The sequence below is a fragment of the Anas platyrhynchos genome, chromosome 22 (genome assembly GCF_047663525.1).
Source record: "Anas platyrhynchos isolate ZD024472 breed Pekin duck chromosome 22, IASCAAS_PekinDuck_T2T, whole genome shotgun sequence".
NCBI lineage: Eukaryota > Metazoa > Chordata > Aves > Anseriformes > Anatidae > Anas > Anas platyrhynchos.
Genome location: NC_092608.1, coordinates 617,145 through 1,747,773, shown reverse-complemented (window position 1 = coordinate 1,747,773; position 1,130,629 = coordinate 617,145). Strand labels below are relative to the sequence as shown.

At 47.5% G+C, this 1,130,629-nt stretch overlaps 25 protein-coding genes and 15 long non-coding RNA genes across 115 annotated transcripts; 18 read left to right on the top strand and 22 right to left on the bottom strand.

The window, feature by feature from the left end:
• The first annotated feature begins 12,841 nt into the window (after positions 1-12,841).
• LOC106014361 (uncharacterized) lies at positions 12,842-17,961 on the top strand. 8 transcript variants are annotated; one of them, XR_001185615.5, is made up of 7 exons: positions 13,050-13,173; positions 13,667-13,786; positions 14,097-14,503; positions 14,793-14,882; positions 15,030-15,240; positions 16,561-16,791; positions 17,434-17,961. It is a non-coding gene; the product is annotated as an uncharacterized lncRNA (long non-coding RNA). The 8 variants fall into 8 exon arrangements; XR_002398326.4 differs by lacking the exons at positions 13,050-13,173; positions 15,030-15,240 and adding an exon at positions 12,848-12,965 and having other exon boundaries at positions 14,100-14,503; XR_002398323.4 differs by lacking the exons at positions 13,050-13,173; positions 15,030-15,240 and adding an exon at positions 12,849-12,965.
• Positions 17,962-52,450: 34,489 nt separating this feature from the next.
• LOC110351219 (uncharacterized) lies at positions 52,451-72,923 on the bottom strand. 3 transcript variants are annotated; one of them, XR_011804657.1, is made up of 5 exons: positions 72,750-72,923; positions 64,407-66,357; positions 64,054-64,305; positions 59,366-59,901; positions 52,451-58,676 (listed from the first exon to the last, which is right to left on the bottom strand). It is a non-coding gene; the product is annotated as an uncharacterized lncRNA (long non-coding RNA). The 3 variants fall into 3 exon arrangements; XR_011804658.1 differs by having other exon boundaries at positions 59,759-59,901; XR_005260672.2 differs by having other exon boundaries at positions 52,451-59,901.
• Positions 72,924-75,514: 2,591 nt separating this feature from the next.
• LOC139999285 (uncharacterized) lies at positions 75,515-118,536 on the bottom strand. Its single transcript, XR_011804661.1, has 3 exons — positions 118,392-118,536; positions 77,733-77,996; positions 75,515-77,319 (listed from the first exon to the last, which is right to left on the bottom strand). It is a non-coding gene; the product is annotated as an uncharacterized lncRNA (long non-coding RNA).
• LOC139998576 (uncharacterized) lies at positions 95,258-118,365 on the bottom strand. Of its 2 annotated transcripts, none has more exons than XR_011804663.1 (2): positions 118,244-118,365; positions 95,258-96,971 (listed from the first exon to the last, which is right to left on the bottom strand). It is a non-coding gene; the product is annotated as an uncharacterized lncRNA (long non-coding RNA). The 2 variants fall into 2 exon arrangements; XR_011804662.1 differs by having other exon boundaries at positions 95,258-98,579; positions 118,244-118,286.
• LOC110351220 (uncharacterized) lies at positions 112,458-113,842 on the bottom strand. Its single transcript, XR_005260679.2, has 2 exons — positions 113,697-113,842; positions 112,458-113,596 (listed from the first exon to the last, which is right to left on the bottom strand). It is a non-coding gene; the product is annotated as an uncharacterized lncRNA (long non-coding RNA).
• A 4,425-nt stretch (positions 118,537-122,961) lies between the features above and the next one.
• AJAP1 (adherens junctions associated protein 1) lies at positions 122,962-171,249 on the bottom strand. The gene is made up of 6 exons (XM_027443408.3): positions 170,628-171,249; positions 151,348-151,946; positions 138,687-138,774; positions 136,423-136,665; positions 135,066-135,196; positions 122,962-130,819 (listed from the first exon to the last, which is right to left on the bottom strand). The coding sequence occupies exons 1-5, from the start codon at positions 170,654-170,656 to the stop codon at positions 135,124-135,126; spliced, it is 1,032 nt and encodes a 343-aa protein (XP_027299209.3). The 5' UTR covers positions 170,657-171,249; the 3' UTR covers positions 122,962-130,819; positions 135,066-135,123.
• A 10,199-nt stretch (positions 171,250-181,448) lies between these two features.
• LOC106014360 (uncharacterized) lies at positions 181,449-184,833 on the bottom strand. The gene is made up of 2 exons (XR_002398336.4): positions 184,778-184,833; positions 181,449-181,771 (listed from the first exon to the last, which is right to left on the bottom strand). It is a non-coding gene; the product is annotated as an uncharacterized lncRNA (long non-coding RNA).
• A 24,497-nt stretch (positions 184,834-209,330) lies between these two features.
• LOC106014363 (uncharacterized) lies at positions 209,331-213,432 on the bottom strand. Its single transcript, XR_002398337.4, has 2 exons — positions 211,971-213,432; positions 209,331-211,883 (listed from the first exon to the last, which is right to left on the bottom strand). It is a non-coding gene; the product is annotated as an uncharacterized lncRNA (long non-coding RNA).
• Positions 213,433-239,359: 25,927 nt separating this feature from the next.
• Positions 239,360-245,415, top strand: LOC139999294 (uncharacterized). Its single transcript, XR_011804693.1, has 3 exons — positions 239,360-239,465; positions 241,378-241,470; positions 243,898-245,415. It is a non-coding gene; the product is annotated as an uncharacterized lncRNA (long non-coding RNA).
• Positions 245,416-265,491: 20,076 nt separating this feature from the next.
• On the top strand, positions 265,492-268,307 carry C22H1orf174 (chromosome 22 C1orf174 homolog). The gene is made up of 3 exons (XM_027443416.3): positions 265,492-265,647; positions 266,651-267,148; positions 267,952-268,307. Exons 1-3 carry the CDS (start codon positions 265,573-265,575, stop codon positions 268,057-268,059), a joined length of 681 nt encoding a protein of 226 aa, XP_027299217.3. The 5' UTR covers positions 265,492-265,572; the 3' UTR covers positions 268,060-268,307.
• Positions 268,308-269,925: 1,618 nt separating this feature from the next.
• On the bottom strand, positions 269,926-273,595 carry DFFB (DNA fragmentation factor subunit beta). Its single transcript, XM_027443410.3, has 7 exons — positions 273,416-273,595; positions 273,220-273,346; positions 272,594-272,782; positions 271,931-272,010; positions 271,603-271,773; positions 271,255-271,355; positions 269,926-271,030 (listed from the first exon to the last, which is right to left on the bottom strand). The coding sequence occupies exons 1-7, from the start codon at positions 273,533-273,535 to the stop codon at positions 270,814-270,816; spliced, it is 1,005 nt and encodes a 334-aa protein (XP_027299211.2). The 5' UTR covers positions 273,536-273,595; the 3' UTR covers positions 269,926-270,813.
• CEP104 (centrosomal protein 104) lies at positions 273,522-290,411 on the top strand. 2 transcript variants are annotated; one of them, XM_038166729.2, is made up of 22 exons: positions 273,522-273,660; positions 274,523-274,649; positions 275,167-275,340; positions 275,657-275,795; positions 276,983-277,048; positions 277,425-277,501; positions 277,653-277,821; positions 278,036-278,194; positions 278,846-279,082; positions 279,912-280,115; positions 280,655-280,789; positions 281,944-282,117; positions 282,695-282,871; positions 283,150-283,356; positions 283,601-283,717; positions 284,110-284,146; positions 284,309-284,390; positions 285,008-285,116; positions 285,425-285,563; positions 286,050-286,117; positions 287,197-287,287; positions 288,531-290,411. In XM_038166729.2, exons 2-22 carry the CDS (start codon positions 274,537-274,539, stop codon positions 288,665-288,667), a joined length of 2,811 nt encoding a protein of 936 aa, XP_038022657.2. In that variant the 5' UTR covers positions 273,522-273,660; positions 274,523-274,536; the 3' UTR covers positions 288,668-290,411. The 2 variants fall into 2 exon arrangements, with proteins under 2 accessions (XP_038022657.2, XP_027299162.3); XM_027443361.3 differs by having other exon boundaries at positions 280,655-280,822.
• A 1,720-nt stretch (positions 290,412-292,131) lies between these two features.
• On the top strand, positions 292,132-299,474 carry LRRC47 (leucine rich repeat containing 47). Its single transcript, XM_005011082.5, has 7 exons — positions 292,132-292,832; positions 292,924-293,370; positions 293,807-293,923; positions 295,527-295,642; positions 296,526-296,628; positions 297,040-297,129; positions 298,071-299,474. The coding sequence occupies exons 1-7, from the start codon at positions 292,200-292,202 to the stop codon at positions 298,308-298,310; spliced, it is 1,746 nt and encodes a 581-aa protein (XP_005011139.4). The 5' UTR covers positions 292,132-292,199; the 3' UTR covers positions 298,311-299,474.
• Positions 299,475-299,682: 208 nt separating this feature from the next.
• On the bottom strand, positions 299,683-303,628 carry CCDC27 (coiled-coil domain containing 27). Of its 3 annotated transcripts, none has more exons than XM_027443389.3 (9): positions 303,376-303,628; positions 303,159-303,295; positions 302,871-303,029; positions 302,284-302,566; positions 301,625-301,755; positions 301,410-301,487; positions 300,811-301,023; positions 300,059-300,163; positions 299,683-299,941 (listed from the first exon to the last, which is right to left on the bottom strand). In XM_027443389.3, the coding sequence occupies exons 1-9, from the start codon at positions 303,617-303,619 to the stop codon at positions 299,804-299,806; spliced, it is 1,488 nt and encodes a 495-aa protein (XP_027299190.3). In that variant the 5' UTR covers positions 303,620-303,628; the 3' UTR covers positions 299,683-299,803. The 3 variants fall into 3 exon arrangements, with proteins under 3 accessions (XP_027299190.3, XP_027299191.3, XP_027299192.3); XM_027443390.3 differs by having other exon boundaries at positions 299,683-299,938; XM_027443391.3 differs by having other exon boundaries at positions 302,871-303,023.
• LOC113839735 (myo-inositol 2-dehydrogenase) lies at positions 303,599-312,534 on the top strand. Its single transcript, XM_038166734.2, has 9 exons — positions 303,599-303,859; positions 304,297-304,770; positions 305,359-305,429; positions 306,188-306,296; positions 308,182-308,312; positions 308,594-308,701; positions 309,620-309,738; positions 310,283-310,439; positions 311,090-312,534. Exons 1-9 carry the CDS (start codon positions 303,618-303,620, stop codon positions 311,236-311,238), a joined length of 1,560 nt encoding a protein of 519 aa, XP_038022662.2. The 5' UTR covers positions 303,599-303,617; the 3' UTR covers positions 311,239-312,534.
• A 475-nt stretch (positions 312,535-313,009) lies between these two features.
• TP73 (tumor protein p73) lies at positions 313,010-349,997 on the bottom strand. Of its 5 annotated transcripts, none has more exons than XM_038166730.2 (14): positions 349,821-349,997; positions 342,301-342,396; positions 341,470-341,593; positions 334,242-334,487; positions 321,027-321,213; positions 320,662-320,777; positions 320,390-320,499; positions 320,093-320,235; positions 319,263-319,351; positions 318,858-318,982; positions 318,493-318,647; positions 318,169-318,301; positions 317,103-317,196; positions 313,010-315,192 (listed from the first exon to the last, which is right to left on the bottom strand). In XM_038166730.2, the coding sequence occupies exons 1-14, from the start codon at positions 349,850-349,852 to the stop codon at positions 314,872-314,874; spliced, it is 1,971 nt and encodes a 656-aa protein (XP_038022658.1). In that variant the 5' UTR covers positions 349,853-349,997; the 3' UTR covers positions 313,010-314,871. The 5 variants fall into 5 exon arrangements, with proteins under 5 accessions (XP_038022658.1, XP_038022660.1, XP_038022659.1 ...); XM_038166732.2 differs by lacking the exon at positions 349,821-349,997 and adding an exon at positions 347,108-348,423; XM_038166731.2 differs by lacking the exon at positions 349,821-349,997 and adding an exon at positions 344,884-346,461.
• On the top strand, positions 321,749-325,489 carry LOC106014367 (uncharacterized). The gene is made up of 2 exons (XR_001185624.5): positions 321,749-322,996; positions 323,904-325,489. It is a non-coding gene; the product is annotated as an uncharacterized lncRNA (long non-coding RNA).
• WRAP73 (WD repeat containing, antisense to TP73) lies at positions 348,626-362,284 on the top strand. 2 transcript variants are annotated; one of them, XM_027443406.3, is made up of 12 exons: positions 348,626-348,837; positions 349,280-349,432; positions 349,994-350,110; positions 356,046-356,118; positions 356,996-357,099; positions 357,853-357,939; positions 358,448-358,582; positions 358,671-358,748; positions 359,713-359,818; positions 360,005-360,130; positions 360,776-360,967; positions 361,849-362,284. In XM_027443406.3, the coding sequence occupies exons 1-12, from the start codon at positions 348,769-348,771 to the stop codon at positions 361,956-361,958; spliced, it is 1,350 nt and encodes a 449-aa protein (XP_027299207.3). In that variant the 5' UTR covers positions 348,626-348,768; the 3' UTR covers positions 361,959-362,284. The 2 variants fall into 2 exon arrangements, with proteins under 2 accessions (XP_027299207.3, XP_027299208.3); XM_027443407.3 differs by lacking the exon at positions 348,626-348,837 and adding an exon at positions 348,920-349,097.
• A 289-nt stretch (positions 362,285-362,573) lies between these two features.
• On the bottom strand, positions 362,574-366,464 carry TPRG1L (tumor protein p63 regulated 1 like). Its single transcript, XM_027443414.3, has 5 exons — positions 366,236-366,464; positions 366,052-366,143; positions 365,068-365,244; positions 364,321-364,474; positions 362,574-364,004 (listed from the first exon to the last, which is right to left on the bottom strand). Exons 1-5 carry the CDS (start codon positions 366,425-366,427, stop codon positions 363,810-363,812), a joined length of 810 nt encoding a protein of 269 aa, XP_027299215.3. The 5' UTR covers positions 366,428-366,464; the 3' UTR covers positions 362,574-363,809.
• Positions 366,465-368,031: 1,567 nt separating this feature from the next.
• Positions 368,032-440,646, top strand: MEGF6 (multiple EGF like domains 6). 3 transcript variants are annotated; one of them, XM_038166496.2, is made up of 37 exons: positions 368,032-368,811; positions 369,834-369,968; positions 372,258-372,367; positions 377,381-377,485; positions 409,044-409,166; positions 416,868-416,993; positions 417,571-417,693; positions 417,934-418,056; positions 419,915-420,052; positions 421,014-421,136; positions 421,913-422,035; positions 423,103-423,270; positions 423,465-423,596; positions 424,277-424,405; positions 425,460-425,588; positions 425,756-425,890; positions 426,154-426,288; positions 428,991-429,116; positions 430,212-430,343; positions 430,444-430,572; positions 430,839-430,970; positions 431,270-431,398; positions 431,500-431,628; positions 432,987-433,115; positions 433,705-433,833; positions 433,952-434,077; positions 434,950-435,078; positions 435,331-435,459; positions 436,073-436,204; positions 436,407-436,535; positions 436,731-436,859; positions 436,979-437,107; positions 437,222-437,350; positions 437,730-437,858; positions 437,951-438,079; positions 438,574-438,705; positions 438,865-440,646. In XM_038166496.2, exons 1-37 carry the CDS (start codon positions 368,726-368,728, stop codon positions 438,930-438,932), a joined length of 4,668 nt encoding a protein of 1,555 aa, XP_038022424.2. In that variant the 5' UTR covers positions 368,032-368,725; the 3' UTR covers positions 438,933-440,646. The 3 variants fall into 3 exon arrangements, with proteins under 3 accessions (XP_038022424.2, XP_071883112.1, XP_071883111.1); XM_072027011.1 differs by lacking the exons at positions 368,032-368,811; positions 369,834-369,968; positions 372,258-372,367; positions 377,381-377,485 and adding exons at positions 382,871-382,919; positions 383,225-383,329; XM_072027010.1 differs by lacking the exons at positions 368,032-368,811; positions 369,834-369,968; positions 372,258-372,367; positions 377,381-377,485 and adding an exon at positions 400,192-400,549.
• LOC113839726 (uncharacterized) lies at positions 414,751-421,917 on the bottom strand. Its single transcript, XR_003492320.3, has 2 exons — positions 421,553-421,917; positions 414,751-415,996 (listed from the first exon to the last, which is right to left on the bottom strand). It is a non-coding gene; the product is annotated as an uncharacterized lncRNA (long non-coding RNA).
• Positions 440,481-450,484, bottom strand: ARHGEF16 (Rho guanine nucleotide exchange factor 16). 2 transcript variants are annotated; one of them, XM_027443366.3, is made up of 15 exons: positions 450,174-450,484; positions 448,873-449,431; positions 448,162-448,213; positions 447,597-447,766; positions 446,905-446,961; positions 446,378-446,538; positions 445,108-445,260; positions 444,492-444,621; positions 444,072-444,146; positions 443,231-443,323; positions 442,859-443,013; positions 442,379-442,558; positions 441,961-442,034; positions 441,528-441,629; positions 440,481-441,201 (listed from the first exon to the last, which is right to left on the bottom strand). In XM_027443366.3, exons 1-15 carry the CDS (start codon positions 450,467-450,469, stop codon positions 441,062-441,064), a joined length of 2,397 nt encoding a protein of 798 aa, XP_027299167.3. In that variant the 5' UTR covers positions 450,470-450,484; the 3' UTR covers positions 440,481-441,061. The 2 variants fall into 2 exon arrangements, with proteins under 2 accessions (XP_027299167.3, XP_071883129.1); XM_072027028.1 differs by lacking the exon at positions 444,072-444,146.
• Positions 450,485-451,758: 1,274 nt separating this feature from the next.
• PRDM16 (PR/SET domain 16) lies at positions 451,759-815,384 on the bottom strand. Of its 15 annotated transcripts, none has more exons than XM_072027014.1 (20): positions 815,261-815,384; positions 814,708-814,779; positions 748,296-748,416; positions 747,459-747,560; positions 626,808-627,157; positions 587,015-587,065; positions 502,830-502,964; positions 494,505-494,607; positions 487,459-487,657; positions 484,788-484,935; positions 484,478-484,631; positions 478,870-480,271; positions 475,095-475,179; positions 471,085-471,254; positions 469,104-469,181; positions 462,885-463,054; positions 461,929-462,103; positions 460,439-460,669; positions 459,322-459,496; positions 451,759-457,475 (listed from the first exon to the last, which is right to left on the bottom strand). In XM_072027014.1, the coding sequence occupies exons 3-20, from the start codon at positions 748,348-748,350 to the stop codon at positions 457,341-457,343; spliced, it is 3,918 nt and encodes a 1,305-aa protein (XP_071883115.1). In that variant the 5' UTR covers positions 748,351-748,416; positions 814,708-814,779; positions 815,261-815,384; the 3' UTR covers positions 451,759-457,340. The 15 variants fall into 15 exon arrangements, with proteins under 15 accessions (XP_071883115.1, XP_071883113.1, XP_071883114.1 ...); XM_072027012.1 differs by having other exon boundaries at positions 475,095-475,182; positions 815,261-815,383; XM_072027013.1 differs by lacking the exon at positions 815,261-815,384 and adding an exon at positions 815,030-815,209 and having other exon boundaries at positions 475,095-475,182.
• On the top strand, positions 734,342-735,689 carry LOC113839725 (uncharacterized). The gene is made up of 2 exons (XR_003492319.3): positions 734,342-734,467; positions 735,035-735,689. It is a non-coding gene; the product is annotated as an uncharacterized lncRNA (long non-coding RNA).
• Positions 759,268-761,276, bottom strand: LOC101798233 (actin-related protein T2). The gene has a single exon (XM_005011033.6). It carries the CDS (start codon positions 760,484-760,486, stop codon positions 759,353-759,355), a length of 1,134 nt encoding a protein of 377 aa, XP_005011090.2. The 5' UTR covers positions 760,487-761,276; the 3' UTR covers positions 759,268-759,352.
• LOC110351223 (actin-1) lies at positions 761,413-762,985 on the bottom strand. Its single transcript, XM_072027029.1, has one exon. It carries the CDS (start codon positions 762,702-762,704, stop codon positions 761,571-761,573), a length of 1,134 nt encoding a protein of 377 aa, XP_071883130.1. The 5' UTR covers positions 762,705-762,985; the 3' UTR covers positions 761,413-761,570.
• Positions 815,385-818,488: 3,104 nt separating the features above from the next.
• LOC119713415 (uncharacterized) lies at positions 818,489-827,492 on the bottom strand. Its single transcript, XR_011804637.1, has 4 exons — positions 827,354-827,492; positions 824,489-824,643; positions 822,952-823,111; positions 818,489-822,289 (listed from the first exon to the last, which is right to left on the bottom strand). It is a non-coding gene; the product is annotated as an uncharacterized lncRNA (long non-coding RNA).
• Positions 827,493-827,524: 32 nt separating this feature from the next.
• LOC110351224 (uncharacterized) lies at positions 827,525-829,317 on the top strand. The gene is made up of 2 exons (XR_002398345.3): positions 827,525-827,654; positions 828,456-829,317. It is a non-coding gene; the product is annotated as an uncharacterized lncRNA (long non-coding RNA).
• LOC106014371 (uncharacterized) lies at positions 829,063-938,209 on the bottom strand. 3 transcript variants are annotated; one of them, XR_005260631.2, is made up of 10 exons: positions 937,945-938,209; positions 890,725-893,044; positions 857,454-857,529; positions 845,576-845,620; positions 844,337-844,422; positions 843,297-843,372; positions 842,345-842,504; positions 836,428-836,561; positions 834,562-834,639; positions 829,063-834,468 (listed from the first exon to the last, which is right to left on the bottom strand). It is a non-coding gene; the product is annotated as an uncharacterized lncRNA (long non-coding RNA). The 3 variants fall into 3 exon arrangements; XR_001185632.5 differs by having other exon boundaries at positions 829,063-834,639; XR_005260632.2 differs by lacking the exons at positions 829,063-834,468; positions 834,562-834,639 and adding an exon at positions 834,647-835,385.
• Positions 891,492-917,020, top strand: TTC34 (tetratricopeptide repeat domain 34). 3 transcript variants are annotated; one of them, XM_013091671.5, is made up of 12 exons: positions 891,492-893,023; positions 893,684-893,909; positions 894,687-894,879; positions 898,128-898,294; positions 898,532-898,802; positions 899,064-899,278; positions 903,095-904,324; positions 906,243-906,826; positions 907,810-907,967; positions 910,352-910,562; positions 911,529-911,584; positions 916,848-917,020. In XM_013091671.5, exons 1-7 carry the CDS (start codon positions 891,492-891,494, stop codon positions 903,614-903,616), a joined length of 3,126 nt encoding a protein of 1,041 aa, XP_012947125.2. In that variant the 3' UTR covers positions 903,617-904,324; positions 906,243-906,826; positions 907,810-907,967; positions 910,352-910,562; positions 911,529-911,584; positions 916,848-917,020. The 3 variants fall into 3 exon arrangements, with proteins under 3 accessions (XP_012947125.2, XP_012947124.2, XP_071882969.1); XM_013091670.5 differs by having other exon boundaries at positions 907,810-907,977; XM_072026868.1 differs by lacking the exon at positions 906,243-906,826 and having other exon boundaries at positions 907,810-907,977.
• MMEL1 (membrane metalloendopeptidase like 1) lies at positions 917,502-946,863 on the top strand. Of its 2 annotated transcripts, none has more exons than XM_072026869.1 (23): positions 917,502-918,185; positions 918,385-918,548; positions 925,039-925,098; positions 925,877-926,038; positions 926,428-926,508; positions 926,914-927,009; positions 927,608-927,726; positions 928,387-928,452; positions 930,682-930,816; positions 931,332-931,421; positions 931,999-932,135; positions 932,631-932,724; positions 932,969-933,097; positions 933,372-933,470; positions 934,043-934,126; positions 934,391-934,494; positions 936,963-937,021; positions 939,130-939,249; positions 940,365-940,498; positions 940,793-940,858; positions 943,086-943,181; positions 943,441-943,517; positions 943,903-946,863. In XM_072026869.1, the coding sequence occupies exons 2-23, from the start codon at positions 918,395-918,397 to the stop codon at positions 944,000-944,002; spliced, it is 2,262 nt and encodes a 753-aa protein (XP_071882970.1). In that variant the 5' UTR covers positions 917,502-918,185; positions 918,385-918,394; the 3' UTR covers positions 944,003-946,863. The 2 variants fall into 2 exon arrangements, with proteins under 2 accessions (XP_071882970.1, XP_005011092.1); XM_005011035.6 differs by having other exon boundaries at positions 917,553-918,248.
• Positions 942,464-973,099, bottom strand: LOC101799414 (transcription factor HES-5). 20 transcript variants are annotated; one of them, XM_072026885.1, is made up of 12 exons: positions 972,961-973,099; positions 968,237-968,438; positions 964,216-964,355; positions 954,232-963,381; positions 953,899-954,079; positions 952,071-953,776; positions 951,655-951,749; positions 950,806-950,903; positions 950,151-950,263; positions 949,220-949,293; positions 947,640-947,797; positions 942,464-943,976 (listed from the first exon to the last, which is right to left on the bottom strand). In XM_072026885.1, exons 4-6 carry the CDS (start codon positions 954,292-954,294, stop codon positions 953,535-953,537), a joined length of 486 nt encoding a protein of 161 aa, XP_071882986.1. In that variant the 5' UTR covers positions 954,295-963,381; positions 964,216-964,355; positions 968,237-968,438; positions 972,961-973,099; the 3' UTR covers positions 942,464-943,976; positions 947,640-947,797; positions 949,220-949,293; positions 950,151-950,263; positions 950,806-950,903; positions 951,655-951,749; positions 952,071-953,534. The 20 variants fall into 20 exon arrangements, with proteins under 20 accessions (XP_071882986.1, XP_071882987.1, XP_038022589.1 ...); XM_072026886.1 differs by having other exon boundaries at positions 964,216-964,352; XM_038166661.2 differs by lacking the exon at positions 964,216-964,355 and having other exon boundaries at positions 954,232-954,888; positions 963,262-963,381.
• Positions 964,260-965,705, top strand: LOC101799229 (transcription factor HES-5). The gene is made up of 3 exons (XM_021266574.4): positions 964,260-964,376; positions 964,681-964,861; positions 965,021-965,705. The coding sequence occupies exons 1-3, from the start codon at positions 964,311-964,313 to the stop codon at positions 965,278-965,280; spliced, it is 507 nt and encodes a 168-aa protein (XP_021122249.1). The 5' UTR covers positions 964,260-964,310; the 3' UTR covers positions 965,281-965,705.
• HES5 (hes family bHLH transcription factor 5) lies at positions 970,884-972,522 on the top strand. The gene is made up of 3 exons (XM_005011037.6): positions 970,884-971,007; positions 971,134-971,299; positions 971,390-972,522. The coding sequence occupies exons 1-3, from the start codon at positions 970,954-970,956 to the stop codon at positions 971,641-971,643; spliced, it is 474 nt and encodes a 157-aa protein (XP_005011094.1). The 5' UTR covers positions 970,884-970,953; the 3' UTR covers positions 971,644-972,522.
• On the top strand, positions 972,985-996,987 carry PANK4 (pantothenate kinase 4 (inactive)). Of its 2 annotated transcripts, XM_027443155.3 has the most exons (19): positions 972,985-973,118; positions 975,614-975,696; positions 976,452-976,660; positions 978,709-978,892; positions 979,377-979,469; positions 981,225-981,378; positions 982,354-982,535; positions 984,023-984,104; positions 985,270-985,370; positions 986,046-986,201; positions 986,346-986,458; positions 986,976-987,063; positions 989,028-989,179; positions 990,692-990,747; positions 991,312-991,361; positions 992,788-992,895; positions 993,348-993,448; positions 994,001-994,069; positions 994,634-996,987. In XM_027443155.3, exons 1-19 carry the CDS (start codon positions 972,998-973,000, stop codon positions 994,845-994,847), a joined length of 2,316 nt encoding a protein of 771 aa, XP_027298956.1. In that variant the 5' UTR covers positions 972,985-972,997; the 3' UTR covers positions 994,848-996,987. The 2 variants fall into 2 exon arrangements, with proteins under 2 accessions (XP_027298956.1, XP_027298957.1); XM_027443156.3 differs by lacking the exons at positions 982,354-982,535; positions 984,023-984,104 and having other exon boundaries at positions 994,634-995,049.
• On the bottom strand, positions 996,575-1,004,725 carry KBP (probable glutamate receptor; the record flags this gene model as incomplete). The annotated part of the gene is given in 10 exon segments (NM_001310390.1): positions 996,575-996,771; positions 997,316-997,563; positions 998,001-998,226; positions 998,523-998,740; positions 999,267-999,364; positions 1,000,061-1,000,287; positions 1,001,148-1,001,327; positions 1,001,866-1,001,925; positions 1,002,564-1,002,595; positions 1,004,627-1,004,725. Coding segments are annotated over 10 exon segments (1,464 nt in total). The 5' UTR covers positions 1,004,700-1,004,725.
• Positions 1,004,726-1,007,740: 3,015 nt separating this feature from the next.
• On the top strand, positions 1,007,741-1,010,004 carry LOC110351225 (uncharacterized). Its single transcript, XR_002398346.4, has 2 exons — positions 1,007,741-1,008,962; positions 1,009,058-1,010,004. It is a non-coding gene; the product is annotated as an uncharacterized lncRNA (long non-coding RNA).
• A 606-nt stretch (positions 1,010,005-1,010,610) lies between these two features.
• PLCH2 (phospholipase C eta 2) lies at positions 1,010,611-1,093,754 on the bottom strand. 13 transcript variants are annotated; one of them, XM_072026866.1, is made up of 27 exons: positions 1,093,458-1,093,649; positions 1,092,445-1,092,595; positions 1,090,964-1,091,093; positions 1,090,194-1,090,580; positions 1,078,650-1,079,122; positions 1,070,757-1,070,874; positions 1,043,605-1,043,751; positions 1,041,864-1,042,107; positions 1,041,180-1,041,309; positions 1,037,750-1,037,920; positions 1,035,597-1,035,690; positions 1,034,593-1,034,796; positions 1,034,326-1,034,446; positions 1,033,278-1,033,449; positions 1,032,878-1,032,985; positions 1,031,955-1,032,113; positions 1,030,589-1,030,681; positions 1,029,495-1,029,595; positions 1,028,654-1,028,751; positions 1,027,639-1,027,821; positions 1,027,089-1,027,196; positions 1,026,777-1,026,901; positions 1,025,697-1,025,781; positions 1,025,051-1,025,197; positions 1,024,832-1,024,911; positions 1,018,553-1,018,889; positions 1,010,611-1,013,750 (listed from the first exon to the last, which is right to left on the bottom strand). In XM_072026866.1, exons 6-27 carry the CDS (start codon positions 1,070,761-1,070,763, stop codon positions 1,012,021-1,012,023), a joined length of 4,644 nt encoding a protein of 1,547 aa, XP_071882967.1. In that variant the 5' UTR covers positions 1,070,764-1,070,874; positions 1,078,650-1,079,122; positions 1,090,194-1,090,580; positions 1,090,964-1,091,093; positions 1,092,445-1,092,595; positions 1,093,458-1,093,649; the 3' UTR covers positions 1,010,611-1,012,020. The 13 variants fall into 13 exon arrangements, with proteins under 13 accessions (XP_071882967.1, XP_071882965.1, XP_071882964.1 ...); XM_072026864.1 differs by lacking the exon at positions 1,070,757-1,070,874 and having other exon boundaries at positions 1,078,650-1,078,823; positions 1,078,917-1,079,122; XM_072026863.1 differs by lacking the exon at positions 1,070,757-1,070,874 and having other exon boundaries at positions 1,092,445-1,092,526; positions 1,093,568-1,093,754.
• A 37-nt stretch (positions 1,093,755-1,093,791) lies between these two features.
• Positions 1,093,792-1,099,344, top strand: PEX10 (peroxisomal biogenesis factor 10). Of its 2 annotated transcripts, none has more exons than XM_027443159.3 (6): positions 1,093,792-1,093,946; positions 1,094,102-1,094,182; positions 1,094,677-1,095,083; positions 1,095,998-1,096,075; positions 1,096,440-1,096,575; positions 1,099,107-1,099,344. In XM_027443159.3, exons 1-5 carry the CDS (start codon positions 1,093,835-1,093,837, stop codon positions 1,096,566-1,096,568), a joined length of 807 nt encoding a protein of 268 aa, XP_027298960.1. In that variant the 5' UTR covers positions 1,093,792-1,093,834; the 3' UTR covers positions 1,096,569-1,096,575; positions 1,099,107-1,099,344. The 2 variants fall into 2 exon arrangements, with proteins under 2 accessions (XP_027298960.1, XP_027298959.1); XM_027443158.3 differs by having other exon boundaries at positions 1,095,900-1,096,075.
• Positions 1,099,345-1,101,632: 2,288 nt separating this feature from the next.
• RER1 (retention in endoplasmic reticulum sorting receptor 1) lies at positions 1,101,633-1,109,053 on the bottom strand. 3 transcript variants are annotated; one of them, XM_027443161.3, is made up of 8 exons: positions 1,108,904-1,109,043; positions 1,106,692-1,106,771; positions 1,106,295-1,106,380; positions 1,105,592-1,105,696; positions 1,104,336-1,104,435; positions 1,103,805-1,103,883; positions 1,103,563-1,103,698; positions 1,101,633-1,102,715 (listed from the first exon to the last, which is right to left on the bottom strand). In XM_027443161.3, exons 3-8 carry the CDS (start codon positions 1,106,373-1,106,375, stop codon positions 1,102,626-1,102,628), a joined length of 591 nt encoding a protein of 196 aa, XP_027298962.1. In that variant the 5' UTR covers positions 1,106,376-1,106,380; positions 1,106,692-1,106,771; positions 1,108,904-1,109,043; the 3' UTR covers positions 1,101,633-1,102,625. The 3 variants fall into 3 exon arrangements, with proteins under 3 accessions (XP_027298962.1, XP_071882972.1, XP_027298961.1); XM_072026871.1 differs by lacking the exon at positions 1,108,904-1,109,043 and adding an exon at positions 1,108,404-1,108,861; XM_027443160.3 differs by lacking the exon at positions 1,106,692-1,106,771 and having other exon boundaries at positions 1,108,904-1,109,053.
• Between the last annotated feature and the right edge of the window lie 21,576 nt (positions 1,109,054-1,130,629).

The following is a 1,130,629-nucleotide window of genomic DNA, read 5'->3' as shown; positions in this document are numbered from 1 at the left end:
GAACACCTGCCCCGTCTGCAAATTCTGGATAAGCATGTGTTTGCTGCAGGGCAGGCTCACGTTGCAGCTTAAATCCCTGTTTGATGAAGGCTTTGCCTGTTGCATTTTCACCAGCTGTTCGTGGCCAGCTACCAACATCCTCCCTTCGAGTCCTGGCTGCTGGTGGCTGGCAGGAGCCTCACGGGTGCCTGCTGACCCGGAGAGATTTATGTGCACGTGGAAGCCGTGTGGCCGTCCTTACGGGGCATGAGGCTGATGAATTGGTAGCCCCAATTAAGCCATGCGCTGAGTTACTCTGCCTCCCTAGGACTGATCGGAAATGACAGCTAATATTTTAAACATTATTACACTGTCTACAGTACAGAGAGGCCCCTAAGTTGGGTTATTAAAGTAGATTAGGTGAATAATTTTCATTACGCTTTCATATAATAATATTTCTTAAGGATTATGAATGAGTCGGTGCTTTATCCTTGGCTGCTGCAGACAGGGAAGCTCCGTAGGTGCATTAAGCAGCGCGCGTTTCTAGCGGCGAGTGAATAATTTGCTGGGAGGAAGGCGAGTGCCGACGCAGGGATTTGAGCTAAACTGGCGGCTCAGCAGTCGCACGGTGATGGACTGCGAGCGGGCGCTGCGCTCTGCGGCTCTGGCTGGCAGATGTCATTAAGATCCCAGGGGCAGCGTTAGGACCAGAGGTGTGGGTAGGGCTGTCCGTCCGTCTGTCTGTCCATCCGTCTGTCTGTCTGTCCATCCAGCTCATGTGCAGCTGGGCACGCTGCATCTCGCTGCTTTTACGCAGCCGTCCTTTTAGCCAGAGTGCTAATTAATACCTGCCCATCAGCTCGGGATAAATCCGAGCAGGGTGTTTTCCCAGAGGCCGGGCAGCACGCTGGTAGCCGTCTCTCTGACTTGCAGCTCTGTTTAAGGAAGCCACTTGCCTGCAGAGCAAAAAATCATCCCTCGTTAAGGGCAGGCGGGTGCGTCGGGTGCCGCTGCGCAGAGCGGCGTGCCCGCGGTGACGAGCCTGGCCCGCGCTGCCTCCCGTCCAGCCTGGATTAATGCTGATGGCTTTGGTGCAGCTGACGGAGCGGTAATGAGATTACTGAATTATTTACACCCCCTTCTATCTTTAGCAGCATGGCTTAAAGGTGAGTGGGGGAAGCAGCGGGGCCGGCGTGGTTCCAGCTCTGCCCCGCAAAGCGAGGGTCTGTGCCCCCTGGGGAAGTAACGGGGTGCACGCGGGGGAGAAGAGGAGCAGGAAGGAAAGGGAAGGGGCTGAGAGGGGCAGGCGGTGACCCCAGGCATGGTGCCCCCCTGGTGGGGTGCTGTGGTGCAAGTCAGTACGTGCGGCGGTGGTTCCCTCACCCTGACTGCTTTCCTGCAGTAACTGTAAAGGCTTTGGGTTGTCTGGAGGTAATTTGGCACTGTCAGAGCATCCCCTTAATTGCGATGAGATGGAAGCCCTCAGCTTTTTTTCTTTTTTCCAGCCCAGATCCAGGATGCCTCGCAAAGCTTTGGGGTTTCCTGCTGCCCTGCACATCCAGTGAGGGGATGCAGATGAAAACCAAGCTCCCCTTCCCAGCCCAGGATGCGTTTCTTAGGGCAAGTGAAGCATCATAAATCTTTGCAGGACTTTAATGTACCCTGCTGCTGCCTATCAGTTTGCTCTCACTACATCAGCTTTAATTAAGCAATGCACTGTCTCGGAACTTAAACCTGGGCCCAGCTGCCTGGCAGGTTTCATTTCAGGGCACCAAAGTGGGGCAGTCCCAGGGCTGGTGCCCTCCCTCGGGCCCTGAGGAGGCTGAGAGCCTCGGCCGAGGCTGCAGGAGGAGGAGGGGGAGTGCTCAGCACCCGCTGCGGGCGCCTGTGCTCTCTGGGGCAATGGCAGGGGAGGAAGGATTGTGCTGCTTTTGTTCGTGCTTGCTAATGAAGTTGTCCCCGTTAATGACAATAAACTCATATCACCGTGTGCTTAACATGCAACTTGTTATTCTCTTCCTATTTCATTCATGTCAGGGAGAAAATTGGATTTCAGTAATGACATAATTAATTCACCCTAAAAATCTCGGCTCGCATCTCATCACTGAGACACGCAGGGAAGGAACAATTGGGAAATGTTTCCTTGGTCCTCGCTCCTGTGACTGCTGTGCCCTCTCCAGGGCACACAGGAGCTCACTGGGGGACCCGAGCATCGCCGCCTTTGTCTCGGCTGCTGGGACCTGGGCAGGCTCAGTTGGGTGAGGAGCATCTCCAGAAAAGGACCTCGTGAACCCGTGCCTTGGCGTTTTGGCACTGCAGCATCTATTAAATGGGTCTCATGGCACGCTTGGCTCAGCAGGCTGCTGCCCTCCCTCCTCCCAGTCAGGGCCTGTGGTGGGACCACTGGTGAATCAAAATGTAAATGGGCTGAGGCTGTGCGAGGCCTCTCCGCGTGCCGTGCAGGGGACAGATGCTCAGAGGAACCTTGTAAAGCGCTGCCTCTTCCTGCTGCTCCCTCGGCGCTTTGTTGCAGGCAGTCCTTGCACAGCGCTGACGCTTCTTGAGGAATGTAAATTGGAGGCTCCGGAGCGGCTCTTTAATTGAGCTGATTTTATAGGGGTCACGCAAAGGTCGCCGAATTGACTAGAGGTGAAAGAAGGAACTCTCTGAATCTCTGCCAGGTGCTTAATCCAGCCTTTGAAGGCTTTGCGTGTCTCATTTTGATTCTGCTTATGCTCTCCCTGTGTGGCTGTGCCCTGGCTGGGTGCTGAGAAGACACTGAAGCATCCAGCACAGGACAGGAAGGCGCTGGGCAAACCCTTCCCATAAAATACTGAAATGTCTGGGAAACACGGGGAAGAGAGTGGCTGCAGTGGGAGAAAAGAGCTTGCAGGGACAGCCGCTGGTGTGAGGTTTCTTCTTGCTGTGAGGCCGCTTCTGAGGATGGGGTGGCAGCAGCGGCAGCGCTGCGGTGATGTGCTGGTGATGCATCAACAGCAGCTCGTGGTGGCCTGAACACTTCAAATGTCTCTGTGGTGTAGGAGCGGGGCTGCCAGAAATCCCATTCTGATGATTGTATGCAGGCAACGTCACGTTTAGATCTAATTCCATTTTTTTTTCATCAGGAGCATCTCTCCAAGTGTGGAAAGGCGCTGTTAATTATTTACATGTGGCTCCTGTTTCTGCCTCTCTGCATTTCTTGTGGCCACCAAGACCTGGAAAAAAGTACAGGAAAGAAGGAACTATCCGAAGTCCAATAAAAGGCAGAATAAAGAGGACAATCCTACACAGCAATCCCCTTCCCTCATCTTTTGCAGGCAGCTTGCCAGTCCTGACAAAGTTTGATGGGAAACTCATCAAAATTCACTTGCTTACCTAGATGGGACTTAGCTGCACCGCACTGCTGAGATGCTTGAACTTTACTTATCACCCAGAGCAAATAATCCGTCAGGGACTATCTTTGGAACCCAAAACGTCGGCCTCTGGCACGTCAACAAGAAAAATCTCTGCTGGCACCCAGCTGGCTCCTGGTGCTGGGGATGCGCTCGTTCCCATGCCGGTAGCACTGGGTGTTCCACTGGGCACCTCTCCCTGACCTATGCCACCCACACCATGTTAAAAATAAAAATCTTGCTCCTGTGAGCTGTAATTAATCACTGTGTGGACTAGCAGCGAGGCAGTGACCTTGCATTGCCTCTCTCAGGTGCAGTGGAGGAATTTCCCTCCCCACGTCCTCCAGAGTGTGGATGCGCAGCCCATGCCCGGCTGTGCCAGGCTCGTGCTGCTCAGGTGCAAGCAGGGAACGCTCCGGGTGTTGGCAGGAAAAGCACCAAGGAGCTCTGGCTTTTAAGATAAGGAGCCAGGAGCGGTGTGATTACCTCCCATCAGGTTAGAAGATAAAAACAGCATTTTCTCTGCCAAGGCAGCTGAAGGCATCTGGCCTCTCCAATCAAGCTGCCCTAGGGAGCTGCTCTCGGCCTCAGGTGGGTGCGGGCAGCCCCAGGGTGCTGGGCTGCTCGCTCCCAGCCCAGCTCACCAAGAAAGTCTCCTGGCATTTCCTGGCCCCGTTTTCACCCTCCAGCCCGGCGCAGAGGGTTTTAGTGAAATTGCTCCTGATTGCTCCTGCTCTGGAGTGAGGAGAGAATCAGCTCCGGCGTGCCCTGTGCTCGGCACCACGACTGCTCCTGTGAGGTAACGGTGTGGTTTGGCTGGGTGAGGGGCTCTGCTGTCTCCGATCAATAGGTTTAAATTAAGTTTCAAGCCGTTGGGGTGGAAGTTATGAAAGTCAAGAAATTGCTCAAAAAACCGTGAGCCAGCTGGAGTCCTCTCCCCACTGGCCTCCAATCTGGGGAGCTGAGGCTGCGGCACCAGATTCCCCCACGCAGCTTTCAAGCATCCAGCCCTGCTGCTAATTACCTTGTCCAAAACTACCGAGTCATTAAGTGCATCACTTCCAAAAAATCCTTAATTACTGGAGGAGCACATGTAGGGCAGACTGTGTCAGGCAGCCATCCCATAATATTAATTCCCTCGGTGCTACACATCACGCCAAGTTCTAAGATCCTTTGACCATAAGGACACCTAATCGCCCTTTTACTCAGCCCATCTCTGTCCCCTGCTGGGTCACCCTGCAGGCTCTGAGAGGCGCTGAGCTGCTTGCCAGGCTGCAGTGGGGAAAGGAGAGTGCTGGGCTTGAAACAGCGGGAGCTGCACGCTTGGTTTTGGGGAAAAAAAAAGGAAAAAAATCAGATATACCATTAAAAACCAAAGCTGAGCAGAAACTTCCCATGAGAAAGCTTTTAGCGCCTTCCCAGGAGTGTTACAGGTGGTATTTGCATGAAGAAGGGTCCTGCAGGAAATGATGGACCTGTTCCCTGCGGATATCCCGCAGGAGGAGGAGGCTGGGCAGAGGCTGAGCGCCGCCTGCAGCGGGGGGCTGCGGATGGGGCAGGTGGGTGGGTGGTGGGGGGCATCTGGGCACCCCTCAGGCTAGAAACAGGCAGCGAGACCCCCAGCTCCGGGGTGGTTCTGCTCCAGCCCAAACTTTTTTAAAAAAATGCATTGTTTTCCCCTTTATGGGGCTGAAATGGAGACTGCTTGAGAAAACCCTAATTGAACAAAAGATCACCGTAATATTTGCTGGGAGCTTGCCAGTGTTGTAATAAGACATTACTGGGTATCTTTATTAGTTAAAATGGGTATTTAGCTCCTCTGCCAAATTGAAAGATGATAGACTTGTTTGAAAACGGCACTGCAACATCAAGCAAACGTCCTCCAGTCTGCTAACGAGCTCTCGCCGTGTGTAGGACAGCCGCTCACGTCGCCTGCAGCCGTGGGAAGCGTGGGGGTGGCCGGGGGGGTCCCTGGGTCCTGTGTGCCAGGCAGGTGGGGAGGGCACGGGGGAGCCTTCCTCTGCCTGGCAGGGAGGTGCGTTTGCCAAATTCGTGGCCGGGTTCTTGTTGGGGTGCTCCGTGTGGGGGCAGAGGGGGGAGGCACAAAGCGCAGCGGCACCTGCGTTGTTTTGGGTGCCGTTGTGGTGTCACCGGCTGCTGCTCAGTGCGCTTCACGGAGCACTGCAGGCGATGACATCCCGAGACATAATTTCATTATCAATTAATCGATGACACATGGCGGGACAGTGACATGATGAATTTATTGCGATACGGTCTCTGCTCCGGGTGCTGAGCGCAGCTGGTAGGGCTGCCAAAGCCCTGGGCTGACCGGCGAGCTGATGGCACGCTGTGCAGGAACGCCACTGCACCAGCTCCATAAACCCCTGCCAATGCCCCGAGAAGCCTGGCGGGGCTGGAAGAGGGATGCAGAGAAGTCTGGGCTGTCCGAGCAGCTCGGTGCATGCACCTGCAGCCCTTTTTGTATCTTCTATGGGAGCGATGCTCCTGCCACAGCACAGTGGATGGCAGAAGCTGTCCCTGGAAATCAGCAGGTGGGGAGCTGCTGGCATCGGTATTTAAGGGAATAGTGCAAGAACTTTAAGACTCGGAGAGAAATCTGCAAGAGCAACTCTCAAAAATCCCTGTGGGATGCCACGGCGGTTGCACAGCCGCAGAGCTCCGGAGCCCAGGTGCCCCTCGAGGAGCATCCCCGGGGCTGCTGCAGCTGGGGCCCGGCTGGGCCCCTCCGCCCACCCTGCCAAAGGAAAGGTGCTGCTCTGAACAGATTTTCCACATCAGGAATCAGAGAAATTAGGTGTTATAATGTGTTGCCCTGGCATTTCCATCTGGAAGTGTTGTGATTTTCAAGTCTGAAATGAGTTTTTATTTTCAAATGCATTATTCATTTTCTTTAAAAGGTCAAAATCCAAGTGAAACGCTTTAATTCACCTGAGACGAATTTATTCGGTTTTGTCTTTGGCAGGCAGGCAATAAATCAGCTCCCCTGGCACTGGGGGCGCCGGGTAGCTGGGGTGGCCGCGGGGTGCAGCACCCACACAGCGCCCAGCCCTGCTCAGACCTCAGAGAGGTGAAGCACGCGAGAAAGTGAGGAAAGCTCCTGGGAGTTGTTCACAAAGATTATCTCAAAGCTTCCCTGTGATCTGCAGGACCGCTGGCCTCCAGCCCTGCCGTGCTTCTGCTCCCCCTGAGCCACGCCGGCACCGAGCCAGCGGTGCCTCGCAGCATTGGCAGCCTTCGCCGAGAAAACTTTGAATGCTTCTCCCCTTGTTAGAGAGACGGTTTCTGGAAAACTGTGCAGGTTTACTCCAGGGAGTCCTTGGGCTTCCTGGAGAAGAAATATTTGCTGGCAGTAATTATATATTAGCTTAAAGGCAACCAAATTATTCCTGCAGTGACAGAGCGTGATGGGCACGGTCAGCATTGCTTCCAGCTCCGAGTCGGGGTGCTCAGCAAGGGAGCAGGCAAAGGGGGAAGCGACATCAGTTGTGGCCCAATTCACTTCCCTGCACGGAGAGCCGCAGCTAAGCTCCCGAAAAGAAAAAAGGTTTAATCCAAAAAGGGCTGTGCCAGGATGGTTGCAGACCTGAAGGGAACTGGGTTTCCCTGCGGGGCACATGCAGGGCGAAGCGAGCAGAAGCTGAGCTCTCGGGGGAAGCAGCTCCAGAATATTTATTAGGTGAATTGCGATTCACTCTTGCTGCCTAGAAGTTTGTGCCCTCTACTTCTCTAAAGTGAGGTGTAAAATGTTCTTCTGCAGAGAAAAATCCCTTTTTGGTTATTAACATTTAACTCAAATATGGGGAAGCAGTCCCAACATCTGAATTGGGAAGGTTTATTCCCCATTTCTCCCACACATCTTCCTGAAAGCATAACAGCAACTTGATAAAAAACTGATTTAATGGTTACAAAACCTGGAGATAAAACTACTCTTAATGGATTTCTTTAAGATCAAGGCTGTCAAATACCGGGCTCAAAATCCTTTATACAACAAGAGCAACTATATTAAGTGCACTCAATCAAAACCAGGCTGAAGGTTCTATAAATGAAACAATGGCTGTAGGAAACGCATTTTATTAGCATCTCCAGGAGAAAGGAGGACTGGCAGCAGAGATGGAAAGCCCCAGAACTGCCTGCCGTGGTACTCCAATCCATCCATCCTAGATGAATTGGTGTATGGCTTTTTCCAGGCACGTCCTCGCTCCCTGACCAGGTCCTGTTCAGCAGGGCTGTGGGAGGCCTCCAGTTAGCTCCGGTACGAAGTGTTGTAGCGGTGGTGCCGAGGTGTGGATGTGGTCCCCGGGTGGGAACAGCCCTCGGTCTGCTGCCCTGAGCTGTCAGCAGCACAGAAACACATCTCCTTCTGTCTGGTTTTGGCATTGTGTGAGGTGAGATGTCACATCTCCCTTCCAGAGGGTCTGTCCCCAGCCCTGTGCACTGGCTGGGGCTGCTCCCGCATTGCGCCGGGCCAGGCGGCGAGGTCCTGGGCTTGCCCCGTGCACGTGGCACACATCTTGGTAGGCAGAACAACATACAAATGCAGATTAATTTTAATAATTATTCACAGCTGCATTGTGAGGAATTGGTAGTATTTACAGGCTGATGGCTGCTTTTAAATCATTTCCCTTCTCTCCGTCCCCTCGTGACACTTGATGAAGAACCGATGCTCTGTGTTCATTTACCTGCCACCTCATTGTGCAGAGGTGGGAAGCGGAGTCCCTGCTAGTGAAGGCCGACAGCATCCAGTATTTACACGGTTTTAGAAGATGCCCTTAAAGTTTTAAAGTGATCTGGATCAGTGTCACGTGTAATTAAGCACAATGCTGCCCAGACTGCTTTCACTGCTGCAGCAGCTCTTGGGTGGATGGTGACGAAGGCTCAGCACAGAGAGGGACCAGAAGATTTGGCCTCTTGGTGGGGATTTTGGTGAGCACATCTGGCACGTGGCACCATCACAGCACATCCCTTCCTCAATGCTCCGAGCAGATCTGGTAGGGCTGGGTGAGACACACAAATGAGCAAAGCACTAACAATCATCACTTTAAAAATATGATTAATCTTAATTTAGCCTAGCTAATCACAAAGCTGGGAAGGTTCCAGGCCAAATTTCAAGGAGCTCAGAACAACACGTTAGGGAACAGGGCTTCGGCTGCTTTGGCCACAGGGTGATGTGCTGCTGGTGTGCCAGGGACCTGCGTGCTGAGGCTTGGGTAAGCCCTGGGTTTTATGATAAAGCAACGAAGGAAGGCCTGCAGGGAAGCTCTGATGAATTTCTCAGCTCTGCCACTGGCTTTTTAAATGACCTTAAGCAAATTGCTTGAGCTCTCTGGTTCTAAATGTCCTTCAATCTGTCTTGTCCACTTACTCTCAAGCACTGAGGAGCGTTGGTGCCTTGCTGTGTGCCCAGGGACTGCTCTCCCGGCAGCGGGGCGAGCTGCTCTCACCCAGTCCATCCACAAGAATTGCCACCAGCCAGTGGGAATAAAGGATTAGAGATGGGGAGGCAGCAGGAGCTTCCATCTGTGCTGCCTTGCACCCTTCCCCGGGTGTTATCCCGGAGGGTGCCAGCACTCCCCCAGAGAGCAGGATTGTGCAGCGGGCACGTCTGGCACGCATCCGCGGTTCTGATGGTTTCGTTTTCCTTTGGATCCCAGATTAATTCTTGATTTGCACCTTTCCTCTGGCTTATTACCCCTCTTGCTCACTCGTTAGATGTTCAAGTGAAAATGTACAAGTTTATCTTTTAAGTCTTATCCCGGGGATGTTATTTTTTCCTCCTGCAATAAGACCTATTCATTAGCTTTTGTAAATATATTCAGCTGGTGGTGGATGCATAAGGAGAGTGGACTGTGCCAGAAGGTATGGCTTATAAAATGTCACACAGATCTTATCTTGGGGGAAAAATACTTCAATAATTAAATTAAATGAAAAGTCCTGGAATAAAAGCCTTGGAGGCTGCGGCCTTCTGTTTATCTCCAAAATACAAATAGAATGGGAAATGGGGAGGGAAGATGCCAGAAGACTATGCCAGGTCTCAGCTATTTTTACTGTGCATTTCCATATGTCACGGAGTATTTTGTACTCTCAGGCTTTTTTATTTTCTCTACAAAGCAAGGTGTTTCCCTTCCGTAGAAAGCCTAGACCTGCAGTTTTACTGAAAAGCACAGCTCTGTGCAAACAGCCCGAGTGGCTGCTGGCAGGACTTGAAGCGCTGCCAGCCGGGACGAATCCTGCTCCGAGAGCATCTCTGCCCCGTTCCCCTGGCCTCGGGACGATGGGTCCTGGTGCTGCATCCCTAGGGAGGATGTCCCCATCCCTCGCTGGCGTGTGCATGGCAGGGAAGGTGCAGGAGGAGCTGGGTTTGGGGCAGCTCCCAGCCCCGTTTCTTGCCCCCACAGCTCCAGCTGGGCACCGTGCGCAGTCCAAGGCAGGCGCCGTCTCCAGAGGCACCGGGGGCAGCAGCAGCTCCCACGCCTCGCCGCAGCGGTGAGCATCACAGCCTCTCTTTTATGGCTGGAAATCTCTTTGCATCTCCAGTGAGTCACCTTTTCCCATCTGAAACAATGTCATCCAGGCTCTCCGTAACAGCCGTGCCCTACTGTTAAACTTGCTTTGCCGAAGGAAGGCTGTAAAGCAGAATTGATCATAAAAGCAGTCCTCCGCCTTTATTGCTGCTTTATACTCCCTTTGGGACAGAGGCTAAAATTTACATCTGCTGCCATGGGATAAGCAATCCCGAGGATTATTTGCTGACAGCTCTTCTGCAGGGCGGGGAGTCCAGGCAGAGCCCCCCGCCCCGAGGGGCTTTGTGGATGCGGTGGCACCCGCGCCACCAATGCTGCGGCATCTGAGCCAAGGCAGAACTCTGATCCTGGCAAACGGGAAATATTTAACCTGGGGAAAGGAGAAACTCAAGAAGGAAAATGATAACACCTCCACCTCATGGGCTGGGGAGGCTCTGGGCACTGGTAAAGCCATGCAAGTTGGTTGCACAGGGACTGGGGAGGAAATGTTTGCCCCAAAACCTGAGACCTATTTATTGAGAAGAGCTGTTGTCAGGGGTTTTTCTGGCTGCAGGGCCAGAGGCCAGGGGTCTCTGAAGGGTGCTGGGCATGGGACCCCTGCAGCTTGGCGGCAGCGGTGGGGTTTGGTTTGACCGACCCCAGTGGGCAGCCGCGCTGAACTGTGCCCACGTGTGCCGTCTGCCCGCTCGCTTCGTATTAACGAACAAATTCAGGAAAATCAAAGGCTCTTCATGGATAATTTGCCTACAGAAAAGAGGGGCTAAATTAATAAAATAAATCATTTGCTGCGACTGGCTCGCCCTGCTCCGCGCAGTGCCTTTCAGTGGCAGGTTTTTAAGCCTAATCGTATCAGATACTCTTTTGGCACCCATTTTCTGAGAAACATCCCACCCCTGCTGGTTCTTAATGCGTCTAATCTCCTGTTGATTATTCCCAGGGTCTCAGCCAAATAAGCACTTCAAATTAAAGCTTTCCCTGCAGCTCGGGCTCGGGTTTCCATGGAGATCAAAGCGGGTGCTGCTTCCTCAATGCTTCCTCCCAGCCGATGGAGGGCACGGTCCCGGGGTGGTCCCGAGGGGCTGGGGGCACCCTTTGGCTCCGCACCCAGCCCTGCTGCTCCTCGTGTGCGTCCCCCAGGTCACTGCTTGTCCCCAGGGCCACCTCTGCTCTGCTCAGCCCACGTCCGTGGCCGTGCCGGGAGCTGTGTCCGTGCGTGATGAATGCAGCTCGCTCCCCGGTCAGCTTTGGATGGGTTCCCGGGACCTCTCCTTGTTCCCGGTGTCTGCACCTCGTGAAAAATAGCGTCTCCTCTCCTGGCTATATGTTTCCTTGTCATTGCCGGTGCCCGTTATTTCAATGTATCACCAGGCACCAGTATATCACTCGCTTTTTATTTCCTTTGTACACATATGTCTGGAGCAGGCTTTCAGTTAAGTTATTCCCACAAGTCCGAGCCCATCCGTGCCGGCTCCAAGGAGCTCTGCAAGCAGGAGGGCTTATCTCCAGGTGGGGACTTTCTCCCGAGGAGAATCAGGTTTAGTCATATGCAGTGCCTTTATTTAAGCCGTGAATCATCTTCATGGACTGAAAATGGGTTTCCTGGGTGTCTGTGCATTGAGCGAAGGCACGTGGCCCACGCGGTGCCCCTGGAGCATGGCACGCGGTGCCGTGTTGTGGCAGCAGCAGCGCCCTTGCGAGTGCACGCGCCCGAGCTAGCAAATAGCTGTAAGATCTAAGAGATGATAGTAATTACAGGAACAAAATAGTTATTAATGTACTAATTTACTTGGGAGCCAGACTTTATGTAATTACACTCCAGAATCAAGATAAGGTTAATGCATTTACCTTCCTGGGTATTTATAGACATTTTAAATCACTCCTCTCGAGCCACGAGAAGTACCCGCGTGCAGCCTGGACAGGCAGAGCCCAGGCAGTGCCTGCTCATGGCACCTGAACGGTGTCACCGAGGATATTCCTCGTGGTGTCACATCGGGGGAAGAGGCAAGCTGCAGAAGGTCAAAGCTGCTCTAAAAATACATATATGTGCGTGTGCATTTTTGGGTTCTTCTCTTCATTATTCAACACGTATGCTGCTGCCTAAAAGGCAGAAGAGGCTGAGATTGAACACAGGTAACCTTTAAGTCCAAGAGAAGGGTTTAATAAGGTTACATTAGGCCTTAAGGACCCCTTGACATGCCGTTGGCTTGGCCTTTTCATAATTTACAAGGAAATAAATTTGTAAGTTATTGTTGGAAGCCCCATAGTTCACCCTTCACTTCAGATCTTTGCGGTGGGGAAATCAGATAGAAACAGAATTTTGCCAAAGAGAAACCAATGAAGCCCAGAAAATTTGAAATAATTTCCTTAAAAATCGATGTGGAGATTTATTTCTCTATTTAAAGGGGGAGGAAAGACGGTTCTGGGCTATACGTCAGGCCTATTTAACCGCATCGTGTAAAACCATTTTTACAACAAACATAAGTTTGAGTTATGTATGTTATTTTTTCTAACTGTTTGCACATGGCTGAATTTCATTATGACAGAAGTGACTAACTGTGTAAGGTTATGCAAATGAAATACTTAATTAAGTAGGAGCCATCTGAAATAAATTCTAGCTCTGCGAAGTGCCCTCTGCTTTTCCTCTGAGTCTGGATGGCTCCTGAGCACCAGCTCCCAGTTGGGAAATGCTCTTCCCGAGAGGATGGCCCCGTGCTCCCACTGGTGATTTTGGAGAGGTGGCATCACCACGGCCACCGGCCGGAGCATCCCCTGGGCTGTCCCCGCCTGTCCCCTCCAGCAAGGTGCTCTGCTGGGCCGCCCACTGCTCTCCTTTCTCCAGACCCCATTAATCACCCTCGAAGGTTCCTCATACATTATCAGGCCCAGATGTTTCCCACTGTATGCTACAAATGTTAATTATCTCCTAATTACTTATTAGCAGAGGCTGGGCTGGCACAGATCACGGGCAAAGAAACAGCCAAGTGCATTCAGAGCCTGGGATGGCCACGCCAGCCAGCAGCTCCTTCTGGCAGGGAGCTCACTGGAGTTTCTTGTAAGTTCCCCCCCTGCTTCTAAATATTTACCGAGGATTATGGATGGGATAAAAGCACCTTGATGTGCAGCAGCAGCAGGTGGATGGCTGTAGCTCATTAAGGTGGCTGTTTGCAGCCGGCCGGGCGGAGCAGAGCAGGGCTTATAAAAGCCCAAATTAGCATCCCTGCCAGGTTGTGGGCACACCGGGCTCTGCAGTCACAGTGAAGGTCAGAGAGGGGCAGCAGGGTCTGGCTGCACCCTGGTGGCCCCCAGGGTGGAGGTGTCCCGTGGGGATGTGGGGTGCAGCAGCACGGAGCCCCCGCTGCCAGCAGAGACCTGGCTTGTGCCATTAACTCTAAGCCTGATGTGTTGGGGCTGCTGGTGGTGACTGATAGATACTTTATTGGGGGATTTGTCATTATCTGTGAAGATTAAAACCTGACAGGCTCAAATGATACTAGAAGCTAAGGGTCTGAAGGTTTACTCGGATGGAGTCTGTTTTGTGTGTGGCAAATGGTAACGTATTTCTTCTTGGCACCGTGGTTTTATTGATCTCTGTGTAATACACAGGGCTTTGTGCATTTAATTCCATCAAGTGAAGAAGATGGATTGGCATGTGGTCACCTTTAGGCTAGCAGCACGTTGCTTTATCCAAATAAGCATCAGCTGTGTCACTGCCTTGCCTGGGTGTTCGCTAACTGCTCTGTCTGACACTGGCAGGCGAGGGGCCCTGAAAGCAATGTGGGGACAGCACAAATAGTTGTTCCAGAGCAGCAATGACTTCTCCCTACTGCAATTAGATACAGAGAGACGTGCGGCTTTATTCTCAGTACAATACTAGTAAGAACTGGCAACTGGGAAGGCACCTTCAGCATGGGTGCACTGGGGCTTGGAGCACCTCTGTGGGTGCCCGCCTCTCGGTGGGATGCTGCATGTGCAGGGAAATCCTCTGTGGCTCCTGCTGTCCACCCTTGGCACATGGGCTCCTGCCCACGTCCTCATCCTTCTGTGCACAGCAGCACCCTTGCTCTTCTCCTTGCTCCTTTTCCAAGGTTGTGGCTTCCTCGGGGATGAGCGCAGCAAGCCCTCAGTTTCCCCATCTCCACGCCCGCTCTGCGCAATCCCTTTGTTCCCCAATTTTGCCTTTCAGCAGTAGTTGGCAGCCCCGTGCTGACTTGCAGTGGTGCGTGAAGAGCAGCGGGAGGCTGGAAGCAGCAGTGGCCTGCAGGAGAGCTGTCACCACACCAGCAGTCAGGGAAAGGAACGGGCGAAGGATCAGCTCCTGGCTGCCTCCACGTGTGCGCCCTTGTGGGAAAGGAGCGGGCAGCGGGGGGCACGGCCATAGCCAAGCCCTGTAAGTCCCCAGGGTCTGTGAGCTGCAACGTCACCTGCACTTCATCCTTGTAGAAGAGCTCTGGAATCTTCCCGTGCTCCCTCTGTTCACATCAAACCGCCCGCAGCTGCAGGAAGATCCGCTGGGGAGGCAGCTTGTTGGCGCTCCAGCTGCGAGAGGCTGGGGCTGATAATCTGCCAGCCTCCGAACTTGTTTACAGCAGTGTAAGTCAGGATTAACTCCGTGAGAGATGTGCCGTGATAAAAAAATCAATGTAAGAAAGTGAAAAGGAACTCAGGGCCACGTGTCTGCTGGCAGGAGCTCGGGTGCGAGGGGGCCCAGGCTGTGCTAACGCCGGCAGCGGGTCTGGATCCCGCGAGCGCTCTGCGGCATTAACTCCGAACACACGCAGAAGTGTTGCAGGCTTGGGTAATCTTGTCCAGGGGTTTTCTGCTGGTTTGCTTGATAATTTCACAAATAACCATTTTCCATGAAATATTGGTTCTCTTTCAGCATGAAAAGACTGTTTTATTTCAATCTGTAGAAGAGAATGATGAAATCCATTACATCCGATACTCTGAAAACATCTACAGCACAGCTTTGGTGAGCTCGTATTTTTTTCCTTGAGACTGATAACTTGGGGGCTTCAGGCTTTTGTAGAATATTTAATCTTCTAAAGTGCCACATAATTTAGATAAAAAGAGGCTTTGTAAATTTCTGCCTTTTTTTTTTTTTTTTTTTCCTCTTTAGTGCTTTTAAGCTCCAGCTTCAGTGAGCAGTTGCTGAATCAGTTGTGGTGTGGGGAGGTAGGGACAGAGCCCCCCAACAGAGTTCTGGGTGCGTGTGCCAGAATGCCTCACCTGGAGCAGGGTGAGGAGCTCTCCAAAGTGCCCCAGCTCTGACCTGAAATGCAGACTGGGGGAAAAAAACAGAAGAGACCCTCAGAGTGGTCATTCCCCAGGTAGGTTTTGTGCCTGTGGCTGGATTTCAGTGTCCCCTGGGGTGAAAACACGGCATTTGGGAACTCCCTGAATAGCGGTGCTTGGTCCATCACTGCTTTGCTTGATCTTCTGTTCTAAACAGCTGAGGGTGATGCGCACAATAGTGCCCGCCTTTGCTTCTCCAGATCAATTAATGTGTAGCTGGCAATTGCAGACTCATTTCACTTCTGATGCTTGTTTTTGAGTCATCTTGTTAAGAGAAGATACCGATTCTAATTGCTCATGGTAATTGTGATGATGCCTGTCCCAGTAGCACTGACCTAATTTTCATCCAGGCCGGGATGCCAAGAAGGTATTTTTTTTTTTTGTGTGTGTGTGCTTACAACGAGACAATGATCTGAAATAACACTGCTGTGAGGATGGTTCCCTCCCCTCCCCTGCCTGCTCCCACATCAGGAGGCTGCAGAGGGGTTCAAAGCCTCCAGCTGGATGGAGGAAAACCAAACCAACCCCAAACCAACAGCAAAAGAAGAAATGGAAGGCTTAGGAAGGGAGCTGGGAGAGTTAATTGGGGTGGGGACTATTTTTGCTTAGCTGTTAATTTGAATGTGGCTCCGCACAGATGGGAGTGGAGCAGCCAAGCTGCCATGAAGCTCCCTTTGAAGCTCCCTTAGCATTTTTTGCGTGCTAAGAAAAATATAATCCTGCTGGCAGTTAATGGAATATTTGTTAAATATATTCCTCTTTTCCTGATGCGTGGAATTTGGCGTTCTTCCTCTTTTCTCCCCCTTCTCCCCTTTACAACGTTGCCTCATTTTCTTTGCCCTCTGGAGGTCCTTGTGTTTAATTGCTCTGAGGAATGCTGCCGTGTGCTCAGCACCCTGCCTGGGCAGCCCCAAGGCTCAAAGCCCAGCTTGAAGCACTCCCACTGTCCAGCTCAGAGCAATGTGGGTGCTGCTGACTCCCCCCCTCTCCGTGTGGGTACCCCCAGTGCTCCCAGTACACCGTGGGGAGCCCCATTGAGGGAGCCTGGGCGATTCCTGCCGCCTGCCAGACAGAGGGTGTGTGTGCCAGCAGTGATATGTGGGAAGAAGCCACTGCTGACCTACTTTATTTCTAACAAAATTGGTCTGGAAGCCTAAATATTCTCCCTGGAGTCTGTCACATTAGATCTTCCTCGTTATTTTGGGTTCTGAGCTAGCCCACGCCCCCCAACACAGGATCCTTTTCACTGTAAGGCTGACCCTGCGTGGACTGTGGAGGGCTCATTTGCAAAACAAGCGCCATTCAGGGAGCAAAGCAGGCAGCTCTTTTAATTTACTTTTCTTGCTATTCCACAGGATTCCCAGGAGTGAAATTGGAAGGGCTTAAATTGTGGAAATGGCTTGTTTGGTGAAGTTACAGCCCTAAATTGAAGCCATCTGTGATGCCGTGCAGTTTCTGCCATCCAGTACATTCCCAAGCTGTCCGCTGTGCTAAATCATCTCCCCATGGCAGACGTGCTCGTGTTGCTGCTCTCCCTGTCCGTAGCTGGTGTTAAGCAGGCGAAGGGCAGTGCAGCAGCAGGGCTGGTAGGTGTGAGTGGGTTGGGGATGTCTTGTGTGCTTGGAGGTGGCTGGTTTGGTTGAAATGGGGCAAATATTAAAAGGGGGAGGGGAACAGCACTTCTGGGGAAGTTTAGAGGCTTTTATCAAATGGCAGTGTTGACTGACAGCTTGGGTGGTGACTTTGAAAAGCAAAAAATTCCCATTGCCTTCCAAGCTCACTGCTGGTAACAGAGCCCTTCCCACCAGGAAAATGCACCGGTTGGAAACCCCAAGCCCAAACAATCTTCCGGGAAAATTTTGAAATAGATTAATCGAGGATTAACTTCCTGTTTTTGAAGCAATTACTGAGTTTTGTGAGCAAGCCTCTATTCAAGGCGATAGGAAACCATCGGCTGCGTGGTGGTGGCTCTGTCCCTCCCTGCCTCAGGACAGCAGCGGGCGCACCTTGGGGTGCTCGGGACAGGAGCTGAAGCAGCTGGAGGGGTTTTTGGTTCTGCAGAAGCTGTAGAAACTAATGGAAGAAAACTTAATCCTGTAAAAACTTAAATGTAGGCTGTACTTTAGCAGTAGTTACAGTTCAGGGACTTCTACATCAAACAGCGCCTTTACAAATTGCTTTGCTACTCCTACAGACAAGTTTTTCCTTTCCCTTTTATGTGCTCATAGGAAGGGAATTTACCAGCTGTTGGCAACCCACATCAGATCATCATTTTGAACGAGTTATTCAGGATATCATTAGAGATCCTCAGCATACGGACGAGAGGAAAAAAATAGCTTTAAGACATTGTCTTAAAAGGACGCTAACGCAGGTGTGCTTATCCCAGGTCACTTTGGGAAAACACGAGAGTGGCTCAGCACTGGTACCCAGCTGGCTCCTGTTGCTGCCCCAAAGCCATCGTCTGAGTGGAGGAATGCAAGGAGAAGCAGAGACGCAGCTCTCAGCGTGCACAGCTCCCTAAAAAGGGTTGGAAATGCTGAAAACCCACAGCCTGCCCTGTTTCCATGGCAACAGGAGGATGCATCCAAAAGGACAAAGTTTGAAACACTCCCACAGATGAGCTGGGATTTTGTTTTTGTAACTCGATTATATATTATTATATCTTGTGGCTATAGTTTTAATAGATTTCTAAACTTCTTACAGATGTTTTACAGGTTTATTTTTACCTCTATCTGGTGCAAAAAAAAACAAACAAATTAGAGGAAGTAAAAAAAAAAAAAAAAGCAAAGAGTTGGGAGTCAAATGTCAGTGCATCTTTGATCTCCTCGTCACGTAGCTCCGGTTGTATCTGTTTAGAAGCACCAGATTTGCATATTCATGTCCCTTAATTTGCTCTTTGGATGCGGAAATCTAATAATTAGTGAAGAAAATGTTTCTGTGCAGAGGGAAACCCTGGTTATGCAACAGATGCATTAAGAAAAATAATCAGGCATAACTGTCCATCCCCGAGAAAAGGCTGTCTGTAATTAAAAGCTTAGCAAAGACACAAAAAATCATTTCTGTGCGTATCTGGGGCCCTCATGGAGGTGGTGGTGGGGTCGGTGCCCCCGGTGTCTGCCCTCTTCCCAGGGCTGGGAGCAGCCGTGGGGCAGGAGATGGACGGCTGGATGTGCAGCTGCTGTGAACAGCTAAGCTGTCAAGTGATAAATCCCTTATGTTCACCCTTAATTAAATTTCTTTTAGAAGCACAATAGCTCGCTTTTATGTCTGCCATTTATCAACAATTAAAGTTATTGGCATGGCTGTTGGCAGCGCGATCGATGGCGAGGCAGCAGCGAGGCTCACGGTGCAGCCGTGGTGGGGACGAGCGGCCGGCACCCCCGTCCCCCTGTCCCTCGCCCCCAGGGACCCGTGTGTGTGCCAGCACCCCGTGGAGCTGCAGCTGGGGATCCCGAGCAGCGGGGCCATGGATTGCTGCCCTACCCCTTGCAGGGGGAGAGCTCTGCTTGGGGAGCCCCCGGCTGCAGCTCAGCGGCGTTGCCCCCCTCGCTTCTGGCTTGCAGCAGTTTGTGACTCCAAAACGTATCCGTGAGAGCACGCTCAGCTTGAAAACACGTGGCTGATTTTCCCTTTCAGCGTCTGGGGTGTTCTTCCTATTTGGTGTGTCAAGAGCTGTAATTACGTATATGGTTGTCAAAATGATAAAGACTGGCAGTTTAAGACTGCTGCCTGGAGGGGAGAGCCACGGGGTGCGAGAGCTGCTCCTCCCTGCTGGGTGAGCCAATGATGCCCGTGCGCGGCAGCAGGCTGCTGGTAAACCCCCCAAATCAGAGGAGCTGCTCACACTCACAGCCTGTTTCTTGCTTTTCTCCTGCAGTCCTCTGCCTCTTCCCTCCCAGTTTGTAGAATAAGCTCCACAAAGGCTGCAAGAAGCAACTTTCACCCCATTGAATTCAAGGGTTTTCTCCGCTCCCTGGGAATGCCGTCCTGCGTCTTCAGGACTGACAATTAAAATCCCCTTTAAGTGGCTTTGAGAAGGAAAAGACAGCAAGCAGCTGTGGAGAGGGGCAGGCAGGCTGGCTGCAGCAGGTGCAGGAGGAAGAAGAGGAGGAGGAAGGATGGCAGAGGCCTGCGGGACCCTGAGCAGCACCCAGGTCCAGCGAGGTGCCTTGGCACAGAGCCCCCTAAATGCGGGGTGCTGGGTGCTGGCCGTGCCAAGACCACGGTTAATTAAGCAGGTGAGCACACGGAGAAAAACTGCGCCCCTCATTCAGCTGGAGCAGCAGCAGGGCAGTAATGCCAGCAGCTCCGTGACGTGTTTGGGAGCAGTGGGTACAAACACGCCTTGGTGCTGTGCAGCAGCTGACAGCCGGCCGGTGCCGCGCCGCGCGGGGGATTTGCGGCGCAGCAGCCAGCCGAGGAGGAAATTAAAGCTGCGTACCTGCTATCAGTCAGCGGCAGGCTGGGAGCCGGCTCGGCCTGCCAAGCTAATGCACTTGGCCTTTTTTCCTCCTCCACGCATTGATTTTCAGTCCTGTGAACAAAGGCATCATTTATGTCCTTTGGTCCCACACGCGGCCACCCCGCCGCTGCCCGCGCTGGCTGCTGGCCTCGCGTGGCTCCGGCACCGCAGCGGCACCCACGGGAACGCAGCAAGGCTCGGGGCTGCTCACCACGGCTGGGGAGCTGCAGAGGCTTTTAAAAGCGTGTAAAACAGTGCAATCCTGTGTCGGGAACTGGAACATGGCAGGCAGCTTTTCTCCCAGCCTTCAGAAGTAAAATGTTAAAATATGCAATTGGAGGAGAAAAATGGTAACGAGCACGGTGGGCACCTGTGAACGGCTGCAGAGGAGCAGCAAGGGGTTGGGACAGGCAAGAGGCAGCTGCTGCCCCCAGGAGACCCCTCTGGCAGCCCTGGGGTCGCTGTGCTGGCCGGCTAGCCCCCGCTACGTGCAGCTCTTAAACCACAGCTGAACTTGTCCAAGGACTAAGAAAAGAAATCCTCGTTTCCACAGCTGCTTTTGGGCATTGATTTGGTGCCTGGCATCAGAGAAATCAGAGCATCATTAAGGGAGGAAAAGACCTCCTAGATCATCTGGTCCAACCATTCCCCTACCACCAATGTCACCTCTGAACCATGTCCCCAAGCACCACGTCCAACCTCTCCTTGAACACCCCCAGGGACAGGGACTCCACCACCTCCCTGGGCCCCCCGTCCCAACACCTGACTGACAGTCTCTGCTCCAAGCAGCCTCCTGCCAGCGTTTCCCCTGAAAAGTGCCCTGCGCTGCCTCGAGTTTACCATCCTGATAAATATTGTATGGCTCTTAAATAACAAAACGCTACCCAGCCTTTAAATGTGTCGGCTGGCTCCTTAGCCTCCAGTGCTTTAACACTAGACGGTTTATCATCACTAATTCCTTTGGTAATTATGGTAATAACAATAATCATGGAAAGCTCGTTTAGCTTTAATGCGGGTGTAGAAGGTGCTTTTCCATGCAAACTGCTCTTGGGTGAGCAGTGGTTGGTACAGCACGTCCCTGACGGCAGGGCCAGGCAGGAGCAGCACGGTGGGATTAGGGCAGGAGCATCAAAATGGGATTAGGGCAGGAGCATTGCAGTGGGGTTAGGGCAGGAGCACGGCTTCTGCCCCATTCCTGGCCTGGAGGAGGAGGGTTTGTGAGGGTCACGCTGAGCGCTGCTCGCTTCATCACAGCACGCCTTATCTCCTTGGCGCATCCTGTGCCTGTGCCTTTACAAGCACCCCGAGCACTTCATCAGAGAGGTATTTTTTTTAACAAGTGAGGCAGGGGAGCACGGAGTTGGGGCTGTGTTTGGCTGTGTAATGTTCATTTCATGCTCCGCAAGCAGTTACCGTATTTAAATTGCAAATATTAGTAATGCTGTCAGACTTCAAGGGTGAATGTGACTTATTCATCCCAGCATGATTTGAGTTAAAATGCATAACTGGATTTCAAGCAGACAAGTTACATTTTATTGAAAAAAAAAAAAAAAAAAGATAGTGTATGTATTAATGAAATTGCTCCAGATTGATTATTTCTCTTTTTTTTTGAGTGGTTCATCAGGGAAACAATTCTAATTCCTTAATAGATAGAGACAGGGAACTGTCATTTACATTTTGTCTTGCGAGGCAAAAACCGGCAGGTACATGAGTACCATCAGGGCCCTGTAACAAGAGCTCGTGGGTCGGTTTCCACCAGACGTGGCTGTTGCTGTTAAGCTCTGGTTTGGGATTTGGAAGCTGGGATTAAAGTGCTCGCAGACTCGTGGCTGGGAGCCAGCTGCTTGGTGCTGGGGGTGATGAGGCAGTGGTGTATGGCAGCGACTGTGGCTTCTGAACTCTGCACCAAGCAGCAAACCAGCTGAGGGGTGGAAACATTTGAACCAGAAATTCCAAATTTCACTGAAGGTCGGCAATTTCAGCCCAACTTCTGGGATTCGGTCTGAGTTGTAACATCAGAGCTAAGCCTATTGGACTAAATTATCTATCCTTAACATCAGCTCCCGTTAAAAAAATATATTTAAAAAAACCTTTTGCTTTCCTTTCTTTCTGCTAATACATTTAAACTAAATTATATGATTAAAAATGTTAAAAGTTTAATCGTCTCCCCTATTGTGCCAAAGTTCAAAAGGAACATTTATCAGTCTCAAGTTTAGACTGCAATTTATATGTGCAGCTGAAAGCTTTTTAATTCACTCAACAGGAAACAATGAGCACAGTTGATTAAATTTGAGCTGGTAATTTATTCACAAACGTCAGCATTTCAAACACTGTAAGAAAGTTTGCAACCATGGGGCTGCAGAAGACGATGCTGAGCTTCCAGCAGCAGCTGGTGCGGTGATGCCAAAGGCATCAGGGCAGGACAGAAACCTGCAGGGTGGGGAAGGGGCTGGCGGGGCACGGGGGGACCAGCTTTGCCCACAGCCCCTGCTGTCGGCTCTGCCCCGGGGGCTTGGTTGGACCAAAGCGGTGGCTAACGTCACTGCCTCATGCCCCGTGCTTCACCCACTGTCCTCTATTCAAAAAGCTCCGCTCACAAAACGTGCAAGTGTATTAATAGCATTTGAGAAATTTTAGCAGATTTTGCAATAAAATTTTACAGTGTATTTTTGAATTATTAACCCTCAGCCTTACCCTTAAAACCCCTTTTTATCCTTCATTACAAATGCACTCAGCTCGGCCACGTGCATTACCTTTCCGCTCACCATACAGTCTTTCTTTCCCCTGCACATTCCTTTTTATTGTCCAATAAAGAAAAGGTCAAAACCAACATAATGAAGCTCCTGGTACCGCTGCATAAAACCACTCCAGCGCCAGTAATTAGGGGGCTGGTACCAAGAACGCTCAACAAACACCCTTACAAAAGTATTTCGACAGCAAGTTATGGTATTTTAAGGAGCAAGGCTTTTAAGGGCAGGCCCTTAAAAATGTGTGCCAATAAAAAAAGAGTGCTGGTGTGAGTGAGGGGCGACCACAGCAGGATGGGGATGGAGCACCCGAGGAGATCTCAGCTCAGCATGAGGGGTCTGCAGCACCGGGGCTGCCAAAATCCCTTTGGGACCTGGTGGTCCTGGCTCCAGCCCCCCCAGCAGGGCAGCACCAGCTCCTCACCTCACTTCTCATTAACACGACACGGAGGCTCCTTCCATTACCCACAGCCAGCCCTATCCTGCCTGCTTAAATGCCACTGAATCTGCTCGTGTGCCAGGGAGCTGGATACTCATTTCAGCAGCTGTCCGTTCGCATGAGCACTTTTCCCATCCCCACTGCCGTGCAGCAGCCTCGCGGCACGCGGCATCTGCTGGCACCCTGCGGGCCCTCCAGCATCCCCAGCACCTCCGATAAAGGATGCTGTGCACAAAGACAAGTACATTTTATTACAGTTATCTGCAAAGTTAAGTCATTTTCCATAAGTGTTCCTTTGTAGTTAACAACAAAATAAGCAGTTGCTGACATCGAGGCTATTTGGGACAGCAGGCCTGCATCCATTTTAAATATTGAAAATACGCCAGCATGGTAATGTCGCCTTTTATTTGAGTCCTGTCCTCCCTTTTCCATGCTGGCTCATCAGGTGGGTTTGCCAATGAGACTTTGGAAGCCTCAGCAGCCGCTGGATGTTGAAGAGTTAAGAGCCTGTTTTTTCTGCTGCCACTCTCCCTTCTACAGGGAAGACAAATGGTTCATTATATTCCCCATCATTTTCTCTGATGCCTGGCTGCCTCCCATAGAGATGTTGGGTCTGAACCATGGCAAGTCATTACCATGATCTCCAAGAACAGACGTGGAGAGCAGTATTTCCTATTTGTATGTGTTGATTCATGCCAGGGGCGAACCAGAGTGATCAATTCTATTTGTCCTTAAAAAAATGCCTACATGTAGAGGCATAGCATGAGAACATAAACAATAAAGTACATCTTTTACCAATTCAAGAGGCGAAGAATAGAAAAAATCCATGGCTGCAAAAGGTTTTGCACGAACAAAACAAGCCTCCTAGTAGCATCTTTAAACCCGCTGACACTGAGCTTGAATAAATCCAGAAAGCCGAGTCTGACCTGGGATCCTGAGAGCTGCCTTCCTCTGAGTCAGGGGGGTCTCAGCCACTCTCAGCATGCAGGAATATTTTCTTGTGAGCAAGTCTTGCTAAGTTAAGAGAAAACCATTACCAGTGCTACGCGTTGGAGTGGTTAGGATGCATATTCACAAACAGCTTCATGGACAGGAGCACTCAGCTCTTATCTGCATTCCTGATGGTAAATAATAGCTTTCTCTGGGCTTTTAAGTGTTCCTGCCCCTTGGAGGGAGAGTTGCAAATGGAAAATGGTTGCGCTTTTCAAATTCATGGCCGCTAAGGGAGATGTCTGCAGATACTTCTGGAGAAAATATTTGGAATGTGCATAACAATACAGTACATACACTGACTATTTATTTTGGTGGCTATCAGGTTCTAGCCTCCCTTAAGGTAAATATTGAACCAATCTTCTCCTGGGCTATACCTGCCTCTCCGATCCATCAATTATAATATTCAATTTAGCTGAAGTCAGTGTCTGGCAGGCAGGGCACTGCAAAATGTGAAGAGCAAAATGAAACCCTTCCAATAGAAGCGGGTTTAACTTCCTCAGAAAGAGAAAGAAAGGCTATCTATTAGAAAAAAAAATCACCTGAAGGCTTGGGATGGATTTTTTTTTTTCCCTAAAAATGTTTCATTTTCACTTAAAAGAATGACTCACCACTGAAATATATGTATGACTACATGTGGTTAAAATAATAGGGCTGGGATTTCTAAATGAAGTGATGCCTGGCTGTGCAAGGAAAACACTTGAGCTTTTGATAGCAAAATCCTGATTACTTTAGCTGGTGTGAGTGAGCTGGAGTTCAGAACCTTCAATTGCACAAGTGGAGCATGCTATGGGTGCCTCCAGCAGTGCAGAAATCAGCCAGGACTTGATAATCTAAGCGAGATTTTGGCGTGTGCGATGGGAGGATAACAACTTCCAGCCGACCAGAGGGCAATGTCCATTAAAACCTACAGCTCAGGAATAAACCCCAAACTCCTGCACATTTCACAGCACACTGCCTGGGGTCTCACGGTGGTCTGCGGGCAGGAGGAGGGCTGAGCCCTCCCTGCAGAGCCTCTGGGATGGCCACACAGCACCGGGGGTGTCCAGGAGGCTCACCTCGGTCTTCCTGTGCACTGAAACACTTTGCAGCTTGGGCAGAGACGACAATAAAAGTGATTAACAACAGTGTCTATTAATATATAAAGAGCAATGTGTGTTTTATTTTCTCTCTGGAGGTTATATTATTCCTGTTATTATTTTTAGCTGTCTTCTCCTCGGCAGCTCTAGGGAAAGAGGAAGAGCACGCCCGAAACGAAGTGAAAATTGAGGGATGTTCAGGACGCTGCCCAGCTGAGCCAGGAAAGGGGCTGGGACTGCTTCAGCCTCTGCCTGCTCCCATCCATGCTTCCTTCCAGCATGTTTTTTTTCCATAACCTATTGGTTTATTTTGATAGGCAGCAGCCATTCCTGTTCACACACATTTAATGTAATGTGGGAATTAGTAATTTGTAATAGTGGCTGAAATCGCTTTCTAATACATAAAACATAAATACAGCAAACGCGAACAAATGAGCCATAACTCTCTCTAATGGAAAACACTGCCTCCCTTCTTTTTATGGTGTATGGAAAAAATGGCCCCACTATTTTCGATCATTAATTTTGTATTGGCCCAAACCGTGGTGCTGCTGGTTTCCAAAGTACTTTTTGCAAAATAATGAGGCTATTTATTAGTACCAACGAGGCTGCACAGAAAGAACAGTTGAGATAGTTTCTATAGTAACTCCCTGCTAAAACATTTGACATTCACCCCTGCTAAATCTGTTCTGCTGCCTTAATTGCCAGGTTCGGCCGCAGAACCCATGGCGGAGGCTTTGGGCCGAGGAGTCCCGGTGCTAATTTTTCTCCATCCATTACACGATCCGTTTTAAGCCATTACCGCTGCTTTTCTGGCAGCGGCAGGGCCGGATGGTTAACAGGGGCGACATCTCCATTCTGCTTTTTATTTCAGCCTCAGGCGACGTTTCCCTGTGAGCTCTGGGTTGCTCCACGTGCCGGAGATGCGGTGGCTGCGCTCTCCCCGTGCCGGGTTTCTCTTCTCCCCCTCCTGGGGGTCTCGTTGCCCTTCGCCATGCACACACCTCCCTGGCCACCCCCCTCCTCCTGGCATCCCCCCCTGCCCCTCGGTGCTCACCAGCAGCACCATTGCCCGCTGCCCCAGGGAGGCTGAGGAAAACCAGCCGGGATCACGCTGGTCCTGGTGCCGCAGCCGAATTTGGAGGAGTAATTGGATTTGGCCCTTCGGTTCCTTCCACAAATAAGGGAAAACACAATTGTTGACGCTCACCAAGCGGATGCTCTGGGAAATAAGAACTAATTCTATTTTTTCACACGCCGCTCTAGAAATGGTCGGTATTGCGTTAGAAAAACAATAAAAATCCCTGGCACTACAGCCCATTTGTACATCAGACACACCAACCCACCCACCCACCCCTTCAGGTGACTGTGACGTGATGTGTGCTCCCTGCAGACGGCGGCGAGGCGGGGAGCAGCTTTTTTGTGACAGTGCTGTTATGTGGCCGTGCTCCTGTAGGACCCCTGGGACACCCCAACCCCATGGGCTGGGGGCTGTGCTGGGGGGGGGGGTCATACCTGCAGCCGGACACCATTGAGCAGGCAAAGAAATTAAATTGTCAAACTTCCCCAACGCACGTTATGGCCCTAAGATGCTCGTATGCAAAAAATAGCCTGCAATATTCAATTATCTTCTGACTGACTTTTATTCAAATACGTCTGAGGTCATCCTGGAAGAATTATTCATCAAAAATGGAAAAAGTTACCGCCACTTATCAAGAGCTTGCTGCAGGAAATGAGCAAGACAGCTTTATGAGTAAATTAACAAGATTTATAACACCAGCAAGACAGATTCAAAAATAATAGCTGTTCCTGCTGCTGCCCCGTGCTGCAGATGGGCAGATAATGAGGGGCGAGCATCAGAGGGGGCGTACGGGGAGGCTGAGGTGTGCAGGACGGCAATGCCAGCACCACAAGAGCCGAGATGCAGTGGGATTACCTCTTTCACCCACTTTTGTTCGTGTTGCTATCTGTTCTGAGGAGAAATCCCTGCTGTGACACATCGCCTGCAAATAGCAGAAGCACGCACACGACAGGATAAAGCATTATAGCTAATTCTGCATAATTAAAGTGTAATTGGAAAAAATAATTAGCGAGGTTGCCCCTCATCCTCAGGAAGCCCCAGCGTGCCTGCAGTCAGCTCAGGGCAGGCGGGAAGGGGCAGCGGGGCCAGGGCGAGGGCAGGGGCTGCTGCGGTGCCACCTCTGCACCGCGGGGACGAGCTGCCGGGCGGGGGAGCAGGGGGATTATTCTGCCCAGTTATGCCTTATTACTCATTACTTCTAATCACTTTATCATGGCAGTCTCTTGTTTACTTTCCCTCCCTTGCTTGGCTGCCCAGGCACAAGAGCGATTAGGAGTTAATGCCCCCTCTGCACGCAGATTAGCAGGGGCGCGGAGGAGATCATCTCCCACAATTACGCTCGCTTTCCCTGGCAGCAGCCATCCCTTGGGCTCAGCAGTGCCACCCGCATCCTCCTCAACACCTTCTCTGCCTGAAGGCTGCTGATGGATCATCGGCCCGAACAGGAACCCGATAGGAGGGTCTGAGATGCCTCTCCCCGTAAAGCGCCGTTTGGGTAGCATAAATTCCAGAAAATCATGGATACCCGAGGATCAAGAAGTGGCTAAATTTATCGAGGAAATTTCTCACTGACAATTATTCACTTAGCCCCACACAACAGCTAGAGAAACAGGTCTTGGGGGAGAGGCATAAATCAGCCCCAGCCCGTGGGTGCCTGCAGGGGAGCGGCGCATCCTCCCGCCCGCACCACGCGCGGGCTCGCTGGCTTCTCCCGTCCCCCCGTCAAACCGTTATTGAAGCTGGCAAGCCATCACCAGGAATAAAGATTTATTGTGGCGCAATTTCCCAGGAGGGAGAGAGATTAATGCTGAGGAGAGAGGAACCAGCATTTGTTTTCTGTGGGGATCTGGGGAGGTTTGCACCCCTGGGGCACAGGTTGGTGGTGGGGCAAGGGGCGGCTCTGTGCGTGCCCTCCCCATTTGACTGGAGCCAGCCAGCCCCCCAGACCCATCTCCTTCCCCTTGGAAATGTCCCACTGGGAGAGCTCAGAGCTTCCCTCTGCTAATCCACCAGGACAGTGCCGAATCTGGCCATAAAGCAGTCTGCCAGCAGAGCAAGGAGCTGAGCAGAGCACCCCAATTACAGCCCCCGGGGTGGCTGCGAGCCCCCGGCGCAGCCCTGGCCGCGCTCCCCGTGTAACGGCACAGCGGCTCCGCCGAGCCGAGTGCTGGGCTCATTTCTGTTCTCCTGCTCCGCTCTTCAAAGACATTTGTTCCCATAAAGGCCTCCCGCTGAACGCCGCTTTGTTCTCTCCCAGCTTTGTAGGACAACAACAAATGCCTGGCACCGGTTAATAAGAATTATGCGAGTTCTCATCTGGCCATCACTCTGGGCATAATAACAGGTTGCAAAGGAATGCGCCGTGAATACAACAGTCTGGAGCCGAGAAGTTTTTTTTGTTGCTTGTGGTGGTTTTATTTTTTATTTATTTTTTATTTTTTATTTTTTTTAAGCCAGGGCAGGTTCCCTGAGGGCCAGCTGTAACACAAATGATCTGCACGGCACAGGAATGAACCACGGGGCAGAGGCAGCAGCCTGGGGATGTCGGCTAGGTGAAGAAAAGAGCAGATCAGGGCTTAGACTTTCTAAACAGTCCTAAATGTCACCCCTTGAAGTCATCCTACAAGAGCGCAGCCTCCTGCGCGGGACTCCCCATGCATCAGGGGATGGCAGCACGTTGCGTTATACATCACGGGAGGCTGTTATGCTGATGATGTATGGCACAACCCCAGCCCCAAGCACTGTCACTCGTGATGTATTGTAGAGCAGGAACAGATCTGTGCTAAAATACATCAGCATGAATTAGTGCGCGCAGCCGGCTCCTTGTTGAGCGGGAGCAGCCACACGTGCAGCCGGGCACGCCTGCAGCACTGGTGCCAAACCAGCACCAACACCCATGGAAGGGAGGGGAGGAACACGAAACAATCGATGGAGAAGCTGGATCTTACAATCACTTACTGTTTTTTTTATGGAAAAAAAAGATAATCAACGGACTGAGACAACCACCGCCGCCCGCAGACTGAGACCAAAGGGCTCCTACAAAGACCACTCCTTCTGTTATTGCTGTTGGTGGACACGCTTGGTAAGAGAAGAGGAGGGAACACTTGTAATGCGTATTTCAATTTTGTCTGAAAACTTTCATGATTATCATTTCAATTAAAATTGCTCTTTGAAGCAGTTTGTCTTCAGGCTCAGCCACATGAATCTCTGCTCTCATGAACATGGGAAGCTTGGAAAATAAAAGTGACCCTATTTTATCCATTATTTTTTTTCCCCTCTTGTCAGGGCACGTTCAAAGCACCCTGCTTGGGCAGAGGGGCAGACAGAGAGCAAAGGGTCTGTCTGGCTAATTACAGACCACTTAACCTGCCCCGGACATCCCAGAGGCACGCAGCCGGGGAGTCAATAGGTGCTGCTCATGCAAGAGGGAGCCTGGTCCCACACTGCAGCAGGTCAGCAGGTGCTGGGGTTTGGGGTGAAGGCCCAGGCATGCCGTGCTCGGCAGCAGAAGCACCGCAGGCACGAGAGCAGAGCGCGATGGCTCACCAGCAGCAAGCGCATGGCTGTCGTGGCGTTTGCTAAGGCCATTAGTGCCAGCAAATTAAGGCTGTTATTGTCAATTTACATGACAGCATGAGTGGCTTGCGTTCTCAAAAACAGCAATATTTTGGCAGGAGAAAGAAAACACGCTGTAGAAGTTCAGCTCTAACAGCACGTGGCAGCAGCGCTAAGAGCGATGCAAAGTGGCCCAAGAGAAAATGCAGCTGGTGCTGGGCAGGGAAACGCACACCTGGTCCAGCTGCAGCCCCCACAACATCCCGATGGAGAGCATAGCCCCATCACCTTCCATCTTACAGAGCAATAAAATTAAGGGTTAGGTCCAATAATGCCCTTTTGGACAGTGCTCCAGCCTGCAACGGGTTATCCGTAGGTGGGTGGGATGTGAGGAACCTTCCACATCCATCGCCTACCTCTGCCTGGCAATCCCGGGACAACCTCTGAATATACATGAGCTGGAGATTATTCAGCATTTCCATAAAACAAACTATGTTCAACACTAATTTATGGATATACTGAATTATCTAACACAAATGTAAATAGGATATGAAAAGAGATATCAAGAAGAGGAACCTACAATCAAGTCAGCCTTCTTGATGGGGATGCAGGAAGAAGGGATGTGAAAAAGGAGCCCAGTAATTTATGCATACGTGTGTCCCGCTCTGTCCTCAGGAACGTGAATACCACTAACTGCCGACTGTCCTTGATAACTGCTTGCAATGTCATCTTTTTAATGAAAATTAAGTGCTTTGGTTGTACTAAATAGAAGCTGTGCGGACATGTTTAATTGCAGCACTGGGAGATGGCAACCTCATTTGAAAGGAAGCAAGTCCTCGGAGGATTCAGCATGGACTCTTCAGAAACAACAGATACCATGAACTTATAAGGACTAAAAATATTTTCCTCGCATCTGTGCGAGCCATTTCATTTCCTCTTCATTTTCTCTCATTTTCTTTGTCTCCAGCTTTAAATGATCTGATGCATTTTAATTACAGCCACATCTGCCTGCCCCTGCGCCGTCCCAGGCGACCCATGCGTGGCAGCCAGGCCAGCGGGCAGGGAGGGAGCCTGATGATGCTGGGGGCACCCCAATGCAGTGGGCACCCACCAGCCTGGTTGCAGCTCACCCTGATGGCTCTTCCCCAGGCAGAGCGAGCAGCACCACTGGGATCACGGGAATGCTGCTCCGGAAGGCAGCGATGATCCATGCGCAGCAGCAGGCACACACCTATCCAGCTTTCCTTTGGTGCTGTGTGTATATTAACTCCTGTTCATGTCAGCAGGGGTGGCCCCCAGCCCCCCCCAGCCTCACAGGGACTGGATTTGTCTGCACGCATCCCACTGAGCTTCCCTGGATGGCTTTTCCCAGCTGGGGACAAGAGGTGGGACTCGTGCTGGCTTTTCCATTTTGGCCATCAGTTAAGAAAAGCCCGTGCAAATCCAGTTTTCAGAAGTCATGTATTCCACTTCTGAGATATTATGCCGTTTTTCATTCTGATCTTAAAAAAAAGCCATCCTCGCATTCAAGCTAAAAGCAAATCCCTTGCAAGATTAGGTTAGCCTAGAAAAACCGAGCACATAAGCAATTACACATCATTTCTGAGGTGTTTTGTCTGCTCGCATAAGGAAATCAAAATCCCCAATCAACAATTCATGGGAAGAAGCAGCTCCAACACAAGAACAAAATGCGTGTTGTGTCCTTTCTTTAATCAAGTTAATGGTCATCATTTCACATGCTAATGTCTCCTTGGTGGTCCATCAGCTCCGTACAGCTGCAGTAGTGTTTGATCTGGTGCAGTTTACCTAAGAGACCCAATTACGAGCTTTCCTCCAAGCAGGCTGACTCTGAAACATGGCAAATAAACCCCAACTGCCAACTGCTGCGTCCACAGCAAAGTTTTCCTCTGACATCACAGATGGCAGGTGAAAAATTGCGAGACTTTGGGTAAAGAAACCAAACAGCAGAGTGGTTTCTGTCCCAGTTTGTTTGGTTCCCTAAGAGGGCTTGGAAACCAGCAGGAGGGCACGGAGGTGCTCTGGGGGCCCTGGGGCAGGGATGACCATGATCCTGGGGTTGCTTCCCACTGGGGACCTGGTGCCTGCTCTCCCCTGCCCACCTGGCACCACCTTCCTTCCTCGCTTGCTCCCATGCATGCAAAATACATTGTCATTGGCATTGCCATCTAGTGGCAATCACTCACAGCTGCCTTTTATCCTCCATTTTCTTACACATCCAACAATAAACCAATAACAAAATAACCCAAATTAATTTTTTTGATGTTTGTTCTCGTGACCTTTGCATCAATCTGCTGGGGGCACCATGTCTGGTGTGTCTGCAACAGAAGGTGCTAACCAAAGGCAAAGACAAGATCTGATCAGTTAAAAAAAAAAAAAAAAAAAAAAAAAGTACACAAGGTAGCTTGGTAGCTGCAAACGGCAGAGTCAATTTTCTCCTGTATTATCCAGGCAATGAGCAAAACATGCACAAGGGTACAGAATATGTGAAGGTTACAGTGCGAACAGCAGCAGAAATCCTGGGCAGTCTGTGGCGATGCCATTTCTGCTGCAAACACGAGGAATTTGTGCAGCCCTCGGCTGCCTGCAGCTCCAGCCCTGGGAACCACCCTCGCATCCTCAGCAAGAGTCGGGAGCATCACCTGGACATTCAGCACCCATTGGGAGTGTGAGCCCAGTAGCACGGCCAGCATCTTGGTGGGGTGGGGGCAGAGCGTGGCTGTGCTCCTGGACAGGGTGCCCAAGCCCAGCAGGAGCAGGAGCTGGATGCAGCACCCATGTGAGGGCTGCAACAACGCCCCTCCGACAGCCACTCACCATCTCCAGTGGCTGCAAGATAAGGGGTCGCCAGGGAAAAGCCAAACCAGAAAGATAAGAGAGCTTATTCCATCCAATTATTGAGCAGATAAGGCAGCAGAGGCGAGCCTGGCTCTCCTAATCCATCCCAATGAGCCGCAGAGGGTCGGCCTCTTCTGAACAAACCGTCCCCACGTGGCTGCTGCGGCACTCGTCGTGGGCTGGGCAATTCAGACCTCCCACCGACTGATTTTTGAGAACTATAATTATGGATGGCGAACCCTAAGCTTATGATTCAGTGAATACATCTGCCTTTAAGATGAACCAGCAGAGAATTCAAGAGGAGATCACCCAGCAGGAGCGTGTGCTCAGTGCAGCACTACCCCAGGGCGTGGGGAGCCTGGTGGGGGCTCCTGGAGCCCCCATTGCCTCTTCCCGCTGCCAGCCCCAGCCTCCTGCTGCAGGGAGGCAGAGTCTGGCCATCCCGCTGAGCCCCCTGCCAGAGACTTTATCAGCCTGGGACCACCCTCACCCATATTTCTTGTGAAATACGAGCTTGGCATTTCTCACAACCTTTGCACAAAGGTTAGGAGAGAGCTTGAAGGGACCTGCCCGATGATTCAAAGTTGGGATGCGCTGTCAGCGGGGAAGACGGAGCGCTCCCCCGGGAGCAGTGGTTTGCCCACAGCTTCAAGGGCTGGCACGGAGAGGGAACAGAGCAGCACAGACCCCAAGGTCGCTCCCTGCAGGGCTCATCCTGCCCCGGGGAGGAGAAGAGCTTGGTCAGGGGGCTGCGGAGAACACCAGCATGACCTGGTGATTGTCCCCCTGGGAGTGCTGGTGTTTGTAGCACCAGGTCTGACCCCTAACACCACACACAGCCCGGGCAGCTTGCTCCAGGTCCCCACCACCCCACCGGCAGCCGTGCATCTGCAGTTGGCCGTGCGCACGGGACCGGCGCTGGCTATGGAGGTGGTGCCGCACGCACCGCCTGCCACTGCGCAGGCTCGGGTTTGAGCAGGACAGAGATTCATGCTTTGGGGAAACTTCCTCAGATTTTTAATTATCACAGGCAATTAAGACTTTAATTCTGCCAGGCTCCAGCTGCCGCAGCTGGCAGAGCTCCAGCGGGCTGGCCGTCAGCTCCGAAGCCTGCGCAGGATGCTGGGCACAGAGCAGGAGCCCTGGGACAGGAGCTGGCCACCGAAGCCACCGATGGAGATTGGGGCTCCTGGCATGAGGAGAGGCACACCACGCTCTTATCTGTGCACCAGGCCTGCTGCCCCTGCCTATTTGCACCATCCCCACGGGACAAACACGTGCCAGGCAGAGGAAGCAGGACGGTGAGCGGTGTGGAGGAAAAAAGAGGCTGAGGTGCCGGGTGTGGAGGAGGAATACTGTGCTCTGGGTCTGGTTTTGCTTTTCCAGTCTCCCCCCTAAGGGAGGAAGAGCAAACAGCTGGGAACAGAGCTCTGGGGGGGATCCCTGCACCCACAGCACTGGCCCCAGGGAGCACCCACATGCACAGAGGTTGGGAGGGCTGGAAATTGTTGATTTTGCCTCAAAGAGCCAGGCGCTCTGTGGAAGACAGAAGGATGAGGAGGGGAAGTGAGTGGCATTAAAAATAGATCAAGGCGACGAGGTGAGAGAGGCGGCTGGGGAGACAGAGCCCGAGAGAAGAGCAAGAAGAGTCTGGATGACGAGCAGGTAGTGCAGGAGGGAAGCCTCGAGCCAGGCGAGGACAGACAGACAGAACCAGGGAAACTCGGCCCAGAAAGCCCTGGCCACCCCACAAAGCCCCTGGGTGGCCATAGAGAGAGCCAGGCTCTGCCGGGGATGTGAGGCACGGACCCAGCAGTGCGGAGCTGGGCCCTTAATAGACAAAAAGCATAATAAAGTAACCCAAGTCCCACCGCGATATCCTTTCTCTTTTCACAATGAAAACCTCTTTCATAGCTGATCTAGTTCAAGTTAATACAGTTGTAATACACACACGCGAGAATGTGTCTCTCTACTTCTGCCTTACGCCTTATCACATATAAATATCACCACAAAAAACAGAGGAAGCATGAGCTCTGCCTCATCTGGCATCCCACAATGTAATTAGTTAGCACACATCAACTGAAGCCTGAAATATGGAATACAGAAATCAGAGGAGCTCACCCAGCGAAACGGAAAATGAGAAAGCCTCATCCAATGAAAGAGCTCTCTAAATATAACCATTGCTGCAAAATTATGTCAGAGAATAATTCATACTCAGAAATAGCTCTGAAACTTAGTGGAAGCATGAGCAGCTAAATAGAGCAAGCCACAAGGAACAATAAGGAAATTGCACAAACACGATGGATGTGTTACAGCAGAGTGTAGAAGCAACGATAAAAAGTATGCCAAAATAGTTCTTCTAAGCAGACCAGCAGTGCTGCTGCTCCCATTTGTACGGGGAGTGAGGAAAGCCTCGGAAAGAGGTGGGAAGTCCCCCCGCAGCCACCAACTTCTGTGTGGTTTGTCGGATTTGCTGGTGGAGAGCCAGACACCACAGAAAGAAATGCTACTAGCTCTGTATGCCCAAATTCTGTGCGTAGTCCTTCCTGTGCACGTTACTTGGACACATCCAGTCCTGGGGATATAAACTTTTTGCCTGAGCAGTCCTTGGCTACGGGATGTCTTAAAAAAACCCCTTGTAACTAAATGAGCTGTCCAACTTCTCTCTCGGTGCAGAAAACTTTCATGAACACCACCTGAGTTCAGGAAGGTAAATCTGGTGACAGCTTGGAGCTGCCAGCTCTCCATGCTGGGGGCAGGTGCCCAACACATCTCTGTCCCCTCTCCCAATTATTCCCTTCTGCACAGCCTCCTGCTCCCATTTCAGCAGCAGGGAAATGCAGAATGATGAGTTATCCTCTGCGGGGAGCAGGTTTGCGCAGAGGCTGACACCCAGGGCAGCTCCACCCAGCAGGGCTCACCTTCATTCCTTTGCTTCAGGGTTATTTCGGACGCCGTCTTTAATTTAATTTGGTGCAATTGGATTTGATTAAGAGGTATTGATTGGGGGGAGGGGAGTTAAGGGGCTAAAATTGTGGCCATTTGTCAATAGCTGGGAGCTGGTGAAATCTCATCACTAATAAATCAGTGCCGGCACTACTCAATACCCAGCTACAGCGGTCCAGAGAAGCAGACAGCCTCCTTCCCCTCTGGCACCCAGTGACAGATTAATACCATTAAAAGTTGCAAGCATTTCCAGCAAAGATCTGGAGAGAAGAGCCCCGAGGACGGAGGGTGGGAGATGGCCAGCACGCAGCCAGGGTGCCCACAGGTGACGCTCGCTGCTCTGCTCTTGGACACATATGGGGCAAAATTCGTGTCCCTGCAGGGACTTGGAGAGAGTGGGGATTAATGTCAAAGGCTCTGACCACACAGCCCAGCTCCAGAGAAAAGCAGCAAACCTCTCCTGAAGTGCCTGTCGTTCTCCTAACCAGCAAAGGCTACTTAACCTGGGGAGGATGCTGCAGCAGGTCCCAAAGCTGTGGCACAGAGGAGAGCTCTCGTGCCCAGGCTGCAGGGCAGGGCTCATCGGGTGAGGCACTGCTGCAGTGCGGGCTCCTGCTCTGACAGCACAGCACACGACTGCTGCTTTGGTTTAGGCGCCCTGTCCATGGGCAGCATCTCCAACAGCCGTGACATATAGAAAAATTACAGAGCAACACTTATTAGCTCTCCAGCAGCATATTGACACAACTCGAATGGAAAATGGGGTCTAAAATGAGTAGACTTAACACTTCTGATGTATTTGTATTATTTTCAGCACGCTATCATAACTCCCAGAATGGGGATGTCAAATGGCTCCTTCTAAGCATTTTGTACGTCTTTAAAAATGAAATGGGCTGCGCTGATGCCTTCAGATGTCTAATAGGTTGATACAAGTGTAAAAGTGCCACTTCATGCTTTGAGATGCAGCTAGAGTAAATCAATCCTATTTTTCCTGCCTATAAACTGCAGATATTTTGTCAAGGCTACTCTTGCTCTTTACGATCAAGGGAAGACGATGTGACACCCTTCGGGGCTGCTGGTGAAGCTGAACCTTGCTGGGTCCGTCTTGTGGCCCAGCCCAGCTGCTCGTACCCAGCAGAGGATGTGCAAGGAGGGCAGGGGGGCAGTGCTCATCACCCAGGTCTGGCTTGTGGGGTTCTCTGGAGACATCCTTAGTGCCCGTTCCTGCTATGGGTTTTTGTAGTGCCCAGGAGGAGCTGTTTTAAGTCCCTTGTAAGAGCTTAGATGGAGCCAGGGGAAGCTTGACAGGTTGGCCTGGTATTAATAAAAATGATCTATGATAATAAAAGGGGAGGAAAAAGACCACTAACTTACAAGCAGCAGTACCTGAAAGGCTTGAAACAGAAGGCAATGAACAGCTCCACCGTACCGCACGATGCGCGGCCACTGCCACGTTTGGAGAAAAACTCTCCGTGCTCAAAATCTTTTAAAGATAGTTAAAACCAGCAGTAGCCACCAACCAAACAAACATGCAAAGTCGCCAGGAGCTGTGGCAAGCTCTGCAAAGAGGGGGACAGGCACTGCTCCGAGCTGGAGCCTCCTGGAGGGGTGCGAGGAGGGGGAAACTCCCTGGTCCCCCGGGCTGCTGAAGGGCTCCTGGGGACGGTGCCACCAGTGCAAGGATCCAGCCCAGGGCAGGGACCAGCAAACACGCTGCCGAGGGGTGTGCGAGGACACATCCCCTCATTAACTCCTGGAAGCCAGTGCCTGGATGCTAATCCGTGGTGACATAAGTCTTCGTGACTAATGCAGCCGTAATCAAAATGGACCATAATCATTACGGCAGTAAAGTGATCCTTGCATTTTCCTATTACTAATCTTCAGCTTCTCCTTGTGACCTTTACTTTAAAATGTTTCAATATAAATAATGCACTTCTGTGAATATATTTTTCTGATTATTTCCCAAAGCTCTGATTCTCCATGTGTGACAGTCCCTGAAGTGGTAATTTGTTCTCTTTCCTGGTAATTGCAATTTTAGAAATAGCTTTCTCAAATGCTCACAGCCTGATATCTTTTTCAAAGATATTTCCTTCTTTCTCCCCTTTGTGATGAACTCGGTGCCCATGGTGGGCACCCCCCATCCCCTAGAGCGAGGGGCTCGTGCTGCCCCAGCAGACCCCCCCCTTCCACGGGGCAGTCTCCCAATGGTTTCAATTTTACTCCTATTTATGCCGGTTGGAGCAGATTCCGCTATGCAGGCAGGAAGGGAAGCACGCTGTTACAGGATAATGGTACCTATTTTCCCTTCACGTAGCGATACGCAGAGGGAAAGTAACCCAGCCAAGGAGATGTCGGTGGGGAAACGCAGAGACTTGCACTTACAAGCGGCTAATCCCGGTGATGCTTAGCCAAACACACACACGGCTGATCATAAGTTAATAAAGTGATCGCTCCCACGGCTGGTAAATCACTCTGGGGGCTCTGGATGCAGGCAGGGCCTGGCAGTGCCAAGGGGAAGCAGAACATCCCAGGGGCACCCCCCCCAAAAAAACACAGCCCCAGGCTGGGCATCGCAGCTCGTCTGGTGCAGGCAGCAGCAATTCTCCACCTGGGGGGACCGGGGGGGTCCAAGGTGGGCTCCTGTCCGGCCATGCCACAGCCCCTGGCTCTGACCTTTCGTAGCCAGTTTGGAGAAATTGTTGGTGATTAATTTAAGCTGAAGGTTAAGAGCCAACATAAGCTAGAAAGTCAATGACTAATCTATTAAGCTCCCCAGTAACTTAATTTACATGTTTTTAATGATTACTTCCTACCTGGGCACTCTGAAAACTAATTGGACTTGAATCGTTAAGTGCATTCAGAGGTGGACTCAAATTAATAAGTACCACTCATGTCTGCTTTTAGCTGCAAAAGAAAATCAACTTTGGTTCTTGGGCTGCCAGAATGCCTCATTGCTATGCAAATGTCGCAGCCTCTTCTCCATTCAAGGGGTATCTGCTCTCTAATAACAAGGATGCATTAGCCCGGGGAGCCAGCCTTTGCTGTACCCACTGCCATTTAGGAATTAAAATCCCAATTAAGGGCTTGATGCACTTCTTGAAAATTGACTTTTTTCATCTATTGTGGGGAAAAAAAAATAAATCTGCTCATGACTTTAGATGGGGAGCAGGCCAGACATCACCCTGGTATTTCCAGGCAGGCAAGGGCTGGATAAGGCTGGCCTGGTATTTCTGTACTGCTGAGCAGCTCCCACCCCTTCTCCTCCTCAGTTTAATTGCAGGTGGTCAGGGCAGGTCCCATCTCCTCCCTGCTCCCTCAGTTTGTGGCTCCTTCCACCCACAGCTGGTGCCCCAGGCATGGATCAGTGCCCCAGCACCACCAGGGGCTGCAGGGCACACGGTGGGAGCCCACCTGCTCTCCCTGTTCCTGAGAATAAAATTAATGCTTCTGATCAAAAGGCACCGTGGCGTGGCTGGCAGGCAGAGCCCCGTACCTCTGTGCGTGCCTTCAGAAAGCCCAGGCAACGTGCACTGACAGGGACAGCAAAGCCTTTTCCTGAGAGGTAATTGCTGATGACTCGCAATTAGAAGAAGCCACACTCAGCTCGGTTTTCAGCACCTCTAAGTCTATTAGAGATAGGCAAGTGATAACAAGCACACATCTCAGGCTCGAAGCGAGCACGACTTGGACAAGCCAGCGTGCACATCACCCCTGAGGGTGCTGCTAATTCCCAGGGGGAGGCAGGAGCTGCCAGCCCGTGCTGCTGGGAGAGGCTGCAGCACCCTCATGCTCGAGGTGCCCAAAATCTGCACAGCAAGCAACCAAGATGCCTTCTCCTTCTGTACGCAAGGCAAAGCTCTTGCTCTGCGTAAAGAATCTGGTGATAAAGAAGATGTGGCTGGAATGAGAAGCACCTACTTTAGAGTTAACATGAAAGCCCTTTTAATATAATCTAATGGCAAAAGGCAAAATGAGGTTTAGAGATGCAGCGCTGGCTCTCTACTTAAGGAGAGGATGAACACTTGTATTGGATCAATCCACATAAGGATGAAAAAAAAAATCAGTGTGGTATTTATTTCCCTAAGAAGTCTGGCATCTTTGCTGGAGCTGTGGGAAGTGAAATGAATTCATTCCGCATCGGATGCGTACAGCTGTCCTCTTCACAGCAAGCGCTCATGACTCCCAAGCAAGGACGCTCGTTAGAGACGAGCAGGAGCCTAAACAGTGGGATTTGGGGCTGTTGGGCCTGGTGAGCGACGGAGCGAGCTCTCCCTCTGCAAACACACATAGGGGATGGCAGATCCTGCGCCCTCCAGCACAGACAGGCCAACACAGCCTGCCCAAAACACCCCAGGCCAAATCCCCTGAGTTCCCAAGCTCACAGGAGGGCTGGTGCAAGGAAGAAGGTGCCAAAGGGTGTGAGTGATGGGCTTCTGTGACCTGCTGCCCTGACACACACACAAGGTCTGTGCCCAGCAGCGATGCCCAGCACCACCGAGCTGCAGGCACCGCTCCCTACCCAGCACCCAGCCCGAATTGCTTGCTTGAACCAGGCGGGCGACCAGCTAGCAGCTCGCAGGCTTCATGAGTTAATCATAATGAAATTGAGAATTTCACAGTTTGCCATCAATTAATAGCTGAGCAAACAGAACGCAGTGGTTATATTGGGGAAGATGTTTCCCCCTAAAGAACAGTTCTTTTAATGAGGCTTATAATAATACTCATTAATTTGTGTATGGCTGAATTTTCAGGTTCGCAAACAAGAAAGGCAATAGCTTTGCATTACGGTTGAGCCACACAAACAATAACTTCCCTCTTCGTTCCGAGCCTCAGGTGGGTCATTGAGAATTTATTTCACTGATTAAAAAAAAGTTCCCCAGAATAAATCCACAGCCCCAGTACGCCCAGGGCCTTTGCTGGGTCAGAGCGAAGGCATCCCCTGACACCACCTCACTGCCTCTCCCCCGTGACATTTTTGACGCATTCAGAACTTTCTTTTTCAGCATCCCCCTGCAGCACTGAGCTTGCAGCCTTGTCATGCAGCGGGAAGGGGCAGCTCCTTCCCGTCCCCATGCCCCCAGGTGAGGTCTCAGCTCACTGCCCGGGGGGGGACACGCTGCTCCAGCCCACGCTCATCTCCTCCAGCTGCAGAGAGCAGCAGGATGAGGCTGACTCGAGCCTCCCCGGCTCTCCTCCAGCACAAATAATGGCTCTGACAGGAAGCTGAATTCCCTCGGCCCTCGGAGGATGGAGTGCTTCATTGTGGGTTTTTTCATTAGCTTACAATACAGGAGCTGTACAGATGCTGTCTGTTCCCCCCCAATAGCAAGCAAATTATGCACCTGGGCTAACAGCCAGCATACAGAGGATTTATGCTTTCCAGGGCCTTTTATTAACTTGACAACATATGGCTCTATCCAGAGATCTGCTCCCTCTCCCAGCCCCGGGCAGGGGCTCTCCCCATTGCTCCCGGCCTGCCCATGGGGAGCACACAGCCCCTTGGGGATGTTGGTCACAGAAAGTTTTGGCTTGAAAGGGGCCCTTAAGGATTAATGAAACCACACCAAACAATTCCCATATTGAACACAGTTAAATTCCTTACATTACTTTTTTTTTTTCTTCCCCCCTGCACAAATTCAAAGCAGTTTTAAAGCAGTGTTGCTGAGTATTTTGGAATCCCCGAGATATTTATCTTTCCTGCAGGTACCTGCACTCACACAGGTACACCAGAAAATGAGTTGGCGCAGGACAAGTTTTGATTCCGGAGTTCTCCATGGAAACCTGCATTGAAGATGTATTTTTCATCATACTTGGGGCACATCCCTTCATTGACAATCACCAGCTTCTTATGTAACCGAACCCCAAAGAAAATCCTGTTGTTTTTTTTTTTGCTTTCATATCTGATTTTTATTTCTTGCGGATGCCTGACATGAAAGCCTGTAACGGTCCCTTTGGAACCGGAGGCTGCACTAGCCTATGCATATTAGCCAACACTCGGAAAGCAGAGTCACAATTGATTTTTGTCTTTAAGATTCAGGCTGCAATTGATTTCTCAGACAGAAGCTTTGCATCTAATGAAATGCAGAGATGCTCTTAGAAATGCACTGCAGCTGGCAGCACGGCTACGGGCAAGGCAAATTGCCCTCCTTTTTCAAGCTCTCAGCAACTCCCAGAGAAGACCCGAACGGCTGAGTTCCTGCAGGTGAAGGGGCTGGCAGGAGGTGGGAGCAGCTTCAGAGGCGGCAGCGTTGCCAGGAAAGACCTTGCCAAAACATTTTCATATCTCAATATGTGTGGGAGGAATGTCTAACAATGTTGAACTTAAACTGGCTGGAAAAGCATCACGCTGCTGCCTGGGTTTAGCTGTTCCTCTTCCCTCCCATGGCTGTAACACTGCTGGGTCGCACTGAGCCAAGCCCCCCGGGGTAACTGTGGGGAAGCTGGACCCCCAGCAGGGGGGTGTCACCCATGGCCAGGGCTTGTCCACATCCTCCTGGCACCCGTGGGCCAGGAGCCCACCCAACACAGAGATTATTTTGGTTGCAATGGGCAAAGCCAGATGGCACGGTTCAGAGCCCTCAGCCAGGCCCTATAGGGGAAGCCATAGGGCTGTGCCTGCCACAGGCAGGGCTCTTGGCAGGAAACTCTTAAAACGCTCTCAGGAGGTGCAGCTGTGAAGAAAACCCACTTATTCCTGAGAGGAAGAAGCTTGACTGCCAGAAGCACTGCTCCTAATTAGACGGATGAGCGCTGCGTTGCTCCAAGTCAGCGTGGCAGAAGGGTACTGAGAGCTGATCCTCCCTTCCCTGCGCCTGAGAGCCCCTCACTGAGCACATTCCTTCAGTCACCAGCACAGAAAATAACTCAGCACCACACCAACGTGTGGCTGAGGACCACCTCCCCCTCTCCCCTCTGCACCCCCACATTTCTTCCCCATCGCTGTGCAGGACCCCCGGTACCTGGAAGCCCCAGGTGGGCGATGTGGGGTCCCACGGTGCTCCCTGTGCTGGGCAGCTGCCCAGCACGCAAACCTCCTGCTCCATCACTGGTCAGACAAAGCTGCGAGAGGCTCAGGGCACCAGGGTCAGACCCCCCTCCCTATCTCAAAAGCCCCCCAGCCCTTTGCAGCAGCCTTTTATAGGCTGAGTGCCCCCAGCTGTGTGCCCCCACCTGCAGCTGGGGCCGGGATGGCCCCGCTCTTCCTTTCCTCCTATACACAGCCTTTGTGCTCCCCCCTGTAGCTGGCTTTCACATCCATCTCCACCACCATTTCCTAGCAGACTGGTATGTCAGCTGCCACATATTTCCAGTTCCTGCATCTTTGCTCTGGGAGCTTGGCCCCAAAGCACGGCTCTGCTGGGGCGGGTGTGGGAGAGGGAGAGCACCCGTGGTGGGCAGTGCTGGGGGCACCACAGGCTGTGTCAGCCACGTATCTGACATCCCATCCCAGGACCTCGGGTCTGGTTTTAGCAGACATTTACACACGCCGAGGCACCCGGCTCTCAGGCATCCCCTGGTAGATGTGTGAAACTCGGGGTGTTTTCCTAGCCGCGCTTGCAAAAGTGCTGGAAATGCCATCAGGAAGTTTAAGCTGAGATTAGGAGCTGTCATTTATATATACATAAAATGCTCCAAATCGATAGAGGCAAGACCCAAATAAGCCTTGTGTAAGCTGAAGCACAACCATCCGCACAGCTGTGGCTGTGCTGCCTCCTCCACTGCCTGGAGCCCAGCATGTGGTGAGGGCTGTCCCATGCCTGCTGCCCCCCCTGCACCTCCTGCACCACCCCACGGACACTGATGGACCTTCTGCCACCTTCAGCCACCAGGAACTGCTTTTCCCTTCGTGCACACACGTGTTTTCCAAACTTTTCTGAAGTTGCTGCGTGCAGCGGCCAAGGAGCGATCTGTTTGCGCGCCCCAAGTGCTGCAGGAGTTTGTTTGCCGAAGCTCCTTAAAGTGTGGAGCGTGAGGATACAATGGCATTTGAGTATTGTTGAGTGCTTTCAAGAAGATTACACCCGCTGAAGTAGTAATTAATGTTTGTTTTATTATGTTCTGGGGAATGATCGGCCAACAAGATAATTCAAATAAAACAGAACATGTTCCGATTGAACACTATTTAAACGCTGATTCATTGCAAACTAGCCCGTGCAAAGGACTAATAATTAAGAGAAAAGGCACAAGCAGGAGTATACTCACCATTTGTCTGCCTTTTATGTCATTAAAATGATGGAAATTACAGCTTAATGAGTGGAAATTGGATGTGCTCTTGAGAGTTTTGTGTATCTTGTTTTCTTACCCGCTGCAGTTTCCAACCACATACCCCAGCACTTCCTCAGCCCCACGGCGAGTGCTCAGAGGATCAGACCCTGTGCCAGTGCACCCGGCCAGTCCTGGGGAGGTTTTGCTGGGCAGCTCTGCCTGCCAGGTTAATTCTTTGCTGATGTGTCATTAAGTTATACACAGGGAAATTACTGTGTCACATTATATGGTAAATAAACCTCAGCAGGGCTTGAAAGCCGAACATCCAGCACGCTGCAAAACATCCAGTTTTATCTTACAGCCCTGGTTTTTGGCAGGGCCCCCACCCCTGCTCCTTCCAAACTGCACTGAGCTGATGTGGCACGGAGTCTGCAACGGGAAGGGCTGTGGTTCACGTCCCCGAGGCACAGCTGCCCTTTGCCATTGCTGCTGGACGGGGGGCAGCGGGGTGCAGCAAGGCACTCACTGCTGGGCATTTTGCACTCTAACCAGAGAAAATACCTGGAGTGCATCGGAGAGGTGCAGGGTGGCCTCTCCATTGCTTTTCTGCCCTGGCAGCAGCAGTAGTGCCCTGAGCTGCAGCAGCAGAGCCGGGCACCCTGAGGTGCTCAGCACCCTGTGCCGGGGCAGTGGGAGCAGAGCCCGGTGCTGCCACGCCGCCAGCTGAGGCACCGCTATCCATTATGGCACAGCGGGACCTGCCACCACTTTTCATTCCCTTTTCTTTGCTGAATCTAAATTCCCCTAAATGGGGAGAGATAAATTCTATCTGTAACGGAGCGGGCAGGATGAACACGGCATAATACACCTGCTCTCCATATAAATGATCTGCTGCACAGGGACACTGGCAAAGGGAGGTGCATGACGTGTCAGTTAAATGACTAGAAGAAAATTGTCCTCCATCTGTTGAAATAAATTCCACCGCATTTATTTCTCGGAGTAACCGTACAGGGACGTAATGTGCTATTAAGCACAGAGAAGCAGCTGAAGGAGCCGGGGGCCGGCTCGGTGCCGGCACCCCCAGCGCAGGGGGGTCCCTCCGGCCGCGCAGACCCTCGCGGCCCCGGCTCCTGCTCCGCACCCCCGGGCGCGGATTTTCCACAAGGTGGAGCCTGCGGGCAGCCGATGCGCAGCCGGCAGCGCCGGAGGAGGTGGATGCAGGGCCGGGGGGGTGGCTGTCAGCCTGTCCGGCTGTCCCGACGCGTGGTGGGCTGTCTGTCCATCTGTCCGTCCGTCTCCCAGGTGGTGCCTGGACAGCAGCGCAGAGCAGGCTGTCTGGCTGTCCATCTGGCTGTCTCCCGGGTGGTGCCAGGAGAGGGCTGGGAAGTGGCTGCTTTGCCTCGTCTCCCTTTGCAGTGCAAGCTCAGTGGGACCTGCTGCAGGCCCTTGTGTGTGCACGCGTGTGTGCGCATCCGTCAGCCGCACAGATGAGCCACCCCCAGCCGGCCCTGATGGCTCAGCTGGGGATGGCTCAAAGGATGCTGCAAGCCAGTGCCAGACACAGCCCTTAACCACAGGCAACACCTCCCAGGATCGGGAGGCACCAGAGCCTGCCCAGCAGCACTTCTTGCTCAGGTTCAGCACGGACCCAAGGGCACTCAGCAGCAGAGCATCCTGCGAGCTCAGCCTAGGTCTTTGCTTGTACCAGGCTGGCCACACGCTGCTGCCTCCAGCTCAGCACAGGGAAGGGAAGCAGCTAAACGTGGCACTGCCCTCGCTGCCTCCTGGCTAGCAGTCCCCAAAATGTGGGTCATGACTGGCCCTGCAGCGATGCTGGCTGGGGACAGTGAGGGAGGGTTTGTGGAGGGACGTCCCCGTTTCACAGACATCAGAGGTGCGGCTGGTCAGGCGGAACCGAGAGGAACTGTCAGCCACAGCTTCTACCAGGGAAATTGGAGAAAAATCTTTCATCCAGGAAGATATTCCAGAATTTCTACGAGTAAAAGTCTCCCAGATGTGTTTGAGGAGAAAATCCATTTCAGGTGCTCGGCACAAGCTGGGGCGCAGTGCCCAGTGTTTCACTGGGCAGCCCCGCGGGCTGTGCTGGCAGCAGGGGCTCCTGCACGGGGTAAATTCATCTTTACGTGCTGATGGCTCGCTGCTTTGCTTGTTAATCCCCAGAGGTAGGTGTGAAAGCTGCATGGATTAAAACAAATGCCAGAGCCTGAAGAGAAATGTCAGGAGCTGGGGGGGCTCCGGCGGGAGCCTGCCCACGTGTCCCACCTCCGGAGGAAGCCTCTCACGCTTTACTTTAAGCTGGTTTGTTCCCATGCTGGAGATCAGCGAAAAAAAGGTTTGTGATCACTTCACCAGGACTTCCAGCCCCACAGTTGCTTGGCTTTATTTATTCTAAATCTCCCTTTTGCTAGAAAAACCTGAGCTCTGGGAAGCAGAGGGGAGGGAAGCACCGCTTACTGTAAGTGGCATGGGGAGAAAAATAGCATTGTGCTTCACATGATTTCCACATTATGCTAATGCACATCTGTTGAATGTCTTCTTCCCATTATGAATTCCAGCAGGTCCTTTCTAGTAAGTGGGAATTACTTCCATTCTCTGTGTTTTTTGTTTTTTAATTGCTCAATGTTTAGGAAAATCGAGCAGCTCGAAGGCACGGCTGAGGCTGCAGCCGCCGGTGATGCTCGGTGCAGGTGGGCACAGCCCTGTGGCTGCATCCAGGGGTGCTTGGGGCCAGCCCATGGGCTGGGCTACAAAAGCTGCCAAGTAAAAGATCCTGGAGGTGCAGTGAGGCAAGGAGTTGGGGCTGGCAGCTCCTTCCCCTATGATTCCCAGCTCTTTCGGGGGACCCTGCTGCTGCCAGTCCCTGGGGGATCTGCTCACCCTCACCACAAGTGCAGCTGGAAGGTAACTTGGCCTTTCCTACCACAAACCTTCCCCAAGCAACCACAGGCACAACCACCATGACAGAGAAGGAAGAAAGAGGTGAGGAAGAGATGGATCAATAAAATGTTCAAGGAGTGAAGAAAAAAGGAAAAAATAATGAGCCCCATTTGTTTGCTTCCTCCACAGGTCACCTTAAAGGCACAGCGACAGGAGGAAAACATCAAATAACTGATGAAAAAGAAATAGAGGCAGATAATGTGGCTAAGCAGGCAGAAAGCCATGTGTCTCACCTCTACGAATCCAGGATAACCACCGTAACTCCGGCCTTTGGCTCCGCTGGAAAATTTCAATGTGCTGGTAAGTGAGGGAGGGCAGCAGGGAGATGGCGTTAGCAGAAAGACGAGTTCGTAATTGCCAGGGAGCTGCAATTAAGCTCCTGGGAAAACCTTGCTGGGTTGCAAAGTCGGGGTGTGCCAAGCACAGACGTGGCCTTAAGGACCCTGCGAGAAGGTGCCAAATGTGCTGGGGTGGGCGCACAGATCCCAACAGCCACACGCCCAGAGCTGGCTCTGAATGTGATAGGAGGTCGGAGGGAATTGCTGAGGATCTGGTCTACACCTAATTTTGGGGGGAGGCAGGTGACAGGGAACACGAGCAGGGTGCTGAGTGTCTGCATCGGCAGCCAGCCCGGTGACAGCCAGCTCGACTGGGACCAGCAGCACTGCCCCGGAGGGTGGCAATGAGAGCAGGGGAGGGAGCCCAGGCTGGGTTTCTTCTAATTCACATAGAAAAAAAATCAAATCCAAGGTTCTCCAAACCCATCTGAGACCTAATAATGTACGTGACAGCTGTGTGAGTGCGCTTAATGCTCACCCTGCAGGCTGAAATGGGATTTGGCTGGTGACCGTCTGCATGTGGGGAGGCTGAGAGCCTTTAAAGAGCATGAGGCTAGCACAATGGTTCAAAATTAAAAGTTCCTGTTAATTAAAACTAAGAAGCCAATAATCCCATGCAGCACGTGGCGTGGGATGGCGAGGGCAGGCACGGCAGCACCGCTCCTCTGCTGGCGCCGGCATCGCGGGACAGCAGCAGTTCATTAAAGTCAATATAAATGGAAAGAGGATTTGGACACACAGAGGCGACAGATAAGCAGCGACAGGGAATATGGAAACATGGCCTACTTTTGTCAGCCTGGGGAAATCAGTGCAATGGTATTAGAGAGGCAAAAAGACCGCTTTGATATGGGACACTTTTGACACCCATGCGGGGATCAGCCAGGAAAGGAAGTGCCTGCCCCTCGAGCGCTGGGCTCTGGCCACAAGAACCCTCTTGCCATGGCAGCATCGTGGGGCTGCATTTCAAGCCTTGTCCTTTGCTTCCGAAAGCCCCCAGAGAAGACAGGGCTCCTACCAGAAGCACAGGCAAGGCATGCAGGGGGTGTCTGCACCTCTGTCCCTACAATCCCTCAGCCAGGGCCGTGAGAGCTCTCCAGTTCCCATAGAACTGAGCCAGGAGCTTCAGCTGCCCTCGCGTCATCAGAGGGAAAGCCCTTAAACCTAAGCCTTGATTCTGAGCCTGGAAGAAGCAGACAATACAGATCTCTGTTGCTGCCACTGCTGCTGAACACACCACTGCCAGGCTTTGCATCCCAGCCCAGGGCTCCCCAGGTGGGACCTAACAGCGCGCGCCACCAGCAGAGCTGAGCCAGGGAGCTGATTTTCCTCTTTCACTCGTGGGAGGTTTTCAGCAGCTCACCTTCCTCCTCCTGCTTCACGACAGGGCTATCGGTGCCAGGAGGCTGCCCAGCGGGTGCAATTTGTTCCCATCAGGGCCCCCGTGCTCACAGCAGCCCCTGCGCCTGCCCATCAGCCTGGCTCCGTGCTCCGCGCCGCGATGCTGCGGGTGCCGGCGGGGACAGGGACGGGGACCTGCTGCCAGCCTCCTCCCACCTGCCCCGACCCACTTTGTCCTGACCTTCTCTGCCGTGCTGTTGATGCACACACGACTTTATTTAGCAAACGCTTTCAGTGTGGTACTCACCTATTCTGGGACAAACGCCGCTCGCGCTGTGGTGATTAATGAGCAAGACGAAGACCTTCTCCCTGCCCCATCACCCTTGAAATCTGCTTGATTGCGCATACTAAACGAAAACAAATTTTAGAGATTTTATTTTTTTTTCAGTGTTCTTCAGGTAGGTCTGTGCTGAAGTCCCTGCTGTGATTACAGTCTCTGAGCTGGACGGGATTTGAGGAGAATTTTTATTTGAACAATAGGTCAAATGTGAATTCACCTTGCTCCAGACACAGGATATTAGCTCCAATTTTGGAGGCTTTTAGCCTTTTTAAAGAAGAGGAAAAGAAAGAAAATCCTCACTGTCTAATTACATTGGTTACAGGCAATCAGACTCTTAGTCATATTCTGATGGCTTTTATTTGACACTGATTGATTACACTCTAATAGCTGCCCCGAGCACTCTCCTGGGTTGTAAAGAAGTTTTGCATAACTACACCAAGTGCTGTGGGCAGGAGGCTGCTGCTGCTGGACGATCCTCACCGCCTCCTCCAGGAGTCCAGCTCTCTCCATGTCAATCCCTCCTGCTCACCCCAGGTCCTGGAGCACCCCGTGGGGGTGTAAGGGGCTGGATCCAGCTAAGGGACACCCCACGGCACCGGCTGGTGCTCCTCACAGTGCTGGGGCCCCCATGGGCTCTGGCAGCACCCTGGGGTGAAGGTGCCCTCTGGCAGCTCCCTGGGGGGAGCCAGGTTTTGGCCCCAGCCTTCCACACCGCAGCTGCTGGCACAGAACAGCAGCGAGCAAGCACAGCCATTGATTCCTGGCCAGGGACTCCGCTCCCCCACGCGTTCAGCACCGCTTTGGAAATTATCTCTCTGAAGCTTCCCTGTGCTAATGGGATGCAGGGCGGTCGGACACGCTCGCTCCCCTATCTACACGGTTCTGACAAATATGAGATCAGGCACTTGGGAATCTCATTCAAAGAGCATCAGCTGAGACCCAGGAACGTATTAAACGAAACAAAGCGCAATTAGATGGAGCCTCTCTGTGATCTGCTGCTGTAGCACTGCCGCCTTGCCTGCGGTCGTAGGTTTCCCTGTGGTGGGGACTCTGGGGCTGTGTTCCTAGCATGGAGATCTGGCATTGGAGAGCTCCACTCGGGCCTGAGTTTGAAAGAGAAGGAGAGCAAAGCACAGCTTTGAATATTTTCTAACATCTTTTCTAACACCACAACACTCGTATAACCGATACTGGAACAATACTCTGAAGGAGAAGTCTGATGCAGCCGATAACAACAGATTTGTATTTCTGAGATAGGAAAGTGTATCTGTTTGGAACACAGAGGCTGAATATATCGCTGTAGAAGCACATTACGTTGACAGCTCGGAGGCTCTGCGGCTGCTCACCGCACACCCGGAGCTCAGCAGCACGGCACCGAGGCTTCCTGCACTGCCCACCACGGTCACCATAAAGCCATTTTCTCCTTCACACAGGTTGCAGTTCAAATGGCAATCACCTCGCCACTAACTACAGCTGCTGGCTATGGGTTCGGCAGCGTGGGCAAGGGGCAAGCTGCAGCCAAGGATGGTGGCCTGCAGGAAATGTGAGCGCTGGGAGGGAGCACAGCATCGTGGTGTTGCTGGAAATGTCCCTTCTGCAGGATGTCACCCTCGGTGCTGAGCTAATCAACGCTCCCCTTCGGGAATCTGGCCAGGTCTTTTTAAAGTTTTTTATCTTATGGATCTAATCTGCCTTCTCTGAAAGTTTTTATTCTGCACTTTTCAAAGCAAAGTACATTTGCTAATCAGAGTGAACTGAATCACCACTGCTTAAAATGCCTTGAAAGGTGACAGCTTTGGTTTTCCAACTACGCTACCATTGCAGTCCGTGACCTTGCAGTGGAGGAGCAGAAACATCAGGAGTCTGGGGATGGCTGGATGCACTGGCAAGGAGCAGAGCTGACATCCAGCTAGAGAGACTTTAATAGACTGATAAGAAAAGCATCATAATATCCTCATATGAACATGATAAAGAATAAATCCTTCCTCTAGAATGTCAAATTTTCAGACCCGGGTCTTTCAAATGATCAACATAGATAAGCCTGATATTTTTTAGATAACTCTGTCTTTAAAATATGTATGTTTCGGTAGGATTCGAAGGAACTGGTAGGATTCGGTGCTGAATGAGCACTGCCAGTTTTATGGCAAAACACAGCCTGAATAATTTAGGGACTCAGGCGAGCCACTTTCATAGAGTAATTGAAATACAGAATATTGCACCTAAAATTCCTAGCTATGTGTTCTGGTGAATGGCTTTAAGCAGATAATCACTTCCTTTTGCAGGGAAAGTGCAGACAGGGTCAGGTTTGATATACTGTAAATCAGCGCGTTGGAAAGAGCAGCACCTTGTTTTTACTTAGTGTGCTGTTGCCAATTTGAAATTGATGTATTATTATCCTACAGTTTGCTGTTGTAGATGCTATTCTTCAGGGGATAAAGTATTCCCCTTGGCACTCAAACTTTAACATGAAAAGTAAACTGAAACAGCATTGCCGTGCTGGGAACTGAAGATGAGGTGGAATAAAAGGCTTTTTTTTTTTTTTTCTCTTCTGAACACACAGTTAGCAACTGGCTAATATTAGCTCCTTGCAATAACTTATATTAAATGCATCATCCCGTGGTAAACATTGATTCAGAGACCTGATGTAATAGTCTGATACCAAGACCAGACACTGCCAGTCTGCCCTCGCTTATGTCCCACCTGAGAACAAATTTACTTTTTTTCCTCAAGCTTCTTTGATTCTTCCTTCCCCGTGGAGCCTCTTTATGCCCTGAGGTTGGCACCTGGGAGCGGCTGAATCGGGTTAGCAGCCCCTGGGCTCCGTTCTAGCACATTTTGCATCTAACACACGGCGCTGCCAGCCTGCAGGCAGGGGAACAGGGCAGCAAGCGAGGCAGCCGCGACTCGTGCTGCATTTGGATTTCATGTGCTGGAACTGCCAGGCAGGGCTGGCTCCTCTGCACAGAGCCATCGCTCTACGAAGCTGCCGAGCCCGGGGCTGGCTCAGCCTCCTGCTTCAACCAGCTTGCACCGATCTGCTCTCGGCCCCCTTTCATATCTGATTTCACATTTACTGAGATTTCCTTAATTGCCTCGTGCCTGTTCCTCCGCTCTCACTCCTCAGCCGATGTCTCAAAGCACTGCAGACCTCACCTGCCCACTGGATGTGATGGATGTCAGCTAACAGGTCAGGGCATTCAACGCACACCGTTTCCAGGTGCTCATTTTGCCATCCTGGAGGGTTTCCAGGCTGCGTGAGCCAGCCCAAGCTCTGACAGCACAGACTGGAGGCACCAGTTCCTGCTCTGAGCCCAATAACTGAAGGCTGCACTGATTTTCTGTTATTGTTTGGCTTTTTCTTCCAAACACTGAAAATACCACAGGAAAATAAATGCCAAAAAATAAAAGGCCTCCTCACTAAGCAATAAATGACGTTCCAGTTAGAGGAGCCCCTCAAGTGAGACAAGAAGGCAATTTTTAATTGCCAACATGCATTACAAGGCAGGCCAGGCCTACATGGATGCAAATGAGGAAACACTTTAAACTTCACAGTCTGCTGGGCTTTGGAGGAGTGCTGGGTGCGTCCAACTAAATAGTTATTTCGACCTTACCCCTTTGGCGAGGGTTCACTGTTGGCGAGGGGGTGAGGTCCAGATGCTGTCCTGATCTCTCCTGGGGCTGACCGTCACTCCCCGTGCAGTGGCACAAAGTGATTTTCAGGCACCCTAGGGGAGCCCACAGAAAAGCTAAGACCTGGCAAATGTTATGGAAAACTTGGCACAAAGGTGAGCATCTCATCTCGGTCTGCACACATGGATCTGCGCAGTCTCAGTGCATCCTTCCCGGCATGGGTCTGCTCGCTGGGACGGTGCATCTGGGCAGTGCAAAACTGGAAAAGAGACAGTAAAAGAGAGAATCTAGCCATTGTGTTTAATGTAGCACACGATATGCCTCTGTGTTTTTTTTCTGGAGCCAGGTGGAAGTGAAAACCACATCACAGGCAAGGCTCCCCCAGTGGGTCCCTGCTCCCACTGTGGGTAACTGCTCCGAGAGGTCGTGGTGGGCACTGCCAAGTGCCTGAGGACACCGGGGACTTTTTTGCAGAGGCTTCTGGACCACGAGCTGTGTCTCTGTTAATTATTTTGGCCTTTTGTGTCACGTCTAGCTGTAAACGATCTGATATCTCCGGTGGTGGTTACTAAGTGGCTGGAGCTGTGGTGGAATTGCTGCCGCTCTAGGCCAGACCACATCCTCCTCTTTCAGGTTTGATTAATGAACAGTTAATAAAGATGTATAAAAGTTGTTTCCTCTCCTCTGCGGGAGCTCCTGGACCTCCCTGACTTTTCCCCAGCGGTGCTGGCCGCGATGGCACTGCCGCCACGGCCTCCCTGCTCTCCTGCAGAGTGGCAGACACTGGAGGAGAGCAGGTTGCAGAAGAACATTTTGACGCAGAAAAATAGCGGTGAGACTGATGAGGCAGCAGTACGATGGTGGTAGGAGTAGTTTGACCTCAAAAAGGACCAAAAATCGGCTGTACAAAAACTGAAGCAAGGAGCTGGGAGAGGCAAAGCACAAATCAGACCAGGCTGCTGGGATGGTTCGGGGCTCCCCCCGCTCTGTGCTCCCGGCAGCACGCTGACATCCACAGCAGCAGCTCGTTGGGGTCGCGATGTCAAGACATTGCACTAATAAGCCCTTCTCTAAAAGTCATATCTCATACTTATCGTTATCTGCAGTTGGGAACACACCCAGCAACAGATATTCCAGACTATGTAATTGAATTATTTAGGGGCTGGCATGGCATGATGGAATAGGCTTTCTTCCTATTTTTAGGCCCCCATCTACAGAGCTGGAAATTACAGCCATTAAAATGTTCTATTAGTAATGATATATAAAGGGAAAAAAACTGATCAGACTTTTCTAGTGCACATAGAGCATTAGGATATCATTAATTTTAATGATAGAGCCCAAAATTACAAAGCTATTACAATCATACTTGAAGTTTCTGAAAAAAGAGGACCATTCTAAATTATTGCTAATGAGTAAAAAAATATTTAAATCATATTTAACAGACCTTAAAATTATAGTGGATATCGCCACGAGCTAATCGTTACTTTGGCTGCGTTTGTTTCCTCACGCTGACAAACAAACATCCCGGCGGGGCTGCCGGCCGGTCTCCAGCCCAGGCAGGGCTCTCCCCGCTGGGCACAGGGTTTTGCCACTCTCAGCACTTGTGATGGGATTTCCACCTGCTATGGGGAAGGCAGACATCCTCCTGGTGCTTGAAGGCATGCACTTGATTCACCTGGGCATTTCCCTCCCTTCCCTCTGAGGGCTACAAGTGGTTTCCAAGTCCGTCCGCTGCTGAGCAAAGATTTAATGACAGGCCCAGCACGCTCTGAAGTTGCAGCAATTAATGTCCCTTGGAGGACTGGAGATTGGATCTTGGTTTTCTTTTTAAAAAATAAAAGACTCAGGAACAGAGTACTTTGACAAAGCAGGAAGAAAAGAATAAATTAAAAAAAAATAATAAAAATTCCAGAGGCCGGAGACTGCTGCAGCTGCTTTTTGTGATTTTCTACCTGCCAGCAGCAGCAGCTTTACAGGAGATTCCTGTCCTAGGACTCAGCCGAGGAGGGATTTTCCCCAGCTGCACGAGCCCAAGTGCAAGGACGTTGCCCTGCCTGCAGCACGCCTCCGGGAAGCTGGGACCGTGTATTTATTGTGAGATGCTCACAATAAATCAGCGAGCATCCCATAACACCGGAGCAGCGATGCGTTTCAGACGCAGCCCGCGAGTCTCGCTGGAGCACGGCTGGTGAACGAGGGCCGATTTACTGCCTCGCCCTTCAGAGCTTCAGTCATCTCTAGGTCACCAAACCCTTCACTTTTGCGTACAAAGTTCTGGATTATCCAAAACTACTGTAAAGTTTGACTTGCGAGTCCAGACACCTCACCAGCACTCTGTGCTTTATTTTGTCGAGATGATGTAAAGCCAGGAAGAAACCCAAACGAATGCAGACGGGTATGGGAACGCGTATTTCTGGCTGCACTAACCCCAGGGTGCAATTTCTCTCCTTCACTAGAGCTGTGTACCCTTACAGAGCCTGAGCTCACATCCCCACCCGGTGCTTGGTTTCCCAAAAAAAGCATTCGCTTCGCAGGAACTCGTCCTTTATGGAAATACAGCAAAAGGCAGGCTCCGAGCAGACCCAGGTGTGCTTGGTGCCGCTGAGCCCTGCAGCTCCAGCAGCCCCTGAGTCGCCGCCGTGCAGCTGGCAGCTCAGCAGCTGCTGAGCAGATTAGCAGCCTGCGTGCCCTTTGTGGGAAAGGCATATTTATGGGAACGCTGATATTCTTGACAAAGAGATTTTGCCCTTCCTGTGCCCAGCGCTTCCCTGGGTGCTGCCACCCCAGCACAAAGCGTGTCCATGTAGAGCCTGCAGGTCAGCACCTACTGGTGCCTGAGCCCACCTCTAACCCACGGCCAGCACTGCAGCCTCTTATCAAAGGGGGGAGGCACTCACAGATGGTTTCTGCTTGCTCTTTGGGCCCTAATAATGGTGAGACTTTGTGCTTCAGAGGCTGTGCGTAAGCTGAATTTCAGGCTGAATTGCAAAAGTTTAGCAGCAGCAGATTTTGGTCAGGCACCTACTTATCCCAAAGCAGGCTTCCCTTCTAGGATTTATGAGCTGGGTGGGCAGGCACGGCTCCTGTTAGAGCTGCACCAGCCCCTGTTCTCCAGCAGCGCTGGCTCTCCCTGCATCGACCACAGGCACATGCTGACTTCCACCTCCAGCTGCATCACAAAGCACCAAGCTTGCTGGGCAGGGGATGAAAGGCGTACGGGAAGGGAGCATTAGAAGGAAGCCTCCCTCTAAGGAAAAGTCCTGCCAGCTGAATGTCCCACTGCTTGAGCCTGCTGGCTGCGTTCCCAAAACTGTTAAACATCTCAGAGCAGAATGCCTAGAATAAATACATCGGGTTATAATGGTCTATGCAACATTAAAACCATTTTCCAGATGCATGGTATTTGAGATGTTGCAATAAAAGGGTCAAAAACTTTTCAAATTCATTAGGCACTTTCTTCTAAATACCTGCCTCATTAAGTGCTGTGGAGATGGCCAATAATGGGAGGTGAAGCAGAGGGCCCTGGAGATTGGATGCGCACACAGTGTTGATAAATGGCTTCTCTGTGGATATTCCAGAGACGGCAAGGAGAAAAATACCATCCCACGGTTGAGCAGATTTTGAGTTTAGTGTGAAAATTCAAGAACTGCCTTGGCCAGAATAAAGCATCGCTGCTTCTGCCTTGTTTGATAGCAACGTGACCTCCGGAGAGGGGCTGCCAGCTGGCGTGCCGGCTGGGCACAGGGAGCTGCCTGGGGCAGACAAAGCCCCTCGTGGTCCCTGCTGCCCCCCATGCCCACCCCTCACCTGGGGACTCGGTCCTTTGCTGCCTCCCGTCCTGCTCAGCAGCAAGGAGAGGTCGCCGAGGAGCAGCCACTGACCTGAGCTCTCCAGCAGAGAGGAGCCGAGCCCGCAGGTTCTGCCTCCCCAAAGGATGTCCACTGAATCAGCTTTCTCAGCTCTGGCTCCACATCTGGGATGCACGGTACAGAACAGCACCGAATCGCCAGCCCTTTCCTGATTAATAAGAGGGAGGATGAAGACGGACAGTTTTCCTTGACCGGGGTAATAGAGTCAGCAATTTCACTCGGCTAAGCACATGGTTTTTATGATGTCCCCGTGCAGTGCTGAGCAAAACACCCCGGTAGCAGAAGATGTATAATGCTGTCTGTGGAGCAGTCTATTTTCTAAATGGAAGCTTGCTATTTAAAAAGAAAGCACTTTAACACTTTGGAAAATATGAAGGTCCCCAAAGCTGAATTTTTGAGTGCTCATTTTGCAGCTTGCAAAAAAGCCGAGTTCATTATGGAACAGCAGCGAGTGGGGTGGCACCGGTCCAAGACGCACTTAGAGTATGCATAACTTCAAGCAGATCTACAGTCCCAGTGCAGTCGAAGGCATTACTCACACCCTAAAAGTTAAGCATGTGCTTAACCGAGTTTTTTAAATGAATTTACTTTTTTAACCAGGGCTGGCACCAGATTCGTTTCCAGGCTCATTCCTGTCCTGTGAGGTTGGGTCCTGCTGCAGCAGGGCTGGGGCTGTCGCAGAGGCTCTCCCTTGGTGCTGCAGCTTTCCCAGGTGCTCTGCAATTAGCTTTTCCCACACTTTTCCTCACTGAGGGTTTGTAGGCCACTGCATCACAGCTGGGCTTTGCTTCACACTACTGCCTGCAACAGCACCGCCGGGTGTCGTTTGTATTTTCCCAGCCCTTGGCACGGGGGATGCAGCTTGCCTCACACCCAGCTCATCTCTGAGCTGCCGTTGTCCTGCTGATGGATTTTTTCATATATTTCTGTAACCTCTAGTGTCTTTGCCATCATTTCAGGAGGCGCCTCACTGCCTGCTCCTGTCCCTCCCCAGCCACCTCCGCATCACAGCACCTCTCCCTGCGCCCTCCCCGCGGCACTGCCTGTCCTCCCAGCAGCGCCGGCGTCCTTGCTGCCCTTGACAGGGGCTTCGGTGCTGGGGAGAGCACCATTTTTTGCCTCATCCCCCCCTTGCCTCTGCTAAAATTCAGGGTAAGGAAGGCATCTCATGTGAAGCAGGTGCTGCAGAGCACACCGAGGGCTCCATCTTCATGTCTTTCCCTACCTCTCCTTTAAGGTGAGGGATGGCATTGCTGTGCAGCAAACTCCATTTATTCGATGCACAGCTCCTGGGGAGCACCTTGTGCAAGGGCAGCCTTCCTGCAGCTGAGGAAACCAGCTGTTTTGTGAACCCCAAACTGCTTTTACCTAGTGCTCTGGACTTCGCACATCCAATTTGGAGCCTACCTTGGAGGAGGCAAAGCATCATCAAACACGCAAGGCAAACACTTGGTCCAAATGCATTCTGGTTTTCTGTGCTGGAGCCAGCGAGCTCCACAACATCCATAAATTTGGGCTGAGCTTCACCAAATCTATTTGCCTGATCAGATTTATGTAGCAATTCCTGGACGAGGTGAATAATGAAAATGACTCATGAATATTTCATTTTTATAAATCACATAATTCATATCTATTCACAAATATTTGCTTTGCCTTATAAACCGGATGAATAATTTACAGAAATATGCAGCAAATATTTTAAAGAAAATACGAAATTCATTGACTACATTAATCAACAAATATTATTCAACTTATATTGGCTTAGCTTGCTCACAGATAAATTCTCTGCCTATGAAAGGAGCTGGAGAAGCAGGTGATATTTCCTGTATTAAAACACAGACAGAGGAGATAAAGCCTGTTTCTTCAGATGACAGAGTTATTTTCACATTTTTCCTGCTCAGTCTTGTCTGTAATGGTACGAGCAGGAGACTGATTTGCGACTTCAGGAGTCTCTGTGTGTCCTACAGCTGCGTTTCGGGGGGACCAAAGCTCTTCCTGAGCCAGTGCTGCACCCAGCGCGTTGGCTCTCCCAGGCAATGAGTCTGTACTTTAGGCAGGCACCCCACAAAAAGCTTATTTTTCTATGCCCTTTTCCTTGCCATCTGAGCCTGTGCCTCATTTTTTTTTTTCCATCTGTAAAAAGAAAATGTGAATTCCTTGCCCAAAGGAAAAAGGGTGGGGAAATCACAGTGCTTGAAAAGCCAAAGGTGGAGATTGCCACACAGCAAGGCCTGGGACAGGAGGGGATGAGACCAGCCCGTGGCCTCCCTGTTCTGCTCCAAACCCTGCGGTAGAGCTGCCTTTGGGATGGCATTGGGCTGCTCTGCCCCATGGAGCAGCTTGCAGCTGATTCCCCAAATAACCCGCACCCGATTCCAACGCCCGAGCTCTGTGACCAAGCGGCCAGCCACACGCGTGGCCTCTCCTTCCAGCTTTTTGTCAAATGACTTTTTAATATCGACTGCATAAACCCCATCACTTCGTTGCTGCTGCGGCTTCTTTGTGCCGAGGACGCCAGGCTTTTATCTGTGTGACAGCACCGAGTGTTTTCCTGTCATCGCTCAAAGTCATGTTGTGCAGCAAGCAGTGTTTATCCAGCGGTAATAGGAGACAGCAGCGACTCCTCTGCATACAGAGCGATCTGTAAACAGACAGGGGTGTTTCATCTCCAGAAGCGCACAACAAAAACGAAGGTACGAGTGATTAGAACAAAAAAAAAAAAAGGGGGAAGAGGCACCGGGCCGTGCTCACACGTGGGCAGCACCAACACGTGGGGTGGCTGCTGCTCAGCCCGGGCATCGCCTGGCACACAGGAGGCAGCTGAGGACACGTCCCTGCCACCACGTGCCTCTGCTCGCTGACACGAGGACAGAGACCTGTTGGATATATTTATTTTTTTATTGTATTTTATTTTTTTTTTTGCCCACAGCTGATAAATGAATGCCAATAGTGGGGGCTGAAAATCCAAATGCTTTCTGAGCCGGCTTTGCTGCCCTGAGCACAATCAAGACAAATGAAGCAGAGTGTCGCCAGATTTGTATTAACAGATGGGCTGTTTGAGGAAAGATGGGCTGTAGTGAATGAAATGATAGCTTATTGATATAACTTTTACCAGAGAAATATATTTATATAGAGAAAATAACAGTGCTTTGCCTTTTATTCAGCCACCCCCCTCCCCTTTTCCCTACCTTCTTCATTACATTTAAATTACAGCACTCAGCCACACCAACAGGAACAGTTACTGTAAAGACCTCATTGGCAAATACAATTTAGGCTATTTTTTTAAGCATCAGCTGCTTAAACAGAGATTAAGTGACTGTGTTAACCCACCTGTATTTGGCTGATAAAGTGATTAATCCCTCCTGGTGCTGCAGAGCCGGCCCTGGCACGGGCACGCTTTGCGGAGCCGTTTCCTTCGAGGAGCCCGGTCCCTTGGGTTGGGCAGGGGACGCATGGGAACGCCTCCCCAAATGGCTGCTGTGGGAGCTCCAAACCCATTGCCCAGACTACTCCAGGGGGCACAGCGTGCTTCCCAAATCTCCTGTTTGCCAGGAGAAGGCAGGGCGCAGGGCAGTGGGTGCTCCTCAGGCTGTCCTCAGGTCCCACATCCCACCCGGAGCTGGGCACGGTGCCACTGCTTCCCTCATCCTGAACCATCTCCTCAGGGATTTGGGGTTCTCGCCTGTAGCACCACATTGCCTGGCTGGAGTGAGCATTTCATACCTCTGCTGGATCCATCACGTCAACCTGGTTTTCATCCCAGGAATCTCTCCCGGGAATGAAAGCGGAGTGGACGGACGCAGCTGGGAGCACTTCACATTGACACATCGCGTTCGCGCTGGGGATGCTGGCAGATGAGACAACATCTGTCAGACACGAGATAGGGAATTTAGGTTTAAAAGAACGTTGTCAGATCGCATTTTTGCAACCCAAATATTGAAGCACAGAGCCAGCGCCAGCAAACTTCTAAGTGCCATTGCCCAGAAAGCTGCAGCGTGCCCACACAGGCGGCAGTCACCGCGCTCCGTGCCCACTGATGGACACCCACAGAGCGAAGAGGAGGCAACAGCACCGGAGGAGAACACGGGAGCCCCTCGGCTTGAAGGAGCTCATTGTCGCTTTGGTGGGGACCTGAGATATCTAGGGCATTTGGTGGCTGGAAGACCAGCCTGCAGTGGCTTTCCACATGCAGAGCAAATTAGTGGAGCCAGCAATCAGGGCTGCCGCCTTGATTCCTGCCGTTTTTCTCATCAGTCCCGTAGCAAGCTTTCCCCCCAGCTATCAAAATATTCAGTGCAAGACAAGGATCCGCAGGCCGTCCACATCTGCAATCCCAATACCCTTGAATCAAGCAGAATGTAAGAAAAAAAATAAGCACAACTTCTTAAGAGACATCCCCAACTTGATTTAAGGAGGAATCGGGTGAAAACATCATTTCTGGGACAGGTCCCCATGGAGGGGGTTAAAGCTGACTGCAGTTCCAGATGTTTGTGTGTTGGTTTCTGCAACCAAAAGTGAACAAATCCGACGTCTCCTTTTAGCATTCCTGCCATTTGCAGCATGTCTATGAACTATTCATCTGTAACATTTGTAGGCCTATTAAGAGGGAAATACAATTTCATAGCCGCAGATAAGAGATTAGACGGATCAATTTCTCCCCACAAAATGGGCCGAGGAAAAAGCCGTTTCCCAGTTGTGATGCGGAAGATTTTTGTTCTCTGGGCTTACTGAGCCGTGGGTCCTGCCACCGCCGTTCCTGCTCATGTTTTTATTAAGAGATCAAGCTCATTGCATAAGTCATGCAGAATGTGTTAGTGTCAAGGGACGAGTCTCCTCAATCTAAAAAACCCCCACGTATTTCAGTCCAAGCCCTGCACACCACGGGAGGAACGGTGCCACCTGAGCCATGCAGGGACCACATCCTGGCAGCATCACCGGCGTGGTGGGGACATCCACAGACCCCACCAGCCCTGCTCGGGCTGTGCCAGGTGCATGCACCACCAGGGCCAGCCCTGCTTGCCCGACACTGCCCTGAGCCCTGGTTCTGCTGGTGCTGATGGCAGCGTGGTGCTGGGGCGAGCCGCCAGCTGCGGGAAGCTCCGTCAGGCGGTGCGCGGCTGGCGGGGGAGCCGGAGGGGCTGTCACCACGCACGACACTCCGCGTTAGGCTCGCAGAAGAGAGGCTGTCACAATATTTAGAGCCGGAGTTAAGCTGAAACTGCTACATCCACAGATGGGGAAATTCTACACAATGGCTCTCAAAAAAAAAGAGTCAAATGTATGCAGGGAAAAAAAATATATATATATATATAAAAAAACGCTGCCACGCTCGTGCGAACATGGGCAGAGTGGTTTCCTGCACGCCGTGACGCACGGCGAGCAGCAGGCAGACATCCTCACTGCACGCCGAGCTTAGACACACGTGTGAGATGTAGAAATAGATCTGCTGCTTTAGCTCAGACGGACGTCAAGGCAGCTCACACACAACTCGAGCACGGAGCGGGGCAGGCAGGAGAAATTCCGCGCACCGCCGGCTGCGCCTGAAGGTGGGGCAGGGGTGGGCAGGGGGCATGGGGCTTGGACCTGCAGGGAGAAGCTGCAGGCTGCCAAGGTGGGGGGAGCAGCAGGGGCATCTTAGCCAGGGTGTCAACTTTGGCCCCCTGTGGATGGAGGGGGCCTGAGCCAGCCCCAGGGTGTCCGCATGCTCCACAAACCTGCACGGTGCAGCTCTGTGCTGGAGAATCCCTGAATTATTTATAGCCTGTTATCATCCCGTAGGTATTATTTGTGTAACCATTAGTTTCTGTAAAGTGCACGGAAGAAGCTGTAAAATACCAAGCGTTTCCTCACGTCGGTTTGGAGCTGATTATTTCCCTGCCTGACTCACCGAGCTCCGTCCCAGCGACCTGACCTCTCCGACGGGCAGCGGTGGTGAGGAAGGGGCTCACGCTGCCAGCCCCCAGCCCGGCCAGCCCCCAGCCCTGCCATGAGCAGCATCTCTACCTGCTCCATGGGGCTGAGCCCCAGCTACGGGCAGCACAGCAGCAGAGGAGCTGAGCTGCTCGTTCCCGAGCCGGGAGCCTTTGTCCTAATAGGATGAGCTCTTGACTGAGAAGCAGAGGCTCTTCTCAGGATAAATACATTTGAAAAAAAAAAAAAAGAAAAAAGAAAAAAGAAAAAAAGATTTATTCAACGGTATAATGAATTCAGTGCCTTTTAAATGTGACAGTGGGTAAAATACATAGGCCTTCTGCAGGCTTAAATGTCATCTGTAAATATCAGGGTTTTCTTCCCTTGCCATGCTGCAATTTACTGCGCTCTCCCTGCAGAAGGGGCTCAGGGGCAGCCGGGCTGGCACGGCCGTGGGGATGCAGCACCCCCACATCCCTGTGCCCCCACATCCCTGACTGCCCAGGCCCGATGAAGAGGAAGGGAATGGCTCAGGAATAAGGGAATAGGGCCGGGAGCAAGAAAAGCAGAACCCATAAAGCTTAGCTGGCTGCCCGAGAGACGAATGCCTCGTAGGGGGTTGTGGATGATGATAACGTTTTTCTTTTCATGCCCAAGTCAGCAAAACAAAGCAGAGTTACACATCAGAGTAAATTTAGGGCCAACCAAAAAAAACAAAACAGAAACAAGAAAGCAGACTAGAAAACAGCCCTCAAACTCACTCAGTGCAGACATGGCAAGAGGCTCTGACAAGGCTTGGGAAATTACTCCACAAAACAAGCACTTCAGAAACCAAATCAAGTATTCTAAAGACAAGCAAATACCCCAAGCACACCCGTACTGATTCCAGGTGCAGAACCAGAGAACAGCTCACACATGGGCACGGCAGGTGCCAGGCTCCTCGCGGGGCTGTGGAGCATCACCAGCACCATGGGCAAGCCTCTCCCGGCCGTGATGGGAGCTGCTGGGTGCCAGCGCTGCTGTGGGGCACGGGGCCCCCGCGTCCAGGGCCTTTCCTCTCTCTGCAGCTCCCTTCCCGTGTACCATTTTTCCCATAACAAACATAATTTTTCCATAACACCAGATCTTTTCCTGCTTCAGGGCATCCAAAGCTTCAGGAACACCTTCTGAGACACAGCATCCCTGATCTTGGCACTGAGAAGCTCAGGCGCTTATCTTCACGGGAGCTGGAGACCCGTCCCTGTGCTAACGGGAGATGTCACCCATCTGCGGCTGCAGCTGCCTAAATACTTGGTGGAAAAAGGCCTTTGGGGAGGAAACGTTGTCCTCATTGTTCTTTCTTCATGGTGTGCCAGGTGAATTTAGGAAGCCGCAGGCACCGTGTTTCACTGCCACTCCCCACCAGCGAGGGGTTTGGGTAGCATGAGCCCCTTCTCTTTGCCCCACTGCCCGAACCCGCTCCTTGTGCTCCTGCCACACTGCAGGAGACCCATGGAAAACCACCTCTTAGTTACATTTCTCCATATCTTCCTATTCAGGAGCCGTGGGGTGGAATGGAAGCCCTCTGCCTACAGCAAATCCATCCCCTGATGCTCCCCACTCCTGGCAGCCAGTGCGAGATGGCTCAGCCTGTGCAGGGCAAGCACACTGAGCAGGCAATCCCCAGGGAGGATAACCAGCTCTTGAGGGTGAGGAAGAAAAAAGGGGAGGCAGAAACCAGCCCTGTGCACCAGCAGCTCCTCCTCCCCCTGCAGCAGAGCCCACGCCGTGCCTCGGTGCAGGACGGGCACAGCGTGCCACCACTGCGGGACTGATAGAAAAAAGCCATCTGGAGAGCGAGCCTGACAAGAGGACGCACCCGTGGCAGGAGATAAGGATGCTGTTGCAGGGAATATAGATGCGCCTGTCATTTTTAGAAAGGAGCAGCCTAAAATCAAAGGAAGAGACAGATAATACCAGAAAGAGATAAAGGCGGGGAGGAAACAGGCGGGGAAAGTGAATAGAAACACAGAATGCAGAGAAAACTGTGGAAACACCAGCATAAACATGATCAGTCATTACCCAGCACGAGCGTGTGTGAAGCTAATAAAGCAGAGAAGAGTAATTACCTTTGACATCCCCCCAAACATTGGCTTTTGGCGCAGTATTTCCTTGCATAGGTGCTATTTATACAGTGGCTTTTATCTCAGCTCTAGAAGACATCTTCTCATTTCCTCGCTGCCACGCTTGGTGCCGGAATTTTGGGGATGAGGACTTGGTGCTTTGGGGATGAGGACTGCTCTCCCACTGCCCGCTCGGCTCAGCCCAGCATCGCCACCGCTGCTCGTGCTCATCCCCCTGTCTGCACCCAGCCACACGGGCTGAAAGCAGGAAAAAACAAGGAAAACCATGAAGGAACATGCTGACAAAGAATGACCTCTGAAATGGTTGAAATGATTTGGTTGGTGCCCATAATACTCACAGGTCTCACGCAGGGCCCCCGCCGTGGGGGCCGCCGGCCCCTCCTCAGCCGGCTGGGGACCCAGCTCGGTCACTGCAGCAGCAGCAGATGCTTGGATCACAGTTTCGGGTTGTTTGCTCTGATTTCCCTTTTGCTGATGTCTCCGTTGGCTTCCACTGGCAGCAGACATCCTGTGGCTAATTACCAGGACAGGCTGCCAATCACAGCCCCACCACTATTTTTGGCCCGGTAGGAAGGAAATGCGCGGCACGGCGAGCCTGCCCAGCGCCCGGAGAGGAAGCGCAGGGCTCCGTGTAAAAGCGTTAGTCCTAAAAATCCTAATTATGTTACGATTCCGAGCTTGACAAGTGAAAGACATCCGAAAGCAGAGAAGCAGCAATTAACTGTATGCTAATTATCCAGCCTTATCCCAGGAATATTTCATCCCTGATTGCGTTCGCAGCGTGGGAACGAACCCGCGGTGCCGTGCCGGGGTCAATGTCTCGGCCACGTCCTCGCAGGACAGCCTGAGCAAACTAACATAAACCCAACCCCAGTCTGACCAAAGATTTTCTCTGGGCCAGCAAATACACACTGGCAATGACTGATATGGGTGACAGAAGTGGGGGCTGCCCTTCCAGAAGTGGCAGCTGGTAACACAGTAAAAAAAAAAATTAAAAAAAAAAATATAATAATGTTTTTCTTTCAGATTATTGAACCAACTGTAGTAAAAACTTCACGTTTAATATGCATGACCTGCTCCATACACTCCACTCTAATAAATTGGTGGAACATCTTGCACAGCTAAATCATCAGGGGGTGGATGAAACACTAGGGGCCGGTTGTAAATGCAAAGGAAAAAAAATTAAACTAGGCACATAAAATATGAACCAATTTTCTCATCTTGGCTAATAGATTTTAAATGGGAAATCTGATCATGGATAAGCACCAGGAATATTAAAAATTCAGGTTTTGCTAGGGCTCTACCTGGATCCGTGAGGGAAGGTCGAAGCGTGATGAATGTTCCCAGGAATGCGATCGAGGGTGTAAGCTTTTAATAGCTGTTACATTAAAAATCTGCTGCCGAACATCATGCTTTTTAGAGCTCTCATTTAAAGGTGTGTTGTAGCTTGCTGCTTCCTAATTACCTTGTATGTTCTGCATAATTTTTGTTTTTAATTTCAGATGGGAAAACACCATAAACTAGCTAATTAATTACTTTTTAACCCCAGCGTATCAGCAGAAGCACATGCTTTGCCATGCCACCTCTCCTCTCCACGGCAAGCAATCCTCCAGCTGAGCACCCGGGCATCCCGGCGCAGGGGATGTCTCCTAAATTCTTAATGCTGGGCAGCAATTTTACAACGTTGGTCTCAGCAAACCCTAGGGAACCTCATGGGGACAGCAGAGCTGGTTTTCCAGCACACCCACCCCGGCTGTTCCTCTGGGGATAACGGCGATGCCCCACGCAGAAGGGAACCAGGCTGCGGGACGGGGGGGCAGCTCACCAGGCTCTGTGCTCCCTCCGTGCCAGGCAGGGCGATCGCTGAGGCTGAACGGGACAGACACCGCAGTGGATGTGACATTATCCAGTGATTTATGGACTTCATATTTCAACAGCCCATCAACTGCGGAAAAGATAATGTTTAGAGAAAGCAAAGCAGCCAGAAGTACCACTGGGGGGTTGGAAGAAAAGCAGAAAGGAAGAGGAAAGTGAAGGCACTGACAGAAGGATCGCTTGCGAGGAGGCTCGCTCTGAGCACAGCGTACCGGCGCTGCTTCCCCTGGCTTCCCGATTTCTGAACACAAAAAGCAGAAACCCACCAAAGGGTTTGACAGTCAGCACTTTGTCCTCTGTTCCTCTTAGTTTTCCTCCCGTCTCCTCTCATGGGAGACTTCCAGCTTGGATTTACTTGATTCCATCACATTCCTTCAACAACCTTCTGGTTAAAAGCAGGGCAAACAGATGAATCTGGGGGGAAAAAAAAGCAAAATCAAGAACTCAGGGTATGCAGGCAGGTGAACGACATGCTTCTTGGCATGCTGAGCTGGAAATTATTTTTTCCTTTGTTTTTATGAATCATTCATGTTTTCATCAGCTTAAAAAGCAAACAAGCAAATGTAAACATTGGGATTTTTCAATTGGAATACATTGATGCAAAAACAAATATATATTTAATTTCCTTTCCTTTAATTCAAGTTGAATGCATGTTAATTAGAAGGCGGCGGAGCAGGAACACTTAGCTGTATTGACAGAAGCAGCAATAATGAGGCACACGCCTGGACTGGGGATGAGGACGGGGAGCAGGAGCTGTGGGGCCGGGCCAGGGGAGAGCAGGGCGTCCCCGGAGGGATGTTTTTTAGAGGGCACCAAGATGCTTCAAGAGCCATGCAGAGGCTGGAGGAGGTTTATCCAGTTGAGCCTGAAGGCCAGAGAGTGCAGACAGCAGGAGAAACCGCGTGCTGACATGAGCTGATGAGCTGCAGGAGGCTCGGGCTGGGTCTGACGCCTGTCCCATGGCTGCATGGCACACCCCAACCCCAGCTCCCCGTGTTTTTCCCTGGGAGATATTTTTCCCCAGATCCTGCCCTCCACAGCAGCTCTTCTGGGGGTTCGTCCGCAGGAGGTGCAGCCCAGGAGCCCCCTCTCACCCGCGCCCTTGTTCCGCCGCGCCGTGCGCTGTCGGAGCCTCACTAAGCTGTTTACACCCCTCATGCTCCATCCATCATTTTTTCATTCAGTTGGAAGATTATAGCTTCTTATGTGCTACCTCCAGTCCAGCTTGTCATGGGAAAACTCCAGGGAGAAATTCGCACAGATGTATTAAAGCTATCTAACACTTTCTCCATGGCAACTGGGACTGGTGCAAATCCCATAAGCCCTGCCTGGAGGCAGGATGAGAGCTCCTCCGGAATTCTTCCAGGCACCCAGATAACAGCAGATAGCGGGAAAATGTCTTCATCAAGTTGAGATGCCTCCCAACTGTAACACACAATAACGTTTGATTAACACGGAGACATTTATCACTTATGAAGGACATTTTCCTGACGCTCTGCGGTAACTCACGCTTTCCACCCTTTTCCTAGCTCGTTGCAGGGATCTGACATCAACGCGCACACACAAGAACGCAAGCAAGCAGGGAAGGAAAACAGATGCAGGTGGAGCATATGCAAGATTTAATTTGATCTCTGAGAGCATAATTATTTTAATATTAATTTTACAAGTCTTCAGTTTCTTATGCCATCCTTTGCACAGGCTCCAGACGGGGTGAGAGACAGCTCCTGCCTCACAGAGCAGACTTCAAGTCCCGAAGGGCTGTGTTGTTTAACACAAGTTACAGCCACGGCGTATGCTGGGAGATTTTTAAAGACAGCCTGAGGCTTGCGTGCATGCAGACATTACTGCAGGAGGGATGTCCGACCCTGCTGGCTGGTTTCAGCCCTCGGCTGCTGACCACCCCTGCCCCTGGCTGCAGCAGCGAGCTCCCGTCCCACAGCATCAGCTCGCAAGGGGCCAGGCTGAGCTGACATCGGCTGGCCAAGAGCCACGCTCCCTGAGACAGAAGTCATCCAAACCTCTGGATCAAATCTGCTATTTTAACTCCATACCACCGAACGGCGAGGGAGCCAAACCTTTGAAGTCTGCCATGTCCAATCCATTATTAATCACTGTAAATCTGGAATAATCTCTACAAGCATATTCTGCTCCCTACAAATATACTGGTGCCAACTTCCTCTGATAAATCCTGCGTCAGGCCAGCTATTGTGTCTCCTCTTCAGGCAGCATTTCCCAGCAGAAATATTTAAACAATAATGGTCCCTATTTGGTGCAGTCACTTTTGTTTTACAAGAGTACAGTCTAATGTGTAACAGATTTAGAGCTTACAGAAAGGCTCGGATTTATGGCATGTTTTCTTTCCATTGCTTGTTTCTGATAATCCCTGTGAGGCATTACATGTCTCCATTTGGGTCCCTAACTTTACGCCACCTCAAAAGGCAAGGAAACCATGTTCTTCTTCCTACCCAAAACTTTGGGGTAAATTCTGAAAGTTCTACGCAAAAGGAGCATGGCTTAAAAAAGAAATCTGGTATCACTTCCCTGCAGACCAGAAGTGATTTGCTGAGTGGTTTGGAAAGTGCTGGGATGGAGAAATAGAGGCAGAACGCAGTATGAGGAGCTCCTCTTTGCGCAAGGACTTTCACGGGCCGACATATGGCAGTTACTAAAGATCAGTAAATTACCTTCTACTACCCTTGTGAAACAGACCTTGAGAACGAAGATAAGGTTTTATGAATCTTTCCCTTGTAATGAGCTTTCCATGATTAACACAGCCTACAAGGAAGGTGCTCACTGCCAGGCACGGCAGAGGAAACGCAACGCCACCGCGCGTAACGGGCTCAGGCTGCAAGGATCCGTGCCACGGAGAGGCTTAAAAACAAGTGTAACAACTGCAGGAGCCCCAGAAATCCCTGCTGGGATGAGTCTCAGCCCAAATTTTACTCACGTTTGGTCACACAGATGCTCCTGGGCAGTGTGGCTGCCTGCAGCAGTGAGCGGCGCCCAGGAGCCGGGCGAAGCCTCCCCGTGCTCCCGTCCCCGCAGGCAGCGTGGAGGGAGATGGAAAGCCCTGAAGCAAAAACAAGCACAAAATTTCCATCCCCAAACATACACTGACAACAAAGCACCAAATACAAGGGTGAGAAAGCTGAGCCCCCAGATTTTAGTGGTGTATATGCAAGTGAAGAGGGAATTTTACACCACGAGCTGCTACCGAATGCCACATATAAGCAACTGCTAGAGACTTCCCAACTCGTACTTAGATCGTAATCTATATCAGACAACCTCCTAATTTGTGCGAACACCTGGCTGTGTTTATTTTGAGCAAAGTACGAAGCTCAAAGGATCCGGGAAGCTCCGCAGTTTGGTACAAACTCTGATTATTCATGAACGTGTGAAACTTTTCCCAAAAAAATTTGCAGCTTCAAAGCGCCGTTCTGCATGTGTGAGACTCTCGCCGTGTGCCAGCGCCGGGAGCCGAGCTTTCCACAGTCACAAACATTGGCACCTCGGAGCTGTGGGCTGCCGACGAGAGGCCACTGGGATGCTGTGGAGCTCCCCGGAGCTGCTGCTCTCGGCGCTGTCAGTGCCTGTGGGCAGCCAAGGAGTGAGCTCTGGCACTGTGGTGGGGCTGGCTGCCAGCCTGGGACTTCAGGAAAAGCGTCCAGGTGCCAAAACCCCCCGGGGGGACGCGCAGCCACGTCCAGCACAGGCGAGGGCAGCAGGAGGAGGATGCTGGCCCGCGGCTGAGGATGCTCAGTGCCTGCTTCCACGGCATCAGCAAACAGGGGAAGGAGCCACAAGGGCCGTGAGTCCAAACGACAGCTTGTTTTCTCTTTCACTGACAAACGAGCCGGAGCTCCAAAAGCAATTTAGTCTGGGAATAAACATCCAAATACCCACTGCTCAGGCTGAGGCACTAAATGAGCTAAGCAGAGGGAGGCTGCGGTGAACTCGGGTTCCAGGCACTTGCTTTTCACTTGACTTCCTCAGCTGGCAACTCAGCGCCAGCTAAAAACTCTCCAAGAGAAGCATCTATTTCCTACTGCTGCCAAGGACTCTGGCCAGAAAACGCTTTTTCTCCCCTGATGCTGCTCATTAATCTTGTTTGTTTGTTTTTCTTTTTTTTTTTCTTTTTTTTTTTTTTTTAATCTTTTTGCTGATTCCCCCAATTACAATGTGATTAAAAAGGAAAATAAGGAAAACTCGAGGTAAGGAGCATTCAGCCAGATCCCTGGACCAGGCCTTGGCTGTGCGTGGGATGATTTCACCGTGCTGACCTCCGAGATGCCCCCAGCCCGGGCAGTGTTCCTGCTCTCACCCGTCTCCTCCTAGGATCACAGCTCACTTAGCACCTCGCCCACATGGATAAATCAGCAATAAAAATGCAGAGAGAACTCCAGTTGGATCAATTTGTTTCAATATTTTTGACACGGCTGCCGTAGAAGCTGAGTGTTGGGGAACCAACAATGTAATTTCCTACTGAGGGAAGTGGCAAGGTGCTGGGCATAAATTACGCTTAAATGCCACATAGATAATGAGGCTGCGTCTTTGAAGATTTATCTCTCATTTCTTTCATTGAGAACACTCCTGATGTCATGGCACAACCTTTCCAACCTGGAAAAAGCCCTGGCTGGAGACGCCAGCTGAATGCTGAGGATTGGCATTTTTTGCAGGAGCCTCGAGGAGCCTCCGGCACGGAGGAGCCTTCACCTGCCAGCAGGGAGGCAGGGAAGCTGGGGTGCTGTCGTGTGCTCTGCCCACATTCCCCAAGCTTTTTTGGGAAAGGATGCGAAGGAGGAGACAGTCCTATCTATAGCCTGTTGCAGTTGCTTGATGTCCTCAGACGCAGAGTGCTCAGTGACATAAATAATAATTAAAAATTGTCACAGAGCCACCAGCAACGCATTTCAGCCATCAGCGGCTGCTTGGCTGGCATTTCCCCGTGGCTCCGAGGCCAGGCTTCCCTGCAGCAGCAGAAACCTTACTGCCCGTGGCAGACATCCTCCTCCAGCTCTGGGCTCAGACCTCCGGGAGCTTTTCCCCTCCTGATGCTCCTGCAGAAGCCACAGGTGCGGTGCCCCGTCATTCCCACCTCTCCACGACACCAAGGCCAAAGCACGCAGCTCATAACTGGAAATCAGATTATTAACACTCACCATTTGGGGAGTACTTGGACGTGTCAGTTCTAATGAAGAATGGTATTAATTTCAGTTCTTGCAAGAGACATCTGAGGCAGTTGCCATTATTTTTAGGGAGCCATGGCAGAGCTGAGCTCGCTGTCTTTGGAGAGTCAGTGCTTACAGAAAGAAAAATGCTCTTCACTACCTGCTCCTTCTGAATTCATTTTGAGCTGGAGTTCATCATTTCTACTCACTTCCATATATTTAGATTCCCTCTCAAAATATGTTTTCAGCAATGACTTCAGTAAATAAACTGCCAGGGGCATTCCCCTCAGTTCATCGGAGGGCACGCGAACGACCCACGGGATCGAAATTTCTAACGGCTCGCATCAGGCTTCGCGTTAGTGACTGCAATGAAGTGGTGGCTAATTGCATCTCCTGGGGCCCCCGCCACTTCCCATCCCTGCTACCTGATTGCAGCAGCTCATTAGCCTGTTTTTGGAACCGCATGCCTGTCACCTCTGAGTGGGGACCAGAAGTCATGTCCCCCCCACCACACGGTGCTGGCCGAGGCTCCCCCAACACCCAAGCCCCAGCACCCAGCTGGGCACCGTGGTGCCGTGGGGAAGGTGCTGGCACAGAGGCTGCAGATTTTACTCTCCGAGGGTGGAAGCACAGCCTCGCCTCGTACAGCAAGATGTGCTCCAGCCCAGCAGACACACCGTGTAATTAAAGCTGACAAAAGCATGGCTAAAGGGGAACTGAAACATGACAGTGACCCCTGATAAATGCTCTTTTTATGTCAAATGAGTGATAGCCAGCCCCGCACACTTGCCTATTATTTTTATGTAAGCTACTTGTAGAAAAGTCACCTTCCAAAAACACGACTCTGTTGACTCCTTGCTTACAGCATCCTGCGCCTGCCGGTGCTGCCACCTTTGTGCAAATCTGCTCAGCTTCCCACGCTGCGTGCCCTCCTCTCCTTGCGAGCACAGATGTTCATACACGCTTTGCCAGGCTCGGTATCCTCAGCTGTGCTTTACAGTTTGGTGTGACAGCCCTCCCGATTAGCACTTTTACACAGACAGCATTTTGTGTCGGGCTGGACACCAGCACCCAGCTCCACCTTTACCCAAATGGAGCAGAGCCCCCCATGGACAGACAGACAGACACGTGGGGCTGCCTGCCTGCGTGCCAGTGGGCACTGCTGCTCCTCAAGGGCATGCACCGGTTATTTTTTCGCACTTCATAAAACTTATGTGCAGAAGGAAATTAAAAGAAGGCTCTGAGCACGGCTCCAGTAACGATGCAAGATTGGCTGCAGTAACTAGCTTTTCCAAAAATATCTTTCCTCTGTCAGAGACGCTCTATTTTTAGAGCTGCAAAGCATCACATTGACAAGTGGCAGGGTCAAAACTTACCTTTAAACTTTTAAAATTCATTTGGCCTTCTAAAAGCACCTGGGTTTTTCAGCTGGCTGTTAAACGCAATGACACACAGCGATTCCAGCAAGCCCAGGTGGTGGCACCTGGCTCTGAGCTTCCCCTGCATCTCCAGCACCCGGGAGCTGCCTGGGCAGGCTCAGCTCCATCTGACGTGACCAGGCACCAGCCATTTAATAGATTGCTTGCACGGGCATTTTAATATAATGTGTGTCAATTCAATATAACACCATGTACTCACGGCATGCTCTGTGCCTGTGCCGCATCCCTGGAGCAGTGAGCTCCCAGTGCCGGGCTGCTGATGGGTGCTGGTCCTGACCGTGCTGCTGTGGGTGCTCCTGCCCCGAGTGCCCCACAGCGCTGCTCCCCCAGCTCCCGAAGGCTCTCGCTATTCATTACAAGGTCACTGGCTGATACATCCATGTGATCGCATTCTTGCTGTTCAATACATAATTAATAGGTGTCAATTCCAATCTGCCTTGGTTAATTGTGCTCATCTCATTCAGGTGTCAGCTCTAGTCCAGCTGGGCTCTGCCAGGGACAGCCACAAGCTGCCAGCTCCTTGCTGAACCGGGCTCCGCACCCTGGGGCCCCTGGATGGTCTGGGGACACAAGGATCCCTACATGCAGCTGGCAAGGGACCAGCCCAGGGGACACGTGCCATGGGGCAGAGGTGTCACCCTGGAGGGGCAGGAGGATCACAGGAACGAAGGCTCTCTGAGAGCAGGGGGGTGGCTGGATGCCTGCTCGCACTGGGGTGCCCTCAGAAATCCCCCTTTTGGCACCGCTGGGCGCAGCAGTGGCACAGCCGCCTGGCAGGGCTCAGCACCACGGCCCAGGCTGCCTCCTTCACGCTCACGGCCCAGCTCTCACAACGAGAGAAAACAGGATTTTTCAGGCTCAGTGGCTGCCACCCACTCACGGGCAGATATTGAGCCCAGGCTGTTTCACTGAAATGAAAATTTCCGCCTGGCCTCGTCCTGGCTGCGCGCACAAGGCCAGGCCGGAGGGATTTCTGATGACATTTGGTTATGGGAGGCGAGCAGGCGGTGGCCAAAGCCAGGCAGAAAACCCACAGTTGTGCCTAAACGGGCACGGCTCCTATTTCTGTGACATTTCCCCGAGAACCATTTACAGCGATGAGAAACAAGACAGAGCAAGAGCAAATACCTCGGAGGAGCGTGTCTGACTGCAGCGATCACACAGCTCCTCCGAAAACCCACGGGGGGCACCGGCTGCCCCCCCCGGCTGGCAGCCCCGCGGCGCACGGCCCCACAGAGGCACCGGTGCTGCTGCTCGGCTTCTGCTCCTCCGAGACCAAGCTCCTTCCTTACCCCAAGCAGTTGACACATGTCTATGAAGGTGATCTATAATTTAAACGCTCTCACGGTGAGATCTCCAGGTGGGGAAATTACTGTTCTGTGACTTTTTGTATTGGAGATGTATGTGCTCAGGCAATGAAATAACTCCCTGGATGTCTGAATCCTTTTCCCCTGCTACAAGAGCAGTGACAGAATAGGGTAGGTTAATTAAATTATCACAGATCTGAAAGATGTTCAATGGCAACACTTTACTCGTGAAAATACGGATAGACCCCAGTCAGAGTTGTAGGACTACAGCATCTGCACAGGCAGCGAGCTGAGCGTAGTGAGTAAAATTAAAAACCTAGCAGTTCTATTGCTGGGAATAAAAGACATCATTTGCATGTTAAACCACCTAGGTTTATGGTGGCAATTTTCTTCCTTTTAACTTTCCTGGTTCACAGTTTCCAGAATGAATAATATGATGAAACCCTCGATCAGGGATAGGTATTTAGAAATGTGGTAGGGCTTCTTCCCCCCAGGAACCTACGTGTCTTCTGACAAAGTCATGTTCACTTTGCTCATCATGTTTATATTAATAATGATCAATAAAATAATGGCAATACATTTTAGAGACTGATGTGGAATCCCGTTTCCCTCATAATGATCACTGAGACATCAGAAGCCTTGCCTATCTGTTCCCATTTGTGCTAATGGGATGAATGTGTCTGTAATAATGCCCCTAATAATTTTTCCATTGCTCATATAACAGTGTGACAGCTTTCCTGTTTGCTGAAATTAAAACACCATCTTTGTAGGCTTCCATTAACAAGATCTTGCATCCCTTCCTTTAGGAATAAGCAAATTAGATCATGGGGAGAAATGCTGCCACCAGACTGGTTCTGCAATCTGGAAGCAGACTGTATCCCATTTAAATAATCTAGATTACATTTAATTTGAAACTAAAATTTAAAGGTAAGACAGAATTAAAGCACAAAGCAATAGATTAGCTCCCAGCACAGGGATGATTGCTGGTGCCTGCCATACAGCACCAGAGCCACAAACCCACCTGTGCTGGCCCCTTGCCATCCTGCCTTGCTGCACCCGTGCCAGGCAGCGACCAAAGCTGCTGCTACCACACCAAGCGCTGCCTGCTGCATCGTGGGCCCTATTCTAGCCCTGCTGAAGCTTTTATCATTTCCCTTTCTTCTTTCCTTGCTCTTGCTGTTGCTATTGTTACCACTCCCTGCTATCACTCACTCCGTGAAACATTCCTCTTTCTCCTCTAATATCATTTTAAGAGGGAATCAGGATGGAACAGCTCTTACCCCAGACTTGGAGATTTTGATTCGCAAAAAAAAAGGAAGGGTTTTCTACCCTGAAACAAAATATAGGGGAAGAAAGAGTCCATGAGAGTGCTAAGATGTAACTTACCCACTAATGGGATCATTTATAGCTTCACCCTCTGCCATCAAAAAGTTTCCTCTCCATCTGAGCTGTGGTTCACAGGTGAGCTCCTGGACCAGCTGGCGTTCATCATCATCCCACACCTCACTGCATGGGTGGAGGCTTGGCTTGGGGCTTAACACGTGGAGGAGCACACATATGCAATTACACCAAATATTTTGCTTTCCATGTCCACTAGCACTCATGGAAGTAATTTACTTGTAATTAATGCACGTAATCTACTTAGCGTAAGTAATGTACTTCCCTTCATTTACATGGGCAAGTGTTTATTAGTTTTTACTTTTATTATCCGTAATGCAAAAATATTCCACAAATCTCAAAGAAAATTGCTTGCTGGAATTCATTAGCCAGAAACTGCCGAGTGCTGTGCACTAATTTACAAGCGCATATCTGAGTTCTGGCACATGTCACAATGATGTAAAAAATATTTCTGAATGTGGCGCTACATCAGTTATTGAATAAAATTTCATCATTCCTGTCACCCACCAAATGACTGCGCCGTGCTTAGGATACAATAGGACCTGACCCGACTCTGGCCCCCGACATCCAGCCAAATAAAGAAGTTAGGCACTGATGGCACATAATAGAGCTTGGGATGTTTGGGAAGTTTAATAAAACTGAAGAATATTCACCGTGTGCTGCAGACTGCCAGCCCTGCCGTGATGAAGGTACTTTGGGGTCCCCAGCCCGCTCTGCGGCAGGGTGCGAGGGGCTGGGCACGGCCGCTGCACGAGGGGCCTGCAGCCTGTGTGAATGCGAATGGTTGGCTTGTGTTAGAAAATCAAATTATTTCCATTTATGCATGTTTAATGAGGATTTCAAAGGCATATAATGTAGCTAATGCTTCAAGGCTGCGAGCAGGCGCTCTTGGCACGGGAGGCCAGGCTCTGAGCTCCTGCGCTTCCCCGTGAGCTTCCCCGTGAGCTCGAGCAGTGCCTGCACCCTGTGAGCTGGGTTCAGAGGTTGGCTTTTCAGACACCAGCAGCTGAAACACGTCCCAGCTCTGTGGCTTCCCCTGCCCATCCATCCCGTGGAGCCACGGTCGCCTGCGGCACCAAACGTGGGGCCAACCCGAGCGACGCGAACGAACCTTGCTCATTAACGAGCTGTTAAATAATTAATAAGTTTACATATAATTGCTTCTGTGTACATAATCTTGCATTTTCAGAAAACTATCATCAATTTTCAGTTAGTTCCACTCGAGGAAACAAGGGCTAATGCTTTCATTTGAGCAGATGAATATTTATGAAGTGCTTGTTCTGGCTGGGGAAAAGAGGATTATTCGGCTCGGCGGCGGGGTGAGGGTGGCTGCTGGGATGTGCCCGTGCCATCGGTGTCTGACGGTGCTCATCCCGCTGCCACGGTGCTGATGCGAGGCAGGGGTCTCGTTTTACAGAGCTCTCCCCGATATCCATAACTCATTCTCCAAAAAGTGTTATCACCATTTAAACTGAAAACGGCCACAGCCTGATGGGAGAAAATGCTTAAATGTGTTCAGACAAAATGCCTATATTTACCACTATATTTACCATACGAACCACAGCCATAAACACGCTAACCGGGCTTGTTATGAGACCAGGGGAGCTCTCCCGCTAGGCCTTTAACAACGCGTGATTGCTCAGTGTCTAAATCATTTACCCATATGCTGCTCAGAGTCGGCTCTCACTCCAGCCTTGGATCTGAGCACCTTCCAGTAATGCTTGCAGGGACGTGCCTCGTGTCAGAGCGGGTACCGGCTGCATAAATCCTGCCAAGTGCTTTCCCATCCCACAAGCAAAGCCATTGCGGCTCGGCTGCGTCGCCGAGCACACCGCCCGCGGTGGCAGCGGGGAAGGCTGTGACAGGTCACCACAGAGGGTCTCAGGCACGGGGAGGTGAAGCGATGTCCAGCACAACAGCTCGATGCCAACCGAATCGGAGCTGAAGGAGGATCTTTTGATCTCCGACTATTTGTGCCTCTTCCCTTCATTTTGCACCACGGCTCCGCAGCACGCACCTCCTCAGCCTTCATGCCTTAAGAAGTCCTCCAGCAGGCTTGCCTTTCTGTGGAAACCAAATATTTTGACTTTGGTATTTATTCCTGATTTTTAAAAGTGTGTTCAGAGTGAATAATAAATATGTTTTTTTATTTTTATTTATTTTTATTTTTTTTAAAGGCAGCTGGTGTTTCTTAATCTAAAGCACAAGGTGCAGTAGCAACAGACACATTTGCTTTTGCTCCATCTATTTATAAAATAATAGTAGCTGCAGTGTAGCTGGAAAAATGTAATTACCACACAAGTTCTCACAGGTCCTAATTAGTGCAACATTTAAGTAGATGCTTAAACACACGCCTGTTTGACGGCAGTTAGCACGTTCTGAACACGGGCTCTGCACAGGCTGACGGCAGTCAGCTGAATTGGGGCCATGCCCTTCCAAATTCACTTTGCTTTTATCAAAAGCTGACATTTGCACACCTTGAAAATACAGGAGTTATTTTTATCCCTGACATGACCAAGCAGTGCATGATCATAACGGGTTCCAGCCATCAAAGGCGTCGTTATCTTCATGCCGAGCCTGCTCTAAAGAGATTACGGCAGCTGGGACGCCGAACCGAGGAGGGGTGTGGGGGGGCGCTGAGCCCACGGAGAGGGGCTGTGCCCAGACAGCATCTCCAGGCCAAACGCTGCTCATTTGCCCTTTTCTGGCAACCGGAGGAAACAAAGCAGCTCCAATCCCACCTGAAAAAAAAAAAACAGAGTTAACTGGGGAGCGTTACTCATCTGCTGGTGAGCGCTGCGGAGCGAGCGTGCAGCCCGCTAGGCACGGCGTAACGTTTGATAGCAACATCAGCCGAGTTTGCCTTGTCGTGGAGGGATAAAGCAGGAATTACAGAGCACACGTAACCACGTTAACCAAACGTGCAGACGTGGCTACCAGTCATTCTTTGTCGGGTCCAGCCGTCTTTACTTCATGTACCTTGATGGTGTAACCCAAGGAAGGTTGTGCCAGTAGCCCATAATCAAAGTTTTGCTAATCCAAGAGAATTTTGTTATTTTCTCTTTCTTTTCTTTTTTCTTTTCTTTTTTTTTTTTTTTTTCTCTTTGTATTGGCAATGACATGAGCTCAGCAAAACCACAGTCAAGATAATTAAATGAGCAATTTACTTATTAACAGATCGCAAGCATTTCAACAAGATTTAGTAGGTTTCCCCCCTCTGAATTGAAACTCCTCAGACTCCAGCAGTAAGGCGGGATGCACTTAAAAGCTGACCTGCACAGCATGAGCTGCACCGCTGCGCTCTGCTCTGCAGGGCAGGGGGCTGGTGGGCAGCCAAAGCACTGCGCTGGGTATGGAAACCCCTCCCCAAATCAGGTCACTTCTATCTGGAAGGGAGGTTTATTCCAAGGGGTGCATGGGCTGGGCCAGTCCCTACACCCCCGGGGAGCAGCCGTGGGCGTCCCCACACCCAGGGGCTCGGGGAGTGCTTTTGGCAGAGCGAGGAGCCAGCGCCGAGTGTAAGCTCCTCTATTTACATAAGCTTTTGTCGTCTTATTTCTCAGGCTGAGATACTCAGATGATGTACTCCTGTGTCAATGCCTAAGTAGCTGGAATTTAATTCCTGACTTAATATTTCCCTGGATGCTTATTTATAATGAACCGAAGAAAAAAATATCATCTTCCCTAGTGGAAGTGGAGCAAGCAGTTAATTGCAGGTACTCTTTGAAGCACAGAATGAGGATTCAGGAGTACATGAAATCCCCTCGCAGGGAGCACTGAGCTCGCTGCCTCCCGGAGCTGTGGCACAGGGGCAGAGGCTGGTGGCAGCAGCTGGTGGCAGGGCCACCACAGTGTCACCAGCAGCCACACACCCACAGCTCCCAGCCTGGCTCCCGATGGCTTCTGCCCAGCCCAACCTCCTGTCCCCCAATTAGCGCTCTGCAGATGTGATTTCTGATTACAGCACAGCGCTCAGATCAGAGAACATCTCTGTACGGGCTTTAAACAAACACCCTCCTTACCTCCAGGCAGTTCTGGAGCAGTACTCAGAACACGTGTGTGTGTGTGCTGAGATGCACAAACGCTGTCGGCAGCTTCCAGCCCCAGCTGCAGTCACTGCAGCTCCAAGGACCAGCTCTGCCCAGAGCCCTGCTCAGCACCAAGGGGACTCAATTGCCCTCGGCACCGATGCACGTTTGCGTGTGCTTGGCTTGTGCACACCTCTGCTGGCACACGCTGCTGCGTTTGATGGATGTCATGCTGCAGAGAGCAGTTCGGAACTCGGTGCCCTTGCTTTGGGCGCTCACTCTCCGATGATAAGAATGACTGATTGCTGCACTTTTCACTTTGGTTTCATCCAAAGGCTTCAGGGTGCATGGCAAACAAACCTAGGCATCCCCAAATCATCGTGCCAAAGGAAAAAAGTTGTTTAATTTACTCCAAATCAGCCTTAAAAAAGAGAGATACCCTTTTTCCCCTCCAAAGCAATCTACTTCACCAAAATAAGGAATTTTGAAGAAGTAAAGAGTGAAAAGGGAGGAGGGCTCCTGGTGGGTTTGCACCAGGCTGCACAGCCAGTAGCTGCTGGGCTCTGTGCCAAAGCCACCTCTTTGTGCTGCTTTTGGGTGGAAAACATTTTCACAAACTCTGCTTGTCGAACTTCCCCTGGACAGAGCCGAGAGGTGCGACCTGTGCCACGAGAAGACGCGGGGCTGCACTGGCGCGGCTGTGCAAGCTCAGCTCCCCGCACGCTGCCTCCCGCCGCATCAGCATGCACGCAGCCTCCCAGAGCCCTGACTCGCACGTCTGGAGGAAAACGGCTCTGAAATCAGCGGATAGAAAATTAAAAACTCCCCAGAGAGTTTGCTCAAATCTTTCGCTCCATGTTCAGGAAGAACAGCTGCTGCCTGTGCTCAGGAGACCCAGCTCCATTCTCCGGAATGAATTCAGCATTGCCCTTTTCCACTCCGAACTTAGACTTGTCTTTCTCTTTCCCCTTCAGTTCCCCCAGTCTGCCCCAAGAGAAGTAACACCGAGGCTACGAGAGCCTCTTCTCTGCACCGCGGCAGCCAAGACCTCACCGACTGGAGCATGCGGCACGCCACCACCTCGTGAGACCTCCCTGGTTCCTCTGGCTCTGTGCTTTGTGGCTGTGGAGATCTTGCTCTGTTCTCTCCCCATGCTTGGTGTTTTGGCTCAGGAGCCTCTCCCTCTCCGCCTTTCCCTTCCTCCCTGCTTCTCCCCTGGGTGCACCAGGGGGAGGGAGGTGGCACGCCTGGGCTGCTGCTCCAGGGCTGGCAGGGCTGGTGCCCTGTGGGTCGCTCCCCAGTGCTCGGTGCAACGTGAGCATCCCTGCCAAGCGTGCCTTCCCAGGGCTCCTGCGCCAGTGGAGCCGGGCGCTAATTGGCTTCATTATGACACAGAATGACTGCGATTTGTACCATGTGCGCCAAGAGGGATGCAGATGTCATTTTGAATCATTATTGTCTTGTGGCAAAGGGACTGCAAGCAGAGAAAACAGGATCTTTGCACAAAAATGGCTGTGATCCACCTACAGCCCCAAAGGATGCTCGTGAGTACGCAAAATGGAAGAAAGAGATCCCTAAATAATGTATCCCCAGGACTCTGGTAAAAGATGGCCCCAGTAAGCAAAGAGACTGCTTGGAGCAACACGGCTGGGAGGTGGCTGCCCAACCACAGCAAAACTGGCATCGAGGTGTGAGACCAGAGGATGGATAAAGGGTCCTGGGGGTTGGCCTGATCCTGTTCCCCCACCCCCAGGACCCTTTATCCAGGGACAGCAGCACAGGGGCTGTGACACCCCCAAATGCCCCTTTGGACAAAGCCTCTGCAGGGCCCATCCTTCCAGCCGCCCTGTGCTTTTAAGGAAAGCACCGGGTTAAAATTTCAAGACCTCACAGCGATGGTGTTAGGGAAATCATCCCCGTTTCCACCACAGAAAATGGCTCAGTGCTTCCCTGGAGCAATTTCCCCTTTTGCATTGCTCACTTGCGTGGGAAATCTTGGGCTGCTGTATTAAAAAAACATGGATAATTGTTACTGTTCAGCGGCATCATAGCTTCAAAAATCAGCATCCCTGCTTTTTTTTTTTTTTTCAAGAAACATACCCCCAGGCAGTTTCTTTTGCATATAAGAGTACAAAGAAAGTTTAAGTGAGAAAAAAAAATCCTATCAGCAGAGCGCGTTTATATAGATGAATTATTTTGAAAATTTCTGAGCATTCAAACCAATTGGAGAAGATCTGAATTATAGAATTATAAGCAACAAGTTCATTTTGATCCTCGAGGCTAAAAAGTTATAATTAGTGCATGCACCATAAAACTAGCTTTTAATTAAATAAGCTTCCGAACGCAGGAAGTTTTATGCAGTCCCTCCCTCCCTCACACAACGCGCTCGCACGGCCTCCATGGGGGGATGCTGCGGATCTCCAGCACTGGAAGCATTCAGCAGAATTTTAAAGAAAGGAAAGGAAGAAAGAGCAAATTAGGCAACCACGGCTCACCCTGCACGGGGTTTGCACATTAGCAGCCAGCAGAATGATCGCGGGGAAATGAGCTGGAAAGATGGGTGGTGGCGGTGAGTTAGGGCACGCTGAGGGGTCTGCGGTGTCCAGCATCCCACTGACAGCAGCCAAAACAGGGTCTCGCCCGGATTTGTGTGTGGGATCCCTGCCCCGAGAGGGCTCGGCCCGAGTTTGTGCTGGGAAGCTGATGGCTTCACAAGGGCCTGCCAGGAGGCTTCCGCCCGTGCCTTCGGCATCCCCGGGGCGGCCCGGCAATATGTCCCGCTACCTGTTGCCTGCCGCGGAGCGCTCGGTTTATTCATGAAAAGCATATGTTGCGGTACGAGCATGGAAATGCCATCTCTCGCAGATGTCTCTCCCTTCGCACTTTCAAAAGGCAGTGGGAGAAGGTGACATATGGCACCTCAGCTCGCAGCCTTCGGATTGACACCGGGAAGGAGAGGAGCGATGCTCCCGGTGCGCCCGCGGGCTGCGAGCACCACGCTGCTGACACGGGCACCCCACATGGGCAGGGAAGCACTGGAGGACAAAACAAGCCAACGAGCACGTTCCTCCTTGCCAATGCCAAAGCCAAACCTCTTGTTGTTGAAATATATAATTAAAAGCACGTTCTCCTCATTATAAGATTTTATTCCACTTGAGTGGAGGCAGAGGCCCGGCAGGTGCTCAGGTTAATGGGGTTGTTTCTCCTCCAGCTGTGTCCAGGGGGAGTGCAGCACAGCTGGGGCAGAGGCTGGGTGCCTGGAGGAGGCTGCTTGCCTTGGCATGAGGTTAGGAACCTCTGTGGGTGCTGTGTGGAAGCAGAAAACTAGCACTTGCTGTCTCCGAGAATTACAAAAAATCATTTTTTTTTTGGTTTTACAAGTGAGTGATGGGAACTGGCTTGGCTGATCCTGAGGGGACAGGGAAAGTTGTCATCACAAATACCTTTCATGGCAAGGAAAGCGAACGCTACTATTTTCCCTCAATACCCAAAATTATCTGCAAATGCCGTTACTGTAATATTCTATAAATACTCCCTGTTCTCAAAGCCTCCTTCTCAGCAATGCTGCCCACCTGCCAAAAGCCCACTCCTCTCTCCAGACAGTGCACAAAATCCACCCAGCCCACTGCTGCCTTCCCAGGAGCGACAAATGGCACCGAGAAAAAAGCTTCAGTAACGTGGGGTCCAACTCGTCCCACCCAGACCTGGAGATGGGGAGCTGGGGGAGCTCTGACTGCAGGGAGGGTGCCAAGCAGTCCAGTCAGAGGAAGGCATTTGCCTCTGTGAAAGCACCCTGGGAGGTTACAGCCACCCAATAATCATTGCTTTATTCAAAGGAAAAAAAGGAAAAAAAAAAAGAAAAATAAATAAATCCTGCTAACCTATTTCCATGCCATTTCTCTTCTCTGGAGAGGAACAATCAATGCAGAGGATCTGCACAAAAATTAGTTCCTGTAAGATCTGAGGGATCTTTCTGCTTCTGCACTGAACGCTGAGAGTGAGCCTATAAATCCAGTTAGTCACACTTACTGGATTACATTGGACCTTGCACTTGTGCTTTTATTAACAAGATTGTTTACTATATAAGAAGCTTTATATAACTGTGAATCATGCGTGATTTGTATAACTGCGCAGATGATGAGCTTGCCAGCCATCAGTTCTCTCTGTGCTCGTGTTAACCTCCAGCTCCCAGCCCATACTTAAAAATAAATAAATAAAAACCTTGCTAAGATAATTAAAAAGCTGACTCTAATCCACGCTGGCGGTGCTGGTGGTGTGGGGGATTTCAGTCTCTGTCACTCCGGCCTGATAGGCAGGGCAGCACCAGGGCCGGTGCCCTCCCCGGGGCTGGTTCCTGCCCTCGCCCTGCAGGAGGGGCTCAGGCTGCGGGGGTCCTGCCTTCCTCGGGACCCCAGCGGGAAGGCACACGTCAGGCAAGCCGTGCCATCTCCATGCCATGCTAGCACGGTGATTACAGGACAGCAAATTACCGGTGGCCTCACCGACAATGTGCAAGCACTGATGGCAAAGTCACGGAGACAGAGCCATGCGCTACCCACGGAGAGCACATCAGCCATCCCCAGTATCATTAAACATCTATTTTATCACAACTGAGCAACCCCTATAGCACCCCAAACGCTCACTCAGCTTCTCCGTTCATCCCTTTCCATCCCAGTTTACATCCAAACCTTTTTTTTTTAAGTAGCTCTGCCAAATGTCCTGCCTACGGTACACGGCACAGGCATCAGTGCGAGAGGACACGGACAGGCAGCACCGGTTAATGGCTCTACCAGGTAAACACGTCAGTTCTAGCAAACTACTAATCTTTGAGGATGAGTTTGCTCAATAGCATGGATTTCTGAAATCAATTTACAACAGCGATGCCGTAACGATACAAGAGAACCGGTGGCTAAGCCAGGCACCATCCTCCACCCGACTGCAGCAGGGCTCAGGAGAGCCAAAAACGCCAGCGAGGGAGCGCGCTTCCATCTGCGCCCAGGCTGTGTTAATCCTCCAGCAGAGTTAATTCATTTACCATCATTTATTCCACCTATCAGTCCCCGGGAAATTAATTTACAGCCCCGTTGCTATGCCACAGCCCAGCATAAGTCCCGGTGTCAGCGCGGCCGTGGAGCGCAGCAGCGCTGTTAGGAACGGGACCGGGGGCAGGCAGCCAGGCTGCAGCCGCCAGCCAGCTCCCGCTGCGGGTGCCAGCAGAGCGTGCGATGCCCCGCAGCAGCAGGGATCCCTGCACAAAGCCACACAGCCAAGACACAGCTCACACCCTCAATCCACGTCCTAAATCCAAGCGAGGTCGTGCAGGGCCACCAAACAGTCAACATTGTCCCCAAACTTCAGAGCCTGCGCCTGACAGTGCGGCGCACCCTCGTCAGCTGTTTAATGCTACGAGCGAGGTTTGTTGGATAAATAAATATTCCAGAGACACTCCAGGTTATGTATCTTTCATGAGCTCATTATGCTATCAGAAACAGCACCCTTTAAGAGGATCAGATGCATCTATAACAGAAATAATTTTTGTAATGAATAATTTGTTTGAAAAGCGGGTTCTGATCATCTCAAGGAAAAACAGTAAAAAAAAAAGCAGCTTGGCTTGCTTTGCTCGGCTGCAGAGGTGGGGGGGATGCTGCAAGGCCAGGCAGGAGCCCTGGTCCCCGAGGAGTCCCAGAGAGCAGGGAGAGGTGGGTTGGGGACGAAGGGGCGCAGCAACCCCTGCCACAGCTGCACTAGGAGGTGGGCAGGCAGTGCCCTGCCAGCGAGGTGTGCCTGGAAAACACCGCAGATGGCTTTCCAAGGCACACAACTATTTGAAAACTACATTAAAGCACACATTTTCTGCAAAATTACAGCGTCTTCGGGGAAACCAGAGAGCTCCTCGCTTCCCCACGGGACATCTCCGGCAGAGCTGTGTTGCTGGTGTTATGTTCACGCAGAAGATGACGACAGCAACAACTCTGGGATTCTTTTGAAATACTTTATACAGCTATTATTGTGCTAGATTTAGACCGTGGATTTAGATATTGATTGACTCTGAGGCTGCAAGCAAAGAGTGCTAATTAGTACATGAAACAAAAAGCCAGCTTTTAATTAAATACAGCTTAGCAAGAAAGACCTGTTATAGAAAACTCTCCTTGCAAGACAGAAATGCATTCGGGAGGGTTTCTGAGCAGGGCTGAGACTGGAATGCAGCAAGGTGCAGGGGCTGTGTTGGTCGGGGGTCTTAGGAGGGGTCCTGCAGCAGATGGGGGCAGCTGCACCCCAGCTCAGGGCAGTGACTCTGGAGACCCTTGCCTGCCTGGGCCAGGGCCACTCGAGCTGTGCTGCAAGCACCAGCTTATTTGCAGAGTCACGGCTTGAATTCAGGGGAAGCCTGGGCACAGACTGCTTTTCTGAGATGCTGCCTTTGGAGAATGGAGGTAAAAACATTGCTGAGATCAAAGAGCGCTGCGTGCAGCAGCAGCCGTGGGCTGGGAGCAGCGGGGGCTGAGATGCTGCCTCGGGACGACCCTAAAAGCCTTCCCTTCCCACTCAGGATTACAGCGTGATTTCTGGGGAGGAAACATTTCCTTTTCCCTCACCTAGCAGGCGTCCATCCTCAGCAGGGCCCCTCGCCACAGCCCCCAGCACAGCCCAGAGGCAGGCGTCAGCGCGGAGCCAGCACTGCGCCACAGCCACGAGCTGCGTCTTGCTGCTGCAAGGCTGATTCTATGATTCTATAAGTAACCAAACAAGCAGCAAATAGCAGAGAATAATATTAATATTAAAAAGGCATTTATGGTTTTAATCAAGCTTTGGGGGAAAAGACAGCTTAACATGGCACTTTACACAGTTGATAAAATGTTTGACATTTACTGGTGTCTGTAATGAATCTTGTCTCAATTTTCTCTTTTAAAATGCCACTCCAGATACTCTATCTATCTGTAGGGTTTAAACAGCACTTATCCAACAAAGTGTTGCCACGGCTAAGAATACTAAACGGCGCCTCGGCAGTGCATGGCTGGCCATGGGCTTGCTGGCACGTGGGCGAGCACGGCGAGGGCTCCGCAGCCCCCCTGCAACCCCCGTGCGCCCCTCATTGTCCAGCCAAATGCTGCCCTCATCTCTCTTACAAATGGCAGCCTTGTGATCTTTTCTCAATTATCAGTCACCCAAGATATCACAACGAGATGCCGGCCCCAGAAAGCTGCATGTTTTCATTTGCCGTGACCTTCCCCTTCCTCCTCGCACGCTTTGATCCGTAATGAAATTCGTAAGCACAGCCCTGGCAGCAAGGCTGGTGTTAGCCTTCAAAATCAGCTCTGTTGAGACGAATTGGTAAAATGCATCCCGCTAGAAATGCTGCTTTGTTCTTGTCCCTAAACCTTCCTCCAGATGCTGAAATTCAGTTTAAGTCTTATTCTTTGAAGCTTTTCCCTTTCATTAAGTTTTGGAAAGGGAACCGGCAGTACGGTGGGACCAGCCGGGCTGGCAGCCACAAACTCCTCGTGATCCCTCCCGAATCATCAGAAACCACGAGTACTGTAGAAATGCCACCAGCCAAGTGGCCACTGCTTTAGCATAGGATGTTGGCCATCTAAGGCTTCGGGGCTGGTCACAAACCAGCACAAACCTAGGACAGAGAGGAGACGGAGATGTGCCAAACCTCCCGGGACAGCAGCGGGTGCAGGATGAGCCTGAGATACCCGTCCTGCTCTGCAGGTGCTACGGGTCCAAAGCAAGAGAAATGCCCCTGTGGGATGCAGGTACCCTGCTGGGGGGCCAGCAGCCACCCCTTGGTGCCCAGCCCTGCCCGCAGAGCCGGGCACAGCAGCATGTTGGCGTCACGTTATCAGTCGGTGGCAGTCGTCTTCTGCAAACAGCCTGTGCCCTGTGCCACTGCCGGGCTTGTGTTCCTCTTCTGGAAGGACACTGCGGGGGAATATCAGCAGCAAACACACCGGCAGCCTCTTCCAGGCGGCGTGGCTCTGTCCTGAGCTTCTCTTTGTACGGGCACTTCACCGCTGCTTTCTTTTCTCTCTCTTTTTTTTTTCTTCCAGGGGAAGAAATGAATTATTCTATGAAAGTTAGTGCCTGTCTCAGGAGCCCGGTACAGAAAATTAGGTTTTAATAGCTTTGAAATTGAGGTTCTTTGGGTCAATAGGACAAGATTCTGCCAGTAGAATGACAGATCCATAAAGGGGGAAAAAAAAAAAAAAGCAAATATTTTGTTACTCATCAGAGAGTCACAGTCCAAAGATAGCAAGCAGTAGCTTAAAATACTGCTGTGATCTTCAGGCTATGGTAATGTTTAGTCATAAGCTCCTTTTTCCTTTTGTTGCTTGTATCTATATTAGCTTTGGGAACGGAGCACTTGCCTTGCTGTCCTCGGACGTGCCTGGGAATTCCTAAAGTTACTGCCGGAGTCTGGAAGTTAGCTATGAGATAAAACCCCTCGGCCTTTCCGGGCTGTTTTACAGCTGCTGTTCTCAGCCACTTGATGCCTGTGAGTGAGTGAACCCAGTAACGGCCCCATCAAACCGACCACACAACTCATCCAGGAGAGGCAAGGGGCTGCAGGGGGGCTGGGAACCCTCCCGTGGCACCAGGAGGGTTGGGAGATGCAGGCTGAGGGCTGGGGGCTCCCGGCACAGCCACGAGGAGCCCACCGAAGGCGAGCGCAGAAGCAGCTCCCATCACTCGGGGACGAGTCTCTCCGGCACTCACTCCATCAGCAGCCTTTTACAAACACAGGTGATAGAATGAAAGCAACCTATTCATACGAGAACAGGTAATTACGAGTGAGCTGTTTGAAGGGGAAAAGCGAAATGAGATAAAAAACCAATGCGCTTTAAACGGAAAATGTAAACAAGCTAGAGACAATGCCCTCATTACCGGGGAGCTGGAGTTTGATCCCACTTTTGCTAATTAAAAGCGGAGTGAAATCAATTAAATGAAAACAAGGAGGCTCTCAACACTGCTACCTGCGGACCAAGAGCAGTGCAGGGGAGGGAACGGGGAGCTTGCCCACCGGCAGCGCTGAGCCAAGGGGCTGCACTGCCAGCCCAGCACGGCCCCCCCAAGCTGCTGCCCCCTGCTTGCCCACCTGGATGCCTGCACCCCGTGATGATGGCTGGGGACAGGAGCAAACGTCCAGGCTCCTCTGACAGCCCCGTGCATCACTCCTGGTGCAGTGGCAGTGTCAGCCCTGCTCGAAGCCAAGGCAGGGGCAGGGGGAGCCCAGGGCCTCAGCAGGGCACGTACAGACACTGCGGACCCCGGCGGCCTTGAGCAAGAGCTAGCACGGAGAAAAGCTGCTAATTCAGCTGGCTTTCAAATTGCTTCACATCCAGCAGGCCAGAAAACTTCCAGAGAACTTCTGCCAGCAAGCACTGGAGTTCTTTGACTCACTATTAAATGGGATGAATGGATCGTAATTATTCCTAATTTCATATTCAGAGATCATTACCATCCCTAGGAAGGGTAGATAGGGAGGTCCTTGAGATCCTGCAAGTTCGTTTAAATATTCATAGAGCTGAGAAAAAACGCTCAGGGTTTGGATGTGCTGTGAGGGGGACGTGCCTCTGACCAAAGGGGCTGGCAGCCTCTCCCTGCGCCACGGGGCCTTGGGAAGGAGCAGAGGGATAATCTCGCCCCGACGTGCATCAGCTCACGTGCACCCCTGTTACAGGAACATATCCCAGAGGCACGAAGTGGTTTTACTGCTGTGCGGTAACACAAACACCACTGACTGCGAATTTCCTCTTGCAAGTGCCAGCACAATCTAAACTTGCACTTCTTCGGCTTGACGCATGCGGAACTAATGCCATTAACATGGCCAGCCTGGGCAGGGCGATAGGCATTGTCATCCTGGACAAGTTCCCGGGGATATCTGTGGCTGGAGTTTGTCTATAGGCCTTTTATTCAGGAGTGGCAACAGGTCGCCCTCCTGCCCCCCCAGGAGAGGAAGCGTCCCTGCTCCTGGTGCTGGGAGCCCGCGTGGGCTGCAGGAGCCTGCAGCAAGGGCTCTGCCTGGGTCTGTGCTCAGACTGCCTTCAGGAGCAGCCAGGGAAGAGATCAAGCCCACACACTGCCACCACTGTGTCAGCAGCAATAGAAGCAATCTCGTAATTACCTAAGCCAGAAGTTGCTTTTTTCCTTGTAATATGCATTCCATATGGCACAGGAACCGAAGGCATATAAACAATGGAGCTAAGGAGATTTTCAAAGGAGATTATTATATTAAAATATGCTATTGATGCAAAAATGTTTGTCTATAAACTGCAGCAGTTCTCTGTATGTGCCTCGTTGAGATGTGCAATACCTGAGCTGTAGAGCAGCAGTGGAGGGCAGGAGCAGCATCCCCGGGTCGGTCTGGGTTCAGGTTTACAGCCGCCCGCGTTTCACCGAGGTACTTTGATCCGCTGCCTCCCCTCAAAGGCTGATAAATCAGCGTGCGTAATGACTGCAGCGGCTTTCCCATAATTTCCCCACTCAAGGTGTCTCCTCAGCACTAAATCACCGACCCGTGCCGTGACCCCCAGAGCTGGCCTCGCAGCACGGTGCCCGTGGCAGGGAGCGGTGCCACACCTGGTAGGTTTTCAGCATTTTGGGTTCCTGCTTCCCCAGACCTTTCCCCTCTCGCTGGCAGCACGGCGATCCGGTGCTCACACCTTCACTCAGTGACCCTGCCAAGCCCCATCAGCTCCACTTGCTCATGGCTCTGCTCACAGCCATTTTCCACAGCCCACCCGCTCCGATGGGGCACCCATTGCCATGTCCAGGGGAGCCAGCCCTGTGCTGCCCCCGGGTGCACCCCGGGGTGGGGAGCCCTGCTCTGGGCAGCGCACAGAGGACGGGAGCCAGGGGAGGGCTTTTGGCAGGAGTGCTCCTGCAGGCGCACAAAGGCGTGCCACCGGAGAGCGATGATTTACACACTGAATTACGCCTACTGCACACGCTCCCCTAATGTATGGAAATGTCACACTGCTTTAACTATTGTGCCGAACTTCTGTCCTCCAATCAATGTCCAATTTCCTTCCAAGGATAAAGCCGTACATTATTTTTGGCTGACCAATTCAGCTCAGGGCACTCTAATTTTTCCCCATGCACTCGGAGGACAAATGCTTCACCGTGACTGCCTCAGAGCAATGACAGAACAAGCACATTTCTAATGACTGGCAGTCTGCACAAAATATATTAAATATATTAACTGTGGCACTTGCTGGGTCTCAGGAGATGCTCTCGGAGCTGCTCGCGTGCTTCGACTCCACTCCCCAGTGCCCAGAGGGCGGCTCATTGCTCTCCTCTTCTGCTTGGAGAATTCCCTGCCCCTGAACCGTGGCTGGCTGGAGGTCACCAACATTTGCAGGCATCATCTTTATGCCCAGCCAGTGCAGCCACCCAGCCCAGCATCCCCAGGGCGAGAGCAGCACCGAGCCAGCAGGGTAGAAAAGGGAATGCGTCCAGAATGGCATGACCAAATGTTCTGCTGGCTTGGTAATACTTGTGATTGTGATGGGCTGGATGCTCACAGCCTGGGCCTGTGGGGGCTTTCCCATGGCCCTGCACACCCCAGCACCCCCAGCATCCCAACTGGAAATGGGGCCAGCTCCAGCCCACAGAACAGCCACTTACAAGCAGCCATACCCAGCTCGTGCGCTGGAGGCGATTCCCAGGGCTTGTTCTCAAAGCACATGTGGCCTGGAATTTTATTATATTTTCAATAAGAAAATAAAAAAAAAAAGCACTGCAAGATAACACCCTGAGTGGCATCTGCCACGTGGGCTGCTGCTGCTGGGAAGATGGGAAAATTGCCCTTTGTTCTACAAAAATAAATCTGAGGGAAAGCCCTTTATAAGCAGGCAGTGTTCTCTGGGGGCTGCCAAGGACTTCACAGGCATCACCATGAATAACAGTTTATCTGCAGAGTTTCATTCAAAATGAAGCCTCAGACATGGCCTAAAATTATGGGGACACTGTGAAAATGGCTTTATAAACTATTGCTTTTTCTCTATGAGCAGCAGCAAAGTACAGGCCAGACAAAAGCCAGCCGAGACTCTAAATGTAATAAATAAGTCAGTGGAGCTGATAAAAATAAAGGATGAAATATAATTCAGCCACTCAGTGACAGATCCCATCTTAGCTTTGATATAGGGTCTGTTGAAACTGTCATTGCTTCAGGAAATTAAAGAATGAGCCCATTAGTAGGGATATTTAAAGATGTTCATATTAAGATTACGACTTCCCAGACTGAGCCCGCGCAGGGACCGCGTGCAGCTCTGCAGCCCCACGCCCCATGAGGTGCCTGGGTGCTGGTGCAGGACATGGGAAGCGGAGAAAATGCTCCCACCCAAATGGGGGAAAGGAAGCACAACCCATATAGGTACAAAACCGAGGCACCTGAGCATCATGAGCGCACCCACGGGTGCCCAGCCCCACGCCGCAGCCAAGGCACCCGCTGATGCCGGGTCAGGGCAGACAGCCTGGGTGCCCAGGAGCCAGGAAAGCTTAACTTCTGGGTTGCCATGGCAATAGGAAAAATTGGCCTCAACCTAAAAAAGAAAGCACCACGTGGGCCAGCCAATATTCTGGGGGAGCCGCACGCCGTGGCCCCGCTTGGGGCAGCACCCCGAGAGCCCCCACAGCATCGCCGCCCTTTTCCCTTTTCCTCCGCTTTCAGCTACCCAAGCAAACACCACTGCTGGCAACAACGAAGTAAAGCACATAATGAAAACAAATAAACAGCCGGCTGTGAAGTGTGAAGGGAAGGAGAGAAGCGGCTGAAGAGGAGGCTGCGGGCTGGGAGGGGGCAGGCGCACGCCCCTGCCTCAAGGGCGAGGGGATGCTCGTAAAAAAAAAAAACACAAAAAAAACCAACGGTATAAAAAGGTTAAGATCTCCAGTCCTGGCATGTTGAAAAACTGATGGATAATTGTAATTAGCTTTCAGAATTTTTAATTATAGAAGGGGTATAAATAATCACAAAGCACAGCTTCGCTAATGAGAGTCCTTGTGCTAAGAAACACAGAGATGCATTTGTTAGGGAGACTTTGAAAGCTCTGCTGTTAATTAGGTGTCTCACAGCCAGCAGGGTTTCAGGAGAAGGAGAAACATGTATACATTTAAATCAGGCTCATTGTGAGAGGTATCCAACATCAATTACGGGATAGCAGGGTGCTAAAACGAATGCACTTTGTAATTAGCAAGTGGATCTGAAAGGCAGAGAACAGCCTTTGCTTTCCCTTCAGGTGCCTTTCGGAGGTATTTCGTTCTGGTCAGGACCCAGGGAGGAGGAGAGCTGACCTGCCATCCGCAGAGCATCCGAGGGCACAGGGCTGGGGTCAGACACAGCTTCCCAGGGCTGCGCATGGTGGTTCATCCACCACCCTGCCCTGTGCTGCTGCCTTTATTGGCAGGGAAGCTGAGGGGGAGGGGGAAGCCTTGATTAGTTTAATTAAGTGTGGGAAGTGAGAATTGGGAGCCAGAAGAGAGTCTGGGTTTCAGTTCTCCATCCCTAAAACTGAGCGTGGGCACCGGCGGATGCTGCTGGCCCCTCTCTGCTCCATCCCTGTGTGGGCTCGTGTGAAGCTCAGCCCCCTCTGGTTCCACCATGGGCACAGTTGTAATAAACCAGAACAAAACACAATAGTCATTAAATAGAGAAAATGAGGAATTCTTCTTCCCCTGCTTTATTTCCCCCACCTTTATTGGGAGAGATGCGAAAGCCTGAACTCCAGGCAGATGATGCCGCACTCATGGAAATGCTGAGGAAAGACAGGAAAAATGCAGTTATCAATAGTTTCGCCAAGCTTTGGATGCGCCTCTCGATGAATTTTGAGCTGCTTTCTGAGCCAGCACTTCTCTTTCTGGAACTGCAAAATGGCTAGACAAAAAAGAGAGCAGCTTGGTGTGTCTGCTGCTAGTGGTTAGTTTATGTTTTCCCTCTGGTTATAAACAAACAGAACAGGAGATGACAAAGACTGGAGAAATACTTCTTAAATCCTGTGTCTGCTTGGTTTCAGCTGCCTGCACACATGCCCATGCAGGGTCCCCAGATTTTCCTTTTTGACTATGAATTGTAAGCCTTGCCACAGGAGTTTGTGCAAGCAATTACGTTTAGCCTGTATTTGGCTAAATCTAATGAAGCAACGATAAACACCTCAGCATTTTCTTCCCTAATGAATAATGAATATTAATTCGGCTGTCAGAAAGGAACCTCTGCTCCTTGCACAAGATCAGACTTCCCCGTTAAAATTTGGGGATGGCAGTTTGGGAGAGCCTGCATCTCCTCCTGCTCAGGTGCAGCTTGCTGTGAGCCTGACCCACGCCAGCACTACGCCTAGGAGTAATTCTGGGAAGTGCTGAGGTTTTGCCTGGATTTGCACAGCTAGGGAACAACCTGCCAGCGCTCGGTTCATGTGGACTCCGCAGGCAAGAGCTGACTTGGTTTTTAAGGCATTTTCCCTGCACAGTGAGGTCCTGCGGAAAGCTGACTGCAAAGGCACGGGCTGAGGGCTGTGCGTGGGAGCCACAGAGCTGGGGCAGCACCAGGGTGGTTGGAGAGCCCCTGCCCAGCAGCAACCACACCGAGCATCGGTATTTAAGGCATCTGCAGTGCTCTGTCCTGCAGGCACAGGCAGCAGTGATACCAGAAATCCTCAAGCAAGGCGCAGCAGAAAGGGAGCGCCCGATGTGGGAGAAGCGTGCGCAGTTCTTTTACGGGCTGTTGGCCGCCACATCAATAATCCCACTGAATTTATGGCGCATCGCTACATATGCCGGTTATTTTCTGCATCCCCCGTGTAACGTCTGCATCTGTCCGTAGGTGTGTGCATGCGATGGTCGCGGGGATTTGTCCCCCCCGCAAGCTGAGGACGCCCCCACGCCGCCTTCGCAGCCTTCTCGTGGTGCCTCCTGAGATGCCTGCTCAGCCCTCCATGGGCTCCTCAGTTCTAATTTTGTAATTACTTTGCTCATTGCCTTTTTTTTTTTTTAATTTCATTTTTTTTACTACTTCACTATTTTGTTTCTATGACTTTTCTGTGTGACGTGGAGGTAAGCGTTGGGTAATCTCCAGCTAGGAGGAACGCGTCCCTGCAACATGCACACCAGAGGAGCACAGCCCAGGATGAAACACCAGAGCCATCGTTTCAGACAGGACCTTGTTAGCGAGGGAGAGGCAGGCCAGAAAGCCAGGACTGCTCTCAGCAGAAGGCCGACATACACCTAGCCCCCTGTTTTTACATATGGTACATTTGTGTGTGTCCTAGGCATTAAAATATAAATCGCCACAGACCATCTGCTGCACCTATTGCCAGAGTTTGCAGGGGCATAACAATGACAAATGGTATGGAGAAATCACAAAAAGCTGCCTAATTCATCTTATGAGAGGCTGTGAAAGCTACCTGCATCCAGCCGAAACACCTTTTCCTAGCTGTAAATTATTTACCTGCACTCTTAGATAGGATACAGCTGGAATTAACATCTGTGGCCCATAGGAAGAAAATTTCAAAGCAACCAGCGCTGGAAAAACAAATCCTGGGAGTAGTGAGCCATAAGCTTTAAGTACAGCGAGACAGAGCCCTGAAGTACACAGGAAGGCAGTGAATTCTTTTTGCATCAGCACACAGGACGACGTCTCAGTGAAACTCGTAAATAGCTGGAAGGTATAAAACTGCTACGGAGACTAAACGCCCATTGTGCTGGAGAGCAAGTGGCACCGCAGCATCTTAATTCTGTTCTGCCTTGAGAATAAGCCTCCTGCTGCTGCTCTGAGCTGCTCCTGTGCCGGGTGCTGCTCTGGGGGCAGACGGGACGAGTGTGCCCAGGGATGTTTGGTGGGAAAGGGTCCTGGGGCAGGCAGCCCTCGCTAGGCAAGCAGGGAGCAGCCTGTTTGTGTTAGCACTTCTAGCAGGGACGTTCGCATCCATTACAGCTATTGCATTAATGCTCAGGAATGATCACACCCACCACAAAGCTTGTTATGCGCCATAAAAGTTTAATGGAAAATGAAATGCGCCGTTGTGTGTAAATCAATATTGTTATTCTCTTTTGGCAAACTATGAAATATATTGTTTTCATAATAAAAGGCATAATGGCAACATGCAGGTACTGAATAGAGAAGAAGGGAACCAAGAGATGGGAAGGAATGTGGGACCCTCCTGCTGCAGCTGTGTCCCTCTCTCTGCTCCCATTACCCGTATGCCGACCAGCTCCATCTGACGAGGCTTGCAGCAACATCCACATCCTCAGAAAGCACAGAGGGCTCCTGCTATCAGCCAAAGCATCAGTCTCCAGCCCTGCCATGGTGCCAGGGATGGAGCTGATGGTGCTGTGGCTGTGGGGCTGGCACCGGCTGGGGCCACCGCGCGCCCCCCAGCCCCATCCCCACCGCCGGCTGCCTCCGCAGCAGCTCCAGCAATCACGCCTGGGCGGGCGGGAGGGCGGCGAGGACATTGCTCTTTTTCTCTCCGCTGTCATGTTTCTGTCGCTGTTATGAATTGCTCGGGGAGCGTGCAGTATAAACACAACTTGGGATCATTTATTTCAGGCAGGAGGGAGACGAGCCTCCAGCCCATGCCTCATAGCCGTGCGAGGAGCAGCGCAGCATGGCCGGCGGACAGGGAGGCCAGGCAAGAGGCTGCCGAGCCTCCAAGAAGCCAAAATCCACTGTAGTGTTTTAGGCAGACACGGCCACAGCAAATCCTCCGGCAGAGACCTGCGCCTCTGACTGTGAATTACCGGGCAACGTTTCATCCCACGATTCTCACTTTTTACATGTTAATTCCTCCTGGTGTCTTCTCTTCAGGCAACTGCTGGTGGCTCCTGGAAGCCGCAGGGCCTGGCACAGCAGCTCCGGGGCTCTGAGGCTCTCCTTCCCTCCCAGGTGATGCTCGTGCCTTGGCTCCTGCCGGGGCTGCACGGATCCGCTCCTGCAGGCTGCGATCGGTGCCTCCCGCAGCCCGGCTGTGGTCCGAGAAGCACAAACCATTTGTAATGAGCCCAAACGCACCACGGCTTCAGCAGCTGTACCAGCCCCACGTTGAGCTCCAAAAATACCGGTGTGTGGCTTCCCCTCTCTGCCTCTTTCTTCTTCTGTTTTTGAGTGAAATATCAAAGCGCAGCCCTGGAGAAAAATCTGAGGCCTTCAGCTTTACAGGCACACATTAAGCTGCCATTTGATGGTCATTTTGAGCAGTGCAGGAAACGCTGAGCCACTGCCTGCTGGGGGAACACCAGGGATGGGGACTGCGGGCACCAGCCCCATCCCAGCTCCTGGCAGCGGGTCTGGGGGGGCTCACGGGGTTACCCCAGCTCCAGCCTGCTGCTGGCTCACCCATGCTGCTTGCAGCAAAGCCTCGGTGCTGCAGCCACGCTCATCACCTGGGGGCAGGCGCTGGTGCAGCTCAGCATCACGGCTCCTTCCTTTCTCACACTGTCCTCGTGCATCTCAACAGGGAATGAGACGAGGTCAAGCACTGGAGAGTACAGCAGCTGACTTGCTACAAATACTCAAAACATGCTAAAACGTTTGCCCGTCTGACTGAACTTTGTTCTCTGCTATCCCGTGCTCCCAGCACTTCTGCAGCCCACTGATATTCAGCACTTCAAAACGGCGTTTTTCAGGAGTCTGGCTCCAAAATGGATGCGTTCGGCTGGTGTTCTTACTGCTACGGTTGTGACCGAGCTTCCCTTAGAACAAAAATGAGGAGGTAAAAGAGAGGATGTTGTAAATACAATATGCATTCCGATTCAAATAAAATTATAGCAAATAGAATCTGCAGCGTTGGAGATAAAAATGGTAATGAGTTTTAATGGTTCGCTTTGATTTCCTCCATTGAAATCAGCTCCAGGAGGCTGATATTGTATCAGGGAGATGCTGGATCCCCACTCACACATCAGACAGCTGCACAGCTCGCGGGGGGCGAGGATGGGAGCACCGAGCTGCTGCTGCTGCTGCTGCAGAGCATCTCGGCTGGGGCGAGTGCAGAGAGCTGTGAGAGGCAGCCGAGCAATTAGACCGGTTATTGATCCTTAATATGCTTTAAATCAATAATCTGGGCAAAGCTGAGAGCTGAATTGATGCTACAGGGGTAAGAAGTATCCATAAAATTGTCATCTAATTATTCTAGGGAGGTGAGCTTCTGGTCTGCTGTTGGTTAGCTGAGCAGAGACGTAGCCGTCTGGAGAAAAGCATGATTCGATGTGTTACTTCATTTATTAAGTGCACACATCACTGCCAGATACGTGTGTTTAGGTATTGCTCCAGAGCTGTGCCTGCTCCTTTCATCAGAGAGCTCCATTCAGCCTAATCACGCACATGTACACACACACCATCACCTCGAAGCAGAAATTCAGACTTGTAATCTTCTATTCCCTAAAAGCAAAGTGTGATTGAATTTATGACTGATAACAGTGATAACCGATAAATTAACGATCTTCCTCCAGACGTGTGTGATTAGCCATTGTACCAGACGAGCACAGAACAAATTACAGAATTACGAGTGAGCCACCTCTGCAGACCTGCAGTTACAGAGCACCCGGGAGCCTGGCTTCAGGAAAACAGTGATCACGTAAGTGTGAAGTAAAATCCTATAATTCCAGCAAACAGTTTGCTGTTGTCCAGACAAGCCTTAATTTACAGCAGCCCTCTTCACTGAGAAAAATGAAGTGATCTCTCCAAGGCAGGGCAATGACAGGAGGCGAGTTTGGCTTGAGTCGACTTCAGTCTGTCTACAAAACCTGTGCTGGCCCCTGAGGATGGAGGGTTTGGAAAGTAATAAACATTTTAATCGGTGTTATTATTGCTTTTAATACCACGCTAATGGGTAGGAGAGCATGGCAGTGCCACCAAGAAACCACCGGTGTTTCAAGGCGCTCTTCTAGCTCAACGCACCAGGGCTGGGGCGAGCCTGGCTCCACATCCAGAGCTGCCTCCAGAGAGCTCTGTGGTCATTTGCTTCCTCTGCACTGCAGCCTCTTCTCCTCTGTAGTCTGTTTCCTTTTGCCTTGCCGAGGAGGAACATTTGATGCCATTTTTGAAAAGAAGTGATGAGCGGCTCTGGCGTGGGCCCAGGGGCTGCGCGGCACTGAGCCGAGGCTGCTCAGGGCTGACCTCAGCGCCTCGCCGTGCTCGTGAGCAGACATGTGGGTCAAATAGCAGGAGGAAATCTTGAAATCTTGAATTTTTTTATTTTTTTTTTCTCAGGGAACTCAAGGGCAAAATTTGAGCATCAGAAGAAAGGAGAAGTATTCCTGGGTTGATTTGTGAACATCTTGTAGAGACGTCTGGGATCAGATCTGAAAATATTTTAGCGATGCAGAGAGTGATTCAGAGAGTCATCTGGGTTATCCACCCCTCGCTGAGGCTGTGATTGAAATGTTTGTGGCTGAATATCATCCGGGAAGAGCAGAGCCGTCATACCCGGTGCATAAACTGTCATGTTTATATCCCAGGATCTCCTCAGCCTCGTAGCAAGGCTGAAAGGAGCATTCATCATTTTCACGCACGCTCTCCTGCCTTTCTCACTCAGCAGCGGTGCCGGCCCCAACCCATGGCACCGAAGGCTTGCTGGGGACGTGGCCCCCATTCCCCAGCCTGCCTGCAGTGCTTGGCGGGGCAGGAGGAGATGAAACAAAGCAGGGGAGGAGCTGGCCCCAAGCCCCATGGCTCGGGCTCATCCCCGCGGGTGGGAATTGCACCAGGAATGGCACGTGGGGGCTGACCCCCACATACTGGGGGTTGGCTCGCCCCAGCCCGTGCTGGACACAGCCTGGTGCAGCCCCACAGGATCCTTGCAGGTGGAGGCATCACGGCGCATGAGCAGCCCCCCGGAGCCCCTCCAGCCCCTCTCCTGGTGGGTGCTGCTGGCTCCTCGCTGCCGGCACGCTCGGGTGGAAGCGCCTCAGTTCCTCCCTCCCTGGCTAGCCAGCTGCCCAAAGACAAACTGTCCTCCCTTGGGGTGCACGTTATAAATGCTTAAGCAAATTAGCCATAAATAGAAAATGTAACATATGGGTCTGTAGATAATGTTTCATTATAAATTATCATATTCTCCAGGGAGATACGCCTCTTCCCTTCACACCAAAGACTTTGTGTTTCTTCTTCTGTGCAGATTGCAAGTTTCTTCTTCTCTCTCTCTCTCTTTTTTTTTTTTTTTTTTTTTTTTGTAGCTGTTCTGACAACACTTGGACTCAGTAGCTGATTTCCTGGGTGCGGAAATTGGGATATAAAACTTCACTTCTACTGCAAATCCTCTCGGATTTAATACCCGCTCATTAAAAAAAGAAAAGAAGTTAATGCAGTTCTGATGAAAGGTGTCTGAAGGAGAGCGCTGAAGATTACATTTCGCTGTTTACCCACGGTGCAGCTACACCAAGGACAACAGGGCCATTCCTCACTGCCCCGCGAGCTCCCGCGCGCTGCGCAGGACGGCTGCAAGGCACGAGCCTGTTTAGATTTCCTGCCTGGATTTAAATGAATCACTTTCCAGATCAAGAGCGCCCATGAATTATTCCCTCTGTAGAGCTGATTTCTGAAGTTCCCTTCTCCTGCTTGGGCTGAGACGTTCAGGGAGAGCCGACCCACCTCGGAGGTGCTGCCGCCCTGGTGCCCTCCAGACACCGCGGACCCCAGGAGGGTTAGGTGAGCCCTCCCCTCAGAAACACCTGAAAACTGCTGTTATTCATCTAGTTACACAGTCCCCAAAAGATCAATCACCCTAGACAGCATGAAATTTACCTTCTACACACTGAAAGTTAACTTTTTTTTTCTCCTTATAATTCTGTGGGTTTATTCCCACACTAATCTGGAACCAAGTTCCCAGTGACCACTGGCCACTTGGCAGGCTTCAGCTCGCTATGGGGAGGCATTTCTCTGCTTGCAGAGATCTTCCTCGGCTGATAATTTTTGTGTAGACCGCACGCAGACATCAGCAGAAAGCCGATCTTTTTCAGAAAAATCATTGTATATGTAAAGAGACTCCAAAGTCAGAAGTTACAAGCACCGAGCAGTTTTCTACCACACATGTACACATGCGTATCTATGTGGCTCCATAGAAAAGAAATTAAACTAATTTGAACCACTTCAAATGAGATTATTATAGACTGAGAAATTTACCTGCCTTAATTGGAAAAATCTTGGCACTTGCACCCTGAAGTTAATTGATGTCATCAAGGCACTGAATGAGCCCTGATTTTGGTAGTTAGAGTCACACCTGGCATCCCTGCCTCTCAGTAATAACCAAAGACTTAGGGGAAAGAAAATATATAAAGTAACATCTGTTGCAATGCAAATATTTGGGAGGATCATGGCTGCTTGTACCAGAGACACTTCCTAGCCCAGTTGTACATGTAAAACTGTCCGGCTGGGGTTTGCCAGCACCGTCCCCAGATTACCAGCGGGACGCAAAGCACCTGCAGCAAGTGTGACCAAAGGATGCTCAGGGAGCCTGTCGCTGTTACAAAGCCTTTTCTGCCCAGCTGAAACACCCCAAAAGCATCAAGTGATTCGTAAGAATATTAGAAGTAGTTCTGCTGTCTTTGTTAAATGCCCCCGGAGCACTCAGCTCAGCACCGGCTGCTGCACCTGGCAGCTGCCAGCACAGGCAGGGACGGAGCCGCATCCATGGGAAGGGGGGGAGCTAAATCCTTCCCAGGGCCAAAATAAATCTTGCACTGAGGGATGCTATCACACAGGGAGCCTGTGAGATGCTTTACCCCATTACCCCATCCTCCATTCCCATGGGGAAGGAGGATTTGCAGTGGCTTTCTCGGCAGAGCCAAAGGGTTTAGAAGAGATCCTGTTACACTGCGGGACAGGTGACTTAACTGGGTCAGATGGCTTTGCTCTGAAAGGCTTAAAACTAAGCATTAGCCTCCTTAGCAAGTTGCCTCGCAAACTTCAAAACCAGAAGAAAATACATTCAACACAGCCAGGATTTCGCTCTCGATGCAGCTCAGAGGAGCCGTCCCTGCTGGCGGCACCGCCGATCCAGGCGCCTTTGGGTGCAGGGCTCTGGCCCTGCTCCCAGCACAATGCCCTGAGCTCCCAGCTGTTTCCCTGCAGGAATTGCCCATCCCCTGGGCTTTTGGTGGCACTGTCAGTGGTGGGGCCAGTGTCCCCAGCAGCAGGTTCCACCCGTGCACAGCTGCCGCCTCTCCCAGGGCTGGAGGAAGCGCTCTGCCTTCCTTCCCTCTGCCCGGCGTAGTGCTGAGCTGAGCTGCCCTCTCTGCATCCCAGGCTGCAGGTGAGCATTAATAAAATCAGCTTAGTCACCTAAATAACAAACAAAAAATATCCTTGCGATTTGCAGAGCTTTGGCATATTGATCTAGCCCCCCAAAATAATTATAGCCCTGAGGTCTTGTGGGGAAAAAAAAAAAAAAAAAGGGAAAATGCAGAAAAAGATCAGAAAAGGCAGGATGGCAGTTATTTGTGTGGTGGGAAAGCTCCTGTGTGCATGTTTGCAAGGAGGACATGGCTCTGCAGCCAAGTGCCTTGTGCCCAGCTTGTCCCCAGCGCTGGGGACATCAGTGTCCAGAGCAGCACCAGCATCCCCTCCCCTACTCACTGCCTGCATCAGGTGAAGGCAGACAGCAGGGTCTGAGGTCCCCCTGGGGACTGAGACACATCCTTTCCTCGGTGTGGTGGGCAGAAAGGTGGGAAAGCCCCAGAAACGAGGTCCCCACCAGCCCTGGCACCAGGGCTGGCTCCCTGCAGGCAGAGCGAGCTGCGCTGCAGGGCGAGGGAGTCACAGTGCACGGGTACTTTGGCATCCTCTTCTCCTTCCCAACCTGTTGCTTTTACAGCCTTGTGCTTTTTACTTTTTAATCCGTGGTTAATCTTTCAAGCTGTGGCACGAAGCACTCAGTATAATGAGACGAGCAGATGCAAAGGCAATCTTGAGCTTGGAGCAGCGCAAGCCATCAGCCAGCAAACCCTCCAAGCCAGCCGCCTTCCCAACGACTTCAGAGACTTAAAACCCTGGGGAATAAAAGGTGGAGGCAATGCCGTTTGAAGGTGTGGGCTCTCCTCCAAGGCCGTGACAAGCCCCAGGGTGATGCTGAGGATGGAGCCCCCCAAGGGAGCCAGCCCCTGCCCTGGTTGTACGGAGCTGCTCTGCTCCCGCGGGGCCAGCACTGCGCTCCCCAGCCAGGGCACGGGGCTCCAGGGGGCCCTTTGCACCCCGGCAGGATTTCTGCCACGCAGGAAAAAAGGCAAAATCCATCCAAGGCAAGTGGCGGCGATGAATTATTCATCCGGCTCCAGCCAGCATTAGCATTCAGAGAGCTGGCTTAATATTAAACAAACACTACAGATGTGGCGGAGCGCGGAGCCCACTCGTTCTGCCTTTGGAGCCCGAATACAGCAGCGTATCTGCGGCGCTAATGAACTGCTCCGAGTGTAAATATTGCATACATCCAGGAGAGAAGCGCGGGTACATACTGCATGTCTATGCAAAGCAAACATATTATGCCATTTCTTCAGGCCTTTCATTCCACATGTCATTTTTTCTATATAAGTATAGGTTTACATGAGAGGTAATTATCATCCTTTCAAAGCTCTTAGTTCAGAGTAAAATGAGACGGAGTATTATATTTGTAATATAATCGTAAATAAAATGGGCCATAATAACCCCCAATTAGCACATTAAAATATGATGAAGACTTGTTCAATCATTACGGTGTAAACAAAACCTTCAGGAACACCTTACGCTGACAAGACAGAACCAGTTGTTTCCCTCCAACAGCAAAGGGAATTATTTCTAAAACTCAATCGTGTTTTATAATCGAGTTCACACCAAACCAGCCATCAGAGGTGCCACGGCTTGCCTGCTAACCACGAGCAATGGTCCCTGAGCCTTCTTCCAACAGCCACGGGGTACCCAAACAGCACAGGGGGTCCCCTCCCAGCGGGATGTCCACCCTGCCGCAGCAAAATGCAGCAGAGCAGGGTGAGTTCAGCATCTCCCGAGGAGCTGAGATGGGGTCTGTGCAGAGCAGCTTTATTCTGTATGCTCCGTGTGCTGAAGCAGCACTGGGCTGGGTCAGGCCTCGCACTGCACCGGCACAGATGGAGCGGGGAGAGGAGCCCCCGAGGGGCAGGGGTCGTGCCTCCCTCCCTGCGCTTTGTAGTCGTGGGTTTTGATCCTGATCTATTACTTTTCTGGACCAGAATTTCAAAACAGGCCTCATGCAGGAGCGCTGTCCCGCTGCGCTTCCCTTTTCCCCAAAAAGAACAGATAAAGCCTTCTGATGTGGATTTAAGGAGGGTGGCAGCGCGCGACGGAACTGTTTCAGCCGGCCTTAGCCTGGTGCGCGAGGCTGCCGCGACGGGAGAGGCAATTTTATTTCATCTTCCTTATGATGCAGAGGAAGGGGAGAAGTGGTGGCTCTGAGAAGCAAGTTCTGAAGCAGAAAGCAGGAGGAAGCTTCAATACAGTGCCCACGCTGCAGCATCGCAGCCCAAAGACTTTGGGGATCAGGGCAGCGGAGAGGGATGTCCGAGCAGACAATGAGCACATCCAGAGTCATGTTACATGACAGAAATCCCTCCCTGCTACACAATAGCCTTAAAACCAGCTATTAATTAGAGCTAGAAATGTGTTTTTTTTTTTTTTTTTTTTTTTTTTTTTTTTTTCTTTTTCACAAAGATAAATTAATTATGAGTTATTCTGTTCCCTCTGCTGAAACATCTGGCGCTAGGCAAGCGAGGAGCTGGGACAGGAGCAGCCCAGGCTCTGCTCCGAGGCTCAAGGAACAGTGGGGGAAAGCAGAGGGGAGGATGACAAGCCCACGGACCCATTTTTGCTCTAACAGGTAGGCTCTCCAACAGCAGCTAGATGCCCAGCACCTTTCAGAGACACAACGGGGCAGGAGATGGCGCAGGCTGTCCCATTTCTGAGGCTGAACCACCTCCAGCAACACTTCTGTGATATTTACAGATGGAACAGAGCCATGGTACCTGCTGCTACAGCCTGGCAGTGCGGTGCCACGGGGCAGCAGCTCATGGGGTGCCCATTCCCATTGTGTCAAATGGCGAGGTGCTGGGGTGCGCCCCACAAACGCCATCGGCAGGAGCAGGGCTGCCCAAGACACTGAGCCTTCTGCGGCTCCGTGTGAAGCAAAGGAACAGGCCTTTCCCAAAGCCATGATTGCAGTCCCCTAGGGAGACTCATTTCCAAATGATCTTGTTAGACATTGTTAGAAATTGATATATTTGCATAGCATGAATGTTAAAACTCAGAAAGAACTCAAATGCCAATTAGAACCACCGAGTTTTTTCCCCTAATTAATCAGTCATAAAAGAACAGCTCCAGGTGTTTTTCTCTGACTAAACATCAGCAAAAGTCTATCGTTATTAATCTTGATGACCCAAGTGTCATCAGCATATGCAGATTTTTTTCAAGGTGATAGAAGACCGGGAACGCTACACGCCTTGCAGCGCCGCAGTGACGCGCCTGGTACGGATCGCTCCCAGGCGCTGGGAACTGCAGTTGGGAATGGCAGGCTTGAAAAACAGCATCTACAGCAATTAGGAAAGCCAACAAATAGGTTTAATTCCTCGCCATCGAGCTAAAATTATACTTTTTTTTTCCCCTCTTCTGTTCTAAAGAACAGGCCAGGAAAAAAAAAAAAAAAAAAAAGATGAGACTATTTTGTTAGGAATGCACCTCTATCAAAAGGAAATTAATAAGCAGCTTTATCAAAGCCGTGCTTTTGGGTGCTCACCTAGCCCTGCTGCCTGCCTGGGGAGCTCCCTGTGAAGGCTCCCAGCACGCACACACTGCTCTGATCACGCACGCAGGATGGTGCAGCACGGGCACGGGCTTTGAACTTGGAGACGGAGGCAGATGCTGTGCCCTGCCTGCCATACGCCAGCTGCTCCTGGGACCTCATCCTCTGCATACAGTCAGCAACAAGAACTGGGTTTTCTTCCCAGAAAGCAGCACAAAAGCGATGAGTCAAGCAGAAGGGGCACAGCCCCGAGCTGGAGGAAGCCTGCTTGCTGGAAACATCCACGCTCGTGTTTGGTGCCAATTTCTGCTTTGTTTTTCCTGCAAAGCCACTCAAGCAAACCCCAGCTCCCCAGGACTGGGGGCAGCCCCACAGAGCCCCCCCCCGGACAGGAGTGAACCCCTGGGGAGCAGCCGCCTGCCACCAGCGGGATGGGAGCAGAGGCTCAGCCTCTGCATAGGGACACAGCACCAGTTCTAATTAGCGGTGCCCAAAAATGATGGTTTGAAGACAGAAACATCCCCCCCTTCCCCCCCCCCAAAAATATCTTCCCTGGGGAGGAGCGCAGATAGCATTTAAACTGGTACAAGGGAGAGAGAAGATGAAGAAGAAAACCGTCCTTTGACTTAAAAGGTAGCGTTTCAGATATGCAGATTCTGAACACATTTCTGAAATTCTCTAATAAAAATACTGTTAAATATTAATTATATTGCTATTTATAAATGTATACATAATTAATAGGAATAATTAATGTAGCAAGCATTGGGTAAGAACTTTCTTCTAAATATTTGAATAACGAAACATAATTACGTTTTGATGTGAAAATGTCAGAAACGTACTGAAGTGTTTCTACATTATTTAAATCAGAGAAACTCACTGGGAAATACTAGGAAACGGGCGGCCTCGCGCTGCTCCCCTCAGTGCTCTGGGTTTTTGTGCGCTCTGCCGCCCTAGCACGGTAAATACCTTGGGAAGCGGTCGCTGCTGACACAACACGCGGCACTCGGTCATTAGCTTCCACTCCAGGCATCGTTAATTACCAGCTCAGGGCTCGTAGAGCAGGATGAGTGCTGAGCCGAGCCCCGCACGTGTTTGCTTTGTGGGTTCTGGGGCAGGACCCACACGGCAGCCCCAAGGAAGCCCCCCCAAGGGAAGCTCCCCCCTTCCCAGCCCAAAGCTGAAGCCTGGGGAACGCTTCTGGAGATGTGCTGGTTAAAAGCCCCCCCAGGGACAGGGTTGTGCTTGTTGGCCATCGGGTTTATCATCAGCTGAGGCTGGCCCTTGGCTGTGGCCACCACCCCGGGCAGCTCCCATCACCAGGAGCCCCCTGCCCCAATCCCTACAGCATCCTTTGGGTTGCCTTCCCCCCCTCTTCATCTTTAGAGGGAGGAACAACAGAACAAGTGCCTTCCTTCCTCCCCGTCTCCCTGGTGAGAAAACTTGATGAGAAATCTCACAGAGATACTTGAAACACTTTCCTGCTTTGCTTCCCTTTGGTAAGACCCCACAGCACGCGGTGGCAGGCTGCTCGGCTTCGTGCGTGCCTGACCTCGGCCGCGTTTGAAGCGGGAGCGCCGCGCCAGGAGCGCAGACACACTCCAATTAACGATCAGACCGAGGAGAGACACAGGAGATGAAGGGAAGCCCTTCATTTGATCCTCAGCTTTATGGAGCCTGCTGGGCCCCTGAGCAGGTTGCTTGGCCTCCCTGTTAACATTTTTGGGAAGCGTGGCAGACGCCGACCCTGCCGGCCCACGCCGTGTCCCTGGGCACAGCTGCTGTGCACCCATTTAATGCATGGCACGAACAGAACGCTGCCACGGCCTTTCTGCATCCGTTCCAGGGGTTTTCACACAGAAAGCGATGCAAATCACACATTTTCCTTTCCAGAAGGACACGGTACATGCTTTTGCACTTAGTCAAAGGGCGTTTCTACCTTAAAAGTGAGATTTGCTCCAAGGGAACAATGAATTCCAAATAAGTTGTTTCCAAATACGCTTCCTCTGCCCACTTGCTTTGTCCTGAGAAATCCTCGCTGGCCTCTCTCCCACCCGGTGCTGCTCTGCCTGTGGTGCAGGAGCATCACAAACCCCAGCTCTGCGTGGGGTCACCACTGCAGAACATTAAAACACATCCTCAAATGTGCCCAGGCACAAACAAGTCGCTCTTGTTTTGGGACACAAGCTTGCAGGGACTAGAAGCTGGTGTTCTCCAGGCAGAGGCAGTCCCAGCAGCAGTAGTGGTGCACGGTCCTGAAACTCCCCAGGAGCCAGGAGGGGAGCGGATCCCCAGGGAGAGGCTGAGGAAGCCAGCCTGCACCACCCAGCATCGCCAGGAGAAAAGGCACAAGATGCTTCCCAAGCAAACCCACCCCATATTTAGGTCAGCGCAGCAGAAGGCAAAGCTCAAAGCACCGCAGGGCAGCAGGGCTGCCTACCAGAAGAATCTGCCTCTCTGGCATAACCACGGCCACAAACGGGAACGCGAGCAAACTCCTGTTTTAAAGGAAAAAGGTTTTGTTCTCCCTTCCGCATCCTTCTTAATGAATCTTTACAAGTGTGCCACCCCGGAGTTACCTGCTCATTCATCATGCATCCTATCTGCTGCAGGAGGGACTGGATGAAAAGTCCTGTTAATTCCAGAACACTCATTTCTTCCTTTTTTTTCCCCCCCCTCTATTTGCAAATGAGGGCTATCTGCAGGGAATCAGGTGCAGCCTCATTTAAGATTTTTTTTCCTCTTTTTAAAGAACATGAAGCTACTCTCTTCTGCCCCAGATGCAGGAATGGGACCAGGCTATGGCCATGCAATGTCACAGCCTGGCTTTGTGGGGCTCAGCCCCAGCCCATGCCCCATCCCCGTGCTTTGCTCCAGCAGCACTGAGCACCTGCAGCGAGGTGGCACGCAGCAGTCATGTTTTTCCAGCCGTCTGTTAATGTTACAGAGCTTTGGTGTTGTACAATACCTGCTCGGTGGTGATAAGGTGGCGGTGTAAAACACGAGGAATTTAGTGGAGCATGTGAGAGACATGTTATGAAATCAAATTATTTTTTTCAAGCTGCAATGCAATCTTTATGCAGATCTCAGCAAGAGACCGGGCCCTCTCGAACATCAGTCATTGTAAAAAATGAAACTTTCTCAAACTTCTATACATTAAAGAAAGGTTTTTTGGTTTGGTTTCCTGGTTTGCTTTCTTTTTTAATGCATAACATGACTGATGGTGTACAAAACCTTGTTTCAAAGTTCTAACTTTCTGGAAGATTCATGGCACAGCTTCTCCCTGTTTTCTGAGAAGGGAAGCACATTTATTTACTGCACTTTAGGTGAAATATAGTACCTCAAAGCCAATTCCCTAAAACAGCTCTTCTGTCCTTTGGCACTTACTAAGGATTGCTTCTGCTCAGCTAACAAATTACCATATAAAAAGACCTTAAAATTCGGACATCTGTCTCTGGTGGGTTTTTCTTTTGTTCTCGGAAAAGTCAGCAGGAAGTGGTGCACCCAGACCTCCCCGATGGCATTTCGAGCTACCAGGCCCAGGCAAAAAGCGTTTGTTATTTGGGCTGCTCTGCTCTCACCCCAGAAGTCTCAGGCTACGTCACTGCCCGAGCATCCGTGTCTGGGAGTCAAGAAATGCCCTTTGCAGCGTCGTGTTCACCCGCACGGCCTATTCAAGAGCTTGCTGGAGTCAAAGGGGAGTTTTTCTCCCGACGCCACTGGGGGCTGGCTGCAGCCCAACAGCAGGCTCCTGGCTGCTCGAGCTCAGGGCTTCGCTGCCAGCACAAGGCTCGGACACTGCCCGATCACCCCGTGGGATGCTGAGGAGCTCAGCTCAAGCGATGCATCCAGGGATGCCCCAGGAGGAGCCCTGCACATCTGTCAGCAGCAACAACAGCTCCCGTCTTTCTAATCCTCTTGTCTTCCTCGAGATATTACAGGCGATCAAAACTGCGTAATGAACGAGCAGTCAGCATTTGTGCTCGAGATTTATTTAAAAAGGTTAAAGCAAAACAGATCAAAACATCCTTTATTCTACAGCCATTTCCCCAAAGTAACACGTTAGCCCTAAGGTAAAAATCAATGTTCAAAGCCTGTACCAATTTTCAGAAAGATAAATGCTGTGTTTAATACTTTACAGCGATGATTGTTCAAGAAGCTGTCCTTGGTGTATAGGAGATGGCACCAGCGTTTCCCAATTAAAGCCTGCGCTTTAGTAACAGCCCCTTGACTGGCGAACGGCTTGAGGAGAGAGGCTTTAAGAAGAGATAAAACACGCACCCGTGAGGACTCCACTTAAAAATGGTTTATGCTGACAGCTTTAAAGGGCGCTGCCACTCGTCTGGCTCACTGGACAGGCACAGGAGTGGGTCCAGCTCCCAGCTGGGTCCCCCAGGACACAGCCAAGCTCCCCAGCCCCACATCCCTGCCTCAGTGCAGGATCCCCCAGCTTGGATGGAGCACCAGGTGGGGTCACACTGGTGGCCTCCTCACCAGCACACAGCTTTGACTTTTAACAAAAAAGACCTTTTTTTTTTTGTCTGAAGCAGCTTTCCAATATTTCTAGAAGGTGATTGAAAGAAATCAAAGCTCACAATGGAGCCAAAATGTGGTGTTCAATTCCTGTTACATGACTCAAGCATTTTCCCTTTGGGTGCAATCAGGAGCACCAACAACACCAGCAGATGCTGAGAGGGGACAGCACTACCCCATCCTGGGGCACACGCTGGGGATCAGGGAACCCAGGCAGCAAAAAAAAAACAACCCCAAAACAGGGTTTTCCTTGCCCAGTTCTGTTTGGACAAGCTGCACAAACAGAAAGAAGACAGGATGTGCTCCACCAGCCCGCCTTCCGCCACGTTCCTATAAAACGAGAAGCAATTTAGCTTTGAATGTATCTCTGAAACTGCGAGCGCAGATAGGGGATGCCGTAATTAAAAAGCCTTTTGTTATCTGTAGCACGCCTGCTGCTGAGGTGAGGTGCACGATCGGTATCCCGTATCTGTGCAGCCCCTGGGCAATAGCAGATTGTGCAGTGCTTCAGGGTGCCCGCGTGCGATTCCTGGTGAAGAGGGAGATAAGAGATCCAAACAAGGCTTCTTTTTAGCCTGCGGCAGTTTAATTACTTGCTCCTTGGATGTCTATTCAGAAAGACAAGGGGCATGGATTCTTTCTTCTATTTTTCTGAGAAAATGCTAAAAAACTCTGCCTCACTCCTTATTTCCAGACATCTCCGTTATTACGGCAGCGCAATGTGTCAGGGAAAAGGAGGCAGGGAAGTACACCAGTAACTGATATTTCCCATAAATTTTATCAGTAGTCTGCCAGCCTTGGAGACGGATGGGGCTGCACACAGCCATGGGAGGGCTTGGAGAGGTCTGGGTACAGCAGAGGCTGCCAGCCCAGCTCCTCTGTGCTGCTGCCGGGCTCAGCTCCAGCTCCCAGGGGCATTCCTGCTCCCTTTGACGCAGGGAACCCCACACTTGCTGGCAGGACTCACCAGGATGGTGTAAAACCACCCTGAGGGCAGCTCCCCACAGGGTGCTTTCCTGGGTGCTGCCCACCCCTGGGTGCCACAGGGTGCTGCTCATGTCCCCAGTGCCACAAGAGCCACCCCCATGGAGCTGTGCCCTTCTGCAAGGGCTTTCTCCCTTAAAATGGGACTGTGCAGCCCATCAAAACTGAGCTAATAAACAACTATCTCAGCCTGGAAACACTCTGCCTAGTTAGCTACGCGTTTTCTCCACTAAAAGGACTTTTTTTTTCCTCCATTTCTCAATAGATCCCAAGTACAATAATTGTATTTGCTGAGTTAAAAAGTTAAATTGCATAAAATTAATATTGATTCAAATTAAACCATTTGTCTCCTTTCACTGTTCGGCTCCACAAATACAATTACAGCTCCAGCTATTACAAACCAAAGACAGCCACCAGGTTGAATTGCAGCCCGTTTCCTGGCTTTTGGCCCCCTCCTTTGTCCCCTCTCCCTCCCAAGGGAGGTCAGCAGCACCCAGCCCACCCAGTGCTCGCTTTGCCTGGGCCCTTGGGGTCTTCCCAGGTGCCCCAGGCACCCAGCAGTGAGGACAGACCCAGGGGACCCATCCACCTTCCGCAGGATTCACAGCCGGGTCTCCCCTGCTCACCACTTTTTTTTTTTTTACAGCCTTCTTGTGGTGATAATTGGAAAAGAAGGAAGGAGCTATAAATACCTCTTGAAATTAAAAGGAGCATGTATAGTCTTGGCAGAGAGGGAGAATATCCGGGAGGTCCTGGTTCTCCTCCCTACACCTATTCCCAAGTGTTTACTTTGAAATTTTTCATTTGTTTCCTCCAGGAGCACAGTCAAAACAATATTTGACAGCCCAGAAAAGCCGCAGTTTCTGCAGATTTCTGTTTGCTTACACCAGGGATGAAAATTACTCCTGGAGGGAGGCAGATGCAGACACTCGAAGCCAGCCACTGGGAAGCCATCGGGTCCCAGCAGCGGGTGACAGGGGGCACCCACACATGGAGCTGGCACCCACGTGTGGGTCTGTCCCTGCACTGCCTCCCTCCCCAGCGCCTTCCAGCACCAGCCCAAGGTGGCCCTGGACAATTTCTGATGAGCCAAAGGGGCAAATTCATGGCCAGAGCCCATTCTCCAAGGGCCAGGAGCTGCAGACGAGCAGCAATGGGGCATCGCCAGCTGAAGCCAGAGCTTGCTGCGACGCAGGCTGAAGCAGAAAGAAAACAAGGTTTGTCTGGGTAGGAAATAACACATTTTTCTGAATTTGGGCTGGCTCCAAGTCGAGTCCCTCGCTGCGAGGCAGCCTGCCAGGCCCAGACCCCAGCCTTGGATGCAGGAAAAGTTCACTGAACTGGAGAAGTTTCAAACAAAGCATTTCTGGCTCAGTGAACCAGGATTTTTCAGTGAAACCATTTCAAGCCGCTCTCACGCTGAACAGGTTTATTTCTGTAAACTTCTGCAATTCAGAGGCAGGGCAGAGTTACAGGAATCACTCTCACCGGGCAGATTTTGGTCTAAACTGCTGCGTAAAACCCCATGTAATTACTTCAGGAGAGTGCCCGGGATCAAGCTGTGGCCCTGAGGGTCTCGCAGCTCAGCCCAGAGCTGGCAGCGCCGTGGTGCTGGGGGTGCTTGAGGAGGAGGAGGAGGAAGGTGGGCACCCAGAGCCAGAAGCAAGCAGCAGCTCTGCCTGAACCACATCTTCTGCACAGCTCTGCTGGGAGCAGCAAGCCCCCAGGGAGCTGATGAACACCCCCCAGAGCTCAAGGCACAGCCAAGCCTCGGCCAGAATCCGGTATTTACAACCCACAGGAATACACGTCCTGCAGGATGAGGGGCTTTGATGGAGAGGCAAACCCAGGCTTTGCTGCGACCCATAAATAATTGACAAGCGCCGTGCTAGCAGCGCTGGAGCAGTCAGGCTGGTACATTGCCACCTTCCCATGGCAAGCCAGAAAACATACGACAACCCGAGCTCATCTTTCATACATGAGAGATTCAGAAGTCTCAGGCTCACGGAGTTAAGGAATTAGCAAAATCAATGTTGCCACGGCAAACCCACCGAGCCAAGGCTCTGCAGTGTGCTGCTTTTGTGCAGGAAAGATAACGGGACGCGAAACCAAGGAGCATCGGTCTCCTGAGTGCTTAGGAAGCGTGTCGGTGAGGACAGGCCAGCACCAGGATCCCCACGGTGCCCCAGTGGCACCCAACCCCAAACCCACCCTGCCCACACCCAGCTGGTGCGGGGGGCTGCAGGAAAGGGAAGGGGGTCCCAGCTTTAAGTGGCCTGGCAGAAGAAGCACAGGGAAGATGATAACGCAGTCTGCTCAGCTCCAAATTGTTCTCCCGTTACAGTCAGTAGTGTTTTAGAGTGCTTAATTTAAAGTGCTGTTCCATGCAGAAACCTCATAAAACACGTTCCATATTTATTATCTCCTCCTGATTCTAAGTGAAATCTCCCTGTTTTGTGGGCTTAAAGGGAAAGACTCGTGCTGCTGCTGCCAACAGAATGCCCACGGGATCTGGAACCGAGCCTTCACTCCCCTGTTTGCTTTAAAATGGGGAGATGGAGGCATTCTATAGCAAACGCTGGTTGCTCGAGCAATCGGACCTCCCTGCACTGCTGCGTCCCTGTCTCACGGCCAGGAGCAACCCAGGGCCATCCCAGCAAGGCTGTGCTGGAGCCACAGCCCCGAGCGCCTGGCTCTGATCATGCCTGGAGGCATTTTGCCCTCGGCCATGCCAGACAGACCCAGCAGCTGCTCCACATCCCTCCCAACAGCGCTCACACACCCACCGAAAGGCATCTCCCCCTCCTCCCCACAGGGCACAGCCAGCACAGGGCGCTCCTCCCACAGCCACAGAGAGCAAAGCCTCACGAGAACATTTTTGAAGACACTTCCAAGCCTTGCAGCGTGGTTAGGCAGAGCCTGGCAGCCTAATTCCTCCTTTTTTTTTTTTTTTTTTTCTCATTCCGATCCATCACGAGCGGTTACATTCGCATCCCTCTTCCCCATGCCTGTCAGCTATTCTTTAGCTGAGCCTCGCTCCAGACTATTCTCTGATGCCTTGTTGTCCTGAAAAGTGAACATGAATTACTGCCAGCTCAAATTAGTGTCTTTCTGCACAGGGTGAACAGAAATATTACAAGCAGGGAAGGAATCTGGATCTTCAAACCTTTATATTTGGTTTAACTTCTGTTGAACACCGCGTTATTGCCAGATTTCTGAGAAAGCATTTGGCAACCCGGCCGCCTTTATCTCCTCTTCAACACGAACACCGTTCTTCGAGGAGTAGCCGTGAAGAAAGCCTTTCTGGCCGGGGGACCACAGCACGAGCGAGGCCCTGAAGGGAGGTAAAACTTTATGCTAAGACGAGAAGCAGCAAACAGCAGCCGCTACGGCTGGGTAAAGGCACTGAGCATGGTGCTTGGCAGGACTGCGTGCTGCAGGACGCACACGGAGCCGGGTCTGGCCAGGGGATGCTAAAAATGATCATAAAACTGGGAACCAAATAAAGAAACCCACTAACCTCCAATAACAAAACGGCCCCGGCAGCACCCTAATGATCGATAAATCGCTGCTATGGGAGCCCTGCTTCGCATCGTACAAGCGCAGTAACTTAGAAGCCGAGATATTTAAGGGAGATAGGAAACCCTATTTCATTTCTTTGCTGGCGTAAATAACTCCAACAAACCAAACTGGAAGGGGAAAACCTTTCCTCGGGGGCATTGATTGATTTTATCAGTCGTGCATTTGATTTCCCAGGCTTAGCAGCTAATTAGCACACATGATATTACTTTGAAATGGCATTAGGCTGCAAACTAAGCCAACAGAAGCCAGAAACAAACACAGCCTAATCCGGATACATTTTGCCTCGTTATTTCCGAGTGCCTTCAAACCCTACAGAGGAGCATATGCATTTTATTGACCAGATAGATGTGGCTGTAATCTCTCTGGAAACGCACATTAAAGGAATTTTAAAATCTGGATTATCTCCATAAGTAGTCCTTAATGACTCTTTTGCAGCTGTTACAAAGCTTATGTAAATATTGCAAGCGAATATTTAAGGCTCTATTGGAGAGAAATTTACTATGCTGTCCATAAAGGAACGTATATCTCCACAAATCCTACTGTATAGGTTGGCTCTCCTAAAATAAATTACTATTGCCACGTTGTTAAACTCGGCTTCAGGGGTTCTCACCTTTGCAACCCTTACGCAGTGCCAAGGAAAAATTCTGGAGGCATCCTCGTGGGAGACACAAGTGTCTGAAGGCACCTACACTGAGACGCTATCAACATTCGAATCAAAGTTTAAGAATAATGTCTCAGTAGGAAGAGAAAGAAGTTAAACTAGAAAGATGTAAGAAAATGTGATAGAATTCAATAAAAATTAATATTCCAGGCTAGAAACAATATGCGTGGTATATATGCATGATTGCTATCAGCTCTTTTGTTATGAAGTTAGAGCAGCATGGCAGCAGTAACGTGCTTTCTGAGAACCTCGAACCTGCCAGAAGGAACTGCAGACACGAGCAGCCTGCAGCAATTTCTCTCATTTCCTAAATAGAAACCCTATTTTACCCGCATTACCCTTCACCTGAAGGGCCACCTCTGCAAGGCCTGGCCACCAGACGGGCAGGGCAGGGGCACCGCACACCTTCAGGACACCCCAGAGCATCTCCTCCTGCCTCAGCTCCCTGCTCCGCACCAGCAGGATCCCACCCCAGGCTGGAGGAATTTAATTTCGGCAGTATGTATAATAGATGGCTGCTTAAGTACTGCCTGGAGGCAGAAACCTCACTGCACTGTGCTCATCCCCCAGCGCTGCCTTCTCTCCCTTCGCCTTATCAGAGGCTGTTGACAATCTATTGCAGCTATTTTCTAACAGTCTCCAAGCTCCCGAATCTCAGCAGAACCCCTCGGCACAGCCCTTACCAGCTCCCTGCAGCCAGAGGTGGCTGCTTTAACCCCCCCCCAGCACATTGCATCTCCCCCCGGCCCCTCTCCCAGGGGCAGGATGGTGCTGCAGGAAGCGTGGGGGCTGACAGGAGGAGATGTCACAGGGCACGAGTGTTTCTAACGCTTTAATAATGTACGTTATTATGTATGAAAGGAGCCCCTGCCACTTAGGCAATCAGCTGATCTTAAATGGTTAAAGTCCCTTATCTGGCCTCCCTTCAATTTTGTTTTTTTATTTACAATGCAACGCTAAATAAACCTGTTATCTCCGCAAAGCAGCCCCACAACACCCGTGGTGAAGCACAGCCTGTTACAAATGGGTTTTTGCTCACGCAGGGAGCACCGGGCACTGCTGACCACCTCCTGCTCCCCTCAACCTGCACCCGAGCATCCTGCCTGGTGCTGAATGAGGGGACCGGGGCACCCACAGGCACACAGCATCACAGCTCCCAGCCCTGCAGAGACCTTGGGGACCCCTGAGAAAGGGGTGTGGAGGGAAGGTGGGCATGGGCAGAGAGCCTGTATGCACCCTGGGCTCTGCTGCCTTCCTCGGGGAGATCCCGAGGGACCAAGACAGCACCACCGTCCTGGTGATGAGAGCAGCCACCTCGCCAAGCTCCCAGTCCTCCTGCAATGCCTCCAAGCGCAGCAGCAAGACAGCTTTTACCAGCAAACCTGGATAATGAGGCTGCTGAAACACACTTAGGCTTTTTAGAGTGAGTTATGAGCCTATCCAGGGGAATTTCAGCTTTTCCAGTAACCCTCTGAAAGAGCGTTACAGTAACCTGAGCAAGAAGCAGTCCAAGCGTGGATGAGCTCCTCTGCATCAGGTGTGGTGGCTCCCCCCAAACAGCACAGCATAACTCTGCCTGCACACATCTTCCCCGTGATTTCGGGGGAGTCTGAACCAAATGATGCAGCCACAGGCCCGAGACTTCAAACAGAGGAGGAAACCAAAGAGCACAACTAGCAGATTTTTTTTTTTTTAATCTTTAAAGTTTACAAGGAAATATAGCATCAGGATCCTAGGAAGATTAAACAGGGAAAAAAAAGTTCCTAAACTAATGAAGTCCTTGAGCTCTCCAGCAACAACTGCTAATAGTGGTTCTACCTCAACAGAAGAGGCAAAAACAATTCTCCTCAACTGTAATTTTAAATATAGATTTGAGGGTCTTTCCCATAAATCATGAAGTCAGATAGAGACTGTGCATAATGGTAACTTGTCAAATGACAAATAAAACTGATTTCGAACACCTTAAGAAACACTAATTCAGTTTGCAAGGCTGTAAGCTTCTGAGGAGACTTTAGAATACGCATGAACCTCCAGCCATTTTAAACCTTTGTAATCTCTGTAAATCAGTAGCACCAGATCTGAAAGTCACGCAGGGTTGAAGTGTTCAGGTTTTTTGTTGTCCATTTAATATTGCAAACAAAACAACAAGAGTTTGTTTGGGCAGGGATCCTCTGCAGGTTCACTCAGACAAATGATGTCCCACATGGGCCAGGGAACAGCTACAAGGAGTCGGAGGAGGAAAGAGCAGCAAACATCTGCCAGACAGAGACAGGGCCTGGCTGGTGGCAGGGTGCTTGCTGCGGACCCAGACGGAGCTGGCAGCAGACACAGTGCCTGCCGTGCTCCTGCACATCTCGGTACCACCCCTATGTGATGAGCCACGCACGCGGGAAGTGTGGGCATCCATCACTTTTATTCCTCCTGCACAGTCCTGAGACGCCTCTCGCACTGCCATAAGCTGGCACAGCACAGAGCTGCTATTGCAAATGTAAATAATAGCCTGTGCTGTTACACTCCTTTACAAAAGGCATTATTTTAATGGTTCCCTCCTTGAATCCCTTTTCCCCAGCGGACCAAAGCACTCCAGGTAGATGTGTTATTGCCACAGAAAGCAGCACTGCCAGGCTGGCTGCACCTTCAGAGCCCAGCCAGGTCTCACCTGGCTGTGATCACCACTGGATTAGCCTTCATTTAATGTCCCCAGGGGGTGATGAGGCTCAGCCAGCATCTTGCCATCCAAGAAACCCCAAAACCTGCCTGCACATCCCCACGGAAACCCAACCCACACAGCCCGTGCACAGCACCACAGCCTCCTCCCCAGGCTCTGCTGCAGCGTGGCCTCTCCATGGGGAGCATCTCAGCTCTCCCAAACAAACGGACAGAAAGACCATTGTCATCTCAAATGCCCTGCTCTTTTCAGTGGTTTTTAAACTTTTTATTCATCTGTAAAATTTCTAATTAACTGAGGTAACTAACCAACGTTGCATGAACTCAAACTGAGAATATTACAGTCAAATACATAATTAAAAATTTCTGCTGCGCTGGTTCCTTCCATCGGTTACGTAAGTTACCGCACACGCTGCAAATGCCACAGCCACAAGCCCCATTTCAATGAGTTCCCTTCCAGTAAGCGCTCTGGCTGCCAGGCGAGGCGGCAGCAGTACTCTGCCCCACAGTCACTGCTCCCTCACTGGTAGCAGGGGACAAATTTGGGAGGACAGGAACCCCCAGGTCCCTGTCCTGAGATTCCTCCAGCCCTGGCACAGCCCCAGTCCCCCCAGTAGGTGCTGTTGGAGGAGCTGTGCCTGGCGGCCTGGCCCTGCCAGCTCAGGACCCCCAGAGAGCTGAAGCCCTGGGGGGCACCGTGCACCCCCAGGGCAGGGAGCTAGGGCCTGGAGGATTAAAGCCCAGCCAGGCGGTGCTGTGCCCTGCCCTGCTCCCACAGCAGGAGCCCCCCAACTGGCACATACCTGCTGCAGACAGGGCTCCAAAGCACAAGCAGCTCCCCAGGACCCAGCAGGGCTGAGCAGGGCAGCCCCAGCCCTTTTTCAGCCCTCAAAGCCCCCCCAGCCCTGCCTCAACCCAGGTGCACCCTGCCCAGCCTCCTGCTGCTCCCACCTGGGCGAGGATGGGGGGCAGCTGGGGGCTGCTGGTCCTGAGCCCTGTGAGCGATGTGGGGATGCTTCAGGCTGTGGAGAGCTGCTGCCCTGGCCGACACGGCCCAGCTGGAATTACATCTGCCTGCTAAAGCGGTGCCGTTTTCCGTGCAGGGATTTTCCTGCTTCGCAGACCAAGCGGTGCTTGGGGCCCTGCTGGCCGTGGAAAAACCCCTTCGTGCTAGCGAGTGTGCCCGCTGCGCTCCCTGCCCAGCCCCAGCTCTGCTTCTGCACCGCCGCACCTGGCTGCTCCCCCCAGCTCGTGTGTGCCTTTGGCTTTGGCTGCATTACGTGCATTATGGTCACGCTTTCGCTTTGCTTCCCCAGGAACAGGTCTGTGGGAGGGTTTCTGTGTTAACATCCACGCTCCACGGTGCACTGGAGCACTACGTGAGAGCACTGAGGTGCTGCTCTCGGCACAGGTACCCCTACAGCCCCTACAGGTACCCCTACAACCGTGGGGTACCTGTGGGGCAGTGCCCCCACTCCCGCTGGCGATGCACTTTAAACCACTGGCCGAGCCCTCAAGCAGTGCGTTTGAGCATCTAGGCATGGCTGCGTGTTGGTGCCGTGACCGCTGGAACTGGAACACCCCCTGCCCGGGGCGGTCGCACCTCCAGGATTAAGCCCTGGTGGGAGAGAGCTGGCTGCCAGCCCTTCCTGGCAGCAGGCGCGAGGGGGGACAGCTGCCTCTGACTCCACGCGAAATCCTCTTTAGATCAAAAGGCGTTTGACTCTGACTAATTTCAAAGCACCTTCTCGCATCCCCAGCCCAATCTCTCGGCTTCCCGGCAGAGCACAAATCCCTGCTGCTGCCGGCGGGTGCAGATCACGGGCCTGTCCCTGTCCCTGTCCCTGTCCCTGTCCCCATCCCCAGCTGCAGCTGCGCTGCAAGAGGGCACCGAGCAGAGAGAGCTTTGGGCACCCAGAGCAGCTCCTGCCACTTGAAACGGGCTGTGGACATCTCCCCCCTCAGCTCTTGCTGCTGCTTCATCCCAGCTTCTCCCATCCCTTCCTGGTGTCAGGGTTTACAGCACGCACCCACGGCACCACAGCTCTGGGGCGCCGTGCCCGTCACAGCGCTGCGTCGGGCACTTTGTTCACGGGGAGCCTGGCTGCAGGCACAGCCTCACAGGGGAGCGTTTTACAGCTCTTCACAACAAATTGTTTGAGGGTACTTTAAACTCTAGTGCTATTACCCATTATCTGTGCCTAATTTTCCGTTCCATCCCCTAACATTTCAATTTCCCCCTTCACTGATCTCCTGCTTTAATAGTTCTTCCAAACTTTGTTTAAGTTGAGAAGTGCCCATTTGGTGCAGTTCCTGCTGCCTCTCCTTCCTTTCTCCACCTCCTTTCCCCTGTCTCACATTTTCTGCTCGCAGACTGTCTCTTTTTCCTTGTTTCCCTGGGAATTTCCCCGCTGGCCCTGCTGCGTGTCCCTGCATGGCCCCCTCGCAGGGAGCCCCAGCTGGACTCTGGGAATGGATTTCATGGACCCTGAGATCCGCTTTTTCTTTTCTCTTCTTCATTTTGTAGTCCTGAAACCTAGCCCAAGTTAACAATGCACTTTTCTGTCCCCAGAGTGCCTTGAGTACTGTGCTTGGACAGAAAACTGTTCAAAATCAATTCAGAGGGTTAAAATGTGGTCCAGTGGTCTCCAGAAAGCAGCGCATCCTTCTGGCCTTTTGTCCTGCCGCTTTGTTTCCTCATTAAATGTGCTGAAGACTTTTGGTTCGCTGCCACTGGTGAGTCTGCGGCGCCTGATTGCTTCCCAGGACCCCAGAGAAAGGATGTTCCCGAGCTCCGGTGCTTGCTGCTCTGCGGGATCGAGCTGTCAGCGGGCTTTGATTCCTTCCAGCAGTGTCTCACCAGGACTCGGCTGGCCCCAAAGGGCTCTCTCACGGCTCGCCAGTTTTCCCTGGCACAGTCGCCCCGGAGGCACCTCGCTGTGTCCGGCACGGCACAGGGAAGGACGGGGTTTGTGCTGACAGGGAGGTGCCCAAATCTCATCCCCCCAAGCACAGCCGGCTCCTTCTCACCAGCCTGCGAGGGGATAAAGAGCTCTGCAACAGGCTCAGGAGAAGATTTCCTGGGCCCCTCCTGCCTCATCCCAGACACCCTGCTGATTCACACCTAGGCAGAGATTTTGGGTGGTCACAGCCCTGCCCTCCCCTCTGTTCGAGAAGTGGCATTGAGACTTCAGGGAATCAATTATTTGACACCAGACAGTGTTAAAACCTGCCAGCCTTGAGAGTAAAGGTGTTATTTGCATTTTAAATGTTAGCTGTGCCTCTTGTTTTCCAGCCACGCGCTTCACCTGACGTGCACAAGGAGTTGGATGAAATCAGAGCACAGCTGAGCACGCACGAGCCCAAGGAGCCAGCTCCTGCTCCTGCGGTGCATGGCTGCAGAAGAGCCCCAGAGTCTCCATTTCTCTACCCAGGAGGGACAGATCTTGAGAAACTGATTATTTATATACAAAGAAAAGAAATAAGGTTCACTGCCACATGTGGATTTTTTTTTTAATATATATTTTTTTAATATATTTTTAAGGAGTATAAGAAAGCCACTTCTTGGTTTGTTGATAAACCAGAAAATGAAACTGGTTTCTCGTGCAAGTGTGCCCACTGTGTAGCTGGTGGGACAGACAGGGTTCCTGGTGATCAGGGACAAGCACTGGGGGATTTCTACCCTGTGTGAGCAGGGCTGGGTGCTGCGTGGGTCCTCCAGCAGGCAGCAGCATGAGCATCGGTACTCACCGACAGAGCCAAGCCAGAGGAAAGCCAACGGTGGCTCACCAGCATCATCCATTCCTGGCCAGATTTGCCTCCTGCCTTTCCAAGCCCCAGGAGAAACCAGTGCAGAAATCACAGAGTAGGCATGAAGGGAGGAGAGGCTTGCTGTGGACGGCAGGATGGTTCCCACCTGGCCGGCTCGTGGGTTGATTGAAAGCAAATTGGTCAACGTGGGGCTTTTCTTTATCAGGGACTGTGATCGTGGCTAATTGCTTCAATGTACAGGTTTATGGGCTGTTACACGAATATTGCTCTTCTCATGGCTTCACAAAACCATTTAATAAATGGGTCTGGCCGCGATCCACTGGTGTGTTTATAGCTGTTGGTCTGGGTGTCAGCACGGAGTCCGAAGCAAGAGGAAGGAAAATACGACTGAGGTATAGATAAGAAAAGAAAAAAGTCAAGCTGTGCTTTTTATGGGCTGAGGGCAAAATGCTGGGCAGCCTTTTAAACTCTGAGAAGCAGGGGGAGATGTGCTGGGGGGACCCCTGAGCTTGGAGGCGATGGGGGGTTTGGGAGAGGAGGCTCAGCCCTGCCTCAGCCCTGTTTTGGGTCAATAAATGCTGCCCCGAGGGGGCACCTCTCACCCGCACCCCTGGGTGCGCTTCTCTGCACCACCCAACCAGCCCTGCCATCCCCCCCAAACCTCCCCCATCCCAGCTCCCTGCCAGCCCTCCATCCCGCCCCGTGGCAGCCCACATCCCCTCCTCTTCAAACTCTGCACGGGAAGGATGATAATAACCCCAAAGGAACTCGGGCGGCGTTTGGGTCTGACAAGGAACTAAGATAAATGTGAGTTCTCAGTTAATATCTTGCTTGCAGTGCGAACAGAGCTACAGGAACAGTGAGGATTTCATTCGGGTAAGTTTATTAAAAATATATAGACGTGTCACTGCTGGCAGGAGTGAGCAGGTCCGAGAGTCCCAGGGATCAAATCACATCAGCGTCAATAAACCCCAAGATTAGATCTAACACCAGCCTGGCATTTGAGTCCTGCTAATCATATCAGCTTGGGCTTCCCAAGCCTTTATTTTAATAACCCCGGCTGGGCACGAGCCCTGCCTTCCGACAAGAGCTGCAGCCTGCTCCTCCTCCCCCTTCCCACCTCCCCTTCTCCCCTCCCCATTTCCCTCTGGGTGAGCAGCTGGGTTTTTGGAGGGACCCCTCATCGACCTTCCCGTCCCAAAGTCCGTGGCTGCTGGCGCCTTCTGTGCCCTTCACCACTGCTACGCCTTCGGGCTCTTCCTTTTCCATGCATTTCTGCCATAATTCAGCTCTCTGCTGAGAGGCTTTGCTGCTCCAAACCGCTTATTACCACAAATTGCCTCGCAGTAATAAAACACTCTCCCCACGCTCGTTATGTTTTGGGCATGCCCGGATGTCTCCGAATGCAAGACCCAGAGCCACAGAGACCAAGGCACCATGCACACGAGCCCCTTGTCCCCTAAAAGGGCTGGGGATGGATTTTGGCTAAGCCTTGTGTGGGCTCGCCAGCCCATGCTGTAGCTGTTGCTTGCCCATGGACACCCAGGGACACCCAGGGACACCCATGCACATCCCACCCCTCTCCCCATCCCCTCTGCTCCAGGCAGTGTCCCTGATCCCCAGCGATGCCGTGCCCACAGGGAGCTAATGGCACTTAAAAGCGGTGTGAAACATGGAGATCTTGGCTGTGAGAGCCATCAGCTCGCATGATGTACTTAAACTTTTAATAAGAAATAGCACTCAATATAGCACATTTCCAGCATTTATTGAACTGAAGTGCCTTCTACTGCTTCAGTGCTGAGCCCTGAAGCCTGTCCTGGATGATTTAAGAATGATCCATCTGGAAAATGATGCAGACAATTTGTTACATCCAGCCAGAGAGCCATAGAAACCACAATAACAAGCTTAAATGATTTCAGCCTTGCTAAATCACCCAGCCCCAGCCAATCTCCCTCAGAGCCACCGCGAGCGCACCGCAGTGGGGTCACCGCCGCCGCTCACAGCTCCTCTTCCCCAGGCTGATGCTCCTCTGGCAGCCCAGCTTGGAGCCAGCAGCCCGGCTCTGCCGCACGTCTTGCAGGGCACGGGGACAGAGGAGCCCTCTCCACTTTCCCCCCTTTCTCCCTATCCTCCCTGCTGCCGAAATAAATAAACAAATAAATAAATAAATAAATAAACCTCTCTTTGCTACTAGGAAACTGCAACCAGATTTGGAAGAGTTGCTCGGTCGGCTCCTCGTTCTGAAGGCAGCATTGTTGCATGTTGATGGTTACTACCTAGCCCTGGATAAATCAGGGATCCATTTTTCAAAATAGCATGTTGATTGATGCTTAAAATATCTCCAGTAATTACTTCGCCCCGGTATAATTATAATAATTAAACTCGGATAATGCTTAGTCCTACTTTTTAACAGAACTGTGCGCTGCGACATCAGCGCGCTCGTGTTTTGTTTTCGGTCTCATTCTGCAGTCTCACCCTGCTGCCAGGCTGAGTCAGCCCGCGGTGGTGGGCGCCGCTCCGGAGGGGGCAGCACCCGGCGGGCCCCAGCCCCGGAGCTCAGCACGGCAGCAGGATGGGTGCCATGCAGCAAGCTGAGCCCCCCAGCACTGCTCCTTCATGGGGTGTGAGCACAAAGCATAAAAAGTCCCCAATAACAGCCCAGCGCCGTGCCGACCGCTCGTTCCTGTGACCGTATGGGCTGCCCATGGCCATCGGAGGCTGCAGCCTGTGCGAGCGACACATGGACGTGTGGCAGCGGCTGCTCCAGCCTTTCAGCTCCTCCTTGGGCTCCAGCAGCTCCCAGCTCCCCGGCTGCACAGCTCAGCACAATATTTCTCCTTTGTTCTCTCTCACAGCAGCGAGGCTTTTGCAACAATTCAAGCTGGTGAGTACTTTTCCGGCTGTGATGAATGGCAGGGAAAGGAGCAAGATCCCGACACTGTATTTCATTCCCTGAAATCCCACTTGTATCTGGAAACGAACCGAGCGCTCTGCCTGATCTATGCAGCATCAGGGCCATTCGCATTCCGTTAGCTTGTACACATCGTCACGGTGATTTAAGATGGCAATTTGGCCCTCAAATGAAGAGCATCTCGCTTTGTCCCTCCCTATTTTCCTATATATTTTCCCATAGAAGAGAGCTTTTGGGAAGAATTTCGACAGGCTGGGGACAGAAGCATCCCTGGCCCTCGCTGCCGCATGCCATTAGGCTGCTGGTTTGACGCAAAAGCCAGGAAGCTCCGCAGCACTGCGGGAAGGGCTTTGCCACCGCCTGGAACTGCAGCCAGCACTCAGCTGTGCCGAGCCGTCCCTCTGCCTCCTCGCTTTATCCCCGCTCCAAAGACCCAGGCTGATCCGAGGCTCCTGCCCCTTTCTAGGTCAGATGGCGCTGGAAGGTGCCGTCCTCCTGTCCCTCGGCGCCTGGGGAGCAGGGGCGATGCCAGCAGGAGCGCAGCAGGGCCACCAAAGCTGTCCCGGTGCCTGCGAGCCCCGAAGAGCCCCTCCGTGCAGCTCCCCGTCTGCAGGCGCACCGCGTCCCGCTGCCGTCTGTCCCGCCAGGCTCCTGTCCGTCTGTCTGTCTGTCTGTCTGTGTCGTGCCATCAGAGCGCAGCTGCGCGGCCGCGGGGCTGGCCCAGCCTGCAAGCTCGACAGCCCGAGTGTGAATTATCGCCGTCCCTATCAGCCGGGATTTGCATACAATAAATATCGCTTTAATACGCATCTGCTGGCGGCAAAAATCCATCTTTATGTAAAACATGTATCTAGGTTAAGCTATTCCATAATGCCTGCTTACCTTATTGCATAGCTGTTTATTTAAAACATCATTAGTGATGTTTAATTAACTCACTAACTGTCCTATTAAAGTTAAATGGCTTCCCTCTTTCCAGCACTTTATCCCTTTCCCAGAGCTGCTCTGTGGACCTCCAGTGTCCAACGGGTGCCAGCGGCTCCCCCCGGCAGGGTCACTTCTGCAGGACACGCGTGTCCCCGTGAACCCAAGGACCCTGCGTGGCGCCGCCTCTGCTAGGGGGTCTCAGGCCGGTGCTGAGCTGCTGGGGACCCTGAGGTGCTCCTGGTGCCTCACCAGAACATTGGGCACGGCCGTACCGACAGCGTGGGGATGGATCTGGGGTGGGCAATCTGCTGTCAGCCTCCCCAAAAAGGCCACTTGTGCAGCAGGGTGGGGAACAGCAGGTATGAGGCAGGGGCACACCAGCACGAAGCGGTGCCTGTGCAGGATGCAGCCCCACTGCCAGCCCCGTCTGTGCTGTCCATGGGGGGAGCCCCGGACCCCAAAAGCCCCCGTTCCCCCCAGGGCGCAGGGATCGTGGAGGAACCGAGTCACGAGCCCGCCGCGCTGTTCTCATATCAGCTTTAATAGCAACATCAGAGTACTAAATATACACAGGGAAATCGGTATAGGGTCGCATTTACAGTGCTTCCAAATACACAGCTTCGAAGTACAGAGACAAATTAAAAAAACACTCCGGAGTAAAATAGTTCACCCGTGTGGAACCGCAGCCAGCCGGTGCCCCAACCCCGCGCCCTGCCCGGGCTCACGAACGAAGGAGCAGTGCCACGAGGGTCGGCTCGGGCTGCCCGGACCACGGGAGGCTTCCCAGGCTCAGCGTTTGTCCAGGCAGCGGCCGTGCCATGGCCGTGTGCGCCAGGACGGGTCCCCGGGGCCGTGCCGCCGCACACGGGTGCGTGCCGGTGTCTCGCCTCGCAGAATTTTCCCAGAAAAAAAAGAAAGAAGTACTCGGTGATGTAAAACCGGTTACAAAGTAAAAGCTGTCTCATGTTAGAAAATGTTTTTTCTTTTTTTTTTTTTTTGGCAAAATAAAAATAAACTGTAAACTTCGCTGTACATGTCCTATCAAACAAAAAAATAAACCCCTCCGAACCTAAAATAGAAGAATCTGGGTCAGGAATCTGTGCCCTTAGTGTACATTTTTTGTGCAACGTATACTTTTTCTCAAAGTAAATATTATCTCCACTCATGACACTGTTAAAAATGTACCTACAAATGCTGAGAATAATCCTTAAAAATGCGTGACAAGCGTTATGAGATCTGGAGACCGAACCGGACCCACGGACGTCTGAAATGGTGAGGGATTTCTTGCTGGTTTTGAAAAATCACTTACAGATTTTATAGCTGGTTGAACGAAAATTCCAACCACATTCATCCTGAAATGGGTGGGCTGAGTTATTATATATATATTTTTCTTCTATTTTATTTTTTTTACAAAATATATAATATGTGTAGAATATCTACTATTTAACTACCATTTTAGCTGAATTACCGTCCTTTGTACCAAGCTGCCAACGGAGAAGAGGTAACCTGAAATCCGCCTTTGCAACGCTCTTATTCATTGTTAAGCCTGTTTCTGCTGTCACTGCTCTACATTTCTGCCTACGCTGGAAACAAATTCGAGTCGCGAGAACCCTGCAGGAGCGCTTCTTCCGAATGGCTTTCCGATTCAATCCGTGATAGGTTGCCCATTTCTCTAGCTGGGAAGACAGAATGAAGGTAAACGATCAGGTCCGGAGAGATGGGCAGCTACCCGGGGCCGTGCGCCAACCAGGGCTTGTTCTCCCCTCTCCTGCTCGCTGCAACCCTCACCCCTGGCCTGATGCCCCCCAACGCCTGCCGGGGGTGTCCCCACTTCCAAATTGATGGGACCAGCGGTGTCCCCGCAGCCTGCCTGCTGCCAGGGCACGGGGGGGGGCTCAGCCAGGGGCTCCCTGCCCCATGCAGAGGCCAGCAGGCGTTCCTGGCCCTTTGGAGGGCACGCGGGGAGGGGGCTTTTTCCCATTCCCCCAGACGAGGCAGAGCCACAGCAAACCACAAGTACACCACGGCACGGCTGGGGGGTTTTGCAGCCTTTCGGCAGCTGTGATAGGTTTCTCGATAACTGCTAAGGGACTAAGAAACCCATAAAACGAACCGAAAAGAAAAGAAGCTAGCTGGAAGCTTATGGCAGAGCAAGTACCCAAACTCTTTTTCCAAGCTGCCAGACCTTGGGCCAGCAAATGCCTGCACCGAGCGCGATCCGACCCACGAGGGCGAAGCACAACGCGCCCAGCACGGTGCTGCAGCGGGTGCCACCACCCCGGGACCCCGGGGACATCGTAGGGGAGTGGCGCCGACCCCAGCACTCAGAGAACCCCGGCACAGAGGATGCAGAGCACGGCGCCGCACTGGAGGGTGGAACATCTCCTGCTGCCGATGCAATGCAGCTTGGCTGGAAAACTGGCTCAGCTGCCGAATGACAACAGAAAAATCCTTTCTCAAGGCCTCATTCTCCAAATGCGCACGAATCCTTCTCGTCCTAGCACAGGAGCCAGCCCCTGCTGCTCTGGTGAGCAGTTCCAGCAAACCCCACGTACCCGGCGGCACGAGCATCTGCAAATCCTCCCCCGTTATTGCTGAGTAAGCTTTGGGCCGGCGCAAGTCAATGAAACCTGGAGCAGTTACCACCAGCTCAGGACGAAGCGTTTTGTGCTGAAAGGAGTCCGCTCGGCGCCACAACCTGGTGCTGCAACAGCCAAAAGACCTCGAGGCGAGACGAGGTGGCCGCAAGGTGGCAAAGCTAATGGGTGAGCGTGCCTGCAGGTCCCATGCCTGCTTTTTCCCTCGTCTAAAAGATCTGCTCAAACAGGTCCATTCCACGGAAATACAGCTTGGTGTTTTCATTTCGGGATTGGATTTTTTTTTTGGCTTTCATCAATAGCAGGGGATGAAATAAGCACGGTTCATTTCTAGTTACTACAAAAAAAACATCGGGATGCTAGAGTCCTGCCTTGTAAATCTCCACATCTGCAGCTCTGGTCCTTCCTTCTTTCCTTCCTTCCTTCCTTCCTTCCTTACTGGCAGTTGTTCCTTTTATTGGTGTGCTTGGCATGCATAGGGATGTGAGGATTTCTCTGATAAAGTGCAAGTGCTGTTGGTCCTTATAAATAAGGGAAGATTGTGCATCTACTTTTGTCTCCTGGTTCACCGCCGAGCAGTCTCTGGGTGGCCAGAACGTGTCCTTCTGCAACTGTGCGGAAAGCTCACGCAAGTCCTGCTGTCGGAAACCTGCCCGAGCCATCTGAGGTTGGAGTTATTTGCCTTCTCTCTCTCCCTGACACACAGACACGCGCACAGACACACAGACACACGCGTCCCCCCCCGCCCCGGGGCTCCCCCATGGTGGGGACCAGCTCAGGGGGGGCCCCGCTCCCCGTCCCTGCCACCCCGCGGCTCCGCCTGGCCGAGCTGCTTCAGCCGGCGGCTTCTCCAAATGCAGAAACACATCCCGCTGCTTCAGAACGGCCGGGAACAAGGGAGCCGAGATAGATTTTATGGTGTCAAATCGCTACCAAGATTACACTGGAATACCCACAAGAACTACGCGGTGCAGCCAGCAGGTACAAAGAAATAGGAAGATCAATGGGGAAAGCACAACACGCAACCGCAGAGCTGGAGTGGGCTGATGCCGGAGAAGTGAGACAAAGAAGGGAAATTCAAGCACTGTGGTAGCAGGGAGAATTTGCACAGGCTGCACCGTTTACAGCAGTAAAACACGAAAGCCCCAATGCAGGCTGTGGGGAAGGAATGATGCCGAAACCTCGCTGCCCCCCGAGGGGCTGCCCCACTCCGTGGTGCTGGGGTCCCCCAGTGGGGCTGGGGTCTCCGTGGCCACCCGTGCCCACCTTGCCCACCACTGCCGCAGAAGGAACGGGCTTGGGCACAGCACCAGGTCCATACAGGCAGGATGAAAACCCCACGCCTGGTGTCTGGCTGCTCCTGCCCCACACAGCCACCAGAAGTCGAGGCAGGGCGGGCGCAGGATGCTCCTCCAGGTTCATCAAAGCCACAGGGAACACTGCCAGCACCTTCAGAGATGTTTGCTTCAAACCCACATGTCTGGCAAGGAAGACTTCTTCCCGGGACAGCTTCCAAAAACGAGGGGAAAACAATCCGGACTGTATAACCCCATCAGAAAAGGACAGAAAACGATACAGAAACAAGAGACTGCACGTGTGGCTATGCGCAATACCAGAAGTTCCTACTTCCTTTTTTTTTTTTTTTTTTTTGAACTGCACACTTACAATAAGGAAATGGAGCTGGGTAATTAGCGGATGAGGAGGGATGCGTTATCTGGATAATTCTAAAAAACCGTTAATATTTAGGAAGGGTGGTTTACAAAAAGAACCGGAGGACTTTGGTCTGAACTCTTCTGTCCTTTCCACTCACGTAACTCCGAAGCAGCACAAGGGGAAACCATCTCAGGGCCGCCAAGCAGAGGGCTGCACCCGCACGGACAGACCCAAGCAGCAGGGCTGGTGCACGGTGTGCGCACCCCAGCAGGAACGGGTTTCTAGCGCAGCAGCCTGAATCTGAGCCCCAAAACCCAACTCCCCTGGCAGAACGTCGCCCTTGCATCGTCTTCCCCTGGGAACCTCACTGGGGATGCTCGCTTTTGCCCCCTGCACAAGATGTGCAATTCCTTTCGGGTGCTCTCAGTGACCTCCTGCCCCTGCGGACCCCGCGAGCAGGGGCCGGGCTCCCCAGCCTCACCGGCCTCCCTCCCATCTCCCCCCCAACAACGGGGCACAGCTTTATGTCACCTTCAATTCAGAAGTCATTCTCCAGGAGACAAATGACCCCTCTGACCCCTGAAATCCGTCTCCTGGGGACGTGTGCCAGCAGAGGTGGCAGATTAGACGGAGCACAGCACGACGGCACGGGACAGCCGAGCCCCTCGGGTGGTCCCCAGGGGGGGGGACACGCAGCACGAGCTGCCCCCAGTGCTCGCAGCCAGCCCCGGCCCCCACCGCCACCACGGCCCATCACCCGCCCGCTGCTGGAAATGTGTTCCCGAAACAAAAAGGAAAAACTCTATATATATGTATACATACATATATATGTTTATACATACACACACACATATATATATGTATATGTCTATCTATATATACACGGATAGGTTGGAAAGGCAAGCTGCCAAAGTAGAAAACATCGGTTTAACTAGGTCATAGTATGCGTGTTAAAGAAATCAGACTTTTAGCCCATGACATTTTCTTTAAAAATGAGTATTTAAGATCTTCAAAAATTGCTACAGTACAAAAAGTGTTTGTGTGTGTATATATATTTCCTCTGTGTATATATCATATGTATGTATGTATATGGACCAGAATTAACGACCCCATCAGAAGAGACGCCCCACCCCTGTCCTCTGTAGCATTTCTGTGTTACTGACTTAGCTTCTGCTTCTCGCGAAGTCTTTTGCATCAGTACATGGCACATAATGGTATTATTGGCACAGGTTCAGAATCGTAGTCCGTATCCCAAGCTCCAGATGCTCAGTCCTGCTCCTTTCAGTTTTTCTCGGTTTCCTCTTCCTTCACGGGATTCTTCGCTCGCACATTTTTTACTCTTCTCCAAAAAAATGCGCTCTTTGAAAAATGCAGTTACCTATAGGCGTGTTCATTTTTATAAAAATATATTTGGCCCATAGAACGCTGCTCTTTGAGTCTCCTACTGGTAAACAGAAATGGTAGGTACAGGTAACCCATTATTTTTTAATTTTTTTTTTTTTTACAGGTTCACCAATGGAATCCTGTTAAGGATGAAAAGAAAAATAAAGAGTGAGTCAGAACAGGGAAATGCATCCCAACTTGCATCAATTCTTTTACGCTTTTTTACCCATTTTTACCTGTACCCAAACCACTGCTATCAAGCACAACCCCCCCACACCCGGCAGCATCCACCCTCACGCGATGGCTGGGTGTCCCCTGGCAGGTGACAGTCCCTGGCCCCCCAAATCCCCCCCAGTTCCTGACAATCCTTTGGGACCAGCCTGCTCCTCCTGCCACCCTGGGGCAGCCCCAGCTCGGCACTGCCCTCCTCTCATCATTTCCAAGGGCAGCCTGCAAATTAGGATGCAGCTTCCTACACGCAGGGGGCACGGAGGAAGCTGCTGGTGAACAGTGGGAGTGACTAAGAGGCTTAGGTGTGCCTTACTGCACACTTTTATCTCCCCAGTGCGTTTTCCAAAGCGTAATTTATTGCTGATAATTCTCAAATTCTGGAGCTTTTCATACTCGGGCTAAGAGCATCGAGTGCTCTGGCAGATGAGAAGGCGATGATGAGCACTAACAAGATTTTCTAAAGTTAAATGCCCTAAAGAAATCAATAGAGAATTGGTTAAGCATCAAAACCAGAAAGCCTATTGAAGTTCCTCTTAAGCTATTTATTTGCCATCTTCTGACAGATCTCTCCCTACGTAATCTTTAAACCTTTATGCGAGGACAATTACTCCCCATCATTAGTGTGGCCATTTGCTTTATGTGGATGTGGCTCCAGGTACATCACTGCGTTGTGTTACAGCTGAGCACGACGTGATGGCTCCGTGCGAGCTCTACCTGCAGCCCCACGCTGGAAACGCTGCCCACAGCGTGCCCCCAACATACAGGTCCTCACCAGCACCCCAACCTCTGACTAGCTGGCGATAGGCATCCAGAAATGCAATATATTTTCTGTTCCAGGGTTTTTCTTCAACGCTATTTTTAAGCAAAATGCCCAGCGTACACCCTCTCGATGCAAACACTGAACTAATTAGCTAGGCAGATTTTACAGAATCCTTAATCTCTTGTACCAGGGCTGTGCTGGGAATGGTGTTATTTCTCAGAAGACAAGCCTGGATTTTTTATGATGACTCATTATCTGTTAATGTTAATACAAACCATTTGCTGTTGTTAGGCAGAATGGGGCCATCGCAGCAGCTGCTTGCCATGTTCAAAGCTCAGAATTACCATACAATACTGTAAATTTGGACTGTTTTCTGAAAAAGCTAGGGTCAGATCAATGTTATAATACCGGTAACATTTCAAAATCTCACAGGACCACTTCTCTAATACTGATGCTGAACATGTACGTGGTGCTGGATGAATACTATTTAATGCATGCATTGCAGGATGTAAAATTTATATTGTATTCCAAATAGCCTCTTTGTGCAAAGTAGGTCAGCGCTTGATCAACCTTACAGATTTTCGTATAATCTCATTCCATGGGGTTTTTCAGTCAAAGAGAGTGGGATTAAGGACAAGAATAATGCGAAATACCAAACTTGATTTGAGAAAGCCCAGGCCAGAGCAAAATCCAACCAAAGCAGCTCCGCTGCTGCGGCTCCTGGCCGAAGCCCCAAGCCTTTGTGTGTCCCCAGACCCCACGGCTGGAGGGGGCTTGAGCTGTTCCCCCAGGCGAAGGCCAGTGCTGAGCTCCTCAGCAGCCTCTGCCACCTTTTTCCTTTGGGTCTGCAAAACCTTTGCCCTGGATCCCAAGTGCCAGGAGCCACCCCAGGCTGTCCACAGCCCCGAGGGCTGCAGGGACGGTATTGGGCTGGCACAAATGCTTTAACTGACCACTTCGCTGTTCTCAGAAAACAGCCTTGGGCCACGCCACTGCAGCATCTGTTTGCCAGGCTGCTGGGAACGGGCAAAGCCCCCTGCTTTAAGTGCAGGAACAGTCGGCGTGCTGCCTTCTGCATAGGTGTGACACTCATCTACGAGAGTGCTCCGGAGGGGGTTGATGGCAGGCAGATGAAATCTGCTGGAAAACTCCAGCAGCTGTTCAGTGTGCTGGGAACTCTGCTCTTCAGAGGGCCACCGCCGTGGCAGGGACCACTCCGGTGTCACGTAAGCCCTGAGAACATCTCATACTGGCAGGGGATGAACTTGACCTCAGGAAATAAAATCAACATCTGCTTGCGATGTAACCAGATGAGTGTCACCGGGTTTCCTTACAAAATCCCCGTGCTACCTGCTCCGAACTGGAGCCCATTGCACGGTGCCACCCCTGACCCTGCAGAGACCAAGAGGTGTGTACCTGTAAAGTCCCTGTTAAACTCAAACCAGCCTCCCAGTGCTCATCTATTTAAAATTTCCGCATGTTCTCTCAGCTCCTGCCATCCTGCCATCCTTTTCCCTGGCCACGTAATCTGTCTTGTGCCTCGAGCTCTGAGTCTACACGTTTGGTAGTACTAATTTGCTTATTAGAGAGCTAAGAGCTGTGAAGTGCCATCAATTAATACTTGTAAAGTACTCCGAGCCTTTCCAAGGGAAGACGTTTCCAGCACCAAGGCTGGTGTGGCTTCTAAACCCCATGGACTGCACGGTGCCCTGCTCAGGGGCTGCCTCGTGGCCATCCTTCCCCTGCAAACACGGCAAGGAATGGGTGGGAAACAAAGCTGGGACCAACCTGCAGCCTTCCACCTCTGCTGAGGTGTGTCTGTCAGTCACCTGCAGGCAGCTTTGCTGGCTTGCTTTGTAAGCCAGCCAGGAAAACGTTCCCACCTCCAGAGGAGATGCAGCCTGAAGCAGCTGAGAGCCTGCCAAGCACCTTTTCCAGCACCCTCTGCTCCAGGAACGAGAGCTGTTAAGGCGTCCCCAGCTCTCCCTGCCCGTGGCAGTGCCTGCCTGGTGTCAGCACAGCGAGACCACGACAGGGGACAACCTACACGCCGAGCTTCCTCACCACCATCAGCTACGCCATCTGCTCTCAGGTTTTACCTTGCACAGTGACTTGGGAAAAAGAAATTTTGGTCTACGACACGTCCTGGGCAGGAGGTACAGGCACACGCTGGGACATGGAGCTGTCCTGGTGCATGCACACCTGTGCACACACAGAGAAGGGTTTTTGGACTAATCTCATTTTGTTAATTATTACTGAAACCAAACAGAACTTTATAAGTGATTGGAGCACTATTACAGAGCTAATGATCCAGGTAAAATTTGGATAGATTTTTCCAGAGCGCGTCAATACGTGTTTCATGGATTCCATGAAAACAGGTCAATGAGAATTTCAAGGATTTAATAATGGGCTGGCTTTAGACTATTTAAAGAAATCTATTGAAATGATTGAGGACTCGTTCTTTGGCACAGAATTACACAGGACCTTGAAAACCAGTGGTGGGGATTGCCCGTTTCCTACAGTGGGCGAGTCGCTCTCCTTCAGGCACCTGAGCTGCTGCTGACGTTTAAGTGTGATTGGGTTGGGTTTCGTTTTGCTTTTTATAAAGCAAGGGACAGACTTCACAATCTACAAAGCTTAGGGTGTAAAGGCATAGTAGGCTACTGCTGTTTGTTTTTTAAGCGTGTGCCTGCACGTGCTGTTGAAGACAGTGCAGAAACTGTCCCCAAAGTGTCCTGCAGCCGATCCTTGCTCACCAGCACAAGCTCTCTGGCCAGGAACCTTTGCACTTCATCTCCTCCAGACAGTGGCCACACAAAACCAGAGAAATAATGATAGAACACTGATCGATGGGGAGTAAGAGCCTGTCCTAACTGAAGAGGAAAAGCTCTCTGGGCTCCCCCCAGGAAGGCTCCCTCTGTTCCCAACCCCTGCCTCCTACCCAGCCAGGTGCGCGCCTCACCTGGGCTGCCCAGACACAGCCACGAGCACAGCAGAGACCATTAACTTTTTATTCCTTTTCATTCTAATCTAATTATCTCTGTGTTCAGTAGCCGAGTGTAATGTTAAACAGGCTATTCTGAATAAGGTCCAGCCAGGGAAGACTGGAAATTTCATTTCCACGGAATCTGTGGTTCATTACAGCAGGGACTTGGGACAGACCACTTAATGTACCCGAGCGCGTGGCTCGAGCTGGCACGGCTGCCCCCGACCTCATCCCATGGCACACGGTGAAGTGCCACCTTCACCAGAACAAGGAGGTGAAAACAGCCCAAGCTAACTAAAAAAAAACAACACACAAAGCAAACAACACAAAAGAAAAAAAAAATCTTCTGATTTTTGAGAGCGACTTCTACCGAAGGCACCGCGCGGGGGCTGCTCGGGGTGGTACCTACCAGGAAACAGCCACACGGCGTCTGCCCTGCCCCGGGAAGTAAAACAGGCTTCGGCCAGTCAGCAGGAGATTTCAAACCATTTCTCAGACACAAAGGCCACAGGAATAAGATGCCGATCAGAAGACGAGGGTCTGCAGCGAGCAGAAAAATGGGCTTGCGCGTGCCGGTGCATAACACGAGCAAGCCACAGAGGCCTGCTGCACAAATCAGCTTTTCAGAGCAAGAACAAACCTCTGGAGCAATGCTTTCGGGGGGGGCTTATTGGCCTTGGAAACCAGGGTGGTGCAAAGCAGAGAAAGAAGCAGAAAAGGGTGTCCTGCAAAGTCATGTTTCCCCCTCTGAACAAGCACCTTGTAGCGCAGCCAGGCCATGTCCCTCTGGGGGCAGCCCCATTTCCCCAGGTGGCCGTGATGCCTGTGCCACTTGCAGGGCTGTGCATCACCTCCATGGGGCTGCAGGGAGCGTGCCCAGGCCAATAAAACCACGCAGAAAGCATTGCCTTGAGGCAGACAAGCAACGAACCCTCCCCAGACAGGTGGGGAAGCAGAGCACCGTGCCCCCCACCATCCATTCACACACACACAGGCTCAATGAAATGGTTTGAAAATCAGGCACGTTCTCTGCCTTCCAGCATCAGAGGAGACAATACGCACGCAGACGATGGTTAGAAGGGTGCCTGGTAAGTTGCTGCCTTCCAGGCTTGTGTCCCTCATGCAGCTGGACCCCGGCTGCGGGCAGCAGCCCAGCCGCAGCGCACGCAGGACCCGAGCACCTCATCAAGTTGCTCATCTCCTCCTCACAAGCCTCCCACGGCTCCCTCCAGCTTTGCCAGCAGAGATGAGGGCACTGCACGGAGCAGCCAAAAGCACTGCTGTAGTGGAACGAGCCCAGCCCCAGGGAAGGGTCCCCCCGGTCCCCCCTCCTGCAGCGAGGGGCACGCAGAGCCACGGCTCGCCGGTCTCGCACCTTGCTGTCAGCTCCCATTATGCCCCCTTGTTAACGTATCATTATTTCGTGCCAGACAAATGGTTCACTCGGTTCTCGCCGCCTGCTCCTTCATTAATCACACCGCTCATTCACAGCCGAGCGGCTCTTTAGGTGCCACTTAGAGGACAGCACAAATTCCGCGAGATGGATCTGAGGAACATTTACTTGCCGGAGGCGGAGGCAGGGAGCTGAGAAGCGTGCGGTGGAAATGCTGCCGGGGCTGGATGAGAGGTGCTCAGGGTAAGGGCAGCTGACACCGCAAGGATGGGGCACAGCAGGAGAGCTGAGCAGGACCGGGGCAGCCTTCCCCACCCGGGCACGGGGACCCCAGTGCCAGAGGTGCACGGGAACACGTCGGGCATCCCCTCACCTGTTTCCATTGTACGTCGCTTTGTAATCTCCGGGTGAGTGCAATGCCTCCTCCGTGTAGACGGGCACCGGCGTCCTGACACACTCGTGGGAGCACTGCAGCGTTTCGTTGTAGGCTGTGAATATGTCCAGGCTGCTGGGCACGCGGGCGGGGGTGAAGTCGGTCAGGTTCTGGCAGCTCTCCTCCTGCTGATTGATTTTGCGTTGGTGGCTGTTGCGCCGCGTGGTCCCGCTCTGCGCGCAGCTGGGGCGGCGAGGAGAGGAAGAGAAAAAACACGACACAAAACACGGCGCTGACGCTTGGAAGGAGAACTCGCCTTATCGGCCATTAATTATACATCATTCGATATTAGATTACAATGCAGGCACTTTGGAAAGATCAGCCGCAATCAAGCAGTCATTCCGCTTTATTTATTTATTTATTTTTTTAACGATCAAATTTAAATTTTAAATATAAGCTTTTAACTACCCGAAGAATTACTTAGCGAGTCACACGTTTGTATCTGCGGGAAATGAAAGCCTTATTTTAAAATGAAAAAAAAAAAAAAAAAAGCAGATGAGAACAATTAAGTTAAACCCCTTCTATTTGGGAGGCATCAAAAGGCTTTAATTATTGGCATAAATAACTCCAGAAATGTGTCTGACACCCAGAGCTATTCTTCCCCAGCAGGGCTGGGTGAGCACCCTGGGCACGGCTGGTGGCCAAATGGCTAGCGGGGGCCAAAAGCCCGGGGGAGAGCGGGTGGAACCGCTCACACACGAGGGGTTCCTGGCACATTTGCAGCAGGAGCAGCAGCACCCAAAGCGCACACCCTGCATGCAGCCGGCACCCACCCGCCCTGCCCAAGGGGGGCCCGCAGCACCCCGCGGGAGGCGCAGCCGGCGTCCCACTTGGTGCTGGTGACTGATCTGGGTCAGCCCTGCCAGCTCACCGCGTGCTGCTCCCCAGCCCTCGCTGCTCTGCCTCTCACACACAAGGAGCCCGAGCTGCACGAGGGAACCAGGCTCGTGCCGGGAAATGCCAGAGCTGAGCTCGTGGGGTGCCGGTTTTCTGCCGGTGCCACAGCCGACTGCGGGCTGAGCTTGCCTGCATGCATTCCCCAGCAGGTGCCCAATTCACTCACTGCAAACAAATTCTGCTCGTCACCCACACCAATCACCCTTCTCCCCCTCTCCTTTTTTGCTTCAGCGTTTGGCTGCTCGAGCTGTCCCGCTGAGCTGTGGCCGGCCAAGCCACGGTGCCTGGGCACACAACGACCTCCTTGGGTCTGCCTGGCAGCACCTGTGCCAGCCCTTTTTGCTCCACGGCACTTCAAAAAGCTTTGCCTCCCAGTAAGCAAAAACAGGCTTTTAATCAACCCGTTTTTCTAACTTACTTCCAGGCTCAGGGGCTGATTTCTGTGGTGCCCGCAGGGAGCACCAGGCTCCCGTGGGCAGTGGGGGGCACACCACAGCGGGGCTGGGGGTGGCGGTGGGAGAAACCCAGGGGCAGAGACCCCAGGGCTGCCCGGGCCAGCAGCACCACGCTGCGGCTCTCCTCGTGGTCCCAGAGGTGCAGCAGCAGCATTACACCCAGCAACACTGACCTCAAAGTAGGCCAGTTTCTCTGGGAAAATAGGTAAAGTCACGAGTGCCCGAAGCGAAAAGCTAACCTATTTTACCAGACGCGCAGCCATGTTAAGGGAATAAATGAGAGCAAATTAAGCTAGAGGAGCACACGAACACTCCAGGGGATGGGCACACTTAGATCTGGCACCATCCAAGGTGCTGGGATGAAGCATTTCAGCCCTGGAGCCGCAGGAGAGGCTGGAGAACAGAAGCGCAGCCTGCGGAGCCATGCGGGTGCACTGAGGAGCAGGGCAGCTCTCGCCACCTGCTGCCATAGAAGGCAGGGTTTTGACGTCACCAGATGACATCACTGCAGGGATCTGGCACTAGTCAGTCACCGAGCAGTGACACACAAATGTCCCTGTGTGAATTCAGGCCCCTTGATCCTCACCACCCGCTCACATCAGACCACAGACTTGGAGAAAGAGGTGGGGTGTTCACCCAAAGCCACCCGGGCGCAGGGAGTGGGCAGGGGGTGGCTGGGGACCTTTGGGGCAGTTTCCGTGTAAAAACCACTTTATCCTGGGACGCCTTTCACAGCCCATCTCGGCTGCTGTGTGCTCCCAGCAGGGAAGGCTCCCAAGGTTGCAGCCCTCACCCCTGACCACCCCATCCAGCAGCACCACCCCATCAGGGCTCACCCCCAAGAGGCCTTACCAGTTTTTTAAGACAAGAGTTGTTATCAGAGCAGCTATGACCATGATGAGGGACACTGTAATAGTGATTATCTGATGGACTGCCAGACCTGCAAAGAAAAAAAAAAAAAGAAACATCAGAGAGAGCGAAGATGGGAACCCAAGGGGCTGCAGGGTAACACCGAGCAGAACCCACAGCCTCGTGAGATGTGCCCAGCTCAGCCCCCCCAGCTCCAGCAGGAGGAAAATGAAAGCTCCCACTGTGTGCACACCTCCGAGATGCTCCCACGAGCCCCAGGGTGCCCCATCACATCCCCTGCCCTCATCCTCCCAAAGCCCTTCCCCGGCACGGGGCTGGTGAGCAGCCCGCGGGCAGCGCAGCTCCTGCAATTCTCCCTCCTGCATTACATAAAATAATCTTTAAACCGGGCTTCTCCTTTTCTATCCTCTCAAGTATGTTCCTTGTCAGCATGAATTAGGCACGAAGAACGGAAGAAATGTAAAGACGCATACCCTCTGGGATGGAACGGGAAACTTGCGCGCAGCCTTGCAGTGGGTGCAGGATTAACCAGAGATAATAATTACAGCACTAACTGCGGCTCACTTAAGAAGGTCGGATGGGCTCATTTTCTCCTAATTCACCTTACACAGGGTATAATTTTGGCTCGTGTATCATTCCTAATGAGCAGTTTGGAAACAAAAGCATCTCAATGTACAGTATGTTTGTGATTTGGTGCTGCTTTACAGTCACAATTTCGTAATGAAATGATTTTCCTGGCTGCAGCCCAAGGATGTGCTATTTTTCACAAACAGATGTTGCAGCTCCTGATGGATGATGTTTTTAATAAATAAATAAATGTTAGCATGACAGGAAAATGAGCAGTTTTATATATTTATGTCTATATATAGATAAAGATATGTATCCGTACAATACATACGTAGTGTTCCTGGCTCGTGTGGGTGTGCGTGGCAAGGAAATTGCTTCTTCCCATGCAAGAGCATGACAAACCCCAGCTAGCTGCCTGCAGGCGAAGCCAGAGAGAGCCCACAGAGCCACCTTGACGTGCCCAGCCCCACCAACATCGTGCCGGGAGGTGGTGGCACAGTGGCCAGCAGCTCTCCGGAGCCAGCTCAGTGCTGCATCTCCAGCTCCAGCAGCCGTATGCACCACATCTGGGTGCTGCTCTGCTGCCTTCTCGCAGAGAATAACAGTTTGGGCTCCCTTCGGATTTGTTATCTTGCCTTCCCCCTGCTCACCAGGGCTTTCACATCCCTACCTTTAAGACCTGTCAATGCAGAGAAGCTGCTCGAGTCCAGCCCGGCTCCCAGGGCAGAGCTGCCACCTCCCAGGGGCACGCAGGTACCCAAAGCCTCCTCAGCCCACACAACACTGCAGAACTGCTAATTCCCCAAAGCCTGGAGCCAGGGGACCCCCTCCAGCCCACAGCACAGACACAGCAGCCAGGAGCGACACCTTTTCAGGGAGCTGCAGGCTCTCCCTGCCAGGACGCATCCCTAGCGCAAATCAAACACGCGGAGACGCGAGCCTTGACAGTTTAATACAATAAAGCCAAGGTCACCTTTGGCCAGCCTGATTCACCAAGCAGCCGGTGCCAGCGATGGCTCGCGGCGAGGTTCCTGCTTCTTGCAGTGCCAGAAGCAAACTGAAGCTGCAGGGGCAGGCAGAGCGCTCACCTCCCCGGAGAGCCCTGGGGATGGCCCAGCCAGAGCTCCTTGCTCTGAAAGCAAAGTGCTTCAAGGCAACCCCAGATTTCCTCTGAATGCTGCTCGTGTCTTTGACAGGAAACCTATCCACTGCTGCCCCACAGTCGTTCCCCTTTGGCAAGCATAGGGGGGCTTTGTCCCCAGGGGTTCAGGATGCCAGGGATGCACTGGTCCCGTGGTCGGGTGCAGTTATTCCAATGCACTGGGCACTCCTTCGTGCTCCCCTGACACAGCAATGAAATTATAAGTGGAAAAAAGTCCAGAGGAGGGTGGATCGGCACATTATAAATCAATCCGTGGCTTTTTCCTTGCGATAGCTGTGTTGTTGCAGTTGGCAATGAGGTCAGGTCCTGCAGACAGACGTAACGTGGTGGCTCCTGCACCTTAACCTGTTCTGGCTGCCATCGTCTGATGATGCTCAATACAAAGTGGACAAAATCATCAAAGCGATGGACAGAATCACCCATGCCCCTGACTGGGGGACAGGCCTGAAGGGGGACAGAAGGGTCCTTCAGACAGAGGGGTTCACCAGCACAGCGATGCCCTGGGCTTCTTGTGCCCGTGTCATTTCCCTCACAGCTGTGGCACCAGGGTTTGGGGGGCACCTTTGGCACTCCTCAGGGGTTGGCTCTCCTCCTTGCCTCTGTCTTGTCAGTGGCAGCAACACCAGATGCCAGGATTTTAGTCACGAGCTAAGAGCTGCTGGTGTAAAGAACAGTAAAAGCAAGAACAAAACAATCAAAATCCCTCCAAATAAACCAGAAGTGTTTCTGGAAGGAGACGCACGCAGCATCTTCTGGTGCTCACTCTGCTTTGCCAGAGGATGCGACGTGGGGGAGTTTGGGAGAGGAGCCTGAGCAACAAGCAGAAATCCTAGCTGATTCACTCCCCCGAGCAGGCAGAACCCCCAGCAGTGGCTCATCAAAATGCAGGGAGAGGCAGAATATTGGGAAAAACACGTCCTTTGGGGTCTTCCTCTGCCCCCTGCCCCGCGAGCTGCACCGCGCTCCCTCCCCGGGGACGCAGCGGGTGGCTGCCTGCCAGCGTCCTGGCGGAGCCGGAGCAGGAGGGATGAGTCAGGGTTATTTTTCTCCCTCAACTCAAGCACCTATTTTGCAAATGACCCATTTCCTTCATTTACTCCCAATTACACTTCAATTGGTTCAAACAAACTGTGACAAGGTTCCTCTGGAGAACACTTGGCAGCGGCAGCTGCCGAAACAAAAGCGAGGGGCGCGCGGAGCCGAGGGCGCGCACCCACCATGTGGCCAGAGCATCCCGGCTGAGCATCCCGCTGCTCCCCGGACATGAGAGGTGTCCCGAGGGGCACGGGGCAGCCGTGCCTCCCGCAGCCAGCCTGCCCTGTGCTGTGCCGTGCCAGTGCCCCGCGCGTGCCGAGGTCAGGAGCAGCGGCGAGCCCGGCAGTGGCGGCGCAACCGCCAGCCGCACCGCTCGCAGCGGTCTTGGAGCAGCTCCCAGTGGGACACCGCCGGGAAAGATAAAAGGAAAGGCTCTAAAAATAAAGTCAAGCCAGCCCAGTGCCCGATTCCTTTGCAAACAAGCAGCTTCGGGAAGCAGACCTTCGCAGAGATGGGAGCCGAGGAAGAGGCGGCAGGGGCGCGGGAGAGCCCACGATGCAATTAAAGCTCCGCTTACATAACCCGAAACACGCAGGCAGAACAGATTGCAGGTGGCAGAGCTCTGGGAAGGATGGCATCTCTTCTGAGCAGGACACATGGATTTTAAGAAGAGCTGGATAATTTTAGACTCCGGCACATACATAAGTTGCCATATGTACTAGTATGGTTCCTTTGCATTGCATATTAATTCTGCACCCAAGTCTAGGAGGATTTCAAGGGGATGGGAAATGTTTTTCCCAAGAGCGTTAACCACAGCAGAGCTGTGGGGACGGGACCTGACAGGTAACTGAGATGATTTCTTGGGAAGCCCTACAGCGATACCCACTAGAATAAGGACTAATTTGTCTCTGTTCTTACTTAGCAAATATATCAAATCCTTTCCTCCGGGCCTTCAAGGAAATATATAGAACCGCACAAAGCAAAATCGATCAAGACTATCCAATCTGCAAGATAAGGTGTTAACGGATGGGGTGTTCTGGGATGCGGGAACATCCCGAAAGGGACAGCACCTGAGGGAGTGCGGCAAGATGACAGAGAGAGAAGGCGACGAAGAGCAGAGCATTATTTTAAACACCGCCGTAGGAACCCGACCCGTCTGGAGGAAAGGGACCTGGAGAATAAAATCGATAGCTCATAAAGCAAAATTACCCTTCCGCCTTCAGCACAGGCAGCCTGTGATGTGCTCAGCCCTGAGTGCATAACTCAGCTCAAGGACTGGGCCCCCAAAGCCCCGAGCTGCCGGGGCAGCGGTGGGACCGAGCTGGCAGCAGCAACGCTCCCCCTTTATTTATTTTATTTTATTTATTTGCTCCCCCTGCGGCGTGGCTCTGGCTGCTGCTGCTGATCCCACGGGAAGCAGCAGCAAGGCAGAATCCTTCCCCACATCAGCGAGGATTTGCACAGCCAGGAGCCAGGAGCTGCCTCGCTCTCCCCTTGCTCTGCTTTGTCTTTTGGAGGAAAATCAGCCTGACTTCTTCACACAGGCACCTTCACTCCTGGGTCCCTCAGCCAAACCCGTCACTTCGCATCTCTGCGGGCAAAACCCCAGCAGCAGCGGGGGACGGCAGGACGCTGCTGCATGTGCCACCCTTTGCTCCTCATGCACTGCTCCGCTGCCTTCCTCTGAGCGCCAAGAAATGCCCAGGGACATCCCCAAGAGGGGCTTTGGGGTTGGAGAGCTCTGCCCAGGGCTGGGCATGTCCCAGGGCCAGCACCCGTGTGCACAAGGACGTGTGTCCCACGTCCAGAGCCTGCTGAGGCTGCTTCTTCTCAATGGAAAACTGTCTCCTCCTTCACCATCACACTTCCACACTTTGTTTCAACACAAAATACATTTGCATGCTGATTTGCTCAGATTTTTTTTTTTTTAATTCTTACTAAAAATCCTCCCATTTTTTAAGGGTTTTTCCGTTACTTTACAACCAATAAAAAATGAGAGAAAAAAAACAAATTTTCCTGAGGAAAGCCAGGCAAACCCGCTGCTCCCCCACTGCTGCTCCCCCCGCAAGGAGGTTTTTCCTAGGGGAGTGTAAACTTTTGGCACATTCACGGAGCATCTGGTGACCGCGGGGTCCCAGCGCACGGAGGTGAGCTTTGGGCAGGGGCTGCCGGCACCCAGCTCGGCCCCGCTGAAGTCCCTTTTTCCTGGCAACAATAAGGCTGAAAACATTTTAAACCACACAGGGCTGCCACCACCTCATTACGGAAGCAGGTGGTCATTTAATGCCACGCTGAGACCCGGAGCAGCAGCCAGGTTATTGCTGGGTCCCGGCACGGCGCCGCCGCTCGGGTGCAGCCAGCTGCAGCTGCACGGAGCAGGGACCTCCTCCCGGCACGGGGACTGCAAGCACTTCACTGTTACAAGGCTTTTACTAGTAAATTTGACGCAGTGACCATTTAACTCGAGGGTAATTACAGGAGAAGTATTTAATGGAATTGAAAGTGTGTCCAAACCCCCGTGCTTCTGCTAGTGCAGCAGAATTTAATGTGTCGCATGCCAGGAGGGAAAGCTCTTCAAAGGCGCTCTTTGAACCCTTGGAAATGCTGAAATATGGCTGGGATTTTCCATTCGCACACCGTCCTGCTGAGCACTGCTCTCACCTGGGACTGCTCCCCCCCGAAGCACCAGGCTGGCATTTCCAGGTCCCAGCCCAGCCCCCTGCCCCACCACGGAGCTGCCCCAGCCCCAGCTGCTCAAATCTGGCACCAGAGAAATCCCTTTAGGAGAGATCTCGGTGTTAGGTTCCTTGTTTTGGAGAACAGGACACACAAATTTATGGAAACCCACCTCCAGCACCCACACGGGCAGCAGCCGAGGGACTCGCCTGTTCAGACGCACGGACAGGAGGCATGCATCAAACTGGAAAATGGGATTTTGAGTTCCCAAAATCAAGGGGAAAAAAATCCAATCTTCTCAAAGCAAGCAAATGCTTGGACACTTTTTGCTGCTAAAGTGTTGCTAGGACACTTCTTTTTTTTTGTATGTTAAAGACCATATATTTGCTACCAAGATGAAAGTGCTGGATTTTGGCCTTTCTGTCCACCTTTTGAAACAGCTCCTGGACAGCTCTGCATCAACAGAATTAATTCCACGAGAAAATCCATTTGAGACTAATGTGTCGCTACTGCAGGAGTGTGCAATGGCAGCGAACAGGAGATATAAGCTCTTAATTAAAAACAAAGAGAACCTCTATCCCCCAAGGCCTTTATTTCAACAACACTGGTTAGGGAGACCATATTTTTCATTTTCCCAATAAAAACAGCTACGAGCCGCGGCTCTTTGAAGACCCTCATCAAGGCCTCTAAGCTGCATGAAATTAAAAAAAGAGGAAACAGCTTCATTTTGTTTTGCAGCGTATAATCTTGAGTTACCGTTGGCGGCAGAAAAACAACAGCTGCTCCGAATACCTGCTCCATCTCAGCCAGGAGAGCTGCAATTAAGCACCTAAGTGCCTTCCTGCACGCACGCCCGCTGATTGCCTCCCCGAGCTCCGCCGCTTGCTCCTTCTCCCCCACCCTAACCCTAATTACGACCCTGAGCCCCTGCTCTCCCCCAGCAGCTCGTGGGTGACTCCTGGTGAGATGCTGGCTGGGGGCAGGAGCCCTGAGGAGCCCCCAGGCTCTGCTGGCACAGGGGGAGCACAGGAGGAGCGGGGGGCACCGAGGGGCTGCCGGAGGTGGGCGCAGGGCACGGCGTGAATGGCACGAGGTGAGCTGGGGAGGGAAGAGCTTGATTGCAGCCCGCAATTAGACACACGAGGTCAGGCCCTGCTGCCTCTCGTTCATCAATCAGAGCATCACCTCCGGTCAGGGAGAGGCCATCAGAAACAGGCAGCAAAAAGGAACCGGCTCAGGAGAGCAGCTGAAGAACTTAAAAAGAGGGAAACGATGAAAATGCAGACGGAGCCGGTGCCTGCGGGAATTATTCCCCAGCCAAAATAACCTCCTAAGTCATTTCCACAGCGAGTTACCGTGAAAGCATCAAAACCCATGCAGAAGCCACAAAGCCCGTGTCGTCGCCCTGCTGCTGCTCTGCCCGCATTCAGCTTGGAGCAGAAGCACATCAGGCAGCCGGTCACGCTGCATCCTCCAGCCTGACCGGCAGCCCGGAACCCGCTGCCTTAAATAACCGAGAGAGCAGAGGATTTCTCGCCGTTGGCCTGGAAACTATCGATGGTGCTTGGCCTGGTTCCTCGCCTGAGTCCTAGCAGGCTGAGTCCGGCCAGAAGCCGGAGCCTGCAGCCACGCCACAGCAGAAGGGAGGCAGCAGAAACGTGGTCCCCGCTCCAGGGTGGCCAAGGTTTGGGCACCAGACCCCTGGGGATAGCAGTGGGCCAGGCAAAACCGCCCAGCAAGTGCCCAGGGACACCTCCACGCGCACCCCCAGCATCCCTGCCCTCCAAGTCCCCAGGGCTCCACAACAGCCCAGGTTAGCGCCCGATCCCTTATTCCACTTCTGAGAAACTTTATGGCTCCGCTATCCAGCCCTCGTGACCTTCACGGAGAGTTTGGGGAGAACTGGCTTGGTTTTAGAGGCATGACGGCTCCCCCAGCCCCCTGAAAGCACACGCCGCGGTGCGCCACGCGGAGATGCGCCCCAGATCAGCCCCGCCGAGCTGCTGGCTTTGTCCTTCTCACCTCAGTGACGGAAGTAATAGGGCTGCAGCATTAATGCTCCCAAGACGCGTGCTGCTCCTGATCCCCAGAAGTCTCATCTAGCCTGGAAAAATGCCTTTGGATAGAAAAATTCAACGGGGAGAGTGGCGTGACCGTTCCGTAGCAATGGCAGCCACAAATAGCCTTTTCCCAGTGGGGATCAGCGTGATTTTGCCATAATTCTACCCACGGTGCTGCTTAATAGCTTTTAAGAAAAATAATCTCCGATAAACGAGAGGGCTGACCCGGTGTGCTGGGAAATGTCCTTGGCTCGGCTCCTGCTGACACCTCAGCCCCTCGCAGAGCAGAGCAGAGCCGGGGCTGTCCCGGGGATGCTGCGCTGCGCCCCCAGCCCTGCTGGGGAGCCCCCGGGGCCAGGGCTGCGAAACCACCCCCATCAGCTCCGAAACCCTGCCGAGGGAGCACCAATAATCCCCGAGCTAAAGCGCGGCTCTTCAGCAACCAAAAGCTACGGCTCCTGGAGACCTCCTGGCGTTTTGAGTGGGACCGTGGAAAGGAGCAGAACATCCTGCTGCTGCTCGGAAATGCTCGTGCCAAGAAAGAAGATCCTGGAGGCTTACGCTAAAGACACGGGGACTTATCTGCTCAGGTGTTACAGCCAGTATCACCAAGCAATAAATATTTCTGAGAGCAGGAGAGGAGCGTTTCTGGCTCATTTAGCCACACGTGGGGGAAGGCACACGAGCACGCCCAACATCTGCTAATCCCGGGGAAAACAGCAGCCCCTTCTCCCTCGTCAGAGAAGGCTCAGCTTTTTTTTTCAGGTCCTCCACCCTTAAGGAAAACCGAGCTGTTGTGCAGCTGATGCCCGGCCTTAAGAAGCCTCCTTAGGAAACCTTGCAGGACAAGCACCAGCCCCGTCTCTTGTGCCTCGCCGGTGCCCCTTGGTGCGGCACCGTGGGCCCCCGGCTGTGCCAGCAAGGAGACACAGACCCCAGGCTGGTGGGGACACGGTGGCCCTGCTCACGCTGCTGGGGGGGACACACATCAACCGTTCCTCTGCGGTAACAGGGGAAGAGATGGATTTTCCTGATTTTTCTCTTTCCATGGCACTGCCCAGCCCCGCCGCTGGGCACCAGCCCCGATGAGTCCTCCTGCAGGAGTGGTGGTCGGGCTGCCCAACAAAACGCCCCTTGCCTCCAGCTCAGCAGAAGCTATTTTAGGTTTAGAGAAGAAATTTCAGTTGAAAGCTTGATAATCCTGCGGAATTGATGGGTTTCCCATCCAGTCCTCAGGACGGGAAGGGAGGAGAAGCCCATCCTTGCCAGAGTCCCCATCCCCAAATGCAAGGCCAGGAGAGGGGCAGGGATGCAGCCCCCCCCAGCACATCCCAGCCCGTGCTGGCTCTGTCTCCCAGTGACCCGGTGGGGCAGGGCCAGGACCAGGGGACACGGGCACACCACCTGCGGGTGCTCGCTCAGCAAACGCCCCCCACCCCAGCCCCTCCATCGCTGCCCCCGCAGGGCCGAGCCTGCGGCAGCTCCTGACACCTTTGCAGGCGGATCAAAGCAGCAGCTCCCCCCCGGCCGCCCAGGGTTTTCTTTTAAACGCATTTTATCTTTAATTAATTCCTTTGAAGCCTTTCGCACGCGCTATCTCATCGCATCCAGCGCCCCCTCTCCCGTCCCCTCTGTTTGAAGGCAGGGTCACCTCCCTGCAGGGAGGCGCCCGTCTCCGCGCCATCATTTATCCACGCTGCGCTCCCAGCAGCGTGCAGGGAGGGGGTGCTGGGGGCAGCCGCCAGCTCAGTGCCACTGCTGGTGCTCTGGATGCCCACGCAGCCCCACGCCACCCCACGACCCCATCCATGCCCCAGGGGGTGCCCACTGGCACCAACACCAAGAGCACGCCACGCGCAGCGCACGGTGCCAAATTCAGGGCGCAGCGGCCATCAAACAGCCATTAAGAGCAGCAGACGGCACATAAAGCCTCCTGCCTTATAAAGCACTTAAAGGTTTAATTAAAGATGGCTTTATTCTAATAATACCGAAAGGAAGGCCTCAGACAACTCCGCGAGCGCAATTCATGCTTAAACTTTGACAGCCCCTGATTCACGCTTTTCCTTTTCTTTTTTTGGCTGAGCCAGTAGGAAGAGCAGATCCTCGCTCCTGCGGAGGCCAGCAGCCCGCAGACAGCACCGCGCCGCCGCGGCGACAAAAGCTCTGTTACAACCTTTGCCTCCCGCAGCACGATGGAATTTTAATTATTTCGCTCCTTACATGCTCCGTCGTAAAATGAATATGACAGCCCCCGAAAAAGGAAGCACATTTTTGAAAACCATAAGCATAAACTACGCATGGGTGAACATATTGAGTCCCCATCTGACTGCCATCAGCACTCTTGCCAGGCGCTGAGCAGACATAGGTGGCACAGGGATAAACACACCTGATTTTCAGTTTACTTGCTACAAAAAACAGCAAAAAAATCTTGCACGATAACACCCACCACAAACAGAGCCGCGCTTTACCTCCCTTTTTTCTTTTTTGGACACCAGCAGCAATCACTTGTCTATCTTTTCTCCTCCTAAGCAGGATTTTTGCTATTCCACTGAAATTTTTAGGCTTGTTTTTCTGCCGGTGAGTCACATAAAGATTGTTTCTTATTATTTTTTTCTCTCTTCTTAACCAAGAAGGAGTGGGGCGAGAGGAAAACCTGAGCAGGATTGCTGTAATTGCTTGCCTAACCAAATACCACTACGTTTGCTGAAGTGTGGGAAGCGGTGCTGTGATGGGAGCCGAGCGTGCAGGTCCCCACCACATCCGATGGCTGTGCCCATGTGAGTGATGGCTTCTCCTACCATCTAAAATCATTTCTGGAGAGAATTAACATTCCCCTCCCAGTCACTTTGTTGACTCACGTCCCCCTCCTCAGCCGTCATCCCACACCAAGGGAAGGAGAAAGCTTTTGTCCCCCAGAGCGTGGCGGCTCCCTGTGGGTGCGCACAGGGAGGGCAGCAGGGGGAAAAGCAGTGCTTCCACCAGTGCCACGGCAGCTGATCCGCTCTGACTGCATACGAAACCACACAGGACAGCAGCGAGGGTGCTGCTGGTGGGCTGGGAGCTGGTGGGAGCCCCTCTGAAGGTGCTGGCCCCGGGGAGGCTGAAGCCCCGCAGCCTCCGAGCGCGGTGCCTCCGCACCTCGCCTTCCCGTACCGCCGGTGGTGCCACTGCTCTGGGCTGCAGGACGGCGATTTGTGATGTTCACTGAGGCACATCAAGAGTACAAACAAGTTACCTAATCCTAATTTGTAGCCATATGTTTTTCCAGGCAGAGAACAAACACTTCCAGCCGCCAGAGCTTATGTAACGGAGAGGAGCAGGGCTCGCACGACGCATGGGCTTCCACGTGCGCGCCGCAAGCACCGTGGCCAGTGCTTCAGGGTGCTGCTGGCCACTTCCCTGCCACGGTGAAGGGCCAAGTGGGACCCTGGTTCTGCCGACACGCTGCTCCCAACCTCCTGCAGCTCCCTCCTGCCATTTCGTGCTCAAAGGGAAGCATGGAGCAGCGGGATCCTGGCAGGAGCCATCACCCTGCAGCCAGGCTGGCCATGGGGCAGCAGTACAGGCTTTAAGAGGTTAAATGCCTTTTTCCTTGGTGTCCTCCCTGCCCCAGCAGCAGTCCTGGTGGAGATTTTGGTCGTCTTCTTGCACGCAGCCGCAGCACAGGAGTTTCTTCCTCATCCTGAGCCTTGGTGCCTGGTGCCGGAGCCTTCCCCCCGAGGAGCTCACCAGGGCTGCTCGCTCTGACGAAGCAGCCTCCTCGCTGGGATTTGATGTACAGCAAGAAAGGGCTCTGCGCTCACCTCCAAGACCTCGCTGGGTGCTTAGCATGGATAATGGCAACAAAAGCAAATTCGGAGCTCAGGCACTTTTCAATTTAGGGCGGATAGGCTGAGATAAGAAGGTCCCTTAGCCCGGGAAAGGAGTTTATTGTATCCACCACTCTGGGGAAAGATCATTAACAAAAGCTCTGATCCTGGAAAAGCCCCGATGGGAGCTCAGAGCGGCAGTGGGAGCCCCCAGGGAGCTCCCCACTCACCGGGGCCGTGCTGGAGGCTGTGACTGGGGCCGGGCGATGCCGCAGCATGGGGCCGTGAGGCTCAGCATCCCGCCAGGGACCTCAGGCTGCCGGTGGTTTGTGCTGGGAATTATCGATGCTCCCCAGCTAATTCATCCAGCTGATTCTAACTCTACTTATTTATTCATTTATTAGCAAAAAGATGCGTGTGGGTTGGGCGATTTTTCGCCACCACAAATAACTTCAGGTTAGGAACATCATTCTGGTTGGTTTTCCCCTTTCTCCCAAGCAGGGCGTGCTAGATAAATTCATCAGGATTACGATCAGATCGTAAAATTCCTTTTCGTTTTGACTAGAAAATCACCGTGGGCTAAAAGCGGTCAATGCACAGTGAATATATTCTGTAAACTGTACAACAGTATCCCACAGTTTAATACTGGTAATAACAAATATAATTTGAAATAAATGGGAACCTGCTTCCTCATCCATGTCCGTGCAGCAAATAGTGCTGGTGGAACGCATTACAGTAACTGAGTGCTGCACTAAATTTGATTACGGAAGATGGTTTGTGGATGTGTACTGATAATAGGAAGAATACAGCAAGCTGCTAGAAAATGTCTCAGATAAAAGTGATGAATCAGAGCTTCCATTTGTTTCCCGAGCGCTCATTTGAAATCGCTCATCTCGGAGTTGGGCGGCGTTTCCGCACTGGCAGCCCGTGCCACGATACCCCTGTGCCAGGATCCCCTGGCTCTGGATCTGCCATCCATCCCCTGTGAGATTTTGCCATGCACCAGGGCTCGGTCGTGCCGCTCAGCACTGCATCCAGACCCCAGCATTGCCTCCGCTACCCAGGGCTGTTTCAGGATGGATCCAGAGCAGAGCGCAGCACCCAAGCCGTGATGCACCCCAAGCCTCTGGCACATGCAGAGGAGCCAGGACAGATGGACAAATCACCCCAAGTGGCCAGACAAACCACCCCAAATGGCCAGAAAAACCACCCCAATCAGCCAGAGAACACTGTTGATCCCTCTCCGTGGTCAGGCATCCCCCGGCACTGTGGCACAACACAGCACACCCCTCCCCATGGAACAGCAGGCGCTGTGCTCGGTCCCCGGACAGTACCTGAGGTGTCTCCCAGGCCGCGGGGTGGGCGGGCGTCCTTGCCACCGCTGCTGTGGCCGGCGGCCGGCTCGGCGGTGCTGGGGCGGCCGGGGCTGCCTCGGGGCACCTCGCCACCGGGCGTGGGAGCCGGGCTGCTGGGGGGCGGCGCGGCGGCGGCGGTGGTGGCGGCGACGGTGGTGGCAGCGGTGGTGGTGGTGGTGGCGGCGGTGGTGGTGGCGGCGGTGGTGGTGAAGGCGCCGGGCAGCGTGCTGCTCTCCAGGGAGTCCTCCTCGCCCGTGGGGCCCCAAACGATGACCTCGGGCAGCGCCGTGGGCCGCCCGTCCCGGGGGGCGAAGCCGCGGCCCCGCAGCTGCCTCCTGGCGCGGGGAAGGGGGACGGGGGGTGGCCGGCGGGAGCGGGGGGCGCAGGGCCAGGGGGGGACGGGGCGCCGCGGCTCCTCGGTGCCGCCCATGCCCCACAGCGCGCCGCGGGGCAGTCTGTGCCGGTGCGCCGGCCGCGGTGAGAGCCGGACCCCGACGGGCTCACAGCTGGCGAGGTCCATGGCGAGGTGGAACATGGCTATCAACATCCAAGCATGGCTTCCTAGCGGGCAACCTGACCTGCAGACAGACAGTGGAGCGTGTTAGAGAGAGGAAGAGCACGGCGGGCACAACGGACGGCTTTCCGCGACCCCCTTCCCAAGGTGGGGAGTGAAACCCTGCAGCCCAGCCACGTCCAACCTGGTGACATCCCCCAGCCCCATCAGCACTGCGAGGCAGCACTCCCCCAACAGCAATGCAGGATGCCCCAGGCACCCGCTCCCCTTCTCACTGCCAAAGCGGGACGGCTCAGATCCTGAGAGTTACGCAAAAGGCACAGCTGCAGCAGGGAGAGCAGCCATGGATGGACGTCCTTCCATCCCCAACACTGAGCAGCCATCGAGCTGGCCCAGGGGACGTTTCCATCCCTCATTTCAGGGGTTTGAGGTGCGCAAAAGGCTCAGGTGAGGCGGGAGGAGGTGGAGGACATGTGTGTGCACCGCAGCCTGCATTTGATTGCACAGAGCTCGGGAACCCACTGGCACGAGCAGCAGCCGTGCCGCGCCGGCACCGAGCGCCGGATGCGATCTCGCCTCGTGCGAGCCCACGGCAGGCGGCGGCGGCGCTAACCAGTCAATGAGTTAGTGAGGGAGAGCGCACGAACGCTCGCTTCGGCGTGTGTAACCCACTTCTTATTAATCAGGTCGCTGTGACTCAAAAGGAGCAGCGATTCCCCGGGCGCGGGGAGGGCTGGGTGTGCGCCCGCCGCGCGGGATGCGCCCGCGCTGCTCCTTCCCCTGGCGAAGCCCCCGGCGCGGCTGGGAACGACAGGCAGCCCGCTTCACTGCGCTCCTCGTGGATAAACGCAATCGCTGGAAATCGCACTGAACTGTCAGCAGGTTAATTATTTTAAATTTTGCTTTGATGTAAAGTGCCACCATTATTTCATGTCAAACCTCTCTTTCTTTCTCGGTTACATCTTACCGTGAGAAGCGCTGCTCTAGCTCGTGCCTTCCCCTGTGATGCTATTTCACGTGAAGCGCAGTGTTTCACGGAAGGAAAACGCCTGAGATATGCAGGGCTTTTTGCTTTTTCAGAAAAAAAAAAAAGGAATAGGCCAAAGCCCAAAAATCTTTACTCTGTTTTATTCGGCTTTTACACAAGAAAGACTTTTGTCGAACTCAGCAGGAGTTAATGAGAGCTTTATATGGCTAAATAGACTAATCCTCCACAGCACTGTACCCCGTAAAGTCATTGGGAGCACTACAAAATGTGCATCTGGTTGACAGAAGAATTGTATACTCCCTCCGTGCGTGAGCAAATGAAGCCAATGGAGATGACCTGGATACTCTGAGGCACAGTCTTTTTCTGCTCAAAGCATTTTTCTTTTTTCTTCCTAATTGGCTATTTTTTCAGAGCATAACAGCATTTATTTTGGGGAGGAAAAAGGCGATGCACGGAGAGAGCGCAGAAGGAGAAAGGGAAGAGCCAGCAACAAACAACATAAACCAAAATAGTTCAGGCTGGGGGAGGAAAAATTTCAAGATGTTAAAAAAAAAGGCACACAAAATACATTGTTGGTGCATTTTTTTTAGAGGCCAGCTGGGCCGGGTGCAGTGCCCCACCCAGGCAGCACCATCCCCCCAGGCACGGCTGCGCTGGGGGCACCGAGATCTCTTTGCTCCTGCTGAAACTGCCTCTGCCTTGGGTTCTGCGTGGGGGTTCTCACCCTGAGCTAGCTTCGTGGCCCTGTCCCCGGTGAGATTTTGGGAGCCGAGCCACATGCTAACCCACGGGGCAGAAGTAATCGGATTTGGGCACAAAGAACGTCCCCACGTGCTGTGCGCCAGCAGCTCCGCGGGCAAAGCCGGTGAGCAGCCAGGAGGTCGGGCTTCCTGCGAGAGCATCACACGTGGGATCACCTTAGCAATATTCACAGCCCTGCTGCCACCCCAGCCAGGCTCAATTTCAGCCTCCGCCTAGCTCCTGAAGTGATCTGAAATTTCTCCTTGCGAGGAAGGAGGGGTGCCAGGCACCTCCCCAGCACCAGGCGCACCCCGAGCAGCGCGCCCACAGCACCCATGCGCGCACATGCGCACACCAAAACCTCTCCGCTGCCGGGCTGCTCCTCCAGGAGAAAGCAGTGCAAATGATGCACTTTTATTAATAGCCACTGAATGAGGAGAAGGAAAATGAAACCAGCCCAAACTCGGTTGTCGCTGAATCCCAGCTGTTGTCTTTTAGCTTCTCAAAGACAAAATACCGGTCCTCAGTACTTGGGATTGGCAGCTCCCCGAGGAAAGCAGATTTTTCCCCTCATCCCATTTCCTCCTGCTTGCTCATGACATTCTCAAGTCTCAGCAGCAGTGGCACAGCCCCAACACTCCGCGGCACCACGGCTGGCTCTGGCCAGCCCTCAGCTCGTGGGGCTTGGCTCCAGCGCAGGCTGTGCCCGAGCACCCCGGGGCTGCTCCCTGCAGCGTGGGGAGGACGCGGGGAAGATGCAGCGCACGGCACACGGCCCCCGCCTCCGGGTGGGTCACGCAGAAACCCCGCACCCAAGCACGGTGCCACCAGGTGATGCCCAAAAAGGGGGTGTCCCTCGCTCCTGGCATCGCTCCCCAGGCTTGGTCTGGCCCCCAAGCCTCTGGTGATGGGCAGGGACATCCAGGGCTCCTCTGGGGCAGCGCGAGGCTGTCCCCAGCAGCACCCCAAGGGTGGCGGGGTCACCTGCCTGCCGCAGCCTTTGGGGCGATGCCAGCCATGGCCCCAGCTGCCCGCCGGCTGGCACGGCCCCAGGCACGGCTCCTGGGGGGGGCTGCCAGTCCGGTCAGCTCACAGCAATCGTGTGTGGCACGCGATCTTCTGAGGGTTTTGCAACGACGGAGGAGAGAAAGTGTCCTTCAGCACAAACAGCAGCGAGTGGGAGTCGGCGTCGTCCAGGCAACGCAGCGCCGTGCGCGCACAGCAGCGCTGGGGATGCGGCAGCGAGCGGTCCCATGGCTCCAGTGGGAGCAGCCCCCGTCCCCCGAACAGGCTGGGGGCTGCAGCTCGCTCCCCCCATATCCCCCAGCCCCAACCCAGCCTCCTGCCAGCGCTGAAGGTGACAGAAGTGTCCCATGGGGCAGCCTGGGGACGTATCCATCTCAGAGTCCTGTCTGGCCCTGGTAATGGGGTGTCCAAAGCCCGGGCGATCCTGCAGGAGCCCGATGCTCCCGGGATGCTGCCCCCAGGGACCCCCTGTGCTCACCCACCCCAAGCCGGGTGTAAGCCCCTGCTCAGCTCTCAGGAGCTGTGAGCAGAAAGTCGCTGCTGGTCGCAGGCGGCTGAGAGCAACTCGCTGCTGGCGCAGCTATTCCGAGGCACGGCCCTCGGAGGACTTAGGATCTTTGCTGATGCATCAAATGGCACAAATCCTCCTCCGCCTGCACGCCCTGCATCTCGCCAGGCGGAAAGCAGAGGGCAGAGGAACAATAACTGCTCGCAGCACCCGCAGGAACTGACTGCTATGTGTGCTGACGGCTGCGGCACCACGACCTGCACAGGGACCGGCAGGGTCCCTTACACCGCTCACCGCAGCCTCGGGAGCCCGGGGCTTTGACTATCCACAACCCCCTCCCTCACCCTCTACGATTTGCCTCATTGCAAAGAAAAGTAGGGAAAAGCGTGGGCGATTTTCTCCTTTCCCTTCTTGGAGGTGAATGAGAGCGTTATCCTGAAACGTCCTTCAAACTCCAGGGAAAGTTCAACAAAACTTGGCAAGGCGGTTCGGCAAAGAAAAGAGCAGCGGAGAGGTTTGAAACCACCGAATCCCTGCTTTGCCTCCTCGCCCAGGAACCTTTGTTCCCCTGCACCACAAATCCGCTCCCGTGGCTTAATGGATGGTGAGCAGGCCGTATTTTCACGCCGTAAGAGAAACTCCTACAAATATTTACACGCGCTTAACGGCGAGTACAGGAGCAGCTGACTGAATTCAATGAAACCGCTCCGATAATTACAGTGATTGCACGCGGGGCCTGCGGGGACCATTGACCACCACCGCAGCACCCAGCCGAGCTCTGCCCCCGCAGACCTGCTGGGGCCCCGCAGCTTCGGGAGGAGAAGGGGAGAAGGAGGCGGGCGTTCCCGTGCTTTGTAATTAGTTGTGAAATTACTGGTGTCGGTACGGCGGAGGCAAAACTTGGGTTAAACACTCCAACGATTACATGCCTGTTATGCGGATTTTAATTAGGTTTCCTTGCAGCTTGGCAGCGCAGGAGGTGTGGTGATGGGGTCCTGGAGGAGGTGGGCTCTGTGGGCACATGGGGAAGCACGGGGGCTTTCTGAGCCCTCATCCCCAGGGCACTGATGGCACTGGGACGAGCACAAGGAGGCGAGGTGCCGGTTTCTCCTGAGCATCATGCCCAGCAGACGACCACCCACGAGCTCCCAGAGCCATGGCAGGGCAGGACCTTGGCTTGGAGGGGCAAAGGGGGTGCGAGCCCCTCTGGGACACGCAGGATTTCATCCCGGCACGCTCCTCTCCGTGCAGCATCCCCATTTCCAGAGGGCGATTCTCCCCCACAGCCCCCAAATCAGCCCCGCATCGCCCCAGCAGCCTGGAGGACAGGTTCTCCAGAGCGAGTGAAATGGGACCGTTAGCCAGAGCTTAATTTCCTGGCAGAAATAAAAACACACAAATATTTAGTCATTTGTTTTCCTTCCCTTTTCCCCTGCTCTTTTAGAAAGGGACAACTCAGACGCCAACAACAAACACCGAGATTAAATCCCTCAGCTGGGGGCACAGCAACGAGGGGGAGAAACCAGCAGGTTGTGCACTTTGAGCTGAGCTCAGGACAGCCTCACTCCCACATCGCAGCCCCCAGCCCCAAGCACTGCAGCCCAGGCATCACCCAGAGCACCCAGACGAGCCTCACCGCTCTGCTTTTGGACCTGGGGCTGGTGCCAGGTTTGGGGACATTTTGGGGCACCTGGGCTCCTGCCCCCACCAGGGAAGTTTGTTCCTTCCTGGCTGGCTGTCTCCCAGCCCAGCCTGGCAGAAGAGCCCAAATCCCGTGCTTGTGGGGATTTTCTCTCTCTCACCTCCAACGACTTTGCTGAGCACCTTGGGAGCAGAGCTTGGCTCCGTTTTCAAGGTGACGGCGCTACCGGCGCGGACGGTGCTGAGAGCATTCCTTACAGCCCCCCTGCCTGCCCTGCGTGATGCTTTCTCCCCAGCACGAAAATCCCTTTGTAAATCCTCTCAGATGCAGCCATTTGCTTTGAAGGGCAGGGGAGCTGGCACTTCAGAAGCAGATTAATTCGAGGGGGCACGGGGCTCTGATCTCGCTGCGCCCTCGTGCTGGGAACGTTGTGCCGGGGACACCGGGGAGCCTCCTCCTGGGGCTCTGCCCATCAGCTCCTGCCCGTGGGGCACGCCAAGGCCGTTCCCAGCCCCTTCCGAATCTTCATTTACAGCCAGAAGTGCTGAGCATTTTGTGAATCGAGCACACGCAAGAGAAGTGCTTTGCTCATTCGTATTCCCGGAGTGTGGACGAACCCCAAGCCCAGCATCTCTCTGCTCTGCCATTGCCACCTCTGTTCCCAGGCCTCCCTCACAAACACCTGAAACAGGGGGCTGGCAGACCCGCTCCCAAATTCCCCTCGAGCCCCTTCCCAGCTTCCACAGGGAGGGTGAGGTGCTGCTTTCTGCATGACGAAGCTGGACGCAGCAGCACAGCAGTCTCCAAACACGATATGGAGTTTGGACAGCAATGTGTGTGAAAAACAAGGCACATAAAGGAAGATGAGAGCAGGCAGGATAACCAGAGTAACCCCCCCTTTCTGTGCCCTCCGTGCACGTTATTTTGCATTTCTATCTGCAGAGACAGCCTGGCACGAGCGCCCCAAGGGCAGAGAGAGCTGCAGCAGTGATGGGTCCAGCGATGTGATGGGGCGCACTGCCCGGGCACCCCTGCGGCTCGGTGCCACCTTGACCTTGCCATTTCTCCTGCCTGCGGGGTGTGGGGTGTCAGCACTGCCCCTGGTGACAGCCGGGTCTTTCCCAAGAAGCTGCCATCGGGGCACAGGGTGGAGGCTGTGGTTGTGCTGTCCCAAAGCCCCTGAAGCCCAGCGCTGCGGGGAGGCTGCTTCAGAACTCAGCCGCTGCCAGCTCCTGGTGCCAATCACGGTGTGGGAGGGGAAGGCAGGGAGAGCCAGCGCGGCTGCTGAACAGGAGGAGGAACACGATGGGAAGGGAAAACATCTCGTACTGCTCCAAGGCAAAATGTTTTTAGGCTGCATGCGTTCCCTTGCCCTTTCATCTCCAGGTGCCACCTGACATCCTTGGGTCCTGCAGGAAGGGCACAGCCACATGGGGACAAAACCCCTCTGCGGGTCTGCAGCTCCCAGGCATGCCGGGGACATCCTGGTCCCACCGACCCTCTGGGGACAGGGACTCCTGCACCGCTGGTCCCGCGGGTGGGAGGTGGGTTAATCCAGCAGCTGCAAACCCAGGCTACGTGCTGCACGCCTGGAAATCCCTGAATTTGGTCATCTGTCAAAGCAATTAATGAGGATCAGGGCCACAGAGTGGCTTTGACAAATTGCAAAATACAAATTGTCAGCAGCTTGCAAGCCATTTGCAAATAACCCATTTCACTGAAGCCTCAAAAGACTCACTCGAGTGTGAATCTATAGGGCAGCAAGGCAGAGGTGCTGATTTGCATCCCTTTCATAAGGTACTTGTTTTCTCTCCAAAAACGGCCCCTTTCTCCCATGACTGTGGAGACACTTCACAGGCAGCCGTAAATGCAGAATAGGCTGATTTTTAATGCAGAATTATACAAATGGAACCATTCTTCCATTTCATGCCTCATGTTAGGTAATGTATTGGTGTTGCACAGGGAATCAAGGTTATGTCCTTGTTTTGATGATTTACGAACTGAGCATTTTACATCTCCAAACAGCAAGCACTACAGAGACAAAAATATTCCCACGACCGCCGGGAGGACGAGCAGGAGATGTGACAGGGCGATGCTGGCTCGTCCCAGGCAAGGTGCAGCACCCTCACGGCGCGGACCCGGGTGCCTGGCTCCAGGAGGCTTCTTTGCCAGCACAGCTCTGCATCCCACACGGGTGTTCAGGTCCCCACATGTTACAGGAATGTTTAGAAGTCCCTGGTTTTACGTGGAAACAATGCTGCTTTATCTCAGAGGGGGACATCCCTGGTTCTGTGCATGATGCTCCCTGCAGCGCGCCGACTGCCCTTTGTCGGGGAGCTACAGCTCCAAGCCATTGCCATGGAAATAGAGGAGTGCCACTGTACTCCGGGGCTGAACAGCCCCTCGGATGGACTAGGGGGAGGAAAGCAGCAAATTCCCATGCGTGGGCAGATGACAAGACACGTGTGGGCTCAGCACCATCAGGGCTCCACTGAGCGCCTGCACCCAGCACCGCCGGGAGCAGCTCCCTGCTCCGCTGCGCTCCTGGGCAAAGCCTGGACAGCGCTGTGAACCCAACCCTGCCCAGCCTGGCTGAGCTGGGAACACCTTGTCTGGAGCCCCAAATCCCTCCAAGTTAATTACAAATTTAGGAAAACATAGCTGCCAAGGTCTTTAAAGCTGGGCCTGGGAATTAAGGCACGGGAGCTGACATACAGTAGCACCTAGGTAAATTAAACGTGCCACATCACCACCTATTCATATTACAGAACTGAGCTTCAGGATTACATACTAATAAAAGTGGCATTTAAAACAATTCCTAAGTTCCTTCCCTCTCCCCTCTCCCCACAAGTAATTAAACTGACAACACTTCGTGCGGTGGAAGAGAGGGGATTTATTACAGAAGAAAATTAGCAGGGGGTGAAGCACACCAAATTCCCACCGCCAGGCTCTCGCAGCCAGGCAGACAGCACGTGCCTGCTGGAAACATGCCCCAAACCCAGGCCTGTTTGGTTTTCAGCCCCCATTTTCAAACATTTTGATGCATGCCAACAGGATGCAGGGTGCCCCACACCAAGCACCTGGGGGGGCAGGAGCGCAGGCGGCACGGGGAGCCCCCAGCAGGGCTGGCACGGGGGTAGCAAAAACCTCCAAAGATCCCCGGCAGAGCCTGAGTGGCTCTGACAAGGACACAGCAGCTGTTAGAGGCTGTTCTACCCGGCCGTGTGGGATTATTTCAGATAGGATTTGAAAAGCACTGGGGGCGGGCGGGGGAGAAGCCCGGGAAGCCAGCATGTGCCTTCAGGCAGAGAAACGTCTTCAGCAAGTTTCCGTGTAAAACCTGAGCTCCGCTATTCACCTGCTGCTGCTCTGACAAGCATCCTGCCAGCTGACAGAAAACAACCGAGACGCAGGCTGCCTGCCCTGGCGAGAGGCAGAGGCCACGGCTTCAGCTGGCAAACACCACGAGGCCAGGAGAGGGGCTCCCACGGAGCCCCCCAAGGAGCTGCTCTGCTCCGAGCTGCTCGGAGCATCGGTGCTGAGGTCGTGGGCACTGAGACCTAACCCCAGCAGGACCTGGCACTGCCCCGTGTGCGCTGCTACAGCAGCGAGGAGCAGGCTTGAGTGAAGCCAGGAGAAGCAGAGCCTGGAGGCGAGCTGTGCACGACCTCGCCTGCTTCAGCATCCCTCGGTACCCACTCCGCAGGTGTGGATGCAGCAGCAGCTCAGGAGCCAGGGAGCATCCAGCCCAGCAGATAAAGCACAGGGAAAGGTCCCTGGCTGCTGCCGGCCCCTGGAAGGTGCACGTACAGCAACGAGGGAACAAACTGGCACAGGCAGCGCCCGGGATCTGCAACCCGCAAACTCTGCCAGCGCCTCTGCCAACGCTGCCTCGAACACTGCGCGCATTTAGCGCGGCGGGGCCGGACAGTGGGGCATTTCATCAAACTGTCTGCAGTAACACTCGCCGTCTGTCCCGCCTGGACAAAGGGGTGCTGTGAGAGCTGCCTTTCAAGCTCAAACCTGCACCTGTCTCCCATTTATTTCACTCTCCCCCCAGGATTTTGCACCAGCGCTGGCTATCAGGCAGAAGCAAGAGCTCCAGCTCAGACACAACCTGCTGGGAAGTTTCTCCCAATGCCACCTCCAAATCCACCCAAAATCCTTTAGAACAGTCACAGGCTCAAGCCTCATTCTTCAGGAAAAAATACAAATACATAAAACCAAGGAAATTAGCTCTTCTTTATTGTGCCTTCCCATCTCACACTGCTTGTACTCCCATGTCCAGATCCAGCCTTGGGTAACCCAAGGGCAGGATTTCTCCCCTTAGTCCCAGCTTGGTGCTGGGGTGCCCAGCACTGGGCTGATCCACGCGGCCCCACGTCACCGCTCCTCAGTTACAAAATGGTGCTGCCAAAAGGAAGGGATGGCGACACGTGTACGAGAGCAGTAAACCCGGCGGCTTAGAGATTATCCCTAATGCTGTGAAGAATAAATAAGGACAGCAGAGTTCAGCTGCGGGCCCGGTCCCACCGGACCAGACCCTGGCACGGGGAGGAGGGCAAGAGCCCAGAGCCCCCCATGCCCCCGTGCCATGCTCCTCCAGCCCCTGGAGCTGCCAGGACGGGTCCATCAGCCTCACACGGGAACGTGCATTTCCCCCACAGCCATAAATGAAGAACAAGGTCATTCCCTGCTTCATTCACGAGCTTTCTTCCTTTTCCACATGTGTCTCCCCTGCAGAATCGATCCACGAACAAAGCAGTTTATCCAGGGAGCGCTCAGGCCTTTTAGTGCAACAAAATAAAGGCATCGGCGTGGAAAATCCAAACGTAAACCCTGAGCCCTGCAGGGGAGGCAGGAGCTGGGGTTTCCCCGGTGGCAGGAGGTGGCTCTGAGCTGACCGCACAAACTCTGCAGCAAGGATTCCCTCTCCTCCAGCCCACTCCCACAGAGGTGCAGGGATTTCAGGAGACAACGATGCCTTCAACCTACCCCATGCCCTCCATGACCCCAGATCCTGCTATGAACCACTTCTTATGGCACTTGTTACTAGCACTTTCTGCCCCATCAACAGCCACAGCCCCTGGTCCCGATGTGCTCTCCCTGACCCCACAGCTCGGGACATCTCCGTGCAGCCCCCGGGGCAGCGAGCGGCTGCTTTTGGGGCCGGGCAGGGGCCGGCACCAGGCTGCAGGGAACCCCGGCTCCCCCGCTAAATAACCGAGCACTTATCTTGTTTTCTAAATTAATGTGCTCAGGCGTGCCATTACAGCGTACGCAGGAAACACTTTGATCTAAAATAAAAATAAGATAAGTTAGCTCAGTATGCATTAAGTAGCGGCTTAACGAGTTTTAAAACAAAATAATTAAAATGGGTTCATTATACTGTTGTAACACAATACGACTTCACAGGAACGGCGCATCCGAGTTCACAGCTCTGCCCGCCGAGATATCCCAAATAAAGGCAAACATTATCACTGTGAAAAATACCCAAGGAACGGATATCTGCCAGCGGGATTTGTCGGGAACATCTCCCTGGGTGTCCCACTTCCCCCAGGAAGCCTGAACTGGGCTGCACGGCCAACGCAGTGCTCTATTTAATGGGGTTACTCCCGATTTACACCGCTGTATCCAAGAGCCAACCCTGGCTTTCTTCAGGGGAACTCCCAGGTGGCCCCGCGAGCCCACGGATGCTCAGTCTATCACGAAAGCCCAGCGGTTGTATGAGCAAATGAACAAAGGGGAAGTGTAAAGAATTTTGAAAGATCCAATAAGTGCTACAGCAATGGAGAAGATGAGAGAAATCAAACCGCTAAAAGCAGACAGACAGGTAGCTTTTATGGGGCAAGAAATACAATAAAAAATGGAAGAAGCAAAGCACGCTTTGAAAGTATCAAACGTCAATACACAGGCTGGGAGAAAGCAAGAGCAGGATCCCAGAGCTCAGCCCCACCGGGGCTGCCCTGCTCCGGGCACGGGGGCCGGCACCGCGGGAGCAGGCTCGTGGCTGGACCTGCTCAGTGGAAAAAAAAGAGAACGGGCTGAAAAGACGGAGAAAAAGCAAAACCAAAATAGAAAGCAAGGAAATAGAAATAGAAAGCGAGAATGAAATCCAGGGCAAAGACTCTTGATCCTTTCATACAGAGGTTTAAATCCCCTTTTAGCACCAAACAATTGCTTTTTCCACGGAGGAGAGCAGTGCTCCCTGCCACGGCCACCTCGGTGCGCACACAGCACCTGGCGGAGCAGCAGCAGGAGCAGCAGCAGCAGCAGGAGCGCGATCCCACAGGATAAAGGTGACCATGAGTCACCAGCGGCACTTCTCCAGCGAGCGCCGAGGAAACACTGCGCTGTTTGTGGGCACACACCCTCCGGAGGCTAATTGCCAGTGAGTCAGATATCACTGTGCTTTGCATCTCATTAAAAAAAATAAAATAAAAAATCCCCTTTGCAAGAGAGATTAAACTTTCCAAAGCGTTATCTCCAGAGGAGATGAAGGTCCCAGCCAGGCAGATCGGCAATGACAAGGAGACTTTTCTCACCCCTTGCTGCTGTCTGTAACCCTCTGCGATGCACTCCAGCTCCTGCACTCCTTCTCCTGCGGCATCTCAGCCTTCTGCGGAAGAGCAGAAAGGTGGCCCCTGCCCGTGCCCACCCCAGGTCACCCAGAAACCCCCCGTTTGCTGCTGATGTCCTTGTGGGAGCAGGACAGAAGCTCCAGCAGAAACACTTCTCTTCATTAAAAAAACAAAAAGAAGAGAAAAAAAAGATGAAACTCATCCCTCAGCATCAACACTCAGAAGAGCAACCTCGGCCAAAAGTTATTCACACCTGAAGACAGAGAGGATTAATTAGCAGCGTGCGGCGACAGCCTGAGCTGGTGCCAGCACCTCCCTGTGCCAGCAGCCCCGCGGGCAGGGCTCGGACTCACCAAGGGACCACGTCCCCCCCGGGGGGCTGCAGGGTCCCATCCTGCACAGGGCACCCTGGGCACAGCGCCCGCAAGAAACCGCCTGCAATAAGCAGCTCCATCCTCTGCCATCAAAGTGAGCAGCACTTGCTTTGCCAGCGAACGTGTCACTTTGACACAGCGAGTTCTGCATATTTCGCTCGAGAGGATGTGAAAGGAGTAGAGAGCCTCTTACAGGACCGGGAAACAAGATGATGAATAACGGCCCCGCTCTTCCCAGAGAAAACTTAATAAGGAAGCGTACGGAAGGCAGCTACTTGTGGGGAACGAGTTTATTCTTCTTGGAAGCTCTTTTGAAAATCACGCACGCCAACGTCTGGGATTGTAATGCTCTCTTTGGTTAATGCAAAGCCACTCCAGGCTCAGCTGGAGCTCGAGACGCACCGAGCTGCTCCTCCGAGGCCCCTCTGCAGGGGAAGGAGCAGAGCCCGGCGAGGGTCAAGGCACAAGTGGGAACACGGCCACGTGCTGCTGGTCCCCAGCATCAATCACCGACGTTTCATTGGGTACTTAAGTGGATGTCCTAATCCGCAGCAATTAACTAACGCTTCATTACTGCAGACGGAGCAAAGAGATGCTACCGCACCCCCAGGAGCGCGGCTGGGGTCAAGCACAGGACCACGGCAATTAGGAAAACACACCCCAGGGGGACACAACGCGAGCTGTGGGCTCGGCTGTGGGGCCAGCCCAGCCCCGGGGGACCCCACACTTCCCCCCCAGACTGGCTGCTTCCATGATCCAAGCGAAACGCGTTCCAGCGCCAACATAAATCTGCACTGCTTGCTCTCAAGAGCCCTGAGTGTCGTCTTGCGAGCGACAATCCATCAGCTCTCCCCCACCGCCCAACAATAGCTTTATGTACAGCTCGGAAGCCACCATTATGCTATTCACATTCCCTATTTATGGAGCTGTAAAGCACTGCCGAGCATTTATCATGGAGATCTCCGTCCGAACGTCCTGGGGTGTTGCAGAAAGGGACGCACAGCCAGCCTGATTGCTGAAAGACTGTACCCAAACTGCAAACCCACACTCCTGCCTGTACCAAGTGCAGGCACCAGCAGGGGCTCTGCTGCTCTGGGCCACGTCCCGAGGCAGCCTCTCACCTCCACCACCCGGGGACCCGTGCCAGCAGGCTCCTTCCCCGTGCTCCCACGTCAGGGCACAGGCACTCTGCCTGCTCTGGTTGTTCCCTCCCAAAGGTCCCCGCCTGTGTTTCTCCTGCAGGTCACACTCCCTTTGCAGAAGCGTGTTACCGCTCCCTGACTACATGTTGTTCTCGAAGCAGCTTTTACTCAGCCTTTATTTGGAGCGATAAACTCGGAGCTCCGTGGGATTGGCAACGCTGCCGCCCCCATTCAGCAGAAGGAAGGCTCCCCGCGCCCCACGTGCTGCCACCCGCGGCGCCTTGTCCCCTGCCACCCCAGCCTGGAGCTAGGGGCAGGTCCACAGCAGGGGCTCTGCTCTCTTCACTGCCAGCCCTTTGCTTCGTTAGGAAAGGGCAAATTGTTCTCATTACCCACTCCAGCCAGGGTCCCCCTGGCACAGCTCCAAGGAATGACCCCGACTCCCCAGGGCTCAGCAAATGGCTGAGCGCTGCCGGAGTCACCGTGAGGACCCACGCTGGCAGTGCCGCTTGCCAGGATGCCCCAGCAGCTACAGCAGCACAAATACAGCTCTGGGGCCGTGGCACCGCTTGTGGGAAACCAGAGATGCGAGCAAGACCTTTGGAGGGAACTCAAGCACGAGGCGTTGCGTGCTATGCCTCCCCCCATCCGTTATTTCCCAGTCATGCCGAGACATTTCCCACATCAGAGCTGGAAGCAGCGACTCCTGTGAGCGACGAGCTTCGTTTCATGTTTCCTCGCTGCAGTCCATGTACCTTCTCCCCCGCAGCTAGCGAAGGCGGAGGGCGCGGGGCCGTGCTCCTCGGGGCCAGGCGGTGCCTGGAGGGTGCTTATTTCCATGCAACTGCGCATCCATCTCCAGCCAAGCTGGATTTCTTCTCCTTTTATTGCTGTTGCTTGGTACCAGAAAGGCTGAATCACTCAGCAGCGCTGAGGAAGCGCCGGAGAAGTGCCGCATCCTCCTGCGCTCGGGGTTAGTGCCGGAGGCCTCCACCTCCCCCTGCGCTCCGACGGCTGCTCCAAGCGGCCCCGTCCACGGGATGAAGCTCCAAAAATAAAGACGTGCAGGGGGCGAGGGTCTCCAGCAGTGGTGGCTGCAGGGGAGTTGCTGGTAGAACACGGCCACGGGGCTGGGACACACAGGACGTGGTGACGGTCACTGCCCCAGCACCGGAGCAGGGTGCCAAAGCCCCGCTGTGGGTGCCAGGGGGGCAGCTCACCATCAGCCCTCCCCGGGAGGCTCCTGTGCCCCCACCCAAGCCCCAGCATTGGCCTCCTCCCAGCAGACTCCAGGCAGAGATGTCCCAGCTCCACACTGAGAGGAGGCTTCGGTATGGCCTCGATGGGAGGCTGAGGCCGGGGAAGGAAATCGGTAAAGCAGCAGAAGCAGCAGCGGTTCAGTGCCAGGAAAAACCTCATTTCACGAGGAATCCTCCCAAAACCAAATTAATGTCGAAGGATAAAGGTAGGTAAACCTCCCGCAGTTAAGTTCAGGCCACAGAGGCTCAGTTTAAATCTCCCAGCAGTTCTGATTTAATCAATGCGTTTCGAAGAGAAATGAGATGAAGTCCGTCTCCATCACAGGAAATTAGGTGAGCCGAGTCTGGAGGCGCAGGTCCCGGTAAGAAGAGCCACAGGAAACATTCCCATCCGCCCTAATTCCACTGTGCCAGAGGCAGGTCGGGTCTGGAGCTGTGTGGTATTCCAGGGAAGGATTCATCCCCATGGAGAGCAGGCATCGGGGTGGGGGCTGAGCAGCAGCACCCAGAGGAGACCCCTGGGTGGGTGCCGGGCCACAAAGCCCCCCCCCAGCATCACCGCCCAGCTCGGGGAAGAAGGGACAGAGGCAGAAGGGATGTGAAAGCACCGAGGAGATGGGGTCTGCCCCGGGTCACTCCCCATCCTCCCCTGATGCTGCCCAATGCGCTTGGCAGCTCGGAGCTCCCCCGACAGAAGTTTCTGATCCCAAACTCAAACCACATCGGGCCCGAGGCTCCCCCATCGCGGAGCAACAGCCAGCCATGCGGCACAGCTCCCGCACCCCCAGCTCAGCGTATCGATGCCTCCCTCTGCCCTCCCAGCGCTGCCCCTATCAGCTCTATGTAGAGGCTGAAGCATGCCCACATTTTCATAGCGCATCGCAGACCTGTCTGAGGTCACATCGTTTATTCACACCCTACAGAGCCGTGGCACAGCGGCTCCCGCTGCTTGCTGCCGCCCTGCACGCCGGCATCGATACAAATAACCCCTGCTGGGGGGCCTTTCGGATCAGCACGAGGGGAGGCAAGGTAAGCACAAGGTTATCGGGCCACCTGGCGAGCCGGCCGGCACCTCGCTCTACTTTGTGTTTACGCCTTGCAGGAGGGAAGGGCGCCGCTCCTCGCTGCCAGCAGATGCCGGTTACATAAAGCGCGCCCCGAGCCGCGGCGCTCAGATGCCGCGAGCAGATGGGCAGCCAGTTCACACATCCCATGGACCCGTATGACAAACGAAGGCATGATCGGCGCTGACGCGGGCGCTGCCTCCCAGGAGGTTGCCAGGGACCGGGGACAGCAGTGATGCCCCCACCGATCCCCCCAGGGCCGTCGCCGTGCCCTCGGAGGGCAGCAGCGGCTCGGCCCCCGCCACCAGCAGTGCCATGAGAGCCGCTCGTGCGCCGAGGCTGCTCGGTGTGGGCACGGCTCCTTTTCCTCCTCGGTGAAATCGCTGCCGGCTCGGAGGTACGAACCGCGGCGTAAAAGCGCAGTTTATTCGAGCATTATGGTGGCCGTTAAGTGTCATAGCCGGCGACACTAGATGAATTCCTGTGGCAATCAATTCGCCCGGGAACAGCCAGCTCAGCCCCTGCGTGGATGCGGGATGAGTAAGGGCTCCTCAGCGGAGGCCATTAACTCCCACTGCTTACTGCTCTCATTACTCCCCAGACTGCAAGCCTTGCATCTTTGACGAGCGGCTGAATCTACATTTGACAGCATGAACTTGATGAGCGAAATTCATGGGAAATATTTGCCTTGGCAGGAGCTATAGGGCCCATAAAGTTTCCTGGGCGCACACGCGCAGGAACGTATGCTTTTAATGAGTCACTTTGTACAATCAAACAAACTGCACGCAGGATTTGTACCCTCACTGCAAATCACTGCGGAGCTAAATGCCGTAAGAATTGGGGTATATGGTTGAAAACAGGATATTGGTGGCTACGGGAGGGGAGTCACCAGGCAGAGCTAGCAGACAGCACAGCATAGGGGCTGTCACTCCGGCACACGCGCAGACGGACGCGCTGACACAGGCACACGCACACACACGGCTGCAGGTGCACGCTCGGTGCCGGCAGCCCCAGACACAGCCCCGGCCCCGCAGCCCCACGGGGAACTCGCAGCAGCTTTGAGGGGCAGCGCTGCAAAACCACCCAGCTCCTCACTGCTCTCCCACCCAGCCGGGGGAGCTGAAAGTTCCCCTCTGAGGTTTGTAGGTGCTGCTTTCCTCAGCTTAGGGTAGCTCAGCTCGTCTGTAGGGTCATGAAATCGCCACTGCCCCGGGGCAAAAGGAAGCAGGGTTGGAAGGAGCCCTGGGGCAGGAGCACAGGCACCACCTCCCCGCGCATCCAGCAACTGGAGGCAGAGACTGCACGGGGTGAAACGGGCACCGGAAAGGTCTGCTGCTTCTCTCGGAGCTATTTTTCTGGTAGTCTTCAAGAAAATGAGGGGAAATGACATGGGAAATGTCAGAAATAAAGCCAGAAGCAATTAGAGTTAGAGAGAAGCGAGAGCAGCAGGCAAGGTTAGCAGGAAAGTTATCTCTTATTAAAAATGAAACGCAGAGGGACTGCAAGCTGATGAGGTGGTACAGAGGACAGGCTGGCAGCGAGGATCCAGGGTATGCAGCGAAGAAATTCGTGAGGCAATTCGAGGAGAGAAGCGACCGGAAGGCTCCCATTTTCCTTGCTAAACTCCTCACAAAATAAAAAAGCAGAGGGCGTCCTCTGTTTCTAAGATTACAGTCTTCTGCTGGCTCCAGCCTCGGGAAGCAGCCCTCCAGCTCCGCCGATCTTTTCATCTTCCACCAAATACATCCAAACTGGGAGGCACCCTGAAAAATGTTTCAGGTGCTTCGCCCAGGAGTAATTCCTAAGGTCACGGCACCACTGCAGGCTCCGCGGAGGCTCCGTCCTTCCCCCGGCACAGCACAGCCTTGCCAGGCGGACGTCTCCGGTGGCAGTGCAGAGCTGCTGGCTCGCCCGGGCCATCAGAGCACGGCCAGAGGGACGAGGCCGGGGCCACGGGCAGCTCTCGGCTTGCTGTGCCCACCTGGAACGTGCCGCACGGCTGTCAGTCCCCGGGACACGGCTGCGTGCGACTGCCCTGACACACCAGAGACAAACCCGAACGCCACCGAAGACAAAACCTGAGGGCCTCCCCCAGTTCTTCAGCACGGAAGAAAATCTCAGCTCAAGTTTCACCTTCCTTAATCCGATGCTCGAGCCAAGCCACAAAGCCTCCAGCGACTCCGGCGGGCCTTGGAGAAGCGCCCATCACATCGCCCATGTCCCAATGGCCACTCCACAGTGCTCGGGGCACCCTGCCCCGCCGGGAGCAGGACTCGTGCCAGTGTCTGCCGCGAGCACCTCGGAGCGGGGAGCAGAGCAGCGAGAGGTGGAGAGGGCTGATGGGCTCCCCTAGTTGCTGCTCGGGGTAGGGCTGCCGCTGGTGCTCGCATCCATCCGTCCGCTCATCCCGCAGCCGTGCAGCCCTCTGCGTCCCGCTCCCCGGGGAGCGGCCGTGCGGCCCGATTCTCGTTTTCCTTGTGGTGGGGCCGCTCGCCATGGGACCCCCCACTGCAGCACGACCCTCTGCACATCCAGAAAGCACAACGCCGTGTGTGAGCCGCTCTCGCGCTCCACAGACGCAGGAGAGGGTCATGGCAGACGGCACTGTCTGACCCGTGCCCCACATCAAGCGCCTAATTGTTCAAAATAGGACTTTAAAAATACAGAATTGGGTTGGGGAGAGAGGAACGTGGTGCACATCGCACGGCAGCATAGTTTTCCGTATCATCTTACTCGTTTGGCACACCACCGCCTTAAACATATCCTACTGAAACCGGTCAAAATAAACAAAAATAGGCATTCCTGCAGCTTTAAGGGCAGACACGCAGAGAGCGGGCAGGGGCCGGGTAACTAGTGTTCTCCAAACACAATACCCCGAAAATAACAAGATTTCAGCTCAGATGACTTCGCAGCGGTAATGAAAATGTGTTACATAACACTTTGCCTCTGTCTCCTCTGCTTTGCAATTCTCGATTAATCTACAAAACACATCCAGCTGTCTGTCTGCGTGCGCACTCTCCATGCCCGGGGCGCCCTGCCCGCCCCTCCCGGCCCCTTCCCCCAAAACGCACCTGCCCGGCCGGCCGGGGGGCCCGGCCCGGGAGCTGCCTTTCCCCGGGAGCGTGCAGCGAACAACAGGCGAAGAAAACCCGACCGCGCATCCCAGCCGCCGGGGTCGCCGCGCGGGGCTCGGGGAGGCGGCGGGCGCCTCTCCACCTCTCCCGGGATGAAGGCGCTCGGCTCGCGGCGCTCCCGGCATCAAGTCGCCGGGCTGCATCGCTCCGTGCCCGCTCCGCCACCCTCCGGAGCAACTTCAGCCTCCAACTCCTCCAGCCCCGCACCGCTCCCGTTCCGCACCCGCTCGGTGCAGCCCCGCGGGCGGCTCCCCCCGGCCCCCAACCGCGGTCCCCAGCCCCCTACCTGCTTCCCGGGAGCCGGCGTATCCACATGGTCACGTCTCCCGGCCCGGCCCGGCCCGGCGGGGCTCACCGCCTCAGCTCTCCATCCGTGCGCGCCGCCCCGCGCCCGCGGCGGCGCTCAGCGGCGGGGCAGGCGGCGCCCAGCGGCTGGGGCATGCCCGGGGGCCGCCCCAAGGCCGCGCAGCCCCCGGCGGAGAGGGGAGGGAGGGCGGCGCTCGGTGCCCGTGCCCCCCAAGCCCCCGGGGCGCTCAGCACCGGCGGGGCAGCAGCGCGCCCGCGGAGGCTGCGCGCCCCATGGGCGGCGGGGGATGCGCGGGGCTCCGGCGGGCGCGGTGCGGTGCGGCTCGGCTTGGCACGGCTCGGAGCGGCTCGGAACAGCACAGCACGGTTCAGCACGGCTCGGCACGGCTCCGCGCGCCCGCGTGTGTGCGCGCGCGCCCGCGGGGCGGGGGCGAGGGGGGGGCCGCGGCTTTGGGAAGTTGCGCGGGGAGGAGGCGGGGGCGGAGCGCGGCCCCTGCGCGCCGCGGAGCCGCCGGTGCGGGCTGTGCCCGGGCACGGAGCCGCCACCGCCGCCGCCCGCGGACGGGTCCCGGCCGCCCCCTCCTCTCCATCCCCCCCCCAGCCCCGTTGCCTGCGCACGGAGGTGGCGAAACGCCCCGGCCCCGCCGAGCCTCCGCGGCCCCCGAGCGGGGCGGGTGGATGCGCCCGGCCCCCGCGGGGGCGGCTCGGGGGCACCCCGGGGTGCGGGGACCTTCCCGGGACCTTCCCGGAGCGCGCAGGGGGCGCGGGGCGCTCGGCGCTCCCGGAGCCCCCGGGGAGCTGCGGGCGGAGCGGGCTCGGCGCGGCCCCGGGCGGCTCCTGGCGGCCGCCGCAGCTCGGTCCTGCGCCCAAAGTTTGGGCTGCTCCTCCCGAGCCGCCGGAGAACGCCCCGCCAGCGGCAGCCCCGGCGGCCAGCGGCGTCCCGCCGAGCTCCCCTGGGGCTCCCGAGCCGGGACTTGCAGCAGCCGCCGGAGCTCCGCCAGCCGCGAGTTCAGGCTTTTTTTTTTTTTTTCCCTTTTTTTTTTTTTCGTGCTCATTTCACGACAATAGGACACGCGCGGATGTGTCAGGAAAGGCTCTGGTTATTTTAGGAGGTGTTTCATCATAGCCCGGTATGTTTTCTGCTTCCAGGGGGTGCTGACAGTAAGGAACGGAATTATTCCTATAGCTAGGATACCGAAAGGAAAGCGTCTCTTTGGGGGAGGCAGAAAAAAATAAGCTGCCTTGGATGTTTGCTGTTCAATCGCTGTAATAAATTTTTGCATGAATTTGGCAATGGATTTCACAAAGCTGCCCCGGCTACAGGTGAGAAACAGGATTGCGTTTTGCCGAGTCAGAGTCAATTCCCTTGCAGGAACAAACCTTCAATGCTCCTCAGTGCCAGTGCATGGTGCCAGCGAGGAAAAGGCATTTAAACAGCCACAACTCACTTTGTACAAAGCACTCACGCCAAAAGCAAGGTTAAAGCGAAATGAACGTCTCTCCAAAGCCTTCCTGAGTCTCGAGATTTTTCTGGCTCCATATAATCCTGTTCTAGAAACACAAATAGCTTCCTTTAAGCAAGCAAGCCAGATTAAAGGTCACTGTTGTCCTTATGACACCTAACAAGTCCCTGCTCGTTACGTGTGCTCCCAGTGGACCAGCCGCAGCTGCCTCTGCAAGTGCTGTAGCTCAGCATCCAAATCCCCACATTATTTTGGGTTGGATTCCTGGTCAGAGGGAACCTATTCTGGGAAGGATGAACTCTCAGGAGCTGGCCTGAGGAATAGCTTACCCCGTCAGATTTCAGCTCCCAGAGAGGTCTGTTCCCCCAGGAAACACAGCGGAGCCAGGTGTGCCGAGCTGCCCTAAAGCTGGGGTTTGCTTTGTTTTGCTCTGAGCACACTATGGAGCTGCTTGGGCAGAGGCACACAAAGGTGCTGACACACCCGGTGGAGCTATAGGGTCGATGGCAGCTATAGGGCAGGGTACAAATCCCACAAACTGGAGCTCAGCCCTGCCCAAACTTCTCATCTCCCCCACAGCCTGCAGGGGGGGAGCCACAAGACACAGCGGTCCTCGTTACATGCAAACCCAGGATTTGGGACATGATGAACTTCATCACTGCAAATTAGCACAGCAAAAACAGCTATCAAAGCACAGCATCCACCAGGGCACGGTCTTTCTGGAGGCTGTGTGTAGCGACTTGAAAGAGAAACCTCAGCTCTAGTGCAAGCCCAGTGACTTTATCATCCATTAAACCTGGCCAACTAACATGAAAGATCTTTATAGAGAGGAAGGGAAGAAGGGGCAATTTTCAGTCTCATAAGAGTCTGTTCTGGAGCCTGAGAGATACTGGAGTGCAGTTAAGTAGAAGACAATCAATTAAGACTTAAATAAACCCAAGTGAGCAAACATTAATGAGAGCTATCTTGTATCTGAAACAAATCCTCTTAACTCATCCCCACTTAAAAAAATATCGTTTCCCCATTTGTGCCAGGCGCACGGAGCTGGCGTGCCAATTGCATGCTCGTGGGCCCCTCCTGGGGCAGAGCCACGGGCAGGGGGCTCAGGGCGCAGCGGCACAGGGCAGGCTTGGGAAAAGGGGCAAGAAGCCATCAGCCTGTATTTATATGGCTGTACGGTATTTATAAATGTTAATATATACATTAGACTTGTAAACATTAATGAGGCAAGCAAACCTGGGTAGGGAAGGGAGCCGTGCCCTACCCAACAGCTTTCTCTGGCCCCCAGTCTCTTCTCGAGCTTCTTGCCTCTGCCCTGCATCCAAATGGCACCAGCCCGAAGTTCCCAATGGTTTTTAGCCATAAAAGAAGAGAGATATCAAAGGAGAGTTGAGGCTTTCAAGCATGCACACAAAGCATTTCTATATGGGACATTATTTGGGCTCAGGGCTGGGTTGAGGTGTCCAAAATGCAAACCTCATGGGGAGAGGTACCTGGGCAGAGTCGGGTGGCTGGGCCCTGCCTGCGCTGCTCCCCGGGGAGCTGCAGCTGCCCGCACCTCGGGCCAGGCAACACGTGAGGCACTCGGTTCTGCGCCTTCTTAAAATAACAAGCACACAATTTTTAGCGGAGCTTTAAAAGGCAGATTGATGCCAATTGACAATCTTGGCCCTATTTGTCTGGCTCATTTATTCAGCAGCACTGCTGGGGTTGCCTAGCAGTGAATGGATCGGGAGCCGGAGAGAGGCTGCGCGAGGGAGCAGCCCACTTCGGGAGCAGGAAGTGTGAATTATCCCACAATTAAAGTAGGAGGGAAGGAAGTCATTAGCGAATTCATTTGTCTAACTTGTTCTTCTTCGAGTCATCTCACCAAGAGAGGCAAGTTCCTAATGGCTGGAGCCAAGCTCCGAGCGCTGCCAGGCACCGGCTGCGGCTCACAGATGTGCTCCCGGCCCCGGGGGCTGCGGGGGAAAAGGGGTTCCCCTGCAGCAACTGCAAGCCCCAGGCTTCCCCTGGCAGCACCCAGGGTACCCCCACCCACCGTGAGCTCTCACAGCTGGGGGCACCTCTGGGTCCTGGTAATGTCCCTGGGCGAAGCAGCCGGGTGCACCGCGCTGTCCTGGTCCTGTTCTTAAGGAGAAATTGGTTAATCTGCCTGGGAGGGGAAAAAAAGGATGCTGGCCTGGCTACAGTTGCCAAGAAGGAGTGAAAATTGTCTCTTCATAGGAATAGGTTGTTGTTACCCATTTCCCTTTCATATGGAAAAAACCTAAGTGTTACTTAGAGATTGCGAAGAAGAGAGGACTATAATGGGATTTCTGCCTCCTCCTATGATTGTACTTTGATTTTTCAGACCTGTGTTAACGGGGAATAGTGTTCTGGAAAGAAAGCACCTAGCAGATTTTACAGCCTGAGCAGCTCTTAAGGCACTCTGAGACGTGGATTCACTAAGAAAGCCTCCTGAGGTCTCAGGCTCCTCTGGGGTGCTGATGGCACTGCGGGAGGCACAGCCCCGGGGCTGCTCTCCAGGGCTGGGAAGCTGTGAAAGAGCTGGGGAGAATTTAGGGGGGCACTTCTGCCTGCTGCCCATCCTCCGAGCTGAACAAAGCCATCAGAAGCCCCTGTAACATGGGCGTTCTTAGAGCTAACAAGGAAATAAAGTATTTTTGCTTTTAAGTAGCTATAAGCTTTTCTATTTTTTTGATGTTTAGCAACAACACGGAGGTGCTTTATAGTTCTAATTTCAGGTGCTTGCTTAAAAACATATGGGCCCTGGTGAGATTTAGGGGTGGGGTAGCATGGTTCTCAGCAAGCCTCTACCTGGGGTGGGGTGGGATGGGATGGGGAATTTCTCTTCTGAGAAATCCCATCTCCTTGGCTTGGTTAGAAGGTTACACCGGCTGTGGATTCACCGTGGGTTCCCTGGGCTTGAGAGGGAGCTCGGCGAGGAGCAGTGATGTGCAGCGAGGTGCAGCAAGGAGCAGAGAGGCGCAGCAAGGCGCCTCTCCCCCATGGCACCACTGGTGGTGTGCGGCACGAGGGGCTCTGCAGGGCACAGAGAAAGAGAAGGACATCAGCAAACATGCTTGGCACAGCCTGAGAGCGTGGGCTACCAGGTCTGTGACTTCCCTTTGTGGGTTTCTCCATCATTTACAGTTGCTCTGCAGCTGGTTCCTTCCCAGGACCCTCATTTGTACCTGGTGCTTACCTTTGTGGTGGCAAACTGCACAATGTCCCACTCCACAGCTCCTTGTGCCAAGACTTTGTCCTAAGGGCAGAGATGTGGAGCTGAGCCAGGCTCACCTGCAGCTCTGGTGCCCAGTGGCCCCGGCTGATGAACTTCTCAGGCCCTGCATTGCTGAGCATTGCATGCACGGCAATAAAATTATTAACACTTAGATTCATAAACGTTGTGTGCTTCTTAAAGCCTACAAGCATCTTTAGCAAGGCTGTTATAGATTTCTCTTGCTCTGGCTATATTTGTCTCATAAATCTCAGTGATGTTGACAATTGGGCATGGTTTAATTTTGCAAATCTGAGAAATGATCGGGCCAATTTAGTTCACATTTAAACCATTTATGTTCACATGCTGGAAAGCCTTTTTTCTTTGCTGCTCCTTGCCTAGGGCCCTTATTATCTGCTGGTGCTATTTATCAATGCGCAGCAGGTATATTACACTACGGTCTCTTTCGTAAAGTGATACGAAATAATCATTCCTGTTCCTCCTCTGCTCGGGAAGAAAAGTGAGCCCGACTCTCATGCATGTCAGTATTCCTGAGCTGCGGGATTTTTATATTACTGCAGGATAAGTGATTTAACTCAATAAGCTTTCCTCATAAAAGGCAATAGTTTTATAAAATGAAAGGAGGCGCACGTAAATTAACACAGCATTGCCATTCAGCTCCATCACTCCAAACTCCAGACACCTGCAGATGATGCCAGGGAGCCCCGAGCCCAGCGCCACCCGGGCCCCCCCTTCCCCAGGTCCTCCTGCCTTGAGCATGTGCCCGAGCTCCCCAGCCACCCCCCGAAGCACATGCAGTGAATGAGCAGCCTTTAGTAACAGCCCCAGCCTCTGAGAAAAGCCCCACTCCTCCTCACATGCACATAGCAGCTCCTTCTCCCCTCTTCTCCATGCAGGTTTGTCTGTGCAGCGGAGGGATGAGCAGACCTCTTGTGCCATGCAATGACACAAACGCACGGATTTGTGCTGTATGCTGGGGCCTGCTGCTGGTTCACAGTGTGAGTAGGGTGCTTCCTCCTCTGGCTTATAATTAAATGCCCGGTGAAGTGCTCTGAGCTGTCTGCCTGCCTGAGAAGCACTACAGGGGGCAAACAGTCCGAGGGCATTTCCCACGGAGGTCACGAAGGAAGAAAACTGCACAGGGGATGAGGAAACCCACCATGCTCATCCCTAACCCTCCAGGACTGTCGAGCACAGAGAATGGGGTGATTTAGCTCCCTGCCTTTCCTCAAGCACACTGAATGTGGTTTTGTTTGGCTTTCTCCTCCCCCAGGGACCGAGTTTAATATTACCTTCCCATTAATTTATATGGGAACATTTCCAAATAGTAAACTTCCAATAAATTAGTAATGCTGATCTATAAAAGGGAAAAAAATGGTTTGTTGCAAGTTTATAGCCACGAGGAAAAGCCATGAAACAGAGGCCTCCTTAGCACAGCGTGCTCGGGGATGCTGGATGCCCAGGCTGCAGCCACTCCTTTCCCCGGCCGCCCTGGGGCAAGCAGCCTGCTGGTGGCACGTCACCGCCAGCTCCTCAAGTGCTTTTCTCCCCTGCAAGAAGGCTGTTGTTATTCTCTAGTTCACCGGGCCAGCTGTTATTTTGGTGTGAATATGTAGTATCTGCAGGGAACTGGGCTTACCTGCTGGCCGCAAGGGCTTTCAGCATCCTTTACCTCTGCCCGGGATAAAATGTGATGGAAGAGAGTTTGTCTCATCGCAGGCTGCCATTTCCCCCATCACTTACAAACCTCTTTTACAGAAATAGGTTCACAGGATGGACACAGGAGGATGCTGCAGGGACACACAGGGGGACAGCGAGAGGTGACCGCATCCACCTCCTGGAATTACACTCCGAAAGCCGGTGGCTCCTTCCCGGAGCTGGAACTGAGGCACGCCTGTGCGCAGGCTTTGCCTCTAGCAGCCACTTTAAATATAAGTGGAGCTGATTGATAATTTTCCCACCGAAGAAAACCGAAATGAAATAAATAGCATTTGACACCTGCGGAAGCGCCGCTCCCCCGCTGCTCTCGGTCGCAGCGCGGCACCGCTGCAGCTGCTGCCAGGTGTCAGCTCCGCTCCTGCCACTAATAGACTCGGCGAGGTGGGGACAGGAATCTCACTCCTTCTGCTCGGGGCTCCACGTCTTCATTTTTCTGCCTGTTTGACACAAGGTTCAGGATCTGTTCATCACTTGACATCAGCCTTACAGGGTGTTTGTCACTCCGTACATCACCGGGAGACTTCTTGCAGCAGAAGCAACAACTTGATGGAGAGAAGATATTGAAGCAAACTGGTCGTGAAATCTGCAATTTACATGTCGAGGGAAAACCTCAGCACGGGCTTCGCCGTCCAGCTGAGTCTCCTCTTACCCAGCAGCAAGACATAATTCCCTGCAACTGCTGGGACGTAAACAAAATTACCCTTCATGTTTCACCCGTTCTGTGTCTGCGTTTCCATCCTTACCATGAAGGAACTGGCGGAGCCCCCAGCCCGCTCCTGGCCCTGCACCTTGGGACAGGATCCTTCAAGCCCCTCTCCCCCTGCTCCTCTCTCCCCCAGCCACAGAGGTCGGCCACCTGGGGATGTGGAAAGAAACTTTTATCTGCTGTCAAGGCCCCTGATGACACAGAGAAGAAACTGCCTTCTGTTTTTTTCTTTCCTTTTCTTCTTAGTGTGCTCCCCCCAATATCTCTTTGTCAGAGACAGACAAGAAAAAAAAAAAAAAAAAAGAACAAAAAGATTCGCGGAGACCAAAGCAAAGGTGATGAAAAATGAACGAGAAGACAATTCAGCCTGGGGAGTACAAACAAACTATCTGGAGCAAATAGTTTATTTTAAGGTGCTAACAAATTTGCTCCAGAGGCCTGTGGAAAAAAGTCAGGTACCATACAGCAATCCTTTCCCTTATTTATAGAATAATTACCATGATTTATTAGCTGTGATCAGAAGTGTATTTATGGCGTGGAAGTTTTCAGCCATATTTCAAGTAATTCACCTCCTTGCAGAACTCCCTGTCGCTGTCATCACAACTCCACTTTTTCTTTCCCTTGAAACCTGCTTGCACCACAATTTATAGCTTTGTTTGTGTGAAAAGCAGGTGTCTTGCTCCAGAGAACAAAGGCAAAACAAGAGCTCAAGGATAACCCAGCAGCTGCCAGGACAGCGGCGCTGGGCATTGCCTGCAGGGTGCTGGCACCCGCACAGCCCCCTGCCCGCCACCCCTCCTGCCTGTAGCCATACCCATGGCTTATTATTATTTTATTTTTTTTTCGTCTTGCTGGCACAGATCAGGAGGGGACCAGCAGCACCCAGCCCTCAGAGACACAAGCTCTGCCTTGCTGTCTCCAAAACAGGCAGAAAAAAACCTTTTCTTTATCTCCTATTAGTCCTTTAATACATCTTTGTCCTCTCTCTGCTCTGTGCAGTTTGATAAATATCTCAATTTTCAGCACACAGAGGAAGAAAACGCTCTCAGAATAATACCGAAGCAAGTTTGGGAGACTCCCACAAAAGTTTGGCCCCTGCCCTAAGCACAGCTCCTTCTTCTGCGGCACCTGAGGTTGTTTCCCAGGCAAGAGGTGCCTGTGCCTCAGGTGTCTGTCTCTTCGTGTTACTTCCAGATGGAGCTGCAGAGTTTTATTTAGAGCACTTCTCTGCTCTCACCTTGTCTTTTTTTTTTTTTTTTTTTTTTTTTTTTTTTTTAAATCTCACAATAAAAGTAACTTGTTATTTCCACTTTGTTTCATGCCACACTCATTCAGCCCTCTGGTACCGTGGCAGGGGCAAGCTGGAGACCGAGCGATCACTTTGAGTACCCAGGGAAAATAAAATCTTAAAGTTCTGAGGTCCTTACAAGGGAAGGAAGTTTGATGCTGCTGGAAATATGAGCTGCTGCAGCTGAGACCCCGCTGCAAACAAATTGATTCTCATCAACTCTTATTTGCTTGCCTACACGGTCTTAGGGCTGGCTTATTGCACAGGTATCCCCTCCCACCGTCTGACTCCCCGCTTGTCTCCTGTTAAGGTTCTGCCATAAGCCATGTAGGAAGCTCTAATTCTCTGCCTTTAGGAGGGGATTGCATTTCACCAGCAGAAACGCTGGATTTTATTATGAAGCTGCATCACAAGGTCCATAGGAGAGGAGGAACCCTCTCCTCCTGCCCCCACCACGCACCCTGCTGTCTGTGGGCTTTCTCCACAGCCCAAGAGGTCTCGTTCAGGGACCAGGTATTTGGGCAAGGAGCACGAGGGAATCGTGCAGGAAGCGGCCTCCAGGAGCCTTTCCCTTGTGCCCTGTTAAAGCAACTTGTTTATCACATGTCCGAGACTGAGCACAAAGTCTGACACTAATAGGATTAATGACTGGAGCACAGAAACAGCTCCATTACGTTTTGGGAATGAGACGTATCTGGGAGCAGCCAGGATATAATTTGGTTCATTTGTTAAAATAACATGTATAAAAAAAGAGTCTAAAAACAAGCCCATTCAAGGGACCTGGGGAAGACAAATAAGAACGATGGCCCTTGTCCCTGATGGTATTTGTTTTCATTAAGTGGGTGGAAGAGACCTAATGGAAGAGGAGAGCTTGATCATCGAGTAACCTTGTTGTCTAGAAAAGTCAGAAGCTTTCAAACGGGAGTTAGCAAAACAGCTCAAAAAAAAACAAAAATTGGCCCAAAACCTAAACTTCCAAGTCCCTCAGCTTCTCGTCTGTGCTCATGAGTCCCCAGTTCCACCCAAACCATCCCCAGAGGCCATCTCCCTGCCTTGTAAATGCCTCCCCCAAAAGCTGCTCCTTGCCTACGGACGCAGGGCTCCTGCAGCAGGGAAAGGAGCAGTTTAATGACTTTTAGAGACAGGTTAAGCAATGCCCGACCCTTTTGCCACCTAATTAGGAGTTCTCTTCCCTAATGCTTTGCAAGGTCACGTCTCCTCTCCCCATCTCTCATTATTACCCTGTGCTTTACATCTCCTTTGCCTAGCCCAGCTTAGCCCCCCACGCGTTCTTAGCCGCAGCTCCTAATCACCCCTATCATCCCTACGTGCGTACACGGAGGATGGATAAAGCACAATTAGAGCCACCCGAAGCACGCGTGCTGGAGGCTGCCAGCAGGAATTTAATCAAGGCAGGCACTGGGGAGGGGGAGACGCCTTCCTTGTGGCACGGGCAGGATGGGTGCTGAGCGGCCGGGGGCTGCCTGCAGCACAGGAGGCAGATCTGTGGTGGGCACCGCACGTGGGGCAGGGGGTGACGGGGCACAGGGTGATGGGGCACAGGCAGGGACCCCACTGCCTGCTTGTCCCACCTGTGCCACTGCTTTTCTCCGCAGGAAAACCACCAAGAAACATCCCCTTTTTCCCTTATCCTTTGTTTCTGGGCTGCCAGAGCCCAGCTGGCCCCGAGCACTTTGTTACTGCCACCGCTCCTCCTGCCCTCATGGGACCGGTCCCATTAATCACGGGTGCCAGCAGGTAACGAGACCAGCGCCTGCTGCTGCACAGCTCCCTGCCTCCCCCTGCCTCTCCCCTTTCTCCTGTAGGGTTTAGACGTGTTGCTGGGAGCCATCGGTGCTGCAGCCTGGTGGGATGACCATGCCCAGAAGCAGCTCGCAGGCAGGCTGGGACCCGCTCCTGGGGGCCCGTGTGCCATCCCCAGCACAACAGGAGCCACCAGCCCTGCCACAGCCCTTTCCCATTGCTGCACAGGTCACCTTCTCCAAGGAAAGCAAACAAACCCACAAGCCAAGGTTCCTTCAGCATCCCCAGCAGTGCCCATCCCATGGCAGCTCGCTCCAGGACCTGTCCTCTCCCCACAGCAACGCACAGGTTACGCACGGCACAGCGAGACGGAGCCTCGTCTTCTCCTCTGCCATCTAGTTCCTCTGATACCTGATTTTTTTTTTTTGATAAGCTCCTTGTTCTCAGGCATACAGTACAAAACTATTTTTCTTGCGCTGAGCAGACAAGATGTTGAAATGTTTTTTTTTTCCCTGTGATAACTGGGAGTGGAAGAAATCCTCCCCATGATTCTTGTCAAGTCAGGGGATCTCTTTGTAGTTCAGTGAATTATTTCATACCCGATGTTAATTTAAATACAAACAAACAGAGATGAATGCGCTCAATACAAGAATTATTTCCAGTACATTTCAGGCTTGTGCTGCTCTGTAAAAGACAGCCACGCAGGCGCTGTGTGCAGAGGGACCCCAGCACGCCCCATTGCACCCGGGCCAGATCCTGCCCAGTGGAAAATGCTGGGGCTGGAGCTGGGCAGGGAGAGCAGCCCCGGGGTGCTGCCACCTCTGCTCGTGCAGTTGGGAACTCTGACCCTTCCTGGTACCGCCAACACATGGCCATGCACATCAGGAGTTAACAATCCCTCCCGAGAAACGGGAGCTGCAAAACAGTAATGTTGTTCCACCTGAAAAGAGCAGGAATAAATCAGAAAAGGGCAAAGTGCATGGAAAGGATGAATAGTAATAAAAATGATGTTTAAATGTGCCACAGAGAATTAACTACTTTTTCCTTCATAGCTTCCCTTTCGTGAGCTATTCCTGGGAATCTGTAAATGAAATCAGAACAAGGGATTTGTTTTATTTTCATGCAGCCTGGGCAGGCTGTAGCGGTGCTGGTGGGGACGTGCGTGTCCCCTGCAGGCTCCCAGAGCCCATCCCAGGTGGCAGGAGCAGGTCTGCAGCCAGCAAACCCAGGCTGAGGTCTCAGGGATGGAGAATCCTGCATTATTTGTGTGGCTGCAGGGCTGGGGCGAGCATGGCCATGGCATGGGAGGCACTGGAGAAAAAAAACAGTGACCCCAAATGAGGTGCCGGGGCCACCAGGCTGCCTCCCTGTCCTGATAAACACCTGAAATGCTGCGTGCTTATCACATTTGACTCAAGGGCTGGAAATAATGCTTCCCAGGGAGAGGCAAACTGCTCAGTCTATCGGCTCGTGGGGGTGAGCTGGAGAGGTGGCTGCACTGCCTGCCCTGAGGGAAGCCAGGCACGGCACAGCTCTGCAGCCCCCAGCAGTGGTGTCAGGGACCCAGCAGGGTCTGAGCAAGCCCCAGGTGGAGGACAGCAAGGGCAGGACGAAGCAGAGAGCCCGGGGAGACAATGCTCTCCTTCTCCATCCTTGCCCACCACCATATCCCACCTCTCTGTCCCTTTTCCTTGGCCCCACCACACTCAGCCACCGCATTGGGCACCAGGGGAAAAAAATGTCAGGTGAGAAAAACATCTGAAGCAAACGGGCTCCTGCCCAGCTTGCGATGCTGTTTTTCTCTGCGAGAGGAGACGGCTCTTCAAAGGACTGGGAAAACAAAAACTCCCCCACAAAGCCTTTGCTTTGTCAACCACTGCACCTGCGGGATGCCGGCCTCAGGCAGGAGCGAGGGTCGCATGGCGAGGTGCTTTGTCATCGCGCGGCCCCGCTCGCTGGCAAGCCAAATGAACGTCACCTTTACAGATACACAAAATCAATGCCGTCCTATATCCCAGAACCTTTAAACACGAGACAGGCAATTTGTCTTCTTTTATGGGAGGTGAGAGTTGAAAGGAGCCTGGCCAGGTTAAATAATCCAGCGGTGGCAATTTGAGGTCGTTTTCACCATATTAATGGTTTTTCTGCTTACAGGAGAAAAGCCGAGCTGAGGACCTAGACTTGGACGGACTCCTCAATGACATCACTTTTCTGAAAAGTAGATTTTGACAAAAATTGCAACAAATTTGAAGCAGTTGCTTAGGAGGCAGCCTTGGAGCTGGGTGCACGTGGCTTCTGCAGAGAGACAGGGACGAGCCCTGTCCCTGGGACTTGACCTCTGCGGACTATTTGCCTCCCCTGGCAAGGAGACAGCGTAAGGCTGATTATTTGAAACTGGGCTTTTTGATTCCTTTTTAATGTGAAGTAAACAGAGATGGAGTTTTAGAAAATTTCTGTAAGAACATCTGTGGATGCAGCGGTGTGTAATTATGCGCGCAGCACACTGCTCCAGTCCTTGCTACAAACCCAGCTCGTACGCCGCAAGCACGGGGGAGAGAGAGGAGGAGCTGGGAGTCTGCGTGTTCCTTAGAAATGGAAAGCAAATTTGAGATAACATAAAAACATCATTTCACATATCTGAAAGCCTTTTGTAAGCACTTTCCAGGAATATTTTACAGCCTCAGTTTCATTAGTCAGAATACTCGCAGAAAGCAAATTCTAAGCTTGAACGCTTGTGTACTCGGTGTTTGCAAATGTTGCATTATACATTGGGTTGTAAAACACCCGACGTGTGCTGTTAGATCACTCCCACCCAGAAGGGGAAGGAGCAGCGCGTGGCTCGCGGGACTCCCTGGCACACACGGCTCCAAACCAGGATCCCTGCAAGTCGCTGCCAGCCCCAGCAGCACTGGTTTTGCCTACCAGAAGGGTATTTCTGCAGGTTACTAGAACAGCTCTTGCACACAGCCATGGGCAGCACGTAGGTAGATGTTTACCCAGTAAAGGGAAAGAAACGTTCCTGTCTGGTACTTAATCAGCGAGCACGGTGCAATTGCAGCATTTCCAAAGAAGCTCAGAAATGACCGTGGATCCATGTGTGACTGACACTGGCTTTTCACCACTGATTCAAGAAGGGAAATAAAATGCACCAAACATGTAACACGCTGAACCATGTGCAGGAGATTAACCGAAACCAGTGCTGATTGCCCCTGGCTCCTGCTCTGCACTCCCCCCAAAAAAAAACTTTTTGATCTGGGCAGGGGAAATTTGGGGATCAAACTCGGGGTGCGGTTGCACCCCTGGCTGGACCCATAGCAGGAGGGTACGTGGGGATGCCTCTGCCCTCCCCTGGCACACTTTCGGGTTCCAGCCTTCTCCAGCTTTCCGGAGAATTCATCCTTGAGGTTTTTCTGCTTCAGCACGTTGCCAAGAGAGACAGTGACAGATAAAGGAGAACAGCTCCACATAACCTCGATTACCCAAGGATAATGAGGCCCGGTGCACCCTTAAGATATTAGTAATATTTGTATCTATTCAGCTTTTTCAGCACTAAAGGTAACCATTTATATCCATTAAAAGCAGATAACTGGGTGGCAAGTGGAGCCCTGTTTGCACCTTGGCCCGAGCTCCCTCCTGACGGGCAGCATCTATCACAACGTACCTGCCTGGAGAGCTCTGCCCCTGCCTTGTGTCAGCATTTAGCTCCAAAAAACACTCTAACGAGCTGCTCTGATGCATCAGATTCGGGCTGGCTCGGAGAACCCACCCTCACCAGGATGCCCTGCACTGCTCCTGCGCGTTGGGGGGGTGTGGAGTTCTGACACGGAGCCCATGCAAATCCTTGGGAACATCTCTCTGCCTTCACAGTTTCCTTTCCAGCACACAAGGCAGCCTAACCCTTGATGCACTCTTGCATGTGATTAATGCTCAGAAGTTTTACACTCACCAAGCTGCAAGTCTGCAAGAGCAAAAGGAAGTTCAAGGCACCATCAAAACGTATCCGAAGGAAAACAGTACCAAGATCACTTAATTATGGAGAAAACATTGTTAAGCAGACTAATCTTCAGAACAAACTCACATTTGATAGTGGCAAGGTGCCCAATTGGTTTGGATGGTTTATATTTAGATCATCTCAATACCTACACAAACCAGGCCACCAGCCAGAGCAAAACTTTGACATGCACAATTAATTTAACCAGATGAAAAGGTCACTTTATTTAGCCTAGGAGACATAGAAAACAAAATGTATTGGTGTTAATTCCTTTTGTTAGGTGAAGAAATAAAAAACAAAGCCAAAACCATGCATGCTACATTTACTGATGTATTTCCCGAATAACTAGAGAACTTGGTAAGGAAAACAAGGAACAAAGAAGTGAGCGCAGCCAAGGGGCGTGTTACCAATCTTTTCCCTTTCCCAGAGGTCGCCAAATGTTTGATCAGCCCCTGTCAAGCTGCTGTCGGATGCGATCTGCTCCTCCCAGGTGAGTGTTTGCTGGGTGCACGGGGCTTGCCCTGGGCTTGCAGCTGGTTATCTGTCAGGGTGCACTGATTGTCATTCCTGCGGCACCACGAGCACGCGGGCACAGGCAGCCGCCAGCCGGGGAGCGGGTGGGATGGCAATAACAATAATAAGTCTCCGATATTGCTTTCCGCCCATAGAACGTAATTGCTTCTGCAGAAGGAATTAAGCATCATAATGAAACGACTATAAAAAGAGACTTTGTTCTCCATCAACAGATCGCAAACGCCTTAGACTTTGTGGGCAAGGGCACCGCAGCCCTGCAGGGTGAGTGGTAAGCACGGGGGCAGCCCCTGGCCCCCAGCAGCAGCTTTGGAGGCTGATTCCCCTGCCCTGCTTTACACCAAGGCAGTGCCCCAGATAATGCTGGGGGCTCCTGGCCCGGGGCTGCACAAAGCTGCTGAGCTTCGGCCAGCAGAAGGGCTTGGGTGCCCCAAGTGATAAACTCAACCCAAATTTGCAGGCGCTTTCTGCCTTCCTGAACACCTCGTATTTGCTTTATTTCTGGTGCGTTGTCTGCATTTTGCTCAGTTTTATTTCCACTTCTGGAAAGCTCTGTGAGAGTCTTATGAACATCATGTACGGCTTCAGATCCATCAATAAGTCTCTCAAAGCTGGAAAGAGAGGAAACAACTTCTAGAGAGGCTGCATGTATCTGAAGGCAGTGGTTGCAATGCAGCAGGAAAAAAAGAACAAACACACACACACAACTTGACCTGGAGAGGAACAAACACAAGAATAAAATGCCTAAATAAAATAAATGATCCGAGTCAGCTGGAGCCTTGCACAAGCAGAGCAGCCCCAAGATTTTCACCCAGAACGGGTGCCAGAGCCTGCTCCCAGGCAGGAGCCGCGCATAGTGCAAAAATCGAACTGCGGCTGTCACTGCACCCACAGCCCCTTTATTGACATTCTCGAAGAGCATCTCAGACACGTGTAAACCTGCTCTGCAATCTTCCATCAAGCGAGTTAATCCCCTGGCAATGACCAGGGAAGGTGCAGCTGGCTCTGCTGCCTGGTATTGAGGAGCCACCGATGCCCTCACCTCCCCGGGGCGCAGCCAGGCTGGGGCCAGATGGCTGCAGGAGCAGAGCCCTGCAAACAGCTCCCATTTGTTTGGTCTCTTTTCCCTCCACAGAGCACAAATTCCTGCCCGAAGCGTCCTCTTGTTGTTCTCAGTCTGGGTTTTATTTCTTCATTTGTCACACACGCTTGGTTGCTGCATGAGACCTTTGCTAACCCGCCGGCCCTCCACCTCATCAACCCTGATTAGATGAGTTTTGTTCACGCCAGAGGTTCCCTAAAAAAAGGGCCAAGAGCCCTGCGCGCTGTTGAGAACTCGCTCAAGCAGTACATTGCCCATTCATAGTCTCCTTGGATGCTGAAGAAGAATCTGTCCACTTAAAATAGGATTATTTCTGGGTGGCAAACCACAAAGTTAATTTGGCTCTAATCCCTTTAAACGGAACCAATTATTTGAGTGCTAATGACTCTTCTGGAGGTCTCTCCCTGTCCGTGCTGGTGAGGGCACTCGCAGGTTTGCTGGTGGAGCAGCCTTTCCTCCGGCACCTGCAGCTGCCACCATCGCACCCGGCGCTGGCAGCACGACCTGCACCAGGAGGATGAGGAGCAGTGACACGGGGACACCCACTCGGTGACATTTCTGCCCGCAGTACGTGCCGCTGCGTCCCTCCTTGCCAGCACCTCACCACGCAGCCATCATCCTCCTTAAGGTTAACTTCTTCTGCTAGCAGCATATATTACTTAACGGATGACAGAATTATTACGGTCCCATAAATTACATCCCAAGGACTGACTTTGGGAGCGTACTTGCTCAGGACCTTCTGGCCAAGGCGAGCCCAGTCTCAGGATGCCCTTCTCTAACCACCCTCGGGAACAATTTTTCTCTTGTCTTTTTCCAGGCCTGGGGAACTGCACAAACTCTTTAAGCAGCTATAAATGGGAGATGGGCAGGCTGTCAGTGAGGAACAGCTCATGGTGGTGGGGTGGCATTGGTGCCAGCAGCAGGGAGGGCACAAGGGGGGGGGCAGCAGCCACAGTGCTGTGACCAACCCAAGCGGTCTGTGCGCCCCTGCAGCACCCAGGAGCAGGCTCTGGGGACAGGACCCCAAGCAGACCCCATGGAGACAGGGGACACAACCAGCCCTGCCCAGGGACTGAGAAGCAGCCACTGTGCTGCATCCCCTCCTGGTGGCCCGGAGTCCCTCGCTGCCCACTTTTAGCGGAACACAAGAATAAGCAGCTTTAATCATACCGTCCCCACTTGCTACTGCTATTATCATCGTCATTGTGATATTAAACCAGTTAATTCTTTCTCTGAATTTATTTGCTTTTGTTTTTGTACTCCCATGCTATAATTTTCAATTTAATTAGTTTCAGTGTTTCTGAGGGCAACAGGTCTTGGTTTATCTGCGCAGCTAATAGCCCTAATTGTTTACCCTTTCTTCAGCAATATCTCATTAACTTTATGGGCCATCATTTCCATGGCATCTCCAGAATTAATTTCTTTACTATGCAAAGCCTGCTCCTAAAATCATCCACCTTTTTCTTCTCTAGACCTGCCTGACCTGGCCCAGCCTGGCAGCTCCTGCTCCACAGCCCCTGCTCCCCCTGTGCCTGCAGGCAGCCGGGGCTGGGCGAGCATCAGAGCTGCAGGAGGAAGCCGAGAGGCTTTGGTCATTTCTTCCATCAGCATTAGGTCACAGCGGCAAGAGGAGCTTTGTTCCTCAAAGCACACCTTTGATACATCTAATCAGACTATTTAGAAGAGAATCCAAATTGGATCCCTCCTGAATACAAATGTCAGCAGTGCTGGGAATCGGCTGCATCCCTGGGACGTGCTCCTGGGCAGGGCCCCCCCAGCTCCGCTCTGGGTGCAATGCACAAAGGGCAGCCACCCAGCAGAGCCAGCCACCTCATAACCCATCACGTTTCCCCTTTCATGTCTTTCTGAGGTTAATCCTGCTTTCTGCTCTGGTAGTGCCAGCACAGAGCTCCTCACCTGCTGGTGAAGCCGAGGCAGGGTGTGCAGGTAGCTGGGCTGCCCCAACGCTCGCCTCCAGACCCCATTAATCATGCCTTTAATGAGTTTGTGTTCACAGATGAGATGGTTTTGGCCAAAGAGATGACTCGCAGATTATATCTCCCATTGATTGTTTCGTCCCACTGGAATGATTTGTACCCAGGAAATGGGTCTGAATTCACAGCTTAAATCAGGCTCAGGGAGCAGACTTGGCTCGCAGAGATATTTTTTCTGTTTTAATGATTACAGCCAGTTCAGATTTCTTTCTCCATGTTCCCAGCTTCATGCTGAACTTCTCCTTCAGAGTGAGTCCTGCTGCCTTCCTGAGCCCCCCAGGCTCAGTCCTGTGTCCCCAGCTCCAGGGCAGAAGGACAGAGCAGTGCTTGTGCTCCTGCAGGAGGGATGCTGTGCAGACACCTTGGGTCCCAGCCATGGTTTCCTCACCTCCAGATCTCTGTGTGAGCAGGGCCAGCCAGCCCAGCACCCTGCTAGCAGCCACCACGAGCAGACCTGAATTATTGATAGGCACGGGGCTTCCAGCAGAGCCGGTGAGCACGGCTCTTTTGGCAAATTAACGGACCCCAAACCCCCCACGACCTTACAGCCGGACCCTCCTTGTGCTTCACTCCCAGCCCTGCCACGTCAGGGTGAGGACTGCTTTAATTTTTCAGAGCCATCAAGGTGGCTCGGATAAATAGCTTGTGAGGAGCACCTAAGGGAACGAGAAGCGTGTCTAAGCTCCTCAGTCTCTTACAAGGTAGTTTTGATAGTTTTGAGACTATCACTGGCATGCAAACTGTATAGGGGGTAAACAAACACACGTACGTGCAACATATGGAGACATACACATGAAGCACAAATTAGCCATATGGCCAAGCGTTGCTGCCAAATTTCATCTTTTCTCCTTTGGCCATTTTATTTTATTTTTTTATCTTCCATGGGCTGCCACAGAAGGCGCCACTTCTCTCCATGTCCCCATCGCAGCACCGCTTCCTCTCTCTTTTCCCAAGGGCAAGTTTGAGTTGCTCCCTGGCTGCTTCTATTTAAATATTTCTGTAATTGCATTCTGGATTGTCCAGAAAACCAGCATTCCCTCAAAACGAGAGAAAGTGGCTGGGCAGGGCAGGGGGCTGCTGACTCCCCAGCACCCTGCCCACGTGTCAGGCTCAGGCTTGCCCTGACTTTGAGACTCACAGAGCGATGCCTTTTCGAGCCACAGAAACATGGGCGAGAGCTAACAGGCAGGGAAATGGTGCAGAGACATGATATGGTTTGGGAAAGCTGGAGGTGCTCCGGGGGCACATCTAAGAGCAAGCCAGAGAGGAGAGCGGAGGCTTCTGGAAGAGAGCCCGCGCGAGGGCGGCGGTGTTTCTCTAACCCCGTATTGACTTTGGCTTCCAGAATCAATTTTCTTTATTAGCTGATGAATCTCTTCAAAAGACTTTCTGTACTGAATCTAGATAAATTATTTAAGCAGTAAATTCTTTCCACTCTAGCACCGTTACAGTGCAGTGATTTAATAGGGAAGAGAAGTAGAGAGGTTTAGGGACAAGGTCACTGCGAGCAGAACATCTGAGCATTAATAGGTTTGCTAATAAGTGATTGTACAGCTAGGAACCAGTGTAAAACAGAGGCAATTATTAAGAAACAGGTATTCAGCAAAATACTGGGATTAGCGGCGAATATGAGGAGCAAGTCATAGGAGACTATAGTCTTAATTATTTATGCAAACAAATTGCTGTGGATGAGAGGAGTGTGCAGTATTTGATTTCAGCAAGAGTAGGCACTGCATGCCAGGTAGGGCTGCTGCCTGCCAGAGCTGAGCTGTGCTGGTGGGCACGTGCCTGGTGCCTCTGCATGGGCTGCAGGCACCACCATTTGCTAATTGTCACCTAATTGTCACTGGGGGCTGGGGCAGAGGATGCTCAGCTCCACCGCCCCCTCCCAGCTCCACTGCACCTCTCGTTTGTTTTGGAAATCAGACTTCACGCGCTTGTCTGGGAGCTTCGAGGCCAGAGCTAACATAAGAGCTAAGGAATAGGAAATAATTCTCCCTTTGAGAATAATCCTGGCTCGCGAGGTCAGAGAATTCAAACATATTTATAGCCAGCAAAAGGAAGTGATGGTGTTAAATGGCAGCTGAAGTATGCGGAGACCCAAGGAAAACGGCTGGCCGTGGCCATTCGTTACGGCACCAGGAAGATAATTACGGAGCAAAGTATTGGGATCCCGGGCAGTTTGGACCACAGTCCTTCTCAAAAGCCCACTCCAGAGATCAAAAAGCTAATGCATATTTTCCTGCAGAACAAAACTGTAAATCAAAAGCTAAGTTCAGGTTTAAGAGCTGTTCTTGGGTGAAGGTGGCACAGAAATGCTGCTCAATGCAGGGACGTCAGACCCTGGGAGCACCGGGCCTGGGTTCAGCACGTCCTGCCCAGAGGAGCACGGTGCTGCTGCTCACAGGGACAAACCAATTGCCTGGCCCTGTGTTTCCCTGCAAAAACCACACCTTGACGAGTTTGACCTGGTTCCAATACCCGGCTATACAAAGCAAGCTCAATTAAGACACCCAAACGAAGGAGGTTTTGCCACCTCCCGTGTGCAAGCACCGTGCTCTTCCACGAGGTTGCAAGAGGCAGGCTGAGGGGTGGGCAAGGGCAGGGGGGATGTGGAGAGGCACCCCCATGGCTCCACCTGGGGGCTCCAGGCACCCACAGGGGGCTGCACCCCAGCACATGGGCAATTTCCTCTTCCTCCTCCTCTTTTCCCTCTCTAGCCCTTCTGCCCACGCAGGATTTCAGGACTCCTGTTATCGGAGTGAAGCAGGTTAGGGCTATTCTCAGGGGGCAAAGCCCAAAGCAGCCACTCAGGGACTGACACTGGAGCCTTCCTGACCAGTTCTCCAAAACAGGAGTAAAACATGAGCAGCCCACATCCGGGGAGATTTCCGCAGCCTCCCAGCCCTGCTCCTCTCCATGCACATCTGTTTCTCCCAGCTCCTACTCCAGAACCTGCTGATGCTTTCAGACCTGAGCTTAAGTTATAGCCCGCAGCTGGAACAAAAAACCTGTTTTCCAGCAAAATCATCCCCTCCGTTTGCTATTCAGCTTGTACTCGCAGCAGATCCATATTCAGGACCGAGCACTATTAGTACCTTTGCATTCATTTTTCATGCGTGTTCCATAAACAAAGCACACACAAACAAAACATTCAGCCAAATGAGGCCAAAGGCACCGCTGTCTCGGTATGATGCACGGCCCCAATTATCACCTTCGGGGAAAGCAGCCCAGCTCCACCACCTCCCAGCCCAGCTCCACCACCTCCCAGCCCAGCTCCACCACCTCCCAGCCCAGCTCCACCACCTCCCAGCCCAGCTCCACCACCTCCCAGCCCAGCTCACTCACCCACCAGGCAGCAGCAACACCAGCTCCAGCTCACAGCTCAGACTGGTTCGAGGCTCTCCATTGGGGTAACAAACCAGGCAGCCCAGCTAAGGGAGGAAAGCCACGGTGCTCCCACCACTGCTACTTTGACTGCAGGTTTAATGCAGCCCTTAAACCCCATTTTTTTTGTTAAATGGTTTCAGCAGAAGTGAATGCAAGCATTTAACCTGCAAGTACTTACCCAGCCGACTCCGCAATAGGCGGTGTAACTGCTGTCAGCTGGGTTTACACAGGCTTTTGATCAAGATCCCTTAACGGGAGACATCTGCGGAGCACACGGGGCTGTCAGCTCGGTCCCTGACCGCAGGGAGCAGAGCTCAGCGCCCAGCCGCTGCGGTGAGGGGCCCGACCTTGCATGTGTGGGTGTTTTGCCAAGCACTGCCAGTCCCCAGGCACTGGTGCAGCCAGTCCAGCACCGCCTGGCATGCTGAGCGGTGCCAGACACATCCACAGCATCGTCCGTGCCTGTATCCGTGCCCCGCTGCTCCCTTTCCTCCTCTGCCCCAGCAGAGCCAGGCTCCGGGGGGTCATTAAGGAGCACATCCTCGCTCCTCTCCACCCTGGGAGCAGCAGGGGTTCAGAACCAAACACGTTGAAGGAATACATTTAGAAGTATACACGTCTCTGGTTGTGTACATCAAACCCAATTTATTCCGAAGCAGCAGCTCAGACATGCTCGCGGAGGCTTTGAGAGCATGTTTATCTGGCAGGCTACTTGGGAGATCATTGCCATTGATTGCCATGTCATTGTCACTTCTGGACACAAAAGAAGGCCGGAGGGACTGGGATTACATTAGCAGAAGTAAACTGCACACAACGTGGAGCTGAGATTTCGCCGGGGAGGGCCAGGTACACCTCTGGGTCACACTGAGAGCACGATGCTTGGGGGGAGCAGCCATCAGCGCTGCTGCGTGCTGGAGAACAAAGTATAATGATGCGATCTGCCAGAGCCCTTTAATGGTATTGTTATTTATTTATGGATTTCTATAGTGCCACCTACAAGGAGAACATAGTTTTTTCAAAACGGAGAAAAGAAAATCCCACCTGATGGAAACAGAAACAGAGCAAATGTTCAAAGGGAAAAAAAAAAAAGTAAAAAAAAAAAAAGCAGCAGGCTTCTTTGTGGAGAGCTGGAGAAAAGGCAGTCTCAGATGAGCCGAGGGCTGGAAAACCCTCTCCCCCATAGGAAATTAAAGAGCTCAGTCTATTGAGCTTGTCAGAATGGGACTGAGGGATGACCTGGACCCTTCCTGAGAGTACCGGCACGGGAAGGACATGGCAGGGCTTTTAGCCACAGGAGAGCAGAGCAAGAACCAGGGGATGGGAATCAAAGCCAGTCCTACTCCAGTTAAAAGGCCCTTTTTAATAGCAGCATGGGCATTTAACGATGCCGAGAGAAATGATGGACTCTTGGTATTTTGGTATTTCCTGTCCAAAGAGGATGCTCAGGGTGGGAAGTAATGAGACTGGGCCACATGTTGTAACCGGCAGCCCTTTCCCAGGCTGGCAGCACCTCATTTTTGGCACCATCCCACACACCAGAGCCAGCCTTTGTGCCAGCAGTGGGATCTGGGGGGAACGTGGCTCCTGGCAAACCCTACACAGGGTCCTGTGGTGCCACCACCCCACAAGGGGGAAAAACTGCACAGTGGCCAGAGAGGGACTGGTGCTGAGAGATGTGAAGGTCTTTTATCGTTATTCTGAATCATTATTACTGATCTTGAACTCCTGGATGCAGCTGTTTATCAGCAGATCTCCAAGTACTTTATAAAGGAGGTCGCTATCATTGTCCCCTTTTTTTGCAGACAAGGAAATTGAAGTCAGCTGGAATTGCCGGTGCTTAGCCCTTTGAAAATGAGGCTCTAAATAACCGAGACTGCAGGGGATTTGAGGGAGGCAGGATATAATAACCTGAGTGGGAAGTTGTCCAGGGCAGCAGAACGGACGCTGCAGCTCAGGAGAGGCATCTCGCAGTATTTAATGGTGGTGAACAGCGAGAGCAGTGCCGTGAGTGCACCCCCTGCACCCGAAGGGCAGGAGCAGCAGCGGAGCCTGGGCCAGCTCCTGTGCCCTGGCCCAGCACAGCCCAGCACATCCCAGCATGGCCCAGTACAGCCTAGCATGGCCCAGCACATCCCAGCATGACTGGTGGAGCAGTGGGGCAGCAGGACAGCCTCCTGGAGAATTACCAGGAGAAATTTTACCACCGAAATTTCTCTCAGTGCAGTTTCACCAAAGACATTGCCGCCGCTGTGGGCTTTGGCTGTTTTGTGTGTTTGCTCACCGCTTTTCCAGCTGCCCCCCCCCCCCGTGTGTGTTTGCACTGCGCAGGCTTTGGTTGTGACGGCCGGACAAAAGCTGTCTGCAGCCCGCGATGCTGCAGTGATAAGTAACAGGAGGCACAAATTAGAACAAATCAATCTGAATCAAATTCAATTCCTTGCGCAATCACTGAGATCAAGATGCCAAAGTGCACCCACGATAAATTAAAAGCCGGTGAGAAGGCAGTCGAAGGCGCTTCCCAGGCAGGGTGGCCGCTGTTCAAAAGGCATTTATTCTCCTCACAGCGGGCTGGAGCCGTGCAGGCCGGGCAGTGTGAGCTTTCCCTTCAGCACCCTGAAAGCTTTGTGCCACCTGAAGGCCCCTTTTGGCAGACACGGAGACCTCGCACTGCCCTGCTGAGACGTCTCTGCCTCGCGGGGCTCTGCCCTGGCACCCGCAGCCGTGCCGCCAGCACAGCCAGCAGCGCACCCAGCGCCTGCTCCAAAAGCAGCAGCACGCCAGGGATGATGTTTATCTTCTTTGAGGAGCCAAAAGTTGCATAATTTTATGGGGAAAAAAAATAAAAATCGAATCTGTGTATTTCAAAAGGCATTCATGAAGATAAACAAGCAGGATGCTTTCTCGGTATTACATCCCCTTTCACGTTCCTTTAGCCATTAAGTGAATTCTGTTTGATCAATGAAGCTGCCTTTGCCACGGGGCACAAAATAAGTGGCATAAAGTAACGGAGGGGAAAAATTTACCACCGTTAGAGATAAGCAGAACTGTCTTCTGCAGCTTAAGCAGTTACCAGGAGCTGCGTCCACTTCTTTGCTACGGGGCACTTACCTGTTTATTGATTCGGTGCTTTGTGTGTGCTTTTTGCTTTTTCACCTCCCAGCTGCTGTTTGGATTTTATTGGATTCTTGCATTTAAAATTACAAGCAGGTACTTTGAATTGGCATTAGCTCTTTAAATATGTGCTGCATCTTCGTGTGTCATGCCAGCACGAGCCAAGCACATCAGAAGCTGCTAGATAATAGGCAATTACTGTTCTTAAACAGACGAGGCATTCACAGGGAGAATGGGCTGCATCTTAAATCATCCATAAATTCTCTAATAGTGCTTCTATTAATACCTGGTTTCTGGCGCATTCCAAATTATTGCGTTCCTTATCAAACCACCGCCTTTCCTCAGCAAATCAGTGCTCCTGGGCAGGAGAGGCGAAGGCAGGAGCTGGAGCAGGGCTCAGCAGGGCAGCCTGCGCCATCCCGTGATGCTCCCCATCACCTTTTTGGCCAGACTTTACCATGGAGACTCGGCTCAGACTTTCTCGTGGCGCTGCCAAGGGAACAGCCTCCTTCAGCAGAGGCTGGGCAAGAAGTGTCCTGGCCGCTGCAGCTCGCAGGTGTCTCAGGAGCCGAGCGGCACTGCTGAGGTTTGGGCTCCCCGTGGGCACTCGCGGCGCTGGCAGCGGCGCAGCAGCCACGCGCTGAGCGTGAGCCGGGTTGTAAACGCCGCCCGTCCTCCCTCTCGAACCATTACGCACTCCGGGAGAATGAGAATGTACAATCCATGTCTCATTACATTTTTTTGAAATATTATCCTTTTCTTCTTCCCTGCGTTTTCCTCCTATTAAGCAGAACTTGTGCTTTCTTTGGAGAATACGAGTGATTTGTTTCCATAACAACACCTCTCCTCCGGCACTGCTGGTGCCCCCGCCTCCCTCGCCCTGCTTCGCCCGTTCCGAGCCCACAAAGCCCCCAGCCAGGGGGACACGGCCCTGGCGAGGGCAGGACCCCCGGTACCATGTGTCTGGAGCCACCAGAGCCCTGCCCCACTGCAGCTCCTGGCCTGGGTTTTGGGTAAGGGCTTGCTCATGCCAGCATGGGACTGAAGATGGGGTGCCGCAGGTTTCCCCATGGACAGATCCTGCTCCAGCTGCTGTCAGGGATTTTGTCCATCTCTTCAGCAGCAGAATGATGCACACCTATGGGTGCTATCCAAGCCCATGCTGGAGCTGGTGGCAAGGGTCCCGCATGCAGCACCCCCTTCTCAGCGCTCTCCTTCCCACTTTTCACCTTCGAAGTGCCAATTCAACCCATTTCCCCAGCACGCTGCCATTCCTTACCTACGGCCTCATCCCGATTGCACCAGATTCTTCAACGCTGGTAGCTCTGGGTTATTTATTTTTTTGGTTTTGGCTTTGAAAGCTCCCCAGACCTCAGGGGGAAAATATTGCTAGAGGAACTTCCTCGTGCACAGAACTGGTGAGAGGTTGTTAATGTTGCTGCCTGTTATAAATTCTCTGTCCTGCTCCTGGAACCTTGCTGTGCCATGATATAACCTTGTTATGTTAACATGAAAATTAAACACAAGAGATGAATCTGCTAAATTGGATTCACCTACGTAGATCAAAATCACTCCAGCACCAGCAGCAGGGCTAAAGCCAAGCCAGCGCTGAGGAAGCTCAGCTCAGCCTCCCAGACAGGAATTTGGGATAAATCCCTGTAAACAGCCGTTTGCAGCTGAAGGCTGAGCACTGTCTGCTGCTCAGGGCGTTTGCAAATGTAAAACAAACTCTAATTACAACATGGGGGACATCCTGAGGGAACAGAAAAGGCCCGGGGAGCCCCCTCATCCTCTTCCCAACTCAGCAGGGTCCCCGAGGAGGCAGCAGTGTGGGACCCCCGAGCTCAGCACGGCCCCGCAGCCCCCTCCTCGGGGAGGCACCCGCCAGCTCCTCAGCGGCACAGGGCAAGAAGCTGCCCGTCAAGGGAAGATGAGATTGAATGCTGCCAGATAATTACCATGCGTGTTAATTCCCATTCTTTCTTTCCACGCAAGACTGATTTATTTATCAAATAAACTCGCTTCACCCAGCTCCTCGCCCTCTTAGTATTCACTTTCGGAAAGTCTTGCCGTGATTTGGCCATTGCTAAGGTGGAAACGCAAAAATAGCTCGCATGCTTGAATGCTTAGCAGGGCAACATTTGGAATTGCAGAATTAACCAACAACCGAGCAAATTTTGAATGAAAAATGTGATGTGAAATTGAAACTTTGGTTGATTGCATTCACAAGCCGTCGCGCAGGGAAGGAAGACAATCTCCGGTGATTTATGCAACCTGGCAGCGCTGCACGGGTTTGGAATATTCCTAGCGAACTGATTGGAAACACTCCCTCAGCCCGGGAGTCGTTCTGCAGAGACCTTCGTGGCGGTTCTGAACCACAAGTCCCTGCAGGAGCAGAGCCTCTGGTCCCCATGCTGTACCCAAAGGGAACACGCAACGCATCGCTCTGTGCTCTCCCAGATCTGAGTCTCCAGTGAGCCCCAGCAGCTGAGACAATTAAGTCTTCATCTGTGTGTCCAGACATTCGTTTGGGATCAACCACCCAACCTTAAAGTGTTCCGAGCATTCCTAAGGAGCGTTCAGGATTTTGTATCTGGGCTTGTTCCAGAGTCCAGGCTCTGCAAGTCTATGAGAAGTTTCTCAAGCTCCATTCCCTGGCCTTACCTTTTAAATTCTGCCATTCAAATCTCCTCCAGCTGCCCACTGGAGGCCACCGAAGGCCGCAGACAGCACCGAGTGTCCTTGGTACTTGCGCTCCCACGGCAGCCTGAGGCACCTGGAAATCTCGCTTACCTCCCACGTAGCCACTGGAAGCTCTGTTGCTGTTGATTCATGGCAGATTTTTTTTTCTTTTTCTTTTTCTTTTCTTTTTTTTTTTTTCAGAAACTTAAGTCATATATGGAGACAGTGCCCCACCCTTGTGAATATCCCTTATACGATTTGACTCTACCACATCCATAAATGAAATTAAAATGCAGTTAAAATGGATTTCGTTAATGGATTTGTAAAAGCTTTTAACAGACGAAGCACTTTATTCCTCTTAACTCCTTTTACAGCATCTATTCATGCTTTTCCTTCCACCATGAACTTTTAACGACTTGCAATTTTTTCCCAAACTCACTCATTTTTAACCCCCCAGAGAGTCCCTTACAGGGCACTGTGAACCCCATCGCGCAGCCGGGCAGGGGCACTGCTGGGACCGGCACCTGTCCTGCCCCGGGAGCGCAGTGGAAGCACCTTGAAAACCACAAGATGTTATTACTGTGATGTTAATTGCTACACCATGCTGTACTGTACCACATATTAAATGATGCCGTGGGGCAGGGCAGGGTCCCCAGCACGGTGCTGCCCCGCTCGCTGCTCGTGCATGGGCAGGAGGTGAGGTCCGGCTGCTCGAGGCCGTGGCACTGAAATAAAGATGATTAAGGAGATTTTCCAGCCTCTCGTTTTTTTTTTTCCTCTCCTCAGTAAATGTCATGCTTCAGGGGAGTATAGCCAAGAAAAGTTCAAAGTAATAATATCAGAAATCTGCTTCTCTTTTCCTTTTGACATTTTATTGTGATATGAAATAGCAGGGGATAAAAGCTCTAATGGGGATATTTGGTTCTTTCTTTCAGTGAGCATTTTAAATGCTGGCTGGTTATGACTCACATTTATTATGATATATGCAAATCTTTAAGGGCCTCATTCACAAAGCCAAGGCAGCTCCAGACGCTCTCGCATGGAATTTACTGTATGTGAGGAAAAGCCTTAAGGATTATTACTTGTGCCCAAAGTCCCCGCTTCTGCCAACCTCCCCACGGGGGTCCCGAGCCCTTCCCACTCTTCCCCTGGGATCTGGGGCTGGGGTCGGAGCCCACCACACTGTGCCTGCCCCTCTGCTGCCGGGTACGTGCTGGTCCCATGGGCAGCTGCACAGAGATGCTCTCCTTCCACCTTGCTTTCTGTCGGAGCAAACAGCTGCCCCCCGCAGCCACTTTTGGCAATCAAAACCTGAACTTCTTCTCCTTGGACTGCGTTGATGATATTTCTGTGTTGACTTGAAACCAGAAATTCCAATTCGATGAACAATGGTGAGTAACGGGGCTATAAAATACAACTTTAATAATATTTAGCTGGTAATGGGCAAGGAGTCTTGTTGATTTGTGATGGAGAAAAAAAGTGTTGTTAAAAAAAAATAATAATAAAAAAATTCAATTTCACATTGAATTCTACCCTAATTAGAAGCTATTATTGCTCTCCAACAAATAATCTTCTGAACTAAGTCCATTCCACAGAGAGTGATCAAAGGGTGATTTAATTAAATTTTCATGTTTAATTTTCCTTTTTCATTTCTGCCATTTTACTCGTCCCCCCGCAGCTGCCATCGGAGGATGGATGGCAGCAGCCAGGGCTGGTTCCCCGCCGCCCCCAGCCCAGCCCCGCCAGCACTGGGACCCCGTGGCCAGGGCAGCTGAGAGCAGCCAGCGCCTGCACGCCACCTTCCTTGTGGTATCTTGGTTTTGGTTGTCTGGTCCGCAGCCAGCTTAAATGTTATGCTTAATTTAGAGCAATAACTCTTAAATTATGAATTGTCTGCTGTAACTATAAATTATACATTTCGGAGATGAATATTCAGGTCCTAATTCACAGCAGCAGATGTGATATGGAGATGTTCGCAGGCAGAGACGGTTTGAAGCCGTGGTTTGGTTTGGTTTTCCCGGGGCAGCCGTCCCCATCCAACCTCCCCCTGCAGCATGGGAGCCCCGAGGATGCGGGATGGGGCCAGGAGGGGCTAGGGGGTCCCACACTGTGGGGGATCCCAGCAGGAATGGGGGGACCCTGACCCGGGTTGGTATTGCTGGGCTTTGCCGTGCTCTGCTCAGGTACCCTGAGTTTGTCTTCTCTGCACCTTCGAGGGACTGGGTTTTGTTTTTGCAGACAATGCTGGCAGAGAACAGCATTAGAGGCTGAGCCAGGGAGGTTTCTAACGAGCCCCATCTCGCAGCTCTGCACACAAACTGAAAGGACAAAACCCACTCACGTGGCGCTGCTGGGCCCACCGCAGCACGCCAGGTCCACGTCTGCTCCACAGGTCATCAGTGGGGACAGAGCTTCACAGCAAACACTGAATAATTCATAGCCCAGGGCAAACCAGGAGCAGGAAAATCCATCTGCAGCCAGCCCATATGTTAGCACCGAGCTGGCTCCCACTGCTTGGAGCTCCCCCAAACACTCCTTCCTGCACAGGAGGTTGCAGCTGGCTCCCCAAAACGCAGCACGCCGCTTTGCCAGTGGTTTGCTCATCTAAGGGTACAGCAAAGGGAGCTCCTTGATGAAAAAGGAGCAACCCCAAAGTGTCTCCAGAGAGCCACAGGCACGCAAACAGCACACACAAGTCGTGTCCTCGGGAACGTGGCTGAGAGGATAAGGCAAGAAATCCCAGGGAGCATAATGCTGTTGTTAAAGTTTCATATTCAGATTGTCTTTCTTCAGAGGAGAAAAACCTGAAGCATCTGCACAGAGGTTTCCTTCACAAGTGCCGCTGGAGAAGAGCAAAACCACCAGCAGATATCATTTGAAAGCCCTTCCCTGGAGCCCTTCGAGGAGCAACCCAACGCGTCGCGCTTGGCTGTGATAAGGCATTGATTGGGGGAACGGCAGCCAAGCTTCATTAGGAGATAAGTCTTTGTTCCTATCGATCCACTGCTCAGATGTCCCACACTTCACTGCCTCTGGTTTTGGTTTGAGCCTGAGCTGGGCGCCAGGCAAGGCTTTGCCACCAGCATTTCCCGGCAATAGGCTGCAGGTGCCCGGGGCTGGGGGAAGCGTGGTGCTGAGGGCACGGTTTGCATGGATCCGTGCTCCACCAAACAACTTTCTCCGTGTCCAATTTGTGTTTACAAGGAAAAAGTATATTGCTGATTAGCGGAAAACACATATGCTCTTCTCTGAAATTAGGCGTTCTGACTCCAGCCAGAGCTGTTGTTCCAGCTGGCATTTAAGTGACAGGAAAGGCAGCGTAAAGCGAGAGTCTCCCTGCTTCGCAGTCTGATGTTACTAAAGAATTCATCAAAGTGACAAGGCTACAAAAGCCACACATTACCGCTCCACCATTCCCTTGCCACTCACTGGAAAATAATGCCTGTGCCGAGTTGCATATGATCTGTTTCAATTCTTTTTTAATTTCCAATGTGTTAGTAAAACTCTGACAGTAAGAGAAAAAAAAAATAAAAAAATCATGCAAAATAGTTTCTAAAACTCCTGTTCTGTTAAAAAGCTCTCCTGCTATGAATACGCAATATCTCCTGTAGCAACTGGTAAGTTAGCATGCTTTTAGAAAAGACACATTTACATACAAATATGATTTCAGCTCCATATCTACATAGATACAGTTCTTCTTTCTTCCAGGTCTTGATAGATGCTGCTGCTCCTGTTGTGGATGCTCACATTAAGACGTATGTTGGCATGCATCTGTGTCGTCAGACCACGTTTAAGGTTGTGATCTGTTCGCTGGGACATTTTTTCCCCTTTATTAACCATGCAAATTGTCCCCCTGCATGACGAACTGCTCAGTCCCTGGGCATGGTGACATGGATGGGAGCGCTGAGAGGGAAAGGTCAGCCAAAATCACTGCTTCTGCAGTGCCAGGTGGGCGTTATTCCCAAACACACATCTCTGTGGTCATGGATATACCAGAAATGGAGCCGGAGAGGAACAGAGCATCCCTCGTGCTGCTCCTGAGGGGTCCAGCATGGATTTTGCATCCTGGTCAGGGATTTGGGCACGCTGCTCTGGGCAGCAGCAAACCACCCCATCTAGCACCCACAGAAATGGTTTCTGCTAGGATGACTCCTTGCCGATTTTCTCCATTAACTTCTCCTCCAAGTCCTCCTTTCCCAGATTCATTTCCCTCTGCTCGCCACCTCAGCAATGCCTTCGCTTTGCATGGAGGAGTCGTCTCCTTCAGCCTGAGCCAAAGATAATCCCACCTGCTCTGGCCTCTCCAAAACCTTTCCTTCACTGATTGGAAAGTGCTTCCTGCTGCTCCAGGCATTTCAATGTGAAAAAAAAACACCAGGATCAGTCAAAATGGTGAGTGAAGCCTGTGCAGCCTGCAGCTGGTGGATCCAGCCGGCACCAGCGGGGATGCTCGAGAGCAGCCGGTGCCCACCGCGCATCGCCCCGTGCCCACCCTGTCTTTATTTCCAAAGGAGCTGCCACTGAGAATTCAAAAGATAAAGCGCTTTACAGAATCTTGACTTCTACAAAAACACTTATCTGGTGGAAAAAAAAAATAAATGTATTTTTAGCTTTGCTTTTTCATTTAAAAATGAAGAATTCCCCTCAGATCCCTCAGTAATGAATTGCAGAGAAAGTTTCTCTCTGGTTCAGCTGAACAGTGCTCATCTGAGGGGGTGGAAAATTACTGAAAACTATAATAGTAAGTAACAAAAAAAGTCTTAAATTCAACCTTTATGGAGTTTTAATCACATCGTGTGATTCATTTCACATGCAAATCCTGCCTCACGCTTTCTGTGCTGCTAAAACATGACTTCAAACCATTTCCACACAAAACCATTTTAGCAGAAGGCAGATTCAGATCTTAACCAAAGGAAAACCTGAATTATAATTTTTCTTTGAAATCTGGGACTCCTTTTGTGAGGCCAAGAATTGGCAGGCATATTTGATAGCAGCCTCAGATGTTGCTCCTTACTACTCATCACGGTGGGTCAGGACAGGTCTCAGCAAATGCCTTTTTTTTATTTTTATCTTGGCGATAGTTGTAGTGGGGGTAGTAATGATAGCGCTTAGCCCTTCTGTACGGTGTTTAAGCTTCCAAGCTTTATGCAGACATTTTTAATCGTGTTATTGGCAAACTCAGCCAGCAGTGAGCTGTTTTCATTCATCTCTCAGCGAAAACAAAAATAAATGGCTCCTGCGTTGTGTCATTTGCACGGCTGCAGCCATCACGTTTTCATTAGTAAAAAAACTCCAGATACAAACAGGGGGGATGCAAGGAGTCATCCAGCTCCTCTGAGCTCATCTTTCTTGCTTAGATTTCAGTCCCACCTGGGAGTTTGCTTTTGTGTGCGAGGCTTCTCTCCATCGGCGGGATAAATAAAGCACCAAGTATTTACCTGATCAATAGAGACCTAATGAAGTAGACGTTGTCCTGGTATAAATGAGTGGTCAAAGGTGACTCCTGGATTTCAAATTGCATTGACCAGACTGTTTGCAACGGGCATGTCTCCCAACCTCAATTTCCACTGAAATGTACATCAAATATTTATTAAGACACTCTTAATTAGAATAGGCTTAAGAGGAGGGAAGGAAAGCAGTGAGCTGCATCTCTAAGAGGGCTCCGAGCTGTCCGTGCTGGTGCCGCGGTGCAAGCCCCAAGGCCTTTGGCTGCAGCAGCACCTGGAATGGAGGCGAGGAGGAGGAAGAGGTGTCCCCTTGCCATGAAGCAGGTGATATTTTCACGGGGAAATATCACTGGTGGCGTTTCACTCCTCCTTGGCCACCACGGCTTCTACAGCTGCAGGCGCAGAGCAGCTTCAGGCTGTGCTGACCTTGGCTTTCAGAGCATTTCACGCTGTATGTACCAGTGCACCAGGATGCAAACCAGCCTGGTAATGCTGCAATAGCAAATTCTGGCTCCTTCAGGTCAGGGTTTCAACCAAGGGCTGCCACCAGACACATTGCAGCACCGTGTCTGTGAGTGTCCCAGATCGCCACTGGTGGCCCCACAGGAGGGCAGCTCGTGGCAGCCAAGGCAAAGCCCAGAGCTGCTGAGACACAGAGATCTTCTGCACGATTTGGGATCAGTGCTGGTTAGGTCAGACGCTGACTACACCCCCAGCCTGTGTCCTGGCACACTGCTCAATCTTATCTCCTTACCACATCGCCATTTGTCACACCACGGAACAGAAACTATTTTTATTACTGCGAAACTCCAGCTTTCTCACACTGATATAATCCCTGGATTTATTCAGCTACCGTACTGCAGCGAATTCCTCTAACAAAGACTCTTTTGGAAGCAGAGCACATTGTCCAGCTATTCTTGCCTGCAGAATTCAGCCTGTTTTTTTTTTTGTTGTTTTTTTTTGTTGTTTTTTTTTTTCTGTAGCAACAATAATGCGAAAAGCAGAGCAAGAGATCCCTTCGGAGGGGACACGCCAGCATCCCCACCCAGCCAGAGCTGAGCCCGAGCTCGCAGCCAGCACCTCTGCCCGGCATCACCTGCACCCCATGGGCAGGTCTTTGGTTGTCCTTTTCCACCACCAAGTTGATCAGATTATGATTATGCAGGCTGTTAATAAGCAATCACTGCATTATTTGTAGGTCTGTAGCAATGTAATTAGGCGTGGGCTGTAGAATCGGAGCAGATTCAGCTCATCGGGAACTCCCAGCGTTTGACATCAGGTTTGATTTCGGAGTTCAAGGAGGCGAACACGCTCTGGTTCCTGTGCCAAGGCGATGCTCCACGGCTGCCCCCAGGAGCCCGGTGCCCCCAGCCAGAGGCACGCAGTCTGCTCGTGCTGCTGCGTGGCTCCTTGTGCCCGGCATCCAGATGCAAACGAATCGCTCGGTTATGTTGCATTTTTTACGCTGGTCTTGCCTCCTAATTGGATGGTTTCCCACAAGGAGATAAAATATTTAAAAACAAGTATATGAAAGAGAAAGTCAGCCTTTATTAAAATGACTTCATCGTTTTGAACGGATGCTTTCAAGTACTCTTCTGTAATTCATCCGTATAGATATAAAATTATCATCTGAAGGAAGATTGTTAATAAAACTGACATTTCCCCATCAGTCAACTTAATTCACAATATAACACTTTCCAAATCCAATTACGTCTGTCTGATGACTGACGTTCAGTTCAACGGCATTGTTCATGTGGAAAAGTGGATACAAAAATCAGACGCAAGAAATTCATTGCACACGAGCCTGTTTTCAGTGGGACAGCTACCGAACCGCTGGTGGCAGTGGGCAAGGACAGCTGCAGAAGTACAGCCACTTCTTCAGGACCCAAATCAACGAATTGCTGGGCACAGGCACGCGTTGTGAACACTAAGCCCAGATCCAAAAAGTGCCCAGAGGCTCCGGACTCAAACAGCCCCAGGCACGCACGTGGCTGCAGCCCTGCTCTACCCAGCGCCACGTATCTCTGCACACACTTTAAATATTTGCTTCATTTTACAATACATGATCAAATGCTTTTTCAAATCAGAACCCCTCCGTGCACAATAAAGATTAAAAAATGGACTTCTGGGAGCCTCAGAGGCCTCGTTCCACTCCAGGCATTATTCATTTAAAAAAAAAAAAAAAAAAAAAAATCACAGCTTGAAGTGGCAGCACAAGTATAAATTGATGTAATTTTTAAAGCTAAACTACTTATTGGATGCCAAAAGACAAAGTGCTTGTTCATCGTAGCTGTTACCTCTTCTCACCCAGTTCTTTTCCTTTCTCCTTTTCTTCCTGCATTAAGTCTTTTTTGTTAATATTTGGGTTTAAAGTAAGAGACTTACACTCCTATATGAGGATTTATTTTAAAGAATAGTGGAGTCATCTCACAGTGCAAATATAATTGTTTGCTGGGGGACAGAGAGCTCTGCTATCAATTTCTTTGGCCATCAACCTAGGGAGCGGAGAGCAGGCTGCAAGAGGCGAGCACCAAACAGCAGTTGTGAGCTGAGCTGGAGGGGCTGAGCCATCGCCAAAGTACCGGCTGGAAACGTCTCCCAGGCCACGCTGTGTTTGCAAAACGGCCTCTGCAGGAGGGCTGCGGCTGGCGGTGCTGTTCCAAGGAGCTGTGGCTGGGCAGGGCGGGCGGAGAGCAGGGTCTGCTCCCTCCAAAGGCTGGCTCTGCTGTGACACTGACCTCGTTTTTCTGCTCCAGGACTGGGGTGGCTTCGTCACCAGACGCCAGCTCTCCTCGCCCCACTGCGTTCCTCTCCGTGTCAGTGGGAAGGGGCCACGAGGATCCTGCAGGGTGCCGGCTCCCCAGGGCCGTGCGTCCCCCAGCACCGAGCTGCTGTCTCCTAGGGCTCACCATCACTCGTACCTGCCCGGGGACGTTGGAACAAATAAATCCTGTTAGGAAGAGAACGTTATTTGAGTGGAGCCAGGAGAAGGCAGCACCACAGAAGCTATTGCATGGCAACCATTGCCAGGGAGACCGAGCTCTCCGCTGCGGTGCGCTGGGGACCTCCATCAGGCAAGCTAATTTAGGCGAGGATGCTCCTGAAGTGCCTTTATCTCTGTGCTTTGCTGTGCCTTTCCTATTCTTTTCCATGCACTGTTCAGAGGGCTCTTTCCTCTGAACACCGGTGGGAAGGGCCCACGGGGACACCATGGGCACCGCGTGCTCGTGTGACATTTGCAAAGTGTTTGGAAACAGCAGCAGGGCACTGCCGTGGGGCTTCCCCTCCCTAATTCTGTGTGTGGCATCTGTGCGTGTGCAAGCACGTGGGTGATGTCTGCTGCCCTTGCTGGTGGTGGGAGCCAGCCCTACTTTCCAACATCTCCTCCAGGCAAGGACCCGAAGTCGCTGCTGCCGTCGGTGTCTCAGGGCCAGCCCAGGCTGCTTGATGCCCTCCTGGCTCCAGGTGCCCGCGTGCAATTGCAACAAGGGGATAAAATCTCGGGGCTCAGCTGGGGCCGGCAGCACCCAGGTGATGTGTGAGCACCGTGCTCCCCTCCTGCTGCACCAGCCTGGCTTGCAGACCCCTTTTCCCCACCGTGCAGCAAAACAGCCCGTTTAGGTGCTCTGTGGGCAGGATTGGGAACTTTGCTGCTTCACATAGAGCACAAAGAGGAATTAAAATGATCTCCTTGTGGCAAGCAGAGCGCAGGGCCACATCCTGCCCTCTGGGGGTGCCTGGCTGGAGCGGACACCCCAGGACGTGGGGCACTGCCCCGAACAGGACGCACCCGCTGCCTGCCATGAGCTGCCCCTGCTCCTCCATCCCACTCTCTGAATATTCTTCTTTGCTAACTAGGGTTATTTGTTTAAAGACAAAAATCTCATCCGATTATCGCAAGGAGCAGCAGTTTAGCACTTTAGCGCTCTTTGGGGATACAATTTGTGTGTCACTTCACATTTTATTCTCTTTTATTGGCTGTGGGATTGTTAAAAAGGGAATGAGGTATATTTGTCATGGGCACAGGAAATCCACCAAGATAACTGTGACCGGCTGTGGCCGGCAGGGAAGGCGGCAGGGGAGCGGAGTCCTGCTGGAAGGACACTGTCCTTGGGGAGAGGGGAGCAGAAAGGGGTGTCACGGTCCCCAAAACGTATATGTTGGCATGGGACCGATCCCCATGGGGACCCGTACAGAAACAGCCTGGGGCGTCACAGAGTGGTCCCTAACAGTGCTGTTGATCGTTACCTTGGAAAGTCTTATTTCACTCATTTTAAACTGCCTACAAGGTTTCCATCATTGATGCCCCCCAAACCGTTTCTCTTCCATTTCAATTTCCAACCTCTCGGTTACGATGGGACTCAGAAGCTCGATTTAATCTGATGAATCCTCACTCGCCAGAAAACAATTAGCCAGACTCGGGAAAGCAACTTTGGTTTTGGGGCTATTTCCAGTTAACATTGACACTGAGCTGCGAATGGTTTCATTGTGACCCAGCCCGTGCTGGGGGACAAGGGGACACCCTGCAGCCACCCTGTGCTGCTCCCTCTGGTTGGTGGCAGCCTCTGCAAACAACGCTGTCCCTCCTGACACAACACGGCGTTGTGTATGGGGGCAGGAGGGTCTCACATCCCCCTCCATGCCCAAAACAAGCGCAGAATGGCAAAGAAAAAAAAAAAAAAGAAAAGAATGGCACATGGGACAAGGAAGGCTTGCCTGTGCCTTGCTTCACCAAACCAGCTCCCTCCATCACCCATGGTCACCAAATTCAGGCCGAGGAGAGAGGGATCCTCACGGCAGGCAGCAGGAACCACGTGGGTTGGAGCTCGGAGGTGCAGCACGCGCAGAGCAGCCGAGGTTTGGGGGTGCTGCCCTTGGCTGCCTTTGCCCCGGGAATGGGAAACATGAAAATGAAGACAACAGACAAGCATCAATCACCTGCGACTTCCCGAGAGCGGAGGAAGAGGTGTAATCTACCTCTCTGCCCTTCAGCTCCAGGCATTAATAATTCAGGTGGGTGCAGCCAGCCATTGCCTGGCAATGAGAAGCTGGAGCACCATCGGCGCTCCACGTGTGCAGAGAGCGCAGCCAGAGCCTCAGCCTGCAACCCCGTCTTGCTTTTTCCTGTTGCACGTCAGCAAAGTGATTTGAAGGCAGAGGAGAGCCTCGTAAATCAGGGGTGCTTGCAGAACAAAGCCAGCAGCAGCTTTCCCACAGCGACACAACTCGGTGGCTCCCCTGCTCCTCGTGGGCGCTTGCTTCCCTCACCTCGTGGCACCGTTCAGCACGATAGCCGTGGCTCAGCCTGCTGGGAGCAGAAATGCTGGGAACCACGGCACGCTGAGACTTCTCTTGGAGACACGGCTGGCATCCAGCAGCAGAGGAAAAGGCGGCCACAGTTGCTGCTTGCACAGCACAGAGCCCGGCCACTTTGCTCCGGGGCACCCCTGCTCTCCGAGCACTCTGCACGGAGCAGGGTTTCGCTGTCAGCACCTGCAAACCTCCTGTGGGTGGCTGTGCCTCCGAGCACAGCTCAGCACAGCCAACAGACCCAGGCGCAGGGCTTAATTTACTTGGAAAAGGTTACGGCAGCAACAGGGGTCCTGAGTGAACAAGTTAGATGAATGGTTCCGAGAGCCGGGCTCGTTTGTCTCGCCGCCCTGGTAAATAGATGTATATATATATAAATACACGTTGTGCTTTTCTGCGGGGTTGCAGATGTCACTGGCAGCACAGGGGGAGCCCTGATCTCTTTTTGCAGAGGAATAACCCTGGCTCTGGCCGTGCCCTGTGCCCGGCTGTGCAGCTTTCAGCCCCGGGGGCTCTGCTGCCCGCCGAGCAGCTCGTGCCAGCCCCATGGGACAGTGAATGAAGCAGCTCGTGGTGCCACAGTGAGCCCCATCCCGCTCCACGTAGCCATGCAATCACCATGGAAACTGAAAATGCATCCAGCTTGGTGAGGCTGGCGGATAGTGGGGGGACTGGGCCACCGGCTGCTCGCAAGAAAAAGGGAGAGCACATCGTACCTAGCCAGAAAATGCTATTTAGGGACTGGTTATTTGGGTTACTGGAAGAACTCCCCCTGGGTGAGGATCCAGACCCCAGCTGACTGAAACCAGCACAGCTTTAAAACAACCTCCCTTCCCATCCAGATGCTGCTTTCTGGACTCGAGGCCCCAGCTCACCTGCTGGTGGGAATGCTGTGGTTCTCCTGATGGCACAGGGCACGCAGCTACTGCAGGGGACGCTGCTTAATATTCACATGCTATTTAATTAGCATTATCAAACATCATCGCTCAGCATTTTCACCATATGTATTACACTGTGTTTGTTCTTTAGAGAAATCCCAAGCAGCACAGGCAAGCTGCTTAAAAAAACATATTAAGGCTGAAATAAAAAGAAAAAAGAACACTATTTTGTGAATTCATGAAACCATAAGAAATCAACGTATGATGTCCCACTTTCCGAAATAGTACCCTACTGATGGCTTGGAGTTCGAAACCAGCAGCTGATAAAACATGCAGCAGCGGTGTGACAAACGGCAGAACACAAGCTATCCATCACCGCCGTTCCTGTAGCCCTGCAATAAAACAAAATGCCAGATGGGATTAGCAACAAGCAGGGCCTCTGTGGAGCCGTTCCCCAGGCCACAAGCCTGGGGCTCGCTGGGGACATCCTGCACGGGAGGGATTTGGTGGTGGCCCTGTCCGAAGTGCAGCGCTGCTCCTCCAGCACTTGTGCCTTCCTCCTGCGGTCCACAGCACCAAGGCAAAAGCTCCATCCATGTGAAACAAGCCCGGGGTGGGTGAAGTGCAGGCCACGAGCGTGGCAGCCAGCTCCACCAGCTGCGAGGCTTTCCTCTGCGCTGCTGTGACATCTCCATCCCGGGCTGTGCCCAGGGGCAGCCACCTGGCTGTGCAGGCTGTGCTTGTGCAGCAGAGAGCTGCTCACTTCTGCCCGGATCATCAACAGCCAAACCTCGTCTGCTGCTGGGAGGAAGCACGAGCTGGATGAGGGACTGCCGCAGCCTTTCAGCACAGTCTGAGTGCTGGTGAAGTGTTTTTTTTTCTCCTTCCTTTTCCTTTATTTATCTGAGATAGTTTACTTCGCTATTAAAGCTCCAATACGAACCCATTCGGGCCATATGCTCCCAGCCACGTTACAGGAACCCAGGACTAATTCAGATCTCGAGCCTGTCTTCGGACCATCTGTTAACAGGATCACACGAGCCGACGTGTCATTGCCGTCTGAGGTTTGCATAAATGCTTTGGAGGAATTGCGCCCAGTTCTTCGTGCGAGGCGCGGTGACTTCCCTCACGTTGCAGGGAGGTGGCACGAGTCACAGGAGATGCCAGGGAGGACCCAGAGATGCTCCTCGGGCTGCCCTTGCTGCTGGCACAGCCAGCACCATCCCCTCCCGTCCTTGTCCCCATGGGTTCTGCTGTTATCCGTGCCTGGATCTGCAGAAGCAAACCCAACCTGCAGGGCTCTGCCTGTGGCTTCCCACCCGTCGCTCCTCAGCGAGGCTCCTGTGTTCATCCTCCCAGCTCTGACCACGGAGGCTTAAACAAGGGTGTAAATAATAGATCACACCGCCAGGGCTCGGAGCTGGTGGCTGCCGTGGGCTCTCCCTTTCCTGGTGGGTGAGGACGAGATGCCAGCAGGAGATAATGGACACCGAAATCTCACCCAGAGGCTGCGCCCTCCTCCCAGGGCTGGCGCAGGAGGGAGGCCCTGGCTGGGGAGCCCAGCAGCACTCCTCTTGGGGCACGTTTCCAGCGCTTCCAGTGCTTCCAGTCCCCTGTACCACAGCCCTGGCACCAGCACCAGGAGGCTGTGGCTGCCTCCCCCAGCTGCTGCTCTGTGCTAGAGGGCTGCGCTCTGCCTCGTGCTGGAGCCTCGCCGGGGCAGGTGGTGGGAAAGAAGCTGCTGCTCATCTGCTTGCCATGCACATCTCACCAGCCCCCATGCTGGATTGGGCTGCCTCCCAGCACCCAGCCTGAAGCCGAGCAGGGTCTGGGGCCGAATTCAGCCCTCCCAGGCCCCAGCAAACCTCAGCAAGCTGCAGCAGCGTGTGAGCAGCGCCCGGCCCCGCGCTGCCTCTGCTGTGAGCGGGCACCAGCGCCGGGGAGCCGCGCACCCGCTCCCTCCTGCAGCCACAATAGTCCTCTGATGATAATTACAGGCTTTCCAGCAGCTTTGTTGTTCCGTGGGGCCGGGATTTTTTTGGTAGCAATAGGTGCTGTTTAAGTACTTGAAAGAATGGCACTTAGCAGATGTCTTGGGGTAAATGGTAGGTTAAGCGGTACCAAGAACACCAGCGAAATGAACGCTAATTTACACTCACATGATTCAATTTGCATGGTTAATTCTATTTAAAGCAAACATCCAGCGTGCACTGGAGCTCCAAAAGCACCATCACTCTCATTTCATCTTCTTTGCAACACTTTGGAGAACAAAATGATGGGGATAATGGAGCTAACAAACATTTATGTGCCGTGGGAGCAAAGTTTTATAAACACATTTCCTCTGGAAAGCGCCGGGTGTACCTGATAGCATCATCTCGCGTGCACAGAAGCTGCTCGCAGAAGAACGAGCGCACTGTGATGCTGATGAGATTAAATGGATGTCCTTCAGCTACGGCACTCGCCTCACGGTGCCGCACACGCTGGGCTTGGGGGAGCAGAGGGGGAAGCAGAGGGGAGGCGCTGGGAAGATGGAAGGCAGCAACTCTTCTGCTTTCGAGCAATCAATATTGCTTATTAGCTGAATAACAACAGCTCTTCACTACTATTCTTCAAGTTCTGCAGGAAAGAGAAGGCCTGTAAATGCCCTGGGTGAGCAAAAAAAAACACAAATTACCCCAGAGATAATACACCAAATGTAAATACCATTTATGGCTCATTAAAGCAGCGATGCTGTGTGCGCTGAAATCCATGAGAAGCCAGGACACAGCGAGAAGCCAGAAGAGGAAGAAGTTGGCACGTTATTTCTTTTCAACCTGAGGAACTTGAAAAGTCAAATGCTGGAAGACATTTCCAAGCAATGTCCTAAAGAGCATCGACACCAGGATATGCTGTGGCTTTCTCTTCCTCGTGCAGGGAATGGAGGCTCCGTCGGGGTGGCTGCGCCCAGGCAGGCGCTCAGAAGCAATGATCAGAGGAAATATTTCACAAACAACCAACAGGGCTGAAATTTTTCCAACAGAGAACAAATTTGTAAGACTCCAAGCTGGTGTCTGGACTATTTGCGAACAGTAAAAGGAACTAAATTTGACAAATGAAGTGCCTGCTGCAAAGCAGCTCACACGGCTCAAGTAACTACCCAGTAATGCCAAGCCTCGTGCAAATTGCTAGGTAACTACGCTGGAGAGAGCCAAAAATAATCCCTCCTGTGACTTGCTCTGACAGCGTTCGGAAGAGTGAAATAACAGTGTTTCAGCATGTAACGGCATGACACCGGCTCTCTGGAGCAAGGCAAAAGGGCCTCTGCAGGTGATGCTCCCCTGGGATGGGGACAGGCTCTGGCGATTCCCATGGGAGCGCCCCAGCTGGGTACAGCCATCAGCAGCTCGTGGGGGCACACCAGGAACACTGGCTGCACCGGGGCGTAAATAACAGCCAGACATCTTTCAGGTGCTTCTTGAAAAATGCCATGTTAGTGCCATGGAATTTAGGAAATATCCTGATTAAATCAAAAAGGCACCATAAATTGCAAAGTTAGAATTTTCTGGGATGAAAAAAGCAGCAGTTTTATACCCTGTCAGCAGAATGTAAATGAACGAGCTGGATGAATTAGTGCACGATAAACTTTTAAAAAGCCAAGTTACAATTTAAAACAGTAGCGAGAGCTCTGGAATGATTTAGGGTTTTTTAAAAAAATCCCACCACTCTAATGCCATTCAATTACAGCCTGCATGGCAACCCATAAATATCTTTTACCACCCTCTGGGACACGACATCTTTGTTCTGCTGTACAAAGAGCTCCACGTGCCCAGTGACCATCCCACCACTGTCTCCTGTAACTCTCCCTGCTCCCATCACCATCCCCTCTCCAAGCGGTGTCCTCGGGACTGGGGATGAGGTTTGGGACCCCCAGCCCCACCGAGGTACCCAATGGTGTCTGCGTGCCCATGCACACCCCCAATCCCACCCAACTCCTTGCCCCTGAATAACTGCTCTCTCTACAATCAAGCAGCTTCTTCCTAATGTTCATTTCTTCTTCACAAATAGCTAATTTATTCTGTTCAGCAGCTTCCCGAGGCCCTGCAGCTTTGGGTTCCTGGTGCAGCACGTGGTAGCCTTCCCTGCAGGGCAGAGGGCTCGGGGAGGAGGCACATGCCCCACTCCCAGCCCAAAAAGCACCAGCACACCTGTGGAGATTTCACCCTAATTGCTTCATGCAGCTGCTGAGCCCTTCATCAGCACCGTGAGATTTCCCCAGTGCTCAACTGCTCTGTGCGTAACGAGATTAGCCACAGCCCCCCAACAAGTGTCAAATAATTGTTTTGTTTTGCTTTCAGTAAACCACAATGACTCTGCTGATCCGAGTGATTAATTTTGCTCTTTCCTGATAAATTGGTTGACATTTGCATCGTCTGGGCCCCTAATCCTCTACTCCTCTTTTTGCAGGGCTGGGACCAGGCAGCAGCACCACACACGGGGGATCACATCCCTGCTGCCCATCGCTCCAGCGTGGCTCCTCGATGCAGGCACCCTCACGACCACAGCCCTGAGAGCAGGGCACGGCTCTGTGCCAGCAGCAGCAGGTGGTGAATGGCTCCAACGATCCGTGTTCATGCTAATCCTGCAGCCTCTCACCCTCAGCCATGGTTATTCTCCCCTGCTGTAGATTTTAGGTACTGCTATGAGCCCTGGGTGAGCAGGCTCCCCATTAGCCAAGCTCTGTGGTCCGTGCTCAATGCAAGCCTCCTGTAAGAAAGCTGGGAGAGCAGAGCTGAACAGAGCTACACACGTTGCTGCCTCCCTGCCATCATGCAGGAAAAGCAAAGAGACCCGGCTGGCTCCCCCGTGGTGCTCAGCACAGCCCCAAACCCACCCAGTGCTTCTGCTCCTGCGCCCAGCTCAGCTCAATTCCTGCGAGGCCATGGAGAGCCAGACCGTGCCCTGCAGCCCAGGGGACAGCACACAGCTCGTGGCACATCACCACGCTCAGGCATCGCCCCCGGTGCTGCCCCAAGGCCACCAGACCCCAGCCCACCTCCCGTGGTGCTGGAGCTGGTGTGCCCATCGCTCCCGCTGCTCCGGGAAGGCTGGTGGGGCGCAGAGGCCTCGCTGCAGAGATTTCATGCCGTGGAGCACAAATGATGTTATGAGTCAGTAATTGCAGAATTCATTTTTAGATAGTGCTACAAATGTAGCTATTAACATCAGCTCACATCTCTTCTGAGTGATTTACCTGTTTCATTTTACGCAGTGAATTAAACACAAAAATATCCGTGGTCTACACAGATCCCGCTATCGATCTGTGCAAAATGTGCAGCATCACTCACTCCTCCAGTGGCATCACCTGCCTGGCTCGCCGACACGAGGGATTATCTGCTGAAGAATAAAGGTGCCTGCTTTAGGAAAAATGTTTGCAGGTCACTCGCTGCTGATGGCAGCTCCAGCTCCATAGGTGCTAATCTGTCTCCAGAACAGCAAAATGTCAGCCCGTGAGTAATTATTTGAAGAACGAGACATTTTATTGTCTAATTCATGGCATGTCTTATAGCATGCCTAAGACATTAATGTTCTTCTAAATCATTGCTGGGTATAATATTTTGCCACCGATATCGCACATAATCTCCGTGTTGGATATGCCTCTGTTATCCGACGGCGCTCTGTAAAATTACAGCGACACTAATGCTTACCACCCTCACTGAATGGGAAAATCAAATTACAGACGAAGTACCATGGATTTTGTTATGGGCTCCAAGGTGGCAGGGAGTCAACTGACCTTTATCAAAAGAATGGTAGAGGTGTTTTTGTTGCTGCTTTTTGTTGCCCTCCTGGTGCTCATCGGCACTCCCTTTGGGGCTGACATCCTCACGAGCTTCCCTGGGGATGGTTTCCCTCTGTAGAGGTGAAATGCCCAGCAGCACGCTTGTCCCTTTAAACAAAACATGTCCACGCTGCAGTTTTATGAGCAGGCTTCCCTGCCTCCTTTGCGCAGCGTGATTTAGAAAGCCAGACATGCTAATTCATTGCTAAGCCCTGGAAGTGGAAGCTGCTGCTACCGTTTATCAGACGGCTTATAGAGCTTGAATAATCTTCTACATGCATCATTACTTTGTTGAGGCTATTCTTGAGAAATTCATAGTAAAATGCAGCAAGAAAGGATAGCGTCATTATCAGGATTTGCTCCACTTGACAGAAACTTTCCCCTTATTACAGATGGAAAACACTTTTTCCCCATAAATGGCCCGAGGCTCTACAAATTTGATTAAAGATGGAACAAGTGCTGGAGGACTTGTGCTGCTCTTGATAAGCACATCGGCTCGTTACGCGGATGCTGCCCCACCAGTGCCACCCATGGGCTCCAGGTGGGCAAAGCCCAGGACCCGGAGTCCCTTCTGGTGCCTCCAGCCACCTCTGCAACAGAAAGGATCACCTCTGAGCCTGACACCGGCAGCAATGTCCCAAACACCCAATTTTGGGAGCATGTGGTTTTCTCCTCCAAGCTCCCCTCCCTTCCAGGGCACGCAGCACACTGCTGCTTGCTCATTAAATGGAGGCAGCTCAGCACCACTGACTGCATCAGCCTAACAGAACCTGCATAAAGCAACCAAAAAAGATTTTTTTTATTTATTTGTTGGTGTTTTTTTCTTTTAAGCAAATGCATGGTTCATGAAGTATTGATCAAATTCAAGGATTAAATTAAGCAGTGGCAGAATAGAGTGCAAGGGCTTGCGAGACAGTCAATATACAGAACATAGACAACAAAGGCTGGGGGGAAATACAAAGGGAGCCCAGTACCACATCCTTCAGAGGAGAGAGAAAAAGAGTTAGTGGAGACGGAAAGCAAAGCACACATCCTGCACCCCGCTGCCATGCAGATGTTGGGACACCCCTGCAGTACCCCACAACAGCCCAAACACTTCCATGGATGACAGTGCCCGAGCCCTTGTAGGGGACAGCTTCCAGCCACCACGGAATTGGGATGCTCAGCACACAGCCCCCGGTCCTGAAGCTCTGTAATCTCGGCGATGTGGGAGTTCATGTGTGCCTTCCATAAAGCGCCATTAGAAGCTGTTACAGTGATTTCTCAGCAGTGATCCTGAGAAATTGGTGCTTCTATTTTTCTGCCTTTCTGAGAGAATTCTGATCCCGCATCAGAGATGAAAGTTGCATCATCTGGCTATGCAGTAAGCTGCTTGTTGTGGTTATCAGCTTCTCCTTATTTCCTTCATACTGGCTCAGCTTTACTTAGATAAAATTGTCACCGGAACAAAGACAAAAAAGCGTCTTTTCAGCTGGTATAAGTTGGCAGATCCAAGGGAAGTCAATTAAGTGACTTCAGTTTACATTTTCCAAGTATCTCAATGAAAGCCATAATATCCAGACCAAAAAAAAAAAACTCCAAGAATCTATTATTTCCAGTAAAACCAAGACTTTTTTTTTTTCCCATAATGAAATTAATATTGACCTCCCCATGCTTCACAGAAAGCCGCAGAGGCGCACAAGCAGGAGGCTCTCATCTCCAGACCTCACCTGGTAACACCACACCTGCTGCTGGTGTCATTGCCCCAGGACAAGCTGACGGTGAGGACAACGTCCCCATGCCCCCCAGGTGAGGGTCCCCTGGGAACACAGCCCCGCCACGCAGGGACAGGAGGGCACCAGCAGCATCCCCACCTGATGGCGATCTCAGGGACCCTCCATCCACCAGGGCCAGCATCCATAATTAAAAAGCATAATTAAGAAGCTGCTTTCATTTCCAGCACACAAACCAACACGTCACCCGAACAGGCAAACGCGCTCGCCGTGCAGGCAAGGACATCAGGTCCTTCTTCACTGGCCAGGAAGCCGAGAGCCTCCTCCAGAAATGGTCCTCATGGGCCAGGATAGAGACAGCTGGTGACAGGAGAAAGCCTGTCTTACATCTCTTTCTGCAGCTCGTTAGAGGGCCTCTTCCAAGCTGGCACGTACTATCGGCACCACGGTCCCATTTTAATACAGATGCCAGTTTATAATCTTGATTATTGGCCTGGAACCACGTTCCTTTTTACCATGATTTGAAAGGAGAAAAATGTTTTATACCAACTTCCCATTTTTGTTTCGAGGGTATTAAGAAATGAAACATTAATGGGATGTAGAAAACGAGCTGAGCGTTCAGCCACTATTTAGCAAATTGTTCTTGTTCATCTCTGGGAGAGGAGGGAAAAAAATAGGAGAAAGAATAAAACTGTGCCTAGAAACATACCATTTCTCCAATGCATGCATGGCTGACAGCCACTAAGCACAAATGAATAAATATTTTATGTACTTTAATTTCCTCATCTACAGGCTTGATGTTCTGAGCCTTTCTTTGCTTTATTTTGCTACTTCATAAATGTTAAAAACGTTTATCCTCTTAGTCTTCCCAACAAAAGTAAGACTTTTGCCAGTCTCTGCTCCTATTCCATTTGCTTTCATCTCTTTATTAGCATAGCAAAATAGCACATCACCTGCAGTTTCCTCCCTTCAGTAATTTCTCCTATTTTTTTCCTCCTTCCTTCATTTTCTTATCACCTGTGCTCCGATCTCTGTATTATTCAGAAAGCAAGATGTTTGAATTTTTTTTTTTTTGTCCCAGCTGCTCATTGAACCCCATAGCCTATTGAGATGCAGCTTGGCTATTTTTTTTCCCTTGTGTTTATTTCATTTCCCTTTTTATTATCTCCCCTCCCTTACTATGCCATCACATTTTTCCCTCTCAATCCCCCAGCCTGCAGCAGGGATGCTGGGACATCCAGACGCTGGCGTTCTTGCTCGCTCTGCATTCCTTCTGTTTTGCATTTGTCCTTTAAAAACTGTTTCTGGAAAATTCCCCCTTCTACGTGCCTTCAGAAAAAGAAAAGTCAGCATCCCTGTGTTAGCTATAAAGCCCAAGAAGTTGCTATCCTCACTGGTGTGCATGGCTGGGGTCAGGACAGGACCCCCTGCCCCCACCCCCAGAGGGGTCTCATCCTTTTTTTTTTTTTTTCTGAAACAGGTTGGTTCAATTCTACCAGAAACAAAGCCAAAAAAAAGCCCCAGGGAGGGGAAAAGCAAGCACCAGGTGACCCACACCACAGGGCAGTCCCCACCAGACAGCTCTGACAGGACACCTCGGCAAAGAAATCCACAATTAAAGCTTAATCCTCCTCAAGTGGAACAATGGCAGAAGGGACAAGCAGGTGAGGATGGATGCTGCTGTGCTGAGAAACAGCAAAGTAATCATGGGGGGCAGAGAAAGGTGAACATGCACAGGTATTACTCAGACAGGGCTCAACAGGAAGGCTTTAAGGTGAAGCCAGATAAGTGGAAATGTCTCCTGAAATGTATAATTGTCAGGAATTTGGAGAATTACCAGTGCCTGCTGTGTGCTGTAGCTCCAGTGTTGCATTATCCTTTCCTGGTGATTTACTAAATTTATTCTTCTTTGATTTCTAAGAAAATTCAAAGCTCATCATCACCTGGTGGGTTATTTCCATTTGTCTGCTTTAGAAGAGATTTTAGAAAACCTCAGATACTTTTAATTAGCTTTAATTTTCTAAGCTCTTTTGCTCAACCTGTGATTACTGTTTAACTGAACTGTATCTATTGTCTTTACTCCCTCCTGCGGGCTAAGAAACTCCAATTTCTTTGAAACCAGGCAACATTCCTGAAAAAAAATCGCAACTGGGAGTTGGGTTTTTGGCAGCGCCTTTTTCTCTGCCCATCACAACAAAATAAAGCTGGAAGTCGGGATGCAAAATACACCTGCCTCTCCCTGCAGCCAGCTGCTTGCAGACCTTCCCCTGCCTCAGCAAAGTGCTCGCCGTGATGAATGGCAGAATTAATGCAGTGCCCAGAACCCAGCACCCCATGGCTGAGCCTGACATGCCAATAATTTGTGCCCTTGTCACCAGAGCAGGACCTGTAGCTCTAGCAGTGCTCTGCACACTGCCAGCACCTCCCACACCACGCACTGCTCGGTGCTTGCACACCCAGCGCGCGTGCAACAGGAGCTGCAGTCAGCGCCGTGTGCATGGGATTGAGATCAAAGCTCCCCGGTGGTGCTGATTACCAGAGATGAGCCCTGACAGAGAACTATTTTTAATTCAAAGACTTGTTTCTGCCTATGTGCCAGCCTGTGAGCTCAGCTCGCTCCCTTATGTTCCGTCAATTTGCGAGGAAACAGTCAAATCCGATTACTATGGGGAGCGTGCGGGGAGGGTAACGCGATGCTAAGTGACATAATACGTGTTGGTGAAGGTGCTATCCTGGGCTCGAGAGCGTTCTGGATGCTATAAATCCCAAAGACATGAAGAAAAAGGAGATATCCAAGGGGTTATTATTGCCATAAGCCCTTGAGCTTGAAATATCTTTGTCAGGAGAGCCGTGGCTAGGAGTTTGCCTACAAATGAACTCAGATTCTCACCGGTGGGGTTGCATCCTCTCTCCTCTGGGAGAAGGCAATGGCACAGGCTTTATTCAGGGCCTCAAACAGAGACCTGCACATCAGTGGCAGCACCTCAGGGTCATGCACCAGCTCCCCCAGTGCCCTGGGAGCCCTGATGGCCAGCAGTGACACCAGGCTAAGGTATCACACACTGAGGAATTAGGCAGGGAGCCAGGTATGGGAAACATGGAAGGAAGCTTACAGGGATATTTATAAAGTGGTGAGAGAGGGACAGAAAAATGCAGCAATCCACCAGCACCGTCTCCAGTAGACCCATGAAGCAGAGACACCAGAGCCCACTGGGGGTCAGTGATCCTGATCAATAACCACAGCCCAGGCAGCTCAGAGGGGGGCTGCAGGCAGAGCAGCCTGCCCTGGGGCAGCCCTGCAGCAGCACGGGGATGTTTCATGCTGCACAACAGGTCCGAGCTGCTCTCAGCCAGTTTTCGTGGGCTCTTTCCTTGAATGCAGGCTGCAGCAGTAGGGACAGTAGTTTCAGAAGCACTCCGAGATCCCCCGAGGTAAGTGTCATTGAAATGTTTGATAATAATTAATTGCGCTTTTATTGTACCGGATAGCTTGAGGTGGCACACACAATGAGCCTCCACAAACTGGAAAGCGGCGCCCGGTTCTCCACAATACACTTATAAATATTGATGGTAACGAGATGAGACAAGAGCCTCCACGCTCATCAAGGCGAGGAGCGCTGCCTCCCTCCTCGGAAGGGCCCTGGGTACTGCTGTCAAAACAATAATGGCAACAGCAGCGCAATTTGCTACCCGAGAACAAATAATACCTGCTAACGCGAAGGCATTTCACTTTACGGCCAAGTAATTACCTCGCTGATCCTTGTAGAAGACTGCAAATGACCTGCTCATCCAGGGCCCATCCCCTGCTCGCAGGCTGTCCTCCACCGCTGCACATCGCATCGCTGGCCCTGCCTCCGGGCGCTGTGCCTCCTTACCTGTCCTGGTGCCACAAAACAGCATTTTTGGGAAGCGCTTCCTCCCTGTGACAGCACCGTGGCTCATCCCCTCCTTCAGCTGGGCACCACAAGCCCCACAGGTTCCAAAGCCAGCACAGGTGGAGTCGCTAACCCTGGGATCAGGCATGTGGGTACGATGTGCCCGATGGCGTGTGGCAGGTGCACATCATTTATTTTTGGAAGTTTTGTTTAAAAGTGAATGTAATAAAATCCATCTTTCAATGGGGAAAAAAATAACAAAAGATTTAAAAAAATAAAGCTCAACTAAGAAGAGAGCAACTAGAGAAGCAGTTGCATGGACAGGGAAAGGAAAAACTGGCTGAGGGACGCTGTTGGTACAGCAGGGGACAAGAAATGCTGTGGTTTTGAGAGACCTCAGTAGCTGTGCATAAGGGCATTTCTGCTTTGAAAATTTAAAATCTTTTTAACATCAGAGAAGCGAAACATCCTTGGGGAGGGCTTTTATTGACCAAGCATATCAGAAGCTGAATATGTTATAAACGGCAAGAATGGTTTTGTTGTCACAGCCGGCTTCTCTGCCCAGCCCTGCTCCTGCCCTCAATGGGAAGTGGCAGAGCCTTCTGAAGAAGCACCACACCATTGCCTTCCCTTCCTCACACTGCCCGTGCTGGGCACAGCCTCATGAGGAAGCTGCTGACCGGGGCACATGGGGCTGGGGGCTGCATGGGGCAAGCCCCCTGCACAGAGATCCGTGTTCCCCTCCCCACCGGGTCCTGGGGGGGCACTTGGAAAGGTCGAGGGCAAGGAGAGAGCCTCAAAGTCCCACCACCAGCCTGTGAAGCAGAATTTTAATGGGGAAAGAAAACAAAAATATGAAAGTGAATAGAATAAACAAGAATAAATTATTTACGAGGATGAAAGCGAAGAAGGGAAAGTTAACCGAAACAAAGGGAGCCAGGCGCTTCCCGCAGCTGAGGTATGGCGATCAAAGCGCTCCCAAAACCAAAGCTGATCACGGAGCCACCTGCTGTGGCCATCAGCCAAGAGCTTTGATAGCACCTTGTGCATGGTGAGACCGGGTCCTGTGTGATCCCCAGCACTGTGCCAGGGGCTGCTGCCTCCCCCTTGGCTTTACATGGTGGTGAGGAGGAGGAGGAGGAGAAGGAGGAAGGCTTTTCTTCTGCCTTGGCACCAAACAGCCACGCTCACCAACCCAGGGATGCTCCTCACCTCTGTGCTCATCGAGAGCCAATATTTCACTAATATTTTATTTAACATCTTCTGCAATAAAATTTATGATTCTTCCAACATAGATGTAAATGAGATGAGGGTTAACCCGTGCAACTCCCCCCAGAAAAAAAAAAAAAAAAGGTTTGCTCCTGGCGATGCTAAGAGCAGAAGAGCAGCACTCACTGTGCTTTGGCGCGGTGCTGAGCCTGGTCCCAGCTGAAGGAGCGGCGCTGGGGGCAGGTCGGTGCAGGGACAGCCCCGGCATGAACATGCTGGGGGAGAAATATCACAGCACGGAGCTCACCGCCAGGCTCTCAGCCCCTGGGCACTCTGCACAGCAGCTCCTCGCTTGCAGTAACTCCCCTTTATGTCTCACCCGCCTCGCCCAGCGGTGCCCGGCTGCTGCTGTGCTGGAGATAAATTCAGAGAAAAAGCTCGCGGCCCTGAATGCACCCAGGGGCCTCGAGAAGTCTTAGTTAAGGCTGGCGCAACCACCTAAAACCGTCAGCAGAAATGCTGCTGGACTACAGAATCATGCTCTGTTAATTCATTTTGGTATAAATGACTGTAGAGCGAGTCCCTCGGACGCAGTCTCTCAGCAGTCCTTTCCACATCAAGTGGCTGCTGCGGGAGGCAGCTCGGGCTGAGAAATGCTAACAGGTTCCGGGTCCTTTCATTGCCCTGCGTGAGGGAACAGCTACAGGCACCTGCACACGACGGGACGTGGCAGCAAGCTGGAATTTCCATTCTGTCCTGGGCAGGTGGCCGTATTACACAGCCACCCAAAACGGAATGAAGGACTGTGTCTCCAGCAAAGCGCTTCAGATCAAAATTCAGACTGATTTTGCCTTTTTTTGTGGATGCCCAGAAGGATTCTTCTTTCCACTTTTCTACTTTATTCCCACTGAAGCAGCAAATAAAGGCGTGCAGGGGGCTCTGTAAGGGATGGGGAAGGCACCAGTGGAGCATCACCGCCGTGCTGAGCAGCACGGGGACGCTGCCCCAGCTGCGGCAGCTGCAGCAGAGCAAGGAGGAAAGGACACAGGCAGCTGGGCAGCATAATGGGAAGCCAAAGCTATATTTTTTTTTCATGGAAAATAATAAAAAATCCAAGGCAGCACTCTGGGAGGGGGATCTGCATCTGCACCTACACAGCGGGTGCCAGGCGCTGCCCTCCTGGCGAGCAGGGTGTCCCCGTAAATCTCCCTGGAGCAGGCTGCCTGTCTGCAGCCCAGGCAGGGACACCCACCTGCCATTTAGTTTCACGAATAATCTCCATCTATTGGGTAAATGAAAGACAAACTACGGTGCACCCGGAGAAACATCTTCTCTTTAAATATTTTAGAGCCATTAACCTCTCTCAGCGCTCATTGTCATCTGCCAGGTAATTGAAATGGCTTTGCCTAAGCAGAATTTTTCTGAGATCAATTATTTACTTCCAGCAGAAGGGTCTGGCTTCAGGCTTATTTATGATGCAGCTGTTGCTACCACCAGCTTCCTCAGCCTTGTTTATTCTTAAATAGATAAAAGCTGCCTGATTGGAGATAAAGTTCTTGATTTTTTCCAAAGTGCCTGATTGATCTTGTTGGCCACACTTTGAAATTGGGACGCAATACTTTCATTATGCTGTTGTTGCCACTCTATTGCCATTCTGCAAATGAGTTACACTCATCCAACTAAAATTTGTAAAACGAGCTATTCCAGGGGCTGGTGAAACCCGCTCAATTCATGAAACCCGTGTAAATTCATGCCCCAAGCGAGCGGCTCGTTGGGAGGCACAGGAGCAGCAGCGCTGCTGCCGTCACCAACAGCTGGGTGTGCGCCTGCATCCCATGGAAAGAGGGCAGAGTTCATCAATCTTCTCACAAACAATGTAATTGCCAAGCTAAGGTAAGACAAAAGGGGTGAAAATGCATCAATATTAAGTAAAAGTGCAACGGCCTGACGAACTTGGCTTGCTCAAAGCCAGGCACCATGCAAGAGGTCAATAGCTGCTTTGCTCAGTGCATGTGCCGTGCTGAAAAGAGACGGATCTGACCATATAAATGGTCTTATTCCAAGCAGAGAATTAAGGTAATAACAGTTCTCCAGGAAGGAAAAAGAATTCAATTTCAAAGCCAAATTAAACAAAGCTCCCAATTAGAGCATATAATGTTTTCACTGAGCTGAATGGCCTTTTCTCCATCTCAGTTTGAGTTTAATTTTTCTAATCTGCTCTATTTTGTCACTTCGGTTGCTTCGAGGTAGCCAATTTCTTATAAATTGGCAGGTATTGACTGAGATCGCCAGGCTCTGAGCAGGATTTTGCTCCAGGTCTGGTGTCCTCAGCTGCTCGCACGCAGCCTGCAGGAGCTGGCAGGGCCCGGTTGGTGCCGTGGGGCCGGTGCCATGGGGCAGCCCCCGGGATGTGCCATGTCCCCGGTGTGCACCCAGGAGTGCTGGAGGAAGCATCTGTCCCATCCCCATCTGTCTGCACGCCCAGAGTCCAGATTTGCATTATTATAGCAGACCCAAATAGGTTATTGGGTTCATGTAGATGAAAACATTGATTTTGTGCTTTCAGGGAAAAGCCCAATTACGAAGAGCTAATGGAAATGTGACCCTTTATTCCCGCTTTGTCTCATACGTCAGGAGCTAATATCCCACTGTTTCAACGAAGGTGAAAATCTGGTAATGTTCCTTGCTTCTCCCTTCTCGCTGCCTGCCGCAGGGAAGACTTGCTGGGTGTGAAGAAGCAGAAGAGATACAACGAGATGATTGCTCTTGCTCTGGATTTAAGAAGCTGTGTGGTGCTGGGCTCAGCCCCGCTGACGGGGGGCACACAGAGAAGCTCCCCGGGAAATGCCCACCCTGGCCACGATCCGACGGGGTCAGCCGGCAGCCTTATAATGCAGCTACCCGGTGGCCAACCCAGTAAAAGTCCTTCCATTTAGCACTGTGCTGATTTTACCACCTCCGTTTGATTCATTTTCCATCCTGTGAGCGGGTTTCATTCCCTCTGTGTTAATCTCTTGCTTGGATAGAGGCTGAATTATCTGAGCTGGGCACGGCTGACCAGCCCAGGCGGTGTGGGGCGCAGCCTGAGGGCACGCAGCTGCCTTGGTGCTGCTTCCTCTTCCTCTATTAAACAAACTAATACCTCTGCTTCCTCGCTTCTGCTCTGCATGGAAGAGATGTTTCTACTGAGCTGCTTAAATGGAAGCTTTGTTATATTTTTTTTCCGAAGAGCTCACTTTAATTGAGAACCCTGAAGCGTGGTTTGTAGCAAAAAAAAAAATCAAATGGTTCCTCTCTGCGTGCACTGCCTGCACTGGGCAGCACAGGATTTATCTGATTTCTGCTTCTCACTCACTCAGGTCCACTCCTGCACTTGTCCCGTGCTGGGACAGGACCTCAGCCTGATCTCCTGGTGGCCACCCCTGGCTGCAAAAATCTTCTAGAGAGCTGGCAGCGGGGTGCTCGCACCCAAACGCACAGCAGGCTGCGGGGAGGGAGCTGGTTAGCAAATTAATGCGTGCATTAGGGAACAAGAGGAGAAGTCAGGAGTTCAGCCGGCTCTCTGCAAGCAGCAGAGGAGGCAAAGCCCCAATTAATAACGTGTCGATTGTGAATTAGCCCAGCGCTGCGCATCCTGGAGGTCTGACTGGCTCCATCCCTTGTCCGTCCTTGTCCTGCCTCTGCGGGGGCTGAGCAGCAGATGCTGGGGGTGTCTGCCCCAAAAAAACAGCTGGAGGGAGCTCCTCAGCCCTTGGGGATGGGATGTTTCTGTGAGCTAAACTGAGCCCTGGGTATCTTCGGTGCCCCCTCGCAGACCTCCAAATCAAGCCCAGCGTGTCCCCCCCCGCAGCCCAGCCCTGCAGGGGCTGTGAGCAGCCAGGCAGCATCACCGGGGTGCTCCTGGGGATGGAGCTGAGCTTCAGCAGGTTTGTTTGCTGCCCTTGGCCTCTATTTTTGGTGGTTATTGATCCTGAGACAAAGAGGAAATGAATGAGGAAGGAGAAAAGCAGGTATTTATAGTGCTGCTGCTTATTTTTTCCTCTTGGCTCCTCTTCAAAACAGACACACCAGGACAGCGTTCAGGAGAGCAGGTGTCCCTGAGGGCGTGTGTGTTTAGCCAGACAGTTAAACTCAACAAGAAGCAATCCTGAGGTAAGGACAGTGCTGGGCTCCTGCACAGCCTGAGATCTGCGTGCTGCAGGACCCCCAGCCCCTGCCCCAACTGCCCCTGGTTCCCCTTCCCCGGCCGGCTCCCGCCCCACTGCTGCCCCCAGCTCCTGTCCCAGGTCCCTGTCCAGAAGCCCTGGGACACCACTCATCCTCAGCTCCACGGGCCCCTGGTGCTCAAACCTTCCAGCACCAACCTCCTGGCTGCCTAATTATGTTAGAGGATTTCATTTATTAAAACTTCCCACTTTGGCAGCTCATCTGAGATGAAATCCTCCAGCTTTACACAAATAATTCGCGCTCAGATATCATTGCCACATATTCAGGGCTTGCTTGTTAGCTACGAGCTGGGTGGAAGCCAGAAGCAGTCATTTCGGACTGTCTGGGAAATGAATGATTTCCTGAGAATAAGCTGTTTTAATTTCCACTGATTTGATAAAGCACACGTATTCAGGGATTTTCTGGCCATCTTCAATCAAGACCGATGAAAGTTTGTTTTTAACTAAATTTGCCTGCTCTGGGACTGCCGGTACGTGCTGGCGATGAGCAACAGGAGCCACACGAGCAGGCAGCACCGCTCTGACCATGGGTTGTTCCGTGGAGCTGGCTGGTCGAGGGCCACGGGATGGCCAGCGTGGGTGTGCGTTATTGCCCTCTCCTGGGAGGAAGCAGAACTTCTTGGGTAAACTATTTGCAAACAAATAATTATGGAAATTGTCATTAATAGCGGAGTTTCTAATGAGATCAGGTCCCCTTCCCCGTTTGCTCGCACGTGGAGGATCTGTGCTGTGCCCCGCGGGTGCTGCAGGACGCAGCGCAGTGCTTCGTGCCGGCACCCAGCCCACGCGGCCGCAGATTTTTTGGGGCAGCGGCTACGTGGGGCAGCTGCCCCCAGAGCATCCACAGCGAGATGTGAGGAGCAGCGAGACGCCGCCAGCTGCCGCAGAAGCCGCAGTCCCATGTGGGAGCCCTGCTCACACCGCAGCCGCACACGCGGTGCATGCTGCCTTCTGCACCGGCCAGAGACGCCCCAGAGCAATTTCCCTGGGCCAGCAGCCGAGCGGCGGGCAGCCAGCCTGGCGCTCCTCCATGCTCCTCCGCCCGCGTGCCAGCTCTTCTGCAATTCCAGCGCTGGCATCCGTCCTTCCCAAAGCGGGCTCCGTGCAAACGGCAGCGAGGAGAAGCAGAAGCAGCTGCGCTGAGCGTCCCGGCACGGTGCAGTCCCCCGGGCGCGCTGCCGGCAGAGCTCGGAGCCGTCCCGCGCCAGGCATATGGCGCTCCTCACGGCCAGCTCCGGTGCCGGGAGAGGCAGAGCCAGCTGTGCACGCAGCTGCCGTTTGCTCAGCATCCCGAGCCCGCATGGACACGATGCTACTGTCAGCTTTGTTCCTAGAGGATGGTGTGGAAATGGGTCCGAGCTGGCGGGCGGCAAGGCAAAGCCTGGCCTCGGGGCATGGTGGGGCACCAAACGTCTCCAGGCTTCACACACGGGGTCCCTTTTCCTGAGCCTTACATGCACCAAGCAAGGAGCAGAGCTGTGACCACTCATCCTGCTACCCATGCTCATGGTGCCCCCTTATCATGCTCCGAATTCATGGGGGCTCAGCGCAGCGACTGCCCAGCGCCTGCCTTCCCCTCGCTGGGCTTCCCAGTGGCTGAGCCCCACTGTTGTCTGAGTAAATCCTCCCTTGCACGACTTCCCTGCCAATAAAAGTGATTTGCAATTAGTTCAAAAGCAGGTTTATCTCCTCTCTGCACAAAGTGTTTTTTGCACAGGACTTCTGAAATAAATATTAGAGAAAATAACCAGGGGCTGATATAATAGAGCCATCTACTCTATATTTTACCTCTTCCACTGCAGGAGAAGAGTATGAAATACGTTTATAGCCCTACTTACAACCATCCCGAGGAGGGGTTCCTTTGGGCAAATTGAACTGATCATCAGCAAGGATAAATCATGCTTTCCCCACCATAGTCAATAAAGCTGTGCGAGCTCGCACCGTCTTGGGATACTTAAAACATAAACAGGGGCCGAGGCCCAGCTTAAATCCAATCTGGATCTCGCATCTGGGAAAGCTGAAATGATGTGAGATGTATTGATTTTAGGGCTTCGCACTGGAAACACTGGAAACGTAGGAAAGACAAATGTCTGTTTGGAGGAGCTTTTGAAAGGGTGGCCTTTGAAAGCAATAAATATGCCTCATAAAAAAAGGTTAAACGTGTTACTTCGGGCTGCAGGTAGCAAACCGGGTTACAGCCCCGCACGGGGAGCTGGCTGGCGGATCGCAGCAGGGCTGGAATATGGAAATTCCTGTTTAAAGCAGCGTGATTGATAGGCCCAAAACGAAACGGAAGGACTCATTGAAATACAGTGGCTGTTTACCAGGACTGTAAAAGAGGTTTAGGTCCTCGACGTGGAGGTTTTGAGGACGAGGCTGGAGAGTGCTGTGCTGAAGTCCCAGCCTCGGCAGCAGGCTGCGCGCTGGCTTATAAAGGGGAGGCAGCATCGGCCCATCTGTCAGAAGTCACCGCCTTGCAATTAAGCCGTATCCATATCCTGAGGTCTCTCTCGCGCTCAGTCATCCCCTCTTTCTCTGAAATGCTAATAGCATTAATACATTTATCATTAACAAATCTATTAAGTTTGAGAACTGAATAAAACTGCTGAGTTGTAACACCTCGTTTATAATTCGTGTCCCCAAGGACGCTGTCAGATTAGAAACACATCCCGTATCAAATGGCAGATGACACGTGGGGCTTTGGGGAGCCCGGTCCGGGCTCGTTCATGAATAAAACAACGTTTTTGAGGAGCTCGGTGTGCCCTGAAGACTTGGGGAAAGTGGGGCCATTGATTATTAAGGTGTGTTGCTCCAACGGGAAGAGCCGGCTTCAGGCCGTGACGGATTGGCGACACGTTGGGGCTCAATCAGCAGGCAGGTGGGAGTAAAACCAGATTAAAATGGACAGCATTAATGTGGCGTCCGGGCTTCAGCTGCTTATTCAGGATTTGCAGAGCAGCTGCGGACTTCTTGAAGCAGAGAGGTGCTGCTGGCACTGCTGGGGTTACCCAGAGTGATGCCGGGGAGGGGGTCAGTCAGCAGCGCACCCCTGCTCCCGACCCCAGGCATCAGGGCGAGGAGGGACGGGGTTTTTGCCAAGAGAGTTGGAGACAGTGCTGGGAGCCCGGCTGCAGGCTCGGGGCTGTTCTGCATGAGGATCCCTGCCCAGAGGGTGCCCGTGCTTCCCCTGGGAGCTGCCACTGCTGCTGCCGGGGGGCTCAGGGCGAGCAGAAGCCGCCGACTGGGCTGCTGCGGATCCACACGAAGGGGGGAAAGGAAAAAAACAGCGCTGCTGCATAATTACATGCTGCTGGCAAAATGCAGCCGGGTCATATGGGCTATGAGAATGAATGGGTTACGGCAGGCTGAAAGGATTATGATTATTATTATTGTTCAGAAATATTAAGACAATAAAGAATAAACACTGGATCTATTTATAGAAATTCTAGGGAAATCTCTCTCGAGCCATAAACCCACTTAATTGCAAATCCGCACAGATGTTTCCTTTGAATTTGAAAAGTGATTAATAAATAAATTAGAGTAATGCTTGTTTTGGCTGAAATATAATAATAAATAATGTTTATAGTGCTTAGTTACCAAAACATCCTCAGCACTATGTGACAAATCAGATACAAGCTAAATGGCTAAAATATACAAGATGGAAACAATTAAAGTCAGGCTCAAGCCATAAATAAACTCAACAACACGGGCGAAGCAGGGGGTGCGCAAAGGCAGAGCTGGCACCGCGCTGCCGTCGTGCCGGGCAAAGCTGGCCCTGCGATGGGCTGAACAGGGCAGAGAGGGGGGCCCAGGCCCAAAACTGACCCCAAAGCACCCAAAGCACCAGCTCCTTGCAGAACAGGCTCCTAGCAGAGCCCCACGGCATGGCACAGCACCTGCATCCCAGCACCCTCCGGCACCTCTCCACCTCTGGCTCCAGCAGCGCGTGCGCTTCCCGGCACGGTGCCCCCCCGACCCGCCCTGCTGGAGTAACCAGCAAAGCCACAATGTCTGCTGTGCCGCTCATGTTGACTTTTTTTTTAATTCATGCATAATTCAAGCCATATATAATTCCAGGGTAAACACAGACATAACTTTTCTGTTGACTATTCCTTGACCCACTTACTGTACAAATATGCCTTGGAATTTAGCAGTGATAAAAAGGCGAGACCTTCAGAAATTTCAAGGGCTCGCAGGAAAGCTGTGTGCACCCAGGAGGAGCAAACGGGCAGGAGGTGTCAGCCCCGACCCCTGGTGTTGGTGGCACCAGCGTCCTTCACACCGCTGGCAGGGCACCGCCGGGTGCTGGAGGTGACACAAGTGAAGTACAGAGGAAGAAAAGTGATTTCGGCAAGGAGAACAAAACCAAGTTCACAAAACTTACAGCTGGTTTGGGGTCAGTCCGTTTGCTTTTTGCCCACCTGAGCTCTCGTTTTGCTCAGCACCTCCCTGCTGCTGTCCCCGTGCCAGCCCTCGCCCCGCACTCGCAGCATCCGGGGCAAACTGGCTTCAGAGTCACCGGGGAATCCATTTGGGCTTCCACTGAACCCGGAGACTTTATTTTAATTTATATTGTAATGAAAGCTTGTAACAGTACTGTATCATAAACACAAGCAGTGCAATCTTATAAAAGTTTCATCTTTATCTATTTTGGGGAGAAATAGCCCTGTCTGCCTAATTGAAGCATCTGTCATTCTGACATTAAATAGTGCATCCATGGCTCTTTTATTATATTTCCTTGCATTTCTCATACACTGTTAAATTGAAATAACACTGTTGGCTAGGAGATAAAGGGAGATAATAGGTATTTTATAATGAGCAGAAAGGAGGTTTCATCTTCAGTCAGAGCTGAGAATTGTTTTATCTTTTCTTGGTGTTGTTATTTTGTTACCCTAAAGGGGGAATTCTGCTGCTCAGATTTCCCAGCCCACAAAGATCAAGCGAGGAGCATTTATCCGAATGCGAAGACACGATTGCCAGACAGCCGCTCATCAGCATCTGAAGCGACAGGGTTTTTAACGTGCTGTTCCCACAAATGATTTTGGACATCTGCAGAGATGTTGCACAGCAAGGCTACATTTAAATAACACTTAAAAGGGCACTTTGGAGATTATTTTTCATCGTTTTAAGGAGTCATCTTTCCCCCTCATTTCCATTTATAACTGCTTCTCCAGTGACTGCTGACAAGCGGAGCCGTCGTGAATCGTTTCCCACGTCCTGTGCACAGGAGCTGGGGCACGGCACGGCATGGTTTGGGACTGCATGGCACGGCACGGCACGGCACGGCACGGCACGAGACGATGTGTCACGGCATGGCACAGGGACAGGGTCCCCAGGTGTGCACTCCCTCCCACATCCCACAGCCGGGTCCGTGCGTCTCAGCCCTTCAAGGGAAGGGAAGCAGCAGCTTCGCTGCACAAAGCCCAAGCCTGAGGTCCACCGCCAGCGAGGCCCCGGCTGGAGCCACTTTTCGGCAGCCCTCGCTGTAAAATAAGCCCGGAACAATCTGTTCAGCATCACACCCCCAGCTGGTCTGCATTGCAAATATCATCAATATCCATCAGGCTCCAGCGCTGGCCTCGCCACCCCATGCCGGGCCTGCTCCAGGTAGAAATGTCAGGCTCTACATCAAAAGCAGCAGCCCCAAATTGCCAGACTTTTAGCAAGAAGCCACAGCTGGCTTTGTGCAGAAGCCCGGCCGGGTGCCCCGGGGTTGGGATGCAGCCTGTGGCTGTGCTTTACGCCGAACAAATAGCATCCTGCTCAAGTTTGCTGCCTCCAGATGGGTTCATCGCTCAACTGGGGGAGACCTTGAAAGCAGCTGCTTCCTTCCTCTCTGATATTTTACCCATCTGAGATGGAATAAGAAGGAAAAAGCAGATCCTAAGGGATTTAGGAGTTGCATGGGTGGATGCCAGGGCTGCTGGGACAAGCAGGACCCCACGCTGGGCAGGGGCGACCCACAGATCCCAGCTCCAGGACTGCCTGAAGGAGAAGGGGAGGTGTGTGCCATCCGCCCCACCGCAGCTCTGCCGGGAAGCCAACAAGCCACATAAAATCGAACCGTGTAGCTCTTTCCCCATGTGGATTCCTTTAATTAAATTCCATGCAAAATGAAGCAATTACCCAAAAAGCTGCCATACGAATATGAGATAATGATCAGCACAGGGGCTCCCCAGGTAGCTGGCAGAGGCCCGCGGTGCTCACCCCATGCCCAGCCGGATCCTTTGTCCCTGACACCCCAGTCCCTGATGGTCCCTACAGCAGGGCCGTGGCTCCCCTCATCCTGCACCGACGATGCTCTGCCCTGTGGCAGGGTGGGGTGGCTGGACCACGCTCTCTCCTGTGATTTTTTTTTCTGGCTGTCCGGGATGGTCCCTGTGGCCCATCGTGTGCCCACAGGTTTCACTTGCTCAAGGCTGCGAGGAGGTGAATGGAAATCTGTAGATGGCATTTAGGGGTATGAAGGAAGAGTTACTGCTTGGAGTAAACGCATAAGACATCTAATTGAGATTTCACTGAAACCCACTGGAAATAATTAAAATTGACTTTTAATACTTTACAAACTAATTAAGAGTATTGGACTGGATAACTGCATTGAAGTAAAAGTGGCATTTAATTGGGATAAACTGAATCGTGATTGGGAATAAGAGTAGCACAGCCCAGTAAAGTTGGTGGGAGGGGAGGCTGTGGGCAGTAGGCTCTGAGCTGGGGCTCCGAGGGCAGCTTTCCCCTCTCCACCTCCCCAGGGCCCCCCAGGGACGATGCTGCCCACAGCCCCAAACACGCAGAGCTTGGTGCTTCCAAAGCCACTGGACAAGGTTGGGTGTCTGAGCTCTGCTCTGCAGATGAAGCCAGCTGCCTGATTTATTGCTGCCTCCCCGCCTTGCAGCCCCCAGGGATGGTTCGTGGGGCTCTGGGCAGGGCTGGATGCTCTGCGGGGCTCGAGGCCGTGCCCATCTCCTGGCCAAACACACCTGTCCCCTTGGCAGACACCTCCATGCAGCCAGGTCCTGGTAAATACAGCAGAGACTTTAAACCCCCTCGGCAACAACTTGCTCGCCAAACTCAGTTTCTAACACCTGATTTGTTTTATCAGCCGTTGACTGCCTTTTAGGTTATTTGTCTAAGGTTTAATAACAGCAGCCTCTTTGTCGTATCAAACAGCTACGTTCCTGCCTCGCCCGGCTTCTCATTCTCCTCAATGAGATAGGAACAAATTAACTGGGTGCGAGAGCTGCCAGGCCTTTGTTCTCGCTCATCTGCTCCACTCATTACTTTTTTGAGGCCTATTTTCCTCTTCTTTTCTGCTTTCTTTTTCCGAACAATGGGCTCTGAATATATTCAAGCAATTCTTTTATCATCCCCTTCCACGGAGATCTGTAAGCTCTCCACCTGAACAGTTGGCAATTCTGCTTGTGAAAACTTTCTTGCTGACTGCTTAAATTTAAATTTTATTCTTATAGTAAGCGGTTAGCTCAATTACCTCCTGTTTGGTTCCCCCCCTTTGGATTTAACAGCTCCAATTCATAAACGCCACCCTCTCTCTTGTTTCCTCGTCTCCTCCACACTTGTAATAAACCCGGGATCCTTCTGATCTCCCCCTGATGGTTATTAGAGGTGGCCAGGCCATTTTTCTTACATTATTTGCCTTGCTAGAAGAAAACAGCAAACAAACTCAGAAAACACGTTCCCTCCCACTCCCCTTTCATCCTTTCCCCATCTGCAGATTTCACAGAGCGTTTCTGCAGGTGCACGAGAGCCCACGGCAGCCCCGGAGGTCGCCACCAACGCGTCCCCAAGTGCCAGAGGAGGCTCTGGGGACAGAGGTGGCACTGGGTCAGCCTGTGCCCTGCATGGGCAGGCCTCCGGGGAGGGACACACTTTGTTCTGTGCTTCATGGGTGAAGGAAAAGCCTCTTCTCAGAGCTCAACCCCACAGGCTGTTGGCCCTGAATTATATTTCTTTTGCTAATTTAGAGGATGCTACATTACGCTCCTTTTTACATTAATATTTTTTTTCTTCCAAGCCTGGCGCAAAGTATTAAAAAGTGTAATGGGTTTTTCTCCTCTCATTTGGTTCAGCGGCTTCTTTGAAAATTGCTCTGCTTGTGGCTGGTTTCTGGCCACTCTTGTCAGAGGGAATTTTCCTTCCCCGTTAATTGCTTTTTGCACTCACCACTAAGCAGTGTCACAGAGGAGACTTCCACCCTTCAGACGGAGCAGGGGCTCGCCCCGTCTGTGTGCACAGGATTGCCCTGTCCATGTGCCCAAATTCTCCCAGTCCATGTGCCCAAATTCACCCCGTCCATGTGCCCAGCCTCGCCGTCCACGTGCAGCGGAGCAGCAGAAGGGCTGGAGCCCAGCACAGCGCCCCAACCTCCCCGTCTGAGGAGCGCTGAGACGAGCCCAGGCTCTGCTCCCACGCTCTGCTGTACCACCACGGCTCCTCGGCTGCAAATAATGCTATGGTTAACTACAGACCATCTGTTATCCTCTACTTTCCTAGCGGAGCCTGTGTTCTTTATGGTTTATTAATATTTACTTAGCCTGTTTAAAACGTAAGCGTGTTGCAGGAGACGTGTGACACGCCTGTGATGTTGTGAGCTCCCAGCTCAGCCCGGTGCTCTCCCAGAGGGTCACACAGGCTGTTCTCAGAAGGATTTCCTTGCTCAGCTGCCAGCGGGCACACACACAGCACACACACATTGCACGGGAGCATCTCTCGTGCCCAGAACACTGCTCCCACGTGTCCTCGGCATTTTTCCAGCTGCATGAGGGCACAGAATTTGGTGGTCGGGGTTCTTCCCCCCACCCCACTGCCTGCCCAGTGCCATCTAACACTGACGGGATGTTTCTGCCTTCCCTCTGCCAGGTAGCGGCTGTGTGGCTGTCTTAAGTTGTCTCCTTTCTGTCCTACTTCAAGCACGTCACTATTTAAAGCTGTGTGGCTGTAAACCCCAATGTCGAAGGCATCGGCACTGCACTGAGAGAAGGGGAAGCCTAACTGCCTAATAACCCTGCGGAGGACTCACGAGGCTGCTGTTAGCACCGTGCAGACAGAAGTTTTGCGGTGACGATGCCAGCAGGATAAATCACCCGGAGGGAAGGTGGCTCTCAGCAGAGGTCTGCTTTCCACCCGTGATTCCCTTCCATTTGTGGGGCACCTGTTCTGGTCAGAAAACATCCCACCGCTGCTCTTATCGAAAGGAGCACAGCACAGCGAGCATCTCCTGGCCTTGTTGCTCCAGGGTTCATCCAGAAAACTCATCTTATTGCACTGAAAAAGCCAGGAATGGGAAAGTAAATGAAGGAAAGGAGATTTACCAGCAGCTTACTGCAAACACTTGGTTGAGCATTAACATGCTGCAAGTGCTGATAGAGCCCCTGATAACCTGCGAAGATGCTGGGCTGTAACAAGTCGAGCAGCTTCTCAGCAGACCAAGGAAAATAAAGTTTAACATCAATTTTTAAATTTCCCTTGTGCATTATTTATTAAGTGGTTTGAAACCCTTCTTGCATCACAAGATTTTAAAAATCAGTCCTGCACTGGAAGAGGAAAAAGTGTGAATGTTTTTGGTAATGGCAAAAAGCCTCCCCATTGCAGCCTGAGGTGGCCTCAGCTGCACTGACCGGGTGGCTTGTGGCTGACGGCAGCGTGGATGGGTGAGCTGGGTCAAAAAGCACCACAAGAATACAAGGAAAAAAAGAAAATGCAAGGGTCCCTTGAGGTCAGGGGAGTGATAAATCCATGCAGCATAACCACACCACGCATGGCACATGTGCAGCACAAGGTGCAACCAGTGCAGGGTCACCCCATGGGAAGGTGCCGAGCACCCTAGGCAGCTACAACAGCACCAGCCCCATTGGAAGGACACACAAATGTGTGGCACTCACCCCTACCTATGCGCCTTTCCCTGCCTGGACAAGGAAACCAGCACTGGGCTCCCCTGGCAGCAGCTGAAGGAGGCTCTATATGGTGTCCTATACTTCCTCACCCATTTAGATTGATTAATTGACCTTTAAAAATGTACCCACAAAATAAATGACCTAATAAAATGAATTATCCTCTTCTACACACTGCTCGAAATCCACTGTAACTTGAGAGGAGACTAATGAAACATCGAAAGCATTGAAGAAATGACTAATGAAAGAAATAAACCTAATAAAGGGTAATTGATCAGCTGCTTGGAGGAGTGCTGTGTGCGCCAGGGAGCCCTGCGGCCCTGCCAGCGAGCAAAGAGAGCAGCACCAGCGCCTTGCAGCTGCTGCGTGAGCAGCCCACCAAAAATCAGCCTCCTCTGACCCAAGTGAGGGTTAGAGAGAAACACCACAAGTCTAGACCTCTGGGGTTGCTGTGGCTTCTTTAATTGTAGTTGGCACGAGTTTGGTAAATTGGACGTGGAAGAGGAAACCTTGCTACGCTACAATCACCTCCTCCGGGCTGGAGCAATTTTGTGCTTCGTTTCTGGCAATGATAGAGCCCTTATCTCCCTGAATAAAAGCCATTCCTTAATTTTTACGAGCTCCTTGGTAAGACTGGTGGAGCAGAATGATTGCCGTATATCCTTCCCTCTCCTCCAAGTTTGGTGCGAGTGGATATTGTTCCCTGGGTGGGAAATAAAGGTGGAAGTGTCGACGTCGGATTTACAGCTCGCAATAAGCAGGGTTTTATCAACATTCCTCCGACAAATTATTTTTATTGCCAGCCTCTTACTGCCTGGAGCTGTGACCATGAAAAAGCAATTCGGAGAACCTGGCATTGTGTTCCCTGCAGACGGAGTGACCGATGCCCACCGGAGCTGGTGGGAGCGAGGGGGGGCCCTTGGTGATGGGGGGGATGCAGCCCAGTGAAGCTGTCCATGTGTTGTGTCTGCCCTGCAGAGGAAAATTCATTTTTTGCAGAAGCACCCCCAGAAAACCCATGTGTGCTCCTCCCACGGCGGAGTGCTTGGCTTCACTGCCATGTGCTGCAGTAATGGATGGATCCGTATTTACATATTTATTAAACAGTTATTAGAAACTCCGAAAGAGAAAGTCCTGGTGAGGCCCTCATTAATAATCTCTCAAAGACTGCTGGATTTCGGGCCCGTGATGCAATTGTTTAAACAAGCAGGCATGTTTTACAATACAAATCGGATGTACTTCTGGATGGATTCCATCCATAATTCTATATTAAAAAGTGTCATAGGAAGCTTGCACTCGTTACTCAAATTCCACATCTTCCATTTGTTTATTTGTTCTTCCAATACAAAACAATTCACCCTCTGCAGTTATTTTAAGCAAATTAGGTTTTGTTCAGAGTTTCATTTCCATTCTGAAATATGTCCTTGCAGAAGCTGCGAGAGGTGCGGGCATTTTCAGCAAATCAATACATTCTGCTTGAACTATATTTTAACGGCGTTATTAACACTCGCAGCCACCACACCACTTGTGGCAGTATCTGGTGCTTAGGTAATACAACATGATTGAGCATAAATGCAGGTTTTCTTCACTTCTGCCTCTCAAACATCAAGAATTGCTTTTTTCACTGCATGTGTTGGCACCAGACATGGCTCGCTCCCTGCTCCTGCCCCTGGGGGGCCGAGCTGTGTGGGATGGGGCCAGGCGGATGCCAAGGGATGTGGGGTGTGAGCCCCCCCGAGCTGCTCCAGGCACGGTGCGGGTGGTCTCAGCAGCCTGGTTGTCTCCTCTCCCTGATCATAATGACTGCAAGATTAGCTAGAGGTGAAGAGAATATTAAAACTTTAATAAAGCCATCAAGACTGACACCACCTCTGGGCTCTGATCATTCCCATGCATTACCTTTGATTATAATTTATATTTTTGTTTAAAATAAAAAAAAAAAGAAAGAAAAAAAGAAAGGTCTTAGAGGACTGGGAGCTAAAAATCAAGGTCTTGTGGAGTAGCTGGCAGGCGCTGAGCCAAGGGGACGTGGCACCAGCGAACCTGGCACCAGTGGAGGAGAAATCCTGGTCCCCTGTGCCCGGGGCTGTGGGGGGCCAGGCTGCAGCCATGCCCCCACCAGGGATGCTCCCTCTGGAGAAAGCCTCCCCTTGTGTGCTCCATTGTGAGGATGGAGCAGAGAAAAGGCTTTGGCCTCGGTCCAGGAAGTGCCCACAAATCCCTGTAAATCAACACTTTCCATCAGTCCGGGGTGCCGCCAGGAAGATCCATGGGCTGTTTGCGCACCGCTCCCGGGCGGTGGGTGAAAAAGGGAGCGAGAAGCAACTTAAACTGCCTGATTGTTTCCCATAACTTTAGTCCTCACCTATTGATTTTCCTGCCGTCCTCCCAGCCCCGCTGCGTTGTGATGAATACAGTTAATAAAAGCAGGCTGGGAGTCAGCGTTGGTTACGCGGGGCGCTGCCGGGGATGGCCCCAGTGCTGCTGCTTCCAGCACTCGGTGCTCATGGGGCAGCCTCAGAGAGCAGCCACCGTGGTGCCTGGGTGCCCACTCTGCCCTTGGCCCACAGGGACCCCACACACCGCTCCAGAAACCCCAGACATCGTTAGTGGGATGGGTGCTCCCCGTTCTGCCAGGCACAGCTCCGTGTTGGTGCGCTCCATGGGCTCACCAAGGAGGAAAAGGCACTTTGTGTTTATTACAGCACGGAGCCGTGCCAACAAGGGCATGTTTTAGCCCCAAAACACCCACTCACTACACCCACTCTTAACCACTGAGGAGTTTACGCCTCCCTCCTCCATCCAGAGATCCCAAACAACCGCATGGGTTTCCTTGTGAGGGAGGACAGCGGGGGTCCCCTCGAGCTGCTCAGCAGGGAAGCGTCCGCACCATGGCAGCAGGAGGAGGCTCCTCTGCAGCCAGAGGAAAGCGGGAGCGCGCTTTTAACCTGCAAGCGTAAATCTCAACGACAACTTTATTAAAATGACCTTTTAAAAAAAAAAAGTCACTGTCTCACAACTCATTGTTTGAGTTATTAGCTGAGAGAAAACAGCTCTGTGAAACCTCTGACAGGTACGTCGTCAAGAGTATTTATTTGGAGTTACACAAACAATAACTTCATCCTTCTGGGTGTGCTTTTTTTTTCTTTTTTCTGATAAAGAATAACAAATCCAGAAATGAGCAGAGGAGGGAAATTGCAATTAATGTTAATGCTGCACATCTCCCTTTTAAATCTCCTTTTTAAACAGGTGACAGCCAGGAGGAAGGACACCTGTGAGCCGCAGCTGAAATGTTTCCCAGTGCTGCATAAAAGCGGGCTGGGTGGGGGCCCTCAATTAATAAGGGATGAATCTTTATGTGTGGGGATTTGTACCTGAGGACTCCAGTTCTATCTCCATCCAGTTTATTGTGTGTGCAGAGCAACTCGTGGAAGGAGCTGTGTGCTCCTGCAGCAGGTCAGTGTGGTGCAGGCAGGGCTTGGGGTGCAGCAGCTTTGCTGGTTTGGGTTTCTGAACAGCGTGCTCGAACAGCCTCTGCTAATTAATCTCCATATCCCTGTTAGTGCAGCCCTGCAATGTTCTGGGCTGATGATTAATCATTGTGGTGAGTTTTAAATTGCGATGAGTGCAAATTGAACAATAGCTCAAAACTAACACTAAGGTCATTGACTTAAAGTATTGAAGAAACGTCTGTATGTTGCAATAAATCCTAATTCCAGCCTCTTACAGCTTGATTTGCAAAAGGGGGGGGTGCTGGCTTGGCTTTGCTGCTGCCCTGCTTTGGGGACAGTGCAGGACACTGATGTGTTCAGCTCAAGGGGTGCCCCACAGCATGTGGCCTGATGTGGAGGCTCCTTCTGGTTTTTATTCAGGATCCTGCTTTAAAATAACTGCTTGATGAGTGCACTTAGTGCTAATGAAATGAAAAATCTCGCTGCTGAGATGGAGAAACTGTTAAGACAGCTTTAAATATTGTGCTATTCTGTTGACTCTTAAGTGGACACATTTTCTGTAACATTCCTACACTTATTTGTTCTTAACTTTAAGAATATCACTGCAGGGATAATCATTCAATTTTGTGAGCAGGAGAGAAAGCAAACAGAGAGCTGCCATGCTGTTTGCTCCGGGGAAAGGAAAAGCCTTTGCAGAGCCTGGAGGTGAGGCCAGCTTTGCTCTGACAGTGAATTGCTTTCTCCCAGAAATGGAGACCTTAAATTGCTGCATTGTATAAATAGTGGTCAGCAAAACCTGGAAACGATGGAACTTCTTAAGCTAAACTTACCTGCGAGGCCAGGCTGGGCTTGGAAGTTGAGTTATTTGCTTTCTGCAGTGTGCCACAGGAACCAGTGCCAGGTCCTCCTGCAAAATCCGAGACATCTTCTAGAGGAAATGAAACTTTAAAGGAGTATGATGAGGCATCTAAGGGTATGCAGCTAACCAGTAAAAGGGAGCTTGGAAACATCTGTGGCAGCTAGGAACTAGGGGCTGCTCTTGATTTGTAGGATTCAAACAATTGCTATTCTTCAGTAACAGCTTCTGCAGTACTACATGAAATAGCTATCGAGAAAAGTCACCTATGAGCAAATAGTTTTTCATCTGAGCCTGAGTTACGGACATGTGATTGATCCTCAGCATGCAATAAAATCTTCTTAAGAGAAACAAATGAATTTTCTATAGCTGAGTGACTATTGCTTAAAGTCATATGCACGGTGCCTATAAATGGCATGAGATTGTCCTCTAGGTGGAATATAGCTACGAGAGCCTTATTTATCATGATGGGAACAACATTTTGATGCAAATTCTCTAGTTCTGTTGGCAATCCTTAATTAGCCTGCATATCAAAACAGGTACAAATGCGGCCTCATCTCAGGGATATGATATTATCAGGGGAGGGTTTGTGTGCTTTCCAAATTGTTTTTCAGCTTTAAAAGCCCTATTGTAGCCTGAACAACAGAACTGAAGGATTCAATCCAAGCATTTTCCCAGTGCAGAACCCAAAATCCTCAAGTGATAGCATTGGTGTGGCTGGGGAGGAGCAGCAGCACAGTTATAAACTACCCAACATCTGCTTGTCTTGCTATTTTTTAAGCAAAGTGAGCGCATACACCTTTCTGGGATAATAATTCATAGTACTAGGACCTCACAACACTTCACGCAGTCTCATCTAAAGATGACTGGGGCAGTGTGGGAACTGTTCTGCCCTAATGGAGTGTAGCTGAAGGTGCTTGGTTCCTGCAGCCCTGCTGCTGGTGCTGCTTGCCCAGGGTGAGCTGGGGGCTGTGCCCCCACCGGGACTGCTCTAGGGGACAAAATCTGAGTCCAACAGCAGAGCCTAAAGCCCTCATTTCTCCTTGCCATTATGATATAGCTAAAAACAGCTCCAAACCTGCCCTTGCGAAGCCTGGAGGAGTAAGAGGATTAAGAGCGATGTGAAATTAAATGCCAGCTTCTCCAGATAAAGGTGAGCGGGGGAGGCTCTGCGGGTGCCTCTGCAGAAGCAGGGGTTTGCAGGAGCAGAGCTGCTGAGTGCTGGCACCGAGGCAAAGGGTCTGCTCCTGGCTTGGTCCCTGGGGACTCCTCCCTGCTCTGCCCCATGCTGAGCCTGACTGGGCTTTGTCTCTTCTGGGAAATGGCCCCAGCTCTTATCTTTGGTCAACTTTTCCTCCTGCATAAAATGAATACCTTTGCCTAAAGACTTGAGGCTGGGAAGTAAAGGATAAACTGAATGCATCCATCTGCTATAAAACATTAACTCCTTGACTCAGCAAGGAGTTATGGCCACTTTGGGAACCCTCAGGGAGAGGAGAAATGTTTGGCAACAGCTGAAGCAAATGGTAATGAAGATTGATTGAGGTCTGCAGTGACAAGAGTTTATTTAGGCTCCTACCAAGTGCACCTGGGTGCGAGGTACCAAAGAGCTCTGTGGGATGTTGGGGGGATGCCTGGTGTGAGCCCAGTGAAGCCCAGGCACAAAAGCTGGACTGGACACTGAGTTGATGGCAGAGAACTCCCTGGTGCAATTTCCACTGGAAATATGCTTGCTTTGGGGTCCTTCAGAAAGTCCCAGTGCACAGCTGCTGAATGGGCACGCAGCTGCCTGCTGGCATGGGCTGTCCAGTTCAGGTGGTGTTTGGGAGAAGTCTGCTCTGCTTTGGATGTGAGAAAGGAAACCTGTTTTTCCTCATAAAGGAAGCTTACACTGCCTATAAATTTGAATGCCAGCAGCTTAATATATTGTAGACAGGAGCTGTTCCATCATTCTGGGGACTATTCAAAATTTTAATCAGTGTTTTTGGCTATTAAACTGCCTTGGGTTGGCAAAAGTTTGTTGTTACTGTAGGTTAAAACACTCATGGCCCAAACAAACACAAAATCAGTTCCAGGTGCCAAAGCAGCAGAGCAGTTAATGTCATGGTCTCATTTGCAGGGGGCAGCTGCATGCGGCCAAGCACCCGCGCATCATCTGCCTGCACCAGTGACCGTGGTGATTATTGCCTTCAGGTTTCAGCCTCAGACCTAAAGCTGTGAGGGTACACGGGAGAACAGGAGCTCCTAAAAGCCACTGTCACAGCTCCCAGGAGCTGCTGGACGTGTTACTGTCAGGAACAAAATTGTTCAAATGTTCAAAATGTTTCAGCATGCCCGGTGCGGCACGAGGACCTGCGCTGCACTGATCCATCCCGCAGCTCTGTCCCCAGACCTTGCAGGCTGGTGGCTGGGAGCTGGTTTTAAGGACAGAGAATTTTGTGATGGGTGAGAAATGTACAGGTTCGCTTTGAACCTGGAGTACAGGGGCTCGCTGCGCTGCTCTGTTCTAGCAGCTGGGCTGATCGTTATTTCTTATGACACTGCCAAAGCTTCCTGAACTGAAAAGGTGCTGGGAGCAGATCTCCCAGCCCGGGTCTGCCTGCCAAGCCTCTCTGCAGGTAGCAAAGGCAGGAGCATGTCCATCATATTCGGTGTCTTGTCTCCCGAAATAACCAGTAAGTGATGTTGCACGCGGTTCCAGGTGATGTGACAGCAGGCAATTACAGCTCCCTGCCTGCTCCGCAGCCTCCTCCCCTCCTCGTACCCTTGCAGTTTCCCTGGCTAAGAACTGTGGCTGTGGATTTTCTTTATCCCTCTAAACACATAATCCACCCCTGAACCCTGCTGGTCCCTCGCAGCTCATTCTGTCAAAGCAGTGCTGCGTAAGCCTAATAATGGTTTCTTTTAAAGAAACATCTGACTTCATCCCTTCTAATTGTCTTTGCCTGCAATCTGGGGGGGGGGGGTAGAGGAAAGCTGTAAATGTAAAGCTGTCGGCTTCTCAGTCTAAGGAGCTGTATTTTCAAAGTCTTGTCTGATTCAAGTGCACCTCTCTGAGAGCTGCTGGCAGAGGTGCGAGCACAGCCGTCTGGGCAGGGGCAGACCCAGATGTGTGCCCTAAAATCTAACTTGTTCTATGAGTTTTCATTAAAAAATAAAGTCTTGGCTTTCCGGGCACTGAAGTAACACTGGAAGAAATTGAAAAATTTGGGGTCTCCTGGGTAGAATAATTGCTCTGTGTGCCCTGAAGCTTTTAGAGGGGGTTTTGGGGGTGGATGGCTGTTTCTAATAATAATTCCACAGTGTCTCTATTTACTGATGTCTTTAAGGGTTTATAGGGAAACATTCAGGGAAGAAAATCAAAGTGTTGTCAGAACACCTGCTAGGGAAGTGGTGGCTCTTAAAAATGTCAGTGGCCCAAGAGGCAGTGATGTGACCCATGCAGGGAGCCATGAGCGCTCTGCGGGGCAGCAGCAGCCAGGATTAGGCACACGCAGAGATAACCAAGGAGGACAGCAGCCGGGGTGTGTTAGGATGACTTGCCCTTTCTGTTGGCCAACTCTTGTCTTCATCGCAACAGATTGGGGCTGAACTCAGCTATTTCTGCTCCTGCAAGACCCCAGGCAAAGCCTCGGTGGAAAGCTGCTGTGGATGTCTCCCAGCTGGCAGGGTGTGAAGTGTGGGGAATAAAACACAGCGGAAAGCCACCCACCAGCCTCTTAAAACTGCCCTGAGGTGGTACAGCTGTCCCAAAGAGCCCTGTGCCACCTCCCCAGCAGCAGCACCCATGTGCTGGGCACCCCCTGCATCCTGCTGGCTCCTGCCCTTTGCCACGCTGGTGCTGATGTCCCTGCTGCTTCCATCATATTTGGAAAAATTAAGCTTTAAAAATATATAGAATGTTATCAAATTAGAATAATAGCCAGGAAAAGACATCGGCACTTAGCTGGGGAAATGGAACAATGTGTGTAACAGCAGTGAGGAGCAAAGAGAAGCCCTCCAGGAACTTGACTTGATTCTCATCAGCTGGTGTGCTTGGGGGCACAGGGGGAGGCTGGCAAGTGGCCCAGCTCCTGCTGTCCCCGTGTCCCTCTCCTGGGCACATGGACAGGGCCAAGAGCGTGGGAGGTTTCTGAGATGAAAGCTCTGGTGTGGTGCTGTGGTCTTGACTTACACGATGAAATATAACTATTATAAAACATCACTGAATTTAAAACACACGCTTGCTTTCCTTCCCTTGCCCTGTGGTCTGGGCATCCCGGCAGGCAGGAGGCAGCTCCAGGAGGGGCTGGTGTGGAGGATGAGTCCCTGGTGCAGTCCCTGCTCCCCCTTGCTGAGGGGTTTGCAGGCACTGGTCTGGCTGGTGATGGGGAACCCCCATGCTCTGCCCAGCCCCCACAGCATTGGGAAGTGGGGCAGGGGGTTAATTGGGGCATGCAGAGAGATTTGTGCTTATCACAGGTCTCTGGCCGGAGCAAAAATGATATATGTGGCTTCAGGGACGGTGGGAGTATTTCTTCCTTTAAATAACAGCACCTACATCTTTAATTTAGGTAGCACAATAACCATAAACCCTACAAAGCGATTCCTCATTTTAATAATCTCTCAAGTTTTACTGTGATTGATCAAAGATATTAAATTTAATAAGAAAATTTATCAAGGTTATCTGATGTCGAAATGAAAGAGAGCCTGGCTCTTTTAACTCACCGGGGGGACGCCGTGTTTGTGCCTGTCCACGTTGTACCGCCAAATCCCGAATACAGGTGGGAGCAACAAAACCCAGAGAGATGCCAAAACCCGGCTATCCCCAATGGGGGCAGGAGAGGGAATGGGGATGGGGCTCTGGCTTCAGGAGAGGGTCACGCTGAGCTGTCCCCACTGCATGGGATGCAGCTCGTGGTGGGGCACAGGGGGTCCTGAGCCACCCCAACCAGAGCACACCCGAGGCCTGAAGGCAGGTGAGGGGGAATTGGCAAGCAGCATCCCTAATTGATGTTTCCAAGCCCTCGCATCGACACCAGGAATTCAGGATACATCACCTAACAGTGGCGGTGATTAACATCGCTTTGACTTCAATGCTGTAGGTGTAACTCAATTACGGGAGGGAAAGCCCGCTACCTTAATGCGGTTATCAATCTGAATTAAATAGAGCATTTTTAATAATGGAGCTCATTCCGGGAGGCTTTCCTCGCCAGCTTCATCTTTATCCTTTCGATACCTTCAAAAACTACCCAAAAGGAAAAAATAAGCAGCAAGAGCTCTGCGGGGTTCAGCACATGGAGTAAAGCGTGTGTTGGCATCCACCTGCGATGGGCAAGGGCTGCTCTGCTCTTGGCACCAGCACGGAGCCGAGGGCAGGGCTGAGCCCCGCGGTCCCTGGGGTGCTGTGCGTTGGGCAGAGCGGCTCCGGCAGCACGCTGCAGGAGGTCTGCACAGCCGGCTGTAAGCGGGAGTTATTCCGCTCGCAAAGAGCCTGAATTGCATTTTATATTTCTTGTTAATGTTTCATTTTCTCCTCGAGCTGAAGGATAAGCTCCGTTTATGAAAGAGGTTGAATATCCATCAAGAATTTGCTCAGACAGGTCAAGTGGAAACTGATGTATTCAAATATTAACTGTAAAAAGTGTCCATTATCTGTAAATTAAGGCCTGCCGGGAGCAGATAGCTGCGAAGCAGTAAGCCCTGGCATCTCACGCTGTCGGGCTGGGGATCTCCTTCTGCACCCACGGCTCTGGGGAGCCTCCGCAGGAGGGGGCTGAGGGCTCTGGGGCTGCTCTGGCACAAGGAGGATTTCCTTGTGACCCAGCAAAACATTGGGGAAAGGTGGGATTTGTGACCCCAGGGGCACTGCCACGGCTGGGGGGAGCCTGTTGTGGGGCCGTGAGCTGCTGTGGCACAGTGGGGAGGAAGAGCAACCCTCCTCATCCATGGGGATTGGGGTCAAATGCAGAGGGAACCCATTGGACTGACGATGTCTTGGCACATAACTCCTCATTTCTCTGCTCAGGAGCAATTCTGCCTTTGAAAACCACGTCCTGCCTAGCTTCCAACCCTAGAAGGAAAAAAAAAGACAAGACCCTTAATTTACATAGCTGCAATATTGAATTACCATTACGCTGATGAATAAATAAAGAATACAGTTTCTGGAAATTACCATAGATCAACAATCAACATAAAATGGCTCATTATTGTCGATGTGGTTTATGACAGGTGGCCATTAACATGAAATTGAATCAATAATGAGAGAACTTGCAGGGAAGGCGCTGTGTAATGGAAATCCCATCGCAGAAAGGTGTTTTATATGGCCGCGGAGCGCCGAGCTGCAGCAGGGTGTACATGCTCTGCATGGCGATGGCCAGCCTGGTGCTCGCATGTGCAGGTACCTGGTGGCTTGTCACCGTGGCGGGTGGCACCATGTGTGCCCTGCCATCGCTGCAGAGCCCGTGGGCAGCGCTGTGTATTTCTGCCCCAGTTGGTGGGTGGCAGTGGGACGTGAGCTGTGCTGCTGCTCCAGGGTGGTGGGTGCAGCGCCCGGGTGCCTTTCCCTGAGCTGCCTGGGCCACTTGCTGCAGAGAAAGCAGAAATATTGTCCTGGCACCTTGGCGATGCTGCAGTCCTTGCAAAGAGGCTGAGGAGAGGGAAGTGGGAGAGCTGAGCCCTGCTGACATGACAGTGTGCTGGGGTAAGCATCCCAGCACCCCCTCCCCAAACCCAGCACTGCCCCTGCAAACATCCCACGGCCCAGGCAATTTTCCAAGGAAACAGGAGGAGAAAGAAGAATCATTCATTTCAAAGACTAAAGTGCATTTTGCTAATCAGAATTACAAAGAGTAGGAAAAAAAAAACAACAACAACTCTGTCCTCTAAATGCTAAATTTGCCCTTGGACACAGAGAACAAATTGATAATTATTGTTCTAATCCTTTTCCCTGAAGGTCTGGCTGGATAATTAAATGTGTAAGCTTTCTAGAGATTGAATACCTCAGTTCATAATTTGTCGCTTCCTGAAGCACGCTGTCCTGCTGCCTGCTCCAACCAGCGCTCCATCAGCCCTACGCGCCTACCATGCGCTCTGCTTGCTCTTGTTTCTGCCTAAGGGACTTAATGAGCCCCTTTGTCATTTGCTTTGTGCTATAAGAAGTAAATAAGCTTGTCCGCCGATGGCCTGAAGTGCTCGGAGATGAGTGGGCAAATACAAAGCCCAGCAGTGCTCCGTGCGCGGAGTTGCTGGCGGAGCTGGGACCGGGCATTGAGAGCGTGGGGCAGTGCTGGGAGCACTGCTGGCAGGGCTCAGAGCTGCTGGCCCCAGCCCTGGGCTGGTGCTGGTGCCTGTTGGCTCTGAGCTGGGTACCGGCAGCCCCCTTGATCTGGTCCATGTCTCAGGCAACAGTTTGGCAAAACTAAAAAACACAGACTGGTGTGGCCACCGCGCAACTCCAGGGCAGAGGGAAGGGCTGATTCTCGAGGTTTTAAGGACAGACATCAGGCTAAGCTACTCCTGAGTCAGTCCAATAACAAGCTGAGAACTTAGATTGCTCTGACTTTATTTTAATTTGGGTGGCTAAAGCGTTGCTGCTCGGGGGCAGCGCTGCTGTCACACATGACACCCTCTCCAGGACTCTTCCCACTCCGACAACAAGGAAGCATTGCAGAAAACGTGTTTGCTTTCCATTTTAAAACAGAAACCCCAAAGCGTGAAGCAAAACTTGCTTCACAAACTAGGAACATAAACGCTGAAATCGTGAGCCACACATGATTCTGAATTACCGAGCAGACAGCCCCATAAATCTCCAGACTTAGACCTTAAAAACTGATCAGGGATATTAAAACAAAGTAGATTTGAAAGATATGCAGAGTCCAATATTATTTAAAGCCTCATAAGCCAGTAATAACACTTTAAAATCCATCCTAAATCTTACCAGGAGCGAGGGAGGGTCTGTTTGACACCGGGAGCTGAGGAGCTGCGTTTTATGTCTTGTGAACGAAATGTGTTAAGGAAACAAAGCTGGGAGAAGGGCTGGGGAGGAGCTGGGAGGGCACAGGACCAGGACCACTGCCCACCCTGTGCCAGCCACCTCTGTGAGCCAGCAGCCCGAGGAAGGAGCGGTCCCAGCCCTGCCAGCTCTTTCCTGCTGATTTCCCCTCCCGCAGCCGATGCTCACAGGGCCCATTACCTGTAAATGAGCTGGGTTTTAATTTCTCCTGCCCGGCCCTGTCTGCCTCGCAGGAACAAAACTTGTTTGTGCAGAGCTCGAGGAGCCTCGGAGGTGCTCTCTGCCTGTGGCTGTCTGTCCCTGGCCGTCTGTCCGACACCATCAGAACATTCCTGGGGTAGGTGCTGCCTCTGCTCAGCCCCACACGATGCTCCAGGCAGCCTCAGTGCTCCCCTTGGCCAGCCAGCACCCACCAGCTGGGTCCTTCTTCTGAAGCAGGGCCCGTGGCTGTGAATAGCGCAGCAAACTCCTGTGCAGGCAGTTCATTCTGGGGAAAAAAATCCATTTCCCCACTCTGCAGCTACCTGCAGCAGAAGGCAGCACGTCTCTGTAAGCAGGGCCATGCTTGGGGAGATGCAGATTTTGATTCCCTTCAGCAGCATCTGCTCCTACAGTGCCCTGAGGGAGAATTCACTGCACCCTATCTTCTGCAGGACATAGCCTGCTTTAAATCCCCATCACTCTCCCAGTGGAGCTGTCTGGCTCCGTGTCCATGCTGGCTGCTCTGGGCCTCTCCAGCCAGCTGTGGTTTTGCAGGGGCACTCTGGTTTTCCTCTGCCCCTCCAAGTGCTGGGACCACTGGCCCATCTCCACGGTGCCTGAGCACTGCACAGGGTGACCTGGCTAATTACAGCCTGGTAAGTGGTTTGTGAGCCCTGGAGGTGGGCGGCATCAGCTGGGGATGGAAGCGATGCAAGTGCATCATCTGCCCTCCCTGAGAGCCGGCCACCTTTCCCCTCAGTGACCGAGGACAATAATTCCTCGTGTCACCACTCCTACCCGTGGCACCCATGGGTGCTGCTCCGCCAGGCGAGATGGGGCCGGCGGGTGCAGGATGAGGCACGGAGCCAGCCCGGCGGCTGTCAGCATCCTCAGCACCACGAATCGCTCGTCACAACGTGGGCTGGAGATGGGAGATCTGTTTTTCCTGGTTAATAAGGTTTATTTTTGTTCCAAATGAATAATACATGATTAGTGTCAAAATAAATTACAGTCCTTCCATTATAAACCACTTTGCTGTTCTGTATCTTCTCCTCTCCCTGTCTTTCTGCTGCTTTCAACTATCTTTCTTCCCCTTCTGCTGCCTCTCCCTCCTTAAAGCCCCTTCTTCCTCCTGTCACCGTTACACCACTCATTTTCACAGCGGCAGAACAGAATATAAATTTGATGCCTTAGGGCTCAGCAAAGTTAAGAGCATGTTGCATTAGGAAGTGCACTGATTGGTCTAAATTATGTAAGAGCAAACCAAAGCGCTGGGGAATTCGCTCATTTGATACAAACAATAATAATACAAAAATCTAAATGCCGGCGTTCCTCAGCTGCTCTTGGGCCCCAGGCTGGGGGGGGGAAAGCTGCCCCCAGTGCCTGTCCTGCCAGGCACCAGGGCCATGAGGTTTAATCACACACACACAGCTGTGACGGGCTCTTTGAAGCGTGCCCCAGCTCCGTGCTTTGTCCATCTCTGCCACATTTTGCCTTCTGTCCTGAATACAAAGCCCATCTGGAGCCAACAACCCCTGGTCTTGGGCAGCAGCTCGCTGCCTGGTGCTCCTCCCTGTCTCCTGCAAGCATCAGGGAGCAAACAGGTGGATGGGATTATAAAAAACACCCCTCAAAGAAAACCAAGGGCTGGTGGTGGTGCATGGCCAACTCCAGTGTGCATAATTTAGCAGAAAATTCTCTATCTCAGGATCCTTTGCCTCGAGAAGGTGACTCAGGTGAAGCGCTGCAGGCTTTGAGGCTGGATCGCTGCATTGCTTTCTACCGCTGAAGAGCAAAATGGCCGTGTTTGCCTTTATCCCATCATTAGAAAGAGAAGCGGCTTTGTAAAATATTTATATTTCTGAAAATAATTGATTTCCTCTTAAGACCCTTGAAGTGAAACCTTACAATGGTGTAAGCGTTGTCTGGGTCATACTCTAAAGTGTGAAAGCCATAATGAAACAGCTAGCGCCAGCCACTTCACAGGGAAGACCGATAGCTTTCTTTAATTACTTTACACAATGCAGACTGCTCCTCAGCCTCAGCAACGGGAAATCCTCCTCGCCTTCCCTGCTGGGGCTGCGAGCGGCGTGGGGCTGAGCAGTGTCCTGCACGGCTCTGTGTCCTCTGCAAAAGGAACTAAGGTGGAGCGGCAGAGACCACTCAGCAATTAAAAAAAAAAAAAAAAAAGAGCACTTTGATATTTTGTGATGTTTCTCCAACTTGTAGCCACGGTTTGCACAGAGCTAAGAGCAGGGTGAGGATTACAACCCGTGTGAGAGCTGCAGAGCACAGACACCCCAATACTGACAGTGGCTCTGGAAGCAAAGTGCTCGCGGGTGTGGGCAGGCTGGGTGCAATTATTATTTTCACCTAATAATTTCCTGAGTAGTTGTGCCAGGGAGGTTGCCCTTGGTTTTTGTCTATCATAAAACAAGGCGTGTCTTGGCCTCCCCCGAAAGAAAAAGGGTGAATGGCAGGTTCATCGCCCTGCCGTGAGGCTGCAGAGGCACCATCCAGGGTCACTTTAGGCTGCTTTAGCCCCGTGTGCTGACTCCTTGATGAATTTCCTGCAGGCCCTGCACACTTCCCAGCCGCCTGGTTCACAGGCGAGGAGCTTCCACCTCCGCGAGGTGCAGACCCGACCAGGAAATATCTCCTGGTATGATCCGTGCCTACAGCTGAGCTATTCACATGGTGGGGTTTACACAGGCAGGAGCAAATTGGACACCTGCGCTGGGAAAGCTGAGTTAAAGCCAAAATAAAAATCAACCCCCAATTGTTTGGAGACGGCTCTGCTATTATGCATCAAGGGCATTGTCTGCGGCGAGACAATTTGTTTGCAGCGTCCTCAGGATGCCACAGGAGAAAGGCAGCAGCATCTTTCCCAAATTCTTGTCAATTGTTCGAGAGCTCTTTAACAAACACTGGCGGCATGTACGTACAAATTTGCAAATTCCAGCACGCCTGAGCTCTGCTGCCTAATAATCAGGCCTCAACAACACATTAGGGGATGAGCGTTGGAGCCCCGCGCCCTGTTTGACATGCAGCCCATGCAGCAGGGTGTTGAGCCAGATGGCTTTGCCGGCCTCAGACGGCTGTGGACACGGCCGAATGCCACAAAGAGAGCCTTGGGAAGGAGATGGGAGGCTCCTGGGGGCGCATCCCCTCCCTCAGCCTGCTGCTGGGCTTGGTAGGATGCTTTGCACAGGGCAATGCAGTAGCCAGGCTGTGGCTGAAATGGGGCAAACTGAAAGGCGAAGCTGGACCATGGCACCATGAATTCTTAGTTCCTCTGCCCGGGCTGCTTGGAGAGAAATGTTAGTTAAGGAATCTTGCTCAGGAGAAATAAAACATGAGCACAAAGTGCCGAGGCCACGAGCGCAGGGTTCCCCGCGCCGCGCTGGGCTGCAGGGTCCCGCAGCAGGGGCTGGGGGTCTCGGGGTGCCGTGCTCCTGACCTGCTCCTGTGTGTGCCCTGCAGCCGGGACCCTCGCCCCCCCCTTCTAATCATGCTTCAAAAGCAGAGCGACCACAGGGAACCGTGTAAGGGTAAATGGTGAGATGGTTCGGCAGGGAAAGGGGCAGCTGCAAGGCTGGGCCACGACGGGGTGGGAGGCTGCTGGTGTCGCGAGGCTGTGCACGCTGCTTATTGCTCTTCATTATCCTAATTCTGCATCTTAGATCCTGCCGCTAATAGCGCGAAACATTATTGAACTGGAAATGTCACTTAATTATTTTTTTTTTTAAATAGGCTCCGGAAGGTCAAGTGGTGGAAACAGCAGTGAACGCAGGCCGTGCTGCTGGTCCTTCAGCAGCAATGTGTCCTCTGCTCTTAGGGCCAGCTGGCTGTGACGTGAGCTGGCCACCGGGCTACTAATTACCCGTGTCCTCTGATGACTGTTGTCAAGAAACTGTGTGCCCTTCTGCCCCTGAAGGAGCCTACAGCTAGCTGTAATGCCCTGCTTCTATTCATGCATTCGTCACAGAGAATATTAATTAATGTTTTATTATGTTTTTTAAAAATCATCCGTGCTAATTTTAGGAGGGATTTCGGCGATGTCGTGGCATTAAGTGCAAATAACCTGGAACGAAGGGATTGTTTCTGCGGACGCTGGTATTAATGCCTCTCCCGAAGCGCTCGGCAGCAGGGGGGAGGCATTAGCGGTCCCATTACAAACAGCGCGTGGTGCTCGTGGAGGGGATTTAATGGCTTGGTGCAATAACAGCCGAAAAGCTGGCAAGGGTAAGATAATGGACTGTAAAAAATATATGTTTATTGACACTTTCCTCATTGTTTGGTTTCTGCGGAGCCGACTCTCGGCGAGGCTGTGCTGGGCACACGCATGTACCCCATCCAGCAGCGGTGCGCTTGGGATGCTTGGGATGACCCAGCCCCGAGCCCCTTCCCCTGCCCAGGCAGACCCCGCTGGTGGACACCGGGCAGAGGTGGCAGAGGCAGCCGCAGGTGCCCCCATCAGCCTTCCCCCATGGTGTGCAGGCTTTGAAGGTAAGCTCGGGGAGGAGGCTGGTGTCACTTCACAGGCACATGCCCCCCAGCTGCATTTTGTGCAGGGCGAGGGGAGGCTCCTCCGGCTGCGACACCCGCCAGGACAGGCTGGCACCGCCTCGCTCTGCCCTCAGCTCCGGTATCTGCCCGTGCAAACAAAATATTAGCAAGTGTTTTCTCACTCTCAGGATGATTCCAGATTTAATTTTTAATGCCATTGATTTCCTTGGATCCCACACATTTGCGTGCTGTGATTTGCCTGCAACGTGCCCGGCTGCAGGTGCTGGACAGGAGCCGGCAGCCTCGGGGGGATGGAGCCACCCCAAGCTGCTGTGTGGAAACAACCCGGGGGTGGGAGGCAGCTGCGGGAACCCCAGGCAGTTAGTCACACAGCTCCTGGGATAATTCCTCTGCTTGGAATCTCATGCACGGATAATTATTACCCTCCTAATTTCGTTGCTCAGTATTGTGATAGGTAGCTTCACCTCGCCGTTTCTCCCATACAAAACTCTCATTAGCGTTCTCCGCAGTGAGATAATTCCCCACCTGAAGGAGCTGAGCCAGGCACGGGCTGGTGCACGCACCCACGATGCTGCCCTGGTGCTGCTGCCTCCCGCCGGGGGCACCCGCAGCAGGGGGCTGCCACCACAGCTCCTGCTCCAGGCCACATGGAGCTGTTTGCCTCGTGCTGCTAGTCAAAAAAAAAAAAAAAAAAAAAATAGAAAGACAAAAATGGAAACTTCCACTTAGCCTTTCTTATGGCCCATAAAACACTGCTGGAAGGACACAGTTGCCAATAAAAGAGTTGCAGTTTGTAAGGAGAAGTTACAGTGGTTGTAAGGGGTGGCTGTGGATGCAGCACCGCGCTGCTCCTGCTCAAACCCTGCTGCTGGTGCAGCCCCAGAGCTCTGCGTGCCCACAGGGCTGGGTGTCTCAGGACAGAACCAGGGGGCAGGAGAGGGTTAAAGAGGCACCAGGATTCCCTAATTACCCTCAGGAGCAAGGTTACAAAAGGCTGCAGGTGGGAGCAGGGCTTGGAGAGCTGCTTTCCCCAGCCTGGAGGATGAGAACGGATGGTGATGTGGGGCTGGAAGGACGGGACTGCTGCCTGCGGGGTGGTTTGGAGGTGAGTCTGGGGGGGAGGCAGTGATCACGACCTGCTGGGGGATGCTCCATCACCTCGGTTTGGTTCTTGGAGGCTCCCTGTGCCTCCCCATCCCCAGCAGAAGGGGACACCTCTCCTCACCACACCAGGACGTGGCCAGGCAGGGTGCGGGGGTGCTGCAGCCACCTCGGGGGCACTGCGGCCCCTCGATGATGCTCGTGATGATGCTCGCAGAGGGCTGACACAACTGCTTAACAGCAGGGTTTAAAAAAAAAAAAAAAGGTTGCCATGGTAACTGCCAGGCATTCTTTTAGTGTACTGGTATGGGCCATGCCAGCGCTGTGCAGCCGGTGTCCTGCAGGGCAGTGGGTGGATGCCTGGGGCCATGCGTGCTCTTGCCCCATCCACCTGGTGCTGCAGAGGGTTCCCAAAATGTGGGGGCCAATTTTTACACCTGGCCCTGAGGATCCAAGCAGCTCTGGCTCACACAAACGCCCTGCATGGGGCTCTGGGCAGCCGGGCTCGTGGTGCAGGGCTCCAAGCGCACCGAGCCTGGAGCTCTGGTAGCAGTAAAAGCATTCCCTGGGTGGGTGGGTGGGGTTTTTGGCATTTCATCTCCATCCCAAAATGAATAATTTATACACGCCATTACTGGAGCCCGGAGTTAAACAATAAATGTTCCATGCGAACATGCTCATATATTTCGGTGTTAATATCCCTCCAGTGAGTTTCCCCGGCAGGCCAACCCAGAAGGGGACTGCCACGTTGCTTATTTACGTCAAATATCATAAACTCTCTTCCATTGGCATTTCCAAAGTGCCATTAGGGTGACTGGAGCATGAGGGCCCCACCAGTTGACTGCAGCTCCTGGTCCAGGCTGGGTGATGGCTCGCGGGGTCCCAAGGCAAGCCGAGGGCAGAAGTTTTTGGCATGTGATCCTGCAGCTTGTCAAGATTTTCTCTTTGCTTTTGGTATTTAAAAGCCTGTCAGAAAGCCTGCAGGGGTTTCACCCACATTCTCTGTGTACCAACACCCAGTTGGGCCCTGGTTATGTGCAGTGCCTGCAGCTCCGTTCAGGAGGGATGGGCCAAACCCATCTCAGAACGGCCACGCTCACCACACGCACGCTCTCGCTTCTTCCTTCTGAGCCATTTGCTGCTTAGAAGATTTTCACCTATCAGTTTCAGTTCCCCTTCCAGAAATTGCATATCCCTTAAACGGACTTGAATGTAATGATGCAAATGCAGGAAGCAGGTAATTAGTCTCTGGAGGCTAGAACTGAGATTCAAGCAGTGAAATCATTTCAGGTGGATACAATTCAGGCTAAATCAGAAAGGCAGAGATCCCTGAAGAGCAGGCTGCTTTGGGGAGGGGTGGGCTGTGGGCAATGTCCCTGGAGAACCAGATCCTCTGGTCCTTTGCCACCAGCACCAGGACAGGGGAGGGGACAGCGTGCGAGTGTCCCTCAGGTGATGGCTTGCTTGTGTTTCACCCGGAGGAGATGAGGCTCCAGCAAGGGCAGGAGTGTGCTTCTTCAGCTCCTCAGCACCCCCTCAGAAAGCACCGATGGGCCCCAGCTCGGTAGTGCTGTGCCTGCCCGGCCCCAGCTGCTGGGCTCATGCACAGGCTGCCGCTGCTCCCTGCCACTCTCCGCAGCAGCAGACAGGCAGAAATGATCTCCAGGTTGTTGCTTTGTCTTTGTGCACGCTCTTGTCTTCAGCTGACTGTGCTGCAGGGGCTCTCTGATGTTCCTGGCGTGCTTTGGGGCTCCCTGAAGCTTTTGTGGCTGAAGGTTGTGCAGCCACAGGTCTCAGGGATGGAGAGGAGGGGATGGTCCCTGGCAGCCAGGATGCCCGTGGACACATCTTGTGCTTTGCTCTGCTCCAAAACACGGAAAGGATCTTCTAGACATCTGTGCCTGCCGGTAAAACCTCCTGGCTTCATCATTTTAAGCACACTTTCATCTGCTTCTCTTCTGCCCCTGCAAACTGCACCTGGTGCAGCTCGGGGCTTGCCTTGTTCACGCGACCGGGAGTGTGCAGCGTGCTGGCAGGGCCCGGGGACTGCTCCAAGCTCAACGGGAGAGTTTCTGAGGAAAGGCAGTGAGGGTTGGTTGGGGAAAATTAATTGAACTTCTATGACAAACACTTGCAGACCTAGAGCGAGTGCATATATACTTGGAAGAATCATCTCAGAGAGAGCCTATTGTGGCTGCTGTCGCTCGCTCTGCTCCTTTTTCATATCTTTTTCTCTTGAAATTGATATGAGCTGGGGAGATGGTGAAAGAGGAGTTCATTTTATCCGAAAGAAAACTCGGAGGCACCTGGTCTATTTGGGAACATCTCCACAGGCTGTCATTGTCTGGCTGTGCCACTGTCTGGGCAGATTTAGCACATAGCCAGTGGGCTGCTGCAACAGGAGGGCTGTGATTTCAGGAGAGCTATAAATTTATATTCCCCTGTAATTGCAGCAGCACACCTCAGTGCTGTTGCCGTAGCAAGAAAATGGTTCTCCCCAATGCACTGGGGACTCGGCAAAGATGCTGGCACAAACGGGATAATGAATGTTAGATAACTTGTGTTGTTTCACAGACTGAGCTTAAATATTGAAAGAGCAGCATCCCTGTATCTGAGAGGGGCTTAAAATTACCTTAAATCTGAGGCGTGTTTTCCTCTCTGCACACAGGGATTTGCATGGGGACCTCACTTCAGCGTTAATGGGATTTGTGAGTTTGGAACATATCCTAATGTGCTGCCTCCCTGGTATCTCCCGTCTAAGTAAAACAAGTCTGAATTTTTCATCTTAATTGCAGACCTGCGATCTGGCATAGACATTCTTGTACTGAAAAGCATCCTCTTTCTTTGGGGTATGTAACGGCAGAGGCGTGTGCCTGCTGTCTGCACGCTGTACGTGGGGACCCGGCCGTGTCCCAGCAGCACTTTGCATCTCAGGGCTTGCTTCAGCCAGCCAGAAAATCCCCAAATGTGGGGTGTCTCCAGCAAGACCCCTGCATGGACGAGCCCAAGCCTGGTGTTCAGTTAAGCACTGTTGCTGCTCACTGCTCCTGGGGCATCCTGCAGCCACCTGGGACACTCGGGCAATTCCCTGTGCTGCCAGGGGCTTGGCTCCCCCACCCCTAAAACTGGGTTTGTGGTGTGGCTGTTACCCTCCAACTGCAGGAGCACTCTTTAAAGTTGCTACTGTAGTGGAATAAAAAGTTATCTCCAACCCTGCAGGGATTTGGCAAAGATGCTGGCACAAGAATAGTTTGTAATGAGCTTTAAGACACATTAATGAAGAGAAGTATAATTATTATTACCGAGTTCAATTACAGCCCCTGGATTACAAATATTCTCCCACAATCCCTCAAGAAAGAAATGCATCCTGGCTCTGCAATTAAATAAACTGCATATCGGGGGGAAGGAGGAGGATTAGGCTACAGGAGGAAAAATTGCTTTGGCGGGAGGCTGGCGGCCCCTCTCTTCCTCCTGAGCAGCTATCCCTGTGGGAGGAGGCGGCCCCGCTCTGCCCAGCATGTTCCCTTTCCAAGTGTTCCTGGTGGAACGGGGGCTGCCTCCTTCCACAGCCTCAGCATCTGTACTGCTGCAGCTGCCACGTCAGTGGAATCTAACAAACCCCGTCCTGAAATATTTATGGAAGCGCACACCTGTACGTTTCTGCTTCCCGGAGATGCAACCCAGGCAATTCTTCAGGGGATTTTCCTTCCCCGACTGCTAAGCGTAGAGGCAAAACTGAAGGATTCGCATGTTTCCTACCAAGGAGCATGACCCAAGGCACGATGCGGGGAGAGATGTGCAGGCAGAGCACGGCTGCGGGTCAAGTGCTGGGGAAGCGGCACATTGAGCGCACGGAGCTTGGCCCCGGCCACGCAGCAGAAACATTGAGCAGAGGTAAAAACATGTTCCCTGGGGAGCGACAAGGTCCAGGGGCTGGAAGAGTGCTAATGTGCATTTGGGCTCATTGGCCAGTGATGCTTGCCTCTGGAGAGCTTCGTGGGAAGGAGGAGAAGGCAGCAATTCGCTGAGGGCTGGCCAGGACAACGAGGGGCGTCTGATGTCTCCTGTTTGCAGTGAGAAGTCCTCGATGGGGAGGATCAGCCCCACACGGGTGTGGGGTGTGAGGACGAGGCTCCACAGCGTGGAGCAGCACGGGATGCTCCAAACTGGTCAGAACTGGGATGCTGGTGCAGCTTTGCCATTTGCTGCTTTTAATGCCCACATCCACCCTGAAAAACTTTGGATGTCGAAATGCGCTGAGTTAAGCACGGCAGCAGGAGTCCCTGGTCATGTTGTGGGTGCTCTTCTGCAGGACCTAAAGTGACAACGAGCTTCAGCAACCACACAGAAAGAGCTGGGGTGGCACTGGGAGCTGAGCTGCCTCGCAGGGCCCTGCCTGGTGACTTGGTTCCTTCCCCTGGCAAGCAGGACGGCAGAATTACAGCCCCAGGGATCTCACAGCTTCTCCTTAAACACCGCTGTTGTCTGCAGGGACGTCTCTGGAAATGATGGAGCTGCCGCTTGTTTAAATTCTCTCAGAACCCGATATCAGAAGGCATTTCTTTGCAGCCTGATTATTGTTTAATCTTTCCTGCCTAACCTGGTTTACACACCGCTTCGGCGCTGCCTTTTGATCACGCGGGCTGTAGGAAACTTGTTTGCGCTGTGAACCCTACGGCTTTGTTCCCGCAAGTGTGCTACCCGTGGGGAAACTTTTGTCCAAACAGCCTCTAATTCCCTAAAGATAGAGAGCTGCCGGCTTTGCTTTCTAGTTGAAATGACAGCACGGAATATGTGGTGTTATTCCTCTGCTCATGGGTGGTTTCCTATTCAGGCATCCTCACGTCCAACCCAGTTGTCAGAAGGACGTCACAGTGTGCCGGCGCTGCTGCTGGCTGCCTGGGGGGCACCCGAGGGATGGATGTTTTGGCTGAGGCCAACCACCATGATCTCCCAGGGAGGGATGCAGTGCACCCAGGGCAGGGTCTGGGTGCTTGCACTCTCCTCCTTGCAGTGTGCGGGTGGCGAGGCACAGCCCTCACGAGGCAGGAGGTGATGTGTGTGCTGTGACAGCGCGGAGCGGAGCTGCTCCTGGAGAGCTGCTCCCAAAGAAAACCTCAGAGACCCACCTAACGAGGGTGGTGGCGGCGTGCTTGCCATGTAGAAAATATTTAAACAGGTTGTAATGAGGGCCTGGCTTCATTACTGGAGCCGTGTCGGGCTGATAACCGGATCGCTCCTGCTGCACTCAAGTCCCCCGTTGGAATGGATGCATGAGCGTGCTGCGCTCGAGGGCACCGCAGCAGTTGTCTTAGCGTGAATCTTGCCCATGGAACAATATTGCTTGCTGTTGCATGAACGGAACATGTCTCCTCTGATTGTTTTTCCCTGCTCTTTTGAGACGGATGCTGTCTGAGGAGCCCCATTGGTAGAAGGTCTTTTCTGAGGTGCGGAGGCAGCTTTTAACGTGAAATCTCTGGTATCAGTACTGGAGGGGGAAAAAAAAAACCTCTAAGTGCTTTGTGGATGAAGCTTGCTCCTTTTCTGCAAGGAATCGGTGAGACTTGGCAAGAGACTGGCCTTGGTGGCCCATTCCCTGGTCCCTCTCTAGGGTGTTTCAGCTGTAATTATCCTTTTTTAATTTGGGAAGCTATTGAACTGTAGCAATATTCCCCAAGTAGCTTAAACTGCCACTCCTGTAAGATACCAGGGAAAAAAAAAGATGTCTCTCAATGGAAATACTGATAGTTTTTTTCCTCTGATAAGCCCTGGCCCAGCACTTCTGCTCGGACCTGCTCTGTCCTCAGGGACACCACTCATCTGCCCAGCAACTGGTGATTCCTGAGAGCCAGGAATGAAACTGTTAAGGTTTTATAACTTCGTGTATTGAATTATCACAAGTGACAAAAGGAACAGGAGTTAATTCCATGGCAGAGACAGAGTATATCTCTGCACAGCAATCATTTCAAAGGCAAATAGAAATGTCTATAGACTCGGGGCCGCTCGATGTGCCAGCACCCTGGCAGGAGTTGTGCTGTGGGTTCCCAGAGCAACGCCTCGGGACGGGGCTTTGTGGAGACATGGGCATCGCTCAGCTAAAAGGCAAGGCTCGTCTCCAGCTGGGTTCAAAAGGACGTGCTCATGTTAAGATCAGGTAAAATGTTGTAAAATCAGAATGTGAAATATCCTGGCAGCCTTCCATGTCCAGGCTCTTTAGATTTCCCTGTGCTGGGGGGTGATGAACGTGGTCCCGAGAGCCTGCGTGTGCTGAGAGGCAGGCTCCAAACCCCACAAATGCTCAGTTGGGGGTGGCCGCCCCTCGCCCCCTGCCCGCAGCAGGCTCCTTGCTTCCCTGCGCTGCTGCTGGGGCTGTCCCGGACCTGGGGACACCGTGGAGCAGAGCAGTGCCCAGCAGGATCACACAGCGACACGCTTTTCCAGCAGCTGCAGGCTGCCCCGTGCTCCTGCCGCGTGGCTAGCAGGGACTTGACAAATTCTGGTGGGAGCAGAGAGCACTCGCTGGTACCTGCGGACAACAGAGGGAAGAAGATAATTTGTTTGCATCCCAAAAGTGGTCCCTGCAGGCAGATTTTGAGGCAGGTTTCCAACCATCTCCCTTCGGAGACGCCAAGCAGGCTTTAAAAACCCTTTATATTTTTAGCAGCAACATAATATCAGTGGAAATTTAATAAACTTCACCATCAAATATTTATCCCATTACAGTGGCTTAAGTAATTTAAGCTGCCGAAATCAACACAGTGTTTTTATTTTTAATGAGCCTTCTGTAAAACAGCCTCTTCTGTCATTGTCAGGTGTGCGTGGAAGAGAGGTGTGTTTACTCGGAGCACTTTTAATCTCCCCAAAGAAACGGTGTTAAATAATGCAGAGCGTTTACCAAAACACTGCCTGTCACTGGTACAGAACCTACGTTGGGCTCAGCGAGTTGGGTGCTTGGGGTGGAGGAAGAGGAGGGTTCCTGCCTTGTGGCCGCTGTCCTGGCAGCTCGGGCAGCACTTTCTGAGCAGGGTGGGCTCGCAGGGGAGGTTTCTGCTCGGGATTCGGGGCTGGCTCTGCACACCCATCCCTCCATGGATGCTTTTTGGGGTGGCCGTGCACTGGGATGAGTGGGGGGCAAGCTGCCACAGGCACGCCCGGAGGATTTGGTAGTTAGGGTTGGACTGGATGATCTTAGAGGCCTTTTCCAACCTGAATGACTCTGATGCTATCAGGAGGGGAGGCGAGACGGAGCTGTGCCACCCCTGCACCATCCGCAGGTTTGTGTGGGAGCTGCCTTCACCTCCTTCCACCTAATAAAGCAGTGCGGCGGTGACTAAGCAAAGAAATGATGCTGGGAGCACCTCGGGGCTGTGTTTTGGGCTGAGCACAGGGGGATTGCTCCCACCGACAGCCGGCCGGGTACCTGCGGGCAGCGAGGGGCTGGGGGAGATGGTGAGGCTGCTCCGATCCCAGCACCAGGGCTGCTCCTCGCCACCTCCCAGCCCCATTTGGGGTTGAGCTGCTCCCAGTAACGCTCCCAGTAACGCTCCCAGCCCCGTTTTAACGCTGTGCTCAGGCTGCCTGCTGCCCTGCGGGGTGCGGAGAGGGAAGCTCAGAAAGGGCAGAGGGAAAGCCAGGAGGTCTCCCAGAGCCTCCCCGCCTTGCAGGATGAGGGCAGCTGCCCTGTGCCTGGCCGTGGCCGTGGCCGGGAGCTGCTTTTCCCACAGCCGCGCTGCATCTCCGGTGTCACAGTGACCCCCAGTGTCTGCAGCAGCCTCCCCCAGCTCCTAACGGGACGGCAGCACCAACCTTCCTGCAAAAAATAACAATAATAAATAAATAGGGTTGGAAAGAGAAAGCCTTTTTGCACGGCTGCTGTTAGATGGAGTCAGGAAAAAAACCCTCTGTCAGCTGCTGTGGGGCTGTGGAGCAGCAGCTCCGGGTTGCCACAGCCCTGGTAATCAGGCAGGTTCCTGCAGCAATGGTAATGATTCGGTCTCAGTAGGATGCTTTGTGCTGGGAGAGATTTCCTTGGGTTTTGTGAAACGCTTTTAAAAAATCAACACTGCTTAAAGCAGTTAAAGCCTCTGGAAGGGGAGGACGCCTTGGGCAGATCGGGTGCCCTGAATCGGCTGGTGTTTGGTGAGTGCCTTGGGAGGGGTCTGCCACAAAAACACGAGAGACAGTAACAAAAAACAGGTATTTGCACCAGAATCTGGGAGGATCTTATTGCCAGCTCTGCTTGGGATCTGGCACCTGTGGCTGTAGGGGTGGCAGGGAGGGCGGCGTGGTGCAGCTCCTCTGCCAGCCCAGCACCACAGCTGTCCCACTGCATGCTCCTTCTCTGGATTCCCAGCTACCCCTTAAGGTTTTTCATTAAAGTAATGAATTTCATAACTTTTCTTTGCTGCTCTTTCATGCAAAGCCAAAGTACTCTGCTCAGTTGTATTAATCTCTTCAGATTCTAGCATTCTGCATTTGGCTCTTGAAAAGATATTAGAAAGAAATCCAAAATGAGGCTCAAATAGAGGTTTTTCATCTGGCAAGCACAAAATTTAATTGCGTGTCATCAGTTCCCTGTTGTTGCTCTGTCTGGGCTCCCGAGTTCAGGGTGTGAACGTTCCTTGGCAGTTAATATGAAGGTTTTAGTTGGGTTTGAGTGGTGCGAAGGCGCTCCAGATAGCACTGCCCTGGGCAGCCGGTGTCAGAGGGCTGCAGACTCGCCTGAATGTTTCAGTTCCAGCTAGTTCTGTCAACTCATCAGCAATTCTTCCAGGAGACAGCGGCTCTGGCAGCCCAAAATCAGCAGCTCAATATGCAGTCATTACCTGAGTTGGCATGACAACATCGTGGCTGCGCAACTGGCAGGAAGGATGGTGGAAGGGCTGAGTCTCCAAATCCCAGCTCGACCAATTCATCCCTCCGGGGCTGGCTCTGCGAGGAGGTGTTGGGAGCAGGAGGATGGTGCAGCCCAACTCTCCCCATCCCAGCTACGAGGTGGGGGAACCTCATTCAGCTTTTTCCCCAGGTGCTGTTAATGAAGAAGGATGCGGACACCTGAGCTAAAAATAACTTTTCCAGAGCAGGAAAAGACCAGTCCACGCTCCTGCTGGATGCTTGGCTGGTTTGATAGATCTCTCATTCAACAGTTCACAGCCGTCGTGTTTACAGGCAACATTATTTTTGGCTGCTGTCCCCGGCATGTCACTAATGTTTAACCAAATGAACTTGGAGGATTATAACAGACAGGGACACTGGTGGAAGTGACAGGCACAGAGACAAGTGCTGCAAGAAGCTAATTTACACATCGAGTTTCACAGCCTGACCCTCCCTTCCTGCACAATAAGCTCATCAGCTGCTGCTTTGTACCTGCCAGCCAGCTTTCATAAAACTGAGGGAGATCACAAAATCTCCTTTTTTTTTTCTTTTTTTTTTTTTTCCTGGCCTGCTTGCTTAGACAACAGATTCTAATAAAAAGCACTTTATAATATTGTTGAGACTAAGTCATCTTTTATGTGGAAATGTGAATTTAATGTAAATAGTTTGTGCTGCTCTGATTCTCTTTAAGGGCTTCTTGGCTGCTAGCAGTCTCTCCGCAGTCTTTCAAGTCACTCAGGAGACACTGACTGCTGCGGAGATGTGGACTGATCTTGGAGGGGGTCTCCATTCTTGCTGCCTCTCCTGGGATGCTCTCTGCACTATGCGATGGATGTTTTCTCAGAGAGGGATCAGCTGTATTTCAGAAAATGCAACATCTGCAGTTGTGAAATTGCCATCATTTTCTCATGAAGTAAGGTTATTGTTGGAGAGAGAACGCAGTGACCAGAATACAAGAGCTCTGCCAAAAGCCCTGGCATTCTGGATTTGTGTGTGTAAGGTGCTGCATCCCCTCACTCCCTGGTGAGCCTGGCACCCAGAAAGAAAGAGGGGAAGAACATCCCTTGTATAAAGCATCTCGGTGATCTATTTTTGGCACGTGTTATTTGGCAGTCAGAGATAAGAATTCTGAAAGGAGAATAGAAGACTGGATCCGTATCCAGGAAGAGGTGCAAGGGTTAGCCCTGACTGCTGTGTGGCCGTGGCCGTGCTGGGCTACCGAAGCCTGCCAGGCTGCAGAGGGCTGAGCCACCTTGTCACTCTGATATGCATGTCAACTTTACCAAGCAGCATAAAGAATGAGAAATGCAAAGTGTTATGGAAAGAATTTATTAAAATCCTCAAAATTCTTTTTTTCTTAGTATTTTCAGTTCATGGGGGGAATTAAAACAGCAACCAAGTTTTCCAGCAACAAAAATTCTGTTCTGCAGCCAGCTCCAGTCCTCTTCTGTTTACGAGACAATATAAGTTTTCACTGTATAATAAAAACAATCATCTGTATTCTTTGGCTGCAAGCAACAACACTGTGAGAGAGTGGAGCAAGACTTGATGCTTTTGGAGGAGAATATGAATTATCTCAGCCGCAGAACAAAGCGCAGAAGACCCCTGAGCACTAAGTGAAATTGCAAAACAACATACCAGGAATGTTTCTGACCCTTGGCAGTTTAACTGGGAGACATTCTGGTTTTGAGAAAAAATGCCTTACCTGAATATTCTCAGAGGTACATTGTTGCCACATTTCTGAGATTCAAACTGTTGCTCATGTTTTTTAAGGGCAGGTTGCAGGGACAAGAGTTTTGTCTGCTGACTTGGATTGAGGAGCAAAGGGGACATCCTCAAACCTTAGAGAATTGTGGCATGGCTCTGAAACGAGTGAGAATGTTAAAGGTTTGCTATTAAAAAAAAAGTCCAGGAGGACCCTGCTGTCCCCTCACCGCAACCTGCAGTGTTGGACCCCCGATTCCCTGCAGCGGGTGAGCCTCCTACCTCACCTCCCCCTGTAAAATGAGCGAAGATAATTACATACTTAAATCTAGGTGTCTCGCTGCTTTGCTACACAGAAATTCATCTGCTATCGTCAGAGTCCTTGAAGTTAAAGAGGGATTTGAGTTTCTAACATAATTCGTTCCCCGAGGGCTGCGGAAGCGAACCGAGAGGCATATCTGAATAATAAGTCCCCAACCGCACATCTTAAAACCGAAGCTAGTGCTGCTCCAGATGCAAGACAGCGGCAAGTGGCAGACCTGCAATGTTTATACCCCACACAGCCAGCGGGCACAGCTCGCTGTTTTTCACAGGCAGCAGCACACCGGGGAGGAGCAGGGCGCCGGCTCCTCTGTTTTGGCTTGCCAAAGGCCGGTTTTAACACCACGCTGCCCGGGTGCCAAAGCCGGGATCTGCGTTGGTCTGTGTAGTGCCCCCAAAGGCCTGGCCGGAGCCCCCCTCTCCCCGCCCCGGGGGCCGAGGCCTCCCCTCGCCCCTCCTCAGCGAGGGCCGCCCGAGGCCAAGGCCCGGCCCCAAAATGGCGGCCGGAGCTTCCCGCCCTCCCCCCCCAAGATGGCGGCGGGCGGCCTGGTGCGGCGGGCCGGAGCCGGGGCCTCGCGTGGGGCCGGCCGCGGGAGGAGCCGCCAGGTGAGGGGCGCTGCGGGCCCGGGGCCCCGGGGGGAGCCTCCGGGGCGGCCTCCGGGTGCTGTCCGTGCCTCCCGGGGAGCCCTCGGCCCTACTGGTGGCGTTCGGTGGCGTGGCCCCGGCTGGCGAGCAGTCCCTACAGATGTAGTTTGTCTTGCGCTTTGTAAAATAGTTTAATTTTCCATGTGGTTTCATGGGTTGCAACTGTTCGGGCAGTTCCGTGCGATTAATGTTTAGTGAAATAGCCCCTCAGTGCCCCGTGCAAGTTGCTAATTGCAAGGAAATATCAGCTGCTTCCCTGCCATCACTGCCGTGCGTGGTGCTGGCTGTGTGAGTGTACAGTGAGGTGTACGCGGCTGCTCTGGGACCCGTGGCTTCCAAAAGACTTAAAATCTGTGCTAGGAACTGCAGGGAGACTAATTATAAACAGCTGTCAGCTGAGTGATGCTCTGTTGGGTTTACCCACAGGGCTTACGTGAGTGCTCCACCTTTCCCACCTTTTATTAAGCGTGTGTGCAAAAATGCAGAGCCTGAGTGGGGCTGTGTGCTACAGAGTTAATTTTTGGATTCATAATTAATTGTTTGAAGTACTGTGGAAGGAGTCTGTGCAGTGTGGTGTTACCCTACCAGCAGGCTCTGCCAGCAGATGGTAGTTCGTTCTGTTACGCTAATTATGATCTATAGCATCCTTAAGAAAACCTGAATATGGTGATTAGCCATGTCCTGCACTAGTTTATCTTTTGAGAAGATTTCTGTTGGTGATGAGCTACACATTGTGGTCTAGCATAACCTATCTGCGCCTCTTTTTTGCATGCATTTTCTAGTAATTATTTTGTTTAGCGTTGCGGGTTAGAATCAGGCTGCAGTTCCTTGACAAACACTGGCTGCTCACCTGGTGGAGCCATTCAGTTTCACGTCTAGCCTTGCCACTAATGAGATTTGGTGATTTATTTAGTTAGTTTTTTTTTTTTTAAATAGCTTCACGATCTGATTTTTCTTCTAACAGTCTTCTTCACGCAAAGCAGCTGACAGACAACCCTCAAAGAGGCTAAAATGTGAAAAAAACAGTCTAGTAAAATCAGAACTAGAGGGTCGTACATGTGGGACTGGGAACCTTGCAGTGAGGAAAGCAGCACTGAAAACATCTGCTGAGGATTCACATTCAGAAGATTCAGGAGACTGTAATACAACTCAACAGAAAAAAGATGAAAGCATTCCAGAGACTGGTGAAGAGAGACAGGAAAAGGAACATAAAGATTCTTTGAAGCCATTTGCAGAGAAATCAAGTAGTGCTCCTTCAAAAACAGAAAGCAATGAAAATCTGCAAAGTCATGTCAGCAGTGAAGAGGAGGGCTGTGAGACTGTACTTTCAGATAAGTCTAGCTTGAAGGATGGAGATGTCCCAAAGAAACTGACGGAACTAGATAACAGTGCTTTCTTGGATGAAGACAGTAACCAGCCAATGCCAGTGGACAGGTTCTTTGGAAACATTGACTTTATACAGGTAAGATGGTGAAAGCCTGTTCACTTTTTATAGACTCTGTTCTGTTCTGTTTCAATATTAGGCTAGTCTCAAAATTGTTGGCAAGCGTGACCAGTGTTGGTAGTCGGATGGAGAAATATCCCCATCCACCAAATGGAATGATTTGTCTCTGTCAGAGACAAGCCAAATTTATTTCAGACGCAAAATCCTTCTTGGTTAGATTTTATTATTCCAGTTCTCTAAGGTAGCCTTTTTACTCACAAAAATATACATAGCTTTATTACGGTAGAACAGTGTTATCCTTTCAAAACAGTTTTTCATTGGTCTCTGCTTCTTAGCCAGGAATATTTTAATTCTTTGGGATGGAAATTGGTTTATGGCCACCTCTGCTTTTGGAATGCACAGGGACCAAAATTTTAAATTTGAATCTCAGGTCTGCATTTAACATTATTTGCCTTTGAACAAATGATGCTTTCATCTTTCAGGTGTTTAATGAGGATTGGGGTTTAGTGGGAGACAACTTATAGTTTAGTGGGAGTAGTAAGGATTCGTCTGTAGAGTGCTTAACCCTCTCTGAATCCTTTTCAAGACTGCAGAAGGAATGCCAGCCCTCACTTTGACCGTGAGCCTTGGCTGATTCAGACAGGCTCCCCTCCAAGCCCTTCTGCTTTAGCTAAGGGTTTAATTGGATGCCACCACTTCCAAGTGAAGAGGTGTGTGTTAATGCCTCGTGTATTGGTGTGGAAGAATGGGAACTGCTGGAGATGTGGGAGGTCTGCTATTTGCAGCAACTTGACGTAATGATTTTATCCTTTTCCTTAAAGGATCAGCCAGCAGTTGCACTCCCAAGCACAACAATGAGCAGGCGGGAATTCAGAAGGCTACACTTCATTGCAAAGGAAGATGAGGAGGAGGAAGAGGATGTGCTCTAGCAAGAAACTGTAAAACAAAAGCCTTTTTTCTTTCTGATGGTGTAATGGTGGTTGGCTGTATCACTAGCGTGATTTGTCAGTGTTTGCCTTTTCTTAAAACAGAGAACGGGTATAGTTTCCCTAGAACTGCCAGATGCAGTGTTCTCCCACAGTTTTCTGGGGCAGAGTTTGAATTTTCAGTGAATTGAAAATAAATTGTAATTTATCATTTTATCACTATTACTTATAATAAAGCATGGAAAGCACAAGTTTTTATTATTTTGTTATAAACTAGAGTTCATATTTACAGGGAACATTTGGTCTATTCTTCCTCCTTTCTAAAAATTATCTTAGAACACAGTCCTTTTTCTTTTAATTCTGTGATTTCTGCCATTATAGCTAGTAAAGCAACCAGCTGATAGCACAGTCCTAAGAGGGACACTTTTGTTGCATTGCATTGTTTTCATCTAAAAATACGACTGAACCTTTAAAATGCAGTTCTGCTGGTAAAACTCAATGCACGTATGCCAACAGGAGTTCAGCGGTTTTAATTTCTGGATGTTAGGTAACTTTGTATTGCTCCTCAGTTCTCTGAACAGCCACCACATGGAACGAAGCTGACTGCTACCCTCTTCCATCAGATCAGCTTTAAGAGTTGCTCTTTTTAATAGTTTTGTAATGCAGCTTGTGCTGTATTTTCATTTCACTTCCAAGGGTTGTGAAATTTTTGTAAACAAATGCATCGATGGTGATAAAGGAAGAATTAAGTCCTCTTGGTGCAGGACTTCAATAGACCGATGAATATTGATCACTAAGGAGATATAGGTCAGTCCTCCAAATGTATTTCTGGCCTGCATTTTTAAAAAATAGTGAGCAGCCTCAGATGATTTCAGGAATTGCTAACTCATCCAATGTTTATGATAATACTTTGAAAGTGTGATTATGCAATAGGCTTCCAGATATTGTTATAAATGTAGAAGAAACTATTTCTAAAAATATAGAGAAAATATAGTCAGCAGATGGTTTAAATAAATATTAATTTCTACAGCTATAGCATGTTAAACATTCAAAAATCAAAAGCCAAACAAATTGTATATGCATGACATGCTAATTTATTCACATTCCCACTCCAGTTGATGCATTGTTTCTGTCAACGATAGTTCTTGGCTCATTTTTACTCTAATTCTGTAACACAGAAAAATCTTAATATTTTAATAGTTTATTCACGGTTTTCAGCACTACTCCATCTTGAAGTTTTCCCAGCTTTCCTTAAATGCCGTATCTGTTGCCTTTTTTCTAGCCAATGTCTTCACACGCAGACACTCATTTTAGTTTCACACAGTGCAAAATGGTGTTTTACATGACATTGTTTCAGAATCCTTGCTGCGGTTACTTCACCGAAGTCAAAACAGTACAGTGTGTTTTCACCTGTTAGTTTGTGTATATTCAGTAAGGTGATTGGGATGAATTCAATACATTGGTACTGGAAATCCTGTATTGAAAATGCACCTACTTAGATTTCATGTTGAAATGTTTGGGAAGGGGATCACATTTTGTACTTGAAGTAGATTAATGCTGTCTGTAGCAAAACTGCATTTCCAAGACCTAGAAATGTAAGCTCTGGCTCACACAGCACTACTGTCTTAATACAATTCTGTCTAGACTAGCTGAATTTACCCGAAGAAGTAACAGAACCACTGATAAGAAGAGAAATTAAAAGAGCTCTTCCACAGAGGTAAGTGAAGTATGTCATTTACACAGCACAAAGTATCTACTGCTTTATTCATAAGCACTTTCCCCCATGCAAAATCTTTCTAGGCTGCGTTGGTCATGCTACGTTATACCTTATTAACTACTCATGCACCTCTACCTACACACACACACAAATGGCAGTGATTTTTTTTTTATTTAAAAAATACTCATGTTGTTTCCATTGACGGGCCCTGAATGTTCAGTTGTTATCAGCTGGTATTTAAAAATAGAAAATGATCTATTTGGATTTTGTTACCTGAGAGGTAGGGAATGTTTTATGGAAGCAACATTTTTGAAGGCAGCAGACATGATTGTTACGTAATAAAACTGCATGCGCTACTTCAAGCAAGCTCAAGCTAAAGAGGTAAAGACTAGTGAGAAGAAAATCAGGGAGAGAGATGATAAAGAAGAAAGGTGGCAGATGCAAAGATGTACCAGAGCCTTGCGATTCCTTCTAGAGGATCTGCAGCTATGCAACAGTAAATGGAAGGGTCATGGATGAGTGCAGCTATTTTGCAACAGAAGAGGCAGCAGCTCTGCCAATGAATCACTTAGCACCTCTGAAATGACACAGGTTGTCTACCTGGAAAAGGCACAACGGAAAATAATTACCTTCAAGTACTCTTTGTTTGGCCTAATGTTCATAAAAATGGTCTACTCAGTTTTTAAGAAGTATTTTGTGTAAGTTTCTGTTTACTGTAAGTACACTTATCATACTGAGAAAGAGATCATAAGGTATAATCAGTGTCAGCCCCTAGCCTCATTTTTACACGACACAGTTATGAGTCAGACTACCACACTGTCGTTTAAGGAAGGCTGGTAGTAAGTGAGAAGGTGGGAGAATCAGGCATGATCTGAACGTATGCTTTCTGAGATTGCAATTGAATTAAGGCACTGGTGGTGATAAAGGAAGAAGTCCTTGCCAGGAGAGACTTGCTAAATAAGTTTTTAAGAAATGAGCTATTTAAAAATGCTACCATCTCACATGATTTTGTAAAAAACAAGTCACTTTCAGAGATAGCACTATGAAATCTCGTGGGTTTGCTTCCTTTTTCTGTAAATTTTAGTCTTGTCGCAGCTGAGATTATGACCCGTTTTCTTATGGCAAGCAATATGTACAAGTTTTAGATTATCTATGGTAAACAGTAGCTGATAGAAGTATTCCCAGTTCACTTCTCTTCCATCTCGTGTTTTGACAGCTTCTGCCAGTTCTGGGACAACAGTACGTTTCTTCTCTATTCTGTAAAATGCAAAAGAGAAAGCAACATTGCCAGCAAAACTGTCTCATGATATTTCTTCCTTTTAGGGCAAGGTAGATGTTGAATTCTTTCACCATAACTAGGTTTGTTTACTTTTCCATGAAGAAATTAGTTTAGCAAATCCCATTTGCTTCACAAGTGCACAATGCCTGAAAACAGGTCTGATGGTTTTCACCAGGGACACGTATAGACGCATTATACCTACATGTGATCAAGATTCCAGGTACTGAAGAGGATTCTGCTTTCCTTGTTGCTGTACGGGTTGATGGAATGCTTACACGGGCAGTCATCTCTGTCAAAAGGTCCCTGTAAAACAAAGTAGTTACAATGAAAGGCGAAGTGTTCATCGTGCCAGCTCAGTCCGAGCCCAGGACTGTCACAGCTTCCACCTGCTGTGACCAGAGACAGATCATGCATGCTGTGATAACACCACCCTGCCAAACCTCCTGCTTCTCTACGCAAACATCCAAATAACCATCTCCTTCCCCTAACATCTAATGTTGTCACTGCAAGCCACACACTGAGACTCTGCTTTAAACAGGGCTGAACGTACCTGACAGGAGAACCATCCCTCCGTAGTGCACAGGCGGACTGCTTCCTCCTCTCTCCTGTCAAAGTAGCAGCCGTTATATTTCGCAGATTTCAGTTTATCCGACATCAGGTCTATTATCCTTTTATATGCATCCCTTGCTGTAGGATGAACGTTTGAAATAAAATTATTAACCTAAAAAAAATAAAAATAAAAACAATTTAGTTCTTATAGCAGTCTGAGATTCTTTTACAACCACTGTGTTGGACTATAAATCATTTAATGTATACGTAGTCACAGAATTACTGTTATTAGCAAGTTGAAAATAAGTTACCACAACAGAAACTTTTACCTCTTTCATGTAGCTTCGTATTCTGCTTTCACAACTGTACCGCATGTAGCTTGATTTGTTCTTAAAACGAGACTCTAGGCCTAGAGAGAGTTAGATAAGAGAGCTGTAACTTAGTGCAATGCTTTTAGTTCTCTGCATCTGCTTAGCTGGGTATTTATCCCTTCTTTTCACAAAATCAGTATGCATGGGTATTTTTTCCTTTCCATATTTATTTTACTGGTTCAAGGCTATCCTGCTGTCATGACTTAAAAGGACCATCTGTTTCGAGAACAGTAGCTGATGTTTTAGTTGTTAAATGTTTTTCATTAACGTGCACACATGGAACACTCAGACTGTGAGAAGATGACTGAAAGACCTGTGCCAATGACCTGGAAACCGGAGGGTAAACTCACAAAGTCTAAAGGTTGGCTGGCTGATGTGTGCAAATTATCAACATGTTATCAGCAAGTCGTTAGATGAATGTAAATGTGCTCAACGAAATGTCAGTGGGGGGAAAAGTTACGTGTATTTTAAAACTGTACTGGATAAAGCAATAGGGAGGGATTTTTAAAACCATCTCCTGATGCAGAAATATGTACGTACTTTTAAAAAACTTTAAAATCTTTCTGTTACTCCTGATGAACACCAAACCCAGGGGAGCTGGGTCCAGCCTGAGGCACCTACCTTCGAACCATTTGCTGTCCTCCTGCCTGTCCTCTGCCGCGATGTTCTCCTGGAGGTTGTGGATGAGGTCTGCCAGCAGCTTCTGCCTCCTGGGTGCTTGCTCGTCAGAGAGCAGCTTCTGCGCGGCCTTGATGACAGCATCCTGCTGGCTGTGGAAGGCAGCCAGGAGCCGCTCCACGTCGCTGACACCTGTGGGGGACGAAGCAGGGACGGCTCAGGGAGATGCTGGTGTGGGCTCTTCATAGATTCACAGCGTGATTTGGGCTGGAAGGGACCTCAAGGATCACCAGATCCAACCCCCTGCCGTGGGCAGGGATGCCACAACCGCATTAGGAAGTTCTTTACGGAAAGGGTTAGGCATGGGGATGGGCTGCCCTGGGAAGCGGTGGAGGTTAAATACCTCCAGGGAGCTCTTTAAAAGCCTTTTAGATGTAGAGCTTGGTGATAGGGTTCAGTGGAGCACTGGTTAGTGTTAGGTCAGAGGTTGGACTGGGTGACCTCTGAGGTCTCTTCCAAGCTGTCTGATCCTTTGATCGCGTTGCCCAGCTCCTCACCCAACCCAGCCCCGACGCCTCAGGGACGGCGCATCCCCAGCGCCCTCCGAGCACCTCCCCCGGCCCACTCACAGCCCTGCCAGCTCTCCCCGGCGCCCAGCAGCACCAGCTCCGTCTGCGGCGGCAGCGTGCGGAAGAAGCCCTCGCTCAGCTCCGTGCCGTCCTCGTACAGGCACAGCCGGCTGCCTGCCAACGGAACCTGCCCCGCGGGCGGGTCAGGGGGATGCCGGCAGCACGGGGACCCTCTCCCCGGCTACCCGGCCGGCACCTGCAGCAGGCGGCAGCCTTTCCTCAGCAGCCCTCGCAGGCTGCCGGCTGCCACCCCGAATTTCCGCGCGCTGCCCGCCCGCCTCAGGCGGAACCCCCTCAGCGGCGCCTCAGCCGCCATTTTCCTGCCGCCTTCCCGCCCGCGCTCCCGCCGCCGCTGTGCGCATGCGCCACAGGGGGAAGCGGGGGGGGAGGGGGGAGGCGTTGCCAAGGCGACGGGCGGCCCGGCCGCGGGGCCGCGCTGAGGTGAGGGGACGGGTCCGGCCCGGCCCGGCCGAGGGGGACGGGGCATGGCGGGGGGCGGCCGGGTTGGGAACGGCTGAGGGGTCCTGCCCGGGACCCTACAGGGTCTCTGTGTGGGGCTGGGGCTGCCCACGGCCCGGCCAGGCTCCCTCCCGAGCCGCTGTGGCAGAGGCCTGCGGGACGCTCTGCGCCCCCCCCCTCCCACCAGGCCGGCTGGGGGCGCGGAGGAGGGAGGAAGGGAGTTGTTAATAATCTTAATAATTGCTTAATTAATTACCTCATATCGGCAAGGGCTTGGGGGTCGGTGGGGTCTGTTCTGCCCGTCAGGAGCCTGTCCTGCCCCTCAGGACCTTCCTTCTGCTGCTATCCCTGTCAGCGGCCTGGATGCATGTACAGTTGTGAAGCAGTGTCGGGCAGCTTTTGGCTGAATTCATTCTCTTCCTTTCTATTATCGTTATTTCATTATTATTTTCATCTTGGTTCAAACGCACTCCGTACGTCTGGCTGCTCACCGTGCACCTCAGGCTGCCCTGAAGACCAAAGGGTTGCTCCTGGGCACGTCAGAGCAAGTAGTTTCAAGCTCTGTCTTGGACTAATAGATTTAATTGAGTTTATAGTCAAATTGCTGTGCAAGTTAACCAAACACTACTAGGAAAACACTCAGCATAAGAATATAAGCATAAGAGCATAAGAATATGCTGAGTGTGCTTTATGGTGCTAGTATTAAAGAAAAACTAGATTTATGGTCATCAGCTGCTGATTTGATGGACCATGAGGTTGAATTTCTAGCCTGTAGTATTTCAGTGTTCCTTTATTGCCCTTCTAGGGATCTAGCTTAAGTTTAAAACATCCTTGTTTTGTCTAGCTCACTTCTGCAGGATGCCACACAAGATCGGTTTTATAGTCGTTAGCTCATCAGGACACGAAGATGGCTTCAGCGCAAAAGAGCTGATGGTTCACGCGCCAACAGTGAACGGCTGGCGATCACCAAGGTACGACCAGGGAGAGGAACGTGCGTTGTTCTAAGGCACTGAGTTTAAAACGCATGGGAGGCATAGCATGCATGTTCAGAGCAGTTTACCACATCCAAATCCATTATAGAACTGAAAAATCTTTAAGTTACTTTAACCCCATACGATCCTTATCCTGGGGTTAAAAAAAAAAGAAAAAAAGCCTTGGTTACCACCTGAAGATAGCATTACATTTAAAAGAGACCTTTAAAAGAAAAAAAAGGGAGCTATTTTTGTTCTTGTCAGTCATCTTAGAATTTGCTTTGGCTTAGCATTAAAAGTATAGTCTTCTCAGCACATCTTCGTGAGGCATATGGGGCACTTTAACATATGCATGCAATAAAGAGAAGAGAAAAATTGTTTCAACTCTTTGGAACTCTTTGTTTTTACAGTATATGTAATGACAATAAACTTTGGAAAGTTTCATAATTAAATGTTATTCAAGTTGAAAGTGAAGTCCTCCTTTAAAAAGATGACTCAAAATTGTGTGTGCTTTCAGACTCTGTCAGTATCCCCAGGAAATTGTTCTGCAGTTGGTGGAAAGATGCCGAATACGGAAACTGCAGTTGCTTGCCCACCAATACATGATTTCAAGCAAAATCGAGTTCTACATCAGTGAAAGCTTACCTGAATACTTTGCTCCTTATCAGTCAGAGAGGTTTCACAGACTAGGGTAAGTCAAAAAGCTCTAAACTGTTGTATTACCTTAATCAGAAAGGCCTCAGAAGGAAATAATACTCGCAATGTATTGCATGCAACATTGATACACCAAAGCATACCATACTTCCTTGGGGCTGGAGGCTAAATAGGAGGCTCAGGTATAATTGGGAATAGAATTTTACTCCAGGTGTTCAAATCACACAAGTTGCCTTTTGTCTTTAATGGAGCTTTTTCTGAAACACTTTAGCTTTAGAGCTCTCTCTCTTTATTTATGCACATCTCCTTTTATGTACATTTGCTTTGCTTACTTGCTACATTTTCCTTCTCAGTTATGTCCCTCTCTCAGACAATGAAAAGACTGGTTTCAAAGCACGAGAGTTAAAATCTGTTTATATGGATGCAGTTGGCCAGTACCTGAAGCTGATTTTCCATAAAAATTATGTCAATAAATACAACTTGTACAGTCAGGTAAGTTGAGTTAGCCCTTATTTTGTAAGCTAGATGAGGTTTCAGTAGCACAGAGCTGACATAGAAATCTGCTCCCTTAATTTCAGAAGCTGAAAATGCTGTTTGAAATCTCCTCAATTTATTTTTGTTCGTGATCAGATGCATGCAACTTATCTAGAACAAACGAGTCAAGTGCATGTTGTATGGTTCTCTTTTATTTTGAGTTTTAGCATGCAAAGCAGGTTCTGTGCTGAAGACAAAGCACTTCCTCTCAGTACAGTTTTGTGGTCACTTCATACCCACTCTTAGTCTTTAGGGTCTTATGTGGCATTAAGCAAAGGTGTTGTACAGCCATCCAAATACAGAAAAAGTGAATATTGGCCTCTTAATTCTGTAGTGACTATTCACTTCCATCCCAGACAAGGAAAGGGAACAACTGATGACTGTACGATGTGATCTACAGATTTGGTAATAAATTTTTAATGAAGCTTGAAGTGCATTTAGCACTTCAGTTAGTGCTTTGCAAGCATACTACCCTGGAGATGACAGGTCCTAATTTGTTTGTTTGCAACACTATAAGAAGATTTTGCAGAAGATCTTACACAACAGTCCCAACTGAGCTAAAATGGTGGCTAAAATATTTCCACTGCTTAAGGTATTTTTCAAGTGAAAGTACGTCTGCTTAGGAAAAATGTTGTTACCAATTCATAGATGTCAAATTCATGTAAGGTGAAGAGTGACACACAATACATGTGTTGATATGAAGAATATTTGGGTATCTTCATATAAAATAAAACGGGCATGTTTGACAACAGAAACATGGTCTGTGTTTTTTCACAAAACAAGTAAACAAAACAACCTCAAAGCAGATCTTGTTTTTAACTTTCAGCAATCAAGTGGACAAACAATAACGTTAACATCCAAAGGTATTTTACCAAATAGTTGTTTTCAGATTAATTTTGTAGACAATATTGACATTACACGTTTTCCTATATTAAAGTAAAAAAAAGGAAAAAGGAGAGGTGATATGAATTTAAATAAATCACTACTTGATAATTTTCAGATGATGACACTTCTAAAGGAATATCAGCACAAACTATCTAGTGACTAATTGTGCTTGTGTATTTAAGCATGCCATTTCAATTTTTTGTAAGATGAGGAAAAGTTAATGACCTTTTGCATTTCCATTTTCTTTAAATCTATCCCAGGTTGCCCTAGTTGCTATAAATATCATTGGAGATCCAGCAGACTACAGTCATGACAGCAATAATAATGTAAGTGCAAAGCATCCCTGTCTTTTTACTGTTGCTACACATGTTCAGTTGCAGGGTTTCTGAGATAATGAATGCATTTTTCTTCTGGTAGTTTCATGCTTCAGCAGAGCTGCCCTGTATTGATTTTTATCTTACTTTGAAGCCAGAAAAATCTCAAGAATTGAGCCTAACTTGTGGGTGCAAAAAAAAAAAAAAAGATAATTAATTGGAACATTTGCATTTTCAGCCTCTTAAAATTCTCATATTTCAATATGACCCAACACAGAAGTAGGATGAGGTGCATAGCTTACATTGATTGTTGTAAGTCAGAATTTCTGTCCTGAACATACATGTTGTTGATGAGTATGTATTAAGATTTATTTCTTTCCCCACAAAGCCTTCCAGAGAAAAGCTGATAGACCACTACTTAGGAAGTAAATCAGATGATCCTGCCTTAGATGGAACATACCTCGGGTAAAGATATTCTTTTGTATATACCCTGCCGAAACTTCTTGGTCTGAATTAGTGTTCAGTCTGTATTTTGTTGGTTTCCTGCTAGTGAAAACAGAAAACATACTCTCTGATAGGTCAATTCGGATTTATTTTTTTCATTTTATATCTTCAGGAAATCTGATTTCATTTCGCCTCTGGATGATTTGGCTTTTGATATGTACCAGGATCCAGAAGTTGCTCAGATAATACGTAGACTAGATGAGAAAAAGCGTGAAGCTGTCCATCATGAACGCTACGATTATGCCAAGAAACTCAAACAAGCAATTGCAGACTTGCAAAAGGTATTGTTAAAGACTGTTTATCTCTGAAGTCACATGGTTCTCCAGTGATCCATCAGGAGCCCTAGCTTAATGTGGTATTGTAATTACTTTCAGTATGTTGTAAAAATAATAATTGTAAATTCAGACAACTTGATTCAATAATTTGGTTGGAAATACTATGTCTATGTGTATGCAATAATGTGATTCTAAGCTAACTTGTTAAAATGTTTTCTAGGTAGGGGAACGACTTGGACGGTATGAAGTAGAGAAACGCTATGCTGTAGAGAAAGAGGATTATGATCTTGCTAAAAAGAAAAAACAACAAATGGAAGCATACCGCCTGAAAGTGTATCAGCAACTGCAGCTTCACAACCTTCTGGATGCTGAGCTGATGGTGAGTGCTGTTATTCCTGAGACAGGAGGCTCAGTCGCATGGGTATTGTAAATAGAAATGGCAGAGCATCCAAGATAAATTCAGAGAATTAGAGTTGTTGCACAGATATTTTATGATAATTACATAAGGATTTTTAATCTTTCTCTTTGGATTGTGGGTTTCCCTAAACAAAGAGTTGCACGTGTCGTTTTATGAACATGCTTAATTCTCCATAAATTACTTTACATTACAATGCTAAGGTCTAAAGAAAATGTCATTAGATTCCTGAATGTTCTGCGTTATTCCAGGACTACCCAATGCAGATTCATAAAGTACTTTCTTTGTATTTTGAAGTATTTCTCATTGGGGGTATAATAGGCTTACGCTGCTGTGATGAGTAACCATACAGAAAATGTCGTAAGATGGTTAAAATTTTCTGTTGTTCTCAGAATGGAAACATTTATAATCTCTCCACACACGCACCCAACAGGGAATTATTTTCAAATTGTTTCATAAAGCTTCATCCAGTGGAAGTAGTTGCACATCTGTGAGTAAAGTCTGATATTTATTAGAAAGCTCCAGAATCTTGTTTACTGTCAAAGCTGTAACTGTAACAACTTTGGTTTTAGTACATTGTTAGCCTTACTTTCGAATTGTCTGTCTCCTTTTCAGATTCGAAAGCCAGCTGAATTGCCTTTGGAGTCTATGATCTATGCTAACATAAAAGCTACAATTTCACCGTCTTGTGAGCAGATAGAACCACAAAAAGAAGAGGTTTGGAATGCAGAGTCTTTGCTAGAAGAAAAGGCAGGACAGCCTGCTTCTCCTGAGCCTGTTTTTGCCCATCAGTCTTCTCCTCCCGCTGTGGCTCATCCCACAACTTCCAGGGAAGCATTTCCCAAAGAAAACGTGAGTAACGTACCCCTGTTACCACAGAAATCTACCACAGCAAATGATCTTGCATTCAGCCTTCCAAAACAACAGGGTCTGTTAGGGTTATCGTCGTCATTGCTTGTAGAGTATCTGAAACTGACTGTCTTGCTGAGCAGTGCCAATCTAACCGTTGGTATTGGCCTTTCTCTCCTGAATTTCTTTGGAAGCAAGTTACAAATGTTTATTGAGATTGAAGCAAAAAGGGATTATACCTGATTTACAAACAAATGAATGAAAAATAGACATTAAATAACTATTCAGAGGTCACACAGCCAGTTTTGGAGCAGGACAGGCAGCTGAATTCTGTCTGCTCCATTAGTGGCTTAATAAATCTTCTTGGAGATCGTATTTTATCTACAGCAAGAAGCAAATTTATTGGAATATGACTGTAAGGTAAGGAGCACAGTCCTTGCAAATCTAATGAAGAGTTGCTTTGACTTTAGTAGCAGTAATATTCTCTCTTAATGGAATGTTGACATGAAATAATTTAACAAACAAATAAAGCTCTGAGACTTGCTGGCTTCCTACCGACAGATGATTTCTTCTGTAGGTGTGTGCACTTCCACAAAAGGCATTTTGTGTGTGCTCTATGATATTCTGTATATAAGAAATAAGTACTGTTTACAAGCACTGATTCCATTTCTTTGTGATGTTTTCATGGGAACCTCAACATCCGTACTTAATTGTAAAGTGCTACCGCTTTGAGGGGAAAAAATGAATTGACTTGAGGCAAGTGTGATTAATGAAGAAACAACTTCACATCTAAGTCATTTCTAGAATAGGAGATTTTTATCTTGTCTGTTAGGTTGAATTTTTACCTTACGATGAGAGACCTCTTCCAGCTGTCCGTAAACATTCTGAGGAAGCAATTACATACCTTGAGCCAGAGATGACTGAAGGGGATATCAATAATCCTCCAAGAAGTGGCATTCCTGGGGAACCAGAACCATTAACTGAGAAGGCACTGAGAGAGGCCAGCCCTGCCATTGAAGTTTTTGGAGAAGCCTTGGTAAAGAACAACAAAATAAGCGTGTAGATTGTTGTGACCTGTTTTGACTTGATTTCACTCAGTTAACAAAGACTCACTGATACAAATTTTACAAGTTCAAAGCTGTTACCTAAAATTCTGAAAGTAAAAACTGGAAATATGGATGTCTGTTTTCACCGGTGGCATGACAATGTAGCTTTTAGGATTGATTACTTGATAAGCTATTAAGCATATATTATCTGGTTGTCAGCTTTAGGGGCACCCCCTACCAGAATAGCTGTAACTTGCCACTGCGTATGGTCTTTTGTAAGGAGAGAAACCATTACTGTGCCTGAAGTGGCTCCTAGAGCCTGACCTGTTAATCCATTTTACTACTCATTTCTCAAAAACTATGCGCAGAAACACCACTTTTAATAAAAGGCAGATTCCTGTAGAAAATGTCTGGGGATTGGATACTTAAGTTCATGTGCTCTTTTGAAGCTGTTTCTGTATATGAATGTTGAATAAATATTGAAATATCAGTACTGACCTTTTAAAAGATAATCTTGTTCTGTGTTCAGGTCTCAGGAGCATATTCCAAAACTTGGTCATATCGAGAAGATGCATTACTAGCTGTATATCAGAAGCTGATGGAAATGTCAGTGAGCACTCCAAAGGAGGATTTAAAGAACATGATGAGGGCTGCCATTTTTCTTGTAAGGAGAGCCATAAAAGACATAGTGTCTTCAGTAAGTAGTGATATGTTTGATAAGAAAAGGTCCCTAGCCTGCAATTTGCTCCATGTGTTACATCAGCTCTGTCCCAGTGAAATCAGCAAGGACCCACTCAGTGTTTCATCAGGATTACTCAGCAGCAAATCCCAAACTAGCAGAATAATTTTAAATACAAAAATGCTGTCATATTATGGAATGTATTTTTTTTCAAGTACAGCTATAATGGAAAAAAAAAGTGTTAATGCATATACTTTTTACACTTGGAATGTAGGGAAGTGCACACATAGAAGAGGAGAGCAGCTATGTATGCTATGTATTCCCCCTTTCAAATTGTGATTGCTGCAGACTAGATCCTGGACACTTCATAGCATTGAAAAAAATGAATTAACAAGTGTAGTATGTAATAATTTTCATAGAATCTGTGTGAAGTACTATTCCTAACATTATGTATCTTTTCCAGAGACTGATAAGCAATTATTATTGCAGCACTAAAGATGCTGAACATCTTTAAAACCATCAGTTTAAATAATGTACAATGCTCCAGTGAAGAACAGCAAAAATTGTAGAACTGTAGTTAAGATATTTTAAATAATTTAAACAAGTAGTTTGTAAAACTACTATTAAATGAGTTTTAAAAAACAAACAAAAAAGTGGAATGTCAGCTTTTAGTTAGAATCAAGGATTTGTCAAAGTCTGGCATTCAACAGCATGGAAAATAGCATCCTGGGCTGAGTAATGAGCCTGAGAAACAACTGCTGATGCAGTAAATGCTGTAGTTGAGTTTTTTTTGTTTGTTTTTAAATAAAGTTGAAATACAGCAATGGAGCAACTTTTAGTTTCCAACTTTGGAGACTAGTTAGCCTAAGGGGACTTGAACAAGAAAAAAAGAGAAGGAAAAAAAAAACAAAAAACTATATTACTGTTTATAAAATGAATTCTGAAGCCTTTCACCTATGTCCTAACAGCATGCTTTCCGGAGGAGAGTTATCACTGTTAATGGAAGCTATTTCAGATACCGTAATTATAGATTTCCATTGCTGCTCTTCTTAGGAACTACAGAAATGATTTTACAGTATTCTCTGAAAACAGGGATATGTATGGTATTTTTGTTCAGTGTTTCTTTCTTTTTTATTTAGGTTTTTCAAGCTTCCCTGAAACTTTTAAAAATGATTGTTACACAATATATACCAAAACATAAACTAGGAAAACAAGAAACTTCTCATTGTGTGGAAAAAACACTTCCAAGTTTGCTGTCTAGAACAGGAGACTCTTCATCCCGTCTTCGCCTTGTTGCTTCTAACTTTATTCAGGTTGGAGTTTTTCTTCAAATTGCAGCTTGTTTAGCATTAAGAACATCACAGAGGTAACAACTGGGTAACATCTAAGCTGACTTGCATGTATACAAAGAGGGAAAATTTGTTTTCTTTTTGCTGGGGATATAACTAAAATTGCAGCAAGGTTATTGTATGAAATGCTCTGGCCTGTCACTAGAACCCCCAAAATGACTGATTACTTTATTCCTACTGCTTGGATTCTTTGCAATAGATTTGTAATTGAATATTTGAAAGAAAATGAGAAATGGTTACAAATGTATTTTCATAGATTGGAAGTAGCCTGAAGAGAAGAAAGATGTGTTTTTTGTTTTTTTTATATCACTGCTACTAGAGGATGCACTGCCCTAATAAGCAGTTCCCTAGAGAAGGTACCAAATAGAAATAACAAATTCTCTCTGCTAAAATAACAAATAGGCAGCCACTTTTTATGGAAGTCTTATTTCATTTTACTGAACTTTTTATAAGTAACTTAAAATAACTCTGCTTTGCAAAGATGGTTCATTTTCCTTATTTAGTGTTCCTACATGTACACTGACTCTCCGTTTGCTTATAGGAAATGGCACTGTGTAGTGAAGTTAAACCTCTTCAGATTGTTCCAGTTCATTTGGTTCAACCACTAAAACCGAATTCCCCAATACATCTGGCAATGAGTCAAGTGGAATTAGTGGAATGCCTCTTGAAAGATATGGGAACTGAAAACTCTGGGTTTACCATCAGCAACGTCATGAAGGTAGGAGTCTGAGTTTACAGCACTTAAAGTTCTTTTCTGTTGGATTTGTGTTTGTTTGTCTGTTTTGGAGTGCTTGGTGAATTGTTAAAGAGAATTTATGAGCCTCTTGGAGGTGGTACCACACAGCCTTGTGAGGAAGCACAATGCTAATATGGGGGGAAAAATAATCACTAGGACAAAAATTGTTTGGAAAAAAAATTGTCTGTATGAAGATTTCTGCCACTGCAGTGTAGCTGTCCTACACTAGTAAACAAGGCCTTTTTGTTTGTTCTTTTAAGTTTGCAACAGGAGCTTTGGAACACAGAGTTTATGAAGTTCGTGATGTAGCTTTGCGGATTATCTTCGATATGTACAGGAAGCACAAAGCTGCAATACTGGAATATCTTCCTCCTGATGATGCAAGCATTCGCAAGACTGTTCTCTATAAAACGCTCTTTGATGGATTTGCTAAAATAGATGGTAAACTTTCTGACGCTGAAATCAGGGTACGTAATAAGAATGTAGAAGGTACTTGGCTACTTTAAACATTGAATTCAACTGAGCAATGTACCAATTTCATAGATACGTTAGACCTTGAATGACACACATAGGAGAGCATCTAAAAGCAACCAGGCCATTTTTTGTGCTGCATTGACCATTTGTTCTATGCTGATATTTTATATTTTGCAGTCTCTCCTTTATGACATACAGTTCAAAAACTTTTGTGATTGAAAGAGTCTTTCTTGACAGGCACAGAAAAAGGCAGCAACAGAAGAAGCAGAGAAACAGAAGAAGGAAGAAATAAAAGTTCTACAAGATCAGCTGGCAGCTCTAAAGGAGATACAAGCAGAAGTTCAAGCTGGAAAGGTCAGGGTGTTTTGGGTTTGATTTTGATGTGTTTTTCCAATCCTTTTTTGTTCCTCAGGTATCCTGGATAGTTTGCAATGAGACAACAGTAATGTCAGTTTTAAGAGGGGCGAGGGGATGCAGAAGGAAGAGGGACTCCATGACATGCATTCAGAGACTGATTTTCATCCTGAGCAGTCTAGTTTAATTTTGGGGTTTGTTTTTCCTAATGTAGTCTAAAATTTGGATCCCTCCAATTCTAGAACCTGAGGCACGAATGTTGTAAAATGCTGGCTCTACTTCTTAGCCTTTAATTCTAGAGCAAAATCAGGATACAGTCTATTACTTTTCTCCGTGGTTAGCATCACAGTTATTAAGAACATTTCTGACTAAAAAATTTCTTTGTTCAATAGGAAATGGAGTCTGATTTTCAGAAGCCAAAGGATCAAGGTAGGTAACTTCAAGTAATATTAAGAAAAATAGGGCAATTTCTAGATGTTTTTGAAGCAGTGTGCTGCGGAATCTGAAGTGTGCCTTGCTTTTGGAGTGTTCTGTGCATGCACAAAAAACAATTAAAATGTGATCTTGGTTTTAATAGTTTTCTTTTTACAGGTTACCCAGTAAACAGAAGTCCACAGTCTGCAGCGGCAGAGATCCCAGATGATCATTCCTCTGTTGCAAATTACTTGGATAAGTAAGTTAGATGAGCAGCTTCTAATTGTCTCAAGTACCTTGTGTGACCCACTAATAACAATAACATTTCTCCAGTAGGTCAAAGCTTCAATATTTAAACAATGAAAAAGAAAATCTCTTCTAATAGATATGGAATTATCACCAAGCAATCCTAGGTGTTGATTTTTAACTGCCTGGATGGCACAACCTTGAACTTGTTTTCTGAGTAGCTGCTTGTGGGATGAAAAATTGCCACAGTTTAACGTTCCGCTACCAGTATAAAATAAGGCAAAGACATATTGGAAGTTTTTATGTGTATTGTAGAATAAGGGCACAGAGAAAGCATCTGAAAATTCTGGAGTCATGAAAGCCAGTTAACTGAGCTTATCTCGGTGCTTCTGTGGAATTGTCTTTCTATATGAACAAATGCTTTTAAATTTTATTTGCCATAAATTATATAGTAGTATGTGTTTGTGTCCTATCCTAAGGTCAGCACTACACAGGGAAAGTAAGGTCTATCAAAATGTTAGCTATTTTTCAGAATAATTTCGAAGAGAAGTGGGGATCATCCATTTCAGTATATAGTGTTACTGATATTGTTGTGATATATGTCTGTTGTTTTTTTTTTTTCCCCCCCAGCTTATGCATTTTTTGTGGTGAAAGGGATGAATCCTTCACAGACGAAGGACTGGATCTCCATTACTGGAAACATTGTCCTATGTTAACCAGATGTGAGCATTGCAGACAGGTCAGACATAAACTTTCTAGAGCGACTATGGGTCATTAACTTTTTATTCTGCTTTTAAGGTGGTGTAAAACATTTAAAACTAAGGTAGATGAATTCTCAGCACAGCTGTGTGATCTTGGATAGTGCTTTTAGAAGAGAACAGCCTTCTAAATTGTATCAACAACTGGACTAAAATCTCACTTTTTTTATGTGTCACTTTGAAAAGTAATATTTAACTTCCACAAATCATACGAGCAGCTGTTTTAAATACTGTTCTTATTTACTCGGTACAGTACAAATCTTCTTGTTTACCTCTTGCTCTGTTGCAGGTGGTGGAAATAGCAAGCCTGACAGAGCACTTGTTGACTGAGTGTGATAAAAAGGATAGCTTTGGGAAATGTCAGAGATGCAGTGAGGCCCTTCCAAAGGATGAGTTGCCCAAACATATTAAGAGCAAGATTTGCAATGGTGAGTAATTTCAAACAGGAAGGTTGAACTTTAAAAAGTAAAGTCTGTCAGACTTTCAAGTACTGTATATTTTTGGAAAGTCAAACCACTTCTATTTAGGTACTGCACTGTGGATTTAGAATTTTAATAAATCTTCAGGAGAGAACATTTTTAGAATAAATCCCTGTGTTTTTCATTGCTTGAACTGCTTTGCTTCCATCAATGCATGTGGGGAGGATGAGTGAGAACAGAAAAGAAAGCCTGTGTCACATCCTTGTAAAGTAAGGCCCATACACTTCTGTGATAACTGTCCATCATTCCTTTTAATCTCGTTGTTATATAGCTGATGATTAAACATGGGACTTCTTTGGGAGCAATTAATGATAATAGGGGAGGAGCTGGTTTAGTCATAGGGCAGCCTTACGCTCTTTGTTGTGCAGATCCTCCTTGTATATTTGAAATCAGCTCGTCTTTGCCATTCTTGCACTTTTTTTCTAATCCTTTCAGCTGCCAAACCAGAACAAGTGGCAAACCATTGCCCTCTGTGCCATGACAACTTTGCTCCTGGAGAAGAGGTAAGACTGCCTTCCAGATTGGTCTGATTTTATTACATTGTGGGGATTTATTACATTGTGGGGTCTGTCATGGCTACCTCATTCTCTGGGTACAATATTTGAAACTGGGTCTTCTCTCCCAGGTACGTATGGGAGCCACAGGGCTACAAGCTATTTGGTGTTGGTCTTCCTCCTCTACAGGCAACTGCACACTTCACAGCTTTCCCAATTCCCAACTACTACCAGGCTCTGTGTGTTCACTTACCAGCCCTAATATTCCAAGTGGAATTATGCAGCTTAAAGTTATGCTTAAAGTTATGCAGTTTAAAGTTAAGCTCAAATTATGCTGGACTGAGCACATCCAACAGGGCATTCAGGATTAAGATGCTGTTGATATGGGTGTCACAAAAAATTGATACGAGGGAAGTAAGCAAGACTGGCTATGATTGGCAAGATAGTTGAGATGGCCTCTCTCTCCTTCTTACGTGTTGTTTCCTTTAACAGCGTAATGCTGTGAATGAAATCTCAGCTCTAAAATGTGCTTCCAGCAGTGGAAAATAACTATTGATAATCTATCGAAAGTTAGTAGTTCAGAAAACATTTAACGTATCTGTTCTGTCCTTTTTGTGAATCATCTGACACTCAAAACGGCAACTTTGAGTGTTAGTTCCAGTTAAATGTCAGTGTGATACATCATCTGTGTCGTTTTCTTCCTTCCAGCAAGATATGACCATTGAGTAGTGCTTCTATTCTCAAAAATATTTTTTTTCCTAAATCTTTCTGGCTTTGCCCAGGGTGGGGAGCCCAGAAAATCCTGTAACCAAGCCTGGAATATCAGTTGAGAAATGTATGTAGTGTTTGAATTTAGGGAATGTATAATTTGTTCTTACTTCTGCTCAAATGTTTCTCTAGATTGAAGGGGTTCTCATGCTTTCTAGTAATAGCAGCTCATATTCTTTTTATTCATTGAATGCTTTATCTATCACCATATCATTTTTCTCCATGTTTAAGAAAAAATGTATGTGCATACTATGCGACTAGATAAAAGACTGGATAGTTTTGCTGGGTTTGTAATATCACTTCTTTTTAATTGATTTTAGGCATGGAAGTCTCACCTAATGGGCAAAGATGGCTGTAAAATGAATCCACGGAGATTACCCACAATAAATAAAACTCTTCTGGTACAGCCTGGTAAGATTTTTTTGGGAGGAAGGGGGATAACGATTATGCTTTCTTACTATGTTGCCACTGCTTAAGAAAAGTATTTCACCCTTGAAAGCAACCTGCCTTTTTTTAACATGCTTTTTGTGTTTGTGTAACCTCAGTGATATTTCTTAGGCTGTTATAGACTACAGTACACTTCGGAAGCAAGTTCTCAAAATCATTCAGTAACAATAATTTCAATAACAATAATTCAAAGGTCAATTGATGGAGGAAGCAGGCATTTCTGTTAATTTTATAATTTCAGTCTTCTTTCTACTTAATAGTATGGCTGTGGATAGAACAATCAGCAATGATGCTAACCAGTTACCATTCCAGAAAGCCCCTGAACACTGACATGGTGAATTGAGAGCCTGTTTTGTCTTTTAATGACCCATCAGAGAATGCTAATCTAATCCTAACCACAAGATGAATTGAATAGTTAGTGCTGCTGTATACTGTTTTTTCCTTTTCAGCTTGCAGCCTGGAACTGGGCAGAATTTATGACTGTGCAGTTTCTTCACCAGCAAAGCAAAATTGATGCTCATCAGATTTTTTTTTTAAGTTGACTTTGTTTATTTAGTACACGCAAAATCCTCTTATTGCATGAACACAGAAAATAAGTAAAAAAGCTATTTTCACTGCTTGCAGCACCAGAACTGTTTTGGCAGGTACCATCCAAAACTTTCCTCCCTTCAGGCTATTTTCAGGATTGGTTAATCCATTGCATGTTCAGGCCATCGCTAGAGTTAACCTTCTCTGTCTGAATTTTGCTTTGCTCCTGTCTTCATTTCACAACTGCTCCCAAATTCCTGGAAAGAACTGTTAAATTGTCTCTCAGCTGTCGTAAGTGAGTGCAGTTTGCCACCTACAGTCATGTTTCTCTGTCTTCAGCCTTGCTGTTGCTACTCGCTAATGAGAAGGCTAGTTAGTTTGCTGCTGTTTAGAATTTGAAGATGTCAGAAGGAACTTAAATCCTGCCTCAATAAAGCTAAAACTTGAGGGCAACTTCCTAGAGATAGGAACTTTGACCATTTAGTCCTACCACTTTTGGTACAAGATGCACCTTGATACACTGAGAGGTGAAGGATTCTTGGACTGGATGCCTGCCAGCTTTTAGTTACTGATATTAGTCGTTCAGACTTAATGTTTCTTGAGAATCAAAATGCTAAATAAAATTCAAGGCTCAGACCAGATGTGCTTGCAAATAATGATCTGTATGCTCTCTTCACAGGCAAAATAGGTGGCCACTATTTAAGGAAACCAGATCCTTCTGGAGCAAAAGCTCGACCTCCTTCTATGGGAAGCAAGATCCCAACCCCAAGAGGGGGCCCAAATAAAGGCACTGGCAAAACATACTCAAAGCGATGACAGGACAAGTATGGTATTCTTTGTCATAATAACTGGGCATGTAGTTATTAACAGTTGTTTAAAATTGTGGGCAACGTATCATCTTTTTCATTTGACTACCTAAAGTTATTTTTCAGCCTTGAGCAGTACTTGCCTCATCTGAGAACTGCAATCCATAACTTCTTTTGTCACTGTCTGTGCAGCACTGTGGTTTTGTCCTAGAAATGTGCCTGTTAGAAATAGGCACGTTTTCCGGGACAGACCTATCCTGCCTCATTCCCTGACTGGCACAAGGAAGGCTCTGCGTTGGTTCCTCGCATTAAAAAAATAATAATAAAAAAAATCTAAATAGGATAGAGTTAACATGGAGCACGATCAGCAGCAGAGCTGTGCCCTAGCTAGTGGCTTAGGCTCAGGCTGTGGTTCTCACAGTCCGGTTTTGAGATCCAGTGGGGAATTTCCTTAAGATCCAAAAGCCAGTCATTTCTGGTTTGATTTTTTTTTCTTGGAGAACAGCAAGAAAGTTACCAAGCAGAAACTACTAGGCTTTCAGGACAGAACTGAAAAGAAATTTTCTTTTGAGCTAAGTCTAATGCTTGTTCCGGAAGTTTGGGAAATAATACTTATATTAGTTGGCTTTACCACTTGGTCACGTCAATGTAAAAATTGCAGCATATATTGCTAATAGTTTTCTGCCAAAATTAACTTTATAACGTGCTGAAAGAACTAGCTGAAATTTTTGTCTGTCTTCCCATCAGATGCAGGCAGTACACAAAAGGGTTGTGAGTTTACACTGTGTGTACTGGCTGGACGAGGAGATAGGTCTCATGTATGTATTTTTGCACTACATCTGTACACTTACAGAGATTTCATCATAATTAAACTTGAGGAAATACCAATGAAAAATGAATATATAGTGAGAAAAATAGACTTGAGGCAGTTGTCCAGGTCCCTTGGTGGGATGGAGTTACTACCTTACAGTAGCAGATGAATGAGGGTATTGCTGTGTATCTGGCATAAGGTGAAATGAAAAATGCATGCACTACTTTGAAAGATAACTTCACTCTCCTTAGGAATACCAGAGTCTGTAGTTTTTTGAGTTCAAGCATGTTAATAACGCCCAGTGAATGGATCTCTCCTTGGGTCAGCCCAGGCTCCGGGAGTAACACCACCCATGCATGGCTGAGATGTGGTTTCGCTGCTGAAGCCTGGCCTTCACATATATTTCAGGTTTAGAATCTCAAAGCTAGTAGCACGGTACCCAAAGTGCTACTGGACACTAAGAATTAGCACCAAATACAAAAGCTGAAGGGCTGGCTGAGTATTGCTGCATGCCATGCTGTTACGCAGGCAGGAACATGAAACAGCTCTTCCGTGCTGCCTCGCTGTGCTCGAAGTGCCTTATTAGTCCGCTTGACAAGAGGATTAAGCTAAACTGCAAGAATCCCATTTGGTATATAAGAAGTGTGTGTACCTATGGAGCTACTGTAAAATTAAAGTCATGCTTTAAAATCTCATACAGTTAATACTGAGATATTTACCTAGGAGTCGACCTCATAAAAAAAAAAAAAAAAAGGCCTGAAAAGCTTGAATTAGTAAGTTTAGTCCTTTTTTTCTGCTTTAATGTATGTCCTCTCAGCTCCCTTCTAAAGGCAGCTCTAATACGGAGTTTCTCTAATTAGATCTGTTAGATCAGCATGTGACTGTTTAATAGCTTCAAAGAGAATAGATTATATTGAGGCGCGATGTGTGAAACCTTGGACCTAAAGCAACAATCCTAGCGTTTCTGCTGGTAGCGTTTAGGCAACTGCTTTCCAGGACAGAATTAATTGCTCCCGTGCTGATGTCCACCACAGGTACAGGAATGAGTGATCATGATGATAGAAGTAGGAGATTTGGGGGTGGTGCTGTTTGCTATCACAGAGTGAATTTGTGGTGTTGCTTTGTATACATATAGCACTGATTTTATAACACACAGGTTTTATAGTTTGCGTGCAGCCTATCTACAAGCTCGTGATTTTTACAGGTAGATCAGTGCACTTGTATTTTCAAAGTCTTTATATAAATTTTCTTTATTCCTAGTATATATTAATAAATACACAACCACAATGAATATATATATTTATATATATATATATGTATGTTTACTTTAGTGACACAGGTTCCTACTTTAGAACCTTATTCCTTATGCAAGCAAAGTAATCATGGATTTTGCTCAGAGATTAGGCTGTGCAATGGGCTGCAGGCTCATGAGCTGTTGCCCAGAGCATTTTCATTCCTTTTGGAAGCAAAGCTGGGAGCTTTCCCTTGTGCAAGTTCAATGAATGATAATAGTAAAAAAAATAAATAAAAAAATGTTTGCAAAGGTCCTCCATATTTTCTGCACTGGCCAATACAGTGCATACTTTAAATGGGTAAATGCAGCTCTCCGTTGCTCCTCAAGCATGGCTTGTAAACCCAGCCAAACAACACGTAATTAAAATACTTAATCAGTTGTCCTGTATGTAGCAGGATGTGTCCTTGTATTTGGTAATATTATGTACCAACCTTTTTAAACATGTTTTTACCAATAAATAAATAAAAGGCTTGATTTAAACAAAGTTTAAAAAGCTGTTCATTGGAGTGAGGGTCATGTTTTGCTGGCTGATCTGTGTAATTTTTTTCAAATCTGGAATGGGTTTCTAGCAACGTCTTAAAGGAACCTGTTATTAAGTATTTTATAGCGTGCAACATTCGGGGAGATGGGGAGGTAGCTTCAGACTACTTTGCACCCCCAAAGCAAGGTTTAAAGATAATATTAACTACTTAATTGTAAGAATGAGAAATACTTCCAAGTGAGAAGATGGAAGGAGTTTTTAGGACTTGAAAGGACCTCTTTTGGGCAAAGTAGTGCCCTTTATGTCAATTTAAATGGACAATTTACCTAGGCTGCTGCCTTTTATTTAACATCTCTTTTCTGCTGCGGCAAAATAAACACTGGAGTAAAGAACAAAGTGAAGTTTGTTTTTGTGCCACAAAATGGGCCAGAGTAAGGCACGTTACAGGTGAGCAGGTCTGGTGAACCGAGAGAAGGGTGGAAGGCTGGAGTCTGGAGTGATGGAGCATCGCTGTTAAAGCAGGAATGAAGCCGTGGTCCCTACCCTGCATTTTTTTCCCATCCGATGGCTTTTTCCATGCTGTACCCGGTTTTCTGCCAGGCCCTTTGCATCCCTCCGGCCAGCAGAGACTGCAGGAGCGCAGCCAGCGGCCCTGCCGGCGGGGATTCACCGAACTCCGGCACCAGTGCTCTTGTCCGGCGGTCCCTGGATACTCACCCAGGGCCTTTCCTTTTGTCACCGCCGCTTCGGGAGAGAAAGGCCCTTCCATCAGCCCCATAACCTCTTTTTAAAACCCAATTACCGGGCCCGCGGGCTGGTGGGTACCCGCTGCTGCGGGCGAGGAGGGAGCGGGGCGCCCGCCCCCGGCTGCCGGCGCAGGCTCGGTGGCGGCGGGCGCGGCTCGGGGCGGATCCGTACGGCTCGGAACAGCACGGAATAACACGGCACGGCTCGGGATGGAGGCGGCGTGGCCGGAGCTGGAGGCTGCTGCCCGGGAGCGGCGGCGGGAGCTGTCTCTGCCGGGCGCGGCGGTGTCGGAGCGGGTGGCGGCGGGCGGCGGGCGGCTGCCGGCGGCGCTGCTGGGGCTGCCGCTGCTGCAGTCGCTGGAGCTGAGCGGCTGCGCGGCGCTGCGGGAGCTGGGCCCGGGGCTGGCGGCCGCCCTGCCCGCCCTGCACACGCTGGTGCTGCGCTGCAACGCGCTGGGCCCCGCCGGGCTGGGCCCGGGGCTGGGCGGGCAGCTGCCGGCCCTCCGCCTGCTCGACCTCTCCGGGAACGGCCTGGAGGAGCTGCCCGCCGAGCTGGGCGGCGCGGAGGGCTGCGGGGAGCAGCAGCAGCAACAACAACCCGCAGCCTTCCCGCAGCTCCGCAGCCTCAACCTGAGCGGTAACCGGCTGCGGGAGCTGGGCCCGGGGCTGGCCCGAGCCGCGCCTCAGCTCCAGGCGCTGCTGCTCTCGGGCAACCGCCTGCGGGCCCTGCCCGGCCGCCTGCTGCCGCCCGCCGCCGCCTTCCCCCTCCTCAGCCGCCTCGAGGCCGCCGACAACGAGGTGGAGGAGCTGGGCGCTGACATCGCCGCTCTGCCGGCCCTCAAGGTGCGGGCAGCTCAGTCCCCAGTCCTCCCCAGTACCCCCCAGTACCTCCCAGTATCCCCCGTCACCCCGCTGACCGTGCCATCTCTTGCAGAGCCTGGACCTGGCCAACAACCGGCTGACGGAGCTGCCCGCCGCGCTGGCCGACTGCCCCAGGCTGAAGGAGGCCAACTTCAGGGGCAACCAGCTGAGGGACAAGCGGCTGGAGAAGATGGTCAACGGCTGCCAGACCAAGGCCATCCTGGACTACCTGCGGGCCGGCGGCCGCGGCAAGGGCAAGGGCGAGAACGCCAGGGAGGAGGCCAGGAAGAAGAAAAGGGAGAAGCAGCAGAAAAAGGACGGCGGGGAAGGGGAGCAGGACGAGCTGGAGGCCGTCAGCAAGCTGCTGGTGAAGGTGCTGCACGTCTCTGAAAATCCCACGCCGCTGGTCGTCAAAGTCAGCCCGGGCGTCAGAGACGTCCGGCCCTTCATCGTGTGCTGCGTGCTGAAAGGAGTAAACCTGAACCCGGGCAATGCTCTGAAGAGGTTCCTGACCGCACAGGTAGCTGCCGGGGCCTCCTTATTCTCATTTATGAGGGGAAAGTTGTCAGCAGTGCTGAAAGGAGACAGTTTGTGGCCTGGCAGGCTGCTCATGGGTCCTTCGGGTGGCAGATGTGAGTGCAGGGCGCTTGCTTTCCCATCACAAAGTGGGAAACATCTCGTGTGCTCTGCTTCACTCTCCTTACGCTTCGGTTGTAATTTGGATGAAATTATTCTGCAGGTGAGGAGGAACGCTGGGTTTAGTCCAAAAGGGTAAACAAAACATGCAGACCGCAGAGCTTTTAAGTGCTGTACGAGGACGCGCCCAGACGCCATGCAAATTAGGGTTGCTCAGTTGGAAATGCTGCAAACATTCAATAGAGGAGAACGCTGAGCCTAGGAGGGCTAAATCGCATTGGTATCTTTCTTGTATTTTGATTGCATTCTTTATGTTTTAGACTAAACTGCATGAAGACATCTGTGAAAAGCGGACAGCAGCCACAATTGCCACCCATGACTTGCAGTTGGTCAAAGGTCCCCTGACATACGATGTTCAGCCTCCTGGTGAGCTGAAGGTAGGGGGCAGTGCCAACTGTGGATCTTTCCCTGTTTTTTCTTTTTTTTCTTTCATTTTCTGGAACTTTTAGAGTGGAAGGAACTTTCTTCTTACCCCATAGATGCAAGGAAAAAAAATAACTCCAGGAATTTTGAAGCTAATGTTCTTGCCATCCTGCTGTCATGAGCCTCGCTTGAGCAAGCCTTGCACAGCTGCCTGGTGGTACTCCAGGACCAGTTATAAGCTCATCTGTCTGGGGACTTAAACCAGTGAGGGAAGCAGGCATAGGCTTTTTTTCCTCTACAAACATTCTTATGTAGCTTAACGTGTGCCTTTGCTTAGGGTGGTTGAGGTACTGGTGTTTCACTGTTGATCCTTTCTCCTATGTTGTGGTGTTTCCATCTTAATGTTCCCTGGAGGTCTCGTATGTGTTAGGATGTGCCTGGAGTGTCACACAGCAGAGCAGGTGCTCATTCATTGAGTGTGCCTCGATCAGCAGCAGCTTTCCAGGTAACCTAATTAAAGTAATTCAGGTTTTGTTGGTTTACCCAGGCTTGGGTTATTTATGTTGCTGCTTTCAAAGAAAAAAAAGAAAAGATTGCAGTACATTTGCGTGTCAGACTCTTAGGCTGTACTTGCAATCCAGAACACCAAAATGTCACTTCAAATTTGTGATCCTTATTTATTTAGGCCCTTTAATATCCTGCCTCCAGAAGCAATGTCACTGTAAGACTGACATGTTAGGGTGTTCTGACTCTTTGGGGTTGACCCAAAGTTTCCATTGCATTCTGCTGTCTAGACTTGTGTGTAGCTGCTCTGTGCACATTAACTAGAAAGCGCACTTCCAGCCTGAATAAGTTGTTAAGAACAATGGCACATCTTCAATGACAAAAACCCTCCCTGTGTATGAGATCTAGCCGAAACTTGGAGATATTTTGTGTTGTTGTTGCTGATACCCTCTACAAGAGAAAATCCTGTTGCAAAGAGGCACAGGATTTACTGAAACTTTAATTTTAGTAACGCTACGTCCCAGGTTAGGGTGAGAAGCCATTTATCTCCATTGTCTGGGCTGTTTGGTCTAATGTGCTGCGTGATCAAATAGAAAATACCTACAGTCCGTAGAGGCTTTGAGTAATGGTGTGAAATGTATGAACTTGTTGCTGGACAGTCTGAATGGTAACAAAATCTGGTGAACAGTCTTCAGTACTGGAAAAGAACTGGGATTCATGCCTGGCCTTTGGTTTTCTTTTATCAAGTAGCAGAAATGAAGAAGTAGTGGCGGCAAATATTTTGGAATATGATTGGAAATGCAACTCCTGCTCCAAAAAATGGAACATGCATTAAGGAATTGCGTTTTGTAGCTGCCTTAACAAATTAAAGTATACAATAGAACTGCACCAGAAAGGCTGGGAAAGCTATTAAGGAGAACAGCGATGCGTGTGAACACCTGAGAATTTGCTGTTGCTTAATTCCATGCAACATGTAGAAATACAAAATAGATTGTAAGAAATTCTACATGATGCATGGTTTTAATTTTCATCCTGCTTACAAGGGAGTTTTAATAATCCTGGTGTCTGAGTCACTCATAAAAATAAATGTTTCTTTTTTCTTGTATGGTGTAGATAACTCCCCTGGGTCGAAAGGAGATCAAGGCAAAGGATCTTCTCCGTCAGCTGCAGCTAGAAGCAGAGGAGCAGAGGAAACAGAAGAAGCGTCAGAACGTTTCTGGGTTGCACAAGTCAGTATTTTGTTGGTTTTTCTTCATGTCAATTTTGGCAACTCATTCTTGCATGGAAAAACAGCACTGAAAGAAATGTGCTCAAATGTATTACGAAGTACATTCTGTAATGGTGATTGGGCTAACAAACTCAGCGTGAGCTTGTAGGAGGTGGTATGAAAAACACTGAGCTGAATCTTTGCTTGCAGAGTAACATGATGGTGATGAGTGACTTCCATTATTTTTAGTTATATCAAGAGTAAATTCTTGTCATATTTATCACCTTTAAGAGTAGTTCTTGTACTTAAAACAGCAAGTCAAAGGGTACCAAAGAGAAATGAAGTTTGTCATGCACGTTCAGTAACTGAAGCGAATCAGAGGTGCTGCCAATCTGCGTGTAAGAGCAGACGAGCTGTGAAGCAGAGTATCACGCTGCCCTGTTCTGTTTACTGCTCATGTAGAGATCACCACCCATATCCATCAGTCACGCAGCTTGGAGAAATTTGCCAAGTACAAAATGGAGAGCTGTGTACCACCATAGTAAGTAAGAGGGAGAATTAAATAAGTAATCCGTCTGGAAGAATCAGACGATGGACTCTGATACTCCTGCTCAAGCACTGCGATCTCTGAAGGCGCTAGAAGCCTGTCTGACTACTTTAACAGTGTGGATATGAAGATGTGAGTTATTTCGTGGTTCTAGCCCATCAGTTCCTGTAGCTAGTGGCTTTCGTGTTGTTAGCTGCATCACCGTGACATCACCTTGCTGAATTTTAGTGCTCTGACTTCTGTTTTTGTCACGTGGTAGATCAGGAGCACACTAATTCATTTTTGTCACCGTTTTCTGGCGCTTTGTCCAGCTGCTGTTTCAGTTATTTTTTGATTGTCCCTTTCTTTTTTTTGGCAGGTATCTCCAGTTACTGGATGGCAAAGATAACTACCCGTGTCTTGTGGATGCTGAAGGTGTTGTGATTTCTTTCCCACCAATAACCAACAGTGAGAAAACAAAGGTACTAGCTGCTAGTGGAAATAGGTTAATCAGAATTAAACAGCCTTTCTTTCTCCTGAGAGAGAGAAACTTGTGATTGTGTTCCAAACACAAATCTCCAAAGCCCTACTCTTCTCCGCTAGACTATTGGATTGCAATGAATCTCAGTTATGTTTTTACCTTTGTAAATTTGTAAACCTCTAGCAAGCTGTTCCAAAGGCACCAGCCTCCTTTTGCAGAGGAAGCTTTATTGAATGGCCAAGACAAGAGTGGGAATACAGTTTTTGACTTGTAAAGAAAGGCAGTGCTTTGCTTGTGGTTGAACTGAATGAAAGCCTTTAATTCTGTTTTTCTACTGAAATATTGCCAAGTGGCTGTGGGTGAGTCTGTGTGCTCTGATTCATTACTCACTTTACCTATGATACTCCTACAGATTAGAAAAACCACCCGTGATCTGTTTCTGGAAGTGACAAGTGATACCAGCTTACAGATATGCAAAGATGTCATGGACACTCTAATTCTGGTAAGTAATTCAGTAAAATAATCCTGTCTGTTCTTGGTGTGCTTCTCAGCAAAATGTTTAATTGCTCATGTGTAGAAGAATACAGAAGCTGTGGGGTTTTTTGAGGGAGAGAAATTGGTGTTTTTTTCTTTCTTCCCCTCCCTCTCCTTCCATTCTTGCTGTATCTCAAAAGGTCTTTGTGTTATGAGTAAGAGGCAGACCTCAGAACTCACCAGGGTAAATAATGTTGTGCTACTACAGTGGGAAATACATGGTTTGACTTTCAACACGTTCTCCTTGTTAGAGAGCTCATGCCTTCAGCTGCTACCAGTACATTCTTCTAGGGAGGTTTCTCACCTCAGCATGCCCGACAATTAGTTTGCTTGGTCCTCTCATTATTACAGAATTACCTTTCAGATCCTTTATTAACAGTTGGACAATCTCACTAAATGCTCCTCAACATCTTTCTTTAATTAAAGCTTTCTTATAAAAATGGTAGGACTTGGTATAGGGCAAGTACAGGATAGTGTGCTGTTGAATATTTTGCAAGATAAATATATTTTTTCTTGTCCAATTAACGTAATGAACTGTTAGTGAAGGTTAGCATAATGGATGCAAGGCAGTAGCAGAGACAATTTCAAAGGCACTGAAAGCAAATGTGTTAGTGGTGATCCTACCGCAGGCTCTTGGTGCTTCAGATCCTCTGCTTTGACAAAGCCCAACTTCTCTGTTAAGTGTTAAAAATTAACTATTCAGGAGGAGCAGGACCTCACAGAGAAAACAGCAGTGATAGCTGAAAGAGCTTTTGATGCTTCCTGAAAGATTCTAACCTGCTGTAGAATGTTTTCATGCAAATATTCCTCTAGAGGCCGGCCAGATTTACATCGTGGAAAACAACTTTGAGTTGCTCCAAGGGCTTAGCTGCAGAATTAACCTTGCTTTCTGTGTTTCGCTTGTAACAGAAAATAGCAGAACTGAACAAATTCACCTTGGAAAATAAGGAAGAAGGCTCAGGCTCAGATAACGAACCCGATGCTCTTTGTGGACCAGTGAATGTGAACCCCGGCCAAAATACACAGCAGAGTTTTCCGTTGGTAGTGGAGCAGGTTCGAGTGGTGGACACAGACGGGAACCTGAAAGTACTTTATCCTTCAAAAACTGACCTAACCACAGTTTCTTCTCTTCTGACTGTAATACGCTAGCAGCTGTCAAAGCTAAGAAAATTGTTCTTTTTTTTTTTTTTCCATATTCAATAATGCAACTTGCACGCAGTGAGATTGTTTGTTTTAAAGAAAAGATGGAGTGTGTCCTGCCCGGGTGTGTAAAAACTTAAAAGTTTGATCAAGTCGTGATAAGGAGTGTTGCATTCTCTCAGCCTTAATAGGAAGTCATCAGTTTTCTGACTAGGTGGAGACAAGATCATCATCAAATGCAAACAGAAAAGTAGTGAACGTATTCAAGTCAGAATGTACAAACGTGTAAGGAGAATCATTACAACATCATAGCGGTTTGTAAAATGAACACAGTCATATTTCTCTGCAAGGTAAATATTTCTTCCCGGTATGTTTCACCTGGATTATTTTAGTAGCTGAACTGAGAAGTCCAGTAGTTGACAGCACTGACACTGAGTTACGTTCTGCGTGCCAGTTCTGAAGACAGGATGCAGAAGTACTTAGCTAACATCTCATTTTGCATAGTTTTATATCTGGAGTAACCATGAAACTGAAAATTCTGCCTATTTTAAAAATCTTCAACCTAACCACTGCCAGAACTTGAGCAATGAGTTTTACTCTGATGTTTTTTTCCGTGTTAACACATTTAACACAGCTTTCATTTTTAAGTAAAGTCAGTTAACGACTGCAGGGGCTTGTGTTCCCCAGGGTGTTTTAGAGCCATAATCCAGCCATGTGGAAGTACCAGTCATGGTGAATTTGTTGTGCACTCATCAACTTAGCTGTTGGTCAAGATCTGAATTTGTTCTTGCTTATGAACTTCAGTTTTGTTCAGAGGGACAATACTGGCTTACAGTGACACCACTAAAGCTCCCCGCCTCCCCAGAAGGTAAGTGTTTTTGCCTGGAGTGATGCTGGTGGAGCACTCAGGCACACTCCAGTGTGGAGAGTGCTGAGGACTCCTTCCAAAATACACGTAGTTCTTCTAAATTTTGCAGCCTCTGGGTGATTTTTACGTCCTGGCTGCTAACTATGAATGTAGAGCTGTCCATAAACTAGGGTGACCCGTGGATATACTTTATTTCCCCATTAGAAACAATGTAGGGCTCTAACAAAACTTCCAGATACTGTGTCAAATATGTCAACGTGTTGCATATTGAATGGAAAATAAAACGGTTCTTGCAGTCACTGTCACTTGTTTGGGCATTGCTGAGTTTTCCAGTCGTGTAACTGTACAAACTTGGCACAGTGGTAACTTTTTCAAGCTACTTGTATCTGAGCAGTCCTAAGTAGTACTTCACAATTCCCTGTGAAATAGAATAATTCTACAGACCAGTGATTTACAAATGCTGTTTAATCGGTTTCAGCAATTAGAAAACAACTGAATTCCACAGAACTTGAATCAAGTAAAATAAGTTTAATTTGCTATCAAATCGTCACCAGAAAACAAATGAACAGAAGCCTGATGTTGGCGACATGTTGAGACTTAACCACTAGGGCTATTTCGCAGGCATTAAGAGAAGCTACCTTGCAGGACTCTTCCTCCTACCCTTAGAATTGGTAGGTGATGAAGTAACCGTGTCGATGTTGTAGAGAGATGGGAGCCTGACACCTTTTTGTTTCAGCATCTGATGAAACTCTATCCGCTCATTAATTATCTTCTGAAAATCAAAGACATGTAAAGGGGTAGAAAAGCACGGGGTGTACAGCAGTGCTGCAGTGCTCTCTTACCAGTTCCCCGTGGGCTCCTGAGAGCAGAATTCCAGCGAGCTACGTACCTGCATTGCCTCCAGCACCTCCTCATCAGTGAGTTCTGCCTGGGGAGGCTTGTTGCCTGCTGTACCGAACGTAGCCTGAATTATTTTGCTTCGAAATCTTTCAAACTTTTGATAAAAGAGGAAAGAAAAGAGGTGCGTTAAGCCTTTATATGATTCTTTGGCACTTGCATGGAGTTGACTAGGACAGAGACCACATTGTCAGGCTTAGAAAAAGTACAAGTTGATGATGAAATGGGAAGTCTGTGAGTGTGAAACTGGGTGGGTTTACTGGGCTTCACTGCACATACTGTGCTAATGATGTGTTTCTGGATGGACCCAGACCCTTTTTGGGCTACTGTGCTCATTGTGGCAACCTTGAGTGAGGCCCAGAGTGAGCATGCCTGCAGGAAATGGCTTTAAGGTGGTATCTATTACTTCGTGTCAGGAAGATACTAGAAATCTGGTGACAGAACTGCTGTGAATTCAAAACTGTTTCTTGAGGGCTTCCAGTATTTGAGGCTAGTGTGCTTTGTCATTAAAATATGGGCTGCATGCTAGAAAGCAGGCAAGCAAATGGGCTGATTTTCTTTCTCCTTCAGCCCTGTAGCTGCAAAGGAGAATCAGCCCTGGGAGCAAAGGATTTCAGTGCCCCAGTGAGCCTCCTGCTGTGCTTCTGCCTGAGAATGTTTCTAAGCTTTCAGACTCTGCTTGAAATGGTTGAAGCATCTCTTACCAGGGAGGTAGGAATCTGAAGTGAAAGAGGCTGTATTTACCCTGCTGGTGAGGCACTCGAGTGCCACTCTAGTTTGCAGCTCTGTGTGCTGCAGTGTTTCAGCTTGGCTCTGCATCTCTTCCTGGGCACGCTGCTGTTTGTGGATCTGGTATCGACTGGTCAGAGCCTCTGCCTCTAGCTGGCTGACTGCACCCTGCAGATCACTGATCAGCTTGTTCTGCTCAGCCAGTTTGGATTCTTGTTCTGTGACAACCTGAGGAGATACATAAATCAAGCCATTACAGTGAGGAAGAAAGTGAGCAGACTTGGCCACATCTCCCCAGTATCTGGGTCAAATGCTTCTTGTATTTCCTGGACAGTCTACAGACTCACAATCTTGTCAGTACAGCTAACTATTACTACTTGGGGTTTTCTCCAAAACCACAGTATTGAGTACTTGAATAGCTAAAAGGGGCAAGTTTGCTATTAGGAAAAAATTGAGTGGTAAAACAAACTCAAGAAGTCAGATTTTCAAAATAACTTCACTGCGTGGGTTTTTTTCATGGGGCAAATTCACTCTTCCAAGCCTAAAGCAAGCACAGTGAAGCAGATGTCACTGGATTTTTCCCTAAATGCATGTTGGGCTTGCACCAGATTCACCTGTCGAAGACTGCAGTTCTCCTTCTCTGTTGTCACTATCATTTCTTCATGTTTCCATTCTTCTCTCAGACTGCAAAACTTAAGGGAAAATATTTTACACTTTAGTTTTGTAGTTCACCAATCAACTCCTGTCTCATTAGGAAGGGAAATGTTTCATAAAAACTGAATTCCCTGCTGCCAGCTCTCCTGATTGTGGCCACTTGGCTCTGTAGTACCTTGGCAGACATGGCCTGTAGCTGACTTTCTCGCTCTCTGAGCTCCTTTTCAAGCCTTTCATTTTCAGATTCAGTTTTCCGAAGCTGGGATTCTTGGATCTCCAGTTGTCGTTGCAAGGAACACATGACACCTGTAACGTTGGAGTACTATTGTAAGCAAACAGAATTCCTGCCAGAGACCTCATGGAGTCTTTTTAAGGTAAGCAGAAGCAGAGCTGTTGTTGCCATCCACAAACAGACTGTGGGTGAAGTTAATGTACAGCCATGATGACACTGGTTTGTAATGCATTTCATAGTACTTTGCTGTGATATATAGTAAACTTATGTCAATTCACTGTGAGGGAGAAGCAATTCTGAGGACTAACAGAGCCAGTAACACAAGCACAGGGGCTTGCCAGATGGCTGAAACACTAGCAAGCACCCCAGAATACCAGTCAGGCCTTTCTGCACAATTTTCTTGTACTTCTAAGGGGAGAGCGAAAGTGGTTTCAAAATACATGGCATTTCTGACTCACTTTGTAAGCAACAGTTGAAAGCAGGTGGTTTCACCCTCATGAGAAACTAACCTAGATTTGTTTTCTAGGTAAGAGAAACAGAACTGCAAGAAGATAACCTTGGTCTCTAGTAGTCTGTTCTGGGGATGCCTTCTCCCATGGTACCTGTGGCTAGGTCGTAGTCATCGCGTGCATTTTTCAGTTCTGCACAGAGTTCTTCGTTGGCATCCTGGGACGCAATGAGCTGGGCAATCAGTGTCTCCTCTCCTTCTGCCTGCTCCAGAAAGAGCCCTGGAGCGCTGGTGTCACTGAGTGCTTCTTCAGCGGCCTCTTCGACGGCTTCTTCAGCGGCTTCTTCGGGGGGTTCTTCGGCGGCTTCTTCAGCAGCTTCTTCAGCAGCTTCTTCGGTGGCTTCTTCATTTGAGCTGTCTTGTTCCATTTCTGCATACTGTAAAGAAGAAATAAGGACTTAAGAAGCTGTGCTAAAGCCTTGTGTGGAGAGAGGGAGTTTCAGAACTGGGGCTGAAGCCCTGTGCTCCCCGCCCTGTTGGGATGATGAGCCCCGACGGGGGAAGTACAGATCGCATCCCCACGTCCTGGGGGTCTCGCTGGCACAGTGGCTTTTCCAAACATCCCTGCCTGTCTACCACTCCTGCCTGCAGGACATTTGAGCTTGAAGAGCAGCCTGCCTCCCTGCCACCCACAGTGGAGGACAGCTTGGCAGGGAGCAGCCTCAGCACCCCGACAGTTACCAGCTCCACGTCTCCGCTGCCCTTGAGCAGCTCCAGCTCCTTCTTCAGGCTTTCTGTTTCCTTCAGCAGACCGGAGATCACCTCGTCCTTCTGCGCGCACTCCGCCTTGTACTTGGAGAGCTGCTCGACCTCCTCCCTCAGCGCTGCCAGGCTCTGTTCCTAGGGAACACGGCGCCATAACACAGCCAGGCCGTCCGAGGGGACGGACGGGGGTAGAAGGAGATGGAAGGGGATAAATGGGGATGGACGGGGATGGAAGGAAGGGGCAGCGGCCGGGCTCCCCCTCACCTTTTCACCGACGGTGCTCACACACCACAGGTCGCCCCCGCGGGGGTCGGGGCCGGGCCCTACCCCTACGCTCGTCGCCCTCCTGTCCCGCTCCATCGTGGGGGCACCAGGGGAGCCCGGGGCGTCGCGGCAGCCACCTGCGGGGACAGCGGGGCTCAGGCGGCGGCCCCGGGGGGCTCCCAACGGCCCGGGGGGGGGGGATTCGGGCCGCCCCTACCGGGCGGGGTCGGCGACGTCGCCCTGTGGCTGGTGCCGGGACAGCGGGCGAGGGGCAGCCGGGTGGAGGGGGTCCACTCCTCTCCCCACGGCCAGGGGGGCTCCGCGGCCGCGTCCCGGCGCTGTGGGGAGCCCCTCGGGGAACCCATCGGGGAACCCATCGGGGAGCCGGGCCCGGCTTCGGCCGCCCCCTCCCCGCCGTGCCCGGCACCGCCTTCCGCTTCCGCGGCCGGAGCCGCCGCCATGGGGCGGAGGAAGAAGACGCTGCACGACTACGCCGCCGAGTTCTCGGAGCTGGCCGTCAAGCGGCAACGGCCGGAGAGAGGCGGCGGCGGCGGCGGCGGGGGGGAGGCGGCCGAGTCGCTGTGGTGCTCGTCCTGCCAGCTCCCGCTGCGGGTGCGCCGCGACCGCATCCTCGAGCACCTCGCCTCCGGCCGCCACTACCGCAACCGCCGCCTGGCCCGGCAGCGCGCCCCGCTGCTGCTGTGAGAGGGGGGGATATGGGGGGACATGAGGGAGGCATGGGGGGGACATGGAGGGGGCATGGGGCTCCGCTCCGAGCTGCCCTGGGGACGGGTCCCTTCATGATCCGAGTCAGAGGGGGGCGAGGGAGGGCGCAGGGCGAGTCCCCTCACCTGCCCCGTTACTTCACCTCTCACCCCTTTACCTGGCTCCTAACATGCCCTCTTCTCCCCTCACGTTCCCCTCTACCTGTCCCCTCACCTGCTCCTCCACTTGTCCCCTTACCTCTCCCCTCACCTGTCCCCTCACCTACTCCCTTACTTCTCCCCTTTACCTGTCCCTTTCTCCCCTCACCTCTCCCCTCACCTGCCCATTTACCCTCCCCTTTACCTCTCCCCTCACCTTCCCCTTTCCCTGCCCTCTCCCCTCTCCCCTCACCTTCCCTCTTTCCTCCCTCCAGCTCCGCAGGCCCTGACCTCAGCCTGCCGCTGCAGCTCGACGCCCCATCCCTGCTCGCCCAGCCACCCCTCGTCCTCGCCGCCACCACCGCCGGGGGCCCCTCGCTGCTGCCCGGTGCCATCGGATCCACCACGGCCCCAGACCAAGCCCCATCCACCTCAGCCTTCACCGCCTTACGCGTGAGGATCGCACCCGCGCCCGCTGAGAGAAGCAGCCGGAGCCCGGCCGTGCCCCAGGCCCGTGACGGCGCGGTGCTGGGACGCTGCGGTGCTGGTGGCCTCGGCCTCGCCCTCTTTGGCACAGAGCTCGGCGATAACGCCTTGTTCCAAAGCTTAGTGGAAGAAAACGGCTGCTGCTTGCTGTACGTCGTGGAGGACCGGCTGCACGAGGTGGAACGTGCCTTCAGCGCCGAGTTCCTGGCCGGCACGCGGGTGCTGCGGCAGCAGGACGCCGACATCGTGCTCAACGACCAGCGGTACCAGCCGCTTCTCAAATGAGTGTTTTAAATGTCATTGCAAAACTGGAAGGCAGACTTTTTTTAAAAAAGATGGGCTTGATATTAGAAATTTAAAAAATGAAAATAAGCTAAGATGTACCCGTCACTTCAACAGCTCTGCCTCGTAAATGGTTTTAGGTTTCACTGCATGTTTTAACCAGCAGAATGCAAGTAGTCGTGGAGACACTTGAAAAGCTTTCCCCTTTAAGGTGCACGTTCATTGTACAGGTTTTCATTTTAGCTAAGGGATTGTGTACTTTAACAACAGGTTTTTAGAGAAAACCTAATGCGGTTACTGATCTTGAATTAAGAGATCAGGTTAAAACTCTCATTACTGTACTGCTGTCACTTCTGAGCATCAGTGCCCTACAGTCTGCATCCCTGCTAGTGGGTACTGAGTTCCTTCTGTAACATAATATGCTCTTCCAGAGTGATGTGGTTTTATGCCTGTTAAAAATTCATCCTCAGAAGTTAAAACTAGCATAAAAACAGCTGTTGTTGGAAGGAGGCACTGACTGATCCTCTAAATGTTGTCTTCACTGAAGAACTTTCTTCTGACTTTTGCAGAGTTTCTGGAGTCATCGTTTGTTCACCGCCTGAAGAAGCTTCTGAGGTTGTGATAGATGCTCTGCGAGCTGGTAAGAGGAGCTGCTGCGAACTCAGCTTTTATCTGTAGTGGTAACGCACACTGAAGGAGGCCTTGTGTGCTTGCTAAATGCTTGCAGAATAAAAAGTTTATCTTTTGATGTCAGATTTAAAGGAAATCAGCCAAACTTTCTGCTTGTGATGGCTGTATAAGAGAGCTCAGTGTCTGGATCAGGGCTGTAGAGCTCCTGTTTCCATTCTCAGCTGCAGACTCCATACCGTTGCTGCAAAGCTCAGCAAAACTGGGAGGATCTTTACATTTGCCTTACTTGTCTGTCTCCTCCACTCCTAATTTCATAGCAACTGCAGCAGCTCCTTAATTAAAATTTAAAAAAAAATAGTAAAAATTACTGCTTTCTCATTTCAGCAGTGTCCCTTGAGTTGTGCAAACTAATTTTGCAGTTGAAGAGAAGTCAGCCTACTAACTGCTACCTCCTCCACTCACATTGATGGCTTGAACACCAGTGGGGTCTGTACTACACCTTTCTCACCCAGAAAGCCCAGTCCTAGAAATACAGCTGGGAATCAAAAGAAAGCTGCTTAACAGCCGTGCTTCTTGTGGCTTGTAACTAGCTAATAAAGTGATCGCAGCTGGCAGCAAAAAGGAAATTATTGGCATCAACAGATAGGAAGCACTGGATTCATGAAACGGATTTTCTAGAATATAACAACATGTACAATATTTCAAGATGAAAATGTGTAGTGCAGACTGTTCTGCCTTTAATTCTGTGTTCTGTGACCTTTTGCACAGGAAAAGGTGTATTTTGTGAGAGGCTTCCCAGTTTTGACAGGCAGACAGCAGAGACGTGCTTCGATGAAGCCAACAGATGTGGAAGACCATTGGTTTGTGGATTCTACAAGTAAGACCTGATTTTTCTTTAGGATTTGTACTCATTAAGAAGCTCATGTCTGAAAGTAGCATTGATTTCTCAAGCTGTCCTTTATTCGTCCTCAGATACATTTAGTTTTGCTGCTGCCTATTGAGCATTGCTTATTATCTGAGAGTTAATTGGCTTGGATTAATTCTTCATGCTTAATGGAGATAAAATCTTAGCTGTCATGAGATTAAAATAAAAGCTAGTGGAATGATAGTCAAACAGCAAAGCTTTCAAGTCATGAAAGCTCGATTTTAGTTTTTAGAATAGACGATGGTAATTGTGGGTCCAGATTTCATCAGTCCCTTCAAGGTTTTGGAAATGCTACAGCTCGTGTTTGAGCTTCAGAGGAGGAAACATTCTGGTGACGCTGTGCCATTCTCTGAGACAACTCCTTGCTCCGTGGTTTTAGGGAAAAGAGGATCTTCTTTTGTAGTTTTTTATGCACATACACCCACCAGGTCAGGCAGCTCTGTGGTTTTATTAAGCATACAGCTACTGAGATCTGTTTGTTATTGCTCTGTTGGAAAGCATTTGGTTTACAACCCTGTTCAACGTAGGAACGCTGTGGCATTAAACATTGCTCATGAAGTAGACTTCTTCATGAAACTTCTGAGAGTGTCCTTTCTTCCTGTTTGACAGCTCTGCTGCACTACACTAGAAATAACATGGGAAGAAGGCATTAGCTGTGATCTTCACAATAGCGCAGAAAAAGACTCTTACAAAGTTTGAATGTGCCTTTGTAATACCGAAAACTGATCTCTTTTTGTAACTTTTTCCAGTTTTCACTGATTTGTTAATTAGATCTCTAACTGTACCGACTTGAAGAACGTTGATCCCGTGAAACTGAAGTACCTGTGCTAGCAAATAACAATGGAAGTTTAGAGTAACTCTTAAGAGAAGAACCTTTCAGCAACCTTTTCAGTTCCTTTTAGAGCACCATCTTCAGGGAGACATTGAGCTCATCCATTACTTCAACTTGCCACTCGCAGCAAACTCCAAGGCTGTGAAGCCTCTGGTTGGTGTTAGAATTATTGGCCTATCTGGTGGAAATAGACCTATTAATCTTAATAAAGTGATATTTCCACTTGTGACTTTACATCTGGACCCTTAAGATTAAGTAATTGAAAGAGAAGGAAAGTAGATTAATTTCAATTAATTTCTGCACTGTTAAACTTATGGGGATTCAGGGAGCTCTGCTACTAGGCAGGAATGCTGCTTTAAACTTATGCTCAGGATTTAACACCCTCTGGTGAGTGTGGATGTGGGTTGTTAGTAAACAACTATGATTGCCTGGTGCTTCTCTCTAGAGAGCAGTTAATCTCATTGCAAACAAAACTTACTTGGAGAGAGACACATATTATGTATATATATGCTAACAAATATATATTAGTATATTATATATACTAATGTGTAATTACACAAAATGCTTGCCCTAACATTTGCCTTTTCCATTTGAGTGCTACATGTGCAGGTCTGTTCCCCAGCCATAAGGTTGAATCTGAACTGAGGTTTTGGTCAACACTCAACTGAATTTAAACCTGTAAGTAGGGCTCTGAGAAGAACTGTAGGTAACTTGCTGGACTTGCCGGGGGCTTTCAGTCCCCAGAGTTTAATTTCTTCCATAAAATTGTTAGCCTAAGTCTCCCAAAGTACAGAAATGAGGCTCGTTTGCCAGAAGCAGAATTAATACATACTGAGGGGCTGAGATTAGAAAGCGGGGTGTCACCCTGCCAGTCTGGTGAGGTTCAGGCATCGCACGCTTGCCGCTGTCTGTGTTCAAGTTGGCCTCTTGCGCCGCGCTGGCAGAGGGGCCCAGCGACTTTGCTGTGCCCCAGCAGTGTTCCACGTTGCTTGTTCCCCTCTGCAGGCGTTTCGACCCCGCGCTGCAGTTCCTCTGCAAGAAGGTGCGTGGCTGCCAGGCCCTGGGGAGGATCCACCGGATAGCGACGACCAGCAGCGTGTACCCGGCGGCTTCCCTGGGCTTCCTCAAAACGTCAGGTACTGCGCGGCTCGTTCATCTGACAGGGCTGGAAACGGGTCTTGTCCTGTGTGCTGCTGGAAGGTTCCTTAGGTCTGTGTGGCTGTAAGGTGCGTGTCTCTTTCTCTGGAAGAGTATTTTCTTTACTAGAATTGATTTCAGCTGCATACTGCTATTTGCCCTTAGTATTGGCTTCTGGGATGTAGGTGGCTTTAATATCAATCCCAGTGCAGTTCAGAAACGTACATTAGCCATGGGTTTTCGGTGTGAAGGCCTTAATGCCCAGTTCTGCTTCTTCCAGGTGGAATTTTTTATAATGCTGCTGTGCACGATATAGATATTGTCAGTTTGTTGTTGGGGGAGAGTGCACCAGACACGATATTTTCACTGGGGCATGCGTTCTGCACAGGTAAGACCAAATATTTTGATAGTTTACTGTGTACCTCTGGGCTTCTCAGTTACTTCAGTACTAAAATTAGGAAGAACTGTTACAAGAGCAAGGTAGCCATGCTGTGATTGTTCCATGATAGAACTGCCACAAAAATAGTCAGTGAAGTAGGAAGCAAGTTCCTAAAAAAAAAATCATTTTAGACAGAATATTTACCAAATGTTTCAGAATTGTCTCTTCCCCACTGATGTGAAATAGTTGCCGTAGAACTGTTGCTGAACTTTGATGGTTTGCCACTTGAAAACCAGAATACAGAAAATAATCAGCAAAGCCATACGGTTACACAAACGTTATCGCAGTATTCTCAGTTCTCTGCTTGAATTTTTCTCCAGTGCTTTCCTGCTGAGCTCAACACAGTTAAAAATGTCAATTTATGCTGGATTGACCAACACTCCCTGGGTTACCAGACAAATTTAAATTAACTTCCAGTTTTTAAATGGAAATTTAAAGCTTTAATTAATGTCAGCCGCTGCCAACATTGGCTTGCTGCTGTCAGGAGGTAAGGTACGCAATGCTGTCATCTGTAAAGTGCAGCAAGCAAAATGCCCCGGAGAGGAATTTATACAATCTGCCTCTTTCTAGCAAAGTGCTGAAAGTTGCTTATTCTTGGTACTGATAAGTTGCAAAAGCAAATGCATTTGGAGGAAGAAGTGAAGTCAGCTGCAGGGAAAGCCGTGGGCTTGGATAGTGGAGTCCTGGCAGTTTTCCTCCAGAAGTGACGGTGAAGGTAAACCAGCTGGCGTATGCTCCCAAAAGCACTTTGCTGTCTCTTCGCTTCCTGTTTGAAAGTATTCTGAACATCTCTTAAAGGAAGAAAATCGCTGTGTCGTAGTAGTGTTTGCTGTTCTGGTGTGAGCGAGTGCCTTTTTTGTCACTCAGATATGGCCTGCTTGAAGGACGCAGACACTGTAGCAGTCAGCATGAAATTTCCTAGCGGAGCAATTGTTACTTTGGACATCAGTCAGCACTGCACTAAAAGCTGTGATCAGAGACTAGAGGTGCGTTCTTGCTTTTAAGATACGTCTGTCGTGACGCCACAGGCTAGAACAAGTTTTCCCTGTGTATGTTTGCCTGGAGCAGCATGTGCCGTGCCCCGTGCATACACCCGCAGACCCGTGTCACAGAACACCTCTGTACCTCAGCAGCTGCTTGTGTTTGGTTAACTCACAGTCTGCTTTCTCTTTTGGTACCCAGATTCTGCCTCCTGTACATTATTCTGCTGGGGTTATTAGCTGCACGCGGTCATGCTAGAGCAGGAATTGATGTCAGCTCTCGAGGCTGCAGTGTTGTTCTGTATCTTGTCGTTGTCTTCCCAGGGTGTGTCTAGGACTGCAGCAAGGGCTAAAGCCTTGCAAGTATAAAAGACATTAAAGGGGAAGAGAAGTGTTAGATCAGAGGCATTATCACCTGTCAACTCCAAAAATCAGCAGCTGCTTTTTACTTGGTCATACAAACCTGCACTTTTTTACACTAGCCAGGTTTAAGATCAAACGGACAGTGAGTTGAAAACCTCGTTCTTCTAACTTTTTGCTTTCCCTGCAGGTTCACGGTTCTCGAGGAACGTTACGGGTAGATAACCAGAATCCCCTGGGGATTACAGAGCACGGAACTTCTGTGTCCATATGTACACAGACCCAAGCTGATCGTTACAGGGAGGCACACCGGGGGCTCTTCCGACACTTTCTGAGAACCCTGAAAGGTAAGACGAAAGCTTGCATTATTGGCTAATATTGCTTTGGATTCACTTTGAGTGAAAACTTCACTGGGACGTTGTTCCAGTAGCAACTGCGATTTGGTGTTTGTGTCTGAAATCCCCAGAAAAAAATATGCGTAGATGTGAAAATCAGGAGTGAGATTCATCATGGTTAGGTTTAATCCAGCATTGTGCAGTGGTCAGAGAGCTCCCTGTAAGCAAACCCAGGCTTTTGCATGCAGGCCTGCTGTCCTGACGGCCGCAGGAGGAGGTGGCAGCTCGATGGATGAGCGAACAGCAATTCTTGTTTCAGGGACTGAAACTGAACGGGTCGGCTGCATTATAGGGGTGTGCTGCTGCAGTACAGGGGCTTTTCTCACTTCTGAGTCAGTGAGATGGGCGAGGGAAGGAGTGTTGATCTGAAAACTTGTGTTCCAAGAATAAATGAAAGTGGGGAGGAAATGCTGTGTTGGACCTTAATGTCTTTTACGAGGGAAGCAGCCGTTTGCAATAGCGTGGGAGAGCCTCATCCAAAATCCTGCTTGTCCTTATGGAATGAAACAGTTCCGTTCTGTTGACCTCAGCGACAAAAATACAGGATTTGAGTCTCAGGAACAGGAAAGAGGGGGATGAATTTTTCCGTTCTGTCCCTGCAGGCAAAGAGCCTCCCGCGATAACCAAAGAGCAGTTCCTCTGGGCCGTCCAGGTGGCTGCAGCAGCCGAGCAGTCCTGGAGAAATGGATCCGCTGTTGACCTGCGCAATGAAGCAATGGATTCGGCTGTGGTCAAGACTGAGATAATGTGACTCACGCTGCTGATTTCTGAGGTGAAGGATAACCTTTAAGCTGCGCTATGGTGAAGTCTTTTCACCTGGTGATGTCTCCACTGTCACCTTAGACTTGCGTTTCCACTGGAAATGCCCAGAGCACAGAAGCATATTCAAACTAGAAGTGCTTAGCGCTGCTGCAGATGCCTTGTAGCACATCCAGTGCTCCTCAGGACATGGTGAGGGGCCATAAACTGCCCCCTGCCACAGTGGGCACCGAGCTCTGGCAGCTTTGTGGCAGCTTTTTGTGCAGGTGATGCCGTGCTCACAAGGGAGGGAGGGAGAGCACCCGGCTGGGCCGTGCGCTTCCTATCGGTGTGTGCTGGAGTGTGACTGCTGTGCTGAGCTCAGCCCCGGGCCTCGTATTTATTGTTTTGTTTGTTGCTTTTACCGGGTGTTCTAAATCTATGCTATAGATTGCAAATGCCTAGCTGAGAAGTTAGGGTCTAACTTTCTTGGGAGATAGTGGAGAGAAGTGAAAAAAATGGGGAGGGAAACCTCCAACAGTGCTGATTTAGGAGAGGTGAGAAACTTCGTAGTAAGGTTGTAAACTAAGACTATTTCGTAGAGAAGCAACACACTGGGCATTTTGATAATAAGCACTGTGTTATTTAAAGAAAAAAAAATCAGAATGCAATTTGTGAATTGTGCAGGGGCCCTGTACAACAGCTGTGACTGAGATGTGTCCATTGCATGGGTTCCTCAGCGCCTGCTGCAAGGCAGGGGAGCTGGCTGGAGGCTTTTGTTTTCTGTGCCTAAGTGCAAGCACATACATTAATATTTTAGTAGCAAAAATGAACTAATAATCACTTTCTTTGAGTGCGTGAAGGGCACTCTGCATATCTTAAAGATATTTTTTTACAGTCTAGAAGACTGGGAGTATACAGCACAGAAAAGGATAGTGCCTTCAACAAGAGGCAAGTCTGCTTTTAAACCAGGTTATTTCTACCTTTTTACTCTGTTTTACTGTTGAGCTTGTTGCTGGTGTATAGATTTGGCTGCTGTTTATTTCTCACATGTCGGTTTTCAAAACCTTTTGAAAGTTTTTTTATTGTATTAAAATAACAGTTTTGCCTTGAGTGTTTATAGACATCCCTCCTTGGAAGATTCTTTAGTTAATTGATTTCCAATTCCAATATATGCAGTATATATTACTAAAACTAGAGCGATGACAGTTACAACTAAAGACAACTCTCTTGTGGAAATTGTTTTTAATGGTGTAATTTTTCAAACTTGGAAAAGCGATGTCTTAATGATAAAGATTGTTACTAATTTCGTGCTCTCTTTTCTAGTCATTTACTGGGAGGGGGGAACGACCTACACCCACAACGAAGCAGACATTTACCTCTTTCAATCGCAACTTATTAACAGCAAGGGTGGTATTCTCATTTTGGTGGTGTTTTAAGGCAGGCCCTGTGCAGATGTGATCATTCTGAGACATTTGCTTCCTTTTGGGGAGCGTTAGGAGTGGAAAGCAGCATGGCTGAGAGAACTCTGCAAAGCAGGGTAAGGCTGCGGCCATCCACAGAGCAAGCTGCTGTCCTGCTGCCTGGGGGAGCAAATGGCCTTTCCATGGCACTCTTGCCTTGCCAGGTGTTCTTGTTCTTTGTTCTTGTTCTCGTGTCTTTGTAGCTTTATGGTTGTTTGATGAAGCAAGAAAAAATGCAGGTCCTTAAACGTCATGGTTCATGATTTAGCAGTATTATGAGAACATTTTCGATACAATACAAGCAAGACTTTGGTTACCAGGTGTTGTAATTCAGACATGTTTTTATTGTGTTACAAAAAAAAAAAAAAGGAACCACAGCTATAAAAATAACACGTTTTCCAAAGATAACATTACAAAAATTACCACTTGTAACATGTTCGGAGTGTATCAGTTAATACTGCTGAAGAAGCCTTAGTTAACTTTGAAGACATGACTGATTGTTTCCAAACCTTTAAAGCATTAAAGTGCTTTAATCAGCTGTTGCTTCAGGACATGTTCACATTTCAGTGAGACCAAAGTGGGGTCGGGATCCCCCTGGGTGTAGTGTATGGGGGTGCAGGGCTCAGAAGAGGTGCACGCATCCCTGCCGCTCCTGGGGCAGCAGCATGGGGCCGGGTGGGATGGGGGAGAGGTGGCAGCCCCCTGCCCTGGGCACCCAGAGGAAGGTGGCAGAGGGATGACAGGGATGCTGCTGCTGCACCGACTGGTGCCAGCTCTGGGGCATAGCTGTGGGTCTGCCCTCAGTGGTCTCTGGCCCAGGAACAGGACAGGGGATGAGACACAGCAGCGGGAAGGTGCCGGGCAGCAGCGTTCCCACCTGGGCTCCCCAGCGCTGCCCGAGCTCGTTGTCTTCCCTCCCTCTGTGCATCCTGAACCTCAGCCTTGGTGCTGTGCCTCGTGGGGACCTGTTGGGAGATCTCACCTCTCGAAACATCCAGCACCAGCTTGCTAGTAAGAGGAGGGAGGGAAGGGAGCGCATTCGCTCCTGTCATTGCTTTCTGCAGAGCTTTTTTCAGCCTGAATCAACAGACAAATTACGTATGCCTGGAAAGAAATGACCAGAAACAGCAAAGAGAACAGGAAAGACCTCACGTGGTTGCTTTAGTCCGTCTCCTCGCTCCAAGGTAGGATCAAATTTACACCTACCTCATTAATCTGCCTCCAAACTCCCCCTACGGTGCAGGGTAATTGTGCAGAGCTCTGCCTTCTGAGGGGAATTCACAGGCCTGCCCCCTCTGCAATTGTGTGATAGATATTCAGAGGAGGGAAAACACACATCTGAATTCTGAATAGATAAGGCTTGAGACATGATTTTCTGCATGTTTACATGCTAGAACATGAAATTAATTTACTTGACACCGTATTGTTTCAGGAGTAAGTATCAATTTTTATAGCTTACATGAAAATAAATCTTTTCTTATCCTTGCGGCACAATGAGTATACTGTATGTACACTTTGTTCTGTTTATATACACAAATATTTAAGTACATGAACACATCTGGAACTGACAAACGGGTTGGTTCCTGCTCTACAAGGAGCTGAATGAAACAGATGCTTTTTGGCAGTCCATCAGGAAAGCAGATTTTGATGCTTTGTATCATCAGTCAATGGCAGATACTTTTACAGAAAATGGAGCAGGTAAGGGCTAAATCAATTCTTACCATGATAAAGAACCCGTTGGTTTTTGACGCCACTGAGAACACAGAAGAGGGATAAGTCAGAAGGCAAGGCCAGTCTCACTAACAGAAAATGTGCTATCTCTAGGCTGCATCTGTTTGATGCAAGGATCTTCCAGTAAAATACAAAACAGTGTCGTGAGCCAGCAGGTGACTCCTCTGCCACGTGCAGTCAGTCTGTCCTCCATTTCATCAGTTGTCTCAGCCACCCTCTTCTCCCTCGGTCCTCTGACAAACCCGCTGGGATTTCCTCTCTGGGAAAGGTCCCTAGAGAACGGATCAGGGCCGTGCCTTCTCACACGGCTTAGAGTTCCCATCTGTCCAGCAAAATTACACAGACGCTCACGGCCGAAAGTGTTCTCCCATTTTTCATATGGGGTTTGGTTCCCCCCCAACCTGTTCCTTTAACTCTGTGTCCGGTCTCCTACTGCCGCCCCCCGGAGACCCTCAGTTGATCTCTCCCTCCGTGAATTCCTCTTTTATGGACTGTTTGCGGGACTTGCAGTCTGGGAGGTCAAAGCCAAAGTCCGCCCACTCGTCGGCACCGCCGCGGTTGGGGATGGTGATGGTGTGGCGCACGCGGAAGTGCACGGCCTCCATCACGCGCTGCCGCTGCAGCTCGCCGGAGCTGCCGATGGAGATGGTGGAGGCGTTGCTGCTGGAGCGGATGAGCTGCTGGGCCCCGTAGTCGTGGCTCTGCTTGAGTTCCTGAAGACCTCTCCAGATGATCATCCTGTACTGCTCCGGTATCTTCAGTGCTCCGAGATCCTGGAAGAACAAGGATTCTGAAGCGCGTCCCGCGGGAGGCAGAGGTGCGAGCACTGCCGGGAAGGAGCCCCGGGACCACAGCTCGTGGCTCACAGGGGACGTGGCCACCAGGACCGAGCACGAGGTCCTGGTCCTGGCCCTCCCCATACCACGGCACTGAGCCCAGGGGTGCTTCTACCAGGGGCATCTTCTCGCTTGTAACCGACTGCCAGCTGACCACTCACATTTTTTTGCTAACTTTCAGTTCTGACTGTCTTTGTATCTGGGGACAAGGGGGTGGTGCTGTAAATTCACTGTTTCACATCAAGTTACAGTGAAAATGGGAGGAATCCCCCTGGATGCAGATGGCAGAGCAGCACGTGGAGCAGCACGTTGTCTGCTTGCAGGGCAAGGACCCAGTAGCCTGCCTGCCCATCCCCACTTCTCCTCGGGTCCCGGACCAGGAGGCCAGGGTGGCATCAGGTAGCCACCGCATGTGGGCTTTGGTGGCTCTGTGGGATTTGGTGCATTCCCTGAAAACCCCTGCTGGGGGCTGGGGGCTGGGCTGGGCCCCTCCTGTGTCATATCTGCCTCTGGTGCAGGCAGTAGGGGGCTTTAACAGGCGTTACAGGCTGTGGGCGTAATGCTGAGAGTTCGATCTTATAGCAACGGGGGCTGCACCACCACAAATCCCCCAGTAGTGGAGAGCAGCCAGAGCGCCGTGTTAATGCCAAACAGAGACCCGTGTGAATGTTAACTGGAGAGGACAGCGAGTATGCAATTAGTAATTACACAAGGCAACTTGGACAGACAGCTCAGCAACCTGATACCAAGTTTTGGCCATACCAAACGTTTCTTTTGACAGCTCACAGGTAATAACAGCGTTAGTTCAGAGAATGGTCCAAAACCAGGCTAGGATTATGCAACTGGCCCCAGCTACCAATGAAAAATCATTGTGTCTTCAGCAGCTGCATCACCAAAATGTGGTCTCTTACTGCACCGTAGCTGCTGGGTGGAAGATTACTACTACAAACAAACCACTTGGGGGCAAAACGGTATCAGGGCAGAAGCTTTGCCTTGGCCAAAATACTGAAAAGGATTTACAGGGCTCGCTATGGCTCCACGGGTTTAAGTATTTTCTTCTCATTACCCTGATGGATGGGGAAGTCCCTGCCTAGACACTGTCCTAGGCTCAGCAGCCTCAGTATCGTCACCCAGAGACTGCTGTAACCAAGAACTGCAGGAGCCAGCTCCTCTCCTCCCAGCAGTGGAGGGCTGACACACAGAGCAGGTGCAGCTAACACCGGTATCCCTCTTTTCATTCCAGCTCTTGCCTGACCTGTGCTATTTCATTCCAAGGCTAAAACAATTGTTCCCACAACACAGCTACCCTGCATCTGACTCCCTTCTTCACCTTCTTTGTCTTACGTGTTAACAGGGGAAGACTTCAGATCAGATCTTAGGGTCTGATTTAAAACACGTTAAAATCCAATGGAAGTGTTTCTGCTGATTCAGTGGGCTTTGGGTTATTTTGCTGAATACCTCAGCTTTCCTTTCAAAACCTACTTGAGGTCTGGTTTCAGGATTATTTAGCTCTTTTCAGATGTCCCAGAAAGAACAAGTGCACTGAGTTACTGATTTGTTTCTCCCCATTAGCCTGTGAGCTTGTCAGACCTGGTTTCTGACAGTCTGGAAAAAAAAAATAAACAACAATGGACAGACAATTGTGGTTGCTACCAACAGCTGAACTACTGCTAAAGCTGAAGGACTAGAAGGGATGAATAAATGAAAAACATAAATCATGGGGAGCATAATTCCGTAACAGGTTGGTGCACAGTTTTTCCTTTCCTTTAAAACCGTTTTGTCCTTGCTTTTAAGATCAACAGCTGATAGAAACAAGTGGTAAGAACAGATCTTCCCAAAGCATTTACCTCTATGGATAGGTTCTGCAGATGGTAAATATTCTGTAACCCTTGTGAGGTGAAATAGTCGATGCAGTTTGGACACCCCAATCCTGTTAAAAAACTGCAGAAAAAATTTGGAAAATAAAGTGGCATTAACTTCTCACGAATATAAGCTGTGCTCTCAACCGTCACTGTAGTGGCAAACCGTGTTCAGCTCATTGAAAAGGCAGGAGGAGACTGCAGCGAGCTGCTGCTGCCTCCAGCCCTGGCAACACTTCCAAACCCCTGCAGTACAGATGGGATGTGGGCAAATGAGCGTAGGAGGGAACTTGCTTGGGGATGCTCTGAATGCTTGGCCTGACTTTTTTTTTTTTTTTTCTCTGGCTGTTGCAGTCTAAAGCATGACCTAAATTTCCATTAATGTCAAAATGAAGAATGGGACTATGTTCGTTCTAAATATTACTCTCTTTTTCTTTTTCCCTCTCCTCATCTTCAGAGGCTTCAGCTGAATAACCTACACTGAATAACTGGAGGGAGCTTGAGCTAGTTGAGGAGGGAGAGGGGGGCATGCCTGGTGCAGGGGGGCTATGCACATAGCGCTGGGCTGCGGCTGTGCAACTGGGGACTGGCTGTACAGGCTCCCCAACCCTGGTAGGATGTCTGGTGAAACATCTATGTCCTTTTTAAAGATGAACATTACAAAGTGACTGCAGACCCATTAGCGTATTCCTCATGGAAATAAACCATGTGGACTGAGTTCCAGATGTCACTGAGAAGGAAGGGGAAGCTCACAAAGCTACGTGGCAGTCTGACGTGCGGGAAAAGATTCTTGTTCAGGTGGACTTGATTTTTAATTGACCAAGGATGGATTACCAGAGGTCTACGAGGGCAAGAGGTGTTTCTAACTAGTAGGTAGCTGGGCTTTGATTTCTGAGATGAGAAGAATGGACTAATGATTTCATGAGCAGTGATTTCTCAGTTGGAACCAGTGGCCAGTTGACCAGTTGCTAGACAGATCCGAAGGTTAGAGTAAGGGACAACAGCAAGAAACATCAGAGGACAACACAGAACGGGCATCAGATGCCTCTCCTACCTGACGAGGCTGGGATCGGGGTTGTAGGGTGGAGGAGGGGTGCAGTGTGATCCCGAAACCATGGACTGGGACGAGTGACCCCCGTTCATTTCTCCGTTGGGTTGCATGGGGTGGCTGTTTAGCATTCCGGGTCCTAGGCAGCAGCCATGTCAACGCAACAGACAGATCAATTAGACGTAACGCACGCACTTAGAACAACCCTGTCCTCCTCGAGGAGCCTGCTGCCTGCTGGGCAGGCAGGGCCTCCACGAGCGGGGAGCGCCGTCTCTCCATCGCGCCTTTCAGCTGCCGGCCCTGCAGCTTGGGGCACGGGGGGGACCTTACCCATGGGCCCCAGGCTGGGCGCTGAGCTGGAGCTGTGCTGCGGGGGCTGCCCCACCAGCTGGTTGACGGAGGGCAGCTTGTTGATTCCTCCTCCATGGACCTTGTTCATAGGGGAGAGGACAGGACCGTAGGACGAAGGCGTCTGCAGCTGGCTCCTGCTCAGGAAAAAGAAGGCAGGGGTGAGCGTTCAGCAGGGAGGCGAGAAGCCAGCCAGCCTCGCCCCAGACCTCCCTGTGGGCTGACCAGGCTTTCTGTGATGGTTTGGGGGCTGCTCGAGGGCTTCCCCCAGCCTCACGGCCGAGCCAGGGCAGCCCCACAGCCTCCCTGCGCCGTGCTGCCCACTGCGGAGCCATGCTGGCACTTACTGCCTCTGCAAGAGCTGCTGCTGCTGCTGCCGGTAGGAGTCCACCAGCTGCTGCGGGACCAGCTCCACCAGCTCCAGGCTCTCCTTTATCTTCATCAGGATCTCGAAGTTCTCCCGGCCCCGCACCTGGAGAACGGAACAAGCCCAGGTCTCACCTGGCCACCTTCCTCGTGGACCCTTTTTCCACCCAGCCACGCAGGCACAGTGTCGCCACAACCAGGGACTACTCTGGGGCCCACGACTCCCACACGCAGGTATTTACAGATGTTTATGTCCTCCAGCTCTCTCTGCTTAACCCCCCGTGCTGGCACGTGGCAGCCCTGCAGCCCCATCCTTCCTGAGGCTGCATCCCGAAGGGGTTTCCCTCAGAGGCAGCTGCTCCCCACTGCGGCTCCCCGACACTTACAGGCACGTAATACATCTCCTCCTCCCCGTGTCTCCGTTTCTTAATGCCCGTCCCCAGTGCTGGGATCCCCTGGGGGCTCTGTTTGAATGCTGGAAAGGAAAGAGGAGGAAAAATGTTAGTAGAAAACGAAAGTGAGGTCTGGCTGGGGGAACAGCTCTGTCCTCCAGGCACACGGTGGGGTTGTGCAGCCTGCAGCCGTGGGGCAGGAGCAGAGCAATGTCCTGCAGTGCTTGCAAGCCTTCACTGAGAAGAGTGAAATAACCACTTCTGAGAGAATTAGCTTGACACATGCCAGATGTGTGCTCTCATTCGGGGCTTGTGGCTTTAGGATATTTTTGTGTGTGTTTTTGATGAAATTTCCCCTTTTCCCTCCTTTCCATTCTCCTGGGCATTTGTAGGCTGTCCTTGGGAGAGCAAATACAGCTGAAAACACCTTGGTTCCCTGCAGCATTTAGGCTCAAGCCATGCAAGGTGCTTGCTGTTTACCTGTGTTCTCTCACTGAAGATGTCCCTTTAAAATAATAATAGCAAAGAACAAATAGCAAAGAACAAATATATCTGGACAGGAAAGCTCTGCACTGATGTCATTGCACTCTGGTGGGAAGAGGGAATAGGTCCTACTTCTGGGATTTGAAATTTAGTTGAGAAGGATCAAAGCAGCATGCCCCAATGCAGTTTTGGGCCAGAACTTCTGGAGCATGGTGATTTTGGTTGTAACGGTAAAGGTTCTAAGGCAGAAGCATCTGCAGCTCTCAGAAGCATCTAGGAGCTTGGGACTGTGAAAGAGCAGAGCCCTGAGCCACCCTCCCTGTCCCGAAAAAGGGACTCACTGCGTTTGTTGGCGTTGCCGTTTTTAGCTGCGCTCTCGTTCAGGGCTTGCTGCTCTCGGTAATGATCTTCATCAGCTTTCCGGTCCCTGCCCGGACAGGCACAGATCCGTCCCTCAAACGATCTCCTTCCTAGGACCTGGCCACTGGGAGGAGAGAGAACCCAAGAGGAAGGCTTCAGCTGCACGGGGAGAAACCAGCATGGTGCTGGGTCCCTCCCTGCCACCCGCCCTCTTCCTAGCTGGCAGAAAGCAGCCTCTCCCCCATGGCAGCAGGGACAGTGCAGGGACAGCCACTTACTCTCTCATCTCCAGGGTGATGATGATGAGGATGGGTCTCCTGTTCATTCCTCCCACGCAGCTGCTGTTGCACATGAAGTTGTACAGGATGGTGGTGAACTCGGTGCCCACCTGCCCGGGAGAGGGGAGCGGACACTGAGCAGGGAGCCGGGGGGCAGCCCTCTGGGCAGGGCTGTGCCCCCAGAGCCTTTGCAGGGCGAGCAGAGGAGCCCTTGGGGTGCTACTTGGGTTCAGCCCCCGGCACAGACACCACCCCCGGGGTCGGCGGGGTACCTGCGGGGGCTCGTAGGGCACCATCACGCTCTGCCGTCCCGTCACGGGGTCGTCCACGTACTGGGAGAGGTTGTTGCCCTCCACCCGGATGAGGTGGCTGGCTGGGGCTGACTGGCCTGCAAGGCAAGTGCTGGAGTCAGAGGAACCGTGTGAGAGCTGCAGCAACCCCCCCAGACCTAGGGGCCCCCATCCTGGTGCAGAAACACGGCGAACAAGCCCGGACTGGGGGGGTTTGTGCTGGTCCCAGTTACCCAGCTCCCAGTTACCCAGGTCCCGGGGCCTGGCGATGCCGTGTGGCCACCCGGTTTTGGGGCCTGCCCGCCAGGGCTGGGGCTGCTCCCCACGGGGGCGATGCCAGCGCTCACCGTCGTTGAAGTCTCGGCCCAGCTCGTGGTTGGGGCAGCGTTTCACCACCTCCGTGACGTGCTCGGCCTTCTTGTAGACGGGCATGGCCCGGATGATGGTGCCCGGGGGCGGCGGGGTGGACACCTTGATCTGGATGGGGCATGTCTTGGCGATCTGACAGTAGAGTTTCTTCAGCAGGGGGGAGTACTGGAAAAGAAGAGAGAAATGTGTCTGCAGAGCTTGGGAGCAGGGAAGGGAGAATACAAATGTGTAATAAGGACAGTGGGATCCCTGCTGGACCCCTCATGTGAGGGGTGCTGGGTGCTTGGGACCCGTGTCCCTGCCCGAGGGCTCGAGCTCAGCCAGCCCTGCCCACAGCAGCTGAGCCTGCCCCAGCCACCCCCCGCCTAAACCCTGCATTCATTCTTCAGCTGCTGGCTTCTCACTGAACAGGACTGGGAATTCCCAGCCTGTGAGGGAGCTGGAATCTCCCCGGGTGTTCTCGGCAGGAGGAGGGGTGCTGCCAGCAGTCACATCTTCAGCAGGAGGGGGAAGCGCAGCAGGCGTTCCCAGCCACAAGTACCACAAGCACAGGTCACATCCTCTCCAACAACCTCTGTATGGACCAGCTCTGCTTCGAACAGGCACACAGGATGCACTGAGCCCCTGAAGGAGCTGCCCTCAGCACTCCTTTCCCTGTTATCATGCCCGTCCACCAGCTCAACCATGAAATGTGCAGGCCAGAGGCACTGTGAGCTCTGCTGTGCTCCTAACCGCAGTGCGCACGGCTGTCCTCCCTCCTTTTTGGTGAGTGGAACTGCATTAACTCTGCACTGGGCAGTTTGCCTCTAGCCCTAAAGCACTGCTTCCGTGGGGTAAAGCTCTCAGGGTGTAAATCCAGCTAGGCACCAGCATGGGCAGAGCTGCAGCACCTCGCCCCGCGCCCAGGCAGCCCAGCCGCAGCCCTTCGGATCCAGCCACCATCTGCCTGCTGAGTGCTCCGAGTGAACCGCCAACGTGGCAGCAGCCCAGAAAATTAAAATAATGGCTTGTTACAAAACCAATTACTGCCTATTGTATCGTAACCACTCCGGGGGTGCTGTGCCAGCGCGAAGATTCCCTGCGTGCCGGGGGAGGAACCGCGGCGGCGCTGCCCGTGCTACTGGGACGCTGCGCAGCAGGTCCCTGCCCTGCAGTCGTGCATCCCCCATGCATGTCGGGGAGAGGCCACAGGACCTCGTGTGGAAGCTGTCTCGGCAGTAACTTCTTGCTCAGTACTTTTTTTTTCCCTAGAAATACACAGCTTTAATGCACAGACAACCAACTGCTTGATGCAGCGCGGGGCCTTCTAGGGAGGGTTTCCCAGCCTGTTGAGGAGCCCATGCTTGCCATTGCATAACAGAATTACAGCTAATTATGCAAGACCTCAGAGTTTGATTATGTCTAGCAAGTGCAATGCTGAACGGGGTTTCTCCTGACCATGACTCAATTCTTCACTTGCAGTGGTAGCAGCAGCTCGGCCAGGGCCGGCAGCAGGGGAGGATGCTGGGCAGCAGCTGGGGCTCACCCCCGGAGTGGTGTGTTCATAAAAAATGGGCTGTAAGCACCAAAACACTCACTGTGCAGACACAACAGGGGTTGTCTGATCACCAGCAAGGGACAAACTCCTCTTACAAGAGCAGTGATTGTCCCCACACGGTGCATCCCCATCTCACCCTGGTGCATGGCTGGCATGGGAAGGGGTTACCTGCTGCCCCCTGCCCTCCCCGCTCAGGTGCGCTGAGTTGTGAGGGCAGAGCCTACAAAAGGCACTGGGGCAGCACCCTAATTCCAAGGGGGTTAGCAACATGTGTGAGAGCTGGGGATGGAGCACAAGAAGAAGCAAGGGAATGCTGCATCGTGAGCCCAAACCTCCCCAGGGCAGCGGGGGAAGCATCTCTGCTAGTGCTGGAGGAAGACGGAGAGCACGGGGGGCTCCGAGCCCTTAAAGGTAGGGACAGCCTACAGAGATGGGTCCGAACATGGGTTTGCTCTTGGGTCTGTTGGTGCTTGCCCTGTGCACAGCCCCAGGACACTTCTCAGGGCAGTTTGGGACCCCATGGGGTCGAGTGGTGGTGGCAGTGTGCACTGGGGTGGGTGGGAGGGAGCTGCAGGCTGGGCAGGGGAGCAGGGGCAGGGGGTGCACAGCTCATCCCTTGCCTTCCCGTAAATGTGTCTGGGGCACACGTGCGAGGAGATGTGGTTCCCTTCCGCCTTGCCAGTGCCATGCTGTTTTCCATCTCCCAAGGAATGTGTTTGCTGTGCGAGAGCCCACCCCTGCTGCACGGAGCGCAGCTAGTTCCTGCACGGCAGGGCATGCCTCTGCTCAGAGGGTTTTATCTCATCCCCACAACACACGCTCTGTGCCAAGAAAATACCACCGTGCAGAATATTTGTGAGGATGTTAAAGCTTGTCCTGAGCCATCAAAATACAGGTGTGCAAGGGCTAGCAAGGCTCCGGCTGCCAGCGTGGTGCAGCGCTATGGCTGCTGCGCTTTCCCTGTGGCAGGAAACCTGCCCTGAAGCAGGAGCATCGGGCGATGCAGCAAGGCTTGCACATGGGGCTGCTGTAGGATGTGAGGGTATTTGGGGCTTGTTCTGGCAGAAGGGAAGCCTGGGAGGGGTGCAGCACGTTTCCAGCAAGACGACAACTCCAGCACAGCAAGCTGTAGGGTACAGGAGACAGAGCTGGAGGATGCTGTGCCTGCTGGAGGCTGTCAGTGACGTGGAGATGTGACAAAGCTGAGCCTGGCAGCAAGAATTAACCTGGAGTATCTGGAGCATACAGCCTTGCCAGCAGGCTGATGCTCAGTAACACTGCCTTTCACCAAAATCCCTACATTTTCCTTGGATTCCAGCTAACTCTGACTACACAGTGACTCCGGGGTCAGATCAGCTCCCTGTGCACCACCAGGGACTGTGCCAAGATGCAGAACTCAGCCCCCCTGCAGCACCACGGATCCCATCTCTGCATGGAAGAGAAGCTTGAGCCCACGTAACCTGCTCTCAGGGGTGCACTCAGGATTCAGCACTCCCATTTTGAGGAGACAACATGGCAAAACAAGGGTTATTTGGAGGGGGCTCTTCCTTGCCAGGTGTTAAAATACTGACAACTCCTGTCAAAGGATCCTTTCATGTAGACATTCCCGGGCAGCCCTCAACATGCCTGGGAAATAAAACTGCTCTGGAGGAGCAGAGGTGCATTATGGCAAGCTCTTTGGTAACAAATTCTCTCATTATACCATGTTATGACATGGATAAATCTCTGTTAAATAGCACAGCGATTGCCCCGCAGGGAGAAAGGCTGCCGCTCAACACAGGCATGCCTCCGCTGATAACCTTATCGTGTCTTAACAGCTCCAGGATTGCCTTCAAAGATCCTTCAACAATAACAAACCCTTCTTTTAAGGAACTCCATGCCGATAACTCTGGGCAAGAAGGATCAGGGCTGCGTCCCATGAGCCTGTGCCCACCGCGCGGGCTGAGCACGGCAGCACGTGGGCCCCCTGCACGCCCTGCGGCTGCTGGAGCAAAGCGCTCCCCATCCTGCAGCCCCAGCTTGTGCATGGCCACCACGGGAACAAGCACCTCATTTCACTATGTGTTTACAACCCAGAGACTCCACATCCCCAGAGTATGCTTCCAGCCTTATTTTCCATCCCCAGCTGTATTTTCAGCCAAGAAGAGCGATGTGTGCTCTCTCTAAGGGACAGCAAAATGCATGTCCTGTTCAGGCACCCAGCAGAGAGGCAAACAGGTGCCTCTGCTCCTCTCTGGTAATCTGTAGTTGCTGATCTATCACCAATAATGCAGCACAGGTGATTTATGTGCAGGTTGGTGCTATGCAATGGCTTTGAGTTGCTGGTGCTTTATGAACTGCAGCTGAAGTGCATGCACCTGGCTTGCAGAGAGCACAGAGAGGTGCTGAGCCTTCCTCAAGCACAAAACAGGGCAGCTGCAAAGCGAAATGCAGAACCTGGGAGACCGAAATACCAGCACTTATCGCATGGACTGGTGCTGTCACCTCGATGCTTCAGTCTTCTTTTTGCCACGGCCACTTCTCTGCCACCTGGGCTAAGGGCAAGCCTCTGGCTGCTCACTCATGTCCTGCCTGTTTGTGCACGGCTTTGCAAGCTGGCAGCAGCCGCGACTTCTGCTCTCATCCATGCGTAAAAAGCTCCCGTCGCTGTCCCAGGCCGGGCTGCACCCCCAGGAGCAGAGGTTCGTGCGCTGGCGGGGGAGCGTGCTGCGGAAACTCCTTGGCCCCCGGCCAGAGGAGCTGTCCCTGGTATGTGGGAAGCGAGCGCAGCCGGGGCTGTGTCTGCACAGCGGTGTCGGAGCCTCGGCCGGGAGCAGCTCCCTGGGACACCCGGGTGCAGTCCCCAGCACCACCAGCACTGCTGCAGCAAGGCTGAAAGGTGTCAGCCCTTTGAGTTCTTCCACACCTACACAAGTTTGAGTCTGTTCTGCCTTTGGGCGCCTCCTTCCTGTGCCTCCCGATCCCGGTCTGTGCGTTGGACCATCGGTTTTGTTCTTCCAGCTCTTGTGCCATCTCTGCATGTCGGGCTGCCTGTTACCGTACATCTGCGGAGCACAACAGGTTCACTTTGGTGTGGCTTGTGGCTGACAGCACGGTGCAAACAGGAGCAGCCTGCCCTACGCTTCCATAAACCTGCAGAACGTACGTGCCCCTTTTCTCCCTACAGTCACGGGGCTCTTAATGTCATCATACCCTGGTTTGCTGCAGCGAAAATACAATGGCACCTTTAGCTGCTCCTTCCCTGCCACTGTAAAGTCTTGTAGTGAAAGTCCAGAGCAGTAAGAATAAATGGAAAAGCACAATCATTAAATGCTAGCCATTTATCAGCATGAGCCTCTGTTTTTCAAGGGACTTGCTATCCCAAAGGGTCCCTGGATGGGACTTGTTTCACCTTTGCGTTTGAAACACGGCTACTTGGGTGAGACTGAGACCCTGCTGTATCCACGCTGAACACAACGGGCACAAACACGCCGGAGTGATGAAGCTCCATGGTGTAATCGGCCCCTGTGGAGACCCCTCGGTTCCTCCCAGCGTATCCCTTCCAGCAGTTATCTCAGTGTCATTGCTGCTGCATCCAAGGAAATGGTTTGTGCACTGCAGGGTTCAAGGGACCTCATGCCCTAGAGAAATTCAGGGAGATTAATGCGGTGGCTGCTGTGAAACAGCACTGAATTAAGCCTTCAGATTCCTGTCCGTTCAGCCCCTGCAGACATCCCAGACCTGCTCTGGAAGAGGCCAGTGCCCTGCTTGGACCTGCAGCCACCATGCAGGGTGCAGGAGGTGGCAGAGGTGTGTTTCCCCGTATATGCTGAGAGCCTCGCTCAAGAAATAGCCTGAACCTTCTGCGTGGAGAGACCTAGCAGAGAAGTCCATCTGCTGCACTCCTCCCAGGGCAGCAGAACCGCTAGGAGGATGTGTCCCAACAGATTCGGAGCTGATAAAATCTTATTTATCTTCAACTGTTGACACCGAAGCGTCTAGACTTGCCTGCTTCGGGAGGGCTGCAGCCAAGTCCTCCTTTCTCTCTTGAAGGAAATGATTTGCTCAACAATTACTTTTTCCACAAATCCTCCCCCCTCCTCCCTACCAGCCTTCTCCTCCTCCTCCTTTACATTCCAGTCTCCTCATTAGCTCTACTCAAGACGTGTCCAGGACTGCAGTCAATGGATCCCAATAAAGCCACTAGCCTGGCAAGAGAGAGAGAAGAAAAGTGCTGCCTCCGGCTGCTAATTTCCTTGCACTCCTGAGCAAGCAGCTGCGGAGCTGCATCCTGGGACAGGTTTGGACAGATCGCAGTGGAGAGGTGATAATAATGTGTCTGTCATCTTCCCCAGACATGTAGCATCTTGCAAACCGCAAATACCGTTAACTGGCTCGGACGAATCTGTTACGACAGATCCTGGAAGACATGCCGACTGCAGAGCTTATTTTTCCCTTTCTAATTTTTTTTTTAATAACCATTTTTTAATCACTAGCCTGTACAACTTCTCACTGAGTTGGAAATTCCTCCCGGAGTGACCTCGCTGCTCGTTTGCTATGAGCTGGGGTTCACAGATGCCCAGAGCATCACCAGTGCTGAACAGAAAAGCCCCCACTGGTGCCGGACACATCGGGCACCCCCAAAGGACTCCTCTCCCTTCCTTCCCCGGTGCCTACATCCCTAAAATAACTGCCAGCCGGGCTTGCTGCCTTTCTTAGTCACTGCCTCAGCAGCCAGCGCTGGCACACTGGGGGATTTTTTTAATCATTTCTGGTAAGTCTGCCTCCCCTACGCATCTGGGTGCTTGGGTCCTCTGACCAAGCCTGCACTGGAGCTCAGCAGCATCCAAAAAGGAAACCAGAAATCTACCAGCTCGGTTATTTCACGCTGCATTATGAAGACTGGACATCAGAGAGCCAGGGAGGAAGGGAAGGCGAGCCTGTGTGGAGCCCGTCTCCTGCAGGGTCTGGTGCTGGCTCCTCTGGGCACACACACGCGGGAGCAGCCCAGGACCTGCTGCGGTGCCCTCCAGGCAGCCAGCCCAAGAAGGTGCCTGGATGGAGAGGACCCTGAGCAGCCTCGCAGGTGCAGCCGTTGGGTACGGGCTCTTTGCAGGTCCCCACCAGCTGTGCTCGAGGTGGCACGGCTGGCCGGGAGGCGTCCTCCACCCCAGGGCTCCTGGCAGACCAGGAGGGAGCTGGCCAAAGTCACTGCTGCTGCTTCATCACGGCACGTCCCCGTCCCCTCTCCCTTCCCAGCCGTCCCCGTGGGACCATGCTACCTTCCTGCTGGAGAGGCAGCTGCCAGCGAGTCGTTCCCTTGACCCGTGCATACCATACACGTTCGAGATAGTGGGGCTGATAGTGTGATCGTGTTGGAACATCGCACACCAAATTCCTTCGCCTTTTTTTTCTTAATTCCATTGTGTCTGGGGCTCCTGGAGCCTCATCCACGCCCTGCAAAAGCTCATGGAAAGCCTCCAGTGGGCTGGCTTCAATGGCTTTGGAGCAGGCTGATGCTGAGGTTGCTTTCCTATTTCTGGCATGCCAAAATACCCGTGCTCTTCTGCCCAACTACTCACATAAAAACAAAGATGTTTATGGCTCAGATGGAGAGCACAGAGCTACGCCTGCCCTTGCTCATTTTTAGGCTACTGCTGTTGTATGGAGACCTCTCAGAAATGCGGTAAGCTGCTGGAGTTTGAATCATTTGATACAGATTCTGCTGAAGATCTCCCCCTCCTCTTTACACCTGCCTATCTCAACATACTTCAGAGAGCAGCCAGCAAGGAGAACCTCCCTCCAACAGCACCAGTTGTTTCCATCCTCCCCGTTCAGCTACATCGGAGGAACCAGTTCAGCTCCCCGTCTCCCAGTGCGGTATTGATGGAACCACCAGGACGGGGCCGGCCGAGCACAGGATGCTGGCTGGATTGCTTTGAGTTGCTCAATGACATCCCCAGTGCCAGGGCTTCCTCCCCTTGCCTCTGACCCTCTCCAGCCTTGGAATCTTTCCACCCCCGGCTGTCGGTGCTCCAAAGCAGCAGGCACGGTGCTGTACGTGGCCTGGGCACCACCGTGCACGCTCACTGGGGTTAGGGGTGTCCCATTCCCTGCGTAGTGTTGGGCTCATCCCCCTCCTGCAGCACAAGCCCCAGCTGCCAGCACCGAGGCCTTGCCCCTTTTGCAGCCAGGCCACGGGAGGCCAAAGACCCCATTAACGCTTCTGCGAGTGCTTTAAAGGGGAGGGCGCGCTGCTCCCCCTCGAACCAGACTTGAGAAAAATACTAATTATCTATCAGTTACCAGCTGGCCGGCGTGGCGAGGGGCTGCCTGCGAGAAAACAGCCAAGATCAGCTCGCGGCTCCTGCATGTACGGGCAGCTCCGGGGAACCGAGAGCCCTGATAGCTTCCAACAAACAGGCAGGCTGCTGGCGTGCCTCGTCTTGCACAGCCCCAGCTCCCCGTCCTCCTCCCAGCCCCATCGGCACAGCCTGCTGGAGGGGGGCTTCAAAAACCTTATTTTCAGCATCTGCTCTTCGCTCTCTGCTGATAAGAGGCCATTAAAAATGAAAACGAAGGCGGCGGCAGCCTCGAGGACTTCGTAGGGAACAGGCTAGCACAGTGACTTCGGTTCAGAGGTTGGTGAGATTCCCAAAAGCTGGGTCAGCAGTCATTTCCAAAATCGGTCAGGGCCAGCATGGGGATTCAGGACCCCCTGCCCACCGGCTGCCTGGTATCCTTTTGCAAAAACAGAGCTGTTTGTGGCAAATGTGGGCCCCAAATTCATGCTCAAAGTCTTCAGCTCTATCCATCTGTCCGTTTCATAAATTAACAAATTCACCTTTTTAAGGTTAGAAAGAACAAATTTGGATCCTCTGGTTGGATTTCCTGCACTGCTTGCCTAAGCCCCATGCCTACTCATCCTGGATGGAGCCAACAATATCTGCTTGAAGTAGAGCTTATCTCTCAGAAGATATGTAGACTCTTAATTTAAATACTGCACGAGTTGGAGAATCCACCACATTCCTTGGTAAATTGTTCCTATGGTTAATTATCCTCACTGCTAAAAAATTTCCACCGTGTTTCTAGTCTGAATTTGCCTGGCTTCAGCTTCCAAGCACTGGATCTCATTATGTCTCTCTCTGTTAGATTAAAGAGCTGTCTGCTATCAGAAACCATCTCCTGTGCAGGTACTTGCAGACTGCGATCAAGCCACCCTTACTCTTCTCTGGGAGACCTTTCATGCCGTATGGTATCTTCCTACAAGGCATCTGTTCCAAATCTTTCATCTTCTTTGGATCTCCCTCCCAAACCGTTTCTATTTTGTCAACAGGCTGTTGGAGGTGTGGACACGAGCTGCACACGCTGCGGCCGTGGTCTCGGCGGTGCCGTGGTTGGAGGCAGCCCCAATCCCGGTGGGTGACACCGTCCTGCCCAGACCACCCGCGGCGTGGAGAGCTCGTGTCCACGTGGATTCTCATCCAGGAGCCCTAGGCTCTTAGGATTCTCCCTTCCTAAATGTGGGAGCCACGTTCACCTCGGTTTTGTCTCACCTGTTTGCCATTGCTTGCTTGAGCTGCACATACAGGTCTCCAAGCCTAGGGGTAACTGCGTGGTAGGGCTCCATGGGGTCTCAGAATATGGGATGTGGTTCCCTGCCACGTTCCCTCTTCCAGCTGTGACTTATCTGTCGGTGTGAACTGTGCTATCTGAGGATGGATAACTGTACGTGTCCCAGAGGAATGGCCTCCAGAGGGATTCAAGCTAAACCCTTCAAAAATAGGAGCCTGTTAGGCTCCATGCCATGATTGTATCAAAAAACTCTGTCAAATCTTTTGATAAGGCTGTTTGCGCTGAATTACTTGGGTTGGCATTGCCTGTGCACCGCCAGCTCTTTGTTGGCTGGATTCTCAACGATTCAGCCCAATACTGCAGGAGGCTCTGGAGCTGCTGGTCTGATGAAGCCTTGCTCTCATGGTGGTTTGCTCCCCGGGGCTCTGAATTGACGTGGGACAAAGCCGTGCAGGGGAGTTTGTGGCTTGCAGCTTTCTTAGTGTGCATCATTTGGTGTAGTGAGTCTTAAAATATTCAGAAGCCATGAGGCTTCCTTAGCTACCGATGAAATAGGAAGCATATTTTACTGCTTTTTCTTTCCATGTGCAAACCATGCACGTCCTTTACCACGCCAGGATTGTTAATTCAGCTACTCCTGGCAAGGACTGGGCCATTACTGAGCTGTGCAGTGTCACTGTCCCTGTTCCTACTGACCATATGTTTTAGCTTTCATTGCCAGGTGCCTGTATTTCCTAACAGCTTTCCCATTCTTCCTTGCATGCCTCTGTATTCATGTCCACAACTTATGCAGAGTCACACTGCATACAAACACTGGTATTTGTACACCGACTGATGGGCAACATACAGGGTACGATGTTTTGCTGAAATCGTCCCTGCTTTTAACCAGGATGGATTTTTCAAGCAGTTTTAATGCAGATTTTGAGCTGAGAGGGAAGAAGGAAGCAGCCCTCTTCCAGCACAAATATCCAGCAGCACAGCTGGGACAGGAGTGGGAACAACTCTGACTGTCAGCACAGCAGGACCTCGGGCAGGCAGCGCCCTCAGGGAGCCAGGCAGCAGTCCTTTGGGGGTCCTGCGGCACCACTGTCTCAAACCAAGCATCCCCCACTCTCTGCTGGGTGCAAGGCACTGCTGGCTCTCCTGCTCACCACGAGGCTCAGCAGTGGTGCAGTGAAAGCTGAGCTCAGAAATGTCAGCTCCTGGCGCTGGCTGGTGGGGCGCATCCTCTGCGGCACATTCGGCTGCCCACAGAGCATCTGCCAAGGATCTCTTGTGTCCCAGGGCTTCCCCGAGGTTATTGTGGCACTGGGTGCTCCGACATCCACAGGAGACCTTAATGCAAAGCCTTGAGATTAAAAGCCCTTCGTGATCAGCACAGCTCCCAGCAGGACACAGCAGCTACAGGATCGCAGGCAGCACAGGGCGATGCTCAGACAGGCTGGGCTACGTTCAACTAGAGTCAAAGACCCTGGTTCCCAACCACTTCTTGTCTGCAGAGCTCTCCGTGCTCATGACAAGGCTTTGCACAGGAGTTAGCCCTGTGCAGGTGATGCCCAGCGCAGACTTCAGCAGCTGAACCAGGGCCCTCCGGACCCTCTCCTCCCAGCCCGTCCCAGAAGCAATGGGGCGCTCGCATTGGGGTGCAGCCACCAGCAGGATGTGGTGTCACCGCTGAGGGTGGCTCCAGCGAGGCAGAGGTGCCACCACGGGCTTGCTAACTGCATGGCACCAGCTCAGCCTCTTGCTGCTCCCTCCTTTGCTGTTTTGGGGACAAGCAGTCAAAAAGATCTTTTTCAGTTTACTCCCTGCAGTAGCAATGTGCCTCATCTGGGACAAGGGAAGGGTCTTCCTGCTACACTAAAGGTGAGCACGGTGTGTTTTCAGTGGGTGCACTCTCCATATTTTGGCGTGCACAAACCTTTCCTGTTGACAGCTCTGCCCAGGGGTACCCTGCAGTGCCCAGCCCGCTGCATCCCCCAGCCGTCTCCCCAGCCTGTCCAGCCAGGGACGGTGGCAAGCAAGTGCACGACATTTCCCTGCCTTTTCCCTCCACATCAGGACAGCTGGGCGAGACACACGGCACTGGTGTGTGGTTTCTGTTCTGATGTTCTGCTTTCCAAACCCACACCAAGGAGCACAGCCTTCTCCTTTGGTTCTTTACCCATCACGGCTGGCATCACCCCGAGAGGTTCAGCAGGATGTCCTGGCTCATGGCTGCTGCTCTCCTCTCTCCGGATGCCTCTGTGGTTTTGAGGCATGGGAATACCTTTTTGAACACCTCTCTTCCTGCGCAGCTTTACATTTAACTGGCAGGATTTATCCCCCAACATGGGTAGGAGTGGGATGGAGCCATGTCCTGCCCCGGGGACCTTCAGACCTAACACGTGCATCCTTTAGCAGTAGCTTGCAAGGAAAGACAGTGAAAAAAGTGACAGACCAACCACTCCCAGGAGGGCGAGCTGTATCTAATCCTGGTGCTCATCCCGGCCACGGGTCAGCACAAGTCTGCAGCGAAGCCACAACCTTGGCTGGATTCAAGCAGCAGTTCGCTGACAGCTTGCTGGAGACGTGGCTGCCGCAGCCAGCCGAGCTGTCAGCGCGGTGCTGCACTGCTCTGCCCTGCCAGCCCATCCCCTGGGGGGCAGGCAGGGACTCCTCACCCTGACCGGGGGTCTCAACGCTCAGCACAGGGAGCGGTGTCACCATCCCTGCAGCACTGGGGGAGAGCAACACCCTGCCACGGGGCTCCTCTTGCCCAGGTCAGCTCCTGGATTCACAGGGGATGGACACAGCGCTGCTGAGGCTGCTACAGGCTGTCCCATCCCACCCCATCCCACCTCATCCCATCCCATCCCACCCGTATGCTCCATGGGCACAAGTCCCAGCACTGTGCCAGCACCCACAGGGCAGTGAGCTCGCTGTGTCCCTGCACAAAAGCATCCCAAGACGCTTCCTATTTGCCATGGAAAGGACTTTCTTAGCAATTAAACACATCGGCTCCCAAAAATAAAAGCCATTATCGCACCTTGAGCTGACGCATCGCCCCAATGGGTCCTGCCTGCCTCACCATAACGTCAAGTGACAGCCTCGGAGGAAGCCCGGTTGCTCCCTCCCTGTGTCACTTGTCTCATCTCAGCCTCTCCGCTTTGAAACATTCCCTAAGGAACACAAACGCCCGCCACAGGCATGTCCACGAGGAGCTCTTGCAGGCGTTCAGGTGGCAGTGAGGAGGGCTGAAGGTGCTCACCGCGTGGCAGGGAAACCTCCGAGGCAGCAATGCCTGGTAACAGCTGCGGGTGCTGCTCTTACAGCTGCAGACAGCATTACACAAAACCGGGAGCCGGACTTTATGACCTTTTTTCCACAAAAAACAGCTGCCCTGTGCTCAGGGTAATTCTTGGTCAGTGCAGAGGAGTCCCCTGCCTGGCTGTGGACATGCGGGAGGACTTTTGGCCCAAAGCTGTGCTTCAGCTCCAAAGGACCAAGGTGCTGAGCCCACACCGCGTGATGCTGTGCAGCCATCCCTTTGTGGTTCCAAATCTAAGCTGTAATTTTGCTGTGACTTCTAGAGATTGAGTTACCCTTCTGACACAGGACGAAAGAGGACTACGCATGAAAAGCAAGAACTTAAGACACAGCTAAGAACGGCCCCAGCAGATCACAGTGAAGGTCCATCTCACCTCCTGCCTCACCTGACAGCAGTTGCTGGAAAATGCTTTGGGAATTGCCACAAGAGCGTGGCAGGCGTTTTTCCCCGTGCATTTTTCCAGCTTTGTGGTATTTGTGGACATTTATCCTCACTTTAGGGGATTCCTGCACCGGTGGTTATATTCAAATCACCGCGTTTAACGATCCGGTTGGGAAAACAAACGAAAACCGGCTTAAAAGCAAGCCCTGATGTGTCCTGCACGCTGTGCTTCTCAGGGTCACCTGCGCAGGCAGAGCCCCCGTGTTTTAGGCTGTGCACGAGCCAGCGTGCCCCGTGCATCCCGCCGCGAAACAGCACCCGGGCACTCACGTGTCTGCGGCGGGCTGGCCGAAAACGCAACCTGGAGCAGCAAGCATCCCTCCAGGGGAGCGAGGAAGACATGCAACTTACTGTCCAGGTGGCCGACTTGGCTGTGCTGGATTGCTGGAAGGTCACCTCGAAGTGGTGGGGACCCGGGTAGTCAGTGTTGGAGGGGATGACGGGAGCCGGGGACATGGCGTCGAAGGTAGAGCTGGGCTGCGAGTAGGGCGAGTGCGTGGGGACATTGGAGGTGTGCTCGGAGCTGTAGGGGCTGGCGGAGGCTGCTCTGCTGCCGATGCTCTGATCCATGCTGTTGTTGAGCAAATTAAACTGGGACTGGAGGAAGGGAAAAGGGGAGGAGGGAGGAAAAAAAAAAAAAAAAAAGACAACACCAGCCAGTTTAGAGACATGGAAACCTCAGCTGCACTTCTTCAGGACTTCGGGTGTCCTGTTACAGCCTCCTTAAAGGGCCAGCATGCGGGGAAGAGGAGCCAGAGGAGCTGTTCTGGGTCCGTGTGGTTTTTAAACAGGTCACCACTTGTGTGAAGGGTGAACCTAATACGTGTAAGTCACCCCCTTCTACCAGCCTCATCCCCACTGCAGGCAGCCAGATGCCGAGATCTCCGGATTTGTCGCACGTGTGGCTGCAGATAACTTTTTTTGTTGTTAGCAGGGGGAGCAGGATTGCGTTTTGGGGGTTTTGCTAGGATAGGGGCAATGTCCTACTGCACCGAGGGGGGAGAGCAATGACCGCTGCACTACAAACTCTGCTAGGCAAGGACCACAGAAAGGCTCTTTTTGTCCTCAAAGTTCAGCAGGTTCCCAGCACCCCACCAGACCCATCAAGGTTACAGATTTCCAGTAAAGGACTGCTCAGTGCCACACCTCCACGGCAGTAACACCAGCCAAAACCATGCCCTGTAAAGCAGGGCCAGACCTCACGCGGGGCAGGAGGGGACCGAGGGTCCCGCAGCGATGCTGGGAGCCACTGGGAGCTGCTGGGAGCCACTGGGCTCCATCTGGGCTGTGGGATGCTGGATGCCCTGAGCAAAGACCTCGCTCCTGCAGCGGGAAGGAGATGCCCTGTCCCCGGTAGCCAGAGCTTTGTGGTGCTGTGAATTGCCTGCACGGCTCTGGCAGCCAGCCCCAGCCCCTGGATGCCTCCAGCTGGACCCTGCGAGCAGCTCAGCCTCATCGGGTGGCACTGCCTGCCCGAGCTGGTCGGTACCTAAAACCCCTGAGCAGCCACCCTGTTTGCCGACAGCTCGTTCCCATCGCATTTCTGAAAATCCGACCCGGTTTCCAGACATATTTTCTGCATTCATTCACCTCTCATGCGTGCACACGTGCGCACCGTTTCTGGAAGGATTGCCCTGCCATGAATATGAAGAAGGAGCTCTGAATGGTGGTTTGTGTAATTCATTTCCTAGTTGGGGTGTTTGCTTTTAGTGGCTTTCACTGATGCAAGTTTAATTTGGGGAAAACCTCAAACCTACAAGTGCATAGCTGCAAATAAGGTCACAGAGCAAAGGCACCGATTTGCACATCTACTGGCTCTTGTTCCATGTACAACGGGCCAAAACCTGGCTTTTTACTGTTTTTTCTTATTCATCTTCTGAACAATTATCATCAGACATTTCCAGTAAAAAGCTGGCAGCTCTTTTATCTGCAGGTGTAGCCTCAGCAAAGGACATTCTCAAAATTTGCGCGGCTAAAACAGCCTTAACCTTTCATCTGAAAATCAGACCTTTTTTTTTTTCCCTTTTTCTGTGGTAGACAGGTAAACTAATACTCAAAAGAGAGAAAAAATCCCAAAGTTGGCTGCTTCGCCAAGCAGCTAGAATGTTTTTCCCCCAGATCTGCAAGCCCTGAATTGCTCAGGGGCTGCCCCCCGGCTGCTGAGCACCACCGAGGGCAGCCCTGGAAGCCAGGAGGCACCAGAAGGCAGCGATATTTGTCAGCCCACCCCTGGCCAGGAGCAGCAGGCTCGGTGATCTGCCTTTTCCCTCGGAAGGCTGCCGGGCTGCGAGGCTCACAACTTAGGAATCAAGAGACGTGTTTTGACTTGGGATCCAAACCTCACCCAAACGCGTACGATGTATAATGGCTTAAACGCAATCATCCTTCCCCAGGAAAGTTCTCCTGTTGTCTGCATCTCTCGCAAGGTCGTTGGAGTCTGTGACTAACTGGAGGAATGCTGAACAAGATCCGACTTGCTTTTACAAATACAGCCATTTTCTCCCCTAAAAACATGTGCAGAAACCCCTCTATTCCTCCTCGCTGCTCTATAAATAGCCCTGCTAATGATAAACAACGCCCATCCGGGCTTTCCACAATCTCAGAATTTACCTGGAGAAAAATTTACAAGAAACTGCAGCAAAATGGGAATTAAAAGTGTCCGTGGAGAGCTGCTGCCACCCAGTTGGGAGCCTGCTCCCCACCGCCGGCTGTCAGCAGGACCCCAGGGACGGGGCAGCCCTGGTGGCACTGCGGTGGGGCCGGGAGGTGTGAGGCACATCGCACAGGAGGAGAAACACAAGAGGAACAAGGATTGTTGATTTTTAGGGGAGCACTGCGAAACCACAGCCCGAATAACCCATGGAAATTGAGACTGCACCGTTTTGTTCTCCTGCAGTGACCGGGACATGGAAGGACTGCAGGGAACACGCGGAGTGCACACCCTCTGCCCAGCCACGGGCGGATTTTTAGGAATAAACGGAGAGTACCAAGGAGCAAACAAGCCGACTTATAGCACTGACACTGCACACGCATGGACACAGCCAGACAAAAGCAGGCTGGGTTCGCACCGCCAGGCAGCTCAGGAGTGGGTGCCGGCCCAGTTACTCATATCCTGTCGAAATGGGAAATAAACAGGAAGCTTTTTGCCTCCTGGCGATGCCTGCTGCTCGGGAGCTAGCACGCTGGAGCTGCAGCGCAGAGAGGGAAGGCGTCCCCTGGAAATGGCAGGGAGGATGGCTGGAGATGTGCAGAGGGAAGGGCAGCTGGAGAACGGGGCCGACTTAGGCCACCGTCCTCAACTGCAGGGTTCAGGCTAATTTTGGTTCAAGTGAAGATGTATGACATAAAAGAGTGCTTTCTCCTAGAAAATTTAACACCTGAATTAAGTGAATCAGGTTCATTTGAGTCAGCTGATGCTTCTTGGGCTATACAAAGGTGTGAAAGCCAGCTGTTGCTGATTAGAAGATCTCCTTAAGCCTTTTACACCCCAATTAATATTATTTCTCTGCATGTTTTATAGGGTTTTTATAAGCAGTCTCACTAGTCTATCCGACTCATGGGACATTTTGGTTACAAAGCACCAGGCAAAGCCCCCAGGTACCCGGCAGGGATACACAGAGCCAAGCGAGTACATGACTGACTTGTCTTTTAAGACTGAGTTAATTTTGGAGACGTTCTCTTAGCAGACCAATCCAAGCATGGGTGTTTGTGTGTATGTATGTCAACAAATCCAACACAGTGCTTGTGTGTGCGTATATGCAAATATATATATATGTGCGTGTGTGTTCATACACACACCTATATAAATATCCACAGGGATGCAGTGATAGCATCCCAAGCAGCAGCATTACAAAGAACCCAGGACATACATGCTTCTACTACTCACATCAGACAAAAAGGAGAAATGAAATAATTTCTGGTTGGGAAGTGCAACGGCGCACCTTTCTGTCTGTATCTGCGTCTGTATCCAAGTGTTTCTGGACACCAGACAACAGATCCAAAAACCTTCTGACTAAGAAAGCAGCCTCAGCCCTGGAGGACAGGGACAAAACTCTGCTGCCTGCAAGCACAGGTGCTATTTCATCTGCTCTACCCTTCCAGCCTCTATGCCATGAAAGGAAAAGCTGCCTGGGAATGCAGCACATGCCAGGAGCTGCAGTGCCCGCACCTGAGAGGGGAACCAGAGCTTGAGGTGCCAAGCACCTCCGGGCTCCGCAGGCAGAGTTTTCTCCTAAGGATGCTCACAGCTGCCCTTTGCCTTTAGCTGGGTTTCTCCAGAGCAGGCACACCCCAGTTTGCATATACAAGAGGTTAGGGAGCCCGTGTCCATTTACACAAAAGATTTAAGTCACCCTCTGCAACACACAGCACGGGAAAACACGAGAGAAATGCACACCGAGCCCATGAAGCTGCAACCATCCCAATTAGGCACAGCTCATTCTCCTCATGCTGCCGACTGCCTCTGATGCAGAGAGTGCCGGGTCCACAAGGTGGGTCCCTCCAGAGCCCCATGTCCCCTGCACGTCCCGGGCAGCAGCAGCACGAAGGCTCCGCGAGCAGAGCCAGGGCACGCCGTACCGCACTCCTGCCACGGCGCCAGGGCACGACTCTAGGCAAGGAGCAAGAAGGCAAAACCCCTTAGCAAAGAGAAGCACCTACCGTGGTGTAATGCTGCATCGGGTCGCTGATGTACAGCATTTTAGTCTTCGTGGGAGTTATAGACCAGTGGGAACCTTCCCGGCAGAGGAGTCATGGGGTCGGGGGGCGATGGAGCAGGCGGCCGGGGAGCTGCGGTGCCGGACCATGGGGAGCGGGGCTGCCGAGGCAGTGCCAGGGATGCTGTGCTGGCCACCTGTGTGCGGTCTGTTGGCTTTTTTTGCTTTTTTCATCTCCCTTAGTTCTGTCAACTAGCTGCATCCAACAACAAAACGGGGCCCACCCCCTTCTGTCCCTCATGACTATTCATTAAAGCGCGGGGCAGGCCCCAGCTTGCCCAGCGATGGACTAGGCTGTACCAACCATCCCCACCGAGGGGAGCGGGGGTCCTGCTCCGTAATTAAACCCAGCCAGGCTTAATTCCAGAGAGCTGCTTGCAGCGTCGCTGGAGTCAAACCCCATCCCAAGAGAAGCCTTTCTCCGCAGCCAGGGGTGGCTGTGACTGAGATAACTCCAGCTTGTGCTTGTGGAGCTGGACGTGAATGTCATGGCCATCACTCTGTCCTTCTGTCCCTCCATCCACCCCAATCTGGGCCCTTGGGGTTTCTTTCAGTTGCACCTCAGTGGCATTACAAACCACATCAATAGCTCCCATCAGGGCTCTCCTGGCTCAAAAGCTCCTGGAGGGCCCATTGACAAAACTGCCCGGAGGCCAGGTAGCCTCCCGCGTCCCAAGCCTTACATCCGCTAATAAATGCTCTGCTCCCTGCCATCCTGTCTCATGTCACTGATTTGTTTCACTGAGAGATGTTCTGAAGAAGCCTAATGAGTTAGATGTTTACCCAACATCTGGCTGAAAGCAGGGCGCGACGTCAGAAGCAGCAGGACTGCCGGCTACAGCACAAGCCCTGCGATGAGTCAGGTTTCTTTATGACTCGAGGCAGGGGCAGGAACGGTCCTCACGTCAGCCAGAGCTCACTGCAGAACTCTGTGTCTTATAGCAGAGGGGGAACCCGAAGAGTGGTGGTTGTATTGTCAAAGATGGAGCCAGTGTGGAGCACCCCCCTCTGTACACCGATGTGCATGCATGGACCCGCGCACAGCCAGGTCGCAGCAGCACCTGAAGGTCCTGAAGTTGGGCAAAAAGTCAGGGTGGCTGAGGAGCTGTTCACATTTAATCACAGCAATTCCTCCCCCAGGACCCTGAGATGCTTTACAGGTTTGGTGGAGCCATCCAACATCCACGCGATGCTGACACAGAGCATCCCAGTTGCCTGGCTGGGCAGGCACGGGGGTGTCCTGGCAGCCACCGAGCAGCAGCAGCAGAGCCAGGCGCTGCAGCACCACCACTCCCCACGTGTTTTGCCTCTGGCATCCTCCAGATATCCCCGGTACTCAGCAGCTGCACCTTCCCTGGTCCCACCTCCAGGTCAGGCTGGCTGCATCACTTCACCTGTGTGTTTATTTTCGTGCACGTCAGCCTGCCACACTTCCCGGTGACAACAGCTAGCAGGAGCTCGCTCTGAGCTCAGCACTGCAGCACGCAGTGGTTGCACGAGGGGGCCAGCACAGATATGTACTGCTGGCTCATTGCTGCGAGCGAGGGCTGGGAGCTGGCTCTGCCTCTGTGCTCCTTGCCCCTGTGAGCCCGCAGCCTGCTCACAGCAGGAATCTGCTGCGGGTGGCTTCAGTCACGGCAGCACCAAGGAGCCAAGCAAGGCCGAACATCAGTGCAGGGACAGCTCCATGGTTATTAGCACAAGGGGCTCCACCTGAGCCGTCTGCCAGGCTCAGCCTCCTGCCCCGCTGCAGACAAAGGCCCGCAAGAGAGGGAAAGTAAGCTGAAAGCGAGGGAAAAAGGAGCTGGGGGAGGGGATGCAAGCTGGCGAGGAGGGAAACGGGGGCTTTGTGGAGGGAGATGCTGAAACGGCCAGAGCTGCCTCATGCTGGGGAAGGGATGGATGCTCCTGGGAGGCTGCAGGGCTTGGGAGGAGCGTGAATGCAGCAGCATGTGCTCTGGGGGCATTATAGAGGCCCCCGCTGCCTTTGAGATGTCTGGTAGAGGATTTTTAATGCCTGGCTGGGCAGGGGGAGATCCTGAGGCCAGATGAGCAGTGGTTACACGGTGCGAACCAAGCCCTTGGCTTTCAGAGATGGCAAGCTGATCTCTGTGAAGGGTTTTATCCCTGGTGCACCTCCAGCACTCAGGAAAAGAGAAGCACGGCCTCAGTGATTTTAAAGCTGAGCAATTTTGAGGAGCCCGTTCCTAACAGAGCACATCCTAACCAGCAAATTGGAGAGATTTTTGTTACTGAAGCAAGTTCTTCCTGCTGTGCCCTTCCTCTCTGAAAGACCATTCAGAGGAGCACCCAGCCGAGCCCCGCTGCAGCAGGGAATGACGTGGCCCTCCAGAAGCCTGGCTGCAGAGCAGCTTGCAAACAACTTTACTACACAGCATGTTTACACCTGAGCAAATTATACTCTATTTCTGTTGAGGTACTTGAGCTACACCGTCATCACAGCGCAGAAGCCCTGCTGCATGTTTAAGCAAGCAGGAGGAAGATGCACGTGCCCAGCACAGAGCCTGCTTCCTACAGTCACTGCGACCGCTGCACTTTACCTTGACTGGGGCAGCTGCCTTCTTGCTTCCCAGCCCCAAAACTGTGACTGTCATTGGTGCTGCTGTTGAGAATGGCCTAGAGGATGTATTAATACGTAGCCACTATTTTACTGACCACTGTACCACAGGGCTGCAAAACCGCAGCACAGTCACTTTTATAGGTTAGCAGACACCAAACAAATAATGGCAGTGCTGCACCTGTAGTGTTTCTGTTTGGTTTATGAACCATCAAGCTCCCATTTTCTACTCTAAAGCCACCCAGTCACCAGGAGGAAGACAAGTCTGTATGTGAGGTACGCTCACCATCACGGAGTCGTTGATGCCTCTCAGCTGGAACACGTCCATCGTCACCTCCGTGCGGTTGGAGACCTCGCTGCTGCCTGCATGGCTGGACGGAGGGAGGTCGAAGTAGGTGCTGTCTGGTTCCCTGAGAGAAAGTGATGGCAGATGATCAGCTCTCCAGCACAGCCTGCACCGTTTTGAAGGGCCACAGATCACAATAACAGGCTGGTCAGTGCTGGCAGGTGCCCTCTCCCCAGCACGCTGTGCTACAGGGGCATGGGCAGGGGCTGGTGCTGTGCTGCTGGGGCCAGAGGAGCTTCCATCAGGCAAGGTACAACGGACATGGGCTGCTCCTCTCTAAGCAGAGATGAGTCAGTGCCTCCTCTCCCCAGCTGCTGTGGAGGCACTCTGACCCTGCTGCCCAAACACCTGTCTCCTCCAGCAAAAAGCGTGCCCAGATGCTGACCTCTGATGTGCACGAACACCCTTTGTTGCGCTCGTTCCTTTGGCTTTATGTCTTTATGTTGCGTGTTGGGAATCCTGGTGGTTGCACAACCCTTCTCAGAAACAGTTTCCAAAACCTCTGTGGGGCCCTGCACTCAGTGTATGCAAACTCCCCAGCCTCTGACTTTCTAGCATCACTGAGGTAAGGGGGTTTGGGAGATGAAATAGTCTGAGCAGAGAAATTGGAACCTGGGAGCAAAATTCTGAATGCAGAAAAGGAATATGTGAAAACTGGAGCATGTGAAAGAAACTTGTCTCCCTCCAGGCCATACTGATGAGATGTGCTAACACAGATTGCACAGCAAAGGGGCACTGCTGCCTCGACACAAACGATCAAATACCACTTACAGTGTGCTCCAGAGGTGCTCAAACGTTGTACCTTCATCGGCTGGAGACGACTCAGACATCTTCGCAGAGGGGGAGTCTGACAAAGGATAAATCACTCTAGGGGCAAAGAAAAACAACAAGGTTAGCATTGCTGGAGAGCCATACCTGATCGAAGGGGGCAGCAGGAATCCCCCACAGCCACTCAGCGCCTTCCAGCACAGTGTTGGCTTCTGGTTTTGCACAGAGAACGGCCAGCAAAGCACCACGGCTGTGTCCTTGCAGCAGCCCTCTGGCTGCAGCTTTCTCGTAAGGGTGGTGTTTCGGGTGATGACAGCATTCTTACACAGATGTGGGTATTTTGGAAAGGGCCGAAGTGGCAGGGTGCTTGGATGCCAGCCCATTTCTGCTAAATGCCAATCCTGTGACTCGGGGCTCCCATCTGAGATGCTTACAGAGTGCTCCAGCAGCACCCAGCACTGCCACACGCGGCCTCCCCAGCCCTGGGGCACTCTGACAGCTATTCCTAGCCAACGTTTGGGACCGGCTTCATTCAGAAAAGGGCTTAGATTTCTCAGATATACAAAACTCTCGAGTATGAGGCCTCTGAATAAAACCGAAACCTCAAGTTAGGTAGCAAACAAAGTCTCACAGTAAGAATCAGAGCCAAAGGGGCCCTTGGTGCTGCTCCCCTGAGAGCACCCTGCCTGCCCAGCTGCTCAGTGGCCAGCAGAGGAGTGGGGAAACCCTCTTGTGCAAAGCTGGTGCACACAGGGCAGGCCTTTGTGCCCCTGAATCAGGGCAGTGCCAGGAGTTCAAGACAAGGGCTGGCCCCTGTTGGCTGGTGTATGGAACATCCTCCTGCTCCGAACAAGGCAAGGCAGGAAGGCAGGAGCACAGCAGCACCCAGCACCCAAGCTCAGGCACCTCCAGTACCCAGTGGCCACTTCAGGAAGTCTGCTTGTGCTCTGTTACGGTGTTGCTCCTGGATTCTGGTTTGTCCATGTTAGGCACAGGACAATTTTTATCCCAGGAATGTTATCTGCCAACAGACTAATGTATTTTTCTCATGAACCTTTGGTTGCAAATACCCAGAAATCTGTAAAGGCATAAAGACAGCTAAGTAAACTCACACAGAAGACACAATACAGGCACCTTTCAATTTACTTGTTCAGGCATTAAAATGACCTTCCCACTTCTAAGCAGCTTGCAAATACTATTGAAAGTTAATTTATGCTTTCCAAGCAAACCAAGGCAGAAGCACTGCCTCTCCTGTAAAGGGACAGCAGCCTTACTGAGAGAAGTGCCCTGTTTACCCAGAACTGCATACAGGAAACATGTAGGAAAGCCAATTTGGTGAAAGTTTTCTGAATGCTGCTGTGCTGCACAGCCACTGAGCCACCCTTCATCCTGTCTGCTCCTCCAGCCCCTGGCTGTGAGATGGGGAGGGAGCTGTCCCACCTACACCTGCTCCAAGTGCTCAGCACTGCTCCTACTTGCTCCTACAACCAGGCTCTTTGTGGTCACCAGGCCCCACGGAGGAAACCCACCAGAAATACGTATGGCTACGAGTGCCCATGGGTGGCCACCGTCTGGTCCTGCTTTGCAAAAACGTGGTTCTGTAAGAGCAAGGGCGGTCTGTAGCTGCTCCAGAGCCTGCAGACATGCTCAGAGAGAAAAGACAACACACAGGAGGTGCTTCAGGCGTTGTAACACCCAGGAAAGCTGCGTTGTTTGCCTGCTCTTTGGAGAAACGGGTGACGATATGTGGCAAAGCCCGGTGTGACCACATGGACAGAGCACGCCTGGCTCAGCTGCAATGTGCCGTGAGCCACAGACAGCCCGAGGGCCCACAGCATCCCGGCCTCTTTCTCTGAGCACACCGGGACCTTTTCCGGGTGCCTGTCCCCCTGCCAAGCCCCCGGGAGAGGCAGCGTGCTGCGGAGGGCCGGCCCGCAGCCATCTTGAGCAGCCTGCTGCCTTCCTCTGCCTGCCGCCACGCCGCACGGCCATCCTCCTCCTCCCCAGGAACCCCAGGGACGGCTTCCTTGCCCCTCCTGACACACACTCACGGCCCAGCCGAGACCCGGTTACTCCTTTTCCCCAAACGAGGGTTACCATCTCGTTTCAACTCAGTACCGCCGTGTAATACTGAAAGCCCGAAGGCTTCCTGCTCTCTGCTCTCAGGCTGCCGGCCGCAGCAGGCGATGTTTGGGTGAGCCCAGCTGTGGGGCCGGCCTCGGGGCCCTTTCCGTGGTCCCTCCGAGTCAGCTGGAGGCTGGGCAGCTTCAGGAGACACCGCACCAGGCGTTCAAACGAAAGCAGGGTGGTGTCCCCTGAAAGTTGGTCCCACGCTGTTTTTTTGCCACGTCTGTGACTCACCTGAGCCACACAGCGCCCGCAGGTGCTCTTCCAGGAGGGCTCGGCACAGCAGCAGAGAGCTCTCCCCTCAAGTCTGCTCGCAGAAGAGCCAGCTTGTGAAAGTCTCGTGTCCACCCACCCCTCCTCGTCCCACGAGTCAATGAAGAGAAACAAAAGAACGGCAGCAGCAGATCTGAGAAAAGGAAAAGCTCAGAGCTGCCACGGGGCTTCTGCTGGGGGCCTTACCCTGTTTCCATGTTGCCCTCCATGGCCCAAGGTGTCGGCAATGCCAAGAATGAGCCAGGCCGTTTCCTTCAGCAGAGAAAGCACCTCCGCACCGCCCCGTGCTGTGTGGTCATGATGGGTGACACCAGCTCTAACCACGTGGCTGCACTCGCTTTCAACAGAAAAAAAATCTGAATATTTTAAGGGCGTTTTGGAAGTTCCCTTTCTCTTTCAAAGCACAATTGGTGCTTGCAAAGCCAGGCCAGCGTCCTCTCGCACCCAAACACTTACACTCCATGGTACAGAGAGCATCCTGGCTGTCAGCCTCCCTCACACAGTGATTACTGCATGTTCTGGGAAGGAATCCCTGCAGCAATAGGGACAGGCTAAAGCCTGGACTCCAGGATGGCAAGGAGTTGCAGAAGACTGCAGACAGCATCCCCCAAAGTTGGCAGCAACTTTGCTGGTGTAATTTGCTCTAAAACGAGGTGCTGTGGAGGCATTTGCAGTCGAGCTGGATGGGAAGCAGGGAAGAGATTCAGCGGTGAGGTCCAGCAGAAGGAAATCACATCCTACTGGAAACAGCAGAGGCCCTTGGCACAGGTTAAATGAAGGTGAGCTAGGAAGAGCTGTAGGGACTGATTCTGTCTTGCTAAAGCAGCATTACTAGATCACTTGGATGTAATTACCTCCCAGTGCCTGTAAACTATGCAAATAGCACTGGGAGGTGACTACCCCGGGGCTAAACACACTGGCGGCAGCAGCAGAGCTACGAAACAGCCCCAGCAGCTTCAGCCTCTGTCACTTCCAGTCTCCCACATCACCTTGGAGGATCCGCAGCCTCTGCAGTAACAGCGCCAGCTCCCCGACGTCGCCCTGACACCTCTTCCAGCACCAACGTTTGAGGAAAGGCCCGAGATAACACTTTGACTTCTGCACAGAGGAGCTCTCTATTGAAACCACCGGGAGGATTTCCACCCTGACACCTCCAGAGACCCACATCTGCTTATTACACTGAAGATCTCTTCAGCTAGGGAAGGGTGCAGCAGGGGTCCTCTGTCCCTTCTGCCTCAGAGCAACACGGACATGATGTGCCTGGAGTGATGTGCGGTGACGGCTGCGACACAGGACTGTGTCGGGCACATGCAGAGCTGGGGGAGGTCTGCAGGCAGGCCATTCACCTGATTTATTGCAGGCTTTCAGAGGAAGAAAGACTGAAACATGCAAACTAGGGGGCTCGGTGCGTGGAGCAAATGCTGCTTACGCGATTTGCTTGTTTTCACGTGGGAGCTGCCTCTCCGCGTGCCTTCTCGGGTCTCCTCCACCATTCACTGGATTGTTGCTTCCCTCTGTTGCTAGTTAGTGCATTGCAGGGAAATTGCACAGCGAAAAATCAACTAGAAGTACAGGGACAAAGCCTGCAAGGAGGAAACAGCCCGCGGTTGCTTGCTCTGGGGACTTAGCTCAGTACACTGCCAGATTAGCAGTGACGTGGGGCTGCCACCTTCCTCCGCTGAGCTGCCAGACTGTGCAGCACGGGTTGGGATGTGTCACTCCAGGGGCACAATTCCTTCTTATTTTAACCACTGGCTCTGAAAATATTCTTATAATTATTACAAATTCAGCTTCCCTCTTTCATCAGCATAAGGCAGGTAAGGGGTACCAGAAGTGTAACGAGGGGGACAAAGCCTTGCTTTGCAAAATGTAGATAGAATCCAAGGTCGCAACGTCACCTGTGCTCTTGTTCACTTGTCCCTGATTAGTAAATTCACACGTAAATTCACACGTGCAAAACAATGCTTAGAAAACAGGAGTGAGTGAGACCAAATTCTCTCTGACAGACACACAAGTTGACAGACAGGAGTCCCTTGCAGCTCACGGGAGGTGAGAAGAGCTGGCTGTTCCTCCTGCACCTGGCAGCCAAGCACCAGCCCTGAGTGCAGACCCGATCCCGCTGACTGCACGGAGCCGGGCAGCCCGCAACCAGCCACAGCATCCTGCATGTGTCCAACCCCTCCTCTGCTTTTTATCCCACACTTGGCTGGTCTTTCCTCCACAAGTGCTTTAATTCTGGATCTAAAGCACTTTGGAACAAACTTTCCAAGATTTCCTAATCTTGTATAGCCACCCTACAAAGCAGAACGGCCACAAGTCATCTGCCGGCTGCGCTCCTGAGAGGGTCCGTGCTGAGTAGCACACACACACAAATAGCAAGGGGTTTCCTTTTGTCTTTTTTTCCTCCTACCTGCTCTGGCTCCCCAGGCGTTTCGAGTTCCCCCGGAGGTCTCCCGCAGACAGGAGCGGCCTGGGATTGAGGATCTATGTTATTTACTGCACTACAATCTAGTAGCGTCCCGGTCGCCTAGGCAATGACATTGGAGCTGTTGAAAGCTATGTGAAAAGTGAGGCAAAGGCTTGTGCGCTCCTTCCTGGAATACGAGGCAGTTACAAGGGGGTGGGGAATGCTCAGCCAAGCGTGCTGGGGAATTAAGCTGGTCACCAGTGCCAAAGTGACTCCAGGGCAAGGCAGCCCTCTGGGGCTCCAGCAGCAGAGTTACAGAGCCCGAGATGGCTGCTGTCAGGTTGGGAAGGAGACCCCATGTGCACCACAGCACCACTGGAAGCTCCGCACCCCACCAGATTGCTGCTCCGGAGCTGTTTTGGTGCTTGCATTGGTCAAAATGCCCAGCTCATCCCTCCTGGGGCATTACTGGCCTGGGGCAGGCCGTGCTGAGGATATGCAAGGGCACTGCTGATCGCCCGGCACTGACTGCAGTGGGAGACTGTTCCCCAAAGGACAGCAGGACTGGGAGCCTCCTTCCTTGCCTGAACAGCTTCAGGGCCAGCGGCGGGCTGGCAGGCATTTTACAGCACTCACAAGGAGGCAGCCAGCATTACTCTTCCTTCTGCACTCCTCGACTATCTGTTTACTGACACCCATTTTCACAAGCTGAAGTTCTCCTGCTGACTTTCCCTTTCGACTGCATTCAGTCACTGGGGTAAAACCACTGAGAGGTGTTCATGACCTTTAAAAAGTCGGTCGCGTGCTTGACTCACCCGCCTCCCTTCAGAGCCGAACAGCCAAAGCTCTGCCCGCAGGCACCCCAAAATCGCTGCCCCTGGCTTCAGACCAGCCCACAGGCTTTATGCGTGGGCAGGGCGAGAGGACAGATGGGTTTGTGGGACCCTGAACACATCGGAGTCACTGGAGCTGCTTTTAGGGCCTAAATGCACGATCCATAACATGTCCTGAGGACAGGCCTGGAGCTGAGGTGGATGTGGGACAGGGCATGCTGCCTTTGTGTGACCACGCTGGGGCTGCGTACAGGCACCAAACTGACACGGACTTGAGAGTAGAGGCCGAGCAGTGTGGGGACATCGCCCTGTGGGGCTGTTGTTGCCAATGCTTTGCACATTTTGGGGCAGAAAAGCAGATCTTGGGCCTTTTCCAGGTCCACATCTGCCCCAGGCCTACTGGGGGGTGCACCCCAGTGTGGGTAGCCCTGTCTCCCCCATCGGCAGCGACTCTTGGCTCTTTTTCTCTCTCAAAAAAACACCCTTAAGATCTTTAATTTTTAAAGATCCTGCGAGCTCTGCCTCTGCTGAGGTGCTTCATTTGCAGGTGGTGGCCTCCTGGCCTCTCCCCACCGGCTGCAATCAGCCGCCCGGGCCCAACCGCCTGGAAGCGCAGCGCGGGGGGGAAGCTCAGCCCGCGGGGCACGGCGCGAAGCCGGCGCGGGCTCTCATTAACCCGGCTCATTTGCATGATAATTACTTTCAGCGCCGGGACTACATTTCCCGGCGTACATCGTGGCTCCCCCCCGGCCTTATTGGCAGCCCGGCGGAGCGGTGCCTGCCCCTTCCTCCCGCCGCCGGCCCCGGGCGAGGGCCGGGCCGGGCCCCGCCATGAACTTCTCGGAGCCGTGCCGGCTGTCGGGGCTGCTGGGCAGGATCTCCCCCGACGGGCGGTGCCTGGTGGGTGCTCCCGGTACCGGCCCGGCTCCTCCTGGGGCATCGCCCCCCGACCGCTGGGCTGCGGCGGGGCCGTGTGAGGGGCTGGCGGGCAGCGCGGCGCCTTGCCCGGCCCCCGGGGGCTGGCGAGACCCCCCCCCCCAAAATGGGTTTGTTTGGGGGGAATTGGGGCTAATTGTGCCTGGCGAGCGGTCTAGGAGTTAATGAGCTCGGTTTGTTAAGTGACGAGAGGCCCCCCTGCTGGCTTAAGTATTCTTACAGAGGTTTGTGTTACAGCAGCTCTGTCAGTCAGGCCTTTCTAAAGGGGAGAAAAATAATAATAAAAAACAAACTGTAACTAAAGCTTTTAGGGTCAGCAGCGGTTCGTTGGGGTACAGTGAGAGTTGCAGTTTGTAGCTGTGGTACTGGCACACCGCAGCTCAGCGCTGCCCTTGGTTTATCCCAGGCGTCGTGCGTGCAGTACCGGCTCATCGTGCGGGACGTGAGCACCCTGCAGATCCTGCAGCTGTACACCTGCCTGGACCAGATCCAGTATGTGGAATGGTCGTCAGACTCCCTCTTCATCCTCTGTGCCATGTACAAGCGAGGGATCGTCCAGGTAAGCACCCGGACCAGGTACGTTTCCCGTGTGGTGTGAGGGAGAACGTATCAGCAAGCCGTTGCTCAGTGCTTTTGCTGAAGTAATTGATGTTATTCACAGCACATGGCTTGAGGCTTTGTAACCCAGCAGGCTAATATTTACAGAACTATCACACGCATCTCAGTTTGAAAACAAACAGAATTTGAATAAAATACCTAGCAAACCAATTTAAACCAAAGCTAGAGAATATTGTAAGGGTTTCTTATTTCAGCAGGAAACAAATACATGCAAACTTGCCACGTGAGCTAAACCATGTTTTTTTTAAAATTGCTGGACCTTAGAATATTTATCACAGAAGAAAACTTGCTTTACAGTTTGTATTAACATACAGAGGTGTGGGGCTTACTTTTGTAGCGGAATCCAGCGCCAGTCCTTCATGGCTGTGGGCTTTCAGAGGTTTCCTGACCCCTCTGGTATGTGATGCAGGAACTCTTCCTCAGCTGTGGCGTGTTCTTGCAAGAAGAGGTTTAGGTGAAGTGTTCGTTTGGTGCAGCCTGTTTGGTTTCCCCTCTGTCCTAGGTCTGGTCCTTGGAGCAGCCAGACTGGCACTGTAAGATAGACGAAGGCTCAGCAGGATTGGTGGCTTCATGCTGGAGTCCGGATGGTCGTCACATTCTCAATACAACTGAGTTTCATGTAAGTGTGAAGTCATGATTACTCTTGATGGTATCAGATGTTGCTGTCTGCACTTCGCCTCTTAAAATAACCAGAAGCTCTTAAAGCTGTAGTGGTGGTAAAGAACACCAAGTTTTCCTGTATTTACAGATGTAATCTAGCTTAACTCCAGTTTAGGTGTTATTCTGTTAACATTTTATTCTCTTATATTTGATACAATAGAGAATGGATGCTTTAGTTTATACAGGTAAAATTGTGTGCTTAAGGAAAGAGTAGGGATAACTGGCATTTATTGACGCTTTTTTAGTAATCAAATGTGGTGTTGGTAGCTCAGGGAAAGCTCAGGGTTTCTAGCAAACAAGCATAACAAAACCACATCCACAAAAATTTAAGACTGGCTGTGGAATTAAAAAAAAAGCTCTTAGGTTTATATCTTGGGAATGCTTACAGGAACACTTGATTTTATAGACAGAAGTCAGAAGGCTGTTGATAGAATCACTTGTGAAATTATAATTAAAGTGCATGCTTATTGATTAAGAGCCGTGTTCTGGTGTAGAAACTGAAGTGGTTTGTGTGTGCTGGACACAAAGGGCTTGTTGGAAGGTGTTTGGAAGTCTGACTCTTCACCTTTATAGTCTTTGGATTATAGCTGATGATTGATGTTATTCAGTGCAGAGAGGAACGGTCAGAAAATAGCTAGGAACCACTTGAAAGAAACTGTTCTTCTTGCTGTATCTAATCTTTTCAAAGCCAGATGACACCTTGTTGTGCCACAATCCTCTCTAGCACTGAATTCAAATATTGCACTGCAAGATTTTCCTTTTTTAACCCACTGTCCAAATTTGAGTGATAGATGGGGGAATTTGTCATGTGTGTGTATACTAGAGTTAGTGTAAGTGCTGATGCTCTCGAGGAAACCTCCAAAAAAACATGCTTGCAGTTGAAGTGTAGCTCCCTGTGCACACATTGAGGAATTCTCTGGCAAGCCTGTTTAGTGTTTGGCCAGGGATTTTAGTGCTGACTGAAGTAGAGATTTTCTGGCTATAAAACAGTCTCCTTCCATTCTCCCCCACCCTTCTAGCTCATGGCTTATGAGGAGTGATGAATTTAAGCCTGACTTTTTCCAGGAATGATTCACCTTGATGGTGATTAAAATAAATGAGACCAGAGCTTCAACCTGAAGTCAGTAAAGACACGCTTGTTACTCAGGCAGGAGCGTAGTACTCTGTGTAACCCAAACTGAGGGCTGCTGCTATGTGCTACAAGTGAGTTCTGTACGGCACATGCGTGTGGGGGTGGACGAGCAAGTATTTATTACCTCCCAACAGAACTCGGTTTGACCTTAGAGGATTTCATTAAGCCTTTGCCAAGTTGGCATCTGCGTTGGGATAAGTTTTCTTTCCAGCTGTAAACAGGTTGCTAAATTAGCTTTTGTCAGACAGCTGCCTGGGTTATGCCGATGTCTGAGTTGTGTTTACCCTATAGCATGCTAAATCCATAGTCTGGTGGGGCAGACATGAGCGGTGCTCAAGACAGAAATTGTCAGGACACTTAATATTGATGTATTAGGTACCTTAGTAAATTCAAAGATTGCTCAGAGGGCTTAAAGCTTCCCTGTGAACCAGTGCAGCTTGGCTTTGGTAGTGTGGCACTTGCAAACAGCATCAATTAATTACTCATACTTGTAATTCTTCAGGTCAGCATGTGAGCTGCACTGTAAGCTCACAAATAACTTTTATTCCTACTCAAATTTTTTGAAGGCATATGGTTATGCTAATTTATTTCCAGCAATCCATACTTACTTGTGCTACAGAAAACATATTTGTCAGGTATCTAAATCTTCATGTAATCACTGCCATCAACAGCATGCTATGCAAGGCTACTGGATGCTACAGTCTTATGAGGGGAAGTATACACAGGTTCACTAGTTCTACCAGGCAGCAGGAAATATTCAAAGGTGCTTCCAGACTTGAAAGGCATTTTTTTAATTGTCTGCTTCTATCTTAGAGCTGCACGTGACAAGAAGCCAGAATAATTACAGCTTGATTTTTTCATCACCTTGTTGTTCATACCAAGCTAGAGTACAGTTCTGTTAGGAAAAGCAGTTTTGAAAAATAAAATAGTGATCTGTTTTTAATCAATAAAGGCTTAATGAAAATTAGAAAAGTACTTTCTGAAAGCCTGCTATGTGAAATCTACCTGGAATCTGAAAAAGTTAGTGCATGGAGTCAATGATAGTGATTCACGTAGAGCCCTGGAGGGCAGCTTGTCATCCCATGGCTATTGTTTGCTACTCTGTTTTACAGCAGGTGCTTCCTCTCCTGCTGAAATCCTCTCTGTTTTGTGGGGCAGTTCTGTGCTCCTGCTGCATTGCAGTGTGTCTAGCACAGCAAGCTGATTACCAGAAGATTCCCCGTTCTCTGTTTGTCCCGTGGAAGATGTACCTGGTGTTGTTCCTCTTACAGTGCTGTCCTTCTGCCTGAATGTTGGAGTGATAGGCACATGTAGAGCTTAAATGAGCTGTGGGTAAAAGATGCAGAGAAAGCAATTGGAGCTTTTGCTTCTTCAAAACTTCTAAGATTTGTGATAAATATCTGAAGATAATCAGCATTGTTCTGGAGTGCTTCTTTTAAGACCCATACTTACAAAGTGCATGTGCTGTACTCTCTAGTTCCACTGTAGTGCCAAAGCGTTAAGGAACTGCTGTAGAACTCCAGCAGCAGAAAAAATGTGTGTGTTTGTGTATATTGGAGCTAATCCTTAGTAACTGGAAATGGCTACGTTGGTTGAAAAATGCTTTCTGTCGAGGAATGTGCTCTGAATAATCTTCTGAAATCCGGTGCTGACAGACACTGCTATGTAAGGAGGCTTTGTGACCCAGTCAAGTCTGGGACAAAAGTTGACAGTCATTTGAGATGCAAGGTTGTTTAAAAGTGTGTTTTTATCTATTGAAAATCACCAGTCTTACACCTGCCTATAGCTGTCAACATTGGGACGTAGTCCTGAACCCAGCACTGGAGACTGTTTATCACGTTACCATCTAAATACTTTTTATTTCTCAGCTGTTTTGGGGCTATTTTAAAAATGCTTCTGCTTTTGGTTTGTTTTTCCACTGCAAAACAACAGCTGAAAACCTCTCAGACACCATTATTATTTGGATTTGAGTTTGACAACTCCACTTAATCTAGTCACCTATAGCAAAGGATCCCTCAAAATGATCAGCCAAGAAGTGCTTGCCATGGACTTAGCTGGCCACAGTCTGTTCTCCTGCTGGAAAAGCAATTGTCCCTTCCCCGTGAGCTCTCTGAGAAAAGTCAGTAAGAAGAACACAACTAATTGTGATTTTTGTGGTGTTTGGCTTTCTTCTCATCCTGTGTGTGTGGCAGACATTGGACTAGAAGATCTCCAGAGGTCTCATCCAGCTTCAGCCGTTCTGTGATCTTGTTTCTGTCTCTCAATCACCTCTGTCAGCTGGGCAATAAACCTCCTTGGGCTAGTTCATGTCAGCTTGGGCAGGATTGTGGAATAATGTTTCAGTTCCAGCTGGAAAGATAGAGGTTCACCCTTTTTGGCACATCTGATTGTGAACATTGTAAGACAGGGGTCAGGTCCATAGCTGAAGCATGCGGTGTGTCTTTCTTAGTTCAGAAAATGTTCTGTTTGTCTGGAGACAAAAAAAAAAAAAAACAACTGAAAAGAATCCTGATTTTGGGTGTCAAAGCAGCTTACTTTCACATGCTTTTAATGCTGGGACAAGGGAAGGTGTACTTGCCATTCCTCTTCTGAGGTGCAGTCTCAGGCAAGGCAGAGGTGGGAGCCCTTACATGCCCTGGGCTGTTTCTGGTAGATGTTTCCCTCTCCCTGCGCACTCAGCAGTGCGTTTTTGTGTTTTCTGAGGCTCTGAGCCAGTCTGTACGGTGCAAGATAGAAGTGTGGGTGACACGCAGCAGGCAAGGTGAGTTGGTCGCAAGGCCAAGCAGTAACACAAATGTAAGCTTGGATGCCTTTGTCAGGAAAAATTACGATCCAGACCTCAGCATTCAAAGCTTGCAGCTGCTAAGCTTGTATTAAGTGGCTGTAGAATGCATGTGTTGTGTGTCCTGCATGTTTTGTTCAGGGGAGGAACAGCAGCAAGTACATTTAACACTGCAATTAATAGGAGCAAGCAGCATATCACTATTGCAGTTGCTGTAGAAGAATGTGAGTAGGCATTGTGTTGGTATTTTTAAAGTAAATCTTGCCTGAAGAGCAGACTAACAACGTGGTATTTCTGTATGTCCGGAAGTGGGCAGTTGCAGTGATAAAACTTGATTAATGTTGCTCATCTAGTGGATTCCTCTAGGATCTGTTAAACTTCCAGGTTGGTGCTGTAGATGCCTAGCTGTAATTTCATGGCTGTTAAATAAAGGAGAAGAATAATAAAGGCTGCATCAAATAGTGGTCCAGTAGTGCCTTTTTGTACAATCAGACTGGAATCTGGTTATGCTCTTTCCTGTTATATTAAATAATAATGCTTCTTGTGTTGTCTTTTCAAGTCTCACAAACTTTTTTGTTCACAAAAGCAGTAGAAAAAAACAGCTAGTGATGCTCTTTTGCTTTTGGACTCCACATATCTCTGGAGAGATGCAGCATTTGTTAGGATTCTGCAGCTTGATTTGAACACCTATCAGTCACTTTTGCTAGAAAGCACATGTTAGCAGTAAGAAAAACCTCCACAGTCTGAGCATTAACAGGTAGAACAGATACACAGGATGCTACCTTGGGCTCCTCTCTCACTAATGAATTGTACCAATTGCTTCAGAGAAGGAAAATAGGTATGGAGGACAAACAAAAAAAAAAAGTGCAGCAGAAACTTGTTCCACTGCTGCTGGTAGTTGGTCGGTGCTTGATGCAGGTGGGTGAGAGGATGGTAGATGGTGCTAAAGCTTTACTTGTGTAGTGAATCAACTAATTTTGTTGTTCAGTAGTCTTGGGAAAGATGGTTTTATGACCATCGTTCTTTATTGCAAAAATAGTTTTTACCTGTTCCCTTACCTTGGTACAATAAAACATAGGAAAACACAAGGAAAAAACTTACACTGGAAACATTCCTTGCTCCAGATATAAATGCAAAGGTTCACATGACATCCTGATTGATGCACATATGTCTGGTGTGGCTGCCGTTGCTAAGGCAGAGAAGTATTTGTTTTTAATTGAATAATCTGCAGATGGCAACGCAGAGCTTCCAGAATGCAGGCTGTGACCTTGAAGAGCTGCGGAGAGGCTTGTTTGGCAGCTGACTGCCTTCTCTGCAGTTCTTGATTTGTGGATGCACAGGTCTCCAGAAATACCCTAGACAGGATGTTTAATGCGTTTCTTTGCACACTGTATTGTAGTTCTCTTCTAGTTCTTTAATTATGTAATGTTGCCTTCTTGTGGGTGGCTGAGGGAAGAGAAAAATGCAAATCAGCTGTCAAAAACTGAGTGTCTTTAAAAGAAAGTCTTTTCTTTTACTAGCCCTATCTCGAGACGCAATACTCGTAAGCTGCAGCAATTTCTCATCTATTCATAAATGCAATAAACTCCTCATTTCTTTTCCAGATTCTGTGATGAAACTGTTTTTCCAGCTGAAAAGCATACAATATGTACAATATACATTGGCAATTGAAGCTAAATTCGTGCTGACATCCCCAACTTCAATATTAACAAAGTGCTTGTGTCTGTATGGGTGTTATGCACCTGTACCCCTCTAGAGTATAATAATCTGAAATAAGTGTCCTTGCTAACTGAAGAGAATTCAGGAGAGAATTTCTTGCAGGTTTTCTTAGGATTTGTTTGAATAATAGCAAAGCATAATTAAACCACAGAAGATGCGTTTATCTACATTGTGTTGTTGAACTAGGTTGTTTGGGTTTTTGTTTTTATTTTTTAATCTACAAAAATAAGCAAATAATTCCTTGTTCTCTCTTTGCAACAGCTGCGGATAACTGTGTGGTCCTTGTGCACCAAGTCTGTGTCCTACATCAAGTATCCCAAAGCTTGTCAGCAAGGTGAGTGTCACAACTTGAACAGGGGGATGTTATTCTTAATGTGGCACAAAGAGAAACAAAGTTGATGTGTGAAGATGAAGCTCCTGTTTCCGAATGGAGCAGGGTTCTTAGTCCCTCCCTGCTGAAGGGCTGGCTGCCCTCAGAGGTGCACAGCTCTAAAATCAGTACCCATTTGCCAACTACTGCAAGTGTTGCCCTAGGATCTGAGGTCCTCTTCCTCACTGAGAGGATTACAGCTCTCTATGTACCTGTTCTTCTGTCCTGGTCCCCTTATGAAAGGTCCTACAAGACATTAAATTAAGCTGGATGCACTGTGATGAAAAGCACTAATCCAAAGTGTCTCATTACACATGAAAAGATTTAAAAAGGAAGCTCCTGTCAGAGCTGTCTGCAGCATGACTGTGGTTAGCAGCTTCCCAGCTGAGGTTTATGTATAATAGTCACACATGTGATGAAGATGGCAAAGTATTTCTTCTTTTATAAGAGTGGACAGGACACACACCTGGAACTTGATGGGACACCAGTAATTGCATACCTGACATGCAGCTAGGCCAAATGCACTGTTTGTTTGAAATCTATGCACTTCATGTAACAACTATCTGTCAGTAATCAAACAGTCTGTTTAGAAGTGTGATGAAGTTCTGCAGTAGCTGGAAAGCTGCATCGTTAGAAATCCTATTCGAAGTCCAAGAATTGCATAAGCAAATTAGTGAAAACTTCTCAATGACTTGATTAATGAGATCTTCTGTCAAACTAAGTTTTTGTCCCCCCTTTCCTCTTACTTCCCCCTCGAATTAGGAGTAACTGCTTTTCACTGTAGAGTCATCACTTACTCTGCCTTACCTTCTCTTAGTGTTGCCTTTTGTCTCTTTGTCAGGGATTGCTTTCACTAAGGACGGCCGCTATATGGCAGTAGCAGAAAGACGCGACTGCAAAGACTTTGTCAGCCTCTTCGTATGCAGTGACTGGCAGCTACTCAGGGTAAGACATGTCCCTGTCTTCCATGGCTTCTGCACAGACTACAGCTATCTGTTGTACACTGCTTTAAACACTGTCACTTGGCTAGTCTGGTTTTGAACTTGCCAGTGTATTTTTCTAGCCAGCATCTGGCTCCTTTGCTGGCCTGTAGGCGTGCTTCCAGAGCAGAGGGATTCTGTTCAGGAAGCTGTGACTGCTGCATGTGTGTAAAGAGTTTCTGGTGGAATGCAGAGGTTCCACCTTGAAATTCTGCATGAGCTTCTTTACAACAAGCTGCTGTAGTAATGGTAGTGAAGGTATCTGATAATTGACAAAGTGATCATTTGAAATGTTTAATATAAATTGTTTTATTCTCAATTTAAAAATGAGAATGGTCTATGAAGAATACATGCTAGCATCTATTGGAGAACTGGATGAATCTGAGAAGTTAAAACCTTTTCTGAGACAAGGAATTAGGTTAGCCGGATTTCTTGGCTGATTCAATGTAACCACCTTTGTGTTTATGAAATGCCGTTTTTTTGTTTTTTGTTTTTTTTAAGATGCAGCAACTTTTTGCCCTTTTCCAGAAAGAGAAACCACGGAAACTGTAGAAATATTTTCTCCCATAATAGCAAAGTATCTCTTTCTACACTAGTGTACAAAATGCTGTTACCTTTGTGGGAGAGTTTAAAAGGACAGAACTAGGGATCATGTTTAGGTCAGATCCAATGGTATTTGGTAGTACAATGTTTCTAATTACTTCTCTTTTGGGGACAGCATTTTGACACTGAAACACAAGATCTGTTTGGGATCGAATGGGCTCCCAATGGCTGTGTTCTGGCAGTGTGGGATACATGTCTTGAGGTATGAGGAAAAAGCTTGATTACTTAAAATTTGGGTTGTTTTTTTTAGAGCTGCCATGTACTAAGCGGTAACTGAAATAGCTAGTATTGTAATCCTTAAACAAATATAACAAAAGCTGAACTCAAATAAAACCCTTTAGAATAGACTTGTATTGTTAATGGGCGTCGTTACAGGTGTATGTCAAACTGTTACATAAGTCTTTATTTAATGATAACATTATTACATTGGATTTGTAATTTATTTAAAAATACATTAGTTTGGATTGTGAATGTTGGGGAAGCAGCTATTCAGATAAATGAGTTATTCTTTAATATTGTAGAAATCTTATGTTGCACAATAACTCTGTTTCTATGCCTAGAGCCTCACCTCATATCACAGATAAGACACTCTGCCCTTTGTGTTAAATTTCTGTGTTTTACCCTGGGAGAGCTTGGCAAGAGTGGTTTTCCCTGCCTGTGGCTTTTAATTATATTCGTAGTATTTAGAATTAATCAACTTTTTTTTCCAGTATAAAATATTGCTGTACTCCCTTGATGGCAGACTGCTGTCCACATACCGGGCGTATGAATGGTCCTTAGGCATAAAATCAATTGCCTGGAGTCCCAGCAGTCAATTTTTGGCAATTGGCAGCTATGATGAAAAGGTAAGAAGTAGGTGTTTTTCTTTTCCATCTAAACCATTTGCAGAATTTTGTCATAACGGTTCTGTCTTGCAATGCTTCCTTGAATTAGGTGCGTATCTTGAACCATGTAACTTGGAAAAAGATCGCAGAGTTCGAACATCCAGCAACAGTTGCTAACACAAAGACTGTAAGTATGGATCCAAAACCTATTGATAATTACCAGCACTTTGGTGCAGGTATTTATATCTGAAGATGCTAGCAAGTGCGTTTCATGCTGGAGAGTTGTGTTTTGTTTTTTTTTCCTTGTAAGGTATAAACAGTGTTTGAGAACTCCCTTGAAAACTAGGGGATGTAAGAGAAACAGAGGAATCCTTCCAAATTTTTTGGAATATGCACATGATTCTCAGTGTTGGCACCAGTAGATTCTCAGGACTTCTGTCATATGCCAGTGTATTTTGATGTAGATGGTGATTGCGTTAGCAATTTGGGTTATGCAGATGATGAAGACAAACGGGGGAATTTAACAGAAGCGATTTCTCAACTTCAAATAGCATTTGAAGTGGATTGTGATTTGATTTGTCTTGTATTTGCAAGCTCATTGAGCTCACCTAAAGAGTGTTTCCTGTAAACATCTGTCATTGTTTGTTTTTCTCCTTGCATATGCGTAGTCTCTCACCCCATAGATTGTGGGTAGTTGGCAGCAGGCAGAAAGCTACAGCTCTTATTCTAAAAAGTTGCTCTCATTCTTCAGGTCTTCAAGGTAAAAACAGCGTAGTAGTGCTGCGTGCCATTGAGGAGGAAGGCCTAGTCTTGTGTCTGGACAGATGTCCTTTAAGAGTTCACATGTGTAGGCTGTTAAGGCTGCAAAATCCCCATGGCTGTGCTGATGCCTCTTAACCAGAAGCAAGGCACGATCCATTAAATGCACTTCAGCAAAACTTCTCATTTCATTTACTTTCACTTTCGTTTATTTGTCACAGGAGTGTTTTCTTGATCATGGTTCCAACAAACAAATGATTCACTGAGAATGTCAGACTCAGTATTTGCCTGCTGGAACCCTTTGCTCCTTTAATGAGCTATGGGGTGCTGAGGTATAATGCACTCGAGTAGTGTACTCTCAAACAAGTGAACTCTCACTTGTTTCTTTGTAGGTTGTGTATAAAGAAGTGGAGAAACCTTCATCTGTGGAAACGGAGAGACTTTCTTTCCCACCAACAAGAGCGTTGGCTAGTTCTCTCTTCAGCACACAAAGTAAATGTAAGCCAGAGTTTACTAAAATGAAACACTTGAGCTTGCCATTTGAAGTCTTTCCATAAATAAACATCATAGGTAAATAGAAGAGTCAAATCCTGTCCTATCATTTGAGAGATTTTTAATAGTTGGAATAAAAATATTTTGTCTGTGCAGGCTTGTTCAGTAACGCACTTTTATTTCCACTTGCAGATGACATTTCCCAGGTGCCAGTCTCTTTCCAGTATATCAAACCAGTTGCTGATAGGGCTAACCCCAAAATGGGGATTGGGATGTTGGCATTCAGTCCAGATAACTGCTTCCTGGCAACCAAAAATGGTGAGTTCCTACTGCCCCCTACTAAAGGGGAAATCTCATTATACGTGGTGTTTTCTTACAGAAATGGGCAATAATGGATGAATTATTTTGCACTGTGGAGAGACTCAGGCCCTATTTAAAATTGGATCTCTGCTGTGTAAACACTTTACTCCAGCGGAAATTCAGTGTATGTTCTGTGTGTAGCATGTGTAAAGTACTGCGAGCTGTGAGACCTGCTTATCATTATGTTACCTTGGTTTTGGCTTTATATTTAACAGAAATAGTCTGTTCTATATTTCCTCAAATCTATATGAGGTCACTGTATTGGAAAATGAAGTACACAAATCCTTCCTCTATTTATACAGCGTGTGTGTCTTGGAAGGCAGAATTCTTTACAACCTGTCACGGTGCAACTTTTGATTAACACAAATAGTAAAAGTTGTGGGATTAACATTCAATTTTTCCCTTTGACGGGCCCAAGGGCTGTTTACATCAGGATGCAAAAGTTGTGGGTCAGAGTAAAAGCCTACTAACAGAGGAGTGTAATTGTGAGTAATTTGATAAAAGCCAGTGAAGGACTGGAAGACAAATTGAGTTGCTTCTAAAAAGGCTGAGAGATCTGTTTTTCCTTCTGCTGTTCACATGATTACCTCTGTTTTCTGACAGATAACATTCCTAATGCTGTTTGGATCTGGGACATTCAAAAGCTGAAGCTATCTGTAGTCCTAGAGCAGCTGTGTGCCATCCAGTCTTTCCAGTGGGATCCACGACAACCTCGACTTGCTGTGTGCACAGGAAATAGCAAAGTCTACTTATGGTCCCCAGCTGGATGTGTGTCAGTGCAGGTTCCAATGGAAGGTAAATCTCTGCAATTACTTCCACAAGCAATCATCAGCTTCTTACAAACTTTTTTTTCCCACTTTTACATTGGTCCAAGCATTATCATGTAAAGATTTAACTGTGTTCTTGGAGCTTCTTAACCAGGTGTTTCTACCCTTTAAAAAAGACATTTGAAATGAGACAGACACAGTAAAATACATCATGGACAGAGCACAGGGGCTAATGATTTTAATTGTTGCATTAATTGTGTGATATGTTGAGTTCTTAAGCTTTACATTCATGTAAGTTTATTTACATAGAAATGGTCATTGTGCAGAATGCCAAGTGTTGTAACACTTGAGGTATTCTGAGAACAACTAAAGTACAACTACAGAAATACTAGCAGGGAAAAATGTGTTAAGTCTGGTATATAAAGATAGAACATATGGGAACCTGAACTCTAGGTCAGCCTGTGTTATGAGAAGCTTTATGGTTTGCAGTGAGTGATACCAGGCCATTAGCTAGATCAATGTCTTTCTGCTTATTAAACAGAAAATAAATCAGATTCAGCTTTTTCCTCTCTCCACAAGTAGCAGCTGGATCATCAGAGAATGCAGCTCTGCAGCAGCGGACAGTCTTGTGGCATTTGTTTGCATTAAAATGATGAGTCTCCAAACTTGCTTATGCTTGTATATGGAGTACAAAGTAACTGTCCATTTTGGGGAAATGGTCAGTAATACAGATTACTTGCACTGAGATGCTGGAGAGCGGATTGGCTCTACTACAACAGGAACAAAAACTCCATGTTAAAGCTTCTAAAGTAGGAGAACATTTTTTTTGCAATGTGTGTGACTTAGCCTAGGAAAAGGTAACCAAAATAAGACATGTTTTTTTGCTGACAAACTGATCTGTTTCTGCAGGTGACTTCCAGATTGTCTCTCTCTGCTGGCATCCTAGTGGAGATTCCATGGCACTTCTGAGCAAGGAGAACTTCTGTATGTGTTACTTAGAAAGAGAAGAGGTGAAGTAACTGTCAGCTGCATTTAAAAATGCTTTCAAATTTGAGGAAGAGGGTCAAACCCCGTTGCCCAACCTTGAAGGTTTTTGTACTTCTATTTATTTGAAGGAGTGTAACCAAACTCCAATCTGTAAAATACTGTTTTTATTTGAGTGGTGTTGCAACTTAAGCATAGAGAATGAAGTCTGGATTTTAAGAAAACTAGTTCTCATGTAGTTGAACTTTCTTTGAAATTGTCAACTAGGGAATTTCACTTCTAAGATTGTATCTGAGTGTATATAATGTATAGCTGTTATTTAAATTTGATAATTTCCAATAAATATTTTGATAGTTATAAACTTGGTATGACTCTCACTATAAACCTGTATTGCCCTAGATCTACTGCACTGAATCTTTCCAAGGATCACACCTGATACTTTTGAATACATTACATGGAACTGAAAGGGGAGTTTCTGAACCAACTATCTAATGTTCAGTAAGGAAAGAGCTGTTGGACCATCCTTTATCTTTAATTTGAGTAGCCAGCCTATGATTCTTCAAGGGAAGGGACATTTACCAATTTATTTTTTTCTTCTCCTACTTAATTTGACAGGCTCAGTCTCCACAAAATGAAGATCAGTGAACAAATTTAGTTGGCATTTAACTTTATTGCAAGATAAAATAAATAGATACCTTAGAAAATGCATTGAGAGGGGCATGCAGCATGATTTCAGCTTTATATAAATTTCAGAAATCCACATCTACTTTAAGTTCAAGAAAATACCACTACAGCACTTACTCAGTATTGCAGTTATGCAGACAAATGCTCTGATAGAGCAGCGTATAGAAGGTCCTACGCAATGGCAAAGCTTGTTACAGTAACCACAGGAGTAATTCTAGTTTTAGTATCTCTTGCTCCTGAAAAGCAGTACTAGAGAGGGTAAGTGCAAGACTGAATAAATCAAGACTGACATTAGATTAGGTCTTAGGTATTAGGAAGTCCTGTACTGCTGCTGTCCCAAACCACAGTAAATTTAGGAAAAATTACAAAATATAAATCTAATCAAAGTAGAATTACTTTAAGTTATAAAACTGTTCCTGTAAATAATAACTTTGAAGGCAAATGTGTTTGAGGCTTTTGGCAACACTCTCAAGATAGTCTTTATTCTATGGTTGCAGCAAGAAAACATAAACTGCCAAGTTAGACTCAATTAAGAAGGAACTATTTTTACAAAAAGTTAATACATTCAGCCATACCCATCAGTTTACAAAGTAAAGGTTCGTGTACACTGCTCTGCTTCTGAGCAGATGTGGCAGTGCAGCTTAACAAAACTTGCTGACTGTTTTGCTAAAGAATGACTGACACAGCTTTCAACATTCTTAACAGGCATTAATCAAAATACTAAGATTACTGTAACTGAGGCACTAATACCGCTTTAAACAGTCACAAGCACGCCACATGATTTGACACTGTATAGGGCACTAATATGGCATGAACGTGCTGCAGTGCCTTGGAGATCTGTAGAGTGCAGCAGAAATCAATCGCATGGAATTAACAGGGAAGAACATGTAGTTAGAAGTGGAAGAGGAAGTAACGACTGCTCCCTGGCCCTGTGTAAGACCCAGTAAGACCTGTAAATTAGATACAGAATATGAGAGTGACACCACCTTGTGTCCACTTCAGGTTAAGCTGGCTTGTGCATTCTAGTGATTTCCTTAACAACCACAACCAGGGCTTCCTGGGACTGATTAGTTCTACAACCACCCCCTTTTGTTCCTGTAACTTTTCCCCTTTGATTATCAAATATTCTGCCACAGTGTGCACTCTCCCCAGGAGACTGATATAAAATCACCTTCCCTTGAAAAGATTAAATGCAATGAATTTTAAAATCCAATTTTGCCTCTTGTCATGGAGTAGCCGAGTTTGGCTTCGTTGTTGATGAAGGACATCAATCCCAGGTAGGTTTCGATCAGGAGAGGACGCTCCAGCACTAGCACACCGTTAGCCCTTCCTGGCAATGGACACTCCTTGTGGGCCTTCTTCACAGCTTGAATTAGCTGGGTTTTAAAGTCTTCCAACTGAAAGAAAAAAAAAACACCAAGATGTTCTTCCATTGTTTTAAAAAGTGTTAAGCTTTCACAGGCAAAGAGCTGCTGATGTTGAAGTTGAAAGCATTAACACTAAAGCTGTAGTTGTGATTAACCTTGCATGTCATAACCTTTACTTTCTGACATTTAATACGGAGAATGGGGAGACAGCTTGCAGCTCTAAGTTTTGTCTTTAATTTATCTGCTTCTGTTCGATTTACCTGCTGTGTCTTTTCAAACTAATCTAAGTAGTATCCAGCCTATGATACCAAGAAGCCATCTAGAATAGGAAAGGCGATTTCCTTACTAGGCAGAGGGATGTGATCTTCTCATCAGCATCTGCCATGGGATGTTCAGTGAAGGTGGCGTACGGGACGCTTGTGGACCACGGGTTCCATCGGCTGATGAAGGAGGCACGGCTTTGCTTGTCCCACTGAATGCGAACCCCAACGCCTTCTCGCCTGATGTGGAGGACAGCAGAATTGACACAGAATTCTTTTAGTCTTTGCAGTGAGTTTAATTAGAGGCGTACCTTCTGAAAGAGTCCTACTTAAAACTGGCAGCTAAACTGTTTGGTAATACGCTTTTCTCTAGGAAAGTGATAAAATAATTAAACATTAAATAATTCCATCCCTGAAACACTTAGAGACGTTCAGCTAAGTGCAAAAAGGTAGAGCTGATGAGACATCTAGGACACAAAGCCTAAGCCATATTGTCTGTAGTGACCTACACTTCGGTATGACCTGACCTGTACTCCTGGCTTTCTAATAATGCTCCGGTGCTGCTGCTGCTCACTGCGTTATCTAACAGCAATGAACTTCTCCCACACCTGCTGGTCTTGTCCTGGAGCAACTCGCTTTTAATGCAACTAGTAAGTGTCCAAGCAAGACCGCAGCTACTCTGATCTTCCAATGAAGTTTCAGTAACTGTAAATGAAGTCAACGAGTTAACAGAAGCAAGAGGAAGAATTCTCAAAAGGTGCCCAATGTTTAAAACCACAGGTTGTCAGACACACTACTTAGGGTAATGCTACAACATTGCTGCATCAACTTACTTGTTCAGAGATTTAGGTGGGAACTCAAACTCTCCTACAGAGATGGTATCAACTGCGTTGAGTGAGATCCTCGTCACGTGCTGGCACTGCAGGCTGATGAAGTCGTATTTACAGACCAGAAGGGACCGGTCTGTGATGAGCACAAGTCGCTCCTTCTCGTTGTTCCAGTGGTCAATTCTGGGAAGGTAACGAGAAGGAGCCTTAGGGGTCTTCTTGGCTGTTGCCACGTTGCTTGGTGTTGCCACATTTACTAAATCAATAACTGCATTTGTGCAAGGACAGGGTAGAGAAACAGTCTTCTGTAACTGTGCTGTGACAATGTTTTCATCTGGAAGCGCATCAGCACACCCAAATCGTCAGTTTCCTCATGTTTAACACAAGATCTTACCTTTCCCTGCATGTTTTTCCACCCTACCTTCTTGAACAGCTGAGACAATTTCATCCTCAGGGCATCTACAGCTGCTCCTACTTTCACTCTGAGGGCGATGAAATCAGCATTCAAACTTGACACCTACTAGAGCTTATTCTTACCGCTTTGACTGTCTTACAAAAATTAACAAACGTCGTTTCACCAGGAATGGAGACGTAAAGCTGATGAGCCCACGATTATTCTCGTGGTGCCATGGTGAATTACAGCCCGGGGCTGCACAGAGCCTCTCTGGGTGCCAGGGCACACTCCCTGCTGCCCCGAGGTGTGCCGTGGGTGCAGCCTGGAGCCGGCTGCTGCCTGCAGTGGGGAAATTGGGGCCAGGAAATGAGGGTAGGGGGCTGGGATTTCGGCTCTGGGGGCTCAGAAACGGGGTCTGGGGGCTGGGATTTCGGGGCTGTGGGCTGCCTGCAGCCAGCAGCAGCTCCTGCCTGGCCCCCAGCCCCTCACATTCCGTCCCCCCCCGTTCAGCTCCGCTCACCGGCGGGGGCCCCTGTACCCCATCGCCCCCCCTCAGCCCCCTTTTACCCCCCATTTCCCCCCCCCAGCCCCCTTACTCCGCCAGCAGCCACACGCTCTGCACCTCCCCGTCCTCGGCGGGTGTCAGCACGGCGCGGATCTCCCCCACCGCCTGCTCCACGGCTCCGGGCTGCGGGGAGAGAGAGCAACGGTGAGGCGAGAGGGGACGAAATTTGGGGAAATTCGGGAAAGGGGGGGGTGGGAGCCGGGGCCGGGCCCTACCCGGAACACGAAGAAGTCCCGCAGGCGGCCGCGGCGGGTGGCGGTGCGCACGGGGAGCGGCCGCAGGCTCTGCCGGGCCGGGGGCGCCGGGGGCCCGCGGGGGGACAGCGGCACCGGGGCCGCCACCCCCAGCACGGCCGCGGGGCCGCAGCCCCCCGGGGGGCCGCCCGCGGCATCGCCCAGCGCCAACATGGCGGGGAGGGGCGGGGCCGGGCCACCAGGGGGCGGGGCGGAGGGGAGGGAGCCGGGGAGGGGGCGGGGCTTGGGGGAGGGTTAGGGTTAGGGTTGGATTTGGGGTTGGGGTTGGATTTAGGGTCAGGGGTTAGATTTAGGGTTGGGGTTGGAGTTGGGGTTAGGGTTAGGGTTGGGGTTAGGGTTAGGGTTAGGTTTAGATTTAGGGTTGGGGTTAGGGTTAGGGTTAGATTTAGGGTTAGGGTCAGGGGTTAGATTTAGGGTTAGGGTTAGATTTAGGGTCAAGGGTTAGTTTTAGGGTTAGATTTAGTGTTGGGATTAGATTTAGGTTTAGGATTAGCAGTTAGATTTAGGGTTGGGGTTGGATTTAGGGTTACTGTTAGGGGTTTAGATTTAAGGGTGGGGTTGGATTTAGGGTCAGAGGTTAGATTTAGGATTAGATTTAGGGTCAGGGATTAGATTTAGGGTTAGCATTAGATTTAGGGTTATATTTAGCATTAGGGTTTTGGTTCAGGTTAGAGTTTGGGTTAGAAGGGTTAAGGTTTGGGTTAGATTTAGGGTTAATGTTTGGCTTAGGTTTACGTTTAGGGCTAGTATTCAGGTTAGGTTTAGGGTTAGGGTTCAGCTTCATGTCTGGCCTTGGGTTCAGGTTTTGCTTTTTGTTTATGTTTGGGGTAGGGGTAGGGTTTGGGGTGGCCGCACTGGCAGTGGTGTCACCGAGCAGGGTTTGCACCAGCCCAGGCCCTCGCCCGCTGCTGGTGCTGAGGACACGGGGCAGGGGCGCAGATTGTGGCCGTGACCCCACTGCCCAGAGGCACAGCAAAGGGCAGCCGCAAGCTGGAGCCCCGGCAGCAGAGGTGAAATGATGGGGGGGAACCACTGGCAAGTTCACGTTTGTATTTCCCCAGCCTCTGTCCTTATTGCGGGTATTTTCTCCGCTCTTTTTAGAGCCCCGCTGCCTCCCTGCTGCACCCAGCCAGGGGGTGACACCTGCGGCAGGCGGCCGTGCTGGGGGTGGCACGGGGCTGGAGCCACCCCGACCTGACCCCGCAGGCGGTGCCGGGCTCCAGGCACCCCCTCTGAGTGCGCTGCCTCCGCTCCGCGCCCTCCTGCCCGCAGCCCTCGCTCCCATGAGCACGGGGGGACAGGGGGACAGCAAACCTCGCCTGGAGAAGGGGCTTCGGAGGGCACCGCGGGGCTGGCTTACAGCAGCGAAACCACTGAGACTACAAAACCTCTCACCGAAATACGTTATTTATTAATAAAACCTTCCTAAGGGCTGTCACAGCTCTCCTCTGTGCGGGTGTTTCTCAGAACTCGGGTTCCCCGCTGCCAGCCCGACGTGGCGCTCTGCTGCGCCTTCCCCGTGAGCCCCGCACACAGAGCCCGACTCCCTTGGGGAGAGAGCAGGGTTTTTTTCTGTTGGAGTGTGTAGAAGGAATGAATCTTTGCAGGATGCCTTAGATGGGCTGGAAAGGGCTTTGGGATGGTGTGGATAGAAGTTGCCCTTGGTAGTAGTGCAAAGGGGCTGTCGGGGAAACAAACCCACAGCGTCCCGCAGGGTTCCCCCTCCTCTGGTGGGAGGGATTTGAGGCTGTCAGCGAGAGGAGAAAGGAGAGCGTGTGAGCCAGAGGAGCTGGACCTGGGAAAGCAGGAGGGAAGTTTGGCTGCTCGGTGGAAACGCCGGGGGGCTGCTGGCTCCGTCTCCGGGGCAGCGAGGAGGGAAGGCAGGATGGCCGTGGCCCCGCAGGTGGGCTGAGCGAGCTCACCGCCTGCTGCTGGGGCAGCCCTCGGGGTTTGGTGCCTGGGGGACACCCCGGGGAGCTCCCCGCTTCATCCATCCCCTGCTGGGTGCTGGGTACACGCTGCCTGGCCGCGTGGCACGGGAGCACAGAGCAGCAAAACCCCCATGGGGCTTCGCTGCTGGATGGGACCCGGCCCCAGCGAACCCCCGGGGCTTTGCACCTTGCCGGGAAGCAGAGGCCAGAAGGAGCAGCCAGCCCCACGCTCCTCGCTGCGAGCAGACGGGTGCGAGGAGCCAGGTTTGGTTCTGGCAGCAGCCCAGCGGCGAGCTGCGTCCTGACCACGTCCCACGGACGGGGGAACCGTGCTGAGCCCGACCCGACAGGAGGAAGCCTCCAGGAGTGATAAATCCACCCAGCGGAGCCCAGCAGGGATCCCTGCGTGCCGGAGAGCATCGCCCGTCGAGGAACGAGGACCTGCCCGTGTGCTCCAGGTGCCCGCGAGGTCTCCGAGCTCCCACTGGTGGCACCTGGGGAGCAGAGAGGAGCCGGAGCCATGGAGCCTCCTGCGCTCGCCCTGTCCCTCATCCTGGCGCTGCGAATATCCTCGCTTGCTTCTGGGACCAAACTCCAACCCTACATGTGAGTAGATCCCGAGGGGATTTGTAGGGCAGGGGACTGCCAAGCGGAGGCTAAATGCAAGATTTTAAAATCAAGGGGGAAGGGAGGTGCAGGGAGGGCTTGGGGAGGGTTGTTTCATGGTTCTTAATCCAGTACCAAATGAATTTATAGTTAAAAGAAACTTAAAAGTCTGCACAGTCCCTGCCTGTAGAAGGTAATTCACTGTCTTTGACTGAAGTGTTGCTATTGTGTGAGCACAAGAGGCGATTATTGTGCAAATAGTTTGACCTTTCCTCACAGAGCTGCTGTTTTATTGCACTTTGTGTCTCCTCGGTGCTTCTTTCCCCCCCTTTTCCCATTACTCCAGGAGCACGTAGTCCTTTCTTTTTAATTGAATTTTACAGTTCCAGTTGGGTGTTAATCATTTAGCTTCTTTGGAAAACTTCCTCGCGAGCTTGGTCCCCTGCCAGCAGATGATCTCTGGATGCAGGGGTTGCTCTCATTCCTTTGGTAAACGAGCCCAGCGTTGCATGGTGCTGTCATGGCAAGCTGCTCCCCCCAAGGTTTTGGACATTTGGGTTTAGGAAAGCAGGAGCAGGGTCCTTTCCAGCAGCTTTGGCACGGCTTTTTCCCCCCATGTAAGGGATTTTGTGCCTCTGCTTTGACAAGCACTTTTAGGATTCTTGGACGAGGCACTGGAGACGAGCTGTGTGCCAAAGCATCAGAGAAAAGAAAATGCCAGCAGCTGGAAGTGCTGCCCCTTCCCATGGGCACCGCTGACGATGCCTGTGGCACACAGACCCGCTCTTTGGGGACACAAAACCCTCCTTCACTGGGACAAATTGCACCAAGCATCGCTGCTGCCATGGTTTTGGAGACGCAGAGGGCTCAGGGGCGAGGCGTGTAGGTACCAGCAAAGGGAGGGGACAGCCAAGGGGAACGTGCCGGGGTCCCAGGGGCGTTTCCAGGCTGGCTGCAGCAGTGTCACCGAGTGTCCCGGGGCAGTGAGATGCCAGCTGTGAACTCCAGTCTCTCTGTGCCAGGCCACACGTCTGCGCGGAGCCGGAGCTGGCGCTGGTGGGGCGCCGGGAGCCCTGCGCCCGGGCGCACGCCCGCACGGTCAGGGTGTGGAGGCAGGACTGCGCGGGACGGAGCTGGTGCACGGGCTACGAGCGCAGGTAGGTGCTCTGCCATCGCGTCCTCGTGCCGTAGCGTCGTGCTGCTCGGTTGTAATACCACCGAGGAGCTCGTGCTGGTGCCGTGGGAGGGTGGCGTGGCTGCGTTTATCCGTGCCGGAGAGGAGCCCGTTGGGCAGCCGCTGCCAGGCTCCACAAAGCCGTGCTTCAGCCCCCGCAGCCGAAAGCTGAGCAGCAAATTGCTGCGGTTGTTCAGGTAATTGGGGTTTCGTTTCTGAGCTGGGAGGCAAGAAGGGGCTGCAGGGGGAGGAGATGTGCAGCAGTGTGACCCATCGCCTTTCCGTCCCTCCACGGCAGCCAAATGGCCGTGTCCCCCACCTCCCCCTGCCCTCCACCTGCTTTCCTGGCCTCGCTAAGCAGCTACAGGCCTTTATAATATCACAGGAATGATTTCAAAGAAGCGTCTTGGACTAGAGACAGCTTTTAAGTCTCGAATTCAGGAATTCTTCCTAACCTGTAATTGCTGGTAATTACCTCGGTGATGATATCTGTGCAGCAGGAGGAAGGGAGCGAACAGAGTCCGGCTTTTGGCTGTGTTTAAGAGAGGACTTTGAAATGATAGGTGCCTGGGCTGCTGCCACTTCAAAGGCTGGGAGCTCTTCAGTCCCAGCCGTCCCTTTAGTCCTTTAATGTGCGTTTTTGACACTGTAAATCAAGGAGCTGAAAGGAAAAAACCCTGTATTGTGCTTCATTATAAATACCAGAGCAGCCCCGTGCTAAAACTCGGTCCCTGCCAGAAGCAGGGAGGTGAAGCCTGGAGGTGCTGCAAGGCGGAGCGAGGTTTGGCCGTGGAGTTTTAAAAGCAAGGAGAATAAAAGGGATTGCAGCCAAGCTGCCCCAGGAGAGATTTTGCTCCCTGTCCCTCGGCTCTGGGAAGCTCCTGGGCTGTGCTTTTGGGGGCTCCTGGCAAAGCGATGCTTCTGCTGCCGGTTGTGCAGCCTTCCCCAGCGAGCTGACAGCAGGCGGTGACTTTGCTTAGTCCCCGGTAACCGAACTGGGGGGTGACGGCGCTGTCCCTGGGGGCTGGAAGTGGATTTCCCAGCAGCAGGACACAGCAGGAGCTTTTAAGCCTGGGTTCCATTAGTTCTGGCTCATTCAACTCTGTCTGTGCCAGGGACTCCTGAAAACACGGAGGAAAACAGAAACGTCGACGATACTTTATCTGCTCTGCGGTTCTTTCCAGCCCACAGCATCCAGATACCCGCAGGCAGTCGGGGTTGTCAAAATATTTGCAGTTCCTTGAGAACCCCCGGGGGTGGCCGTGCCAAGTGGCGCTCACCCAGGCCGTGGAGGTTGTTCGGGTGCTGCCGGGGGCACAAAGCAGCCCAGGGCTCGTCCTGAGCTCTGCGGCCTCACCGGGTCCCTTAGACCTGAAAGGGTGAGAAAATTCCCATCCTGCACACCAGATAACCCAGCTCCCTGTCCCACGAGAGACAGAACAAAAAAGACTCCATGTCACCACGAGGGCATTTGCCTTTGTTTCTCGTATTCCTTATTTCTGACAGGGACTGGTTTTAGAGAGCCTGTGGTTTATCATATTTTTCTCCTGGAAGAAAACTGAAGAAAATTTTTTTCTTTCAGCCCTCTTGACCTAAATCTACCTACAAGTGTTCTCGTAGGTAGCACAGCAGAGCTGAGGAAGATGTTCCTTTACCCACTTCCTCCTGATTTAAATAGGAAACAAGGGAATTGTTGAGGATAGAAGAATGCTGTGGTCGATATTATTCTTTCTCTTTGCTTCTGGAACACGAGCATTGCCTTCGTAATTTGTCGACAGCTTGTACAAAAATTGGTATCTGCTGTCGTTTTCCTCAGCTGTGCTTCCATATGCTGGTTGGCACAGACGGGGAGCTGAAGGTTTCCTTCGCGGGAATCCGTGGTTCACCCTTGTTTCGCTCTGTTTGTAGCAACATTCAGACAAAACCAAACAAGGAGAACGAGTTAGGATAAATATTTTGGGTGGACATGTACAGCACATCTGCTGTGCCAAATACTTGTTGTTGTTTGTCTGGTTTGCTTTGGTGGAGCAGTTTTCATGTTCTGCCAAGGAAGCTTTTTAAAATTCAGCTTCAAAAGTTTTATCTCTGTTTCAGTTTTCGCATACACACAACAGCAGAATTCCGGGAGGGGGAAGAAAAGTGTCGCTTTTATTTATTTATGTTCCAGATCAATCCCCACTCTCCTGCCCCAGCCAGAGCTACGACCCCTGTTGCCTGCACCCCTGGTTCTGCAGGAATTAACGCTGTCCGGGCCATGTTTGCTCTGTTTCAGGACCGTGTACTACACGGGCTACAGGCAGGTGTACGAGGTGCGGTACCGGACGGCGTACAGGTGCTGCCCAGGGTGGTCCCAGCTCGCAGGCGATGCCGGCTGCCTGTACCGTAAGTACCCGCGGCTCCGGGTGCCGCCAGCACTGTCCTTTTGGCCGAGGATGCTCATTTCAAGTCCCGTGCCTCCAGGAAATGCTGCAACAATGCCTTTAAAAGGAACTTTGTGTTGTTGTTTGTCTGTGTTTTTTAACTTTTTATTTATTTGAGTTGTGTGTCAGATTTTCCTCTGGCTCCCCAGCCAGCCCCGTGTTTGCTTTCCGTTTCTGCAGAATTTCCCCCTTGCAGCCTGGAAGGGTTGTCAGAGGCGCGTTCATTTATCCGGCTGCCAAACGCTGTTAAACATTTAAAGCCCAAAGTGGTGATTTAAGTGGTGCTGTTGGCAGAAGCTCTGGAAAGCGATGATCCAAGTCCTGAGTGGACTTTTCATTACCCAGCCCCGTAATTGCTGCCTGTGTGACGCCGTGGCGAGGGCTCCTCTGCCCCCTGGTTGCTCTCGCTCAGCATTTTGAGAGGCTTGTGTGCCGGGTCAAGGCAGAATCTCATGCGTTCCCCATGTCAGGGTCAGGCTCTGGAGGTGCTCTCCAGCCCACACCATGGATGAGAAGCTCTGGTTTCAAGTAATAGGCAGGGAAACCAACAAAGCTCTTGGGATCCAACCTGCCTTGCCATCAGGGGGATGAAAGCCAGCAGTTTCCAGCCCCATTGTAGAAGCGGTTTTGATTGCAGTTGACCTACAATATAGGAAAATGGCTCCTGTGCTGGCCGCCCTTTGTTCTGCAGGCAGGCTGCCTGCAGCTTCCTCGCACTTTGATGCTTGAAGAAAAGCTAAAAAAAAAAAAAGTGTCTAGCAAGCCAATCTTCGTTCTTCCTGCTGAAGAACCCAACCTCGTTGTGCCGCAGGAAGCGTTGCAGTGCCCAGTGAGCCATCAGTGAGCATTAACAACCTCAGGTGAACTCCAAACCGTGGCTGCCTGGACGTTTTCCTGCAGGGGAAACGAGGGATCCCAGCAGGAAGGAAGAGGTGACAAGGGAGCAAAGCTGCTCAGAGCAGGCTCCTGTGAACGGGAGCCAGGGGAGCTCCAGCACACGTGGGGACGAAATGCGGGGACTCTCCATACCCATTTCATACTGCTGGTGCGACAGGCGAGCCCAAGTTCCCAGGAATAAAGCAGGGGCACTCACACACCTCAGATGCAATATGTGCCGTGGGGAGCTCGTCTCTGTGCCCCTCTGCACAGCCGGGGGCTCCTCCAGGGATCGCCCAGGGTGGGAAGCTCCCGCAGCATCGCCCTGCATCGCCTCCCGAGTTGCGGGCTGGACTGGGACAAATGGTCCCAGCCAAGCCAGATCAGGAATCTGTGGTTGTGCCCCAGGTCCTGCCCAGCTCCTGGGGCTGGGATCTGCTGCCGTGATCCGCAGCCCGTCCCGGGGACCTGGTTTCTGTGCCAGCAGATCTCCCGTCCAAGGGGCTCGGTGCTGACGGGGGCGTGATGGCTTTTTCTGCTGGTGCGAGCACGGGGACATCTCCCTCTGGGCCCACAGGGAGCGTAGGAAGGGCTGGCCGAGGAAATGAGTCAGGAAAATCGGTGAAGTGCTGAGGCAGGGAAACACGACCAGGGTGTTATTCGCATTAGCGGATTTTCGGCGCTGTGAGCAGCAGCCACGGGCCCGCCTGCCCCCTGCTGCAGCAAAGGGCGGTGAGGTTGTGCCAAACCATGTCAGCGGGATTTGTGGCCCTTCCTGCACGCCTCCAGGGATCACTGGTGGTGCTCCAGCAGCACAGAGGGGGGATCGCTGCAGGCAATTCAATTGCAGCGGTCGGATGCCGTGAGGTGGAACCATTCCAGTGTATTTGTCCTGTCCCTGTCATGCTGTGAGCCTTGCAAGGCAGCCTCGATGGGCTGAGCATCGCCAGCAAATGGGCACCGTGGAGCCAGGCTGGGATCCACTGCCTGAAGTCTCATTTTTTGGTGATTTAGGTGAAGGAGTCAGGGAAAATGGAAGAACCTGGCTGTACATTTTGAGCACTGCATTGTTTCTAGTAGCATTGAGGCAAGAAAGAAGGAAAGAAAACTTTGGATTGTGCTTCTTGCAGATGTGGAGAGTGAGCAAAACCAAAAAGCTGCAGTGCCTCAGGAGGTTTTGGAGCACAGCTGGACGTGGGAAGTGCCACGAGCCCTCTCTGCCTTGCTGTGTAGGAGGAAACACCCCGGGAACTGTGTGTGACAGCAGGCACGGTGCAGCTGGGCAGGGGCTGGAGGTGGTTTCCCAGCTTGCAGCAAACTGCAGCAGCCGGGCAGCCTGTCTGGTACGGGGTCACCTCGGTACCTGGGGCTGCACAGCTCTGAAAAGTGGCTCAAGCATCAGATCAGGAGATAACTGGCCTTCTGAAGCAACATTTCATCACTGTCTCATTAGTTTGGGTGGGTGAGTGCGTGGACTTCAATGGTGCCTTTGTGTTAGTAAATAATCTTTGTTTTGGAGGAGGGGGGATTTGAAAACTCATCAGGTTCTTAAAAAAGCCAAGACTGAGGCTTAAGTGTGTTAGCTGTAATGCACCCAAGGCACAGAGCCCGGGGAGCTCAGGTGTCAGCGGGAAGGGGACTCGGAAGGAGGCAGGTACAGAAAGCTGAGCAGCGCGTGGGAAGTAAGGAGAGAAGCCAGTGTAATTGCTGATTTCTCTGCCGTAAATGTAGGATACGATGTGAGGAAGCCAGCCAGATCCAACGAGTTTAATCAGGAGGTCTCTCCGTCAGGTACCTTTTCATCTTTTTTGCTTTGGCGTGTTGGAAATGAAGAACCCCAAGCTCTTGGGGCTGCTCATCTGGTGGCTCCATAGAGAGGTTGGATGTCCCCAGGGCATCTCCTGAGAATGCTGTCTGCTCTCTGGGCTTTGAGCAAGTAAAAGAAGCGACAGAGCACACATCGTTACAGTAGGGGTGTGTCTATGTAGCAAGGGTGCGAAATTATAGGACGTAATATTCACCGAAACGTTGACAAAACCGTAATCAGTGCAAGCCAGACGGAAAGCGTTGCACGAGACAATGTTGAGATTTAGCACAGGGGGGGAATTAGGAAATCAATTGTGTTTCTGTAGGAAAAACAGCGCCCATATTTGATATATGGGGCAGTGAGAATAGTGGGAAATTTGGTAATGCGGTTATTAGCTTTCCATGCAGGGAAGGCTGTGGCTGATTGCATTGTGGTGTGAGCTGTGTAAATACATCCCAGCGTCCTGCCCAAGGGCTGGGCCCTGCAGAGGTTTCACCTCGCACGTGAATTTCGTGCGAGGAGCTGCAGACGTGAGATGAAAGCAGCCAGGAGCGGGACTCTGCACTCTGTGGGAGATGTCCTGCAATTTTTTCTTATATAGAGAAACCCTGGCAGATGTTCTTCACCCTTTGCATCTCCAGAAGGACACCGTGCAGGGCTGGAGCTGGGCCATCAACACCGAGCCACAAAAGGCTGCACCCAGCTCCCTCCAGCTCCGTCTGGGCCATGTGCGCTGTGCTCTTTCTAGTAAATTTGTGTTTCTGAGCCAGCAGGCTGAGGGTTGCCAGGTCTGTCTGCTGTAACTCCAGCTACTTGAAATAATTACGGGCTCTGGGTCTGCGGGACACGAGGGCCTCAAAGCAGGTGACCGTGAAAGGGCTGGCAGCAGCGCCGCGTCCCTGCCAGGGCTCCCCAGTGCCAGCACAGCACACGGGCACCCTGTGGTGGAAAGGGAAGGAGGAAAGGAGTAGGAGAAAAAAAAAAAAGAAAAAAAAAAAAAAGAGAAGCTGGCCAGCAGCACAGAAGGTCTGTGAACAGAGGAAATTGCCTTGTCCAACCTTTAAGTGGACTTGAAAAGGAAGGCGTTGTGCTGCGTCCTCACACTGCCACAAAGCACGGCAAACACGGCATCGTTTGCTAAAAGCACTTCTGAGATGAGCGCTTTCTAGTGGGAAATATAAAATGTTTGCTGCATTTCATGAGCTTTAAGAAGTGTGTTTCGTTGGGAAAACTTGCTCCTGTTTGTGGCTTTATTGGGATGTTTGAAAAGGTGGATTTCAAAAGCCTAATTGAGCATTCTCTCTCTCTGTGTTCATTTCACACTTCACTGGGTGAGAACAGAGAAATGTGGCTGCTCGGGCTTCCTTGCAGTTTAGCTCCGTTTCATTCTCTGGTCCACTCAAAAGGTGACACCACGCCTGGACGGCCGGCTCTGCAGGAAAGGAACGCGGCTGCTGGTGCTTTTTTTTTTTCCTTAAGGACGCCTCCAGTTTCAAAGCAAGTTATCATTGCTGGTACGAGGTTGGGTACGATTCCTCGTGAGCCATTTTCCTGATGATTTTACCCACTCGCTGGCTGGCATTGCGTTGTTTTAGGAGTAGAAGTGAGGTCCGTTGGCTGCTGGAGAGCAGCCGTGGGCGCGCATCACCGTGCAGGCAGGACAAAGCATGCGCCGGGGAGCGAGCGAGTTAATTGCATGGTTCATCTCTGGCTCTTGGGGGCAGAAATAATCTGAACCCTGATGAGAAGGTTAATTAGCTGTATCGCTGCCTGCCCACAAGATACGGGGCAATGCCCATTCTGATGCAAGTGGTCTTTCATCCAGCCCACCACAGGACCGGTTTGTGAGAGTAGCTTAAAATAAAATAAAATTGTAAGCCAGTTGTTTTAGCGAGTGGCACGGCTGGCAGCAGGGACTGGGGAAGGAGACGAGCGCCCTGCCTCCAGCCACTCAACCAAGCAGTGTTTTTATTGTGCTTCCCATCCGACAGCTTTGTTGTGCTTTGAAGGCGTCACTTACTCTGCAGAAAGCCCCAGCGAGGTAAGGAGGCAGGGATTAGATTAATTCCGTGCTCAGCTGAAACCCAGCCAGTGCTGGCCCCGAGGTGGGAGCTGTTTCCCTTCCTATGGCACCTAGGTTTTAGGACAGATGCCCCTCAGAATTGTTCAACGGGATTTTTGTAATTATTCAAGTTTGCTGCGGGGCTTTGGGAACTCAGCGCGTGGGCATTTATTAGCATAGGTGCACTTCTGCTCCTGATCTCCAGTTATTCTCTCTCTCCCCCCTTGCAGCTGCCTGCAGTGCCGGGGTTTGTTTCAACGGAGGGAATTGCGTCGAGGGCTCCTCGCAGCTCTGCCTCTGCCCCGCTGGCTTCCAGGGCCCTCGCTGCCAGTTCGGTGAGTCGGCTTTTCGAGTTCTTCCTTTGATTTTGGGTCAGAAGTGGAGGAGATAAAGAATGAGGGATACCCCAGTATTTTTTTTTAATCCTTACTGGCCATTGTTTTATCTGCCTAACTCCGATAATCTTCCCTCTACTTTCTTTGGCCGCTGTTAGTAATGTTTGGGGAGTTTGGATGGTTGGGAAGGAAACGCTTATCAGGCCTGGCTGTGAAGCACAGCCCCATCGCTCCGTGCTGCCCTCCGCAGGGGCTGTGCTGGGGGCCAGGAGGAAGCCGATCCACCTCAGGTCAAACAGAAACAGCCCGAGTGAGCCCAGCAGTGGGCTGCCACAGCAGGAGGGGAAATAACTGCGCTCTGACCAACTGCACGGTTACATCCTCAGCTAGGTCTAGCTGGGGGCTGCTAAGATTTATTTAATTAACGTTTGCACAGTACACAAATTCTCTCTTGCAGTCCATTGAGTTTCTTACGTTTGGTAATTCAGAGATGTTTTGATTTGGCAGCAGAGCATCCGCATGGCAAGCGACCACCAAGCGGGACGGGTCTGCGTGCCGCAGGAGCTGGACTTCTGCTGAGGAGGGCTGGGGGGTCCCTGCCCAAAGCCCCCACCTTGGGGCAGCATCAACTCAGAGGGGCTTAAAAGGCCCGCAAGGATCATTTAGACAAATCCCATAAAGAAAGAGGATTCTCTCAATCAGCTGCCAACCGTAGGTTGGCCAAAACCTCCTCGATGCTGTTGGCTTTGGGCTGCCTCCAGCCCTTGCTCGGTGTCGTTACCTGAGCTCAGGCTGTGTGTTTGCAGCAGACCCCGAGGTGCCAGGTGTGGGTTTGTGTGCGATGGTTACCTGCCCCTGCCATGCCCAGTGGTGGCACCAGCCCCTAATTCTGTGATGAATCCCCCCAAAAAAAGTCATCTTGAGCCCCTGCACGCAGGTCTTGCCCCTGGGGCTGCTGTCCCTTGGTGCTCGTGCTCCGTGCCCTCGCTGCCCGGGGCGGTGTTGGCGGCAGTGGTTTCCCTTCGATGAGTTCAGCTGAGATGAAAAGGAGACTGCTTAAAAATAATTTCCTGTTTGTTTTGCTTTGTTTCTAAAACAGTCAAACCGCAGACATAATAGCAGTGCGAGTCCAAATTATTTATCCAGCCGGTGACACTCTCCTATCTTCAGTTTAAAGCCACGATGTAAAGCACAGCTTCTCTCTCTTCCTTTCACCCACAGAGGGTTGGAGCACAGCTACTTCTCAGAGATGTACGTGGTCCCGTCCTGCTTAGGCTCAGAAGAGACATTGCAGGGTTTTCCAGGAAGCAAACAGTCCCTAAATTGTCCCTGCATTTTTTTGTCTTAGCTTCTGTCATGCAAATTAATGAAATAAACATCAGATGTCTTCCCGTACAGAACCTGAGAGGTAAAAAAAATAAAAAATTTGGCATTTGGAAATGTTCAGCAATTCCCACAATTATAATTGGTTGCAGCTTTGAAAATAAGGAGCACATTTCTGAGACCCCCAAACGTTTTCTCTAAAAGGGAAATGAGCGATTTTTTCAGGAGAGGAAGAAAGTTCATCTGTGGGTTTACAAACATTGCCCCCCTTGGAGGAGGAGCCTGAAGTCAGTGCTTTGGGTCGGATTTGGAAGGCTGGGGATTAGATTTTACTGTCCTCCAAAGCTTTTTGAGGCAGACAGGGAGGACAACAGCAGGTTGTGGGGCTGGCATGCTCGGGATGCTCTGGCTCTGCCGTGGGTTTCTGCAGGGCTGCTTGGCAGCAGGGCTGGGAATGGGATGGGGCCACCCCGGTGCTCTGGAGCTCACATCGGCAGTCCCGCGGTGCCAGGCACAGGTGGGATTATCTTCTTGGTACATATTATCTTCTTGAGAAATGCTGCCCCCAAACAGAGCTGGTTAGCATTTGACTGGGGTGAGTCTGGATGTGGTCTGGAGGCTTTGGAGGCTGCTCGATGAACGCAGCACGAGTCAGCCCTGGGTGCACGACGCTCTTGTCATTCGTCTCCCAGAAACCTGTGTCAGATCCTAACGGTATCGCTTCTTTTCTGGAAAGAAATACAGAAATGTTTGCTTGAAAAGCAGGACGTTCTCCATCCTGAACAGGCCCTTATCATCGGATGTTTTTGCTGGCCAGCCTGGGGCCGCGGCCACCCGCTGTTTACCCTGGCAGGGAGCACGGGGCCAGCCCGACCTGGGGCCGAGGTGCTGTCCTCCCTCGTCCCCCGAGCTGCGGGACGTGGGACTGCCTGGGCACTCCTTCTCTGCAGTCCCTCACCTCGGTGTGTGCTCACCGACTCGTGCTCCAGCTCGCGTGACTTCCCCAGCCCGAGCAGCTCCCAGAGCCACGTTTGGAACAACAGCAGGAGCCTGTGTTTGGTGTTTCATAGTTTCACAGTTCGCAAGGCCAATTTAAAATCCGTTTGTGAGGTTAAATAGCGGCAATTGTTCCTTGGCCGACAATTTATTGGACAGATTCCCCTGTTAATAACAGCCAGGCTAAACGAGGCAGAGCCCTTCTCCAGCAGCCACGAAGCCGAGATACTTTTCTTAGCAAGCACCCTGCTGGTTCGCAGGTCTGCCTTGCTGCTGGGAGGGGAGAAGAGCCTGAGCCCAGGGGAGCTTTCTCGAGTCTGCAGCCCCGCTGTGTAGTGGTGCCTGGCTGGGATCACTTCTCTGGCTGGCTCAGAAAGGCCACGGAACAAGGGCAGCTTGTGCAAAGCTCCGCTCGTCCTGCGCTATCTGCTTGTCCATCGGCCAAAGGCGAGGTATTTAGCAGCTGGCACGCAGGTAGGGCCGGGCTCTTTGAAAAAGTCAGCAAGAGGAAGCGAGCCAAGGTTGCGCAGGGGTTTATTTATAAAAATTAAAATAAAAAGTCACGTCTGTGGAGTGAGTTTTGAAGAAAAAGGAAAGTGTGCTGCAGCTGTGGGCCAGGCTGGTGCCTGCACAGGGGGCTCCTGGTGCTGCCCTCGTGCCCGCGGGACACTTCCCGCAGCGCTGCCAAACCTTGTGCAGATGCACGGGACTCAGAATAAGTTCACAGTTTATATGGCTGGAATTTCTAGAGGTTAACTAGAGTGCAGCGAAAAGCCCTTTGGGTGTACGCTGACACGTTTAAAGCTGTGTGGCTCTGCCCACGAGTGATGTGGCAAAAGCATCACCGAGAGGTTTGTGTGAAGGAACCTGGTGGTGGCTGAAGGGGAACGGCTGGTGGAAGAGACTGATGTCCTAAAGGCTGTCGTGAGTTCAGGATATGGCTTGCTTTGTTCTGTTCAAGCTTTCCCTGGGTTGGGTCAGGCCTTTACTTTGAACTTGAGACTGAAGGATTTCGTTATCGTTTATATTGGGTGAAAGAAAACGCACGGCTTGAGTCCTTTAGATGAGCTGTGGCGCTCTGCTGAGATTTTTGGCGAATAAAGGAAGGAGGAATCATTCCATTGGCACCGCAACGGTTTGAAATTTTCATGTAGATCTTTATTACTATGTTAAAAAGGTGCAGGACCAAGTCAGTATTCAGGCTGAGAAAGTGGGAAAGAGAGAAGCAGGAAAGAAAAGCGTTGCTGTAAACCCTCCTGGAATTTTTAGAATTATCTTATGCTTAAATATGCAACATGGTCTGTCGTAAATCTTCAGTGTGTTATGCTTTCAATTTCTGGTTTTGGAAAGGTTGGAAAAAGCATTTTTTTATTCATTATGTGTTGCCTTCTCTGAGGCCTCCTTTAAAGGCTCTGCAATAGTCGATAACATCTCTTAACCAGATTCTGGAGCTCCTTATCTCCACTGCAACCATGGGTTTTAATTTTGCTTCATTTGCTGCATTTCCATCTTCACTCTCCTTTTCTGTATGGTCTCAGTGTTGCAGTGTAATTCAAGTAATAATTCAAGAAATGTCTATCTTTTGAGATTCCAGTCATTGCAAATACTTTTTTTTCAGGAAGATGCTCTGAGGACTGCAGCTCCAGAGGTGTAATTAATGAGAGTTATGTGAGGAGGGGAGGACACTTGCCGTATACCCTCGCTCCAAATTCAAGTGCTTGGATGCTTTGTGCATTCCTGTTGTCCTCTGAAGTTTTTTTTTTCCTTTTAACTGGAGCTGGAGCTTGCTGTTCTATGCAGCCTTTCACCAGACTAAGTCATCTGATAACTGAGGAGGAAAATCTTCCTTTGGCAGCCCCCTCAAACACGTCGAGGGTGGCACCGGCCAGAAGGAGGGGTTGTTACGATCGCTCGTCACTGCCAAGTCTGTTACAAAACTCACATGAGAAATGGTGTCTCTGAAAATAGATCGGCGAGTCCCTGACCCGGAGTTCAGAGGCTGAGCCCGGGACACTGCAAGCTTGTGCCCGTGCAGCTCCTTTGTTCTCGGGGCCGTGGGGCCGGGTCCAGCTGGCAGGACAGGGCCGGGGTCCGGGCACGGGGGCAGTGCCCCGGGGAGCACCCGACGTGCCGGGGCTGTTCTGCGCTGAGATTTTCCAGTCCTCGCTGGGTTGATTTCCCCCCAGACGTACTTAATTTTATGGGACTTCAGTTTCTTGTGGTTAAACCCGCTCATGCAGACACACGTGCTGTGCATGGTTGTGCAGACGTTTTTTCTTTGCATAATTTAGTGTTCATGGGGCCTCTGCAACCTCCTTTAGGTTCCCACTGGCTGCAAGGACACCTGTTAGACCCCCGGTCTCTATAAGGCAGCCAAAAAACTGTTTTTGAATGCCAACAGGTGTTTCTAGTTTGGTGTATGTGAGTGCACATTAACTGTCTTTCTGCCCCCCTCACTCCAGCTAATAAAACCACGGCTGGGTCTGGAAGCCCTGCAGGCAGCCCTGCTGTGGGTGCCAGGGAGCCCGGACCAGCTCCCTCCTGCATGGCCAGCCCTCCAGCACACTCCTAATCTGCCAACCTTCAGCGAAGCAACACATTTGTGGTGTTCTTGCTGTGCGTTCTGACAGATGAGCTGAAATCCAAGTGTCCTGCAGCCCTTGGGATGCATTCAGACCCAGAGCTGCTGCCTTTTGCCTCGCCTGTACCCACACAGATCACCGAGCTCCTCCAGCTCTGCCTGCATCTGGTCAGTGGCCATCTGTAGTTTCACAAAGGAGCTGATTTCTGATGCTTTTCACCTGAAGTTTGCCCTTTTCAGGTGCCTTCATCACAGGCTCCTCAAGGAGGTTTGTAAGCAGGAGGGGCTGAAAACTTGCGTTGCTGATTTGAGGTGGGAATCCAGTCCATATGGCCCATGCTAATACAAATAAACAGTGACAACAAAGTAGAATAGCCCGTGCTTTGAAGACTGAAATAGTTTTGTTGTTGTTTGTTTGTTTGTTTTTTAGAGATTTAAGTGGTATGCCTAAGGAGTGGATAGGACATTACCAGGGATCCTAACTAGTTCTTGGCTCTTGCATGCAGGAGCTGTTTCGAATCACTGATAATGGAGGTCAGTGGTGCTGGTTCATGGTCCTAATCTGATTGTCAGAGATCAAAGGGCCAAAATAATACCGTCTGCTGTACTAAAGGCAGCTGATCAGTAGGCTGCTGGGTTCCTTTTGCTGTGTTAACAATGCAGTGTGCAGTGGATAAAGAGGAAGGGTGGGTCTTAAGCTGTTAAAGAGAATCCAGGCGATATTGTGCCTTTCCTCGGCATACCATTGTGTTTTGTGAGACATATTGGATTTCAGCACAGCAGATGCTGAGATAATGGATGCCAGATGCATGTAATTAGAGGATACCTCTTTTCACCAGCTGCAGATTGTCCACCACTTCCTCTACTGTACATTTTCATCATGAGAAGCTTGGATTCTCACAATCTTCTGGTATCTCAGATGATACAAGGCTTCTCTTTAACTGGTAAGTGATGGTCTGGTGTAGCCCAAACCAGCCACACAGGGAAAAGTCAAATAATGTATTTTGATTTCGGTTTGTTCAGGAGCTCAGTTATGATTTGCCTTGGTAAACTTGCCTGGAAAATTATATTCTACATTGAACTTGAAAAATGAATCCCTAGAAAACTCCAAGGATTTAAGTGAAAGAATGCCAGGGATGTTTTTGCACTTATGTGAGAATAAGACATGGCTATTCACTTTGCTATCTCTAGTATAACAGGATATGTTCTTTAAAAATACATGTTTTTAACTTCAAGAATGTAAGTGGTTAAAAAGAGGACACTAAGTGATGTAGACAGTATGAATACAGAATGCATCATAGCATATTTAGCGATAAGTTCATCATGAGGATATTCATACTGGATGCAGGATTTTAATCAGAAGGAATCTGAGGCTCGTGTGAGATTTTGTATTTTTGTCTGATACATCTCCATCATGCATTTATTTAGTTCTGTGAATATTATGTTTGCTAAGTCTGTTGAAGTCCTGCATTTATTTCCCAGACAGAAATTTTTGAAATGCTCTGTGAGGTCAGTTTTCCAGACCTACAAAAATGGTTCAGTAGGAAGAAAATAATTCCACTGACTTATTTTGCCACATTTTTTCTACTACTCTGAACACCTTTGTCCTTTGTTGAACTTCCACTCTGGTTGTTCTGTCTCAGACCGATGCTCGTGCGGTGCTGAAGCTGTCCAGGTCGCTGTGTGGTGCTCCTGCTGTCACGTCGCAGGAGATGAGGAAATGAGGATGCTGGGCTCGGGAAAGGAAAGCCTTTGGGGATGTTTGTAGCACCACTTCCCATTCTGCAGTACTGAAACCTTTCGTAGCTGGAAATGCAGAACCCTTCTCCTGCAGAGTATTGGCTTTGATAAAAACATGAGAGATCTCTTTTAATGTCACAGCAGAGACTGGTGATGTTTGACACGTGTAGGAGAAACAGATGTAGAAAATAGATTTGGGGAGACAGCAGATCAGGTAATTTAGCCAGTTTAAAATGATTTAGGCATCATCTCCCTCCAACGCTGTCTGGGAAACTCCTCTGACTTGCACAGTTGAAGACTTGCTCCCAGTAAATAAATACATTATTTCCGCCTTCATTTTTTCCAGTCATTCAGATCTCACCCCATTAATAGTGAAGATTTTGGAATGTCAAAAACTTGGAGTATCTGCGTCTCAGAGCTGTACAATAGGTCTCTGTGGCAGGCGGGCCCTGAACCCATCTTTCTGCATGGAGGTGTTGGATTTGCCCTGTGATTCTCATAGCCTGCACAGCACTGTGAGGGGCTGTGCCTAAAAAACATTGCTAAATTTAAACAACAGCTTCCTCAAGAAGCTGAATGAATTTCAAGTTTAAAACATTACATTTGGCTTTTTTTTTTTTTTTTTTTAACTTGTGAATTTAGTAAGAAACAAGTAGCAATGACCCTTTCATTAGAGACAAAGGGAAGTGTGTATAAATGTCTTTTGTGGCTTGGCAGTAAACTTGCTGAGGACAACATAAAACGTGCTCATTAAACGTTCTTTAAACAGTATTGCTTTTTGTTTTCAGAAGCAATGTGGTGTTTCATCCCACCATTAATTGCCTAATACCAATTATGGCATAAACAAGCCATTTGTTATTGTAACTTTTTCCATGTATTTTTCAAGGTTTTTACTCTTGACACCTATTATGCATCCGGGAACAGAAGTGGCTTTTGTCATGAAATCTAAATAATGAGATCAGTAATCAACAGTTTTACATAGACAATCTTGTACTATAAATGCTACTGCAGCTCTTGAGAACTTTACAAAGTGCTTCCCCCCTCGGCCACTTTGTAGTATTGACCTTAATTATATTGAGACAAAGAGACGAGGAGAAGATTATTTTTTCCCAGGGACTCTCCAGTTCTTCAGAACAAAATGTGCACTGCCCATTGTGTGCTAGCAGCTGAGTGAGCAAGCCTCAAAAAAGAGGTACAGTTTGCATTAGGGTCACATATGACTAGAAGTCCGCAAAGTGCCTGGAAAGACAGGGTCTGCTGCCCTGTCAGAGCTGAGCATTCTGGTTCTAACCTTCTTTAGCTTGAGAATGTAATCGTCTTTGTCGTATTTCATCATTTCTGACTCTGTTGCAGCCAAAAAATGGGTGTTTGCTGGAAGGAGTAGCTGACAATCAACACAGCAGAGCTTTGGAAGATGCTTGGTTTAGGATTCCTTTAAAACAAAGTGTGGCTCTTGGAGCTTCTTATTCATATCAGTAAGTTTAAACCCAATTAGTGAAACGTCTGAGTGTCAAACCACTTCTTCCAGTGCCTGTAGCTTTCATTTCTTACTTTGGTAGCAGAGCCTTCTCCTTTATCATTGTTGCTCCTGAAAACATGTTGCTGAGCCCTAGCTGCCCAGCTGGGCGTTCTTTGCCAGGTCATTATCAGCGTCTGCTCAATGCAGTTCTCTTTAAAGCTTTTGGCTTTAAAGAAAAGGCCATAAGTCATACTTTGAAACCCCACTGTAGTTCATGTTATCTTCTGTCAGCCTCTTAAGCAGTCCTGCCCGACAAAGCCAGCAGCTGGAGGAGCTTACTGTGAGTGCCTTGTGAGACCGTATGAGTTAGTTATGATGATGAGCTCATGGCAGGATCTGTCAAATCACTGGTTTTGGACCATTTTGCCCAGAAGCAAAAATGAATTACCCAAAGAAGGGATATTCAGCAGATAAACTGTCAGTGGATACTTTTGTTTGTGTTGCGTTTATGGCTAAATGTGCATTATTTGTGTTTGTGTGTAATAGCATCTTAAAAAATAGCTATCATATGTTCTTAGGGAAGCACTATATGAGAGGTAGTGGTTCTGGTTTCTGCTTGTTTTTAAGCATAAATTGTGGGGCTTATGTTTGCACTGTTAGGGCTCGACAGAGATTTATAAGTACAGTATCAGACTATATCCTCCTCCTCGTGGGGAAAGACCAAAACTAATAACTGAGAAGTTGGGAAACAAAACCCTCAGGTCTTAATGGGTGTCACTTAGGATATTTCTGGTTTGAATTCACTGGGGACTTTGGGCATGATACATTTATAAGCTCACAATATCTGGAGCTTTGGTAAATTAAAGGTGTACCTAGTTTGTTCCCAGACAGCATTTTTCTTGAAATTCTCTTGACTACATTCATTTTGCAGTACTGTTAAAAACAGGCATTTATATTTTGCTTGTATTTACAGGGAAAAAAAATATCACTTGTGGGTGCAGTATAACAGATCAGGAATTATTATGGTAAAGGGAATGATTCTCTCACAATTGTGAGAGAATTGTGAAATGTGTGAGCCCAGCATGGGCCTGGAGTTCAGCTCCCTGATTGCCTTGCCTTATCAGGCACCTAGCTGTCAGACCTGCCTCTCCTGGTGGCTTTGCTCTGGAGCAGGAGATGTAACGGGGCTCGATGCCTGCGGAGCACTGAGGGGATGTGCGGCTGGAGACGGCGCAGAGCCTGGCAGGAGAGCAGGAGGGAGCTGCCGCCGGCGTTCGCACCTTCGTACTCAGCCTTGGCAAGCACAGACGTGATCTCATGGAGCTGAGGTCACTTCAAAGATCTGGAAATTTTGAAGGAAGTCTCTTCAGCTCCTCCAGAACAGGAATATAGGTTTTTTCCCATGGGAGTCATCTCTCCGTCTTTCCATGAAATGCAGCTTTGGCCTTGGAGTGGAAAAAAAATCATCAAACACCAGCCCATTTGCTGAGCTCCCAAAGGGAAGTCTTGCAAAGCCTGCCAAGAGCAGTATATTTTTATATTGTATCCATGATATAAAGTGTCACAGAAAAATTCTCTCCATTATAGAGAGGTATTTATAGTCCAAGAGGAAAAGTAAGGTTTTACGGCAGAGCTTGAGAGTCTAACGTTACTCTCGCAGAGACGAGGCAGACTGCTGCTGACTCGGTGGGAGCAGGTCCTCAAAGCACGAGGCAGCCCTTGGAAGAAATGAGCCTGGGTGAACAGCGCTCAGTCTTCTGAGGACATTCAGGAAAACAAAGTGGAAACTTGCCAAAATGTGTGGGCTGGGGTGACCACGTGCCCAAAGACAGGAGAAAGTGCGCAAAACCCACACCACCACTTTTTAAAGATTTAAGCTGCAAGTGAAAGGGGCAAGGTAGTAGAGAGAGAGGACTCCAGTAGAAACCAGTGACAGGAGCTGGCAGAAAGAGATCATCTATGGAGCTGTGGGTGTCCTGCAGGGGGCAGGAAGCTAAGGAAATAGAGAATCATTGAGACATCAAGATAAGTAAACCTGTTTGTTTTGAGTGGAGTAAGAATATTTGATGAAAATCTTCATCTCACCCCTTACTGGAGGCTGTGGGGAAGATACACGGCACCGCTCATTATGTGCATGGAAGTACTTACAGATCTGCATAGCTATTATCTCTTGCAGATGTTCCCTCTTCCAGAACATTTGCACAACCTAAAAGAAATAATTCATGCTAATCTGACAGGTATTTACACGCATTCCGGGGAAAGGAGGGATCCGGCAAGCCCTTTGCTACTTCATTTCTCTTTTTTTCTTGGGGACGAGTAAATCTGTTCCTGGGAGATGGGTTTCTCAGCCTTTAGCTGGTGACAGGGATGATTATCAGGACATCTTTTGTTTTTTTGTTCTGTTATTTATTTCCTCCTTTAAGCAGATGTTCCTGGGAGCACTGAAGGGTTTTCACGCTCTGAAACTCAGCCAGATGACGTACGGCTGCTTTTAGGAATTAGGAGGATGGAGGGGTCACAGACATTGTCTTGAATCTCCATGAGATGGGGTTTTCCTCTCTCCCCTTGTAGCAAAGAGACGATGTGTTCCTGGGCAGGCACAGTTATTTGCCTAACTCCAGTGTCTCCAGAGATGTGGGCACACACAGATGCAGCGTGGCTGCGAGCCCCGGGCACAGCAGGACCAGCAACAGCAGCCCTGTCTGCTGGGGCTCACCCTCTGTGCTCCCTGGGAGCCTGCCCGTGCAGCTTTCTGGTTTTTATTTTGCTGATTTCTTTTTAATGCAAGTGGCTATGCCCTGGTTTCTGATGGAGGAAAACCCAGCTGCCCTGCCTGCCGAGTGTCCCCTGGCCTCGCAGGTGGCAGGAGCAGGGTGACCGAGGACAGCAGCAGCAACTGGTAGGTGTCAGTCAAGCTATGCTAGCTCTGCTTAAAAACATATTTTGGTTGTAATTCTGTGTGAAGTGAGCAGGCGAGCCTGAGGTGAGTCTCCCCAGGGGCTGTACAGAGCCCAGCCTCACCACATCAGGCTGAAGCAGACACGTTTGTAACCTGTTTTCTTGGCTGTAGCCTTTGTTTTGCCAACTGCTTTTGGCTCACCCACGAAGTGCAGGCTGCCAGGGTGCCTGCCGGGCTGCCAGGCTGCTCCTGCTGTGACACTGCGGCTCTGTGACCCACCAGCCATTTCTGCTGCATTACCACACTAATGACTATTGGTAACATGGCTTGCTCTTACAAAGAGGTCAGAAATGCAGTTTGGCCTCCAACTGTTTAGCTTCCTGCTCGGTGGTTATGTCATCTGCGGGGCCGTTTTATCTATTAACGTGTCGGACTCCTCCTGGCCTTGGGTTCTGAAGGCATGAGATGCTCTGGAGAGATTTTCTGCAGGCAAGGTCAAGCTTCCTGTTTTCTGCAGAACTTGATGGCAGAAAAACAGGGGTGACAAGGAAACAAGGAGTCATTTTGTGAAATGAGATCACAACTGGTTGCAGTAGATTGCTATGGCAATACATACATGGCATCAGCTTTATCCGAGCTCTACAGGAAGCTAGAGCTGTGAAAGATAATCTGCTCCCTGCAGACCACAGCGGATCTCATCAGGCATCTTCTCCTGAAAGGCTGTGATTTCCCAGATTTCCCGGAGGTGCTGTCTGCCATGGATGTTTTTTTACATCTCTACATCTTGTGGATCAGGAAGAGGCAGGCTGAGGTCATCTGAGCACTCGGTATAACCCATGGAAAAAGACTGAGTTTATAGATGGTTAGTTGGGTTAGGATGAGAATCTGCTAAGGACATTCTGGAAGACGGGAAATGACATGAAATATCCTTACAGTTTCTCTTCTCTGCATGTCTGGTTATGTCCTTGTGTTTTGCAACTCGCCTTTCCCACCCTCGATGCCTTCCTGCCAGAAGCAGCCCGGTCCTCCTGAAGCAGGGGCTCCCTCAGCTGCTTCTTCTGCAGCAGTGGCAAGAACTGAGCATGAAGGAAGGGATCTGGTCTGTCCATGAGGCTCCATGTCCTGGGTCTGGTCTTCCACTGGTCTGAGCTGCCTTTTACAGCACAGTTCTCTGATGTCAGCTCATGCTCGCTTGCAGCAGTAGGTGTTGAAGAGGAAAAAGGCAGGTCTTGGACTCTGAAACGGTCAGGAAATGGAAAATTTCCCTCTGCAAAAATAAATAATTAGGTAGTTAAAAGTCTTTTAAATAATAAAAAAAAAAAGAAAAGATGATGGGAAAAGGCACTGACAGCGTTTCTCACTAGGCAGCAGCGTGCTCAGTTCCAGCCACACCACAAGTCCTGCAGCCCCGGCGCCCTCCCAGCACCAACGCTTCTCCCAGGCAGCAGCAGGCGTCACACAGGGCTGTCAGGCAGGACTGATGGCTTCTGAAACACAGACTCAAAATCATTTTTCTGCTTGGGAGGTGCAGCCCAGCCTGGTGCTGCCATCGTGCTGAGGTGGTTTGTGTGGTCTGCTGTGCGCTTGCTTCTTACGGGCCATCAGGATGATGCACAAAGACATTCCTTCTATTGAGGGTCGTGTTCCCTGAGCTTCTTCCCAAGAATGTGTCTGTAGGTGGGCTTCAGAACTGGGAAATGTGACTTTGTGGTGTGTTTGCTGCTATGCAGGGAAGGGGCAGCCCTTGTTCAAGAGAAAGCCAACTGGGACCTCTCCTCAGCTTCCTTCAGGGCCTTCCACAAGATGTTGTAAAGCCTCCTGACAATAGGCTGTGAATGTTAATGGTCTCTTAGCCCAAAGGCAGATGGAAAAGTGTTGGTTTTTGTTGTTGTTGTTATCAGTTTAAGATGTTTTTTTTCTTTCATGTGGGAGAGTGTGACCCCTGTAAATGAAATACCAGATGTGCCTGAATTCTGATTTCCTTAAAATTCTCATAAAGAGCAGAAATACCTGCTGCTATCAGTATTTAATTCCAAGCCTTTCCTAGTAAAAGGCATCAAAGTGAGCTTCCAAATGCTGGAGCACAGCACCCGTGGTGGGGCAGGATGGGCACCGCCGCTGGGCTTCAGCCTTGTCCTGCCCTTCGGGGCCCAGCACCCCCGCCTGCCTCCATGAGGTGATTTAATGTCAAAGTGGAACTAAAATAGCAAAAAAACTTGTAAACTAACTCATCCTGATGATCTTTCTTCGTGTGAAAGAACAACAACAAATCCCAATTTCAGCCTTCATCCACGTGGTGTACACCACGTCCCCTCTTCCTTTCCTCCTCCAACAGCCTTCTTGCACTGATTTGCTCATGGTGCTATCACCCTCTCAAGCAAATTTCTGATAACCCGAGACTCTGATAATCTGAGACTAGGTAATGACAGGTAATTTTAATGGAAGTCTTGTAAGAGGTTTCCCGTTGGATTTATTTGCACACACATGGCGGTTCAGCAAATGTCCAAGTGATGTGGAAGACAGCGAGACTCCTCTCCGGGGGCCGTTTTCCTGGAGCCCCTCGATACGAGCTGCACCCGACCGTGGAAACCAAGCGTCGGTGGAGCCTGTAGGCATGGCAAGAGGCAACCCATGCTTGGTTTCCAGGGTCAGCAGGGAACCCACAGGGAGCGAGGACAGAAGCGTGGGAGCAGGCTGGGCGTGCAAAGTGCTGGCCTTTCCTTTCTGAGCCTTCAGCTTGCTCGTCAATATCCTTGGACACTTTTTATTTTATTTTTTTCCCCCTTTTGAAAAATTATCCCATGCAGGTATCCTTTGTCTAGAGATCTTGGAGAACCGTGTGAGTTCTGGCATGAGGGATGCTCTTTGTTTTATTTATGGCTTGCATGCTTCAGTCATGGGGAAAGGAAGTTTCATAACGCTTTGATAAATACAAGCTTTAAAATTTTGAAAGTAGTGTTTGTAGAGCGTAACCACAATGCTTATTTTTACAAAACATGAAGGCAAGGGTAAGTCCTGCTCTCTGTGCTGCTGAGGAAATGTACAGTTTATGTGGAATCCGCTTAAATTGTGTCCACTTGAAAGATTAAAGGGAACTTTAGGGAAAAAAAAGGTGTGTTTAAATAATATCAATAATTTAAAATCTTTTAATGTGCTAGACTTCAGCTGCATCCAACACATATCCAGGAAAGTCACAGAGCCCTTCCAGCTCAGGCTCCCCTCTGGACATGTCAGCTCTTCAGCGTAGGACCCTCTGTGACTTGTGCTCGTCCAGCCAGCTGGATTTTGCCATTGTATGCCTCCGAAGCATGAGACAGTGCCCAGGAGGCACTTCTCTGAATGCTCCTTGCAGGGTTACTTCCACTGTGGAAGCCTTTCCTTGCCTAGCCCAGCAGGACAGAGGCTCCTGCCAGAGCTGCTGCCCTTTTAGCTCCTAAAACATCAGCTGGGTTTCAAATTCTTGAGCCCCCTCTAAGTTTTGTACAATCCTGCAGGGTCGTGCTTCTTAATTCCTCCTCTGCTTCCCTTAACAAGTTGGCAAGTATTTCTTTGAAACCCAGTATTGCCCAACGCGTCCAGCTGCAGTTGCTGTTCGTGTGAGTGAAAACTGTGATGATGGTTGCGGGAGCAATGGGCAGAGCAGGAACAAGAATTTTGCCTTGTATTTGCGAGCAGTACTCACAGCACTTTGAATTACTTTCCTGCATGTAAAACACAGGCTGTCGTGTCACCTGGTTGTGTGTCTGCCAGAGCTGGCATCCGTCCTGAGAGCAGTTCACAGTAGGACAGTAACTGTAAGTTTTGCCAGATCTTTGATGAAAACAGGAAAGCCTTTAACTGATGCAGAGCTACTTTCCAGAACTGGTTTAAAAACCTATTCTTCTTACAGCTGTGACAGTAACATACCATTCTCTTTTCAAACAGACACTGCGTTTAGGTTGTTGCATCTCATAGAAATCACACCTGTAGTGTGAAAATCCATCTGAACAGAGCAGGTGGAGTTGTTGCAGGGCAGCCCTGGAAACCTTTGTCTCACACAAAGCATCTGGAATGAGCTGCGGAGTTCCTAACCCTGGCGGGTAGCTGCAGTGAGAGGATTAAGCAAGTACAAACCCTTGGGGATTTTGCTAAGCTCTAGCAGGTCTTAGGATTTCTGAAAAGTAAAACAAAACTTGCACAGTCTGGTGTTTCAGAAGTAGTTAGGGAGCTCTGAGCCCAGACAGGCACGTCAGTCCAGTTTTGATGTGGATAAAGAGGATGGAAGTTATTAATTACAGGCTAATCACACGATTCTTTAGCCTTGGGGGGAACAGGAAGCCAGCACCCAGAAGGCTGCCAGGCAAAATGTCCTTCTTTTGCTGGCGGAGGTTTTGAGATAGCCAAGGCCTGGTGCCTTTGCACAGAGGTTTTCCATGCAGCATCTTTCCACAGACAGGAGAAGCTGCTGCCTGGCAGTTAGAGAAAAATGGAGGTGATCTGCCCAGCAGACCTCAAAGGGTCCAAAATGTAATTTTTGTCAGTCCTTTTGATTCACGAGTTTGGGAAAAGAAGAAAACAAGCTGCCTGTCTGCAGTGACTGCCTGCCTGCAGTTGAGATCTGCGAATCTCTTGATAGCCAATGTACAAATTAGAGATTTCTGTTAAATTCCAAAGCAGGTAATTTATTTTTTTTTTCTTATCCAGAAGATATTTTCTTATCCAGAATTTTCCATAGGTGGATTTTTTTCTTGTACTTCAGACACACATTAGAGTTTATTTCTAAAAGCTCAGTTCATGAACAAAGATGAAACTCCTGTCCCCACTTTTTCTAGGCTCGTTTCAGAAGCCCTACAACAGCTCGTTAGTGTTCGTCATGTTTTGGTCAAACATGCACAATGTAAATACTGGTGCCTGTACCTGCGTGAGCAATGCCTGTGCTGGGATTTGGTAACGTGGACTGCAGTGAGCACAGGCACAAGGTGGGTACAGCATGAGCCAGTGACATTCGTGTGCACGGGTTCTCGGGCACTGGATGCCCAGGGAATGAGATGTGGGTGCTCCTGGGTCACATCAGCCTTGGTTTGCCCCCGTTCAGGGGCTGCGGGCGGCCGGGGGCAGCCGCTGCCGGCAGAGGGCGGCGGTGCCACGGCCCCAGCGCCTCGGCCGGGACGCTCGGGATGCAGGGGGGAGGACTAAAAGCATCGCATGGGCTGCTCACCCCGACAGCGTCTGCATCTGCCCTTCCTGATGTGCTGCCAGTGCTTGCACCGGTGCCTGGGTGCTGGGCTGCCTGCAGGCTGCACAAATGCATCGCCCTCCATCCCTGTCCGTGACCCTCTCCCTGTGTCCCCGCTCTCTGTTTTGTGACCCTGCCCTACTCTTGCCCCTTCCTTAAAGCTTTCGGTGCTGGTTTGGCCATCGATGCAGAAGTTGGGGCAGGCTGGGAGCAGATGGAAGCGGGGCTGGCTCCCAGCAGACAGGGAGCTCCATCAGCGCTCGGTGAGCACAAGGAGCTGGAGATTTATCTGCAGTAGCAGAAGGAAATGTACGGAGTACAGTATGGCTGAAGCATGCAATTTTGGCAAAGGCACAGCTCATTATTCTTCTATCCAGACCAAATGCCTTAAAACGGTATTTGTCTCCATTTTTCAACTTTAAGAAGGAAATGCTTCTCTACAGAACAAAAAAAAAAAAAAAAAAAAAAGTAGCTTCTTAAGTACAAATACATTTTCAGAGTGCCTTGTTTAGTGCCAAACATCAAGAATTTGCCAGCAACTGATACATCTTTTTTGAAATCTCCCCATATATTTCACATGTCCAACTGAAACTTAGCATTTCCTAATCTGGGGTTGATTTTGGTCTGTCACTGGAGATAAAAGAATGGCCTGACACTGATGCAGCCCAACAGTTCCCTCCTTGCAGTCTCCCTGCCAGTCTCTGGTCCCTCCATTCGGGGTGCAGGAGGTGTTGCAGGGACCGGTGTTTCCAGCTGGACAGCCAGGATTTCTCCCCAGGATGCACGGTCTGTGCGGGACAGGGGTTTTGTGTCCCAGCTGGTGAGAGAAGCCCTCGTCCCCATGAGGTTCCCTGGCCAGGAGGTTTATGAGCCTTCCTGAGAAACCTGAGTAACAAGGAAGGCAGCGGGGTGTGATTCTTCAACATTCACCTGGCAGTTTGGTGAGGCTCCGCTTGGTTTTGGCTCCCCTCTGTTTGGGAGGCAGGCTGAGATAAGTGCTGTGTTCCTCAAAGGTCTGGCCCCCACCGGGGGCAGGGAGACACCTTTGGCTTCAGGAGGCTTGGTGTAGGAGGGAGAGGGAGGCTGGTTGGTGTGGGGACTGCCATGGCACGGAGCCAGCGTATCGCTGCTGGTGGGGACGCTGGTGGCCTCTCTGCTGGACCCGTCCCAGTTCTTCAGAACCGCCCCAGTGCACCGCTGTGTTATTGCCCCAAAACGAGTTTTCAAATGATGACGGTGACTGGAGGTGACAGAAGGAGCAGAAGCTAAGCAGAGGCGCCCGTCACATTAAATAGTGGTTTCTTTTCTATCACATTGCAGAAAATGAAAGTACCAATTGTCTTCTACTTAAATTACTGCTTATTAATGCACAATTAATCTGAATTATTTCCTGATATTTGAAATGATTTAGTTTTAGAATTCATTCTCTTTAATTGATGCAAAATGGCATCAGATATGAATGAAATGAAAAATGCCTGTAATAAGGCATTAATACTGCTGGTATTGGTACGGCTGTGGAAGGAGGAAAGGCTACAGGACTCATTCTGGACTTGATTTGGAAAAACTAGTAGAACATGTGTGAGTATTTTCATTTTCACAACCTTTCAATTTAGTCTTTTCTGGGTTAATACTATTCAGACAACTTGTGTGGGTTTACTTGAAGGAATTTTAGTGGAAAGATATCATAAGTCTGGCCTTTTGATTGAAGATGAGAGTAAAACTTCTAAAATCTCATCAGCCTCTGCTGTTAACATTGGTTGTCCCACTACTGTTTCCGCCAGGAAGACAAGAAGTGCTAGGATCCTAGTGGAAAATGGAATACGAATGTGAACACAAAGCTTGGCCAAAATGTCCAATTTCTGGGATATTGGCTTGAGCAGAACATGGAGTTGTAATGTCTGCAGCAGCCACAGACTTCGCACAACCTTGTGCCTGCTTTCTCTATACATTGCCTTTTTTTTCTTGATGTTCACATAAAAATGATTTTCCAGCAGCACTTTAGGCTACCAAGGCCTGTTGCCTGATTCCCTAACACCCACACTGAGACCCCCCGAGCCCGCATCGTTTCCTAATGGCACTGTCACAGGCAGTGTGCCTCTCACAGGACAGCTACCGAGCCTGCAGCCTCCTGCTGTTCAGCATTAATTTAATCTTTTTTAAGATTACCTCTGAGCAACGCAATGCATCTCCCTGCCTTCGTGCACATGCTGTTTGAATTACCTTCAGAATGGATCGTTTGCTATTGAACATGGAAGCAGTTTGACATTGTGATAAAAAAAAAAGCGCTACGGTGTTCCCAGTCTGCGGAGAAGAAACATTTCTTTTCATGATAAATGTAGAAGATTATTTTGCTGATGCTTCTTAGAGGAGGCTTGTGATGTCTCTGACGTTGCCTTCTTGCCCTAGACCCTGGGGACACGCTTGGTAGTTCATCAGAGTGAGTTCATTCAGGTGTGGCTGTGAAATCTGGAGCTTTATGTTTGTGTTGGCTGCACAGAAGCCACGTGCTGCAGAGCTGTCCTGGCCACACGTCTGAAGGAGAGGTGTTTGGGTTTTCTTGTTCCTTCACATATTGTGCACACTTTTGGTGTTCAGTCATCTAGAAAAAGTGTTCTCGTTCTGCTGCACACTTAGCTGTGTGAATGATACCAGTTACAGAGGGAAAGTCTGACCTGGGTAAAAATGAAGCTTTCAGGGTGAGATCTGGGGTCTCTTGAGGTTGTGTTTGCATTGCTTCAGACGAGATAAATGCTCTCCTCATGAGCCTGTATCATCACAATGTTCCATGTCTTCCACTTTAAACCTCCTGCTTTCAAACCAGACTGAAAGAGAAGACAATTTTTTGTTTGTAAAGCATAACATGGGATTTGCATTAGCATAGTACCCAGAGCAATCCTCACATCAAGTGGACTTTTCACCTCCTGCAGCTCGAACCTCGGCTGTTATGCACTGAGCAGATTTCCCATCCCGTTCTCCCTGGGAATTATCATCTGTGCAAGTGCTGCGTGTTTGAGGCGGCTGGAGCTGAGAGGCAGAAAAATGCAAAGAGCTATTTGCTTATCAGAGCCAAGAACAAGATATATTTTCTGGAGTATATTGCAGCTCCAGGATTCACTGAGAACATCAGAGAAAGACACCTCTGCTAGGTTCCTGCAGACTAGAAGTTCAAAGCTCGCATATTCCCTAGCACAACATGAAAATTCCCACTGCACCGTCAACTGCTTAGGGTTGCCATGCTTTCTGGTGACATTCTCAGATATTTTCAGCACTGGTTTGCTTAGCAGAGGTCCAAAAGAATTCAGAATAATTAACTAAGATTACTGACAAACTGGGAAAGAGGCATTGCTGTGGATATCGGTTTGGACACTGAAGAATTCTGTAGAAAAATGTCACTTTCTTGCCAATTTGGTACATTTGTCATGTTTTGTTGAAAATAACTGAAAAGTATTTCCTGGCTCCGTACCACCATAGGGATGTGTGAAATAAACAGCTCTACCCTTATCTTAGCCAAACTAAAATATTTTCAGTTTCCCCAGAATTCCCCGGACAGGGATCAGCTTCTCAGATGATAAAGAGGTTCGGGATTTTTGGTGGAAACAAACAATTCTTTGTCCCCGTGCCTCCTCCTCCCCCCCCGCCCCCTTTTTTTTTTGTTTTGTTTTAGGGGAGACAATGTGAATCCCTCTGCATGTATTCCTGTAATTGGTCGTGTCCGCAGAGCCTGTGCATGTCCCTTTGGCCTGGTCTCAGGAGTGCTTCACCCTCCTCCATCACTCTTACTTCTGTGACGGCGGGTGGACCTTCTTCAACGTGTTTTACATTATTTTTTTCCTATTTTTCACCAAATAAGAAACTCTTTGCAAATACTCCGGATGATAATACATGCATGAAGAAGAGTGGACGGGATTAGATCCATGTTTGTACAGATGGGGGAGTTTAGAAAAGACAAAAGGCACTGATTAATGTTTACAGTTTGTAAGATACTCAGCTTTTCTTGATAGAAATCCTGATGGAGCTTGAATAAAGCATCCGGGGCTTCAAAAAGTGAGGTTAAGTATTTCAGCCCCTTTGCTGGCTCCGTGTTGGCCGCAAGGACTTTGAGAGCAGAGACTGTTAGCAGGTCTCTGTGCTAACCCAGGTGCCATTACAGAATGCCATATGTGGGAATTTCCCCCTATTTAATTCCCTTTGAAATGGAACAAGGGTGGTTTGATGCCTGCTTTGAGATAAGCCATGTCTTGACCAAAAGAGTTAACTTCAGGAACTTCAGGACCTAACACGCTGTTGAACTAGGAAGTTCCACATCTTCTGCTGTGACTTGGTTGGGTTCTTCTGAGAATTTATTCATTCTTTTAAGGATTAGTTCTTTTAAGAACTCATTTAAGAATTAAGGCTGAATGGAAGTCCGTGAGAGGGAGGGTTTGGTGCAGCTCAGCTGTGTACAAAACCCCTCTTGATGTCAGTGGTCGGCCAGCTAATGCCACGGGAAGGCAGAATGATTTGCTGCTGATTGGAGCGCGTTACCGTACTCAGACCGACTCTTCGTACCTAATCAGCTGAAGTTAATTAGGTGACAAGGAAGCTCGAGCTGGCTCAAACCTGGCCAAGTATAACTTATTACATAAGCAGGATTCAGTTTATGTTCAAGCCTGAAGTGCTTTTGATACATGTGCTGCACCACAGAGCCGTTGGGGAACGTCTGAGCCCCGCGTGACTTTATTTATTTTTTATTTTTTAGCAGTCTAAGGAAATATGAGATTGAACAACTCTGTCACATAATTTGTTGAGCGCCAGCAGCTATGATAGCATTTCTTTCTGCATGGCAAGAAGTGTTTGCAGGGAGCTGGGTATGCCCGAGCAGGAGGAATTTCCAGGTCACGCAGGCAGTGGAAGGGTCGCATGGGTTTGTGTTTGCAGAGCCAGGGAGTCACTCGGAGAACCGCGCTCGCTGTGATTCATAGGCATTCCAGGCAAGGATAATTTAATATAGACCATGTTAATAACACTGCTGAATGGAGGAAGTCAGCCTAAAACGTTTTTCATAGCTCTGTGGCAACATTCATTTCTGCATGTCAACACTACTGAAAACATTTACAGGAAAAGTGTCAACGCTGGCCATTGTCATGGCTTAAATGTCGCTGTGCAGAGGGGTGTTCCCAAGGAACTGCACTTTGGCCAGCAAGAAAAATTCGTGATGTCTGGCAATGTGTTATTTTTAAATGGGTGAAGAATTTAGGAGATCTAAAAGTGGCTTTCTGTGGGATGGCAGCAAGTGGCTGCACGTACACGTGTCCGTGGGGGCTCCAGCAGACCCACGGGGGGTGGCAGACAGGTGTTTGTGGACGAGGTAGGGTGCTGTCACACCGACACTTTGCACCGACGTCGCTTGTGCCAATCGCTTCCAAAAATGTGCAGCATCCTTTGGGAAGGTTGCATATTTTTTCCACAAAGCGACTGATGAATTTTTGGGTTGGATATTTTTACTGAATTCAAAATATTAATGAGAAGCATGTGGACTGTTACAATGGGCAAATGTTCGGATGGTCCACGGGATGCTAGGAAGCTGCTCTTGCTTGGATCGATCTGCTGATGGGGCTCGTGACTCGAGTCCACCTTCCTTCGGAAACCACTGCAGAAACAGCCTTAAACTGTTATTTTCCTCCTGGATTCAGCTTCTCGCAGTGTTTCAGAATTTTCTGTGGAATGCTATTCATTGCAGCCTAAACCACAAGTTTTAATTTGGAATTTTACTACAGCCAAATAATACTTCTAAAATGTCTCAAAGTGGCAGGCCCCGTTCTTCCCCCCGGCTCAACCCTGCGAGCACATTGTTTCAAAACATTCCAGAAAGTTAAATGAGGCTTTGGAGCTCGCCTCTGGAAAATCCAATAAGCTATTCTTACTTCTTGCTTAATGAAAAAGGTAAAATAAAATGCGAGGTTCCATATTACAGGAAACGGTAACGTTACGGTTTTCTCTGTACCATTCGCAGTGGCTGTTCCTCGTTTAGCCCCGGTCCTTGATGAGGAATTTTTCTTTCAGGAATCACGCAGGGCAGTTTTTGCGCTCGGTTGGAGTTTCCTCGGTCGTGGGCTGTCTGAGAGGGGGGGCGCGGTGACAGCAGGAGCCCGTCCAACACCGGGCACCTCGGGGGAAATGTGCCAATTGTCCAGAAAGCAGAAACAGGGCGGGGGGCGGCGATTTTGGGGGTGCCGGGTGGGGGCTCGCAGCGCCCTTGCCTTTTCCCGGAGGAGCTGGGTTTGGCCACCCTGCCCGGGGGTGTCCGCCCGTCCATCCATCCGTCCATCCTTCCGTCCTGGCAGCACCCCCGTGCCCAGCCGGGTGGGCTCCCACGTCCCCCCCTCCCCTCCCCGGGCTGCCGCCGCTGCCTCGCTCCGCGGGGGGGCGCCGGGGCCGGGGGAGGCGCCTGCGGGGCTCGCCCCGTACCTGCGGGGCGGGGGCAGCGCACAGCGCACCCGGGGCGCGCTCGCTTCGGTGCCTTCTTCCTTTTTTATTTTCTTTTTTCTTTTTATTTTTTTTTTCTGACTCCTGCTGCTCTTTCGCCTTTATCTTGCTGCGGGACTGCAGCTCGTGGAGTTTTTTTTTTTTATTATTTATTTTTTCTTCCTTTTTTTTTTTTTTTTTTATTTCTTTCCTCCTGTTTCGCTCCTCACAGCGCCTCGCCATGGGGCAGGAGCACAGCCACGTCTGGATGCTCCTCTGGTGCTTTGGCTTTCTGGGTGGCATCCGCGGTGCTGCCGGCAACCACTACCGCTACCTGTGGAGGAACTGCTACCGCTGCTACCTGGGGCGTGCGGGGTACGGCGTGGCCCCCCCCGAGATGAGGCCGGGTACGTGGGGGGCTCGGGGGGCGCGGGGGCTGCCGGCGGCCAGGTGGGGGTCCGGGCTGGCAGCTGCTGGAGGCACAGCCCGGTGACCTCGCCGTACATCACGGCGGGGATTCGTAGAGCTGTACTCTGCCGTACTCTGGCAGATTTATTCTTCTGAAAAGTCATTTCTGGCAGAGAGGGGAAGCAACGAGAGTTTCTTCCCATCAGTTGCTGTATGGCTCTGTGGCTTCGTTTAATGTGTTGGGAAGACAGCTACTGTGCAGTGTTTGTTTTAAAACAAATGTATGTGCTCTGCTAGGTGAGGATGATCCGTTTTTACCTTAGCTCCAAAGGCTCTCCCCCCAGCCCAGGGCAATAACGGAGTCATGATACCACTTATCATGAGCAGATCTGGCTTTCTCTCAGAGAGACTGAGTTTTTCTGGGTCGTATGAGCACTTTGTGGTGCAGTCTGGTAAAGGACAGAGCTCTGTGCTGTCCCGTGTCATTTTCTGCATGCAGGGAGTCCTCTGGCAGAGGAGCCGGGAGCTAGGGGCAGCCGTGGGCTACAGCCGGGGATGTGCTCGGGACAGCTGAGGCTCCCAGCTCACCTCGCGATGTGGCTCCACAGCTCCTGGCATCTCTTAGCAGCAGCGTCCAGCAAAGGCGCCCCAAACCCACTGCTGTGGCCAGTACCTGGCCAGCCTGAGCTTCCACCCAGCAGATGGAGGGGACGGAGCCATTCTGCTCCATCTCACCTGCTGCTCTCCTGGGGCTGGCAGAGCAGCCCCTTACATCCCCTCCCGCTGACACAAACTCACGAGCATTAGCAGACCATGCAGTGCGGGTCAGGCACTGCAATGACACAGCCGGGAGGTGTTGTGGAGTATTTGTGTGTGCTGGCTTCTGTGTGATGGTAGCTGGGGTGTTGAGTGAGGTGTGACTTCTGCAAGCACGCATACACCTGCCTCTCCATCCTTGTATCCTCAGCTGATTTAGCAGCAGGTAATGACTGAGGTTGCCCAAAGATGTAGGAAATGGTGGAGAATACGTGAAGGCTGCAGACCACTAAAGACTTTGGATGCTTGTGAGTAATGCAGCCATCAAGGAATGCATTATCTCATCATGAGATAATCCTAATAAATAAATGCCCCAAGCTGTCGATTATAAAATGATATCAGTGTGTGTGCGAGATGTGGCAGACCTTTGGAAGCGGGGTGAGTTACTGTTTTGTTATTTGTAGATCAGCTGATTATCTCAAACTCCAACTGCATTTGATGTCTCCATCCAACTACATTAGCTCATACGATTTCTCCAGGACAAGTTCATGAGATCAACCTTTGTCTGGAGCATAAACTTCCAGCCTCCGCTTCCCTGATCCTGACCCTAATTCCCCTCACCCTACCGATCTGGGCTCCACAGATCTGCAGCTCCATGCACACTTGTGCATCTGTCCCAGTTTTGTGGGGGGTGCCTTTCAGTCTGGCAAGGCTGCGGTATTTTTCTCGTGGTCAGGAGGAATGTCATTTAAAGCAGGCGAGTGGAAGAGCAAAAAGCCTTGGCCCAGACCTTTTGGCTATTCTTCCCAGGGTTAAGTTCTCTGAACCTGGGGGAAAAAAACAACATCTACTGCAAAGTGTGTGATCTCTAAGCTCCCTTTTCCAGCAGCCTGGTTTTTGTTTGTTTGTTTGTTTTTAAATCATCAGAAAAAGATGAGTGTCCAGACATTTGCAAGAAAAAATCTGGCAGATAATCTAAATAAGCCTTTCTTCCAAGAAGGTATGTCTAATATCCCTGCAGAGTTTACAAAGTAGGGGCAGATTACAAAACAAAACAAACCCAACCCATCCCATCCCATCATCTTCGGTCCCACCTAGCTGAGAACAACAGCAGCAAGAAACAAGGAAAAACATCTTTCTCTCTTTCCCCCTCTGAAAAGTGGATTTTTGACATGTTGCAGCATGAAACACCTTTCCTCTGAATCTGACAAAGCCACCAGGTGGAGGGGAGAGGACTGCCGCGGGTAAATGTCTTGGTTGCCTGCTCTGGCAGGGCGAGCCTTTCCCTGCCAGCCACGGACACGCGACATGCAGAGTGGGGTTTTTTGGCTTCGGATCACCCAGGACCACCGGTGCTGCTGTCTTCAGCCAGCACTAAGCCCAGCTGACCTCCGAGCCTTGTGCACATGGCTGATCCAAGGCACGGAGCCCCAGCACGGGACAGTCACTGAGCGGAGCTGGCGGCTCTGCGCCCAGCAGTCCTCAGGGGCACGTGGGGAGGCCTCTTGGACAGGTTGCTTTTGACATTTTGGTTGTGTGATTTTTGAAGCAGCAGGTGCTGGTTTACCTGGACAGCAGCCCCGTCTGCCAGTCCTGGCAGTGTGTGCCTGTACACAGACGTGGTTTCATTGTCAGATGGTTGCTAAAGTAAAGCAAGCGCAAGGAGCTGCTGTGGGTGCATGGCATTGTACGTCGCTGTCGCACTAACGGTGAACGAAGAGGTGTTCTGTGTAATGGTGGTGTGCATATCGCTGAGGCCTTGAGTGCTTTCGAACCTGTTCTGTGTACAAACAGTGCTCTGTTTGCTGCTTGTGTTCCTGTAGGGTGCCTCATTGCGGTGCTGTGGATTACATCCTCACGCAGCTAACCTTTAAAGCAGAGCCCGTTGTTCTCTGCCGGGGACTTGCATTAAATCCTCACAATGGAGCAGACCCGGCACCTTGGTGCTCTCTCCATGACCCTCTAATGTGTGTCAGGAACAGCACATGGCACAGCTGGGTGCTTCTCTCTGGCTGCAGGGTTTCCATCAGCCGTGGGCTCCTTACGGGTGCCCTGTGCGTTCATCAGCCGGGCAGCTGCCAGCTCAGCACCTGCACCGAGCTGCCTGTGCGCAGGTTGGTTTTCCATTCAAAATGACATCCCGCATGGAGAAATGGGATGAAGTAAAGCTGCGAAGGAAGATTTGAGAGGATGATTGCAGCGGCAAGTCGAGAGGCAGCTGCCTGCTTGTCGTTACGTGTGCCTCTGCTGCGCTCGGAGCACTGCGCGGTTATCGGTGCCATCGGAGAGAGAAACGTGGCCAGGCTCAGCAGCAGCAGTGGGGCGACGCTCCCAGCTGCAGTGCCTGCAGGCAAAGAAAGGTGAGCTGAGGACAAAGCCTGTGGTTGAGGCAAAATAGCTCCCAGACCCGTTTCCACGTCCTTAGATGATTGGGAATGTGTCGGGCTGTTATCAGTGCATCTGCTACCAAACAGCCCTTGGAAACTCGCTGCTGCCAGGGATGGCAGAGGTGTGTGCAGAGAGCCACGAGCTCCTCCTGCCTGCCTAGGGGAGGCTGCTGTGGACGGGAAGCAAGCCTGGCATAATGCCCTGGAGCTTGTGCGAGCCCTGAGGGCTTTCCCAAGGCTGCCTTACAACAAGGCTGAGGCTGTGGAAGCATTTTGGCCAGCCAAAGTGGGTGAAGAAACAGGAGCTCCGGTGTCTGCAGGTTACTTGTGGGGACTGTGCAGTACGAGTTCATGCTGGATTCATGCAGTACAAGGAAGAGGTGAAATAATGCAGTTTTTTTTTTCACTCTGACACATCCTGGCATGGGGCTGTGCTCCCAGCCCCTCGGCCATGCCACACTGCGGGGCACCCCAGCACCCTGCTGGGGTCGTCTCCTTCCAGCCACACGGTTCCCTAAAACTGCTGAAATAGCTTTAACGAACTGGTACTGAAAAGATAAAGGAGCTGAATCCCACACGTGCTCATCTCAACAGATTTTAATTAACCTTTTCCCTGCAGCCCAGCTCGGTAATCCAGGCTAATTGCCATAAGGTTAGAGCCTGGTTAGCCAGATCGAGCAAACCCTTGAGCCTATCTGCTGTCTGCTTACAGCTGGGATTCCTCTCCCTCTCCTCAGCCTCTCAGAGGAGATAAACTGCAGCTACACAAAACACGCAGTAATTTGCAGGGCTGCTGTTGCCACTTTCCTTCCTCTGACAGAGTTCTTGTTTGAGATAAATCTCAGTATTTCTTCCTGAAAGGCCCGTGCGTGGTCATAGCACGCGTCACCGCAGCCTCCTCCTCACACCCTCTGCCTCTTTTGGTCTTGGACTTTTTTGGTTTTGTGGTTTTTTGGTCCTGCATTTTTTTCTTCTTGCCTACCCTCAGGCTGCGGCATGACCCTTGTTGGCTGGTGTGGCTGCTGCTTGAGGTGGGAAGGATCCTTTCTGCTAGAGGAGAGGGTGACGAGAGCATCCTCTGCTGCTCTGGTGAGCCTTGTGCCTGTGCAGATGACAGTGTGAGCTCCTGTTTCCTACCCCACGTGCCAAGTCCCGCTCCAGGTTCTTGCTGAGTTTGGTTTTTGGGTCTGCCTCAGTGCATTTTGGCAGTGCTCAGTGCTCTGCAGCCTGCCCAGTGCCCGTGTGGAGGAGAAGCCTGCGTGCTTCTCATTTTCCCTCCTTGGCACGCTAATTTCAACCAGATTTTGTCAGCTCTCCAATAGGAAAATCACCTCGGCATGTCACAGACTGCATCGTGCGGAGCCTCGCATCCTTTTGCCAGTCCTCGCTGCCAGGATGTGCTCCGAGGCAGCACTTGGTGGCTCACTGCAGCTCCCCCAGCTCCTCCTGCTGCGCCCTCCTACCTGCACCCACTGAGGTGCTGATCCTAAAGACACAAGCCTGACATTTAGGGGACAGCATCGCTGCCCTCCCAACAGGGGTGTGAGGGGCTGGAGGTTTCTGGCCTCACGACCATGTGGTGTACCTCCAAAAATCTCAGAGTAGAAGGAGATGAGAAACTCCAGCAGGAAAACTGGGACGTGCCTGGTTATACGAGGTGGCTGCGGTGCTGCTGCCATGGGATGGAGGCAGAGCGAGGGCAGGGTGGGGGCGAGGGGCAGGGGGAGTGTGGGCATGGCACTGTGTGAGCACAGGGTGTGAAAAGCACAAGAGGAGAGCAGACGTTCAGAGAGGAGACGTCTAATTGCTGAGCACGAGTAATGGGGTGAAAGTAAGAAGTGTATTCAACACATCAGTAACTTGTTCTGACAGTAAAACTCCGTGGTTTCAGATTAAGTTGAAGGGCAGTGGTAGAACAGCCCTTTAAATTCAGTCCTTTGAATAATTTTATTACTCCATATAAAAACTTCCCAACCCCCAGTTTTCCCGTTCTTGAGTAAATTTAGAACAGAAAATGTTGGTCCCCAACAAAACGAGTGCTTAATACTTCCCGCAGAACAGAATTCGCAGCGTTGCTTTTACTCAAGATACACTTCTGTGATTTCTGGGAATCATAATAGCTCACAATAACTCGCAATAACTGCTTGTGTCTACTCATTCTTCAAACAGGCTCCATTTCCTCAGGTTTCCTCTGTTTCCCTTGTCCTCCTTTTCTGCTCGGGGCTTCCTAGGTGCCCTAAGCAGTGCAAAGCCTTCAGTTGAAAGGTGCTCAGAGGACACAACCGGCTGTGTTGTTCCCACATGGCTCCCAAGCACGCAGTGGGGCAGCCACCACCTTCCCCTCCTGGCCTCCCGCTCCCTCCCTACCCTGGTGTGTTTGCTGCTAGCTTAATTTCATTTGGCAAATAACCTGGTGGTAATTAGGGCAAAATTTCAGCAATGGCTCCAGCCAAGGTTGCAATTCTTTTCCTGTGGTTTTGGACACCCTGGGTGTCCCCAGAGCTGCTGCCCGTGGGGAGGAAGGAGCGAGGAGCCCCGAAACGCAGCCGCGGGGCTGGGGCGAGGTCTGAGCAGGTTTTTGCACCTCTTGCTTGCAAAGACACAGCTAGAGGCAACGCCCTGCCATGATTCACTGGGGAAATGTTTCTTTATCTCGTTAGTAACTCTCATTGACAAATATGTGCTCGTCTTTTTGCTTGGCACGGAGCTGTACGACTCCTCTTGCTTAACCTGCTGCGCTGTGCCAGAGGCGGCCGTGCCTGCTGCGTGCACAGGTCTGTCCGTCTGTCCGTCTGTCCATCCAGGAGCTCTGGGGCACTGCAGGAACCAGCATCCCTCACCCGCTTTAATTCCTGCACCTGGGACACCTCCCAGCCGTGCACACAGAAATCCTGCTCCTGCGCTAATTGTGTTAATCCTTCCATCATGTACCGCTCGAAAAGCTCCGGGGAGCTCAGCAGGCACAGAGTGTGCAAAGAGCAGCCAGGTGCTGTCAGGGCTGGGAGCTTTGTACTTGCAGGATGACACCTTCAGTACTGAAAATGTGGGGTTTGGTTATGGCAAATTCAAATCGCTCTTTGGCAGCACGGTGTCAAAGAGCTGCGTCCTTGAGCAAGAGTCTCAGTTCTGGTTTAGCTTCAGTAATGGCTTTTTGTGTTGTTTAAAGTGCCCTGAATAAACTCGAGCAATATATGCCCTTACCCTGGATGTCCACTGTGAGTTGCAGACCTGTGAGCTGCTAATCTCATTCCTTTTGTCAGTTGCCATCCCAGTCCCTTTACTTCATTTCTGAACTCTGTGTATTGCTATGACATTGTTTAGAAATGTCACCCATGGACCAAAGAGGCTGGATTGAAAGAGCTTTGTGCTCGATACTTAGCAGCCTCCGGAGATTGCTCTGTGCAGAAAGTGCACAGAAATGTTAACAGACCCAAAGCTTCTCAGGTTTTCTCTCCGTGGAAAAAGGAATCGGTGGCTGGCTTTTCGGCTGCTCTTGTGAATGTGATCTGGTTCCTCCATCTGTCTGGAGAACTTTGATCCCCTCTGGTTTGAGAAGCAGTGCACATGTATATGTGTACACACGCACACCCGCATGGCAGGAATTAAGGAGCTGCACGGCTACAACCACATACATTGCCATTATTTCTAATTATAGCCAGATGGGGGAATCTTACGTCTCAGGAACTTGAGATTGCCTCTGACAAGCTTTTGATATGCATCTTAGCACTGTGCAGCGTGGAGCTCCACGGATTTGTAAATTTCTTCTCAGTTCTGGACATTATTCCTAGTATTTAAGGGTAATTCAAGGTCTATGAAACAGGAATTAATCTCTCTCTAACCAACTGCTGTCCACCTCCTCGGTTTTGGGGCTGTGATAATAAAATATAATAGGATTATTTTTTTTTTTTATCAAGAACTTGTGGGCTTGTTCCCATTTCAACTCTTGAAAGATTGCTCAGCATTTGGCAGAAGGCTTTTCTGGCACAGAGACTGTCTTTTGTTCAAGGGCATGTAGTTTTAACAATAGAAATAGACATGCAAAGTTTTATTGGCCAAGTGGATTTCTTGTAGGAGCCGTGCCTCGGTTTTCTGGTCACGGAGCTGCGCAGAGCTGGGGAGGGGGGTGAGGAGCTCTGGTTGGGATTCTCACCTTTGCATTCTAATGAAAATAATTTGGGGTCAAACCAGACTTCATTGTGTTCTTAACACGAATGCGTTATCATAAAACCCTTGCTAATCATAGACTTGGTGCAGGTGTTAACTTGCTTTCTCATCCCTAAAGACAGAGCAATACAGAGCGTGGCTCCTCACCGCACAGCCCAGGTTCTGCTGCGGTTCAGCAGCAGGTAGGAGAGGTACCAGCACACGTGGCGTGAGATGTGTTAAACGCTCTGGGAAGTACTGAGATGAGAAACATGATAGTAAAACACGTAAGTTCAGTCTTTCATCCTGAAACATGTCAGCTCATTTCACGTGTCGTGTAAACACCATCTCTTCAGTTCTCCATTCAGCCATGAAAACTAGGAAGGAGGAAGGGGAGCATTAGTGCAGAACACACAGACATTGCATCTCACCCTGCTAGCAGTTTCTGCTTTCAGAATCATGCGGACCAGTTACTTGTGTGCGACTGTGCGAGGGCAGCTGGCAAATTTGCTGCCTACATGCTCGATGTCAGGCGTCGGGGCAGGAATTGCCTGGGCGAACTTCAGCGCTGCTGGGGGAGGCAGGATGCTCTCACCTTCAGCACGTCGCTGAGCTCTGGAGAAGGCAGTTCTTATGCTGGGAGAGGAGGAGATTGACTCAGCAGAATCCCAGCATCTGCTGCTGAGGCGCCGAGCTGTTAAACTTTGCTGCTTCGTGTTGCCCCTCACTTCAGCCCTTAATGTTAGGTGTTTGCTCCCACCATTGATGTCAGTATTTAGGTAACAAACGGACTTAGCCTGGCCTATCTGCAACAGAGGAAGAGCAAGGAAATTAAGATATCAATAAATTCATAGTCCTAAAGGGAATGCCTCTTGGAAAGCATTGCAGCAGTTGGCTCGGTCAGTCTCTACCCTGGTGAGAGGGTGATGTGCCTCCATCTGGGAATTGGGACTGCTGCAAATTGAGCAAGAGGAAGGATGGTTTATGCTGATTGACAAACAAGATGCATTTTTTTCTGATTGCATGCTTGTCCTTGAAATTTCTTAAATAGCTTGGCTGATTAAACATGATTGAAATCACAGTCTTGTTCCTTTTGCATTCATTCCTTAAATCTGGAGTCGCTCAACAGAGAATAAATAATTCTGCCTTCAGATAATGTCATGCCCGTTTCTCTGATTTTTTTTTCCTTTTCCCTTCTCTTCTGCAGATGTTGATGAGTGCCAGGTTCACAATGGGGGCTGCCAGCACAGATGTGTGAATACTCTTGGATCTTATTACTGTGAGTGCAAACCAGGCTTTCGCCTGCACACAGATGGCAGGACCTGCATTGGTAAGCCAAAGTCTGTTCAGTTTCTTGGAGATGTTTAATTCTTTGTATCTCTCTTCATACCTGTAAATTTTTCGTAAATGGTTTATGTTGGCTTATGCACTTGCATCCATCCTCCAAGCAGGAAATTTGATATGGCAGTGATGGGTTACCGGTTCCTTTATTTCTCAGGATCCCAGTAGGGTTTTTTTTTAATACGTGTCTCTGGCTGGGTTCATAATATTTCCTGTTCTTCACAATGGCCATGTGCAGTTTAGGTTTCTTGCAGTTCCTCAGTCTATTCTGGTTCAAGAGAAATAACTCACAGTGCTTTGGTGCGTCTACTTTCGGTACAGGGTGCATCAGATACGGAATTTCAAAACTCATCCATAAAATAGATGCTCTTAAATGCAAAGGTTCAAGTCAGTCTTTGTCTTTACCTCAGCCAGCTTGCCTTGTCTGCATGGCAGGCATTAGGTGCAACAAACAGCAGAAAATGAGCATGGCTACGTGTGGAACTGTGGCCACAAAAATCCCCAAACCCGCTCCCCTGAGGTGTGAGTCAGCAGCCCGCATGGACAGTGCATGTCCAGGCGCTGCAGCTTGGATGCCAGGTCAGGCCTGTGGCTGATTTCTGGGCTGATTTCTTGAAATATCGTTGCCTTCTTGCCCCAGAGCAGTGTTTCAGAGACACCGGGGTGGAGCTTGGAGTCTGCCTTCCAGCATCTGCTGCTGTTTTTATTAAACCACTTCTCCCTTACAGTTTTATTTGACACATTCATTTTTTTTTTGAGGGATATTTTCATACAAATGGAAAGAATTCCTGGGCGATGGTATTTCAAAGACCATTTGTTGGATTTGCTCAGAATGCAGTCACGTTCTGAAGTTTGCTGAAAACAACCGTGAGCATGTGTGCTCCAGTTGGGAACAGTGATGTGAGCAGAAAAACACATCTAGGGAAGGGGCACCACCATGTCCAGGACAGCAAGGACATGAGGCTGTTGGCATCTGTACTCTCTCTGTGGCCGTGCTCCACAGTCTCAGGGAGATGGACACGTGGGGTGCAAGGCACTGAGTGCCGTGCATGTCACTGGAAGAACCCAAGAGAAAAGGGTTGCAAATAAAGAAAAAAAGCCAGATATTCCCAGTGCTCTAGCACTGACCACGTGAGCTTGTGTTCATGGCTGTGTGTTGCAACTGTTTGCACGTAAGCGTGTGGTCTTTCATCTAAAAATTGCCTTTGTAGTGTGTAGTTCTCCTGGTGGCATACGGCGATCCTGTCACCTCTGCCTCACTGAATAACACGCGAGGCAAACTGGGGAAAAATTGACCACTGGGAGGCTTTGGTGTTCTCAGAAGGGTCAGCCTCAGAAGGTGAAACGATTTCCAAAGTGTAAAAGGGAACACTGCAGGGAGGAGCCTCACGTTTAAAATAAATGCCTGTTTTTTGTGCTTCTGGTTTATCTGCTCACGCGGCGGTGACGCCAGAGCCTGCCCGCTGGGGTCCGGGTGTCAGGGCATCCCCGCGCCGTGGCGCTGGCTCCGAGCGCTGCAAACCTGCTTTGCATTAAACTTCTGAGCCAGCGTTTGCCATAACGCGCACAGCGTGCTCGGTGCTGGAATGCACCCGCCCGAATTACGGGGTCTCTCTTGGTGAAACCCGATCTGCTCGGGGAGCCCCAGGGGCAGGTCCCCAGGGAGCGCTGCTGGCAGGATCCGTGCCGTGCGCTGCAGGGGGTGAGAGCGGGTGCCAGCTCCAGCTGCACCACTGCCCACCATGGCTTCAAAAATAAAGTAACAACAGAGCAGCCCCCACGATCTGGCTTCCTTGCCTCGGGACTGGTGGCTTTTGTTCTTTGCGCTTTTGTGACAGAAATACACATGTATGTGTGCGCGGATATATATATCCTGCCGTCAGGACGGCTCGGTGCTGGGCCCATTAAGGCAGTTGTGCCGAGGGATGGAAGTAAACATCTTTTTCTTGTAAAAGCTCAGAAAAGAGCGCACGATCTGCAGTTGCTCCTCTGCCAAATGCTCAGCATAGTGCTGGAGTGCCCGCGACGCCCCGTAGCTGTAAGGCTGGCTCCATCCCCGCTGCCGCTGGGCAGGTTTCTGCTGCCGGGCTGGGCTGTGTGCTGCAGACAGCGGTGGTCTCACGCCAGTGCTGCAGCTGACTGGGGGCTGTTTTACACCACCCCAACCCCTTTCTCGGGTCGGGGCTGAGCGCAGCACTGGAGCTGCACTGGGTGTCGGTCACTGCTTGGCTCTGTGGTCTGATAAAAGCCATGTTTTGCTTCAGGTTGAGATCGCCTTGAATTTGCAGGCAGGAATCGGTGCAGCCAAAAATTGCAATTTAAATATTTCCACTAAATAAAATCAAACAGATGGGAATAAGAGCACCAGCGAGCCTCCCCGCTCTGTCCCCTCACTCTGCAGAGCCTCTGCATCCCGCGGGCAGCGCAGGAGAGGATTTTGCAGAGTATTTTGGCGGCACACGGGAATCGCTGCCGCAAGTTTTTAGGTTAAAGTCCATAAAACCACGGCTGTCATTCTTTAAATGTTTTCCAATCGCCACACAAGCCACAAGGCCTTGGTTAACTCGCAGCACCGCCCGATGCCATGCAGCTCCCCTGGAGCTGAGGAGCTCAGCTGGTGTGCGTGGTGCAGGTGATGAGCCCTCTTCCATTAACCCCAGCCTGCGAGGGAAGCACGAAGCCTCTTTTATTCCTGCAGAGGTCAAAGAGTTGAAAACCAGGTAAAAATCTTTTGCTGCTTTCTCTTGATGGCTTTGCGCCCTCGGTAGATGTTCACACCTTTGTGCTCAGTGGTGCAGGTGGTTACAGCCAGCACAATGCAGGGATAGAGCAGCACAAAAATTCGGAAGTTGCTTAGGCACCTTTAAAAGCAATCTACTCTGAAGTGTACTGCGGTTCTGTATAAATAGCTGCTTGGCTCAGAAAGCCTGGCAGTGGTTCCCGTGGTGCAGGAGGAGAACAAAGGCTTGCAGCCACGGCCAGGACGGAGCCGGGGTGTCGGGAGCTGAGCGGGGGCTGTGACCCCACTGTGCTGCTCTCGGGGTCTGGCTGCCCCTGGAACCGTGCGGGTCACTGCATGCTTGTGGGTGCTGCAGACAGCTTGCAGCCCCTCCATAAATCCTGCTCCCCATCTCACCGGGACTCCAGCCACTGGCGGTGCTTTGGGCAGCCTGCAGCTTGGTGCAAGATTCATTTGTTGTGTCTTTGTTGTGCTATTCTAGCAAGTTGCTGATGACTTTAATGCAAAAGAGAGAGGAAAAAAGGAGCAGACATTTCTGTTGAAAGTGAAGTAGAGCAAAAAGAGTCATTGGACGTCCTGAAATTACCTCTTTCTTTATCAGAACCACATGGGCAGGAGGCAGGGAGCTGACATCTTCAGGTCCTTCTCCACAGCTTCAGCGGGGGGATGAGCTCCAGTCCAAAGCAAAGAACTTAATGTGAGCCAATTGCTTTCGTTGGCCTGCAGAGGAGTGAGATGGTCTGTATTAACACACATGTTTCTGGAAATTGTCTGAGGTTAGAATAAATCAGTTTGGGATTACATGGTGTAGCCCTCTGTATATTGAGTGCTGCAAGTGAAGAAATCTCGAGTATAGCAGCGATTTATAGCGAACAGGAGGATGATGCCATCAAGGGTTGTGCAGGCTTGAACTGTGTGCACAGGAGGGTAATTATCTGTACTTAGAGGTTTTTAATCTGCATGTATTATAGAGACAACTTGCACATTTTAGAGACCTCGAGCTCCTTGTCCAGTGGCATTACTCAGCCCTTCCTTGGAGTCAGTGGTTTTGTGTCAAGCTGCAAAAGCCAAATGCCATGCTGAATTGTAGTGACGTCTGTCTGCAGTCATTTTTCAGCTATTAGCTCACTGCTTCTGGTGGAAGGTTACCTGGATGTGGAGGAAAGGCGTGATGATATTGGAGGGATGGGAATGTGGAAGAGCCCGAGTCGTGCATCAGCACCGCCTCGCAAAGCAGCGAAGTGCCTGGGTGCCTTCAGAGCTGCTGGACTCGCCCTTTCCCCGGTCCTAGGGGAGCCTGGGGAACCCTTTTTGTGCCTTTTTTGTTCCCTTTTTGTCTGTTTGGGCCCAGGAGGACCAGGCTCAGGTTTAACATCTTTCAGCAACGCCGCATCCCTGCAGGCAGAGGAGACAGCAGCAGCGATCCTCTTGCAGACGATGAAATATCATCTGTGGAAAATCTGTCTGAACTCTAATTACAAAAAGCTGCGTGATGTACAAGATGACACTGGATTTGGCAGCGTTGTCACAGAAAAGTTAAGCTAGGAAAAGCATCTGGGAATGGAAATATTTTTAGAGTGGTTCTGTAAACAGAGAAAAAAAGCCATAATTAAAACAAGGCCAGCAGCGAGGTCTGCAGGCTGTTCCTCTGCCAGAAGCCAACTAAGGAGACCCAGAGCTAAAGGCCCTCGCTTTGATGGAACGACACCCAAGACAATGTTAACATTTCATTTGTTTTTCCTCGTTATTCCTGTCCTTAACTCGAATTCGTTCCTATCTCAGCAAAGCTCCGGAGCTGCGGGAGCACCCCTGCCAGCCCGCGCCTTGCCGTGGCTGCGTGCTGAGCGTGGTGGGATGCTGGGGCTCTGCTCCCTTCGTTGTGCGTGTGCCACGAGCACCGTACAGCCTGCGAGCACTGCACAGGCCGCAATGCCAGCAGCTCCTTCCCCATCCATACGTCTCTTGGCAGGGGAGGGCTTCTGGTTCCCATTAGTCGTCGTGGTCTGGAATGTACCCGTGGTGGCTGAGGCACACGGAGCACGAGGGCTCTTACTCATCATGTGCAGTCGCAGAATCGTGAGGCTCAGATGGGGTTATTAGGCTCCAAGAGTAAATTTGCTAGCAAATAGCCTACACTGAAAGAAACGCAAAGGGACACAAAATGCTCTGCAAGACCCCTGTGTTCTCACCACTTCACCTTTCATGTCTTTTCTTGGGCTGCAGACAGTGTTGGTCGAGCCCCATGTTCAGTGCTTCTGGCACACGGGTGGACCTGGGACAGGAGTGCAGGTCCCTTCAGTTCTCGTCCTGCCCAAGTTGCTGGTGGTGGCCAAATGTTGCCATCTCAGGCATGGGGAGAGCTTGATGCTTCCTGTCATTTTGGGGCATTTTGCACTTTTTGCCACCGCAAGGCTCCACCTACACAGCTACCCCGTGGTACTGCATGGGCGCCGTGCCTCAGCACGTGGTAAAGGCAGCCCAGGGAAAGTCTGATTTCTTGCGTGTAGAAGTTGCCTTTTTGGAAAACCTGCTTTATCGAACCTTAGAGGATTTCTGTTGGCATCCTCTGTCTGCTTAAATTGTGTAATGAAGAATCTGAACTTTGGGTTTTTCCACTCTAAAAACTTGTCTTTCAGAGAGGTATGTGAGGAGGGCAGTTACTGAGATTGCACATTCATAGAATAACTGCATACTGGGAGATTATTTTAGATGTGAGATGTGTTGGCTTGTTATGGATTGGCCAAGTTTTTTTCCCATAAGAAGGAATGTTTTGGCAGGCTCTAGCATTGTTTTACTTTTTTATTATTTAAAAAAAAAGCACTCCAATAACACATTTATGTGCATTATTAGACACTTTAATATATCAGAATATCTTAAATGACCACCCATCTCTGCTGAAGCACTCTAAGTCTGACCCATAACTTTCCAGTAACGTCAACTACTTCTGTTGTTTCCTTCCAAATGGATTAAAGGAAACAATGTCAGCAAAGCTAACACAAACCGATAGTTCTTGCTCCAGCCGTACACTGTGTATGGCAATACTCTGACCCTATTAAGTCATTTTTATTCTCCAAAATGTTGTTTAGTTAATTAGAGGCATACGAAGGGAAGTTCACTTTGTAAAATCAGAGAGCTCTCAGCTCTGAGTCAAGGCATATTTTTTTGCACGGGAAGCATTTGCAGAAAAAATGACTACACAGTTTTGCCTTTTTTTCCCTTCTTGTACACCCTGCCAAATATTTGGTTTTATTTGGTTTTCAGTAATATGCAGGAGAAGCTTAATGAAATTACTTTTGGTACTTTATCTAGAGAATATACTCTTTTAAACTCTGTAATTGGCTAAAAGGCTCAGGTAAAACAAGAGGGTAAATGCAAGGCACTGAGCAAGCTGAAAAATCTGTTTTCCTGCTATTTAAATTCAAGTCCAGAGAGGATTTTTGATAGCAGAGGGAAAAGGCTCCAAGTATTTGACCAACAAGTAATAAAAGCAGGAGACTGACATCTCATTTAATCTCTTGGCTGCTTTTTTCCCCCGTGAACATGTTCCTTTGGCCCTCGTCCCGTCTGTTCATGAGCTCTTCTGCAGGAGCCAGTCCTTGCAATGAGAGTTGCTGGCAGACACACGCTGCCCGCTCTGAGCCGTGCAAGAGCTGCCACTACCTGAAGTTGGTCTGCAGAGACATGGCCTTCCTTAGAGGGGTTTTTAGCTTCCTTACAGCATTTCTTGAAGTCAGCACGTTGGTTCCTTCTGCAGTGTGAAGAACGGGTCAGAATTACAGGGGGCCACCACTTGTGCCCCTCTGGTTAAGGGAGGTTAGGTCTGCATCTCCATCCCAGGCTGTGCAGGGCTTTGGCTGTGTCCCACCCGTGCAGCTTCGGTGGGCAGCATGAGATGACTTTCTTCAGCTTGGAAAATGTGTCATGAGTTTGTGAATGCCGGTCCAGGAAGTCTTTCCCTACGCTGTTCCCTAGTTCAAGGTCAGTGCTCCTGGATCACTGCAGGTAAGCTCTGCCCACTGGTTGCAAGGTGCAGACATCTCCAGCCAAACATCACGGCCTTGGTGCTCGTTCTGCAGAGCCTGTAAAAGCAGAGCAGGGGGAATGCTATTTTAAAGCTAACTAATCATAATAAGCTGTAAATAATAATGATAAAAAAGGCAGTCCACATCTTTGGTCATAAGATCTGTTTTCTGCTGTAACCTAGGCAAAACCTTCTGTTTTCTGGTTGTCTGAAATCCTTTGGGCAGGAGAGCGCCTTGCGCAAGGCCACACAGAAATGCTGTGGCACGGCCAGGAGCAGCAGGCAGGAGTCCCAATTCCCAGTCCCGCCTGCACTTACTGGGAAATCACATTTCCTGCCAGCACATCGCCGAGCCCTGGCTCAGGAGGTGGCTCAGCATCAGTCTCCTGCGATGTGGGCGAGCACAGCCAGCTTGACTTTCCTGCAGAGGTCCCGTAGCCGAAGCACCGAGCTGGGCAGCATTACACCAGATCAAAGCACGGATGTGCAGGATGCACCTGAAAATGCTTTTCCTTGAATGCTCCCAGAGCTGATGGTGCTTGCTTGGCCTTGCCCTGGGTAATTGGTGTCTTTTGCGTGGCTTGAAGCCAGAAACTTAATTTTCTGTGTTATTTTGTTACAAGAAAATCTGAACATGCCTGAGTGCAGCTCTCTGAGCAGTAATTAAGTGGAACTAGCTGTGGCATCACACCTGCCCTGTCTGAGCAAACCTGTGAGGATTTCAGCAGTAATATAGTAACACTCACAATTAGCACACTTAACAAATTTGCCGTGAACTTTTCATTTAACAGAGTTTGGACATGTCTCTGGTTTTAAATTCTCATTTGTGGTGCTCTTCATAAACGTGTGAGCTTTGCTTTACCCTCTGAAAAGAACCTCGCCAGGCGACACAACATTTCCCGATGAATTTCATGTCCTTTTCCCTGCAGTGGTGAACTCCTGTGCCATAAACAACGGCGGCTGCGAACACGACTGTGTGCAGGTGACACTGACCCAGCACCAGTGCCGGTGCCGCCGCAATTACCAGCTGAGGGAGGACGGCAAGCGCTGCGCCCGTGAGTCCCCGCGGCACCCTGGGCACCCCTCTCATGGGCAGGGTGGGGGCACGGACAGCAGGGACATGATATGTGAAATGGTATCAGGGCACACTTCTGAGAGGTGGAAGACAGCAGCATGTCACACTAAGACAGATTTTCTCCCCTTTTCACCTACTAAATTCATGGCCACACAGCCCCACAGTCACTGTAAATTCTCACCTGTAGCACATGGCTGCATTTGATCTTTTCCAGCCCTCAGTTTGCTGGAAGAGTGTCTGGCCATAAATCTCCATAAATCTGCAGAAGCAGCCATCTGTCAGCCATAGCCAAACCTTGTGGGCTTTTATGCTGTTCCACCATCAGCAGGAGATTCTTAGGAGCTGGAAGCCCACCGAGGTTGCAGTCAGACTAACTTTTGGGCAGCTCCAAGCAGGGAACACCAGCAGATTTTATGTCATGGTGGAGAATGGTCTTCCATGGGTTTCACACTAGTTTGCCATCCATAAGTGCTTGATGCTTTGTTTTCCCATAAGTGTAATGCCAATAATAGTAGGACTGGTCTGAAATAAGCCTGCTTCTTCTCTTGGACCTCTAGTGAGGAACCCGTGCGCTGACAGGAACGGGGGCTGCATGCACCAGTGCCACAACCACCGCGGGGCTGCACGCTGTGAGTGCCACCCCGGCTACAGCCTGGCACCTGATGGCAAGGCCTGCGAAGGTAAGCACCCCACAGCAGAGCTTTTGTAGAGAAACAACAACTTTCTCACTGTTTAAAGTAGTGCTCAGCCTCAGCAAATGCCAGCTCATGAATTTAATGGAGTGAAGCTTGAGTCTGGGCCCCAGTGAAGGATTTAGGGTGCAAGAAATTGCTGAAAAAACTCAAAGACAGTAAACGCTTGTTACTTTGAAGGAACATTTCCCACACAACCTGCTTTTCCTAATTGCTCGTCCCTTGCAGATGTGAACGAGTGCCTGACAGGCCTGGCCATGTGTGCTCACCAGTGCCTCAACACCCGCGGCTCCTTCAAATGCACCTGCAGCCCAGGCTACGAGCTGGGGGCAGATGGCAAGCAATGCTACCGTGAGTACTGCCTGCAGTCCTTGTCGGGTGGGGAGGGAGGTGGGTTTGCTTCTGTAGGTTGGAAAAGGGCAGAAAGAGGTGAAACCTGCAGCTGGCACTGTTTGTGCATCATTTTCTGTGAGCTGGTGGGACTGAGTCACAGCCACCTTCACCAGCAGATCTGGGGCTGTTCACTTCTTCCACCAAGGTAAGAACTTCTAATCTTTAAAGTTACAATGAAGCCAATTTCACTAGTTTAGGGAATTTATTTGAGGCCATTTGGCTCCAAAAAGGCTAAGTCCTGCTCTTAGGGACCTCATTGGATGAGTTTGGTCAGCTGCAGATGTGTAACTGAAGAAGGAATTGAGCTAATGATGTGATCACATCTGCTACCATCAGGAAAGGAAATAAACAGCTTTGTGTAAGAATGAGCCAGATTGCGCATATGTCTTTGCTCAGCTAATACACATCAGCAGGGTCTGAAGTGAAGCTATCAGCATGTAGCACTAGCAGCCCTCACAGATGAAAGCCTCCGTGGCTGTCCCAGTGCAGGCAGCCAGCATCACTGGAAGCCGTGATGCTCCACCTGTGCGGTGGCCACAGCTCTCACCAGGAGCCTGCCAAGGCACCATGCTTTTGGGGGAGTGGGAAGGTAGGGCTTTGCAAACCAGAAATGGGTCTTGGAAGGCATCGAGTATTGGATTAGAAAGCCAGGTCTATGCCTAACAAATCTTAGCTACCTCTTTCACCTAGCATCGAGTGTTCCAGCAGGGACAATTACCCTTGGTGCCCTCAGCCAACTGGTCCACAGGTGACCCAAAGCCTAATAGTTACTGCTGCTCAAGCCTTGGCTTTCCAGGTAGCCCTGGAGGGTCACTTTGGGCAGCGGAAAAGCAAGCCCCACTCATGTTCTGCTGCTCTAGAAGGAAAAGGACAGCCATAGGTCTTGGCAATACCTCTCCTTTAGCTGCAGCATTACGTAGCCCCATTGTATGAGCAATGTTCCTCCGCCCCCACAGTTTTTAGCATCTCCTGTGCAAAGGTCTGGCTTTGGTATTTAGCATGCATCAGTAAGAAAGGGGAAAACAGAAGGAATAAATTCATGTTGTGAAATCTGAAAGATAAACTTTCCACCACGGGACAAATTTTGTTTTTGACATGCACAGACCCACTGGGGAACAATCAAGCTCCCCTTCTTTCATCCTTCTTGGGCCTGAGTGCACCGAAAATGTTCTTGTAGGCAGAAACTTTTCCTGAGGTTCAGGGCTGAATCAAAGCTCCATGGTACGAGTTCCTTTTAGTCTAAGAAGGCTTCATTAACTGGACTACGGAGTTTACATAAGCTTTGCCAAGCTGAGATACGTGGCTGCTGTTGATGTGTGCGCCTGCCATTTCTGACATGTCCCCAGCTTCTCTAGCTGCAGGCATCTGGAGGTTGCTGCAGTTGCTGCATTCTGCTGCTCCCATTCCTAGCTGGCATCGGAACAGCTCTGTACAGTGAAGGCTGAGCCAACTTTGGGTTGGCAGCACATCCTGCAGCTTAACAGGAATGGGAGCAGCTTTGTCTGCAGTCTGCTTCATCTCAGGGCCTGTCCAGAGCCTGCCCCACAAGTCAAGCCCGCAGAGGCCACACGGGGCGTTGCCTGGGATCTGTCCATTTATTTTTGTTATTTGGGCTTCCCGGCCCAGAGGTGGCCTCTGTGCAGAGCTATTTTCATCCTTTCCCTGCTGCAGCTCGTTGGCCTCAGCAGGGCTGTGAGCACAAAAAGGCACACACGAGGGGCTCGAGAAGTGAAGCTCCATGTGGGTGCCTGCTGGAAGGCATCACCCAACATACACCAAACACTGCAGGATCCTAACCAGTGTGCATGTCTTGCAGGGATAGAAATGGAGATTGTGAACAGCTGTGAAGCCAGCAATGGTGGCTGTTCCCATGCATGCCACCACACCAGCTCTGGCCCTGTCTGTACCTGTAACTTCGGCTATCAGCTTGAGGAGGACCAGAAGACATGCACTGGTAAGACAAGGGAAATGTCATACTTTGTTTTTACAGATGTGTCTCAAGTAATGAGGATCCCCACAGATCAGATGCTATATGTATATACAAAACAAGCAGATTAACAAGGCTAGAAACAGACATCAAGTAAAAGGAGATGAGATGCTGCTCAGGTTGAAGAGGTTCACTACTGGGATGGTGTCTGTTGACCTCAGAGCTAATCAGCTTTTCCTGCTAGAACAGACCTAGGAAGGTGTTGGCAGATGCAGAGGCTCACATCTCAGATACCTGTAACCCGACATCTAGAAGGGGTGATGTATGAAGTGCATTGTCTGTTATATTAGTGAGCAGTGTAATTCCTGAGTGAGCGATGTGAGTGAGGCACTAGCATAGCTCAGCCCCATCACTTACACAGCTTGTGTTAGAGGAGAGGCTTGGGGTGAGACCCACCTTGAGCTCTAAGTGTCATAAAGTGGACGCATACACCTGACGCTGCATTACTCTGAGCATTACTATTTCCCTTGTGGGAAAATAACCAAGCCCAAAACTCACTGCAGTGCTCACCAGCCAGACCTCTCCTGCACCAGTGCCAGACTGGGGCACATTCCTGTGCAGCTGGAAGGAAGCATGCAGCTCCCAGCTTTCTGCATATCATGTTTGTAAAAGGACAAATTGGAAAACAAATGCCAGGTCCTGCTGAGGCTGGAACCACCCCCTTGGCGAGCACAGAACCGCCTCAGGCTGCCAGCCGTGGTAGCTTCCCTCTGGGCCTCAGGAGCCCCCTTGGCCAGGGAGCACATTGTGAAGGGGGCTGTTAGCACAAAGCTCACTGATTTCAAGAAGAAAGCACGAATCCTAGCTCAGCCTGTGACAGCTCAGCAAAAATCCACCAGAACTAGTCACGGAGCGATTTTAACAATTCCTGTCAGCACTACAGAGCTTGGCGTATGCTAACACCCAGCGCCCTTTGCTTTTCATTTAGATATCAATGAGTGTGACAGCGGATCTCACTGCTGTCACCAGGACTGCTACAACTACCCGGGAGGCTACGAGTGTGCCTGCCATGCCGGGTACCGGCTCAGCACCGATGGCTGTGCCTGTGAAGGTAAGCAGAGGTGTGGGGCCCTGTGAGCACGGGGACAGCGCTGCACACCTCAACGCTGCACCACGGCGAGGTGCACACACAGCAGGGGATCTGGGTTGTTTCTCTGTCCTGTCAGCCTCCTCACCTCAGCAGGAGTTAAGGCTACTCCTCTAATTAACCCCCACACCAGGCCAGCACAGCTGTGGGGTAGCTATGGGGCTTTTTCAACCCCCTTTGAATTCAATTTGGCATCTCTGAGAGTTTCCCAAGTCTGACTGCATCAGCAATTCACAGAAATTAGTCTGTGCAATATTGGAGCCAACACTGACCATAATTTTTACCACAGAAGAGATACAGGCAAGAACAAGCATCTGTCTAAAACCCAGCTACCTCAGTGATGAATGCAATCTTATAATAAAGAGAAGAGGTTGTCCTACCTGCTTGTGAACAGCCAGGTGTCTCTGCCAGTTTCTTCCAGCTCAGCCCAGTCGTCCTGTTGGTGTCCTGTTGGCTCTGATGAGCAGTCTTCTCAGCAGAATGGATGTGGGGCTTTTATGTCTTCCTAATGCATTTTTTCCTTAGGAAAGCTCTCCAGTAACACTCCACAGGTGAAAACCAAGGTTACCCACTTGCTTCTACACAACTAGCCAGAGAAGTGAGCTAAAGCTTAGTGCTCGATATTCGGAAGCCTGGGGCTCCCTGCTCACTTGGCAGCCTCCCTTAACATTTGGGGTCAGCTGGCTTCATGCAGCCTGCTCACTGCTCTGCAAACACGCAGCAACCCCTTTGTTTTCTAGACGTGGACGAGTGCTCCTCACACAACGGCGGGTGCGAACACACGTGCCAGAACCAGCTCGGGTCTTTCCAGTGCAGCTGCCGGATCGGATACAAACTGGACGAAGACCGAAGGGGCTGCATCTGTAAGTGCTGCGTGTCGGGCTGCCAGCACCCCATCCCCATCCCCTCCAGGCACAGGACCCACACATGCAGGCACTCCCAGCACTCATTAGCAGCAGCAGAAGGCTCCCCTGGCAGCACCATGCCTGTTTCAGCAGTGTCACACACAGCTTTTCTAACAAGCCTAGGGATTTTGGTACATTTGTTGTAGCCTGCAGTCCTGACCCCACACTAACCAAAGGACCAAACCCTTTTTACCATCATCACGTCTAGTTTTTCCTTATAATAAACAGGATTTTCTCCAAGTGGTGGCCTCCTTATCACACCCCCAAGCACACTGCCATCCGGCTCACTCAGCAGGGCACCCAGCACCCATCCTCTTCTCCAAATGACCCCCAGGCACTGCCCAGCTCCCTGTTCCTGGCAGTTTGTGATGCCTGCACCCAGAGGAGCAGCACCCCATGCCTCCTCACCCCAGCAGAGTGCCAGCCCTGCCCTGCTGTGCCCTGCCCACTTTTATAGCTGTGCCAGCCCTGCTCCAGGTGCCTGTGCTTACCTTGATTGCATGACTTTTAACCCTTGTTGCCCTGCAAAGGAAGGGAGCTGGTATTGTACCTGACACGTACTCATTCTTAAAGGAGAACCAAGCTGAAATGCATTGCTCAGTTTTGTTAGATGGGCAGACTTGTTAAATTTTCTAGAGAAAGGTTGACTTACCTGAAAACGCAAGGAAGCTGTGTGGCTCTGGCCAGAAAACCTGCAGGGCAAAGGCAATGGCACGGCGGTGGTCCCAGTTACCCAGGCAGCCCGAGCTGCCCATCCAGGCTAGGAGCAAAGTTTCTCACTTGGTCGGCTGTGCCACGTTCTAGCCAAAACAAGGAAACAAGCTGCAAAAATCTGAGTAGAAGAAAGGAACAGATTCCTATTTTAAAGGTGTCAATGTAGAGATCTGCAGAGCGTACCAACCCCATACAGATGTTTCTGGTTCCCCTGTCTTATCACACAGGGTCTGCCCTGTTATCTGCCCCTCAGATGAGTTCTTTTTTCTTTCCACCCCTTGATTTTGTCATCTCCATGACTGCTTCCCTAGCCATAGATGACCCAGTGGAAGCTCTGGATGCTCAGCACCCCCTTATCCGCCCGATCCCCCACGTTGCAATCCTGCGGGATGAATTCACCCAGCTCTTTAACGAGGACTATGAAGAAGAGGACGAAGAGATGGAAGCAAGAGGAGAGCACACACTTTCAGAAAAATTTGGTGGGCATTTAACCAATTAACCATGCGTGCCAGGCACACTGGCAGCATACATCAGGTACCCTTTCTGTGCACACAGACACCCCCAGATGCTGTTAGCTTTGCTGGGGTCTGTAATGTTGGGGTTAATGCCCAAACTCCCTGAGTTGCTGGAGAGCCCTGGGGACAGTGTCTCACCATGGCTCCTCCTGTTGCAGTCTGCCTGGAGAACACCTTCGGCCCCGACTGCAGCCTGACGTGCGAGGACTGCCAGAACGGGGGCACGTGCAATGCTGAGGGGACCGGCTGCGACTGCCCGGCCGGCTGGAGCGGGCTGCTCTGCAACCAGAGTGAGTGGCACAGCAGCGGGGCAGGCCGGCTGCCCTGCCAGCCCTGCCTGCCAAAATCCGGGCAAGAAAGAGGAGAATGGACCAACCTCCACTTGGTCAGATGTAGCACTGGAGCCCTTTGCTTGTCTTGCTTTTATTTGCTGCATTTATCTTGGCAAAGCCAGCGCAAATGCCCCGTTTCCCTCTGCTCATTCCCAAAGAGACCCTAGGGCATTTTTGTCTGTGCGTCAGACCTGCAAACATACATATTTGGTGTTAAATCTGAGTTAGTGTCAGGCTGCATGTAAACCTACCACCAGTGGATTAGGCTTTGCATTCTCTGAGACCAAGAAAATATTTACAGTACTAATGAGAACCCTTTTAGTGTCTCTTCCCATAAACTTCTGCCACAAGTGCAAGCCTTCTTGTGCTTGAGAAAGAATTAACCTGCTTTTCTAGTGGCCCAGATACAGCCTGCTGGTAGGTTATATCTGCAACCAAAGTAAGGAATTGAGGTTATGAACATCCAACGTCCTCAGTTCATTTGCTCTTAGCTCTTTAGCCCCAGGAAGGCAAAAACGCCTGCTGCCACAAACAGCTGTGCCTGCTCCCCGCCTGCCAGCCCGCAGCCCCTTGCTGTGCTGCTCCGGCGGTGTGGGAGCAGCCCCACGTCCCCACTGACCTCTGCCATCCGTCCCCAGCCTGCCCGGCCGGCACCTTCGGGAGGAGCTGCAGCCAGGCCTGCCGCTGCCAGAACGGGGGCACCTGCGAGCCCAGCACGGGCGCCTGCCGCTGCCCACCCGGCGTGGCCGGGCCCCACTGCGAGGACGGTAAGAGCCCGGGCAGAGGGGGGGACAGCGGGGCTCTGTGCGTCCTTCTTTCCACGTGGCAGTAAGACTTTTGGTGGGATTTGGTGAGCGGGTGACCAGGCTTCCCTGCTGCTGTCAGATGTTCCTGCTGGATCATCCCAGTGCCTGAGAGATCCCGATGCATCCCTGCTCCATCCCCTGCTCCATCCCTGCTCGGTGTTTCTCTCTCCCAAAGCATTAAAATCTTGGGAGCACCGTCTAAAAACACAGAAGCAGTGAGACAATAAGGGATTCAGACAAAGTGGCTGCAGACAAAAGGTTCAGAGCATATGGAAACTATTATTGAAGGAGGAGGCTGAGGCAAACTATAAATAAATGCTGGAGGTACCCGGACCTCTTCTCTCTATAATCTGGTGATTGAGGCATACAGGGAAAAACCAGGCAGGTAAGGTTAACACCAGCAGCAAAGAAGTGATGTGATGTCCCACTTGCTGCTCCTCAGCCTGACGCTGCAGCCGCAGGGGAAGGCTCGTGCTGCCTGGCCAGACGCTGGCTGCAGCTTTCTGCTGACACAGAGCGTCTGCCATCTGCTTCTAATATTAGGATCTTCAGCATGAAAGAGAAAGAGCAATCCTTGTATTCCCTTAGCAGTGCAAACACCACTGTTGCTTATCAATAGGAACAGCCTCATGGTTTATTTGGTCACGTACGGTGGAGCTGGCTCCCTGGAGCCCTGCTGCCTGGTGCCCAGCACAGCTCAGCACCCATGGGTGCCCCAGGGACACCGCAGGTGGCTGCAGAAGGGCAGTCGAGGAAGACAGGCTGCAATGCCACAGGGACAGGCTCGGTTTGGAGCTGATGCAGGGAATCTGATCGCTCTTATCATTACCTGTTGCACAGGGACACAGGCACGTTCTGGTCAGAAAGCAGTTCCACCCTCGCTGCACACTTTACTTAGTTCATTGCTGACGGCACACGGCTCAGGTTTTGCTCTGTGTTTTTCCTGTGATGGACATAAAGTGACAGACCCACATTTCCTCATCCTCCCAGAAAACCTCTCTTTATTTATCACCAGGGTGCCCTAAAGGATATTTTGGGAAACAGTGCAGGAAGAAGTGCAACTGTGCCAACCGCGGTCGTTGCCATCGGATTTACGGCGCCTGTCTGTGCGACCCTGGCTTGTACGGGCGGTACTGCCACCTAGGTATGCGTGTCCGCACCTTCCTTATGAGATGAGTGTTATTCCCAGATTGCAGCCCTTTTGGGTTCCATCCCTGGGAGGGTCAGTGCTGGGTGGTGGCAATGTTTCTGTCCCCTGTCTGTGATATTTGGCCTCCCGGGTCACTTGCTGTCCTCCTCCTCCCCACCCAGCTTGCCCCAAGTGGGCGTTTGGTCCTGGCTGCTCCGAGGAGTGCCAGTGCGTGCAGCAGAACACGCAGGACTGTGACAAGAGGGACGGCTCCTGCCGATGCAAGCCCGGCTACCACGGCACGCGGTGCGAGAAGGGTGAGTTGTCCAGGAGCACTCCCTCCCTCCTCCCACAGCCTCTTTTCCCCTGATTTCTTTGGGAAAAAGCTCAGCTCGCTTTCCATCCTCCTAGAACCTTTTTGCCTCTTGCTGCTTCGATTAGGAGCAAAAGTTGTTATCGGAGGGAAGTGATTCTGGCAGTAAAAGCAGGTGCTGGAGCTGTGCCCAGCTGCTGGCTCGGCAGGGTGCTGCTGCCTCTCCCTGCCTCTGATACCAGCCCTTTTCACTCTCCGTGATAACAGAATGTGACCCTGGCTACTACGGAGATGGCTGCAGGAAGAAATGCAGCTGCTCCCCAGAAGTGCCCTGTGACCGCGTCACTGGAGAGTGCTGGAAGGAGTGTCCCCAGGGCTACCACGGGGACAACTGCGACCAAGGTAAGGCCACATGAAGAGCAGGGGCCCTGCAAGGCAAACGTAAGCTTGTTTTTTGTGTGATGATGCTCGGAGGAGCACAGAGGTGCTGCTGCTGGACAAGCGATGCTCTCCTGGCTTCAGGTGGTCGCTGCTGTGCTGTGACACACGGACACTGCCGCTGGGACCCAGTGCTTAGCTCCTGCTTGCTTCTTCCTTCCTTCTCCGAAGGCTTTCTGCCTTCCAGAGGCACAGCTGGAGGGGTTTCATCTCTGATGCTGCTGATGTCCCAAGCTCTTGCTTCTTGCTGGAGCGCTCCGAGGTTCCCCAGCCTGCACGCTCTCGAGGAGCCGTGTACCCCCCGTGTTCCTCCCACACACAAACCGTTCCTTTGCAAAGCAACATGAAAGGGCTTGCACATTTCCGCCCGGACTTTCAGACCTCCTAGCCCAGCTCTAGTGAGTGGAAATTTGAAATGGCTTCAGATGACACAAGAGCTGCCACTCGCAGGTCTTTATGAAAACCCTGTGATCTCTGAAGAGCAGGGAAACGGGAATTCTCAGGCATAATGATCCTTATTCAGAAAAGAACAAGGTCTCACTTTATCCTGCCACTTGGGCATCTCTGCTTTTGCAGATGAAGGTGATAGCTATCTAGCTATCTTTTTTTTTCCTCCCTTTGATGTCTTTTTGCTTCCAGGCAATCAATCCCCAGGAGAACAGTATCATATTTTCCATTCTGTTCGCTGTCCCGTATTGAAGTTCTATTTGATCTGCAAGTGTGAAAGAAAATTTTATTCTTCATTCACATTAGGATTTAAACTTCTGCCTCTGTATGAACCCTCCAGAGCAGCTCTCTGCTCATCACATACAGGACAGTTGGCAGTGTGATAACTGAACTACACGGCTCCAGGCATGCAGTATAGCACGGAGGGAGCAGATTTTTAAGATCCTGGGAGATAGGTGGGCTGTCAGAGAGCTCGATGTTCTTCCTGCAAAGGTGTCTGAGAGCACCTCAAGGCAATGAGTCATTGGTGTGAAAGTTGAGGTGATGATTACAAAGCACGAACACAGTTCCTGGAAAATAATGGCTTGTGCCAGCCTCGGAGCTGAGCAGCCACTGAAAACCGTGCTCCCATCTCGTGAGGTTCCTTCCTTCTCAATCACACTTCAGCCGGTGGGATCCAACCAAAAACGTGCAAAGCTGGGCTCCTGCAGCGTCCGATGTGCTGCACTGCGAGAAGACTCGCTGCACCCAGGAGCTGGTGTTCAGCATTTGAGTTTTGATCCGAGCATCCCAGGAGTTTCTGCACTGAGATTTGCCCAAACATTCCATCCACACCCAACCCAGAAATTATAACTATTAGCCTAATTAAGTTACCAGCATGTGATTATCTTGCACAACACCATAGCTGATAGAACATAGCTGTTCTGCTGGTCCAAGCAAAAGCTGCAGATCCTCATGAGCAGTTCCGAGGAAACAAAACAAGTTTTACTTGTGGTAATATCAGTCTTGGTTCTCTGTTCTTTGTTCAAACCAAATGACAGTGAACTGTTTCTCTTGCTAAGCCGCATGCCTGCAGTCTGCTCTCCCTCCCTGACGTCCTCGTCCTGAGGAATGGGGCAGCTTGGCGTCTGGTTTAAGAAAAGCAGTGGCAGAAAGGAAGCATTGTGCAGCCAAAAGTGTGATGGGGAGGGACAGGGAGCAGGAGCCACCCTGCCCAAGCTGCCTGGCCCTGGTGAAGGCAGGGTTGGGCTTGGTCCTCCTTCTTCTGGGCTCGTTGGCGTTGCTGCAGGGCCTGGTACGCAACACAGAGCAGGCACAGCGATGGTGCTGCAGGTGAATCCTCCTCTAGATCTCATTTTCTGACCATTAATGTCAACCCTTCCATAGACAGGCTTTCCCTCTGCAGAACATGGCCAGACGAAGGAAGGGAGATGCTGGGGGCCCTGCAGCAGCCTGGGAAGCCCCTGGTCCAGGTCCTCCACGTGGCGGGACGCTCGGTGCCCGCACAGCCGCAGCTCGCCAGGGCTCGGCGCGTTCGGCCAGGGATATTTTTAAAAAGAATAAGAAAGGAGCTTGAGCCTGTAGGGGGGAGTCACAGGAAATAACACAAATATTTGTATAGAAATAGTAGGCTTTTGGCTGTTGTTCGGATCTGGAAATGATTAAAGGGTGAAGACAAACATCTGCCATCAATTAGCACAGAGCAGGAATAACAAAAACTCCACTGTGTCACTTGAAATCTACAAGCTAGTGTGCTTTTTCCTCCATTAATTATGAATGCTGGTGCATTTGTATCTGCCAGAACCTTTTGAAACATTGGCTTCAAAAAGCGAAAAGGACTGCAAGCATGGAGTGCCCGGGGGGGCTCAGCTAGGTTTGCAGCATCTCTGGGCCTGAGACCCTCAGCCTGCGTGCGTTTAGCTGCTGACTGTATCGCTGGGCAGAGAGCAAACAGAGCTTTCTCCTGCCAGCAGCATCTCTCTAGCACTGGCAGCAGCAAGAAGGAAAAGCACTTACTCCTCCCCTGGGTGAGGATGCTCCTTCTTTACTGCTTTGCACCAGTGTACCCGCTATGCCAGGCTGCTTGGCAGGGAGGTCAGGCACTGGGGAGCGGATTTCTCACAGCACCCAGAGCTTCTGGCTGCTGGCTGCCTGTGAATGTTCCCTCCACAACCACACCTCGGTAACCCACGGTTCTCCCACTCCTGTTTCCAATGCAGAGTGTCCAGAGGGCAGGTTTGGAGCTGGCTGCCTGCTGCTCTGCTCCTGCAGCGGGGCGCCCTGCGACCGTGCCACCGGGGAGTGCGTGTGCTCGGCGGGCTGGACGGGACACGACTGTGCCCAAGGTGAGGAGGTGACAGGAGCCAAGGCACTGAGCCCGGGGCTCAGGTGTAGGGCTGTTGGTTTTCTTCTGGTAAAATTCATTTTAAAAACATCTAATGCGATTAGGACCATCGCCATGGAAATTTAGAAAAAAAATGCAACTTTTGATGCTAAGTCTTGAACAATAGCCTCAGCTTAGCTCTGTTGTTGGAGCTGAAGGCAGTTCCAACAAAGCAAACAAAATGCAATAAAAACGACAGAGATATTTTCAGTTATTGCAGTCCTTAACATAGGCAAGGAATCTCTCTTTACAGTTGTGGATTTTTTAATTGCCTTCCCCAAATTATCCTTCAACTGCTGGAAAATGAGAGAATCTTAAATTAAAAGCTTCTATGCGCTCATGTAGCATTACAGCAGCTGGAAGTTATTAGTCCTGTATGGATGTCCTGCTCGTAATAGCTCGACTGAGCAGCGAAAGCACGTGTGCACGGCGCTCCCCATGCAGCCCGAGCTGACTCCAGGCCCCGCAGCACTCGGACGAGGCGTCCTGCCCTGCCTTTATCAGTCTGTAGCAGTTTGAGCCTCCTGCGCAGCTGAAGGCGGCTCTTGGAAGCGCGAGCAGAGTGACAGCGGCTCTGAGGGCGCTTGGCCAGAAACACCATTGCCTAGCAAGGAGCGGTGGTGGCTCCCCAGCAGTAGATGCGAATCCAAAAATTGACATGAGAACCCTGGCGTGAGGTCAGACCAGCACTTGCTGAGGACTCCCGTGCTGTTTATAACACAAACAGGACGGTGTTGTCCTTACTCCTAGCCATGTGCTCCCAAACCAAAGCATAAGCGGTGCATAAAGCCTGGGTACAAACAAGACAGGGAACCCACTGCCGTGCACAAGGAACCATCCGTTTCACCCCTACCCCTCTGCTGTAGGTCCCAGCCCCCTGCCCCGGGGCTTTGCAGCCCTTTGGTTAGCAGCACCTCTCCTGGCGTGCCCCTGGGGTGCTCGGACCATGCCGTGGTCCTGTTTTGCTGGCTCCTGCCTCCCGCTGGCAGCTCTCGCCCTGCCCGCGCTGCTTGGTGCCGGTGCTGAGCCACCCGTGCCCCCTCTGCCTCTGCTGCAGCCTGCCCCAAAGGCCACTGGGGCCTCGGCTGCCAGGAGCTGTGTCCCGAGTGTGCCAACAACGGCAGCTGTGACCCCGCCACGGGAGCGTGCGTGTGTCCTCCGGGCTTCACCGGCAGCCGCTGCCAGGACGGTGAGTGCCGGGCTCACGGTGCTGAGTGCCGGGGGGGTGGCAGCGAGTGCCGTGCCCCAGGCTCACAGCAGGTTTGCTGTTCGTGTCTCTGCCTTGGCAGTGTGTCCGCCCGGCTGGTACGGCCCTGCCTGCCAGCTGAGCTGCAGCTGCGGGAACGAGGGACATTGCCATCCTGTGACGGGGACCTGCAGCTGCGCACCCGGCTGGACGGGCCACGACTGCCAGAGAGGTAGGGTGCCCTCTGCTCACTGCCCATCACTTGTAAAAACACCAAGGATCAATCACGGCAATCCCACACTCGTGCACCATCACTCCCTTGGTCCCCTCAGCGTCTGCTGCAGACCCACAGCCCCGTTAGCCCTTTATTAGCCCTGCTGCCTTCTCTTTTAAGCAAGGGGATAAAACCCCAAGAGGGGAGAAGAGCTGTTCCCATGCCCTTCCCCACCGAGGGGCTGCAGGAGGGCTGGCGCTGAGGCCGTGCTCCTCCCGTTGCAGCCTGTGACGGGGGTCGCTGGGGTCCCGGCTGTGCCAACGCCTGCAACTGCAGCGGCAGCGACGGGAGCTGCGACGTGGTGACGGGGCGCTGCGCCTGCGATGCCGGGTACACCGGTGTCCGCTGCGAGGAGCGTGAGTGCAGCCAGCGAGCTGCTGGGGCACGGGGCACGGGTTTGGGTTTGGGGGCTCTGGGGAGGTGTAGGGTGGGCGCTACGGGAGGTGTTTGGGGGCAGAAGGGCAGTCCCCGTGGCTCTCCGTGGTGCTGTGCCGGTGGGTGGCTGGGTGCCATGGGTACACGGCTGTGAGGAGCAGGGTGGAGCCCCCTGATTAGAGAAAAGCAGTGGCCAGATCCTGTTGTCCCATTCCCAGCCTGAGCTCCCTGCTTAGCACAGCTCCTGGGCTCATCAATGCCATTTGCTTTTGCCTCCTAGGGTGCCCAGAAGGGTGGTTCGGGGCCAGCTGCCGGCACCGGTGTCAGTGCGAGCACGGGGCTGCGTGCGACCACGTCAGCGGGGCGTGCACCTGCAGCTCGGGCTGGCGGGGGACCTTCTGCGAGCACCGTACGTACCCACCCCGGGGGCTGCGAGCTGCTGGAGGCTCCCACAGCCCCCGGTCCCTTGCATGGAGACCTCCTGGGACTTTTCTCTTGTGTCTTCCACAGCCTGCCCAGATGGATTTTATGGCATCGAGTGCCGGGAAGCCTGCGAATGCCTGAACGGAGCCAGCTGTGACCACGTCACGGGGCAGTGCCACTGCCCTCCTGGCTGGACCGGTCCCCGCTGCGGCCACAGTAAGTGTCCCATGGCCACAGGAGGTGTCCCCATGGCCCCGTACATGGAGCCCTGGCCATCCCCTGTGCTGCTAGAGCACAGCGAGCATAGGGTCAGGTCTCTGTGTGGAAATCAGTTCTGTGTAGCTCAGAAGTATTTGGACCAAAACCCGAAAATTCAGCAATGCAGCTCCCAAACATTATGTTCAGGGTGTCCGTCAGTAGGAACTGGCTTTGCTCCTCACCCAGAGCAGTGTCAGAGAGGAGCCTGGAGCTGTGCAGCCCGCAGTGTGCATGGCCTCAGCTACAAATACGTGTGTGCGTGTGTGCTTGTGCACACGCATTTCCTATCTGCATGTGTTTAGTTGAAACTGCTGACAAAAGTACACAACCACAGGTAAACACCCTGGAAGAAATTCTCACTGCACGGAATATTCTGCAATTTTTTTTCATGAAGTGTTGGCGCTGATGACCCGAACATGAGAGGGAAACACAAAAATAAAAGCAGAAAATAAAGTGGACACGTTTTTTTTTGTGGGATGCACACAGCTTTGCTGTTGCTCTGGCATCAGGCGTGAAGAATAAACAAGTCGCTTGTGCTCAGGGCATGAAGAACCACATTTAAATCTGCAAGGGAGGAAGGAGATTGTCAGCAGACACAGCAGCCCCCCGCCGCCCTGCTGGCTTCCCTCTCGGAGGCATGTTCTAGTTCGTGTCCTTCCGATTGTGTTTTTGTGCTAAGAATAGCCCTGCCAAACGGAGAGCGTGCCCTGAACCATCCCATGCCCTACATAACTCGCATTATCCCAGGCCCCAAGAGAGGCACTGAGATGCTGGCCGAGCCCTTGTCACTCCTGCAGCAGTTTTCACGTGCACCCAAAGATCCCTGTGCCAGGACGGGCGCTGTCCTGTGCCGCATCCACTGGGACTCAGGGAGGGAATGCCAAAAATCTCAGAAGGGGCTCTGTTCTTACACACTTTATCCAGGTTTTGTGGACTAAAACAATTCAAGGCTGCTTTGGACCTGGGTTTACCTGAAGCAGATCCTCGGGGAGGCTCTTTTGGCAGACGTTCCCTGTTTGGGGGGCTGAGCACGTCCTGAACATAGCGAGGGCTCAGGCACCCGGCAGAACGGTTCCCTAGCAGATCAGTGTGGTAACGTTAAGGGTAATCACAGTGCCCATGTTTGAATGTCATCCACACACGTTATTTCTCTGTGTAACACCATAAAACCCAGCCCCACGAGCGGCCCAAAGCAGCCACCACCCCCTTTGGTCAGTCCGGTCTCCAGTTCTTCCCCCAGATGACCATTAGCAGGAGCCTTGGCGCCGTAATTCACACCGGTGTTAACTCTTGTGCCTGCTTCTGATCCCCCGAAGCGTGCCAGGAGGACAGGTACGGCGAGGACTGCAGCCAGCCGTGCCGCTGCTCCAACAACGCCACCTGCGACCACGTCAGCGGCCACTGCCTGTGCGCGGCCGGGTGGACGGGCCCCACGTGCCAGCAAGGTAACGCTCCCGCGGCCACCTCCCCGCGGGTGATAAAAGTGCCATTTCTCTGCCTGAGCTGGAGCTTTCGGTGGAGTAGCAGCTACAAAAAATAGAGACAGATAAGGCAAGATCACAGGACCATAACCTTAGCGATGCTGTCACAAGACAGAAGCCAAGAGGTCGCCCTCACCCAGTGTGCCCCGAACATCGCCCTGTCAGCAATGCCTTCAGGCAGGGCTCAGTGAAATTGTGCATGAGAGCAGCTATTCGTGTGTTTAAATGGATTTTTGCTGCCAAGTACCGGCGCTATCAAGGTCTGGAAGATGAGCTCAGCATCACCTGAGCTAGTTTGGGGGAAAAAGGGTGTGTTTGGGGTTTGGCTTCAGATCTGGGGGTTTTTCAGTCCCGTTTCCACTTAGGCCCTGCAATGTCTCCAACCTGAGCAGGTTAAAATACCAAATGGCTTCACGTGGGGAGCTAGGCAGGCTCATGGCAAGCAGCAGCAGCTTCATTTCATGCCCACCTACCGCTCAGAAGGCTGGGGTTTGCCCTTGGCGTGCAGTCAGGGCTGTTTTCTGACTTGGCTTTTGCCTTGGTTTCCCCTCAGCATGCCCGCAGGGTTTCTACGGGACGCGCTGCCGCGAGCGCTGCCTGTGCCAGAACGGGGGGACGTGCGACCCCGCCACGGGGCACTGCGCCTGTCCCGCGGGCTGGACGGGGCTGGCCTGCGAGCTGGGTAAGGACACAGCCAGCAGCACCAAGGGATGGGTTCCACCACCAGCCGGACCCCTTGGGGCTGGCGTTGAAGGGACAACGTGCACAGGGTGACATCTCTGCCCTGTGCTCTCTTCCAGCCTGTGCCGAGGGGCGGCACGGGGCCGGCTGCGGGCAGCGCTGCACCTGCCAGCACGGGGGGCTCTGCGACCACCGCGGGCACTGCCTCTGCCCTGCTGGATGGACCGGCACCGCCTGCGAGAGCCGTGAGTGGGGGCTGCAGGGGGAGCGCCGGGGGGCTGCGGTGAGGGGCTGGGAACCAGGGGCTGTGAGGGGTAGACCTGAGGGCTGGGGTTCTGCACGGCCCAGAGGGCTTGTGGGGGGGATGTTGGGGTTTTGGGGTGGGTGTCGGGGTTTTGGGGTAAGTGCTGGGGTTTGAGGTGATTGCCATAATTTGGGAGGGTGTCATCATTTGGAGTGGGCACCGAGCTCACCCTTCTAGGTTTTCTTTCAGATAAAAATGAATAAAGAAAGCCCGTCCGCAATTATGTGATTTTTAAAAAAGAAGCTCAAATCCTCTCTTTGCCCTCCTAATCAGCCGCATTTCAAAACACATGACTGTGCAAATGCCAGCTGTGTGCCGTGCAGCCCCGCTCCCCACAGCCACCTCTCCAACCTCAGCCCGTGCAGGGACAAGCAGCCAGTTTTGCCATTGCTGATTTTTTTTTTTTTTTTTTTTTTTTTTGCATTCATTCATGAAAAAGAAGTGAAAACTGAGTGCGCAGATTTTTGCACCTGCAGTGCTGACTTCTGGATGGCGCTGGTACTGCAGATGTGCTGTTCTGCAGCTGCTTTGGGTCCTCCTGCGAGGACAGGAGCAGCAGCAAACCCAAATGATCGCAGCTGTGACTGACAGCGTATGGCTGGCACCCAACCGTCCCCAAACAGTGCCAGCCATAACACTTCCCAAACATTTGGCATGGTTAAAAAGAGACTTTTCACGTCGGTTTAGGCATAAGAGTGCACAAAAAGCAGTTTGCTTTGCTCAAGATTTCCCTTCCTTGGGTGCATCCTGCTGGCTGATGCCCTCTCTGTCCCCTGGTGCCTGATTTGTCTCTCCTGTGTTTGCATCCCTAAGCTTGTCCGGAGGGGCTGTTCGGGGCGCGCTGCGAGGAGCGCTGTGCCTGTGGGGACATGGTGCCGTGCCATCACATCACGGGTGCTTGTGACTGTCCCCGCGGCTGGAGGGGCCGGCGCTGCGAGAAAGGTGAGAGCGGCATCGCCCAGGGCTCCCACAATAACCCCAGCTCCTGGCACGGAGGGGAGCTTCGTCCCCGTCAGCACTCAGCATCCCGACTCCTTTATTTAGGAGGAAATCGTCTCGGGCGTTTCTCAGCAGGCCGGCACTGCAGCACACTAAACCTTTAATTAAATTTTGCACTGGGGCCTCTGAGCTGATGCTTCCAGGCATTAACTCAAGGTCCAGTTGTGAGCCTGGCACCCCCCTGTGTCCCCACAGCTTGCCTGCCTGGGTCCTTCGGGAAGAGCTGCGCCGGCCGCTGCGCCTGCCCCCCGGGAGCGCCCTGTGACCACATCAGAGGGCGCTGTGCCTGCCCGCCGGGATTCACGGGAGCAGCATGCGAGAAACGTAGGAAGGGAGCAAACTTTTGATGGGTTTGGGGAGCATGACGGGGTGTGCAATTGATACTTAAAATAATTAAAAAGAAAAAAGAAAAAAAGAAAAAAAGAAAAAAAAAAGAAAACAAAAACCACCACCAGTGAGCTTTGCCAAAGAGCAACTCCCATTTTGGCATCTGGGCGCGTGCCCACTGAATCTTAGCGAAGTACAAGGAGCCAAGCGGGAAATCAGAGCCATGGATTTGTCCAGAGGATTAGTGATAAATCAGTGTTAAAATGGGCTCCTGTGGGTACAAGCAAGTCTGGAAGAGACGGAAGCATGTGAGCACATTCCTCGCTGGGGGACGGGGGTGTGTTTGTGATGTCTTTGTGTGGCGGGATGGAGGGCTGCAGGAATCTGAGCAGGGTAGGTAGGGCTGGCATTGCAAAAGGTTCCTGGCATCAGGGAGCAGTTGGCATGCCGAGCACCACCTCCCTTTGCTTCCCATGTGCCAGAAAACATCCACTGCCATGGGAGCCTGTTTAAATCTTGGGTTTAAAAATAGAAAAAAGGAAAGCCCAAGCCTCTCGGGGCAGGTGGGGCGCTAACTGTGCCCGTGTTGCCTTGCTGTCCTCTCTCACAGCCTGCCCACCCGGCACCTTCGGGGAGAGCTGCAGCCAGAGCTGCCAGTGCGCGGGAGCCACCCAGGATTGTCACCCTGTCACCGGCGCCTGCGTCTGCGCCCCAGGCTACCACGGGCCATCCTGCCAGCTGGGTGAGGCCACTGCGTCCTGCCCCGTGCTTCGTGGGGTCCCTGTGGGGCTGGCCATGGCTGCCCCGGGGCTGCTCTGAGGTGCTTTGCTGGGTCAGCTTTGCGCCCTGCTGCACAGGAGCAGCTGCCGTGCCCGGCGCATCGCCTTGCGGTGCATTTCTTGTCACCCTGCCAGGCACTGGTGCAATTGTTTCCGTTTGTGCAGAGTGCCCCGAGGGCTGGTATGGGCCCAGCTGTGAGCAGCCGTGTGAGTGCCAGAACGGAGCCAGGTGTGAGCGCACCACGGGGACCTGCCACTGCCCGCCGGGCTACGTCGGTGCCGACTGCAGCATCGGTGAGTGCTGGGGGGAAAGGGGGGCCCCAGGGGCTGCCTCAGCAGGGGGCGAATGGTGGTGCAGTGGTGCTCCTGCACTGGCCCACCTGCAGGAGAAAAGCTCTGCTCATGCAGCACAGCCAAGTGTTGCCCTTTTGGCCTGCACACGTGGCCCATGGGTTTGATGAAGGCAGGTAAAGGTCTTCCTCCTGCCAGCCTGCCCTGCCAGCCGCTACGGCCAAGACTGCGCGCACGCGTGTGCCTGTGGGGAAGGGGCCACCTGCCACCACGTCACTGGAGACTGCCTTTGCCCGCCGGGAAGAGTCGGTCCCACTTGTGAGCAAGGTAAACATGAGCTGCAGGGGGAAAAATCCCGAGCAGGAACCCATTTCCCTGTCCCAACACCTCTGCTTCCCTCCTGGACGCTGCTGCCCGTGTGCCACCACCGTCCCTTGGTCCCACAGGCTGCCCGGAGCAGCGCTATGGGGAGGGCTGCCTGCAGACCTGCTCCTGCCAGAACGGGGGGCTGTGCAATGCCACCGACGGGTCCTGCTCCTGCGGGCTCGGATGGACTGGGAAATCCTGTGAATTAGGTAACCCAGCTCGGCAGGCATGGTCCTGTGCCAGCTGGGAAGCGCTGAGCTGGCTCAGCACCTGGCTCTGTGTGCCTGCTGGCCCCTCTGAGCCGCCCCGGTGCCCCCCTGCAGCGTGCCCACCGGGAAGGTACGGTGCCGACTGCCAGCTGCACTGCTCCTGCCGGCACAACGCCTCCTGCGACCCCACGACGGGGGCCTGCCGCTGCCCCCCGGGACACTACGGGCCCCTCTGCGAGCACGGTGAGCTGCGCCGGGGGGACCTGATGTGCCGGGGGGATCACCTGCGGCTTTGTGGCTGTGGTTTCTGAGGGTGGTCTGCAGAGCAGGACGGCGGGGTGAAGGTGGGGGGGACTTGCCCTGCCTTTCCTTTCCTCCCTCTCCTTGTGTTCACAGTGAGCCCTCCCGGAGTGCTCCCAAGGAACCCCACTTCTGAGGCCGTGGGCTGCAGGGTGCTGCTCAGCTGGGAACGCACAGCACCACGCAGCCTGCGTGCCAGACACCCGAGCCAGTCGGTGTTTCACGAAGAGACAAGCTCACTGCTTCCAGCCCAAGGCTTTGCTGCAGAGGCCATCTACAGCCAAGCCCGTGTCTGTGCTCGCTAACGAGCTCTCCCCCCCAGGTTGCCCCCCGGGTTTCCACGGGGCCGGCTGCCAGCAGCGCTGCGACTGCGAGCACGGCGCTGCCTGCGACCCCGCCACCGGCCGCTGCCGCTGCCCCGCGGGTGTGCGCGGCCAGCGCTGCCAGGCAGGTACCGCCCGCCCGCTGTGCCCCCCAAAATCGGCAGCAGCCCCGGGTGCAGGCGGGCAGCACGTCCCTGCCCCGTCCCCTCTCCCCAAACAGGCTGCGAGGAAGGGACGCACGGGGAGGGATGCCGGCAGCTCTGCGACTGCGTAGGGAACGCGACCTGCGACCCGGCCACGGGGCGCTGCCTCTGTCCCCCGGGGAAAACTGGCCCCAAGTGCGGCTCAGGTGAGGTTAGGCACAGCTTGGGAAGGTGAGGGGGGGGGGGGGAAAGGCATCGGGTCATTGCCAGCAGGCAGAAGGACAGGCCTAAGATGGATGCAGGCACCCTTTGTTGGAGCTGAAGTCCTTCCTACTTGGTGTGCATCCTCTTGGGAAGCAAGAAGGCATCTGAACAAAGGTATCCACCCCGTCAGCCTCTGTTTGTAGCCAGATTTGAACACAAACAGGCACCAGCCTACAGTCCCCTGGCATTAACTCATCTAATTTCAAAAGGCTGAGGCTGCGGTGCAGCAGGAGCACCCTACTGGGCTCGGCCGCTGTCTCGGCTCAGCAGAGCTGGGGGCAGGCTGGGAGGTGGTTGAGGCAGAAAGCTGCTGCCTTGTGTTCCTCGCCACCACCACCACAAGCCCTGTGCGTGGCTCGGTGGGGAACGCTGGTGCCATCTGGCTCAGCAGGACCCGGCTGAGCCCTCCGCACCCTGAGCGCCTCTGTCCCCGCAGAGTGCCCGGCGAACAAGTACGGCCCCGACTGCGCCCTCGGCTGCTCCTGTGCCCCCCACAGCTCCCAGTGCAGCACCAGGAACGGGCAGTGCCGCTGCCTCCACGGGTACATGGGCCCGACCTGCCGGCAAGGTGAGCCCTGGGCTCGGCACCACCCTGCTGAGTGCTGCGGGATCCCAGCGCCAGGCAGACACCGTGCTGGGATCTCTGTGCTCATGCCTGCTGACCCCACGCCTGCTGCCAGCGGTGCAGCCTGCAAGGGCTGAGCCCGTGCCCCTGCTTCCCTTCCAGCTGTGCCAGCCCAGGTGCCCACCAGGCCCCCGCTGCCCCCAGGGGAGCTGCAGTGGACGGAGCACTAGGTCTGGCCGCCGCCAGCAGCGCCCTCGGTGCAGGACCCCCTGGAGAAGCACAGGACCTGTTGCTGAACTTGTTTACAAGCCACACACATTAATTAGTTCCACCGTGCCAGACGACGCTGCTGCTCCGAGCGAGGCTGGAGTGCTGAGCACCACCAGGGCACCCGGGAGCTGCTGGGGCTGGACACAGGACCCTGAGAGCCGGTGCCCCTCGTGCCGGACACCAGCAGTGTTTGCTTCTGCTCGGTGGCTGGGAAATTGCTGGCCTTCACCTTTTGGGTTTGGGTGCTGGGTTTGGGGGGGTGGGGAGGGAGGGAGGTTTGGGAGGGGCTGACATTATAGCCAAAAATAGGTATTTATGCAAGAATATTTATGGGCAGCTGCACAGCAGCGTTGTCAAAGCTGGCGGGTGACCATTCCCAGCTCTGTGGCGCTCATGCCCAGTGTGGCACCACGGCACTTGGCTGTCCCTGACCCTGCAGCCACCCCGTACTGTAAGCTCCCGTTTGCCGTGGGAGAAGGTGCTGGGCTCTGCAGCCAAGAGCCAGTCCCAAACCAGGGCTTTGCCAGCCCACCTGAGCATCCCACATCGCCTGCTGCAGGGAAAAGCAAGCCTGAACCCGGTGCAGTCAGCGTGCTGCATGGCACGGCACGGAGCGCCTGTGTGGGCTGGTGAATGCACAGCCCTCGTTAGGTGTCCTCCTCTGTCCTGGCCCCTGCGACATTCCCCTGTTGTGGTGGAAGCCCAGAGGCTGAGAAGGGGCCGGAGGAGCTGCCAGGAGCCGCACAGCCACAGTCAGCGAGCACGAGAGCGCTGCAAGGCTGCCACCTGCACAGCGGGGACAGTCACTGCCAGGGGATCAGCCCCGTGACGGGGACCAGCAGCTGCCTCACCTGGCCCTGTCCATGGATTTGCACAAAGCCCCTGGGCAGACACGGCCCAGGACCCGGTGCTGTCGGGGGCACCGGTCTGCGAGCAGCAGTGGGACGCCCCCAGCCCTGCCTTTAAATTATTCCCCCAGGGGCCAACTGAAAATAATGAAAGAACTGTTTTCTCTTCCGGAGGGAATTTATTTTAATCTGTACATAACTTGTAATTTTTTGCTAATTCTTTTCTTATTTTATTTCTTCCTTAACAGTATTTTTTGCATTAGATATCACTATTGTGAAGAAATAATGTTAATATAAGTCTGTAGTGAAGGACCAAACTGGTGTAATTAAGGTTGTTTGTTGTACGATCGATAACCAGGGAGTAGGAAGAGTTTGTTAACGTGCCAAACGACCCCGATGAATCCTGCTATTCTTGCTGCCGATTCTCCAGACAATCATACGCCGTGTTACCCTTGCGCTCAGGTGCCAGCTGCATCCGACTCCGGTTCCTATTTATTTCCTTGCTGGGCTGGGAAGCAAAAGCAGCCTCTGCCGAGCCAGGGGGACGGGGACGCGCTCGGCCCCACCAGGCTCATGGTGCCCAGGCAGCCCCGGGTGCCAGTGCCCAGCCCCATCCCCTGCCCTTCCACCCAAGGAACACAGAAACTTCTTCAAATTATATTCTTTTTTAAACCATTTTTATTTCTTACTACAGAAACTTCCTTTTCTCATGTAGCTCGTGCCTCTCTCCTAGACTCTGTCTCCTCTAATTTCGTACCGGTTAAAAATTTTTAATTACTCCGCAATTAAGAGAAATAAACAGAAAGCCTCAGTGACTTTCTATTTATTTGGTCTCTCGCTCAATTAAGCTTGAATTCTGTTGCGACCCGAAGTGGTTTTTTTGCAGGATATTTCCTGAAACACACACAGCTGGGAGCAGGGAGTGCCCAGAACCCAGGCTGGGGCTGAGCCCTGTCCCCTTCAAGCTGGGCCAGGACCTCAGCTGCTTCTCAGGGCTTGTTCCAGGCTGGTCACATCGGAGGGGTGACCGGGGGCACCCGCTCCAGGTCCCACGTTACCAACTGCTGTCACCGTGGCTCCAGCTGCAGCCCAGGCCCGACTACGAAGCCTGGTGCCTGTGAGCGCCCGGTGCAGGCACAGTTCGAGAAGAAAGGCTCTCCTGCCTTCCTTGCCGTGGGCTGAGCCCACGGGGGTTTGAAGCCCCCTGGCCAGGGCCGAGGCACATCCCCGTGGTGCCGCTCCTACACGTCAGTCTCTATCCGCAGCCTCTCCATCCGCCGCACGTTGCACTCCACCGCCGTGCGGTTCGTGATGGCCCGGGCGCAGGACTGGGGGAACCAGCCCCTCTCACCGTCCCGCAGCCTCTCGCCCCAGCACCAGCCTAGGAGAAGAACGAGTGCTGATGCCACGGGGAAGGGTGGTGGCCGCCGGGGACACGCGTGCAGGGTGGCAGCCGCAGGGCAACCCTGCCATGGAGGTGCCCGCAGTGGGGCTCTGCCCCTGGCTGCTCCCACAGCCCAGGGCTCCTCGGCTGCCCACCCGTGGCAGTAGGAGCTCCTCCAGTGCCCCACTGTCATCTGCTGGGCCACAGCTCCAGCCAAGGGCACAGACTTCAGCCCCTGCTACAGCTTCGTGGAAGCTTCCGAAAATCGCTCAGCCCCCAGCTTGCTGAGACTTTTCCACCTCCAGCTGCCCCCCAGCACTTACCGTCCTCCCCGCCCAGCACCAGCACCACGTCCGCCTGCTGCAGAGAGATCTCGTCCGCCTGCTTGGCCATGTAGGCACGGGTTATCTCCACCTGGCTCAGGTCTGCAGGGCAGGACGAGAAAAGGGAGCGGGTGAGAAGGGACGGCCGCACCGCACCGGCCAGTGCAAGCCAAGCTTCCTGCACTGCCCTGCCCTGCATGCGCGTGGGAGGCTGAACTGCAGCCTAAGCCTCCCCCAGGCTTCCTCCTGTCCCTCCTAGGAAATGTATTCGTGCTCTGAGTGAGGAAGAGGCTAATATCTGAACGGGAAAAACTCCTAACAAGCAAGGCGCGGTACCCTGAGCTCTCCTCCTCTCCATCAATGTGTCCCCAGCTCCATCGCAGGCAGGAGTGGGTACAAACCGGGCAGAAAGGTGGGATTTGCACCCCCGTACCTCCTCGTGGTGTGGTGTCGGGCTGCTCCCGCTCTCTGTGCATCAGCGCTGTCACCCACCGCGCCCGGTCGCTCCTGGCAAGGGAAAACTGGGATGTGCAGGGAAGCCACGGGCAGCAGCGGCTGCTGGAAGTCGCCGAGAGCTCCCCAGCAGCACGAGGGCTGTCACGGGCAGTGGGACTGAGTGCGAGCACACATGCTGAGGTGTGCAACAGCACAGAGACCTGGCTGCACTGCTGATGTGTGATATGAGGAGCGTTTGGTAAGGTAAGGGGAAGAAGGAAGCACTGCAAGGGGGAGAAGCACAGCAAGGGGCAGACACCCACGCAGGACAAGCAGGAGGGGCAGGGCGCCATGCAGAAGCCCCCCAGGTGCCACCCAGGGTTCATCCCCCGTGCAGCAGCACAAATCCCACTCACAGCGTGTCCGCCGCCAGCAGCACCTCCTCCCGCCTGCCCTCGCTGTCGCGCTCCAGCACCACTCGCAGCAGGTGCCCCCCTGCCTTGGCGGGCGGGGGGGAAGGGGGCTCCGCCGCCTCCACCTTCTCCACCGAGACCTGGTCCAGCGTGGCGTAGTTCATGACCGTGTAGCTCTCCTCGCTGCAGCAAGGCAGGACGGGCACCTCAGAGCTGCCTCCCCGTGCTGGCCCAGGGGACCGTGCGCAGGGGGCATCACCCGCAGCCCTGGTGCCCATCACGGTGCTGATGCTCGGGGTTGAATGTGCTCTGTGCACTTGGGGGCCATTCCCAAACGGAATTTGGTTGCTGCCCTAACAAGAAACACCTCCAAAATGCTCCCAACGGGGGAACCTTGAGGTTTCCTTGGGCTGCTTGGGAAAGCAAGGCTTGAATCCACCCAGCCCCTTCCCAGCGAGAGGCAGGGGTGCCCCCCAGCCTCACCTTTTCTTCTTGGTTATGATCAGGACGTCGTTGAAGAGGAAGAGGTAGCAAACCCTGCCAGAGCCCTTGCGGAAGATTCCTGCCTCCTCGGAGAAGAGCAGGTAGAGCTCACCCCGCTTCAGCAGCCAGCGGGACGCAGAGATCAGTGGAAAAGGCTGAAATGGAAAAAAAATGAATGACTGATGTCCCGTGTGGCAGGGAACACCAAGTCAGAAAGCTGTGTTTGAGCTCACAGGGGACTCTAGAATCATAGTTGGAAGGGACCCACAAGGAGGATTGGGTCCAAGCCCTGGGTCACAAAGGATCATCCCAAATAAATCAAAACACAAATCAGTGTGGATGGACCCAGCCCCCACTGCCACCCGTCCTCACCTTCTTCTTTCCGAACTCCAGCTGTTTCTGCAGGGTGTACATCTGCTCTGTCCTCTCCATGGCACGAGCTCCCTCGTTGCAGTTCTTCACCAGCTGGAAAAAAACACAGGAGAAGGGGAGGATGGAGGAGGCTCAGCACACGCTGCCTCTGCATCAGCATGATTACGGCTGGCAAAGATCCCACTGCTGCTGGCTGCCTCCGACAGGAGACCTCGAGCAGGTCTCCAGGATTTCCTACCCAGGACATCACCAGGAGAGGCAGCAGGGTCCCTCTGACCACAGAGAAACCGAGCACGGAGCTTCACCAAGGGGCAGGACCAAGAGGAAGGAACGATCATCCGAGGAGGGGAGGTAAAGAGGAGGCTGGCGATGGAGCAGACAGGGAGCCACGAGGGGGTGACAACCAGCAGCGAAGGCAAACGGAGGTGGGGCAGCTGCACTGCCAGCACCAGGACCACAGCTGCCACTGCTGCTGTGCCGCTGCCCTGCTTGGTTCCCTGCTCTTCGCATGGATCTCCAGAAATGAGGCAAGAGCAGCCCAGGGACACCGCCACGGGGCCTCCAAAACGGGGAGAGCACCCCTGGAGAAGACAACAGTGAGGGGAAGGACAAAAGATGGCCAAAGAGGAACGAAGAGAAGATGACAAGAAGGAAAAAAAATCACAATCACGTGAAAAAGCTGGGCAAGGGAAAAGATGTGTGCATCCAACAGCTCTTCAGAGCAGAGAAATCCCAAGTGGCCCCGTGAAAGAAGGAAAATCAGAGGCCAGCCCCCAGGTGGGGACCGGGGTGGTGACACGGAGCGCCGGGAGGGAGGGGAGGTGGTGGTGGCTGTCCTCACCTTGCTGATGGCTTTCAGAGCTCTGGTGGCAGCCCCGTACGCTGCAGTGCATGCTTTAGTTTTTTGACACACAGTCTAGAACACCAAGACAAGATGCTTTAGTGACACTGCAAGGCAGAGCAGCTGCGCACTGACAGCCCCCTGGGCTTTGCGGAGGCGATGCCTGCTCGGACCTGGCAGGGGGACAGGACAGGACAGGACAGGGCACGCTCAAAGCACGACTGAACAGTGCTGGTGGCTGCGAATCCGGCTCCTGGCAGGGCTCTAACAGCAGCCACGTCCCGTGACCATCACCTCGTGCCCCAGGCAGCCACCCGGCCCTGCTCCCGAGGACCCCAGGTAGCAGCGGCCCCCTGGCAGATCGCTGCTTGGCTCGGAGCAGCAGGAGGTGCCCGGCGCGGCCACCTCTGACTTACTTACATCTAAGAGCAGGGGAAGCCGCGTTACTCGCTGCATAGGGAGAATGAGAAATGAGATCATTGGCAGCCCTCCACATTCTGGTTTCCTTTCAATTTGTTTCAAGGCCTCTTTAAATAGGGGGTTTGTGGTTCTGGAACGGGACAAGAAACCTCCATTAACGTTGCTGTTCGGTTATCAAGACTTTGCAGAGGGTTTCCCCGTGGGAGGCTGGCAGCGCAGCTCCAGCACCAGCCCGTCCTGCTCAGCGGGCACAGAAAAGGGATCGATCCACGGGCAGGTGATGGAAAAGTGGCTGGAGATGCTGAATCAGCCAGAAGTTGGGAAGAGCTGTCAGAAACGGCCGGCACCACGGGGACAGCCTGGACAGAAGCAGCCTCCACAGGCATCCCTGAAGCACCCCACACCACCGCCCCCAGCAGGACCCGCTCGCCGCATGGCTCGGTTCAGCACGGGGCTGCACTGCCCCCAGCTGGCCCCCATCCCTCCTCTTCTCAATACACAGCCCAAATCCCGTCCCACACCACGCAGTACAGGTCTTAGAGGCTCGGTGCTCAGCAGGACACGGCCCTGAGCAGCTCGGAGTCCCCCAGGAGCCCGCGCGCACAGCACCACTCACAGCAGCTTCTGCAGTGTCCTCTGCTGGTACACCTCGTTGGAGCAGTAGCTGACGTAGGGGTTGAAGTGCTTCGAGGCGTGCTCCTCCACGATGTCGCTGATGTCGGGCATGACGAGGTTCTCCTGGTGTCGCTTCTCCAAGTCTTCAAAGAAGCTAGGGGCACAAAGCCAGCGGCCTCACCACGCGCCTCACCGACGCAGGGCCCAGGGGCGGCTCAGCCTTCCCACCGCCTGCCTTGCTCTTGGTCCCGTGGCACGGCCCAGCTGGAGGCCCTCCCTGGTGCCTTGCCCCTTTTCCTCCAGCCCCCCTTGCACCTTTACTCCCAGGGGTCTCCCCTCAGCTCAGGCCTTTGCTTTGTCCTCCCGCGGCCCTTTGCCAGCCCCAAGGGGCACCTCTATGGCCTGGACTGCAGCTGGCATCTGTGCAAAGTGTCTCTGCGGCAGCAGGGCAGTTCTAGGGCAGCAAAAGCCTTCTGGTTTATGAGTTACAGAAGGAGATTGTCCGGGGGAGCTAACAGACCAGAGCGACGCACAAGCTGCCAAGCTCGGTGCACTTTGCCACGAGCAGGCTCTGCTGGGACCATCCCCGCAGGCCAAGTGTCCCAGAGCAGAACAATTCCTCGAATTATTCGCTCTGGAGCGACATTCCCACGCTGGGAGTTTTCCCCAAATTGCCGCAGCTGAGATGTGCACCAGCTGCTCGACTTTCCCCACAGCCACCCATTCCCATCCCCCAGGAGGGTCCTGCGTGCTGCAGCCCCCCCGAGGTCCCCCCGCACCCAGCCCAGCTGTGGGGACCAGGACCAGGAGCAGGAGCCCCCTGCGCCCCCACACCGGGTCTCACGGTGCCGCGGCACCGCCCTGGCGTGGTGTTCCCACAGCACCCGCTGCAGCTCCCACCCCCGGGGGGCAAAGGGCGAGCTCTCGGAGGAGGCAGCTCCGGGTCCCACATCCTGTCCGTCTGTCTGTCTGGGAAACCCCCAGCTGGGAAATTCAGCAAACAGAAACACCCCGGGCACGGTGATGGAGCAACAGGAGCACCCCCACTTCAGTGCCTGAGTGCAGCCACGCGACTGCTCCCTGCTACAAAACCTCCGGGTGAGCAGAAAACGGCAGCAGGGCAGAACGGAGCCCTTCACCCCCGACACCAGCACCAGGACAATTCTGAGGGGCTGCCTCAGCACCACGGGGATGCTGCTCACACACAGCAAAGCAGCAGAGCTCCGCGCTGCACAGCTTCACCGGCGCGGTGCCAGGGCCCGTGCACTCACCTGGTGCTGACGGCCAGGATGTCGCTGATGTTGGAGAAGAGGTGGTGGTGCTCCGTCTGCGTCATGGTCTCCTTCAGCTCCTCCGACTTCATGAAGTGGGACACCAGGATGCTCAGGCTGTGCATGTAGGAGTACTCGGACGTGATGATCTCGAACATCGCCTGCAAGCAGCGGGGAGGTGAGGAGGCAGCAGGACAGGCTGCGGCACCACCGGCAGCAAGAGGGGTGAGCTCCAACTTGCTGCACCTCATTTACATTAATAACGACCTTATAGCATGCAGTAATAACTCACATTATTTGCATTAATAACGTCTGGAAACTTTTTCCAAGCATCCCCTGATACCATCTCGTGCATCGCTTGGCCTACACCAATGTCTGCATGCTTTCGGACAGCCCCAAAACCACGCTGCACCACGAAGATGCTTTCCCTTCTGGCGGCTGTCCGGAGCACCTGGAGCCCCCGGGATGAGCCCCCAGCACCACCCGTCCCAGCAGGACACCCCCATGCCCCCGCGGGTCGCTCTCACCTCCTGCCGCTTGCGCTCCTCGGGGGTTATGGTGTCCAGGACGCCCGCCTCCAGCACCTGCAGGCAGCACAGGGTCAGTTCTGGCTCCCCGCAGCCCCAAACCCACCCCAGCAGCTCCTGTGCTCGGCAGTGGGAGTGCTTTGCAGGCAGGGATTGCTCTCCACCAAAAACACCAGCGGCCAGAGCCGCCTGCCCTCCCCGAGCCTGCCGGGGTGCCTCAATGAGCGCAACCACAGCAGCTCGGCCGGCATCTGCCCAGACCTGCCAGGAGCCCGGCGTGTCCCAACCAGCACCGGGCTGCCCCAAAGCACCCCACAGCCGGGGTAACACCGCTCACTATTGGTTTGGCAGCTCGGACAGCTTTTAAAATACACTCTGCTCTATTTCTTTTTAGTAAGCAGGTCACCTTCTGGTGCAATAAAGGCTTTCAAGAACAGATGAGCAGAAAAATAATCTTTCACAACATGGAGACTGCTCGAGGTGCAGCCTGGCCTTCCCAGGTGAGGGTTCCCAGACCCAGCAGAAGGCCCGAGGAAATGGCCTGGAGGCAGGAGGCGAGCTCACACAGCTGCTCCAGGGTTTGAGGACAGCGGCTGGGCGAGGCGGTGCTGCTGCCCAGGGCTGCGCTCGCTGCTTATCCATTTCCCCCGGGGAACACAGGACGTGGCCAGGAGCTGTGCTCCTGCTCCTACCTCCGGCAGCTGGCTCCAGGTGACCTGCGCGGGGCGATAGCTCTGCACCACGATCGCGGCGTCGGGCGGGGACGGCTCCTCGGGGATGGGCTCCTCCAGCAAATCCTCGTCCGACTCGTGGCTGACCGAGTTCAGCCCTCGCTCGCGGATTTCCTGGTACAGCCGGGGCTCTGCGGCGGGGAGCACCGGGGGGTGAGAGCAGCCTCCTCCCGCCTCGCCTCCCACCACCTCCCCACCCCAGCACCCAGCGGCAGCTGGGCCCAGCACCTCCCAGCTGAGGACTTTGCACGGCAGCAGGTAGCCAGCAGCCCTGGCTGCTGCCAGCCTCCGCAGTGTTTGCCCTGAGCAAACAGAGCCGGGAGCATTCCCACTGCGAGTGCAGCTGCACCCTCCCGGGGAGCGGGGCCGCGGTGTCCACGGTGCTGCTGCTGCAGGTGGGGAAGCGCAGGGGAAGCGGCTGCCCTGGGCCAGCCCCACACGCGGCCAAGGGGCTGCCAGGGATTCCCTGCATGGGCTGGAAAAAGGCACCACAGAGCAGCTGGGGAGGAGGAGAAGCAGCACTCACGGTCCTTGAACGAGCCGCCCCGCTTCTGCACCCGCTTCCGCCCGAAGGTTCTCTGCGGGAGGAAGAAGAGGAAGAGGAGAGCTTGCCACCACCGCGAGGAAATCTCGCTGCCACGGCAGGACCACACAACCACAACACTTGCCACAACGCTCGTGCCAGGGTCAGACACCCACCGGCTGTATTCCGGGCCCTGGGAAGCATTCGGCTCCCTCGAGAAGGGGAGCAGCTCCCCGGGCAGGCTGTTTGCAAACACCACCCTGTTGTCTCAGACCGCCTGTTGTCTACACTTGTTGTTTGCCGTACTGAAGTGACTCAGCTTTCACCTCGCATTATCAGGGTCACAATCTGAACGATCCTTTGGTTACTCCGCTGCCTTTCCCATCCGTCTGTCTCGCACCTGGACTTTGCCTGCTCGGCATCTCGGCCCTCCCAGCCCTGCTTCGCCCACGTCTGGGTGCCAGCACGGGGCCCCCGCCCGGCCACCCCGCCCTGCAGGCCCGTGGGAGCCCTGCAGGAGCCGCGATCCTCACGGAAGCTGCAGCAGCTGCTCCCTGGGGACCCAAAGCACCCGTAGGTGACAGCCCGGCTGCCCGGGCTCAGCACACCCTGCCAGCTCCACGCTCCTGCAGGCAGGAGGAAACCACAGCCCCTGGAAGCAGCTCACAGCCACGGGGCCCAAAATAAACGGGGTGGCAGCGGGCACAAACCCACCTTGTTCCTGCCAGGGCTGCGGGCACGGGGAGCGCTCCCCTCCTCCAGCATCGGCTTCAGCGAGGGGGCGGCGGCCGCTGGCTCCATCTCCGTGCCCAAGCCCTTCATGGCAGCACGGTAGGACATGTTCCTCAGGTTGCGCTTCAGCATCCCCCGGCCGTCCTCCTCATCCTCCTCCTCCTCCAGGTTGATGCTGGGGATGGACGCCCGCCTCTGGTCCGGCCACGCGGGCTCCTGGCTGGAGCTGGCCGCTCCCGTGCTCAGGGGCCGCGAGGGGTTCTTGGTCTTGGTGGAGACGGCCAGGCTGCGGGGGATGAGCTGCTGGGTGCCCACCTTCAGCGCGGCCGGGCTGTCCGTGCTCAGGACGATGCGGCGCGGCTCAGCCAAGGGGAAGGGGCCCAGCGGCGGCGCCGAGTCGGGGCTGCGCGTGCCGGACGGGGAGGTGGGGATGGAGCTGGGGGGTCCCTGCCGCAGGGGGTGGCATCGGTACTCCAGGAGCAAGGGCTTGTCGTCCGCATTGCTGCTGTGGGGGCTCCGGGACATGGCAGCGGCTGGAGAGCTGCATGAAAGAGACGGACGGGCAGACAGACAGAGGACAGAGTGCCTTCTCCCAGCAGCTGGGGCCATCACACGGCATCGTGTGGGGACACGGGGACAGGGCCTGGGCTGGGAGAGGAGCAGGATGGAGCCCAGGGTGCTGTTACATCCCCGCTCTGACCGGGGGCAACGCCTCGCCCCTCGGGTGCTGAGCGGGTGTGGGTGGGAGCCCGGCAGCCCCCAAAAAAACAGGGACAGATGGGGCTGACGGGTGCTCCCCCTCCACATCCAGCATTGTGCAGAGGCAGGGTCACTGTGGGTGCACCCCCCCAGGCCTCACTGCCCTCCCCGTGCTCTGAGCCCCCCTGCAGAGCCCAGGCACGCAGCCCCCCCCCTTCCCCACCGCCTTCCAGCCCAGTTTTGGCCCCCTGCAGCCCCCCCGCCCCAGCACCCAGCGCTCCCCGTGCGGGGTGCCACGGACCCAGCTCCTTCCCCGCGGAGCTTGAGGGAACCCCACGGCTGCGCCCCTCCGACCCGAGCCCTGCCCGGCCCCGCTCCGAGCCCCGAGGCCCCCCCGAGCCCAGGGTCCTCACCCCGCTCCCAGGGGACCGGGACGGGACCCGGGACCCCGCGGGTGCTGGGGGCAGCCCCACGGAGCCGAGCCCCGCAGCCCCTCCTGTGCTCGCCCCGAGCACCCCAAAAGCACCCAAAAGCCCCCCAAAACCCCCCCGGAACGCGGGAGGCCCCGGTCTCCGGCTACTCACAGACACCGCCTCAGCCCCGCCAGCTGCGGAGGAGGAGGAGGAGAAAAGGGAGGAGGAGGAAGAGCAGGAGGAGGAGGAAGGGGAGGAGGAGGAGGAGTTCCGAGGAGCCAGGAGCCGCCCGGGGCCCGGCCCTGCCCGGCCCGGGGTTGGAGGAGCGCGGCGGAGGCGGAGGCGGCCTCCCTCGGTCCCGATCCCGATCCCGATTCCCAAACCCGATCCCTATCCCGGTCCTGATCCCGGCCCTGATCCCAGTCCCGGTCCCAATCCCGGTCCCAGGGCTGCAGAGGGAGCTCCATGCGGCTGCCCCGCGCTGTGCTCCTGCTGTTCGACGCCTCACCAAGGAGCCGGGTCCCCAGGGTGCTGCTCCCAGCCCCAGCCCATGCTCCTGGGGCATCCCGCCCCGTAACGCCTCACAGGGAGGCCGGGGAGCACCCGGTGCACTGAGGGGTGACCGAAGGCTGCTCCGCCAGCCCTGCTCGGGGTCTGGGCAGCCACCACCAGCTCCAGTGGGCCAGGGACTGTTCCTCGCTCCGGGCACACGAGGCTCAGCCTCGCAGCTGGGTCTCCAGTGGCTGGGAGAGGCCGCAGGCTGTCCCTGCGTGGGCATAAAGCGTCCGTCCTGAGCACCCCATGGCCCCAAGGCGGCGTTTGGCCATTTGGGGTAGGGAGTGCCCCGGGGCCGGGCTGGGGGCAGCCACCCCGCGGCCCAGTTGCCTGCAGAGGCCGGGCTCCGCTCCGGGTGTTTACTGGGAGCAGATTTTTCCCTGACCTTCTCTTGTGCCCTCCGCTCTGATTTTTTTTCCCCGTTAAAAATGGAGCCTTTTTCTCCCTGGTTTATGGAGAATCTCAAGTGCTTTCTGGATGACAAAGTCCACTTGTCGGCAATATTCTTCTAAAAGACTCCGCTCTCCCCTCGCCAGACAATCGCTCTATTATCAGCGCTTTCTTATCCGAGAGGTTTTTTTCTTTCCCTCCGGGGCTAATAAGGAGAAAGCTGCCGGCCGTCACAGAGCTGCAGAGGGCTCCTACTCAAGAGTTCAGCCACGACTGAAGCCCTCGCACGGCAAACTCCAGGGAAGTGCCATTATGCGGGAGGTGGGATCCCATCATTTGATCACGCTGAATGACTTTTTGAAGCAGAGACCATTCACCGGTTTTGTAATGCGCGTTGTTAGCTCAAAGACCCTGCTTTCAAGTCATTTTTGCTCCCGGTGCCCCCGCTGAAACATCTGACCGCTATCACTCGATAGTCGCTAACTCGCGGCTCTCAGCTGTGAAAGGAGAGAGCCTTCACCGCTCCCAAACAGCTCCCGAGCCCTTCTGCAACCCGGCCCCGGCCCCGTTCTTGCTCTTCCTCCCGGGAATGTTCCCCCGAGGAGGACGCAGACACGGCCGGGTGGCAGGGAGGGATGAACTCTCCCCCGACACGTCCCTGGTAGCCCTGCACCCCTTTGGGGCGCGCTCTCCGTACTGCGCCCGTACACCTTGCACCAAAGCTTACACCCGACTTACACCACCCCACCACTGCGCCTGGTGCTGTGCCTCTGCCACTCCTCCCAGACAAAAGAAGCTCGAGGACCACTGCTTATAAAAGCACACAGGTTTATTGCATATCAATCTCATGTATAAATTCATTGTAGCATTGGAAAGATTACATTTGGTATACATTCCTATTCTACAGCATTAACCTCAAAATCAGCTTTTTCTATTCATTATTTTAAAGGAATTTCTCTACACAAGTACATTTGTCTTTTATCACAAGCATCAAAATGAAATTTGTAAAATCGCTTCTTTAATTATTTTCTACACTTCATATCTTTTATTTCATTATGCTCCCAACAAAGCGATTTCATATTAATTAATAACTGCCAACACTTTTTTTTTTTTCTCTTCCTTGGCAGTTCAAGGCTTCTAGCCTCGGACGCAAAATCTAATCACATATACAATAAGTGCATCTACGGAATTTTTTTCTTTTTAATAAAAATTTCACAAACAGACACAATAATGACTGCTAAACACAAGTCATGCACAGTTTACTTATAAACATAACAGAAGCAATATACAATCAAGAATGATATGGAACAAGCACCATCCTCTTTCTCAATGTTTTTTAAACATTATATGAAAACCAGACATTTACAATTGATTTAAAAAAACACTATACAGTCCTAAAGAAAAAAAAAAAAACAAAAACTAAATCATATCTGTATTGTAACAATGGGAAAAGGAATGACATGGGATGCACAGATTTATGATTCTTGCAAGCACAATATATATATGTTTTAAATTACATCTTCTGCAGGCTGGAAATGACATCAGGGCAAAACATCTCTTGCTTTGAAGAGATCAACGAGAATGTAAAAGACATTGAGAATTACTTTCAGAATTACTTTGTTCACATGTGAATTGCACATTTGGAAATCAAAGCTGCCTTTTTTTTCTTTTTTCATTCTTTTTCCAAAGTGGTAATAAGAATTAATGACAGAAGAAAAAAAAAAAAAAACAAAACATAATCTCGGAATCATTCAATAACATTTTAATCACAGTATCACTCAACACTACAGAGAAAAAGGTTCATGGCTTTGTGAGCACACCACTGACCGTCACCCAGGAGCAGAGGGTTTTGCCCTGATGTTCCCAGCACCGTGCCGTGCTCCCCGCCGGCTCTGCGGCAGGCGGCGAGGCGCAGGCTCCTCCACCACGGTGCTCCCCCTTCCCCGCCACACACACACACACACAGTACAGCACGTAAAAATTGAATGTAAGTCAGTAGGTTGAAACTGGCTGAGGGGAGGGGGCTCACAATCCAGTGCTTTGATGCTTAGAGTCTAAACACGTTCACGTCGTTGTGCAAGTGCTTTCCAAACGCTTCGTAGGAAGTGAGAAGCCGTTTTCAAGAACGTCTACCGAGAGCCTAAGTGCTGCTGAGGGAGAACCCGAACGCTTCCACTACTTTGTTTTAAGCAAGACAGAAACCAAGCTCCGCGTTTTGTCCTGGGATGCAGCTTAGCAGGCCCAGCTCGGGTTTTGCTGTTGAGCCCTGCCTGGGTTGGGTTTGCTGCTGGCACCGAGCTGTGCCTCTCGAGCCCTGCTCCTGCCGTGACCATGAAGGAACAGCCCGCAGGCAGCACAGCACAGCCCCACGGGACATCCCCGCGCACCGAAGGGCACCGCAGGCAGCTCCTGATGGGTGTGCACAGCTCCCATGGGTGCACCGGCACCCTCAGCACTGCCGCTCCCCCATGGGCTTTGTGCCCCAGCCCCGGCCGTTCCCATCAGTGCTCAAAACCCCACAGCTGAGCCCGTGCCTCAGGCCCGTGTCCTCCTCTGCAGTGGGCTCTTAGGGAGGGGACATGGCCCCGTGGTGCTCAGAAGCCCCTTGGGACCAAATGTTCTCGTTCTGCATCACACCTCGTGTGGTGCCCTCGCCTTCACACGAGCGCCAGGCCGTACTGAAATCACTGCAACTACCCGCCTGCTGCACCGCACCGCTGTCAGGGGGTCCTGAGCACGCCGGGCTAGGGGCATCGGGTGGCCTTAGGCACTACAGCTCCGTGTCCCCTGGAGCCAGGGGGACCCAGACCTTCCCCACTGCCCGTGCCAGCTCCATCCTGACATACACACGTCTTGGGAAAGATCCTTCAAAGCTGAGTGACCGCTTTTGTCCGAAACAGCAAAGCAAAACCTAAACATCTGCTACGAGCTGCAACACGTTTTAAGTGCAATTGAATGAGAGCTACGAGATAAATGGAAACCAGTGAGGCTTTCTCTTTATTTAACTGTGGAAAAATTAAAACTTGTCATCAGTGCTAAATTAGAGGAGTGAGGAGATCCTAAAGCAAACAGAGGCACTAGCTCGAGAAAATGGGAAGAAAACTGAATTAGGAAAATGCAAAAAGAAAAAAAAAAATCATTTCATGATTCAAAAAGCTCTATTTTTCATGTCCTTGATCCCTGGCTGGCGCGTGCCCCCCACCCCTGGCCAGCAGCGGGGAGCTGCCCCCCAGGGAGCCGCCGACCTGCTCCTCTGGAGACACAACGCGACAGAACGGAGGCTGAGATGCTGAAGGGAAGACCAAAAAAAAAAACAAAAAACCAACCCACAAACCCCACCGTAACATTTGCATTGCTCAGTACTTGGCTCACGCTTCGGAGACCAGCTCGCTGCTGCTCCGGGAGCTCCCTGTGCTGAGCGCGATGCCGACCTCCTCGAAGCCGCCTTCGGTGTCGCGCGGAGCCCTGTGGCAGGGCGAGAAATGTCCCAGCACCTGCTCAGAGGGGGCTCGGCTCGCTCCGGGCCCGCAGGAGGCCAGCAGCAGCAGCAGCAGTGAGGTGTTTGGGCTTCCCCAGGGCAGGGACGGCTCCGTGCCACCGCTCGGTGCCTCCTGGTGCCTGGGAGCCGGGGGGCTGAGCCGTGCCGTGGCCGAGCGCTTCCCTGTTCCCCCGTGGGCACGGGGCTGGCTCGGCAGAGGCTGCTTTTGCCTCCCAGCCCAGCAAGGAAATAAATAGGAACCGGAGTCGGATGCAGCTGGCACCTGAGCGCAAGGGTAACACGGCGTATGATTGTCTGGAGAATCGGCAGCAAGAATAGCAGGATTAATCGGGGTCGTTTGGCACGTTAACAAACTCTTCCTACTCCCTGGTTATCGCTCATACAACAAACAACCTTAATTACACCAGTTTGGTCCTTCACTACAGACTTATATTAACATTATTTCTTCACAATAGTGATATCTAATGCAAAAAATACTGTTAAGGAAGAAATAAAATAAGAAAAGAATTAGCAAAAAATTACAAGTTATGTACAGATTAAAATAAATTCCCTCCGGAAGAGAAAACAGTTCTTTTATTATTTTCAGTTGGCCCCTGGGGGAATAATTTAAAGGCCGAGCGCCTGGGCAGGGCGGTGCTGTGGGGCTGGGGGTGTCCCCGTGCCGCTCGCAGACCGGTGCCTCCTGACAGTGCCGGGTCCTGGGCCGTGTCTGCCCGGGAGCTTTGTGCAAATACACGCAGCAGTTCGGCCTCCGCTGCCTGCTGGGTTCAGAGCCTTGGGCACTTTCACAGGGTGATGTGGAGAACCAAATGGGAAGGGTAAATTTTCTTGGAAAATACACCGACGCCGCTAGTTTACCTTTTGTTCCTCCTCTAGCGAAACACCCTAGAGACGCTTTCTTCCTCGGGTGGCCTGAGGCTCCCGGCTACCCAAAGCCAGCCTCAGGTGTGCTCTGGGGTGCAAAGAGTTAATTACAAAGGGTCCCTAACCAAACCTCCACTTTCTCTGAGTAGCTCTTTCCTTCATTTCAGCGTGCTGGAACGGGGCTCCCGTGTTGTGCTTCTCCGTCCTGGCACAGGAGCTCCTCTCTGGTTTCCTTCAAAGTCGGCAGAGCCTGAGCACACCAGGTATCACAGGCAGATATCCTGACCACCGTGTGCTGCTGCTCTGAAACCAGCCATCAGCCCAGCCCTGCAGGTAGTTACTACCAGATACGAGACCTGCTGGAAGCACACAGGCACTGCAATACGCCAGCCCCGAGGGGAAGGCTCCTGGCCGGAGCACCCCAGGCTCCAGCCGGTGTTCGCTCGGTGGCAGCAGCAGGCCAAGCCTCGGAAATTCCCATTTTTGTCAGGTTGCAAATAGCAAATTCTCAGGACACACATCCTAAATTTTATCCATATAGCCAATGTTGCTCTTTGGAACAGGTCTAATCACTTCCCAGACCGTTCAGTAATTCAGCTTTACCTGCAAAATCACCGCTGCGACACCGGGTTGTAATCACAAGGCACAACAGCACGAACATCACAGCATTTCTGGAGGCTGCTTAGGGTCAGTAAAAGAGATGAGACTTTGAAGCAATTTGAAATCACTCATAAAAGATCTGTGAGCAATTTTAGAGTCAGAAAGACAATTCTGTTCTTGTATGTGCTCGAGTAGTGGGTTGAACCCCTGACACTGCTGAAACAAGGGAGCTTTAATCTTCCTACTACAATTACAGGCCAACTGGCAGCGTGCTGCCCATGAACAACCACCCAGCAAACCAAAACAACGGCAGGAGTCTGAAATCTCTGCCACAGCTCCCAGATACTGCCGACACCGAGAAGACACCACCCTGAAGCAAACCCTGGGAGAGAAGCAGCAGCTGTGAGCACCCCGCTGCAGGCTGGACCTGCCCGCTCCCCCCTCACACCCCTGCACCTCTCGGGCACGGAGTTACCCGGGGTGCTCACGCCTGGGGAGGTCCAGGCAGCCCTGCCATGAGGCACGGGGCCAGAGCAGGGTTGAATGCCACCACCCTGCTCGCCAGAGATTTTCTGAGCACAGATTTTGTTCTGAAGCACTCGGGATGCTCCGAGCGCAGGCAGCAGCTCGGGCGCGCAGGCACTGCCAGAGATGGGAAGCTTTCCCAGCCTTGCAGTGCAGGCACAGGCAGAAGGGCTTTCAGGGCACAGCCGGTGACTGTGAACCACGTATTTGCATGACACACCAACAACCCAGCCTCAGCAATGCTCCAGGCTGAAGATTTCCCAACCGGGACACCGCACGTAGCGTAGCATGGCTGCAGGCAGCGTGGCCTCACACTCGAGAAGCTTTGGGCTGTGCCAGTACGTTTGGTTGGGAACAAAGGATAGGGCATATTTCTGTGGGAGTGCACAAGTTCAGATTCTTTTTGAGGTCAATTAAATTTACCCTTCCCTGGTGTAACTCCCGTGACTGTCAGAATTGCACCAGGGACAGGTCCGATCTGGCTCTGTTTCCTACCCCGTTATTTGGCTGAGTTGAAAGGATTAAGCTACCGAATGGTTTCAAGACGTGATTTATATGCGGGCTTCACTGGCGCAGTGATACCATCTTGTAACGTTAGAGGGACCAATTTGATTGCACTGTTGCAATTCATGTCTTGCTTATGCTATTCCTATAGGCAGAAATCCTGGGGCTGCATCAGTTATCCAGTTTTGGAGAGGTTCGTTCCGATAAATTACAAATGGAAACTCTGGGCGGGTAAAAATGCAGGACTTGTAGGTCGGATGCGACAGGTTTCTTTCTCAGCCAAAAGTCCAGGCGACTCCTGAGGCCCTCTCATCCATCTTCTGCTTGCTGGGATTTTTGCTAGGGTAATTGCAGCACCACCGCCTCCTCGCTGGGACTCTGGCCAGTGCCTTGTTGACCTCTCAGAGGTGGTTGATGGGGTTAAAGGTCCCCGACTCTGAAGCTGCTCCTGCCATGTCCAACCAAGCACCCAGGGAGTTCTGGGAGGACGTGTGGAGGGGAGCGTTCTCAGACAGGGACAGCATCATTGCATAAGCCTGCAGGAGAAGAGAGTAACGCAGGGGACGTGTGAATACGCACACAGAACAGGCCGCAGTAACCTGTGCGAAGCACAGCACCACCTCACCAAACCCTGAGACTGCCAGCACCCTTTGGCCTGGGCTAAGAATCTTGCCAGTGTTTAGGAACACAGGCATGGAAAGCTCGTCGGTATTCCCAGTGTGCTCCTATGTTCTTGTCGGGTCACTGCTGCAGGGAAGTGGTTGAGTGTCTGCTGAAAAACTGCACGGAGACTTGTGTTTGCTACCTAAGGATCTGCTCGCTTCTCTAACCCAGATGCTCTCCCTCTTCCAAGAGTCATACACCCTTGGCATCCTTTCACAGCCCAAACAAATGTGAAGCCTTGGGTAGGCGACAGCCTCGTGTGCTGGAGGTAAAATCCACCTCTGCCATGTAACAGCAGAGGACAGTTCCCCCATCCTGCACTAGCTGCTGCAAGGATGTTCCCACGTGTGAGTGCAGTGGTGGCCGTGCAGCACCCACCCAGGCACAAGGCTCTGCAGGACAACAGCCACACAGCACACCTTATCTGGGACCCTGGTACAACGCTCAGTGCAGTAGGACCCTTAGCAGTGCAGCTGTGATGGTGCCAACACCACCTGGCATCCAGCTGCAGCCTCTTCAGCCTGAGTCAGACCTTGTCAGGCCAGCACACTGCCTGCTGCAGGTACGTGCTGAAAGAGGCTCAGCTCAGCAGTGCTAAGGACACGCACGCTTCTCTGACTGTGTAAAAGACAGACAGCTCCCAGGGAGTGCTCTGCTGCTCACACAAATGCTGTTTTACGACTGCATTCCCTATTTCAGATTATTTATATCACTTATGGTCATTTAAGTGTAACCAGGCTCGCACCTCAGTCAGTATGAACCTGGTTCAAAAGGCCCAGACCCCCACCAAGCATCAGACAGACCTTAAAAGTAGGACGAATCTGAAAGGAGCAAGCTTTCCCAGGTAGTTAGTACATTTGCCAGATTAGTAGCAGGACACGTGTAAGAGTCAGGCAAGTGGCTTGTGCTTTACTTAGTTTCCCCCAGAAAAAAGCCATGTCCTTCCTTCGAGCAGTCCCTTCCCCAGCTTTAGCCCTAGCACCTACTGTGGAGGACAAAACTTCACAAATTCCAGGTGATAATAAACCATAAATCTTGTTCTGCATGGCAGCTGCATTAAGCTACTGCTTTGCTGGGCACTGAGGATAGATTTCAGGACACATTCTGCTGCTTGATGGAAAGGACTGCAGTGCAACAGCTGAGCTTATCCCCCGTATTAAATATCATCAAGCCTCCACTAACGTACTTGGCACTTGTCAGGACGGACATTATTCACACCCTTTACTTTACACCACGTTCCATAGCTAGGTGCAAAGTGGTTCTCTGAAAGCAGAAACCCAAATTCTCTACAGAGTCAACGATGGTAGCTGGGCAGTAACTCCGAGCACCTTCCTTAGAGGCTTACGGTTAGAAGCGTTGAGTGTGAGCTCTGCTGTCCAGCACAGTGAAGCAGAAATACATAATAGTCAGAAAACGACATTTATACAGACAGATAAAAACAGACAGATGCCGCTATCTTGCTCTATAAGTATGTTCTCACGACACAGGCTTAATGATAAATTGACCTGGCGACCTAGACCTGACGCCCACTCCATTTCTTCTCAATTTCTGTATAGTTGCACCAAGACACAGTTCCCACACGATTCACTTATTACAGTCAGAATTCCTGCTCACTGGATGGGGAAGAAAATAAACCTTAGCTAAAGGAGGCCAGCTGCTTGCTAATCCTATGGGACGTGCTGGCGGCAAGCTAGATAAAATGTTCTGTCATATACCCACCTGGTTTTTAGCCTGCCTGTACAGAGTCTGTTTTATTGTCTCAGAGTCTAAGGTGGAATTAAACACATCTTTAACTTCAAATGCTTCCTCGGCTGCTTTGCGAAGATCCAGCCCCTTCCCAAAATTCGGCATCTGCTCCAAATCTAACAAGCCGGCTTCGTCCTCCTCAATACACCTGTACCAATGACCAGGGGAAGGGGTTGACCTGTTGTTAGCTCGTCTCGCCGTTCACAGACCAGCCAATGTGAGTGGTGCTAACCCAGTGCCTGCATGCACACACCATGGGGGTCTCACAAGCCTCATGCGTGAGCGGACAGACGGACAACACAGAAATGACACAAAGTGCAAGGAGTGAAGAAAAAGTGGAGAGCATGACTATGCACGTACAAGCATCAGTGCTGCAAGTATTCGTGGTTCAGGCTGACTGCAGCTCCCTGCCTGGAGCTGCCCAATTGCTGCCCACTCCCCGACACGTCCCACGCTGTGCCCATGCCCACTGAGCACTGCTGCGGTCTGAGGTGCAGTGAGAACAGCGATGCGCTGAGACTAAATGAGAGGCTGCTCTTTGCATCACAGGACGTTTGTTACGAATGTCAAACTGAGGCAGAAAAAGCAATGCTAAGCCTATACCACGGCCAACAAACTGATTTTGAAGGTGTATAGATATGGCTTGATCTCAGGGACAAAAATCACTTTTTCCCAGCGCTCTGGTGACTTCACTTGAAGTCAACATTTGGCCACAAATAAAGTGGGTAGCGCAGTGCAAATTGGGCTGTATGCATATGCCCCTCCCTGTGCCCTGACCAAGGTTTTAGAGACAGACATTATCCACTGAACTGTGGTATGCTGAAAAGGTGCTTTCTGTTTTGGACTAACTCTTTTCCCATTAACTCCTCAAGCCATGGATATCCATCTTATCATGGATTCTCCTTGCAGTCCACTTGTTTCGTATCCCCCACCATGGTGAAAATGGAATCTTTCAAGTGAATGCTTAAATCAAACTGGAGGTATGATATATGGCTTGAAAAATAAAACAGTAGCACTCACAATCTACCAGTGACACGGGGTCAGAAGTCTGGCCCCCATTTGACTTCTCAAAGCGAACGGCCCACCTCACCTTCGGGTGTGGTCAAAGCTCATGGTGAGAGATGTGGGCTCTTCATCTTCTTCATCCTCATATGCTCCTCGGGGCTCTGCGGTGGGTGATACTGTTTCATCCTGTGACTTCCCTGTCAGGCTGTCATCGTCTTCCTCTTCCAGTTCTTCATCTTCATCATCCACATCTTCTGTTTTCTCATTTGATAATCCATGACACTGGGAATTGCCATCAATATCCTGGATTTCTGGCCTGAAATATTTGGTCAATGGGGAAAGAAAAAAAAAAGGAAGAAAAGATACCAAATGAGTAAGTCATGCCTTTTCACTGTCATGTAAGACTTCATTATTTTCATATACGTGTATGTAAAACATGTAGAGATGTATCTCTGTACATACACATAGCATTTACACAGCAAGGAAAAGAAAACTGCCATGTTTTAGGCAGTTAAAAATCAGCCTTCACAATTTCTTAACAGCCAACGAGCATGTCAAGTATATACCAACCCAAACGCTTTTCAAACTAGAATTTTGTCTAGTCTGGATTTAAACGGTGCTTTTCCATCTCTCGTAACACCTGTGGGACACGGGGTTTTCCTCCTCTCTGCTTCTGTATTCTAACAACCTCCCTTCAGACGAAGCTTCCTCACAGCATAATCCAACAGCCAGCCTAAATTCTCTCTCACATTACTTTGCTTATTCATACCAGAGCAGACTCCAAGAGATCAGGAGCGTTAAATTACATTACGAGAATGAGAGTGTGATCCACAGTGCTATGGACTCAGAACCCCACAGGATGCCACCAAGGGACGTAAGGTAAGCGTAGCATCTTCACCAGAAATTCTATGCCAGCACGCTCCAGACTGCTTACTGTTCCCTATGTGGGTTGTATCATTCTGTGGATTTCTCATACTTACTTTCTGGACTTGAACCTTAATATTAAATCTTAAACTTTAACATTGGCATCGAATAGCTCTTTGTGAAAGCAAGAGAGCTGCAGGTGTGAGTGTTGTTATACATTCAGATTTGCTGAAATCCACAGATACGGATAGATCTGAAACAAACTGGAAGACCAGAAAAGCAGGTGCCTCTGCTCTGTGACAGCACAGGCCGACTGATTTTATGGCAGAAGGTCAACAGATCACTAATGACATTTTTATCTAGTGCTGCAATTGCATTTTATGACAATTGTTGCACTGGAGCTAACTGCAGCAATCTGCCTGCCTGCCTTCTGTCAGCACAACTCCATTACTTGTCCCCCCTGGTTGCAGCTACATCTCTGAATATTAGCATCTCTCATCTAAGCCCTCCTAACTTAAATCACTTTCTGATCATTTTCTGAAAAGACTTAACACCAGGCTTAGAGCTTAAAGTTGATTGCATTTTCCTTCCAAACTGCTACATTTCCACATTTCCCTCTTTTGAGTGTTTTAAATCACAGGACAGAGGCCGACCGGTCTTTTAACCATGTTAACAATACGTGTCACCAGGTAATTTTATTTGCTTGTCTACCTTTTATCTGCTAAAGTTGATGCTTGATTCATTTCACTATTTGCAATAAAATTTCTGATTTCAGAGAAATACGAATCCTCTTTTTCATCTAAAAGTGCATGGTTGTCTGACTCCGAGTTTGGGGAAGAGGCACTGGTCCCAAGGTGGTTTGTAATGACTCCAGAGTGCTGGCTCACTGAGTGAGAGAAACAAGAAAAGAGAACAGGAGAAACAATCAGATCTTGTCAAAGCTATTGTTAAGAGGAAAAATCGAGGAGGAACATTATGCAACAATCCCCTCACTATACATTGAGAATGTAATATTTAAGAGAAATCTCATGGATTCATCAACAGAGGCTCATGTTTTCCAGACTTGAACTACCGAGAGAAACACGGATGGTATTTAGCATTTACAGATGGTATATACAAATCAGGAACCACTACCCATTGCATAGCTGTTTGCCTTTAACTTTACCGTAAAGCTTTTCCCTTGGCTGAGAGATCACATAGCTGGCTTCAGCACAGGAATTTCTTCCTTCAGTTTTTCTCTCAGGACAAAGTCTATTTATCTTCTTGAATTTCACACATACATTTCAGGTTGAAAACCCCTGTTGGGTTTGGGGTGTCTGCAACACCTTTGTACCAAAAGATCTCACGATGGGAGGTTACGCACCCCAGACAGTGTCCCCAGGAGGTTAGTGTCATGACTGCTATTCCACGATTGGAAAAGGGCACATGGACAAGAGCGTGGCAGAGCTGAGTGCTCTGCCTGTGTGCCCGTGTTACTGTGACGCACTGCAGCTGTGCTATCACTGGCTGCAGGAGGAGGTGGCATTTGGTTTTTACTACCTAGTGATGCTCAGCATAAAGAAACAGTGCTTTGCATGAAGGCTTCCCCAGGTGACCAGAGAGATGAGAGCACGGTGTCTTCTCCCTCTGGCGCCCCAGCAGAAGCACCCAGCAATGCCATTTGCTACCTGGAACATTCTCGTGTTCGTGTTTCTTAAGATGTCGGTCCAAGTTGGTCTGCTGCCCAAAGCATCGGTTACACAGGTGGCATTTGAATGGCTTCTCCTTGTTATGGATGTTTCGAACGTGCCGCTGGAGGTTGGAGGAAATGCTGAATGACCTGTCACAGTATTTACACCTGAAAAATAGAAGCAAATGCCAAAGAGTGCAACGTGAGCGGAAAAAAAAAGAAAAAAAGAAAAATCTGACTACCAGAAAACCAGAAAATGTTGGTCTATAAATCTTTACTCAGCTGAGGACCTGGAACGCATGAGGCATTAATCATTCCAGACAAATCTAATATTATTGTTACTCAAGGAGCACGAAGAAAGGATTAGGATTAATTAAGAAGTGCGCCGTCCAAACAAATAAGAATTTTAAACAAAATAATTACTTTTTCACACATCAATGTAAAAACAAGAAAGGTGAGTTAATTTATTTCTCCTTTTGTAGGGGAAGCAGGTGAAATATGGCTGTGGGGAGAGGAGAAAGAAGACAGAATGAGAAGAAAGAAGGGAGGTTAAAAATATAAAACCATTATTAGCTTGCACATCCCTACATGACGCAGATATCGGGACAGACAGACAAACCTAGATTTATTTCTGAAATTCCTTGTGGTACTCAAGATACAGGCAGCAGAGCAGGCCTCTAAAGGCAATTATGGTTATTATTACAGTACAATAGCTCCCAAGAAATACACTCTAGCTTCCAAACAGGATAAGATTTACTCCTATGTAGCAAATATTTGGTCTCTGATGAAAAAAATGTGCAGTGTAAGGAGCCAAGCCAGAATGCTTAGGGAAGCTGCTGAGCGAAGAAATGTTGTCTCTGAAAAATCCCTCGGCAGGAACCATGGTAGATGTGTTGGAAGCTTCTTCAAAGTTGCCATCCCCCTCTCCGGACTCAGATTCCCCCAGAATAAAAGCAAGGCTTTTGTAAACCCCGATGCTGTGAGCTCAGACCTCTGCTCTCCCTCCCAGCGCTGGCACCACTGCAGCTGCTGTACAGAAGAGGGCAGCTTCGAGCCGCAGTGAAAAGTTTCAGGACTACAGCTACAGAAAATTAATTCTCTGAACCAACCTGAGTCCCTCGTTAGGTCTCCCTTTAACTACATCATTTGTACCTCAGCAAAACTGCTTTCCTCATGGCTGTGCTTCCAAAGCTCACGGGAAGCAGAATCCCTTCCCCACTGCAGACCTCTGCAAATCCCACAAGCTTATGGGACAAAACAAAAACCAGAATTCCTGCACAAAACCACTTGCTTTAGCTGAACTGCTCGAAGAGCAGAACTTGTCCCACTGAGCTGAGCTACCAGCTGATAAGGCACAACGACGGTGGGCCAAGGTGTGCATGCGTTAGGACTGCCATTACCCCACTGCTCGAACAGGGCACACAAATATGTCCTGGGCTTCTCATTCAGATGTGAAGCCAGATTTGCCTTGACAGTAAGGACATGGTATCGTTTTCCTGCAAACACAACAGATTCAAATGCGACAAGGGGGTGCAAATGTAAAAAATGTATCTTGTGAAACATACACACAATTTCCAGATGTGTTACAGCTGTGATTTTTATTTGCTCTCTAAAACCAAATGGATATTATTTTTGGAAATAGCAGAGATACATTTATGAAACACTCTCTGAATATATTTATGGATTCCATGTCCACCTCTGAATTTCCTACTGTTGAATCACTGAAAAATATTAAGATATCTCAAATAATGAACCTTTGTTATTATTAACATAGGAATAGAGGCAAATCTCTTATTAAATCACAGTCTTCTCAGACTTAAAAAATTTTGTTTTGTCTTTTCAAAAAATGTGAACTGAACAACCACAGAAGACAAAACATTATTTGAGCATCAACTGGACGAGCAGTTTATATACTGACAAGGTAAACGTGCCTGGATTTCCAGCTCTTACTCTGCCCCTACCTGCTAGCACCCAACGAATCTGATTTCCTGAGCTGCCAGGCTTCTGCTGTTCAGCATTTCAGAAAACTGCACTGTGCAAAACAAATACCCAATATCCTTCTTATGCTGTGGGGTTTTCCTAAGCAACTTTGCACAGCTGATTCTACCAATACTGCACCACCAGCTCCCTCCTCTCTGCTGATGCTCTGGTTTTCCCTCCCTGCCTGTCCGCACCTCGTAAGCAGGAAATATTTCTAGATCAGATCACTGCTGATCCCACCTCGAGACACACCTTTGCTCACTCCAGGTTGCTTTTCCCACACCGTTCTTACCCTCTTCCTCAAACCTGCCCTTGGTCCAGCTTTGTGCTGCCGCGGGCCGGGCACGAGGGGAGCATTGGGGCTCCAAGCGCGTGCGGCTGCCCCGGGTACCCCGCGCCCATCACTCACGCCGGCAGCTCCAGGGACTTCAAAGGCAGTGCTTGCATGAGCAAGGCAAGAGAGATCTGGCCTCCCGTATGTCAATTTATTTAGATGTTCAGGAAGTCTTTGAAAAGTTCCCTTTGACAGGTCCTCGCTCTAACTATGAGCTATGTGGATCCAGGTTCAGATCCAGAGAAAGGATAAAGAGCTTGTTAAAAAAATAGAAAACAGAGGGGCATTGGAAAGGAGCAATATCTAACGTCTGAAAGTAAAGGGACGAGGGAGACGTACTGTATTATTTGTGGTCCCACCGGGGTCGGTGCTTGGATCTCTGCTGGTTTTAATCTAAATAAATGACCCAGACAGAGGAACCAACTTAAATTCAGGGAAGAGGTGAACACAGAGGCGGGAGAAGAATAAAGCTCAAAAGAAGCTGTATTTACTTTGTAAACAGACTGACAAAATGCTAGTAAAATTTCTTGCTTATCAGTTTAAAGTAACACACCAATAGGCTAAAAAAATACAAAGCAGGATCGAAGGAGAGCTAAGAAGGAGCCAAAGCTGGAACGTGGGAGCTCTAAGGAACAGCAGACAGGGCTAAGTCAGAGCTGGAGGCAACCTGGATGCTCGGTATGACAAACAACAGGAAGGGGGAAAACAGACAGCAAACAGCGTAAAAATGAATAACTGAGCTAATCACCCTATGAAAAAGACAGTTTGGTAACACTGCAGAGGTGACGGTAAGGCATTTGGTAACATACTTCATGAAGTTTCAATAGTGTGACTGCACTTACAAAATTAAAAAAATAAAATTAAAATGTAAAACAGAATTACAGTCACAAAAAACAAAACAAAAAAAAACACAAGGACAGTGACTCTTCCTAAATACCAAGCGCACTTACAGCAGGGATGAATTTAGCCTACATTAAAAAAAAAAAAAAAAAAAAAAAGAAAGAAAGAAAGAAAATGAGAGAGAAGAGATTCATATTGAGCTGTGTGCAATCTGAAATGCCAGGGTAGATGTCAGCTTTAGTTGTTAGTTTCAGCTTAATGCAGATAACAGGACACGGGGGCCTAAAAGGAAATTAAAGAAAAACAAATTCAAAACAGACGTCAGGAAGCACATCTTTATAGGAGGAATCACAGCCTTACAGGCAGTGCTTAAGGACTGGGTGTAATTCAAGAATCAATTAGATGGCATCCTGGAGGGAATGGACATTTGAAAGAAGAAGAAAAAAAAAAAAGCCTTTCTGCATCGAGTAGCTCTTAGTTGTTCTCAGTCCAAGATTTATGTAGTTTGTGTGATTCTGTGATTCCAGGCATGAAAACAAAAACAAGAAGCAAACTCACAGCTACAGTATGCCCTTATGTTCATGTGTGCCAAGCATAAGGAGCTTCATTAAAAATCGCCTTGCCTGCATTTTGCTTTGTAACCTCGGAAGGACAACAAGCTCCTGCTCTGCACAACTTGAGCTGCCACGTAAGTCTGACATGATCTCACAACAAGCCCGAGTTAGTTTGCATTTCTCTGAAAGACGCAGTTCTAAGCTTCGTAGTCCTTTCTACCATTGGGTTTTGCAGTACATACTTTTGAATTTTATAGAAGAATGGAAGGAATTGTGTCTAATTCTATGGTATAGCATGTTGTCTTTAAGCTCATTTTTAGAAAGCACAGTGCCTTAGCAGTTATTTCTCTCTCCAAAAACAAGTAGCATTTTCCCTTTTCAATACGAATTAATTGACCTTAATATTGCTCATTTACTATTTATTCCTACCTTGTGCCTAATTAAATAGACAGCTAGTGACTTTAAATGACTTTGTAAAAGCCACACCACTTATCAATGACAATCAGGAATCAAAAAACAAAGCATCTGATTTTCTGCCCTGCATGTTTCTTAATCTATATGTGGACATTTGGTCAGTGTGTACTAGTTTTATGAACATTTTAATTTATATTTTAACAAACTCCAACACTGACGGAGTCAACAGAAAAAAAAAAAAAAAAAAAAACACAACACTTTTAAACAATCAAATGAAAAGTTATAAGCAAGACATCAATAAAACACTGAAAAATCAGCAACCTGCTTTTACCTGCATAAAGTTGGCACTTTGAAAACAAGCTTTCAAAACAATTACTGCTGCTAAAGTTAAAATCTCGGTTCTCTGAGAGCAAAAGAAAATCAATGATAATTAAGCTCTTCTGTAAATGTAGCACTAACTCTCAGGAGTGCTATTATAATGCAACATTGTCCAGAAGTCAAACCTCTATTGCAAAAAAAAACACACGGGCCATTTTCTGGGAGAAGACCAGATCAAATAAATCTGTATTTTCCTAACCTTTGTTAAGTTGCAAGTCTCCTTTTTTGGAAGAAAACTGGACTAACAATCTCTGAATAATTGGGAGTGAGCATTCTACTCAGACAGGGGTGTACGGTGAATACACAGCATTCATTCAAGGCATATCAAATAACGCAACTGAAAAATCAGAAGACCAGGGAATGGTTCCAAAATATATGTCTGCTTCGAAGAGTTTTTTTTTTATTATTTTTAATTTACCTAATGTCTACACTCAGAATTCTGTATGACTCCATATGGAAAAAAAAATAAAAATTGACTCTGTATGTACCTGGGATTACAATGTGGGAGAAAGTGGCTTCTTAAGTTAAACTAAGCATAAAAATTTGATATATTTGACCAGATGGCCTTTTGCTGCTCATAAATTTGTTTGTTTCTCTTTATATAATAACTGTTACATTAGCTTTGTTGTGAACTTATGACTGTGTATGGAAATACCATAACATTAGCTACCAAAAATGAAATTGTTCAAATTGTTACTACTGTTTGACAACATGCAAAACACTTACTCATGTTATGGAAAACACAATGCTTGATTTTCAGTGAGCTCTCTATTCATCATTCATTCAGGTTTGCTCATATACTATTCTACAAAGAAATGAACCTAAGCATATTTTTGGCCAAAGTTTTTTTTGAAACTGACTGCAAAACACTAAGAGAAAATATTGGGCAAAAATATTCCATGACAAATGATCCTTCATATATATATACTCACACATACTTACATATATTTTCTCGTGAGGTTTATTGAAATCTAAAAGACTCGCTTAAACAGGAGTCCCTTTAGGAGAGTCCAATGCCCAGGCTGGAAGGCACTGCCTTGATTTTCTATAAATGTGCCTGTACGTGCCCTTTTGTCTATACACAACACAAACTGCAGTGTAAAATCAGACTTTTATGTCCACAACTAGAAGAAAATAGTACAGGCTTCTACCTTAGACACCTAACTAAGTCAAACAGTGTCTGAATTCCCACCCTCTGATCACTCTTTTTAAACTTTGCCACTTAAGTTGGAACACTACCTAACTCAGATTTTAAAACATGTATACCACAGGGCTTTTTTTTTTTTTTTTTTTTTTTTTTTTTTGATCTACTACTCCAGGCACCTCTGACATGCATTAGGAAAAGGAAAAAAAAAATCTAGCTAGATCCAGCAGTTAATTTACTGGCAAGCCCTTCAAAACAGCCTGATTTTCAGAGACATTCAGCACCTTCAGCTGTCCTTGAGATGAATGGTTAATGTGAGTGTTAAACAACACTGGAAATCAGACCACTCATTTGCCAGCATACATCTAAATATAAGTTAAGTGTCTATCTTCAAGCTGCCAAGCCCGATTATTTTTGGCTGGTACACATAATATACAATCCTATGAATCACTGTATGTAATGCTACAGGACTGCAGCATTATGTTGGCACAACTTTATAGAAAGGAAAAAAAAAACAGAGTGGTGAATGAGGAGCGTGTTGGGAAAGGGGCAGTATCTGGGGGACAACATCACCTGTAGGGCTGTTCTCCAGTGTGTGTCCGCAGATGTCTTGTCAGATTTGCTGAGCGTGGGAAGATCTTACCACAGTACCTAGACAGTGAAAGCCAAAGTAACCATCAGTGCATGAAAGCTCTGCCACATGAGACCAAAATTACAAACACTGTATCACCAGTTGCTATCTCTCTCACTTGTTTTGATACCATTCCCCAAATGAGAAAATTACTTTGTGCATTTATAACTCTGGGCACATGTGTTCTGAGGGCAGGAGATGTGGAAGCAAGAACTAACAGCGTGACGTCCACCCCAGAATAACAGCATTTACGGTGCTCAGATACTGGTGGAACCCATTTCCACCAGACACAGAACAGCAGTCAGTAACGCTGCAACACTGGGAAGGGCAGGAAAAAAATAAATCAAATGCCTATTATAGGAAGGCTTGGTTCAGACCCAAATTCTGACTTGTTTAGTGGCTTATCTTGGAGGCCTGGGGAAGCATGTAAGAACAAAGAAAGGATGCACTGACACATCCTCAGTACATTCTCCCAGCTTCTAGTAATCTGAACTTGCAGATCCTTCTGAGCCTGAAGTTGAGCAGTTGCACTCAACACAGTTTTGCTGAACTTCTTCCATCTTTTCTAAAAGCTTCATGAATGCACAGATGCTTTTGACGTCCTCAGCTTCCTATAGCAGTGAGTTCCTCTGCTGAATTGTGCTGTGTCCAAAAGAATCTCCGGCTTGTTTGAGCTTGTCACTCCTAACTTCATTTGATACTACCTCATTCCTGCATGAGGACAGAGTGGTTAATCACTGACTGCCCACCACTTGAGATTTTTACAGATCTCCTTTATATTCTTATTTAGTTGTTTATCATGCAGAATCTACTTGGTCATCCCCAGAATTCATAGCATGCGCTTCTAGATAAATGCTGCAGCATTGCACTGCTGTTATCAGGATATACTGCTGGGACTCTGACAGTCTGCTGAGAATAAGGAAATGCAGCAATATAAAATAAAATAAGAGAATGAACTGGGATCCACAATAAATCTGATTCAGAGAAAACTCAAAAGGAAGGGAGGTATAAATAAAAACATTAATTGGGAAATAAAATACTCAGAAGGGAAGGTTATGTTCTGTGTCTGTGAAGCCCGATGCTTAATGTTGTAGGAGGAAAATATAGGCAGACTTTCTTAATTTCAGAGGCATTCAGCACCTTCAAATGTCCTTAAAATGAATAGTTAATGGGAGCATTAATCAATCATGAAAATCCAAATGTTAATTTGCTACTGTATATCTAAATATAAGTTTAGTCCCTATTGGAGCTACAAACCTCACATTTCTGAATCCACAACTGAAATTTGAGCCCAGAGCTCTTGAGGCAGTAGAACACAACAGATGCATCAAACAAAATCTGTGCCCACTTACTGCCCCCAAGAAAAATGAAGCAGGAGCCATCACAAGAACCTCTGGTACTTGCAGGTAAAGCTGTGTAAGCAGATACAGATTTCTATTCCCTTGGTGATACGCTCTGATAGCTGCAATGGATACGTAAGTACTCCTGGGGATAAAGTTGTGTCTGAAAAGAGAGGCTTACTGCACGCTGTTTTTAAAGTTCCATTTTTTTTTGCATAGCTGAGATTGTAATGCATTTACACTGGAAACTGTGGCATTTGCTACCACACACAAGAGACTTGGCTCGGAGAACTCTGTTTGCTTGAGAATCTCCAGATCTGCTCTCAAGGTTATTAAAAATTACAAAGAAAATAGAAGATGCTGATTTTCTACCAGACAAAACAAGCTATTTCAGAGCGAATTAGTCATCAGCGTGCTCTGTTCTAATTCTGCTGCTTCTTGTTTTTCCTGCCCACCCGTACCCAGACAGTGCGGATGACCATGTGAAGTTGCCCTGTGCCCGATGATGTTGCTGTGACGTTGCTCTGTGCCTCGACACACCGGGAGAGCGCTCCCGCTGCTGCGGTGGTGCCGAGGCCCCTACCTGCAGGTGTAGCGCTCCTTGCCCTTGCGCAGGATGGGGTCGGAGAGCGTGGGCGGCGGAGATCGGAAGTTGAAAGGGTGATGAGGAAGGGGCTGCAGGGAAGTGCCGGAGTCTGCCTTCATGGCTGCGAAACTCTCCAGTTTCTCTGTCATTGTTTCTATGGCTGACATCTGCAAGTACAAGGCAAGACCTCGTGTCATTAAAATCCACAGGAAGAACAATCTCGGATGCATAAAACATGTCTTTTAGCACTAGCATGGTGCTCAGAGCCTGGTGCTGATGTTTGCTCTTATTCTCAGGAGCTAGCAGCACAGCGTGAAACGGAGTCACTGAATCCAGCCAGGAAAGAGAGGAACAGTGTATCGGCTTCAGAGGATTTAGAAAAGCTACAGCTGACAAAGCCAGGCTGTAACCATCGGATTGCAGAAATCAAAAAACTTTTTAACCTTCTGCAATGTCCTTGTGTTTACCTTCAGCACATCAGATTACAAACTGTCTCAGGATACACTCGGCATCCCTTTCCCCAGGGATGACACCGAAATTCAGACAGCGTGGTCAGCTGCTGAGCGCAGAAGTCACAGCCCAACCCCTCTTCTCCCCCAAACCAGGCAGCCTTGGGAAGCGAGGAGCTTTCACTCCTCACACACACACACACGTTACGCTCGCTCTGGCTCAGAGGGCGAGCAGCAGTGAGCACGGGGCAGGCAGGCAGGTGGCCCCAGGCAGGAGAGGACAGGGAGCTTTGGGGCAGAAGGATCCTGGCCAAAGTGCAGAGGGAGAGAGCAGGGGAACGGGAACTGCCAGTCACAGAGCTGGGGCTGGAGCCTCAGGGAGGAGGCAGCAGCAGGAGCGGTGGGGGGAGGATCAGGCTCAGGACCGAGGGTGTCCACAGAGAGCTTGTGTGGCCAAGAGGCCAACGTGTTAATTACAGGTAAGGAAGGTTCAGAAGTCAGTAAAGGTGATGGAAGGATGGGCAAATTCCTGGCAGGAGAGGAAATGCCAGCCAAAGTAAAACAGAAGTGAGCAGCAGCTGGATGATGACCTGTGGTCAGGAGGACCACAGTCTGCACAGGCAAAACCTGCCTGCAGGGGAGCAGGAGGCAAACAGGCCTGGAGAGGGGACACAAGTACAGGGCTCCTGTGCACCCCTCCCAGCTCGAGTTTCTGTGACTCAGCAGAGCCCTGATCTCACACACATGGGGATTAAACCGGACCAGAAATGGGGAAAAAGGGAAAAACCTGGAGAAATGGCAGAAGCGGAAAGCAAAAAAAGGAAGAAGAAAGTCGGTCTGGGTGGAAAGAAAAGGACATCTAAAAAAAAATAACCCCAAAACAAAAGCAACAACAAAAAAGCATTTTTACTTTCATTAACGCAAAACAGGAAATCCAAATCCAAGAAAGCAACTCAGAGGACTGCACTAACATCTCCAGCGCTCAGTTCTCTGCACTCTCGAGAGCACTTTGGAGATACCCAGCTGAAGCAGGGCTAAAACAAACAAGCAAGCCATAAAGCTGCCTCCTGGCTGTGGCTGACATCACCGGGAGAGGGAGCGAGGGGCAGTGGGAGCCGGGACGGAGTCAGACAGCGAGCGGGGAGACAGCGAGCGAGCGGAAGGCAGTAGGAAGCCATATATCAAAACTAGATGCTCTATTGTACAGGAAGGGCTGACCTTTTGCACGTTTACACTTTATTAAACTGGGCTCGGGGGGGAGAAGAGAGCCAAGATATTGTTTAAAATGTATGACTATAAAAAAAAGTTGTCTTAATCACCAAAGAATACATTGTGGAAGGCTGACAACCATTCATAAGCTGTAAAAAAGAGGAGTAGTAAAACCCATTTCTCGATAATAGATCCACAGCCCCTTAGTTGGAGGCTCCCAGCCCATGATAAATAGTAAGTAATACTTAGCGCCAGCCACTTGAAAAGGTTACTTGATCATTTACAGCAAAAGCTCTGCCCCAGCTGCCAGTCATGTAACAAAACCATCACGTTAAAATGCTATCCGGATCTTTCAGAGCTATGCCACTCAGCCCTTTGCTGGAGTACCTGGAGATATCTTTTGTTGTGCCCTGTTCTTTAGGCACTTAGTCAGAGATGTTTGCTGGCTTGATAGCCGTAGGCTTATTTTAAAATTCTAAACACCGGCCATAGCCTCTCCAGTGGTAAAGGCACTTTGCTATTTAGGGAACAACTGCCTGGTTATAATAAAAAAGAAGGGGAGAAGAAAAGAAACTTAACAGGTGAGAAAAGGTTTTCCATTAAGTTATCAAAAAGTTACACCATTTATTTATGTTGTCCAGAGTTTCATTTAAAATAGACAATGTAGGAATAACTCACATCATAGCACAGGAACTACTGTCAACGACCGGGTAAGAAATAAAAGGTGCCTGAAATTCATTTTAAGAGAGCAAGCATCTTCTGAATGCTCAATCTTTATCACAGCTTTTGGCTTAATCACATCTCACCCAGGGCCCTCTCTGAGATCTGGGGAATTATTCACAGAAGGAGAGACTTAGACCAGACGTGGGCTTTGAGTGAGAGAAACACATGTAGAGGGGCCTCTAATTCGTCTGGTGGATGGATGTTGGTCCTAACGAAGAAGACAGAAGCAGGAGCCCCTGAAAATGTGAGTTTTTTTAGGAAAACATCCAGGATAATATTGGATGGGGATCTGCTACGTAAAAAGCTCATGTATTCTTGAACAAATGCCCTGCCCTCATTCACCTTTAGTATTTGGAATATCTGAGTGATTAAATAGCAGGGGAACAGCCGCTGTCGAGATGGAGTGATCTTTACACAGTAAGCCCTTCATTAAAATTTAGTTATCAGGAAGTTTCAGGCTCGAGTGATTGTAAATTTTAGGCTATTCTGCGTGATAAGCTGTTAGAGATAACCAGACCTTCCACATCTTTTCATTGCCATGGGAAGAGGACGTGGTCAGGATTTCGTGAACAATGTTAATAACCTTCCACCCAATGCTTGCTCCTGCTCAGGGTCTGCACGTTTCTCATCGTCTTGTTGGGTTGCTTTGCTGCGCTAGCTCCTCCCTGCTATCAGATTCTTTACAGGCAGATATCCCCACTATTCTAACTCACACAAACACAGGATGTTCCTGGCCAGCCTGTCACCATTATCCAGCCTGTATGAAGGAAAAATCAGGGGAAGTTGTTAACCAAACTCTGAGGCTGATGCAAAACAATGAAGAAACTAAGTTTAGCTGTGAAAACAACCAGGATCCAGCTTTCACAAACCTGCGAGTTATTTATCTAAGGTGGGAAACATTATCAGACAAGAACAATGCATGTGAATATAAAGGAGAGCAGAATAATGAGCACAGAGCTCAGCTCCCACTAAGTGCTCACGGCAGGAGGGACAGAGGATGGTGGTGACTGTCACACCGAGAGGCCATCGGGTACCTTGTGGCAGAACCGTTACCGTTAGGAAGCAAGGGCAAGAGTAACACCACCCTCACCACTGGACAGTTTAGCTACCACTTAAAATAGAAGTTTTTTTTTGGTGAACTGGGGTTGAGTCTCATAACAGTCTCTGCGCACTAAGGACCCAGCACGGCTGCACCATGGGCTGGCCACCACCTTTCCCAGGAGGTAGATCTGGACGCCAATCACCATCGCCCCACTTTTACACTTTCTGAGTGATGTAAAGGGAGCGTCGGGCAGGTATAAAATGCTACTGCCTAGATGCTAGTGTCTTTCTCCACTTTGCACTACTGCAAAAGCCTGCACCAGGTGTTTCCAATGAAAAAATTATGTCGGCATTCTGGCATGTGGAAGTTTGGCAGCCTGTACGAGCTGTCCAGACCTTAGCCCTGGTCTTCTGTTAATGCAAAAGCAACAGCAAGACATTACTGCCACCATCCTCAAACTAGGTATGAAATTAAAAGTATTTAAAAGTAACTGGTGGAAAATACTGGAGTTTCCATTCAGGCCCTTGGATGAGAAAAATCTGGTGCACGAGACTTGTGCTGCATTACAATTTTACTGCTTTTACCTGGGGGTGGAATAGCAGCGGGGAGGGTCGCAGGTACTTCTCCTTTAGGGCACCCACAGGGTCCGTCACCTTCCGCTTCTCCACCCTGCTGGACAACAACACAGAGGGTTACGTACCTTCCAGGGATACAGGCAGGAAAGAAATAGCCAAGTCATTTGCAGAGGTGTTTAAATTATATAGATGAGGCTATTCTCCAATCGACACGAATGCCTCTCTCCCCCTTCTACCGAATACTACAAACGATGACCCAAACGTTACTGGCAAGAGGTACTGGCAGGGATATGAAACTACTCTCCTGCTCTGGGCAGCATTTTTCAGCCACCAGACTGATGACAAAGAAAACATTTTGCTCTTTCTACATGAGACCTAACGGCTCTGCTACAGTGGTTTATATGCCACTGTGTGAAAAAAATCACACTTAGAGCAAAAGCAATGTTTTAGTGGGAGAAGCTCTGGAGTCCACAGCAGGCAGCCACTGCACAGACACAAATTCTCTTTGAGAGTTTGTCTTTATCTTAAGAGTTAACACCGGGCCAGACTCTGCAGCCCCATGTGTGCTGAAATCATTAGGTGTTTCATATTTATTTCCTCCCTTGCAGCTGAGATATAATTTGCATTATTTGGCAAGCCTATGTGGACAACAGTTTAAAAAGTTCGGAACTGGTGGGCGATGTCAGAAGTGAGTCAGGAACCCCAGCTCTTCCCACATCGCTGCAGTTCATTCATGTCCTCCCTGCTCCAGCACCTCACCGTGCAGGAACAGCCCAAAAGTTAGGCTCGGGTGTTTGAAATGCTGGCTTTGCTTTCTGAAAGTATCCTGCCTGCAGGAAAACCATGGTGTGGAATCACCCAAAAAGAGAATCCGAAATGTCCTCTGGGGGAAAGTTGTCTGAAAGCAGCTCCAGTAAGTGCAGCTGCATCTTTAAATTACGGGAACCGAGTCCATCCCAGCTAAACCAGCAGAAGTCCAATAGTAAGAGTAATTTTAACTACATTAGTCCAGCATAAATGAGAGCAAATTATTTTGCTGCGTTTCAGCTGATTGGTGTGTGGATCAAATTACCAAAGAGTTTAAAAGAAGAGTCATGCAGAGTGCTATTTAGTGAACTGTAGTTAATCTGCATTTAATTTCTCTTAGGTAGAAGAAAAGAGAAGAGCTGGATTTGAAATGCAGCCGTAATTACTGTGCTTGGGAAGGTGTGCGATTTGATGGGCACGAGTTTGCAGAAAAACAGCAGCCTGTAAAACAAGACGTAGGAAGTTTCTCCCTGACACGAGGCCCAGCAGCAAAGGGCAGCTCCCAGCGCCCTGCCAGCAGAGCTGTGCTGTCCCTGACGCCTTCGGGACCCCCGTGAGCCGGCCCCACCTGCATCAGGGCCGCAAAGCCCGCGGAGCAGTGATGGCATCTGCACAGCCCCACCACCTCCCAGCAGCGAGAACACGCCAGGAGCACAGGGCAGCCCCGTCTGAGCTGAGCAGTGCCGTGAGTCGGGGATTAGGCTGATCTGCCCAGCCGCTGCCTGAGAACGTTACCTTAACAAGGCCGAGCTAAAAACTGCTCTGATTTCAGGCTGTCTGGCTGCATTAAATTATATCACCAGGAGAAAATGTCAAGGATTTAAGTGGCCTTTGGGAGAAAAATGAAGGAGCCAAATGATGTGAGAGAGTCTGATAAAGAGAAGTTTAGAAACAAAATATTTCCATATTTTTTAAGCTGGGACTTGGAAGCTCTGCTGTTTAGCTCATTACATCAGAAGTCTGATTCGCAAGCGACTCCACCACTGCCTTTCTATTTTAATGTATTACTAAAACTACATGCATCCCATGGAATGCAACAAATGATGCCCCCATCCTTCACTTCCATCTGTCTTCTGGACCTTTACGGTTTTCCCGAGGCTGCTATTTTAATTGGCAACTGCTTTTTCAGCCCATGTTATTTTAACTTTCCTACTGAGAATGCCCAGAGGTGGCAGAATCCGAAGCTCACTCTCCGCTTTTGCCTCCCTATCCCATTTATTTTTGCACAGAAGTACTTTTTACAAAAACAAATAGCGGACTATTTGCATCATTACTTATTTTTCCAGCAGGAGATGACCACGATGGGCCCCAGACAGAATACTCTGCACGTCCCAGGTTGTGATGCAGCGTTTCCATCACAGATGGTAAGCGTGGAAGCAACCAACACGGCACCGACCCTGAGAGCGCTGGCAAAGCGAGAGACGCTTTCTTAATAGCAAGCAACAAGGGCTCGCTAATCCTCCTCTCAGCTGACAGTTCCTTGGCCCCGTTAGGCATTGACATCATTTTTTCCCACAGTTATCAAGCATACAATAGCAGCAAGGCAGTGACATAGGTGCTGTTCTCCTGGCTTGCTTTTCCAGCCAGCAGGGAAGGCCACGCCACCCGTTGCTGCTCGCAGCCCTTTGAACACTCAGGCGAGCCGTGCCGGTGCTGACACAATCGCGCGGCGGTGACGATGAGTCTTTCCAGCGCCAGAAAACACCGGCTTCTGCAGCACTGCCATTACCTTCCCAGCACTCTGGGCTACCCCTGGGCTCACTGCGCAGCCCTGCAGCACAATATTCATGTTTAACTCCAGAGCAAGCCACTAACTTGGGCAAGCACTGAGCAGGGGAGCCCTCTGGCCAAACCTGCGTACCGAAGTGGGTGGTTATAAAGCAGTTCGTGTAGCCTAAGAGAGCATTAATTCCACATTAACATCTAAAGTAAACTGGTTTGGGACACCTCCTCTCACTGGACTTTGCTAAGAACCAGCAAATGGTGTTTGCTATGTGACAAAGATGTCTCGGCAGCAGCAGGAAGACAACAAAGGTAGTGGCAGTGCCTGCAGGGGCAATATAACTCACTGGTACGCTCACCTTAAAGCTCAAAAGAATTGTACTTTAGAAACAGAATCCATAAGCAGCCCTACAACAACAGAAGACCCAAACCTTTCCTTTACAGCTTCTTCTGCATTCCTTCTTTCTGGAATTTTAGCTGGCACTTAGATAACTTCATCTACTCTGCCTTACACAAGCCTTCCACGTATGACTTATTCTAGGAGTGACACGACAAACGTGCCTTCCTCAAAAACATCCACTCAGTGAAACTGGAAAACCCTGCATAGCTTCTAAGAAAGGTGATTGTGCAAGAAACGTTTCTGGGACACATCTAGATAACGTGCTACCATGCACTTACTCAGTACTCGTTACTCCAGACTAAAAAACGTTTCAAAAGCCTGGGTCTGCAACAGCAGTTCCTATGAACTGAATAACTCCAAGGAATTAGAAAGAAAAAGGGGGGCGGGGAGAAAAAAAGGTGAAGTGGCTCACAAAAGGCCATCAAAGAAGTGAGTGGGAGAGCTGTATTTGCAGGCTCCCAGGGCTCCTGACTCATTCCCAAGCCATGAGAGCCCGGGCTCTGAGGCATCTGAACTCTGCATTCTTATCGAATCAAACCTCTGGAATTTCCCCAGCAGAAGTGCCATCTTAGTGTTGGCTCGTGGGAGAGTCCTTAAATAGGCCAAGTTTCTTCTTTATCAAAATAAAGATGTGTTCTTTATACATATTGATTATGAGTACTCCTTTCAATTATTCAGCCCTTGTCATTCAGGAAATTCAACGTGCTGCGACAAAGGACAGAGAAGTACTGTCGGCTTTATCAGATTTCCACTGCTCTTTCTGAACAACCTACATCCAGATCTGCCTCAGGTTGTGATGTCAGCTAGAAAACGAGCTCATTAGAGGAAAAAAGTTAAGGCAGGGTATGTTAATACCTGTATATGGGGTCCATGAAAAAGGGTGATGGCTTAGCATAATGCAGGGATGGTTGCTGAGGCAGCTGAGACTGGGAAATCTTGGGTAAGACTTCACTTGCCATTAGTTTCCTCTCCCCATAAATGTGGTTTTTGCGTGGCTCTCTTCCTCCGTTCTGACTGGCTCGGATGCGGTTGCCAATGCTCAGATCCAGTGGCTGTTCTTCCCCTGAGGATGGGGCCGGCAGGACCTTAGGTGGTGGCAGGATTGGCTTTATCTCTTTTGGCTTTGTGGTGAGATCGAAGGGCGACTCCGAGCTGGTGCTGCCCACCTTGTGGAGGTCCCGGGGTGACTTTGGTTCTGCCTTGACCAGCAAGTTGTGATTGAGGCTCCGCTCCGTGAAAGGGTAGAGGGAATGGGGGAAATTGGGGAGGAACTGAAACGGAAACATGGAATGATACGGGAGTGAACCCATCTTTTTCTCCTGCATCCCCATAAAGCCAGGCCCAAAATATTTCTCTGCAATGGAGGCGATGGCTTTAATAGAGTCATTGGCTGCTCCTGTGGTGGGTAGCAGGTGCTCTTCGGGGGGAGGAAAGAAGGAATGCTGAGAATAGAAGAGAGGGATCTCGCTGGTATTGTTGGTGGAGCTTGCCGACACAGAGCTGCTGACAAAGTCTGGTTTGCTCTCAATTTGTTTGCTCTTATCTTTCGTTTTGTCCCTGTCGCTCTCTGCGTCGCTGTCCAGGTCAGAGCCGGTGCCAGTGGTGGTATCCAGGTCTGTGCCCGTGGTTGTGTTCACATCCTCGAAGTCACTGCCGTCGGACATGTCGCTGTTCCTGGCTTTTAGCTTCTCCAGGTAGGAGTTTTCCAGGCTGCTTTCACATTTCTCCTCTCCCGAAGCGGCCTGGTTGCTGTTGCTTACTGCAGAAATCAGAGGAAGTGCTGGGTTCCCAAGGGGGCTCGGAAGCTTTGCGTCTTGAGTATGGTTGAGGGGACTTTTGAGCAGTTGCGTGGGTGGTAACAAGGGGGGCCTGGGGTACAGAGACGGTGGGAAAATCCCAGGGAATCCTGGAGTGAGGGCAGGAAATGCTGGGGGGGCAGGTGAGAATGGAAGACCCCCTGGGTGGGGTCGGGATGGAAAATAATCATTAAATCCCAGGCTGGCGTGGTTGAGGTTGGGAGAGGGCTTGGACTTGTCCATCATGGAAGTGGGCGTTAAGGGGAGGCCTGGGGCAAAGATTCCCCCCGGGTTGTAATGGTTCTTGCCCTCGCAGAAGCGCCGGTGTTTGTTGAGAGAGGAGGTAGTGCTGAACATTTGGCCACAGTCCTTGCATTTGATCTGGGTGCGACAGTCCGCGTGCATCCGCTTGTGACGGCAGAGGTTGGAGAACTGTGTGTAGGATTTGTGACAGACCTCACCTAAAGCATCAACAGAAACCAAAAACAAAAGCAATATGAAATTAACAGGAAATTGCATGGAATTCACCAGGAGCTTCATCAGCGTCCCACACTCCTTTCACCCTGCCCCTAAAATCCTGATTCCCTGAGGCAGAGGAGATAAACAGCAAGCTGTATGCTGCTGGACTGGATCTCTAGAAACCCAGCTTCAAATGTCTTCAGCTGAGGCTTCCCTACATGCCTTTAGGCACAAAGTTTTTTGTGCTTCAGCTCCCCCTGTGCAAAATGAGGCCAATGAGCCCATCTCGTCTCTAGCTTGCAAGGATGTGGGAAAAGCGATCTCCCTCCTTAAAGGTCGACGAAGGACTCAGCAACACCAGGGCGTGATCCCGGCTACTTTTAGAAAAGGGAGAGGCAGCCCTGGGAATCCTGGGCAAGGATGCTGGAAGCGATGCTGGGGGACCCCCGGAGCAGCTGGCAGAAAGCAGCGATTCCTGCGCGCCCAGCCACTGCCCCGCTGGCACGGGCAGGCCTCGCAGAGGGGATCCTGGAGGTAAGAGCACAAATCCCTTCAGATAAACCTTCTCAACAGAGCATCTCTCCAGGAGCTATGGAGATCCGAGGGGATGTGCTACCCCTGCTCAAAGTATTTTACGTTTATTTTCAATAATCAAACATTTTAATGACAATGCCTATTTAGATTAACTGGCCTGCCTTCCCTCCGGTCTTGGCATGGCAGGAAGTACTGAAGGCTGGAGGCAGAAGAACTTTGCCTCGTTTAATCAAATCTACCCTTTCTTTAATGCCATTAATAGTAAGTAACCACTCCGTGGGGATGTTCTATAAATACTTGGCCAGCCAGAGCTCAGTTCAGCTGGAAGTGGGGTGGATGCTGTACTCGCTGAATTAGCAGGACACTCCAGCAATGCCAGGTTAATTCTACATCTCCGTTCTCTTTAATGACCTGCACACACAGAGCTGCCACAATGTGAATTTTTACAACCTCTTTCACCTACAGACTGTTGGTGTGAAAGGAACAAAGTATGAAAAAAAAAAAACAAACAAAAAAACCCAAACTTTTTCCTATATACCAAAACACTGTAGCTTTTTATTATCTAGTGCCTCTTTCAACATAGGAATAAATCCTACTTCTTGGTGAATTAACATGCTTCTTTCACAGGAGAGCTGCTGTTATCACCACTTTGTAAACATGGAAACTGAGACAAAGAGAGGGAAAGCGCATTGTTCAGGGTCGGGCAGGCAAGGACCTGAATCCAAGTCTCCCAGCACCCAGCCCTCCAACCCAGAGAAAAGCAGCCTGTCCATCCATCCTTCCTGCCTCCCAGCTTTTACTGATAGGTACACACAAGCTTGATTTTCCCTCCAGTTTGTTTTCCGAATCGTTCGGATTTTCATCAAGATTTGAATATCAAAAGACAGTCAAAATATATCACTGGCAGCTCTGAAAATATAAGGGAAAACCCTTTCAGTAAAATACAAAGCAGGGATTACTAAAATTGGACAAATTTGCCATTTCAGTTGAAATGAGCATCGCAAAATTCAGTGGATTGTCACTGAAGGGCCTGCTGCGTCTGGCTTCTGACTGCACTAGAAATTTAATGTGAACTCAGAGTATTTTGGCCTTCCTGCTTTGGGCCTTGACACAGCAAGGAGCTGCAGAGGAAGCACAAACAGAAGGAGAACTAAAAATTCCTCAAAGTTGTTTGTTTTTTGTTTTTTTCCAACTCAGACAAGTCGCAGTATTGAAGCAACAGCTTTTTAATGATTCTGTTCAAACTATCCCTTAGACTTTCAAGGAAAGGGCTTTTGTATTTTTATTTTTTTAAACTTTATTTTAAAATATTTTCTTAAAAACTAATCTAAACAGAGAACTGAAAGGAAACACTTCTCCATTTATTTTCCTTAAAACTGAGAATCTGTTGGATACAACAGCCTCTGTCTCTAGAGAAACGTAAGCAGAGGGATCTGCCAGCACCTGCGTAACTCTGCAGTCCCACAGCCCTGTTCCCTCAGAGCTGTCCCTGTCCCTTGTCCTTGCAGGGGATGCACTTGCTACCTGACAGCCTCAGATCCATGAGGTCCATGAGAAGTGCTGTCCCCCTACAAGCACTGTCCGGCTAAAGTCAGGCACCCGGCTGCATTGCTGTGTCTCTGCCTTGACTCTACTTTAATTGCTTGACTTTAACTCCAGACTGGGTATTTTTCTTAACCTGCTTGTCTGTGCAAAGCCACCCTCCTTAGGGTTGTGGGAGGGACTGTGCACGCTCAAATGAACAGGTTTGTGCAAAGACTTCCGTGGGTAAGGACACCTTGTGTGAGCTCCCTCTCAAATTACTGATAATTTCTGAAGAAATGTCACATTTGGGTGGATTTATTTAAAATATGTTTGTATATATTTTTCTTTCCAGAACAAAATTACCCCTTTCTAATTTTAACCATCTCCCTTGACATGTGCCAAGAGATGTTATATTGTGGTTTGGAAGATACACACAAGTTTATAATAAGTGGCTAATCTGCCTAAGCAGATGGTATCACAACCGAGTGCACTTTCTGTCAGTTTTCACTGGCTCAACACTGTGCTCGTGCTGCTTGTGTTATTTTTGTTGAAAAAAAAATAAAAAGAAAATAAAGATTACAAAAGCTACATTTTCAAAGAGAATTAGGCTCCTTGTTTCCATTTTCCACCCCAGGAAGAGTTGCTATAGCCTCCTCATATACGCAATACTGCACAAATTTCCCTGAATAAAAGTGTTACAGGTATAAGAGCTCACATCATCATTCTAAAATAAGGAAAACTGGAAAAAAAAAAGTTTAAATCCCCAATTACACAATGATTTAGTCACTGTGCATGTAATGTCCCTGCCTGCTGTTCTGCATTTTGCAGTTATGAAGTTTTTTTTATGCTTTTTTTTTTTTTTAAAGCCAGGTATAATATTGTGGGGAAAACAACAACAACAAAAATAAAGCAACCAACCACTTTTTTTTTTCCCACTGAACAGGAAAGAAAACCTTTCCAGGGAATCCTGCCTCACGGCTCCCCTAAAATTGCTAATGGGTTCCATATTAACGCATGTGACTCCACCTGGTACATCTGAACTAAGCAGAATCAGTCTCCGTTGTTTTACACACTGATTTAGACTGACAACTCCCTAATTCTTATGAGGTGAGAGTGAGGAGATTATGAGAAGAAATCATTCATCTCACTGCAGCAATACTATGAGATTCAAATTATCTCTTTCATGTGCCCGTCATCAAATGAAAGATTGCATCAAAATGAGCAATACGAGTATTTTTTCTTCCTCTGCTGACACCCATCTGATTATCTCAGAACACATTAATGAAACGAGTCTCTCAGGATACCCCTGCATGCTGTTCCCATTATACCAATAGAGAAAAAGGCAAAAGGGGGTTCAGTGGCTTCCCTACCATAACATCAAAGCCTGGAATCAAACCCAGATCCTGCTCTGTGCTTTAATGACACTTTCTGAAGAGTGTCAGGAAGTAGTCCCTAAAGTTTCTATAGCTTTGTTGTGACACAATCCACTTTTCTGCACAGTTATCAAAATCCAATAGGTGCTGTGTCAATTAAAGAAATATACAACCCCCAAAAATGACAAGAAAGGAGATGAATGGCTCTTGAGGGAAAACGCTCTTTTGGAAATATTGCACTAAAGCGAGCACTAAGGACACAGTTAATCTGCTATTTATTTGCCTCTGCCTTCCAAGTACTATCTAGATGAAACATGCAGTAAATGAAGAGGAAAAAAAATCTCTTTTTAAAAAACACCTTCTTCACGTCTCCGTGACTACTCCAAATTCTGTTCCACAGCTAGAGGATTTGAGGCACCCCTGAAAAACACCTCGATCAGGCTGTGCCAGCTATTTATTTATGTCACCAACATGAACATTCAAAAATTATTAAGGGAAAAAAGAAGAAAGAAAAGATATGAGAAAATGGCATCACTGGGACTGCTGAGAGACTCAGCTTTTAACTTGTCAAGAAAGTCAAAAACTGCCATGAATGTTTACTAAAAAAACAGGGAGCATGCAAAAAAAAAAAAAAAATTGCTGCGGAATTTCATCTTGTGCTCTGACCTATAAAATTACAGCGGCTGCTCACAGAGGGACAGCTAGTACTGGGGGGCCCCGCAGGATACGTGCAATTATAGCAAGAGCCAGAACTCCGTGATGGCCGTGACAACTTACATATGAAAGGTTTGACAGTACTGTGAATGTGCTTGTGTTGTTTGAGGCCAGACGAGGTGGCAAAGGTTTTGCCGCAGTCGGGGCAGGCATGGGCTCGCGCGCCAACGTGCTGGGAACGGATGTGCCGCTGGAGGTTGCTTGGGTCGGTAAACACCTGAAAGAGAAAACACCTTCAGGGAGCGGAAACGAAGCCGGAGGGAGAAGACCGGGGCCGTTACTGGTACAACGGGAGCTGGCCCGAGCAGCAGCACACGGCCCCAGCGCCCTCTTTCCCCAGAGCTGCCTGCGGTCGCCGCGTTTGGCGCCGTACCTTGACACAGTTTTCACATTCAAACCGCTTCCCGCTGTCGTGAGACATCTGGTGACGAATCAGGTTGGATTTCCAGTTGAAGGCCTTCGGGCACTGGTCGCACTTGTACTCCCGCTCCTCGGTGTGGATCACCATGTGCTGCTCCAGGCTGCAAAAGAGAAAGGGGGAAAGGGGCCCGGGGCCCGCTGAGCCAGGCCCGCGCCACCACGCACCCTGTCCATGGCACCGAGGGGGTGTGAAATGAGCCACGACTGATGGGGACGACAGAGAAACTGGCCAGGGCTCGTGGTGTGGGGCCAGGACTGACTACAGCCCCCATGCACGACCCCCTATTAGAAAGCAAGCGAGCAGCACAGCAACAATGGAAGGTGAGGCCGCAGGCACATTTCTGGCATTTATTTCACAGATGGAAGCTGCCCTCGCCGCCTCAAAATGCTGCTGGGTTTTGTGACTTACTAAATACCTGAGACCATTTAGAAGGGGGAGAGGGAAGGTAAAACCAGACCTGACCCTGCGGGGTCCCGAAAGGAAAAAGGAGCACTTTGTGACCAAGATTTCTATGGCATCCCCACAGGGAAAGACAAGATATGAGCTGCTGCTGCTGAGGCTATCGCGTTGCCGTTTTCGTGGGCACAAAGCCCACAGCTTCCCGGAACACGGCAACTTAGCGTTGGAAAGAAACACGATAGGGTGCAAACACATTTCACTTCGAAACGTCAGACATCTTTTATTACTTAACTCGGCAATTTCAGCTTCTGCCAACTGGCAGCCTCCCTTGGACCAGGAGGACGATGGCAAACCCAACCGGCTGCTGGACGCGGGCCACAGCAGGGGAACGCGGCGCTCGCTGCGCTGCCCCTCCACCTCAGCCCTGCCTCTGCCTCGTCCCGAGCACCAATGCAAGCAGCAGGCATCCTGCTACTCTCTGAAAAACCTCCTCTTCTTTCAAGTTGTGATAGTAAATATTCATGAACGTGCCCCTTGTAAACTGACAATCCACTCATTTTAAAGAAGCAATATTCATTTTTGCTAAAAAAATGGTGTTCTTAACACTATGAAATTTTTTACACGTACAAAGAAATATATACTTTTCATATACATATATAAAAATATGTTCCTGTTAACTGTGATTTATGAGTTTATTTAGAGCAAATATGGACAAACTAATATGCTGTTTAGAGGCAAGTACCTACTGGGATTAGCAAAACATTTATTTATTTAGTCAGCTGCTAAATGCTCAATTTCAGTTCCCCAGTGGCACTCTTGATTTGATCTGTATTAACTTCTGAAAAATTATAAGACCATCTAGGTATGCTGACTGGATTTATTCTGTGTTTTAGTGGGCTTTTCAGTACATAAAATGCAGCAGATTGATGGAGGAGGGATGGATGTGGAAATTCTCTCCAGCCCCACTAAATCCGTCAGCGTGTAGAACACAGACCGGTGATGTTGCTGACTCTATCTTTCCCTGCTGAAAAAAAGTCGCTTTGTATTATTTGCTTAAAAAAGAAGCTGGTGTTCTGTTCCTGGCCCTTCCACAGGTATTCCATCTGACTGAACAAGTCATTTGTTCGTCCCTTTTACCTACCGACACTTAAAAGCCTCTGCTACGCTGCCAGGAATGCTTGCAATGGAGAGATGTCCCAAGGGGAGTCAAGTCTTCAACTGAGGCAAGGTCTTTCTGATCACACTGCTCCCAAGAAATCGAGGGATACTGGGACCTTAACCAAGCCACATCGTCTGAATACCTGGCATGAGCTTCACCAGCAGACTCTGAACATCTTACCCACACGGGATAAAACAAGTATGCAGGGAAAAATGGGACTTAAAATCCTCCTGCTTCTCTCAACTCCTGTAAAATGGACTCGCTGCCACTCTAGGCCCCCAAGAGGAACCAGGAAATGCACAAACATTGCAAAGAGACAAATACACATAAATCTCCAAAGGGTATTTCCTAAATTAACATAAGAAGTACAGGAATTAAGACAGAACACTGTGCAAACGAACACATTCCGAGCCCTCACACGCTGTGGAGAAAACCTTGAAAACACAGCCTAGATGGTAAAGGCTCGGGATGCAGAGAACCACAGTCCTAAAATAATAAAAAATAAAAGCTCAACATTTTTTTAAACTTGGCACCTAACACTGAATGAGTCCCACATTGCAAATGTATCAGAAATCTCGAAGATCTCTGTTTTAATAATCATTGCAAATAAAATAAAATAAAAAAAGATGGAGAATATTTTTTTCCACAGTTCTACTACAAAAATGCCTGGTAAACATGAAGTATTTTCATGAACATTTTCCTCTTTAAAAAGCTATACTTGATATGTACTTGGAGCAGAATTTTTAATTGCTGCTGTAAGATTAAGGAGGAGCTCATGATCCCGTTAGAGCTCTCAGTACAGCAATGCCTCTTTATAGCCACTGATCTCAAATGGCCAAGGATTATATTTAAAATACGCTCTTCATGCAAACAGTGGCAGGATGTCTTACCGCTGGTTTCCCTCAGAACTACATCACGTGGGAGGAGTTCCTGCAAAGATGCTGACCAGGCCTACCAATGAGTCTGTCCCAACCCTCAGCAGGTCTCGGGGCACTCAAAGCGAGCCCCAGAACTCTGCATTGCCACGAAGCAGCGCCAAAGGCCGTGCCTGGCGAGCACCCGTACCTGTATTTGTTGGGGAACATCCTCTCGCAGTCTTTGCACTCGTAGACCTGCCCATCGCCAAGGCCCTCCTGCTTGATCTCGTCGTTCAGAGTCTCGTAGAGGGAGCTGACGGAGTTGCAGGCGTACTTCTTGTGTCGCCGCAGGTCCAGCTTTGACTGGAAAAGCTCGTCACAGTCCTCGCAGCGAAACGTGTGCTCCTCTGAAACAGACAGACCAGAGGATTTGGACTCGAGGACCAGGACATTCAAACGATTCCAGCTATTTTACCCAATGTTGTGCTTGCAAAGAAAATGTAATATTCTCATCTAAAAAACAAACAAAGAGGAGATCTGCAAGTGACAGGACAGAGAAACCAAGGCAGGCGGTGACAGCAGAAGGGTTTCACTTTAAGCACTAACAGCAAGCCCTCGTGCGTGGTGGCTTTCGGAAAGCACCGGCGAGCTCCTCCTCAGCGGGGGCTGCCAGGAAAGAAAGGAACAAACCACACTGGGATCAGGGCCGATGCTGGGAGCAGCACATCCCAGCCCCAGCACAACCTGGGGACGCTCCTCTCTCGGCAAATGCCCTCCCAGCGCTGTCCTCTCAGCTGGCCCCGCACCGCCGAGGAGCCCGGTGCGCCATCAGACAGGAGGGGTTCAGCACCAGAGCACTGCGGAGGAAAGGAAAGGGAGCCAAAGTCTTTGTTGTTGTGCTGGGCTTCTTTTTTTTTTTTTTTCTTTCCTTTTTTTAAAAAAAGTTCTAATGCACATAATAAATTATTGTAGTCAAGGTCAAACAAATTAAAAAGAGGGCAGCTATTATTAAGTTTACAAGGCAGCATCCTGACCATGGTGCCAAGTCAAACAATCAGCTCAGAGCTGTAAATTTTCCAGGAGAACAACCTCTGCGAGGGAGTCGGGACAGCTCGGGGTTTCTCCACCCTGCAGCCAGCTCGAAGCAGCAGCTTCCAGCGACCACTGGGCCCTTCGTGCTGCGCTCCCCTGTCCCTCTGCCCTCTTCCTCTGCTCTCTGGAGCTCTGTTTCGTACCAAGCGTTATTCTCTTTGTCTGATTACTTCGCTTTCAAAAGGAAAGCCTGTAAAATGCATTGCTTCAGAGGGAAGAGTGGCAATATGCTTCCTACGAGGTGAAGCCAGGAGGAGAGGTGGTGATGGAGCAGACAGCAGGGTGACACCGGGCCGCCCTCACCTCTTCTTGGCCACTCACCTGTCTGCAGCCAGCTTCAAAACCCAGCAGCCTCCAGCAAACCCTTGGTTTAAAGCACTGAACACGCTCGTCTGCTCCTGCTTTCACACAACCACTGCCACCCTGCTCACACCGTGACACAAGCACCAACGTGGGCAGCATCACACGGGGACCACCGCGTCCCTGCCTGCGCTCCGGCAGCCGTCTCCTTTTCCACCCCTCTCCCTGCGGCGTATCTCAGCCTGGGCTGTGGTTTCTGCCCCGTGCCCCCTGCACCCCAGTGCCTGCACCCAGGCTGTGACTTGCTCCTGAGCTGACAGCGACCGGCGAGGTCCCGCAGCCGCTGCACAACCGCGTGGGCAGACAAAACCCCCGAGGTCGCACCTACATGGAAAGTATCAGCGTGGCCGCAGGCTGGAACGAGCCAAAGAGCTAAAAGAGAAAATATCGCTGAGACACGATCAGCTGTGCCCTGCTGCTTATCCGAGCAGCACGTCTCGTGCTGCTAAACACAGCTTATGCAGAGAATAACCCAAATGCAGAGGTGCTACAGCATTTCCTGAAAGAGAGGGATGCAAGAAGAAATAAAATGCAACAGGTCGACATCTTCCTTTTGGGGGATGGCTCGGGGGAACAGGTTTGACTAAAAAAGCCAACCTAAGGGAAGAAAATACCGGTGTCTTTCCCATTCCAACTAGTTTTGACACATCATATATATACTCCGTACTGGTATCAGCAGTCTCACAGGGAAGTGGATTAGCCCCTGTTCTGCTCCTTAGAAAAATTCTGTTTATTAGCATTTTGTAGAACAGCACTAATATGCATCTCGTGTGTTTTAGGTCCCCGGGGAAGAAAACCTGGAAATTAGGACATAATAAACTACCTAGCACTATTGAGAGACTGTGCATTACCTATCATTAAAATAATCCAAACTGCTTTTTATGAAAATACAAAAAGGGAAAGAAAAAAGGAACTGCAGTATCACATTATGGTCTGTTAGTGCGTTTTACTTCTAACAACAGCACGGAGCGCATGATGTTAGCTAGCAAAATTTAAGATTTCACCTGAGTTTATGGCCTGACAAAGTCCCTGGCAGGGGCAGGCTCGGTGCGGGGGCATGGGAAGGGCTGAGGCGTGCTGCACTTCTCACTCGTGACCCATCCGAAGCCCAGGTGAGAAGAGCCGGGCACAAAACATCAAGTGCCCAAACACGCACTGCACGGGCTGAGGACGTATCCTCGCTGCGCCATCTCTCAGTGCTTAAAGCACTCACGTTAGCTCTCACGCACACCGAGACGAGTGCTCAGCTGCTTCAGCACCAGGGTTTTGTAGCCTCAGACGTCAGCCTGCACTCTGAAGTGCCCCCGGTGCTGCCAAACACCACGGCACTTTTGTTCTGCTCGGGCTCCCAGCGACGCACGTGGGGCAGCAGTTCAGTTCATTGCCCCGTGCAGCCGGCTGCGCTGCAGGGAGCGGGACAAAGCCGCTCAGGGGGCAGCCTGGCAGAGTGATCCTCTGCCTCAGAACTCACCCGGCAAACCTGGCAGTTCTCCTCCCTGCTCTCTTCTAAACACACTGATGGCTAAATGCGACAAGGCTTCTTTTTTGTAGAAGAGACTGAAAGCCCTCTGGACCGGAGATTCCCAGATGGCTTCACCTCTTGAGAAGCTCCTACAAAACTCAGCATCTCACAGACAGAAACCGTGGCAATTCCCCAAAATGATAAGCTTGGAAGGGAAAAACATTTACCCTTTTTTCTTTTTTGACTCGAGAAAATACATTAAAATGACTTCCCAAATCCATACAAGGTTTTTCCTATCCCAGACTGAGATTCATACGATTAACCACATCTTATTTTACCCAGAGTATCCTCTAGGAACCAGAAATCCACTCGGAGTTTGGCAAATGAGCCTCAGAGAATAATTTATTGCATACCCGGCTGAAGATGGATGACTCAGAGGCACCCTCCTACAGCTCCCACCCTGATGTTCTGCTACCTGTTGTTACCAACAAGAACATTTTTTTGCCCGTTCGTTGAGATTACAGTTTAGGTAGATAGACAGACAGATGAAATACGTTAATAACCTCGCTAATAACTGTTACAGAAGTCATTTTCTTCCAGTCCTCCTTGTTCTCGGAGCAGAATTACCGGCCTCACACCGCTACACACAATGTAAGGCGATCCTCAGTCGGCAGTGGCTGGCACAGGCACGCTTACACCAGCTGAGGAGCTGCCCCCTTCGGACTTTATTAAGAAATGGAAGAAATAACAGAAGAAACAAGGCAGCTGAGATGAGACATGGAGTCTTTTTGCATTTGCATGTCTTGTGTGCTGCACAGATTTTATAGATCTAGCCCTTGCACATCAGTTAATTGAAAAAACCCTGTTTTGTCCAGCTCCTTCAGTAACAGCAACGTCCCTCTCCTATTATCCAGTGCAACAGCTTTTTTGTAGGTAGAAGAGATGATAGGAAAAGAAATACTTTTTCAGAATATCTGGATTTGGAAAAAGGAATGTTTCTTGAAAAGAAGATTTAAAGGACTGAAAAAATATGATCAAAAGGCCTGTAGTCACACCTTATACATGTCACCACTGGCTGCAAATATTATTCTGATATTCACACAGGCTAAGCAGGGGAAGCAATGACTGGCTGGTAGAGCAGCTGGTTATCTCCTATCAATACCCAGCATTGCATTCTGTTTTCTGAATTTCAGAACATTAGAAATCAGACTTCTCAATAAATACTGCTGCAGGGAAAGGAACTGACCTGCAGACCAAGGGCCAGGTCATCACCCTGCAAAAAAAAAATCCCCAGTAACAAAGGAAGCTCAGAACTGAACTAACAAGACCTGGTGTCTGCTTTGTGCCTTTATACAAGACACCCAGTTTTTACACTTTAGGTTCATTACAGTTCTTTTTCTTTCCTTAAGCATCAAAAATAAAAAATATCACCCTTCAAAACAAGTTCTCATTAAAGTTTTTGTTCCTTCTTCAAGCACCACAAATAAAAATACTGCCCTTCAAAAGAAGGTTCCTGCCTCAGTACCTTACAGAGGAGAAGGGGATAAAAAGAAAAGAAAAATCCAGTAACAAAAAATTGCTGCCTGTTCTCTATGTCTTGTTTGTCAAATCTATGGTTATATGTGTCTATCTTAAGTTCCATCAGTAACACTCAGGACAAAGCAGGAATGTAGCAGAAAAATAAATCAGTGCCTAATAGCTTTCAGAGAAACCAAGGGGAACACAATTATGTGGCATCTACATGCTAATCTACCAGACTTGAATCTCAAAGGAGTTCAAGTGCCCTACTCAAAATTCCTGCAGTGATAAGGGGTCTGCTGTGTTTGGCTGGGGTTTGGATAAAAGATTTTTATGATAATTATCTTTGTGTGGAACAATTTTGCATTTTCTTTCTTGTTAATTCAGAATCGAAATGGGGGTGCGAGGCAGCAGGAAGATAGCATTACTGAAAGTAAAAAGTATTAAGAAGTCAAATATTTAATGTTGGCCTATTATAATTCGAAAGCAATTATGTGGCAAAAGCACTAGACGTTACCAGGAAGATACAGATAAATGTTATATAATGACAACAATGGAAAACAAGGAGCACTTTTTGCTCGCTCAAATAAAAGCCTGTTAGAAACAGAAATGCTAAACAGTGACAAATTTTCTTTCTGATTTCTCCCTGGCATCAAAAAAGGTATGTGTTACTCCATGGCTGCGAGTACAGAAATTATTCATGTCTGTGTGTCGGTCTCAAGAAAATTATTAACTTCTTTGTGGGGAGAACACTGAAAAAATAATTCCAAACCTGACGTCTCAGTGAGACAGCAGCTACTGCAATGCCTGCTCATAAAGAGCACTAATCCTCAAACTCGAGAGGATCCTGAGAAGTATTTCAGGCTAATTGTTCATATCGCTTATACACTCTTAAAGAGTTTTACTGCAAATCTGAATCTGAACATTATATTCATATACAGGTGAAAGAAAAATAAATGTGTTGTAGGATGTCCAGGTGAAATAATTCAAATTCCAGCAATTAATCACATAGAGCAATAGTTCCAGCTAACAGTTTAAAAAAGACTGATAGATGAGAATGTATTTTTAGAAATGAATCATCAAATAATAATGAGAAACCTGAAACAGGCTCTAAACTCAATGAAAGAACAGAAAAAGACAAATAACATGCCCCACAAATCTCTTCGCTTGAGATAATTCCTGCATCTTTTACACTGCTCCCCGACATTCACTGTCACCAAATGTTGGGAAAACCAAGAACTTCATAAAATACTGCAGAACTTTGCAAGCCTGGACTGATTTTCATTTATGGATCACAATGCACTTCACATCAGGTTAGGACTGAGGACTGCTCCAGTATGATAGAGTTTTGCACTCATTTCAGGAAAAAAGTTCAATTTTCAAATAAACAATTTAAGAATTTGTATAGTTTCCTTTTACTTTAGACATGCCTGTGCTGTTGCCTTGTTTCTATAACATTTTTGGGCACAGCGTAGCAACTCTTTCCTCATTTTCCTAAGAGGTCATTTCCACTGCGGAGCGTTTGTACGGAGAAGCTCTGTCACTTGAAGTGAAAGAGGTGGGACACCAAATGTTAGCCAGAGTCAGATGGATATTGAGAAAAGCACTTTAACCAGCAAAAAAATATCCAAGAGACACTCTCAGATTGCCAGATTGCTTCAGGCCATGTGTCCTGCCAGCACCAGCTACTGCAGGGAAGCGTGCAAGGCCCCTGGAAGACAGGAGAGCAGCAACCTGTCCCCAGGGAGCTCCTCCTGGCTGCCTCCAACAGCCTTTTACAGAACCTGCTCAGTCTGACCTTCCTTCCCAAAGCCCTCAGTCTACCAGTTACCTTACCCTGAGAGTTCTGGCTACTCTTACTCTGCAGTAACACGTTTCTCTTCTTTGTGAAACTAAATTTGAACTCAAGGCTTTCAACAGTCTAACAGAATAGCAAGCAGAAAGCTTCATGCTTCTTTCTTTTTATTAAAAAGGTAAGTATTTTATAGCCATCTTTGTGGACCATGAAAAAGGAAGGACTCAAACTCTTCTCCTTCCCCATCCCTCTCTACACATCCTCTCGAATTTCACGTAGCACAGTTTTCATGTAGTAAGAGAACCTCAAAATCTTAGCACATTGCTCTTTGCCCTAGCTTACCAGAAAACTTCTAATGTGGAGAGCATAAAGCTCTTTTACATAGTCTGTGTGATTACTGAAACTCAGTAATAATCAGGCTATTTTAAGGAAAATACATGAAGGAGTGAATAACGCTTAGTCTGTCACATTGCTTCACATGAGATGTGCAGTCAAGGAAACCACCTGAGCCGTGCACCTTGTCCGGCAACACCAACTTGCTGCGAGGCAGGACAGACACTGCGGTAATAAAAAAACGAGCTTTCTTTTAAAAATAATCATTCTTTTCCCCTTCACCACATCAGTTCATGGTTTCAGAGGTGCTTGTTGTAGTAATAATTCTAGCGATGACTCTTCCGTCCCCTGCCAGGTCCCCTTCTCCACATAAGCCAAAGCTCTAAAGACCAGAGTTCTGCAAGCCTTGGGATGGTTTGGCACATTTTTATGGCACAACGTTCCTCGACAGGAATTAAATGAATCAGTTGCATGCTTTGAAGGTAATAAAAGCTTGTTTGCCATCATTGACTAAGGTAACTACTCTCACCAGTGAGAAAGAGTGGAAATAAGCAGAAAATATGAACAGCTGCACAAGGGGTGGGCACCAGGTCAGGTTTTTGTCCCAGTTCAGCACTAATTGGGGTTCTTGAACATTCCTAGGTTGGCTGGTGAGGGGTGCAGAAAGGTCCTAGCTTGCAAAACGAGGCCTTACCTTCCATGCTGGGCGCCATGTTCCCAAGTGAATAACCACCTTCCTTCAAATACACCAAGAGCTCTTCTCCTGGCTCAATTTCTTTAATAACTTTATAATAGATCTGGGAATCAGAAACAAAAAAAAAATAAATAAATAAATTGAGAGACATGTTAAATATGCAAAGACTTGCATTTTACATTTTTAACCAATAACTCAAATTATTCCAGCTAATAGGGGAGGCTGTCACTTGATTTGCATAATTGCTGCTGAGAGCTCTTTTTTTCCTGCCTTTATTTTACTCTGTGCATGTCAGAGTTTCATGCAGTTCGGACCATAAAGTAGTATTTACAGTAACAGCCTCTCTCATTTATATTACACAAAAATCTTCCAATTGTTTTTCCTACCTCCTCTAAGCTTCGTGTGTGTTTGTTACAGCAAAGGGAAAATCAAGCTGATGGAATTGACGCAGCTAAATCTCTGCTTCTCTAAGCTGAAACTGGCCTAATGATTACAGAGTGGAATTAGCAGCCCTCACACCATTATTCTGTGGATTACTCCCACATACAACCTGAGGATCTGACTCCTAATGACAGCACCTGAGCAGTTTATCCTCGCTCACACCCACTGCCTACCGAGTGGAGCTGTGTGTCCTGAGGTGTGACGAGGACACGCTGCTGGCCTCCTGCACCTCTGCTGCTGCACTGCAGAACAAACCCGGAATGGAAACAGAACTCAGACAAGGGCAGAGACCTCACGCCAGCTGTGTGCACCATTTAAATACACATTTAAACTGCGTAGAACATGGTTTAAATGATATCCAGGCCTTATGTGGGTGTCCTGAACCAGTGTATTCTACTCCAAGGCTGCATTTCTTTGGAAAAAAAAAATACAGGAGAGAAATCAGCATTATCCAAGGTGCAGCAAGGTGTAAGGTTGCCAGGCATCAACTCATCAGTGCGTGTTTTCATAGCACCTCGTCTGATACATGCACACACCCACCATGCCCTCATCTGTGCTGTCCTACACCCAGAGCAAAGAGGGCCCAGGGCAGCATGGCCAGTGACCGATGGGTGACATGAGAGCGGACCCCACTGGCCTTGTGCCTTGAGAGAAAAGAGCCAAGTACACGGGAAGGAGCCTGCTGACCGCAGCCTGCTTGAGCCAGCTCCTGGTGCTGCCGGCCCCCCACATCGGTGCGCCTTGTGGGTCAGCAGGGTGCAAGCACTCGGTGCCTGGAGCCGGGAGCTGCCTTCCTGAGAATCCTCGGCACAAAAAAACGTGAAAAAAAGCAGCAGCAGGAGCTCAGTGGCAAGATGCCTTCCGTGCGAGCACGCTGCACCCTGTCCTCTTCCAAACACCGCCACGAGAATTCAGCAGGTAGCAGTGACTAACTTCAAGTTTTATTTGCACTCCCTTGAGTAGCAACGCATCACGTTCTTTCTGGGGACATCCCCTGGCAGCCCCGAGCCCTTTTTGCCCCGGCTCCTCCTCGGCGCCGCCCGAGCACCGCTGTCCCGGCCCGGCCCGGCCCGCCAGGGGGCAGGCTCCGCCCGCGCACGGCCCCGGCCCGCGGGGCTCCCCTCAGCCCCGGCTCCCCTCAGCCCGGCCCCGCGGCCCCTCCGCCGGCCGGCACGGCCCCGAGGAGCGGAGCCGAGGCCCCGAGGCCCTGAGGCAGCCCCGAGGTGGCCCTGAGGCGGCCCTGGCTGACGGCGCTTGGCAGAGCCCCTTTCTGATAAGCTGAATTCGCCGCTTGATCGCCCCGGCTGCCCGCGCTGATCCTCTCTGAAGCACGCTCGGAAAGCCCTGCGATTTCAATTGCCGGCTAATCGAAATATTAACGGCGTGTGTACAAGCAGAGCGGAGCCACCCAACAAAAATGCAAAATCTCTGCCTCAAGCCACGCCGTGGCACGGCCACCCTGTGTCTGAGAACACGCCGCGGGCTGGTGGCTCCACAACACGGCCCAAACCGAGCAGAAACCCAGCCCTGCACTTGGCAGAGCCCTCAGCACAACTCAGCACAACACTGCCCTGCTCTGTAACTAACTCACCCACCAAACACACACACACCCGCTCCAGCCGGGCACGATCACGAAACCTGGGCTTGGGTCGCTGGAGGTGCCACCAGCACCCCTCAGAGCAAACCCGAGGGCAGGCGGGTGCCCTGCTGCAGCTGGAAGGAGCTGGGGGCGCTTCTGAAAGATGGCCCTGAACTTCTCAGCACCGACTGTGGGGCTGCACTCCTGCAGATTCCACTGCAAACAAGGAATTAGATAACATTCTCCCTCCTCTCATTCCTTTTTTCATTCGCACTTTTCCTTGCCCGCTTGTTCAGCAAGACAAGCTTCAATCAGGACCAAACCACACTGAGCTTAATGGTAAATGTGCCTGGGGAAAAAAAAAAAAAAAAATAAAATAAAAGAAAAAAAGAAAAACAAAACAAAACAAAAAAAGACTAGGAACAAACACTGACCTTAGAGCTTGGCTCAGTAAAACAGAACTCATAACACACTAGCACTTGGAGCTACCTAAGAGAAGTAAGAAAATAACTCAATATAGCTATTAATGATCATTTCTCTTTCAGCTCGTAATCCCAAACCTAATCAGCACTGAGATACAAACAACAATCTAAAAGGTCTGCCTAGTTCTTCACAAATACATTCATGAATTTTACCTGGGAAAAATCCATCAGAATTATAATATTAAATGGTTAATGTTAATGGTTAATAACCTCTATATCATAACCTTAACTCCTTTATCCCTCCTGTTTGTTTTTAGAACAAAGTACCTTACTGTATATAAACACATTGCTGCAAACAGTCTGTCAAGAAATACACTGCAAGCTTCATTAATTATCAGGAAAAAGTTGAATTCTGCTGGAGTCACATTAATTTCATCAAACATTTCATTATAATAATTAACTTCATCTTGCAATCATGTTACTGATGCTCTGAATTAATTAAAACTACTGCTGTGCTTCCTTTCCTTTTTTTATTTGTTGTGCACTGAAAAAGATCAGATTTACCAATCCAACAGAACATTTACATTCATATCATTTCTATCCATCATTTAGATAAAAATTCCACACATTATCATTTCTTTCTCTCACCACAAAAGGGCACCAAATAAATATTAAATCAGCAATCTCTCATATTTATCAGTAAGTTTTAGTTAAACATAAAACAGTTAATAATATAACTCAGTTTTGGGTAATGCTCTAACAGAAGTTTGAAAATACTACATTTTTATTTTTATAAAAATTATTCTGCTTTCTAGGCACGGAGAATTAAAGACAGAAGAAAAAAAGGAAAGGAAAGAACAGGGGAATCTTTTTCCTAGTCTGGGCTCGATCCACAGCTCTGCCCTGTAACTACTCCTGCGGACGTAAACTTGGTGTCACAGAAAGCTGGCTCTGGCTCCAACATCTCGCAGCGCAAAACAAAGCAATTTGGAACAATTACTGAAAGTATTGATAACGCAGAACCGCAGCACGCCGATCTCCTCGGAGCGGAGCACAGAGGAACCCAAGCTGAACATCTTTTCTCTGAGAAAAAGTGTTCCCGAGACAGGCGGCCACGGCTCAGAAGCGATGTGGTAATTGTTTAACTGGTTCCAGTACCAGGGCAAGAGATGGAGATGAAACACATGAAGTGAGAAAAGTACACCCGCGTTATTATCTCATTATTTAAGTATCTTTCATAAGAAACAGCACTGTTTACCTGCTGCATGAGTTATGTCTACTATTTATCTTAGCTTCAGCGCGGTAACACGTTTGTACTTCAGGCAAAAAGAGCATTAGAGAACTGAGAGAACAGCTGCAGTGTTTACCTAAAGATCAAAAAACACACCCACTAATTGCATCAGCGTGCCATGGAAGGGATGCACAAAGACAATTTAAAGCGAGCTAAAAAGCTGCTGCTTTGCTGGCCTGGCAAGTAGTTAACTATCCGAAAATTCAATAAAACAACAAGGCAAATGTTTCTACCTACTGTTCGTCTAAGGCCACGCTCAGACCTATCTCTGCGGCTGCCTGGCTCAAGGAGGAGTAAATACGTAAAAAGTTTGGCCTCGTGCATTTCTGGCCAGGACGGGACTGCACATTTTGCTTTTGTTCAGCCGTTTTCCTCCTTTGGAGTAGCCTTCCCTTTGTCTCCACTACACCACATTGCTTTTTATTTCCTCTTTTTAAGGCATTGTATTACATAGCAAGGAATCCTGAACACAGACTCACAGTATGAGGTTATGTATGTAAAAATATATTTTAAAAAATCTGTATTATATACACACACACGAGATTGATTTATTAAACAGAGGCCTATTTTTTTTCCAGCACCGTAACTCCTGCTAGCCCTTTTAAAAAATATATGTAACACAAACAAAAGCAGCAGCTATCATACTGAAAGCAAGCTCATGGCTATTATATTTATTACATATACTCTGTTTAATATTACAGTCTCCTGAATAAGTACAGCTAAACTGCTGAAGTATTTGCCCTATGAAGGCAGCAGTAGCGACACGAAAAAATAAAACAGAAGTCATGTATCATTTTCCAGATGCATTCACCAAATCGTTTCATTTTTCTACCATCCTTTTCCAGCCCTCCTTTAGAAACACAGGCATCTCAGGCAAACAAGGATCTTCTGTTCTTTTCAAATACCTATCAAATGAGACTAAATATAAAGGAAACTGGCTAACATTATTTTGCATTTGAAAATTATTTCATTACTGAAAAATATTTAATGAAATGTCCCTAACCTCTCAGCATTTTAATCTATTAATTTAAAAAAACAAAAAACAAACAAAAAAAAACATTCTGAGGTGCAGATTCTGTTGCCAATTACTTCATTAAAAAATCCAGAAAAAAATCTCTGGATATTCCTGGGATTGTTCCCGAGTTACAGGAATGTAAAGAAGAACAGAATGTGGTCTATTTGTGAAAAGAAAAAAAAAAAAAAAAAAAAAAGAAGAAGAAGAAGGCGCAGAGGACCTTCTCCCCATGTAAACATGTTTATTTTTTTCCTGAAAAGCAAATGGTTTTGATTAAAAGCTTGTCCTGGCTCTCATCAACACAATGCTGCTTAGTTATTTTGTGGGTAATCTTTTATTGCAAGGCTTTTCTTTCCTTTGCACATGTACAAACAGAAAATAAATCTTTATGCTTCCTGACCAGCGAAGATAAACCCTTTCTCCCTATTTTTTTGAGTCCCTGTTACAGGGGGGAAAAAAAAAAAAAAAAAAAAAGGCACCCTGCTAACAAGGTGAAATTAAGGAGGGTTGGAAGGAACAGCAGCAGGCGGTAGCACTGGGTAGGACCCTGCAGTGCTTGCTCACGCCGCTCGCAGCAGGTTTCCTGCTTCGGGAGCCCCCGGTGCAGGGCCGCAGCTCTGCTCTCGCACCCGCGGGATGCTCGCAGCCGCCCCGCGCTGCCCTGGGTGCTGGTGCACGGGGGAGCAGGGCTGAGGCTGGTGCTCTAAATATATCACACAGCAGAACGTGGGCATTCATTTTTAAAGCACACAGCAGCCCTGGCCACAAGCAGAGCTCTCCCCCTTGTTTGTCAGGAGGAAACTCACGTTGGTATCGGCTAAATCAGAAGTGATGCTGTGTGAAAACGTTTTGTATCTCCAGCTAGGTCCGGCCACAGCGGTTCTACCAGCTACAGTGCCTTTGAAAATGTATGCTTCTTACGGCCAGGATGAAGAATTTGCTTTTACAATCCATTAATTTTATTTAAAGTGTCTGAAGTTTCAAATACAGGGCCCGGTATCCAAAAGGCACCAAGGGCTACTTGCAAATTGTGACAGAATTTGATGAAAGTAGGGCTCAGCTCACAGCCACACAGACTCGGCAGTGTTTGGCATGTCCCTTCTCCAGCTGTGTTGGCACCTGACACTCCTGGTTTTTGCGACAACCAGGAACACCCCCGGCCATCCTTAGCCTTTGGAGCATCACGCAGAAGAATCGTTCTGAGTTTCACTACCAGAAGCAACCATCAGCTGACACCAGAAGGTTTCCTGCGAAGTCAAGAGCCTTGGTTTTGTGTAGCAGTGAGGGAAACGAGGAATGAATAGGAAATTCCAGAACCAACGCGGCTAAATCATCTCCTCCATAAATAAAATAGAAAAATCTGCCCTGAGTTTAACATGCTGCTGCTTGCTCCAAGTACTGCTGCCATTCAGTTGAGTCCATAGGCTCTCAAAATCAATTGCTTAGGAAGAAGTACGTCCTGACTTGGCCTTTCCTCCTCACCCAGCTGAGCTCCCAGTGCCTCCAGTTATCATTACCACCACCTACCGTGTTTCTTACCCTGGATTCTCTCAATCCCACTGGCCTGACCTAAGACTCCCCAGTCTTCCAGGGAAGAAAGCTGAGGGGGAGAAAACATTTTGCTTTGCTACCATTTCTTTATATTCTGCACCTTTTTATTCCTTCTGAAAAGCCGTTTGCCTGCTATGCACCCCCTTTTGTTGAAGTTTTAGTGGGTTTATTTTTTGAGAGGACATGAAAGAATGGTCAGTACAAAGAAAAAGCAAAGGACAGAAGATGAGTGTGGATGATAAACAGCTGTTCTTCCCAGTCAGCCTGCTGCATGCACTAAAAGTATGCAGCACCAAACATCTCCAGATGAGGGACAAGGACAGAAGGACATGCAGGGGACTGGGCTGAGAATAAAACGTGATACAGCCTTCAGGTTGCTGGCAAAATTTATGTATGTGTGCAACCCTTAATTTATAAGTACCTGGGAGAAGCCAGCAGCCAAATTAACATTTTAAAAAGAAATGTTAATTCATGTCAAAAGAATATATCTACTTCTTTTCTTTCCTCACTCTAAATTGTTTTAAGAAACGCAAATTAAAAAGATTTTTTTCCTCTGCCCTTTAATATTTGTGCCTTCCTACTGCTGCTGGTAAAAAATTCCCCTAACAGCTTCATCGCCCTTTCTCCAGGATGAACGCTGGGCAAAAAGTGCTCGGAACTCAGACTGAGCAGAAAAGAAGTGCCCGTATCTGACTGGACACAACCGATAACTGCTGGAAAGCGCGAGATAACGCAGGCAGCACAGCGATGCTGCCGACACAGCAACCCCAAGGGGACCGTGCAGACCCAGACTGCTGTCCCGGGGACCTGCAGGAGGCCCCGCAGCGTCCAGCACGGCCCCAGACCTCGCTAATCGGCGAGGGGAAGCGGGAGGGCTGCTGAGACACCGACCCTGTCATTCCCTGAAGCCGAGAGGCAGGAGCCAGCCCCGCGTGCCACGGAGAGCCCCTCGCGGTGTAAGACGAGGAGCTGATGATAAATGTTGGCTCTTGCTTGGAGGGCTCCTTGCCGTAAGAGCACTTGTGAGCAGTGGTGAGTGGGCACTGAAGCAATCAGCAGCTCGTTTCAACGAGGCGGGCTGAAATTCAGAGCTTTGTGCCTCCATCTCCTCTAGGTTGCCTGAGTTGGGAACATTTGCGGTATTTTTGTATTTTTCTTTCTGCGTCCAAAGTTAAATGATGTAAAAGCATTTTACAACAGGAACTAAGGTCACAAAGCGGGCTGACACTTCGGCACAGCCCGAGCTGCTCTCATTTGACAAGAGCTGGCTCACTCCAGATTCCCTCCAGCATCCCTCGCAGTACAGCTTTCTTACTGGGCTTTTTAGAAGTTTGGTTTTCCATCCCCAAGTCTTTTTTTGTGTGCATCCAAATATGCCTCCTGTTTGCAAGCTGGCAATAACATGACTGCATTTCTCATTTAAGCTAGGTCTGAACCAGTAACTTATATTTGAATTGTACTCAATTTGAGGTTTGTGAAATTCCCAACTTGGATTGCTCGTCTTGAATCCAGTTTTGGTTTTATGTTTCAAACAACGTTAGAAACAATAGCCCTTTAATCCCTGGAATACCCTGTCATCTGCGCAGAGAGGAAAGGTTCCTGCGTCTTTGGGACTACCATTATCAAAACCATTCCACCCCCGTGATGTCCCTTGCCCCCGCCTGCTCCACCAGCCTTTCCCCAGTGTGCCCATTGGGTTTTTACTCTTTGCTCTGCAGACTCCCAATCCATCCCCCACTCTCATCCCCTCTAAAATACAGACAAAACCTGCGTTCACAGCCTGCAGCCATGTGCCCAGCACTGACAACTTGTGGCATGAACTTTTTACGGGTTTGAGCAGTGGTTTCCATTTGCCTCCTTTGTGCTTCAGTCCCATAACCTACGCCTCCCAGCAGGTGCCAACATTTCACACAACCTTCCCCACCGCGAGAGGAGCCAAAGCCTGGAAGATGACACGGGTGCTGCCACCGCACAGCCCACATGGGTGAACGCAGCAGTTAATTTGGCTAATTGCCGAAGTCATTACCTGGTCGTTAATGTGGCACACGGCGAGGTTCTGCTCGTCACAGGAACAGGCCACGCGGATGTACTTCAGCCAGTTCCCAGCTCCGCTCTGGCTGGCATCAATGCAGAATTTCTCATTTCCCAGGTCATCAGCAATCTGCAGAAGAACAAGAGGAAGGAACACATGGGTCATCTGATATCAAACAGTAGATGCAGAAAGAAGAAAGAAAGGAGAATTATTTGCAGTGCAGATTTCGCAACAAGGAATAGCAAGGCACGATGGCAGGTAACACTGATAGACACGCCTGGCAGGGCTAAAGCAGCTCTTCAGCCATGATCACAAGTTCCCAGTTAGAAGAACCTCCAAGGACCTCGACCAGAGCTCTCCATGAGTAACCAGCTCAGGACTACAACTGATATGGAGACAAAAGCACGCTTCCAGTATTCACATCAGCTTAAAGCCAAACAGATCGACTTCTCTGAATGCATTCACTGTAATGCCAAGGCCATCAAACTGCTCCGTGCTGCCAGCACCTGTGGCTCTGAGCCCTCCTGGAGGTCCCTGAGCCCTCCTGGAGGTCCCCACCCTGCCTCCTCCAGCACCAACCTCTGATCTCAAGCTACTTGCATTAAAATGCACAAAGGGAAAATCACATCCTCAGTTCTTGGTTTATTGCTTCCAATTCAGACCATGGCACTGAATCTTCAGGGAAATCCTGCATTTCCCCCCCAGAATTACTGTTTGGATGGGGCAGAACTGGTAGGAGGAACAGCCCTGTGTTCAGCCTCATTCCTACCCTGCCTGGGAACACTCAGGCTGCTGCTCACCAGCCAGGCCTGGCAGATTCAGGTGCATCGATGGGCCCTGTCTTTGCTAACAGTGAAGAAAATGCCCAGGGTTATTTTATCCCCGTGTGAGGGGTTTCAGTACCACGCTGCCCATGCTCTTCAGCTCAGCTCCCTGTGTGCACACTGTGCTCAGGCTGCAGAGCTGGGCTCGCACACGGAGCCTCGCAGGCTTCGATCCCTCGCGTTCAGCCCACGCTTATGAGGTCTGCCTCCGGACTGCTCGGGGGTGATACCGTGCTTCACTTAACACCTCAGTCCTGGCACAGGTTTCTCTGGGGTGCACCCCAGCAGTGGCCATTTCAGGCAAATTTGCCTTCGATGACTTCCTCAGGACACAGCAGCAGAAGCGGCGATTGAGTTTAGCTTTAATTCAACTGTCTTGGCCACAAAACATCATCTTTCCCCTTCCAGAAAGCCCTGCCTTGCTCATTCCTCACATTCCAGCTTCCAGGATAAATAAAAGAGGAGTTGCAGAGGCAACGTCCTTTGCCACAGTGCCCCGGCTCGCTGCTGGAGCGGAGCTGCTGCAGATGGAAGCGCGCTCCCCGCTGAAAGCAGCGGCTGCATCGCGAGACGCTTCCTGCTGGCAGCCGTGTAAAAGTTATATGAGCAAATTCGGGTTTATGTGAGCAAATTCTCAGTTGCTGGTTTCACTTTCACCTCGTTCCGCTTTGCCGTCAGGGCAGGCAGCAGCTGCCAGCCCCTCCTTGTGCCCGTGCATGGCACACACGCAGCCGCTGCTCCTGCAGCTCCCTCGGTGGTTTTGGGGCAGAGGAAGGGGTCAGGGACACCTCCCGGACAGCAAGCACAAATCTTTCACCATTTCCCCAAATGTCACCCGGTGCCATGGGTTTGTTCCAGGTTTGGAATTTCTGTCCAATGTTAAACATACAGAAATCCAAACTGAGGGCGCACCCCGTGCAGAGGGCTCTCACAGCTGTGTTTCGTTGCTGTTTGTCTTTTATTTTCACGTAGGTGCTTTCCTCAAAACTGCCTGCATTTGTTCGGGGACCTCCGCTTTCCAGGAGAGCCACCTGCACGTGCTGAATTTACTCTCTCGTGACTCCAAGGGGAAGCGAGGGCACAGGACAGCCCCTGCTCTGCCCTAGCGAGGCTCTCAATACCCGGTTCTTTGTAGCTCTCCTCTCTGATACAAGGCAGCACCGTCAGAGGAAGCTGGTGAGGGCAGTTTGGACTTTGTAAGAAAAAATGAAAAAATAACAGCGTTCCTAACGTGGGTTGAACAACTCTACCGAGTTTACTCAAGCTACAATAACACTAACTTCTGTTTTATCTCAGGGACCCTCTAGGAACACGGAGGCTGGCTGACGCTGCTGACTGCTGCTAGGATTAAAGCCCTGGCCCTGGCCCTGCTGACCCCAAATTAGCGACGGGTGGTGGGCAGCCAGGGGCACCTGCAGGGACACAGCTCACCGGGAAGGGGTGACGGCTCCCAGGGAAAGCTGGAAAACATTGTTTGGACAGCAAAACCAGGACCAACTGTCCATGTTCGGACACTGGTTGGAAGCCATCAACCAGCGTGGGTGTAGGGCCTCTGGGTTTGACCAGTGGGACAGGCAGCACCCAGATAACCCCCGGCACCATCAGTCTGTACAGCAGCAGTCAGCAAGATGGCAAATCCCCTTTTGGTTTGTAGCCATGTGTTTCAGGTGCCCTCTTCCATATTCTGGAGTTATTTAGGGGCAGATACTCCAGATAGCTCTGGAAGAAAGCAGAATTCAGCTCCCATTCACCAGCTGCTTTGCAGGCCCCCGCACAAGGCTTGCCAGCGCTGCCTGAGCGAGGTCCTGTCTTAGCTAAAAATCACCTGAAACTCTGTGGTTTCATCTGAGTGGAGCTTTAGCACCCAAACTGGGGGTGTGAGATCTCACAGATCAGAATGAGAAAGAACGAGTCCGTACAAACCCTGAGAACTCGAGCCCCTGTTTTTCTCACACACTCACTGCACTCTGGAAATAAAACAAAGTCTCACGAGCCGAGGCCCGGCGGTGTCACTGGAAGGCAATTTGCACGATGCCGTCCCTGACACTGCGGCATGCCTTCCTTGCTTTGGGTAAAAAACAAATGGAAAAACAAAAACTGGAAAACAAAAGGGCTGTTGGAGAGGCAGAAGAGGCAGATCACTGGCAGCAGTCAGTTACCACTTGCTGGCTGACCGCAGTGCAATAGGTAGAAAAGCTTTCCTCTCCCCTTAGGTACAGAAGGAAAAGGCTTTCTTTTTTCCGTGTGAATTTCCTAGGACTTATGCTAACACATCTTTACTTTGCAATTGCAACTAAAACAGCAGACAGCCTTACACCATGGCAGTCTTCCACATCCAGCTTTATCCAGCTTTCTAATTTTCAAGGAACTTTCTCTGCCTGATTAAACCTTTTTTTTTATTTTTTTATTTTTTCCTGTGTACCCATGATCCTGCACAACCCCTTACATGTTAGTTTTCCAGGATGTTTCAGTATCTGTCCAACAAAATGTCAAGCTGGCAGAAAAGGACGCTTTGTCTCAGGTGCGGTGGAAGCACCTGCTCCGAGCGCTGCCGGTCCAGCTCTTTGTGGTTGACACCTCGAGCGAGATAAAGATCACATGCACACACTTTTTTGATGTTCTATATGAAATGTACATCATAATTTTAAAAATACTAAAAAAAAACAACAGTAATTGCAAGTTATTATCCATGACGTCATTTTACCTCTGTCAAACACGTGTCCACACAAAGAATTTCCTAAGCTCCTCTTTCCCCTGCCCTAAAAAACCTCCAGAAAAACAAACCGAAACCTTTTACCACATCTTCTTCCAGTTTAGACCAGAAGAAAATCAGAAATTTCCTCTGCCGAAATTCTTCAAACCAGCTGTTTGCAAGTCACTGACAGTAACAAAAAAAAAGATTTTCTGTTGAGGGCTTGTGTTTGGAATGCACGAGGGTGACTCATTTGTGGGTGTTTAGAAGCACGGCAGCACTGAGAGGTAACCGATGCTCCAAAGAAGTCCAATTGCAAAAGGAAAAGGGATAGAAAAAAAAAGCTACAGAAAACCAAAACAAAGCCAGAAAATCACACGTGGAATTTGCAGGAGTTGGAGCTGGTGGCGTAGAAGCGTTGGTTGTACTTCTGCTTGCTCAGCCCAGCTCTGACATCAGCGAGGTTGTTCCGAGGCATCTCGGGGGGATAATTTGGCTCAGACATTAAAAGACATTATCAGAGAAGAGGAAAAAGAGAAAAAGGGGGGAGAATGAGGAAAGGGTAGGGAAAATAAATTTAAAATTAGCAATTGGTAATATTTTTAATGCCCAAACCCATTGTCTCTCGGTGTTGTGGTCACTTTGGGGACAGCACACGTTACCATCGTGCTCATCCACAGCCTGCACTGCGGCATCACGGCCCCAGAGCTGTGCTCGGGGCAGGAGCACATTTGGCTGCCTCACCTTTTCCCTGAGCTAATCTCCAGGCTGTCTGGGACAGACAGACACATGCACTCGTCGATCTGCTGGAAAACTCAGCTTTCATCTGGACTGCAGCCCGTGGGCACTCTCATCAGCTCCATCAGTGCGAGAGCACCTCCAGTGCCTCGCTGCCCTCTGCTCAGCCTGATCCATCCATCCTGTCCCAGCCATCCCGCACCTTGCTGTGGGTTTCTCATCGCCTTTTTTTTTATTTTCATTGACCGTGTCAAACCAAGTTCATCTTTTTCCCCTTCCCTCTGCTGCAGATGGCAAGCTCAGGGCGTGCTCTGGATTTATTAACCCAGGTACCTCCCTGCTCTTTTGTCTTCATCCAAGAATTCCCAGCTCCGCGTCCCGGCTGGTGGCGGTGCCACGAGGACGTTTTGCTGAGACATTCGCTATCCTTCCAGGGAGCACCGTCTCTTTTCCCACCCCGAAGCCCCCATCCCTCTCCTCTGCAGTCGATTTGCTTCAAACAAATGCACCTTCATGCTGGTTTGGATGACAAGTTTTCAGCCTGGCCCGCGGCAGAGACACGAAGCTTGGACCCAGAGCCGACCGCTGGCCGCGGCTGTGGTTCAGGCTCATCTCGAGCCAGCCAAGAGGAAATGGTTGTCATGGCCCAGGGCTCGCTCTGCAGCCTCATCTGCTTTCTGCTGAACAGCTTCAGGACTCGAATCCAAAGGGCTCATTGATCTTGCAGGGGCTCTGTCTCGTAATTTATTAAGATCAGAGATGCTGAGTTATGAAGCAAAAGTTATGGAAAAATTCTCTTGAACATTAACCATTTTTTTTGCACATCATTTGAGGTTTCCTGCTTCTCTAATTTGTGGGCTCTCTGTTGGGTTGTTTCTTTCACGTTTTAATGGGCAGAGTCCAACATTTGGCCTCCGCAGAGGTGTGCTGTAGGACTGGAATGCCTAGGGATCTGTCGTCAGTTAGCTTAATGGATTCCTAGTGTGCATGAAGAAACGAAGCAACCATGAGTTTGCCATCAGTGACCCAGCGTCCTGTTGCTATAACATCCCTCCCCAGAAGCTGAAAGTGTAATAAACCTTCTCATCCCATAGTTGCAGGATCTGCCTTTGACAGTTTGGCTGATGTACGCATTTTATTTGGCAGGAGTTAGAGGGAGATTTCCCCCCCCCTCCTTTTTTTTTTTTTCCTTTTGCTTTAATGACCCACAAGCTGATTTAGAGCAATAAACTGTTGCCATGAAGTTTTGTTGTGTTTCTTTCAAATAAAGAGGAGGGAGGGATCGCTACAATTTATGACTTTCAGAAGTAAGTGAAACAGAAAGTCCATTCTTGCTGCAAAATGAAGAGAAAAAGATTTCATCCAGAGAAACACCTCTGTCAATGTGTAGACACGAAGCCTAGATGAACTCATAAATTCAGCACTCTGCCTGCAATTAACCAGGCTTCCTGGTGATTTGACAAAGAGTTAATGAGAAACGTGTCAGACAAAACCAGGTCACAGCACAGGGAACTGATGGGACCAGCAGCCGAGCCAAACCCGGCCGGGTTGGGGCCACAGGAGCGGCCCCGCGGGAGCCGCGCTGTGCAGTGCCCAGCTCACGGCCAGTTCCCCAGCCAGAGCAAACTGGTGGGAAGGGAGCAGGGACTGGAGAAAAGACTGCTCCTAAAAGCCTGTGCTTTGATTCGTGGGGCTGTTAAATGACCACAGGATCAGAGAACTACGGCATCCTCAGGTGTCAAGAGCCCGAGCCGCTCGGGCATCGGAGATGGAGAGGGACCTTTTGGGATCTCCTCCCGTGGAAGGAGCACCCTGAGGCCCCCCAGCACCCAAGGGTGCCATGTGCAGGGTGACTGGACAGAGAGCACGAGAGATGGCCCGGAACAAGGCTGCTCCCCCAAAACGCCCCACTCCGTTTCCAAAGCCAAGGAGGCAGGATTATGGCACGGCCTTTGCGCATCTGAATTTTGGGAGCACACCTGAACTACACGGAGCCTCCAGAAGGCCTGCCCGTGGCTACCCGCTGCTGTAGGAGCCAGCCCAGCACCACCAGCGAGCATTTCCTACCTGCCAGGCAGCTCTGCGGGAGGACTCGGGCTGTGCAGGGCTGCGGCCAGCAGTGCTGAGGGCAGCCGAGCCCCAGCTGAGCGCGGATCGGAGGCGGCCGCGCAGCCGTCGGCACGCACAGAGCCCCGCAGCCACAGCAGGGATGCGGTGCTGGTACTCGCTGTGCTCCTGGGTGTGATCTCCACGAAAGCATCTCGTGCTCCACAAAGCCGGGGCACCGCGGGGTTTGGGAGCCTCGAGGCTGAGCACGCAGGATGCCGAGGACGCCCCGCTGGCCCCGCTCCCCTCCACGCAGCCCCCGGCCCCGAGCTCGCACAGCTCCGGGTCCCCGCGCAGAGAAACATCAAGTAAAGATGTCAAAACAGAAGAAGACTTTCAAGATGATGGCAAGCATTTATCTCAACAAAAGCTCATTTTTCACCAGTAACGTAATTCATACCACACTGATTTAAATTAAACAGTAAACCGTAAAAAATTATGCTTGAATCAAATCGCAGGGTTGCCTCAGATATTGTACACACAAGTCAAGAAAGGGATTTCCAGTTCTTTGTAATATATACACGCTAAAACTTTGAAGTTTTCCTCCCTGCAGAAAGAGCTCAAGACATCACACTTCCGTATTCTACTTCATTTAAACCCATTTAAAAAAATATTAATGAAGTTCTAAAAGCTTGGTAGATAAAAATAAATGGGAAATCGAGAGAAGTCTGGATCTGATAAACAAAAGGCAGACTGCTCGCAGGCAGATGAGGCTTTCCAGGACATTTAATTTTGCTTTAATTAGGAAGAGGGAGCAGAAGCTGGAGGTTCAGCAGTGCTGAATTTCCACCGAAACAGGCTCGGCTTGCCGGCACCTCGCAGCAGAGGGACAAAGTGCTGAAGGGCACGAGTGGCCTGGAGCTGCTTGAGAAGAGAGACCTGGCACTACACGGCTCCCTGCAAGGCAGGGGGGCCACTAGCCATGGGCAATGAGGAGCAGAGCAGTGCTGCTGGCAGCAACACGCCGGCCAAGAAGCCGAGCAGAACCTGAGTTAAGGCTGGAACAATTCCTGAGCCCAGCTTCTCCAGGAGGCCCCTTGGCACTCGGGCTCTCCTCCGCCTGCTCTCCCAGCGCCCCAGCGACGTGAGCTTTGCTGCCTTCCAGCAACTCCCACAGCCCCACTGACTGCACCACCGGCCACGTAAAGGCTTCCTCGTGCACCTCCCGAAGCAGCACCCTGCTCTGTCACACCCGAAAAATCTCAGCCGCCTCCGCCCGCAGTGTGGTGAGGGGGCTGACGATGCCAGGAGGCTCGCTAGGCAGCACGGCTGGTTTGTCATCGCCCTGAACGCACCCGTAGGATGTCACCTTTTAACCCTGCTGCTCTGTGGGCATCTCAGGGATGCATACCCTGGGGGGATGTTGCCGTTTTTGGCCAAGCGCCCGTGCTTTTGGGAGATGGGGAATGCCCTACAGACAGCCCCCGCCTGGAGCGAGGTGCCAAAGAAATGCCAAGGTGCTGCAGGAAGTGAGACCACCGCCCAGGTCACCTCCCCTCGGTGCCTGCCCAGTGTGCACAGGCTGAGCGTGGTGGCATGGCGGAGATGCCAGCTCCATCAGGTCTTTTGGTCGAGGCACCCACAGAGGTGCTGCTGAGGGCCACAACTGAACGTTTGCCTTCAGAAATTACAGACCCGTTCCTGATGGAGCGGAGGCGAACCCTGCACATCCTCAGGTCCTGTCCTCATCACCACTTCCAGGAGCAGGGGCTGCAGGCTGACTGCTGGAAGTGGCAAGCCGTGCGCCACATCAGAAACCAAACCAGAGACACCGGCTCCTTGCCCTTGCTCGTTCCCAAAAGGGAAGGCAGCTGCCTTAGGAACAGCTCCTGGTCGGCTTCTTCAGGTGTGTGCCGGTGCCTGGCTGGGCCGGTGTGCGCGGAGGTTCCTGCCACTTGTTTTAAATCATTCCTCATTACTGCGACTTTATTTTAATAATGTTTTGGGAAGGGAGCTGTGGAACACCACTAACATGCAGGCCTCTTCAGAGTGATTTACTGAAGGCGCCGGGTGCCAAAACCATTTGCCGCATTTTACACGCTGGCCAAAAAAGTAGCAGAGCCTTCAAGTGCCCATTCATACTGCTAACACCAGGCACAGCTCACCGGCCTCCGCACAGCCCCGAAGTCCCCTGAAGAACCTGGCACGGGAAGGCCCACACGGAGCAACGCCGTCCTGGGGGCTCTCACCTGCCTCTTCCCGACTTCTATGCTAAGATGTTTAAATATTAAATGAGACGAAGGCCCAGATTTACCAGCAGCAACGTACCCGGTGCAGAGGGTCATTATCCTCCCTCCCGTCTCACATCATCGCGTGCAGCAGCAGCCGGGCAGCCCAGGAATACTCATCTGGAAGCACATTCCTGTTCGCATGTTAGCTTTAAATGCCCTGAATTTACGGGCCAAAAGGGTGCACATTACCAGCACTCTGGCCGTGACCTTACACGTTCCGAGCAGAGATTTTAAAAGCAAAGACCCAGAGCGAAGCCCTCCCGTCCCCCGGCTGCCGTGAGCGCAGCTGCAGCGAGGTTTCATTTACACAGGAAACCCCCCCAGAGGTGCCACAATCGCGCGAGGAAGCGCAGCCCTCGGAGCCTTTCTGATCAGAAATGAGCAAGGCAGCTGCTTTGCAGACTGTTCTCGTGCTCTTTAGAAGGTGTGAAATAGATGAGTTTGTGAACCGGGGCTGGCACTGAGCGAAAGAATGAAAGGATATTATAGGCTTCCCTCCTGAACGCCGCTGATCAAAAACAGGAACAGCAGAGCCCTGCTGAAAGGGCTCGGCAAACAAAGCGGCCATCTCGGGCCGAGCCAACGAGAAATTTCCTCTTGATGCAGTAACACCGCGCCGCTCACCTCTCGCCAAGCCCAAACATGTGATTTCTTCAGAGCCGATATTTACCGAAAATGTTACCAAAAGAGGGTGCAAAATCGAGGCGCTGCAGCCCCCACACCCGTCCCACAGCAGCTCGGGGGGCTCCGGCCCCGCTGAGCACCATCCTGCACGCACCCGGCCGCTGATTTACACCGAGGGCACGGGGACAGCTCTGCACGAAGCCACGAGGTGCTCTGCGCTCAGGGCAGCGAGCAGGGAAGCAGCCAGGATATTATCCCGTCTCTCTGCCCTGCAGCGTGGGCAGCAGGAGCGTTTGTTGAATTGCACAAGCAAGGTGGGGAAGGAGAATCTCAGAGCGCTGCTAGAGCATCTGCTCGCGGGCCGGCTCGCCTCCCGGGGGAGATGAGATCGTTCATGTGCTCAGCATCTTACCGGAGAGCTTCTTCCCCTCATAACTCTTACGCACAGCTCATCTGTAACACCAGCGTCACCAGAAGGAGAACCTGGGACACCAGGGCTGGACATCTTTGCACCAAGTGAGCTGTTTCCGCACCAGAAAAAAAAATGGTTTTGGAGCCCCTTCCTGCCTGAAGATATCAAAGGTCTCCTACAGGAGGGAGCAGCCCTCTGGCAGCTGCCTGCGAGTCAGCATCAGCCTCACTCAGCAGATGCACATAAACAAAATGAGCCAAGCCATTTCCCTTCGAATTGACGCGCTGAGCAGGGTGATGCTGCCCTCTGACACAGGACTCGAGCTGTAGCCAGATTCTGGGGTGCTCGTTTCTCATTAAGCTCAGGACCCAGAGCATCCCCACTCCCTTTGCAGTCTGGCAGCCAGCAGAGGCTCCGAAGCCTGCTCAGGTAAACCTTATGTGCACAAAGACAAGGGCGTTGGGGCTCAGGGGCTGGTCTGTGCCACCCCGGTATTTCGGGACGTGTGCCCTTGTAATGGGGCTGCACAAGCCAGGAGGCTGGGCTGGAGCTGCCCGCGGACCCCAGCACCTCCAACACGTCTGTGATCGTCCCCCAGCCCTTCTCCAAGAGACTTCCAAATGGCCCCAGCCCCGGTTCCCCCTCCACTGGGGGCAGCCACAGCCCGGTCCTGTCCTCCCCTTCTGCCTGTCCCTGCTGGGCTCCTGGCACAGCCCGGGCTCGCCCCGATGCTCGCTGCCTTCCTTTTGGCATTGCATCCTTCAGGGAAGTTTGCTGTTACCCTCTCTCACAAAATCATGGAAATCTGTTCTTTTTCTTCAAGCAAGCTCTAGAATCCTCCAGGCCCCAACTTGTTGCTCCTTCCAAAGTGACAACACCGAGGGGCTGATCCAATTATTTCCCACTAAATCTCGGTGACCAGCCCTCCCCGCAGCTGCAGCCAGACCAGTACATGGATCTTGTCTGCCACCACGAACCCGAACCCTCGTTACGAGGATGCACAAGGGTCAATTGCGCAGTCCCAAGTGCCGCCCGGATGAACTTTACCCCGAGCCAATTCACCGACTTATGAAACGCTGTCTTCCAGGGAATTTATCCTAATGATAAATCTGCCCTTTGGATACGCTGAGCAGCTCCGTTTCAAAACCCCCAGCCCGGACCTGAGGCCAGCTCTGTCAGCACACAGCGGGGCAGGGCGATGCTCAGCCAGAGGCACGGCGCTGCCCTGCGGAAGGTGTGCGGGTGCCTCCACTCGGGTTGTTTTACTCGGGCGATCCCAGCACATCTGGTTCTCTGACAGAGGGTCTCAAAACAAAGCACGATCCGACACAGCACGTATCTGGTAGTGCCTGAGCACGGCAGGTTTGCGTTAGGGAGGTTCAGGTACCCTCACACAGAATCGCTGATCTTCTGCGGATGATTTTCACAACTCTTAGAGGCACGGCTGCACAACTAAAGCCAACATTGTGCACATTGATCTGGCCTCCAACCCAACAGGAAAAGATTTCTGCTGGCTTTAAAGGGAGCCAAATATTTAAATCCAAATAGGAAGAGAAAAAAAAAAAGACTGGTATCAACCTTGTACAGGGATTTTCTCAACTACCAGCAAGTCAGAGGGCAATCCAGAAGACAGAGCTGAGGATGGCAAGCATCAGGCATCTGCTCACCAAAAGGCCCCATACAGCATGGGAACACGCCTCTGCTGTAGGAATAAAGGACTGCATCAGCACCCTCAGGAAAAGGATCCCACATCCTACCTGGGCCACTCCTGCCCACCTGCTAAGCAGGAAAATGTTTGCTCCTTCTACAGGGTTTGCTTGTTATTGGGGTTTCGGCATCGCCACCATCACTGCAGCACGTGAGCACCTCCCCAAAATGCTTGCAAAAAAATCCCACTCGTGTCAGTCAAACACGAGACAGGACACAAGGCTAAATGCCTGCAAAAAGAGAGCAGGATTTTTGTTAATGGGATGGGTGGGACAGAAAAGGACATTGCTTTCTCAAGTCAGCTCTAAATGTGAGGATGGTTTCTCCTTCTTTCCAAAACTAACACCTTTCCTCCAGTGAAATGCTGTTGGGAAACCATTTCAAAGACTTCAGGTATTAGAAATCCACATGAAAGTAACCTGAAAGTCTTCCTCATTAACAGATGGAGACATTTTTTTGAGGCAGCTTCTTATTCTGAAGGTATAAAGTATAGATCATAGAATGTAGGCTGCAAAAACTCCTTCAAACTGTAATAAAAATTACTAATGTAATGCTAAGTAGGAAGCACCGTGTCACATTTCCAAGCTGTTCTTTAACACGTAAAACCATTAAAACATATGGTGAAAACAAGAATTGTCTTCATTCCCTTTGCAATACCCACACAGTCAGTCCAAGCCACTACCCAAGCCTTGAAATGCTGTTGAAACAGTTTATTAAGACCTAATCCTGCAGCCTTAAAAAAAATCTAATAGTGCAGTATTTCCACGGTATAAGTGATTTCTGTCTCTATCTGGCAGCCCCGTGAGTTCTCCAAGGATGAACATAAATTCAATTATACCAAATTAAATCTGAACACACATAAGCCACGTAACATTTTAATTGGGGCTGTTCTTAACTTTTTTGGAAGAGCTATACAACGGTAGAGCCTACCAGGATGATACGACACACATGCTTTTCTCCCTTGTGCTGCCTACTTTTATTAATTACTCTGGCAGAGATGTATTTATATTGGTGCTGTCAGTGTGTGAATAAAACCTCATGGACAAAAATGGTTTAATTAAAGCAGAAAGACGTGGTTTATGGGTGGTGAGCAAATCTGTTCTTTAAAGTCAGTAAAACTTTCATAAGTGGTTAGATACAAATAAATCCTAGGAAAACATTTGCACCAAATATGTCTTTTATATTTTATACCAAAGCATATCATATTATCATAAAAAAGACCTAAGCAGGAGCATGGACCCAATAATCTGTTGGCTGGAACCCTCGAGGGTGTTTCTCAGCTCTCAGTTCTTCTCTTTCACTCTGGATTAACAAAGCCACCTCTTCTGCCCCAAACCGCTCCGCTGCATCGCGAGAGCTTCAGAAGAGCAGCCAGGACAGGCACACGAGCCTCACCCTCTGCTCGGGGACGGCAGGGAGCACGATGCTCAGAAGGTGCCCCCCCAGTGCTCCTGGATCTGCTCCTTCCCAAGGGAGCTTCCCAACGGGATGGGGCTTCAACCACCCCATGCTGGGGACGGCCAGCGGGCACCACTGAGCTCCCCACCCCTGGCATGGTTCTTGGGCAGAAAGGAGCCCATCAGCAGCCACCAACGTGCTTGGAAATGCCTCTGGGGATGTCACCAAGCTTGGCAGCGCCATGCCGGGCACCTGTGGCCGGGCAGTGACCGCGCAGAGAAGCCGGAGGCACAGCAACAAGGAGGGAGCTGCAGAGCTGGGCACAATGCGCCCTTGGTGGATGGACAATCCTCCACAGAGACCGTGCTCCGGGCCAAGCCATGCCATAGATGTAGATCTCACGTTCTAATCAATAAAAATAAATACCTGACCTCAAGGAAAAGATCCTTCGTTTGACACTCCCGATCAGTCTTTATACTTCAAGCGCAGTTTTTACTGGCCGGGGTCCAGTTATCCTATGGTAATGTAACAGCCTTTTTCTTTACGCGAACAAAAGTCCTTTTCTAGTCCGAAGGGCCGCCGAGTTTATCCAAATACTCTCAGTTTCCTCCCAGCCCCCCCTGGAAGCGGCCGGCTCCATCAGAGGACACTTGTCCCCCCGGCAGGACGCGGCGGAGGGCTCAGCCCCCACCTGGCGGCACCGCGGGCAGAGCATCCGCACGGGGCAGCCCCGCCGCCCCCCGGCACCACTGGTTGGAAACACTAAATAGTCTTTTCCATGTTTCTACATCGGGTCTTATTTTGGCTAAGCCCGTCCAGTCTGTTAGCAGCTGCCAAGCGCATGAAGTAATGAGAAAGCATAGGGAGAGAAAGCTGACTTCATTCCAGCCGCGCTGCGGCTAACACACCCAGTATGTTCTGCGGCTGTCAGCACGTTGCTGAAGTGGACCTCATTAGCAAATTTGACTTTAAGGACCAGATGAGATGCATTCCTCCGGGCCACCTTCCCTCTGCTGCCAGCTAGCTCCAACCTGCTCATCCTCCCCTGGGCTCGGCAGCGGGCACCGCAGGGCTGCTCCGCGATCGGGGCCCTCGGGAGACACACGGCAGGGCTGGGATGGCCTGGGATGGGCAGCACACACCAAGAGAGAGGCAGGCAAACAGTGACAGCCCTGCACGGAGCTGTGGGAACACGCTGAGGACTAGAAACGTGGTGCACAACGACAGCTGGAAGGATCCGGAGTTGTCCGGCCTTAGGACTGGGTGCTGGGAGTTGGTCACAGGCTCCAGTTCAGGTGTTAGGCACCATCTGACGGCCAAGAGAGTGATACGGAAAGGAAAGAGCAGCTGCAGAGACTGTGGAAGCTTTGTGAAGATGAGAAATATCTGCCCCAAACACCCTGGAGATCCTGTGCTGGCTGCGAGAGGGACTGGCGGTTCTAGAGACCGTGTGATGAAACACAGTGAGGTAAATCCATCAGCTGGGCCACCTGCTTTGAACGAACAAGAACCGATTAAACTAGGGCTTTCACAGGACCCAGAATCATTACCAATGGGGGACAATCCTGAGCCATTACATTTAGGGCACGGGATCCCTCAGGACATAGCACAGGACAGCACCGGTGCCCTGGTCACCTCTGGGACCACCTCATGCAGCTCCCGGGCACTTACAGGGCAAATGCTGCGAGGAGAGGGGAGAGTGTCCACAGGGAAGTATTCAGGAGAAAATATTCCGGGGAAATCCTTCCTCATACTGAATCAGCACAGGAACACGACGTGTCCAACCCCTCCAAATAACTGCCCTGCCCCGCGATGAACGTTAAAAACGCTCCTCTTACGGAGCGTCGTTTCATTTCTGCAAGCCTTATTCACGCGATGAAACGAAATTTTCAGCAAATAAATGTCCATAAATCTCTCTGCCTTATTACACCGACTGCTGGCTAACAGAAACGAGCCCGGCTTCTCCCTGGAGCATGTGCTGCCTTCCTGACAAGGGGTTTGCAATAACACGCACAAGGACGGAGCTGGGCCCAGCGCTGCAATTTCCATGGGGCCGAGTGCCACAGGTGCACTAATATAGGCATTAGTGAATGATTAGGCCTCGTAAAATATATGAATGCTGTTTCTTTAAGAAGCCATAAAATTTTATTGAGGAAAAAATCCATGTGTAAGGCTTTTGGTTCGTTTCATGCGGTCATTCAGAATTTCACTCATTTCTGACAGGACTATGATAATTAAAACTGCGGCCTGGGTCTGGTTTCTATAAAGTCCATCTGGCCTTCCGCGATGGAGAGTTTTGGAAGTATGTAATTGCCTGGGCAGCAAATAACTATTTTGCCATCCGCAGTAGTTTAATTTTGTCCCTGCAGCAGGGGAGCTAAGTCAGAGGGGCAAAAGATCATTAACGTATGGAGCCAGAAAGAGGGGCTCCCCGAGCAGGCTGCTGGCCCGTATTTGTTGAAATGCTTGACACCAACGGGCCCCATTAATGCATGGGTTAGATACAATCTGTGGAAAAGGGTCTATTATAAAGGGATTATTTGGAAGTGTTCTGTAGGTGGGGGTGGGTGTGATTGAAGGACTTAAAACTGTTACATTAACCCTTAGGGCACTCCGAGCAGTAACAAACCTGGCATTAAAGGGCTGGGGTTTGTCACAATTTCTTCACTTCCCTCCTTCTCCGCCACGAGGTCAAAGAGATTAAAAACATCCATAATGTGCTCTTCTGTGCTATAAAGATGAAGCTTGTTTTCTGCCCGCTTTATGGCCGTGGCAGCTCCCCTGCCTCCCTGCTCTCACCCCGAACGGGATCATTAAAAAAGAAAACAAATCCCCCACGAAAGACGACGGCAGCGACACACACGCGCGTCCTTGTGCGTACTTACACGCTCAGGCAGAAGCAAGCCAACAGAAAGCCAGCACAGATGGAGTGGTGACAGAAGAGGCTCCGGAGCTCTGCTCAAACCCCCCAAACACGGCTGTCGGGACCGAGCCTGGCGGGGAACCAAGCGGGGACGTGGGGCCGGGAGCAGAGCTCCTCTGCTGGGGTCCGCAGGGCCCTGCTGCTGTCCTGAGCCCGAGCTCCCTCCCTCCGGGTGGCACCCAGAAACGCACCGAGGAGCCAGGCTTCTTAGAAGCTGTTAGGCTTTTATAAGTTGCGCAGAAGTCCATTTAAATACAGAATAGTTAATTTACATCTTAAACATCTTGCAGTTTCTTTGTTTTGCCAGTTTTGTCTCCCACTGGAGACACAAAGACCCTGACAGGCACCCTGCAAATGAAGCTAAGCGATCAAAACCTGCACCACCCGCGGCAGGCATGTCAACCACCATCCAGACCTGTTCACATCTTCACGTTCTTCTAAAATATGCACGCGTGCACTGACTAGCCTCGCTTTCCATCCAGTGTTTGGTCTTCCCTCCGTGCCCAGCACGTAGCAGGGCAGTTGAGACAAAGGACACCTGTATAGGGTTTCTTACGATGCAAATGGTATTTCTGTTATCGAGCTGCGGAGCACTGCACGCCGTGCGAACAACCTGTCTGCTCTGTGTTCTGAACCCCACTGCTCTCATGTCAAATTTTTGGAAGGCTCTTATCTCCGCAAATAGCTCTGCACACACTGTTGAGCTCAGCTATGCACTATTTACCCAGTGGTTTCTTTAACAACCTGGTCTTCTGCTTCCTTTTGCTCATATTAAACAGCAAGTCCAACAAAAACAAGTTTCTGTTTGGCCTGAGGATGAGGCACTGCTATGCCAACCATCTAGAAAGATGAGGAGATTGTCAGCTGAATTTGGACATTCTGAGTGCTTAGGAGCCATAATCATGGGATATGAGGCATAAAGCATCACAAAAAATAATGACAAGATCAAATGCAGCTATGCATGAGAAAAAACGATACGTCCCAAGGTGGAAAATGCACTGCTCCTGTGGCAGCTGGGATGAAATCCCAAAAGACTTCCCCATCACCTCGAGACTCATGCGTCCTCTGCATCACAGAAATAAGAGACGCAGGAGGAAAAGACCAGGAGAGAGGAAGAAAGGACCAGGACACTCACTCCGAGCACCGGGCAGACACAAATTATAAGGAGCAAGGTCCTCTTCCTTTGGCTGCAACGTGTCAACGTGACAAATTATTTACACAAGTGTGCATAACGAGCATCTCAATGGCTGCGATCATCGGCTATTTCAAGTGCAATTTTCTCTAGACTTTTGTTTTGCTTTCTTTCCAAGGATTCATTCATTTGTTATGATCTTGCAGGATCCTCAGATCAGTCACTGGATTCACAGTGTGTTTACAGCACCACTGAGAACCTGGTAAGGCCGCCAGCAGTGGGGAGGGTGTCCTATTTCCTCCGAGACCGTACCGCGCTGATGCAGGAACCTCAGTTACTGGCCCTACTTCTCTGGGCAGCTCTGGAATCGCTGAGAGAAAACATGTGCTTATTAACTGCTCCCCAGATCCCACTTGAAAGAACAACAGCAGATATCACAGTGGAAAACACACTTTATAGAGAATTATTGGAACCGCAGCTCTTCCCATGCAGCAGAACGTCTGTTTTCCTTGGCATGCCCATCTTTGCTCACCACAGCAATCTGACAACATAAACTACATCAGAAATGTTCAGCATCAACAAATGGTTCTGCTTGGAAGACCAAGTAGGTTGATTAAAAAACATAAATTAGAAAAAAAGGTTTTAAAACCTTTCTCTTCCAGCACGTGAGCCCAGCCCACAGAGGTTCCTACAGACCCAGCAGTTGCTGGAGCAGACCTCCTCCGTGGTGAGCCACACTCTGAAGCCACAGACACAACTCAGGTTTTGCATTTGATGTTTCAGAGCTGTGCCCAGCTTTAGAGATTGTACTGGACGATGCCAAGCAAAGGCTTTTTTGATGTGTGCATTCAAGAGATTGAAGCCTTTTCGGATGTGGCGGTACTCTAAAATCCATGCTGCATGCTGAATTGACAACACCCTTCATAATCTTGGCTATGATCTTAATCAGCAAGCCAAAAGGTCCGAACGAGCACACGGTTATCATGTCAGCATCCCCTCTGCACAGCCGCTCAGAGAGGGAGCAGAATTATTGATTCCCACCAAAACAACGGCGTCCTTCTGCTGCAACAGCTCGCAGACAGCCTCCCTCAGCATTTTATTCTCCTACGCCAAAGTCCACATGGAGATCACAGTCACGACAGTGCTGTTCTTGGAAATCACATTAAAAATCATTTTCTTCTCCTAAAAATACTCTAGATGTATTAAACCTATGTATTTTCTGAATCAAAAGGAGGGAAATTCTGCTAAGCAAAGTTAAGCGCAAGATTGCCAAAAATGCTGAAAAGGTCTCTCAGAACTAAAAAAAGAAACAGCATAAAAGAAGCTGTGAAAGTTTATGAGGATAAACACTGATGACAGGTGGAGTAGAAGCTGAAATTTGAACTCTAAAGTAACTGCAAATAAAGATTTGTTACAGATGGTTTTAATATGACCTAACACTGGGATGCCAGCTACGGTATCACTTTTTCCTGTAGGCTGGACAAAACTAATAATACAGTTATAGAAACATGTTTCACGAGTACAGATACATCAGGAATAAATGGCCTCTAATATACATGTGTTATGCCCCTAAGAGAGCCAGACAGGATCAATAAAACGCTGCTAAAGAGACGCGAGGCTGGAGCAAGCACCCACGCGGGTTTCAGCAGGTACCAGTGCACGCCGGCACGGCTGGCACAGCGTCGCCCTTCACACGTGTGCGTGTACGTGGGGGCGTGTGATGGAAATGTTCTGTCCTGGCATGTGTGCAATGTGTGCCACCGATCTTTTCATCCTGAAAAATAATAATTCTCTATTTTCTAAAGGCTGCATTTGGCATTTTTTTTCCCTCCCCCTTCACCTTTGCTAAAAGAAAGCGTAAGCCAGCAGTCTTAGCATTAGTGGCTCTAATTGTTCCACAATGACTTTTCAGAAGGGAACATTTGGCCATTTTTCAGCTATTAACAATTTTCTATTTTATTCAGGGCACCAAGAGTCCATTTCCTTCGAAGCGGTTGGAATTGTGCGATATCCTCTCTGCTCTCTTGGCATGAGTCATCGCGCATGCCGTAAGTCAGTTTGCAGAAGAAAGAAATAAGGCAAAATCATATATAATTCCCTTTTGTAAGGTCAAATTATCTCCCGTAACCGCTCGAACAATTGCACAAATATAGCAAGGTTTTGTTTTGCATGAACCCCGCCTGGTTCCCCTCATCAGGGGCACCGTTTGCTTTTCTTAAAATGTTGGAGCAACGCAAACCTGCGAGCCCTTAGAAGGGTCTGGAGAGCACCGAGAGCGGAGCCTGGTGCTGCAGCACAGGGCAGAGATGTGCTGGAGAGGTGTGCAGTGCCACACCAAGCTCTTGCCAGAGCACTGGGGCTGCCAGGAGCCCGACCCGGAGCTCTGCAGGAGGGCTGAGCACCAAGGTCATGCAGCGAGCCCAAAGCAATGGGTACAAACGCAACATCTGACAACACGGGGCCCTTCCTCATACCCACTGTGTTGCGGCAATTCCCAGCAAAGTGCACCAGAAGCCACCCCTGGGAAGCACACAGTGAGAGATGCCCAAAGCTCCTGCTGCCCTGTGCTGTACAGCCAGAGAAGCTGGCGTGCAGCCTTGGCTGGCCTCTTCCTACGGCCCTGCAGCCACCCGTGCTGCAGGGCAGGCTGCGGCCGCTCCCATGCAGGAATTGGCTGCGCACTGCTCACCGGCTGCTCTGGTGCTGCTCTGTCCCACGGGGGACTGAAAGCCGACCACCACTGTAGGCGCGGCTACCCGAGCTGTGCCCAGGAGCGCCCAAACCCCACAGCCCAGCTTCTCTGGAACTGCCCATGGCCACCATGTGCCTTCCCCTGGCTCTTGGCAATATCACTCGGAGGCGATGGGGAAAGGCAGGGCTGATGCTCCTCTGATTTCCTCCATAAATTCCTTGCTCTGGTGGCTGGGCTGTCTCAGACACTCAAGCAGACCGCATCTTCTCCAGGAGAGCCGAGAGGTTCTCGCCCTGAGCACTGCCCTCCGGCCCCGTTTCTGGGCTCCCTGCTTCATTTCCAAAGCCAAAGCCAGCTGAGACGCGCCTGGTTGCTACATCCTAGTCTAGACTCCAAGCATCTAACACAGTTGGCAGTTGGAGGCCTTCCTGCCAAGAGCAATGACAACAAACCCACTGCTCCGCAGTTCGAGGAGGATTTTTCTTTCACAGCATGGGAAATATGAAACACAAGCCAGGGTAGGAAACGCTGCATTGTTACTGTTCTCGCAAGGGTCGGCTGCCTTATTTGTCATCGCTGCTTCAATTGGGTTTTAGAGGAACAAATGCAAAAGCAATTAAATAAGACAAACTTTGCTGTATTTCCAGAAGTGCCAAATAGCCTGATATTTTAAGCCATATTTATCAAAAACACAACAGAAAGGGAAAAAGAACATTAAATCAGCCCACTAAGTGTGCAAGTGAAACTGATCAGGGCCACGTTACCCTGGTAGCCATTCCACCAAATGAATGCAGCCAGCGACAGGCACGAAGGGAAGCCACCTGCCTTACTTTGCGCACAGCAACACTCCCACCTTTTATTCTTACTGGCTCTGTGCATTCTTACACCAGGCACAGAGCAAGGCAAGAGGAAGGCGAGCAAAGACCCGAGCCCCGTGTGCAGGGCAAGTGAAAGGCAGCCGGGCAGAGGTCAGGGAGCCCCGAGCAGGACGCTCGCTTGGCTGCTGCAGCCCGGCTTGGCCTGGCAGGATCCGTGCGGGCTGCAGGAGCGCTGCCAGCGGCTGCTTGCACCGGGACCAGCTGGGCTCACCCCTGACACCTCTCCCACTACCGCTGTCCGTCGAAGCACGCAGGGAGCAGAGGCCTTACCGGGATGAGCAGAGGGTCCCCGGGATGAGCAGAGGGTCCCCGGGATGAGCAGAGGGTCCTCCTGGCCCTGGGAGCACCGGAGGCTGCCGAGGGTCCCCGGGCCGTGCCGCAGCGCGGGGCCTTCCTGGGCAGGAGGCGCGTGGCTCCCAGCGCCGAGAGGAGGCTCCAATAAACCCAGCATTGGGAACAGTAAAATTTTACCACTCACCTTATGTAACTTTTATTTTACACTCGATTAAGTTTTATTGCCGACTCCAAAGAATAAAGGCATTCTTACTGCAGAGAATTAGAAACAGCCTTTTTTTGGGGGGGGAGGAGGAAGGTGCGTTCTCGTATTAGGGGTTGCATTCCCTGGCAGCTTAGAAACATCAAGAACAAGCACAGTTTAAAACATGCACGTCTAATTCATGGCTAACAGAGAAGCAGCCTTACCTTTCTCGTGTCTTGTCAAGCAACCCCATGCTTTACTGCCACGCTGGGCTCTGCGCGTCCCAGGATCAAACTCAAGGGATACACTGGAGCAAGAAATCCCCGAGCTCTGTGTGCCCAACTCAGTACGACCGCGGCTGGCCTGGCACTTCTTGCTTTTTAATTGCAGCAGCAGAAGACCCAACCTAATGTTTATTAAGATCACCGAGGCAGATGCATCTGAACTACATACCCCAGCAAACTATTTCGCAGGAATACGTGTTGGTAAAGGAGGAGGAAGCCACGCCTTTCTGCATTTCCTTTAACTCATTATGCTTATTTTCTCAAACTTTTATGACTGTCAGGCACCACCAGCCCCTTCTGAATATGCCCTTGTTTGTCCAAGCGGACAGTGCCCCGGGCCATCGCGCCTGGGAAGTCGGGGACCGTCTGATGCCTGGTTTTAATACGGGCCAAGTCCTTCCCCCCCGTTTAGTATGATTTTATACTGGGTGGACATATTTAGGGCCTGAATGGTTTGACAGTCATGATTAATACCCTGCATTAGGAGATTCCAGTGAAAGTATTCAGGAGCACGCTGTGCAGTTTGGTTCTCATCAGATGGTCAGGTCTACAGGCCTATTAAAAACAGCAGGAGAGCTGCAGACTTAATCACAGAGGCTGGGCCCATGGCGGGAGGAAGAGCGAGATAAAAAAAAAGAGAGAATGAATAGACTGATAGAGCAGAGGTGCCGAGAGCACGGCTTCATGCACACTCCAACCAGCAGCGGAGCTGGGAGAGGTTTTTATAAAATCCGTGCCCAAAAAGTCACCTAAATACAAAACCTCTTCGCGAAGCCGAAGCAGGTTCGGTCAGGAGGCTGCACACGAAAACACCAAAGAGCTGAAGGTGAGAATTACTTATGGTCTAACAGCAAAAACCACAGCCCAGCAGCAGAGCAGGTGACGCTGATGCTTGGTATGGCTGCAGGCCCTGCAGGGACGTGTCGGAGCTGTCCGAGGAGAGGAGTCGGAGCCCTTGAGCCACCCAGAGGAAGGCCCCAGGGCTGGAGGCACCAGGAGCGAGGTGTGAGCTCTGAGCACGGCTGAACCCCAAGGAACTGGTGGTCCCCTTGGGCGAGCTTTTCCCCAGAGGCTCCTGCCACCTTCCTGGCCTGGCCCAGCAGCCCCACACCACGCCACGGGCACTGCCACCTGGATTCCTCCCTGTTTTAATGCCTGTGAGATGTGCCCACTGTTCCGTGTTCAGGTACATGGGGAAAACAACGTAAAAATAACAATTTGGTGAATACTGGAAATGTGTTTTCTTTAATTTTCCAATCATTTTTACTGGTTTCTCCCCATGCATTTTTTTACATCAGTCTCCAGTTTTCCAATTTGACATTTTACAACACCAACTTCTAATCACAAGGACTACGCATGAATCTGCACTCGCATCTGGGAAAAGCACATGGCATTCAATGGCCAATGAAAAAATAAATATTTTTTAGCTGTCACCCAACTATGGAACAAAAACTCAAAGGAGCACAGCTGAGCTTCGACACATCTGATCAGCTGCCTTCATGAATCCGTACAGTTCGGAGCATCCAACCAAAGCCTAACCAGAAGATCTGATAAGAGGGTTTGCACATCCATCAATGGACAAACGTTGCTTCTAGCAACGCCACCGAGGTTCACCAACAGCTTGGAGGAATCCCTAACTTTTCTTTGCTGGAAAGAAAAGCGACCTCAGCAGCGCCTGGAGGAAGACGAGGTCCCTGAGCCAGCCTCTGCCACCCAAGGAGGGCGAGGGCGAGCTCCTGCCACGCTCGGGGCTGGCTTCGTGTGCTGGGGCCGCCACCTTCCAGCAGTGCTGAACTTGCATTAGAAACCAAATCATCATTAAAAACCCAACGACACACAAACGGCATATAACAAAGCCCCTGAGGTGTTCAAAGTCTGAAAATCCTCTTTTTTTTTTCCGAGTGTCTGAATAACAACAAACCCAAAACAATAATTAATTCTTCTCCAATGCACAGAACCAGTTCAGTAACAAGCGCTAAAAATACATCTGAACCTGAGACACAAAAGAGGAGGCACGGAGCACTTTGAAAGTGTGCTCCAATAATTAAATAAATTAGACCTGAGCTTCTAAGCAGGGAAGGACAGAGAGTTCACTGCCAGCACCACGAGACGTTGCCAGGTCTCGGCTTGTTTGCGACGAGAAAAAAGGAGAAAACCAGCAGATTTCACAGATTCCCAAATTCCTAGCATTTTTCATTATTATTACTGCTGATTCGGCGTAGCGGTGCCCTCAGTAGATGGGAAGGGGCCCCGCCAAGCCCCAGCACCACCGCCCCGGGTCCCGCGGCCTCCCCACGGCCGGGAGCAGCCCTGGGAGCAGCGAGGACGAGCCTTGCTCCTCGGGAAGCATCCTCATTTCGTGAGACCGGGAGCTCGGGTGTGACGGACAGCAAGAGGACACGGGGACAGACCGAGCGCCCCGCTGCTATCTCGGCATTATTTGGATTTGCAGGTTATCAGTGGGGCAGCAACTTGGGCTATGACCTCATTAACTAATGTGGCCACATCAGCACCTCTCCGCGGCCCTTATCGCCCATCATGTGTCATAAAGCAGCCCGTTGACACCTCCTAGTGAATACCGGTTGTATCTTATCTCCTGCAGGGATAGGACCCTCGCTGGGAGACAGAGAGCATGTCTAGGAATGCGGCGAGGAGACAAGTTCACCAGCAGCAGCTGACAGGGGATGATTTCTCAAACAAACACCGAGGGGGAAATTAATGGGCTTGGGTTTGCCACTGACAATACCGAGCAGAGATACATTAACTTCTGACTGCTATAATTTAAGAATTATTTCTGCAATTTCAGGCCAAAGCTTCTGGGACGCTTCCATCACCGCATCCAGAGCAGAGCTGCTCTACTCTCCTGGCATCACCACCACAAGCCCAAGTCCAGTTTGTACCATTTACAGAAATACAGACTTATTCCTGGGCAGTGGAATTCCTTTCTCAGATCTGAACACAGCACTGGTGTTTTCTGCATGTAAAAATCTTTCTTTTGCATCTCACAAACTGGACACGGGTGGGAAGAAAGCAGCACACCCATCATACAGCACACCCAAACAGCTGGAGTGGAGATTAAAATGATGCCACAATGTCCTACCTTGTTTTACCAAGCACTGCTGTTATAAATGTGTTTTTTAAAGGTGCATTTTGCCAGGCAAATGGCACACTTAAGGGGCAGAAGCTGTGTTTGCTGTACAGAGGTCCAAGGAGCACTCAGCATGGCAGGGAGCGAAGCACAGGGACGGGGATGTTTCCAGTCGTGTATTCAGGGTCACAAGGAACCTGCTACATGCTTCGCGTTGTGGTTAAAACAAAAGACAGAGGGCACGCAGACTGTAAGTAACTCAAATGGACCTGTGAAATGGTATAGGGAAAAAAAAAAAACAGAGAGAAGGCAGGGAAAAAAGTAAAAAAAAAAAAAAAAAGACACAAAAAAAAACTCAAAGTGAAACTAACAGCATACAGAGCGAGCTGGTCCCCACTGACTGCATCAGGAGAGCAAAGCAGCCCAAAATAGGCAGCAGCCACAGAGACGTCCAGGCCTCCTCCCAGAGCTCGCAGAACAATGCCCCGCGTTCTTCCTACCCGCGCTGCCTACAGCATGAATGGGAAAGGCGATCTGCCGCCCAGGGCAGCGCTGCCCTGACAAAAACCCAGGGCGGGTGCCCTGACATGTCACCGCCTTTCTGTGCAACTTCGGGGAAGCTCTGTGATTTTCTCCTGAATGCCTCAGCTATAGAACCGTGCCCATAATAATTTCTTTCTTCCATCTGGGCTCTGACTCCACCACGTGCTCGCGGCAGCGGTCCCTCTGCCCTGCTCCCTACCTTCCTGGTGCCAGCACACGAGGATCCTGATGGGATCTCAGAGCTCACTGCAATGCAGTCGACAGACACCAGGTGTAAGCCACGGGCACACGGTGTCCATGAGACCTCTCTCCCGGTTCTCCAAGGAGGTGAAGCTTTCGGAACCAGCAGCACATCACAGCCAGACCTGCAGCCCCCGCAGGGCTGCCTCGTCAGACACCGACAGCCTTCCCCGGGCAGCTGGGACATGCGGGGTCGGTGCAAGCCCCAGACCACGTCATCAGCTTGCACAGACAGAGCCAAATTTAGCTAAATGAATCTACCACTTAGAGTTAAAAACAAACAGGAAAAAAATAATGAAATCTGGCACAAAGTTGTAAAAAATATCTAATGTTGCCCGATTTCTGTCCAGGACTGGAGGTGAGCTCAGTGAGTTCATCAGCAATGGTCACAGAATTGGACAGCTGACACCCCATAGGGAGCACGTTGTGTCTGTGGCTCTGCTGGTCAGCTCAAACTTACCTTAAATGCCCAGGGGAGCTTTTCTTGCTTCCTAACGATCTGTGGAGGCCTAAAGTGCCATTTCCACACCAACTCGGGTGTTCCCTTCTTTCTAATTGTTTTCCTTTCTCTGATTTTAGAAGGAGCATCTTGTTCTCAGCTACGTTTTTTATTTTGTACCTGATTTAACAGCAGAACCAGGAAAGTGCAGCTTGTGGGATCTAACAGCTGTAAAACTCCCGTGTCTGAGAATTCAGTTCCCAGTGGCTACACTAGGAAAAAGCACTCGGTCCTCCACAGTATTTTCTCATATCCAAAAACCGTTACTGAGTCTGGAGACTAAAAGATCCCCTACAATCAACACTGGGATAAAGACTCTTCACTATGCCTTTTCCAGACTTAAAACCAGATCTTTTATTAAACCACATTAACCTAAACATCCTCCCTTTATTTCTCCCCTGCTGGGTAACACCATGTCAGAACACGAGCTGCCAGAAAAACTCAGTGTCCTGCTGAAAGCTGTAAAAGAGGCTGCCTAAACGCACAGAACAGAAAACATAAACACATCGGGCTGACATATTTTGCGTGGATTAAACTGACCAGGAACATCATTATGACTTTTCTCCAACGGTATAAACAAAGCAAAACCTGATAAACATTTTCCATACCTAACACGCCAGGAAAAGTCGTTTCTGAGAACTCCACTAAAATCACGCTGCTCTAAGGAGGCTCCACTTGAGCAGAAGGAGCGAAGCGTGCCACAAAGCCCATATTGTCTGGGCTCTGCGCGCGCTCAATGCACCTTTGTGTACTCTAGAGGCAGCATTGTCTGAGGGATGCCGGCAGCAGCCAGGAGGTGACCCGGCTTTCCCAGCACCTCCAGGCACTTCGCTTTGCTTTGCCCTTCCACATCTCGGCCTCTGCAGCTTTTGGAAGGGGCTGCTCACTGCCACCCACCTCCTTCGGGCCGTGCCATCACCGGCAGCTGCCATCCTTGGAGCACTCCGGGACGACGAGGGATGCTGCGGGAGCACACAGAGGCCTCAGAGGGTCTGTGCCACGGTTCCCCAAAACCCCTGGTGCTGTACGTTTGTTATGATGAGCCACGACAGCTTTGTGAGCTGTGTCAGCTCGCCAAGCTGCAGCAGCCCGCTGCTGGCACTGACTGCCCCCAGGAAGAAGCGGTGCCAGCTGCAGCACCGGGTTTTGGCCAGGCCTCCTCCACCAAAACCCAAACCCCGAATGACATTTCACTTCACATCAAATGATTTTTTATTTTTTTGGTTCCGATTCCTTCTTCTTCAAACTTTTCTTTCTACCCGGAAAGAGAAACAGAAAGGACCAGAAAAGAATATCTGCTCGTAACTTTTGCACAGCCATCGCGGTTAAAGCATTACCTCAACGCGGAGGAATTTCTTCTTCTCCTTGTCACCTACATTACTGCCGAAGCTATGTGGGCTTCCCGGTCTTGGAACGCTTATGGAATTTCTTTAAGTCATATTTCTCACATGATGTCAAATGTCTCCAGGGCCTAATGCAGCCTCCGTGCGAAGCCAGAGTGCGTGCAGCGCTGCCCGACAGGCGAGCACGGCGCTGGGAGGCTGGGCAGGAGGCCACCAAGGAGAGGTTTTGGGAGGCTGCGCGCCCGCCCGCACCCCCCTGCACTGCAATACCTGCACATCGTGGCTTCGACAGCTGCTCCCGACAGGAGCTCCCTTTCTTTAGCTGCTGACACTCCTTCGCCTATTTCATGCAAGGGATCGCTTCGTTTCTTTTCTAAAGACCGTGCCAAAGAGCGCGTCCCCTGTGAATGATGACATTCGGTTAATAATTTAGCACCACGCTGCCTGCCGAATTTTCTGAATCAAAATATGATCAATGGGAAGGCAGCTGGGTTATTGAGTTTTCTGTCAGTTTTATTTCCTGAAGACATAGAAGAGAGTGCAAAGGATGCTTGCTGTGTAGAGCACGCTGCTGAAAAGTTACACTCGATCGATGCAAGTTTGCCAAAAATAATTATTCTCTCAGGGAATGTTGGAGACATTCTCTGAAACGCCGACCTCTCGAAGACGGATCTTGGGAAGTGCAAGGACTTCTGCTTGTCTTGGTGTTTTCTTAGCACCAATAAACACCTACGCTTCATTAGCCTACTTTTAATTTTTATGTTTTTGGTTGAAAAGGACGTGTCTGGAAGGTAGAATAAGAAAACCCAAGTGAGCAAACATAGTGCTGGCAGAAGCAGAAAGGCCCAGAGCCTCGCTTCTCTCTTCCAAATACATTGCAGGCACTCAGGCGGCTCTATCTGCGACAAGAGGAGCCCTGCTTGGGGTGCCCCCTTCACACCGAGTGTCTGTCAGCAGCATCAGGCAGCAGCCCGGGGAAGGGGAAGGTGCACAGCCAGAGGTGAAAGCGAGCCTGCAGCACGCAGGTGAGCCCAGCCCTGCAGCAATGCCTCCCAAACACAGCGTGTCGTGTTGAGCTGAGCTGCTGAGCCACCTCTCACACACACGGTCACAAATTCTAACAGCAGCGTCTCGCCCGCAGAGCAGACACCTTTTCCTCTTGCTTTCCTAAGGACCAAAACATGACAAAACATCGACCCGAAGACACGAATCAGGTTGTTTTCTCTCAAATACTCAGAGCTGGAGTCTGAATGCCCAGAGAGCTTCTGGTGTTTGCGTAAGATGGGATCTGCCTTTCTCCATTCCTGTTAAGTTCACTGTAACCTCGCATGTGTGGGTTGATTCATTTTTTTTTCCCTTTAAGATTGATTACATGCTAAGCAGGGTTTCTTTAGCGAGCACTCACATCTCTAATTATTAGCACTGCCAACTTTCCCAACACAATGCTCAGTGTCAGATAAACGAAATCTGTTCCTGTCTGTTCTGTAACTGATACCAGCTCCATAGTGACAGTCCCTGACCTAAGGACCCCAGGCTTTGTGCCGTGCTACATCTTTACTCTGTCGAGAATGGACTCCACACACATCAAAAACATCACCAATATTAATTAAATCACAGACACTGTTATCACCCCACTGAATAATGGCCTTTTCCAAGCACTACTGAGAGCCTCAGCAATGCTTTTCTACTGACAATGTTCAAAACGGTACATTTCCAATAATTTCTTTCATCTTACCCACAACATATTCGAATTAGTGTCTATTACATTAAAGTACTCAGAAACCTGTTAATAACCTGTCTAAATGCAGCGCATACTTTACAGACATATAGGAAGATTCTTTTCATAATGTGAAAAAAAAAAAAGTAATTATTAGGTACACAAATATCAGCAGTCTGACTACAAAATGGATATTCTGGCCACCTGATATATCCTGGCAATGTGGATATTTGGGTGGTGTCTGACACAACGGGCTCGAAATATCAGAATTTGGAGTTTTTAAGTGCATATAATGCAAACAGCAGTGTAACTGTGGATCAGTGATACTTTTCTGAAGGGATACCTCAGCACGGCACAAACATCCAGCCCTGGAATTCCCTAAAGGCAGACAGAGCAGGGTGCCCACGGAAACAGGAGACTTGTATGGGCTCTGCTGGGCAGTACAGAAAATGGAGCAGAATTTGGAATCTGGCTTCATTACGGGGTGACTTCAGAATTAGGCACCTGGCGGAGCCTTTCGTGGCACAGGTACTATTGTTACTACAGCTAAGGGAGAATACCTTTAGGAGTGAATTTTTAAAGTATGATGTCTGATTTTTTTTCAGTGCTGCCTAAAGCTAGAGTGTATACCCAGAATGAAGACATTTCCTTCCACAACTTCACAGCCAGGTCTCGCTGTCACAGCAGTGAGCGCTATCTGGCTTGCTTTCCACTGATGACTGCTCTGTGAAATTCGGTAATTACTCAGAAGAGGACCAGCCGATGCCAGCCAACTCCATCTACTTCCTTCAGTGAGAGAGACTTATTTGGAGACAGAGAATGACTGCAAATGGGTAAACGTTAATAAAAAAAAAAATAAAGAAATGCAACTCCCTTTCCTATGCCCACTCCAAAACCAAGAATGGAGAAAAAGAGAAGAAACTCAAACATAAAAATTCAGTAATAGAAAATGGGCTACATAAAGCCTTGTTCAGCGAGCCCACCAGCAGCAGAGCAGAGACACTTCCATGTTTGTCAGCGGGCACAGCCAGCAGCACGGCGATGCAATGCTAACAACCCCAAAAACATCAACTTGATGGTCAGCAGAGGAGCTTTTTGGGTAATTTGGACTTGTCTTCTCACCTGGAGGGATTTAATGGAAAGCAGGTTCACTTCGCACACAAGTGACACATTCTGAAAAACCATTCTCTGGTCACTTGTAAGCCTCTGTGTAACTCACTGATCTCTCAAGTATCTGTCATGAAAATAAAAAGCCTGAAATAATACTTTTGGCCAGCATTAGAGTCACTTCTGGGGTGGGGGGAGTATGATGAGCTAGTAAAGGCACAAAGAGACATAAATGCAGCAAACCCTAAAGAAAGCAAACGCTTTAATTCAGTGTTAGTAGAGAGCCTGACCTCAGTAATTTACTCCAAAAAACTATTACTGGTTTTCTTTGTAATGTTATTTATTATAAACATCTAAACTGTGGTTAACTTAAATGTTTTTAAAAAGAATCAATAAACTTGATTGAAATACAAAATGAAACAGAAGAATAAATGGAAAAAGATGTACGCTGCTGCTCCCTGTGACTTCTGATGCATGGAAACCAGAGCTGGGAGCTTCAGCATCCCCTGTGTGTGCTGAATGTAAATGCGGGCGCTGCCCAGGGGATGAGAACCCCAGAAGCAGGGTTCCTAAAACCAGAGTTCAGGCCTCTGTTGGCTGAAGATGACTCCCAGAGGTTTCTGGTCACTCACAGTACGGATTTATCCATGAGCACACAAAGCCCAGCGCTGTGGTTTCACTGTGCTTCATCACTCCTTTGCTGTCTGAAGGATGGGGAGCCTTCAAACTGGATGAGTCTGGGCTCTCAAAAAGGCTCCTGTCCATCCTTTGAGGGTCACATAAGCAGAAGAGGATCCCTGGCACAGAGCATCTCCCTCTTTTGGGGATTCACGATGGCTGCACCATCACTGCGGTTGGGAACCTCGTGTGCCTGCTGCACCGGGCGGGGAGCCTCTGACCTGGGACTGATGGAAGGTCTCCAGGTGATCTGCTTCATTTCCACCGCTCGGCAACCCCGGGCACAGGGAAGCCAGAGGAACAGTTTGCAGGCGCAAACAAAGCATCTTAGTCAAGGCTAATGCTGCGCAACACAAAGATTTCAGTGTTATTTCAGCACAGACGTAACATTTCTGCTGGATTTCTAGGGCCTAACCAATTTGTGAGAGGAACCAGTCTGAGTTTGCCGTTTCTCAAACACATCCCGAAGATGGAAAATACCTCCTGACTTTGAAGAAACTCATTTCCCCTCTGCTGGAAATGTCTCCTGAACCTGGATAGTTACAGGGGAGGAACACCGCCCTCCAGAACAGCAACCCGTGTTTGCTGTCTCATGCTCACCCTGGCAGCAAGGCACAAAACCAGGAATGCTCTCTGGAACCTGAGACACAAGTCCCAAGAGCTCCCCAAGAACATCTGAGAACAGAAGCTGCTGCTGTAGCTGAGTCGATTTGGAAATATTCATCATAAAACCGTTCTCTAATCAATATGAAAATATCTACTGCAGTGACTCCAATAGTGCTCCTGTTAATTATTTCATTGCTTTTAGAGGTTTGATAAATCCCTGCATTTTCGGTCCTTTGTATTTCTGGATGGATCAGAGGCTGGGACAAAGCTGAGATGTTTGCCATTTTTTGGCACGGAGCCTTAGTTTGCTTTGGTACAATCTGGAAGAGTTTGAGTCCAATAAATTGAGTTATACTGAGCAGATTTGGAGTGAGATTAGAGCCCAACACAAAGGTTACTTCAGATGAGGCAGATGTTTAAGAACATTCTTTTCATCTTCAGCACTGATCTGCATTTCCCTTTTCTGAGAAGCACCTACTGTAAATAAGCAGCCAAATACCCTAACGTGACACATTCAGCAATGTGCATGGTTTTCCACTGGAATTTCCTCTTAGATTAACGTGTCCAAACTTAAAGGTTAAATTCCACAGGCCTGCAGAGCTGCTAGGCTTCTCTGAAGACGAATTTGGTTTTGTTGTCGAATAATTTTGAAGCAATTTGCTCATGCGTGGTGATGTGACTGAGAAACCACCTTTCTCCCCGACAGGTTTTCAGGAAAGCTGAAGGATCACTTTACATATTCAAAGGACTTGGCACAAACACGAGAATAACTTAGCCTGGGAGAGTTAATGCGATCCTCAGACACGTTCTCTGCTTCTGAGGGGCGCCTGGACGCTGAGCACTTCTGCCACCCGTCAGCTCGCAGCCACCGAAATGCCGCGGCCCCCGCCAGACGCGGGGAGCTGACACCGCGCTTCCCCGGTGCCTGGTTTGTGGGCACCGGCTGTCCTCACGCTAACCAATAAATCTGGGGGGAAAAAACAGCACCAAAAACACAGGAGGCGTACCCGCAGCATGCGTTACCACCTTGTCATGAGGGGACTTTAGCAGGAATATTCCCCACCCAACGCTCTGGAGCTTGTGGAGCCTCACACATGCAGAGGCAGGAGCCTCTGCCCAGCTGCACACTGGGTGCACGGGGCTGGGAGGGACAGGCCGTGCTGCCAGCCGGTGGGTGAAAACGTTTTCCATTCAGCTAGGTTTGTGCAGCAGCTTTTTAACTTACTGGGAGGTCTGCGGAGCTGTCATTTGCTTATTTTTCCACTCCAGATAGGTCACTGTGACTGGTGAGATAGGCACGGGGGGAAATACAACACTTCCTGACACATCCACAACTCCGGCTCCACAGCTCCCCGCACAAACCTGGGTTACTTTGAAAAATATATGAAATAAATAAAATTCATGGGTGATGAGAGACTGTATCAGCGTTGATTACTAGTAAGCAGGTTTGTTTTCTGGCCTCAACCACTTCCCCTACTGGTGGTGTAACGGGGCTATGGGGTGCCTGCCTCCAGCGCGGGGTCCCAGCCCTTTCCCTACAGACAGCATCGGGCTCGTAGGGTTCAGTTCCTCGCTCTGTCCCTAGGAATCACTGCAGCTGTACGACCCGTCAGTGAAACAGGCGCCTTCTGACGCCCCGAATGTTGTCCTTCCTCCCCAAACTCTTTTTCACAACTTCTTTTCACGACAGTTATTAAAGGCATGTTGATTACTTGTGTAATTGACTGGTACTGCGGGTAACAACACAGCAGACTAATTGAAATGTATGAGAAACAATTACGAGTAATTGGAATCAATTAATTGATGATTTTCTTGGGAGCTGCTGCTTGATGCGGGCAAATTCTAATTACACTTACCCAGCCTAGGAAAAAACGGAGAGCCCATTATAGATTTTGAAGTAAGGCTGGGCTCTTTTCACCCGAGCAGCTCCTGTCTAAGCACAAGCAAATCTTTCGGAGCAAAGCGAGCGGAAAACAAAACGGGAGGGCAGGAGGAGGTGTGAGCGGAGCAGCTCTCAGCGTCCCTCCTTGTGACGAGCACTAAATGGTATCCGTGTCTGGATTCTGGACGCACCACACGAGCTCCATCAGGCCCCACCACCTGCGAGCAGCGTCCAGCAGCACCCAGCTTGGTGTCTGCTCCTTGTCGGATGGGGACAGCCCGGGTTTTGCTGCCCGGCTCCTGCCGTCCTCCCCGTGCTCACACCGACATTGTGCTCGCTCAAAGCCAGGCTCCCGCGCGCAGCAGGCACGCCTTATCTCCGCACCTCTTGACCCTGAGTCGAGTACAGGATTTTATTCCTACCGGGCAGCTAGCAGGTGACAAAGTCCTTTGGCTCCGTCTTTAAAGAATAAAAGGAACATCATCTTTAAACCTATTCCTGTTGTGTTGAATACGTTAAGTCTAGGTCCACAAAACTCCTTTGAGACCATCTACCTTTATGAACACTAATTAGGAAGACAATTGCATCTCCCTCATCAGCATCACCTTAATTCTGAGAATTTTCAGCAATAAAAATGGATGGTTGTGCTGAATTTTCTCTTTCATGGAGCCTAAAATTCAAAGTGACTGCGAGGTGACAAGTAAAAAAACTTGACATAAATGAAAACAATCGTAAATGTATATAGTTGCTTATGTTTCAAAGAAATATGCATTTTTCTGTAGAAGCATGATTTGTTATTTGTTAGAAAACTCCTATTTTACAAAGAATGGTACAAGGAACACCTTAAGCATTCAAGCAAGTGACACGATGCTACATTTTTCAAGGCAAAATAAGTGCAAAGCATCAAAATCCCACGGACAGTGAAGCACCCGGCAGCAGCGAGGTGCTGAGCACAGAAGCTTCCATTAGTTTGCAAGAGCCTAGTACTCTTCTAGTAATTCTAGTACTTTTCTTCTAACAACAAGATTTTAAGAAAATATCAGGAACATCTATGGCACTTCTAAAAGAAACAGTTCCCCATTACACAATCCTGTAGGAGTTAAAGCTTTGCTGGAAATATTCCATATTCTGCTTTATTATTTTGCTAAGAACAGGAATTAAAAGCGCTTCCCTGTCCGTCCCTGAAGACGCACGAGGGAGCAGCCCTTATCGCAGCGCACTTTCATACTTGGCCTGGCTTTGAAAGCGCTTTATCAGGTCTCACAGCCACACCACTTGAGCTGAGGAGCTCTGGTGGGGAAAGGACACGAGACAATCGGGGCAACTGCAAGGTGAGTGCCAACGAAACCGCGAAGTGGCAGGAATGGATGCACGTGGGAGAAGAAATGCCATCTCCCTGTGCGACAACACTGAAACCTCTACCCTGCAAAATTAACTTTTAGCCTTCAGAAGTCTTTTTTTTCTTTTTTTTTTCCCCCAACTTCTATTTAACAAGTATGTGTCCTGTAGCCAGCTGGGTGCCAGGGAAAAGCCCCCTGGAAGCACAGTGAGCTCCCAGTGCATCGCCCCTGGGGGATGCTGCAGGGAAGCTGCACGGGTCCCACCACGATTCACTCGAAAGAATTCAGCACTACCTCTATAAGCTTGTCCCAGGCGTCCAGTGTCAGATAAAAGTGACATGAAAGCATTTCTCCTTGCCGCATTCGGGGCTCCCTCGCGTCCCATGGCAGAGCAGTGAGAGCTGACAGTGCACAGTGGCCACCAAATTGTTCAGCAAACTATGTCATGTACGAGATAGCACGAAGAGCCTGCAGCTAACAAAGTGTCTCTGCTCCTTTGAACTCGTGATGAGCTGTGTATGTTTTCTCCTCTTTATTTTTGTAACTGCTCTGGACCCTGAGGCAGGTGGTGAAAAAAAAATCAAGGCAGGGTTGCAAGGAGCAACAGCCCTCTGGTCTGAGGGTGAACAGAGCCGAGCAGGCACATGGCATTGCCACCGGTACCAGTACAGCCCCACGATGCTGGAGCCCTGAGATCTGCAGGAAACCAAGCTCCAGTTCGTGGGGCATCCCTCGCTGCACCGACCAAACCCCACAGTCCCCAGAGACCTCCCTCCATGTGCTCACTCGAGCAGATGTACACAAATTGTAAGCGGGCATCCCTTTGGCATAAAACCCTTGGGAAGGATCAGAGCCTCTGGTGGGAGAGTGTGGAAGGACGTGCCTGGTGTGATTAACACACATTAATTTTTCAAAACGCTGCTGTAATTAAAGCATCCCGGTTCTTAAGAATGTTCAGCTGCATCTACAGGTGATTAGCAGAGGTTTTCAGCTCCACTTTCATCCCCTCTTAATTGGTTTATCCCCTTTCCAGGCAGCCTGAGCAAACAGCTACTACAGTTAATCTGGAATGAATTATTCAGAAGACCTTCCTCCCGGCCGGGAGAGAGATAAATGCCCTAACGCGAGGCACGCTCACTAGTGGAGGGGAAGGGCTCTGTAGAGGTGGGATACTCTGCCTCCACGCTCCCTCTATGCCCATAAACACAGCCCGGCTGCGGCGTCCCTGGTGTCACTGCAGTGGATTTCAGTTCTCAGCAGGGAGCCCAGGAGCTGATGCGATCCCTCTCGGAAACGTGATCAGCCTGGAGGTCAAATAACTTATTGTCAGCACACACAGAACCGCTACAATAGGCCCGCCTGACTCTGCTGGCCCTGCTTGTACACGGCCCCAAGGAAAACGATTCCCAGTGTGCAGACGGAGTGTGGGTGTGTGCAGCAGCCGGTCCCTTCCCTCCCAGGTGCAGAGAGGTGGAGTGCAGGAAGCACTTGGCTTCAGATCAGTGCAGATTTATGGAAGCTGGCCTAAAGCTGCCGGTCACGAGGCACTGCTGCATTTGCCACTAACCTCGCAGAAGTCACATTAGGTTTTCCCTTCTGCATTTTTTTTGGGGTTGGGATTTTTTCAGTGCCTGCCTATTTTGGATGCCCGATGTGTGATGTGAAGGGCTGCGGTGATCGGGGGGCTGCAGGTCCCACCTCGATGGGCACGTGGAGGAGATGTCCCCGCGGTGCCAGCAGCCCCCAGCTCTGCACAGGGACAGGGAGAGCCCCTGGGGCCGCCCCCCCCTGCAGCAGGGCACTGCCTTCTGCTGCCTTCCTTCAACTTCCACTTTTCCAACTTTGACAAATTTTCCTTAGGATGTATTTTATGGTGTTTTTTTTTTCTCTCTTTTTTTTTTTTCTTTTTTTTCCGGAACCTGCAGAAACAGCAGCACGAGGCAATTTAACTCCGCATTCAATCTCCTGCGATAACAGGTTATCTACATAGCAGCCTGCAGGTCGGGCCTCCCATAATGAGAGATGCCTGGCAGTTGACTGAAAGCTGATTCCTGTCAGAAGCTATTTTCTCTCGGAGACAGAGGAGACATTGTGCCCCTCGGTGCTCGAGTGTGGCCTTGGCTACTGCCAAAAGACCACCTTTTTTTTTTTTCTTCGCTGAGACAAAACAGAATCCCCCCGCTGTCAGCTCTATCTGGAGCTGCTGAAAGGAGATGTATAAGCCTGGTAATGCTGCCGAGGAGATAACTGTCAAACGGCATGAAAAACGCTGCCTATCTGCCGAGCAGAGGAACTGAAGCACCGTCCAGGCTACGACTCAGTGCTCAACAGCTCCCGGCATCTGTGAGGTCTCCCTTTTAGCCGCTGCTTAACGCCCCAGTGAAAGAGAGCCCAGAGAGGGCAGCTCCAGATTTTCAACCTGCTTCCCAGCACCAGGAGCATCCGTGCCGCGAGGCAGGCCCTCGGCACCGAGATGGCAAGCGAGGCATGTGCAGGAGCTGGGCGAGTGTTCTTGGAAAGCTCACACAGGGTACGGGCGTAGGAAAGCAGCGTAATGCTGCTGTAATTATATGCTGCTAACAGGTGAACTGATCTGCTCCTGCCTGGCAGAAGCTGAAAGCGGCAGCTGTCAGGAACCAATCCTCGCGTTATTTGACCTAATGCCACCTCCCGGGGCAGCGGTGTCTTAGTGCGGGCTCCAAAAGTGCCTTCATCTGCCACCAGGAGCTGGGCACGCTGCCGTGATCCCCGTGGCTGGGTTTGGAGCCTGCAGCAGCTCAGCACCACCTCTACCACCGCCAGCCACGAGACACTTGGAAACTTCCAAAAAGAAAGTGCAAATTGGAATCAGAGCAGGGGGGGACACACAGCACACGATAAACTGCCGCTTAAGCCATCAAAACGTAGACCTCAATCCACAAAGTGATTAATCAGATACCTTCCTTTTGTTTTCATAAATGATAAGTAAATCCACTTAGTTTATGTGGATTGTGCCTGCAGGGATTCCTTCTTCCTCACCCCTCTGCTAAGTCTGGGATGGCAGCAAGCCAGAAATGAGCAAATCCTGGCATTTTGGAGTTATGTCAACTTGTATGTTTATTTCTTTTCTCTGGGACAAAAAAAAAAAAAAAAAAAAAAATCAGTCTATAAGGAATTGCTGGTTTCATTATTTAGTTCTGCCTTTCCTGCACTTAACCACAGTGCCATTATCAAAGCACCCCTCGAGAAGAACTACAAACTCTGCCATCGTGCAAGCAACAGCACAGCCAAGGGCAGGCAGCGCTCCCCTCCCTCATCCTGCACAGAAAGCACAACCTGCTCGCAGCACATGCCCAGGAAAGTCTTTTTTAATTGCAGGTTTTTCTATGTTCGCATACCCAGTAGCAGAGAAGCCCCTTCAGTGCTTATCAGCTCCAACAGGGGAGAGCAGAACGTCGGGGCTCCGGTGCTAGGACTTGGATGTTAGCCACCAGAAAGCTGGGATCAGGCTCAGAAATGCCTCTTTGACATCATTACATGAGGTATCACATTGTTAGGCGCGGTGGCAAGAGGCTGTAAATAGACTGAGCAAAGCCCCTGATGTTTCTCCAAGGTTCCCGGAGCCTCCTGAGCGGAGCTTTTACGGCCCTGGATTTCCGAATGGGGACGCGGCTTTACGAACAGGCTCCTCTCTCCATAAACTCCACGTCCCCACATAATAATTATAAAAATTATCACCAGCGCTTGGGTTCTAACATCAAGAGAGATCAAATGCCAGCTCTTCGCGGTTAGCACCCAGCTCGTAGGTGAGAAGTGGCACGTTGCCATTCACTTGGAGCACTGCAACATTAAAATCCGCACTTTTTGTCTTAGTCCCTTTTTCACCCTCCCGAGGGCTGATAACTGTCCGAAAGATTAACCCGGCTGTGGAGAGGGCCGAAGCCCATTGTATCCCATTAGTCATGAAAAAAATAATAAAATGAAAATCCCTGTTGAATTAAAAAATCTCTTCAGACAGGAGGCCGAAGACAAAATTAATGAGCGCTGCAGCGAGCTTAACAATTGAGCTTTTTTCTTAAAATGCAAACCTCAGAGCGAAAAGGCCATAAATTTTACAATAATCAGAAGAATGCACTTTTTAACAGAGGCACCTCTGCCAGCCTGGGTGTCTTTGATCAGAAACATTATTGGAGAGAGGAGAAGCCTGAACGTGTGAATTAATGACTCTCCGAGCTTCGTGGCCGAGTCAGGAAGCCTGCTATTTAGCTAAAGCCCCGTGATATGTGTGGGGAGAGTGTTATCTAAACCACTAGGACGACTATAAAATATCTTAACAGCTTCTGCTGCTTAGCTGGAAGCAGGGCTCCCCTAGTATCTAATATGAAACAAGTGGCCCAGCCTGTGAAAGGCAGCTCTATATTCAGAGGCCACAGCGGCTGGAAGCTATGGGGTCGTCTCAGAAGCTCTCAATTGTTTTTAAATTCTGTTTTTACAAGGAGCGTGAGATTTATAGGCTCTTGAGGGGAAGAAAATGATGTAACTTGAGTAAATCAACAGGCCATTTATTCCTGGCCCTGCTTCCTCCCTGTCACTGCGCTCTGGAAGCAGCCCGGCACCGGCGGCAGCGGGAGGCTCCTGCGTGCCCCGGGGGAGCGCGGGGCCAGCCGGCACCCCCCGTCCTCCCCTGGGCACGGAGCTGCGCCGACCTCGTGCTCTTGCAGGCCTGATGTTAGGCTGCAGAGAGTCCGTGCACACGTGGTTACAAGTATTTGGCTGCATCGGGGGGTGAGAAATAACTTTTGGAGATGTCCGATGAGAAAGCGTCCCAAAGGAGGGTGCTGCCAACGGGACCGAGCTCTGGAAACAAAGGTGTGGGGGGATGCAAGGGGGAGGTGGATTTTTCCCCCATTTTTCCCTCTTGCATCTGGTTTTCTGATGATAAAGAATTGGTTCATTATAAACAATTTCAAAACTGCTCCGAAACCACCAGCTTAGCTTAACTGCTGCTCAGTGCCCACAGGCTCACTAAGTGGTGTCTACTAACGGACAACGTGGCTTTGGAAACGGGGCAAAGAAGGATGATTTTCCTTCCCAGGCACCTTCATTTGGATAAAATCTCCTTCTGCCAGCAGAGAGGGTGAGCAGCCCTCAGTCGCAGGGAGCTGCCCAGCCCCACATCCCCACAGAAGGGCCAGGAGCATCCTCGGGCACTTGGCTGTGCTCCCCCCTTCTCGGGTCCCCTCCCAGCCCCAGCAGCACGATCCCAACCGGGGATCCCCACCCGAGGGCTCTGTGGTTTCATTAGGAGGCTCCCCACAGGAGCACGCCTTGGTAATGACTTGTTTCACAGAGCCAAATCCCAACAGCTGAAAACCCCGCTCTGCATGCAGGTATGCCTACGGGCTCCAAATTAGAAGAACATTTTAACCTTTGCACTCTTCAAATTTCAAGCCTTGTTACCGTCCCCTAATCTGCTCCCTTAACCTTGACCAGAGAAGGAATTTTTTTTTATGGACAGAATTTGAGTGATATACACTGTAAATAGCAGACCTTTAGCTCCGCCATCTCCTCTTTTTCAGTGCTCTGCCTATTCAACAGAGCAAAAAACTTTAGTTTCCTGCTGACACACAGCTGCCTTCAAGTTGCTGCTACAGCAAGCAGGGCAATTTTACCTCTCGGGTCAGCCAGCCAGGTTGACCCCTCACCTTTGACAGTGATCTTTATCTAGGCTCCATCTTAATTATTTATCTCAGGAAGGTCAGAAAGAAAATGCCTCTCTCAGGACCCCTGCTGCTTCAGCCTCTATAACTTGTTAAAATTCAAGTTCTTTGAGGATGGTAATTCAAGCAAGCCAGCTAAAAAAAAATGACGCATCCTTTTTATAAAGGTTCCGAGATGCCGATGTTTAGAGAACTGCTTTCAGCTCCCCGTTGTAGTTCTTAAAGCTAGCAATTGTGAAACTCTTCTCATAAAGTTGTACGACTCAAAGAGTCGGTAGATCTTTTCTAATAAGGACGTAAAACATTTTACGTCGTTTTGAAGTCATTAACATATTTTTGGCTAAAAGCTGAAAAGTTTAACAAAAACAAAAACCTCAGACACAATAAAATTTGAAAGCCCCCTGGAAAATACAGGTAACATTTCTATAAACTCCAGAAAGTTCAGTAGTACTAAAGCAGAAAGAGTCGTAAGCAAAGTTTTAATAAAGTTATTAAAAATGTAATACTTTGTCCTCCTTGTAATAGTATTTCACAGCATAATTTAAGAAAAGCCACACACACAATAAAGGGAAGAAAAAGGAAAAAAAATGCTTGTAGTAAAAAACCGGGGTATAATTTTCTTCAATCAACTCCAGCTCATGACTGCAATTACCCCAAATCTTTCCGAACCTTGCTGTGATACACCAGGGACAGGTCTTGGAGCCTCTGTGGGTGGCAACCTTTCATCTGCCTCTCAAACTGTTCTTTATTGTAAGGTTTCAAATTAGTGCTAGCAGCAATGAGCAAATTTGATAATTCGATCTCAAATTAGTTAATGTAATGTGCCAGGAACCACTAACTAAGGCATTGCAAAGATGAAAATGTATCTCTCCAGACTCAGGATGCAAGGTTAACCAGCCTGACATTTCATATTTGAAAAGTTGCTTTTTATTTTAATTAACATGAAATTTTGCTTTAAATATCCTCCCTTCTTCCCTCACCGTATATTTTTCTCATTCTGCATGGAAAAACATGCTATAAAAACACGAGGCGCGCATTCTTTTGTGATACAACATAAATTGTGTCTGACCCAGATAGCTGTGAATTGGGTGGAAATCATTAGGATCATATGTGCCGATTGAGCCTTTGTAGATAGCCAAGTTAACCGGGGATATGTTTCCATGGCAGCTCTCAATGAAACGAGCCAGTGATTCGCATTTCAGATCCTTATCTCAAGTTTACCCAAACTCATTTGTTCTGGAAATCAAGATGAAATATTTAACAAAAATACGGAGAGTTTCCCAATGAGTCTTGGTTTTGACAGGTTGGGACTGCGGGGGCACTTGGTTACTCCTTGGTGCTTTTCCTGCTCTTCCAGCATGAAGCCAGAGAGACCGGAGCTGATTTTTCTGTATTCTCTTTTGTCCTGGAAGAACTTCTTTTCCTCCTCTACACTCACTTTTCCTTTTCAACGCAGCTCTGAGCTCCCTGTTGCTGTTTACCTGTGCCTTCCCAACGGGTACGGGCAAACCTTCCCTGCCTCACCTGTGCCCGGGGCTGGAGGCGCTGCTCACGGCCGAGCCAGGCACTGGCAGCAGCGGGGAGCAGGGGATGCTGCCAGGCAGGGCAGCCTGAGGGGCTTCTCTCCAGTCTCCAGCACCCCTTACCCTGGTCCACGTCCTAAGGGGAGGGAGGTAAAAGCTCACTGCCGAAGGACAGCATCCCCCCAAAACCAGGCTGAAGGAGGCAGCCTGGGAGGGCTGCCCCAGGGCCCCCCGGGAAGGAGAAGTACCAGAGGGGGACGGCGCTCGAGACGCTTCTCTGAAACCAGCTGTGGGGTTCCGACGTTTTACCGTCCATCTTTCTTTCATTTAAAAATATTCACTAAATTGGACCAAATCAACATCCTGAAATGGAACTTCCTGGTGAGTAAACAGTTTTTAACATGAAAAAAGAGCTGGCACGGTCTGGGGGAGCAGCAGGCCTGTCTGGACTAGGTGAGCGCAAGCCGTGAAGTAAATTGGGCTAAAACTTTCCAAAAATATATCACAGGCAGTCCTATGGACGCTAACACACGGGGTTCTGGTTCTTCCCTGGACATAATTCTATGGTAAGAGCACGGGTCATTGTCTACACGGAAATTTGTATGAGTTGGCAGGTTAATTCATTCTAATAAGACAAATTGATATTTGAACCTGGATAAAAGCCTGAGGCCAGGCCGATGAGGTTCCACCCAGGAAAACCAACTCCCCCCACAACACCTCCTTAATGTGCTCGTTGGTTTTCTACACCTGGGGTTTGGGCTAGGATGGAAAGGTGCTTGCTGGAGGGAAAAGCAGCCGAGCGGGATGAAATCCCCGAAGCCAGGCAGCGGTGCCAGCCGGCAGGGCACAGCCTCCGTCCCCTGCAGCTCGCAGCCCCTCGCAGCCTCGGTCACGCTGCCAGGCGCTGGGCAGCACGGCCGGGAAGCTGGGACGGGACGGGGGGCTGGAAAGAGCCTGAAAAGCATCACTGTTGTGCCCGGCCGCACGCTTCAGCCGGGGCCCGGTGACAGATGATTGTGCTGCGCGGTGTTTCGGAGCGGAACAGAAGAAGTCCTTTATCTGTGTGGTCTGAGCTCAGTGACTCCAGGAGAAAACCCCAGCCCCTGCCCGACTGAAAGCCAGGTCTTGTTCTCCCATCTGATGGATGAATGGAATTCAGAAGTTTGATACCGTCCCCTGAGATGTCATTTAAGTCCGCAGACACATTCAGCAGGCAGGTAAAGCCACAATGTCCCTGCACAGCCGCATCTCCCTGCCTCCGGCCGGGCAGTGCCGGGCAGGAGCCGCGCTCCCTCCCTGGAGATGCCCGTCTGTGCTCACCCTGTGCTGCAAAACGATGAACCACCAAGGCAACCTCACACACACAGCTCCCTAACCGCCTGTCCGCTACAAGTAGCTCTGGAGAGCTGACTTCTTTATTTTTAAGCCGTATAAATGAGGGAGGGAAGTCAGAGTTACTGCTGCTCCTTGCGGAGGTGCACAGGTGTCAGCTATCGAGTGTCAGCTCCCCCGGCTGCTTCTGCAACACGGGAAGAGCAGAGCTGAGCTAATGCTTCACGGCAGCAGCAGTGTATCTTTATGACAAATTTGCCCATCTTCCTGAAACACAAACGCAAATCCCGAGCTCCTAATCTTCTGCAAAGTATTTCTGGCAGATTGATCGGTTCTGCCCGTCCTGCTGCTGCTGGAGGTTCAGAACTCTGAAAAACACAGCACAGCAGCAGAGGAGCAGGAGCGAGCCCCTTTTTGGGAGCAAACGACTCCTCTGCCGTATTGACATCCACGTGGATTCTTCCCCAGACCGGGCTGCGCTCTGGGTAACTGCTGTTGAGCTTGCCATAAAAGAAATTCTTCCCCGTATAGCAACACGCAGAACCCGAGGGGCTGCTGCAGCTCATCACCCACGAAAGCCGCGCACCCTTCAGCCCGTCCCGGAGCAGAGAGCAGCAGGCTGCACATGGCCCTGCGTGGGATGTTACCCCCACTTTATCACTAAAAGGGCTGCAAGACAGTTGGAGCTGCTACCGTTGTAATCCATCCAAGATGAATAGTAGAAAAGCCTGAAATAAAACCCGGGCTTCCTGTCCCATGTGTCTGCCAGACTGCTGGTAAAAGGTCAGGGGCATCCTCACTCCAGACTGGTAATTGCAAAAAATGAAGGAGGTGAACCCTAACCAGCAGATCAAAGGAGGAGAGGGAAGGAGAGGATTTTACAGCGAACAGACCGACTACAGGGGCAGAGCATTAGGGAAAAACATCTTGCAATAGAAAATAGCCGGGATAATTGGCATTGCCTCCACGAATCAGTCAGACACCAAGTAAAACTTAGCAGACAACTCAATGTAATGATCACTGGGCAACGGCCTCTTCCCACTAAAGCAGAACACGGGGATGTTTCGCTGAGTAATTTTTTCTACAGCCAGTCTGCTGCAAGTGCTGGAAAAGCTGCTCTTCATGTACTGGGCGGGCTGACGGTGGGGCAGGAGCAGGCAGCGTGCCCCCTGCACCGCCCGGGCTGCTCAGCACACCCGAGGGCCCGGCAGCTCGCTGGGGAGCCCCGGCAGCACCTGCCCGGCCCCGGCCCCTCGGTGTGCACACACAGCACCCACTGCTCCCAGGCAGCGCAGGGCTTTCCCCTAGGCAGAGCACAGAAATGCTCCCCCTCCTCTCACAGCAGGCTCTGCGTAGCTGTACTGCTGGGCCTGCGAACACAGAGTGCCTGCTCGAGGAACCCGTCGCTTCTGGGTCTGTGCATTTCACATGCTAATCCATTAATGACATTTCCTATGTAAATGAACGAGGTTATGCAACTAAACAATATTTTGCAACCAAAATGGATAATAAATCAGGGCTTTGGGAGCGCTAATGGTGCTCACATTTATTCCTATTAATACTTCCTGGTTTTGAAAGCTGGGCCGGTTCCAGAGATAATGTATTACAAACTTTCCCGCTGAAGGATCTGGGTTCCTCTAGGCTCGATTCCAGTTCTAACTGGCAGCTAATACTTTCACACATTCACAAATCCCTAACTCCTCCCCAAGAGCAGAAGAGAGCGGAGAGGTTTTGGCTTGGGTCAGCAGATTTCGGAGTGTTGGAGGAATGAATGGGAAGCGAGGCAGCCCTCAAAGACGGGGCGCTAACAGTGGGGGCTCTTCACAGAGTACATCACACACTCAGATATTTACAAGGTACGTTCTGTGCTCTGTGCCCCCGCATCCACAGGCGTACACATCTGCACACCGAGGTGACGCCCTGAAAAAGACGTACAGGTAACGCAGAGCAGAGCACCACTGTACGCTGTCCTTCAGTCCTGCAGAAGTGCCACCGTCCGGCTCCCAGTGATGCGTTCTGTAAGGACGACCCAAGCCAGTCACTGGAACACCGGTAACAGCACGCACAACAAGGTCCCATGGTCCCAACAGGGGCAGCGTGGGGGTTACCTGACGTCTGCACAGCGCCTTGGGCATGGAAGGGGCAAATATGCCATCAGGTGGAGGAGAGAAAAGAACCTGCTTCGTACACTGCTCATCATTTAAATGTCATACCATGCCTTAAATCACACCCCAAAAGAAAGCTCCGCAGCATCCTAGTCATCGTGGAGACACAACCAAGCCTATTCAGGGGGAACTCGCATCTCCTCGCAGCAGGCAGCAGCCATCAGATGCACCGTGCGAACTCTAACGTAGTGAATTTATGGGATAACAAGGCTGTGGGGTGCAGGGGGATGTTGTTCCATCGTGACTCCCAAGACTTACCTTGAAAATCTACTCTGGTTCCACAGATGTGCTCCTTACTTCTCCAAGCGCCTGTTAGTACACATCGGGCATCTCTAAATGCCCCTCCGCTGCATCTGACAACACCTACACCGAGACCCTTGAGCACCTTTCAGAAGTTATTTCTGGAAATGTTGAATCTCATAACAGCAATAAAAGGAAAATATTGTCGTAGCCAAAATAAATGTCTCTTTGGAACAGGTTTAAAAAGCCCTGGAATATTTGTGTAGGTTTGAAATCCTAGCCTGCACAGGAGAACAGCCTGGCTGTTGAGAGATAGCAAGGAGCAGGAGAAATGTATCAAGACCTCAGAGCTGGTTTGTCTGTTTAAAGGAAATGCTCTGGAAGATAAAAGTCTGAATTCTGATTCTCCTGCAGTCAGATCAGAGACCCTCTCTGTCCTCAGCCAAGCCACTTACAAAGCATGAAATCCAAACCAACAGCTAAAAAAAGGCCTCGGCACCGCGTGTTTTGATCAGGGTGCTGAAGACCACGGTTACGCTGCTCGCAGGGTCAGCTGGCTGGAGGCACACAAAAGCCTTCATGTGCCATCCAAGAAACACAGGCACGAGAGGTGCGAGATCCTAACAAGGATGTGCAAAAATATTCGCAATTCAAGTAAAAGCACGAGAGAAATTGGTATTTGCAAGGCTCCTCTAAAACTATCAACAGGATTGGGTCTAAACTTGTTTTCTTTCTAAGTGTAAAAAGATCTGTGGCAGTTGCAGTCACTTTGCATCTGCTTAATGAGACCAGAAACAAGTGTTTTGCTCAGTGAGACCCAGTCCAGAAGCCCTCCCCTCTTTTATCCCCACTGACCGCCTGCTCCCAGGTAAATCCGCTCACTGCCGGGTGGGTGAGGGCAGCTCACGGGCAGGAGGGAATGGGGCAGATAGCTGGAGAACAACACGTAGTTAACAAAGCCAAAGACGCTCCTGGAAACAGCCCTTACGCATCTCTTTTCACCCCTTAAGGGCAGTGAGACACATTTCCCTGCCCAGCGCCAGCTCAGTTATTTCAGATTGCCCAATTCACACCCGGCTGTGGGCCAATGGCACTGCGGACTCCCTCCCCTTTTCTTTGCTTTCAGACTCAGTGCCCGGACCTGGCAAACCCTTTTGCTTTATTTTCCTTTTCTAGAAGGAAAACCAGATGATAAAACAGACCAACTCTAGAAATGATGTCTGCGTTCACCTTTTTTTTTTTTAACAGAAACAACAATAATGCTTCTCTCAAACCAGGACCGGTATCTAGGAACAGTGGAATGATTGTTGCGGGAGTGAATCTGGTTTTCATTAGGGGGAAGTGATGGGTCCAATTTCTGCTGGGGACTGTTTGCTCGCATCCCCTGTTTGTGCTGCGTGTTGGCAGTTAACCCTTTCTGCGGGCGGGGACGCGGCCCCAGCGGGGTGCAGCCCCCGGGTACCCCCCTGCCCTCCCGGCACACAGCACCCCCACGGCTTCCCCCTGCGGGCTGCGCTTCTGCACTCGCTGCCTCTCCCAGTCCCCGTGCATGACAAAATCCCGCAGTTCCTGTAATGAAGTGCTGAATTAATTGCGCTTCTCCCATTATCTAATTTCCATCTATTAGCTGTCAAACTCTGCCATGCACTCACAGCTCGGTGACTGGCTTTGTGCATGTGAACGCCTCGATTCACAGCGGCTTTGCCAGGAGTCCATCTGACTTTAGTCCTTATTCCTTACGCTGATAAAAGCTCCCGTAGCTGGCCAGCTGTAAGTGGCTGCCTGCATGAGATTTGCACAAGGCTACAATACAAGTATTGAAATTTTCTCTGTTTATGACTTAATTCATCAGTATCAGCAACATCGTTTATATTATTAATAAAAATGGAATAAATGAACGGGTATAAATACAGTCAGCACATGAGGTTTACACGTATAACTCCAATGTTAAAGGCATTTAGCATACAGAGCACCAAAGAGATTCTTTCAGGAGCACTCAGGGAAGCTTTGCAAGATGCGGACCCGAGTGTTCTGCCCCTGAGTTAATGTGTTAAAGGCAAGCCAGCCTGGGGACCACACAGCAAGGGCTGCAAAATTCATCCTGAACACACATTGGGCCCTGGGAGGGGTACAAAACCTCATTAAAAATGGCAAATGGGCACCAGCACACTCTGAACCTAAGGACTTTTCAAAACGCATCATTTTCGCAGTAACCAGCCCCAATGAAGGCAGTTACACGTGGCAACTTTTCTCGTGTTTTCCGTATTTCAGTACATAAGCAAATGGTATCACCTGCAGCTGGTTCCAAAGCCCTACAGCTTCCCTCGTGGTAGCTTTATAAATGATCGCCTACCTTCACACTGTGCTGCTCACCCACAGCCCTCCAAACAGAGTGGGGCAGAAACTGTGTTTTGAAACATGAAACTCGCAGTTTCATTTTCTTTACAGACTTAAATCCAACCCAAATCTGCCGAGAAGCTCGCGAGCTCCAGCAGGGTGCTAGCGAAAGCTGCGGTGCCGCTCGCAGCGGGAGCTCCGCGCCTCGCCGCTCCTCTCACACCCGCTCAGGACGCCCCAGCGAGGTCCCTGCATGCAGGGGAGCCCGGTCCCTGCCACGGGAATTTGGTCAGAGTTCCTCGTTCTGCGTTAAATTCACCCTGCACACACACGGAGCATCCCACTGCAAGGCTGAAATGTTGTCAAGACAAGAAAAAATGTGGTGAGGTAAAGGGGGGAGTGTGGAAAGGGCGAGCTGATGCTGCAGATGGCAGGTACATAATGCGCCCTACAGCGTGACCACTATCGCATCCTCAGAGCACAAATCTTAACACGAACAAACGCCACGACTGCGTTTCGTTGGGCTTTGCAGGACGTTACCTTGCAAGGAGCGTCCTGCTCGCCCCTTTGCTGGAGGGAAGCCCCCGGCCCCACTTTTACACTGAACACATCCTTGTGGATGTTCCCCACAAAAACCACTGAGTCCGTCCCAACAAAACAGCCTCCCGTGTGTCCTGGTGCCCCCAGCCCAGTGCTCGGCCAGCATTCAGGGTAACCACAGCGTGCCGGGCCGTGCAGCACTCGTGGTAAAGCGTGCAAGGTGGCATTTCCCCTCTTCGCCCTGTGCCAACACATTTCAGGCTCCTCAAAGCACCGCATTGTGCGCCTGCTTTCTGTTCAGATAATTCCTCGAATTACTCCAAAGATCTTTTGCCGCACTCCATACATTTATTACAAACTAGGTGTCTTAAGCCAAAACATTAATTGCATCTTCTAGAAAGGAAAAAAACAAGTGCATTTAGTAATGCATTCATTAAGTGACTGATTGACACAGCCAGAAACAGGGCTTTAAATACAAACTGTATAGAAGGACAGAGTGCTGGGAGTTTCTGGTATTCAGCTTCAGTAATCTCACCTCTCTGTGGTTTATCTCTGCAAGTCGGATAATTTATCCTCCTCATGGCAAGACAAAAAGGGAACTTGGCAGAGGGGGCAAGACAAAAGTAGACATTTTGTAACTGCTAAGTGCTAACGTTTCTGAAGATAATTTTTGCAAAAGGTTTCTAAACAGCCCCTGTCAGCCAAGTTGTATTTTGTTATTTCAAAGTGACTGTGGGAGTCTAATCCAGTTCAAACCCTTTGTAAATTTTAATGGAAATGTTCATACACAAAGGACAAAAAATGCTTAGCTGCTGTTAGATATTCAGGAAATCTAAATCTAATTTGCACTCCTAATCAGCACTACAATCTCTGCAATGCCTCTGGTTGTTTCTATGTTTTCTGACTGCAATTTCAACTGCAGTATCTCTTTTATATTAAAATACAGTTCCATACGCAGCTATATGTACAGACCAAAATTCAGCTTTCATTAACCACGGGAAAAACAGAAAGATTTTTAAAAAAACAACAACAAAAAAACCACCACAATGGTATATTGGTCTAATTTATTGGTGTGGAAGGGCAGAACAAGAACAAGTGTCTATGCGTAAGGGATGGATCTTTTTCCACTTGGGGCAGGTGATGAGCTCCCTTGTATCAAAACTCGCAGGAGGACACCAGGTCCCTGTGCCACGTTGTGTTTTCGGCGGCTCACAGAGACCAGGGGAGCTCCCAGGGAAGAAATGCGAGCACTCGATGCTCCAGGGAACCACTGCTGGGAGCATGAATTCAGTGCGGCGCTGCTGGGGGCACAGGCAAGGAGCTGCTGTGCCCACTGTGCAGAGGGCAAGGTGAGGAGGTGAGGAGCAGGAGGACGCAGCCGGGAGACCCAGCAGCCCCGACCCGCAGTGCGGGGCTCTCACTGCCGGATTGGAGTCTTCAGAAATTTTGGGCCTCGCTAATTATGGATAATCCTCCAAAAAACGAAGCTCATCAGAAGCAGAGGACCCCCTTCATGGCTCAGCCTGGAAGGTTACGCGGGCTGCCATACGCGCTAGGGGACCACAGAGGCAGGCGTTCCTGCCCCGGTCAATGTTTTAATACGCCACCGGCTTTACATTACCACAGCTACTCTGGAGCTTGCTACTCTTGTGCCAGCAACAGAACAAACTGAGGCAGCAGCTGTAATACTATTAAAACAGCACGTTAGTAAAATAATCCTACAGTAGGAAAGCAATCTGATGGATAAGGCCTGAAAGTGGCCACATCCAAGCAGCTGTGCAGAGACACCGAACTTAGAGCTGAAGTTGGACAAAGTCTCTGCTTGATCCCCCCAGCCCTGTAACACCCCCCCAATTTTTCTCTAGGGCTCTGAGCCTAGAAAGCAGCTCTGTGCCACGCACGGTAAGCAATTCCTACTTGTGCTGAACAGTTGCAGCAGGCTTTACAGATTTGCGCAAACGTGAGCCGGAGATGGTATCAAATAAGATTAATCTTTGTATTAAAACGTTGGCTTGCATTTTGGAACTAAGTGCATCGGTTCCACAACCTCAGAAACGTTTGTAAAGTGAGAAAACTCCTTCAAGCCATCTCCCCCAGGAATCGGTTTTAACAGAACGCTAACAAAGCAGTGTGAGCTGTGAACACACGCCAGGCTGCCCCAAGCTCAGGCACCCTTCGAGGGAGAGCTGCAGAGCAGACATCAGTGCCGCCTGGGCCAGGTACTGTTATCGAAACCAGTGCCCACGGCGAGGCTGGGAGGTTTCACTGTAATACCAGGTGTGGGGCTGAGATGCAAATGTGTGTGCTGATTGTCGCGTCTGAGACCCTGAATGTTTCAGCTATAAAGGACGATTCTGAAATCTTTAAAAAGCTTTTATAAAGTCTTTAAAATTCCCCCAAAAACTGTACAATATTTTTTTCTATTCAGAAGCTAGTAACAGCAAACAGAATACAAATACGTGGGAGGGGTTGCTGTAGTTTTAAGAAATTGTTTAGAATTTTTAAATTTTCTAAGAATATAGAACTGGTATACGTAATGACTATCCATGTTTGTATCTGTTGAGAATTATTTCCAAGTATCAGCATGCAATACCTGTTTCTTCAGTGCTAGTTCTATACAATGCATTCTCCCTCAGCAGAAAAGCTTAAAATAAACCCAGCCTGACCCACGCCGAGGGCTGCCCAAGCAAACCTCCCCGAAGCCGTCTCTGGCCCCAGGAACACTCCGGTTGTGCAAACGCTTGCGAGCTTTTAGCGCCCAACAGATGTGCCACCAGACCTCAAATCCCCTCCTCACGCCGCCAATACCCGATCTTTTCTCCCTTCCCTGCTATCACGAGAAAGGATCATATAAAGTAACTCTTGTTCGCGTCCTTTATCCTCAAATTTATAACTGTCTCTAGACAGTGCAGTCAAGGGTGAAGGTTATTTGTGTCATACTTGCCAAGAAAGTGCCCCTTTCAACACTTAAGGAACACAGTCATGCTACAGATAAAGCAGCAGACAAAAAAGATCCTGTCTTTGTCAAGTATTATTTATCTCCTCTATGTCCTTTGTTTCCCTTGCAGTGGAGATATTAGCGGGAGTAAGATCCACTGACTTAAATCCTTGAACCCGGGAGTGTGATTTAATTTGGTTTCACTCGAAACTCGCCTCAGATGGGAACGCCACGGGTCAGGCTCCTGCCTCCCACTTCGGAAAGGCTAACGCATTCCTTTCCCTACGACACAGGTCTCACGCTGATGTTAAAAGGAGGCTTTGACTAAACCGAGGGCCAAGCTGGACTCGGAATTCCCTTGGGGAAGTGCAGCTGGGCCAGGTACAAGTGGTGTTTCTCTAGCTGGGCGCTGCACGGGCCCGCTCCGTTAGCAGGAGGGCTGCCAGCTCCCCGTGTGCTCAGTGCCACTGGCACCCAGCATGATGCCACCACGGAGCCCCAGGGCTGGAGAAAACAAGCTCCTCCAGCACCAGGAAGGGACAGGGACAGGGACAAGGGCAGGGACAGCAGCAGGGGCCAGCCCTGCCCTGAGCACACCGCAGGGAGAAGCCCCTGCCCAGCGCTGCCGGCCGGGCCCGCTCCCAGAGCAGGGGCGGGATGGTTAATAAGGCTCCTGATGAATGATTCGTATGGATTTCTGCACTGCTAATTTCCGTAACTATCACTCTTTGAAAGACAGCTCAAGGGATTTCGGGTTCAGGGTGCCTCTGTCTCTGCAGACACAGAGCTGCATTATACGACCGAGCTCAAATTGGCGTATCCCGTTTCAGTGATCTCATGTGCGCTGCACTTTAAAATGATACAATATTTTGAAACATGCAACTACTTTACTGATACTGTCTGTGCCTAAAAGCCTGAGCTGGAGCTCCAACAATGGTCGTATCTTATTCTCGTGAAAGTAATACAAAGCCTTGGCATGCGCTTTGTACTTTTTATCCGTTGCTTTGAGGCTTCACATTGAAATCTGCTTCCATACGGAGCGTGGCCCCTTCCTCCCAGCTCCGGACACTCCTGCGTGGCAGAAGCTGCCTTGTCAGCCGCTGCTGTTATTGGAGGCTCTGTTCAGTTGTCTCCGTGCTAGAAAAAAACAACAGAAGAGTTCTGCTGCCTCTATGCAAAAGGAGCTCGTGAGCCGTGAATGCCGACACGGGCACACAAGAGCACACAGGCTATTGGGGCTGCTCGCAGTGTCTATGCCCCAGCAAGGAGGGGAGGATTTGGAACTTTTTATTTACAAAATTTCTCTCCGTGAGGCTGAGGGGCCTGGGCTGGCAACCTCCAGGCAGGTCGGCAGAGCAGGGAGCAGCAGGAGGTGGGCAGGAGGTTTAGCAAACCCTCCTGAATCCTTCTCAAAGTTCAGGACTAAAATATGAAGTCAGACTTGAAGGCGTATTTATGCAAGCAGATTACAGGACATGTAAACCACTTACTTATGATATTAAAGTGTATTTTCATAAATTTGTTACTGCCATGTTCTTACTCAGCCTTGAGAGTCCTCTGTGCTGGAACACGGCAGTGGAAATACCTGCACGCTGGAGACAATGTCCAAGTTCCTGTCAGAATGGAATGCAATTAGTGCAAATTAAGCAGCATCCTGAAAAGGAGGAGGTCAGAGAGAGCTGGCAGGGTCGAACCGGGTCATTACCAAGCATTTTTATAGCGAGGCGAGCAGAGGGATACCGAGTCCTGACTGCCACCACCGCCTGAGCTCTGGCTCTGCACCCAGGAGCCGCTTTCAACGCAGAAAGGGGCTGGAACCCACCAAGGGTCTCAGCAGCAGCCCAAGAGCCACCAATTACAAACACAAATTAACGGTGTTGTTGTTCTTTTCTTCTCCTTTCAGAAATTCACCTTTCCAAAATGGAGCAAACAAAGCGGACCCACCACAGCCCTGTGGTCTGCTGCATTCTCCACTTGGCTTTGTGCAATGGGAGGGTACAGGGCAGAGACCGAACGCCTCTATCCACAGCCGTGTTCACGCACTACCCTTACATGCCTGCTGTTTGCCTGTTTGTACTAACTACTGTTTTTAAGCTATTTATTGTCACAAAACTCCTCCAAATTTCTGTTAGTGTGGCTTTGTCCAGTCGGTGACTTCTCACCCCAGGAAAGCCGAAGAACTGAGGCTGGGATGGACCTTGCAGAGAGCCAGCGTGGTGGGAGCAGAGGCGCTGAGCCGAGATGCCCACAAGGTGAGGGGTGCAATGGGCGTTCAGCTCCTTTCTGCCGTACTGGCATTTTACATACTAGAAAAAGCTGCGGGGGAGCAGAGGTGAGAAGATAACTTGGAGCAAATCACGCAGTGTTCAGGGGAGCTTTTCACGCGTTCCCACTCCGCAGCAGCGCAGCCCAGGAGCTCGGTGCTATAGACTTTTTCTCATGTCTGACAAAAGACTAAAAAACCCCTCCAGCGTGACAACAAAAAATAAATATCAAAAGAACATTTGAAGAGCTCAATAAATTGATCATATTCTGCTGAACCTTCACCCTTGTAACGATAGTACCATTTAAATGCTAATGTCATTTTTAAAAAAGTCAATTACAGGAGTTTTAAAGTAATGGAGTCAGCAGTCTTGATGTAAATCTGTTATATTAATCTGCTCTGTACACTGTATCCATGGGCACTGATGCATTCACCCCCTTTTCCCTGGAGGTAATGTTCCCTCACAGTGGTACCAGTAATTGAATCAAGTTGATACAGACACCAAAAATATTGTAAGTCTTGTAGGTAATGAAAAGCATATGTTGATAAAGCCAGTTGCTGTACTTTTGGATGGAAGAGCACTGACATTTGGGAAGTTCAAAATTAGAATTAACCCTTCGATGATGAAGTGACCTGAAATTGTCTTTGCAAACTCTGCTCCTTTCACCGAGAAAAGCTGCCTGGAAGCTGCCGTGAGACAGCTGAGCTCCTTTGTGCTCAGCAGACTTTGGGCACAATTCTCAATGCACCCAGGCAGGTAAATACGGATACGTGGGGCAGGCATCTGCAGCCAGATGTTGTCACCTCTCAAACCAACTATCACAGGTGCACTAAAATACCCTAACAATGGCTCACAAGATAATGGAAAGCAAGTGGAAAAGGCAAGAAAACGAGGACGTGTTCCTCCTGCTGTGCTATATTGCAATATACTGCACTGTGTTTGCACCGCACTGGATGCAACCCCTCACGCTGGGAGCCTGCTATCTGTAACTGTCTGTAAGGCTCGGTATACACAAATGATGTTTAGAATAATAAAATAAACCCAAACCAGAACAAACATCGATGTAACATTTGAAGAGGGACTTTTAGTTGGGAAAAACTTGGATAAAGCCCAACATTTTGCAACTCCTCAGTCCATGTTGGCCCATAAAAAAACTATTCAAGTTATTTAGATTAAAACTGAAGTGGCACTTCTGCACGTACTGTACAGCAGCTAAGGGGTTTTTATGTGAGGTTTCCCGGCCAGCTCAGAATCCCTTCCTCACACGGTGACCAGTAACGACACACACTTCCATGGTGAAATTTCTCACGGTTTATGATTTTATGGACTCCCAAATTATTGCTTTTAGGAAGACATACTGGTAATATATATAAGCCATTAATAACCCTTAAATCCGTCACATTAATGTAAAAATTCAGTGCTTAAAGGCAATCACCAGTAGCAGACGGCCACTTTGCAATCTGCCAGCGGAGCCAGGCCCCGCAGCTCCTTCCAGGCTGGGCGCCCAGGGCCAGCAGAGCCCCCTGTGGGAGCGGACGGCTGGTGGGATTACACCCAGAAACTCACCGAGGGGCTCGCACGGACACACAGACGGGCACCTTCCCCTCCTCTCATGACTCCTAAAATCTGAAATGTGCCTCACGTTAAACAAGATTAATTCTGGTTCACAAACATAGGAGATTACGAACATTAGGGGAGAGGCTGAGCTGGACCCAGTTTAGAACTGGGAAGCATTATAAACACCTACACATACCTGTGTGCTGCCCAACATAGGTGCACGTGTGGGTAAAGACGTATTACCACTACAACAGAAGGCCTTCTGAGCGTTTCCAGACAGTAACAGTTATAAAAAACAAAAGACTGAATAAACATATTTGTGTAAGTAGCAATAATAAGTGAATTGCAGTCACCATTGCCCTGAAATAGAAACAGTACTGCCAGATAAAGAAAACTGTCATTGAACACATTCAACTTATTATACAAACATGTGGCTGCTTTTGCTGTTAAGGAGGGGTTGATTAACGGTTCATCAAGATTTTCCTGCCTCTGCCCTTTGTGAATTAATTTTCAAGTGTAGGTCCAATAAAATTTTAGCAAATGTCACACACACATGCCACAGAAATATTTCCAGCGTCATTATAAATCTGAGCAATTTGGAACAGGGAACCACGCAGTTATTTTGTTAGCTTAGGGCCTTATTCTCCTATGGTTCAGGGGTTAAAGGGATCCACATAGCATTAAAACACGGTTCAGGCAGCTCCGAGTTAACCACAAATTCAGAACATGTCTAACAACATTTCAACATTCTCAAAACCTGGAACGCGTCCCAAAATACTGCAGGCTCTAATATCTCGAGAAATCAATCCAGAATTTCAGAAAACTTTTGTCACCACCCCAGCCACTCGATACCTGTCTCGCAGCATCTCCCGCACTCCCGCTGCACGCGACGCGGCCAGGGCTGGGCTCCTGCAGAGCGGGGTGCCCGCTGCCGCCCCGGGACCGGCCCCACTCCGAGGCACCCCCGAACACCATCGGGAGCCGACGACCACCGGGCAGAGCAAAGGGCTCCACAGGAGCGAGGCTGCCGATTTCTTAGCGCTGCATGCAAAAGGTGGTGTTTTCTCTGCAGCGTTTGGAGTAATTTAATATACCGGCTTACAAGGCGACATCTAGCTACTTCCAGAGCAATTTGCTAGTTAAATATTTTGCCGTTTTGGCAAAATTGAAAATCACCGTTCTGGCACAAAATTTCAGTACTGAAAGCGGCACAGGGCTTTTTGTGGTGCTGTTGCATAGTTTTTCTTTTAGCATTTGTTTTTAAGTGTGGACAAATGAATTTCTGAGCTGTATCTCTTTTCTAACAAATCTTCCCACGCAGCCCAACTCCCAGCGCCCTGGAAGTCATGTATCCAGGAACAGTTTATGTTATTGGAATAATAATCTCCAGAAAAGCGCTGTCATTTTTGATGTAGTGTTCACAGATCCAATATTAGGAACAGAACCACAATCCTTAAGGACTTGATAGAGACATAAACTACTACATGGCCGCTTTGAAACCAAACCCTCCTGAAGCTGACACTTTAAAACAAAAGAGCGTATTATTTGAAACAAATTATTCTCCCATTCAGACCAGTGTAAACGGGAACAACTCTTCCAATACCAGACCTATTTACATAATCAAGGTCAGAATTTAATCATTTGTTAGTAACAGTGCCTCTGACCTACAAAAATAAGAAAAAAAGCTGGGACTTTTCCAAAAAAAAATAAAATAAAATAAGGTCATGGTGACCAGAATATTTGGAGCTTTGACATTTGTGTTTGCCAGGAGGCACCAGCTACGTTTTATTATGGTTTTGCTTAAACAAAAAAAAGTTACTTCCAAGTTCCTACCTGGAGCAAAGTGTGTGTAGTTCGGTGGCTCTGCAGCAGGTAGGGGCGAGCGGGTCCCCTGCGAGCACCCAGGCCCTGTGCCGGGACATGGCGCCCGGCTGAGGGCAGGGAGGGCACTCCTGGGTTTGTTTGTTTGTTTGTTTTTAACTCTCCCAAAACGCTGGCAGCGCCGGAGCAGCCTGAGGCAGGGCAGGGGATGTTTTATCCTGAAGCTCCGCGACACCGCCGGGGCCGAGGCGAGAGGGGGCGCCCTCACACAGCCCTTGCGGCCCAGCGCGGGCCCGGCGCGGCGCCATGAGGGGCCGGCGGGCGGCCTGCCCCCACCCCGGGGCGCTGAGCCCAAAAAGGGCGAAATTCACACCGCGGGGGGGGTGAGGCAGCAGCAGGGGAAGGTGCTGCACACCTCTGCTCCTCTTCTGTTTCACGCACCACACTGAAACTGCATTTCTAGTTTAACAATGTGTAATTCTAATGAGGTTCGCATTGATTTCTTTTAGGAAAGAAATTCTGCTTAATCCTAGACTGAAGCTACCGAATTCCAGCACGTTCCTCAGGAAGCTCCAGGCCCGGCGATGTTCGGCCGCAGCTCTGCACGGCACCCAAAAGGCTGGGGACGGGAGCTGGGAGCGATCCTGCACCAGGAGCAATCCTGCAGCGGGTGCCAGGAGCTCTTACACCAGGAGCTGGGCTCTGCCCGCACCAGGAGCGATCCCACCCCAGAACCTGGAGCCCTCCAGCCCCGGGACCCCACACCAGACAGATGCCACCCTTCGGGCTTTAAAGATCCATTTCCCCACCACAGGTTAAGAACACAACTATTACAAAGACTTGTTCGCAGTACAGACTGAGCAAAAACATTTTGAAGCGGTATTAAGAGACAATGAAATCTAAACTGTTTCAGGGGAAGAAATGAATTGAAATAGCCTAGAGGGATTATATGCACTTCAGAGTCCTCCAGCTAATTTACTGTGGGTTTACAATAACACTTCCCTGGGATGCACACAAACAATAACGAAACTAACGAACCAGCTGGGAAAAGAGTGAAAATAACTGCTTGAAACTAGCAAAATACAAAGTGGAAGGAAAGGCTTGGGTTTGTTTTTTCCTTTTAAATTTGTTTGTTAAGTACCAAGTAAAAACAAACGCATCCCACACCACACGACGTGTCTAATTTTTGTGCCTCAGCTCTGCACTACCAGAGAGGGCTTCTTGAACCATTTCAGGTGTTTTCCCTGGCAGGGCAATGTTCACTTTTTGTCAGCAAAATAAAAAACAGTTTTATACTGGCCTGTAAGAAATTACAAAACTGGGACTTGGGAAAAGTGCAGCTACTGAAACTGCTCAGACCAAAAGAAGCAAAACAAAAAGCAAACAAAACAAAACAAAGCAGGCATCCTTCATTTCTGTCACATTCCTAGCCCAAACCAACTTACTAAGGATTAAGAAGTTACTGTGTTTTGCTTTGGTTTTAGCACCTTTTCTTTTCCTGTTTTCACATGAAACCAAGGCCATGAAAATATTCCAACAATACCTGCCTAGATCAGGGCAGAAGCAAGGAATGAAGCAGGACTGACACACCTGGGCTAGCAGAACCCCTTACGCAGGCTTTGTTGACAGAGCTGCAACCAAACTGCAGTCGCTTTGCCCCAAGTTACCATTTCGGGTGGTTTTCAAGGGTTCCCCAGGCAAAGCAGCCAAAGTAAGGCAGTAAGAGCCCCGGTGCCACGGTGCTTTTCTCAGTGTGCGGCAGCTCCTGGGGAAGGGCTGCCTCTCCAGAGGGACACCCAGGCCTTCCACCGGCCACCAGCAAAGTGCACGGAGAGCCACACGAGGAGTTCTCCTTGCACTGCCCGGCTGTTTGGATCTACAGGCAGCTAGCCCTTCAGGCCTTCGAGTCACTCATGCAAGTAAAACAACAGGGTAAGGGAGGTTACTTCACACCAAATTCTTTCTTAGTCTTCTTCTAATGGGTCAATCATTCTAAAGTCTTTGCAAACGTGAGGATTTTTTAACTCCTCTCATCAAAAAAAAAAAAAGTTCTCTTCCAATTGAAACTTGGACATATTCGGTCATAGGAGCACATTTTACAGTTAGAAAATTTAAAAAACAAATGGTTCAGACATTTTTACAGGCATAAAAATGAAAGCCAAGTTGGTTAGTGGTTTCAGATGCTTTTTATTTGCAAATCAAAAAGGGCTTCTATTATAAATTGAAATTGTACTGGCTGCTAATCCTGAAGGCAGACTAAGGCCTTTGGCTCCTCTTGAAGAAACAGAAAAAAAATGCATTTTAAATACAAATTATTTCATTTGGAAAAACGAGTGCTGTGGTTGGACAGTACACTTATTTTTTAACAAAACTCATATAAAGTCTTTCAGATGACCGAGCTCTCACTGCAGCGCGCTGACACCGCACCGCGTGCACCGCGCCGTTTACGCTCAGCACCACAGCAGCATCCTGAAGCACGCTCGCACTTACTTGCCACGACCTCGCTCGCAGACGCACGACTCGGGAAGATTTCGGGGAAACTGCTGCTTCGTCCCACTGTGCAGCCCTCAGAGCAGCAGGCTGGTGACCCGAGGTGCTGCAGCACGGCGCTGCTGAGGAAGCTGCCGGCCCCGCGCCTCCCGGCACCGCCAGCCCAGCTTCCCCCGAGCTGCTCGAGTCACAGCTGGGCTGCGGTAGGCTGAGGTGTGAACCCCAAGCCCCGGTCTCTCAGGCACTCACTCCCCCAAACCCGAGAAGCCTTCTCACTGAAGCACTGGTAAAATGATTATTCTTGTAATTAACCACCACGCTGATGACTGTGCCTAAGGTTGGATGCTAGTGTAGCTGGCTATTATTCTGCACTGCAATTTCATGTTGGAACTTGTCTCTAAATGGTACTTGTTTTGATATCCTAAAGATGTTTCTGGACAAGACATACAAACCAGTAATTTGTATTAAAAGTCCAGAAAGCAGGGATAAATTAAATATGACTGAATTCTTCTACGCCTACGGAAGGCCAGGCACCACTCTCCATTTCTTTCTTTCTTTCCCTTGCCCCGATGCACTGCAAGATAGGTCTGCTACCTGCTGAGCTAAGTTCACTCATTTATCATCCCGCAGAGAGCATGAAAACTGGCAGACACAACGCCAGCCCTGCACCCAGCTATTCACCCAACTGCAGGCGCTTATACAACAAGCAGAGGAGCCACTGAACAGACCCGCAACATCTTGTTTCTGTCTTCAGCGCTTCACGCTTGCCTCGCTAGAAATGACTGTATTTCCAGCGAGGAGCTCTTCAGCATTCCCCAGTGTCCTGTCACGGCACCTAGGAAACTCGGTCAAGGACCGGCACCTTGGAGTAAATGCCGAGTAGTCAAGCGACAACAGAAACAGGTCCTGTTGCAAGGAATCAGTAAGGCAGGAAGAAAGCAAGACGTCAAAGTTGGACACAACAAAGGAACAGGGCAGAGCGTAACCAGCCTCTGCAGGCCGCTGGGCTCCTGCTGGTCGTTTCTGAGCTCCTTGGGCAGCCTTAGGGCAGGGGAGCACACTCAGGGGATTCCCGGGGATCAAAGCAAACTCACAGACTTAAAAATTGATCAGAAAGTAACAGCTGATGAGAAAAAATGCCAGTGGGTGCAGGGATGGATGCAGTGCAAAGTGAGCAGCGGTTTGACAAGATGGGCAGAACTTAAACTTGCTGCTGGTGAAGAGTTTGGAAGGTGGAAATACGAAACACGGGGAATGCCGGTCCTGTTATTGTGGGCTTCCCAATAAAACACAATGTGTTAGTCCAGAACTAGTTCCATTACTTTAATTCCCTTAAACAATTACTGGCTCTCTGTCTGGGTTAAGGCCTCTAGCATCCAATCTCATCCTCCTTTGCCTTCCGTTTGAGTTTCTCTCTCTCTCTCCGATGATGGAAAAGAAAATCTCTGCTGCTCAGGGACGGTCTCACCCTCGGCTTCCCCGGCTGAGATCACGGCGCGTTATCGCAGCGTGGCAGCACCGTCAGCTGTCTCCTGCAATTGTTCCTGCTCCAGCCAGACCTCTGTATTTTTTTGGTGGTGGGGGTGTTTTGTTGTATAATTTATAGCAAAAAAGAAAAAGGACTATTTCTTACAAGAGAAACCATTCTCTCATTACACAGAGTTCTTACTTAGCTGCAGTAAGGAAGCTGAGGACAAGCTGCTCTCTGCTCCTGCACGGGAGGTGGGCAGCGGATCTCCCCACACAGCTTTTTTTCCTTAACACCTTCCATATGCCACACGTCAATCCTTAACTTCCCATAAATGATAAGCAACGCTCACTTTGAGGCTGACTTGGGTTTTTACCTCCACCAAAATTTCACTTTCCATTCCCAGGACCGTGTTCCTCCTGCTCCATTCCCTCCGGGCAGAGCCGGGGTTTCAGTCCCGCTCGTTAAGCATCAGGTGCCCGTCACCTCGCTGCAACAGCTGCCCGTTTCCTTTCTCTTCCCTCTTGCGTGCTGAGAAATCCCTGCCCCGGCCTCGCTGCAGGGTTGGAGCTGCGAGCACAGAGCCCTCCAATGTTCCCCGCGGGCCGGGGCAGGGCTCGCAGCCCTCCGGTGAGTGCAGCGCTCCCGCTGCTAACCACAGCCCGCGCCGAACACTGCCGGCCCTTATCCTCCGCTGCGCCCATGACCTCCTGTCATCTGAATGTCTTCTTCTTCCTGGGCACTTTGATCCGACCGCATTGCCCCCAAAAAAAACAACTGCGTCTTGGGGGCCCTGACCTCAGACTGCGTCAGTGCCACAGAACGAGGTTTTATTGGCTTCCCTGCCCTGTAAATGTAGGGGAGAGCGGCAGCCGGGCTCACCGGGCGAGGAGCAGAGCCCTGAGCCCCTCAGCAGAGCCCCGGGGGCAGGAGCCGGCCGTGCACCCCCGGACAGAGGGACAAGCACAGCCTTCCTGTGGGGCCCCCACTGCGCTGCTAACGCTGCAGGGCCTGCTCCGCAAACTGCCTTGCTCCAGCCAGAACTGGGTTTTCAGGAAAAAAATTAAAAAAAAAAAAGAATTTTATTACATTTTTTAAAATGGGCTGAGATGAAAGGTCGGGTACTGCTCTGCTGAGGAGACACGGACAAGGACTGGCACCCATCGCCCCCGGGGCAGTGCCCCAGCCCCGCTGCGAGGGAAGGAGCCACGGATAGCAGGAAAATACTGGAATTTTTAAGCCATCCTTGCTTGGAGATGGCTTAAATAAGAGGCCAAGGAAGAAGTCTTAATTAAGCAGAGGAAAACCCAACCTCTTTTTTAATTCTCCAAACCCTGAATGTTTTTAAAATCCTCGGAAGTTCATTAACACGGGGCCTGATGGCTTACCAAGGGTTTGGCTTTTATGCTCTAAGTGCCAAGAAAATCAAAACCACTGGTCACGAGGTAATTCTGGTTCGCTCCTAACCATGAGGGATTAGTGATCCAACAAGGCTGGAGCACTCACAGCTGCCTCGGTGCTTCAGAACGACATCCGTGTCCTCAGCACTTCCCAGGAGCTGCTTCTTGGGTTAAAAGCTGATCTTACCCATTTACAAGCTGATTTTTGAAGACATTTCAGATGTAGCTGAGCTGTGAGCACAGCCCAGTTAGAAGCTTCTGCTGCCCATGCAATTCACCAAGATCACTGTGTACATTTTGTGCCGAAATACACAATCTGCCAATTCATTAATATCCGGGCAATGCTTTATTCCAAGGGCTCCGTACAGTAACTGCAGTGTTTTTTTCATTCACAGTTGAGTGTCCAAAGCCACAGCAGAAACCATGAATCTTGCAGGATTCTTGTAATGGCTTTTAAACCTTACATTGTGGGCTGTTTATGGCGTGGTTGCATTTGCTTTAGAGATTTGTTTTAATGCTGTTGGTGTTATTTAGAGAGATATTAAATTCAAACAGCTTTATGGTTGCTAATAAACATCTATTACCATTACAGACGTCCGGACAGAACAGCCTCATACAGGTGCTTTCTCTCAACTATGCAGATTTGATTGATTAGGCCACGGTGGTTTATTTTACACTTCAGTGGTCACTAAATCTATCGTTAAGATTAAAATTTGCAGTTTGTGCAGTCTGGAAATAACTTCACACTCAACCTGTAAAACAAAATCACTTCACCAAAAATTCTCTGGGAAAAAAACACCACGCCCTAAGAGCAGATTAAAAGGAGGAAAGTTTTGTCACACCTTCCTCGGTCCTGCTCCGAAGATGGATTTCTCCCTGCTACGTGCATCACACACACTGTCAAAGGTGCTCAGAAAGCAAGATATATGGGAAGATCTCCTTAAAGTACTCAGAAATCCTGCAGTCTAGAGAGCTGTGAGATACAAGCAGGCACGATACCTATGGTGGCCCTGTGTCACCTCACTCCATCCACGGACTTGTTGTCAACAGAAATGTAAGTGAAGAACGCCTGCACAACCCTTTTAAGACAGGGCGTCTTTCTTTTTTTTTTCCCCTTTTTTACGCACGCGGGGTCTATAAAACCCTGATGCATTCCCAGCGTTAACGGAGAGCAGTTTGTTACCGTCAGCATCCCGCAGACAACAGGCAGCAGCTATCGGCACCTCGCGGGCACCCCGCAGCTGGCATTGCTGCTCTGCTCCGCCTGCAGCGGGACCCGACACGCACCTAACGAGCCGCTGCCAGGGAAGGGACTCGGTCGCCTTTACGCGTGACATTTGCACCAACAATTTTGATTCAAATACAGCGTCATTTGTTACTGTCCCCGTGCTCGCTGCGCCGCGGTGTCCGCTGGCCCCGACTCCATCCCCCTGCAGCGCCGCCGGAGCCCCGCTCGCCTGCCTGCCTCGCAGAGCTCAGACAGTGACCACCAGGGAGAAGGTTGATAAATGGCCAGTTTATAATGCTGTCATGCCAATTTTGTCCTATGGGAAATGTGTGTCTCTCTCAAAACAGCTTATTACCAACCTGTGGCTGAGGCCATGATCAATCAAACTGATCAGATATGGCAAACATGGTAACTGATATAAAGAAGATTTCTTACTACACGGCTTGAGGTTAACGTGACAAATGATAGAGTGAGAAAGAATAACTTACAGGGAAAAAATAGCCCATTAAACGGTGAACTTCAAGCAGCTTTGGGAAGCGGAGTTAACACCAATTCCTTTTAACATGCACTCATTCCCTCTTCATCAAGGTAACCCCGAACGTGCTCCCTTGCAAGCAACTTAAAACACAGAGGAATGGTTTTCGACCACACAGCCTGATTCCAAAGAGAAACTTTAAACCACCTCACATCTTCAGCTCTCAGACGCGATGGTGCGGCACAGCTGATGCCTGGTGTCAGCACTCACTTTAGGCTGCGTGTTGCAGCCACTGCACCAGGTGAGGCTGCGATTTGGTTGTTTAAAATGCAAAGAGAGGCCAACGTGCAGCTCAACATTCAAGTTCTGTATAAACCATTAAATAAACCAGCAAAACCTCTATTAAGGTGGCCTAATCCATGGCGCTAGGTGCCAGAACAGAGAGCAAACTGTCCCACCCTATGGGCTGGCTGAATCCTGCACTGAATTCTGGAGCCTTGATGCGCTGATAGCAGCAGAGGATACCACACGGCTTCACGTTTGTCTTTCCTTACATTTTCAGAGGGAAGTGGTATGACAGAGTACTGGGCTGGAAGTCAGGAAGGAAAGCTCTGCTCACCTGACGTTCAGCCCTGACCAGGCTCTTCCCACCTTGCACTTGAGTTTCTCCACCCGTGGAGATGAAGAACCTCGGTTTTTACAGCGGATTCTGCCCCTTCGCGATTGTCCCAGGTACTGGGACTGTGGATGCCACAGCTCAGGTGCAACCCACATGTGACCTCAGGAAAAAAACCCTCTATTGTCATTTGGAGCAAGCAATCTGAGAACAATGCCCTTCCCAGAACTTCATCTGTTTGCCTTCAAAACCACGGAGAAATGGCGATTAAATTCTGTTGTGCCACTGCCCTGCACAAGGAACTGAGCTGTCGGGGTTCTCTTACTGAGGGAGGGCACAACTGTGGCAGAATCCAAAATAAATTAAATTCAATAGAATTTTTATGGGAGTTACTTGGAAGCCCCAACCAGACACACATCCTAGGCTCATCTGCAGTTGCAGGCACTGAGCAAGCTGTTCAGCACTGCTCTCCTGGCCACTGCATTTTCCAGTCTAACAGGTAATAAAAGGAAAAGGTAAACGCTAACATTTCCTAGACAGCTGCTGAATTAAATTCAAGCATTAAATATGCAACTTCATTGCATCAAAGGCTATTTTTCTATAACAACATTCCATACCTCACATTATTTTAAAAATAATAATCATTTGAGGCAGGACCGACATCTTCATGCGCGTTTAAATAGCAGCACAAGTCTGAAGGTGCCACTACAGCACTGTCAGTTATCATTATATGATAAAGAATCCTTTTACACATATATAGATAAATGTTCTCAAAGTATTTAAGATGAGGTTTGTCAGGGGGAAACAAACAAATTAAACCTACAAAAAAAGCCATACAAATAAGTTTTAGCAAAACCCAAGTGCTGATGGTGAACTTCTGCCCAACCTAAACGCAACGCGATGGCTTCTGTGAACCGCACACAGAACGACACTTCATCAAACAAGATCTACCCATGGCTCGGTTTGGTCCCTCTTTGACCAGCAGGCTTTCTGTGAAAGCTCAGGTTATCAAGAAGCCTTTTTAGCCCCACGCAGCGCAGAGCAGGGCGGCTGCGTCCCCTCCGCCTGGAGGAGGGAGCATCCCTCGCCTCGGCCGCGCGCAGCTGTGATGCCGGCTCCTGAAGCTGCTGCGGCGGCTGCTCAGCCTCTGGCAAACACCTGATATTATTCACTTGACTGGGCTTGTGGAAACGAAGACTTATTTGCTAGCAAAATTAATGAGGAAAGAGAGTCTTCAATGAGACAATAATTTATGGCTTCCACAGCGGCCGGCGAGTACAGCGAAATTCATCTGCCTCTTCTTCTCATGAAGGAGAACGATAGGAAAAGCAGCGTGGATTTATTTTCCAAAATATTGACTGTTACTTGAAACTCAGGTTCTTAGCTGGGCATTTGATTTTATGAAGCCTTTCCAAATTTGATGGAGGTTGAAATAAATGGGCCTTTCCCCCTCCTCCTCGCTGTACGATTACATTTAATGGCAGAGAAATAAAATTCTGCTCTGTGGCTACGTGCCAGCGATTAGATGATGTGAACAGCTCGCACTGGTGGGGTTTTTGTTTTGGGTTGTGTTTTTGCATTGTAAAATGAGAGGCATTCAAATATGCTCATGGACCGTGCATCGTTTATCGTGACTTCACACAAAGGTGCGAGCCGCAAACACCTATCTTTCCTTGAAACTCAGCTCTCTAACCCGGTGATAAACACCAACTCTCTGCCTTGCAGACACAGAGAACCGCAAACAGAAAAGCCAGCAATGCATCAGACAATAAAAACATGTATAATGGCTACCAAACTCAGTTCTTCTCCCCCCTCCTTTTTTTAACAGATAGGTTTTAGACTCTGTAATAATCATGCAGCTAAGATACAAGGTCTCTTGTTGGCAATAACCTACATGACATGACTTAGAAGGCAGGTGTTACTGTAATTAGCTATTGTTTGACTATCAAAAGTCAGAGCTGATTAAAGCCACTAAGTACAAGTGCACTATTTTATTTCAAAGAATATTATGAACTGCATGCTGGGACTCTTTCACTGCGGACCTACCTTCCGGAGTCTGCTAAGAGCCCATGCCAGCAGTAATCAAAACTAAAATCTGCATAAACCTTCAGGGTTTTAATTCAAGCAGAGCCCTTTCATTAGAAATATGTTACTTTATGAAATCTGGTCGCCAGCAAGGGGAGAAAAATGTGACTTCTTAAGAAAAGTGAATGGCATCTCTTTAGTGATTAACCCAAGATTAATGGAGGCTCCTACTGCTAGGCCTAAGTCCATTTTATTGCTAATTCATTTAGGTACTATTTCAGATGTACTTGATGAAAGTCACCTGCTAAGAAGTCATGTTTTGGCAAGCAAGGATAGCCATTATGGTCAAATCCCAAATAGAATTTTTATTAAAGAAGCTTTGAAAAGTGTCTTGTATTAGTCTTTCAGAGACATACTATTTAATGTTCTCAATTAGTTAAAAATTTGGGGCCCAAGTCACTAATCAAACATTCATAAAGCTTTTTATTTTTTTTGTCTGCTTGCATCTCTAATGTTCCAGGTAGGGTGAAGAGAGCACTGAGCGGGGACATTTATATTCAGACAAAAGCAGCAAAGCTAAGACTTACCGAGAGGTGGGTGGGACCCGGGACAAGTGCACGGCTGGAGGCGCGCCCCGTGGGCTTGGCAGAGCATCTCTTTGTTCCCCGTGGCACCGCGAAGAGCGGGGAGTTATGCAAATCACACGTCCTCCAGCCCTACGTAATCACTCGGTTTGGCTCCCGTACGCGTTGACAACACGAGGCTTGATCTGCTCGCACAAATCATTGGAGTTCTGGACTTTTCTGCAGTTTGTTCTTTTATAAATTAAAGAGTTTTGGAATTTAATGAATCGAGAGCACACAACATGGCCTTGTCACGGGTAGCGGTACGTGGGACACATCCCACCCAGATGAACCACCTCCACGGCCCTGCCTTCTGCTGTGCTGGTGCAGGTTGGCTGCTGGGGCGCAGAGGATTCCCCCTCCACACCTTGCACAGCCCCTGTTGTAACTACAAAGTGCAAGAATGTTTTAGTGCCAAAGGAGACAAATGGACGGGACGATGTCTGCTTGGGGTACGTGCAGTGCTGGGGCTGAAGCTGTTGCCCACGGGTTGCCCTGTAACCAGCAGCTGGGACCCACCAGCATGGACGTGACCCAAGCTCTACAAAGCACCCCTCGCTTGTTCCCAAGAGGTTTTCCAATTGCAGAGCTCTGTCTGGTAGCCACCAGGTTTTCAAAAGATCCTTCTATACTGCCTGCAAAAATCGACCGAAAGTTTCCATTTAAACAAATGCCTGTTTTACCACGGAGGTGAAAAGAGAGAAAAATACCCACGTATCTGGGATCTTACAAAGCTGAAAGGTTCTTGCAGCATGGGTTGTTTGGGGTAACAGATGTCCTCTGCCTCCTGAACTACAGAATACTTCTAAACACAATGATCCTGTTCCTTTTTTTTTTTAATGACTGATGGAGTTTTTAAAATATTTGCTGAAATTGCTAGAACTCGCAAGGGTAACAAAACCACCGAGGCGTGTGAGATGCCACAAAACTGCCCCGTGTGGGGATTTCTGCTGGGAACCCCAAGCCCCGAGCGCATCGCTGATAGCCATGGACGGCTGACAACATTTCTACCAAGGGCAGCAGGACAAGAGGCAAGGCTTTACGAGGACTAGGCACAACGACTAGAAATGGCAGCACTTGTTCTGCAGCAGAATTCATCTCAGCAGAGATTGTACAAAAATCAGCATGGACTTTCAAAATACCTCGCTGAAGGGACCTTATTACTGCGAGAGCCGCCCACATGTGATAACGAAGTTAACCTAATCTGTTCCCTCTTGTGTGCCGGGGCACTCATACATGCAAATCTTGTCTTGTTCAACTGTGTTTGTTCACCTCCATAGTCCTTCGGTGATTCAAATCTGTGTCTTACTATCCTATAATACCCTTGTCTAACAGTTCTTTTTAAATGCATGTGTTAATTATCTTGCCACTGCTGTAATTTCTCCCTGTAGTCCATTAATTAAGAGGTCACAATCTAAGAGCATGTTTACCCAATAAGCTTTCTTTTTTAATTATCCTAATTGCTTGGATACTGACAAAGACTCTATCCCTCCCCTTTCTCTGAGTGGATTAGAAAACGACGTTTCAAAGCCCCACACAACGATGGGCTTGTTAAACACACACACATATACACATATATGGTTTTGGAACTCCACGAGCTTCTAACACCAAAGGTCAACAAGACGCAACACACTGCACTCGTCTAGCTGTAAAAAACAAAGACACAAATCGCTCTTCATTGATTTATCTGGTAGTCTAGAATGTTATATGGGTAGGAAAAATATAAGCAAAACTTTCCTATCGTTGGTACTCTGAGCAGGAGCAGCTAGAGGTATGCCGCTTGCTCTGTGCTGGAGACCATCAGGGTTACAGAAGCGTAGCTCTCCCTGCACCTAGTGGATGCTTTGGGACGGAAGCAAGCAGGCAAAAAAAAAGAAACAAAAAGAAGGAAAGAAGGAAAGCAATGAGCTTTTACTGCAGAAAGGATCAATTACCCCTTCCCCACCCCCAAAAAAAGAAATTTCCTTCCCATAGGTCTGCTGAACCTACACATCTTGTTAGGCTAGTCCAAACGCTTTTTTAAACGACTTAGCAAAACTCAGCAGACAAAATCTCTACCATTAAAACATTTAAAAATCATCCTTTTGTAAAGCTTTTAAAAGGTAAAAGTAGGGAAGTGAATTCCAGATAGGATTTTAATACAACAATTAGCAGAGGTTATGTCCAAAAAAATTACTGCTCTGTCAGAATGTGAACCAACATTCGATATGTCAAGTACAGTAAATTTTTGTGTTTTAATAAAGAAAATGTCTTGTTCAGACCAGTCATCTCAGGAACTACATAACAGAAGTATAATTACTTAGAAATTGCTTAGGTAAGCGTGATTGATGCATGGTAAATAGATGTTTCCAGCACTTATTGTTTCTTCCTGATGGATTAGGAAGAGTTGTTTAACAGTTCATTTGACCAGTCTCTCCTGGTGTTTCTTGAGTCTGGCTGTGCCAGTCAGCACCAGCAGTTCCTGGTAGTTTAAGTCTCTTTAATAAAGATTAAGATGTCAGAGGTCCTGCATTGCACAAAATCCCAATTTTATTAACTTCTCATTATCAGCTGAAATATGAAGTGCATTTCTTTTCATCTAAAGTAAGGCACTTTCTCAAGGGAAAGAACAGATATTTAATATACATTTATGATGATTAAGAGTGGGTTTGTTCCAACCTTGACTGACGTTGGTGCACGTTTTCTCACATGATGGGCACCACAGACACTGATATTTCTTCCCCAAAAAGTGTTTGAGTGTTTCTCAGCCACGGATGGTCACAGCACGCTGTTAACGTGTTCATGGAGGACAGCGTGGGTGAACACTGCAGTGCTTAAGCCAACAGCATCTTCGTGACGAGCAGAAAGAGGCAATGCACTGGGTAGAAATACCAAACGTCACAAGTCACTCGGCCAAGCACAACGCTGGCCCTGGCTAAATCCAGTCAATGCTCCCTCTTCCTACTCTGGAGGTCTGGGAAGACAACCCAGCGACAGCACAAAGGCTGCACCACGCTCATTAACAGATCACAGCAGCATTCAAAGTCCATGCTCAGACCAGAAGTGCAGATAAGTCCGAATACCATCTACGTGAACTTAGGCAGCCACTGATAAAGTTAATTTGCTGAAGGCAGCAACACTGGATGGTATCCGAACACCATGACTCCTGAAGGGCTGATTTCTAATCTCCATGTGCTCTGATCAGACTCGCACCAAACAGCTACAGCTCAGCGACAGGACCAGAGGCACAAGGAGCTCGTTTCCCTGTGCCATCCTCAGAGCCATGCTTCCACATGATTTCTGAAAGCTGCTGCATTTATGCATGCTGCACATCGCCAGGACAGCCTGGATGTGCATCCCTTCTCAGCCCCGGCTGTCGGAGGCAGGGGCGAGCTGGCACCGTGTGTGCACCCCCGGAGTGAGACAGCCCCCGGGCACTCACCCTGCAGAACGAGCCAGGAGGTAGAAGTGGTTCCTGCAGCACAACAAAGTCCTGCAAAGAGCTGCACACAGCTCGACAGCGCGGCTCTTGTGAGGGTTAAGCTCTATTACTTCTGGTCTCTGACACTGCTAATGGCACTCCTCAACTAATTGCATTTCTATACCTACACATACGTCCAGGCAACAAGTAAGCCCTTTAATCAAACAGCTTCAGCTCCTTCTAATTAATTCAATTTCTATGCCTTTTTAAGAGTACAGGAACACACAAAGATACAGATGATAGAGTGCATTCTGTTGCCAGCTGACAACCGCTCTGCTCGAGCCTCCCTCCCGGTTAAGCCCCGTTCTGCTTCTCGATCCTACGCCTCTGTGGTTCTGCCGCTCGAGACTCCGCGGATCCACGCTGGAGACCAAAAGTAAAAAGCTGTGGCTGTGTGGCTGTACTGACAGTGGAATTACCGCAGAGAACCACTTCTGCATTTGCTTATAGATCCAGATCACCTCTGGTTTTCATCACAAACTGTATTCATCTTGTCTGTGCAGTGCATGCAGCAATGCAGCACGAGACCGTGGCATCAGCTGGGCGAACAGACGGAGATGTTGGTACATCCAGGCCTGTCTCAAAGCCTACGGTGTGAGGGCCACCAGCTTGGAAGGAAATGCTGATTCTTCTTCCCCATTTACTTTGATAAAACAGGTCAATGTATCAGGAAAAAAAAATATCACCCCATCAGTATTTAGGAAAGAGAAGTACATATAGCATAAGCTGTCTATTTCAAAGGTATGTATGTACAAAAGGCATGATAAGTGGGTGCTGAATAGTTAGGAGTGGCAATTATCAGTTACACATATCATTATAGTCTCTCAACTTTTCAATAGCACAGAGTTCCTAATACCATGTTTACTAGATCAGGTAAAAGGGGACTCTTAATACTGTGCAAATATGACTTACCAAAGGACTTTGCTTTCTCACCTATTCTTGGGCTTTTCAAATCAACATTATTAATTGGCTGGCTTATCGGTAAGTGCTGTCTGGCAGTTAAAGGATGTTTCCACCCATTGCAACGATACATAGAAACTAAGCAATGTCAGCCACAAGGACAAATAACTTCCATGTTGAAACAGAAAAATATTTTGACACATTGAGAGGCTTTTTATGACAGCATAATGCACTTCAGCATTAATTCACTATCCTTAATTGCATCTGGTATTCCACATTCTCTCATCTCTTTTTTTCCCTTACTACATTAATTCAGAACCTTGGCTTACAGTTACAAATACGAAGGCTTTTTTTAATTATTATTATTTTATTTTTCCCCCCTTTTCTTTTTCTCTGGGTTTCTGTCGTTCCGATGTGCATAAGGACGTGTTTTGGAATCTGGATGGACTCGTTTCCGTACTAGGGAACTTGGCTAGGTACAAGTTTAGGAGGTAACTTTCAGCCCTTCAGATCAACCTTCTCCTTAACCTGCCAGCTCTCCTCAGCACCAAACCCACTTGAAAATGGAGAAAAATGTTTGACTGATAAGGAATGCTCAAAGCAAAGAGCACAAAACTTACCAGGCACCTCTAAGCAAAAGCAAAATGCCTACATTACGATGAGAAGCATTCACTGCACCGCAGCTCACTTTTCTCAGTCTGCTCCAAGCTGCTGGTGCAGGCTACCCAGAGACTGAAGGGGCAGGTTCTGGCTCCCCACCTCCTTCACCCAACTGCTCTCCCTCGTGCTGATTAACAAGACAAACTTATGAGCACCATAAAAACGTGGAAAGGATCTCAGGAGTCATCCGGGTTATCCCTTGCTGTAACGCAGGGCTGTGTACAACGAGTCCAGCTGACAGGCGCTCATCTCTGCAGCCTTCAGGGGCAGATATTTTATCTCCTCCCTAGAGAGTCCGCCCAGTACTAAGCGGTTCTGGTATTTCATTTTTCTTTGCATCTAACACAAATCTTTTTTGCTACAAGGCTGGCTACTTCTTGTCTTATTCTGATGGATGTATCATGCAGATGATCCCCCTTTAGGTTAATGCAGAACAAGAATTTTGGCTTTGGCTGTTTAGTTTACAGAAGGATGTCTGCTTATCTTAAGGAAATTCTCCACTAGAAGCATGATCAGGTCTAATTTATTTATTTTAACTATTTCTGTTTCCTTTACACAGGGTTTGCCTCCACCACCATATTGGCTTTGCAGTTGTGACCTGTGAATTAAGATGCTCAGCGCTTCCCCTCTCACTTTTTTTTTTTTTTTCTTTCTTTTAAGGAAATGGTTATTCATTTCAGTAGACATTTAAAGAAAAACCGAACAAATATTTGACGTGCTGTGTTAGCGTGAAAAAGGGGAGCCCTGTGTAAGCACAGTAAATGCAGGTGAACTGCTTTATGTGAGTGAAAACAAACGGGGGGAAGAAGGGCTACTAACAAGGATAAACCACGGCTGTGCAAATACAGCCCAAATGCAGCCCAAATGCAACAAATACAGGCAGCGTTATTCACAAACGGGACAGATAGTTACCAAACACATGACTGTTTTAATTCAGTGCTTGACATATTCAAGCATCACAGAAAAAGTACAAAAAGCACAAGAGTACCCGAACAGGCAGGAATGCAGGACGGTACCGTGACTGAGAGCAACAGATGCTTTTCATCCAAAGACTGCAGCACATTTTCTGACTGACACTAAATACCAATTTAACCACCTCTCAGAAATACGTTCTCCCCCCTCAAGACCTGACACTGTTAAGGGCTTCCCCTCCCTCCCTCGGCACAACACTCGCAGTAGAAGCGATCGTTCCCAGCCCTTCGGGCAGAGCCGCGCAGGCTGCGGCCGTCGGCAGGCACTCTGAGCTGCGGGCCACACGTACCAGTGCTGCAATCAGGCTCTGTTTTATCTATTTCTTTTTGAAAGAAATCACCGGCATATGGGTTTGTTATTCATAACATTTACCATTCACTTACTATCTGATCTTCAGTGTACTCCTCCAAATCCTGCTCTTCCTACCAGTATCTGCAGTTGTGGTTCTGCTTGGTTCTGGAATAACCCACTGAGATATAGGAAAAGAAAACTCCTTGCTCTTTCATTCTGCTAAGTCCCACGAGAAAGAAAACACATTCACAGTCTTGTCCAGCTCTAAAAAATTTCTGAACTTTTGGAGGAAAAGAAAAAACCCATTAGCTTCTTTTCTCATTATTTATGTACACAGGCTTCTAACACTTTAAGGCTTTGGCTGGAATTAGAAGCAGAACAGAGGAAACATAACAAGGAAATCTATTTCTTGGGTATTTCCAGTCCACTTAGTTTGTGGAATTAGAAGGAATTAATTTTTAAAATGTCATGTGCAAGATTTTCATCTCTGTTTATCAGACCAGAGGGGTTCAGGCTGAATTGCAGAGACGCATCCAAACTTCTGAGCCAGCATCCAAACCAAACAGACTCCGAACTCTGACGTTCATCAGCGACTTTTTGCCAACCTCCCTATCACACAGCAGAAAGGGCCATTTAAAACCGCCTCGGAATAACCTGCTTTCATGGTCACGGTCATTTTCCTAGCCTCTGCCTGTGTAACACTTTTAAGCCAGGAGAACACAAACACTCAGGGAGCACACGGCTGAAGCCTTGGTCAGGGTTCAGGAATAACAGACCTTCACCAGGATGCAATAATAACCCGGGTTTTTCTGATTACATTAATCTGAGAAAATCTCGTTATCTGGATAGTGATAATAAAATCCCACTTTTTACTACTACGTCTTCTTCTCTTGGATTTAAACCCCTTCAGAAAGCAAAAGCCGTGCTGCAGGTGGGTGAATGGGATGCAGAGAGGCGATGCCAGCCGCAGGGTGAGGGCCGTGCTGGATGCGCAGCCCCCAGCGCCCGGCAGCACCTCGGGGAGAGGGGCCTGGGCTGAGCACCCACCCTGGGGGCTGCCACCCCCACCACGGGACAGGACCAGAGGATGGGACACCGTTCAGATCGAGTTGTTACTGGCAGAAAGTCCAGCAAATGGAAACTGCCAGGGGTAAATTTACATTGGAAACCAGATGACAGGTTCCTCAGAAGGCTAAAAGCCTGGAAGAAATTGTCCTGCTTCAGGAGGGGCACACACCTGCAGGGGGCAATGCAAAAAGCGAAGGTTCCTCTTCGTTAGCTTTAAATTTAATTCTGTAGAAGAATTATACCCCTAAAAACTGCTTGGATGGAATCGCATTTCTGTCGGCTCCCAGAGCCCCCAGCAGCCTGCACGTGGCGTGGGCCAACTTCGGAGCCTGGAATCCCGCTGGAAACGAAGGGCACCGCTTCCTTTAGGACCTGGGATTCATTCCCCTGGAGCAGGAGGAATTACTGCAGGGTCTGAGACGTCCTGACAGCAGATGTGCCTGACGATCTCTACAGCAATTACCAACGATCTGGAAAAATGCTCAGCAGCGAGCTCAGCGCTCACCAGGGCAAAGCCCCGCAGCGATCAGCCACCACACGGGGCCGAGGAGATCAGGTGCCTCGGTAGGAAAGATTTCCTAGTGTCAGGAACATGAAGCCTACGTTAAAGCTTACAGGAACCCGAAACAGAAGCAGGAGAAAAACTCATGAAGTGCATTAACTAGTTTATAACCTATTCAACAGCTTTCTATACTTCTTTTCTACACCTTTGCATATGGTGTAGAATGCATATGGCACCTTCTCCACCTCTCAACACTATTTTTGGCAAGAAAAAGCAAGAAAAAAAATAAAAAGAGAGAGCAGCAGTGCCCGCCTTCCTCTCAGCCAGCGCTATTTCTGCAGGAAGCTCCTGGCTGCTTTAGCACGCAGCATTAGACGAGGTCGGCAGACAGAAGCGCTGCTTTTCTTGCTTCTCTCTCACACCCTCCACTTCTCTCTGTTGCTCCTACAAGCAAAACCCCTGCAAATCCATGCACAAGCGAAGTTCCCCCGAAGTGCCGTGGGAGCTCTCGGTGCCAGACTCCTTTCCCTGATGCTGACAGTTGCGTTTAAGCCCACTGCTCCAGCAGGTAGCCAGCACAGGATTTCACAATAATTAGATCAATCGCTTGGGTAGCCAAGTAAGGATTTAAGCACTTAATTTAGGTTCCTGTATTCTTCTTATTATTTTATACATTTTTTTTAAATGTGAGACCTTTCTGCATGCGTTAACAGCTGGTCAAAGCACATGTAGAACTGTAAACTTCAAAGAAATGTAACCAGACCTGAAGCCCCTGCGGCTGCCTGAGTGGACAGAAATTGTCAGCAAAATCCTCCACAGCACTCAGAGAGACAAGGTTCCTTCTTCTCAGCTCAGGAATTTAATCAGGGGATTTTCAACACAAGAGCAAGATAAACCTGGACATTTAGTGAAAATTACTCGAGTCATGACTGAAGATGGGAGGATAAAGTTCCCATCCCTCGCTCCTTTTCTTTACAAGGAACCAGTGGAGCTGATGCCCAGTGCTGGGCAATCCCGGCTGCAGCTCCCAGCCCGGGGACTGGCCTGGAACTGGCAGAGCTGGAAATGAGCGGTGCCACAGCGGGATCTTAGACACAATGGCATTTCCTCAGCTGCGGCAGGACGCGACCAGCCCTGCTTTCACGGCTCTGAAGTAGTTTTTGGGGCTCCGAACTTGGAAAGTCCTCGTCAGTTTAAATACCACATAAACGCTCGCTGCTATCGTAGATGTAAATTAAAGCTAAAGGCTGGAATCAGAGATTTCCCAACTCAAAACATTCTCTGTTGATAGGTAGCAATTTATTTAAGCAAAGTATTTTTAAATTAAAATTCAGCAGAAGTTAGAGGAAGTAATCCGAAAATATAACTCGATTAGGTTTAAGTGAAGTGGTTTTGGCCCAACTCAAAATAAAATAAAGTTTTGAAAACTCATTATGTTGTGAAAAGAAACATCCATATGGAGTAAAAAAAATGTTGAGGACAATCATCAAGACATGGAGCCAAAATTGTATCCTTACCCTCAAATAAATCAGGTTTTGAACTGCAGGTTTTAGCATTAGGCACTCCTCCATCCAACTCCTTCATCTGCTACAAAGGGAATTCATTTATCAGCTTGTGATGTGCTCCCACTGCACCTTGAAATTTCCATGGGTAAAGACAGAAGGCACTGCTGAACATCACCGCAGAGCGGACTTCCAGTAATTATTTTCCTCTCAAAACCGCCCAGTGAAAAATAAATCGGGGCGTTTTTTTCAGAACACATATTTTATAATCTCATAAAAATCTAATCTAATCTAAAAGGCCATCTAACTGGCATCATCAAAATATACTGCGCTCCTGGAACGGGCACGGGACAACAGTCATATCTTTACTGCTGTTTACCCTTGATATATTTCTAGAGCAAAATGTGAACAAAAATAAATAAATAAATAGAAGCAGAAGCATTTTTTGGTTTTGCTATGATACATATATTTTTTAATTATAGGTCACTGGCATCCTGTTCCCTGCTTTTTGGCTTCTTGTTTCCAAGTAGCTGCCGAGAGGCAACTCCACATCGCTCCCAACCTTCCTCTTCCTCCCCAGTTCCTGTCCAGGTTTTTCTGTTTAGCTGGAGAGCCCTAACGGGCCTCCTACCTGAGAGATATTCCCTGCACAACGTGATTAACAGGATACTGCACGCACCTCAAGCTCACTGACTATTAATAGAGCCACCTGGCTTCTGTAGCGTACGCACCATGCACAACAAATCCCAATCCCAAATTTCCCCCTGGAGCAGAAGCGCACCCCTCTCCGCGTACCCTATTCTCACAGCTCTGATGGATGTTCCCAGCACGGTGTAAATAACCGGTGGCAACACCCGTGCACGCTGGCAGCCCCATCGGTGTCTGTCCCATGCCCTGCTCTGCCACAGTTCCTGCCCCGGCACCTGGTGGTGATCCCGATCCCGATCCCGGCCCCCGCGGCACGCTCGCCCTCCGACCCGCGGAGCAGCCCACGTGGGGGTTTCCCTCCGAAGCTCGCATACAGTTCTGAAATCCCAGAGGCTATCATTCCAAAATTTGTGATGTTTTGTCTACTCTGGTGATTTAAGGTTTGTCAGAAAATGTCAGAAAGGCCACGAGGCCAAGGGCTTCCTGATGACTGAGGATTTTCTTTCACATGACCTTCCTGAAGTTGATTTTGGGCTCCAGACAGTGCTGCCTTCAGCTCTGACAGGGGCCGGCTGGCAGCAGATTCATGGGGCTCTCTGGGGCATTCTGGCATTTTTAAACTGAGTGGAGGCTGTAATACCTCCTAATCATCCAGAATATTATTTCACTGGTAATCGTCTTACAGGCGGCACGTAAATGCCAGCCTTTCATTCTGCAGTTTGTTTCATTAGCAAAAAGAAAAAAGTGCGCGCTCAAAGCCATGCAACCCTTGGAAAACAAAGCCTGATTTAGGTGAATAAACACGCGTGTGGAGCACTTGGAATTTCAACAGGATAGCACACGGGGGTTTTTTAACAGGGAATCACTGAAATTATAGATTCAGACTGATAAGCAGGGCTGAGGGAAGTGTTAAATCGTCAGTGCGTGCCTCTGAATGATTTTGGGAACAAAGGAAGTAAAAAGTAAGGAGAGGGTCTCTCTCTGGGACACGTGGGCTTCATGCAGCTGAGGAAGCTCCAGGCTATGAACACATTTATGAACCTTAAACGTGCGTATGTCTTTAGCAGAAAAACAGCCAAAATGTCCCACAGACCCTGCTCTGCCCACCTTGCTGCCCAGCCCCGGCTGACTTCAGCTCGTGGGTCCGCAGCGCTTTGTTACCGCGCACCAGGGCAGGAACAGAAGGAACTGCACGACCAGCTAGCTAATGAGTTATCATTTCTGCCCTAATTAGCCCAGGCTGCCCCGGTGCTGAAATCCGACTCGGACACTTCTGGTACCTCCCGAGGCGCGCTCTGGGCTTTGTTCTCTGCCCCCGCAGTGGGGCTGGGACCATGCCGAGGCCCCGCGGACCAGACCCAGACCCTTGTTGGAGCCCAGGGCAGGGACAGCCTCCTGCCTGCTCGCCCCCAGCCCCGTTATCACTGCAGGACATTTGTCTGCGAGGGGCTCTAAGCAGGCGAGGTGGCCTCGGGCAGCTGCCCATGCCTGGGGTTCGGTGGGCACTCATGGTCAGAGGTCAGCAGAGGTGCCCACAAACAGCTCAGACGCTCTCCCCTCATCACCTTCACTCACGCACCCAGGAAAACACGGCAGCGGGTTACACGTGTATGCATCAGTGTGGGAAGAGCAAATCCCCATCCCTGCTCTTTGCTTAAAGCTGCCGGGTGCAGTACTCAAGCATGAACCCAGCTGGAGCGGAAGGGAGGGGAAACCAACTCAATTTACCAAAACACAACGTGAGAAGTTCGCATCCAGCCCGTGCCCTGCATTGCCTTGCCAACGAGAGCACGGCAAGCAGGCAGGGCAGGAGCTGTGCCGAGGTGCACTGCGTACATCTCGTGGTGCTGCAGGGGCAGAGCAAGCCCCTAAGTCGGGCTGATTTATGGGCTCGGCCCCCAGGCCCCTTTATGGACTCAGCTGTCACGCACACGCACTCCGCGACCGAGCCCCAACAACTGTACGGCAGAAATTAAGCGCACGGCGCTGTTCCTGCAGCGTGGTTTCACCATCGGTTTCTCCGCCGACTTTTCCCTGCCCGCTTTACACCTTCTTTTTGCTTTACATGCTTCATTTCAGCAAAATCAAGGATGCAAACTTCTTAGAAGTACTTAGTTTCCATGGAAACCTAAGCTGACCGCAACATTATTGTTCTCAAGAGGGAACTGACTTTACTATATGTTCATTCACTGAATTAATGGACTCCTGGTTCTTTTATTAGCAGCCCTCTAACAATGGAAAGAGAGAAATGTTATAAAAAAGACCCTCAGACGACTGTCCACTCTTTTGTCCAGGGCTTACTGGAATGACGCAAGCCTATTCACGGAAAGATTATAAAAATCAACTCAAAGCTGCCCCTGTTTGTGGCAGCTAAACATACCTTTATTTCATAAAGATACAACCTATAAAACAGCCCAACTGAGGCTGGTCGGGAGCAGCACGGCAGCGGCCACGCTGCAGCTGGATGCTGGCTCCTCGCGGCGCGGTCCCCCTGAGCCCACGGGAGCAGCTCCCCTTCTTTCGGCTCAACCTGGGCGCACAAAAGCAGATGCTGTTTCCAAAATAATTAAATTCAGGCTGGTAAATGGTGGTTCTTGGTGAGCACCAAGACTGCTTTGAGAACACTGACATTTGGGGTTTGATTCCTCAGTGCATACAACTACACGGTATGGAAACGTCTGAGATTTGGATTCTTATATCAAATTTAGAAACAGTTTTAGAACATTTCGTTAGATATAGGTAATGAACACGTAACACACAACGTGTGTTAAACACAGACTGTTTTGTGCAAAGTGCTGCAAACCCAGGAACTTTAAACAGCTCCAGCGAGGATCTCGAAGGCGATCTCTCCCTGCATGGGTAATATTTTGACAGACTGTGCCGAGGCCTGAGGGTGTATGGCCCAGCTCGTAATTGCTCCACCAAAGACAGTTAACAGTTCCCTTGCTCTTCGCTAACTACCTTCCTGACTGCTTATTGAAGTCTGATTTCTTACTCCTCTGGGTCATCATTCATCAGTCCCGCAGATCCCACCGGGAGAGACCGACCAGACCTTTCCATATCCCCGGTTGCCAGAGGCCATTTCTGACGGCCCATGATATAGAAAATGTCTTCACAGCAATCCAGTGGGACAAACTATGGTTATAATACCCAAATAATCATTTTGCAAATTATCATAATTATCAATCAATCATCTTGTGTGAACAATGTGTTCCTGAAGTATCAGATGGTTCCTGTGACCTGTAGCGTTTTGTATATAATAATAAACCCAGAGAGATTTATGGACCTATCCTGCCTCGTATCTGCAGAACCAAAACATTCGTTATTTTCTTTTTTACTTTTCTTTTAGGAATAAAAGCTCTCCGTCTACCTCGGTCGTGTTTACTACTTGATACTTTCTCAGAGGTCGAGATTTCCAATCTAACAGTTTCTAAGCATAACGTTATTCTAAAAAAATCTATGTGATTTGGGAAAAGCAGCAAAGGTGCTGAATAAATTACTTTTACTTTATAATGTCATTGGCATCGTATTACGGGCTGCCTGTAGTTTGCAGTGTAAGTATGAAGTCAGACAAAGGAAAAAAAAATGTTTTTGTCTTCAGTTTTGGGGTTTTGTTTTGTTTTTTTAACAATGCCAGATTGAATCCAACTCTTTTGAAGCTGATAGCATCTCCCGCTCCCTGTGCAGTACATTCTTGTTAATGGATAAATTCGAGCTCTCGAGAAAGTCAAAGAATAAATTTAAAGCCTTTTGCCAAATGCCTATCCTATTGGATTTTGATAAGACGGCTATTGAGCTTTAATAATGTCTTCTATCCTTTTTCAGCTGGCCCTTAACATGTCTCTTTATTTGTCCCTAAAGCCTCTTCAGCGATGCCTTTTTATTACAAGTCTCTCAGCTTGCTCTCAAGGGAGACAGGGTCGACAAGAGTGATAGATAGATAACTCTATAGATTATCTCCCACAGATGTTTTCTCTCCAGTAGCCCCTCAGGCTATTCCCTCTAAGTAAACAGAAACTAAATAGAGAGTCTACTGAAGAGAGAAGTCCCCGAGGTCTCTTGTCACCGCAGCAGAAAAACAGCCCTGCCGGAGGGGCCGGGAGCTGTGCCGGGCTCCCAAACCCGCACGCGGCGGCGCTGGGAGGGAGCCCAACACCTCGCCCAGCTCCCCGCGGACAGCACGGCTCGGAGCGGGCACCGGGCTCGCTTCCTGCCGGAGGAAGTCCGCATCTTTCATCTCCCTCGCAACGTTAAATCAAAATGACAACGGAGATAATGGTGACGGGGCAGCGCTTCGATGCGGTCAAGGCGGTGGGGAGGCTTCGGAAATTCGGAGTGGAAGAACGCGCGAGCTGCTCCGCAAGGAAAATAAACAGAGAGCAGGAAGATGGCTTGGGAAAAAAAAAAAAAAAAAAAAAAAAAAGAGTTTGGGGAATTTGGGACAGTACACCCAGCATACAGCTCGCTTGTTTGTGTGCCTCTCTGAATGTACGCATTCAGTTTGATAAAAAAATGTCAATGACTTTCACAATCAATGACTTAAAAATGAAAAAAACAGGGTGAGGAGTTAATGCAGGTTTGTGCCAGTCGAACTGAACATCGGCAAGCGGAGCAGAGAGAAGAGCAGCCTGGCAGGAGCACACCGCGTGTTGTTCCACGGCACAGCATACAGAAAAATGACCCTGGGCACAGGGCCTTTAATAGCATTGTAGAAATCTTAATTCTTGTGAGACAAACAACAACAGCATCAGCTTTCTGGTGTTAGTGGTCCCAGCAGAAACAGCAGCAAGGCAAACTGAGAAATACTGGAAATAGTGGGAAAATCATTCTTATTTTGCTCCAAGCAAGAAAAGGCCTGCTTTATTATACAATATAATAGCGTCCTCAGACTTTTCACTGCCTTTTAATTTATGAAAGGTTACATAATAGAGCGTTATTTTCTGGCAACCTAACACCAGAAATAACACTGGGGTCAGTTCTTAAGCAGCAATTGCTTCCTGTACATCTTCCATCCATCTCTCTGCTATCACCCTGGCCTTCCCTGATCCATTTTTCACTGTTTTACAGGTTTTCTCTTCGTTCTAGCAATTTTTTTCTCTCTCTAGTCCTTGCTACCACCCAGTCCTGAGCCCGGGATACAGCAGCCCATCAAGCGAGCCGCTGCAGGTCGCGTACCTTGGCTGGGCTCTGATTTCCTTCCCCCTGCCTTAAACCGGCCCACCCGCTGCACTTGCATCTGTCTTCAGTCACCTTCTCACCACCACCACAGCTCTGAAGGAACAGGAATAAATTGAAGTCAAATCTCAACTATTGTGTCTTTAGGGATATGACAACCGAATGATTTAGAGATGCTAGAAAAGGAAATCTTCTCCCGAGAGGGCTTGTGCCACCAGAGCAAAACGCTACATGGCCAACAGTGCTTACAAACTATTCTAAGATACCTCAGAAATTGCACAGAATGATTTTTCATTCTTTATTTTTCATTTTTCCTGACTGAAAAGCTGTCTAGCAGTAGTCTTTTCACAAGCCATAAAGTTTAGACTTGAACTCTTTACCTTACTGCTTTGACCTTTTTTACCCTAGCTGTAAAACCCTACTGCCCATCCTTCAATAAATTTATCACCTCATAAACTCCCACTAGTGCTTCTCTACAATGGATTTAAAGAAAGAAGTGGAAGGGGCAGTCCTCCCTCCCCCCCCTTGTCAAATATCATAATTGTCCAGTTTTATACCTGCTGTCCAGGAAAATATTTGAGGACACGGTGTTTTTCAAAGACCTGTAGTTTTTGCAAGGTTCTCCTTTGAAACAAAAGTAATGGAGTTCAAATACAAAACCATGTATCCAACACATAAAGCTGCCAGTTTAATGTTTCCTTCCACCATTGTCTCACACAAAGCCTGCTCACTTTGGGGTAATGTAGGTTCAGCAAAGTAAGGATGCAGAATTTATTCCTGATGTTGTATTTAAAGACTGAGAAAGAAACAGCAGAGCAGTCGTGGGCCACGGAGAATTTTCTCCATCGCTGTGATAAGCGCGTTGTGATAATAGGAACCTGCCACCTTGTCACCACGTCTGCCCAGACAAAAGGATCCCACAGAGGCAGAGGCAAACACGCAGTGAGTTATGGGGATGAAGAAGGTAAAAAGTTCAGCAGTGTTGCAGGTCCTTTCGCAAGGTCACCGGATGGTCAGGGGACACTGCCTAGTGGAAGCCCGAGCTTCTAAAATAAGAGCTGATTTTTCTCAGGACGGTAAGAATAGAACGGGCCACAACGGGCATGTGTCGAAATGTCTTTTCCCAAACTAACTTCGGAGCCTGACAAGTATTGCATTTCGCTGTGTCTGGCAGAGTGACACGAGTGTTTCCTTTTAACTTTCAGAGTCAAAGCAGCACTGAAGATGGCCTAAATGCATGAATACAAAAGGCAGTTGTTGCAAGCTCCCATCTAAAATATTTTCCACTTAAAAAAACTTGTACTTTCTGAACAGGACCGTGAGTAGCTATGATAAGACCATCACATCTGAAAAGAATTACCGTTATTTCAACAAGGACGCACTACCTCGAGACATCCAGATAGGCTATAATCAAAAACGACTTGAAACGCTTTCCCTTAGGAAAGCTGCTAGCCAGCAGATAGCCACGGACAGAACACCCGCTCGGCGCTACGAGAGCAGCCCAACCCCATGCAGCAGCCTGGCTACTGCAATAGGTAGCGCTGAGCCTGCCTCGCAGCTACCACGCAGACATTTATACAGCTGGGCCGTATTTGGAGCACATTTTTCTCTGGTCAGTATTACAGTTTAAGCATCACAACGTGATGAAAAGCGCTGGTAATACATCACACTAGTTAAATTTTATCCTTCCATATATCTATTCCTATTCCCTTGGACTCCACGGAAGCCACATTTACATGGTGAAGTGACCTCTAAAAATTTAGCACGTTTAACAAAGGACCAACATTTTCTTTTACTGGAAGAGAGGTAAATGAGGTTTTTAGATTTGGACTGGTACTCCTTCGTATTGTAGCTGAATCAAGAAACACTTCACAGTACTATTTTCTTTTTCATAAATACTGGAATCACAGAAAGACAGAAAAATACGGCAATAGAACCACAAAATTTAACACCCAAAAGCAATAGCAAATACTGGAACACTTTCATGACATTACTGCGATGCACACCCTTGTTCAAAATTAAGAGGAGGTAAAAGAAACCAGGTGTATTCCAAAGCCAGACAGTAAAACAACTTGCACGAGGTTAATCCATATCCTACCTTTTTTATATTGCCCTCCTGGGAGGTCACCTCGGGATCAGTCAGTATTTGCTACGAAAAAGAAGAAAAAGAGAAAAAATTGAAATGCAGCTAAGAATGTTATAAAAATAATAAAGATGATGATAATTAGTACTATACAAAGGCCAAAACTCTCAATTGCGACTGAGTGACTCGGACATTTGGGGGGTCAGATGGAAGGCGCACAGCAGAGTGCTCACATATTCTCCTATTCTCCCACATATTATGGTTTTCTGTGGTTCTAAAAACGCCTCCAGGTCTGGCTGTGAGCACACGCCGCTTTCCCAGACGGCACCGAGCGGCCGCATCCTCACACCAGTGACCGGCCGTGAGGTCGGGACTCGCGGCACTTTGGCACCTGGGCTCTACCCGCAGCCTGCAGGAAACTCTTTAATTCCTCCTCCAGCAGAGGTGTGGTGACACAAACCATCCGACAGCGGCTGTGTTCCACCTCAGATTAGATCTAGGTCAGCAGGCATTCAGGGAGGTCAAGTACCCAAGCTTCGTGCAACGCTGGAGAGCGCCATCAGGATAAACATCCCTGCCAGGGCTCGATGGAGCAGCCCGGCTCCAAGTACTTAAGTACTTCTCTGACCTCAGCGGGGATCTCACATGTCTGAGGTTAAGCATATGCTCAAGTGCTAGGGTAGGGTCAAGGTACTCAGGACTTCCAGGCCTGGGCAATGTATTTTGGCTACCAAAGAGCAGGAAAAAAAAAAATAAGAAGAAGCTCAAAGGAACAGAGATCAAACTGCGAGGAAACCCAAGGTACAAAGAGAATAGTTGTACATTGTAAAGATTTATTACAAAAAAAAAAAAAAAAAGAAAAAAAAAGAAAGGAAGGACAGGGCCAAGTCCTCTCCTGGTGCACTTGAACCTGACTCTCACCAAACCAAGGCAGCTTTTTTGCATTTCAGCAGCTGGGGACTTGGCCCAAAGTTCTTGGACGCCTTTGACCATGTCCAGGTGAGATTGACTGATCTACCGATTTCAGAAATGCTGGCAAATATTTCCAAGCTCAGCTGTAATAACAGCGTGCCATGTTGGAAATAGTAAGAAGCCTAAGCCATTCTGTATTTTACAACAGCTTTAATAGATACTGAAATTGTGGTTTGGAAAGTAGCTGAGAGCAAACAGGACCAAGAGGTGAATACCCGAGCAATAAAAATCTGTGTGCTCGTGCACATGCAGACACTGAAATACCACCAGGAAAATCTGTCACAGAGCTGGGAGCGTGGGTCCCCAGGTCGCGGGGGATCAGTGGCTGCTCACAGGCGCAGAGCATCCCGGCCCCCATTATTTTCCCTGGGAACTGGTGAGAGCCAGGCCATGAAACTTGCAGAGCTGTGATATAAATAGGACGATGCTAAATGGCTGAAAAGCCCTCACGAAACACTGCTGCTTCCAAACGAAGACACCTCGCTGTAATTATTGTATGTAAAATATCTTTAAATACAATTGGTTAAGTATGTGCATTCAGAGTGCATAATCCACCCGTTCAACATGACCATAAACGTAGAGGGGAAAAAAAAACTGAAATGAAGTGCAAATTGGGCTGTGGTATAGTCCTATATAAACAGGCTTAAGAGTCAGGAATTCCTGAGTCTGAATCTAAATGCCAACACAAGCTTCCTTTTGTTGGTTTGGAGAGATCTCTGCTCAAGGGGCAAGTTATGTTTCTCAGAGCATTTTTTTTCCCTTCAATTCATAGCAGATCCCAAATTTTAAAATTCTCAGAGAACAGAATTTCTGTAAAAAGTATGCCATACAAATTCAAAAAATTGTAATTCCGCAGAAAAGCATCGTGGCTTTTTATCTAAATGTTCATTTGTGGTATTTCAAAATGATTGATTTTTGACAAAGTGGAGTAGTTTTTCAGTTTCCTTCCATTACAGAACTTCCAGGGAAATAAACCCTGATTTCATGAAGAATTTTTATTCTGATGGAGCCATCTCCACCCTCAAGCTACATGCATTTACATGCAGGGAAAGGTTTTTTAGCAAAAGTGGGAGATTTCAAACCCTGTTTAGATTACATCTTCCATCCTTGCTTTACACCAGACTTTACAAAGGGAAGATGATTACGCCTGCAGTGCACAAGCACGGGACTAGGTTCTGCCACAGGGTTTCTGCGTTCCTTGAACACCCCTGGATTTCCTACTTGCCCACGTCGTTAGAACAAGTTGGCACTGTTGGTATCTGGGGGTGAGGCTGTCAGAAGACACAAGCCAAAGCCCAGAGCTGTCAAACCTTTGCCGGGGATCTGACAGAGCCTTCAGAAACCTTCCCGGCTTCAGGAGGAAAGTACAAAATCCTTGTTCTGCACTCCCAGTTTGGAACGAAAACCGTTTGAAAACACCTTTCTAGGCGGAAGGGAGCTCAATGAACGCAACACGGGGATGTAAATACTACCTCCTAATTAAATGAGAGAAAGGGAGAGAGAGGGGGAGAAAGTACCAGATGTGATGTTTATTAATAAGAATAACAAAAGATACTTTGAAAATCTACTCATTGGGTAATTTTAGCTCAGGCTGGACTTCATCTTATGTGAATGCCATAATACTAAATATAGTGCTTGACGTGTACAGTGGGCTGCAGTTTTGCAGTTAACACAGATGTTCTTAAATGTACTCAAAATTTGCACCATATGCTTTTTCTATCAACTGATATGTTGACTTTAGCCAAAAGAAAGACAACATGTCAGCAGCAGCCACGTCAGAAGAAGTTGTTTGAGGGATCCGGTTGGAGGTATCTCTCCTCCAGCTGATGATGAATTTCATTGCGTTTCATTTCCTGGGCTCAGCAAACTGGTGGCAACAGAGCCCTGCCTTACTCACATTAGTTAGGGATGTGCTATAATTTTTGCAAAGCCTCCTGAATGTATACTAAACATGTCAAGTAACACCATGTGATTCTTTTTGAAAAACAGTTTACAAGCTGGCATTCTCCAGCTGCAGTTAACCCTAATTTGATTACATTACCGAGACAGATCACAATGAGCTTATGTAAATAGTAACGTTATCCATTCATTCCGTGAGCTCAGATAAACTGTCATTTAAAAAAAAAAAAAAAAAAAAAAAAAGCTTGAATAGGCATGGCTTGATGTGCTCAGCAAACCAAAAGGCAAAGATGACGACAGAACTAGGACCTGCCCCTCTTCCACTGAGTCTTGGTCTCTGAGAGCATTTCCATGCCTACAATTGTGCTGGAAAGGGAAGAGAAAGCCCAACGGGTCTGCAAAGCTGGTGTGGGGATATCAGCACTACGGGCAATAACTCGGCTGATCCTTCAGGAAGAGCTCAACACAGCACAGGTTGGCAAGACGCAGTTAACCAAGCACTCTGATACACCTGATTCTTGTTTTTCATAAACCCATGAATTACTCTGACAGCTCTGTCCTGGCGTGCTGCAGGAGCAGCAAATCCTCCTCCCAACGCCGGCTCGCGTGGCTCTGCCCCGAGCATCTTCCCAGCCCGTCTGCGTGGCCGTAGCAGCTATCTCGGTACCTCTCCCAGCCCCTGGTGCCCAAGGACAATTGACACACGCACACAAAAAGCAGCACGCGATGTGTTCCTCGCTGTTACCATTTGCCTGGGACATGAAGACCATTGCTCATCGCACTGACACACATTGCTGCAGCGAAGAGCCAACCTACTCTGCCATTAGCAGCTCTGGGGACTGCAAATGCACAAGCAGGAAAGGCTTTGTTTATTTAATAACAATTCTCAAAACAATCTATTTGCCAGTTTTGAAGCGAAACCGAAAAGCCTATTTGTGTAAAACCTAACAGTGTCACAACAGCTGTCGCTCTTCTAGCTCTTCCAAGCAGTTTGGCATTAGCTCGGAGGTCTCCTGCAGCACGGAGCCGGGCCGGCAGCAAGGCGCTGCTGCTAACCAGGAGCCCGGCACGGGCGTTACCCCGCATGCCACAGGGCTCCTGTGGTTTGTGGACCAGTAACAGGCTGCAAAGCCACAGTATGCACTCCACAGACCATTTGATAACCATTTATTTTGCAGTTGAAAGACTGAACAAAAAGGTGGTCCAGCAAGGATCCACAGCCCCAAATTTCTGGTAATCTGCCCCAGGGCACACCTCTGCACTTGCTCGTGTCTCATGCCCTGGCCTTACAGAGGAATTTGTGCCGTTTGCTGACTTCCAGGAGGTGAACCATTGCAGGTCATCCTGAAGGGCATTCAAACGAAAGGGATATCCCAAGTCATGGTTTGGTAAAAAATATCACCTTCACGTTACAAGAAATAAACTCCTCTGCAGGCAGACAGGAGCAGGGAAGTGTCAGGGGTAGTTAATGGTGAAAAGACAAAATGTCAGACACTCACCACATGCTTAGGAACAGAGGCTGGAAGAAAGGAAATAAAGAGGCAATTTACATACGTGGTATCACAACTTCTGTATCTCTTTTTAAAGACATAACTCCTCCGTGACATTGTGATCAAGTTCAACTGCAAATACCAGGAAGTTAAACAGAATCTAATGGAGAGCATTTGTAATAACTTCAATAAGCTGAGGACTTGAGACTTTCAGCCAAGACAAATAAGAGAGGCTACTGATTAGTAAATGTCACCATTTCTCTTGCCAAGCACTCAGGGGCTGGTGATAGGAGAGCATTTAATATAATCTCTCCGTCTTTAGGGGCTGTTTGATTTTATATTGCATTCTTATCAGGTTCTAAAAGTCCAGTGTTAATGAGCATGAGAAATGCACTTGATAATTTGGCAGTTTTGCTAAAGGAGAACGTATTCCATTCATTGCACGTGCTCCTTGGATCCAAACTAGAGATGCATTTCCCCTTCACAGGGCGTCACGTCTAACCTCCTCCTTTTCTTTTTCTCCATTTCAGCAGCCTGACATCACCTTTAATAGACACCTATTTACACTGCTTAAATTAAGTGGCCTTTACCAACAACAGAAACGAGACCCTTCAGAGCTCCAGCGAGGAGATGCACCCACTGCCTTCCCTTTTGCAAGGCGAGCAATTCTTGAAAGAAGAGTAAGTACCAGGGATGGTAAATAACTGGGACAAACCATAAAGCCAGTAACAAAAAACGTCCAGATTCTGTTCAGATTCTGAGTGACCCAGGAGCTGAAGGAAATCCAGAGGGACAGCACGGTTTGAGAACACGACTGTGTCTCAATATGGCAGTGATGACAGCGTTGTTAGACACCCAGCTAGCAAAGTGCAGGCGGGTCAAAGTCCCACCACAATAAACCACAGCCTGACTTTTTGGGGAGAAATTGTGCAACCTTTCCTAGTCCTGACGTTTGCATTAGGAGTCACATTCACCAGGATGAAACCAGGAGCACGCAGCATGCGGGTGGAAGAATTAGCCCTCAGCTCCACGTTCCTATGGACATAAAGCAGCCGATATTATTTTGGTGCATGTTTCCATGATAAAACTGAATCCTGAGAAGAGGAAGGGACACTTCTCTCTGCCTAGCAGAGCAATATGTACTGACAAAGGATTAAAACAGACCTCGTCAGTATTGAGCTGCTTCTGTATTTACTCAGTTTGTTCATCTTCAAAACTGGGACCACAAATAGGAGAGTCTGAGAAAATATGAGATCCTGTGACAGAATGGGCTTCTGAACTGCAAGTTGTATTTTCACTCTACCCATAGAGAAAATAGCAGTGGAATCCAAGTGTCGGGCCCCCAGCCCTGCATCCTGCCTGCTGCAGGATCACCCAAAACAATCACTTAATGGATCTGCAGCTCCTTATCGTCCAGGCAAAAAAAAATCATCTTGAAGAGTGAAGTGCAGTGTTTTGGTTAGCAGACCGAGCTCTGCTGTTTGCAGCAATGTAAATAGATTGGGCGGTTAGCTTTAGTCATACACGATCCATCCATCTTTTGTTCTCGACCCTTTTTAGTTATAAAAATGACCTTGATATTGACAGAATAATACAAATGAACTTCCTCTGTACTTCCCATATTGATAACCTGCTTGTTAAGATGATCACTAATATCATAAGTAAATAGGGAGACCATACATCATCCGCTAATGGCAGTGCTGACACGCGCTGGGTCTGACGCATGGGGACCTCTGGGCTGCGGCGGAGCAGCTCATCCTTCATCCAGCGCTGCAGCCGTTTTATCCAGGACTCACACACACACAGACCTAGACAGGCAACACACTCAGATCCCAATACCCAACCACACCTGGGATGACCCGGACACCTCGCAAAATGCTGCCACATGGAGGAGGTGCAGAGATTTTCTGCCCCGGGTCTCAAGCCAGGAGCGGGGCAGCCTCGGCTCCTGCCACCGCCCCCGCCGAGCCCGCGTGCTTGTGCCCACGCGCGGTGATCTCACAGCTCAGGGCTTGAGAAAGAACAGAGAAAAATGACCTCATTTCATTCTCTTCCTCGCAGCCTAAAGAGACGCTGATAAGAACTATGAATTGTTTCACCACATTTAGAGAGTATATAACCAATAAATTTTGCCTTGGGCACGCTTTCCTGCCTCTGCCCAAAAGCCACGGCTCTTCCCTGCCCCAGCAGCGCACGGCGTGGCTGAGCTCACTGGAACTGCTCCGGCTGCCCACATGCAAGCACGTCAAAGCACAAACATAAAAGCAAACTTGCAGCTCGCTGCATACAGAATTTGCCAAAAATCCTGCTCAATAAACTGTGTCTATATCTAGAGCTTATCCTCAGCTCCATCAAAATAATGGCCCTCCCTGTAACCATAGTAGTGCACCAAAGCTAAATAGCTGGGCTGTGACATGTAGATTTTTGATCATTAATCACACTTGAAGGAAAATAAAGCCAATATGCAACGTTCCCACCAATTTCAAAAGTTTAAAGTGGGAAATGCACTGTCTCATTTAGCAGCTCGGTTTTTGCTGCCCGCGCTGTGAAAGGGGCGACTGAAAGCAGCAGCCTGCCTAAGAGCTGGTACCGCCCAGGGGGAGCGCGGGCTGTCTGGGAATGTATCCCTGCCTGGCACTCAGACAGCGAGGATGGGATATGTCAGTTTGATACCCATCAGCAGGATAACCTAACTGCCACTTTAACATGACAAGGTCGTAGCCAGGCACTGCGATGCAGTAAGAAAAATGGCCCATTAAAGCCTGAGAAGAACTGGAAGAGAAACATAAGGCTGGCTGTGAGAGGTTCAAGTCCTGTTTATTTTAGGGGAAGACGCGGATATTCAGAGCTCCTTTGCAGGGCCCATCTCAGAGGTAGCTACTGAAAGAAAAGCAGGAGGATGGCGAGCAGCACAAGAAGAGGTTGTGCTGATGTTTTGCCACTCGTCCTCCAGACTCGCTGCCCCTCAAACCCAGAACAGGGACTTGTCCCGAATGGGCTGGCTAACCTGGGGAGGAACCCCATCGGAACGGTTTCTGCGAGGACAAAAACAGCAGGGGGACAGAAAAGGGCACTTTGCCTTCCTTTTTTTTTTTTTTTTTTTTCCAGAAGTAATATCAAGAAATTACGTTCTCTATAAATAAAAGTTAGCATGGAATTATTCTGCGGACTAACTTCAGACACCGGCCCAATCAGTCTGCTATTTAAAAGGGACACAGTGCTGTTTTCCTGAGCTGATAGGGGGTGCCAGGTGAGGTCCCTTTTAAGAGCTGTAGAAACGGTTTCAGACAGAACTGGATAATATTATGCTTGGAATGATAATATTGTGTTTGGAAAAGGTCAATATTTTATTTAATCAGCCAGACAGAGAGTGGGTGGCAATTTCAATGCATTTTCTTGAGACAGGAATTCAGGGAGTCCGAGCGGAAATCAGTTTCTGTTTTTTCCTTGGGCTGCTGGTGTCCTCCCCAGGTAGGGATTTGTGTCCATGGCCTCGAGGGAACGGGGCTGGGTACGTGCCCGGTGCCTCTCTGCAGGGAATGCCACCGGAGAGCGCGTGGCTTCACCTGGCACCTGGTTTGTAAGCCAGCTCCAGGAACTGATGGGTCAGAGAATTACGAGGGCACCACCGGACAGCTTTTGGGGGAGTCGGCACCCTCCCGTCTCTCCACGTAACACTTCTCCTTCCAACGTCACCTTCAGCACCCGACACCCCTTCCTGCTGGGGGTGCCTGCTACCAACATGCGTGTGCTGGGGCAAACGAGATCTGTGAATTGTTACAGGAGCCAGCGACACCCGCCCTCTGCACCAGGACCTTTTTGGCCTCCAGGACAGAAATGGGATTTTATTCCCCGAGACAGAGGCAAGTCCTAATCTAGAGAGAACATTGATTAAAAGAGCCAATGAATAACGAGAGAAATGAGCTCATAAATGCAGCGAGCACTTCATTTCTTGAGGTCAGAAAACTTGACCATTACCTGTCTGCTCACATTTTCTTGATTAGACATCTTCCCAGCAAAAAGCCCTCGCGGCCGACCGCTTCCAAAAGCCACCTGCCAGAAGCTGCTTCCCTCCTGACCGCACGGCTCAAGCCGTGGGCGCCCGGCTTTCAGAGTGCTTGCTCAGAAAATTCGGAAATCTCCGCAGAAAATTTTCCTGAGGTAAACCAAAATGGCTAATAGATCCTAAAAAACTCACCGCTGTTATCTTTAGTAATTCCAGATTCTAAAAAAAAAATCACCTTTGTTATCCTTAGTAATTCCAGTTGCTCGCCACCAAAATGAAAATGGATTTTTCCCCTTGGAGCTCCATTCAGAACACTACCAAAAATCCCACACTTTTTCTTGTTTCATTACAAGCTTTGAAAAAGCAGCCACAGCCCTCCTTGTCGTTAAACACTCCGAGTGCAGTTCTGAGGAAAATCTGGGGACACCCAGCTCTGAGCACTGATTGCCAGGGGTTTTTTAATCTTGTGCCAAAAGGAACATTGAGATTTGAAGATGGCTCCCTACACAACCTTGCCAAATAGCATTTCTGTGTATGTCTTCAAAACTACCACCAAGGGTTCACAGACAAAGAAATGTCCGCAATGTGTCCAGATGCTGGAAATGAAATGAATTGGAGCCACTGAAGAGGGTTTAATGAAGTAAAGTGCTTTTTTAACTGCCAGCCCAAAGTAAATAACCACCGATCTGAGCATAGTTAAGAGATTTTACCTTACCAGATCATCTGAACGTGCCATCAAGGAAACCATCGCTTTGTGGAAACAGCACAGCAGCAGCTTAACACTCTGAGACTTGGCTCTCGCCTCCTCAACACCCCAAACCTCTCGGGATTGAGAGAGAGCAAAGCGAGCCCTGCAAAGGCAACAAAACTCCCGCGTGCTTGTCAGTCTGTGCTGCCGGGTCACCGGGGTCAATTGGTCCTGCTCTGACTGAAGGAAGGAAGGGATGAAGTCAATGAAGTCATTAGCCACAGGCTGCAGCCGTTTCCCCACGTTTGCCCCTGGCACCTGCTCTGAGCGGGCTGGACACCGCCCAGGGCCCGGCTGCTGCAAACAGCGACAGCTGGAAGGCGAATGCTGCGGGCTTTGCACAGCAACCCGGGATCATCCTCGATTGCACGCTCACACACAGTTCTTCGAGGGCTATTTTGCTGCTTTGAATGTTTGGCATTGTGCTGTGGATTGTGCTGAAGTTTAGAAAATTCCAAAGGGGGCTCTGAGGCTTGGGATGAGTTTGCGGTGTCTCGGGTTTCTCCAAAGACGTCTCCTCACCACATCCTCCCATTGCAGGCTCCCTAAATATCATCCCTCGTATTTCAGATGTGTGTTTTTATAATACAAAAGGAATTTGTAAGGCTGCTTTTTTGGTTTGTTTTTTAAAGATAAGGAATCTATTTTAAAGCAATAAAATAATGATTTCTCGGGTTGGGATAAGCAATGGACTAAAGCAAGATAATATACTCTGTTGTACCACTGCCTGCTTTGCTACAGCCAAGGCTGTCAATTTGTCCATATATTCATCATTCACAGTTGTTTATCCCCCTTCCCTAATTCAGACGTGCAGCCTGTTGGTTAGATGAAAGCTGAGATTAAATGCAAAAGCAATAATCTGGCTGACGTTTGGTGGGACGCGACTTCAGCTTGACTGATCCCTCCCTTCCCAGGGGCTCGCTGCTGCGCTCTCCCTTCTGCCAGGAGCACAGTGCCAGTCAGTGTGGTTTCTAAATCGTGTTTTGGTTCAAATCATAAAAAGAGAACTTTACAATAACTTACACGGGCTGCACTACTTGATGAAAGCACTAAGAGCATACCTCACTCTTCTCAAAGCACAAGCAATTCAACAAGAGGCCTCAAGAACGCACCAGAAAAAGGTATGAGCTGCTTGGACTGATGCACAGTAAGTGCACCATTCCAAGTAACATAAACTATATGGTTTTGTTTTTTTTTGCAATAACTTATTCTACAGCTCTAAGTGTTAAAAGTTTGAGGTTTCCACCTTCCTGAAAGCCTCCCAGGATGTGCAAGGACCGGGTGTCCACTGGCCATCCTGGGGACTTGCCTCCAGGCTCCACTTGGCCAGGACACTGGGCACACTACATGGAAACAGCTCCTGAGGTGAAAAGGAGCATTCCTCCTTTGCTGGAAAATAAACAGGAGATTATTTTTTGACCCCTCGTTTGCCCTCGGAGCCTTCTGTCTGTATAACCAGTGCCGCTTGTTCTTGTACTTTTCACCACGGAGGATGCACACGGAAATGACCAGGTGAGCACCAACAATAAAACACAGCAGTGGGAACCGATCCAGCCGTGCTTGGGGTTTTCTCCTAGGCAGGTGGGAAAAAAGATGATTTTCTGGCAGATTTGGCCTTGCAGCATCGCTGTCCTAAGTCACTTAAAAAGACTGCAGACAGCAGCATTTGCAACTTTACCTCACAAACAGTAACAGTAGGATTCACTGATATGCATTTGAGCCATTTATTTCCCAGTTTTCATGCAATCTGGTTCAATTATGAATTTGACTGCTTTTTTTTTGTAGAATATAAAATCCTTTTCCTTGCACCATATAATTGTGTTCCATCGCAGAACTGGTATTCATCATTGCCCTGCTGTCCCCTAGCCTAAAAGATAAACCATCCACCGGGTAATAAATGTCAAACTATGATTATTGATGCTTTCAATTAAATTGATTATCTATTTGAGGTGCATAGCATGGTGATTTATTGCTGTCTCCTTACGTTGCACTTGGCACAATGGCTTCCCTGAAAGGTGAATATTTTGATTGTTTCAATAGATTTTCTATTAATCTGATTTTTTAAAAGGGACTCACAACCATCCGAGTGCCTGCTTAACTGCAATGGCACCTCATCGAGTCTGAAATATGCCACCTGTTTGGCTAGCTGCTGCAGCGCGGAGGTTAGGATCCAATATATGAAAATATAAAATGAAAAGTTTTTTTAGGTGTTAATGGAAAGACAGAATGCATCCTTGACTTACATCCCTCATTCAGAAACATTTATTTTTTATGGACTATATCAGCCAAAAAGTGTGTATAATGTTGAGCTTTGTTGACTACTTACTACACACCTCGGCAGAGGGATGAGATGACCTTCGACTCGTCACTGGCATTGTGTTTTTATTAGTTTCAGATAAGAGGAGCTATAAAATTCAAAGACATTTGCTCACCAATAATAATCAGCAGCTGCTTCACAAACAAGGCTTCTGTTAGCTGTGTCATGGTTAAGGTGACACAAGTTGACCTCTATCTGATAATTTACTTGAAGAAACGCCTCAGACGTGGCAGGACGGCCTCGTACCAGCTTCCGCTGCTGCTGCTCCCCACAGCACAGCACAGTTTGCTCCAACCTGTTTCAGAAAGCAAATCTGCCTCAAAAACGCCTCTCATCCACTCACCGAGGCATGCAGGAAATAAGCATGAGAAAATTGTAACGCTCCCAATCTGCTGGTTTTGCCAGCTATGAAGAAAACCATGTGAAAACATTTTCAGGCAGGTCGACTCAGAGAATCTCCAAAACTCATCATTTCCATGGGGGGAGGGGGGGAAATCCAGTACTGATAAGCCATTGACTTCAAATTTGAAACAGGGACAATTTTGTCTCCATTATTGCCCACATCTGGTATTTCCAAGGAATGGGAAAGCACCACGTCAGATAACCCTGTGACTAAACTTCCTGGTGCTGCGCTCCCCTGACCAAGTTTCCCACCATTTATTATCGGCAGCACCCAGGAAAAGGCCCGAAGCCCCGTCGTGCTCGCTGCTGCATAAAGCACAGCGATGAGGCTGCCTAACAGACCTCGATAATCAGTAAACACAGCAGATAAACGGTGAGAAAAGACAAAGAGGAAGATTGCTATCCCCATTTTACAGACAGGACTGAGACACGAAATTAGGTGACGTGCCAAAACCACACAGTCTCTGGCATTCAGAAATTGAGTCTCCGGCTCCTCAGAGCTAATCTCAACAATAAGGCTGTCAGTCCTGCTCAGATGCAAACACCTTTGACCCCGGTAAGCTCAGAATTATACACACATCAATTCAGACTTTGAAGCCTGGCTTATCTCTCGCTGGTGTAACTGTCCCCTCCGCTGTAACTAACCGGGCTGGCGGAGGGGAAACACTACCAAGGAAGAAGAAAAGAAAAACAAAACCCCGCAGCTCGGGCAGAAATCGCTATCTGGCGTTTGCTGTGGGCTCCCTCCATCGTGGCAGAGCCCAGAGGGCTTCACAGCTTGTGCGTGGGGGAATGCATTCATCGCTACCTGGCCAACGTAAGGAGCTAACTGGGGAATCCAACAGCCCAAAGCGACTCCGCAGACGAGGTAAGGGCAAGCATTACGGAAACACCTCCACTTGATAACACCAGCTGCACACGAAAAGGCAAATGTACTAACCCAAGCTTAAATTTGGCCATCAAAGCAGAGAGAAGGCCCCCTGGGCAGCTATGAGTCAGCAGCACATCCTAGGACCAGTTCCTGTCATATCCCTGTTTGAAAAGTCAACTCCAAGAGCTCAGGCTCCCAGAACAGGAGCTCAGCTGCAGGTGAGGCTCCAGGGGAGTCACCCAGAGCATCCTGCTGCTGGGCCACGCGGGTCCCCACCGCCAGCAGCAGCCGGTGCTGGCTCACCGAGCTGCATGGCTCATGGAAAAGAACACGAGAAAAGCCACAAGCAGCTGGGAAGTACGATGAGTTCCTAAAGCTCCAGACCAAGGGCAATTTGCTTTGAACATCAAGGCTGTTTCCCCAAATACAAATACAGGCACTGTGAGCTCGATGCGGCCAGCCCCTGCCCCTGCAGCAGAGGTTAGGGAAGGTGAGACGTGGTGTCCCAGGGATCTCCGTGCGGCCACGCACAGCTCTAACGACAGCTACACCTTGCAGACAGCACGAGGGTGGTTTTAGGGCTTGAAGGCTGATCCTAAAGGCCTGGAAGAAAGAAAAAGACTACAAAAAACTGAGAAAGTAGGAAACCTCAGGACGGAGGGCAGCGACCTCCCCCCTCAGGGCACATCACAAGCTCTCGGATGCACAGAAACAAATTCTGCGTAACCTCTGCGGCAAGGGCACGGCGCGGGTGCGAGGAGCGATTGGCAGAATGCGCCCTTTGTGGGGCGGCAGCAGGAAGGTGTTTGCATATGTAAAGGCCCTGGAGTGCTTCCAGGTGCACGGCACTGAGCAGGGAGTGCGGGTAAGGAGGAACACGGCGTTCGGGCTCGTGCTGCCACCGGGCCGGCTGCTGGCACGGGCTGTGAGCCCATGGGGAAGCGCGTCCCGCATCGCTCCTTGCTTCACTCTGGGCACTTTCCTTCCACTGGCCAATAAAGAGGCAAAAACCAAGCAAAAAATAACCAGACTCCTTCACCCCAAGAAGGTTTTGATGCATGAGAACTGCCCTTCAGCACTGATGGCCCACAAATGCTCCCCTCGCCGAGGTGATGCACGCATGGGGTCACAGCGAGCCGTGCAGCTCCGGGACCCGTCCCCCACGTCGCTCTCTGCATTCCTCAGATAGCAGGGTAATGACGGGGGGGGTCACGAAAAGGGAAGAACTCGAGCATTTCTTGCTGCTTCCCTTTCAAATTTCTTCTGAAAAATATTTTTCAAATTGCATGGAGCAAAGTTCAGCCCCAGAAAAGGCAAAGGGAAGGAAAACTGCAAGGGAGACAACTGTGGTTACTTGCTCATTGAGCTCAGACTGTGGCTCACAGATCTGTCCACCAACCTCAACAAGAACTTCCTGAATGACCCAGAAGTTTGAATCACTCTCTCTTTCCCTGTCCTTCCTGCATGCGATGCTAGGATGTGCCTCTTCCAAAGCAACTCCGGGGCTTGCTGATGGTTCAGTTCCACGCAAGAAGTGCTGGAGCTCCCTGCTCGGGCCATGACCGTTGTGAGAGGGCAGCCTCAGAAAGGAAACGTGCATTTGGCCTTCCGTTCTGTAAGCCCAACCTGCAATCCAAACTGAAGTGCTGCTTCTCCCCCCTTTCCTCGTATCAGCCAAGAGAAGAACTGTTTTGGTATCGGATCACAAAGTGCCTGCGGAGATTCCCATCAGTGATGAAGCTGCAACATGACCCAAAAGCTCAGCGTCTGCATTCCTGGAGAAAAAAACCATCACAGTCCTGCTCCAGTTATCTCACCAAAGGCAAGGTCCTCTTTTTTTATTTTTTTTTTCCTCTTTTTTTTTTTTTACAGGGACACATTGAGAATGTTAGGGCGTTATCGTGGCAGCTGTACGCAGCTATCAGCAATAACCGTGATGGCTGGACTGGCCTGTGCTGCAGGAACTGAGCAGGCATCTGCTCTGTTTAACGCACAGGAAGCGCAGGGCAGGTTTTAAGAAGTATGCAGAGGATGTAATGGAGCCTCTAATGTGTTTAGGTTTCTCCAGCGGAATCTAGCTTTATCAGAAAACAAAGGTCCTGGTGGGATTATCAGCAGAAAGAAACCCAGAACCTGTCTGGTTAGGAAAGGGGCTATGGAGATTGTTATGTCAAGGTGCAATAGCTTCCTCCCAGGCCAGCTAAAAGCTACTTCTGTAATTGGTTCCCTCCACAGAATTAACGGGAAATCTGTGCCCACACGCAAGATTTTTAGCACAAATAAATCAGTTCTTGTCTCACGCTGGTTCCTTGCAGAAAGGAAAGAGAAATTAAGATGTCTCTGAGGTTGACATTCCTCTCCAAGAGCTAGCAGTATCTTAGCAAAATAAAATTTCATTTTTAAGCTGCTTAATAGGAAGCACACCAAGCGATACCTCCGCGTGCTGCAATGCCTTGCCCATCACCGTGAATCGAGTACCGCGTGTCTGCAGGTTACAGGCACCTTGCACCTCCAGCAGCCCAGCTCCACCTCCAGCCGAGCACCCAACAGCGCTGCTGGTGGGAGCAGCCGGGGGAAGGAGGAACCAAAGGCATAAGAAACTTTTTCAGAGGCAGGTAAGAAGATTGCAATTTAGGAAGCAGCAATTACTTGGAAACATGATCCTTGACTTTTTTTTCCTTACGTGATTAACAAAACAATTAGGGTAATTATTTAAAGTAAAGTACCAGCCCCGATAACATAAAAATGGGCCCTGTCAGGCTGTTGGTCCCAGCTGAAGGCAGCCGTCCAACAGGGCAATGCCAAGGTGAAGCTGAGATCACAGCTGGTGCCTTCCCAATCTCTCAGAGGTCAGCGTGGAGGACCCAGACCTGACTTTTTTTCAGCTCACCTGTATGAGCTTCACAAAACCCAGGTTTACATCCTGGTTAATGTACTGAGACACACCCAGAACAGTGTTTGGATTCAAGGGCCCTTGGTGAGACCATGCAATAAGCACAGCACGGGTGTTTTAAACAGGACACTGTGACGACGTGGACAGCCCAGCAGCACACAAGGTGCCTTTTGCCCCCGCACTTCTGCAGAACCGACCCGTGCTTGGCCCCATCACCCTCCGGTGGCTCCCGGGGTCGCCGCCCTCACGGAGCAAGAAGCATCGCGTGCATGTTACCCTGACACCAGCACCGTGTGCCAGTAACAGCACTACCCTTAGCAAGCAGCTCCTGCTGCTCCTGGTGATGCTGTTTGCTATGGACGGGAAGGGGCAGCTCGTCCACAGCCTGAGCCTTGGCCACCCAGGCCAGCGCCAGCCCTGCTCCTTCCAGTGCCCCTGCGGCATCCTGGGGCTGGCATTTGCCTACCAGCTGCTCCCCCAAAAGTCACCGAGCACTGCTCGGCCCCCCCAGGACGATTTACAGGCACTGCCTTCAGATGAGAGCAGAGATGAGCCCGTACCCCGTGTCCCCCTCCCCTCTCCCCTGGGCCCGACCGTCCCTCACCTCCCCCACCAGCACCAGCTAAAAAAGGGAAAGAATGAGAAAGTGAGTACTCTGTAGCTGGCACTGCAGACAATGTATGTCTTGTGTGAGTAATTTAGCACTATGGCCAGTCAATCTGGTTTCTGGGCCCAATGCCCTGACCCTCTTTAGAGCTGCTCTCTCTCTCCAGCACAGTGTGAAACATTTCCTTTCACAGCACTGACACTTTGCAGATTGAGACGTCAGGCCTGTCCAACTGCAGCAAATTAGCAATTTTTCTTTTACTAATTGGAAATAAAAATGTTTGCTAAGGGAATAATTTGTAGGAATGCAGTGTTAGGTTTCCGGCTTTTTATAAGGATGCTTTAAACTTTATACATGTGCACTTTTCTTCTGTTTTGATGCCTTGCACTGTAAATTTTAATAGGTTACTCGACTGTTAACTTTACGGTCTCGGCCGTCCAAAGGATTAAATGAAGTTTTTAATTTATCTTCCTCTCCACGGCAGCAGGATCTTCCTAAACGGAGCCTCGCTCAGCCTGCCCGCTGCTCGCTGAGCCAGGAGAAGGAGCACGGCTCCGGAGAGGTGCAAGCACACCCAGCTCCGCGGCACCCCGCTGGATGTGGGCAGGCAGTCTGTGTGCGAGGCCCTCGGTGTCAGGCCCTCCCAAGCCCCCTGGGAGCTGACGGAGGGAGGTGGGCAGAACTTCACGGGGGCTTTTCCTCCCCAGGCTGTGACAAACGGGTGGTTCCCTACCTGGCAATCTGCACAGCTGCCCGGTCGCTGCGCTCGCAGCAAACACAGCCAAAAACCAGCTCCTGGCTGGTAGGGAAGGGGCAGGAGGCTCCTCGCTGCCAAGGTCCTGCTCCTCTGCTCGAGTGCATTTGGTGAGGAAACACCAAACGCTGGGAAGGGTTTGGTGGGGACAGCGCCTGGATGTTGGACTCCATTCAAAAGCAAACGCAGACCCGGGACGTTTTGATCTATTTGTTCCTGGAGATCGCTCTGCTTTTAAGAAATGGCACGCGAAGGGCAGGGGCAGTCAGTAAAGGCTTCCTCAAATAAAATAAAGTTTGAGAAAGTGGGATTGAGAAAGAGCCTCCTATAACCTAGGAAAACCTGCTGAAACCCAGAAATGAGAAGGAAATGCCCTTTTGCTGAAATACAATACGTTAGTTTAATATTTCTCCCTAATTCTTAAGGCATGTAATGTCTTCCTGCAAGCCGCTCTCAGGCAGGAGTACATTAGCTCTCCCCACAATGCCAGCACATAAAGAGTTACTGTTCTTTCCCCCCAAACCACCCCCACCCCCCCATAAAGCATTTGACAGCCATGCCTAATAATTCTTTCTGGTGTGGTTTTTCTTTTTCTTGATGTCTTTATGTGAATATGAAGCCAGAGTGAAAGGCTTTGGGTGACCCCCGTGAGAGAGAAAAAGTATGAACTACAGAGAAAGCGAGTGAGATATAGGCTCCCTGCGGAGACATAGGCATCTTCTCTGGCAGCTCACCACTTGGCTTCAGAGGGCCTTTGTGAAGGAAAAAGGACTCTTCTTCACTCAGCCTGCGACAATAGGTGTTTTGTCAGAGAGGGACAGGATAAAAAGCAGGGGGTGGGAGGCGAGATCATCATCGGCAAGGGGCTAGCCTTTGGGGCCTGCAGATGTTGGAAGGAGGATGATTTATTGCTCCAGTGTCCTCGGTGGCATTTGGCTACCTTCCCAGAGCCCGGCCGCGGTGGCGGGGCGGGAGGAGGGAGCGCGGCACCGCCGGCCCCATCCCCTCCTCGGGCAGGGCGCCGGGGCCGGGGGCCGGGCAGGGAGCCCCCATGGGGACGGGGCCATGGGGCAGGGCAGGCCTGGCGGAGCCGTGTTCCCCCAAGCCCTGCCGGCCACAGGCACGGCCTGCTAAAGCCTCGGCCACAGAAAGGCCTGGCAAAAAAAAAAAAAAAGAGGTGCGAGGGTTACTTACAAATTACTGGCACCGCGAATCGAATAGCGTGACGGCTTCGTGCTCAGAATAACCGGCCCCGGCTAAGCCATCTTCATCCAAAACCTAAAACTGAGAAGCCCGGGGGTGGTTTTTGTGCACAGGACAAAAAACTTCCTTCCTCCAGCTCCTGTTACCAGCTGGGATAACACAGGCTATTTGTGCACGGCCCTCTCCTTGCCGGGCGATGAGGATGGAGGCAGCGGGGCCGAGGCGCGAGCCCCACTGCAGGACACGGGCAGCCTGGGGCTGGTGGGCAGGGAGGGAGGGATCGGGTGCCTGGGGCTCGGTCAGAGGCTGTGGAAAGGCTCGGGAGGAAATCAGCAGAGAGGAGGAACCCGAAGTTTGGATCCCGCTCCGTGCCCAAAGGAAAATCTCCGAGCCTTTTGAAGTTTGCCCACTGTTCCGTACATCCAGCATATTGAAAAGTATCCCCGATCGCCGAGCCAGGAACTGCTGGAGAATTTCCAAGAAAAAGGAATCACAGCCTAACAAGAAATACACACCAGGACAGTACATTGCCAGGAGTTTGATTTAGGACTTTTGCTCCAGCTCCTTTCCTCTTTTAATATACAGTTTTCCACCACACTTTCTATATAAATACTGTATCCTATGGCTGACAGCCTCTTTTAGGAGATTTATCCGTTGGTGGATTTACTAAAAATGTTTTCTGTTGAAACAAGGGCATATGCTTCACCTCAGCAAAAGGCACATCCAGAGACAGGATTAAAACACAAAAGCAGTAAATCCCAGACAAGATAGATGCAAAGAAATAGTCTTTGAGTCGTTTTGTACAGAAATAGCTAGGTAGGAAAGCCGGAAGACCAAATACAAAAGTGGAAAGCGACTGAAAAGGATGCTGAAGAAAAAACATGCAACATTCCCTAGATAAATTCCACAACAACAACGCTTTACAAAACCCCACTGCTGAAAAGCCTGCCATTAGTTTCAATGGCCAAGCCCCAATAGCACCTACTAGGAGGGAAAATCTCAAAACGCATTATTGAGTTCCAGACACACTTTTCTGCATGTACTCAAAACTGTTATATCCATTTACAGAAGGAAGTGAAGCATTCAAAGTATAAGTGACATGTCCAAGGTCACACAAAGAGTCAACGGCAGAGTCAACAGAAGAGTAACTAGATCTTTGCTTAAAATCCCTTGGCTTTGACTGCTAGACAATGGCTCCCCCTCCCACGTAATCAACCAGTTATGGAAAGGCATAAATGCATATTTGCAGGACGAAATATGTTCACTTGAGAATAAAAATGTTTGGATGATTATCTATAGATTATGTGACATTATCCAGACCTCTCTGGTTTGGAAGTTGGATAGAAATTTGATGAATTACAAGCAAGACACAAACATTATAAGAGAAGCTTTGCTCTGACTATTTCTCTTGGTCTCTGCAAAAAAAGTAAGAATTGCAGAAATATACCAACAAATACAATATCCACATCTCTGAGCTCTCCAAAACCTCCCAAGTTATTATTCTTATTCCTGATATTAGTTTGTTTATCACCATTGGCATTTCATATCCTTCTACTCATCTTGCCACAACTGCGGTTTTACAAAGCAAGCCAGCGACCACAAAGTTTGAGCAAAAAAGTCGATCCAAAAGGCAAAAGAAATGATCTTCTGGCCTTTCACAGGCTGTCAGGTCACAAATGCCTCACATTTTCTGACAAAATTATCACTACGACACTATGAGTAAGCCCTACAGAGTTTGCACATCTTAGGAGGAGCTGGAACTAAACCAGTCGGAGCTGCCTTTGTGCTCGTTTCCATTTTCTGGGACTGTTTTGCCAGCGTCCACACGTGTACGCGGATTCTCCTTCCTTGGGAGCAGCAAACCCCGTGTGCTGCGCGGTGCCGAGCGCTCCGGCTGCTGACGGACGTCATGGTACTGGAAGTGGAATATCTGTCAAACGCTGCTGTAAGGGAACGCGCTGCTAAAAGCTGGCTTTGTGCATTTTTTTATATTTTTTTTCTTTTAGGAAGCAGTGTTTGGACGACAGACGTGGATAATACTGCATCTTTAATGCCTCGCAACAAATCGCCACATCAGCACTAAATACCTCCACTTAATTTTTCATTTGGATACGATGAAACATTTTTTCCCATGGAAGGAAAAGTCTGGTCTTTGTGATCGTGGCACTGCCAGCCCAAGTTACAGTAAAGGTTAATCACAAACAAGAGACAAGTAAAGTAGACAAAGAGCATCATACACTTCACTTTTCAATGGATGTTTTCATAAATGTATGAATAATTTAAATTATCATTGCCGAGTATTTATTCGAGTGTTTCAGGGGAAAAAAATGCCTCCTCTTTTTTTTTTTTCCCCTCCTTGATTCTTTTCATTTCTGTCTCATCTCTTTTATGTGCTGCATCGGCTGTTTTCTTGCCATCTGAATCAGTTTTTTGGAACAATGGGATGTATGAGGGCTGAGGGGGCAGTTGAAGAATACAGCCCTTGTTGTACACTCTGTGACTTGACATTGATTAATGAGGGTGCGGACATGGGCAGAATTTGATAGAGAGAGAAGGGGAAATTGGAGGACCTGAGGGCACCAGAAGGAGGAGGGCAAGGAGATGACAGAGCGCGCCACAGCGATGCCAGTGACTGCGCAGCATATGGGAACAGCGAGCGGCGGAAATCGCCCTGCACAGGGCCAGCTGCCCGAAATGCAGCCGTGATCGCCACCCAGGCTCCTGACAGCACGAGGAATACCCAGGAGCACCTCCGAGAGCGTCACAGCACTCTCGTGGTTTCTCCTGCAGGTCAAGGCTTGCTGTGTCAATACGGCTCGTCCCTTCCCACGAACGCTTGCCCCCAAAAAAGCTTGCAGAAAAAGCTTTATTGTTTCCTCCACTCTTGCACACATACCTCAGCCTCCACCCTGTTGGTTTACTTTCAAAACCTACGAACCCTGGGGTTTGTAACCTCTTCGTCAGGAGTCTGCAACGCGTCTGTCTGTCCTTAGAAAGGAGGCACAGACCAAGCTCCGGGGTGGTAGGGGAGGGCTGGGCTGGTCCCGCTTGGAGAGATGAGAGATTGCCAAGCTTTATACTAATCCCTGTGATGCTCGTTTGGTTCCTCTGAAGGGGCTCACCAAACGAGGTGATCACCAACACTTCAGCCACCACGTGAGAAGCTGCTGGTACAGGAGGGAAAAGCAGCACAGTTCGTATGGCACCAAAGACACGCGGGACCCACAGTACCTTGGGATTACTGCTATTAAATACACCGAGAGCAACGCCTGGCAAGTCAGAAATCTTTATAGAAACCACTTTTGATGAACCCTGGAAACAAAGCTGTAGTTTCAATAATTTCAGTCAATATGAGAGGGGTGGGGTCTCCCCAAAGCAGCAGCAGCCCAGCTCTCAGAGCCAAATTCAAGTTGTTTTGCTGTTCTCCACCATCCCAGATAAATTCAGTACCTGCCAGACTAGTGACTGTGAGCTAATCCAGCTCAGCCCCTCATTCAGGGCTGTTCTCTCTTGCTCAAATCACGAGATGTTCACTGAGGGAGATGCTGTCCCCACACCCTACATGAGTGCTCTCGCCCCCAGCCTGGCAGCCACACGAAGCTTTGCATCAAGGACAGCACCAAAGGCTTTGCTGCTGTGTCCGTACAGGCACACGGAGCTTCACAGACACGTGAGGAGTGTGAGGAGTGTCCTCCCTCTCCCTCACCGCCGTGACCACCACCAGCCGGCCACCAGCTTAACGCCTCTCCCCGAGAATAACCCAAAAACGCGGCAGGCAGACATCAGCCGCCCTCTGGCTGCTGCATGCACGCGACCTGCCTGGGCAGCGGGGTTTGTGCAAGGCCACAAGCAGCCTCCTGCCGCCGAACAGCCTGGCTGAACGCAACGCCCCAGCCCTGTCCTCCAGCGTCCCCCTCCTGTCCCCGCCGCAGACAAGCAGCGCGGTGATCACCTGCAATGGCAGCCACAGAGGGTGACCTGAGCCCTAGAGCTACTGCTGGAACAAATGAGAGAGCTTAACTAGAGCAAGACTGGCATAAAAAGGAAAGAGAAAGAAAGAGAGGAACAAAGATTCCGTCCAATTTGCTCTTTTCGGCATTGTAAAAACTGGCCTGTTTCCCAGTATATCACTCTGCCATTGAATAAGGTCAATTGCAGAGCAGTTCTTCAGTCATCCTGATGGGTTTTCATGAGAAAGTGAATGGAGTGCAAATTAGCCAAAGTCGTCACAAGCTTTTTTACTGTCACTCTAAGCCTGACAGTCCAAAGGAAAATGAGGATTAATAAATCTAACGAACTTTCTCTATTATCCAAGCCAGGTTAGGAAACTATTTATTGTCTCTCTTTTTCTATGTTTCATCCATTTTGCCTACTGTGGTGAAGCATTTCAAGAAGAAAGAAACAACAGACGCACGCACACACACGCTTGCACGCACACACAGAGCTTAACCTCTCCAAATCTGCTAGACAGAGCCACAGACAGACCAGAAAATAAAGGCACCGGCATCATGCGAGCAAATCAAGATTTTAAGATAAAAAAAAATCCACCTTGCACATTATGGGCAGTTTTATATGAATCCTTACAACTGCTGATTTCCATCAACTATGACGTGTTCAATGTACAAAACATGCATTTGGGGGGAGAAAGAATAATGAGAGCTGGCAAGTTTCAAAAGCTGTTTTTTAAAGGGGAAAAAAATATTTCAACTTAAGGGGAAACAATTTTAATGATTGTATACACTTGTTGAGATTTTATTGTCCTTTCAAACTTGCTGACTTTACATCAGTAGAATAAGGCATTTCAGTAGCTACTGGTTTAGAATGTGAATCTTTACTAATTTATTAAAATCTTTTTCATTTGGATGAATTTGGAAAACTAGAGTAACTAAGAGAAAATTGCCTGAAACATTCTCAGGAGCAGGGCTGCCAAACCTCTCACAGAGGCGATGGAAACGAACTCTAGGAACCATTTAGCATTTTTTTGTGTTTGGGGGGGATATGTTATATTTACAAGTGTATGCATATATATATGTATATATATATGAATGTATGTATGTAAGTCTAGCATAATGCAAATCCATCCAACTTCACCACAGAACACGAATCATTATCCCATGTATGTGCTGCAATTTTAGTTTTCATTTGAGAATTTCAAAGTCCTTAAAGACTTTCACAAATCAGCACTCATGCTGCCTGAAAATAAATGCATATTTTTTCAGAATGTATGTTTTAAGCACCAATTAAAGCATTTCATGTCTGTGGTAAAATGGGTGGGGAAAAGGAGCTTGGCCCCTTGCAGATGTCCATGGAATAACTGCCTGGGAGGAGACCAGACCAAACTTCAAGTCACCTGGCTCCTACTGTAATCTTTCCAAAAAGTGATCAAACTCCTAATTTCCGCTCATAAGGACTCTATTAACAGTAGAAGCAAGGAGAGTGCACTGTAAATGCAAGTTTGGGACCAGGGTCTTAATAAAAACATGCATAGTATTACAAACAGGGACAAAGACAAGGGAATGCTGAACCACAGCCCAGCAGAATGCTGAACATCAGCACCAGCTACAGCCTAAAATGATGCCATTTTTCATTTATCTCCTGGTAAACACGAAAACCCTGACTTCAAGCCTTGCTTCTTGCCTTTAGGTTGGTACTGACAGTAAGTGCATTTCTCTCCTGTCCTAACTGGTAATTTTGAGTAATAATAGGAAAAGTTAAAGAAGAAAGCACAAGTTTTCATTCTGGAAGTTACTCAAAAAAACCCTTTGATTTGCTTTATTTTCTTCCATCCTACTTTGAGATGATCAGAATTGTAGACAGAAAGGAATCGTTAACTACAAAGTTTGACACATTCATTGCTGCAGTAGGCACAAACCAGTTTAAAGCCAAGCCAAAGAGTTTGTTTTAACACTTTGCTTTCACCTTTCACATGAGGACACTTATCAGAGTAAATGCCCCCTGAGGAAGCTCACGCTACGGTCTGACTAACCGGAGAGAAATTGTTTAGCATTCAAAGCAATCTGGGGTTTGTTGAGATTTCTCCTCTCCTACTTTTACAGTCACTTGTCATTCCATTTAATAAGAGAGAAAACTTTCCTGACCATCTAAATTATGCCATTCAAGATATTAAGGAAAACACACATACCCTGAAGTAAAGGTAAAATTATGCTGTAATCATCAAATCAGCCTTCTCTTCTTTATCCCATCTGTATATTCTCCTTGTAAATGCTCAAGTATTGGCTGGAAAGCTACACGAGCAGCACAGTCCTACCTGCTTGCCACTTAAATTGCTGGTATTTTAATCTCATCAAAGAATCTGAGTTTTTCTTCCTGCTGTTTTGACTTTGCTGTCTCTTAGTCTTGTCACATTCACTAGTTTTGAATAAGTGCAGAACTTGCATTTACAGAATTTGCAATCTGCAAGATTGTTTAAGTGATTTATCAAATACTTTGATTGAACACTTATTGCCATTCCAGTTCTGAATCTCATTTAAATTGACTGGGCTTGACATAAGCCTTTAGAGTGAACGCAGAAATGAGTCCAGGCTGCGTCAGGTAGAGCAGGGGGGGAAACAAGTCCCACCTCCAGCCACAGCTCCTCGGGAGCTGCACGCTGACAGAACAAGGCGCATATTCCCCGTTAAGCATTTTAGCTCTGATAAAACCAGAATAGCAACAATCAGGCGGTTTGGTTTATTCAGGATCCAGCAGAATGTCTCCGCAGGTAGGTCTGTAACACACGAACATCGAGCATCACCCAGGCTGCTGAAGAGACGCTTGGCATCACCTGCCCACGACTTGGGTATGCTCTGCACAGCCACAAAGACCACTTCAACAGAAATTAGCATCACTCTGCACTCACAGACTACATACAGATCAGGGTGCTGTATCACAGTGAGCTCCAAGAAAGCTTCAAGTATCTACAAAGTTGAAAAATGGGGAATTTTTGTCATCAGATGGACATTGTCTGGAGGATACCAGGCAAATGGAGGGTGAGTTGGAATACCTACACAGAAACCTGATGGCACAACAGCAGTAGGGATGCAGCAAAGCTCTTCCCATCAAATTAGAAAGCAACGTACCACAGATAAACATCATTAAAAAGATGTATTGTTCAACAAGAAAAGGAAAAACACACCTGTAGCCACAAACTTCCCTCATGTTTACCTCCATGATCCTGCCCCTATAAATACATTCTGGTATGTTGTTTGTTTCTACCCCTGCTCTGAAGATGTGATTCAATAGATGAGGGAACTGAAGCAGGGGAACCCCACAGATCGTGTACCTGCTAACCACACGTGGGTCAGGAGAGGCCTGGCCCAGCTCTGGCAAGCACAAGGTTCTCACTGCAGCCTGCTGGGAGAGGCCCTCGGCTTTGAAATGTTTCCATCCCGTTTATTTGAAAGAGCCAGCATCTGTTGATCTGCAAGGTCGCTGCAAATCCGCTTCTTCCTTCAGGATTGTGGTGCAGAAAATGGATGCTGCGCCGGGCGCTGGCTGTGCGTGGCCGTGAGCGCAGCGGCGCTGGCAGCCGACTGCTCGCGTCTGGCAGCTCCCATTCATCACAGCCTCTGCTGGCTGTGGTGAGGCCACGAGGTAACCTCCACTGATTTATATCAATAAATAGCACGGAGGCTTTTGGACTTGCCACTTCCTAATAACAAATCAATGTTTATTGCCTTTGTTTCTGATTTTGCTTCGTTTCAGGAGATTTTATGGAGTTACCGGTCCCTTTGCACGTACAGTGCCTTAAAATGGACCAAGTGCCACTTGAAATTAACTAATAATGCAATAAATTTATGTAATTAGTAGAGCTGAGCGCCCCTCTCCCACCGATTCTCGATGCCCCCAGCATGTGTAGAGCACCCTGGACCTCGCAGTGCTGGCTCCCAAACCAGAGCTGCCGACCACCAGTCCCTCGTGCTGCACCAGCAGCTAGCCCAGCTGGCTTCGCCTACCTTGTGCTGATCGTGAGACATCAAAATTAAAGGCAGCCTACACAGCCTTTCCATGGTGAACTACCAAGACTGGAAAACCACAGATCCTGCAGGTAACACCAGAAGTTCATTAAACCCAACTAAACATCCACTGAGCAACGACAGCGCTGACTTCAGATGTCCATTCCGCTTTGCTGGTCTCAGCGACACACACCAGAAGGATGTGGCACGAAGCTGCGTGTGCTGCAGAAGCACAATGTCTGACAAAGAAAATGCTTTGGTAAGGTACTCGCAGACATAAATGTGACTCCACCAGAGAAACAAGGGATTTGTTCTTTGTTTTCATTTCTAGCTTGACTGAAGTGAAAGCTGGCGTTGCAAGACTCATTCAAGACTCTCCCTCCTTTAAATAAATAAATAAAGCAGGCCAGCTACAATACCAGTTTACATTTTCTTTCTCCTACCCGTTTTCCTTCTCTCCTCCCAGGAAAACAGAGAGAGTGGCTCTCCAAGGGTTTCGTAATTTAAGGTAGAACAAACACATTCCTCCAAGCGTGGTTGCTCTGACTGCAGCATCACCTTCCACGGCACAGCCATTTAGAAACAAAACTCAGAAATAACTAAAAGTACGCAAATGCCATAATTTCTTCAAAAGTAATGAGTAGAGATAGGCCACAGCCAGAGTGGCTTGCAAGGGCCCAGGGTTCAGAAGTGATCAGATACAGAGTTTTCATCGTTAACAACAGGAGAGTAAAGACTGAGTAAGTGAAGAGAATTTGTTTCAGTTCTTAAGAGATTAAAGTTACATGCTTCTGCAGTATAATGCTTGCGATTCTGTCTTATTAAATCTGTTGTCTTTCAGGCTCATGGCATTTTCAATGCTTCCTCCAAACTCATGTGGGATAATGCACTTCCAAAAAGTAGGCTCTAGGTATGCACATTCTTAAAATCAACCACTCAACCCGCATCCAAATAAAAGTGAGCTTTCCTACCCATTTTCCCCTAGAAAGGAAGCTCAGAGCCCTTTTATGCATTGTGAATGGCCCACCTAATTTAGACTGAATTATACCCTAACCTTCATTTCCCCTTTACTTCTTTGCTCCATTCAGCGGTTTCTGACTTCAGCTAATTCACTAACAATCCCAGCTGGTCCTTCCCAGCTCCCACTTCTTTAGCACATTGTCCAAGGAAACTATGTGCTCCCATCTACACTGGTATTCCACTCTCCAATTAACCTACTGCTGAGAGGCTTTACCCCTTTCCACCGTCCATTCCTCTGCACGTACATTTTTTTTTTTAACCTTTTACTTCTTGAATTAAAGTTTATAAGATCCCTTCCAGGTGAGAAGGCGTTAAATTTATTTGCTAAATGTGGTGCTGGTTACGCAGGAAGACATAACACGCGATCAGGAGATAGCTGTGAAAACATAATCTGGTTCATCTAGAATGCATTTCAAAGCCAAGTATTAAGGCGCAGATGTTTAAGATACAAGTAAACAAATAACAAAGGAATTTCAACACTTGCTGGATGACAGGCATATGCTTGTTCTTCCTGCTGAAACCATGCAGAGTAACTGAGGTCAGCCAGAGGTATGGCTGGTATTTGATACACGCAGCCCTGCAGTAGCACTGCTGAGGACACGGGGATGGATTTTCTCTTCTCACATTCAGACACAACCCGGCACTTTCCTATCGTAGAGTTCCAGCCCTGGAGATGAGATCAAATGCCTGTGCCCATGTACCCATGTGCTCTTTACTCCCAAGGTTTGACCATGGCTGCAGGAGGTAACTGCCAAGCACATCTGTATTTTGGGGCTATTTTACTGATTCCTTCAGCACTGTTTTCCCTAATTAGGGACACAGATAATTCGCGTCATCAGACACCTGATTATCACTCACCTAGTTGTGCAAGGAGAATAAATCAGGCCAGAAATGATTCTCCTGCCTTGGGATACAAGCCAGGACTTCGGCATGGTGAAGCCCCCTACCCACAACGTAATTAGGTGCAGAAAATTCCCAACTGCTGGCAAACCCCACCTGGATTCGCACTGGAGACTCGCTCGCTGTTAGGGGAGTGCCCTGCGCACAGCCTGTGCTGGGTCTGATAAAAAAAAACGCTCTCCTTTTTATTTAAACTGCTGCAGTTCCAAAAAAACACTTTTCTAATAGATTGAGACCACGCTTTAAAAGCCCCAAACTTGAATGTATGTTTCCCGAAAGCCATTTAACATTTCGTTTTCGTATGCAATGCCAAGTGCCTTCTTTCGAGGTAAATGGCACAGATCTCGCTGTTGACAAGATCCCAGATGAAACAAAGATAGTGGAGATGTAATTGATGGCTGTTAAACACCCACCTCCCCCGGTTCCTTCTCTCTCGCACATTTGCTTAGAACCAAGTGAGCGTAATAGCAGCACGGCGCTCAAAGTGGTTTTCAGAATCAGGCGGTGAGAAAGTCAATATGGAGCAGCGTGTCCATTTGTTTTGATTTATCTCACTAACTTCAATTGACAGTTAATTCATCAGAGTAGGAAAATGCCAGTCTAGTGAAAACACAACTCGTGAAGGAGAGAGAACAGAGTGGAAAACGTAGTGTGTGGATAATACAGGTAATAAATTAAAAGATACAGTATCAGTATTTTATCAGCCACATTCTGAATTCACTATATTCCTCCTCCTGCCAGTTACAGCTTGGAGTGAGCAGTGAATTTACGCATGCATTTACTGATACGTATCACAGGCACAAGCCCTTTGCAAAATGAATCAATTCTGAAAAAGAGGAAAAGACTCCCAACTCACCCGTAATATCAACCCCACCATGTTTTTATAGGTTTAAATCTCAATAAATAAGATCTCTTGCAGAAACAACAGTTTAGGAGGTGCAAGCTCCACATCAACATTGGAAAGTAAATAGAAGTGAGCGAGTAACTTCGGAAGCACCATAAATTGGCACCGTTATAGCCAAAGGCCCGGGGTCACAGAACAGGATGACAGGAGATTTCCTCTTTCCTCCCCTCGCTCCAGCTTCCACCTCTCCAGGTGCAGGGAGCGGAGGGGAAGACTTGCATCTTCCTAAGGACACGGCACCGGCAGAGGCCTTGGAGGGGCAGCATCCCCCTTACCCGGGAGCTCTGTGTTTTAGTCCTTTGACCCTGCAACTCTTCCCTTTATGCCATTTGTTGCTACCCAGAATCATTTAATTTCTCCCCCTTTTTTTTTCTTTTTGGTTGTTTGTGCAGTTTGCACACTTATTAAAGCCGAAGCACAGCTGCAGTGGACTGCAAGAAATTAAGCTGCTCCCTGTCCATTTCCCAGGGAACTGGACAAGAGCCAAAAGCAGCCTGCCCTGCTCAAAGTATCTGCATTTTGCCTCAACAAGTCTCCAGAAAGGCAGCTTTTTATCTCTCTTTCACACTGCTGAAACTCATTTTCTGATATGATATAAGCACTTACGAATAGCAAAAGACACTTCTGAGAGGGGAAGTGCCTGTAAATCAGTGTTTAGAGGCGTGCTGTAGTTGGTATTTAAGAGGCGAGATGCATGCACCTTTTCTTTGAACGCACGTAAATACAGAACAGGGCGCAAGCTTTGTGACGGTGAAGTACTTTTGCATTATTAACCTCTTTCAATACAAGATTAAACACAACCACTGCTGAGTGCAAAACAGATTGCATCAACTCGAAAACTACGACGTCCCTGGTACTAGCTAAAGGGCTGCAAAAGCACCGATACATTATGGATTAGCAACACAGAGGATATAAAGAAATCACGGCCTGAACTTTCACCCAAATATCTAAATTAAATCAGAAGTCTTCCAAAGGTTTATAAAAGTCTAGATTTTTGTTGTTATAATCACAAGCCTCTGCATTTCAAGGGCTTTTTTTGCTCAGAAAGGGAGATGTCAGTGAGTGCGGTGGGATTTACTGGTACGTGTGGACACAGGAAGGTCCAAATCCTCGTAGCCAAAGTTCCCGGCTTGTCCAGTGCCTAGGCTGGACTCCTCATAACCTTAAAACAATTTCACAGCATTGGTCCTTTATCTGAAGCTGAAGCCAGTTTCTAAACATCTTGTGGTTGCTGTTTGCAAGCGCTTGTCACAAGATGTTTCTTCAGAGTATTTCTGCCCTGCTGCTCACTTGACTGCCCCACAGTCCCCCTCCAACCCCCTCCACCTGCGATTCCATCCTCTGCCTCTTCCTTCTTTTCCACCCATAGGCCAGATACACCAAACAGTCCAAATAACATTCCAAAAGCCCCAAATCTCCACACATTATGTTTTTGCACAGGACACCTCTGCTGCCTGGCTGTGACAGCCAGCCCTGCTGCACGGGGCCAGGTCCTAACCACCACCACCACCGCCAACACCGACGGCTATGTCACTGGAGCTGTGTTTAATTCTTCCCTTGCTAAAGCTTTCAGCTCAACTCAATTAAAGTAATTCACCACAATGCTCCAAGTTTTACAGACGAGGATTTTTCCCTCCTCTCAACCGAGCGACCTGTGCGTTAACAATAACATTGGAGTTGTTTATCAGCTCCTTGTTTCGTTAAATAAAAGACGAAGAAAGCTAAAAGGTGTAAGCGCTAAAAAAAATCTGATGCCTTATGGCGTTAGGGGTGGAACCATCCAACCCCACTGCAGCAAGCAGCTGCCGGTGTTGTGCAGCAGGATATTCACCCACACCGTGGTCGACAACTCCCCCCTCCTTCAGGAGACAAATATTTACTCCCCTCCTCACAGCAAGTCCCGTGGACTACGGCTGTTGTCGGCTACAAGTGGATCTTTTATTTCACACAGGGCTCTTCTACGCTTGCCAAGTTCACCTTTAAAAGAAAAAAATAAAGACTTCTTGCAGCAGTAAAATCGTGCTCACAGGAACACTTTTGCTGGTCTGCTGCACGGGAAGACTTTCAGTACACACAGAGATGTAACCCGGTTTTTGATACTCGCTTTAAATTGATCAACTTGATTTCAGCTACTGCTCAGCCGTGATGGGGGCTGTGGTGTGCTCCCCGGGGACAGAGCTCCTCGTCGCATCTAGCCTCCGGTGGCTGCTCAGACCAGCCCCAGGGTAGGAAGTTTATCCAGGTCCCCACATCGCTCTTCTTTTCCAAACATTTGGCTTTCGGGATTTCTCCCCCGCCCCTTCCCTTCCCCTTGCTCCAAGTTTAAGGCAGTTCACCACTTACGGTCATTTACAGCTTACATCTCAGCAAATCCAGAAGGTGTCTGATGAAAAAGAGGGACTAGCCAAGCATCTTAATCCCCCTGTTCATTCATGCTCTCTGTAATGTTCTTTCAGGCCTCTGCTGAGAGACTAGGCTGAAATGAAGGCTGATAAATTAGTCTGGAGGGAAACAAGGCAGATTCTGCTTGTAAAAGGTCATTCCAACTTTGTTCTGGGTGAGGGTTTATCTTGACTGCAGCTGCGACAGACAATGGCCGGGGCCTAAACGGCAGAAATCCTAGCTCTGCTCATGAAATTACTGTGCTGATAAGGTAGAATGGACTTCAGTGAGATCTAAATGGGAAAAGGGAGGTGGGGGACAAGGGTGAAATGTAGGTATTTTTGAACATGATTGAACAGGGATGGCACAATAAGATGTACAATTAAAGCAATGACTTGCCCAGGCATTATCTGAAAGCGAAGAAACATACTGCTCGCTAATCAGATCAAAAGGAAGAAAATACCCACTCCTGTGCCGAATGAGCCGCCGCAGCACAAACACAGCCACAAGCGGGCTGGGAACCGCAGCCTCTGCACCAGGAAGGGCACGGAATGCATTAAACAAAGGCATTTCTCCTAGATCAGGGCTTCTGAACCACTGCACCCGTTATGATACGTTACTCTGCTCCCAGGAGCTACAGGAGAGTCACCTCACTAGCAGCGAGCTGCCAGGAGCAGCCCAAATGAGCCCCGCCGAGGTGCGTGCGTGAGCAGGACACCTGGGCGAGCGTTCCCTGCACCGAGCAGCACTTTCATTTTTTTCAGCACATTTTGTGCGTTTCTGAGGCGGAGAGAGTAGGTGATGGCAAGTTCCGACGAACCACTCTCTGGCCTGTGCTTCCCCGTGTGTACACAAATCGGCTTTCCTTGTGAGAGAGATGCCTCTCCTTTATTTACACATCCCACTTGAATGTGCATGTCTCTGATCAATGCAAACACATTAAATGGCCGCAGCACACTGCTACCAGTCTGGAACCCGATTAAGCTAACCAGCTCCCACTTCGGCCTGTGCCCCAAATGATCTCGTTATCTGTTTGCTTTCAGAGGGGACAGCGAGAACCAGGAAATGAAGAGCGATGCAAGAATGGCTGCAGGTGGATGTTCCACAAGGACGCTTCGCAGAGCAGCTGGCCTCGGCCACGAGCTGAGAAACCAGCACACGATCAGTAGGAAGCTTCCCAAAGCCACCCCTCTGCCCAGAAACGCTCCTTCCACTCCGGCTGCCCAACTCCCCACCGCGTCCGACCAGCGGCCATCCTCCCGCAGACGTACGGCTTCGTTAATGCTGCTGAATGGGACTGGAAACCAGCTTCACGCCTTCCTTGGATAAACTGCCCGTGTTTTTCAAAGCTGTAAGCTCTCAGTACGAGGGCTGTCTCGTTTTGTAGAGGTCCCACTACTGCGCTCTGATGGGATAAACAAGAAGTGGAAGGGATGAATAATTAACGGCCATGCTACCAGGTGAGGAACAATGCCCCAGCTATATTTTCTCCTACTGCTGCAGAAAAAGGACTAGACCCAACTTCCCATTTTCATCTCCACATACAACGACATAAATCCTTTGCATTTCTGGAGCCAAATAAGAAGCAATTTAAGTGCCAAAGTGTGAGAAATCCCACAAAGTAGGAGTTGCTATATTTAGTGGTTCAGATCTGCGGTGCTGCTCCGTATTTGCTATGGGAAGAGAAGGACAGTGCCAAATTATGCAGGGAACGTGATTTCCCCTTTCTATGAAAGCAATTAACATTTTCCTCTGGAAAATCTGCTGTTCTTACTCCACTTCTTGCATCGTACGGATTGAGGCAAAGAAATTTAGCTTAAACCTTCAGACTCCACAATTCCCCAGGACCTCAGAGGAGGTTCGCTGAAAGCTTTGCTCATGTCACAAACCTCTGGAGTCTGAACCCAGCTCTGGGTGCTTAAGCCTTGACTCGAAGGTGCCTGACGACTTCCTCACCACAGAGGTTACTGGAACTCAGGGACTAGGGATGAGCTGCACAGGAAGCGGACTGCTGGAATCTAACAGGGGGAACACCCGAAACACCCGAAATGTTCAGCAGTAAGAGTCCCTCCGTGCACAGAGGGGGTCAGTACAAGCGGTGCGTGGGTCGCCTGCCTGTGAGTGCAGCGGCACGGACACGAGCTCAGCAGCGAGCCTGGGCTCCCAGCCCACGAGCCGTGGGGGTCCCCGATGCCCAGCAGTGTGCCAGCGTTGCCCACGAGCGCACAGCACCAGCGCAGTTTCCTCCGACGGCCACGCAGAAGCAGCCAGGAACTGCAGAGCGAGACCCAGTACACTCCTCCACGTCCCACGCATCTTTATGGTTTCACTCTAACTCACTGCTTATTCCCTCTACAAAAGCTCACTGTGTCCCAGTGCCGGCCAGGCATTGCTGGGAGAGGACAAAAAGGTGGGATTTCTATGAAGGTTAGCGTCCCAGAGGAAGAAATGAGCATCCTGTATTCTGCAAGTCTTCTGACAACGAAAAGAGCTGTTTCTCAAATCCTGTGGTCTCCACTGAGTTATTTATGGGATTTTCTCTTTCCTTTCTTCTTTTCCCTTTCATTCTTTTTTTTTTCTTTAAGCGTGGATGATAAAATACTGTTTCAGAAGCTGGTATTCATGGATGTCTCTCGAAGACTAAAACAAAATATTTATTTCCTTTTTTTGCTTGTGAATCAGAATGTTCTATTTAAAGAAAGTGCCCTCTGCCGGATTGCTCATGAGTTATTACCCCTTATGGAAATAAAGGAGAAATATCAGGAGGTATTCTTAGTCATTCCCTCTCCCTGTCTCTTCTTGCTTTTTTCTTAATTCCTTATATACCCATGTTTTAGAGAAGTGCCTAAGATAGAGCAGGATATCTTGGCATTCTTGGACCGAAAAAAGACTTACTCCTTTAACCCCGACACTGAAGCATTTGGTGAAACATCAAAAAAATGGTACAAATTTCAGTCCTTTCACTTGGGTATCATTAAATGCTTTTTTCACTTTTATCCACCACTAAAATCGAAGGACACCCCACCCCCAGCAGATTTAACTGCAGGGAAGGGGTTTTGCCTTTGATATAACAAACACCCCCCCAGCCCCCTGGGGCTTGTTGTTGCTGCGTGCCCGCTGGCGTGGGGTCAGTGCCAGCCGTAGGAAGCAGCCTAACAATCAACAGGACCTGGAAGCCGACTCTTCCCCTTCCTCGTGCTGGTCACTCAACACCAGAACAAAGGCCAGACGGGGGGAGAAAATTAAAGTGCCAATGTTCTCACCACGCTTCTTCTCTGGGAAGGGGGCAGGGTGCAGGGCACGTGAAGTTGAGCAATTTTACTGGCCCCAAACTGCACGATATTTAGAATATAGAGTGCAGAAAGTTCTTTTTCCTCCGTGAGATTCATTTCTAACCCCCTAGTGCCATGTTTCAGGCTAAAGCAAAAGTTTATCTGCAGTGTTTGAATGCATTTGTATTAAATTCTAACTACAGAGTAATGATGACGACTGGACAGCAGTCAGCAGCTCTCAGCCCCAGAGTGCTCTCACGCTCTGTTCCCCAGGTGAACCCAGAGATTCTTGCTTTGCCAGAATTATTTTAGCCAAACAGAACTTGCAGAAACTGTGAAGCAACCTTTGACGGGACATGCTTTGCACACAGGTACCGTGCTCCACCCGGGAATGGCCACACACCGCTCTGCAAGATTTCCAACACTGCTCGCTCCCTGCAAGAGCTTGAGCTGCGGGTTGAGAGCAGCAGTTCCTAACCCCTTCCCTCGGCGATAGAGGCTGCTGTCCTAACGTTATTCTCAAGCCAAAGGGAAAGGCAGAGGCCAGAGAAAATGAATGAATCAGAAGAGACATGAAGAAAAACTACAGGGAAATGTCATCACATCCTTTCAGTCTGAAAGTTAAAAAACATTAGCAAGGGATGAGTACAAAGAGGTTTTGAAATTTCTTTGCTCATCTAAAGGACTCATCTTCCTCTTTTAGCATCTTTTCTCTCAAAACAGGACAGACAAGGACGTGCTTTTTTAACTAGCTGTATCAGCTTTTAAAGTGAAACAAGGGAATTTGGACTGTGAGCTCTTCTAAGTGGGAAGCACGACAAAACCATCACATTTAGAAGAATGCTTAGAGTCTCCTTCCTATTTAATGACACTCACAGAAATGCAATATAATTCTCTCAGCAACCAATGCCAGTCCCGTGAAGTTAAATTTCCTTGGCATTTATGATCATTTGTACAAGCAAACAAAAATAAAGCAGAGCTCCACAGCAAATTGAAGTATTGTACTTGGTGAGAACAGGAAGGTGGAACAACTGTGCAGCACTGACACTACGAAGCATGCCCAAAACCAGCAGGGTTTTCCACTGGCCCAGATGTGGAGCCAAGAATGCCTGCTGCATCCTTAGCTGCCGGCTCTTATTTTTTCCACAGTTACCTGTCCTTCATGGGACAGTTTCTATCTTCACCCTATAGTACGAAATGAAAGCACTGATTTTTCAGATGTAGGAAAAGAAACCTACCTTGTTATTAGGAGAGCCAGAACTTTAGAGTTACAGAAGTCTCTTTTGTTTCAGCAAGTACTCCCTCTTAAACCACAGATCAAAACAAAGGAACTAATAATTGTATTTTATTAATGGCAGTTACCCTGTGAAGCAAACTGAGCTAAAAGCATGTCTGATTGCTTCCAAATTCCCTAGAATTCAGCTGCTATATTTTCCTCCAGGATGTGATTCCCACTCTTCCCTCAATTAGCCAAATAAACAGTGCTATGATAAATAACATTATTTACTCAACAAAGTGACCAAAATCATTATGCTGCTTTTTTTTTTTTTTTTTTTTTTTAAGGTCCCAGAGGCAATAAAGTGAAAACACGCTGTGATTTATTCGGGGTACTCTGAATGGTATGTTCTGTGTCAGCAGGCAAGGAAGTAATAGGATCAGGAGAGCAGAGCAGAAATGCAATCACGTCACACTAAATAATCACAAGGCTTTTAGTTTGGGTGGTGTCTTTTAAGGGGGAAAAAAAAAAAAAAAGTAGATAAACACGACCAGCACGGCACTGGCAGGGAGCGAGGGGCACAGCGTCCCATACAAGCACTCACTGAATCATCTCTGGGAGGGGGCGGGGGGCGGAAGACCGACACATCTCAGTGCTTTTTATGAAATGCGAATGAATCACGCCGTGCCATGCCATGTTAAAACAGTCCCTGAATAATAGGTGGGGCTTAATTTCAAGAATACTTTGAAAAACAGATTCCCACAAAGCAAATGTTGGAGGAAAACTGTAGAAAAAAACAAGATAGCAAAGGCTTGGAGCAGATACAGTGGGCCATGTATTTACCCAGCCTTAACCCAGTCACTCCTGTCTGGCTAAAGGAAAAAAATATCTATAATTTCAAAAAATCACATCTTTTTTTCAAGGTAAGGCACAACATTCTGTATTCCCTATGATATTTTAAGGATATTAGGGGAAATAATGAGTAAGCAGAAAGTTTCAACAAACGGCATTCTCATTTTGCCTACCGAACCTCGATGTTTTACATCAGGCCAGGTCTGGATCAAAGGGTTCAGGTGAAGAGAGAGCTGGCCTCTACCCCCAAACAGCAGCCCATGTTTCCTGAGGACTTGGAAGAAATGCAGTTCACTGTTTTGTTTCATTTTCCTTTGCACGAATCCGGTCCCAATGAACTCAAACAGAGAAAGATATTTCTGCAGAGTTCATGGATCGGATAGAGCAGAGATCCATTCTGAAGTCGAAGCCCTTAATAGCAGAATTCCTAGATGTCCAACATTTATTTTTTAATTGAAGACATCAGACAAAATAAATCTTAACTGCAAGTACAAACTGAAGCCTAAACTATAAGTATAAACTATAGGAAATGAAATGAGGGCCATCAATGAGAAGCAGTTTGGGTGTAAGAAACAATTATCTTTCCTGAAATAAACAATGTGACTATAACTAGTAAAATGGGCAATTCAGGAGTTATGTCAATAAGCCAGCCATCAGAAGTTATGAGTAAGTTCAAGTCATTGTCAAGTCAAACCCACAAATTACAGAGATGTACTGTCAAAAAATAATGTCAGACTGCATCAGGGACATTCCTCTTGGCATACAACAAAAGCAGATTTGTTAGATTCATCACTATTGTATGAAACAAAAGGCAAAATTTGTAAGAAACTGGGCAAAAGCCTAGCGAATATGTTACAGAATGAGGACAAGTTCCTCCATTTTTCTTTTCTCCTCTTGCTGCCAACTGCCTGCCTACTCGTCCTGACCGAGGACGGAAACACATTCAAGGCACATCACGGAAAGCTGCTTAGAGCATCTCTTAAAGGCTGTTCCAAACAGCCTTGTGCTCAAAGGAAGCAGCTCAGAAACCACTACAGAGGCAGAGGCAGTATTTATGATGGGTTCCTGCCCAGCACCAAGGCATTTGTGAGTTCTTCCCAGGTGAAATGCTGAAGGCTCTGAGCAGGAGTCTCCAAACCGCCCTTAGGCACACCAGGAAGGGAAAAGCTCCAAGAGGCAACTGCAAGCACGAGCAAGGTCAAAAGAAATAGTGTCAGGGTGGGTGTAAGACAGCGTTTCAGGACATTGGATGGAGGACAAATACTCCTTCCTTTCAGGTATGAAACGTTCCTGCCGCACCGGAGAACAAAAGCGTGCCGCAGCAATGAGATGCCGCGGAGAGGGGAAGTTTGCCCAGGTACACCGCAAAACCAAACGGTATCGCAAAGTCAACGCCGACTGCAGGGAATGGCTATGGCTTGTATCAGGCATTCAGTGCGTAACGGAGATAGGAAACGTTTCTTAAAAACCTGAAAGTAAATACCAACTTGCACCAGAAGTACAAAAGACAAGGACAAAGTTACGCCAAGGTCACAGGGAACAAAGCTTTGCGTTACTCGAGTCTTGCCTGATTTCTAGCAGCCACGGAGGTTGGCTGTTTGCTCAAAGGAAAGCTTTGTTAATATTAAAACAAAAATCACCTCTAAATACGATGTTCAGAAAAAGAAAGCTCCCCCATTTGTGCAGGAGCAATTCCCATGCTGCAGCCTACAGCCGGTACTGCCCCATTCCTGCAGGAACCGGCCGAGCTCTCCCTCGGCAGCAGCTCACTGCGACCAGCACTCAGGGAAGCCTCGAGGTGCCCCGTGCCTACAGGCTCCCTGAAATAACCTGGCAGTAACCAGAATGAGTTCTGCAGCAGAATGACTTTTGTTTTTATGGCAAGCGTATTCTGCTTCCTCAGGCACTCCGGGCACGTTTCACAAGTAAACAAAAACATCTGGACCTACTTCCCTGGGCTTCGCAAAACCTCACCGTTCACCGATTCCTGAGGCTTCACACCCAGGAGTGCAAATGTAATCAGACAATTCACAATGTTAATGCTCACGTTTGGCCTCCTGGGCCATATTTCTAAGAAAACAAGGCTGCTGTGAGTGCTGTGAGGCTTGCACACTGGGGTCCTACAGCCTCGTCCCTTCGTTCCCTCCCACCTCTGTGCTCCAGCACCGACCACTGCACGCCAGTAGCAGCTGATGGACCTGACACCTCGCCGTGCTTCACACGGCAGGAAAGGGAGGCAAAACAGGGCCACAGATTTTGAGGGACGTAGCCAGCTTATCAAAGAGCATGCGAGTGAGCCTGGCGAACCTCTCTAAGCCAGCCAACGGGTGAGCAGGCGTCCTGTAGTGCCGGGTGGACGCGAGGGTGACAGCAGAGAAGTGGTTACCTGTTAGATATCGTGCCATGGATGGGTGCACTGGGATAGGGCTGCAGACACAAACCATAAATCTTTGGCTACTCTTCACTGTCCCCAGAACCTACCTTAGTTGATGTTAATTCTTACAGGTATGGATATTTGCAAATCAAGAATACATGGGAGTAAAGGAGACTAACACGATTTCTGGGACAACCCCAGAAAAGCAGGGAGAAGGATGTAGGAATTCTGGGATAGTGCTGGGTTTCCTGCTGAAGACTTTTCTTTTTTCTTTAATTCTTAGGGGAAAATGACTTTTGCATTCCTTTATCTTTGCTGCAGAACAGGAGCTCAAGAACATCTAGGGTGTTAATGGGTACATGTTATTTTTCTAGGACCAGTTAATAATGCCTGCACAGCTAACATGGACTGGAAGTCAAAGGTAACACACCCAACCACACAACATGACGCGACTAATCATATTTCTTCCACTGCGACAAGTTCCGAACACAATTTGAAAATGACAAGCACTTTATGAAGTGACCCAACATCATTTAAAACCAACCTTCTTAAATGGCGCTAGAGCAATATTTGTAGCCCCAGAAGCTATATTAAAGGATTTCTGCTGCTTTTTGAATATTGCACGGAACGTGGGATACAAAATAACCTGGGGAAATACAGCATTAGCAAAGTCACTACTTCTGTCCCCAGGCCAGCCAGGACTCGGTCTAGCTTTACGAACAGTTTGCAGAGAAGACAAATGAATGTGAGTACCACATTCTGCACGCTTACCTCCCATCCAAAGTTTGTTTCCTTTAACGTGCTCCTTTGTACTGTCATATAAGGTCCAAATCTTTCCCCAACTTCAATCTTCTTTTTGGCCCAAATCCCTAGCCCTGCCCCTGGGATCGAAGATTCTCTGAGTTCAAAATCTGGTGGGATTGGAATGTCATCAGGAATGTAGACGGGAGCTTCATAAGGTGAGCCCTCCTTGGGAGTGAAGTCCTCGCTGGTGGGAAAGGGTGATGGAGGTCCGACAGGGATGGGGGACATAATACTGTCCTCTGTTTCCTCCTCTGCACTTTCGCCAGCAAGGAGATCAGGGTCGGTCTCGTACATATTATTTACAATCTCGCTGTCACCTAAAAGGGGAAACAGCAGAACAAAACACACTGAAATACTCACGTGAACATCAGTTAATCTCTTCTGGGGACAAAGTTTCGTTAAGTCTAGTTCACACACTTTAGGGATAGGAGCAGCGGTGGAGAAAAGGCAATCCTCACCTACAGAGCTCAGGTGGAACTGGGGTAGGAACACCCACACTGCCTGCACAACGCTTAGAGCTACGGCAGGATGGACGGGAAGCGAGTTGGAGGCTATCACGTTACACTGGGTCAGGGGTACTGCACTGGTTGTCTTTCAGTAAAGACAACCTAAAGAGGGAAGAAGCACAGCAGAAGTACACTCCGGGTTTGCTGCAACCATTTATTGTTTAACTGGTTCAGCACATTTTGTAGAGGAAAGAAAAGGAGTAATTCAGATCAAGTTTGGCTTAGGATTCTACAGTCACAAAGCGTAAGCCGTCTGAAGACCTGTCATCTCTTATGGAGCAGAAGCAAAAAGTGTTTGGACGCTTGGGAAGGGCAGATGCTCACTTTTCAGCTTTCTGGGCACAGCTGCTCACTTCTGAGCAGCTCCCAGACAAAACCACCCCCAGGAGTATCGCAGGTGCCTGCAGCACTCCACACACAGGGCAGCCCCTCGTACATCAAGCACCTGGGAGGCGCAGCGAGTGCATGACAATGCACAAGGGATCTCATGCACAGGTTATCTCAGACCTCGAGGCAGCTAGACCCCTGCACACAGAGCTGACAGCCCCAAATTCTCTGCTCAGCCTGCCAGGAGCTGCCTGCCCAGTGCTCGGGCTGTCGGGGCTCAGAGGCTGCTGTGCCCGACCAACGTTAAGTGTTTAAAAGAAGCCCATACACCTAAAAACACAGGCCTAAGGTGCTAATTTCATGCTGTTCAGAACATTGGGCTTAAAATATTTCTTTGTGTGGTCTTCCCACTGAAGCATCAGCAGAACTGCAGTGTTTTTTTCCCATGCTTCGAGTTCTTCAGATGTACAGGTGGTAGGAAAAAAATACGTAAACACATTTGAACAGGACGTCTACAGAATAAAGGCAAAATTGTCAGTAGGAGGGGTTAACACCACTAGCCAGCGCCGATACCCACATCCTGTTAGAGATGCCACGTCAGCCCTTTGATGCCTGGCATCTTCAGGGTGCCTGCAGCACCCTGCAGCTCCGTGCCTATGAAACGAATGGGAATCAAACTGAAATAGGAAAGTAGGAAGGAACTGCATAGGTGCATTCGCGTGCATGTGTGTTTTTGGGGGAAAATGGCCAAACCCAAAAACCCCGAGCATAAATAGCCTTAACCCTGCAAGGCTTTTTCAAGCTTCATTTTGCCAGACCAATTAGGAAATGAGCACAATGTTAGCAAGCACAAATTATTACACTTCAGAGAATTACAAGTCAATTACATTACTAAACCCCTAACAACATGCATCCATCTTCTGCTTTGATATTGGCTTGTACAAGCTAAAAATATTCCTCAAACATCCCTTCCTCTTCCATCACTTTCCAAAAACAAGTAAATAATTGGAGACAGGTTTACCAGAAGGCACTGAAGGGCAACCGAAGAAGAAAGCTTTGTGAGCAGGGAACTGGACTGGGGCGAGATGTTTTCAGGAAGATACTCTAAGGCAGAAAATGTCAGGTTGCCGGATCCACTGTGCTTCACTCAGGGATTTCACAGCGGAGTTGTCCTGCCGCCCACCTTACGGAGCAGCCCAGGGCCAAGCCCCCAAGGCTGCCTCGCCGTAAGGACACGCGGGGCGTCCTCGAGCTGCTCCCTGCTGCGCAGCCGGGATTCCCCGAGGCCCCCAGAGCTGCCCTCCTCCTCCTCGCAGACACTTGGCCACACTCGCACATCGGCAGCCGGGCCAGGACGGCCGTCACTCTGCGTTGACGCTTCCCTCCCTGCCACCAGGCCAGCAAACGCGGAGAATCAGAGCTGAGCAGATGTCGGAGCTTGGATCCCAAGAACACATTTCATTTCCCTATTTTCATTACCAAATACTCCAAAAATTTCAAAATTAATTGTCTCCTTAGTTCGTTTACCTTCCTGACCATACAAAATTTTGAAGTTTATGTCTTTTGATTACCAAATGAGTAAGTTTTGTTTTGTTTTAAACAGAATTCCACAAAGAAAGAAAACTTTGGGTTTTGACCAACTTTCCCTTGGACTCGCATATGGTGAAATTCCCACAGTCAAACCACATTCTGTTGCATTTCTGCTCGGCATACACTTATGAAATGCAATTATTATTATTGTGAGGCTATGCTGAAAGCTCCCATTGAGCCTGATTAGCCAGCCCTGCTCAGAAGAGAGCTCCTTCTGCAAAGAATTTACCAACAGATGGAAGGGGAAACGCTTTGCTGCAGTCTTACAGACAGGACACAGCCACAGAGAGAACACACAGGTTGCTAACAGGAGCTAGAAAATGAGCCCCAGGCCTTAGCTTATCGTGTCTGAATCCTTCTCCTCCTCCCAATAAAGGCTAAACAAAGAGAAGCCGACAGCCCCCCAGACTTCCAGCATAGCTCCTGTCTGAATAAAGTGCCCTTCACCAGAACTTCCAGCCTCGCAAACCCCTATGGTAACAATGATGGGAGGAGATTGTGGGTTTGGGGTGGTTTTTTTTGGTTTTGTTTTGTTTTTCAGTAAAGTGACAAACCCAGAGCACCCATTTGTAAGAGCACAGCCCCGGTTTGCAATGCAACTGGTTCTCTCCTCGCTTGCTGGAAGGCCAAGAACTTGAGTTGTTTTTGAGACTCCAAAAATACGCTACACAACAGCATGCTATTTCCTTTTCTAATATTCTGTTTATTTATTTATTCAAGGTCTGATGTTACAGGTTTATAATTGTAGTGACCATTCTCAAACATTTTTGGGGCAGCCAAAACCAAAACCAAATCAGAGGCAAAACGAAAAAAATATCCAAGCTGCCTCCTTACAACAGAAAAAGCCTAACACCCTGCTCTGCAGCTCCTCGAAGCAACCCAGCACCTCCATCCCGACACGAACCCCTGAGCCAGGCGGGGCGGCTGCACCAGGGAGACCCCAGGCTCAAGGCGAACACACCAAGAGATTCACCAACAGATATGGCACTGACAGATTTTGAGGACAGAAAAGAGGATTTGGGCTAATTCCACCTGACCTGCATAACTCAGACCAGAGGGCTCCCCTGAATTATTTCCATCTTCAAGATCAGAAGGTGACACGTAGCTCATCTCTGAGGCTGCACAAACCACCCTGTTCCAGCGTTTCCCAGCCTCACGTTGGCCCAACAGCAATTCCTGCTGGGGATAAAGAAGGGCCGGACGCCTTCCCCCAGCCGCACAAAGCAGCGGTTCGGCAGCAAGTGCTAATGGGGGAATTGTAAGGCCCTTTGTCTCCTCTCTCCCTGGCAAGCCGTCTGCCTCCTTTTTCCCTTCTGCATTCAACGCCTCCCCCTTTTCAATTTTTGAGGATGTCACCTCTTAACCTCTTGAATAAGCTACATAGGATAGAATATCTTTCACTGAACTGTGTGTTTGCGACCCTTTTAAGGCTCCTGACTGAACCATCTGTGGGTTTTCAACAACTTTTTTGAACTACCTGTGGCAGAACCAGCCATAGGACCCTGGGATCATCCACAGGAGTGCTAAACCCGGAGATAAGGGACCCAAAGGGACTGCTGAAGGCAGCGGGCTTCATCTTTGGGACACATCTACCTCTTCAGACTGCTAGTGCCAGACAGGGCCTTTTCCAGGGTTTGAGACCTTTCTCATACAAAGAACAACACTTCAATATCATAAACCATACTTAAGCAAGCAGTTGTTCAGGCACCGCAAACCTGTCTGAATACAGAGTTATCAGGACTGGGCTCACGTTCCCTGCTTCCCGTTTCTGACTAACGATGCACGTGCACACAAACACATTGAGCTCCAACTTCCCAGTGCACAAAGATTGTTAATTATATTTCCCTCTAATTAAAAAAGCACCCTTTCACTCTCAGGGTTTGAGATTAAGAAGAAAATAAGTTTCAGATATCTTCCCTGAAAGCTCTGAGGAAATGAAAAAGGAATTACTGTATCACTGTATGTACGCCTTCAAAGCCTTCTGCCAGATCAACTGGAGCGCTGGCTTGTATATAAAAATATCCTACCTGAACTGAGTGTGATGAACTGATATTCACCTACCCCAGACCAAACTGAGCAGAACTCATTTTACTTCCAAATATTGAGGGTTAGGTGGTAACAGAAATTTAGTAAAATGTTAAAGCAATATTCTGAAATACAGTCAGTGAGAAATTGTGTAAAACAAAAACGGTTCCCACCCAGATTACAGTTACTGGAAGTTAGTTTTAGCTGCAACATAAAGAATCCATAGTTATTAATCACAAATTATTCCTTAATTAATAAAAAATACCAGATTCCCCATTCACTAGCGCATCAGCTTTCCGGCACGCCTTCCAGCCACTGGCTGGAACCAGCGTGGCCGATTATCTCCTTCCAGCTCCAGAGTTCCCAGAGCAAAAAGTGATGTCTGTCAGTACCCGACTTTTCTGCACCAAACAAAAGATACTGTGTGTGTGGAAGGGGAAAAGCACCTCAAGGTATCGCAGGCAGTGGTTAGCTATGCACCAAAATGTTATTCTAAGGAGGCAGTCTCGGAGCAGAACTGCTGGAAGAGGTGCGCTGAAATGCAGAATCAAATTTAATAGAGGGAACGGTGCAAGAGAAGTGGCAAGCAACCAAGGCGGATGAATAAACTGCCTTGGAAAAAGGCAGGCTTTGAGGAGGTGCTGAGCACTGACCGAGCAATCAGCTGAAATTTCCATTTCAGATTCTGGAAATCCTGCCTGATGGGAATAAAGCTGGTATTAGACAGAGACTAATTTATTAATTTAAGGTTAAATAGTTTGTCACCCAACAGAAAAGGACGCATGGGTTGAACAACTGCTCCTCTCTCATTAAAAAAAAAGCTATTTCCACCAAAGAGGCATATCCTAAGTAAATCAAAATCAGTCCCACACACAGGGATGGATGCCTGAGCTGCTGGCAGCCCCAGAGATCTGCAGGGAGCCAGCAGAGCATGGGAGGGTACAGAAAGCTCCAGGGGCCTTGAGGTTTGCCCATGATCCCATGAGCATCCTGCTTGCTGGGGCCATGCCTGGTGCTGGCCGCTTCGCTGAGAGGTGCCGAGGCCTCCCTGCTGCTCTGCTCCTGCCTGGGATGGTGCCAGCACCAGCACAAACACAAAATAATCACAGGATTGAGAAGCAAGGTATGCAACCAGCTCTGAACGTACTACAGGCCCCAAATGGCCAGCCCAGGGAGCCTGAGGGATGTAGGAGATAGGAAGATTTCGAGTGAAAATGGTAGACTCGGGGTAATCGAGTCTGGGGGTTGCTCCAGGAGGAGTCGATCGTGGAGCTACAACATTCAAATGTAACGGAAACGGGGCTTTTTTCATCCAGAAAGGAGAAAAAAAAAGGCAAGGGAGGGAAACAGATGAAGGGGAAAAGAAAAACACATTTGTCATACAATACAAGTAGCTGAAGTATTTTGGGAACAGATTTGCCATCTCTCAATTAAACATGAGGCAGCATGACTGTGCTTTCACTGCACAGTAGTTTCCACTATGATAACAAGTCCAACAACCGCCTCATTGTGGGCCGTGCAGGAACGAGAGGGACTCCCACAGTGCATATTAATGACTGACCTCTGATGTAATCGGGGGGAAAGCAGCACCCAACAAAAATTACAGTTTTCACGGCAGCATGGCAGGCAGCTCTCCCTGCCAGACACAAACTGTCAGGGGAGAGCAGCTGAAGCGGCCAGGCTCAGGCGGGGGACGCACACTGCATCTCCTCTGTATCCTCAGAATACACCTTCTGTATGGAAGGCACATCTCCTCCTCCCTTTTTTTTTTTTTTTATGGCTAGTACAGATTTTCCTGAGTTCATGCCTAAGAAACCTGGTGGCAGACTGCACGGCAGAAGAGGATTTTGATTCATTTGCCAACATTTTTTGCCCCAGCTTTGGAGAAGTACAGAGAACTGCCTGCTTGGGTTTACAAACGTTTCCTCTGCTAAAAAGCGCAACCCTCCTTACTCAAACATGTCACCAGAAACAAGCTTTCATAAGTATTATATGCTCCATAATCCTGAAAATACTTGTGGTTGCTGTAAATGTTTTCTCTCCTGGTATTAGCAAGTCAAATTATTTTCTACTCTATGATTAGCCTCTTTTGCACTTAAGAAACAGGAATTCCAACCGAGTTGAAAAGCAAAACTAGGTTTAGTGGAGCATGACCTGTGAAAAATTTCAAATGAGACAAGTATAAAGACGCCTCACTTCTGAACACCGTTAATTTAATCTCTTATATGGGATAATCAGGCCAGTCCTGATTAAATCGTAATTTACTCTGAAGTCGAGCCCACATTTGACTAACCTCATATTTCAAGAAAAATCATTAAACACAGGTAATCTCTTCCTTCTGCCTTTTCAGCTGCTAAAATCAGTTTCGGGGGCTGGCAGCGGGCACAAAATGAAAACGAAAATTATCTTTTTCAGCCACAACAGTTGTGATACAAGAGAGCACAGGGGATCCACGTGAGCAGAACCAGCACCCAGGTGTGTGCACCACGTCAGCTCTTTAGCTCAGCAGCTTTTACGTGGCTTTTTTTTTTTTTTACCCACTGGGGCTGCCAGAGGAAGCGAGAGCCCTTCCTGTCCCTGTCGCTCCAAGCAGAGAATGGCCACACAACCGCATCTGATGTGCCTGAAACATAGAGATGTGCTACCACTTCTCCAGTACGGATTAAGCCTCCTGAAGTTCTGGTGATGGCACTGCTGACAGTGCTGCAATCACTGCACTGTGCTGCAGAACCTCCCACACTGCCCTCACTGAGCGCCGTGCCATTTACCAACCTCAGCGTTCCTCCACCTTACTCTAGAGGTAGCACAACTGGTACAGTAAGAGCAGAGAACATTTTCCTGTCTAGAAACAATCTTCAGCTCTGCCGAGTTTCATCATAAGTTAGCTGGCTGCGATTCGAGAGCTCCATGGGATGCTGCATTCACCGACAACCGTGCTGTCCTACATCTGCCCCTCTTCCAACGGCGAGTATTTCAGTGCTCTGGAATGTCTGGTTATGTGAAAAGCAGTACAGAAATACAACTTGACCTTATTGTTATTGTCATGAAACTAAAATTAGTCCTTCAAAGCTCACTAGCAAAATTACTCAATAAAAAGACCCATTGAAAAGTTGTTTCCACAGATAATCAGATATGGGCACAGGCTTAAAATCTGTGTGACACCAATGAGGTTCCTGCAACAATGAAAGTGATGCTTTGGTATTGGTGAGAGACCTCATGAATAATCTCTTTAGCAGCTGTAATGAAAGAAAAAAATCATCGAATGTTAAAGGAAATGTTTGTAAAGGAAACAATGTGGCAGATTCAGGGCAGGGTTCTCCTTGGGTTTGTACTCGTTTTTTAATATGCTTATTAATATTACTATATAAAAGTCTGCAGAGGAAATATCTATTCATCTGAAACAACAAGGCATCTTTTATATTCACAGGCCATCTCCGACTCCTCGGCTCGGGAAACTTTCGGAGCACACCAAGAAGGAATTCCTCTCAGGCAACCAACGTCTGACCAGTAAGCACGATCTTCCGTGGATTGCACTGACCTTGAAATAAACATAAAGCTGGGCCCAATCCCACATTCCTCCCGCACGCAGAACTCCCATTGAGAGCACTGGGGATATTAAGAGCAAAGAGAACACAGGACTGAGCCCATAACACTTTTGTCATACTCCATGGCATTATGCTGTTGGCTGACACTCGGTGACTTTCCAAGCTGAAATTTGGCAGCCAGCTCCAGAACGGGATGTTCACAGAAAACAGCTCATTTCTACTTGCGCGTAAAATAACAACCGGCTCAAGTCCACGATGCTGCCAGGTCAGAGGATTCTCTTGTAGAATCGGTTTGTATTAATACAATATACATGTAAAAAGCTGATATTTTCATTTTCCAAATGACAAGGAGAAGAATCGCAGCCTCCCGCTGAATTCATACTCTGCTTCAGAAGCTCACCCGGAATATCAGTCTCAAGAAAAGAGTTTGAGCAAAATGGTAAAACAAAATAAAATTCTCATGTATGTGCACAGGGGATTATGACCGTGTGTCTGAGACTGAAATAACACGGTGATAAATAGACTCTTGGCCTTAGGGATTAAGTGGTAGGTGAAAGTCTTCTTACGCCATTATTCCAACTCTGCAACTCACTCCTAGCTCTAAGTTCAGAAAGGCACCAGGGTCCTGCCTTAAGTGCTTGTTCCTGGGCTACTTCGATATGAAAGGCACCAGCAGAAAGCACCCACTGGGCCAGGAGCTCCCTGGAACCTGGTTTCACTGGTCCGAGGCCAGGAGGGCACTGGGCGATGTCCAGCAGCTGCTGCAAGGGGACCAGGAACGTCGGCAGCACCCTTAGGGCCCCTCGGCACACACCCCAGCTCCTGCACTGCGTGGATTCCCCTTTAGAAACATTCCCCAGGGCAGAACGGAGAAAGAAAGCGATCGAACGGGAAAAAGCCCGGCTACACTGCCACGTTAGAGAGAAGGCAGGGAGCAGTTCGCATGTCCAGAGACAAGACCGTACACATTTCTGAGTGGGGTGACAGGATCTGTGCCTATCTGCTGCACGCTCAGGATGTTTCATCAGAGGGGGAAAAAAAAAAAAAAAAGGCATTTTTATGACTGATTTGTAGACCAGCAGAGCTGGAACAAATCATCATCACAGCCTAATTCAGCCAGGAGTGCAAACACTCACATTTAAGCAACCATGTGCTTAGCTGCTGCCAGCAGCTGCCAGGGCTCATTACCTCTCGGCACCGCGCTGCCCACCTACGATTTACTCGAGGTGCTTCACACCCAGGAGCTGCACCACGGCCTCCCCACGAGCCTTGGTCCCGTCCTGCCAGGCCCAAGCCGCCCAGCAGCCACGGGCCCAAAGGTGGGAGCCGAGCACCCACCCGAGCGGGGGCTTTGGAGCTGCGAGCGATCGCAGAGATCAGATTGCCACCTGATGGCCGCAGCTGAAATACAATAGAAAACCGGAAACCTGCCTGCGCTGAATCTGTCTGTCCTCAGTTACAAAAAAAGCAGGTTTCCAGACGTTTCAAGCTCCACGTGCCAGCGGCCGGCGAGCCCTGCCACACGCCGCCTCACACGGCACAGCTGAGGTGCCCGACGTGCAGCCCCCCAGGAGCAGTTCCCTCACACCCCGACAGCAAGGACAAGGGGTGCCTGGCCACAAGGCAGCTCTCACATGAGGGTCGGTCCCCACCAACCCACCCACTGCCACAGACAAGGGGGTGGTGGGGGTTATAACGCCCAGAGAGCTGGGTTAAGACAAGGGACCAAAAATTCCATCCAAGACCCTCTCTGGAAGGTAGCCTGAGGTGGCTCTCCTACCTCCAGGAAGGATGTGAAGTCCTGCCAGAACTGTGGTGGACGGGAGTTAGTCCTAATTCACCGAGTGTGGGGCTGAAGCATTAAATGCCTCGTGGCCATATAAAAATGACGGTTCCTCCATCCACAGACCGCAGTCACTTAGTTTTTAATGGCTGCGTAGAAAGGACAATAAGGAATGAGTTACTTCAGGTTCTTGAACCCGTCACGAGGTGTCTTCCTTCTGTTCTGTTGGTTGCAGGGCCCTCTCCCCCCATGGGAGCTGTACGGGACGAGCACACAGTGCCTGCGGTGAGCAGGGCGCAGCCAGCAGCCGCCACAGGAGCTGCCCAGGGGCCGCCTCCTGCATGCACGCGGGGCCAGAGGCCTACGGGGCAACCTCCAGCTCCCGCAGGAGGAAAAGCAAATTCATTTCAAATGGTCATTTAGGAACCTCTCTCGTTCATTCAAATCCTTTATCTTCACAAGATGTTAGAGCTGGAAAAAGCAAGCCGATTTATTCCATATAAAATACCCATAGGTTTTCGGTCTTCCTGAATTTATTATCTGAAGTAGCTGGTAGGCGCTGGTTAAAACTAACGAGGGACGGTCACAGGGCTAGGCAAAGCCCCAATATTTCACTTTTCCAGCCCAGGATGCCAGGGCTGTGACAGGTGTAGTCCCCCTAACCCCTGGCCTGACAAAGCAGGATGTGAAGAGATCCCAACACACACACACATTTGGAGGACTATTCCTGGAACCTCATATTCATATATGCCATTGAAATCAGGAGGAGACGCAAGTTTTAACACATTTCCTGTGCAAAATTTCAGAAAAGGGCCTCCCAGAAACTCCTCTCTCACCGGAGGAAGCCTCCGCAGTTAGCGCTGTGCTCGCGTGTCCCAGCCTGGCACTCGAGCTGTGCGGTGCCTGCGACTGGTGCTAAGGACATCATGCATGGAGCTGCCCCGAAGCAATGCAGGACTGCCACAGAACGCATTAGGAAATAATTTAGTCCTGGAGAATCCAACTGCAGGGTTATTCAGAGACCGAGACAGTGAGGGATGAGCCAGGACAAGGGGACGGGACAAACGAAAGGAAAAGCACGACGAAAAACAAACACTTTCAAAGAAAACACCTTTTCCATGTTTAACTTGTATATTCATTTTTCAACTTTCACATTCATCGCCTGTTTTTGCCTTGATTGTAATTATACCCCTCAAAGCTGATTCAAGTTATTTTATAAAATAGAAGCAGGAAACAACTTGTGTCAGAAGTGAGCTGTGAGAACAGATAATGACCGAGTGCAGAGCAGAAGAGTCGGACGTATTTTTCAATGTGTTTTAAAAAATAGTCACTTCAATGCTTGGCTGCAAGAACAACAGGTATTAGGGATTTAAAGTGCATTTGGTTTTAGGTAAAAAAAAAAATTAAGTGTTTTCTTTTATTACAGGATTTCTGCTGGCAGAAATGAAGAATAAAGCTTGAAACACTATTTCAATGTGTTCCTTAATACGCATTTTCCTCTAGTAAAACCAGCAGGGAAAGTGTCCAAATTACTCTCCACTAAATGCCAGTATTATATTTCCAGTAAAAGTCTAGTTCAACCAGGCATCAAAAATATTTCCACATCAGATCCTTTTAGAATCAAACTCTCCAGAGAACGTTGTTGTCCATAACTGCACTTCACCTGATCCCTGTGCTCAATGTTTTATTTTATATTTGAACTTATGATGACATTTCTACAAATTCTGCTAGGTTAAAAAATTAATTCTATGCACATTTAGATGCAAGTATATAGAGAAGGTACTTTTAAACAACAACAAAAAAACACCTCTAATATACCTCATTATTAAAGCCACTGGAAAAAATATTAGCCTTTGGGATTTCTGTCTCTAAACTATTTACAACATAATAGCTCCAATGAAGCGTCACAAGAAATGTACACTGTATTACACATATAGTTGTAACAAACACTGGGAAGAATCTATAGAAATAACAACAACAAAATCTGGAATCAGAGATGAAAGCCTGAAGAAAACGCTCCAATTCGTAAAGAAAAATCCTAATTGCTTTTCAGTAGTTTGCTTATTTTTGCTTCAAAGCACCTCCCCTTTAAAATCTATAAAAGTATGGAAATGCTCCACTTCTATAGAAATTCCTTTGTTGGAAATGCAGCAAAGTAGAACTTCAAAAACAACTGCAAGATAATTTCTCCGCTAAGAGAAATTTTACCTGTTTAGAATAAATAAATAAACGCAGTTAGAGCAGCTCTCCAAAAACTAACAAACGATGCTGGATATTTCTCTCAGCCCTGGATGTCAAACCACAGAACAAGAATAAAGCATTTGCAAGTCTCCAAAAGGAGACCTTGCAATTGGAATTCACATCTTTGCCAAGTGAAAGCTTTTCGGCTGTTGTCACCGTCTCATTGTCATTCCACTCACTGTGGGTTCCCCAGGGTCCAGAACAGGAGTCCTGGCATTATTAACATAGCAGATTAATAGCAGTGGGAAAAGACATTTTCACAAACATGCTAAATATTAATATTAATCGATAACAATTTATATTTCCTAACGTGAGCCAGACAAACATACCCCAGGCGTGGAGGAGAGGAGGGAGGGCAGAGCAAGGAAAGGGACAGTGCCAACAGACTGTACGGAATAAAAGGGAAGCAGTGAATCAATGCGGGACACAGGACTGAGCCGTGAGGTGGGTGTCAAAAGCAGAGCTCTGTTTTCAGAGGAACAGAGGCACACATTTTAATGCCACAGTATAAGTTGGATTTTCCATCCCTGGCCAAAAAAAAATTCCAGTGAAGCTCACCAACTTTATATCACGCTATAAACAGCGGAGCTCTGCAAAAACAGTGAAAAACTGCTTCGTGCTATTTTTGCCATCCTTAGTAACGCTCTGCAAACTGTATTTTCCTCAGCACTTGTAACACTACATATGTGTTTTTAATTCAGACATGCAAAAATTTACCCAATAGATTGGTATTTGAAGCCTGCCCTGTACTCAGGTTATTTTCTACCAGCTGCACTTTCTACTGTAAAGAAAAAAAAAAAAAACTTTAAAACTTGTTGCATTTTTCTAATGATTTATCCCAGTAAAGTTTTTAAAATTCAGTTTTTGAAAGTCTTTATCATTTTCTCACATACTTTTAATTACAAGCAGCAGACGAACACCAGAAGATGCACGGTTCTTTTATCAGAGAGGTTCCTATATTATCCACTGCGTGATGCCTGTGCTGGTTAAACCAAATTAAACCATTTCAGCTCAAGACCTTTGGGCAGAATATAAATTCCACTGCACCACTGAGCCTCCTCAACTGGAAATGGCTTGCCCATTTCAATGGATTCACCTCCCAAGCATGAGGACTGCTGTGGGGTTTTAACGTCAGCCCCTGCCTGGCTTTGGGTTCTCTTTCAGCGCTCCTGCACATCCCTAACTTTTCTCTGGAGTCCGCAAAGCCTGGTGCTGGGCTTGAAACCACAATGAGAGCCGCAAATATTTGTGTTTTCTCTGTGTCCTGAGCAGCTCCTGGGCATCTGGAGAGCCCTGTGACCACACCGCCAGACCTCCTGGAGCTGTTGGGAGCAGGACTGAGCAGCTGATTTGTCAGGTACGCAATTACCCATAAATTGATGATGCAGCTTCACAGAGGGGAAAACATCGCAAGGATCAAGCACTGCAGATGGCAACCAAGCCCAAGATTTGCATCTGACCTTCGTGGCTGAGGCACACCTCTGGCTAAATCATCCCGTCAGCTTCCAGCTCGTGTGCAACCAGGTTTCAAGCATGAAAATGAGGAAAATTTAGTAAAGTCTGCCTCAGAGGGCTGGCAAATATTTCCCACCATTAAGCTGGGGAATCAAGTTACTGATACGGGAATAAAATCGAAGTCCCTTCCTCGACCAAGCACCCTTCCTCCAGCTACCAGTGCTCTGAGGGATTACAGAGATGTTTAACTAATATGAAAAAGTGGGATTTCAATGGGGCAGGCAATGACAATAAGGAACACAACTTTCATTTTAAATCTGGTTCTTTGCAGAGATCTCTTTATTATATAAATATTTATTTATTTACACGGAAAAAGGTTTCCGTGTTTGCACGGAGCACCTCTCTGCAGACATTACCGTTTTCTGCATTTTCTTCCTGATCACTCAAGTGCTCTTTAAAGACGGGCTTTCCTCTATTAGAAAAGCGAAAGCGTCTGACGCAGCACCAAGCATCTGCTTAATCCTAGTGCGTTTTTCCACCGAAACCTGCTCACGAGCCACTTCTGATTGAGAAAGGGCTCCCAGCCTATTTTCGGTAAAATTTAGGACAGGAACAGGGGTAAGTCCAGCACACGGCAGTGGGAGGTAACACTGCTTTGTGACAAATGCTGTTACACAGGTAGGCTTTCTGGGCTCTTTGCAGAGGGGTTACGGGACTTGCCTGAGCAGCTGCTAAGAAATGCCAAGCCGCAGCCATGACGTTTGTCGGAATCCCGTGATCTCCAATGGAAATTCACCCGATTCCTGGGAACTCTGCAGTACTTTTAGAGCCATTCAAGCTCCCAGTCACCCCACGGTATTCTTATGGCTTAGCTTGACAGATCCATTAGCATCATTATTTTTAAGCTGATTTCATCAGATTTGGTTCTAAGTCGCCATAGGGGAAGCGGTGGCAGCGCGAGGACAGCGGGGCGTTTGCAGCGCCACGTAGAGAGGCACAGCATCCTGCTGCCCTCTGCTCGCTTCCAAACCAACCTCGGTGTGTTGCACCCACCACCTGGCCCTATTTAAAGCCACGACATTATTCTAAAAAGGATTATTTATACTAAAAACGCTCCCGGGACTACTGTATTTGTATTTCAGGGCTGCTGCATCCCTTATTTCCTCACTGCTTTAATATAGCCTGGGGCTGAGCGGGTGAAATGACTTGCGATGCCACTGTAATTTTTATCAAGGCTTGTTCCTGGTAAAAAGCCTCTTTGTTTCAAAGAAATGTGATTTGGCCTTTTTCCTCCTCTGCTCTATTCCTTGGTTAATATACCACTTCCACTTGCCCTGGGGCTAAGAAAGGTATTCCATGGAATTGGTCAAATCTCACTGTTTTTCTTCTAAATCACAACTGGCTTTTTTTCCTCGACCCTTGCTAAGCACTATCTAAGCTGACAGTCTGAACTTGAGATTTTATTTGTGCCTTAACTCTTCAACTCCTGGACTTCCACAGGCACACGGCCACGTTAAAGAGATGCATGTCAGGACTGGTCAATCTGCTGTGGCAAAAGACTGCAGTGATTGCGAGCAAGAGAGGAGGGAGGCATGCTGGTTAATGTTATTTACTACTGGAAGCAAATGCAGCCATCTCTAGAAGAGCTCTGGTCAGCCTTGCATTCATTTAATAGAATCTGAAAACAAGTATCTGCTGCCCAGCTGGCAACTTTCAATCTGATTCATGTAGTTTAAAAAACACTTTTCAAGGACAATCACAGAAAAGCGTATTAGAATATAATATGCATAGAAAAACACACAGTGAACCACTAGGAATTTAGATGTGACGTTGTGGCAGCTCCTATTCCATGCTGAAATCAATTCTTTCTCACAAATTTGTATTGCAGCAGCTTGATATAACTTAACTACAGCACGGATAATTAAAAATAATAAAAATTGTTCTCTTCAAATAGAAAGTGCAGGCTAACAAAAATATACAAGCAAAAAAGGAAAAAAAGGAGGGGTAAAGATAGCTAATGGGTTCCAATACGTTGGATATACATCGGCTAACAACACAGAGGGACAGGGAGCCCTGGGCAACCTGATCGAGTGCGTGGCATCCCTGCCCAGGGCAGGGGTTGGAACTGGGTGGTCTCTAAGGTCCCTTCCAACCCAACTGTTCTGTGATTCTATGATAAGCAGACTTCGGCTGCCAGAGGTCCATAATACTACGAGAAAAAATGAGGGGGGGGGGGGGGGGGGAACACGACACCTCCCTCAAGTACAAGGCATGATTAAAATTACAGCTGAAAAACAAAAACCACAAGAGACAACAGAACAAAGAAACCTGAGTGTACAGATCCACCTTTTTTTTTTTTTTTTTTTTTCCCCTAGACTGGCTCCACCAGGAGATCCACTCGCTTTAGGGAAGCTTTAACCCTTCCCCAGGTGCCATTACACTTCCACCTCATCTTCTGGAGACAAACCCAGCCCAAACCCAGCCCTGCACCGCGCTGGGCAGGGAGCTTCCCGGACCTCTAACAGATTCCAGCTGAAGCACCAAACTGCAGCCACAGACAACAGCGAGCTCTGGCAGCACAAGACAGGTAAATCCAGGAGCCTTCCCACCAGGTGAGGCAGCCAACCTCTGGGAAACTGATTCTGGAGATGGGATCCGACGCTTTCGCTGTGCAACTGGGGCTGCTCCACTCTGCATCGCTATCGACAAAACAAGGAACTGAGACCAAAGCACTTGGAGGAACGTTATTCCTTCAAAACTCCTCATGGCAATCCCACAAGAAATCACACAATCTTGAAATTTTATTTCACTGGGAAGAAAGTTCAGATTTTTTTTTTTAATAGTATGCTTTAAAATATTTCCGTTCAACGTTGCCAAATCATTTCAAGTTCAAGATATTTAGCATGACTTTATGGAACAGCCAACATTTTTAGCCTTGTTAAAAAAAAAATCCCTTTCTTGTTGGAAGCTAAATAATATTAATAAACTCCCACACGGCAATTGAGATTTATTCAACAAATATTGTCCGGCCCCACCAGAAACTCTGTACAATTGAACACACATGGTTCTTGGCCTGCTTTCCTCGTACCAGATAGCTGTGTACAAGCTCACCGATAAGTTACCAAAAACATGAATGGATCTGCAACTTCCTGGACAAAGCCAAAATAACACGCATTTTATTTAATATGGGATTGTTTCATCTTAGGAAGCACTGGTGGACTTTTCAAATGAACAGACAGGTTCTTTGTCTTATGTACCAGAAAGAATTTGGTTTTATTCACGGTAACGTTTAACCCAGATTTGGTATTGCTTAAGCAAATTTTAATTTATTCTGTCTCTCTCATTGACAAATAGGGTAGGTTTTCCTATGACATACACGCCAAAACCTGCGTCCAAGTACACTAATAAAATATACTTCAAAAAGTAAAAGCTGTAGCAAGATGTTCACTGCTCTCTGCACTTACACTGTTCTCATAGTACATTGTATATTTTATAAACTATTACAATATTTTCAGACACCTCTGAACTGGTGAGGTTTGGAATCAAAATCCTCATTTACCAGCACTGGAAACCACTGCACACATTCAGGAGCATAAGGGAGGAACGCTTCACCTCAAAGAAAAATGTTAACGATAAGTTATTATCCAATAAACTATGCATTTTTGCAGGGGAAACACAAGTAAATAAACTAACGGGATCTCTAACAATCAAAATCAACCAAGCCTTTGTTTTACATTTCATCTGAAAGAGAGCATCTCCATCCTGAATTACATGACAACTGATAAACCCCAACGCAGGAATTTTCCCTACTGTTCAGCAGTTTTGTTCAGTAATTTAAACAAATTTCTAAACCTTGCTACCCATAAAATTATATCCACATAAAATGGATTAAAATCACAAAATTTTTTAAATGTTCTTCTCTTTTTTTGTGGTTCTTCAAGATTGTTTTTGTGGTTCTTCAGGATTGTTTTCTTTGATGCAGCAAGGAATGTTTAAATTCAGATTAAGTTCAGCAGGAAAGAATTTCATTAAGCAAAGCACAACCCAACAGGACACAAGTCCTTAACTTCTCCCAAGATAGTATCTATGCCATATTGCTAAAAGAAATGCATTTTAAATAAGCATAAATATTTATTCTTGTGGTCACCAAGATAGACTCTGTTGGGATATCTTTACAGAAAATAGAAGAAATGCAGTATGCAACATAGCCTCTCCTCCAGCACTTTAAATAAATTAATTAATTAATTACAAATCTCTAATTCCCTCATTTTTTCTGCACCCCAGATCGCCAAGAACATGAAATTCTGGAAAATGTAAAAGATTTCTGTACAGGTCAAGTGATATTTTTCTTCATCTACACGACTCTTTATAACGGTAAAATCGCTTGAAGAAGATTTCCTCTATGTATCGGATAGAACAAATACAGCTTTGTGGCCAGGCTATTAGACATTTGTTTTGTCCTTAATGCTAGGATTTTCAAACGGGCCTTCGTTGGTCTGCTGGGCAAGAGTACAAGGACTGCAGCTAAGGCACGTAACGAGGGGTCCAGCAAGGCTCCCGATCACTTCTGTGAGAGCGCATCGGCTCCGAGAACCGCCACCACCAGGAACCAAGCGGGGTTCCCACCGGCCCCTCGGGAATCCGAGGCACTGATGGGCTGCACCTTGCCTGCTCCAGAGACACAGGCATCTATAGGGCAATCATCTCAATAATACGGCATTGCTCAGCAGCACAGGCAGAATCAGAAGTCCTCATGAAACCAAGCCTCTTCTGCCATTACCCATGCTGGCAGCTTGCTAGTTAACAGGTAATCAAGTACCAGTTCCTCCTACAACATCCAAACATGCTGCTGACTCCAGGATGCCGTCTTTCTCCTGTCCTTGCTCTCTCTGGCCTTTCTCCAGCCCAGCCTTGGAGCACCCTTCCCCGGGATCGGCTGCGAGCACCCAGAGCTCTGAGTGCTGGTGGGCGAGGAACCGGTGGGAAGGGAGCTGCAGGCAGCAACGCCGGGCAGGCACTCGGGACACAGCATGAACGAACAGAGGGAGGGACCGCTTACTAATATTTAACGTTCATCTCCATCATATCGGATCACATCTCTTTTGTTTTCTCTCTCTCCTCTCTCCCGATGCAAACACGGACACAACTTTCAAAAAGCCCAGAACAGACCCCTCTGGAGCACAAACAAAATCCCCAACGCTTGCCACATCCCATCACAACCGTAATAAAGATGTTTATATTTTTAACCATCAAATAAAGTGCTTAATTCCACCGAGCTTGTCCCCTCCACTCAGTCACTCCACAGCTTCATTTAGCAGGCCAGTGGTAAAAAAAATTCATTAATTTTTATTAACAGGGAGAGCCATTTGTTCCCTGTGACAATATTTGACTTGTCGAAATGATTTTCACCTCTGCCATGAGGTGCGCGCTCCCCACATACATCACCCGATTACTCCAGGAGCGGCCAGAGTTGCAGTCATTAGCCAGTGAATTAACGACAATCCACAGCGCTATTAATCACGCTGACAAAAGCGTTAGCTTGCTGCTGACCCGAGCACGGCTCTGGGACACGAGCAGAGGAAAGGAGAGCACAGCCACAGGGCTAGGAAAGAAAGGATTGGTTTTTTTTTTAAGCTGCTGAGGCAGGGAAAAAAAGGGATAGAGAAAGAGAAATTAGATAGTAACAGCGGAGCGGGAGCACGCTGCACATGAAAATTGAGGAAGGCACAGAGGTTATAGGAGAAGGAGGGAAGGAGAAGCATCGAGTCGGCTCCTGTAACTCGGAGCACAAGGTATTAATTCCTCTTTAATTGTCCAGGGGGCTCAAGGAGCCCAATCCACCGACTTTCACCAGGCCGCAGCGAGCCCCCCGAGGAGCGTGGGCGACGTGCCGTGGGCTGCCAGGCCCACCAGCGGCCTTGTGCACGTGAGGCCGTGCTTGGGGACAGAAGGATCTGGCCAGGAGGATCCTGGCACCGATACCACCACCACTTCTCACCCCTTCCCCTTCTGAGGGGAGCCAGAGCAGGCCGTGGTGCCCAGCCAGGGCCTGCCGGGGCAGCCCTGGTTGATCAAAGCCCATTGCCAAAGGCCTCTGCGTTCTCCCCTTGCGAATTTCCAGCAACCACATTTCCTAGCGAAGTTAATGCACGCTCCCATCCCGCTTCCAAAGCGTGGGGATCTGAGAGCTGCTGGCTTTCGGCTCGCAGAGCGCCAGCCACTTGTGCCTGGAAACAGTTGGAGAGAAACCGTCGGTGCAACACGCGGCGCCTCCTGGCAGGGAGACCCCGTTCTTGTTTTAACACGGCTTCTAATTTCAAGTTTCTGAACACTGCACAAAATACTCGGAAAAGATACGCACCAAGCTTGACCGCTAGAATTCTTTGAAAATACTTTATTTTTAAATGGCAGTCTGCTGCGTTCCTTATGGCAGCGCTGTGGTAATCAAAACCAATACGAGCATTTGGCTACAATTTTTAATTGAAGAACACTGTCAGCAGAAATAGCCAAACAGGGAAATGTGAAGAAACGCAGTTCTCACATGAATGCATGAGGAAGGAAAGACCTACACATGCACTGGGGTAGGGGAATAATAGGGAAAAGAATGAATCTTTGCAATAATTTTGAATGTTCCCGCTGTATTGTACAAGCAGTGGTTATGAAACTGCATTCTTTCGGTCTTGCCCCGTACCATCAATGCGTAACTCCCACTACAGGCAGCCTCAACAGTGCGGCCATTCAAAGTTATGAAGATAATAAAACCATGGTGAGAATTCCAAAAATCTGTTTAGAAAGTTTTTGCTTTTTTTTCTCCATTCATGACCTAATAGGGGATTTAACAGAGAATTTTCAGAAGTGCTCAGTGGATTCTCCCCCCAGTTATGTGAGCACATTCAGCAGGACGCTGTAACCGCACTGCTGCAGCACACCGCGGGCCAGCAATGCTCCCTGCGCTCTCAGCTCCCTCAGTGCCAGTTTATCTTTCTCTAAAAACCTTTTCTTAAAAGCAGTGGAACTGCTCCTAAGCAGGTTGACCACGTTTCGCTTTTACCACGCACAATAATTTTAGAACCTGTTTCTTGTTACTCACTTTCACCGGTTTAATTCTCCTTTTGCAGCGAGGAATGTCATGAGGAAAGCCGGGTTCGGAAATCCATGATTTCCTGTCAGTTAATTCATTTCAGCAAAACAGAAGGCAAGGTGATATTCCTGTTTAATGTTGCAACTCAGATACAGTAATAACCAGGGGCTATAAGGGATTCCATCTGCTGCCATTTTCTCTGCACTGCTGACAGCACCGAGTACCCACCTTGTGCCAATTTATCCTCCTCCACCCTGAAGCCATTTTGTCCCATTTACAACTTCTAAGAATTCGAACATCAAAGCAGCAACAAGAACTGATCTAGGTGCAAACCACTAACCCCGCTCCTACAGCATCCAGCTCTCCCATTCGGATTAGCAAAGTTTCCTATGGGTTTTGCACAATATGATCGACCTCCTGTCAGTTTTCAATGAATTAGTTTTGATGCAAAAATCGCATCAGCATTGTACCTCAAATCTGTGTCATGTGGAACACCTGTCAGGAGGCTGCTGTTTCAGGACCGGCCCAGCAGCGTCATCCAACAAGGCTGGAGGTGCAAACACCAAGCCAGGCAGCCTGGAACATTTCACTCAGGACTGACCCTTCCTCCCTCCCCAGCCAATTCCCCGGCTCACAGCAAGCACAGCCAGTGGGGGACAGGATGGAAAGAGGCAGCAAGAAGCTCTCAGCCTTCTGCCTCTTCAGCCCAGCAGCACCCAGACTAGTTACACTCTCTGGTATTGCCTCTGAAGATTTTCATTAAGTCTTGATCCAGAAGGATTTCCTATAAAACCTGGTGCATGTCGAAGTCCTGGAGAGATCCCCACACATGTAACTGCACAGCACGACGCCGTTTCCCCCTGTATGGCCCAGCTCCTGCTAGCAACCCTTTGGTTCAGCCATGCACCGTGGCGAGATGGTTCACATTCCAGGCTACCAAAACCACCAAAACGCAAGGTCTTCTCTTCCCTACGACTTGGACGCTGCCAGGCCACAGCATACAACAGTCAAGTGCAGTTGAACAAGCAATTTTTCTGCCTTTGAAGCTATTATTACAAAAAATATTTAAGACAAAAATATTTTTATATTTTGTTTCTGACTGGCCAGCAACAGTCCCACATTGTTTGAAGTATTAACTGTTCCTGAAGGGAACTTAAAAGTTCTCTCTGTAAGAGGAAAAATTCTTATGCTCTCCTCCAGGTGTCCAAACGACTGTTATATTTCTCTGTTTATTTTTCAGGAAAAAATGCAGATGCACTGAAAATATACCAATCAGTATTAGTATTTCCTTTTTAATTAGAATGAACTACAGCTACTGTCTTCTAATATTACCTATTAATATCATCTGCCTGGATAAACAAAAACAAACCAATACCCTTTTCCCCAGATGCTCAAGAAAACTCTATGCCCTGTAGAGAACACTTAAAAAAAAAAAAAAATTCTATGTTATCTTCTGTCTCTTTCCAGCATTTAAACTTAGGTTGTACAGCACCAAACTTCTGCAAACTCTACTTCTGCACCCACTTTGGTGCTAAGCCTTTTCTTTTACATTCCCTTCATGGCTATTCCCATTCCAGCCCCTTTCAAGAGCTCATTCACATCTCACCTGAAAATGTTTTTTTCTATGTCTTTTTGTGTTTCTTCCTCTATTACCTATTGCTTAATTTTGCAGCAGATTTAGAATACTATAAGCATGGAAATTACTATAGAAAGTTCTGCTGAAATAGCATTTCAGAAAATTACTTAAAACAGAGATAGGTTCTTTATCTCTTTTGATTTTTTAAATATTTTTCTTTGAGAAAATAGATGTCTGGCTTTGAAAAAGACCATCTCTTACTTGCCTGGGGCAAGGTGTAGATTCAGAGTGCCTAGCATCACCGCTTGTGTTCTATCCAGCAATAAGACAACAGAAAGCAAACTTATTTGTTAAAAAAACTCTTTTGGCTGAGCAAACGCCAGGGTTGATGCATGACTAGCAGCCAGTACAGCTCTGCGACGGTGAACAAATGAGCTTTTCACTGTTTATTTTTGTGAGCTCTCAGCCATTCATGAGCTCTTCCAATTGAACGCAGCTCCCTGTTTTAATTGCAGCACCCCTGTGCTTCTTAGGTCTGTGCTCTGCACCTCTAACAAAGTGAGGAGAAAAAAATTAGGATGTTCATGGACAGTAAGTGATAAAAGCTGTGAAAGCACACTGCAGCTGCCCCACGAGCTAATTCAGGAAATTTTCTCCAACCAATTCCAGGGTATCCTTGCTATCCTGGATCATTAATGTTTTACTTCATTCCTAAAGCAAAAATTCAGTTAAAGATATCATTGCATATAAAATTACAGCAGATTTTTTTCAAGGTTTTGAATTAACTGGGGAAAAAAAGGAAAAAAAAGAAAAAAAAAGAAAAACAGAATAATGTAAATTTTTTAGATAACCCCAAAAGCATAACTCAATTCACAATGGGATCTGTATTTTCTAAAGCTGGAACATCTTAGTCCTTTCATGATTTCTCTTTTCCTTTTTTAAATTTAGGTCATTTCAGGTCAGAACTATTTTTATTTATTTTTTTACTTTTCTGAAATAAAACACTTAAAAAATCATGCATCTCGTTTCATATTTTCATGATTTTCCATTGTTCTGATCAAAACTACTTTCTAAATTTAACCTCCAATATCTTTTTTCTTCTATAAATCAATCAGCTGTTAAAAAAAACAACACTACCACTATTTTAATCCTGGACAAATACTCTATATAGTGATAGCAGTTTATCACTTATGTCGTTTTTCTAGGATTCTAAGGTTCATCGAGGCATTTACACAAATACAGGTAAACAGGGTAAATGAATCTGTCCTCAGGCATCTTCACAGTTGTCCAAAGCAGCATCCACATCAAGTTTGCCTGTTTTTGTACACACAGATTCAGAAATCTGGAGATCACAAAAAGGAAAATCTGGCGCTTAATGTTTTTTCCGTACCACTTTCTGGCTGCTTTATATCTTCTTCTGAAATGCATGGTGAATGAAAACATTAAATGTTTCACAGACTTTTTAACTTAGGGTCTTCATCCCCACATATTTTTCATATTACTCATATTCCCCTGCTTGAGTTAAACTCAAACAGGCCTGGAACAACTTCATTAACATAAAACCACATGATAATAGGAAACAGAGCCTTTTAATGGTTTATTTTCTTATTATCTTGTGATATATTTCATCTTCTCCCCCTTTTCAGAGTGCTACTACATTCTGTTTTCACTCTGCTTGCTGGTTCCAAGCGAGCCCTGGTTTGGCAGCAGGGAGCAATCACACACCGAACAGCAGATTCCATTAAGTCCAGGCACTTTCAAGCTCCCGAGCTACAAAGCACAATGTCACTACCTCAGCACTCGCATTAGGCCCAAACTTTTCACGCCCCGAAACATCTTCCACTGGCTGCAGCCCGGCCGCCCTGCAGTCACCCAGTGCAGTCGGTAAAAGCGCAGCCCCGCTATCTGCTGATAAGGAAACCCACGAACCGAGCCCGTCCTCAGTTCCTCTGCTTGCTCACTTCGCAGCTCTCCTCTGGATGTAGGAGCACCGCAGAAGCCAAGCTGCATCGGATCAAACAACCCCGGCTGGTACCGGGGCAATCATAAAAGCTTCCCTGAAAGACACAAAATCTCCTGCCTTCAGTTGTAACTGAACGTCTGAGCCGACCTTACCCAAATAACCCCGGCACAATGTCACACATCTTCCCTGGAAAAAAAAAAAGTCTTTACCCTGTAAATTTTGTAATAACTCGTAGGCTCAGACAGGGAAAATGACAAGGGAATCTCTTTTGCAATAACACATTTTCCTTTGTCCTAAGACCACAATTTCAAAATTCTGCAGTTGCAACATTTTTAATGAAGGTTAAAGGAATCTGAAGTTCATGAGAAATCGCATCTGTTTCAGGGTGGCTCTTCTGACTTATTTCAGTCATTCTTACTTCTCATTTTGATTAACATTTCTTTACAGGATTTCTACCTTGAAATACTGGGTTTTATTTCTTTGCCTTTTTGGAACATGCCTTCAAAAGCTTTCACAACAGTTTATACACTAGGGGATTGCTACAATTTTCTTACTATTTTGCACATTATAACTTAAAACCCAATTAATCAAAAAATGTAAGCTAAGTGTTTTATGTCCTACAATAAAGAACATTAACCTAGCACTCAATGCCTATATTTAATCTGTTGCTTGAGAGGCTCGGTAGCAGCCTCAGAGTCGTCTTTAAAAAGGAATGGCAATTCCTAGGATTCCCATTCTATCATAGCTCAAAGTGGGTTCTGTGAATAAATGGGAGAAGGAAATCAGTGAGATATATTAGCGCCAGTACATATTTTTCATTTCCCTCTGTCTTTGCTTCCACAAGAATATTGGTGATGAATTTGCAAATGGTTCAGGATTATGACAGAATTTTTTACCCTTCATTATTTATCCCCCCACTGAACACCTCTATTAGAGATTACAGTGACAAATGCATGAATAAAAGGCAAAGACAATATTTTAGCACCGCGGTGTAAATCTCCTTTTACGCATTATTAATTTAAAGAAATCCATTATACCCCACAGCTCTGAGGGGAGGACAAGGTTACATAAGAACTGTTATAGGCAGCTGGGGGTCAGCGGGAGACAGAATCCCGCTGCCACCGCGAGGCGATGGCAAGTCCCCAGGTGCCTTTCTAGATCTGCTTTTCTTTCATATTCTCCTTCATTTCTTTCTTCACTTCTATGTTTCCTTCTGTTGCAGACCCTCACTCTCCACGACCTGGGCTTGGACCCCAGCTGGCACCATGCGGGCCACCCGCAAGCTGTTTGGTAGCAGAAGGTGGTGATCCTACTCCATCGGGTTCCCTTTTTGTAAAGCCCTTTCTCCAAAACCTCTGAAATAAAAATAACTCCTCCTAACCTCTTTCCCTTTTAATTTACCCAAAGACAGGGCTTAAATCTTGGGCAACATCCTACGGCTCAGAGCTCAGCACAGCCTCGCACAGAGTCTCCCTCTCCACCCCTCCAGCAGAGCACGAAGGGGAGGAAATGCTGCTCCTATCTAGAGGAAGGAAATAGGAAAACAGATGGAAAGTACTCAGAATTGGAACAAGTGCGTTTGAAACAATACAACAGGTCCCTTTTACTCCAAAATAACAGAACACTACTGTGGAAATCTATATACAATCATGCCATCGACAACAAAGATAACAGGGAAATAATTCTGTGAACCTGAACTGAAAGTACTTTTTGTGAGAGATGCTAATCGCCAGCCACAATCTCCATATAGCTCCCATCATGCAAAACCTAGCCTTTGATTTCACTTGATTTATTTTTCTTAAATCTTGTGACAAAAGACTTCTTAAGACTAAAATACCCATAGCTTATGCCTACCAGTGGCTTAAAACCTACCACCCATTTGCAAGAATTAATTTACCACCAGTTCACTTCTCACGCTGCTATTAACTCTGTTACTTGCAGCCCATCTACTCACCGCACCTAACCTTGCTCTCTGCGTTTTCTCTGATGGGCTTCTAAATTGCTCTGATTAAGCCCAATCCTGCAAACACTTAGTGATGGAACCCCGGGATGCAAACACGCTGCTGGGATGCTCCCTCCGCCTGTCCCCAGGGGAGCACGAGCCCCTCAGCAGCTGCCGAGATGAGCAGTAGTGGCAGAACACACATCTGGGACGCCTGAACACCAGGGCCTTCTGCTCCGTTTTTGCCATCGGTGTGGGTTTAGGCACTCGAGGCTCTCTGATTGGAGACGGAGAATTTAAGCACACAGCCATTTACACATGGCAGCGATACAGATTCAGCACCTAGTCCTACTCCTGGTGTCAAAAAAAGAGTTAATCTCCCAGTTTTAAAGGGATTAGCAACAAACCCAAACTGAGAGGTTCTTGCACTTCAGGCCTCTGTCCTTAGAATATCGCTTCACCACAGTACTTGAACTCCGTGTTGTCACCTCACCTCCCCCCCACCCCCAATTTTTTTTTTTTTTTTTTTTTTTTTTTTTTTTTGCTCTACAGGGCGCTGCCAACAGCACACCGGGGTGTTCTGCTGAGGTTCTGCATTATAAATCCCAGCTTCCTAATGCCCATAATAAAGGGACTATGGAAGGACCAACTTACTTGGTGAAAACAGATGCCAGAACAGTGGAAATTCTGTTCCGAAAGGTCAGATAAGGTTTGCATAAATATTTTGTGAGATTCTTTGATTTTATGGACAGAACATGCTGCACGAAAATACCCGGGGTATACAACAGTTCTGCTTCTGCTCCTGACAACACAGCTCAGAGTCAAAGGAATCCAAATGAACACAGAAGAAGGGAAAAAAAAAAAATCAAATAATGAGGTCCTCTAAAGCCTGGCAAGGGCTAAATTCTGACTTAATTCACTTGTTCACTCAGTGGTGTTGGTAGTTACACCCCCTCAACAACATTTAAATAGAATTTGGTGGAAATTGCTAGATTTGGAATTCTTTCACCTTGAAAATTACCAAGTACAAAAAAATCCATCCCTCAATTGCTGAAAGAGCACTGGGAAATAAACACCTATCAAACAGTGTGTACTGTTCGAAACTTTCAGGAGTGATTTTAGATGTCCCAGGGTTTGGTGCCCCATCTGAAACATCCTGAAGGAGATGCCTGTGAAGAATGCAGGTACTTGTAGCTTTCTGAAAAATTGGGCTTAAGATGTTTAATATTGGAAACTTAAGCTCACTAGTACTCTTTCAAAATGTAGACTATGGTTCATTGATTTCTTTCCTTCTGAACTGAGGATCTCAGTCAAGGGGGTTGAAAATAAGATACTTAATAGTAATTTTAAACCCCTAATTTGTTTGCCCTCCCCCATGCTCCCTATACCTTCACAATAAATCCTTTGAAAAACTGGAAATGCTTTAGTGAAAAGACTGATGGGAAACGTTAAAAAATATCATGCAAGCAACATCAAGTTATCTCTGTTATTTTAGGCAAAACATATTTCCTGCTCTTTTCCCCTCAGACTTACTTAAAGTCTGCTGTAGAGCTCAGGCTTCAGACTATTCTGTCAATCAACGATTAGAGAGGTCACTCATATTGGGGTTTTACCAGTGTACAAACCTCCTTCTGTGGAAGTAGCTTCACCTGTACAAAGCCCTTGTGTCGGTGCTGCGACCACAGCACGCTGCTCGGTGCGAGTTGGAGTTTACCCTGGGAGCACGGGGCCGTGCAGAGGCTGAGCCCAGCTCGGCAGCACGCGTGAAGCCAGCTGCAAATTCCATTGTTGCTGCGGAGGCCACAGCGCCGCACCAAGGGCTCGCCAGGGCTGGGGCTCCAGAGGGTGCAGGAGGGAGGCTGGGGAAGTAACTTGGGTGGTTTCCTTGCTGCCGGGACAGGGGATGCCTTGTATGACGACTTTCCTTCTGCGGGGACTTTTAAAACATTAACGTTTCATAAAATGCAATACCTGAAAGCCCACAGCGTCACTTTGCTCACCATGGATATGGGAAAAGCTGCCATAGGAACTGCTGCAACACGCTGAAATTTATGTGCGGATCACACTAACACTTCCATAACTCCTACCTAACGCTGATGAAAAGGGTTACAATTGCACCTCAGTGATCCTGTCCTAATAAAAAAGAAATTAGTCTGTTTAATAACAGTGCATAATGAAGACTGTAGAATAAAGCATGGACAATTTGTCAGTGATTAGAAGGTCAATGGGTCAACTTATGAACAACTGAGTTGCTTTACCTGAGGGTAGCCACTTCTGTAACATGAGAAAGCCCCTCCTTTGTCTCAGCTATCTCGCCATGGGTACATTATCAAAATGAAGCTGTAATTTATCAGCCGTGAGGGAGACGCAGCTAGGTAACTGCAGTGTCTACCGAGAGAACTTGGAATTCTCAAGTTTTGTTTGAAAAGCTTTTAAAAACCAGGACTTATTTTTCCAAATGCAAATACTTCCCTCCATTTTTAGGTTTTTTTTTTTTTTGAAAAGGCAAATATTGTATTTTCATCACAAACATATTAAGGGATTACATCACTTCTGCAGAAATATTTTTTATCAGAGTCATCTCAAATGGCAAAGCCCGAAGAAATAACAAAGTTTTGGTTTGTTTTTCAATACTTGCACCATTTGCCTCTGATCCCATCCTGGATAATTCAAGATCTAGTGAACACAGTGTCAGGCTGACCTCATTGCTGAACAAACTGCTGCAAAAACTGCTTCCCGAGAAACCCGTAAAGGTGAATAATCACCATACAAACCCCAGATTCAAAATTCTGAATTACTCTGCAAACAGCTGTTGAGATATTCCCCATACCATGCAACTGTTGGGTCACACTGTCAGCTCTACCCAGGGAGGAAAATTCAGAGCAGTGAAGTCCACGCTCTGGTAGCCTGGTCACCTCTAGCAGAAGCCAGCCCGTGCCCAGAACGTGCAGTGGAAGAGGAGCAGCCCCACAGACTGCTGAGCTCTTGGGTTCCTTAAAGTTTAGGGGTATTGCACTGGCAAAGATTTCCACTAACAGCAACTACGTGCCATAGGGTGACCTGATATTCCTGTGTTGCTCCAGGAAATTTAATTCACCAGTGGACAACAAAGACCATCTCTGGATCCGGCAAAAGGCTGAAAGTTCACTCGCAGCCTATTCAAGCACAAATCCCATTTTAATTTTTTAATGTAAAATAATAAAGAAGTATGAATTATTCCATTTGTTTCTAACAAAGATTAAAGAAGGCTAAAAATACTACCAACAACTGGCAGTGCACGTATACACACGCGCACGGAGTCAGGTAAAGCATCTCCATTTCATAAGATCGTGTTCCATCCAGAGTCCAGGGACGGACAGAAACGCTCACTGAATTTGAATTGATAATAACATCGTGACTTGAGCTCCAAGGAATTCTCCCCCCCCCGCGACCACCTTTTTTTTTTTTTTTTTTTTTGCTTAAAATAATTAAATTGGATGAGGCAAGATACCTGATCAGTTAACTTTTCCATTCCTCCATTTCCAATGAAATAAAATCTAGCAACAAGTTTTTGCAAAAGATTGTGTTCTATGCCAGTGGGTCAGTGGCCAACTTAACCATAACAAATAATAGTCTAGTCTTTCAAAGTTTCAAAGATATTTTTTTTAAAGGGAAAAAAAGAAACTGAGTGCTAGAAGACAGTTTGGATTTCCTCTGCATTTTTACGTTGCCAAGTCACTAGCACATTTTCCCTCTAGCTAGCTAACACATCTCCCTGGTGAACACGTGCAAATTGCAGCTTCAGACAGTTCCACTGCAACAAAGTCACTGACATTAACTGCGGGCGTATTTACTCTGAAATTATGTCATTTCTCAACAGCACCAAATTCGGGTAACATCCACATTCACGGCAACTTCCTTGGCTTTGCTGTTTGCGTTCTGCAGCTTGAATAGCTCTGGCTGTGGAAGAGTTAAAATATTTCAGTTCTGAGTTAAGGAACAGTAAAAGTTCTAGTCCAGAGACACTTTTTTCCTCCTTTCCGATGGTGATTGGCTTCCCCTGCACCTCTTTTGTTTTGAGAATTTTGGAGTATGCAGACTTGTGTAATGCAGAGATTGCTTCCAATTTAATTTAGTTGTTTTGTCTTTTATCACGATGGAAATGAGCACAGGATCCTTCTCAGGCTTTTTGCCATGTAAAAGGATGCAGACTTCACTCTCGTGGCTCCTTAGAATAACATGGAACAGAGAGCAGGGAGAAAAGGGTTTAATAAGAAGCCTAAATGAGGGTAATCCAGCAACTTCTGCACTGCTAGCAAACCCCAAAATCTGTTCTTGAGCTACGTGAATCAGTATTTGCGTAAGCATTGCACATAACATGGACGTCATTCCAAAAGAGCCCTCGCTATGATTCAAATGACTGTCTCGATAAGGATGCCCTCTGGCTTTGGAGATGGAATCCACTCTGGATCCAGTCGGACAGATCCTGTTCTTCGCAGGCTTTGCCCCTCACCACGTTACCAGCCATTTCTCTGCCAGCGTTTAATTCTTCAAGTATTTGCTGAACAGTTGGGACAACCACACTGGGTTCACTGCTTTCTCTCAAATAGTTCAGCTTTTTGCTGCTGAGGTCTCTGGCAAATGCCCGTGGCAAAAGCTCTCCCCGGCACCAAGCCCCGGGCAGGGACCTGCTGCCCTCACCTGCACGGGAAGCGGCGCCCCAGCGGACAGCCCGCATTTCGGAGCCCAACAACAAATAACCACTGTTGTCTTTTCACAGTATAAATATTTGAACTAATAATCATTCGGGAGAAATATGCGAAGCTTTCAGGATTTACAAACATTTTTAATTCCTGGCTTCCTGCCAAGCACTTAACAGAGAATATTGTGCTACGAAGCACAAACCAAACTACAGATGCAGAAATGACAACCATCCCTTTTTTTTCCTCCCCATTTTGGTTACACTCCAGCACTAACACCCCCCACCAGTTTTTCAAACCGCATGGTTTCCAGGAGGGATGGAGGTCCCAAAGCGGTGCGAAATGGTGTGTTATAGTTAGAGAACAGGGCACCTGAACCAGGGGGCACACAGTTGTGCTTCACAAACCTCCGCAAGCAGCTGGCCTTCCTCCTGCTCAGCCAGCCAAAATGTTCCCAGAAGCACTGCTCCACAGGGAAGAAGCAAATACAGGGGAGGAGAAGGTGTATAACTACTAGTGACTGGCAAACCTGTTCCTATTCTAACACCCATTAGGCAAATTCCTAACTCCTGGCACCAATTGCAAGGGAACAAATCACCTAAACCCATTTATTACAGGTGAATAAAAATCTCGTAGTCAGCACTACAGGAGGGATTCCCACCGTAGTGCTTTGTCTCACCTTTAACTATCTACACCTGAGAGTAACCCAACCAGTGCACGTTTTGGGAGAGGATGGCAGGTCGGGGATCCTTCAGACACCGCTTCCCCCCCAGCCAGCGGGCAGGAGGCAGCTGCACCGTTAGCAGATCCCAACGCGAGGAAGAGAAAGTTTGTCCTCCTACCTGCTCCTGGGAGACACCACCTCATCAGAAAAGGACAAACCCCAAAGTCCAAGAGAGCCAAACAGGTTCCAGGTCAGAACTGCGATGTATTTGCAAAACCATGGAGACCTGTGCCAGTTGCTCCATGGAAAGCAATATCTTCTTGATGGCTTTTTTTTTTTTTTTTTGAATAAGGTTGTATTTCAAGAGAAATATGCAATTTTTAAAAAGAAACAATGTAAATTCTAATTTTAAATCCATTTTGCACTGTCACAAAATTATCATTTATCGAATAACCTGGCAACAGACTTTTGAGAGGGAACTACCACGTCAACATGATGCAAGTCTGTTTTTAGCCATAAATGACCACTTCAAGAAAGCTGGATAGATTAATTCAATATAAAACCACTTTCTATCTCATAACCCAGTATTTGCACAAGAAGAGTAAGGAAAAAAAAAGCCACAAGCGTATCAAGTGGAGGAATTTTGCATCATTAGCAACTGGCTTTAAGCTTTCCTAATAGCTTCCATGAAATCTGAAGCCTATCCCCATGGTTTGGTGGCAGGCAGAAGCTGAAATTTGAATATCAGCACATCATAATCATCACTGTAATATGACAAACACCTCAGGGTTTGGAAATACGTAATACAACATCAGCACACTCAGAAATTTCCCAAAAGCCACTTCCCAGTATGTCCTGTGAACCATGTGAGCTGATAATCCCTGCTAACGGAGATTACACCAAATCACACCACACATTTACGTTGAATTATAACATCCTACAGATGTTGTATGAGACGCTCATCTGTCGATGTATCAGACCAATTCAGGTAGCTCCTCCTCCATCAGAAAAGGTTAGGAAAATACTCTGGGGAGAAGTCTGCACCGTATTTGAAAGAAACATGGAAACTGTCCAAAGCGTGTTTTCAAATGCTTTTCAGTGGATAGAGATGCTTCGAGTCTGCCTCCACCAGCAGAGTTCATTGAAGACACAAGACCTCAGTTTGCTATTGAAGAGACTCTAACAGCTTCTTTTCACCTTAGAAAAACACCTTTGCTACCTTCAACAATGGTAGGGCTCTGATTAAACTGACTACAAGACTAATTCTCAGCTCTAATTTGGAATTGGTAGAAGGCATCAGTGGGTCTGTAACGCCCCCAGTCGTTTATCAGCACACTGATGGAGTTCACAGATCAGTCGCTGCCAAACTCAACCACTCAGATCCTGAAAGGAGCAGCTTTTAGCTCATTACCCCAAGTGCCCAGCGGACACGGAGCCGGACACACATGCGGGGTGCCAGGCCTCCGACCACGCTGCCAGGCACCGCAAGTGGGAGCGCTGCTGCGACAGGGTTAAAGGGTGGAGAGGCGAGAGGAAGAAACCCACACAACACAACACAAACAGCCAAACCCTTCGTCGGTATTTGTCCACCTGCTTGGACCGCACAGGGCTGTAGCAAAGCAAACAAAATCTCCATGATAGCAGCAGATAGCGCAGTTCATGGTTAACTTCAAGTAGCGCAGAACACACCTCTGCAGAAATAGCAGCAGCTCAAACAACTTCAGGGGAAAAAAAAAAAAAAAAAAAAAAAAGCAAGCCCACACGCCCACAGCCTTAGAAAGGGTGGATGGCCCCGGCTTCCAAGAATCAAAAAGCAATATAAGCCAGGTCATTGACATGGGACAGCAGAGACAACCTAAAATACCCCTCGTCATCAGGCCGGGTTTTGGAGGTGCCTCATTTTCCCTACACCAAGCCCAGAAGCCTTTCCGAGAGGACCAAACCCCAAATAACAGCAGGCACAAAGGCAACGACCCTCTCCCGGAGGAGCAGAAGGGCACGGTGCTGCTACTCCTGCTGCCCTCACATAATTCACGCCTTGGATGTGAAAGAAGACACAAAAACGCTGTCTGCATTAAGGTGAAACCTCCCTTTGGAAGGTGAATTTCCCTCGCAGGCTCCCGAGCACCAGCCTGCCAGGTGGGTAAACTGAGGACACCCCCGCTTCTCCTGCAGGGAGTCTGGAACCGAGCACCCCTAAAACACCACATCACGGGAGCAGGTGCCCAAGCAGGGAGCCCAGAGTCCAAAGCCAGACAAATACCAAAAAAAAACAAAACAAACAAACAAGGAAACAAAAGCCATGAGCCCAGATCTCGCTGCCTTGCACCAACCAGATCCCCATTACAAATGAGAGCTCTGGTTGAAACGATGGAGCAGGAAGGAAACCAGAAGAGCAAACCTTCGATTTACAGAGGACACCAGTTCCTTCCCATAGCCCAGCTGCTAACTTGTACAGCTTCAGAGGGCTGCCGGGGGCTGTTCGTTTCAAATTATCCCTCTGCTTCACACGGGTACCTCCAGAAGCACAGGGCAGCAGGCATAACCACAATTAAGACAGTATTTACAAACACAACGTTAATTAGAGCGTGTTAGAGACAGTGATGCACGGGTATTAATAACGCCGCTTCTGATATGAATTTTGTGGGTCTGACCCTTTGCAGGGGAACATCCGCACTGACAAATCTTTCTCCCCACGCACAAACCTTTTCTTTCAAGCCATCTTTAGCTCTAAATGGAAGCCTATAAAATATCTTTATTAAAGTTTGCTCTTAGATTAGTAAGAGGGCAATAGCACTGTGACTCTCAATCTAGCACACACATTTCCCCCCTCATGATAAAGTAAGGGAAAGCAATGCGATGGCTCTTTCTACCTTCCTGATTTATAACTGTCTATGACTATAGGTCAAATGAATGAAAAGCACCTGGGGAGCATGCTGCAGGAACAAGTCCTCAGTGTGATAGCAACCCCAGAGTGCAGAGGAGATAGCTAGTCCGACTCAGTCAGACAAATTAGACAATTAAATGGAAACAGGCTAGATAAATTGCACTTTCTTAATTGGGTTATCAAGAAACAATAGTGACTATGAATGACCTCACTGTCTGTGTAGTCTAACACTTCTCTCCGTAGGAACTAGGAGGGAGTTATTTGTCTAGGCGAGGGTTATTGTTGGCCTAGAAAATGAATACTTAAGAACAACGTGTATTTTTTTTTTCTCTCACCAGAAGCCATTACAGATAAAGATCTCGGTCTGCTGATACGGAGGTGGGAGTGTGCATGGGATGCAAAGAAAAGAAGGATTGCATGAACCTTGCATCAAAAATAAACAGCGCTTTTACCCAAGTTAATTGGGAGGCAGATCACTGATGCTTAAACTGCGCTTGCTCACACCCACAAGTTTGCCATCACTTGAGTCACTCAGACCAAGAGGTGGTGTGCTAAAGAGAGACACAACGCTGCAGTGCTCGAGAGATACTAGAGAATGAAATGGGTGGAAGGCAAGAGACTGGCAATCTCGCAGCCCCCCAAAAAAGAACCCACCAGTGCAGTGGGATTTATGGCTAAATCTTCACAGGTCCACAAAGTCAATGTAAGCACGCATCTTCATGGAGTCGGCACCAGGAAAGGGGAGGAAAACTTCCCAAATCCCTGATCTGTAAAGCAGCTGTGCCCCAAGTGAGGTGGGTGCAAAGGCTTCAGTCTGTGGCTGACCGGTAGGGACGCGTGCCTCCTCCGAGACAGGCAGGCACGCTGTGTGCCACCATTCCCCAGCTTTCCTCCAGCTCCCGGATAACAAGGATTTGTTACTTGCACCAACTGCTAAATTTAACAGGAAAGAATCATTAACAAAAACTGTTTCGTGTTTGTTTGTATTAACAGGCACTGGTCTGAAAACAGACCTAGGAAAACACGGCTCTACGAGTGAGCATATGTTGTACCGGAGTCAACCAAATACTCCGAGCTATCACCTCTCAAGCACAAAGGGAATTGCAACTACTTCTTGCTACTGCATTGCTGCAGAATAGAGACTAAAGTTATCTGAATGCAGTTGTTTTTTTTTTTAATTGAATAGCATGGAGATGTTGGTATTACCCAATGAGCTATCACCCCATCATTCTCTGATACTCAGCTGAAAATTAAAAAAAAAAACAACTTATATCCAGAACTCCTATGGAGAAAACCACGCTAAACAAGCCCCATGCTCACTGTGCATAACAGAAGGACCAAGCACAGGGGTGGAAAATTAAACATATATGTTAAAAGAACATTTAAAAGACGGAGCAAGCATATGGCTTATGTTTAGAAACCTCTCTTGGCTCAACAACCCCGAGGCTACCGGCTGCATTGAAGCCCAAGTTTAACTTGCTCTTGGTTGTCTGTCTGCTGTACTTTATTAAAATAGTCCTCTCTGAATTAATGAGCTTTATGATCTTACTTGTGCTCAGTTATTAACAACCTGAAATTGATTCTACTTCCACACACACTTCCATTTACTTTTGTTCCCTACTTACAATGCAGAAAGTACCCAGCAAACTCCGGTAAAAACGTGTTAGGGGATGTTTGCAGCTTGTTAGCTTAAATGTTAAGCACTTCCTCAAAGACAGCGCTACCTAAAGCTACTCTAACTCAAGGTTCCTATTAAGATACCACATTTTCTACTCTTATTTTTATTCAAAATGACAGGAAACCAAAAACATCAAGTGCAGACTTTTTATTTAAGCCTTCAAGAGATCTAATGAAAAACATAACTAGGGGCTGTACCCGAGAACATGCTGGAGGCTCTCTGTGAAAAGGCTGCTGACATTCTTCAGCTGTTACCTAGCATGAGACACCAACAAGTCTGGGTACATCAAGACCCAAACAACAATTTCAGGAAAAAGAAAGGAATACACTTCCATTTCTACTACACCTTTCGTTCAGAGATCTTCAGCACCTTGGCGATGCCTACAGCCTCCCCAAAGCACCAACGTTCTGGTTTTTAGCAGTGAGCAACCTGAGACACAGAGAAGGCAAACCTAAAACAGCGTCCTGTCTCTCCTGGACAATGAGTGCTTGGAAGAAAAATGAACAAAAAAAGCTGTATGCTGCTTGACCAGCTTAAGGCTGTCACAAGCTTTTTTTGTGAATCACTGTGCACTGCCCTGGTGCTTTCCTATCTCTTTATCCATTAAATATTAACTCGTTGGCTGAAAACTGGATGCTTTCAGAAAGAAAAAGTGACAAATCTTTCCACCTCAACAACTACCAGGCATTTTCTCCAGCAGATACAAGTTTCCCCACAGCCCCGCTGGATTCTGGCTGCCGGGTTCGATCGGCACCAGCCGGCAGCAGGAGAACATCGGGATCCTGTCGCTGTCACCGCCACGGGCAGGGCAGCCCTCCCCGCCTTTTACTCTTCAGGAAATTCTTGAATAAGAAATGTAAATAGATTTCGCTCTATCAGTGGATGGGATTCCCTCCCCCATTCAAATAAATAAATAAATAAATAAATAAATCTGAGAAAAGCTATATTAAATTAAAATCTCTCCAGGACCCCCTAGAAGATGAAGTTGAATGAGATGACTTTACCTACCACCATGAATTTTAACACAGCAAAGTCTTCTAATTTTATCTTGCTAAAATCAAACACCCAAATAAATCCTTGCTTATTTACAAACTTGTTTTTCCTGTGACTGGTCATTTGCACTGAATTCAAGCAGAGTAATAATTATGTTCAATTTTCGTTAAAGTTAGGCCATTTTTTCTCCTACCCTTCTATTAATAAATTAATTACACAATCCCCGCAGCAGCTGCCAGACAACTAAAATTTGCTTTTGAATTCATTCATTCGGCCCTGTCTAAAAGGAACGAAGGCATGAACGTTACCTCAAAAGCAGTACCACTGATGGATAATTTGCCTCTATGTATTAGACCGACGTATATAGGCTCAACATAAAAATACCAGTTACATTCGGGAGATTTACATGAACCTTCTGCAGTCCTGCTTTATAGTCAAGCAGGGGAGAGTTAATTATTTCTCCAGAATTTATCTTCTGGATGGATATTCACTTGGTGTGTTATTCACACCACTTTGCAATGAACTCTGCACCTTCCTGCTTCCCTTCCAGGAAGTCGCAATCGAAGACAAAAGCCTGCAAATGATAGACAGGGGCAGAGGCCATGTCCAACTTTGATATCTTGTTGATAACGTATTGTACAATTAGATCAATTTGACAATTTCCATTATGGCTGATAAAATATTTATTGAGCCTTGGAGATGATGTCTGATCCCTGTGCCATTTGTTTTACTAATGGGGGAGATATTTACCAAATCAGTAAAAAGCATTCAAATTTCAGATCCTCATAGCCTCCCCAACATTAGATTTGCAAATTACTGGCTGAAGCCATAAATTACTGCACAGCACAGCCAGACTGATGCCAAGCTGACAAGGTAGGTAGATGGCTTGCGATGACATTGTTTCATAGAAGCATTAATCATAGCAGGAAAGAAAATACTCTCAAATTGGTCCATAAGTCTAAATATTAAGGAATGAGAAGCAGGTTGCCGGGAGATAGCTTTAGCTGGAGCCGGAAAATTAGGAAATGAAAAACCCTTTCTATTATTTAACAAATCATCTTAATAATGTTTTATGCTCAAGTGCCAGCAAGCAAAGGAAATTCCTATTCTTTCCCATTTGCTCTTTATCCTCATTGCTCTTTAATAGGAATATTAATAATGTGAGGATTGGTTCAGATGTAGCCCGAGCTGTATTTTTCTTCTGCTATAGCTTAACTAAAAAGGGATAAACACCGAAAGAAAAATTTAATTTCGATGTTTAAACTGTTTGCTTTGTCAGCAACAAAAACGGGGGCTATAGCTCCTCTTCTGCTATTATGTTCAAGGTCAAGTGTACATTTACTTATGTGCAGGCCGAACTTATTAAAATCCCACAAATCAGATAAACTGCAAAACGCAGCTTCCCGTGAAACACCGAGACAGCAGTTTGTAATCTTAGGAAAAAATATACATGTATCACTGTTGATTAAATACAAACCCTGCTGATTAATTTAAAGAAAACCACCACCTTACAGGGATGATTATACAACGAACGGCTTAAAATGCTTCCCTGCTAATAGCATTGTCAAAAACCAGAGCCTTACAGTACGCTGGCCGAGGGAGATTCATGGCATGGCATGACTAAAGTAAGTTGAAGGTGACACATTTGTCTAGCAGACATAATTAAAGGTATAATGTTGGTGCTAGAGGTCAGAGTTGTACAGTCCTAAGGCAAAAGCAGTTTGAAAGAAAAAGCTCTGAAATAGGGGAATGAAGAATGATGTTGGTCAAGAGCCTGACACCTCTCTACCTAAATTGCAGCGTCTGTCTCGGCAGGGCTGATGCTCACGTTTCCTACCTCACACCGACAAGGACAGGGTTCAGAAGTCCCACCAGGAGCAGCTGCTGAAGCTCTGTGCCTCAGTAGTTCCTCTCGTAATGTACCAATGGCCAGATTTTCCACACCTAAGTCTTCAGAGAGCTTGGGCTGTTACTTGGGTGCCTAAAGGGAGCTTGAGCACCACGACACGTCCCAGTGCCCGGCTGTCAGACACACTGCTGCTCTTAGACATCTACTCGCCCTTGACAAATCAATGGAAAGGTAGATGAGGAGTCATGAAGAGCCAGGACACTGAGCAGCACTTCTATAATTAGTCACTTATACTTCATCACAATAAAATGCTAAAGGATGGGTTTGCCTTAAGCTTTTACCCCATCAAAAGCTTAAGCACTAAAGGAGCAGACAACGACCATAATGGTCGTCTACTGCCTAACTCCTCCTCCCATGCCTGAGGGAAGAGGTAATTTCCTTTTTTCTCTGGGGAAAAATGTCTTAATCACCAGGGTCTGCATGCTGTCAACCTTTCCAGCTGAAGTAGTTCCTCCTGCAGAAAGGAAGACAACAAAAAACGTCCCAGTGGGCTAAAGCAATGCCTAATGGCTTAAAGATGCTCTTCCACTAAGAGACTCTAAGCAAAATAATAACTCTACCTTCTCAAATATTTTCTGAAATCCAAAGAACCCTTACCCAGCACCATCGCTAACACAGAATGCGATGCCCCATGTGTTAGCAGAGTACCTAGCAGGGTTTTTGTACTGAAGTTACACAAAGACATCTCAGACTCGTGACTTTTGTTACCGCTGGCATTTTGGAAGACCCACATCAGGAGCTGCACACCTGGAGCACTGAAGGCGATGCTGCTTTGCACTCTCTCCAGTTCACACTGTGGCTTGTTTCCACTCCTCCGCAAACTTCAGACCTGAGCAGTTTTCTTTGTTTTAAACTCCACTCAGGTTTTGCTGTACTTCTGAGCACAGCACACATTTCACACCCTCTTACAGGGCTATTCAAACAGCATGCATTGGAGCATTCTGACAAGTGATGACATGGGGGGAAAAATTCACCTCCAAGCTTTCAGGAAAGCCCTCGTTACCCTTGTAGATTTGCTGCAGGAAGAAATGATTTGATGTGTGTGAAGTAAGAACTGATGGAACTTTCTCTCAAGATGCTCTGGTGTTCAGAGAGGTTGAGCTCCTTATTCCTTCTGACTTCTTAAAATCTTCCACTGCTTTCCAAAGGCACCTTAATATTCATAACATTCCCTTACACATTTTGCCAGACCACCACAGAATAAAAACAGCCACAGATCCCTTTTTCTTTCCATTCCTCCCACCCTGGGAATGACCCTGGTCAAGGGAGCAGTCCGTACACCTTTAAGAAGGAAATCTCCGAGCAGCGCGGCTTTGTTTGAGATAGCGAAGTTATTGTCCTTTGCGCTGTCTGGCAACCCCTTACGTCCCCTGGATTTATCTCACACACATGATGCAGCTTTGTGGAAGGGATCGGGAGGGACTTTGCATTCCTCTGGTAGGATGATATGAGTTTGTATCTAAATCTGTTCCATATGACCCACCTCACATGCTCAGTGTCTCGCCGATCCACTTGTAAAGGTCAAGAAGTATTTCAACTGAGGCTTCAAAGTCAAAGGGTTTGTTAATAATAAAAAGAACTCCTACCGATAGAATCAGCACTTCATAAAGACACTGCGAACATTCACTATTTGTTTGTATAGATATGTGTGAGGACCCCAAGAGGCACAGGTGCAAGCGTGAGGTTTGATCTGGGGGAGCGTAGGGGCAGTGTTAAGGGTCTTGCAACGTTTCCACCTTCGATGACCGAGCTTCCAAACAAGCTGGGGTAATTTAAATCCTTTCAAGTCCAACAGAACATGCTAAGTCAAGAGAAAGAGGTTTCTCACTGGATTTAACAGATAACACTACTTTTTGAACTGTGACATTTGCATTTTACTTCTGGCCCATCCGAACCTGACGGTGCAAAGCTGTGCAGAAAAGCTACTCAAACCTCTCCAAAAGCAAAGAAATGCAAAGATTAAACAAGTTCAAAATCATATCCAAGCCTCTCAAGTTATCCATCCCAACCACGAGCTATTGGAAATGAGTGGAAGTGCACGCTGCTCCCAGTTCTGTTACGTACCAAGCTCAACCAGCCCACAGTCAGCCCCAGAGACGAGCACAAACTGAGATGACATGTTCGTGACCAAGAACCAGAACAGGATGGAGTTCGTGCTGCAGCTCAGACAGTGCTGGAAGCCCCTAGGACAGCAGGGAAGAGGACGGAGCTGGTGGGACTGGGGAGCTGCACAGCACACGGTCAGGTTTGTGTGGGTCCTTGCCAGGAGCCGAAGGAAAGTCCTGCACTTCCCTAGAGCATGTTACAGAGCTGGCTGAGAAATAATCCCATCCACAGCTCCACAAGGTGTTTGTTCCAGACCCTGTTTCCCAGGATGAATTTGGGTGCCTGGAATGATATATTCTGCAGAAAGTAAGCAGGCATCAAATAAATAAGTGACCTCTGAGAAAACAGCAGAGGATGTCTTTAGACAGCTCTTACACATCCCAAAATCTTACACTGCAATACAGCTAGGCAAGAAGACAATCTCAGAAATCACGGGACAGCTCACAAAAAAACATCACCTTATCCTAAAAACTTCCTCCTTTAACTGCCTCAAACATTTACCACCTCCATACGCATACAGTGAGGGGCTCAACATGAGCAGAGGGAGATTTAGGAGCCCGCCTTCATTTTCAGAGGTTACACGAACATACAGAAGCTTAAGTGCTATTTAAAGGCAGTGGCATCTGTTCTCCATACCTTAACACCAGGTCAGTATTAATATAATGAATCCAAGGCTCATTTACATTAGCACTGGGAAGATCATTGCCCCAACCTTTTCTCTCATTTAGAGAAAGCTTTTACAGGCTTGTCTCTCCAGCAGACCTTGTGGGTGGCCGGTGTTTTCACTGCTGCACTAGCAACTTCGACTTTTAATCCCCCTGCTAATACCCCAGGCTGATTCGCTTTGCTGGCGATAGATAAGTCATGTTTCTGGGTCCCGCACACAGTGACCGGACACCACCTCTCAGTGGCTTGCAAGCAAGCTCCATCGCCAAACAAAAGGCAGTCTGTTTGGTCACCCTTCCTTCAGAGAGGCTTAAGGACATTTTTGTCATTTTTGAACAGCTAATATCTTGCAGAGGGAAAGAAAGAAGAAAAAAAAAAGTTGTCTAATCTCTTTAAATTTAATCTTTACTTTTTGAAAAATCTGAGCACAGATGCTTATTGCTGGACTATGTTCCATTAGACTAATTAGGTCAAGATTACCTAAAACGGTATGACTCCACCACCTCAATCCAAATTCCCTCCCCTCCTGTCCCTAAACTTGCACCGTTTGGGATTTTATTCACTTTTTCTCTCTACTCCCCCAGAGAGCACGAATTGTGTTGGCAATTAATTAACAGTGAATTAAAATTGTGGTGAAATCTCAGGGATTCTTCTCTTGGTCTTCAGTATCAGTCCAAACCGGACAGAACTTTATCATTTCCTGACTTCAGGACAACCGTGCTGACTTAACCTGGTTAAAAAACAAAGTCTGATTCCATCTGCTTACATTCCTGTACTTTGCTTCATTTACAACGCAGATACACTTCACACGTTTATTAGTGAGCAGTTTCCTGTTAATGAAAAAGAGAGCTGATTTTTTTTTCTTTTTATTCTCAGTTTTTGGGATCCTTCACAAATTTTTAAGTCTTTTATACCCATTAAAGCAAATAATAATGAATTAAAGGCAACATGTAAAATATTTTGTGGGTTTCAGAAGAACTTTGGGAAGATGTGCCTGTACTGCTTACCCACCAGAACAGCCACCGCTGCCTGCCCTGTCAGTTCTTCCTCCTGCCACTCAGAACAACGTGCATGGGTTTCAGTTTCTGCATTTTTCCATCAAAGAATTTTTTATGTTCTCATAGCTGGACAACAGTGGGTTGTTCGGTTCACTAGTTCCAGATTAACGCGAATAGCTAAGAAAACAAAGGACGTTTCCCCCCAGAACGGATCCCAACTCACTGCAGAAGCTGAATCTCACTGAAATCAAATACCTCCTGAAAGGCATCTTTAGACACCTGTGGGAATAGTCCCTCAGATTTCACATTACCTGAGCCTCATCGCTAACTACTCAAGGCAATAAAACAAAAGCTACTTATTTTTATCTGGGATCCTTCAGAACATAAATGAACAATCTTAAGCATTATTTTTTTTCCACGGGCTTATATAATTCTTCCCAGGCTGACAGATTTTGCTTTGATTTTATCCACACTTGCTTCACTACTAATGTTTCAAAGGAAAACGAAAAGAATCCTGACCACGGCTGTGAATCTCCTACGCAGCAGAAGGTGACCTCTGAGCAGAAACTCAGCTCCCGAGCTCCTTCCCTCGAGCTGACCAACTGAGGCCGGAGCAGAATTTTGAAATCAGGAGGATGTAACCCTGACAAGCTTTTCTGAAAGCACACAGCTCCTGGGAGAGGGCAGACAATTTGCCTAGCACACGCTGCCTCTGAGAGCGCAGACCAAGACAGTGCTTCAGCTGCTGTAGGAATGCTCACACTGCGCCCACCGTCAGAAATCCACAGGCAGGCAAGGGAACAGAAAAACGAGCTAAATTACAGATGTTTTCCAACTCAAATGATTCAAAACAAAATACTGTTGGGTTTACTACCTTTGAAACAGACGAGGGACTAGGAATTGTATTGTAAGAAACCATCCAGCATTGATTTAAGTGCCATGGAACTACTGAAATCTTTTTTTCTGCTACGCTGGTGAAATTAAAAAGCCCTGCAGATAAGGCACGCTTTCAGAGAAGCCTGTCTTTTAGCCACACCTTTGGCTATCAAATCGTCCTTCAACAAGGAGGGGAGATTTTCATGAATCATAGCTATCAAAACAAAGGATCAGAAACACAGCAGATAATTCTAGCCTCAGTCATACCTCAGCTTCTGAAATTCTCCATACAGTAGTCTTGGTCTGCAAAAAAAAAAAAGTGAAACTACAAACAATCGTACTCCCTAAATTCTAGTATTTTGGAAGGAAATGGCATCATATTGTGCTACCAAAACTGGAATTATGAGGTGGTAGAAGAAGCTAAACAGAATGAAGATGACATTTGCTGTTGCATGGACTAAGCAAAATGTTACCAACATGAACTGCTAAGGTTAAATCAATGAACTGGTATTATTAAAAAAAAAAAAAATAGTAAAATTGATTCACAGGACCAATTCTATCAACATCACTGGCCACAGTTTGATACACGAGATAAGATGTGCTTCTGCACACAGGAAACTGCAGGACTGAGCTGCCAGTTAAACTGTTTACAAAGATGTGTCATCGAGGTGTGACGGTTCCCAGCAGAATTCAGGAACATCAGCTCCTATAAAACAATACTTTCCCGTTGTTTGAAGCATCTTGGATTACAAAATATAAATTAATATTAAGACCTGAGAGATTTGTATCCCCCAACATTTTTTTATTTTCATTATTTGGATAGTTTTGTCCAGTAGCATTTTGCCCAGCTAAGGTAAGGAACAGGCCTGGTGAGCTCCACATTATGTCAGTAATTGCCCAGGTTCCTATAAAAGTGCTATCATATTTTGTTTCCATCTCTGAAGGAGCTCGGCTTATTTTTAAAATTTATTTATTTTACCGATTTTTCATGCTAACAATTTAATCTACATTTGACCATCCTAAAAGTTACATCGTTTTTTACTGATTTACCCTAGGCTCAAGCAGTTGAATAACTGCCCCGTTTTCAAACTGCTGGGTTTGGGGTCCTTTTGTGGTTTTGTTTTGTTTTAATGTACTGTAATACAGATCAATTGTAAACAGATGCTAAAATATCAGGCACAGTTTGGGACTGCAAGCATGGAGACAGGGGCAGATCATGAAAGAGTCAAAGCGTCCCCTTAGTGCACACGGACGTCTCTCCTGACTTTTGCTGATTCACCACTAAAATCAACTGGCCCAAGTGCCACCGAGTGAGGTCAAGTGCTCACACTGACTGCTCCCCATTACCTCTCCAGCTAGCCTATTGCCCCATCACTTGTTGCTTTCACTGGTGCCATCAAATGATCTGCATAAAAATAACCTAAAGGACTCACTTGTTGCAGCCTCCGACCATGAAGCCATAGGATGAGCAGTGGAATCGCCAGATTCAGTGTTTTAAAGAAAATCTGAAGCTGCAAGAGCTCACTTAAAAAGTGTCATAGCTGAATTCTGTGTCCCCTCTGAAATGGGGATGGAAGCACAGTGCTACCTCATGTGGCAATGCAACGTCAAATAAATTGTGTGCTGAAGTTTGTGCTGAGATCAAAAGCATCTACTCACCAAATAAGCAGTGCAAAATGAAGTACAACCAGGACAAAGGTGACTTTCCCATTCTATTGATATTTCAAACTGTCCTTTCCTCCAAATAAAAATTTTGAACCTCTACATTCCACTAAAATGACTGAGACACCCAGCATAACTCCATGAAAAATAGTCATCAGACCATGGAGGAAAGGAGGTGTGAGTCCCTGCCTCGATTCAGGTGACAGGCTGCCTGTTTGCTTCCCTATCTAACAAGCAGTTTGATTCAGATGACTAGAAATGCCCTTTAGAAAAGGTTTTATCAACATTTCTCATTACCTTCAAGGTAAAGCCTTCAGGAAAGCCAAAACTACAGCAGAATTTGAACACAGTAGGCCTAAAGCAACTCATTTTTCATCCTAAAAGCATTTAAATGCAAGCAGAACTTCACGTACTTATTTACCCACCGATGCATGTCAAACCTGGGTTTGTTGTCATTTCCTTTTCTTAAAAATATGTTTTATCCAACTTAATGTGGAATTTAAGTCACGGGATCAGTTATTAATATGTTCTTTCAATTTTTGGAAGATATGAATATCTTCTTTGGCTGAGCAGCATAATAGTCCATTTATCAGTGAGGAAAGTCTCCAGAGGAATGAGATTTTTGTTTCAAATACACTTTTGCAGTTATTGGAAAAGATTCAGCTTTTTTTTTTCTTGGAGAAATATGTCACTAAAGTAGAAAGATGAGGAAAATGCTTGTAAGTAACAGGCTTTTCTCTGATAGCAGACTGGTGCCCGTCTGGACAGATCCCTGAAGACATAAGCAATCCCAATTAAATCATGGGCAGAGCACTGCCTACGTAGAGCTGATGTCTAGATCAAGACCTTGGAATGTCAGCTTTGAAGTTTCCCTGGCAATTGCATCACACGGCCTATTGATATGAAAAAGCTATAGTACGCGCAAGCATTACCCTCCTCTTTCTATCTGAGTGACTTGTACCTCTTCAGAAAAATAAAAATAAACTAAATGCTGCATTCAGCACAGCAAAGCTAGTGTGCGAGGACTGAATGAGAGCTGTATTGTCAATGAGCTAAGGGCTAGTTGATTCTGTTCATTTTGATAATATTCTACAACATTTCAGTGAATTCTATGGCATGAAATGTAATACGCATTTGATCTCTCTTACACATGAACTCATAGTGAAGTAATAAATATTTCCCTACAGAATAATTTTCCTGTAAGCAGAGATTTACTGTAACCCAAATTGCAATTTACTCATTTCAGAGCCTTAAAAACTAATCAGATTCTCACAAGAACTGGAAGAGGACTCCACAATATTACACTTCTGAACAGTATCTACAGTATGAAAATTACTACATGGTACCCGCAGTATGAAAACTGCTACGTGCTTTTAATTCACAAAGCTACTTAAGGGGAGACTGATTATGGTTCTCTTTCTGGCCATCCAGAAGACAGGAAGAAAATTAGATTATTAGAAGGAAAACAATAAACAATGGTAGCCTTTTAGAGACTGGGTGGTTATGTTTAGAACTAATGTTTCCAAAATAAAATTGTCAGGAACTAAACACAATCAAGCTTGGATCAAACAAAACTTCTGCGAGTAAAACAATGAAAGCTATACTGGGTACAGCAGAATTCCCCCACCTTGTAAAGGTTAATTCTCTTTCCTCACCCGCATAAATTCTGGGGGGGGGGGGGGGGGGAAAAAAAAAAAAAAAGATGCATTCATGGTACCACAAAGCATTAAATAACATCTTCCCAATATGGCAAAATTATGCGTAGCAAACAAGAAAACAATATTCAAGAAAAACTGTGTAAAAAGTTTGTGGAAGGGGGGGGAGGGTTCTGGCAAGTACAAACACAACCGTTAATGGATTTTTTAATAACTCTGTGCCACACAGTAATAGGGAACCACCTGCCAAAAGCACAGCAAGGTCAAGCAAGTGTCACGTACACGTTATGGCCAAAGAAATGCTGTGATCATCTACTGCGACCTTCTGCAGCAGCCACCACTGCAAGTCTCATCTAGTAGCACGGAAGGTTTCTGCTTCACTTTTTCCTCTGTTTTCTTTCTCTTTACCTCAACACGCTTATTTTGTTGCAAATACCACCTAAAATCAACACAGGCATTTCATGACGCCCACATTTCTCCCCTTCCCCAACAGCGTTCTTCGCTCCTGCCCCAACTGCGATTCCACAATTATTCGATGAGGGAGAGGAGTGTCATAACACACTTGGAGTGAATCAAACCCAAAGGCAGGCAGAACAAACAATACCGTGTGTGTGTGTGTGTGTGCGTGTGTTTGTGTAAAAATCAATCACTCCGGGTTTCTGTGGCTGCCAACAGCTGAGTGCAGACACGGCGAGCGTCTGCGTGCGTTGGCGCAGGGGGGCGGCCGGCACCCTTTGGGCCTGCCATCCCCACCGCGGCTTCCCTGTGACCAGGCCCGTGCAGCTGCCTGCAAAGCAATTCCCTCCTGCCAGCTTGTTCCCTGGGCAGCCTGCAAACCTCTCCCAGCAGCAGTGAGAGGGAAGGAAGGGTTTGAGCCTGCCTGGTGCTGTGGCAGCCCCTCATGGGCACATCACGTCGTCCAAGCCCTGCTGAAGGCCACAAGCAGCCCCCCAGCTCAACACTAACCCCAAACGCAGCCAGCCCAGGCTGCCAGCAGCAGTGGGGTGCCCGGCTAGGTGCTTGGGCCAAGGTGGGCCTTGGGCACCGCACCACGAGGGCCCTGAGGGTGCCACATGGAGGGCTGTACGCCTGGCCTGGGCCCTCAGCCAGGGGGGGACACCCAGGCCTGGCCACAGCCCCCAGACCAGGTCTTGGCCCTGGTCCTTGTGCCCAGTGGCACCCAGCAGAGCCCAGCAGAGCCCAGCAGAGCCCAGTAGAGCCCAGCAGCACCCAGCCCCACAGCTGATGCTCGGGGACCTGCTGCCGCCCGGCCCCGAGGGTGCTGCTCCCCTCTGGTTCCTTGGGGCAGGTCAGAATATTTAAACAGTTGTATATTCAAAGACCACAATGGAGGGAAGAGAATTACCTAAGGACAGGGTTAGCCTGTTTGATCAATGCATAATCAGATAACTGCTCCAGCTTTTTTACAAGTCTTTAAGCAAAGATCAGCCACTCAAATTCTAATTCCTTTTGCTAATTAAGCAGCCTGTTAATTGCTCTCGGGGTCTCTAATGCCATGTCATTATGCTTTTTAACAGCCTGCTTGACATCAATAGGGCTGCAAGCTCCACACAAACAAAGCGGGCATCTAGCACTTACTGAATTAGGCTAATGCCGGCATTGCAGCCGGGCACTGGCACGTCGCCTCCAGCGGGCGGCATTTCATTATCATTTCATCATCCCTCACGGAAGGAGAAGGAGAAAAAAAAAAAAAAAAAAAAGCAAGTTACAAATGTTCAACACTTACCAGGGCGGGCAGCAAAAAAGTGCGGCACCTCGGGAGAGAAGCAGCCCGGTCCCCACCGTCACCCACCCGCCGCCTGCTCGCCCTCAGGACCGCACCTGGGGGCTCGATGGGGGCTCAGCCCCCGGTGGGGCCGTGTCCAGGGGCCCGAGGGGCCGGGGGAGCAGCGGGGTCAGCTCGGCTGCCCCGCGGGGGGAGGCTGGCCGAGGGTAGGGCCCCATGTCCCGGGCGGGGGCTGAGCACAACATGTGGCTGCAGCTGAGGGCCTGCAGTTTCCGCACTCCATTAGTCCGGGAGAAATTCCACCGGTGGAGCGCTGAGTGAGGGGCCTTGCCTGCCTGTCACACAGCAGCCCCTGAGGGCAGTGGCAGGGGGCGAGGGCTGCCCGCGCCCCGGAGGGGTTTAACCGTGGCCGTTACTTAAACATGCACACATGAAAAGATGCAAAGCCACGCGATTTTTTTTTAATTTCAAGGCTCCCGGGGAAGCAAAGTGGCATCTAGCAGCGTGAAACACCCAGAGCCACATCCTAGCAGGGACTAGGGGAAGAGGCGGTGTGTGAGGGATTGCTCCTGGGGTGCCCCAGCTGGGTGCAGGGCTGCAGGGCATGGGGAGGCCTCGTCTGCTGCAAGCAGGACAGCATACAGGCTCCGAGGGGCTTTGTGCCACTCACACACCTCTGCAGAAGTCCCAAAGGGTCGTCTTGGTCCTTATTATCTCAGCCGTCAGGCACTGCAAGCCCTGAGCACGGGGGACTTCACGGGTACACCCCTACCTCAGCCTTGCAGCTGGAGATTGCATGTCCTCACGAGCTGCTTTTATCACCGTTTTCAAAGTAAACAGGTTGCAGACCCCTCCAACTGAATGCATCCCTTCTCAGCCTTGCCACCCTGTCTTTGTAATGACAAGGCACAGCTGCGCAGCGCTGCGGAGGCACCAGCTCCAGGGACCTCTCCGCAAAGTGCCTGCTCTGTTCTGTCCCGAGAGCCAAGCACGATCTTTAGTCACAAGAGGTCAAGTTAAAACTCTGTAAGAACATCCAGACCTTGAGACATACAGTTAGGAATTGCACTCAATGTGAGATCACCAAAAAAAATGCACTGATCCGCATGGTGGCTGAATAGCCATCATTCATGTCAATAAACAAGCGGGAAGCAAAGCTAGAAAATAGCTTTGATTTCTCTTCCTCTCAGGAATAATGTTTACAGATAGCACAAAGATCTCGGTATTCCTAACATTTTAGTATTTGAGAGAACTATACTGCAGTGAATTATACTGTAATTATATTCACTCTTTTAACACATGTAAAATATTTTAAGTTATACCAAGAACACATAAATTGCATTATGTTGCTGAACAAAACAAATTTGAATGAAGTAAAAAATCATGAGCAAGTTGCAAGACCAAAGTGAGATCCAGTGAAGCAGAATCAAAGCAAAATATTTAAACCAAAGTGCAAGTTGGAGTGGTTATGTCTGAAATTAACTGTTCTTATTTCAGTCTTTGTTTTGACATCATTTAAAGAAATTAAATAACTTGCATACTAAAAAGTCAGGCATTTTCAATAATGAGATGAAATAAGGAGTAGATTTTAGAAAATGCAAAACATCAATCAATAGAACAACATAGAATTATTATTATTAAGAGATACATCAGGGATGACTTCTCTTTTCTCTTGAGGACCAGATGTTTGTTTTCTATTGTCAGACCGTTTACTGGCTGTTGGTGCAGAAATTTGGTGTTTTGGACAAAACAAACTCTAGGTCTAAGCTGATAGCAAGTCACAGTTCTTCAGTTCCCCAAAAAAACACATTAACTTAATAGGTGCCTGCATGGAGCCACTCTTCATTTCTGAGCTCCAAGAATACAGACAGGGTCCTCGGCTACACCTGGCAGGATTTTCTGTCTACATTTTCCATTTCTTATCCAAACCACGGCTCCACCTCAAAACAGCAAATGTTATGGCTAGGGAACCTTGCTTGGTAGAGGATGGGAAGAACATCTGTTTTTTTCATTGCAGGTAAATGCTGTACTGCCAGCCTGAAGTGTAAAAGTTGCTCTCCCCAGTGCCCTCTCACCCCAGGGAACTGGTGCTTATTGCACCAGAGGCATTACATCTCCCTGCACGTGGTTGTTTTCAGGCACATGACAGACTGAGGGAGACCCAAGTTTAAATTCCACCTCCAGATTAAGCAGACAGAAATCTGAAGCTGTATCTCCATCCCAAGAAGTTGCCCTGTTTACTAAGCATTTTGGAGAGCAGATCTGTCTGGATTTTAATGCAAATACTGAAAGATCTCCATTTAGTCTCAGGATAATTTCAAAATAAATTTTGTAAGCTTTTTTTTTTTTTTTTTTCCCAACAACAAATTCTTTTTGTCAGCTCAGAGTGGAGCCAGGCTTCTCTAACCCAGACCTGCTCGCACACCCCTTTCCCACTTCTTTTTCATTATCTCCTTTTCTGCTCATCAGCCTAATCCATCTTTCACTCAGCCTCTTCCCCCTCTTTTCCTTCATTCCTTACTCTGTCCATTTTCAAACAGCAGTAGCAATATCCTCACTATTCCTGACAGTTTCCATCTGGTTGCTATCTCCCCATGCTAGCTGTAGTCTGGGAAACTCTCCATGTTGTCCTCTTCCCCTCACCATTTCCTCTGCGGCTCTGGCAGGAATGGCTCGTACTCTTCAAACAACTGGCGAAATAATGAGGCAGGACGATCATTTCTGCCCAGATATCTGCGCTGATCCATACCCACAGCCTGAAATATTTCTGTTCCAGTGTTACCAGCAGAACTCATTTTCAACAGCTTCCCTTTAACTCTACCTTGTTTTACTTGTTTGAATCAATCTCTGCAGTTTAGACCCTAGCTCATATCAAATGTGCCTAGTTATTAGCTAAGTTAAAAGACCCATTTCAGCTTCAGTTCAATTTCTTTTTCAAGTAAATTTTGGCACACTAGAATGAGAGACAAAATACTCAGTACGTGGCCCTCTGCATTGTGGGGTTGTCTAAGGAATTGCTGTTGCTGATATCATACAGAATTAACCCTTCGGCTTCATATTTAATTTAAAAATGATAAAAGCAATCAAAGCACACGTATCTGTCATCTCCCAGATACGCCGTTGTCTTTAAGTGGAATTAATCTGAGGTCCCCTATGCATGCCCGTTTAGGTACAGATATTTATGTGCGCACATGTGACAGGTAAAAATGCATGCACACACAGGGAATAATTTTATGCATCTCCTATGTCTGCTGCAGGATAGTAACACAATTAAGTCACCATGACCGAGACCATTATCCGTACAGTAAGTAAAATGAGATGTCCACAGTGTGCTGAGGAGTTTTTAAACATGTGGGAATAAAGTACAGAAACTCTGTAGAGTCATGCAGCTAATGAGCAATAAATACACACTGGCACACCCTCATCAATTTTAAAGTCTTGGTATGAAAAGAATGTAATTAATTAAGATATGTTGATTTATAAGAGGTGACATAACAAGATGGATAGAGAAATCTTTTCCCTCCAATCTGTCATGGTTTCTTTCTAGAAGACGGCCCAACATGTGACAATGCCCTCCTTGGACATTCATAAAGAAATCAGCTTAAGTTTCCTTTTGTTTTGCTTTCCCCCACTATCGTAAGGAATATAGACTTCCTTGTAACCCCCTATTTGAATTTGGCACAATTATATTTAAAGTGAAACAGTTCTAAAAACATAAAAGAAAAAAAAAAAGCTGAAAAAAATATATTTAGAAAAATCCTTTCCACTTTTTTACTGTATTACATTTCTGCACATTGAAACATACACCCTGTTCCCCCCCCCCAGCTTAAGTCAGATGACTTTTGTAACTTGGCATACAGAGAGTCTGGTATAAGACAGGACTGTAACATTTGTTGAGTCAAGATGTTTAATTTTTTTCACTCACATAATGATCCTTTTTTCCCTCCAGCCACTTGAGTTTTGTTTATGTTGCTTGAGCCCTAAACTAATACATGAATTCTCTTCACTGCCAAGATGACGACTTCGGCACCAGGCTTGATGAGCCAAAGAGCCACATTCACTTTTAAGGATAGAGGCTATTTTAAAAGACTTTTTTCCAGTTGTGACAAATTAAATGCATTAAAGGAAACAACTGCTGTTGCGAGAGCTACTGGACTTCAAGGAGGAACTGGGAGAGTTTTATTTTCTTTGCAAGCACTTGACTTTTGCTAGGGGGCACTTTGCTTCTGTGCCAACTCTGGCTTATATTTTATTATTCTTAGAACAAAAGGTTGCAGTAATTAGAATTGGGGAAATTGTGCTCAAAGAAACTGAGTCATCAGATAAATTTGATACCATTAAGTGGTTATAAAAGGAGGGATTTTTAAAAAGGAGAAAAAGTGCTCCAATATATTGGTTTTATCCCGTCAAGAAAAGATGAATGAGAAGTACAGCTACTTTCACTCAGGCTAGACATGTAAACCTTGTACTTAATGACTGATGAGCAAAATTTTTTCGCTTCCAAGTGCAGATGGGCAAATTCTTCCTAATTACAAAACATAAGAAAATCTAATTTTACCAACAGAAAGCAGGGCAATGTCCAAATGTTTCCCAAGCAAGAGCTTTAGGTGATGTTGAGGGAAAAAAAAAAAGCCAAACAACATTTCTTATAATGTGATCCATATTCTGCCACATGCACATTTAATATAAAAGTTATGTTTGATATATACCGCCTTAGCATTTTTCTATTTTAACTGAAAGCCTTTTGTTCTGTCAAGATTATAGTAGGATTTGCTTTCATTTTTCATGATGTTTCACTCAATACATCACTAACATTAGCAGGACTTAATAAGCGCCCACCTTCTCCTTCCCCCACCCTGCCCGGGGTCTTTTGATGCATATTCTTCAAGAATCTTCAGATGTTGGATGCTGTCTGAAAAGTGGCCTCTCTGTTCCCTGGTATCAGGGATAATGATGAGGACGAGTCTGTAAAATACTGCGTGGTGCTAGCAAGCGCAGTAAGCAAAATGTTTTGCAGCTTTAAATCCTGCCCTTGGTATGGTCTCTGTAATGGGCTTCCCTTCCTCCTTTTCTCTGTTGCAGATTCACATCTGTTTCTCTGCATTTTGAAACTGTGTTCATTTTTCACTGCTGCCCTTTGTCCCACACTTACTAGCTCTCGCCAAGGGCTTCATTTCACTTATTCAATAAGTGAGAGGCACTGCAGACTAGAGAGAGCTTTAGGACAAAGCTCAAACTTCTATTAGGCCTCAACAAAAATGTTTTTGTTCCCTATCAAGGAACTTTTTCCTATTGCTTGTTGTTGGCTGGCATTGTTTTTTTCTTTTTTCTTGTTAATTAATATTTTTAGTTTGTATAAAACCGCTCAAACAGCTTGCAATTTCACTTGTAGCAAACTTTAAAACAAATAACAAAATAGGTGCTGCACAAACCTGGAGTATTTGTTACTAGACAAACTTTCTGCTAGAAACCCCCGGTTGCCCTTCATCCTTTCATGTCAGCAGTAGCTGGCTCTTTCTGCAAATACAGTGCATTTTTGCTACTGAGACCCTGGTTTCTTTCTATGTCTGTGCCTGTGTAAGCACTCCGCTAACATCTATTTTCACGTCTCACTGGCTCGGTGCACGTGGTGCTGGAAGCCGGGTGGGACTGCCTGGTAAATGCCTCCCAAGTCCTCCCGGGCTGTGTCAGGGCTGCTGCCTCCAGCACGGTGCCCGGAGGACACGCTAATTGCTGCGCTGTGCCACCCAGCAGAACTAAAAGAGAAGGGGCCGGCCACGTCGGTTTTCCCAGCACAAGATTTCGGACGTGTTAAAAAAGTTTATCGTATGCTTTTGCTAGTCTAAACCCCGGAGCTCTTCTTCAGAGAAGGAAAAAGCAGGGACGAAGCTCCTGACAATTTTGTACTAACAGCTTAATGTCTGTACGTGAAATTATTTAACTCTCGTGGCTACATTCATTATGCCACAAGCACAAGTCAAATACAATTTTGCCACTAACTCATTGTCCCGCTATGGTGCCGGTATTATAAACTCCCTCGTAAAACCATGAGGTTCGGGAAAGATTTCCAAGTGTACATAGCTCAGCCCAGCGTTACTGATGCTCTCTATTTGCAACCCATTTTTTCCCTCGCTGTATTTCTTTAAAAGCAGCCTCCCCCTCTTTGAAGCTCATCTGATCCCGTGGTCTCGAGCCCCCCTGATACTGACACATGTTTCGTTAGTAATTACATTCTGTTTTACAGCTTGAAGCTTTAAAAGGCTTAGAACATAAAAGTCAACAACACATGTACTTTTATAACCACTGCGCCTAAGAGAAAGTAAAGAATGACAGCAAGTTTTATGCGTTCGCTGGTTTAGCAAGTCTCTCCTCCAGCATTTATGTAAATATTCCCGGGGCCAACAAAAAGCCCCGTGGGAAGCCCAGGGTGCTGTACCTGCACCTCCGGGTGGGCTCCAACCGCGCCTCCTCTGCGAGGGGAAACAACTCCAGCAGCAGGGCTGAGGCGTGTCTCACATCCCTCACCATTCCCATTTAATCCGTGATTTTTTCTGTCATTAACGCGAAGCTCACATCTCATCAACCCCGCTAAGTTCTGCGCTGAATGCTTTGTGTAATTAAGAGCCGACACCTGTGTTCCTTGTCAGCAGCACCGTCCTCTCGCTGCACACACACGAGTGGAGTGAACAGCCACCAATTATCCATCTGCCTCGCTTCTCCTTCGGTATTTACTATTGCATTTTCCTCCGTGCCCAATACCCATGAATTTGCTGGTCGGTGTTATCACAGCCGGTAGGGTTACGCTGTTTGGTTTGGGGTCTGCCAGCGTTATCTTCATACCCCGGCCGCATTTGGAGCCTCCTGACTTTCTCAGCTTTTGTTTGCTGCAGGAGCTTTAAGTGTGGATGGGCTTTCCAAGGGCAGCCCAACTATATTTACACTTGTTTCAGTCTCTGGTAATTTAAGCCATAAGTCAAAGTGAACAACTGGTGACATTAATGAGGCATCAGAAGAATGAAATTGGTGGTAACTTGTGTCCCATGGGAGGGGTGCTGATGATGGAAGGGGGAAACTTAATATTTGTGAAATTAAATGATACTGGATAAACAAGAGGTCTAAAACAGACTGTATCCATCTTTTTAATTATTTAGGGGATTTTTTTTTTTTAAATAGAACTGGACTGTTAAAAGAATTTCTATTTTCCCCACCCTCCTGTGGGACCCAGAAGGCACGATACTAAAAGTCTTAACACTGCCCTTAGAGGGTAGAGGCTTAATTGCACAAAGCATCTCTCTCTGGAGATCTGAATTAAATTAATGTCTTGCTCTTCAGGTGCTACGCAGCACAAACTTGCGACGTCGCAGCCGCAAGGGAATTTAGCGAGCAGTCAGCAGCATCTGCAGGAGGGATGCTCACAGCTCGGCGTGCCCATGGGGACGCGACAGCCCTGAGCTTCCAAAGGACCACCCAGTGTCACACAGAGATGGGTACAGGAGAGAGAAGGAGAGGGGTGAAGCAGAACTTGCAAGGCAGGAGCAGCCTTGTCCAAGTACCTCCAGGTGGTCACCACAGCCAGAAGAACTCCTGAACCAACTTCAGAGACCTTAAGGAGTCATGGATCAGGTTCTTCAATAGGGGACCTATATTAGAGTGGAAGTTATTTTCTTTCTTTTTTTTTACTTTATTTTTTATCTATATGGAAGGGCTAATTCTTGCAATTCTTGCATTTGGCTGCTCTCCCCAACAACACAACAGATCTTGACAGCCCTCTCTGCACTTGTTGAGTTTGGCCAAAGGGTAGCTGCGTTTCACTTTGTGGCATTCGAATAGTTAAAAGGGAGAAAAAGGAACACAAAACAAAGCACATCTTTGAGAATAAGTGGCTTTCAGTTCTAGTTCTACCCCATCCAAGGCCGTAATGTTTACTCTCCAAATTGCCAGATTCTGCCCACTGCTCCCTGCCCCTGCCTCCTACCCCCACTCCTCATCCGAACAAATCGGCACATGAATATTTACAAAGATGCGGAAGAAGGTAATTGTCCCCCGAGTTCTTTTCAATTGAAATATCATTTCAAGCTGGAATCACGTTAAAGATAATTAAAAAGGATTCCAAAGGGACAAACCCATCCCCGGTTCACCCCTACGGCAGCACAATGGGCCACCACTGTGCAGGCGAGTAGGCCTGATGGCACTTTATTTAACGCGTCTATCTCGCCTTGACGAGCAGCTCGCATTGTGAGCCAGAAGGAAGACGTAGCGCAGGACACGCCGTGCTGACAGACACAGCCTGTGCCTCTGCATAAAAGGGAAACAGCGAGGGCTCTCTGAGAGCAGGGCCCTGTCCCACTCCGGCGCAGCATGGAATCGATAGGTTTCTAGATGAATTCACCGGGGAAGTTCGGAGGGGGCAGGGGAATAGGAAGCTTTCTGCACCGATAAAACCTGCAGCGGGAACCGGCGTCACCCTGCTAGCAAACTTGGCCAGGAGCACAGATAAGCCGGGCTGTTAAATCACACTGGGTGCTCCCTCTGCAAGGTATTTATGCCACTGTGCAGAGTTTTCTTAAACCGTGTCCTCTATTAGCACTTGCTTTCATTCAAATTAGGGCCACAATAAAGACAAATGACTGTGGCAGATCCAATGCATTTTTACTTGTCAAATACAGCACGCGTCCTTCCCCCATGTGCAGCTGCCTGGTAAGGTAACTGCAGCAGCCCGGCGCACCGCAGATAAGTTACAATGTGCAGCCAGGCTCTTTCCAGAGTTTGCTTTGTACAAAATGCTGCTGGAAATGGTAAGTGTCCTTATTTCTGGACAACCTTTACGCACTACACATGGGGGCATGCAGATCCCCTTCGCTGCACAGGTGAGGGATCCTCTGGCCACTAGCTTTGGTCTCAGGCACATCCAAGCTTTCTAATTTTCTTAAAGAAAACAGAATTAGGAGAGTCCTTTGAGATCTATGAATGGGGAATTAGCTTTAATTTATTATATACAACAACTGATTCCAATTAATGCCTCAGTGGAGCAAGGCATTTATTATTAAAGCTAAGCAGATAAAGGATGTAAGCATTTCTTGGGATACTCAAAGCTTGCCCCCACCCCCCCACCCCACAACATGCAATTTCTCTGGCCCAAGCAAGCATGTTACAAGGGGAGATGAGCCAAAATAAATGCAAAACAGTCCTTTTCCTCCAGCTTCTTTGAGCACACGTTATACATAAATGACGGGGGAAAAAAAATGAGAAAAAATAATTAGAGAGGGGTTCTGATTGTTGGTTTAAATTGCTGGTGTGCAAGAAAATTTAGCAAAACAGAGACACCATTTGAAATCCACGTAAAATGGCTTCGCTTTCTCCTCCTCAGCATATCATTTCTATTATTTTAGTACTGTCTGACAACCAGAAGCAGTGAGATCATGTCAGTAACCAAGCCAGCCAGACAATACTGAGACTAAATTTCTCTCGGCCTGACCCCCTCCCCAGCACCCCTCCCCGAATCTGATTTTAAGCCAGGTCGGCTCCCACTGAGCAGGGATCCCTAAACCTTGCTCTTGGGCAACCTCCTTGCCTCCAGCAGCAAGAGCAAGGTGGCCGAGCACTCCCTCATCCACAGTAGTCTTGGGCAGAGGATGCCGGTCAAAAAAAGTGTGCAAGAAGCAAATTCCAGCCCCACAATGGCTCTGATCCCACAGCAATTCCCTTCCAGCATCAGTACTGCCCTCAGCACACATTTGGGACACGAGGAGCGGGATGTGCAGGCTCTGTGGGTGCTGCAGGTAGGGCAGCTGCAATTATTTTTAAATTGTTTGGTTCTACAAAGTGGCCATATAGGCTATTGCAACTTCTGTGCGTTCTAGTACCTCCAAAAAATGGAGAACACTTAATTTAACTAAATACCACACCATTAAAAATGTTTACGTTGTTCACAAATAACTTTCCCCATGATTTTTTTTCTATATATTTTGCTTGGATTTTAATTTGCTTCTCTGATTATATGGCCTTCATATAAATCCCTCCTTTCTATAGCATAAGCTATATATATAATTTCTAAAATAGCAGCTTGTTAGACTCCAATAAAAAAAAATACTTGCTGCCTTCCAAAGAGTGCCTTTAGATGAGATAATGCCTATTTATCTAAAATATCAAATGGGTAGAGAGAAATATCAACAGAGAAACTGATAGGCACACAAGAGGCTTTCTTTCCTTCTCTTTCTGAAGAGACTTTAAAGCTGAATAAACACCTTGGAAAAGCACAAGCAATATACAGATCTCCCGGGCGCTGAACCTGACCTTTCAAAGTTAAAAATACACATTTTCAAGGCTGATCCTACAAACCCTTGCTCACCAGAGCAGTCCTACTGATTTCATTGCTGGGAGCCCTTCGGTGGGATGCAGAAGGCCGTGCTGAAGTTTGTTAATTCTTTTTGTTTTCCCGATCAAGCCAAGGCATTCCTGCAATGTCTCCTTAGCATTAATTTCATGCTCGTGATGATTAGCATATAAATCTAAAAGCATGTGTTGGTCTGTCCAAGGGATTTTTTTTCCCCTTATCCAACACGACATTAATCTTATTAGCTCAGGTAAACAACTAACAGCTATTAAAGGCTGTACAATCCATCCCAAAATAATTAACCCTTTCAGCCATGCCTCAAAAAAAAAATCCAAATGACAGAAATATGTATTTTTAACAGAATGTACTTGGACATGGCCAATTAGGAGCATTGTCCTGGAGATGCTCGGGGCCGCTCTGGTCAGGGAGCAGAACTCACGGGGCCATCGCCTGCAGCGCTCCCCCCGGCCCAGGGAGCGCTCGGGGCCCCCGAGGTGCCTGGGGAAGGCTGAAGGAGGGGAAGGAAGGGTGCAGCCGGGCGGCAATCGCAGCAGGACTCTGGACTTGCTAATGGGAGGGGAGGAGGCACCAGAGCCTTCCTCAGAGCACGAGGAAAACACCAACGGGCATGCAGGCAAGGTCTGCCGAGCCCACGCTGCTGCCACCTTGTTTTTCCATTTATATCTGTACAGGGGCGAGGTTCTGCATCAGGCAGCCAAACAGCACAGCAGAAACACATCCCATCGATTTTCAGAGTCCCACATAGACACAACCCCGTCTGTACCAGCTGGAGGTTTGGGAAGGGAAATGGACAAAGAGAGGAAAAATGCTTTTTTTTTTTTCATGCACATATTCTGCTTTAAAGTACAAAAATAAACCTTTTTTTTCTTTTCCTTTATACCTGCTCAATTCCACCTCCCTTCCCCCAAGAGAAAACCAAAAAAGAGGCGGCTTGAGGGGAACCGAGCGAGCCCCGGCACGGGGCCATTTGCAGAGACCCCAACCCTGCGGCACCCAGCACCGCGGGACGAGCTCCAGGAAGAAACCTTCCCTTGCGGAAACCACACGGCACAGAATGCCCCTTTTAGGCTTAAATTCGAGTTTTACTGTGCACAGGAGACGGTGCTGTGCAAGCCGCCGCCGCAGACGCTATCAGCAGATATCTTTCTTGTGTCCATACAAACGCTATTCACAAGGTCTCGAGCTCTCTTGCCTGATAGAGTATTGATCCCCTGGAGTGCAAAGTCCAGCATGCCATTAGTCCAATCTGTTTTCAAGCTGACACAATCCCATCATTTGTCATCTTCTCCTGTCCTGCTGTGTTTGTTTAGGAGCAGGATATTTGCTTTATCTGTCACTTTCCAATCCTCACTGTATTCTTTACCTGACATGGAGTTTATTGGGTCCACAGTTTTCTCAGAGTCATTAACAAGGGGGATTTTGACATGCCGATGAGATCACTGGAAAATGATGATGTCGACAGCTTGGAAAGCAGTCATGAATTAGACTCTAGATATGTTTTGAAAGGGGATATGCGTTTTGCATTTGAAACTAGATTTCATTTGAGAAATATCTGAAGAGTGTATTTCTTTTTTACAGCAAACACGTGAAAAAGGCCAGCAGAAGATTTGGTTTGGTGAGAATACCCGAGAAGAAAGCCACGCAGTCACTGCCCTCAGAAGCCTTCAAGGGGAGCCGCGACATGCCTGCTCTGGCATCGCTGGGGAGGAGCGGAGCAGCCAGCTTGCAGAAGATGCTGAGCTCCATAAAACGCAATCACTTCGTGTGTTTGTTGCATTGCAAAGCTCAAACTTTCCATTTTCTTTTTTACACTTCAGATTTGACAGATGTTTGCATTTCAGAACCCAATTCACAAACATCTCTCCAAAACCCGACAAAGGCCCTGTTTAACTGTTGTCACCAACCTCGCTGTTCACTGCTACCTGCTAGCAATACTGGTTGTTTTGTGCAGTTCTTGTTATTTCTACAGGTACTTCCATGCTGCCTGGCATGAAAAGCATCACAAGAACATCATCCACTTATCGTCTGATAGGCACCATTTATGGCCATTTTATAATTTACTTTTGCAGTCTCCATGCCTCGAGTGCCCGATGACACCCCGATGGCATGTAGCACACGGCCAGCTCCCCAGGGCAGGCATTTGTTTTAATTTGTTTTTATAAACTACTAAATTCTAAATTCTGGATCAGACTTGTAAATCGTGAACGCACGTGTCGAGTTCTGGATCAGCGCACAGGGAACTTAAAAACAGAAAGGAAAGGTGTAATTTTTCAGCTCTTGCTCCCACAGAATAATTCCGTGTTTTTGTTCTAAGATGCTCTTTTTAAAATTTGCAGCTTCCATTGGAACTTCACAAGTTTTGTTACTGCAGGATCTTAAAATAAATACAAGCAAGGCAACTGTCCCCGGGCTCAGAAACCCGCAGCACAGCCACACACTTAAGGACGTGTTTAATTACAGAGCGAGCCGCGGGCGCCCAGGAGCTGGAGCTGCAGCCACACAGCTGGTGAAGCTGCCCAGCTCTCCGAAACCCCCCGGCGTCCTGCCCTGCTCCTTTCCCCGGGCTCAGCACAGGCTCCCAGGGCTGTTGGTGGGGCAGGATGGGGCCCTGCAGGGGAACATCCCTACAGAAATGTCCCCACCCCAACGCTCCCCTGGTCACACCGCTGCTGCCCTGTGCGCACAACAGCAACGCTTTGTGACCGCATGTCCTGCTCTCCCGTCCACCACAGCATAACCATTTTCTCCGTATCAGAGACTTTTGGAGGCCCTTTTTGCAAGAGACTCTCTCCTCTTGCCTTTCCCCTTTTGTTTTGCGGGCAGCAGGAAGAGGGCCTGGGGACACAAAGGGATTACAGGTTCCCAGCATGGTTCTCCTCTCTCACATTCTCCAGCATTGGCTTGCTTCAGTCCAGGCAGTCACAGTGCCCAGCTCTTCACATCTTTCTATGTGCCCTCACCTCTTCTGTTTTGCATTTTTTTATTTTTGAGGGTGGGGGGGTTGTTTTGCTATTTTTCTCCCCCTAAGCACATTGCCCAGTTTAATTCTGCACCCTATATGTTGGGGAAGGCATGAAAAAGGTAGGGAGGAAGTGCCTAAGAAAGCTGGGTTCTTCCAGAGGCGGCATTGCAGGGGTCCTGCAAACCTCCAGCAGCCCCACGGCCCCGAGAGGTTTGGGTCAGGCAGGTTGGAGGTGACACTTCAATAAAAGGTGAGCTGCTCTTGCTGCTGGGGGCACCCAGCTGTGCTGCAGCCCCGCAGCCCCCCGGGGCTCGCTGCCGCGCTCCGCTCCCCGCGTGCAGGTTGCTGCAGGGATCGGTGGGACCGAGCTGCTGCTAATAACGTCATAAAAGCAAATTCTGCCCGGTGCAATAAAAATAGGAGGCAGTTTATGCTTTCTGAGCGAACAGCACGTGAATTTATGGAGAAGCAGGCCTCTGCGTTCTCTCCCTTACACATATTGGGGATAAGGTTACGTTTTATTTGTAGGGAATTTTATGGCAGCAAAGCCCATTCATTAAAGAAAGAAAAAGAAAAGAGAAAAAACAGATGATCGTTACCCAGAAATCCTCATCGGTTCTCCCCCAGTTGTTTATCCTTTAACTTTTTAAAGGAATTTTTAGACAAAGATGCTTTCTTTCTCCTCTGGAAAAGAAAAAGGAGTGGGGGAAGACGCGCTGCTGCACCCAGGCGCTTTTTAAATCTCTCCAGGCAGCACCCTGAAAACAACTTTCCCTTTAATGAAGACCTTTCTGGTGCTCTCTTCAATATTCACTTAAAAAAAAATTAAAACTTCACAACTTCATAAGGACGGATCCCTGGGTAGGACTTTTATTAAGTCTTTTCTATTTACTTCCTACCTAGATAAGATCTTAATCACAGCCCCCAAATTATCCGCAATGACATTTATCAACTCTAGTCATCTTTTCTTTAGCATGCTCCGCCTGACCAGTCGGCTTTTCTTCCACCCCTTCCTTTCAATGGAAGTTAATTTCGAGTACATGATTTATCTTGCTGGGCTAACAGCACTGAGGCAGCCCACCTTTTCAAAGGGCTGGCCAGGGAGTGAATTATAGCAGAGTTGTCCAGTGATTGCGTTCCATAGGGAAGGAGAATAGGCAGCCAGTGTGTTGCCCCGATGTGGCGCTGGGACCTTTTCAGCAACTGAAGAAAAAAAGATTGGGCCTCTGACCGTGGGGCTGACAGGCAAGCGTTATATCAGCAGACAAAGGCTCGAATACCTGAAAGGATCAGAACTCCATGTACTCCGAGATGTGATGTTGTTTACAACACCATACGCTGACCCTATCCCAAATTTACATGATATCAGTGCCGTGGTCTTTTAACCTTCGCTCATTCTTCTTCCTGCATCTTCGCGCAGCCATTAGCATGCGGGGAATTAGCGACGACCACATTAAATCCACCAACACTTTGAAATCCTTTGCACGCATTCTGCAGCAAGCGTTGCTGAAATGTATAATTTCCCTGCATGCCCTGTATATATCCAGGGGCTCTGTTTGGTTTGGCAATGGGTTTCATTCAGTATCTATTAACATTCAACTTCTATTTGTAAAGGGCATGTACAACCCACTCAAGTACATATTTGGCACAAGCTACAGTCATTTAGTATTGGTCCAGGAGTACAGCTGGTGCCATCTGGGGCAGGATAATAAGAATCTTTCACAGAGATCTCAGAAGCTGTGTTTTCATATTCCTTGTTCCTTCCCTGCCTCGCTCGAACGGGGGTGGTTTGTGAATGTGCTCCTCCAGAGCCACGACTCCGGCTGGGTTGGGAGGCTGAGCACCCCGCGGCTGCCCGCGGCCCAGCACCCTGAAACCTGACCCGTTTTCAGGCAGCAGAGCAGATTTCCAGCACTTTGTTTTACTTCTGCAGAGCACGCCGTCTCCTCGCCAGCAGCTCCGCTTTCCCCTCCCCGCTGCAGGGCGCAGAAGTTTCAGCTCGGGGAGAGGGGAAGAGGCTTTGCCCCGCGGACGGGAGCTTCGCGGGGCTTGGTGCAGAGCTTTCAGCCGGCTCTTAACGCACATCACTGTCCGAGTTAGCAGGAGAGGGAATATTTTAGGTACAAAAACCACGTGAGAAACCGCTGGGCAGCCAAGGACACCTCCCTGCCTCCAGTCCCACACCTCCCGGCTGTGGGACCCCAACAAATGGATGGTGTTTTTGTGGCTGCCAGAACACAGAGCCCCAGGAGAGACGTTCCTGCCCTGTCCCTGTGCCACACAGGGCTGAGAGGGGCTGCCACCTTCCTTCGCTTACCTTGGCAAGCCAGGCACCTCCCTCTCTCCTCTCTTTCAGCCAGGCAATGCTGGCCCAGCGCGTGCTCCCTGCTGCTGCCTTCGTGGCTCTGTGGGTGGATGCAGGTTTCTTTTTGGTAGTTTTTTTCATGTGAGGACGGTGCGTTTATTTATATATCCATATAATTGTTATTTTTACTAGGAGGGAGGGTAACCATACGGGCGGGTGGTTTGCCTGCACAAGGATCAGTCCATCAGACTGTGGAAGTCAATGGCCTCTTCAAAGCCATACCAAAACACATTGGGGAAGGTCCACTGCAGATTTAGGAGGGATGCAATGCTCAGAATTACTTCTGTACAAACCTGCTCAGCCTTCCAAAAAGCACTCACCTGCCCTACTTGTTACCAGCACAAAATACAAGCACAATTTACCAACCATTACAGAGTTTGCGTTTCCCTGCATGATTTTTAAATGCCTTTCTGCACTGACCACGTTCCTTGAGCCTTTGTTACGTGCCAGAGGAAGGATGGGAATCCAGCGAGCTGCATTCCTGTACCAGGCCCCCACAACTCCCCAGTAAGGACCCTCAGTAAGTGGAAACCTTTTGTTATGTCTCAAGCCATTTGTAGTGGTTAAAACCATATTCACCACCCAACACTGAACCTAGGTAACAGTAGGATGCATTATATGGAAATAGGTTTTTCTCCCTTCCATACCACGGTGCATGGCTGCGGCCACTAAAGCTGACCCAGTCACACACAGCAATAGCTCTAGGTGCAAACTGTCCTGCGAGGACCGTGGCGCTCCCCAGACCCGGTCCCCTGCTCCAGCTCTCCCCGTGCAGCAGTGAGCAGCTCCCGAGCAGGAGCTGAAACATGAGCCCCGCTCTTGCCCTTCGGTTGGATGCATCGTTCACATGGTACTGGCGCTCCTCTGCAATTGGTGAACAGACAGGAACTCAGATGCAAATTCTTGGTGGTGGGTTTTTTGTTGTTTTGCTACCCAAAACCAAATTTAGGCTCATACCACAGATGCACGCTACTCTCAAACACCGCTCCACCTGCAGGGAAGAGCAGCTGGCAGGACAGGCATTGACCATGAAAACCAGTCAAAATCCAAGCAGATATTTATGAAAATTATCACTAGTAAGCGTTCTCATCCAGCCAACACAGAGAGATACGTAGCATGGTGCATAGAATTAGGTGGTACACCGGAGAAAAGGAAGTTGATACCAAAGGTGCATTCCTCCCTCACAATCCTCCTGTAGCTCGTGGCCTGGCAATATCCTGGTACTGATATTTTCTGGTCCAAGAGGAGCCATGGCTCCTGGGAACAGTGAAAGCTCTGAGCACCTACGGGGTTATTAGGAGATGTCTGACTTCCCCAAACTCCCCAAATCCCACATTTAACATCTGCCTGGAGAGCTGCGCACAGCCCTTTTCCAAACTCATCCTTACAAAGGAGGTCATGAATCTGCAATTGAAAGAAATCAACACATAAACCCACGGGGACAAAAAGCATTTAGAGGCTTTAACAGCACAGAGAAAGTTTGCCAATGTTTTATGAAGAGGAAGAGAGACAGAGACAACATGTGTTCTGCAGAGGGATGTGCATTGCTGCTCTACTGACAAACCCCGTTAGGCAAAGATGAAGAAATCACTATTGTCAGTAAGAGGAACACGTGCTTAGCACACAGCTAAAACCATACAATCTATGAAGTAGATCCTATATTCGACCATAAGATTTCCTTTTATTTAACTTAAAACTCTCTTGTGACAGTGGAATGTATCACAAACTGTGAAGATGCTACCCTTATTTAACTGGGATGTTGTACTCTGTGTGCATATCCAAGAAGGAAATAACATCCTGCCAGGCAGCACGCACAGCTTTCTGTCATTATTCAACTGGTTGGATTTCAACAACGTAACAATAAACTGCGGAGGTGAAGAGGAGAAAAAATAATTAGGAGTGCAACAAAATGCAAGCGTGCATCAGGGTGTTAAAAGGGTTGGAAGTGTGAAACCCAGAAATAAACATTCAAACATTCTGCTTCATTCACTAAGGTAGCGTTTTGATGTATGCTCACCGAATCAGTAGTTGAAATTGCTGTAAAAGAGGTTTCATTTCCAGCTGGTATAAGGACATGAAAACCGGACAGATTGTATTTAGACCAAGTCTTACCCTTGCAGTGCTCCACACTATCACAAGTTTGCATTTAGTGGCATCTCCCTCCTATTATTCTTTGTTTGCTTTAGGATTAACTTTGTGGGTTGACACTGAAGAACTGTAAAAAAGTTTTTAAAACCCTCACTTTTGTGACCTTTCAGTAACCACATCAGCTACTCTACAGCTCACCCAGCTAGCAGTAAAGACAAGCGGATTTGGAGGGCTCGCTTCAAAGGGCTCCCAGATGCACGAACATTTGGGAGCTCTGCCCCTGCACAGGCTGCCCGAATGGGAACAGTTGGGATTTTCCCCACCTCAGGTATTAACAACAACAACAAACACTCAAAACCAAACCAAACTCTCCCAAAGAGGAGATGAAAGTGCTGTTCTCCTCCTCCTTGCATTGAAAGCGTATCACCGCTGCGGACCAGCAGGAAATTAAACATTTTGTGAGGAAACAATGGGAGCAAACAAAGCAAACACAGCTGCCGAAAGACAAGGTGAGGTTCAGGGTAGCTCCTGGAGGCTCTCCCAGGGCGGACGGGAAGGACACCGAGCAGTGTGTGCGTTTTGGTAGCCGAGGAGCCCGTCCTGCCCCGAGGAAGGGATTCCTCCCCAGGCCAGTGCCGTGGATGCACACAGGGAGCTTGACCAAAGCAGTGAGGGCTGGGAACATGTGGGGCATGAACAGGGAACCTGCTCAAGAGCCGGGCTGCTCGCCCCAAGGGCATCTCCCAAGCCATGCATGAGCCCTGAAGATGCTCTTGGGGCAAAGCCCAACGCCTGGCCGATGCCGACCCAAGCACACGAGCTCCACGCAGCCAGAGGAAGCCGAAACCTGGCCGAGGGGATGCGGGTTTGCCAAAAGGCCAGTCCGCACACACAGAGCGTCCTGTCGCCGGGAGGAGGTCCGTCCTGATGGCAAACCTGGCAAATGTCTTATTATTACTATTATTTTTTTTAAGTGGGCCTGTTCTCTCTGGGTCACTTTACTCAAGCCTGCCCAACCTTGGTAATAATGAGCTGAGGCTGGTTAAGCAGCTAATTAGCATGCCGTTTGTTAGACGAGTTAAGAATGTAATTATTGTGAGTAGGCAGAGCCTGCCGATGGAATGCATTTTGAAGGTTACCATAGGAATCTTTCCTTGGTCTATTCATTCCGAGTGTAATACTAATCACTATCATAAGGAAAGGATTGCTTGGATATAGACTGTAGGTTAACATCTGATTAGATTTCCAGTGAACAAAGCGATTCAGGCAGTTTGTTTGTTAACCCTTTTGGGCCCTGCCAAAGTGTCCTGACCTGCAGGAGGAACTCGGCGCTGCGGGGTCCCCTCCCTGCCCGCGGCTTGAAGGCAGCATCCTAGCGCAGACCTCGGGGCTCTAATTGCAGAGGGCGGGCTGAATGCCGTCCTCCAAATGTGCTGAAATTAGCGTGGCATTCACCAAAACTGGCATAGCAAGCCATCTATTACTGCTTGCTTTTTTTATTTTTTTCATTTGTAGATTGGTTGGGTTCAAATGGTGCTGGATAATTCAAAGATCTGATTAAAACAGTAACTGGGAAAAAAACTAAAGAGCAGAACCACAGTGTTATGCTCGTATTTATTTAAAATGCATGGTTCCTCGAGCATGCAGTATGGCATCCTGCAAACAAACATCCTGGGCACAAGTCCGCCCCGGTGCAGCGGCTCCACCCGGCAGCACTTCCAGCGCCTGCCCTTGGAGGGACAGCCCTGCCGTGTCACATCGCCCTGCAGCACGGGGCCACGCATCGTGGTACGGGAGCACACGGACAGACAGACCTCAGCACGGCCGTACGGACACACGTCCCAGCCAAGGACATTGCCCATGGGTGCCCGGTGGGATGAGCACGGGGAGCTCTGCTCCCCTGCCCCGTTAACCACGCCAGCAACAGTCCCAGGGTGCTAAAAGCCAAACCCGTGGTGCCCTCGGAAGAGCTCGTCCCAAAGCAGGGCTGCGATGGAGCAGTGCGGGGCGAAGCCCCTGCAAGCGCTACCTGCTCGCGCTGGTTTTTGTCTGGATGAACAGCGGCTCTGTGTGAGGAGTGCGAGTGTGCTACCTTTTGTCGGGAAGGAAATTCATGTAAATTCCTCCTTTGTTCCCCCTGCCCCCAAAAGTCACAGTCAGCAGAGATCACATTTATAACAGTGCAGCTTTAGAGAACCGTGGATGTTCATTAAATCGCCTCTGCATATTTTGCTCTTTTTTTCCACTCAAGGCTGCCTACCAAAATCTCTCAGTGGTGTTCCTTAGCTCTTACCCTAAAAATATTATCAAAAATGAAGTAGTGAATGCCACAATCTGAATGCATTCTGTGTCCAGCATCATGCTGTTCGCAGCTCACTTGCGAGGCCCAAGGCTCGGTGGGAATTTACAATTCATCGGCGACCAAACTATTTTAATGTTATCAACACATCTTTACCCTGGCATACGAGTGTGTGACTTATGAAGAGAGAAGCAATTTGTTTTGTGAATTTCATCCTTTGTTATTGAAAGCTGCTGGATTTGGATGTATAAAGACCTGTGCCATTAAGCCACGGGGCAGAAGCATCCTATGGGCTAACAAGTTTGTTTGCTTGTTATTATTTTTTTTTAAATACAAATTACTTTAAAAGTAGCATTATGTAGGACTCTGAAGGTGCTTTACTTAAATCTTGTGCTTCTTCCAAAAGATTGCAGAATATGAAGAAAAATGAATGGAGCAGGCCGTGATCTCGATTCAGGAGGAAAATACCAGCTGATTTCTAACCAAATTAATGTATATAATTCTGTAGTTTTACAATTGTCCAATCCAGTGTACTTCTAAATAACTGTATTTATTAGAAAATGTGGATTTATTAAAACACGAATTTGTCTGGTGTCTTTTTAAGAAAATTTTAAAAGATTAAGGACGATCACTGTGAAAAGACAATTTGACATTTGCTTTACAGCTCCTTTTTTGCTGCAGAACGCTGTCTGTTTGAAATGGGAGATCTGAGTTGTAAAGGAAAACCTTACAAGTAAGGCTGAAATTGAAATAAGCATCTAGCGCTACTGACATAAAATGCTTCTCCTGACAGGATCCATGTTTTAAATAATTAACAATCTGAGGTTTTAAAACAAACAACCAACCACAGTCAAGCCCAATTCCAGCCACCTGAAGCAGCAGCCGCCGAGTGGCAGCGCACAGGCAGGGGTTTGGGGCTGGTGCCCAACTCGTCATTCCCCTCCTTCAGCATCAGTCCACGTTCAGGACTGAGCAATGGGTACAAACTGACAGCAGGCATCACTGCGCTTCCAATTTAAGCACAAATAATTCTGCATTAGCATGGACCTCTTGAAATAACACAAGTATTGTTAAAAAAATCAACTCTGGGTATTCCACGAGCAAAACTTTAGAACTGAGACATCAATTTTTGGCAGAAAATACATTGTATTTCCTGCAATAGCAAAGGACAAGATATCTCTCGTACAAAGGTAAAAAGAAGTAGAAAAATATTTTTTTTCTTTAATATTCTTTCGAATCCAAACATTATCTTGATCAGTTTATTTTCCCTAGTTAGTATATACAAACAAGAAGCCAGGAAACTAAGAGGGATAATATTTCAATCCAGCTTTCCCCAGATTACCAGATTCAACAAGAAATGGAAAAAAGCGTTCTTTGCAAACTATTGTTCTCAAGCCAGTTCTTTCACTCTATTTTTGGCTAATTAAATTAATCTGGTAAGCAGGTGTAAACCCACTTGTTTAAGCAATGGTTTGGGTTGCTAAAAGGAGAGATTGGAGGTATTTGCACAGTAAGAGATTTGTACAAGGGAGCATTAAACCCTATCAACAAGAGGAAACTCCACTCAGGATGCAGAAAATCCTGTTTAGCACTTACCAAATGGTACCAAATGCAAAACACAGTCTGCTTCTAATCCAATATACCAACACGAAGGTGAAGTATAGTCATCTGCTTTCTTAGACTGAACAGTCTGACCGGCTATATTGAGCACGTTTTGCATAGTTAATGCTTTACATGGCGAACAGAAACATATACATGTTGCTGTCCTTTGAGATTTGGCTGTATCAAATTGGTCAGCAGCACGCTCAGTTTTGACCCAAGAACAGTGAATAGCCAAACTTCAGCTGCCATGGAGAGCTTTTTCCACGTGCATTTTATTTGGCCAAAATATAAACTGAGCAGGCTACCAATAAAGTTTGCAGACAAGCACAACATCAAGCACACTAATAGGCAAAGCAAGATTTAATAAAAACAAAGAATACCAACCAGACAAAAATATATATATCAAGAAGGAGCCAGAATTCAGTTTCACCTGCACAGAGTTATAATGGCTCACCCTCAATTTGCGAATATTAAAAATTATTTTGCAAACATTAAAATTGGGCAGTAAGGAACAGCTAACATGAAGAAGAGTTGATTTCTGTTTAAAACTCTCTGACTTACTCAAGGTTCCCAGCACACCGGAGAAGAACGACAGCTCACCAGCTGGGGTGCACCCAGCCTTCAGCTGCTAGGACCCCACAGACAACAAGAGACCCCCGGGCAATGCCCTATTTTCTGACACACCAAGCTCATCAGCTGACCCTCGGTTCACCAACCAGGCATCCACAGCTGCTTGCTGCATCTCAGGGGTACTGAATGGGGCAACATTTGCTCCCAGAGGTATCTGCAGGTGAGCCACCAGAGCATGCTGGTGTTTTGTGAGGAATGCTGCAAGGGGAGAAAAAAGAGGAAGAGAGGATCAGAGTGAAACGAGACGTGACTGCACGTCCCGTGTCCTCACAGTGCTGGGGCCCTGCAAGGACCACGAGGAGCATTTAGAGAAGCAGCAGTGGTGGTGTTGCCCACGGGCTCCTCAAGATGTTACAAGTGCTCAGAATATCGTTCCTTTTCCTAGATCCCACTGGAGTCCAGCCCCTCAGCTGCTAAGGGTAAGGCAGCACCAGCAGCCGAGAGAAGGAAGCCAACACAAAAGCTTTCTCGTGCCCATCGCAGCCCCTTTCTCTCGCCACCCCTCCCAAGGCAACCTGGGTGGCAGAGGGTCTCTGGGGCTGCTCTGAGCATCGCTGGAGGCTGGTTGCTCCCTGAGGGACCCCTCAGAAGGATCACGCCGTCCTTCTGGGGCTCCCTGGGCAGCACCAGGGCGTGCCATTGCCTCAACCATCCTTGTGCTGAGTGACGCTTGTGCCTGGTCCGTGTTTCAGCGGTGGGGATGCTGGAGAGTCAAGCAAAGTGGGCATTGCATCCACCTCGTCCTGTAGTAACGACTGCCATCCCTGCTCTTTCCCCCCATCCAAAGCTCTCTTGCTCGGCCCCCTCCCGCCCGCCCCGTCCAGCTTTGCTCCTGTTTTTCGTCTATTTGTGAAGGTGCCCAAGACAGGAGCTCACTTAATACGTTCCCTTACGCTTGTGGCGCAACAGCCTATTCAGTACAGATAAGCCCCTTTAGAAATGAAGGGGAATTTAATTCAGTGCTTGAGTGACAGCAGGAAGATTTATCCCCTCAGTAGACAATACGGCTTTTGGGGCTTTAATCTTGCCCAGACAATGGGCTGTTTCTCGGCCCTCATCTTGTGCTTTTCCCACGATGTTCGGTGATTAACCGGGGCTCCATTGGATGGAAGCCACTATCTCTCATTTAAGAGTGTTTGCGCCTCTGTCAAGGACCAGGGAGGGAGGGAGGGAGGGAGGTGGGAAGAGGAGAAAGGAAGGGGAGGGGGGGAAAAGTTGAACTCCTCCAGGAGCAATGCTGCGGGGATGGGGGACCGGGCCCGGGCGGATGCCGGCGCTATCTGCGCAGGCCGGGCGGTGACAAAGCAGATGGATCCTGGCACCGGCACCTCCCGGGGCTGTGGGCAGAGCCCTGCTGACCGACTGCTACAAACAGAAGCTCCTCATTTATTTCACTGGGGGCTTTATTTAGAAAAGCCCTTGTTGTGGGCTGAAATCCACTGGTCCTTAGATGTAAGCAGAAATGCTTCTCTGAAGGCGAAGGAAGCCGAGAGCACCAAGGCCTGCTCGGAAACCAGGCCCTGTGCTCGCAGCCCACAGCAGGGAGCTGAGCTCTGCACTTAGCAAGGACAACCCCACCGAGAGCATCGGGGACACCCGCAGAACTCACCGGGTACCCCAAGCACCTCAGGACCGAGGCATCTCTCTCCACACACGCACTGCACAAAGCGATGGGTGACCTCCTTCTGTTGGTTATTCCATCACCAGAAGGAGCATCACCAGTGAGTTCTCATCACTAGCAAGGAGCAGCCAGTACTGCTATTGCATTCTATAAATCAGTCTTTGTATTAAAAAATAAATTATAAATAAAAAAATTATGTCCTTCTTACTAAAATACCGGGGACACCAAAGCTTCGGTTCTGATAACGAACAGAAATACAGATTTAGTCTCTAATAACACAATCCGCTGTGTTTGTTACAGTAACCCTATGCTAATGCAACCTTAATGGTCCATGCTAACTCATGGCAGTGCCAAGAGCCTTCTGCATGGAAAAAGTTCCTGCCAAAGTAACACTGTACTTTGTTGTTTGGCTGGAATTTTATTGTCAGTTTGTGCTTGGGAGTTCTGTTTACTACGAAAGCGAGGCTGGCAGGCACATCACTGAGCTCCTGACCAGGACCAGGAGGACTTCTGCAGGCCCACGTGGTTGGTAGGGAAATATCTCAGCAAGCTTCGTGTCTGCTGCCTGACCTGCTGAAGAGAGCAACGAATGGAACAGAAACACTGCACAGGAACAGCTTAAAACAAAATAAAGTAAAAATCAGCAGGTTTGCTATTGAAAGAGGAATTGTTTTCTTCGCTCAAGACCTGCCTAACAGAGATCCCTTGCAATAAGTACAGAAATAATCTGCACAAGGACAGAGGGCTCTTCCGTGGGTTTTTTTACCAACAGCCGGCCAAGGGGCGCGATCCCACCAGCTCACACCACCCACACCTCAGTACCTGGGGCACCAGCTACAGGCACAGCCGGCAGCCTCAGGTGCTGCGTCCACACACCCAGGGCAGGACGAGCTCTGGAGTCAGCTGGCACGGGAGGTTTCTGCCAGACGTGTCGGCGCAGAGCTTCGTTCCTACGGCCAGCGCAGCGCGCCGGTTGAAAGATGCTTTGTTTCAGCTATCACACATCTTTCATTCTCCGACCCTACAACTGCATACTTGGATGACTCAATCAGCTGAAAAAAAAAAAAAAAAAATGCTGCAGTGTTCTCTGTTGTTGATGTGAATGTTTGGGAGCAGCTGAGCCAAAAAGCAAAAGCATATGTTCCTCCCCGCGCTGAGAGTGGAGGGGAGTGTGTAATCCAATAGACACAGCTGAGTCGAGGCCACCAACAGACTGACATGCCCGCTCACACGCACGCATCGTGTGTGCGGGATGCCCGACGGGTGGCAGAGATTATTCCCCTCAGAGATCACGCTCAGCCCTGCAGGAGCAAGGTGCCACCGCGCCGCTCAGCCCCCAGGTGAGCTGGGCACCGCGGCACGGGGAGGGCTGGGGGCACTGCCCTGCTGCTGCCCCAGGACCATTGCAAACAGCAAAATGTTCCGTGCCGTGCTCTCTCCAGCTGGAAGCACTCTTGGCACAAACTGCAGAAGCCAAAGGACACGCGTGGGCTGCCCTTTGTGCCGGGGCAGGAGCCATCGCATGGTCCCGGGGGTGGTCCTGGCCCCACCAAGCCTGCAGGAGAGATGCTCGGCCTTGACAGCAGAGCCTCCTGTGAGCTCCTACCTGCCACTGCCTCCTCTATCATCACGGAGTGGCCTCCTTTTCCCCATCTTTTCAGTCCCCAAATGTCCAGATTCCCATGTTTCAGCTCTCAGCACAAACCCAAGCAGCTGCCAGCCGGTTCGGGCAGCCCGTGCGTTACCTGCGGATGACGGCACCTTGCGGTGCTAGCACAGGTAGCTGCACGGTGGATTTTTTTCTCACTACTTTGCTTTTAGTTCTGCAACGAGAAAATTAACGTGGAAGACTATCAGAGCCTTTAAGCCTCAACAAACAGTAATATGGGGCCAGCAGGGGGTATAGCTTAAGATTTCCTTAACATCACATTTGGGACTTTTCACTTCCCTCAACCACAAGTTCAAGTCCCCGAGGAGTCATTTGAGTTCTTCGGCCTTTTTAATGCAATCAGCTGAGTGAACGTGATTCTTTTTTTTTGAGTGGCCTTTAGATGTAAATGGGCAGAAGGGTTTTATAGCATTCTCTCTCTCTTTTTAATTGACCTCAATTGAGCTGCGTGGTGGGACCTGCTGGGGACTGCCACCCATCCGCGGGCACCCATCAGGGCAGGAGGCACGAGGAGCTGGTGGGATGAGGCTTCCACCACGGCGCTGCCATCAGGAGGGGTTCAAACCACAGACACAGCTCTATCTCATACCAGTGCGTCCCCGTCTGCACTCTCTGCCCTCTTCCTTTTGTCTGTGACTCCTGTGAACTCATTCAGGACCCCTTTGAGGGCTCACGATGGCCCCTGGGAACCTTTTCAACACCTTTGTGCTGAGCTGAAATGGGCTGAGCACAACACGTCTGTGCATCTCCCCGCATGCTCTAAAAATGCAGAAGGGCTTTGGCTTGCTTTTGCTGCACCTCTCTCTTAGGAGATAACGGCCCCGTGGGACCGAGACGTGCATCCGAAGCTGTCCCCTGGTGCTGCTGTAGCCAACAAGCCACGGCCTTGCCCTTCCCCTGCAGAGCACCAGTGAGTAACTGGGGCTATGCAGCCCTTTTTTCCCCCCTCACCCTGGCATATTTTCACTCTCTTGCCTCCAACCTACTTCAAGCAGTGTTTTTCTGTGCTATTTTTCAACGGTGAATGCAGGGAGGAGAGAGGGGAGGGAGGAAAGCACATGAGAGGAACAAAAATAAGATTAAAATAAAAGCCTGCACCGGGGGCCCACAGAGAAACAAAAGTCAGGGCCCGATTCCCATCTCATCTAAACCACTGCGAACCCGGTCACTCCCTGCAACGTGGAGAGATCAAACTGTGGCTTGCAATTTTGCAGCACCTTTGTCTGGCCTAGCATTTAGAGGAAGTGGGGAAAGTAGAAGGAAAATTATTCTGTACAGGCTTCCTGAAAACTACGAGGGACTTTTGCGGTAGCAGCCGTGGGGTGAGGCAGGTCTGCACTGAGGAGAAATTCACCCCAAGAGCCGGACTCATCCTGCAGCCCGGTTTGGATCTCTGATCAAACGCAGCACTGCCCACGAGGCAATTAAGGCGAACTGCTCCTTGCTGACACTGCCCGAACCCCCACATCCATGGAGCTAACCTGGCCAGGAAAGCCTGCCCTGAGCGCAGACAGAAACGTGTTAAATAGAACAAAACAGAACCTCGGCATCCCCCGCTCGCGTTACAGGTTACATCTAACATTAACTGGCTTGGCGGTTTGTTGGCTGCCTTGGAGTTTAGCAGCAGAAAGCACTTTGATGGGAAGCGTAAAGCCCTGTGCCCTTCACCAGTCTTTGCCCAAAGCCACGAGGCGACACGGCGGCTATTACACACAGCAGCTCACCTTGTTTTTCTAATAGGTTTTTGTTTCAAGCATCCTTAACTTCCCAAGCCCCAGGTCAGGCCAGCACGAAAGCACAAGCATTCAGGAAGCTTCTTTGCCTTCCAATCGCTGCATTTTGGCAGTGGCACTAACTCTTCATGCAGCGCCTCCTTTTCCTCAAATAATCCACTTAAAAATATATTATAAAAACTCGTCCATTTAAGCTGCAGTCACTGCAAAAACAACTCCCAGTCGGGGTAGTGCCAGGTGCTCTATTTACAGGCCTCTCAGCTAAACATGCACACGTGTGCTTTTATTTCCAAATGCCCCCAGTCTCTGCAAACAGGGCTTGCTTCTCATCATCGGCTGTTTGACGACTCCTATCAACCTGGCTGAGGCTGGATGCTATGAATCAGCTTTTACACTGAGAATTTTCTCCAGATAAATCTCCCAAAATGTAATCATGCCAGCTCACTACTGATTGTTATACAGATGCAATACTTCAGAAGTAGCATAACCCATTTGTTAAGGGAAACACACTTAGACTTTTGTCCTGACCTAGCACAGACGAGGCACAACTGACAGCCCAGGGGATCAAAGTCTCCTCTTTATCAACACACACTTGGCAGAAATGTAAACTTCCCCATATATGGCTTCATAAATTTGTTTGAACTTACTTGAAAACCAGCTAAAGATGTCTCAAGGAGTTAAAACTCACTGGCCCTTTCAACCCTGGATTCTGAGCGAGAAAGGCAACACAGGTACATTATACTCTGCAAGTCAATTTTTTTTTGTCCATCCACTGGTTTTAAGCTTGCAGGGAGGGATTAAAGGAGAAGAGTTTAAGAAAACATCAAGAGATTTTTTTTTTTTTTCAGAAGTGTATATGGTTTGGTAGTGAACTGCATAGTTATTTACAGAAATAATCAATTTGTGCAAATCCAAATCCAAAAATAATGCAGCATCTAGAATGGTCAGCCTCCCACTGCTGGCTGTGCCGGTTGCAGAAGGTAGATGAAGGAAGAGCAGATAAGGCAGGCAAGAAATAAACACAAGTGAAGAGCAGCCTTATCGAAAAAAGGAATGATTAACAGCAAGACAGACAACCAGTAGTGCCAAACGTTTCTACGTACAGATTGCCAAGAGCTAACCAGGCTCTGGAAAGTTCCTGGCCTTACGCATTTCTTCAGTTCTCCACGAGATGCTTTCTAAAGGAAAATTTTTCAAAAAGTTTGAGCTTGAAGTTTCCACGTAACATAAAAAAAAAAAAAAGGTTCTGGTGAAAGAAAACATGGCAAATCTCTACTGATGTATTTGGCATATTGCTTCCCCCACGATTTCTGCAGCCACCCTTACCCTGCGCACTCTGCGACCACCGGGGCGCGGAGCAGTGGGCAGCGGCTGAAGGACCTGGAGTGACTCCGTGGCCAACAGCGGTGGCTCATAAAAGGGCAGCCAAAGAGAAACCCCCTGGCACTGGGTCTGGAAGAACAACTGCCACATTTGGAAGATCAGAGCCAAGAGTCAAAGCTGTCACCGGCTGAAATTCTAATTGAGAGTAAAGACAAAATAAAGGATAGCCAGAGGCTGCTGAATACCAAAGCCAACAGCAACAAATTAGGTGTTTGAAGTCATTTAAGTTTCATACCTACAGTGAAGTGGTTTTTATTTGGCGAGAGAAATACCTGGAGCAGTAGGATGTAACAGGCTATCAAGCAAATGTGCTCACAGACAAATAAGCCAGCGCCGATCAGCACAGCAGACACGAAAGGAGGCTGGGAGACGCGTTCAAGCAGCAGCTGGTAACGCCGCCGTGATGCAGGACGCGCAGGGAAAGTTTAAGATGATTTTAAGCAGACATGAAAAAAAACACCTACAATGTTTCTCTGAATAAAGGGACTTCTAAAATAGTCACTGGTAAATCAAACAGAAACACGTACCAGAACTCTGCCAGCAGCCAGCGCGATCCAGTGCTCTCCTCGTCTGACTGCCCTGGAAATCTCGCCCGGACGGGTCTGACCCAGCAGAGAGACCTGGGCTGCCCCGCAGAAGTCAGATTCACATCCCTTGAGTACAGAAAGCACCCAAGAGTCTTTTCCTAAGGGACTAATGAAACTGCTTTACCTGACCAGCCATTGGCTTCAAATAGGAGGAATTGGAAATGTGGTTTTTGTCTGCAAAAAAGGCAAGACAGCAGCTAGAGGCAGAAAGAGGAAGGAAAGAGGGGGAAGAACCAAGAAGGAAGTACCAGTTCTTTGACACCTTTTGGATGGAGATTTGCAAAGCAGAACATACCCCCTTCCCTTTCAGGAGCATATTTGGTCTAATCTGATTTTAAAAGAGCTCCTTGCGATGAATCATCGCGCTCTGCCACGGGTGCTGCGGCGGGGTCCGGTCCTGCCCATGCTCACCCTTGGGCTCAGCTGCACCCCGTGGCCGTGCATCACCGGGGCCGTCGTGGCCACAACCCCCCGGCAAGGCTGGGCTGCAGGTGCCTGAGGTGCCACCAAGGGGATGAACACAAATGGCAGCTGCCCTTCAGCGACCATTTGTGGGATGTGGCGAGGCGGCCCCCGGAGAGCAATGAGCTCAGAACAGGCCAGAGTCCAGGTTTGAAATCCCCCTCTAATGGGTACGTAAATGCCTCGGGTTTTGCTTTCACTGCTACTAACAATTTGCCAGCAAACTTATCTTATTCGCCGAGCTCAGTTTCTCTCTCATTTATCCCCCAAACCCACAAGGGCTTGATTTTTATGAGGTGCTGAGCAACCACAGCTCCCGTGGCCTCGTGCTGCGGCTGGGGTGGCGGGGCTGGGACGCTCGGCCCCTGAGGAAGGATGCTGGGCACATCCTTCAGGAACACAGACTGGGGACTGGTGAGCAACTGGGGACCTGCGGCTGGGGCCTCGGCTTCACACTGCCCGAGATGATGTTGTCTTCCGGACCTGCCCGCCCGGGTTGTGCCCTGGCTCCTTACCAATGAGTACAAGAAGGAACAAGCTCTAGAGAAAGGTTTCTCTTGGCATACGGCTCTATGGGAACAGAGAAGTTGCCTGCTCTAAGCCCTATGTGGTAACGTAACCAAAGGCAAGGGGTGAAGACGTTCCCCAAAGGTAAGGCTGGCAGGCACACCCAGGAACCCGGCCCCTCTCACTTCCCCAGGCAGCCTGCTGCCGTCGAGAGCGCGGAAAACATCCAGCTCCTTTGTTCCCATGCCCAAAGTCACAGGAACAAACACCTCCTCTGCTGCTGTCCACACGGTCAGACCCTGCAGACCCAGGAAACACGAGGATGGGGACAGGAGCAGCAGTGCAAGCATGAGAGCTGCACTGCTCCATCGTGCACGGTGGCGCAGGGCGAGCACCGGAGAGCTGGCTCTGCTCCGGGTCGGGCTGCGCCGTGCTGCGTGCACGGGCACCTACACACAGCCTGCATCAACACTGAGACAAAGAGACATGCCCAAGGTCACGCAGCTGATAACAAGACCCAGCGCAGATCCCAGACGTCCTGCATCCCAGTCCCCTTGTCAGCCGTGATAACTCTTCATTTTCTTCCTCAGCAACTCATGTATACGATTAAGTTCCACCGGTGCATACCAGTGTCACCGTGCGACACGGACACACTCCCTGGCAGCTCGCAGTTATTTGGCATTTGTAAGGCAGGTGATGGGAACAGCAGACATCTCCAACGTTCCCATGTACCAACTGACAAGAAAGAAAAAAAAAAGATTTGACAGGTGAACGCAACAAATCCCCTGCTCGCAGCGCGGCGCAGTGCGCACAGAGCAGTAAGGCAGCAGCCACCCCTCGGAGCGCAGGGCATCTCCCACCTGAGCCAAGCTTTTTAATAAATAATTAAAACAAACCAAACATTTTGGTAAAGCATCTTGTTTGTGCGTACACAGGCTCAGGTGAATAAAGGCTGACAAGCTTACCCTCCGTGAGCCCCCCCTTGGCACCGTGCAGGAGGACAGCGGCGGGGCTGTGATGGTTTCTCCAGCAGGGCCCCCGCTGCCACTCTGCTTATCTGAGCCACAGACCAGCGCACGACCACAGGCAAGTTACTTCTCTCTTTATTGCTGTTTCTTTTATCACCTTTTTTTTTCTCATGTTAGGCCAGTGATGGGATCTTAGGCCACCTAATTTGACAGATCGTACATGTCAAAGCTTATTTGGGAGCGGAACAGAGCCTGCTTCGCAGCAGCATTCATTTCACCATGAGCCTGTATCACCTTGCACGTTGGGATAGTGATTCCAGACAAGACTGGCACAAGAGCCAAAATACAAACTAGTAATTTATATAATTATATTTCTTAATTTCTGTATCATCATAAAAAAAAAGTAGTGCAGTAAACTGCTCTCAGATGTCAGTGCAAAACCAAACCAGAAGCGTTCAGTAACACCAGTAAGAAATGAATTCCTCTGTGCCAAAATTTACATCAGAAAAAAAAAAAAAAAATCAGGTGTTTACCCTGGCAGTGCTACAACTTTTCTCTATGAACTTTGCAAAACTTCATCCCCAAATGGATTGACTTCTACATTATCTGACATTTCCTCATTAGCTTCTTTCCTTTCTCTCCTTTCTTCGCAAAAAGGCCCTTGAGTCTAACCATGTCAGAAGTCTCTGAAATTTGACAGATCTTACATTTCCAGCTCATTTTCTAATGAGTTTGTACATCAGGACTGATTAGTGTAATAAGGAATTCATGAAGCAAATAAATGTAACATGAAGACACCTTGAAGAGGGGAAAGAAAGAGCAAGTCAAATATGTTGAGAAAAGGTCTGGCCTTTTTAACCTTCATTTAATCGTTATGACAAAGACACTTCATCAAAGAGACTTGGCAGGTATTTGGACTTTGTGTGCATAAATACCGGGCTTTGAACTTTTTCTCCCCTGCATTACCCAGGAGATCCCATCATTAGCCTAATTTAGGCAACTTCTTATCAAACAAAGCTTTTGCTAACCATCTAGTGACCTGCTAAACAAGACTTAAGTACTGCAAAGGAATGAAATGCATCCGTGGTGACCAGCCGGCAGGGCACCTGCCATGCCACCAGCGTTGCTTCTTGGCCATTTTGGTGCGCTCTCACCGCGTGAATCAGCCGGCAAACTTCCTCGGGGGCTGCGATCACCAAAAATCATCAGCAAATTCGCGTTGCCTCCATTAATGTAACTCTCAGCTAACCTAACCCTGCCGAGCAGAAGCACAGCAATGTTTTTTCCACAATAGGTACTGCTTCCCCACAGGAAAAAAAAAAAAAAAAGGGGACGAACATGCTCACTGGTAAAGCACATCTCGAGAGTCACTTGCATTTTGTTTTCACCATGTCCAGTATCGCTTTTCTGTCATCTTTCACTTAGCTTCTACTAGAGCCGAGGACCCTCATTCCCCAAAGTTATCTGAGCCAAATAAGCTTGCACGAGGACAATTTCCTTCTGGATACAAATTTCTTCGTGGAGAATTGGCACAGAGCAACCACCCAGATGTTTGGATCCTTTGGGAAGGAAATACCAGTATGGTTTCTAATTTTTATTTATTTTTATCCCCAGAAGAAAAATAGGCTTTTTGGAATAGAAGCAGATTTCACGTCTCTGCTGAAGAAAGCATAACTTGGAGAGGGTTGTGTGGAGAGCTCGCCCGGGGCTTTCTGAGCGGCTTCAGTCCGGGAGCTCCTCCAGGATGCGGCTCAGCAGGAAGCTGTGCACCCGCTGGAATCAAGTGTGACAGCATCTAAAACTAATGGGCAGTGGTTCTGCTAGGTATGTTGGATGAGTGAAGTGAAAATCAGGAGGGTTTCAGGATGCAGATCTATTTCACTGCTGGACAACAGTGGAAGGGGCTCCATGAGCGGTCAGGGATCCCTCAGTGCTGCTCGCCCAGCTGCCATCGCTGCTCTCCTCGCCAGAGAGGGGCTCTCCCCGTCTCACCCTGTGCAGTATCGTTGGGGCTCCTTAGGAATCACAGAATCACAGAATCTCTAGGTTGGAAGAGACCTCAAGATCATCGAGTCCAACCTCTGACCTAACACTAACAGTCCCCACTAAGCCATATCCCTAAGCTCTACATCTAAACGTCTTTTGAAGACTTCCAGGGATGGTGACTCAACCACCTCCCTGGGCAGCCTGTTCCAATGTCTAACAACCCTTTCAGTAAAGAAATTCTTCCTAACATCTAACCTAAAACTCCCCTGGCGCAATTTTAGCCCATTCCCCCTCGTCCTGTCACCAGGCACATGGGAGAACAGGCCAACCCCCATCTCGCTAGAGAAGCTGCAAGAAGATTCTTCTGAATGGGGGCTGTATGTGAAATAGTTCAAAAGAGCCCTTGTCCTGCACAGACTAGATCTGCATGGGAAGTTACGGTTTTGTTCTTAGGAAGAAAGCAAAAACCCACAAGAAAAAAAAATACATTAAAAAAAAAAAAAGAAGAAAAAGAAAGAAGCCAAAGAAACCTCAAAAAGTTCAAAGGGTGTTTCATCCGCGTCTCAGTCCTCACGAGTAAGGACCCCTTTGTCATCTCTGGGTGACTTCTCCCGCGAGCGCGATGCGCACAGAGACTCTCAAGAGGAGTTACACCAAAACCACTCTCCCTAAGCCACGCTGCAGATTTGCCACGCGCTGCAGAACTCTCGGGCTGGTTTTGTTCCCGCACCGACCACCGCTGCTGACACCGAGCCAGGCAGTCCAGGAGAGCCCTGACCTAAGGCAGCGCCTCGGGCTTTGAGCAGCCTGGGGATTCAGGGCCTGCATCTCCTGCAGTGAGAGCCACCGCCTCTCCTCTTAAAGTGTTGGAAGTAAAAAAGTTAAAATAAAAAAAATAAATAAATAAAATTTAAAGTTATTCTAAATCTGATTCTCTTTGAAATTACACATTTTGGTTTTGAGGTTCTTACTGCTAATATATTCAGCTGATGTATGTGGAAAACTCACTATGAACTAGCGCCAAAATGCTCCCCCTCTTCCCACTTCTTGCTTTCTGCACCCTTTTGACTCATTTGCTCTAGCCAGTTCTTTCCCCTTATTCTCCTTTTGCATCTGACATAGTCTGCATCTTCACCCATCCGCTTTCCACCACCTCAGCTCCCTCTCTGCAGGTTCTGCGATGCTCTGGCCCAAGCCATCACGCTTTGCCTTGCTCTTTTGCAGACATTTACCTACCTTGTCACTGAATATTACAAAAGAAAAACTATTTCCTTCCTCGCACAGCTGCCCTGGCTATAATACTATTTGTAAACTTTTCACAGACAGTCAAGCTTGCATCATTTCAAAAAAAGGAAAACCGCACACTGCAGGTTCACGCAGGCTGACGTGCTGCGGGGCTCACCGTGCACTTTAGCCTTTTTTTTTCCTTTCTTACAGGTCACACTTTTAGAGAACTTGAATAAGGAGCATTGCTATGGTAGCAGGTAACAAACAAGATGGCATTTTCCAGAAAACCAAAGGAAAATCAATACAAGTAAGATACAAGAAGATACAATCAATTCAAGAAGTAAAACACAGAGATCATCTAAGCTAGTAACAGGATACCGGGGAAAACGTCTCCAGCCATTTTGGCATAACAAATCATTTATAATATATATGATAAAAACAAGGTACAATATAATTAGCACAGAGTTGGCAGGCTTCCAGCATGCTGAACTAAATAAATGATTCTGCATTTGCTTTATAGCATCGAGAACTATTTATATTGTCATCACGACGCCTGAGGGATAACTCTTTCCTGGAGTAACTCGGCATACCACAGTAGTGCAACACGGCCTTTCCTTTTTAACTCAGGCCTCCCAAACTGCAGCTCCAATTCAGCTCCTTTTGCTGCTTTTGCGCCGCTCCCACGCACTTTTGCAGAAACCACAGCAAGGCTGCAGGAGCACGAGACGGAAGCCTCTCGGTCTCCGATCCCACGGAGCCGGGGCTGGACAGAGGCTTTTGGTAAGAGCTAGCACGAGAAAATACACTTCCCGGTTTTTCTCCTTTTGGCCAAAGTGGCCAGCCAGTGCTCTTTTTCTCTTTTTCCCCTACATGCACTTCCAGTAGCCAAATGGAAAAGAGAAATTTCATAGCATTAAAGCAAAAGCTTCCCTATATTTTTCTGAATAGCATCCATCTGCCCACCCTCTGCAAAGACACAAAAGCTCCTTTTTGGGACCTTAGCTTTGAAAGCTTTGAAATGCTCCACCGCAGGGAAACCCCTCCTGGTTTGCCCCCTGCCCAGCCCACCCTGCAGCACCCACAGACAGCAGCGCCCTGTCCGTGGCCTCTGTACCGCCGTGTGACACCAGCCAAGGTGAACTTCCAGGTAATTGCACCACATCACCACTTCTGTTAATAAACTTCTTGAAATGGCCCAACCACACGGAGCAGTTTTACCGCAGCAGCAGAAACATCAGCGGCTGCCCAGGGGAGCAGGCGCCTACGGATGCCTTTTTCCCAGGGCAGAGCCGATGTGCACAGGGCTCTGGCTGCCAGCAGCTTACCCAGGGGAGGCAGAAATAGCTGTGAAATCACCCAAAAGCTGCTGGGGGCAAAGACCAAAGCTATCTAAAAGGGAGGACCCCCCATCATTGAGGTGGTTCTCATTTTGACCTCAGTTACGTGGACACCAACCCAAATTTAAAAGCCCTCTGCAAACTCTGCCAGGCACAGGCTCCCTTTCTCGGTTGGCAGGTGATTAAAGGGTTTCTGTGTTTAAACACAAGTTTTGGAAAAATCCTTTACAGAAAGCCTACACCTTTGAGAGAGTGCGCGGCGATGAGGTGGGAGACAAGCACACACCACTGTCCCGTCAGGCCTGGCATTTTGTGTTTTGCTCGGATTTGAGAGAAAGCTGAAAGGATACGTTTACATTTTAAAAATATCTGTGAAAACTCTCAGTCCAAAACTAAGCTGATGGTCCAAAAAAAAATAGCAGCACAAACCTCCCTTGGTGAGACAAGCATCACAGTAACACAGCAGAGCGCTGGGTCGGGGCAGGAGCAGCCAGGTCCAAGCCCTCGCTCTGGGTGAAAACCGTGGGGCCCGAGGGACCAGAGCCAAACACCCGTCGGGTTCGTGCAGTCCAGGCTCACACCGTATCAAACCTCAGATTCAGGCTCCACACTTGCAGCAAGAGTGATTGCTGAAAGGGGACATCACCTCTCCCCCCCATCCACCAGCAAATTAACTGGTGTCGTTTCAATTCATGAAATGCAAGGGCAAAAGGGACTGCTGTGGTTCTCCAGGCTGACCTCCTGTACGACAACACTTCCTCAAATTAATTCCTGTTTGGTACATGCAAACCTTTTAGGAGGCGTCCAACCTCAGTGTTTAAATTGTCAGCAATAGTCAAACTTCCTCGAGTCACTGGCAAATTGTCCGAGCGCGGAAACTGTCCCGGGCGTTTTTAAGAACACGCTCAGCAAACACCTGGCAGAGACAGAGCCGCGAGGTTTGTCCCACAGCTGCCCGGGAGGACAGACAAGGTGATCCTCCAGCTCCCCCTCCCTTCCCTGTGTTCTTTGATTCCCACTTTTTTCTTCCCAAATAATGCTTGCACTACATCAGATGCTGTCACACTTTTAGTCTATCCAATGGAGCTTTGCTGTCAGGTAAGCGCTCAGAGATGGCAGTCCTGTCACCTCTTCACTTTCTCTTCATTAAACTAAACAGATCGAGCTTCTGGAATAACAGGCAAACTGTTTATTTCTACGTTTATAGTTACACGTTTTCGTTAGAATTTATGCATGAAGGTTTATGTTACAAAGCAACAAAATGTGTTTTCTGTTGGTTTTTTTTTTTAAGCCCATTTCACAATGAAATCCAGCCCCTAATCATCAACTGAGAATAGCAAAACAAGATGTATTATAATCCTCTTTATTTAAACGTTTTGATTAAATTAAACTTGAAGATACTACAGTAGGGGCTTTCCCACTGCTCTCAGCTGAAAGAGGGAAGAAACGAACTGGCTTTAAAATGAAACAGGTTTCTGCTCTGACTGACTGCAAGTTACAGGATGTTGGTAGTGAACCAATTAAAACACATCTTAAAACGATAAATACAAACCAAATGTACATTATCGGCATGTTCAGCCTTTTGTTTCTTAGTTCTATTTTGTATCTGCTTATAGCAATCATATGTGTTTTGAAGGAGGGGGAAAATCAAATCATTTTAGGAAATAATAAATAAAGAATTCAGTGGAGGAAACAAAAGAGGACTGCATTTATTCAAACATAAAACAAACCATGCCTTCAGAGGGCAGGGTGGAAAAGAAGCCACAATGTTCCTGGATCGGGGGGCTCAGAAACATCCAGACAACAACAAAAAATCCATCTCAGTTTAAGACAGCGGTGTGGCACCTAGGGAATGCGCTGCAGAGCAAGGAATGTGCTGTGCATACCCCTTCTGCCTGCATCCTCAGCGCGAGATGTCCGGGCACGGTCAGTAAGGAATTGCCATCTCTGCTGTGCCTTTCAGCTGCTCATTTCACTCAGAAACAGCACCTCACCTATGGCTAAGCGAGGAGGTGCCTAGAGGCAATGCACTTCCTCTTTTCCTTCCACAACTGCATTCTCTCCTGGCAGTTTGTGCTTTGCTTTTCACCACCCCTGAGACATTGCAGGTTCCTTCCTAGCTCAGTGCTGGGCTCCCCCGAGCCACACCAGCTGTGCGGGGTCAGGATGCTTACCTGCTGCCCCTCTTCCCGAGACATCAGCTTCTTTAGATGCATCTTCTCAATCCCTGCTACTTATTTTGTCTCCTGAAGCACAGCAACCTGCCTTCTGATGGGCATGGTATCTCTAGTTAACCCAGCATTAATCCTCAGGATTAATTAATGCATCAGAAGGAGCAGCGTGATGTTGCCAGCCTGGATTTCCCTCCCATTTCCAGCAGGACGTTCACGTTTGCACAAGCACCAGCAGACTGGTGCCAGAAGGGCGCTGGCATCTCCATCACTTCTCTACAGTGCAACGAGGGGGAACAAAGTATCTGTGCTTACAAAAATAAAGTTACGCCAGCTACAAGCGTTCACCATTTTCACAGTAATATACACATAAATTTCACAAGCGAAAGTGTTTCACTTTTCACAAGTCCCAGAAAAACAGACTTATCTGCCTTTATTCTCCCTAGGCCTGCTTTCCCAAGGCATGGCTTTTTTTTTTTTTTTTTTTCCCCTTATTGATCTGCCCCCAATCCCATACCCCAAGCGGATTCCTCGTAATGAGAAACTGCAGAAAGTTTGCACAATTTTTTCATTATTTGAGGCTGCAGGTAAGTAGCTGCATAGTCCTGTGCTTAGTGGAAGGAAGTATTGAAAATCTCCTTTGCTATTCCTTGTTTCACGGTTTATAACGTGATACTTATAAATACTTTGGTAGCAGATTAAGCTCCAGAGAAATGAAAACATTTAAAAAAGAGCACAAAGCCTGCAAGTGTCCAAATGAGGGACCAGAAACTCTGCTTTAAGCTCCAGGAGGGGGTTTATGAGATGTAGTGCCATGTGCCATACAATACAAGATAAACATCTGTTGTTATTTCAGTAAACTTAAATCAGATGTTAAGCTTTTTCCGCAGGGGGATAGTGGCACAAAGAAAGATTTTTTTTTTTTTTTCTTCTTACCAAGGTGGCCATACCCTGTGCTGGGAGAAGTGGGAGAGGATTTTGGAGAGGACTTAAATAAATACTGTTAAAGCAGTGCGGTGGCGTGAAGTGACCTGCTGCACCCCCAGCCCTACCCAGGCCTTCAGCCCTGAATTTCTGCCCGGACATTTGCTAACGGGGAGGCCAATGCTGCGAGCACAGAGGATGAGGTACAGCCCTGGTACTTGCTGAAGAGCAAATCCAAAACTGGATGACCACAATGGAAAGGTCTTTGTGGGCTCTGGTGGCTTTTCTGACCTCCTCGCCTCCCTGGGCTTACACCAATAAGGATGGAAGCCTCTGGTTTGGGATTAGCGTTTCAAACCAGAACCCTAGTATTTCAAACAAGCTGTCAGACTCCATTTCTCACTGCCACCAGAAGGACAGCTTATTCCACGTGGGCTGGGGACGAGCTGTGGCAGCGTCAGGGCAGCTGCTGGACACCCACACGCCTCCAGCCCCAGGGAAAGCAGGGCTGCAGCGAGGGGATGCGCACCCACTGGTCCCCAGCAGGCAGAGGAGGTCGTGCACTTGCCCACACCGAGCTGAAATCCAAGTGAGAAGGCATTGCCCATTTGCCATGGGGAACCCACGACAGCTTGCCATCAGTATCACGCTTTGAGTTAACAGCATCAAATAGCTCGGTTTTATATGCAGTATCCCACATCTTAAATCGTAAGGAATCCGTCTTAATTGCTAACTTTGACAGCTGTCTACTTTCCTCATTACACACGGTGAGCTGGAAGGTACAGCTCAGTTAATATTCCAAGCTGGTTCTGTTTTCAGCGTATTAAAAGGGATCTTATATCCCCAGCACCAGACAGCATATGGAGCTCAGCTCTCCGAGCCTTAGGGTAAAACTTCCAGGGGTTATGCTGGACCACTGGAGATGTTGTAAAAAGGAAATTTTGCAAGGTACAGTTCCAGGAGCTGGGCTTGCTTGTGTTTCTCTGCACAGTGGTTACCGGCAGCGCAAATGAACCATAGACCAAATGCAGAGCTCCGGATAAAGTAACAGTAATCTGCCTTTGTGTCCAATTCCAGATGTATTTCTGTTCAGCTTTTAATTCGGAAATTTTGTGGCATAAAGCGATTTAACAATGCACTTTTAATGACCCAATATATATATCTTTTGTTTCATTTTTATTTACCTTAGCAGCATACTAAAACATAACCAGCATACTTCAGTTTTTTACATTATATTTTAATTAGTGTTTTTTTTATATATGAAAGACAAAGACGCTACTCAGTACAAACACACATCTACTGTGCTGCATTTCCCAAGGCGTATAATTTAATACCCAGAACACCGAGTCTCTCTCCATCAAAGTTAATACTCCCTGGCCAGGCCTTGCTCCGTCTGGTAGCCGGGTTTTGGAGCAGAGAACAACGCTTGTTGTTCTTCCAGAAGGACCTGACGGTTTATAAACTCAAGAAACTTCACACAAGAGTTAGTGTGGCTGTGAAAGGAACCCAGGGCAGGCAGATGTGCCTCACAGCTAGTTAAAAATAATAATAATAAAACCTCCTAAAATTAATAGTTCTATGTTTGATAAGAATGCAAGAGAAAAGGACAGAACTTCTCCCAGAACAGATGCTGAGTGCTGCCCTCAGCACTGTGTTGCACGTTCATCTTTCTGTATTTCCCTAAATATTTTCAAGTCGAAAACCCCTCCCAAGGCCAGGAGCGGAGGCTCCCAGCAGCAGAAGCAAGATGCCCATTTTCCTGCAGCACAAAGCCGACCACCCCAGCCTGTCCCATTCCGCTGGTCTTGTCCTTGCCATCCTCTGCAGCACCGAAGTGGACCAGGAGAGCCGAGGAGCAGCCAGCACAGGCAGCCCCTCAAAAGCCAGCTCGGGCTCGGAGCTCCTCCAGGCTGCAGGCTCAGGCTGCTCGTCCCCATCCTAACAGCTCGGCCATCCACAGTTTTAATCCCGTGCAACATTTATGGAGCATTCCTTTCCTCCTCCTCTGAAGCAAGTGCAAATACTGCTTGGCAGAGAAGGGCTGCCCGCAAGGAAGGAGTTCCTCGGGGCAGTTCCACCAGAACTCGAACTAACCATAACATCACACGTCTGAATAATACTGTGAAAAATATATAAAATATGTTATGGCATTAAAAGTTTAAACATCATAAATCTCGAGCGCGCTATTTACTGGGCTGCGGAGGTGACAGAAACAACATTCTGAAGTGGAGCGAGAAGGGAACAGAGGAGGGGAAAGAGGAGGGAGCATGGAGCCAGCACACGGGGAAGCCCCCAGGGAGCGGGGGGAGCGCGGCTCGGAGGCAAACTGCTCAGGCAAGAGGTGGTCAGGAGAGGTGAGAAAGACAACGACCAAAATCAGGTTGGGATTCAAAGGAAACGAACATCATGCACGTAAAGGCAGCTCCTCCGGGCAGGTCACTGCTGCCCTGCTGAAGCTCCCCAGCCACGCCAGCATTTGCACGGGGATGACACAGAAAAGCGCAGCTAACGGTGCTGGCTGCAACATTTGCTCCAACGCTGGCCAAATATCAAGATAAATTTGGAGTTCAAGCTTGGATCCAAAAAAACATTTTGTCAATTTTCGAGTCGGAACCTCGCTAAAATGTCAAATTGCTTTGAGCTTCTGTCCACATGCTGTGTTACTGATTTATTGCTCTCGGGCTCTGCGCTACAGTTCAGCAAACAGAATATTTAAGGAGTCACTGGGAGAAACATTAAAATGAGCAACTGCAAACTCTGCAGGCTGTCAGCCCAAACCTCAGATAAGTTAGTCAGGGTCGTGACGGCAGAGAGGTGCGTTTCTTTGTTTCATTAGGGTGGTGCCAGTGATGCTTTTTATTATTATTTTATGTATTTCTGTACTTTTAGGTGTCTGGCTGCATATGCAAGCTTTCAGCAAGCAATCAAGAACCCGACTTGTTTGCTCCTCGGAGCCAGTCATTCATAAAGCCCCCTGTAAAACCATCCCTGCCAGGACTCCTGTTCCCCCGCCTCTCTCAGCAAACACCGCTCACAGGTCGAGCACCTCACAACTGGGGTGACGCCGTCACGCATCGGGGCCGAGCACGCAGAGCCCAGTGAAACCCCGACACATCGCATACGTGGGCAGCGGCGATTTCTCACGCAAACCAGCTTCTTTGAGTCATAATTCAGCACAAATTCAATTTTCACCCGTAACTGTGAATTTTTCTCGCTTTCGTAGCTTCAAGTCAGCTCATTAACATTACTTAGACATCGTTTTTATAGTTGAATTATACCATGTTTATACTGTGGAATTCCATTACTTAATTGCTTCACTACTGGAAATTTCAGTGGGGTTCTCATTTTTCGCATAAATCTTGAGAATAAACATGTTTCTGTATTTCTCTTAATTAAGTGCATATTTCATAAAAATAGCCAACACAGACAAATTAAGCAAAGCATCATTTGTTTAATCAAATGGGAAACTCATGCCGCATGTAAATGGGGAAACTCCAAAAGCTTTGGTGTTTGCTTCCGGTAACTGCCAGGGCCTGGGTATTCCTCCAGGCTACCCTAATCTGCTCGAGCCTCCAAAAATGCCCTGCAGGCAGCACGGCTGGTCCAAAACGGGGATGATGACACCCACAGTGTGAAGGGGAGAGAGCCCAGGGAAGGAAGCGCCTGGGCCAGTCCCTCTGCAAGGTCGGTCACATCCCTGTTTTGCTGCACATCAGGCAACCCAAATGTCTGAGGTTCCTTACTGATGCACCGCCTCTCTCCCAGGAAATCTGCTCTGGATTCGGGTTGCTTTATCAAGGCTTTTACCTAGAAAAAGGGTAGAGGATCTGTTTGGTTCACTGTTGTGGCAGTGGGATTTCTTGTATTTTTTTTCTTTTTAGGGGATCACTGTGTGGACAAGTGACTGGGTTATGGGGCTTTAAAAAAATTGGTAGCACACAGGGACAACAACACAACATTTTCCCATTCCTAGCATAGAAACAGCACACAGAGACGTTCTTGCAATGATGAGGAGAAACAAGAAGTGAAAGTAGGAAAAAAAAAATCCTTAATTTTAGGCCAGTGGTGAGAAAATCTTTTCTTTTAACTTAAATTTGCTTCCCCTTCTGCACAGAAGTTTTTGCAACTGCTTTGAAGTTTAACAATGGATAAAATAAAGCTTTGAAATTAATAACTGTGACAATTACTCAAAATTTTAAAAGCTGTTTTAGACCCTGACTTCATCCCCCAGTGACGATGCTTCCCCTTGCTCTGGGGCACAGAGCTGGGAGCACCCTCCCAGCCGCTGCCTTTGGGTAGCTGTGCCCTGCTCGGCAGCGTGCCGTGTTCAGGCTCATGAATGTTTCCTGAAAGATCCTATTTTGAGCACCGTTTTATTCAGACATCAAAACCATTTAGAAATTATCACCTGCCTTGGCAGAGCAGCGGCAGCCGAACAATGCGAGCATCTGGATTCCGCGGCCGTGTCGGCCGTGGCAGCTGGCACCGAGCACTCGGCCTCACTCATCGCTTTCTGAAACCCGGCCAGATTTGTACTTCCTAAATGAAACCTGGCTGCACAGCGACATTCGGTTCCATGCGAGTCCTGGAGGAATCGGGTGATTTATGGAAACCAGCAACTCGCCCCTGAAGCCCGCGCTAAGCAATAATCGATACTTTATCAATATTTTTAATATGGCATTATGGACTCTGATTTTTCTTCCACCGAGACATCGCAGTGCCATAAATAACCTCCCTCCCATAGCAGAGGAAGGTGCAGCTGCAGCACTGCCCCCCGGGATCAGCGTGCTGGGAGCTGTGGCTCACCTCGTGCGCTGCACCAGGAGAGCACCGCGGGTAGCGGCCAGGCTAAGGAAGGCGCCTTCCCCGGGTACTTGCAGGTATCAGAGAACAAGGCACAAAATATGAGCACTTTTCTGACCTTTCTTTAATAATGATTATTTCTTGAGGCATGCACACATCGTGATTCACCTTACTGCTGGATTGCTCAGCTATTTCCCTGTGAAGCCAGTGCCACTAATGCGGATAACTTACATCACTAGTTAGAAAAATGCCTAAACCTGAGCACAGACCATGCTAGCTTCATTTGAGAAGTGCATTCTCTAGATTTCATAGCTGAACAGGTGGAAAAAAAAATCTTGTTTTAACTAAGAAAAGATGGCATCAGGAAGGAATTGATCCTACAAGACTGGCACCCAATATCCTCCATGCCCATGCACCAAATGCTGCCAATCTTCTCTTCTGAACACAAGAAGTTCCTCCAGCTGGTACCACACGCCCCATGCGGTGTAACCTGTGAGATCAGCTCTTGCCTTTGCCCCGTGTTTCTGCATGCAAGCAGGGGTCTGCCAAGCAAAGCTGCTGCAATTTCTAAGGGACTAGAAAGGGAAACAGTTCTAGAGGCCAGAGAAAGCGGCACACTTTGATCAGAGACCTAGCTCAAGTATTTGCAGATCAAGCTTGATTTTCAGACGGGTATTTTTCTAGTTTTAAGGTGGCAGCTAGCAGTGAGAGCAATGCTAAGCCTCCCAGGCCCAGTTTTGGAGGGTCAAAGGTCACACCAGTTTCAGCTGCATTCACAAAATCCCAGTGCTTCCCAACAACTTCACACTGCTTAAAGCAAACCAGCAACAGACTTGGAAGCCAGATGGGAAAGGGTAGTGAGAAAGATTTGGCAAAACAGCATCTATGTAACGCAGAGCAAAGCTACTTTAAGAGCTGTGCCTTTTTCTCTTTACCTCCTTTATCTCTATTTCTACCTGCTCCTGAGAGCATGAAGTAGGCAGGTGGGAGAGCAGGGCACCAGAGGCAGAGGACCCCCCCGAAGCCACTCCGTGTCCAGTTGACACTGACATCTTTCCCCTTAGCTCTGACATCTTGCATTCAAAATTTTGCTCTTCATCAGCTGTAGCCATAAAATCCAACACCCCGGTTAATCCAACAGCACATTAAGTTTTTGTCCCACGACACCAAAAATAACAAAAGCTGACACGATGAACCAGCAGGCACACCGATGAGTTTCTCCATTTCTTGACAAAATAGCCCATTTGAAATGGACTTCAGGACATCGGAAATCAAGACATGGAAAACCCCAAAGCTTCAAGTTTAGCTCATATGTTCTTACTGATACCTGCAGCACGAAGCTGCCTGTTACAGACAAAAGCAAGGGGGGATCACATTGCTGGAGCCTTTTGCTGCTCTGGTGGAACTGATAATTTAGGTTTTTGTGGCTGGCTTCCTTATCCGTGCAGGGATGCCCCTTGTAAAAGAGCTGGTTCTGAACAGCTGAGAGCTCTGTAATATCCGAAGCAGCCCCTAACCTACCTTTACCAAAACAGCACTGCTACATGGTGCGTTGTAAAGGGAACAAGACATACAATAAAACTTTTATTTCCAGCAGGCTCGGTTGCTTCCTACACATCTGGGCAGTAACCGGGGCCGCACACCAGCGCAGCGAGGGCTGTGCTCCTGACGGGCACATGGCAGTAATGAAACACCGATACTGCTCGTAAACCCCCCGTTCAGCGTGTTGGCACGGAGATGCCTTCCACCCCATCCCACGTGTAAAGTCCTCTCCCCTCAGAAAAGCTCTTCCTCCCGCAGAAACCCTCCGCGGCGTGTAAAGGAGCCGGCGGCCGCGGCTTTCAAAGCCAACCCCCAAGTATTATTCCATTTTCCGCTGAATAAAAGTATTGAGGACCCTTTGTCAGGGAGGAGCGAGGCCGGCCGCCTTCCTGCTCACAATGCCACTCTGTTCGGTGGGCTGCAGAGGGGAGTTGCCCGAGAGATCCCAGCGGGGTCCAGCCCGGCGCTGCCACCGCTCGCGGCAGCCACCGGCCTCCTCCACGCTTCCCTTGGAACGAGGGGCGCCTGGCGGGGCCAGGAAAGGAGAAAGAGCGATTCCTTACCAAAGCCACCCCCAGAGCAGATCGGGGCAGGAGGGCAGGGTCAGACCCCAGACCCCCGCCTGCAGCCCCGATAGCAGGTTTTTGGCAGCCCGACCCAGCTCTGAGGGGGCAAGCGAGGACCTGGAGTCATGGGCGGTCTGAATTCCGAAATTCAGAAAAATAGGAAATGAGGTTCACCGTGTAGCTGTGCTCCCCACACCTGATATTTGGGGGAGGGGGGGGCGGCTTCAAGGGCTGTTCACAGAACTTCTGTGAAATATTTCACCTACGTGTGTGGGTGAGGAGCCCCAGGACCACGCTGCGTGCTTGCTCTGTAGCGATGCTCGTGAACGGAGGTGCATGAACCTGCCGGGCTGATCCCTAGGTGGGAGAGGTGGTGCAGCACAGCACTCACTTTTGGAATGATTTTTCACTTGGGCTCCATGTTATTGGGCCACATCACAGAGGCACCAGCTTATACCCGCTGAGAACTGCCCCATTACAATTAATTTCTCATCCAAAGTGGAGCTGAATTCTTATTTCCCTGTTCTTTTTTTTTTTTTTCTATGAAGGATAAAAACATTTGCATAAGAAACAAGCAAGCTTCAGAAACAAAGTGCACTCTCTTGCACAGAAACTAAAGGGTTTGCCTTCACCAAACAACTGCAATTCAAAAACCCCTCCATGCAGAGATGTTCTAACACGTTATCTTCGGGCAGGAAACAACCCAGACTTCAGCACGCACAATTTAGAGTTCTTCTACTACCTTTAAGTGTTTGGGGGGGGAAACAATCTGTTTTGATAACTCCTGACATTAAACAGTGATAAATAATTAAATATGTTTAACTGTTTCATTAACTAAAGATAGATTGAGAGCGCTCCATAGATAGAATATAGATCAAAAAGCCTGAGACTGGCTGTAAATTCCCCTGATGTTTTATGACACCATTTGTATTCTGTCACTCACTAGCTTTATGTATAGTCCAAGCTGTGAACTGAATACCCCATTCAGAAAGCCACTCACTCTGCATGTTATTGCAATTTAATATTTTCACACACAGACACATCATTATCTTGGAACCTGACACTGCAAGGAGAATTCAGTAATTTTTCAAGAGTGCTTTTTTTTGTTCTAATGCGAGCACTGAGGCACAAGATTGATCTAAATGACCACTCTTCCAATATTTAGTCTCTAGATAGATAGATCAGCAGGTAGATATTTGTCTGTGTTTTCATGGATTCTTCTCATTTCAAACATGTATGGATGCAATTTCACTGGAAGAACTAAAAAGAAAGATTAAGAATCTGTCATTACTCACAAGAATGCCCCTTACATAGTTACAGCTTGAGACTGAGAACCAGATATGCATATATTGACAGTCGAGTCCTCAAGGCTGTCTCTTCAGTCTTCAATTACTGAGACGTGACTATGGGACGGGATTGCGCCGCTGACGCTGGGATCCTGGAGGGGCAGCGACCACACATTCCTCGAGGCCGGGTGAGTAGAATCAGCCACATCAGCTCTTCAAGTTACAGGTAAAAATATGTATTTATCAATATTTTAAGAGCCGGGTCACATCAGGAAAAGGACTTTAGAAGCAGAGACAAAGGCACAGCTGATTTGATCCATGCAAACAGGTCTATCGCACGCCGGACCCTTGGTAGCTAATCATTAACGAGCACTACATACAAACACAGATATAACAAAAATCTTTATATGCAAACAGCATCAATGTCCCAAGGAGCTCAGTGCCTCGAGGGCCTGCTCCAAAGTCCAGTGAAGCCGATGGAAGGACTGCTGTGAACTTGGGCAGGCGCTGGGGCTGCAGGGCCGCCTCGCACGGCTGCAGCCAGGGATCCCCACAAACACCTTGCTGCGAGTGACAAAGGCAGCCCAGAGCTCCCTCCGGTCACAAACCACTGCCATCAATGCTCCACATGCCCAGGAATCAGCTGCGGGATGAACCTGACACTGGCGGGCAGGAGGAGAAACAACGAGCGTGCAAGGCTAAAGGCAAAGCTCCCCCGTGGAACCCCCGCCTCCTAGGCTTGGGTTGGACGTGAGCCTCGGCTTGCCCCAAAGGAAGCCTTCAGCACTACCACTAAGGAAGAAAAGAGGGTTCCCATCCCAAGCAACACCCCAGGAATCTTCCATGGGTTTTTGTTTCCTTCACCCAGACAGCACGGCTACAGACGTGCAGAAGGGACCCTTCACAACCTGAACTCCGGGGCAGGACATTTCTCTGGTCAGCGCCCCGAGAGTTATTTCTCAAAGTGCTGAACAACGCCTTGAAGCAGTTACTGTCCATGGGGCAAAAATAGATTTATAGACGTGTGTTAAATGCACGCTCCTTTTTCTGATCTACTGGAACAGACAGCACTATTACATAAATCAATATTTAGCTGGGGCATTGACTACTGGATCACACGAGAAACTTTCTGATTACGGCTGGAGGCTACGCACGTGAATATTTACACCGAGCCCTCTGTGTTCTGTCAGGATGCAGGGAACTACACATTAACTGGAGAACTACACAAAATTGCTGTTTTATCTGAAATGGAAGTTAAACAGTAATACACGGCTTTAAAGAGGAAATGAAATGCATACGCGTAGGTCTAACGCCCGGACCATCCACCTGTCTGAACCACTGCAAGGAGCCCAGACGCGGGGTTTCTGAAGAATATTTATCAGGGTGATCGCCAGTTCGCTTCACAGGTGCTTTGCTTTAAATCAATACTCATAACCCCCTGACAATAAAGATTGGAGGAAGCAGGAGGCTTTGCCTAAGGGACGGGGACGTTCTGCTCGTCTGGAAAACCACACATCTCCCGGAGCCTGAGAAGGCATCGGTAGCTCTCCAGCCACGTCCTCAAGGACATGTCCCTGAAATCAGCCTGGATTTCCTGACGGCTCACCTTTAGCTGCCGCTACCAAGAAGCTGTTAAAATTACTGTACTCGCTAACAGGTGCAAGCAAAGCCAGCAGACAAAGGCAGAAATTCCGTTCTGAACTTTATCTGGCTAAATACTTGAAGAGCGCTCTAGCAGGAAGAATTTAAGAACTCCCAAAGTAACAAAGATCTGGTTTTTATTCATTATATATGGGATATACGAGCAGAACTGTTTCTGAGCAGAGGGCTTTTCCAAGTTATCCATGAGGCATCAACTGCTTTTTAAATATGACTATTGTGCCATGTAGGGATTTAAATTTATTTTATTCCTATGTGATAATTCTGAAATAAAACACATGATCACTTGCTAGTTGTGCTTGTTCTCTATTTCACATTTACGTAATAAAATATAAAATGAAACCAGTCCTTTTCTATAAACAGAAAAAATGGTAAAGCAATTTTATACTACATGAACTTCAAGCACAGCCATTTAAAAATTAATTTACATGATTGAGCCCAAAAGGTCCATTCACTGTGAAATAAAAAACACTAAATACTATCCTGGAAGGACAGAGAATGCCAGGCTGCATGTAAACAAAAGCATTTCTTTATGAGCATCTGAGATGGAAATAAAAGATTTTTAGCAAAAACTGAAACTTGCAAGAAAAAAAAAAAATGATCCAGTAAATTCAGCAAAAGTCTCCCAGTGACCTCAGCGGGAGCTGGAGCAAACCCAACGATCATTAATGATACGTTTATCCTGAAATCACAAAGGCAGGTACACAAAATCCCTCCCATTTTACAGATGAAGTAGCTGAGGGTAAATTATTTGCTTAAGGCAGTAAAGCTAGTTCATCAGCTCCAGAAAAAGTAGCTCGGGCTTTTTCTGCACCCTAGACTCATCTCTGGTCAGCTAACACTCAAACTTTTGTTTTTGGTTTTGTTTTTTTTTTTTTTTTCTTTTTTCTTTTCTTTTTTTTTTTTTTTTTTTTTTTTAATTTTCTTAATAGCAGCAAAGTCCCCCACCCCCCACCCATCACTCTACAACTTTTCCATGCTCTGAGCACAGCCTTGCATCCAACTTTCCATATTTTCTGACAGCCAAAGGCTCGAAGCCCAGCAGCGCAGGGCTGAGGGAACAAACCCACGTGCTGGCCGCAGCCTCGCGCCAGAGGCCAGGGTGCAGCGAGGCTGGAGCCTCACCCCCAGCACAGAAACAGCCCCAAAACCACACTGCAGGGGGGTCGGTGCCACTGCCTGCACCTTGCTACAGCCCAGCCGCTTCCTCAGCCTGGCTTTGGAGGCTGTGCCCAGCTGTGCGAGTCCTCCCAAAGCGATTTTATATCAAGAAGGAAATAAAGCTGATTTTTTTTTCCTCCCGCAATACCAATAAAACATATCTGGGTATCGCTTGTACCAAAACACCACTGCTATAAAGTTAAAGATATGGAAAAGAAAATTAACTACTGTTTATGGCAGTGGTGGAAGGGGAAAAAAAAAAAAAAAGGCACAATGCGTGCAGGGGACAGATGGCTTCTATCCAATATAGCCCCTCTTCTGTACGTTGCTTTGAAAAGGAAGTCCATGCCACTCCAGAAAACAGCAATCTGTGTAAAATATGCTAAGGTTATATAATTGATCATTCCATGAGTTAAGAAAAAAACAGTTTAACATCCCTCCATCTGAATATTGATCTGCAAATGCTAAAAGTGAATGTGCTTAAACTAGCTGAATGCCAATATTTGTATATTTTCTGCACATACACAGAAAATCTCTGGGGTCATGTGCTCAGCTGGTGAAAGTTAGCATCATCGATGCCGATACTGATTTCCATGAGTTGAGGATCTGGCCTCTCATTAAAAAAAATAATAATAATAATAATAATCCTGTATTTTGTCAGCTTAACCTCAGTTTTCACAGGAGAAACAGGCATGTGAATTAGAGCATGTGTTCTGCTCAGCGTTATGCACTGGTTACACACGTATCCTAAACCAACACTGTATGCACTTCCATATGAAAGGCACACATACAAAAAAAAAAAAAAAAAAAAAAAAAAACGGGAAAGAACAGTTTTCTGGGTAAATCACGCTACCTGAACAATACCTTGCCTCACAAAGTGCCAAAAACTGGTTGCAAACCAGCTGAGTGCTGAGCTCTGCCCCCACCCCATGAAAGGTCCCGGTGGGCACGGCGCTCTGCGGGGTGCAGCCTCTCCTCTCCCCCCCCGCTCAAAGGGCCACGGAAAAACTCAGAACTGCTGCAGGAAGGGCTTGCTCCGGGGTAGCTTATCAAAAAAAAGCTAGTAGAAGAGGGAAATATATTCAAAATGATGTCAAATTCTGCAACGCCTTAACCTACGCTGCCAGGAAGAACTGTTCCATGCACAGGTTGTACCTAAAGCCAGGCTTGCAAACTGGTGCAAGCAAATTCAGATGAAAAAAAATAAATAAATAAATGGGGAGTGTGATTCAGTGAGCACCGACAGCCCACCTTCAGACGGGAGCTTCAGACGGACAGGCGAGGGTTTTCTACGGTGGGAGCAACCCACGAATCGCTCAGAAAAACACACGTGTGATAATGAATAGCCAGCCTTGCACGGTGGTGATAAGATATTTTAACTAAAAACATCAGGGCATGTTTAAAAAATGATTACAAATTATTTTAACAGTGTATTTGCAGAGGGTTATAAAAACAGCTATAATATTTTTGTCTTGGATTCTAGAATTACCAGTGTGACAGCTAATGCAGTAATGATTTGTTTCAAATGCCAGTGTTTAAGCTGTATAAAGCTGATTTTATACATTTTTCCAGTAGGCCGCATTGTAGTTAATGAAATTAAACACACCAATCGCATTTGTCCCCAGGGGATGAGGAACTGAACACGCCACTGGTTTATTTTTTTATTAAAATAAATTGCAGCCAGCAAGATGGACTAATTGCATACAGAATTGAAAAAGAAACATTCCATTGATATAATTAAGCCAATTTTCATGGACAAAAATAGTTATAGTGGATATAAAATAAGCAGAGCATTCACTACAGCTTGACTTCTCCCCACCCTCTATATTTTGTACAGAACATTAACTATTAAACAAATATGTTTCTCGAACGGGCTGACAGTGTTATCTAGTAATGACGGCTAAATTGGCCCCAAGAACTGATGCCAGGGCATTGTGTCTCATGGCTTTGGCGAGGGAGTCCATAAGCCAAAAACAACAGACCAGTAAAAAAAAAAAAAAAAAAAAAAAAAAAAAAAAAAAAAAAACACAACTGCCACATCAGAATAAGACTAAAGCAAAACACCTGAAAGATGTAAAAACTATCAGGGCAGAAATAAATCAGCGCCCAGCTTATTTTGGTCCACCATTTCACCCCGAATGCTTGTGCAGTCCTCCCGGAGAGCTGCGGCCCAGGCTCCCCGATGTACCCGTGCCACTCCAAGCAGTGAGTGGCTCAGGGAAGATGAAGCCTTTCCACACCAGCTCAACAGAGACCAAGATTTACCACGATAGAGGCGTAATTCTGAGGCCTACTGGAAGTAATTTGGCCGCCTCCATCCATTTCCAGCTGGGAAACGTCTCCCCCACAGAACCAGCAGCCTCATTTGCAGAACAAGAGCGGGTGCCGCGGCACAAAAACACCTTCCTGGCTTTCTGTAGGGTCAAGCACATCCACGGGGCGATGTGCTGGACACTCTCTCTGCACACCATGTGCTGCTGCGGCACACCACGGGTGCCTTCGTGCCGAGAAGCATTTTGCTCCATGGAAAAGGAGCTGGGTCCCAGCCCTACCTGCTCACGTCGTGACCCTCACCGCAGGGAAATTTCTTTCCGATAGCAAAAAAAAAAAAAAAAATCGAGCAGCTAATTCAGGCTGCGAGCGTTCAGAAGCACGAAGAAGTACACTTATTCCAGGGATGAAAGTCGTATTTCATTTTTATTAGCAAAGAGGGTCACATCATTCACTGAATGAAGAAAAGGAAAAAAAACTCCTCGGGACAGGGACACTCTGTTACAGATTTGGACGCTACACAACGCACAACCTACTGCAATAAAAATAAAAATAAACAGCCCGTGAGTAGGTACCGGTGATGCATGAAAATCCATTAAGAAAATAAAAGAAATAATAAGGTCATAGATCTTTTCCACTACGACATCCCTGACCTGCAATTCCTCCAGAAAAAGAGGGCATATTTAAGACCCGAAAACACAGCAGTAATTTTGGTGTGGAATGCTGCAGAGCACTGACATATCAACAGGCTGTTACCCAGAGAGTGGAAACAAATGTGTTTGCACATAGCCTTCAGATGTCTTTATTCTTAACTGCAGATGGACACTGTATGTGTACGCGTTTACCGATACGCTGGCGACTTACCCCTACAGGATTTAAAATATCGTTTGAGAAGCAGGCATGAGAAATTCATTATTCAGCTGAGATTTTGACCCTTTCAGTTAGCGTTCAGAATCGTGTGAGTTTATCATTTAAATAATCCGGCTGGAAAAAAATAAACACGTCCAGTCAGAGTGGAACAGCCATCACGTCGTGGAAACACAGCCTGAGCTTCCCTGGCCTGCAGAGCACGCACGTTCCTACATGCTGCCCCCGTACACCACAGAAAAGGCCTCGGCTGCAGTGGAATTAAAATCTGCATTCAGCCAATTTCACACACCAGAAGTTTACGGCGACAGGAAAAAAATAACAACAACAACAATAATAACGGAATGCAAATTGTGCAGCTAGAAGGGCAAAAGCAAGTCTGAAAAACGTGGGCTGTCTGCCTGGTGCTATCAGCAGGAGCAGCCAGGGCTCCTCGGCAAGTGGCCGCAGCCTGCCCCTGGTCCCCAGCTGGACGGGCAGCTCTCAATGCTCCCCCACCAGAAAGGCGGCCACCGAGACTTACCTCATCTGTGTTTGCAAACTTCTCCAGGCCTTTGTCTTTGAAGCACTGTATTAAATGGTACAGAGCTTTCATAAAATATATAAGCCATAATAACCGGAGCCGTAATAACAATAATAATACTTTTCACTCAACAGGGCCTTTCCTTCTGAGAATCTCAGGGTGCTTTACAAACATTAATGAGTGCCGCCACGCCACAGAAGGATATTTCCCTCTTAAGCAGAAGATGCCCTTGTCAGTCACTTCAGGTCTTTCACTCCGCAGCCGTGCGGGCAGGTGTAAGCTGTGTGCGGCAGGCAGGCTGCGGCGCTGCTTTATCACCGGTCACGGAGCGGTTACATCCGACTGAGGAGCGGGGATATTATTACAGCGAGCAGCAGCTATGAATTACACCGCTCCTCTGTTGTGAAATCCTAGCTCCCGCATTGCATTTTGCCCAGAAGCGAGTGGAGATTGTGTGTGTTTCAGGTACGCTCGGCTCTCTCCCGTGCGGTGGGGTCAGACTCCTGCCTGCTGTGGGACGGGGATGTGGCTCAGCGCTGGGTGCTGCTGGGCACGGCGATGCCCTGCTGCTTCTGGCTGCAGCCTTCCTCGGACATTTCAATAGGACCCTCTGGAAGCACGCTCGGTTTATTTTGTGAGTCCCCTCAGCTTAGCACAGACCCGTATTTGCTGATCTCGGTTTCACTGCGGTCTCCAAACAAAGTCTACAAATCAGGCAGCTTTACTTGTTGTTAGACAAAGTTTATAAAATGCGAGTCACCGCATTTCTGCACATCGCTCACAGGTTCATCAACACGTACAGCCTGCAACTCAGATCTTTCTACAAGCATTTTCAGCCCAACAGACGAATGCATCTGCACAGCCTCCTTTCAGCAGCCGGGAATTGAGGGCCAGGGGCACAGCGTGCGGCCCCCCAGGCACCGCACAGACCCCTCAGAGACGCGCACACGAGCGTCCCGTGATGCAAACACACGTGGATAAAACATCACAAGCACCGCACACAGACACCCACGAGCATCGACTTTATTACAGGCCAGAATTAAATCCCCGATGTCTGTGTCTTCTTCAGCCTTAGCACTTTGGCACCCTAAAGCCGCCAGGCTACGGGCAAGTTCAAACAAAGTCTCCCTCGGCAAATAACCAATTCAGCCCTCCCTTTTGCCAAGTTTCTTCCCAGGACACGGGAGAAGGGAGCTCTTTGCAGTTGTTCCCTCCGCACTTTCTCAAATAAATCAAACGTGCACGGGGAGGCAGGGAGGGGGGCGATCTGATAAATTATATTTGTAGAATTTAGATTATTTTTTTTTTTTTTAAGACTAACCCGATTTGAAATCCTTGCTAATTTTTGTTGAAGCGCTAATTACACATCACCTTAATTAGCGGATCAACTCCCCCATACACCCCACCCCCCCCTTCCCCTGCCCAGGCTCCCTAATTGCCTAATTGAACAGATCCGGGGCAGGCCGGGGGAGGGCGAGGCTGCGGAGGCTGCCGCGGCGGCGGGCCCGGGGGGGGCCGGGGCCGGGGGAGGCACCTGCGAGCCCCTCGCCAGCCCGTGTAGGGACCCTGGGCAGGGACAGGGCGGAGGGATGAGCAGCCTTGAAGACAGTTAAAAATACGACACGTACAAAAATAATAATAATAAAAAATTCCTCCGTAAATTTTCGGCCTCGGCGTGCTGCGATATCGGAAGCGTCTGTCCCGGCACAAATATTGGCTTCCTAAGAAGTGGTCCTCGGGCTCCAGCCCCCGCGATCCCCCCTTCTCTCCCCTGCTCCCCCTGCCCTGCAGCACCCCCCGGGACGGGGGGGCCCGGCCTCCCCTCCGGTGGGCAGAGGGAACAGCCCCGGCTGCAACTCAGCCCCGAACTTGAACTTCGCCGTTTTCCTCGCACTGCAAAGCGAAGGCGGCTGCGGGCAGCCCGGCCCCCGTTTTCCAGGACCACCGTTTGTTTAGGACCACGTTTATTTGGGACCGGCCGGCAGCGGCGTTTGTATTTCGGGAGCCCCCGAAGCGGGGGGCGTTTGGGGTTTGCTGGCAGCGCAGCCCCGCACCGATTCATCCTCCGCCTTCTCCCTCCGAGCAAGGGCTGCCGGCTGCTGCAGCCGCTTCTCCTGGGCCGCCGGGGGGGTTATTTTTTAGGAGAGGAGGCCCGCGGAAGGAACCTGCTCCCCCCGGGGTCCCACAGAGGAGCCCCCGAGGGGGAGCAGCGGGGCCCGGCCGCGCTCACCTGCGGCCCCTGGGGCCGTCTCCCCGCAGAGGGGCTCGGACAGTGCCCGGCCCCCGGCTTCTCCCTGTCCCGCTCCCCTAAAACCTCCGGGAATTTCGGCGTGACCCCGCCGGATCCCCAGAGGAGCTCCACATCTGCTCGAAATATCGCCCAGGGGACCGAAATTCTGCAGCGCGGGGGTTTGATGCACTGCACGCCCCCCGCACAGCGCCCGGCCCCGGGACACGCGTGGGCACCCACGGGCACCCGGGTACATGGGGGGGGGGGGGTGGGAAGGGGCCTTGGGGACGTCGTGCGGTCAGGGAAGTTGCCACTACCTCGCCGCTGTAAATACGGCAAGATCCGCACCCTCGTGTCCGTGTTTAATCTGTTTTGCAAATAAATACTCCTGGGATATTGAAACCTTAGCTTCGGACTACTGTTTTGAACTGTGATCCCTAAAAAATCCTCAGCTGAAACCCCATAAACCGTTGGGCCTTGTATTGTATTAAACACCTGATTTTAATCAGAGCTCAGCCCTCCGAACAGCCACTTCCAGCCCGCGGTAGCAGCGCTCCCGCCGCCACCGGAGGGGTTTTTGCTGCGGCGAAGGGAAGCGGCCGGCTCCAGGCAGCCCGCTCATCGCCCTACCGCTGGAGATACCGGGAACGGAAAAAACCTGCCGGTCCTTAAAACCTGCCGGTCCTTAAATCCTCTCCTCGAGCCGCAGAAGCTCCGGGGAGCCCGGCGGTGTGCGCGGTTGAGCCCCGGGCCGGGCAGGAGGCGCGCTCCCGGCCGCACTCCAGCAAAAAATCAGCAGCGGCTCGCTCCCGACACGCGCTTCCCCGCGGGGAAGCAGAAAGAACAAATATATATTTATAAAAGAAAAATAAAAGGAAAGAAGTAATTCGCTATATTCCACTATTTTAACCAAGAGAGCGCTCTGAAAATTACTCTTCTCCTTATCCTAAAAAAAATAACTGAATTAAAAAAAATAAAAGTTATTGAGAAGGGGCCTTTAAAGCGTGTGTTTATTGAAAAAGAAAAAAAAAATCCCGGGATTAACCGAAAAGACAACTTCCCAAGGAGCGTGGCCGCGATGTGCTGGCGGTGCTGAGCAGGATTTCTGCTCGGAGCCGCGGCTGTTGGGGCGAGGCGGGTGCGCGGCTGTCCCGCGGGGCGTGCGGAGGCTGCTCGGGGAGCCGGGGAACCTTCACGGAGCGCATTGCAGAACGGGGCCGCAGCAAGGTAAATCGCTGGGCCTCGGGCTCGCCTGGGCGTTTTGTCGTTTGAGAAAGAAACGCGGGGAGCTGCCACCTCGGGGCTCGTCTCCGCCTGCCCGCACCCGAAAGAAAACTCCTGCCCCGACGCGATTTGAACAGAAATACGGAGAGGAGAGGGGGAGGAAAACCCCCAAACCCTGCAGCATCTCGGCTGGGGAGCCGCACCGCAACCTCGGGCACGCTTTTTCCCAGCGCGATGCCCTCCCGGAGCGATGGGGAGCTGCGGGGGGAGCTGCCACCGAGCCGCCCCCCCCCGAGCCCACGCGTGGGGACCCGCGGGGGGGGCCCCGCTCCGCGCCCGGCTCCCCCGGCCCCGCCGCACCTGAGCGCTCCCCGCCGGGCCGGGCGGGGGGGGGCACGGCCGGGGGGCGGCCGCGGAGCTCCGCACCACTGCTTCGTCCGGGGCTGAGCGCGACAAATCCTCCCGCAAGGCTCCCCGTGAAAACGCACGCGGGTTTAAACGAGCCGGGCGCCGCTATTTTCCAAAGCGTCCTCAAAGCACTAAACGCGGAGCTCCCAGCGGGCGAGGACCGCGCTGGAAGTCCCGCAGCCTGCAGAGATTTCGCACGGAGCCGGAGAGAAACAGAAACTAAAGGAGAGGAGCAGCCGAGGGGTGCGGACGGGCTGCCCGGGCACCGCTGCGGCACCGAGCCCGGGAGCTGCTCGGTAGGAGCCCCCCGGGCGGCTGCGGGGCTCTGCGGGGGCACCAAAGCCCCGCTGTCCCCTACGAAAACCCCGCTGTCCTCAGCCGAAAATCCAGTCTAAAAACAATTCGAAAGAAAGAAAGAAAGAGGGGTCCAGCGGAAGACGGAGGAAAAAGCTGCGCAAGACTTACGAGCTGCAATTCCACCCCCAAGTAAATTTTAAAAAATTAAAAATTAAAGACACTCCCCCACACTCCCCTCCCCCAGACCTTCTTAACCCCCAGCTGGGACACCCGAGCTGCCTTCAGGATCTTCCCTCTGGACCTGCGAATCCAAAGCCCCTCACTGAGAGCGGATCCATTTTTGCTACAAATTCTCTTCCTTCCCTCTCCTTGATAATTGTTCCCGAGCCTAGAAGGGTTTCTTCTTCTTCTTCATTTTTTTTTTTTTATTTTCCGTTTGTCTCTGCCTGTCTCTCCCCCTCTCTCTCTCTCTCTCTCACTCTCTCTCCAGCGTTCAGTCTCTCCGGATCGCGCAGGCAGATGCCAAACGCAGACCTCTAGCGCCCACTATTTCAAAAGCCAGGAATATTATTTCACAAGACTCGTTGGAACGACTCAATAAAAAAAAAAAAAAAAAAAAAAAAAAAAAAAAAAAGAAGTTGCTATCCCCTTTCGTCAACTTCGAGCTAACTTTCGCTTTTCTCCCCCGGCCGCCGGCCCCGCGCGGCTCCGCCGTTCGCCCGCCGCGGCCCCGGCTCCGGCGCGCCCGGGGCTGCGCGGGGTGCGCGGGGCTGCGCGGGGCGGTGCGGAGCGGGGCGCCCGCTCTGCGCGCAGCCGGGGCCGGGCAGCGCGGCTCCCGCCGCCGCCGCGGGGACCGGGAGGGGGGCTCCAGCCCCTCGCAGCCCCCGGGCCGGCTCCGAGCCGTCCCGGCCGAGCCGCCGCGGAGGTGGGACGCGGAAGAAGGGAGAGAAAGGACCTACTTTTGGGCAGTTTTCTCGCCCTCGCCTTGGATCTCATCGTGTCGGCTTGTGGATTCCTCTCCTCCTCCTTGAGCCCAGAAGCAGCTACACACTATCTTCATCTCCCAAGCATTGTCAGTTTGGACACCTTCGCACATGCGCACAGAGCATTCAATCTGACACCCTCACCAGGGCCAAAAAAACTTTCCAACGTATTCATCATCATCAGTTTTTTTTTTTTTTTTTGTCCTATCCTCTTCTTCAGACCACTTATCTCTCCCCCCTCCTCTCTCCCAGCACCATCGCAGCCTTCCCCTGATCTGCCCCTTTAAGAAAAATCAGCCCTGGCGGCTCCTAGCCCTCCGCACACTGACCCTACACACTGGACAATATTTAAGGACCAAGGTGCCATCCTATAAAGAGGTGATTATCATTATTATTCTTCTTATTACTGCTACTATTACTAAATAGCAATGCTGTAGAGAGTTTGTTAACGGATGTCATCCTGTAACCGTACATGTTTTAGACGCGCTTTTATTTTTAACCTGAAAAAAAAATATATTTATCTGCTGTAACTTTTCGATCACTTTCTTTATTTTCTTCCTTTTTTTTACCCTCCTTCTCCGCCTCGCCCCCTCGGGCTCGAGGGGGTCGCGTAACTTTGCGATACCCATTGGCGCTTTGTGTGCTGCCGGCGTTGCTCGCTTTTGTACCGCGCTCCTTCAGCTCCGCACCGGCGAAGCCCCCGCCGCTGCCGCCCCCGCTTCTCTGCTCGCGACCCCTCGGACCCCAACCTCGGACCCCGCGGGACCCACGGGCCCCTCGCCCTGCGCGGAGCGGGCTCAGCACCCACGGACGGGGCTCAGCACCCGCCGGGCGGCCGCCGCCGCCCGTGCCCGCGTCCCCCGGGGCCGAGGCGCGGAGAGGGGCGCGGAGGGTCCCGGCCCCGGCCCCGCACCCCGCGCAGCCCCCATTTCTTGTGCGTTTCAGGTGCGAGGCAGCGCGGCCGGGCAGCGCTCCCGAGGGATAGGCGGCCGCCTCGCTGGGGGAAGCCGAGAGCCGCGCAGACAGCCGAGAAAAGGGGGGTGAGGAAAAAATATATATATTAAATAATAATAAAATCAAGCGATGCCGGCGAGACCCGCAGGACCTGCCCGTCATCCCCGGAAGCGAAGGTAGAGAGAGACCAGGCAGCCCCTCTTTGAAGAAAGGAGCGAAGTGTAAATAGCCCGATGATTGATGTGCTGTCTTTGACTGCGGAGAAAGCACTATTTTAATTCAAGTGGCCAGGTCAGATGGTCACGGAAGAAGGTTGAAAGGTAGGATTTAATGAGATTAATATGGAGAGAGGGAGCGAGAGAAAGCGCGCGCCTTCATAAACATTCAATAAAATAATCGGGTTAGGGCGAGCGCTCGGATCTGCGCTCGAGGTGCTAACCCATACTGGGACCCAGAAAAATCAGGAGCCCTCTCACCGAAGGGCATTGCAAAAACAAAGCCGAACTTCTGTGGGTGCGTCAGGTCTCTGCTGGAAGCCATTCTGCCAGCTGCACTTTTGCCCTGCAGGTGGAACTGGGGAGGGGGGAATATTCTCGCTAATTACCGGTTTTCCCCTCCTCAATAAAGTCTTTAATTGCAAATGGGAGTAGGGCCCTTTCAGATGCTACCTAGGAGCCGGCGTTAAAGGGAAGGGTGGTGGAGCAGGAGTCCAAATAAAATAAATACGTTTGAAGGGAACTCGCAGCCACGTGTCGCCTAAAATGTTGAAATGGTGCCTGCGAATTCCTTCCTCGGGAACGCGCTGCGCACAGGTAGCCGTTTCACGGCGTGCCGGGGACCCCGAGGTTGGAAAAACAAGCTCTCCTGAGCTCCTCGGGTGAAACAGGAGCCCTAATGTTTCCAGCGCATTGAAATATTTCTCCCAACGACCTTGGACGCTGCCTGCCTCCCGTATCCCTCCAACGAGCTGCTAATGGGACAGGCGCATTTCAGTTTAAAAACCTCGTCCCGGTTTTTCCCTTCTCATTAGCCCCGCGGTTTTGTCGCTGGAACCGCCGGTAGCGCCCCGGACCCGAGCAAAAGCCGCGAAGCCGGCGAGGAGGAGAGGGAAGGAGAAGGAAGGGAAGGACAGGAGAGAAAAAGGGAAGGACAGGAGAGGAAAGGACACCCGGGGCCGCTGGCAGCCCCCGGCCGGGCCGCGCTCAGGTGCGGGTTTGCGCTTCCCAGCACGGCGGGGGCCGAAGGGCCCGGAGCTCTGCGCGGGGAGAGGCGGGCACGGGGGGAGCCCCCAGCCCCCCGGTTTGGTTTTGGGGCCAAAAGCTGCGGCAGTCCCTGCACCCGGACCCTCCCGGCCCAGAGCCGGTGCGAGAAACCAGCTCGCCTTTAGCGGGGCCGCTCGCAGATATTTGAAGAGACGCAAAATGGGTCCGGGGGGGTGCGCGGTGTGTGTGCGCCGAGGGGGAGTTCCCTCCCCGGTTAGTTGGGGCTTCTGCAAACGAAGCCAACGAGAAGGGATCGAAAAGTGGCCGGCCGAGCCGGCGGCAGCCCGGCCGAGCTGGGGCTGCCCTCGGCGCTCAGCTTTCTTTCTATTTGCCATTTCTCGCTCGCCCCGGCCGCGTTTCTCACGGGCCGGCGAGAATCGCTCGGCGGCAGGAGCGGGGCTCCCGCGGAGGCTGCACCGCTTGTGTCGGGCCGGGAGGCAGTTCGGTAAAATTAATTTTAAAAAAGGAAAAAAAAAAAAAAAAAAAAGAAAGAAAGAAAATCCCAAAGGGGAACGAATGGCCAAGCCCCGGTGCCGGGGTGTGCGGGGGCAGCCCCGAGGCGAGCAGCGCGTCCCACCCGGTACCGGGCACCACGGGCAGGGAGCTGCAGCTCCCCCGGGCCGGAGCAGGGTCCCGCTCCGCAAACCTCGTTTTAAGCCAAAAACTCGCCAGAACCGGCACGGTTCTCAGCCAGGGCAGCGAGCAGGGGAGGCTCCCGGAGCCAGCGGGCGCCCGAGCCGCGGCCGCCGGGACGAGCGCTCCCCGGGGCGGCCGGGCCAGCGGGGGCACGGAGCTGCCCCCGGGCTCGGAGCCCCGCGCCCAGCCGAGCCCCGGAGCGGGGAGGGCAGTGGGGGGGCAGGAGAAAACCCGCAGCCTTTCCCCCCAGACACCCTCGGCTCCCGGCGGCGCATCCTGCTGCCCGGCCAGGCGAGCATCCCGCGGTTGCTACCCTTTTTTTTTTTTTTTATACAGTTTGCACCTGTTTGAGCGCCTATCGCTGCCGCGGGGAATGGGGAATTCATTAGCGAGGAGGGAGGGAGAGGGGCCGGGAGCTCCTCGGCTCCCCCGGGTCAGCCCAGGTGGCCGCCAGGGAGCCGGGGGCCCCTGCCCGGCTTGCAGGGAAGCGGTGGCCAAGGAGCCCCCAGCCCCCCCAGGAGCCGGCTGGAAGGGAAAAAAGGCTCCCCCACGGCGGTGGCCGCTCGGCCACAATTGTTTCGCCCTCCGCGGCCCCGAGCAGCGGGGGGACGGGGCCGGGGAGCCCCCGCGGCCGGGCACGGCGCAGCCCCGGCGGGGGGCACGGGCGAGGCGGCGGCAGCGAGCGGCGCCTGTTAAGAGTTTATATAATCCGCCCTCGCTCCTGTTTGCACCTTCATCTCTGCTTCCTCGCCCAGCTAATATACATTTCAACACACAAACTCCGTGGCGTGCCACATGCGTTTCAACGGGGATTCACTGCGAGCCTTTAAAGGGGGGCGCTGGAGTGGCTGTAATTTACGGGTGGCTTGCCCGGCATTTTCACTACAAAGCCCCGCGTTCCCAGGTATTTTATGAAGCCAGCTTGGAAAACACGCTCCAGGTGAAGCTTTGCGTGCAAGCCTCCCCGATCGATGTTGTTCCCGAGCAGCTGTAATGCTCCCGAAACGCTCCTCCGGGCCCCGGGCGGGGGGCGAGCAACGGGGCTGCGGCTGCTCCGGCGGCGGGGAGAAAGGCGCTGTGCAGCCGCCGTGCCCCGGCGGGTTTAAGCGCTAAAGAAGATTAAAATGGTTGAGACAGTCCGGCTCGGCCGGGAGCTGCCGCACACGCAGAGCAACCCCTTTTCCCGTCCCAGAGATTTTCGCATAAATTGCTTATTGTTTCTGCGCAGCGTCGCGAGGAGATTACAGCGAGAATTAATATTGGAAACTGCGCAAGAGCCCCGTGGCATACGACGGGGCCGCTCTCCCTTAGGGTCAGCGAGCCCCGGCCAGATTAGGCGCTAAGAATGTCACACGCTTCCCTAGAGATTTTCCCTTCCTAATCTGCCATTAATAAGCGGAGGAAGCGCACACAACAACCGCATTGTAATTAGGGGCTGCCTCAAATCCACGCAATCAAAGGGCAGCTTGCCTTTCATCCCCGCCGGTGCCAAGGAATTTCAACACCTTTCGGCCGCGGCTTCCAGCCCCGGCTCCCTGCGTGCAGCAGGCGCAAGGGGGCAGTTAAGGACAGCCCTGCACGCCCGGGCCACCGCTCGCCTGCCCGCGGGGTCAGCGGCCCCGAGCATCCCTCGCCCTGCCCCGGGCAGAGGCCGGAGGCTGGCGGCCCCTCGCCGCCGGCAGCCCCGAAGGAGCCGCCGCCGTGCCCACAGCTCGGGGTGGTTTTTTAGTTTATGATCCCCAACACCTTGGGGAAGGTCCAGGAGGAAGGTGGCTGGGAAAGGCAGAAACGCCCGCGTTTTGTGCGAACGTTTTAACCACCTTAGTGATTCTCCTAGCGAATAAATTGGGGGCTGGGGGTGGAAGATTAATATAAAAATGCAAAAGCCCCGCGTGCATGTTACTCTCCCGAAGCTCACTTTCCCGATACTTAAGCTGCGCTGAAATCAGCCCTCGCATCGAAATACATTTATCAGACTTTCTCTTATTTCCAGAGGAAAACACTGGCTCCTCTGGCCATGAAAATACACCGTGTAAATTGCCATTTCAGATTTTTCAAAAAACATGTCCAGCTATAAGAATTCCTTCGAATTCGTTACACTCCACTGTGCAAGGCTCCGCGCTGCGGGTCCGGGGAAAGGTAAAAATGCATGCCCTAAAATAAGAAGTCGTAAAAAGAAAAGCAACATTTACATTTGAATATCTAACTTGAACAGTATTATAATTACCATCGTAAAAGATCGCGCACTGTTGTCTTTAAAACGTCAGCCTATGAACAGAAATACTTTTTGGAGGATGTAAACACAGCAGTTTTAATCATGACGGTCTCTTGGAATAAAGAGAAATTAAGGAGTTATAGCAATTTTTTTAGACGTTGGATCAAAATATTTTTGCCCGGAGAACGCCTGCCAAATGAAAGCAAAATGGAAATGATGGTCGCCGCAATTCAGTAAACAGTTTTGTGATGGAAAGAGCCCAAGCCTGCAGTCTGCGGGGACGGGGGGCCCGGGGGAGTTCTCCTCTCCCTCGGGGGGCGGCTGCGGTGGCACGGGGCGGCAGCGGCCGGCCGAGGGTTTTTCGATTTACCGTTTTTCAACCCAAACACGCTTTTCCGAAGACACTGAACCGGGCTGTCTCGGCTTGCTGCTGGAAATTCACAGGACTGCCCCCCCGCTAAAGGTTAAAGCGAGCCGCAGCATCCCGGAGAGCGGCGGCAGCTCGGAAGGCAGAGGGACAAGACCCCGGCCCGGCCTCGGGGGCTGGCGACGCCCGGGGGGGGGAGATTCCTCTAATTCAACTTTGGGGGGGGAGCGAACCGAAAGCGGTCCCCGTTTCCCTCGCTGTCTTGCCAACCTCGGGGTGCTCCCGGCTCTGGCACCGGGCGCCCCCTCCCCATTTTCTCCCAGCCCCGACGGAGCCCCCCGGGGGCTGCCAGCGCAGCCCTGGGCAGGGGAGTCCCGGGGGGATGCGCCCCCCGAGCAGCGCCCCGCCGGCCCCCCCCCGCTGTTTCCGTGCCCGCTTTGCTCGCGCATCCCCCGCTGCCGATGGCTGCAGCGGTGCCGGCCGTGTAATTATTAGCTATTAATTGAGTTCAAGACCTTTTATGGCTATGGGAAATGAGGAGTCCGACCACTAATCCCGAGAAGGGGCTGCGCACAGCCAAGAGCTATGAAAAAGCCATCCAGGGCTGGCTGGGCCCGGCCTGACACAATGCCCCTGGGGGCGGGGGAAGCATTAACGAAAAAAATTCATTAGGTGAAAATTATAGAAACTTTAAACCGATGGATTTATTTACGAGGTCCCTTCGGGGGCTGACACTCCAATGCTTGGGGAGGTGGGAAAAGGGGTGCGGGAGGCCCCCCCCCGCTGCAGGGAGGGTGTGCGGGGGTCGCCACCACGGGACCGGCGACCCCAGGGAGCGAAGGAGCGCTACAGGGCTGGGGGGTCCTGCCCCGGGTCCCCCCCCGCCCCGGGGTGCCAGAGCTGCGGGGCTCTCTCTGATGCCGTTTCCATCCAGCCTTATCTTTACACGCTTCCACCTTCCAATTAAACTTCCCCAAATTGCCAAAAGCCTTATTTGCATGCAAGGGACTCCGTTCAAAGATGCTAACGCATTGTCTCCTCTCAGAACTTAACATTTCTCTCTTCAGTTCCCACTTGAAAGAAGTTTTAGAACAGTATTCAAAGACTGTCCAAACGAACAAAACCTTCCCCTTTGCTCGGGAGAGAAATCCGGTGTATTCAATAAGAGGGCATATTCTCAGAAGTTTGTAGATTTTGTTTTAAAGGCTGTATTGTTCGTGCCTTTTTCCTGCAAACTTTTTTTTTTTCTCTCAGAGCACGACTCACATGCCTGCAAAAGATTATTAAAATAAAACATCATAGAGCTTTTTCTTTTTGCACTGTTTAGAATTACTTTTCTGGAAGAGCTTTGCAAGCATACCCCCCCAAGTCATAATTAAGAACACTTTTTTTTTTTTCACTAGCAAACAGGAAAAGTAAAAAAAAAAAAATCAAACCCTTTTCCAAATGCTCCTATTTCTTTGAGCACTAACAGAGTTCTGCGCTTCAGCAATGCTTATCTGTCACAAATCCACCTGAAAACATCCCGGGTGCCGAGGAGGTGCCGTTCGTCTCCACCGGAGCGAGTTAAAGCAGGGAGACATCCACACCCGGCAAAGCCTCGAGCACCCCTGCGAGCGTAAAATGAACGCCGACTACAATCACCAGTGAGTTTTCGAAAGCTTTTTTCTTAAAAAGCGACAGGATCGCTTCCTTCAGCCCCACACTTTTCCTTTTGACCCTAAAAGATGACGACCCACGAGCCGGGGATGCGGCAGAGCGCAGCGAGCCGGCGGCACCCCCTCCACAACCAGCTCCTGGTAAAGGTGCACAAAGGGCGCAAACGGGGACCCGACGGGACGCCAACATATTTTATTCATTTAACACAACGCAGCTTTTAAAAAGCAACTGAAAAACGCGGTTCAGAGCAGGCTGGGGGCAGAGGAAGGGAACTGATGGGGTGCGAGCTGAACTCACGGCGATGCTGCATCCAGCAGCCCCGCGGGACCCCGCCGAGCATCCGCACCCCGGCAGGGCCCGCCCCTGCCCCTTGTCCCCATCCTCACCCCACAGCATATCCCAGCTCCCGGGGAGCCCCAGGCTTTTCCCTCCAGCCCTACAAGCGGTGCCAGCCCCCCAGTGAAATAGTGTCAGGGCACAGAAGCACAAAGAACTCCCGTCCTGGGTTAGTAGATCACAGCCTGAGCCGGGGACTGCGCACAGCACCCTTTGCATTACCGGTGTCACCTCCACACACCCCAGCCCACGGGAAAGCCGTCAGGACCAAAAATAATTTTCTGAGCCATAGGGAACCAGGGGTTCATTTAGATTCACAGGTTAATGAAGGCTCACTGTAGAAACTAACTGTAAGAACATGTGTTAAAACGCAACAGAAAAAAAATCATCGATTTCCATGAGAGGTGGATTGCATCCAGGAAGAATGAGTCAACCTCATTCCTCGAGCAAAACTCACTGACGAGAACTGCACCAGGCATGAATTTGGATCGCTTTATTCTCCCCCCGTTTCATGTACCGTCCAGCTAATCATCTTCAGTGGTGTTCCGGGGTAGGCAGAGCTGGATGGGAGTTCTTAAAACTGCTTTTCATCATGGGAAAACAATGATTCAGCAGCTGCCATTGTTTCCCAGCACCACATCAGGTACAAGCAAGCACTCAGCCTAACAGCAGCACACACAGGACATGCCCCAGTGCAGAAAAGGGCAGCTCCGTGCTTGGGGCATGGGGAAGAAGGAACAGAGGGTCTGCCACAGTGCAGAAACACCCATGGTCCTGACAATCCGAATTCCTTTTTCTCCTTCACCCACGCTTACTGCCAACCATCACAAGGTTTGGGTTTAATCACCCTGGAGGAGATAATTCTTGAAGCCACTGAAGCATCTCCTAACCAGCTCTATTCTTACACTACAGAGGGAGGCAATTCATTTCAGAAGAAAAAGCAGCATGCTCAAGTAATTGATAGAGAAATCCTTCTCCAATCACACATGCACATTCACTGTGGTAACAGTATTGTTTTACAGGTGGAAGAATAAAATACTTCTTAATCCAAGGGCTATGGGTGGGTTGAAATCTCAATCAGTGGTGGGGTAACAAATGCTGATGCACCATCAATGCAGACTGAAGATCTACAACCAAGACCACCAGACTCTTCAACCTTTCTGGTTTTTATTCCAGAAATTGTCCACGTGAGAACTTGTGGCAATCCAGCAGCAGACAAAAGGAGTTCAGCACTGTTGTTGCTGGAGCAGCAAGGCGCACACAGCTAGCAATAAGCTAATTGACAAGTAGTTTAAAAAAACTCAAGCTCCATTTTTAAAAATTTGTTAGAAAATGAAATGCAAAAATATACAAAATATTTAATGGTTTCTATGAATATATAGAAATGTCCCTGTACCTTATGACTGCTATTTTCCAGCCAGCTTTCCAACAAGTGCAGTCTCTGCACTTCTGTATCTACAATTGTACCATTTATAAGCCAGTAGCCCACCTTGCCCATATGCTTGTTCCTACAGTGACTCATATTCCATTGGGTTTATTGCTGTGAAGACTTGTGTTAAAACAGAGGAAGGAGCAGAACCTTTGGGGCAGGAACACTACATTTTGGAAAACACCAGACACACTCACTATTCCCTGTCAAAAAACCAAAAGCACTGATTTAAATCCTGTGTAGGAGAAAAGCTTTTACAACTGGTACAGCATTAAAAGCAAAAATTAATTCAATACCCGGGTCAAAAGAAAACCTTGCTGAATAGTAGTGTTTACTCGATACCTAAAATATAGTCTTTCTAGAGGAATACACTCAGGGAGGAAACAAACTCATAAATTACCCAGCCAAGGCATGGTAGATTAACTTTACTTTCATGCTATTGATCCAAAACCCCTCCAATCAAACTTCCCCAAAAAAGCTTACCACTGCTTGCTGGCAGCATTTGCTGCATTCAAGGAGAAATTAAGCACCTTTCACTTTGTCTCCAAGCAGAAGCTCCCAAGCAGCACACTGCAAGCAAAGCCACGTACCTGGCCACATGCTGCAGGCTCCTAGGTTCTGCAGGGCAATTTCTTCCCCACCTTCATAATTAAAAAGCAGCAAGCAACTTGCTGCTCAGTAGCTTAAGCTGCCACTGCACAGCACCCCAGACACCAGCTGTGCAATCTGGGATGTGCAAGGGGTGCGCATTCAAGCCCCTCACTTTGCAGGCACTGGGATTTCAGTTTTGGCACATATTGAACCACTACAAAATGTCCACATTGGCAGAGTCCTGCAAGTACAACTGTACCTGAATAACAAGACCTTCAAAAATCAATCATCTCCAGCACTATCTGCACAATGAGGTTAGTATTTAGTTACCCTCTTAATATCAAAAAAAACTTTTCATGCAATGGTTGCAACTAATGAGCTGCAACTCAGAAAATCAAAGGTATTGTTCTCAGGACAGGTTCCAACCATACATAATTTTTATACACAAAAAGGCAAAAGAACAATTTGAGATGCTTGAAAATGAGCAAGGTACTGTGCACCCAGAGCCCGTGTTCCTAAACAACTGACCAGAGCCACTGCCTGGCACCAGGCACCTGCTGCCAGCCCTACCCTTCTCCCTTGTACCACATCCCCTCCTGTGTCAGGCACATCACAGGGAGCAGAACCCAAATTCTGCCCTGGCAGAAAGGCAGAGCTGCTCCTGAGGTCTGCCATGGGAAGGATGTTCAACAGGGCAAGTGCTGCGAAACTGAAGACCTGAATGCAGTGTTTAAACATTCCCAAGGCAGAAAGCATCCTGGCCACTCTCATTTTCCCCTTGTAACAATGCCCCCTGCCTTCATCCTTCTCCTGTGGGAGTCCCACGCACTGCTTTGCCCTGGCTGGTCAGCAGAGTAAGCCTGCCAGTGGAGGCGGAGCTCCTGTTAGACTGTCACCACTAACAGAAGGAAATAACACAACAAAAAGTTCCCTCAGTCGTACAAGGTGTTTCTGATACAAAAGCAGCACAGCGCGCTGTGAGCCTGAATACATCCAGGAGAACAGGACCTTTCTGCAGGCCTTTCTTCTGGAAGCTCATTTCATTCATCTGCTGCACATGAGCTGCTCACTCCGCTGGCTGGAAGAGCCTCTAATGAAAGAGCACAGGAGTGAAATGGTATTACAGCACATCACTCACACCCTCTATGCACGATGCTCTAAATGAGCTCCAAGTTCTCAGAACAAGTCTTGGAAGTTGCCATGTAAACAGCAAGCAGCCAGCAGAGCCAGCACAGCAAAACAAATGCATAGCCCAGCAGCAACACAAACATCCTGCCCTCAGGTCCTGCAGGCAGCACGGGGTGGTACCCAGGGCATTCGCAAAACCTGGAGCCCTCACAGCAGCCCTGCCCAATGCTGCTGTTAGAGGAAAGCTTCTGCATTTCTCATCCATTAGCTACCATCTCACCACAGTACCAGTAATACTGTTCCTGATATGTACCTCAAGACTGTCTCATTTTCACTCCAGATTGCTTCAGTACCCTGGAACAGATGTGTCACGAGCTGCTTGACTACCATTCAGCTGCAGTTTTGTTCCTTCGGTATAAATGAGATGGGGAAATAGTTTCATTTCTCTAAAGTATAAAGTTAAATAGAGTGAACTGAAGTTTCTTTAAAAAATAATGGAGTGAGATCACCCATACAATGCTTTTAAATGACTCAAATAAGAGCATTACTGGAGTTTAGCGTGTACATCCTGAGGAACTGGAGTCTCTCAGTTTCAGCCATTTGGGTGCATTACAAGGGGGAACAGGGCTCTCTCATATGAGTAATAATTCTATAGGAAATGTTCCCAACAGCTTTTTAGCTCCACTTTTAAGCAACCCAGAGTGAGAATCAATTAAAGATCACAAAAGGATTTGACATTTTCAATGGAATGTGAGTCTTAATTACTTTGTCATAAAGCTCAGCCAAATTAACCATTTGAGCAGGGAAGTATTTTATTCCCAAGTACACTGACCACTAAATTTGGGCTGGCAGGGCACAATAAGGGCATAAAGAACAACTGAAAAAGTAAAACCAGTGAAATTAAAACAGCAAAAGTGACCAGTGTCTGACACCTTAAAGTCAGGAAGAATTGCTGCTGACTTTGAGACCAACACTCAGCTTCATGAAAGCACCGGCCACAAAGCAGGTCAACATTTCTGCATTGCCATCACCTCAGCTGCACCTCAACCTGTAATTATTACAGCTGGACCTGTTTATTACAGCCTAAATTCTACCAAAAAGGAAAAGCTATCTTTAAATAAAACTATTTAAAGCTTTGCATCTTAATATAAATCATAGAAAATGGGATTTACATCCTCAGTGTTGTCATTCACCTGGGCACTGCTGCTTCTCCAAGCAAACCGCTCTTTAGTATTTTTTCCCTGATTAAGCAAACAATCTTAGCATTAGTTCAGGTTCATTTTCCCATTTCCCAAGTTATTAGAAATTCATATTTCTGACCCCTTCACCATCTAGACATTTCTCACTTTCCATACAAGCTTATATTGCCCACTGAAATTCTGGTTGCTTCTGTATTAGTGATGCACTAAAAATTTGTCACACCTAGGGTCCAAGTCTGGGAAATGCTCTTAGACATACGAGCTTTCACAAACATTTCACAAACCCACAGAAGCATGAGATGATCTATCAAAGAATAATTGAAACCCAGAATACATCATCCAAGAATAAAACCCCAGCTCACAGAACATCCTATTCAACAGGCAAACCCAACATTTTTGTCACCAAAGTGGCAGCATTTAACCAAGAAAATTAGATCACAATAAAAGAATTTTATTTTGGAAGGATGAGAAAAATGTTAAACATTTTTTTTATGTGAGAAACAGAGATACAGAGCTTGTTTGAAAACTGGAAGTCTCTCATGCCCCAATCTATAAATAAAACTAGTTGGGCTTTTCTTTTGTACTAAATTTAAAGGAAAGCCTTTTCCATGGAGAGTTTTCTTTAAAACAAACTATGCCCCAGAAGGAATTTAATGATGGTGTTTCCAACAAGCAGCATGAATGAATTAAACAATAAATGCAGTAAGAAAGCAGCTGTATTTTTCTTTAATAGAAGCAGATGAATTTGTAGTTCAAACATGGCTGTGCTCTCAGAGAGAAAAGGACAGTTCCTGGCTGTTCTCACCCAGATAATAACAACATTTTCCTTTCACCCTGTACCAGGACCTTGGCTCAGGTGCCAGTTGCCCTCTAGCATCACAAAAAGCCTCAGTGTTCACTCTATTGACCATCAAGGAATCCCACATTTCACTGTGTACAGTACCACATTACTCGCCTCTCTCCTGCACATTACCCAGGGGCTACACAGGGAAGGGGATGAGAGACACTCGGCCAGGGCCTCCATCACCATACAGCAACCAGAGCCCAAGATCTCAGCTTTGACACCTTCCACCTTTGGAGACAAGCCTCAAGGCCTTCTGCAATGACTCAGTTCAGAAATCCCCAGGCCTCACAACATCCCACCAGCAGCCAGAAGTGCCCAAGCTCCAAAGTAACCAGCTCAGATGAACACCAACAAGTCCCCAGCAATTATTCTGAACATATATGCAATACTAGGATCACAGCAGGCTCAGTACATTCAGTGGCACCATAGGAGACCCTGCTGCAGTTTTAAACAGGTGTTTTCACTAATTAGCCCAGCAACCATTACCAATTATACTCATTTCATGTTTCAAACAGATACCATCAGCATAACCACCTGGCCAAAGCCATAACTCAGGATTGTTGAATACACACCATGCCCCACCCCAGAAGCATTAACATTTTAATTAGGGCAGATAACACAGGCCCTTGCAGTAATTCACATTTTCCAAATCACTTTATCTTAATTCTGAAGTTCTGCTTGCTTCTGCTTTTTGTTTGCTTTCAGCCTTTACTTTGTATAAAGTTTCTAGAAAGGAAACTCCTACTTACAGGCTCTACATCTGCTGTTTTCTTCTTCCATTGCAGTGAACAGACTTCTCTTGTTGTATGGGAATTGGGCGCCCATACCAGTAACACAGGAGCCCAGCAAACCTGTAAGAGATGTTTCCTATCAGGCTAAAGCAGTTTCTTTCCTTGCAGCAGAAGAGCTTCCCCTCTAAATCTCATTACAGCCTAGTCTGTATTGTAGCAGAGTAGGGACTCTAAAAGTCCATTGGGAAGCTTTTCTCTTTTTTGTTTTTAAACACAGTAAGAAAGCTACAAACATTGCAAAGGTTCCTGCTAGAACCACAGGTCACCGAGCCCTTAGCTGATGTGCACCACCCGTGAGCAGCACTTTCAGCACAGGCTTTACTGATCCATACGCAAAACAGATGCATAAAGAAAAAATATAAAAACAGCTCATATTTTGTTATTAAGGCTTTCATTCTCCTCCTTACAATTGCAAGTGAGCTTTCAGCTGATTCCCTCAAAGTAGATGAAGAGCATACAGACCTCAAAGAAGGCAAAAACTCCTTGCTGAAGCCTTGAACAGCAAGACTCCAGAGACAGCAAATCCAACAGCAGAGTGACCCTTCTGGGAAGTAGTTCAGCCCTGCCTATATAGAATTAGTTGATTTGCCACAGGAACTCCAATCAGGGTGAGTGGAGCTAGGTGGGCTTCAGTAAATTCATCAGGTTTTGGGCTGGGCCTTACCCTCCTTGCAGCTGGCCATGGGGAGCCCTGCACAGAGCAATGGGGCCACTCCTCTGCTGCGAGAGCAACGAGCACACGTTGCAGCTGAAATGGCAGCTCTGCACCTGTAGTGCATCTCTGCGTGGATTTACCTGTGACTGAAAGGGATGAGATGAATCTGCTGCAATAAATACGTTTTCCAAGCATCCTGATTAAGAAGATGGCTTCCTACAAAGGGAGACACAACGCCCATCTTGAAGCAGTTCAGCTCACCTAGTGGAAAGAGCAAGCAATTAATGAATTCTAGGTGGGCGGTCAATAGTTCACTGACATGTGAAGCTCATTGTGTAGAAGCCCCCATGCGCTTTGTGTGCTGGTGGTTACTTGGAAAAGGCCAGAGGAGCAGCACTGGTGGCTGTGTCCCATACCAGGCAGAGCTCATCCCCCAGCCGAGTTCACTGCCAGGCTACCCGAAGGGTCTTCTTTCAATACTCGTGACATTTCCAAAGCTCAGATTCTTTTATTTGCAGTAACTGTATGTTTCATAAGTATAAAGAGTGAACTTCCTCCTACATACTGTGGAAATACATAAAACACAACTCAATGTCATTTCACCTGCTGATATTTCTATTTCAAGAAGGGAGCAAGAACAGTGCGAAAGAAAAAAAGAAGAAAAAAAAAAAAGCCTTTCCCAGCAAACGCTGATGTATAGGATGTGACATAATAGTGCAAAAACTTTTGGCAAAAACAGGGATTTTAAATTGCTTTGCTCTATTTTGCTGTGGTGGGAGTTTTAATGCAGTGCACTTTGCCTAGAACTGACATGAAAGAACAGACAATCATCTAGAATGTGTTACAGGGAAGAACAAAACAATTTTCCAGACAAAAATATATTGAGTTCAGTACACTGTTCATAGGTTACAGCAAACAGAAGCGCTCGCTGTAATGGATGCTTTGTGGCTACTGGCAAACCTTTCGAGGGCGCATGGGAGGGAGGTGGCGGTGACGGGGTGGCAGGTACGAGCCGCGGCGGGGTGAGAGGGGACAGAACTTTATTTCCTTTTTACAAAACAATTCTGTGGGCTCCGTGTATTTCCCTGGGTCCTGCCAGAGCAGAGCAGACAGCATTGTGCTGTAACGCGGGCACAGCAGCCTGCCCACCCGTGGCTCCGTGCGGAGAACCGGCTCTGGTCCCAGCAGGGACCGCACGAGGGTGCTGCTGGAGGGTCAGCGGCTCGGCAGTGGGCTAGGGGCATGCAGGGGCTGTGGGCCAGAAAGGGGGACACCGCCACAAATGGCTTTTTTGGGTGGCCACAGTGGTGGTCTGTCCTCAGAGCATCAACCAGAGTGAAATCAGTTCTACAGAGTTCCCTCTAGAGGTGAGCATTTAGGGACAGTTAAACTACAGCTCTCAGACCCGTTAGGTTGTGTTGAAGCATCAGTGATGCTCGCTGATGCTGAGATGCTCACAGCCTCCTGCACTGCACCTGCTGGGGGGCATCACAAAACCAAACTGAGGGCACCTGGCCTGATCCTCCTGCTGTTGTAGCAGGCAAACCTTGGCTATATCAGGCTGAACAAACTCTCCATACACAGCTCAGTCACTGTGTGAGCCCTTGGACTTCTTCACATTAAAAAAAAAAAAAAAAAAAAAAAAAAGGAGAAGTTTTGATTAAGGGGGAGGCTGCACACTGCAGCCGGGGCAGATCGAGTTCAGCACCAACGCTGCTGGCACACGACTGACTCAGGCAGGCTTCTCACCTGCACACCTCCATCCCGCGCAGTCCCCAGCAAATTGGTCTCTGTGACTGTTCCAGGAGCCACTTGCCACGTGTTAGAGCTCGTGGTTTATGGGCGTTAGGAGAGGTGCAGCTTGTAATGCAGAGCCTGTTGCCCATGCAGCACTGCAGCAGCCCTGCCTGGCTGCAGCAGCGCGGACACCCTGTGCACACTGATACCAACACTGCCTCCTTTTACATTCTTCTTGCTCTCTTCCCGTCTCCTTTTTCTAATGAAATCTTTCCATATTATTAATGGCTAGGGTGGATCTATAGAGTATGTTCCTTCCAGGATTTTCTTGTTTGCTGTAGTCTTCAAATTTTCCAGTTCATTTCCTATTTTCCTGCTCTAAAACCCCTGCCAAAAAAATCCCTGAAGCACACTTTGGTACTTGAATAGAAAAAAAATACATTTATATATATATATATATAAACATTTGAGAACAGACATTTGATCCAGACTCTTGTAAATCAGTAGCAATTTTCCCCTAAAATATGAGTCATTTGCATCAGTGGGTCACAGTTCCTCCAGGTGAGTTTTTATCTAATTAACCAGGCAGATGCATTCCTATCAGTGAGATGGGTAACGCTGCATCACGTAATCTATGTGAATTTAATTGTCCAAGAGCATTCAGCCAAAATTTAAGGACTGGCCTTACGACAGAGCATTTGATCGGGTTCCTTTAGGAACTAAATGATTAGGAATGAAATTAATGAAATGGATTTATGCCCAGAGATTCTAAATGACACCAGCTCTTATAGCCAAAGAAGAAACAGGTACCCAAGAAAATGTTCTTCACTCGTGGACTGGACTATTAGAAACAAAAGTGGCTATGTAATCCCCCATGGAAAGAATTATTTTGGTTTCATGTAATCCCTCACCAGAAAACCTGGAAATGTTACAAACTGCACTGATATTAGAGCTCAAGTGCACGATGGTGCCAATTGGAACAGGTCAGGAGCTGGGGAATTCCTCAGGACATTCGAGGAGAAAAAAATTCCAAAGTAATTTCATGGATTATTGTTGTTTTTAATCCCTTCTGTGGCTTCTGAAAGAAAATCCCCACACATTTAGTTGCTCAGACATGGACACTTCTCCGTAAACATAAACTGGAAATAAAAGCAGTTGGACATGAGTCAAACTGGTGGAAGTGCTATGAAATGACTCAGGCAGCCTGATCCCTGAGACCGGTTCTTTCTGAGCATAACACTGGCAGTTGGGGGCTGAGCTAATTCTGCTATGGGCGTCATCCTCCGTCCTTTGCTCATGGGTGCGATAGCAGGTGATGCCAAGGGAGCTGATGCTCTGACCCAGGCACAGAGCTCATCCACGGGATCCTGGGGCTGGGCAGGTCCCGCGCTGCAGGACTCACGGCAGCTCCTCCCTAGGGACTGAGCTGGGCCAAAGCAGAGAACAACACACGCTAGTGCCTGAACAGGAATGTTTCCCTTGAAATATGCTGGGACGCATCCACGACTCTCAGTCTGCGCACTCAGTATCTGCTCATTTCCTTCCACTGACGAACAACAGGACACAAGATGACTCAGGGGGTTTCCACGGCTGCGCTGGGTGAGCCGCCGCCTTCAGCACGATGCTCGGCTGCACACATCTCCGTACCACGCAGCAGCCTCGTGGTTCCTGCTCTGCCATTCCAGCTCGGTGTTTGGGGGCAGAGCATCCCCGGTCTCAGCGTGCCTCGAAGCATCGCGCTGCACACGAAGGCTCAGATCCAGGGCCACGGGCGTGCATAGAGAGGTTGATTCAGGAACTACCACCAGAATTTCTCAGTAAATGGAGAGGGATAAAAGCCCAGCAGCTCAGAAGCAGGTGAACTTTCTCAAGTCTCTCTCCTTCTCTCTCCCCCCACTGTTTCTCTTCTTAACCTGAGCTTAAAGTCACTTGCTTTCATTGTGCAAGATTAGATGGGAAGAATCCAGATCATGGTGACCTGCCCTAGCAAACCTGCGGCAGTTCTGGAAAGAAAACCTCCGAGGGAGCGAGCTGGCCATCATCCAGTTACTCTGAGTACGTAGGAATCCTTTGTCATAAAGGAATAATGAGCTCACATCAGTAAAAAAAAATCCGTTTTGACGTAAATTCACGGAATACAGGGGGGTTAAGACAGCACAGCTGAAATCAGCATCTGGAGTATTGTCTTGGATACCTTCAAAGCCCGTGATTTCTCCCTCCAGGGGCACGTGCTTCTAGGAAACCTATATTGCTTTGGCTGAAAGACAGTACTTCAGAGAATGTCACCAGACCACCAGCACAGTTTAATAGTTCTGCTGTGTTGTTCTGAGAAATACTATTTTCTGTAGGAATTCGGGAATGACCCATAGAAACAACTTTGGCAGCACATGTATTTCCCTTCGGATTTCTCGAGGTAGCAAAGGATCTGAAGAGCTGAGTGTTTCCAAATCTTCTCAGCTCATCTGCATTACGAGGACTAAGTGGCTCACCAGTGGCTCCTCCGTTCGTCTGAGGCTCTGACACCAGCAGGGCTGCATTCGGTCCAAGATGTCCTGAGAACCGCAGAGAGAGCGATGTTTTTTAACACCATCAAATTCCCCTCTCTGCTCTCGGTGAGCGAGATTCATTGCAAAAACAAGCAGTAAATCCTGCGAGGCTGCGAGAGCGCAGCGCTGAGGGCCAGACAAATTAAGACAGATGTTCTGAACTTTGGGATAGCGAGGATGTGGTTTCGTGCGGCCGGCCATGTGAAGGCTCTCAGCACATCCTCCCTTCTCAGACACAGGAATGAGGCAGATAATGCAAGGAGACGCAATAAATCCAGGAGATGGCTGGGCTGGGTGGGGTTGCCAACCTGCAAGCGGAGCCCCCAGCTCGGCTGCTCAGTGCGCTCCCACTGCACGCTCCTGGGAAATCCAAGGGAGGAGCAAGTGTGCGAGAGACGGGGAAAAGATCTGCCAGGAAGTCGTGCAAGGAGGGCGGTTTGTCAGCACGAAGCTGCCTCTGCAGGAGCCACAGCCACAAGGACTAAAGAGGAGAAAAGCACGGAGCTCTCTGGAGGGAGGCCAAGCCCTCAGGTGGCAGCAGCACCCTCTGGCTGTGCCCTGGGACCAGCCCTGTCCGGCACCTTGCAAGCACAGCCCTGGGACCCAGGGTACAGTGAAGCCAAGGGATCCCCCTCCTGCTCCACCCCTCTATCCCGGTTTTCCTGCCTTTCTAACAACGAGCACAAGCAGCGGGCCTCGGGCCTGGGTTTGGCCTTATTTAGGCTAAATGATGCAGCCCTTACGTTCATGGTGAGTTAGTTTAATTTTCTCTGTGTGAACTACAAAGAAGCACAATTCAACAATAAAAATGCTTTTTGTCCACAGCCATTGGAAAATTATTAGGGAAAGGCAAATGAGGAGGGTACTCAGCAAGGTCTTTTAATTCTCCCATTCCCCCTTTAATGCAGCTCAGTGCTGTGGCTCACATTTGACACCCATCAGAAGTAAACTGGAGCTTGCAGATAGAAGGAACAATTTTTGCCCCCTTCCTCCCCCAAGAAGAAAAATCTCAAGTGTTTCTGACAGCTGTCACATCACAGCATATTTCGTTACTTCCACACTGTCAGTTGTTATCACAATTTTTCCAAAATCAGAATTTCTGAAGCTTTTTTTTCTGTTCTTCCTTTTTTTTTTTTTTTTTTTTTTTTGTACGTAAGTATCAAACTGTGGACACAGAACAAATCACCTTGGTGGGAATGGTCATTAAAGACATGGGTGATATGCATGCTGATTGTCCCACATGCTTTTCCAGTTAAAATATTTGGCCCGAGAATGTGGGAGGTAAAGAACTTATATTTTGAGGTCTTTATAAAACATAGCTTATATCCCCTGATTTATGCTTCTTGGGACTCGTTCTATGTAAAACATTTAACTAGCTATACTTTAGATAAAAGAAACATCTGAAGCATTGGTTGTTTTGGAGTTTCTCATTCTTTTCTCCCATATATCTTCATAAAATTTCAGCGCCAGGCAAAATATTTTAAGTTCAGAACCTCTCCTCTCGTTCCTGCATTCTCTTTTCTCCAGCAATGCTCACGCCACCCCTCCAGCATTCTCCCCTGCTGCTAGGCTCGCAGCAGCACCGCTGCCACCGGTTGCACGAAGCAGCACAGTCACAGAGCACCTATTGCAGCAGGGGATCTGTGCCTTAGCTTCAGTTTTGCCACTTGGGGATGTGGGACAGAAGCCCTGAAACCAGAGCACGAAGGAAGTGGCAGCCTCTGCTGGCATCGGTCTCGGGGGGCACAGTGGGACCGCGGCTCCTCAGCAGAGCTGCTGGGTCCAGTGTGGTTGCTGCTACGTTCCTGCACAGGTCTGGGGTCCTTGTCCTGACAGGGCAGTGTCTCAGTGTCTCAGTCCCCGTCCCACCCTTCTGCTTTTTTTTTGCTGTCTGGGACCTGAGGCAGGCTGGCCTTGCAGCTACGGCACTGGATGGGGATGCAGAAAAACATAAATTACATTCCCATCTCGGCTGCATACTGTGGTCAGGGCCTGAGCCAGGCATTTATCTCCACCTGCCTCTGCCTCCCTTCAGCACCCGGAATTATTTCTTCTCCTCTGCAAAGCCCTGCAGGGGAGCAGCGCTGCACGCAGTCACCACCATTGGTCAAGATGTGCTCGCCCCCCTGGCAGAACGGCTTGCCATGCTAACATTTGGCTTATCTGCCCCTTCAAGAAGCGGGGTGTGCCGTGGCAGGCTGAGCAGCGTGCTGAAAGAGCTCCTGGCTCGTTTGGAGATGGCTTGTGTGGCTGCCCAGCGTGGCACGGGCACCCCTTCGGCATCAGGGACAGTCCTGTTGGGGCGGGCTGCACGTCGGATGCTCTGAACAGTTTCTACCAGCTACAACTGTAGTCATAGAGACACAGCCCTTAGAGAAATCAGAATCAATTTAGGCACCTAATACTGGGATGTCTGAGAGTGAATTGGTTTTGAATTAATCGAGTAAAACAAGGCAGTGAAAACCCACGTAACATGTTGGTCTGGAAACTGCTGCAGCCCTGGGGACAGAGCGACAATGCATATTTTACCCCGTGAATTTTTTATTAAGGGCTGTTTTTTTATTTTTTATTATTGAATATGAATATTTTACACGTCCGAGTTCAGAACAATGCTTTTTTTGGCTGCCTCTGCACTTTTCATGGTTGTGTACCCTTGCATTGCATAACTGAGAGAGATCCATTTACACACAGGGGGAAAGGGGACTAATGAATCTCAGCAAAGCTAACTTTACTGTGTGTGAAAAAAAGCACTCTGAAGTTTTCCAAATAAAAAACAACCAAAAAAAGTACGTATATAAAATTCTTGTATGGAATGGCTTAATAAAATCAGTGTGTGCATATGCGTACGTGTGTGTGTGTGTGATGGCTACGGAGCCTCTCTGAGCATCGCCGTGCCTGGAAAAACAAAAGGGCTGAGTCCCAACCTTCCTCCCTGCCCCTGCTGCAGAGATGCTCAGCTCAGCACCCCTCATGGCTCGGCACCCCTCACCACAGCCCGGCCTTCACCCACCTCCCCGAGACCTTCGCTCAGCAGCCCAGGGGTGAGCCCACCTCTTGCAGCGCTGTGCTCAGCGTGGATGAGGGCAGGGGACGGGAGATGTGAATAATAACGATAATAACTATTTGTCCAGTGTGTATGCGAACCCAGCCTTCTTGTTGTGCATATGGTAACGGGGAGGAGAGACAGAAAGCAAGAGCTCTTGTACATTTCTCAAGAGCTCGCACCGAAAATGGGCAGGGTGACAAGAACCGCGTTGTTTTGGGTAATCAGTGTGCATTGTCCCAGGCTGACACCGCTGCATACCAACAAAACCTTTAGATTCACGGGGAATGGGGAAAGCGCAAAATGATGAATTGTTTGACATTTAAAGGAAAATAAAGGGCTGCTGCTGGACTGAAACCTAAATGAGACTTGGGGAGGGAGGGAAAAATTACCAGGAGCAGGGTGAGATGGTTATGTCATTTTAGTGCAAACTTCATACGTGGTTTTGTGTTTCTGATTTTGGGGACCCAAAATCCCAGATCTTTGCACTGACTTGCACTCTTAACATAGGGTTTTCCTGGGAGAAAGGTGACGACGCTTCATCCCCAACCCAACCCAGAGCTGCACAGCAGCCAGCAAGAGACGGCCCTCACCAGCAGCAGCCTGCAGGGCAGGCACGGGGCAGAACAAGAAGGGTGTTTGCAAGGGGGAACTGACGCCTGACTTTCCCAGGGTTAAACTCCTCATTCTGCAATGAATGGTAAATCTAGGAGTTAACTCAAGCCTCTTCCATCCCTGCAACCAGTCCCAAATTCGGCAGACTTGTGTGACTTTCCTGAGGCTGGAAGGTTCCCAGGCATTTGCAGCTAGTACGTGTCCAGATGACAGAGGAAGGATTCCTGCCGCTCATTTTCTGTGGCGTGAGGGCCAAGGGAAAGTGGTCCCAAATGACTATTAACACAACTGACCTCTTCAAGGTGAAAATGAAATACAAGGTAAGAAATGAATTTCCAGTGCCCTGCACAGCAGTGGGAGCAACAGGTGACCAAGAGACTGAAGAGGCTGATAAAGAGCCTGGGCTCTGGGAACACGTGCCAGCTCCTGCTATCTGCCGTGTGTCCTTGAGCAAAGTCGTGTCTCGGAGGCAAATGGAAAGAGCCGGGCCAAACCAGTGCTGGGGGTGCTACCTACCTGTAATCACGGTCTGTTGAATGATTTCCGGCTGGGAGGAGCTGCAGCAGGTCCCTGGATGTCGAACGATTTTGATGCCAGCAAATCCATCCCGGGTTACACCAGGCAATGTGCTCTGCAAGGGTGACACCTTGCTACGAGCACACACACACCCTGCTAGGTGTCACTCTGCCAACACGCTGTGTGTCTGCACAGGGCTGTGCAGGTCTCACGCTTGCTGCCTCGCTTTTCTCCTTGCTGACAGCAGCCTTGAGCTGCACCGTTCTCTGGGGTTCCCGCTGCTTTCCAGCACGCAGTTGTTTGCATTTTTATTTGCATTAGATTATTGGAGCAGGAGTCTAAACACTTAAGTTACTGCAAATCCCTCCTCATATGGAAGTCAGCGAGCTGTAAAATATTTAAACTGTCTACAGTTGTACCTCGTTTGTTTACACATTTCCAGTGGGCTGCTAAAAGGTAACATACTGCAATGGAAGAAAGATACGAGATTGCTGATTCAGATTTCATAACAGCTCTAAAAGCCCTCTGAATACTTGCATTAACTTGATGGAGTAATACATATCTCAACTTTCTGAAGCCTTAGGGCCCAAGAGGAGCAGGAGAGATGTGTGTTTTACTCCAGACTCATTGCTTTATGCTTTCACTACGATATCTGGGGAAAACGAGGTCCTGCTGCTGGATGCTCCTGCTGCCACGGCTGTGGAAGAGGCACCTGGCTGGTGTAAGGAAGGGGATGCCTGGCACGGCCAGGACAGCCTTTCACTCCTCTCTGCTGGAATACCCAACGCAGCCACTGCCACCCCCATCCCCAAACAGCAATAACTACGCTGCATGGGGCTGCTCTGCGGGGACAGGCGGTGCTGCTGCCACTGCCACCACTGCCAGCTGCTTCGGACACCACCACACAGCCTGCTGATCCCCTGTTCAGATTCATGCACGTTTCCACATCCTATCACTGCCTACTCCCCGCACCTGTATAAGTGTGCTCTGGGACGTACACGTCTTGTGTTACACCCGCTGCTGAGATCACTCTTAAAAAGGTGAGCTGAGCCAGCTCTGCCCCCAGCTCTTTTCCCGTGCTTCCCACTTTGCAAATACAAAAATCCCCTTGTGACTCTGGAGTCACCCAGAAATCATCCTCCCCTCCCTGCCCACCTCCCTCGTGGCTGGATCTTTCAGCTCATCGTAATTTCCCACTCCAGGTACTCCAGGGCTTGGTGAGTGGCTGAACACGGAGGTTGGACATCCCTGCATTCAGAGCACTTGTAAACGCCTGGACAGAAAGCAAAGCGGTGCTGTGAGTCTCCAAAGGGCAGGGAGAGGAGGTGAGGGATGACTAATCAGTCCCAAGGCAGCAGAGGGCATCAATGAGTTTGAAGATTCTTCTCCAGAGCTGAATGAAAACAGCCAGACAGCGAATCGAATCATTCAGAAGGCAGACTGTGTCTCTTTTCCTATTTTCATGCTGATCTTGAGCAAATCAAGTAAGTTCTCAGCTATATCTTGAGGGTGTTTTGAAATAATTTTGAACAATATACAGTATAGTGCTATTGAGTTTAATTAGGAGAAGATTTGCATTGCCTGCTTCGATGTAGCACATACATTTGCAGAAGTGGGTGATGATGATCTCTGTAAATACATCATTTTCACGTTATTTGAATGCAGATTTAGGTGCTGCAAATTCACGTGATTGTTATGGATTTCACAGCTCACTTTGGAAATCCAATCCGTTAGCCATGATATTTACTCTAGTTAAGCTTATTTTTTGGGAATGCTCAGCACTCAAAAAAAAAAAAAAAAAGAGAGAGAAAAAATGCTCAGCAAGCTCAGCAAGGCAGATTTGTTTGGTCATTAAAGCAAATATCTGCAGGGTTATTTTGTCACTTCCCCTAGCTCTTGCTGAGGAAGTAGAGAAATAACATCTCCTAATGTATCCAGCTCTTCCCACCAGTGCCAGCTAGGGACAACCACCTCCACCTTCTCGTAGATGCCTGATGTCACAAAGTTTGTTCAGAAATCTTCAACGAATAAACCCAAACTAAATATCTTTCACCTTGTGCTCTCTGATTAATTACCAATCTTAACACTATGTTACCTAAATGAAGTCTCACACAGTCCTTAAGCTGGAATATTCCCTAAATTCCACAGACGGGCAAACAGAAGCGATGTTTTATGTGATGTGACACAGCAAATGCCTTGGCAGGGCCACAAGCAGCACAGAGGTGTTCTCGGTCTGAGAGCTCTGCTCTAGCAGCCAGACCAACTTATTTTCATTTGGCGAGCAAAAACAAATTTAGAAGCTCGGTCCTCTCTGAGCTTCTCCAGGACTGCTACGAGCGATCTCTGGTGCTATGGTGAAGGGTCAGCAATACCCACGAGCCCTCTATTTCTCCATCAGAGGTCTCTTTCCACTCTTTGGAAGTTTACGGTGCGTGGCAGGGAGCCAGCCCCCCCGGGCATGGGCTGGAGGTGGCTTGTTCTCAAGTGTTTAAAAGTCTGACAAACTGTTTGCAGTTCTAGCAGGGATCAACACATTTCTAGAATTAAAACCAACATCTTGGATAGCAAAAATGCTCAGAACAAGGACTCTTTCTTCAGCCCAATGCACAAGGGATCTTTCTTTACTAAGCTATAAAATCACTTACTACAAATCAATTATTTTTGTACTGATTTATTAACTGCTCTCCAGCTGTTCAGATTGGCACTTAAAAAAATTCCTGGATGGTCATACTTTTACTTTTCAAAAGCATTTTCTCTGGAGTAGTGTTGGCCCGACTTCGTAATAGTCCTCTTTGGTAATCCACATATTCCTAAACGCTGTCAGGCTGGTGAGCAGCGACGCGCCAGTCCACACCGAGTACATCCGATTTTCTGGGGAGAAGATCTTGACGGGGGCTATGCTGGGGATGGCCGCCTGCAGATCCTTCAGAAGCCTCTCCTTGAAGCCCTGGAACAGAGTCGATCCACCCGAGAGCACCACGTTCCTTAGGATGTCCAGCTGGATACGGCTGCTACATCTGGCGAGGCTCCGCAGGACCATCCCCACAACCCCCGGCCCTTGGGCTTCTACCTCTCTGGGTGCAAAAAGTGCTTCAGGAGCTCGGAAGAGCTGGTCTCCCACCGTGACAGACCTTCCGTCAGGGAGAATGTACTCACGTGAGAGATTTTCAGGCTTGTCCTGCATTTTTTGTCTAGGATCTAGAGCAACGTAGCACAGCTTCTCCTTTATATCCCTGACAATCTCTCTCTCTGTCGCGCTCATGAAGGAGTGCCCGGTCTCCAGGAGGAGCCTGGCGAGGTACTTGGTTACATCTCTGCCGGCAAAATCCACCCTGGTTATGCCCTGCAGCAGGTACTTGCCTTTGTAGACAGGGACCGTGACAGTGACGCCGTCCCCGCTGTCCAGCACCAGCCCGGTCGTGCGGGCCCCGGCGTACAGGACCGCGAGCGCCTGCAGCGTGACGAAGAGGGCCGGCACGTGGAAGCTTTCGAACATCAGCTCGGCCATTTTTTCCCGGTGGGACAAGGGATTGAGAGGGGTCTCGGTCAGCAGCGCTGGCCTCTCACTGGGCTTCAGCCTGAGTTCCTGCTCGTACAGGTATCTCCAGATCTTCTCCATGTTGTCCCAGGACGTAACCAGCCCGTTGTCCATCGGGTAATTCAAAGACAAAATGCCCCGTTTGGACTGGGCTTCTTCTCCGACGTACCACTCCTTGTGACCGGCCCCAAACATGACAAGCCTGAACTTGGGGTACCCCACAACGGTGGAGATCACCGAGCGGGGTGCCAGCTCCCCCGACAGCCCAGCCTTGCACTGCCCAGAGCCGTTGTCAAAGATCACGGCGGGGGTCCCCGCCACCACCGCGTGCGACATCGCGTGCAGGACGGGTGCTGCTGGGGGGCAGCGATCTTCTGGCAGCACCACGAAACACTCCAGACCCCGCGTCACAAACGGGCACGGCTCACAATGCCCATGGGGCAGCCCCAGCCCTGCTCCTCTGCCGAGCAATTCGATGCGGGGCCGGTGCTCGGAAGGGAGGCTGGGTGTTCTTGCTTCCCAGATAAATTACAGCGGGGAATCAATGAATTTGTTCAGGCCCTCAGGCTCAGAGGAGGGTCGGTTACAGTAATTGCATTTGCATTGATTTATATTTGGATTCTGTTTGGGGTTTTGCTGGGTTTCTAAAGGAAACATTTTTAATGAGGTCGAAAATAACACGCGATCTAGTTTTAGAATACAAACCCCAGAAATCTCAAAGGCCTTAGAGGGAAGAATCCCCAGCAGAGGAGGAGAGCTACTCCCGTACGGCTGCGAGAGAGGCCGTGAGTCGGTTAGTTACTGCATCCCTGCAGTCTGTGGGAAAGGAAAAGGAAAAGAAAAGGAAGAGGAAAAGGAAACAAAGTTTTAAAAAGCACAGAATCCAGACTAAATTTGTGTAGAAGCTGCTGCTGGAAAACTGCTGGAATTTTTAACCTGAAGTTCAGAACCAGCCTCACAGCACTTCTCCCACTCCCCCCATTAGTACACATTAATTCCATTACTAATCTGATGGCATAAACAGGAGTGGCTGGGGGTAGGAGTGCTGTGCAAAGAGTGGCAGTGGCCCCGATCACTCTAGGCTACCCCCTGAGGCCAGGGCAAAGAACAGCATGGCCATGGTGTCACAGCCCGAGCTCTCAGGCATGAGGCAGGGGCTGGAAGAGCACGAGAAGATAAATGAGGCTCCGGGCTGGGGCTCGAGGGAGGTGGGAACACACAGAGCTCCCCTTGGAGGCAATGAATGCTCAGAAGGCTCGATGCCCTGGTTACCAATTCTTTAATGCTTTATCTCCATAAAGGTTTTGTCAGCCAGTAAAGACATGAACTGCTGTGGCACCTTTTGGTTCAGTCAGCCCTCGCCAGCGTTTCTTGCTCGTGCTTTGTTGCAGCAAGGCGTTCGCTCGGTCTGACGGTCTCCTCAGAAGCACTTCCGATGGATAACGGCTGCCCCGAAGTCCTTGTAGTCGCTCACGGTGACCCACATTTGCTTGAAAGACGTCAGGCAGGTGAGGACGGAGGCCCCGATCCACACGCTGTATTTTCTCTCGGGGGGGGCAACGATCCTCACGAACATGCCCGTGGGCACTTGGAGGTGCATCTCCCTCAGGATCCGCTCCTCCAGGCCGGGGAAGAGCGTGGAGCCTCCCGAGAGCAGGACGTTGGCGTAGAGGTTCCTGCGCACGTCGATGTCGCACTTCATGACGCTGTTGAAGATCATTTTGTGCACGCCGGGTGCTTCGATGCCGATGTTCGCAGGCACAAAGAGCACCTCTGGAGCACGGAAGAGCTGACTGCCGATCTGAATGACGTTGCTGTCGGGTAACCTGTACTCTTTCATGACTTCTTCGGGCTTTGCTTTCATTTCTTGGATGGGGTCCAAAGCTACGTAGCACAGCTTCTCTTTGATATCTCTCACGATTTCCCTTTCAGCTGTGCTAACAAAAGAGTGCCCGCCCTCCAGAAGAAGCCTCATGAAATACTCGGTGATATCTCTGCCAGCGACATCCAGCCTGGAGACAGCATGGGGCAGGCAGTACCCCTCGTAAATGGGGACCGTGTGGGTGACACCGTCCCCGCTGTCCATGACGATCCCGGTGGTGCGGGCTGAGGCGTAGAGTGCCAGAGCTGCCTGGACTGCCACGTACATCGCGGGCACCATGAAGCCTTCAAACATGATCTCTGTCATTTTCTCCCGGTTCTGCAGAGGATTTAGGGGGGCTTCTGTCAACAGCACCGGCCTTTCAGCGGCTTTGAGTCTCAGCTCATGCTCGTAGACGTGTCTCCAGATCCTCTCCATGTCATCCCAGGAGGTAACGATGCCATGGTCAATCGGGTAATTCAAAGACAGGATCCCTCTTTTGGACTGAGCTTCTTCTCCAACGTAGTATTCTTTCATCCCAGCTCCAAGCATTGTAGATTTGGCTTTTGAGCGACCAACAACTGCCGTGATAACAGACCTTGGGCCACTGTCACCTGCGACACCTGCCTTGCATAACCCAGACCCGTTGTCAAAGATCACTGCTGGGACGTCCAAAACGCTGGGGTCAAACATTGTTCACAGAGCTGACGGTGCCCCAGAGCAGCTCTCTGGCCGTGTTTTCCCGTTCCTCTTTTACAGGCTGGTCACCATCGCAGGGGCTGTGTTCTCTGGGGGGATGCAGCTCGCATGTCTGCCCCCAGCTACCTCACAATGGCTGGTGATACAATAATATATTTTCCCAGCAAGTTACAACATTCCAGGCACTGCCCTGGAAATTCAGCGTTACCGCGACTCCAGGCAGAGGACTCTCATTCACCAAGTCAGATCCATAGGGTCACAGACCATCAACTGTATCCTTACACTGAGCCCAAGAGCACCTATTTCTCAGAAAAGCAGGTTTGGCAAAATACATTAATGAAAATATTAAGATTTTCACACGTGCCTTGGCTTAGCGGAGACTTACATATAAAGAGCTGGTGGAGATTAGGACAGATTTGCCTGCCTGTAAGTGCTAACTGAATTGCCAGTTTGCTTTTTTTGAATAACATCTGCATTGGAGGAAAACCTTTTTCAACTGAATCCTTTCTGATATTTTACAGGAAACGTCTAAAAAATACTTCTACGTAGGAAGAATTATGTTTGGTATGGCATCTGCGAGTCTTGTTTTGATTTTTTTCCCCTATGCTTGTTCCTTAATGCAAAGACAACTTTTTGGTAAAAGCACAGAAATTAAAAAATAATTTCTGCCTCTTGATGGTTTAAAAAATCCTGCCAGCTTTAAACAATGCTTCTAATACTATTTAGTGCAAATAAATCCCTTCCCCTAATGAATCTGTACCCTAGGCTGCTGACAAGCTGGCCTGCCTGCAAATAAACAGACATGCAGCTGTCCTCCTTCCATGCTTCCCTTTTCCCCTCAGCACTTTGCTGAACTCGTTTTTGGAAGTTTGTTCAAAAGGATTAAAAATATCCTAGATCTTCACAACTGACCCCCATTTCACATCTAATTATTTTTTTCCTTTTGCTTCAGTAGAAAGTTTCCCACAGAAGGAAATTTCTATGCTTTTGAATCCAATCAGGTTTGACAATCCAAATCCGTTTACAGAGAAAATTTCCTTTTAAAAAAAAAAAAAGTCACTATATAACTTCAGTTTGAATCCTTGGCTGCCACAGTTTAATTGCTTCTCCTTGTGGCTCTAAATCCAGGGCAGCTTCAAAGCAAGGGTGGCTTCTATTAAATTTAATTACTTTTTCTTGCAGCTTGCATGGCAAAGGTGCCAGCTACTAAAGGAAGGTGGTTATGAATCACAGGCAGATTCCAAACAAAGACATATATTAAACAGAAATTTTTTAATGTAAGCAAATGACCTCCTTGTACTGCGTTTATACCCTAGATGAACCACTAAAAAAAAAAAGCCATCGAACAAGGGAACAGCTCTGTGCATGTTATTTCCATTCCGCGAGATTCCAGACATGTTCGTGTTAAATGCCACTCTATCCATTTTAGCAATTTCTCTAATCCTCTTAATATTTGTGTACATATATTTCAGTGAGTGGCACACTTGTTTTCATGCATGCTTCTATATTAATGTCAACAGGTGTCCTAATCATTTAAGAGGCTGCTATATTCATCACACTAGAAGCCCCATTTAATCCTGCGTGGTCTGCCTGCAGTTTACAGTGAAGTACTCAGTTTTGAACATGATGTTTAGTATTAAAACAAGGGAATATTGACTGTGATTCTTAAATGGAGAGTTGAACCTAGGTGCAGGAATGCTCATCTGTTCCCTCATATTGCTCCTGTCATAAATCACGTTAAAAAGGGTATGTGTGAGTTCACTTTGTTCCTATAGGATTGGTAATAAAATAAGCAAAGTTGCTGTTTGTGTAGCAGAAGCCCTGGAAGCTGCCCTCACAGAAGGGACAACACGAGGCACCAGAAGCCTCTCGTGCTCCCTGGAGGCACAGCTTGGGCAGGCAGGACCAGGACTGTCCCATAGTCACTGGGTTGTAAAAATCCACAGCTAGCTAAACATGATGTTTATGGCCATTCTTGCTTATTTTATACATTGGTGCTGAGCACACACTTTCACTTACTGGTTTAAACATGATGTTGTGCTGTACTGTGATGCCTGCATGGAAGGGATTTCCGCTGGGAAGCTGAGGCTTGATCCTTCTTCATAGCAGTCCTCTGCCCCAAACATACAGCTCAGGTGGACTCTGAACCAGGAAACCACTTGGAAACTGGAGGGAAAAGGATCAGCCAGTTCTCAGTCTGCATGCCCATGCAAACCCCAAGGGCCTGGCCATGTGTAACGCCTAAAGCAGCAGGGATAAAAATCTGGAAAGGGATACCAAAAAAAGAGACATACATTTCACACCATATGATGTCACAGTCAGCAATAAAAGGAGGAAAAAGGAAGAAGAGAGGAAGGGTGGGCTCTCGTTGTGAAATGAAACACGTTAAAAATGTGAAAATAAGAAAGAACAAGGCATATGGTGGACATGAGTCTCCAGGCAGCCCTGTAAACAAATATTCTGCCTTTGTATGTACACTAGTAATTTAGCATGTCGTGGGATATCCCAGAAACAAGCCAAAGGCTTTATTCATCACGCTAGTAAAGCTTCAGTGTCAGAAGTCTGTGCTTTCACAGCTGAAAGATCACAGATCTGGTCCCATCTCCATGGAGTAAACAAACGATTTGTGCACAAATAGGAGAGCATTTGCAGGGGAATCCCACTGCATCAGAAGTGCTACAAGAGGAAAAAGTAAGGAAAAGAGGGTATTTCAACCCAGCAGAGGTCTGAATGAGGAGGGATTCAGGAAGCAACATAAACCCTCTGTTCAGGGTACCACCACATGAGGGGCTGCTCGCCCTTCTCCATGCCCTAACCCCCACGACCGGTGGCTCACAGCGCACGGAAGAATCAAATGCAGCCAACGCTGCGGTGACGCTAAATGCCCTACGGGGCAGGCTGTCAGCACAGGAGGACAGCACCTCATCTGTGCCACAAGCCAATCTGTACAGACACAAAATGAATTTGCTTTTTATACGAGGAAATCAGGCGGGCTATGAACTGTAGGAAGGAGCAGCGAACGGCAATCCCTGCGCAGAAGAGCTCAGCCCCAGCACCGAGCTGCAGCAGGTGGGCGCAAACAAGGCAGGTCAGGGTGGAAGGCCAGGGAGACGGTGTGAAAGAAATCAGGGGCTGAGCACAGCTCCTAGCCAGCAAGCAGCAGTAATCACCATCACAGATGCTTAGCTCTAACAACTTGACAAGATCCCTTTCTTCACATAGGAGCTGTGTTTGATTGCTCCCATACTTGTTTCCATCTAAAATCCCCATTTTGCAATGTCTTCGTGACACTCCAAACATCCACAATACTCTTTGAAGTTGAATTTTAATGTGTTTATTGACACCAGTTATGATATTTCAAAACATATGGCCTACAAATTGTTACCATGCACTCCTAGTGTTTACAGTAATCCCCATATTAAAACAAACTCAGCCTTTCCTGATGATTTTATATCTTCTTGCTGACTCACTTGCCTGTGTTTATTTAAACTCCCGTTGAGCTTTTTTTTCCCCCTATATTCAACACTTTTGAAACACAAAACAACTATCTACAGATTTCATATACTTCTGATACGTTTCGCATTCACTTTTATGGGCACCACATGGCCCAAATCTTCCTCTTCGATTTTCCTTGCAGCCCCCTGACTCACAGCATGGCTTTCCACGCTCGATCCCCACTGTTAACCCTGTGCATGCGGCTGGTTTCGGTGTTCAGAGAGCTGCTGCCGAGCCCAGTCCAGCCCTGACAAAAACAAAGAACCATTTAGGTTGGAAAAGCCCTCTAAGATCACCAAGGCCAACCGTTAACCTAGCAATGCCAAGTCATCCACTAAACCACATTTCCAAGCATCACATCACAAGTTTTCAGGAGGTCACACAGTTGCCCGTCAGGGTTAGGGTAGCTCAGCCTTCCCTTAGCCCATCCCATGAGGGCACCTTGGCCCAAGGAGCACGACGCTGGCTGCTGGTTCCGGTTCATATCACAAAACCATGGCACTGAATGGGGCAGGTTGGAAGGGACCTTACAGACCACCCAGTTCCAAACCCCTTCCATGGGCAGGGATGCCACCCACCAGGTCAGGTTGGCCAGGGCCTCGTCCAGCCTGGCCTTGACACCTCAGGGATGGGGCAGCCACAGCCCCTCTGGGCAAAGTGCTTCCCAGCTCACCAGGAAGGAGGCAGGACCCCCTGGAAAGGAGAGCCAAAAAGATGCGTTAATTTTGGAGGTGAACAAAAGCACTGAGGAAGGGAGTAAAATCAATGCTCAGCAAATATATAAAAAAAAAGATCTAAACTGGGGGAAAACGCATTAATTTTCTAATTCTTAAAAGGTATTGCAGGGAGAGAAATGGAAATTGCTAACAAATTATAAAATATATAAAAAATTACAACTCACTGTCCTTTTAAAGGAAACTTAAATTACTGCACTGCTAAATTGGAATGGCTCTGAGGACTCATTCATGGTCTCCTACTCCTTAGACTCACAAAGTCTAGCCGGTACCTCTAGGGGTGGCTGGATTTAATAGTATCATCTAAAATGTAATAAACTCTGCAAGTGATGAACAACCGGGAAGGCGCAGAACCCGCCGGGATTCAAATTTAATTCAGACAATTTGGAATTCAGCATCAGAGAACTACTCAAGAGTTCGCGTGTTATTTTCCATGTTGGAGAAAAGAAAATTAATTCCATACCAAGGAAGTGATATAAATTATGCATACATTAAAGCCTTGGTTGAAAATTTGTATATTTAAAATAAATAGGCTTGATTATTTGAAAATGAAGAGAAGTCCAGGAAACCAAATCAGGTAAAACGATTTCACCAAGCAGAGCTCCAATCACCCAGCCACAAATCAACCTTGCCCAGGGAAGTGGCGGAGCTGAGGCCTCGCAGCTCTGCTCCCCGAAATAACTCCATATCCTCCAGGTTGCCCTACAATACTAATAGGAGGAAGGGAAATTTTGGGATTAAGGCATGGGAACATTAGCCGACAGAGATGCACAGTCTATTTCCAGGTCTTCCAGCTCCTGACCACAGGCACGTCTTTGCATCCTGATCCCTGTCCACGTAAAGCTCCGTGTCTGCTCAGGTAAGTGCCTTTGAAAAAGAAATCAGAGATGTTGGGGTTTCTGGGTCAGGAAAAAAAAAAAAAAAAGGAAAGTAGGGCCCTCTTACCCTCAGAAAACTGTTAACTCAGCATTAAACACACACTGAGCTGCCCTGGAATCTCATTGTTACTTTTTGGAGCCACGTGCCGTTACCTCTGACTATATTCCGATGGCTGGTGGGCCTGGGTCTGCGCACAAATTGTTAAAAGCTGCGTCTGGGGTATGAAAGCGACAAGTGGAAAGCATTCCCATGAAGTATGCAGGATCTCTGGATCTGGGCAAGCGGTTCAGGTCAAAACTCAGTCACATGCCCTGCTAGCTGGTCTGGAACATCCTTCAAATCCAGCTAAGCAAACAGCCCCGAGAGCCCCGCGCCAAGTGCCAGCTCCAGCTGGCATCCTGGTACATTTTATTCTACAGTTGTTGCAGTTTTGGAGGTTATGTAAAGTTTACTAATGAGAAACATTTCAGGACGCCGTGCCAGCAATTTGGGCTGAGGGAAGAGCTGTAATGACATGAGCATATATAACTTTGGTGGAAAGTCTGAAACATCGGCTCCACACCCTGAGAGCAGCCTTTCTGTTTATAAATCCCAACAATTCTGAGCACGAAGAGCAAGCACACGGATTTCTCCTCAGATGTTTACATTGTGCTTTCTAAATATTTAAAGCCATTGATGAAATTAAAGACAACTCTCACAATGTTTTGTTCCTCAGTTATTTGCTCTGTTTTGGTGTGGTTCTTTTGTAAACTCGAATTTGGTGAGGCCAAAGGGGTGCGAGAGCACAGGGGGGCTCTCAGCAAGCAGTTCTGGTAACCCAGAAAACCGTTTCAGTGAACTTCCCAAATTTCTGCTGGGAAATACTGCATTGATTTGATTTCTAAGGAAGAACCATTTGTAAAGCAATGTTCTCACCAGCACAGCCGGGCAGTCAGACTTTCAGCATTGTTACCCGTGCTCACGTGGCTCGTGTTTTGCCCGTGTCTGGTACTTCCTGAGCGGGGGTGATTAACAGAGCAATATTTACATGCTACCACTAGTTGTGTCCTTGACAAATACCTACGGAGAGAAGCAGCTGAAGGAGAAGCAAAACAAGTTCCTGTTTCTGTGGGTTGCGTTTGCTTTGGTTTTTAACCATTTCAAGCGATCAGTTCAGCTTCAAACACCTCCTTTGACGCAGAATCCCACCACTAAATCTCATCTGAGTAAGACACAGTAAATCAGAAGAGAAGGCTCCTGTCCCGGCTGGTGAGATGAGAGCAATTCCAGGCAGCACTGCCAGGAGCGGTGTGCACCCGGCCGGGTGCTGAGCCCGCGGGGTGGTTGTTCAGTGCCAGAGGGGAGGAGAGGCAGGGGATCGATACACCGGGTTCTCAAAACAAATCAGTTTTAGGAACTTTCAACTGGTGCGTATTTCTTTCTTTCATTTTCAAAGTCCTCCCTTGGCTGGTGCTCCAGCTGGCATTCAGCTGACATAAAATAAACAGAATGGGAGCTCCCATGGGATTTCTAGCAGAATATTCAACATTAGAAGTGAAGGAAGAAATAGTGAAAGTGCAAGCAAAACCTCTGTTCCCATCTTTAAGACAGTATTTGGGTGCAGTAGGAGTGCAGAGCAGTATTTGTCTATCTACCAGGGCTATTCATCACTACATTTACCATATTTTCCTTTGCCTTCCATAATTCTTGGCTTCCCTCATGTCTGGGTGTTTTCTAACCAGCCTTAAGGCAATAAATCAAAGCTGTCAGCATTGGAAGAAAATTAATGTGAGAAGTTGTTCCAAAGGCCACCAGCCTTTTCCCTACTGTGCGCTGTGTTAATCCAGGATTCCTCAATGGCTTTCAATGTTTTGCTATTTTCACAAGGCTTTGAGGCTACAGATGCAGTTTTTGAAGGGCAGCTTTGAATTTTATCCTGTAAGATACCAAATTCCCGGAGTTTCTTTGGACTTCTGAGAGAAAAGAGTGTGCTCAGCACAGGCCCAGGTCTGACCCTGACCCTTCTCTGGCCAAACCGCAAGCAAAATCCAGATCCAGACTTGGAACACACCAAGGGCTGAATCTGGACTTTTAGGTTAGATTTACATGAAGAAAAAGGCCAAACGATTCAAAAACAATCCTGTTCCTATGCCCCGTAGTGATGACGCTGGTTGAATTATTCATTGCGAGTTATTTGTCCAAAGAATGCGGCTGGCATTTATGCTGAATAAATTACTTGCAAGTTTTGATTTCTCGTTTCATTACTCACCCCGTTCTGTACCACTCAAACTCCAACCTCTTCATTTCTGAAAGTCTCTTTCTCCAAGTCTGAGAAAAGGAACACTTGGGAAACAACCTTCAGCTGGTGCGGATCTGATAGAGCAAATGCCTCCCTGGGAAAGGACAGCCTGGCAGCCGTGGCATTTTCTTGGAACTCAGGAAAGCAATGTTCTTTCCCTATTCAGCTGCAGATGAACCCTGTAACCCTGGGCAAATCACTTAGTTCCCTACACCTCTGGCTGCACATTTATAAAACGGACATAGTATTTCGCTCTGTAAGACACTGTAAGGCTAGATATGTTAAAGATGATGAATTGCCCGGTTACTATGGAAACTGGAAAAGCACCTAATGCAAATGGATGAGTTTAGAAATAGGTCCACCTGCCTGAAAAGTCATGAGCAATTGGGAACTTCATTAGGTGAAATTTGTCGTGTTGTAATCAGAAGCATTGTGGGTGCTACTCAGAACTTCCTCTAATAGGAAGTACCAGCTTATTAGAAGATTTGTCTCTCGGTGGATTCTGAAGGTTTTCCCTTGAGCATCTTCAAGCTCTCACGTTTAATGCATCTGTTTAGATTTATTTTTCTCTGATAGCTTGGGACATTTAAGTAGCTACTCAGTATGATGTCCCACCAAACAAAGACCATTAAAACCAGAAGAGTGATTGCACAAACCAGTCCAGAAGTCAAAAGACTGTGGCATATTGAGAAGGAAATTTAATTCCAAAGCTAAAATCTCATGAGGCATTTAAAGAGAAAGCACCAAGCTACTACTGAGTGCTACTTTGGCAGCTTTTCCCCATGGGGAGACTACTGTTTTAATCCTGTCCTCACAAAAAACCATCAGTCTCTAGTTTATTTTTATCGTTCATCTACCAGCTGCTCAACCGTATACCTAGAGGTAGCTCAGAGTTTTGACCAAGTGCAAATTGAGCAAGAACTTCAAAACCCAGGCCAGCGTTTGGATATAAATCCCTCCTGCAGAACCAATACAGTGAGCCCTATTGCTGCTTCTTTTGCACAGGTCCTAAAAAACACGGGATTTTCTTGCTTATTTCTGAGAATAACAAGAAGTTTGGTTTTGAAAAGGTACTTAAAATATGGAGGTTCCTCCCTCTTGCAACACATCCAATTATAATAATTTTGAGGTATTTCAAAGTTGAGACCTTGAACTATTCCTCATTGTCCTATCAAATTATCCAAGTCTTTGACAGGAGAAGTCATTATTTGCAAGGACTCCTGGTAGCAGCACTTACTGAAGTGAGGCTGTTCAGGTTTAGGAGTTTAAAAATGGGTTTGCCATTGCAAATGGCTCATCGAGTTACAGTTGTGTCTCGGTAGGGTAAGGCACTCAAGGCTTTCAATTGCAGCAGGCCCTGCTGACTCAGGGAATGAAAGCTATGGAACCGCTGGCAAGGGAAATGCTAATAATTAAAGCAGTAATCGTGACTCTGGGGCAAGAAATAAATGCCTACAGGGTGACGAGAGACTGAATAAACAAAGCAAATAAGAGCCTCACGCTGCACGACGGTCTAGAGCAGTGATTACAGCTGGCAGCACGGCCCCAGCCTCCTGCCCCAGCGTGCCGGTAACGCCAGGTTCAGCTCTCAGCCCCACGGGACCTGCGGCACGGCACGCTCAGAGCACCTAAACACCAGCAATCGGATCCCACGTCACGAGGGGCTGTGCCGAGACCCTGGTGGGAAGCCCTCTGGTTTTGGTAAGGGCAGAGGATGCGCCCCTCGGTACCACGCGTGATGGACCTGTGCTGGTGTCATACTCAAGGCCACCAACAGCTTGTGTTTTGGGGCTAGAGATGGCCTTGTTCTGGAGCCACAGCCACCAGGAATCATTTTGGGGGTGTTATTGGTGAAACAGAAGTAATTATCATGAAAGGCCAGCAGCAGCCAAAAGCAATAATAAAGGTAACCTTGGCTTTGCGTTGCACCTTGCAACCAAGAGCCTCAAAACGTTCCAGAGAAACACCTCCTCCCCAAGGCGCTCTCCTGAGAACACTGCCAGCTGCCCTGCTAGACCAGAAAGCAATGAAAAACACAAATATTTTACTGATACAAGTTTTCCACACAAATCACCGGTGTGCCCATGGTGCCAGCAGGTCACACACTGAAATAAAATGCCACGTGCACCTGTAGACGAGAAGGGGCAGGCCACGTCCGATTTGGCAAGGTGGAGAACGGCCTTCCTGTGATTCTGGCTGCACATAGAGACCTGAAAACACTGGTACCTGCTGCTTTGGGCTGCTGAGGTCTTGAGGCAGACTTGGGGTACGGTTCAGTAGAGCAGTGTGCCCCAGAGTGGACATCCCAGTGCCGGCTGCCCAGTGCCCAGCAGGAATTCGGGGGCTTTGCTCAGTCTGTCCTCAATCCCCTGCCCTGTTTGGACAGCGAGCATACCTGTGGCACTGTGTACAATGGCAGCGCTTGGGAATCTTCATACAATGGTTAAAAAAAAACAAACAAAAGAATGGTTACAGAGGAAATCCTTTGTCCCAGACAATATCCGGACCAACACCGCTCATCAGGTGCACCACATGGGGAGCGCTTCCCGTGCACGCAGCTCCCTGCAGGGCACGAAGCAGCTTGGTGAGTCCACAACAGGTGAAATGCTCGGCCACAGCCCTGGGCTCGGGTCTCTCCGAAGGGCCATGGACAGGACAGGACGTGCCTCGGAGTAAAGTCCAGCACCCCTGCAACCCGGGCCCTTGTGACTGGCAAATAACCTAATTTACTGTCATTCAGGTGTCAGGTTCCACTTCCTTGTTTACTGAATGGAATAATATCCCGCAGTATCTGGCTTGCACAAGGGACTAAGTGAAGTAATTTGACAGCAAAAATAAACAAATGAAAGGAGTCTTTAAGTACATCAAAGGGAAAGTGTGCTACTATCTGTGGGACGATCAACGCAAGCTGCCCCGCTGGGTCCTGGCTCTGAAGCAGGGATGAATTTCACATTGTGCCTCCAGGGCCACAGGTCAAGAAACACTTTGCTCCTGCGTGTTGTACTTGATATACCTGCTGTTTGTTCTACTGTATCTGTAACTTAAAATTCACTGGAGTTTTCTCTTCCCAGTCCGGAGATTTCCCTTCCCGAAGGATGTATTTTATCCCTTACCACCCCTTGCTTGCCCAGAGGCAACCACATTTGGCCCAACAAATCCTTGTCAGGAAGGCACCAAATTTCAGGAATAAAGATACCGGGGTGGAAATCTAGTCCGGGATATTAGGGGTGGAAAGTAAAAATCTTCTGTTACACCATTAATAAAATCCAGTGTAGCAAGGAAGACTTCTTACAGAAAGGACAGGGAGTCCTTCATTAAATGAAGCTTAGAAAAAACTCTTTTTTTTTTTTTTTTCCACTTGTGGGTGTTTTTTTTTTTCTCTCTAACAAAACTGGTCTAATGATGGGAGTAATTAAATTATAATGCCTACACTATTGTTTGAATAAGGCAAACTCCCTCACATGCCATTAATGTACTACTGCCAACAGCAGCCAGGGAACAGCCTCAACAATAGAGAGGATTTTCCAGCTCACTGTGCGATTTGATCTCTATAAACCTCCCATAACATATACTGTATGGCAGTAAATCATTTATAACATTATTACCCGCCCATCTGGGATCAGAGTGCAACCACTAAGACAACGCAAGAAGTCTGGGCTCCTTTCAGCGCTGTGCGAAATGGACCTCGTTGGTGAGGTTTCATTAATTCAGCAATTCAACAACTGGATCCTGCTCCCTGCCGGAGTGACTGTACTTTCCATTGGCCACCTTCCTAGCATTTCCCATGGCTCCGGTATTTTTATCCCCCAGTATTGCTGATACTTTCACTTGTATTTCAAAATGGTCATTGCTCGAGTGTGGTTGGCTGGGTGCAGCCCAGTTCCTAGGGAAAGAAGGAAGTGGTTTCAGAGAAAAAAGAGGACCACGTTCTCCGAGTCAGCATCACTCTGCTCTAAGCTTCGCTTCGGAGAAAAGCTTTCTGAAGTCTCCTTCCGCAAGAGCCCTTCTGGATTTGCTAGCTCAAAAGTGGAACAGAGGAAAAAAAAAACAAACATCAAAGAGAGGGGTGCGTGGAGGAAGCAGCTCCCTGCCCGCTGCCCTTCCACTGTGCCAGGCCCTGCTCTGCCCCTGCACAGCTTTGCCTGGAGGTAATCATATCCTGGGTTAGAAAGGTAATCATATCCTGGAAAAGCCTTTTCTAACCCACGTTGTCGCAAAACAGGGCTCCAGCCACAAGGGGTAAAAATGCCCTCCCATGCACGGCATTTCACCGCCACGAGCTGTGTATCTCACAACAGCGCTCCTCCTGCATGAGCATCACCCAGCCGAACACCCCGCGGTGACACGGGGCTGTGTGTCTACCCCATGGAAAGCCTCTGCACCTGCATCAGTGCCTGTAAAGCACGGCAGCTGCCAGTTGTGGCCTGGAGACTTTGGGTCAAGTTCAATCGAAATCTCCAAGTGAAGTTCAGGCAGCAGGAGGTCGCCTACAGCTTGACCAAGGAAAATGTTTGCGCGACCTTCTGGGAACAATCCCTGCCAAACTCCACACACACCAAATGCACGGGTGGCCAAATGTTAGAAGTTATTAATTAAAACAAAATGCCACCACTTTGCTCATTATTTACAACTTGAACCAAAGCCTGCTGAACACGGGCTTGCAGCAGGCTCCTACAGGCAGAAGGTGACAGCCCCGTCCTCTGGCACAGGAGCAGGGCAGAGGCTCTGCTCTTTGGGAAAGGGGAGAAAATCAGTGGGAATGGGAGACCTGTGTCGCTGGCCATGGTATGGAGAACCTGTAAGAGTGGTACAACAGGATTTGCTGCACAATAAAAACCAGTAAATGGGAAGCTGAAGCAGTGACTGGGAACCGTCAGCAAGCTGTCTACAATTGGATTTGCATAGCCTTGAATCTGTGGTCTTTTCTGTTCACACCTACAGCAACGTTGGCATTAAATAACAGAGCTCACCATATCCATGCAGAACATCATCTACTTCGAGCCTCTGAATAACTTTATGTAGGATTAATTAATTCACGTACATATGCATTGATTTATCTAAACTGGTTAACCTAAAACCAAGCCAATTCTTTGGCTACAGGCCTGTAATTTTTCATATGTCCTTCAGAATAAAAGGAGAAACTCACTGCTTCTGTACTGAGCTGCTGCTATCCCAAAAGAGCCCATCTTTCAAGCAGCCAGCCACTGCCCCTTGATTATCTGATGCAATTAATGCTTTTCTACCAGCCCTTTCAGAGCAGATTCTTTTTCAGTGTATCAAGCCACAAGGTCGAATTTTCTTTGGATAAATATGAAAGACAACATTAGAAAAGCCCTGCTCGAAAAACCACAATCCTCTGCAGCAACAGGCAGGGCAGAGCGGGAACACAAAACCCCGTCTGAGCAGGCAGGAGAGGAGGAGACCTGCCCGGCACACGGCTGCTGCCGCTTCCATCACAAACCCTTGTGCATGTGTTGGCTCCACGACCCCCGGCCGAGCACGATGCCTTTCCTTTCTTTACAAAGCCGGGGATGACTGACAGGCCCTCCTTTCCCTGAGGAGGCCAAATTCAATCCAGATCCCTTTTGGGACACCCCTCCTGAGCCAGCCCAACCCTTGTCTCGCCAGCCCCGTCCCCAACCTGCCCATGCTGCGGTAGGTAGCCAGCAAAGCCTTGTTTCATCAAGTCAATCCCCAGCCCTCCTCGAATGTCGCATCTTTTCAACAAACCTGACGGGGCAAAATACGCCTTGGCTCTGCCTGTGCTGAGGCTGAACGCTCAAATGGCTTTGCTGGAAGCTCGACAAGAGCTGAGCGAGGCTGCAGGCTTGTTCTGCTCAGAAGACCTCGAGCCATAGCTGAACACCACACTGCTGCTCCTCACATCGGCAGCCGGCGCTCAGGATAGCCCGTGCATCATGGTGTGGTTATCGGAGACACGTGGAGCAGCATCCTCAGTTATTCGACATATAGTGCAGCTGCAGAGGTCGCCTTTCCAGGCTTGTTCCACCCCCAGCAAATCCACATCCCTGACTGCACCTCGCTAAGGCACCAAGAGCAGGCACCTATGTCTGACAACCCTCTGTGACACATTCATCTGTAAAGCTAAATGACACAAAGTTCTCCAAAATAATAATAAAAAAAATGACAGACTTCAAAACAGGAACAAGAGCCTTTTGTTTGTTTGTTCTGTTTTTGTTTTTGCCTGCACCTTCTCCTTCTATTTGGACTGAAATGGCACATCCTCCTTGCAGCCGGTTCCAAACACAACTTGCAGCTGTACTGGAAGCGTCCTTACCCTCGCCCAACTGGCACATTTTTCATGGGTTATCACCAGTCGTCATCTTCATTTGTCTCGTTTGGAGATTTCCCCTGCCTGAGGAATTAGAAGTGGCGTTCTGCAGTCAGGATCGGAGGCAGCCAGCAGCAGCAGTGGAGCGAAAGGGACCCAGATGTGGGGTGGAAGCTGGGTGTCAGCGTGGATGGCTTGTTTCCTATGCTTTAAGCAGGAGGCTGCATGGGTTTTTAGTGCTGTTTGAAGTGAACACTGTTGGGTTTGTGGAGTTTCATGAGGAGATCTGCTTGGTTCTGGTTGCAGTGCCTCCCAGCACTATACTCCCTTTGTAGAAATGTCACAATAGCACGCTTGTTTTCCAGCTGAGAACCTGCTAAAATGCACTTTTCCCCCTTCTTTAAAGTCCTAGGTTGTGCTGAGAAACAGCACCTTTCTTCAGGGGCGTTTCTAGGAGCACTTCTCACAGAAGTAAGGTCATTTTGGAGTTACGTTCTGTGTTTGGTGACCAGCATTCTCCAGCTGCACCTCTGTAACCATTGCCACGGCTCCAAACCCCTCAGGTGAAAGGGCCAGCGGCCACCTGGGCATGCTGCCGGGCCACCCCTGGGCCGGCCTGCCTCTGCTGATGTTCCAGTGCCACAGCACAGGGTAACCAAAAATATTTGCATTCACAAAAAGACCAACAAATGTCCACAAGTGCCAGGCGTGCCGCAATGAATGTCTCTGCTCTACTCTGAATGGCTTTTTCTATTCTTATTGCTATCAAATATTTCGTATTTCCTAAAGACAAAGCCAATTTATTCTGGAAAATCACAGAATATTTTCATTCTTAGCTTGAAAATCACTGTCTCCTTAACATTTCAGAGCTTCCCCAGCCCAAACACTGCCACGACAAAAGGTTCATGCGGTGGGAACGCATGCTCTGCTCTGCTAAAGCATGTACCCAGAGCAAGCAGATCCCAATCTAACACATGCTTACCAGGACTGTGGATTTATTTAGCCTAATCTAACCTGAATGCCTGTTTGTAATGTAAGTGAATATCCAAACAGATTATTAAATGTAACGTCAATAGCTTGTTAGGAAAAGCACTGGGATTATTCAAATTCTAGAGGAGAGGAAAGTAGAGAAGAGTGTTTCAGTAACATGATCTGCCAAAATAGGACGGAAACTCTTTAATAGCACCTTGCCAGAAACAATGCATGGCAGAGTCTGTTTTAAACAAGATGATTTTTCAGAATATTGTTACTGACTTTTTGTATAGTGTTAGTGAGTTTTGTGTACACTAATAAAAAATGAAAGCTGCTATTAAAAACAAATCAATGGACTGTACCTGGTTTTGATCACACAAGAGCTGGCCATTTGCATTGGTATTTGCAGCATCTGTTCCAATTAAGACTTGTTTTCTAGTTTAAAGATATTAGTCCAATCACTAGTGTTCTGTTGAAAACATGAATAGCGCATTGTTCTGGCAGAATGTAGTTAAACAGACTCCACAGACTCTATTAAACGACTTTGCTACCCAATTAGAATGGGAAGGAGTCAGACAGACATGACTGTACTGTGTAGCCTCTGTTCCACATGTATTTTTATGGATTCATAGTCAATGAAAACAGTTAACGTGGAACATGTGTTACAAAAACACAGGCTGCATGCTGTCGTGGAGCATGACAAATGGAGCATCAAGCAATTTATCAGGATTTAATGGACATGGCGTTTAATGATTATACTGACTGCATAAAACAATGCACAAGAATGGCAAACCACGCCGCCTCCACATGATGAAAATAATTGTTGGAGGCTTGGCAACACAAATGCTCAAGTATTAAAACACACAAGAGCTGTGCCCACCTTCCTTTGGTGTCGCTTTAGGAAGCTTTAGGCCTCAGGCTGATGACCCAAAGTAGTGGGACTTTTCCAGGATGTTCAGTACAGACACAGGGGACATTTATTGCAGACAGCTTGAGGGGTGTATGTGTGATACTGGTGTATGCTAACACAGGAGCTGACTTAGTGCCACACTGCATGTGATACCGGAGCAGAGATTAGTAATTGGTACAGATTTACTCTAGTTTAGTGAACAGGGGTAGGAAAAGACTACAGGAGTGAGAAAGATTTAAGACATTCTGCTAAGAAAGAGCTGTTGAGAGTGTTACAGTTATTAATGGATAACACAGAAACAAAGATTGTGTTTCTTAAGAACCGGCCCCTGCTTCTGCAACTGAAGTTTGCATACAGACACCACTGAGAAACACCCCAGGGAAACAACTGCGCCTCATGCCCAGGCTGCTCTTCCCCTGGTGCCTCTGTGGATGCTCTGCTTGTAGTTCTGCATCCTCCACAGCCAGTTAAGATGGGTCGGTGCACTAGAAATATCTTGGAAGGCCCCTGTAGCACCAGGGCTTTGCACAAAAGAAGCCTCAACGCCACCCAAGGAGCCACACTGCGAGCAAGCAGCACTCTGCTAACACTCCTTCGGAGCACCCCACAGCCTGCAGCCCACGCCGGCTGAGCAGTAACATCCCAGGGAATTTCTGCAGCAGCTTGGGCTGGGTCTCCAAGCCCTCAGCCTGGCTTTCCTTCCCCTCGAGCTCTGCAGGACCGCCTGTGGGTGCTGCAGAACGCGCTCAGCTTGCTGGACAGCCAGGCACCCAGGGGGGACACCGCCAGGAGAAGGTCCTCGAGCGACCACACGAGGTGGGCTCCTGGCCAAAGCCGGCGCTCGCAAACGCGGCAGGGAGTGGATGCCTGGGCCTCTCGGGCAGCTCCAAGGCATGTGCAGGGAAATGTACCTTGCATCCCCTGCTGCAATTTTATAAGGTATTACATACCCTACCGTGCATCGGAGCTGCTGCTGCTGTGACTCCAGCTAATTAGCTTTTGTAGCTTTGATGGATGGATTGATTCAGCAGTTAAACAGAGATAAATTAACTGTCTATCTAAAGAGAGTTTAAGTGAGGAGGGAATTCTGATTAGAATGTTATTTCATGCCGTACTGCTCCTTTTTCTCAGCAAATGCTGAAAGCCCCCGGCCTCCCTTACAGCAAAGCCCAAGGAACTCCAGCTCTGACCCGCGGAGCAATCCCAGAATTGAGCGATGCCACCGGCCTTCAGGGGACAGCTCTGGGGCTGGCTCTGCGCTGTGCAGTTCAGACCAACAAAGCTGCAATGATTTCTACAGGTTGCAGAGCTGGGCTACTGCATTTAATTTAGCATGATTTTCAGAAGCGTCTGAAATTTATTTTATTCTGAAAACCATTCAATTACCCAAAGTCTAGTTAAAAAAATAAATAAATAAAGTTAGCATTTTCTGTTCACTCCACAGGACTTTTATGTTAAAAGTTTTTTGTCTTGAAGTGAGAAATACCTCTATTTTCTTTTTATAAAAAGTCTAACTGCAGAACTAATGTAAAAATCTTTACCAATTGGCATAAAGGCTTAGACAAAGGCTGGTTTTGTTCAAATTGCAACACAATTTTAAGTACCTTAAAATGGAAGTAGTTTAGAAAAAGTTTAAAGTTTATTTTTTAGAAAAAAAATAAATACGGCCCTTACCTAAATATATTAAATAAACATGCATCAAGTAAGATGAATTTTTGATCATTTCATATAAATACTAACTTGTAAAGCTTTCCAAATGACAAAATTAAGGCAACAGAGAATGGTACTTTACTTACAACCTCATACCAGTGTTCCTGGAACGGAACCAGCAGGAGAAATAAGCCACAAAACCAAGCAAATGCAATGTACCAGTGCTCAGCTAGCAGTAGAGCCAGCAAGAGAAAGCTGGTGCAGGGATGAACTTCGCCGGACACCTCAGCCCTGCTTTACAAGCACCCTGCTGCCTGGCCAACTCCCAGGGCCCTGTGCTCAATATGCCAGTCACCAAGCATAAAAAAAGCCTTATTTCATGTGAAAAATGTAAAGACAGGCAAAGAAAGCAATCAAGTGGCTTTCAGGGAGGACAAAATAAAGGCTTTGCTGGTGCCTTACTAGAATGCTGTGATTTTTTGTGGCTATACTGTGAATATTGGGATTATTTGTGCGACCAGCTTAGTCCATCGAGTGTGGCTGCCGAGGCCCAGCCCCACCAGAAGCTGAGGGCACCTTCCCCCGGCCCCACCAGCCTTTTTACCTGAGCTTTTTAGGGGCAGGCTCTGACACTTGTTTCCTGTTGCAATGCACCTGCTCGGTGCCACCACAGCTTTGCTCTGCACCACCAGTGTGCTGGATGCTCAGGGGGACAAACATGTCCCCAGGAGACCCCAGGAGCTCTAAGCAAACCAGAAAAGCACACCTGCTTTATACAAAGCACACTTCTTTGTATATTCTTTTAACTTCAAGAATCTTAATGAGGCTTACAGCAAGGAGAACCAAGGGTAGGAGATTTTTCTTTTCTGTTGAAGAGGCTGTAGATACATTAAAACTAATTACTCCTTATTTTATGCTCCAGTAGGACGAGAAATTCTGATTAAATTAGGATAGGAATTAATGCCCGAGGACAACTTTTACTGTGCAAAAAGAAAGATCGAGGCGGCATTCAGCAGCAGAGCTCTCAGGAGCAGCGCCACGTGTTGCGGGGCTCCTGCGTGGGCCAGGGAGGATGTGCCCCCCCTGCAGCACCCACCAGCTTCACTGCTGGGAGCCCAGGACCCAGCCAGGGTGCTGGCCATGCTCAGGAGATGACCACAGATCATATACAGGGATGGGGGAACGTCTCTGGACTATCGATCGCTTGGCTAGATGAGCACAGTGCCTAAAATCTACCAGGGGTGCGTTTTTAATAAGAAGAGCAAGCACTTCCTCTCCAGGAAACAAGCTTCTGAAGGCAGTGTTTATGGCAGGAACAGCATTCAACAAATACTCGGGAACAGGTGAAATGAAGGCAAATAAATGTTAAATTCAGCCCCAGCCAACGCAGCCAAGCTCCTGCAGGTTTTGCATCCAGGAAAAAAAAAGAAAAAAAAGTGTACTTCCCGCACCTCCCGCATGCCGCAATGCCGGCCGGGCTGTCCGATAAGCCAGCTCCTTATCGCACGGGAGCTGCCGCTAACCCAGCGCCTGGTCCCCGGGGCGCGGCGGGGGCCCCGGGCCGGGTTTGCAGCGCCCCGTGCTGGCTGCGGCTGGGGAGGTGCTGGCTGCGCCCCCGCTCCCCCCCCGGCGCCTCCAGCACCGCCCCGAGCTCTGCGAGCCTCCGAGGGTGTCCCCCTATCGCACCCGGCTTTTCTCCCTTTGTCTTTCCAAAGCTGCCTGGCCTTTTGTCGGTTTTTTTTACGTGTTTATTCCTTTAACAGCTCATTATTTTCAGTGGGCTCCCGTGCCTCATTACGCACAGCTTTAAGAGGAAGTTTGTCCTTTACACGGGTTTATTTCTGCCTAAAAACGTAATCTCAAGTCTGCTGATAGCACTTTATGTAAGGCTATCCTGTGCATTTTATTAGAATCAGTTTGTAGGAAATGTTTACGTGCTTTAACCGAACTGGAGGAAATCACACAAATGTCTCCAGGAAATATTCTGGATCTGCTCCGACCTAAATTATGGCCAAGAAATTTTCACTCAGTAGGGCTAGCGTGGGGCAGAAATCAGAAGGAAGCTGAATGAACAGCAATACAGAGCCCCTCAGATCTAATCCTCACTGCAGACCACAGGAGGGGGACGCCCTCTGGTCTGTCTGTGCCTCACTTCTCTCTGCAGTGGTGCTGCAAGGGGCAGAGCTGGGCAGATTCAGGGAACAGTGGATTCAGGAACAGCCTCCTGACAACACGAGGATGAAGGGATGAGATTTCACCGGTGCTGTAAATGGTGGTGATGTAGCGCACAGCGACTCCAAGCTGACACGCAGTGCCCCAGGCACGACACGTTTAACAGAACATTTAGGGAATAAGTAAATAAATAAATAAAAGCCAGAAAAACAAACAAACAAACAAACAAAAAAAAAACAAACAAACACCCTAAGGTGACACAACTAAAGCCGTGAGGGGGGATCCCCACTTCTTGCTGACCCTCCACTTGCCCTCCAGGTGCCAAGGAACTGTGGAGCCCCCTCTCCTTGCCAGGACATCATCCTAAACAGGGCAGCTCCACCGGGCCAGGAAATCCTGGTCAGGCACTAACTAACCCTCTGGCCTGCAGGTGACAGTGCTACCAGCAGGCCCAGGGGAACACATCAACGCTGGGATTCCTTGGGACATAAATCATTGACCTGCTGCATCCCAGAGGAGAAGTCCCAGGCAATGTGCAGGGGCATCCATCGCCCTGCCCGTCCCTTGTGTGCAAATGTGGCACGATCCTCCTCATCCTCTGCAACCTGACGGCTTCACCACGCACAGAGCTGTTCACGAGCAACGTGCGTAACAAACACGTGAACTTATCCAGTACTGGTATCTCATCTGTTTTAAATTAGGAATATACATAAAGACACCCGCCTAAAGTGAAGCGGAAGCATCTGACAAATTTATTTATTGCTTCATGGGTGTTTCTTTTCAGAACAAGTTATAAAAGACCTAAAATTCATAGGCCATTTTTTCTTTCTGTCTCACTGTAACAAACCCCAAGGTCCTAAGGTTTAGTTTGCTACCAGAGTCACTCATAAATTAGCTTGTTAGGATAGGCCCCGGCATTTGGGCTCTCCGACTCAGATGTTCAGCAGCACAAACCTTCTCCAGTAAGTGCTGAAGCTGTGTGTGTGTGCAATAATCAAAGCACTTCTGTGAAGCTGAGATTTTGAGGGACTGAGAGGCCAATTCTATCTGCAGAAAGCAATATTCAGTAGGGTCTGGGTCTCTTTTATCCTTTTGAAGCCTGGCAGCACCCAGCAGCGGGGGGCTGGAGTTGGTGGTGTCTCTCAGCAGATCACCAGGTGGAGGGAACCTCATTTTTCTATAGCTGAACCACGAGAGCCACAGCCAGAATTACCAAGGACGTGCACTTTGCTTTTACCCATCTCCTTTGGAGAAAAGCTCCTGCAGGTGTGTGGCGCCTGGTTCGCAGCTCAACCCACGTGCTCTTTGCACGAGAAAACTGCTCAGAAAGCAAAACAGCACTCACAGAATTCGGGAAGCTGATTTGCAGCCCAAACAAATTAGAGAGAGAAAGGGTGGCTGGGGAGGGGAGGGAGAAGAAAAAAAAAAAAAAAAGCCCAGCTCTGGAACCACTGAATTACCCTTAATTCTAGGAGCCAGGCCAATACAACATACGAACGATTGCACAGACAGTTCCAAAAACGACACATACGCTCTCTCCCTGGCTCACTCATGGCAAACCCACAGCAATGAGCTCTTTTTTTTTCCTTCTTTTTTTTTTAATGCCCCGGAATTCCCATGAAAGCAGCGAAAAGAGCCAAAACAAGAGGAGTTAAGATGGTCAAACATTGCAGTAGCGCCCTATATTTAAACACTTCTGCAAGCCCTTCAGTTCCCAAACGTGCTCCCAGCCAGAGGCAGCCCTTTGCCCAATGCCTTCTTTCAAAATAGAAGCCCAGAGAAGGCTACGACCTGTCAGTCCCACTCGCTTTTTTTTTTTTTTTCCTTTTAAATTTAGCGTACCTTTTCAGATATTGAGTCTCTTACAAAGGAGGCAAGTCTCTCCCTGGTGTTTTTTTGGAAGGAAAATGTGGCATGCACCTATTTTGTTTCATTCTGTGCCAGGACCTATAAAGTTACTGCGGGCTGCAGCTCCTGCCAAGTTCTAAAGGTGACGGGGCAATGGGCACCCAAAGGACGCTTCTATCAATGCCCTTTTATTTCCCTCTCTTTCCCCTTCCACCGAACTTTTTTTTTTTTCTAATAGAATTACTCTTATCTGCAAGTGATTTAAACTCTAAGGTTTACAGAAGATTTAAAGAGTGCGAACACAGTTGGAATGTTTTAAACTAACAGTACAAGTTGCATTTTAAGAAAATAATTAACTCCCAGGGGAGGTGCGGTTCTTGGAGTAATGACAGATTCAAGGCTGGCTTTCCCTATATGGAGTTTCCAAATAATAAAATATCTTCGGTTCCCTACTGGTGTCAGATGAGAACCTGTTAGTGTGCTAGTTGCTAGTGGACTGTCATGGGTTTGGGTTTTTTTTTTTTAGTGGGCCCATTAGTGTTTTAAAGACACAGTACACAGTAGGTAATCGTACATGCAAAGCTTTAGCACAAAACATTGTAAATGCTCCCATTTTATGTGCTTACAACCTTTCCCCATCCCTTCCTTTTTGATGGGAAAAAGAAAAAAAAGATGAGACTCTCCTCTTGTTTTGCAGTCCCGGGTGCTGAGTGCCTCGGCCGCTGACCGAAGTGGCCGTGAGGACAGCGCCTGGCTGCGAGCATCAAAATTTGGGCGAGGAGCAGCATCGCCTGAGCCACCTGGTGCCTTTGGGTCCACACCCTGCGGCTTTGGCCCTGGCATCATACTCAGTCCCCAGGCCTTTGGCCCTTCAGGTGAAATACAAGTCTTGCTCTGCGAATACCCAGTAATGTTCTTTACTGAAACTTAATAACGCGCTTTAATCCTTCGACCATGCAAAGCCTGGTGTTTTGACTGGGTAAATGTTCACTTGAGCTTTGAGGGTTTGAAGGGAAAGGACCAGGCCGTTACTGGGAACGGAGCACAGGGAGGGTTACACCACCCGGCAGGAAAAGAGCAATGGTTTTGCCATTTGCCATTTTCAGTTAACAGCGGGGTTACAGGTACCTTCAAATGGCTTTTCTAGAGGGATGGACGACGGATCTGAATGAGGAACCCTGTGATGCAAAACACACTTGGCAAGCCAATACCAGGAGGGCAGCAGAGATGCTGCATTCTGCCCCGAGGCGTTTCTGTTTCACAGCTCTCTGGGACGATGCACTTGGCCAACACGGCCGTCAGCACCAGCTGAGCTCCTTCCCATAAGCAAAGTCTGCAAAGAGCAACGCAGTCAGAGAAGCACTCGGCCACTTTAGCAGCACCTCAGGCAGCAAAGATCACCTGTCGGACACTTCACAACCACCAAGGAAAGCCAAGGAATTAAAACTTTAGGAGCAGTGGTGGTAAAAAATTAAGACTTTAACCGAGGCTCCATGGCTAGCGCAGTTTTACCCAGGAATTAGGGTCAGGCCCTTTTGCTGGAAGGGCAAAAAATAAAATAGGAACACCAGCTTCCTCCGTGTCTTCACGGTTACATCCTCCACCACCCCGCCACAGCCCAGCCCTTTTCACGCCTCCCCAATCACCGCAGCCATCTCTCAGCACCCTCTTACAGCCTCTGCAACCTCAGGGCTCAGCAGCACTAATTAGACCCCAGCTGAGCGTGCCTCTCAGATTCATTAGAAATGCTACATAATAATTAACCCGTAATACCCCGGGCTGCTGCTTAGCTTGTCTTGGCAGTATGTTTGCTTTGTGGCACCTCCGTGGCTTTTTTGCCCCCCCTTTCCTAATTCATGCCTAATTAACTCCACATAAGTCAGCATTTCAGAGTGGGCCCCACAGATTTCATCACACATGCAAGAGGTTGTTCTCTATCAGACACTTAGAAATGGATGAATAATGCATGACCTTAGTAAAAGCAGCCCATGACATAAAATAAAGTAAATAAATCCAGCCTTGCAGGGTGTGAAAAAGTGGGTTTGAGCCATTAGAAGAACTGGCCTTCTTGTGAGGTTTCCAAATTTTGCCCTCTTTCCAAGCACACATATCAAAAGTTCCTTTGCTGGAACCCTGATGCTCAACCAAGCACGGAAATGAAATTTTATATATATTTATTTTTATGATTTTTAGTAGCATTATTTCCTAGCCTCAGAAAAGGTGTGATGTGAGATGTTGGGTGAAACCTGGATTGCTCCTTCTTTTATCTGGATAGATACCCATCTATTTTTGAAGGATGGTTGCACAGACCCAATACATTAAGTGAAAAATTGTGGCCTGGTTACCAAAGAATAGCGCAAAGGTTTAGCTGAAGATGTCAGTGACTTTATAAAGCACAATGTTTGAAAGAAAAGATTCATTATGACTTGTGTATGGATCCCAAAACAGCACGTTATGGAGCTACGTTTTCGGAAGGGTAGCATGCACACCAGCTCACGTCTTTTCTGTGTAAAGTCTGAGTATAAGATATATATATACATACCCACTTAGCTTAATATATAAATATATACATGCATGAGATTCTCAGCTGGAATATATTAAAAGTTTTTCTGTGATGTATATGAGCTATACCTCCAGTCATGTCTACTCATGTCATTTATTTTGCCCAAAGAGAAAAATCAGATGGTCGTATCCTGAGACATGGACGTGCGTGTCGTGGTTTTGTAATATTTGGTTTCTCCGTGAATAAAGCACAGCAGCAGTAGCACGTCCCAGTCCAGGCTTTGGTTAAAAGAGCCACCCGGATCAATGAGCATCGGCTCCGCTCAGGTTGTGTGCAGGCAGCCCAGCCAAGTTTGGGACTGTGGCCATGCACAGCCACACGCCTGTTCTCCAAAACACCCCTCAGCCTCTCAGGGATAGTGCTTTCCGCAGATTTAATTACTTGCAAAACCTTTGGTCATTAACACCCAACCTAAAGTCTATTGCAGGTCACAGACTATTAAAAAATAAAGTGTCCACGCTCCCTAAACAATGATTTGTTTAAGTGTAGCTTTGGTTAAATCTGAAGGCATGAGGATAGCAGAATCCTATTGCTAACGTGCTCACCCTGTCACTGTATCTCTAGGAGTATTTATGAGTTAATTACATCTTCCCAAGTTTTTGCATGACACTTCACGACACTGTTACCCATCCCTCAGGCCACTGAGCTTCTGTGTGCGTGTTTGCAGAACAAAACACCTCGTCACTGAGCCAAAGTGCACCCTACTAATTTGTTAGCACACCCATGAATCCTCACCTGAGGACAGGCAGGGGTACTGCCAGAGCAGGCTTACATTGCATGAGGAAGGCAGACACCTGGCTGCTACTGAGTGCCCAGCCACTGAACAGACAGTGTGAGCCGCCTGACCGTTATTAATTATGATCATCAGCACTGCAGGCCTTAACGAGGCACCTGTGCTCTCAGCTAGTCTGGCTGCAAATTCATGCACCAGCCCTTTATGAGGCTCCCCGCTGCAGGAGCAGCTACAGGCGCTCGACACAAACTGCGTGGATGGAGATGGAGCTCTGCTACCTTCCTTTTTTCCCGGTCTGGATCAGACTCTGCTGGGGACACCCTGCAGCTGCTGCCCCTAGATGTGGTACAGCCTCACTGCCTAGCTCGGTTCAAGGCACAGACCCAGCCTGGCTTCCCTGGAATGAAGCTGGCTGGAGAATGACACACAGCTAAATCCGAGCACATGTACTCACAAAGGGAGAGCCCTCTCGGGCTGCCTGCAGTAGGGATATTTTATTGCTTTCATAATATTTTCCGGGTTTTGAAACACAAACCACATGTTTAATATTTTTTTTCAAAATTTACACATTGCACTTGCTGGATATTGTTCATTCTAGCACCCACAGCCCCAGACCTCTTAAAAACAAAGAGAGGGAAGAGAAAAACACTGAAGCCAGCTGTGACAGCTCTCAGGCTGCCCTGCTGCTGAGGTCCAAAATCACTGGGTGCGCTCCTTGCCTACTCTGATTTTACAAGGCAATAATAAGTTAATGATTTCCTCAATGACAAGATAATCCAAATTAACATCCAAACAAAGGATAGAAGCTTGACAGCTCGCAGGCTGTGAAAAGGGAGAAAGTAAACAGTTAGAAATGCTCAAAGCCAAATTCATCCAGGGTGTAAAACTCTTAAATTAATTCAGTTCCACCACAGAGGATGAGTTTGGCTGTACGTGGAGTAGGCTGGGAGCCTCCCGGAGCAGGGACTGCCTGCCTATTGCTTGACTGCACAGCTTCTGGTGGAGCAGCGTCCTAATCCTCTTCTGATGTGCCTGGCAATATGGTTAAAACCAGCAGCCTGTGGCAGTGATATCTGTTAGGGAACCTGGAGGCTTCGTGGAGCTCTCGTTGTGGGGTAATTTATAGGGGTGTTTCATAATTAAGGATGGAAAAGATGAAGTCCTGAGATGGAACCTAGCACAATGCAAGTGAAAGCTGGTGCATATTCTTTTCTTACGGTACAGAACAGCCCTGGAGGAGCGAAGTGGATGTGACATCCGTACCGGGTGAGATGACTCCAGCAGTACCAGGGGCCAGGTTCTGCAGGAACCCCCTAAATGTACTGAGGTCACCTCCTGCCATTTGCAGTGTCTGAGAAGACACTGACTGCCTAATTCCTCGAATGACTGCTTAACCTGCCTGCAGACAGACTGGATTCCTTTCAAAGCAATGGCCTTCTTCCAAGAAAAGAAGTGACTGTATGTGTGACCGAACCCTCAGGAAGAGCTTTCCGAGGTGTGCTGAACACTGTACAGACGGTTTTCTTTAGCAGAACAAACACTGGCATAAACAAACACTCTCGTGTCTGCTGGTTATTTCTAATGCAGAAAATCGTAGCCGTGTGGATCCGTACTGGGCAGGACAGTGATCAGAGGCTTTAGTTGCCTTGGCAGTCACTAAAACTTGACAAATGGAAGAAGCAGTGTTCATAGACTTGGTTTAAAGAACTTCATGAGCATGGCAGGGATGGCACAGAGAAGAACGAATGCTTGCCACCAGAGAGCAAGAGTCCTCCCCTTGTAGTTGGAGGAAGGGATTTAGATCCAACGAGTAATTATTTCTGGTGCAGTAGTAGTAATTCATCTGCTCCACTCTTCACTTCCTGCAGAAATCAGATTACGTGTTTATGGGACTGACCTGCAGGTGGATCATTAGTCCTCAACTCCAGCCTATCTTCAGCTTCTTAAAGCCAATAACAAGTTAATTCATTTGCTTTTGTTCTCAGCTTTCCTGGATCTCAGGGCCAGTTACACTGCTTCTTTGAAACCACAGCAATTACTAGGTCTCCTTCAGGCCTTTCAATTCCCTGGTGCATCCTATTTCAGCAAATCATCCGATCGTTGTATTTGGGAGACAGAAAAAAAGGTTACTTGGGGTTAGTTTCTTTTTGCACACACATGCACAGCGATTCCTTAAGGTCTGGCTTGCTTTGCTCCAGTTACTAAGCTGCTAATTATTCCGCGATGCGATGGTTTTACGTTGCTGGTCAGATTACTGGGTGTCAGAGCTCGGTTCTCTGCGGGTTCAGTGGTAGCCCTTGCATTTGCAGCATTGATTTCTTGGGGGAAAGAATCCACTTCATGGGTGGCAGTGAGGGGCAAGGGCAGCTTTGCCCCCAGGGCAGACATCTCTTGCTGTGCCCTCTGAAGACATCCACGCTGCTGGAGTCAGCCTGGGGAATTCACCCAGTGGTGTTTGCCAGCTGCTGAGCCGGGCTGGCGAATTCCTAGCTGCCATGACCACCCAAAGTTACTCTTGGCAGGCAGCTGACTCCATAAAACTCTTTAAAAGGGACGTTTTCACAAAAGGTGAAAGAACCATGAAGGTGGGTTATTTTCGGTTAATACAGCATTTCAGAGAAGCCCTGTAAACCCTCAGCTTCTGGCCACCTGAGCAGCTTGGGAAGGGCTGAACGGGCCGGGGCTCGGCGTACAGGGAAGATGCTCAGCAGATTTTTCCTCGTTTAACAGTCCGCAGCTGTCTCCCACATGCAGTGCTCTCCAGCTTCTTTGAATAACCTCCAGCAGGGTTCTGAGGAGTTAGTCACATCCATGCCCTAACCCCGCAAACTCAGGCTAGCGATCACCTCAACATAAAGCGGAGGCTAAAGGTAAATATGTAAAACATGCACCAGCACAGGGAGTGTCCTGTCCTGCTTTTGAGCAAAGCAGATAAGCTGGAACTCATATTGCTGTGAATTCATTTCTAACTACAAATTAAATGCTAATGAAAATATGTACTTATTTACAAGTCCAAGTATTTTTCAGCAGCAGATTGAGTCTGGAAGTTTAGACAAATCCTCTCCGTCCTACTCCTCAGAGGAGGGAATTTGCCAAAGCTGAATCTGCCTCTGCATCCCTAGCAGCTCCTCATAGTGGCTGAAGAGCTGGGGCGAGCCTCTGAACTTTTGAGTGTTGCTCCAGAAGACAACGGAATGCTTCCCAAAATTTTAAAAACTATTTAAAACCATTCAGACGTTTAAAAACACATTCCAGGACGTTCAAGGGCAGCCAGGAGCTTCTCTCTCCTTGGAACCCTTTGTACCATCCCTTCGGGAAACCTGTGTTTACTGGACATTGTGGGTGTTGTAAAAACAAAGAAATTATCCCCTGCCCTGGGGGCAATCACGGCCAGTCGTGCTCACATTCACACTCAATTTGCTGCCAGGCAATTTGCAGATCAGTGGGATCTGCACATGGAAGAACCTCTGTTTGTAAATCCTGTCCTACAAATGAAGGCCAATTCCCTCATGTGAAATCAATGGGAATTAGACACCCAAGTGCTCCTGAAAATCCTGCTAAGTAGCTACTGCATCTGTAGGTTCCTTTTAAAATCTATCACTCTCCACTTGAGTTTAATGGGTGTTGAATCAAGCCCTTACAGCTGACTTTTCCCTCGCTTCTTCCATCTTCTCAGTACCCAGACGCAACGAGCTCCATCCCTCACAGCCCGAAGAAAACCAAGGCCCTCGCCACAGCATTTGTGCTGCTGTTTCGCACAGCCGCGGTGGGAAAGCTCCAGGAACTCCTGCAAGGGGGCAGCCTCTGGCCCAGCCCCTCCCTGCCCCTTTCATGCTGGTGCCAAGTCCGTTCATAAAGAATGCCACATTTTTTATTATAGAAAATGCTGATATAATTAGACGTTTAATGACCATACGAAATATTGGGGAGTTATGCCTGTCATTACACGTTTTAATGAGCATATTCTCCATGAAGGAGCTCTGTGTGCCCCAGGCAGCACACAATCCGCACTGTGCTATGTGTTGCATTGATTAGGGCTCTTTTATGGCATAACAGGTTAAAAATGCACATAAAACTCCCAGAAACGGCCCACATTTGTGATGCAGGGCTACTCCACCACGATGCTTTTGCAGCCACCTCTTTTCACTCCCGTTTCACAGTAAGCAAAGCAGGGAGCTGGCACATTTGTTCCAACTCCTGCCATGCTGCAGCATCGCCAAAAATCTGCAATTGCCAAAGGCTTATTTAGCTCTCTAACGTGGAAACCTTCCCTGACAGACGAACAGCATCATCTAGGGACCAGAGATCAGCACTAGGAATCCCCTGTAAGACGACCAAGGAACTCTGAGCAGCTCTTTCTACAGATCTCCACCTGAGTGCAACAGTCTGTCATGAAGAGAGAGATGCAGTGCCTTATTCTTATTTGAAGCAACACACTGTGAAATGTTTTTGGTCATGAAAAACTGGGATTGAGCTGGTTCGTTCTTACAAGCTAACTTTACTTCTGCAGCTCTTCAGAGCTCCTCACAAGGAAGGGTTTATGGATTTGGTGATGCTCCAGCAGGGTGCTCGTACCCCACACCAGAGAAAGCAGCCTACAGTGCTTTGCCTCTGAGCTGGAGGGGTGTAAAACAGCCTTCAGAGCTTCCATAGTCACGGTAATATTGCAACAGAACTTGCTTAAAGAGCCTCCACAGATCCAGCTAACGTGACTGTAAGATGTCCAAACTGGAGCTGGCTTTCCCCAGGCTTCCCAGTAGGCACTGGCCCGTCCCCCTGCCCGTGCCCCTCGAGGTTGCCATCTAATAAAGAACAACCTGGGAGAAAAGGGAATCACAGCACTACGTGTAACCCCACAAACACACAGGCTTAAATCAGCCGAAAAATTCCCCCACTGATGCCAGTAGTGGGGAACCTGGCTCAGCACATGGGACAAAGCACGCTATGGCCAGCAGCGCTCCCAGCAGCAGACCTTCTGCTCGCTCCTCTGCTTAAATTGCTGCCTCCTGCAAGCTCTGCTTCGACTCTTACATCCTCAGATCTCCACGAAGATGTAAAACATCTTTATAACAATGAGGATTCTAAGCCACACCGTGTCCAGAGGGAAGTGATATTCACCACGTGAATGAGAACTGTAAAAACAAATAAATAAGCGATCCCATCCCCAGGGGACAATTACAGTCAATTGCTCTTGTATTCGCATCTAATTTGCTGCCAAGAAATTTAGACTATCAGGATTTACACGTGGAAGGGTCCCCGTGAGGCAGGAATGTCCTAAGTGATGGCCAATTTTCCCATATGAAATTATGCCTCATCGCTGAAACCCCCTGACTGTGGCTGTGCAGCAGATTTCAGCCTGAGACCAGGAACTTGATGAAGACTTAAGGTTACAGATGTCCAGTTGTGACAGCTATGACACAATATTAGTTTTCTGTTGTCATCGACTTAAGGTAACTATCAGTAAGGGCTTTTATCCCAACAATCTGCTAACACTGTGATTTCGTTGTTGTGCAGCAGCAGGGGCGAAGGAGCGATCAGCATCCTGCTAGGTGGGTGAACTTTCACACTTCTGGAGAACAAAAAGCTAGAAGGGACTCGGATCTTCCTTCAGCTACTGCTCCACAGGGAAGAGAAAGGTCTAGAGCGCACGTACCATTTAACAGATGAAGCAGACGCGCACCCCACATGGGATACAGGACTCACACAAGCCTGGTTAATCGCTGTGTCGTGTAACGTGGCTCCCAAAAATCAGACAAACAGAGCTGCAGGCCAGACAAATCCATTTCAATTGTTACTTTCACAGGCTTAAAAATAAGCACATCCTGCACGGCTCTGTCAGCCGGGAGCAAAAAGGCAGGAAACCACGTGAAGAAGGGACCTGGATCCCGCTCAAAGCCAAGCCCCCAAGGGAAAGCTTCACTGCGCCGGGGGCCAAGAGGAGAGAAGCTGCTAGAAAGTGACAGCTTTGGGGCAAAAATGGGTCAGGTTCTTCACTGCGCGTTTCCAGCTTGCTTCGCCTTGGCCACTGAGCGGCTGGGATGGGCACTTGAGCCCCTCCAGGAGGGCAGCTCTGGGCTAAAAAGACATAGTGAGCCCATAGAGGGAATAGAAGTGCTTGCCGTACATAATATGTATGAGTAGAAAACAAATTGAATATGAAATAACGGGGGTCCCGGTAACCCACCTCCTCAAACGTGGGGTTTGGTGCAATCCCTGCCTATTATTTTCACAATAGCTTGCATTCATTACTTTATTTAAAAATGGTGTACTGTGTCTGGAAAACAGGAAGTAAGCCATAAATCTCTAGTTTAAAAGCCATCTGAAGCCTGTGGACCAGATATGTTCTCAATCAGTAGTCAGGCAGTAAATAAACATTTATATACAGCAACTGCTCTCAACCAGCCTGACCTCCGGCTATTACAGGGCACATAAAGAGGAAATTTGTTTAGTCCCGTAAAAGCCCAGGCAATATATCAATAGATTATTAAAAATGGAAACAATGTAGGCTAATGGATTATATTGATTTTAATAAACATAAGTATATGGGATTCAAAGATAAGAGTCAGATATGACATCCTTCCAAGCTCACCTTTAGGGATATCTCCTAAAATTAGCAAAACTAGCTTTGTCAAGAATATCAGTCACTGGTTTTTGCTTTGAAAATTGACGTGTTTTTGGCTGAAGGACTTAAATTGGAGGGAATTCATTTTTATTTCTGCCTGTGAACCATGAAAGCAGTCAAAAAGTAAACTTCGTACATCTTTTATTGTCACTGCTGTACAGACAAATCTTCAAGCAATTGCAGGCTGTCCTGAGGCATGCTAGATGAAAGTACACAGCTGCTACCGGGTGTTTTTAAGCTTTGTTTTAAGCAGCATTGCTCACTCCTGCTGCAGCTCCTATTGGCGGTGGACAGAAGCCTGAATCTGATATTTTGGAAGTGGGGCGGGATGCTCCTGTAGCACCAGTGCAGCCCTCAAACAACTTCAGTCTCAAAGCACCTAAGCTTGTGGAAGAACTGAATTCACAATTCAGGCATTCTCAGGGACAAAACTTAACAAACAAACTCAGCAAAGGCAGCTCTGCAGGTCAAATCCCATTAGTAACTGTGGCATAGCTGGTTCTGGGACAAAGGAAGCTTTGAAATCCATTAATATTGTCTAAATGTCAGGGTAGGAAAAGTGTGTTCTGTATGACAACTGGCTCCTTACATGTATAATCTACCTCAACATTTATATCCAAACTAAACTTAACCAACACCTGGTAAAAAAGAGCAGAACCACGGACCAAAACCTAAGCTGTTTTTCCATTTGGAGGAAAGGTTTTCAGCAGCAGCAAGGAATAAGTGGGTATGCCTCAATTATTTAGCAGTTCAGAAGACCTGATTTCAGACTTCCCCTAGAGATCATATCAAACAGATGCAGTTCTGTTTTCTAGGGTGGCATCAGAATTGATGACAAACAGAGGAGGACGCAGCAGGTTTCTTGTGGATTCTCCTTTGCAGCAAACTGCCCAGAAGGCATAAATTGTAGTTTTACATTTACAGTAGGAAATTTCCACATTTCAAAGCTGACCACTGACTGCATCAGCTTCTGAGTACCCAGCACCAGATTTTCAAGAGGTCTGAACATCCACAGCTCTTCATTCAGTGCCTCCAAGAAAAGCAAGACCTTAGTGAACACTTCATGGCAAGATTTGAAAAACCAGAACTGTCTTTAGAAAGCAGCCGAACAACTTGCCTCAAGCCACATCTACCTAACAGCTCCATGCTCCCGACCGTTGTCACACACCTCACTCACTAGGCAGGTAGCTTTATACCCAAGAAACTACGTATGATTGAGGCCTGAATGAGTAAACGTAACATCTGTGAGTCTCAAAACCTTTCTTCCTAATTGGACTATCTAGATCCCAAACAAAGACACACACACGCAACACCACGCACATTCAAGTCCCTAATTACGAACAACCTTACAATTTGAGGGAACTCAGCTCTAACCTTTGTGGTTTGGACACCTTCCTAATTTATACTAAGAACATGTGTCATTCATTTTATTGTACCAATCAAATGCTACTTGAAAGCAAATAAATGCAGGGCTAACCTCAAACATTTAAGAGTTTGGATGTATAGCCAGAAGTTGAATACTTCTGGGATAGCCATCTGAACTGCCCACATTTGTTGAAATTGCAAAGAACAGTTACAAGAAACGATTTAGCTTGCTGCCTAGACATCAGAAACAGAAAGTAAAGAAACAAGCCAAGATGAATTTCTTTTATTAAATTGCTAGAGAGACGATCAGAAAGTTTTTTTTAAAGTGCAGACATGAACTGTTTTCCTTCTTAGAGCATTATCTATTGGCCATCCCTTTCCTTGCAAGAGGAGGGATTAAAGGCAGCCTTTATAGGTGAACATCATTTACCAGAAATGTTTGGGTTCTCAGCCCTCCACCCCAAACAAAATTCAGTGCAACAGTTTTATTTTTTATATAAAACAACAACAAAAAAAACCCTTATGATTGAAGTCTTTAGTGTCAATTGTTTCCTACAGAAAAATACAACACTAAACTTACAGTAAATTTGTACCCCTGTTCATTAGCTCCCAATGGTAGAAATAACACCCTTGCAAAATCCTGAATACCTCACAAATTACAGTAATCTGCAATTATAAACTACAGTGTTAATGAGGTTTGATTGCCTGTTATTTGTGATGCCACCTATAAATGCCACTTACACTTTACAGCGTATTGGAGTTAACAATCTGTTTTGAGAAGATCACTAATAGTCAAATGGACTTTTATGAACACCTTTTGTGATTTCAATTTGCTACCTAGAAACCAAGCGTGGCCACGGAGCATTTATCCTCAGCACAGAGCTGAACCCATTTGATTCTCCCCCTCTCACGTAGATTTCCCTTCAGACTCTGGTCTTTATGCAGTAGGGCCAGTTTTCTTAATTAAGGAGAGTGGCATCTGAATTTTTATGCTTGACCTTTAATCAGCAGTATTTTGGTAAGTCGCTAAGAGGACTAATTGTGTCATTCATATACTTAAGGGATAATGTGCCTTGCAGAGCAATACAGAAGGCAATAAACAGCTTTTACAAGAGATTAAACGCCCGAGCACAGCTAAAGCATTTAGATAACTGCAAAAGCCATTTATTGACACTGTTCTGATGCCAGAAAACACTTGTCATATACAGTTCTACACCAAAAAAAAGGCAGAAGAAAACTCACAGAAATTGTTTTCTTCTTCTCCTTCCTAAGAGCTCTCTGTACTTTTGTCCCAGAGATCTCTTCAGAAAGCCTAAGTAGCTTTTTGGATAGTTTGCTTAAAATAAACACCAAAAAAAGCCTCTAAGCATGACAGAGATTTGTTATTTTCAGAGGGCAGATTCAATTTCCATAAGAGGGGAAATCCTGGACTAATTGACTGGAGCTGAAGCAGGATTCGTGCTTTTCTCAGTGGTAGCACTGATACAATCGGTCAGAACTGACCTGGGATGAACACAGCAACAGGAGAAAGCGATATCTGGGGTGCTGGGGGAACCAACGAACCAAACCGTACAGGGCTTTTTGGAGAGACAGAGCAGAAAACCTAGCTGATAAAACACGACGACAAGCTGCCACGGACAGGAGGAAATGAAAGGCTAAAATATTAAAAGTCTAATTTAGCGCATGTGTTTCATCATGCGTGACTCAGCAGTTGATGGCAATTAAAATCTGGGGGCTGAAGGCAGGACCCAGCTCACCGCGTGCAGGAGCGCGGGGGTCCCAACATCAGGCTGAGCACGGGGAGGTGGGCATCTAATAACCAGAGCCTGGATCCCTTAGGGTGGCGTGAACTGAGTCTGGAAGATGGAGAAGCTGGATTTCCCCCCCTCCTAACAACTTTTTTAACAAGGTTCTGATTTTGCATCCTTTAAAACGGATAATTAAACAATCTTTGGACAGCCAGGAGAGCTCAGTAAAAAAAAAAAAAAAAAAAAAAAAAAGTTTCTGGTGTCATCTCTTCTGGAGTTCTTTTCTAAATCAAAGGGGACCTTTTCTAGCTGGAAGGAGGAGAGCTGGGGCAGAAAAGGATGTTTGAAGTTAGGAGTGGGAAAAGAAAAATAAACCATTTGTGCCAGTGTGTTATTGTCTCTGTCTCCTGACAGATAACTCCCAGTAAACACTCACACAGCTAGCCCAAACCAAGCACTACCTCTAGGTACAGTCAGCAGTGAGATAATTGCCAGAGGTGTCCCGAGCAGACTGTTTGGAGAAACCTGAGAAAAGTCGGACCCAGGTTGCCTGGTTTTTAACCCCTTGCTCAGCCCGCCCGGGGCTTGCTCTGCTTTTCCATTCAGGTGTTGTGAACGTGACAGCAGCACATGCACGTGTCAGGCTTCAACACGTGGCAGCTACCCCAGCAGCTATCAGCGTAAAAACCAGTCTATGGCTGATCCTAGAGGAAAAGCCTCTCTGCAGCCCTGTGATAATGAACACACTCAGCTCAGTGTTTGCTGGTGGCCCCACCAGGACATCATTTGGAGTCTCGATGTTTCGCGATGCAATTCCTTGTTTCTTATTTCCGAACGTCCCAGGGTAACGAGTTGGTCCCACACCGACACTGGTCGTGTAAGGCTGCAGCAGGCCCAAGCAAAAGGATTTCTTAATTTTCCTTGCACAAAACCTGCCTGTATTTAACTTTCAGACCTCTGGGAAACGCTTGCACCTGTAACAGGTTCCTGCTAGCATGCCACATCCAGGAGAAGGAAATTAATGCATCCCCTGCACGAGGTAAGTCCATAAACTGTCACAAAATATTAACACAGATATGAAGCTATTAGAATGAGCCTCACTGCCAAAACAACAGACCTTAAACACGGGTAACCGAGATAACTAAACTAAAAGGACACGGTAAAGCCATATCCCTTTAAAAAATTAAACAAATCAGTTTTATAGTGGTAGGCACTTCAGAAAGCTTATGTTTGAAAGTCTAAGGGCAAGTCAATAAGGCATGGCTAATTGGAGAACAAATTGACATTCATAAGCTGGCATTTAACACGACGACGGTAAACAGGGTAATAGACAGTTAATGCAGTGGACAAGGGTGGCGAACAGCAGCAATCCAGGTCGAATAATGGAAAAGGACCAATTGAGCAAATTCGAAGCGCAAACATGCTGATTCCAGCCCGCTTAGCGGGGATCTCCGACAAGCTCGCAGCCCTAATAGGCTTATTTGGGTTGTTGTCTTTAAAGAAAGAGCGTGTCAACCGCAAAAAGAAAAGAAATCTACATAATGGCAAATGAATCCGGGTTACTAAGTGCACACAGTGATAACGTTCAGGTGGGTAAATACTAATGGCTGCTTAGCACTGATAGACATCTGAAATAACAGCAAGCAATCAGCACATCGGCCGGGGCATTACTTAATGGTGCATTATCTTAATAAAAAAATTACAAGGAGTCAAAAACCAAAGGAGTGACTGCAGTTTAGTTCTTCTCTTGCTCTTACAGGGCGTGCTGCTCTCTATGATATGGAGACAAAGTCCTACATTTAGGAGGACTTCTGAGACCTCTTTCTCATTCAGAGACACACATTAACGCTGAAAGGGCCCACCAGGATTCTACAGATTAATATTTTTACCCAACATACGTCTTAAACTCTCCCAGCGCTTGCTGCATACGCCAGTCCTTCCAGATGAATCAATGCCCGTCTCAGCAACGCACTCTCACTGATGGAAAAGCCCAAGGCCTCAGCAAAGTCCTTACGTTATTGCAGCACGGCCGTTACACAGACTAAAACGGGACAACCCGGTCTCGCTGAATATTTTACAGACTTCTCTCTAAAGCTGTTTGGAGGATGTGTGAATATTGAAGGGACAAGGCAGAGAAGTGGGGTTTTCCTGCCTTTCACCTATCCAGCAGCACAGCTGTAGGGCTGGGAAGGAAGAAGGTAGGAGGAAGAGATGTATGAGGTAGGGAGAGCCAAAGAGACGTGGGCTGGAGCCACAGAGCTGAGTTCACTTCTCTCACTCCAGGCTTTCCAAAATGGACACTCTGCTTGTCTTAAGCAGTTAGGAGTAAAAAAATGTATTGGAAACCAGGAAGTTTTTGATCTCTCAAGAGCAGAATCGTCTGTACTGAGATTGCCTGGAACTTGCGTGGAAGCTCACGGCCAGATTTCAGAAATGTAGGTGAATTTTTTCAAGAATACTTATCCAGCTTGGGGATTTTGTGCTTTCTTTCCCACAGTCATACAAGGGTCTCTTCATCTACTTATTTACAGCCCATTTTGGTGTGTGTCCCATACTGCCTGCATGCCTGTTAAATACCTTTCTTTCCAGCATTATTCAGATGGCAGCTAGGCTGTTTTTCCCCCAAAGAGGTGCTAGGATGCATCTACAGCCTCTGAGCAGCCCATCCCAGCTGGAAGAACCAAGAACAGACCCGCTGCCCCAGGCAGGATGTGCGTGATTTTTATCGTCTAACATCTAATATCGGGTTACGCCTCAGCCAGACTTCCTTATCCTATGCCCTTAAGTTAAGCAACCACCACTGCAACGGTTAATACTAACAATTTACATGGCGTCTCAGGCATTTTGTCTAAAATTAATGAAGTCCAGCCATTACCAATTAGCATCGTGCTCTTTCCTCCACTCCTCTGAAATCGATTAGTGTTACCCCAGCGCTGAAAGGCTTCCCCTCGCTGCGAACAAGTCAGTTTGCCATCCTACAGTTTGGATCAAAGTAATGCTTGCTGCACTTCAGACTTCTTTCTGGGCTTGCTGTGTGTGTGCCAAGAGGATGGCTTTTTAGGTGGTTGGTAATGATCCCCATGTGCCACACGGCAAGGCCACGATCTCTGCTTCAGCTCCTTTCCGTCCATCAGCTCCTCTCAGTGCCCTTGGCCAACAGGCTCTGAGAGCACTCCAGGAGGGATTTTTGTTAGACTCCCAGGTTTGGGTTTCATTCAGTGATCAGGAGCTGCCAATGCAGGGCTGCACATGACTTTCTGCAGGCAGTTACTTGCTGCTACCTTGTCCCATGGAAACATCTTTCGGAGCCTTTCATGATTAACACATTTCCTCTCAATTCTGAATTCCAGACCCAGAATTCAAGGTGACTATAACAGATAACGAGAAACTCTGCTGCTAAATGTAAACCATTTTTGATGTCTTTGTGATTCAGATATGTCAAGTCTGTTTTTAAGTAACATCACTGCTTTTAATTACTTTACCAGCTTCAGTGGAGGTTTTTTCCCATCAGAATAATCACTTTGGTTCTCTACCTCTTACTTCTACCTGAACCAGAAAGGCGGTGTTTCTTAAAACAGAGAAGCTTCCTTGTCATCCTCCCTGCTACAGATTTTATAAAACCCTTGCCCCAAAGCCTTTGCTCTTCAGAAACTTGGATCTCATCCAATCCCAATTTAGCCCTTGAAGACTCTTAAATACACCAAGAAGATGCTTTCTGTTGCAGAAATATTTTTGTGTTCAGGCAGCACTCAAAATAGATCTGGGAAGATTTTTCAATTCTATATTAAGGGTGAGTAAACCAAAATAGATATAAGCAGCTTTCTGTAAGGGAACAGGCAGCTTTTCTTCCCCCCAAACAATTCATAGCCATGCCTGGGATAGGTGATAAGCAGTGTGGAAGTTGCAACACTAACAAAAAAAAGGTTTACGCAGAGCAGGAGACTGTTAGATGCATTTCCTCCACATGCACACGTGAAAGAGCTGTGTAGGGCAGGACACCACTGCAGCGTGCTTTCTAGCAGACTGTTGTATATTAATGATAACCTCATTTGTTTGTGCTGGTATACAATATGCTTGTAAGGCTAATATTGATAGTTGCCTGAGTCTCTTAAAGCCTGCAAATTAACTAACTGCACTCATCTAAATTATGGAGACACCACTGTGGAGGATACTTTCTCTAAAACATTGACTCACGTAATTGATGACAATAGTTTCCTTTTTAACTGGTTCCTGCTAGATACAGTGGGGGGCAGCATGAATTGCGTATCCTCTATTGCTAAGTGACAGCTAAGATTAAGCAGATGCTCACTAGGGTATTATCCCTTATGCAAACAAATGATAATTTCCATCATAAGCGACCTGACTCATGAGGAATTATGGGCTGTGCCGTTTACTCTGAATTTCTTCCCCAGCAGACAGGACACCCAGGGACTCTCACTTATGCCTGTACAACTCAAGAACGACCTTGCTGGAGTCAAGGAGACTGTGCATGGATTAGGGAGGAAAATTGTGCGGTCCTGGCGTGGGAGAAGCTGAGGATCTGCATCTAGAAGGGGAAAGTCACAAAGCCTCAGGAAAGGATGGCAGCGATCTCATGGCTTTTGCATGCTGAATATGCAACTCTTTGTCCGCTAAGAGGAGACAAACTGGCCTGGAATAAGGGCATAAAGGACTTAAACCTGCATCTCTGAAGACCACAGGCCTACCCTTCCCACACTACAGCCTTCTTGGACATCACTGGGCAAATTCCTCAGACTGGGTTCATCGCATGCATTTAAGCATCACTTTCCCATCAGCTGCACACTGAAATTTGCAGCAGATTTCTAATCCGTTTGTTTTCACCACTACAGTCCCTACTGAAATAACCTGAGGATTCAGGCCCCGGTTCTAGGCAGCAAAGCAGAGCTAACAGCACTCCTCACAGCACTGCCCCGTCCAACAGCCTGCAGTAGGTATCAGTGCTGGTAGCATCATGATGTGCTGATGTGCCATTAATTGGATTGCAGTGAACATCAGCCAGAGGGATGAAAGGTCCCAGCGTGGTAGTGGAACCTGGGAGAACTTCGGCATGTTAGTGTCTCCAAAGGCACCTTAGGGAACTTCCTAAATAAGTTTGGAAAGTTTTCAGGAGCTGGACCAACACAGGCCACGTGGGAGCACTCAGAACAATTAGTCTCATTAAAAACTGATATTAGAAACACTGAGGAGACAAAGAGCAGCACATTAAGCTGCTGTTTGGGCAGAGTTTATAAGAGCACTCACAACCACAGCATTTTCATCATGAACAGCAAATATTTACAGCTGCATAAAATACCCAGATCAGAGAGAACAGTTACAGGCTAAGCAATATGTGGACAAGTTCATCTCTGAGGTATAATACATGGGTAGGAATAAACTTAAGTTGAGGATAAATCTGGTTAAGTGATTTTAAGTTGCAGATTCCTCGTGTGCCGCGTATTTCCAGAACATCAGGAGGTGATTCCTGCTCTCCAGTTCCAAGTCCCACCTCCAAGCACCCTGCCGCAGCCACCCTCCCCTCCAGCCTGGGTGAAGCCAGGTCAGGGTGCTCCCGAGGGGCAGCCCAGGGGATGCCTGGTGGCTCCCGACCTCCATCCTGCCTAAAGACACACCCTTGGAATGACAGCTATTTCCATGAGAGCTGTCTCTGCAGCTGGACTTCACTCCAAAGTCAAGCACCTGAGAAAGAGCAGGTGAATTTTGGAGAGTGGCACTGAATTTCTAAGTGCCTTTCCTCCCACCCAAGGCCTAAGGAATAAACTGCTTCCCGGTGGCCATCCCCAGCCATGCCAACAGGACACAGGCCATCACGGTGATGGAGCCAGCGCTGCCTTTCACATGTCCTCCTATTTTAAAACAGCCAAAAAAAAGATCCGGTAGCATAGAAATTGACCTCTCATTAAAAACCTCCTGCTGATGATTTAGTCATTTAAGAAAAAAGCGCTGCACAACACGAATCAAAATGTCTCAGGCTCTCCAAGGTAAGAAAGCTGGGAACATGGCACTGAACGTACTTTTTTGTGATTAGAGTTTCCTGTTCATTTCATTGTAATGGCTTGAAATCAGCTGCCCAGGTGTGCCCCGTCACTGTTCCTTTAGGCATCATCTCTTTAGGAGCACATCTTCCACGTGCTCCTGCTCACAAGGGCATGGAAATGTGAACAGCTGTGCTGGATTGCACGAGGTTTTCTTCTTTCTTCCATTTGTTTTGACTTTTTTCCCCCCCCTCTTGTGGTTTTCCTATTTAGAAAGCGCTTCAGCTCCAAGGGTGATGAACAAACACAAAGCGCCTGCTGCAGGATCCCCATCTCTCCGAAGGGAATTCCCTCTTGCTGCTTGGAACAAAACCAAAGGCAGAAACAGCAGAGATGCAGAAGCTGATCTCGCTTCTCCATGCTTAAGCCAACTCCCTGTCAGCATCCCAGGCTGGGAACAAAGGCAGAGCCTCGCCAGGGCGACCTGGGGGCTCCTTCCCACAGAGTGCCGGACCGGCCCCGCTCAGCCCTGAGGGCCCCCTGGATCAGCCCCCGGCCCATTACACCACAAGAGGAGCGCCCACGTTCTGCTCAAAAACTGAAGTGAGTTCTCTGCAGGTCATCGCTTCCATTGCTGTGAGCGACACCAGGCTGAGGGCACTGCTCGTTCCCAAACGCAGCGTTTGGGCCAAATCTAGACCTAAATCCAGCCCCGCCGCCCGACCCATGCCCCCAGCCTGGAACCCCAGCAGCACCAGGCGCGACTAAAGGCCTGCTCCCCGAACCACTTCCACTTCAGAAAGCCCCCAGCCAGGCTCCTGGCCCAGTGCAGACACACTTCAGGCACTAACGAGTTTGAGGACAGAGGCAGCACAACAGCCATCGCGCTTAACGAGAGGCCGCGCGCTCGGGGGGCAGGAGGCACAACGGCAACTGCGAGGGAAGGAGCAGGGATATAAAAGACACCGGGACATAAACGGTCCCGGGGTTTATTTTAGCCGGAGTTAATGCAAGGACTGCATAGGGGCAGCTCATTGTTCTGTTTTCATAAAGTCATTTAAGTAGCAAATGGCCCCTGAAACTGATACTATGGCTTGAGTCATGTTGGAAGACGTATTGAATTAATGATGCAGGTGTGGGTTGTTGTTCCAAAAAACTTTTTTATAGCAACAGTGGGAGAGGAGAAGGGAGGGGGGGAAGTTAAATGAAAAGATTTGGTCTATGTTATGTTTTTCTAATATTTGAATTTTAGCTAAGATTACTCTTTCTCCTCTCTTTAATATATTGTTTTAAATAAAAAATGCTAATAAATCTTGAGAGAAATATGTCATAGTGGAGTTTAAAAACTGTAGTGCAATATATAACAGTTCATAAAATATTCTATTCAAATAGCCAAAATTGTAGTGCATTTGGACCAGAAGTAGTTAACTGCAGGAACAGCATTTTATTAGCTACTAAAATTAAGAAAGAGTACTGCTGTTTCACAGCCAGATAATTAAGTACCGTTTTCTCTTTTTTAATACTATAAAATTAAACTTCCTGTTTAAATGGCCTGGTGGGGACTGTAGGCAAAGGGTCCTCTGATGAGCCCTCCGGGCAAATCCAGAAACACAACATAGCACTTATTCACACAAGACTTTAACAGGGTGGAAAACACTGTGATTGAGTAAAAAAAATGCTGCAGTAAGCGAAAAATTGCAGGTAATAAATCAGAGATCCATTTTTTCACATCATTTTGGCTAATCCATTAAATCTCAGTGCAAAGGAATCTATCAGAAACAGAAGCCACTGCCTTCAGTTCTACATCTCCAAACGTTATTAAAACCGTGCAAGCACCAAAAGAGCCCAATTAAGCCCAGCACACCGATGAGATGTTCCAGTCACCCCTGGCCCACCAGCTTCTCCTGGCTTCTCTTTTGTCGGGGACAGTTTTGCTAAGTCCCTTTGGAAGGTATTATCCTTCAGTAGGGTGAATTTTTTCTCCATGTTGCTTTGCAATCTGCTTTTTCACTTGATCTCTCAACGTCTACCCAAAATAAATTGCCAGTAGCAAAATAACGCCTAGGTTATCAACCTATAGTAGGTGCACTTTTCTACCCATCAATCTTACCCTGTTACGAACCTGTACGCTGTGAAAGAAAGTGACTCCTGTTTTGACTGGGAAGCACAAATACCGTAAAGAGAATTAACCCAACTTTGCAAATATGAACATGAATTCTGACAGTCTATAATTAAATGGTGAATTTGCACTATGCAGCACCCTATTAAATGAAATATTGCTGCACAAAGCAGGCAAGAGGCTCACCATTAACTACCCAGCCCCTGGTTTTGTGTGTTATAGGCTCGGTTTTATTGGCTCACATCGAATGTGGAAAACGCACAACCTGCAGATGCTGCAGCGTGTGTTCCTGCTGGCAAACGACCAAGCAGCATCTCCCACCGGGCTCAGCAGGAGCAGAGCCCTTCGGTGCCTGAAGGACCGGGTCCCAGCAGACGAGAGCTGCTTGCCTCACTGTTGGTGCACAACGGAAGAGCCGACCTGCTCCCATTCATTGCTCCAGTTGCAGTTTACTTTCTATTAGAAGCTGGAGAGATTAAAATCACCCGTGAAGGCTTACTAATAAAACATTGTCCTCAGTTTTTACCAAACTGTACAAGTGCTGTTCGTCTGCTCAAATGTTTTATGTTTTGTCCAAAACCACATACTAATAAAACGCTTCCATACACCGCTGAATTACCAAGAGAAAGAATAATGTTATGGTTAAGGCGCTTTATTAGGTCTGGGGAGATCCGAGACCATTCCTTGCACTGCAGATGATGTCCTCTGGACCCTGTGCAAACCACCTACAGGGAATGTATCCCCACCACATGTTAGCATCCAGAAGAATAGGTGCCTGGCTTTAAAAGGTCACTTAAATTCCTCCCCAGCCTATGGGAAGGTAGGGGCATTATTTCAAGACGGGATGATTGACTTCATCTTAAAAATAATATTTAATGTTTGGAGTTGATCGATATGTGCCCAATATGTGCCATACTGCTGCCGTCTCCTACAGCCTAGAAATAAGAGTTTATGTTAGCGCTGTATGAACCACTTGTTCCTCCTGACAAACTATTGTACCACCTCACAATATTGTACCAGCTCCAATTATAAACAACTCTGGGATTCTAATTAAAAAAAGATGAGCGAAACTCAAATTCCAAAATACATTAACTAACCTAAAGTCAGGATTGACCGAAATATTTGATTACATTAAGACATTACTTCAAATTTCTAGCATTGTATGCCCATGCTGTCCTAGAGAAAATACTAGATTTAGAAAAAAAAACATTAGAAATGACTGAAAATCTATAGTTACACTTGATCATAGCATGAAGATGTACTGCTTTATTCTGCTACAGCTTTTGGTTACATTTTTTCTTCTAAAAAGTGTTTTGATGTATCCTGGTTCTGGCACCATTTCCACCTAGCACCAGAGCTACCCATCTCAGAGCAGCGTGGGATTTGCCTTGCTTGGTTTTCATCATCAATTGCAAGTTAGCTCCGGTTCCCTGAAAGCCCAACATCACAGGCTTCTGGAGAGCCTCAAGGGGTGCTGTGGGGTGTTTTGGGGGCAGGCAGTTCAAAAATAATTGGGACAGGAAAGATCAGGAGAGTACCTGTGTCAGTGTTATTTGTGAAGCGTCCTCGTGGCTTTCAGCAGGCTAGGTAAAACACCGGGCCAAGCACCACATAGTCCCCTCATGAGATCTATCATGATTTTTATGTTATCTTTAGAGAAGCTAGAAATGGAAACGCCACCCGTCGCTTTGTCAATTCTGCCCCCAGCGCAGCAGAACAATGGCATTTCAGACACAAATTTCTCCTGGGGGCAAGCAGCGGCTCCTACTACAAGGAATCAATTCTCAGTTTCACAAGTAAACAAGGACAGACAAAAGAAATAATATTTTTTCCATTGCCCCATCCCACAATGTGAAAAAGCCAGACTTGTGCCAGCGGTGAGGATGCGTCTCCTGCTCGTCCCACCGAGCTTTGCCTAGCCCCATGGCTTGTCATTAGGAGGGCATCTTGAGCCTTTTCACACTTATTTTCCTGGCTTAGCCGTAGGTGTGTTTTCAGCTGTTCTCAAGTGTCCCCTCAAGTGTCCCACTGTCCACAGGACACAGTAGCTGTGAAACTTTACTGAAGGCTTTGCTCGCAAAAATCCTTTTGTGCATTACGGTAACGCAACACCGCATTTTCATAACGAAATACATTTCAAACCTTAAAAGAGAAAATAAAGTCTTTTATGTTGCTATTAACTTTAGGTAAAGCCTGGTTATCAGATTTCATCCCTCTGTTCTTCTGGGGCCACTGCATCAGATTGCTCTCCCGATAAGCCACCGAAGCTGCGGGATCTCCTTCATGCATCCTGTGCTCAGCACCGCACGAGCTCTCCGGGAGAGACTAAACACTTGAACTACACTGCAGTGAAGAAGTGCTTTGCATTATAGCAATAATAAACTACTTCTAGAAGGAAAATCACACTATGTAATGTTTAGTCTCATTTAATCTAATATTGGTTGCTAATGGGCTCTGATCTTGCTTGTATATGTAAGGAATTCATTCCAACCAGTCAAGTGTTGAGATTAGCTTTTGCATTTCATTTGGAGCGCTCAGCACTTGATACCTGAGTAGGTCAATACAAGCTGCTTTAAAAAGAAAAGAGCAAGATCTGAAGGAGTTACAAACTAATACTCTAATAACTTGTTCTATTCATTTCCTATTAGCTTTGAAAATGATAGCAAGCATATAAAAAGATGGACAAGACCATGCAATATAGAGGGTAAACCTTTAGAAACAGAGGCACGTTTAAGTCCTCCTGGAATAGTTTTTTTTCCCCAGAAAGCATCAGAACACAGCAGAAGTATGAAGCCTATATTAGAAAGGTATGTGACAGGAACAAGGTAACAGAATACCTTTCAGATTTTGTTTTGCTGAACTGCAACAAGACAAAAATGCAGCTTTAAAGAAAAATAAATTTAGTCTTCCTGTTTGGGTGAAAAGAAACACGACTGTTATCTAAGGGAGCATCCTACCATTGCAGGCTATAATGGTGTCAGTGAATAAGACTGTCTGAGATTTTATGCTTCTACAGTTTTCCCATATATTCATTTCAATCCAATAACCTTTTCTAAATTTAATTCACCTGGTCCGCAGTCATATTTAACTTTGTCAAACTTCAGTTGCAGTGCTACACACACCATTGCAACCTACGTTTGGCAATATTTAAATTCATATACACAGGATTTCACGGGTCACACAGCAATATGGATAGCACTGGAAGTACCGTATTACAAAATTATTGTAATTTCAGCAAAAGGTGATAGACCAAAAATATGACAGAAGTGGGATAAAGGGATTAAAAAGCATCAGGTTCTGCATCAAACTAATTTTGAACTGTGGCCAGCTGGAGTTAAGCAAGGGGTTGCTAGCAGAAGAAAATACCTGTCCTGAGCCCAGTATGTACATCACAGCCATTCAGTGTGGTCTCTTCCCCTCCTGCCCTTTTTCATAGGTTTGGGTAAAGCTGTTTTCACAGATGAGTTCCCTGAAAACTGTGTTCCCTACTGCCACGTACAGCTGGCAGAGCTCCTGGAAGCCCAGGCCCGCTTTCCTGCAGGTCTCACATTAAGTACGGGAACGGTCCAGCCAGACGTTCAGTAAGCCTGAGACAAATCACAAGCCCCCAAACCACACATGGACACAGCCACATTGGCTGGGCAAGTTTCTGGGTGGAATTTTAGGGTTCATTACCCCAGTGAAACACCTAAGAAAAGGGAACCCATACAAAGTCTTAAAAATCTGGGCCAGCCTCCCCCTGCCACCGAGCGCTGCTCCAGCTGCTCAGCTTTGTCTTTTACCTGCCTAGGTGAAACCTATTTTTCATCTTTTTAAAGCCCGTTTTTATTGCACAGCCCCGCTCCCATCAGCCATGCTCTCCTCTGAGTGCCCGGCGAGCAGAGCAGTAATCTCTGCATGAGACGCCCTAATTGGCAGCAGAGCCCTGGCCCAGCCAACATCTGCAGCTGGTTTCGGTGATAATAAATCAGGGCTGGGGGGGTTTCAGCGTGGCAAGCGGCCAAGGAGCTTTCCTTTCCCCATTTAGCCAAGAAGTGGGAAGACAACAGGGAGGACTGGGGCGGAGGAGAAGCACTCAGCCCCGTCTCCAGCTAGCCATCGGTCTCCCCTCCGACGCCCAGCTTTCTGCGGAGGGGCTGGGCTGCTTCCCCCGGGCTTGTCCTAAAAGGATTTCTGAGCTGCCCGAGCTCTGTGTGGTTCTGTGGCCACCTCATGCTCGCCGGAAACACCTCCACAGAGAAGTTCAGTCCCCAGCACGGATGCTCAGACCCAAACGCTGGGTTTCTCCAGTTGCCTGTTGCGCTGACAGGCTCAGTGAAGACCTCTACTCAAAACCCAGGTGAAAGAAACCATGGGTGTGAGGTAATCCTAATTCTGAACAGGGGAATTCAGGCTAAAAATACTCAAAGGCTGGGCCTGTCTAAAACACCAAAGAAATTGACACTTAAATGCTTCTGAGTCTTTTCTGCTGAACGTTACAACAAAATTTTATACTACAGTTTGGGACAAGTTTTGCAAGATAGATTGCTCAGGTATTGAGCAAGTTGGAGACAACGCAGAAGAGTGATCTACAAGTGTTAGACCTTGGCTCATTGTGCAGTGAAAGCATCCCCACCACACGGGAAGATCACCATGGTTTGAATGGAAGAGTCCCAGTATTTGCTTTTGCAGTATTTTCCCCCCATAAAGTCCTTACGGTACTCTTCTAAAAGCAACAGGGACTCCTGCAGACATCCCTCGTGCCTTTCAGGAAGCCATCATCAGATGCACAGAGCAGAAACTAACAATTTTTTTTCCCTGGCTTTATACAAGGCCTGTTCTCAGGTGTGTAAAAAGAATCTCCATGTATTCAAAAGCAGCAATGTTATCAACTGCTGATGACAGCACCATAAAAAAGAAAAAATCCCTTAAAGAGGTGATAAAGAAAACTAACTCAGTAATACCCACCTCTTGATGTTCTCTTTCCATTTTAAGACCACTCTGTTCAAAGAACAATTGCTCAGATTATAGGCTACTTTTAAAGGTGGCTGGTGGCATATTGATCCACTCTGGAAAATTATTTCTGCCCGCAGCCTTCCTGCTGATATGCCAGCCCAACACCTGGCTGTGAGGGCTGCCTTCACAAGAAGCCTCCCACAGCCCCAGGTATTCGGAGCATTCTGCCTCCTTCACGCACAGCTCATCCCGTCACATTTGGCTTGGCCCCAGCCCTTCCTTCAGCCCCAGCTCACACCACCACGTCCTGTACCAAGTCCTGCCCCTAGCCCAGGCCTTGTCCCTATTCCAGGAGCTGCATTCCGCAGCAGATGCCCACCTCACCCATACAATCACAGTTACTTTTCCTCTAACACCTCCCACCATAGCCAATTCTTACGAACTAGCTGCAGTGAGCTGCTGCTGCTATCGGAGATGCGCTGGCTTTATAGCCCTAGCATGTGAGTTAGAAGCGAGTTGTGCAATCAACATAAACCCCACCCCTGTGACACCAAAATCACCACAGAACGTAGGAGAGCGATTCAATTACAGAAGAATTCAGCCCTTTACAAAGCAGCAATGGTAATTAGCATAATTAAGAATACTTGTGCCACTTCTGCAATGCCACCTTTGAGAACTGTAAACAGTCAGGTATTACACAACTGGGAAGCAGCGACTCACATTTGCAAAAGCAATATATCTGGCAGGAAGTATTTCTTGAGCTTAAACTCCAGAATCCATGGAAGGAGCTGTGCGTGATATCCTGTTTGAAGGCATTTCTAATTTAAATTAATGACCTGAAGGATATCTCAAGGCAATAATGATCTTATTGTACTAAATCCTGCAATAGCTGAAATGAATTATAAATTCCTCTAACTGATTTAGTGGTTAACGTTCTGAATCACAGCTAACCAATGCAATGCTCTCTGAGTTCCAGCATCAGATTAGATGAAACTATATAGGCTGTCTTCCACCTCCCTGGCTGGTTTGGAACAGGCAGTGAAAAATGTTCTCCTTCTGAGTCAGTGGAAAGCAGAGCAGCCCTGGAGGTGATAAGCCTCGCCTTCTGGGAAGGTAACCGCATTTCATCCGGGCACCTCATTTGCAGCACTCAGCTCGGAGATGCTCGAGTGTCCCAGCAGCAGAAGAGCCGGCTCGCAAACACCAAGGTGAGCTCAGCAACAGGAAGAGAACTGCTCCACCTAAAGACAACTCGAGGTTTGTCACTGAGTTTTTATAAAGTGTGATTTGACCAAACATGAAACTCCTGAAAATTTACATCGCACACACCATATCGTTTGCCCGTGGTAAGGTTCGTTCTTACTCTGGTAGCGATTTGCACATTTGTAAGCCCGTACACCACACGTACACAGCACGCAGTCAAAAACAAGGTGGATACGATTTCCCTTTGAAAAGGCATCTAACCAAATTGCCCCCGTAAAAGAGGGCTTTCAGCAGCTGAGAAAAGTAGCCTGTTATTGTATCTGAGGGCCAAGCTGCACATGAAACAATTGCTCAGGACTTGCATTTCATATTTTTTTTTCATAGAAAGCCTGATGACTATACAGGTATTCCTCACTGTATAATCTTAGGGATTCTGTATAGATCAGAACAGCCTTTTTATATTTAATTTGAATTTCCTTATTCTGTTAAAGATGCAGTAAACAAAGCATTTACTCCAAACGTGTCTCTAGTTTAAATTCTAGAGATATTGCTAGTATTAGGCATTGTATTCTGTTATGAACTTAAAGGACAAATCCAGCTGTAAAATGATTTACTAAACTTATTAGCAAATCCACAACCCATTTCCAAGTGAAATCTCAACAGGTTTATTGTTGTGATGCCTGACCAGGAGGAAGTCAGTGTTTTCAACTCCGTTTCCTTTTGAGCTGAGCAGATTTGTTTGAACCCCTAATTCAAAACACAGCCTTAACTTTCCCAGCCCACATAGAGAAAAAACACTGGTGCGGGTGGAAATAAATCACCAGTGCTTAATAATTAATTATTAACAAGAACCTTGCAGAAGTGGAACTACTGAGCTGCATTTATCTCTGGCCAGCCTTCCTTCTGAGAAGTCCTGGCAGCGAGGAATGACCTCTGCACACCTCCACGTCCCAAAGCCAGCAGCAAGCATGGGACACAGTTGCTCCAATTGTCATTGTTCTTTTTGCTGTTTTCTCATTTGTGCCTAAAAGCACACTCAAACACAGAATCAAGTCAATACTTAGAGACACCAGGATGAAATGCAGAAACCACACGACACAAGAAACTTCCCATCTCACAAGTGGCTAATTTATTTCCCTTGTTCCTCTCCTTCCCCGCTGCACACTTTATTATTTTAAGGCCCTTTTCTCAGGGACAAACTTTGCCTCCCATTATTTCTAGCTTGCACCCAGTGTTGAAAGCTTAAAAAAAAATGATAAATTAAATGAGAAGGAAATGTTTAAGGGTTCCTATTCATAACAAAAATACTTAAGGCAGCTTGGGCCATGAATCTTCCACAAGCAAGTTGAGATACACATAAAGAGCCTGATTCAGAAAAGAAGTGTGGAGGACTTTCATGGATGCCTGCTGTTCGGTGGATTTATGGGGGTAGAAGCTGGTATGTGGGCAGAGTCCAGGCAAGTAATTAGTTCCTTGCAGAACTCAAATATGGAGTTAGGTTTTTCCAATTGTTCAAAGGCTTTTTACCCAAGCGGCGGGTCAGCAGTAAGCCGCTCTGCTGTCACGTTGTCCAGTGCCTGCTCGCGCCGTGGCTGAACGCTGTGCTGAACTGGTTGCCCCTCGTGTGTGAAGATTAATGAGTGATCGAGCCCTGGTTTTTAGTCAGTGGAGACACGTGCATCTAATTAAAGGATTCAGAAATCTGGCAGAAAAGTCTCATGGTGTTTTTCAAAGCCACCCATAGTTTTTGTTTGGTTTAATTTTCCAGTTATGCCCAGTTAATAGGGATTAGCTTACAAACCTCATTTACCTTTTTCTATGTCAACTTTTCGTTAACGTAGTGGGGAAACCGCTAGATCCATAAATCCTGTGGACTTAAATCATGTGTTTACCCACGGAAGAGGAATAGGCCTGGACTATGGCAGAGAGGTGCCCCTGTCATCATGTCTCTCTGACACAGAGGACCACCTTTTGGGTTAGGTCCCCATCATCTGTCCTTTCGGCTCTGATGATTTTCAACAAATGTCAGCTCATGCCAACAAACCAAGGTTCTGGGCTTTTTTATAGCCCTGGAACCCACAAACTGAACCAGGACCACCCATTTCGCATAAACAAACAAAAACAAGCCAAACTTCTGCAAGGACTGGCCCAAGACAGACAGAAAGGCTTAAACGCCTTTTTGCAGGCTGGGAAAGATCTAGTAGCTTCTTTCTACAGAAATGTCTTGCTCATACCAGGAAAGATAAGACATTTCAGGGATTTCCACACTAACAAGCAGCAACAATAGTCATTTGCACATTTAAAAGGAATTTTGCAAGCTGTTTTCCCACAGTTCCACCTCTAAACCCCCCTCCACTCCTTAGACACAAGCAGGCTAGCTCAGACTCGACTCCCATTTTTGTTTAGGCATTTCCTCGCAGAGCAAGATAAAATACATCGTTGTATTGTTGTGAGTAGTTTACTCTGAATTGCTGCCAAGTCAGCCTGAGAAGTTACACTTTGCTCAGAGCAAGAGCTCGTGCATGACAGCCTGGGTGTGCTGGAGAAGCAGCCCTGGAAGTAAACTAAGTACATGTTAATCAGCCTGTGTCTGGACTGCTGCTGGTGGGGAATAAAACAATCTCTAACCCACATAAAATGGTGAAACATTCATCCTTAATCTGAACCACCTCTACATTCAGCTGTGCTGAGCACTGAGACCTTCATGTATAATATCTCCTAACATCCAAATTTGCCTGGACTTTCAATTATCCAGACAATAATGAAAACATGTTGGTGAGGCAAGCATCAGGTTACAATCACAAATTCTTACTTCAATAACGGCCATAAAACAGAGACCCAAAGCATGTTTTTTGCTTTTTTTCCAAACATTAGCAACTCATCTGATACTTAGTCCAAGGATCCAGTTTCCTGCAAGCTGATGACATGTGAGACCACAACCCTGAGGCTGATATTAAATTATACATATATACATATATAAATATACAGAAAGAAAACCTGTGAAATTACAGACACAGATGTGTTATTGGTGTCATAATTTTTTTCCATTAAACACCATATTAGGTTTATCCCCTTTCTATACTTGAAAATCTTCACATATAAAAGATGAATAGCAACTTCTCAAGGGGATCCTTGTGGTTTAACCTTGTTACAGGAGGTCAAATGCAACATACAAACTATATTGGTACAAAGATGACTGTAAAATGGAATTAGCCTTTCGCTCGCCGTTCAAATGGAAAGGAAGCAAACTTTCACATGTCTGAATCGCTCCCGCTGCAGACCCCCAGAAGGGACTCGTGTGCAGGGGTCTCAGAGCAGCTTGAAGAGCACATTTTGTAGAGAAAGAGCTATCAACACAAGGCCCAGATCCTGACTGCCATGATATTACACTTCTGAAATGCTGAACCATACCCATGTAAGTCTGAAGCATTCCAGGCTCCCCCACCTCGAAGAACCCACTCCTCCTCTCGCGCACGGGGCACCAACCTGCTCAGCTAACGGCGCTACGAGGCTCCTCACCGCTGTTTTCTGTCAGGCAGGAAGAGAAGACTTCGACCACTAAGAAAGAAAGAAAGGAAAAAATTAGCATAATAAAAAGAGCTGGTGAGAAGCAACATCAGAAAGAGGACTCGTTTCCCACTATGCTCATTTGCAAGCTCCCTTCGTGGAGCAGCTGGGTCGGGCCTGGGGTGAGGAGCAACCACCATTACCCTGCTGAAGGGCACAGCAACACTAACATCAATTTGTGAAACTAAGAAGCACACTAACTCCTGACACACCATTTATAACACACAGGACTCTTACTCACAGCCTAGAAGGGCTCCACGGGCTCGCTGCCTTCCTGCAGCCCCCTCAGGGCCCCCACACCACCACAGCTCCCACCTGCCCATGGCCGCCAGCGCGAAGGCCAGAGCCTTCACTGCAAAGGCACCAGGAGGCTTCCCACACAAGTCACCACCCAAAATCACTCTCACTGCAGGGCCAGGCAGCTGAGAGACCAGAAAACCCTCCAGGTTCCTCTGGAAAGGCCTGAACATACCAGAGAGTGTCCAGGAGCATGGGGCCTACATGGCATGAAGAGCTTAAGGTGGAGTCAGGGCCGGCTGCAGGGTGGCCCCATCAGCACACACCTGCAGCTCACCTGGGCCTGCCCCGGGCTGATCAGCAAGGGCCGTGCTCCTTCTCTGCTCCCTTGGACTACAAATTTCTACCTTGGCTCTTTTAAAACAATGTTGGGAACGCCGTAAGCCGGGAGGAAGCACTGTTACATAATTGAGGATATTACCGATTCTCTAAAAACCTGGAAGTCCTTACCCAAGGACACTGCAGGAATTCTGTGCCATTAAGGCTGAGAGCCTGTGTCCCGGGCCTTGGTCAGGCTTTCCTGGTAGTTTCTGCCTGCTGTGGGATGGTGCAAGCACAGAGCAGGTCCTCAACTTGTCACAAGCAGCTGAGCACAGAAAGCAGCTCCCACCACCACAATTCATACCTCCAGTCAGCTTTGACAGAGCTCCCATCAAGTGGCATCCGAAGAGAAATGCCAAATGATTATTTTCTGATAATGCCCCCAGTAGTGCATCCATTGGGACTCCATAAGGAAAAACTTCCTTCCCCTCCAGATGCTTAGCAGGCAAGACATCTGCAGGCCTTATGAATTTTACAGTCATCTGAACTGAAACACAAAGCGTAGGAACTTCCAAAGGAAGACACCAGCAGCAACACAATAAAGATCTTCATTATTTTTCCCTGACAGTTTCATGACAGAGTCCATGTAGAACATAATAAAAACATAAGGCATGTTTACTGGATGTTTTATAGTTCAATAAAACATAAATAAACAGCTTTTTAGATCAAAGCTACATAAATAAGGAAGCACTGTGTCTTCTGAGACCAAACCAATATATCACATAATCTGAAGTTGAAAGAAGCACTCCTGGTGCTCCTGTTGGACTCGGGAGGAATCTCACCTAAGAGGCAGAGTGCCTAACTCACATATGACTTCTTGTTTTACATGTGTTTTTACAAACAAGAACAAGTGAGGTGTGTGGGGGGGGTCACAGTACAACCATCTGCTCGTGAAGCCTTTTGTGATGAGATTTTTCGGTCCTATGCATGAATTAATTAAAAAAAAAAAAAAAAAAAAAAAAAAAAGGAGCAAACAGTAGCATTTCCAAGGGAGCTTAGGGCTGGTTTTCTGTGTCTACAGTACTGCTGCCTGGGCACTGAGTTCTTCCCAAGTGGTCAGCATCCATCCAAGGGCTCCAGCTTTCCTTAAATTTAGTGGAAAGACTGCTGTTGAGCTCAGTCAGCTTTGGATCAGGTCCTGGCCCTTCTGAGCAGTGTGACTCACTCCAAACACCACGTTTACAGAAAGGAGGAGTTCTCTCCCAGCTTCAGGGCATGTGTCTTCCTTCCTTCTGGGAGGTGCAAACCTGAGCCTACAAGCCAAAAAATGAGCGGACTCCCAAGGTCGTCTCCCCAACATTCCTCACCTTGGTCTTGTTACGTACACGTGAATATTTGCAGCGCTGTGACTGCATGTGATGCCATCAGCCTTCCAAAATTCATGTGCAGACCAACGTCTGGCTTAGTCATCTACAAATCCAAGGCCTAATGTAGCTTGGTCACCGTCCCGATAAACCTTCTCTGTGTCAGTTCAAAAGAACAGCACACAATGTCAGATGTGGACTTTTTTATTAGGGCCATACTTCAGTTCGCGCCAGAATAAACTCAGTGCATACCTGCACACATATTCCAGGATCTTGTGTGGTTTTCTTTTTCATTCCTGCCAGAAACTGTGTGGACTGTGAGTTTTAAGCATTATTGACGATCATACCTCAGCCCGTTTCCTGGTCTGCATTTTATGTTGTGTTCTTTGCATGGCTATAGGCTTTTCCAGTTATTTTGGTCCCACGTCTCCTAATATGGGGCAGTGGGAACTGAAAATACCCCGAAGAGTTCATCGTGGTATGCATCTATTGATCCAATGCCAGGCTGCTGCTGGCCACTCCTAAAAATAGTCGTACATCCATTGCAGCTAGGGAACCCATTAAGGAGGACACAGCCAGAGAACAGCCTCCCACAGGGGCATCTGCACACGGGTGGGCTCACACAGCCATGAAGCAGATGTTTGGGGTGCTGGCTGCAGGGATGCTGGAGTGTCCTGCGTGTAACTGAGCTGAAAACATCACTCAGGGATCTCACCTGGGCTTGCAGTGCCAGCCTGGTGCTCACACAGCCCACAGTGACAGAAGTCTGCTGCCATGGAGGTTTCTCAGCCATCTGAATGCCTCCGTGGCTGTGCTGTCAGCCTTGCCGTGGTCCAGGCTCTGCTGCAGCCTCCAGGATTCCCAGGTCACGCTAATTCAAGTGTACAAATGGAAACAGCATTTTCCTGCCTGCCTTTGTGGTGACTGTGCCCAGCACCTGAAGGCCAGGCTGTGCTTTTTCTGCCTCACACATCATCACCCTCCGCCTGAATTAACCGGCAAGCCTGGTGATGATGCGTGAGGCCAAACAGAATCCAGCCCGAGCTGCCAGGGATGCCTTGGCTCTGCAGCGCTGACAGGGCTGGAAAAAAACTACAGGCAGAACTTACAAAGTTGGATCCTGCATCACTCAACTGAGCCTGAGCCACAGGAGTGGGCTCCAGCGATGCACAGGCATTGGGGGGGATAAATTGTGGCTGCACCCCAAAACTGATGGCCAGAGGAAAGAGCCAGGCTTTGTGGCAGTGCCCTCAGTACCAGGGGAACAGGGGGGCTTCCTCACCTGCCCGCAGCCCTGTCCTTCAGCTCCTTTCCACTGCAGCATCACAGCTTGGAGCAGGACATGCAGGAGGAGGCATCCTGCTCTTTGTAGTTTGCTTGGCCTCAGCCCTGCCTTGCTGAGCATCACGAGCCCCGTGCCAGGACGGTTCGCACATCCCCACGGCAGGCAGCCCTCCCGGAGCACACACGGCCTCTCTGAGCAGAGAGAAGCCAGGCAGCGAGGAGCAGGGGATGCTCACACCCTCACCTTCTGCACCGGCCGGGCACACCTCCCGCATGGTGCCCACGCCGCTGCGGGCAGCCCAGGTTGTCCCCATGCGCACGCCGGGGCGGGTAACTTTATCCCAAATGTGCTTGTCTAAAAATATCTCACTTCTGTGTTTTTTGACCGTATGCCCAGGATCATGAAAATTTTTCCGTAGGAAAAAAAAAAAAAAAAAAAAGCGCAAAAAAAAAAAAACTTAAACCCATAACATCTTGGAATGATTTGACCACTTTCTTCTTAGGACATTCTCTCCTTTTTATAACATGATGGGGTTTCTCCTGAATTTAAAACATCAATTTGGCCTAACATGAGGGGAGTGTTCATTCTTCCAAACCATAAAGATCTGAGACTATAAACTGTTGTTTCTTAAATGCTTCACGGCAAAAGGCATTCAAAGCATAACATTAACACAAAGTTTCTCTGTAAAACAATCTGGGAAGTGTAATCTCTGTAAGAGGTTTTTTATGCACCATGGCTAATTGTTCCTGACAGTATGATTTTACATCAGGCACTTTTTGTAAATTCAACACCGTTCAGACTTTATAGCAGGTAATATTCCTTACAACTGCTAAAACCTTGACCACGTCTAAATTACTGTTGCAGAATAACGTTAATTTTTGTTTTGTTAACTACAAAACACTGCGACCAAGTTCTCCACTGTCTCGCAGCTTGGACCACTGCAGACACCCTTCTGAAATGCTCCCCCAGCAGAAGTCCACCCTGAGCCAGGAGCAGCTTTTTACAGGTTTTGTGCTCATCGGAGAGCAAAGGGCGTTGCATTGGGCCAGTGCCTCCTGCAGCTGGACACCAGTGATCCCCACTAGCTTGTGGTCATCTTTGTGGCAGAGGGATGGGGGAGACCACCGACATTTCCAGCCTTTGAAGTTGAACACGACTGCTGAAAACCCAAATTCTAAAAGCATTTCAAAAGGTGAGAAGGGTTTCTTCCATGAGAGGGATGGGTTGGGAATGGAAAGATTTGCTCCTGTGGAGCCCATGAGATAAAAAGATGCATAAATAAATGCTTCATGTGCTCAGCATTCAATACAGGAACTTCTGTAATCAGAGATGCAACAAGATACAAAAACTCTGGGCTTCACTGGAGAAAATTTTAGGAAAAAAAAGAAGAAAAAAGAGAAGCAATCCTTCGTGTTGGTGTCTCTTTCACACTCTCACTCAATGGCAGAGGGAATGCCTTAATATGCCTACAACACTCATCATAATTACATTAAGGTTTAAAAAACCGTTACATAATGCACAGTCACTTTCTGAGTATTTGTTACAAGCAATTCTTCAAACCTACAGAACGCCATGTGGAGAAGGTTGGTCCTTCCCTGGCAAAACCCTCATACGGCACCACTCGAGGACATGGGGACTAGCACCACGAGAGCTCTTTCTTCTGCTCTGAAGGTGATGGGTTTTTACCACATCTCTAACCATTGCCATACTGTTCTGCATCAACTTTATTCTCATCCATATCCTAGAGGTCAGCTTAGACAGGAACTGGGACTGTGGTCCAGCCTACTTTGCCAGGCTGAATTACCTGTGCATTAGCTCTGATTCATATGCACATATACACGTGAAAAAGAACTCCTTTCGTCCAACTCACTATACCTTATAAAATATGGGTTATAAAAACTTTATGGAGCCTGTTCCTCCAAGGGGCTCATTCCAAAGCGCAGTACGCAAGGCCCAACTCTTTTATAGCATGGCAGAGAAAGGGCTCAGTCTATGCAGAGCACCTCCCATGGATCAGAAACAGGATCGGGCCTCCAAGCAGACCACACAGCCTTGACCGGGTTGCTTCAGGGGCAGCAAATGAATTTGTGTCTGAAGCAAGCTGACAAGTAAGGAAACACTAGTCCTTTCTACCAGGAATTCCTCCGCACCCCACCTATGCTCCATCCCACCACAGAAGTGGAAAAGAAGATGGCGTGCATAGAGCAGGGGCCTTCCACAAGAGGCACCCAGAGCACTGCCATTTCCAGAAGTGCGCCCAACCTTCAGCAGTCCTTGTGACAGGCAAAGGTGTCTCCAAGGTCTTTGTCTCAAGTGGCTTCTCTCAGATCTGATGCACTCACAGCTGGTAACTAAGCTGCAGAGCATCACTGGGAGTAGAAGGACAGCCCCTTTCTGGAAGGGAGAATTGGGCTTCCGAGGATGATGACCTTGATCTGTCAGAGGCATCCCGCTGTCCTCCCTGCTTGGAAGTTTGGTGTCAGCTTTGTTAGCCATTGACCATTACTTCCCCTCGGAGATCTAACAAATAGGAGCCAGCAGGTGTTTTTGCAGATGCAGCTGCTTCTAAAATGCCACCAATCGATTATGAAATTCTTTGAAAATCTCTAGTGCAAGTTGAAGTCTGTATTAAAGACTCATTACTGACTTATGTCTTGGGGTTATTCCGGGATAACTAAGGCATTTATTTCTTTACAGATTAGATTTGGGTCCTATTCTGCAGGCAAACCAGTTCAAACTAGCAAATCTCCTCCAGCATATGATTTAATCCCTCTACTTTTCATGTGACTCCAGCTTACACGTGACTTTGCTGAGGGAGGCTGTGCATAGGCACAAAATATTTCAAACTGTGATCTGTGGCAAAAGAAGAGAAGGCCAGCCTTCCTCCTCAAGCTCACCTTTCTGTGGTACCCATAAACAGAAGGCAATCTCACAGTGCAGTCTTCAGGATAACACCACGGACAAGTTACAGGGAGTCGCAGGTGCTGCTGCATTAATGTGCTGTTCTAGTGTCTTTCTCTCCATGTTTAAGTATTACAGAAACTCTCATGCTATATCGAGCTTTACTTTTATCATTCCCAAACCAGGTTCTTAATTTAGGGAACCTGGACAAGTTCTCCCTCAGATTTATTTTACACTTGTTCAGCAAATCGGTTTTCTTGGTGTGTAGCTGAATTATTCATTATCCTTTTTTTCCTAGGACGGAGAAGTTATTAAAAGGTTTCTTTCTTGTATAAAGCATTTTCATGTTTGAGTATTAATTTTTAAAATCTGCTGTAAATCCACCGTACTTTACAGTTGTTTGCCTTGCCTTTTTTAAATTTATCATTAAAGCTTGTGAGAATGCATGCACGCACATGTACATAAGCCTATCCCAATAGATGCCCACATACTCAGTCCTTATCTTTCTAGTCTGATACTTGCTCCCCTTCCAGCCTACATCCCAGCAGAGAAAAGCACCAACACGTGCATTGTGTGCCTGCCTGCACACATTCGTTCAGACCTATTTTTGTTCAGAAACACACCTGCAAGTCTGCTAAGCTGATGGTGGACACGAAATCTCTGCAATGTAGGCAATGAAACCAATGCTCAGTCCTCTGCAAGGCAGCATGCAAGTGTCCTGTTCCTCCTAGCTGCTCCTTCTGCCCTGCGTGCCCCCCTCGGCTGGGGAACGGGGTATTTAAAAGTTCCAGCAGCTCCATGAGGTCACTGCAGCTACAGAAAGCTGTAAAATCTGCCTGGGTTGATGGTTCAAGCAGCCACAGGTCTTTTTCATTACCGAACAGATATAACCCTATGAAATTATTATAATAATAACATCATTTATTTCAACAGGGCTGAAGGAAAAAAGCTTTATGATGGTGTTTTATATGCAACATGTGCACTATAAATATTTCCATAAAAACATGTATTAAAATATAAAGTTGGCAAAAAGAAATCAAAAGTCAGGGAAAAAAAAAAAAATCCAGTTAAACAAGCATTAAACCATAAGCCATGGAATAGTGAATAATGAGACCCTGCCAGTCATGGCAACAGGCCTTTCTTTCTTCGGTTTCAGCAACTTCCAAACACAAAGGCATGGCCCAGCTAGCCATGGAGAAAGCCCTTGATAGCCTCACGTGCCATGCTTCTCCAGGCTGTCTCTCTCCTTACCACTGTGAAACTATTCTTTTCTTTCCTCAGCTGCAATTGCCCTTCACACGGTACCTGTTCCAAAGCTGAAGGAAATACTCCTCCTCTCTGCTCTGCGTTAGGCGAGGCGGCTGTACCCATATCTCTGCGCTCCCTCTCCCTCCTACAAAACACAAGGGGCACAGCAATGAGTCCCTTCCAGCTCCAATCACAACAAAGGTACGCAAAGTCATGTATCTTTTACTGGCTACATATAAGGAGCTCTCAGGTACCAGAAACCAGGGCTGAGGAAGTCCAGAGTAGCTGGAGCACCTGGCTGCTAGGCTGCCACCACCCAGCAGGCACTGTTTGCACTAACGAGCACCCTCACAACAAAATCCCATTTCCCAGGCCAATTCTGCTGTAATATGTCTTCCCCAAGCTAACTTGTCAGCTTGGTTTGTCTACAAATACGTTCACACTTGGAAATACCTCCCTTCTGCGAGCACCGATCCATTAAACATGCATCTCTCTGCTTTCCCCATCTTGCTCTCTGCACATAAAATAAGTTCTTTTCTTTTGTCCTCAGTAAATGCCTATTCCACGTTTTTGCATGTTTTAAATATTCACGTATATGAAAGAAGCTGTAAAAACACTGCGTGGCTTATTTATTATTTAGTGTACACACTTTTTCCTGCAGAATACCAAAATAAAAAACATTTTAGTCTCCTTTTTTCTTTTTCTTTGTATTTTATTTCCATTAGTCTGCTCGTTAAAGTTTAAAAAGTGCTTTGTTTCTTGACAGTTGGGATTTATGTGTCTTTCTGCCAGGGAATGTATTTGTACCTGCTGACACGATGGCAGAGGTGGGGGAGATGCTGCGGGAGCTCTTGGCTTGTCGTGTCAGGGTCCGCGCTGCCACGGCTGCTGGAGGGGCTCTGAGAGCGCGAGCTTGTGCTGACCCCAGACTTTGAGAGAGCTCCGAGTTCAGATATGAAGCCGACAGCTATTAAAGGATTAACAGAAAGGCATTTTAGTGCTGACAATAAAATCTCTGGGGCAAATATTGCCACATGTCAATCTTTCTGCAGCAGTCACCACATTCATATATTTTAAGGCCAGCTCAAAAAGACGGCTTAGGATGACCTCTTGAACAGCACAACCCCAAGAACATCATGCATCACGCAGAAATATCTCCAACAAACCCGTAACAACTGTCTGAGTTGCGGCATCTCTTCTGGAACATCAGTTTTGATGTAAAGGCTGCAACAGATGGAAATCCACTGTGTCGCTCAGGAGGTGGCTCCAGTGGTAAATCACCTTCAATCCAAGTTATGTGCACTCTGCTTTCTGTTATAGTGGCACTGCTGTAGCAGCCCACAATTATCTCATTCACTCCAGAAATTACTTGTACAGAACAGCCCTGTACGGTTGGAGCCGAACCTGGCATCAGAGAGCGGTCCTTAAGTTTTTCAAGTGTTCACTCTGCAGCAAGAACCTAATAACCTCTAAAGCAAGTCGGAACAGTGCCACTGAAACACAGTTGGAGAAAGAGTTTTTCCGTGTATCTGTACAGCAGACGGAGTAGTGCAAGCTACCCCGTGTCACCATCACCAGTGTGTTTCAGCCCTGACCCAAGGAGACCACCCGTGGGGGCGAGGCGCGGGCTCTGGCTCCGTGGCACCTTCCCAGCTCACCCCGGTGCTCGTGCTGCTAGCGGCGCGGCCAGCTGGGATGCTCGTTTCAGCAGCTTGGGCATCTTTCCATTAGGAACTGGATTGAAACCAAGAACTCTTTTCATATAGGTCACTCAGCAGACATAACTACCAACCTGGTCTGGATTCAAATGACTGTCCCGGTGTGAAAAGACCTGGATCTTGTAACCAGTGCCATTAAAAAGTGACTGTGGTGGTTTTTTGGTGTTGTTTTTTTTTTTTTTTTTGAAGTTCATTGCTCCTGGAATCAGATGGCATGTTCCGTGGGACAGGCTTTAGGGCTCCAATGATACATGGTGAAAGGCATTTAGGAAAAAAGATAGGCAATAGAGCTAGTTCCTAGCATATTTATACACTATTTTATAACACGGGAGTTCCACAGCACGTTGTAAAGCACCTAGTACCTTAGAGGTGCTATGCAAACACTACACTTTTATGTATTGCAGAATATAATCTTGTCTTGGCAGGGAGCTATACTGGGTGAGTTAAAATACACGTATAGTACGTTCTTCAGGCTGCTAGCACTATTCACACCCACAGAATTTCAATATAATTTCTGTGCCAGATTTTGAAGTTTACACATATTTGTGCACACACAGTACACAACCATAAAGATTAAAACCCAACCTGCTCTTCCACAAAGAAAATAAGTATTTTTCCTCGCTTACCTGATAAAAAGGAGTATGATCATGTCAGGCAGTTCACTTGTACTGATATGAAACCAATCTGAGTGGCTAAATCGTGACTTTACAGACTTCACTGACTTGAAGATGGCCTTATTAAATGCACCCAAAATGAAGGAGAATTTTTCTGTGGCCACGTCCTGTTTTCAAAGAACAACAGGCATTGTCAGGGAGATATCCCTCACTTTTGACTTTCTAATTTGCCTTGAGCTATTGATGACAGGAATTTTCAGGAGTCTCCACACTAACACATTGTTCCCAAACCATGGCAGAACGCTTTGCATTGTTAAATGTTAATGGCAATCATGTCACTGATTACTTAGGGACCATATAATTATGTATTTAATTAACGCATAGGGATTTTTAGAAGGATGTCAGGAGCTCTGGGTACTGCTGCTGCCAGTGACCTCCTGTGTGTTCCTCAAAATCCCCGAAACCCTCTGCGCTGCTCCAGGCTCCCACCCACAGGTGGGAAAATCATCTTTTTCAATATAACCTTGTAACTAAGGTATCCCATTGAATCTACACAGATCAAAGCATTTGTAAGTGACTGTGGCCCAAGCCTAGCAGGGCTGAAGCTCCCCTTTGGTCCTCAGTTTATTAGCTAAGAAGCACAGATAACAGCCTGCCACCCCGCTGCCTGCTATTAGGATTGTAAACTCAGGGATTGTTTCTAATTATGGGTTTATAGTGGTCAAGTCAGTAAGTGTAATAATAATGAAGTGCTTCCTAGTTCTCTATGCAAACATGCTAAAATATTGCTCTGAGTGCATGTATGTACACGAGTGTGTGCCCCTGAGTGTGGTTTTGAGCATTAAATGCTATAAAGGGAAGGAAGGACAGCATAATGCTAGAAGACAGAAAGAACAGAGAAACACAAAGAGCAGGATTCTGGAACATTTCAGTATCCTGTTGACTCATAAGATTGGAGCAGACAGGTACAGCCCAAAGACAGCGTGAGCTAAATGTGGGCCAAGCTCTAACACACAGCAGGAATGTCTAATTTTAGTCTGTCCAGTTTTGGCAATGTCACCTTTAATTGCATGGCTCATTTGAATTGTAAAACACCTTTAAAAGCTAACTAGTAAAAGGAAATAGGCCATATTTTCTAGAGTAACCGTCATATTCAATTTTAACTGTGACGAAATCGGTTTTAAGCACTTTATGTACATTATGACTTCAGTTATCAGGGAGAAAACACAGCCTGCAAACACACATGCAGATGTTTCAGTCCTTTAATTGAGCCTGCATTCAGATCTCTTTGGGGCAGTGCTTCTACAAACTTCTTTATGTGACCCGCAGCGTACGGCCTGTTCCCAGCTAGCAAGGGGCAGATTTTTGTGCGTGGCAGTGAACTGAATTTCAGATTTGCACACGCAGGACTTCTTGTGCTCTGTTCGCTCAGAGCACCAGCCCAATTACACCTGCTCCAGTACCCACAAGCAAGGCTGCGTTTGCAGGGCATGGGGCATATGGAACAGCCGTGTTGCAGGGAGCTGCATCCTCTATGAGTCTCATTTTCAAAAAGCCAGGCCTCAAAAGGTACAAAACCACGTTGTGCTGTCAAAAATCTGGATACTAAGTAAAAACAAATTAGTGACTAGATTGTTGTGAGAGTTTAGGATTTGAGGATTTAGAAAAGAAAACAAAAACAACTGTCTTAGTGGAAAAGATGATTTTCTGAAACCCTGGGCTGAAGCTAACAAACATTTTTTCATCAGCTTCAGACAGGATTGTATCCCACATTGAATACACAAAGCAATTTTCAAAATCTGTGGTTTTGTGAATGAAACCCAAGTAGGCACCCAGTGACACCTCTGAACGTGCACGAGAAGACATTCGCAGCAAGCTGCTCGCGGTCAGCAGAAGGAGGAAAAATGCTGGGAAGTGCATTTGAATAACACTCACAGTTCTGAAATAATTAGCTGCCATCCTGGAAGCACAGCTGCGAGGACCAGGCTACTTTGTTATGACTTCCAGTCCTGATTAGGCAGCCCCCAGTTCAGAGCTGGTTCCCTGCAAGCACCCCCTGGTTCTGCACAAGATGGGCTATGGTCAGAGAGCTGCAATTGCAGGAAAAGTGCTGTGCAGCTTTTGCAAGAGAAAAATCCTGCTGAGCAGATGATGGAGGTGAATATTTAAGGACTTTGCCACTAGCATAACCTGTGCTGCCACCTGAAACACACTTGACAAAGAGTGCTTTTCTGTTGCTCCTGATTGTGCTGCACACATAAACTATCAAATCTTCCTGTAGAAATAGCTCTCTGCCTCCCTCTAGAGAGATTTGTGTGGCAGTCACTCCCGTAAAGCTGCATTTTCCTGCTTTTGTTAGCGTGCAGTCAATGGGCTTTCAACTTGCTCTTTAGGTCTGCCTAAAGCAAAATTAAACCACCAGCTCCTAACTAAGGGGGACAAGAGCACAGCAGCTGAGCTCTTCTGTCATGTTCGGGCCCATACATGTCACGAGATGGCTTCTCCACGGGCAAACCTCGTGCGCTCACCAGAGGCCCAGCACAGCTCAACCAAATCCCTGCCACAGCCATGCAGCAAACAACATCTGCCTGTTGGTACTGGGGATTTAACTCTGCCCATTAGCAGCTATCCCACTTCCTCAACTGTATTTCATTACCCAGTGTTACACTCAGGTGTTTTCTCTCCATTCCGGGTGCTCGTTGCCTTGCCACCTGAGGCCTGCTGCTCTGCAGGCTGAGCGTGGAAGCAGCCCCACATTTGTGCCTTCGGTGTGCTCCCTGTGACTGGCTCAACGTGCAAGTTTCGAACTGTGATGACCGTGATTGTTCATGCTAACAGGTGGCTTTTACAGAATAGAATAGAGAAGGTAGAGAGTACCTCAGCGCAGTGAAGAAGGGCAGAGTGCTGACAGGCACAGGAACCGCTCCCCTGGCAGTCGCTCTCCCACTCCAGTTAGCTTGGGACTGAAAATACAGGCACTGCTCTGCCAAGCAACTGCCTGTCCAGGTTGTAATTGGGGCAGTTAGCCAGCATTTCTGTAAATTTCAAAGGTGAGAAGTCCTCTCTGAGCTGGAGAGTGCAATGGAGACTGAAGCTCCTCACAGGGCCCTCGTGTGGTGCTGGAAAAGGTCGAGCAGGAGAGCCCATGGCAGCAATGTCCCACTGGGAAAATGCCAAGGTCGGGTGTCCCTCCTCCGAAACCTGCAAGACAAACAACAGGAAGCATTCCCTGCCCTGGGTTCAGGCTTGGCAGAGCCCTTGCAATGAGGAAGATGAGGAGGAGGTGGGGGACGGGGGGGGCAGGGGCTCGTCCCCTGGGCCCTTCTTGCTGCTGTGGCACCATGGTGCCCACCTGGTGAACACACTGGGAGACCAAGGGCTTTGCTCTGCCCCAAAGCAGATTGTTAATGACCTCATGTTGAAACCCAAATGGTCAGAGGAGAAATCCATGCCAGTGATGGCCCATAAAAATCTGGGACCAATTTAACAACAAGGTACAGAGAAAAAGGAGCGAGTTTCCTGGGTCAGCCTCCTGCCCTTGTGTCAGCAGAAGCTGTTGCGATTTATTTGGCACACGCATGCTGGGGTGTGCATGAGTGTCAGTGGGGCACGGCCCGCGAGCCAGGCAGGAGGACCACAGCAGCCGTGGTCCATCCAGGAGACAAGGTCTCCAGGACCACCTAGAAGAAAAGACTTTGAGCAGCTGGAATTGGCAGCTAATATTTTCCTTGGGGCTCACATCTCTCTGATGTTTAAAATCGAGGCCAGGCTTGTGTTCCTGTGTGTGAGACATGGGTGTTTACGGGCAGGATGGTAAAATGATCCTGTGGTTGCATGTGGAAAGGCATTTTGGGGCCTTCTTGGCTTACACAGGTACCATGGTAGGTTATCCTGGAGTGTGTTTCTGATAGCATGTGGCAGTGCTGGAATGGGCAGGGGTTCATCAAACTCAAAACACTTTTTTTCCCCTTTATTCCAGAAGAGAGGCCCAGGAGGTGCGCTGTCTGTGTGTCTGCTGTCTGCCCTTGTCTGCACTCCGTCCCCAAAAGGACGTGTAACCAAAAACATCCCCTCTGCTTGTCCTGGCTTCACAGCGTGCTTACAGGCTCACCTAATTTTAGTCTTCAGAACTCTCCAATGAACTCAGTAGACCTACTTACACGTAAAGTTTATGCCTGTATCTATACTTTACAAATGCCTCTTGAATGCATTTCTTATTAGGAATAATTGTTCCAATAATTTTAATAATCAATTCCTGGCCTGGGGCTTTCTTAAGTATTTTTGTCGGTTTTGAGGATCCTTCATACTCAAAATCCAAAGTCTTCTCCTGAGACATACAAGTCACTTTTATCCTCCTGTCATATATCACTTCCTTTCTGAGGTGCCCAGAACTTGATGCAAGATCTTAGGTGGACTAAATTCTATTCTTTCCCCTTAAGCCTAATGAGTCATTAAAAAAGGCAAGTGGGAAATAGCTAGGCAATTAAAATACAGAATACGGAGAAAAAAAATTAAAGTAATGCATCCTTGGACTGTAATTTAGAGAATTTATTAGTCATAAAACCTTGATGAGTTATTCTTATGACAAAACCTGTAATAAGAAGGAAAAAAATGATAAAAATACCAAACACATTTGTACGACAGCAATTGTAACAAGTATGGGAAATGACAGAACCCTCCTTTGGAAGGATTTGGCTTCATAATTACAATCACATGGATATCTTTTAATGTCATTGTTTGGGTAATTTATTGTTAATTTTGTCTTGGAACCTTTTTCGCTGAAACTTACTTGCATTTTATCTTTCAAAAATAAACACGGCTCTTGTCTTCTCTGAAGCGAACTGCTGGGAGTTGTGCAACCAAGTTCCATAAGAAAACCAGAAGGTAATGCAATGAGCCTGCCGCTAAGCTCTGGAGCATTCCCTCTCTGTGGATGAGGTTTGCAGAGGTCTACAAATGTGATTTATTTTTGGGTGGGACCCCACAAAATTTAGCAATTTCACGTATATGGGAAGGGCACTGCAACAGTGTCTAAACAAAAGCAGGCAGATGGCCGGTGTGAGTCACTGTGAAAATAAATAACTGGGGTTCATCCAGCAAAGGAGAACTCTCCCATTCAATTACATTCCCGTGGGCAGCAGTGGGCTGCAGGATCAGACCTGTGAGTGCTGAGGACAGATTCACACAGCAGCAGCAATGCCTCGGCACGCAGCGTGCCACCCCGCGGCCCCAGCCAGGCGGTGAGCACGGCGCTGGGCAGGCAGCTGGGGCTGGGGCTGCAAGCACTGATACGACGGTCACACCACAGTGCAGCCTGACAAATTCCAAGCTTTACTTCGATTCCTTGATGGCGGTGCCCTCCTAGGCTTAGGTGTTGTGTTACAAGCCTGCACAAGAGAGAAGGGGCCGTGGCCGAGACGAGGGCAGGAGCAGGGACAGCCCTTGGGAAGGACTTGCAGCTCCTTTGTACAGTATCTGGGGCTACTTCATCTGAAACGCCGCAGGAAGCAGGAAAAGAAAGATTTGAATTAGAGCCTGCAGATTGAATTTCAGAATTAGAAACCAGATCCTCCTGAAATCCCACCTGCAAACAAACTCCGAGCACCGCCAGTTCTGGGACTAAGATTTAATGTATCACTTTTACCTAAACCACTGCCCCGTCTGCATTTCCTCCCCATTACATTTCGTTATGCATCTCCCCAGGAGACAGACTCGGTGTCTGATCCATGTTTCAGCAGCGAACGGTCCACAGGCAAACAAAAAATAGCGAGCAATAAAGAGAGGGACCTGCAGCAGCGGGTAGTCAATAATACATGCTGCCGCTTCGCCCGGCTAAGTGACAGTGTGTCTCCATTGCGTGTGTCAAGGCTCATTTCATTTCCCAAGCAGCTAGTGTCCTGACAGGCGGGTGAGTAACACCTATGTGGTACTTGATGTATTTAATGGGTGTCTATGAGCTGGTGGGAGCTGGGGTCCTCCCAGAACCATATGATCTCTGCCAGAAATAAACATCCGTTGGAATGGAAGGGCTCTGATAGGCACAATCTGTTAGCACCAAATTGAACTGTCACCCTTGTGTGTCACGTTCATTTGGCTGATTAAGGAGATATTAATCTACTCTCATTGTTACAGTATCTGTCATCCTGGGGGAAAACAACAACAACAAAACAAAACAACAAAAACCAAACAAGGATATGCAGGCAGCTTTTCTGGATGTACATGCACGGAGAGGGGAGAGAAGAGGTGTGCAGAATACAAATGAAACTCGGATCTGCTACAAATACTGAACCAACTCCATCTGACTACAGAGGCATGTGTAGAGCAAATGGCAGGGCCCGCATCAGGGCTGGTTGCCCCTCAGAGGCGGCGGGATGAATTCTGTATGGTCAAATTTTGTCCCCTCGGAATACAAACATATTTAGCCATCTGTAAAATGGGCACGATAAGGTGTGACGAGAAGGCGTTTCTGATACCGTGTTTCTTTGTTTCAGGAGTCAACATCAAACACCTTTGTTGCTATCTTTGCTAAAGGAATGTAAAGACACCATTTATTTTTGCTGAGTGGCTTAAAAGCCGGAAGCTTTTAAAATGGTGAACAAGCCTTGCATAAAAGCCTTTTTTGTTCCTCAAATGCCAGGACGTGTTTCTGAAATCTGTGGCACTGAATGCACGTAAGCTTACCCAAAGCAAACCTACCAGTCAGGGAGCAACTCTGAAAGAACCTCAGCTTTTTGGCCAATCCTTCTCCAGCCTCTTTGCACCTTTCTTGCCTGTTTGCCTGCGTTTCCCCCACCGAAGCAACGTCCGCACCCTGCTCTCAGCACCATCCTTTCCACCCTTGTTACCAGCAGCGACTACTCAGGGATACTCAAACCAAGGCTGCCAGGAGTGCCCAGCACCAACGCTGAAATAAATGCTGAAGGAACGCTGATGTTTGGCCTGCCAGACCAACAACTGGGCCAGCTGAGGAGGCTCTGGTTATACTGGATAAGACTCTGGCTCTGGTTATACTGGATAAGAGGACTTACTGCGACCATGAGAGCTAGGTTACAGTTTTGGAAGTCAAGGTCAGACTCCAGAACAGTTGAAGATGCCGTATCTGCTATGAAATAGCAGTGCACTGAATGTGGTCTGTGGGTTGAGAAGAGATTCCTCCAGTTCAGGGTAATTAGGAACACTGTTGTTGACTTAGAGCAGCACGGAGTTAATGAGAGTGAACACTGCCTACAGATCTCCCCAGAGAAAATTGTGCAGGAACAAGCTGAGCAGCTCTAGCGTTTGTGGGTACAACCTCCACTGTCTTCCACTTGAAACTCTAGTAAATAAATTAAACTTTGGGGCGGTTTCAGATGGAGGTAGTTCAGGATACCGATGCCATTGCTGGTTAGCAGAATCCCTTAATGAGAGGCAGACTGCCACAGCTTTTATTTAAGAGCACAGCTGCCACTAAAACAAGATTTTAATGAATATGCACACACACAAAATCTCGTCTGCATAGGTTCTTACTCATTTTTGTTCTGGGAACATTAATACAACCTGAAAAGCTCAAGAATACATCATTAAAAATAAGCTGCTAGTTCTACACTTTCTTGGATGAGAAAATGTATGCTAAGCCCCTCCACCCCCCCTTACTTTTGCAACAGTCCTCATAGTTTATGTTTGAATCGATAACTATTTTAATATGGGGAGTTTAGAAAAGTTTGATTCAAATTCCTCTGACACAGTTCCATCAACATCCAGTTATAGAGCCATTCTGCATATGACTCATTAAATATTTAAAAGATTCCTATTATTGAATTAACTATTTATTGATTTATAATTTAAAAGATTTATGCTTGGCCATTAAAAAAAATTCCAAGCTGACTTTCACTTAAAGAGATGTCAGGTGCCATTTGCTGCTAGTGAATGTCTAATGTACCCTTTTCACCCCTAGAGTGAAGAAAGGACAATTACTCAAGGACCTCTGGTTCAATATTCATACTGTTTAGATGCTGAGGTCTGTGGTTGCTTTTTTTTCCTGCGGCATTAGGTCATGCTCAGCAGCGTCTATCCATCCCACAAAATCTGCGCCTCCGTGGAAATGCACAGCTTGTAGTTTCTCTCCTGTTACATTTATTGATTTGCATCCCGGATGAATTTTGCAACCTTTATGAGGCTTGCTGATTATATTCTTGTTGCACTGATGTTCTTACTGAGGTCAGAAATGCGAAAGGATAAACACACTGACACATGCATGCACATACGCGCACAGCTGATCCTTCTCGTCTGTCACCAGGAACTGGTTCAACAAAGCTTTCCAGATTGGGATCCGTGCCCCTGGAAATTAACAGGCCTTTCCAAAATTAAGGATGGGCTTAAGAGTGCTGCTGAATCAGGACCACAGAAATCAAAATATACTCTGAGCACTGTAGCATTAATTCCCAGCTTTAAGTCCAAGAGTTATCAGGCTATTGCTTTGGTCTTTCTGTAAGGAGCTGGAGTAAAAAATACTTATATATTGCCTTTATTTAGCACCTTTAATCTGGGCCTCAGAAACTGCTTTACCAACATTAATTATTTAAATCTGGAAGAGCCCCCGAGGGGTGCCTATTATTATAATACTCCTTTTACAAATGAGTAAACTGATGCACAGGAAGGTTAAGTGACTCACTGAAGGCCACACAAAGAGTCCACCCCAGAGCCAGCTATAGCCTTTCAAAGAGAAGGAAAAAAGGGATAAAACAGAATAAATGTACTGTCTGCCCTAACTGTACAAGCTCAAGATATTTCCAAATAGAGACAGGACTACTGGGTCTAAAGGAGGAAAAAAAAAAAAAAAAAGGAAAACAAAACATGGGAATGACTTTTTTTCTGTACACAGCTAGTAAGGGTCTGCTTCAGATAATGATCTCTCACTGTTTGTTTTACTTTTGACTTTGGGGACCTAAGTTTTAGTGATACACATTTTTCTACAACCCATTCTTGGCTCTCTGTCAAAACCACACAGAGTAATTAGCACAGGTCTGTCAGGCAAAACTAGAGCATTGCGCTGTAGAAATGTTGCTCCAGTTTCTCCAATCTGTGAATAATACATACAGATTTCTATGAATTGAGAAGACCGCTTGCTCTAAATGGTAACAAGTCAGTCTGCCAGATAACTTCCCTAATGGTATTGCCATGGGTTAGGGATTAACCCTAGGAAAATAATTTTTGAAACATCAGACACAAAACTGTAATAAGCTGAGTTAGAATTGAGGTCAGCTCAAAGGAAAAAAGGTAAGGCTCAGAGTAGTGAGCAGCACGCTTATTCACTACCAGCGAAACCTAGATCCCGAGCAGGGGGTTGGAGCTGTTCACAGAACAGCTTTGCAAGTCTTTCCTCTTCTGACCCCCTTGGAAAATGTCAGTGCATTCATTTTACGCACTGCCATCCCCACTGGGGAGGAGGTTTGCTCTGGAGCTGCTGTGCGGGCTGTGTGGGACAGGGCCTGGCAGGGCTGGGATGCTGTGACCTGGCTTCCAGCAGAGCAGCCCTCACCTGGTGCCCAGCATGATCCGAAAAAGCGTGAGCAGGCGGCTCTGCTTTGAGTACAGGAAGGGATGAAGATTCGCCCCTCCAGGGACGGCGCTGACAGACAGGCTCCTTATCGGCTGTGTCACCTGTAATGGACTGGAAACTGAAAAGCCCACAACAAGGAGGCAAAACGAGCGTCTGCCTCTCTGCAGAGCAGCACCTCTCAGGCACAGATAAACCACCTGCCCTGCCAGCCCCGATTAGGAGCTGCGTGCTCACAACTTGTTGGCTGCCCAAGGCAGGAGAACACACAGCCCTTGCCCTCGGGAACATCCCCAGTACCTCGTCTTGCAGAGCTGTGCATCGAGTGGGCCAACAAATCCACCACGGGGCAGTGACAGCTCTCAGACACGGCTGATACACTGCCACAGACCAGAGCCACGGGCCGTTCCGCTGTCTGTGCAGATTTCAGATGCTTCTTGAGACTTTTCTGACAAACCTGATTCAATCAGGAAACCAGCTTTTCAGATGAAGGCTCCTGAGCTGCGGGCAGGTGCCGGTGATGCGCAGACAATTTCATTGCTGTCCTTACCCCTCAAGGAATGCCATCCCCAAAGGCAAGTGCTTCCTCGTGCTCGCAGGCTATGCTTGACCTAGGATCCAGAAGTTGCTGGCAAGGTAAAAGCAAGGTAAACTTGTGAGCATGTGATCTGATCTTTGGCAACATGCAGCACTGCATCTGAACGCAGCCCAAAATATGCATTCTGTAATTTATAGCCAGGCCAAAATGATTTGCCCATGTTTGAAAGTTTTTTAATATTAATTTTAGATAGCCGTCACAGCAGCAGAAATGATGTGTCATGTTTCATCTTAAAACCAAGCCCTGAATTTTATGGTACAATATACAATGCTGACTTATACATATGCAATCACACAGCATAGTCAGGAACATATGCAAAGAGTAGTAGTTATATTGCTTTGATATTTAAGTACCTGAGAATTACAACATTGCTATGTAAATACATGCACGCATAGAGACAGGCAGACTGGAAAGGATACATACATGAATAGACTAATTCAAAATGAGTGGAGGCAAAATGAATTATTCACTCCAGCTTTTTTTATCTGCATTATTGACGGGATGCATTGGAACACAATTATCCACTTGGTCAGTAGACCTCTACCCAAAGTTTACCATGCTGGACTCACAGAAGACACAGAAAAGGTTATTTCACAAATTGAGGCTCAATCCAGCTCTGCATTTAATAGTAATCATTGCACACCAAGATTAATAGAACATCATTCAGTGACTGAGAAAGCAAGTTATGATGAAGAAGCTGTTGAAACAGGAAACAGTTGATTTCCCAGGAGTCCCGTAAATCCACCTCTGATGTCCTTTCAAATTCTCCATTATTGCTGCAAAAATTTTAAACACCAGTAAGGGGGTGAAACGGCTGACATGCTCATTTACCACGAGAAGAATTGTGTTCTGGGCCTGCGCGTGCAAACTGGTTCAATGTGCTTAGCAGATACATCAAAAAAGAGAGACCTCCTTGGAGTGGCTTTGGAATGCACGGCAGCACCTCCCTGCCTTTGTTCTGCCTCACCGGTGCCACTGAGCACCCTCTTGCTCTCCCACAGCATCCTTCCCCTTCAGCATCTCATTCTGGGGGGGTTTGCAAACTTTCACATGCCTATGACACTGGGGGCAAAGAGACCCCTGGTAAAGGGCTTGCAGGGTACTTGGGCTCTGTACAGACCTTCTGATGCTCTAACAACAGCAGGCCATAAATCTTTGCTAGGCATAAAACAATCCAGCCAAGAGAACTCTAATACCATAGGATTTATTTTATTTTATTCTGTTTATTTTAAGTCAAATAATTTTATACTAAATTAGCTCTGATGCTATTCTGGGTATTCTGCCAACTTTTAAATTGAGCCACCCAAGCAGAAAAGGCCAGGTACCATCTCACAGCGAGATGCCAGCTTGAATTAGCTACTAATCAGTTAAAGGCAGATCCCGAAATAGGAGATAACACCATCCGCAGTGAGTTTTCCTTTAAAAACTCTACCGATTCTCCACATGTTTTGTGATCCGTAATTAAGAACCACTGCAGCTGTCATCAGAGCGGTAGCCCATCAAAACACTCAGAGTATGATTTTTGCAATTCAGGCCCCGACGTTCCCTCGGTGCAGGGAATCTGGGTTCAATTTTCAGCTCTGTTACAGATGCACCACCTTTCCATAGACGAGTCACTCTCTTTGTGACTTACCTCACCGCTCACCAGTGATGTGTGCACAGCTTTCCTTGTCAGCCACGTAACCTATTTAGGCTGCGAGATAATGCCAGGGAAACTATTTTCCACAATAAGGGTCTTGACATAAATGCCTCACCATGACATTAAAAATGACAGTGTTGAGAAACTGATAACCAGCACGTGATTCGTGAAGGACTCACAGAAATCAGAGGTTTCAGTGTCTACACATGAACGTTGTTTGCTGTAATGCTGATACTAATTCTTCAGAATCCAAATCCATTTCTTCTTCATGTGTGTTGAAGCATTATTTGCTTTCAACTTCATTATTTTTCCACTAAATAAGAAAGAAAAAAATATTTAAATCCACATCTCAGCATTTTCACCTACAATCTTTCCTCCCCTATTAAAATATTTTCTTTCCTACTGAAATATTTTTGCTCATGTAAAAGTGTATTCTGCTGCTTTCTGTACTAGTATCAGCAAGTCAAAAGCACTGCTTATCCAGGAATAAAGTCCTCTTCCGTGCACCAGACTAATATTCTTCCCAACAGAATGACAAGCACCTATGGTATTTCCATGCTTGGGAAAGAGACAATTTTAAAACCACCTTTCAAAGTCTAGGTTCAGTAACTTTGAGTAAGCAAGAAAAGTGCTTTTTGTCCTCTGCACTTTCTTGTCATTTGATGGAGATGCCATCAGCTCCTAGTGGTCCTGAAGCGCAGCATGACTTCTGGTGCCAGAGGCAGCTGCTTTGCCATTAACCACAGCCAGGCTCCATCCACATTGCTGGAGCTGAAGAACGCAAAACACATTTTAACCAACAGGTCACATTTACCAAATCCTAGCCATGCATGACTTTACTATGTGAACAGCCGATTCTTATGTTTCTTCATCAAGGAGTTTTTCTTCCTGCTTTCTCAGCTGTACAGTGTCTCTGCATTTTTTTTTTGGCTTGAGGTCTCTGCCTAATTATCTGTAACCTTCTGTTCGAAGATCGCTGTCCTGGCCTGATAAAAACCAGTAACTTTGAAAACAAACTGGGTCTTAATTTTCCTTGACAGCCCTTCTTTAAACATGTGGGCAAAGCCCTGGCTTAATTAAATGCACATTCGTATTCCAAACAAATTAAGTACAATTAAGGACTCTGAGTTATGGGTATCTATCACTCGGCGATGTTTTTGTAAAAATTACCACATTTAGATCAAACACAGAGGACCCTTTGCTTAATTGCTTCATTAGGGCCCGATGCAATAGGCTTCATAAATACAGGGTCTGATGTCTCTTTGGGAATTGCCCAAAAGACGGCTCTTAAAGTAATTGCTTCCACATTTCTCCCCGTGCAATGTTCATGTGCTTGCTGATCAAAATGGGATGGCTCTCAGACATACAAGTGGCTGTGGGTCCCGTCTCGTCTTCCAGCACCAGGACTCCTGCACAGCTCCCAGCGGTGGCTGGGTTCAGCCCCGTGGTACTACCTGCCCGGCTGCCACGAGCAGTGGGACAGCTCAGGCAGAATAAGGCCGCCTGCAGCATGCTGGTGGCACGGGCTTTTCTCTTCTGTCACCTACAGATCCCACAGGCTGAGGTAAACAGGATGCTTTCGGATTTATTTTTCTAAAAGTTGCTCTGAAACAATAAGGAAGTCACAGAATACAGAAGATAATTTGCCCTCAGATCTTTCACTAGTGTTGTCCTTTTAACAAACACAGCTATTACGACCCTTTAAAAAGAAAACCTATTTATAATGACTGCTTTAGCTGAATGCAAACTACCTTTGATTTAATTAAACCTTCCTTTGATCACACCTATAGTTAGGAATCCAGTTAGAGGGAGTCTAGAAAAGAGAATTAACCCTCGCTCAGATTAAAGCCATTCAGTGCATTCGTACAATGTGGGTGCAGAAAGGGATCAGGGCACAGATAGGATTTTGTTGCTGTTGTTGTTTTGTTGCTGTTTTCTGATGAGATGTAAAAAGAGCAGCAAAAGAAGATACGTAATTCCCTTTTCGCATTTGTCTTCTCGCTTAGCTGACAGACTCGGGAGTTGTTTGGAAGCCAAAATAACCAGTGTGCACCCAGAAGCAACAAGAATGATTGCAGCAGAGCTCAGAGGGAGTGGGAGCTACCTTGACAGAACAATGAGAAATAGCATGTCATTCGCAAAAAAGAACCAAAACCAAAAAACACCTGCAAACATTTCAATCAAATATTCCTGGTTTTCTTTTTTTTTTAACCAAGAAAAAAAAAGTCTTAACTAAAAGTTTTTCCTTTCCAGTTCTCTCTTCCAGCTCCCTTTGTATTTATCTTTTTTTTTTCTTCTTCATTTGCTCTTGAAAAAAGAGAACAGAAAATTGGAAAGAAAGTAAAAGGGAAAAGAAAACAAATGCTTCCAAGCTTTGATCTCATGCTAAAAATACACAAAAAGGCATTATTTCTTTCATGAAACCATCTACTTTCTAGGAAGTGCTGATTTTTATTTTTTTTTCATTGAGATCATCACTAGTTCCACAGAGCTGCTAGCAATTTAAGTCCATGCTAGTGAAAAGTGTTGTACAGGGGCTGTGCTGTTTCATTTACGAGTGGTATTATTTCATGAGTAAACGTGATTTCATCACGGCCACATTGACAAGATCAGTGTTGACAAAACTGTAGACAGATGCAGCAGAGAAGGTAGAAAACAGGCAACAATATTAGCACTGCTGGGGTCACAGGGGATCTTGAAACATCAGATAAGGTACACCAAACATATTATTTCGCTGAAAATGATTTGAAATCATATGGAACAGACTTTTCCATGGCCCCTTCTCTCCAGCTGATGCAGTTTGGGGCTGGAAATACCCCTCTCCCCCCAAATAGGGTATCTTTTCCCCTGACATTTCACCAACCATCCAGGGGGTGGGAGCGCAGCCACCTAGCACTGCTGTATCTCTGTCTTTGGTCTAACAGTACCACAGTGTCTGCCATTCAGTTCTTTGGGCCACCCAAGCCTCTAGAAGTTGCAGATTTACAGATTTGCAAATTTTTTTTCTGTGGATAACAGCAGGATAAAGAACTTAGCAGGCACGAAGAATGTGCTAACAGCTCTTCTGTAAACCAGAAGTCAGCCCGATTTCCACAAGCCGTAAAAGTCCATCAACCTCCAGTGGCCAAAGAAACATAGCTACTTATTTTCTGACTGCTTTATTCTCCAGACCAATTTTCCTCAATGCTGAAGAAAAAAAATGAACGGCAGATTGTCCAGTTCATGACTGGATGGCTGGCAACAGAAATCCTATTTCCAAACTGACCCCTGCTTTCCAGCATGGCATTCATTAATTCCACAGTCTCACATTTCTAGGAAGATGTCAGTCATGTATGTGATTTTTCTATCAGCTATTAATGCCAGATCACAAGGTGAGAAAGCAGGGGTTTTAATCTCAAGACCCTCAGGAGATGGAGCTGAATACATTTGGTGTGAGCCATGTGTCTGGAAATGTCAAGGACAAATATTTTTAAAGTAAGGAGTGTTCATATCCATGTGTAATCTTAAGTACTACAGAAGTGATCCAAAACATAGCACTTTCCTTCTTGCTATGGTTGTTCAGCTGTAGCCAGCATATAGCTGCTGCTTCCCAGGAATTAATTTTAGACCATCTAACTAGGCATCTATGCATTTAGGAATTTGCATATTTATACTCACTAACATTTTAAGGCTTTCCTAAAACCTTTGCCCATGGCAGGATGTTTAGTTTTTTATTTGCAGAAAGGAAAAGTTTTACAGCAAAAGTTCCCCATCTGTCCCCAGGAACTGTCTGCTCCTTCGTTCTGAATACATGATTAGCTCCTCACCTCTGTATTTTGTGTCTTTCCTCATTAGGCTACATGTATTCTCCCATGGTCTGCAAAACCAGGCACTGAATTTATTACAAAGTCCCTGGTTTGGTGGGAGCACAAGTCAGCTGGGAGCAACAACAGACATTTCCAGCAGCAGAAAAGCCTCTGCCTCACCAGCCCATAGCAGCATCAATAGCTGGAAAAAACACTCACACGACACCTATTTCACAGCCACTGGCCATTGCTGCAACCAAGGACTGCTATTTAACTCAGCGTTGCATATGGTCACTCATTTGCCCTTCACATCCTGTCACTGATTTTCTTGCTGTGGACTGGCTTATAATCATTCAAGTTCAAGACTAAAGGGTGTAAAAATTGTCAGCCTTCCTGTTGATGTGAACCAGGTGTGCCCATTTATGTGTAACCACATAGAAAAGGGAGACAGAAAGAGAAATTTCTGAAGAAAGCACAACGATGCTGACCCTCGTGATATCTTTTCCTAGATAGCTGCTCTACTGCTTGAAATACAGATCCGAGCCTGCTTTTAGCTGCTAACTGCCCTATAACATATTATCCTACTTACTGCATGCAGTTCCAAACATCTTGTATCTGGAAGCAACAAGGGAGAAGGCTCCTTTATCAAGTCAATCTCAAATCTCATTATGTTCCTCTACAACAGTTTCCGTAAACATTCAGCAATTTTCAGTGTCTGAGTTGCGCAGCTGAAGAGGTGCATAAACAGGCTCCACTGAAATGTGAAGATGACTGATAATGTACTAACATTGAGACCCCTTGCTGTGATTATTACCCCCTGAGTGCTCCTTACAGAATGTGCCTCTTATCTCACACTGACAACGCTAATAGAATATGCATAGCCCTATTAGCATACAAGATAATAGCACCCTGGAGGGGACAGAGCCATAAAACTTTAAGTAGAAATCAAAACAGAAGGAGGAAGAAAAAGAGAACATTGTCACAAGCCAAAAAGAAAAAAAAAAAAAAAAGAGCCCAAGGGCAAATTTTGCTGCAGAAAACACACATAGTCATAATTCTTGTTCTAGTCACCATGCAAATGGTAATAGTCTTTAGTCCCATGAATACTATCAGTGCCACGTTTGCTGTGAAACATTAATTGAGATAATGTGCCCCTTTCGGATGCAGCAGGGAGCCGTATGTCAAATTGTACCACAACAAAATTATGGCAACATCTGCAAGAAATATACAACAGCAGTTGGGGTGCCTCGCACTGGATAAGTCCAAGTGGGTCTTTGCCTTCGCAGATGGCATCTGGGGAAGAGCTGGAGCCTGCGAGGACAGCCAGGCAGCTGCGACTTCAGGTGACGCGCGCACGTACCTGTAGCTTGCTACTTTTCAGCTGCTTTGCTGGTTGGAAGTGTTATCTCTTGACCCTACTTCAGTCACTTGGATGAAACCTCAAACAGTTCTTTGAATGCCAAGGCCTTTCTTTAGTCACGTCTGCCCAGCGCATTCACATTTGTTCCATGTAACCGGCCATTGTACCAGAGCTTTCACTGCGCACCCGCGGCTGGCAGCCAGCCACGCATTCATATGCTTTCCATCTTGCAGCAATAGCCAAAGTAAATCTTTCAGTGCTTGGCACAAGAGTGTGAATTCAATAAAAAAGGCTTCAAACAAGTTTGAGATGGCTTGTCTCTAAACAAACGAAGAACAGCGAGCTTTTTTAATGCTCATTGTGGTCCGGTTCCTGCCTACAGCAAAATCCAGATAACCCCCAGCAGCACTGACAACCCTGTCTGGTAAACCAGTCACCTGTCAAGCGGGCATGAAAATATCCACACAGCGAGGCTCAGAGGCTTGGAGGGAAGTGACCTGTTCCTTACCAGGAGCTTCAACTGGGGCAATCAAAGCTCCTTGTTGTCTTCTTTGTGAGATCTGAAACTTTCCACCGTTAGCACTGAATGCGTAGGACCTCGGGGTAATCGCTGCACGGAGCGCTGCACGCTTTCTGCTTTACAGAGAGATGGTGTCAGGAGGTAACAAGCGCTGGATCCCTGTGGTGCATTTTGAAGCATCGTGCAAAGTTTTCTGGGATTCTTCGTAGCATTCACTGCGGTTTCTATAGAGCTAAACTCTTTGTACTGCGGCTTTGTGTTGCAAAGTTTTGCAGCTTGTGGGAGTCTGCCTCACTTCGTTTTGGTTGATGGCACTTTAAGCTGATGCTTTCAGCAATTAGAACACAGATGGAAAAGACTAGTAAAGAAAATCCAGCCCTCCTGGAAAAGGAAAATATAGCGAAGGTTGGAGGAATGACTCCTCAATGTACCTGTGTGTCCGCGTTTATGCATGCATACATCTTCTTCACCACATTGTTAAAGGCAGAACAGGTCATCTCAAAACCACAGGTGGTTCAGGGTTTGCTGAGGTATTTTGTTCAATGCTCTTTTGCGTTAAATACAGACTTTGGAATGCTCTCTGCTTTCTTCCTGGAAAGGTAACAAAACACCAGTCTGTGCTGTATAGGAAGTAATGTTCCCTCATGTAAATCAGAGGTGTACAGTTCTCATACGTTATCTCCATTCAAATTTTTCCACCTCTCTGACTAGTCTTATTATAAGGAAGGGCTTACCATCAAACAAGGAACTTCTGCTTCCACAAAGAAGGCCTCCCAGCGTTGGCTAAGGCTAAAGAAATGCCTGGGTACCTTCCCCCAGAGAACCAGGGCTTTATGAATAGCTTCTAAATGCGGGTCTAAGAGGATCTCTGAGACATGGGATGCAGTGCTCCAGGACACTGAGTGGTGGTTCCTATCATTCAGCCACAGCTGGCAATAGTCACTGGTCAGTGCTTGGCAGATGTGGGAATAATATTTTGTACATTGGGTGATTGTCAATTACCTGGTTTAAATTGGTTTCTGTATTAAAAAATAATAATCTCAAGATGCGAAAAACTTGTTTAAAAATTTAGAGGTGTTATAATATGACAATGAGAATAGAGAAAACTTTGTGCAGTTTAGAGGAAAGTGAGTAACCTCCACTTCAGCTTTGATCTCTAACTTTTTACTGTATCTCCTTCTTTCATATCTGTATTTAACGAGGCCCAGCCCCTGTATTTGGGTCTTGCCACACTCACTCACTGAATCACACCTCAGTTCAGCAGTGCACCTAAACACAGGCTCCTTTCTAAAAGTTTAACCTACAGATGTTGCTGGTGGATATTTCCTGCCTAGAACAGTGGAAAGTCTCCCAGTAAAAATTTGTTAGTTGTGTGTTACTTACATATTCCTCCAGAGAAGAATAGATGCTCCAACACAGCAAGGTTCTCTGTGTATGAGAAACACCGAGCGTGTGCGCACTTCAGAAAGACACAGGGAAAGATTATCAGGCAGCTCATTTCAACAGCAACAGCAGCAGTCATTTAATGCACAAATAATTATTCCAGAATAAGTATCTTTTTTTTTTTTTCCCCTGAGCTAAGGTATAACTTTTCTTTAGCTGACATTATCTCCAAGGTTCCTTAGCAGCCCAGGACACAGCGAAGTAATACAGTGCAGTCTGGATGTTGTTATGTATTTATTAAGTTGTATCAGGGCCCATTTAGTAGCAGCTCTGCAGTTTATCAAGTAAATATCGAATGCCAAATACAAAAGAGAAGAAAATAGCAACATAAAAAATTTATCTTTGGGGGAGGAGAGGGAGAAAGAGAGAGAGAATGGTGCTGATAATGTGATTGTGCCTTCAGCAAAAGTGGCTAATATCCTTTTGCAAGGGGTGCGGTGTAAAAATATTCCAGAGCTGGGGGAGGAGAAGCGAGGAGAGGTGAGCCTAGCTGTTGTTTGTTTGTTTTAAAGTGTATTCTGGTTGCAGGCTAGGTCAGCGGGTGGCCAGACTGAGAAAATGAGTCCCCCGGGCTGTAATAATTGTAACTGTCAGGGAAAAAAAGTCAAGGTCTTAGATAGCAGTGGTCTGCTCTGACTTCTGACCATGGAGAAATATATATGAAAACTATTGCCTGGGGCACTATGGGAAGAAACCAAGAGGTTTTAACTCCTGGTGGCTTGTGTTTATGAATTGGAAAACTCATTTTGCACCTTGGTGGTTTGTATCTTTCTGATTATTTTCATTTGCAGTATAAATGAAGCTGAAGATATTCCTTTTCCTTATGCCCAAATCCGTGATGCAGTGAACACCTATTACTAGACTGGCTTTACATTTCTGTGTCCCAAACAGCATGGAGACTTATAACTGATCATTTAACAGTGGATATTCACAAGCAGAGTCTGAATCTGATTACCTCTCACAGTGCACTCATTACTTACCAGAGCAGTCCGTGGTTGCCTCCAACTGATTATTCCAGAATTACACAGAGGTAACTCCACTGACTTCACCAGAAATACATGTATTCCTAATACAAAAGCAATGTAAGAGAGAGATAAGAGGTTGAAAAACATAAACCACCAAGATTAAACCATGCAAACAAGAGAAGAAAAACAAAAAAAAAAAAAAACAAAAAAAAAAGAAAAAAAAAGAAGCCATACCCCTTTTTTTTTTTTTGATTATGCAACTATGCACTAGCTAGTGAAACCGGTCAGGCTTTGTATGAATTTTCAATCTGCCCCTTTACTTAAGGAAGCATTGGAACTTAATGAAAAGTCTATTAACAAACCCAAGGATGCATTTGGGTTGCTTGTTACACACAGGCCAGGCTGGGGGTCTGGAGGCAGTGCTCTTGTCTCACTTTGTGTCTTTGTACCCTAAACCAAAGGGAGAGGACACAACGATAGCAACACAGACATGCTGGCGAGAAAAACTCTTGGGCATTCAGCGGGTGTATGCACAGGGTAGGATCTTTGTCTGCACATCTCACTGCTCCTGACTGTGTTTCTTATGTACCATAAAGGAGAAACAACTCTTCCAAGTGGCTAAGACTGCAGAAACAACCATATTTGCCACTTAAGCATCCAAACAGGTAAGAACGTAGCCCAGACAATTTCCTTCTCTTGCCAGGGCACAGGAACAGGCTGGAAAGCAATACTGTGATACAACACATTTTGAGATTTTGAACATTGCTTCCATTTCCATGGGTTGAAACTAAAGCATCTGAATAATTTTGCAAAATTCAGTGCTGTCAGATCATCTGTGCTGGAGCTTTCAATGTGTCCCTTAGTCTTTGGCTGAGGAACATACCCTGCTGCTGACAAGATTCCTCATCAAAATGCACATCCATCTTCAAAATGCTCTGGCTTCAATTAAATGTTATTTTTCACTGTAAATTGTTTTGTTCAAATACCGCAGATAGCCTTCTAATATGAATTAATTAGTAAATACAACTTAATATGAATTACTTAGTAGAATTGAAAATATTTATACATATAGCAAGACCCAAACAAACCATACAAACACCAAACAGCAACTATTCCCTGTCTGATCGTGACAGCAGCATCTAAGGTGGTGCTGGTAAAAGAGGATTACTCTTGCTGGGAGGTGATTTACTTGTTGAAAGTCACCGTAACAGCAAGCTGGATAACTTTTATGGGCCCCATCTGTACTTTACTCACCTTCCTTACAGCCTGCCTGTGTCTTGTGAGGGAAGCACGGCGTGCCTAATGGAGAAAGAGAGGGCAGTAAATGTTAGTGGGAAGGGATAAGCCTGGCGGAGCAGGCAGGCACCGTGTGAGGGAGGAATACAACGACGGTACTCGTGTCTGTCAGGGTTACACAAATCGCTCCCCTGCTCTGTCTCCCAGTAGCCCAAAATCTCAGCAATTCATGTTTCATTGCATTTTGCAGATAGGCAGCAGAAATAAGAGAGGTGGCTTGCCAAAAGGAGGACACGAATTTCAGACCCTCTTTAGGGTTCCTTTTCCTCTGGGACACGGCAGCGCTGGGGACAGCGTGGCAGAGGCAGACCCCAAGTCCTGCAGGAAACGCCAGCTCAGCTCCTCTGCCTGCCCAGGACAAGAGCCCTGGCACTTTCACCCTCTTGCCCTGCACTACACCTATGTTATGCGTTGGAAAAGTGGAGTTTCCAGAACGGCATCCAGTCCCAACTGAACGATTTCAAGCACAGAAAACTTACTGCTTCCCTTTGATAGCTGCTCCAGCAGCTAAGGACTTTAAGCACTAAGAATAACGTACCTTGTTGAGATTTGTCTCCCCACCGGGGGTCTTACCGTGCTTTTTGCCTGCTAATGGGGGGGCTTTTTCAGGACTTTGGCCTCCCTACCTGTGAAGACCCTTATATGTCGGAACCATATTGCCACCAGATCTTCATTTGGGCAATAAATACTGGTTTATATGCGCCCATCCCAAGTACTGGAGTGAGCAATGTGGTTACCAGCAAGCAAAGCACACTGGTGCAACTGGGCCACCTGCCACCCCTCCAGCTGCCTGCTGTGAGGACAAGAGCAGGACGCAGGAGTGGAAGTCTCAGCTCCAGAGGGACTTTTGCCACCCTGAGTCTCTCTGACGAGCTCACCCTGAAGCCGTCCCAGGACCAGGGTGCTGGCTGCCCTCGCTGCTCCACGTGCGGGAGGCAGAGCGGGGTGCAGCCGTGCACGGGGCCAGCTCGTGCTCAGCGCGGCGCTGCAGCAGGGGGCTCACAGCGAGCCCCATCCATGGCTCGCTGATGCGGCTTGTGCCCGGACAAGCAAATGATTGTTCAAGCCGTTTGCTATTTTAAGGTGAAGGTGGTACATGCGGAAGATCTCAATGTCACTACAAAGCAGGGAGGGAGGCTGCGAGGAGGAGGAAGGCAGGAACCTTCACAACTAATGTCAATTTTCTGCATCAAATATTTTGATAATTAAACAAAGCTGATCAAGAGAGGAAAACAGCATGTCTCCAGAGCTCCGGAAGCAGAGGCCCATTAAATAGAAGAGTCAGAAAGTGCCAGAGGCGGCAGCCTCAGATTAATGGCACTCCAGTAATAGATTTTCCCAGGCACAGTCACACAGGAGACAACCACTGTGTAGGCAGAGCAGCGACGAGGCCGTTAAAGCCACAGTAACATTAAATCACCTGGTACCACGGGGCGAGGGGATGGATGGGAGAGCATCGGCTGCGGAGGGTGTAAAGCTCAATCTGCTTTCAGGCAACGGGACTGCATCCCAGTGGTCATTTACAGCGGGGAAAGCAGGCGGCTCAGATGTAGGACGTGGACAAAAACAGACAGGCACTTGCTCCAGAAGGGTGGCGAGCCGAGCACAAGTATCTCGTCCCACAGTGAAGGAACAGGCACTACACATCCTCACGTTTGGTTTTGCTAGGCTCGCCGTGTTTCGGTTCAGCTGACCTTCTTTTCTTAACCACGTACTGGTTTTCTCGCTGATGGTTCCCCACTGACTTTCAGGGTGCTCAGACACCATTCTGAATTTGTTTAAATGCAGCTAAACTTCAGGGAGGGAAAGGGAAGGAAGGCAACAGGGTGGGAAAGCAGCCCTGTTTTATTATCAGGTCAGTTTTATCTCAGCAGTGTTTGAACTGATCCTCCTTGAAATGGCCATCTTGTCTAAATCATTTCTATCCACTTTTATAATACAATAACAACAGAAACAAGGGCTTCTTCCAAGCCAGGCTGGCATGGATTAGGGTCCACCGCGAGAGAGCTTCGCTCCCAGCTGGGCTGTATGGAAACCAGATGAAGTGGCTGAAAATCGGAAACAACTTTTTAGACGTACTTGAATCCTGATACGATCACATCACAGGGATGGGTTAAATTTATGATCTTATCTAGGATTTTTGTTTGTAATCAATCCCAGACCTACTGGCTATCACTCACTACAAGCTTACCATTTCCCTGTGCTAACAAGGAAAAGTTGGGGCATCAAACTATGAGGGAGTGAAGCCAAATGATGATATTAGCAGATAGAATCAGAACTGGAATGCAACACACACACACACACACACAAAAAAAAAAGGGGGGGGGGGGCACCCAAAACAAAAGAAAAATGATAGCAGCCTGCAAATTTCAGCCTTTGTCCCCTTTGGCCTATGCTGCACACACAAACTATGATGTGTGCAGAAAAAAAAAAGAAAAGAAAAAAAAAAAAAACAGTTTCCAGGCAGATTTTGGGATAAAAGCTAAGAAAACAGAAATTAAAATGGAATACCCTGAGATCAAAGTACAGCACGGGATACCATGGCTATCTTTAGTCATGCACATGCAGTGGGGTATGCACTGAAATGCACCGATTTCCTTGTTTTCTCCCTCTGAGGTTACAGAAATCTCAGCACACAGGGCTACTTACTTTGCTGGATTGCCTACCACATTTATCAAGGCAAACCTGAACCTTTTGCAGGTGGCTTGGACAGCAGATAGCAAAGAGGATCTGTCAAGCAGATTTGACCCTGCTAGTTCTCTTTGCCTACTTGAACGTAGTTAAAGAGAACGGCAAAGCAGGGATGGAGCACATGGCACCAGGACCTACCCAAACCTCGACCACATTAGGATGTTTTCATGATTCCAGCTCCAACAGACAAACAAGGAGATTGCATATCTCTGTGCGTGATATTTCTTTGCGTCAACTTTCATTTGGATTGAAATGGAGGACTGTTTACATGGCAGAGAACTGTTCTTCTCGATTACTGCTCTATTTTCCATGTTGATCACTGCTGAACAAGATACTATGGAGCACTGGGTCTCTCGCATACTTACCCAGAGCAGATTAAACTTACACTGCTTTAGGGTCTCCCTTGTCGTCAGCTGGGATAAAGACAGATGGCAAAGACAAAGGCAATTTGGACAATATTTCAGTCTGATTATGTCACTAAAACTTGTTTGAATGTGACCATTCAGCTGGTAGGAATGGCAGGGCACCAGGAGGGAACACCCGAGTGTAAATACATTATTTCACCTGTTTTCCTTTCCCAAGTTTCCAGGTCGCTGGATCACTTTGCACCCCTTCTCCTAGGGATCCTGGCAGTTGTGGCACGTGCTGGTACTCTCTGTGATGAGCTGAACAGAGGCAGGCTTAGAAGCCAGATACCTCTCACAGGTTGAATGTTGAAGTGTATCCTCTACAACACAGTTGTCTACTAATAAGTAAACACAGTAAATTTCCCTACCAGGTGACTTTTTAGCTGCAAATAAGCACCTAAGACAATTTAGAAGGCATAAGGAACACCCCTGTTCAGCACCCTAACAGCCCTGCAGACAGCAAGGAGCTTCCAAACTCACACAGAATTGCTTTCTTCTCATCTTTGCACGGCCCAGCTCCGAGACTAACAGTGTGACAAATCTGTTAATGTTTCAACAGGCAGGCCTTAATTTTGTGCGTACCCTTCAGTCATTTTCCATATGGAATTGGAAATGCTTTTTCACAAGCAGTCTGTTGATATTTTCAATATAGGCATAAAAGATCGTCCAAAATGAAAAGGTTTCAACCAAGGCGTTCAGATTGCTTCAAAAATTAGAATTCTTGGGCACTCCCTACATGTTGTGTGAAAAGCAAACAACATTATATCTGTTGTAGAAATGGAATAGAGAGGTTCGGAGCAAAGGAGATTTATCAGCTTGCCTAAGCAAGTAGGAAAGGAACCTAGGAATCCCAAGCTCCAAACCCAATCTCAAGGGGGCTTTCTAATAAATACTAGAGCATATTCAGATCTGAGTTTGGGCCACGAGCTCACAATCAACCCTACGCAAGCAGCAGCCTGCAGTATAATTAGTCCCCCAAAGCAAACATAACTGTAAGAGGGAAATAGCTAGGGCCGGGCGCTTTTATTGTGTATAAACCAGATCTATAAATCACGAGTGACTCATCTGAAGTTAGCGGTGCTGCTGCGTGTTAGAATGAATGGATCAGAATCTGGTCCACACGTTTCACACATTTCTGGGAATCAACATTTGTAACTGTATCAGTAGCCTGGAATGTCTCCTAATTGGCACCAAATGTGAAACAGCTCATTACCTGGGCAAGGCAAATAGCTCGAGAAGAGATGTCAGAAACTGAACGTAAAGTACGAGTAGGAACATAAAGAGCAAACAAGTTCCACACACAGATAGGAACTGAGGTGTAACAAGCATTAAATAATAGCTATAAAATTTTATGCATTCACATGAATTACAATATTATTTCATCCAAACTGATGCGTGTTGTTTTCTTCTCTCTGTGATATAAAAATGACTCATAAAATTAGTATGTAACAGCATTTGTGTTGTACAAATATCTTGCAAATTTGTCCCGCTGTATATTGGTGACACAGAGATTTATGCACACGTGGAATCTTTTGAACCTACTTGACAGCAAATGGCTTACAAAGCAGCTGTGGAAATATTGTGTTACCCATGAGCTTAGAAACCCATACAGGTGTGTACTTTGGGGCCGATGTCCCTTGTGCCTCCCAATAAAAGCTTTAGGTTGAGATCTGTAAAGGAACTTGAGGGGAAGGACACCCCCAGCACACGGCAAGGCCAGCGTCAGGCGGCCAGGTTGTTTGTTAATCTTCAAAAAAGAAAGTGCTCGAGGATCCCAATGTTTATTCAAGCAAATAAAGTTAATAAATCCTGTTAAAATGTTACTACGAGCTTTGCTGCTCCGTTTGAGATTCATACCCTCCAGTCTGAATGCTGACTGGGGAAAGGAAGTACTATTAACTAATGCAGGAAATAAATCCTGCTTTGTCTGCCACAAACGTGGCTCCCTGACATTCCTGAGAACAACAACCCCTACGTTTGAATGATGCCCTAACAACGAGGCGAGCAGAGATGTTCGCTTTCCACTGTCAGAGTGCTTGGACCAGGCCTGCAAGGAGGCATTAAATGGCACAGGCACCCGTCCCCAGCTCCCCTTCTGAACAAACCTACTCCCCAGAGGCGTGTGAGAAGCACGTCCCCAGGCTGATTCCACACGTCCAGCACCTGCCCTTAGCCTGGCGATCAAACCCTCCTCCCTGGGCACCTGGGCTCCCTCCGGACACCTCCTTCCCCCTGCTCCGTGCTCTCCAAACTGAAGGCTGGAGGCGAGGGGCACCTTCAATGCAACCACCACTCACATGGTGGCATCCAGGACCAAAAACCTTCCCCTCTCCCACCCCACAAACCCAGCTCCTTGGGGCTGGGGAAGCCTCCTCTGCTGGGAGGTAACCCCTTCGCCATGAACCCCTTCGCCATGAACCCCTTCGCCATGAACCCCTTCGCCACGCGCTCCAGAGCAACCCTCTGGATGCACAAGCATGTGCCCTTCCTCCTGCCTAACACCTTCGTGATTGCCTCAGATTTACACAGCTTTTTCATGCCTTTTTGAGCCTCCATCCCTGCATCAGTGGAAGGGGCCTGTGGTCCCTGCTGGGGTGCACAGGTCTGTCCATCTCCAGCCTCGACAACATCACCGAGCCGCTGCCCTTTCGGGAGCAGACCTGCCAGCAGCTCCAGACTTTAACTCAGCTCTCCCCATCCCCAGCTTGGCACCCACAACCCAAAGCTGCTGGGAATGAGCTCTGAAAGCCTGACTTCGTATCCTTCCCTATAACTCAAACCTCCTGAGCTTTTGCAGCCCTGCAAACTGAGGCACAAGGAACCCAACGCTCCTCTTTCCCCAAAAAGAGCAGAATGAGGGCTCAACCCAGGGTGGAGGTTCCTCTCCTGAAAGCATCCAGGGGGAGGCCAGTGCCTGCGAGGGAGGTGCTGGGGAGAAAGAGCAGTGCCCATCAAGAGCCACCACAGACAGAGGGAGGCGAGTGCTCGGGGTCGGCTTTGGAGATGGGCAGCTGCGCTCAAGGGGAAAAGCACTCTGCCAACTGGCCCTCAAATTTAATCTGCTCTTTTAAAAAACTCCCTATGTTGGCATTTTAGGCAGGACCTTAGTGATTTACAGCACAGAGTGACATTTCAAAAAAAGATAATGTGGGTAATGAATTATTTGCTGATCCAAACTAACAATTGGACATACCTACTTTTCATGGATTTAATCTTTGCCGAGGCGTTAGCTAGCAAGCATGAAATATCACTTTTCGGAGGCATTCTGTTGCATTTATGCAGTGTACAATTACATTAGGCAGCTTTATGACACATTGACTCAGTCGAGTGTGATGCAATGTAATACAACCAAAGTAATACGAGCTTTTAAATGCAACATGATGGCAAAAATCCATCTCAGATCTGATCTTTGTTTCATTTCAGATGCCAACTGTCATAATTCACGGAGAGTCAAATCCTTCTGGTTTTGCTCACGTGAGCTGCTCCATCAGAGCAGTGGGATGTGCCCGGACCAGCGAGGAAGCAGCATTTGATCAAGCAGGGGCGAGAGCATGTGAGCAAACCTAGCACGCATCCTTTAAGCTGGAACCCTTTGCTTTTCAAGCAAAGACACAGGAGGAGTCAAAACTGGCAGATAAGAGCACAGTATCTCGGGATTGTGTTTCACAAGCCAGGAGTTAGCTCCACTGAGAGTGTTTTGCTCACACAGAGGTAAGCACAGTGGCACTTGCAAGGAGCCCAGCTGGCATCCCCTCACCTACTGCTGCGCAAGGAGCTCGTACGAGAAGATTTTATCCAATCCTGACAACAAGTAACACATGATAATACATTTCAGTGATTTCCTATGAGCACTGCCCCGTACTTGAATGGGAATGGTCACAGCAGACACAGATCTCGGGGTAGGATGTGAGCTTGTTCCTTTCTCCTGTCTCCCTGTGCTTGTTTTTCCCTACGTGAGGTATTTCAGCTCTGCTCTTGCACGACTGGACCACGCTGTCAGGACTGGACAGTAGACGGAAATGTGTCCGTTTCAATTTTGGTTCTGATCCTGGGATATTTCTAACTCTCTCCATATCCTTGATAGATAATGGTTTAATAAGCGATCTGTTTTTTATTTAAAGGGTCGGTAGTAAAACCCAGATCACATTTCTCACTTGGTGGGTTAAAAAACCGCTTACGCTCATTTCTGCAATGTAAAACGACACTATATCAAATCAAACATTTCCAGATGTGGCCAGCTTGTGGATGGAAGTGCAAGGGGAACGAGCGTTCATAGACAAGAGGTTTCCCAGGTTTTTTTAATAGGACTGGAACCCCACCTACTGGCAAAGGCTGTTATAGGGATGTCAGGACAAGAACCCATACAGGGCTCATTCCCTGCCTAGATACTACAAGCTTTTAGTGGGGCTCCAAACCCCGTGGTCTGAGATCCGTGCAGGCTGAGCACCGCTGCAGCCACTGTGGGCACCTCGGTGCTTAGTGCTTGTAAAAGCAAAAATGTTAATTGCACTGAAAGGCACAAGGAAAAGCACAAAAAATTGCTTAAGAGCTGACTTATGCTACCAACTCATATGGTACTTTAGAAAGTTTCAGCTTTAGAAAAGTAATTGTGGCCTTGATTTTGATACTCGAGGACAAATCAGCCCTACACAGCCCTTCCTTAGACAATGGTCCCACAAGTGGAAGTATCGTAGCCTAGTAATGCACAGTGAGAAAACAAAATTCCACTATGGTAGGCTGCTTGTGGAAGATGAAATATTTCCAAGTACCTACACCTGAATTAGACAACCTTAAAAGTAGTTCTTATACTTCATTTAGAATTTACTAGAAGAAATAATAATAATAATAATAAAAAATCCCATCACTTCCTGTATTTCAGCTTTCCCTTAAAAACAAAAACAAATACCATTTTAGAGATCATTCATGCCATTTTAAGTGTTGCTGAAGTAGGCCACCTAGCAATATCAGTACTTGAACTTTAACACGTTACAAAACCAGATTAATAAGTTAAAGAAGAAATTCCCAGAAAGCAGTATCAAACACTGGAAATCAATGTTTTACATCCCCAAATGAGATACCTTCCCCCTGCAGACAGAACAGAGACCATCCCGAGGACACAGAACCCACACCTTGCATCGCTCCACCACTGCCATTAGCTCAGCAGCAGCCCAGAGCATCCCGGGCTCCATTTCACTGCAGCACAAAGTGCTGATACCAAAAAAAACACAGGCAAAGGCTGAGGAGAGAGCAGGCAGAGGGTGCTACAGAAAAAGTTTCAGCCCATTTCCAAGGGGACTCCTAACTTCAGGAAACCCACACTGACTTTCCAGCAGCCGCTGTGTGTAATCAGACAGTTCCACGTGGTTCTGACTGCTGCACAGCAGAACACTTTAATATCCAGCGCATTAAGAGCTGGAGGCCTCCCTGAAGATGTGCACAGATCTGTTCAGAGACCAATGCCATTTGTGCCAATGGGGCGACAGTGCCCCAAAGGAAGATCCTGGGGGCAGAAGCAGTGGCGAGGGGGTGTCTGGCATGAGTCTGCTTAGAAATGCAAGCCAAAGGTGAGGAGCTGTGCTGGTTCAACGTGGGAATCTGCAGTTGGAGGGAAAATTCTCTTCTGCTTCTCAAAATTACCAGCTCCTCTATGGCTTAGATCCTTAGTTTGGGCTTAGGTCTTGAAATAAATTTGAGTTCCTTAATGCTAGCCCTTCAATCCCCGTTGCAAAACAAGACTGTATCCAGTTTAAAAAAAAAAAAAAAATGCTATGCAGTGGGACTAGCTCCCTGCCACTTCTTTCTTACCCGTTATATAGCAGAGAATCCAGGTCAACATCTACCACGGCAATGACATAGAAGGAAAAAGTCCAGATGCTGCCTGACGAAGAGGGGAGATTGGGCTATTTGTAGTATCTGGCATATGCAGCAGGCATGTCCAAATATGCAGAGAAAACAACAAAAAAATCTCTATCTTGGACCAAACTGCTAAGAAAAAAAAAATAAAAAAGGTTTCCAGGATGTGAGTCAGAAAGTCCTGGAAGGGTTTGCCTTGACAAGCTAGTGATAACGGAAGGATAAGTTCAAGCGTCGAGCGAGCTGGTGAGATAAGGGTGAGGTAGACACATATGCTTCCTGTCTGCGAGAAGGGAAACAAGACGTGCAAACTGAGACCGAGCATGCTAGCATCTTCCTCTGGAGATGGAGAAAGTCGCTCCTAAAAAGCTGCATTTCCAGCACTCCTGGGCACTGGCATGGGATGGTGAACACAGCACGGGTTACACCTGGCCACAAGGAAGACTCTGTACCTGCTGCTGCAGGGACGTGGCCAGCAAGGGTTGCAAGCCCTCCCCTGCCTGCCCCCAGCCCCCCTCTGAGAGTCCCAGCAGCTGCGCTGAGCTCCTACCCAGGGGTTTTCAAATAAAAAAGTTTGCATCAGCACCGGGTCTGCTCGTGCTGCTATCTTCTGTGATCAAAGAATTAAAACAGCTGCATGTCTCAGCTCGCTGGCAATGAAACCTGCAGTTGATCGGCTTTGTCCTCACGCCACAGCTACAGGGAAAGGGCAACAGCCGATGTAAAGAGGAGAGCAAACACCCAAGCTGCGTGTAGCCATGCTCTGCATCCTCCTAACATGCCCTCTCTTAAGTGCCACTTACTCAATTAATCCAAACTCTTCTATTTTAATAGCAGAGCTGTAACACATTTAAACAGCTCAGAAACTCTGCCCGACAAGCCGCGCTCCCTATCTTATTCATCAGCTGCAGGACTGACCGTGCATTAACTAAGAAAGCTCGTGGTTTGATTAACACTTCCCCTGCCATTAATTTCTGCTGAATTTCTGCTAAGGCTGAAATTTCTCAGCTTTTTTTAGTAGGGTGGATCTCATCTCAGTAGGGACTGTCTTTTGGATCCGCTCCTAGAACATCCCTGCAGCAGCTATAGTAACTATTTTTATAGGCAAGTTTTATTAGGAAAGTATTTTAAATGGCCTTTGAATGCAATTTAGCAGCTGGAAATAAGGCAGCGTGCCAGCAGCATGTGACCAGACAATCTGTGCAGCACCAACAAGTGCTACCAGAGATCACTGGTGCTCCACAGACTGTGCACGACCCCCCCCCCGACAGAACACACTGGGGACATTCAGCAGGCCAGGAGGTGCCCCGACACTGGGAACGCCTGAGAGGCCGAGCTCTGCTATTCCTGGATCACTTGCTAGAAACAAGCCTATTTTCAGAGACCTAACTGGCACATTTGGAGCTAAAGGAGGTGCGGAAATGGCAGGTTTTATTACACAGCGACTGTCAGCTCATCATAAATACACGTGAGGACATACGTAGTACAACTTGCACTTCTGTGACCATCAGTGAGTGTGTAAAAGAACCATGAAGTAAATGTTTTAGGGTTGGTTCTGAACAAATGATCTAGCATATAAAACTAGTAGCCCAAGCACACTGCGCCCAAAATATTCATCTTCTGCCTCATGCCCAAATGAGACAGGAAAAGATCCATTTCCTTCTCTGTTTTGACCAGGGCTAAGCTTGATTTCGAACAAAGGCCTTTTTATCCTCACCACCCTTTGAGCAGCCCTCTGCACAGCACTCTTTGTTGTCAGACCAAAGGAGCCCTCTCTTTCCAAATGCTTTTCATGCTTTCCGTACAGCGAACATCTCCCCCAGGAACTACGGCAGCACTCTGCAGGAACCCTTTCTGTAGGCAACAAGAGCCAGGTGGAAGGACCAGGGACCTGTTGAGGGAACCAGGCAGCTGAGATGCTCTGAGCCGCTGCAGGTGGGCTCCAGCCCTGCGACATGGGAGAAGCAACTCTGAGTAGGGAAAATGGGCTCCATCATCCGAGGACCCGAGGGAGATGTCTCCGCTGGATGCTCTGAAAACCCCCGGAAGATCAACCTGCCCATAGGCAAAGGGCTGGCACAAGCTCCTTACCCCACAGCACTTACTGTTACGGGATGCAGAGATCTCCTGCTCCCACTGAAGCACAGCACACAACATTTGGTAACACAGAGCTGGATTTTGGGAAGTGCTGAACGCACACCAGGTCCTGTTGCTGAGGCCAGACTCTTCCGAGTGGCCAAGACAAGTAACTAGATTGGCATCGCTGGGATCAATCAGATGTCTAAGCAAGTAAAAACAAAGCTTGAAATAGCTGGGGACTCAATTCTGATCTCAAGCCCCACTGGTGCAGGCACATGCGGAGTTACTGTGGCTTAAACTCATGCAGATGAGAGTGGAAACTGGCCTCCAGTACAAGTGCACGCTGAGGGAAAAGACAGCTTTCCTTTTAGACATGACTCCAATTGTACAGTCTGAGATTCAATTAAGTTTTGCTTTCCTGACATCTCCTTCCAAATACAGGCTCGGTCTTTGTGCTAGGCATTTTTAAAAATAAAATAAAACAAAATCATACGTTTGGCAGGACCTGGGCATTCCTGCTACTAAATTGTTCTGTACTTCATGCAAAATTTCAGTGTATTAAAGAGAAGGGGGGGTAGCCTCTTTGACCAGTGTCCAACTGTTTAGAACTGTTAAATATGAGTTTTTGCCCATGTTTACATGTGGAATGGAACACAGCCATTCAACCACAAAATGTTCCCAAAGCAAACATCCAAAACCTGGTTGCTGGCTAGGTACATTGACAGAATCGCCTGAAACCAGTCATTCACAGAATGCCAAAACAACAGATTACCGTTGGTAAAAAATACACAAGATTATTTTCTTACCTCCTGGGAAGAGGCCATTGCGAGTGACAGGAAACAGCGACTGGCAAAGCAGAATGTAGGCTCAGGGCTTTTTCATCTGGAGGGAGAAAAAAGATTGGTGTTAGTTCAGATCTGCAGAATCGCATGCCATTAACACAATAAAGCCAGCACATGTTGCCAATAGCATGTATGGGCAGCCTGAATTAGAGCAGACATATTCTGCTAAGTCAAGACTTGCTACATGATGTAGAAATAAAGAAACGGAGGTAAAGAAAGAGAGACAAAGTGACTAAAGCAGGACATGGCAGCTCCATGTTACCCACAGACGGGTTGCCTTGACCCATGTTAGCCAACCACTTGGTGTTTCTGAAGGCTGGGAAGTGCCCCCTGAACTTCCCAAGGAGAAGGAGCCTGGGATTTGGGTCCTTTTGCCAACCCTTGGATTGGGTCTCACAACTGTAATGCCTTTTTTCCCCCTTTTTTCTCCCTTTTTCTCTTTTTCCTTGCCATGTTCCATCCCTTGCCCTGCTTCATTCACATCTCTGAGCAAGACTCCCCAACAAATAAAAACGTTTCACCGTCATGTTTTGTTTTCTCCTTCGTGTTAACACCTCCCCACCAGCTGAGTGATCCCCGCACGCAGCGGATTCCTGTTATTATTCTGTCTGTGCATCGACACCTTGTCGTAGGAGCCGCGTTGATCGATTGCAGGTGCCCCTCACTATGAAACTGGCCAACAACCCACTCACAAATTTGCTCCGCTTGTTAATATTAAAATCATATGGCCAATACCCTCCTAAATTGATTCAGGCTTGAGGTACTGCTGATTCACAGTAGGAACAGGGTTGCAACAGGCTTTCTGCAGGCCCCACTATTCATGGTAAACACTGCACTTCGTTGAAATAACAAAAACTTTTGAGATAAATCTATTGTAGCAAAGGAAACGTTAAAGTGCCACCACCACCTCTGCCTCGGAGCATTAAAATAAGCTGCATCACAGCTGCATGTCTGCAGCAAACTGAACTCTGATCCGCGAGCACGGGGAGCAGAAGCTTTGCAAGGCAAAGCCCAGGTGAGGTTCTCAAGATTCACTGCTTACAAATGTGGAAGGGAGCACGAGAGTAATTGCTTGTGTTCCCTCATTAACCAAGCAGAAGAGAGAGGGGAGTTCTTGAAACTCCCAGAAAACTTTGGGCTGAGTTTTTAGATGGATTGGCTGGAGCGAGAGCGAAGCTGGTTTTCACCTTCCCGCACAATTTATTTCAATCCGCAGCGTTTGTTCACAAGTCCTGGTGCGGTCTCTTGGGAGTTCAGCCACCATCAAAATAAAATCCAAGCTCCTTAAAAGCGTTCAAACATAACACATTATCCCAAATATTTATGATGTGCATGCACTACTTTCATACTTTGTTGTCTGGAAAATATTTTAACAGGTGGATTGGCAATGATGCCTAATGGTGATTGAACCCGTAACTTCACTGGTATTTCAGGAGATAAGCACCAAGCTGTGTTTCGTTTGCCGGCGGGGACACAGAGGCCCAGAGTTGTTACAGAAACTAACGCTCCTGCCAGAGAACCAGGCAGGAAACATGGACACTGCCTGGTGCCAGAGCCTTCAGCCAGACCAGAGGAATTTGCCTATTTTTTTGCCAACTCCTCTGATGGAACAGAAAAACAAAGTAGCACGAAACATGTCCCTCTGTGCCGGCACAGTCCTGGCCTCGCAAGAATCCCTTGCTAGCCAAGGCTGTTTCTTTCCTTCCAAAAGGGGACCACCTGATTTTGTAATCTCTAATACACAGCTTAATTACATAGAGATTAGCAGGTTCTCAGCTAGTCCAGTGGTGCTCAGATGATGCAGTGGCAGGGGTGTTAAAGCAACCCTACAGAATGAGAGCATTTTCCTCCCGTTTGCACTGCAGAGCCGAGCAAAGCGGCTGGGCTACCATCAACCATCCCATCTCCTTCCAAAGTTCAGCATGTGAGTTAAACTGCGCCTTGTAAGAAAGTTTGAGATTTAAATGTTAGGCTGCAAATAGAAGTGCTGGAAACCCCATTGCTCTCCGGCACTAACAATTCACCTGAGCAAAAGTCCAGGAAAATACCCTACAGAACAGCATGCAACCAGCCAGAGCACATCATTTATGATCTGTTCGGTGTCTCATTTAGGGCTCTTAAGAAAGGTCTGAATATGTCCTATTTGAACTCTAGATGCCAGGCAGAATAGCAAAGGGAGAATTTGAGGAGGTGCGCAGATACAGAATGGTTATCAGAACAAATCAGTTGAATGCTGAGAGCCGCTAACAACATCATAAAACAAACGTATGCATCTTCCAGGGGGATTTTCCCAGAATAATTGCGTGCTCTCGCCTGGTGTTGCTTGGGAAGGCCACCCCAGAAGTTGATGGTTTAAGGTAGTTGAAGTGGGATTAGCCTTCATGAAAGACTCAGGAATACTTCTCAGTGAAAGTTTACAATAATATTTTAAAGACTCTCAACCAACACCCATGCTTAAGCTTTGAAAACAGATAATGCATTTTTAATGGGATTGCACATCTGACAAGGAATTTGACTAATTCCTCTGATAGCAGACAGCTTCCTCCCCATAATTCATCTCAAAAGGATCAAAAATCAAAACACTCCCTACCATCTTTGGAATGGCTCCCCTGCCCCCAGCCGCCTGGAAAGGATCAGATCAATTCCAGCAACTCAATGGCAAGAGAACAGAGCAGCAGATACCTGACCTCCCCGCAGCCCGCTCCACCAAACAAGGGCTCGAGTAAGGAAGAACGGGCAAAAGTCTCGAGGAGAAGGGCCAGCTGGGCTGCTGACACTGAGCCCATTGTTTCACAGATGTATCGGGCAGCCCGTGCTGGAGCTGTTTGAGTGTTAAGTGCAGCCACCAAAGTCTTCAAAGTCACCCGAGTCAGATCATTTCTTTGCTCCGGTGCACTAACAGTTGTGAAATGCTGGGAGATGATTGAATCTGAGGTGTTGTAGAAGGAGAAGCATGAGGATTTTCATTAGCTTCTTTATTATTTGCCCTAACGAGGATTTCCTGCTCATAGTCATGTGTTTGCTGGGCATTAAAGCCCTTCTCCAAAGGAGGAGCCAAGTTAGTACTCTCCAGAATCTCACGGCTGTGCCTTTAAAGCTATCCCCAGCATAATCCCTTGTAGATGATCCACAGCACAAAACCTAGCAAGGTCTGTCAAGGCATTTTTAGCATTTGTTCTGTTAAAAAAACAAGAAAAAAACCCTGAGGTATTAGGGTGCACTAATCTTTAGAAAGGTTAATTTATTCATAGAGATTTTGACAGAGATGTATGGCTGGGCTAGAGTCCCAGGCACTTCTTCCCAAGGGGAACTGCGAGTGCAGAGACGGCTTTCCTGACACGAGAAGAGAGAGGCGTCAGAAACGGGCCCGAGCAGCATTAACTTGGGGGCTCCCGTGCATTTCGAGCACTTCTCCTTCCTGCAAGCAGCCACCAAGGCAACTCTGGCTGCCTGATGATAAAACCAGGAGCCCACTTGTCCTGGTCCCAGGGGAACTGCAGACAGCGAGAGCATCATGTTCTCCTGCAAAACACTAGGTAACAAAGCTCCTTCCTCTTTTACAGCAAGTGCCTCCCCTGGAAGCAAATCGAGAGCACGCTGCAAAGCTTTCCAGTGTGCAGGCTGATGCTACATGGGATGGACACGCGATGCTGCCTGGATGACAGGCAGTGTCTTCCGAGTCTGGCTGTTCAGGCAGACCATGCTTCTGCTGGATTTTGTGGACTGGTGTTTTGGATTTCTAGACAACGTCTTGGATACTCGTTCTCAGCCAAAAGTTGAGCAAGACTAAATGTATTTCTGTGGATATTCTGGGATATCTATTTCAAAATGCCAGAAGATAAATCCATGGATGCTTCAACAAGAGATATCCTGTGAAATAAATTGCATCCTTGAAATAAAACATGTTAGAAAAAGTAGAGGGTAATTTTATGATATCTGATCATGCCCTACTTTTTTTCCACTGGGAACAGAGTTTGATCCATAACTGCACAAAGATCACTTCCAGATTAAAATTGTTTTTATTTCTTTTCTACTTAAGCAGGGAGGATGTAGCAGAAGCCAGCAAAACCTCTAGTCTCTGCAGAGGCCTCTGGGACCTTGAACTGTCAGGACACTGCAGGAAGCCAGCCTGATAACTGATTTGGTTGCTTCTTTTTTAATTTGCTTGGAGTCTGTGCAATTAAAACTAAAGTTTCCACCGGCTGTAGAAGGATAGAGCTAATTTGTGACTGCCTTCTAGTTTCAGCAGCAATTTCTCAATGTCAGGAATACCTGCACTGTTTCTTGAAAGCTCTTGACCAAGAAAGAAACTTAATCCTGCCGATAGCTGGATGAACCAGGCCAGCAGGTCCAGGCAAGCGATCCTTGCCCTCTTCTGCTTCTGCACCTGGGGCATCGTGTCCACTCTGGGGCCACCTGGTAGAAGAAAGCCATCAGCAGGGAGCAGTGAGTCCAGCCGCGGGTCACCAAGCTGCTCAGGAGTACATCTTACAAGACCTTCAAAGGGTGACTGTTCAGCCCAGAGAAGAGAAAGAAAAGGGGGAACCTCGCTGCCATCTACTGCTACCTGATAAACACAGAGAAGATGGGGCTGGGTTCTTGGAGGTGCGTGGCAGTAGGGTGGGGGCAGCCCCGTGTTCACCCGCACCTCGGCACCGCAGCGGACAGGGGACCCGCTCAGCGAGCCGAGCCAAAAGCAATAATGCTCTGCTGACCAGAGCTAGTTAACTGCTAGTTTAGATTATTAACCTCTTGTCCTTAATGAGAGTCCTGAGGCCGCTTAAGCCACAAGACCAAATTTCTCCTAACCGCAAACATGGAATCCTCATTAATATGAATCCGAGACACTTTCCCAGGAAGAAATAATTTGCAGAGTGTAGGATCTACCCAGAAGCAAACGATGCTGGATTTAGGAGCATGTTTGAAACTCCTGCAGTTCAGTTTAATTTATCCCCAAGGAGAGGGAGGAAGGTCTGGATTGAAAAATGGATTTTTACTTTTAATTGCCAGGTGTCACCAGGCCTTAAAAACAAAGCTTTCTGATGGTTTCCCCAACACCCCCAAATACTTGTAATTATTTTCTGGGGAATTTTACTTGAAAAATGATCTATTTCTAACTGAATTTAAGCCCATGTTATGCAAACAGTAAACCAGCTTGTTTGAAAGTAATCTTTACCCAAGGGCTAGCAGAGAAATAAAAATAAATACCGTATGAGAGGTTTTTACAAAACCACAGACACCACCAGGTTTTCCAGGTCTGAAGGGGGAAAATCTCATTCTGTGAACTGCCTTTTATATTTCTGTAAGTTAAATTTTTTAAGATGTGTTACAACTGATCTAGGGATCGAGTTACCCAGCGATCAGCACCTGCCACCTCTGCCGTGGCACGCAGCGGTGTCCAGCGGCACGCAGCAAACTAGCTGGGGATGGGAAGCTAAATTTACTGCATTAATCTGAAATTACAAAAGGTCAGGGCTCAGCAGCATGTGAGTACACATTTTTAACTCAATTGTTGATCTCACCACTACTTAAAGCAAAGGTGGCATCCCAGGGTTTCCACACAAGGAACCAAGGGCTTTCCATTTACACTGGATCCTACACCGGATCCGAAAGATGCTGCTGCTTGCAAGGCAGCTCTGGGCATGTTTTCCCCTTCATGATCCTCAACCCCATCACCTGGTCCCCAAACTTCAGCCGAGCCCTGGCCAGAGCCCTCGTCAGGAAGCCCATGAAGCGAGGGGAAGCAGCAGGGCTCCCCTCAGAGGTGCCTTATTCTCAGCAGAGCCCTCAGCCTGCAGTGGCTTTGAGGCCACCACGAGCCGTTCTGCCAGGTGGGATTGTGCTGGATGAGGAACAGGGGGCTGCTTTCCTGATCGTTGTGCCCATTCCCTGAAATATGAATCCTGCTTTTACCCTCAGAAAGCAGCAATGCCAGCTGAAACCCGAAGACTACCAGGAGGTGAAGGTATTTCCCCGAAGCACCACAGGAAGGATCCCAACCTGGGACCGCCGAGATAACACCCCGTGGGAAACCGTGCCTCGGGAACTCGCAGCCTCCGACAGAAACAACCCACCAGAACTGATGTCCTGGAAAGCATCACTGTGTAACGCATTATCCCCTGGTGTCTGAGCTACTGTGCTGGCAAAAGCTTGTTGTAACGACAGTCACCTACCCCCCCGCGCACACTGGTTTGCATTACAGCAAACACGGCCCAGCAGAAAGCCAATTTCTCTCGGCCGCAATTGGGGCTGGACTAATTCCAAGCAGTCACTATCTAACAATCTCCTTCCAGGAGTTCCCACTCACTTCTCCTGTATCAATCTATTTTTATGTTGGTATCTTGTTTTAATCTTTTCTTTCACGTGGATGTAAGTGCAATACCAAGAGCAGATGTGGCTCGTTTCTGTGCAGAGCGAGGCTCGGTCATAATAAATTTAAAGAGCTTTCTCAGGTATGTTTGTTTGGCTTCTACAAGACGCAGACAATGTTTTTCATTAGATTTATTTCTGGCAGGTTTCATTGAAACTGGAAGGATCAGTCGGGCAGTTTTTCCCTCTCTCTCTCTAATTTCACATCCATTTTGCAGTTTTAGTAGCAAAGATATTTGTCAGATATTCAGCAGCTCGTGTGAAAATTTATCTTTTCTGTAAGAAGCGTTTTTTTTCCGACCAAAATAAACATGTTAATTTTGATTTGTAAAATAATGACTTCATTCCTGCTCGGCTTGAGGGTGTGATGCATTTCTGCCAGTTCTGCCCATGGGGTCTCTTCTCAGACACAGCCCCAGGCTGAGCCAAGGAAGGCTCAGAGGCAGGACGTGCTCCTGCCATCATGTACCTGCTCCGTGCATAGGCAGAAAATGTTTTCTGCAGTCTTCCCATGTGGAGCATTCCACCAGCATGAAATCCACTTCAAACCACACATCGTGCGGCCGCAAATTTGAACAAGAGTTTGCCACACAATGGCAAGCAATAATGGACTACACAGGTCTCATTCCTGATGGTCATCGCTAGCTCAAGTGACAAATAAATTCCACAGGCTCCCACCTCTTCCTGAAATACAAGAGCTTGCAGGGATCAGCAAGGATCAAGACAAGCCATTGAGTTCTGCCAAAGCATCTCAGCAATGGGAGCTGCTCAGCTTTCCCCCGCCCCTGCGGACCCCAAAGCGCTGCCACACTTGTCAGCCAGCTATCTCCTTTGAACTGCTGCAGGACTTCCAAATGTTGTACTGCAATTGTTGTTCTAGCATAAGTTAACCTTTTAGAATGGAACTATATAAGACTTTCCCTGCTTTCTTGGATACCTTCATTTAAAATACATAGGTTTTCACTTAAAAATAAAAATCCCCCCCGTGCAGCCCAGAAACTGTGTGTAGTTTAAAAGCCAAACAATCACGAGCATGGCACAAAGCCTCTTCTGACAGTTCAGACAGTACAAATCCCAAAGACTCTGAATTTTACCGTATTTTTTTGCTTCCTTTTAACCTCCTTTTGCTGACGTATCTCACCAGTTACATCAGGAACTGACTCTCTCCTATTGCCTCTTAAACAATTCACCTTTACAAGCACAAACAGCCACAGGTTACTCTACCTGCGCTTGTGCAGATAGCTGTTAGATCATTCCATTTTGTGTAGAAGATGCGTACGTTTCCAAAAGTCAAAAAAAAAAAAAAAATATATATATATATATATATATATATCAACACTAAACCTTCAAAGAAATAGCATCAGAGAAAGACAAAAGACACAGCCTACTGCGATACACTCAGCAATTTTTCACCTCGCCAGCAGTGCTACCGCCTCCTGCCAGCAGGTAGGGGTGGCCACTACCCAGAGGGGTTCACAGCCTCCCTGAACACACTTTGCAGCCTGACCCCTAGCCCCAACAAGGGTTTTCATGGCCCTGATACCTCCTTCTGACCTTTTTTTTCTTCTCTGGACAGTGTAGGTAATGATGCTGGAAGCTCACTTCAGTGCGTGCATCTGAATAACATTTCTGATGGCTTTATGATTTTTGCTAGGTTTTCCTTTTTTCCTTTTTTTTTTTTTTTTTTTTTTTTTTTTTGACATTTTACACAGGACAGATGTTGTCACCAAGGCTGCTCTTGTAAACAAGATATGGAGATGGTCTGGATTGGGTTACCTTGGTAAAATAGTTTAAAATAAATAAAAGGATGGTTGGTCTCTCTCGGATGAATTAGCTTGATTGGAACTGTCAGGTTAAAAAGGTCTAAATAAACAGAGTTGTGCATCTACCCTTAATGGAGTTAAGGGCCCAGGACAAGTAGTAAAGATACACAGAATGAAAGCCTAGATGATGGAATTCATCCCTGCGCAGACACGGCTGATATGCATGTAAGCATCTCTTAAATCCCAGTCTAAAGAGGGCCTTGGATTTACAGAGACTACAGGTTTAGTTCGTAACACCCACTGAATGTTGCAAGGCTTTGCTGATTCCTTTTTGGCTGCTAATAAATAAATTCACACAAAAACATGAGTCAAGGATGTCTAGAGATGAGAGAGAGCATCGCTGTTGCCTGCAGCTTCAGAGCTCCTTGCCCAGGGTGCTGTTCCATGAAAATCCCTGAAAATCAAGATTATTACACTCCTCTGTGATCCCACAGGGTCACATACATCCAGTCTATTTACAGGGGTGTTGCTTAGGCTCTCCTTTGCGCTTCTGTGCCATAAAGAATTCTTCCCTGGCTGCCCTAAAGTGCCGAGCAGGGCTTTATATTGTGACACGTCCTGCCATGGAGGTGTAGGAACACCACCGAGGGATGATTCACCCTGGCAAAAAAAATCTAGTGATGTTGTATAGTCATTGCAGGATGAAAGATGTCCAAGTGTAGACATTTACAACATTTCAGAAGGAAATGGAAAATGCAACAGAGCATTATCCTCCATTTCCTATCAGTGCCTTTAAAATCCTCCCAGTAACTCTGTTACTCCGGTGCAATAGCAAAGCTCTGATAATTAAAGACTGACTCTTTACAGCAGGACCTTATTTTACATTTGCCACTTTGAGCTGTTCTGACATAAATTTGTATCCAAAACCATCATCTAAACATCATTTTAAAAGGCCACCTCTGGTTTTGTTCCACTTGCTTGTACACAAATAAAGAAAAGCATATTGTTTTCCCTTCCTATACATCGCCTGCAAAATGCATGGTCAAAAACAACCAGGAGGTTTAAATTCCAAGTTATTAGAAATTACTGGATACTGTGACTCCCTCCCAGTTAACAGCTATGAATAAGCCCAGAAACAGAGGTACCTACACAAAGAATTTGGCCCATAGCAAACATATATTATTGTAAAGTTGTCCAGAAAATAGATGCTGTTCAGACCAGAAATTACCTTAAATGACTGTTGAGTTGACTGGGTTACAATATTTTAAGGATCATAAAAATAAATATAGTTGTCCAAACAGTGAGATGCAGTGTATTGCCAAGTAAAACACCGCCGCATGAAGGGGTGCTTACCCCGCGTAGCACTGGGCTGCCTGTAAACTACAAGCACCGGGATGAAGTGACTCTTTGTTCGGTCTGTGTGTTTAAAAATTGACGAGTGCTCCGTGGTATCAATCATGCCTGTCAGACAGCACAAGTGCAGATCTGTTACACTTAAAGGGTTGTCAAACGAGACATGATTTAATTTGTCATTTTTTTTTCTCTCTCTCTTAGTGCAGCATGCACGTGCTCTTCATTACTCTTCATCATCAGGGAAAATGAATACATTTTTTGTATAATTTTTTTTTCTGCGGGAGGGTGGAGGGATGGTTGTTTACCAATGACCCAGCACTTGTGAAGAGATCATAAGCAGCTGTTCCCTGCATGCCCTCACGATCCGAGAATTTAAGTGAAGCCGTGGGAGGAGCGGGACAGGAGCAGGGGCTTTTTGGTCCAGGTTTTCAATAGACAAAGGCCTCGGGCCCGCATGGGGCTCTGCGAAGAGGCTGCACGAACAGCGCCCTTGTTGCATTCTCTTTCTTCATTAAATTCTCCTCTTCAGCAACTGTCTAAATGAAATTTTAACTGGGTATCTTCACGCTATGTTTTTGGGAGCACAACAGGCAGGGAATTTTGCCTGCTTCGGGACTGCAAATTGAATTCAAAAACTTTTGGATTTCTATAGCTCTGTGAGCAGGGTTTATTTTATTCTTAGGAGAAGCTTTACCTGTTGTCATAATCCAGGAAGAAGCAAGGCAGATATATGAACTATCAGAGTGCTGCAGAAAAGGATTAACTCATTTGTTTGCCAGTGGGCGTTGCTGCATGTTTTCTCATATAAGATAAAGAAAAAAATTGTAAAGGAGAACAGAAATAACATAAAGAGAAATATATTACAAACAGAGAAAGAAATATTACCTAGTGATAGGCACATTTTTCACATGCGGTGGGAAACCTGAAGTCCTACCCCCAAAAGAGTTTCAGGTATCTGTGAGCACAGTTGCGCTTTTCCCTTCAAAGACAAACCTAAACTAATAAAATGTCCTTAACTCTGGGCAGAATTCCAGACACATTCTGGACCAGACAAATCCCCAGCTCTCCGTGGGAGCTGCTGGCCCAGCATTGTCCAAGGATGCCACGGTTTGGCCTAACAAATAATAATGCTTTCACGGTAAAAAGCTTTATTTTACCCAAAGTTGAGCACCTTCCAAAAAGCACTCACTAGAAACAAGGCTGTGTGGTGCTCGTCTTCCAGACACTTTACAGAGATAGCTGCTTCCCCTTTCTATAGGTGGGAAAACCAGAACATCTTCAGAAGTGAATGCCACAGCTCACCTGCCAAATCTGTAAAATGGACTAAAACTGAAACAGTGCCTGGATCCCAGTACCCTGCTTGTCTTTCAGGTGGTGCTGTGAGAAAATTGTGCAAGTTTTCATTTGATATAAAGCGGTAATTTCATGCTGGGTGAGTGCATCATGGTGATGACCCATTATTACTGCAGCAGTTATTCTTAACCTTAAAAATTAATTTGGTTTCATCAGAGCCAAAAAGTAAGGGACAGGACCTCATTGCTATCAGCACTATCTGTATGCAGAAAAACAGGAAAAATAACTCTTCCCCCAAAATGCTGCCAAACAGAGTAAAGCTTGCAATGAGACAAACACCCCGATCCTTGGTCACAAGCCCTCACCGTATCTGCTGAGCTTGGGACTGCGGGGATTCAGGCAAGATCCAGCTGCATCCTTCAATTAACATTTCATTCATCGAAAGAAGCTGGATAGAGAAGTCCAAACCCGTGCCTTTTTGCTTGCAATGACACCTCTCGTCCGCAGCGTTGAACAATGCCTGCCTTCTGCAAACGTGTTCCTCGTGCAGCCGGATCCGGGCCAGCACAAAGCAGCTGTCATGAGAAACTCCTTCCAAGCACAACGACAGCCCTGTCTCACGTGAAGGAGTCTAAACTGAAGTCCTCCTTATTCTAGCATTTCCTATGGAAAGATTTTACAGGTCCCCACTGAAAATGAGCCTGAGTTAAGCACAGCGCTAACCTGGCAAACCTCCGCTGTGTTCCAGCACGGTGTATCAGCGAGGCCGTTTTCCAAAATGCCTCTAACATACGAACCTAGCGATGCAGCACTGGAAATTAGAAAGTTCCAACTGCCGACAAGTTTCTACACGTTTTCTCTGGTGATCCTCAGGCAGCACCTAGGTCTGCCAGGCAGCAGCTACCCCCAGGACTCCGTTTGGGGCAGGAATTTATTGATAAGTTAAATATCACCGAGCCACAGAGGACAAAACCCAAATACAAGGGCAAATCACTCGGCTGTAGCTCTAACTTGGGCCCGAATAACACCCATCCCAAGTGTCCAACCCGTAGGAGACCAGACATGTGACTCCCATACCCAAGGGGTGAACAGATACACCTCAAGCAGCCACGAGCAGCAGGAGGGGACCAAGGGACAGCAGGCCTCAAGCACATGCTCGGTGGCTTTTCTGAACTGTGTCCCAGATCCTGCTTTACCTATTGATGTGAATAGCCCTATTCAATTCAATCGGGCTGCTCATGGGAACACGGAGAGAAAATTTTGGCTCTGCTTTGGTAAACTAAATTTCAAGAACAGTCTGAGTATACCATAACAAAGACCCTAAAGCCAGCAAGGACCATGAAAGGAGCTCATTTCATTACTAAATCAATTTATAAGTATAAACATATAGTTATCTGGCTAAAATATGGATTTTCCCTATTTGAAATACTGCACCTCAAACTTACTAAATGTCACCAATAGGCACCCCTTAAGGAAGCAGGCAGCATGCTGCCTTTGGATGCCCCAACCATAAATCAAGAGATTTCCTGAAGTCTGCCTGGAATAGTGGACAGTAGCCAAACTTACATGAAGTGCTATTTGTGTGCTATTAGTTGTGGGGTGGGAGTGGGAGGAGTGTGGGAAGGAAAAAGGGGAAGAAGGAAAACCACTTTCTTAATAGTTCCTACAATGTTTGGAAAACATTCATTCATAGCATTCATTTATCAGGCTTCCATGCAATAACTCCAGGTTAAAAATAAATAAATAAAAATAAAAAAGCCTGAAGGGCAGAGGGAGGTGGGGAGAGGAAATCAGGGATACCAAGTTTTAACTGGGAAAAACTGGAATGTTGTCAGTGTTTCCATTTAAAATAAATATCGTAATGACAAAGTGATGTTTGTGCCTAGGTGCCACTCCGAGGTAGCAAATGAGGTCGATTTGTTCTGCGCAGCAGTTCCACAGCTGCACAAGTCCAGTCTGAGAACTTTTAAGATTTCATGTTCAGTCAGCTGCAGGCCCCAGACCCCAGCTGCAACCGTATTCACCTAAATGTCCACGGTGGCACTCGGATAACTGGAAAAACCCAGCTGACATGGGCAGGTCCTGCTGCAGATGGGGACAGCAAAGCACCTCCAGGCCACGTCTGCAGCATTACAGAATTTATTCCCAGGTTCTGCATCGTAGGGCTGGGATGTACCAAAACCACACCTTGTGTTAAGCAAGGGACACAATAACTGTGAGAGGAAAGTCACCACCGCAGACACAGCTTTCCATGCAGCCCCAAAGCTGAGCCTTGGGTTCACTGGTGACCAGAACATCACACAGAGTCATCTAGTGGCCAAGCGAGATCCTACAGGGGGGTGTTGCCATTTTCTAACATGAAAAATGAAAAGGTAGCGAGCAATTAGCCCCCGGTATCTAATTTCATCGTGAATTTGAAAAATGCAACAGGAAGCAAGAAACCGAAATGAAATAATGTGCGTATGTGAAGCCAAAGACAGAGGATGGTAGCAAGCCATTATTAGAGCGTTAGAGCTGTCAGGAGTGACCTCCCCTGCTGGGTATTGATATTAGCTTAAATGCAAAAATTTTGCATCAGCTGTCATCTGCAAGAGAGACAGATCTCGTTGCAGCTAGAGCACAAATTCTCTCTCTCATATTTTAGCCGATCACGTCCATGGTTGTCTTTTGATGTTTCTAGCTGAGAGAACATTTTTATAAAACAAAATAAAACAACAACAAAAAAAAACTCTTTGGGAATCCCTGTTGGTGTGATGTTTTTGATTAGTGCTAATGTTTTTCTGGCCGGCTGTGAAAATGCATTTAACTATAATTGACTAGGCATTGTAATTCCAAAGCTTTATGAAACAAAAATCCACAGAGTGACAATCTGATACAGAAATCTGGCAAAAGATGATGTATCTCGCCCCTCAGAGACAAGTTTAATGGAATAAAAATATTGATCTAATATAGAAAGATTGGATATACATTTTGCTATAGCTCTCTGTATTATCAAGGGGGCAGAGGAGAGAAATCTTAACATGGAAACCTATTCATATTTGGAATAGTTTCCTCTTAAAGGAAATGGTGTAATTGTAATTTCAGCACTCACTCCGCTGCAAAGCAGACAAAGCACTGAGGACTACACCACTGAGAGGAGTTCTGCACTGGGGGCCAGCATGGACCCATCTTCTCCACTTCTAATTCCTACGATTCCCCAGTTTCCATTTTCACTCAAACTGGAAGCCAGGGAGGGAGGCGGGAGGAGAAAAGCAATGCAATTCCCTCACCAGCATCACAATTACACCAGTGCTTTATTCTCCCAGTCAAGGATAGATGACAATACCTTGCTCACCATTTCCCAAAGAGTTCCTCTTTATGGTAGCCAGAAGGAAATCACGTGTTATCTCTGCTCAACCCCAGGGCTGGAAAATGCGAGCCTGGGTGATTCCCATACAGTAGATGCCAGAGAGTACGTTTAATTAACGCTCTAAATTGGACCTTCTTGCAGGAAAAACAAATCTGTCAAGGGAACAGGCTCCTTAATTTGTGCAACGAGGAGCTCAGCTGTACAGTAGTAGCAGTGACACCACCAATTTGGTTCTAGGGCTTGATGCTAAACCGAGCGGGGACCGCGGCGAGGCAGCGCGGCCATGCCGGGGTGGCACCAGGTGAGTGCCCCCCGCTCGCCTGCACGGCTCCGCACAACCACGGCGGGCGTTGCGGGTGATATTTCCCTCTTTACGTTTTGAAAAAGGGGAAAAAAAAAAGAACAGCCCCAAAGAACACTGCGGATAAAGAAAAAATCGCAGCATCGAATCAATTAATGCGAGTTCTTCCTAACTTCCATGCGAGCTTTGCCTTCAATTAGCATGATCTCACTGAACCCTCTTGTGTAGGCCTGGAGCAAAAGCAATGGAAACTTTCTCCCTTCTTGTTTTAATCTTTCACCAAGTCCTGACTTTCGCCTCCAGCCCGTCTAATTGAAACTAATCTTCGCGGGCGAGGCCTGTCTCTTTCCCTTAATCCCTCTCTAAGGAAGCTCACATGGTCCCAATTACAGCCACACCGGCCCCTTTTATTCCCCTCCTCGTCTCTTTCTGCCAGTTTCATTTTTTGAAAGTTTGCATTATTAACTCCATGCTTGCGAGTTCCTGTCTGTCACGGGGGCCTAGAGATGTTATCACTGGTTGCCGATGTATAAGGTTACCATGAAAGCATTTTATGGATTACATTTTGCAAAAAGGCGATAGAGGGCATGATAGCTAGCACAGTGGCGAGCTTTATAGGAGTTTATATCTGCAATAAATGAGAGGCCAAGGAAGTGTTTATCTTGGACTTAAGTGTATACCTGCTTAGTTATCTGAAGGCAGAGACAATAACAGCTCAGAAGGGATCGCTAACGTTTACTACAAGGGTTTCACAGAGATGCCTGCGAGATGGGCCGCGGCCCTGGGAGGGAGCGGGCCGGAGACACGACCACGGAGCCCGGCTGGAGAATGTGTTTAACATTACGGAGTTAATGAGGTTACGTGAAGGCAAAGATAGCGCTCGCTGGTTCCCAAGCTGGCTCCTAATCCCAAGGCAAAGCCCAGCCCGCTAATGCTGGAGCTCAAACAATTTATTGAAAATAGACAATTTTCTTTCTCTTCCTTTTCGCTGTTTTTTTTCTACTTCCTTCTCATAACTTGCCGAGTCCCAGGCAATAGCTTCTGTGTTCCTCCAGTGCCATGATTTATTGCTTGCTTATATAGTTTCTGGTTCAAAGCTAGCGCATAAATCAATCCTGGTGGTTGCTCCCCTGAATACATTCATTGGAACTCCTCTGCTGCAGCCTGGGAAAGGCTGCTCAGCACCACCACAGCCACCTCGCTCCATCCCATCCCATCCCATCCCATCCCATCCCATCCCATCCCATCCCATCCCATCCCATCCCATCCCTCAGGATCTCTCCAAGCAGTGGCTCACACGTCCCAAGGAGGCCCTCCCAGCCTCATCCACCCTCTTCCCCAGCGGGACAGCAGCAGCACAAGGGCAGGGACCTCCTCCATGGCACCAGGTGGCTGGTGATGTGCAAACGAAGGGAAGACAGAGGCGGTCTCCTTAAGCAGCTTCCACACTCTTAACAATCATCACTGGTTCTCTGATTTAGTCTACAAGCAACCAGCACCTCCAATAGCTGTCAGTAACCAGAGGCTGGAGCAGATTTCGGTGTCACCAAGGGATAACCCAAATCTGGAACCACAGACCTGCCCATTTCCCATTTTGAGCAGATGGCAATCTGGGCTATTCAGTTGCCTAAAGACCAGCACCATCTCCTTATATTCTTTCTTTTCCCTTTGGAGAGAAAGGAAAAAAGTGAGGGGTTCACATCGAGTCTAACACAAATGACATCTCACCTAGGGGAAGCTACATCACAGCTTTGTGTGCCCAGCTTCATTAGCTATTGTAGCTCGTACAGCCCCTGGGATTTTTCCACGCTTTGCAGAAGGAAAGAGAGGCTCCTTTCCCACCCAGAGACAAGTCAGCCTCCAGCTCTGGAGCCTCCCTACACAAGGGCTTCTTACAGAACCCCAGGGAAGCCCAATGGTTCTCATCCATCTGAGTTGGGGGACCTAAATTATGGGGAATTTCATGTGGGCTAGAAAAGGGGGAATGCTGTAAAAGCTCTGGATTTTAGCTCTACAGGCAAAATTATTATTTTTTTTTCCCAAGAAAAAAAAAAAATCTTAGACTAAACACTGAAAACTAGAAATTTAGAAATTCCTGGAGTAAACACTTAAAAAAAAAACAAAAAAAAACAAAAAAAAAAACACTTACCACTCTGTCAACCATAAGATCTTTGCTATCGTTTCAAAACATATTGTACTCAAACATTTGATTTGCAACACTAAGTATATTTAATTCAGTTCACTCAAGTTGCAAAGCAAAAAGTCATTTATACCAGAAAAATGACAAATTATTTTTTTTAAATATCAAAGTAGCATATTTTGACAAACTCAAAGCATTTTTCCAAAGCACAATCCAAGTCAAGAATTTGTCAGAAACCTTTCCCGCAAGGAAAACTGGCATTTTTGAGATGAAATAACTTGCACATCTGGATAACGAATTCTTGGCCAACACTAACTCATGAACTGTGGTCTAGTTAGCAGCAGTCCCACCTGTAGCAGCCTCCTACTTAGATCCTCAAGGGCTCAGCCACGGAGTAGGCACTACAGCTATTTCAGTTACTCTTGCATGAAGCCTGCTCACACTTTGGCTTTAAGTGCCCCCAATCTTTCTTCATGATGGCAATACAATATGTGCTTTTGCCCAGTGGTTTTTATTTTGTTTTGTCCTTCTTCCAGTATGGAAATCTTCATGACTCATTTGTCATTAGTTCAGTGTCTTTCACAAGACACTTTGCATAAATTCCTGAAAATCTTAACCTTCATTAGCAAAAGTCTGTTTCTGCCTTCTACAGTTGAGAGCAAGCCTGAAAATGTCCTCGTCCTCCCCCATAAAGTCCAGAAAGAGAAGCTGATAGAATTATGAAGTAATCCAGCCTCGTTTAAGTCTAGAGGCTCTGAGACAGCGCAGTCTGGCCCAGTAATTTTAAAATTTGTACTATTGATACATATTTTGTAAAATAGCAAGAGAAAATACATCAACACCTAAGTATGTATGCATGGGATCCTTCTTCTGTCTATTTTCTTTCTTCTGGGAAACTCTATTGTCTTTGAATCCATTTCTGCCCACCTCCCTTTTTGGCCTAGCAAGCACTGTGAGCAAGAAACTTCACATTGCAACCTCTGGTTCGCTGCTGAATTTTTCACATGTGAGCTGAGAAGTAAAAACTCATAGCATAACATCGTACATTTTATGGCACAGCAAGAATAGGTCATTCTTTTCCTTTGCCTGTGATATTTATGAGGACTTGGAGAATGATTAACTGAGGGGGATGGTGGAAATGAATCCTTCTAAACAGTGAAGCTTTGGATTCTCCAACTAAATGAATGGCTTTTATTCCAGATTTATGGTCTTTTCACAGCCTGGCGATGATGAGTAATGACCTATCTTCACACTATTAAAGAATTTATTATGACTATTTATCACCAAAGTAACATAACAAGATTTGAAGAGGCACGGAATAATGCTAGGAGAGCAGCCAACATTGTCTTAGCTGTGAGCTTTCCCAAATACTGCAGAGCCAAGTGGGGTGAGCAAAGGAGAGTGCCTGCCTCCAAGCACACGTGCAGAAGGGAGAGGAGGTCTGGAATCCAAAGAGGTACATATGCAAGGTGAGTATCACCAAGGGAAGAGGGGCAGAACATAGCTGTGTGCACGTGCACAACTTTCTTTCTCTCCAGGCTTAAAAACAGGGAGGGAAATAGATCCACCAGACAGTATTAAACATGCAGGCTAATGAGGCTGTTTTCAGTGGAGGATGAACCCCTCTACAGGATGACTACACAAGACCCTAGAGACATTGCCAAGAGCAGGAGGATCTGTTACAAACAGCAGCAGCAATGCTGCATGAGCAGTCACTACTCAGGATCTTAGGATCCTGAGGACGTCCTAGAAGTTGTGTGGCATTCCTCATGGCATTGAACTCACACCATTCCCTCCAAATTCTCCTGTTCTCTGTTGTAAAATTTTAAAAATCAGAATTACGACTGCCTTTGACACTTTTCAGATTCATAAATTAGCCTGTGCCCAACACATAAAGACAAAAAACCACAGCCTTTCTGCCCCTGCATCAACGTTGAGCTGAGCACTAGCACTCTGCCTGACTTCAGCGCCAGCCACCAGGAATCCGCAAAGAAGACTTTCAAAATTGGCTCCTTCACATGAGCTACATGCTGAAAACGCTGCTCCTCAAAGAAACACAGCCCCTCCTCTTACCCGAGTTCCCCCTCTGCAGCAGCTCCATTCTGGTGGCAGCTCTACCCGTGGAAACAGGAGCAATAATGGATTTCCTCCAGAGCCTTGACACGTAAGAGAGATCATGCCTTTCCACTTCTGAAGCAGGCTGTCAGTAAATGTCATATTTTATTTTGCTTCCGAAAGACAAATATGGCAACACACGCGTTGTTAGCAGGCCAAAAGAATTATAACTGTATTTTGCTGAAAGCAATGTTGATTTGGATTTAGCCTAGCACGTCTTGTAAAACTGAATTACACTGAATTCGCTCTAAACAGCTGTGACATCGGCATCTTTACAACACGCGCGTGCTGCTGGCTGTAGCAAAGGAGCAATTGATGCTCAGGGGAGAGGCAGCTCCTCAAAACAGCACCAAAGTCACCTCTCAGTTCAGGTCACAGAAGCCAGCGAAGTAAAGGAGAGGAGAGGATTCAGCAGGGCAGCATGCCTTCAGACAGCTGTAGGCGATCCCCTCTCAGTCACAGAGGCAAGGAGCAGATCCTGCAGAGGTCCCTGGAATCTCATCCAGCCTCCAGACCCCAGCCTCAAAGCAAAACGTTGAGATCCCGAACACTTCCACACCTGTGGCACAAGAATTCAGTGCTAATGGTCAGCACACACACAGCCCCGAAATGCTGGGCACCACTGAGGCAAATACAACAGCTGGAATTTAAAGAGGAAATCAGCAGGGCTGGCCTGGACTTGCTGAAGAGGTGTCCTACAGGACAGAAGGGCCTCACAGTGCTCATCTCTTTCTGTTGTAAATGTCATAAACACCAAGGCCACTACTGTATCCTCTTTTCTTCAATGAAAGTGCAATGTGTGCATATACCCACCAAAACAGCTCCAAGATCATAACAGTATTTCCTAGAAAAAAGTCTGACAAACACATGGAAGATGTTATTGCTGCTTCCTAGAAGGACTCCAGGAAAGCACCCAGATTCCAGGGAGACGAGCAGAGGAGCAAACGAAGCAGAGCAGTGCCCTACCTATCCCTCACTGCACAGACTGATGGCTCAGATTGCCGTCCAGTAACACTGGAGTCAGAAGCCACCCAAAACAATTTGATGTACCTAGCTTTCCTCGTGACCTGCAGGCAGAGACTGGACAGCTGGTGGAAATGGAGGCTTCCACAGGCTAAGGGGCAGGCTGTTCCCTTTCCCAGGCTCTAGGAGATGGATTCCCATGTTTCCTGGTACTCCAGTGGTGATGTTTGCTTCCTCTCCCCACGCTCAGCCCTCTTAGAGGCAAGCATGGCTTATGTTTTAAGGGCTCAGCTCAAAGTCTGCCAATGCCTGTGCCACTTGTTATGTTTTAACGGCGTTTAGATCAGGCCTAACACTTCTGAGGCAGTGGCTCCTCTCTTTCCACAAGATATTTTTGTTCCGTAACCCAAAGAGTTCCAGGAAACTTCACAGGGTCAAACCCAGGTCTGAGCCAGAGCCTGCTTTCGGGCTAGGATCCCGAGCCTGCCAGCCGCGGACTCTTGGTCGCAGCGCCTCAGCTCTTCTCACAGCTGCCGTGCTGACCTCTGATGCTTTTTCTGTAGGAGAACTTGCCAAATTACTGGGCAGAGGCCAGTTGCGGCAGCCAGCTCTGGTGTAACCATGTAGGAGGATGAGAGGGGTCACCAGTACGACAAGGACAAGTTTCTGTGTTCTCAGAACTGAACCTCCGAGCCCATACACCAATGCCAGGCTCCAAGTTCCCAAAGCCCATCTGTAGCAATCATTAAATAAACCCTTAACGGTGTCTTCTGTAGCTTTTAATAGACTAGAGTACTTATACTGTCAGCTTTTACTGGGCAAGATGTAATTTTCCAATAAACACCGCCTCTTCCAAAAAGCAGCACTTTCTGAACTTTTTCCAAAATCCAAAGGTTTTGGCTGCAGCTGCAGCAATGGGAATCAAATTATAAAAACAAAATCCCTCCTTTCACTCCATGCTTTCAAATGTTTTTCCAGGGCTGAAATGAGAGGCGCGCTCGCTATTTGTTTCTGCTTCTGTTGGCTTTTAAAAGCACAAGAGGGTAAAGGAGCTGGATGGCTGTAACTTTCACAGCTTGCTTATGTACACAGTGCCATAACCTTTGTGTCTTGCTGTGAGCAGCTGCACGGCAATTGTATTAGTCTGACTGACTGTAAACTGTGTGGTAATATGTAAAACATATTGTGAGTGATGATGACTAATTGGAGAACATCTTGTGAGACACTCCAAACGTGTGTAAAATGTCATCCAGCTGTAAGCTGCGTTCTGGCCTCGACTGCCTGCTACTTATCAGGGCTTCGGGGCTCAGCAGCAACTCTGCAGAGGGAGCAGATGAATGGCACGAGCAGCAGCACCCCGTGCTTCAGCCTCTTCCACCCTCCACCTCCAGTAACTGATCAATGAAAGTCAGGCTCCAAGTTCTGGGACCTGGACTGGTTTCCTTACAGAGATTCGGAGTGTGCTGGCTACAGGACCCTGACTGTCAGTGGGAAACTTGGATAACTCAGCTGCAAAGTAATAAAAATAGAAATTACTGGATATATTCTAAAATCTTGTCCTTGTTTCTAATGCTCTCATGGCAGGACTGAACTCTAATAAATATGCCTCCAGCATTACTGCAAATGCCAGAGACGCAGGGCAGCAGTCTCGTTTGAAGAGCCAGCGAATCCTACATCCAAAAGAAGTAACCGCGTGGAGGGACTGCGTTGAACTGCCTGTTACAGGCGCCGAGACTTGCACTGGACGAAATATTAGGTTTGCTCAATTGTCAGACCATCAGCCAGCCACGCTGGTCTACACAAAACGTCCCCTTCTAGCTCACGTGGCAGGGAAGGTATTCCCTGAAAGCAAGAAAAAAGGTACACTCCGAATGCAATTCAGCGTTCGTCTGAAGGGCCTTCCTCTGTGGGTGTGGAAGCCAAAGAAATTCTGCAGGGAACTTCAAATTAAACTTCTAAACTTTCTTTAAAGTGAGAGATCTCGTGCATAAAGGACTAAATGATGCATTTCAATGAAATGAGATGTTTTAATGGACATAAGAAGTGAATCAGCTCTTCTCTTAAATACCATTATGCACCATACTTCGGAAGCAAGGGAGACCTTACGCTTATAAATGAGGGCTGAACTAGGCTGGCCAAGCTGAATTACGCCAGTTTTAATTAGAAGGGCAGTTTATGCACGGACAGCTGTCCTGTGCCAACATCCCTCACCTACGGGAGGTGTGAACAGCAACTGCAAGTACAGCCACGACTGGAGAACACAGGAGATAAGAAATAACAGATTATGATCATTAAAGAGTTACAATTTTTGTCGAGAGGAGCCCCTAGACGTACAGCAATGAAAGCTGAAGTCATGTAGGACTGCCTAGGAAATGGGATGTCCTCATTACAAGTGGGATTTGTGCGTAAAGGAGCCTCCCCGAGATCGTACAGCAACGTCTCCAGACAGTCACACTGCAGATGCCCTACGCCTTCACAGCAGAACATGCATTTAAAAACCTTCAGCATCAGATCCTCGACAATGTCTCCAATTGTTCCCTTCGGCTCACGCTGGCCCAAAACAATAGGTTGGTTGTAGTCCCAATAAGCTGCAACGTCTCTGCTATCTGGTGCGCAGGCAGCAGCGAGGTTAGCTAAGGGTAAAAATAATTCTGTCCTCCTCGGCGATGAAAACTCTTTCATTTGCACTGATATTCAAGGCCCTAATTTAAACAGGGACCATCGCTTGCTGAACACATCTGACTGGCAGCGCAGGATAGGGTTACAGCTGTATGGTCTAGCTTGTCCATTACGCAGTTAAACACTGTCAAGACGATGCTAATAAACCTTACCATGACCACTGCTCCCCAGGGATCACAGCCAGCTACCCTAAAAGCCGAGAGGTTTGGGGAGATGCCTAATAATTCGCAGCGGAGTTTGGCTTCCAGCACCAGACCATGGGCACGGGGTGGACCCAGGGGAGGGCCTGGGGGGCTTCGGCCCCGGCTCAGCCCCGTGCACGGCGGTGCCCCAGGTGGAGCACGGCAGAGCCCAGCACAGCCGCCTGCCGCTGACCTGGCATTCACCTCCGCCGCTGGTGCTCTAACAGAGCCGTTTTGTTCCTCCCCGGAGTGGAGAGCGTCCAAACAGCAAATGTTCAGCGAGGGCAGGAAGAGCGTTTGAAGCAAATTCTTGCAGAAATAAATGTGAATTTACTTAACTTACCATGTCTCCTGCTTTTCCCCTCAGCCCCCCTTTTCCTTCCTAGTGCTGTTCCTCAATAGCATCCCTCTACTTTCCAAGTCATCCTTCACACTCACCACTGTGTACCTCTCCCCCTTTTGCCACCCACTGCCTATTTCTTTATTTTCTTTTTCTAATTTCTTCCCCCTCCCTCCACCTCAGCACAGACTTCTTTCCAGGTGAGAATATTTTACTCGGTGATTCTATTTAAGAAAACATTATAAAAGGAGCAGCTCCCGCTGCTTTCGCCTCCTCAGACCGCTCTCACATAAAGCCATCAGGCAAAAGGGCCGGGGCACCAGCAGACCCAGTCCTGCTTGGGGATACTTGTTTCCTCTGTTCTTTCCTCTAAGTGGACCTGAGGTTTTACGGCTGTGTCAACCACACCGATTTTTGTCAGGAGTTTCGGCGTTTTGCACTGAGCTGCTGCTTTTGCACGTCTGTGTTTATGTGCCACCGTGCCTCCCGTATTACAGACAAAAGCTAAAACACCAGAAGATGCACGCCTTTCAAAGCCAAAACGTAAAACCATGACTTCCAATGACTTTCCAACAGGAAACTTGCCTTTAGAAGCCAGCCTGATCGTCCTGTGGCACAGCCCACTTTTCAAGGCTTCTTGTCTGGTAATTACGCTATGTTTGATGCTCCAGTACCACAAAATATCAGGCTCCAAAAGGCAGGTATCCAGATTTCCTAGACACAGCAGTGAAACTTAACGGGTCAACACCTGCCCCACGGGCTTGGGATAAGAAGGAGGCACTTTGGTCCTGGGGTTGAACAGAGCTGAGTGCAGGAGCTTTCTGTGCAGGGGCTGCAGCACCCCCAGGAAGCACAGAGCCCGGGACCTGCACCCTCTGCCCTCTGAGCAGCTCAGGGAGATGCGGCAGGCAAGAGGGGCAGCAAAGCATCCTTCTGTGCTTTGCAGGGTTCCACGCACAGCACCACACTCCCAGCGAGGCATGATACAGGTAAAAGTCAGGCCAAAAAGAGTTATTCACCATGCTGAGAAAACAAGCTCAAGCTTCCTTTCCTTCTCCTCCAGCTCTCTTGTTCGGAATGGTCTGGCTTCCTCTCCTCGTTCCTCCTACACCCTGCTATTTAAACACACACACACCTAAGTAACAGCCTTCCCTTCCTAATGCTTTCTCCATCTTTCCAGTCCAAATTTACCTGCTAGAACAGACTCAGAAGAAGCATTTTTTAAAGAGAAGTTGTCCCAGCAGACAAATGAGGAGGATGTGTTCGCTGCCTGCAACCCGCCACCATGCTTCCCGGCGCCGAGGTTTGCTCTGTGTGGCAGCAGCAAACTCCAGGTGCCTTTGCTACCCACCGAGTGCCTGGGAAGGGTTAAATACTCTCCTGCTCGAGCTCACAGAGCTCTTTTGCAAGGCAGCTATGCTCAGAATAATATGCAGGTTGCCATTAAATATGCTATATTAATACTTGGCATTAAATTTTAATATAGTGATTATACAGGAGAAAAATTGTACTTCAGATTAGGAAGGTATTAGAGAGTTTGGAAAAAATCTTTATTTTGAAAGAAGCATTTATCAGGTAGCTCACGGGATGCTGTTTACTTGTCAGAGCCCTTGAGCAGGATGTTTGGAAGGGGGGAAGGCTCCTCGTTAGTAAGAATGGGCGTTCAGCAATATTTTCTCTTTGCTTTTATTCATCCGACCAAATGGAGCTGGAGCATGTTTCCAGACCTAAAACCAAACTAAAGGGCCTGGCCATCCCTCCCAGTGTGTTAGCTGCCAGTAAAGAAGAGCATCCATTGACCAGGGATTCTCTTTAACCGAGCCCATCAGTGCAGATACAGATGAAAAACAAACAGAAAACCTCAACAACCTTCCTTTGGCACATCCTCTGCAAACCCAACAGGAGCCAGGGTTCAGCTGAATCCTGGAGTCACAGCTCGCTGGCCTCCACGGGGATTTTCGTGGTGTCCAGCTCTCCAGCCGGCCTGGAAGGCTTCCTATTTTCCGGAGGGAGGAGCTGATAGGGCTGAGCTGGGACAGCGCTGGGACCACCGATCCCAGAGGCCCAGGTTCTCCAGCAGCAGGAGGAACAAAGAAGCTAGTGTTTGCCGGGAATGAGATGGAAGAAAACTAATTTTGGCTGAACCAGCATTTTCCAGTGAAAACCCTTCTTGTCAGAAAATTCTCAAATGAGTCCACTGATGAGAAAATACAGGTATCTTGTCCCAGTGCTCCCAGTCACCCTGCCCGGCTCCCCAGTCCCATCCCACCACAGCACATCGGAGGGCTACAGGAAACTTCTTCCCTCCAGCATCAGCAGCAGCAGAGCAGTTTGCAAGAAGCTCCTTTAAATACAGCTGGTTTCAAAAGCATTTCTCAGAAGGATTTCACTAGAAGGAGAAGAGAAGCTTCCAAAGCTCTTTTGAAATTACTCCTTTGGTTTCTATTATGCAACATGGAGAAATGGAGATGAAACTGGGATGACAAAGATTTTAGGGTAAAGACTGAGTGTTGGCTGCCAATAGATGCCTGAGCTTCTTGTTTCCTTCAGGTGCACCTTGAAGATATATCAAACAAGCACAGAGCCTGACTAAGCTCGTGTCTCTGGACTTTCATTAGCAGAAAAGCCACAATTAATTTCCTAAAGAAAAAAAGGAAATTGAGGAGTTGGTTTTAATCTTGTCCCGGGCTGAGTGAATCCAAGAGTCAGAGCAAATGGTATCCCCGTAAATCTAACAGCAGCCACAGTGAAACATTATCCTGTGCCTTTTTTAGGAAGTACTTAGTGTAAGAAGTAGCAGAAATGGTTAGTGGAAACAGACCCTTGCCTCGGTGCTGCAGCCAGTCCTCCACGCTGTGACCCTACCAGATGTGGCCGTTCCGAGGCAGCACCAGGGCCAGATAAGGACCCTCGCCACGGAATTAATCAGTTCCCATTTTCTTAACCCCTCACACGCCCGTGTGGGACCTAAAGATTGCTGGGGCCTGACAAAAAAATCAGGTCAAACCTCAGCTGCCCAGCACAGCCCTAGCAGGAGAAGGGTGGCCAGGAGGGGCCGGAGCAGCGCACCTGTGGAGGGCAATGCAGAGCCCCAGGCCCTGCTCGGATGGCAGCTTTGTGCCCTCTTTCCATGTGCATGCCCTTGGGCACACTTCAACTCCCCCACTGCATCAGGAGCAATCCCTGGGGAGCCCTATATGCACCCCCATGCTGTATTTTGTGCCTTGCTTCTCCCATACCCACGTGCGGTGCCGTGGTTTGGCGATGCAGCTTGGATCCGCGCTTGGAGAGGGATGGGGAGGAGGAGCACAGCCCTGCAGGAGGCACCTTGAAGCAGTTACAGGGTGGATGACAGAACCAGGGCACAAAGGGATGCCCCGAAATGAGAGGGAGCAGAGCTTGGGAAGGGCCCGGAGAGAAGAAGCACAGGGGGTTCGAGGAGGCTCCGAGCTCGCCAGGAACACCACTGGGCTCTCCCTGCCCACCTGTGCCTGAGCAACATTATTCCAAGCTTCCTCATGTTGTGTTTTTTATTTAATTTTCCAGCGAACACACTCTTTTATCATCCAGAACCGTGAAAGTAAATTAAGAAGAAATGGTTTTCTTTCAATTAGACTCACAGTTGCTTTGAGTAACTGCCTATAATTCTATTTAATGAAAAAATAAAATCATTATTCCAGTTCTCCCTGTGCCCTGTGACAAGCACACAGACGGGCCCCATTAGCAGGCACTGTAGATTTACTTAATTAGAAAAATATTTTGTTTTCTCCTATTCAAGAAAAAAAAAAAAAGAGAGAGAGAGAGAAAGAGAAAAGAAGAAAAAAAAGGGAATGAAGGGGAAAAAAAGAAACCTCCAGGCACAATATTAATCTAACCTGCTACCTGGTGCTTAATAACTTATGAACTAAAGCACGTATCAATCTATAATTTAGTTTTCCCTTTGATTTGTGACAGCATTTGGTGCACAGCCCAGCCAGCAGCCTGGTGCCATCTTATCCTTGCTGCAGCACTTCTCAGCACAAGCTCCTGTACTCCTTGAAGGTCTTTTGGAGACAGGACCCTGGCGTTCAGACCCACCACAGGGAAAATCAATGAGATTCTTCTACCAATCCCATCCATTTTATCTCTGCTCCTAAGTACCCCACAATGACAGTGTGGAGCTTCTACCAGACTGCTGGTAAAAGAGCAGAAAGTCCAGTGGAGATCCTTCAACGCTGCGGCACACTCGGCATCAGGTGTCAGAGCTTTCCTGGCATTTATGGGTTACTTGAAACAATGCACTTTCATTTTATCTGCATCTTGCGTTTTTATGATGATTATTATTCTGCTGTAGCATGAATGCCTCCAAGAAGAGGAAGTTTCAATTAGGATGCTGAAACCCTAAGCTGTAGTTTTATGGCTTTAAATTAACATATAGAGATTTGCTCCAGGTACCGTAACAAAGTCAACATCCAGCTATGCTATCTGATTACACGAGCTGATAAAGAATTTATGGAACATAGCACAGGAAGCTCTCTTTGCCGGTTGCCATTCCACGGGGCAGTGCCCCTCGTGAGGAAATGATGGGGGTCGGTGGCAGAGGAGATAAACCAGGCTGGATCCTCAGCTGGTGTAAATCAGCTGTGCTTCCCGGCCTGGGCCCTGCCTGAGCTCTGCCGGGACATGGGGCTGGCTTGCCACCTCTGTGCTCGTGCAATGATTTATTCCCCTTTCAGCGTTTACTGTCTGGTCTTTGGTAAGTTCACAGAAGCGAACCTACAAGGATTGACGTCTCCCAGCCATACCCTTCTGCTGTGATAGTACCCGGATGGTTGTCTCATGCGTGTGCATTTGTGAAGCACGGGACAGTGCTTCCCGAGGTACCCGAGCAAAACCCGTCTACTGAGATATTAGGTAAATTAGTGAACACTTAACACAAGCCTTCCCCTTCCCAGGTGAGCCCTGCCCTGTGCAGAGCACCTCTAGCAGCAGGCAGCTGACTGCCCAAAGTCCCCACCACTAACTCCTTCCCTCTGTCCGTACAGGATTTTGCGACCAGCTGCCCGGGGAAAGTTCTGCGAGCTGAACTCAGGAGCCTCACAAGGCAGCAGCTTCCTCCTTTTGTGCTCGCCCAGCAACGAAAAAACTGAGGAACTCAAGTTCTGGCTGACAGTTGTTCCCGTAACTAACGGTGCGCTGGCATCCTCTGCTGGTACCGGCTTGTCAGAGCACGAGGATGGGGATTGCACTGCCAATAGCGAGTAGCACCGATGTTGTAACACCCTTTAATTTTGTACAAGCTGCTATTGCTTTATGCAACATAACCATCTTAATTACGATTAAGATAATCCCTTGGTTCCTGTGGAATAAAGGAAGCCAGCCTGAACTTGGATCAACCATACAGAGAAGTGAGTTTTATCACATTGCACATTTCCTATCAAGCATCACCGATTTTCTCCAGCCACATCACAGAAAACTGCCTGGCTTCAGAGCTCAGGTCTACCCGCCATCCTGTAGCAGGATCAATACCCAGGCCATCCTTTGCAGGTGTTTTTGTAACCCGTTCCCAAAATCTCTGCTGACAGCCATTCCACAATCCCCTTAGACAAGGTCTTCTCCTTTTATGACAAAATTTCTACTGGCTTTTATCAGATGATTGATTCTTTATCAAATGAGGAGTGCTCTTGGCAAACTGATGTGGAATAATTCCCACAATGACATTTTATCCTTTGTATAAGCAAGAGAGGGAGTCTCATCTGGCTATTTTACCCATAAAGGATTTCAGTACATGCACAGAAATCCAAACTTCACACAGATCAGTGCCTGTTTACACCACATGGCTGCTGTCAGACATAGTGGGCAGCATTTCTCCTCCCTATTACAATTTTCATCTCTTTAATTATTGTCTCCTCTGTCACAACAAGATGCATTTCCAGCTCTCCATTTTACTTCTGAATGTTATTTAAAAAATAAAAATAATAATAAAAAAGGAAAACAAACAGCAAATAATTTTATCTATAAATTCAGAACTGCTGAAGACATTCACCGTGCTGGTGAGGAAGCCAAGCTCAGCCCAAGCACAAAAGCCCCACAGGGCTCCCCAGCACCAAGCCCAGCGCCTGCTCCCAACCACGCACAGCGGGGGCTGCAGCGCATGCAGCAGGACGGGGTGATAGTGGTGTTCAGGGCAGTGCCAGCACAGCACTGCGTGGCCAGGCACCCACTGCACTGAAAACAAGGGGAACAGGTCAAATCATAGCAAAAAGGACCTGGAAACAGCAGGGCTGAGCGAGGAGCGTGATGAGAACCAGCCTCACGGCACTGTGGTTGAGCATGCTGGAGCAGAAGCTTTTGTGGTGCCCATTTAACCCAACTACATGCTTCCAGGAATGGAAGAGGAAAGCAGTTCCTCCCAAAACGCTGATAGATCCTGCTGTGGAAACACTGCTTGTAAAACGAGGTACAGAGCCCCAAAACATGAGCATGCACATGTCCGTGGGCCTGAGCACAAGTGCAAGGCTGCAGCAGGGAACAGTGCTGAAAAAACACGCTCATCTGACTTCATTAATCTAACTCTTGCTCATGTATCAAAGTGCAGCGCGTTTTCTTGTAAAAATGATTAAGCTGCTAATTAAGCTGTTTATAACTTGTTTCCCTGGTTGCTAATGATAATTAACATGCAAATTAGCTGAGGGAAGAGAGGCACAGGGGTCCTCAGTTCATTACCAAGTTAATTACTGTTTGCATACTTAAACATAACAGTTATAAATGGTGGCATTTAATGTAATGGCCAAGATGATAATTACACCAACGACATTTTGAAAAGTCATTTCACTGTGTGTTATTTTTCTGGGTGATTAATGTTTCCATGCCTGGTTGATAAACTTAGTTCCAACCAATATGATTTGGAAACTTAGCGCAGCCAAATAAGTTATCCCTTAACAATACGCTCTGATCCCCGTTTCTCTGTAAAGCAGGGAAGGAACAAGGGGAAATAAAAGCAGTACATTTCAACACTAACAAAGGAGAAATAAAGTGGGCTGCTTAGCACCACCTGTTTAATTTGAGTTGGCAGCATATCTACCAAGATGCTGTAACAGCATCCTTTTTTATCCCTCACTGTGTTATTCCTCATGTTTTATCAGTGCTGGCAGATCTCTGAAGAGATCCAGCCCATCATACTCATCGTAGCAGGCAGTATCCTTAGCTTCAAAAGCTTGTGTTCTAAATAAGCATGGTAAACAGCATACCACAGAAACAAAATTTGATAGTGGCCATTAAGAAGGACATGCTGGAAGGATGCACGCCCGGGGAGGACATGCTGCTTGCTTGCCACATTCAGGACTCTGCTCCAGCTTATTCTGATGGCTTCCTCACTGGACACAAATGCTGAATCCCGCAGTTAAATCAGAGACAATAACTGAGAGCAAAGCATGTGTGTGGTGACCTTTGGGGGTTTTGAGCTTTAATCTCTGGAATATAAACAAAAGGATTATTTCTTTCTCTAGTAGAGCGACAACTTTTTTCTTGTAATCTTGCTCAAGTGCATCTTAATCCTACTGTTCATCAGGGAGCCCTGAAATCCTTCACGTTGTCATTCTCGTTGGGGTAAACAGATGAAAATAACCCAGTGCATAAAGGCAGCATGCTGCTTTCTGAGCATATAAAAGTATGCAGTCACAGCCAATTCTAGGATATCTAATATATTAATATATATATACACACATATATAAACATTGCAAAGCAAAAAGATTCAGGATAGTCACTTCTTCAAGGCCTTACTAATAAGCTTGAATAAAGGGGTAAATTTTACAAAAAAATCATCCAGATCCAGAGTAACAGGGTTGGACCATAAAACAACAAGACTACAACTTCTCTGACCCATGCCACCTTTCACTCACACTTCCCAGAGCTCTTCACAATCACTGATTTAATCACCTTACAGTTTTCCTAGGATGTGTTATACTTCTGTGATTATCTGGGGTTCAGAAAGATTTGACAGAACAGCAGGCTATCGTATCATATAAACAGAAACATATATAAGGCTAACTGAGTATTTGAACAACCTGAAAAGAGAGGTTTTATATACATTTTTCTTCCAGACAACATTAGGAAGAAGATCTCTCAATAGCAAAGCTTAGAGGTCTCCGTTTGGAAGCTGCTGGTCTAACTCAAAGGAATAGCAGCAGCTGCGGTCACGGGATACAATGCCGGGGTGCAGATTTCCTTCACGAGAGAAGAATTTCCTAACTCTGTTTGACAACAGAGTTACCAGCAGCCTAATGCTCCTGGCAGACTGTGGGTGTGGAACTAAATACGTACAGGGATGAAATTTCATCGTGTGGCTTAACAGCTTAGTACATCAGCAGAGAGCTTCTTGACTTCAGTCCTGTGGGCATTCAGTCGCCCAGCCTGTATAATTTAGTACAACCCATCTTCATTCCCTATCCTATGCTTACACCAGGCTAAACGAGAGCAGAATTTGGGGTTTGCTCTCCAACCAACGTAGAGCCTAGCGTGAAGAATGTCAGTCAAGTAAATCAAATACCTTTTTTTTTTTTAAATGTTGCTAGTGCCCCAACCCATTACAATACTATCAAAGAAAGTTCATTTTCTAAACCCAATCTTGTGTACCAAACACAAGTATTTCTGGTTTCTCACTTTCAGACCAAGCTATGTCTCACATTTAAAAGCCTGAAGGGGAGGAACCCATTACAAGCCCTGCAGGCACTGAGAACCCTTGAAAGAAGTGCAAGATTTCTCAGACACATCCTTGAAAAGGGTTACTGCACATATATGTTAGAGGATCTCCAGCTTTACAAAGCCACTTGTTGTGGTGTCTTTACTCGCTTCCCACTCGCCTCCCTTTAAAAATTAATCACTAGTCGAGACATTATGAGGAGCTATTGTATTATACTTAATATTTAATGAATGTGTGGCATACTTAATATTTAATGAATGTTTAGATAAACATCTCTGTACTTTTTTTTTTTTTCCTTTTCTCACTTTTTTTATGATCTTAGAAACAGAACTCGTCGTATCTGCTCCAAAGGACAAGCAACAAATTGTCTGGTGACTTGGGAGAAACATTAGGAGCCAGGACTGGGAGCTGTTGCGTCGCTGGTTCTGCCACCCATACTGAGGGGTTTTCACACCAGCCTCTACTCATACACCTCACGTATCATACCAGAGCACGGTCCACCAGAAAAATACCCTCTTCTCAAATCATCTTTGAGCTCCTCTAGATGCTCTTGCCCTTATTCCTTTAATGACTGCAGTTAGGAACCTGAGATTAAGTTTGATGTGTAACATAAAATTGGCTGTATTTGTAACACCTGGTATTTGACCCTCAGCAAATAAAACCATCGCTTCAAGTTACTGCCACCTTTCTGGCCAGCCTTGTACATCAAGATCACAGCAGCATCCCTCACAACACCCGTGCAGTGAACACGCTGTATCTTTAACTAAACTGGGAATCTTTACGCTAGAAATGATGAATGGAGGATGCTAGTATCCTCCATATTCGTTACATCTACAAGGCAAAATGTGGCTGGAAGCAACTTGCACACCACTCAGTCATGCAGCAAAGTCAAATTATGGGTAATGATTTTTGCAGCCTGGGCCACAATCCATTGAAGGCACCGGTCTTGTTTCTATTCCCACAAGCCGTGCTTGAACCTCAGTGGAGGGGCAAAGAGGCACACGCGTTTGATCAACTCAGCTCCTTTTAATGTGATTTCTATTTCAGAACTGTTTCTTTTTATGCCCTCAAGTCTTTCTTGGCAATATCACCTGTGGCCTAATGTGACAGCAATGCTAAATTATATCTCGATGGCTAATTATGGTAATTAAAGTGAAAGTAATCAAATCAAAGTAACAGGCAAACTCTTAATAAAATGTCAAAAAATCTCTATTAATCACAGGGTTTTTTTCATTCTCATTTGAATGAGAAAGAACAAGGATATAACAAAAAGGCTGAACTTCAGAGCTGGACCTGGTTTAAAGGCTTGCCATAAGTTGAAACACACTTAAAAACATCCTGGATTACTAAAAATCAAGGGTTTTACCCTTGATAGGGTAGGGAGGGAGCCGCACAGTTTGGGCGAGCAACTCAGCCCCCGACACGCCGAGGGTCAGCGGGCCCCGTTCACTTCTCCTCTGGTACCAGCTGCTTTCCCCGGCCACCCCCTCGCGGGTCACACAGTCATAGGATCCATGGCACCTCCCAGGAGGCGACAACGAGTGGAAACCAAGACGGAACCCCCCCCCCCCCCCCCCGTCCCTCCCCGCACCGCCGGCGGGCAGCCCCGGCCGGGCTCCGCTCCCGGGGCCCTCAGGCCCGGCCCCGGCCATGTTTGCAGTCTCCAGGCAACAGCGCGCCCGGCCCGGCCCCGGCCGCTTTACCTTACCTCGCATCGGGGGAAGCGAGAGGCCAGCAGCTCCGTCAGACGCCCGCTGCCAGGTATTTGTGCCCTCAGGTAGTTGTTTGTGCCCTCAGGTAGTTCTCTCCGGGCTCCTCCGCGGGATGGCGAGACCCCAGCGGGTGCATTGGGGCGAGCAAGGGGCTCCGCCACTCCGTCCTCTGCCCTAAACCTCACCCTCCCCGCTCACCCCTGGCTTACAGGGGGAAGGGGCAAATTCAGTGCTAGTTCCCTTCTCCCTTTCCAGCCCCTCAAAGGCAAAAGCAGGGCGTTAAGCTGCCCCCTCCCTGACCACCACCAAGACCAACAAACTATTGGTGATTAAAACTTTATCAAACTGGCATCATGGCCAGGGAGACAAAACCCAGTAGGTCCCACAGCCTGGGCAGCCAAGGGGCTTGTGCATACTGGCAGGTTTTGTGTGGTGCTTTCTGATTAACAGCGGTTAATGTGCAGGTGTGGACAGTTAATTAGCTTCTGTGGCCTGATTCTGCTCTTGGCTTTGCTCCCCAGTAAAGGTCTCAATGACAAAACACTGGCTTTTCACAGGACTTTGTCTTGCTTGTATCTGTCAATTGGAAAGCTTCCTACTTCCAATTCTTTTCCTACTTTCCTACTGTCAATTGGAAAGCTCCACTGCCCCAAGCAAAACGAAGTTGTGCTCAACAGCCCCTCATGCTGCCTATTCTCTGTTTCACAGGCTCTAGGTGTAAATGCTGATGTGATGCTCCTTGGTGAAGCTACAGCTGCTCAAAATGTCACCTCAGAGGCTTGCCACGCTGCTGTGCGAAGAAGGGGACCGCCATCTAGCCCAGCAGGAGTTGCCAGAAGCCACTGCTTTCTATTTGGCTGCCTTCAGCTGCAGTGCCCCCATGGCCGTGCAGAAAGTGAATTCCCTAGACAAAGAGCTCTGGGAGAAAGTGGTAGCCACCTTGGAGATGTGGTGCAAAGACAAGAGTCAGATTCCCAAGATCCAGAGCAAGAACTTGGACGCTGTGTCCCTCAAAGTGGAAATAGCTGCCGCCTTTCTCTCCACCATAAGTCCTGACAATGTGGTATCCTCACTATTTAAATTGGAGACCCTGCTCAGACGAGGATGCTCAGAGGAGGTGGTGAGTAAATGCAGTACTCTGCTCAAGGCTAACCCGAAGCACTCGATGGAACTGCTGCTACTGAGGGCGTTGGCATGGGTGCTGTCAGGGGCACAGATAAGGAAGGGAGTTGTGGACTATCTTGAAGCATTTGTGATGCATCGCACTGAGGCAGTGGCCTATGTGTGTACCAGGCAAAGAGAACACCTGCCACAGATCATCCAGGCCTTCTCTAATTTTCTTTCAACATGTCAGAAAGAAAGCCCAGATTGTAGATCCTTGGACCAGTGGCTGGGCAACTGCTATGACTTCCTGTCTGCAGTGGCACCAGATGATATCTGCATTTGCAGGATGCAGGCAGATTACCTGTTTAAGAAAAGCAAATTTGAGGAGTGCGTGGCAGTTTGTAGCAAGGCCCTTAAGGGTTTGTCAGCAGGTAATAATATCAGAGATGAGAAAGCTTTGGGTCTACTCTTGGAACGGGCTGCTGCATATTTCTTCTTGGGTGGACGGATGCAGGAAATGATCCAGGATTTAGCAGAAGCCTTTGCAGCTACCCCTGCCCAGGCAATGAAACACTTTGAAGAGCTTTTCTCACCACCTGATACTGAGAAGATAGAAGAACAGGCTAGAACTGTCCTGGAGGTGAAGTTTGCAGCATACAGGGAGGCTGTGCGTGCTCGGCCTGAGCTCAGAAGCAATCATGGTACTGAACTTCTCCCTTCCGTGATCCAGACAGTCCAGTTCCTCCTGCACATCTCCCCAGGATCCAAACGTGAGCTCAGTGTTCGACTGGCAGACTGCCATCTCCTGCACGGACACATCAGAACTGCCCTGGAAATCTGTGACCACCTCTTAGCAGCAGAGCAGAAAACATATTACAATACTCTGCTAGCATTGCGAGGATTCTGCTACCTCCACACTCAGAAACAGCAGCAAGCTCTGCAGGACTTTCAAAAAGTCATCGAGCATGATTCCCCGCATCCCAGCAGTTGTATTAAAGCCTTATGTGGGCGTGGACTTATCCGGATTTCTGGTGGCAGCCACTACTTGACAGCCCTGGATTATATCACAGCTTGCCAGTTAAAGCTGGAAGAAACCATCTTCACAATCAAGTCCTACGTGCCGTGGAACCAAAGAGGACTGCTGCTAAAGGTCCTCCAAGAAGAGGGTCAGAAGATGCTCCAGAAGAAGAGGTACCCTGGAGGCAGCTCAGCCTGGGGACAGGAAAACAAACACAGCTGAACAGATTCCCAACAGAGTGGCCTGAGTAGCAGGGAGGGTTCTTGCGTCAGATAACCAAGAATAGGATTTAGACCCTTTTAAAGTGCTCCTAATTAAAATAAAACTTCATAGGTGAGGCTATTCCAGCAAAATACCTTTTGGCTGGTATGTTGTAAAGTGACAGGATCCACGTAGCCAAATCAGCTCAATCTTTATATGAAAGTTAATTCATGATACAACAGTTGGCCTGAGCTAGGAGTGAGCAAAACGCTAGATGGAATATGACAGAGATTTCTCCTCTAAAGGAGTTGTTACACCTAAAATAAAACAGATTTGTTAGTTCTAGCTGGCTCCTTTCAGTCTCAGCTCCGAATTGAAGGACATACTGGGCCACTAGATAGATTTCAGTATCACTGTTAGGTTTTCCTTTCCCATTGCAGTATCAGCTGCAACCACAGGTATGAATCACATGTTTTCAGCCTTTCTTTAGACCCACAGCTGCTTAAGAACATATTTTTATAAAGCGGGGGGGTAATAATTATAGAATTAAGTGGCAAGAGATCTCTGTTATTGTTAGCATTTTACGTGAACCTTTCCTTTCTTTTTTTTTTTTTTTTTTTTTTTCCTTTCAGGGATGCCCTTGGGGTTTATCAGCTGGCTTCTCTCTTGGTGGAACTGGATCTTTCTGATGAAGCATCACAGATCCTTTGTGCTGATGCTCTGTACCAGATGGGCTGGGTAGAAGAAGCTCACAAACTACTTTTACTGTCACTCTCCAGAAATCCACAAAGGTCTCCCATCCTGGCTAGACTCGCACTTCTGCAATTGAAGAAGGGTTTCTTGTATGATGGCAACCAGGTAAGGAGCACCTGGCTAGCAGGGAGAATGAGAGACTGATCAGTGATGGTATGGTGAATGGGGATAAACAAAAACAAACAAACAAAAAACCAGCAGCTCGAAGTCTGCAGTTTTCTTTCTTGTGCTTGAAGCTGTGGGTGAAATTCCAATGTGTTGATTCTCCTACCAAGGATTACAAAGTTGAATTACCAGCTTCTGCCATCAGAGGGAACTATTGCATTTTTTAAAATCCCAGATAAATTTTGCTAGCCAAAAAAGTTCTCAGGTTTTGTTGTCACCATTTCCTGGGAAAAATAAAGGTTTTGTATAATATGCTGCCTTTGGGAAGCTATTCATAAATTTCATGACTTTATTAGAGTCAGCAGGTAGGCCCTGGAAATTAGATTCTTATCTGCAGCTTCTGCTACAACTTCTGGATGGAATATATGTCACCAAAATTTTTTCAACAAAACATTTTTGATCAACTTGCTTTCTAGCATCCAAAATAGAGAGCTAAATAAGTTCTATGGCAGTCTGAACAGCTGATTCCAAAGTAACCAAAGCAGCATTACTATATCCACTACAATGATTTCCAGATTATAAAAGAGATAATAATTCCACATAATAGAAGAGATTCATGGTGTATGGCTAGACCATAGCCAGCACCCCAGTAAAACATGGAGAAGCATTGGGAAAGAGCATACTTGTATCCCTAGACAGAAGTATTTCTAGCTTTAGCAGCTCTTAATTTCATTTATCTTTTCATGCCAGTCTATCTTTTTCTCTCCCATTGTTAAGCTGCTAAAGAAAGTGATCAAAATTGGCGATACCTCCTGCCTCCTGCCAATCATGGACATTTTCAAAGATGAAGATCGGAAGCTGATGGAAACTCACTGCCGTTTCAGAGCACTGACTATCTTGAAGAACAAACAGAGGGATGCTGACATCAAAGAGGCCATTGCCTACCTTTCTTTTGCCATCATTGCTTCAGGTAAGATTATGAAGCTATGGGTAGGAGATGTATTTCTATGGGAAATCACATCAGTGGGTATGCAAACAATTCCCATCCATCGTTTCCCCGATGAGAAGACTGAAACAGTAGACTTACATGTAAGAAGGTAAAAATTAAAATAAAACACCCTTTTAGGATTAGCAGTGTAATACTGTTCTTTGATGGTACAGGAAAAGCAAAGTAACAGAGGGATTTTTTGGTACTTGATGCAGGGATGCAGTTTTATCACCGCAACATATATGTGCTCAGAACACAGGGAAATATCTCAAGGAAATCCTGCAGAACTGCTTTCCCTTCCGTGATTTTCATCAAGTAGCTGCACACAGGTGACTGAAGCAAGGCTGAAAGCTGGTAATTGCAAGAAAAGCCAGAGATTTTTGATCTAAAAACATGGTTTTCCCAGAAAGTCAAACTTGATGTAGAAAGAGATGAGAGTTTCTTCTAAAACATAATTGTTTCTTAAAGAGGTTAAAGCCAAACTTCTGATAAAAGAAAGGGAAATTTGGTCCCTGTGAGCACTTAGTCCTTAAAAGACTGTGAATGAGGGGCTACTTCAGAAAGTCATCTAAATGAAGGAAATCCTAGATTCAGAAGAAAAAGGAAGCACTTATCCCATTTATTTTGTGTAACTGTTAGGGGAAGTGCTAGCTGATAAGCAGTGTGGAAAAGCTGCTGCAACAGGTTCAGCTTCAGCCCATTTTAGATCAGCAGTTTTGAGGTAGCAGGGTCCTGTTTAGCCTTGGTGTGTCACAACAGTTAGTACCCTGAAAATCCTCCTACCAGTGAAATTGACGTGGTATCTCCTGTTCCTCATAATGAGCATGCTGTAGATAAGTCACTGCAGCAAACAACCTGCCTTCATGTTCCAACACACCAATGAATGTGTGGTTCCAGTGCAAATGAGTGAATGCACCCACTTACATGCATCATTATCCCAGCTTTTCCTAAGGAGAGAGATTAGGCTGATATGGAAATGCTTCTGGCATGTTCCAAGCAAAACCATATTTTTATGGTAATCTGCCTTTCACTCTGAGCAAATGTTATGACTGCAGCATTGAGAAGAAGAGACATTGGTTTATGAAAATGGAAAAGAAAACTGTTAATTGCTTTGAGATGGTTCCATTTCACAGCCTGTGCATTCCAGCTTATCAACCCCCCACCTGCTAGAACAGATGCTTGTTAAGAAATAGACATTGTCTTTATGGGAGCCAATTGATAGAGCTCCAGAGCGATAATAACCTTTAGTACAGAAGTTTTGGAGCATATCAGGAGGGAGAAAAAGCCTCATTACTGTAAAAGAATTGCTAGGGGCCTGTCTGCTGGCTCATCTCTGCAGGCAGCTGTGCAAGATGCTCCATTTGCCTGATAAAAAAAATATTTACAGTGGCACTGATAATTTATCATCCAGTATTGAGATGCCACGTTTATTGATTGCAGTCCTGGGCAAATTAAGATCCTCATCAAAAATGCCTTGAAAGGAAGGGGCATATGGATGGGGGAGGGATGCACACTGCATCCAGTGGATGAAGGGACCATACTTTTCATGGATAGCTTTATGTTTTTTTATTTGGGCAGCGCGTATTTGAAAGCAGAGAAAAATAATCTTATATGCAAATTCCGGTGCAAATGAAGTGTGGAAGTAAATTAGACAGTCCCATCTGGATTCCTGTTCTATCCAAAACAGCGTGTACCTTCTGACTCTACTTAATTAAAACAGCCAAATGGCTTTGTGCTTCCATCCTCACGTACCTTCCTTTTAGAGCCCTCTTCTCTCATTTGTGCTGCTCCTATTCCAACACACCAAAATCTCCCAGGATTACTTCTAATGAATTGGATCCTAATCCAGTTCAGATCCTTATGTATTGGCTGTGTTATTGGTAGGTTGCCTCCTTTTGTGGCACATTGATGTTGTCTGTGGAGACAGTTGTGATTGTGGGATAGATGTGGAGATGTGAAGACATGCCCTTTTACAATAAATAGCCTCATCTTACTTTTACTGCATTCCATCGCAGCATTACTGCACTGTTTTTAGAGGTCCTCAAGAATAACAAATGGCAAAACTTTCCAGACTTCCTCAAAAATTGACAGAAGCTGTTTCATTACACCTGGAAAATGTATAATTTCTCTGTACTATCAGCTGTGTGAGTCTAGGTATTCCAGAGAAGGCAGAAAAAAATCGCCTGCATGTTGAGTGTTTAATAATTGCAGGCCACTCCGTTTGCTTCCTTTCACTGTTTCTGAGGAGGCTCGCTCTTGCTGAGACCTTGAGGCAATCAGAAAAGCAGTTGTGGCTGTTTGAGAAGAGATAAAGTTTATTGACATGTGTATTTGTTTTATTAGAAACCAGGAAGCTTTTGAACTAATTTAGCAGTGTGATTTTATGATTTTGATTCTCTTTTCCACTCATTTTTTTATTGCAATGTTCTTTTGGCTTGTTTAATTAGACTGAAGGCTCTTTGAAGTAAGGCCTGTGTTTGTAGTGTGCCTGGCACAGTGTGGTTCCTGTTCCTGTCTGGAAAGTTAGAGTTCTGTCACAGTAGGACAGTTACAGTTATAAATCAGATTGCAGCCATACATTTACTCTCAGCAAAGTGCCCCAACTTTCTGTAAACCCTATTAGAACTTTTTTTTTTTAATTCCTGTGTATATAAATATTATATGCATGCATCTTTTTAGTGTTTTCCAGAACTGATTCTTCTGTTTATAGCATGCAGAATTTTTATTTTTTGAAAAATTATCTTAGTGGCAACATATATGCCCTGACTAGGATTTTTGCCCATACGGCAGCCCAGACATTTATTATTATTATTATTCCAGACTTGCCTGTCGCTTATTAGCCTATAAAGGTGCACTGGTTTCTACTGTCAGCCATCTATCTGTAAGTGAGAAACGTACACCACAAGACTCAGAACATCAGAGCAGCCTTGTCTTTGTAAGGCACTCCTGAAAACACATCCAAGACTTCACCAGTGAAAATCCATTCTTTGGCAGAATTCTACCTCTTATTCCACCCTTGCCACAGGTCTAAATAAAATGCTTACTTTTCAGCCCTGCAGTCAGCACTCCACAACCTGTACATGTATATCTACTGCATCATTTTCACTTAGCCTATTTGAAGCCCTTTGGTGGGGCTTAGTAGTCTGCACACAGTGGGATTTTACTGCACCTTACTTTAGACCATTAGACTGGAGACCTTTCAAGTAAGCACGGCTGCATGTCTCTTCCAGGTGGCTCTGCTGAAGACTGCCTCCTCATCAGGGCTCAGTGTTACGGGCGCCTTGGTCAGAAGAAAACTGCTATTTTTGATTTTAATGCCATCCTAAAGGAGGACCCTGGGAACGTTCAAGCTCTGAGTGGACGAGGATTCGTTTACCTTGCTCTGAAGCAGCAGAAGGTATTATCACTGTATTGATTTACTGGTGAATTTTCTGGCAGTATTAAGCAATATCAGTGTAAGGTACCACAGGCCATGTCATGGACTCACTGTAGTCAAGAGTTTCCTATAGAATTTGCTCAGTGAATGCCCTTGCTTTGGCTGTGGAACAGCTGGCAACTGAGAGAATTAAAAAAGATAAATAAAACAACAAATAGCTATTGTCACCATTTAATTTTTGGTCTTGTTTCTACATAGGAGGCAGTACAAGATTTGATCTCGGCACTGAAGGCAGAGGCAGGAGCAGTGATCCCAGCAATCTTGTCTTTAAAGCATGAAGCCCGGGAGCTGATCGCTCAGTGGCTTCTTCAGCATGGCAGGACTGTGCTAGCTGAGCTTGTTGCTACTAAAGACCTTTCAAAAGAAAGGAGGACCCTCAGGGACCTTCTTGTGATTGCAGGAGCACTAATCAAAATTTGCAAGGATGCACAATATCACATCTTCTATACAGACGTTTTGACTGCAAATGGTAAGCACTAATTCTTTACATAGCTCATCAGAATAAGTGAATGATTAGTGAATTCACAAAAAAAATGTTCAGTGGCAATGGGAGCATGTATTTATTTTATAGCACTTCTTGAGAGAAGCTTGCAAAAGTTTCAGGAGAGGGTACAAAGTAATTATAATACCCTTCGATGTGAAATGTGGATAGTCTGCTTTAGTAAGTTTATTGATGTCTCTTTCTCCCTGTGGAATGGGTTACATGCCTTGTACTGGTGTTAACCAACAGGAAGGTATGAAGAGGCCCTGGTTCACCTTCAGGAAGCATTTGACCACTCTCGTGCTGATGAGTTTGCTAATGCAAGACTGGCTGTGTTACAGCTGAAGAAGAGGAACATGCCAGTGGCAGCTCACTCATTCAGCATCCTAGCGAGGAAAGATGAAAGGGAGCTGAGGTTTCTCCTGAACTTCGTAGATGCTAAGCAACAGCAGCATCTCTCTCAGGTACAACCCTTTTTTGTTGCCTCATCAGTAGATTCAGCAGGGAAAGAAATGGGAAGTAACAGAAGTACAGAAGTATTTTTTACAGGAAGTGTACAGAACTATGTGGGAAGACCATTTATCAGAAGAATGACATACAAACTGGCTTCTTTCTCCATCCTTCTCTCCAGCCAGTCAGAGTAGATTTGAGAATTTGGATTCAGCTTCTTTCATTGCAGTGACCTTGCTTCAGTCTCTAATAATTCATCATTACCACTTCTTACCACTTGGGGGAATTTCTTGCTGGTCTCCCTAGCACGCAGCCTGTTTAATCCCACCACTAATATGCAGGGGTTGTGAGGGAGAGCTAGAGATTTAACAGGATTGTTGATAATATTGTACTCTGTATGAGTTACATGGTGCACGTAGCTGACTAATGGGGAAAGGGAATTCATGTTTTGTTCATTTTCCTGCTGAGATGAAACTGAAGGTTCTGATTCAATCACATAAAACACTTCAATCCTTTTTACTTGTGTAACTTCAGAATTGTAAATATATTCACATTTTTATAAAATGCCTTCGAGGTTGGGGAGGTTTGGTATTGGTTTTCTTAGCTACAACTGTTTGACACAAAAGTAGCATGTTGCTCTAGTCCAATGGAGTATTTATTTTCCCTTTTTTTTTTCTCCATATTTTGCCCCCAAATTGCATCCAGCTCTGAGAAAGCATCTCCAACAATAAGGAAGGACAAGGTCAGATTGATGGTGAGCAGTTTTAACATTCACTCAGGCATCTGCAATTCTGATTACCCAGAAGCTCTGTGTTCTGAGAATCAGTTTGCTTCCTTTTATTCAATTTGTAGATTCCGTGTACCCTGGTGAGAAGCTATATTGTTATGCTTTCTCCCAGGTTATAAAACAAACAACATGCTGATATACTAAATGCATCTAGAGAAGAGTACTTTATATGTATTTTAGCAAAACAGCAGGAGGATATAAGTAAACAAGTATTAATTTACCAGTCCCTAGATAGACACCATTACAGAGAAAAGAGCCCCTTTCTTCAGAATAATGTAGAAAGTTCAGTCTTCTGGGGAAGAGTTTGGAGATCTCAGAGCCAATTTGCAATCTTTCACTATATAAAGTTGATAAAGGTACATTCAAGAATGTGTCTGTGAAGGCCCTGAGGAGGCGTCTACAAATGAAGATAAGTTTTACAGCTGAATTTCCCTTGCTGCTACATCACTCTTCCTGTGTGGAAGTCTCACAGCTAAGTCCGTCCATGCTGCTTTCTGAGAAAATGCAGAGGGATTGTTATGCTGACAACAAGATAAAAAAATGTGTACAGTTTAAACTGAATTGATGTGTTAGGAACTCACTGGTGGTACAGATTAGTGAAACCTTTAAAAGAGGGGAGGCACTTTTTTTTTTTTTTTTATCAGCTGCAGGATGGTCTGGCATTTAACCCCTTACTGGTGGCTTATTTATCATGAAAGATTTCTCCACCACACGAGAGACTAGGGGCGTGGAGGTGGCTGGACTGATTTAAAGATTGGAACTGAATACCTGTATTGCAAATAAAATAAGAGTAATTTTCTTAATCTTTATTCTCAGGCTTTTTGTGCAAACCAAGTAAACATTTGAACTCAAGCACCTGGGGTCTCTTTCTATATTCTCTAATCTGCAGAGATTACTGAGCATGATTGTCTTTATTACTGATTAGCCCAGAATCAGTAATGGTTGTTGTGGTGGCTTTTTTTTGATACCCATTTTGTGACGAAGGGGATAGATATGTGCTTTGCTTGGGTGGGGAAGGAATTGGCTAATTCACCTATACAACATAACAAAGGATCTTTCTGGTAGGACTTTCTTTTGCCCACAAGGTTATTCCAGTTTGTGTGAAAGGAAGATCTCATGAAAGCAAAGAGCTTAGAGAGAATTTGTATCAAAAACCAAGTGTCCTTACTGTGCCATGGCTCCTAACTACACTGCAGGGGGAGCGTGTTCTTTCTGTTACCTCCATTTCACAAATAAGGAGACTGAAACACAGAAGAGTTTAGGGATTTACCCAGTGTCCCACAGCGTGTCTCTAGCAGAGCAACGCTTGGAGATTAAGGGTATTATAGAAATGTATCGTCATTATCCTGGAGTCTGGTCTGAAAAGGTAAAAATAATCCAACATGAGCTGCATAGGAAAGGGTGGAGGAAGGAGAGCTCCTTGATGTACTACTTTTTTTTTTTTCATGAAAACAAAGTAATAAAATTCTTGCATTATTTATAGTCCAAGGGGTCCCATGATAAGGAATCTGTAAACAACTGGGAGAGCCGCATGGGAATAGGAATCTGAAAGACTTATTAAACTCCAAAAGGTCAGAGGAAGGGAGTTTGCTTGCTGCTAGTGCAGCTTCAACCCTTCTGTTTCCTATGTCAGAGGTTAGATGTGTGACTGATTGCCAGCTCCTTGCCCTGATCCTGGAGCTGCAGGCTCTGTTGACATGCCATAGGCTGTCCAGAGCTGATTCCTACAGAAACAGCCTTAAAAACGATACAGCCTGTGTCTAAATTAAGCCCTCAGCAGAAGGCATTTTGAGGAACTGCACAATGAACAACGTGATCTAGAACTTCAGAATTTCTAGGAAAGAGCTGTTCTCATGTCAGAGAACATGCAGATGCAGTTAGTTCCTCCTCGAGCCCCTGTTAAAGTCCCACCACTAAGAAAACACCTGCACCGACTAGTTGCTGTAAAAACACTTGAAAGGACAAACTAAATTTGCTACTTTTTAAATTGTATTCAGAGATGTGATGGTTTTGGACAGGCTGCCTTCCAATTTATGGCCAGAATTATTAAAGCCAATGATTTACACTATTTGAGGAAAGGTCCTACCTATTTCTACATGTGGAAGCTGAGAGATTCTCTAATAGAAACTCGTTTATGTATTCATATTTGTCATTTTGTGGCAAATTGGGGTAGAGTTCTTCCCAAATTGTTAGGAGTGGCTAAATTATTTCATGTCACAGGTCTGAGATGAGTTTCCCAGGCTGACCTGCAATACTGTTCCATTTCACCGGGAACCTGTTTTCCTTTGTTGCATTAAACATCAAGCAGTGCTAATCTAAGCCATTAACATACAAAGACAAGGCAAATGGGCAGACTGGAAGAAGACCTGAGATGGACTTTTGGAGAGTGCTCAAGCACGGCTACTGAACAGTGGCTGGGCTAACTAAAGTTTGGGTAGCCACCAGCACCCAAAGGCAATGTGATATCCCCTGGAATGGGACTGATGACAACATTTATCCTGTGCTTGGGCTCGGCTTGTTTGGCTCAGCGCTCTGTAAGACCTAAGCTGCTGGTGGCAGTCTTTTTTATAACTTAAATATTCAATCCGCTGCAGCATGTTAAAAGCTTTGTTTATTACCAATAAAGGGAAATAATGAGAAATCCATTTGAGGCAAATAGTTCTAATGGAGTTTTCTTTATTGACTTTTATAAGCCTAAAAATTATGTGGCTCGCTCAGCCTTCTCTATTTTCTTGTTGTTGTTTTTCCCTTCAGGTAATAGCAGATAGTTCACGAGCACTTGAGATTGTTGATGAGCTAAGCCACTAGTTGGCTATTTGTTTTGTTTGTTTGTTTTCCTGTAGCTTGGGGAACCTTTTCAGTAGAAACCATATTTCATTAATAGCAGGTGTGGATATTTGTGGAGCAGTGCATGGGGCTAACTCCTTACTGACCAGAAAACACAATTTCCCTGTAGTCACCTGTTAGAGCAAGCTGTGGCAGAAATGTACACACATACACCCCGGCTTCTAATAACAAATATTAACTAACTTTATGTCAACAGGTAGCAGTGCAAGAAGGAAATGTGCTGATTAAAGAATATCGCTATGAGAAGGCTCTTGGTTATTTTACCCTGGCTATCTTGACAAGCAGAGATAATCCACGATACCTCCGACAGAGGGCTGCTTGCCTTATGCACCTGAAAAAATACGACAAAGCTTTAAAAGATATGGAGAAAGTAATCCAGAACCATGGCTCTAACAGTCTGAGAACACGAGTTCAGGACCACTGTTCAAAAGGACTCCTGCTGTTGTCAGTGTCAGAGGAAGAAGCAGCAGTTAAGCAGTATATTGAAGCACTGCAGTTGGATGAATCTACAGCATTGTGCAGCATCATGAATGGTCCTGGCAGTGGAACTTTAGCCAGAACTTTCCATAAGATTGCACAATACAATTTTGAAATGCAGCATTATGAAGAGGCCTGGAAAATCACCGATTATGGCCTTAAAATTGATAAAAATAATCCTGAACTTAAGAAACTGAAAACAAGACTCAAGCGAGAGGCATCAGGCTGTAGCATACACTAATTTATCCGCTTGGGAATTTTCCAGTGACTGTTTTTTCTCATTTGTTTGTAAGGCTGCAAGAATAAGGGAAGGACGAGGAGCTCATGATAAATATGGAATGGAACATGGCACTGAATATGGCACAGCAAGGCTAGAAGTAGAAAATTTCGGATAGTGTAACAAAGCTGATCAAGGGAGCTATGAGAAAAAGGCAAATGACATTCAGTCTTCTTTAAAATTACTGTGGATGTGCATAAGCCTTGTGAAGAATGCGTTTGTCTGGCTAAGCTGAATGATTCATTCCCTAACACATGGATTCCAATCATAGTGGAGGGAAGCAGTCAAGTAGCTTGCAGTTTATGAAATAATAACCACATATTTCCTTGCTACTTATCTGATTAGCTTTAACACATACTGCTCAACTAGCTAGTCTTTTTTTTGTAGGCCAAAAGGTTTGCTCAAAAGTAACATTTGTAACATGTTTTTAAGTTGTGAAGCTACACCAGTTAAAAGTCCCACTCCTGAATGGAAGAAACTGCTGTCATATTCCAATGGGTTTGCAATAATCAGCACCAGCGTAAGGAAGTGGGGCAGTATAAATGCAAAGTAAAATGTTCTAATGTCCCAGGCAATGTAAGATGAAAGATGAGATCCAGCAGAGATGAAACATCCAACCTACTGACTAACACCTTGCTTTCCAGGGGACAGAGACAGCTATACTACAGACAGGTGAGTGTGGGCTTCTTTCTTTCAAATTCAAGAAAAGTTACTCTGCTTCTAAGCCTACTGACATTGATGAGTACTTCTTGTTCCTAATTGGCATCAAGATGCTATAGGGAAGTTTCTTTCCAAGTGTGAAATTATGTCCTTAAACAACTTCCAGCTACACATGCAAGCTGAAGGAAAGAGCTGCTGATTTTTTTTTTAAATAGCAATTAAGAAAGGAATTTCTCCGTTTCATACTGATTTTTTTTTTTGATACATAGTTGTTTGAGGCTTTGAAATTCTTTAGCTTTATTTTTGTTTTGGGTGTTTGACTGGAATAATAAGCCTCTTTAAAGCTTCATGTTTGCTGTTCTCCTACCATTTCCTCTTTTACTGGTGAGTTTGATTCAATACCAGTTGGCTGATCTTTTTCTCTTGAGCAATTTGATCCTTCAGTGGCTTTTACACCGTCCAAATAATGTGCTCACCCTGTTCAGTCTCTCCTTTGCCACAGTTAGCATTGCAGATGTTGTATAGACAACGCTGAGAGCATGAGGTCTAGACACACAGACACTCAGTTGCACTCGAGTAAAGTAATTTCATTACAGAGAGACCAAGAATCTGGTTCTCTTCTGAGTTATCCATGCTGACAGCTAGGAATATCAACACAAGGACTGAAGAAAGAGTCAGGGTTGAAATCAAAAAGAAGAAAACAGTAGCCTACGGATTAATAGCCTCTCTGCTGAGAGAAGCAGAACCAACTTTCTGAATTTTAGTATGTCATTCATAATGAACTGAAATTTTCATAAAGACCCAGGTCTTTATGTTATGTAAAAGTGGGTTAGCTTAGTTTTCCAAATTCACCCCTATAAGACTGCTGTAGAGCTATACTGAGGAAAAAAATGCTTTCAGGTGCCTAAGACTGCTATTTTTTCAAGCACCAGGAAGGCATATAACTTCTTATCTGTTAGTCATGGTCTAGATTAATGGCTGCTTCTCTCAGTGGATCCAAACTGTTCTCATCAGCATTTTTATTTGTTTCTTTTATCTTCTCTGTCCCCTTTCTGTGCACATTAAACCACCGCGATCAAAGCCCTTATCTCAGTTTGTGCCTAGGCTTCTGATTTGTTCTTTATTTCTCCGTTATGGGCTTGCTCTTCCAACTAATTTCTTGGAATATCAAATAGATCTTTCTGATTAGTCACAGTGAGAGGGGTTTGATTAGCAGCATCGCAGCATTATGCATGCCTAGCACAATTTCACACTCAGCACAACCCATTCTGCCACTCATTTCCCGGACTCCTGAGGAGCAGGCAGGATTAAATGTGACCCATTTATTTCAGCTACTGCCCAGCCCATGCACCTAAGAGCCAAAAGCATGCCCGTGCCTTCATGTTCACATACCTCCACCACTCTGTTGCTGTGCTTTGCCACAAGACAGTATCTTGCAAAAAAAAAAAAAAACAAAAAAAACAAAACACTGAAGTCCTTGCAGAGTACTCGGCATTTTCTAAGAGACAGTCATCATTACTGGCTGTGGATATAACTCTGAGGCTAATTGTGATCCTTCAGGCAGTGCTAGGGAGGCCGTGAGGACCATTTGAGATGCCTTAATAGCATCACTGCTTTTGAGTCTGGCTCTAGCCAGACTGCTGCAATGTTAAACAAGCTATCACAGCAGCCATCGGAGAGGGCACTGCTCCCACTAGGGAGCTGGCTTTGGCTGTTTTCCTTTCAGCCCAGTCTCCCCCGCCAGCAATAGTTATGCACCAGAAATCCATCAGTACTTCTCAACAAACATCTCCCTTCCAGTCCAGGCCAATAAGTCTCATTCTTATCTGATGCCATGCCCCTTCTCAGGGCCTGGGACTGTTCGGTGGAATCGCCAACCATCTCATTATATACGTGCCATTTTCTAACAGGATATTTTTTCCACTTCCAGACTGAAGAATCTGGGTAGAAGAAACTGCAGTAAGCACTTCTACATGTTTTTTAAGGGTATGCTGCAATTTGGAAGATTATGGAGCTGTTTCCAACTGCTTTGAGAGGCGTTACTCATTCTGTGCCTGCAGCTGACGGCTGAAATTGTTTTCAGAAGGAACTATTGTAATACCTGTTCCTTGAAAGTCTCTTGTGCAACACACTTCAGGAAATTCTTACAGCATGCTGGTGTAAACGTTGGATAACTACAAAGAATTCGAGCATAGTTATGAGCCAACACTAGAGTAATCAGTGTTCAGAGTAATCAGTAATCAGGCCTGATCAACCGGTGTCAACAGTGGAACTGGATACCAATTTATGTGAAACCTACATTCATCCCAAGGAAAGCTTTAACACCTGTAGTTCATGCAACTCTGAGCTGTATGCAGATACTACCAAATATCCCTTTGCTCCCTCTGAATTTCATTTCTTTGAAGTTTTCTTCAACCTCAGCAATGCATCAGCTAGGCTGTAATAATTGCAGTCCATCTACATGGGGAGGCAGAGAAGCTGAAAGAAGACTACCCTGCTGCACCTTGTCACCAGGTATTGAACAAGGGAGGCTTTGAAAGCTTGATTGTTTCTATACAAATGATCGCTTGCCAGCGTTGGCTTTATAAAATATTCAAGATTTCTTACAAACACATAAAAGGGATACCAGATGTGAGAATATTTGTTGCACACACACGGTTATATGAGCAAAGTTTCCTGACTTCGTATGCCGCAGTCAAGCAGGCAAGGAACGGTTTAGAAATGATTGGTTGGGATTAAATAGTCAACTGGAAGCTTTTCTCAGAGCTCAGACAGAGCTAAACTGAACTTTTCTGATTTCAAAAGATCATTTTTTCCTTTAAACTCATATCACCCCCATTGCTTTTTCAATTTCAGTTACTTAAGTGCTCCTAGGTAGTAAGGGAATCAAAAACATCAGCAACTGATCAAATGCATTTTTGAAGCTGACACATTGCCTGGGAAGTCATCTTCCTGACTTTCAGTTTAATCCATGGAGCTTCCCAGATTTACATCATGGTGGAAATGTGGCTCTGGCTTACAGCCACACAGGCCCAGTAACTTTTAATGAGTTTCTGTGTTTATAAGTGAGGACATTCCACTTGACTTGCAGAGGCAGATGTTTCACTTTAATGACAGCTAATCTAAAAGCCATTTCTTTTACTATCATTTCTCTGCAGAAGATTAACTGTGTTATCATTGTACTGCTTCTGCATCAAGCAATTTCTAATTTGCCAGGGCTCTGAGGAGTCACTGCCATCATTAATTTAATGTGTTACATGAAATTATCACTGGCATTGTAGCCTGCCTTTGGAGTCTTGGCTATTTCAATCATATTTCAGCTAAACTAGTCCATGTCAGGACCCATTGCTTCAGTCAGCCATCACTCAATGACACCTTAAGGATTACTTTGAAGGCGCAGCACTCCAGAGCTGTGGGGTTTAGGATGCTCTTTCTCTTCTCTCCTGTACATGCTATGGCTTCCACAAATGACTCTTCCATATTAATTTGTTCTGTAGGACACCAAAGAATACTGCAGACCTGCACTTGCCTCACAGATGTGTACACCTCTGACACCCCAAGTACAGAACCAGTGGTTTGTTTGGTCACTGAAGTACCTGGAGGGCAGAAGAGGAGGATGATATCACCATTGGTAGTGTTCACCAACTGAGAAGCGGTGAGGACAGGTTGGGAACAAATTGCTATATAACTTTCATTTACAGTTTATTTCAGAAATTTTACTTTGGGCATATGATGCATGGCCAAGACCTACCACAGACCTTGACAGGTCTACTCTGTGGTCCTGAGGAGCACCGAGTACTTGTTCGGTGTGCAATGCAAGGCCAAGTTTAACTTCCCAGGTTAGCTGTGGGTGTAGGTGTCTCACCATTCAACCCGATCAATTTTGTATTTGTACGTTCCCTACATGATTCCAAAAAAAAAAATCAAGTGTTAAAGAAAATAAACTAGCATAAGGATTTCCCACAGATTGTAAAGGAAATTAAGAACAGTATCAGGTAGGTTTACGTCTCATTCCTGAACTGCGTCACAGTAAATGAGAAAATCTAGCAGTAAACCCAGAGGGGGAGTATAGGAGGGAGCAGGAAACACAGGAGGAGAAGGAAGACGCCGTTCCATTCCAGTTCTGCATTTTTTTTTATGCCCCTCGGTTGTACTTTTGTCTCCAGGTCAGTGTTGTGTATGCCTAATGCGACCTGGTGGATATACTTCACGGGTGTCACGTAGCATGATGCATAGGGATCTGAAGTCACAGGAGAGACACAGTTTTAGATCCAGATCAGTAGTGGATGAAATGAAAAACAGACTGATTATTATTTTCCTACTTAGAATGACCATTTTATGGAGCATCTTGATTGCTTAGAAACCTCAGATGTCATATAAGATTCAAACACTGGCAATATACTCACTACATTCTCTAAAAATCACATTAAAATCTTACAATATTAGGAACATCTTTGAGTACTGGTAACAATGTAGGGTTAGTTCTTTTAATACAGAGTTTTAACAACAGAAACACTTATACTTCACCATTTGCTTTCTATTTTTTTGCAACCTTGCCAACATTATGTTTGCAATGCTGTTTCTTTTTTTCTCATGCATCATTTGTCCATTCTTGGGCAATAAAGTCTACTTACTGAAGAAAACAGGTAATTATCCATCTACATAAATTGCCCTTTATCCACATCATTAATGTGTTTGGATGTTTTAATTGATTGCATTCTCGACTGCTTTGGATAGCTAAAATGCCAGCTAATGCCATCCAATTAAGCCTCCTAATAAACCTGACTGATGAACTGCAATATAATCACACATCAAGTAGAGATGTAGGGGGAAATGCCACAGAACTGACAGTTTAGAATAGACTGTGTTATTTTGAAAGACCCAAATCACTTCTCAACAGTGAAGCTTCTAATTGACAGTAACTGGCAGCAGATCTGGTATCCAAGACCCGATTCAACCCACCTTTCAAGCACATGCTTAAGTCTGTTCCTATTTACAGAACATTTTTGTTTGTTGCTGACTTTGGTTCCTCCCAAGAACTTCCCCTATACTTGTCCTCTTCCTTCCATAATATTCTATTAAAAATTTATTTTTGAAATTTTTTTTTCCTAGACTTTTTGAACTGTCATAGGAATGTATTCAGCAAATACGTGAAATATATTACCCTGAAGAAGGTAACATGTTGATAATTAGTACTAGATAGCAAAAAGGCAAAGAAGATATTTAGACTTTTTTTAAAAATATTTGTTTGTAAATAAACAACACTAGATGAGGCAGATATAAGTGAAATAAACTCATACTAAAAATAGGATGTACGCTTCCATCAGTGCCCTGCAGGCAGCTCACCCAAAGATGGCATGGTGTCTGTATGACAGCTCTGGAGGTCTTTTTCTAGGCTCAGAGATTTAATGGAGTAATTTGTGTGAAATTCTCTGCTCTATTTTGCCAGATGCCAGACAAGACATAATGGTTCCTCTGGCATCAACATCTATTAATCTAATCTTGACTTTGATTCTCTGTGTGACTTTGTTTCATCTGTAAAATGGGGATAATCTTCTATTTCAGATGTTTGTCCTCATCTCTCAGCTCTGGGTACAAAATACTTTGAAGATGACATGCTATTGCAAACGAGCTACAGATTCTCATCAAACCCATTCCCCAATCAGTGATGCTAGTAGAGGTCACCCCTATGTTCTGCCTCTGATACTGCACACTCCCTTGTTTATTTATTTGCACAGCTCTTTGGCAACAGTAAATTCAGAGCTTCAGCCCTCAGTGGAAACAAGAATGTGTCCCTGAGCATCCCACTGTATGCAGCCTGCTGGGACAGATGTTGTGTTTATGTTGTAGACAATGGCAAGGGAAACAATAAGAACATTTTGGTTCCTTCTTACACGCATGGCACTGCCTAAGTTTGTTTCTGAGAGCGAGCTATACACCAACCCAGTAGTACCAAATGGGAAACTAACCACAGAAGTGCATCTAGAATCCAAATCCTTTCCTACTGGGCACTCAGGTACCTCTCTGCTTCTCTGCCAGGGTCCATTCCTGATGTATGGCACCTCCAGCAGTTACTCTGTGAAAGAAATGACCAGATCTCTCTACCTTCGTCTGTGCTGCAGCTCTTGATACTACAGAACATAAACACCGGTTGTTCATTCAGAACACAAGCTCAGAACATCTTCAGCCTGAATGATGCAAGTCTTCCAGTTTCCACAAGCAACCTAACCATTGGTGGGCATGCAGGAAGGTGAGGTGTAGGTGAAAATGGGATGTTTGCTAAAAGTTAGGCACATGTATAAGCATTTTGATAATCCAGAACTTCACACTATGGATAGTATTGCTAAAAATAAGTGTAAGAATTTATTGAAAAGTTGGTTTTCTGTGTTTAATTAGATGATACATATGTGGTATATGAATTCATATGACTGATTGTATACTCTACATTTTTCAGTTGGTCTGAATATCTTCCCTTTGAGAACAGAACTATCATACTTAATTTGAAAGATACAAACAATACATGGTTAATGGATATTACTGCTGAAATTTTGTGTGTCTTGTAGCTGGAAATCATTTCAAGTAAAATAACTTAAATTCATTTTGTTTGCAGTCTGTCTTTCCATGTACCAAAATAAAGCAAAGACATGCCTTTTAAGTCATGCACATCTATTTTTAATGACACAACATTCTAACATTCTAATTGCAATATTAAGCACTACATGGAAATTAAATGTATGGAAAATCAGGCATTGCCTTCCAGAACAAGTCTTCCTGCCATAGATACTTTCAAACCTCTCGGGAAAGAATTAAAGCATGTCAAGTTAAACTGAGAACTGTCCTAAGATTTACTGTAATAGGAGAGACTTTTCTAAATGCTAACAAGCTAGTAAATCATCTTGTCCCATTAAGGACAGTACTGGTAGTGCCTGCTGCACGGTCTGTTTTCTCCAGTCTAGATATAAAATCAAGTGATTTCAAATATGGTGGAAAGGGTTAATTCTCTCTGATAAGTCTCCAAGCAGAGCATTTAATTCATTGGGCATTCTAATCCACCTCTGTGTGAGTGAACGTACGAAGGAAGAGAGAGAGATGTAGTCACAGTACTTTGCAAGACCATTTCTTGGGAAAAGCCTTGTTAAAGAGATTAGTGCTAATCACAAGAGTAAGTGTTTGATTCTGATTGCCAAAAAATGTAAATATTCTAATTATATTGCAGAAGCTACACAAACTATCTGCCTTCTACAGCTGAAAAACAGTCTCCACCAGGCAGAGGTAAGACAAGTTCTTATTTTTACCTGTTTCTCTCTGCAGAGTGCATGCAATTAGAAATTAATTGCAGAAGCCATTGTCTTTTATACCTAATACCACTGATGTCTGTTTTTTTTTTATGATGTTCAAAATATCATTGTCTCACAAGGGAAGAGTTTTGAAACGCAATCTAAACTTGGAGGTTTTACTGATTCTAATCTGTTTCAGATGTGCATCCACTGGGGGTTATTTACTCTACACACATCTGGTAGCCAACCAGCTATGAGAAGATATTTGAGCACTGTTTTTTCTGTTGTTTTGTGTTTTTGTTTTTTTGTTTTTTGTTGTTTGTTTTTTTTCCTGTTAGTTGACAGATAACAGGGTTAGGCTGGCTCTCAAAGACAAACCCATCATTTTAAGCACAATGAGTTATCTTCTGTAGTCTGCATCCCTGCTACAATAAATCACAGGGTAGCCATCATTCTAGAGTCATTATTTGTGCTTATTTATGGAGGATTAGGCTGTTGTGTTTTTTTTTTTGTTCGTTTCTTAATATCACCCTATAGCTTCAGACCGTCTGTTGTATTTAAGGAAAGTGTATATACTAGACTAATTTCTGCCAGTTTCTTAAATACTCCTTTCACTCTTCAGAATGCAACAGCATAGACTGAGACTGTGAGGTGAAGGAAGGTATTTGCTAACACTCTGCAGTATTGTGCTACTGCATACTGCTTCGGTTACTAAGCAAAATAGTGATGTGGATAGTAAATCTATTTGTTGTATACACCTTGGGGCATGGGAGCTTTCTTATTTACATTAATTCACATACAGAGAAAAACATATACATCTTAGTACCTGTGTAACCTGAACATTAAAACCCAAGTCACAACAGAAATGAGCTATCATTACAGAGTTCTGGTTCTTTACTGTCCTAAAGACAAACAGAAAAGTAACAAGAGTTTTAATGCAGTTTCTTGGAAGAGTTTTACAGTACTCTCCATACCCCTACTTTCTCTCCAACAGATACAGTGGAATTGGTAACTGAAAAAGAAATGAAAAATATTTCACATGCAACTGATTTCAGATATGGTACTGGACTTTTACCTGATATGGGGATAGAAACACCTCCAGGGATGGGGCATCCACAGCTTCTCTGGGCAGCCTGTGCCAGTGCCTCATCACCCTCATAGTAAAGAGCTTCTTCCCTATATCTAATCTAAATCTACCTTATTTTAGTTTAAAACCATTCCCCCTTGTCCTGTGACTGCACACCCTGGTAGCTCTGCATGCTTTAATGTTCCAGCAATACTCAGAACAGAGCATTTGGCTGCTTCAGGAGATCAGATGTGTAAAAAAGTTGGATCACTTGTCTGTTTTATGCAACTTGAAGGAATAGCTTTTCCACTGCTGCTAGCTACAAGCAGCTCATGCCGAAGGGAAGCCTTTAAGGAACTCCAGAAGTTAGCAATTGCTTGGTGCTGAGCGACTGCATAGAATAACTACAGATTGCACCATAACGCCAAAAGTTTCTCAGTGTTTCCACATTCCCACAGGAGGCTTGGCCAGGGCTGCTTTGGCATCTCTAAGTATTGAAAATGTTAGCCACGGATGTGAATTACATTGCAGGTAGCTGCCAAGGCCAGCCCCTTGTAGCTTCCCAAAAGCTTCTGCATTAACCACCTTGTACAGGAGTGATGGCACAAGAGGGGTTGCATGCCCACTTCACCATAAAGGCTTTGGATGGCTGCCTACGAGACAAAGATTTATATGTGACCTTTTGCGTGCATTCAGGGCAAAGCCCAGAAGCCTGGCATCAAGAGGTATGGGATTTTCTCTGACATCTTAGTGTGCATCGGTTTATAGAGAGATACAAAATGTGATAGAGTTGGGTACCTTGTTTCCATGGGAACGATACTTAAGCCACATCATACTAAGGATGATGTCAGCACCACGTCCTGCTTGGGTTTGATCACTTCAGGAGGTTGCAGTGCTTATACACTTAGTGTAGCTATTTAGTGCCAGCGGGAGAACCCCCAAGCACCAGCTGCTGTATTATTCATGCCATCCCTGATTCTTAGAGTATATGGAGAGCAGCAACATCTATTCAGATGACTCAGCCCATTCAGTTACATCAATACTAAACACAACAAATGTTGTAGTATAACCTGAGTAAGTGTCGGGAGAAGGTCATAGCCAGGGCATTGAGGAATGACTGCAAAACTCCGGGATGGGAGGAAATGAGTTAGGTGATGTATTCTCATACAGTGCTACCACAGGAGTTCTGACATACACATTACTGATGGTAAAGTGAACGTATGCACAGAGAAAAAAAGTGCACAACCCCACACAATTTTTATCTGTAGAAAAAATTATTTCTGAGTTGAGAGTTGAAGGTCAATTTCACATGGTGGGCAAGTAAGACATAGCAACCAAACCTCTGGGGAAGGTGGTTGTAGTGTCCTTGAACGCTATCTTACTCCCAGCATGGTGTCTCAGGTATAGCCATGGTTATTACAGATTCCCCAAGGAAAATATGAAAACAAAAATACTCATAGCCCTGAATCACATACAGTCTTCCAAGCAAGTGAGGTAAGAGCTAGTCTGTGCTGTCTGGGCTTGAGCTCTCTGACTATAAATTCCTCACAGACTTGAGAAACTTTTCTAAGGAAAAAAACAACCTTTAATAAAACCTCCAGACTAGGTTCCTCCCTCTCTACTAGTCTTGGAACAGTTCTGTATTGTTTGGGATGTCTTATGCCTGAGGAAGTACCTCTTAAATAAACAGTCTTATGTGGGGTCTTAACATTCACAGTAAAAAACACCCTAAAAGGAGGCAGTCGTCCAGATTGTCTGCTTAGGCCCCAGCCCTTCAGGGTCCAATTGAAAAATATTAAAAAAAAAAAAAAAAAAAAAAAAAAGTTACAAAGCAAGCAAAAAGGGAAAAATCCTTTCAAAGTATCCCAATGTAAACAGCAAATGCCTTATTACTTCATGTGTTTTGAATCTAAATTGCTTTGGGGAAAAGACAGCATGTATCCCAACAATTGCAAACCCTACTGTTTCTCAATTTCTGGAAAAAGAAATCCCCAGATTGATGTTCACCCTTTAGAATTGATGGTACTTCTCATGCAGAAGAGAAGGACTTTCTTACAGCACAGGAACCTAAATGCTTGTCTCCAGCTTTCCCATCACGAACAGAAACATCTAATAAAAACAAGACACATCAGCAGTAAATCAAAACCCCTCCTACTGTCTAGTATTGCTGGCTCTGTAGCTACAGACAAATGTTTTATAGCTCATGTCTGCCCTTGAAAGCTTAATCACCAACCAGAAGTGTATCATGTCCTAATCAATAATGCAAACAATGACAAGATACTTTCCCACCCAAGGACCTTTAAAAATTATTCATCTCCCCACCTTCCGCATGTCTATTTTAAGGGCATAATCCTGCGCTCACACATACTCACAGCTCCCTTGTCTGCCTTTAGGAGTAGCTCTCTGCTTGCCTCTCCTAAGGGGGGAATTTGCCCATAGATGCGTCAAGTAGAAGAAAGAGAGAAATATTTCCCCCTGAGTTTAAAGATACAAAAGGATTCTCCCCAGGACCGTCAATATCAGATTTTCCCGGTGTATTCCATCTGCAAAAGTGCTCAGGGGATTATTTCACTGATTTCTTAACAACAACAATCAATTTCACTTTTAGGTTCAGCACGTGATTTTTATTGGCTTGCTGTATAATTCAATTAGCTGAAAGCATGCAGTGGTGGGGTGCTCGTTCATTGCAATGATTGCTCCTAAGCCTCTGAGCCTTTCGGCTGTATCCACAGCCTCTCCTGGCTCTCACTCCCTGCCAAGCAGTCTTAGGGCTTCCAACTGACTTGGTTATACTTGCCTGGCCAATACAATGTGTGTATACCTAAGACACTTAAAGTACAGGCTGTGTTTGCCAAATCAGTGCAAATTTGAATCATAAGAAGGTAAAAACAACTTTTCCCAATAGGAAAATGGAGCCAGTAGTCAGGTAGCTCCTTTACATCTCTGCAACAACTGTGAACTTCTGGATATCTGCTTGGGGTAGTGTACTGCTATTGCTTACCCAGGTGCAAACTTGCTATAGAAGAACATTTAAAAAAATAATTTATCACATTCTCTCAGGTCTTATTCTAAACGTACTGATCAATTTCCTCCCTTTTTCCACATTCTCTAAACAAAAAATTAGAAGGCTCAGCACTACCTAAACCAGGGATGCCACCCACTAGATCAGGTTGCTCAGGGCCCCATCCAGCCTGGTACGTGCTGGAAGACTGATAATATAAGCATTTTCCTTACAAATACTAAGAAGTTTATTTCAGAGCTAAGCTACACAAGAGAAATAAAAAATATTTGTCACTGTTGACTTCCCAATCCAAAGTTCAGATTGGCCTACAATAAGCTCTAGGAAAAGAAAGCCAGTGCCATCTGCTACACCCAAAGTTCCTTCTATTTCCTACTGGAAACAGGATACCTTTTCCTCTGCTCTGTAAGGAAGCAAAGCCAGCAGAGATACAGGAAAAGATTTTTGATATAGTTCCCACTTTGTCCCAACATAAAATAAAAAGGAACTGCAGGATTTTGTTTATGACTGGCAATATTTTTCAATGGAATCCCTGAATTATCTGGGGATCTAGGAGATATGTGTCCTTGGGGCTCATGCAGAACCTCAACTTTTGGCCTTGATCATATCATTCGTTAGAGCTGTTTCTTGGGTCTTCACAATTCCTCTGTCCCTTGATTATATGGGGAGCTAGTTCCTGCACCCAAATAGTAGGCAGTCTGTATCCCCCACAGCATTCCCAGCCTCAGACACCACGCTAATCGCCGTGCTTATGATAGGCGTGCATAGAAAGCAGTAGGCAGAGATCTTATTCTTGGCATCTTGATTCTCCATCTGTCAAACGGGCAAAATAATGCCCTTTGGTGTAGTACTGCCGCGTTACAAAAATAACTACGTTGAATCTGTGAGCTGCTTGTCTACTGCAGTGTTATGGACCTGAACTACCCAGACCTTCCTGAAGGCCAGCTGCACCTCGTGGTAACTACGCAGTAAGGAGATGGAGGATTCACACACACAAGCAACTAATCTTTTACTGGATGTGGAACCCCCTTCAAACAGAAATAAGAGATCTCTTAAGTCACAATTAAATTTCTAGCTCTGGTCTTCTAAGCAACCTTCCCTTCTGTAGCTCCTTTTCACATATGGCCACCCAGGATCTGCAAGTACATCATTTTTATTTTTTTTTCCTCCCAGATCCTTGTGTTCTTAGACTCCTCTTCAGATGGAAGGATGAGAATAGCTGCCTTCACACTTGACAGAAGCGTAAGATAACTCGACTCTGAAAGAAAGGCACATTCTCAGACAGGTTTTAAGGCAGAGCACTGACTAGAAGAGGAGGCTCAGACCCCTGGCAGAAGAAACTGGCATTCATTGTTTCCCACCCCATCCAGGGAGACAGGTCTGAGCTCATATTCTTGGAACATTTCATTTGTACGTTCCCAGCAAACAGCACTGCCTCAAAGAAATCCCTGCTCTGCCCTCAGCCCCTCCTCCTTCCTTCTCAACACACACCTCTCCGGTCAAGAAGTAGCAACCTTCATTTATATAGGATCAACTTTGGCAGGACCAAGGGGAAAAAAAAAAAAAAAGAAAAAAAAAAGAGAACCTGCTTCTCCCTCCATTACAAAGTCAGTTCTGGAAAAGTGTAACATAAAACCTAAGGGAAATCACATAACCACCCTTTTATTGTCTTATCCAGCTGTTACATAGATTTCCAAGGAGCAGCATAAGAGAAGTTCTGTGCCCAGCCTGCACCTCTCCATAAATCAGCGTGTTTTCAAACTAGAAGCTGTTTCCCTGTATTACACTGAAAAGCTGCCAGCACTCTCGGAGCCAGAAGCTTTCAATAGGTTTGCACCTCTCTAACTTCTCATTCCTCCTCCGAGCCCAGCAGCCAAATAACCTGGTGGCAGATTTCGGGAAAGCTAGAGGAAACTTAGCAGCAGCTACAGCAGAGGGTGTAGCTTGTGCTGCCTGCCGCTCCGAGCGCGGAGCCCTCAGCCTGCTTGTGTGATGCAAGCCCTCCTCCCCCTGCTGCTCAGGAGCATTTGCCTGAAGCTGGGAACTGCAAACAGCTGAGCTCAGAACTTTGGGCATGGCTCTGAGAAGACCGAGAAGCCGGAGGTCAGAAGCTCCTGCAAGCCTGGGAGCCGACAAGTGTTCTCGGAGCCTTCTGCTTCCCAAACCCTTTTTCTCTGCTAAGGGCAGAGCAGACACGGCTCAAAGACACTCACACCTGGAAGGATTTCTGTTTGGATTCTACTGCTGCAAACAGAGCCCAGCAGAGCTACTCACGTCCACGGAGGAAGAGGGGAAAATTCTTTGAAGCAGCAAGATACTTTTCGAAGCAGGGAGTGGAAGGAGGCAGTTTTTCCCCTCCTTCCCCCCTTTTGGGAGAAAGGAGTTACCCAACCTAGTCATGAGACTTTTCCACGCTTCCCAAAGCAGGTTTCTGAAGTTATGACCCTGCACCACTGAGTCTGGGGTAGCATAGCCCAGAGCAGCCCCCACATCCTGAGTGCAGGCAATCTGGTAGGCACGGAAAATGGAGAATGAGGTTGGCAAATCTGTGGACAATCAAATGGACAAATACATGTAATAATTTGGAAGTTTTCTTTACCTATCCTTGCTTTTATTCTGCTTCCTTTTTCTCCCTGATTTGTCGTGCATTTACCCCATTTTGATTTAGCTGTGCTGTTAATTCTCTCTTACCCTCTCCTCCTCAATTTAGAGTTACAATAATGGGAAAATCAGAAAGCCAAATGGATATTGTGGAAAAATCAACAAAACCTGGGAAGAAATCCTGGCGCTTTGTGGCAATCGGTCTGGCTGTCTTGCTGCTCCTCATGACTTGTTCAGTGGTCACCCTGGTAATCCTGTATGCCAGCAGCAGAGGTAAGTAACCTATGAATAATTTGCTTCTTTCCCCTGCAAGCAACATAAGTCTCTTCTGCAGAGCTAAATGAAAACAAAAATACAAGAAGGTGAGCTCACCTCTGTGAGGGACTTCACCATCTCTGCCTTGTTCCAAGCTCACAGAGAGAGGATTATGTTGGATTTTATTTTGTTATTAAATTATGTGAAGTAAAATTTTGGTTTTAAGTAACTCTATGCATTTTACTGTGTTTAACATTATTTTGACAAAGGCCAGAATAGTTGCACTATTTTTCAAGGGGAAAATGTACATTTGTGTGTCTTGACATTGCCATTTTATATAGTACAATGTGAGAGCTTTTTTAAAAAAGTCAGGGTACTGCTGGAGAGAGACTTTTTAATATTACATCAGGCAATTTGAGCTCTAGATGAGATGTGGTTCAGTGACTTTCATGAGAATGACTTGCCAGGAACTTGACAAAGAAGCATGTTACTTTGATGTGCTTTACCTCAATATATTAATTGCAGAGCACGGTTACTCCCAAAACCAAGGTTTTCCACTAGCACACCACTTTGCAGTCCTGTTTAAAAATTCTGTGAAGCAATAAACAGGATTGGTAGCAGCACCTGCCTCGTGTTTATCAGTTCTGTCAATGCCACTTGGTTTCAGAGCTTTGTTAAGCTGCTAAAGACAAAAACCTCCTAACTATGAATAGCAAAACTAAAGCAAGGCAGTTTTCTCCTTACATTGTCTCTGCATCCCTGCCTGCAGTGAACTGCTTTCTTCAGTATTTGTAAGTACATCAACACCATGCATTGCTGAGTAATAATTCATGAGAAAAGCCTTATTGTTTACTCCTTCACTGCCAACAATTGAATGTTACCAGCATTTGTTCCAGTGCTAGATGAGATCCCAGAGTATTTGGTATTCATAATACTCAGCACTAAGTTGCTGATATTCTGTTACCTCAGGAGACAGAAAAAAAAAAAAAAAAAAACTCCCCAGAGCAAGGTAGAAAAAAACTCCCAGGAGTAGGAATTTCTATATCAGAACACTGGGTTATGGAGACTTTTGTTGCTTGGGTGTATAAAAGATTTGAGAAGGCTGCTGTACACATTGCTTCTTGGGCTCAGGCAAATAAGAATATAGGCGTTATTAATATTTGCCCCAATGTCAGTCTCAGATCAGGATCCATGCAAAGAATCTGTGCACACAAAGCTACTGTGAACTATGGAGGGGAGAAAAAAAAAAAAAAAAAAAAAAAGCAAGCTTGTTTGGGGAAAAGGAATTCCAAAATCTAAATATTTTGCAGGCTTGTATCAGCAATTATGCTTTCATTCCAAATGTTTCCCAGATCCAGACATTCCTGAGCAGAACGTGAGTGCAAAATGATAGCAGAACTGATATGCAGCTACTCCCTGCTCTTTTTTCCTGCTTTCAGTACTGACCTAGAGTAGGTTTCTCTCTCTCGAGTGGAGTTTAAGTGTATGTAGTTGACCTACTACAACAGGAGATGCCAAGACGCAGTCATACCCCAGAGCAGCAATCAGCTTTATGTAAGCGACAGGTAGGACCTGAGCAGCAGGAGCTTCAATCTGCACAAGCTGCTACACAAGCAAGAGCTTTTCAGTGCAGTCGGTGAAAGTTCAAATGCAGGACAGGGACATTTTTTGTTTCTTGAAAATTTTGCCCAAATACTCCACTTGGTTCTGTTTTGATATCTAGGTCCACATCCATGCCCAGTCAAAAAGCCTGTTGTTGACTTAGCGAGTGAAAAGTATATATTGCTCAAAGCAATAACATGAGAATAAATCCTACACTGCAACAGGAAAAAATGCAGCTGAACAGTATTCTTGTGATAGAACCAGGAATCCTACCCTTTTTTATTATTGTTGTTTTTTAATTATTATTTTTACTAATTTCACTCAAGTATGAATTCTGAAATCTGTATGGGATAGTGCTTTGTTTACTAAAAGCTTATTCAGTCCAGAGCTCTTTGCTTCATCTTTTTACATCCTTTATCAGACTAACGCTACCCAGACAGGCTTTTAAAAATAATTCTATTTAGCTAATGGAAAATTAAGAGGATTATCTCTCTTTTCTTTTTAAATACATGAGCGTATTTATAGGCTTTGGTTCAGGGAGCATATTTTTGTTCTTCTTGTATGTATCCTGCAGAAAAGCATTGTTGTGCATGAAACAAGCCTCTGGCTAAAGCAATACTACATGTAATACACGTGATTATTGACTGTGATTTTATCTATATACTCAGACAAAAAAAAGCCGCACTGAAGCTCACACAGCAGGTTGTTGTATAGTTCTAGAAGCTCTTTGGGGATTTTTGACATCCCAAGTAGTTTTCATACTCATAAAATCTTGTCTAAATAAGCTAAAAGTATAGTAAGAATAGCAGAGTAATATTTGGGTGAAGATAGAAGGCAGGCAGACAGAAGTGAAGTCATTCATTTTTGAATCTGACTATATCATGCTCTCAATTACATCTTTCCATCACCACCCACACATCTTTGCAGCCTTTTCACAGCTCTCTCGCAGCTATGTTCCACAAATATTTACCAACCTCCAAATCTCATCACTTGTTGTAGAGGTTACAATTTGAAGAACATTTCAACATTTATTGCAGCTGGCACATCAAGTCGTAGTCAGTGACTTCTCCAAACAACTTGCATTCTCACCTAATTGCCAGTCCTAACCACTCAAATATATTAGCACTTTAATTGATATTTTATTCACTTTCTGGCTGCCAGGCTTGTAGGGTTTCTCAGGTAAGGCTTGCAGGTTTTTTTTGTTTGCATCCCTACTGGTTTTCAGTATTCACATTTATTATACAGGCTGTCATGGAGCTAGTGGGCCTACTCACACACCTCCTAGGCAGTTTACAAACAAAGAAATACAGTCTTTGGAGTAAGGAGTACCTTGTTCTGGGAGTGGATTTCAGAAGACCATGCTATGCCCCTGCATTTCCTATGCTGTGAATGGAATTAATGTGCATTTAAATAATGGTTTGCAAGAGCCTGCTGACTAGGAGCAATACCTAAACTCAGTGCTACCACAGTAGGGAAAAGCTGAGATCTGGCTCATCTCCTGGACTGATGTGTCATCATTCTTTGGCTCCATGGATGTTCATTAGTGAGTCATCTAGTCAAGGAGATGGAGAACTTAAAGTAGTAGCTAACACAAAAGTCATGAGGAAATGATATTTGGGTGGCAAGACTCAATTCCACTAAGATGAAGCTAAGTGAATGTAAACTGTGGAGGTTGTTAGTGGGAGTGGAAGGCCACAAAAGGCTGCAAAAGTGGGCAATTATTCAGCCTACTGATCCCCACCTAAATTTGCCTCAGCTGTACTTACAGACCGAATGTAGGTTAAAAAAAAATCACAAGAAGATTGGAGAGAAAAAACATCTGGGTTATGGAATCCATCTGAAGACACCGACGTGTGGCATAGATGATCCTTTCAGAGAAAGAAAAGCTAAATCTGACAATGTCATTATCTGTTGCAAACAATGTGCTGTTATATAGCAACAAAGGCAGTCTGTGGTGCTGACAGCACTTCTGCAGGTGAGAACTGTGGTAGGAAGAGATAAGGTGCTGAAAGGTAAAGCTCACGCTCGACTGCCTGATGACAACTGTGGATCTAAATTGTTTCAATGTGTGCCATCCCCAGCCATCTGTGGTCCTCAGAAAGCACAGTGGCAAACCACTAAACACAAACTGCATGCCTCAGAGGTTTCAGAGAATTATTTGCTTGTGTTTGGTTCTCCAGAAAGAAACTTCAATAAGGCAGCATTTTTATTTATTTTTTTTTTAAGTCATCATTCGAAAGATGAACTGCTGAAAAGAACTACAGTGCTCTTCAGGCCTCAGGAATTATTCTGATAAGCTGCTGCTTACCAGTAAATGTAGTGCTGCTCTGTGGCTTCCTGTAAAGTGACGTTAAGATAATGGGATTCTTCACAGTGAATTCAGTGGGGTCTGCAGCATGCACCAGCTCTGACATTTTTCTGGTGAGCAGTTGGCCTCTGAAGTTGTCTGGAGTGCTCATTTTCTTCTTTCTGGAGCAGCCCCACAACTAAGTTCCTTTTATTTATCTCTGTTAAACCTTACCCTCCCTTATCAGTTCTCCAATGGTGCTCTGCCAGCCTGGAGGTGAGGAGTGCCTTAAGTCTGCAGCAGGATCTCTGGCTCTTCTCTGCTGAAAAGAAAACTATTTTCAGAGCACAAGCGTGACTTTGTGAAGCAAAGGCAAGAGTACTGCTGAATTCTGTCAGCCATTGAAGAACCTGGTACTGTACAGAGCAGTTGCAGTGCTGAAATCTTTGTCCCATTTGTGTTTGTCTGACTTCCCTCTTGGATTGTTTTAGAAGGAATGCCCAATGAAGGGCATCTCAGAAGAAAAAAAGTGGTAAATTTGAATGATTAATTTTTTTAAAAAGTCGTAAGAAATTAGATCCTAGATGAAGTTGGCTGGGGGAAAAGCCAAATGGGAATTAAGGTTTGATAGAAGAGCCAAGCGTTGATTCCCCACAAGCCCTTCCAGTGATGTGTGTACTTTCTGTGCAGCAGGGGGAATGTGGGATTCAGAGCTCAGCGTACTGATTTTCCTCTGCTACAAATCACTGTCTTCATGCCTTAAATTAGTATCAAATGTGAGTTCATGCCCCACTGGTAGGATTTTCTGTTCAGAAGTTTCCTACCCTGGCTCTTTACATCCTGCCAGATGCCCGTTTTGTTACAGCTGTGTTTGGGCTCTGTAGAACATCAGCCTGTAAGCTGGCCTTCCCACCTCCGTGCTCACAGCAGGCTTTGTCATCATGAGAACGGGGGTGCTCTGTCATGGCTCAACGTGGCACTAATGTTTAACCAGAAAAATACGTAGAGAAGTCATAAAATCATAGAATCTGAGTTGGAAAGGACCTACAAGGATCATCGAGTCTAGCTCCTGATATCTATATTTATACTGAGAAGTTGAGCAGGTGGTTGCTTGTGGTTTTGTCAACCAAAAGGTTTGTTGCTTGTGGTTTTCTCAAACCAAGCAAGTTCAGAAAAATGAGATGTTAGGAGGTACACTTTACATTTGTTTTTAGTTGTTTGAGGTTCAAGAGGTGCAACTGCCAGAGCCTTGGTAAAGTGAGCAAAGGCTCCACAAATACCTTGTGGAGGAAAACAGGGCAGCGTTGGCCGTATCTCAGAGTCAGGCTGGCTTGCTTCTTTGTCAGGCATGGTAGCGAGGCATAAGAGACAGTTGATAAAACAAAGGAACCACTTTTAGAAGTAAGCTGGGAGCCCCTCACCAGCCATTTCTAATTATTTGTTTTCATGGCCGACTTTCAGAGCTCTGTGTGTGTAACCAAGGCTTCAAAAACAGATTTGGCTTCCCTGCTTACGTATCTCAATTACATTTCCACAATCACAAGAGCTTCTTGAATGAGGGGAGTTAGAATCTTGCTGAAAGCAGCTGGATTCCAGAAACTGAAGGTAGATGTCGTGAGGTTATATTAAAGGGAGAAACTTCGATTAAAAACAGGCTTCAGCTGAGTCCCATCCTATCCCATCCTTGAGAAACAATGGAAGAAATACAGCATACTCAATGCAGTTGTCCTTCCCACCTTACCCAGTAGTATTTCTCCTCTAGGAGCATTTCAGAACGGCTTTGAACTACTAGCTTTTCCCTAGAGATATTCTCCCCCTGGAAGTACCCTCAGCTTTTAACTATATATTTTATTAGAGGGTTGAGGAAACTCCAGAAATTGTGCTTGCCTCATCTGGTAGCAAAGTGCTAAACCCCTCCATGTGAAGCTTCATATTGTTGTTATAGATATTTTGCTCATCCCATGTTCAGATTGGTAGACACTAAACTATTATAAGGCATGTGGTTATTCTAATGCAGATCTACTCCCACGCAGCACAATAGCACTCAGCTGAACCCTGAATATTACATTCCCAATCACAGTGGGGGCTTTTTATGTTGCTTCCACTGATGAACTTCAAAGCCCTCTTTTCTTCCCTACTGTTTTATTTCTATCTGAATTACTGTAATCTTGTTTGCTCTCATGTAAAACACTTGTTTTCCTTGGAAGAAATTTGGGTAACTTTTCTGCAAACAACCTAGTCCAAGGATAAAAAAGTGTTTTAAAACATGGCAAATTCTGTTGGAAAGTCAGGGTGTCAGGTTTTTGTTTTCACATCAAGAAGCTCTGTATCACTGCCATCAGACTCATAGCAGTACATTTATTACAGCACAGCAAGCAGCGAGAGCTAGGCACTGCTCCAGTTCCTGCTCACTGACATTAGCAGTGCATAGGTTTTTGTGGAGCTTCACTTGAAGAGGTCTTCACTAAGAGATGTCTTTACAGTTGATATCTTTTGCTGACACGTAGTGTTCACTTGCTGTAAAACTAAACAGACCTGTTATGAAGGTTGGGCTGCTGGTGAATGACATTGGTAGCGATTTCCAGCTAATTGTCTGCTTTCCTGTTTCTCTTCCTCCAGGCACACACTATGGCACCAATTCAGGCAACACATGTACCACACCTGGATGTGTTACAGCAGGTAATGAGTCGTACTGTGAATAATACTTGCCAAAGTGGTGTTTTACAAATTGTTAATCCTATCCAATCTGAATAAACAGTAGTGCAGGCTTTAAGATTGGAGAAGGTTAAAAGGAATGAATCTCTTTCTGTCAAAGGCATTGAGTACAGCATCCTCAAACAGTTCCATGTGTAAAGGGAAGGAACACAACTACTGTTCTTTTTCCATTGTATGTTTTGTCATCATTTAATATCAGGTGGTCATACAGCAAGATTTCTATTGTGGTCATCAGTTCTCTGGACATGAAGACATGGATTTACCAACATAGTCTGTATCTATGACGTATCCAAAATTCCCTTAGATCTAATTCTCTATGAAAGAGAGTGTATTGTACACATGGGGCTATTCACCTGATTATCTTGAACATCTACTGAAACACCTCCATTATATACAATCAAGAGAGGTAAGACCACAATAGAGATGTTCAGTTATCCCCTGGAAGCACTGGATTCATAGGTAGAGACCTAACCTAGGGCTTCAGGCTGCACATGCCTGTAAGGCCCCGTGCTGTAGGAGAATTATCATTCTGTTGTTCAGAGGCTCCTTCTGTAAAGCACTATAATCGCAGTGCAGATATCTGCCATCAGATGCTTCTTTGCATTTTTAAATAGAGAATTAGATCCTTTGAGTCATAATACATGATAAGCAGCATAAGAAAGATGCCTTTCTACCAATCTTCGGTAGTCCCAGAAATTACTGAGCAGTCTGTGGAACTCAACTCTCCTATTTTGATACCTAGCTGCTAGAATAATTCAGAATATGGACACAACAGCTGACCCTTGCAAGGATTTCTATCAGTATGCTTGTGGTGGCTGGCTGAACCGGCACGTTATCCCAGAAACTAGCTCCAGATACAGCATTTTTGACATCCTGAGAGACGAACTGGAGATCATCTTAAAAGGTAGGAGTGAGCCTTCTCTACCCTTCCATTTCACTTCAGATATTGTTTACAGTACACTATAGAGAAAAGTGTAGATTGTGATTTTTTTTTCCTCTAGTCCTTTAATCTGTCTCTGACTACATCCATTTAGTGATAACATGCTGTTCCCATTAAAAAAATGGCCATAGGTGATTTGGTACTAACTTCAAAGGCAGACGGACAAGCTGTGTGCATGTCCTTCTTCCTGACACTTTTTTCCTTTAATAGCTCCTTTAAAGAGCACTCTAGTTTAATAGTAATTGAAGCCTAAGGTAACAGATATTTATCATAGCCCTGAATTCTCAGTGATTTCTATGAAAAGATCAAAGTTTTCCAGGGCAAAAATCTCACTGCAGCGGTTCCTTCCCCAGGTGTGTTGGAGACTTCAGATCAAGGGGACAGAGAAGCATTTCAGAAAGCTAAGATACTTTACAAGTCATGCATGAATGAGAGTGAGTCTTTTTTTCTTCTGTTCTCCTGTTCAGTACCAAGCATACGACTTGAGCAAAAATCTAGTGTTCTTGTGTGGATAGTAAATCATTCAGATGAACACAGATGCCTTCACACATTGCACAGATACTGGTTACCAACCTCCCATATGCAAAGCTTCTCCTTCTTAGTGCAAAAGTGCATCTTATTTCATTTTTTCCAAAGCCATCCAGTCAGAATCTGTACATATTTCTGCTACTTTTATGAAGACTAATGTAGAAAACAGATTTTTGGTATCTCTTATTTTCTACTATGACAGATTCAGTTTCAGATTTAAACTGGTAGAAGAAAAGTAGGTAATAGTCCTTTCTCCATCCTTCCTCCCACAGCTCTCCAAAACAATGTAGTAATTGTTTTTCCTGTCTCAGGTCTTATAGAGCAGCGAGATTCATTGCCTCTGCTAGAGGTCTTAACAATGGTTGGAGATTGGCCAGTGGCTTCTGCAGACTGGAACGACACCAAAGGTAATTCTGAGCCCAAAAGAGTTCAGTAGCACTAAGTCTGAATAAGATACTGCAGTAAGGTGACAGCCTGTCCTTGATACTCTGACTTTTGCTCACAAAGAAAAGATTAAAGCGTAGGATGTAATGCATACACATTTGGCATGCAGTGATCTGTAAAGTACTTTAAATTAAAATACCCATATTGTAAGATCTCATTCATGAACACTGGACATTTTAAGGCATGGTTAGGAAACCTACAGGACCAAAGTGAAAAATGAAAACAAAAAAAAGCTATATAACCAATCTGTGTTCTAATACTTGCATACTAATTAGAGATTGAAGCATAATACCCTAATTAGTCAAGGTCATGATGATTTATATTGTGCATATATTGCAATATACAAATTAATCAGCTGCTGATTAATATCATCAAGATAGGTAGGACTAGTGAGAACACTGCCTAGCTATTCATAACCCCTGTAGGGATGTCCTGTGCAAATATTCTCACTTGATTTCCAGTCTGTTTCTAAACAATTTCAGCAGTAGCCTTGCAGAGACTAAAATTTTATCAGTCCTAAGATATTGATAAATAATGCACATTTTCCCTTTCATGTCACAGAACCGGGCTGGAGCATGGAAGAGAAACTCTCCATAATGAACTCCAGATTTAACAAACGTGTCCTCATTGACATGTTTGTATGGAATGATGACCGGGATTCCAGCAGACACATTATTTATGTAAGAAAAATATTTCAGGGAATTATTTATGTACTGCAGAATTATAATACAGTTATTTGCCCTACATACAGATTAGCTTTCCATACATCATATACTCAACTGACAAAATTTATGCAGTGGTTCTGTACCCTCAAGTGGCTGATACGTCTCAAAGTTATATTGAGAAACATTTTGTGGTACCATAATTTTTGTTTCAGCTAAGTAAATGGACCTTTGCTGATTTACAACACTTAAGAATTGAAATCATTTTGCAGGTCACAAGTGTTTATTAGGTTTAATGTAAAGCAGGAAACCATGTGTTTAAGGTAGATGCGTAAATAATATTTCAGAACTCACTTGAGTATTCTTATGCATGAATTCTAGTCCTCAAGCTTCTTTTCTAAGTTGTTTAAGCTTATTCTTATATATCAATGACTACTTAAAGATTTTGCTCAATAACCCTTGTTAAATATCCATCCTGTTGTCATTTAGAAATTCAGAGACAGAAGGTGTGTCTTCCGTCCCAGTTTCTAGAAAACTGAAGTTCTTTACTGTTTGGTAGAAGCATATTGTTGGCCATTCCAACATTGGATGGCATGTGCAGCATTTCATGTTGTCTTTCAAGGACAACACCAGTTCCAGTTCATCCCTAACTAAATACATGTATATGATTTCTTTCAGATTGACCAACCTAGTTTAGGAATGCCATCAAGAGATTACTACTTTAATGGAGGCAACTATCAAAGGGTAAGTACTCCTTGTGATTTATTTACTATGTGCTACTAAAGAAATATCATTAATTATTCCCATATTTCAGAAACCTCAAATACATGAATCTTCATGTTATGCAACAGACTGACATTCACAGCTACTTTTTTTCTACTTATGCCAAAGTTCCATTAAACTTACACATGTACTGAACAATTATATAAACACCAAGCCTCCCCAGAACTGGCTAACTCACATGGCCTTCTTCTGGTCTGTGTGAACGAAATACAATTGTGTCTTATAACTTTAAAGTCTCTAATTTTGAAAGATAGTTCACATTTTAGTGCTTATATCTTCTAAAACCACTGGTTCTGGCTACTGCTAAAGAAGGTACTAGAAAGTGGATTATAAATATGATCTAGTGTGACAATTCTCCCATATTTGAGCATACAACGCCACAAAATGACTGTTACTGAACACCAAAATATTCAAAAGTTTACACTCATTGAGAGAAAAACAGTTTTTACAGCAACAGCAACATTAAGGGATACTCATCTGGTAAGAATCTGCTGCCACTTCCTTCCTCCCCACCCTCCCACCTTTCCCCAAAATTACATTAAAGTTGTGAGAGAGTAAGTTCTAGCTTCTCTTCCTTGTAGGTGCTCAGGGTGAAAGTGTGAGGTTCTGTAAGAATTTAGTAAGCTGGGGCAAACACTCTGATAATTTGTTTCCAGGCTGAAAATACTGCTTCAGTACTTTTTATTCTGTCAATTATGTCATACTTGCAGAGAGGATTTGCAACCTAACATCAAACTAGTTTTCTTAACATGAATGGAAGGGAATACAGAAAAAAACAATCAGCATTTCAGACTCTGTATAGTTGCTTGAAAGACAGATTAAAAAAAAAAAAACAAGATCAGTTTGATTAGTTTTCTTCTGATTTCATTGTACTGGAATATAGTTCCATGTATAATACAGTCTAAAACACAGCCCTGTGAAATTTTCAGGAGGTTGTTTTTCCACACCTTCTGGCCAGCTTTATAAACTGTCAACTTCTGTTAATCTGTCTCAATTCCCACATGGTTGTGTTGGGAACTATAGAGGGCTGTTCTGAAGTTTGCTGGTAGCTTTTGGAACTAGGATTCTGTTCTACAGGTTTCACCTATGTAGTAACAGTTATGTTAGGAAAGAAGGATATTTATGCATCACTACACAGAATTAAGATTTGAAACAACTTGGGGTAGAAAGACAGGTATAATATACACTGATAATCTTAATTTAGTAAAAGAAAACTCAATATTTAAAGTAGCTTTAATTTGAGGCTATAAAGAAGGACTATGGCTGTATTTTTAATTTTTATGAATAAGGAGGAGAGACAACCCCTTTTTATTTGCTATTTAACAGCTCACTTCCCACAAACAATGAACCAAACTGATGACCCAAACTCCCTCTCTGCTTAGTCCAGCATCTTTTGGCAAGACTCCTACTGAGGCCTGTGGGAGTCCAGCCTGATTAAGGCCTCAGCATTCAGCCTAAAAACACAAGCCATTATCATGTAAGTGCCCAGACTCAATTTCACAACAGTTATTTATCTGGTTTCCAAGGTCTATGTAGGAAGAAAAGTATGCAAGAATAATAGGTAACATTAAGCTTTCTTCTGTCAAAGACATGTACTCAGCAGTCAAATATCTTTATAGGGAACACTCTGAGAAATAACTCACAGCCAGACCTTCCTACATGTATTACAAATAAAGTAAAGGTATCACTGGGAACCATCTGAGAGAGCTTTTCTTTCAGGCAGTAAAACCAGAGTTTGAAGAATTTACAGTATTACTTCCAGAGAACTTAAATCTTCCGTGTTTACCTTTACATAGTGCTTTGTCTAGTTAGTGATCACTAATTCCCACGTTGTGACTCAAGGCACAGGGCTTTCTTCTTGCTCCAGTAGAAATTCTAACCTCAAACTCTAGAGTTACAGCATATAAGGAAGTAAAAAGTGCTTCTTTTATGTGTTTTGAGATTCAACTGCACTGCAAAGTATTCCAGGGTGAGGTAAGGTCCTAGGTTTTGCAGTAGTATCCATTACATTAAAGAAGAAAGTGGGTGGAGAAGGTTTCTTTGGAGACCATAGCAGAGGATGTGGCCACTGGGCCAAACTTCTTCCACAGCAGACTCTGTAAAGCTAAAATAATTGTTTGCTGAATGAGGAATGACAGACAGCTAATCTCTTCTTTATGACTCTATACACACACTATTCCTTGCATGTAGGTGAGAGAAGCTTACCTGCAGTTCATGATCACTATTGCTAAAATGATCCGAGAAGACAAGAACGTATCTAAAGATGATTTGTTTGTCCAAGAGGAAATGACAAAGGTCATGGAGCTTGAAACAGAGATTGCAAATGTGAGTACAGAAATCAAGAAGTTCTCAGGATGTTTGGGTTGAGGTGAGGCAGAAGTGTCTCACCGTATTTTGTAGCAGCTTGACACAGCACAAAACTCATGGCCAAGAGGAAAAGGAGGGGGGCAAGAGACTTTGTGCTGTGATCAGCCCAGAAACCAGAGCCTCTGCGTGTATAATTAATCCATTGTAGACACTGCTACACTGCCTGCTCTAACCCTAACCATACTTATTTTTGGAAGTCTCCTAAAGCAGGATAATCTATGTTCTGCTGAACTGCAATAAGATAACCCCAGAGCTATCTTCCTTGGTGTTGTAGACTCTTAAAAGCTTGGCTGTTCATGCTAATGATGCATTATTTAGAGGGACCTGAGTTGCTGTACTGAAGCATAGAAGCGTTCATTTCCAAAAGAAATTTGTTTTTCCTCTCAGTACTATTTAAGTGTGCCTATGTGCACATGCATACGTGTAACTTCAACCATTGACACTTCTAGTAATAATCTTGTGATTGTCTTCAGGCAACTACCCCAGCAGAAGAAAGGCATGATGTAACCTTGTTATACAACAAAATGACCTTAAAAGAACTACAGGATAAGTTTGCATTGAACGTAAGTGTTTAACAGGCAGTCTACAACTTTCAGCCTCCTATTATTACTATGTAAAATGGAAATAGCTTTATGAATTTGTCAGTGATGCAACAAGAAGTATAAAATGATAACATTAAGAACGAACTTCAGAGTCTTATAAAGCATTTTTCTCCTGATCAACACTACAGATGAAGTATTTGCTGTATTTTCTGTCTCTAGATTAATAATGGTTATTACCTACTTGGTGTAAAGATAAAAACATGTACCTCAAAGTACTTCATATAAGAAGGTGAACTGCATCTTTGATTCAGACATTCTAAAACAAGTTCTGGGAAAAAAAAAAAAGATCAAGCCCCAAACAATCAGTCAAAATAAGGTTAAGTCTAGACCATATATTAGAAAAATTTACTAACAGGAACTGGACCTCAGCATTGCTGGAGCAGGAAACAAGGATCTGTATATTCAGCAGACCCTTTCTTGTGATTTTATTAGCTCTGCTGCCAACACTAGAACATTCCATACCATGGACTGTAAAAACTCTGGACAGTTACTAAGGCATGTAAACACCTGGCATGAGTATGTCTTCCTCTCTGCCTAGGAATTTAACTGGACCTTCTTCATCCAAGGTGTCATGTCTTCCGTAAGCGTTCAGGTTGACCCTGAAGAAGAGGTGGTTGTATATGGCATGCCCTACCTACAAGAGCTAAAGGCAATTATCTCAAAGTACTCAGCAAGGTAAAAAGAAATGGAAATACCCAAAACAGTCATAGAAATATTGTGGAAACTGATTATTGGGCCCACTTGCTAATTCTGCCAGAGTTGCTCTTAAAAGATTCAGAGGGCTTCACTATGAAATATGAGAAGTGTCTTCTAAGGTCCAAGGGTCCCAAAATACTGTGGTAGTAGGTGTCTCATTGGCTCGTGTGCTTGGGAGAGGGGTTAAATAGGAAGAAATGCGACATGGGCTTTAGCTTGTTACACTCTTGTTGGGAGGATGGGGCAGGGAGAGAAGAAAAATAAGTCCCTGAACAGACCAGAGAGCGCAGTGCTCAGTCCAGATGCTTCTAGAGTTAGGCAGCCTGTTAAATAAGAACAATCACTTGTAGATGTTCTGAAACTGATGACTGGCAATCACAAACTTCCTCATCAAAATTTAGTGCAGACAGTCAGAGGGGAATTTTATGTTACTTTTTACAAGAGATTAACTTCTGCTTTGCTTTCCCTGCACAGCACCATCCAGAACTACCTCATTTGGCGACTCATAATTGATCGAGTCAGCAGCTTGAGTCGGCGTTTCAAGGATGCACGGGCAAACTACAGGAAGGTATTTCCTCTCTTCCTAAAGAGACTATAGAGCATAGTACTGGCAGACAGTTCCCCATTCACTAAGTACAGCTTTGCCAACACAAAGACATTGTTATATCATATAAAACACAAAACAAATCTGAGAACAATCATGATAGAAACCTTTGTCTCAGGTTAGCCCCCTCATTAGACAGCAATTTGGCAGAGAATTTTGAATAAAAGATGTGTAGGCAGAATTGATCCTGTGGTGTTTCAAATTCTAGGCACTTTATGGGACAACACTGGAAGAAGCCCGCTGGAGGGAATGTGTGAGTTATGTCAACAACAACATGGAGAATGCAGTGGGAGCAATGTATGTCAGGGAGACATTTGCTGGTGAGAGCAAGAGGATGGTATGTAGTTTTACCCTTTCGTACTGTTGTACCCCCAGTGACCATTCCCCTCCATCTGATCTCCCAGCTTGGTTTATCTGGTAAAGAGATACGTCAGCCAAGAATTAAAAAGCATAAGAACTCATTTGTAATACTGTTTTTAATGTGAAGTATCATAATTTAGAACACAGAGCTTGGGAGAAGTCAGCTTTCAGTAGGAAACCTTTCATCACCTTTGCTGTGGCTAGGAAAAATAGGATGTAAATAATTTTATTTTCTTTACTGCCTCTTTTAGGTCCGAGATTTAATAGATAAGATTCGTGAAGTGTTCATTGAGACATTAGATGAGTTACAGTGGATGGATGAGGCATCTAAAGAGAAAGCTCGTGAGAAGGTCAGAGAAAACAAGAAACTTCAGTATCCCTTCATGAATATGAAATCTTTGGAATTTTGTTGCATCACTATTCCCAGTTCCTCTGCAAATGAGAGGAGAAAACTTTACTGTTCACTATCCTGTTATCCATTATCCTATTACATTGTCCCTTTCTTTTTAATCCTTTACTAGTTCACACACGTTTTGTTTCCTTTAATGAGTCTTGTGAACCACATTATAAGTAAAGAGAGAAGATAACACCCAATGCATCAGCTACAGTGACAACTGAATACAACTCAGACCCCAAAGGAAAGTTGTCATTGATTTTAGGACTATCAGTGCTGTTGCAATACCAAGGAAGCACTAGGTGAGGGTTAAGCTCAATCCCTGTCAGATAGTGTTATAGGGTCTGCAAGTCTACCACAATGGCTGGAGGAGAGGGAGGCTTTGTTTCACATTTAAAAAAAAACCCTCACTAGGCAAAAGGGTGCATCTGAAGACTGTTTTCAGCCATTTTTATCCAAATTCTTACACACAAGGGGGCAATGAAAAAAATGAATCAAATGAGGAAAAGGTAAACTCTTTTCTTCTAGGCAATGGCAATTAAAGAACAGATTGGCTACCCAGACTATATTTTGGAAGATCACAATGAAAAACTAGATCAGGAATATGCCAATGTAAGTATGCTGTACATACCTCAGTAAGTACCTCAGTATAAAAGCCTACAATTATTTTCTCACCGTTTGGTGTACTTGTGCCTGTGTAACTTATTTCCAAGTGGCTAGAAAGCATTGATTGCATTGAGCATTTTATAATCATTAGCTCTTTGCATTCAGTTAAGTGATAACTTGCATTCAAAACATTTTAGAAGATACATTCATTGGCACAAAGAATTCCTCGTTCAGCACAGCTTACTGATACAGAGATACCTGTTTCTTCAGCTAAACTTCAGCGAGCACAGTTACTTTGAAAACATCCTAGAAAATCTGAGAGCTGGAGCCCAAAAAAGCTTGAGAAAACTTCGAGAGAGAGTTGACCAAGATATGTAAGTTTCAAGACTACATACACAATCTTAAATCCTGGAATAACAGCTATCATGTTTTAGTCATATGCTGTGGATAAGTGAAAATGTTTATATTTGGGATCTCGTAAGTTATTTCCTGGAATTAAACAAGTAGTTCATTGCTTCTTGTAGTAGGAGTTCATTCAGTTCTCTTGGAATCTCACTAATGAATCTGAATGCAAAGCAGCTTGATGAAGGATTAAAGCTACTTAACACAAAAGCAGTGACAGATCTTTCTGGTGACTCAGCAAGGAGGAGAGGAGATAAGTAGTGTTGGAATCTCCAAAATAAGCAATTAGAGGAAAGAGAAGCTTGAAGTATTCTGGCCAGAATTCTGTTGGAAATATGCTCTGTCTTAAGGAAGTTGAAGACCAGATCCAGTTAACGCCTACTTCCAAGCTGATAACTTCACACTACACTTAGTAAGGTAAAAGTGTATTTTTCAGATACTTCCTGTCATAAGTACAGGCTTGGCTGCTTCATGATTCCTTCTTTTACTCATTAAGGCATCCAAGTAAATCTCAGGTCTCGTGCCTGTATTGCCCTGGCTGTTACCTCATAGTTCTCTAGTCTTAGACAAATCCTCAGATTGGTGCTCATCTCAAAAAAAAAAAAAATCAAATATAAGTAGCATGTTTATAAGGTATTATATAAAATACATTATTTACAGCAACGAATGCACTAGAATATGACCGAGTTTCCAGAGCTCTGAGCTAACCAATCTGAACTTTTAATAGTCCATTTGGCTTCCTGAGCTACACAGCTCCAATACAGTTATTTGGCAAAGCTGCTGCCGAATGCATTAGTGACAGAGACAATTAGAATGCAAGGTTGAAGTAAGGAAGCTAATACCAAATTGATGTGTTGTTCACTAACGGGCTTCCAGCCTGTGTGATGCTGGAAGAGAAAAGGAAACAACACATCTTGACCAAACGTAAACCAACAGTTATTAATAAGCAAACAAAAGACTCTCCAAAGGGAAGCCCAGGTCAAGTTAATCATCGCAAAGTCTATTAATACTTTTCCTATCTCTCTTCCTGTGAGGTAGTTTATAACTCAAAACAAGAGCAGACAATGCAGACACTTAGAAGTAAATTACTGATGAATAATTCACCAAGGAGGTTTTTTAAGCAGAGCTTTTTTAAATGCTTCCTCATTACTTGATTGCATCAATCCTGGGGCTCTTCATAGCAAGAATTCTTGCAGAGGACTGATTGTCTTCATCCACAAACTGCGTTACAGATCACTGCTGCCTTTTGCAGTCTGTCTAGAGACTGTTAGCCCTTCAGAAAGAATTCCCCACACCCCTGCTCATTCTAAGTGTTGTTGAAGACACATTTGTGGGAGCCTTTTCAACAATTAATGCATTGGGCCTTCTTTGCCTCCCTGTTTGGCAATATACAAAATACCAATAATTTGCACTTTTTTACCCGACCTACCGTTTTCTAGTGACATCAACCCAGAGTCTTGAAAGGTTTTCCCAAGTAGACAAAACTACTTCCACTCCAGCTCACCATTCCATTAAACCAAAGGAGTGTGTGTAACTGACAATGTTGATGCTACTTTGTTCAATCTAGTGATCAGTTAGTAAGTCAGCGCTCATAGTTAATTTCCTTTTCAGAGCAGCCCAGTAGTTACATCAAGGTAACAGTAAATACAGCAACTATTGGCACCGCAAGAAACTGTAGGGATGAGAGATGTGGAAAGAGGAATGTCTGAGGCTGACGCTGCTAAACACTTTCCATGAGCTCATGGATCCAACTGTTACTGCATTGGTCAGTAAAGCAGGCTGACTAGAAGTGTACATCAGGTAGAAGACATGGAGGGATGGGCAGAAGGGAAGAGATACAAAGAATAAAAAAGCTGACAAGCTATTGGGAATATTTTCCAGGAGCAGCTTTCTTCAAACAAGAATTACTTAAAGTTAGTACTCATTATCATTATCTATAAAATATTGGACTCCGAAGGCAGACATTTGCAAATCTGGAGTCAGATATGCAATGAGTGTGATTGTTCAGTTTTAATTATTTATTTTTTTTTTCAACAGATAAGTTTTGTCTTAACTTCTCATTTGGAGTATCTGCCTTCTGCTGCTTAAAACATCATCTATATGCTAATTTTCTTTTTAATGCAATACTTCTCATTTCCTCTTAAACTCAGAGTGTTAAAGTGACCTAGTAAGCAGCCACCACACTTCACCCCAGTGTAGCTGTTCAACATTCAAGAGCAAATGCATTTCTCACTTCAACTTGGTATTCTTCTGAGTGAAAGATGCCAATGAGTGAGAGTTCAGGTATTTCCTCATATAATTATTTCTTGACAAGTGCGTGCAGTGGCAGCCTTCTTCCCTACCTCAATCTTTTCCTTACATGCAGTCTGCATTTTTGACTTATCAGTAAGAAGAATGTTTATAGTTGGTGACTAACTTTGTGTGCAACATTTATTTTTAGATGGATAATCGGGGCTGCGGTGGTCAATGCTTTCTATTCCCCCAATCGGAACCAGATAGGTAGGTTTACAACAATTTTACGCAGCTGTATGGACCTAATTAACCATTTATTGCTCCACAACGGTGCATGTCAACTGTCTAGAGGTAAACCTGCCTCTGCCTTTGAGGAAATTCTGGGCAAGATAGACAGGCTGTTCTTTTCAAAATGTTGTTTTGTTGATGAATATTCAACTCCCCACCACACACGCACACTTGGCAGGCATAGTTCATATACTGCAATTGGAACAGCCTTATGTTTGAAAGCCTGAGACAGTAACTGCTACTATGTGAGTGCCAGCTTCAGCAACCAGAGTGCTCATAGCATATTCTGGGCTGTTTCTACTCGTGTTTCCACATTCCTGATAAACACAAGGGCAGCTTTCCAGTTTGTTTTCTGTACAGACAGTACAGAAATAGTCTTGCTAAGGAGTATAATAGACTAAAGAAAGCTGCCTCAGCTTAATGTGATGTTAGGTCCGAGATACTTTGGAGAGTTGCTAGCCTGACCTCTCTTGTTCGTAGCAGACAAGAAGATCCTCAGCTGTAAGACTTATTGAACTTGTCTGGCTCCATGTACTCCCCAATTCCTGCAGGTGGCCAGAAGTCCAGGTTAAGCCTAGAGATACAGCAGTCTTTGCTGAACTCTGAGCACCTCACACAGGCAAGGAGCTCGGTCATTTCTGTTATGTAGTGGTAATCTGAATTTAATAAATAAAGAGCTCCAAGAGCTTCTACTGTTAAGTACTGTCAAATAATATAAGAGAAACATCTGTGCCATTCTTGAGCAGACAACAACTGTACCTTTTTTGCAGGACAGGATAAAACCACAGTCAAAAGGAAAGATTTAGATAATTTCTAAAGGTAGAAACACCCAAAGCACTTATTGTTTAGTCCTGTAGCCTCATCATAAAAGACTAATTCCTATTTACACAGCTTCAACTTACCTTCATGTTGTAGGCATGGTAAAGCTGAGACCAGTCAGTCCTTCAGCCTCGGTAGCATGCTCCTGCAGCCTGCTGATCCAGACCATCTTAGAGCAAAAGGTGTATTTGCTCTCAGGCTCCCCATTTATCCACACTGTTTTTATTCTGATAGTAATCAGCTGTGAACCAGCTTTCCCGCAGTGAACTCGGGCCTTGAAGAAGTCTTTTTCCTCTACAGCTTTGCTCTTGTAAGCAATGCGGAAGTAACTGGCTTAATTTGAAGATGGATATTCAAGGCAAATCCCAGCACAGCTGCCTGCAATAGCATAGATGTCCATTAAATCCTATTTCTTTATATCTCCAGTTTGAGGAAACTAATTTTCCACACTACTTTCAGTCTCTCGCTTCTGCCTTACTTCTGCCTGTCCTATATATTTCTCCTCAAAAATGCATGGATAGAAAATTCTATATGGTCAAAAAGGCTCGTGACTTTGAATGAAGCATTTGCTATATAATCACAGTATCTCAGTTTTTATAGAATGTCTCACTAGAATGGAGTGCTTACAGTCTTAATTCTTCTAGAAACATGTATGTCTTTCATTTTACATACATGGGAAAAAGACTAAATCTGCTGATTCTATATGAGGCTTCAGTAGACTGAAGAAGGATATACCTCCTGCTGCCCTCCCTCTCCTCCCCCCCAGGATGACATCTAAGCACACTCAGAGGTTTGGAGGTTACTGCTGTGTATGTTTTACACACTGAGTGTTGTCAGTAATCAGCATATGATTGCTAACCTTTCTTCAACAAAAGTAAATCAATGAAATAACCATTAGTTCCCCTGTAAAATGTCTCTAAAGCACAAACTGTACCTATCTCCAAACTACAGTTGCTAAAAGTTTTGTTCTTGATTGGCAGGAGCATACGTTATAGATCAAATTAGGCTAATGTTGAAATGTAAATGATAGTTGGTTCTCAAACGAGGAGATACTGACATTGCAGATGTGCTAAATTAAACCTTTATTAACTTGTCATTTTCCATTTATCTAGTGGGAAGTAAATTCATATGGGGAGGCAAGACGGTGTTTCTAATAATTTTATATTTTAGGTTCCTTCCTGACCCTTAAACCAAATAACCATTCAGTTTGCAAAATATGCAAAAATAAAAGCTATTTTATAGCAGCTTCTTCTCTCTTCCCCTTGTAGTTTTTCCTGCTGGGATTCTACAGCCTCCATTCTTCAGCAAACACCAACCACAAGCCCTGAACTTTGGAGGAATCGGGATGGTTATTGGGCATGAGATTACTCATGGCTTTGATGACAACGGTGAGAAGATATCTCAGAAAACGTTCTTTCAGTTGTGCTCATTACATTGTAAAAAATTGAAGTTACACTGCTGTGACTGAAGGATCTATGCATACTATATATGTACCTGCTCAGTAACTATCTGGGACCCACACAAGCACGCTATAAGCGTTCTATTGAGCATATTGCAGTGAATGTTTCATGAACTTTGTGGGTCATTCAGGATGCAAGAAGATTTTAAAAATGAATTGACTCAATCACAATTCTCAGGAAAACCTGTTACTTTTACAGCATCATCAGATTAGAAATACTGTCAGAACAAGCAGATATTCTGGCTTCTAAATGAAAACGAAATCTGAAACTATATTCCTCATTTGTTCATTCTGATGAAAGAGCCGCTGGTAGTGTCTTGAAAACAGGAGACTTTTTTCCAACATAAACTTCTGAAATAAATTTACTTTATTATCTTTCTTTAATGTTATATAAAATAGTTTTGAGCAAAAACTTCTGATAGCATAAGCCAGTAAGTTCTTATACATGAATTTTCTTCATTTTTTTTAACGTTAGTTAAGCTTATACACATAAGCATACAATATAGCCTCAGTAATTTAGCAAATAAAAAGAATGCTTTAGCAAGAGAGCTGAGAACACCAACTCCAGAACTGTAATTCCATCTTTCTCCTGTTGTGGCAAAATAATTAATTCTTTATGAACCTTAGTTCGTATAATCACATGGATACACAAAATAAGCACCTTAGACACCTCAAAAGAAGGTATAGTAAGTTTTGTTTTGTTACATGATGTCTGGGTAATCCAGTTTGAAATAAAACTGGACCTTAGTGTCATAACTGAGGTCAGGGCTGCCAGCTGAACAACGTATCGTAGAATAATAGAGAATAGAAGAAATGAACACAATAAATTTTATCTGTACTCTTGTGCCAGAGGAGAATCAACTGCACCAAAAACATTTCTGGTAAATTTCTAGAGCACAGTCCTTCTAAATCAAAGGAGGAAAGAAGAGGAGGTGGCGTGACTTGAGCATTAAGAAGAAACAGGTGCTGCACTGGAAGAGCAGCTGCTGTGATTAACAAACTCTGGCTCAAAGCTAACCTTTTTTCCTTGGATTTTTCACATAGGTAGGAATTTTGATAAAGATGGAAATATGTTTGACTGGTGGAGCAATTTCTCAGCCATGCATTTCAAGGAGCAGTCTCGCTGTATGGTTTATCAGTATGGGAACTACACGTGGGAGCTGGCTGGAGGACAAAATGTAAGTATCATTCCCAGAAACAGGCATATTTAGGATCTTTTGATTCTTTGGAGGAAATGGATATTGAAACAGCAAGCTCAAGCACTTGGTTCAAATTCTTCTCATCTATGGCTTTTACCCTATTCATTTTTTAATTTTAATTTCTTTGTCCTAGCACAAAGTCACTGCTACCTTCTGTTCCAGACATGACTTTCTATCTGTGCTTTATGACAGTGCTTCAGCTTGTGGTTTTGTGGTTTTTAGGGTTACTGATGTTACTGGCTGCAGAGGAAACAAATGATTGTTCTTTTACAGGTCAGTGGAATAAGCACGTTAGGAGAAAACATTGCAGATAATGGAGGAGTCCGACAGGCTTATAAGGTAACTCTCAAATATACTGTGAGTTAATTTTACCCCCGAGATCCAGCAATGGGGTTGCTTTTTATAGCATAGACAATTTGACAACTGACATGTTACTGCCCTATTCTAAAACTGGAAGCCTCAGTTACATATCCAGAAGCTTATGTCCCAATAGATCCAAACCCAGTAGGACTGATGGCATTCTTTCACCCAGGAGAAGAACACCTAAATATCCCAGCCATAATTTGGTGTACTACAATGCTTGATGCTGCATACTTTGGTCTCAGGTAAACAAGGGCCATGTTCATAAATAGGTATGGTGTTAGGGAGGAAAAAGGTAAAGCACCTTCCATTTTTTAAAGCCTCTGATCTGAAAATGGCAGCTACAACTTCAAACAGCTTGTCACACAGCAACAGAGCATTAATTTCATGGCAGTACCGTTTTGTGATATTATGAAGCAGAGCAACTGGTTTTTTCCAGGTTTTTCTCTCACACTTTTCGTCTTTGATCTCAAAAGTGACACGTCAGGTAGGATGTGAAAAGAATACTTAGATGTACCCTCTCCTTCCCGAGAGGGATACAGAGCACATCTACCGAAGTACGTCTCTAAAATTCTAGCTCCTTTTGTTGCTTGCTTTGTTTTAATAGCTTTAGGAAGATAACGGACAGAAGTTTCTTCTACCTTGCTGCTATTTATTCTGCTAGTAAGTAGAATAAAAATACAAGAATATTTAGTCTCAGAACTACCTGCCTATTTCCAAGGTAAAAAGGTTGTTTCGGTCAGTCAGTTACTTTGAAAATCAGAGGAATTTGAAAATAAGAGGAATGCAACTGGTATGTCAGGGCACGACTTCCATGCTGCGGCTGAAAACCAATGTTGTTCAGCATGATACTATCTGTTAAAAACACCATTGCATAATCATCCTATTTCTCCTGCTACATGGGGGGAAGACAGTGTCTAGCATCAGGGAATGCTGATGAACCATCTTCCAGATTCACAAACCGTTGTCACGAATAGGAACACAGCATTTATTGGCACAAAGGCTCTTTCCACGTGGAGCTCGGGTGTGAGAATGGAACGTTCTTTTCTAAGACAGATCTTAACGGATATCATGGGAAAACTCCTCTCCAGTGTTTTGAATACGGTGGTAGTTAAGGGTGTTTATGGAAGAATATTCTGAGTTTTTAGAAATCTAAACCGACAACTGTGACTCTTGAGGAACGCCATTAGAATTAATTACTTCATTAAAGTGAACATGTACTTGGTTCTGAAAGGTATTACAAACGTGGAAGAGTGGTGTGGTACAACATAATGTCCTGCACACAGATCTTCAGAGGCTCTGTGGTATTGAATGTATTTTTACCCTCAGCTCTACTTTTTACATTTTGTGTGCTTTGGAACTACCTCAGCATCTACAGGGATAAGGTAATAGAGCCTTTGAAATTAACCAGCATGAGGACACATTAACTTGTCTCCATTATGTCAATATAGCTAAAAAAAGAAAATTGGCCAATTAATGTGTAACAATAAGAGGTAATGGATTTAACATTGAGCAAGATTATTACCTGATATTTTATAAGCAGTTACCTGAAGACACAGAAATCATCAGTACAGAAGCGTGGAAAAGACTTAACACTTTATTTCCAGATACAAAAATTCCAACAGAAAGAAGTCAGACGAAAGCTGGTGATTTTACTTCAAACTGCAGTCACAGGCATTTGGTCTGAGTTGCTTTATTGATCTAACATCTGTCACCAGCTGTCACACGTGGTCAGGCTTGGTTCCTGAGATGCAGCAGCAAACCAATAGTCCGTCAGAGCAGTAAAACAGTGTACACCACCTTGCTGAAGAAACTCAAAGACAGCTCCAGGCATCTCCCTAAAGAACACACACAGCTTCTGGCCAGTAACAGCTACTAATTTGAAACTCTTCTTTCCATGTGAAAGTACGGTATTTTTCCCTTTTTCACAAACAGCTTTCAGTTCAAAGATTGCTTCAGAACCTGAGTGCAAATTATCTTGGTGTATTTGTATAGAGAAGTCAACAGAATGCTTATGACTTTTTTTTTTCCCCCATAAAATTAATCATTCTCTTTGTATCAGAAAGATGAAAATTAGGAAAATACAGAATGGCAGACGTGCTGGGTTCACATACAGTGTGACTGAAATCTCTAGCCCCAAAGTAACATTCAAAATACTCATGTTTGAATAAGCCATTCTCTGAATTGAATCTGTGATAATTTGTAGGCTTATTTAAAATGGCTGGAACGGGAAGGGAAGGAACCGAAGTTGCCTGGACTAAATCTGTCCCACAAACAGCTTTTCTTCCTCAACTTTGCCCAGGTAATAACCCTTGAATACCCACTACATGCTACGTGAAAGTATAAATCGGGTTAGTCTAGAGTTTAGAGAGAAAATCAGTGTTGAGTTCTGCTTGGAAAGTTGTTGTATCTATTCTGCTTCCTCTATAAAACATATTCCCAGCTATATTGTAACAAATGGGATGTCTCTTAGAAGAAAAAACTTTGAAAAACAGGGAAAAGGTATCGGAATTGAATTCCCTTTAATGCTGACCCACTAATGATAAATTTTCCTTGTCTAGGTTTGGTGTGGTTCCTACAGACCAGAATATGCCAGCCAGTCAATAAAGACAGATGTTCACAGCCCTCTGAAGTACAGGTGGGTTTATTTACTGATAGCATTGCTTGGTTCAATGCTTTGCACCAATACAGCACAAAAGGAGAGAGCGGCTCATTGCTAGTAGCTGGCTGCTGACAGACAAGATAAACATAGGCTAACTTTTGGAAATCGTGCCACAGCAGGACACTGCTGAAGAGTACATTCCTTTACTTAGCCTGGTGAGTTTGCCAACTTACACAGAATACTTGTTGTAGCTCTTAATTAGCTGCATGAGCTGTGTTCTTGCAGAGCTGGCGCCTCATGCTCTGAGACTGGAACTGGGTTATCTGACTGTAAATCACCTCATGGACATAGCTTTCTGTTTTCCAGAGCAGTGGTCTCCATGCAGTGCATCCACATAAATAAGTTCCTTCTCTTTGTTCAGGGTGATGGGATCTCTGCAGAACTTCGAAGCCTTCTCAGAGGTGTTCCACTGTAAAAAAGGCACATCCATGCATCCTGCAGAAAAATGCAGAGTTTGGTAACCAAAGGAACACTGGCAAGAATGACAGATACTCTGGTGACACAGTGAACAGTTTTTGCCAATGACGTGCCTGATGTTTTCCCGTTCAGTCACAGCCAAGGCCAATGGTGCAGCTACTGTAGTTTGAATCAAGGAAACTACAGCACTCAAGCTCTCATGGTTCCACTGGGAAGTGCAAAAGAATCTCAGTGACTGAGGGGCTGTGCTGAAAGCCACAGTATGCTCCAGAACAGACATGACTGTTTGAAACGACATCCTGACTGTTACTAAGATACCACATCAGGGTTACAAAGACTAATTCTTAAAAATAAAAGACAAACCAACAAGCAACTACAGATCTATTTTTCAGAAAGGAACAATACTTTTAATATGTCTTACAACTGCGCCTTCTGAGATTCAGCAAACCTGTTTGAGGTGTTTCACTGAACTGTTTTCTAGTATTCCGATACCATTTCTGGTGCATTCTTCCCAGGTTCAGGATACAGCTAGTTGAAATTCTCATATTATCTGTCTATTTGCACTTTGATTACTGCTTTGATGTAAGAGATTGCTATTTGTCTTGATATGTTACAAAATGAGCTGTATGTTAAAATGCCTGTCAGCTGCTGACTTAATGCAGAACTGCACTCTCCTGTTTGAGTTCTTCTGCTCCAAAGAGCAACTGTATCATGACCTTAAAGTGAGGTATTACTAGGTAGAAAGATCAATTTTAGGAGTAAAAATTCTATTGTTATGGATAAAACTACAGGGTCTCTTCCTTCAAAGATATATTTTAAAAGATGCTTATTCTTGTAGAAGTGTATAAAATTATTTTGGGCAAATAATTGAATGGAAACAATTAAGTAGTTCTTAATCCCAAGCCTGATCATTTTGCCATAGTCTATTTTTCAGTATTTACACTTGAAAATATGACAAATGTTAAATTTTAATTAAAACAAAACCACAGTAGCCAATTTAGCAAGGATTTTGCTATAGAAACATTAGGGTGGCTTTTTAAGTAACTTTTCTAATATGATGATACTATTTTAAACTGCCAACACTTAATAGTGAATTTTAAATATTCTTCCAGCAAATGCTTTTTCTTTCTAGAACAGGAATCGCTGGAAAGCGAGATAGTAACTACAAGTACTTAGCTCATGAAGTGCCAAATCACACTGCTCATTTGCTTCACTTATTTTGTTTGCACACCACTAACAAGAGGTTTGATCGCCTACACAACAGGGAATGAAGCAAAAATCACTTAAGAGGAAAAGCTTTGCCCAACAGAGATGACCCACTGAAGTATTCTGGCCTATTTGACAACAAGAGCTGGATAGATCACTGAATGAAGCCCTCTAAACTTTGTTCGTTTTATCTGCTACAGTGAAATCAAGTTGCAGATAAATTGCAGCTTTTACTGTAGCTGGGAATATATAGTTCAACAGCATCTTACTTCTATCTTCAAAGTAATCTTGGAAGATTACTTTGTCAGAGAATCAGTGCTACCTCAGGGATTAACCACTCATCTGTGCCCTTCAAAGTCTGAGTTAAGTATAGAAGAGAGAATAAGTACTTACATAGGGTTGAGTTGCAGGTTTATTCCTTTAATCTCTCTTCAAAAAGATTAAGAACAGACTGTTCAGCACTCACCAGTAAAGTTGCCTACTGCAAACAAGTCTTACACAAAGCACAGAATTTGGCTTTCACCTCAGCTAATAGAGGAAAATTGTTTCACATCTGATTCGTTTCTGTGCTGCACCTCAGATGACTACATACACAGGCCTCTTCAAGGAAACGCAGCCTAAATTGCATTTGGTTTTATGTTAAAGCTGTGTCTATTAACTGGGGAGAATTGCACTTGAGCCCTTTCCAGAACAAACAAAATTCTTATTCTACACCGGGATTAAGCTCACTTAAATGGCTCAAAAGCTCTCAAAGGAAACCTTTACAGAACCAGGCATGTATTCCTCTACCTAGGAAAAGTGGGATCAGATCTGCAGCAAAACACCTCTGTGAGCAGAATTTTTCCAGTAGGGTGAAGTATTTTCTGCAGGAGCTTCTGATTTCTGCCCAGTAACATTTATTTGCCCCCCGTCTTAACACGTGGCTTGGTGTCCTTTAGCAGAGGGGATGCAAGTTAAAGCTAGGAAGTAACAGACACAAATGGATAGCTTAGACATTAATGAAGTTTTGGTTCAAACTGACTGGCTTCTGACTCCATCCAGAACTAGAACCATGCTGCAAGACTGCAGAAGTAGCAGGAGACCACTGGGATTCTAGTGCCCTAAAAGGCTTCCTGCATATTACATCATTTTACGCTGGCCATCATAAGGGAGGTAAGAGGCCAACACACCAACAAACTAGTGAGAATTAAGACTAAGTTCTGCATAACAACAGTGCTTTAAGGTGCTTGCAACTAGATGTTGAAAGCAAGCCTAGTAATGTTCCATTTTGGTTTTTATCCACTGCAACAACAAAGTAGTTTTGCTCTTGAATGATCCAAATGTTCTTGGCCCATATCTTGTTAAAACTGTCATAGAGACTAGGTTTGCATTTGCTTCTGGATTGGATTATACATGTAATAGGGTAGAAACTTTATTGTTTCTGAGGTGTTATCTATGTAGCTACCAACATGACCTAAAACCCGTAGAATGAAATGCTGTCCAAGCTTTGTCCTGGGCATTAAGTGAGGTTAACCATTATCACATCTAAAACTGATCCTTACTGATAGATCATTTGACTACTGTTTCCTATTTGAAGAAGTTTAATTTATTTTAGCATTAAATGACTGGTCACAAGATAGTCAAGTGCTCTGACAAATCAGCTTTTGTAACTTGATTATATGTGTATGGTGGCAGGCAAAATAAACTGTATTTATCTGCATTTTGTCTATCTTCATTTACTATGACTTTCCATGCTATGCTGCATGTGCATAGTAAAGCTGAATTTCTTATTCAGGCAATGAAAATGTTTCCCTTGTTTATCTAACACCTTCACATGGCTCTTCCAGTAAGCTAAGCCAGCCAAAGTGCATTTCTTTCCTCTGTCCTCGTGTACCTTTAAGAGTCTGGTGTTCACGGTGCATCAGGACTCTCCAAGAAAAGCATCCTGGCCTTGAGACGCCTTCAATTTCCCCCCACATACCACAGTAATAGACACCCATTTTCCCAGTTTGTTCTGAGAGAAAGGAGCTCTCCCTGGGGCTCTAAAGGGAATCCTGCTATGCTCTGAACATTATGTTCCTTTTGTCAGCTTTGCTCAGAGCTGAACAATAACAGTTAGGTCTAGATTAATCTGGCAAATACAGATTTCATAACAGCTTTCAGTAGTTTACTTATCATCATGAAAATGTTTTTATTCTAGGGTTATTATAAGGAGAGAGACATTTTATATACTACACTGAGCAGTAATTTGTCTGCTAAGTCTCTAGTAACTGTACCTCTGGATAACATACAATTGGAATACTTAAGGGACAGTAAGGAGAAGCAAATTTGATGAAGAACTTGAAAAGCTTTTGATGTAAAATCCAAGAGGATATATGGAAATAAACAAAACCAACACATACAGAAACCAACACATTCTGTTAATTGCCAACACGAACAGTATCACAAACTTAAGGATAGAATCTGGCACGGTATCTTGATGCATATCATACGTACTCGTGTTTGTAGTGATGCAGCAGACATACAGGACTACTAATGCATGAAGGCAAGTTTACCACAAGTAAGCAGTATGGAGAACAGAGAGTCCTTGTGGCTTCGTTTTTGCTTCATTTTTCCATGCTCTTTTTCCATTATCTGGTGAGCTCTTGACTTCACTGCAAGAAACACAAGAGTAATGATGGCTGGGGAGCAGGTTATATATCCCAGCGCATTCCCAACCTGCTGGAAAGGTCCTTTACTCATGAGACAATTCAGAATTATGCACAAGAGCATAACCACACAGTTACAAAAGAAGAGTCTGCCAAAGTTGTGACTGGTAATACAGTGCTATAGTCCAGTTAAAACTGTTTATAAGAGCTATAAGTATGCTACAAATATTACAGTGGTATTAACTTAAGTACTATTTAGTTACTTGAAATGGTCCTGGGGCTGGTCAGATTTGCATCTAATCCTTGTCTGAAAGCACAAGCTGTTGTCCTGGATTACTACATTCACATGGCAGTTCTGGCCTAGAGAATTATTTTATATTCATTCACTGGAGTCTTAGCAGAGGGACTGTGAAACCGTCTGATACCCGACTGCTAGGCAGTCGCTGCCTACTGCTGGGAAACTCAGGCAAGTGACAACAGTATGTATATGCCAAGCAAGGGAACCAGCACACAACTGTGCAGAGGTCAGGTGGAGGAGGTTCACACGGCTGACAATTTAATTACCCTGCAAAATCATTAAGCTCTGGAGATGTGCCATTAGAAGTTCTGGCACATGCAACTGCTAAAGGGATAATTAAAATGTGCCTGGGAGGTTTTATTCCAAGTTATTATTACAGCACATGGAAGTTACATTATTTTTCTCTTCTAAGTTTATTATGCCTCCCACCTGCAGAAGAATCTCTCCATCTGTTGCTTTCTGTCTTTGCCAGCACAGCCCAAGTGCATAAGCTACAACCACCCATCACAGTCCCACACGTGCCCTCTTATTTCACCCCTATTGCGGTCATAAATCCCCTCCGCAGTCACAGCCCCTACATCATGATAGCTACCAGCGACCTTGATGACACAAGAAGAGACACGAGCTCCGAGTAAGTTGCTGCTCTGCAGCAGGTTGCCTTTCTGGAGCCTGGTTGGACTTTGGTGCTTAGTGGATCACGGAGCAACTTGGCTGCACGCAGGCATCTTTCTGTCCCAGGTGCACCCCATCACCAGGGGGGTCCCCACGGGTGGGTTTGGTGCTAGCCCAGCTGCCCCAGGGCACCACACAAATTGTGAGAGGGCTCTGGCACTTGGCAGACTGAGGGTTTGAGTTTTTCCAAAACTGAGAAGAGCACAAAAAGCTAGGACCCCAGCCACGCAGCAGCCTGGAGGGGGGAAATAAAAAAGCCTTCATAAAATTACATATAGCTCCTACACACAGGTATTTAGACAGATACAAGGAACTTCTGCACCTCTTGGTACAGGAACCTTTATTTCATTTATTTTCCGCCGCTGAGATGTTCTTACAGATAGCAAATTTGGCTCTTATTTCATTTCCCCAGGGCCCCGGCAGTCACTGTAAAAGAAAAAAGTGTTTCCCTTACTTACCTGTGTGCAGCACACCCCACTGAGACTGCAGCAACAGCATCTTCTCTGGGAATGGTGTGTTCAAGAAGTCCCACCTGCAGAGCAATAACACCCCAGATCATCTCAAACCACGGTGCCCACACCCGCCTCTTATGAGTATTTGGGAAGTCCATGGCCAACACAGTAAATCAAAAGGGTTTATAATTTTGTGAGGCAAAATGGGCATAACTAAAACAAATTTACTATTTGGAGTTACATCCTTAGAAAGAGATAGAGAATCTAGAAGGAAGAAGCTTTTTGTAGTGTAAGCCAGACCTCAGCCAAGGTTTTTCAAAACAAAAATGGATAGTGAAAGGACATCTTTCCAAGGGGAAAAAAACGTTCATTTGTAAGGTACACCCCCTTCTCTCATGGACATTTGCAAAAATTTAACGCTGATACTTAGAAACTTATTGTTCTGCCTCCCAAACTCAGAACCTTGTTTAACCTAAGAAAACTTGCTTTTTCCATAGGAAAAGCAGCAGTGACTTGTTGAATTTTTTTGACTGTCCCATTCCCACCTCTCAGGTCTCAGGAAGCAAATGCAAACAGTTTCACTTTAATTCATGTGTGAGTAAGCATCTAAGAGGAACTGCAGATAGCCTTCCTTGTTTAGAAAGCTGCTGCTCAAGTCCAACAAGCTGCTATTCTTCCCCTCTAAATTTGGAGAGCATTGCTGCAGCAGTTACAACAACTCCTAATCTGAAGCCTGGCATACCACAGTGTTTTAGACAGATAAGTCTGAACACACGACTGAGGTAGCGTCTGGCTGGCAGTCTCGAGACAAGGTTGGGAAAAAAAAAAAGTATCGTTCACGCAACAGTTTTACAGAATATCAGCAGCAGAGTGCAAGCCAGCAAGAGCAAGGAGCCAGCACGCAGAGACCTGACCAAGTAACTCATGGTGCTCCTACCTGAGGTTTCATGCTTTCCTCAGCAGTCGTAGAGCTGTGATGACTTCTCAGGTATTTTCAAAGGAACGTAGTCACCTGGGGAGCCCTGTGTGTGACCATCTTTTTCCTGTTACCTGCACGAGTAAATAATGCATTTCACATTAGTTAAGAATGAAGCTGTCCTAAAACGTAAGTTTATAATATTTTTTAAAGGAATGCCCAACAACCCAGAGCTTTCACTACTGAAACAGGGCTTATGCATGCCAGGAAGTAACAAGATGCATGCTCATAACCTGCAGAGCTTTCGGACACATTTTACCCCACACATTGTGCCCTACCAAAACCAATAAAGCCCATCAGGCACTCACACACTGTACTGCTTCTGTTATTTATGGCTGCTTCCAGGCTATGTTCGGTGTAAGAGCTGTTTGTGTCTGTCCTTAGAGACGTGGGTGAACAGCCCCCAGCCCAGCCCTTCCACCACCCCTTACCCCCAACCCTACACAGCCTCAACCACAAGAGCAAACAAATGCAGGTAACGGGGCAGAAATCGGAAGCTCCTGCAGAAAATACTTCATCCTAGTGGAAAATTCTGTTCACAGAGGTGTTTTGCTGCAGAGCTGATTTTGTTTTACATTCATAGGTACTTAAGCATCACAGAGGCTCTGCTACACACCCAGGAAAAGCAGATTCCCTTCTGATGTTTTCCAGGAGGGGGAGGGAGCCCTTTCCTGCTCCCATGCTGCCACCTGGCGACAGAGCAGGCTCCAACTCCTAAAACAGACCAAAAGATTAAACACGAGCAAGATTTTTCAAACTCCAGTACGTAAAACGCACGCCTGCTGTAGATGCCACCCACACTGCTTCTGCGGCACGGTTTGCACTTCAGCTGATTCCCAACAGGAGTTCTCTGTATGTGCCTGGGAAATAAGGTGCTGCGGACAAGAGGGAAGAGGAAGCACAGGAAATTCCTGTCGTACATCAGTCGTCCCCAGCTGCTGGTCGCCAAACAATGACTGGGCTGGACGACACGGCTCTTTACACGGCTCTCAAAAACAAAGCCACAACTGCTGCCTGAAGGCTGTGACAAATCCCTCCTCCAGGGGAGGAGGCTGACCCAGTGCTACTCGGCTCTTCTTCAGGCAGTTCTCTGACTTGCCATTTGGAGCTTTGGTTTGAAAGTTTGTTCGCGAGAGCTTTTAACTAAGGGACGGACATAACCCTTCATAAACGTGCATCGCAGAACAAGCAGGAATAAACCACTAGCAGGTTTTACAGTCAGCCACGTGGTTTTGGTGGAAAACATCCAACCCCGTGAAGCGTAAGCCAGCTGCCGAAGAACTAATTCAGAGAAAAAGTCAGGAAAAAAAAAAATGTTCACCCAGTGAGTGTTTCTATGGATTTTTTATGATGTATTCAGTAAGTCATACACATTTTGCATGGGCATCTTGTAAGCAAAACCCTTCAGTGTAATCAGAAGCACTGTTGGAAAAAATACACTCTCTAAATGTGCTTTACACCTTACCCCATTCGTCTGTCCACATATAAGCAGTCACAGCATCATATGGAGAGAAACTGGGAGGTAGAAGGGATTTTCCAGCACTGGCCGACACCTGATGACTGAAATGAAACAAAGTGAAACACAGCCACGGGAAGGTGGTTTTATGGTAGCTGTGCCCTCTGGTGGCTAAAAATTTAAATTCTTACAAACTTTTCAAGGGCTTTAGCTTGATAAAATTGTTGGCTAACACAACTCGATGAGGGATTTCTAGCCAAAACATCCCCTGTGTTCGCATGCAAGCAGCAGAATTACCACATCTGTTTTACCTGCTTTTAGTGCTTTGCACCTAAATATGAGCTTACCCAAAGGTCAGGCTGTTGTCACAACTATTAGGAAAGAAGAAACCCCAGCGACCCCGTGCCTCCTCCAGAGCTGCTTACCAATGAGGGGAGGGATCTGCTCCCCTCACTGTCCTCCCACCTGAATCCAGGGCCTGCCTTTTACAGCTCCCAAACCTCCACCAAGCATTACCAGCAGCATCACTGCAACCCAAGGAAGCAAGCTGGTGGCAAAACAAAAATGACAAAGCACAACAAAAGCGTGCTTTGAACTCTCAGAGAAGTGGCAGGAAGGCATTAGAGGGTGCCCAGTACTGCAGTGATCCAGGCTGCTTCCTCTCAATGCCAGGTGAAAAAAATCAGGTGAAAGGAGGACTTGGATCCCAGCTGCTGCCTGTAGGGCCACCCAGTGGACAGGTGTAAGGCTTTTCCACCCAGGTGAGGAGGTTTTGGGTGGCTGGGAGGCACAGTGCCTGAGGAGGAGCTCTGTACAATTCAGCTGGGATGTGTGAGCGGCTCCTGCTTACCTCAGGGGGTTCAAGGTGTAAAGGTGATGGAGTCATGAGAATATAGATAGCAGACAAGAACATAAGCTCCTTTCACTTCACAGAAAGCTTATTTGGAAGGCTGACGTGGTATTTTCAGGGGGCCAAGTGGCTGTGTACCCCACAGAGACAGGACCCAGCAGAAGTTGCACACAGATGCATTTTATTGCTCTCTACAAACCCAGAGACGCATACACGGTATGCACACATGCCATAGGGCTGTCCCAAGAGTGGGAGAAACACCATCCACCATGAATTACACCACTTAATACAGACAGCAATCATTATTATAATGAAAATGATAGAAAAAGCACAGCTTACACCCAAAATGTATAACATTGACCAATCAAGCTTCTTATCTACCACTTTTCTTTAACATAAAGCAGTAACACACTCTTTTCCTAAATCGAAAAAAGCAGCAGAACAGTAGAAATATTCCACATAGTTTCCTACCTCCTGTTCATCCATCACACTTCATACACTAGGACTATCAGAGGGTCAATAGAGAAAAATCCAAGGCAGAACAAAGCCACCTGTGATGCAGGACAAGTTATAAGCAAGCAGGGGGAAATGACATTTAACCAAGTGTGGGTGAACAGAAGGGTGGGACGTTTATCCTCCAGGATGACTGAGCAAACAGGCGCTGCTAGTCAAGCCAGAGCAAAGCCGATGGCTCGTACAGGTCATATCAGAGAAATCTCTCCTACAGCAATTCTCGTCCGTCACAACTGTGACATCTACAAAACACCCTCCTCCAGTCTGAAGACATTGCCCCCCGACCAGGCAACGCTGGGTGCTGTGCCACCAGTGCCCACAGCTTCAATATTCAGCAGAATGCCTCAACTTCTGCCAAAGGATCCCATGAAAGTCAGAAGTCTGCCATTCTTTTCACACATAAATAAAACACAGGGGGAAATCGTATTCCCTACAGGAGAGAGGATCAGAGCTGGACTACCAGATGCAGTCAGATCCTTCCTCTGGACTCTAAAGGCAAAGGTCCGTGGAGCGAGGACTCCCCTGACTACCAGGGCCTCCAGAGAGTACCAGTGTCTTTTGGAGATGCTTGCTTCAGGGCGCTGGGCTTGCCGGGGGAAAAGGCAACCTCTTGAGCTGCTGCCTGGCTCTTCTGGAAGTGACTTAAGAGCTTGGTCTGTGTCTCAGTTCGGACTTTATGAAGAGAGAGGAAATGGAAAGCTTCTTGCAGACACCTAGAGTAGCCCTCTCTGAAGTCAAACTGAGAGCTTTTATGGAAGGATGCTACAGCTAGAAGAAAAAAGAGGGAGGAGAAAGAAATAGAAGTTTAGAGCAGTTGTTCATGGCTAGAGATTCATAAAACTGTAACAGCTTTATAGTAAGCTGGAGACTGAAGTAAACTCGATACTCACTCTTCAGCTGCAGCTGGCTCTGCTGTTTCAGGTAGCTGACGGTCATCTCCAGGATGTCGGCTTTCTCCAGCTTGGAGTTGGGCTGGTGCCTCTGGAACTCCTTCTCCAGGAGCAGCTTCAGCTGCTCGATGCTGCTGTTAATCCGGTCCCGGCGCATTTTCTCCACCACCGGCTTCCTGAGCTGTAAAAAGCAAAGGAAAAGAGACCCACGGTTAGATCTCTGCCACCTCACACTGTTCCCAAATAACGTGGGACAGTTTCTCAGCTGCTGTAACTTGCTATGAGAACAGCTGAGAGCGTGGCTCCGAGCTGCCTCTCTGCAGCTGGACTTACTTTGTTTTTCTCCTTTGGCGTCAGCAGGTTGTCAGGCTCCAGGAACACAGCGCTGGGAGCCATCTGTCCTGAGAGGAGGGAAGGTCTCAGAGTGGGAATCCAGGAGAAACGTGGTGCTGGAAGCTGCCTTTACCCTATATTTATACCCCGCAGCTTCCCGGAGAGCCTGTGGGTCTGCGGCTCGGCGGAGTTTCCCACACTGCAGGGCCAATCAGCGAGATGGGCAGCACAAAGGGAGAAGCTGCTATTCTTGCATGCTCGGCTGGCAGTGAATAGCCCGGGGATAATGACCTTCTCCCAGATGAGCAGGTGGGGAATGCGTGGGGCGTGAAAGAGCGGGATCCGAATTACGCCTCAGAAGCTGGGAAAGAGCTGGCCATCCGGGGCAGGGGCTGCTGAGCACCACTGCACGTCAGTGGCATTCCCAGCACACCGGGACACGGAGGCTGGTCACTGATGGCAGGACCCCAACAGCTCCATGCAGGTCCCTCTGGGGACACTCCGAGGCACACGCGTACACGTGCGTGGCTGCACACGCACACACGAGCGGTTTCTGTAAGCCCCTTTGCCTTGTGCTCACTGCAAGGCACTCGATTGTACTCCCTTAGGTGAGTGTGGCACAGCTGAAACAGAGAAGTGCTTTTCTGGCTTGCCTCACTGCAAAGAAATACATAAAAACCATAAATACACATAGTTTTCCAAAAAGTTCCTCTTTTGAACTTTGGTCTCCTCCTCGAGATCTCGGGCACCTCTTTGGGACACTCTCAAGCCCTGTGACAAGCACCTGAGGTTGCTGCTTCCAAACACCTGCACGACCAAACCGAGAGGAGGAAGATCTGAGTGTGGGGCTCAGGTCAGCCTCACGTGCTGATTTCTCACTTCTTTCCCAAAACTTGTTTTGCTCTAAGTCCTTTATTTCATCTACACACAGAACAAATTCACTTAGCCCACAAAATTGTTAGAAATCAAGTTCCTGACTCCTTGTTTTGCAGGGGCTTGGTTTCTGTACTGAGATGCAGCCTCTGCTCCAGCAGTGCCTGCAGCTGGGGGTGTTAATGGTGCTGCCCTCTGCATCCCATAAACACCCCCGGAGATTCACGCTGCAAAACTCGAACCAGATCTGCCTGCACCTAACCTGGCCCCTGCCCATGCAAGTGCTGCTTGCTTTTACGAGCTGCAGCCGCACACAGCTGGAGAAGGGAACAGCAGCAGCGTGTTCCCTGCATCCTCTACACCCACAACCTGCATGGAGAAAGCTGCCAGCAGCGTGTGTCAGAGCCGCGCTGCTCCCAGATTGACTCCCTGTGTGCTCTGAGACCCCATCGGTGCAATTCACCTTCCTGTGAGCTTCGGTATCCCCTCTGCAAGAACCAACACAGGCGTGGTAGTTGTCAGATAAAGTCTGTAAAGTAATGCTGGGGTTTGGTTGGGGTCTCTTACTGAAATGGAAAAGGTGCTAAGTAAATCCTGTTTGTGCTTACATTAATTTATGTGTGGTCATCTATATATTGACATATTTTAACATGAATGCACACACACATGCCTACATATCTCTCTCACCCTGCAACTCATTTATTTCTAGGCCCAGGTAAGGCTTCAGTGCCCTCCTGCAGGCTCTGCTGCTCCGTCCCCATTGTGCTGCTGCTGAATAGGCTCCCTTCTTGCCGCACAGAGCAGCAGCTGTTGGGCTCCGAGGCTTTTATGTCAAGTTGTGGGAAAGTTTTTGTGACACCATTTCACATGTTCTCCTCAAAGCTGGTGGATTATCTCTGAGCTCATGTAATGCCACCTCTGAAACCAATCTTTCCCTCTGCGCATCCCTCTGGGGGAGATTCCCTGAAACAGAAACTCCTGAGCAGTAACTCATTGCTGGAGCTCATTAACCAAGTGCATGAAGAAGAAATGTGGCAACTACAAAATCAGCAGTGGCCACTGGCAACTTTGCTAGGGACAATTTCTGTTTCCCTGACTGACTCGCTAGGAAGCAGCTCTAAGTCCTATTTCCCCTTGCAGCACAGGTCCAAGGAAGGACCTGTTTAGTCCAAGACCTGTTTAGTCCAAGGAAGGTGTTACAAGTACCAGATGCCCTCCCTGTACCAGCTTTTCTAGCAGCTCAGCTCCCCACATTTGGCCAGCCCAAAGGCAAGCAGCAACAAGGAAAAGTTGTGCCAGCGCCTCGCCAGATCGCAGGGCAGCAGTGGTCGTGCCCTTGGCACAAGAGGTGCCAGTGCTCCAACTTTCTTCCCCATTAGGATCCAGATTGACCCGAAGCCTGCTGCTGAGACGGCTGAATGCTTATTTAATCTCCTGTAGCCTTGAGAAATTCACTTTACCACAGAGGATGGCGGCCCTCTAACCTTAGAGATACAAAATGTCCCCCCAGATGATATATCCATGGAGGTTCCTACATCCTTGCTCTGTGCCACATGTTGATTTTAAAGTATCTCAAATAAAAGCATATATTTAAAATAGCTTTTTATTTTCTCTGTAGTTTCGCAGTCTGTGAGGGGTAAAACCAGCCAATTACTGACCATCCTGGAACAGTAACTCAAATGAGATGCCCAGTTACCCAAAATGGATGCTCTGTTTCTGCTTTGGTTGGAAATCCTGAAGAAAAACAATAATAAAAATCACCCCTGGTATAAAGTTAATTGAGCCAGTGGACGTTGCGCTAAGGATAATGAATTCTGAATTACCCACATCTAGTGTGGTCCCACAGAGAATATTGGACAGAAAAGTTACGGCGATCCCGAGATGCTGGATCTGGGTGTTTGAAACAGGGCCTGAGCAAGAGCCTTCCCCCAGAAACTCGGCCAGATGTTAGCTCTGTAGGGTGACTCAAGGATGCTGCTGCTTTCCCAGGTCTGGAGGGCCGCTCCTTGCCCCCGTTGCCTCTCTCCTGCTCTGTGCTGCCCAGATGGCCTTTTGGGAGCAGGGTTTCCCACTGAACACAATGCAGAGGCAAGCACCGTTGCTAATGTGGTTTGTAGCCAGGCACACTTCCTTTGTGACGGGCATGAATGCGGTTAAGAAATGGTGTGGGAAACCCCAAGGTACGCCAACTTCCCCAGCCTTATGTCAGGGGTGTTGAGAGCGCCAAGGTGCCGGGGAGCAACGCCCCAGAGAACGGGGCAGGGGGCTCAGCTAAGTGCTTCGTCCTACAGAGCACACTGAGGTGGAAAATAAAATGGGTCCCGTCCTAACAGCCCCATGCAGGTGGAGGTCCTCGCTGGAGCCAGCAGGCACTCCGGCCTCTGGGGAGCAGGCTGCTACTTTCAGCCTGTAGGGTCTGTACCTACAGGGCTGCTTTCGAGTCTCCGGGTACACAAATCACCTCCACAGGGGGATTTATCCACATTTGCCCCTGACAAACACCAGGACCAGAATCTCGTTATTATTACCAGCATCAATTACTGCTTCCCATTTCTTTCCTCTAAACACCGCGGAACAGTGCAGAAGTGTTAATGAAGAGAAGAGCTTCCCCGCAATATCGCTGGTATAAAATCTGAGCTAATTTTCTTAAAAGCCAAGCCTGGCTCCTGCAGCTCCTGGCCAACACCTGAGCCCACATCAGGGCCAAGGGGCAGTTCCTGGCCCACCTGTAATGAGCCCGCACAGCAGGCAGGCATCAACTCCTCAGGAACGGGAGGCTGGGTGAGCAACAGGGGCCATACACAGCTATCACCATGCCCTCACGGTCCATAAAAGAGTCACCTCTTGCCCTTGGCACTGTGCAGCAAAGAGATGTGAAAATCCCACCACCAAGTATGGTGATGCTGCCTGCCCTGGGGGCGTTCCAGAGCTCAGCATTTCCATGTTTGTTCCAGGAAAGCCCGTGGGCTGGCACGTGGAGCTAGGGGTCCATGCCCCATCGTATCCCTACCTGTGACGTGCTGTGATGTTTGCCATCGCATTCAGGCAGGCCAGGCTTCACTAACACCAGCAAGACAGAGGACTGAGCAGCATGGGGAAGGGGCAGCCTGCCTGTGACACGGCAGCAGAGGCTTGGTGTCCACCAAGGCCTCCATGGATGGTCACAGCAAAACAAAATCATGTTATTGCGGCAAAGCTGAACTGTGGCAATGCCTCACCTGCAGCAGGATCCCCAGGCTGGCAGGAGGGAATCCGTCCTGTAATGACACCCTACAGTTACGTTACAACAAGCAGCAGTTCAGAGCAACACACCGGGGCACTGAAGGACTGGACAAGCTTCTCGATCTGTTTCCAACAGTTTGCACGAGCTTGGGAGTGGCTCAACTGATAGCAAGGGTCTGCGTTTCCAGGGACATATTAAACAAATCTGAGGAATTAAAGAAACAGAACAGAGTATGTGGCTCAGGGGCCTTGGTGTGGGCTGACGCCACCTCTGCTGCCTTCAGTGGGGCAATTTTCTTTGGCCTCACGGGCGGAAGAGCAAGATTCTGCTCCTGCAGCTCGTTCCTCTGGATTTCCTCCTAGCCCTGCCTCGCTCTGCTGTTGGCAGTCCCGTCTTCGAGCCTGGCATTTCTGTTTCCCTGCATAGCTTCCTTCACCTCTTTCCTTTTCCTTGGGCATCACGCAGGTTTTTATAATCTGATTTTTCGTCCTGTCACTCTTTTTCCCTCTGTGTCACAGGCAGATGTGGTCTGAGCATAGGAGTGTCTTACAGCCCCTCAGACTGTGTGAGTTTGGAGTCCCTTCCAGTTTCCCACACTGCTCCCCTATTCACTGCATTCAGGCAGAGGATAAAGGAAGTGTGCCATGCTACAAGCTGAATTAGAAATGGTGTTTGACTTCCCTTTGTACTTCACAGAAACCTTGCTCTGGGTAGACCATCTGCATAGCACTCACTGCGGAGAAAACCATTGATCAAGGCCTGTCAGCCCAGCTGGGGGAACTTGGGAAAGTAATTCCTTGTGCCACTTCACTTCTTTAGGGCTTAACATCTGGCTGCAGGGGGAGGCGACAGTTGATGGTTTAACAGTCGTGCTTCCTTTCAAGTTTGGGATGCTGTTTTGATCCCCTATAAGCCTTTCTGAAATCCTGTTTTTAATAACATGGAAAGCATCCAGAAGACCAGGAATAATGCACTGGCTTTGCATTTTCAAAGTGCTTTACAAATACCAGCTAATGAATTCTCAGCAACCTCCTCTGCAAGATGAGGATGTATTATTAGTGACGTTTTACAAAGGAAGAAAATGAGGCAGAAAGGAGGAACCCAATATTTCAAACAGCCTCATGGTTGCAGTGCTTCTATACCCAAGTGGTCCGTTTGGGACTTTTACAAAGATGCTCAGCACTCACTTTTGTTTTAATTAGTTTTGTCAGCTCTGAAAAGCAGCCAGCTCCCCAGCTTGTGGGAGAACTTGGATTACCTGCCCAGACCACACTTGGAGTCGTGCCTCTCCTCAATAAGCAGATGCAAAAATTCTCCTTTGCTCTCAAGTTCAGCAGTGGGTTTTGAGAAGGGTGTTCAGCACAATTTTTTCAAGTCCATGAACTGGCTGAAAAGGAAGATGCGCTCAAATGCTTGATCAGGAAATACTTGATAACCTCATCAAAAGAAATGAACTTGATCTCTTGGAAAAGCAAACCAAGATTTAGTTTGTTTATTCTTGCTCCTGGGGACCAACCAAGCCTCAGTATTAAGCTGCTTCAGTTAACAGCTTCCCCCCCAAACTAGCGCTGTAAATGCTCGTAGGCACAGTTTATGCTGCCAGCTACACAGGTGACCTTCTGGGGGTCGTTCTCCTACCCACTGCCTCTCTAGACTGTTTCCTTCAGAGCTGGGCTCTGTTTGTTGCACCACATTCCCTTGACACTGACATCTGACAAGGTGCCTTGCCTGGAGCATGATGGTGAGGGCATCCAACCCTGCCTTACGTGCCATGTGAGTTCCTAAGTGTGTTCCTCTGCTAAACCTCTGCCCGGCTCTCGACTAGGTTATCTTGCTTCTGAAAAACCCCTCTTGTCAGGCAGATCCATCCTCATTCTGCTACCTGCTCAACCCACCTTGCCTGCCACACCAAGTGGTCCTTGGGACCAGACCCTGAAACCACCCTCCCAATCTTAAACCTGCTCCTCTGAAATCCTTTCTCTGCAGGAGAACTTTTACTCCCCAAAATGTTTGGCAAGGCTATCTGCTAAGTCTTGGAATTTTATCACGAGCTATATGATACTTACGGCCTTCAGTAGGAGTTCATGTCAGAAAGGTTTGTTAAACCCCTACAACTTTCAGCTCATTTCATGATTTGTTGAAGCCCAAATTTTGACATTTGAAAGGTTGGCATTAATACCAGATCAGTGTAAAAACTGAATACCACCATCATGAAAAAATAATAAATAAATAAATAAATAAATAAAACACAGGGAAGGAAGTGCATGAGCTCAGCAGCTTGTGTTTGCTCCATCCCTTGGCAGTGCCAGGCTTCTCCCCTCCCCTAGTAGGAGCCGAGGCGGTGACTGATGGGCTCTAGGAATTTCGGAGGGCTTTGGGAGCGTGTGTCCCCACTGGAGTCACCAGTATTTGGGGGGGTTTAGGCTCTCCAAACTGGCAGCACGTGCAAGAAAACTGCTGTGGCTCGGCGCTGCCCCGGAGCTGGGACCAGCTGTGGTACCAAGACCCTAACGCAGCACCAACCGGCATGGCTGGGTCCCCAGCAAGGGCAGGAGGAGAGGATATTTTCTGTGACTGTTTTATACAGGATTTTGAAGGAGGAGGGTGGTAAACACATAACATGGTGGCTCCCGCAAAGCCTGCTCCCAGGGCAATGTGTTCCTTTGAGACATAATTGATTCCTGCCATCAGGCACCAGCCTGCTCTCCCCCAGGGTCAGCGCTTTCCCACATCCAACCCCATTATCCCACAGACCATGCCTTTTGTACAACACACTCCAGCTATTCATGTGCAAAGCAGCTGTAATCCCCAGACCTTTCAGAGTCAATATACCAGGAAATAATAAATCCCTCTTGTGCACTCTTGAATATGCTGAGAGGTGACTTGTGGGAATTTCAGCTGGGCAGAAAAATAATAAATTCTCCTTAATTTTTAATTATTTGTAATACTCACTGTAGTAAGACTATGTCATTGGGGCATGACGATTTCAGGGTCACCCACACAAGCAGCTATGGAAATTGCTTTTGCCTCTAACAACCCTGAAAATGCAGATCGAGTTGTCTCATGTGTTTCTTAATGATCAAAGTCCACTTTCCTCCCCTTATGCACCTGGGAATGGCAGCATATTAAGCATTCTGAATCCAAAGAAAAACTAATTTTAAAGGTTAAACATGTAAAGAATGTACTTTACAGTAATTAAAGGTATTTTTGGCCAAGGTTCTGATGTCTAAAGAAGGCAGGATGATGCCATGCTAATGACATTTAATGTAATATTTTATACAGTCAGTCTAACAACAACATAACCTTTTCCCCTGGAAGAGGCAGGTTTCACTACACTTCCACTCTGTTGGTTCAGACGGAAGAATTATGTTTGGCTTGTGCTAGTGGAAGAAGCCAATCCTGAATAGCAAGCTCTGCAAGGTAATTTCTGGCAGGCAGGGTGAGGTGCACCTGGAGGGCTGGGAGAAGGGACCTTCCTCTGTGACACAACGGCAAGCAGTGGCTCATAAATTAAAAAAAAGTGTCAAAGAATTATTAGGAATCCCCTCCAATAGACAGCACCCTGTCTTTTAAAACCTCATCCAAGGAAACACCAAGAAGCAAATCACAAGAGGATAAAGCTGAAGGGGTGTGGTGACACTGCAGGGATTTGAAACCCTAGTGCCAAAACCTAGGAACCTCAGACACTAGGTCATGTCTGCACACGAGTGTGGCCCAAAAGACAGACCCTTCAGTTACACCAGGCATTCAAAGATACCATCAGCAGAGATCTATCAGCATCGGTCTATGTGTTCTAGGTGTTCTCACTGCTGTCTTCCTCAGCAATACAGTTGCTATCATGGTACCCATGAAAGCTAGGGCAGAGCTGGTGCAGTCCTGAATCTCTTCTCTTTTACCTGTGCCCACAAACCTCTCCAGCAATGCTAACCAGGGGCTGGCCTGAGGGAGAGGAGCTCACCAGAGGTCAGGCTGCACACAGGACAGATCCTGCCCGGCCCTGCTTTGCAGCAGCGGTGACAAAGGGATGCCCCAGTACTGCAGCTGGCCACCCCGTGTGCGAACCTGCATCCCTGCCCCCTTGCCCCACGCTGCCCCTTTCTCCCGGTGAACACAAATCCCTGAGAAACTCCTGCCCGCACAGCCAAACACGCGCTTTTCAGCCGTGCTGAGTGAAAAAGCCATGCGGGTTCAGAGTGCCCTGCTGACAGCGCGGGCTCCACAAAGGAGTTATTAGCACCAGGCTGTGTGGGTTTGAATTTCTCTGCGTTTCCCATACTTTTCCCCTATTGATAACATTTCTTGTTGGGACAATAGAAGCGTGCCTCGCAACTACTCACAACATTAGTGATGGTGCTTGAACCTGAATGATTTAAAGGGAAAGGATCCAACTCCCAAAAGACCATCTGGCTATCAGTTATAATACAGCAATAAAGGTCAGGGCTGCTTCTCAGGAGTTGGGAGAAAGATGTTCTTTGACATCGAAGAGTCTCTTTAACCAGCTTGGTACATGCCTACCTGTCACCTCCCAGCTTCCAGGCCTGACACCCCTGCTCCCTTTTGAGGAGAGAGCGAGCACAGGACGCCCAGTGCTGGAGGAAGGCCAGTCAAAGACTACAGAAGAAAGGGCAACACCTTATTGTAGCTGGCAAAACCCAGGGCATGGTCTCTGAGCCGTATCTTATCTTGCATCATAATCTTTTGACCGGTTCAAAGTCTTCCTGAGATGACTTGTCTCCTGGCTTTCCCACAACATGGGGATAAAGGGCTCGGAGGACAACATCTGCCCTTAACAAAGAGCTAAGCCCATTCAGGCCGCACAATGCGAGCCATGAAGCTGGCTATTGCGGTGACACCTCCCTCCTTCCTTCCAACTGCCCCTTACGCGGGCTTTGCTTCAGGATTTCCAAGCAGGAACGTGTCTTTGACTGTCTTACCTGGCCACACGCTTCCCCTCTCTATTTCCATTTCCAGACCCTTCCAGGTGTGCAGGGAGCAGATGAGCCCACCTCCATGCAGCTTTGCTCTAGAGCTTCCCGGCTGGCTTTCAGTGCTGCCTTGGGACAGAAACCAGAAACAGAAACCAGAGGTGACTCAAGTGTCCACAAAGATTCACTCTTTTTCTTGCCTTTCCTACAAAATAGGTAACGTTGGCTTAATTTTTAGCCCAGTCTGCAGCGGAGCAGGGCGATGCTCCTGGCTGGGACGAGAATGTGGCATGCCAGGAGCTGCTTGGCTGCCCTTAACAAAAGCAAAGGGAACACTGGTGCGATGGGCTCACTGCCCCGTGTGTTAATGGGGAAGAGACAGAGGTCACAATCTCCACTGGCTTCACATTCCTTATTTATTAACCCTGTCCACCACCCTGAGTGGCACACGTTGGGCCAACAGACCTGTTGTTTCACCACCTCAGCTCACCCGTTACTGCTGCAAAAAAGTGTAAGAACCATATGGAGAAGCACAAACACACACACAGCCCCCAGCAAACTGCAGCTGGCAGGCTGGCTGCAAAGCACCCTCTCAAGAAAGAGCAGCGAGATGTCCCTGGTGCTGTTGCTTTTCACCCTAAACAGCATTTCCCTCTCTTTTTTTCCTGACTTCCCCCCAAAAGTGTGCCTCCTCCATGCCACAAATGTGCCTGGCACATGCAGGGCCTCCGGAATGCCACCGACCTCAGACAACCAGCTGGAGGCTTGGTGCTTTCCCAGATCCCTGGGCAGCCCCAGAGAGCTGGGCTGCACGCTCCACCAGTCGGCGTGGGCAGAAGGTTATTCTCTTCGGGGCATTTAGGATCAATGCACCGTGCACTGATGGATGCTTCCCCTATTGTTCGGCTGTGTGCCTGGATTGGCTGGAGGGCTGTGGGAAACACCAGCGACCCCAAGACTCACGTAGCTGCCAAAATGCTCCGAGGTATAAATAGAGGCGGCCGGTCGCTGCCAGAGCACAGCCGTGTGCTCAGTGCCCAGGCTGGAGAGCACCGGGAATGGCTCCCAGTAACGCTCTCGTGATCCACGTGGAGGAGAAACTGCTGCCAAAAGAAAAGAATAAAGTAAGTAGAGCCCCTAACGGGATCGGGCAGGTATGGTCAGGACTGGCCTGTGCCCCGTGCAAGGCACTGCCTCTATCAAACAAGAATGACACGGGGAAAGATGAGATGAGGAGGGGGCATAAAATAGGGTAAGGAGACAGAAAGGGAAATACAGATTCTTTAAAATGAGACAACAGGTAGGCAGCATGGCAAAGGTCTCCTACAGAAAGCGTCCTGGAACTTTGAGCATGTCACGGCCTGGGTCAGGAGGGGCCAGCAGGCCAGGTGTCAGAAAACCCTAAACACCCTGCCCTGTCTCTTCCAGCTCAGGAAGCCGGTGGTGGAGAAAATGCGCCGGGACCGGATTAACAGCAGCATCGAGCAGCTGAAGCTGCTCCTGGAGAAGGAGTTCCAGAGGCACCAGCCCAACTCCAAGCTGGAGAAAGCCGACATCCTGGAGGTGGCTGTCAGCTACCTGAAACAGCAGAGCCAGCTACAGGACCCAGGTGAGCACAGACACATCGATCACCACCCACAGCCCACTCCCCTGGGCAGCACCACGCCAGCTCTGGTCCCACGAGCAAGGTTTGTGGACTTGGGCTCTTGGAAAAAGCTTCATGCATGGATCTTAACCCCCTGAATGTGCTTTTCTCTCTCTTTTCTAGCATTCATCCACAAGAATCCAGAGCAGGACTTTAACAGCGGATACCTGCAGTGCCTCAAGGAAGCGATGCATTTTCTGTCCTTCTATGAACCCAAGAGGGAAACCCAGGCCCAGCTCATCAAGCATTTCTGCAAAGCCCAGACGGGTGCAGATGTCACGTACTCTCCTGCTCCTCGCAGGCCACCTCTGTCACCCTGTCTGCTCGCCAGAAAGCAGCCTGCCCAGAAGACCCCGGCTTCTACCATCTGGAGACCCTGGTAGACCTGCTGATGAACTTTGCTTTATTCCTATGTTTTGTTACAAAAAAAAAAAAATAGAGGGACCTGTGACTTAAGAGTCCCTCTTTACAGTAGGAAACATTGCTTTCCAGAGGTGGGAGGTCGCTCAGTAGTTTCCCTTCACAGTGAAGGAGTGTGCTTGTATCTGGCAGCAAAGCTGCTGCTCCTGGTGGTGGCTCCTTGCCAAAGAGAGGGTTGAGCGCTGCGGGGACTAAAATGCCCTCCAGTTCCCACCACCCCTTCCCTTGGCTATTGAGCCCGTGGCTGTCAGTGGAGATCTTTCTATGAACTCCCTGGGTCACTGGTTCAAGTGTTCCATTGTCTCCCGACAATGTGCTGGCCTTCCTAAAGCAGGAGCACTTTGGAGAATGCACTGTGTATCATAAAGAGAGTATTGAGCCTTTACCTTTTGAGTGAAAGATGGCATTCAGGAACGCCGATTCTTCTGAAGTTCCTGTGCTATTTTTAGTGGACCTCCTCACAGATCGTTATTATGATAACAGATAGCTGTAGGGAAAATTCTCTTCATGGCCAGGATGTGCTCTCTCCGTTGAGGGATAATTGATGCCTTTTGTAAAGGAAGTACCTGGGATATATCTTAGGTGAGGGCTGGGGAGGAAGGCAGGCAGTAAGTACTGTGTAAGCATTCACTGAACATGCTAATGAGCTTAAAAAGCTTTTATAAAGTCGTGATGTATTCATCCTGTGTGATGCTCAACTTTGGAGTCTTCGCTGTACAATACAATAAAAACTGTTTGAGTCCTTCAGCCTTTGGTTTGAAGTGATTAAAATGGATCATGTTCCAGGACTAAGAGCTGCACGTAGGCGCCGCAGTGGGGCAGCGAGCAGGAGGTGTCATTTTTTGAGCCCCTCATCCCCCTATTTGTAAAATTCACTTGGCAGAACAGGGTTTCAGATCCTGCAAAGAAGCAGCCCCTGGAAAAGCTATCAAAACTAAAGATGGAGGTGAAGGTGAAGTGGCACGCTGAGCGGTGTGGCCCCAGGTACTTAACAGCAGCCTGTTCAGACCTCAGCAGATCACTGCTTTCACAACCAGCTTATTTCCCCCATTCCCCATTAATCTGCTCACCAACCTGAGCCCAGCCTTATGTTTTCTGTCCAGTTAAGAGGTGCTAACATGCATAGCTCCTAACAACTTCCACAGTTTGGTACTTGGGGATCTTACCCAAGTAAGACTGTACTTGGGGATCTTACCCTTCTTCTGGAAACTACCCACAGTGGGGTGAGCTAGTTGTTGTCTCTTAATTTCAGCAAGCACTGTCTCTTACCTAAACGTGGATTTTTTTTTTTAAGCTGAAATGAAAGCTACCTACATATGGCTAAAAGAACACACAATTTGATAGCGATCAAAGATTAAGACAGCATTTCTTCTCCTAAGTTTTTCCCCATAATCTTTTCTTCAGGCATGTCGCTCTCTTCCTCTGACACCCACCTAAGGGTCCCAAACATGCCTTGGAGCTGCGACGCTCCACCAGGCTTCAGAGGGTTTCTACCCAGCCTGGTGAAGAGTCAGCTTCTGTGCCAATTTTACATCATCCTCCCTTGGGGTTTTCAGCCCACCCCAATCCAGAAAACAAACCTGCCATATCCTCTTAAGGGGAGATTTACCAGAGGCTGCCTACGCGGCTCGCACCAGCTGGGTGTCCCATGGCAAGGGATTTGATTTGCAGCAGCACGATTCCTCCCTCCTGAGGGGCAGTGAGAGCTGCACGCTGGTGAGGAACACGAGCACCTGTCCAGAAGGATGAGCTTGTCCTCCTCCCACACAGCTACACAGAGACTGGGCAGGGTGAGTGAGCAAACACATTCAGAAGGTAGAAGCAGGAAGAAAAGCCCGAGAAGGGGCTCCTTGAGTCACCCCAGAGCACCTGGACACCAGCAGCCTCACCAAAACAGCGCTCCCCATGGCAACATTCACTCACTCCTTAGAAGAGTTCCCATTTCGTGCGTGGTCAGGACTCTTCACCTTTTGTTTTCCCTTCTCTTCAAAGTAAACTAAACCTGCACAAACCATCAGCTCACAATACTATTATCTAATCACAGTAACGTAATTACAGTGAACACAATAATTTGGATATACGACAATTCTCTCATTCTTTCAAAGACATGCTAATGGCACAGAACTCCACTGGTCAACACTTCCACCTCCTGCCAGAGTGCCTGGGAGGGATGCCCTTGAAAAACTTCACTTCTAGCACGTTTTTTTTCCCTGAACACAATGAAACCAAAAATAGCTGATCTCATCAAGTGGCTGCTTATTTAGGGATCAAACAAACTCAGATCTCCTAGGGTGACCAGATCAGAGTGGATGCACACGTCACTACCTGCACCTGGCCAGTCCTCACCTGGTTTGGGATGCAGCCCTCAGACAGACAGAAAGGGCCAAAAATCCACCTCCTGGGCACATGGAGAACCTCTTCCCCTGCCTCATTATGGCTGCATGGAGCCCTCTGGCTCTTATTTTACCCCCAATGCACAAGCTGCTTGCATGCTGTTCACCTGCCTGCCAACGCAGCGCAAGGTGGGCTCTGCAATCCATCGGGAGCTGCCACCCGTGCTGCAGAGAGATTTGTTCTTTCTAACGAGCTCCTAAATAATTCAGAGAAGATATTTATAGATCTCCGTGTTGCTTGGTGATCTTGAAAAAGTCACTTCACCTTGCTGTGCTTGACTTGTCTTTGCTAATTAGTACAAGCTCCTGAATCCCAGCAACGTTCAAGCTGTTCACCTATGCCTGTGTTTTTAAATTAAGCCTAATTAAGGCAGCAGATTGACAGCAGGCTGGGGCAGTCAGGACTCAGGCAAAGGGTCCCAAAGCCCGCAGCACCCTGACCAAGAGCAGTGGCATGGGGCTGCTGCTGTTCTGTGCTCTGCCTTGTTTGAAACATGTGGGGAAAGCAGAAAAGGGAGATCCACACCTACTGTTGGCAGGGCAGGGTGAGGGAGCGAGGGTGAGCTCCTGCTCTGCGGGCAGCAGGGGGATCCCAGCCCCTCCACGGGCTCAGCACCGCCATACAAGTGCAGCTCTTCTCATTTTCACCTTCCAACGCCGCCTTCCTCCAAGCTCAGGCTCCCCAATTACTCGTGAGCTGAGAGGCAGACCTCCAGTCCCTGCGGTCCCTGCGAAGCCAAGGTTATGTTTACAGTTTATTAATTATTATCACTTCTAATAATTGAATGCAAAGCTGCTTATTGCTGCTCCGTCCCCTGGGGTGACGCTCCCCTGCCCCGACACATTCCCACCCTTCAGGAAGATGTTGTTCATTATGCTGATCCCACAGCCCGGGAGGACTCCCCCGACAAAGCCCCTATTAACCTCAGAGTGTGGGCCTGAGTTTCGCGGAGTTTCCCACACTTTCTTCCCCATTTATGACATTCAAAGGGCCCACAAAGGAAGCGTGCCTCACAACAGCCCGCATTAGTGACGCTTTTTGGCTCAGCATTGTGGTGACCAGCAATTCCTGTCCCGATGGACCATCTGGAGGGCTCTTTTCCCAAGGAGCACATTGATCGATCAGTACTCTGCGAGCCCTTTTAGAACTTGGGAATGTTATGCTCTTTGACACTAAATAGGTGTCTTGAGAGGGCTTGTCAGAAAGATTTTAAACCATTTAAGGAAGGGCCAGAAAAAAAATAAAAATAAAAATCGTAATTATTTCTTCAAAAATGCCATCAAAAGCCCTCATGAGACAGGCTGACATCAGTGGAGGAAATGGCCTGGAATAAAAACGCTCTGCAAGCAACAGGGAAAGGAAAATCCTGAGCCAACAAGCAGAAAGCCCAGCCCCAGCTGTACAGAGGGCTGCTTTCCAAAGCCACCTGAGTGCCCAGGAGGGGCTGAAATGGGCACCTGCCAGGCAGGGCCTGAAAGCTCCCGGCCCTGAGCTCCTCCAAATATCGAGCTCTTACCTTTTGGAAGCTGGGGCTGGTGCCTGACACGCAGCACCCATGAGCACTGCCTGCAGGTTTCTGACCCCTAAACCCTCCAACATCTGCACCAGGCAAGGCTGGGAGACCTCCCTCTCCTCACACCTGATCTCGTGCTGCACCCAGCTCTGTAACAGACAGAGAATTTATGACCCTGAAACATCAGCCGGGAGATACCTTGTCGCCACCACATTCCCAGCCCTCAATAATCAAAATAAACTGCAGAAAATGGAAAAAAAAAAGGCTCTGGAGGGTGGGAGGCCGACTCGGGAGGTGCTATGGGCTTGTTGCCCTTCAGCCGACAGCGGGGGGGAGAGAAGCCGAGGGCCGCAGCTCCAGAGGGCCGCCAGGCAGCTCGCCTGGTTCACCATTCACATGGGACGGCGCGAGCCGAGGGCTTCCCGCATTGTCCCGTTCACGGTGTTAAACTGCCAACAAAAGGCGTGTGCCTCCGTGGGGCCTTGCAGAAAGGCAGCGCCTGCTGCGCCAGCTGCCTGCACCCAGCCAGGGGTAAAGCCTTCCTCGGCACGGGCTGCAGCAGCCTCCCCGAGCCCAGGGGCTGGAGTGATTTAAAAGCGCTCGTTTCAGAGCTCCTGAGCTGGAAACAGGGTCGAAGCTGCGCTCCCACCGGGCTGGGCCCTTCGCTGCGGGTCCTGCACGAGGCCCCGTGCCCCACAGAGGTGCCCCGGCCGCCGGTGATGCTGCCGGGGACACACGGGCAGAATAAATCAGGGAGGTGATTTTCTGAGCCGGGCTCATGCTCCGTGTTCAGTGCTGGGTTTTTGCCAAGTGCCACCAATGAAAACTGTGGTCCAGGAAACGTAAAGCGGCTCTAGGCTAGGAAAGGAGAGCAAAAATCATGGTCACGGGAAGCTGGGAAGCTCCAAGGGGCTTTGTGAGCACCAGTTGCTCTCGTTGCTGGGCTTTACTCAGGGGCTCTGAGCCAAGGGAACGGTGAGGCGTTCGTAGAGCGCCATGAAATCAAACAGGACGTGTTGGGGACGGCACGGGCTGCCACAGGAGAGCCCAGCCCGCCCAACAAAAGCAAGGAAGAGCTCTTCACACAGCCTGTGGAGAGACTTCACTCATTTAGACAAGGGAGAGGGAAATGTTTCAAGCTGGCTGCTTAGAGCAAGTTGTTTTAAGGGTTCTTCCCTTGATTTCAGTCACTTGTTGCCTGAAAATTATCTGGTACTGTATTCATCTAAGCATGGTTTAATGTCAATGAAAGGCTTTAGCCCCTCTAATTCTGCGTCTTTTCCTTTTCAGCCCCTCTTTCGGTCATGGGGACCAAGCATTATCTCTTCCTGGGATCAGTCTTCTGTGCTTAATTTCAGCATGGCCTGGGAAAAGGCAGCACATTGAGATGTCGCCGTCCCCAGCACCGGGCAGAAGCTGGGTTATAATGCCGCCAAACGCTTTCCCACGTCCTTACCCCAGCGCCCTCATGCCAAGCCCTATTGTGTTGCACGCTCCTCAGTCCACCTGCTCCTCTGGGAGCAGGGTATTATCCCCAGGCAATTCACACTCAATTTACCATGCTGTAATAGATGCTGGCCCTATTGTCCCACCGCATGCCTGGATTGGCTATCGACTGTGGGAAACTCGGAGAAGCTTCGGCCCCAGACATTTGTATGCAGCTACGGCGTATAAATAGAGGAGCTCTCCCTGCCCTCCCCAGCGGCCCTGCAGCCAGCCACTCGCGGTAATGGCACCCAGTGCTCTCTCCCTGGAAATCCTAACACCCAAAGAGAAGAACAGGGTAAGTAGCTGCTCTCTGACCGCGAGGGTTTAATGATGAGAAGGGCTGAACCGCTTCAGCAGCGGGTTATACAGAGATGGAAGGGGGAAGTCTGGTCGCTAACCGTCCTCCTGTTTTGTGTTACAGCTCAGGAAACCCATCGTAGAGAAGCTGCGCCGCGATCGGATTAACAGCAGCATTGAGCAGCTGAAGCTGCTCCTGGAGAAGGAGTTCCAGAGGCACCAGCCCAACTCCAAGCTGGAGAAAGCCGACATCCTGGAGATGACCGTCAGCTACCTGAAGTACAGCCGAGGTCAGTACGCTCCCTGATCACCTGCCCTTACTTTTTTACAAACCCCCAGCCTGAGTGTGCCTGTCTAACGCTTCTCTTCCACTCGTTCAGCTTTTGCAGCATCTGCCAAAAGCCTTCAGCAGGACTATTGCGAAGGGTACGCCTGGTGCCTCAAGGAAGCTCTGCAATTCCTCTCTCTCCATTCAGCAAACACAGAGACCCAGATGAAGCTGATCTGCCATTTCCAGAGGTCACAAGCAGTGCCCAAGGACTCGGGTTCTTCCTCTGCACCCACTTCCAGCCAGCAGCCCTCTGCAAAACAAGCACCAGCGAAACCCTCCTGCAACCTCTGGAGGCCTTGGTAGGCCGAGAGCACGCTTCCCACCTGGCCTGGACGTTGGCTCATTTTCCAGAGGAGACCGTGACTCGCTAGAGAAGTCCCCTGGCTCCTCTCCTGTGTGTAGGGAAGAATGTTCTCCTTTTACAGAGCATTATGGTGCTTGGATGCCTCCCTCCCTTCTTCCTGAAGGACTGCAACGATCCCACCACGTGGAGGGAAAGTAATTCTGTAGGAATGCAAGACGTAACCCTCCTGCTAGGAGGAGTGGGCTGTTCAGAGAGGAACGCTGCGGGTTCTTAACCTTAGTGAGGTTGCCCGGGTACTTCTGGTCAGAAAGCTGTGCCTCCCGAGACGCTCGGGCTAGAGTTTTCAGGGGTGTCCACCCAGCGGGAGCCCTTCCCTGCCCCCCTGAGACCCCCGAGGTCCACCAGACACCTCTGAAAACCTAGCCCTTGGGGTGCCGTGAGGGGTTCTATGATATTTGTAGACCGTACCAAGCGAGCTCTGGAAATGGTCGAACCATTCCCCAAAGGATGTAGAGGAAATTCCTCGGGATGTCTTGCTCACAAAGCCGGGGTACTGCTTGTGAGGTGCAGGATGCATACGCCTTTTATAAAGGCAACAGCTCATGTTTATTTCCTTATAGGAAAGGAAGTTACGGCTGTGCTGTGGATTTTGCAATAAATATTTATCTAAGTCTTTTATGAAAGGCAGGTGTACAAATTATATTTAGTTTGGTACCCTACCCCTAGGGCAGGATGTAAATTCAGCACAACCCGCGGATGCTCTGACACACTGTGAGACGCACCAACCGCATAACCCGTGACAGAAACCGCTGTGACCTTCAGAAGTTGCACAAACTTTCACTGGCACGAAAATAAATAAAAAATCTGGCTAAGAACGACTTGCTGGCTTCATTGCGTGGTTTGTGGGGATGGTTTCCCCGCGGTGCCGGGCTCTGGGGGCTGGAGGAGGAGGGACCGGGCTCGGGGAGGGCAGCACCACACCGCCTGGGGCCTCAGCGCCTCACGGCCCTGAGACCAGACCGCCGGGCACGATCGCGTTCAGGCGGCAGCCGAAAGGCGCTTTCCGACCCGCGGCCGCCACCAGCCTGACGCGGGGGGATCCTATTGCAGGCGTGAAGCCCCACATAGCTCTCGATACGTCCCAATAACGCCCGATATCGCCCGATAGTCGCCGACAGCGCCGCGGCCCCCTCAGCGAGCCCGCTGAGGTGACCGGCGGCCGCCCCCGCGCATGCGCACACCGCCAGCTGCCTCATGGCATAGTGCACGCGCCCCGCCTCATTGCCATGCAAATCTATGCGCATACATTTGCATACCGAATGAGCCCCCGGCGAGGAGCGGGCTGCGCTCAAAATGGCGGAGCGGGGCGGGCGAGGGAGCGGCGGGCACGGCAGTTTGGACAAGAGCATCACCCTGCCGCCCGACGAGATCTTCCGCAACCTGGAGAACGCCAAGCGCTTCGCCATCGACATCGGTAACCGCGCCGGAGCCGCGGGGGGCCGGGGGGGCCGCGGCAAGGAGGGGGCGGTGGCGGAGGAACGGGCGGCGGCTCTCGCCCCGCTGAGGGGACTCGCCGGGGCCCGGCGGCCCACCGCGGCGCGGGGCTCGCCGGGAAATGCAGTCCCCTGAGGCGCCTCGCCCGGTGTGGAGTGCCGGAGGCGGACTACGGCTCCCGGCAGGCTGCGCGGCGCGGGGGGCGGCGCGGGGCACGGCGGGACTTGAAGTCCCGTTACCTGGCGGCTGCAGGGCGCGGGCGGGGAGCGGCACTACGAGTCCCGGCGTGCCGCGCGCGGCTGTTAACGGGCCACGGGGGGGACTCTCTGAGGGACACCCCGGGGCTGCCCTTGGCGGCCGAGGGGAGCCCGGCGGGCTGAGGCGGCGGCCGGGGCCTGCCCTGCCCCGCTTCCCTTCCCCTCGGTGCCTCCGGAGCAGCGGGGCCCGCTAACAGGGGCTGCTCCTCCGCACGCCCCACGGCGGGGCCTGAGGGCTGGCCCCAGGCCCCAGCGCAACGAGGGGGTGCCCCCTGGGGAGAGCCCGGGCACGCGTCTTGCTTCCATTCCATAAGTTCCAGTCAGTAAAAGGGCGTAAAAGCACAGAAAATGAAGCGTTCTGCCGTCATGGCACCATGCGGTCACTCTGCGCCCTTAATCCCCTGGGTCCTGCCCTGCTCTGGGTGCTGGGGGCTTGCAGGGGGAAAAACGCACCCTAATATAAGGGCTTTTACCACACAGCAAGCCCCTGCACCCTCAGAAGGTAGCTGTTTGTTTCACGCTAAAATAACAGCTGGAATGGGCGCTTCTGAGGGTCAGAGCAGAATTAGAGCTGCAGGATTAGTTACAAAGCCTGGCTGCGTGGCTCAGCTGGTGTTCCGAGTGGATTTAAGTCTTTAAAAACTGATTGAGGAAGGGAAGGACATATAAGCATCACTAGGTGAACATTCACATAGCATTTACCTAGCGATACTAATGTAGGTACAATGGCAATTCATCTGTCAGTGCCCTACAAACTATTGTATTTCAAAAACAACCATTGCAATTGGTTTGAAGGAAGCTTTTCCTCCTAGCAGAGAAATATATATATATATTTATTTTTTCTTCCTTTTTTTTGGTAAAAAAATCACCTTAATGCAGTAAGCCAGCAGACAAGTTTGGATTTTGTTTACCAGAACCCTTAAAGCATTGGCCAGTGACCTGAAACAAGATCTGAGAGCAGGCAAGCTTTACTGCTTTTGTTGCTATAAGTGTCTGCCAGGGATCGCTCCGAATTGACCTCACTTGAATTTTGCTGGAGAAAGCCTTTCATATTCTCACAGGTTGTAGAAAATTCCTTGTTTATTCAGCACTGTGGAAGAGTTGAGAGTACTGCTACGTAGGCAAAGCTACGAGCACTAACCAATTATTTTTTCCACTTGCCTAAACTGCATTTCTTGATTTCATTTGTTTGTAAGGCAGAGCATAGGGCCACTGCATGTAGTCATTATGTTATGATCCAACAGACGGATTTTTACTTACTGTTGGGACTTAAGTTTTAACCCAGAAGCTGCTCATAATTATTTGCTTGGTCTTTCTTACAGCATGTTCTGTGAGATTGCATGGAAAAATTACCAAGGGGGGTAACATGCCAAATCTTTGTCAAGAGGCCAGTTATGCATACAGATTTAAATCCAACCACATGCTAGAACTAGCACTGAGAAGTACAGACCTTCTGCCTGCCTCGTACTCGTGTTCGCAACACAGGTACCAAGTCAGAGCTGACTTTCTGTATTAGAAATGTGGTTCTGCAGCCCAGGCTACTTTTATTCGGAGTTAAAAATAAATGTTTTCCTCAAACAGCCACAGCAGCTGAGAGTTTTATGAAACATACTGATACCTTAATACAGAAGTGGGTAGCAGACTTCCCCCACTTTTCTGAAGAAATTAATGGCTTCATGACTTTCATGGTCAAATACCTACTTGAGTAAGTTACCACCAGGTACTGTTTTGCCCTAAGAAAAATGACTTAATGATGTTACTCGGTCTGACTTCATACATTACTCAATCACTGCAAATGTACAAATAAAATCCTCTTATAAGCAGCAAATTTGGAGGATTCTAGGAATCTTACTAATAACGTAAGCAAGTAGATGCTATACAAATCCATGCTTTACCTTCAGTCCTCACTTAGCTATAGAGCAGAAGTTCATGTTTCTTATTTCTGCTCATCTTCAGCAGTCTCCACATCAGGTGGGCACATGCTTATCTTAGGGAGCTTTACCCATAGAGTGCTGCATTTGGAGTTAGCTAAGCAAAATCAGTTTTCCAGTCAAGGGTTCTTTGGGTCACTACAGCAGGCACCTCGCTTAATTATATCTGGCTTTACTAGAGGAGAACTCAGCTAAACAAGAACTCTTAGGCAAAGCATACATAAACATAGGTGAGATTGTTTGCTCTAAGGTGAGGCATTCGTCATTACTTGTCATCTTTTTAACAGGTGGTTCATTAACCAAGTTGGCTTATTATTCGACTGTGCAGCACAAAGTGGCAAGAGTGAGATCCTTTGATCATTCTGGAAAGGTGAGAACTGCATCATCACTCAATTGCATTTGATAGACTCATAAGAAGGGTACTGCCTGGACTGGAAGTGAAGTACTAGGCTGGCTTTTCATAGTACATAGAAATCTTACCTAAAATTGCTACGTTTTCTAAAACACTCGATCTAGTTTCTACTGACAGAGTTCACAGTATCCTTAAGCATTCGTACAGCAGCTCAGAGTGTGGCTTTGGTTAAAAACCTTGTAGCATATTTCACAGGAAACCAACCCTTAGCATGGGTTTGGTGGTTACTTTTGCTTTGCAAGTTTAATCTAGCTCTAGGTACAAATTCACGTGATTGTACATTCATCGTACATGTTCTTTGCCGAAATTGCAAGGCTTCAATGTTGTACAGCCCATACATGAGCAAACTCAGTTATGTTCATTGTTTTTACCGTAGATACGTGTGGATGGTGCAGTTAATGCTTCAAATAGTTATTTTCTAGACCAATTAGTATGACACTTGTGAAAAAACAAGTAAATATAACTGTTTCATGCTTCGATTTCATGCATGTCTAACACATGCAAGAAAACTGATTATATTCCCAGCTTAAATGATACTAAGATGTGTTTAAATTGTATTCCTTTTTGAAAGTAGTTTGTGACATTGTTTAGCAGCATTAACAGGGTTATAAGGCCTAGGAAGCACAAGTATTGATGTTTTGTACTTCAGCATATATCCTTGTTTCTTCAGGAAGGACTTTGAATAATCTGTAAGAAATTGCTTTCTTTTAAAGGACATAGAAAATGAACCTTTGTATGAAATATCGGTTCAAGAGGAGATTACAGCTCGACTTCACTTCATTAAGTTTGAGAACACTTACATTGAGACTTGTCTAGATTTCATCAAAGACCATCTTGTCAATACAGAGACTAAAGTCATCAAAGCTACAGGTGGCGGCGCCTATAAATTCAAAGATCTTATTGAAAAGAAGCTGGGGTTGAAGTAAGTGAAACTGTTTAAATTTAGTTATGGGAATGCGTTTCTTTGAAGTGTGTTTTAGTAGACTAACTCTCCCTTTTGCCCTTAAAAGCCTTTTACATAGCAAAACTGAGGCAGGAGAATTTGTGCATGTGTCTTGGTCAGATCAGACTGAACATAAGTTGCAGAAAGATACTGTATCATGAGCTGACACAGCAGGAGTCCAGTAACAGAGCCAACAGGAAGGAACCCAGGGGCTAGGAGAAAGGCTGTAACAAGGAAGAAAGCATGGTATTATCACAGCTTTTTGTATAAAGGATTTGGCTTGCACCCATTCCATTTTTAAACCTAAACTACTCTGTATTGTAATTACAGTGATTTTTTTTTGTTTGTTTGTTTTACTCTTCACCTCACAACTAGCAGCATTTCGGTGGTGGTATCCTAGATGACAGTAGCATGCTTTTGAACTCTTAGTCAACACCCAACTACACAAAACCTACAGTAACATATAAAGTAGAATAACATTTGAACTACAGCAAGTCGGTAGTGAGCTCATTAGTAACAATTTTAATTGAGAGCTTTTGATCTGTTACTCTGAGTTGTGCTTTTTTAATTATGAGTCAGTATTTCAGATCTAAAGGTGAAATCTACAAAAGGCAGACAGTATTATTAAAAGCCAAAGTATTGCTGGCAAATGCTTTTTATTCTGTGTGTACCTAATAGCTATAGTTGCCTGGTTCTCAGGTTACGAAGCTTCTAACATTTTTCCTTGCATGCCCAGAATTAAATAATTGAGGCAATATAGTAATTTACTGCATAGGTCATGCCTAAACTTCATGCAGCATAGCCTTGTAGGAGACAGAATGGTAGTTTCCTGAATTTACAGCCTCATAAGTTTACCGTTCAAAAACTTTATCAAAAGCCATATGCTAAAAAAAGCCACTGTAAATATAGATAAACATATCGTTCATTTACACTGACATAAAACATTACCTGCTGCTACTGGGGAAGAACTTCAGAGCAGTTCTCATACAGCATATTCCTCAGTTTCTGAAGTACTCCATTCATCTCCTTTTATATTGCTTTTTCAATATCTTTCTTTTCTGATAGGTAGGATTCTACTACCTTTTTTCTTTTTTCAAACCAGCCTTATTGGCTGTTACTAAGTACCAGTTAATCAAGACTAGATTGAAGTCCCCCCCTCTTTTCTTGGTCTATGGGGCATGTGTTGATTTTTTTTTTTTTATGGGCAAAACCATACTTGATTGGTCCGTAGAAGCGGCTTCTCTTTCCTGACAAACTGAAAGTATTCTGTATTAATTGAGATGTATGTTTGTGCTTTGCTTATGTGCTTTCCAAAAAAAGGGCTTATGATATTTCCTTTTGGAAATTCAGCATACGTCAGCAACAATACACAATACAGAAGTTCACAAAAGTCACTTTTCTAAGTTACGTATCGTGTTCCTAGTGCTCTTGTTCAGGATATGTATGGTTGTGAAGCCCATTATTCCCATGAAGTCTCTCTTCTTGTGTTTGGTAATGCCAGCAGTAAGCTCCTTGCAGTCGTTACAATCTGTTGTAAATGAGTGCTAAAATGTTGAGGTGGCCTTTTGTCCTTTTTGAAGAAGGCAGCAGAAGAGCAATGGAATATTATGCTGGGTTAGAAAATTGGTTTGTTCCATTAATTGCCAGACAAGTTTCTGACCTACTTTATTGCATGGGTGCACACAGAGTTGTGTGAGCACTGGCACACTAGAGAGGCAATAGAACCAAGCAAACAGGAACAGACTTATTTTTACTGACAGCATGATTAATGTAAGATCAAAGTTACTGGGTAACTGCTGTCCAGCGTTGGACTGTGTCCTGTCACTGAAGTTGAATGTCAGTACATATGCAGATCTCGGTTTTGTGGTTTAAGAGATCTGGGCTTTTGCCATATGGTGTGGGTTAGTATCTCCTACGTGTAAAGTCTTAAAAAATTAATGTAAAAAATTAAAAATTAATGTAAAGGATACTTGCTTATCAGTAGGGCTGTGAAAGTTATTATAAGGTTTTCTCTCTTTCCCCTTCAGAGTAGATAAAGAAGACGTAATGACCTGCCTCATTAAAGGATGCAACTTTGTGCTAAGGAACATACCCCATGAAGTGTTTGCATACCAGAAGGATTCAGATACAGAATTCCGATTTCAGACAAATCACCCAAATATTTTTCCTTATTTACTGGTGAATATTGGCTCTGGGGTTTCTATAGTGAAGGTGAGTGGTTGCTAAAACATTTTGTTGTAGAATTTGACAGACATAATCTGAAACATTACTATTTTAAATTTGTAGTTGTTTCTTCTTGGGTAATGCAAAGTTTAGAAGGAAAACATATGTATTTTTTTTTTAATTTTCTTACATAGTTATGAATGTTTTCCCATTCACTATTGCAGGATCTTTTTAAATAAAATTCAACTTGGTGTTTAGAGAAGTTGTTATATTAACTGACAGGACAAAGGCTGTCAGATCAGAACTAATTTTGTCTTTCAATACACTGCTTGGGGGGACTACATAAATGTAAATAAAACATCTATAAGTAGGATTTTTGGTCTAGAATTAAATACAAAGATTTCAAATACTACTTGTGTTGTAGGTGTGTGAGAATTCCAATTCTCAAAAACCCCACATGCACACATATTTTACAGTGTGTTTGTAGCTATAGTATGATTTTCTGGACAAATCTGCTTTGTTTTATTGACAGGTAGAAACAGAAGACAAATTTGAATGGATAGGAGGGAGCTCAATTGGAGGTGGAACCTTCTGGGGTCTTGGAGCACTGCTCACAAAAACAAAGGTATCAGAGAAACGGTTTTCAGCGGTAGGGGATGATAAAAGATGTGCTAAGAGGTGGAGTGCTAAAACTTTAAATAAGGAGAAATAATGATTTTAAGTGATATTTATGTAGGAAACTAGAAACCCAACATCAGTGCACTAGAAAATGAAGAAAAATATCTCTCATGGGGCGTTACGTTCTATTCAGAGAGCTGCTGGCCTTGTACAGACACAGAACAGGCAGTTCTGCAGCACTCAGGGCGATTTTAATACCTCTCCATTAGGTGCATGTGGTCCTAAACTGTCAGAAAAAGGCTGAATCCTTGACTTGTGTTTGCGTTTTCTGTGCTTCTGATGTATAAAGGGAAGCTTTAAATGCAAAAAGCATTAGTAGAACAAAGGCAAAAATGTTAAGATGCTCAGCAGTGGCAAAATAATGATCCTGCTTGAGTCAAGGAGTTGGTCAACAAGGACGAGTAATGGCTATAAGGCAAAGAATAGCCTGCTAATTTTCTGTACTCTTTTTCAAAATGAAATGCCTGCATAGTACCTGGAATAGTATCCACAGAAGCAAGAGAGAGAGCTCCTAATTATTGCAAAATATTTGGAGGTAGGGAGGAGGAGTTACACCTCTCTTACATTATACTTCACGCTTCCAGGGGTTCAACACTTCAATCCCAGGTTGGTCATCTGCCAGAATAAGGCCTGATCTAGTACTACTCTGCCTAACTCAGCTCTTAAATCATGCTCTTTTTTCCTGTCTCAGAGATCCATGTGACTTAAATATGTGCTCCTAAATGTCACCAATGTAGAAAAAGCTAGAGTTACATATGCACCAAATAAGAAAATGTCAAAGGGAAGACCCATACTTACAATACTTTTGTCTGATGCATTTAAAAACAAATCTTAGAATATGACAATGTCGGCTCCTAACTTTTTTTATAATTTTGTAGAAATGGAAATTAGCATTAACAGATCTTTAAATATTAATTATTGGGATAATGCATATTTTGTGCAAGTTTAACTTCAGGGACATTAATGCATTTCTTCACTTGTAAAGACAGACAACTGTTTTTAAGCCTTTTTTTTATATGCCTCACGAAGACATAATTCTACTTGCTGTTAGCTACTTTGTTCCTGACTTCATTCCAAGATAAGAGATATATGAGGGTTCTGACTTTCATATGCTCTAATCTGGAGGAGATTAAAGGTGCTAGACTAAGAACTTTTTGGTAATTTACTTGCCAAAATATTATAAAATCCAATCCTTTTGGTGATGGTGGATAAAGTCCTTTCTATTTATGCCTGTACAAGCTATGGTCAATTCCATACTCACTGGAGTTGCACAGAGAGCAGAATTTGGCAAATTTTGCTTTATTTCATACTGCTCAAGTTTTGTATGGCTTAATTCTGCCAGAGACTTTTCAGTTCTCCAGAATACTGCAAGACAGACAAAGTGATTAATTGTGCACTCCACTTCTGCTTTTATGGGGAACTTCAACTAATTATTTGTAGATAACAGAATCACAGAATGATTGATGTTGGAAGGGGCCCAACTTAAGATCGGTCTGTTTGATAAGATGTGGGCTTGGGATAAATCCTTGTTAGTAGAAAAGCTTTCTCTTTTACTGACAGGGTTGGTTCCAAGCCAAAGCCCATGTTTCGGTTTGTTGTTTTTATTTTATTTTTGTCAGTAAGGATGCTGCAGAACTCAGTTTGTGGGTAAGGTTCTCTGGCTGTCCCAAAAACCTAGAGTAACTCTGCTTCTCATCCTCAGAAATTCGATGAATTGCTGCAGCTTGCTTCAAAGGGACAGCACACAAATGTAGACATGTTGGTGAAAGATGTGTATGGAGGCGCCTGCCAGACCCTGGGGCTAAGTGGAAATCTGATAGCTAGCAGCTTCGGGAAATCTACTACAGCAGATAAAGGTATCAGTATAGAAAAGATCTTCCCAAGATTTGCTCTACAATTAATAGTTTACATTGCCTGTCAGCATGGATTTGCTACTTGTACAAGCTTCCTCTGAATGCTTGTCAGGATGGAAAAACAGTTGCCAATTCCATCAATGTAAATGTACACTGCCTTATCCATTTCCCTGTGTTATGTGTGTGGGCTGAGGGGGGCCCTGAACACTGCCTGAGTCGCTCCAGTTATTTAGAGTTGCTCTTTGAAGCTACTGAGGAGAAGAAATTCAACCATGTCCTCCAGCACTTGGGAATCTGATGTTTGTAATGTTCTACAGGCAAGTAGAGCTGGAAAATAACTACCAGTGCTTTTTATGATCTTGCCTGGGTGTATTTTGCCTGCACGATACTTTATTGATTAGAGATACCATCCAGTACTGCCTTGCAAATAGGCATTCAGTTTTTCAGTTTGGGATTCCATAAGCCTAGGCAAACAACAAAAATAACTGTCTAGTTAGCCCAATGTTTATTTTTTTTATGTGAAAAATACAATTGGCTGTGTTGGTCCAGAAAAAGATCTGTGGCGGTGATTTACTCTTAACTTGCGACTTTATTTGCAGTGTTCTAATAAAATGCTTGCAGCACATCACATGTCAAGATGGATAGACGAACCATTATCCATGTTTCCTAGAGAAGAATCGGAGTTCCTGCCATTTACTATTGACCTTTCAAGCAGACTTCTTTCAAGCAATATTTCACAGCAGCTCAGTGCTTTTCCACAGTGTTTTCAGTCAAATACACACTGCTTGTTGTTTGAAATACTTTGTTAATAACAAGATTTTGGGTCAGGGGGTAACACCTTTATTTTACACACACAGACTGGTGAAACAAAGGGATTTTTTTTCTCTAGCTGCAGGTTCTTTGTTAAAAAAAACTATATGGTTCCTTTAAGCATTCTTCAGCTGTGTTTAATTTTTCTTGCTATTTCCTTCTTTTAAGAGTTTTCCAAAGAAGATATGGCAAAAAGCTTACTACACATGATCAGCAATGACATTGGTCAACTTGCCTGCCTCTATGCTAAACTCCATAATTTAGATAAAATATATTTTGGAGGATTCTTTATTCGGGGTCACCCTGTTACCATGCGCACAATAACCTACAGTATCAACTTCTTCTCAAAGGTAACGAAAACAGAGATTCTCCTAATAGTAAATTCATGTGTCTAGGTATCTTCTTCTAGGAGGTTGGGGGACTTAGAATAGATTCTCACCTTAAATCAGCTTAAAGGACTGCTCTTAGGTAGGTAAGGCAGGGCTAGAAGGATCTGTTGTGGGAGGGGTGAAATAAATGTGAATTGCCTAGGAGTTCTCTCTGGCCTCTTTTTCTCTCTGTATTTATTTATTTTTGATTGACAGTAATTGTCACTATTTTCTTAGATAGCTGCCACTGTTATTCAATTCCTCTTGCTGACTTCTACTATTTCTTTTCACCCCCCAGGCTATGCAATGTAGGATTGTTCTGCTGAGATAATTAGAAGCTAGTATTGGTGGTGGTAGTTTGGGCTTTTGTAGATGGTTTTATTAAAAAAAAAAAAACAAGCTGTAATTCTTTCCAGGTTTTGAAGATGTGGCAAATACTAATGATATTTAAGTTGAAAACCAGTGCAGTCCAAAAGCTCACTTAATGCTTGGTACGGGTAGATTGGTTCCTGCACCTTTGCAATGCATGTCGCAGTTTTATAGAACCAAAGATACTATATTTTATCTCATCTCAGTGCTTCAAGCAAGCAACTCCTATATGCTGCTTTATTTTCCTTTGTTTCACCATTACAGTCTTTCTGTAAAACCTTGGTTGCGTTTCAAGAAAACTACCACAAAACTGCAGCTCTAGATTGCTGTAAGCGTGTTATCAGCAATTCAGTCTATACAAAAATCTCATTATAAATTATTATTTTTTCCCCTCCACTATAGTTAAACCCAGCATTAACTTTTCTGATATTATCTGCTCTAGACCTGGCTTACTGTCCTTTAGAGGAGGTCTCACTCAGCCTTGTCTAGGAAAGCTACCGGTGCTAGGGTGGGTGGTGGTCGTGTTTTCCCTGGCATTCTTTTATACGTTTACTTTTAAACTAACCAACCTGATGGGGAAAATGCCTATGGAGAACGTACAGGGTGACTGTATATTGTTGCATGTTAAACAGTAGCAGAATGAAATAAATAAAATGAACAGTGGCTCGAATGTTTTGGATGCACAGTGGCACACACCTAGGTTGATGACCTAGAAATCAGCTGACCTTATATTTCCAGCCTGTTCAAGCAAGAGGAGTTGAATATTCATGGGATGATGCAGTGGTCTTTCCTGGCGAAGCATTCGCTTCCCTCTGCTTCTGTGGTTGCACAGGCTTAGAATACGCACCACTTCTGCATGTATTTTTTTCCAGCTGTCTTAGAACTGTGGAATGATTTGTGTAAGCAGTTCCTCCTGAAGCTGTGTTTCAGAAACACCATTTTTGGAGCACCATTAAAATTACTGAATGTGTTAGAATGTAGCACAAATGAATATTATCATCTTTAGTTGTTTCTATTAAATTTAAGTGTAAATCTAGTGACAAAGAAGTACATATTAGCCATCAGGGACCATCCAATTGCAATGTTTCATATTGTGGCAGGGAGAGGTTCAGGCATTGTTCCTGAGACATGAAGGCTACCTGGGAGCCATTGGGGCATTTTTAAAAGGAGCTGAACAAGACAGTAAGTACAGCATTGCTATGTTCTGTATATGCTGTGTTCTGAAATGTCAGTGTAATGTCCAAGTTTCTCTTAAGAGGCTGCATGTAAGTTGTTGCCTACATAAATACATTTGGCACTAATAAACACAGATGCTGGGCTTTGCTTTTATATATTCTGGCAAGAACATGTTAATTTCTCACTGTTTTCCTGCTCACCTTTGAGAATCCAGCAGGATTTGGCTCTTCTCTTTTCTGCATTTCTGCAAAGAGCAGTCATTACCTCAAAATCAAATCGGGGAAATTGAGTTACTGAGAACTTTCCTCCTCTTTAAGGGGCCAGCTTCTGAATGCAGTTAATGTACTGCAGAAGACCGGCGTCTCAAAACTTACTCTTTTGAGTGAAAAGCCTCAGAGATATCTATGAAGGATGAGACACTTATTTCCAGCATTCTTTGGGTATAGGATGCCTTGGTTGAATTTTGCCATTTGTATTTTCCTTTTCTTACTTTCTTGTTGATGTACTAGCAAGCCATTCAGTACCTTACTAATAGTGGAAAAAATAATGAGGTGGTTAATGATGCTTAGTTTTAGTAAATATCAAGTGTACCTCAGAGTAATGGATGTGGAAGTCATTTCATACCCACTTTATAGATGTGGGCAGGTAACCAGCTACTGAGGAATTAAAGACATTACTTCTGTAGCATGTTCTGTACATCTGAACTTAAACTTCTAGAAAAACTCTAGAAATAACTAGTGTTTATATGAACCTTACACTATGCCTTGAGTTTCGCAATATATTCTGTTAATAATGGATTTATATTTAGAAATAAGATATCAGTTCTGATGACACAAAAATTAGCCATCAATAGTGCTTTGAAGACATCCTGCTCTTATAGCCATTAATGATTTAAAAAAAAAAAAGGTTTAAAAATTATTTTAGAATTGTAATTGTCTTGTGTCTCATTCAGTTTAATCTGAAGCTCTTTAGAGGTAGGTAAGTCACCAAGAAGTTAAAACATACCTACGGGGGCCTAGAGGGAAAAATCTGATTTATGTATAAAGACAAGGAGAAATGGCTTTTGCAGTGAACCAGCTTCTCTGAAGGGGTGCTGACTCTAGACTCGTGCATGGGAGTATTTTCAGTTTTATTTTCAGATTATGTGTCTTTCTCTCTTTCTCTTTTCTAGATCCAAACCAGTATAGCTGGGGAGAGAATTATGCTGGGAGTTCTGGTCTCATGAGCACATCACCTGATGTTTATCCCATGCAGAGAACCAGGAGTGGTACAGTATGTGGTTGTCTTTCCTAAACTAAGTGCTTTCTCTTGGCAATGGTGCTTTGAGCCTGGACAATTATTCTAAAGCTACTTGCTTCTTGCCCCTGAGACTATGCTGCTTGCCGAAAGAAGCGACTAACACAGTATCTTGTATCATGTGTGGTGGTGTCATGTTGTACACAATGATGTCTTGTGTCATCTGTGATGGTTTGATGTAATGCTTCATAAAAGCAGATCACGGCTGCTACTTTGTCTTGTTCTGCCTCACCAAAGGTGGGAGAAAACATTAAGTCTCCTGCCCTTTCTTTGAAGTAGCAATAAGAAAATACTTTCAGGTTCGTAAAATATTCTAAGACTGGATCTGCTGAAGTGCTTTTGAAAAGGGAACAACAGTGGAGCTCAGCATGTTTTACTGTCCTCTGTTGATCAGCATGCCAGTGTTTTCCATGTCAAGGTTTTTTTTTTTTTTTTTTCCCCCTCAAATTTCCTCTATCATTGGTTTATCTCCTCCCAGTCTTCAGAAAGTAGCTTCCTATACTTGGGGGGAAAGGGGAAGAAGAGAACTTGGCTTTAGACCCAAAGATGATGTATAAAACTCTTACGGACTTGTGTAGGCCTTGTGCTAGTTTCACTTATTATGAATCAATTTCTGAACAAGCTCTAATAATTCTTTCATTTTTTACCTAGTTTGACATGTTTGAAATGGATAGGCTGGAGAGACCGCTTGTTAACCTGCCACTGCTAAAGGACCCATCGACCTATATTCCAGACACCGTTGACCTCACAGATGATGCCATGGCCAGAAAATACTGGCTTACCTGTTTTGAGGAGGCACTGGATGGGGTAAATGTCACAAAGGAGTTGTATGCATGAGTGATAATTATTAATAAAGCAAACAGAGGGGTTGTTTTTCAGCCTGAACTTTAGGTCAGTTAAAAAGAAAAGGTAATTTGATTGGTAACTTCAGTCTTTCCTCTTCTCTACCAGGTGGCAAAACGTGCTGCAGCCAGTCAACCAGATTCTGTTGATGCACCTGAGAGAGCTGAAAAGTTCCGACAGAAATACTGGAACAAGCTGCAGACACTCAGACAGCAGCCTTTGTAAGTGTCTTTCATTTTCCTGCTTTCATCACCTGGCTGTTTCTGTTGAGCAGAGCAAATTAAAAGCAAACTATAAACTAACTAAAAGCTAAATAAAAGCTTTTATTAAATATTAAGTAGAACAAACTGAAATCTGCTTAGGCTGGAGCAAGTTGATGTGCCAAATATCAGGTCCTCTGAACAGAACCATGGGATCTCCCCTATTAGAATTTTCGAGTTAAATTCTATCTCAGCAGAAAAATGACGAATGGTCTAGAAGTTATTTAAAGCAGTAATGTGTTAGTTCAGTTGTCTGGCAACTTTGCTTTGAACATTTCCCCTCTCTATTTAAGTAGTCTGAGTAGATTCGCCACTTAGAGACTGTTTAGCACATGTGGCATGTGAAGACTTTTAACTGAAACGTCTGTCTTACGTGCCGTGACTTACTGGAATTCGTCCTAATTATGGAGGAAACAGGAGAAAATACCTTTTTTCTGTTTGAAGTAGTTGATGTGTTTTCCCCTCTCCCTTTTTAAAGTGCATATGGTACGTTAACAGTTAGAAGTCTTTTGGATACAAGGGAACACTGTTTAAACGAGTTCAATTTTCCGGATCCCTATTCAAAGGTAAGTTGTTCTTGTTTTACAGGGTGGACAATGTGTAAGTTCAAGACACTTTTTCCATACTCTAAAACTTTGTATAAGTAATGGTTTATAAAGGGAGAGTAGTAACTACCTTGCAGCAGCTTTAACTGGTTGGTGGTTGCTGCTCTGAGGAGAAACAGCAGTTGCTGGTGGGATTTAAAGCCTTTGACCTCTAACCTGCTGAATGCGGTCGTGTTGAGGGTAGTGCTAACAAAAAGTTACCAGCTCTGGTTGTCGTGCTTCTGAGAAGGGAACTGGTGGTGTCCATCCTGCTCCTGATGAGTACCTGGTGTCCTTCATCAGATGCTATTGTAACTTGCTCCTTTAGTGAGGATCTGTTTCCTTCAGTTTAGAAGTAAGGAGACTATATGGAGAGGCTCCACTTCTGCTCATGGATAACCTTAGAAGTGACCTGAGTAATCAGTTTACTTCCTCTTATACTGAGGCTATAATGCAGTCTAGCAGACTTCAGGAATTTCTCTTTCCTGTTTTTCTCCTCATGGTACAAAAAACATTTTCAAAATTAAGGAAAGTTATGTGTAGCTGTGTGAGTACTTCTGAATAAATCTGAGATTTTCAGACAGTGGTAAAAGGCAATTGGCATTATTATCTTGTAGAGCAGTTAACAATTTCAAGAGCTCCATGCAAAAGTCACTAATGCTATGAAGTTTCTGTGTTCTTTTAGTTACCTTACACTGTATTTTCTTTCCTTCCTCTGCCCCAAAAAGGAAAGAAAAGTAAATTGAGGACAGGGAGAAAGAGTTTCACAAGCAAAGTCACCCTCCCCCACACCATCACTCCCCAAAAAGGCCTGAAAAAACAAAACAAATCTGTTCGCTGTGTCCCTTAATTGCTGAGGCAGTCTCTCCTTACACCAAACTGTGCCACTTTCCTGCATCTTGTCTCTGGGTTAATTTCCTGCTGTGCTGTAAAAAGTTTGATTGCTTTTGTAACTGTTGAGATACTTTGTTGAGTTGGGTTGGAGTGTACACAAACACATAACCTGTAGCTCTTAAAAGAATTTGTTGCTATTCTGCAGTTGTTCAGTCTTTGGGGTTTATTCTGTAATGTACTATTGTTGGGGGAGAGGACATGTGAAGTCATCACTTCTCAAAAATAGCTTTCTGTACTGGTGATCCTCACCACTTTTGTGCAGACACGGGAACAATAACAATACCAGAGCCTAATTAGAGACTTTTTTTTTGACTGTTGCTCTGTTTCTGCAAAGTATGTAGAAGCTTCTGCATAGCTGCACTGTCACATGTCACATTCACTCTAAGAAAAAGTTAGAGGTGGCTTTTGACTGTGTGAGGTGGCTTTTACTTTTTTTTTTGCCTTTTTTTTTTTTGTAATTCGGACAAGATAGTGGCAAAAAAAGATGATGTAAAGATGGTACTCAATACCACTTGTACATTTTTAAGTAGAACTAGCTATGTAACACTGATCTCACTGGAGGTAGAAGTGGAGGAAAAAAAAAATCAAGAGCTTCTAGGCATCTGGGATGATGAACCTCTTGAAACAAAAATTTAAGAAAAACAAACAACACCTCCAGTTTTTGTAAAACTGCTAGTGGTAAGCCTCCTCATGCAGATCACCTGGTTTTGGTGGATCGTGTTGCTGCTTAAGTGTCTTTTTTGTGTGTCTATTCTTCCATTCCCCAGTCTGCCCAAGATCTATCATACCTCTAATCTATTTGTTGTTTTTTTTTTTTTTAAAGTAATTCTTAGGCAACAGAACACATTCTAGCACTAATAAAGCTTTTTATTAGAATCCCAGGAAACTTTTTTTCTTGTTGTTACTAAGCATGCTGATAACAGTAACTTGTTGGTCCATTAGAGGCCATGAACGTAGAGGAGAATGCTTGAACGTGGTCTTGGGACTGAGACAACCAGTGATGGGTAAGAATTTTTTGTCTATAAATCCAATGTTTCATGTCTTTCTTACAGGTAAAGCAGAAAGAAAATGGCATAGCCTTAAAATGTTTTCAAAGCGTAATCGAATCTTTGGATTCATTAGGCTGGGAGGAGAGGCAGTTTGCTCTGGTGAAAGGACTTCTTGCGGGGAATGTCTTTGACTGGGGAGCAAAAGCAGTCTCAGAGTAGGTGTTAAATATTTTAAAAGCACCCTTTTAAGATACAGAATATCCACTTGTTCATTTTAAAAATAAGTAAATAAAGTGCACCCATCTAACTTTAATTATAGTTTGTATTTTACCTAATCATATGTTGGTTGTTTATTTGCAAGCATTGTTGTGGTGCAGCAAAGTTTACATTTCCACTCTTTAAAACCTGGCAGACACGTTGCTGTGAGTGTTTGAATTAAGTGATAGAGCATTTAATATTCCAGCCTGGCTGCTTTGCTTGTAGCATGGTTAATAGCCTTGCTTTTGGGTATATGTTGTACTTAAACCGATACTATGTACCGCTAGGAGAAAATACGCTGTTTTTCTGCAACCCAGAGTTGTCCTGATATCACTCATTCAGTGGGCTGTAAGCTAGATTGGGTGGTCTCTTCTGATGACAAAACACTAAGTATTTTTGATCAACATACATTCCTATTGCTGTTTTTAGAGCTTTTTTTCCTTACATCCTTTCAGCTATGAATTCACATAAGGATATAAATGCCAGCTGTCTTAAAATATTTTTAATTTTGCAACTCTGGATTTTACAGCTGTTTTTGTGGGGTTGATCACATAGATCCAATAACACGGGAAAGGGTCACTGCCTCACAGCTGACATTCAGCTCTTCCTTGCCTTTTCTGCATCTTTAAAGAGTTTTCCCCCGAGTAAACCAAAAAGAAGTCCATTCAAAACGCGGTGATTCAAGGCTGCCTTGGCCCTCTTAGACTTGGGGTACTTCTGATGCTGCCCACAGCCACAGAAACGAACTGCCACCTGTAATAGCAGTTAGTCTAGTTGCTCCTTGTGGTAAGTGCAGCTCTCCTTCTCTTTGAGGAAGGAACTAAGAGATGTACAGGCTGAGTTACATCTGGTACTAAATGACATGTAAGGAACTTTAAGACATGACTGGCAAGCACTGCCCACATGGTGTAACGTTTTAACTGGCAGCTTTGAATCCAGCCTCATTACCTGTATGCTCATCACCACCTAAGTGTTTGGAGCTGCTTTGCTATATGTACAGCCAATAGCTCTTAAATCCTGTACCTAGTTGAGGTGTTTTTTGTTTTTTTTTTCATTTTTCCCTGCCTACACAGGTACAACTTTAAAATATTTTTTGTGAACTAATCTTCAAATTAGACTTTGTATAGCACTGGTTTCCTGTGCAGGTATTTTAGACCCTGACTACATTTATGGCAGTTTGCAGACCAAAAGTCTTCTTTTTTTGCCTGTAGAGTAGTTCCTGCAAATGTTTGTATATTGTTGGAGCTTTTTTCTTTTAGCATAATAACATTCTAATTTAACGTACATCTGAGCTTTTTGTGTTTAACATCAAAACAATGTGTCTGTTTCTCAGTCAATGGATCTACCCACACTTCTCGTAATAATCAATGCAATAAAATTGCTGACCACCTGCTAGAGGAATGTTTGAATTGTGTTTTTATGTGATTAAGTTGCTTAACTACGTACCCTTTATTTCTCTCATGATACAGCGTTCTGGAATCTGAGCCACAATTTGGATTTGAAGAAGCCAAATCAAAACTGCAAGGTACAGGGGGAGATGTGTGGTGGTTGGAACTGGATATTGCGTTAATGTGAGTGGAGGAGAGCAGGAAGGTAGTGATTGTGATGGTTCTGCTGCCCAGATGATGAGGACCCATTCATACTTGCTGGGTTTGTCTGAAATACAGATTTACAGAGTTCCAGGGGAACGTTGCTCTTTGTATTCCAAAGGAACTGGAACCTGAAAGCCTATCTCTTTGCACAGAAGCCTTAGCTGCACAGGTGTTTGGAATATCTCAGCTGTGCTATTTTTGTAGTGTTCTAATCCTGTCAAAGCAGTAGTGTCCCCTCAAGTACAACCCCACCCATCTTAGGGTGAGCCATAATGGTATTTAGCTCACGTGACTCCATTGGTTTATTATGAAAATTCCATTTCAAGAGCACTGTAATTGAGCTATTCCCATAATTAAGACTTTAGCAACTTCTTGAATATACAGTTTTAACATTCAAAACCTGAGCTCAAACTGCTTCAGCATCTTTAAAAAGACCAAACATACAGATTTGCTCCTTGCCTAAAAGTAACACTAATATGATTTTCTTTGTGACACAGAACGTCCCTGGTTAGAAGACTCCTACAGTCAGTGGCTAGAGCGACTGAAGGTATGATTCCACAATTGTTACTAACCATAAGTAATTTAATACATTAATCTTGAGGGGGAAAAAAAAAGTGTTAGCTTGTTTTTAACAGATTTAATAGAACCCTGTTCAGGCAACTCAAAATAAACTCTGTTAACACAGTACCAGTAATTCAGCAGCCTTACCATAAAGACAGGAATAAAAGGGATTTGACACTTCATTACTTACCAAGTTTCTTAGCTGAATTTCTGCAGGAACTGCAACATTCATAACCCAGCTGCTTTCAGAGTTCTTCCAACGTACCCATAGTTCCCTTCCTTATCAGGGCACTTTCATTTCTACACAGCTGGACTTGTAATTTTGAAAACTTAAATCCAAATGTAATGTCTGTATTGTTCCTCCATCTCAGTAATCAAGCTAAAATCTGCATTAATTAAGGAGCTTTCTGAAAGTAATTAATCAATTACCAAAGCTTTTTGGCTCTGTGTGATGTTTATTACTATTTAATTAAGGTTCACTGAAAAGCTGATGTTTTTTTGGTTCTCTCTGTAGATCTATGTTGGAAATGATAGACAAACGTTTGGTGTAAGCGGACCGCTCCAAATCATTGCATACTGTGTCTTAAAAATATCATATAATCATAGAATCATTTAGGTTGGAAAAGACCTCTAAAATGTAATCCTTTATGACGGTGCTAGTTAAGGAAATTCAAGCACTGTCCTGACCATTTTTTTTCCTTAGGAATTGAGCATTAGTTACAGAGAAATTCATCTGCTGTTACAAACTGCAGTGAACTAAACTTTATAAAATCAGATTTAGAATAAATTAAAATGTTAATGGAGAATAGGAAATACTTATTTTAGGATGTCACTGCCCCTAGTAGTCCATCCTGCCCTTTCCTGGCAGAAGGAAATCCTGTTCACCCTACATCATGCTAGCTTAAAACATCCACAAAGGTAGGTTTACCCTGATAACCAACATGTTCATGTAGGCAACTGTCCATGCTGCTGCTTCTGTTTTAGGGAAGGTTATTCTCCAGCTGCATGGCATAATGAAATGGGATTTCTAATCTAGCCTCCCAAGGGTAGGATTATAGGTGTGACTGCCCACCCTTCAGAGCCCTCTGAAGTAAGTTCCTGTTCCCAGCTGCTGGAGTCACACACATCTTTGGCAGCTGTAGCTTAATTAACAGAGTTTGAGACAGCTCTCGAATTAAGTGAAGTAATTATAGGTTGTTTTAAATAACTGTGCAAAGACAATCTTAGGGAAACTGATTTTGCTTAAGATCAGAGGTAGGTGAAGTGCTACGCTGCTGCTAGATAATGAAAATTGCCAATCAATTAGGGGTATAAAACCTGGTGTCTTAAAATGAGTGTTTCTAAATAACACGAACTATTTAATGACCTGAACTATGAGCTAAAGCCTGAATGAATTGTTTGTTCTCTTGCAGGAGGGTCCCCCTCATAAATGTGCCTTAATTTTCGCAGATAACAGTGGAATAGACATAATTTTAGGAGTCTTTCCTTTTGTGAGAGAGCTCCTCTCTAGAGGGACAGAGGTAAGTGGTTTTTGTTGTAGAGTCAGCACATAATGGAGCTTCTGTAATTGGTAAAAGGTTTGTTAAATACCTACTAGCAGTACACTTTGTGAGACTGGCTCAGCACACCTCAATTGAGAATGATCCAATTTAGGGCAATGAGCTTCAGGCCCCAAATCCCTGGTACTCTGAGGTCTAACTTTAAGTAGACTGCAAAATGTAACAGAGCAAAGGGAGACTCTGGGAGATCTAAGTGTGCTAAGCCAGGGTTTATGATGTCAAAAGACCTGAAGTAGCTGGTTAACCTGGGAGGGGTGGGGGGAAATGAGGACTGGGCCTCTCAGGCCTTCTCCTCTCTCAAGGCCTCTTTTATTTTATTAGCCAGGTAATGACAATCTTTAAACAAACAAGAAGCTCTAACACCGTGTATTGCCTGCATTAATCAGTGAACTACTCTGACATCTTTGCCTCAGGTTATATTGGCTTGTAACTCTGGCCCTGCCCTAAACGATGTCACCTACAGTGAATCCCTGATTGTTGCTGAGCGGATAGCAGCGATGGATCCAGTTATTCAGTAAGCCTATAACCTGTCTTCATTATGTAGCATACAAAAGGGAAAAAAAAAAGTTTCTTCTAACACACATAGTTGTTATTTGTGTTTATTGCTGTCTGAACTCTGCAACCTGGAAGTAAGATACAGAGGATGATCAGCTTAAGGTGAAAAAATCTAGAAAGTGGTTCTTGTTGGCACGTCATTCTATCTCCTGCTAGTGTCATCCCTGATAAGGACTCAAGCTACTAAACCCCTGTACTTATGTTAAAAATGAATAGAGGAAAATATGCATCATGCACAGACTATTCTATGTAGAGAATATATATATAAATATATTTTATATATATATATATATATATATATATATATATATATATATACACACACACACACACTTTTATATATAACTAAATAACCTGTTGCTTAAGGAAACATGTTTCTGAGTCCTAGCAGGAAAAGAAACCTTTGCAAAGTACACTCAACTATTCACTGTCTGGCTTATTACCAGAGTTGCATGACTATGTTTGACAGACCATGTAACGCTTTTTATTTTTTATATTTTTTCAAATAAAGATCTGCACTGAAGGAAGAGAAGCTGCTGTTGGTCCAGACAGGTTCAAGTTCTCCGTGTCTAGACCTAAGGTATATTGGCAAAGTACCAAATTTGTTTTCATCAGGTGAAGGATAAACAGAGACTTCTCATGTGCTCTGGAATAGCTCAGCCACACTTCACAGAAATCGTTAAGAGGTGCTCAGTCTGGATTTGCAGACTTGTGATACTGATCAAGCCTTCCTAGTTGTTCTACAGCTTACGTTTCATTTTGGTGTTCAGCAATTACATGTTGTCAGTTTCATGGGCAACTTAATTATTGCTGATGTAAAACATACTGTGTGCAACCAAGACATCCACTTGAGCATAAGAAGCATTTCATGTTGTTTATTTATTTATTTTTTATTTATATTTCTCTACTGCAGAGAGAACTTAACCTGTGGTTTCTGGGAAAGCCCAATTCTGTATGCATTTGATGAAGCTTTTAAAACTACATTTCAATCCCATTTCCTTTGATTAAGGTGTTCCTTGTTTAATGCCATCAGTAATTCCATACCCCACCACCTTTTCTATAAAAGCTAAAGCCCGTAGAACATCTAGTCTTTATATGTAGCATATGTAAGTATGACTGCTTCTAAGTAGACCTCTCATTTCAGCCGCCTGGATAAAGGCCTGGCTGTGCTGGTCAGAGAACGGAAGACGGACTTGGTTATCATTGAAGGCATGGGTCGTGCCATCCACACGAATTACTACGCGGCTTTGAAGTGCGAGAGCCTCAAGCTTGCTGTTATCAAAAACTCCTGGCTTGCCGATCGTCTCGGAGGGAAAATCTTCAGTGTCATTTTTAAGTACGAAGTGCCATGTAAATGATATGGATCCGGTTGACAGGGTGAACAGGAGCAGCAGAATGGACTTGCACTAGTTTTACTTTAACTGTAAAGAATGTATTTTTATTACAACAGGGAAAAGAGGTCACAGGAAATTCCATATTTATATTGTGCTTTTGTGACTTAAAGCAACAATATGATTCACTCTATAGTATACACACTCAAATATATATATGTATATCTCACTCATTGTTTATTTTGGTAAGTGTTTATTTTAATGCTGCAGTATTTGTGATGAAGAGACTTTATTTTTTTGTTCTGTGAGACATTCATATAGAAATATATTTAAATGTCAATGAAACCTTTTTTTATACATCTCTGCCTACTCTGCCAGTAATGCCATGGCACATACCAAATAGTTTTTAAAGTGCTAAGTGAGTCTGACATTGTATTTTTCCATGTCAGCTTTTAAACTTACCCAACCTGTTTCATGCTCTGTAGTTAAGTTGGTTGAAGGACTGATCCACCTCCTACTCTAACCACCATTGCTTAAGCTGCATTTAAAATAGAAGTGTCATGATTTGAGAGCACATAGCCGATAACTTAACAGCACTACAGCAGTTTGAAGAACTCGTAACTCCTGCTACTTCCACTGTTTGTTCTTGTTGCCACAGAGGGGTGGCAAGCTGCACCTATACTAAATTCTGGGCAGCTATCAGAAGTTTAGAGTCTACACTATGCTTCAAGTGACTCTGTAATGCTTTATTCAGGAACACCCAGCTATTTCCCCATCAAAAGGCAGATTAGTGTCTGCTTTCTTCATTTATTTAATGCTAGAGCTGATGTGAATTTGTCTCTTCGTTCATGCAGCACAGTTAAAAAAACACTTCCAAGTAAATGAATTTGCTCCCTCCCACCCCATCAGATGTGCAGTACATAAATGCAGTCATTTAACCATGAATTTACAAACCAGCATGTGCATGCATCAGTCATTCCACCTCTGAAAAGAAAACCATCTTATTTCAGTTGCGTATTTAACAGTTTCCTAATTAACTTCCCTATGAAGTTCAACTGTTTTTCTTTGACAGCAAGAGAATAATGTAAAATACCCATTACTCACTTGCCCTTGCTTAGTAAGTTTGTACTTCCTTTAATTGACTGATTACCAAATTTCATGCTGGTGAATTTTAATTGTTATTCCTAAATATTTCCTGATCAGGTTAACTAAGACAACCTAGGAAACATCTGATGGGAAACAGACATTTCTTAAATCTAGTTCCTTAATTGCATCATCCCCTTTCTTGGATTTTAGGCTACTGCAGAGAATGCAGTAAAGTCCTGCATTTTGGGGGATTATGCAACAGTACTGTCCTTTCTGATTCAGAAATTACCTTCACAGTGACCATCATCTGCCTAGAAGAGGGGAAGAGTAGTCTGTAACTAAAATATTTAAGAAGCAGTTGTTTGTGATTAGAACAATCAGGTGAGAGCTTTAATTTTCAAGATTGTTCCTCATACTGTAATTAGTAAACAGAGGCATCACGTTAACCTATCCTAACTCCCTCACTCCTATAGGCATTTATTCACTTACATAGTAAACTTCTAAACTAAACATAGGTGTGATTCCCCCATCTTAACCTTCCTTAATTTTTAACAGTTGCACTCCATCCTTCATCAATTTAAATTTCTCCCAGCTGCTTAGTTTTCTTTTGAATCCAGCTCCACCACCAATCCAGAAGTGCTGTGTGTTTATGATTAGGAAACTAACACTCTAGACTTGCAGAAAAATACCCTTCTACAGTGATGTAGTTCCTATGAAATACATATGGTAGAACCCTAATACACACCCATTCCTTAACAATTTTTTAAGCATTAGCCCTTCCTGAAGTCTCCTGGCTTTGTCTTGTATTTTCTTTTATACGTAGACGAGTGCACATTTCTTCTGTGAAAATGGAGCAACAAGACTTCTGAAAAACAAAAGGGGAGAAAACAAGGGGGTGAGTTCTTCTGCATCATAAAATCCACTTTTAAAATGTGCGCTGCCCATCCATTCCAATGGATGGAGAACAAGAACACCAAAATGCACATTCAGATACCAGTGCAGTTTTACTTACATGTGGGTTCCTGCTTGTCAAATGACTTGAAAATAGCCATACTTGAGAATAAACTTGTTATTGATTTACTGTCCTCTGTACACACTCAGAGTGTTGCAATGCAGTTTGGCTGCATTACAGTAAATATTTCTACTTAATATTTTAGGCTTCATTTTATTATTTTTATACTGTTTTGGCTACCTGCCTATCACACAGTCCAAGCTACAACGTTTCAAAGATGTAAAGAGTGAATACTTAGCAGTCTCCTTGATCCCATTACATTCCTTTCCTTAGACAAAGCAAGATCGGGATGTTAAGGAAGCTGGTATTCTGCCCAGTGGGGCAGAATGGTACCTAATTTGTCCGTGCTAAACAGCAGGGATCCAAGGAGGGAAGACAGGAGATGACCATCACCTACCTTGACGTGTCCAGCAGCGTGTCTGCTCTTATTTGACAGCTCCACCACAGCTGCAATCACTCCTAGTGCGAGGCCAATTGCAAGAGTAAGGAAGAGTCCACCGAGAGCCTGGGGCTGGAGAGGACTCCATCGCTCTCTGCTTTTGTGAAGGCAGCTGGTCTCCCACCACTTGTTCCGCAAGTAGTCAAGGTCACCTGACTCACGCAGTTTGAGGACCGCAATGGAGAGCTTCTTAGTCCATGGGGATGCTAGCAGCAGTAGAATGAAAAAGAGTATAAGACAGATCATGAATATTATAACATTTTAAAGCAGTCTGGTGCTACCCTACCAAGCAGGGTTAGCTGGGTGCTGATTCCCAGCTACGAAATGGTCATTCTGCAGAACAGCACAGACTAAGCTGAGTGCTTTTTTAGATAGCAATGATTCCTGTTGTATGCACTTGCAGAATAGTAATGGAGTGAAGGTCCTTTAACAAATACAAGCAATCAAGCTCACAGAAAAATTTCTTTAGGAGCTCTGCATCATTCCCGGGCCCAAGGCTTAAAAACTAAGTAAATAAATAAAGGAAACAATGCTCCTGAGTTTCAGGACTTAGCTGTGCCAGCCTGTTTGCTCTCAGTCTGCTATTTCAAATCCATGAAATCCAAGTGGAGAAGTGGGACAGAAGTGGTGCACTGTGACTAACCCTGGGCTGTGGCAATGCCAAATCCTCTGGCTCCGATAACTTCAGGGGCTCTGATCAAATTGCAGTGCCTGGCAGCTGCAAGGTCTTGAGAGATTGATTCACCAATGAAGGCGTAGTTTGAGTCCATGACGCGTTGAACTGCTTCCTGGTAGGTTTTGACTAAAACGTGGTCTCGTCTCTTGTCCATATACTCATAGATCATCTGATGGATGGGATTCTTGGAGTTCTGCAGCCCAAAAAAACAAGTGTTAGACTGAAGAGTAAAACAAATGTGCAGCACTTCTGGATAAATATGCAAAGATTGTGAAACAATTTGGAGAATAAGAGCACATAAATCATTTCCCTTTTTGGGCCATCTCTGTAATGAAAATTATCATCTAGCTGGCACAGATTTCCTCTCAAATCTTACAGGGATTATTTATTTCCCACCACCACCCCTCAAAAATAACTTTTACAGGCACCTCAGCCCCAGCTTAGCAGCCCTAAGGCACGTGTGTATGTGTGCAATCAGATTCTCTGCACCTTGAAGTAGTAGAAGGTGGAGGAGCCGTCCAACGTCCCAAACTCGAGCTTTCTTTGCTTCACAAGATCTTCAAAAGTCTGGATTGGTAGCTGCTCGCTGCCGGAGCTCAGCAGCGCGGTGAAGTTGGCGATGTAGGCAGCCAGCAAGGCTATGGTGAAGAGCCACCAGATGGCGGCAATGACCCGCACAGAAAGAGCTTTGGGCCGAGGGGTGACACCTGCGCGACCAGAGGAGCCGATAAAAAGCAACGGAGGTGATGTACAGTGAGAGAGACAGCTCGTGTTAAAGCCGGCACAAGACTTCTTTTTAAATAAAGGCCAAACTGCAAAACTTGCCCTGCAGCTACCTAGGAAATGCACAGGCCTGAAAAGCCCTCAGTGGCTGAACAGCACCAACACCACACACTGCGCAGAGAGCTGAAGCAGCATTAGTGGCCAGAGGCAATAAAAAGCCTCCACTCTACAGCATCAGGGCGAAGGTTAGCTTGACTTTCCCCAGAATAAGCGTTACAGCAGGAAAAAGAAGTCCTCAGCTGCAGCCAGCCACCTGTACAACTCCAACAAGTCTCAAACTGCAGCTGAGAGTTTGAGTACTGCCGAGTGTCCCTGCTGCAATGTCCTTCCCCTCAGCAGCACCCAGCCATCCAGCACCCGGCGTTACAGACAGATGAGGGCTGGATAAGCAAGCAGCTTACAAAAATATTCTGCTCCCAGGGCTCCTCTGCTGCATTCCTCTCAGCTCACCTTGCAGCGCGAGTGCTCCTGCTCCAAACCAGAGGCTGTTTAAGAAGGTGAAGTGATTCTCTTCATTCTTGGGCTCGTTCCATTCGCAGGGGCTCAGCCTGTGGGGAAATGATGGGATAAAACCAGACAGTCAGGAAAAAATTACCCTGTAGCATGACATGCAGCAGTGCAGCTAGCCCAGAAATGCCCTTTCCTTCCATGGTAAGTCCTTCTTCACTTGTGGTCCAGTTTAACCAGTACAGAGAAAGGTGTTCCTGCTCAGTGCCTCAAGTATTTCACAACAGTAAAAGCTCAGGAGGCTCCTCTTACAGGTTTGCCAGATCCCTTCTTGAACCACTGCATCTAGTCTCCCTGACCCACCTAAGAGGCAACACTGGCTCTGTTCTTTAGCGTAAGAAGAAAGCCGCTCCTTGGAAGGAATGCTTATCTATAAAAGACTACGCATAGAACTTGAAAAGCAGCACCAGAGCTTCTGTTCAAGACTGCAGCAGCAGAGAGCCTTAGCGCAGCATAATCAAGAAAGGTGGGAGAAAGCTGAATCTCCTCAGAAGAGGAGGGAGGGGAAGAATTCCTTCCACCACAGTCAGTGCAGGACTGAGTGCATAAAAACACCAGGAGAGAGAACACGTAGGAACGTGGTCACAGTAAAAAACAACTTCAAAAAAAGTGAGGAAGAAAAGCTGAAGTACAAACACACAGGCCTTTAGCAACTTGTACTTTCTCTAAAACCAAGATCTCCTCATAGCTGGGAAAACAGTCAACTTTTGAGGAAAACCTGTGACATGTGTTTATACCTGGCAACAAGAAAGAGGCAGAAGCACGTCAGAATATAAGCAAATAGGAGACCGGTCCAGGTCTCCTTACTGAAAGGTGCCAGGAAGTGGAAGAAAGACATCTCCTGCGACATGGTGTCCTTTCGAAGCAAGATTCCAATCCCAGTCTGCAGGAATGGCGTGGTGAAGGAGACTACCTCTTCCCTGGCTGATGTGACTGTTAGGGGAGCCACTGCAATGTCTGCTTCCTGTAAGATGAAAAAAATACTATCAACTATCCAACCTACCTGATGATTTCTGCACTCAAATAGAACACTTCCCAGGCTGAGTGGGCAGATATCTACATGGCAAACAGCTTCTCTGTCTCACTGGACAGCTGTGGGCTTTGACCGAGCTCCAGAGGACAGCTTTCCATTTTTCACTGTTCATAGTGGGGGGCTCGCTGGTGTCTGGGGCCTCTGGTTTCCTACGATCCAAACAAGCTGAGGCTGTGCACCATGAACTACAGTGGGTTTGTTTACAAAAAACAGAAGGCACGTTCCTTTCTTTTTCTGGCTGCAGCACCTACGTGGCTGACAGGACATGTTACTGAGTTCAGAGGAGCAAAGAGAATTCGATTCAAGTGTTCCCAAAAGCTGGCAGAATGCTGGCTGAAGGGAGTGGTACCCCATGGATAAAAAGCAGGTTCAAGCAGCTATTTGGATAGTCTGAGGGGTTACATTTCAGAAGAGACAGGTTTGGCCTAGAGCTTAAGTACAAGGTACCTCTTCCTTAAAGCCTTTGTTTCATTACAGAGCTACAATGTCTCGTGCAGCCTCTCAGATTACAAAGGCACCAGGGCAGTCTCTGAAACAAGACAAGAACTGCAGCAGGAGTGCCTTGTTACAATGATTTCTACTATGGCCATTGTCTCCTTGTTTTGTAGTGTCAGTATCTGTAGGACAAAACCAGCTACAAGTCTTTCTGTCCATCAGTTCTACACAACAGGCAGAACAACTCCAAGTTGCTCAGTCCCCAAGGAAATTCTAATGAAGAGCTGTGCCAGCCCAGCCCTTTGGTCTCTTTCCTGTTAGAGCTGCAGTTTTCACAAACATACGATGAAAATTACCTGTCTCAAAATCTCTCCAATCATCCCTGTCCAGTTTCCATTGGAAGAGACGGCGCCGTACTTCCCATCTCCCACCACCTTCACCTTGTAGCTGAAGTGAAGCATTGAAGCAAGAGCTTTCAGCAGGTCAATGCAGTACCCCTCCAACTCTGCCCTTCTCACCATGACGTAGGGATCTTCCTGCATAGAGAGGGAAATGCACACAATTACATGCCACCAGTCTGCAGCATGCAATTGACTATGAATTAACCCTTTTTTCCCCCCCCAAAAAAAAAACTCTCCACAAAGACCTCTGTCCACATTATCAGGAGGAAAACATTTCCAGTCTTGAAAGATATTCACAGGAGTCATGTGCCACTGCTAGTAAAAGAATACAGCTCCAGGAAGGGCAGCTGCATTTTGCACAGCACATGTACTACATAAACGAGCGATGCCCTCTTCACAGGCTAAACACCCAAATACATTACCTTTGGCCCATCAGTTGAGAGTTACGTGCTAGTGTCTGACAGCAGAATCAGAAAATCTGCTGGTGTTGCTTCTTCTGAATGATCCTGACTGCGTCAATGAATCTTTCCTTTTTTTTTTTTCTCTTTTTTTCCCCCCATTTTTTAATTACATGTTTTTAATTTGGGCAAATGTCTGATATGTATAATATATCTAATAATGATATAATTGCAGCTACCTCCCAGCCACTGTAAGTATCATGTAACTGCCTTACCAGGATTGTTGTGACAGTCAAAGTTGGAAGATTCTCTTCTGGTCCCCTCAAGTCAGTGTCCTACAAATAAAAGTGAAGAATTAATTGGATTTCCCAGAATTGGCCCCACTTAGCTAGGGTTTACATTACTGTGTGTGTGTGAGTTAAATCATCTAGAAATCTGCTCCCCTGAGCTGCAGCAGGTCACCTCACCACTACTCTACCTTCTTCAGGAATTGCTGTTCCATGACAGTAATTAATAAATCACAAATGTTTTGCTTTACTGCATGTTATCAGTGTACTTTGTGCAAATAAAACATCACTTTAGATGCTGTCGCAATTCTTCAGATACACGGTGCATACAGTCTTCTGAAAGATAGATCAATTTATGTTGCTGACAAAACAGCTAGCAGCCAATTAAGGCCTCATTAGAGAGCAATTGCAGGAGACAGAACAGTAGGAAACCTGAGATGTTGAGGAAAGGAGACAAAACTTCGCCTCTGCATAGGCACACAATTCAGGAGTGCATCTCCCAACCTTACACAACTCAAGGTGCTTTCTGATCAGTACCACTTCAAAACAGCTAAAGCTTTTGCCAGGAAAGCCGCCTGCCCGTCACAGATGAAAAGCCTTGCACACTGTCACATCTACTTCTGCATTTAAAACACTTTCTCACAAACAACTTCACTCATAGCTCTGCACCAGTGAATTGGACGTACCTTACTCGCAGCAGCATCATTCCTCATCGCTCCTGAAAAACAACAAAATAACTCCTTGCAGCATTTATATTTTACGGTTCCTTAAGAGTGAAGTTTCATAAACTCATTTCATGTTGCACTTAAACAGAATGACTACCCTTAGCTCAGAAGCTCACAGCACAGCTGACTCACACCAATTTTGCCAAGTTTGTTTCCTCTTTCACAGCACAGTATTAGTGTGAAGCAAACAGAAGCAGAAATGTACACCACCAGACTCAGGCTTCAGAGGATTCTGACTGTAACTTTATTATTCTGGTCTTCACACTTTGAAGGATGGATTTTTCAGACCTGCCCTCTAGACAAGTCGAAAAGCCAGCAGTTCTGCTACTTCACACAGCTAAGATTCCTCCCTAATTCCTGCAAAACTCTGCCTGTAACCCTAAGGAAAAGCAGAAGCTCATCAGCATTACACTCCAAGGCACTGGCGTTTCTAATTCTTCCCTTCCCCTAATAACGAGAGGTTCTTCCTGTCAAAGCAGACTGTCTTGCAACTACAGGGGTAGAAACCCTTCTCTAGCTCATCCTCTTGCATTCCCCCCAGAATTAGAAGCACTCCGACTCTTTCCTTCCTGTGAAAATTCAAAGCTCCACAAGGATCAGGACCAAAACCAGGAACCAACAGGTACTGCACTAGAGAAGGGTCTGCAAGTCTGCCCTGTTTCGCCTCTTCTCTGCATCCTATGCAGTAAGGGAAGTAAATACAGCTGAGAGTTTAAACGTGATGAGAGACAGTGCAGCCTGCAGTGAACAACACCCTGCCTGTTGTCAGATCTGCCATTGACCTGTTTTATGTTACTTCTTCTCGTGCCTCTGTTTCCCATTTGTAAAACAAAGGCACTGATACTTTCCTATTTGGTAAAAATCCACCTGTAGAAGTATCACTAATGGGGTTAGTTGAGTTTCTGGTTCTGCTCTCTGCCCTTTTAATAAATCCTGTTAAATTATTTGATCCACAGCCTCGTTTCTCATAAAACTCAGAAGAACGCTGTAATAATTGTGATGCAGAATTAAAACCACAGCCACTATATGGCTTATTAATTGCCCAGGATGTTTTTCTGGAATGTGCACATTGCTCCTCGCAATCAAAGAACACACAGTACAAAGGCCAAAAATCCCTCAAGAGAAAACAAAAAATTGAGGGTGTTCTTGCTCTTCCAAGCAAAAGCTGTGAGTTTTTCATTAAATATAACAACATATTCATTCATTATGTATTATTCATTCTCTGGTTTTGCATTTTCTTGTCTTGTGCTGAACTCTACATTATTGTTAAAACAAAAACTGCTTTTTCCCTCTCCACTACAGTTCTCCACGGGAGCTGGAAATCTTCACAAAGGAGTTTTCTTGTCTCCCTTCAGAAACTCATTAGAGCCAGTAAAAGCCATTTGAGGCTCCTTTTTGAAGGCCTGCTAGGGTTTCTTGGAAGAAAACAGGCTGTACTGAGGGCTTCAGCTCCCCCACAGCGGCACTGGATGCAGCTGTTCAAAGCCCCATTGTAAGGGCTCCTGAAAGGACCATAAGTAATCGAGTTGCAGCACTAACCCAAGTGCTAACCCAAAGTTCATGGCAGTGACACTTCTCAGCAGCCAGGTCCTCGTTGTGAGGATCTACAAAAACATAACGCAAATAAAAGGGACTCATCCCTCCAAATCTTGTCCCCTAAAGGCTTGAAACTACTGCCCTGAAGGCAGGAAGCTACTGAGGCTGCAAAAATCAGCCTTGCCCTTACCCCTTCTATTCTGAGCATGAACAGCCTTCTGATGGGAGATGACTCTGCCTGACTTCATGAGAAATGGCTTGTAGCACTGTTAAGAACTGCCTCACCCCGATTTTCTACCCTGTCCTCCCTGTCCAGGCTAACACCCGTGCCTTTATGTCCTCCACCCATATTTCCCTTTTTGCATATAGATTAAGATACAGGCTTAATCTAGCACTAGTCGTCAAAGAACGAGAGAATTATCAGACTGTGAAGAACAAAAAAAAATCAGATTTGGACGCAGCCAGCATTGTTGGCCAAATATTCTCACCTGCATGGCTTGATTCTCTCAGGAGCAGCACAGTTGTAAGCACAAAGAACACAAAGTGTTGTCCTTTGTCCATTGGAGCAGAAATAGTCACTGTCTAGAGGAAATTCCTGCTTGAGATGAAAGACAAGTAGTTAAGGCTGGTTTTATGGTTCCTCAAAGCTGAGTTAAATCAGTTTGTCTTGGATTGTCTGCACCACATTTGGAAGAGTCCCAATTGTTTTTCATTTTAAACACTGCAACAAAATTTCTGCATGACTTGAAATAACTGTACATGTGTCATGGCAAAACAGCAACAGAATTATGAAAGACAGCTAGTGCCATGTTATACTCCATCTCAAGCTTCTGCTATATTTTTGATTGTATTTGTAATCACAGTGACAACCAAGGGTCAGGATACCATTGTCACAGAAACTACAAAAGACACACTGAAAAAGTACTAGGAAAAATCACCATTTAGGAGACTATGCAGGTGAAAAAGGTGCTACAGTGTGGTATTACCTGCTTCTGACTGATGTGCTCAAAGAGAGAAAGGTTGCTTCAGTTAATTTTATCTCATCAACTTTTATGAATTTTTCCCCAAACCTGCACACCTGTGAAAACTCCTGACATTAAAAAGGCTCAGTGGCTTTCCTCATTCATTCTCTCTACATTTTTCACTTTCATATGAAGAATAAGAAGTGAATAAAATTTACACAGAAGATTATTTGTGTTAAATTTAAATGCTGCCTCTTTTTGTTATTGTTAAAAATACTTCAAAATGGGATTAGTGTTAAAGGATCAAAGGAGAGCACTGACATTCAAGTTAGGGAGCGACCTAAATTTTCTGAAAGTAATTATAGAATACAGACAAAATGCTAGATACTCTTAGCTGTTGGGAGGGCAGCACATGGACAGTCCAATCAGCCACCAAGGCACAGAGAGGAGAAAGCAGCAGAGATCTTCTGGTTGAGCCACTGAGGAATTGCTTTTTTCTTTTTCTCTGGTTTCTCTTTTTAAAGCTTTAGATTTAACCTCTAAATTTTTGCTAATTTTCCTTGCAATTGTGTATACACTATAAAGTGATCTATACTTCAGGCAGCTTTCTTCAGTAAAGAAAAAGCTGTTCAGTATTCAGAGCTGGTAATAATAAAAATGAAAGAGTTGTTAACACACTGGCTACTGTCTAAGAACAAACACAGTCTAAATATGTGAAGAAAAAAAAGCATTTTCACAAAGGCAAATATACTTCCTTTAATCTAGTCCTGGAATGATTTAAGAATAAACAGAATCAGTAATCAGTTACAGAGAGAATAATGGGAGCACAGAGGGCTTCAGCACCTCCAGCCTGTGACGAGTTCTTTAGCTACTGCTTAAACTAAACTGCAGCATCCACTTACCACATCCACCTGGCCAGGTACTACAAAACTTTCTCAAGTTTGACAGCAAATCAAACTAAGGATTTAAGATGCTACTTTGCTAGAAGCAGCTCTCACTCCTCAGAAGCTTTTCAGCCTTTCAAGAACTAAACAAAAAAGAGACACCACCTACTCCTCTGCCATCCTTCTGCATGCAGTACTGGAGGAAGGCATTAGCAGCATGGAAAAGCTGGGCAGCCACCAGCTAGGAAGGAGACAGCCTGCTGCAGGCAGGCTGGAACAAGCAGAGCAGCGAGTGAAGGCAGCATCTCACTTACAGCAACTCCTTCAAGCCTCTCCCAGCTTGGCTTGGCTGGCTGGGCACCAGCAGGAACACCGATGAGCAGCAGGCACCGTGGGACTGCTGGAGCAGGCGGCGTGGCAGCGCTGGGCTGTTATAAGCCCCGAGGGAGGAGCCAGGGGGGGCTCCTGCAGGATGCCCACTGACAGCTGGCACCGCAGGCTCCAGGGGCACCTGTGGCTGGGGAAAGAGGAGGGGGATGTTTGGAAGCAGTTTAGTCCAGCAGCTCAATGCCACATCAAGGGTCAGAAAAGCTGACTGCTACTGCTTGGTACTGTCAAAGCCTTTTTTCTACTGAACCATGCCCTTTCAGCTGTGCCCATCTCCTGTCTACTGGTCCTGCAGGCTTAAAGCTTTCTTCATGCTGAGTGTCTCAGATCAGCTGCAGGACTCGGGTATAACACCAAAACCCTCTCAGATCTGCTCCATGTTTTTCCTCCCAATGCCCATAGCACTGAGGAAAAGCCTGAGCTTCAAGGTAAACCTGGCTTGCACATAACCATTTAAGACATGGACAAAGAAGTGAAATTCCTATTCCCTTCACCCTTCCAGTTACTCATTCCACGTCAGACATGAGCTACAGGACAGCCCTGCCAAGCAGCCACTTCTACTGGGCCAGGTCATTTATAAATACACACACCAAAGCACTGCAATTACAAAGGAGGGCTTTCACAGGAATTCAGAAGAGAGTAAATTATTACAACCCATCCTGCAGGGGAGTTGGAACGTGTCCACACTTGAGCAAGAAACAAAAAATTACTTCCCACTTGACTTTAATCGCTGTCCAAGATGGAAAACACTCCAGCTGCTTGTGCCTTCTTCCCTAAGCTTCTCCTAGATATGCCACTAAGCAAATCAATCATTAAACATCACCACAGCTTGTCTTCTGCCAAAACGAAAACCACTTACCTTTCCATAAAAAGTGCTTATAATACTGCATTTGGTGATGTCTGCCTTAACGGAGCAAAAGGGCTTGACTCACAGCTCGCTGCAGTTAAGGGGAGCTCACTTTTAATGCACGTCAGACACCAGCTGGTGCAAGTCATCCTTACAACATGGCAAGATGCTCATGTAGGTTATAAACAGTAACTACATGCTCTCTATTCAGCCAAACCAAAAAGAATCTTATAAGATCCATTCACCTTAGATGCTTTGGGCTGCTTACAGCTGCACTGCCAGGTACTACCTTTGGTGGCCAGCACGTCAATTGTTTTTCACTTTCCTGTATGATAGCTTCACCCTAGAGATTCTGGCAAAGGGCTGCATATGGAGGGAGGTGAGCAACAAACAGATAAGCTGAGGTTCCCAGCTGCTTCTCATTAATATTTTTCTAGGCTTTAGTAAGATGCACATTATGGTATGTGATTTGTCACAGCTGGCAGCTAATGAGGGCTAAGCCACTAATAAACTCAACTCCAAGCAGCTGAAAGCATCTCAGCTCTGACAAAATGAGTTTTTAAAGACACAAACAAACATTCAACATCAGTGTTCTTAAACACTAAGTTGGAGAAATACGGACCATAAATTGCAAGGCCAACCATGTAGTGTTTGTCATTTGGAAACTTAGGACTCCCAATCTTACACTGTAATGAGCTGAAAACACACGGCAGGAAGCTGAGACATCACAGGATGAGCTCTGGACAAGGGAAGATACTTGCTGTTACTCTACAAACCAGCAGAAAAAGATAAAAAATGGGCTTTCTCTGGACAGAGTTATGATGGTTGCTGTTGCCCCCCAAACAGGTTTATGACAACAAAATACCTTGGCATTAAAAACCTGTGTTCATTATGCAAACCTCACTTGAGCTCTTACGTGCAGCTTTGGATGAGACACAGCCCAGCAAGTGTTTTCACACGTTAGTAGGACCTCCCTACCAGCCATAATGCCTTTTCCTCCTCTGTATCCTCTCAGCAGTTTGACTTTGAGACTATTCCAGAAACAGGAAAAAATATAAAGATCAGAGTTGCTAAAAACAATTTACCTCAAGGCTTTGGAGTTTTCGTTTATTTGGCAGGGGGTGGAGCAGGGCAACAAGAAAAATCCACTCCAAATCCTAAAAGATCTATGTACTTAAAAACCTGATTGTGATACCAGATTCAGCATGAATCTTTCCATTTGTAAACACAACAGCAACAAAAATGTAAACAAACTTATTGGTTAAATTATCACTGTGCTAATTATTCTTCAGAGCAAATGACACTTTTAAACATCTCAGTAGCTTTTTACTCAGTTACTGACCTTCTTGAAGAATACTGTTTTCACCTGCCTTTCTGAATTCCTTCACACCTGCTGCCAGGCTTTTGTTGTTACATGACATCCTGAAGGGAGAAAAAATACCAGTGACTGTGCAGCATTTGCAAGTGCTTCTGGCCTCCATCTTGGATGAATTCTCAACCCTGCTGTATTAAGGTGTGTGACTGTAGTAAATATTTGCACCTTCTTCATGCCAAGCAGTGATTACTGCAAAGCAAATGCTGCCAGCTGAGCAGCTGGCATGCACAACCTGCTGTGGTTTCATGCTCAACCTGGATCTACGCTGAATCTACCTGCAGTTTCACGAGGGAGATGGAGAATCTGCTTTTTCATCTTGATCATCATATGAATGGTGGAGAAAACTGTCAAGAGAATAAGAGCAGAGAGGTAGTCCTAAAAGGAAAGAAAATCAGTGCTGCTAACCTTGACTCCAGACTCCCTCTGCTGTTGCTGAATCTTTATCGCTTTCCTTACCTTTTTAGACAGTGCCCTGCCTGCTGAGCAGATCTGAGAGTGTTCCCTCTTCCCTGAAGAAGAACAGATGAAGAGCAAAACTGCATAGTAAACTCCCGCGGTGTTGGTGCCATGAAATACATTCCACTCAGACAAGTAAATGGATACATCATTAATGGTCTTATGTAGTGCGACAAAACAACTTGTCAAGGCAGTTCCTACAAATTTGCAGGCAGGACAAAATTCACATGTGCCCTGGTAAATTAAATCCAAGCACAGCTTTTTAAAAATGTGAACAAAGGAAGATGTTTTGAATTGCTGCATGATGCTGCTTTCTGTGAGGTGCATTAATTTAACAAGTATTGCTTAATCGATAAAAGCTCTAAAAAAATGTGCAACTTGGTCTTCGAAAAGACACAAATAGGCTTTTTAAATGTTAACTTTCTAAAGCTGTCAATTTGCATGTACTTGTGTGCTTTAAAGATAAAAAAGCAGCAACTCCCTGCAGCTCTTCAGCTCAAATCTGAAGTATTACAGGCTGACTTTCCGTCTCGAGAATGTTAATGAAATTCGCTTTGTGTTAAGATACAATGCAAGACTAATCTTGGCAGATCACACATTCTGCTGTTGATTTACCTTTTTTTCTTCAGAGGCTGCAAAGATATTGTAGGGTTACTTCAGTGCATGTTCCAAACTTTTGTTACACAAACCTCAAGGGCCTCTCCTCCAAATTATGAAGACAAGCAATAAAGATCAGAGCCAGGATGGAAAGCTGAGGGAACATGTTTAGACAAAGCACACTGAAGATCATTTAAAAAGATTTAATCACAGACTTTAAACCCTCCCAGCCCCCACCTCCATATCAAGATGAAATCATTACCTACAGTTAGCATCACATTTTGATATCTCAGAATTGAAATGCTTGTAACCAAATGATGCTAAAATTAGAACCAAGAACTCCTTTCTAGCCCTGCAACCTAGAAGTAAACCCAAGACCTTTCCAGGAGAGAGCATGAACTAAGTAATGCACATTTTTGCTGTGTACTTTGCTGGGATAGGAAGAGAAGAGATTCTTGAATGAGATCAGCAAAGAGAAAATTTTTGCTGCAGTATTTTCAGTCAGACTTGAACAACCTCAGTAATGAAACAAGACTATCTATCTTACGTGGAAAACCATAGAGTTTATCTTTGTATTGTTCTATACAACATTGACTGCTTTGGCTGTGACAGAATAGATCAGGTCCTTGGATTGTCTGTCTGACTACCAACTACGTGAGTCTTGCCAGAATTTTCATCTACACAGCCATTACTGGCTGCCAGACACTGCTCCCACACAAGCCATGTGCTGTGTGTCCCACAGCAGAACGCCACTGTACCAGTACTTGCAGGAGCTTTGCTGGACCTGAGAAAATTTTAGCAGGACCTGAAATGGTTACTGCTCTGAAAAAGAGTAAAATTAAACATCAACCGCTAAGGAATTTTTAAAGCAAAACAAGTAGAATTAACCATGTTTGCATACCACAAATTCTGGACAGCATTAAAAAAAAAAAGCATTATGTTACAGCGAAATAGTCAACAGCTGGAAGATTAAATATGTTTATTTTAGTAGTATAAGGTGGTTTTACAAACAATTTTTTCCGTTTTGCAATATACACAGAAGAATCATTACAAACAAAAGCAAAATATCTTTTCAATAATAGGGACTCTATGCAGCCTGAAAATAAAATTAAATCTCTGTTTCTCTTTAAAATGCATCTCAGTAAACATTCTTCTCCATCACTGATAAAATGCACATCTATAATAAATGACTTTTTTTTGGAGTGGGGGAGTGGGAAGGAAGGGGAAGGTTAGAATAGGGGGACATACCCTAAAATAAAATGTAAAAAAAAATGGGAGGAAAAATTATTATTCTCTTCAGCTTGCTATATAACTCTAAATATGTTCATCTAAAAAAATTAAATATATCTTTTTTTAAAACATATCATTGAAAACTTTGCATGGCAGTGCAATACAGAAGTAGTAAAATTCATCCAAAAAGTGCTATGTACAGCAGCATTGTTAAAATACCATAAAGAAGGAATGGTTCTGCTTTCAAGGAAAGATTAGTGTGCTTTTTAGCCATTTCTGAATTAGTGTCAGAAGATATTTCCTGTATGTTTTTTCTAATTCCCTCCTCTTGTCTCGTTCCCTAAGATTATGCTTTGAGACAAGGAGCAGTCACAGTTCAGTTTAAGTGTGTGCATGTGTACATGTATAGGCAGACATACATACCTACATACACACAGATGTATATATATATATATATTTATATATACATACACAAGCTTGACTAAAAAAAAAAAAAATAAAAGCATTGCTTTGGAACACGGTGAGAATTCTTCAAAGAGTGAGGCAATATGGATTTTCACTGAAATAATCAAGTCCGTGATGGAAGATAGACTTTATCTACTACATTAATAAGGAAACAATTCTACTGCAATTTTGACCACTTCCCAGATGCCTCAAACTCTTCAAAGAAACAAAACAAGGGACATGATTTTAAATCCAGCCTCCTTTCATGGATCCCTAACTTGTAAGAGCAACATTTAACTTAGCAGTCATGGACATCACGTTGATGTTTAGCTGTTATACAAAGCAATTCCCAAAATGAGCACGGAACGTGAGTTTTGCACAGAGCAAACTGCAAGTGCCAAACAATGCTCACACACAAAGGAGGCCAGATTTGAGGCTGGAGAAAGTGTAATACAAAAGCGAGGTCAGGTCATTAAGACTGTAAAAATGTAAGTCTCTAATTAAACTCATTTGTTCTAATTCCACAGACTGATGACAAATTTAGCACTCAGCTATTCTTTTGGAGTCGTGGTCTAAAGTACCTTTACCATCAAGGGAGGGCCAGGAAGCACTAAGCTGTACGAGGACATTTTATGCCCCTCAGGTCCCTGTTTTGTTTTGACAGAAATGTAAACATCACCTTACTCAGTGCTCACCAGAATTACAGTTTCAGCATAAAGAAGACTTCTGTGTCAGTGTTATAATCGATTTGGTTCTTAGGCTGGGTTGTAAACACGGTAGGAGAAGCTATATCCATGCAAACTGCTTTAGCAACGCTGCAGGCTCCCTCTGGATTCCCCCTCTCCTCAATGGGGCTCCCACCCAGCTGGCCGAGGCTTTGCAGCCGCTGCCTCTCCTGAGCCTGCTTGGCCCTGTTGGCGATGTACCGCACCCTGCTCTGGCTGCGAGAGGAGGACCTGCGCAGGAGTCCCAGGCTCTCCCCTTCCTCTTCAGATTCTGTTGGATCAAGACTGATGGGGGAAGTGATATCATTTTCCTGCTGAAAGGCCGTCAGCTTCTTTAGCTGCTCAGTCAGTTCATCCTGGGATTTGACTGAGGATCTCAGGCCTGAAGAGCGTCGCTGCTCCCGCATCGATCGAGTGACAAAACTCCTGCTGATGCTACGGTATTTGCTTTCAAAAGTGCACACGATATCATCCGAGGTAAGGTCTCCAAGACTCTTGGATTTTGCCTGGTTGTTCCCAACCATATCCTGGGCTTTGGATTTGTTAGAAGATTGCCTGAGACTTTCGATGTACAGCCTGCTCCAGGTGTGCCTCCTAGGAATGGATGAGAACGCATCTTGAGGACTCCTGGCAAGAGGACGGGGGCAGAGCTCATCTGCTGGCAGCTGGTCAGACCTCAGGTTAGGATTGGATTTGCTCTTGCTCACCATTGGCATTTCGTTACCTGATGTTGTAGCAGAACGTGGGCGCATCCCCCTTCTAGCTGCAAGGGGCTCAAAATTCTCGTGACGGATGCCAAGATCTGGGAGGCTTTTGCGAGCTAGATTGGGCAGAGAGAGATCTATCACAGTGTCATTGGAGGACATGCTGGAGGAGGAAGACATGCTGTCACGATGACTGCTGCAATCTAGCTTGCTCCAGATCCGGTCGTTAACTGTGGCATCAAAGTATACTTCTGCTGCTGGAGATATGCTACTTGGGTTTTTTATTAAAGCTGAGGAGTCCAACATCTTCATCCCTTCACTCTTTGACTTCCTTACTAACACATAAGAGCTCGTCTGAGAAGGCAGAGCCTGTACAGCCTGGGCTTTCCGGAAAACATCTGGAGGCAAAGTCGTCTGTGTGCCGTTAATCACATTGTTTTGCTGCAGGATGGCTGCTGCACCAAGTTTTTGGCCTTTTAATTCAATGGTGTTTTTCAAGTCTGTTAGTACCTGAACTGTCTGGCCATTTTGCTTCTGGCAGTTTTCTACAGGTTGGCCAGTAGCCTTACCTGCTGCCACTACTGGCCGGGCTTTTTGAGGACGCACTGCCAAACTAGGCTGATCTTCGGCTTCACGGCATGTCTGTGTCCAACCATTTTCCTCTTTTAGAGGTCCTGCCATGCTTGTCCTCTCATCTTCTTGGACGGATATAATTGTGTCAACTGCTCTTGTGGCTGCCTGCACGTGGTCTTCCGCAGCCAGATTTGGTGTTTGTTCTCTAGTGAGAACTTCTTGAGGCTGGTTGGATGCATTGCTTGCTTTGGACTGAAACTCAGTGGAATGATCAGACACAGACCCTTCTTCAGAATCACTGTAAGTAACGGGCAGGGGGAAGAAGAGGCTGGCATGATGGTTTTCATTGGCAACAACAGGCTCTTCAGTGATAGTTTCTAGGCTGCATAAAGAAGTGACCGACCTCTGCATTGAGAAATGGCAGACATCTAATTGGAGACATGAAAGAGAGGAAAAAGAAAGAAGAAGAAAAACAGACACATGGTTAATTAACCATTATGAATGCCAGTTTAGTTGCAGATCTATTCTTTATGTGGTATCCTTTTGTATTTAAGGTAGCAGTTGCATATAGTAGTAATGATTTTTAAGAATAACTGAAGATTTCAAATGCCTAGCTAAAGGCAGCAAAAATTTCTATTCATTCAGTTAGAGCTGCCCCAAAAGCCTGTTGCTTTTGAAAAATCTCAGTCCATGCATGCTAGCAACACACTATTTTTTGTTGTCTTATTCAAAGCATAACTGTATCCATCCATTTCTTTTTGCCCTTGTATCCCCTCTTAGAATCCAACTTTTCATCCTCCCCCATCTAGCAACAGCTGAATTACTCTTTTCCATCTCCGCAGCACTCAAACATGACAGTACCTCCAATCATAATCAAACTATATATAATACTCAGAACATCATTGCCTGACCAATAGATGTGATTCCAACAACTGATTACTCAAAAGAGAAGCACCATAGGACTTCCAAAGCAGCTTAGTAGTAAAACGATCTGTGTACGTACAATGCAATGTGGTCAATTTGCTTTTAAAACCAAGCCAAACCAACCAACCACAAACATGACACGGTGACTTTGTTTTCCTAAAAGCTTGCAGTTTCTTTTTCACACACACAAGCATGCTTCGTGAACACCAGGCCAACAGCACAACCCTGAAGACTCACTACATCCACAAATTACCTGAATAAAACCCACTCCACCTGCAGTGTTTCTACCCTGTATTGCACAAACCAAGCAATCATGCCAAAAAGACTGCTCCCACATCTCCAAACCACAACGCAAACATGCGGCAAGAACTAGCAATGCACCGGGGCAGACCACAACCTCAGGAGTATTGGAGCAGATCATTTTAAGGCAGGAAGCAAATAAAAACCAGGAGTACAGGCAACAAGGTGCTCGAATCAGTGACACTCGGTTGACAATTACCTTTAACTTGCTTGTCCTTTCAGTTCTTAACTAGACAGGGAGAGTGTGCATGTAGAATAATGGGACAGAACAGAGGAAAAATCCAGTTAATGTAGGGAAGGCAGGTGCACATAACAGGATAAATTAGTGCTGAGGGAGGGAAGGGAAACAAATATTCACACATTTTTGTAGGATCCTAAGAATTTCTGACCAACCAGAGCACTCAGTGGAATCCATAAATGGACAGATTTAAGTCCACTTCTTTTGCTATAGAAAATAAAAACCAATTTTTACTACCATGGAAGAAAACTTTAGTAACATAATATGAGTTTGTTCCCACCTGCCACACAGAATTTGGTATAAAGCCTACATTTACACTGGGTGCAAATAAAATGGCCAAAAGATGTCTGTCATCACTGGAGCCTGGAAGACATCAGTGCAGCACAAAGCCGTACCACTGAAATGAGACAAAATGGAGACCCCACAGAAGAGACGCATGTTTACAGCACGTTCCTATGTCAGACGAGGCATAAATATAACAACACCTGCTTCCCAGGAACTGACAGCCCATGTTCACTTCAAGTAAGACCAGGCTGGAGGACCCCAGCATGAGCCCAAAAGCTTTATGGCCCAACCAGGATCAGACTTGATGACTATTAAAAAAAAAAAAAAAAAAAAAAAAGTATCCAGAAGAGCTTTGTCTTCTCTATTCCAGCTCTTTTTCACTCAGGTAAAACTCTTCTTCCACTGAAAGTAATGACAAAGCTTCCACAGGCAGCACTGCTTCAGGACCAAACACTTGTGCATTTACTTGTTCGTTTGGCCACCTGCTTGCCGAGCCCCAGAGCAGAGAAACTGAGGAGCAAAGAACTCCACCAGACCAGGGAAAGGAAGCTAGCACCAAACCCACTTCCCAGTGCTACAGACAAAATAATCTGCATTGCCAGGAAATGCCAAGAGCATACTAGGTCTTTTCAGCAGCAGTTTTTCCAAGTGACACGAAGCTGAACAAGAGATGGCCGCTGAACAGCTGGTACTTCATTAGTCGGGAGTCTTAAAAGGGATGAAGGCACCTTGGCTGTTGAAGGCATACACGTACATAAGCATCCACCACTCAAAACGTGGCCAAATTGGGGGGATCTGGAGGAGTCCAGAGCTGGTCATACTGATAAGCTTCCCTTCTTCCCATCCAGGCTAGGTCACCTATAAAGACTAAGGTGTACTGACGAGGCGAAACTCTGGAAACTGTAATGCTGTTGCCATAAAGAGGTCAGACGAGACTATACTTTCCTGCCTCACCCTTGTGGCACTTCCCATCAGCAGAATGTGAATTATGAAATGCAGCCGTGTTAGGCTGCTCTTAGTGGTTTCCTTGGTGCCTTGGCCCAGGGCACTAAAGGAGCGGGCGGATGGGGAAAGCACGCTGTTTGTGCAACAGTGCTTGTCACCGGACCATCAGCATCCAGGCCAAGTGACTATTGCACAATTTTAAAGGTTTGCTGAGTCCATGCGTGAGAAGTCAGATGGATTTAATCAAATTTCAAGCATATCACAATATTTGTTTAGTAACTTAGGGGGCTAGCAGGGGAGCTGGCACTGACAATGGGAAATGGTTCCGTATGTCACGCTACTCAGAGCCTATGAAAAGCCCAACGCCAGTAAGTTAGGCATAGGAAGGGTTCTGCTGTTTTGGATTAATTTCAAGTGACAGGAATTGGCAAACTTCTTCCTTCCCCCTGTTGCCCTGGTATTTTCCTAAAACCTCAAAGCACATACTGGGAAAAATTAAAAAATTTAAAAAAAAAAAAAAGAAATTTGATCACCGAATCTTTTAGATTTCTGTATGAGGCTTTCAAAGAAGCCCACTACAGATGGACAAGAACGTATTACTAAAAAAGGGATTATGTTTTGAGAAGCACCCAAGTCACTTAAGGGTTCCTGAAAATGTAATCATCAATGCTCAAATTCCTTAGACAACTAAGTGGAAGGAATCTGAAGAGACACTCCTGCAGTAATAGGGAAAAGCTGTATTTCTTTACTTCCTTTTCACAGTTGTTCTGTTAGAGAGGAAATTTTGTCAAAACCTCTTTCCTTCTTTCCCCTCTCTGCCAAATCAGGGGAGGAAAAAAAGCCAGGTTCCTTATTAAAATATATATCTCAGTAACCTCTGTTCCTATTTTCCATATTCACATACAGTTCATTTGAAAAGATACAGCCACACGATCCCAGTGAGCACATGCATATCCCTGGTTTGAAACAACTCTAAAATAAAATGCTGTAGCTTAAGCAGCCTTCCTTTAAATGCACAGATTTTACTTTGCAATTGGGAAACGTTAACAGTCCACACAGCTTGGCTGATGTCAAGTAACATCAGGTCACATACCTTGCTTGCTTTATATTATGTAACTGTGCCCTCTGATCACAGTCAAATCACACAAACAACATTTAGCACATCTAAGTGTTTGCATAGTGAGGATTTATATGTGAAGGGCCAGAACGGTCAAGTGTGATCTCTTTAATAACCCAGACCAGAGAATTCCATCCACTGATCCCTTGATCCCTGAACTGATGTCAGTAACTTACATACAAAACTGCAAGTTCTTTGAGGAAGGGAATGGCTTGTTGTTAGAGGAGTGCACATTAAATAGCAGCTCTGCTGTGGTTATTGCTCAATAAAACACAAACACTGGGAGTGGAAATAATGTTTGTTAACATGGTTTTCCCATATTCAATCTCTACTTAATGCTCTGGTTTGGATCTCAAAATTTACTTAGTATCATACCATGTTCGCTAAAAAATAAAAACAAAACACAAAATAACAAGGAAACAAAAAAACCTTGAACAAGCGACCCAAACATTCATGTACTACTGACAGTTTTACTACTGCAGATGGTCAGCTAGGTGTGGGAAGGACTAATCTAAACCAGACACATCTATAAAAAAAGTAAAATAAAAATATTTATGCAATTCCTTTCTTGTCATTGCAAAAAATAAAGAAAAAGCGCTCTTGATAGCAAAGCAACACAGAGCAGGTTCTAAGATGCTACGTAGCAGCTGAGACAATGATGTGATCTAAGGTGGAGAAGGGTGAAGAAAATCTAGTCTTACCAGTAAAGAATATAGGGGATTTACTTCGAATTTCCTCCAATTTTTGAACGAACAAGGCATTCATTTCCCTCTGTAGGGTGCCCACTTGCCTTCGAGAAGCTTCAGACCAGCGCTTGGGGAATTCTGGGCTTCCAAGGCTTTCTAGACTGCTGGAGTTGGAGGATATAGAGCCATTGCTGGCTGGAACCAAGTTGACAGTGCTTCCATACTTGCCACCTGATTGGCACTGCCACCGCTGCCGGGAATGAGCCTTTATTCCATGGCATTTAGATTCAACATTTTTCTTCCCTGGGGTCACAAAAGACTGGGTGCTCCTTGTTAGGTCATCGGCATTTCCAGAGCTGCTGCAAGACTGCAAATCTGACTGCGGTCTGGGCTGGCCTGTACCACCCCAGTCTTTTAGCTCTAACCTCTCTTCTCCAGTTATACTGCTATACTGCTCATGGTGAAGCGTATCTTTAGCGAGAGGCCTGGCAGGATGGTCGCTCCACTTGCTTTCTAGATCTGGGCTTTCTTTGGAACCAATCATGCATTTCATGCAATTGGTGGCCACGCCAATCCTACCAGAGCTGTTGATGGCGCAGCGTGCAAAGACGCTTTGCTTCTCGCTCTGGTGCTCCTGAAGCCGGACCCTGTTAGACCTCTGTATGGGTTCACTGAAAGCAGCACCCCCTTGAGCACAACTGTGGCTTTTGGCTTTACGAGAACTATGGGCCTTACCTTTCAACCCTTTGCCATGTACCTCCCCACTGGCACCATCTCTGGGAGCTGGTGACAGAGGAGCACTTTCTGCCTCTTGCTCAAAGCGAGGCTGTGAGGCAGATTCTGCTTCACGGTCTTCGCTGGCCCCTTCAGAGCTGTTGTCTTTTGTGTCAAAAGCAATTTCGGGAAAGCCCTTCTTCTTCTTCTGGCTTTTGGTGGGGGCACTTGCTGTCCGTCTCAAGATGTGGCTGCTAAAGGAGTGTTTGCGGTGGAGCTGACCAGCAGCATGACTGTCCAGAGAGGCCTGCTTTGGATTTCTGAGAAACAGGCCCTTTAGGCCTAGAGCTTGTTTGACCTGGAAAAATAAGAAAAACAAAGTCTTACTAGGAAGTGCAAGTCTCCTCCTTTGGGCACGGGAGCTCAAGTTCAACGATCAAATCACACAGACTCATGCACTACACACACGCATGCACAAGGAGTCCTCTGCCATATGCCTACCATCAGCATGAGAACATAGCCAAAAATAGGACAAGAATTAAAAACGGAAGAGATCAGTAGCAACAGTTTTGCAAAATTTCACATTTTTTGTTGAACCGTGTTTACATAAAATTTTCCAACCAGCTGTATCTCTGTACTTGTCATAATTTTCTTACTAGCTTATAGCTACTTACAACAACAAAACAACAATCACAAAAAATTGAAGAGAAAAAGTGAAAAAGGAAATACGTGAGTGAATAAGGGTCTAGTTCTCAAAGCTGAAGAGTTTCTCAGTGCATGTGGAAAGCAACAAAACTCAGGTATTCGTAATGCCACACAACTCAGACTCTAAGATTAAAATTGAAGGGTTTCCTTTCAAGCAATACATCTTTCTGGTTTTGTTGTTGTTTTGTTTTTAAACACAAAGCTCTGTGAGGTATGGGCCATTTTCCCAACACAATGTGCATGTTTAAAACAATTCTGTCCCAACAGATCCATCATGTGGATACATAGCACAACACAGAGGAGGCACAGGCAATCAAGTCACCACAGTAATCCAGGAAAATAGAACAGTTTTAAAAAATCGAGCATGTTTTTCAATTTAAAAAAATGCAATTTCATAGACTTAAAAATGTTAGGATAGGGCCAATTAGAATTGCCAAAGAATTAAATTAATTGGAAACACAGAGCTGAATTTCCCAACTTGTGCAGGACACAACACTTGTGCAGAATTGTACATTAGATCCTGCCAAATCCAATTATTTTTCCTGTCTCTTACACTGGAGATATCAACTAGCACTCATACTTTAGACAAGGACTTTGTAGCATGCAACCAAGGTCCGAGCAGGAACAAAAAGAATGCCCTGAATAAATAACAGGAGAAAACACAAAAACAAAACTAAAAAAGGAAAGAAAAAAAAAAATACAGCACACACAAAACAGGCTGTAGAATGGCAGCATTTTTTTTTTTTTAAAAAAAGATATTTTGAAATCATTTCAATTTTAATTTTCATGCAACATTGGGTGGTTACAGAATTTAAATGATAGTGACCTTTTAGGCTAAAGAATAGTCTTGACTTAATACATCTAATAACAAATTGGATGTTCAAATGGAGCTTTACATTCTTTAGAAGCTGTCAGGAAATACACAGTGGACATAAAAGTATCATATTTTGGCTTTCAGCATAAACGAGATTGACACTGCACTTGCATCGAGCACTACTACGAGCAGCAGTTACATGTGACAACTAGGTGTGTGGCACAGGATCCTCAAAGAGTCCTCTTTTTTCTCCTGTGCGATTACATTTGATCATTTCCTACTATACAACACATCCAAAGACACTCACGTGTGTTTTCAGCACTGAAGAAACATGTTATAAACAAAGGAAGTTAGTCGGGTTGGTAAGAGAATGCTTCCCACACTTCGCCTCTTATTTAAGCATTGAATATATATAACCACGAACTGTTAAGGATCTCCCACCTTCATCCAGCAGATTTACATTTCAGTGAAACTGAAAGAGTCTCAGCATTCCTGTAAACATTCCGGGTGTACTTGCCAACTTTTAAAGCTGATGTATGATGTATGATAAAGGGTAGACGGGCTTTGCTCTGTGCATAGAGCCCCATACATAAAAATCAGTTAAAGAGAAAGCATTTCCCTTCTAATCTTCTCCTCCTTTGTTCCCTTTACTTCCCAGTTAGATCAGATTCTTTAATATCAGTAGTTCTCTTCCTCAAGCATAAACAATGAACAAAAATGCAGCGCGCAAGCATTGTAAGAAACCCATGATAAATATGATCAGCACCAGTACTTGTTGGCACCTGCTGTCCGTTCAACTCCATTACCCTGTGATGTCCCATGTGAGGCCACTTTTCTGCAGTGCTAAACAACGGGTCAGAAAGATCTCATTTAAATTACAATGGTCTATTATTCACTCCCAAAATATTCGAGTACATGCTGACATATTTCAAGTTTTGCTTCATAGGAACTCACCAATAGAACTAGTTGCATTGTACAGTTAGCTGCACTAGCTTAAAAGCTGCTTTTATTCATAAGTGTCCTGTGCAATCCGGCATGTGGAATCATGATTTATTCGCCTGAGATGAACCCCAGTGAAAGCATTCAGAATATTATTTCAGGCTGGAAGTTTAGCAGTTTGTGATTGAAGTTTAGCTACAACATGCCAAGACCCAGTGTGAGAAAGAGATGGCTAACAGGAGACATAAAATGGACTTTACAAATATATACAGGGTAAGATAAAGAAGTTAGGGATTGTTTTTTTTTTTTTTTTTTCCCCCCATTTGTGGAGGAAAAAGTGCCAATAATACATGGCAGAGAAAATTTAACTGAAATATTAATACGTGTCCTGTGAGAACCAGGCTATTGAACAGTCTGCTTGGATCACAGTGGATTCAGCTTCCACCAGAAAGCTTCAAAATGAGATTCAGCATTTGTTAAGGAGCGAAGCAAAAAATCTTCTGCTCCAATTGCTGCAAGTTGGCAAGTACACATATTTATTGGTACAAAAATCACACAATATAAATGTTTGCAAAATCCAGAACAAAAATTGTCATACACACATACAAATAATATCCCCAAAAACAAAAGAAAGAAAAGCACTGATGAAATGGGTGACACACAGTGCAGGACCTCAGGTATCATTCTGGTTTCTTTGGTGCATCTTTGTTAAGTTAGCCGCTATTGCTTGAATCAATGGACTGATTCAAGAAAGCAAAGACAAATTTGGTTAACTTACAAAAAAAAAAAAGGAAAAAGAGAGCCATTTTGACGGAGATCCAGAATATGTGCTTTCAGCCTCTACTCCAGCTGTCACTGGCCTATTTAATTCTTCAGGAGACTTACAAAGCAGCACGAGGCTTTCCCACAATTTAGCAAACAATTCACTGTTGAATGTTCTTTTCCATGTAAAAGAATTACAGCATGTAAGAGAAAAGACAGTAAGTAGAGACTCAAAGAAGAGAGAAAGAAAGGATCTAGAAGGACTTTTATCCTGGATCTACTTCATAAATGCAGGGCTCTCTGGTTGATCAATGACCCAATAGAACTGACCAAGCCAAACGTCACAATCCACGTTACATGAGTTGAAGAGCTCCAAAATGCTACTAAGGGAACACCGATGCTAAAAGAGTTAGAGGCATGCAGGTGTGTGGTGGTGGTCACTACACCTCCCTGAGGCAGGAGGGGTACCTTCAAGGCGTCTAAAAATGTTCTGCTTCTAAAAGTAGACTTTTTTTGACATAGAGAAGCCCACTGAAATCACAAACAGACAGAGTAAAGGCAAATAAGACACAAAACAGCAGCGAGGGAGAATCTCAAAGATATGCACATCTAGATAAACACAAGAAATTCCACAATACATGAATAGACTATGGAAGAGACACAGACAAAGAGAAGTGTCTCCAAGAAAACAGTGCAATCTAGAAAAAAATAATCAGTTAAACACTAATTAAGCTGAAGAAAATCTAACCGTACTTCTGTGATATTAAGCTACTGAGGGTGGAATATCTACATCTAGAAAAAAAAGCCCCCAAATGCTTGCAGTAGAATATCTGAGTTAAAGGATGGGTTAAATCAGACTGATAACTGTGGTGATTTTTCTGCCAATAATTAGAAGAGGGGAAACAGTTCTTATTTTAGCAAAACTCTGTTGACCGAAATTCACAGCAGAACATGATCTAGAGACCAAAGCAGAAAGGGCTGTGTAGTGTTTCTTCAATATTTTCTTCATATTTTCACACGACTGTGAACATGATCTCTTTCACAAAGCACTGCAGTCAAGAGCAGTGACTTAGAAGCTGATGCAGTTATCAGCCTCTACAGCAGGCAGACCCAATTTGTCTTTGTCCCATTTGACAGTGGATACTAAACTCCCGGCTTTGATTGCTACTGAAGAATACCGAAATATTTGCTATCCTTACAATATCAGCACAGAGGGCATCACCTGAAAGCAGTGCAAAACTGGAGCATAAAGACTGCATACAGCAGCACTGAGAGGTAGAAGAGAACCTGTCTGTTCTCTATCATTTTGACTAAGAAGAAGAATTCACAAAAGGATGAGTAAGGCTGGTAAGGACAGTCAGCCTCTCTGCTGGAGCCACACAGCAAACACAGGACTGAGGTGAAGGACACCGCCACTAATCAGATCAGATCAATTCCCACTGGCCTCGTGCCCAAGGATGAACTACCTGACCTTCTTGTTACAAGCGTGGAGTGTCTGAGAGAGCTATTCAAGAAAGAGTAGTAGGCCTAACACAGGAATTCCAAAGAAGTTCATAGTAAAATTTAAAGCTGTTTGAATCTGTGCTAATGCACACATCTAGCAAGCATCTGCAACGTTACAGACAGAATCACATCCCTACCCACTGCCAATAAAAGGCACGACTTACACACTATATACTTCCCTTGAACCCAAAAACAAAGTCAGGAAAGATCTTAGCATTGAAATACTCAGATTGGTATCACTCTTCCCTCAAGATTTGGACTGGTCTTTTTACCATCACCTCCATGTTAGCCTTTTATTTCTGACAGACCCTACAGTCAGGAATTAAAAATTGTTCTGTCTTACTCAGACCAACACTAACTCTCTCTTTTACCCAAAGCTTTTAAAGTCTCTTGCTCCACAGAGCTACCTTCAAACAGATTCATAATGCCATCATACAGAGTTTCAGGCAGTACTCCCATCCCTATCCTGATGAAGCTATATCTGCCCAAAGGCTTTTGTGTTAGACATCAGACAAAAAAGCAGGAGCTGAGCTTAATATCTCATTCCTTTTACAGGCATTAACTGAAATATCTGAAGTGACCTTCTTTCCAGAAACAGCCCTTCGTTCTATAAAAAGAAAATGTTTTCCTTGTAGTTATTTTAGTTTCACCCCATTAAAACCTAGCAGTTTAAAGAGATATTTTCCTTTTTAAGAATTACTTTAATTCCTCTTGCATGAGGCACACCACAAGAAAAAGAACTCACAATTCCTGGCCTATTCAACGGTGCCTTCTGCTGTCAGGATACTGAAATTTCAGCTTGTTGAAAGATGGCTCGGTCTTACATTGTGAGTGGATATAAACTGGTTTTGAGGTTCTCAAGGCACTACAACATACTTGAGTCTACCTGAAACTCATTGGAATTAATCCCATGAAAGTAACTAAATCCAGTGCACCGACAGGAAATAAGCCATGTCACTGCCAGCTGGCCAAAGAAAAGTTAAGGCTTTATTTTAATAGGCACAGCACCCATCAAGTTGTATTTTTCCTGCACATGAAGCAAACACACTATTACTAACAAATAAGCAGGGAAGAATAAGCCCAGCAATGATTATGAGGATCATCTTTCCTCTGCACTTCAAGTGCTATTATGGAAAAACACCCTAAGCAAATAATGTCTAACAATTTAGTTAAATTTAAAATGCAAGAACATCAGGCAGACAGAGCCTTCAAAGAATAAGCTTTGCAGACAGAAAGCACACACGGTTCAGGGGTATAACCTTTTGTTCAGCAAGGTGCACTGACTGTACTGGACATAACCACACTTAATCATATTAATGTGCATACCCTATAATGAAATAACTTGCCCCCTGTGGCTCCCTCTAAAATGTGGGGCAAGAATCTCTTTTTATAATGTAACCTTTGTCTTTTTGTCTGTATTCAGACAGATCTCAGGCTACCATGACAATCACAGAGATGAAATTAGAATAAGTAAGTTAGTTTGGACCTGCACCCACTGGGCTTCCCTAGTGTGATATAAAATCTTGTCAGTTCATTTACACATGCAGACCAAATTGCATTGCTCTGACAGCACTCACCTTACCACAGATGTCATTAATAGCCACATGAACAAAGATGGATGCCTCTTCTATACCTTCTAGGTATACGTGGCGGTAACCTGAAACAGAGTGAGCAAAGCTGACAAGGAGAAACAGATGATAGAAAAAGCATCTAAAGACTTTCCTTTTGTAAATTGCAAAAAAAAAAAATAAAAAAAAATAGCCAACTGATTTGGTAATTCCCCATTTCTGTCTTACCTGGCATCATACTGCTGAAAGCTATTGTTCTTTGTCCAATAAAATCACGTCCAATTGGATCATGATCCCACACAAGGAACCTAATCAGTGCAATCTCTGGCATGTGCAGTGTGAACACCAACGTTTCTTCCCACATTGGGTTAAAACCTAGGAATGAAAGAATTAGCTTTTACATATTTTGTTTGCAAGACAGATGAAGAAAGAAGACTGCCTATATAAGGAATGCCTAAACTGCAATGACATTCTAGTTTTCCTAATAGTTTAATCGTTGTTCTTTGATAATCCAGTACCCCTACTCACTTCAGTAGGAGGTGCAACAGCACAAGAAGTTGTGTTTGAACAAGATGAATTTCTTCTGACTTTTTTGACAACCACTAGCTTGTAATAGCCTTTTCTCATACTCAGTGAGAAGTCAGACAAACAGCTCATATTACACCAAGACCTTCACAACATCATACCAACTTATTTGAACAATTTAAGACCCAAGAATGATAAACAGCAAAAATGATTAAAAATCCGTTTCTCATTTTCTTCTATAATAGGCACATAATTTCATCTGTTTGTCTCCTGATGAACAGCTTGCCTGAAAGAGGATGTTTCAACCATAAAAAAGCAAAACAAACAAACAAAACACATATGATCTTACCATTATCATCAACTACTCTAGTTTGTTCTTTGAAGCAATCAACAGGCAGACCTATAACTTCTACTTCAACAAATGGATCTATGATCTGGAAAACAGAAAATAAATATTGAAAAGACAAGAAATTCCCCTACTGTTCAGGATAAAATGGCAGTTTTAAAAGATTATTCTTCATCCTCTGAAATATGAGTGTAAACTGAATTAGGACAAATTCCATATTGTTGCATATGTGATATTAATGAAAATAAGAAATAAATTATCAAAACCAAGCAGGTTCACCAAATCTTTAGTATGACTCTACCACATTTATTTTTTAGGGTAGTTTACCTAAAACAGTTCTGTGGAGAAAGAATATTTAGAAGCAGATTGCAACATCCACATAAAAACCAAGCATGTAAGAACTCATTTGAGAGGTTTGATTCTATTTCTAAGAGGCAAAAGGCTAAAAGGAAATTTTAATTCAACAAAACTGCCTCATCCTATCATTTGTTAATGACTAATAAAGTCATGTGAATGATATTGCAACACCGATAAACAACACAAGTAATTAACAAAAGTCTTAAAAAAGGTACTAAGGAGTTGCAAATTTGACCCATTTCAGTCTGGTATTTCCTTACGTGGAATTGCCAGGGGCATTATAAAACAAACAAACAAAAAAAGGTCATCACAAAACAAAATAAATAATAACAATTTTAAAAAATCATACACCAGAAAGCCAAAGAAAGGACAGAAAGAAAACGTAATACTGTGCTAAATGAAGGACTGGGAGCAGATTGATGCAAGCAGAGGGGTTTGGAGGGTATTTAAAGTACTGTTGTGAGTAGAATGATGAGCTTATTGGCCTGTTTTTGCTTGTCCTGGAGGAACTGTATTGACAATTGGAGGAAAAAAAAAAATCAGGCTGTTGCTGTGATGCTTAGTAGACATGAAAACCACCTAAAGATCTAGGATACTAAGTGCTCATTTATTAATGTTTTATGTCTCCCAACAGATAACTGCAGGAAGTTTAATCCTCACACTTAGCTCAGCTAAATTGGAAATAAACCTTCACCAACATAAGAACAGTCACCAATAGCTCAATACCTCTCCTCTGTCTCCCAACATGGAATCCTTTGGTTTTGGGAGCTGTTGACCACTGATAATTCGTAGAACCAGTTGTTTCTTCAACTGACCAGGCAATGGGTCTTCCGAATTTGGATTAAAGACACCTGAAAGAATGAGAAGCCACAGCATGTGAAAGAGCAGCAATTTTGGGGATAGCTTTAGTTGCTGATACCTTCACCTTCTGGCTTACTTGCTTCTAGCATCAGAAATTTTTCAACAAACTATAATAAGGATCCACATAAACTCTTCTCAGGCAATAAGTAATCCACTTATTCTACTGATTTTTCTTACCTTGACACATGCAGTTTGGTTTGAGGACATAGCCACAGTTCCCATTGGCACTAAATTTGGCCCGGTTTAGTTGCAGCATTCTCCCCTCTGACTGGTAGTTTAATGCCACTGTTAAAAAAAGAAAAAGTGATATTACTACCAAAGTACATTGACAACATTTCTGTTTGTAGAAACAAGTTAAAGAAAGAAGACCTAAATATGTTTTGACATTTGACTTCTTGGATGCAAAGACTCATATTTTTCTGAAAAAGATTTCTCTTATATAGCAGACATCACAGCTTCAGGGAGAGAAGCTCCTTGAAAGAGTCTGAACTCTGAAGTCTTCTTGCATTTGAAAAGGATGTTCATTTATCAGACAACTGCCTGCATGTAGGATGCATTTTTGAGGTACTCTATCTAGGTAACAATATAGAAAATAACAAGAAGGACTCAAATGTCAGTAGACTTGGATGAGCAGAGAACTCATATTTGAGAGTTAGTTCTGCAGCTCCCATTAAAAAGTTCCTTCCAAAATAAAGCAAAAAAATAAATAAGCTTTCTTTCTGCTCACCAAGTTGGCAGCCAGCATTCCAGAATGGCTGGGGGTTGTAGTTGCTAGAGTCTACACGGTAAGAAGATGGGTAGATGCGGGATAACTGGTGCTGGTTGAAACGTAGATACTGTGCAGGCTTTTGCTGCAGTATCTGGTGGGCTTTTGTTTCACTGAAAGACGAAACCTGCCAGCTAGAAGAGACTACAAAGATGACAAGAGGTGATCAGAGGTCATCTTGTTATTTATTTATTATCTAAATAAAGCATTCAAACAAAGACAGCACTAATTACTTATAATGATCTATCATAATTTGAATAATTCCAACTCAGAGGGTGCTATCTTTTTCTTATACTACAGAAGAATAATTGTGCTAATTGGAGAAGTTATAGCTGGGAAAATGAAGCTGAATGTAATGAACGACCTGAATCTTCATTAAGAAGTTTAAAAAAACACTCTCTAAGATGTTTTGAATTTGCTCAAAGAAAGTATGATTTCTGGCAAGCAATTTTCTTTTTCTGACGCTTTTAACTAAATCTTGATTCCTGTCAAAATCAGATGCAGAAAACTTAGGAAGAGGACTGAAATATCCTAGAAATTTAACGTGGACATTTCACTAGGTTTGAAGTAAAATCCAAACTCTGGAGACACCTCTATTGATTTGAAATGCTCTTCAGACCTTTCCTCCCAAGAAAATAACTAAGTCCTCTGCTATTTCCCAGGATGTAAATAGTGTGGAGCAACCTTTATAAAAGCTACTGAAGACTACATGTGTTACTACTACCTGTTACAGCTTTACCTCCTTTATGGAAGCTGTCACACAACTCTAGACTCATTTTGTGGATTCTGAGTAGCAAGTGGTGAGCCACTTTGAAATAGTATAGCTTTATTGTGCGCAGCTCTTCTGTTAAACTCTTCTCAGGGCAGGGGAGAAACAAACAGATAAACAGCTTTTAATATGGATAGGTATGATAACATAAACCTTTCAACTTCTTTACAAAGCAATTACTTTTAGGATACTTTTAGTTCAACCTACTTTCAGTTTCAACATCATGGATGCCAACAGACTTTGTATATTTCACCAGGTCTGAGAGTGCCCGAGACAGCTTCATTGTTTTCTTCTGTCGGTTTATCCTAGAACGATAAAGCAAATCAATTTTCTGTGAATTAAGAAAGAAACTTTCCTTCTCATATTTAAAAATAAATCAGGGTAAAGACAAATAAGAAGTTTATCTTACACCAAGGAAGCATTTAACAGTTTTATACCACAGAGCTTCATTCTCAAAGCACAGAAGTTATGGAAACAACCACATTAAAGTATACAGAACAAGTCTCTGATCCTCCTTACTTGCTTCAGATTATCACTAACAACTAATCTCCCAAAGTATCCTAGAGAACTGCTTGATCTGATTTCTTTTTTTTTATAGCCTGAATCTTATGCAGCCATTCCACAAAGGACCTTTGATGTCAGGATTTTGGAAAAGGCAGTTTCCAAAGAGAACTCAAAAACATCACACGAACCTTGATGCATGTGGCAAATTAGAAACCAAAAATCTGCTGGGGAGCTGATGCACTATGCAAATCAACCTTAATGAATTCACTGGGCTACCAATCAAACAGTCTATATCTCAGCTGGATGAGATGGTAAGAGTTCAAAAGACACATTATGTCCACTGTACTTTGCTAATTAGGCCAAATGACACCAAGAGATCATTGAGATAATGTGGCAGACAACGGATACACCCTTATACCAGATTCCTGTCACACAACTACAGACAGCCCTCAACAAATTGGCTTCTAGAGCTGTAGCATGTCTATTTAGTGGGCACATTTATGTAGGCATCTTCTTTTTAGAAACAAAACCACTTGTAACAAACCTGGTGCAATGTACAGAGCCTCTGGCTACATTTCCTTGAGAATCCATGTCGTCTTCACCCTCCTCCAGACTGGTTGCCTTTTTCAATTTGCTTCCTTTTTTCTGTGCCAGAATGAAATAAAACCATTGTTTTAAACTGATATTAATATTTAAGAGATACTCACCCTTTTCTACAAATGATGTGGAACAATCAACAAGAAAAATAAACTCAAGACATTTAAAACAGTCTGTAATAAAAATTGCGGAGAAAATTTTCTGTGCTCGTTCTGAGGAACTGTTTTGAATAAAGCAATCAAGGAAACTACTAACAAGTTCTATGGTGTTAAAATAGCAACACGAGTTACATGTATGCAGAGGGCTTTGTGGTAGCACACAGAAGCTGTTATGGTACAAACCACTTCCATATTGGTGGTACAAACGAATCTGTCAGTAAATGTGTGTCAGCAAACTTGCTTTTCAAGAAGCAGTGGGTGCAAACTCTAACATGTGAGGTTACATCTGAAGATCAGGAAACACTTTTACTGTGAAAGTGACTGAACACTGGAACAGGCTGCTCAGAGAGGCTGTGGGGTCCTCTTCCTTGTACACATTTAAAAGGTGCCTGGATGTGGTCCCAGGCAGCCTGCTCTAAGCAGCCCTGTTTGAGCAGGGGGGGCAGACAAGATGACCTTGAGAGGTCTCTTCCAACCTCAGTCACATTGTGATTCTGCAAAACCTTCAGCATTTTGAAGGCACTATTGATTTTGAGTATCCATTTATCTGTAGTATTGCCGAATGATATGCATGCACATGAGGATGGCTCAGCCCAACATCCAAGTTTTTTTATTAAGGAAGTGCAGAGCCTCATATAAAAAGTGCAAACCAGTTTTAATGTTTTCAGATTAAATCTTGGATGCTTTATTCTTTGATGTAATTTGAAACTACCTGTTATGCACAACTACAACCAGTTATCCACCCTGTTTCTTCTCTGAGTCTGAAGGCAAGCCTCTGATGGACAATCCAGCTATGATATTCCTTTCCACCACTGTGAGCAAATATAGAATCTATCCAAGAATGCAATCTTTAGTGTAGACCTAATCTTCTTGAGTGGCTCACCTTGCGTTTAGAAAAGCTGCCCATCAACGTTCGGCTATGCCTTTTATTGGTACTGAAGTCTTCCCCAGATTCTGCATCATCCTCAAGTTTATTCTGAAGTAACCAAACAGAAAGAATAATGCAGTAGACCAAATAGGGTGCTATAGACATCGTATTTAAACATAATCAAAAATAGTTTGTGAAGCAACCCACCCTAAAGCATCAGCAGAACTTCACCAGACCAGTGCAGGTTTTTTTTAAACACAAGCTGAGCACAAGACCTTTTATCCCAGCAATAACTGACACCACTTTTGTCAATAGAAACATTCAGAACAGACAGAAACCCCCAAAACACCTAATATCACGCACCATGAAAGTTTATTTTCATCCACGCAAGGTTTGAGTGTCAAGTCTCATACATTCACTGACAGCAGACTGTTTTGTAGCTTAATATTTTAAAAGTCTGGTTTAACAGGACTTAATTCTGCCATGAGATGTGACCTCAATTACATGGTTTTCTGCAAATTCTTCATGGTAAGAAAGAAGCAAAATTCTTGCAAACCCTAAATATGTATATAATTTGTTGGTGCCACTAGGCTTTAATACGACCTTACAGTTTCATTGTTTTCCAGTCTAACAGAACACAGATTGTTCTGGCTAACCCAGAAGTCTCAGCATAGTGGCAGATCTTACAGGAATACTGTCTGATATTTCACATAAATCATTAAGCTTAAAAGTACATACAAAACTCAATAGAAACAGAAAGTTTTGGAAAGCTGAGTTTTACCTCTCTAGTTTTAATTCCCAGTTAGTACACCTGCTTATTGGCAGGCCTCCAATGTTTTTCATTTGTATGCAGCAACCTTCCTAAGCTTTTTGTGGCTTATCACAACTTCTAAACTGACAATGCCTCAAGTTCATGAAGTGTGCTCTGTGGGCTGAGTACATTTTTATAAATAACTGTTAGTATAAAATAAAAATATAAATGCATAGAACATAGAGAACTGAGGAAAAAAAAGCCCAACTTTCATATTCACTTTTTTATATAATGGGAAACAAACTCTTTCTGTTGAAAAGTCATTTCTTGTGTACATTTCATGCTCTAATTGCTGCGTGGAAAAAAAAAAGCTTTGCATAATGGTGACGCTCACCTGGCATCACCATTAATTGAATTAATTCAGCTATGAAATCTGAAGTCTATAATATATAATTTATTCAGTAAGCTGATACAATTTCATGAGTGTCAAAACACATTGATAAGCCCAACCTCAGACAGCCTTTGAAAGAACAAATGTTGTTATGAAATAATAGTACCAAGTGGCTACAGAGACAAGCAAAACAGTAGTCAAGCCTAGGGGGTGAGTGAAGCACAGTAAGACATGTTCACCTTCTTAATATCTGATTTCTGACCAGCCTTTCCTGATGATGGTAGAGTGGTAACTGTAAAGTTGTTTGGATCTTCACAATCACGAATTTTGGATTCTTTTATCAGTGAGTCGAGCTTTTTCTTTGCTATATTCTCCACTCTTTTTCTATTAGTAGATGCCTAGAAACAAAACAGAACTGTTAATCAAAGTATTGACAACAACAAAAAAAAAGGCTTAATAATTCCAAACAAGACTAATGAAAACTAAAATTTTATTTGAAAGAAAAAAGAGTGAAGAGAAAAAACTAGCCAAAGGACCTGCCTTAATTGACTACTAGTAACTGCTTCGGAGCACGCTAAACAATCTCTTCATTTACATAATGTGAAGCAGTTACCTGCAGCTCAATATCACACTTCATGCACGATGTGCGAGAATGTGAAGCCCTAATGTAGATGTTAGATCTGAAGTGCAAACAGAGTGTCTGAGGTCATGAGAAAGTAAAACTAATTAATGCAGTTCTTAAATGGCTGAAATAAACCAAGACTGTTAGTAAAGCTACTCAGAGGACTTGTTTCTGTTATAAGCCAACAGAAATAATTACTGAGATGACTCCCCATCACAGCAAACTCTACAACTGTAGCAGACATAGGATTCTTCTGGATGGAATGTGAAAAGCTTCAGAATCTGGCATAAACACACAGTTGCAGGCACAAAATATTAAGAGGCAAAAAATTCCCAAACTGAAAGATTATGACTAGAACTGGTGCCGTCTAGTAGGCACTTCTGCCAAATTTGTCCCCAGGAATGTTTAAAACCTTAAAAAATTGTGATGAAACCCAAAGATTAGACCACATCCACATTCCAGAGAACTCACACAAGGTTTGTTCTCCCTGGGATAGGAAAACCGAACATACATTTACATTCAAGTGATCACCAAACTTACATCTCCATTCATTAGTTTGCAGTCATCATCTATCTCATCAGCACTGTCCTCATCAGAAACTTCACCCTCCTCTGCATCATCACTAATGTTGGCTGGAAGTTTCTTCCCCTAGAGGATGAAATGAATACACAGGCAGGTTAACACACAGCTCATGCTATGACATATTAAAACAAAACAAAAACACATCACCAACGTGAAATAAAAATTAACTCCTACAGAAGTGAAAATCGTAATACTCCAAGCAAACACTAAAATTCTCTGGACTCATCCATATTTGCTAAAGATCAGGGAGGTGAAAGCTTATCATGACCTCATTTAAATTAGTGTATAAGTGATAACCAAGCAGAGATTGTAATCATCACAAAAAAGGATGGATGGAACAAACTGAGAATGTTTTTACCTTAACCAGTATCTTCCCTTTAAGACTTTCTGGTGAAGGGAGTCTGGTAGAATCATCGCTGTGCACAGAAGACAGATCCAGTTTGTCTCCCAGAATTTCTGTAAGATACTGAGCCATCTTCTTCTGCTGAATTACACTGCAATGGTTCTCAATTGACAAGATAACAGGGTACCTGGCAGAGATATAAGCAAGTATTATCAACCACAAATGTAGCTTTTATAGCATTAAGAGGATAAGGGTTATTACTGTCAGATCTATTCCCACAAGGGGAATCAGCACCAGTGAAATCCACAGGGGTTATATTTACCAGTGTGGGCAGAGAACTGATACCCCACTATCACTCCAAACCACACATTTTTGACAGTCACAGGATAATTAAATTTCTGCTATCAGATTTGATGCATTTTCTTCTAGAGCACACTTTTCACTTTCCTACGCTACCCAGTCCTAACCTCCACTTCTTGCCAGAGAGATTCGAGGAAGAGAAGGATATATTTTAGAATGAGAACAAGAGCTACTATACAATGCACTTCAAGTATGAATTACGAGGGATTCATTAATTAAAAACTAATTATGAATAAAGAGAAATCTATCCTGACATCTGGCCCGAATTAGCTCCTCATCTTTCAGCCAGACAATGCCTGCAGGACAAAATTTTCCGAATTGATGGCTCTAGTTGACTTCCTAGCTTTGCCTGAAGTTAGCTCCTTAGCTGAATTCGCAGATGACCAACTGCTATGCCTTCAGCCTTATCCTGGCTAAGTGTGACCATGTCATCACTGGAATACACATCCAGAGATATGTGGCTAAGTTGTCATCTATTTGCTAGAAAAATTCAGTCAAAACTTTGCACAGAATGCCCCTGCTCAGCCAGTTTTGTCTTGTTATTTCTTTCTAAAGGCCTTTTCCCCACAGAAAACTCATAATTCTAGTGCCTGTCTGTCATATGCAGGAACAGGTTAGATTTTCAATCATTTCCTTTACAAGGATGCCTGAGATTACTCCAGCTTAGAGCTTGATTTCAAAAGTTGGCAGACTGTATACATACTCGTTCTTGATAAAGGCATATTTGTTGATAGTTTCAATCACATCTTTGAAGAGAATTTTGGAAGTCAAAGTGTATCCATGGTGGACAATCGGTTCCCCGTCTGGCCCATCCCAGCAGTCAACTACAGAATAGAAACAATGACACCCGTCAGACAAATAACATCTATGGAAGACCATGGGACCTAAGTCTTCTGCAGAAGTCACAGGTGTCCCTTTACAGAAGAAACAAAAGTTTGGAGAGTAGTGATGATTCCTTTTTGATCTTTACCTTCTACACAACGACAGCCAGACTGTAGCACCCACGCGTACATGTCCACCCTAGACTGGGACATCAGCTGATCTCCCATGAGGTAGGTATTATGCGAAGAGGTAATAAAATAGTGACTCAAAGGATAACTCATGTCCTGATTCACTTGGTAGTGTTCTGGGTTGAATATGTCCCCCGATGGACTCCGCATGTAATTGGTGAAACCTGTAAATAAACAATACCATAAATAATACAATTTGTCCTTTGTGTTGCTGTAGCCTTCCTAAAACTAGGCTAAAAATGCATCCTGACATTTTACCAACATATTCATGAACATGACAAGTAAAATAAGTAAATAAAACCACAGTATTCTATCTGTCACAAAGACCAGCTGTGATTATTGCTTTCAAAAACATTCCAGGTGTTTTGTTCAATTCCTCACTCTGACTTTCCTAAAAACCATGTCTGTATTTAATCCACCCTTCATTTGCATCCCCCTCTTCACTTAAACCTTTAGGTTTACAATTCAAAGGATTATGGTGGGACATTAGGTGGGATAGTGAATAAAGGCCTCCTGACATCTGTGGTCACATCCTGGCATCACTCCTCAGTGAAATCAGTTGAAAGATGTACAATACTGCACTGCCTAGAGACAGTTTCCAGTGGCCGAACACAGGTTGAGGGAAGGGATTGGACTGCTTCTCTTATTAAAGTCTAAATAATTTCCAAAAATACCTGCAGGAATCATAAAACTCAATTCTATTGTATTTTCCAAATGCACAAATAGAGACACAAACAGTTCCAGCCGACCTGTAATGACTCCTACTTCATCGTGATACATACCTCTAAAATCTTCCAATTTCAACTCAGCAAATAATAGACAATAAAAAAAACCACCATACACTACTACTCTATTCAACATAATAAAATTCTATGACTTTCTACTATCCAAACAAACGTGATGTTCTCTTAAGAATTTAAACACTGTTGACCCTCTCCTGCAACAGCTACAGCGGTCAGCTTACCATCAATCCCCAGAGCTCCCTCCTTCTTGTTCTCCGGGCACGGTTCAAACTTGCTGATGATTTCCAAGCACTGTTCTTTAGTCACATTTGTCATCTGTAGAAGTAGCAAAAACGAGGTGTTAACTAGTAGTCACAGCTTTTCCTAGCTCTTTTCTCTGTATACAGTTCATCAACTGGCCAACTTATCCATAGTGGCACTACGGATTTCCAGTTACCCCCGGAGATTCTCACTCCCGCCAGTCAGTGTCAGGTCAGATAAGAACTAGACTGCTTTGTGAAAAGTTTCTGTCCTATTGGCAGCTGCCTGATCACATCCAATAAAACAGAGGTCTACTTTGTAGGTCGAATCTGATTAGCATTGTTAGCCACACAGAGCGCTCAAACTGAACACGCTTTGTCACATACCAATGGGATTTCTTCTTTTGTAGAATTAATGATTGATTTGCCTTATCAAAATTTGCATTACCAAAATAGTTTCACTTTAAAAGAAAAAAAGAAAACAGCTCATATGTTTATGCAGTGGGCAGAAAAATCAGTTTTAACTAGCAGGGTGAAAGGAAATCAGGACATACTGCTCTCAGAAAGCTGAAAAAATCTGCTAAATTCAAGGTCTCTTTGCATGCTCAATTGAAAAAAAGGGTACAAAGGGAAAAATGTTTGTAAATGCTAACATTTACAAAAAAAGGCAATTTATGATAGCTATATTTTTATCTGTACTTAAAAGTTGAATTATAAACATATTGGAAGATAAGCAGTATAATTTAATATTCCTGCTATTTCTTGATTTGTCATCAAATTATTATCCCTGCTATTACTTAATGTTCCTGTCCTAAGTGATGAAGCAGATCTATTCCATTGGCTGCTTTACACAACACATGAAAATGGTCACCAGAGCCAAGTGTCCATGTTGATGGTTTTGGCAACATGAAATCTTTGCTTGGGGGGTGGAATCAAACTACAACATGTTTACTACAAGATCAATGCCTTTTCTGGGAGTAATTTAAAATCTAACAAACAAATGTGAAAGAGGAGGAAAAAACAAAACAAAATAAAACTCAACCAACCCTTTATTTGTCCACACATTATAGGCTTGCCAGGTTCAAAAGAAAAAGTTCTGAAACAACAGATTTTTCTGGCACAGCTTCAAACATACAGAATGAACACTTGTTTTCCCTGCAAGTACTGTATAAGAAAGGGCAGAGCTAGACAAGGGAGAGAAACCCTAGAGGCATGTGCTGTCCGTGTCAGCGATTATCTGAGCTGATTTGTGTCCTCTGGCTAGTGCTCATTTTCCTCTCACCATGGGGAGGATCGATTGGCCAATGAAACAGAAATACACCCCTCTATCTAAAATCATAACTGCCAGAGAGATGTGGGTTTATCATCCGTTCATTTCTTAGATTACAGATACCACATGCGTTGCCACTTTCTGGCCCTCCAAGTTACCATCTTTGAGAAAAAAAAACTTGTTCTGACCAAGGGCTATTTGGGATAGGAGTAAGTGTGTTGGACTTCCAGGCAGCTTGGTTTACAAAGATTCACACTCCTATAATGATCAGTGCAATGAAGAGAGTCTTTAAGACTCACTCCAGCCATGCAATGTTAAAGCACTAAGAGAGAACCTAATTTGCACTACTACATATCCTCAAAACACTTCCCCAGACATAAATAATCCACTCAGCAGCTCCAGGGAACATAATCTACTACTCTGCAAACTGAGAAAGGGTGACAACGTAGTTCAGTGTCTCATCGCGGACTGTGCCCTAAGATAAAAGCAGAGCCAAAAGCAACATCTTTGCACTGGGACGTTTAACATTGGAGAAAGATATTGATGGGACTGTCCTAAAAGAATACAAGATAAATAAAGTAACTGTAGACATTACAGTTCTGGACACAATCAAAGAGCCTACAAGAAGAAAGAAGTAGTGAGGGCAAGAAGATTCAGGAAACAGTCTTCCCAGCCTACAAGGTGAAAACCAAGAGGCATCTAACTGGCTATTTTTAACATTCACACCCTCCAGAGCGAAGCTGCTAAAATCAGAGTAACTGCTCACTGTTCACATACATGTTCCCAGCCTTTTAGAAAGGCAAGGCACGCCCAGGGCAGACAGACAGGCACGTAGACTGGAGTGCTTTTCCTGGGTCAGGCCTACCTTCTGCTCATTCTCCAGAAAGCGCCTCAGATCGTCTGCATCCAAGTAGTCCTTGTGGTTGCTGTAGGTGAGCATCAGCAAGTACAAATCGCGTCGTGTTGACATCATCTTGTAGAAGGTGCAGAACTCATCAAAGCCCAGCATGCCTTGGTTGTCGTCTGTGTCGGCCTCCTGCATCACACAGCAATACAGCAATGAGATACCCGACTGCCCAGCTGCAGCCTGAGCAAACTTTAAATAAACAAACCCCTGCACAAGGGTAAGCAACACTGAAATTAAATGCAGGTTGTTGCTGCCTGACATGGCTACTCACTGCAGGGTCTGATAGAACAGACCGATTTACAGACTGATGTTTGTCATACAAATGCTTTTCCCTTTGAACTTTTTAAATGTATGAAGTAGTGCATGAGCCAAGAAACCACTTTTACGGCCTTTCTTGTTCCACGGGGCACCCAGAAGGGCTTCTTCTATCTGTAACAATGAAGTAAGACAGGGTACCCTGGGACACAGAAGAGAGCATGCACATATCTGGCAGATTTACCCATTCATATTTTCTTAGGATCATTAGAACTCATTCATTCTAAAATGAATTTTATATCCAGGATTTGGGAGGATCTCTGTTAAATCCATGGCTGTAAACTAATAATCTGCAAAATTTCCTAAAAGCGTGAAAAAATGAATGGGAAATTCTGCCAGGGGACAAGTATGAAAATGAAAGATGCAACTTTCCCAAGCAGGATACCCAGTACTTGCATATTTGCTGAAAATGCTTTGCCAGCATTCCTGTGTGCTTTCAGTAAATGAGCTGTCAGCATATTGCTTTGCTCAGCCTCACCGGAGACAAGTTAAAACACATTTCAGGCCAGAAAATTAGAAGTATATTAAGGCATCTTCTTACTGACCAAATCTTTGTATTTTTCACTGAATTTCCTTCATGTACTGCCACACAAGGGCAGGCGGATCAGCTGAGGAAAAGGCTGCCGATAAGCTCTCACAACCATGGACAGCAACGCTGAGCAGCCCTCACAGCGCAGTTCCGCCCTGGTTTGCTAACAGCATTTCACAGTTATTTGCCCAAGCACAAAGTACTTCTACAGCCCTGCAATTTATTCTAATGGACCCAGAGAGATTTTAAAACCTTATGCAGCCTCCTCGTTCCCAAAGCACACCCCGCACCTGCCCCCCTCTTTCACCTCGACAGACCTCACGATTTTTTCTCCTCTCCAGTCTCCCACTTCAGCAGTTTCAGAGCCTACAAGGCTGAAGCTGCCATTGCTATGGAGGATGTGGCTGGAAGAATAAGGAATCGTGGAGCTCCTTTAGAAAAGAGCCCCAGGTGAAAATATGAAAGCACTCATGAGCAAGAATTAGCTACTAAAATCCACTTTTCCCATTGTAATTACGGCAAGATTTTTTTAACCATTTTTATTTTTAACTAGAAAATTAATATTCAAGGTAACTTTTTTTCAGTGCCTATATATAATGTACCCTTTTTTTTAATCTTAAAATACTTGGAGTAGCTATTTCATTAACAGAAAAATTTGATTGTTCATTTCAAGGCTGCTTAATATTCTGTTTCTAAACTATCCAGTAGCAATTATGTCTTCAGCTGAGACCAGTTGAGTTCAATTATGTACTGCACGGAGACAAAGCAAATCCATTCTTCCTTGCTAATATGTTTTCCGAAGCACTTGATATGAATAATAGTTATCATTGATTACAAGCAGTAAAGCCAGAACACAGCATACAATGAGTGAATGTTTTTTCGCAGAAAAGTTTTACCTGCTTTCTTCTATTTGACTAATAGAAAAATTGGTCAAAATTTAGCAAACCTAATGGCTCCTACTGGAAAGAGAGTTGCTATAATCTACTGATTTTAATGAGTTTTTAATTTACTTTCTTCACTGAGCTACATCCGTAAGTGTAATATCTGATGGTATGAAAGAAAAAAAAAAAAGGAATAAAAAGTAACAGGCAAAAAACCCTTGTTTTTCTCAGGCAGCACATGCACAATTCTCAATGGCTTTTGAGCCTGGAACGTGTCCCAGATCTAATTACTTAAATTCCCGTGATCACTAGACTAGCATGACTTTGTAGTAAACACGAAGCAGTGCTCCAACAGTTGCCATTCCATCTGTGAGACTTCAGGCACCTACACGTACATTATGTTTCTTAAGATACGTACACACTGTCCATACATTGCATCAGAAAAACTGAAATAGCTGCAGTGTCATCATGTCCCATACTCTTTCGCAGGGTACAACCCACACCCTGGAGGTAACAAAGTTGGGCGTGGAAACAACCAGGAGCTAACACATCAGCAAGCACTGCTGCAGAGATCACAATCATTCATCCCAATTGCAAGTAAAAGTGAAGACGTAAACTTTACAGAAACCTTTAATCAGTCTTAGATCAATTGCAAACTGCAGAGGACCTGTACAACCACAATAAATGTTTAAAATAAAAGACAGCTCAGTCTTCAGGCACTTGCGGAGAACAGAATTACCTTTGCTGTGCCACAGCTCTTTGTGTGACCTTAGGCAATTCACTTACTTCTGCTTCAACTTTGTGAACGGGGATTATAACATCTCTCTACCATCCAAATAACTAAACCGCAATTATGTATTCAGCAATGTACAATGCCTTAAATAGATTTAGACTGTGACTTCGAAAAAACAACAAAACAACAAGAAACCCAGATGCCATTGGCAGATATGATTTGATTCCTTTCAGTTCTACTGAAATCCCAGTATTTAGTTCTCTCTAAAGCAATCTCTCACAGCATGTCCAATACTTTTTTTTTTTTTTTTTTTTAATAGAGAGCTGCTGGAAAACTGTGCTAAGATGTTCCTGACTCAGACACAAAATCATCGCAGTTCACTAAGAGCTATTGATTCAACTTCTGCTTGGGTCCTTCACGCACCAGACTTTTTGAATTCAAAAGCACACAGAACTTCACAGTTCAGTTGCACAACAAACTGTGTCAAGGCCAGCAGAAAACCAAATGTCAAACAAACAGGTTTTAGCAGTGGAAAAAAACATGACGGACATGGAAGACTGCATACATGGAGTTTCATTAGTACCAGTTACTAGAGGATACTGGATACTTTACTAGAGGGAATGTAATCAGAGGAAGCTACGTGACTGAATTTCAGATCAACAAATGCAGCAAAAAGCAACATTTGCACTGTCTTTATGTTATATAACACTACAAAGTACCTGGTATAATGCTTTTTTCTATGAATAACAATTTATGACGTGTTTCTGGAACTTTGTTCAATTTACCAAATGCATGATATAGCATCTCTCAGTAGAGTGGAAACGAACCAGCTGCTGAGGTATTTACAAGCTCTCCTATTAAGGCTTCATGTTAAATCTTCAGGAGCTTAAGCACCGTTCTCTTAGAAAAAAATATCTTTTAATTTCTTACCTTAAACATTTGCTTGACTTTTTGTCGGGGTAGGTTCACATTCAGTTTGTGCATCAGCTGGAGCACTTCGTTAATACTCAGACTGCCATCCCCATTTTTATCTGCTTCATCAAATGTCTGCTTCAACCACATTGAACAGGAGTTAAGGACCATAATGGAATATCAAGGCACGTTACAGAACATTATGTATATAGGAATTTTTTCATGTAAATGAGGCTAGGGATATAAGAAAATTCAAGGTAACACACAAACTAATTCCACTTGTGTTATATCTGTAGCAGTTTCCAGATTTGTTGTGCTCATTCAACACATGCTATTCACCCACACTAAGAAGAACGTTGCACACAACTTTGGTTTCTGAGCAAATTGAAACATTGCATTGTATTTTGTCTTGTACAACCGAATAAAAGGGACAACCTTCCACAGGGAGCAAAAGATGAAGGAATATACCCGTACATATTCCAGTCCATTCTTGCCCTGTCACCTTTCTCAGTCCACTCTCTTTCCCAGACCACTCCTCTTCAAGCACTTCAGTCTCTGGAAACAGGGACTGCAACAGAAACCACTTGGAAGCTTTGAGTGTAGAGCTTGTTTTTAGTAAAACAAATACTTAAATGAATCATTATGCTGCTGATTGTTCCTCACCACTGGGAGATACTCTTTCAAGCAGTATAAAAAGGATATTGGTCTCTGGTCCTCTGGCGTTTTGCGAGGCTGTCTTCATCACTGATTCCTGCCATCAGATATTTTAGACCTGTGATCCAAGTGCGTGCTTCCTCTCCACTGGAAGACACCAGGTCAAGAGATTCCATATGATCTCCATAGTAGATGCTGAAGCAGCAGTTCGGATCAAAACTGCCATCAGCATAGCGTTGAAAGATCTCTGATTGCTTCCCCTCACAAACCTCCTGAATAGAGTCGATGGAAACTAGAATGACAAAAGCATGTAGCTCATTAGTGACTGTAGGAGAATATCCACGGAGGCTGGCTTACAGTGAGACTGTCCTAGAAATAAATCCCTTTTTTTTTTGTCTTGATGCAAGTTATCTCTTTTAATCACACTACTGAATCACACTGGTGCTTAGCCACAAACATAACAAATGAGCCTACCTTCCAATTTGAACAAAAAGAAAAATCATCTATAACAAAATTAGCCTAGGTAAGATTCAGATTTTACTTGAGCCTGAGAAAACTGAGACATGAAACAATCTGCAATTAATACAACAGGATAATATTTCTTGCTTCCATTTTCTTGTAGATTTCCTTCAGAATGGGCCACAGTCAAAGTCCACCGTGCTGTGAATACCATCCCTGCTCTAATTCGTGCTAAGGGCAGAGAGGATCAGGCATGCCCAGTCCAGGCAAGGTGGTTTTATCTGACAGGCACTTTCCTTTCTCCCTAGGTACAAGGACAAAACAGATGAGAATTCAGTTCCACGCATTCCTCTAAGATCAAAATTTTTACACCTCTTTGAGAGGTCAAACAGAGCATAAAAAAGACTGCAGTTGGTCAGAACAGTGATTCATCTTATCAGTAAATTCCAGTTCTTCTACTTTTTGGTTTAATGTAGAGATGTGCAGATGATAAACATTCACAGCCTGTGTATCTAATAATTGCACGAACAATTTATTTCTCTTGTAATGTTCCTGTTCCCAAGCTGAGAGAAGAGAAATTCTAATCATAATAATAATTTTTTTAAAAAAGGACAAATTTTGTTTTGCTTTGTTCCATTGTTCTCTGGAGATTATAAGGAACAGACATCTGTTTGCTATGGTATGGCTACTGTGCAGCTGGACAGAACATTATACACAGACAAATGGCTAGAGCTTAAAAGGAAAAACTGACTAGTAGAACAAAGATTGCATTATTGAATGTCTCTATGCCAAAAGTAGGTAACTAGCAGTTGCTAGGGAGAGAACAGTAATAGGCCCTCTCCCCAAACTAATTTTCAGCTGATGTTGCACCCAGACATGCCATCTCCCCTGTACTGCTTCTTTGCCCATGCAGTTTCACACATCTCCTTAAACAGCCTAGTAACTGCAGTCTGAGAGCATTTCTTACTGGGATCACAATGAACCAACACCCACTCACACACAACTTCCAGTACTGTCTCTCATCACCTCTTTCCAAAGTGTACGGCACAAAGAAACCCTAGCTGCACTGCACTGGAAATAAAAATAACGGACAACTTAATGTAAAGAAATAAGTGTGAACAAGCTGTGAACACATGCAGCTTTCTGCTGCTTTTGCACTAGGTCATACTTATGGAATAAGGAAACTAAACCATCAACTGTTAATCATTATGAAATATATTCTTTAAATCCAAGTACACTTCACTTGATCACCTGCACCAAACCTTTCATGCTGGCTTGCTTAAAAGATCTTAGGAGGAATCAGAGGAAAGGCTCCGTGGCTGACACTCACTTTTGGCTTTCTCATTCTTTCGAGACGGTCTCCAGCGAATACATGACTTGTGCTCATCCAGGTAATAGAAGCGGACCAATCCCTTGGAACCGCCACGGAGCTTGATCATTTGGGTGCCAGCTTGCATGGAACTCATACATCTTTCCACTGAAAAGAAAATAAAGCGATATCAGTCAGTCAGATTTTGTTTCCCTTAAAATCACCTTTACAGGAAAGAAAAAAACAACAAGCTGCTCAATTACCAATTCAAGTCAACGGGTAAGCTTTCCTGTACTGTCTGCTGTAAGAGGTTATGTGATGTGATCACAAAATCAAACAGACTCTTGGCATCTGTGAACTACTCTGTAAACGTGAAAGTTTCCATTCTCATATTAATAGGTATGAAGTCCTAGGTCAGAATTGGCACAAGGTACATACCCTTCCATTCCCATTCCAAGTGCTCAATTTGAGCTGCTGCAATATGCAGAAGTCTTGCTGGACACAATTAATAACAGAAGTATAATAACAGAACTACACAGATCATAAATCCCTACAATTTATCCTGACAGAAGGAAAAAAAGCCCCATTTCACATGTATTGTTAGAAAGATGTTCTCACCTCTGTCACTTATTTATGGTTCAGTAGCGTTATTGTCCTTTTGGAGTTTTGGGGAGTTGGTGTACATGTGGGGAGGTGTGGGAGTACTTCAGCATGTGAAAATAAGGAGAAGTTAGAGGGATTGAGTCACTTGAGTATTTTTATACACAGAACAGCTTTGTCAAAAGATGCACGACCAAGGTCCGGTACAGAGACACAGAAAAATCAAAACCCAACCAAACAACAGAAAGCCCCCAACCAACCCAAAACACCCCAGACAACCAGACACTGTCACACAGCAGTGGCATAGTCAAGAGTCAGCTCAAGGCGTTTTCTGTCTACACACAGGACTTTGCATTCCTAAAGCCTTGTGAGCAGGCCTTTTCTCTCCTTTAAACCAACCATCTCAGTATTAGCGCCAGAACTTTCACTCCTCTGCTTGCTCTCACTGACTCAAGACTCACTAAATTTCAGGACTCTCTAATATTCTTTTAATTGGCCAAAAAAATAAAATGAAAGTATCATAATAATCTCACAATATCTTTGAAAAAACACATATCATAGAATCATAGAATCATAGAATATCCTGAGTTGGAAGGGACCCTTAAGGATCATCAAGTCCAACTCTTGACACCGCACAGGTCTACCCAAAAGTTCAGACCATGTGACTAAGTGCACAGTCCAATCTCTTCTTAAATTCAGACAGGCTCGGTGCAGTGACCACTTCCCTGGGGAGCCTGTTCCAGTGTGCAACCACTCTCTCTGTGAAGAACCCCCTCCTGATGTCAAGCCTAAACTTCCCCGTATAATTCTGCCAGCAATGGTTGGGACAGTGTTTTTGCTGCATACCAGTGGGAATGCAAGACTGAGCCCGTCACGAAAATGCACAGCCCCTACAGAAGGAGACGTTAATGAGAGAAAAGATCGTGTAAATCCTGCTGGAATTGAAGTCTTAATTGGAAGTCACCCTGTCAGCTCTCCATCGCTCCTGACCTGGAGTCCCTCAGCCATCTGGATCGAGGAAACGCCGCAGCGCTCTTTCTGCATCTCTGAGCCCCTGCAGAAGTTCCCATTAGTTTCTAAGCTGTCTATGCCTGCAACTCTCTTGTTGAGAAAATATCTGGTGACAAGTGGGACAAGAAGTGCTTCCAACTCAACAGGTGTTCCTGACTGAGGAACACACTGCAGATGGCCTCACCGGGCACGAGTGTTACAGGAAGGCTTTTATTAAAATCCATCTACTGGAACAGGAAAAATAGTATTTCTCTAGCCATTTCCAGCTAGCTGTACTGCTTTTATTAACTTTAGAGAAGAAAGGCTGCTAGGAAACAAAAAGTGACCTTTCTCAGGCAGTTGTGAAGCTTAAGGACATTACAACTACACGCCAGTATATATAAAAATAACCTTACAAGACTTCAGTGGCCTACTGTGGAAGAAGACAACAGGAATACTTCCAAAAGCTCGCTTCAAAGATGGAAGACAAGACAAATATTGCATGAAAAAACAGAGTGAAGAGTTGTACAAATTCTCCAACTAAGACCAGAGGGAAAACCTGTCTTCCTGGGTACAGAGAGAGAAGGAGAAGATGGAAAATTTCAGAAGTCCACACAAGCCAAAGTGTACAACACTGCAGCAACATTTCCAGAGAAATTAAAAGAAAATAATAACAGAAACGTAACTGAGAGGTTCTTGATGACCAAAAAGCACCCTGGCAAAGACTTAAATGCTGTGAAATAACTTGGGACCAGGGCTTTGTCTCAAGTTCTTATTTTCCTCTCCACCAGCTCTATACCAAGTTGTCACTAAACAAGATTTAAGCATAAAATCCTTCCAGATGATAGTGTCTTGAGCAATTAAGCATCAGGCGCTCAGCCTGCATCTTACCAAGATGGCCTATTTTCCATCGAGGAGAAGCAACGATGCTGCCGCCAACCCAGAAAAACTCTTCAGCCAGGCGGGCAACCGAAAACTTGTTTTGAAGCAAGGGACTTTTTGGAGCATCCATTTCTGAGACAAAAGGCAGCTTCAGAAGTGAACACAAGCACCACAGGCCTTAGCAGAGATTAAAGTTCAGTAGTTGCAAATTTTTCAGTGTAATGGTATCGGAATAGTGTTAGGAAAAATCATTTCAGGATAATTTGTGATTTCCAAAATCCAGTGGTATTGTTCAGGCTGTTACAGAGCAGTTTCACAATACATTCAAGCCTCCTAGTTCAGGTACAGACTATTAAAATACCAGCAAAATCCTTTCTTTCGGGGTGACGTGCCCATGTGTCTAGCTTGGAAGATGGGCTCAGTTTCAGTTCAGCATTTTAAAGACAACCCAGGCTGGACTCAGGCCCCTGAGGCAAGCTGGCATGCAGACGAACCCACTTCTGGACAGAAAGGCCTCCTGATGACGTTCTTTTCCTGTGCTACATTACCAGGTGCTGAGCAGCCACCGAGCCACCGAACCTGCTCACAGTTGTTGCCTTCTCCATGCTGCTTCCTCCTGGCAGCAGCGGCTCCGCAGCGGGCTGGATCCCTCTCCGACATCTGATGACTGACGGATTTGCAAGTCCCACTCCTGCTGGTGGCTTTACTTGCTCTTCAGAAACAACCAGCAATATCCATCGCAGTAAATAAGTGCAAAGTTAATAGCACAATCCATTCCCTCCCTGCCCTTCCAAGTCACCCATGCATTGCGCAGTGAATGTATCGAGGTGTTTAAGCTCTTCGGTCTCTCTCCCCAGTTCTGAAACAAAAGAATTATCACCTCCTCTTCTCATCCAGCTCTTTGAAATATCACTGTACAAATCTTCACCTTTTCTCAGAAGGTTATCCTCAATATTTTAATGGGCATGCCTGATAAAAGAAGGAACACTTCTCTCCAGGCAGGAAAAACTAGACGCGCTGGAAACAAAGCAACATGTTTGCTTGAAATCCTAAATCCACCGTATGCACTAATCCTAAAGCCGTGTTCTGCCCTATCCAGTCAAGGGATTTAGGTGACACATGTTACAGCTGTAGAAAAATAAGAAGGTTAAAAAAAATTGCGTTTTTTTTTTTTTCCTTTCCTTAGTTAGCATCATCTTTCCATCTCACAATCTGTGTAGAAATGTCTCTGCAAACTGAGACAACGCCATAGAGGATGCTCTCCTAGGACCCAAGGCAGGCAGCTACCCTGTACAGAACAACTGCTGCTCACAGAAACCAGGAACACAATGCTTGAAAACTGGCAGAGAGAAAAGCAGGTAAGTATTAATTTTTAAAAAGCACTAAGTCACTATCTCATTCCCTTTGAAACGCATCCAATACACTACAGATACAGAAATCTGTCATTTACGTTATCACAACCTCTTAATCTGCATTAAGTACAATATACAATTGCTCTTGCCATCTGTGATCTGTACAAGGAGCCCAACATGCTTCTAGCTCAACGAGCTGAACACAAATTGCCCGTTTAAAACATACTCATTAAGCGCTTCCCACTCCTCCTTTCGCGGTGTGAGAAAGCTGTACTGCAGTTAATTGTGGAGATGCCTGACTCCCAAGTACACGATGTTTATTTCGCTGCCTGTGTCCAGCAATCAGATGTTAGGCTGGCCACAGAGCTTGGCCACAGATTTATCCTGAAGAAAAAACAAAGTGGGTCTGGGCTAAGGATCAGAGGCAGCAATATGCCTGTGTACCCCCCTGTTGCTTTTGGCTTTGTTCCAACACTGGGGAAATAGCCTTCCATTCCTCTAATGTCTCTCTCAAGAGGAGTTTGGTGAGACAACAGCAAGCCCATCACCCTCCTGCCATCGGAGGAGGAGTGCCTTCTGTGCAGCACTGAGCTGCGTGTAAATGTGGGGCTGCAAACTGCTACGCTACAGGCACGAGCCCCTACAGATCCCAGCCCTCTGGGGCAGGAAGCCAGGTCTAGCACGGGCCAGAATGAGACCTGACAAAGGTCAGCTTAACTATCTGCAGATACAACTCAATGCCGATGGTCTCAGTTACAAGGAGACAGAGTTAAGGCAACCTTCTGCGATAAACCAGAAGTACGGTGCTTGTTTAGCTCCTTTTTTTTTTCCCCTTGCAGCCTGATCAGAGAGCTTGCTTGCAGCCTTCCAGGTTACACACACAACAAAATGTCAGCAGCTGGCACTGAAGTTAAAGGCAGATTTGCAATCTGAGGCCTACCAAGAGAAGGTTAATGTAAATCCTTTCAGCTGACACGATCAACTCATCCTTCAGGCCTGCTAAGATGATCACAAACAGAGAAAAATGAAACGTTCTAACAAGCCCTTCTATGTACTGATTGTGGCTGGATATTGGTAACTGCGGGGGAAAGGAACAGGAAATAACAAAGGGTTAAACGTGACTTAATCCCTCTCCCAGCTCCTAAGCTACTGAGCTGAGCACTTAGGATATAAGCCTATTGAAACGGGTTTCTATTCTTGCCTCACTTGACATCCCAAGAAAAGTCTCGCTCACCTGACAAAATGTGCAGATGAAAGACGTTTCCCCGTGGCACTTTTAAAACTTACTATTCTCCAAATGTACCAAAGGGTGTTCATGGCACAAAAAGATTTGAAGACCGACAGTGTTTGAGCCTGCAGGCTGCCCTGTGGCTTAGCTAAAAGGGGAGTTCAGGAGACCTGGAGAACAATGCTGCAGTGACAAAGGCCTCATCAAAGAACTTACTCACGTTAACAGTGGCAGAAGAGCCAGGGTCCACCGCACAGACACAGCACCTTGCCAAAAATATGGTTTGGGAGAGGGAAGCGAGTAAAATGAAGGTCCTCACCAAGCAATGGTTTTATGATTAATGCAATCTACCAGGATGAGTGGATTCACTTCCAACATTCATGGTTTACTGCTGAGGAAAGGGAAACATCTTAAAAAGTATCTAATACATAGGGAAACAGATGTAGTCCTTACAGTAGAAAAGACTAAAAATTGCAGCGGAGGAAAAGTCAATACCTAGTCCAGCCTCTACTCTCCCTAGTGCCTTCTACACATCAGGATTCAAGCATGAGGCACCGAAAGAGAGGCAACATGAGAGGTAAATTCAGCTGAGTGCAGCCAGAAATACATCGGGTACCAGCGTGCAGAGCCAACTCCTCTCCTTTGGCCGGCTACAGAGGCTCGCACAAAAGATACCTCAGGTGCATGTAATAAATTGGTTTTTAATGGTCGGTGGATTGACTGCCGGACCATTGAACATTGCAGCCTGGTGCTGTAACTGCCCAGCAAATCCGCCCGGATTAGGCTTGTCACTTCACAGCTCTGCACTCCGCCTGGCCTTGCACAGGCATGCTTCACACTACAGACCCACTTCACCAGATTACCAACCTGACCTCATCGCCAGGGCTGACTCCAAAGTACTTAGAGACACATTGGCAGCAATTAGTGACACAGATACAGACTCTAATACAGGCATTGCTATTTCCCATCCAGGGAAATCATCCTCCTAATGGCTGCAGAGTAACAAGAAAACGATTGCAAACCCACAGCAGAAGTACTAAAATTAAAGGGGGAAACAACAGCTCCTGATGCCATCTGGTGCAGTGCCATTTATCTGTGTGCTCTCTCCCCACTTCCTTCTCTCCTCACTTTTGTACTTCCTGCAAACACCGGCAAAAAGCCTGGAAAACCTGCAGCAATCACAGAACCGCTGCACCTTGGGTACCTCTGCCTGAGGTCTTCATCTTCATTGTGGTATGCCTGCTCCTGGCACTGAAGCACCACGTTCTGAGATGCTTCAGAAGGCAGATAACAAAAGCAAACATCTGGTTGAGAGGCGCATCACTCAGCACAGCCTACACCAACACCCGAGGTACAGCACAGCTCCGAGCCCAACACACCCCAAGAGGGGGCACAGACACCGGGTGAAGACCGCTCACCTCCCAACACAAGGGATGCAGCGAGTACACGCTGCCAGCGCACAGACAACATCTGTCATCATTTCTATTTTCATCAGGCAACTAAACCCCACATTGGCCGCATTAAGAATTCCCCAAACAATCCCTTTGGGCTGGCGCAGCTGACTTCCAAGGCTGGAAAACCGGGATGGGTGCGGGGTCAGAACCACGCTCCCCGTGGTCGCTCAGAGCAGCAGCAGCCCCACCACGACCCCGAGCGACGCGGGCGGCTGGCTCCTCTCCTCCCCAGGAAGTGCTCCACTGACCTTTGGTGTGGGCACGGGGCCACAGCAGCCGGCCGAGGCCATCTGGGCAGCCCACTAAGCGCAGTAAATCCACCGCCAGGATTAAAGCCGCGCGGCAGCAGGTGGAAGCACGGTTGTTTACTGCCTTCTGCTTCCCACCCTGCGTGCTTCAAAGCGCTGCGTTTCGGCACGGGCTCTGAACAGAGCCGAGCTATGAGGTATTACCTAAATGCTGCGCTGTTCAGGTGTGCGAGGCCATGGATCCCGAGGGGCCAGCCCCGACACAGCTGCCTTGGCTCACCAACCACAGACACGGACACGTCCAGAGCCTCCCAATGCTCCCTGGAAATCTGCATTATTAAAATGAACTGATCCCCAAATCTCTTACTTTATTTGTGTGAGTAAGCATTTGTTAGTGGCACCCGCACCCATGTAATCACAGCAGCCAGCCCGTCTCCCTCCATGGTGTTCAGTTCCCTTGAGCTCATGGGAAAAAATTGATTTTTTTTTCCTTGCAAAGCTGTACTGATGACATTTTGTATATCTGTAGACAAATGTCAGTGTAAAATAAAGATTTTAAGTTTCTTCTGGAGATAAACTTGATGTTGCTCTAAAGTCACCTCTGGCTTGTACAAGAAAATACCCCCCCACACTGACAGAAGTAAGAGCTTAAACTCTTTCCATTTAAAGATCTTTCATCACTTTACCATCTGTTCAGTGCCATGGGTCATAAACACTAAAAGGGAGATTAAGGCAGGTTGGCAGGGAAGATATCCATCGGTATTACTGAGCACCTTCTAAGAAAATACTTTTAAGAATCCAGAACTCAAAGGGTGGTGCAGGGAAACCAGACAGACTGAGAGGCATTAAGAAAGGACATCTGCTACTGAGATGGATCATCACAAGGAGTTCATTCTAAATCTCAAACTTCTCCCAAACCGGTGAGAGTGGCCAGCTTCCTCTGCAGCCCCTTGGTCAGCCCATCCGTTGCTGAAAGCAAGCTATCCGGATCGTCGGTGTAAAAATGAGAAAGCAGATGGCTTGTATTTAAATGACCTGGGAGCCCAGAAGTCCTGTGCCCAGGAAGTTCAGTACAGGAACGTACTGGCCTCCCATCCCTGTGGCTTCTTACTGGGAATCAGAATGATCAGGCATGGCCCTTCCCTATCACAGGGGCCATGGCAGAGCTCCAGCCAGCCTCTGCCAACAGGCACAATGAACAAGAATTATTTATCTAACATTTCAGTATCACACTAACTTAAAGAAAATGAGATTTAGCTCAGAGCCATGTTTTGGCTTTCAACTTTGTTAACAAGGAAACACTTTCATAGGGACTTAAATGGTTTTGGACATTTTCCTTAGACTAGCAGGAGTAGTGGGGAGGTGACAGCATCCTTTCAAGCCCCTTGTTAACATTTTAATGGCTGATTGCTCATTAAACTGAAACGAATGGGTAAAGCAATCACTATGTTACCCGAACGTACACCACAGTCCACAACACGCAGTCGGCCTCTCTTCTGAACATGAGCATGAAGCGCTCTGAGCCATGAAGACAGAAACCTGATTTCAGAGATGGAGGGCACTGACATTTCCAGTGGTGCCTGTTACTGCAGTGCAGGCTGCGCAGGGTGGAGGTTAACAGTCCTCTGGAGGCTGAAATAAGGCAAATGCACTTTCATGTGAGATCCCTGCCTCAAGTTCCACTCCAATTACTTTGGAGTTGTGTTTTTCTCTTTTTTCTTTTTTTTTTTCTTTTTTTTTTGGGGGGGGGGAGGGAGGGTGAGAGGAGATTGGTTTGATTTCATCTTTTGTCGTAAACATTTTTAACATTTGTGACTATATTGAGAAAGCATGTTCACTCATCGGCTTCTCATCTTCCTTTCAAAAATACATCACTCTACAGAACCTAGCATCTGCACATCTCAGAAGCTAATTGCAAGTCTTTCTGCAGGCTTGGAAGATGATCATAATTATGTTCTGTCTTTATGCAGGAACCACCCGCTGAAATTCCCAAGGGGGAAGCTGAAAAGCAGTGCCCAGGGAGCATCCGCACAGGGCTGGCAAGCTGAGGGCCACCTGAAGGCTGCAGGTCAGTAATGCTGCTTATTGCCCAATATTTTTTAGTCTTGGACTCAGTAAAGATACAGGAAGTAATTGCTTCTGGGCTTTTACAGAAAAGGTTATTTCTATTTTTAGCTGTGGTCTCACTATCCCCTCCCTCCTGACCCAAAGCAGCCTGCCAGCCTCGCTCCCCCAGGGCGCAGAACCAGGAGGCGAGCAGGCATTGCAAGGCTGGAAGGCGCCGGCCTGCAGGCTCACCTCTGAAAGCAAGCTCCTGGGAAAACGTTTTACAGGGATCCACATTTAATGATGCTTCTGAACTTTGCTGCGTACAGGGCTGGCCCACCCGCCCTCTGTGCCTGGCCACATCGTGCCAGAGAGCTGAGCTGTGCTCTGCCGCCCCTGCTAGCTGAGCTAGGTTCACGTTCACCTCCTGAAGTCCTGAAAGGAACTGGCATGTGCATCAAGCCATAGCAACACCTTCCTCCCATATGCCTTGCCGTAGACAGAAGCTGCTTTTGATTTATACCAAGGACAACGCAATTCCTCAACTGAGAATTCCCAATTTACACACCTAGAATTAGACAAGGACTCATGGCTAAAACGTTCCTTGTTAGAAGTGTCTTAGAAGCGAGACATTCATCATTTCCTATGCTAAAGGCCTCTGTTAATTGGATAAATGTCTCTCTACGTGAGAAGTACGGCAAATCACTGCGCTTTCAGAAAGAAACCCTATTTTCTACTTCCCAGTGTTTCATACTTGTAGACTCATGTTAGTTACTTGATGTTATTTCTTCAGTAACAAACGGGTAGGACTGCATAAGGAAAGCCAAAGGCACATTCCAGCAAATTTCAAATCTCTATTGCAAAGCACGACTTTGTCGTCATTTCTGCTTGTGAGAAGTGGGCTTGATGAGCTCTTCCACTGATACGAGTCAAGAACTAAGCTTCAGATACATATTTCAATTGCTTTTTACAAGTGCAATTGACTGCACAAGGTGCGAGTCAGTAAGAAATCAGGCTTGAAGTGTTTTCTAAATAAAAATATAAGCCTTTTTAACCTAATTAGTTCACCGATCCTTCCTTTACATAACAAATATACGATGTGCACTGTTCCTCTCACTCCACTGCACTCACGCACGTGGAGCAAAGAAGGCTGGATGTATCAGCTTCTTCAGCTGAGTTCTGGCCACATTTTCATCTTCCAGACCTAATTATATTTAACCTAAATCTCTTGCTAAATCAATGAAAGAAAAGCTGCTCCTCTCCCTCATAAATAGGAACATCAACAGACAATGAGTGCACTGAGGCTGTCCCAGGGCGATGCAATACGGTCACCCACCAACACGTAAGCTAATTTTAAATTTTAAAATGATGTGTTTAAATGATGTGTTTTAAATGATGTCACTTTCATAAGGTCGCCCTGATGTCAAGCAGATGATCTGAAGGCAGAACACTTCTGTTTTCCAGGTGAAAGACATCAGATCTCAGCTCCAGATCTAACTAAGGCAATGGGAAGAGATGTTTCGTAACCAAATGCCAGCTCACCACAAACACAGGCCTCCTCATACGGGGAAGTGGAGACCACTTTCACCCCAAGGACAGCAGCCACGCTGCATCACCACCACTTCACACCAAGTGAGAGGGGAACTGCACTTTCTCTTGAGACCACGAGTGGCAGGAAGGTGGCCACCCTTCAAAAAGTAACTCTATTAAAAGTTCTGCCTGCAGCTTCAGCTCCTGGAAGCTCTGTTCTTCTAAGCCACCCCATTTCTTTGAAGCGTGCTTCCAGCACCCAGCTTACAACGACACCACCTGGCAGCAGCACAGCATTGGTGAGGATCCTTAAGCAAACATTACAAAAGGAAAGCAAACTTGAGCGAGTGTGTCCTCCAGCAGAGCGAGTGTGACACTCCTGAGTGTCCATGCTCTGAGGACACTCAGGAGCATGTCGCGATGTACTCTACTAGCTGGAAACACCGGGAGGCAGTTCCTGCTCGGCTTTCCGCAGCTGTGCAGGTGTTGGAAGAACAGCACCCAGCACACACGGAGCAGGTTTTCTCAACACACCGGAGCCACAGTGCTTGTTGTGTAACTATCACAAAACCACATGCTTAATAGGCATGAAATACAAAATACGCACAGACAAGCAAGTAGACACTTGAATAAATTAAAATATACCGCAGTTAAGGGTTTTGCCAATATTTGCCTAAATAAATCAACTAGAAGATAAAGCTTTTCATAAATAAAAGCAGGGTTTTAGAGAATTGGTCTTGAATTGTTGCAAATTTCTTCAGAAGCCAGAGGTTTGGCCTCCAAGTTCCAGCTGCAGATAACTTCTGCAGCAGAGTTATGAGAGCCTGAGGCAGATCACAGAGGGGACTGGAGGACTGAATTCATCCCCGGTATAACTCCGCCGGGGACAACGTCAATCCAAATTGATATTATGCACTCATTTGCTGGGTGCAAAGAAGCCATCTAATTAGAAGCAAATCACATATTAAACACAATACAGCTGACTCGCAATAATACCGGAGTCTCTTTTCTCTCTTCTAATGTGGGTAGCAGAAGGTCTATGGTTAAAAATAGAAAGCCTTTCTTTATGGTGACAGCTAGCTACTTCAGCAAGCAGAAAAGGGACATAAATGTACCTGGTGCCTCTTTGCACTCATGCAGGAAGCAGCAGCCATTGGAAATACATGTATTATTTAAGGTTTGGAGGTAACAGGAGGCAAAGGCATGGTACAGCAAAAGGCTGCCTTAAGACACTGCTACGTATTTGTTTTAAGGGTTTAAGTTTGAATTACAAAACAAGCGTCCAAAAAAGCTCTCTTAACTCTATTTTTCTCCATAGTGTAACTCACTCTAGAGGTGGTTTAAGGTAATATTAAGGTGGTTAAAATAACATTTCTCCTTACCTTTATCTGGGCTGAGGCATTTAATGGTGCTTGCATCATCCATATTCCAGTGAGAGAATCAAGTGAACAAAATACCAGAGGAAGCAGCAAAGACCATATGTACATCACTGATATTTCCAAAGCCTTTTTTAAATAATAAAAAATAACGTTGCAGGTTGGTCTTTAATGCAACATCTGAAAGTTCCTAAGGATGCTGGCTGCTTCTGGTCTGAGCAAGCTCATTTTTTATTCCCTGTATAGTAGTGTATCAGGAGCTGCTGACAGGTAGAAACCAGCACAGGAGCTAAATGAATGTTACCAGCCTTTCACTGCAACTCAAGTGTTCAGCCACCTGGGATAATCTTTTATTAACTCTTTGCTTCCCCACTCTCAGATAAGATACATGCACCTATTTTGTTTCACTCCAAGAAAAAAAAAAAAAGCACTCAAGGAAATGCTTGTGTATGTTAGGAAATGAGTAAAAAAGATAACTCACTTGTAATTCCTGAGGGATGGTTTTCATTCAGTAGGAAACCAACATTAATGGGGAGCTACTTCATTTGAGAAGGAAAAAAAATAATCTCCTGTTTGTTTGAATACCTCCCCTGTGTTCAAACAGCATCCCACATACTGCTAAGGTATACTCCCATGCTTGCTTAGGTTGAGAAATCAAGTCTACAGTTGCTGATTAAAAATTTGCAAGCTGTTGTCTTCAGACTTCTGATTCCTTTTCTTGGCAAAGACAATGTATCTCCCTCATTAACTTGCAGAGAAAGATTAATGAAGAATTAGGGAAAATGGCCAACAAGCGATGCACATCACTGCATGCTGTGTCCCCAGACACAAGATGGCAACACTTTCAGGTCTGCCTAAATTCTAGAGAGAATTCTCAAGGTGCATCTTAGTATGAGGGTGCTGCCTAAGAAATCCCAACTAGAAACAGCTCCTGCCTGCTTATGTGCCACTGAAATACACAGGGTAAGACAATTTGTGCCTTTGAGAACTTGAAATCTAAACAAACAAGCCTGATGAATGGAAAATGTAGTTTCCTTTAGATAAGGAAAACTGATGCAAGGGAACAGGGTGAGAGGGATGAGTAGGCAGCTCAAAACACAGAGCACAGCTGCTGGAGAAGCTGCCACCCTTCATCCTGCAGCTCTCAGACACGGTTGTTCTTCTTTACCCCTCCACGCCAACCACAGCAAGTGAGGTCAATGCATTTCTGCTGTTTGACATCGGCATGCTGCCCTGTAAGCGTCAGGCTCCAGTCTCGATCTGCTGAAGTACCTGAGTGGCTGTGCAATGCTTACAATTACCTTTCATCTGATTCAGTCTTTCCACAGCAGAAATGTCAAGTCTCGTTCATAGTTTCCAGTTGTGAGAGCCAGACTGCCCTGCTCAGCCTCGATGCTATCTCATTTTCGCACCTTAGGCACCAGTCAGCATTCCAGACGGATCGATAGTCTGCAGGACCTGACATGAAAACTCTACACCTCTCATTTAGGCATGAATTCCACTGTCCTCGCCATCTAACAAGCAACTCCAGGATTTGGCCCGCGCCTATGCTCAGCAAAACATTCCGTTTGCTTATTCTTTTTCACTACTAACTGTATATCCCCTGAGATACCATCTCCAGAGCAACCCGGTTCAGGTGCACTTCAGGAGCATTTACAGCAGGAGCCCCCTGGGGCACCCTGTATTTCCATCACATTGCATTCCTTTTCTTTCTGTTGCATCCACTGCAATTTAATATATACTTCCCAGGGCAAACACCCAGGACCCTCGCTGCTGTCCTATACCACGCAAACCCAGGCTGACAACACACAAGACAGTGGCAGGGCAGGAGGCACAAAGATACTGCACACATCACCATGAAACTTTACATACAAAAAAACACACGCTGCATACTCGGTTGAGGTTTGGCAGACGTCCTCCAAGCTCCTGAACGAGACGATCATTTCAGACACAGCCTGCTTGACTGCCGAGGCACCAGTTACTCCAGGATAAGCAGTGGTAAGTCCCTACACAGAAAGCAGTGCACATTTCACGCGCTGGTGAGTTATTTGCTATTAAAATACACCAATCCTCAGCAAAAGCAAGTCAAAAACTAGATCAGACCGGAATATTTTAAAGGCAAAGTACGTGTAGCAGCTGTATATATTCCGAATGAACACATCAAATACTCACGGGAGCCACTCTTCCTACAGTGCATCCCACGGATATAAACACATTTATGAGGGACATCACATTTAGTTCTGTGCCCACGAGGGCACCTGGCTTTCAATACCTGAAGCATTATTCAAAGTAAAATACCAAGAAAATAAGTATTCAGGAGGTAGCAGTTCATCTTTCAAAGCTAACAGATTTCTATGTGACAATTATTTTAAAGTCCACAAGAAACCCAGCATGAAAATGAATGATGAGTATGAATCAACATCCATTGAGAAGAGCACAAATGTGATGAAATTTGTATCTGATTTGTTGGGCTGTTGGAAAATAATCCATGTAAATGTTACAAATGATCTTGCCTTTCTTTAAAAAGGCTAATTAACTGATCAGCCACTCAATTTCAATCAAAATTTGTTGGTTTTCAGTTTAGTTTTGATTTTAAATGTCAACTACCCAAATGTGAGCCTAGAAAATGGTAACTAAGTACCAATTCTGAACATACATCATCCCTATTCAATAAAATACTTTATCTCTGGAAGCTTCACTATGCAGTTAGAACAGGGTCACAGAATATGCATCAGCAAAGCATTTGAATGCACAATTCATCAGCTTTTTGTTTGGTTTTGTTTTTTTTTCAATTGCTTTAGTGCAATGGAGACGAAGCGGAGAACATAACATCCACAACGTCACAGATCTTCCAAATAACTTCTGACAGCATGGCACCGAGCGCTCACCGAGAGCCATCCAACTCCACACCAGCGAGTTCCATACCTCACAATTCATGGCACCACTTCAAGCCCTTCTATAAATCAACTTCAGCACATGTGGGTGTCAGAGTTCTTCAGTTTTTGTTCCCATAGCTACGAATGTACTTTACCACAGGAGGAAACAGCAGGTGGCTAAGACAGAACAAAATCTCCATTCTTTTATCATATGAAGAGTTGGAAAGTTTGAAATAAAGGTTTTATTGCCAAATGTTTATGGATAGTTACGAAGATGAACATAATCAGATCAGCAAGCCATAGGATCCTTCCACACATTTATTACTCAGTCAACAGGAAATCCAACCACACGCAGTAAAGTGACGTTCTGCCTTTGTATCTGATGGTGCCACAGGGTTGCACAAGCCAGTGCAGAAATAGTTTGTTTTGTTTTAATCTGAAGTACACATTTCCTTTGATTTTCTTGTGCTAACCATCTAGTCTTGAGAAGAGCAAATGTAAATAAGGCCAGTATCTGCCAGCTTGCCAGGTACCCATTCATTTCTTGTCCTATAATAATTCCCCACAGGTAATAATCCTCTCCCTCTGGCACTGCTGATAAGGCAACAGTATATATACACTTTTAAATCAATCTCCATTTGGTCTTGACTTAATCTGGAACAGATTCGATTTGCAATTTCCCTGATTCTCCTAGATGCCTGGCTCCTAAGGTCATGACACGGTGCTCTGCACTTTTCTATCAAAAGCAAATGAAAGGTTTGGAACAGCTTGTGCACACACCAGAACTTAATCAGTGTGGCTGGAGTGCTGTGAAGCTTCATCCATCTCTATTTTTGCTTTGTGCAACTTTTAGATCAGTTTTAAAGACAACTCCTCTTGTTCAAAGTTCCCAGAATCCTACGGGATTCTCTGATAACAGGCTCTGCTCTAAAGTCTTTCTAAAACCCACATTGCTTTCTGTAGGCCACAAAGAATCTTTTAAATTTAGCCCAGGGTCCCTAGTAAAAGCCACATTTGTCAGCAGAGTGGTAGTGTTACTGAAGCCACTCCATCTCCTGCAGCATCCCTGACCCATGCTGGGCTGGCAGTGGCCACAGGCTGCTGGGACAGGGAAGGGAGAAATACTCTGATGTGAGGGTTGGCAGGAGTGGAACCCCATAAGTAAAAGGTTTTCAAAATAGAAAAAGATGCCATCATAGTATCACACTAATAATTCACAATGTATCGTAACCATCAACAGCACCATGCTGGAGATCAGGAGGAAAACAAATTATTGATGTGATATTTTGTAGGTTCAAGAACAGCCTGTGTTATTTTTCAGGCAAGAAAACGAACTACTAACCTAATGCACAATCTTCCCATAATCAGTACTGACAGCAGAGCTCGCTCCTTTCAGCAGCAGCCATGGCAGGCTCACTGCTCTGCCCTCACGGCTGCCCTACGCTCCTGGGCCTCCAAGCCTGGGAATAGAAAAGGCTGTTGAGGAACCAGCAAGAGCCGGCTCTATAATTTCATCTTAGCTCCTTTTCTAATTTAGAGATGAGAATAATTTAAATACTTCATGGGCAGATTTTCTTCATCCAAGACCCACAAATTCATCTGCCCATTCAGTGTTTTCAGGGAATCCACGTTCATCTGAGAAAATCTGTATTGGCCAAAGTCAGAAGATGCTTGTGCCTAACCAAAGAGGGGGTCTCAGGCAATAGAAGAAAACAAAAAGGACAGGTTCAAATGGATCTCAGGTCTTAGACAGCCTTAAGAACCAAGCTATCTACCCCACTTATCCAATCCTGCTGAGCTCTGAACTGCCTTGCTGAGTACTCTGTGCCATTACAGCCCCAGCAACACACCCAGTACGCCTGTACACTGTAGTTCTGCTTCCTACCGTGTCCTATAAACAAGTGCCCAATATGCTCGCAGAGTTATGAGTAAAAACCTGAAAGTGAGAGACACATCATCTGCTCCACCTTGCTTAAGCAAAAGCATTTTTGGGGGATAGTTTACACTTTTTGCAGAAGTTGGAGCAAAATCTGCAGCTGCTCCTGTGATTTCTGAACACTGCAGTTTTCAGGCAGTCAAGCCAGGAAGGGCTGAAAAATTACATAGTGGGGTAGTCTCAATGACTAAGAGTAGAAGACGACCTGTGTTCTTATATATAAAAGCAGCTGTGTTGCACTCACCTCCATTGTTCTAAACAAATTGAAAAAGAGAAATGCATTGCTCTGTAAAAGAGCTAAGTAGGTAAAGCTTTCACGCTTTGTTAAACTTTCCAGACACTTGAGGGTGTTTAAGATTATGATGCGTGTTAATTTGAGCAGATTTATTATCTACGTGCTCTGAATGTAATGAATGCTTCACTGTCTTGCATTTTCTGCTTAAATACAGAAATCTTCCTAAAGAAAAAATGCACCTATATGTTGTTTCAGAAAAAAATTAATAAATAAATAAACACAGAAAACATTTAGTCACACTGATTATATCTGTAACAACAAAAGCCTAATTTAAATGTTTTCCTAGAACTTTCTTTTGTTTACACATATACAAATCCAAGTGCCCACAACAGTGGTCAGAATAAAACAGACTTCCTGAAGCGTTAGGAATTTGTAAGCACGTGAGATTTTGTTTTGAAGCTGAAATTATCAACTATGAATTGCCACAGCCAGCTCTACTACAATGGAAGATAAAGAAACTCCAACAGAATTTGCATTTTTACATTACAGGTGAAAGGCAAACAATTCAAAGCTCCCTAATTAGAGCATCCAGCTGTTGTTGTTAGAATAAGGAAAGCAACATGAGGAACAGCTGTTACAATGCAGATTTCCATGCCACTGTACCTGGAGCAGGGCAATGAGCACATACATGAAATATGCACAACTTGATATATGGAAGTACAAATACAGAAATATAGCAGCACAAATATGAAAAGGCCAGAGATTTCATTTAAAGTACTTTGTGGGAAGTGTTAACAGGTTCCATGGAATAACTAATTCACTCTTTGCTAATGTGCAGAACAGTCTGGAATTGACATTATCTACAGCAAAGTAGCTCCATCGACAACAACAGAATTTCTTGTTTGTTGAGAAACTTTCTACACAATTTTATCCTGATATGCCAATACCATTTCTAGTATTGCAATGTAATACCATTAAACATTGAGTAAGTAGAAAATGCAGTTAGCAATGCCTATTCATGTATCTAAATGAGAGAAGTATCAACATTCCACATTTACTTCCCACCAGTTTAACTCAATGTGCATATTTGTCAGCTTATTAAAAGCAGACAGGCCAAATCAATCTGACTTTTCTGAGTACCTGGTTTCTACATGTAACACTTAGGAAAGATTTAGAGAGAAGTCTCCAAACCTGGCTTCCAGCTCAGACTCTTTTGGCATATAAAGAGGGGAGATGAGTTGGCTCAAGAAAAACAGCCTGTGGCAACTGAATGTGGATCCATGAATTCCAAGGCATTCACGTCCCAAATTTACTTACACTCCTGTTCTTTTGTCATTGCCTTCTTTCAGTTCAACAGCTCAAGTGGTAAGCCAGCTTCCAACCACATTTTCTTGGGATGAGCTCCCCCCCTTTTGCTGAACTGACAAACTTGAGATAAAGTTTTGCAGCAATGGTACCAACTTAGGTATGTGCTACTCAGGTGTACGTGAATTGATAGACCTTTGCTAATGACACAATCTTAATGACAGCAGGAACAAAACACGGTCATGTTCTGCTAGAGAACATATCGGCTGTCTGTACATGAGAAGAAACATCTTCCTATTACTTGGGTTGCAAAAACTTCTCATAATTTAATCAAAAAATGTTAAAACCTTGGCCAGAGAAAGGAAATGTTGATGTAAATGAAATAATACGAATATATTAATGAAGTCCAGTAGCAGCACCAGCTGCAGAATTATAACAAGACCAAAAAGAAGATGGTCTCATGCATTCCTTAGCTACATTACTCTGTGACTTGTATATAGTAAAGGTGAACACAGAAGCCTACAAATACCTGCAACTACTTGTAACAGAGACAGGGACTTTGAGCAAAAAGCCTCAATGCATTTTGATATCACAGAAATTAAAGTATACAGTTCAACAGATAATGTGCAGAGAAGGGTGCAATTTGCAGAGTGAGAGTACAGATGAACATCCAAAATAAGATATCCAAGTCCTACTTGAAAATTTAGGGCTTGATTCTTCACTTCCAAGAACTCTTTCTGCAATGCTTTAATTTAAATTACCCTGAACACTGGTGCGGAATTAAACAGGTCACTGGGAGGAGGCTGCTAGTCCTGGATAACTCCCCCTTTAAATGCTCCTTTTTGCTGTCAGCTGAACTGTTGTTACTCCTTGGTTTTAAATAGCTTTCAAACTCAAGACACATGAAGGGAGTGGGGAGCAGACCCTTCCCCAGAAATGCCAACGACAAGTGGCAAATACCCTAAGCTCTGGAGTTTTTTCCCTTTTATTTTTTTTTCCTCCCTACAGCTTGTTTACTGGATTGTTAAACATTCTGGCAGCAAATAGAAGGGGGTGGGGAGGAAGATGAGCTGCCACATTTCTAAAATTAGCATCTTCTGCCTCTGAGAAGCCTGTGGAGATTTAAAAAATTAGGTTTCTCTGCAAGATGCAGAGAGATGTGGAATTTAAACTGTTATACGGCTCATGTCTTAAGCTCTGTTTTATAGCAGAAAACTAGTTCACCTTCCTCTCTGCTCCCAGCTGTCAGTCAGAGACTATTACCACAAAATGTCAGGTCCATTTTATAGAAAGTAATTGTATTCATTTGCCCTGTCATCTGCAAGCAGCTCCATAACATCTTCCATGCCAGCTTGCCTACAAAGTGGCAGACTCGCTCCCATTTACAGGTCACTCCTGCTGTGCTGCTGAAAAGGAACGGCGAGGATTCCAGCTCACCATGTGCTCTCCTGTGTCGTTTGGTCCTCAGGAATCAGGTAGGCCCTGCTCAGACAACGAGTTATGTCCTTCTTCAGCCTTTAGAAGGTAAGCATTCATAAAAGAAGCTGCTGTGGTTCAGTAATTGCTGTCTTAGACATGTACATGCAGACATCACTGTTACTGTACTAATTCTGATTCCAAAGTAGAATTACATAAAGTGACACTGATTTTAAATACACATTCTGTCGTGCAAGCAGAATTAAGTGACATTTTGATCTCTGTTATCAAAAAAAAAAAAAAAAAAAGCCCTCTATTAATATGCAAAATATGACTTCTTTATCTCCAGAATGAGAAATGCTGTATTAAAAATAAAAGCAAGCTGTATGGAAGCGCTCTGCAAGCAATCTCCCCAGTTACTGGATCTGCTGAGAATGAATGTCACCAAGTAAGGCCTTTTATCTGGAGGCATGTTTGGGGGCACACATGTTGAAGGAGACTTATTTCTTTGTATAACCTCAAATATATCCCAGAAGACAAAAGGAATTCTCTCCAAATTTGCTCCCAAGTATCACCAACAGGGAAAAACACTGAAAAAGATTAATCATTTGTGGAGCAGCACAACAAGCAGACGCTGCTCTAGAGGCTGGCATTTTATCACGTTGAATGACAGAATGAGAGCATTGTGTTTTTTTTTTTCTCTCTAGACTTCAGTCATGCACAGCCAAGACCATGCAGCAGCTTTGACAGGAACGAGTTCAGTGGCCTCAGTTCTGGTTCAAATACAACTGCACCTAATGGCACGTGGGCTGCATGACGTGCGGGACGGTGTAACAGTGACCCACTAAGGCAACATTACCTGCAGCTCAGAGCATGTCACTGCCAGAGGAAGAGATCTTTGCTTTACCTCTCTGAATTAGGAAGTGGGGATGAATACAAGATGCTGAGGAGAACAGAGTTAAAAAAGCATTCTAACAGTTTGTACAGTAACTTGAAGATTACAGTTATCTGCTTTTGCCTTGATAACCTTGCATTAACCCCACAGACTGTCCCTACGCTACAAGCTGTAGACTAAAACATTCTTTATTCTGTTTCTTCTTCAGAACAAAGCCACTTCACAGGAGTAAAATAAGTACTTAACCAAGCACAACAACATCTCTTCAGGTCCCAGACCTCTTCCAGTTCCTGAGCCGTAGCTATTCCAGTAGGAGAGTAAAGTGTTTAGCTAGCCTGATTTTCTCCATACCTGTTTCCCACATGTAAAATAGATGACAGCAATTTTATGCCTCACCGTGCCATAAGTGCACAGAAGCCTCTGAGATGCTCTCAACGATGTAAATAAAATATCCGAGACCTGTGATAGCAGCCAGCTATTTTAAAAGTCTGATGCACTTTGTTGCATATCTGACCCAAGTGAAAATACGTACTAGGAGTAGTTTTCAGTCCTAGACAGCTTTATATGCTACACTACCCTGATGTTTCCTATCACACAATGCGGCAGTGCAGCTCCCCCAGCACCCCACACAAAGCTACAGCAACCCCACGAGGAAACAGCAGGTACTTTTTTATCATATGAATGGAAATAGGTTGAGTTTCCCATGCTGTTTTCACTACCTTGGAGCAAGGTTGGCCTTTTGAAGAGGATGAACCCCTCCCTGCCAACTGACTCCGACCGCTTTGCATCCCCAAACTCGACATGCAAGAGTATCCTGGTGACTGCTAAAATGCCTGCTAACAGCACATAGCTCTTGCTTGGGGTCTGAATATTCCAGCATACTCCTGTTCCAAACTAGCAGGGCTGCTTCTCTGTCTACTTCTTGGGGTTTCTTATTTTTTCTGCTTAAAACTGGGTAGCATGTCAGTGAAGAAAAACACACCAAAAGATGATAATGAAATTCACCTTGATGATGTTTTACTGCATCCCACTTAAGCTACAGGGCACAATTAGAATGGTACAATAAAACCACAAATTCCAAAGTTTAATATCATATCATTATGCTGGTTTTATGTAACACAATGCCTCACCAAATAACAGTGCTTCAGCAATCCTCAGTTTGATTTACCATCACGCCACTAGATGAATTGAAAACACAATAATTCTCAAGCCACAAAGAGCCCCCAACTAAAATAATACTGATGATGATGATAATGATGATGATGATGATGATGATGATAATAATAATAATAAAAACGACATCAGTTGCTGTATTCCTGAAGATTAACCAGCCTCCAAAACCAACATTCAGACTAGCACCACAAGAGATTAGCTAAAATGCTACAGTGGGACAAATTAGTGGTTTATTCTACTCCTGTTACAAATCTCCTTCCTTATAACAAAGGTATTTGCCTAGAATATCTCTCAGCACTTTTTAGATATCAGAAATACCAGTGAAGAGTACTGCAGGAGAGAATTCTGAGAAGATTGGAAAGGTTTTCTTCCATGATTTCTGCAACAGCAAATGCCCAAAATCATACATGTACTTTAGGCTAAAATTTGGTTTATATATAGTCAAGTCATAATAGTTACTGACTTTAAAAGTACACGGGATCACAACATATACTAAGCAAAATAACATTAAATGAGATGTTTCAGAACAACAAAAAATAAACATGTTTAGTTCCAAAAGGGAAGAAATAGATTCATTTCAACATTGTGAAATACTTCTGTAGTATGATCTGAAATTAAAAACAGTAAAATGCAACTTATGTGCAACCAAACATTTCACGTTTGGTGAAACTACAGAGATTCAAATAAATGGCTTCATCAAGCTTCTCCAGCCATCTCTTTAAGGGAAACCACTGCCCGCAACAACCCAACGAATTTAGTCTGTCCTCAGTATCCACAGGCCATGGTTTGTTCATTCTTGGTAATAAATTATGAATACCCCCCTATACACATCTGTTACTCAAATCACCAGCTAAATAATATATGAATAAATGAAGAGACTCCTCTTAGGGGAGAGAGCTGTGGGGAACCGAACTTTGAACGATGTGCTACAGCAGCAAGCATCAAAGCGTTACTATCAGGTTTGACCTCAGCTGGGTTTTATTTTTTAAAAGGGCTAGAACTGAACTCTATGAACATGAATGGCTAAACAGCAGGGGCATGGCATGAAAGCTTGCCCAGAAAATATATGGAAGAAATACAGAATGAAGAAGAATTAAACCCTAAATGAAGAAAGTGGGTAGAAAAAAGAAAGAAGTGATGTAATCTGAACACACAAAGCCTGCAATAAAACCAAAGGTGGAAAATGGCTACTCACGAAAGCTTCTAAATTCATTCTAATTTTCTGTAATTCTAAGCTTATTCTAAAGACACAGACAGTCCTTGACAATATTCACCCAGTCAAACCAACCACGCAGCTATGCCCAGTAAAAGCACAAACTTTGTTATTCTTAGTAGTTCATTCCGAGATGTCATAAATTTCTAAACACATGTGCAAATAATTTATAATTTCTGTTATGCAGAGATCTTACTGCTGCTTCAGGCAAAAAGAATCCACATTAAAATACATCTTCAAATCTGTATTTCAAAAAAATGTCTTTGGAAAGGGGAGAAAGTGAACGCTATACTGCATTAGGCTGCATCTCCACATAAAACGACCCTGAGGTATATTCCTAGAACATCCAATTAAAGCTTGTTAGACCAAAATTTGAATGGATTTGAAATGAACCAAAATTTCCCTAAGAGATCAAAGGATGAAGAAAGCATTCTTATGTCACAAAGAGAAGGTAAGGGGAATTAGGCTCATTCTTACACGCCCTATCTGATTACGCTCTTTCTAAATCAAGTAGTCGTGGATTATACTGGCTACGTTGATTCCTTGGGCACAATCTCTGATGTGTTGCTAAAGATACCTGATCATTAGCCGGTCCGTTGAATTCCCTACCAGCATTACATACATAAGCAATTTTTCTTTCTTCCTCCACGGAAGTAGGTTGATCTTGGCAGTGCTACTTTTAGTTCTGTCCTGTGGATGTTTCATTACAATTACATCCGAAGCAGGACAGTACGTCCAGGTAATTGCCAAGGCCTCCTTTTTCAGTATGCCTCATCCACTGAGAGCATAAGCATCACCTGTTCAGGTGCTGGAGAAAATTTATTTCTCTGTTGCAGAAATGAAGTGGAACAATTTGTCACTGCACAACCTGCTGTCCCTGAATTACCTAGCTATGCCATGTGTTTCACAACAGAAAAAATAGCACGGGACTGTCACACAACTCACTCCAACCTCTGACTTTTATTACTGCCTTGATTTTTTTTGTTCTGATCGAAGTGGGAAAGCTGCATAGCTTGGATGTTACTCAGAATCAGCTAACAACTTTTACTGAGAAGCAAAGAGCAAACCGCACGCAGCACTATCAGTCAAATTACCTGAATTCACTGTAAGAAATAAAATTATGGTCTAAACCAGGCAGCAAACCAGCCCAGACTCTCTGTTGATATTTACTGGCAAAATCATTCTGATACCAGAACTGATTTATGAGCCATCACGGCTGCAATACGCAGGGAATACAGGCTTTATCTGTATCCTACATGTCAGTAAGATGTCTGTAGGATCTAACATCTGGTACTTGCACTATTAAAACACTTCTCCCAGTGGAGGACTGATTATAAGCATCACAATAGTACTGTGGCAAATGGATGCTAGAAGAGTAGGGAATGTTATATATAAAGCCTACAGAGAGAAGAAAAACACAAGAATAGAACTGGTCCTCTGGAAGGATATCCCTAAGGTCACTGGTTCTGTGGACACAGAAAGAAAAAGAAGGTAGCGGCACACCCCACAAGAGAGCAAGTACACGTTCCGCAGAGCTCAGAACAAACCCTGGTCTCCCTTCTGCATTTGCTGAGGACCTGGCAGTGTACAGCACCTGACTGCCTGCGGGTGCTTTCGACAGTTAGATGTGTTCCATGTGTTAGCTGTAATTTACTTGTCAGTCATTTACTTGACTAATTGCCTACTCAAAGTGGTTCATCACACACGATACCTGAAGTGTAACAACCACCACTGAAGATGCGATAGATTTGCCCTCAAACAGAAGACACAAGTAACACCATCCTCTATACAAACATGCTTCGTCATGAAATGCGTAACTGGCATGAGCATACAAAGAACCACGAAAACACACAATGCTGGAGAATAAGTTTCTGATTTAAACGTCTGATGATTGCTTAAATGAACGATGTACCATAGCCTAAGCCAAGAGGGACGACACAAGCAAATCTGATCAGCAGAACCTACAAAGCAAAACTCCTGTATAACCAGCAAGAGGATGCCGGTACGTCAGACCTCTGTGGCAATTAGCATAAGGGTTTCTATTCCAGATAGCAATGATTAACAACAGTACGAAGTGGTATGTAAAATACAGCACGCTGCATTGTGGGGTGGTCCCTCTAATTTAAAAGGCAACCTCTGTTCCCTCCACCAGCAGTCTGCAAGGCACACATAAATGTAGGGTCTGTAGCTAATGAAACTGCTCTGCTGTAAGCAAATTTCATGGAATTAGGAATTGCTATGTCTTGAGCATTACCATTTCCCTGATGCAGTTCATATTTAATTTCCAGTAAGTGGAATGGATTTTAATTTACTTAACACTCTTTTTATTCATCTAGATACTGTGGCCATAATTAATAAAACATGCCAACAGAGATAAAAGAGCTTCTGAATGACAGTGTACTGGTAAGATTTTTAAGAAATAATATCCTCTAAACACAGTCACCGACAGCTAAATTAATATCTCTGGACAAGTGAGAAAAGAGTTATCTGATGTTATCAGAGTCCAACTACAAAACAACTGTGCCCATAAGCACAAGTGCAATTTATCCTCTAGCTAAATTTCAAGTGTATATGGTAAAAAGAATAAATTCACCTACTGTGCTTCTGCTGTGGGCTTCCTAAATCCATTGTCTTCTAGAGATAGGATTATTTTTTCCCCATCTGCCTCTTTCAGAATGTAAAAATACTCAGCATTTTCCCTCCGTCATGCTCCCTCTTCTGCAAGTCTCTTTCTGTTTGTGTGAGAAGGCAGTTTAAGTTTCATCCCATTTATTAGCTCAGCCACTGAGGAATCTCTGTCAGTTTTCTGATGGTACAAGCTCCTCTACTTGTAGATAACACCCAAGGAAATGGGGGAGAGAGAAAAGGTAAGATTTTATCTGAACTACTTTTGCTGGAACAATTAACACTTCCCTGCCTGGCATCTCCTTTCCTGGTATCTTCAGTGTCAGGTTCTCCGTGGCAATAGGAAATTCCCTTTGACAGTTGTTTAATCCTCATGCTCCTTTTCAGATAGCCTCCGCTTTTCTCTTCCCCTGCTTATCAAGAAGTGGTACCTGATACCACCGTAGCCATGACTTCTTACAACCGTACGAGGCATCCCTTTTCAATCATGCTAAAGGGAGTAAGGATCCCAAATTCCATGGACTTTCTAAGTCTACTGCGATCCTTAGTCACTAACAGCTAAAAATTCTAGAGATCTCTATTAGTTGGTGGAAAATAATTTGGTCATCCATTAGACATCCAATGTCTAATTTGGGTTATTCTTCAGTTACAGTATTTTTAAGCCTCTACCCCTGAACAGCAAAAATAACAGATCAAAATTATTTGCAAAGAAATGTACCTGTCTACCTACCACCTTTATCACAAAGCTCTTAACTTTTTGAGCTGAAAATCACTTTTGTTCCTTTGCCCTGATTTTACGCTCATGTAAAAATGGAGGATTTTGCTCCCCTTTTCTCAATCACCTGGGATCAGGAGAGAGTTTTAATTTTTTATCCCTGACCACAGTAACACTACTACAATGTAATTTTTATCTAGACCTGCATGTGAAAAATAAAAAAAAAAAGAAAAAAAAGAGCCTCTTCAAGTTCATTACAGGATGCACCAAAGGTTAAGGGGATGAAGATGATCTCGAAACAGGTGCAAAATCTTTTGCTTTCTCTTCCTTCACAGAGCCAATTGCCTGGGACTTCAGCATTTCAGGGAGCAGCATTTCATACCTTCTGAATGGTTTGAACACTTGGTCTCAATTCTCTATTAAAATTTTGGCATGTTAGCCCTAGGCATGGTTAAGCAAGCATTATTCAGAAACAGCTCTACTGATCATATCGTTATGGAAATGGTCAAAACTCTGTATTTGAAGATCTGATGCTTATCTAACTTTCACAATTATATAATGCCGCACAATACAGTACTTAATTAACAATACTCACATAGTTAAAAACACAAAATGAAAGAAGCTTTAAATACAAGAAGGTACGCAGGCAGAGCGACAAGGTGACATTATCATATAAAATTCAGGAAAATGCCAAGGCATATTTTAACATATTCAGATCCTTGGTGAGCTTATTGCCTGAACCTTACTTCTTCATCTCCATTCAGAGAGGCATCTCCTGAATGCCTCCCAATACCAAAGGGAAAAAGGAAGTTGTTATTGTAGAACAAAATAAAAGACTAAACCTGTTAATGTTTCTGTACTTAAAATGCATGCGAAACACCTCTCACAGTCCGGGTAATGGAAGCCTTGTTACTTGAGATAAGGACTTATGGCTAACAAAAAAAAAAACACACACACACACATTTGAGACACCAAAGTGTTTGTAGAGGCAACTTCCAGCTCTGGAATGACCAGATGCGCACACTACGTATGTTCCTTTACAGGGCTCCTTAGCTCCACTATTTGCAAGGGCTCTTACCGTTCATTAAGTGTAGAAAACCACGATGATCTGCTTCAGAAGACAACCAGTCAAAGTTTTTTGTTCTCTCAAGAAAGAAAGCATTCCTCTCTCAAATATGAGGTATTTGATCTCAGATCTAATTTGCAGAAAAAATAAAAAATAATGATAAAAAGAGAATTCTTGCTTGCAGACGATGAGCATTTAAATGTTTGAGAATGTAAGCACTTTCTAGAGCGAGGCAGGTTTCACATTATCACACAGATACGTATGGCTTGGATTTTAAAAAGCCAATTACCCAACTCTAAACGCAAATCAAAACCAGGCAATAGAGCATGTTTTACAACACAATGGCTAAGAGTAGCTTGGCTATAACTGCATTCATTTTTAGAGGGATTAAATTTACTGTAACTATCAGCAGATACAAATAATTCACTTGTGAGAACGTGTAGGAGGGAGAGATTTCATTTACAGTGTTTACAAGAGCTGCATCCTTTTGTGAGCTGGCTTGACTGACAGATTTAATAGCCAGATCTTAAGAACTTCCCACAGATAATGCCAATATCATGGAACTTTGTTAAGGAATACTGCATTCCCCCACACACCCCCATCTTCGACAGCCGCAGAGGCTAAACCTCACGCAGATGAATGAAAGGAACATTTTCCTCTCGCAGCATTATGAAGACTTGGTCTGTGATTGCTCCAGCACTGCTTCGCTCAACCCAGCACTCAGCTTACTCCCTATAAACATACTGCTCTTATTCTGACCACCTGAGCATCATTTTTCCCTATTTCTCTAGATTCTAAGAATCAAACTACAACCACTACATAGCCGGAACAAACAGTTCTACATCTCTCCTCCTGCATGGCAGCAGTAAACAGCCTCATGCAAACAGCCATTCCTGCAGCTATGCACACATGCTGTGCAGTATGCTGGGGTTTCTTGTGCAGTACTGGTCATGTACTGTAGAAGAACCATATTTCTGCATCACCTTTGTAATGGTACTGTTCCTAGGAACTGCCTAGTACCCGTGGAAATGGGATATGCATCCCCTTGTTCCAAAGTCTGTCCCTCTCCTCGGCGGGGTTTGTGCTTCCATCCAGCAGATGGCAACAGCGATGCACGCAGCCCCTCGGATCCGCAACATTCTCTGGAATGTGGGCATAAACAGTACTATTCACTGTGCTTTGAGTGTCCCACTTCCCTCCACGCACTCAGCAAATCTCTGCATGCAGCAACAGATACACAGGAGAAAGAATGAGGGAGTGGGAGGGAGGGAGAAAGTGACGAAATCGCTGAGGAAGGAGATTTTGGAGAGGAAACAGAAGGTAACATTCAGGTGATCAAGTTTCCTATTTCGTGCTCAACCATAAAGCCCTCTCTTAACACCAACACATCATAAGTTTACCATGCTTATGGCTTTACTTCAAGAGGGAATTCCACTTCTCTCACAAGTGACACAAAAATAAATCTACCGACAAATCTAAGTTCCAGTAACGAAAGTCTCTCCTATCACGTTAGCACACTGCTACACTTACGTGTGCAGTACAATGGTTTCTGCCAGCATGGAAAAGCCACCAATTCCAAAACATAATTCACTCAGTAGTTTTTATTGTGCTTTCACTAGCTAACTGCTACAGAAGAAACAGAGCTGGTGCTTGATTTGACTGCCTGGCCCAGAAAGGTGAGGCCAAGCCACAATATTCCGACCGGCAACGGAGAACCAAGAATCCCGACCTCTGCTTAACGTACCCTTGTGGCTCCCATTGCTATTTTGGCAGTTTCACGACCTCCCAGGTATTTGTCCTCACAAAACTCAAAGTAAGGTTGTTACGAGGTTAAGGGATGTCTGAACTGGAGGCAACAAACTGCACACCTCTCTGCTCCACTGCAAGTGTCAAATTCAATAGCGGTTAGAGTCCCAGCTGCCAAGGCACCTCAGTGGGGATGTCGGTGCTGAAACGAGTCAGGAGACTGAACACCTTTATGCATCTTGGCACAGAGCCTCTGAGAAGCACAATACTCTGTGCTCAAACAGGCAGGCAACAACTCTTTACTAAAGCAAGCAGGCAAAAGCCCCAATCAAACAAAACCAGGAAATAAATTAATCTAGGAGGCTTGATACATTCAACAGGCAATGGAAAACTATTTGGGATGGCAAGGCTTAAAAAGCTCACTTAATCCAAACTAATATCCTTATGGAAACAAATACCAACTTCTCAAAGAGAATAGAAAGCAGTACATGAATTATACCAGCTGAAAGATAAGACATGAACGTTCAGCAGTCAAAATAAAATGCAAAGTCCTCAGACCCTGCGTGGTCCAGATTTACTGCGGAGCTGTGTCTTGTAGCCTGCCTTCCTTCAGACAGAACGTGCATACGTGTAATGAACGGATGGATAAAAGGAAGACCACCGCTGCCCTCTAGTGTTAAATTACTGTCAAATATGACCTGAGGACCAAAGTTACTGCCATGAAGAACCTTTCTCCTTAACAGCGCAGTATGTTACATAAATGGCACGATTTCTTACAATTTTTTCACCTTGTAAGGGGGCATCAAACAGCTCAAAGGCTGAATTCCTTCAAAAGATGTTTACTCTAAGCTTTTGACAATATTAAGAACACTGTATGAGTGTGGGCAATAGAAGATAGCCTTCTTCACAAGCTGAAAATTGATTGTGTTCCTGTTTCTATTTCATCAGTCCTCAGATCCTTCTGATCCAGACCAATGCACGAGGTGAAAATACACCAGTTTGCGATCTCTCAAGTAAAACATCTACCTAAACTTTTGGCTGCTTATTTCAATGTATATTCTTGCAAAAAGAACAAATTTTGTTCACAAAAGACCTTTTTGTTTGTTTGCTCTGTTTTTAAATAAAAACCAATCTAATTCAAACAACAAACTCTCCTATCTAGATGGGGTGGCCGCACTTTTGGATTCTACCGATGGTATTTTGCAGGACAGTTCCAAGGCAGCTGATATCAAGTACACACAAGTGCCACCGTCCAGAAGAACTTACTGTGGTTATTTCATTACTGGAGAACGTAGGTGGAGCACTATTATTTGTTTCAGCACTGGTGATAAGAGATCCAAACATGACTGGAACCTGCCTGCTGTGCAGGAGTAGCAGATCCCACCTCATATCAAAATAAGACAGATGACAGAGGAGGAAGTGAAGTTGCCCAAAACAGTCAAAAAATAAGTTGGTGACAGAATCAGAACTATCCTAAGGATAGATATTCTTGAAGTCTTTCTTCCAACAGTCCGCAGACTCATGATTGCTTTTAATCACTGTAAACTGACATTGCCAAAGGAGACAATAGCACATTCAAACAACCTCTCTTGTTCATTTCTGCCTCTGCAGCACAAAGTGGGACAAACGGCAGCTTGCAGTTCTCATTACACTTTAGTCTCCATTGAGCAAGAAAAAGTGTTGAAAACAATTCTTGAAATTGAGACTATACAAATACTTCGGGATTTCATGTCAGAATTCTGTACTATCCACTGTCTACACTGTACCAAATCAAGGAGACTGCCGTGCTCAAGTTGAAACACTTGGAATACACAGCGTCTTTTCAGATTTTCTTCAAACTGCATCAACAAAAAGAAGAAAAGTCTTTTTTTGGTCACTCACTAATACAAGCAAAACTAGTAGAGCATCAGTTCACTTTTCATCCCCAGCTGACGGGCAATTTCACAGCACTGTAGCTCTACTCAAAGTTACTTTCAGGCAGCTGATGCTAACTCACAACCTCACTTGTGTCTGCTCAGCTAAACCTGCATGCTGGAGATTTCCATGGCAGCAGCACTGATCACGTAAACAAGCAGCATGTTAGAGCCACACGTTGAAGGCCATCTTAAGTGCTTCTCCAGGCTAATCTGATGTACCATATACCTAAACAAACAGGATTTTGCATGTCTGTGCATAGCACTCTTTCATCAGTTTAGAACGGAAAGTGAGTCTAGACATGCCAGAACATATTTAAAAAATAGAGGATTACTGAATTTGCCATGCATCTTCTAGATTTTGGACTTTCCCAATGCCGCTGTAATAATCTTGAATCACTATTATACAGCAAAATGATGTAAAAGTTAAATGCATTCCACTCCATGCATTCCTCATCCAAACACAACCTACACAAAGGGAGCTCTGATTTCAAAAGAAGCAGTAAGTTTTGAGAACTGTTCTTGTCTCAAATGGTTAGACAAATCAGGAAACCATGGATGATTGGTAAAAGTTTGAAGTCATCTAAGATTAATAAGTACTGACCGAAGTAGACTGTAGGTAGCTGAGGAGGATTTAACTGCATGGATTTACACCAACTAGGATTCTAACTTGATAGCTTGGTAAGTCCACCCTTCCCAAGTTTTCTTGCAGATGTATTCACTCAGATGAGAAAGCTGAAACGTCAATCCTTGAAAGCGTATGTTTGATAAAGCTGAAATGTCATTTTTGACAGCAGAGACTACTCAATCAAGCAGTTCAACAGTAGTATTAGCACTTCTCTATACACTGTTTAGCATTTATTTTAATACAAAAGTGAAATAAGCGAATAGAAGAGCTGCCACTGCAATACACAGCATTTAAACTGAGTCATTTTAGAGGTACTTAGGGAGATAAGAGGAAGCCAAACTCCAGTGGGTGTTCTGAGCATGTCTGCAATGCTCAGATTCCTGAGCAGGAGCACAGCTTTTGTTGGGTTCCGACCCACTCACGCTGGAATGCTGGAAGTGCTGCACAGGCACAAAGACGACTTTCTCCCCCTCCAACCAGTTCTGCCATCCCTTTGCATTTTGTCCTACATACCCACTGACAGAGCTTTATGCACTGCTTTATATAATGGGCAGTTGTTCAAGAGGCACTAAAACAATTCATCCCACAAATAAGAAGTAGTTCCCTAGAAGTCTGTTTCCATACTGCAGTAATAACTGGAACATGCCATCATCCTGCGGCACCGCCAGAGAACACCAACGTGATGCACCTACTGCACCTATCTCTGCAATTCTCTTTCACACCCTTTGCAAAACAATTTATGAGAAAGAGCTAGAAGAAAGAAATATCACCAAAGTTCTTTTGCAGTGTAACAGCAGGACTGGGGCAACCTTCCCCAGCGCATGCAGACAAGCTTCGATCTTGCGGTTCCTCTGCACAGGAAGATGAATTGAATGCAAAAGACTACAGCAGAACACTAAAGATCAAGGCTTAGGTATTCTTCAAGAGATTCATCCACTAAAAAGAACACCTCTTAGGAAGGGACCCAATTTGGAGAAGTACAAATATATGAGAAGATAAAGCTAAGAACTACTATAGTGGCAATCACTCATGGGCTACATTTGCACTGGCGAGCTGTTTTTAATCCAAAACAAATATATTCAACCTCATTAGTGCTAGTAAAAACCATACGTGGCAGTTCAAACAGTAAGCCAGCAGAAGAAAAAATTGATCTCAATTGCTGGAATTTCAGCTAAAATGATGGAATTAGTTCCTTTGAGAGCCCAGCTAAAAAAGTGTTGTCTACTTCACGTTCTGCTTTACTGCCTACAGTCATATTTCAAGCAAATGAGTCCTGAATTGAATACATTAAGTAGCAATTAAAGACCTGGGCTAAATCTACCATATTTTCAATACAATGAGCCAACTCCTCCTTCTTTGGAACCCTCCTATAGCACAAATTCATCTGCCACAGACATCAGTTACACAATTCCCTTCCTCCTACTCGATCTCCAATCAACACCTGATGTGCAAAATCACATCTGTAATCTCCAGAGCTTCCTAAGATAAGAACTCTTTCCTCTGAGCAAGCTGTCAACACTCAGAAAAGACCAACAGCCAACAATAGTTATTCTTTGAGCTCTGCAACTCGCAGCTCAGCTCAGACAGCTTCCTGGCACAGAGCCACAACCTGAGGCGCTAGAAATCTCTCCCCCCCAATCCAATTCAAGGAGGATTTTCCAGAAGCACTCGAATCAAGGAACAAAAGCTGCAATAAGTTTTGACAGTCTCAGCCTATGATGCTGATTTACATTTTAAAAATATCTGGCCCCAAATGTTTTAAGAAAGAATTTGGGTGGTTCTTGTCCTTCTTACAGCCTTCAGTGATGCATTCTACAACAATTCTCCCTTGTTTTCCCAGCATTCAGTGTTCCCTCTGGAATTCATCTGTTAAAGATTAAAGAATAAAATATTTAGGAGCACCTGGTGCTGCTGAATAAAGGAGCCTGGTTGAAAGCCAGAAATAGTTGATAAGCAACTACACACACCAGTGTCATTCACAGAAAAGGCTAATGCTATATTCTCAATGAAGTTATAGGACTACAACTGTTTCTCACTTAAGAAAAATTACTTGGACAAGAAAAATAATTGTTTTGTCTCACAAAAAGCTTCAGCATACCTCACTGCCTTCTGACTGCAGTCAGAAATAAGTATTTGCTCTAGCAAACTGTATAGACCAAGTTCTCCAGTTCTTATAAATTGTGCTTTCCCCCCCACTCCTCTTCCCTCTCAAATTCATCGTTCTTAAGAACATTTCAAACTATGGACTCTCCTATTTGGGATCTTTATATATTTATGATCAACATGAGATGCCTCAGAGATCTGGGGGAATAAAACTTGCAACATCAGATTTGAGAATGAGCGTGTCTTTCCTCCTGCTAGAAGTAATCCTGATCTCTGCTGGTTCCTGGCTTAAGCCCTAATGCACAAGGCTTAAAAATACCTCCCAAAATTCATCACTGTTGGTTATAAACACTCTTAATTGCTGCTATGCATATTAGTGTCCAACTCCTTTTATTTAATCTTGCTGAATTCTTCACCTCCATAGCTTCCTCAAACATTCCCTATCGTGAGGGATCAGTTGCAGATCAGAAGAGATCGTATATACACTGCCCATAAAATTCTATCCTGCTTAAGCCACAAGTCAGACAATGATTCAGAGCCAGTTCGTTATTGACACAAACCCACACTGCTTGAAGATCTGGTAAGCAAGCGCAGAGCTCTCCTTCCATCTACCTGTGAGTTTTGCCAGGTCCCAGTTTATTGCTACACCATTATTATTCACAGCTGCAGAAGACAGTTTTCCTTTAGTCTGGAATGGAAGTGCTTGAAGAACTGGGAAACTGATATCTCAAAAGGACTCCAATCGTTTATTCAAGTATAAATCATTTACACAAAAATACCAGGCTGCCTAGCATGTCTTGAGAAACACTGGTAACGTTACAGTTGTTTTTTTTATCATGCAGCAAAAAGAGTTCATAGCACAATTGACAGTCTACCTACAAACACTGAAAAAGCAATTCATTCCTTCATGCAAAATATATCACAAAACCAGATATTAATTTCACCATCCATGAAAATCACCATGGAAACAACTCTTTTAAATGGAGACACGAGGTCAGGGATCAGTGGGTTAGTCCAAGGGTCATCTTAAAACACCGAGCCTAACAATTGCTGGGTTTTAATCATGCTTGCAAATGGATGGACTACAACTTCAAAGCACCTCGATTTTCCTGCATATTAGGGGGTTTGCTACTGATGGGCGAACACAGTACTGTGTTGATAAGCAAATCAAAGCAGCTTTAACTTTCCTAAGACATTTAATTCCAGTCTATGTCATGTGTTCGTAGTCTCAGATATACCACCAAATCTCGGACACTACTGGAACAGATCCAAACCAGGCCAGTTTCTTTTCTCTTCAACCAAATTCTTTTCACCACACAAGCTACACAGTAAAAAGGGAATTGGGGAATTCAGCCCCCTGATTTACAAGCATAATTCCTGCAAACATACTTAAGGAAATGTAGGAGTACCATACAAAATGTCAATACCAAAAAAATAAATTTGGGATATTTGGGATAAAAGAAAATATTTTCAATACCAAACTATTAGGTGAAAGAATTGTAACCTTTCACTTACCTACTGTGACGACGTTTGCAGAGAGGAAATGGAAACAGCTTTCATTATGGAGCACGAGTTCTCTTGGTGTTAAATCCTCTGATACAGATTTTGGAGAAGTCAGAGCCATCTTAAGCTTTCAGAGCAACCTATCAACAGTGCTTGCTCTAAGTCAAAGTATTTCAGAACGTATGTCTGCAGGAAGATTCAGTCAAGTAATAAAAACCAGAAAAAAAATAAAAATTTCAGAGGGTGTTGTTGGCTTAGGTCAGAAATCGCAGCAAGTACCTTATCTAGAATTCCACTGTCAGGAGACTGTCCTGGTTTAATCCCGCTGACACATATTCCACACATTGATGAGTAAAAGTTACAGTGAGGAGAAAGAACTACTGCTCAGCTCAGTCTTTATAGAATGGATGTGACAGCCCTTCCCAGCAGCACGAGCATTACAAGCACTCCGTGTTTCTTCCCAGGATATCTCGCATGCCACAGACCTGGAGAAGACAAGACTTTTTAATAACTGAAGTTTCTTTAACTCTTTATTATATAACATTTACTACAGCGACATAGCTGGATTGCATACAATGGAGCGACCTGTTTATCGCTGTTTATAACCAGATAGCTCCTTGCATAAGAGAAGGCACTGACTCCTCTTTCCCTCACCCCAGTACTTCCTATAATCAGACAAAATTACGCTGTTGCAGTAACTTCTCCAGAAATCGAATTATTCCTGCTGGGTTTAATTATACACACACATATTTACACATATATACATGCAGACAATACACACATACACACACGTACTTAATTCAGACATTTTCTAGAATAAGGGAAAGTTTCAGCTAAACTCCCAAAGCACAGCTTTGCGAGCTCTTTGCTGTGATACCGGCTTCTTCATTCAACTCTGTCTCTTACCCTTAACAGCTCTTTTTTCTGCTCTTACATGCTGTCAACTGCCTCCATACTTGTACCTCTTCAGTTGTCTGGCATCCGTCTTCCCTTTTCCCACCTGACTCTCTCTCACCCACCGGCTACAGAGGACTCACCTTTCCAAAACGTTTGGATCTGTAACTTCCTTAGAGAAAGGAGGTCAAAGTCTCCTTCCACCAAGAGCAATCACATAAGGCGCAAACCTGGGATCCTTCCTTATGCCGGTAACTGTTTGAATCTATGGGAGTCTCCTCCAGTGTGTAATTACCAGTTGAGCTCTGAAACATTGCCCTAACATGTTTTGTTGTGAAAGCACAGATCCAGTTTGACGTTACTTTAGAAGAGAGAGGGCAGTGAGGCATTACTATTAACTTACAGTGAGTAGAAATAGGGGGAGAGGGTGAGGGGAGAGGTTTGCAGTAAAAGATGCCCAAAGCGATGTCCCCATTACAGCACCTGCCAGCTTGGAGTTGTACCTCTCTTCTTGTCCTTGGCCCCTCATGCAGCTGCTTTGGGGAGTCATTTCCTCTCTAGGACTGTCTTTTCACCAAGCTCCTCCTTCCCCACTCTGTATCTTGTCAGAATCTCCTCTTTTGAGAGGGAGCCTGTCAGTCAGTGAAGTAATACCCACACACCGAGCCAAGCACACAGCAACTTCATATATGGAACAGCAACAGTTAACAAAATTAACCCTGTGGAAATGCACTATCAGTAAAATCACTTGTTTGCACATTTAAATGGGGAGTATCTTAAAGGGTATCCTGTGGCTCTGAAATAATTTTAGGCATATAAGTGGGTGAAATTCATTTGATGAAGAATATATTAGCTACAAAGCACAGCTGGAAACCAAAACCAAAGTAACACTGAGAATGGATTCCACAAACCAACTGGGGCACAGGGGGAGATGTAACAGATTTCCATCCCCCCAAAATATACATCCTTGTACATGTCATCTGTCTCAAATTGTATCCCTTCCTCATTGCCTATGTGTGTAGTTAAAAGAATCCAGAACATTCTGCTGTAGACTGAAAAAAACGTTTCATGCATTTCTTTGTGCATCCCAGTATGAAGCCCATCATAAGAATTAATGATCCTATAACCACCAAGCCCTCATAGGGATTAAAATTCAAAAGAAATATATTCTGTTAATGGCTTCTGTTGAAATCTCAAATGTCCCAAAGCTAACAAAGCACAGTTATCAGACTCCTTTAACGGCACCATCTTATCCAGCAGTGATGTCATTAAAACATACAAATGCTGTAACAATAAAGCAGTTGTTCTCTGATAGTGAGCAACACTTGCTTAAGACTAAACCTTTGTTATTACATTTGCTGTGGCTGCTATTCCCATACATTGTTTATACTTTCCACTCACATAAACTTTCGCTGAAGACAGAAAATGTGCTGAGACAGAGCTTAGCTGAGGGAAGGTCTTAACATGTGATCCTGCCTTGCTCACTCTCTCCTGTAGCTGCTTCTTACACTTAGCTTTGGTTTTCGAAGGTGACGGACGTTCCTTATCTACCTTACCCATCCTACTCAAATAGCATCTTCCAAATTTCCTGAGCATTACAAAATGTGTAGCATCAGGAAAGGTTGATGAAACACAGGAAAGAAGTGAAGTAGTTATAGCAAGATAGATAAACGTGCATTTGTTCTGTAGATTGCTTTCACTTCACCTGCCCCTGATTTACAGTGAATCAGAAAAGACCTAAGAAGTCTAGAACTTCAAGACAGAACCAAAACCTGACATTATGAGGTATCTCGGGAGTTAAATCAGCAGTGAACACATTGAAGTGTTGTTCTCTGAAAAGGCCCATGCAGCAGCCAATTGCATTTCTGAAAGTACCCATTCCGGTGCATCCGCACCACCTCTTGAAACCTTGGGATTCAGCAGGGAAGCAACAGTTGGTCAGCCAGATGAAGCTGCTGTAACACAGACAAGATCTATAGGCTTCCTTTTCAGAAAGCTGAACTGGTTGGTGGTTATTTTGCTAGGCTCTCACCTCTTTCTTCAGGGGTTATTTGAGAGGTCATCTCCTTTGCAGGAAGTTCCATCACTGTGACTCACTGCACACCAAAACGTACATCTAGGAGAGTGAGGAAGACTTAACGGGCACAGACCTTCGTGCTGGTACATACTGATATCATTTCAGTAAAAGCAATCACTCCACAATACTTCACATTTATGAGGATGTGGCTTTCTGGGTATTTTAATGTCTTGACTCATGTCAAATTCACATTTTTTACTCTCCTCTGATTTGGAAGTGAAACTATTGTGACTCAGCTGATCTCTACATGTCTTCCTTTCATGCAAAAGATGTTTTCTTCACTGAGTCCCACCTTCTAAAGCCTCTGTCCAGGTCCTCAGAGAATTTTCCCTGTGTGTCTTCAGCATATCTGTCTTTTCTTTTGAAAAAAAAACAAAAAAACAAACAAACAAACAAAAAAACCCAGCTCCCTCCTCCCAAAACAGCAAGCTCAATGTTTCCATAAATACTAGGAAGCCCTAGGCACATAATTCATCCTTCATAAATGCAACAGGAGGCAACTGGTATCTCAAAACAAGATTCTTGGGCCAGACTTCCTATGAAGGTAAAGGAAAAACTGTCAGTTGGCTTCTCTGAAAAACTTCTGGTGACAATCATCTGATGAAAAGTACCAGTAATGTTCTCTGAGAACACTTCTTCTCTGCTACACTAGGAAACTCTCTGGTCCCTGAAACAGCCCAAAGAGATCCTTTGGATCTGGTCAGGTTGCATGAACAAGACTTAATCTGAGAACTCAGTTTGAAAGCCCTACCTAAGTTCTGTGTCAGATTCCATATTCCCCTAGGCAACAGGACTTCAACCCAGAGGCAGGACAGATATCACGTGGAGACAATAAAATAAACACAACTGTATATGCCATGAACAATCCTTTAGCCATTTTCCTATCATTGTAGTACTTAAGGTTCCACCTCCAAAGACATGCTTTGCTGCTCAAAAAGGCACCATGTGACACCCACCAGAATTCAGATGAGCTCTAATGTCCTCCCAACCAGATACACCAATGCTGATGGTGAAACATGGAAAAACTAAGTCACCAATTTGACCTGAATAGTTTTATTAGGAAGCAGATCAAAAGATAGAAGATCAAAATATGTTATCAGATGGGAGAAAAAATGAAACATTAAAATCCGATGCTTGGGGTTCGCTTTTCAACTCTACAGCAGTTCACTAAGAAATGCTGTTCATCTTAAAGAATGCAATTTCATTCACTGGGCAATTCCACTCGAGATAACTTGCACGCCCAGGCAAGTTACTTCACATCCAAAGCAACTGCAAAAGGAAAGAAGTCTGTTTCAGTACTGTGGAACAAGGGGGTAAGCCCACACCTTAGGGTGTGATACACCATTCTTTTTCGCAAGGGACAGAACAAACTGGCATCAGCCAGAGCTCTCTGGCAAAAACAAAACAGTTAAAAATATAAGGGGGAGCAAAGAATAGGCCATCAAGAAAAAAGGACACTGGAACATCTTCCTGGCAGCTGGATAAACTCACCTTATACCCAAAACCCCGTCATCCTACTTAAAGGGAACGCTTAACATTTGTCAGCTGTTCTTCTTCCTTAAAGCTTGAATTAGAGCTGCATATGCAGGAGAGCCCAGCATTTTTGCTGAATGATGTCACTGCATATTCCTTATACAAGTAAGGAGACATTATTAAAACCAAAGAATATTTATCCTAAGCTTATATTGATTGTGTCATATGACTTGAGCATTTACTTTACAAAGCTAAACTTAAAATTGCAACAAATTCTCTAAGATACGTAGGGGACAGACTAATTTGTAATCTTTCCTATTTATCCAGAGCTGCCAAAAAACTGTCTCATAAGTTTTCCTTGTCACTAGTCAGTTCCCAAACCTATCAGAAAAGGCAATGGAAACAGCACATGGCAACCTATTCTGTCCAAAGGAACATCTGCATTTCATATTAGCAATGGAGAAGTGAAATTTTTTATTATAGACTGAAGAACTAATTAACAAGGATCTCAATCTCATCCAGTAGCTTGGCTCACAAGTACTTTGAAGCAGCAAGTTTCACACTGTATACCACAAAGGACAAAAAAGCCTTGGCGAAGGACTGGGGAGAGGAAGATCTCCTTGTTAGGAGACGGGCAGGAAGTGACTCCTGATGGGAAGACTAAGCTTTTGCTGCACTTGGGAATTTGTGAGTCACATTAGAAGAAGAGAAACAGATTATGGGCTCTGATGCCATTTGTATTAAAGAGATTTATAATACTGATAATCTTAATCCTCCTAATTATGTTAGCAGTCTTGGCCACTTTCCAGAAGCTCTACAAAAAAATACTGTAAAACATCATCTAAAGAGAAAGGAGTTGCTTTAAAGAACAGTGCATGTGACCTTTAATCAAACTGCTTCAGTTCTGTACACAAGTTTATTGCTGTAGTGATCAATCTTGTAGATATTACGGAGTAATTTATGCTGGAGGAGGTAGAAAGGAGGTAGTGATACATGTTTTCCTTCTGCAAGTCTGCGTGACTGTTCAGCTTTCTCCTGAGAGCGCTTAGTAGGACTGGATACAAAACCTAAGCAGCAGAAGGGCAGTGAGAGAAGATGACAGGAAATAATAAAATGAATAAATTTGGTTGACTAGAGAAGCAAAAAGTAACAATGTATGGTAACTACTGCTAGTGAAATTAGGATATTAATCTGACTAAAAGCAAAGGTTATTCCATCCATCTTTCAGTATATATATTAAATGTACTTATAAAATACTGATAAAATATTGTTCTGTGCATTCTCCTAAAAGACAATCTTTCAGACATTTACGGAAGTTCAATAAGTCTTCATCTTAGATGTACGGCTGGGCAAAGGGTTCCATTAGGCTTGCACAGTTGACAGCATTTTCATTCATCAAAGTAAGGAACCCAAACAGAATCAAAAGCATGGGCTCTTTTCAAGCAGGTCTTTCTTTGCACCACCCTACTATAAGACAGAAATAGAGCTGGTGAAAGTGACTGCTAGACTTCTATGCTGCAAACAAGAAAAACATGCTCACACTTGGCAGCTCAAAGGGAAGGCCTCCTCCCCCCTCCCCAAACATCCAAATTTATTTCTTTAATTAAAGAATTTCACTCCGCATTAGCAGGAAGGGGTCTAGGAACCACTGGATCCATTTTCACTTTGACAACTACAGGGCAGTGACACACACAAACACTGACTAATGAACTTGCCACAACGTAGTATGCCTTTAGGTCCTAATCAAATACATGTCAAAGGGCAGCTCTGCTTTGCTCACAACCTTTTCATGGACTTTAGTACTGCGTTAGTCAATAAATAACATACATCAGTCACCTCTTGTCTCATTCACTATCTCTCTAAATTCATAGAATTGGAAGAAAGATAAGATCCTATATGCTGTAGAAGGCAAAAAACTATTGTTTGATTTAACCAAGGATGCCCCCAAACCAGTCACAGACCAGAATCTCATCCAAAGCCAACAGCACCCAACCCACTAAGTGATTTCCAGGCGGGCATTACTACAACTGCCAGACCCCATCTCTACCAGAGGCTCACTCCAAAGCCAGTGGAGCTTACACAAGCCTTTCTGGCCATTTCAGCCACCTGACAACCTAGTTTATGCTTTCTGTTTCTGTATCTGGTACAGCTCCACTCTTAGACAGCTGCCTTTATAGAGTCCAGTGTAATCAGATCCCTGACACACCACATCAAGTAGAAGGATGTATTTCATTCAGTTCTTGCACCAACCCCACTAAACAATACCAGCATTTAACACATTTCCAGAGTTCAGAGTCCTGTGTTTTTCACTCTCCATCTCTGCAGGCATTAGGGCTTCATCTTCAAGGTACCTCAGTTACATGCTCCACTGTAGCCTTCCACTGGTTGGTCAGACTCCATTAGTTGTTCTTTTTATTACATGCCTTCAGTTAAAGGCAGAGGAAACATCTAGAAAATATGTTCTAGCATCTACACACACTATCTTCCTACACTTGATTTTGCTATTTTAGGAGGACACTAGGAAATTCAGGAATAACAAGCTTGTGGAGCATGCATGGTATGGGGTGGGGGCTGAAGGAGAGGAGAGGGGCAGGAGCTTCTTTTAAGTGTTTTTATAGTAACTAGTCCTGCAAGGAGAGCACATCCTCTTAATTTCAGATTCAACACAAAAAAGTGGTATTGCAAGTTTCTGTGCAAGGGCCCCTGGCAAACACCACCTGGAAGAGATGGGAACTGCACAGTTTCTGCAGTGTCTCCCAGGATAATTAACACGTAAAGCTTCTTCACCTTCCCACCTGATTTCCCTCTTAATTTCCAAGGCAGTCCAGAGCTCCATGACAGCTATGAAGATGTCAGAAGATTCCTCAGAAGCTGGTTTTCTTTTTATTAAATAGAAACAAGTGAGGCTGTGACAAACAAAAGAATGCAGGGCCAGCTCAGAAGCAAGCATACAAAAATCAACATCTCAAGTGAAAACTTTAACATTCTGGCTCAATTTCTATCTGGAAAAAAAATAAATACAAGAATCAAGCATGAACTTCAGCTACCACTGGTCTTCTGTGAGCCATTAGGCCTCCAGCAGCACAACAGAAACCACAAATCTAAAAAGCATCGTGAAGCATTAGCCCTGCTTGTTTGGATGTCTGCACTCAAAATAACGCCTGCAAACGCTCGTGCAGGCTGCCCAATAGCAGCGTACCCAACAGAAAAGGAAGTCAGAACTTTGTCTAAGCATGCGTAAAGATTTGTCACAGCCTGCAGTTTTCCATGTACTTATCCAATGCCTTCACAGTACACTTGCATGTGCTGAAGGCAAGTGCTCCACCCCACCGAAACAGACAGATTACACGATGCATAAAAGGGTTGGAAATTCCCTACAGATTTAAGGTCTGGGTTCTAAGCAGTAACGTGGACTTTGCATCAGATGATCCTATACTTTATAAAAAGGGTTCTCCACTTCCCCAAATAGCTATGTATTAGGTCTACCTTGACTACAGAAAGAACTGCTCCCACCTATAATGCACTGTACCAAGCTTCCAGAATTCAATTGTTTCCTTTAAAAACAGGATCAAAGGATGGAATTAGAATTTAGGCTATTTTTTATAGTGTTAGACAACTTGATAAAAATAAGGATGCTTAGAAAAAGTAGATGAGTTCTATTCCAATAAACCTCTTTGAATCATTACAAGAAAAACAGATATTTTTATTTCCATCAGAGAAGCAGTAATAAATGCTTTGGATGGAAATCATCTAGCCACATCCAATCAGCGGTAAAAAAATAAATAAATCCATCTTTGATTCAATTTTGCATATCCCAGAAAGTTTCTTTCCTTTAAGTTAATTTGTGTATTCATATGTTAATTACTACCATAATTTTCTATGTAAAATTGCCACTGCCTTCCAGCTACAGCAATGTGGGCCCTTTCTTTTCAAGAAAGTTTCATTTGTTGCTGAAATACTTCTAGCTTCACACACCTACATACATATTTCTTCACTCTTCATAAATAGCACCCCCCATATAGTTGCATACATCTCTCCCAATCACACACATGAAGCTGAGGATAAAAATGCAAGACTTTGAAACTACAAAGAAAAAAAAGGAAAAACCCCAAAACCACGGTCTTGGACCGCTTACAGAACAAAGCTGATAAAGGAAATGCAGGCAGACAGAGTCTTAAAAAAAAAAAAACAAAAAACAAACAAATTCAAATTTCTGTATTCCATTCCACCAGCTTCTCTTCCTATGATACTTTGATCTAATAATTTTCCATGTGAAACTAATTCACAAACAGTTTTGCTCACTATCAAGTAGTAGAACTTGGAGAACCAGAATTATTATATCCACCACTACAAGCCACCGAATTAAAATTTTTCCTCTACATTCCAGCTGCACTGTCACATAGTGAAAGACGATAGAGAATCAGACCCTGGAACCCAACTTCTCTGAATTACAAAATCTGATTTAAATTACTTTCTTCATTGGGCAAAGGAGTGCTGTTCAACTTGGATCAGAATTCTAAAGCACATGAAAATACATGAAAAAGCTGTTACCAAGACCAGGTGACAACCCAAAGATTGTTGCATTGTCTGCCTCTTAGAACTCAGCTGTTCTGAGCCTATAACTACAACCAAGCAGAAAATTTGCCCTGTACTGTCCACTAATGCACCGCATGCCCTGGTGCACATTACTGCACCTCTCTCAATTGAGAGGGTATTTATAGGCTGATGAGGTTAGAACAGAGTTCAACCCCAAATAATCTTTCAGGAAAAATACAAAACAAATTCAGCTACCCATAAAGCCTGCTTAGAAGAAATCAAACCCTACCCAAGCGGATCCCTAAGGAGTTTTTCCATTCAGCTATCTGTCTCCATGTTAATCTGCCACGCGTCTCAGAGCATGACAAATGAGTTGCAGTAAATTCAGATGATCCTTACTGAGAGACTCTTACTGAAAATCTCTTCAGCCTCATCATATTACCCACTCAAATGTACTTAGTCATTTTCTCAGCTCTAGATTAATTAACAGGACTAACAAGAACAGATTCCAGTGATGCTCACAAAGAAGTTGGCCCCTTTGCATTATATTTAGGAATGCATTCTGTATATCTTATATTAAAAACAGAGTAAATACTGCAGCAAACAGTGTGATTATATCCAGCTGCAAGAAGAGTACCTTTCTGGTGTTCTGAAACTAAGCACAGAACTTACAAAGAAGCATACACTCTGTATCCTTCTTCCGTAATCAAGAGTAAAGACTTTAAAAGAAGAATTTTGGTCTCCTGCAGCTTTTCACAATTTGTTAATGTTATCAAGGAGCTCTCACAGGAGGAAGGACTTCCTGCACCAACATTCACTTAGACGCTCTCTTAATTTAGGGTAAGGATGGAGTAGTTTTTAATTCAGCCTCATCTACAGAAATGGTGAATGCCCAATAAAAAAACAAAAGCCTTTTCAGATCATGTCAAAAGAGTCTGGCAATACACTAGAGAGCTTTTAATCGCATTTACAAACCCAGAACATAAATAAAACAAAAGCAAGGAATAACTGAAAACTGTGCAGTGTTCTCTAGGGCATGAATTTAACAGTTTTACACAAATTTACAAGCAAGACATTCCATTAGTAAGTTGCATTTACCAATGACAAGGCATGAGTTAATAAACAAGCCTTGCAGTCTGCAGTCCTAAAAGACTTATGGTTCCATTAGGTGAGAATCTCCAGGAGTTTTGCTTATGAAATGAAATACAAAAGCCCACTATTAACTGCTCTGTCTTGTCAGATCTACCTGCATCTGCTCATGGTCTCCAGCCTACACTGAGAGCCCTCAGTGCCCAGAAGCAACCCATCTAACACCAGTAGTCCACCTCCTGAGGAGCTTCATCTGCTCTTCACACGCTGGTACTGAGGGTATTACAATGCCGTTTTGGTGAGGATGCAATAACTGGGATACATATGATCTTGCCTGCAATTAGATAACCAGCATATCTCATCAGCAGTCGCTGACCTCCCCTCACAACCCTTCCGTCCTTCATTTGGAATGAACAGTTCCTTCGTACCTAATCTTAATAGGCAAAAAAAATCTCCCCAGCTAACATTTTTCCCCCTCAGTAAGAACAGAAAATCTCTTAATAGACAAAACTTTGACCACTTTATTTTAAACAATAGACAACTTCACTTTGAGCTACATTCTGAAGACAGCATTTATTTCTTAACCCAAGCTTTCCAAAGCAAGCTAGGAATCTTACCCTCCTTCTATTTTATTATTTAGCATTGGAACCTACCTCTACCATGAAACAAAACAGGTTTCTAGAACTTCTTGCCCTGAGGATTTCAGGTATGCTTAAGATCTACATCTAAACTCTGGAGCCTGAGGCATTTACAGCATGCACTTCACTAGCAGTTTGGCCATCCTTATTATTGCCCATATCTCTGCAATCATAACCCACATTTTTATGCCAGAAAAGAACTGAAAATTCCTCGTCCATAGCCCAAATCAATTACAAAAATAATCCAAACCCTTTTGAAAGGTCATGTGTGCCTTTCCAAGTCAAGAATTACCAACTGCTCAGTCATGGAATCAGACAGGATATATTACTTACTTTTAACCGGTATTTTATTTAAATATCTAAAGTTTATTTTACAATAAACTTCTCTTATCTTATACTTTTGGCTCAGTATACTGGTAAAAGCGCAAGTTATCATTTCAGAATGAATGCCCTGGTCTCTTCTGTTGAAGTGAGTAGTTGCCAGTTAGAAAAGGCTAAACTGTCAATTACAAGTGCAATACCTTTCATCCCTACAAGCTCTGAAAAACCCATACATTTAGGGCGGACAGCATTCTAAGGTCCTAGGCATTTTTGTGAACAAGAGAGCGCATGACCAAAATCAAACAAGCACTAGACATTGTGTTCTTTCTATTCTCTCTTTCCCTTAAGATAGAGGAAAGCAAAAGAAGCAGCAAACTCTGTTGCAATCATAAAGCTATATATGTTCCTGTGATAGCATATTATAAAATTTGCAGCTAACTTCTAAGAGTGAGCAGAAGAATTGAAAGAACTATTCCTGATACAGAAAGTAGCAAATTAAAATGAAACAAACCAGAAAAACCCACAAACCTTTGCCTCTTCTTTTTGGACAGTGCAGTCCATCTGTCCCAGCTTCTTCACACAGTACATCCAAACCTTCATAAGCATGACAAAAAAAGTAGAGAGGAGGGAACTGCAAAATCTGAGGGTGAAGGCTCCTCCCCTGCAGTCTACATGCTGAGGGCTCTCAGCTAACTGATCACAAAGCAGCTCTTACAGTCCTTATTCAAACAGTTCAGCTCCAGGGTAACAAGTTCAAAGTGGGAGGAGGCAAAAGAAGGCAGAGGGTGGTAACAATCTCCAACAGACACTTAGCTGCTTTTATATCTGCAGAACCTGTTCTTCAGGTTGGAAGCTGAAACATCTGCTTATTGCCGTTTGAAAGTTGCACTCCAAACCTCTTCTATACTAACAGGTCTGTAGAGGCAAAACCATATTTAATAATGCACAGACAAGCAACATGTGGGAGGGCAAGTTAATCATTACTGTGCACCAAGTTTGTTTTACATTTTGGACTTCCTTGTGTTAATGTCAGTAAAGCAAGTCACTCCCTTATCAGGTCTGTTATAAGGAACAGCAGAGAAGCATGCAACAAAAATGAAATCTGCACAGAAATTTCTATCTTGCAAAAAAAACAGCAGATAAATTGTAAGAGATATGTCAGTTTCCTACAATCACAGACATCAATCAGAACACAAAACGGAAGAAACAGATTCTTCTTGTGCATTACAGCACAGCTGAGGTTGGCAGGGACCTCTGGAGGTCATCTGGTCTCTGTCACCCAGAATGCAGATACTTACTGTGTAACCATGAAGGAGGGAACAGCTGGCCATGGCAACACCAGGCTGCTTGCACCATTTCTCTTCAGTATCAGCTGAACCACCACATCAGTAAAAAGATCCCAGGGCCTGGTAGTCTCTGCAACCATTCCTATGACAGAGCATATTCGAGAGACTGTCAGAGGGTCAGCAGGCAGTGTCTGAAAGGCCCTAGAGTCCTTAAGGCATGGCTAGCTTGTTTTTTCGGCTTTATGTACTTAGCTGCTTAGGATTGGGCTAGGAAAAAGTGCTGGTTTGTCATTCCTGGTAAGGCATTACACATTTATTTTCCATACAACAAGCACACCCCCTGTGCAGTCTGCATTCAGATCAGCAACATTTTTCACTCTGAATCTTCTAACTCATGATTTTGGTTTTGCCAGAGGATGAATTTTATGGGAGAAGCAGGTTTGGCCCAGAACAAGGAATAATCCCAGGTCATACAAACTACTTTCTTTTGGTTCTGTATTTTTAGTCCCAACAGTAATTTTTTGGGGAAGTGTCTGGGGTTTTGTCCACACATGCTTGGCATATTGGCATAATACCACTGCCTAGAACTGGTGCAATATGCACTAACCCAAATTCTAGGCTTAGCAAATTGTGTCATGTAAACAGGGAGTAAAAAATCTCAGTGTAAAACAGAGGCCTCCATTCAGATCTAAACTTACTACAGACTACATCATAAAGAAAGGAAACTGTATTTGAAATGCTTTTTCCACAACATTTCAGAGCCTAATATTGTATATACATTCTGAAAGTCAGTGGTACCTTGTAGGTAACTCTGGAGAATATCGCACACTTTGCAAACCATGCAAACACAAAGGTACATTTCTTCATGATGTTACAATGACAATTAACTGCCCCAAAACATATTTGAGTGGCTGTAACGTGGATGTGAACTGTTTCCTTTTTCCTGAGAGCACTCAGGAGCTTGTCACAGCACAAATCAACTGAACTTCTGGAATATAAAATCCATTCAATTTGTCAAGGGCAGTGACGCACAGAGAAGTTAAACACATTTTAACATTTACAGGAACAGAGTTTTGGCAGCCCTAAACCGCAAATGATGATAAGAAATAGTTAATGTGTGAATTGAAAAATCAGTAAATAATTAACAAATTGGTTCCATAAAACTTTACTGCAAAGAACAGACTGAATAGACACAAAAGCAATGATATGACCATAAATCATTTAAAATGGGTGACAATTTGAATTTTTAAGCATTATTAAGGTTGATTTGTGTTGTCCATGACAAAAATTGCTATTTCCCCCCAAAATAGGAATAGAGCCTGTAATCAGTCACATAACCTTGCACCATCCTGTAATGGTTCATTACACCATTTTTGTTACAGCTTTTGGATAATCTTTGACTATGATGTTTATTTAAAGCTATATTAAAAATAACTATATTAAAAAGAAATAATATATTCACCCACAACATTTTTAAGGGAAGAAAATCTGACCTTCAGAATCCTAGCTTTATCTTCAGCTGTACAAATGGTTTCCAGTCTAATAATTAAGTGCCCGTTAGCCAGCCTTCAGCAGCTTTGTAAAAGAAACAAATAAAATAAAATAACATCACCACACCTCTCACGCTTTCTTTGGTTTCTTGACCTAAAAAACAAAACAGAAATGTATTTACCAACTTCAGTAAAACAGCAACAAACATTTACCCTGTAGACTTAATAAAACACATCTCATACAGAGCACAAGAGAAATTTTACCAAGCACTTGAGCCAACATCTCAGGTGTCACCTGAGGCTGAGTTAGGAGCACTACCAAGATGTCACCGATTGTTCCCAACTCCTCTGAGAATTCTTATGTTCAGATTCCCTCATGATTCAAAGGAGATTAACCTCGACTGTTTGAGGAAATCTTAATATATGAACCTACAGAACCTACCGCAGAGAGTAGGAAGATTTAGATGTAATTTAGATGCACTTGCTGCACTGCCTATGCAATGTTGAGGTGGCAACCAGTATTTTTTAAGATGAGGTTACCAAGGCTTGTAATTTTAACAAGCATCTTCCCACATTTATTTTTCTTGACGATCGCACTACTAAATATGTGAGACTGAGGGAATCGCAGCCCTTGCTTGAAACAAGATCGAAACATCTGGGAGTATGAAGCGAACCAGAATTCTATACAAAATGATCGAAAGGTTGGCCAGGAGGTTTAGGTTCGTATTTTTAAGCAGCTTCCGGCCTGTTACCTCGGCACAGCTCGGGTCATGGCGCTGCACCGAGCCCTCAGAGGAAGGCGCACGGTGCCTGGGAGAACTGAGGGAAGCTGCGGGTGTTCCTAATGCAGGCGCTCCCCCTGCCGCCGTGTTTAAGGAAATGTCCTCACATTTCCCCTCCTTGCATCATTTTACAGCCAGAGGGAGCAACCTGCGGCACCAGCACCCGCGAGCCCTTCTGGCAAACGCCGGCTGGGACCCACCCCGGGCAGCGATGTTCTCAAATAAACCCCTTACCACCGCCGAAGCGCTCAGCTTTCCCTCTCCCTACACGTTTTGTAAACTTGAGTTTACAATTAATAAGACACCAAGGGAAAAAAAAAAAAAACGTTTTGATAGAAACAAACAGGCGGCAAGAAGCAGATAGGCAGCATCCTGTAATGGCAGTGGGCTGAAGAGAGGATGGCGGCAGGGCTGCGGGGCTCTGACCGACCCCTGTAGGTGGGACCCGCTTCCAGGGCGGCCTCTGAGGGGAGAACCAGCCCCAGCACTACCCTTGAGGAGGAAAACCGACCCCTGAGGGGGCACCGGCCGCCGGCTGAGGCGGGGCAGCCGCCAGGGGGCGGTGGCTGCCGCGGTCCCCGCCTTCCCCTCAGCTTCCCGCCCTCGCCGTTATGGCGGTGGCCGAGGCCGGGCCGGCGCGGGTGGTGCGCAGCGGGCAGAAGGACGAGCTGTACCGCAGCGGGCTGCGGAGCGCGGCCGGCTCTGCCCTGCACAGCCTCGCGGGTACCGCCCGGGGGGCGCTGCCGGGCCCGGGGCCGCGGGGAGGGATCCCCCCCCCCGCCCCAGCTCCGTACCGCTTGTGTGCGGTGGGGTCTGTGAGAGGCACTGGGCGTAGCGCGAATGTTTGTAAAATAAGGGTAACGGTGCTTTGCTCTTAGGTGCTAAGAAGTGGCTGGAGTGGAGGAGAGAGATCGAGCTGCTTTCCGATGTGGCCTACTTCGTCCTCACCACTTTGTCAGGTAACGTGCCCAGCACTTTATTTAGAATCCAGCGTTTCTTCTGTGTAAAAAAAGAGCTTTCTGCTCCGGGTATGAGCTATGTTTTGGTGACCATCAAATAGCGTGAGATGGCTTGACAGTGATTTTTTTTTAGTGGGACTTTCTGGTCGATTTTCTATAAATGCCTTCTGTTAAACCCACTAACCACTGAATTGCCGGAAAGTTGAGTTCAAATACAGTTTATAAAGCTGGATATTTATGTGCTCTTTTTAAAAAAGGGAGGATGACATCGTGAAAATGTAACCCTGGTTTAAGCCTAAAACTACTGCAGATATCGAATGCTGACGTAAATACCACGCTCATCTCATTCAACACAAAAAATGCAGCTACTTCTGAAATGCAAAAACCTGGTATCTGTTCCGATCTGAGCAGCCTGTCAGCACTGCCCAACCATGCAGAGAATGGTATTACGATTGCTGTCTTACCCTGCTTGTTTTGTTACACGTGTTATTTAGGTTACCAAACTCTGGGTGAAGAATATGTTAACATCGTCCAAGTTGACTCAACCAAGAAAAGGGTTCCTTCTTTTCTTCGACGAGCCGCCTTCATTTCTCTTCATACTGTAGTACCCTATTATTTAGAAAAGGGATTGCTGCATCTGGAACACGAGCTGCAGCTTGAAGCTGATGGGGCAAGAACCCTGCAGAGCAACCCAGCGCTTGGCTTCTCCAGCAGGACCTTAATACGAAACTGGATACAGAGACAAGTCAGGGAGCTTACAGAACAGCAGAAGAAAACAGCCTTACAAATTGTGTATGTTCTTAAGCAATTCATTCCTTTGCTTCATCGACTACATCTGGCAGTATTCTACATCCATGGCACTTTTTATCACCTATCTAAAAGAATTGCAGGAATCAGATACGTAAGTGGATCTATTTATTGTTTGAAGATGATATCCACTGCAGTATTTTGGCTTCTTTTGGGATGCAGCATGTGTAAAAGGGATACAGAACTTGGCTATAGCTGATTATGATATGAGCAGTGCAGACTGGGTAACAGGGAATTTTTTAATAGCTTACAGAAGGGTTATTCCTTCCAGATAAAAGGTCATGACTAATGAACTTGAATGCACTGTTACAAGTTAATACCCCGTATAACCTTAGAATACTGTCTAATCCAGCCTGTCTTCTACAGATAGACAAAAAGCAGCTTAATAAATCCACAGGAAATAATTAATAGTTTTGAACAAAAATAAGTACACATTTAGATAATGTATGTCTGTACGATGAGCTTAATTTCACATTTTTTTCAAGGAGTGTCTTTCTGAAAGGCATCCCCAGCCACTGGCCCAGAAGCATGTAGACACAAGACTCCTCAATAATTCCCTGATCGAAATATCCCGTCACCGTGGAAATTTAGTGTTTGACTGTTTGCTCAGAGCTAGCTAACAGCAATCTGATTAAAGCAATAGCTTTAAATGGACAAACAGACAACCCAAGACAAATGATCCTTGGACAAACAGCAGTTAAGTGTAGCCTAACTGAAGGAGATGCATCCAAGACACATTAGACATACAAAGAAAGAGCTGACTGACAGTTCAATCACTCCTAGAAACATGTCATTTTTTTTGGACAGAAATTAAAATCCCAAATCAATAATTTATTGATATGGAGGAGGGAGAGGCATAGCTTCATAGGACTTCAGTAACTAAACATCCCTCTTTGTGTGCATTATGCAGCTGCGTTTTGGAGGAGTGCAAGCAGAAGATCAGAGTATTCGATCAAGTTACAAGTTTCTTGGAATAATTTCACTCTTTCATCTTCTTCTGACAATCAGTGTTCAGATGTACAGCTTCAAACAAAAGCAGAGAGCGAGGCAGGAATGGAAACTACACCGCAGCCTGGCCCTTCAGAAGTATGATGATCTTTGCTTACTAGAAAAGCAGTACAAGCAATTGTTGGAAATGTAGCTTTCATGAACAGGGAGAGCACTGGAATTTTTTTTTTTTTTTTTTTTTTTACAAATGAGTAAATTTTTACAGTTTTCAGTATTTTTTACATTTGGAATAATTACATAATTTGAGTTAGAACCTGATGTAATGTAACATCCGACAGTTACCTGATTGTTCTAAGCATTCCGTTTCATGCTTTGCTTTTATGTATAAGACTTTCACAAAAAGGGTTAATACTCAAAGGTGGGGGTTGCTTTAGGATTCTGTGTTAACAATTTTATCTTGCAAAGAAGCTACACAAAATTAATACCTACCTGTGTTAATTAGAAATATGACCAAGGAAAAAGCTACTGGGCGCCACTCCCGCTGCACTTTGTGTTTGGAAGAACGGAGACACACGACAGCCACACCTTGCGGCCACCTGTTCTGCTGGGAATGCATCACAGAATGGTGTAACACCAGAGTAAGTACAGAGGGACAGATAGAGGCTGGAAGGGGTAAATATTATGAAATTTCTACTTGAAAATACCTGTCAGGCTGGTTATTGAAGTAATACCTTTTCCCTCACTAAGGCACTCAAAATCCCCACACAAGGCTTTACCAGGACCCATATATTTTATTAAATTAGGATGACTATGGGTCACATAGATTAGGTAAATAAGGTAAACACTTTTCTGATCCAGCCACTGAAATGCAATTGGACTAACTACGCAAGTCAGACACAAATGTAATTCCTTTATCTGAAATATATATATCTTGGTTATAATTCTGGCTGCAAAAACAACAAAGCTGGTAGTGTTCTAATTTCCAGTAAAATGAAGTAAGCTACAACTGAACTGAGCTAGCTCTTACACATGAAAAGACATGGGTTTTGCTCTGATTAGTGAAATAAAACAATTTTCATCCATTAAGGATTTTATAGATATCTTGGAATAAGGGGTTATCTATTTATTTTCTGAATAAATACTGTTCAATAGAGAAAGATAACTACCACTTAAAAATAAAAGCTTTGCCTCACAGGTTATGCCTGTGCCATAACTCTGATGTATCACTGTGGCTGTTTTAGAAGTGTATAATCTACATAATTTTTCTGACACTGATACTAGTATTTGTCCAATTCTACCACAGCTAAACTACTTGTCAGAGTACTTCCCAAGGATCCCAGATGGATCTTGACACTAAAATCACGATAGTCGAAGTATCACTGTGAAAGACCTGTATGTAAATCCACCAAGATTATACTTACACAAGCTCTTAAGTTCTACGATAGACAGATTATTTAAAACAAAATAGAACGCAGCCTGTAAACAAACAACATCCTGATGCACATCAGGAAACATCCAGAGTCTATTCAAATTTGTTTGTAAAGACCTAGCTGGTGTTCATCAGTCTGGCCTGAGTGCTGCCAGAAGCCGTGGTAGAAATGGTTTCATCTAGTTGCAGGGAAAGATTAGAATAATTTAGGTAATTATCCTTTTGCATTGTGGCTTTACTCAATCTTATTTGGTCCCTTAGAGGACTGCGCACCTTAAAGTTGTTCTTGTAATCTAGAATGAAGACCAGTATTCACTTCCCATAACAACTCTAACTGGAAAATTAATGAAGAACTTCACAAGTTAGCATTCAAAATTGCCCTGCATTAAGTTGTGGAAACTGAAGTCCAGGCTTTAAAGTTTGAGTATAGAAGTACACAGAAGGCTACTGACAATTTCAGCTGTGTTTTCAGTATGAGTACTAGGTGGCAGAAGAGCCAAATCTGTTAGAGGACTTATTTTATGCATTGTTGCCTATTCTAAACGTGTCCCAGATGCACATAGCTGTAGGTAGAAGTATTAAAAATCCATTACAGAGTGGCCTTTCATACTTGAAAGCATCCTTTCACTATAATGGCATCTTTACATTATTCTTTGCCCTAAAGACTTGGTAACTAATTTACCCAGAGTAGTTCAAAGTCTATGGTACAGCATTTTTTTGTTTGTTTCAGGTATAGTCACTTTTCTTAACGTTGACAACACTTACAAGTTTTAGTCTTTTCAGATGTGCCAACATGAAATCCTTTGACTCTCCTACTGGATTCACCAAGCAAAGATACACAAATTTAAGATATTTTAGAGAGCTAAGAATAGTTTTTAACACACAGTTAATATCTTCAATACTTTAATACTACTTCTGTCATATATGAATGTTTCCTTATAGTGGCCGTGCCATTTTCTCTTCACAAATAGCAAAATTAACTAAAAGTAGTAGTAGTATTTCTTCCTAGAATTAAAAAAAAAGACACCAGAAGAATTGTTGAGAATCCATCCAGTTTGTTTTGACTTACTGCTTCAGGAAATGCCTGTTAAATAGCAAGTAAAAGCACAGAAGACTCAGGACAATACAACCGAGAAAGACTGCCTGAAATTCTGTAACAAACAAACTTTGCAATGAGACTGGAGTGTAATACACCTTGAGTAAAAACATGTATGATGTAGTATAGATATTTTGGGTGAAGAATGGCAATAAAGAAACTAGCAGTCTACTAGCTCAGCTGCAAATAAAAATAAGGGGAATTATTTTAAGTACAAAGAAAGGAAGAAAACCTACACCTGAAAATAATATATGGCAGCATTACTTAATATTCAAGGGAAACAGAGTATGTGAGTAAAACCACAGTGACTATTTGAGGGATTTTGCTAGACAGGCTTCCTCGTAGGTGAAAATCCAAAAGGTTTTTCTCTAAGGTTATGAAATTACTTCAAGGTAAGATGTTGAATGCTGTGTACAATAGCCACAGGCTTAAGGGTGTATTTTAAACAGCACCTCAAATTGCTCTTTAAGTTATGCTATCTTACAAGACTTTACATGGTTAAGCTTGTATCACAAACTGGATTAAAAAAAAAAACTGTTTTAATTACAGCAGGTCACTATTTTCTAGAAGCAGTCAGCATTTGGATTTTTTTTATTTTTATCTTTTAAATACAGCAATTTAATTCGAATCTTTTTTTTTTGTAGACAGAATGTCCACTATGCAGAGATAAGTTTCATCCTCAGAAACTGATCTACCTACGTCACTACCAAATGTAAAGAAAAAATTTGTTTCATGACAAGCGTCTTCACTCTCATACCCTTTATAAAGCGGTCATACGGCTTGAATTAGTCCAAGAACAAGGCTTTATTGTAAAACCGGTAACTGCCTGTACAAGGTGGCACTTCATTCCTGTTTTACAAAATAAATCTATTTCTGCCTCTACTCCTGTTTCTTGCAACATGGTTCTGACCATATTAAAAATATGTCTAAAAAGTGCCTACCACAAATGTAATACCATTCTTCACTTTGGATAATGAAAACTTTCAGTCATCTCAATCTCTAAATGTAAGTCTGAATAACAAGTTTTCTAACTTTTTATAACATGCTTAAGGCATCAGTAAAATTCTAGTGTATCTAAGACTCCCTTTCTCTTGTTGCATTACAATAGCCTTGCTCTTTGCTGTAGACTTCAGAGGAAAAACAAGCTGTACACAGATCCTTAGTTTAACTGCAGATCAACACAAGCAACAGATGCAAGGCCAAAGTAATGCAGAGGACAGATAATTCTGCACACTGTTGAATTAACGTGGAGCATCCAAACTCAACACTCTCCTACCACTATTGATATCAAGGCTTTTCGTCAAGTATTCCATTTAGTCTATAGCAAGGTAAGAAGTGTTGTTCCAAAAAGCCCTAGTATGCATACTAATAGCAAACTGCTCAACTATAACACATTAATTTTATAACACAGCTTAAGTTTTGTCTGTGTGGCATTTTCTACAGCCTAACACAGGAAAGAAGCTGACGTCAGCCAAAAGCCCCCCTACCCCTCTGTATGGGAAGAGGGGGTTAATTAGGCCAAGCCAGTATGTTGCAGTATAAACGAGGAGGGTTTCAGCAGCATCACTTCATCAATGTTCATTCCCTTAAGTTATTACTAGTTCAGTTATACAGGTAGAGCAGCAGAGAAAAAAAAATAGATAATTGTTAATGCACCTTCTCATTTTATGATTGAAAATATGCAAGGTTAAGTTATTTGTATTTCTTAAATACAAATGGAGAGGGAAATCCAAACAATCCCCTCTGTGGATCATGAGTTTGTTTCAGCAAGTCTTTCACAAACAGTACTATATATGGACTTGGGGTGGGGAGGAGGCATGCTACAGTAAGCACTTTTAAGATAGTTATTCATACCATAGCAATCCTGGTTAGCTAGTTAATAATTAATCTTCAAGTGTTATAAATCCTCCAATAAAGTTAGTTGAACGTTTCATTGTATCTGTATGTGGAATGAAAAGAGTTGCCAGTAAAAAATAATGCCAACATTTCAGCATTACTTCACAAAAGCTGGTTTTCAGAGTCTCAATACCATCCCTTTCTTACACCAAAAAACTGCCAAGCATGCCCCACCTGCTCAAAACTGTAAAGACAAGAGTAGAAGAAAAATGGTCCATGTGACTCAAAACGTGACCAGCTAAGGAAATGACTACTTTACAGTCATCTCCTTACAAAGGGAAACAGCGAAGAAAGATAATTAATTGCACATAGATACAAGTAGGAAGCAATTGATGACTGAGAAGGAGCTGGGAAGTTGTCAAGTTTTTCATGTGTTCTATAAGGGTAACTTATTTTTATCACTTATAAGTGGTAAAAATAGAGCAGTTTAACAAAATGCCATCAAACTTGTCTGACCTTTGCAAGCTGAGATTCAGCTAGGGAACTATACAGTTGTCTCAGTGTCATCTACAATACATGTTTGAAAAGTGCTAATCCCACAAAGGAAGAACAGCTGTTACCTAAGAGTGAGAAGGCATTCGTTCTTTATGCTGTCACTTAAGTTAGAAATTAAGTGGAGGTAGAAATTTCTAATTTACAATGACTGTCTTTAGTACCCCACTGTTTAACAGGAATCCTCCCAGTTACTAATTTTAACATTAATAAATTAAAATAAAAAAAAAAAACAAAAAACCAACAAACACCATTCTTTTCTCCCTGATTTGCCCTCATATTCAGAGACTCCAGGAAACCTGAAGATAGCTCCTCCAAATCAAGACTTTCAGGTTTTTAGGCAATGAACTGCAAAAATCCATGACTGGTACTTTTGTTTAGGCCATTTCTGGATACAGTGTTACTGTAACTTGAAGTTTTACATTACATACACATAAACAAACGAAAAACAACAGGCCAATATCAACTTAAACTACCTTTAACTTTTCCAGGTTTACCAAAGACTGAATTCCACAACTCCATAATGACTTCATTTGACAAAATCAGATAAAAGGGTTCCTTACATACATTTGCCAATTAGGCATCTATTGAAATTGTGACTATTCTCCATTCAGAATATTCAGAGCTAATCTTTTTCTACTTTCTGCCAGCGAATATTCCCTGAAAAGCTGTAATAGGCATCACATGAAGATAAATGCTGAGGGTAACCACTATTGAAAAGAATCCATAAATACTGTCATCTATCTATACATATAAATATATAAAGATAATAGAGAACAAGCAAAGGGGGACACTGTCTTTTAATAAATTTTGGAATTAAAAAGTCACTTAATAAAACTGCAATTGTATCACATGAAAAAGTTTACATGCAGGTCATTTATCTCTGATTTTTTTCCCCATAGAAAATGAAAACCTTTGTTAAAACCCATAAAGTTGTCTCCTACGGCCAGTTTGGGTATATTCTGAAGGGGCTGCATGAAGTCAGCTTATGCTAATCAAGCAACCGTTGGGTATGAAAGAAATTTCAACTAATAACAATTAAGATATATATATATATATTTATAACTCCAGGTCCTCAAAGGAAACGGTCATAGATCTTGAACAAAGTTTTGAGTCATCATGAAAGAGCCCAATTTTAGCATCTGCTAGGAGATGCAATGGTGAAACTGGCATTAAAACCTAACAGAAATGAGTTACTTTAGAAGCTATACATTTTTTTTCCCCTACTGAAAAACCCATGATTTTGTAGATTTCTTACTCCTATTTATATTTATGACTCAGTAATACCATGCATTTAGCAAACTGGCTTAAATTCTGCATCTACTTAGGTCTATTGAATTTTTGTATGAAAATAGCACATGGCCATGAAGCAGAAAACAGCATCATGTGTGCGTGCCACCTGACTTTTTCTTCCTCCACATACGTGCACAGCACTTCAGGGTGACAGTGAGGAAAACTACGTAAAAATATCCAACTCAAAGCCATTAATCTCCAGTGCAATGGATCCTGAAAGAAATCCGTCATCCCAAATCCATGGGATTATCCAAAGTTTCTCCAACTTCTTACAAAAGACAAACTCAATGCAATTTGGTTAGAATGCCAGTTTCTTCAAGAAACTGATATTTCAGATAAAAATAGCAAGATCCTCTTAAAATGAAACTTCAACTGCTTTGTCACCACTCAATCATTTTATGAAGAAAAAAGGCATTGTTACAATGGCTCAAAATCGTTCCTTTAGTTATAAGTAGAATTGGTCAACAGGTTGATTGCATCTTCTAGCTAGCAAAGGTCTTTCCCACATCTTCTTTCCCTTTGTATTTCCTCTTGCCATGTGTGAAGGGTATATATCTGTACTTTATCATATGCTGTAAAGAAAAAACAATTTTTAGGGGCAAGAAACTTAGATAATGTTTACAAACATGTTTCATAACACACAAAATTAATTACGAAGTCCTCTACGAAAACAGTTCTTCAGTATTGTAAAAGTGAATCATAAACCAGTTTATATTTAAATAATGCTATGGGCTCAGCCTTCTAAATATAAAATTTGGTTCTAGCCAATGACATATAGAGTACAGTGAAGTTTACTGGTTAGGGGATTGCAGAAGACATGATATAATATAAAGACATTAATTTCCTACATTTCACTTTATAACTTTGAGAACTGGTACTTAGCCAAAATCCTGCATGTCTGGAAAAAATGCTTCTCCTTTTAAAATCAAAATTTTGAAAACAATTTTTAAGTAGTTTCTTTAAAAATGTGTCTGAATGATTTGCCTATGTTTTTCTTCCCCTTCTCTCCATCCACTTGGCTTGGGCAGATTTTTCAGAACTCCCCTTTTAATGCACCAGAGACTCTAAAAGACTTCTTTATTTAAAGCAGCCATAGGTAACTGAAAAAAGGATGTGAATCAGAAATTTTGAGACAACCTGTATAAAAAACAGACTGAAATTTAAGATCAGAACTATTTGAAAGTAAGTATCAAACGTTGTATATGTAGTATATGAAGCTTTTTCCAAGTATTTTTGTTTCTTGCTATCCATATTTGCTCAAAGTTGCAAATATACAACTAATGCTCAAGCATTAAGTGTTCAAATGAAATAAATATACACGTGTAATAATTATAATGTGCTTAAGTGGATGGATGGATAGTTTGACACAATACTATACATTTTGACATCACGTGCTACTGTCTGTTCTTGGCAGGTTACCTTGATTTGCCTCTTCATAGTGATACAAAACAGCATAATGAAGTACATCACAAGGATTGGCCAAAAAACTGGAACGTTGAAAGCCTCAAAGAACGTACATGCCATAGCAACCAGGATGCCTTTAGTGGCAGAGTGCCTTAAAAATAACATTAATAATTAATCCTTCAACCCCAGTCACCACTAATTTGATGCAGATATTCAAACATTTCAGAAACAAAGTTTACACAGATAGATCCACTCACCAGAATTTAAACTCTGGGAGCCTTCTAATGAAAGGCCGAAATTCTTCATTTTGCCTTGTAGGTAAGGAAGGACCATCATCTGAAGAAAACATAAAAATGAAAAAAAGCACAACAAAAATCAGCCTCCCTCACAGACTTTTTTTAATGTTTAAAAAAACAACTTTCACTATACACAAAGATCCAACTGCAGCGTCTGTGTTAATATAACAGGGTTCATTTCCCATTAGAGAAAGAGAACTAAAATCACTGCCAGGTCATGTGAGTCATTACAAGGAGAATTTAAGCATCATAAAACTTCTGTATAAATACAGAACACTTACACAATATGGAACATGTTCAACCCCCAAAGAGAAAAACTTTTTAAAGACAAAGTTTGTAACAACTCCTAATATCAAATAGCATAGTTTTTGTAAGTTCAAAAATACAGTGGTCAGGCTGGAATTGCACACACTTAACATTACTCCATCAGATAAAATGAGCTGGCAGCTTAACTAAGATCAGAATTATTGTGGAATGAACTGTTCATCGTACCTGAATCTTCCATTAAAGATGGGTCTACCTTTGGCGACAAGAAAGCTATGAAGAGATTTAGATGGTAGATTCCCAAGGCATATGTCACAATGTACCAACCCTGAAGAAAAGAGAAAAAAAAGAACTAAGATTAAAGAATTCCTGAAAACTACTTTCAGATACTGATTTTTCAAGATGAAACAATGTTTTTTTTTTCCTCTTTCCAAAGAAGCACTTTTCTATACCCTCACATTCACATGAAAAGTTTTCCGTATTTGTCTAAAAAAGACAATATTCTCATTGCATAAAATAAACGTTCAGACTCTAGAAACAGATGAAATCACCTTTATGAATCTACCCAGTAAGAGTTCTTGGCCTTTCTTTCAATTAAGATGTTTTCTGATATTTGTGTGCTGACAGCTAACATATGTAATAGTTTTCATTTAAAGCTACTTAAATATTAATTAAACTTGCTGGAATACAAATAAGCAAAGATGAAAAATCTATCACCCTTTGTAAGCTAAACAATTTCTAAGTTTTATTACAGTAAACCTAAAACAGTAATTACTACAAGCCGAGTAGTGCAAGTCTCTGACGTATTAATGGATTTAATTAAAACTTTTCTCAAGCATCTGGTTTCTACGTTCAAGACTTAGATATCATAAAAGCAGCATAAAAGTATAAACAGCATAAAAGCAACAATCTTTAAAATAATCTTTGCAAGCTTCCATCACTTAAATGTTCCTATTAACTACCATCTGTATGGTTTTCACATTCAATTTGTAATCTCCAGTTTTCAGGAACAATAATTGTCAAGCTCTTAACTCAATTGGAGATTGGCATGAAATGGAGACATCTGATTAGCGGAGAATTAGTCTGCTGATGGCCTGCAGTGACAGAAGTGCCAAAAAAACAGTTCTTTATGGTTTGCATGACAGAAAGTAACCACTGGCTCCTGAACAAGCTACACAGCTTTAAAAATAAAAACTTAATTGCAAAAGAGTTTTCAGAATTTTATTATGTAATTTCATCAGAATTACTGGAGTGTTTCCACCTTCTGCTACCATCAAATAAATTCTTAAGCACTCTCAAATTTTTCAGTCTGAGGCTGCAAGTTTAACACCAACAAGACACAGTGTCACTTCAGACTATCTTATTTAGTGTGTTTTAATGATACGGTAATTCCAAAGTAGCATACTTCAAAAATACTGTTAACACAATAAATAGAACAGTAATGATACCTACTACTATCTGAGCAGTGAATCCAGTTTTCCTACCTGTAGTAAATAAACTCTAATCATGTAGATAAAACTCAGACCCAAAGTTACAATCCATCGCACTGCAGTATATGGAGTAGACTTGTCTAACCACGATTGGTAGATCTAGGAAAAAATACAAAGTGCACATCAGTAAAATACGTCACGCACAATGAATAATGTACATTACAGGGTAGCAGTAGAAATAGCAAGCATTTGTAAAGACACTTTGGGAAGGAGAAAAACATGAAACATCATTCTTCTTTATTATAAACATGCCTATAAGCATTTGAAAATACAAGTTTGCTATTTTCACAAAAGCTAAAAAAAAAAACCAAACACACAAGACAACAAAAAAAAACAAATCCCAAGCGTCATAGGAATTAGGATATCATAAAAAGACATAGATACTCAGTATTTCATTGTTTATTTTCCTTAAGTTTACTTTCCTTAAGACCATTCTGGCAGGGAATCTAAGGTAACTCCTCATTTTTGATGACAGCAACGTATTATCGCTGTGCATTGTCGCCCCAACCCCCCCATTAAGTATTCCATTAAGCTACATATCGTAATATCTGTTGTCTATTTCTAAAATATTTCAAAATGTTTTTTCCTTCTGTACAAATTTTAGCATTTCAACAATTGATCCAAAAAGTAATGCGGTTAAGAAGTTGCACTGAGACCTTCTCCTGATGTAGTCACAGAAATCCTACAGAAAACCAACCTGTCCAAGTCTTGTGAAAAATCTATAGACCACAGAAGGCTTTCCATGAACAGACTCACCAATACTGTCCCCTTCTGACATGGTTGCTGTAGAAATAAAACACAACACACAGATTTTTGTTTTAAATGTTATCTAAGCTCAAACTTCACAGCACATTATCCGAACCAACAATTATATATGACATTCTTTTGTATAACCCTGTTTGAAAAATTATTTTTACTGAAGTATTCTTACAGAGAGGGCATTTACTCCAAAAGAAATTCATTTCCAGAAGCAATTGTCAAGAAAGTAAAGAAAAGGGCATTTTTACAAAGGCCAGAGAGGATCCGATCCATTTTAGGGAGGGGAAAAAAGTCCATACAGAAATGCAGGAATGAGCCTCGTTAGACATCTTCACCTTGGTAAGGCAGGAGCTGAGTTCTAACATCTAAGCATTGAGATATGTACTGCAGCACCACCCTCCTGTCACCTCAGAGTCTAAAGGCAAAGAACAAAACCAAAATAAATACATATTTGTTAAAAGCTGCTTGGGAATTTCAAATACAGGGTAACTAGACAACAAAATTTTTTAATTTCAGAACCGCACACCAGTGGTTAGAGACACAAACCGTTACCATAAACACCTACATCATCAAAACACAAGTTTATCTAAAGAACACGGGCAGCTTAGCAGTCGCAGAAAAGTTTTATGCATAAGTACAACCGTAATCATAAAAAAAAACCAACAGGGGCAGGATTCTGGATTTGGGTTAAAAAAATAAAGTTACTTAGGGAATTATTTTTAAGTATGCACTTCTGCTACCAATCTTTACTTTTCACTTCTGTTAAGCTCAACAAAGCTTCATCATTCACTGGAATACATAAACCAAGCAAAATAAACTGGATTTTAAACAGAATCATTTTTGCCACATCATCAGAAGTAATCCATGACATTACTTCCTGGAGTCCCCTTCTGTGGGTGGGACTACAGCTCTGGGATAGCCGGAGTACTTTTGCTCCTGTGTCAGCACCTCAAGAGCCTCACGTGACCACACAGATCTGTGAAACATTACTAAGGAAAAAAAAAATCAAATAGAAACTCATACAGAACAGATATGGACGTTTTCATCACAGGCAAAAAGGCAGCAATTATTACGCTCCCCATCCCCTGCACTGCAGAGGAAAGAAATTACTCAGCACTATGAGCTGAGCAGCACTTTGTGCTTGATTTGGGGTGGGTTTGAAATGTCCAGGAATATAAGGGCATAACAAAAAACATCCAATCAATTGATCAGACAACAATTCTCTAAAGATGCCAAACCTCTCATATTCCCACTGGTCATTTTACAGCTATGTACACCCCAAATCTGTGCTAACAGCAGACCTGACATGCCCATCCTGCAAACCTGTTAACCTACATAGACCCACTGACAGATCGCGTACATGAGTCTACGCATGGCTTCCCGATGGAGTAGACACTTTGCTTGGTGTAAAAAGTTGTCATACATTGGATTACACGTGCCCATGTATCCTGCATGCATTTCTTCCCCAGCAGCCCAAGGAGCACAAGCAGCTAGTGCTGTGTCCCAGAAGAGCCCTCGCTGGCTCAGTTTCAGCAGCACAGAGTAAAGCACCACATGACAGAGCTGAAGAATTTCACTTACTATTTCTCACCGCCTTACAATATTTACTTAAAGAAGGCCTGTAATAAAACAAGAATCAAGAAAAGCGATCTTTGGCATCGGAGCTGGTTTACAGTTAAGGACCCAAGCCAGATCTCGGTGGTATGGGGGCACAATTAAACCCAAGCAACAGCAATTCCTCTCTCAGAACATGACACAGAACTTCACTGTTCAGCATAAGGAGTGGTGCCAACCCTCCAGCCAGACCCGTAATGCCAAGGATCAGAAGGACACACAGAAATTAACAAAAGAAACAAATGAATAGCTTGCTACAAGCAGAAAGCAGAATCGTACCCAAACTAAATTGTGTCAAAAAGCATCTCTCTGCTGAAAAATTCCAAGAGGGTGGACACAAGCTCTCCAACTGCTATGTGTTTTTAACCACAGCTATTATAGCAATACCATTACAAATGTCATTGCACCCTGGAGTTGTCAAAAATGCCATGACCTGGGGCCAGAAGTCATTTAACTCAGCTGCTGCAACGTCACACCGCGAGCACAGGCTTCCTTAACGTACGGATGAAGGTACCGGGGAAAAGCCGCTCTGCAGCTGGCCCGAGTTCCCTCATCTCGTGAGGGAAGCCGCCTTGCCCAGAAGCGACGGGCACGGAGCTGGCCGAGGAACGGGCACCGGGCAGCCACCCCCGGCACGACACCGCCGTAACCAAAGCAGCCGAACAACGGCACCGAATAAAACCCCCAGGGGAGAACAAAGAAAATAAATCGCAGGAGACGAGCGGCGCGGGGAGGGGCAGAGCGGGCCCGGGAGCGGCCCGGGAGCGGCCCGGCGCGGGGTGCGGCAACGGCCGCTGGGAGGGCGGAGCGGGCCCGGGGGCCCCAGGACCGGGCCTGGGGGTGTCGCTGGGGCTGCCCCCGGGGCTGCCCGTGCCGTCCCCTGCCCGTGCCCTGCCCGTGTCGCCGCTCCCCGCCCCCGGCCCCGCTACTCACCGGCGGCCGTGCCGGGCCCTGCCTTCCGCCCCCGCCCCCCGCCTCTGCCGCCGCAAGATGGCGGCAGGAGGGCAGCCGGCCCGCTTCCGCTTCCGGGACACGGCGGGAGGGGCGGGGAGAGGCTCGCTGCCAACCCGCCATTGGCGGCCACCGGGGGAAGGCGGGAGGACGCGGCGAGGGGAGGCAGCGCATGCGCAGATGGCGCGGGGTCGACCGAGGGCGGGCACGCCACGCCCCTCCCGCTGCCGAGCCAATGAGCGCTGGGCGGGTGGGGCCGGGGGCGGGGTCACGCAGGGGGCGGGAAGGCGGTGCCTGCAGGGCGCTGGGGCGGCGGCACGTGACCACGCTCGGGGGGGGGCGCTGAGGGGCTCGCGCTTCCCGCCCTTAGCGAGCTCCCGTCAGCGAGCCCCTGCAGAGCGCGTTGTAGCCAAACTCCGAAATACGCGTCCTGGAGGGAAAGCACTGCTCCTGTGGCCCTTTGTGCTCCTTAACACTTCTCTAAGGGCAGTTATTTGGTTTTCCATCTGCTCTTTCTGTACAGCTGGAGTGCTGTCGGCCGCCCTATGCAGCACAGGGCATCCCGGCAGAGTACGCTCAGTTCGCACCAGTACGTTTATTTTCCTCATTTTTAAAATACAGCGTCCTTTATAGTCTCTAAACCTGTTACGCTATCTGAACAGGAAGGCAAACGTAGCACCCACTGCTTATATCTTTTTAAACAATGTAGTAAAGTAGCTGTGGAACCTGCAGACTGCTGTGCAGGTCAAAGCGTCAGTTTCAAGAGTTCAGTGGAGGGTTTCTGCCTTTGTATACTTTGTAAATCCTTTTGGGTGTTGACGTTTAAATGCTAAGATAATGAGTAGGTGAGTCCAAAGCATGTGAAGATGCTAACAACACGGTCTAAATTTAATAATATAAAGGAGAAAAATATGAGAGTTCCCCAACACTTGTCAAAAACAGAGGTGGACATTCGTATGTGGAGAAGGGTTGGAAATTGCAATTGTACAATATATTGTGATATTTTCTAGGCCATGACCACCTGTTCTCCAAGAACAGAAGTGACTGTGAGGGCAAGTTTTTCAATGTGGAAATTACAGGGGACAGATTTCACCACAGGACATTAACACGTGAGCCTTTTTACTTGTTAAGCGTTATGTGTCTTTTTAATAAATAGGTCTTTATCCCCGTAAATTTTAATATATAACCAGAGCTGCCAAGCTGATTTAGTCTACATTGATGGTCTTTCATGACAGTTGTTAAAAAGTCATGTTTTTCAGATTTTCTTGCTGGCTTCCCAACTTAGGCTGAATTCACTTACCTCAGAAAGTTAATCAAATGTATTAACGGTAGAAACCAGTCACATGTATCATTAATTTTTGGTAAGTCTCAGTCCTTCAAAGACATACAGATGCAGACATGCTCATATGAAATGCTCCACAACACCAGGCCAAAGCTATCAAAGGATTTAAAGAACTTGAATAAAGTGTCTGTTATGGAGGGACATCTCCTGTATGACTTACCAAGATAATATTTTAATTAATTCATATCTCTCATGGTATCCCGAGCAGAAAGAAGCAAGCTCAAAGCTCTGTCCCTTCAAGTTGCACCAAAATTTCCTGTTTCTGGTTATTCATGTACAAAAAGTCAGTGACTTCTCCAACTGCCTAATCACTGTGGTCAACAATCTGTAGGGCCGACGCAGAAAATAAAGGGTGACCACATGGAATATGTTGTATAATATAAATAAATTGGGTAAATACTTGAAAAAAAAAATAGCTATTTGTCATTCTAAGATAACACATACATTAGGAAATTCAGAGTATAGTAATTCTAGTGCTAAGCAATTCATTTTTCAGGCTTTAATGCAAAAGGTTTGGATGAGTACAAGCCATTAAAAAGCTGTTAAATACTTAATTTCATAGTCACCTTATTTTGTGTGTTCCTAAAATACCACTTACTGATGAACCTTATGTATAAAAAAAAAAAAAATCAGTGTAAACCAAACAACAGGATAAGATGTGGTTTAGACTACTTTATATTAATTCAGTGAGGTGATCTGAGGGCTGGGATTTAAGGACCAAATGTGATTGTAGCATGTAGGTATCAATTATTGTACGACAAGTCTAGTATAGGATTCTATCATTGTAATCAGTGTCTGAAGGTTTAGAAAAATAAATTCCAAGTTTTATTCTAAGAAATTCTCTGAAATTTGAAGAAACTAAGTGTTCAAATCTGTACTTGTCTTGAGAATGCTTTTCCTTTTTTTTAAAGAAAAAACACCTTTAACATTGCCTTACACCTCATAACACCCCACACCTCACCTCCAAATTTCTGTTAAATATACAATAAAAGTTTGTAGTTAAATCTGGTAATCTAAACTTAATTAATAGAGTTTGAAAATCTTTATACGTTATTCCATGTATGCATGAAAGTTTGGGATTCAAAACAATAGGAATAGCTAATAAATACTTACTAGATAAAGATACAAATGGCATAAAAATAGGCAGGGACTCTGTTGTGCATTTGATTGTTCTGTTGCAGCCTGTAAACTGATCAAGAGAAATGCTGCTCCTGCAGTCGCCTCTCGCTTTCTTGGACATCGAAGCCACGATAGTGATGTCTGTTATTTCTGTGCGCATGTGTGCACACGCAGTTTTGTACCACTGGGTGTCTCTCTAGCACCTGTTTTGAGACCGAATTAGTTAATTCTTCAGGCTTACATTTGTTTAGAAGCTGGACTGTCTCTAGTGTTGTGAGCATAAAGTACTAGGTTTAACTTTACACTGGATGCATACTTAAAAGTGACAAGATACTTTGGTTTAAAAAAGAAAATCCTTGATGGTATTAACAAAAGTATCTTGTTGATTTATTTCATGTTTAATTATTCAGAAAACAAGCTTAAAGGAAGCCATTTGATGAAAGTACTCACTCCATACATACTGCTTTCAAATGATTAATTAAACATTAAACAAAAAAAACATATAAATACTTTTTCTTAGACAAAATAATAGGTTAGTGTTCTTTTTTAACCTGTTGCTGTAGAATTACAAAAGAGCTAACCAGCCTTGTGGGACTGTTCTAGTAGACCTTCTGGTCACCTAGACCTTTACATGGACAATGTAGCCAAGGCTTTCTGCAAATGGGATTTTCTTCAGCATGCTAATTCTAGAGCAATTCCCGTAAGTGGTGTTAGTGCATTATGCTCCTTTCTGCAGAGAACTCAAGGATCATAGCTGTCTTCCATGGCACTGTCATTCTCTGAGAACATTTTTAGCACTCCTGATCACTGCTTTCATTTTAGATAAGAATACTAACAACAATGTATTTGAGAATAGTAATCATGAATGGATATAAAGTTGTCGATATTGCTTGTGTTCTCAGTTAGCAGCTAGTTTTGATGCAGTAGAAGCACCTAGCAGAACCTAACACCTGCTTTAATGATCTGTTAATGAACAAATGAGAAAAGCTCAGATTGGTTTTGCATTCACTGGATTTCCATTCACCGGATTTCCATTCATTGGATTTGCATTCACCATATTTATTAAATTTACACCAGTATGTTCCTGACAGGTAGATATGGTACTAGGTCAGTATTCACTGAATTCTAACAAAAATCCAGGCACAGTTCTAACAAAATACGAGTCTTCAAAATACGGAAGAAAACGGGAAATAAGTGAAAACTAATTAGAGAAGTAATGCCTGGAAAGCATGGGGTACGCAAACCCAGTCACAGAGTACCTTGGACACACTGAAGTAATTTCTTGGAGCAAAAAGAACATGGACAAATGTTTCAAGCTCTAGGATATTTTAGTATTGTTTCTGCTGAGGTATAGAATATATTTAGTATGGCATATGTGTTGCATTTGTCCAATTTTCCTCTCAGTTTTACATAAAAATATCCCATTAGTTCAATCTTTTGCAAGTGATAAATTACTAATAAGTGGATGCTGTCAGTTGACAGCATGAGTTGCATATTGTCAAGATTCATGTTGATTAAATGTCCAGTAAACAAGCCGTACTTATAGCTCTATCAGAACTGAGCCCAATAATAAAAATAACTCAGATTTATTCACTGATTAATCATTAAACTAATTGCACCTTGAGGAAAAATATAAGATGCAAGGTAGAAACTGTAGCTGGACTCTAGTAAACCTATAACAAAGCCCATGAAAGCTGATCATTTAAATCAATAAATACATTCTGTCTGGTTTTAGTGTGTTTGTAGGCACACATACACAGACAGTGAAAATAAAAGTAAATAATTAAATGATAATGAAGGTTGCAGAGGTTAATGAAGTAAAAAAGAAAAAGCAACACTCATTTTCCTCAAAAGTGAAGAGAAATCTTTCTACAATTTCTCATTTCTGGCTGCTGCATAAGTCCCAGTAAACAGATGCTGTGTTCCATTCTGTCCCTGTTGCTGCTGCTTTGTGTGTTTTGGCTGTGTTTAGTTTGTCTTCTTTCCCAGAGGAAGGCCTGCTGTTTGATACACCTGTTAACAACACTAAACAGGTGGCTAGCCTTATGGGCTTTTTCACCTGCAGGCTTTTGGGTTTCTTTTCTGCCCTAGAATCCATTTGAGTTTTGTTACCTGTTTGGAAGTCATAGTTACAGTCATTGCGTGAATTATTTAAATGGTTGGAATTTAAATTGATCAGAATTATACTTTATACTAGCAGATAGAATGTAATTTGAGGGTAAAATAAATCTTCATGCCTGCATTTTCATTATAATCACAATGTAACATGATATAAAAATATGAAGCTATTGCTGCTGTAAATACCAGGAATGAGTCTCCCCATTAGTAAACGACGAGCTCTATTTTAATTGCTTGTGGATAGGATGACTGACTACTGCATCACCCACAGCTCTGTTAATTTTTAGAAGTTCCTGTGTCTTGGTAGTGGCCTGGAAGTGTGCTCAACATGCTTCTGAATGCATAATCTGTGCACTTGTTTTTGAGTGTTTTTCGAACGATCTTTAGCCAATATGTAGTTCTGATGCCTGGTAATAAGATGTGACAAGACAGTGGGAAGATGTAATTAGATGTAACTATTCATGTAAGAATAAAGACTAGTGATGCAAGAAAGAAAAACAAAAACAAAAACTCACAATCTTACCCACAATCTTATTCCTGTAGTTTACCTAGATTTTGCTGTAATATGCACTTCAAACTATATCAGCTGAGGCTGTACCCTGTAATTTTTTATAAATCTAAGCATGTTCCAGTCATTACTTGAATCTGTTAAGTAATTCTAACATGTTATTTATGATCAGGACTGTGCAAATAAGATTGATAAATGGTTGAAGCCTGATATTGAAAATGGTTGATAAAAGCCCAAATTAGATCATAGAGAAATCATATACTGTTAGAAACGGGGAAGGTGAGTATTAGAGGCAGGTGGATTGAGTTTGAAATAAAATTAATCATAGTAATAGCCACTAACTGAGAAATGGAAGTCACACCAGTAAAGTACAAATTGCTTCCTGAAATAACAAGCGGTAGGTATCCATTTCCAAAACCTTTTCTCTGTTCATAAACAGATGTCTTTGAACAATTTGCCCTGCCATACAATGTTGGGCATAACTAACATTATTAGTGCTTTTAATTCCTGAAAAATAGTGAAATTTCTATCCATCAAAGCTAGTTACTAGAGCTAGTGTTTGAAAACCTCGCTTAGTAATAGACTACCACAAGTGAAGCTGACAGTGAATTTCTAAAATTTACTGTTTAGCCATTTTCTAAGAACTGGTTGTTCTTAGAAGTTGTAACCATGATGAAGAAATTCCTAATATCTGTTTTTTAACACAAAATGAGTCAAGCTAATGTGTACAAGAAGGCTGTCACAGAAATCAGTTAATGATATGACCTTGTAAAACTATTGCTGTTGATATACCACGTTCTTGTTTATTGCCCATAATATTTAAATGTGGTTTAAATAAATTCCATGTTTCTTTTGAGTCTAAAACAATCCACAATTATATTGTGCATATACTGGAATAAATTGCTTACCATTGAGTCTTAAGATGGGAGGATTTATTTGTTTGATACCTAACTGATAATAAACAACTTTGCCTTCATCATTTATTATTTTTCAAGAACTTCTTTGTCTGTTTTGGTCTCAGTCAGTGGATTGTAGTGTATTTGTCCAGTCTGTTGTATGTCTTTGAATCAGACAATACAGGGCCTTACTAAAACTCAAAGGCTTTTGTTTTGTTTAAAGCAGAATTTCCTGTTGTAGATTTTTGTGTGTGTTTGTGTGTGTGTTTTTTTTTTTTTTTTTTTTCTAACAATCAAACCCACAGCATAATACAGCCCATCACTGGAACCTTTTTCTCCATTTTCTGCTCTCCTCTGTTTGTGTACTAACTGGTAGCTCTTTTTCTGGAGGCCTCTATGTCACTCTGGTTGTTCACGCCTTTGTTTCTCTGCATAAATGTGTGATGTATAGATAGAGCTTATGTGGACGTCAGCATTTCCAAACCTTGCATGTGTTGCATTGCTAAGCAACTTTTAGCAACACTTATCTCTCGTCCTTATGCCATCTGGAAAAAAAGGATTAGACAAGGAAATGTGCCAGAGAGAGACAAAGGCAAATCTAAGTAAGAGCTGGCTTAATTACTTAAGAGAATGAGTGACATTAATAGTAGGCAATCATCAGAATTGATTGAAAGTGAGCACAATGCCTTTACAGGTAGGGATAAGGAACTGTTGAGAAAGGTAGCATGTTTTATTCCCCTGCTGCCTTTTCCTTCCTCAGAGAAAGCTGAATCCTACTGCGTGTTTATGTACGGTGATGCAAGATGAAAGCCCATATGATTTTAGTATCTCATTTTATACAATTCCAGTTACAGTAAGGTTTTCGACTCCTATTTCCAGTTGCCTGCATTCAGGAGCATAACTAGCTGACTGCTCTTCAGGTCTTCCAACAGACAGAGAAGATTGTGAAAATGCCAATGGAGCTTGACACTTCTGTACACTAGAGCTACCAACAGTGCTGCTGCTGTTGGGATAACTGCTGAAGATAGCATCATGTGGTTTAAATAGTGGTGGAAAGAGTAGACCAAAGCAAATAGTAACAGAAGTGTATTTCCAAAGAACTGCTTCATCTGTGATTTTATCTTCTAGCTTAAATCTATAAATGCGAGGGTGTAAACAAAGTGTTGGAATTTTAGCCACTAACAGGATTTAAACTGAGTTCACACAAGTTTTAGAATTATAGTAGCACTTTATTTTGTGCATCTGCTGTGATCAGAAATCCGTCTTAATAGAAGGAGCTCTTTAGATTCCAAATATCCTTATTTTATGGTTCCTTATTTGCTTTAACATTTAAAGAATTGTTGTCTGATAGATAAACAGGTTTAGTGCCACATAGACCAAGTGACATTTACTACTGAGCTTTTTACTTCCTGGACCTGGACCCTTGCCTGTACTTTGACTCTTCTGATGGGACCACTGGCTGCTCTTAGTTAACATCAGTGAAACTGTGGCTGTGAATTGGTCATCTCAAGATTACAGTGTTGGGTAGGAAGGGATCCATTGGATAAACATGTTCATCATGATGTTGTGCTAGGTTGCATGATAACATGTGCAAGCTTAAGGTTGCTAGAAACCTTAATTTGGCCAGACCTTAGCTCTTTTCATATTTGGCTTTGCAGTCTTAGGAATCTCTAAACTTGTATTTTATATGAAGCATGCATCTTGGGTCAAATGCAGACCAGATTTAAATCTCAGAAGCTTTTTGGAATTATTTGGTATACTTTTTCACCTTCACAATCTTTAAAAGCAAAAATAATGCATGATTCTGCATGTGACAAAGCAGTTACTCATTCTTGCTGTGTAAATTAAAGCCATGTAATATATGAACTGAAGGACCTCACATAATAGTATCCCACAGTAACAAACCTTGGGCAAGAAATGTTTGATTCTCCCCCCCATCCCTTTTAGAAGAGTGCCACATAATCTTTGGTAGTTGTGTGGTCTCCCATTCAACTTTTCACAAAAATGTTGGAAGGGTATATAAAGAGCCTTGAGGACCACCCACTTTGCTATTGAAAATCTGCTGAAATAATCCCTTCTTTATAATGTAGCTGTGTTGTAGTCAAAATTTAAAATCTGTGTGTATTTCTGTTTAAATGGGGCAGTGGAGAAATGACGTATTCAATGTATAGGGCACTATAATTCATTGTTCCAGTGACATCTGTGATAGACTGTGGATCAATGGCTGCCCTGCTGGTAAGTACATTCATTATGCTCTCCAGTTATTAACAAGACTTTGACATAATGCTTTGGTTGTCCTTCTTTTGATTCATATGATCTGACTATAGTGTTTAGTATCCTCTGAGTATTCCTGCTAGAATGCATAGTTCTTTGGAGCAAGGGGAATAGCTGTTTAAGCAGGACCTTTGCTGAAGGGAGGGAACTGTTCATTCAAATTAAATGCAGAACAACAGTGAGGTATCAAATGTTTTTGTAATGGTTTTGTATTGCTGTGATGAGGGATCATTTTTTTAATATTGTGGATTTTTCATTTTGAAGTGAAGTATTTTGGAATTCAAAAGTTGGAAAGATAGGAAAAAACAGCTTTGTATGTGCATGTGCGGTAGGTGTGTGTGCAAGAGTAGTCCCAGTTTAAACTGTTATTGGAAAAATAAAGAATTGCTCAGTAGGTTATAATTTGTTAATTGCAGAGCAGAAATTAATCTTTTCATAAAGCAAAGATATGAAGTTGATGGCTCTCTAGAGGGCCTTTGCAATCCAGTTGACTTCTGCATGAGGGTACTATACACAGAAAACAGACACACAGATGAGTAACAGAAGTAATTACACCTTCAGAGCAGCTGAAGGTACTGAGATCACATCAGAGGATATGATCTGGAAAACTTGACATAAAAATTATATCAAAACTATACAGCATATATGTATGCCTCCTCTGTGTCAAGCAGCAACATGTATGGAGTACAGCCCTGAAGAATAGAACTGTGCAGTGGCCTACCTAAAAATACTTGCATGTCAAAATCTTTACTTGTCGGAGGCTAGCACTCTAAAAATGAAGTATTTCAAGAAAAAAAACAGAAGAATATCATTAATCTCATTTATTGCCATCTTTAATATTAAATATACTTGTAATTCTAAATTCATATTTTCAGAACATGGTACAAAAATCTTTACTTTTAGAAGCATCTCCTATAAGTGAGTTAAGTTTTGGTAGGTTCTTAAGAGTCTCACAGTAAAGTACTTCTTTAATCCAGTCAAAGTTGGTAGTAATCAAAATTCATAGCTATGTTCAAACCATATAAAATGTGACGGTCTGTTTCATGATTAGTTAGCAGATGTTAACTTTAACAGGCCTTTTTTCTGGCACTGTAAGCTGAACAATAAGGAATTGAATAGGTCTTGAAGAAATCTCTACACAATCATGGAAGTATTCTCTTCAGATTACTATAAGGATACATTTGAAGAGAGAAAATTTGTTCCACTCCTGTTCATTGGGTAGTTAGAAGACTTAATTTTCCCTTTTCTCAGCAATGCAATCATTTACATTCTGTATTAAGAAAGCATGATATTCCTGTTTATCTTTAAAACTTAATTGTTTTTTTAACCTTTTTAAAGTGCATTTATGTGGAAGTCAAGGTTCGCAGTATTTCAGTTTAAAATAAATGTCTAGATAAGTATTCCAAGCAGAATGAGAGTTTGGCTTTTCAAAAACAAAAAGGGAAAGATTATTTACAATGCAGTATCTGGAACGGAAAAAAAAAAAAAAAAAAAAAAAAAAGCTGTTTTTTTTTTTTAGTAAAAAAAAAAAAAAAAAAAAGTAGAAAAGTGAAGGAACTTTCTTCATGAAAAGGAATGAATGTATATCTTCTTTCCAGCCTTCTGGGAAGACAAGTCAGCTTTCATGTTGTGATTGCCCAAGCCAAATACAGATGATATTGTTTGCACTGTCTTTGCAAGACATTCACCTTCACAAGGATTGGATATTCTGGACAGCAATTTACCTGTGTGTGTTTGCTAGCTTTCTGTTGGAATTTTTCAACAGTTTTTTCTACCAAAACCTCCAGTGATTTTTATCTACATAAGTGAACTTTTTAGTTGTCGAGCTGCTTTGATATTACTTTACCTTGAACATACAATTGCTTTCAATCTCACAGTAGTTATATTTTTAAGATAATGGATTAGTTGACTACTCAACATTTTAGTTAACTGAAAAATGACAAAGTATCTTTGCATAGCATTAAAATAACTTGTGTGAGAAACATCTCAAATAATTTTCTTCAGACAGGATCTTCTGTGAAGCTATTTTATTCGCGATTGCAATGGCGGGCGTCCTGTCAATCAGGAGCACATTTTAGTAAACAAATCCTAACCTTTTATTCCCTATTACCCGATGCCTGATCACCTCCCCTGTTTCCTCATTGGGGCTGAGTACTACAGGTTCACAAGCTACTCGAGGCTCCTCTACACCATATATGTACATTTTTGTTTCCAACCCTTTAATTTCTCCTTTCTTATGTTTTGAGAACTTGTGATCTTTGTTTAACTGTTCTCACACTGCTCATCCTGTTTTTCTCAAGCTTCTACCTTATTTTGGAATAGTGAGGCCTTCTACTGTCCACTTAACTACTCAGCATTTCTCCTTATTGTGACTACACAACTACGTTGGAATACAGAAAAGTAATTCCGTACTGCAAAAACACAACTCTGTTTCTCACACTTTGAGAGTATAGGCAATTGCCTTTGTAACACAAACAGGTGGTTCTTAAGCGATTTTTTTTTAGCACAGTGTTGTATTTCTTATAAATAAAAACAAATTCATGACAACATATTCCACTTTGTAAGGGTAAGCTACCTCTCCTAGCATTTCTTTTCTGTTATTTTTAATCAGGCAAAACATACTGCTGTGCGGTAAGGTCAAGAGAGTTCAAGCAATAATTCCTATAGTCTCAATTCATTTACCAAGTATTAAATGGGGCCTAAAACTGGAAATAACACTGGAGACAGTTTTTTTTACCCTTCAATTTATGTTCAGAAGTGTTGCTGTTAATTCACATACTTCTAGGAACAACTTTGGCAGGTAAAGTTGGTACCATAAATACAACAGTTACAGTACCTTAAAGTGTGGGAGCACTAGCTTCAGGAAAAAGGAACAAACAAATAAAAGAAAAGCACAGAAAAAAAAAAATAAAAAACCCATACTCAACCAGATAGGCTTTTATCTCCATGTAAAAGCCTTTTTACATTGATAACAAATATGCAAGCAGAACCCCACTTCTCTTATTACCTGAATGGTATTTAAGAATACATTTTTATGGTGCTGGCATTTTGAAGAACTAGGCTTTATGTTTGAATTTTTTAATTGAAATTTTATGTCTTTGGTCAAGGTCTTATCCAGAGTGATTTCTTCATAAGATAGTGTTGTTTTCACAGGTGTTTGTGGCAGACATAGAATGGGTCTCTTCAGAATGAACTCATTGTCATTGATTGCAATGGATGGATTTGTGTTTGGTCAGGTACATTAGAAGGGCTGGTACTAGAAGGAAGTTAGATGAAGTAAGGCAGATGGGGTAGAAAGGGTGGGAAAAGATGCCTGGGAAACTTGAAGGGGGGAGGGAAGGAAGAAAGAAAATGAAGAACGCCTGAAGAGCTATTGAAAGATTCTTTTTTTCTAGCCATTTTTTAATGATTTTTCTGATTCTGCTCATCTTTGCTTTTGCAGAGAAATGTTGGCTAACCCTCAAGGCCTCAGGAATAACTTCTGATGAGTAAATTATGATATCCTTGAGGCTTTCAAGTGTCACCGTAGATTGTATGGATGTAATAATGCAGTGATGGAAAATCAGCCAGTCTTGTCCAGTATTGATGAACTGTCAGTGAAATAGTTTCAAAAGGTTTAGTTGTTTAATAATAGCATCTCTGTAACTGTCATTCAAGTATGGATGATTTTCCATATTTCAGATAGGTAATGAGACCCACGCCTATGAAAGTTGTCTGAGATGCAATTTCAATGGAAGATCTGTTTAGTCACTATTTAGTAACGTATATCATGCACTGTAGAAGTTTGTTTTCATTTGTTTCATGATGTTGGTCAAGCAAATAAGCTTTGTGAAGCTCTGTGTTTTTTTTTCTTTCTACTAGCAGTGTATTTTTATAACATTTTTCTTTCAATATTACTTACTTTCAAAGGCACTCTGCAGACAGGATAATAATGACTGCTTAAAGTAGCGTTAGATATTAGCTGATGTGGTGAGAGATTCTTTTATAGGCATTTATACACTGAAACTTGCACAGAAGTGGGAGGGTAAACTTAATTTCCTCAGAGCATGCAGGAGAGTCAAGCTAAGCCTTCGTGTTTTTATGTGTAGTTGGATATCTTATAATCTAAGGAGTTGGAGCTGTTTTATACCTGTCAAAGCAGGGTGCCTGGGAAAAATGTCCTGCTTTCTGCCCACTATTTCTTCATCTAAGAAGCCTTTTTTAGACTATTTGACAAAAATGAATGTGTAACTTAATTCAGGAACAGCATCAGATGACACACAGGCTGTCATGTGTTAGTTAAAATTAAAAAAAAAAAAAATAGTTACCATAACAACTGACTCACCAATTGTATTTCTGAGAGAAAATATCGTAATACAAAATGTAATAGGTCAGTCACATGCATCTTGGTAGTGTTTTCAGTGAAAATGCATGTAGAAAAAGAAACATTTTTTCACTAAGATTTTTTTTCATATTCAGGTAAGGTTTTGATAACAAAAATAACATTATGCTTCTGGGATTATTATGCCCCTTATTAGAAGCAGAAGCAAGTAAGTCTATTTAAAGTCAACAAAAACCCTGAGTAGTTAATTTCTAATCATTTTAGGTAATCCTCTGGACAGCTGACCAGACAGTATTTATATTATACAATGGAGTAACAACACCACCAGGTGCCTTTTTTTTTGCCTTACTTATTTTTTTAATCTCAAAGACTCAGAACAATCTATTTTTCCTTCACTGTTGAGAGCCTGATTCTGTTCGTCCTTGAAGTCAATAGAAGTTCTACCTTTGACAATTGTTTTTGCATGATCAAGCCCTAACATGATTCATTTTATATTTTGTCAGCTTCTCTGAGTTAACTTCAAAGCCCACTTCCCCCATTTGTGTTCCCTCCTTCTTCACTGAAGCCCTTAGTGCTAAAACTCTTGACATGATCAATAGAGGTAGCCTGAGGATTGTCAAAGACTTCTTTGAAGACTTGTTATTAATTTCCACTACAGACAAATATTCTGCTGAAAAAAAGCTTTTGGCTCTACCCACTGTTTCTTGTGTGCACTGATAAATAAAGAATTTCTGAGAAACCAGATTACTATAAATCTGGTATTTCATGTGTTCTGTTGGGTGGACAGCAAGAGGAAACTGCAGGTGTAATTAGGTTTCTCCTCTATTTATTATTTAATTTTATTATCTGACCTGTTTCAACTAGCAATTTCTGCTTTTTAGCCAATGATTTTTGATCATTTTGTCTGGAATTTCATGTGAACCCGTCACTGACATAGTATATTTCAAAAGTTAACAGCTTGACTTTTCCATGTGATATGGAAAAAGAACTATTAGGATTTAGATTTGCATAAATTCGTCATCTAAGGAAAGAAGTTTATCATCCATATATAAATACAGTATTTAAACTGTCTACAACAACTTTTCTGAGCAGTTTCTCTTTTCTCTTAAAGTTTTGAAAAGGCAGTTAATCGGGTACAAGAATGAGTATTTGTTTGAGCCCACAGTTACGCATTTCATTGATGTACAGCTCTTTTTGGGAATCCCTGCTTCCCGTTGATTTCCCAGCACCACAAGGCAGATAAGGGATACCACATAATCCCATGGCCAGAGCACGGTGTCTCATAACCGTCTGTAATATCTCAAGATCTTTTGTACTTGCTGGAGCAAAATGGCTGTGTAATAGGATGCTGTTCATCTCAAGATTTTGAAGTGACACCAGTAAGTGAAATGCAGCATCTGTGTTTTCCACTGCAGTTTCTTTTAATATTACTTAAAAGGATACTGCTCAGATTTAGAAGTCTACAAATTGACTTAATATTTTAAAAGTAAAGGGCCTAATCTGCATTCTAAATATCTATCTACATACATTTTAACTCTACTACTCAATAATGAAAAGATTATTGTAATGGAATTAAAAAAAAAAAAAAAAAAAAAAAAAAGTTGAATGTTTCCTCAGCTGCCTCTGTAGCAGCTGGAACAAAATATTACTAGTGCTTATCCCAGATCTTTGTTGTATTGCCAGGGTTTTATGTGAACAGTAAAAAAAAAAAAAAAAAAAAAAGTCTTTGGCGTCAGAAGCACTGTTATAGCTACCTACAGAAATTATACTGGTAGTTTGAGTCTTTATTAGTATGTGCACAATAATCATGACAAATTTGAGGCATAATCTATGTGAAAACTGCAAAAAATAAATTCAATAATGCTGGAGGTAAAAGCGTGCATACCTTGCATGTTTGACAAGAAGAGGCATAAAGGTCCACTGACTGCTGTGGTCTACTGCACAACTGTATATAATCTGAACCAACTTTCCTGTGTTTCACACAGATCTTTCTTTAGTATCTTTAATATCATCCTTTTTAGGTGCGTGAGTGTTTGTCTGCTTTCTTCTCATGGACCTTTCACTCTGCTGGAAAAATGTGTTATTTTCAGATGTCAAAACAATTATTGTGCATACCCCTAAAATAGGAATAGACATAAAAACCAATACCACCATCCATAATTATTTTTTGGCTTTGAGGAGAGAAACCGACAAGACCAGCAAGTGAAACTTGGTCCATTGACATATGCCCTGGTAGATGGAGAATAGGGAGAAAAGAATACTAAAGCTGGGACCTTCAGTTGACTGCTACCTTGGCATATTTCTACCTATTTCTTCTTTTATTGGTGGTACCTACTTATTCTTTTATTTTTTATTAATCGTTTCAAGCATTTTATATACAAAGAAGGTAAAAAGAAACAGAAACCCTTGTCTTTTACTTGATTGAATTAAATGTGTTCCTTTCGGTAACACATCTTGCATCTTTTTCAACTTCATTCTAAATATATTGTGAGCCTTTTGCAATGTGGTACGTTGACTTAAGCTTATATTTACAGTGAATTAGAACCTTTGATAAATACGTCTCTGCAAATGATTTATTCTGTTTTGTCTGAACTTTTGAAACAATTAACAATGATTGTTTATGGCAAATGAAATGAGCTGGATGTGTGCATTCACACCCATAACATTTGGTAGCACTGAAGAACCAGTGCATGCAGTAGTTGAAGGGAAGCATTCTGCATGAACACAGAAGAGCTCAAGGCTCAATGCATGTTAACATCCCCTGTAACTCCTGGAAACTATTCAGTGATCACTAAGGAGTAGTCCCAGATATATTTCCTCCAGGCATTTTTTTTCACTGGTGAAAATGTCTGGGAAGTAACAGGCCCTGAACTGAGAGGGCAAACACTTCTTTCCCACTATCTTCATATCTCCCCCTCAACACGCACACTTTTTTTCCCTTAAGGATTTTGCAGTTAGGAGGTCCTACTTCAAGTGTGATCTTCTCAGTCTTAATATTCATTAAAAACAAGTATGTTTTAATATTAAGAAATCTGTATAGCAGGCAAGTGGCCTGTCCAAAATGAAGACAAATTGAAAGGAAGTCCTCTTTGTACAGGATCTGTTCCAGTATGTGTCAGCATACTGGGAACCTTACTGAAGTATATCTAAAAAAGTAAGAAGGAAAAGCATCTTACAGTACCATGCTGAAATAGTAGCCATGTGACTGTCCTATATGTCATTTCTAATACACATCTGTAATCTAATTTCATAACAACAGGGCAACAAAGTGATGATTAACATGTTTGCTGATTTTGCAATTAGAAACCCTGGTCTAGTCCTAAACATGCTGATTCCATTAGACTTGCAAGGAGTGCTGGAGATGTTGCACTAATTGTGATAAAAGAGGTCTCAGCATGTGTCAAGCACGTCTATGTTAGCTTAATTTAATGAGGCATCAATTTGAAGTTAGAATCTAACTGTACAAGTCTATCTCCTTTGCTTTTCTAATATTTCTATAGGCTATGATATGTTTCCTTATAATTTTGTTATCCTGTGACTTGTTAAATTTTAAGATAAATTATTGGATGTTAAAAGGAATGGAAGTTTTCATAACCATTCTTTCTTTGAATTTATCTGGACCCAAAGTTCCTGTATGGCTATTTATCTTGTCAACAAAAACAGATAAGCAAAAGAGGTCAACCTAGATGAAATTATAGACTATTACTATTTTTATTTTTTTTTTAATTGAAATCAGTTCTTACAAACATCTCTTCTACTTTGTCAACTTCATTTTGATTTAGCGCATTTAACCAACAGTTTGTTTTATTTTTCTCATCTGTTCTTTTTGTATCTTCAGTCTAAATAAAACAAACCTGTGAACTCAAACATTACAAAAAAATTCCCTGGGTAGCTACCCAGAAGTAGGAGCCACTCCTGAAAATGTATCCTGCTGTGATGTAGTGGCAACTTTTGAGAAAACCATTTGTTAATAGAGTTCAGCTGAGTTCAGAAACTTTTAGCATTGTTTGTTTTGACCACTAAAATATTTTCCTCTATGAGTTGTGTAATAAAATAATCTGGGATTTGGAATGATCCTTTTTTGTGGTCAGGTTCAGAGTCCTGTCTGGAGTGTTCATTTAGGTGATCAGCTTAAGCAAGTTGAAAAAAAAAAAAAAAAAAAAAAAAAAAAAGGAGCGAGAGAAAATATTAATACAAAATTCTTTCCTTTCTTTGAGTCTTTGCTTCGTTCTGTTTTAAACTTTCAGATTGGCTGCTCTGTGTTTTGCTAAAAAGAAAAGCCAAGCTCACACATATGGAAGATTGCCAGATACTCTAAACCCTATTTTGGTTAAATTACAGTACCCAGATTTTGGTAACAAAGCACATTGATTTTATATTCAAAAAGATTTTTATATTTAGTCTGTTAACCTTTTGTAATTCCCACCCACAGCTTTAAACTGTAGAACATTTTTATGCTAATTGTTGTCAGTAGGGTATCTGCCATGGCCCCTTGGTAATTTAAATCTATTGAATTGTAATGCAGGTGCCGATAATTGCACAACTGGTATTGTTTGACTGGCTACAGCATGTTTGTCTCAAACAATTCTTTACAAATTGGATTTAAGAATGCTTAAAAAATCCTGTATTTGAAGATAACCTTACATTGTTTTAATAATAATAAAAAAGATTTTTTCCTCTCATCTTTGACATAGCTTTATGTACTCGCGGTTTTAAAGCAGCCTTCACTGTGACAGATTCCAAGGTTCAGCAGCTATTGTACTTCTTTTTTTTTTTATAATGTCTCTTGGTCCCATTGGTTTTGGATGTTTATAGGAATTTTTGTCTTGTAATTTCAGGAAAATAAGGTGGCTTGGTGCAACGTTATAATTCAGTGAACATAATATGGGAGTAGGAGGAAGAAAGTTTTGTTTTCTGAGTCTGGGTCTTCTGGGTTGCTTGAGACAGGTTATTTCCTCCTAGTCTTAGTTTCTCAGTATTTAATAATTACACTGCTTTTTCTTTCAGCATCCTCTCAGAACATTGGGTCTGTTTTGAACTGTAGCCAATGGAATTGTGTCCTGTAATCTTAAGGGACAAATCTATATGTTTTCTACACATAAGAAAACAATATTATTTATTTTACTAGAATCTTCATTATGTTCTTCATAAAAATCTGCATAATGCAGAGTTGATTATGCAATAACACTTTGTTTGGAATACACAATGTGCTAAAGTGCTGCCTGGGAAAATATTTTAAATACAGAGTAGTCATTACTTTTATTAAATGATTATAATTTTAGTAGGTTTGATGAACCCTCCCTCTGAGTGAAGTCTTTGTTTCCACAGAATGTTTTAATATGGATGAGAGTCATTCTCGTGAGAAAAATTGTCGGTGAACTGAAATTACTGTACAGAGAAAGAAGGTAAATAGGTCAAAAAGTAGAAGCTTTTTCTAGTCTTCACAGCACGATGTTTTATTTTGACTTTTTCAATTAAAAACAATTAATTTCAATATTGACTTTTGGAAGATCAATTAAAAAGGTGTTGTAACAGTTTAAAGAAAGTGACCAATAGTAGTGAGACGCTTAAAGCTTGAGTTCCAGGTTCCTGACTGGGAGTTTGGCTTCCTCAGCAGAACAGGTTTCAGGATTCAGGAATGGCTGGCTGGTCTGGGCTCTGTTGTTGCTTGCCATAGAAGTTTCATGGTAGACATGGAGTTTCATAAACTGTTGGAGTCTCTAGTTGCTGTAATGGAATTATTAACTCCAGTGGGTTTGCATTAAGACACATTCCTCTTGTCCTTTTGTGGACAAAATTCATGTGGACCTAGTTTCTGAAGTCCTGGGGATTTGTAGGCCTTTTTTTTTCTTAACTTCACCCTGAAATATTTTATTCATTATTATTTTTAGCTTCAAATTAAGATAATATTGTAAATACTGAGAAAAGATCTGTGGAGATTAAGTTATCTAGAGCATAGGATTTCATGTCTCTCAGTGAATATTCACAATTAATTGACTGAAAACCTCTGTGGTGAGTAGCTGGACTAGAGCTTCTGCCCTGCTTGTTATTACTGCTAATGCTATAGATCCTAATAGAATTTTCTCAGCTAACAGTTGATTTCAGTCTCTGCCTTCATAGTTTCATGTTTTTCAACCAGTAGTGAAAGCAAACTATTTGCTAAGTATGTTGCCTGTGTTTTACATTAGGGGAGTCTACATTTTGCTATTGGAAACATGCAGTGTGTTTTCCTTAAGGAAAATCTGGCAGTCTAGTTGTGTGTAGTTTATTGTTATTCTAGGTAATTTGAACACCATTTTCTAACATTGGCTATATTTTTAAAGCAGTTCTATGAGATAAATTCACCTATTATTTTAGGGAGGGTGTGTGTGTGCATCTATTTAAATAATGGACTGAATTAATAGAATTCCTATTTTTTAATGTCAGTAGCTTTCCGGACAGAATTTATGATGGAGAAAGAACCTAACTAATTGAGCAGTGTCAACAAGCAAGCCACAGATTCCCACCTTCTATACCTTGGTATGATACTACCTGTACAATGACACCTGCTGGAGCCCTTTCAAATGACAGCTGATTTAGACACTAGGGGACCTTTCGTGCCATGTGCAACTTTTATCAATCTAATCTGATATTAGATTGATATCAACTGCTGTCTAAAAACTGAACCAGAAACAGACTTGTCATTCTGAAAGCTTCTGTTGACAAACTTGCTCACCAACTATCAAATCCTTACCAGTCCCAAAAATAATCCACAGCTGAATTGTAATCAAGATTTTGACATTTCAAAACACTGGCAAACTGTAGTGGTTTTTGTTTCCTTTTCTTTTTTAAAGCGGTGGGTCAGGCAGGAGCTTACTTGACATGAATGCATATTCGATACGCATTTTTGAGGGGTTTTAACTCAGACAGTAGCCTCTTGTATTTGCAATGTAGGCCTAGCCACAGAAGTTTAAGAATGAATATTTATATTAAAAGTCAATATGGGAATATATTTATGTAATAATAATGACATAATTGTATTGCTGCATATATATTACAGAGTTTTTAGCAGAACTTTTGAAATGTGACCTTTAGGGAAAAAGAAGTTTCGAAGCTGAAATAGACTGCTGAGTTCATGGAGGTATTCTTTCTGAATACATCTCAAAATAAAAAAATCTTATATTATTGTTATGTTGATTTTTACTCTGTCAGATTCAAGAGGTTTGCCAGCAAAATCATTTGCTCTCATTTGCTCAAGGAAATCAGTTGGTAGTTTATATATCAGAACTCTATGCAAAACGGACACAAACATCAGTACTGTGTTAAAGCATCAGAAACAAAATATTAGTCAGAGTAGTCTTGGAATAGAAAGTATGGGTAACTGTCTGAGGTGTGGTACAGAATGTACAAACCTGTCTCAGAAAACAAGTCTTAAATAGGAGAATTTCCCTTAATAGGGACAGTCACAGAACAGAGACTTGCCTGATGTTGGTTACATTGCTCGGAGTACTAGGGAAGAGTTTTTAGCTATTTCATCAGTGATTGTGGTGTAAGAACCTATATAGAACAGACAACTAGAATAGAAATTGTAGTAGGATGCTCTTTTCTCCATTCAAGAGTCTGCAAGAGGAACAAAAAGTGCTTTTCTTCGAGAATTATTTTTGAAGAGCTACAGGGTTTCCTCTCTGAGGAAAGACAAACCTGCTGTTTAGAAACAGCACACTTGTTAGTGTTACAGAATAGGAAGGAAAAATCCATGCTGGCTCCTCTATTTTGCTGTAGTATATTTTTATTTCAATCTGCAGAGCTAACATCTATTTTGTATTAGTTCTTCCTTGCAAAGCACTGTGAAAGATTCATATGAATTGCGTACCTAGCATCTTTGAAGCCTTCGCTGCATGCTGGAGTGATATTGAACACCTTGAATATGAATGCCCTAAAATCCTAAGAGATCCTAACTCTCTACAAGATCAGACTCTATATTCCATTCCTTGAAAGTATGGGGTATCATTTTTTGGGTTATAGAAATAAATCTACAACCTGTAATGGAATTTTCAGAGTTCTCTTTTTTAGGAACACCTTCAGTGACTAATGACATTCAGTATGCTATCTACAAAGAAATTGAAGGTATCAATGTAGCATAGGTATGTTTGTATTCTAGCCTTAATCAGGCTGTATTAGAAATTATAATAATGAAGATGAATCAGGGCAGGCTAATAAAAAAAGGCAGTATTCCTTGTAAATTTTCTCGGCTTACACATAAGTCTTCCACTGCTGTTGCTACCATACTGGCAAGAGAGACTAAAGCTCTAATTGCTGCTAGCAGATTATCAGTTATATATATCATGGCCATACTGTGAGAGTTTTAGCAGTAGGGCTGTCGTTAATTGTTTAACTTGTGCAACTGTGTTGTCAAAATATGCTTTTATACTTTGAATACTGTTTATCAAGTCGCTTGCTTTGTAACGATGGGAAATTCGGAGGACTAACACGAAATGTATAGTGTGTTTATCTGCTGTGAGCAGTAAGCTACAACCTGTGCTGGAAGGAGCAGTGTTCTCTTGCTGTTTCAGATACTGACTGTATAACTTTTTCTTTCTGTTTCTGCTTTTCTGCTATCTTCGTTGAACTAAATGTAGCAACATGCATTTAAAAAATCCCTGTTAGAGGAGGTCCTTGAACACACTCTGTTCTGCCATTTAATGAGTGCCATAAACAAAATACATTCATTTTTTTCATTTTGTTTGCGTAAGCTGCACAGTGTATGTTGACTGTGTGTACATATACATTAGTATTACTTTTTTGGAATTTTTTGGGGGGCTGGAATAGTACTGAAATTGTCCTCAAAGCTAAGTTTTTACCTGTTTATTTCACATAAGTTTATTTTGCCTTCTGCTGAATAGATCTTCTCTCCTCCCTTTTTGTGTTAATGAACAAAGCTTTTTGGTGAATTGATTCTAATATTAAAGACTAATGCAGTGTGTCTGGTCACCTTTCAATGAGACATATCTATTACCCCTAGGACCAATAACTGCTTTGGAAAAAGTTCAGTTAAATGAAGGTGATATTACAGCATTTCAGTCTCATATAAACAGCTAATAACTTTTTGCATGATGTTAATATATGTCACATCCACAGTTGTAGGACTACT

Coding starts and splice junctions, on each gene's coding strand:
- AJAP1 (XM_027443408.3), bottom strand. CDS start 170,656: ATGTGGATACGCCGGCTCCCGGGAAGCAG. Junction 151,947..170,627: donor CGCCGGCTCCCGGGAAGCAG/GTAGGGGGCTGG, acceptor GTCTGTCTGCAG/GTCAGGTTGCCCGCTAGGAA. Junction 135,197..136,422: donor GCGACGTACAATGGAAACAG/GTGAGGGGATGC, acceptor TGCTCGCTGCAG/ACCCTCGTCTTCTGATCGGC.
- C22H1orf174 (XM_027443416.3), top strand. CDS start 265,573: ATGGCGGCGGGCGGCCTGGTGCGGCGGGCCGGAGCCGGGGCCTCGCGT. Junction 265,648..266,650: donor GCCGCGGGAGGAGCCGCCAG/GTGAGGGGCGCT, acceptor TTCTTCTAACAG/TCTTCTTCACGCAAAGCAGC. Junction 267,149..267,951: donor GAAACATTGACTTTATACAG/GTAAGATGGTGA, acceptor TTTTCCTTAAAG/GATCAGCCAGCAGTTGCACT.
- DFFB (XM_027443410.3), bottom strand. CDS start 273,535: ATGGCGGCTGAGGCGCCGCTGAGGGGGTTCCGCCTGAGGCGGGCGGGC. Junction 272,011..272,593: donor GGACAGCAAATGGTTCGAAG/GTAGGTGCCTCA, acceptor AACTCTCTCTAG/GCCTAGAGTCTCGTTTTAAG. Junction 271,774..271,930: donor TACGAAGCTACATGAAAGAG/GTAAAAGTTTCT, acceptor TATTTTTTTTAG/GTTAATAATTTTATTTCAAA.
- CEP104 (XM_027443361.3), top strand. CDS start 274,537: ATGCCACACAAGATCGGTTTTATAGTCGTTAGCTCATCAGGACACGAA. Junction 282,118..282,694: donor TTGCTTCTAACTTTATTCAG/GTTGGAGTTTTT, acceptor GTTTGCTTATAG/GAAATGGCACTGTGTAGTGA. Junction 282,872..283,149: donor CCATCAGCAACGTCATGAAG/GTAGGAGTCTGA, acceptor TGTTCTTTTAAG/TTTGCAACAGGAGCTTTGGA.
- LRRC47 (XM_005011082.5), top strand. CDS start 292,200: ATGGAGGCGGCGTGGCCGGAGCTGGAGGCTGCTGCCCGGGAGCGGCGG. Junction 293,371..293,806: donor AGAGGTTCCTGACCGCACAG/GTAGCTGCCGGG, acceptor TTTATGTTTTAG/ACTAAACTGCATGAAGACAT. Junction 296,629..297,039: donor CCAACAGTGAGAAAACAAAG/GTACTAGCTGCT, acceptor ATACTCCTACAG/ATTAGAAAAACCACCCGTGA.
- LOC113839735 (XM_038166734.2), top strand. CDS start 303,618: ATGGGGCGGAGGAAGAAGACGCTGCACGACTACGCCGCCGAGTTCTCG. Junction 308,313..308,593: donor GGGCTTCCTCAAAACGTCAG/GTACTGCGCGGC, acceptor TGCTTCTTCCAG/GTGGAATTTTTTATAATGCT. Junction 309,739..310,282: donor GCTGTGATCAGAGACTAGAG/GTGCGTTCTTGC, acceptor CTTTCCCTGCAG/GTTCACGGTTCTCGAGGAAC.
- CCDC27 (XM_027443389.3), bottom strand. CDS start 303,619: ATGGCGGCGGCTCCGGCCGCGGAAGCGGAAGGCGGTGCCGGGCACGGC. Junction 301,756..302,283: donor TGACTACGACCTAGCCACAG/GTACCATGGGAG, acceptor CCAACGTTACAG/GTGTCATGTGTTCCTTGCAA. Junction 300,164..300,810: donor TCGAGTGCCTCACCAGCAGG/GTAAATACAGCC, acceptor TTTTATCAAAAG/TTTGAAAGATTTCGAAGCAA.
- WRAP73 (XM_027443406.3), top strand. CDS start 348,769: ATGAACTTCTCGGAGCCGTGCCGGCTGTCGGGGCTGCTGGGCAGGATC. Junction 349,433..349,993: donor ACAAGCGAGGGATCGTCCAG/GTAAGCACCCGG, acceptor CCTCTGTCCTAG/GTCTGGTCCTTGGAGCAGCC. Junction 360,968..361,848: donor AGTGCAGGTTCCAATGGAAG/GTAAATCTCTGC, acceptor CTGTTTCTGCAG/GTGACTTCCAGATTGTCTCT.
- TP73 (XM_038166730.2), bottom strand. CDS start 349,852: ATGAAGGACTGGCGCTGGATTCCGCTACAAAA. Junction 321,214..334,241: donor CCAAGTCGGCCACCTGGACA/GTAAGTTGCATG, acceptor CTTCTTTTCCAG/TACTCCCCCCTGCTGAAGAA. Junction 318,648..318,857: donor CAGCAGCTCTTGCAGAGGCA/GTAAGTGCCAGC, acceptor TTTCCTGAGCAG/GAGCCAGCTGCAGACGCCTT.
- TPRG1L (XM_027443414.3), bottom strand. CDS start 366,427: ATGTTGGCGCTGGGCGATGCCGCGGGCGGCCCCCCGGGGGGCTGCGGC. Junction 366,144..366,235: donor GGGACTTCTTCGTGTTCCGG/GTAGGGCCCGGC, acceptor CTCTCCCCGCAG/CCCGGAGCCGTGGAGCAGGC. Junction 364,005..364,320: donor AGATCACATCCCTCTGCCTA/GTAAGGAAATCG, acceptor TTTTTCTTTCAG/TTGGAAGACTTTAAAACCCA.
- MEGF6 (XM_038166496.2), top strand. CDS start 368,726: ATGGAGCCTCCTGCGCTCGCCCTGTCCCTCATCCTGGCGCTGCGAATA. Junction 369,969..372,257: donor TGCACGGGCTACGAGCGCAG/GTAGGTGCTCTG, acceptor GCTCTGTTTCAG/GACCGTGTACTACACGGGCT. Junction 433,834..433,951: donor GGGGCTGGCCTGCGAGCTGG/GTAAGGACACAG, acceptor GCTCTCTTCCAG/CCTGTGCCGAGGGGCGGCAC.
- ARHGEF16 (XM_027443366.3), bottom strand. CDS start 450,469: ATGGAGCTCCCTCTGCAGCCCTGGGACCGGGATTGGGACCGGGACTGG. Junction 446,539..446,904: donor AGGAGCGCAAGCGGCAGGAG/GTGAGAGCGACC, acceptor CGCTGCTTGCAG/GCGATGTTCGAGATCATCAC. Junction 444,622..445,107: donor AGGACACTGCAGAAGCTGCT/GTGAGTGGTGCT, acceptor GTCCCGTTCCAG/AACCACAAACCCCCTATTTA.
- PRDM16 (XM_072027012.1), bottom strand. CDS start 748,350: ATGCTTGGAAAACGTATTTATTGCAGCAGATTCATCTCATCCCTTTCA. Junction 587,066..626,807: donor AAACAAACTTTGGATGGGAG/GTAAGCGTGCAG, acceptor TCTTTTTCGTAG/CAAATACTGACTGATCCCGA. Junction 463,055..469,103: donor ACTGGAGAACAGCCCTACAG/GTGATGTTGTCC, acceptor TCTATTTTTCAG/GTGTAAATACTGTGACAGGT.
- LOC101798233 (XM_005011033.6), bottom strand. CDS start 760,486: ATGTCGCACGCGGTGGTGGCGGGGACCCCCGCCGTGATCTTTGACAAC.
- LOC110351223 (XM_072027029.1), bottom strand. CDS start 762,704: ATGTTTGACCCCAGCGTTTTGGACGTCCCAGCAGTGATCTTTGACAAC.
- TTC34 (XM_072026868.1), top strand. CDS start 891,492: ATGTCACCTCAGAGGCTTGCCACGCTGCTGTGCGAAGAAGGGGACCGC. Junction 894,880..898,127: donor TTTTGCCATCATTGCTTCAG/GTAAGATTATGA, acceptor TGTCTCTTCCAG/GTGGCTCTGCTGAAGACTGC. Junction 898,803..899,063: donor AGACGTTTTGACTGCAAATG/GTAAGCACTAAT, acceptor GTTAACCAACAG/GAAGGTATGAAGAGGCCCTG.
- MMEL1 (XM_005011035.6), top strand. CDS start 918,199: ATGGAGAATGAGGTTGGCAAATCTGTGGACAATCAAATGGACAAATAC. Junction 926,039..926,427: donor ACTGGAGATCATCTTAAAAG/GTAGGAGTGAGC, acceptor TTCCTTCCCCAG/GTGTGTTGGAGACTTCAGAT. Junction 943,518..943,902: donor CACAGCCCTCTGAAGTACAG/GTGGGTTTATTT, acceptor CTCTTTGTTCAG/GGTGATGGGATCTCTGCAGA.
- LOC101799414 (XM_072026885.1), bottom strand. CDS start 954,294: ATGGCTCCCAGCGCTGTGTTCCTGGAGCCTGACAACCTGCTGACGCCA. Junction 954,080..954,231: donor CGCCAAAGGAGAAAAACAAA/GTAAGTCCAGCT, acceptor TGCTTTTTACAG/CTCAGGAAGCCGGTGGTGGA. Junction 953,777..953,898: donor GAGCCAGCTGCAGCTGAAGA/GTGAGTATCGAG, acceptor TTTTTCTTCTAG/CTGTAGCATCCTTCCATAAA.
- LOC101799229 (XM_021266574.4), top strand. CDS start 964,311: ATGGCTCCCAGTAACGCTCTCGTGATCCACGTGGAGGAGAAACTGCTG. Junction 964,377..964,680: donor TGCCAAAAGAAAAGAATAAA/GTAAGTAGAGCC, acceptor TGTCTCTTCCAG/CTCAGGAAGCCGGTGGTGGA. Junction 964,862..965,020: donor GAGCCAGCTACAGGACCCAG/GTGAGCACAGAC, acceptor TCTCTTTTCTAG/CATTCATCCACAAGAATCCA.
- HES5 (XM_005011037.6), top strand. CDS start 970,954: ATGGCACCCAGTGCTCTCTCCCTGGAAATCCTAACACCCAAAGAGAAG. Junction 971,008..971,133: donor CACCCAAAGAGAAGAACAGG/GTAAGTAGCTGC, acceptor TTTGTGTTACAG/CTCAGGAAACCCATCGTAGA. Junction 971,300..971,389: donor CTACCTGAAGTACAGCCGAG/GTCAGTACGCTC, acceptor CCACTCGTTCAG/CTTTTGCAGCATCTGCCAAA.
- PANK4 (XM_027443155.3), top strand. CDS start 972,998: ATGGCGGAGCGGGGCGGGCGAGGGAGCGGCGGGCACGGCAGTTTGGAC. Junction 978,893..979,376: donor CTGGGGTTTCTATAGTGAAG/GTGAGTGGTTGC, acceptor TTTTATTGACAG/GTAGAAACAGAAGACAAATT. Junction 985,371..986,045: donor AGAGAACCAGGAGTGGTACA/GTATGTGGTTGT, acceptor TTTTTTACCTAG/TTTGACATGTTTGAAATGGA.
- PLCH2 (XM_072026863.1), bottom strand. CDS start 1,078,758: ATGGCTCTGACTTCTCCAAAATCTGTATCAGAGGATTTAACACCAAGA. Junction 1,037,921..1,041,179: donor AAGTCAAGCAAATGTTTAAG/GTAAGAAATTAA, acceptor TGTGTGATGCAG/GAGGCCGACACAGACGACAA. Junction 1,034,447..1,034,592: donor TGGCTGTCGTTGTGTAGAAG/GTAAAGATCAAA, acceptor TCTATTCTGTAG/TTGACTGCTGGGATGGGCCA.
- PEX10 (XM_027443158.3), top strand. CDS start 1,093,835: ATGGCGGTGGCCGAGGCCGGGCCGGCGCGGGTGGTGCGCAGCGGGCAG. Junction 1,093,947..1,094,101: donor TGCCCTGCACAGCCTCGCGG/GTACCGCCCGGG, acceptor CTTTGCTCTTAG/GTGCTAAGAAGTGGCTGGAG. Junction 1,096,576..1,099,106: donor CAGAATGGTGTAACACCAGA/GTAAGTACAGAG, acceptor TTTTTTTTGTAG/ACAGAATGTCCACTATGCAG.
- RER1 (XM_027443160.3), bottom strand. CDS start 1,106,375: ATGTCAGAAGGGGACAGTATTGGTGAGTCTGTTCATGGAAAGCCTTCT. Junction 1,104,436..1,105,591: donor TTAGAGTTTATTTACTACAG/GTAGGAAAACTG, acceptor TCTTTTCTTCAG/GGTTGGTACATTGTGACATA. Junction 1,103,884..1,104,335: donor ATCTTTAATGGAAGATTCAG/GTACGATGAACA, acceptor TGTTTTCTTCAG/ATGATGGTCCTTCCTTACCT.